This window comes from Ambystoma mexicanum, chromosome 4q (assembly GCF_040938575.1).
Source record: "Ambystoma mexicanum isolate Mex_15411 chromosome 4q, UKY_AmexF1_1, whole genome shotgun sequence".
Taxonomy (NCBI): Eukaryota; Metazoa; Chordata; class Amphibia; order Caudata; family Ambystomatidae; genus Ambystoma; species Ambystoma mexicanum.
In genome coordinates, this window is record NC_090928.1 from 429,220,614 (window position 1) to 430,374,046 (window position 1,153,433).

The window sequence follows — 1,153,433 nt, forward strand, 5'->3', positions numbered from 1 at the left end:
GCCCACCGGAACCGAAACCGAAACCGAAGGAGGATGTACAGAAGACGATGGCCTTTTAGGCGGACTGGTAAGTAGCTTACTCGATGTCTTGTTCACGATCTACTCTCCAGAGATGATGCCGGAGGAAGACCCTGGATGCTGGACGACTTTGGTTGATGGAGGATGCCACTGGGCAGGTAAGGATGACGATGTTTCTTGTCTTCTCTCGTCCGTGCAGGCAAGGATGCTGAGCAGGACCCGGTGAACGTCACGCTGCAAGAGCAAAAAAACGCGAAGCACGTGCCTCTAATCGGGAGTGGTTTAAATAGCCAGCAGGTATCCCAGGTGCCTTTGGGGCAGGCCCCGGCCCGCCCTGGATGTTAGACCGCTAGTTGCAGTTCCCCATTAGTCCTCATGGGGGTGGCCATGCTTGTCCTTTGCCCATGGAAGCTCCGTCCTAGCGTGTGACTCCGATGCCAACAGCACCAGGACTGTCTCCAAGGGATCCGAGGGGGGCCAAATAGGGTCCTTGGGGACCCGTTATCATACGATGGGGATAAGGTTGTGACAGCGGGGAACGGACAGGAAGAGGGGTAAGGGGAGGAGGTGAAGGAAGGAAGTTATTGAGGGACAGCAGGTGCTGGTCAAAGAGGAGGAGGTTAGGCTAAGGACCATGAGCCAAGATAGTGCCTGTGTGGTAGACATTAATGATGCAGCGTGATGATGAGAAGCCGGCCAAGAGGAATTCCCACTTGATGCCACCATTAATGGGAGAGGGTGTGAAAGGGTAGAGAGTGGAGATGAGATGAGGAGTCCATAGATCTGGAGAAGGGACAGAGTAGAGGATATCTTATTTATTTATTTATTTAGTTGTTTTTGGTTCATAGACCTATACAACTATTACATACAAACACATAGAATCTTTGAAATTAACATTATTTCCTTACATTTCATCATTTCACATAATCATTAGGTGTAATCAGATGCACACTTACAAGTATTGTGTTCAGTGCCTATATAATACATCAAGGCTGGCCTAAAGCTCCAAGATCTAATCATCCATGTGTGAAGTCCATACCATTACTACACAGGTCAAGTTTTCAACTATCCAACTCAATGACTGGAGGCACAGATCTCCAAGCACTGTATAGCGCTATATGCATAGATTCTGACTGAGTATTTAAACACCAATTCCAGAAGTCGTCAGACTGTATATAATTCATATTATGCACATAGCGCACATAGTTCAGCATATACTGACTTTGCATTTTAGAACAGCAAATCATCAAATGCCTCAGTTTCGAGGTTGTTCTCCTTTAAACACATACGAAAATATTGTTCATTTTTGGATATTTTCCATTGCGTACTGTACGTGGCTTTCACTGGCAGTTGATTAGTGTGCATCAAGAGCCTAAATTCATGAACCATAGGATCTGGACAACGTATCAGATGCATTTGGGGACTTAAGTAATTGTGTATCATCCCTGAAGTTGTGGAGTTCACTCATTCGAATACAATTCTGCTCCCAGTCATTTCTCTTTACCTTTGCCTTAAAATCAGATTTGATTGGTTCAAAGCGACCACAACGGTTGCGTTCAACCAACCAATCAATCAAGTTCTTGAAAGACCAGTCGGCATGTAATATCATATCTGTTTGTATGATTAAGTTTCTCAAGTTGTATTACTTTTTTCCCGATAATACGAAGCAGATGACTTTCGTGATGGCAGATAGCTTTCAAGTATAGTAGGCCTTGTTGTTGTAAAACTATGGATTTCAATGATTGGAGCCCGAGTTCCACCCTGATGTATTAGATAGGCAGGATGGGGCTAATCCCAGGATATTACGCCAGATAACCCCTCTATTCTGTCCAACCAGAGAAAGTTTTTCATTGTTATTGCCTCTAAACCATATGTTATAACTGGGGTCAGCCGCTGTCTATAGAACATCAAAATCCCTTTTAGAGAATACTTTGTTACATTGTTATCAACAAAACTCTTCACTAGCGTTGTTATTTGCTTTGCACGTCTAATCTTATTCTCAGTCAGCAAACTGTACCCAACTTTACTGCTAAACAATATACCAAGATATTTAGGGGCTGATTCATAGAATTATTTGCACCAAAAAATAGGTATTTGTGTGACATTCTGCCCGCAAATCCCCATTTGTTAAACAGGTATTTGCGGGCAGAATGGCACACAAATCCCCATTTTTCGGCGCAAATAATTCGATGAATCGGCCCCTAATAGTTGTCAGTCTATTCAATGTGTCCCCAGGAGACTTCCATTTTCAATTTGTTGATTTTTTTTTGTAGGAAAAAAACATTGTTTGAGTCTTTTTTAGATTGATCATAACATAGTATTCTTTGGCAAAACATCGTAGCTCCTGGAGCATAGATTTCAATACCCTTATACATGTGGCCTACAATAACAAGATCATCTGCGTATAAGAGGGCTGAAACCATTATCTCCTCAAACTTAACTGGGAAATTAGCTTTTAGTGATAATCGACGTATCAAGTCGCCTAAATAAAGATTAAACAAGTGCGCAGCAAGTAGTGATCGCTGCTTTACTCCCTTGTTGACCCTAACTTGTTGCGAAAGTTGACCATCGTTGTCAAGACAGAGTTGAGTACTGTTGTTAGTGTGAAACTTAATTAGACTGTCAAGTAACCAGCTGGGACAGTGTAACTTTGCTAGAATATCCCAAAGTTTTAAACGATTTACATTGTCAAAAGCAGATTTAAAGTCAACAAAGGTTATATAATGAGAAGGATTATTGCTCACTTTGGCTCTAGTTGTTATGGCATCAACTACCCAAATTTTATGAGTCGTGCTTGTCCATGCTCTAAATCCAGATTGTAACGGGGGAGTAGAGAATTAGTTTTGACCCAACTGTGTAAATGATCTAGGACAATAGCTGCAAACACTTTACTGGTAGTATCCAAAATAGACAAACGGCAATATTTTTCCGCCATTTCCCTAGCTCCAGCTTTGTGCACAGGAATCAAGATGGCAGTATTCCAAGATACAGGGATACTTTGTTCTTTACATACTTTCGTGCACAAAGTAAAAGGTTGTTCAGCCCATATTGAGGAGTCCTGTTTAATAACAATAGAAGCTAATCCATTAGGGCCAGGAGCACAGGAGTTATTTAAATGCCTAATTATTTCAACTATTCTGTCAATGGAAAGTTTTAGAGGCCACTTTGTGTTATTAATGCTTGTTACTGGGTCAATTCTATTCTCATACATTGTCTTAGATAGAAAAGACACCCATCTGTTCTCTCCTATTGGATTCAACGGGAGGTGGGGTGAGTTAGTTCTAACTTTATTTAATATCTTCCACACCGAGTAGGTGTCATTATGTTGTAATACACCAATCATGCTTTGCCCCTTTGTGTTGATTTTAGCATATTTTCTGCACTTATACCAGTTGCAAAATTAATTTGTCAGACTCCTTTTCTTACATTTATAATCAGTCAGAGGCAAGAACTGTTTTTTCAACTTGCGTATCTCTTTCCTATATTTACGTCTGACCACAAGCAAAGAGGATATCAGTGAAGACCTTGCTGGAAGTTGCGCTGACATAGGTGTCTGCGATGGGTAGGCAAGGGTTCATGGAAAGGATGTCTTTTTTGTGCTTTTTTCTTCCAGACTTTGTGAAAGAAGGAGGATAGGTGATAGTGTAGCAGTTAGAGCAGATAGGTGGAATGGTGAGCGCCACAGGCAGAGGTTAGTTGAGGATTGAAAGAAGAGTGGTTGCACAGCACAGTTCTAGCTAACCTCAACAGGTGGCCTAGTAGTCACAAAAGGCACAAATGTAATCCAAAAGCAAATTCGAATTTCAAAACAACAGCACAAATGCAATGAAGAGAAGGTGCAGAGATATAAAAGCGTGCACACCTAAATTTGAATTTCAAAACAATGGCAACAATGCAATGCAGAGAAGGTGCAGAGATGTAAAAAGTGCACACCCTTAAATTCGAATTTCAAAAACAATGGCACAAATGCAATGCAAAGAAAGTGCAGAGATGTAAAAAGTGCACCCCCCTAAATTTGAATTTCAAACCAGGGGCACAAATGTAATGCAGAGAAGAAGTAGGTTAGGTGAGGCAAGGAAAGCAGAGTGAGTAGGCACATTAAATGGTTCAGAATGTTAGTGGAGGAGGCAATGGGAGAATTCAGCCGTCACTCACTGGTAGAGCAGGGAGCATAGTGATCCAGGGGCCCAAGTACTTTAGGTAGCAGTATATAAGTCTGGAGGTAAATTCATAGCTTGCAAAAGATGGACAGAAGGTGGACGACCTCCAGGGGGCCCTCCTCGGCACACACAGGCACAGCCAGGGCCTTAGGCATGAGTCTTTGCTGGAGAAGGCTGTTGAAGCTGAAGCCTGCCAGTTCCCCAATAGGCCAGGAATGGGCAGCCCTGCCCAATCAGTGTGCAGGAGGCGTGATCTGGAAGCCACTCAGTTGCCTTCCAATTATGTGGAAAAGGTGGCAGCCATCTTCAGAGTGCCAAGAGGATTCCCAGGCACATATGAAAGTAAATGAAGGCTTTTTTCAATGTTGCTTGGCCTGCAAAAAGCACAGCATTAGCCCCCGGGAGAGTGGCTAGGCAGTCGATGGCTCAAGCACTGATATACCAGCAATTTTTGGAATTCGATTTCAAATTTTGCCCCAAAAAACGATCTTAAAAACAATATATATATATATACCTTTCCGCATGCAAGTGGACCTGGTGCCCCAAATATGGTATGGTGCTTCTGCCATGATGTAATCGCCCTCCAGGCATCCTGCAGGGAAGGAGCCTTCCTTCCTTCCTTCCTTCCTTCCTTCCTTCCTTCCTTCCTTCCTTCCTTCCTTCCTTCCTTCCTTCCTTCCTTCCTTCCTTCCTTCCTTCCTTCCTTCCTTCCTTCCTTCCTTCCTTCCTTCCTTCCTTCCTTCCTTCCTTCCTTCCTTCCTTCCTTCCTTCCTTCCTTCCTTCCTTCCTTCCTTCCTTCCTTCCTTCCTTCCTTCCTTCCTTCCTTCCTTCCTTCCTTCCTTCCTTCCTTCCTTCCTTCCTTCCTTCCAAGTGAGGCTCTGCCTTGGTGTTCCAGGGCCTAGCTGTGGGCCTTTGCTGGAGGGGGCTGGTGTAAGCCTGCCAGTTCCCCAATAGGCCAGAAATGGGCAGCCCTGCCCAATCAATGTGCAAGAGGAGGGATCTGGAAGCCATTGAGGTGCCTTCCAATTATGTGGAAAAGGTGGGGGTCATCTTCAGAGTGCCACAAGGAGCCCCAGGCACATGTGAAAGTAAATAAAGGCTTTCTTCAATGTTACTTGGCCTGCAAAAGTGCTGCATTAGCCCCCAGGAGTGTGGGCAGGTAGTCGATGGCTCAAGCCGTGGTGTACCAGCAATTTCAGGAATTCAATTTCAAATTGTGCCCAAAATAAATAAATAAATAAATAATATTAATCTTTTTTTTGCACCTCCCATCGCCATTCTTTAACCAATTAAAAACGTTGCTAGTCAGTATGCTTTTCAGATATATATTACAGGGTCTGCAGTAGCAGCCCTGTAGTTAAGGTTAGGTTGCTCAACTCATAGAAAGAGCACATTTCGGCAGCTTATAACTTTGCCCCCCCATGAACAAATCCTCACCAAACTCTGCATAAATATATGGCCCCATCAGAATAATTTTGTGAAGTTTGGTGTGGTTTTGTCCAGGGGGCAACGTTATAGTGGCGTTTACAAAATGTGTGGAAATCCTGATAGATGCCATTGGAAAAAATGTGCTTGTGCCTACAGCCCAAACCGCTGGACGGATTTTCAACAAGTTTGCGCCAGGAGTGGCAGCTTGGTCCCGAAAGCGTACTTTTGTGAATTTGGTGTAAATTCACCCAGTAGCTTTTCAAAAATGGCCAAAACGTAAGTCAAAAGAAATTAGTGATATCTGGGTCCGGTCCATGGACTCACTTCCTAATTAGGGGTCCAGAGAAACCTCGGGACCAATTAGAGAGCAGTGTGACATTCACAGACATCATACGTGCCTGCTGATTGGTTGATTAAAAAATGTGAGGTGTGTCAAAACCTTTGAAATGGACGCCATGGTGGATTCGCAAACAGTGCCCGTAGTCCAGGGACATCGCAGTAAAAGCATATTGAAAATCACAACATTGCACTTGTCAAACAAATAAAACTATCTCTGGGTTGGTGTGGGGTCATGAGGATGGGATTGGATATGGCAATAAAAAGCCAAAAATCAGGTGTCTTTTTCTACATCCAAGCATATTTCTGCATTACGGGGTCAGTGAGAAGCAGTTTTTGGAGGGCTTATAACTTTGGTGCCACTGAATGAAAATATGAAATTTTGCAATATCATTTTAGGCCTGATCCTGGATGGTTAGGAAAGGTTGGTGCTGTTTTACCAAGAGAGGGCAAAATTAGAGGGGGGGGTGTGCCAAAATATTTGAAAGACCTATAAATGTGGTGCCGTTTGACGAATCTGCACAAAGATTTGCAAAACGATTCTAGACCCAGATCTGAATGGTTTTGCAAGGTTTGGTGGGATTTTGTCAAAAGGGGGTGATTTTAGAGGGGGTTTCAACATTTGTCGATGGCTTATAACTTTGTTGACGTTTGACGAATTTTAAAACCACATTTTGCATAATACCGCTTGATAATGAACATTGGCCTAAGCACATTCGCATTGCACTGAAAACGGCATTCGAATACACCCAAATGGAGCTGACTTCGCTGCCATTTTAGAATCATCCGCCATTTTGATTAAACTCCTGTTTTCTGTCTCATGTTGAACTATGTTTTCAGCTCGAGCTGAGGAAAAATGAACTTTGCACTATATAAACATGTTGTGACTGCTGAGAGCAGAATGTTTGCCCTGCACTAAAAAACCTTGGAGCTGAACTGAACCTCAATTTAGATGTTGTCTGCACCAATAGCTTCATCCTTGTTCAAATAGTGGAACTGAATGCTGTACAGCTGAAACTGTGTGCCTTTGCAGAAATCCATTGTGGTCATTCTTGAAACTGGACTTACTTTAAACTCGAAAAAAAGATGTCACCATTGTATTCTGTATACAGAAAAATATGCCAAATGTTTGAAGACAACATTGAACATTGTATCAGTTATTTGATTCTGTATTAGCAATGTGAACTGGGTATGAACCCTAGCCAATGGTTAAACCTGGACAAGGGCTGGACGATGTAACCGGGATTGTGTATAAAAGACACATACTTTGTAATGTCCAGCACTCTCTCCCCTCAAGGTGCCTGCTGGTACACACTGCGAGGCGCTGAAAGCCAGATAGTAATCTGTATTTGCATATTAAACAAGGCATGTATATCTGAACTCGTGATTGGCGTAATTTATTTTGGTGGTACTAGGCCTCGATATTTCCTTTGGTCTTTCAGATGGCACCTGAATAGGGACCCTTAACATTGATGTCATCTAGCTGAAAAGGAGGCGCGGCTACCGGACTGGGATTGGAGCGTGAAGGGGCCCCCTGCAGGAGATGCGACTCCTTAGCAGTACTGCATGATCCGATTCCTGGACCTTAGCAAGCGGTTCAGGAGGACACCTTGATGAGGGTCCCCATATCAAGGTGGGCTCTTTACCACAATCGCCAGCCACGACAATCCTTTGTAATCCGATCAGACCCTTAGTATCTTTCAAATCAGGTGAGTCGTGCCCCGATTCCTAAGAATCCTGATATTGGTTGCAGATTTGCACTTGCAAGTACAAACAACGCCAGGTAACACCAGTAATCTGACATGCCTGGGAAATTGTCATCCTGTATTATTCCGCAGAGATAGACAATCTTTGGGACGAGGCCAACCAGCGCCACCTTTTGGGTCACCAGCTTGTTTAATGTACTGTAAGGACGGCCTAAGTAGTATCGTATTTAATGATATTTGGCACAGACAGACTAGACATGTTTCTGACCTTCAGTGGACAGTCTATGGCAGTTTTGAAATTGCCCGCCTAGAGTATTTAGAATGTGTATTGTTGAAGAAAAAGGCTAGGCCTGCAGCATTTGATGCAATTAAAGATTGGAGAAAGGAAGCTATATAGCAACTTAAAAGTAAAGAAAAGCATGCACGTAGACACATGACAAATGCTGAAAAAGCACTATTGCATGACCAGCAGAAACAGTCATAATCTATTAGAAGTATGGATAGGGCTTTCTCACTTGATGTGCAAAATATATATCCGTCTCAGGATTTTCATACATCAGATGAACTAATTAACAAATTGTTGAATGAACGTAGAACTGTTGCAACTGCGCCTCCTCCCTATGTGCCTCCCCTGTTTTTGTACCTCCTCCTGTTGTAGTTCTTCTTCTTCCTGTTGTTGTTCCTCTTCCTGTCGTTGTTCCTCCTTCTTCACCTCCACCCTTACCGACAGTTGCCGTCCCCATAATTCTGTTTGTACCTCCAGCGGTATTGACTTACCTATTGATTCCTTACCAGTTGCTTCTGCTTCACCTGTAGTAGTTGAAGGGGCAGGAGTTGATCCAAGAATAGTGACTTGTGGTAAAGTATCCAAAGCTAGAAAAAGAGAATTGTACACATGGGCTAAAAAGTACATAGAGGAAGGCGATTAATCGGCTGTTTTAGTTGCGATTTCTGTCCAAGAAAGTATTCCTGAACAGACTATTTTGATCGAAGGGATGGGAATGCATTTAGCTGAGATATGGAGTGATTTGAAGGATGTTAGGCAGAATCCTGTGCAGTGCTCTTAGGGACCACTACCCACAATTAAGACTACAGGTGGCAATACAAGTTTTACCTTTGGTACAAGCCTGTACTACTATGTCAGAGTGGTAGCAGTGGCGGAGCAGCCAGGCTTATCTCAAGAGTATATGAGCAGTAGAAGAGATTACACAAAGGGACCACAATTACTGTGACTCAAGCAAACACTGAGGGCCTCATTACAACCCAGGCGGTAAGTTCCCTACTTTAACACCATGGTGTAAACTCTGTTTACACCATGGTGGATGGCGGATTTACCGCCCCATTCCAAGGTGAGTGGGGCGGTAAATCCCCATTCCCCATTTACCCTTCCCCATTCCCATTTTTGCCCCATAGGGCATAATGGGAGTGGGGAAGGCGCTAATTACGGCACCGTTACCGTGAATACGATTGCGATCACTTTTTGACAGTTCGGTCTACTAAATAAACGCATATCCGTGACATGAAATGCTACCGGGGCAAAAACACACTTAGCACCTGAGATACCCAGAGGGAGCTGGAGGCAAAAATCACAGGCAATACTTTGGTTAGGCAGGCAGAATCAAGAAACACTCAGAGACAGGAGTTCAAAAGTCAAAGGGCCGGAGCCAGGGTCGAAAGACACCGGGGCCTGTTGCCGAAGATCACACAGTCAGACAGTTCACGAATCAACGTAGCCAAAAGTACTTCGATATTGTCAATGTTCGGAATCAAAAGTTATAAGAAGGAGGGACGACAGGGCAAGCCTTGGACATGAAGAAAAAGGATTCACCCAGTTACCTCAAGTAGAACACAGTACCTTGTTCCAATGGTGCAGCAGGTGCCCTGCCAGTTGTTCCTGTTGGTTTCCCGCAGACCCTCGATTCCTGGAGCTTCGTTGTGAAGGAGGACGTCTGAAGGGGGTCTGCAGGACACAGGGATGAAGCCGGCAGCAGCGACAAGGAATAAACGGTGCGCTCCTTAAAAACAGGAGAGGCTCTTCAGGTGGCCATCCGGACCACTACAGCAACGTGCAGCGATTTCGACCAAGGAAGAGGATCCTCTGGCTGTGGAAGTTGAGCTGGTTATCCCCCCCAAGCTCAAGGGAAGAAGACTCCGGACTGGATCTTCTCTGAGTCGTTGAAGGGAAGATAGCTCAGGACTGCAGCAGGGCTTCACCGGGGCGGGGTAGTTGCAGCAGCCGTCGTTCTCTCTGCTTCTCTTTGGTTCCTTGTAGTTCCAGTCTCTGACTTCTAGTCCAAGAGTCCTGCCTTTTATGCGGAAAACCCACACAGCCTGGCTGTCAATCACCCAGCAGGGGGGTTGTCCAGCCGGACAACTACCCTGGCCAATCATGACAAAGTGCGACTTGGGTTTCCTAGGATGCCCTGAGCAGGAGGTGACTACACCCCTCCCTCACATTCAGCCCACCTAGACACCCAGGCGCCTTGAGGAGGGCTTCTGAGCAGAAAGACAGTGGGCCTCATTACGACCCGGGCAGTAAGGGATTACCGGTACCGGTAAGGGCACCGGTACCGGTAATCCATTACCGCCCTATTATGAGTTCCCTTTGCGGGTCCTCCCTTAATGCCTGGTTTTACCAGGCGTTAAGGACTGGACCCGTGAAGGGACTTTGGTGCTAATAATGGTACCGCAATTTGTGATACCGTTATTAGCGCCTTCCCCGTTCCCATTGAGCCCTATGGGGGCTCAAATGGGAATGGGGAAGGGCCCTGGTGAATGGGGAATTACCGCCCCCGCCAACCTTGGAATGGGCGGTAATAGCTCCATTCACCAGGGTGGAGTCGGTAAGGGTTTGGAGGCAGCCATGGCGCTAACAGCGCCATGGTTACCTCCAAACTCATAATGACCCTCAGTGATCAAAGAAGGCAAACCTAGTCTGCTGCACAAAGTAAGACACAAGAAGGACTTCAACAAAAATAAATGGCGAATAAACCCAACCGGAGCCAAAAGAAAGATGATTTGGTCAAGCAGGTTTATGTTCGATCCTAATATAATAGCCAAGAACAGTACCACGTTTATCTAATATAATCGCAGTAGAAAAGTTAGGGTAGATACCACTGCCACCAGCCAAGTCTAAGGGCCTCATTACACGGTAGGCGGTAAGGGTTTACCGGTACCGGTATTTTACCGGTACCGGTAAATCCTTACCGCCTTACTATGAGGTCCCTTTACGGGTTGGGGAATTTAACACCTGCTTTTTGCAGGCATTAAAAACCAACCCGCAAAGGAACCCAGGGAGCTAATTACGGTACCGCAATTTGCGGTGCCGTCATTAGCGCCTTCCCCATTCCCATTATGCCCTATGGGGCAAAAATGGGAATGGGGAAGGGCAATGGTGGAAGGGGGAATTACCGCCCCACCAACCTTGGAATGGGGCGGTAATTCCCCTTTCCACCAAGGTGGTGCCGGTATTTTACCGGCATGAACCATGGCGCTAATAGCGCCATGGTTCTCCGCCTACCGTGTAATGAGGCCCTAAATGTTAAAAGAGTGAAACAATGCTCTAGGAGGTACAGATAAAAAGGGATACAAGTTAACCCTTTCCAGTACTCCATGGAAGATGGGGTGTACTGGATCTGTGGTAGATTGACTAAGTAAAGTTAATGGTAACTTTACCCTTTTCTGGGGGACGGTAGTTGCCTCAGAAATGGAGTCGAGGGAAGTCTCAAGGATAACCCTGTGTCACGGCACTGAAGGTGCTGAATGACACACAAAAAGAAGAGGGCTACTGAAGTGGTGTACTTCAGAGTCCATAATAACGAAAACAGGTAGAAACACATAGCAAAACACAGGTAAGAGTGAGGGAAAAGCTCTCGCTCTTACCAAGTGGAAACAAATTAACTCCAGAAGTCAAGCAAAGCTGCTGGGGGACACACTAGGTGAGGGAAATTAGCCATAGATGAGAATTCTCCCTAACAACAGACATGAATGTCCCAAAGGGGTTGCAGGATTTGAATGTCCTAGCCCGTTCAAGGGACACTGCGGAGGAAGTACATGAGCATGTTGAGAAGGTATTTGAGTTTAAAAGAGAGCTAGATTGGATACAGAGAGATGAGATGGATGGTAGTGGACGGGAAGCCTCATATGTGCAGGAGCAATTTCTTTCTCCATTGAAACCAATGAGTGAGGAAATGCGCATTTGCCAAGAGACGCTCTTAGATGGATTTCAGATGTTTCAATTTCTCCCACTGAAGTGCATGAAACGTTTAGTCAGTATGCTCCGGCAATGCAAAGAAAGTGTTACAGGTGATGGTAAAGTATCTACAAGATGAATTTATGAAGAGAAAGGTTTGTTGTCCCACAGATTTGCTGGTCATTTACAAGAGAGCATTTTTGCCGATACTGCTTTGACTACTTTGTCACTTGATTTAGCCTTGTGGCTCAATAGGTGTTCAGATTTGCTTACTTTACAATTAACGATAAGGGAGGATCCTCCGACATTTGTTCCAAAAGTAGAAATTCCAGCTAATGGCGTAGCAGAAACGTCTGCTACATAATGTGTTTAAACACATTATGTTTCTCAGTTTGTTCATGTGCCGTTTTCTAGACAGGAAGTGCATACCATTAGACAAACAATTCCAGATATTAGAAAGAATCCAACAGGATTTTAAAAAGAAATTTAATCTGTTTTGCATTCATCAGTTTTCACACTATGTGATATAGATTTATTGTTTCCCGTGATCCTTCCTGCTGATTTATGAAAGCTGATTGGAACTGTAGATGATCAGGCAGGGATGGGTGATACATTGGATAACGTGGTACAGATAGATGGAGAAAGGAATTCAGGTGAGAAGCTGCCACAAGTGATACTGATGTTGTCAGACAGAATGGTGGCTAAATTGAAAACTTTGGTTCCTGAGAAAAGAATAATATTGGAGAAACATTCGGCTTGCATACAACTAAAGTCAGAGGGTGCATCAGACTTTTTTTAAACAGATTTGAACAAGTATTTTCAGATTTTACTGGTCAAGACTTAAGTACAGAATCAAGGAAAAGGCTGTTTGTAGACAAGTTTATGCGCAGATTATTGCCTGAAATCCAATCGCAGATATGACTTCGGAGAGTGCTTGGCAAGCGAAATCACAATCTGAAGTATTACATATGGCTCAGTACTATGAAAATAGGGTTAATACAGAGAAGGATAAGGCGGAAAAGAAGAAGGGAGACTTGAAAACAAAAGTATTGTTGCAGAAGATAGTTAGAGGAGCTAGAGGTGGGAATACACAGTTTATAGGCCAATTACAGGGTAATGCACAACTGGCTCCTGTACACATGAATCAATGTGCATATTGTAGACAGCAAGGTAATTGGCAAGGACAATGCCCAATCATTCAGCAGAGATCGAATAGCACATATGGTGCCATGGATAGATGATCCAGAGGCCGTCCTGGGATAGGGGGTCCTGGTAGAAGTCAGTTTGCACAGAATCAACAGGCACCGTTACAGGATAATCCGCAGCAAATTGTTAATAGTGGGAACATTTTCGATAATCCTTCGACTGTCTATTTTTCGGAGGTTCTTGCATTTGATGACATACTGTTCCGTTAGTACAGCCCAAAGAAGAGTCTGGAACCAATACCTATTCGCGTTGAGCAGAAAGGGCCCTACATTGAAATGAAGGTGGGGAATAGGGAGCATCTATTTTTGATAGATACAGGAGCACAGAAGTGTTCTATTGATCATTCATGGGTTCCAGATATTCCACTGTCAGGGCAGAACAACATTTCTGTAGGGTTTTCTGGTATGCCAGTGGTTAGTCCGGTCACTCGGATTTCACTGGGGACATTCACTGATTTATGTCCATTTCTTTTGTCGACAAATTGTGGCGAAAATTTGTTGGGATTAAATTTATTAAAAGAATTGAATGCAGTAATTTACTGTTCTCCGGTTGGAGTGCATTTAACGATTTTGCCTCCACAAACTTCCGTTCCACAAGTTTTGTCTAGACCTTTACCAACTGAATTGAATAGAGTTCCGACATGTCTATGGGCAGTTAATGATAATGACGTCAGTATTTTACAAATTGAACCAGTTTAAATTGTGTTGAAACCAGGTGTTAAATTGCTGTGTATTCTGCAGTATAAGATTTCGGCTGAAGGTGAACAGGCTTTGAAGAGTATTATTTCAGATTTTGTACAGATTGGCATGATTGAGGAAATTGCAGGGATTGTGTTTAATAGTCTGATCCGAGCAGTTTATAAGAAAGAGGATAATGCTATTCCTTTTCGTTTTATTATTTACTTGCGTGCCATTAATGAGGTTGTTGCTCCAGTTTCCGATTGTACCTGATGTTACTACAATATTGACCATGATTCCAGCTACGACTACATATTTTAGTGTTGTGGATTTGAAAAATGCTTTTTTCAGTATTCCTGTACATGTTGAGAGTAGATATTTGTTCGCGTTCACCCTAGGGGGACGCTCATTTACATTCAATTGTGTGCCACAAGGGTACACTGAGAGTCCAAACATCTATAGTAGGGCATTGAAAGAACAGCTTGATACGCTTGAGTTACCTTCTACTTGCACGTTGTTGCAGTACGTAGACGATTTGCTTCTAGCTGCAGATTCTGAAGTTGCTTGCAAGGAAGGTACCGTGTTGCTGCTTATTCATTTAGCGAAACATGGGCATATGGCTTCATTGAACAAGTTTCAATCTCCTGTCGAAGGAGGGAAGAAGATTGACACCTGAACGGATACAAAGAATCTCTAGCATGTCTGTCCCAAATATACAGAAAGAGGTCAGAGGTTTAATAGGCATGGCTTCATACTATAGACAGTGGATTCCAAATTTTTCATTAATGATAAAACTCATGTTGGCATTGACAAAAAAGGGCATTTCTTTGCCTTTGCCATGGAACATCGATTGCTGCCAGAATGCTTTTGATCTGCTCAAGGCTGCGTTGTGTTCAGCACCAGTTTTGGGCACACCAAATTACGAATAAGGCTCTGTGTTGTATGTGCATGAATGTGACGGATGTGCTTTGGCTGTTTTGACACAGGAACACAAGGGCAGGAATAGACTGTGTGGTTATTTTTCCTCCACGTAAGACCCTGTTGCATGCGCTTTGCTGAGATGTTTGAGAGTTGTAGCGGCTGCTGCTGCATCTGTGAAACAATGTGAGGGTATGGTTTTAGGTCATTCTTTAACCGTGATGGTACCCCACGCTGTAGATGTTCTATTAAACAGAACACAGACGCAACAGTTCCCCAACCAATAGTACACTCCAGGGATGTCGGAAGCGACTGTAGTGTCCCTTCATGCTGTGCGGTTTGACATTCACTGCTAATTCTAGGTCCTTTCCTCTAATCGGCATGTTCCGGCTGGTGGGTCGGCTGTAATCCTGTGCAGCTTTTCCGCGGTGGTTGCGGCTGCGGTCACGGTCTCCAGTATTGACAGCACCGGGATAAGGTGTCCAACACTGCGATTCCCTCTACCCGTGTTCCTTATAGTTGCTGCCTTTAATGTCCTGAGCCGGTAGCCGGTGAGTACTTGTAAGGCACGTAAGACACGATACTCAGGCTGCCGGGGAAGAAAAGATATAGAGCACCATTCATATTTCTGTTGTGCTCCATTCTTTTGCTTTTCCTTATTTTGGCTCTTTCTGGCTGTTCAGCCTGGGAAGGCTTGGGTCAGCTAGAGCGGTGGCGTGTGGTCTCTCACATGGATATAGTTTTCCTTAGAGAGAGGGGCTGCATACACGCCTAGCCGGACCCCTTCCTGCTTGAGCATTGTTAAGATACAACTTGTGAAATGAATAGTACACTGTATTGCCACTAGTAAAAAAAGGGGTATCTACAATTTACGCACAAGAGGTCAGGAGCAACTTTCTTATACCCTTGGGGGTGGTGATAAAATGTTCGCAAGTCAGATTGAAATGGAAATGGAAATGGGACAGGCAGGCCCTGTAAGCTCGTTTCCCTCGCCTGCAAGAGATGGGGTACTGCAGGTCCTGACTCTCAGTGCCCGAAGAAGATGAGGATTGCAGAACATTTGATCTGAATCCGAATAGCCTACAGTTCCTGTAGCCCCGAGGAGGGTCTCAGGTACGGATAACAGTATCACCATGGAGCATGCTATTAATCAAGCTGTCTCCACAGTCTATGAAGGGGGGTGAGAATCCCACAGGAAACAATATAGAGCATCCAAAGTCTTCTGTTGGTGTCCTGCAATAGGAGACTGGATCCTTTCCATCCCTCTCAGATCAATTAGTACTTGATCAATGGCCGGCTCTCATGGCCAGTATTGCTAAGGAGCTACTGCTATGCACGAGCCCTTTCGATCTGGGCCTTTTAGTGGATTCATTGAGGAAATTGGTTGTGGGTCCATGTTCATTGAGTAAGAACATGGCCTCACAGACAAATTAATCCTTTAATCCAATCTATGGGATCTGGAGAAGTAACTTGGATAAAACCTGTCAAGTCAACTTTCAAAAAGAGCAGCAGGACAAGGCCTCACAATCTGACCATTGTAGCAGGGAAATTGCGGCACTTGTCAGCCCCCCTATTAACAAAAGTATTATAACCATCAAGTCTAACACTGTCAGTTCTACCCTGGAACCATCTGCTGCCATTCCTGCATCTGCGCAGAAATCGGGCCAGGAGACTTATCAACCTTCCATACAGATGAAGGCCCTTCCCATGTCGGGATCTTCCCAAAACCTGTGCATACAAAAGGGTTATATGCCCAAATTAAAAGACACAAGTGCTCAGGATTTTGTTCTGGACCATTATTATTATACATATCAGCAAGGTTAATGGTCAGGAACCCAAAGAAGCCCTGCGGTTTAAGGTCCTAGCCTGGCTTAGACAGAGAACTGTGCCGGGTGTGGTTAGACTATCGGATCTTAGAATTCAACGTAGGCTGGATCTGAAAGACGGGAGCTTGCATGGCAACTAGTATTAAGATCTAAATTAAGAGATGGTGCTCATTAAATCCGGCCGAACTATTGCCTCTTCCGCAAGGAACTGATTGTAGTGACAGGAAGTCACATGACTGCCTCTATACCACAGAACAAGAAACTAAGGGCAGAATTGATTTAAGTGATACACCTCTAAAGAATCCGCAAGGGGAGCTGTTTCGTGATGGCTCCTGCTTTAAACTGGTACATCCACTGCTGTTTACGCAATCACCACATTAAGCACTATTGTGGAAACGAAACAAATTCCTCATAACTCTGCACAAATTATTGCGTTGACTAGAACTTGTGAAATATCTAAAGGACTTAGTGTGAATATATTCACAGACAGCCAATATGCGATCGGAGTGGTGCACAACTTTGGTCGACTATAGGCTGAGAGGGGTTTCTTGACCTCGCATGGAACAAAGATTCAGCAAGGTACTTTAACAGTTTGGTTACTTTCAGCACTTGCACTTCCTACGCGGTTAGCAATAATGAAGCACGCCGTGCATCATAAGGTGACGGACGATGTAGGAAAAGGAAACGCTTTTGCTGACAGAATAGCCAAACAGACTGCCACTGATTTACATTAAAAAATGTATGTGTTGGACCCAAAAAAAGGGGTCGCTGATACTTGTATGATAGATGAAGGAATTGGTTGTATGAAAGAAATTCAGGCTGACGCTACTCCAGATGAAATTAAACAGTGGGCTGAGGGTCCAGTGGGTCTAGATGATGAGGGTTGTTGGGTGGATAATGAAAAGCAAAGATGGATGCTACCCAATGCCTATGTTACTGCTATGGTGACAATGGCTCATGGTCCAACACACATATGTGCCAAAACGATTTGCAAACTGTTAAATCCTGTCTGGTATAATACTAATATTCAAAAGACTGCTGATAGATTTGTCCAAAGTTGCATGATATGCTTGCAGCATAATATTGGGAAAAAAACACTGACACCAAAGGGTAGTTTTAGTCCCTCTCCATGCCTTTTGAGGTTATTCACTATGATTTTATTGAAATGGAGCGTTGTCAGAACTATACGTATGTTTTCATTGTCATCTGTGTCTTCAGTAAATGGGTTGAAGCTTTTCCACTAAAAGATGCCGCAGCAATGTCAACAGTGAAAACTATGCTGAAGGAATATTTTCCTAGATTTGGTTTGCTGAGAGTCATTTGGTCGGATAATGGTCCACATTTTATCGCTGCTGTCATCCTGCAAGTCTGTTCAGGCTTGCAGATTGACAAAATTTTCCACTCGGCCAGACATGCTCAGAGTGCCGATCTTTTGGAATGCCATAACAGAATTTTGAAGAACAAAATAGCAAAAGTGCGCACACATAGCACTTTAAAATGGCCTGATGCCTTATTATCAATGAGGATGACCGCTCATTCAAAGACATGGCTCTCCCCCTATGAAATGGTCATGGGGAGGCCAGCCAATATATGAAACATACCAAAACCCAAACTGTTGAAGAATGTCGAACATTCGCGTCTTCTTGACTACTGTGACCAGTTAACTCAAAACTTGTATTTGATTTATCAACAGGTGCGAGAAGCCCTCCCAGTAAAATACGAGGGTCCAGCTCATCGACTCCGACCTGACCAATGGGTCTTGATCAAGAACTTTGAAAGAGCCTACTATCTCGCACCTCGCTGGAAGGGACCGCACCAAATCCTTTTGGCCATGCAGACTGCAGTGCAAGTGGCAGGCAAGAAGAACTGGATCCACGCAACGCATGTGAAGCGGATTCCTTTTCCTCTGCCCTATGATGAAGGAGAGGAGAAGGGAATTGGTGATCTTGACGTTCACAACAAGCCTGCTCTCATCGATAAAGAGGGTGTCACGGAAATTATTCCTGAGCCGGGTAGGCCAGGGGAGACTGCTGAATTGTCAACAAAAGTCCTTCATGAGCCCGTGGGGCCTGGGGAGATTGTTGCTTCTTCTCAAATTCTTCTTCACCGTTGCTCAATCCTGCTTCTGTTTCTTCATTGTCTTCAGGAAACAACGACACTTTGTTCACAGATCACACCATACCTGGAGTCTCAAGGTACGATCTGCAACCTCAGAATCGGATTTAGATTTAGAGTTGCTGACATTTACGTTAATGTAAATAGGTTAGGGAAGTACAGCCTCGGCTGGGCCCACACGACACCCACAAGAAACCACTGTTGAGCCAGTCCCTCATCATTCGTCTGCTGCATCAAATAAGCGGCAGAGAACGGCAAAGTTACCTTCAATCAACATAGGCCACGTGGTCAGGTGCCACCGACAGATAAACTACAAAAGCCTAACAGTGAGGCTTCTTAACGGACACTGAGAAACAACGCCATTTTGAAAGCCACTCGTACTAAAAAGGATGTTGGTCACTTGTTTGATGATGAATCTGCCCATCAAGACCAAATGGTTACTATAGCAGTATTTATCATAATTGTATTGACATTTGGGTTCTGGTATCTAGAAAGTGTGCACCGCTTGATGTCTTGTTACCGACTGCAAGTATCTCCACAGTGTCTCCACCTTATGTGCATCTGCACACTCTTCCTCCTCAAGACCTCCAACACAGAAGGGGTTATCGTAATAACACTCTTTTAATGATAATGAATGCTACCCATGCCATTCTAAATAGAACAAACTTCTGGATCTGTTTACATTTGCCGCAACATGGGGAAAAGGGACTGGGGTGGTACATAAATCCTCTTCCTTTAAATACTGCCTGTTATGCCTCACTTAGGGCATTATTCTTTGGCCATTGGAATGATAGTGTCACTGGGAATTTTGACGGGACTAATCTTAATGAATTTGAAAAGTGAGTTTTAACACCTTTAGGATGTTCCTTGTTTGCAAATAGGAGCAAGCTGAATGTTGCTTCTATTAGACAGGCTGACAGACTCTCTAGACCTTTTCAATCATTGATTTCCTTCAAGATGGCTCCCGTAGGCAATAGGAATGCCATGCCTTCTTCCTAGACCATCAACCATAGTCCAAACTACGTTCCATTCTACATACGAAGGGAAGGTTCTCAACCAATGGGTATATTTGAGGGATGTATAAATATTGCAGATTTGACTACTGAGGATAGACTTTTGTCTGTAGGAGATCCTGTTTACTTTGTTTGTGGCTATGAGGCATATCCATGGTTACCCAGAGATTGGGAAGGTCCTTGTTATTTGGGTATATTACTGCCAGGAGTATATGTCGCCACCAATGCCGAAGTCGCTAAAACTCATTCCAGGCGAGATAAAAATGGTGATACTCCTTCACAAGTCTTGGGTGATGTAGTCAAATTCTTTGTGCCATTCTGGGGACAGATAATGAATTCTGAAGACATTAGGAGATTGGCAAGAGTATTGGAGAAAACCATCAATAGGAACACTGACATTTTGTATTACATGATGTTAGAACAATGAAACGAGGAGAGATAAAGTCATAGGCTACCCTAGACATAGTCGTGACAGGGGGTCACCAAACACTTGCAGCGAAGCCAGGTGGCTGCTGGCTCCAAGAAAAGGAATATCATCGTGGAATACAGGAATATTAAACAAACAAGTCTTTATTTTAACTAACAAAAAGACATATTTATAGAGAGTGCCATGGCACGTGGAATATGCATGATTGAGCACTTTGTGGTCTGCATATTTAGTGAGTTAGTAGACAGAGTGACAGTTTATTTTATTTCTTGTATTGTTTTACAGTAACAATACGTTAACATTGTCTTGTTTGAACAGAAGGCAATTAGATTAGTGGCTCTCCAAAATAGGATGGTGCTAGATAGCATTCTAGCGGAGCGTGGTGGGGTATGCAAAATGGTGGGATCTGCATGTTGTGTTTTTGTACCCGACTCTTCACCCACCATATTTAAGGCAATTGAGAATCTATATACCCTAAGTACTGAAGCACATGTCCCAAAGGGAAACTGTGATATTAGAACATGGTTCTGGGACTTGTTGCGATCCTGGGGTTAGAAAATCTTTGCAGTTCTTATGGTAATCCTTGGCATTATACTGTTCTGCTGTTGTTGCATACAATGTCTGCCTGTCATTTGTTCAATGATAGGAGGGGTTTGTGCACAAGCAATAGGTACACTAGGACCTACGATACTTATGCCTGAAAAAAGCTACCAATATCTTAGTAATGCAGGATATTACCATCAAGGAATTAATGGTGATTGAGATTTCTGAAACCAGTGACTCAGGTTGCTCTGACAATGACACATGGTCTTTATATAGTGAAAATGGTTGAGAAATGCTCTTGGCTTAGGCCAAAAGGAGGGTTTGTAAAACCATATTTCGCATAATACTGCTTTATAATGAACATTAGCCTAAGCACATTCGCATTGCACTAAAAACCGCATCTGGATAAACCTGAATGGAGGTGACTTCGCCGCCATTTTAGAATCATCTGCCATTTTGATTAAACTCCTGTTTTCTGTCTCTTGTTGAACTATGTTTTCAGCTCGAGCTGAGAAAAAATGAACTTTGCAATGTGTAAACATGTTGTGACTGCTGGGAGCAGAATGTTTGTCCTGCACTAAGAAACCTTGGAGATGAACTGAACCTTAATTTAGATATTGTCTGCACCAATAGCTTCATCCTTGTACAAATAGTGAAACTGAATGCTAAATAGCTGAAACTGTGTGCCTTTGCAGAAATCCATTGTGGTAATTCTTGAAACTGGACGTACTTTAAGCTCTAAAAACAGATGTCACATTGTATTCTGTATAGAGACAAATATGCCAAATGTTTGAAGACAACATTGAACATTGTATGAGTTATTTGATTCTGTATTAGCAATGTGAACTGGGTATGAACCCTAACCAATGGTTAAACATGGAGAGCGGATGGACGATGTAACCGAGATTGTGTCTAAAAGATGCATACTTTGTAATGTCCAGCACTCTCTCCCCTCACGGTGTCTGTTGGTACACACTGTGAGGCACTGAGATCCAGATAGCTATCTGTATTTGCATATTAAACAATACATGTATCTCTGAACTTGTGATTCGCGTATTTCATTTTGGTGGTGCTAAGCCTCGATATTTCCTTTGGTCTTTCAGAATCTGCACAAAGGTTTTCAGAAAGATTGTAGACACAACTTTGAATGTTTGTGCACATTCTTAATAGATTTTGACAAGTGGGGCAAAGTGATAGGACTATTTATTGTATGTACATTTTGACACTTTTCAAAAAATAAAACTTGGACAGATTTGCAGCAAACTTGTGCATGGAACATTGGCAAGGACCCGAAAGCATGGTTTTGCAAATGTGTCTGTGTTTTTTTTTAAAGAGTCATAATGTAGGTACACATAATGGTGATATACCTTTGATGACTGAGGTATCGCCTGTGGCCATGGGCAGTGGCCAGATTGTCCGGGTCATGGCCAAAGCCCATGACCCGGACAATCTGGCTGCTGGCCATGACAACGAGGAACCTGCAATGGGGTTACAGTGGCCATGGCCACCAGGGATCGGCTATGTGGTAACATTTTTAAAAATCGGGATGGGAAATGAATTCTGCTTGTGGCGACAGCCGAAGTGCAAGACAGGATTCCAGCAAACATTTGCGAGGAGCATCAGCAAGGACCTCAAAGCACGGTTTTGCAAATCTATCCTGTGTTTTATTTGTTCTAAAGTGTCAAAATCTAAAGGGGGGCAGGCATGAGTAACGGGAAACGGTGGACGATGAGTCCTGGGATGCAGATCGCGGGAAAGGACCGAAACGAACGATAAAGCGGAATGGGGGAAGAGTAGGGACTGATACAAGACCCTCCATAGTAGAAAGACGAAGATGGCGATGGCAAAGGCCCCATGTTTCGGGACTGGCTCTGGGCCGCAGATCCAAATGCCCCTGTTGCAGAAGCGGAGATGCATACTGCGTACCATGGCAGGCAATAGACAGAGACAACTTAGTTTACATTATGCTCTCCCTTATGGCAGGAGCTAGCAAGTGGATATATGCCCTCCAGAAGGAGACAGCAAGGGTCTACGTAGCAATTGGGGATATGAAAAGCTTGTTTGTGACAATATTGGGGGAGCGAGGAGACTAAATATGGCAACAAGCAGGATACAGCAGGGTAAAACTGATTAACAATATACAAAATGGGGCACCCTTTAATAACTATCACGCCCACGTCTGGAAAGTACTAAGAAGTATGTACCCCGATACTTCGGACATGGGGGTATATTGGCCCATAAGATAAAACCAGACGAGGACCCTGAAGAATACATACAACAAATATGGGACGCTGGAGACAATCGTTGGATGAACAGATATCCATATTTGATCATATATTGGTCTGAGGACTCCCCCTGGATTTGCAGACCTCCCTAGATAAGATAGTAGTGATAGAAGCCAAGGGGTGGCCAGAGATACAATTGACTATTGTGCACTTTGGTAAATGGAAGCAAGAAAGGGAGACAATGCTGCAAACGCAAAAAGAAAGTTGGTGCCGAAAATGCTAGCAAAGCGCTCAATAGAAGGGACGGAGCTCAAGGAACATGTTGAAGTGGCTCCTGCCCAGCAAAGAGGCATCCCAGTGGGGGGAGGGCCACAGCAAGGAGGGGTACCCGCAGCCACAATACGCACAGCAGTGGGAGGTCTAACAACCCAGCATCTATCCCCAAGGGTGGAATAACCGATCAATCGGACACTACTAGCAGAGCACAGGATACTCACAGAGGGCAATGGGATTTGGGTATGGAGGAGCAGGACCCAGGTTTTCAGGGCCATGCTTCCTTTGTGGGCAACTGGGACATTTTGCACAAATGTGCCCCTATGGGCAATAGCTCTACTACCACAATACCGGGGGACCACAAGCAGGGTCCCAGCCGACACAGCAGTAGGCGCAGCCCAAAAACACATAGCCCCAGCAACCCCCACTGCAGGATTAAAGATGCCCACCCAATAAGGACCTGTAGGGATCCTAGGGCCACCAGTAAGCACATTGCAAACACCCACACAGACACGCCCACAGAGGGGCAGTACACTGCTGGGCCAGAACGTAGTACAGCACTACACTGGGTAACAGTTCTGGGAGTGAACCCCTTCCCATTTCAGCAGGTCTTTACACCCCAATAGAAATACCACAGAAAGTGTGTGTGTGTCCAGTCCTTGCAGTAGATTAAGACCCCGAAGAGGAACCCAAGGTAGCATTGAAGATAGGAAAGAAATATTTCTCCTTTTTCATAGATGCAGGGGGCACCAAGTCTTGTATAAGGGAGGGTGGGTTCCTGCTGTCAAACAAAGTTATGGACAAAGAAGGTAATCGTTCCAGTAACTCAGGATTTACCATTAACGATAGGCACACAGCATTTTGTGGTACCCCTGTTGTATTTAAAATATACTCCCATAAACATACTGGGAAGGGCCTTGCTAAGTAAACTGAATGCAATGATTTCATTCTCAGAAAAAGGTATGGTGTGCTCCACAGCTGGCATGTACCCAGATAGGGTGGCAGCCATCATTCAGGCCTACTATGCACAGACTACCTTGCAAGGACAACCTACACACTCTCAGGTGTTCCTGTACAGGGTCCACATATTATTGTGTTGGGTGCCCAGAATGAAAGGAAAGACATTCCAACGGGCCACCAAATTATTTGTTCAGGCCCTCGTGCTCAAGGAAGTTGTCCTGGGCACGGAGATATTTCTGCAGTAAGATGGGGCAGGCACACAAAAAGCCATGGTGATAATATGTAGGACAAATAAGGATGACATTGAATGGCATACAATTCTCTGTATTGACAATGACTGATGTGGCTGTTCGCAGAAGGTGAGGTGGAGGGAGACTTGGTGCTCCAGCTCTGCATCCCATGCCCAATACAAGTGGTAGAAATACTGTGCAGCAAATGAGACAGTTGGTGAAGAAGCAGGCCGCCTATACTCGAGCAGACCTGAAGGAGGTCCCAGAAAACCTATGGACCAAACGGCCCCTTGATTTAAAAGTGCCCAAAGGAGCTGGGGTGGTCCACATTAAATTAAAAGAAGGGGTGTTGCTGTCCTGGATGAAACAATGCTCACTTTAATGCGAAGCAGGTTAGGACATCTATGACACGCTTCTCGCATTATTGCAGCAGGGCATAATACAGACATCAATGTTCCATGCAGCACAGCCATGTACACAATCACAAAGGCAAAAGGAGGGGCCTGAAGATGTATATAGGATTTCCATCCCCTGAACAATGTGGTAGAGGCTGAGTTCCCACACAATATTATATAATATCCCAACAAATGCAAAATATTTCACAGTGATTGATCTGAAAAATGCCTCATTCTCTATCCCATTGCATCCTTACTCAAGATATCTCACTGTGTTTACGTATCACAGAGTTCAATTTGAACACATGAGATTACCACAGGGGTATTATGAGCCCCCAGTGTGTTCAACACAGTGAGCCAGATGTATTTAAGCAATTAGCAAATACCCAGCTTACAGTATGTAGTTGATTTCTAGTGTGTAGTGTGAACGAGGAACAATGAAGGAAAGACTCAATAATTCATTTGACTCTGCTAGCAGAAAAAGGGTACAAAGCAGACAAAGAGAAGTTACAGTATTGTCAAACAGAGGTGGTGTACCTGGGGCATATCATATCAGCTGAGAGGCGAAAGATAACAGCAGAGACAGTGGAAGCTATACACAGAACACCACCACCCTACACAATAAAAGAAATGCAGTCATTTTGGGGATTGTGCAAATATTGTAGGGTTTGGGCGTACGACTATTCAACATTCATGAGGCCCTTCCTCCAGGCACTCAAAGAAGCACAAAAGGTTAAGAGCCCCATCTAATGGACCTCAGAGTTTTAAAAAAATGTTGCTGAACTCAAAGCGGCTCTGACACATGCCCTGGTGTTGGCAACCCCAAATTATAAAGATAAATTCTATTTGTTTTCACATTTCGATGGCAGGATAATATGGCTGTTCACACCCAGAAAGAAACACAGGGGCACAAGCCCCAGGCATATTACAGCGGTCTCCTGGACCCAGTGATGCAGGGTAATTTTCCCTGTGAACAAGCGCTTGAGGCAGCAGAATTTGTCATAGGAAAGGCAGCCACCATAACGATGGGGTGTCCAGTGATTTTGTAGGTGGAGCACTCGCTTTATGCGATGCTGGAAAAATCCAAGTCCACGTTAAGGTGGAAACGTGGTGGTACTGGAAAATCCAGTAATTACATTTGATAGCTGTTGTGTAGTGAACCCAGCAAAATGCAAAGCACAGCCAGCTACGCCGGGGGAATATGTTCACCATTGCACATCTTACATGAACAAGATGGAAGGGAACCCCCAGATGCAAGAGGAGCCGATAGAGGGGGGGTGCTCTTTGTTAATGGGTCTTCGTCGATAGATTCACCACAGGGTGCCGGCCAACTGGAGCCTCAGTAGTGTACCATCATGTAGGAGAATTTCGCATTTGGTCTCAAATGTGGCTGCCAGCTCGTTATTCCACACAGGAGGCAGAATTGGTGGCGTTAATAACAGTGTTAAATATCTCAGAAGAGCAAGTGGTCAGCATTTTTTAGATTCGGCAACCGTCACCTCCACGGTACACTCAGGGTTGGCCTGTTGGGAAAGGAGGTGGTTTAAAAGGAGTGATGGGTCCCCCTTTCAGCATGCAGAGTTACTGACATGTCTAATTGAGGTGTTTCCCCTCCCAGTGGAGGTGGCCATAATAAAATGTGCTGCCCACAGAGGCCTGCCGAATTTTATTTCACAGGGCAATGATATGGCAGAGATAGCAGCCTGACAAGCAGCCTATTTGCCGGAAGAAAATACTAAATTGCTCCCGGGTAAAAAAGAAAAGGCACCCATGATGGGACTCAGATTACACAGACCCAAGAGCACTAATACTACTGAGCCCTTTAATGCACTGTTTACGGCACTTGCATATTGACTATGTCAATATGCAAGATCGATGTGCCTCTTATAGGTACATGATAGTGGTGGCATGCCACTTTTCACTTTGGCTTAAGGTGGGACCCTGTGCCCATGATGATGCAAAATCAGCTGCTACGTTTTTAATTTTAGAGGGATTCCCGAGGTGGGGCATTTGTGATGAATTGAAGTCCTACAAAGGGCAACACTTTGCCAATGACCTGTTCAAGGAGGTTACAGCCTTTGTGGGGATAAAGCACCAACAGTGTTCAGTGTAACGCCTTCAAACCAAGGGATTGTTTGAATGCTTAAATGGCTTGCTTAAAGAACACTTGGCCAACCTGTCGTGACACTTGGCAAAAATTGGCTGTACTGCTTGCCTATCTCTTTATTTACCCTACACAATTCACCTGGCATGGATCATCATTTGACTCTGCATGAAAATGTTACTGGCAGGAGAATGCATACCCCTCCTACCCTGGCATGTACAATTTCAGATGCTAACAGCTCTGCTCAGATACTTAGTGGCAAATTCATTGCATATTTGAGGGAACTCACAAAGGCTCTCAAATACTTTCTCATCAGGTGCACTCACGTTCAAGCCAGCTGGCCACTGAGACCTCACCAACAAACACTGCAGGAGAAGAGACTTTTCCGCTGCATCCCCAACCTGCTAACCTGGGGACAGGGAATTTTTGTCTGCAACTTCACAAGATCATGGAAGGAGCCTCACTTCACAGGTCCACACTCAGTCATCGACTCCACACCAATGGCAGTCAAGGTAGCTAATCGCCAAGCATGGCTCATCATTTTGACATCCGAAGAGACAACAGCGCAAGCTCCCTCAAAGAAAAGGAGAGGAAAACCACATGATGGGGAGTATTGCTCAGTTATCATTTACTTGTTTCTCTGATTTTAGGTAATATAGTAGGCCTGTGGAGGATGTGGACGATATGTCTCCCAATAACATTAGCAAGGGTAGAATGCCGAAATACACTGTCTAATGGTATAGTATGGCATTTTTGTGTGTTGCTCTTTGTCTCTTTTTTCTTTGGTTTCTTTTATGCGTGGGACCAGGAAGCCCAGGAAGCACTAATACAGGTAGTGATGATCCGATTAAAAATAAAAGAAGCTTATTTAATGCAGATATATTTCATGATGGCACTGGTGGCAGACAGGACACAGCATCTCATAATGTGTGGTACAATGATATGAGGCGTGTGGGATGGGAGAGGGCAAAAGACACTTGTTACTAGTACTCACATCCCACACATTACCGGGGCACCCAACCTGTTTCTTCCCAAAGAGGTCACGGTAGAGGAAGAGGAGTGTCTACTTCACTTGTAACTTTGCAAAATGAGGGACCTTTTTCAGGGACACCCAGTGTCCATCCATTTGGTTGATGAGGTGGAAAGGGTGTACGCTGACAATTATATGCAGTTCAGGACAACAGCAAAAAATGAATATTGGAATATGTTACAGAAGGGGTAAGAAGCTGGGAACCATTGTTCATGACGTACAGCAGAATGCAGTGCTGAAATGCAACAGGGCATGATATTCCATGGTGCCACACGCAGCCTTTAATGAGAATAGAGGGATCTGTCTTTTATGATCGTCAATGGGAGTGGGGAGGTTGTAGTTGCAAAGATGAATAACAGCTGGAGTGAAAGGTGGAATAAGGCAACGTAGAATAAATATGTGCATGCTTTAACTTAATAGATGACAAACACCAACCAGTAAACATAAAGCCTCTTACACACTTTTCCTTATGTTTTAAATCCACTGGGGCAACACATTTGGGGTCCAATGCCAGCTGCACCAAGGTGATGAGAATTCCAGCGCTGAAGAGTGGGACAGCTGCAGTTATGGACCACGGGTGGGCATGTGGGACCTAGACATACACCCAGATCCCTTCTGACTGGGAGGGGATATACTCCTGTGTCACACTGCACAGCCCTGCCCTCGTAGTGCCTCAATCGGAATTGATGCCCTTCAGTGACCATCCTACAGTGCTCAGGAGGAATGTGGCAGGGGTCTGAGCACAAACACTGAAAAGAGACAGTCGGAGAAGCAACTATTGGTCCAGAAAATCATCAGAAGGTTTGGCTGCAATCCCCCAACATTTTCACTTGTTCTCGAAGGCATCCACATTTTGTGTGTCTCTTCTGCTTCCAGGGGTCCAAGGAGCAGCTAATGCTAAATGGCTGCAGGTGACCCGTTATGAGCTGTTATAACTCGCAAACTCAACCGAGAGAGGACTAAATGCAGTAAGGGAAGAGCTTCGGCCAGTCAGACTGATGGCACTTCAGAGCAGATATGTGTTGGATATGCTTACCACAATGGATTGAGGCGTTTGCCACAAAATAGGAAGCAGCTGCTGCACAGTAAAACCAGCCAACAACGTGGCTATTGGAACTTTGATGGAGGACATAGAGGAAATGTGTACAATTGATGAGACTATGACCAAGGAAACAAATGCAGAATCGTCAGACAGCTGGTTTGATTCTCTTTTTGCTTGGGTGCCGCCATGGTTGGCGAACATTTTCATAGTAATTGTCCCTGTGCTCGTTTTGGTGCTCATCACCTTCTGTTAAATGCCCAATTATTTCAACTATGCTGTCAATGGAAGATTTTAGAGGGCCCTTTGTGTTATTAATGCTTGTTAGTGGGTCAATTCTAGTCACATACATTGTCTTAGATAGAAAAGACACCCATATGTTCTCTAGTATTGGATTCAACGGGAGGTGGGGTGAGTTATTTCTAACTTTATTTAATATCTTCCTGTGATGCTGGAAATGCATCTGAGGGACAGGGCCTCTGAATCCTTGTCCTTTTTCTGTTTTTACCGTGTGTTCTGTTATGTTTTCTGCCCCGGAGTCCATGTGGGACTCCTGACAGTGCAGCTCTCTCTTTTGGTTTGGTGAACAGACCCATGGGATACCCTTATGGCACCGTTGGGTAGGGGTACAACCCTGTGCCCCTAGTGTATGTTTTTGGGCACCTGTGGGTGACCCCAGAGCAGGGTATGGGCTGGTGGCAGCTCCGTGCTGAATTCGACAGGTGCTCCGGGTGTCCTCCATTTTGGGATACCCTGGCCCTGCCATTGGGATCTGTTGATTCCTGATAGGAAACAAGATGGCCCCTGTGGCCTCTTGCTTTCTATGGCCTGTTATCTTGTTTTCCCAAAGTCCTGGGAAGCCCTGTCTCTGTCCCTTCCCCCTGACTGGCTGTTGGGTGGAAGTTCCATGTATGGTATTGTTGTGAAGGCCCAGCTAGACTGGCTGGAGCCTTCCCAGTGACTGTATGTTGTGGGTACCTCCTGTGGGTGGGACCTGGGTGAATGGAGTGGGTGACCAATATACACTTCTTGTTGTGGTTGTCTGGTTTCTGGCATGAGAGACAAAGACTGAGACAGCCCTGCCCGAAACTGGCCTGAATGCAGTGTGTAGTGTTGAATGGCTGGGTACTTGTCCCAATCCACATTCCCTGTTGTGAGTGTCTGGAAGGGAGGAGTGTGGCCTGAATGCACTGTGTGCCTGATTGGCTGACTGACTGCATGAATGCCCTGCAGTATGATTGGCTGCTGAGTGTGTGCCAGCAGCGTGGATGAGAGAGAGGATAGTATATCTGGGGACCTCTCACCACTGGAAAAGTGTTCAGAAGGGACCTTTGGTTGAGAAGCGACCATTGTGCTCCTGAAGCAGCCAGGGAGCTGAGTCTCCACTCTACGAGTAACTGGAACTGCTGATCCTCGACGTCCAGCTGGAAGAAGAAGACTTGCTGTGGCATTTGCTTCGACCGATCCGAAGGCTGACGAATTCGTCGAGGGCTGACCCGAGAGAGGACCTGGTAAGGCGCCCTCTTCCCGTGCTCCGAGGGACCATCGAGCACCGCTCCATCTTCGCCGAAGCGCCCTGGAAGACAGACCCTCGAAAGGCTGTCGACCCGAGACGGGACCGCTGAGGAGATCAAAGTGAAGCACCCGGACATCGACGCCGTCGAAGTCCATTGCCGTCGACCAGGGTTCGTAGGTTTGTGAAACCGCTGGAGGCCCGTCGAAGTTGTGTTGCCCAGCCGTGGGAACCACTTGACGCCGTGCCGCCGACGACCGGAGCCGTCCGCTCCTTTGCCTAAGAACATTCAATCGAAGGACTCTCTCGACGGCATCGTCGACCGCTTATCCTGCCGGAGAAAGTCGAGGCCGACCAACGCGCCGAGGAGAAACCTGCCGGTGGGTTTCCCGCCACCCGACGACCTCAAAGACTCGGACGACTCGACGCCCTTGCTGGGCTTCCGTCTCTACAATCTTTGCGGTCCAGAACTATTGTCATCGAGGTGCCCCGCACACCTCCGCCTTGCAGGACGCCGACGCCCCGACGCCGACGAGCACCGCTCGGACGAAGCTGCTGCCTCTTCGACATCGTTCTGCCTCGTTTGTCGACGGACGTTCGACGCCCCGTGCCTCCCGCTTGAAAGGGAAGGCATTCAAGAAGGGCCGTCGATTCCCCGTCACCGAACAGCGAGTCCCTCGACGTTTGTCGACGCCTCTTCGAGGAACTCGACTCCACCAGGTACATTGGGGGGGTAAAAACATTATAGGAGAGAATAAGACTTGCAGAGCAATATATGGACTGGGCTGGTGCCATATCTTTCTTTACAGGTTGCCCAGGTGGGGGGATCTCCACACAGAACTGTGCCTAGTGGTAGGGGTCAGTATTCTGCCTATTGCTCAACCATCTTATTTTCTCTCCTCTCTCTATTGCTGGTTTCACTCTATTGGTCTGTGTGATATTGTACAGTATTGTTCATGCACTTCAATGAGATCTAGGGTGGTACCACTTTAGGATTGTAAATATTTGTCATTGTAGATTTTGCCAGAGTACAAAGTGAGTTATCATGATAAATGTACATAACCTTAACTTTTGATTATATAAAGACTGTGTTCTAACCAATACAGAGTGTGGATATTCCTTTGTGGGGGCTTGGGGGATACACTTTACTTAAGAACCAGCCTGCATCACCTCCTGAGAAGCTAGGCCTTGATTGCTCGACCATTGCTACCGAATAGAGAATCTTGGCTGGGGTCTCCTTTGCCTCCCCTCCACCATATAGGGAGCGGAAGTACAGACACCCCCCACCGGTCGTTGAGGCCCGTCTCTCACACTGGTGGCAAGCGGTGGGATGCTTATGGTTTTAAGAATCAGTGTATAACCGTGCCACTTACAAAGGATATTTGCCCTTTATTGAATTAAGGTTTAGTTGTGTACAAGGTAACTGCATTACAAACAATGGAGTCTATTGCGAATGGCAAATTAACTCGGATGAGCTTGGAGGCTCTCCAGAGTGCTTGTGAAGCTAGGGAGTTAGACTTTGTGGATAAGTCTAGGGCTGAGCTGATAGCTGCCCTGGTGGACTACCAGACTGATAGTGAAACTCTTGATGAGGGGGGGAATGCAACCAATGAGGACTCTGCCCCTGGGGTTTCAGCTGAATCTGTTTCTGGGAATGCCGCCATTCCTGCTGCCTCTGTTCCAAACTCCAGCAATTCCTTAGAGCTTGAGTTATTAAGGATGAAATTGGCCTTTGAATACCGCAAGTTGGAAAAAGATGCTGAGCTTAAGAAAGAGGAGTGGGCTCAACAAGTTGCACTCAAAAATAAGGACCTTGAACTCAAGAGCCAGGACACTGAATGTCAGAGGATCCAGCTAGAGAAAGCTAGAGTGGAGACTTCAGCTAGATCCAGTGAGAGTGTCAGGTCCCCAGCCACCAAGTTTATGAAAGATTTGGTGGGTGTATTTGTGGAGGGTTCGGATATCCTCCAATGGATTGAAGCGTTTGAAATGGCTTGTGAGATTCATGATGTGGATAAAAGAGATTGGGCGAAGTGTTTGTTAAGCAGAGTGCCTCAAACCGGGTATGACCGTATTCTGAAGCTGAGTGTGGAAGAAAGGGGTCAGTACGAGTGTATGAAGTCTGCTTTGATTGCCAAGTTCGGCAAGACACCTACCCAATACCTTAGACGATTCAGGGATTTTAAGAAAAAGGAGAATATGTCTTGGGTTGACTGGGTGAGTGCTGCGCACATGAACATGATGGGGTGGATCGATGGATACAAGGTTAAGACTTTTGTTGAATTGTCCCACCTCTTGTTTTTTGAGCATTTCTCTGAAGCCTGTTCACCAGAGCTGCGTCAGTATGTGGCTGACCAGAACATTTTGGACCCCTTTAAGCTGGCTAGGTTGGCTGACAAGTGGGTCTCCCACCGGGTGTCCCCTAAGGACTCCAGTGGGAAGGACAAGGACAAGGAGAAGGGGGCCTCTCAGAAAGCTGAGGAATCCCCCAAGCAGTCACAGTCGGGTAAACCAAAACCTTCCTCTCCTAAGACCCAAAAATCTAGTGGGGATAAGTCATCTGGGGGTGGGAATAAGAGTAGTGGTCCACCTGCTGCAAAGCAGGCTCCCAGTGGTTCCAGTACCGTACCCCGCACTCCTGGCGCTTGTTGGGACTGTGGGGCTCTGGATCACAAAAGGGGTGACCCCAAGTGTAAAGGTAAGGCACTTGGAGTACAGGCTGTCAGCCTGACCTACCCTTACCCCGTGTCTGAGGTGGAGGCCACTGTCCTCCCCTCCTCTGCCGGTATCACATTTGGTGCTCCGGTGGAGATTTCCTTAGTGTCCCTTGGGGCCTGGGACCAGTATGCGGAAGTACTGGCGACTATCCCACAGAACACCCGTAGATTTTTGAGAAGTGTCCTCTTGAATGGCCAGCCTTCTACTCGTTTGAGAGACACTGAGGCAAGCATGACAGTGGTGGACAGGACCCTGCTCAGGCCAGAGGACTATGAAGGTGCTCCTCTGCAAACCACCAGGTTAGCTGGTGGGCCTCCCAAATTATCACCTGTAGCCTTAGTCACACTCATGATTGGCGACAAGACAGCGAAGCTTCCTGTCCTGGTTCAGGACAATGTCCCTGCTAACATTTTGTTAGGGAATGATCTAGTAGAGTTGGGGTTGATCTCGGATGGTCTTCCCATGACTGCTGCTGCCATCACTAGATCACAGGTGACACCGGGTCTGGCTGTGGGTCAGATACCCGAGCCAAAGGCGAGGCCTAAGGCAAGAAGGCGGAACACCAAGAAGGCCACCTCTGTGGAGGGAGCACCTTCTCTTCCTGCTGCACCCATTGGGATCCATGCTCCAGACGGGCTGGGTCCAGTGGAAAACCCAAACTCAACTCCTTTGGGAGAAGAGGCAGAAGACTCTCCTGTGGGAGAGGTTCTCAACCCGGAGGATCATCCCGACCTTCAATGCTTGTTAGCTGAAGGGGGACCCTCCCGGGCGGACTTCTGTAAGGGACAGAGAGAGTGCCACTCTCTCGAGGGACTGAGGAAACAGGCCCTGGCCCAGGCACAAGGAGAGGTGCCTAGGAATTTCCGGATTTATTGGGAGGGCGAGCTCCTTGTTAGTGAGCCCACTAAGCCTGAACCTGGTGCCCGCAAGAGGTTGGTGGTACCCCAGGTTTACAGGCCCTTCCTACTGCAGTTGGCGCATGAGGTGCCCTTGGCTGGTCATCTTGGGACCAAGAAGACTAAGTAGAGGCTCTCTGCCCATTTCTACTGGCCACGGATGGGAGTAGAGGTGGAGTCCCACTGCAGGACCTGCCCAACTTGTCAGTTGTCTGGCAAGACTGGAGGCAGTGTCATTGCCCCACTACAGCTGTTGCCAGTGGTTGGCACACCATCTGAGAGGGTGGGCATCGACATCGTCGGTCCCCTTGACCCTCCCTCATGTCTCTTGCTAGCTTCTGGGCAAGAAGAGGATGAGAGTGAGCCCCTTCCTGATTTGCTGCATAGCAACCCTCAGGATGGCTCAGTGGAGGGAGTACATCTCTCTCCAGATTTGACAACAGAGCAACAGAGGGCCTGTAGGGCTTTGCTCCAACAGTACGCCTCTCTGTTTTCACTGAAGCCAGGCCTTACACCGTGGTGTAAGCACGAAATGGACACTGGTGACAGTGTGCCTGTCAAAAGCAGGTGCTACCGTATGTCAGATACCGTTAAGAACCACATCCAGGCTGAGGTCGCCAAGATGTTGGATCTGGGTGTTATTGAACCCTCAACCAGTCCCTGGTCCAGTCCAGTGGTCCTTGTCCCCAAGGCAAGTTCCCAGGCGGGTACCAAGGATTGGAGGTTCTGTGTGGACTACCGAGGAGTCAATGCTGTCACCAAGACTGACGCGCACCCATTGCCCAGGGCTGATGAGCTCGTGGACCCCATCGGTGCTGCCAAGTTTGTGAGCACCTTTGACCTCACTTCAGGCTATTGGCAAATAGCTCTGACGGACCATGACAAGGAAAAGATGGCCTTCTCAACACCTGAGGGACTCTACCAGTTTAGGGTCATGCCTTTTGGGTTGAAGAATGCCCCTGCCACCTTCCAGAGATTGGTCAACCATGCGCTCAGTGGGCTGGAAGCCTTTTGAGTGGCTTACTTAGACGACATTGCCGTCTACAGTTCCACCTGGGAAGAGCATTTGACACATCTGGATAAGGTGTTGCAGGCCTTGAAAAGGGCTAACCTCACTATCAAGGCCACCAAGTGCCAGATAGCTCAGGGGAAAGTTACCTATCTTGGTCATGAGGTAGGAGGGGGTCAAATCCAACCTCTCGCCAGTAAAGTACAGGATGTACAGAACTGGGAGACTCCCACTACTCAAACCCAGGTGAGAGCCTTTTTGGGCCTCACTGGGTACTATCGCAATTTCATGGCAGACTATGGGACCATAGCTGCACCTCTGACAGCTCCAACGTCACCCAAGCAGCCTAGGAAGGTTACTTGGACCGAAGACTGTCAGAGGGCCTTTGATGGCTTGAAAGAAAGTCTGTGTAGGGCACCTGTGTTGAGTGCGCCTGACTACAGCCGACCCTTTATCGTCCAGACGGATGCCTGCGACACCGGAATTGGAGCTGTCTTGTCCCAGTTAGATGACAAAGGGAGAGAACACCCTATCATATTCATCAGTAGACAACTCAAGGGTAGAGAACTTAGGTGGGCTACTGTTGAAAAGGAGTGTTTTAGTATAGTTTGGAGCCTTAGGCGTTTTAGGCCCTACCTTACGGGGTCTACCTTCAAGGTCCAAACAGATCATAAGCCCCTGAAGTGGCTTATGCAGATGAAGGGTGAGAACCCGAAATTGCTCAGGTGGTCCATTAGCCTGCAAGGGCTAGACTTCACCATAGAGCACAGACCAGGGAAGAGTCACGATAATGCAGATGGCCGTTCCAGAAGGTATGTTGACCGTCTGGATGAGGGTGTCTATCCCGTGGGAGATTAGACACCCTCCACCTCAGTCTGGGGGGCCGACTGTGATGCTGGAAATGCATCTGAGGGACAGGGCCTCTGAATCCTTGTCCTTTTTCTGTTTTTACCGTGTGTTCTGTTATGTTTTCTGCCCCGGAGTCCATGTGGGACTCCTGACAGTGCAGCTCTCTCTTTTGGTTTGGTGAACAGACCCATGGGATACCCTTATGGCACCCATGGGTAGGGGTACAACCCTGTGCCACTAGTGTATGTTTTTGGGCACCTGTGGGTGACCCCAGAGCAGGGTATGGGCTGGTGGCAGCTCCGTGCTGAATTCGACAGGTGCTCCGGGTGTCCTCCATTTTGGGATACCCTGGCCCTGCCATTGGGATCTGTTGATTCCTGATAGGAAACAAGATGGCCCCTGTGGCCTCTTGCTTTCTATGGACTGTTATCTTGTTTTCCCAAAGTCCTGGGAAGCCCTGTCTCTGTCCCTTCCCCCTGACTGGCTGTTGGGTGGAAGTTCCATGTATGGTATTGTTGTGAAGGCCCAGCTAGACTGGCTGGAGCCTTCCCAGTGACTGTATGTTGTGGGTACCTCCTGTGGGTGGGACCTGGGTGAATGGAGTGGGTGACCAATATACACTTCTTGTTGTGGTTGTCTGGTTTCTGGCATGAGAGACAAAGACTGAGACAGCCCTGCCCGAAACTGGCCTGAATGCAGCGTGTAGTGTTGAATGGCTGGGTACTTGTCCCAATCCACATTCCCTGTTGTGAGTGTCTGGAAGGGAGGAGTGTGGCCTGAATGCACTATGTGCCTGATTGGCTGACTGACTGCATGAATGCCCTGCAGTATGATTGGCTGCTGAGTGTGTGCCAGCAGCGTGGATGAGAGAGAGGATAGTATATCTGGGGACCTCTCACCACTGGAAAAGTGTTCAGAAGGGACCTTTGGTTGAGAAGCGACCATTGTGCTCCTGAAGCAGCCAGGGAGCTGAGTCTCCACTCTACGAGTAACTGGAACTGCTGATGCTCGACGTCCAGCTGGAAGAAGAAGACTTGCTGTGGCATTTGCTTCGACCGATCCGAAGGCTGACGAATTCGTCGAGGGCTGACCCGAGAGAGGACCTGGTAAGGCGCCCTCTTCCCGTGCTCCGAGGGACCATCGAGCACCGCTCCATCTTCGCCAAAGCGCCCTGGAAGACAGACCCTCGAAAGGCTGTCGACCCGAGACGGGACCGCTGAGGAGATCGAAGTGAAGCACCCGGACATCGACGCCGTCGAAGTCCATTGCCGTCGACCAGGGTTCGCAGGTTTGTGAAACCGCTGGAGGCCCGTCGAAGTTGTGTTGCCCAGCCGTGGGAACCACTTGACGCCGTGCCGCCGACGACCGGAGCCGTCCGCTCCTTTGCCTAAGAACATTCAATCGAAGGACTCTCTCGACCGCATCGTCGACCGCTTATCCTGCCGGAGAAAGTCGAGGCCGACCAATGCGCCGAGGAGAAACCTGCCGGTGGGTTTCCCGCCACCCGACGACCTCAAAGACTCGGACGACTCGACGCCCTTGCTGGGCTTCCGTCTCTACAATCTTTGCGGTCCAGAACTATTGTCATCGAGGTGCCCCGCACACCTCCGCCTTGCAGGACGCCGACGCCCCGACGCCGACGAGCACCGCTCGGACGAAGCTGCTGCCTCTTCGACATCGTTCTGCCTCGTTTGTCGACGGACTTTCGACGCCCCGTGCCTCCCGCTTGAAAGGGAACGCATTCAAGAAGGGCCGTCGATTCCCCGTCGCCGAACAGCGAGTCCCTCGACGTTTGTCGACGCCTCTTCGAGGAACTCGACTCCACCAGGTACATTGGGGGGGTAAAAACATTATAGGAGAGAATAAGACTTGCAGAACAATATATGGACTGGGCTGGTGCTATATCTTTCTTTACAGGTTGCCCAGGTGGGGGGATCTCCACACAGAACTGTGCCTAGTGGTAGGGGTCAGTATTCTGCCTATTGCTCAACCATCTTATTTTCTCTCCTCTCTCTATTGCTGGTTTCACTCTATTGGTCTGTGTGATATTGTACAGTATTGTTCATGCACTTCAATGAGATCTAGGGTGGTACCACTTTAGGATTGTAATTATTTGTCATTGTAGATTTTGCCAGAGTACAAAGTGAGTTATCATGATAAATGTACATAACCTTAACTTTTGATTATATAAAGACTGTGTTCTAACCAATACAGAGTGTGGATATTCCTTTGTGGGGGCTTGGGGGATACACTGTACTTAAGAACCAGCCTGCATCACCTCCTGAGAAGCTAGGCCTTGATTGCTCGACCATTGCTACCGAATAGAGAATCTTGGCTGGGGTCTCCTGTGCCTCCCCTCCACCATATAGGGAGCGGAAGTACAGACACCCCCCACCGGTCGTTGAGGCCCGTCTCTCACACTTCCACACCGAGCAGGTGTCATTATGTTGTAATACACCAATCATGTTTTGCCCCTTTATGTTGATTTTAGCATATTTTCTGCATTTTCACCAGCTGCGAAATTAATTTGTCAGACTCATTTTCTTACATTTATAATCAGTCAAAGGCAAGAACTGTTTTTTTTCAACTTGTGTATCTCTTTCCTATATTTACGTCTGACCACAAGCAAAGAGGATATTAGTGAAGACCTTACTGTAAGTTGCGCTGACATAGGTGTCTGCGATGGGTAGGCCAGGGTTTGTGGAAAGGATGTCTTTTTTGTGATTTTTTCTTCCAGACTTCGTGAGAGAAGGAGGATAGGTGATAGTGTAGCAGTTAGAGAAGATAGGTGAGATGGTGAGCGCCATAGGCAGAGGTTAGTTGAGGATTGAAAGAAGAGTGGTTGCACAGCACAGTTCTAGCTAACCTCAACAGGTGGCCTAGTAGTCACAAAAGGCACACACGTAATCTAAAAGGAAATTTGAATTTCAAAACAACAGCACAAATGCAATGCAGAGAAGGTGCACAGATGTCAAAAGCACACACCCTTAAATTCTAATTTCAAAAACAATGGCACAAATGCAATGCAAAGAAGGTGCAGAGATGTAAAAAGCGCACCCTCCTAAATTTGAATTTAAAAAACAATGGCACGAATGCAATGCAAAGAAGGTGCAGAGATTTAAAAAGCACACACACCTACATTTTAATTTCAAACCAGGGGCACAATTGCAATGCAGAGAAGAAGTAGGATAGGTGAGGCAAAGAAAGCAGAGTGAGTAGTCACAGTAATTGGTTCAGAATTTTAGTAGGAGGCAATGGGAGAGTTCAGCCGTCACTCAATGGTAGAGCCAGGAACAGTGATCCAGGGGCCCAGGTTCGCAGAGTAGCAGTATATAAGTCTGGAGGTCAATTCATAGCTTGCAGAAGATGGACAGAAGGTGGATTACCTCCGGGGCCCTCCTCGGCCCACACAGGCACAGACAGGGCCTTAGCCATAGGCCTTTGCTGGAGGAGGCCGGCTTAAGCCTGCCAGTTCCCTGATAGGCCAGGAATGGGCAGCCCTGCCCAATCAGTGTGCAGGAGGCGGGATCTGGAAGCCACTCAGTTGCCTTCCAATTATGTGGAAAAGGTGCCAGCCATCTTCAGAGTGCCAAGAGGATCCCCAAGCACATGTGAAAGTAAATGAAGTTGCTTGGCCTGCAAAAAGCACAGCATTAGCCCCTAGGAGTGTGGCCAGGCAGTGGATTGCTCAAGCACTGGTGTACCAGCAATTTTGGGAATTCCATTTAAAATTTTACCGCCCAAAAAAATCTATCTTAAAAAAATACCTTTCCCCATGCAAGTAGACCGGATGCCCCAAATATGGTGTGGTGCTTCTGCCATGATATAATTGCCCTCCAGGCATCCTGCATGGAAGGAGCCCTCTTTGTCCTTCTTTCTAGCGATGTGAGGCTCTGCCTTAGTGTTCCAGGGCCTAGTTGTGGGTGTATGCTGGAGGGGGCTGGCTAAAGCCTGCCAGTTCCCCAATAGGCCGGAAATGGGAAGCCCTGCCCAATCAATGGGCAAGAGGAGGGATCTGGAAGCCACTCAGGTGCCTTCCAATTTTGTGGAAAGGGTGGGGGCCATCTTCAGAGTGCCACAAGGAGCCTTGGGCACATGTGAAAGTAAATGAAGGCTTTCTTCAATGTTACTTAGCCTGCAAACATTGCTTTATTATCACCCAGGAGTGTGGGCAGGCAGTTAAGGCCTCAAACTGTGGTGTACCACCAATTTTTTGAATTCAATTTCATATTTTGCCCAAAATAAATAATATTAATCTTTTTTTGCACCTCCCATCGCCATTCTTTAACCAATTAAAAACATTGCTAGTCAGTATGCTTTTTTGCCCCCCATGAACGAATCCTCACCAAACTCTGCAAAAATATATGGCCTCCTCAGAATGATTTTGTGAAGTTTGTTGTGGTTTCGTCCAGGGGGGCAACGTTATAGGGGTGTTTACAAAATGTGTGGAAATCCTCATAGACGCAATTGGAAAAAAATTGCTTGTGCCTACAGCCTAAACCACTGGACGGATTTTCAACAAGTTTGCGCCAGGAATGGCAGCTTGGTCCCAAAAGTGTGCTGTTGTGAATTTGGTGTAAATTCATCCAGTAGCTTTTTAAAAAATGGCCAAAAAGTAGCTCAAAAGAAATTAGTGATATCTGGGTCCGGTGCACGGACTCACTTCCTGATTTGGGGTCCACGGAAACCTCTGGACCAATCAGAGAGCAGTGTGACATTCGCAGACATCATACGCGGCTGATGATTGGTTGGTTAAAAAACGTGAGGTGCGTCAAAACCTTTGAAATGGACGCCATATTGGATTTGCGAACAGCGCCCATAGTCCACGGACATTGCGATAAAAGTATATTAAAAATCACAACATTGCACTTTTCAAACAAATAAAACTATCTCTGGGGATGTGAGGGCTGATGAGGATGGGATTGGATATGGCCATAAAAAGCAAAAAAATCAGGTGTTTTTTTCTACTCCGATGTCCACGATGTTCGGGGACATCCATGCATATTTCTGCATTATGGGGTCGGTGAAAAGCAGTTTTTGGAGGGCTTATAACTTTGGCGCCACTCAATGAAACTATGAAATTTTGCTATATCATTTTAGGCCTGACCCTGGATGGTTGGCAAAATTTGGTGCTGTTTTGCCAAGAGAGGGAAAAATTAGAGGGGGTCCCAACATTTTTAGATGGCTTATAAATTTGTTGCCGTTTGATGAATCTGCACAAAGGTTTTCAGAAAGATTGTAGACCAACTGCTACGCTCACCTGGTCTCTGCAGAGGCGTTGGGGCATGGTTGCAGCCCTCCCTGGACTTTAATCACTTCCTTTCAGGCCTCTCCCTCAGTAGAAAAGCTGTGAGCGGTGGTACGTGGTGAGACTGCTCCTGTGAATTGTGGAAGATAAGCTCTCCGTCCTGCTACTTCTGGCAGGGGCGTGTCGAATGGGATCTAGTTCCTTCACTGATCCCTGATAAGGATTAGTCCAGTCCAGCTGGGACTATGCTTCTCCTTAAGATTGGTAAGTCTTTCTTCAGCTCTTGTGATGCTGTTCGTTCTGTTTAATGTCGTTATATGTTGCTCTTAATTATGCTCACAATAATGTCTCTCTTCTGTTTTCTTAAATGGAAACGTGGCTTAGATGAAACTGTGTGTCAGACAAGGCCAGAGGGAAGATGGAGGCTACCGCAATGTTCGACAGCAGGTAAGTGAAGGTTTAAGGTAAAGCGCGAGGTATGATGAAGCGCAACCTTAAACTGACTGTTTTTTCAATGTCTAACCTCATCTTCTGTTTCTCCTTGCAGGCGCTGCTGTAGACAATGGAAGGTGTCGTGCTGCGGTGCCAAGATGAAGATTCTGGCGTTCCGGAAAGTGTAAAGATGAATACTTGGCTCGCCGAAGAGATGCACTGGTAAGAACTGCTTCCCCCAGTTGGTAAGTATGCTGGCAGGAAGCAGGATGTCAAGGAAGCAGGATCTTCAAAGGTAAGTCTGACCTCAGGCGACGGTGGGTGATACGCTGCTTGCAAGTGCAGAATAACACGAAGTACTGTCCTTAAGGGTGAGCAGTTTATATAGCTGAGCTTCTGAATCCACGCCCACCAGGTTCAGCCTGCCTGCCACACCCGAAGGCAATCCATTAGAACCACACCCAAGAATACACTTGGGGCTGCTTAATGAATAGAATGTTCAGGTTAATGCATTCTGCTTAATGGATGGAATGTTCAAGGTTAATGCATCTGCTTAATGGATGGAATGCTCAAGGTTAATGCATCTGGAGTGCTATGTCCATAATAAAGGCTGTTGGTGTCAAATGGATGTTCTTGTTTACCTTTGTTCATGAGCCTGGTGCCAAAGGCGCCACGACAGTGTCTACCCAGGTCTCTTGTGAATGCGACCCTTGTATGCCTGTGCCCCACACTTCATGACCATGACACTCTGAATAGATTTTGTCAAGTGGGGCAAAATGATATGACTATTTATTGTAAGTACATTTTGACACTTTTCAAAAAAATAAAACATGGACGGATTTGCAGCAAAATTGTGCAAGGAGCATTGGCAAGGACCCAAAAGCATGGTTTTGCAAATGTGTCTGTGTTTTATTTTTTTTAAAGTGTCATAATGTAGGTACAAATAATGGTGATATACTTTTGATGCCTGAGGTATAGCCTGTGGCCATGGACAATCTGGCTACTGGCCATGACCACGAGGGACCTGCAATGGGGTTACAGTGGCCATGGCCACCAGGGACCGGCTATGTGGTAACGTTTTTCGAAATCGGGATGGGTTTGAATGGGAAAAGAATTCTCCTTGTGGCTACAGCTGACGTACTAGAGAGGATTGCAATAAACATTTGCGAGGAGCATCAGCAAGGACCTCAAAGCATGGTTTTGCAAATCTATCCTGTGTTTTATTTGTTCTCAAGTGTCAAAATCTAAGTCAAAGAATTGTGATATACCTTTGGTGTCTGGGCAATGGGCATGGCCCTCGGCAAGGACAAATCTCTACTCTGATTTGCCTATTGGGGAATGCTGAATGGCCGAAGCCCATGGATTGTGGAGACTGGCCATGGCTGCAAGCCCTGAGCACTGGCCGTTAGTCACATTGTGAGGGTATAGTGGATACTGAACTAGGATGCAGGGTAGGCACAGTGAATAGCGAGGGTGGTTTGGTGGGGCTGGGGTCATAGTTGAGCCTCATGCCCCATGCAATTGAACCATGGGCCTCATTACGAGGTGGGCGGTAAGGGATTACCAGTACCGGCAACGGCACCGGTACCGGTAATCCCTTACCGCCCTATTACGAGTTCCCTTTGCGGGTCCTCGCTTAACGCCTGGTTTTACCAGGCGTTAAGGACAGGTTCCCACAAAGGGACTTTGGTGCTAACAACGGTACCGCAATTTGCGGTACCGTTATTAGCGTCTTCCCCATTCCCATTGAGCCCTGTGGGGGCTCAAATGGGAATGGGGAAGGGCCCTGGTGAATGGGGAATTACCGCCCCTTCCAACCTTGGAATGGGGTGGTAATAGCTCCATTCACCAGGGCGGAGTCGGTAAGGATTTGGAGGCAGCCATGGTGCTAATAGCGCCATGGTTACCTCCAAACTCCTAATGAGGCCCCATGACTTGCATCCCCAGCATGCACTGCTGAGAACGACACACATCAGTATGCGTTTCAAGAAATATGTTTCTTATGGGAGGTTTACAGTTCTTTGATATATGTTAAAAGGGGAATTATTAATAACTTATATACAGTGATGTAACATCATGAAACATTTGAATTCATAAAAACCTATGAAATTCACAGAAAACGTTATAATTAAGTTGCACAAATAAAAACCTTTGAAATGCAGTGAAAAAAACGTTGTTAAAGGGACATTAGGGTTATGTTGCACTAATAAAAACCTATGAGATTTAGTGAAAAACTTTTTTAAAAGGACATTATGGTTACAAGGAAAACCGAAAACCCCCAGAAATGTGCCAGTTATGGTAAGCTAAACACCCAGTGCACTGCTAAGACTAACACCCAGGATATCAAAGAGGATATCACAAATAGCATTGATGACATCACTGATGACATCACATATCTGGGCCACTTGTTTTTGTTCACTGACATATCTAAGCCAGGCAGTTTTGTTCACTGATGGTCAAAATATGAAAATTGAAAAGGTGCTGTTTAGCTAGACGATAACCTTCTTGTATGTTCTTAAAGTACTTACCTTGGTTCGGTATCAGCTCATGGTGTACATATTTGGGGCAATAAGCAGGCCTCAAACACACAATTCCTTTGTATACATTGTGTGTTCGATGGGACCTGACCAATGGCAGATGAATAAAGTTCCAGTGGTTAGCGCAATCACGTAATGCTTTGAGACGTAATTGTGGGGCGGTGTGGGAAGGTTTGTGATGTCACGATAAGTGGTGTTGGACAATGGGGACCAGGCAGGTAGGAGCCAATTACAATCATTCAATGTATGCCTGGATATAGGGGACTGACGTAGTCCCACCAATCAGCTTGTATCAGATGTTTAAAAAATGCAAATTATGTCATTTGTGCATACAAACTTTGCCCACTGTGGGTGGTGTTGACAGCTCACTTCGCTCATTTCCGTCCCACGGGGCTGTCTGAATCATGCTTTTCCTGCTTGGTGTATGATCCTTCTTGGATAACATTGGTGTTCCAGGCGTTACTTGCCTTGGGGGACCCCTGACACATTTGGAGGCCCCTGTGAGATCCTCAGTTTCCTCAGCAAGGTGAGGGTATTCTGGACACCCTATGGGTGGATCGGGCCAGGCGAACGCAGACCAGTTTGAAGTGCACAACCAATGAGGCCCTGCAGACACCAAGTTCAGGTGAAGGTGAGAGCCGTAGGGAAAGCTCGGTGCCGGGATGACTCTAGGATCTGTAGGACATGTGAGTGTACTCTCGCAGGAACACGCAATACTGTGTTTGCATGCCCATGGAGGTGGGGTGGGATTTTTTATGGTGTTTAGGACGCATCCTACAGGGGGAGGATGATCGGCTGTAGTAGTTGTAGATGTTAGTTCCACCCCTCTGTTAGGGAGTGGGTGTGTGGCAGGCACATCTGCATTGGCGCAGAAGGGTGCATAGACAGTGGCAGACCACATTAGATGGGGTTTGTGCGTAGTGCAGGCACTTGTATTGTTGCTTCATTTTTGGAGAACACGGTGTTGATGAATTGTTGATTTGTTTAAGAAAGGCGCACAGTTGGATAGTAGGTGTTGGCTATATCTGTCGAAATAATTTCTTGGTGTTCTGTCGGTGTATTGGTTGTAGTATTCATCGTTTTATGTATAGTCGGCCGAGGTTGAAGGGTCAATACCAGAGGAAGTGTGTAAATAATTGCATTTGGCCCAGTAGGGACAAATGCAAGGTTGAAGGAGGGCATGGCCAGGCATTTGCCTAGTAACATAGAGTATGTTAGGGAACAGGTGGGCCTGTGAAGAAGGGCATAGTTGGGCTAATATTGAGTGAGTGGGTGAGCCTGTGGAGAAAGCCAGTGAGAGTGATTGGTGTGAGTGGGGCTGGCTGGTGGAGAGGGCCAGTGAATGTGGGTAGGGTGTGAGCAGGTGGAAGGGTAAGTATGGATGCGTTAGGAGCAGGTGAGGCTGCATATGAGGTAAGAGTGAGAGGAGGGGATTGAGGGAGGTGCAAAGGAAATAAGGGTCATTAGGATATTGTAGGGTTCAAAGTGGGAAAAGTGATGGAGCTTCAGACAATAGTAAAGTCAGAGCACAGATGTGGGTGGGAATTGCCATTAGGATGGACACGCCCCTGAAACATTTATGTAATGAGTGGCCCCAATTTCATGATAAAATACTCAAGTACCACTTTCAGAAGGTACAGGACAATGCGGGACATAGTTTTAGTGAATAGGCAGGAGAGGGAATGTTGGATAGTGGAATAATAGAAAGCATGTTTTCGTACTAACTAGCAACCTATAAAGGATCCAAAAGAAAAGGCAAAATATCCTAGGGCTCTGGAAGCACTATGAAGAGAAAAAGGAGGAGCCAGAGAAGGGGGCAGGCAGGACAGGGACACGGCGGTGCCACAGAGTGCACCGCTCCATTCCCTACGGATTGTACCCAATTCTGTATCCTGCCGTGGGGTATACCAACCCACGGCATGTGTCCCCAAGTGGGGGGCAAGAACAGGGAAAGAGAAGCTGGGGGGCACTAGGAAACCAAAGGAAAAGAGCAGCAGGAAATATCTAGCAAATATAGATGAGAGCATGCAACAACAGTTGGACACAATGTTCAAGGAGGTAGAGAGGGTGATAGAGAAGGAGGTGCGTAGACAGGTGAAGGAGACGGGGCAGGTGGGGTAGAGATGTGTAGACATCGGGAAAGATAACGTTTAAACGGGACAATGAGGATTCTGACAAGGGGGGGGGGGTTAAGGGCAAGGCTTCCCTGAAGGGGACTCCATTTCCTCAGACAGGGACAAGGGGACAGGCATGAGCAACGAGGAACGATGGACGATGAGTCCTGGGATGCAGATCAGGAGAAAGGACAGAAACGAAAGAAAAAGGGGAATGGCGGAAGAGTAGGGACTAGTACAAGACCCTCCGTAGTGTACAGACAAAGATGGCTATGGCGAAGTCCACATGGGCCGGGACTGGCTCTGGGCCTCAGACCCAAATGCCCCTGTTGCAGAAGGGGAGAGGAGATGCACACTGCGTACCATGGCAGGTGATGGACAGAGACAACTTAGTGTACAGTATGCCTTCCCTTATGGCAGGAGCGAGCAAGTGGATTTATGCCCTGCAGAAGGAGACAGCAAGGGTCTACCTAGCAATTTAGGTATATGAAAAGCTTATGTGTGGCAATATAAGGGGAGCGAAGAGACTAAATATGGCAACAAGCAGGATACAGCAGGATAAAGTTGAGAAGCAATATACACAATGGGGCGCCCTTTAATAACTGTCATGCCCACGTCTGGAAAGTACTAAGAAGTATGTACCCCGATACTTCAGACATGGGGGCCATATTGGCCCGTAAGATAAAACCAGATCAGGACCCTGCGGAATACATACAACAAATACAGGGCACTGGTGAAAATCGTTGGATGAACACATATCCATATTTGATCATATATTGGTCTGAGGACTCCCCGTGGATTAGCAGACCTCCATAGATAAGATAGTAGTGATAGAAGCCAAGGGGTGGCCAGAGATGCAATCGACTACTGTGCACTTTGGCAAATGGAAGCAAGAAAAGGAGACAATGCTGCAAAAGCAGAAACAAATTTGGTGCAGAAAAAGCTAGCAAAGCTCTCAATAGAAGGGGCAGTGCCCAAGGGCCCTTTTGAAGTGACTCCCGCTCAACAAGGAGACTTCCCAGTGGGGGGAGGGCCACAGCAAGGGGGAGGTACCGGCAGCCACAATACGCACAGCAGTGGGAGGTCTAACAACCCAGCATCTATCCCCAAGGGGGGAATAACCCATCAATGGGATACTACTAGCCGACAGAGGATACTCACAGAGGGCAATGGGATTTGAGTTTGGAGAAGCAGGACCCAGGTTTTCAGGGCCATGCTTCCTTTGTGGGCAACTGGGCAATTTTGCACAAATGTGCCCCTATGGGCAATAGCTCTACTACCACAATCCCAGGGGACCACAAGCAGGGTCCCAGCCAACACAGCATCATGTGCAGCCTACAAACACGCAGCCCCAACAACCCCCACCACAGGATTACAGATGCCCACCCAAGAGGACCTGTAGGGATTCTACGGCCACCAGTAAGCACATTGCAAACACCGACACAGACACACCCACAGAGGGACAGTACACTGCTGGGTCAGAACGTAGTACCCCACTACACTGGGTAACAGTTCTGGGAGTGAACCCCTTCCCATTTCCGCAGGGCCCAACACCTCAATAGGAATACCACAGAAAGCATGTGTGTGTGTGTCCAGTCCTTGCAGTAACTGAAGACCCTGAAGAGGAACCCGAGGTAGCAGTGAAGATAGGACAGAAAGATTTCTCCTTTTTGATAGATACAGAGGCCACCAAGTCTTGTATAAAGGAGGGTGGGTTCCATCTGTTAAACAAAGCTATGGACGCACAGGGCTATTGTCACGGTTCCAGTAACTCAGGATTTACCATTAACGATAGGCACACAGCACCCTGTGGCCCCCCTATTATATTAAAAATATACTCCCATAAACATACTGGGAAGGGACTTGCTAAGTAAACTGAATGCAACAATTTCAGTCTCAGAAAAAGGTATGGTGTGCTCCACACCTGGCATGCACCCAGATAGGATGGCAGCCATCATTCAGGCCTACTATGCACAGAGTACCTTGAAAGGACAACCTACACACTGTGAGGTGTTCCTGTACAGTGTCCACATATTATTGGGTTAGGTGCCCAGGATGAAAGGAAAGACATTTCAACGGGCCACAGAATTATTTGTTCAGGCCCTTGGTGCACAAGGAAGTTGACCTGTGCACACAGATATTGCTGTAGTTAGATGGGGCAGGCTCACGAAATGCCATGGTGATATTATGTAGGACAAATAAGGATGACATTGAATGGCATACAATTCTCTGTATTGACCCTACATTGACATTGACTGATGTGGCTGTTCGCAGAGGGTGAGGCGGAGGGAGACATGGTGTACTAGCTATGCATGCCATGCCCAATACAAGTGGTAGAAACACTGTGCAGCAAATGAGACAGTTGGTGAAGAAGCAGGCCGCCTATACTCGGGCAGACCTAAAGGAGGTCCCGGAAAACCTATGGGCCAAATGGCAACATGATTTAAAAGTGCCCAAAGGAGCTGGGGTGGTCCACATTAAATTAAAGAAGGGGTGTTGCTGTCCTGGATGAAACAATACTCACTTTAATGTGAAGCAGATGAGGGCATCTATGACACGCTTCTTGCATTATTGCAGCATGGCATAATACAGACATTAATATTCCCATGCAACACAGCCATGTACACAATCAAAAGGGCAAAAGGAGGGGCCTGAAGATGTAAATAGGATTTCCGTCCCCTGAACAATGTGGTAGAGGCTGAGTTCCCAACCAATATTATATAATATCCTGACAAATGCAAAATATTTCACAGTGATTGATCTGAAAAATGCCTCATTCTCCATGCCATTGCATCCTGACTCCTGATATCTCACTGCGTTTATATATCACAGAGTTCAATTTGAACACATGAGATTACCACAAGGGTACTATGAGTCCCCCAGTGTGTTGAACACAGTGAGCCAGATGGATTCAAGCAATTTGCAAACACCCTGCACAGTAATACAGTATGTAGATGACTTTCTAGTGTGTAGTGTGTTCGAGGAGCAATGCAAGAAAGACTCAATAATTTGTTTGACCCTGCTAACAGAAAAAGGGTACAAAGCAGACAAAGAGAAGTTGCAGTATTGTCAACCAGAGGTGGTGTACCTGGGGCATATCATCTCAGCTGAGAGGTGAAAGATACCACCAGAGAGAGTGGAAGCTATACACAGAACACCACCACCCCATACAATAAAAGAAATGGAGTAATTTTGGGGATTGTGCAAATATTGTAGTGGTTTGGATGTACGACTATTCAACATTCATGAGGCCCTTCCATCTAATGAACCTCAGAGATTAAAGAAAATGTTGCCGAACTCAAAGTGGCACTGGCACATGGCCCAGTGTTGGCAACCCCAAACTATAAATAGAAATTCTATATGTTTTTACATTCCGATGGCAGGATGATGATGGCTGTCCGCACCCAGAAAGAAACATAGAGGCACAAGCCCCAGGCATATTACAGCGGTCTCCTGGACCCAGCGATGCAGGGTAATTTTCCCTGTGAACAACTGCTTGAGGCAGCAACATTTGCCATAGAAATGGCAGCCACTATATCTATCGGGTGCCTAGTGATTTTGTACGTGGAGCACTCGCTTCATGCGATGCTGTAAAAGTCCACGTTAAAGTGGAAAAGAGGTGGTACTGGAAAATCCAGCAATTAAATTTGTTGGCCGTTGTGTAGTGAACCCAGAAAAATGCATAGCAGATCCAGTTGCGCCAGGAGAATATGATCACTATTGCACATTTTACATGGACAGGATGGAAGGGAACCCCCAGATGCAAGATGAGACAAAAGAGGGGGGAGATGAGCTCTTTGTTAACGGGTCTTTGTCAATAGATTCGCCACAGGGTGACGGCCAACTGGAGCATCAGTAGTGTATCAACATGAGGGAGAATTTCGTATTTGGTCTCAAATGCGGCTGTCATGACCACTGCTTTCAAGGAGTCAGGACCTACCCAACACCCTTGGAAACAGGCTCATAACATACCTTATCGGCACCAGCAAGTCCCAATAGGGACCTTTTGGACCTTGTCCTGGCACCGGTGGTGCCAGGCTCATAGTAAGGACCCGTCCCGGCACAGGAAGCGCCGGGCTCATATCAAGTGTAAAAGTGCTTGGGTGAACCTACCTGAAGCAGACCATGCTGCTTACTTACCAGCCAGATGATGCTTTACTCTCTTCTAACAGGGACTACTTTTCTTTCTGGGTGGGGCAGGCACCACTCCCTGGATCACTGATACTGGAACTCTTCTGGAAGCAGGAACTCTTTTACCTGGGCGCGGCTGCGGTGGAAGAAGACACCTAAGTACTCCTATGGGCTATTTAAACCACACCCGATTGGTACCACATGCTTCGCGTTATTCTGCATCTGCAGCAGGACGCTCACCGTGTCAGCTCCAGCGAATCTTCGGCTCCGGATCCTGTAGTTACGAAAATTACCTGCTGGGAACCAATCTTCAATCTTCAGCAGCTCCTGCAAAACAAAAGGCACAGGTTAGACAAAGGCAAAGTTAGCGCTTCAACTCACCCGAGCCATCGGCAGCATCCAAGTCGTTTTCTTTTCTGCATTCCGCGTCCGGCATCGGGCCTGCAAAGACAAAGAACATTGGTTAGTAACGTTCAGTTACAATACTGCTTACCTGTGATGCGCTTGCTCCAACTTTGTTCGCGCTGCATTCCGGCACCTGTAAAAACAAAAAGGGGACATTAAGGTGCATTCTACGGCCCTAAAGCAGTCTTCCTACTTACGTGCCTTCGAATTCACCATCTTCTTGTTACGCTCTCTGCCACGAATCTGGGAGAGCATCTTCTTTGGCATCGACAGCATCCTAAAAGCAAAAGACATAGACATAAGGAAAAAGACATTTAAAGAGAGCAATCCAAAGAGAACTTTAATACTTACAAGTCACGCTCGTGCAGCAAAACGGCGGCATCGCTCTCACCTTCCCTCTGCAATCAAGAGGCGGAACTCACATCCAGTGAAGTAACTGGACCCAGCGCCCCTGCACAAGACGCAGGATGGAGAGCTCAACATTCACTTATTTAAGGTGAGCACAACAATCATCTGAGTACCACGGGGAGAAAGGGAGAGAGGGGCTAGGAACTTCTCCCATCCTTCCCGCCACTAATACCTTGATTTTCCACTTGCAGACACCTCACTCTGCAGGTCAAGCTTTCGGTGAGCAAGGGGCCAAATCCGGGAGCCAAACAAACCCTACGCCTAACCTTGAAGACGTTTGCAGCGCCCAGCCCAAGACCAGCGCCTCCGAGGGAACCAGGTGAGCGTTACAGAACGCGAAGCCTCCCAAACATTTCCCGCCCAGGTGCTATGGAGACTTCAGACACAGACCAATTGGCCCAGTTGCTCGGGGAGTTGAGAGCAGAAGTACACGCAGCACGCCAGGAAACAAATGCCCTAAGGAGAGAGCTAGTGATTTCTAAGGAGCGAACAGACGACTTGGCTAGACAATTGTTACAAGCCCAAGCGGGACAGACTCCTCTGCCTACCCCTGGTGGAAGCCATGCCCCAACGGCTTCCTCTAATCTGGTGCAAATTAATCTACCAGGAAATGTACCTTTGGCTCCACCCGAACGCTTTTCAGGTGATCCGAAAAGGTTTGCTGTGTTCATCAATCAGTGTCGTTTGCACTTTCTGTGTAGACCTGCCGCTTTTCCAACAGACCAGGCTAAGGTAGCCTTTGTGCTCTCATATCTTAGTGGCAGCGCCGCAGATTGGTCTATTCCTTTAGTGACTCAGGATAACCCTATCCTTTATAATTTCCAGGACTTCCAAGCTAGTATGGAAAGATTGTTCGCAAGGCATTTTCAGGGACAGGCTCTGGACAATGAACTTCTTTCACTACGACAGGGCAATCAAGATCTTCTGGTCTACATTGCATCATTTAACAGACTAGTGGTTGAAACCGGATGGCCTGAGGATAAGAGAATCACCCTTTTCTATAGAGGCCTTCGTGGAGAACTTAAAGACGTTCTGGCCCAGGTGGTGAATCCACCACAAGACTGTTCCGAATACATTGATCTGGTGGTGCAATTAGATCATAGGATACAAAATCGAAAAGCCGATCGTTCCAGGTTTGAAAATCGAGTTTTTTCAAGACCACAGAGCTCCGTTAAAGGAAATGATACCGTGGAACCCATGCAGATTGGGGTGGTAAAAGGACCTCTAACCCAAAAGGAAAGAGAAAGGAGAAGACAACTACAATTGTGCCTCTATTGCGGGAACTCAGGGCACTTCCTCCAAGATTGCCCAGTGAAACCAAAGAAGAAGACAGTAGGAGCTTCCGATAAGGGTGCCAAAGGTTCAGAGTTGGAAAACAACCTCGCCCGACAAGTGTAGAGGTCCGCTTGCCGAGCGTAAAAACCAGTTCTTAAGTAAGGACCCGTCCAATCTTCAGTAAGGACCCGTCCCGGCACAGGAAGCGCCGGGCTCATATCAAGTGTAAAAGTGCTTGGGTGAACCTACCTGAAGCAGACCATGCTGCTTACTTACCAGCCAGATGATGCTTTACTCTCTTCTAACAGGGACTACTTTTCTTTCTGGGTGGGGCAGGCACCACTCCCTGGATCACTGATACTGGAACTCTTCTGGAAGCAGGAACTCTTTTACCTGGGCGCGGCTGCGGTGGAAGAAGACACCTAAGTACTCCTATGGGCTATTTAAACCACACCCGATTGGTACCACATGCTTCGCGTTATTCTGCATCTGCAGCAGGACGCTCACCGTGTCAGCTCCAGCGAATCTTCGGCTCCGGATCCTGTAGTTACGAAAATTACCTGCTGGGAACCAATCTTCAATCTTCAGCAGCTCCTGCAAAACAAAAGGCACAGGTTAGACAAAGGCAAAGTTAGCGCTTCAACTCACCCGAGCAATCGGCAGCATCCAAGTCGTTTTCTTTTCTGCATTCCGCGTCCGGCATCGGGCCTGCAAAGACAAAGAACATTGGTTAGTAACGTTCAGTTACAATACTGCTTACCTGTGATGCGCTTGCTCCAACTTTGTTCGCGCTGCATTCCGGCACCTGTAAAAACAAAAAGGGGACATTAAGGTGCATTCTACGGCCCTAAAGCAGTCTTCCTACTTACGTGCCTTCGAATTCACCATCTTCTTGCTACGCTCTCTGCCACGAATCTGGGAGAGCATCTTCTTTGGCATCGACAGCATCCTAAAAGCAAAAGACATAGACATAAGGAAAAAGACATTTAAAGAGAGCAATCCAAAGAGAACTTTAATACTTACAAGTCACGCTCGTGCAGCAAAACGGCGGCATCGCTCTCACCTTCCCTCTGCAATCAAGAGGCGGAACTCACATCCAGTGAAGTAACTGGACCCACCGCCCCTGCACAAGACGCAGGATGGAGAGCTCAACATTCACTTATTTAAGGTGAGCACAACAATCATCTGAGTACCACGGGGAGAAAGGGAGAGAGGGGCTAGGAACTTCTCCCATCCTTCCCGCCACTAATACCTTGATTTTCCACTTGCAGACACCTCACTCTGCAGGTCAAGCTTTCGGTGAGCAAGGGGCCAAATCCGGGAGCCAAACGAACCCTACGCCTAACCTTGAAGACGTTTGCAGCGCCCAGCCCAAGACCAGCGCCTCCGAGGGAACCAGGTGAGTGTTACAGCGGCTGCCAGCTCGTTATTCCGCACAGGAGGTAGAATTGGTGGCTTTAATAACAGCGTTAAATATCTCAGAAGGGCAAGTGATCAGCATTTTTCAGATTCGGCATCTGTCACCTCCACTGGGCACTCAGGGTTGGCTTGTTGGGAAAGGAGGATGATTAAAAGGAGTGATGGGTCCCTCTTTCAGCATGCATCGTTACTGGCATGACTTATTGAGGTGATTCCCCTCCCAGTGGAGGTGGCAATAATAAAATGTGCTGCTCACAGAGGCTGCCTGAATTTTATTTCACAGGGCAATGATATGGCTGAGATAGCAGCCAGACAAGCAGCCCATTTGCCTGAAGAAACTACCAAATTGCTCCCTGGTAAAAAAAGAAAAAGAACCCATGATGGCACTCAGATTACACAGGCCCGAGAACACTAATACTACTGAGCCCTTTAATACACTGTTTAGGGCACTTGCATATTGACTATGTCGACATACAAGATCGATGTGCCTCTTATAGGTACATGATAGTAGTGGCATGCCACTTTTGACGTTGGCTTAAGGTGGGACCCTGTGCTCATAATGATGCAAAATCAGCTGCTACATTTTTAATTCGAGAGGTATTCCAGAGGTGGGGCATTTGTGATCAATTGAGGTCCAACAAAGGGCAACACTTTGCCAATGACCTGTTTAAGGAGGTTACAGCCTTCCTGGGGATAAAGCACCGACAGTGTTCAGTGTAAAGCCTTCAAACCAAGGAATTGGTTGAATGTTTAAATGGCTTCCTTAAAGAGCACTTGGCCAACCTGTCATGACACTTGGCAAAAATTGGCTGTACTGCTTGCCTATCTCTTTATTTACCCTACACAATTCACCTGGCACGGATCATCATTTAACTCTTCACGAAAATGTTACTGGCAGGAGAATGCATGCGCCTCTCACCGTGGCATGTACAATTTCAGATGCTAACAGCTCTGCTCAGATACTTAGTGACAAATTCACTGCATACTTGAGGGAACTCACAAAGTTTCTCAAATACTTTTCTCGTCAGGAGCACTCACGGTCAAGCAAGCTGGCCAATGAGACCTCACCAACAGACAGTGCAGGAGAAGAGACTTTTCCCCTGCAGCCCCACCCTGTTATCCTGGGGACAGGGAATTTGTGTCTGCAACTTCACAAGATCATGAAAGGAGCCTCAATTCACAGGTCCGCATTCAGTCATCTACTCCACACCAATGGCAGTCAAGGTAGCTGATCGCCGAGCATGGCTCATCATTCTGACATCCGCAGAGACAACAGCGCCAGCTCCCTCGAAGAAAAGTAGAGGAAAACCACTTGATGGGGAGTATTGCTCAGTTATCATTTACTTTTTTCTCTGCTTTTAGGTTATATAGGAGGCCTGTGGAGGAGGAGGACAATATGCCTCCCAGTAACATTAGCAAGGGTAGAATGCAGAAATACACTGTCTACTGGTATAGTATGGCATTTTTGTGTGTTGCTCTTTGTCTCTTTTGTCTTTGGTTTCTTTTATGTATGGGACCAGGAAGTCCAGGAAGCACTAATACAAGTAGTGATGATCCTATTAAAATAAAAAGAAGCTTATTTAATGCAGATATATTTCATGATGGCACTGGTGGCAGGCTGGACACGGCATCTCATAATGTGTGGTATGATGATAGGTGGCGTGTGGGATGGAAGAGGGCAAAAGACACTTGTAATGTCTGCTCTCATCCCACACATTAACGGGGCACCCAACATGTTCCTTCACCAAGAGGTCACGGTAGAGGAAGAGGGGTGTCTAATGCACCTGTCACTTTGCAAAATGAGGGGCCTTTTTCAGGGTCACCCAGTGTCCATCCATTTGGTTGATGAGGGGGAAAGGGTGTACGCCGACAATTACATGCAGTTCAGGGCAATCTCAAAAAATGAATATTGGATTATGTTACAGAAGGGGTAAGAAGCAGGGAACAGTTGTTCATGACGCACAGCAGAATAGAGTGCTGAAAAAACGGGCATGATATTCCATGGTGCCACACGCAGCCATTAATGAGAATAGAGGGATCTGTCTTTTATGATGGGCAATGGGAGGGGGAATGAAACAGAGTCAAGCAGAAGGTTTAGTTGTGTTTGTAGAGGTTGTAGTTGCAAATATTAATAACAGCTGTAGTGAAACGTGGAATAAGGCAATGTATAATAAATATGTGCATGCTTTAACTTGGATAGATGACAGACACCAACCAGTACACATAAAGCCTCTTACACACTTTTCCTTATGTTTTAAATCCACTGGGGCAACACATCTGGGGTCCAATGCCAGCTGCACCAAGGTGATGAGCATTCCAGCGCTGAAGAGTGAGACAGCTGCAGTTATGGACCACAGGTGGGCATGTGGGACCCAGACATACACCCAGATCCCTCCTGACTGGGAGGGGATATACTCCCATGTCACACTGCACAGCCCTGCCCTCCAAGTGCCTCGATCAGAATTGATGCCCTACAGTGACCATCCTGCAGTGCTCAAGAGGAATGTGGCAGGGGCCTGAGCACAAACACTGAAAAGAGACAGTCGAGCAGCAACTATTGGTCCAGCAAATTATCAGAAAGATTGATTGCAATCCCCCAACATTTTCACTTGTTCTCGAAGGCATCCACGTTTTGTGTCTCTCTTCTGCTTCCAGGGGTCCAAGCAGCAGCTGATGCTAAATGGCTGCAGGTGACCCGTTATGAGCTATTACAACTGGCAAACTCAACCGAGAGATGACTAAATTCAGTAAGGGAAGAGCTTCAGCCAGTCAGACTGGAGGCACTTCAGAGCAGATATGTGTTGGATATGCGTACCACAATGGAGGGAGGCTTTTGACACAAAATACGGAGCAGCTGCTGCACAGTAAAACCAGCCAACAACGTGGCTATTGGAACTTTGACAGAGGCCATAGAGGAAATGTGTACACTTCATGAGACTATGACCAAAGAAACAAATGCAGAATCGTCAGACAGCTGGTTTGACTCTCTTTTTGCTTGGGTCCCGCCATGGTTGGCGAACATTTTCAAAGCAAATGTCCCTGTGCTTGTTTTGGTGCTCACCACCTTCAGTGTGGGTCAGCTAATACTAAAACATGGCAAGAATAAAGGGAGGAGTGTCATGATGCCAACCCCCAGGCATCTGGACCATGCCCATCAGCCCCCGGAGCAGGCATCTTCGGCGCCTGGCTCATAGTCATTACTTACCTCAGGCAGACCATGCTGCAAATGACTCCAATCCCCACGTGAAGCCTGGAAGGGACTATTTTACTACAGGGACTATTTTTTAATCGGGTGTGGTTCTAGGGACTTCTTAGCTGGGACTACTTTTGAGGCATTTTAAACCACGCCCGACCAGCAACACACGCTTCGCGTTATTCTGCATCCAGCAGCGTAACGTAACGCTGCCTGCAAGTCAGCTTCCAGACCTCTGCCACGCCCATCCTGAATCCGGAGCTCCTAGAGAAGAAGGAAAGTAGAGGCAAGGTTAGAAAACAAACTTTATTCCAGTTTCTCACCTGATTCCGGAACCATCACGTCTCAGCACCTGGAAAGGACATTCTTTCTACACGCATCGCATCGCCAGCTGCAGTGCCGCGCCATACTCACCAGTCCTCACAGCACCTTTCGATCCGGCGCTGCCTCCATCATTTCTTCGCCGGGCTCTGGCATCTGGGGACAAAAGAATTAACCAGGTGAGCCGAGAGAGCCAACAAATACAATCTCTCTTACCACCACAGACTTACCTGATTTACCACCAGAGGCATTATTCTTTAACTCTTTACATCTTCAAACACCGCATCTGAAAATGGAGAGAAAACAACACGTTAAATACATGCATCATTTACCGGACAGCATCGGGTAATACAGACTCTTACCTTTAACGCCATCTACCGCCAAAAGACCATCTTTTCTCAAACTCCACTGCAAGATAAGAAAGGAATGGGACAAGAGTGAACATCGAACATATTGAACTCTATGAACTCTATACTTACTGGTCTTTGCCAGGAACCTCAGAGTCAACTCTCGTCCGGAACTCCCCAACGCCTTCTAACCAGTGAAGCAACTGGTATCTACGCGCCCCTGCAATCCACGCAGGATGGAGAGCTCATCTTTCAAGAATATAAGGTGAGAGTACTGGAAGGGGATTTCGGAGGTGATTAGTGGGGAGAGCAGGGAGGTGCCATCACTAGAATCCACGGGTGGCTAAATTCCTCTCTCCCCTTGCAGACGAATCCTTCTAAGGGTCAAGCAGACGAGATTAGGAGGGCCAGTCCAGTCTGTCTTCTCTGCACTACGCATCACCTTGGTGGAGGCCGCAGCAGTCCGGGTCCGACCGATGCCGATATAGGAGCCAGGTGAGAGTAACAGAATGCGAAGCCTATCTACAAACACTCACCCGGGCGCCATGGAAACCTCAGAAACCGACCAACTAGCCCAATTGTTAGGGAACTTAGGGCTGAAGTGCACTCCGCGTGCCAGGAAACTAATGCCCTCTGGAGGGAACTGATCATGTCAAAGGAGCGCACTGATGATCTTGCTAGACAACTGCTGCAAAGCCAAGCTGGGCAAACACTGCTACCTGGACTTGGGGGGAATCCAACTCCTGTTTCATTGAGCAATCCTGTGCAAGTGGTCCTACCAGGGAGCATTCCTTTAGCTCCACCCGAACATTTTGCTGGGGACCTGAAAAGGTTCGCCGTGTTCATGAACCAATGCCGCTTGCACTTTTTATGCAGACCTGGAGCTTTCCCAAACAATCAAGCTAAAGTAGCCTTTGTACTATCATACCTTAGTGGTAGCGCAGCGGATTGGTCCATTCCACTAGTCAACCAGGATGACCCTCTTCTTCGGGATTTTCAGGGTTTAAATTGAGCATGGAAAAACTATTTGCCAGACATTCACAAGGACAGTCCCTGGATAACGAACTTTTAACCCTACGACAAGGTAATCAGGATCTGCTAACCTCTATCACAACCTTCAATAGGTTAGTGGTGGAAATCGGGTGGCCAGAAGAAAAACGAGTCACATTATTTCATCGTGGACTTCGGGGTGAACTCAAAGATGTTTTGGCCCAAGTTGTGAACCCACCTCAGGATTGCGCAGAATATATAGACTTAGTGGTCCAGTTAGACCACCGACTTCAGAATAGAAAGGCTGATCGAGCTAAGTTCGAGAATCGGTATTGGTTAAACCTAATGTTAACCCCAAAGGAACAGATGCATCAGAACCTATGCAGATCGGGGGAGTTCAGGGACCTCTAACTCAAAAGGAAAGAGAAAGGAGACGGCAGATGCAATTGTGTCTGTACTGTGGGGCCTCAGGACATTTTCTACGGGATTGCCCTATAAAGCCATCCAAGAAAGTAGTTGGAGTTGCTGTTAAAAATCAAACTGAGCCTGACTCGGGAAACGACCACGCCCGACAAGTGTAGAGGTCCGCTTGCCGAGCTTGAAGAAGGACACTCAGACCTTGCACCTAATCATACCAATGGTCCTTATTGATCCAAGGCAGCTATCACGTATACACACAGTAAGGGCATACATCGATAGCAGGGCCGTAGGAAACTATATGGACCACAAATTGGCTTCTAGGATGAATCTACCTCTCTGCAAAAAGACCACTTCGGATGTCATCACCACAGTCGACGGAACTGAAATTGCTTCTGGGCCTGTAACTCATTCCACTACAGAGATGACATTGCTGGGTCAAAATTGGCATCGAGAGACTGTTATGTTTGATTTAATCAAAGCCCCGCAGTTCCAAATAATACTGGAGATACCTTGGTTGGAAACACATAATCCTTGTATTGATTGGCGAGAAAAGAGAATAACCTTCGTGGATTGTGCGCACACCTGTTACCCGGAAAAAACATTGAACAAAGGCCTGGCCACAGTCACTAATCCAGTCGTGCAGTTACCTCAGGAATACCTAGAATTCCAGGATGTTTTCCAAAAAGAACAGGCAAACACCTTACCGCCTCACAGATCATAAGATTGTCAAATCAACCTCATACCCGGTGCGCAATCTCCATGCAGTAGGATCTACGCCCTTACGGAACCTGAAAATCTACACCTACGACAATACTTGGATCAATACCTCGCTAACGGCTTCATTCGTCCATCCAAGTCCCCTCATCCTCAGCTTTATTCTTCGTACCTAAAAAGGAAGGTGACCTCAGAACGTGTATAGACTACCGCGCATTAAATCAGATTACGGTGAAGAACTGATACCCGTTGCCTCTGATTCCTGAAATACTAGACCAAGAAAGGGATGCTTCCATCTACACTAAATTAGATCTCCGAGGGGCATATCATCTGGTACGTGTAAAAAAGGGGGACGAATGGAAGACTGCCTTTCGTACCAAGTACGGATTATTCGAATATCAGGTGATGCCCTTCGGGTTGTGCAATGCACCAGCAGTCTTCCAGTATTTTATGAACGATGTCCTTCGTGAACTCATTGACGTCTGTGTTGTCGTATACATCGATGACATTCTAGTATACTCCTCCTCGGAATCAGACCGTGTTAAGCACGTTCGTGCAGTCCTCGAGAAAACTACGTCAGCACAAGTTATATGCAAAATTGGAAAAATTTGTTTTGCATGCTACAGAAGTTGAATTCCTTGGATTTATCCTGACTCCAAAAGGAGTCCGAATGGACTCTCGAAAGGTGGATGCAATTCTCAAATGGCCATCACCCAGTTCAGTTAAAGGGGTACAAAGCATGCTTGGATTTGCTAATTTCTACACAGATTTATTCCTGCCTTCTCACATGTTGTACACCCCATCACAGCACTTTTGTGAAAAAACAAACGCTTCTTGTGGACCAAGGAGGCTGAAAAGGCCTTCTAAGAGCTGAAATTGAAATTCACGTCGGCAGCTTGAAGCATCCACGCCCCGAGCTCCCATATGTAGTCCAAACCGATGCATCCAGTTTAGCCATGGGAGCTGTCCTGTCCCAGAAGGATCCTGAAACCGGTCAACTTCATCCAGTAGCATTTTGGTCCAGGAAGTTTTCAGCCCCCGAGTTAAACTATGCGGTTACCGATAAAGAGTTGTTAGCCATCAAATCCGCCTTCAAGGCTTGGCGGCATTATCTTCTCGGTGCAAGGCACACCATTACTGTAATCACCGATCACAGGAACCTCCAGTATTTAAAGACAGCCAAGGCCCAATCATCGCGTCAACTTCGATGGGCATTATTCCTTGCCGAATTAGATTTCATGATCACTTATCGACCATGATGCAAGAATGGTAAGGCAGATGCCTTGTCCCGAATAGGGATGGGAGAAGCATATTCGAACCCAGAACCGTTGCCTATAATTCCAGAACAAAGAATTCTTGGTATAACTACTCTACAGACTCTAGAAGATATTCATTTAAAAATCCAACAACTTTTCGATTCAGCAGCCCTGCAAGATTGGGTGAAAAAGGGCCATGATTATTCAGTCATCAATGACTTACCTTACTCCCAAGGGCGTCTATTTCTACCACTCAAGGAACTACAAGAACTAGTCATCTCCAATTATCATGATGCTCTGATGGAAGGACACCCAGGTATTGCAAAGACTGACGCTAAAATTAAAAGACAATTCTGGTGGCCCACCTGGCGAAAAGACGTAAAATCATTTGTGCTGTCTTGTGGTATCTGCGCCCAAAACAAAAGTCAAAAGAAAAAACCAACCGGTCTTTTACAACCTTTGGATATTCCACCCACACTCTGGCACACTTTGTCTTTAGACTTTATTACAGATCTACCTCCGTGTAATGGGTTTAACACCATTCTGGTTATTGTTGATCTTTTTTCCAAGATGGCTCACTTCATTCCTTTAAAAGGATTACCTTCCGCTTCAATTTTGGCCAAAGAATTTCTTGAAAACATAGTTCGGATGCATGGATTTCCTTCCGTATTGGTCTCTGACCGATGTAGCCATTCATTTAGCGATTTTGGAAGAAATGTTGCCAATTGGCGAAGATCGAAGTGAGGTTATCAACCAGTCACCATCCCCAGACCGATGGTCAAACGGAGAGGACCAACCAGACTCTTGAACAAGACCTACGTTGAATGCTACACCAGACTGAAAACAATTGGAAGGAAATTTTATGGATTGCTGAATACGCATACAATAACTCAGTACATTCAGGAACCGGACAAAGCCCCTTTTATACCATGTATGGACATCATCCTCGAACCTCAGAAATCGATTCGTCCCAGCATTTAGAAATGCCGGCAGTGACCCATCTGCACTCTACTATTACACAGGCCTTTAAGGAGGCAACTGAACATTTGTAACAAGCAAAAGAGAAATACAAGAAAAATGCTGATCAACATAGAAGTGACACTCCCCAATACCAGATTGGAGATCAAGTTTGGCTGGCTATGAAACACATTTCTCTAAAAGGAACTCAAACTTTTAATCCTAGATATTTGGGACCTTACACCATTAAGGCCATTATCAACCCAGTGGCAGTCAAATTAGAACTACCCTCTAATATGCGGATCCATCCTGTCTTTCATGTTTCACTTCTAAAACCAGTTCAACCTGGAACAAGATTAACCAAACCACCGGACCCCATCCTGATAGATGGAGAACCTGAATTCGAGGTAAAATATATCCTGGACTCTAAGATGGTTAAACCAAAACTTTTTTATTTAATCGATTGGACAGGTTACGGACCACAAGAAAGGTCATGGGAGCCCATTGACCACGTTCATGCACCTCGGTTGGTGAAAAGATTCCATCGGAAACTTCCCAGACAAACCAGGGCCCAGGGGAAGAACAACTTTAGGAGGGGCCTTGGGGGGTGTGCTGTCATGATGCCTACCCCCAGGCATCTGGACCATGCCCATCAGCCCCAGGAGCAGGCATCTAGACCTTTGGTAAAACCTCAGCATTCCCGGCTAGGGGCTATCTGGGTTCAGTCCTGGCGCCTTAGGCGCCAGGCTCATAGTAGAAATCAGTCCTAGCACCTAAGGCGCCAGGCTCATAGTCATTACTTACCTCAGGCAGACCATGCTGCAAATGACTCCAATCCAACATGAAGCCTGGAAGGGACTATTTTACTAGAGGGACTATTTTTTACTCGGGTGTGGTTCTAGGGACTTCTTACCTGGGACTACTTTTGAGGCTATTTAAACTACGCCCGACCAGCAACACACGCTTCGCGTTATTCTGCATCCAGCAGCGTAACGCTCACCGTGCCTGCAAGTCAGCTTCCAGACCTCTGCCATTCCCGTCCTGAATCCCGAGCTCCTAGAGATGAAGGAAAGTAGAGGTAAGGTTAGAAAACGAACTTTATTCCAGTTTCTCACCTGATTCCGGAGCCATCACGTCTCAGCACCTGGAAAGGACATTCTTTCTACACGCGTCGCATCGCCAGCTGCAGCGCCGCACCATACTCACCAGTCCTCAAAGCACCTTTTCGATCCGGCGCTGCCTCCATCATTTTTTCGCCGGGCTCCGCCATCTGGGGACAAAAGAATTAACCAGGTGAGCCGAGAGAGCCAACAAATACAATCTCTCTTACCACCATAGACTTACCTGATTTACCACCGGAGGGATTATTCTTCAACTCTTCACATCTTCAAACGCCGCATCTGAAAACGGAGAGAAAACAACACGTTAAATACATGCATCATTTACCGGACAGCATCGGGTAATACAGACTCTTACCTGAACGCCATCTACCGCCACAAGACCATCTTTTCTCGAACTCCACTCCAAGATAAGAAAGGAATGGGACAAGAGTGAACATCGGACATATTGAACTCTATGAACTCTATACTTACTGGTCTTCGCCAGGAACCTCAGAGTCAACTCTCGTCTGGAACTCCCCAACGCCTTCTAACGAGTGAAGCAACTGGTATCTACGCGCCCCTGCAATCCACGCAGGCTGGAGAGCTCATCTTTCAAGAATATAAGGTGAGAGTACTGGAAGGGGATTTCGGAGGTGATTAGTGGGGAGAGCAGGGAGGTGCCATCACTAGAATCCAAGGGTGGCTAAATTCCTCTCTCCCCTTGCAGACGAATCCTTCTACGGGTCAAGCAGACGAGATTAGGAGGGCCAGTCCAGTCTGTCTTCTCTGCACTACGCATCACGTTGGTGGAGGCCGCAGCAGTCCGGGTCCGACCGACGCCCCTGTGGGAGCCAGGTGAGCGTAACAAGGAGGTGGAGATATCTGATGTCCCTGAATGTTGATGAAACAGGGAATAAGGTACATAGTAAACATTTGGGGTCAACGCAGTCTTGGGCAACAAGCATAACGAACTAGGGGTGGTTGCAATGCTGCCTGCAAATGTGGAGGCGTATGATGCCTTTTGGGTGGCATGCTCAGATGATGGGCAAGAGTGTGTGATGAGTCTTCAATGGGGGAATATGAGGGCCAAGGGCTGAGCATGGATAGGGTAACGAGGCTGTGGGTCCCTAAGGCACTAAGTAAAAACTTGAGAAGCAAGAAGGTGTAGATTGATGGATCGATATAAGGGGGGAATGCAGTAAAGGTGCAAATTCAGTGCTGCCAAGGGGGGGGGGCACACCTATCAATTACATAACTGATTGGGGGATGCAGTGGGAAGAGAAGGGGGCTCTTCTGGGGGTGAGGACATCATTGACCGCTGCATGGTGTGAATGTCTTCCCTTTGCCAAGCTCAGGTTATCCGTTGTGTTTGATAGGACCTGACCAATGGCAGATAAATAAAGTTCCAGTGGTCAGCACAATGATGTAATGCTTTGAGACGTAATTGTGGGGAGTTTTGGGAAGGCTTGTGACTTCACGTGGGTGATGTCAGACAATGGTGTCCCAGGCTAGCAAAAACCAATTACAATCATTCAATGGATGCTTGGATATAGAGAACTGAGGTAGTCCCACCAATCAGCTTTTGCCCGAAGTTTAAAAAGAGAATTCAAATGTTTGTATGCAAATGATGTTGTTTGTGTATAAAAATGTTGCCCGCTGTGGGCAGCATTGACAGCTCACTTAACTCCAGGGATATCTGATCCGTGCTTTCTCAACTGCATTCTGGGCCTAAATAAATTGTGTTAATTCCTGCTTGTTGTATACTCCTTCTTGTATTACGTTGGTTTTCCAGTCGTCACTTGCCTTGGAGGACCTCAGACACAAAACTATGAACACAACGTTTTTAAGGCAAGCACAGGATTGCCCTTCACTGGGTGCAGCGAAGAATCCTCAATCGAGACATGTTTAAAAAGATATGAAAGATATGATTAATGTAGACAAACTTTAAAAAGACTATTGCAGTTTGTTAGTCATGTACTGCAGACCTAGAGATATATGGGACCCCTTAGAGACATATATGAGCCCTATTTGAGCCAACTTAAGCAAAAGACGGGAATTAAATCCTTTAATCGTGCAATCCCTCTGTATGTTTTTTCAGAACAAATATGTTTCCATTGTATCACTGTTGAATTCTTTGCTAAGTACAACAATTCTAACCTGGGGGTTTATGATCTATGCACCCTTTACAGTTTATTGCTCTGTGCCTATAGTGTGTGTCAACATGGTGGGAGTTATTGGTTAGTTGCTACAGACTAAAATTGTGTTGTGTGTTGTTGCCGTGGGCGGTGGGGAGAGGGCTTCTCTTTGAAGATCCTTATTCACAGAGCCTTTTATAATGGATTTTTGTCCTTATAAAACACCTCTGTGAATTGGGCCCAAATGATTGAAAAGAAAGGAATATCTTGTAATATGCTTTGACTATTATTTGGAAACAGCCATCGCCTCATTTCAAGGTCTGAAAGATATGTTATGCAAACCTTCCGTCCTAATAACAACAGATTCTCAACAGTCCTCACAGGCCCCTCCCAAATGGGATTGAGTGCGTCCTTTCAAAATTACGACGTGTGGGAGAACGAGCAATACTTATACTTTTTATTACCCAAACATGGGTATGGGAAGTGTGCAGGAGCAGCCAACTGCCTTTGCAGGACGTCCAGCCCCCCTACTACCTGTATGCTGGAAGCCTGAAATAGTGCCATGTTTGACACCAGCAGTTGTGGCTGTTCCGAGTCAAGTCTTCGAGAAAAGGTAGCCATTGACAAGGAGCAGAAAGAAGAGTTGGTGGAGTCTTAGGAAATGAGCCTGATGCACTGAGAAGACTGGCGGACGAAGAGAATGTATGGACTTTATAGAAACTGATGACGAAGTAAAAAATCGAGTAAACGTTAATGTGCGAAATGAAGATTGCATGTGTGAAAAGCACTGTAGAAAATATAAGACGTTTGTTAAATGTACAGATGCAGCAATGCAAGTAGACTAAGGGCCTCATTACGACCCTTGCGGAAATGGAAAAATGATGGCGGAAATGCAATACCGCCATCGAACACCGCTCGTTGCGATCATGACCCGTCACCGTAAAGTACGATGCCATTAGCGACACCGCAGTGAACGGCAACGCTAACTGCACCAAGTACGCGCACGCGCGCCTTGCAAAACCGGAATCACCGCCATGGCGCAACGGTACGCGAATTCTGACCCTAGCGGACATGTACTGAACGCCATCAAGCACGTCGTAAAGTACCATTCCGCCATGGCGAGAAATACGGCATCGTGAACCAACCGTAAATGGCCCACTGAGTGCCTGTACTCCACTCCCTGGCCACATTGCACAACTCCTGGCAGGCGCAATGTAACCACACTATGCAACCAGTGAAATCTACAATTCACCCATGCATGCCAACGTAGAAAAGCATGCAGGGGCTCAAAGCGCCCCGTGAGTGGGCATCCATGTACGGCATGTCACCATAGCCGTACTGATGCAGCACAGGCATGTGAAGGTACAATACATCAAAATGAAAATCAAGAACACATGACACAAAACAACAGTAGTCCCCCATCGCTTGCCACCAGCGCAAGGCAACATCCAAAACAGCATCCTGAGGGGGATTGCACCAGCCCTGTACTCTTGCCAGTAAACAAACCAACCATCAGCAGAAGCATGTACCACACAAGTTGGCAGAGTGACTGAGCAGCCAGGCTCATCCCAAGAGGGGCCGATGGGAGCTGCAGGGCACAGATGGCATCAATACAGAAGCTATTCCAATGGACATGACCCCAGTCCCCCTCCAACAAACGCACGCAAACACAGTCACCTGTGACCAGCCACATTCGGAACATCCCATCATTCCACCAATCGACCTGGCTGACAGGCACCAGTCGGCCAAAAGCCAATCCCCCGCCCCTGAACAGCACATCATGTAAACAGTCACAATGGCAGCCCCTATCCGTGACCATACTGTGCTACGTAGGCAAACGCGCCCAGTACTGTACCACACAACTCAACTCAGAAGGCGGAACACAATGCAGATCATCTCGCAATACATACCGCCACAAAGCGAAAATCGCCACATCACCTGCAAAGAACAACGCAACACGACAAATATCGGAATACAATTTAAATGCACATCCAAATGACAAAGGCCCCACAGCAATTTGCAAAATAACACCAAAACAACCATCATCACCGAGGGCTGCATCTGCAATAATTGACCAGCTTCCACTTGTGTGACGCCCTGTACCATCATGGCACACAGGGCCTACATCAACGTTCCAAAAGGCAACATGGAAGCGGCAAGAACCGCAGGTCCGTCCCATGAGGCAGGCACTAGTCGAGCTGAAAGGCCGAAATGTTGCACCTAGCCACCAGTACAGCGTAAGGGCATGTGGCCCATTGGCGATCGTCCCATAAGATCGAAATGGTGCTCCACTGATTCACCCGAAGCTGCAGGAGTCGAGAGTAAAAACCATCTGGAGGAGTGGCGTAGAGATGGCATCTGCAATAGGGCAGGAGATACCTGTCACCCAAAAGAAACACAAATTAACCGATTGCATTACGGGACTCATGATGCATTACAATCTTCATTCAACACACCAAATCCACACCCATATGCATGCTAGCCCACTCCAAAGGAATATACACACCCCTAAATCAGTATCGAATCATAACGAAATCAATCGAGGTAAATACACCATTGGCAACGTCGGTTACTGTGCATGCGTCCGTCAAGATAGAACCCATGACATGGGATTAGTAACGTGCCTAGACACAAGTGTATGAAGGCGCGTCGAGACAGGGAGGATCCGACAAGGGCAGATAGACGTATGTCCCACTATGGCAGCCTTGCATCACATAGCGCAGGGGAAGGGGAGTGAATCAAAAAACCCATGTACATGGCAGACCCTAAACGGAATCATCAGTCCATGCATCCATTCATCATTCCCTCATCCCGCAATGAAAACGCATGAATATTCACTCACATTATATGTGAAACTTCCATCGCGTCTGTGCGTAATGCAGTCTGCAAAAACCACTGTGCCCCTGGCCGGATCTGTAGTGTTGTGAAGCAAGATGGATTTGGGAACGTCCTGCCTTATCGTCCACTACGCTATTGCGCATCCCATTCAATTCATATCATTCATTGCCTGCTCGTTATGGGCCATGTCCCAAGGACATTCTACAATAGAACGTTACATTTCCAGCCAGACCTGTGGGCGTATCCTCGCCGCTACTTCAAAACCAAAAATGCTGGCCTTCGAATTCCTCACTTGCAACATTACGTCGAAAAGGCTACTGTGAACGCTTGCATTCACAATTACATCAATGTAGTGCGGCTGTGTGTCATAATGCTAACTGGCTGCAATCACAAATGGGACGCCACGCCCGTCGGTGAAGTACGTTACTGTGCTGCATGAGGGTCGGCCATCGATCGAGCCCTACATACCACTGACTCTTCACAGGTATGTAAGCGGCTGCAATCATAGCATGTGTAACAATGGGAGCATAGCATGAAAATCAATCAAAGTACATCACACTGCCATCGGGATTTGATACATGATTCCAATCCCAAGATGCCATGCGGCCAAATGCAGCCTTACGTGCGGGACGTGCTCGGCCAGAAGGGATAGCATCTGCCACAGAATCATTCAATCAGCACAGGTGGAGGCCATACAGGCCGACAGCACATATATAGCAGACCCAAACCCCTCCCACAACCACTCCCACTCCAAAATGCTACCGGCAGGACTAGCGATGTTGGGCCTGGGGGACCAGATAGCACTGCAAGTGCTACAACTACAAGAAGACGACGAACAACAACAGGTACAACAACCGGGCGCACAGGGGAGACGGAGGAGAAGGAGGAGGAGGAGGGCAAGGCAGGGTCAGCAAGGCCCACAAGCACTGCCACTACCACCACGCAGGCGGCCCGCAATCCCACGCCTCCGAGCCGATCCGTTCAACCTCACTGCTGAGCAGATCCACACCCTCTACCGTTTGGACCGGGACACCATAATCGCCATTGTGGACATGACACATGCTGACCTCGTGAGCATGATAGATAGCCCAACCGCCATCCCACCCCTACTGAAAGTGGTGTCTGCACTCCACTTCCTGGCCACAGGCACCTACCAGCACACAGTGGGACAGTTGCATGGCATTTCACAGCCACTGTTCTCACGGACACTCTTCCAAGTGCACGATGCCCTCCTGAAGCACGCCGACGACCACATCACACTACCACGCACGTACCAGGAGATTACCAACGCAAAAGTGGGATTCCATGCACTTGGCGGCATCCCGGGTTGCATTGGTGCCATCGACTGCACCCATGTTGAATTGGTTGTCCCACATGCCATGGAGGTCCAGTACCGCAACCGGAAACAATTTCATTCAATCAATGTGCAAATGGTGTGTGACTCCAACAAGATCTTTACGCATTGTTGTGCCAGATTTCCAGGATCTACCCATGATTCTATGGTCCTGAGGAACACAAGAATACCACGCTACATGGAGCGACACGCAGGGCACAGATCCTGGCTACTCGGTGAGTCTCATTCCATGCATGACATCGTGGCCCATTTGATGCGTCAATGACCTTGCAGGAGGGGGGGGGGGGCTACTTAGCACTATCATTCCACTGACACCCTTTATTCGTCTCATACAGGTGATGCCGGGTATCCACTGAAGAGATGGCTCCTTACACCAATCCGGAACCCACAGAACGAGCATGAGGAGGACTACAACCATGCCCACTCACGTACCCGTGTGGTCATTGAACAGGCATTCGGCCTACTGAAGGCTCGTTTCCGCAGCCTCAGCAGGTCTGGCGGGGCACTCATGTACAGCCATGAGAAGGTTTCTAAGATGGTCATGGCATGTGTCATGCTGCACAACATGTGCATACGTAGGAATGTGCCCATGCCCCCTGACGCTGTACTGCATGCACCTGAAGATGATGATGATGATGAGGGTGGGGATGTGGAGGCACCTCAAGGAGTCCATGAGGCACAGGATGCACGTGCAATCCGACAGAGCATCATAGATGCATGCTTCTAGCAACCACGCATGGTGCCTATTACACGGAAAGGGGACCTGTGGCACTGTGTGTGTGTAGTACAGGCACATTGTGGACTGTACGCCTATGAAGGCCTCGTACGCAAATATCAATGTCCACACATGTCATTGGATGATAATGAGATGCTGTATTGTTAATGTGATTTGATTTATACACCCTATGGACCCGCCACCCAGTGAAGCCCAACACACCCCCTCCACCCTACTACCTCCCCCCCCAACACCAGTGTCCAAATATGCATGCTGTCCGTGGTTGGACGCTATTGCAAGCCCCCTCTACGGGTATCAGGGGCACCCCTGCCCGTGGAGCGCAGGTTCCTGCCAGATCTGCGTTGGGGGCTGCCCTGGACGGAACTTGCCACGGATGATGTCTCTGCCTGCTCGCGTCCATGCATGTCTCTGAGGGTTTGTGAGAGCTCCGAGAGCACACGGCGCACAGCAGCAAGTTCAGCACAAACGTCTTTGGACGTCGCATGCAGTTCCCCCCTCAGGCTCTCGGTGCTTTTCTCCATTTGTGCTCTCAGGCTCTCGGTGCTTTTCTCCATTTGTGCTCTCAGGCTCTCGGTGCTTTTCTCCATTTCTCCCCTGAGGCTCTCACTACTTTTCTCTATTTGTGCCCTGAGTGTCTCGGTGGATGTTTCCATGGCTGCCCTGGAACCCCCGCATTCATTTGCATGGTCCTTGAGTAGCGTGGACACTTCCTGCTGTTGCTCGATCAGCAGGTCGAGGGACTGTTGCCTCTGCTGGGCCATGGACATTTGCGGTGGTGTGACAGGGGGGCTGCTCAACACATGTTGCCTTGGCACAGGACTTGTGGGGGTTGGCCAGTCGTCGTCTTCAGGGTGCCCCTGCGTGGTTTCGTCATGGTGTAGGGGATGGGACATGCAGGGGGATTGGGAAAGGTCATGGATGGTACCTACGTCGCCAGCACTGTTTTCCGTGTCGGAGCATGCTGGCATGACAGCTGTGTCACCTATGGTGCTGCTACCACCAGAGGCAGTGCCATCAGATACGTTCTTTGGGGGGACCTGTGGTGCTGGGGTTGTGGACTTGCTGGCTGCTGGGGTGCCTGTTGCAGTCCCCTCCAGTGTGCTGCCACTTGATTCCTGCTGCTGCCGTGTCTTGATCCTTGCACCTGAGGTGGAGGCTCTTGGGACGTTGGTCCTGGCCCTCTTTGCAGGCGTGCTGGTAGGGGTGTCCTGCAGCTCGTCGTTGGTATCGGACCCTGTGGTGGAGTAAAGAGGGGCGAGCGTTAGTTATGGGTCTGTCGGATTTGGAATGGCAACGTATCAAATGCATTGGGGTGGTACATGAGGCTGATTTGGGACTGGGCCTTGGAGGTGGTCTCATTTTCGTGTGGATTGAGGATGCATTCATTTGGCTGCCTGCAGTTAGGGGGTGCATGCTGCACATGTAGGGGTTGTTTATGGCATCTTGATTGATTTGTTTATTCATTCTGACTTTTAGAGGGCGCTGTCAGGGCAAAGTATGTATTGCACTATGGGGTCACATGGTACTGCACATGTTCGTGGTTTGTGGATTTCGCATTGTTTCTCTTGGCCAACCTACCTGATTCTCCGGATGTCGGCACTCCTTTCTCCATCCCTCCGACTCCCTCTATGCTCTCCATTCCTATGGTGGAGGCGCAGATATCCTCCCAGGGGGTCAACTTGATGGGCGACTCTGAACCCCCCCCGGTAGCTGTGGCGATGTTCCTGTTCGCAGAAAGTATGCTGCGTACGCGGATCCGCAGGTCGTCCCACCGCTTGCGACATTGCTGTGGCGTGCGGGGTGTTGTCCCCACCGCACTTACGCGCTGTGCCACCAGGGCCCATATGGCCTTCTTGTTGGCAAGGGCCGTCCTGGTCATTTGACTGGAGAAGACGACGGCGGCATTTTCCTGGAGGGTCTCGGTGAGCACGGTCAGTTCCTCTCGGGAGAAGTGTACCTGCCGCTTGCGGTCACACGCTTTCTTGGCTACCTTTCCCATATTTATTTTTTTAACTGGGGTTGCTAACGGGTTGGGATGTGTGTCAGGGTCGGATTTTTAATGGTTGTGTTGGGATTCGGTTTTTATAGTTGTGCGGCGTGCTGTTTCCCGTTCCGGCCACATGCTTTTACTTCCGTTTCCGTATATTTACGGTGCCCGTAATTTGCGGTGCCCGCTCGTTACGGTGACCGCTCATTACGGTGACCGCTAAGATGGGTGGCGGTATTGCACCTGGTGCAGCGTACGGCGGCGGTAAGGGCCGTTTTGGGGTCATTTCCGCCATCGCAGCCTTTCGGATTCCGCCATGGCGTAATGCTCGTGCCCGATGGGTCGTGATTAGCCGCACTTTGCTCCTTCGTGCAATGGCGGAAACGCTATTTACGCTGTTGCGGTCCGGTCAGTCACTTTCCGCCAGGGTCGTAATGAGGCCCTAAGTGATCACAGAAGCTGGCTATATGTAGTGAATAAGTTCAGACCATGAAGAGAAGGGCTGAAGACTGTGTCGCAGCCCTTCTCTTAGGCTGGAGCATGGAAGAAGTGAGAAGGGCTGTCTGGCCTGGTGTCATGACAGAAGGCAGCCAAGAACTGGTTATATGTCATCAAAGAACAGTGAACGTGAGAAGCTGAATTATCCTTTCTTAAGGTGCAAAGAAACAACACCATGAGTGTCAAGTTTATTAATTGAAGACAATGAAATGCTATAAAATGCGCCGAATTGCGGTGTCCTGTCACATGAGTTTAGGATGAGAATGGAGTTGGGCACGCAGTCCAGAACTTTGATAAGCATGTGCCCGTACTCCCTTATATTCCCACAGACGAGAATACATTGCAAGGTCAAGAGATGATGGGCTAATTGGGTGGGGAGGTACAGTTCAGTCTACCCCCTGACACCTGGGTCTGAGCACACATGCTGTTAAGTGAATTGAGTTCCAGAAGGGCACAAGCATGCCAATTAATTGTAGAGGGCCATATAATGAAGGGCCTTATAGTTTGAAAGCCAATGGAGTATCGTGTTTTTAATAACTGATGAAGATGACTTGCACTATGGGTGAGCATGAGTTGTCCACCTGACTGTAGAGACCCAATCGCAATCCCAGTCCCTATAAAAAGTATGCTCAGATGTTCCCCTTGAGCCAACCATAATCCCCCATAGGTTTTTCTTATTTCCACATACTATGACATCACATATGACGAATTTTTACTATATAAGTACTGTTTTTTATTAAATGCTCTGAGAGAGTGCAATGTCTGTGGATGTGCGCTGTAACTCCCTCTTTTAGATCATTGATAATAAAACAGAAAAAAGAATTTGCCTTTTTCCTGGGTCAGTCTGTTTATTGGAGTACAAAGTTATTCTGATCCCATCCACCTGCGTGACACGCTACGTAAATGAAGGTCCCATGGTCAGAAGTACTCCCGTACTACCTCCTTGGAAGGCAATTCACATTGATTATAGACCAAACAAGGACACAAACGGGAGTGTTCTACTGTGGTGTTTAACCATGCACTCTATGGCCTCATTCCGAGATTGGTGGTAGTCATGGCACTATTTGCGCCATGACTGCCACCAATAACGGGACCGAGTCCAGTGTGGTGCAATGGGGACTTACCGGTCTAGTCCGACCCTGGCGGGACCGGTAAGTCCCCATTGCACCAACCATTCCCCATTCCCATTGAGCCCCCATGGGGCTCAATGGGAATGGGGAAGGCCCTATTTACGGGCCTGCTCATGGCAGGCCCGTAATTAACATCCTGGTTCCCTAACGGGACCCGTAAGGGACGTGTGGTCCGACCACACGTCCCTAGCGGTTCCAGTTAGGGGACCTCGGAATCAGAGGTAGGGGATTACCGGCAACGGTCTCCTTACCGGTGCCCGGTATCCCCTACCGCCCGACTCGTAATGAGGCCCTATGTTTCAGTTAAACACTGGTGTGGAAGCCTTCAACAGAATGCAGACTTTCTATCTCACATTACTAAACAGCTATATTTAATCGCTGAGATGTCAAACCTAAGGCAAAGGGTAGGTGACACGCGAGGTTTGGCATTCAGAGTCAGTCGTCGCTGTTGAATCACATGTGATCTTTCTGTGGAGTCCGGCCCCTTAAAAATATCGAGTGACAGAGAACCATGGTACAATAGTGAGAGGAAAGTTAGGAGGTGAGGCGCATTGAATGACAAAACACTTCCGAGCTAAAGAACCACTTTCAAGGCCCTGGATATCTGGAACCAGCCTATGAAGGGCAAAAGCAAAGTGGGAAGCGACTCGATTGCAGCCACAACAGCTATGCAGATAACCCGCAGAGGCTGCATAACCTAAGTGGGGTGCGATGTCGAGATGCAAGAGCGAATGAGGATAGCTCGTCTCGGGAGGATAGCTGCGGGCGCTTAGAAACCTCTGGGTATTAAGCGCGTTACAAATAACCAATTACAAAGTATGTAAGCAGACCAGAGATTAGCACCAAGACAGAAAGTTGGGTAAGTGTACAGCAGCAGAAGTCCCAAAAACAGACTCTGACAGTATGGTCTCTCAGAGGCATATGAAGACAGGGAAAGCGATTGGAGTCAATTATGCCGGCAAAAGCAAACAGCAAAGGCACGCAGATGAGACAGTAGAGAGAGTATCCTTTCCTTTCCGTTAGCATTGCCAACAGAAAAAGACTTAGGTCAAGTAGCAGAATTGAAAACAAGAAAGATTGGTGCATGCTGGGATCTGTGGTCCATTGCATGGCCAACAGACTTGAATCACTAAAACCATGGAAAGTCAAAGTCAGAGAATCATTGCTATAAAGACTGTTCCATGTTGGGACATGTGGTGATTATCTATAAAAGTGGCAAAGTCCAGGCTAAGAATCACGAAAAGAGAGAATGGTTGTTGTATGTTGAGATGTGTAGTCCGTCTGGGTGCTGAAAGTGACTTGAATGAGTTTAATGCTTGTAAAAGCTGTGCCATGTCACAGAATCACTGAAGGGCAGAGGGATGCATATTGGGATCTGCAGCCAATGTCCCATGGAGAGAGACGTGAACATGTTATAATGCTTGCATTGGGAAGGAAATTAAAAGTGAGAGTGGCAGATGAAGGCGTTGACAAGAGGTTCATGAAGAAGTGCACGGATGTTTAAGAGTAAGAGTCTTTGAAGTTAGCCTTGCAGAAAGTCTATGAAGGGTACAGCCCAAGAGTCATTGAAAGTGCTAAACAGAAAGTCTTTGCAGTGCACTGATGCCCACATTCAAGAGTCATTGGAAGCACTGTTACCTAAGTAAAAGAGATACTGAAAGTGCTTAATGTAAGGTTTATGAGGTGCCATTTGTCTAAGAAAAATGTCGCTGAAACCATTCCTGACAAATTACACTGAGAGAAGGGTATTTCTCCAGGTGCAAGAATCTGCAAGTGTTTGTAAGGTAAGGACCGTGCGGAATGCAACGAGTGTCCCAGCTCAGTGGCGAATGGAAAGATGCACAATCAAGCTGATGTAAAAGCCAGTTTATTTATTTATTTTATTTATGATACATTTTTGTAAAGCGCTAAGTGCATGTTAATTGGTCAAGCTGGGAGATTGAAAAGCAAAGTATGATTCTAAGTAAAGTCAAACCAGGTGGGATCCCAAAGTGACCCGTGGTAAGGAGCAGAATCAGGACCAAGCAAAGGAGAAGCCTAACCTCCAGACCATTAACCTTGCGATAAGGGGATGTCTCGGGCCAGAGACACATTGTCTGGATTGGAGTCTTGCAGGCTGCTTATGTGTTCTCATGATAGGCCGGGGAGGTGTGGAGCCCTCACAGATCCATCCCAAAGGAAGAGATTCTAAAGTTCCAAGCACCAGCGAAGTTCTTCTTTTAGGATTTGAAAAGTGATACATCACAGCACATACTCCATTCGTTTTGCTGGGAAAGGCATATTCAATGTGGGCCTGTAGTCTGCACGCTGTGCCAGAATCTGAAGCTATTCATTCTCTTAAAGTAGATTGCTTTTATTTACAGAAGACGTGAGCTGATCTGCTGCTGTGTTTTCTCAGTATGCATACGGGTCAACAACTTCTAGGACACATGAAACCACCTTTTCTTACGTCTGAGAGTACTAAGCATGTTTGATCGCCGTCAGTGTCGGACTGGGGCGTAAAAGGGGCCCGGGCACCAATGAAGAAGTGGCCCACAGTTGCAAATAGAAATTACTTTGTTTTTTGGCAGCCTTTTTGAGTTGCACAAACTCAACTGTTTTTTGGTTCAATGTGTTGCAAATTCTGTATTTGAAAGTATATATGTTCAATAACGCTGTTGAAAACTAAACCGACCCATTTTGGCCAAATAAAAATCCCACGTTATCATGTTGGGCATTACATTTGGGTCCTGCCCTATAGGCCTGTGACAAATCAACTACTGGGATACCATTGGTCGAGGGGTGAATATCGTTTTTTAAACTATCAATCAGCCCCACACCTCGAATACTCCCGAAGGGATCCGAACAGATTGGAACAACAAGCAAATGATAAACCTCCTTGTCCAATTTTGGTAACGTGGACGGAAACAGCAGGCCTATCTCCGAAAGGTTGTGAATCATTGGTTTTTTGCAACACAGCAAAGACACAATTATTAGAGAATTAAAAAAGGGACTGTCTGGTCAAGGTTGTATAAAAATGTGTAGTTTATTAGACAACAGACAACATAACAACACTACGAAATACAACCCACCCTATAGAGGAACGCATAGGACAGACCATTCTAAGAAGGAAAAGGGGTGCACTCTGGATACTGACAGGATGGTAGTGTGTATGGTAAATAACTACAACAGTTGAAGGTTTCTTGGCTTCAGCACAAAGGGAGAAATTGGTCTTATAATGTCTCTAGGGCCTTCTGGGAAGGGCCAGGGGGACAGAACCACAATGTACCTTGTGCTGTAGATGTCATTGGTGCTTGACAAGGTCAAGAAGGCTTCAGGGTGCTTTGCAGGCTTCTGTAACAGAGTTCAAGACACGAGTCACTGCGTGTATCAGGCGGCATGACTGTTCGGTGAGCGAAGCTGGACAACTGTCTACAGGCTGGCCTACATGGTAGCTCAGGGTCAGGAATCGTCTCAGTGCTGATCGGCAGTAGTGAAGCACTGTTCGGGACGTCTTGGTTGTCTTTAAGCGACTTTCGGCTTCACAACAGTCAGTGTTGCCATTGGTTGCGGTTCGAGGAACTCGACTGGTTCGAAAATGTTCTTTAAGGCAGATTGCAGTAGATGATTGTCGAAGCACTTCTCCCAGGCTTGTCAATGGGCTTGTGTCGTCCTTTAAGGGCGACGTGCCAAACATATAGGTTCAGAGAACTTTTGTCAATTCCTAGCTAGGAAGCCTGCTGCAGCACCTAGCAAGGCACGCTATGTGCTGGCTGGGTACCAGTTCTAGAGAGACTGGAGAGTCGTCTGAGTGCTGTTTCTCCCTCTGTTCCCTGGGGAAAGTTTAATGGAGGGATCTTGCATCCCTCTTTGGATAACCTGGCCTTCCTTCACCGGTGGAAGATGTAAGGCTGACTGTACCTTCAGCCAGGGTCCAAGGTTGAGTTTTTCTCTGTTACTTCAAGTTAAGTCTTCAGATGATCTCCCAAATGAGGGCCTCAATCCTCTTTTAAAGCCAAGTGGGCCACAGTGATTGGTGTAGGCTACGCCCACCTTAATGAACCACCCCTCGGGTCCCCACCAACAATCTCCTGTATACATGAGGTCATAACCAGACTGCTTTGCCACAGGAAAGGTAAAGGGGTGAAAACATGTGATACTAAGTCCCACCTATCTTCCTGTCTGTTGTTGATCAAAGATTCTCTCTGTTTAATGGATCTCTCTGTGGTTCATGTTTAAAGTGGCAGGTCTCCCTTGAAGCTGTGGTGAGACCAGACTCTCTGGCTCCTGAAAACCACATTCTCTTATCTGATGAATGGGGTCCCCCTGCCAGAGAGGCATACTGTAAACACACAGTCCCAGCCATGACAGTACACTGTCAATGACAATGAGGGCATGAGACTCTTCCCACATAGCCTTTATATACTCTGATATGAAGTTTGATCCCCTGTCAGAAACAACTTCCTTGTGGAAACCAACAGGGAGACTATCCCAAACAGAGCCTTCGAAATCACAGGGGCTTTGATGCTCCTTAGAGGGACAGCCTCAGTGTACCTCGTGGCGTGGTCTTCCACCACCAATATGTATCTTTTCCCTGAGCTGGTTTGGAGATCCAAAGGACCCACAATATCCATGCCTATTCTCTCGAAAGGCCGCCCAACCACAGGTAGTGGAATTAAAGGGGGCCTCTGTGGCATTACCTAACTTGCCAGAAACCTGATAAGTCGGGCAAGACCAGGCAAATTCCTTAACTTTTATGCCAACTGCGGCCAGTACAAGTGTACAAACAACCAGTCTGATGTCTTAGTCAAATCCAAGTGGTGAGACAAATTCAAAAGGAACTTTCTGTGGCATTGGGGAATCACCAACCTTCTTGTGTCCTCACCCTCAGAGTCTTTTGGCTCACTGTACAGGAGCCCATCCTCGCAGTACACGTTGAACGCCCTTAGTCTGCTCCTCCATCTGCTTCTGCAGGCCAGACAGAGTGGCCTTTACAGAAAGCAGTCTGATCTGGGCCCCCAGATGATGCAAACTCATCCAGCGTGAGCAGTCCCTTCAGATTTGAACTTACCTGGTTCTCCACCCCAGGTTCCTTCACTGCTCCATGCAGCTCTGAGGTCACTGAATTCACTGCTACCAAAGTAGGGTCATCAGTGGCTACTGGCCCCAATCCCACCAGAGTGGGCGACTCAGCAGTCGGTGGAACTGGACCAGGGGCTACCAGCCATGCCGGTCCCTCAAAAAAGCCCTCTGGAAGCACTGCAGGGCTATGGCTCTGAGAGTCTTCAATCTGGCTGCCTCTTTGGCCTTTGATCTGGTAGCCGCTGTGACTATCTCAGGGTCAAGAAGATCATTACCCAACAGACTTGGGACAGTGATTGAGTATTTCACCACTACACAGCGCTGGTTCCTTTCACCTTGCCAAGTGAACTCTACTATCACCTAGGTACACTTATTCGGTTCATCAAACCCACGGACCATACAATCAGGCCCAGCAATATACTGTCCTGGCTGCACTCCTTGCTGTGTGACCGCATTGAGGGTAGCCGTGGTGTCTCTGACCGCAGGAGTTTTGTGTCCATTGATATGCACATGTTCTAAAAACAGTTGAGTGTTATTGGGGAATGGGATCTCTTCTGGAGACCTGATACCGTTCCCACTCAGAGTAACCAATCCACATTCAGCCATTCCTTAGCCTAGTTGTAAGTCCTCTTCTAGGAGGCCCACAATAATGATGGCCTCCTCGATGAGTCCAATATTCACTGCGGCTTGCTTGGGTAAGCCCTTGCAAGCAGGATCCCCTTTCCTGTGGCCCAGCTCTTTACCCTCAAAACAAACTTTAGGTTATGAGAACGCAGGTGTCCCAGTGTAAGGGGTTCCTGCACCCTGCTTTTCGGAGTGCAGGGCTGAACTAGAGTTGTTGGATTTCCTGTCATGGTTTTGGGAACCTGACTTTGAAGAGAAGTGGGTTGTACCTTTGTCCTTCCCATCCTTGTTAACCTTCTTGTCCGAAGATTTCTCTTCTTGTTTGGGTGTGCTCGCCTGAGCCTTTTTCTGGACTTGAGTACTTACAAACCTGTTGGCAGCCTTTGCATGCTACCATGGGTATTTAATAGTCTTGTCCATGAGATGCTGGTGTAGGTCAACCTCACAATTCATCAGTACATGCTCACACGCAATCAAATTGTACATCCATTTAAATGTGTCAACTTTGTTACCAGAAACCCACATGCTCAGATATTTCAACGACAAGTGTGTGAACGCTTCACATGTCTGCCCACTTTTCTTTCCAAGATCTCTGAAGCTCTTTACAGAGGCGTCTAAGCAGGAGGTGGTGAGAGATGTTTAGGGAGATTAGGTGAGAGAAGTTAAGGAGGGCATTGTGAGAGGAAACACAGAGGAGGGGTCTAAGAAGCCAGCCCTTAATTTAGAGACGCCAAAGTAGGTGGTGTGTAAAGAAGGGTTGGTGAACAGTGAGGCGAATGTACAAGAAAAGGCAGATCAGAATGGAGATGTGTAGCAGAGTATCACAAGGAGTAGGAGAGGGGAGAAGGAGGAAAGGATCATCCAGGGAACAACAGAAAAATCAGGTGGAGGAAAATAACCAGAGGACTTGCCAGTGGAACTTAGGATGGGTGGAGGAATGATCCTGTGGAGAATCGTCATGTCGGTGCAGCAGTACGAAGATATAGATAGAAGGACGAAGCCAGAGAAGGTGCCCGAGGTACAAGCTCATGGTGGTATATCAAGGAGTTGAGAGAGGTTGGCTTGGAAGGTTGCAAAACCAAGACCCCCACAGATGGGAGGTGGTGAGAAGCATAGAGAGAACAATTTAAGACCTTAGGTTGGCCTGTCTTACTGTGGGTCTGGGCCTTGGTTTAAGGTCTGCTCCAGCATGACACCTGCAGGATCAACTAACAGAATTCTGTGTGAATTGAGAACTAGGAGGATTCCTCACTTTCCCCCTACATGCACAAATACATGGCCATGTGGGCTTAGAGCATTAGAGAATCAATGGGGGTCATTACGAGTTTGGAGGTAGCCATGGTGTTATTAGCGCCATGGCTGCCTCCAAACTCGGCTCCGGGTCTGGGTTCCCTGAATGGGGACTTACCAGGTCATTCCAACCTTGGAGGACCCAGTAAGTCCCCATTCAAAATACCCATCCCCATTCCCATTCAAGCCCCCCATAGGGCTCAATGGGAATGGGAAGGGAGCTAATAACGGGCCCGTTAATAACAGGCCCCTTATTAGCTCCCTGGTCTCTTAGTGGCTCCCGCTAAGGATGGCTGGTTTTACCAGCCGGCCTTAGTGGGATCCGCTAAGGGACCTCGCAATGCGGCGGTAAGAGGTTAACGGCACCAACATCCTTACCGGCACCGTTAATCCCTTACCGCCGCACTCGTAATGACCCCAGTGTCTTTATTTATGTACAGAAATTACGAAATGGGATATACCTTTTTTCCTTGGAATCCTTTCTGTCTTATTAAGGACACTGAACACTTACCCACACATATGGTTTTGTTTATTAGACCTGTCGGGGAGGACCAGGACCCAGCCTTAACAAGAACTGATAAAAGCAGTTTGCTTTGGACGTTCCTTGAACCATCCCAGGTGACAGAGATATGTGTTTGGGCACAACTATCCATATTTGATCATTATTTATGCGCATGCTTGACCCTAGGAAAAATGCATTCCTTTGTACTTTTAATCCTGATGAAGACCTGCTGGGAAACATATTTCACATCAGGATCATGTGTACCCCTTGCATGCATGCTTCATGACAGTGAGTGGCCAAGAGCATTTGTGAAGATACGATATGGGGCTCATTTTAAATCTGTTGGAGTGGTATATCAAGGTGTAAAAACAAGGGGTATAGTGATTAAAGCCTTGTTATACCACTCCAGTAGATATCACAAACGTTTTGCAAGCAAGACAAAAGGGGAAATACGGGTTTGCCTCGTTCTTCCAGCTTTGCCTTCAAAACCAATCCATTGTACACCAGCATTAGATTTTCTTACTGGGATAACACTAGTTTATTCTTGTGAAATCTGCCTAATTAATACATGTTAAGAGCAGATGGAGTCCATAGAAATCCATTGTAAATGCTGGCTGCAAAGCGTAATTTGTAGATGCCATTTACATTTTCAACAGAACAGAGAGTAAAATGGAACATTAAAGGTGGTTTTTCCTGTTTCACTCTTTGCCGTGCATGCAATTACCATTTTCGACATATGAGCCTGTAGAGGAGCAGCTGCATGCCTCTGCAGGAAATCCTCCCCCCCTACTTCCTGTATGCTGGAAGCCTAAGATTGTGCCTTGCTTGACACCAGCAATTGTGACCATACCACAGCGAATATTCAAAAGAAGATATCCTCTAAGAAAGCCCTATCAAATGTATCCCCGAAGAGCCGACAATCTGAGGGAGGGACTCCCTGAAGGAATATGAAAAAGAGTGAAATTGGAGCCGGTGACGTCACAAGAGACGAACGTGATGCACTAAGAAGACTGGTTGAAGAGAATGCATGGATCTTACAGAAACTGATGACAAAGTTAAGAATCAAGTAAACTTTTATATGTGAAAAGAAGATTGCACGTGTGTGAAGCACTGCAGAAAATGCAAGCCGTTTAATAACTGTACAGATGTTGTAACGCAAGTAGACTAAGTGATCAAAGAAGATGGCTATATGTAGTGAATAGACTGCAGGCAAAGCCGCTATTGCATAGAAACTGGACATCGATGTCATGAATTTAGTAAATGGGTATAGGGAATGGTTTTCTGAATGAGGACTTATCGGGTCCTCCAAGGTTGGAATGACCCGGTAAGTCCCCATTTAGAGACACCGGACCCCGGTTTGGAGGCAGCCATGCTGCTAATAGCACCATGGCTACCTCCAAACTCGGAATGACCCCCAAGGTCATTTGGGAGATTTCGTAATATTTAACCACTTCCTGAGGCAGGGATGAAATGAAGATTTTGAAAACCATTACAGCTTAAATGGCCCCTGCTGTAAATCTGTTTTTCTTTATCTATACCTGTCTGTTTACCTGGTTTGTAGTTTTGCTTAGAGAGTCACTCATTAGGTGTTCAACTCCCGCACACATTGCAGTCTTCAGGGGTCCATCGAACACATCATTTCTGTGGATGGGATTGCAGTACATCCAGTGATGGGAGAGGCTCAACTGGCCCAGACGTGAGACCTTGATAGGGCTTCCTGGGTTTCAGTGACTACTACAGGCCCTTCGGCACAAAAGCCTCCACTAACTCGAACCTTCTGCCGGTCTGCCAGACATCAGGGCCCAGAGAGAGACGGGAATAGGCACTGCTTAGAATCCCCAGATGACACAGTCCCTTTGGTATGCCGTAACATTTTCAGACTGGAGGTGCCAAAGGTACCCCACCTCACCGGAGAGGAGATCCATCTCACCCAGTTTGTGGATCGAGACATCGCTTCACATTCTTGAAGCTCAAGGTGGAGGGAATTGACACGACCAATGGCCACTGAGACGACCTAGACCGCCCTGGCCTGCTGTGAGGGTGGAAGTTGCTACCCCCGTTAGGATGGATACTCTGCAAAGAAAGACACATCAGTGAATGATTGTTCCTTCGACTGCGGTTTACCCTGTTGATTCCGACCAGCTGTACTCTGTGCTCTCCATGACCAACAGGGACTTCTGGGGAGTAATCCGACATTCTATAATGTGGCATGACCTCTGTCAAGGTACTTTTGAAAGTGCTATTACTTTTTTGGAGGCAATGTGAGAGTGGCATGGAAGCGGTTTCTGGGGCATTGCAATACTGGCATGGACATTTCCTGGTGACAATATGAAACTGTTATGACATTTCTGGGGCAATATCACTCTGACATTGTCATTTTCTGGGGCAATAACGTGCCATGACAATGTGCTCAACGGGGCTAATGAAAACCTCACATCATGAAACAAATGTGGATCAAGCATAAGCCAGATATGATAGATATTTACTAACACCTATTTATTGTGGGTTCCTCCATGGGGCAAAACAGAAGTAGTCATCTGGAGGTAAATATATACACAAATAAACGGAGGTTTAATCAGAACAGCACTCACCTCAATGCTCTCCATTGCTCCTACCCCCACAGGGTGACCTTCAAAATGGCTGATCATGTTAGTTCCTGTGGTTGATGGTCAGACGGCCAAAATGTGAAGATTCTACTGTTTCTCATCGAGCCCAGGTCCAGGGGTCCACCAACAGCTTCCACAACAGAAGAGGGGTGGAGGAATGTCCAAGTTTGCCAAAAAGGAAAAACATAAGCAACTCAAATTAGAATGTCTCTCACAATTGCCCTTGTGGATTAACGTGGTCTCTCCCTGCCCGACACCGTCTCGGGATGAATTGTCTCTTTTGAACTTCCTGCTTCTTGACAGGGTATTTGGGTAGGTTGAGTACAGTGGGGACACCACAATTCTGGGGTCGCAGCTCCTGAGTGGTGGATCCGTGACACAGGTGAAATCGAAGCCAACTTCTCAAAAAAGCAGAGAACTAATCTGACAGGAGGCTGCATTATAGTTTCCACTGGTTTCTAATAGGTCTGTCACTGCCTACCTCTCTCAGGTTCCATGGTCCTGGCTCTATAGCCCACTAGCCTACCCTCTCTTCTCCTCGACATCTCACCAAGGGTTCGTATCTATGGCACCTTCTCTTATTCCCACCCTTCCCGCATCTGTCCTCAAGCTTCATCTTCAGCTCCTCAACGCTTCATCACATGTGCAGGCCTCCATCTCTACTCTTGCCCTGTCTACTCTTTCCTCCAACTTCCCATGAGTAAACTCCTTCTCCAAACACCTACATCCCTCTCTAGATGCCTGTTCCTCTTATAGAGGCCTGGACGATCCCCAGGGACCTCTCTCTAATCAATATAAATCAACCATGTGTGGTCATTTTGGACCACTGGACATCACAAAAGTGCTTTCTCTTCTGAAATGGATTACCAGGCTTCAAAGTCCCTTATAGGCCACGCACGAAGACCAGGTAGCCCAATTTGAGTATCACTTAAGATATTATATGATGTGATATGATGTTTTATTTATATCATGCTCATACACAAGTGTTTCAGAGTGTGACCAAGCAACGGGGGGAGGACAAGGTAGAAACAAAAACAATAATCTTACTAAGCCCAGTGACATTGAGAACATGCAAGTGCATGGAAAAAGGGCAAAGTGCATGGAAGGGGGAGGTGGAAAGTGCGGAACAGAGGAAAGAAACTGAATAAATAAATAAAAAAGGCAGTGAGAAAGTGGTAGTGCAGCCAGCAAGTGGCAAGTGCATGAGTAGTCATATAGGGTATTATCTGATAATTGCGGAGAAAAATGGGGGACTGTATGGGTACAGAATACAGATCCCAGTGCAAGGGGTGGCCCGAAGGTAGTGCAGGAGAGAGCCAGGGTAAGGAAGTACCTGGGCCGGAAGGACAGAGGGTGACCAGGTGCATGATGCCGAGAGAGAAAGACAGAATCAGCAGGGGAGAGGAGGGGAGAAGGCAGAAGCGAAGAGGAAGGTCTTGAGGGTTTCTGGAACCGGAGATGGTTCTCCTCAAGTTCTCCTCTCCTTAAACGGGGCATACAAGGGCCAGCAGGCTGCCGGACTGGTTAAATGAGTTATGCATGGGACAGCAGGTTGCAAAGGCTCAGCGCCATTTAAATGTAGCCTGCATTGGACAGCTGTTCTATAGTGTTGAGCCCCGACCAGGGGACCCTGCCCATCTGGATGCAGCATAATGGGGTGACTGGTTGCACCTGGACCACCTAGCCACCCCAACTATCACCCCCAAGAACAGGTGGCTGGCATATTTGGCTTATTGCTGGTATACTTAACTATGTCGGGATATTTGTGCTGAATGATGGCAGGTCAGCAATCTGACTACCAACTACCATTTTATTAGCATTACCCATGAGTAATTGAGCAACCCACATTATTTTCAAAATCCTGGATTATTTGAAAGATACTCAGATACACTTTGGAAGTAACCTGGCATTTAGTAAAACCACCCCGGAAAAATAGCATTTCTGTTTGGGTTGTTCTAATTGCTTATCATGAACTTGTACAGGACCGATCAAGTCTTCTGTTTGTAGGCACAGTATTGAAAACAAACCATATCTCCTGGACCATTATTTTAAACTGAACTGGAGGTTGTATTGTGTATTCCATGGATCTGCCACCTTTGGCTCTCCAGATGTGTTGGAGCAGCGGGCATAGTGCATGCTGGCAAAGTCAATGGTTGGAGATCAAGGGAGTCTTAGTCCCAAACCTCTGGAGCGCTGCAGGTTGCAGATCTCTTATGAAGGGGATGCTGCTTCAGTTGATGGTCTCATACATGATTTTCTGCTGTGGAAATACATCTCTGGTATATTGTGGAAGGTCCAGTCTCTGAAGTGTTGGAATATCTCTGGTTGTTCCCGATAAGAACAGACAGTACTGCAAATCAGAGGCCTTTTACATAATTTCTCTAGAAAATCTTGATTAAAAAGCATAATTTGACTAAATATTTCATTTTGTGAAGCAGAAGCCACCAAACTCCTCTCGGGCCACCAGGCTCTCTCGATTCACTCAGTTGGTCCAATTTTGGCTAGTGTTTTTGTAGGCTCCCTCAAACCACTCCGGTAGACTAAATCCAGCTAGGAATCGTCACCACACTGGGTTCAAAGCTCACCAGCCGACCACAGTGCACAGTATGAACCGGATCCAAATATCACCCTAGTCAAAGTTGGATAAGCCTCAGAAAACACTTACAGAAAACGCATACACAATAAACAATGACAAGCACTATTTATTTACAGCAGGCTCCAGCGGGACTAAGTGACGTTGCATCAACTATGGGTAACAAGATACTGAAAGGAAATGAGGAAGGGAGTTGTACGTATGTGTGGTGCAGCACGATACGCAGTGTTGTATAGAAACTTTCACTCACCGTATTCCCTCCGAATAAACAGGGTGCTAACGGATGAACATGGTTAATCAGCTAAACAATTGATTGGGCAACAGTTTGATACCATATGCAAAATCTTCCACCAGTTTGTTTGAACATCCTTCCCACAGTCACAATGCTACTGTATTAACACATTTTCTTTTATTTCATATGATTTATGGGGTCAAGTTAATTTGGCAGGTGAGATGCTACATGCATGGTGGTGACATCCCAGTCGAGCACACAAGCTTTTGGCAGTTTTGTTTCCCTAGTGGGAAAAATGGCCGGACACATCAGGTACCGTTTTTTTAAGATTATGTAAAGGAGGGCCAAGCAAGCTCCTCCTCTACAATTGACATAAAAGTGTATGACAGAAAACCAGCCACAGTACCAATGTCAGGACCACACTTTTTCTTGGTTGGCCTTACTCTGTTAACAATAAAAGACAGTTAACATTTAGTCATATGTGTACCGATTAGGAAATATCTCTACAAACACAAGTTACTTATAAACAACAAGTCAGAATAAACCACCAAGAGAAAACAGGCTGTAAATACATTTTTAAAAAATCTGCAAGCTGTATTTTCTTTCGGTTGATCTGCCGTCGGCTAGCACCATCTGTACACAAGAAAGTACGGGTGTAAATGTTTGGAGAATAAAGATTTGCAAGGCACTTAAAACGTCTTTCTGTGTATCATTATTCATTTTTGACGCCATCAGTAGAAGTCCAACGTCCATCCCTCGCACCTCCTGCCCTTCCACAACTGCCACTCTGAGGTGGCGGGAGGAAGTCCGTTTTTCAACTGTCTGTATTTACAAACATAGCCTTTTAAAGTTCCTCAAAGTGCTCTTTCCTTCTCGAAGGAGAACCGACGTCTTCAGGTCCACACATTCTCGCTCCCTCTTTCGCAATATATAATATATTCATTTATTTAATGCTGTCCCATGATAAATTAAAAGAAAAGTGTCATCTTTCTGGCTCTCTCTCGCGCACGCTCAGTCCGGAGTCACTTAACACAAGCCTTCGTCCTCGTTCTATTGTCTTTGGGAGTGTGATACAAGGGAGGGTTTGGGTTTAGTCATTGCTCGCTTGGCTCAGTTCATCGACGACGCGAGGTGATGTCGAAGCAGGTGATCATCATGAGATGGGCCTTGCAGAAGTTAACCCGGTTCTCTAGGCGCTCTGTTGCACACTCCAGGGCCTCGAGGTACTCCAGAGAGTCCGTCTCATAAACTTGCTCCAAATCAACTGGATACAAATTAGAAGAAAAAAAACAGTAAAATTGAGGATGACAAAACTAAGGTACTTCAAACTAATCTACAACTTCGTCTAGATCCTGGCAACAAACAGTGAACAATTGCTTCGGAGAGATGGGTTGGGAGAACATACACGACAACGCAACGAATCATAGTAGAATGAGACAGAACGGCACAGATTTTGAAAGGATTTTTTGACAGGTGTCAACCCATTCATATAACACCTTCCTTTCAAAAGTGCTTCACATTACAACACCCTTCAACATCCAATAAGACGGGACCCTTTTTCTATTTGCTCTAAAGGGATAATAATGGATTGCGTGTGGTTCAGTCGTAACCTATCCCCCAAAGGTTTCCCTTTGATAGAACAGATGGCTCCATGAACAATATCTACGAACATATTGGCCAACAGAACGGCTTATCATATTCTCAGATAAAATGAGTATCCCACAATTGATTTATGGCAATACAAGCAGGAGGAGAAACAGGCAGATTACTTTTGCACCCATATCATCTGCACCGGTCTTACAGGGCCAACCTTGAATCTAGTGCCGTCGTCCTTGTAAAACTTTCAATATCTAGTAGGTGTCCTAGGTGTTACAGATAAGACAGAGACGAAAAAGTGCCAAATGAACTACCAATATGTGAGCCTTCAAAATATTTTAATAAATGCATATTTTCCACAGTCCTATGTGTCGAATAGCCCATGTGTTATTTAAAGCTGTGTGAATAATTCAATGACATACTACGTTTGCTTTTGATATCACCTCTTAGAGGGTAGCAAGAGGACTACGTTTGCCGGGGTAAAATTGAAGTGACCAAGCTGAATATGGACCACCATAAACCTAGAGCAGCCATGCTATTGCAGGAGCTGAAATACTTAAGCATAGACTATGCAATTCCCACCTTTATAGTCTATGGTTTAGCTCTCATTAGACAAATATCTGCATAACATTGTACTGAAAAAAATGGCACGCCCTGGTAGCCATCCATGGAGCTGAGGTTAAGAGCGGTGAGGCCAAATCGAACACGTACTAAGCCCTTGCCAATAACTATCTGACAGTGCAAACTCCTCTAGAAAATATTGCTTTTGTACCCAGTTTTCTGTCTCCCTTGAAGAGAGAAATGCCTGCCAGAGGGTGAGAAGGTTGCAGTCACAGTTGGGTGCCGACTCCTACCACCACCTTCAGTTCTGCCTCCTCCTGACATTACATTTATAACAAAGTTCATCTTGAGGCAAAGAAGGAGCTCTCCCCTGCCCCTGGGTGCCGGCAATAGCCGTGTCTTCCTGCTGCGTGTAGCACTAGGGCCTTGATGTGGCCATTCCATGGAGCACACTGCCGGTAAAGCGGGTCGACTTTGGGAAGCAACAGCATGATCATCTGCTGCCGCTTGACCAAGTTTTTTAATGTATCTACCATAATGTATCTAACATCACAGTGTCAGAGGACTCATATTCAAAGACGTAGTGCCTCCTTACGGGTACAGTGGTAGCTGTAACAAATGACAGCAACAGAATTATCGTCACTTTTTAAGCTCAGCTGAATTATGAGATTGGAGGTAAGGAGGAGGAAATAGGTCCAGGATTTGGCTGGAGGTATTTCCCCCAGAAAACTAGAAAAACTATTGCCGGCAGAATTATCATCACTGTGTTTCAGCAAAAAGTTGGCATCTGGAGGATTTACCTCCATTTACAATGCATTGGGCCTTATTACGAGGTTGGAGGTAGCCTTGTCGGTAAAATTGGCAAGGCTACCTCCATACTGGCATGGAAATCCGGCACCCGCGAATGGGCTATTACCGGGGTATTCGGTTCATAATGGTGCCGGTGCTACAGGCATGCAGTGCTCGGGGGAGCCTTTCATTCCGCCAGGGCAGACCTGACGGGATGAAAGGCACCCGCGGCACAACTCGGAGTTTGCCGGTCCGGACACAACGGTAAGCTAATTCTGCCAAACTGAGAATGAGGCTCACCGAAGGAAATCTGTATTTGACTGAAGGCCTCGTGCAGCTGAATACTGTTCAAGAACAATGTCTGCCACAACTTTGAATCTCTCATATGCTTTGCACAGAGCCCTAGCAAAAAGCATTGTGGCAGTGCGGAGGAGCCTGGTCAATACAGCCACTAGAAGAAATGTCTTACATTCGCTGAGCCACTTTTCGGGATCCAGCATCAGGTACTGCTTAGTCACCTCGAGCTCCTTCATCAGCCACTCGTATTTGGCCCGAACCTCAGCGATTCTCTGCTGGCGGTGCTCCAGAATTTTCAGTTTGGCACTAAAGCATATCACCTCCTTGAAGACACAGCCAGGGAAAGAAGAGACAAAAAGATGAAGAACTGTTCAGATTAAATTATACGCTGTCAAGCCTATCCGAAGCAATAACACGGGCAAAACCATCAGGATGCCATTTCCCCAATATCTGCCCATATTCTGTCTGTAAGCGAAAGCATCCAAACCATTGTTCTGCTGCGTGGAGACATGTGTGCTATTAGAAGCGATATCAGCATCCCTACTAATTCCCAACCCAAAAGGTTTTACTTTGGTGAACTCTGGATAATGATGCATGCCCTCCTGCGCTCTAACAATAATTCCTGTGCATAAATGAAACAAAACCATCCTGTGCTTTCAACATTGGCTTGTCTACTCACTGTTTGCATGTTACCTACCGCCGTTAAATGCAATTAAATTCTTTGCCCCCAGTAGAGGACTCCGTTGCTCTAACAAGCAGTTAGAATTTTTAATGATTGCCTCCAAGACAGGGGCTTATTGGGAAAGGCATATGGCCCAAAATTACAGCAAAGCCTACTCAATATTATACCTGATAATCTTCATGCCACATGCATTCCCAGGTGTCCCAGCCTAATGACAGGGCTTCGGGGTTCGAAAATGAGGGGGGCTGGGAGCTATTTAGCTCCTGCTTCTAGCATAGGATAGCCTGGTTAGCTTGAAACCAACAGCTACCAGGAGCTACGTCTGCCTCCTAGGGCCAGCTGGTGTCTTCCAAACATGTCAATGTGACATTTCATTTGAGTATTTGGGAATGTTAATGAAGAAGAATTCAAACACGTCTAATGCACATTTAAACACAATGGATAAACAGCTAAAGGAGCATCTCTGGAAGCTCCTGGTTCCCTGGCCGTAGCTCATGACTACAGGGTGATGCCTGACACCCAGGAGCAGGTTTTATCTCCTGCTCATCGAATCTCACTTCGACCCTCAATCTATAAAAGATGCAATGCTGGAGAAGCCAATATATGGCATAGACTTGTTTCACTTCTGATCTGATAACATGATTTACAAACATGAGCTGCAATACAGCAACGTCACCACTGTTCTGTGGCACAGTGGCCATTTGATTAGCATTTTATAATTTTATGTAGCAAATGCTACCCATTTTGAATTAGTCTTAGGCACACTGTCAGTGCTCAGTAAAATAATGACTACCAGTGTCTTCTCAGGAATAATCAACTACTCTTAAATATGTTGGAAAGGTTTTTCATGACAAGGTGTATCAAATTAGATTGTCACATCTCCCTGAGCACTGCCATTTAGGTAGGTTGCGTCAACAACACAAAAGGTTCCTTTTTCTTGATGCAGGACATGCACACAACTTCCACAATAGTGGCCAATGTAGTCTGTGCCTGTGGTGTGTGTGCAATCCTTCCTATTGCCAATGCCTTCATTCCTCTAGTACAGAGGTGTGTAACCCTTGGCTCTATTTGGCTTGGTTTTGACTACAACTCCCATCAGTCCTAGCCACCATAGTCAATGATAAGAGATTGTGGGAATCACAGTCCAAGACATCCGTACATGCACAGGCTGCAGACCATGTTATAGCAACCACATGCAAGTTATTTGGGATTTCAATAGCGCAAAACTAGCTGGGAAGCAACTGACTGATGCACAATGGAGAGGGAGAGGGGAGAATTAGCGTGTCGGGTCAGGAGCAGTGATCACTGGAGGGACGTTCAAATATCCACTGGCCCCTTCGTTTAAACCAAAATCAACATGCCACAGATACGTACAAGTCTTTGAGTCACTGCCGTGTGGCCCTCCTTTAAATCTAAAATGGCCTCCATCCTGTCAGAAACCAGCCCTTTCTAGGAATAATGGAGTGTCCTGGAAAACTCCCAGCATTTCACAACCTACGATGTCATGAGATCTTTGACACTCACCTTGCTGTCCCCCAGGCGTCTCCGCTGCAGCCGCTCCACATCGTCAATCTCATAGACCTTGATCTCAAAGGGTTCCCCCATCCCTCGCTGTGCGTTACGCAATGGGCCATCCACCCAGCGGACTCCGGGGCTATTGGCAGGTTTCCTCACTGGAGATGTTGCATCGAGGGACAGAGCTGGGATGAGCCTTCGTCTCTGGGAGCCTAAGAAATACGCAAATATGTTAATCCTGGCAGCCATTTTGGAAAAGCTAACCCAATCCCCTGCACCTTCTCTTTAGGTTTCCTGAAGTTACGACCAATATCACCATCTATGTCACACTATATCCTCACATAATGCACATAGATCTCCCCAAGTGGTCACCAAAACAATGAGAAGGACAGAACAGACAGCAGATCACACATCACCTTATTAATCTCGTAATTTCTGTCATTTTCACTCTCATATGTTATTCTTGCCAGAAATCGAAACCATTTATGGTTGGACAAACAAAAGAGGTATTGCTCATTTAAATTGTTCCCACCCAAGAAGCAATAGCATCCTTCTTGGGTGGGAAAAATGAAAATTAGCAATACCTCTTTTTTTGTCCAACCATAAACGGTTTTAAGGCTTGGCCACATGAATAAGACCTGCCCAATATAAAGGCGACTCAGGGCCCGATTCAGAGGTTGATGTCAAAATAGAAAAGCATTGTTATGTGCAGCAGCAGTTTTGCATAAACCACCTGATTGTGCTCATTAGAGAAAAGGCAGCAGAAATATATGCCCTCCATTATCGGAGACATGCAAGATCTTTACTGCTTGGAAGCCTGCAGGGTTGCTGAGAGGGAGGTTTTGTAAATATTATGACACTATGCTCCTGAGATGCGGCCCTTTCTTAGACACTTGTTAAATGCGCGCATGACTGCCATTGAAACCATGGGCCTACTTCATGGAAAGTTTAGTGCGGTGCAAAGTGCCATTGCACCGCCAACAAACACGTTGAACCAGGCCTGGTTCCAAGAGCGGTGCAAAGTATCTTTGCACTGCAAAATGACTCTTTGCACAGTAGTAAAGTGGGCCTAATTCACTGTTCAAAGAGTACTTTTGAGTGCAAAGTAACTTTGCACCACAAAAATATACTTTGAACCGCAATGCGAGTTAGGCCCGGTTCTAGGTATTTGTTGACAGTGCAAAGTCCCTTTGCACCGCGCTAAATGTTCCATGGTTTAGGCCCTATAATTGCAATAAGCTGTGCACATTATTCTTGCGGTCTATGTTGTCATGTGAGACAGGATACCTTTTTTGCTGCAGATGTGTGATATGTTTCAAACATTTATAAAAGGTTGACATTTTGCCATTATTTTTTCATTATTCTCTGAATTTGGAAAAAAAAAGTACAAAAGCAGACCTATTTAAGTAAAATTGTGCTGAAATGCGCTTTAGAAAAATAACTCATTCAGATCAACCAGGCAGAGGAGATTAAAGTTAATTCTGAGCCGTGTGTAGCAAACCATGTGCGACACCTGTATTGCCACCAGAATAGAGGCGCAGCGTGGGCACCCGGAAGTGGCGTAATGTTTCATGCACGTTTACCACCGCTTTGCCCTAAATCCCGCCCACATTCGAATCCGGTGCTGAGTCCGGAGGGTGCGTGTGGGGTATTCTGAGCACTGAATGGGCGTGTTTGTACACATTCCTGAACTGGTTACATTTGGGTCATTTCTAAGAGGGATCTATCAACTGGTGACCTTGCTGGCACAGGAGTTCCACCAGCCGTGGGTGATAAGGAGAACTGTGTTTGAAAGCCTGGGTTGGTGTTTGGCATCCAGGACGTTCTACTGCATTGCTGGCTTTTGAAGTAGGCCCAGAATACTTGAAGGAGGCTTTAACACACTGTTTCCTTTGTGGTATCTTGAACAAAAGCAGCTGAACTGTGTCAACCTTGACTTAAAAACAAGCGCCCAATCTCTATATCGACCGGAATCTACCATAGGCTCTGAGTGCAGCTGGTGCAATTGCAAGTTAGCAACTCTCAGGAAGTGAGCCTGTGCATGAATGAAGGAGGGGCAACACATAGTGAGTCGCTGCAAACTCTATTCCTATTTTATTGTTTATATAGCGCTTTAATCAAAGCGCTTTACAGTTTAACAACACAGGGACATATGTGTGTGAAACTTGTGTGGCTGGTTTTCTCATAATACCCAGTATTTTTAGGCGGTTAAACACTTCAGTGTTAATCCAGATTTTACATGAACCTTCAGCCTATCACTGGATCATCAAACTTTTACGGCAGCTCCACCTATAAGCTGAATTAGTTGTGGCTTTTAGAGCCACCTATAAACCAAAACTAGTGCATTGGAGTACAGCTAGGGAGAAATGGCATATGAGGAGGGGCACAGAGCTTGTAGGCGCTGTTTGGTTATTTGCCCACCCATTGACTGCCCATGGCCATGCTAATCCCTATGGCCACACCCACCCAGTTCCTGCCATTCCCTGCCCAAAACGCCTCCTCATGGGAACTCTCTGAGCTAACTTTAAACAAGCTTTACCATCAAACGTTGCACTCAAAGTGCCTGTCAGGTTTTTCTTTCAAAGCAGTCTTTTGAGAGATGACCTAATAGGAGCTGTAAACACACTACTGGTGTAATAAAATTGTCTTAACTTGGTCTCCCTTCAGCCACTTGATTTATAAGCACTATGGTTGTCCTTCACTGAATCTTCCTGATAAAACAAGCACTGGCAAAGCCAACCGTTTTGGCTTGTGTATAAGTATTAGGCATTGACCAGGTACTGTTATTGGATACCCAGGTACTCGCACCATTTTGCAGATGCTACATCAATAGTCAGTTAATACCGCTACGGCAGTGCCTGGCAAGTTTCTTTACCATGCCTACACAAAATCCCAAACTCTTGGCATTGCCAATGCTCGTTTTAGTAGCCTTTGCACTGTGCGATGTGCTGCCAGCTCACCGGCTGCCATTGTCAGGGGAGGTAGAGAGGCCATGCACAGAGGTGGTTCGTGTCATCTGAAAAAAATCCATGTTTATTGCAATGTTTTCTTCCCAACCGTATAGTATCCAGGATAATGCTTTAAATACATCCTCCATTTGCAGTATGTATATATGTGCTCCAGCACCCACTATCATCCAAGAGATCTCATTAAAAAAGACTACAGGTAATAGTAGTAACAGGGCCACTCTACCTTAAACTGCCTCATTCTTCACAGAGTAGTAAAGCAGCACTCTTGACCTCTTGGAGGTAACGTCCATGCAAGATGACATGTGCTATACCCCAAGTATTCAGTCTCTCCCCTCTGCTCTTCAACATATACATGATCCTGCTGCTGGAGCCTGGAACATATTAACAGCTCAGGCCTTGCATGCTTCAGCTACGTAGATGAGACCCAAATCACCTACCAGCTCACACACGACTATGCAACAAATGCACTAGACCACAGCACACGCCATGCGCATGTGGACTCGTGGGCGACTATAAACAGGTTAGTTAACCCAAACAATAGTGAGCCTATGATTTGCAGCATGATGCCACCAAACCACACACCAATCCCTCAGAAGGGTTAAGTAGGAACATGCCCATTGGTCACGGCAGATGTCAAAGGCCTCATAATCATGGTTAACAGTTGCCTCACACTGGAAACACAGCTTAGAGGCAGCTGGCAAACTAAACAGTGACGTGGCAGTGAAAATAAAGGAGTTCCACTATGATCAGGAGGGCTCTGGGCTTGGACTCTGCGGATTGCAGCAGTCTCTGTGTTATGGTCCCTCTAATCCCTCTCCACTCCTCTGTACGGGTAAGGTGTTAAGGTTCCATGCGTGTAATGGGGGACCCGTGGGTGGCACCAACCTGATTGAATCTGGCCTCGAGTCTGTTCTTGTTTGTGACACTGGGCCTCATTACACGGACGGCGGTGGACCAAGGTGCTATTAGCACCTTGGTCCATGCCAGTAAAATACCGGCACCGCCTTGGTGGAAAGGGGAATTACCGCCCTATTCCAAGGTTGGTGAGGCGGTAATTCCCCCTTCCCCCATTGCCCTTCCCCATTCCTATTTTTGCCCCACAGGGCATAATGGGAATGGGGAAGGTGCTAATTACGGCACCGCAAATTGCGGTACCGTAATTAGCTCCCTGGTCCCTTTGCGGGTTGGTTTTTAACGCCTGCAAAAAGCAGGTGTTAAATTCTCCAACCCGCAAAGGGACCTCGTAGTAAGGCGGTAAGGGTTTACCGGTACCGGTAAAATACAGGTACCGGTAAACCCTTACCGCCTACCGTGTAATGAGGCCCATTATCTGTGCTCAGGTGGGTCTTGGAGTTCAAGTCCGCAACTGTTGCACCAACCCAGTCTTTGAAGGGAGTGCATTGGTGCTAGTGTTTCCATTGTAGTTTGGAGAACAGCCAGGGTTGAGTGACTTTGTGAAGGTCAGTTGTGCTTCCCGTGTGCAGCGCCCCTTGGCTATGGGAGTGCCATTGGTTGAATGAGAGGAATGAGAAGGAGGATCCACCTTGGCCTTTTTGGCTGGAGCGTAGGAACATTGTTAGAGCTGTGGTGCAGGATGGAAGCATTCTGACAGGCACGTGCTTGATGACCCTTCTCTTGGTGGATTTTGGGACGCTGCCATCCAAGCCGTGGTGGGTGATACATGGGGATCTGATTTAGATTCAGTGTTTGATTGGGAGCCTGTGGAGTGCTCAGAAAGCTGGGGTTCATGGTTCACGGTTCTTTCACATTGCTGCAGCAGTTTACCAAATATTCAAGTATGCCTTATAAATGGCTGTGTGGAAAATCCAGTCTGTTGGGAGAATCTAGTCAAGGGCAATAGTTGCCATGGTAGTATATGGGAATGTGAGATATGGCATGATGCGACAAATCTTTTTCAGCTGAAGAAGTGGCTTATCACAAAAGCTTTAACTTCAGGTTTTGGGGCAAATGGACTGGATCATGAGAGATCCAATGTCATCTGCTCTTGCTCTCGGCTGAGTGAAGGTTGCTCTTTATTCTGGCCAAGAAATTTGGAGTAGTGGGCTGTTTTGTATTCACATAACATAACTTCTGCTTTAGTCGGGTTGAAATTTTGTGAATTTGTCAACATTCAGGCACATATGTGAGAGGCAGTTGCTAAGGTCCGGTTGACTTAGGGTTGAGGGTTGCGTACGTTTGTAGATAATTGGCGTGTTGCCTGCATAGTTGAGTCTGTTCCCTTCATTGGTCTATATCCATGTTGGGAGTTGTGCATGAAGTTATTGGTTTTGACATGGTCCTGAAGAAGCTTTGGATAAAGTAGCCTTTGTAGGAATATTGCTGCAAAGGTAATGTTGGAGAGTGGGCGATTGCTTGTAGGGTTGTCTGGATTTGCTGTGGTTCCCTTTAGCAGAGTCTTCACATATGGGATTTTGGTGGCTGACAGAACGCTACTTACGGTCTGGATCTTCTGTCGATCTGGCTTTATTGCTAGCATTTAATGTATGGAGAATGGGAGCTAGCCTTCCACGGTCTGTGTGCGTGTTTTGTTGCTTACTGCTTGAGTTTTGTGGTTGACTGTCGCTGTGGGGTCTTTTTTGCACAGGTCATCTTCAATCTGTAGGATTATGTCTTTGAAGCAGGCGGAGACTGCATCATTGACTTGCTGTGATGGGGTTTGAGTGGTGTTACAGGCTCATGAATTCTTGACTCGTTTGATGTTCTGAACATTTAGCTTCCATGCACATTGTGCACATTCTTTGCAGTGTGTGTGGGGTGCTTTTGCTGCTCCTGCCCTGCACATCCAGATTGTTTGGTGGTATGCAGCATTGTCTGTCTCCGGGTCATTTTGACTGCAGCTCTGCTCTATCCTTCTGTCATGATTTCGTCTGTCAGGAGATGTCAATTGAAGATGTGTCTTGTCGAGATATATTGTGATAAGTAGGCCATATGTCATGTCCTGATACTTGCAGCAATCTCCCAATGTGACATTCTGAGTAAGCTTCAAATTTCAGATTCCCTGTAACATCCCAGGTTGTCATTCCTATTAAGCTATTAGTTAAACATTCCTTGTAAGCTTGCTGTTCCATTCCCAGTGAGCTCACCGTGGGTTTGACATTCGCAATAAGCTATCAGTTTAACATTGCTAGTATGTTGGAAATTCCAGTAAGGTCCCAGTTTGACATTCCGATGAGATCTGATTTGGACATTTTCCCCATAAACTGCCAATCTGGTAATCCCAGAAAGCTCAACAATCCCCTTTAGCTCCCAGTTTGACACTCCCAGCAAGCTTGACATTCCCAGTAGGCTCCCATTTTAACATTGCCATTAATCACCAATTTTGACATTCACAGTAAGCTTGCCATTTCCAGTAAACTCCTAGTTTGATATTACCAGTAAACCCCCACTGTACACATTTCCAGTCTGCACCACAGCATTGTAAACCAGTCCCAAATACCACAAAGAACAAGCTGTGGACGTAGAAACGCTCACACATACGTATAAGGTCCACACATTATAATGGCAAGCGGTGTGATGGCGTTCCGGATCCCTCTAGCACCAAGACACTTTCTAAATATGTGTGACCAAATGAGTACCTACCATCCCTTGAGGGGGCAACAGCTTTTTTTAGGTACCTACAAAATCAGTCAAAAGAAAGCAAACTCCTGTAACCTGCTTATGCCTGCATGCGCATCAGTTCTTCTCTGACTGTTGAGGGTGAGTTTGTGGTGCACAGCTCCCTAAAGCATCCACGGCGCATCTTCTCATGCATCACTATTTTTCTGGCTCCATCTAGTGTGGCCAACCTACCCATATTTTGAGAGACTGTCCCAATTTAAAGGGCTGTGACCTGCACACAGCCAGTCCAGGAAAGCAAAAAAAAGTCCCAACTTTGGGCCTCAAAGTAATAACGTGTACCAGCACATTTCCGGACCGGCCAACTATACGTTTGCTGGTAGAGTGGAGGATTTACCTCCAGAGGAGAGCTGGAGGTATATCTGGCACCCTACTGGCAAACAAAATGCTGGTATTACTGGCCCGATCATACCAGTGCAGGTCATACAGGTAAATCGCCATTCCATGGATTTCCTGAAGTCTTGCTATGTGTCAGTCGAGCATTACAATAAGAGAGATTAGATACTGAGGGCCCAGACACCCTATTGTCTGGGGATGGGCTATTTCATATCGTATTTTATTTTCTTACAACATAAATAAAGTTTCAAAATCCAAACGAGATGCGTATAATCATATTTTTGCTCAATATATTTCTGTAAAAATGTATATATTGTCCGTTTAGTTGCTTATGTAATTTGTGTACTTTACAAGGCGTTGCTTTAAAAACAAATTATTTAAGTTCTTGAAACCCAAACCTTAACAAATACTTGTATGACCTATTGCTGTGAGGATATGTGATCAAGTTCTTAAATTGCAGACTGAGTCCAAAACTCGGTATTACCCATTGACCAGAGTGTGTCATCCTGGGTGAATAATGTAATCTTAATTTAGAGGAGCAGCTGACGTCAACTCTAGTGCCCACCCCCTCACCGGCGTCATACTGGAAGGAAAGCAGGAATACTGTGCATGGCACCAGGTTTCGCCCCATACCAGACTGAAGATATGAGAGACATAATGTACCTTCGCACTGAAGAGGTTGAAGGATGTTGGCATAGACCAGCAGACATAGACGAGCTGTAAGTGCGAACAGATGAGAGTAAAGAGGGGTCATGAAGGAAAGACACCATGACGCACAGAAACAATGTAAGAATGCTTAAAGAATGAAGGTGTAATCCAAGTAACAAAGTAATCAAGTATAGAGAGATGAAGAAATCATCTATGCCAAGAAGACAAGTATGATGAAGCTCAACAAATGCATTTATGCAGAAACACAAGGTAGATGAGTTACATAGAAGCTTACTGCGCAAGAAACTATAACATGAGTAAAGCGGCCATGATGGAAAGATGGACGTCGGATCGTTCCAAAACTACCTCCGAAACAAACCAGGGCCACAAATCAGAAACGGTGCAGAAAATATCTTCCTGCGATGAACAAAGTAATCCGTTTTACTAATACTAATGATGACACAGCAAGACATGATTGGAAAGTACAAAGGGAGTTAACCAGGATAAGCTATGAACGAAGGGCACTTTTAACTTTGATTAAGTAGAAGCAAAAACATCTGCAAGTGCCAAGTATCGGACAGTCAAGAGTGCAGAAAGCAGCAAAGCAAGTCGGGCTGGTGCATTCCACATGTACTGGGGGTGCCCGATAGTGACGGGTTCCTGGAAGGAGGTGGCGGAGATGCTAGAAGAAATCACACAAGTTCCCCCTGCACTAACCCCGCAGAAATATCTGTTTGGGGACATAGGCAAGTGCTCTGAAAAGGTCAGAAGACTGTTCAACGTTTCATGTGCAGTGGCCAAAAAATGCATTTTACAGCAGTGGAAAGGTACTGGTCCACCCAGCATGAAACATTTCCTTCGGGAACTGACATATGTGAACGAAGCTGAGGAGCAGTTTGTCCTCACCCGCCCATTGGCAAGCAGACCTAAAGATATATGTGGACCCTTCAGAATGTACTTGTGTGACATGATTTTGGATGATGACGACACTATGTAACCCTTGATACCTCAATGATATATATAGTATGTGAATCTCCTGTACTGTGGTAACGATGTAATTGTGCTGTGTGTCTTTGTGGCCACTAATAAAAAGAGTTATAAAAAAAAAGAGTGCAGAAAGCACAAGTAAGATGGAGCAACCAAGTCTCCAGAGGCCAAGAGGAGTAATGGCGGACGGCCCCGGAGAGGAAGTAGATGTGGATAGGACACACAAGTGTCGGAAGTTTTTTCCTATAGGAAATGACTATATATGTGTACCGAGGGTTCCCAGTCTGACGACGGGGAATATTCTAAGCATGTGAATCCATGAAAGATCCAATGCTGGAGAATGTACTTGTGTGACATGATTTCGGATGATGACGACACTATGTAACCCTTGATACCTCAATGATATATATAGTATGTGAATCTCCTGTACTATGGTAACGATGTAATTGTGCTGTGTGTCTTTGTGGCCACTAATAAAAAGAGTTATAAAAAAAAGAGTGCAGAAAGCACAAGTAAGATGGAGCAACCAAGTCTCCAGAGGCCAAGAGGAGTAATGGCAGCCAGCACCTTTAAATCAAATAGCAGTAAATAACAGGTTGAAATATACAAAATCTTGGTTTTCTCACATGTGACTCAGAAGTCGAAAACAAGGTCTATTCATTAAGCCTCAGACGAAGATAGCAGTGTGCCCTGAATCCCTTAAAAACCCCTGAGAAGAAAACAGCCAGCAAGGTCAAGTACAAAGGAGAAGTACTGGCTCATGGTCTAGCTGATTAGAGATGGTAGGCTAATTGACCAATGTGGGCAGTGGTCTGACGTTGCTATCTGCACCTGGGTTTCATTCTGTTCACCTGCTTCTAGTGAGCGGAATGTCCAAGGTTGGGAGAGTATGCCAACCAATCATGAGTGACTATGTAGCAACCTACTATACAATGTTGTGGAAGCCAAACAGCTGTTAATAATTTTTATAATCAGTATTATATGCATTTCGAGGCGTGCCTATTAGATAAGGGGCAGCCACTCATGTTATTAACACTTATACGTGCTATAGGTATATATGTTCCCCTAACCAAGCCCTCCCCTCAATAGGTGTTACTGTTTACCACATAGGATGACATCATAGCTGACGTACAGCAAGGTATAAAGTCTTTGTGTAAGAGAAAAGTAACCAAGAGTGTGTGAGCTGCATTTTGTATGCTCACCAGATTTCCCTACTTTATTTGAGCTGACAATAAAGTAGTACTGTGCCATGTTCTATGAGTCTGTCCGGTTATTTGGGTCCGAGGTCATTTACTATGGTAGTTCCATTCTGCGCATGAGACCGCTCCAATGTCTTACTGCATATTACTGTGCTTTACCTTCCAAATTTGGGAGTCCCTAGAATTGAAGCTGTTTGCAGCTTTTTGCTATTTAAAAAAAACCTCTCTCATGGTCTGTTAGACTATAGAGTGCCTGCACATATAACAATAGTGACCATTCATATACTGCACAACACATACTGCACAACACAAATGTAGCTGTCGTGCAGTATATGAATGGTTGGCGCTGGACTTGCCCATGAACACGTCTCTTAATGTCACTTCCAATGATGCTCTAGAGCAGTGGTATTCAAATTTGTTTTAAACTGAGCCCCCTCCCCCCCACCCGGTAAGGTAATATTGCCCCGTCACCCATGAGATATAACTGCTTGTATTTTCTATTAGAAGCAGTCACTGTGTTCCCCTTTTAAAGAACCTTGCACTCCCCAGATAGCCTTCAGCCCCTCCCCCCACACAGAGGGTCGGCCCCACAGTTTGAAGACCACTAGTATCAAAGACTGATGAGACTCCTTGAACGGTCATTTTCTGTAATGTCACTTCTGATGCTGTCAATGCGTATGTAAATTAGAGGGTCGCCAGGTCTTTTGCCACACTGGGCCTGGGAAATCCCTGGCATGCCATGAAGAGACCCCTAACATGTCAGTCCCCTGTATGCATGTTCTATGTATCTGTTGGAATACCTATGCCACTCATTATACCATCAAAATGAATACTGGGGCAAGAGGGGCACGAATGACACTGAACGACCCGCGCGCACAACAACTTGCTTCTGATGGGCCTCCACATCTGGCCACCCTAGCGCCATCTCGGTGCACGCGAGGCGAAGATGCCGGCTCTGACTCCACGGGCTTAATCCGCCTAGTTTTGATTTCTGCCCCCACCAAACCCTGCTTAAGTTATTTGGCAGAAGCCAAGCCATCCATACATCACTCCCTCCTTGCCTTTTGTACTCGGAGAGAGGGGAGGGGAGTAAATGACTCCTGGTCTCCTGCATGTTTGAACGCGGCCTGGTCTACTTCCACTGCGCATTGATGAATGCGCGCCCTATTAGCGGGCATAAAGAACGCGCCGTGGGTCCTGACAAGCCCCGGCCGCCTGCATTCATGCCGCGTGGGCCCGGCAGCTTATCTGATTCTGCGGGCGGGGAATGGGGCAGGCTGGGAAGACACATTTACATCAGGATTGCAGGGGCGAACGGCACGGGGCCGCCGCCAGTTTGCGCAGCCACGATAACACAGCATGGGGATGTAATTGTTTTTCACTCAGGGGAGCACCAGATAAAGGAGGGGGGCGGGGGGCGACAAACAAGCGTTTAGGAATGGGCGCCAAGAGGCTGGCAGGCCATACATCTCAGCGCGTAATTAATAAAGTAGAAATTAATTACACATTATTGTGAGAGTTTACGCTTACTCGCCACCGTCCCAAATGTGCTGCCTTCCCCTTGGCCCTATCGAGCGCATGTTTCTAGTAAAATCAGGGCCGACGGAGGATGCCTGGGGGCTCATTTCAGAATCATGTCGGGGTCCCCTTGTCAGCCTGTGAAAGGGTAACACACCTTTCATGGAGGCCTGTCTTTGGATGGCAAGGACACATGTGAAGACTGGAGCTTCCTTTGCGAATACGTGCATACCATCAGTCCCACCTTGCGGCTTCCGTGTGTGGCAACATCCAGATAAAGCAATGCGGCGGGGGAGGGGGCGAGGGAGGGGGCAGCAGAAGCCGATTATCATGGGACAGGTGTATTGCAGTCTGTAAAGCAGAACAAAGAAAGTCCGCTCGCAGGGACGAGAAACACTAAATGACCACTTCAAAAATGTCCTGTGTCAATGAGGTGGTAAGAACTAGCACTCTGTGGCGGTGGACCACCTGATGTCCCCAGCAAATTGAGCCTGTGTGCAGGAAAGCACCCATATAATCTACTGAATTAAAGAAGTATTTGCATTATGCTAAGACTATCAACAGAGGTACCCTTGAACCTCAATGCCCATTTCAACTGCCAGGGTGGAAAGGCCCTCGCGTGGTCCTCAAGTCAAATCAATGGCTTGCAGAGGGAGCGCCTTAGGGGAATCAGGTAAGGGAGATGGTAGTGTCAAAGAAGCAACACCAGTAAACAAGCAACAATCAAGTGTGTCGCGCTCATACCAAGGCGGTCTATTCTGGGACAGCAGCCAATAGAGGCATTTCTTTCAGGTCCTTGTGCTTTTAACGCACAATTTTTCAACTCCGATTTTCTATTGAATATTTTTTAAACCAAATTCTTGTTGCAAAATGCGTGAGGAAACCACACTGTCCCCATGCTACACCCACACAGTAACACAATTCATGGGGTAAAGCTGTTCACCTCAAATCCAGCCATCAAGAGAGAGGATAGGGTTAATAAACCTAGTAAAAAAATGTACGAGTAGCCTGAATGGCACAGTCTTAGTAACAGGGATGTCATGTAGGGGTTGCCAGGGGTCGCTACTGCAACCCCTGAGGTCTCTCTTGCTACCCCTAAAAAGAAATGTAGGCTCTTTGCTTCTGGAGTGGCTGGCTTTCTTGTTCAGGCCTTTTAAAAACGCTGAATAAGAAAGAAAAGGAATACCAAATAATTTGTCTTTCTGGAATTCTGTATAATAATTGCTAGACTCATTAAAGGTTTATTTCAGGCACACTTCAGGGGGTGAGTCACTGATTTAGTCGTTTCTTAAACACCTGAATTTACCATTTCATCCTTCCAAGGTCGATAAATGAGTACCAACACACAGGTTGGGTGATATTGGGTGTATATTTTTTCTATATAAAGTGCTTAAGCGTAAGTGCTATATAATAACACATCATTATCATTTGGCCATGGACGTCTGCTTGCATTCACAGTAATTCGGTAATATGGGCCTATACACACTGTCCTTAACAATACATATGGCGATCCATTCTTGTATGAAATGTATATCACATTATAGTGTTATCGTAACCATATTTTTCGTACTGTACTTAGGAACAATGCCAAGTGATGCAGCTTCCTGTTTTGTCAAGAGGTGAAAGGTTGTGTTCCATTGCTTCCTGTGATATCACTTTGGCGTGGGGTCAAATGGCATCACATCCTATGATGTCATCAGAGGTCACGTGTCATATGATGTCACTTCCGCTATCCCAGGCATTTTGGTGAAATGACGTCCCTGCTTCATAACTACCCATGTCTAGGTCACATGCCAAAGGTAAACTATCTAAAGTAGTGCACCCACTGAAGGTGTGTCCAACGCTAGCACTTAAACCCAGTAAAATAGCTCAGCACAATACAGCATGTACTGCAGAGATATGTGTGAAAGCTGCAGATGGCAGCTTCCAATGCCAGTACAGTAGTCAAGAGGCTAAAGATACAGATCCAAAGATCACCGTGTAACCAGCAGGTCACATATTTTCATCCAATGAGACTGCATGTGCGGTTAAAAGGGCCGAGCATTGGAGGCAGAAATTAATGGGTAACCTGCAGGTAAGAGGTTCCAATTCCAGTGACATAGCTTCAACTGTAAATGCACCTGCTGCAGGGAATTGCATGTAACATGTGAGATGGCTTTACAACCTGGTTTTCTCTTGAGATAGAGAAGTTAGAATAAGCCATTTGAGCCAGGTCACACATGTCAAGCACCAACCAGTAGCCATCACTGGAGGTTCACCTCCAGTCCAAAGCTACTTGAGGGAAGTATTGTGGGTTTGCACATTAGCACAAATGCAAGCCTTTAGCTGCAGAACATTTCTCTATCATACAGGGCTGTGCTCATGCCTGTAATCATAGCTATCGGAAAGGTAATGGGTTTAATTGCAAGTGTCCAGCTACTACTGATCTAAATTACTGTCACATTAAGATGCTTTAGAACATGCATTTCAGCTTGTAAAAACAATGGTCTGAAAGATACTACGCTAATTGCAAGTGTCAAGAAGTTTCTGCTCTAATTAAAACATGTTTACTAAGTGTGCCACTAGATTTGTTTATCTTTAGTACATAAAACGTAAACACCAGTTGAAACGTTATTAGGTGTTTTTGCATAGAAAAGATAGTGTTTCATACAAGTATCGAGTTCTTAATTTAATTGTAATGTTGGGATGAACCCCCCGGTATGCCGGAGGGACTCTGGAAGTTCGCGGACTTGGAGGGCCCAACATCCTCCCCCAGGATACACAGAGGACTCAGTCAACGGCAAGTTCAAACTGCGGTTTATTACAGACAAAACCAACAGGGATCATCACAGGAACAGAAAATATTCATGCACATCTCGCTCTTCCACGGCTCGCAGGGCGGTTTTACTCCCAAATGGCGCCAGCACTTCGTCACAGCCTGAGCCCTTCTCCAGAAAACCTATTGGGCCAAGTGATTGACTATTGAGTATTCAATATCCTATACAGGACACTATAGATGTTATCCTACTGGCCCTCCAATGTCAGGTGGCTGGCCTGTCCCATCCCCAGTTCACTAACTATAACATTGCTGCAGTGCTGTGGACTTACCTTTGGTTGTTGCCCATTGCTACCCACCCGTAAGGTACTAAACTGTGATTGGCTAGATCTGATGTCCCCAGGCCTGGGATCCGCAATGATCCTCAACTGACTGTATACCTCTTCAAGGTGAGGAAAAAGATTATGTGACTATTGTAACTTGTATGTGCCACCTTTGCCGTATGAGAATATTCTCCTATCTGGAGCAACACTTGTTGCATACTGTTGCATACTTGTTGCAGTCCGTGTCTGGCTGCCTGGAATCGGCTCTCCTTTCCCGCCGCCGATCGCTGTCAATTGTCTGCTTTGGCCGCGTCACATGTTCAGAGACCACGAATTTGAGCTCTGCAGCTCCGAATTATGAGGATTTATTTGTATTTTCTGCAGCTGGTCCCTTTGTCACCTGGGGATTGGAATGCCATCTGTTTCTCTTGACCTTGGCTGTGGGTCCTGTCTCACAAGGTTTACTCTCTGTCCAGCCTGAATCAGCTCAGCTCGTCTCTCGCTCAGAGGCTTGATTCCTGCTGTACTTTTCCTAAACCTTATAATGCGGTTTATACAGTGTCCACGCTATACTATATTCTCCATAGGTTAGTCACACTTGGCTCTGTACGGTCCCATAAGTGCTCCTGCGGTTCCATAGGGTTACTCGCGTTTAGGCATCTGCAAACTTTGCTCGGTTTTCGCGTTACTGCATTTGGCTAATGGCAAAAATAATAAAAGCGATGACAGTATGTATATGTATCTGTCTTCTAACTACAGAACTGTGCGCTCATGTTCTTCCTCCATTCAAGTGTGTGTTTGTGTCCTGAAGTGCGGATGGCACATGTGCTTCATGTCTAATGGTGCTTTGTCATGGTGTCTCTAACGACATCAGCAACATGGCTTCTTAATACTCTAGTCCAGGCTGTCCATATAGGTCTCTCTTACCATGGCCTGCAGCTCTTCATCCACACAGGGGTCGATCTTTACCGTTCCTGGTCTGTATGACTGGCTGAGGGGGTACCTCTCAACATATTTTTCAATCCTGGGTCCGTTAGAGATTCTTCCGAAATAGAATGGATGATTGCAGTGTTCCCTGGCCTTCTTTCTTGTCATGAATTCAGTAGGGGGGGTGGCGGGTAGTGGCAGTATCCCAAACCTCTCTTCAGCAATGATTTGCAGAAAACTGTTAGAAAATGTGTATTGTACAAATGTATGAATAGAGGGAGTATGTTGGCCGCCTATTGAAAGGCCAAAATGTGTGTTCAGATGGACCCTGGAGCTCTTTCCCTTCGCCTCTGCGCACAGCATGTAAAATAACCATCTCTGCCATGGAAAACATTCATGTTTTCTGTTCTCTGCCTGAACCTGTCACCCTATTTCTGAGGCTAAAGTAGTGTTTAGCAAAAGAGGGAGCGACAGTGCAGATAATCATGGAGAGGGGCTTGTTTACAGCGAAAGGGCAGTGGTATCTGCTACCGGCAACAGTAACTATGGTACCTTAAATTTAAAAGAAAAAAGTATCCCATTAGTTATGGTCAGAAGTAAAAACAACCTCGTCTATATGTTATTCATGGAGGGGGACAATCCCATAGAGATGGAATAGGAGAGACTTTGGTAAAGATTGGCAGTTTTAGCCAGCCGCACTATAGCTAAGGCTACATGACACCTTTCACAGGAAAATGACGAAACGTTTACTCTGTAAGTTTTGACCTCATCAAATCCTGCCCACATTGAAACACAAATGCAGAATTTGGTGTAGTCTCATGGATGTTTTCATGTAAAAAAAGAATAGATTAATTTGCATTGGTTTTTCATAGGAAAAAAAATTAAACCTTTCAGGGTGCATATTGCCTTCTATTTTTGAGATTTTCAGCACGCTGCCCCTTAACCGATACTGGTTCACATTGCAAAAATCGAATCTGCCAAACTCTAGATATTCATTTCATAATATCCCTAAAAGGTATCTATGATTTGGAGTTATGCAGTAAATCAATATATGTATTTGCTGATGAAGCACGCACACAAAAATACAACAGCCACGCAATCGGGTGTGGAATAAACATTTATGCATCCACAATTCGCACATAATACTAGTGTGCACAATAGGCCCAGAAAAAATGCACAGACAATACACATAAAATGACTATGCAGACGAACCCTTACACACATCCTAACTACACACATACAAACACACTATGACAAATCAACTTCCGGGGTACCAGTGGTCCTGGGGTGAATCTCGGTTTCTAAACCATCAATCAGCCCCACACCTCTAATACACCAGAAGGGATCCAAAACAGATCGAAAACACAAGCTAATTATAATCCTACTTGTCCAATTTTGATAACGGAACGGCATCAACAGCTTATCGATGAAAGGGCGTGGATCGTTGGTTAGTTGCAACACAGCAAAAATACAATTATTACCCAATGATAAAAGATACTGTGCAGTCAAATAAAAATATCTACTTTATTTATATCACAACAGACAATTCTAGCAGCACCATGAACTACAACCCACCCTGTATTGGAATGCAGAGGAGACAGTTTCAAAGAAGGAAAAGGGATGCACTCTGGCTACTGACAGAAGGGGAGTCGGTATGGTTAATAATAAAAACAGTTTGTTAAGGTTTCTTGGCTTAGCAATGGGTCTTAAAACGTCTCTAGAGGTCTTCTCGGAAGGAACAGGGGGACAGAACAACAACGTACCATGTGCTGTAGATGTTCTTGGTGCTCAACAGGGTTGAGTTAGCTTCACGGCACTTTGCAGGCTTCTGTGACAGAGTTTGAGATGTGAGTTGCTGCGGGTGTTAGGCGGAATGACGGTTTGGCAAGCAAAGCTGGACGAAAACCTGCAGACTGGCTTACATGGCAGCACGGGTCAGGAATCATCGTCTCAGTGCTGATCGGCAGTTCTGAAGCACTGGTCGAGACGTCTCGGGTGTCTTTAAGCAACTGTGGCTTCATAATTGTCAGCGTTGCCTTCGGTTGTGGATCGAAAAACTCGACTGGCAGTAGGTGCTTGTTTAGGCACTTCTCCCAGCTTCTGCAATGGGCTCATATCGTGCTTTAAGGCCGGCGACCCAAAGCTGGGGAGTGTGTTGCAGGCCACTGCCTTGTTCTTGGTTGTAGGTTCAAAAACCGTCTGGCACTTGCAATCCAGCTAGCTTTCTTAAGAGCCAAGAAGAGCATGCTGTGTGCTGGCTGGATAAGAATTATGGAGTGGCTTGAGTGTCCTATATCTCCCTCTGTTCCCTGGGAGATGATTAGGGGAGGAATCAGCTTCCCTCTTTGAATGTCCTGGCCTTCCTTCACTGGTGGAGGCTGTAAGGCACACTGTACATTCAGCCAGGGTCCAAGGATGAGTTTTTCTTTCTTACGTTTTATCAAGTCTTCAGATGATCTGCCAAAAGAGGGGCTCTGCCCTCTTTTATAGCCAAGTGGGCCACAGTGATTGGTGTAAGCTAAACCTACCTTAATGAACCAATCCCGGGGTCCCTACCAACAATCTCCTGTGTGTGTGAGGTCAAACCAGAGTGCTTTGCAACAGGAAAAGTAAGAGGTGAAAACAGGCACAAGGTGTGCCCCAGAACTAAAATGGAGGAAACGTTCTCTCAGCAGAGAGATCTCTGGCCACACTCCCTTGAGATACTAAGACCCGCCCAACTTTCTGTCTGTTGTTGATCAAAGAGTCTCTCTGGTTAATGGTCCTCTCTATGTGGTCCTTGTTAAAGCAGCAGGTCTCACTTGAAGCTGCGGCGACACCAGACTCTCTGGCTCGTGAAAACCACATTCTCATACCTTATGAATGGGGTGCCCCTAGTGGTGTGGCTTTCTGTAAATAGCAGTCCCAGATATGACAGCTCACTGTCATTGATACTGAGGGACCGGGAGCTGGCTTCAGGTTGACACTGTTACATAAGAAAGGTTGTTGGGTTTCCTTTGTTAAACTCTGCAGCCAGGCCCCATGTGGGCCTGTTTGAAGTAGCCTCTATTGGTATGTTGATCGCTGGTAGCAGCTGCAGGGCCTAACAAAAGAGCAGGGTGGATCCATGGAGCCTTTGTTAGTTAATCAGGCTGGCCATGGTTGGTAAATCTTGGTCCTCCCCCTTCCTGGAGATGACATAGTGTACTCCTGGCTGTCACATTCCAACTACATATGACAGGGCAGACTGTGCCTGTAGGCTGTGTCCACTCATAGTACACAGGCCTATGTATTTGTCATGATGTGAGCATAGGAAAATGTCTGTGGATTAGCCCCACACATTTTCCTGAGGTTGGTCTACCATCATTCCATTTAATTCAAACATTCAAAAAGCCCAGGCGAGCGCACGGCCACCATGCGGATGGTTGAATTCCCCACACACACAAACAGCCGCACATACTCTCACACTCCAAATGTCTGCTGACAAAAAGAAACCCCTACCTTTTCCACCAATACACCCATCACACAGTGGTCCTTCTATCTACACATACATGCATACAATATGCTTCGAACACTCATTACACATGTAATATATATACACAGGAAATACAGGCAATACATGCAAACATTATGTTGGTACTGCACACACGCATTACACAAACAGAATGAAGAATTAAGCCTGGAGTCAACAATAATATGCATCTCTGCAGTTGACAAATGCACATACAAACACACACCATCACCAAAAACAACACACTTGGAATAAATGTAAGCACTCACAGTCTGCAGGAATATGAAAGACCTCAACTGGCACAAACAACATCTCCAGCATGAACGTATGTGCCCACAATCTATGCATAATACAAGTGAACAAAACAGGCAAAGAAAACATGCACTAATATGCAGACAATGGGCCTCATTACGAGCATGGCGGTAAGCATGCCGGTACCGTAGTTCCCAGACTGCCATACTACGAGCTCTGCTCACGGGTGCCGTCTCACCCACCAGGTTTTTCCTGGCAGGTGTAAGGGCACCCGCGAGCAGTGCACGTCGAATGCACAGGCACAACTATGAATGTGCCGGTGCATCCGACATCCCCATCCCCATTCAGCCCTATGGGGCAGAATGGGGATCGGGAGGCCCTTGAATCTGGCACCTGCAAATGGGCAATTACCGGGTCAGCTGAGCTTGGCATGACCTGGTTCTTGCCCATTCGCGGGTGCCGGAAAAAATGCAACTCCGGTGGCAGCCGTGCCATTTTTAACGGCACGGCTACCGCCAGGGTTGTAATGAGGGCCAATGTTTTAATGCAGAATGGAAGAATACAAGTTGGTATGATAAACACAAACAACACGGACGGACAATAGCACAGTCAATACGCATAAAATTACTAAATAAACAATTTGCACTGTACGAAAGGGCACAAGAGTCACAGACAAGATGCACATACAAGGCCCAATTCATGGAATAAATTGCATGGGAAAAAGGTGACTGGCACGTGAAATTGCACGTAAATCCTTGTTCATTGATTGAATCGAATACGCGGTACTTGCGTAGAGTTTGCGCAGGCTAGGCATGCCTGTGCGAGCCGTCAAGGGCCTTGCACAAAACTCCACGAAGGTCGTTGGTGAGGCCTGCGCAGAGGGCAGATACTTGGACAGAACACAGAAAATGTGGAAGAACTTGCTCAAAAGTGGGCATGCCGAGGGACAGCCTGCAGGCAGTACCTTGCACGCCCACAACAGCGCACATAAAAGTGAATTCATGGATTTGACTGAGCATCCTCCTCCCTGCGAAAAACCCACGCACAGCCCTCGCCAGCCGAATGAATGCGTAAGTACTCGCCCGGTGGATGTGTAAATATGGAGGTGCGTTTGCATGTCGGATTGAGGGGTGTGTGCGAGCAGACGGGGTTCTGATCATACTTTTGGGGGGTGTATACACAGCGTAGCAGGGTGGACAAATGGTTTACAGGGTTCGTACGCAGGTTTACATGAGTTACGATGAATGTTGAGCGTGTTGTTGGGGTGCCGGTGACAGTCAGGGGGGACCCTGCGCAGGGTACTCAAGGTGCAGGCCTGCTTGCGGGGGACCCCAGGCACTGATTTCAGGGAGCATGTACTTGCGTCTGGAGTGTACGCGAATGTGGCAGTTTCTGTTTGGTTTCTGCATGTGGGCATGTCAGGGGCGTTCCGACAGCGACTTGCGCATAGGGGTATAATGCGCATAGAATTAAATGAATACGCATCGCACGCAGATTTTTATCTTTCGTTAGATCTCGGCACACAAGATTTGTGGGAAAAATGTGCACGATTCAATGAATCGGGCCCACAGTGTGCACAGAAAATGCGTGTGGGTGGAATGTGTATGCATGGAGTTGAGGTACACAAATGAGCACAATAGGCAGAGAAAACAGACATGGAAACACAGAAAACCCGGAGGGACATTATGTGAGGGCATACACACCCTTAATTGAGAGCACTTAATTTAAATGTAAGATAGCGCATATCAGTGCTGTGGTGTAAGTGACATTTGTAGTGTGATGGACTTTGTATTAGGAAAGTAGTTCATCTAAATGATTCTTTGTGCCTTTAGATTTTCATTGCCAGCGTGTCTAGACTTTACGTTTTGTTATCTTTGAGCTGAGTAAAACGTACCCCTATGCAAGACCCCCAAGAGAACGCCATCCGTGTACGCAGTTTACAGTCCTCGCGTCCCACCTGGACCACTATAACAGGCTCTGGACAGAGCTCCCTACCCAGGCCATCCATACTTCAGTGCATTTCATCCATGGATGAGCTACTCGGGCCACATCTCCCCAGCCTTCATTTCAAACTCTCTCTGGAGCACGAAGCCTGCTATGACCCTGGCCAGCCTACCTATCCAGCCAGCAGCAGAACTATGCCTCGAGCCTGATCGCCTGAAGATCAGGAGAGTCCCGCATTCACACCGCTTCCATGAGAGTCCCGCAATTCACCCGCCCCTACCTTTTTACTTTGAAGTGGCACACTGTTCACAATGTAAACATGGAATAAGCAGGGATTTTTGTAGGGAAAGTTAAGCACGGGTTGCAGTGTCAGGCAGCAATATTCGGAGTGTACACAATAATTCAAAAGAACATTCCTGTTTTCCACCATATGTTGGGCGGTGTGCACTTTTTAAAAACAGTCTGCCTGACACCTGTTCTAGTGACTTAGCATGTGGATTTGGATCCATAGGTCTCAGGCTCCCAACCTTGACCACCTATAAAGTTCTTAAGCCCTTAAGTATTGAAGGTCTACCTTTTTGGTCTGAATAACCAAGGAAACCTTTGTAAACTGTTCGCATAATCACACTTAGATGGTGCATTTTTACAATGGTGAAAGATCTGCAAATACAGAGGCTCGATAAAAGTTCTGGAAATGGAGTCTTTTTTTAAAGCTACCCTTAAGGCGACTGGTGAATACTGGGGCACCAATGATGCTAGAATGACATGCCACGTGTCAGTAGGGAAATCTCCAGACTTACACACTAGCCCCTTGCTTGTGTAGAAATCATGCAGTTTTCCATAGGATGGCAGACTCTGACTTGATCTACTTTCTGCCTTTCCCCGGAAATATATATATATATTTTTGGGATCAGCTTTCTCTCGGCTTGGTTCCGCTCTGGCTCTGTTAGCGTGGCCGGGCGACAGTTCTAATAAAGCTGCTGGCTTTGGTAGGTGGCAGGTTGGCACAGCAGATGGAGGCCTTCGCTTCACTGTGTAAGCCGGGGGATAGGGGGTTTGCTGAGGCAGCACAAGCAAGCGCGCCATCACGAGACAAGGACAATGGTCGATCTCCACCCAGCCAAGGTCCCATTCATAGCAGTGAGTACATTCTCTCTGCACACAGGCAAAGGGCGTCCGACTCGCATAATGCAAGGCCCCATCCCTTTGAGAAATAGCCTCCCCCACAACACTGAAATTCACTGCTGCTATTTGTAAATCGGGGTTGTCAAATATACATATATATATTGCTCGGATCCCTTTTAAGACACATTTGCTGCATGGAGCGGCCTGTCTTTGACCTGGGAAAATCAATGCTGCTGTTTTAATGAACAAAAGAATGTTACTGCACGTGGCCCACTCCCCTCCCGTTCCACCCGGCAGAGACGCAGGCCTACTCGTCAGCTGTGGCATGTTAAAAGGGGTCGATGGCACAGAAAGATTAATCTCCATCCATTACTCTAAACATTACCTCACATGGAAGCGGATCACGCCACGTCTGGCTGGTCAGACCGTCATAATGACTCCTTTACCCAAGTCACGTGACGCGCACGATATCACAGAGACGACGCAAGAAAGACCACACTTCTGCTAATATGAAGGATGCCAGGCTGCTAGGCACGAGTACATGCACCTTCCCAATTAGACACCGCTCATATGCTGACAATGCTCTTTTCTTGCAATAGGTCTCATAACTGGGGATTGCTCTAGCCCAGTCTCCGCTGTTCATGGACTATTCAGGAATTTAGTGTTCAGTTGGCACGGCAGGAAAAAGAGGAATGGTTTGAGATATTTCTATAGAATGATCTTGATCCCTCTTTCTATTGTTCCCCTGACATGTGTCGCTACCAACACAAAGCGTGCCGCCATTTTGAATGTTTTCATAATCTCTTGCATTCAGACAGAAATATGTTGCGATGTGAAGATTAACACTGAAATTCAAATCTATCCAAGTATGTGATAACATGTAAAAGCACAAACATGGAAATAGCTAGTTGCAGAATTGTATGTATTCAGGACCATTCATGTTTGTAAAAATCTGTTTTGTTTCACAGATGAATGAGTTATCTATTTAGTTATTATTCAATGTATTCAATATATCCTCTGGCCAGGGTCAAAAAGTGTCTGCCTATGGTGACATGACTAGTGATGGTGTAATACAATGTCTGTGAAGGGGGGTTGCACTTCAATTCAGTGTGATCAGTTCACGACAGTCTCATTTCAGTCAAGCCAATTTCACTGAAAATGCACGAATCAATTTAAATATAAATCTCACAGACATTTTTAAAAATATATATAAAAAGCACATTAAAGTTACAAATAAAGTCCCTATTTAAATAATTAACAATCAGGAGGACAACGGCATAACAAAGTGGAAAGCAAGAAAGAGCAAAACAAAGAATAAAGAAGAGTGGAATACAGAGGGGGCAGATGTCATGCCAAAGCGGCAACTGAACCTTGCCTCCAGGTTTGCTTTAAAGAACAGACTGCGGAAGACATTCTGTGAAATAATATTGTTTTTTTAAAGAATATTCCTAAAATGGAATATGATCTGGAGCTCCTTGCAAAGAACCTCCTAAATCTAGCATTCAATGTGAGGACATGTCCTTTAGAGCGTACAGTCTGTGCCGGGACATAAAGTTGGACAGTGTCTTGGATGCGCTGAGCAACCATTCCATACATGAGCTCATCTTCCAGGGTGACAAGTTCAACTGTTTTTAGGGGGATGGGATAGAAATAATTGGGTCCTCCCCAGGAGAGCCTGTAATGGAATCGTCACGATTCTCTCTGCGATCTTTGGAAGATAAAGAATGCCAATTAATGTTAGCAAACATCATGAATGGCTGAAGACGCTACGCATAATGTATGGCAACATGGCAGAGCGCCCGCCGCTTGGCAGCACTCCCTATGTGGCATGCACACAATGCAGCACCTTAGGATCTCAGCTAAATAACTGCTTCCAGAGCTTTCCAGGGAACTGCTGGGGATTCGCTCAGGAGATCTGTAGAGTCTTCACCTTCTAGAGTGCACTGAGTGAAAACAGGTCAAGCAAGTCAGCCTCAAAAAGAGGGTAGATGCACCCACATCGATGATGATGTACTCAGGAAGTCAGATCATTTTTGATAGCACCTGACCCGACTGTGAAAAACAACTGGGAGTTTCAACTCTTTCCTATCTCAACAAGACAAAAATCAACATTCCTGCTCTTCATGCATGACATTAACATGCCAGGGTTCAATATCATCTGTGCTAATCGCAACAAGGAGGTGGTGCACAGAGACTCCTTCATAGTCTCAACAACCCCATTGACACCAACCCAGACTGTGAATCGCTCATTCTGACCAGCTCCATCTCTCCCACTGCTACACTAAGCATCCTCTCAATCTACAGACCTCCCTCCTACAGCCCTCACTTTGCTGACAAACTCGCTGGTGCTGTCCAAATCCTTTCTGTTGATCGTCCCCTACTAACTATACATGAAGATTTCAACATGTGGCTTGGGAAACAAGATGATGCTATTACAAAGTCAATTGGAGCGAACCTTGCTGCATTACACCTCAAAGACATGTTCAAGTGTCCCACCCACATAGCTGGGCAGTTTCTGGGTGGAATTCTTTGTAATTAATACATAATCACTGTGTGCTCCCCAGAGTACCTCCCCTCGGGGGGATCACCAATCTATCCAGTTCACAATATTCACAGAGACACCCACCTAACAGGACCATCAAAGAATCATCGACCATGACCATGGAAAGAAATACACATCAACTCCTCACTTGAAAGACTAGAAGCAACCAAATCTACTCTACCAATAGATTGACCCACAACCACATAGGATGCAAAACTCCAACACATTCATAACTGGATAATTTCCTCATTGGACTGCATTGTTCCAAAAAAGCTTTCAGAAAAAGAAACTAGCCAAAAGGTTCACCCCCAGACTAAATCACTTAAAAACGGAAAATTGAGAAAGTCTGGAAAAAGCAAATTCACACACTAGCAAATTCACCTACCATTAACAGTGACACCTTTGTAGGGCTGAAGTACTCAAAGTAAAGAAAGCACACTACTACAAACACATTTATTCGGCACATCAAAGCAAAAGGGAAATGTACAAGATCTTGAGAGAATTCAAAAACCCTGCAGCCTGTAATGCAACCCCTACCCCTATATAAGATTGCTACATATTTAAACCAAAACATCCTAGATATCCAGGATCACCTTGTCAATAAAGGACGTTCCCATCCGCACGCAGAGATCCCACCAATACCTACCACCATCTCCTCTCTAATGTCTTTCCTCCTTCTGTCTGCAGAGGACCTACCCACTAACATTGCCTCATGCAACCCTTTAGGTTCTCCTGAGGATCATGTCCCCCCAATTATTACAAATAAAATCATGAAATCTCCAGACTTAATGCCCATCTTCCTATCCCTTCTCAATGACTCCATCAGCACCCAAAGAGTCCCAGCTCAGTTGACATCTACATACATTAGACCTTTGCTCAAAAAGGCCAGAACAGACCCACAGAGACCCAACCAGATATCACCCCATCTCTAACACACCTTTCATTGGGACGCTTCTGGAAAAATGTATATATCGCCAACTCCGGGACTTCGTCAAAACAAAACAACTCCTGAATAAGGCACATGGCTGAAGACCTTCTAGGAGCACAGAATCAGCTATGTGCTCCATCTGGGATGCACATAAAAACTATGCGGATGAAAACTCACAGTGTGCTCATCCCGCTAGACATCTCAGCCGCTTTTGACACTGTCAGTCACGAGACCCGCCATAAAAATCTGGAATATATTGGTATTAAAGAATCAGCTCTATGCTGGATCAACTCCTTCCTCATGGGTAGAACGGAAACCACAATCTTGTGCCAATACAATTCCCAGCCTCACCCGCTTTCCTGCAGAGTACCCCAAGAATCCAAACTCTCACTTGTACTTTTCGGCATCTACATGGCACTCCTAGTTGACATCATCAATATATCTGGTATCTCCTGTTACAACCACGCGAATGACAAACAAATAATCTACACATTTGTGAACACCCATAACTAAACGACGTGGACATTAAAAACTGCCCAGCACAGGTGTATGCATGAATGACAGCAAACAGACATAAAGTAAACCATAGCAAAACAGAGCTGATTATCTGTAATTCTACAGGTTCTAACTCCACCACAATCCCATAGCCAGGCGAGATGGGACCCTGCCCAAACCCATCAAACAATATAAGAAATCGTGGAATGAAAATGGACAACACCCTTACTCTTGATCCACAGGTCAAAGCCATTGTCAGGAGCTGTTTCTCACAGCTGTACAGGCTACACTGCGTTTTACCTTACTTATCATTCACTCACGTGGGCCATGACCATCATTTCTCTAATACTATCCAAACTAGACTATGCAAATAGCCTCAATCCTAGATTACCTAATGTGGAAACATCAAAGAGTCCAAAGTGCAGCGGCAAGAGTACTTCTCAGAATGAAGTGATTTGAACATATCATGCCAGCATACATACTCTCCACTGGCTACCCATCAAAAAAAGTCTGCATTTAAAAACCTTGTGTACTGCCCATCGTTCATACAACAGAGTGGGTCCTTCCTCCTTCAGAAGTAAGTTTCAACATTACACTTCTTCAAGAAAAATGTGTAATATTCCCTATCTTCAACATGAAATTGCACGGAGGGTCCTCTTTTTCATTTCTAGCCACTCAACTGCGGAACACCCTACCCAAACCTCTCCACCTGGAGGAGTACCACTTTCAGGAAAGTGCTTAAGACTTGGTTTTTTAACCAACCACTTTGAAAGAAATACAAAATAATATTAACAACAAAAAACCGTGCACCAGAAACATTTTGTGCCAATTTACGACAATCATTTTTCAAAATTCTTGTGACTACCATCTGCAGGAAACCAAGCTGACTCATGGAACCTCTGAGGTGTGGCACTGGTCTGCAACTTTTAATCTCAGTGAAATCTACCAACAAGAGCAAGGAAGTGACAACACTCTTGACCCCACCTCCACCCTTTAATCCCTCAACTAACTCCTCACTACTAAAATTAAAATCTTGTATCCTTACACCTCTCACACTCCTATGTCTCGTGTACTTGACAGATTCAGACCCTATCCATCTTTTACCAACAACCATGCTATCAATTTTTGCACTCCACAATCTGGGTGAAGCCTATGTATCTAATCTGCTCAGTCGGTACCAACCACAAAGAACTTAGAGATGTTCACATCGACAGAAAGGTAACGGGAACTTCTGACCTGCATCCATCAACACCAAAGGTGTCTGCATCTGCCTTCCCGCTATCGGACTAACACACCCAGCTCTCCTTTCTTACAGAGCTATGCACAGCGAGGCCAACATTATTGGCAGAAGAGTGCTATATAAGACAACATTATATCACATTTCAGGTCTGGACAGTAATTAGGGTTCTGCTGTCTAATTTTCCAGGAAACAGGTGTTAGGTCTGCGGAGACTGAATATATGGTTCCACGCTTTCCAAAAGCTCAGAGAACATGTTTTGTGGGGAAACAGAATCTGGTAATAAATCGTAAACGCTAGCAAAAGAAACACCCAGGAAAGAAATATGCTATCTTTGAATTCAAAATGATCTGCGAGTGCAGCCTCCCGACTCAACACACAAAATATTGTCACATTGGGCGCCACCCAATACGTTGCGAGTAAAGGAAGCGCTCTGGAGAGCGGAAAGAAGATGGAGCGGAGGCCCAAACAGATAAATGGTGGTGACGGGGGACAGAGTGGGTAGTCGGGGTATCTAGTGATTTCACCTAATAAAAAATAGAGAGTGAAATTTTAACGAATAGAAAAAACCAACAAAATACCAAATTTAAAAATGAAATGGTATGTGGGGGTGGGGTAAGGTGTTACATCTGGTGAGGAGGGGTTTGGGTGGGGTACTAAACATGGGGAAACAGGGGGCTTGCAGGGATTCCCCCAAAATTTGTTAAAATATTCTCTATTTTTGGGTTCGATAAAATAACATAGATCTGGTATTGGGGTGGTGGAGGGAGCAGCAGGAATGTGCAGCCAGAGGGGATGATACAGTGTGAGGGACTCCCCCAAAATGGACAGGGGAGCTACAAGATGTGACCTTGTGAGGAGGCAGCCTGCGAATGTCCCACTTATATTTGTGGTCTTCCGACCTAGATGTTTTCTGATCTAGTTCCCATCCAGAACAAGGTTCTATGAGAATGTAAAAGAATTTCATTCTAGGCAAGCTTATATCAAAGCATAATCCCAGGCAATGTTTGGCCTCAGGCTTATTCAAAGTATCCTGCAGTCGTATTATGTAATGGAATTTTGTTACATTTTCCATAGAGTGAAAATCCGCCTCGCGCAGTATATGTCACAAACGTTTAGTATGGATATTTAATTTTAAAATGCCCTATTTTCAACACTTCTGGAATTCTCTTTCACATGGTCAACGTTGTAGTTATAATCTTATAAATCACATTAACAGAATAAATGTCTATATTGTTGGTAGAACATACATTGCATGTGGGTAAGATAGCTCAGTGGGTTGAGTGCTCATTGCTGCAATCTTTGTGTGATCTGCAGGTCGTAGGTTTTGAATCCCAGCAGGGCAACTCTGCATTTCATCCTTCCGTGGATCAATAAATGAGTTAAAACTTAGGTTGGAAGAAACTGTATGTAAATATATTCTACCTAAAGCGCTTTGGCGAACGCGAAACACAAATGAGAAATTATAATCATACAGTGAAATAAATCAAAATTACCGATGGGTGACGTTATACACTTTCATATGCTTCACCAGTATGTGACAATTTATGGAAAAACATCTAGCATGTAGCAATTTGATATTGCCAGTATCTTCATGCAAAGTTTGCAATTGCCAGGAGCTGGGAACTATTTAGCTCATGGTTATAGCCAAGAGGGGGCCTGGTTACCTTGACACCAACAGCTACCAGGAGCTACACTGGATTCCTCAGGCAAGTGATGCCAATCACACATATAGCTATGTGATTTTAAAGGAGTAGCTTTTGGAAAGTCTTTATAGGAGAATAAAGAACAAGCCTAGGGTCATTTAAAGCATATTGTATAATATGCAATGACAAGAAGTTAACGTTTGCATCCTGCGCTCTTGTTGCACATGCTGCGCGCCATGGGCTGATTCCTGGTTCCCTAAAGGTCCTGTCTAACAGGTCATGGTTGATACCCAGGAGTTGCTTTTTGCTCCTGGTCAACAAATTTCAATTTCGACCCCTGTCCTGCAAACATCAGTAGCTCTTGAGTTTATTAAGGTGAAAAATGATGATAGTGCTGCCCTTAAGCCCCATACTGTGTATTGAGGTTGAAATAACCTTCGGTCTTTTCTCCCCTGAACATTTCCAACTTGGCCCCCGGCCCCTACCAACACCCCCACTACACCCCCATCAACACCCCCACTACACCCCCACCAACACCCCCACCACACCCAAGCCCCCTACTTATCTTGCAGCCGCTGATCGCAGTGTCCCTGTGACCCCTGTTCCCTTTCACTTCCGTGATCGGGAGCCAGCGCCGCAGGGTCCTTTCCAGCCCTCTTTTTAAAAAGAAATGGGACGGCTCAATATAGTGAGCAAGGGTGCGGGGGATAACCCGCAAATTCCAGCACCGAATGCATGATCTGGTCAGCCTTTTGTATTTTTCGAACGGTCGAATTTCGGCCAAATCATGCATTCGGTCATTTTAAATCGGACATTTTGGACGATTCCCATACTGCCACTGTGGCTCTTTAGGACAACGACTGTTTAGGACAGCTTCTCTGCGGATGCACAGAGCGGCAACGAGGCGGCCCAGCTGGTTTCATTTCAGGAACATTTCCTCCAGTGTCATGAATATTTAGGGAAGCAAGGTAATACTCATCGCCAATGCTGTCTACAAAGGATAATGGAGTTGGTGCTGGGTGGGCATGGGAAAATGGGCATTTATTTGGCACCTTATAACTTGGGGCAGGAGAACGCAAGCATACATGCACGTGCCGAGGAACGCCAGTGTCCCAACACATTTTGGATATTGAGTTGGAAATCTGATCACAAGTGTATGTTTTGAATTTGATGCATGTTTATAGCTCCACCTACCCATGATTTCATACGGTGACGTCACCCTTGCAGGTGGATGTTCCCTAAAACCATTTAAGTTAATGTTTTCCTTCCTAGGACCCCCAAACCATGTTAAGTATTTTCAGGATAATTCCGTAATAATCTACTATTATATTTTGATTAGTGTGTGGGCTGAAATATTTGACTAACTACCCAATTATGTGTTTGACGTCAGTTGATTTCCCACTAACCTGATTTTCACAATTTGAGCACAACTATGAAATGGTTTGTACAATGCACAAAGAGCTCAAGCTTTTGGGTTCATGGTTTTAGGCCGACATCTGTGGTCGCAGGTGCAGGATGCTGTACGGAGTGGAGTGGAGTGGAGTGGAGAGGCGGTGGTGTGCATTAGGAGGTTACGCGCCCTTGTCCAACGTATTTATGATCATTATTAGCACAACGCTCCCGGTCAGAAATGACCGACATGAATCTTCAGAGCCCCCAGTCCAGTAAGTGATACTGCTCGGATGGAAGGCGTCTTGTCTGAACTCACACAACCCCCCACCCCCGATATCCGCCGACGCGCTGACAGCTCTCAGCTGCAAATTCAGAGGCCTAGGATTGCGATCTTGACTTTTGATGGTCCTTAGTGCCCCCGTTTGGTGGTCAGACAGTGGTCAGGATAGCGTCATGTCACACATGCAGACAGCTCCCCAAAGATAAGCTGAGCCCTTAAGGGCCGGGTAGCAGATGCGCGTGCTGCTGCTGCCATGCCCCTACATATTGCTGGTTGTATGGATCTGTCAATCACTTGTATCTTGCTATACATTCCTTCCTCAACAGCTATAATCTTCTATCTGTGATGACCGCTTTGACAACAGCGGCAGCCTCACCACGTCACCCTAATGTTGATTTGATCATGGCATTCTTTGGAATGTGGACCTATTCGCATCTGCGCCCTGAATCATCCATGGACGGCTTGACATATGTTTGCTGTAATTACAGAGGCACGATTTATGGACTAATGCGTGCCAGGTGGTGCTCACGCAACTTCATTCCCCAAGCATGGAGAGGAACCAACACGTTCACACGGTGCACAGCAACGAAGATATATAAAAAATGAACGGACTTGATATTTCCCAGGCCATGGTAGGCCCAATTCCCAAAATGACAGTGCTTGTTTACTTAGTTATGTCTTGTATAGGTCCCTGCAAATCTAAGGTCATATTTAGTGAAAGTATGCCCTGTCAGTTCCTATTTTTTCCTTTCTAGATATCATACATGCCAACCCTCCCGATTTAGCCAGGTGGACTGCCGAGTTCTCGATTTTAAAAAATTGCTATTTTTTGCTTACTAATTAAATCCTTAATGCAACTCCATGGGGAAATTCCTTTCTCCCGCTTTCTGGGGCAACATCTCCCTCCCAAGTGCTGGCGAATGTTGGCATGTATGAGATATGTCATTGTAGCACAGGTGTCATTTTGTGCACTCAAAGTGATGGTTTCCAGTAAATGTGGAAGATGCTGCCTGGGACCTAAGGGGTTAAGCTTCCGATCAGCAGTTCCTGGTGTGATGTCATGCTGGCTGTTTATTGGTTGGGAGGCACAGAACTGTGGTGGCAGGGATCTGGCAGTAGGCGGCAGCATGGTCTCTACAGGGAAGCAGGAAGGGAGTAACTGTATCACAGTGACTGTGTGACTGACAGGGGACTGGACCAATGATTGTGAGGACTTGTGACAGGACAGGAAAGCAGAAGTTGTCTTTAAGAGGCAAAGGTGTGTAGCAGTCTAAGGGAGCAGACTGTTTTCAGGTGAGTGATGCTGTGAACAGAGTCCATCACTGAGATGGATTCCATTTAGGAATTCCCCAGATTCTCCCCTTACATAGCGGGAAGGGACGAATCCAATCACATAACAACATGAAAAACACCATTTTGTGGCTGAAGCCATAATGAGCGGGGTTCCTGGAGAGGGGCAATCCCATGTGCTTAGACGTGAGTGAGGCACCCAGTAAAGGTATTAGAGAGAAAGAGGTAGGAGAGGTGATAGAGTAGCAGTTAGAGTAGATAGGAGAGATGGAGAGCACCATGGAGGCGCGGGGAGAGAAACCGAGAGAGAGAGACTATACAATGCATGAGGAACACACCAGGCGGCCTAGCAGCAGGTAGCTGCAAATGAAACAAATGAGCAATAAGTCAGGTATTCAGGAGGGATAAGTGTCATGAACCGCCACTCTTGGTTCTTGTGTTTGGCATGGCGATGCGTCCCTCATTTTGTGGCCGCCATTTGTTTCCCCAAGATAGCACCTGCGGTCTCATGCAGAAGCCCTTGTGGCAGTCTAGCGTTCAGGCTGTTTTCTGCAGCAGAGCCGGTTCTTTCAATTTCTTCGTTTAACAGCAGCTGCAGGATTCGGCTCGGCGCGTCTCAATACAGGTAATTTCTTTCCCTGCTCAGCACTCCTGGAATTCTTCCAAATTCTGTACTCGTTCCTGGTTCCCTCCTATGCTAATTCCCTGTTGACTCCTGGTTCCCCTCTCCTTGGCTCCTGTGCTCCTCTTGAATCTTTGTTTTCCTTCTCTTCAGTTTCTAACAGATCACACTTTCTCCTAGAGTAGGTTTTCTGGCAGACCATGTTGGATTCCACTGTGTGATTCTCCTCCTCTCTGCAACAGCATCACACATCTGATCTTTTGACACAGGTTTTTCCCTTACTCTGCGGGGGACGGGTTTTTCTACTGTGAGTTTGAAAAGGTTACCCTTTCAAACTTGTTTTTTCCTAATGGAGTAGAGGAATCAAGGTCTCCATTGTTACTTAAGTTAATGCGACCTATAAATTACAGTTCGTGGATCGACACAGAGGGCGCAGAGTTCTACTTCACAAGTATCTCGAAAAAAGGTTCTTCACAATTTCAATATATTTTTGTACTGTGATATTCCTTTGTCACAGCAAGAAAGCACTACACCAGGAAACGAGATAATAAACCAGATGGAAAAAGTACTACACACAGATAGACTCACCAAAGAGAGGGAGAAGGCAAATATGAAGGCACATCCAATAGTTTAAAAAAACACTGATTTGCCTTGCAATAGAGGTAAACATTTGCCTAGCTATTAAGCGTAGCAGCCATTACATAGATCACACAGATTTGACTTTCTAAAGTAAGGGTAAAAGGCCAACTTTTAAACACAGCAAGTAGTTTCAAAACGCACAGATTTGATATTCAACATTAAGGGTAGAAGGCCTATCTTTTAAGCAGAGCGGCAGTTTGAAAAGACACACATTTGACTTTCCAAAGGAGGTAAAAAAGCCTAACAATTAAGCACAGCAAGCAAATGTCAGGCAGCACAAAGCTTACATGTTGATGGCCTCAGTGACAAGTTACAGGCTGAGATTAGGCAGGTAAGAGGCTAATGGAGAGAAGAGCAGTACAGACAAATTTCAAAGAGGCAGCATTTGCAAGAATATACAGATGTGACATTCCAAAAAGAGAGGGAGAGGCCCAGCTTCAGAGAGGCAGCAGTCGCAGAAACATACAGAATCGAATGAATTTGCTGGTCTCAATGGAGGTTGCAGACTGAGATATGGACAGTGAAGGGCGAATGCAAAGTGAAACAGACGACACAGGATACAGTTCGGTTGGAAAGTCTAGTAGCGCAGACATAGAAAAAAAGCAAACATAGTCATTGCGGCAGGTATGCATAGAAATTGCTGTGAGTGGCAAAGTCTGTAGAGATGAGGAGGCCAGTGTGAAAGAGCATCGATGATGCGGGGCACGAGGTAAGGCAGATGGTGGTGTCACATATGAGATACAATCCATGCGATGGCAAGTGGGACCTTGGGGGGGCTGGAGGCAACAACGAGAAATGGATGAGGGAGAAGTTGAGAAGTGGCAGGTTGCGAGGCAGAGGACGTGTGGGGCGGCACCCAGTGGGACGTCTTAGAAGGGGACGCCGAGAAGGGCCCTGTAACACACTCAGGGTGACAAGAAATGGGTGAGGGCTGACAGGGAGGGTGAGAGAGAGGAGGGTCTTACGGGTACAGTGTGGTGTGTTTGCATCCAAAGAGTATACAGTCATGGATGAGAGTGGCGAGCAGGGAGCGGAAGCCCCTCCAGTTATTGACAGGGTAAGCCTCAGCCCTTATAGGTGGCCCTTTCAGGGAGCCGGTGTTGCCTGACGGCTCCCAGACCAAGAAGTGATATTAAGCTCATCACGACCAAACAGGCGAGTCAAAGTGCAACAGATGGTGTGCATCAGCATACAGCGTTGCACAGGTCAGCCATGATGGAGAAGGCCCGGCCGGATAGTCAATCAATGAAGCTCCACGAGGCCATGGGGGCTAAGGCAATATGTTGAAGCCCAGAAGCCCTAGTCGCTTGTCATCTCTGCTCTGGATCACCAGAGTGCCTTCCTCTCTGACAGCTCTCGTAATGCATGGGACACCTATAAATGCATCCGTCTTCCTTTAAGCACCACTGCATTATCAAACATGTATGGTGCACCCAGTTATGTTGCACTCTGCCCAGCGACCCCACACCCCCTTGGCATCTGGCTTGTTCCATCTGGGGACTAACTACAGCAACGGTGCCCCCACTTGCCGGCCAGCCCGGCCCATCCGCATCACCTTGTCGCTGTTTGCTTGTAAACTCCTCCTTCCTGCTACGGCCCTCAGGTCAGTTCTTGTGAAGTCATCACGCTCGGACACGGTCGTGGACCTCAACAAGGTGGCATGGAGATCAGCCTCTGGCGAGAAAGGCAGCGCAGTGATGGAGCGCCACAGGCAGGGCCAGCCCAAGGGATCCACAGGGGTCTGCTCTCTCCCGCAGCACAGCCGACGCAGCGATGACCTTTCGCACCCAGTCCGGTCCTGTCTGATGCAGGATCTGCTTTATAGTGGGCCGCACTGTGCTGCGGCATCAAGCCGCATGCCCATCCCAGGGTACCGGAGCCGCACTTGGTCTGCAGTCACACGCTGTGCTGCTGCAAGTCACAGAGCGCTGCACAGTGCGTAGATGGCTACAAACGTCACAGGGAGCAGACACAACCACCTCCACACAGTCCACTGTCCACCACTACGACTGGGGCACCACAACAGGGCTCAATGCAGGATTAATTTAGGAAAGGATATCACAGGAGCCGGATTTAGGCAGCCATCGTGTTGCTGCTGTTCCTAAAACAAATGTAAACCAGGAGTAGTGATACGAAATTAGGTTAAGAGTTAGAATAGGACCAAGGTGAAATGAAGAGTGGGAGCGATGAGTGGTAGACATCAATTCACTTTAAAGTGCATTTTATTAGGTGCACTCTGATACATGTGAGGAAGGGGGTTGCCCCACTGACAACTAATCAGAAACCCCAGCATTTTCCGTACTAGTCCCTCACCTTGAAGGTGAGGGGTGGGAGTCAGTCCCTTGGTAACATTATAACCCTTGTATGGGCAATCTCACAGCTAAACCACCCTCACAACTCACGTGGCACTAAATAGCCCCAAGCACCTTCACAGGTGAGATAAATAGGAAGCAGAGAATGGTATGGGTCATTCCTTATGAGAAAAAACATGTGTCTATAGGGAACATAGCCACGTGACTAGAACTGCACTGGATCCAGCGTGTGTGTTAGGAACTGGCCGGCATAACTATACAATTGTAAAACATTTTTATAACATGTAAAAAAGTAAAATAATAACCACCAGCACACCTCCCATGTGTTACTGTGTAAGAGGTTATGGCATGTGCCAGGGTGTTTAAAAGTTAGGGTCGTACTTGCTGGTAATCAATAGGTTTAGTCATTTCATTACAGCAAATTAATTGTAGGGGCCACTGTTGGGGACCATGCATCGAACTCAAAGCAGCCCCAAATCCCCTGTTACAGTCAGCGAGCGCCAAATTACCCTGCATTAGGAGCAAGAGGAGTTGTTACAAGATTAGCCAAGAAATGACTAGTCAGTTCCAGGGAGGTCATATCTAGTCACGTCTTGCTGAGTCATGCCTGTATAGTCAAGACATATCTAGTAAGGTCATGTCAGACAGTGTTTAGTCAGGTCATGTTCAGTTGAACCTAGTCATGTCATGTTTAGTCAAGACATGTCTTATTATCTCATGTTTAGTGTACATCCGCATAGTCGGGTCATGTCTACTTATGTCATGGTTAGTCAGGTTATGTCTAGCAATGTCATGTTTAGTCAAGACGCCTCTAGACACGTTTAGCGAGGTCATGTCTTGTCTAGACAGGTCATTTCAGATCTTGTTGAAACTATACTGCGCTACAAAACGCTTAATGTGTGCCAAAAGCCACAAGGGCAAACATATTTCAAAGAATCACAGTGAAAAACAAATTATTGGAAACCCATCTACCTTTAGGAGCCCTATAATAGTACATTATCGGGATTTCAGCCAACCTGAACCCTCCACGTAAGGAGTTTGGTTAACGTTGTGCCAGTCAGATAAGCATCGACACTATAAATGACTCGTGTGTGTGCTGCTGGTTAAGTTTTGGAATACGAAAATTACCACAAATGAAGCCCTGGTCACGTATGTGACAGAGCAAGACTCCACGTCAGCTCTCAGCGAGTTAATAGGTTCTCCCACGTGACGCAACTGGTGGCTGTACTCGGCGACGCCACGCTGAAAAACGTGCTTCCTTATCTCCTAGTAGCCGGGCCATTCCTTGCCACCTCACTATATTGACGTGTACAAATGGATTTCTGACAGAAGCACCATCCAATTAGCTTTCCTTCCACTTCGGAAGCTCACAGAGCTCTCAAAAATCCTACGCCGCTCTTTGCCCTCCATGTCTTTACGATTACGGCAACATGCCCACAAAAGCTCTTTAAACTGCTTTCTACTCCTGTCTATTTTTGTAATTTCATTAGGTTTAGCGCCAGGTTCAGAAGGAAAAAAAAATCTCTGCTTCAAACACATTATTTGAAAAGGCAGTCCTCTGCTCGCATTGCTGGATGGCACCTACGGAAGAAAGACGAACAGCATTTTGATTATTCAAGCCGTCTTGCAAACCCATCTTGGAGTCGAAATGCTTTGAACCGAGGAGGGTTCCTGGATCTCCCCCACCCCCCGTCTCTTCAACCTTGTTGGACAGATTTGGTAAAACATGCAATGGTCTAACCATCGAACGCTTGCCATTATGGTCGTCCTCTGTCCATGGCCCCGTTATCGATTTGGAACCACAGAAGCCCCTTGACAAAGCATGCCGCCAGAGTGTGGTGCTCTACAAACATTACCAGGTGCAACAAACACAGTGTTGCTGTTCTTGTAGATTTAACTTTGTTTAGTTGACGTTACTTTTTGGCTATGTAGGAGAGTGTAAGGTCACTCTGAACCCATTTCATGCCAGGCAGCTTCTATTGGGCATGTCATCAGATCTTGAGTTTGAGTGCCGTGTCGGTGGACAGGGAGCACAGGTCTGACCACCCGGCACAGGTTTGACCGCCCATGCCCTTGGACCGACATGGAACGTTGATGTTTGTTATTGGTACAATTTGATGGAATATATTAGAACGACAAATGGAGCAGGAAGTCAGGGCCTGCCTGATTGGTTTGCCTGGTTAGTACATCTGTGCGCTGATTTCCTCTAGTAAAAGAAATGGATGTGAATGTTGATGTCACTCGTTGTGTAGAAAAATGCACAGGAACTGAATTAACAGCAGGCAGAGAAAATTAATAGGCATAGAGCAGAAGGGCAAAAACCACTCTAAGATTACAATATAACGTCTTCATGTATGGCACTTGCGACGTTTGCCTCGGTCAGGGACACAGGCTAGGCCATTATTCCCATGGGGCCCTGGGGTGGGGGCAATAAGGACTAGCTTTATATATTCCAGAACAAAACACATGTTCATGCTAACTGTGCCAGTACATGTCCATGCCAGCTGTACCAATATATACCAGTATTCCAATAGAAGATTATGCTCATGTTTGTTTGCTTTGCCAGTAATTATACTATAGGAAAACATGTCCATGCTTACTCTGACACACTATATGTCAGTATCTCCATGTATGAACATTCTTCATACTCGAGATGGTTTTGCCAGTATAAATGCCATGCCACAGTAAGAAAACATATTGACTAGCTAAACCAATGTAGGCCAGTGTGGCCATCTAACAACACTCATGTTGGCCAGTGAAATGCCACATTACAGTAAGAACACATGTCCAGACTGGCTGCACCAATGTTAGCCAGTATGGCCTTATAACACTCATCTTGTGGGCTTTGCCCTTGACGCCCAGTTACAAATGCTATGCCACAGTTAGAAAACATGTTCAGACTGGCTGCACCAATGTAAGCCAACATGGCCACATAAGAACACTCATGTTGGCTTTACTTATGATGTCAGTAAAATCCCATTCAACAGTAAGACAACATAGCCATACTAGCTTCACTGATGTAGACCAGTTCAACCACTTAATAAAACTCATCATGTTGGCTTCACTCTTGACACCCAGTATAAAATGACATGCCGCAGTAAGAAAATTGATGAGGACTGGTTGCACCAATGTAGGTCAGCTTAACCACATATTAACACTTATGATGTTTGCTTTTCCCTTGATGCCCACTTAATAATGCCATGCCACAATATGAACATATATGCAGCAGAGAAGGCCAGTCTAGTTATGTAATAGCATTTGACATGTTTGTTTGACCTGTGATCCAGTAGAAAATGTCATGACACTTTTAACAACATACACCCAGATTGGTTGCACCAATGTAGGCCAGTCTACTCTTGTAATAACACTCATCATGTTGTCTTTATACATGATGCCCAGAAGAAAAAACATGTCATTCCACTTTTAAAAATAATATGCCCATACTGGCCCCAACAATGTAGGCCAGCACCACGTAAGAACACTCATTATGCTGGCCTTAGCCTTGATGTCCTGTGAAAAATGATTTGCCACAATAAAAAAACATACCCTCCCAGCTGCTAGTGCACAAATAGCCCCCCAATCAGCGGTCCCACTTTCTGGAAAAACACACACGCATCAGCATTCACACAGCTTTCATTCTCTCTTGCATTTCCATGAGCACCCATAAAGCATTCATGCCTATACACCTGTGCATCCATACATCATGCATGCATGTGTATTTACCTATGCACCATACAGCATTCATGGACTCTCCCAAACAGCATAAACTCTCTCATTCACACATTCACTTAGAGACAAAAACCCTTGAATTAATGCATACACACATACCTTTTTTTATTTTCTTACCGGCATCCCTGCTTCAGACTCCAGATGAATTGCCCTCATGCTGCCTATCGAAATGAAGACCCTCTGGCTCCCATGCAGCAAACAACAGGAATCAAGCAGCAGTTAACACTAAATGGTTCCTGCACATGCACAGTGGAACTGGAAAGCCTCATCACGGTGCCCCAGAAGCCCAAGATAGGTGGGGGAAGTGCAAGAGTGCGTCCCATGAACATTCACCCCTGCAGTACCCCAACCTGCATCCCCAATGGACCATGCAAGGCTGGGGAAGCAAAAGGCCCCCTACCGTGCATGGCCCATTGGGGATTCACTATAGGGTACTATAATGAACTGTCAAAGGAAAACTATGCTTTCCTTTAACAGTTAAAGCCAGCCCAGGAGCACTTTCCCTGCTGCTTGCTGCATGTGAGGGAGCACTCAGTGTATTTGAGCTTGTTTGGCTGAGTTGGCTTGTCCATAATGGGTTTGCCGGTCAGTGCCACACTGCCCAAAATGGACAAGCCACCCCTGGTGCTTAGCACTAACACACACACACACACACACACACATGCACAAACTTGTCCCCATGCAGGATAAAAAGGCCTGTGCCGGACTCACCCAAGATCCAGCACCATTGGGCATCTTTTTATCACCATTGGCACTGCAGTCCCTAAGGACTCCAGAAGTCAAAGGATTAAGGCGTAACTATGTCAGACACGAATGATAAATGATTGATACAAAAAGTAACAATGGCGACCTCTGTTTTCTAAGATGTCCACCATAGTGAGCTATAACAGGAGTTATGGGTCTGTAGGCCTGGCGTATTGCCTCGAGGTGAGAGCGGATAGGGCGCATAACTAGTGTTATTGCCTGCTGTTGGGAAATAGTGCTATTGCATCTGGCGAGGATTTTGAGCCATATGTTTTTGTGGCCACAGGTAACCCATTCTTTGAAGTTTCCTAAATGCCAATAGGACAGCAGCAAGCACACAGAAAGATGAGGAGAATTGAAGCAGTCTACACGACGGAGCAGGTGCGTGATGGCACAGGGAGAGAACAGAAGGTACCTGGAGGTGACACAAGCGATCATTGCAGCCAATAGTATTCCATTCATGTTAGGCTGCTCCAGAGCACAATGCCCAAACGCTTTGGCGTTCAGGAGCTCAGTGCTCCGCTCCCAGTGCTAATACTGGATAAGGAGTGTTATCAATGCATAGGCAATCAGCGCCACGCCTGGAAGTGGTGGGCGCGTGGCTGCCGTGCCACCTTTGCAGTGCCGCTCTGTTTTGCAGGGTTGGCATTCTTGTTTGTGGTACCAACCTGCGACCCTGCTCTGCTTTCTAAGGCTATGCTTGCTTAGGTTTTTGGATGGCTAGGCTGTGTTATGTTATGCAATGTTGTCTGTGAGGAGCTCTGTGATTTGTTCTCGAATCCAAAGGCATATTATATTAACTTAAATCTATGTGGGGAGAGGGCGAGGATCCCTGCATCTCTTTAGCTAAAAGAATGCCTAGTGGGGGTCGGCGCCACAATTAAGTAACTGAAGAAGTGACAGGAGGTGGCCCCCTCTCTACTGAACAGTCAACACTGCTACAAGACAGGGCATGTTTTTTTCTAAATCCAGACGCTCTTCAGCATATGGAAGAAACCAGATTGGGACAATATGATTTCTCGCATATGCGTGAGAGGCTTCAGGCAGTAGTCAAAACATACCTTGCTTTATAGCAGCCTGATTGGTTCAGGCTACATGCAGACTTTAGGGAACCCTGCCACCCCCTGTCTACGAATCACTTTTCGTATACTCTTGGGGTTCCACCCAGTGAGCCCTAGCCCACGTAAACCCCTTATATATAGTGCTCTCTTTGAGGAAAGCAAACTTCCTGTCCTTGAAATGGTCTGAAGTCGTGTAATCTGCCCAGACACTCCTCCCACTAGGATGTGCTTGAGACACTTACAACCTACAGAGCTGTGCTATACCGGTCTGTCAATTCATTTTAACGCATGCGTAGCATAGCCACCCCTTTCACGTGCATAACATAATGCACGTCGTCACACATAGGCACCGAGTACATTGGAATAACGAAAACAGGGCGCTGCTCTTTAGTCACAGGAGTAGGGCCCCCACTTTACCCCACAAACATGTTTACGTTTTCGGTTTTCAACTATATATCTGAATGAGACTGTGTGCAATGTTCATGCTGCTGGAATTGGGACTTTGACGTCACTTTAAGGCACTGAATTGTTGGTAATGCAGTGACACCAGACAATGTCAGGAGATCCACGTAGGATGTTGAACTCTTTGAATGTTGAGTGTCAGTAAATCCATTTATTGCATACACAATATTTACTAATTACATACACAATACTTCAAATGTAAGCACATTATACGAGAAGAAACAATACAGACATAACACATTAAAAATATTGTTTCTTCAAGGATCTAAGTTGCAAGCGAAACATTATTGTTTAACACATAGATATTGATCATGACTTGCTAACTATAAGTTCCTCCCACTAAATCATCTAGTAATCGGTTCCTGAATAATCTTACGTCTTCATGCCCTGGCTCCCCACCAATAGGGACGGCCCACATGGATTGCTTGCAGGTTATTGGTTAACACGCAAAAGTGATGGGGCCACGGTCAAAAGCACGTTTGCTATGCTCCTTCTGGATGGATTGTAAACACGTCTGTCTCAGTGTATCAGAATGTGGGCGGAGAAAGACGAAATGCATTGCAGTCTCAAAAAACCCTAATCCCAATGCATATATAATGCTCCCATGACCAACTTCTGCTATCTGCCCAAAACGGCCGATACCGGCAAAATCTAGAGACGGAACGTAGAAAAACAGCACATTGGTCAAGGGGACTGGGGTCGCACCGAATCAGGATAAATCTCAAAATTCGGGCAGGTTTTAACGATAAAGATAATCAATGGCGAGTCAGGACTATAGAAACTGATCCATATTCGATTCGGCTTTCCCGTTCCAACACACACTACCAACCAGTATTTTATCTTTTGATGTAATGGCTTCTGGATTACTCCATACATTCCGGAGGTCTAAACTAACAAAATACAAATGCATGTGTGCCAGAAACACGGAACGTTCCTGCCCCAAAAGCTCCTTCAGCTATTTTCTGCAAGGGTCTTCATTCGGTCTCACCCAGATCCATGTGCAAAATAGCAAATGGTTTACCGCAAAATAAGAACCTATCCCCTCAACTGCTGGGTTGGAATAGAGGAAGGAGTCGATATCAAGGACTGCAATGATGTGATGTTGGCATAAACCCAGATTTTAGCCCCATAGGTTGCCCCACATTGGCAGCCTATATGTTACCAATGCAAGAGAGGTCGCCTGCCAGCCCAGATTCTTATGGAATCTATTCAAAGCAAAGCCCACATGGGAGATAGACACCTTAGCGTATGCAGTCTATCTGCTGGGTCCAAAATCCACAGGCAAAATGCAGCCTCCAAAATATTTATTATAAGTGACTTCCTCTATCCGGGTAATATCAGCCATGAACATATTATTCAATAGGTGGTGCGTGCCCATATACACAGATTAAGCTTTCACTGTGCTTATTGCCAGCTCCCTCCTTACGCAAAGGTTTTAAGAGGGGCCTTGCTGTGCAGGCCATTAGGACAGCATCATCTAATCTAATCTAACAATATAATAAAAGACAAGATGTATATTTGTCACTGTATATGTGTCTGATTCAGTAGCTTCGCCTGTTGTTACCCCTAGAGGGAGCTGTTGGCTCAGGATATATGGAGTGGTCTTACTGTGTCAATGAAAACCTGCACTTTGGCCCGCATGCAAGAGCCTGCACACTGGTCTGAAAATAAAAGGATACTCCTAGAAGGGCCATCAATGAGAGGAAGATCAGCTTTAGCTTTCACCAAGACATAAACCTTTCCATTTGGTAACAGGGTGAGGAGCAGGGGCTCCACCACACCACCTAACAGGCATATCTCGAAACTAACTGTCTCTTAGCCCATTGCCCCAGACCAGACAAAATCTAGGTTTTCACTATATAACATTTTGTTTGCACAGAAAATCTCTGAGTTGAACCCCACCCGCCTCTATCAATATCACCCACATTTTTTCTCTATTGATATTTATATATATTATATATAATTTATATATTTATTTATTTGTTTGTGTATTATATATTAATGTACAGGAGGAGCAATGCTCTTTTGATCACAAAAGAACGTACAATAGATAAGCTAGAGAAGTTGAGTGATAGTGGAACGGACTGTACATTCTAAAGGTTTGTTCCAATTTCTTATGAAAACATTTCTAACAGTCCTGTTTTGACCCATTACTCCTGCAGGTAGAGGTTTTGCTCCATTGCATTGGTCATCCGCTTGCTTATATTCAAGGAGGTGAGGTTTCTGCACCGGTACTGAAAATAAAAGGTTGCGACCCATCCCTTTAGGTATGTCACTCTCAGATAGTCACAATTTTCACCACTATTTGAAACTGTCAGTCATTCACATTATACTGCAAAAAAAGTGGAAGTCCAGTTAGATGTGTTCAAAGTCCTAGGCAAGTGGAATTTTGCAAGCTACATCAATGCATAAAAACATAGCAGTCTTGGCATCCAAATCTTGCAAGATGAAAATCGTCAGTTCCAGGGCCATCTTTACACAAAATCAGAAGAGACCAACAATCAATAAACAATGAAAGACTCGGAAAAACTGAGCTGAAGGAGCAGCGGTCCAGAATGACTGTGCAAGTAGCATCTTGGGGTAGTGTTTTGCTACTACTGTTCTAAATAGTCGACAACTTAATGCATGGCTGTGAGCAGCTGTGCCATTTGATTACATTGTATTTTGTTATATCCTCTCATGGATAGCAGCGATGTCTGCTACATGTGAATCGATAGGGAAACGTATAACAAAGCCAAGGTAACACTTGTCCGTGAAGATTTAGGATTCTTCCTTCAGACCACGCTTTAACTGGCCTTCACCAAATGAGCTCTTCTGGCTCGTTCTTTGCAAAGCCAGCCCAGAAAGCCTAGACAAAATATTGCGCAATTCCTGCAAGACTTGGAAAAATGGACCACATCTTCATAACTACGAGCGACCTCAAACCGTGTCCGCTCGATTGCCGTATTCATTGCCATTCAAGCCCTATCACACACACAACTTTACAATGTACACACATTCTGATGATGCATTCTTCCCACTCGTAAAAACCTTGAGCTTTCGAATTAACGGTTACCTGAATCAAACATATTAAAAGTGGACACTCTTTGGAAAATGGCCTTTCTTGATTGTGGCTTTTGTCAGCATGTTGCTGACTCTCCTGCTCCAATATGGGTTTATCCAACTCTTTCTAATTTGTTTAAAGTACGTTTCTGTTAGATATCAGGAGAGAGGAGTAGACAAGCTGCTGCATGTTTGCCGTGGGACTTGCAACATTACCTAATTTGTGCCCAAACTCTGAGGCACAATATATGCAACCAAGTTCTTCAATTTGTATTTGCAGAAAATATAGAAATCACTCATGTGGGTTGGTGTAAATAGACAGTCCAAAATATAAAGGGAGGGACCTCACCATGACCGTCCCACACAAGATTACCAAAAACACCATCGAGTGTGGTGTCCTTCGGCCCCAGAAATTGACGCAGCCGATTCTTGCTACCAGGCTGACGCCTTCAGAGCAAGCGGAAATGGAAGAATCTTCAGACACAACCCGCAGCGCTGTTGTAGTTGAACCCGCCGCATTCCACAAACAAGAACGGTCAGGAGGAAGATTCAGAACGGGAAAAGTCACTTTATGTAGCCATTGTATGGCGAACACTCCAGATAATAAATGCAGGAGGCAGTCCTTCAGCTCCTGCCCTCTTGTAGTACTATTAAAAAAATGAGGAGACGTCTACTACAATCATGGCCTATAGGGCAGATATCACTCATAAGCGAGCACTGTGGCCCACGGAAGTGGAACACGAGATGGCCCAGAAGACGCTACCACTCACATCCTAAGACGGAGGACGCCACATGGCCAAGATGGTCCTACCATTCCATTCATGTGGAATGAAACTTTAGTGACAATATAACAGCTCAACGTTTCAGCGGAAGGATGTCAAGTCATGTTCAACTAAATAACTCTATTGCGGATTGCTCGATAACACAATCTAAAAATCACATTGTCTCCATGAAAAACAAACAATGCATTTAATTTTTCAATTCATAAATCAACCAGCACCTTAAGCTTCAGAGACAACTAGACATGATAAAGGTTTTGTGCCTTAAATAAGCCTTTGCCCTTAATTGGGAACCTGCCTGATTCAGGCTGGAAGTACAGATCCAATGATCTGCGGTACATAAGAAAGCATTAGAAGAGTCACTGCTTTCCTCCTGGACTGGGACCCTCGGCCAATGGGAGGGCTCATGAGCAGCTTCCTTTTACCATGAACATACTTCGTACATAGAAGGACGGGTTCTACCTCCTCTACCCTCCCCCAATCTTGCAACTGCAAACAGGAGACATCAGGTCACCGAAGCCCAGCTTCTTTGTAGATCCTTGAGTGGAAGCAGGCTCCGCCTATCCTAAACCACCAAGTCCTCGATCCCGTGGGCCTTCATGTTGATTGCGTATGTAAAGACCTCATATGGATTAATTAACTGAGAATAAAAATACAGATTATCTCGTAGTCACCCTCTATCTTCAACCAACACAAGTTTGAGAGTATCGTACTTCATTTTCCTAATAAACGCAAGCCAACGGCAATCAGAAAGGAACATCTCCTCATATGTGAGGCCATGTGCAGATATCTGTGCTTGCACCGCCACGCACCAGGGGGTGTATTCTCTTGTTGAGACTGTAGAGAGTCTCCTTCTGGGCCACCTCCACCATGGGATTGGGAACCTCTGCTTGGACTCGCTTCAGAAAAGAGGAAAGAGGGACATTACAGAGAGCTGTTCTGAGGGTGTGCGCAGCAGACTCAATGACTAAAGCACAAGCAAGCGCACCCCTGGGGTTGCTAGGGATAGCCCATACAAATCTCCTAAGCAGACTTGAATCTCCTTATCCCCAGAATAACCATAGTTCTCATAACCATAACAGTTGATGAGATCTTTGCATGAAACACATGATGTGGCTCATGGAAAATATGGGAATCAGTACTACAGAAGAAAAGTACTAATCCCCCCATTGCCTGCTTTCCTTGGCCTGCCACCATTTTAGTGTGCAGCACTAAGCGCCTTACAATGGTCCAGCGCAGGTAGATATAACTAAGCCCCTTTAATGGTGCCTCTACAGCAAATTCGGACTTGATTGAAATTTAGAAACTCTAAAGCTGTGTCATTTCTCTCTGCCATGTCCTTTCGCCTCTGATCCTCCCTTAGTCACTGGCTCTCTACGCATTGCTGCTGCACACTTGCTCACTATCAAGTGGATGGGCTGCTGTTGCTTTCTCAGTTTCCATCCCGCCTGGTAATGAGTGAGGGGAAGGGAGGTGATGTGAAGGAAATGCACTGCACGTCCTTGTCTCCTTTCCTCTCAGCATGTTGTTCATGGTTGGATGGCCAGTGCACTTCTAGATTGCAGCATCTGTCTTCAAGATGTGGGTTGCGTCTTCCTCATCAGCATTCGCAAAAAGGCCAGATGTGCACTTGCCCCATTCCGTACGCATTGCCATACCCAACTCTCTAGGTGAAGACCAGAAAGGATGCCAGCCTGTACTATTTAAGGCCATTCCTTTCCCGCGAATACACGCCACCACAGCAACGCTAGCCCGTTCGTGGACCTGGCTGACCTCCTGCCGAGACGTCTGCTTCCTTTATTCACTATCCCTTGACTGTACCTTAGTTGCCTCCTTCCTGATTTGCAAACTAGCCTGGTAAGTGACTAGGACTTCTTCAGGACCCCTCTCTCTTTCTCACCTCAGATAAATACACTGGAATATTATGTGGCTTTTTGGCCAAAGTGAGAAAGTGATCAAATGGAAACTTCAAGAGGCTGGTGGTCGGAGTCTGGGGGGACACCAGGTTGTAAGACCTTTTTCAGGTGCTTCTATGACTTCTCGTGATTTCTGATCACTTTGATGCACTTCTCATGTCTTGCTGTGCAATGTTACGAAATCTGCTAAATGTGGTTTCATGGGTGTCTGCGCATCGAGGACTCTGGCTGCTCCCCACACTAACACGCTGAAATTCTACGTTCCAACACAGAATACGGATACCAATATAGACACCCACACACGGCAATGGAGCAACCCTCCCATCAAACATCAAAACACTAAACCTCTACAACAAACCTATATACCACATCCTGGCCCAATGCATCCTTGCACCAATGGCACACAATGCTCCCTTTCCGACTTGCATGTTTCCATGCTCTTGACACGGATCATCTAAAAACTGAAATCCTTGCAGAGCTCAGGGTACTTTTGGTCCGCACACGTCAACACAACAGCAAAGCTCTTTTGGATTTTTCCCTCGCTCCCCACTAATCTCACAGCCTGCCCCTCTCTTTCAGATGTCGGAGCACCTGGAGACCATGCAGATGGCAGTGGCGTGTCGGATAAATCCCAGTAACACAAGGTAACATAATAATTATTTACAGAAAAGGCGTATCTCTGCTTTCAACAGATCTACTTCCACAATGTATGTTGTCGTCTTTGATCGTACAGCTTATGAGCATCACATGTCACATTCCACCTCACCTGGACTACGTCCTGGCCCTTTTGAAGTAGGGCAACGCGCACTGTACATCATAGGCATGCTATGCACATTTAAGAAAAATCTATAGCAATAAAACATGCAGTATCATACCTGTGGTGGATCGCTTCTTTGGGGTCTTCAGACTTCGGCACCTCCCACTCAAGGAACTACTGTTTTCACTCATGGAGTCTTGTGCAGAAGATGCACTTCCTGTTGCTTCACTGTCTCTCATCATGCTCTCATAACCACTGCTTCCTCCACTGTGGTAGAAGAGAGCCGTTTTACCCATGGCAGGTGGCAGTTCCCCACTGAGGACACTACTGTTGTCACTCCCATGTCCACTACTGCAACGGTGAGGCTTGCGGGGTGGTGTAATTTTGCTATAGGGGGAAGGTAGAGTATGAACAGTTGGCTTCTCGTCTCCGTGGACAGCTGCACGCTCCTCTTTCTCTCCATTTCCTCGTGCCTGCAGGGCCCGGGCAGATGCGTTCCCTTGGAGTAATTCTGAAATCCGCCCATTGACCGCTCTGAGGGGGAGTTTTGAAGCAAGCCCAGACCCCTTGTTTCTGCTGAGAGACTGTGTTGACCAGGACATGTTCTTTCCATTAGGAGGCAAACTTGAGCTTCTCCCCACAGACTGTGGCAGGGATTTGGTAGAGAAGCTGAGAGTTTTGGTGGTGGAAGCAGACAGACTACGAGCCTTAGGGCTTGCTAGCAGAAGCTTGCTCACCGCAGAGATCTTTGATGGGCTGCCCTTCGGTGAAGCACCTGCAGAGTGGGAGAGGCCGGAGTTTGTTGGTGAGGACATTGCACTACGATTCAGGCTTCTCCCAGCCCTGGGCATGGTGCTGTCTTTGCTAGGACTCATTCTGGAGCTCACAGAGGAAAGACTTTCTGCCCTTTCCAATGACAAGCATTCATAATGACTCCCCGTCGACCTTCCCAGTGAATTAGTTCTGCTTGCGAGTTGCTCAAGTTTGGCACTGAATAATTTGCTGCTGCTGTTGCTTCTGGTGTCCATGCTGAAACCCCTTAGTTTGCTGTTCAGCTCATCAGGAAAACTAGCTAGGGAAGACATGACATGGTGGGACGGACTTCCACTGCAAGTGCCGTGCTGAGGGCTGGCTCGGTTTCTTTGATCCAAACTGGATTTCCTCACAGGTGGCAAAGGGGGAGTTCCTTTAGGTCGAGCAAGAACACACTGCTTTGGCGATGCAACCTTCCGCTCTAAGGAAGCTTTGGATGACTGTGATCCAGCAAAATAATAGGCGCCATTGCTCTCACGGTCCATGGATGTACCGTCCTGCTCTTCCTGTTCAGTGACCCTCTCCATTCCCCGTGGAAGGCTGCTCATTTTGAAGCTATCACTTGAATGACTGGGACTCGGGTTGACAAAATCTGGTGATGTCATTTCGCACCCATCAACAATCCTTTTTAGGTTATCCGAGAGTGGTGAAAGTGATCCCTCGCCACTGCTACTGCTAAACCGGTCAGAAAAGCTCTGCTTGCTCTCTTGATCAGCCTTAAGCAGACCAAATGCCATTTCAGACCGTGGGCCATCCCCACTGGTATGTCTATCGTTTTTCACATCCTCGTCTCTCTTTAGCCATGGGTCATCGAATTTCATTTCCTTTAGAGCTCTGAACTCAAAGTTGGACTCTTTCCTGTGTGTACTGGTGGTAGAGGTTGACTCCTTAATCTCCTCTGCGTTAAAAGGTCTCACGGCAATGCACGGGAAAACAGTTATATTGGTCCTCATAGGAAGAAAGCCTTCACAGCTAGCAAGACTTGACGTGTTCGAGATGGTAACCGTGGTTTTGCCAAGAGCTGCTAATTTGCAGCCCTTGATAGGTATCGTTTCACTCAAAGTGTCTTCATCCGTTTCCGACAAGATGAACAAATCGTCAGTCATGGGCTTCTGTTTGTCAGTTGTGCGTATCACGTTGGCATGCTGTATGGTGCTGGCAAACTCGGAAATAGCCGGCTCTGCCATTGCTTCACCATGGCCGTAGCACGTCTGTGCAATGAAACTGTGACAGGATTGTTCCCCATCACTCCCCGTACTCATTTCACTGAGCCAAGAACTAATTGATGACCGCCGACTTCCAGCATCCTGGCCTTTGTCTTCTTGCCCTGATTTTGGGAGTGGCAAGAATTGTGTGATGCTGACCTCGGAAACAGGAGCCAAACTGGAGTAGCACTCAAGGTCTTCACTGATACTGCTAATAATACTAACAGGCCTGGACCCAGAGGCCAGGGCTTGAACGGAACAGTCACTGTTAAAACTGATAATGCTGGTGGGACGTCCATTCTCAAGAACCCCACTGATGGTCAGTTCCTCAACCAGCGTGAACACCAATTCATCTTCTCCATTGAGTTCCAAGGGCTGCTGCACTGTCACCATGGTTGTGCTCAATACCTCTTTTTTGGACTCTGATGAAAAGTTTGGTTTGTGATCACTGAAACTGTCTGAGAAGTCTTCACTAGTGGACGAGATGGACCTTTTCATGATCTGGGGGCTCATTCCTACTGGCGGAGTGCGCATTTCGGGCTGAAATAATGGTTCACCGGTCATGGTGCCCAGATCCTTATTTAGAGATGCTGGCGGTGGGGCAGGGTTCGGCAATACCCCTTTTTGGGTATACACCTTACATCTCTGGGAGGGAGAACTTGGTGGCTTATAGTCTGAAGTCTTGGAAAGACTGGCAATTCCAAGTCTTGGGGATCCCATTGGTCTTGGTTTTCCCTCCACAAAGCCACAGGTGTTTAAACTATCTCCGCTGCCCTGCAGGCTTGAGCTGTGGACTAGATGGGAAGGGCTTTGTTGAGCGTTGCAGCAGCCTGTTACACTCCTGGGAGAGGAAGGGGTGCAAATGTTATTTAAAGGCCCAGAGGGGACAGGCGACTGATTTCTCTGTATTTTGTTGGCATTTGCATTCACGTTGTCAGTGGTGTCCATGTCCGCATGCTGGCACTCATGGGGATTTTCACACTTACTTGACTCTGATAACTGCCTGAGCTCGGGCATTTGGCTAGATATGGGACACCTGGCAGTCTGCTCTGCAGTGAATTGAGCAGGTAGCTCCTCGAAGGGAAACGCGCTGACTTCCTCGCTCCCATCGATGCAGTCCAACCTCTCCTGCAACTCTGCAAAGGTGTTGCACTTCAGGCAGTCCTTTTCGGGTTTGTTGGGTGCAGGGTCACTCAACTCTTCCATCTTTATGTCATTTTTTGTTTTCTGCAGCATAGGGACGATGGGAACGAAATCGGGGGGACCTTCGTTGTCGGTGAGCTCTTTGTCAGACAAGGCGGTGCCATTGGGACCCACGTAGATCACTGTGTCGCACGACTGTTCGCTGCTAGAAGAGTAATCGGGATCGCTCGAGAGGTTCAAAAGCGGGAAGTCTGGATCGGCGACGTTTCTTGAATGGAACGGTCTCAGTTGTGTAGGCCTGCGCATTCTGCCTTCTTCGCACGAGCTCTCTCCCCCAGAAGAACTTGACGTGTACTGCAAATGGGTGAGAGAAATTGGGAAAGAGGCATTCAAAACAGGCAGTAACTCCGATTAAGCCTAACCCTAGGTCACTCTCACCGAATATTAACACTTGCCTGTCCATCAATGTCATAACATACGTTATCTCGCTCACGTGAACAAATACATCATCAAATAGCAACTTCGAAAGCACAAGACAAAAGAAAAACAAGCGGAGGCTACTGTTCAAGAGAGTACTATGCAAGGTGTTGCTTTGTCACGTGTAGCTTCTATGTAGTCATGGGGGTAGTTAGAAAGTCTAGGCATATATTTTGCCTCATAGAATGGATGGTAATGTAATGTCATATGTTTTTTGTATAGCGCCTGTTACCATTGGTATGGCATCAAAGCGCTGTTGGTGAACGTTCTCAGGGGACCAAAGTCCGTGGTATAGGAGATTCGTCAGAAGAGTTTAGAAGGCGTTTGTGCATTGTAGGGGTGGCCAAGTCCCTGCTAGCGACCCATATCAGGCTGGCTTGTGGATGGGTGCTGTGAGGTTGCCTTGTGACATTGTGCATATAAGTAGTTATTAGAACTACTATTATCATAATTATGACTATAGTATATTGTGTTATTTTTATGAATCTAAGTATTATAAATATTAATGTGTCCAACCATACATTCGGGAAGAGTCTCAGTAGTGAGAAGTAATCAAGGGCCACCATTCTGAGCTGAATGTCAGCTGAGAGTCCGGAGAGACTGGCATGTCCCTTGTCTAGGTGACGAAGGGCTTTTGCTTGTTGAAGATTATTGTTTTTTTGCCAACCCCGTCGGCTTCACAATTGGCACATGCCTATTAATGCAACATGACGCGAAATCTCTGAGAAATCTCTCAGCAAACGCCATCTTCTCATGAAAACCAAGTTGCTTATAATTCTTCAAACCGTGCTGCACGCTCTTGTACTATCATACATAGGCGTGGCAATGCCAATAGCGCATGGCAATGCCAAATCTTCCCATGCACCCATCTAAGCAGTGCCCCACACTGCGGCACGACTAGTTTCAGGTAAAAAAAGAAAATTGGAGCACATCACTTCCAACCTGGGGCTCCTACACTGGCTCCCCAAATTCCTGTGCCACTTCTAGGATTGGCTGCAACCCACACCCATCTGTTCCCCTTGCTCAAGCCCTGGACCTACATGGAAAACAGCATTGCTGCATTTGGCTGCCACTACTCATGGAACAGAAGCAGATTCTCCCTCCAATTCCCTGAGCAACGTAAACCATATCACCCCTCTGAATCCTGTGGTAAAGCAACTACACTGAGTAGCGGCAATGGTAAATGATTTTGGTGGTAAATCGTAAGATTTTGTCATTTACCGACAATCTCGTAATGAGGCCCAATGGTCTCTATATGTAAAATGTTCATAGCCATACCACATAATGCCTTTTTATAAGGACATCAGTTTCCATGGTCACGGTCCGTTTATGCTCTACTCAAAAAAAAGTATGCCTCCATGACTGTAGTAAGGGATGTACATGAGTCGATATGACCCAACAGTAAGTTATGATACCAGTGCACTTCACACAAGGGCATCAGCATCGAAGAGATGCCTTTCTGCCACTTCAACAGGGAGTGATGGCAGAAAATAGGGAATGCCTTTACACCTCAGAATAAATCCAAGATCAATGGAGCAATCACCCCTTCTCTGAAGTGGATGCTTCTTTCACAGCTTAGCTTTTGGTACTACATAAAGCCCTCACCCTAGGCACTTCTCTGCCAGCTTCAATGTGGAGTCTAGGAAGCCACCAACCCATTACAGTAACCCACAAACTGCTAGGAATCTAAGGAGCCAGTATGCCATAACAGTGACCCACAACCTGCTAGGAATCTAAGGAGCCACTGTGCCATCAGAGTGACCCACAAACTGCTAGGAATCTAAGGAGCCACCATGCCATCAGAGTGACCCACAAACTGCTAGGAATCTAAGGAGCCACCGTGCCATCAGAGTGACCCCCAAATTGCTAAGAATCTTCACTGTGCCATCACAGTGACCCACAAACTGCTAGGAATCTAAGGAGCCAGCATGCCATCACAGTGACCCACAAACTGCTAGGGATCTAAGGAGCCAGCATGCCATCACAGTGACCCACAAACTGCTAGGAATCTAAGGAGCCACCGTGCCATAAGATTGACCCCCCAAACTGCTAAAAATCTACACTCTGCCATCAGAGTGACCCACAAACTGCTAGGAATCTAAGGAGCCACTGTGCAATCAGAGTAGTCCACAAACTGCTAGGAATCTAAGGAGCCACTGTATCATCAAGGAACCACTGTGCCATCACAGTAACCCACAAACTGCTAGGAATCTAAGGAGCCAGCATGCCATAACAGTGACCCACAAACTGCTAGGAATCTAAGGAGCCACTGTGCCATCAGAGTGACCCCCAAATTGCTAAGAATCTACACTGTGCCATCACAGTGACCCACAAACTGCTAGGAATCTAAGGAGCCAGCATGCCATCACAGTGACCCACAAACTGCTAGGAATCTAAGGAGCCAGGATGCCATCACAGTGACCCACAAACTGCTAGGAATCTAAGGAACCACTGTGCCATAAGAGTGACCCCCAAACTGCTAAGAATCTACACTCTGTCATCAGAGTGACCCACAAACTGCTAGGAATCTAAGGAGCCACTTTGCAATCAGAGTAGTCCACAAACTGCTCGGAATCTAAGGAGCCACTGTATCATCAAGGAACCACTGTGCCATCACAGTAACCCACAAACTGCTAGGAATCTAAGGAGCCAGCATGCCATAACAGTGACCCACAAACTGCTAGGAATCTAAGGAGCCACTGTGCCATCAGAGTGACCCCCAAATTGCTAAGAATCTACACTGTGCCATCACAGTGACCCACAAACTGCTAGGAATCTAAGGAGCCAGCATGCCATCACAGTGACCCACAAACTGCTAGGAATCTAAGGAGCCAGGATGCCATCACAGTGACCCACAAACTGCTAGGAATCTAAGGAACCACCATGCCATAAGAGTGACCCCCAAACTGCTAAGAATCTACACTGTGTCATCAGAGTGACCCACAAACTGCTAGGAATCTAAGGAGCCACTGTGCAATCAGAGTAGCCCACAAACTGCTAGGAATCTAAGGAGCCACTGTATCATCAAGGAACCACCGTGCCATCACAGTAACCCACAGACTGCTACGAATCTAAGGTGCCACTGTGCAATCACAGTAACCCACAAACTGCTAGGAGTCTAGGGAGGCACTGTGTCATCACAGTAATCCATAAACTGCTAGGAATCTAAGGAGCCACTGTGCCATCACAGTGACCCACAAACGGCTAGGAATCTAAGGAGCTAACGTGCCATCCCAGTGACCCACAAACTTCTAGGAATCTATGGAGCCACTGTGCCATCCAGGAGCCACTGTGCCATGACAGTAGTCCACAAACTGCTAGGAATCTAAGGAGCCACCGTGCCATCACAGTAACCCACAAACTGCTTGGAATCTAAGGCTCCACTGTGCCATCAATGAGTCACTGTGCCATCACAGTAACCCACAAACTGCTAGGAATCTAAGGAGCCACTGTGCCATCACAGTAACCCACAAACTGCTTGGAATCTAAGGCTCCACTGTGCCATCAATGAGTCACTGTGCCATCACAGTAACCCACAAACTGCTAGGAATCTAAGGAGCCACTGTGCCATCACAGTGACCCACAAACTGCTAGGAATCTAAGGCGTCACAGTGCCATCACAGTGTCCCACAAACTACTAGGAGTCTAGGGAGGCACTTTGTCATCACAGTGACCTGCAAACTACTAGGTAACCCACAAACTGCCAGGAATCTAAGGAGGCGCTGTGCCATCACAGTAACCCACAAACTGCTAGGAATCTAAAGAGCCCGCATGTGATCAGAGTAACCCAAAAACTGCTAGGAATCTAAGGAACCAGCATGCGATCACAGTAACCCAGATACTGCTAGGAATCTAAGGAGCCACTGTGCCATCACAGTAACCCAGAAACTGCTAGGAGTCTAAGGAGTCACTGTGCCATCACAATGACTCACAACTGGCTAGGACTCTAAGGAACCAATGTGCCATCACAGTGACCCACAAAATGCTAGGAGTCCAAGTAGTCACTGTGCCATCAGAGTGGCCCACAAACTGCTAGGATTCCAAGGAGTCATTGTGCCATCACAGTGGCCCACAAACTGCTAGAAGTCTGAGGAGTCACTGTGCCATCACAGTAACCGGCAAACAGCAACTAGTCCACATAAAGCAATGGATATCAATCACTGTGAAATATAATGAAGAGAGACGAGTAGGAACGGACCAGGGAAGGGAACATTTCTCTCTGGCCCATTCCAGGAAATGAACCAAACTAAAAGAGCGCATCCTCTAGTGCCCCTTCCACAATATCAAAGCAGGAAAGGGCCCAGCAGACAGCTCTGCCGTGCGTGCACACAGCAAACTTTCCAAAGATACAATGAGCTGAAGAGTGTGTGGGTTCTAGACAGGCGATGTGCATCACCGAACCTCCAGGGGAAAGGAAAGTTGCACATTATTGCACATTGTGTACCCCTTAACTGCTGAGCTATCAGGCATTCCTATGCAAAAAGGACAAACATGTTCGCCCTCAGCACTTCCGGACCTCATTATTTTATCCGTGCTGTATGTGAAGCAAGTACAAATAGCATTAATGGATAGAGTCATGTGCACATGTGGATGCATGTCAACCAAGGTAAACCAATGAGGAGGGGGCCCACTGGCCCTTTGCTGGATGGCAAACACTTTCACCAAAAGCAGATTTTCATGATCCGTGTTAGCTGCACACAGAGAGGACCTTGATGTGGTGTTGCTACAAAAGGCCTGACCATGAGCCAATTAACTTGGCCGTCCACAGCGGAACGGCCGGGACGCGTAACTCGCAGGATGGGATGCCATAGGAAGGCCCTCACAGTAGGGTCTCTGCAGTGGGAGGGGTATGCGTGGTATAACTCGGGCATAGAGAAGAGGCAACACACTGAATGCACAGTACCCTCGCCCAGAAGACCCCCTCTCTGGGCTCATTGACTCAGCCCGCTATAATTCTGGCGAAGGTCCAGAAGCGCAGCAAGAGACATGCAGCTGTGGTGAGACATGTTGAAGACTATCGCATACAGAGCCTGGCATGAAGCCCTTGGCTGTGTTATGTCAAGAGACACCCTGGTGCTGCCAACAGGGGCTGGACCGGCCAACTCACCAAATAGCTGAATGAAGTCAGGTTTAGTAATACCAACAGAACTCTTAAATATTCTCTTTGAAGGGTATTCCAGATACATTTTTCCCATCTCCGCTCATTGTTTACATCCTGTAAGCCTGACAGGTGTCTAACACTCCGTGTGTCAGCAGGAACATTCCGATTGGGCCTTTGGGTTTCCTGTTTCGGAAACTGGGAACGACTTCACTTACCGCCAGAAACAAGGCCATTTTTGTGAGTAAAACAAGCAGATGTACTGCCCCAAGAAAGTAGCGACTTTCAAAACGATTCACAGGGAAAAATGACGCTCAACATTCAAACCGCTTCCTACAGCTGCCGATAAAAAGACAAGCAGTTGAGATTTCAATCACACATGTTCTCATGGGGGCGGATGCGGAACACCCCGAAAAGTAAGTCTGTAGTACCTGGAAGGCAACGTGCAGCCAAAAGAGCAGTCTAGTTTCGTGCATGGGAGAATTCCCGCCCTGGCCAATGGGGGCATTCACCGTGAGACATGTGACAAGAAACGAGAGCGAGCGTGTCTTGCCTGCTCAGTACCCATTGGCTACCAAGTACATTTCGCTCTCTCTCGATAACAATCCTTCATCTCCAGCTCCTTCCCCCCACTTCATGGCTGTGTGGCCCACATGAGGATGACACCGGCACTTGAAATAATGATGGCACCAGCCACGGGTGCAGAATTGACGTACACAAGCAAGCTATGCTATTTTATCCGTCTTTTATACTGCACACATTACACCACTGTAGTGCTTTTAAAGCACAGGGCCTTGCCGTGTGGAGGTGAACACCGACCCTGCCCAGGGATGCATCCAGGCCCTGGACGGTGGGGGGCAAAAGGAGTCCCAGCCAAAGAGAGAGAGAACGGTGGAGAGTGGACAAATCAGGGAGACAGAAAGCACAAACTTAACTCACAAGATAGAGGGACCTCGAATGTGTTGTGAAACTTTCCACCACTTCTCCAACCTCATGCATTGATGGACATGACATCAGGAGCCACCCTCCTCCCCGCCAGACCTGCACCCATGGGCGTCATTTTAGAGGGGGAGAGGGGTGTTTGTTCCCCCCAACTTTCACGGCACACCATTTTGTCCCCATTCATTTGGCTGGGGCGCCTTTTCTTCAGATGCCCCCCCTCCCCCCCCAACATTTTCAGCAAAGTTACTCCACTGCCTGCACGCCACACACACACACAAACCCCCTGTGGACACTGACCACTCCACTGTGGGACCAGAGCCACCACCTACCTCAGCCCTTCCACTCAAACTACTCAGCAAGATGACCTACTCGAACTCACTACATGATGGTAGTGACTAGCATCTGATCTCGAGAAGGACGGCTTACACGGAGAGCTGCCACTGCAGAGGCCTGCACAGGCTGGAAGAACCAGGTGCATGCGTGTTTGCCTAGGTGCCAGGGCCTCCTGCCGTGGCGATGCCCCGGTCCCTTGCTCCCCAGCCCCCCTCCCCCCCCTCATCCCCTTACCTTTGTCTTCTTCTTCTTCATCCTCAGGACGCGGGAGGCGATCTGGACGGTGGACAGCGTCTCGGCATAGGCGCCCGCCTCTGCCGAGATGTGTGCGAGCATGCTGGTGCGGCAGTTCATGTTCCCCAGGGACTCGCGCAGCAGCATGGTGAGCTTGCTGTCCCTGCAAAGCAAAATGAATTAGAGCTGCATTAGCGGGCCATGTTTCACTTCGCCTGTCATGATGGGACCTGGGCTCGCGCGGGCTTTTCTTTCTGTAATGGAATACCAATGGCCGCCATGCTGCAGGCCCGCATTGTGTTGTGTCTGCAGACGAGCGAGCGGGGAGATAGCGACCCTATCTTCAAAAGGAAACCCTGTTTGCAATTCACCGCCAGTGCTCCTTCTAAAGGGCACCAGCCGGGCCGAAGAGCCCGGCCGCCCACGGCAAATGCACAGGGCTGATCCTGGCATGTGTAATGGTAAGCAGGCCTGACAGCGCCCATGATGCTAGGGGCATTCTAAATGCCGCACCTTCACTTAGCAGCCCCAAATAGGCCACCACTGGCACCAAGCTCTCGTTAATGCGTGCTGTTCTCAGTGGACATGTTCCAGGGTGCAGCACCTTGCTGTCGGAAGGTCTTGGGTGACATAGAAAGTGGGTTCTGCTGGTGGCGTTGGATAATTGGTCGGAAGGTTAGCTACTAGAAGAGGGATGAGGCGGGGGGGGGGGTGCCACCACTGGCACCAAGCTCTCGTTAATGCGTGCTGCTCTCAGTGGACATGTTCCAGGGTGCAGCACCTTGCAGTCGGAAGGTCTTGGGTGACAAAGAAAGTGGGTTCTGCTGGTGGCGTTGGATAATTGGTCGGAAGGTTAGCTACTAGAAGAGGGATGGGGCGGGGGGGGGGGGGGGGTGCACATAAAGCTCAGGCGAGGTGACTCCTACCAAGTGCTGATGAGATTCAAACCCACCCTCGAGTTAACACAATTGCACATGTGCAATAGGACCAGGTCTATGCATGCCACGGAAGAGCACACCAAGGTCACTTTGGAACATTCAGAACATGCAACCCTCTGGTGTGCAGTGTTCATGCAGATCCACACACGCACACACACAGACACACGGCTTCCTTCTCTTTTCTAGGGGATTCTCATGCCTCTTTCCGCTACAACACTGGCGCCAACTTTAACATTGCTGGGTGACTGGCATATAATACAAGGTGGGGTGTCTCAGGCCATCCTTTCCCTCTCCCTGGCACTTCCCCCTCCCCCCTTGAACTTTGCGCTATCGAACTTGCACGATCTAAATGGCACAAGGCCTGAAACCTTGGGCAGAGGGCCACATATGTTACTTGTAGTGGAATGCAGTGCGCCGCTCTAGGCAGCTTGCCATTGCACAGCCCCTTCTCAGCAGCCCCCCTCCCTACCCCCCCCCCCCCCGTGTTGCTTGCTCCTTTTTGAAGCCACTTGCGTGTGCAAGAAGTGTTTGTCCAGGTGTCTCGCGAACTAGAAGATGAGTGTGAATCCACGACCCCAAAGCAAAATCATTAAGACATCTAGACTTCCAGAAAGGCTATGGCCTATCTTCCCAAAGATGAACCGATTGTGGATGTGGGCGTGTGGCAGGAAAGTGATGAATACACTTTACATGTTTCAAGTGAATGGAAAGGGCTCGGCCAACGTTGCTCTTGCCTTTGGTCATGTGGCAGTGCCTTTTGATAACCCGATACATGTTTTCTTTCAAAGTGCACCCAAATTCATTTCTGGACATGGTGCCCCCTAGCATGAAAGAACAGGCTCATATCTGGCAGGCTGAAAGCAAATTCAGGGGGACTGGAGAGAAGATCCGAACTCCCCTGAAATAACCAGCATAGCAGGGAGCAGGCAAGAAGATGCTTGCGAAGAGGGAACGTGCGCGCTATCCAAAACCCCAACAGGCTCTCTGAGAAATCATTAGCAATCAATGAAGCCTGAGAGCAACAAGTTCCCAATATGGCGCCCGACGAGGAGGAAGAAGAGGGGGGGGGGGAGTGAAGCCAGTATCAGGAAGAGTAGAAAGGGCAAGATAAGAGAAGGAGGTGAAAAGGTGAGCGGGCAATGCAGAGCAGAGAAGAAAACAGGAAAGAAGGAGAGAAGAGGATAGGAAGGGAGAAGAGAGGAGGAGAGCGTTGAGGAGAAGGAAGAGGAGAGAAGGACACAGGGAAAAGGAGAGAAGAGGAGCAGGGTGATTAGGATAGGAAGGGAGAAGAGAGGAGGAGAGAGGTGAGGAGGAGAAGGAAGAGGAGAGAAGAACACAGGGGAAAAAGGAGTGACTAAGAGCAGAGCGATGAAGGGAGGATAGGAAGGGAGAAGAAAGGAGGAGACAGGTGAGGAGGAGAAGGAAGAGGAGAGAAGAACACGGGGAAAAAGGAGAGAAGAGGAGCAGGGCGATAAGGAGAGGATAGGAAGGGAGAAGAGAGGAGGAGAGAGGTGAGGAGGGGAAGGAAGAGGAAAGAAGAAAACAGGGAAAAAAGGAGAGAAAAGGAGCAGGGCAATGAGGAGAGGATAGGAAGGGAGAAGAAAGGAGGAGCGGGTGAGAAGGAGAAGGAAGAGGAGAAAAGAACACAGGGGGAAAAGGAGAGAAGAGGAGCAGGGCGATGAGGAGAGGATAGGAAGGGAGAAGAGAGGAGGAGAGAGGTGAGGAGGTGAAGGAAGAGGAGAGAAGGCCACAGGGGAAAAGGAGAGAAGAGGAGCAGGGCAATGAGGAGAGGAGAGGAAGGGAGAAGAGAGGAGGAGAGAGGTGAGGAGAAGAAGGAAGAGGAGAGAAGGACACAGGGAAAAAAGGAGAGAAGAGGAGCAGGGTGATGAGGAGAGGAGAGGAAGGGAGGAGGAGAGAGGTGAGGAGGTGAAGGAAGAGGAGAGAAGGACACAGGGAAAAGGGAGAGAAGAGGAGCAGGGCGATGAGGAGAGGATAGAAAGGGAGAAGAGAGGAGGAGAGAGGAGAGATGTGAGGAGGTGAAGGAAGGGGAGAGAAGGACACAGGGGAAAAAAGTAGAGAAGACGAGCAGGGCGATGAGGAGAGGAAAGGGCAAAAAAGGAGGAAAGAGAGGCGAGGAGGGGGAAGGATGGGAGTGGAGCAATGCATAATAAACACATTCATTTGCAATGTCCAAGAGTCGAGCAATGTTGGGTGGGACCACGAAAGGGGCGTTTGATGCTGTACGGCCTCGGAATTTCTCTTGAGGGAATCTCAGGGTAGAGCCATCACGCAGGAGGGGCTAGGCTAAGGCGCCACCCTGATTGGAAACGGCATTAACGCAGAGCACGCATGATGGCGGACAGATTTGGGAGGCGTTAAATGCCACGGGCCACTTCTTGAACTTGCACCTCTGGCTTGTGTGCCTGATTTTAAGCTCCCTGCACACTTTCTATTACAAAACAAGCAGCCGCTGTCAGTGTGATCTCTGTTGCTGTAGCCTTCATTGTGCCAATGCTGACTCTGCACCCGCATGCTGGCAAAGGGGCGCACACGCGTTTGCCAGGAAGGGCCCCCCCTGCAAAGGAGGCAGTCTCTTCAGTGCCTTTGCTTGGTTCCATTACAGAAGAAGGCACACATTACATAGGACTTATCACATGCACAGCGGCTGTGGGGTGCAGAATGCTTAGCATGCCCTTTCTGATGACTGAATGTGGGAGGGACACAGAAGGTCTCTTCAATTTCCTTGTGGGGCTGGGGTAACCCATTTATGATGCACTTACAAATGGCAACCTCCTGTCCTACAGGACAGCTTTTAGTCTGGGCTGTTATATGTCGCTTGCAACCCCTACAAGCCTTCACTATTGCATTGGAGTGCAGAGCGAGACAAATGGCATCTGCGGTGGAACACACAGTTTATAGGTGTTATTTGCCCACCCACTGACTGCTAATCCCTATGGCCATTCCCACCCACTTCCTTCCCCCCCTGCTCAAAGCACCTTCTCATGGGAACTCTTTGAGCTCACTTTACTCAAGCCTTCCCATCAAACTTTGAACTTGACATGACTGCCAGTGTTTTTTCAAAGCAGTCTTCTGAGAGTTATTGACGTAATTTGAGCTCCAAACCTGCTACTGGTGTAATAAAAATGTCTTAACCAGATCCGTCTTCAGCCACTCGATTTATAAGTGGTATGCGTGTCCATCACTGAAGTCCTCTTAAAAACAAGCATTGGCAAAGCCAACGGTTTTGGCTAGTGTATAAGTATTAGGCATTAGCCAGGCACTGACTGCTATCAGATGCGGAGGTACTCACACCATTTTCTACCTGTTGTCATGAATGGCTAGTTAGTACACTACGGCAGTGCCTGGCAAGTGCCTTCTCTATGCCTGCACAAAAGCCCAACCTGTTTGCATTGCCAATGCTTGTTTCCAAACTGCACCCGATCCGTGTCAGGTGGGCTGAGGGAGCCAAAGGGGTGGGGGCAGGTTGTCACTCCCCATTCTCCTGGCCCTGGCTTCCTTTCTCCGGTGGCATGCAGACCTGCCACCCCTGCAGGGTGCTTTCTGTGTTGTGATGTCCAGCCGCAAACCCTATGAGTAAGCGCTTGCAAAGTGCACTGCACGTTTTGAATCTTATTCTACAGCAAAGTGCCAGGCTGCACACCGCGCAAACCCTTTCCATGTTAACATGTGCAATCGGGCGTCCTGCGCCGGGCTTGTTGACACTATCCAGCGCAGAGCGATGCACAGGGAGGAGAAAGGGCCAATGTTAACATGTGCAATCGGGCGTCCTGCGCCGGGCTTGTTGACACTATCCAGCGCAGAGCGATGCACAGGGAGGAGAAAGGGCCAATCGGACGGGGCACACCATCCTTACCAACGGGGCCTGTTACTTGCCATTCTCCCACTGACCCATCGCAGGAGGTTCTGAGCCTAAGGTGCAGCGATGCAAGATCCCAGACCCAGAGAGCGGCACGAGATCCCGGGTGAATGTCTGGGTCGAGTAATTCACACGGCGAGCAAGTTAAGCAGAGAAATCAGCGAGCTCATGCGCCAATTACCAGGCTTTTCAGCTGCAACAAGTGGATAATACAGATTTGTCAAGGATCTGTATGTGCCAATGGAGCCGCTCTGCTCACTTTATTAGGCCGCCATTCATTATGTTTATCAACATCTTGCCGGCATTGTAAAGTCCTAAGGCTCCTTTGCGCTATCGGAAATGTCATTCCATTTTCCACTATTCGTTTATTTGCTCGGCGCCATTAATTAGACACATCGAGTAATGGGTGCTTTCCTTATCGCGCCGTCACTTGAACATTAGCAGCGTGTGGCAGCTTAATGGCGGCGAGGATGAGGAGGGCACTGTGAGGGGGAGAGGGCTGAAGAATGAGGGGGGATCAGTGTGCTCTCCGATTCCCCCCTCTGCCAATCTAAAAAGTACTACGCAGGGTATATTATGGTATGCCCTTGTGGTGCCAACGAACACACCAACCTATCACGCAAAGAGAAGGTATTACCCAAATTGTATATATATATATATATATATATATATATATATATATATATATATATATATATATATATATATGGGTGTTGGGGGGGTTTGGCGTTGGGTGGGGGGTTGTGGGGGGTTTCCCCCCACATATATGGTACAATTGACCTTCACAATTCGGTCAATTGTGAAAAGGTCAATTGTCATTCGAACAGTTGTAAAACGAACAATTCGTATACAACCAAAGAGAACACTAGATGTAAAACCAGGATAGCAGATGAAATGACATTTCTGTATCTTCTTCAAATGCGGGGAACTAAAAACAAGCATTGGAAGAAGTAGACATGTTTGGATTGAGTACAATGAAAATGTTCTCCGAGTTGGCAGAAGTTGATATCCCATGCCCAGGCATTCGTACCATTTGCCAGGCATTCCCATGACATGGTCAGGTGCGACCATCCTCTGATAAGATACGGTTATAGGTGAAAGGGTCGAATCAAAAGGACCGAAATACAATTGGTTCGAGTGAAAAGGACCTAAAACCCAAAAATCGAATGTACCTTTTTTGGGGGGGGGTCCCTGCCGAAACCGCAGTTTTTTGGCCAAAAACAACACATTTTATCTATACCAAGCAAAAACAATAAAAAATACATTTAAAAAAAAGCATTCGATTTTTTTGTTTTAGGTCCTTCTGACTCGAACCAATTGCATTTTGGTCCTTTTCATTCGACCCTTTGACTGGACACCATTGCAACCATCTGCTGAAGTGTTGGCATCAGACTGCTCAAGTACTGTATGACCCAGTTATTGGCAACGAATGGCTAAGGCACTCACATCATGGCAGGGTATTGCCATCATAATGGCCCAGGAGCTTGCACGGTTTAAAAGGCAGGGCCATCAGTTGCCCGGCTACTCGCATCATTTGCCAAGCATGACCATGTTCTGGAGAGATACTCCTGTTATAATGTATGCAAAGCACTGCCACCATTTGACTGATACCAGTTTCCAGCTAGTGTCATCATTTGCTTATGTGTACCATTTATTTATGCATTGGGCTTCATTACAAATGTGGTGGTTGTGACTGAATGCCATCTGTGAGGGTAAAATAGTCTGAGCTTTTGGGATTTTAAGAAATAAAATAATACATGTAATTCTGTTTCTGAAAGTGAGATTTGCTAATCAGACCCCACTTCCATAATGATCAGCACCAAACAGCATAACGCACTCATGGACCTTGCAGGGACAGTCTCCTGATCTACCTAGCAGCTGCCCATCAGTGATAGCAGGGCAGACTAAAAGGTTGCATGTGCATTGCTGAATACAGTTGCTGAGACTCAAACTTCCAACAGACAGAGGTGGCTTTTACACAGTATGCACCTCTGGATCAAAACATTATATTATGTACCTCAAAAGTCTGGTGGCAGTTGCTAAAAAACTAAAGATAAGCCATGTATAGTTTTGGGATGGTGGCTAAGGAGATTACACAACTATAGGGCCACAAGGATTTAATGGCATCGTATTGGCAACATGGTGGACAGTGACTCATTCATGAAAAGGTGTAGTGTGTATTAAGCATCTGCACTGGCTGCACCCTACCAAACATGTTGGTTCAGAGCCAGGAAGCCCTCTCTTTGATCCCGCTGAGAAAGGCCACCATCCTCCAGGGAACAGGTACACTTTCTGGCAAGTCCCCTGAAATATAGACCTTCAAAGATAGTTGTGTCATTACAATGGCCACCTCTTACCAGGTGCTGATTACTGTAGTTCCTTTGAAGTTGGCAGGCAGAGGAAGGGGTTGGCGTGAGCTCTAGTCCAGAGTGGTGTCTCACCATTTTCGATTTTGCTAGGTTTCCCCAATTTCCTGTGCCCCTCCTCACTTCCTGAAAGCATGGCACTCTGGATGTGAGATCAGATGGCAAAGGACACGTGTTACAGCAACCAGGGCTGGACTCTTAAAGGCAGGCTTGATGTATACCAATTTGCTGTAGCATTTTGTCTATATAAGGGCGGGGGACTGCTTTGGGAACATGCAATATTGATGCAAGTGGTAACACCACTTGGGCCATTACCGCCACTATAATTAGAGGTTGTACCGTCACTTACAGGCTGGCAGTTTCTCCCTTTATGAGGGCAATAGAGGAGAAAAGAAAGAAAGATGGAGAGAAAGAGAAAAGCTGATCTGATACAGGCTCTGGACCAAGGACTCCTGCCTCAGGGTGGCCTCCAGGGCTCTTGGGTAACACAGAGCGGGAGCCCTGGAGGCTTTGTGCGTGCATCTAATAAGAAATGGCCTCTGCCAAAGAGAATCAGCGTAAAATAATAGCAGCAGAGCATAAAAGTTTCACAGTGTCGTTTCTGCAACTCCACCAATGTATTAACAGTCAGAAAAAGAAGTGCTGTCCAATGAGTTGATGTGACCCGACCCTCAATACTTACTCTTCTCATAATGCCTCTGTGCAGCGCCCTCCACAAATACTCCTTGCACAGAGCCTCCCATGTTCCATCTACACAGCTTAGCCCTAACATGTGCCCTTCGCCAAAAACAATGAACACTCATGTGCATAGTATGACTGCTATTGCTACTGCAGCGAGTGGCCCTCATATTTACACTCCACGGTCCCTGTATATTCTCCCATTCCACAATGTCCCTCATGCTCCTGGTTCCCACAGTATCCAATTATGTCTTCTCTCTACAATGCCCTTGACAGTGCCCCTCCTGGCCCCATATTTACCCTATAGGCAGAGAGCCTCACTGTCCTTCGGTATACAATGGCCCTTACAGTTCCACTCCTCACACAGCACACACAGTACCCCTTTATTTACTCTGCTCCCAGTGTCATTTATGGTGAGTCTCCTCATAGCACCCCCATTCCATCCTCTTTGTAGACAATGCCTCATTTAGTCGCTCTATTGACAGTGATCACCACATACCTTCTGTAAACAGTTTGCCTTATATCCACTCCCCTGCAACGTGCTACCCACAGTTCCTCTCCTCACGGAGGCCTTTTGGTTCCCTCAGTGCAGTCCTCTGGCATTAACTCCCTCACAGAGATACTTGAGGTTCCACGTGCGTTTAGCATCCCCTGTGCTCCTGGCCAGAATGTTTTTCACTCTCTTTCTACCCAGACGTATCCTTACATTTAATTTTCCTTATAAAACTCACAAATACGTTCTTGTGGTTGCCCACACAGTTGAGTTGCCACGGTGAGTGAAAAAAGAGGATTTCGTTTTTGCGGGTCAGGGCCCCACTGATGTCCACGCAGAGGCAAGGGGATTGGTGGGTGAGTGGATTGACTTTATGCCGGGTGTCACCAGCCAAAAGCGGGTGATTTGACTGGTATCTATGGTGCAGAGGACGTCCTGCTCTGCACTGTCCCCAAGGATGCCAATCAGACAAACCGCGTTGGCGTGAACACACTGAATTCAGACTGTTGTTGCTGTTGCTGCCATCACCATGATAAATGTCCTTGCTGTAAAATGGAATGTTCCAGAACCAGAATAATGATCATGGCAGGGAGAGAAAGACTAAAAATATATAGTGAGTGTGGATGAAGCCTCAAAATCGGACATTGGGGGGTTGGCTTGTATCCAGACAAGCACAGAACCCTGAAAGGAACACTTTTTTCTAGATGTTTCCATGAAACATAACTTTAAAACGGGTCTAATTCGGGATGGGCAATGGCCTGCTGGCAAGTTGTGGCAAGTCAGAGATGTGCCTCGGCAGTGCTTTGGTGTATGGAACCCACACGCTGGTTCACAGTGCAGCAAACTGACGAGCACCACACATTAACCAGAGCTCTCAAGTTTCCAATGTCTGTGCATGAGAAGCCCAACTAGTACTGTTTGCTCATTTTGTGTTCTGGGATTTGAAGTTCTTTCTCTCCCATTTGAAATTTAGGGAAACTACAAGTCCCAGAGTTCCAAGCAAAAACAGGACTAGGTGGCCTTCTCACGCAGGGCCACATGAAACTTGAGAGCTCTGATTCGCTGTAACTCTCCTTCACACAGCACGTTCTGAATGTGCTAATGATGTGTTAGGCACTCCTAATCAATAAGCATAAGACTGGGACAAGCACAGATTTATTTTTAAATACCCAATATTCACGTTCATTTTTATAAATCTGTGTCTATGAGTTCGTCTGAACTGAAAGAGGTTAAAGGTGCTGGAATCGCCTTGTTAAAAAGGAAACTACAAAGAATGTCCATTAGCACCCAGGGCGCAGCGAGAAACTAATCGGTTTCCTTGGATCGCTGGTTGAACGTACCGATCCAAGCCCGCGGTCCATGGAACCTGATGGCTGCTTCGGTCACCCCGCACTGTCATCTTCCCCCCACCCTCCCTTTCCTTCAAAATGTCCTGTCCCTCCCACGCCCTGCCCCACTTCCTTAAAGGGATACTCTAGTAAAAAAATTTATTTCAAAAATAGATAGGCCACATTAAAAAAAAAATACTAGCATCCTCTGTTTTAAAACTTCCTATGTAAAATTTTGAGCTATTCAAGCTCAAAATTCGAAAAAGCAAGCACAGGGGGGCCGCCATTTTGTGAAATGGAGGCCCTCCTGTGCTGGCTTTTGCTTTTGCGGCACTAACAAAGTCTACCGCTGGGTGGCTTTCCCTTCATTAGTGCCGGGACTCGGAGGACGCGGACCGGAGACCAGAGCAGGAAAGCTGCAGCTGAATCTCGGTAAGTGCTATTTATTTTTTTTACAAAAAATAAGCACTAGCTGCAGTTTTTTTTCTAAGTTTTCCGGGCTGGAGGAGCCCGGAAAACTTAGAAATAAAACCGCAGCTTTAAAAACGTATTTATGTTTGCGGTCGCTTTTGAAGTGACCGCAAACATAAATACAACGTTATTGTGTTGGAAAACGCTGCGGTTTTTCGTTCCAAGTTTCTCAGGCTCCTCCGGCTCGGAGGAGCCTGAGAAACTTGGAACGAAAAACCGCAGCGTTTTCCAACACAACCGCGTGTGTTTCTGCCTGCTGTGGCTATCACTTTGGGTCTCCGGAGACCCAAAGTGAAAGCCACAGCAGGCAGAAACACACGCGGTTATGTTTACATGCCGCGTAGGAAATGCTACGTTGTCTGCCTGAATCTTCTTTTCCATTTGGGGCTCTCGGGCTCCCCGTGGGGAGCCCGAGAGCCCCAAATGGAAAAGCAGATTCAGGCAGACACAACGCGGTTGTTTTCTGCAATGCCGCGTTGTGTCTGCCTGAATCTGCTTTTCCATTTGGGGCTCTCGGGCTCCCCGTGGGGAGCCCGAGAGCCCCAAATGGGAAATGCTACGTTGTCTGCCTGAATCTTCTTTTCCATTTTCCATTTGGGGCTCTCGGGCTCCCCGTGGGGAGCCCGAGAGCCCCAAATGGAAAAGCAGATTCAGGCAGACACAACACGGTTGTTTTCTGCAATGCCGCGTTGTGTCTGCCTGAATCTGCTTTTCCATTTGGGGCTCTCGGGCTCCCCACGGGGAGCCCGAGAGCCCCAAATGGAAAAGCAGATTCAGGCAGACACAACACGGTTGTGTTGGAAAACGCTGCGGTTTTAAAACCGCAGCGTTTTCCAACACAATAACGTTGTATTTATGTTTGCGGTCGCTTCAAAAGCGACCGCAAACATAAATACAACGTTTTTAAAGCTGCGGTTTTATTTCTAAGTTTTCCGGTCTCCTCCAGCCCGGAAAACTTAGAAAAAAAAACGCAGCTAGTGCTTATTTTTTGTAAAAAAAATAAATAGCACCTACCGAGATTCAGCTGCAGCTTTTCTGCTCTGGTCTCCGGTCCGCGTCCTCCGAGTCCCGGCACTAATGAAGGGAAAGCCACCCAGCGGTAGACTTTGTTTACTACAGCTGGCTGGCTTTTCCTTCATTAGTGCCGCAAAAGCCAGCACAGGAGGGCCTCCATTTCACAAAATGGCGGCGCCCTTGTGCTTGCTTTTGAGCTTAAATATCTCAAAATTTTACATAGGAAGTTTTAAAACGGAGGATGCTAGTATTTTTTTTTTAATGTGGCCTATCTATTTTTGAAATAAAATGTTTTACTAGAGTATCCCTTTAATTGTTACTCCCGCCTTCCTGATCAATGGCGGCCATCTTAAGAAAGTATTTTATTTAATTGAATCAAAATACAATTCTATTATTACTCAGGGTTTTTCTCGATTGGAAACCCAGGGGGGGAGGTTCTAGCAATAACCACCCATTCAACAGGCGGGAACGTATGGTAACGGCACCAGGGACCCTAGTTAATTGCCCTCGCTAGGCTCATACCTTTAACTCGGACCCCCAGGCCGGCACGGTTAGTTATTGCTTAATTTAAAAAAAAATACACAGATCTATTTACGATAGCTTAATCCCTGATGAAGATAAGAAGATATTGGCTGGATTTACAAAAGCATTTTATAATAGTGCAATCTCTAAAAACGCTTTGTAAATGAGACCCATTGGGCTTCAAGATGCACTTGCTTTCGCGACTATTATTTTTTACCTCAAGTAGTTTAGTAGATTGAGGCACTCCCCCTACATTAGGGCACTCTGCGGAGAACATGACGCAAGAAGAGGTCCCAGAATAGCTGGCCACTCCCGCATTATGCACTCTCTCTCCAGACAGCAGTGTCTGTCACTCGAGTGTCTCCAGTGGACAGGCGATCCGACTCTACTCAGGGCGGCCGTAAAGAGGTCAAAGGGCTAACGAGGATGAAGGAGCGCGGAGAAAGGGAAAGGCAGCGCGACGAGACGCGAGGTCAGAGGTCAGGCAATCTTCAGGCAGGAGTGATAAAGGGATCCTTTGAAAGGCATTGCTGATGGAAAATACACATACAGGCGCCCAGGAGCTAATTAACTTTCTTATTATTGAGTAGATATAAACAGAACTGCGTGAAGTGCAGCAGTAAAACCACTGAGGCAGCCATATTAAACAGGCCTTTCTGAAGGCAATGGGAAGTAAGTTAACCACCAAATAAGCTGTGGTTTTTACTGGAACAATGCTGATAGCAAAAATAACGTTTACATAGATGGTCTGTGCTCCACTGTACGAATTTGTTTCCAATTATGTTGTGAAGTTGTCTGTGGATACAACAATTTTTTTTTCCCAGTCTAAATTCTGCCTACTTGTTTTGAGGTGAACGCCATTAAGAGCCCGATTCATGGAAATATTTGCGTGGAAAATCAGGGATTTGTATACCAATCTGCGCGCATATCCCTGTTCAGTGATTCATGGAACCGAATGCGCAGGATTTTTCCGGGGCTTCTGAGGATTCCGCACAGGCCCGGCACGTCTCTGTGAGTGCAGGAGCGCCTTGAGTGAGACAACATGCAGAGCGATGGCGAGGCCTGTGCAGGGCGGAGTAGGGGTGGAACTCAGAAAATGAGGAAGGACAAGGGAAAAAGTGGGCGTTACAAGGGACGGGCCACAGGCAGTCTATGGCATGCCCACAAATGCGCACAACAAAGCATATTCATGGGTGTGACCGTGCAATCTCTCACCTGCGAAATGCTCAAGCAAATCCCTCGATCTCTCTGCCACCCGAAGGCAGGCGTAAAGACACTTGCGCATAGGAATCGCAGTACAGAGCTGGGTTTATATGTCAGATTTAGGGGTGCGTCTATGCAGCCGGGGATCCAATTGGACTTAGAGGTGCACGTATGCAGTGTAGTGTGGTGCAGGAACGCTTTACGGGGGTTCGCATTTAGATTTTCCGAGTTTTACCCGAGTTAAGATAAATCGTATTCATGTTGTCGGGGTGGTGGTACCAGTTACGGGGGACCCCGCACAGGGGTCCCCGAGTTGCAGGCCTGCTTGCAGGGGGATCCCACGCACTATTTTAAAGGTGCGTGTATTTACGTCCGGGGGAGCATGCAAAGGTAGCTGATCTGGCTGTTTTTGCTTTGCGTGGGGGCGTGTAGGGGGTGTTCCAGCCGCGACTTGCGCATACGGTTACTTTGCACACAACATTCTATGATTACGCGGGGGCACGCATTTTTTATTCTTCGCGCCGTGTCGTTCAGGCTTTAGTGGGATAAATGCCCACTTTTCCATGAATCAACCGGTAAGTTGTTCTCACAGTTTTGCCTACAACTTTCTGGCTATTGGAGGTGCTTGGAAAGCTGCACGAGAAAGAATGGGATGCATGGGCTTCGGTGGGGAGTGGCCTTTCCTTCTTGCTGCACATGGGTACTGGGAGCACGGGGGCTCCTTTGCCCAGGCACCCGCCAGGAACATCAATCTGCACTCTGCAAGGTAACAATGTCAAAAGCCTTTTGATGAGATACAAAAGGCGGTGTTCTCACCTGATGATAATTCAATATCTATTTAGCAGTGTCTTTCAACAAATTCAATTTGACACAAAATGGCATCTCTATCAGAAAATTTGAGATGACGCCGAAATGCAGCTACTCTGTGCCGACCCTGGACTATTTGCATAATTAATTTTGCAACATTTTAGTTAATGTGTGTTTTTTAGTGTTTTTCATCATTGTAAGTATGTATATACAATGTAGCTTGCACTGCCTTGTGTCCTAGCATTTTGTGTAATACTGTTGGTATGCAAGCCTATTTTTGAACTGTGCTATAAACTTGTGTAAAAATGATGCACTATGATAAATTGAGACTCATGATAAAACCAATTAATCATTAAAAATGCTTGATTAAATCTAGCCACTAAGAGTGCACCTATTAATCTCAAATGTTCGGAATTAGAGGGCATTTTGTGTCAAATTGAATTTGTATGAAGAAACTTCTAAAAGGATATTGAATTAGCCCCTTGTTGGAACACCACCTTTTGTATATCAGTTACTCTCCCCAGTTTCCACCATTGTAGGGGATAACCCTTCTGTACCCCAAACGCCTTTTGATGGCGCTTCACTTCCCTAAAATATGCACTCTGCACCACCCCCTCCCACCCATAACTTGTCTCCCCTCATTCTGCATGAACCTTTGAGACAACACCGGAAAAAACTGAACCCTAGAACAATGGCACCCAAGTAATGAAAACTGGAAGAAAATTAGCTTTGTACTAGTGAGTATAAAGTGGAACATTACACAGTAGGCTAAGGGCCATCTCTCTACCAGTGAGTGGGCTGTGATACCAAGAGAGCTTGCAAGGGGGCGATTGTGAACCCCTCCTGCAAGAAAGTAGCAGGCCCGTAATAAGGCCTCCACCTCGCACCGAAGGTGCAATATAGAGTCTGGACCCGATTCCATGCTGCCCCATAGTCCCCGAATGCCACTTGCACCCAACATGGTATTCCCGATGCCCTTGCCTGACTTCAGCTCTGCCCTGGCGAGGAAGTGGGGTCCCCTGTATATGTCGGGTGGTCTAACAGAGAAGCGGCACATGTCCAGAGCCTATGGCTTTTGAAATGGGAGATGTTGGGTTGTCCTGAGTTGGGGAGCCACTACCAGCACACAGAAGGCTGCGACTCTGCAGAACATTAGGAGTAAAGATACCGCTGCAGCACCACTGCACTGTGGGGCTGCCTTTTGAAATCGCAGCCCATAAATGGCCCCTGTAATCAGTTTCTTCCCTCGTTGTCACTGCAAAATGACTGAGCTACACTGATCTACACTAAAGAAAATGCTCCCTCAACTCTAAACCATGTCAGTTTGATATTGCCTTCGGAGCACAAGCTAATATCAAGAGGCATCGATACAGGCCTGACAGGTGCTTTTTAAGCAGCTGTATTAAGGATATGCTGCTGCTATGAGAAAATGGCATACGGTGAGAGCAGAAAACATTTTGGAGGAAAATCTCTGTTTCTGTTTCATGGGAGGAGACTAGTCACAATGTATTCGTTAAAAGAATAGCACTGAGATCCTCCGAATGCTGTCAAGTTTTTATATGGTGCTTCATACCGCATTCCTCCCGCTTCTAAGCGCTGTAATAATTGGGGTCATTATTACCCATTTCAAGAGTACTCAGCTCTTCGTAGAATCGAAACTGAGACTGAATTTCACGAGTTATCAACTATCTAGGTATATATGTATAACTTGCCTTTTGAACATTTGAAGAGTTTGCGGGATAGTTACATTTAAGATAAAGTTGCACCGTGTTTCTTCTGTTATTGAGGTATTATAATGCACCGGGCACATTGCTAGCAAGCCCCTTCATAGAGCAGAGAGCAAGGGGCGAGGGGCAGCAGAAGAGGCGTCAAAGGAGAGGCAAGGGTGGTCTGAGCACAGGGGAGCAGACTTTTGAATTTTCCCATGGGGGGCGGGGGCTCTCGAAGGGGTAGGGGGCAATGGGGGTCCCCGTCGGCAAAAAGAAGTCCCATTGGAAGTATTGGAAGTATAGTGACTTTTGCGGACATCACCTTTCTAGGGGTTGGAGGGGGGGTGGCTGTAGCATCCACATACTCGGCGGCCCTGTCCAAGGAAATGTGGGGGTCTCAATCACAGCTATTCAAAAACTGCCCACCTGATTGCCTACCATACATTAACAATGATACATACACACATTCGCGATAGCATGTTTTTTTTTTTTTTAAAATATATTTTTATTTTGTTTTAAGTGAAAACAGTATAAACAAACTTGTAACATTATATACAATCAAACAATAAACACTTAACAAAACACAACACTACACTCCCCCCACCCCCCCCCAAGAGCTCATTCACAGGGTAGTTCCGTATCGACCTGGTGTGGCCGGGTGACTTCCTCCTCCGAGGCAGTAGGTTCTCCTCGAACCCCAAACAGACCAGTGACTAATGACCTCCAGGCTACTAGGTTGCCCACATCCTCCTCCCCGCATTTACTGCATGCCTCTTGCCAGACCATGGTTTCGGCTTCCGCCCATTTTTGGAGATCCCTCCACCACATCTCTATCCTAGGTTTGTAGCATTGCTTCCAGTTCATGGCTATCCTCCTCTTAGCGAGTATATACGCTAGGTCTCTCAGTTTCCCCAGATGTCTGGTGTTCTTCGGTCTGGGGAACCCCCCTAGAAGGCAAGCCCAGGTCGTGTCAATGCTTATCGGGACCCCTTTGTCAGCCAACTTCTGTGACACTTCTCTCCAGAAGACTTCGATTACTGGGCAGGACCAGAACATATGCGTCATGTCCGCATCCTCCTCGTTACATTTCGGGCATGCCTGCCTGCCCGAGTTCGCAAACTTAGCTATTCTCTTGGGGCTCATATACGCTCTGTGTGTGATATATAGTTGGATTTGCTGTAATCTAGCATTTCTGGACACTTTTTTATGATACCCCAGAGCCCGTTCCCACATCCCATCAGTCATCTGAACCCCCACCTCCATTTCCCATTCTAGTCTCAAGTCTGTCAAGTCCTTTCCCACTCGGGACATCACCACCTCATACAATCTGGAGATCTCGTGTCCGCCCTCCGATATGTCATATATTGTTTCAATCAGGGTGTCCGGATCCTCCGCTAACACCGTCTCAGGCCAAGATTTTCGGATAATCCGTACCAACCTGAGGTATGTAACGTATTGGCCCCCATGTAACCCAGCTTCTTTTTCTAGGTCTGCAAAATCCTTGATGGCCCCATCTTGCCATATATCTCCTAACGTGGCCAACCCAACCGGTTCCCAGTACATTCTGATCGTTTTTCTAAGTTGACCATCCCCCGCAGTCAAGGCAACCAGTGGCACCTGCGGCGAACACGGATCCGGGCTTTCCAGTAGCCGGCATGCTCTACGCCACATTTTCCACCCAAGTAACAGCATACCAGGGCGAAGATTTAAGTCTTGTCTAGGGACCCAGATTATCTCCTTCAAATAAAACGGGGTGCAATCTGTCCCAACCAACCTGGACTCGGGAGATTCCTCATCAGAGAGCCACTGTGTAACATATTGCAATTGGCTCGCCACATAATAGGCCTCAAAATGTGGTAATTTAATCCCTCCTTTATCGTAGAAGTTTCGTAGCTTCCACAGCGCCACCCGGTTGCGAGTGCCGTGCCATAGGAAGTCCCTGCACATACTGTCGAGTTTGGTAAAGAACTTCCTAGCTATTAAGTATGGTATGTTGTTGAAGAAATGCAGCAGTCTAGGCAAGACAACCATTTTAAGCAACGCCCCTCGCCCTATCATCGCTAGCGGCAGCTTATCCCAAAATCGCATAGCTGCACGGATTTTATCCACAGCAACCTCGGTGTTATGCAGATGTTCGTTTCCCACAGTGTGATATATGTCTATTCCGAGGTATCGGAAGGACTCGGCTGCCCAAGGTACGGGCAACACCGGCAAGCGTTCCGTGGGGACCCTCGAATAGTACCCTAGGGGGAACATGCTCGACTTGCCGGGATTAACCGCTATGCCGGACAATTCGGCATACCTCCGCATGACCTCTAAAACATACTGGAGGTTCTCTTCCGGATACTTTAAGTACAGCAGCAAGTCATCGGCATATAAGGATATTAAATGGCTCTTTCCTCCCACCTCGATGCCTACCAGGTCATATTGCTGTCTAAGATATACCGCTAAAGGTTCCAAGGCCAATATGTATAACATCGGGGACCAAGGACATCCCTGCCTAGTACCCCTACTTAGGTGCCACTTATCGGATATCACTGATCCCGTACGCACCCTAGCCGTTGGCTGGCTATACAGTAGTCTCGCCCATCTGATATAGCCTGGCCCAAACCCATATTCCCTCAGGACCGCAAACAGCCACGGCCACCTCACCGAATCAAACGCCTTAACTGCGTCTAGGGAGATCACTGCCATTTCCTCATCTCTTCTGTTCCCTTCTTCTATCACTCGGTGGAGCCGCCTGTGATTATGAGTTATATTCCTGCTAGGGACATATCCTGTCTGATCCGAGTGTATCAGTCTGCCGATGACCTTGCGCAGCCTGTCCGCCAAGACCGCTGTCAGGATCTTACTGTCTTGGTTCAACATCGACAGCGGTCTGTACGATCCACAGTGTTGTCTCGGCTTGTTAGGCTTGGGTAGTGGTACGATCAGCGCTTCTCTGAGCGTGTCTGGCAATCGGCCTCCCTCGAATGATTCGTTATACATCTCCAGCATAGGGGGGAGTATCTCTGCGCTATACGTTTTGTAGAACTCACTCGGGAGTCCGTCAGTGCCCGGGGTCTTGCAAGTAGGCAGCCTTTTCACCACTTCTTCCAGTTCATCTAGCGTAATGGGGCCATCTAACTCCTCCCTTTCCTCTGCACTAATCCTGGGCAGTTCTATATCTTCCAGTGTGTCCCTGATTTTATCCAGATTGTCTTCCCCGTTGTCCTCATACAGCGCTTTATAATAATCTAAGAAAGCAACGTTAACCTCCTCCTGAGTGTGAGCCTCCTCTCCGTCTTCCCTTTCTATCATCATGACCGGGGCCCTAGGGGTTTCCCTCTTATAAAGCCATGCCAGTAGGCGACCAGTTTTGTCACCTCCTGCATGTTGCCTCTCCACGTATTTCCTGTAATTGAGGTCACAAAGCCGCTCCCAAAGCTCTGAGCATCGTTGTTGTAATTCGAGTACTAGGTCTGTGTCCCCTCCCCCTCTGGTACATTCACGCTCCAATTCTTTCTCCACTTTCTCCAGCTCAGCTAAAACCCCCCCCGAAGGCCCTTTGATTTAGAAATAGCGTCGCCCCTCACTACCACCTTGAAGGCCTCCCAAAGTGTCCCAGCCGAATCCACACTGCCCGTGTTCTCCTCAAAATACCTTGTAATCGTCTCTCTAATATCCTCTCTAAAGACCGGGTCTCTGAGCGCCTCCGCCCGAAGGCGCCATGTTGGAATCCGCCCTCTGGGGCGGCCATATTGCCAGGCCATCACCAAGGGCGAATGGTCCGACAGGACCCTCGCTCTGTATTCAACCTGTGTAGTTGTTATCGCCACTTCTGGCGTAGCAAAGAAGTAATCTAGTCTCGTGTGCAACTGTTGAGGGGCCGAATAATGAGAGTACTGCAAGGCTGTGGGGTGTTTCAATCTCCAGACATCTTCTAGTCCATAGTCGTCTAATAGTACCCGTAGAGCCCTGGCCGCTGGGGTGGGCCTGTCTACTTTACTGTCGGACCTATCTATCCTGGGGTCAAGAACACAGTTAAAGTCCCCCCCCCAGATGATCGGTTCCCCTGCGCACGGGCCCAGGCGTGTACATAGAGTCCTGAAGTATACAGCAGTATTCTGATTGGGGGCATATGTATTAATAATACTCAGTGCTCTGTTCTCAATCAGTACCCTCAGTATTACCAGCCTACCCTCCGTGTCTACCTCCTCTCGTACAATTCTGAGTGGGACATGCGGGGCCACCCAGATCAGCACACCTCTGGCATAGGCCGAGTACGGGGAGCCCACTACTGTACCACCCCATTTTTTCTTTACAAGGTCTAGTTTATGTTGGGCCAGGTGCGTTTCTTGTAGTAGGGCAATGTCGATCTTCTGTCGTTTAAGATACAACATGACTTTATTTCTTTTCAGGTAATTATTGAGGCCTCGGACGTTCCAGGTGGCAATCTTGAGGTCACCCATGGCAGCTATGTGTCTTCCCACCCCATCTACGGGAACCTCCAGCGGTTCTCATGACACAGAAGGCGTCCCACTGCAGCCACTCCGCGAATAAGCTCATTCCCAAACTAACCACACACACAACCAAACTCCAACTCCCTTTCCCCTCTCTCTCCCACCCTCCCCCCAACACCACACACCCCAACTGTTGCCCAGCTTCAACAAAAGAGCTCAGGCACCCCCACATCTGGTTCCGCAAACACCGGTCCGTGCACGGAGCCCAGTAGGGTGAGGTCGCCCTAATGGCCACCTAACCTAAACTATTGTGGGGAGAGAGTATCGCTCCATGGGGCTCCCGTTCAATGATAATCTCAATGTTTGTGACAAACAGTACAACCAACTGACCTTCCATACCGAAGGTTCCGAACCGACTATAATCAAGTCTCAGGGTCCATGAGTCGCGCCATCTTGCGCCATTTTACGTCTTCCGCAGCTCCTCCGAGTCCTTCTGGGGCCGGTCCGCCGATTCTTGAGGGCACCCCTGTGCGTCGAGCCACTCCATGGCGTCCTCTGGGGTCTCGAAAAATAAAGTTTTATGCGCCTGTATGACCTTCAGCCTCGCAGGGTAAAGCAACATATATTTGTAACCTGCCTCTCTCAGCCTCCGTTTCACAGTCCCAAAGTTCATGCGGCTCCGCTGCACAGCTAGGGTGTAATCCGGATACGCCGTGATGTTTGCTGCTCCTCTCTTGATCGTGCCTCCTTTTCGAAAATGTTCTAATATTCTTTCCCGATCACGATAATTAAGAATTTTAGCAATGATGGGTCTGGGCGGGTTTCCGGGAGGCGGCCTCCTCGTTAGGGCTCTATGTGCTCTCTCTACTGCGAAGCCCTGGGACAAGGCCCCTCCGGATATCTCTTGCAGCAACATAGTCTCAACAAAGTCAGTAGGGTCACGGCCCTCCGTCCCCTCCGGTAGGCCCACAATGCGGATATTGTTGCGACGGGCCCGTCCTTCCGCCTCCTCCACTCTACTTTCCAAGTTGCCCACCCTTTGGATTAGGGCGTGCAGTTTCGCCTTGTGGGTGGCGCAGTCCGCCGTATTCGGGCCGACTTCTTTTTCCAGGGACTCTGTGCGCTCCGCCAGAACCCTAACGTCTTGTCTCAGTAGATTGACGTCCTCCTGGACCTCCCCAACTTTGAGGTCCAATGCCGTTTTTAATTCAGAGACAGCTAGTTCCAATTTCGACTCCCAGGCCGCTCTCAGGTCCGCAATTGCTGCCAGGATTTCTTGGTTAGAGCTCGAAGTCGTCGCGCTACCCACGGCCGGTGCATCCTTATTCTTGGTGGCGTCCGGGCCCGGGGACGTTTTGGTGAAGTCATCCAGCGTGGGCTGTTTCGCCTTAGGTCGCACTGCCTTACTGGACATGGTTCTGAGGACGTGCAGGTCTACCGAATGATGAGTGGGCGCGCTGCACGCTGATCTGGTTAGGTCTTCCCGCAACTCTTTTCAATCCCGTCTCGGGCCTATGTCGGCCATTTTGAGTCGCCCTTTGTTCTCAGCGTCTCTCGACTTTTCTTCTCCGATCTTAGCCGTCGTAGCTGCTATGACCTCCAAAAGTTCACAGTACTTCGGTAGAACCTTCACACGCTGGCATGCATATCGTCGGTATTCAATACGCGGTCGTACTGCACTGATTTGCCCGGATCTGTTCAGGATCTCGGGAGCTCCGCTGGAACGCGTCCTCCTACATGGCTCTCGTAGCCACGCCCCCCTCGCGATAGCATGTTTGTTTACGAGCAGCAGCAGAGGAGGGGTGATCCTGCCCCGCGGGGGTTCAGTTTTGTCAATGAGTGGGACAGTAAGGGGGATCAGTCGCAGCAGGGAGCCTTCGATGGCACAGACATACAATTCAAGTTTTCAGAGACTTTCCGAACTTCAGATGGCCTCCTGTGATCTCGGGTCCTATGTTCAGCTGTACGATAAGTTTGGACCAATCACCAAACTTCGGACCCCAATGCAATGCTTTTTAAATGTATTGCTGTTGAGGAGTTCCTTTTGGCGGAGCGGAGATGGCTTGTTGGCGCATAGTAGCTGAAGCGAGAGATCCAGTATTCATGGCCTGCATTTGCAAATCTTCTTTGCAAAATACGTTGCATCTTGAGGGAGATTCTGCGCTCCACCGCCACACAACTGAGGCATTCTAGGGCGGGGAGATGCGCCTGCAGTTCTTACTGCCCCGCGCAGCTCTAGCGATGTCATTCTACATGAACTGAAGTTGGTTGATGATTGTTCTTTGGAGAACCCAGAGGGATGCTGCGGCAGGAAGCCAGGTGGGAAAGGAACACAGCTTTGCCTAGATCACCCCTCTGGTGGAGGTTTACTGTAATTGAGGTGCTTCAGACTGAGTAGAAGTGGCACCGCCCGTTAGGCATCAGCACTGCAGAAGGCCCCCGGGCGGAACGGGCGATGTACTTATAGGGAGTGCAGCCACCTTTGGTGGTCAGGAGGTTTACACAGACTTCCTGTGTCCCATGAGACATAGGGGCTATTATGTCTACATCCCTGTACTGTAGTGATAGGCACCTTACCTGCAGTAAAGCGCTCCTGCTCTGCACTTAAAACTTCCATCTAAGCCAGAGCCACTCTGCCAGTCTGTAGGGAAACACCAGGACCATCCTCTGAAAATCCTGAGAATGCTGGGGCTGGTGTGATGCTTATACCGATGGTGGGCTCTCTAAAAGGAAGAGTGACCGGCCCAGCCTGACTTCTGTGCCAGAAGAGTCTTTATCGGGCCTGATTCGGAAAGCTCTGTAGACACTGGGAGCTCACCTACCCTGCTTCCTGCGCTTAAAGGGGATGCATCCCAGAGGGGGCTTCCGATACGCTCGTTTTTCATTTGTCGTCTCCAAGCTATGCTTGCATACCCACTTCATGTCCTACTTTCTGGGTGCCCCAGAACACAGGAATCTAAAGAGCAGGGTCTTGGCCCTATCTATACCCCTGCCCACTTACCTTCTGAACATGATATGTCATTATGTAAGGTCATTTTATCTATAGGTAATTAGATCTATAATTACCTTCTGTTGCACTCTTTCTCGAGGCAAGCTGTTTACATAATTTATTTTATATCATTTTATTCAAAGTGTGCTTCTAAAGACCAGTTTCAAAGTTCCTACAGCATATATATACCACATGCATAATATATGTTCTCTGGTTTAAATGCCTGACTCTCTAAAGGAAAATGTTTGATTTTGGAGTTTAAATATAACTTTTCTCAGATATTACAGTACAAAGGCTTGTGAAACGGTACCTGTGAAACAGGCCACACTCGTTTGGAATGATCAAATAGATACATTTGCACCCGGGGAAGGGTGCTCATCCAATCAGGTGGCTGGAACAGCGGGCGAGAATGCACAATCCCCGCCCCGATAGTTCATAGCAACCAACTAACTGCACAAGACTTTTAAAGTAAAATAGCGTTTCTTCATTACTTGCTGTTCTCATAATAATAATATGTCTCCTATAGAACACTTCAGGCAGAATCCTTCGCAGTTCTAAGCGCTATGAAAACAGATGCTCGTATTACCCCATTTAAAGGTACTCAATTTAGCAACCCCGGAAGAATGAAAGGCTAACTTGACTCTGACATGGGAGATGCTTGCACTTTGCAAGTTTGAATCCTGCAGCCAAGAGCAGCCAAGAGCAGCCATATATTTGTGAGGTGCTGGTGTGCTTGCGATTTACATCACGTAATCTGCCCATGCTCGCTTCCTAGCAGGATTCGGTCTTGATGCACATGTTATTTACTGTGCACATAACCTCTTTTATGTACCTTGCTTATGTGATTATCAAATAGCCCGCAAGCCCTTTATGTGTCAAACCCGAGGCTGCTCGGTTATACCACGCGAGGGAGCAGCTTACCGCCAGGCCAACCCTGAGAATGCTAGAATACTGGGCAGAGCCTGCTTCCACAGCATACGTCAGACATGGACTACTCTGAGCATGGCACTGCACATGCTGCTCAACTGGGAAGTCCTTAGAATGCTCACTAGTGGCGAATGTTCAGCCACCCAGCTCATCATCCCCTTCCCCTCAGTTGCAGAGTAAATGAAGCTTCAGCTTGGACTGATTGCACTCACTTTTGAATGACAGAGTTTTGAGGGGGGATGTGAGCACCTGATTGATAACTGGTTGATAATTCAGGATTTTGCACATTTGCATGTTCTCTTGTCCGCCTGTGGGCACCACCTCTAAATGACTTTGTTGGGCCACTCCTGCGTTCCTGTCTTTAGGGGTCATTGAAGCCTCGTCGGAGCACTCCACTGGCCGCACCTGCCGGATGCTCAGTTGTGTCAGGATTGCCTAGAGAGGCATAAATGTCCTTCCTCTATGGAGTAGACCCTCAAAGGAGCTGCATGTGATTTCTGAGCCGGAAGGCTATACCAACAGCTTAGGCTTCTGTGTATCACAGGACCGCGTGTGGTGCTGGTGAATGTCATGGCCATGGCAGTCCTCACATAGCACTGACATCTGCTATCTCGGCAATGTGCCAATCAGAGGAGTGCTCAGTGGCAACATCCCTTCCAGCTTCCACCAAGGCCTATTCGAGAGGCTGCATGCAGTGCTTTAAGTGGGCCGGGTCCAGCCGGGCCCCCCGGTCCACCACGACATTGGCGGGACATATTATCCTGCTGCGGCCACAGCCGCGATGGGAGATACGTCTGCCATTAAGTCAGGGAAGCTGACAGAAGTGCCAGCCAGCCACAGCGTCGCTACGGCTAGCTGGCACTTCTGTCAGTCACTGAAGTTATTGTCCTTTTGTTGCCCCATGCCCTCCGCATGTCACAGAGGCGTCTTTAACCCCTCGGCAAACCTGGGGATTCCTTGACATATTTCGAGGTTTATAAAAGATGGCTTGAAAAGTACACAATTCAAGCCATCTTTTTTAAAGCTTTGCCGACGGACAAAACACACGTTGGGCTTTGCCCGTGGTCAAAGCTTTATATAAGATGGATTGAATTGTGTACTTTTCAAGCCATCTTTTAGAAATGTAAAAAAAAAGATACATAGAAATGTTTCAAAAAGATGGCTTGAAAAGTACGCGAACCGTAAGGTAAGGTATGCACACAAAAATATAAATGTTATATATTTGTGTGCATACCTTACTATGGTTTGTGTACTTTTCAAGGCATAGTAAAGCACGCTTACATGCATTTATATATTTGTTTTAGTACCTTACTAGGGTTTGTGTACATTTTTAGGCCACGCCCATCCCACAAGCCACGCCCCCAAATGAGCCCCCACTCAATTTCTTACCCCACTTAAAGCCCTGGATACAAGGCCAACATCCTTCAGGTTGGGTTGATGCAAGTCGGTGGGAGAGGCAGACCTGGGAGTCCATGAAGCAAGCACGGGCAGCTTAATGCTGACTTCCATGGATAAGAGAGGGCCCCTTAGGATTTCATATCCAACTATTTCACTGGATTCCGGCACTGGTCCTGCTGACCCCGTAGAATAAGATGATAAACATACACTATCCTTTTAGCTGAAATACTCCTAGGAGGGAGAGATGCCATTTCTAAATTTGCCAAGTACAGTGCCAAAGACTTGACATGATGGGGACGCGCACATAATCCCCCATCGTGTTGGTTTAAGAGGTCTGCAGAGCCCTCTCTCATGGGCATGCGCTCTTCAAGCTCGGACGTCGATAGCACAGGGACCATACAAATACATATGTGGATGGTCCAACAGGTGGCATTCAGTCTAGTGGGCTATTTTACCCCTTTCAAGTAGCGCAGTTGTGGCACATGGCCTAAATGCACATCCCACATTCACAGATGGTCAGAAGAGTCCTCGAAAAGCAATTGAGTCCAGGATTCTTTTCCCCTGGGCCACAAGGGTACAAGGCCATTACTGCTGAGCGAGACCTGGGTGCGGAACACCGCTATAAACGGTTTTATTACGCTTACAAAGCCTAATCCACCTCTGTATTTGCTGTGGTGTGCAGCGTGAATGAAATATATAAATAAATGTGCCTTCCCCCGATGAGTGATTAATCCCATACGAGAAGGCCTTATCGGGGTTCCACCACACTGCAGTCTGGGCTGGCGCGCAGCCACGCTGGCCGAGCTCGCTGCAGCAGATAAGGGGAAGTGCACCGTGCTAGAACTGAGCCTGATACCGCCCATTAATGGAGCTGACTCGGTTTAAATTGAAACGGGGAGACACCGCTAGGCTTTGAGTAGAGTCCAGCTCCTCGCTTTACAGGCTGCGCTTCTGCAAAGGGAGCTTTATTGTGAAATATGAAGACTCTTTGTGCTGCTTGGAGTTGGAGAGAAGAATAATGACCAGCACTTGCAGCAGAGCAGCTTGGCTACCCGAGATGAATCTACTGTCCTTCCCTTACGGAGCAGGCTCATCAAAGAGATTGCCCCCTCTAGCCCACCACGGATATGTCGGGCTTCCATCATCAGAGGGATGCGCTTTCTTCTTGAAAAGACAAGGACAGTGTTCCTTTAACAAGCCAGCTGAGACAGCCAGAGGAACAGAAGGATAAAAAGAAAACATTGTTAACTGATGAGACATTCGGAGGACATGGAAGGAACTGCAGCAAAGAAATCTGTCAGAACGGAAAAGAGTAGAGCTCCGTCTGACGTCATTTCCTAGAGTTGGCAGAGCCAGGGATTTCATGTCTAGGGCCGAGCCAGGGCCGAACCTGGGTTATCAGGCCTGGCTGTGGGAGCCCGCCACCGTCCGAGCCCATGAAATCCCTCTCCCCCCCATCAGGGCAAGATTTGTTTTCTTCATATCTGGGCATTTCTTTCCGTTGGAGGAAAATAAAGCCAAAATATGAGACAAAAAAGCAAATCTGGCCCTGATGCCGTGCAGCGCAGTCTAAATGGAAAGAAATGCCCAAATATGAAGAAAAAAAATGCGGCCCTGGTGCCCTCTCGGCACCCGAGCCGGCATCAGGGCCAGATTAATTTTCTTCATATTTGGGTATTTGTTTCCATTGGAAATAAATGCCCAAAAAAGGAAGATAGGGCGGGGAGTGAGGCCTACCTTAATGCCTAGCTGTTGGCCTGCTGCTGCACCCTGTCTCAAGCACCGAGCGTGGATACTGGGCAGCCATGGTGGGGCCGTGGCAGGCCTGTGGCGTCTGGGGGTACCGGCCTGAAACGAGGGTCGGGCTGGAGCCCCCGTTTGAGCCCGGGCCTCGCCAAGCTCGCGCACCTCTGTCATTACCAACGCAGACTAGAGTGTCTTGGAATAGTACCTAGGACTGCGTCGGAGGCAGACACAACTGCGAACTATCAGCCGTTTCTCCTCATTTAGTATCTGTAGCTTAATGGATCGCTGTGGGAGTCACGCATTTACACGGTGCCCGTGAGCTCTGCCAGCCAGCGTCACCCCTTCAGATCAAATACAGTGCCCCATGAATTCAACAGGGATGTTTGAGATTCAGGCAGGAATGTTTGCATGAGGAGGCCCTTGGTATATGCATGGGGGCCCCAATGGGAGAGCAAAAGGAAGGGGGCAGGCAGAATGAATGTACACGTTTGAATGCCTAGTTAATTCGCCTCGATGTATATTCCTCCCAAAAGGCAACTGTTTCCTGTCTGCGGACATTTCTGTGATACTTACATGAATGTTAAAGTGCCCACAGTACGAACAATGAATGTGATCACATAGTTTAATCATCAGGACCTTCCAAACTCCGAGGTTCACATTTCACTCGTTTGAGTGTAATCCTGTCAAAGTCCAACATTTTGATATACAAATCAATACATTTGTTTAAATCCTCCCCAAAATGGTGTGGCAAAGAAATGTGCACCCAGGCAGATTCCTGTGGGTATAGAAAATAACTGTGCACAATCCCAGGGTAGCAGAACTGGGGCAGGTGTCATGAGCAAGAGTCGGTCTCAGGTAAAGTGATTAACCAGGGTGAGTGGCCTTGAGCACAGCGAGCTTCTGGTTTGGGTAGCCTGCAGCTCCAGCAGTAGGCCTTCACCCCAGAAGATGGTTGCAAACCCATGTCTGCAGATAATGGCCAAAGAACTCAACAGTGCAGCCCAGCAGTGTCATAGGACTCAGAATGTACCATTGGCTTCTGGTGTGGGTAGCCTGCAGCTCCAGCAGTAGGCCTTCACCCCAGAAGATGGTTGCAAACCCATGTCTGCAGATAATGGCCAAAGAACTCAACAGTGCAGCCCAGCAGTGTCATAGGACTCAGAATGTACCATTGGCTTCTGGTGTGAGTAGCCTGCAGCTCCAGCAGTAGGTCTTCACCCCAGAAGATGGTTGCAAACCCATGTCTGCAGATAATGGCCAAAGAACTCAACAGTGCAGCCCAGCAGTGTCATAGGACTCAGAATGTACCATTGGCTTCTGGTGTGGGTAGCCTGCAGCTCCAGCAGTAGGCCTTCACCCCAGAAGATGGTTGCAAACCCATGTCTGCAGATAATGGCCAAAGAACTCAACAGTGCAGCCCAGCAGTGTCATAGGACTCAGAATGTACCATTGGCTTCTGGTGTGGGTAGCCTGCAGCTCCAGCAGTAGGCCTTCACCCCAGAAGATGGTTGCAAACCCATGTCTGCAGATAATGGCCAAAGAACTCAACAGTGCAGCCCAGCAGTGTCATAGGACTCAGAATGTACCATTGGCTTCTGGTGTGGGTAGCCTGCAGCTCCAGCAGTAGGCCTTCACCCCAGAAGATGGTTGCAAACCCATGTCTGCAGATAATGGCCAAATAACTCAACAGTGCAGCCCAGCAGTGTCATAGGACTCAGAATGTACCATTGGCTTCTGGTGTGGGTAGCCTGCAGCTCCAGCAGTAGGTCTTCACCCCAGAAGATGGTTGCAAACCCATGTCTGCAGATAATGGCCAAAGAACTCAACAGTGCAGCCCAGCAGTGTCATAGGACTCAGAATGTACCATTGGCTTCTGGTGTGGGTAGCCTGCAGCTCCAGCAGTAGGCCTTCACCCCAGAAGATGGTTGCAAACCCATGTCTGCAGATAATGGCCAAAGAACTCAACAGTGCAGCCCAGCAGTGTCATAGGACTCAGAATGTACCATTGGCTTCTGGTGTGGGTAGCCTGCAGCTCCAGCAGTAGGCCTTCACCCCAGAAGATGGTTGCAAACCCATGTCTGCAGATAATGGCCAAAGAACTCAACAGTGCAGCCCAGCAGTGTCATAGGACTCGGAATGTACCATTGGCTTCTGGTGTGGGTAGCCTACAGCTCCAGCAGTAGGCCTTCACCCCAGAAGATGGTTGCAAACCCATGTCTGCAGATAATGGCCAAAGAACTCAACAGTGCAGCCCAGCAGTGTCATAGGACTCAGAATGTACCATTGGCTTCTGGTGTGGGTAGCCTGCAGCTCCAGCAGTACGCCTTCACCCCAGAAGATGGTGTCAAACCCATGTCTGCAGATAATGGCCAAAGAACTCAACAGTGCAGCCCAGCAGTGTCATAGGACTCAGAATGTACCATTGGCTTCTGGTGTGGGTAGCCTGCAGCTCCAGCAGTAGGCCGTCACCCCAGAAGATGGTTGCAAACCCATGTCTGCAGATAATGGCCAAAGAACTCAAAAGTGCAGCCCAGCAGTGTCATAGGACTCAGAATGTACCATTGGCTTCTGGTGTGGGTAGCCTACAGCTCCAGCAGTACGCCTTCACCCCAGAAGATGGTGTCAAACCCATGTCTGCAGATAATGGCCAACGAACTCAACAGTGCCGCCCAGCAGTGTCATAGGACTCAGAATGTACCATTGGCTTCTGGTGTGGGTAGCCTGCAGCTCCAGCAGTAGGCCTTCACCCCAGAAGATGGTTGCAAACCCATGTCTGCAGATAATGGCCAAAGAACTCAACAGTGCAGCCCAGCAGTGTCATAGGACTCAGAATGTACCATTGGCTTCTGGTGTGGGTAGCCTGCAGCTCCAGCAGTAGGCCTTCACCCCAGAAGATGGTTGCAAACCCATGTCTGCAGATAATGGCCAAAGAACTCAACAGTGCAGCCCAGCAGTGTCATAGGACTCAGAATGTACCATTGGCTTCTGGTGTGGGTAGCCTGCAGCTCCAGCAGTAGGCCTTCACCCCAGAAGATGGTTGCAAACCCATGTCTGCAGATAATGGCCAAAGAACTCAACAGTGCAGCCCAGCAGTGTCATAGGACTCAGAATGTACCATTGGCTTCTGGTGTGGGTAGCCTGCAGCTCCAGCAGTAGGCCTTCACCCCAGAAGATGGTTGCAAACCCATGTCTGCAGATAATGGCCAAATAACTCAACAGTGCAGCCCAGCAGTGTCATAGGACTCAGAATGTACCATTGGCTTCTGGTGTGGGTAGCCTGCAGCTCCAGCAGTAGGTCTTCACCCCAGAAGATGGTTGCAAACCCATGTCTGCAGATAATGGCCAAAGAACTCAACAGTGCAGCCCAGCAGTGTCATAGGACTCAGAATGTACCATTGGCTTCTGGTGTGGGTAGCCTGCAGCTCCAGCAGTAGGCCTTCACCCCAGAAGATGGTTGCAAACCCATGTCTGCAGATAATGGCCAAAGAACTCAACAGTGCAGCCCAGCAGTGTCATAGGACTCAGAATGTACCATTGGCTTCTGGTGTGGGTAGCCTGCAGCTCCAGCAGTAGGCCTTCACCCCAGAAGATGGTTGCAAACCCATGTCTGCAGATAATGGCCAAAGAACTCAACAGTGCAGCCCAGCAGTGTCATAGGACTCAGAATGTACCATTGGCTTCTGGTGTGGGTAGCCTACAGCTCCAGCAGTAGGCCTTCACCCCAGAAGATGGTTGCAAACCCATGTCTGCAGATAATGGCCAAAGAACTCAACAGTGCAGCCCAGCAGTGTCATAGGACGCGGAATGTACCATTGGCTTCTGGTGTGGGTAGCAACAGCTCCAGCAGTACGCCTTCACCCCAGAAGATGGTGTCAAACCCATGTCTGCAGATAATGGCCAAAGAACTCAACAGTGCAGCCCAGCAGTGTCATAGGACTCAGAATGTACCATTGGCTTCTGGTGTGGGTAGCCTGCAGCTCCAGCAGTAGGCCGTCACCCCAGAAGATGGTTGCAAACCCATGTCTGCAGATAATGGCCAAAGAACTCAAAAGTGCAGCCCAGCAGTGTCATAGGACTCAGAATGTACCATTGGCTTCTGGTGTGGGTAGCCTACAGCTCCAGCAGTACGCCTTCACCCCAGAAGATGGTGTCAAACCCATGTCTGCAGATAATGGCCAACGAACTCAACAGTGCAGCCCAGCAGTGTCATAGGACTCAGAATGTACCATTGGCTTCTGGTGTGGGTAGCCTGCAGCTCCAGCAGTAGGCCTTCACCCCAGAAGATGGTTGCAAACCCATGTCTGCAGATAATGGCCAAAGAACTCAACAGTGCAGCCCAGCAGTGTCATAGGACGCGGAATGTACCATTGGCTTCTGGTGTGGGTAGCCTACAGCTCCAGCAGTACGCCTTCACCCCAGAAGATGGTGTCAAACCCATGTCTGCAGATAATGGCCAAAGAACTCAACAGTGCAGCCCAGCAGTGTCATAGGACTCAGAATGTACCATTGGCTTCTGGTGTGGGTAGCCTGCAGCTCCAGCAGTAGGCCGTCACCCCAGAAGATGGTTGCAAACCCATGTCTGCAGATAATGGCCAAAGAACTCAACAGTGCAGCCCAGCAGTGTCATAGGACTCAGAATGTACCATTGGCTTCTGGTGTGGGTAGCCTGCAGCTCCAGCAGTAGGCCTTCACCCCAGAAGATGGTTGCAAACCCATGTCTGCAGATAATGGCCAAAGAACTCAACAGTGCAGCCCAGCAGTGTCATAGGACTCAGAATGTACCATTGGCTTCTGGTGTGGGTAGCCTGCAGCTCCAGCAGTAGGCCTTCACCCCAGAAGATGGTTGCAAACCCATGTCTGCAGATAATGGCCAAAGAACTCAACAGTGCAGCCCAGCAGTGTCATAGGACTCGGAATGTACCATTGGCTTCTGGTGTGGGTAGCCTACAGCTCCAGCAGTACGCCGTCACCCCAGAAGATGGTTGCAAACCCATGTCTGCAGATAATGGCCAAAGAACTCAACAGTGCAGCCCAGCAGTGTCATAGGACTCAGAATGTACCATTGGCTTCTGGTGTGGGTAGCCTACAGCTCCAGCAGTAGGCCTTCACCCCAGAAGATGGTTGCAAACCCATGTCTGCAGATAATGGCCAAAGAACTCAACAGTGCAGCCCAGCAGTGTCATAGGACTCGGAATGTACCATTGGTTTTACCGGGGCATCCTCCTGCTCGTAGTTAGGGCATGCAAAGGCCACTATTTGTGGGTTTCGCAGATACGTAAAGGAACTCACCGATAGTGCCTCTAGTATTTCAAAAATGGTTTCCACTGATGGACCACAAAGATCCCAGAAAGAAGAAAAAATGTGCTCAACCGCACTCGCTGTGCACAAAGGGCAAAAAGTGCAATTCTGTCAGAATAACAGAAAAGAAGGCTGGGCAGCGCCTTTCCTGCCAATAAGGCAGAGCTAGGCCCAGTGTTCTGGAGGGCAGGAGGTAGACTTAATGCATGTTTCATGGCCATAGCATAGAGGATACCAAAACACATCAAAACGCCATTAGGGCACAAGGGCAGGTGAAGGCCAGCTTCATCAAGAAAAAAGTGGCGAAACACAATCATATATGAACTCTCTCCCAGACAGGTTCAGGCACCCTAAAACTACTGCGGTGGCGATGAGCACAATGCCAATATTGGATAGCATAACATCCAGGAAGTTTCTGCCCTTTTGCCCTAATGATATTTTCAAATGTTTGGAGCTATCCATGCTTTCTTTCATGAACCTTGGACTGAGTCGTGCCTTTTTTCCCCAGGGTGTCGTTTGAACTCCCAATTAGTGTTGGCTATTAGGTGGCACTGAATTGCCACCGGTATGCATTGGATTACAGCTAGGAGGGAGATGCGGTGCGAGGAGCGTGTGGGTGTTTGGTTATTTACCAAGCAATTGACTGTGCATGCCACTGCTAATCCCTATGCCATCCTGGCATCTTTTCCTTGCAGTGAGCATTGGCAAAGCCAACCGTTTTGGCTTTTGTGAGGGCAAGGGCCAGGCATTGTTCAGGCACTGCCAGAATACTACTACCCAACCATGAGATAGCAACAGCTGAAACATGCTGTGAGTACCTGGGCCTGGGTTATCAGTGCTTGGCATATCCATGTCTAATACCTATATACAGGCCAAAACATTTGGTTTTGCCAATGCTTGTTTTGACAGGACTTAAGTGCAAGGAATATATGCAAGGACACACGTGTTGCTTATAAATCAAGTATCTGAAGGAACACTTGGTTAAGTCATTTTTTTTACAGCAGCAGATCCATTACAGGACATTAACTGTAGGAAGGTTACTTAGAAGTACAATTGACAGGTCCTATACAGCACAAAACGAGTTGTTACTGTATGATAGCGCTAGCTCAAACAGATCGTATGAGGGTGTATTTGAGCAAGCATTGGGTGGGAATGGTCAACGGTATAAGCATAGCCATGGGCAGTCAATGGGTGGGTAAAAAAGCCAAGCACACACAAGCTGTGACCCCCCTCTTCACATTCCATTGCCCTACTACTCCAGTGCAATAGTTTAGGTGTTGGTTTATAGGTGGTGCCAAAGAGCCGCCTAATAGCCAAAATTAAAAAGTCGTCCTAGGTATATCAGATGGGGAGAGGGATTGGTAAGAATATAGTAAACTGTGGCACTTTTCTTTTCTTTGTTTAAAACTGTTTTTGTTTTTTCAGTTTTAATTAATTTTGACATAATATCTAGGCTGCATGCATGGGGCCACATTTCCAAACTTCTTGGGTGCAAAAGGCGCATGGTCCAACTACACGCTTTATACATAACGTTGGACGTTGGATAACATGAGATCGCAGAGAATACATGGTGTGGCATTCTGTGGTCCCGGGAGGATAGCTCAGGGGCAACGTGCTCGCCTTGGAAACAAAACGACATGAAGCAACACAGGTTCGATCGATCCCCTGGTCCGCGCTTAGAAACTAGAAACCTCTGGGTATTAAGTGCGTCATAAATACGCAAGTAAGACATATTCCTGTAACAGCGCGACGATGCCCCAATGGAACTGGGCAGCGCTCGATGCGCTCTGATAGACCTTTGGCGAGGCCAGTAACACAGCATCTCCTTGGCATTGGTAGTGGTATAGAACTATCGTGCAAGCCCGTTGCAGTGAGCTACAAACAAAATCTAGCTCCTTCATCAGAGGTGTGGGGTGGGGGCGGGCTACGCAAATGCTCAAGTGAGCCAGAGCCATTGCAGTTGCAGGCGAAGATTTACAGCTGGGCACACGAATCCGAGGGCTATTACAGCTCCACGTCGCATGTTAATGAAATAAGCAGTCATTGAAATGCTAAATCCCTGCTCATGCATAATTGACTCCCAATCAAGCCTTATATGGGCAATCACTGAGCATGAATTTCCGGTAGTATACAAATGGGAGCCTTCTGGGCATTTTTTTGTAATCCTTTGGGTAGTCCCCTCCTCTAGTATGTACCATCATAATCGTCATTTATCTGCCTCCTAGGCCTTCCTGGCGCACTGCGTGGTCATGTTTCGAGTCGTGTCCCCTACCTGCTTCGGGAGGACACCATGTGCCACCTTCCCATGCCACTGAGCAGTTGGTGGCTATCAACAAATAACCGATGAAGCTGTGGTGGTATATAATGCATTTATGCCGCAAGCAGAGTTTATAGCTCGACTAAGACCTCCGCCAAATAAGCAATTTACAAACGCTGCTACTTTTATGAGTCAGGGTTTCTGCTTTCTCGTGTTCATTAAAATGTATTCAAAAACGATTACTTTACAAAGAGCATTACCGCAAATTATGGCTAAAGCTGTTGCATAGCAACTGGCGCCAATTTCTGTACAAGGAGAAGCATGAGCATGGGGTTCAGAGCAATAGGTTTGCATGATGGGAGCGCAAGGGGCGTCCATCTTGAAAACCACAGGCCGAGAATCCATGTGCACGTGGGCTGCCCGTTTGCCTATAAATCGTCCTGTACATGCGGCCGTGCCATGAAATATGTCAGCACACTTTACATAAAAGGGTTCTGCAACGATACACTAGCAGTCTTGAAGAATTTGGGGGTCATTACGAGTGCGGCGGTAAGGGGGTAACAGCACCGGTAAGGATGCCGGTGCCATTAACCACTTACCGCTGCATTCCAAGGTCCCTTAGCGGGTCCCGCTAAGGGAACAGGGAGTTAATAACGGGCCCGTAATTTACCGGGCCGTTATTAGCTCCCTCCCCATTCCCATTGAGCCCTATGGGGGCTCGAATGGGAATGGGGAAGGGTTTTTTGAAAGGGGATTTACCAGGTCATCCAAGGTTGGAATGACCCGGTAAGTCCCCATTCAGAGAACCCGGACCCGGACACGACTTTGGAGGCTGCCATGGCTACCTCCAAACTCGTAATGACCCCTTAGTCTCTAAAGTATCCATGGAGAAAAAGATAGGGTTATTTTATTAGGAGTCAAAAATGCATTATTGTTCTATGACACAAATATATTTTATTTTTTATTGGGTCAATATTTTCTGCTTTTCGATTATTTAGGTTTCAACTTTAAAATGATCAGGACCTAGCACTGGAATATTAGAAAATATATTTGCCTGTAAATGTATACACCAACAAATAGCGCCCTTGTAAGAAAGCAATGATATAAATCAGAGAGCATGTTTTTCCAGTTTATAACCTTCTGGCTAAAGAAGCATATGCATCAGGGAGGCAAAGGGGATATAGTTTATACGTTGCTGCTTCCTAAGACCATGGTCCGTACCATCCCTCCACTTAGCAGAGACATAAATCTCATATTATGCTGCAGGATGGACCTGTACTGCACCTGTTCCAAAGGCTGGCATAGCAAGGGCCTTTAACGAGGGTCCCCAGTGCCGTTATCAACCGTTCCAGCCCTTGGTGATTATTGCTATTAGCACCCCGGGTTTCCAAAAGTACTTTATTCGACTAAACGGGACACCTCGCGGCATCCCGTTCATTCAAACGAAATACTCACTAAAGATGGCCGCCATGAATCAGGAAGACAGGGCTCTGTGGTAATCAGATAAGTGGGACTGGGGGATTAAAATGAAGAAGTGAAGGGTAGGGAAGGTGGGCGGAAGATGGTGGGCCGAGGGAAGCAGCTATCAGGTTGCTTGGAATGCAGGCTTGAATTGGTATTCAGCTCGCGATCTGAGCAACCTGATTGGCTGCTCCCCTGCCCTCGGTGCTAATAGAAAAGCTTTGATCCCATTAAAAATGACAAAATCCGGAAATGAGGAAGTTAAATTCCCACAAAACCATATCTGAATGCTGTAGCCTTTATTGAGCACATAACACCACATCACGAGGATCTGATTCCTGACATTAGTGAACAAGTCAGAAAATGCAGATGTTCAGTGAATGATCGATACGAATAGTTAGGAAGCTTTAATATAGGGCTAGATTGTAGGGATGGGTAAACTAATTTACTACTATGCAAAAAAAACGGTGGGTATTGCATCTAAATCACCCGGTTTCTCGTGGTTTCCAGGCAGGATATGGGCTATTATTGAGCTACTATGTAGCACTTGAGAAACTACCCCACCGCCCCCAGATATTCCGGCATATGGGGACATCATGAATTGTGGTCCAGCCCCCATTTTAAGCTAACACACAGGACCATATATATACCTAGCGTAATGGCCTGAATCGTTCATGTTTTCGTCATTTAAAAAAACAGACACATCAATCAAAGCTGTGTCTGCCACATCCCCAAAATACTGCACTCGCAGACCAAGCCAGGTTCACAGATCGTTAAGATTCTGTTCTCCCTGTACAGCAGCATCCATTTTTATAACCAGTTGCCTCAGTTAACCCTTTAACTTTAATAAAACCTAATAAAAGTGGAATACACTCGATATTGAAGGTGGCTCAAGTCAGCCGGTGTCTTTTCTTATGAAGCACCTAAGCACCTAACCAGGATGATGTTAGCTTGATACTTTGCAATAGAGTTGAAGACCTTTGTCACTCGAGCAAGTGTGGCTCCTAGAAAGGAATTTATGGAGTCCCAAACGCCATGTGCACAGAAGGGGAATGCTTAATGCTTGGCTGTGCTGGGATCATTTGAGAGAGAACCCTCTGAGAGAGAACCCTCACGCCTTCACCTGCTACTCAAAATCCAGGTGCAGAATGAAAGAAAGCGGGTGTCTTGCACTCCACATATTACACCAACTGAAAGAAGGACAGCGCACAAAAGCAACCCATGGCAGATCAATAGCACCTCCGACCAAATTACATGTTCAGGCTGATTTCAAAACACAGGGGGATGTTCTGACACCAAATACACATTTCAATAAGAAATGTCAGTTTAAAAATGCAATAAAACGCAGTGAACAATTGCCTAACTTGTGCTCATGTTAACTGGCACCGGCTTTGTTTAGACATAACGAAGTAACTGACAACCACTGTAGTGTATCCTGGCTTATGTCGTTGGTAACTGACAACCACTGCAGTGTATCCTGGCTTATGTCATTGGTAACTGACAATCACTGTAGCATCTCCTGGCTTATGTCGCTGGTAACTGACAATCATCGTATCATATCTTGGCTTATGTCGTTGGTAACTGATGACCACCGTAGAGTATCCTGGCTTATGTCGTTGGTAACTGGCTGGAAATTTTATGACATTGGCCAATGTATGAAGGCTCAGTTTCAGAATGTTCTAAACCCTGGTACACCACACATTGTTATCTAACTTTCCCTTTGTGTATAATGAGACCCTCATAGGCTACTATGAGTGCATTTCACATAATATAAAATATTATCGCAATAAAAATAATTTGCATAGTGTGATTAGTCGCATGCACATGTCGATGAACTCTGAATTAAAGACACATCACCCAGCTTTAAAAAAAAAAGTAATGGAATTACACGTGGGCCAATGCATTTTTAGATACAGATACCTTTTTGAAGTGGGAGCATTTGACTTTGTTTTTTAAGTTGGAGCTAAAATATTTTTTCAGGGAGTAAAAGATATAATTGCCATTACCAATCAGGGAATGTTTTAGGCACATATCTTTAAGGACTCCATAAATCCACATTTCTTTCATGCACACTAAAAGATGCCATTTCAGTGGAAAGTTCCTCATCAGATCAGGCCATAATAATATTAGAGCCCCTTCCGATGGCACTGTTCTGATGGTTCCGCTGATTCAGTAAGACCCATGGAGCTGTGTGCGGGAGAGCAGGGGGAAGACTCCTATGTTTCTTCCTGTTTTCATTAGGATTAGTTTTACTCCCTGTTTTTTTGTTTGGACTATTGGCATTTTTTAAGGAGTAAAAGTGGCTGGTGGAGCACATATTTGCGGCCGCGCATAACCTTCCCACAACATTACATGCCACTGCTAGATCTCCGCTCCACAGGAAATGTTACCACAGCTCTATAAGTGCCACCGAGCATTTCTGTAGTGTTAGTTTGGGTTATTAGGCAGTGCTTAAGCAGCACCTATAAGCCACAACATTTGCACTTGAGAACGGCTAGGAGTGATATGACACGTGGGGGAGCGAGACATCACCTTTAGGTGTTGTTTGGTTATTTGCCCACCCACTGGCTGCCCTAATCTCTGTAGTCATTCCCACCTAATGCCCCTACCCACCAAAACACATTCTCCTGGAATGCGGTCAGAAAGCACAGTGAGCTGAGCGCCTGCTCCTGATGCCTGTGTGCAGCCTGCTGTGGCAAGGTCGACTCAGCCTTCCAGCCTTCTGAGCTGGACACATTGAGTACCACTCTGTAGGATAAGAATGTCTTCTATTATTTCAGCGCTTTGAGACGTATCACAATATAAGAAATACATTATTATTATATATTTGAGCTATCTCTATCAAGCAGTAACATCCAACTGTGGCCTGGTAGTGCTATTTCTAACCAATCTGCTGAGAGTAAATAGCTTAATTGTAGTAGTAAATGTTCCTCTGGTTTAATATAAATGGAATAACCAAGTATTTCTTCGGCCACTTAATTCACATCTGTTACTTGTACTGAAATCCTGTTCAAAACAAGCACTGGCAAAGTCCAGAGTACCATGCACTGCTATCGTAGTCCCGGATAATCACACAATTGTTCAGCTGTTGCCAACTCATGGCCAGATGGTACCATTCTGACCGTGCCTGGCAAATGTCTATATCACTCCCTCAAAAAGATGGCTTTGCCATTGCTTGTTCATTGTAGTTGCTGTTATGGGAGTGAACTAATGCGGGGTTCTTTTCCAGGAGCAATTCTATTACAATATCCAAACAAATATGCGATCCGCATTATATCAAAATCTCATCTGCCAAACAAGCGACCCCCTTCTGTGAGTACAGAAACGGAACGCTCGGCATTTAAACACTCTTGCAATGTGTACATGAATGATGAAAGCATGAGCAACATTCAGATTCTTGCTGTAAGTGGCCTACTGTGCTGCAACTGGTTAATACACGGACACGTTTGTAAAGCACCAGGGGTTGCCGGAGCCCGCATTGTGGGTGCCCCCTGCCTGCAAAACGTGAACATATCATTAGGCTAACGCCCAGCTTCACTCGATATACTCGTGGGCCCTGCCCCAACAATCATTCTGATACTTGCAAACAATGCAGCGCTTGGCAGACGTGTCCCCGCTAATGTCACATAATAGCATGCACGCCGAGTTTAACTGTCAGCTGCTTCCAGAGAAAAAGTGGCACTGCATCATACGGCGATTCGCCTTACTGGATCACAACATACGGATGCCATCTGCCCCTCACAGCGAGAAAAGGAACACGGGAGCGTTCGCGAAACAGCCTCTCGCGTGCGTGACAGCAGCAAGCCCGGCAGCCTTTGCGTCTACGCCTTACAAAACTTATAACGCTGTTAACCGAACGCAAAGCCGGTCGCCACCCTCTCCCGCTGGGCCCGCGCCGCCTAAAAACGTCTGCTTAAGAAGGATATCACCTACCTTACCAGATGGGGTACCTCCTGGCGAATTGAGATCACTCACTCTGACTGTAAAATGGTGTCTGTCACATGCGGAGGTTCCCTGGTAGAAAAGCCTAGGCCACTTCATCAAGAGAGAATGGATGCACGGCAAGCAAAGCAATGCAGGATCAGTTGTGGCAAGAAGAAAGGCCTCCATTGCGATTTGGACTATCACTGCACAGGATGGGGATGCCTGATCTTTCACAGAAGGGCTCCCCTTACTATCACTACGGGGTTGTATTTTTTTTAATCCATTTAATTTTCACGTGCTTTATAAAAAATCTCTTATTGAAAAGAAGAACACATGGCCCATACCATGGGCTACGGAAAAGGGGACCAGACCAGAAGCCTGCAAAGTGGTCAAATATCCAGATGGATAATGAGCTAACACTGGGGCCTCAAGATAACGCAGTATTAGAGAACTGCTTCTTCCACCTACGATCTATCAGACGGATATTACCCTTTCTTCTACACACAACACTTGCCATTATCTCATTGATCATGTCAGGTATAGGCTACGCCAAAAGCATCTACCTTGGTATGCCTGCCTACCTCACCAAAAAACTACAAAGAATCCATCGCGCAGCAGCAGGGGAGTTGCTAGGTCTGGAAAAGATCCGGGGCTAAACTGATGTTGGAACTGTTGGGACTGGGGGCTAGCTAGTCTTTTGGCTGTAGCTCCTGAGATTCTATCCGGGGCTACAACCAAAAGATCAGGGGCTATAGCCCCCTTAGCCCCCCCTAGCAACGCCCCTGCGCAGCAGCAAGTCTCCTTCTAAAATTCAACAAGAGATAAAGCATCACGCCAGCACTACGATCACTATACTGGCTACCAGTCAAGGAAAGGATCTATTTGAAAACACTCTGCATTCTCTGCAGAGCACTTCACCACCAAGGAGCAGAATTCCCGCAACAAACAAATCGCTACCTACAGACCAAACAGAAACCTGAGATCTAGCAACGACATACGCCTTGAACCCAAATGTTATTTGAAAATGAAATATGGTAGGAAAGCATTTTCAAGCATCTCAAAGGAACTCTGGAACTCCCTCCCCAAGAGAATACGCACAAAAACAGAACACCTGACCTCCAGGAAAGCAGTAAAAAACATGGCTGTTTAATATGCTGAGCTAACTTGCAAGCCATAGGCCATTGTCAAAGAGAGACGAAACACAGCTGATCATTTACCAAACAAGCTACCTGCATGACTGCGACTTAACCAGATGCTACAAGGCCTGCATTTTCCCCCCACTAACCCATACTAAAACCTTCTCTACTCCTACAAACTTACCACAGGCAAACCGACTATGCCACATACACACGCCAGCTATAACACCCCCCACACTGACGCCATAGAGCAGAACAACACACCTACTCCAATACCTCACACGATCGCAACATGGCCAATGCATCCTTAAACCACGGGTACACAAGACCTCCTTCTGCTACTTGTTTCTAAGGAACAAATTACTTACCTGTAACTGTTGTTCTCCAGCATGGGTCTGGCATGGATTCACATGCCCATGAATATTCCACGTCGTCAGGCTGGGTATCCTCGGTAAAGAAAAAATCAGTATCAGTTTTGTTTCTGATCTGTCTTTCTAAGTAGTAACCAATCACTGGTCTCTGGGTCATACTGCCCCCAGCCAATGACTGCCCTCTCCCTAAGCCTCACCCTCGGCAGCCATCCTCAGATTTGGTAGCACGTAAAGTGGCAGTATGACCAAGTGAAGAGCCACAGAGGGGACGGAGGGAGGGTAAGTAACTTGTTCCTTCTCCATCATGGGGTCTGGCATGGAGTCACATGCTCCTGAACATAAGAATACATAGCAGTACACTCATGCACAACCACGGGAGGTGGCAAGGCTCAACATTAAGCATTACATAAAACTTAACATTAAGCATCTCTTACCTCCTCACCAGACTCACCTTAAGGCGAACAGGTTGCGCAGCACTGCCTGGCCGACTCTGGACTCCTCCCTGGAATCCCGGTCGACGCAGTAGAATCTCGTGAGCAGCAGCCCTGCAGATGTCCAGCAGGGGCACACCAGACAACAACGCTGTGGTAGCAGCAATCGCTCTGGTCGAATGGGCTCTCGGACGGCCGGGCAACGGTCGGTTTGCCAACCGATGACAGTGCATGATGCAGCCGGAGAGCCATCTGGAAATGGAAACCTTCGAGAGAGCCTTCCCTTGGTTCACAGGTCCCAAGTTCACAAACAGCTGTGATGTCTTCCGAAAACTCTTTGTTCTGTCCACGTAGAACTTCAGCGCTCTAGCTACATCCAGCGAGTGCAAAGTCCTCTCGGCCGGCGACGAAGGCGACGAGAAAAAGACTGGTAACACCAAGGGCTCGTTGAGATGGAAGTCCGACGGCACCTTGGGCATGAAGGAGGGGTGCGTCCTTAGCACCACCCTCATCTCGTGGAAAGTCAAGTATGGAGGCTTGCAGGAAAGGGCCTGAATCTCTCTCACGCATTGTGCAGAGGTGATGGCCACAAGGAACGCTGTCTTCCACGACAGAAACTTCAACGGAGCCGAATGCAAGGGCTCGAATGGCGGGCCCATGAGCCTTGTCAGCACCACGTTGAGTTCTCACGCCGGGGCTGGAGCCTTCACCGGCGGGAACGATCAGAACAGTCCTTTCATAAACTCCTTCACCAGGCGATGAGACCACAGGGACCACCATCCTGCAGTTCTGGTGTATCGGGAAATCGCTGCCAGATGTATCTTGATGGAAGCGTGAACTAGTCCAGCCTTGGCCAGCAACAGTAAGTACGGTAGCACTTGAGCGGCTGTAATCCCTAGAGGGTTAATCTTCTGTGCGCGGCACCAAACAGAAAACCTCTTCCACTTGTGTCCGTAGCACTTGAGAGTTGAGGATGTCCTGGCCTTTGCAAGAACCTCTCTGCAGTCAGCCGGGATATCGTACCCTCCAAACTCTTAGTGCTGCAGGAGCCAGGCCTGCAAGTTCAGCGACTCCGGGTCGTGATGAAGAATGGCGCCTCCTTCTCTGGAGAGAAGATCTGCGTCGGTCGACAGTTTTACTGGTGGGGACGCTGACAAGTCCAGATGGTCCAGGAACCATATCTGTCTCGGCCACCTCGGTGCGACGAGGATCATCCTGCACCGGGACCTCTTGAGTTGGTTGATGAGCCTGAGCAACAAGGGCAACGGCGGGAACGCATACAGGAACAGGCCGTCCCAGGGGAACGAGAAAGCATCGCCCATGCTCCTCAGCTGGGGGAACCTGCTGACGAACCTCTGGCACTTGGAGTTCGTCGCCGTCGCGAACAGGTCAATTTGGGGTTTGCCCCATCGCCGGAAGAGTTGATCCACTTGATCCTGGTGTAGTTCCCACTTGTGGCAAGAGCGCAGCTCCCTGCTGAGCGAGTCGCAGTGGTGTTTTTTATCCCTGCTAGATGAAAAGGCACCAGAAACATCCCCTGGGCAACGACCCAGCGCCACAGATCCTGGGCCTCCTTGAATAGGGCTGGGGATCTGGTTCCTCCCTGCTTCTGGATGTAGAACATTGTGGTGGTGTTGTCAGTGAAGATCCTCACAACCTTGCCCTAGAGGGACGGGAGGAATGACTTGAGGGCCCAGAACACTGCTCAGATCTCCAGTATGTTGATGTGGAGCGGCCTTTCCTCCGGGAGCCAAAGGCCTCTCGCGTGAAGATCTCTGGTGTGCGCTCCCCACCCCTCCAGGGATGCATCCATCGTCACCGTCACCTGGTATGCTGGGGTCTGAAAGTCCTTTCCCGCACCGAGATGCGCGCGGGTGCCCCACCATCGAATTGCCTGGCGGAATACTTCGTTGAGCGAGATCTTGTCCTCGAAGCTGTCCTTCGCTTGTGTCCAACGGACGTCAAGGAACTCCTGCAGAGGACGCATCCGAAGCCTGCACAGGTGCACCAGATAGATGCAAGAGGGCATCATCCCGGGAAGGGACTTGATGGACCTCTCTCTGGCCATGTCCATGGCCAGCAGACGCTGTACCTTGCCCAGGATGGCCTGTGTTCTTTCCTCCGACGGCCAGGCCAACTGCGCTACTGTATCAAGCTTGGCTCCCAGAAACAGCGCGATCTGCGACGGAACCAGGTGGGATTTGGGGAAGTTGATGGAGAATCCGAGGTCCGTGAGCAGCCAGATGGTCTTTGCCGTGTGTTCGATGGTGAGTTCCCTTCTGAGACAACCAAATCCGGGGTTGGCTGCGCCCTAAAGCACAACGGGGTGGCGTTGGGGACCCGGTACTTCTTCTCATACCGGTCCCTCTTGGCAGGTGTTGTGGACGGGTTCTTGAGGAGCGCAAGTCCCTCGTCCCAGATGTCATCCAGCAACGGCACCGCGAGGACCGTCTTCCTCTTGGCCTCGCACCGTTGGTAGAGGAAGCCTTCCTTCTTCTTCTCCTCAGGGCAGAGCTGAAAAAGCTTGGATGCCCTGTTAATCATGGCGTGGAAGGAGCCAATCTCGTCGGGCGGGTAGCCCGAGGAAGGGAGGCCAGACCCGTCGTCACCGCCATCGGTCCCTGTCGTGGCCGTGTCCGTTCCCGTGTCGTCTCTCGGGATCGGGGTAGGCGACAAAGGCTGAGAAGGCCGTGAGGGCTGAAGGGGCACTGGATGAATTCTCCTCCTCTTGTTCGGAGGGCTTCCTGACGGACCCGTCACAGCTGGGTCATCCACCGGGGGTAGTGGCAGTCTCATCCTTATCTCCGTGCATAAGGCTTGGATTGCCGTCAAAATGGCCGCCGAGTTGTCCTGAGGCTCGGGTTGCGACGGGCGTGCCGGGAGTGACGGTTGTTCCTCCACGGGAACCTCGTTGTCGTTACCTCCCTCGCTCTCGTCGTCCCCCCTCCTCGGGATTCCTACCGTGGGGCTGGGCCTCTTCCAGATTCTCGGCCATCTCCTCCTCGGAGGTTGTGTCCGTAATGGACACCGCCCCCCCCCTCTTTTTCCACCGGGGTCTTCACGGGGGTCTTCTCGATGGGCTTAAAAGAGGATTCCCTCCGCGGAGGCAGGGAAACTCTGGGCCCCGAGGTCGCCTCCACTGGGATAGCCTCCACAGGCTTTGCCAGGGCTGCAGCGACTCCCTCGATAGAGGCCTTAGCCGGGTGGATCAGGGCCTTCACTGCCTTAGGCGTGTTTGAGGCCTTCACCTTAGGGGGAGAGTCACCGCCTCGCTCCCCCTCGGCCGGTTCCTTCGAGATCAACAGGGGCTTCTCCAGAAGCTTAGCCGGGTTCTCAGATTTTCTCTTCCCCGAGCCAGAGCCTTGGCTCGCGGTTGATGGCGTCGGTGAAGGTGCGCCCTGCCTGGCAGCAAGGAGCCCGACCGTTCGGCCCTCCCGGTGCCCGCAGACTCACGGTGCTTTGCCTTCTGTTGGGCCCCCGTCGCTGGGGCGCCCTCACAGGACTTAGAAGACCGCTCGGACTTCTTCATCTTCTCACCTGCTGGGCTCTTGCCTTCCAGCCAGTTGGAGAGGCAGGTCCGGCGATCCCTCATAGTCCGATCCGACATGTTCATGCAAAATGCACAGTCCTTCTCCACGTGCGTTTTGTCCTCGTGGAGGCAATAGAGGCATTTCGAATGCTCGTCCTCCTTGAACACATTTTGTAGGTTGCATCCAGGGCAGATCCTGAACAGTTTGCCGGGAGTCGAGCTTCCCTTATCCTGGGCCATGTTCTTCTCATCCACGAGGTAGGCCTCAGAAACTTCTGGAATCCTCCAAGAAGCGCTCGACGAAAACTTCACCCTTGAGGGGCGTAGATAAATCCGAAACGGGTCCCCATTGATCGGAAGTAGAAACGGTGGAGCTTGAGGCTCGATTAAACCGAAAAATGAGATAAATCTCTTTGAAAAAGCGCAAAACGGAGTAAAAGCTCGAGAGCTATAGCACGAGGACTCCCAACACTTGAGCGTGCAGTAAAAATATGAGGATGGCTGCCGAGGGCGGGGCTTCGGGAGAGGGCAGTTATTGGCTGGGGGCAGTATGACCCAGACACCAGTGATTGGTTACTACTAAGAAAGACAGATCAGAAACATAACTGATACTGATTTTTTCTTTACCGAGGATTCCCAGCCTGACGACGGGGAATATTCATGAGCATGTGGATCCATACCAGACCCCATGCTGGAGAAATTTAATATCGTGTGCATTGCATGGTTGTGTGTGATTGAGTATTCTGGGCGGAGTGTGGGATCACTTAGAACTGTACAGTGCATTTCTATCACTGGTCCTCTTGAGGCTTAACTTGATTGCCGCGTGTAACCAATCAGTTGTGATTTGACTTTGGAATTATTTTCAAGTTCTAAAAATAGCTTTAAAATCATTCTGTGTGAATATCTAGGTTTGATTGATTTATACTTGCATTTTTTGACCACATAGCGATTTTTCGGAAATAGCCTGAAGTATGCTTTATAATTCCCAAAATCTGCTTCAAGTGCTCTTTTGGGCTCCTCGAGCACTCCAACATACAGTGTGGACCTTAATACGGCTAAATTGCCAGCAGTAGTTCTTTAGAACTACAATACCCAGACCTCTGTGCAGCCTTAAGATCTGTCGGCGGCGCGTTAGCGCTGGCATTTGAGCAAGGCTGGTTTTCGCGTTAAAAAGCTTGTTACAATCCTGCTAGGCTTGCTACTTGTTTCTAAACTTGATACTGGGTGAATTGTGTGGCTGTGTCTGAATGAATATTCTGGGTGGATTGTGGGATCACTAAGGACTGTACAGAGCATTTCTATCACTGCTCCTCTTGAGGTTTAACATGATTGCCATGTCTAACCAATCTGTTGTGATTTGACTTCGGAATTATTTGCAAGTTCTAAAAATAACTTAAAATGTGTTCTGTGTGAATATCTAATTTCGATTTATTTATTTATTGCATTTTTTTTTACTACAAAGCAATTTTTCAAAAATAGCACAAAGTACGCTTTATACCTTTAGAACTACAATATCCAGCCCTCTGTGCAGGCTTAAGCTCTGCCGGTTGCGCATCAGCACCAGTGCCTGAGCACGGCTGGGTTACACCAGTTCTCGTCTGGGCTTGTTCTGGCTTTTGTGGAGTGAAACTGAGTGGTACGACACTTGTTTCTTTAATTCTTAGAATTGTGGCAACTGTTCACCTAAATAAATGAAGATATCTAATGTTGCTGTGGTATTAAATAGAAAGTCTATTCTTCAGAAATAGTGTAATCTTGGTCTACTACCATCACACAATGTTCTGGCAAGTGCCGCTTTTCCATCATAATTCCCCAAGATCCCATACAGGAGCTTCATCTCTAATTTGCATCTGGCAGCGGACACCCCTAGTGAAATGGTGTTTCAGCGGCCCTCTCAGAATTGCTTGTCAGCCAACAATGAGCTAACAAGTAAACAGAGAGAGCATGGCTAATAAACACGTTTGCACGGAGGCTACTATATCTAAATTACAAGTGTGTCTGAAGGAAACCAGAGCCTGCCCCTTAAAGCTCAAAGAACGTACCTGTGGTGTTGAGCCAATAGAGGGCTATCTGTCGAGTGGCATCCCTAACCTCACCAGTGTAATATGCTAGCCACAAATATCAGTGTAAAGGCTATGGACACTTCTCTTCATTCATTGATTCACATTGGCTCAAAACTCGATATAACTGCTGCTTCCGAAAAGGAAGCTCTCCCTGTATCAACTGAAAGCACCCTCAGTGAAGTCCAGAATAGTGGGGCAGAACAAGATATATAGCCTCTCCCGGAGCACATTAGCTGAGAGGGAAGTCCTTGCTCTGCTGGAGAAAGGCTTTTGAAGCATGTAAGATATCTACTATTAAACACTAGATCACTTATTAAACATTCTACAGAGATATCCGATATAATTTTGGATTATGGCATTGCCATCTCTGCTATCACAGAGTATTGGTTGCATCCTGCTGCAGGTCCAGCACTTACACTGGCTGTACCACCAGTGTGTAAGATCTTTAGAGCTGACCGATTGTCGGGGAGAGGAGGTGGGGTGGCTCTTATTTTTCACTCATCGCTCAATATCCGACAACTCAATACAGCTGTGATCCCAGATTGTGAACTCTTGCAAGCAAAATGGGCAATTGATCATAGTAATACTCTCAACATGTTCTTATTGTATCGGCCACCTAATAATATGCCAGAGTTTTCAACTCAACTATGTGGCTTGCTCGTGTCCTCCCTCAAACCAAGATCCAAAGTGATGCTCATGGGAGATCTAAACCTAGTATTTGACGACACCCTGGACTCTACGGTGAAATCTTTACAAATATCTCTAGAGGGCCTAGGGTTCCGGCACCACATTATAGAAGCTACTCATAGTGGACGTAGGTCCCTGGTTTGGGAAGTTGTGCATGGGCAAGTACTGGATAGTTTGGAGGTCAGTCCATGTCCTTGGTCAGACCATTCTTTTGTTCAATTTCTACTACCTCGGTCTCTGCAAAATAAAAAAGCCAGAGACCCACCAACAAAGATCCTCTGCTGTAATTTGCATAAACTCACTACTGATGCCATGTCCCCTTTTTTTGCTCCAATACTTAATAATCTTTCCAGCTACATTTCATGTACCAAGCTGACTTTGGCCTATGAGGAAGGGAGGACTCAGCCTGTTGACACTCTTGCACCATTAAAACAAAGATTAGTGAAGACACAACCATCTAAAATATGGTATACTCTGGAAATCCAGATGAAAATCAAGCATTTAAGAGATGGAGGAAGTCGCTATCTCCAGAATCATCTATTCAGCAGCAGTCAAGGCTCATACAAATGCTATCGGGGAGGCTAAGAAACTCTCTTACAGGAACATAATTAAATCATCGTCGAGTTCAAAGGAACGCTTTAAGATCTTAAGGGAACTCAAGGAGCCCCTCCTTCCCACCTGTTTAGTTATAGAGGACATTAACTGGTGTAGAAACATCCAGAATTCCATGAGGCAAAAAATTGAAAGGATGAAGGAGGACTCAGTGAACAATGTATGCCTCCTAGAGGGTTTCCCACTTCAAGGTAAAATTGATAAATCAGTTGCCCCTATGCCCCTTTTTGAGTTTTCAGAAATAACAGAATCTGAAATGCTCGATCTTCTGTCAAAAATCAATCCCACAAATTGTAAAGGCGATGGTTGCCCTGCAATCATTGTGAAGTCCTGTGCTGCCTTACTTACACTACTGATTACTAAATTTGTCAAGCTTTCTTTCAGTCAGAATCTGGTTCCAACAGTTCTCAAATATGCATGGGTCTCGCCTCTCTTGAAAAATTGTTTCTCAACCCTAATTTGCCAGGAACTATCATCCTATAACAATCTCCCCGTTCCTTTGCCAGGAACTATCATCCTATAACAATCTCCCCGTTCCTTTTGAAGATCCTGGACAAGGTGGCACACCACCAAATTCAAAACTTTCTAGGACTGCATAATATCCTTGGTCTTAAACAATCGAGTTTCAGAAGCAATCATAGCACTGAATCCACCATCCTGGATCTAAAAACAACTATTCTTCAGCACTTCGATAAGGGCAAAACTGCCCTTTTGACGCTGCTTGACCTCACAGCAGCATTTGATCTGGTGGATCACACCATCCTGGTTGCCAGGCTGCAAGATGCAGCCTCTTTTTCCACAGAGGCTTCTAATTGCGCTCTCTAATTCTTATCTAATTGTACTGCAAGAGTTTTCCATGAGGATATTATGGCAGAGGGTTATGAGTTAGCTTGTGGGGCACCGCAGGGTCCATATGTGTCCCCAGCACTGTTTAATATCTTTGCTCTTCCCCGGCATCTTATTCCTCTTACTGGTAATCATGTGCTTGCTTTGCTGACTGTAAACAACACCTACAATTTAATTCAGCAGTGGATGATGCTAAATGGTCTAGTTCTCAACAATCCAAAGACTGAAATTATGATGGTCGGCACCGCACCAAAGCTTCATAAAATGGACTCTGCCTAATCCCCTTTTCAAGCTGCTGAGTGTGAGCTGACAGCACTACCTACAGTAAAAACTGTGGGTGTGTAATTGATCAAGAACTTTCAATGAAAGCGCATATTAGAAATCTTGTGTCCTGTTCATCCTATTAGATTAAGGTATTGGTGCAAATCAGGCCTTTTTTGGACCCAGCGGATAGTGCAATACCGGCTCATGCCATAATAGGCTCTCGCCTTCACTACTGCTCCAGCCTTCTGCAGGGCATAGACAAAGGAGAGCTTAACCGCCTGAAAGTTGTCCAGAATAATGCGGTTCGAGTAGTCACTGGCCTCCGAAGAACAGATCATGTGTCTTTGGCAAGAAGATCACTTCACTGGATTCCTTTTCAAAAACGGATTTTATTCCGGACTTTATGTATTACCCATGCGTGTCTTTACTGGAAAAGTCCTGTGTAGCTGGCAAAACAGCTGCCATGGCTTTCTGCCAGGTGAACTTTATCAAACAACTTGTTACAAGCACCCACCCATACCCAAGCTATCACGGGTACTTGATGTCTGTTTTTCTGTAGCAGCCCCTCTGCTCTGGAATGCCCTGCCCCCGGATCGAAGAATATGCAGCACTATAGCCTCCTTCAAACGCAGATTGAAGACTCCTCTCATTGAGTGACTTTTCATGGATTTTTGCCTGCTGACTTCATATGTTTAATTTCTGCTTTTGTTTTTTGCTGTTCTGTCTTGTCCCTGCGCTTCGATGCCTAAGAGCGAAGTTACAAATAAAATAAATAAATACAGATGCAAATGTTCTCAACGCCAACTAGCCCAGACCACATAGAAACAAACCCACACACAAAGTGACCAGTTTTTCTGAACTGAAACTACCAAAACCATAGCAAAAACACGTGTATGCACTCCCTCTCCTCCCACTAACCAACCACTCTCTAAGTTACAGATCCTGCAGAGTGCCTGGAGACCATTAAATTGGCAGCGGTAGACATCCTGCGAACATAACACAGAGCTCAGTGGTGCAGTGCTGGTATCGCTGACACACTCCATGAACCTTATTCCGACCAACGCCAGCCTACATTGCCAGAGCTTTGTCGGTTTTCTCTGTAGTAAACCAAGTGTATTTCTGGTTCATAAATTGTTTTTCACTGGCAAAAAGGCTAAATCCTTAATATTTATTGTTTGCAGCCTGCAATTTATCATAACTCTTATTCTATCAGAGTTATTTGCAATGTCTATTCCAATTTCACAAAGTGATATGTCCCTTCTAAAATGTTATATTCATAAATTGCTGTCAATGGTTGCACGACATCATGTGGCTTCAATCTAATCTCCATCTCATAACCTGCAGTGAATCCCGCCATTATTCACTTCATGCGGTAAGTGGCCTAATCTTTCTGTGTCGTACATGTGCCCGGACTTTGCACTGCAAAAATACACTTTGCATGGTTCCATGAATCAGGGGTTGTGTCGACAGTGCAAAGTCACTTTTCAGCAGTGCAAAGTCACTTTGAACATGGCAAATATTCCATGAATCAGGCCCCGTGTCTTTCACTGTGGTCATTTAGGCCTTTGGGGGTTCGTGGTAGGGGTGCCCCAAAACTACACATATGACAAGCCATACAAGGTGACATGGGAGAGAGAAAGTGAGTATCTCTTTTGATTTCCCAGAAGCAGCTCAATGCAGAGTGAGTACCCAGAATTTAAGAGCTATTATGTCTGATAAATGGAGGATGAGTTTTTCAATATATTATTGAGGTATGCACCAAAAAAGCAACAAATCACATTGAATTTGAAAGAAATCATAATTATGCACCTGTAATAAAAGTGGCATGGAAGTAAAGCACGTGCACCGATGCACTCAAAGCAGCGGCTTTGAGTGATCTAAGATGGCTTTGTCCGGTGAAAATCCCGCAGTCATACGCCTCTAGTGGAGCATGGAGGCTCTGTAACATGGAGCAGTACACCTTCAGGCAGGATGCCATCCCTTACGCTATTTGTGTTGGCAGCATCACAACTCTGACAGAAACAATTCGCTGGTTTAAGTCCCAAAGAGCTGGATGCAGGCTGTTCTCAGAACCCACGTTCATCGGTTCCAGTGCTAGGCTTTGTTCTGAGTTTGCCGCAGAGTTCATTGATGAGGCTGACTATTGTAGCCCAACAGCGGTGCAAACAGTTTATTTCAGTGCTTTAAATGGAAAAAAAGAAGTGCAGGTACTCACCAAGCTACTAAGGTGTAGCCCGCTCAGCGAAACACTGGTCCTCACCTGGTGTGAGAGCACAGTAGCTGCATGTTTGATCCTCCTTTGGTTCTGCAGAGTGGGCCCTGAAGGAGACATTCTAGCACCACACTTTCGGTACCCACCGTTTCCGAGCAGAACCTTGGACACAGGTCCCTTTTAGGCGCACACTGTTGTTTGCAGGCAACACCCAGTGAGATTAAATGATGTGCCAAGTATCTTACACTTTGGTAAAGCAGTGTATCTGGGATCCTTTCACACACACTTCCAGGTTATTGTTATGCATTGTGTTAAGAAAGTTTGAATATCCATGTAAAATGAGACTTTCTTTTTTGCATAGCAAACGAGCAGATACCATAGCTGTAAACTAAGCTTTAAAAAAGGAGTTTTATTATTGCTCACTTTCATTGTCTAATGTGAAATTTGGTAGCTGGAGCTTCGTGCACATTTTCAGTCGAAAACGTTCCATCACAACTCCAATTACTTAAACATTTAGATATTAGAATGGTATTACCCAAATTGACCTTTTACAATTGACCTTTTGTCCTAATTGACCTAATTATAGTAGTCCTAATTACCCTTCTGCACAATTGACCTTTATATTATTTTAGTTATTTTATATATGTATTGGGTTGGTTTTGGATTATAAATAATATAAGGGGATTGGGTGTGGGATTGCAGGGGGTTTTGGATTGGGTGGGGGGTTGCGGGGGATATCCCCTGCATATATGTCCTAATTGACCATTTAAATTAGACCAATTCTCCCGCGGTCAATTCTCCCGAGGTCAATTGTGAAAAGGTCAATTAGTATACATCCATTAGAATAGGTGCTGCTAATAATAAAGACACGACTTACAAAAGTAATTTCCCAGGCTTTCCATATCAATCCCTGCTCCATCAAATAAAAGGTGAAGCCCGCTTAGCGAAACACTGGTCCGCACCTGGTGTGAGAGCACAGCGGCAACATGTTTGCCTCTCCTTTGGTTCTGCAGAGTGGGCCCTGAAGGAGACAATATGGGCAGTGCGGGTGGTGGAGCGAGGAGGAGGGAGAGAGCACTGCTTTCCCCAGCAAAGGCTGCAGAAGCTTAGTCCTTTAAATTGTGATACAGTGAAATGAAAAACTTTAATGTTTACCCCGCCACATAGTTGAGTACTGGTACTCTCTTTCAGGATCAATGTGATGTCATCGCAGCAATTTGCTCAAATCCCATTCGCTCATATTCTTTTTACCACATTTTACCTCTAGATATGCACGGGAGACCCACCCCCGGAACCGCCACATTTTTTAAGACCTAACCCGAACCCCTATCTAGGTTTTGCGGTAAAAAGTGGAAAAAAGCCTAAGAGGAAATGAGCTTCGAGCAAACTGGCCGGCGAGGAAACGGGGTAATTCCTAGCTCATCTAGTTCTGTTTTGATTCTTCACATTCTGAGACTTCTAGTGCTGTACTTATAATAGGAAAAGCAAAACTACAAGTCCCAAAATGCAGATGACATATGAGTCCCCTTCCGCATGCCGTTCAATACGCAAATGAGTAGCCTTGTTAAAGACAGCATGCAATGGCACACCCTCCGTCCGCCCCGCCAGTGGTTTTACATTCGCCACAACGTAGAACTGTTCATCACTTACTTGTATGGGATGTGTTTGCTGCCATTCACGAGGGCGAGGATGACGTTGCCCAGGGCGGACAGTGAGAGGCAGAGCCCCGAGCCTCCGTCCCGGCTTTTGCTCAGCACCTTCACACAGCTGCCCAGGTCGATGAGATGCAGGCGGCTGCGGCCCCCGGACACTGTTGGGGGGAGACAGAAAGAGATGGTGCAAATCAGTCCACTTGACTGCTGTACATGAATCATCGCCATTCTTTCTGAAAGGCCGCATTGATAAAGGACCTATACTCTTCCCGGGTCACAAAGAAAGCAGTCATTGGAAGAGGAGCCGGAAGTCCTAGGCGGCGTCACTCCATGAAATAAATGGGCAAAACATTCGAATCACATTTTTGGGAAAAAATCCACGTGCTTCCTTTCGCCATAAGTTGAGGACTAACATAATGCCAAAGTCTGTGCATGTAGTTTAGGGCACATCCCTGTCAATCTGATGTCGCACGGGCATGGGATGACTCAAACGCAGAGGCGGGAGCAGGGCCGGCCTTAAGGGCAGTAGCGCCCTGGGCGAATTGGCGCCCCTCCTCGCCCACCGCGCCACCCTGGTTAACAGGGGGTGAGGGGGCAAAGGGGCGGGGCCAGGAGGGGGCCACTTTTTTTTTAACCTCCTCGCTCAAGCGAGGAGGTTAAATAGGGCGCGTTAGCACCCCATTGGCATTGAATGAGCCCGCCGCCGCGGGTTCATTCAATGACAATGTGGCGCCTGCCACGCCTTCTGCCACATCGCCAGCTCGGGGGAGCCCTTGAAAGACTCCCCGGAGCTGGCGTGGTGTGGGGCCAATGATGCCTTTTCTTATGAAAAGCGTCCGCGGCGGAGGGGCGCATTTAAATGCACCCACTGCAGCGGGCACATTTTCCAGTAAAAGGCCGCCTGCTGCACCTTCTCACACAACGCGAGCTCGGGGGAGCCCTTGAAAGACTCCCCCGAGCTGGCATGGCGGGGGCAAAAAGCGCCCTGGGGGGCGCGGTGCCCGGGCGGTCACCCAGCTTGCCCCCCCCAGGGCCGGCTCTGGGCGGGAGCCATTTTGGTCCTTGAACGCTGCTTCTGGGACCGGTGGCAATACAACTCTCTTTTGGTGCCAATTAACTGAAGCCATTTTCTAAAATAAAAATAAAACACTCAGGGGGCTGGGGACACCACCAGCTAATGTCTACAATGTCTGAAGGTGGTACATGTGGAGCCCCATTGGGGGCACCATTGCATGTCCTGCCAGTAGTCAGTAAAGGAAAGGACCCTAGTGTCACTCAAAGCGTAGTATCTCTAATGGGGAAGGAAGTAGTCTGGCCATATTACTGTACTTATGTAAAGGAAAAGAGAACAAGGCGAAGAACACCAAGAAAAGATGCCCCAGGGAAGGGTTTCTATGGCAACAAAACATGTAGGACAAACACGCAAGGATCCACTATGCAAGCAGAGCTTTGTGACAAGTGCACCTCAGGTGTGCACAGGTTGCATGAACCACAGAGTGAAGGCCGACAATAGATAAATGGCAGAAGAGGAAAAGACACACTTTCAGCATACACACTGCAAGCAGATGCTGTGCGTGAACAAGCAACTCGCTTCCAGTGCTTCCAGCGGAGACTTTAGATCGCTCCACCACCATGACATTATTGCCTGATCCCATGATTATAGAGAAACTCTTTGTGAGCTCAGGCTATGGGCCAGGAGAGGCATGAATTAGCATATTAGAACATGCAGTCTCCAGATCAACCAACTTCCACCTCTGTATTCTCAAGCAGATGTTTCCCTATCTTTTATACCCCCACTTATGCAATTGGGGGTATGAATTGGGCCTCTGCAATGATGGCCATCATCCTCTCCATACTAGGCTACTCCAATTCCTTCTATCTGGGTGCTCCTGCCTTCCAACTTAGAAAGCTCCAACGGATCCAAACCTCACCGGCAAGGCTTCTCCTCACACTCTCCCCCAGAGAACACATACCCCCTGCACTCAGAGTACTCTACTGGCTCCCCATCAGCCGACAGGCTACTTTAAAAGCCATGGCATTACCCACTGAGCCGTCCACAAGGAAGACCCTGAATTCCTGCAATTCCAACTCTCACACTACCACGCCACCCAGATTCTCAAATCAGGCTCAGCCCACCTCTTGGTGGTCTCCCTCACAAGTTCTCCAGACTAGGTGGCTCCTTCTTCTCTGTCCTAGCACCGACCTTCTGGAACTCCCTTCCCCTCACTCTACATCTCATAGACGACCACCTTGCATTCAGGAAGGTGCTCAAAACCTGGCTCTTCCCTCCCGCATCCTGAAGCCACATGCCTACTCCCTCTCTCACACGCACTGATCAATGGTAAGCAACCCCTTCCCCTCTCCCCATCCACTCTCTCGCCGTACAGCTGCCTGCCTTGATTACATCCCCTAAGGTATCCTCTCAGTTCGGTCCCTGCTTCTCACCTCCGCCTGAACCACCGTCCCATTTTATGGCAATGCAGTGTGGGTATTTTTTAAGCTGTGATGAGCCAAATTAGAGAAGGCCAGGTAATATACTTATATGATTTTGAGGATGGCAATGTCTCGCACTTAAACATACCTTTACGATGAGAAACTGGATTGATGGGAGGGAGAACAATTACCTGCACTGGTTTTGAAGATGGGCTATAAGGTTTGATACTTTGATGCATATGAGGTCAGGGATTGTATCTGTACCTGTAAATCTTAAAGTGGGAAATGTACTGCACTTGGAAGGACCTGGGGTTGGGAAATGTATTGCACTTAGAACGCTGAGGGCGGGCTTTGTATTGCACTTGGATGGATTTTGAGAATTAGTTTTGGCTTGGACCTTGATGGAATCCAATGGATGGGCAGTGCCTATTGTATTTCAAACTATTTATTCCATCTGCTCCTCACACCTTCAGGATTTAGCCTAAAGTACGGCCGCACTCCCTCACACATCTGCTTTAGACACAACTCAAACACTTGCACAACACCCTTGTCATAAGAATGCAGCTACCTTTCACAACACAAATCTGAACCGTAGCTACACACATAGCTACCTCTTACACACCTCCCCTATTTAGTTCTCTAGTGTACCCCTTTCCACTCATCCATATGACATTTATAAATGGCTGTCTACCAGGGACTTGGCCACCCTCTCGTTACTTTAATGGACTAATGCACACACGCATAATAGCACTTCCAATTTCTCCACATTTTGGACTGCGGTCCCACCGAGGGTGTTCAACCGACAGCATGTTGGGACCACTCTTGGTGAAAGGCACTATACAAATGAAGAGAATGAATGAATGAATGAATAAAAACACTGGAGCATAATTAAAACTGTGATTAGGCACACACCAATCACAAACAGCAAACTTAATGGGGAAACAGACACTCCAACTAGGACACTCATTGAAACAATTACTGGCAAAGCCTAGCTATAAAAAGAGGCCAAAGGCTCCTGTCTGTGAATGTCAGTGGTGTATCAGAAATAGGAGAAGGAGGAGAGACAAGGCCAATTAGCACCACATGAGAGAACTATAGAAGCAGAGGTGACTACGTGACAAGCCTGCTGGGAGCCTTGGCCCAAAGATTGGCAGGAGCAAGGCCGGAGGAAGGAGAAATGTGTGAGTAGCCTGCTGCGGCTCCAGCCCAGATACTGGTGGTAGCTGGAAAGCAACCATCTCCAATTAAAGATGTTTGACTCCTTGAAGAAACCCCGGACTAGGAGGGGTCATATGTACTGCAGGCTGAGAAAAATCCAGGTAGAGGAGAGGAAAATCCCACCCAGAAGACTTGGGAGAGGCAAGAGGGGAGGCTATAGACCTTGCTTCTGTAGACCATCAAGAGACCCCCAGGCAAAAGGTGTAACCCGACAGGTCTTGTTCCAGTAGGAGATCAAAGGCTGCACATTCCCATTGCCTGCCAAGGTCGCAGCAAAGAAGTGGGCTGTGGCACTTAAAACCTGTGTGAGCATGTGACTTATATGAATGATGCTATCCTGGGTGTGGATGTCCAGGTAGCTTGTGAAGTAGAACACAAGCAGTACATTGTACTCAGGAAACTAGGTCCTCTTAGGCCCCTCACTGGAGTTGTGTTGTCCTGCCATCCTGTCACTGTTGTCTTAGAATCTGCCTTTGGTTGGTTCCACGTCCCACAGGTATTCCTCCAAACCCTATCAGCTGAGAGCAAATAAAGCAGTTGAACCATACCTATGTGTTCTGTGTCCTGTTGTACGCACATCATGAAAATATGTGTTGTGCTAGTCTGTTCTCGAGAGAAATAACCATTCTTGTGCATTTCACATTGACTGACAGACTCTCTACCCTTGAATCACTGAAATCAGAAAGAACCCCAGGCTGTTAATATTTGGGCCCAGGAAAACATGCGGAACCTGTACATCATCCTTCTCTTACCCACATGCCCACACTGTACTTGGTACTGGTACAGATTGCCTAGCAGACTGTGTCACAGAGGATGAGCATTCACTCTGCGCTGTCAAAAAAGTCAAAATGCCTTCCTATGTAAGGATATGTTTACCTTCCGGTCTTATTACTTGCACACAAGCACACTAAGTTTCCTACACAAAATGTGCAGCAGTGATGTCCCCACCACGAAAAGAAGATCGGGCCAAACTGATCACCAACCAGTTTCTCTGCACAGAAGGGCAGGCACCTAGCCAAGTGGGTCTCTTTCATTGCTGAGCTTCACCAGGAAGCACACACAAGGGAAATGAGGACGCATTGTTCTTCGTGAATAGCTGCACACGTGCATACATCCACGCTTCTGTCGAATCAATCATTATCACCTCATTGAAATTAGACATCAAGCCAGTTAGCGTCGTACCTTGTCATGATTCACTCTGTAGAATTTCTGGAAAGGTGTACGTCACCATATTTGAATGAATGAAGAATTTACACCTGTTCTAAAAAAACATCAGCACGTAAGGGCACTCAGGACCATTCAACTATTTTCTGGATGACAATGGAGCATTAGGGCTCGTAGATGAGTGATAAGGGAACAAAAGTGTGAAGCCTGAAATGCTTTCAGGTGTTTTTTTTGTTGCATAGGAACCACCGTCAAATTATGACAAACAGCAGGTCTTCAATATGGCCATAGGGATGAGTTATCCGAGCCATACTGGGTGATAATGGACCACGGCCTGAATTCACTCGGGCCATTAACGACAGCCCTGGGCCGTTGCCACCCGGTAAACGGCCCTGGTAACTCAACATTATGGCCATTTGCACCCTGGTCTTACGTCCAGGGGTGCTAAAAGGCCTTTATTTATTTGAACAGTTTGCAACGAGTGTGCGACCTATTCCTTCAAAGAAATGGTAATCCAACATGGCCACCATGGAAATAGCAAGGCTCCAATCAGAGCCCCTATTCCGCTTCCATTTGTATGGCGGCCAGCGGTCATGAGAGGAGCGGAACTGCACTACTGCAGCATCACTCCTCCCATGTCGAACCTAATTAGGTAGTTGGGGAGTGGCGAGTGGGGAAGAGAAAAAGAGACGGCGGGGAGGCAGGGAAAATGAAAGGATGGGCACCGGCATCACCAAGGTTGCTCAGATCGCAGACTTAAACGGTGTGGTTCAGCCCAATTTCTGAGCAACCTGATTGGCTGAGGAGCCCACCCGGGGGTTGGGTGGGTGCTTATAGATCCCGCCACGTGTGCTCTTCATACTTAGCACTGAGTCGGTTCTGTTTTATAATATTCTGGTAAAAATAACCCAGATGAAAAATTAAGCAGTAAAAACAAAGAATTAACAATAACTCATTTTACACTGAAAGTAACGTGAACAGTAAATGTAATGAGAATGTATACGAAGAAAGCAAAAATAAATAAATGACTCCTTTTTCTAGAAAAGCAAATTCTGTGCAAAATATGTATTTGTTGTGAAAATGTGTTTTTGATTTAATATTGATTCAGCAGTACCAGGTAACCTGCCACCCCAGCGAAACCCATCAACTCATTGTTTGCACTTGCCCATTTCCAGCTTTTAGGGCATACTTTCAAAATTTGGGAAACCTTTTGTATTAAATATTAACGTTAGGATATTTTTGCTTTCTTAATTTTTACCTTAGTTTTTTTCAGCAAAAGTTATTTTTACCTCTTCATTTTCAGGGTTCTTCATGTTTGTGGAGTTATTTTACTGCTCGGCCCTCTGACCCTTCTTCTGTAAAACGGATCATTAGTAAAGGGGCGTGTAAGCTGCTGATGCCAGTGGCACTGGCGCTCGGAAGAGACACTGCACACACCACAGAGGCACCAGGACTCGGGTATTAAAAACATGATATTTAGTGTCTGTGATATGCCGAGTGCTGGGGATCCAGACAACACAACTGGAGCAAGATAGACGTGAGAGCCTTCGTACCACATAGTGACCATAGTAAAAATGCCTAAAAAGGTTTCTGTTCACTGTAGTCCATAATGCAAGTATTCTGAAGAGACCCACCTCTTCAAGGAAGGAGTCTCTCCTCCTCAACACCTAGTCCATCACGGTGCCCACTGCACCACCTGACTCGCTAGATGCCATCCGCCCCTCTCCTCCTGGCCACCCTGTACAGCTGTACCCCTCCTCTGTGCCCCTCTGTATCCTACGCCCCACTTTATATCTGTTCTGTTGTATACCTCTGCAAAGCGCTCCGTTGCTTCTCTGAGCTAGGTCTGCGATCAATAAATACCATAATAATAATCATAATAATAATAATAATTCTCGGCCACGGGTGAGTGGAATTAGAAACCATTGCTGTTCGTTTCCAAAAGAATGCATTGCATTTGGAGATGTATCTGCCTGTGTGGCAAGATAGCATTATGTTTTCCCTTCATGGGCCATCATCATAGTGTATCCTCTGTAGGCCGGTTAGCAAACAGCAATACATATGACACAAGTGCACTAAACATTGCGTATCATGGAGCCTCGACCCGTGCAATTGAGGCCGTGGGGGATGGAGGGCGGATACTCACTTCCTCCTTTCCCGCTCTTCTCCATCCGGTACTGGTAAATGTGCAGTGTGAAGAGCATGTGCGAGTTCCGGTGATCCTCCTCGTCACAGTCCCGTTGGCTGCCCTTACGAGAGGCAATGGCGGCATCCAGGAAGAAGGCGGCTTTCTCTGCGGTGGGAGCGCGGAGTTCACTCTGGTTCTGAAGCTAAAGGATGGAGTAAAGCAAAGGGAATAACAGAGAGAGAACTTTTAGGATTGAATAGTGGCGGGTTGTCAATCGGCATCACAGTCCGAGAGGCGACACTTCAATGGGGATTGAGGATGGAGTGATTAAGGTCTCAATCATGGCACCAGAGTTGCAGGAGATGCAACTCAAGGAACGCAAAACACAACCTTGTGTCCACCCAAAACCCTCTTGCCTGAGTGAGGAGGGATTTAGAGCTCTCTAGACGCCATTTGCTGTACAGTGGGGAGTGTATGGGATGCGTGCACAGGTAACACACGCATGGAAGGAGTGCACACATATTAAACCTATATAAGCAACATAATCTGGCCACTAACGAGCAGGTGAAACTCAGATTGAGGTCCCCTTTCCCCAAAATGGGACCTGCTATTATGGAAGGAGGTGCAATTCAGGTGCATTTCACATTTCTCAGTCGAGCTCACAATTTGTCATGTTGAAAAACGTGAGCAACAAAAGGGGTGCTCCCGTTCCCAAATGGCAGCACCCAGCTCCAGTAAAACACACAATTACAACTGACTGATGTGAGAGAAACACACATACAAATGTAAACCTGACTGGAGATGATGAAATACATATTGAGAAACTTGGCCAGGGTACAAAATACAAGAAAAGGATCTACAGATGATTCTAGTAATTGCAAAAGCGCACTGCGCCCCCCCATTCCATAAGTGGTACCACGGGGGTAAATTACTGCACTGCTGTAATTACTGCTCGGATAGCTGGCATACGTTGGCAACGTTGGTATGCTGTATTATCACCAGCTGCCATTACTGCTGGAGGTAAATTCTGTGGAAGAAAATACCAAGGGGTAATTAATTTACCACCAGCAGTAAATCAGCAGTCAGGCAGGTTATTCTCTCTTCTGTAATATTTTACCGCCAGTGAAATTTTCAATTTCCTACGTGGTATAGCATAACCCATATTAATGGAAAACGCACCCTGTGTGACGTACATGGGGTACAAAGTGAAAATGACAGTAAATTATTTTACACTAGGCAAATATGACATAATTATGCATGAAACAGGGTGTTGAGTATATCTTTTCATATTCAAAAGAACACTTGGACCCTTGGCTATTGCTTTCAAAATAAGCATAGAGATAGCTGGATTACAAGAAGACAATGAAGATGGTTTTCATCTCAGTTCCCTCACTCCCCAGCATAGCCCCAAATGTACACCCATTTCAAAACGATCCCAACAATATAGACATGGGGATTAGTGCTGTCTCCTTTATTTTACTGTGTGTCACTGAAGGTCTGGTGCTGTAAACATCTGATACATTTAAAAACAAAGAGGGTACTTATGATTTTTAAGATAAGGGCCAACCGTCTCGGTTTTTCTTGCAAGTTTATTTCTATTCGGCCGCTCTCCACAGGAAACTCTACGATCGTCCAGCTAACGCTGGAGGATGCCCGATTGTCAGAAACTCTGGAGACAAACTAGTTTGGATCTTTTTGAACCATCTTCACCCATGCGAGTTTAAGGCCCTTTAGGAATATGCATGCAATGGATGGGTTCACAGAATAACTCAGAGTCCAAATAACCGAACCAACTCAGGAAGATGGCAAAGTATTGTTTTATCGTCAATTGTCTAAAACAGGGAGTTACAACGGACATCAACAGACGTGCACTCGATTTCTCTCAACAATGTTTCCATAAAAACAACATTATATACTCAAAATACGTCAGAGGTGACATCATACTACATGGCAAATAATGAAAAACCTATTGGGAATCGGGATAGGCTTAAGGGGAACATCTAAGTACACTTTATATAGGAACTATGATTTTAATAGACTGCCCACTGTCAGGTGGACAATATATGCCTACCTCTAAAACATGTCATCTTCAAAATCATTAAGTACACGGTTTCTTATTGGCTTCTCAAACTATTAGGTCCTTCGTTATATGGACCACTACAATTGGTTGGCATGCTTCTGCCATGCCAGGAACATTTGGTTCACTTAGCAGCATGTAAGCTAGCACTCCAAGTTCGACTCTATTTTAATGTTTGGCTCATGGGACAGGAGACCACTATTTGGGCCATTTTGCAGGTTTTAAATGTCTTAAATGAATAAAACATGTCACTCTTGGTGTTCTTTCTTAGCACATTAACAGGAGATGGTTCATCCTTCCAACGTTCACTCATTTCCAGAATAGATAGCCAACCTTGGCTACTTCAGTCTTTACTTCAGGACAAAGAACCTCATCATGCAGCTCCACGATTTAGGTTATTCTAACTGCGACACAATTTCCCTTTCTTCTTCATGGGTCCTGGATTACTAAAATTCATGATACCGATGTCCAGCTTTTAAACAGTGGCGGCTTCGCCTGCATTCGGTTCACTACATATAGTCATCTTCTATGATGACTTAGTCTACCTTGCGTTTCAGTGTCCGTACAGTTATTGAACAGTTGATTCTCTGTAGCACTTCGTGCACGTGTAAACTTTTTTTTCATATTTAAAAGTTCACTTGATTCTTTACTTCGTCATTAGTTTCTGTAGGATCCATACATTCTCTTCAGCCAGTATACTGAGACATCATTCATATTCTCTTATGATGTCACAGGCTTCTTTCTTTGCTCTTTTCTCATATTCCTTCAGGGAGTTCCTCCCTCAGATTGTCATCTCTTCAGGGATACATTCGATAGGGTTGTCTCAATGGGTATCTTCTTTTGAATATACGCTGGGGTATTGGCACAACTGCTGGAGTCAAACACGGCACAATCTCAGGCTTCCAGCTGCTCCTCTACTCTTAGTTGCTGAACACCAGAATATGCATATCCTCTTGGATTGAATCCAATGATCGAAGCGGGTGGGGACTACAGGGTGTCATATTCCTCTACATTACCCACAACTACTCAATTTTCCTCTGGAGTACCATTCCAGGGTGGTGGGCAGGGCTAAAGTCAAGGGTAGACGCGGATGGACAGAGTCCACCCACTTTTTTCAGAGGGTGGACTCAGTCCCCCCCTGCAAAAATTATAAACATTGAGTGTCTTCTAAGAATTTAGGAATTAACACAAACCTCGGGGCTCGAACCACAGTCTTTATGTTCACAGGGCAGACACTTCACCACTGCACTATAAAACCTGATGAAAAATAACAAATGACTAAAGGCGATATGTCCCATTTCGGTAGTGCATGTTCTAGGGAAAACATTGATATTTGTTCTTGGAGTTTAAAACATGCACACCTTTAAACTTTTTTAGAAACACTATTAGAAGAAAATATCCTCTCTTGGTTTTGTGTGTGTGTTGATTTTATGAAAGGCAAATGCCATTTGTCCTGTGCAATTTGGGTGGCTATGGAAAGCCAATTCAATGTCTTGTGCACTTTTCACATTGATGAGCTAATTTCTGGCGATGTCGAATACAATTGCATTTATTAATGAGTCCCCCCACTTCTTTCTTTAGGACTTGACCCCTGGTGGTGGGTGAGGGGCACTTTTGATTTTTGCCAGCAGCTAAAGGGGACTTGGTCCAGCAAGTAATGAACTAGAGTTATAGCTCACTGAGCTTATCTTGCAGACTCATCTTTGATTCAGTTTATTTCAATTGCAAAGCCCATTCCAGAGATGTCCCACCTGTGCTAGGAGACTAACATCCCAACTTGGAAGAGCTCTGTTCCTTGCTTGTCTATTGCATGTATGCATGCTTAACACTACATTTCTGCAGGAGTAGCTGTGTGGCTAGTGGGGTTGATTTGGTTTTTGGCATATCCCTTAAGAGATGAGAATGGGGGGGGGTTATAATTGGGATGAGTGGATAAATCTTAACAGTGTGTGGAATAATGACTACGAGCAGGTGATCATGTGTGCCTAATGACCAGCTGGTGTCATCAGTAACATTTTTACCATGTTTGCTATATTTTTAGTGTTCGCATTCGCGTTTACTGCATTTGACTACTAACAGTGGCTAGTGTACTAAGATGCGCGTGCCACAGGGTCCTTTTATTGGTCTTTGGTCATTTTGTTCTTTGGCCTTCTTCCTGCATTCCCAGGTCAGGAATTTCCTTTCATGGTCATGCATTTGGGATCTATGTGATAACTGCGACCACATATATTTGCGACGGCTGAAAATGACGATTTTTCATTTTTTATTAAACCCCCTTTACAACACATAGATATGCGGGAGAGACCCTCCGCAAGCCCCCCATGTTTCTATAATATCCCATTTCCCCCCAAATATATATGTGGTGTAAAGCGGGTGTTTAAAAAAAAGTCGGACATTTCGGCCGTCGCAATTGTGAGGGTGACATTTTGGACCATTTCCTGCATTTGCCCAGGAAAGTTTCTGTTTTTCGCTGTCTAGGGCATGCCATGCGTTTATGCGCCCAGCAAGTAGGCTGGGATTGTCTGATCCCAATCCGCAAACTGGTGCCAGTGAGTCTAGTATGCATGCAAGAGTCAGCCCCGCAGTGCCCCCTGATTGGACCACTGCTGGTGTGCAAGAGTTGTGCAGATCATTGCTATTGGAGGGCTGAGTTTGATCACTCACCTGAATTTAGGATAGGAAAAGGAGTTCTGCAGCCATTCCAGCAGATTTGAAGAGGTGCCAAGTATCCTGTGTAGCTGTGCAGCCGACGGAAAGCCTGAGGACGAATCCTGAAGAGGCCTTGCGACCATTCTTGCTGCTGTCCTGGTGATGCCCTACTGGACTACCTGATCTCATAAGATCCATGCTGGTGCTTTGACCTTTTGGACTGGTGGGACCAACCAGTCTCAATGCCTTCTCACGATCCTGCAGCCTGGAACCTTCCCTGGACCACCCAGTGGACTGACCAGCTCCGTTTTGGATTACAATGCCTGAAGCATCGCTGTTCCGCACTTTTGCCTCAAGGGTCTCCAGCTAGTTCTACACGTCGCCTTCCTGCCACGTTTCAGTGTCCCAGCATCGATGGGTCCTGTTCTGGAAGGTTTCCTTGGTTCGTGACTGGTGAGAGTCCTGCTGTCGCCCGTGTATGGTGACTGATGCTGGAACGGCCATACCCATCTGGTAGAGTGTCCTGAAGAGCCGTGCCTCATTTCCTGCTGCATTTCTTCACTGGAAAGGGTTGGACTCAGCTCCTGGACCTGACTGGAAACTTATTTGTGCCCGCAGCTCCTTAGCATCTTCTACTGGATCCAACAGTGGGAAACCCTAACTCCTTTTGACCTGCCAAGTCCTTTGGGAAAATCAGGGTAAGGGCAGTGAGTAGTCGCAATACTTACCGATGCCCCTATTTCCTCCAGTATAAGGTTTGTAAGAACTTTGATTTATATTCCATTGCATTGCCTTTTAAATGTTTATTGAAAATGCTGCTCTAGAAGCTAGAAAAAGTACTTGACTTAACTGTAAATCACCTTGAAGAACTTGGAACAATCTTCAACCACAGGAACATTTCCTAACTTTGTACCATCTTCTTAAGTTACTTTGTGAACAAGGCCCCATTCAACATAAGGTTAGAGCTTCGATTCCTGTGGACTGGTTATACAATTGCTTAACTACTTAACTTTTCGTTCAGGTGTAATGGTGAATTGCATGCATTGTATCAAACAACTGTGACTGTATATATGTTTTATATTTAAAGTGTTGTGTGATGTGTAATATTATTACCTGCTTGATTCATTTTCATAGTGTGTTTTTTGGCCTAAAGTAGAGTATTTTTATACTACCTGTGTAAGTATAATCATTGTCTATTACACTGTGTGGATTCAACGTTTGGATTCAATGTGGACCCCTGACCCCAATCACCTCTCCTGAGACTTAGCCTTGACCACTCTCCTCACTTAACTTGATCGGTTTGGCTAACCTCCCAGAGACCCCCTGTTCACTAAACTAGGGTGGCCTGATGAAATCTGTCCACCAGGCCAGATTTCAGAAATCCATCTTAACAGTAACTATTTAAAAAAAAACCCACACAAAATACAATTCGCTGACATTCATCCCAGAAATTATATAAAATTGTGTAAAAGTGGAAAATACTCGAGCACAAATCAGTCAACCACTCCGCACTCCAGAAAGGCAGCCCCTGTCCCTTATGCCTTGCACATTAGCTGTTATGCAGTAAGGTAGTACATTCCTGGCTCCAGGAGACATCACTAATGGGACAGCTCACATTGTGTGCATATGCTAATCCCTGACAGTCTCTTCCTATAACTGGACAGACCTTAAAAATAATGAATACTGCATGCCTACGTTTGCTCTTGTCTAATAATTTGACTGTTGCACAAAACCTTTTAAAGACCTCTGGCAGAGATCCCTACCCAGCAGGGCGTTAAAGAGACTGCAAACTCGGGATTGCTGGATTATTGGACTGTCCAACCTATACCCTCCCACCCAAACACCCTTTCTCTTTCTGTCACTGCCAGTATGCTTCTCTTCACCTTCCTTCAGCTGCTGCACCCCTTGTAGGCCAAGAGATGGGGCATCCAGCTTTGTGGGGCACGCTTCACCTTTTATCTTTTCCTCTCCTCATTCATCATAAAGGACCCCTTGCAGGATACAGCACCACTCTGTAACCAAGGTTCTGGTGCTACTTCAACACATGATGAGTGACACCCGGTGGTGGCAGGAAGGATTCAATTTTGGCATGTGGCTCTGTGCATTGTGAAAGAAGAGTACGAGGTTTATAGGAGAAAGCAGGTTTGACCTTTGGGAGAAATTAGCAGGGATTCTGGCCTCTGCCCCGCCAACGCCTGACAAATGGCATGCACTGCCTCCCAATGGGCATTGTCCCTGACAGCTGAGTAAAGGACCTGAGCATGTTCGAGTGAGATCTGAGGCATCTCTCAGCCTGCCAACCAACACTGTGAGAAATGTTTAATGGGTGCCTGCAATCCTCAGATTCCAAGCAATTCCTTCACTGAACCAAAGGTCATTGCCTACCATTACCCTTAGCATGTAGCTTTTGGTAATGAGAGGAGTTTGCAGATTCTCCCCTTTCCCTCATCTGCCAATTTGCAGATCCTTGTTTTGTTGCACATGGGATACAATTAATCTATCTGAGACACAGAGAGAGAGAGCGAGAGAGAGATTGATAATAGCAATGTGAGATAATGAAATGGGACTGGTCTCCATGGAGCCAGTGGTAGGAATGCAGGGTTGCAAGTTCTTTTGCCCTGTAACAGCTGGAGTCAGCAGCCGTTCTGGGGCATGCACATAGCAGCAATTTGCGCCTTCGGTACGGTTTACCAGCATGCCTTACCTTGGTGTTTCCCCTCCCCTCCATGTTGGTCTGCTGACTGCCTGCTGCCCATTGTGTCGGGAGCCTCTGCAGTTTGCAGTCCCTTTCTTCCCTCTGCCATCCTCGGTGGTGGTGACCTGCCATTATTTTTCCTCTCGTCCCTATGAGGTTGGAGTCTCACCAGCGTTTTCAGAGGAGACACAGTGACAGAGTTGCAGCACTGAGACAACTAAAGGTACTCACAGGTTTAGGCAGGGGGCATGTCTTACTCGATATGCCATGGCTGGTGTCATGAACCTACATCAACTGAGCATGATGTTTGAGATGGTCCTTCAGCTCTTCTTTTCTTTAACTTTTTGATTTTGATGAGTCAATGAGTCATATGATACTGATATTATTTAATTGACACTATTTTATTATACTATCCATATCCATAATTGACTTTAATTTACTTGATTTCTGAAAAATATGCCCACTACAAGGTCACACCAATTGAGTTCGATATCTGCTTGCTCAAACGTAAACTTGAGAGCTAGTGGTGATTTGTCTACTATCACTTATGCAGAAGCCAATTCTGCTAGCCAGCCCAAGATCATTGATTTATTTGCAAGCAGTAATTACCAAGACCCTGATGTGTTTAAACAGCCTCTATTGGAGCCTGCTGTCTCATCCACCGCTTTACCACCAAGAGTAAGTCGGATCTCAGAACTTTTGGAGAGGAGTACAAGAAGAAGACAATGGGCCTCATTCCGAGTACGGCGCTAACCAATGGCGCTATTAACGCCTTGGTTGACGCCGTACCCGGACCGGCAGCGCCTTGGTGGATGGCGGAATTACCGCCCCATTCCAAGGTTGGCGGGGCGGTAATTCCCCATTCACCAAGGCTCTTCCCCATTCCCAAATGAGCCCCCATAGGGCTCAATGGGAATGGGGAAGATGCAAATAACGGAGACCGTTCATTACGGTCACCGTTATTGGCTTGGAGGCCCCTTTGCGCCCTCGACTTTAACACCTGCTCAAAGCAGGCGTTAAGGGCGAGGGCGCAAAGGGAACTCGGAGTATGGCGGTAAGGGATCACCGCCACCGGTCTCGTTACCAGTGGCCGCTATCCCTTACCGCCATATTCGGAATGAGGCCCAATGACTGAGAGAACAGAGAGCAGGAAACAGGAGGGATGCCAAAGCCACCACTGAAGAGTCAACACCTGGAGGTCAGAGCAGGATCCAGGAGAGTTGGTTTGGTTCCAGTGGGACTTCTCAAAATGTACCTCGCACCTGTGTCCCTGAACAATTCACACATCCAATAGTATTTCGGAGCAGATTGCGGCTATATCCTGGGAGCCTGGGCTTAGCAAGCCATCTAGGAAAGCCAATATGAAGCCTCCAAATTATGGTGAAGATATCCGCAACAATGCAGAACCAGCGGAAGTAAAGGGTGCTGCATCAGCAGGAGTTACAACAGGAGTAACTACTGTCCCAATAACAAGAGAGAAAACTCTGTCACAGCCGCCATCGAGGGTGGCTGGAGAAGCCCCATTAAAGACACTCTGGCTGATGCAATTTCAACTGTGAAAAAGACAAGCTCTGAGCAGAATCATTAATTTGTGAGGAAGGATAGCTCAGAAGCAATGCTTTTGTCTTGAAAGCAAGACAACACAGTTAAACAGAGGTTCAAATCCTGACCCCGCGCTTATAAGGTTCTATGTCATATTTCCGCATTTTAAAGACCGAAAACAAAAAAGATTGATTCCTTTTCACTGTTTTTGTGTCGGCCTTAGAAATGCTGAAATATGCCATATCCACCCACCCCCTCGCAAGTTGATCGCTTCCACACACCCACCCTCTCCCACTAGTTGTTTTCTCAATTTGTGGTGATTTAAGCACACCCAAACCTCCCTTTCCCCACCCACCACCCCCTTCCCAGCACAACACACACTTACTACACACATACATATACACACACACAGGGCCCCACATTCACTTACCCGACACTCTCGCGCCTGTCAGCCCCTGCACACACTCATGTGCGTCAGGGGCATGACAGTTAGATTTAGAAAGTCTTTCTAAATCGATCATTTTTCAGAAAAAGCTCTTTTGACCTAGTACTGCTTAGAAACCACTCGCTGCTATTAAGCATGTTATAAAAGAGCAATTATAATTATGATCTGACTGGCATTCTGTAAGGGAGTGCAACATAACACAACTTAACCAATTTAAAAGAGTTTCAGCAATGGCTTCTGACAGTCAACTATGGAGAGTCCCAGGTTATGATATGATAGGTTATTTATAACGTGCTTAATACCCAGAGGTTTCTAAGCACGGACCCAAGGGTCGAGCCTGTGTTGCTCCATGTCGTCTTGCCTCCAAGGCAAGCACGTTGCCCCTGAGTTATCCTCCCGAGACAATGGTGGTCAAACAGTGTCAATCTATTTTACCCACTCTACCAACAGCCAGAGGTACCAGGGTTGCAAGAGAGGAGATTGGAGAGAAAGGGCATGGTGAACATGCTCCTCTACATCCGCCTACCCCACCAGTATCACTTTCAAATGTGGCAGGCCAGCCATGGGGATCTACAAAGTCCCACACAAGTCCAACCAGATCTTCTGGTCAGGAGCAAAGACCTCTACGCTCAGGATCTTTGCTTAAGAAAAGGTCAAATGCCAGCAATTGCAAATAGTAAAATGAGAGCTCTAGTTCAGGATAAGAGGAACATAATCATCACCAAAGTGGAGAAGCCGGCGAGATGTGAAGCTAGAGACGCTTTAAGAAATAAAGTTCTAGCCTGGCTAAACCAGAATCTAGAGAATGGGCTCATAAGATTGTACGACTTGAACATCTGTCATAGGTTACAGATTGAGGGATGGTCTTTCTCTTGGAACAATGTATTTTCGTAGGATGCAGTAAAAGCAATCTCCCCCATTTTCTGAGCATTAGTAACAACAACGCAAATACACCCTCAGATTTGAAAATTGTGGTTGGCTATACATAGAATATACAGCAAATGTAATTGAAGCTAGGGTCGTTTTCCTTACCCTGCAAGATCTCCCTTTTAGCCAATACATCTATTTCTTTTAAAGTCATCCAATTTATTTATTTCAAACATAACCATGCTTTCATTATTTTATGCATCATCATAATTTTTTTCTTAGGTTTTGTAGGTTCACTAGTGGTATAGAATTGGCCTTTGTTGTTTATTGTTCAAAAGAGTGAACATTTGGAGAGTTGCATTAACTATTGCACCTATTTGCATCCTGAATCTGACTATGTCCCCCGTTTCCCCCTTTGTGTACGTTATATGATTTTAATCTTTGATGTTTTGTAACCCTGGTGCACCAATGGCCTGCCGGCCAGAGGCTGTTTAATTAAAAATCAAAACTTGTTTTGCCTTGTAAGGTTTATTCCCCTCTTCCCACAACTGACTCCCGGCTACGATTTCCTCTCACTTTACGCTGCACACAAACAACCATCACAGACGGCCACCACAGGTCTAGCTGGTACCAGACCAGACCCAAAGTGCTGTAGCCTATCAGATCCCTTTGGATAACATACTCCCAAGTGACTACACCAAGCCCGCAGAAAGCAGATCAGGACACAAAAACGGGGTACTTCCAACTTGCATACAGCAATACCACAGGCTTCCCATCTGCCTCTCTCACTAACGATCCACCTCACGCTTTATCTTAAAAAGCCACGACCAAGGAGGCCAACACAAGTGGCAGAAGGGATCTATACAAGACCACGTATATTACTTATGATTCAGGGGTCAGACTGAATCAGCTGCATACATCTGTCCTGGAAAAAAGTATTTTCAATTTATGGGATGCAAAAGGGGGTTCTTATATCGCCCAAATCAGGCTGGATAAAGGGCAGAAGATTGCTGCACAGTGGATGTCCATAACAATAGAGAGTGATTGGAGACATTGACCTCAATGCAGTGCTTGTTTACTGACATTAACCCACCATCTTGCAGGCACCTTTTTTGCAGGCAGAGATGGCAGTTTTAAATCACCCTAATGTGACAAGAATTTAGATAACACTGAATGTACTGTTGTAGATGTAATATTCCAGAAATGCATGAAAAAGTGCCAAACCACATGTACTTTCCACATCAACATGTGTTTCTCATATAAGTGGCTAGGGCCACCTCTGAGCCAAAACCTAAAATGGGTTTTGTAACCATGTAAAAACCAGTCAAATTTATGAATATCAAATAACACAGTTGAATAAAAAGTGTTTTACATTTAGTGTGCTTTTTCTACTGTGTCCTCTCAATTTCCTGTTAAATTCACCGGAAAACAAGTCCTCAAGTATAACGAAATCAAAATGAATAAGCATTGGGAACATGGAAAAAAAATAACGATTTCCATTTGGAAAAAAATATATACTATTTTGGTAGTCTGCAAACTCACCTGCATCCCACATATTGGGTCCTCGCACAGATAGACCCCAGGAGATTGTCCGTCCTGCAGACTGCCCGTGGCGACCTCAGACAACAAATCTCTCAGGTTTTCTTCCTTCCCCCAAACCTCAACCGCCGAGACGCGCACTGAGAAGCGGGCCCCAGTCTTCTCTTTCCGCTCATTAATCAACTTGAAGAGCCACGAGATGGCGCAGGGGATGATGCCAAGGGTCTGCATGGAGTCGTCTCTCCCGATCATCGTGTAGGACTTTCCTGCGTGGCAGGGGAATGGAAAGGGGCGAAAGAGACAAGTCAAATAAGGTCCTTTTATTTCTCTGTGGGACATTTTGCAACAGAAGACAGGGTCATTTTTTTTAAATCATGAAGAGTAGTCAAAACAAGGTAACCTAGAAGAAGGTATCCAATTTGCAGTAAATTCTTTAACATTTGGATCTCGCCAATGCAAGGCTGGACTTTCCAGGTTCTGCTATGAGGAGTAATTTCATTATGACAAGGTCACACGAGGAAGCGGGTGGTGCACTGCTATTTGAGTTTATCCTCGCTACCTTGAGCCAATACCCTTCTGATATTCTATATAGTTTAAAAAATAAATCAGTGAATGTCAAGCTGATGGAGTGCGGGGACTGTCTACAAGTGATTCTGTCTCCCCTTACCATTCCAACGCAAATAAAGTGACCTTCAAGAGGGGCCTAAACGATCCACCAGGACCATATAAACCGCGCTTGGTCTGTATGCTCTGTACTCACACACCAATCACGTGCTAGTAAAAACGGTGGCAATTCTATTGCCGCCACTTTTCCTTGCTGCAAATTATGGATTTTAATGAAATGTCTTTTTAACTTGCAAAAAAGTGAGGAAATCAAGCAGGCGGGAACACTGGCATGGTTATTCCACCAAAATCCATATGGATGCCAAAAATAGGGGAATAGCACAGTTGTTACCATGATCGTAATCCAGCAGTAATCCCGCCAGGCCCAGTGGCGGTATCGGCAAGCAAGTATGGCGGTCGTTCAGGGGAGACCCGTGGTGACCGCTTTTATTCCAATGCCGATCTACTGAAGATCCTCTGCGATCCCCAGTGGATCCATTCCGTGTCGTATCTTTTTCACAGTCAGGAATTCTTCTCCTGTTCTAAGGCTCTGCCGGGTACATCAAATTCCCGTATTTTTTTTTTTTTTTAGGATATCTTCTCCAAGGGGCATTCCCAACAATACCAGCAGTACATATAAATAAAGACATTATATTACAAATCTTAAAATGTGTGCAATAATAGCAGTATTTGAAAGGGATCTGAGAGTTCTCCTGCATGACAAGATGGTATATGATTTACAAAATGAATGCTAGCAGTACAACCATATATATAAAAGATACTAATACTACAGTATAAACAAATTCACCAACGTGACTAGTGGAAAACGATAAGAGTATCTACAATGCTGGGACTGGAGGCGGCAACTCCATGGGATGCCTTCAATTGGCCATCAATTAATTCAGAACTTAATATTATTTCTCTTCCCAATGAGAATTTCAATTCTACTGAAACACTGGCACTTAAAATATGTTTGGAACCTTCTGAGCCAGTTCTTATGATGCTCCTTTACAACTCCCCTACCAGTCCCACGAATGAATTTGTACAGAAATTTGCAGAATTTGTAATTGAGATATCTATGTCCTACAATATAAAATTCTTCTAGGCGACTTCAATAATTGGACTGAACTTCGCTGGAACCCTGAAGAAGCCCGAGAGCTGAAACTGCAGGTTGAGTATTAGATATATAATGCTGGCCACATGTTAGACCAACTTTGTTTCCGCCATTTACATATAACAGTAGACGCTAACCAGCAATTCTCTTGGTCAGATCATGTGGGGATAGCCTTTCCCCTGTTTATAGACCTAAATTTACCTTCTAAGAGTCACCACATTCTTCCATTTACATCCCGCACGTGGAGACAAGTTACAAAAGAACAGGCCCTTAATTATCTGATTGCAAAACCCTATACTATACCCTCACCAGCAATTAACAATCCAAACCCACTAGTTGACTCGTTAAACACATATACCACGGAGAAACTGGATAACATTGCCCCAGTCATTGAACACGCTAGTAAAAAAAACCCTGAGAGTAGGGAAGAAATGATTTACACCAGATTTGAATAACCTGCGCCGTGAAGTAAGGAATATGGAAAGACAATGGCACCTAGCATACTACCCCGCACAACTCAGGGAACTCAAACAACTCCAACGTTGTTATAAAAAAGAGATTTTTTAAGACCAAGAAAGCCTATTAAAGGGCTCAAAATGGACTCAGTGGCTAACAGTGCCCAAACATTATTAGATGTGGTAAATGAGTTATCTGATGGCCCGACACCCTGTGAACTTGTTCTCAACTTTTGTCAAATGTCTTGCTACTCACTTTGTTCACAAAATCTAAAAGAACAGGGATGACTTAGAATGATCCTACCACAGTGATAATATACTCGGGTCAGCAGATCCAGTGCCAATGACCACATTTGAAACTTGTGCACTCCTGGATGAGAGTAAAGTCCACAAACCTCTCCTTTCAGTCAAGTGCTCAGGGTTCAAACTGGATATAGTTCTCCCAAAACTAGCCAAAGATATCTATCCCCTATTTCAGGAGATTATCTGAAATATATTCTACTCTTCCTTAGCGTCAGGAATCTTTCCACCGGTATGGAAAAAAATCCATTGTTAAATCCCTACTCAAAAAACCTCTCTAGATGCCAAAGAGCCAGGAAATTGGAGAGGACCAAGCTGATACGTCATCCCTAGCTCCCGCCCCTTCACCTCTGTCTTACTGGCAGCAGGAGAAGTGCCCTAAGTGGAACACCAGGTATCATCCCAATACCACAATGAGTGTACTAGAGATGATATGCACTTAGACAACCGTATCGAATGTACCCTCACACTGAGAGGGTGGATGTCTGCATACACCCTTGGACATAAGTAAAACGGACAAGAGCAGAGTGACATCATGAAGGAAAGACACGAAGACGCACAGAAACGATATGCAAATACTTAAAGAATAAAAGTGTAACTGGAGTAACAAGAGAAACATGCAATTGAATATGAAGAAATCATATGCACCAAAGAAATAAGTGAGTAGAGGTTAAGTGAATGTATATACGCAGAAATGCATGGTAGTTGAGACAAATAGGAGCTTGCTGCAAAAGAAAACATAACGTGGCTAAGGTTGCCATAATGAAAGGATGGACGTCGGACTTGTGTTGAAACCAACCAATATACCTCACAAACAGACCAGTGCTGCAGAGTCACGAGCTGCTGGAAAAACTGTTTTGCGTGAAGAACACAAAGGAGTCTATTGGCCTACGAGCAAAGATGCCACATCAAGAATTATTGCAAAGCACAAAGGGAGTCAAGAGGATAAGCCATGTACATAAACCATATTTCTCTTAGATGAAGCAAAGAAGAAAACATCTGCACGGACCAAGTATTGGACAGTTAAAGATGCGAGAAGCATATGCAAGGTAGAGTGAGCAAGTTTCCAGCGGCCAAGAGGAGTAATGGCACCCAGCTTAATTAAATCAAATAGCAGTAAACAAAAGGTGGAATTGGACAAAATCAGGGTCTCCTCATACGTGATTTAGAAGTTCAAAAAAAGTGCTATTTATTATGTTTCAGACGAAGATAATGGTGTACCTACACTCCCTTAAAATTCCCACAACAGGCTGCAAGGTCAACTATAAAGAAGAAGCCTTGGCTTGTGACCTGGCCCATGAGAGATGATTGACCAATTGGCCAAGTGGGTAGTAGTCTGATGTTGCTCTCTGCACCGGAGTTTCATTTCGCTTACGTGCCGCTAAGAAGCTGAAAGTCAAGGTTTGGGAAAGCATGCCAACCAACCAGAGGGTCTATGTAGCAACATGCGAAACAGTGTTGCACAGGCTAACCCGCTGCTGTTATTCTGCTATAAACTGTATTATACGTATTTAGAGGTGGTACAAGGTGTGCCTACCAGAGAAGGGGCATCCAATAGTATTACTAATAGTTATATGATATATAGGTACATATGCTCCCTTAACCAATCCCTCCCTTCAATAGGTTTTACAGTTTGCCACTCAGGATGACATTATAGCTGATGTATATCGAGGTATAAAACCTTTGTATAATCAAATTGGAGAGCTATAGTTTGTTGTTCACCAGACTGCCCTACTTTATTTGTGCTAATAATAAAGTAGTAGTTTGCCATATTCTCTGTGTCTGTCCGGTTATTTGGGTCTGAGATCACTATTGGTAATTCCATCTAGCACAAAAGACACTTCAAGGTGCTAGAGCACAAAATGATCATCCCATATCACAGCTCCCTTTTCTGTCCAAACAATTGGAGAGAGTGGCACTGTCCCAAAAAATAGGCATTTGTTGAGAACGTAGGTCTATTGACGCAGAATCAATATGGCTTCAGACCAATGAGAAGTACAGAATATGTCTCTATGCCAATTATAGTCCAGCTTATAGTCCAGTTTAGAGAAAAAATGGATAGAGATCAATCAGGAATACTGCTATTGCTGGACCTGTCCACAGCATTTGACACTCTGGATCATGGAATTTTGCTCTCTGGCATTTACGACAGTAAATTTTGCTAGGTCGCATTTACGACTGTGGCATAAAGGGCATTGTCTTAGAATGGTTCAGTTCTTTCCTAACTGATCACCACCAACAAGTTCAACTGGGTCCCTTCCACCCCCCTTCTGTATCAGTAACTTGTGGGGTGCCTCAGTGATTCACTCTGTCACGTATTTTGTTCAACCTTTAAATACGTCCTTTACTGAGAATCATCTACCAATATGGGCTTCTTTCTTTTAATTATGCGGATGACACTCACATTTAAGTATCATTGATAAGGCGTCAAGCGATCAACTACAGCAAGCTAAAAACTGCTTAGTTACCATCAAGGACTGGATGGAGAGTAACTATCTGAAAATCAATACAGACAAAATGGACATTATGTTTATTAACCATGCCCCTGGCCCTAAGGCCTTTAATTTCTGGCCTTAAGACTTTGGAACTTGTCCTAGCCCAAAAGAAGAAGAACGAATTTAGGATTTCTCTTGATAGTTCCCTCACTCTAAATGCACAAATAAAAGCTGTAACCAAATCTTGTTTTTTCTGTTAAAGAAAATTAGACCTATACTTCCATTACCCTCTTTTTCTCAGCAATTAACTCATTATAAACGCCCTGAACCTTTAATGATTAGGCTTCAGCAATAGCACCTATTTAGGTATAATAGAATCCTCGCTCCATCGCCTCCAAAGAGTGCAGAATGAATCAGCGAGAAAACTACTGAAAATGAAGGAAGTCGCTCACATCATCCCTGCTCTCAGACCCTTACACTGATTGCTAATAAGATAGCGGATAGCCTTTAATGGCATGTGTATCATCTTCAAGACCCTGAGATGGCCAAACACTTATCCTTTTTGAACTAGGCCTAAACTCTGTACAGCCCGACGTACCCTCAGAAGTAAGCAAGTGAACACCATTACCCTCCCACTGTATAAAAGGGAAAGTAAAGGTGGCCGCCCCTTCTCAGTGCTGGCGGCGAGAATGTGGAATAATCTGCCGCCAGCGTTTTGATGTGAAATAACCTGCTAACATTTCGAAAACAGCTAAAGACTTCTTTTTCAATCAGAATTAAGCTTATTGTTCACCTGAATATGCACGAGATATTCCTTAGCGCCAAGAAGCCTCCTGGGTGAACGCAGCGCTTTACCAAAACAGACATAACATCATATAACATTGAAAAGCAGATATGAATGTTATATTCGTGGTAACTCTCGGCGCAGGGCTCTCTACCATAGGGACGCTGGGTTGCTGATGACTGCACAAGACATGTATTAACTGGGTGAGTAGGAGCACCCTCGCCTATAATAATGTGAAACGCTGCACCTGCTGTTAGCACCCAATCTTTGGCCCCCATGATTACTGCTGCCATACAAAGTAAATGTAGTGCTACTATTCAGACAAGGTCCTCAAATGCCAAATACCCGTCCCCACACTTTCTCACGTGGGATTTGCCTCTATGCGTTTACACAGAATGAGCAAAGGTGTGTCACAGAATGTGAGAGAGTTTGAGAGGGTGTGAGTGTGTGAGGGAGAAAGAGAGAGAGCAAAGGAGAGAGAGAGTGAGTGTGTTTATGTGTGTTTGACTCTGTCTTTCAGGCTGATTTGAGGGAGTGAATGAGAAAATACATGCATCACAAGCAGCAGAATAACATATAGGGCCTCATTAGGAGTTATCCAGTCCCGAAATAAAGCTGGTAAAACGGACGGTACTACCGGCTTTAGCATTTTTTGCAGCTTGTTACTCGAGTCTACTGTTAGCAGCAGTGTACTACCGTCAGGCCTGACCTCCCGGTAGTTTAGGCCCCTACCGGCAGTGAATTCACTGAATCACTGTTACCGTTAACAGCGGTGCAAGTGATTTAGGGGTTACCATCCCATGGATTTGTGTGGGACTCCATAGAATGGGAACGTACTGCTGTTGCTTGTGCCCGTAATATCCCAGTAACACAGGGATATCGGGCGCCGGTAATGGTAAGGTGAGACTACTGGTAACCCGCCGGTAAAAGCGGCGGGTTACCGGCAGTCTCGTACTTAGGTCTATAGTCTCTTAAAACAGCCTCCACAGGACACAGAGTGACACTCATCATATGGCCCGAAGCGTTTTCCACAGCAGCGAAGCATGGGTGTGATAAGTGATGAATAGGAATTATATGGCCAATGCCGGATATGTTTGTGGTAAAAATTTCATCTATATGGGCAAAGGAGCTCATTGTGGATGATGGATTTGTTATTGCTGGTGAGAGGACATGGACCAATAGGATTGCAAAGCACGCCGACATTTTAATTTGAATATGTTATGTCCTCATTTATATCAAGTCTCTTGTAAAGGTAAAATAATTGGCAGACGTATTATAAATTTAAAACAGCATAAAATGCAAACTCATTAAAGTCTGAGAAGAATGTGCAAGAGCTAATTACCTGGGTTCAGGAAATGTTGGAAACAGATTTAGGAAAAATTAAAAGGTAAAAAATCTGAGGATTATATTCACAAAGCATGAAAGAAAAAGCAAAGCATCCAATGGCAGCACTTCCTTTAGGGTGCTCTATTACAAGTGACTTTTTCCATGATGTTGGTGCGCTGCAGGGTATGCAGAGGCAGAAATCCCAAAGGCTTAATTAGATTATTTAATTACATTATTTGTATAAGAATAGATTAGTTCAAAACGGTTGCTCTCTTTGTGCCTTCTGCTAATTCTATTTAGGTTTTTCAGTTGCATTATTATGCATCTACTGTATTATTAATCAGTTGCTTGCTTGCAAATTTGACTACCGATTTTTAGGATGTCCTATTTGTAGCACCTGCCATAGGCGAAGCGGTACAATGCAAGATATTAAACTCGCATGACGTCCTAGTGAGGAACAGACCATATTTATATATCCATATATATATATATATATATATGATACATTACTCACGGTAATTGTATTTCTGATGCTTGTATCTGCTTAGATTCACATGCTATGCATAGGCCAACATCTAGTGGAAGCTGCAGAGTATTACTGTTGTTGTTTTTGAAACTCAAAAAGGGACGTCGACAGGGCGTGCCAGTAATACTATCCCTGGTTTTAAGAAAAAGTGTGGCCATCAAGGGGAAAGATTACCTCTGGGTTTAAGGGCAATGACAGGAGACTCGTATTTGAGAAGACGGTAAGCAAGGACGAAGAGCATGCCATCTGTGCGCGTATTTCATGCTATTTAAGAGCCACGTGGCATGAATAGAAAGCCCTTCAGCTCAGTTCATGGAGAAGAAGAGTACAATGTAGATGGCATCTGTATAACGACACCTCAAGGAAATGTCCTGCCAAACTCTTGAAGGTGGCATACAGTCTGATTCATCCACACTACGTGAACAGCAAGGGGGCACCTACTGGGGAACACTGCAGTGAATTCCACTGGTTACTCATAGATCAAACCAATTACATGCTGGAATTATTCTTACAACAACTTTACACATCTGATTCTCCAGTCACAACTTTTTTTGGAGTACCACCCCAAGCTCCCTCAAGGTTTGTGCACTTCACAATTGTCCACTTAAATGGCAACTCTCATGCCTTTTCTACTTGATGAACGTTAACCTTCTTCTCCAGGTCTACTCCGTCATTCAGAGGTTTTTAGAGGGACCCATATTCTCATTTTGAGGAATAATTCCTCAAACCAGAGGTAAGAGTAGGTATCATTTGCAGTGCACCATTTTTAATCCCTATGCATCCAAAAGTCAATACTCATTTGTGATGACACTCCTTTTCATTTATATTCATTTGAGGAACTCACATCCTCATCACTTCACAAACATTTACCATGAATGAGGTCCCACACTCCCAGAGGGACTAAAACATGTTGGAATAAAGGGAAAAAATGTGCACTATTTCAGTGTGTAAAAAGAGAGTGAATCTATAATGTTACAATATACTGCTTTCAAATGTCCATGTCATTTATGTTGTTTATGTGTGTATTTGATGGAGCGAAGGAGCCTCTTGCATGTTTTTATAGGCTGAATGTGGTGGGAATTGATTGAGAAGTATCAATTGAATACTACTTACCAACGATTGTAAATAAAGGAGTGCATAGGATATAAAACACTGATTGAAAGCAACACAAGTGTGTTGTTTTGTATACTAAAGGGCCCTTACACATGGTTTGTCCCTTGTGGATATATACTACTTTGACTTGGCTGAGCAGATATGTGTATTGTGGCTTAATCTTAGAAAAATAGGCTCTTTCACTCTGCATCAGTTGCTGGGTCTTGGAACTTATACAATGCTGCTTTGCCCTAACAAAGATGGCGTCCAGGGTTTACAAAATCGCTTGCTTAGCCTCATAAATGTGGCATTGCTCAATCACATAATGCTCATACATGTGAATGCATGCAGAGACGGGATCTAAGGCACACACCACTTCTACCTCGCCATACCGTCAAGTGGCAGGCTCAGTAACTCTCGGTTTGCAGCCTTCACACTGCACAGCAGAGCCTTAAGCAAAATGCTCAGAGGTCTGGACCCTGCAAACTCCACGCGTCCAAAGCCCTGTTGGATCACAACCTTCCCTATAATGGTGCCTCGATGGTCCAGTCACCCAAACAGACTAGGGAGGAGCCACACAGCCTGAGCCTGGCCATTGTCAGCTAAGAGAGCATTTCCTTTAGCACCCAGGAGAAGGTGGATTTCTGCATCCTCCCAGAGGTCCTAGCAGTGTCCTCAGCTCTGCCTCCCTCTCACGCATTTTAGCTCTGCTGCCCCCTGCGTAAATGTAACCTTCAGGTAGAGGCAGTGAGCAGAAAGGGCATTTCTGCAGACACAGTAGGGAAGAGAACTACCTGAGATCTCTTTGTGCTAGTTCTTTTCTCACTCTTCTCCATAAAGAAGCTCAAGGGACTCACCGTCTCGCCGAGGCTCTTTTCACGGTCACCCCCTGAATTCTCTACACACCTGAGTCCCTACTATCCATCCACTTTCCCTCACTCCTACTCCTTCTTTTCCTCTTGTTCTCCTATAACGCTTTGAAGCAGCCTGAAGACGCCATTATGCGCTATGGAAAAACCCTACATACGTATACTACAGCAATCAGTGGGACATTTAAAAAAAAGACTGTTTGAACTGTGATTATTAAAGTAATTAAAAATCAAGTCAACAGGAATTGTTAAAAAGTGCTTCAGTAAGTTGATCCTAAGTTATGGAATGGATCCAGAAATGGACTATTGCGATATGTAGTACATTAACTAAAGATCTCTGCAATATGTTCACAGCAGTGCAGATAACCTGATCTCGGCAGGCTACCAAAGCGGGCATAACACCGCAAGAAAGGGTGAGTGAGATGCGGGGGACAATAAGAAGCAGCCATTCCTGAGACATCACCCTGGCTACAGATGAGGAGGGTCACAGAGCAATGGCCTCGCCTGCAAATATTCAGAACCAGCAAGCAGTGCTGATTGTGTGGGGGTGTTTGCCAGTGCTCAGTCCTGGCCCTTATTTTTGAGCCCCAACACTTATTGTCTCAGACTCACTTTACTTATGAGGTGGTGATAGTCAGTGCACCCAGCAATCACAATGAGCAGGTGCGAGCTGCAGTGTAACCCCAAATACGTTGACTCTTTGGGGGGTGGCAGCAGTGCTGGGGAGCTGCCCACCCGCAGTGCCAGAAGAGTGCTAGAAAATATTTGGGCCCTGGCCCTTATTCTTTTTACACATTAAGCACTGCCTGCAAGTACAGTACAATAGCAGCCTCTGTGAGAAAGGGATGGGAGCCTCATCTGTGGGCGGCCCAGGCTGACCGGTCTCTCCCGCACGGCCTGCTATCCCTCAGGGCGCCCCACACATCGAGCAGTGTACGCTTTCCTTTCTCTCTGCCTTGGATGGGGGTTTGTTCTATTCAACTTTGAGCAAAAAGACCTTCTTGTTAAAAAAGGTTAAACAGCCTGCGTGTTTCTTTCTTGCTCTCTCTGGGTTATTGCTTTGATCATTGTCTTCTGGCAGAAGAGCAAAGGCCAGATACCACTGAGTTCTGAAGGCATTGGCACCCGGAAGGGGACCAGCCCACCCTGGCCTGATCTCGGCCCTGGAGGAGGGCGGGCAGCGCACTCATTTTAATTTGGGTTTGGTATCGCATAGAAATACTATGAATGGCCCGTTCCGAAGCTGGAGATGTGTGATGTGAACGCAGAATCTACGTTGCATTCAGCTACTTGAGGGTGGATAGCTCAAGCGTGAAGTACTCGCCTCTAACATGGGCAAGCTGAGCCTTCTCGCGTTTCAATTCCATGCAGGGACGACGCAGCACTTCATCCTTCTTAGATTGAGGAATTGAGTACAACAGCGATTACTATAGCGCTTGAAGCAGGTGGGATCCAGCAAGAAGCGCTCTATGAAAACCTGATACGATCGATAATCCTATTACTAAAGCTCCTTAGGAGAGCCCTGTAAAGGGATTTTCAGAACGAGTGCTTAACAGTTCGCAGAAGCCCCCTTTGACTGTCGCCCATTGTATTTGGGTGCTTGGATACTGTGTGATGTTGTTAACTGGGAAAGCTCTGCCCCTCACTAGACAATGCTTAGCATTCAGCCAACATGGGCACTGCTTTCTAGAGGGCTTCATGTATTCCGAGTCTCAGAAAAAGAAGGGTCTTCTGTATCTAGCCGCTGGAGGGGGTAGATGAAGGCTTCCTGCAGGGAGGGGCAGTTTTCTGCAGCGCTCCCCAAATGACTGTTCTCTTTCCAACCCCGCATTTCTTTTGCGTGTGTCCAGTCCCCGGCAGCACTCACCGCCCAAGACCAGGCAGAGCTGTCTTGCCTGGTGCTGTAAGGTGCCTCCCGGCATCCACCCCTCTGGGTAACCGGATAATCACAGTTCAGTGCCTTGTCACCTCTGGCAAGAGATATGTGGGTAATCGTACAGAAGGGGTGATATGGCAGAAACCGGAATGTACAGCCACACTGGGAAAATCGCTGATATGCATTTCCCAATATACGCTGAGAAGCATTGAAGTCAAGGCAGGGAAAGGGTTAAGTCTGCAAGTCAAGGATGCAAATCTAGTTCTGCTGCATACACTCCTTGGATGTCTTCCCTCGGCCCCTCTACTTAAAGGGGCTGGTAGAGAGTTTGGCATTTCAAACCATTGGCCTTTTGCCTTCCTACTGTGAATCTTGCTGTTTCTCTTCTGCACGTCCTCTTCAGGGCAACTAGACCGCCCTATCCTATTTGCCTTATTATCAATGCTGTTCTCTTTCTTTTTTTGCTGTTCACTCCCATCGGGCGTGTGTGTGGCTTCTTGGCCAATTGGCAGCTAACGAGAGCCCTCTGTTGCCTCTTTCCTACCAGTACCGATTGCCAACTTGCCTTTGTCCATCCTTGCCGGACGACTGAGCGTGGCTGGTTGTGGCCTCATTGCAAGCAATCGATATCCACTCGGCGCCCCTTCACCCTTTTCATGGCACTGCACATGTTCTAGTGAAGTAAATTAAGTTTCCCAGTTCTCTAGCGTACATTGATGCCAACAATTCTTCGAATGATCAGATCAGTTTTGCTCAGTGTTCAGGGTTGCAGCACACATAACCCCAAGAGTCCATTGGGGCCACAAACACTAGTGATTAAGTGTCCAACAACCATGTAAGCCCCCGTAAGTAGCAGCTGCCGAAGCCAAGGTTGGATGATGGCAGGCAACGTGCTCATTTACTGAGAAGGGCATTATCATTGAATAACTAACCTATTTCCATCGATATGATTTCCAAGCCAATTCAGGCTGAGGACCGCAGGGAGATGTGGGAGCAACCTATGGTGCCGGCCAGTTGCAGGAAGTAAGCTTGAAGCCTCCCAATCCCGAAGATTTCTCTATCGCACCCCGGGCTCCACCGAGACAGGCAATCTGTTCTCAGTTCCAGAAGAGCACAATGCTGAGGCGTGTGCAGCGGTATCCACAGACGAGGTCCCTAGAAGCGGTTACAACTAGCGGCGTGCGGAAATGCAGCCAGCATTGAAAACGGTGCAGAATTAGAGAAGAAAGAAACCTGCAGCATCAGGCCTGCTCCCAAAACACATAACCTGTTTTCCATGCACCATTTCTCATGTGCAGAAAGCAGAGTGTGATTAGGTGTGCACATGTGCTTTGGTGATGCACTATTGATGATGCCACAGTGCTAGTGGCAAGGATCAGAGTCTTGGTTTCCAAACACTCTGCCTGATCATTGCCCATACTTGTGCATGGCTGATCATTGCCCATATCTGTGCATGGCTGATCATTTCCCATATCTGTGCATGGCTGATCATTGCCCATATCAATGCATGGCTGATCATTTCCTATATCTGTGCTTGGCTGGTCATTTCCCGTATCTGGCCATGGCTGATCATTGCCCATATCAGTGCATGGCTGATCATTTCCCATATCTGTGCATGGCTGATCATTTCCCATATCTGTGCATGGCTGATCATTGCCCATATCAATGCATGGCTGATCATTTCCTATATCTGTGCTTGGCTGGTCATTTCCCGTATCTGTGCATGGCTGATCATTGCCCATATCAGTGCATGGCTGGTCATTTCCCATATCTGTGCATGGCTGATCATTGCCCATATCTGTGCATGGCGGGCACATCAGTCCTTACACTTCTCCTGAACTTCACATTCCTCCCAGAGCCTGAGAGGGGGAGCTCTGATTGGAGCACCCCGCTCAGATGATCTGATATCGTGGTGATGAAGGGGCAGATTCACCTCTGAAAGCTTGGTCTTCAGACCTGGTAGACCCAACAATGTAGAGTTGAGTTTCGTCGACTGGGTTCCATCACTCTTCCTTTGGGGTACAGTTACAGTCCTATAAACCTCATTGTTGTGCAGATCCCTGACAAACATACAAGGAATGGTGGGGGAGCAAATATTTGAGACGAGTTTTCACTGCTTTGTGGAAGCGGGAGATACCAACCACAGTGCCATACGCCTTCACTAAAGAATGCATCCAGGATGCAGAGGTCCATGTCTTTAGCAGGCAAGCGGCTACATCGAGTCAAACATGGAGACGTGTTATGGACCCGGGCATGTCACTGGCCTAGCCTGTGGGGTGTTGCACATGCGAGCAATGCGTGCAACCACAGTCGACTAGGTACACACGCACTGCCTGGCAATGGAATGCAGTAACACAGGCTAGGCTTCATCAGAAAGATAGAAGCACAACACGAGACGCATGCACAAGATGGCCTCCTTGGTCCCCCAGCCTCAAAGAGTTCCGAATTCATTCCTTCACGTGACATGACCAGTGTTCTCGAAAGTGCCTTCTGCTCCAATGCCAACCTTGTGGCAATAAAGAGCTAGCAGATCAAGACGTGACTTGGTGCCCTTCTTGCTTGTATATGCTGGCAGATGCCATCTGAAGGGCTGTGTTCTGAAGCCTTTGATACCTTTTCGGGAAATGTCTGCAGCTGAGCTTCAGGATGGAATGGGGAATAAAACATGAGAAAAGTGGCTGCCGCAGCCATCTCTCTGGCGTGCACTTGTGGTGTCTGCGCCAGTTCACGAAGCTTGATTGTCAGTAGCGCTATCGCTTGGCTCACAATGTGGCGCCAACCCCGGCTAACTACGGCAAATAACCCCAGACAATGTCCTTCGTTGACCACACATGGCCCCGGCTACAGGAACAGAGGAGATCTCAGGACACACGACCCGTGCTATCCTCATCTCCCCTCTCCCTCCAAGAGGACGCCAAATGGAAGCCTGGCAGCCTCATAGCTCAGGGTGTCGAGCTTGATTAACTTCTCGCGGTGTGGAACATGAACGTATAATTTATTTCCCCCAGCACTGCGAAGGGCCCAGAGCAGGGAGGCATCTGTAAGCAGAGCAGCGCCAAGTGGAACTCTTTGAAGAGCGCGACTAAAGGAGGCCATTTTCTCGCAGAGCAAAGGATGGCGAGTGTTCTCATTACCGCGTGTAACAAATCCACAAAAGACGAGGCGCTGTAGTCAGCATTGTCACAGGCCTTCAGATTTCAAGGTGAAACGTCGGGCACGTATTGGCGCAGAAGCCACACAGCTCCTGGGGTAGAATAACACATTCCACTGCGACCAGTCATGGAAGTGGGCTGCTGGGGAACGTTTTGAGTGGTCGAGGTGTTTGTCGACCGTTGGCCGATTATACTCTACGCGTAGGATCCTGGCAGAGAGAGACGGCATGCACCCACATGTGCATTTCATGCATTGGAGTCCTGTGAGGTTGGGGCACTGCTTTTCATGTGAGGATGGGGTCCTGTGAGGTTGGGGCAGGCACTGCCTTTCATGCATTGGAGTCCTGTGAGGTTAGGGCAGGGGCACTGCCTTTCATGCATTGGAGCCCTGTGAGGTTGGGGCACTGCCTTTCATGCACTGGAGTCCTGTGAGGTAGGGGCACTGCCTTTCATGCATTGGAGTCCTGTGAGGTGGGGCACTGCCTTTCATGCATTGGAGTCCTGTGAGGTGGGGCACTGCCTTTCATGCATTGGAGTCCTGTGAGGTTGGGCACTGCCTTTCATGCATTGGAGTCCTGTGAGGTTGGGGCAGGGGCCCTGCCTTTCATGCATTGGAGTCCTGTGAGGTAGGGGCCCTGCCTTTCGTGCATTGGAGTCCTGTGAGGTAGGGGCACTGCCTTTCATGCATTGGAGTCCTGTGAGGTTGGGCACTGCCTTTCATGCATTGGAGTCCTGTGAGGTTGGGGCAGGGGCACTGCTTTTCATGCATTGGAGTCCTGTGAGGTTGGGCAGGGGCACTGCCTTTCATGCATTGGAGTCCTGTGAGGTTGGGGCAGAGGCACTGCCTTTCATGCATTGGAGTCCTGTGAGGTTGGGGCACTGCCTTTCATGTGAGGTTGGGGTCCTGTGAGGTTGGGGCAGAGGCACTGCCTTTCATGCATTGGAGTCCTGTGAGGTTGGGGCACTGCATTTCATTTGAGGTTGGGGTCCTGTGAGCTTGGGGCAGGGGCACTGCCTTTCATGCATTGGAGTCCTGTGAGTTTGGGGCACTCATTTTGTACTGCAAAAATGAATATGCGCTGACTTTGCCCGGATTTTGCGTTGCAAAAAATACACTCTGCACGGTTCCATGAATCAGGGTTTGTGTTGGCAGTGCAAAGTCACTTTTCAGCAGTGCAAATTCACTTTGAACCAGGCAAACGTTCCATGATTCGTGCCCATAGTCTGCAATTTTAAGTACCTTTCTCTATTCACTTCTGGTGTATAAACGTAGCCGCGCAGCCTGTACCACTTGACCTGCATCTAAATATCCCAGACTTAAACTGGCAACTCACTGAGCCTTCCCTGTTTGTCAATATGAAACATGTTGTGCCAGGAGAGACTCACTTCCTGTAGGTGGGTGGCGTGGTGGGGAGTTCAAGGCCACAATGATGATGAGCAGGGCTACTGTAGGTGTTAGGATTGGTGTGCCTGTCCCCGGGGGCAATTCATTTAGTACCAACAAACATGATTAATCTTGCTGCAGGGTGAAACGTGTAGGTTAACTGGTTCTGGGCTCCCACCCTGGGCGTTTGCTTTTTTCTGCTGCAAAAATTATATAAAACATTTTAGGATACATTGTGGAATATCTGAACTGTTTCACATCCCCTCAGTGCCAGGCTTTCATAATATAGGGTGATGGTCCATGCCCAATAGTTGAGACAAAACCAACTTGCATTGACTTTTCCCAAAATCCTATTGCTAATAGCTTATGACTCGATGGACAAATTTGCATAAACCTTTCCATAAAGAATGTCTGGCATAACCCCCTAACTAGAGATTTTAGGATAATTCCATTAAATGGTTCAAAATGTATTAGGAAAATAATACAATCTACTCCCATTCAATTTCCCATGGCAAAAAAGGTGTTTCCTTTGGTTACGCAGAGCACGTAGATAGCTAGACAGATTTGCACCAAAAAAGGAACAAGTTGCAGATATTACTTTTTTTATTGGTGCAAATCATTCCCGCACTTCTTTAAAAATGTGACAGAGAAGGGGATGCTCCCGGTCGAAGACGATTTGTACACATCTCCCATGGTGCACTGGTGCACTGAAACTTTTCAGAAAGGAAAATATGCCATTTGTATTTTTTGTTATTTGCTCAATGTGCACTAATCCCACCGGTAAAGAGTAGTTTCCCTTTGGGGCAGTTTTCAGATTTGCACCACGACTGATCACAGGACTCGTTCCAATGCCAACAATGACATGCGAGTGTAGACTTGCCTAGCTTGGCATGGCCAAAACAAAACACGCAGCCATCAGCCCCGTTCACCACCGACTGGATGACTTCTGCCACCGTCCCCGCACACACCTCCGCCTGCAGAAAAGAGAGAGAAGGTTAGCGCAGCACAGAGGCGCTTCGAGGCACGCCAGCCTGGGCCTACGCCTGGACAATCTTCCAAACAGCAGCAAAGCCCACTGCAACCACCCTGCCACGTACATTCAGCTCTTAAGAGAAGGAGGATGGTTTTAAAATGCATAGTTAATATTCAGAGAGATCAGCATTGAACATGTTTGCCATGGCTTCATGTGAATCGTGGTAACTTGCGAGTGCACCCTGGTGAGTACTTCAGGGAGCATGCACTCAGGTCATCTCGCCCTTTCATGCAGAGCGCTCGCTTTTCTGAAATACTCTGCATTTTCGTAAAGGCTCTGTTGATCGTTGTATGTTCAGAGATCACAAAGTGCTCGGATGAAGCTGCACAAAACATGTCGGCGCTATATAAAGGCATGCAAACGAACACAAAGACCCCATCTCTAAAATAAGCGTGCTTGGAATCTGCTCCGGCTTGCCTTAAATATCATTCTTGCTATCAAACCTCCGAGGAAGCACACAATGTTACATTATTTCCATGCACGGTGTGTTTCCCTTCAAAACCAGATCATTCTTGTGCTGTTGTCCTGGAATTTTAGAAGTGGGGGGTTCTCGTAGTTCCAAATTGATTTGCGAGAAGAGACCTTGAGACATCATCTGAAAGCGAAGGAGGGTCGCTTCCCCAACTGCCCTCTGAATAATCTGGAAGGAATTGTTCTTAAAGGTCGCTACTTTGCTGCAATAGCAGATGATCTGAACGGGAATTCAGCGAGGCGAGTGCACCTGTGTGGATCGGGGCTGTGGAGTTCGTGGGCCAAGTGATCGCCCCGAGACATGCCAGCCTGCAACTCTCAAGTTGGCTCCCTCATCCCTTCCTGCTCCCAGGGATGATATACTAATAACACCTGTTATTACAGCACTTAGAAGTGGGTGGAGACTGGGATAAAGCGCTATGCAAGAAAACAAATTGTTAGTTGCAATGGAAGCATGAACATTGCCTTCCTGGGCCATAACATGTTCACCTGACCACTCGGTCACCCGTGCATCCCACCTGTTCCCGCCCATGCACAACCTGCCATGATGGAACAGTTGATGCTTGTAGGGGTAGTCTGATGCCATCTGGGTGGTGGCAGCTGAGATGGCCACCTAGTCTTGCTTTGTCCTGCAAATGGCCCTGCTGGCAATGCGTGCAACCAAACGTCTAGGAATCCATACACAATCATTGCACACATTCTACAACCATGTTGCCATCCGCCTGTATTTAAGCACTCACAATTTTACACGATGAGAGAAACAAGGTACAAGGAAAGACATTGATCTGCTAAATATCACACAGTTTTGGTCCCATCAGGGAGCCATGACTAAACTGTGTGTCTCTCTCTCCTACAGTCATCTTCCAAGCTACCAGACCACAGCTTGTCCCTGGAATTGTATGCACTGAATGGTGGGTGCGCCTCCTTGTACTGTCGCTGGGATACTTTAGAACAGGGGTCTGAAATCTTCAGCTCTCCAGATGTTTTGGACTACATCTCATAACACACTAGCCAACACAGCCAGTGGTGAAGGATCGCAGGATTCGTAGTCCAAAGCATCTGGAGAGCTGCAGGTTGCAGATCCCTGCTTTGGAACATGCTTTAGGAGTAGCACACAGTAGTTAAATGCCTACTGTACCACGTCTGCTTAGAAGATGCACTTTGCAACTCGCTGGATGTTTGAGGCAACGTTTGGGTAAGTTTAGACCATCGAAGGTGGTGGAATATAGCAATCAAGGCCAAGTCTAACAGTTGTGCAATGAGAACATTTCAGCAACGCAAGCAGGGTATGGATCTCAAATGTACAGAAACAGGCATTTTAGCAGCAAAAGCCAACAAAGTCACTATCATTCTCTAGATGACCGCTGTTGGTGGATTCTTTTTCCTTCTGGGGTGAAGGAATCCCATAATTCCTTTTAAAAAGAGCGAGTTGTTTGAATTTGGGAAAGTGAAATATTCGAAGCATGCTCAGTTGGTTAATGCCCCAGCTGCGAGAGTGTGTGAACTGTGGCCCTCCAATTTGTATCCAACTCTAGTCTCTTCAGTACTGCGAGGGCAAATAGTGTGTGTGTGTGTGTGTGGGGGGGGGGGGCGCGTAAGGAACAACACATTTTCTGTAACTTGGTTACACAAATTATAAATGTGTCTATTATCAGAAAAGCCTAATTCTCTTGGATCACAACATTGTGTATCCCCCATTTATGGGCGGTAAGCTAGAAGGCGAAGGTTTGCAGCCCCGGTCGAATGCTTTGGAACACTGGTCTCAGGCAGGTGACACGGGGCAGTCGTGTGCGGTTTCAGGTGATTATGCCAGGTTCTGATTAGCGGGATACCACACAATAAAAACAAAATTAAATTAAACTGAAATAAGCCCAACGATGGAATTTTCCTTTTTGCTCAAGCCGCCTAGGGCACTGCCTTAAATGGGTGTCTCATTATTAATAGAAGCTCAAAACCCGACCCCGTGGCCAGGGGTAGCAAAATCCCTTGCACCAGCCCTGCTAATCACCCTGGAGAACACTTTCAGAGCCAGGGAAGCCCCAGTCTCGCAGGCTTATGTAGGCGAGCCCTACCGCAGGCATCCCACTTCTCACCAGTCTCCAAAGTCAATGGCCCTCATTACGACCCTGGTGTTAAGGGATTACCGGTAAGTGTACCGGTACCGGTAATCCCTTAACGCCTGATTACGAGGTCCCTTTGCGGGTCCCGACCTTAACGGCTGGTCTTTACCAGCCGTTAAGGTAAGGACCCGCAAAGGGACCTTGAAGGTGATTACGGTATCGCATTTTGCGGTACCGTAATTACCGCCTTCCCCATTCCCATTGAGCCCTATGGGGCAAAAATGGGAATGGGGAAGGGCCAATGGTAAATGGGGAATTACCGCCCCGCCAACCTTGTAATGGGGCTGTAATTCCCCATATCACCATGGCGGATCCGGTAAATTACCGGCGTTAACCATGGCGCTAATAGCGCCATTGGTTAACACCAGGGTTATAATGAGGCCCAATGAATTTACTCATCCAACCTTGCATTGCATGCAACGGTGTATACAAACACAATGGGCCTCATTACGACAGAGGCGGAACGGGTTAACGGGCTCCGCTAAAGGAGGCAGACCGGTTAAACCCATTCCGCCTCATTATAAGCTCCCCTCGCGGGACCGGGTAAGTAACGCCTGGTCAAACCAGTCGTCCTTACTGTGTCCCGCGAGGGGAAGAGGGAGCAAACAACGGGCCGCTCGTAATCGGCCCGTTGTTTGCACCCTCTCCCATTCCCATTGAGCCCTATGGGGGCTCAGATGGGAATGGAGAAGGTCCGGGCCCGGGTTCCTGGAGGGAGGAATTACCGGGCCCTCCGAACTCAGAATGGCCTGGTAAGTCCCCATTCTGGGAACTTGGACCCGATTTCGGCGGCAGCCATGCCGCCAATAGCGGCATAGCTACCGCCGAAGTCATAATGAGGCCCAATAACATAACACGTGGTTTAAGGACAAAACAGTAGAGCATGCACCTTCCAAGCAAGATTGACGTGGATTCAGGGACGCTCACTCCATCACGTGACATGGGACACTGCGGCCCCACAAACAGTAATGAGACCCCATTATCTTTCCCATTATATAAACACATGTCACATGCCATCTAAATGATCACACAACTCAATGTCATGGTGTGAAATATTGCCATAATTAGACGCTCCAGAGGAGATTATTGCTGAATAAGCAGATTAAAGTTCTCTTTATTTTAAAGAACACGTTGCTATGCAGGGGGAGGCTTCGGATGGGAATTAATAATGATTTCTAGGTGAATACATCCACATTTGGCAAAATGTGCAAGAAAAAATTTGATTCTGGTTTACTCGAAAAAAATGTCTGCGCGTAGCGTTTTGCTTCCCTTTCTTCCAAGAAACATATTTAAGCGTTCCTCGGATTTAGCCAGTTAAAGCTACTTCAAATATTCTCTCGATGTAAGCCGCCATTTTGGAATTCTAAAGACAGGCCCTTTTCGGAGGTGGAAATGCCCGAGGTATGCTATGCTGCATTCCAAAAAATGTCAAAACAAACACCGCTGAGAGGCCGCACAATGGCGCTCGGGTCTCTGGGGAGACACACTGCGCACAAGACGGCCAGTGTGCGCTGCGCTCCCTTCCTATTCATGAATTCCAACATTCTTGCAGCCAACGGGAGCTCCAGACAGACAGCAGTGCATTACACCCCCTCCCCTCTCCACCCTACCCCAACGTGCGTTGCGTCGAGATTTATGGGCCATATAAAATATTAAGACCCTCATTTAATTCCAAGACTACAAACAGACGTCCCTTCCCTTTAATGAGTGCTGATTTAATGGCAGCGTCATTGCTGGCAACCATATTTCATGCAAGTCGCCATTTTGACGTAACTAAATGCCACTGCGAAATTGCTAATGTTGCAGCAGTTGGAAGTGGAGGCTGGGCGTATTACATGCTTTAAGGCCCCGCCCCTCTTCTGCAGGGCCACGCACCACCTACCTGAGACGCATCCTGTGGGAAGACGGCGTCAAAAGCGAACATTTTCGGGGGCACTTGGCTGCCCCTTTTCGGGAAGTCATTCTGGCCAATGCAGGACAGGGGGTCGTACAAAGTGATTTGCTTCTTGCGGGGGTCCACCTTCAGGAAGGAGCTGGACTCGGCGGTTTCTCTGCCCACAGCGGAGCAGATGCGGACCATCACCTTCACCTGGGGGGACAGAGAAGAGAGACAGGTGAACTTAAACAATGAGCAGTTCTAGACTCATGGTTCAGGTGACACGCCCAGCCTAGCGTCAGGAAATGCAAATCTGCAACAGCTATATTTGGTACAGTGTCTTGAAACAACATCAAGAGGCCATTTCCCCTGGCTGAAGATATTTTTGCAATGAGGATAATGAGCATGCCCCTTTTTTAGGTTGGGCTATTAGGCATGGTTTTAGCGCCACCTATAAGCCAAAACTATTGCATTAGAGTACAGATAGGAGAAATGGCATATGAGGAGGGACACAAAGCTTGTAGGTGTTTTGTTTGGTTATTCGCCCACCCATTGACTGCCCATGGCCATGCAAAACCCTATGGCCTTTCCCACCCAGTTGCTGCCCTTCCCACCCAAAATACCTCCTCATGGGAATTCTTTGTATTTGTATATATTAAATTTATAGTGCGCTTTACGCCAAAGCACTTTACATTACAAAAACAAGAATACATTAGAATGAATTGGAAGCATAATTGCAAAACATGAGACACTCTATGAAAAACAATATGAAGAACAATTTACCGAGGACTGTAAAAGAGAGACAGAACAAAGGAAGAGTAAGAGGGAAGTAATGAGGTTAACAGGACGGGGGATGAAGAAGATGAGATTTCAAGGAGGAACGGAAGGAGGGGTAAGAGGAAAGAGTTCCAGTACAGGGGGGGCAAGGAACTGAAAGGAACAGAAACGAGAAGGGACACAAAGAGACGGGGGAACAGTGAGTAGGAAGAGATCAGCAGATCTGAGGGGGCGAGAGGGAGCGTAGAACGAGAGGAGCGGGGAAAGGTAAAGGGGGCGAGATCATGAAGAGATTTAAACACAAGACAGAGGAAGTTAAATTTAAGTTGATTATTAAAGGGAAGCCAGCCAAGATAAGAGAGCAAAGAGGAAATGGAATCGTGAGGAGAGAGAAAACAAAGGGTACGCACCATCAAACTTTTCACTCTAAGAGCCTTATTCACAGAAACTACGCTCTGTGAATTAGGCCCTTAGTGCGGTCAAGTTTTTTTAAAAAGCAGTTTTCATAGAGTTCATGTATTAATTGGAGTTGTAAACACGCTAGTGATGCAATAAAACTGTCTTAACCAGGTCTGACTTAAGCCCCTCGATTTATAAGAACTGTGAGTATCTTCCACTGAAGTCCTGTTAAAAAAAGCACTGGCAAAGCCAACATGTTTGGCTTGGGTATAAGTATTAGGTATTTTCCAGGCACTGCTATTAGATGCCCAGATAAGTGCACCATTTTGTACCTGCTACTATCAATGGCCAGCTAATACCACTACGGCAGTGCCTCGTAAGTGCCGTTCCCATGTCTACAAAAAAGTTCAAACTGTTGGCATTGTGAATACTTGTTTAGCAAATGTAACCGCGCACACACACACACACACACACTAGTCCCTCTGCAACAGCTTAGTCTGTAACATACCCATATATAAATGTGCTTCACTCATTCATAGCTATTTATTTTTGATAATAAACGCCAGGCACTCTATCTTGCCCCTTTCCTTGCCTCTGCAGCACTCTAGACCCTGCATTGTGCCCAGCCCAATCTTCACCCACACACTATCACCCCTCTCCTATGTCTGTTCTGGGCAGGTGTGAATCATTGTGGGGTCTGCCCATCGAGGCCCCGGATGAAAGGAGTTTCCCTGTAGAGGCCCTCTTTGGCTCAGAACCCCCTCCCCAAACCCCCATTTTAACATTCTAATAGTACAGCAAAAACAACCTGCATCATTTAGAAGAAATTCAATTCTCCCCACTTGAACTAGGCAGGTGGCAGAACTGGCAAAAGGCTTTGCCCAGAAGAGAATTGTGTGCACCATAGATGCTGTAAACTCTCAGGATAGAGTGTCAGAGTTATTTAGTGGTAACCAACTCCATTAGCAGTCTGCCAAGCCTTGGCCACTTCCAAATTAAAATCAGTCTGCTGATGCGTTAATGGAAACCAATAAGACATGGGCACAGTTCACTGAAATGATCTCGTCTCTCTTCAGGGATCTAAATAAACCCTGACAGATGTTAACATTGGCAGTGGGATCAATAAGGCAAGGCCCAGGCCTCGTGTCAGTGGTGCTCTTAGAATGGCAATTGGTCAATCAGTGAGGCGCGCCACCATGGCCTTGGTCAGCGCATTCAGTGGAGAGCAGTCGGGACTGGAGTAGAGCTAGAGTCCCATCTATGGACCTTCTTGGTCTTGAGAGTGTTGGATGTGTGCGGAGAGAAGCCGGGCAGGGCAGTTTAATCCTTGCCAGCAAGAGGCATGGCGGTCTTGTGAAACATGGAACTATTGCATGACCCTCCAATCCCTTTTTACTAGGGGAAGGAAAAACATAATTGTGAAAAGGCTACCCCAGTGCCTTACCCCTTCCATGACAGATGGCCAATTCCTTGGTCTGCGATGCGCCATCCAACAGAAAAGACAGCTGAGCGTTCAAGGTGCATTAAGGCCCTTAAAAATCCTTTCCAAAGTGCTAGGTGCTTCCCTCGCATTACCTAGCTTTTACAGGGTACCCCCAAATAAACATGACAAAATATTCCCACTCCCACAGTTCCTTCCTTAGGATTCAATCCCCAGAGAAAAAGTAATAACCCCCTGTAGCCGATAAGCAGTGCCTGGAAGCCGCCGGAGGGTACCTTGAGACCTCAGCTTTAACTGACACTTGGATACATTTCAATGCGATGCAAGGGGGAGCTAGAAAAAAGTGCCAAAGGTCAGATATAACTTAAGATCCACCTTGCTCAAGGACGACTCTCCGATGACGGGAGTTTTTGTTTGCTGGCTGTTCCTAAAGCATGCTTCTCTTCCAAAAGACATGAAACATTCATTAAATAATCTCCAGGAATGTGATATGTTATTAAGAATTTCCATTGCACCATTCACCGCTGTAGTGGTCTTGCAGCAGTGGTACCTTGTCTGAAAAAATGGCGTATTGTGCCCCCCGCTTGGAGTAACCAGATCATAACATGGAGGAAGAAGAAAGGAAAACAAGACGCACAGGGGGTGCATAGAGCTAACACACTGGGAAGATACAATGAGAGTGTGATAGAGGGACTATGATTCGATAAGCAGGGGAGCGTGTGTAATGGTAGGCAGTGGATCAGCTTGGATGCTGAATGAGAAAGCGTGAACATGGTAACAGCCAGTTTCCTGTGATGTCAGTTTCTGTTGCTGTGGAAGAAGATCTAGAATGAACGGGAGAATGTTTCCGCTGTGGCCCTGAGATGTGCCCAGGAGCCTCTTCAAGTGTGGAGATCAGAATGGTTAAGTAGCGGTTTTTTGTAGCATGAGGTTCAAGAATTGTAGAACTTTGCTGAGGCTCGAGCACTTTGTTTTGTTAGCTGCTTGGTCGACTCATCCGTTCACCGCTGCGATTTCTCCCGATAAAGAGTGCAACGGAGCCCCCTCCCCTTTCACGCCTTCTACTGCGCAGGCGGTTCATGACAGCACACAATGGAGAGTGAGAGCCCACTGCTACATAGGTAGGTGTGCTCCCTCGCGGCTCGATGCCACCAGTGTTGTTTGTTTGTCGTGTATGACATGACACTCTCATTAGCATGAAACACCCACCTGATCCAATGTAGGCATCTCACGCCTAACACTTATCTCTGAGAAATATGTTCACAAGCATGTTCTTCCACTAAATCCTGAGGCACCCAAGACCTAATTCACTTCAAATTACGGCCAATGGCCGAAAGCCTCCGGAGCAGCCCACACACATCTGTTATAAGGTTTCCCCTCAAGCACTCCATCCCAGCATACTACCCTTATCTATTGTTCCCCTCTTCCCACAGACCACTCTTTCAGGGTGGTCCATTTGATGGATTAGTCATGCCTCAAAATGGATTCTCGCGACAGGCGAGTCATTATTGACTTTTGGATGAGTAAGATATTGGGCTTCATTACGAGGTAGGTGGTAGCCATGGTGCTGTTAGCACCATGGCTACCCCCTTACCGCATACCGGGTCCGGGTTCTCGGAATGGGTACTTACCGGGTCATTCCAACCTTGGAGGACCCGGTAAATCCCCATTCTGAGAACCATTCCCCATTCCCAATGAGCCCCCATAGGGCACAATGGGAATGGGGAAGGAGCTAATAACGGTACCGCAATTTGCGGTACCGTTATTAGCTCTGAAGTCCCTTAGCGGGTCCCGTCCTTAACACCTGGTCAGCCCAGGCGCTAAGGAAGGGATCTGCTAAGGGACCTCGGAAAATGGAGGTAAGGGATTACCGGCACCGGCACCTTTACTGGTGCCGGTAATCCCTTACCTCCTACCTCGTAATGAGGCCCAATGTCTGCTGTGTGTATGTGGAGAATGCAAGGGGGGGCTTTTGCTTTTTGGGAAGGCATGCGGCATTTGCCAGTCGCTGCCATAATGATACTATCTGCCCATAATATGGCAACAGACGGAAAATGGTGCGAGTATCTGGGATAAATTACAGAAGTGCCTGGAAAACAGCTACCGAATGGCTATACAAGAGTGAAAACTGGTGCCTTTGCCAATGTTTGTTTTAAAGAGAGGTTCAGTGCAAGAAACAGATACTAGAGCACACATATTACTTATAAATCAAGTGGTTGAAGGCACACTTAGTAAAGACATTTTTATTACACAAGAACCTGCTTTCAAACTGCATCTAACCCATTGTCTTGCAGGAGATTGCTTAGATATAACATTGTCATCCATCTTAAAGCAGCACACTAGATCAAAGAGATCCCTGGAAGGCTTAATACTGCATATGGGGCTATAGGGCAATCCCTGAAGCGCAGGGGGCTTTGCACAGGGACCAGCATGCCATAGGCAGTCAATGTCTGGGTTAAAATATCAAACAATACCCACAGGTTATGTGTCCGTCCTCACATCCTAGCTCTCCTTCTTCATTTCCCATGCCAAAAGTTATGACTGCAGTGAACTCAGCACCATCAAATAGCCAAAACTAAAAAGAGATTACAGATCTCCCTGACTGCCATTGCTGAGGCTTCAGTGGTTTATTACTCATCAGCTTGTATAGCCAAACTACGTGATAAATGGGTGTATGTTGGCAGTGAGATGGGCCTGAGCCCCCACCTTGCTATATGGCATCAGTGGATGTGAGATTTAAAATAGAGGCCCAGGGCAGGGCCTACCTGCATTACAAGTTACAGAGGGCTTTGGATTGTGGCTGCCCTAGTGGATTTTCCCACGTCTACGGATACTCGCATCCATCTGTCTCGCTCCCAGCACCCCCTTTGCAGGAAGTGACATGTTTCAGGAATCTGGATTAGATCCAGCATCCTCCAACTGCTGAGGCAGGAAGTGACGATTAAGAACTATGCTGCTCCTGACTCGCAATCTATACACCCTGTGGCACGTGCCCCTGAGTGCATCTTCACACTCTCCGAGTTCAGGGATGCATCAGCACGTGGACTCCCTATAGGATTCTCTGGCGGAGTTATATGATGTTGCATGTGACTGCTCTGCCCACGCCCATCGACGATGTGGGTTGTGATTGGGCAGGTAGGCCGGTTGGTACATAACCGGTATTACTAGGTGTTTGCGGTCTGATAGTGATGATTCGCAGCATCTGCTTCAAGTAGTCCTGGAGAGGGTCACTACTGGAGAAAGCACAGAGTAACTATTTGCATGCCACCACAAGAGGTTCCATGTTGTGGAAGGCCACATTCTTATTTCTGCAAATTCTCATTGATAATATCAAGAAATCATAAAAGCCATTATTACAGCCAAATCCACCTCATGCAATGAGAGAATCTCCAATGCCAGTTTGGAATCAAAAGAACTCTTCGCCATTTACAAAGAACTATCAACACCAGTCACCAAGACCCAAGAGATCGTCAAAGATCAAACATGGTGCAACACCAGACAGTCTGCCCTTCTAAACAAAATAGAGCTCCTGCAGAAAACAATTCTCGACCACCACAAAAATCTCACTCAGCACCTTAAAGCAGCCTCCCATGTTGAGACTGAAACAGAGACTACCCAAGACCCAACCACACCCTTCAAATTCGGAGAAATCTCCGAACTAGAAATAATAGATATTGTGAACAAAATCAAGCCCTCCAATTGCAAAGGCGACACCTGCCCTGCCAAATTAGTCAAAGACTGCGCAGAAACACTTGCACCGTCCCTAAAGTCTTTTATCAATGCCTCTTTCAAATCTAATTCAGTCCCAGACAGCCGAAAAGAAGCATGGGTGTGCCCACTTTTTAAAAAAACAACCCTAAACCCAGAAAATGCCAACAACTACAGACCCACCTCCACCATCCCCTTCCTGCTCAAGATCTTGAATAAAGTGGCATACACAAAAATCCAGCAATATCTGGAAGAAAATCATATTCTAGGAAAAAGACAATCAAGCTTCCGTCCAGGACACGGATCTGAGTCTGCCCTACTTGATCTCAAAATACAACTCAGCGACATCATGGACAAAGGTAAACTGGCACTCCTGCTCCTGCTGGACCTGTCCGCTGCCTTTAACCTGGTCAACCACGACATCCTAGGCTTGCAACTGAAAAATGAAGCCCACTTCTCTCCCCAAGCCATCGCCTGGGTTACCTCCTTCCTCAAGGGTCGACTCATGAAAGTCTTCTCAGACTCCAGCTGCGCCACCCCGACCTTCATCCACTGTGGAGTCCCACAAGGCTCATGTACAGCTCCTACACTGTACAATATATTCACCCTCCCTCTCTTCAATGATCTTGATCGTCGCGACATAGCTTACACCAACTATGCCGACGATACCCAAGTCCTACTCCCACTCACAGGCATCTATGAACAAGACGCCGCAGCACTAACCAAGATCTACGCAGTCATTCAAACTTGGATGGCTGCCAACTGCCTCTGTTTAAACGGAGACAAAACAGAGATCCTCATAGTAGGCACAAAGGAAACCTTAAACAAACTCCCACCTCAATACAAAACCTTCAATATTGACAACTCCACCATCACTGTCTCCTCATCAGTAAAAACCTTAGGAGTATACCTTGACTCTACGATGTCAATGGGCCTCATTACAAGTGAGGCGGTAAGGGGTTAACGGCGCCGGTAAAGGTACCGGTGCTATTAACCCCGTATTGCCTCATTACGAGGTTCCCTTGTGGGACCCACTCTGGACGTCTGGTCAGACCAGACGTCCTTTGCGGGTCCCGTGAGGGGACCAGCATGCTAACAATGGGCCCGTCATTAACGGGCCCGTTGTTAGCATGCTCCCCATTTCCATTGAGCCCTATGGGGGCTCAAATGGGAATGGGATGGTCTGGGTTCCCTGAATGGGGAAATATCGGGCCCTCCAAAGTCGGAATGACCCGGTATTTCCCCATTCAGGGACCACGGACCCGGACCCAAGTTTGGAGGCAGCCATGTCCTTATTAAGGGCATGGCTCCCTCCAAACTCGTAATGAGGCCCAATGTCACGTCAGGTCAAAGCCATAGCTTCCTCTGCCGCACTCACCACTAAGGAAAACAATGCGGTTAAACCGTTCCTCTCCACCAAAAACTGCCTATCAATAGCCAGAGCCACAGTAGGCACCAAACTGGACTACTGCAATGCCCTATTCCTGGGCACCTCTGCCAAAAATATAAACAAAATGCAAATCACACAGCACAATGCATTGGGAGCTGCATTGAGTATCCCCAAAAGGGAACACATCTCGCAGGCCAGGAAAGAGGCCCATTGGCTACCAGTAAAAGATTGCATCTTTTTCAAAACCATGGCCATCACACATAGATGCCTATCCTATGACGCCCCTCCTTACTTATCCGAAAGGATCTCCCTTAACTCATCCACCAGACCCAATAGATCCTATCTGACCAACCAGATCTATGTACCCAAATTCAAAAAAAGCAAAGCTGGCGGGTCCAGCTTCCAACACTGAGCGCCAAAAAGCTGGAACGCTCTACCCACTGCATTAAGAAACGAAAAATCATACACCACAGTCCGCAAACAGCTGAAAACCCTTCTGTTCAACAAACCTGTCTCTTTACCTTTCCTATACATATGTATGGAATGGAATGTATTGAATGTACTTACCTGCTGTAGTGTATTCCTGTACCAAGTAATGTATTGTATGTACTTACCTGCTGTAACGTATTCCTGTACAAAGTGAGCATTCTGTAACAGCGCCACGATGCCCACGGGCAGATGTGCGCTACACAAATCCAAATAAATAAATAAATATCTAGAATTTCATATGAAAAAATCACCTCCTATCTTTCTTAGCATGAGTAAAGGCAATATGCATTTGCCTTGCGTGATCTGCCTTGTTCTGTGGTGATTCTGTCTCATGCTGCAGTGCAACACGAGTTCGAATCTCGATCCTGTGCTTATTAACCACTTGTTTGTTTTAAGTGCGTTATGAATTAATAATTATAACAATTATAATTATGTCTGATGGGGTGCTACTCTTGTGCTAAATATTCGTTAGCCCAGAGCATTGGGCAGAGTGGTCGCATTACAGCCTTGGAGGTATCACTAAAACATGAGATATTTGCAAAACACCACCTGGTTTAGCACCCACTCTGTTGCAGGCTTAGGCGTATTAACCTCTGGAATACCATCGGGCGTAAATAGTACCGTATTTACTGTATTACAAGGTGGAATTTCACATAAAATCGGCTACTTGTATCTCCACCCTAGAGTTTTTTTTAAGTCTCCAGAAGTTGTTTTTAGAGGTTTTTGTCTGTATAGAAGGGAAGTGAAAGTGATTCCTGACAATGCAGGGGAGAAAAGCCTTTCCTTTGGGAGACTGGAAAGGAGTGAAAAACTGGCCACCCCATGTGGTGCATACAAGGGTCAGAATGCACACTTTGTTCATTAAAAATGTTTTGTTCAATAGTGAGATGAACCACTGCTGAGCACTATTCATCCCCCCTAAAGAAAGTGCAAATGTATATTTTAAAATAATGAAAACATTGTTCACGGTGGATTTCAGAAACCACTACAGTTGCCAATGTTTCAGTGTGTAATTGGAAGGATTTTTCAGAATACAACTAACTGGGTGTAAGGGAAATTAACTCAGGTGGTTTCCTGGCCAAAACCCCACTGCAGCTGCAACAAGAGTCTCGATAGTGACGTTAGGGGACAACTTTGAGGACCCACGCCCAAACAATATCATGCGCATTCCCCATCTCCTTGCTGACACGGAAGCTGGTGACAGTGTCATTTATTGAAAATATGCTCCTTAAAAGTTCTTAGTTACATGCAAAAATGTAATCATGTGAAAAAGTAGTCAGCAAAAAAGTTGTTTTTGTTTAATAAAATGTAGTCATTCAATACAAGCAATGTAAACTGTGCAAATGTAGCCAGCATGTGTGTTGCCAAGTCTGTAAACGATCTAGGGCTACGCTAATGTCAGTACTGTCAGGACTCGGGGCTAGCTAGCCGTTTTGGTTGTAGCCCTGAGCTTCTATTCGGAGCTACAACCAAAAGACCCCGGGCTATAGCCCCCTCAGCTCTCCCCCCTAGCAACGCCTCTGGTTGCCAGTGATAAAAAAGTTATTTTTAAGTTCAGAAAAGTACAAGTCTGTAACCCTAACAATGACCTAAACCACTAATATAACCTCCAAAATCACCTTAACTCAGGGTCGGACTGGGCCATGAAATTGTCTCGGCACCAATGAAAAAGTGGCCCACAGTTGCAAATGGCAATTAATTCCTTTTGTGACACTGTTTGAATAGTAACCAAGGGGAAGTGATTTTGGTAAAGTGTGATGCAATTTGTGCATTTTCAAGAATATGAATTCAGCAACACGGGTTAAAACAAATAGTCGCCGAGTGAATTAACTCAGCAAACTGGCTCAAATTGGCCAAAAAAGTGGCCCACTTAGATTTAAAAAAAACGGTCCTAAATCAGCATTTTATGTTTTTGGTTCAGCCATGGGCTTCTTGCCCAATAGGCCAGTCCGAGTTTGCCCTAACTTAATTCCTAAGCCTTACTCTAAATCTACTCAAACCCTTATTCTACCCTAAACCTTTAACCAACGCCAGCCCTTTAGTACGCTAAAGTATTATATTGGTCTGTCAATCAGTACAAAACACCAGATAAATAGAAAATGAACAGTGTACCTTACTCCAACCACATCATCAGCTCGCCAATAATTCCATAGCCCTTGCCCTAACCCAAACCCTTGCTGTAATCCTAACCTTAGCCTTACCCTTACCACAACTCTAAAATGTATGAGTAGCCAGTAGGAAATCCCGGCAAGGTGAACAGTATTTCATCCTCCCGAGGTCAATATAATGAGTACCAATTTGGATTGGATAATAATAATTTTATTTTAAAAGTATGTAAAGCACTTTGAATAAAAGCGCTATATAAATGACAAGTTGTTATTTGTTCCCTAATGCTTACTCTGCACTGCACTACCAGCTAGGTTTATCTTAACCCCTATCCTACTCCAACATCACCAGCCCTCTCCATCCTCTATATCCCTTTCTTTCACATTTATCCAAAAGCATTATTCTATTAGCCCAAGCCTTACCATAACCCCTACCTTAACCCTACACCAGTCAATCACTCACAAGCCCACTAAACCTAGCAGCTCTGCATTTCTATCTACTTTTCGGCTACATTTTTTGACTACTTTTTGCTTGGTGATTTTTTCACTGTAGAGGTATTTCCATCACCATTTCTTCACTGACATTTTTGTTGGCAACATCTTCACTGGATACCAAGTCCTTGGAAGTGCGGAACATGTTCCTCAATTTGTCAAGAATGAAACAAACACTCCTCATGGAAGTTAGCAGGATGTCTGTATTGCGGACGGTCCAAGAAAGTTGGTGGGACTGGTCCTGAGAATGCTTACTACAGTACCTTGCTGTAGTTAGGAAGTCAGGAAAGACATTTGATCAGGTAAAGAATTTACTACCAGATAAAAATAGTGTAATATGGTGTTAGGGGCGGACCCCCGGTTTGGCCTTACTGCTCTGGGAGCCCGCAGGTGCAGACTCGTGGAAGGCCTAACTCCTTTCCCCTGCCCAATCAAAAATACCTGGTCCACACAAGAGGCAAGGAATTACTGCAGTTTATTACAGCCCAAGCACCACAGTGATCACATACATGGAAGACGTCCATGCATCTGTCAACAGCCACTGGCTAGCAGGTCAGTTTTGATAACATCTGACGTCACAATTGGTGTCACTCTTGGGAACCGTCTCAAAAACCTATCTTCACTCGGTTGAGTAGTAGGTCCCTTATAGGAGCCTATAGAGGTGCGTTGTTATTGGATGAGGTATTGTCACATGGTATGCTTTGCCATTCCCAAAAAGTTGTTACTTGGAATTTGTTAGAGTGAGCAAGCTCTGTGATTGGTCGATGACCCCCACTGTCCACCCCTAGGGTCCTTGGTTATAATTGGATGAGCCACAAGCCCCCAAGCCTGGGACAAAGTGTGTTCCCAACCAGCGGTACACCTGTGAATGGCGACTTGTGCAAGTATGTATCAGCAAGGTGTAACTATGTGTCAGTGTCATAACCGTGTGTAGGCCATAGCAGCAATGAGCATCCTCCGGTTCCCAATGCAGAACAGTAGCGTGGATGTAACAATTTTGTTGCCGCTATTGTCTGGATGGCAAGACAGGTTGCTCTTCTCAGACATCAATCTTGGCAGATTCTCAGCTCAGCCAGATCATTTGTTTGAAGACCACGTTTGTGAGCCCAGGATCTTCGGTTTATTCAGCATTTTGAAGGAAAGCGCACTTCTCCTGCAGCAGAGGTTACTTTGGTTCAGAGTGAGGAATGTCAGTTGCAACATTGCGACCTTGGTGGAGGCTTTGCCCCTGCCACAATGGTTGTACAATAATTCCCAGCACAAGTATATAGAGAGAGCAGTGTCTACCTGATGTGGTAGCTGGGTCTGCATGAATTGTCCCTGAATTGATTCACTCTCTTCAGGCACAAGAAGAAAGTTGCTCAAAAAAGCTCTGAGGGTGATCTTCCAGTGAAGTTTCTAGAGCAGGAACACAAAGATAAATTGTATGGGTCAGGATTATGAAAATGAAAGCTAAGGAGTATCCCTGCCACCAGAATTCAAATATGGAATACACTTACGAGGTAGCCAGTTGAGCCCTGCATCATCCTAGTAGGGGCAGGAGTAGCGAGTCTAGGATATAGATCGGGGCGCCAGGAGTGAAGCTGGAGACCCGACGTGTCAGAGGAAGAGAAATTGCTCTAAAATGACATGAAGCACAAATGCTAGAATCAGGATATAGCTACCCTCTGAGAATTAATTTAAAAGTACGATATCTTGCCCGGAGGGAGTCTCCAGTCTGTACTTGCCTTCCTGTCGATGCAGTTGCTGGAAGTGCCGCGTCTGTCCAAGAGGTCGATATCAAGGCAACCATACGTTTGAACGAGACACAGCTTGAAGCAGCATATATTATCTCGCGGGAACCCACCCGAAGGCAAAGCCTGACTCTGTGTGACTAGCTATGCGGTCGCAGTATGAAGAGGCGCCATATTGGAGTGGGTGTCTCTATAAGTAAGCAGGTGCATGCCAGCACCTATGGATCTAAATCTATTGAGCACATGTTCATAAATTGCAGTACGAGAGCTCAAGTTGAGATACACAGTGTCCGATGAAAGACACAAACTAAATTCGGACAGGAATTTAAAAGTTAGCCAATGCATGAATTTGAAAAAAGATCAGCATATAAATGGAAGAAAATAGAGGAGGAAGTAAAAGGACTGCTCAGATGGGCAGAAAAGATCATGCGTGTCTAGTCTGTGAAGCCCAGCATCCCAGGCTATGTATCCGCGATGTGTGGGATGTCCAAGTGTCTGAGCAGTGAAATACAACTAGAGGAAAACTGTTACAGCCATACGTTAGTGTGGTAATATGAGGTGTTGTGGTCATAAACAGCTATAATGTATTTGTGGCGTCATGAAAATGTGTCTTACAGGGCAATGCTGGCATGTATTGGGCAATGACTTAATGGAAGCGAGCTTTTTAGGGCAATATTGACTTGTACTGTTGGGCAATAGGCTGGTAGCATGAAAGCGGGCGGCAGTGGCATATTGTGTTGACACCCGTCATGAGCTGCTTTGGGCACAGGCAGTATAAAAATGTGCTTTACAGAGCAAGGCTGACATATATTGAGGCATGCGTCATTGTTTTTCTTTTGACTTGTAGTTAAACACTCCTGTGTACTGTTGGTGACATGGCGCACCTGCCAGAATAACCTGTGTGTTCCCTTACAGAACTGATTATAAATTGTATGTTTTTTTATTGAGTTTTTCTGAAATGTGTGCTGTAAAATGCACAATATCAACGCTTGCTGTGCTCGCTTGCCCAGACCAATTTGGGGGAAAATGTACACCGCTTCCCATTACAATTCAGCCTCTGCCACTGGGGTTTTCCCACAGGAAAATAATTGTGTACATCAGGCCCACTTCACTTTAAGGTGCTTGAAGACACTATTAGATCTATTGCGGATTTACTGTGCTTTAGCCAAAGTAAATTACTTTGTTGTAATTTACTTCAGCAGAGTTACTTCATGGGGAAGTACAATTGTATATATGTTTTGAGGATTAGTAGTAAACAGGGAGGGTGAAGGGGGCAGCAGTGGCAGAGAAGGGGAATATGAGGAGGACCCCCCTTTTAAACAACAGAAAATACATTTTTTAAAAAAGGGCAGTCATGCTGCGGCAGTAAATTACAACAAAGTAATGTGCTTTGGCGAAAACCATTCAGAACCCTATTTCGCACTCAACCTTAAAGTATACGTGTCTGCAGGTCCTGGTTTAGCTGGCAAAGTTTGATTATACACATCATGACACTTAGAAAGTTGTTTCATTAAAGGTGTGGTAAGGAATTACATTTTGCAAAGCAGTCACAATGCATTATATTGCATAAGCGAGCTGCTTGTTGAATATACGTCCTGGGAGGATAGCTAAGAGGCAACGTGCTCGCCTTAGAAGCAAGACGACATGAAGCAACACAGGTTTCATCCCTGGTCCGCGCTTGGAAACCTCTGGGCATTTAAGCGCGTTATAAATACGCAAATAAGACAAACAACTACCAAATTAAACAAGCAATTCCTGTAACGCGCTTCGATGCCCAGGGGCTGTGTGAGCGCTTTAAAAATGCAAAAAATCATTAAAAAATTAATTAAGAACAAGCTCGATATCCGCTAATATATATCAGAATGTTGTCAGCATACAAGATGTCTAAGGCTGTATTTGAAAAACAAGTTAGAAAAGTAGTCCTACACAAATTTTTATAAATGCACTATGGTTTACTAGAGATTTGAATAAGTTAAATAAATAAAATTCAATTGAAGAGATGAAGGCCTACGTTATGTACATATTGCGATCAAATGTGCTGCACAGAGCTTTTGCGACTCCTGGGCTTGTTGCGGTTGGCGGTGGGATTTTGCGTGCCAGACGGCTCTACTGCATATCCACTTGACTCGGTTGGCTCCTCTGCTGCACTTCCCCTCCACAGCCATTAATTATCCGGGAAAATAATCTACTCCACTTGAATGTCAATGAAAATTATAGTAATTTAAGACTTATGTAGCTTATCTAAGTGCTGCACGGCATAGCCCGCCACACACACGTCTGCCAGATGTGGTAAATGCTCATCTGGCTAATCCCAGGGGTCCGGCTATATCAAATATTAAAGCAATGTGGAATTGACTGGTTTATGTTCAAATGTTTATTCTGTTCCAAAAAAAGTAGTACATCAACGGGTATGTGGTAGCCAGAGTTAAACGAATTTGAAAATCATATGTAAAGCAAATGTACACATTCTTATGTTTCGACCTGAGGTGGGCAATTTAGGCTCATGAGTTACTCAGAAGTAAAAACTCTTCTGTTTCGACCTGAGGTGGGCAATTTAGGCTAATAAGTTAAGCATAAGCAAAAACTCTTCTGTTTCGACCTGAGGTGGGCAACTTAGGTTCATAAGTTAAGCATAAGCAAAAACTCTTCTGTTTCGACCTGAGGTGAGCCACTTAGGCTCATAAATTACGCATAAGTAAAAACAATTATTTCGACCTGAGGTGGTCAATTTAGGCTCATAAGTTAAGCATAAGCAAAAACTCTTCTGTTTCGACCTGAGGTGGGCAACTTAGGCTCATAAATTATGCATAAGTAAAAACGTTTCTGTTTCGACCTGAGGTGGGCAACTTAGGCTCATAAGTTAAGCATAAGCAAAAACTCTTCTGTTTCAACCTGAGGTGGGCAATTTAGGCTCATAAGTTAAGCATAAGCAAAAACTATTCTGTTTCGACATGAGGTGGGAAACTTAGGCTCATAAATTACACATACGTAAAAACTCTTCTGTTTAGACCTGAGTTGGGCAACTTAGGCTCATAAGTTAAGCATAAGCAAAAACTCTTCTGTTTCGACCTGAGGTGGGCAATTTAGGCTCATAAATTACGCATAAGTAAAAACTACTGTTTCGACCTGAGGTGGGCAACTTGGGCTCATAAGTTACGCATAAGTAAAAATTCTTCTGTTTCGACCTGAGGTGGGCAACTTAGGCTCATATGTTACACAAAATTCAAAACCCTTCTGTTTCAACCTTAGGCTAATTTGTCTCTGGTTTCTCTCTGTTGTCATTTTTTTTTCTATATGTATTTCTCCATGGTGTTTTTTAATGTTTTGTTTTATTTCTTTTATGTTTCTTCATTAAAGTTACTCAGCATAGTGACTAGAGTACTCATAGTTCATAGTCCCCTTTCTTCCATCATTGTGACCGTCCCCCAAAATGATGACGGTACCCGAACCTTTGACAGCGAACAATTGAGCTTCCCCTTTAAATTGAGTATAGCGTGGGGGGCGCAGCCCCGGGCGTGGGAACGCCCCACGAGGGTCCGCACTCGGGCGCCTCACCTCAGTCCCCTTTGAACACATCTGATACTTAGATACCTGGCTATTCTTAGTACATAATAGCCTTTGGCATACTGGCGGGGAAAAGTGGCTGGGACGTATGTCAGAAAGGGGACTATGGAGTATGAGTACTCTAGTCACTGCAGTAACTTTAATTGCTCATACATCCCGTCCCCTTTCCTCTATCCTTGTGGGTGATTCCACAGAACAAGAACATAGGGTCCCGTGGCCTTGGCTCTGACCGCATGGGCACAAATCCCCTCATGAACAGGTTTGTCCACGGCCATGTACGCCTCCGAAATGGCCTGAACCATCCACTGGGAGATGGAAGCCTTGGAAGGCTGAGAGCCGGGGGAGGAGCCCCCAAAAGTCATAAACAATCCCTAAGACTTCCTGAAGGATTTTGTCTGAGAGAGATAAAACTTGAGGACCCTCTTGAGCTCCAAACAGTGTAGGGCCTTCTCTGCCTCTGACTGCAGGTTTGTGAAGAACACCAGCAGGAAGATCTCTTCATTCAGATGAAATAGAGAGACCACCTTGGGCAAGAAGTTAGGGTGAGTGTGTAAGATGACTGTGTTGTTGTGAAACATGGTGAAGGGCTTGCACGAAGACAACACATGCAGCTCACTAACCCCGTGCGCAGATGTGAGAGCCACCAACTGTATTTAGTGTCACCAAGCGGTTGTCACATAGGACATCGACTTGAAAGGCTTGCACTGCAAAGCCGCAAGAACCACATTGACGTCCCAGACCGGGTGCAGCCTATGCACTGGAGGAAAAAGCCTAGACAACCCCATAAGGTGGGCCTTAACCGCTGGGTTGGCTGCCGAAAACACATGCTCTGGGGAATTCATTAAGCCCCAATGGCCACCAAATAAGTGCAGAAAAGTATCCACGCTCTGCAGAATGAGCTAGGTGCACGGAAAAGGGCAGTACGTCATCAGAGGACAGGTGACAGGGTCCAGATCCTCGTCATGAGCCCAATGGCAGAACCAAGTCCATTTGCTCTTATACTGGGACCGAGTTGAGGACTTCCTGGCCTGCTGAATGATATACCAGTTGTCATCCGAGAATTGGGCATGCTGAAGCCTCAGCTGGTCAGGAACCAGGCCGCCAGCGCCAGCCTGGCCGGGTCTGGAAGTTTCACTGCCCTGTCTTGCTGTGTCAGGAAGCCGTTGCTGGAGACTGGAAGGTGGACGGGCACAACTGCAGCATATCTGAAAACCAGGGTTTCGAAGGCCAGTGGGGGGCAACCATGATGAGGCTGCAAACCACCGAAATCTGGAATTTGTGGAGTGCCGGTTGGAGCAGAGGGGTGGGCGGGAATGTATAACACCTGCAGCCATGCCAATAGATCTGGAAGGCATCTCCCAGTGAGCCCCAACCTGCCCATGAAGCAAAGTGGGGTCTGCAAACCCCCAACGCTGGAACATAGGCAACAAGGAGTCGGTGTGCAACTCCCACTCATAAGTCTTGAAACCCAGGTGGCTCAGTTGGTCTGCTTCTGCATTGCTATCCCCCGGAAGGTGGACTGCCGAAAACCAAAGCCCTTCCATCAGGGCCCATTCCCAGATCAATACTGCCTCTCGACAGAGAAGTAGAGAAAGGGTGCCACCCTGCTTGATCAGGGAAACATCGTAGTAGAGTTGCCCATCCTGACCAGAACAGACTTGTCCCTGATGAGGGGCAGAAACGCCTTGAGGGCCAGGCCCACTGCCCGGAGCTAAAACAAATTTATATGCAGGAGGGCTTCGGTCCTGGACCATGCACCATGAATCATGTAGCCCTCCAGATTTGCCCCCAGCCCAAAAGGCAGGAGTCCATTGTCACCACTAGGGTAGACTCCGGCCAGGTGAAGGGGACTCCCACTGAAACATTGCGTTCTATCATCCACCAGCGAAGATCAGGCAGTAGGAGCGTTAGTATTGGGATCCTGTCTGGCTGAAACCCGGCCTCCTGATCCCAATTGGCCCCCAGGTGGAGCTGGAGGCGTCTCATCTTGAGGCGAGTGTGCAGTACAGTGAGCACGCAGGAGGCCACCAGGCTCAGAAGGTGCTGGAACCACCATGCCGAGAAGGTTGAGTTGATCGGAAAATGCGCCACCACCTTGCGGAGGGACAGGAGCCTTTCAGGCATGGGGCACACCTGCTGTGAAGACTGCTAGAAAGACCAGATCCTGGGATGGGCACAACTGCGACTTCTTCTGGCTGATGGAGAACTCCAGTTGATGAAGGATATCTGCCAATCTCTTGCAGGAGTGCACTACACCATTGGGTGACCCTGCCCTCACCAGCTAGTCGTACAAATAAGGGTATAGATGATGGCCCTCCAAGCATGGAAGGCCTGCCACTGCGTTCATCAACTTCATGAAGACACAAGGGACTGAGATCAGGCCAAAGGAAGCACCTTGTACTGAAAATGGTACGACATAATCGTGAACCGCAGAAACTTCTGATGCAGTTGGTAGATGGGTACATGCAGGTACGCATCCTTGGGGTCCAGGGAACACATCCAGTTCCCTGCACACAGAGACTCAGAATTCAGAAATGATAAGTCCAGGGCAACTCTTAGGCCAGCCTGGTTGTTCTTGGGTACCGCAAAATTCCTGGAACAGTACCCGGAGCCGCTGTCTGAAAGAGGAAACGGTTCTATCACCTGCATCTCCAAGAGTGAAAGGAAAGGAGTCCCGGTGAAACGATCTGAGTAAGAGGAGGAGAAGATGGTAGAGGGAAAGGAAGAGGAGGACGGAATCCCGCGGAGACTACGGATAGGAGCCATGGGTTGTTGAAAAGACGCTTCCAGGTGTCCTGGAAAAGAGCCAAATGGCCCCCCACAGGCAAGCTATTTTCCCCGACCTTGACGTCACTGCTTCTTGGCATCAGAGGAAGGGGAGCAGAAAAAATCTGTGCAAAGTCCTCTGCTGCTTCCTCCTGTTGTCGCTGGGAGACCTGTCAGGCCTCTGTGTACCCCGGTCCCAAAACCTCTTGAAGCTGGAGAAAGCGCAGGGTTTGAACTCGGTCCTTCCCTGAGCCTGCAGGAAGGATTGCTGTCCTGGCTTTCTCAGCATGGCCAAGGACTTGGCAGTTTGAGTAGAGGTTTTCTTCATTGTCAACTCGTTATTGGTTGACGAATGAAAAAGGTCCATGTCCTCGAAGGGCAGATTCAGAATTGCTCCTGCTCGTCAGATGAAAACCTAGTGGCGTGCATCAAAGCGAACCTTCTCATCGCGACACCAAGGCACAGCCATCTGCTGGCTGTGTCAATGTGGGAGACTGAAAACTCCATGAGATCCTGCGAAACGGCCCAGGCATCTGCCAGCCCGTCCTTGAAGGAGGCTTGCTTGTCCTAAGGGAAATTGGGCAGAAATTCCCTGTGCTCCCGCCACAGCTTCTAGTTAGCTGCAGCCAAGAGGGTGTCTGCGTTGGTTTGCCGCAGATTCAGTCCTGGATTGGAGTAACTGTGCTTGCCCAAAGACTCGAAGACCTTGTCCTCCTTGGAAAGACAACTGGAGGTGGCTCCCATGAAGGAAGACGACAAAGTTGATGGTTTAGAACATAATGAGGCCCCAGCCACCACTGAAGAATATGGCTGCGGGTGGGAGGCCAGGAGGATTGGCTCCCCGTCCACCAGTCTGAACCTACTGTCCAGCTTCTTGTTTACCTGGGCGTTGGCCCTGAGCCTCTCACAGGCCTTTCTCGCCACCTGTAGGAAATCCATCCAGAGAGGGATGCCAGACCAGATCATGGTGCACTGCACAAAACCTCTGCTAGCACTGCCGTCTCCCATGGGAGCATCCTCGGACCCCAACAACTCCACCAGGCCCTGAAGGCGGTCGTGATAGGCCTTAACAGATGCTGAAGGTTCATCGTCCTGGGCAGCATCATCACCCCGAAGAATGGGAGGAGCACCCAGAGGAAGGATACGGGGAGGCACCACCTGCAAGATGACCTCCTTCACTATATCCTTAAGGAGCCCCTTCATCTGAAGGGAACGAATGGGGAAGAGGAAGTGCTTGAAGAAGTGATCCTCGAAAGCCGCCGGGTCCCTAGGGGCCCAGCCCTCCACGGCGCTGGGCCTACGCTCCTGGTCAAAGCACCAACGCGCCACAGGGTTTTAACTATAAGGCTGCGATGGGTAGACGTATCCCTGAACAGACCAGATGCCTGTACCGTACAATCGACTGCCGCTTCCCTAGGGAAGGGGACGGGGATCATCCTGCAAAACCCATTCAATTGGGTGAAAGCACGGGTGGGCCCTGAGTTGGATCCAAGATGGCCACCATCCTGGCATGCTCTACCACGTGTTTCTCACCATTTTGAAGCCTTGCACCATGCCCTGGGTGGCAGGGCGTGAAGTCCCTGAGCCACAAGAGTCCTCAGATGCAGGCGGATATAGCTTGGGTCTTCCACCCGAAGAGGATGTGTCGACCTCCGAGATCACTCTTTTAGGCACTGAGCCTTTGGCCGGCTGGGCGGTAGTCGTAATGCCCTGACTCATGACCTCGGAGTGAGCTGAAGTAGGCTAGATGTCCTCGGCACCTGTGCCAGTAATCACGCTGGATCGCACAGAGGACATACTCTTGGAGGTGGCACTCAACCATCCCTTACCCCTTGGGGTTTAATAAGAGTACACACTTGATTACTCTTCCTAGGTCAGCCCGCTAGGGCCCCTGAGCCCCTCGGCTTGGGAGCCAGTAGTCTGGAAGGCCTCATGTCTGCCCCCAGATCACCTGGAAGAACCCCCGGGTCTCTCGGCTTGGGAGCTGGTAGCCTTAGAGGCCGTGGGCCTGCCAGAACCTGAATCCCAGGAACCCCTATCAATGGAAATCCCAGGGAAGGAGTTGCCATGCTGCAGAGCTATGTGGAACAGAGGGCCTACCTTGCCTTGACAATAGGTCCTGGAGATGAAATCCTTAAGGTGGGGCGGAGGAGAAGTGTGGAAGATCTCCCTCCAACTCGACGACCGATTCTTCAATGCCTGTGACCGAGAGCGATGCAAGCTGAACATGTGTCCCAGCGGTGGTCGGGCCCCAAACACTCAAGACAGAGTTAATGGGGTTCTGAGGCCAGAAATGAACATTCGCATGAGGCACATCTCGTGAATCCTTGTGCAGCCGACATCTGCCAGGGGAGCGGAGGCGAGGCACTGAAAGGAAGATAAATAATATCAAAAGAACTAAACGGGGAGCAAGCAGGAAGCTAGAAATGTCTCTGCACTGGCTGCCAGGTCCGACATCGTCCGTGCAGAAAAAGGGACTGAGGCGAGACACCGAAGGGCAGGGACTCGGCGGGGCAATCCCATGCCCAAGGGCGCAACCCCACGCACTATACTAAATTTAAAGGGGAAGCACAATTTTTCACTAATTTACACTGCCAAAGGTTCCGGAACCGTCCCCATGTTGGTGGACGCACACAGGGATGGAGAAAAGGGGACGGGACGTATGAGTACTATGGTGAAGCAACTGAGTTTCGATTTTAACAATGAAACATATTAACCAAGACAGACCCTTTAGGCTGTCGTGCACTGCATTTCTTGACAATGGACAGGGCCGTCACGAAGGGTATCCAGGGGGGGGCAAACTGCCCTGGGCCTCGCACTTGCGCGGGGCTTCGCGGCCCCCTCTCCTAAGTGGAAGGCAGCACAGTCTCCCGTGTCCTTTATTCACACGGGGGACTGTGCTGTCTGCTCTCTGCCCCTGCAATGATTTTGCTGTTTTTTTTGCGAAGTCATTTGGGTCTGCAACAAACAGCAAAATAATGGGAGAAAGCAGGGCTCAGAAATGGGCTCTGCTGCCTCCCCCGTCATTCAGCTGAAAACGTGGACATGCTGAATGACAAGAAAAGACTCCTCTCCTGTCAGTCAGTGTGTTCACATTGCTCAGCATGACCACACTGACTGACGGAAGAGGAGTTCTCTCGTAAGTCAGTGTGTTCACGTTGCTCAGCATGACCACACTGACTGACAGGAGAGGAGTTCTCTCTTGTCAGTCAGTGTGTTCACGTTGCTCAGCGTGACCACACTGACTGACAGGAGAGGACTCCTCGCCTGTCAGTCAGTGTGTTCACGTTGCTCAGCGTGACCACGCTGACTGATGGGAGAGGAGTTCTCTCTTGTCAGTCAGTGTGTTCACACTGCTCAGTGTGACCACACTGACTGGCAGGAGAGGAGTTCTCTCTTTGTCAGTCAGTGTGTTCATGTTGTCAGCGTGATCACGTTGACTGATGGGAGAGGAGTTCTCGCTTGTCAGTCAGTGTGTTGACGTTGCTCAGCGTGACCACGCTGACTGATGGGAGAGGAGTTCTCTCTTGTCAGTCAGAGTGTTCACATTGCTCAGCATGACCATGTTGACTGACAGGAGAGGACTGCTCTCCTGTCAGTCAGTGTGTTCATGTTGTCAGCATGATCATGCTGACTGATTGGAGAGGAGTTCTCTCTTGTCAGTCAGTGTGTTCACGTTGCTCAGCGTGACCACGCTGACTGATGGGAGAGGAGTTCTCTCTTGTCAGTCAGTGTTTTCACATTGTCAGCGTGATCACGCTGACTGAATGGAGAGGAGCTCTCTCTTGTCAGTCAGTGTGTTCATGTTGTCAGTGTGATCACGCTGACTGATGGGAGAGGAGTTCTCTCTTGTCAGTCTGTGTGTTCACGTTGCTCAGCGTGACCACGCTGACTGATGGGAGAGGAGTTCTCTCTTGTCAGTCAGTGTTTTAACATTGTCAGCGTGATCACGCTGACTGATGGGAGAGGAGTTCTCTCTTGTCAGTCATTGTGTACACGTTGCTCAGCGTGACCACGCTGACTGATGGGAGAGGAGTTCTCTCTTGTCAGTCAGTGTTTTCACGTTGCTCAGCATGACCACGCTGACCGATAGGAGAGGGCTCCTCTCCTGTCAGCCAGTGTGTTCATGTTGTCAGCATGATCACGCTGACTGATGGGAGAGGAGTTCTCTCTTGTCAGGCAGCATATCCTACATGTCGGCTGTGTGGATGCTTTTTAAGGGTGCATGCAGGTAAGGTAAGTGTATATGTGTGCATGTGTATTTAAATTAAATTAGTATGTATATGTGTATGTTTGAATGCATGCGTGCATGTTGGTGTTTGTGTCAATGCTGTGTTTGATTTTATGTATACATGCATGTACGGAGTTGTGTAACTGGTGGATGAATGCATGGGTGAAAGTGTTTTTTGTGAGTGTGTGTTCAGCGCCACCCCTAAATGCAGCTGCCCTGGGAGCCACTTCATTAAAGGGTGGGTGCATGGCATCAGAGGTGCACCTAGGCTAAAATGTCAGGGGGGAAAGGGGACTAACACTTCAAATGTTGGGAGAGGCGCTAACGTCAGAGGCTTTGAGGAAGGGGCAAACTTCCTTGTGTGGGGGAACCTAACATCTTTCCACATTTCAAATGAGATTATTCTGGTGAAGCTTCAATGTTACAAACAACTACCTATTGCCTTCATTTCTGGAACGTCACACTTAAGGACTACTGTGAGAATGAGATGTCTCATGTCACCACTTCCCTTCTAATCACTCCCCTAGCATGCAAGTGATAACCCCACATCACAATTTCAATTACCTAAAAATGTATGGATATGAATGCAGGTACTAACAGTGAAATTACTTCTCATGGCCATGCTAATCCCTATGGCAATTCTCACCCAGTTCCTGCCCTCCCCACCCAAAACACCTCCTCACTAGAACTCTTTGAGCTAGCTTTAAACATGCCTTGCCATCAAACGTTGCCCTCAATGTGCCTGCAAGTGTTTCCTCAAAGGAGCCTTCTGAGACTTCATGACTTCATTGGAGTTGTAAACAGTTAACTGGTGTAATAAATATGTCTTTATCAGGTCTGCCTTTGGCCACTCAATTTAAAGACACCCTGCGTGTCTTTCGGTGAAGTTCTTTTAAAAATAAGCATTGGCAAAGCCAACAGTTTTGGCTTGTGTATAAGTATTAGGCATTTACCAGGCACTGCAATTAGCTGCTCAGGTACTCAAACCATTTTGCACTGGACAGCTAATACCAATACAGGAGTGCCTTTCCCATGCCTACACAAATGCCCAAACTGTTAGCATTGCCAGTGCTCTTTTTGCTTTACCCTTGATGCACAGGACTATGCATCAAGGTTAAAGCAAATATACTACTTGCCTAAATTGGCCCACATTGAATGTAGGCCAATCTAGCCAGTAATACCACTTATGGTACACAGTCAGCCGGGATATACTTTCTGTGGCATGGCATTTTTACTGGCTGGGAGTCCGTATATGGTAATAATGGCATATGTCGATGCAGCCTGCATCGACATAATTAGAACAACCAGCATGAATATATTTTTATACTAGCATATCTCACGTGGAAAGGAGACATGAAATGTATTGGAAAATGTTCCTATGCACAATTTGTGATTTGCAACTATTGGGAATTTCCATGTGCTTCCATAAAAACCAATTGCAAACTGTATGGATTTCTACCCAATTTTGCAAAGAAAGTGCTGTAAAATGCATACTTTTAACCCAATGTTTCAAACATGTTCTTGGGAGTGAGAACCCCCATCAAGCAACCCTTGTTTGGTTTGGGCTCCCTCAATGTGCTCTGTTGATCCTGCCTAATTGGCACAAACATGTAAGCCTCTTAAGTTCAGAAATGTACCAGCCTCCACAGTACATCATTTGCCACTGTGTATGATGTGTGTTTTAATGCGCACACAGGGGCAGGCTGCTCCTTAATGATATGATATTGTTATTGTTATTTTGCATTTATATAGTGCCTTATATATCATTGGTATGGTCTGAAGGCGCTGGTAGGTTGAACGCCCTTGGGAACCGAAGTTCAGGTCAGTAGAGAGAGTCAAGGTGCGTGTGAGCACCGGGTATGTGTGCAGCTGGTGCAGTATTCATGTAATAGCTGCTTCTTAGCAGTAGGTGTTGTGGTTGAGAGATCAGGAGTATGTGTTCGGTCTGGCAGGAATTATCCAGACCAAGTGTGGCTGCATTAGGAGGAGAACGCCTGGCTGGGGGGTGTGGAACCAGCAGTGTTTTACTTAGAGTGATGTGTAGAATGCAGCGGATGTTGGTATGAGAACAGTTATACCGAATGGTGTCATAGTATCTCTGTGTTCTAGTTGAGCGGAGGTGTAGAGGGGAGAGTAAGCGTGGTGGTGTGATATGTTGGGTTGTATGTTCTTTCAAAACGATCTCTGCATTCTAAACATACTATATACTATATACGTTACACAATTCAATGTGCTCCAGTCCGTTCCATGCAATCCTATCCACTCCATGCGTCACAATCTGCTCCACACACTCCGGTCCGCTCGACGCACTTATGCACTCCAATCCGTCCCGCGCGTTATAGTTTGGCATTTATAACGTGACTGTACACAAGTGTTTCTAGGCACGACAAGGCAAGGAGGGAGAAACAAAAGAGTAGGACAAAACACAGATCTTACTGGGCCTTGTGTCATTCAGATCGCGCAAGAGCAGGGAAGGGGGAGGGGAGAAGTGCCGAGGGTGGGGTAGGATGCAGAAGTGCAGTAACAGAGGAGAAACAAGAGTGCAGCCAACGGGTGGCAAGTGTGGGTACTCTTAAGTGCAGCCAGTGGGTGGAGAGTAAGAGCAAGAGCGGCGACTGTAGGGTTACGGATACAGACCACAAGTGCAGGGGAGCCAAAATGCAGTGCAGGATTGCAACAGGACAGGCAGTGCCCTGGACCCGAATTCAGAGCTTGACCAGGTGACCAGTGCATGGATCAGGCAGGTGATCAGCAAGGGAGAGGAAGAGAGAAGGCAGAAGCAAAGAGACAGGTCGTGAGGTGCTTCCTGTCACGAGTGCGACACGGAACTGGTCTGTGTGGCGCCGTTGGCGGTATGTACATGGGGTACAAAGGTATCCTTCCAAGATGGCACCAATTCCTTTGTGCGCTGGTCCAGTTCTTCGGTCGGATCAAGAGGCTGTGACTCCTCCTCATCAGCACGGAAGAGTATTTCCGGCATCAACCCCAAAGGACCAGCGTGTTGCTACGACTATCGTGATCCACGCTCCCTGAGTAACTAGGAATCATTTAGATATCCCAGACCGCTCTACTAACCTCTTCTTTCCTACTCCCTTCTTAATCCCTCTCTCGTTTCCGTATACAGTCTCCTCGCGGACTTCGTTCGTGGTTAGTTCTTATGTGATGCCACTTCATGTTTTGTCAAGGGGTGAAAGGTCATGTTCCATCACTTCCTCTATGTCATTTTCGGGGTGAGGTCAACTGACATCACTTTTTGTGATGTCATCAGAGGTCAAGGGTCGTGTGATGTCACTTCCGCTACCCCTGGCATTTTGGTGAAATGACGTCAGTGATCCTACAGCATTTCAAGCGTTACCTTTGCCGAAGCTAGCTCTACCATATTCGACAGACTGGCCCGTGAATTGTAATTGTAAATGGTTATTTACAAAGTGCGTAATACCCAGGGGTTTCTAAGCGCGGACTGTGTTGCTCTGCGTGTCTTGCTTTCAAGGCGAGCACGTTGCCCCAGAGCTATCCTCCCATGAAGTGTCTTCTTTATTACTACAACTGCTTATCATGCCAGATTCTCTTACCAACCACGTATGCTCACTTCATGCCAAATGTCTGGTTACTTCGCCCGATGTGTTTTGATCGTGGGAGGTACTTGTCAAGTACTACATGTTTGTTGAGCAGCACAAAAGATATGGGCCTAAATCCTAAGACCTTGCTGCGGCAGTTCAGCTTGAGCCGCAGAAAACCAGTGACAGAATTATGTGGAAATGCCTTTCTAGGCCGTGCATTGTGCTTTGAGAGCCACTGGTGACCTGCTAGACCCCCCCCTTAGTAAAACATGCCACACTTGCATCATGTACAGGGGCAGAATGTTATCCCGTTTCCCTCTGAATCAGTACGTGCCCTCGTGGCGTATTGCTTGTGCTTACATTCGCAGCTATACTGAATCACAGCACAGAGGCTACCCACTCACATCAGGATGATGGGCTCTCACATAGTCTTCCGCAAAGCAATCAAAACTAGGTTATTTGTATGATTCTTCACTCGTGTAATTGCCCCAGACTTCCTAAATGTTCGCCTCATGTGGCCGGATGTTAGCACTAGTGAGTATGAAACCCGCATGCAACTGTATTATATGCCAATGCTGTAATCAATTATGTATGAATTCTTTTCAACCACCTGTAATTGTACTAAGAAATTCCCTGCTGGTCTGCCTTCAATGTAACCCTGAACCAAGCCTACTTACAATATCTTTCTATAGCGCATCAATGCCTTTGTGCTGCAGTGCGCTCTACAAATCCAAAAAATAAAATAAAATAAAGAGGACATCCATCAGATCGCCACATTAGCCTCTTTGCACCCATGTATTATTGCTCTATTTACCTACGCTGACATTTCAAGAAATTGTATCCGTAACAGGTACTTAGTTCCAACCTCGTGCCCAGCCCATCTCCGCGCCTCCTTTTGAGGACGGTTCACAACATGGGAAACTGCGTGTCCGAAGCTGCATGCGATCACACCAACATGAAAAGGTGCTTATCTCTGTGAAAGACTATTGATGGGGTGGAAGATGGCAATGTTCTTTACATAGTGTACTTTAGATATGCACACCAATTTCTCCAAACAATTAGAGGACGGCACTGAGAAAAAAAGAAGACATTCACAACGCCCAAGTAAAAAGCTCCCTGTGGGAACTTGGGTTTCACACCTTTTACTAACGGTGATGTTGCTAATGATAGACTATTGTGTGAAGCTTCTACTTACATTAGTCTGTGGCATAAACCCAACTGTTCTCTTTGTGCTAGTCTGTTTTTAATGCCAGTACAAGTAACTTGAAATTCAGTTACCTCAAGTGCCCCATTATCTCCTCTGGCAGCCCTCTTCCCTCTAGCCCTGGTACGTGCCCCATTTCACTCCGTCGACAACTTTGTCATTAAGTTCTGAATGCAGAATCACTTAAGACACAACTGGAGGTTGTCCACATACCTTTCCTCCCACTGGCTTTTTGGAACTTGAAATGCTTTACAAATTTAGATGCTCCTTCTGCACCACCTTTTGACAAAAACCCTTAAAATGACCACGTCCCTCCTGCTTATACAACTGCTATCTGGACTATTTCAGATTCTCTGTTAGTTAAAAGTGTTCATAAACCCGCTACTAAGCCCCAAACGATGATGGTGCACCATACCAATTTTAACCAGGTAACACATTTACAAAACAGATGCACACAGTCAACTGTTACGCCACTTACCTGGCTGGGCCGGCTGCGGCATGTTCCGCATCCTCCTAATTGGAGGGTATACCCCTGAAGGCTCCTTGCTCGCTCGCTCTTGCCCCGGTTTGGTCTCCTGGATTCTGCCATGTACGGGATACGCACATGCACGGAACTTCGTGTTCATCTTTCCACGCATACGTGGTCCTCCATGCTTTGCGGGGGCATCCACTTGCGTTGCAAGCCCCGTTTTGGTCCTGTACCTATATTCGGCCATCATGGAGGCTTGCAAGCTGCGTCTCAACGCAGTTTGTTACCGAGCTGTGACCTCACCCGGTTCCTGTTGCCTTCCGGAATTCTGAACCTCCTGTTCCTTTTGTCCCTTGCTTTCCTTGCTCTAGGCCTTCCTGCCTTCTTCCTCCTTGAGTTCCCTTTACTCTGCCTTGGCCCAGGGGGTCCTTCCCTGCCTTCCTGTCAGCCCCATTTTTTCAGTTGTGTTCTTCTGTCCTGTCTTGGTCTTGGGGTACCCCTTTACTCCTCTGGCTGCCTGGATTACCTGTTTCTAATTCTTGCTTTAACTGCCTTATTGGGTCTTGCCTGCCTGCGCCATTGCGCCTCTGTCCGGTATCCAGTGTCCTGGGAACCAGACCTGCTACAGGCCAGTGAAGATTCGGCTACTCTATCGCATTGGACATTCTGCTTGGCCTTCCCCATCAGTGCTTGCACTGTTCCGACGCCACGCAGATGGTGAAGTGCCATCCCGTGGCGTTGGGTGCTGTACCAGCATCTACCTGTCTCTATCACAGGGACTTTGAGTTGGCTCCCCGTGTTACACATTCTTCTCGTCAGCACTATGTGACAGACTGGCTACCTGTCCACCCCAGCCTTCTGGAAGACCAGATACGTAGCGCCCATGGGATGCATTGTATAACATCGACATGATCAAAATTCTATAGCACACATAGCTGTATAAAACAGTGAGATATTTACGGAATTTGGTGGACCTCATTTTGGTGGTTCGATCGAAGGGATGGGGAGGGTTCGGACAAGGCACAATGAGAGGGAGCGTCGTGGAACCTGCAAATTAAGGACCAACTCCATAGAAAAATGTATATCTACTAATATTAGGTGGACCAACATTAACACAAAAAATGTGTCAATGAAACCCCATAGAGCCAGTGTTTTCTAGAAAACCAGCACGTTGTCAACTTTTCGAAGATCATAGGACAATTCATTCCGCACTGAAGTAGCATATGCCAAAAAAACTTATGAGGGAGGACACTTAAAGTGAACTGATAGGAAATTCTGCAGTGAAGTAGTGTGGCCTATGTGCAGATTACGTCTGGAAAAGGCCTGGCGCCACTGTAGGAACACCATGAATGTCCCTCAACATCCGCCAAAGGTAATGTTTAATATTGAAATAATACATTTTGCTCTTATTTGGTTTGACATGTGTACTGTCTATGAGGCAATGAACAGACTCTTAGACATGTTAAGCTTTTGGCTAAAGTCACTAAATTATGATGTGCAATTCTGTTTGTGATCTCATTGAAAATGGCATAACGTGAAATATTTGATGCCAAATCCAACATCAAATTCACAATATAGAAGGAAAAAGGAAGAGGTAGCCATGGGTGGATTGGTTGCCTTTTTGACGCACTGATGTGCGCGTCACTTGCGGGCACTATGACTATTCCTAATCGCTGCAACAGTTTAGTTTAGGTGGAGTCGCAGTTCTCCCTCTCTGAGACATGACATAGCTTAGCCATATCAGCTATTGGTCGTAACATGGTGGCCAGACTTCTCTGTTGGCATAGGAAACCTCCATCAGCCACTGCTCTTGGCACCAGCTTCGCCCCTCAATCCATGAAGCCACAGTGGATATTAATGTACAACAGTAGTGCATCTTTAGAGGTTCTACGTGTGAACATACAAATCTAAAAATCAAACATTCTTGGGGGCTTGGAGACACACCTCTTGCAATCAGTCTGTCAATCAGAAGACACAACAAGCGCTTGTAACCCCTATTCAACACCAGCTTTATTCAACTGGTTAGATGCCTACGACCGACCCACTTCATCTGCTACCTCACTCGGTTGGTGCACAACTTCCTCCAATCCTTCCCTCAATGAGACTTCATCATACAACTCTTAGCAGGCAGACATTCTTACACATTTAAGTATCTATGGATATCTCCGAATTCTACCTGAACCCTATGTTCCTGTTTCCCTTATAACAACCACCCTCCAAAAAAAAAAAAAATACATAGTGTAGTGGGGTGTAACTGATTTAAATGATGACTACCCAATTTTAACGCAGTGTTCGTCAGCGCGCTCTGCGATTTTTTTCCAATCATGATTGAGTCCATCATCGCCACTAGTGCTACTAAGCTTTGTACAAACAATAAAAAAGCAACTAATTCCCAAGAACTTCAGTTACCTCATCACAGTAAAAGTATCAGGCTTAACAGAACCCGCAGTCACGAGTGTCTCCCAACGTGTTGATACAGTATACAATCATCCGTAAGACCATGGCAGGCAACTGGGAGAACTTGACAAAGAGTGCAGCGGTGGAACTCGATTAACCACACATCTACAAAATGGAGTGTGCCAGTGCCAACAGGTCGCCCTAATCCCCAGATGCAAACCTCCCTTGGCAGACTGCATCAAGCTATCTCTATTTAACGGCACCTTGATCCCTACATCTATACCATGCTCAGGATTCTGACGTGCTGATTGAAGCGTGCCGACATCATTCGAGCTGACCATAATTGTAGCCGCATGAAGCGGTCTGCAGTTGATGTGATATTTTGAGCGCCAGGACCAAACACACACACAAAATATATGTAAGTAGAACCTAAGCCATTTTTTGGTGTAAGTTTTAGTTATACTATTTGTTGCGCTTGGTAAATCAGCCCCATATAAGTATATACTGGGTTGAGGGGAAGGGATGGACTGCAAAAAAGGTGGGGGGGCGTTCAGTGCTGGGTGAAAGAGAGCTTTGGGGAACCACATACAAAGAGAAAGGGGAATATGAATTAAGGGCAACAGTGAAAACATCAAGACCACACATGCCACACTCAGAATGTTGTAGATGATACCACGTAGAACCACATAAAGTTTGTTGACAACTCTGCTTATACTTTCATTGTCAGTGAAAAGTTAAAACAAAAAAGCTGCTCATGCCGAGCCTCACCAAAGCCATGAAATCTCCTGCCCTGAAGCATCTGACAAATCCGCAGAGAGTGACTGGAAAATATTTTTTTGGCAGAACATTTCAATATTAAATATCACAGCCCAAAGAAGGAAAAAAAGAGCATGCTGGCTCTATCGTGAAATGGACTTGAAGTCTGCAAAGAGTCGGTGGAGTATCCATCTTTGACCCAAGAAGGCCCTGGAATGAGCCAAATAAAGGCACATCACCCACCCACAAAAAAGGAATCACAACATACCGAGAAGAATACTCTTGTAATTAAAACCTACACCTGCCCATCTTTAAGGTTGCAGTGAGAGTTTATTTGGGTAACATGTCCCATTCTGAATAATGTACAATACACACGCGTGACGGTCACCTATAAATTCCACCATTTCAGGGTCAAATACAGTAATGACAAAAGATTATAAGATGGCCGACCGACATACAAAATTAGCATCCGCATGGGAGCAAAGAGGGCACTGCAAAAAGCGCACAACACAGAAGGGGTGGATCCATTAATAAATCTGTACAGCCAATTGGAACACAAAGGCCTTGTAAATTCATGAACTTAGCCAGATCCAATTCTGGTCCCAAGATCTTTATTTCCCCAGAGGCACAGACCAGTATGTGGCCGTTTTGTGAAGTGTCACAAATCTGGGTCAAGGGACTTGCTGGTTGAAGCCCATAATGTATAGGAAGAAACCTCTATGGCTCTTTTTTATGATGAGTTCAGATTTAGGTGTAGGAAGACTGCTCTGCCCGAGCCTCCATCGGGGTTGTCAATGTTTTGCAGAAACAACTGGCTGTTTGAAAACATACCCTTCTCGAAATGGAGCCAGGCATGCTCCGGAGACCGTATTACCCCTTTAGACACTGATAGGGGTTTTATAGAACAGGAATGTTTTTTGGAAGTTGCTAAGTAGTTCCAACAGATCCAGAGAGCACCGTCATCACATTCTGCCATATTCTAAGTCTCGGGAGGATAGCTCCAGGGCAACGTGATCACCTTGGAAGTAAGACGACACCGAGCAGCACTGGTTCGGTGCCCCGGTCCGCGCTTAGAAGCCTCTGGGTATTAAGTGCGTTATAAACAACCTATCATATCATATGTCATATCATAAACGAAACATTGGTTCTTGGGGTTTTTTCTGCTGGACTTTAAGCCAAGAGGCGCACTAACCACCATGAGGTCCATTCTTCGCCATGCTTGTTGGACTGGTGAGAAGACCACCCCACCTCACGTCACCAGAAGCCTCCAATCATCCTGTCAGGAATACTACATAATTAAACTCACACCACAAAGGTATTCTCACGTGACTTTTGGAAGGCATAACCTGACTCTACTGAGACCCAGCCGTGAGCCCGTTTGACTTTTCCAACTCCACCCTGCAAAAAATCCCAAATTTAAAAAAGAATGTGGTAGGTCAAACATTGGCAACAAGGCCTCTGCAAAATCAGGGATTTGTTATTTACACGACAGATGAAGCGATGGATCCGAGTGTACGGAGTGCCGCCTCGCACCGTTCTGTGATCAATGACGATTTCCCATATTTGCTGTGACATTGCCAAAATAATACATTACAAAAGACGACACAATTCTCAAACATGTGAAAAGGGGGGTCACAATTTCACTGATATGTTGTCTGTTGGGTGTTAATGGTTCGGCATCAACACAAACCCATGACTGGTAAGTCCACCTAGATGTTTGGGGCAATAGATATCTCTAGGTGTCACACGCAAATCTGAACCAAATCCATGGAATCCTACTTTGCCACGTCACCATGTACACATAAGTTACAACGCTTCATGTCACAATAAAACAATATGCGTATAGGTTCAGGTGCATTCAGCCACAAGCGCACTTCATGCGCAAGAATACTCATTGCAACGGCTTCATCATATCCTTTTTTCTCCCTCTCATCTCCCTCACCAACTACTTTCTCCTGGACATCCATTTCTCCCAGCATTCCCCTCCCCCGTCTCCTTTAGATATCATACCATTACCCTAATGATAGCATTTTTTGTCAAAGCCTTGATAAAGCGCTGGAAGAAGCGTGAAACGCTTATCAGCAATATGGATATGCAGAAAACCATCCCGTGGAGCCCTCTCTGTGCAGCAGTCAATTAGAAACCCGTCAGATGTTCTACCCCACTTTCAGGTTCCGCTCAGCCTCCTTGATACATGACTCGTCAAAATATTCAGAAATGCTCTTATTTTATGCACATTATTCGATGCCCTAACTTAATACGTCTTACTATATATGTGTTTCTTTTGACCCTATAAAATAAAAATAAAAGACTTTGGGCTCTATCATGACCTTGGCTGTAATTCCCATTTTGATTCTATGGGAATTTTCAGCGCTATTACCAGCTGGCGGCAATAGCGCCGGCAGTAATAGCGCCAAAAACAGACAGAAAGCTGGATTTTTACCTCCAGCAAAAATCGGGAGGTAAAACTCCAATTTTCCGCCCAACTTGAGATTGGGCGGCCCCGCAAATGCTGCGGTAATAGCATTATCGCTGCATGTAAGGTCTACCGCCCAACTCGTGATGAGGCCCTTTGAATGGGAAAGCATGCTTAATGCACTCGATGAAAGTGAAACCCATCACACACAATTCACCATGGTGTTAAGTTCCGATTCGGTTTGTGGATTCATTGTAAATACCATTTCATTTGAAACAGTTGATGTGATTTAGTGCAGAATGCAGCTTAAGCCTTATATCAAAGATGGTGATCCCAGGCCTCGTCCGTGTAATGCGCTACACATTCTTTAGAAAGAAGCGCTCTGGGTGGCCTGCTCACTGGTTTCCATACCACTGATGTCGATTCGTACACCTCCTACTCACACTCACAACCCCATTTAAGGGAGTTTCATGTAGTCTGATCTCAGAAATGACGCAGTTGACCGTGCCAGCCATTATTCATAGTCTGGTGCACAGGTTACTCTGGTACGGGTTTGTCATTCTCGCATGGTCACTACTTCTTGGCATCCGTACCATGCTCAATCCGTGACTCCGCAGCAGTAATCGATGTACACGGCGCTGCATAGTTAGGAGTGAGTGTTGCGTGTGTGAAGCAGTAGATCTAAAAATAAAAGTATTTTCCCCCCACAGGATAATGAATGATGATAAATGTATTATGTATTTATTTGAGCAATCCAACTGGCAATGTGAACACTTTCTATATTAATAGATATTTGGTTACAAATAACCCTTTAGACAATATTGTCGCATAGTCCAATTAGAATCTATAAAATCCATAGTGTTCCAATATTAGAACTATTAGTCTAAATGTATATAATTTCATTATAAAAAAAGTGTGTATGTTCTCAATAATCTCCCACAATTTCAAACATGTTTAAATAACTTGTTGATCTGAGCCCAGCATGATCACTCTGCCTACCAACTCTTTGTAGTCACTTACCTTTGAATTTGCTGCCAGTTTTTGCACAGTCATGCCAGGAAGCACTCCTGTCCTAACCCAACCAATCAATGAGTAGCAGGGGCAAGACAGGAAGTCAGGAGGTTGGGACCGGATGTCTGGCAGGAGTGCCATAGCACATTTTGTTTTTTTGTTTTTAAAACACAATTTTCCCAGGGTGGGGTACTGCTAGCAGGGCTCATTGCCAGCCCCTGCTTTGGACAGGCACTGACCAATGTTCCCTCTAAGCCGTGCGCATGTGCACTTGCCCAGCTTCCTTCTGGGTTCCGATCAGCAGAGTTTTAGCAGCGCACACAGACCATTCCCAACGTCTGAAGAATGAATAAGGCACAATCCACAGCAGTCACCTGAAATGTGTTCTCTCTTAATAAAGCAAAATAATATTAACTCGTTTTGATATTCTGGTCTAGCCTATTTACGCTACCCTACTATGCAAGGGTGACCATAACATCCTAAACGCTCTAAAAACAAAATACACCCTCACGAGTTTGAAAATGAGTATGAAAACTTGTCTCCATGAACAGAAGTTCTAACTAGGCTATACCTGCTCACATTACCCAAATAAGCTTCCTTCCCCACTCATGACTCCTATACTTGACTCTACCTCTTGTATGCATTGTGATTCTAATTTCAGTACCAGACCACGTTCAGATATTGCCAGACAACCTTGACTGGGCCTACCTTGGCTCTGTCAAAGTCTACCAGACCTGTATCTACATATGCTTGTTTTACATTTGCTTTAATATGAATAACATTCAAGCACCAGCATTTCTGTTACTCATGGTGCCTAAGCAAAAGTTTCCCCAACACTATGCAAACCAACTGTCAGCTCAAATATCGGATACCGACTGTAAATATGCAGACTACTTGGAAGGGGAACCTCATCCCATGCTTCCAATTATATGAACATATATCACACAAGCAGTACCCTTGACACAAAGCATTATAAAATTTAAAAGTTTAATTTGCCCGGTAAGGATTTTGAGTAGGTAAATGTCCTACTTTGGCATTGCTAACATTACGCTATAAGAGTAGAGCAATCTTCGCAATATCATTTGCTTAGTCTGCAACTGATAATGGGCATGGACTATGTCTGGCATTATTTGTATATGGTAATAGGGCAATGGATATTCAGGCAGCTACAATGGGTCTTCACACAATCTGCATGCTTTCCAGGTTTTCAGCGTTCCATTGGGCATGGACCTTAAAGTATATGCTATCTCTCTGCTACACAAACGTTTTCAGTGAGCACTTGTATAATCCTTCCCAAAAATATTTGGGTGGGGTATGTTGCAAAGTCTTAAATGCACTGCAAAATAATTGCGTACATGCAGGTTCATGGACATTTCTTAAACTGCCATTAGTATCATGGTGAGGCTTTAAATATGGTTTGCTTGCAGCGTATTGAGGTATACAAACATACCAGTTAATGTTTTACTGCTACAATCCCTCACTTTTTACAGCACCATGTCAGCTAGTATTGTAGGCTAGCATAGGAGCCAGGGTGGGGCACAGAGGGGGAGAGGGCACTGGAGAACAATTCTCGAGGGTGAAGAACAAATCGTCAACTTTCAAAATCCAAGTCAAACATGTAGGCAGTACTCTACAGTGAAGGAAATGTGTTTGCTTGCTAAAGGATAGAAAACTCCAGTAGCAGGAAACTGCCCCTTTTTTCCTTTCTTTGCTTAGCTGCTGAGGCCTTTCAATATGTGTTCTAATGTTGTAGCCTCCAGCATCCCTGTGCATCTTGTTTAACTGGTAACAGCAAATTGAAGAAGGGAGATCCCTTGTTACAGAAGAAGGCACTCCATCTGTTGTACCTCTGAGCATTACTGCTACTAACTTAAAAAGCAAATATATGTGATTTTCTTCAACGGGTCTCCATAAGCAACGTCAGGAGGCTCTTGTTGAATTTTGTCTATGCTGTGCTGAGTAATGTTGGGAAGGAGCCTAGTGCTTTTCTCCATTCCCAAGTGCTTTAGAATTAGGCAATACTTCAGTTAACTGTTTTCGAAGCACTACAAGAGTCCAGGGGGGAGGAAGGCCACTAAATAAAGATAGTTTGGATTGAAATATAAGGTGGAAATAACTATTTAGATGGATATATTTGTAAAACTGTTAAACTGTAGTTCGCTTTGCTCAAAGCACACTGTGAATGTAGCCTGTGCTAAACATAGACTACAGGCAGGCTGGCAGAGCACATAGTGGCTGAGCAGTTGTCCCTGTCCATCACAAGCCAATGGAGACTAAAAAAGATTCAGCACGACATACAGAGTACTATGGGAAAACAGTTTTTTTTGTAGAAATTATTGGACCAGATCAAATATAATTATGTTGAGTGAAGTATTGAGAGAATGGCGGGAAGATGTGTCTATGTATGAATGTTTATAACATAGCAAATGATGCTAAGTAAGAGCTACAATGTATTCCTGCAGAGGCAGCAGTATGTTAAAGCAGAATTGGTCTAAATGTAAACCTGGCCATGCAACACTGGAGACTGCAGCATCCCTCTTAAAGAAGAACAACAGTTTTGGATGAGCTCTGTCGGTATCCAGTGACCAAGTTGAAGAATATAAAGGCGCCTGCTTGCCATTAAGTCTGCAGGATCCAGCCAAGGAAGACAGAATGCTGGTCGGAATGGCAGCGTCCTCTGCCATTCCCCCCAATCCTCATCTTTGTAAAGATAAAAGTTTGTTATCTCTTGCAAGATAGACTCATGGCCTTAATCCCCTAGATGGGTGCATTTTCTCTGGTGTGAGCATGATTAGGGGTGCCCCAATGTATTTAAGGGGTACAAGTATGGCCTACTGTTCAGTAAGGGTGGGCAAAACTATAGGCTGTAGTATGTGCCCTGTCATTTCACTTCCTACGACAGGGCACTGCTAAGATTTTACTCCCTACTGGAAATCAAATGATTTTTCAAGGATTAAACAAGAAGCTTTGCCAATATGGATATTTTATTCTTATTAGAATATGTTCTTTCCCCTCACAATTCTTCTTGAGATCGGGCACTAATATTATTAGAGATCCTTCCTATGCCATTGCTCTGGTGGTCAATGATTCCAAAATATCGATGGACCTTTGTGGTTCAAAGCAGGGAGTATGCCCCTATGTGCTCATTGATTCCCATTTTTGTTGGGCACATGTTCATGTTTTTAAAGGAGTAAACATCAGTGATGCGTTTGCCTCTTGGCTATACAGATGAGTTTGAGTAAGTGTTTTCAGAGCTCTGTTCACAGGGCAATGTAATGTGGGTAGTAAGCAGAGGCCCGAGAATGTTGATCATCATACTCTGTGGTGCAGTGATTCTGATGCAATTATCATGAGACATGCTCTACTGGCCTTTGTATAACTTCATGAAAGTGGCACATGAATTCTTATTGGCATGTTTTCTGCCACATTTCTTTTAGTTGCCATGATTCCATCTGCAAATGTTTTATCCTGTCTGAATTGTTTGACAACCGCATCAGTAATGATCAGGGATATTTGATTTTAGTAATAAACTTTAGTGTTTTTTCTAGTGGCATCAAACAGTTTCTGCATTGTCTCAGAGTGTTGTTGACAAATGAATATCTACAACTAAACCTGTTTAAACTAAGCATACACTAAGTTTGTACTTTTGCTAGGTACTGTGCACATGTTGAAGTCTTGGACTGGTTGATGAGCACTCTGCATAACCACGTATAAAATATTAGTTTTCTTATCCTATATCTTTTGAAAAAGTGCTGTGAGATGCACCTTTTACATTAATTTGCAAAGAATGTCAGTGTTTGGCAAAAGGCAATGATAGTTCACTAAATGTGCATGCTTACAAAGTGCCTCAGCTTGTTAGTCAGTTGCGCACATGGAAAATAATATGCGCACGAAAGCCAAACATTTCCACACTTAGAGAAAAATAATTAGAGGGAACATTGGCATTGGACCCAGATGAGGGTCAGGCCAGAGCCCAAGCTTTGACCCAGGAGAACCTGGCCCCGCCGGGCTCGCCCAGCTCTAGCATCTCTCTGTGGGTGGAAGTCTCATTGTCAGATGTGCAGTTGCTAGAGCCAGCCCAGCCATTGCTGACAGCAGCACAACTAAAGAACAAACACAGCTACCTTGAGATCTTGGGGATGGGAGGTGCTGTCTTTTTTGCAACAGAAGTTACTGAAAAGTCAAAGAACATTTTGGGAACATAAGAATGACAACTGATCTGTATAATTGAGCATATGTATGATAGAATCACTAAGTACATAATGCACACCAGGATTGGTGCTATTGTAATTTTCACAGCAGTCACCCTAACGTTAAAGTGTTTGTAACCATGAACCATATTATACTCATTCAGGGAACTTAAGAATATGGATGTAAGGTTAAAATCACTGTGGCATCTGTCCCTCCATTGGCATCCTAAGGTTACTGTGAGGAATTCAACCATCCGCATGTTGGGCGTTGCGTTCACCTGGGCTTTTTGAAATGTTTAATTACATGGAATGATGGTAGACCAACCTCAGGAAAATGTGGGGGGCTAATCCATGGACATTTTCCTATGTTCGCACCATGACAAACGCATAGACCTGTGTACTCTGGGTGGACACAGCCTACAGGCACAGTTCACCCTGTCATATTTAGTTGAAATGTGACAGCCAGTAGTGCACCATGTCATCTCCAGGAAGGGGGATGCCCAACCTTCCCACTGCCATGGCCAGCTGATTAACTAAAAAAGGCTCCATGGAGCCACCCTGCTCTTTTGTTAGGCCCTGCAGCTGGTGGCAGTGATTACAATACTAATGCAGTGCACTTCAAACAGGCCCACACTGGGCTTGGCTGCAGAGGCAAAGGAGTCAGGAACCCCAACGACCTTTCATATGTAACTGTGTCAACCTGAAGCCATCTCCCGCCCTCAGTATCAATGACCGTGAACTGTCATGCCTGGGGCTGCAGTTTACAGAAGGCCACCCCTGTAGAGAGACCCCATTCATTAGATACAAGAAGGTGGCTTGCCAGAGCCAGAGAGTCTAGTCTCAATGCAGCTTCAAGGGAAACCTGCCACTTTAAACAGGAACCACAGAGTGATCCATTAACCAGAGTCACTCTTTGATCAACAATAGACAAGAAGATGGGTGGGACTTAGTATCACAAGTGTTCACCCCTTTACAGTTCCTGTTGCAAAGCACTCTGGTTATGACCTCACGCATACAGGAGATTGTTGGTAGGGACCCCAGGATTGGTTCCTTAAGGTAGGCTTTGCAACGTCAGGAAATGGCAGAAGGGAAAACACCCTCAGACTAACAAACGCATAACAGAAAGAAAATACATATTTTCAAACTTAAATGCATTTTAGTGCAGAATTGTAATATAGTGGATGGAAGCAAGACTGACAGTATTGGGGTATTTATTATAGGTAATTAAGTTTAGATACGTAAATCTCTACAGAGCCCCGCCAGCCTTCACTTTCTTCTCACTCTCCAACCGTCCCCACTGCATGCGCGCCACCTCACTCGAGCGCCCCGGTCAGCTCATGACGTAGGACAGGTCACATACTACACAACCCCCTCTGCTCGAATGTGGATGAAGATTACGCAGAGTTCCTCTCTTACACATAATCCCATCGGATGTCTGAGTCTCCGGAAGGTTCTGCCTGACCTTGACTGGCGAGGATATCCAGCTGCATTATCAGGCAAAGAAAAATCACTTCTGCATCGTTCCAACACTCTTGCAGCTTCTACTACTTCATTGACTTGAGCTCTTTCAGCAACATTCTCTCCATCAACATTTACTCTCTCTCTTCTCTCCATTCCCTTCACCAAAGACACTGTCTCCATGTGCCATACTCATCCATCATCCACTCTTACTGCATGTTTAAACCTATAGTCGAAGTGAACAAAAAGAAGTAGTGGAAATATGTTCCCTACGGGCCTGCGCCGCTCCCCAGAGACCCCATCGCCACACACTCTGCCAAGCACAATACAAACACCCAAACACATGCACCTGCTCTTTAAGGGAACATTCAGTGCACTGCACTGAAAGTGCAAGTTGCAACTTCTTCCTACACTTGTTTAAAAAGCTAAATCATTCTGGAGCAGTTTCTTTTTAAAATAAAAGTATTGGGACAGTAAAATGTAATGTCAAAAAGTACAGAAGCACCGCTCCCAACAGCTCCCGCCCACTTCGACCACTGGTTTAAGCACTTCTGTCACCACATTGGGCTTAGACCATTTACAAAGGCCATCTCTGAGAGCAGGAGGAAGTTTAATTCTCACGTTATCTCCCATAGCAGGAAGAATACTACAAAAATACATCGAAATTTGTATTTTCAAACTTTGATTTTCAAGATTTAATGTTCAGACTTTGGTCTTTTAAAATTTGAAAGAGAAGCAAGACAGGGGAGTGAGACTGTAAAATATCCATTGTGGAGACGTCCATGGGAGCAGCGTATAGCTTAGCATTCTCTACCCGCCTTAATGGTCTTCAAGGAATGTGGGAGTTGAAATGCGGAGCACCAGGAAGAGTTCCAGGGCTGTCAGTCACGTTGCAGCTCAGTGGCGCGCGGCTGCGTTTCCACCGCCCTCTTCCAACACAGCCTCCAGGCTCTGCCGGGCCCTGCCGTGCCTTCTTCAGACATATTCTCGCCCGCTGCGCCAGTGGCCAATGTAGGAACCAGGACCAAACAATATGGCCAAGTAGGGGTTAAAACCCTGGTGTCTGAGGTCCACGGGCTGCAACGTGGACACTAGCCCGCTCCCACAGCCACAGGGCCTCCGCCTGAGGGCGAGCCGAGAGACAGTGCAGTTCATAGACTGTGCGTCACAAGCAACCAGCACAACACGACACAATGGGAAAGGAACTGTCTGACGCTGCGCGCCATCAGGCCTACATTAAAAGCTATTTATCTGCTTGAAAGAATAATAATGCAGAGAAGGTAGGAATGTATTTTACATAATGCACTGCAGATACGCGCAGCAATATTATAAAAAACACTAAAATAAGAGCGGCGATTACGCCGCCAGTGGGAAGAGCGCCTCGCGGGAGCCGGGATTGTATCTCTTATAATTGTTAGAATGGGGTCTGATTTTGAAGCTTCGGCTTGAATCCATCTTTGGCAGTAAACGAACGGTATTCTTTGTGCCCGTTTATTTCCTTGTTTTAATTTTAAGCTCCCACACACACAGCAAGTGGCAATTCAGTTCCCCCGCACCGTCCCATTATTCCCCGGCGAGGCTTTCTTCCCAGAAGCGAAGGTGTGTTTCCGAAACAAAGGAACAGCCTGGGAGAGGCTGGCTGAAATATTAAGCAGCTGAATGGCGCCGCTGTCGCTGTGCTTTCACGGCCCTAATGGGCAATTACGCCACGATAATGAAACGCTTTCCTCAACCCAAAATTGACTGCCGCGTTTCCATCGGACAATAGGCACGGGCTCTGCCTACCGGACTGACGGGAGCACGGCGGCATCCCCAACACCGTCATGGAATGTGTGGGGGCGGGGAGATTGGAATTCGCAGTCAGAAGACCTGCTCTTCACGGGGAGCCACATAAAGCGGCATTTGCCGATTTGACAACAAAAGTGATATCATTGTAACTCCACCATAAAGGAGGAATTTTGTGTGTGTCCTTAATTCACTTCAGGCAGTTGGCCATCTCTAACCTCTTCAGAGCTCGGGGTGAATATTACCGTCCTAATTTCTCTAAGAAATCTTTAAAGCCCCGCCCCTCCCACACACATGTATGTTGAGGCATCTGTAGAGGTGCCCACAAGCAGGGCTATAAGTGGGCCGGTTCTGGCTGGGGCAGAAACCGTGGCAGTCTCCAAAAAGGGTTCCCCACTCTGCCCCCCCTCCCCCCGACTAGCCCAGATGGCCAATCCCCACAGGTATTGTTGGGAAGGGAAGACGATGGTCCCAGACCCCCAAGCAGTTTCGGAAGAGGCAAAGGCCTGGAAGTCTTCAATAGGGGGCTGGGAGGGTAAACGGGGGAGAGGTAGCGGCAGGGTCCATCGTTTGGGGAGGGTAGTGCATGTAGGTTTAGAGCACACTGGGAATCAGACTCCATTTTAGGTAATGGCAGCCACATTGAAATCAAGGTCTAACGTGGCACTGCAGCCAGGACTGCCCTTTCGTATCTTGGGAAGACTGCACCCTGCAAGGCCACAAGGGGGTTGAGAGCTCCCTGGGAATAGCGATCCCATGATAAGGAGGGCACGAACCTCTGACCTCCACCAGTCCCGGTTCCAAGTTATAGCACCCGAATGCCCCCCATCCCAAGACCCTTGCATCCCAAAGTACCAGGCAGTCCCAGACCACCGACCATAAAGCTGTTAGACCCCAAATCAACCAGGCTGCCCTCACTATTAGGTCACGTGATTTGTGCTGCGATGTGCAGGGAGGGGCAAAACAACAAATCTAAAACAAGGGTGGGGAGCTTTGGAAGGGTGCCGCCGTGTCTGGAATCGAGCTGGGGTTTGTGAGTTACAGTGACCTCAAAGTATCCTCTTAGCTCTTGTCAGCAGTACCAGGGAATGCATTGTGTTTTTTATGTAACAAGCAATTAATTGTAGCTTCGTGCCTGGTGACAAGTGAAGAGGAGCACACAAGGCAGAAGATGGACAGAAGGGGCTGTGACCAATGGCCTGGCATCCCTTATGGAGCAGGAAGCCTATGTATTGGTTCTCACCAACCAGCCATTCAGATGTTACAACGAAAGTTGAGGGGTTGTAATGATGAGCCAGGAGACCAGGTTGGGTTAAGAGACTTTAGTGGGTTTGTGGTACATAAGTCACAGGTAATAAGTTACAGGCAGGATAAGTACATAAGGGAGGGAAGAATCCACCGGTCCCCCCTCTGTTCAGCTCATTTTCCAACTGAACAGGGAGAACCTTGGCACTCACACCAAAACATTCTAGATGGAACACTATAATAAAAGCATTCCAGGCACAGGCTCACATATACTTAGGAAACAGCTAATGAACCAGGATAGGTAAGACATAACACATCTCCCCCCTTACATGACAATACAATGAAGGAAGGAAACAGAAGGAAAAGTCATAAATGGACTATATATCTAAAAAAAAACTATCCTTCCATATCCCATCCAGCAAACCACTAATAGTCATATGCTATTCCCTTCCAATTTCATGATATAGCTAAAAATAGCTAATCCACTACAAGACACTCGCCAGAACCATAATGGCCATTTATGGAACTCAGCTACAGGGAACCAGCCCACAATCTAATAAACAAACCTGACCACCTACATCATATCATTAACCCTGTTACAACATTCTCCAACATCAAAAGCTTCTTGAAAGAAACTACAGGGTTATTACCCTCTATCTGCCTAATGCATATCATTTAGAGACACAAATTGCCTCCACATAACATCCTGCTGAGCACCAACCACATTAACGGTGACAAATAGCACCAAAGTTGATACCCAACCAAATGATCAATCATTAACTAACTAACACATTGACACAAAAATGTGCCAACATAAAACCAGGTCTGTAACCTAGCTACTAACCTTGAAACACCAATGCTCACCACTGAGCACATTAACATTTGAACCTATGTAAGTTCACTACCTGAACAAGAGAATGCTCGCCACAACTAAGCATATTAAACATAGGCATGCTTAAAGGTCAAGGAACTAACCTATTACTAGACAATGAGCAAACCATGCTCTCATACTGGCAAACAGACGTTCACACAACCACAATCACACAGCTGACTTATTAATAACCTACACAGTTTGTAAAATAAACTAATGAACGAATTCAGCTTGAAAAATTTGGGAATATAAAACGTTTTAAGTTACACCACCATAGCGAGTCCCAAAAATCATGCTTGCAAAGTTCAGTTTTGACATATACCTGTGGAAAAATTGTTAGGTTAATAAAAACATTGTCAAGGTGAACATATCAAAGAAATGCAGTAGTTCTATGGCACTCACAATATCCACACGAAAACAACAAGACGAATTCAGCATAACAAATTTTGATAATCCGAAAATTAGGTGCGCCGCAATAAAAGTTCAAAATGTTATGCCTGCAGAGTCTTTGTTGATATGTAACTGTGGGTTAGTTACTGCAAACTACACTATGCATTTTATTACCTGCCATTTCTTTTGGTTGCATTAATTCCATTCCATTACCACTTAAAACCTGCTAAAAACATTGGTGCCGTAGCCATTTCCAATTAAAACTTGTCAATAACCAACATTGGCACCATAACTTTAGGTCCAATGCAATTACTAAAACACTTGCCAAACAAAACACATTGGCACCATAATAAAACACTGCTTATTGGCACATAGCCACCATATGGCTCCAAAAAATAATTCAATTGCCCACCCTTGGGTAACACTCATGCTTACAGTTTGGCACACACCAATAAGTATATTCACACCAATAAAGAGACGCACAGCACATGGCCACTGTAAATTAACACTCCTGCCAACGCTATTGGCACAAAAAACAGGAAACTCCTTTCCCAGAAGCATGTTATAGAATGCCATATAACAAACCATAAAAACTACACCACAATGCCTGCAAAATGTGACCCATGTTTTCATATATCACATTCCTAAAGTGATGCATTGCCTTCATTTTCATTTTCCAAACAACATTTTAGCATGTGATGGCCTTTGCATTTACAATATAAAGAAACGTTGCATGGGTACATTGCATGTTGCTTTCAACTCTTAAATATCAGCTCAATAAAATGGCAATGTCACAAAAAAAAATTGCAATGTACATAAGGCAAAACATTTTGAGTTCGCACATTACACTTTCAAGAAAATCGAAAGGCAGAAACACTTTCCTGAAGATCCGATCAGACAAAATGGAAATGCTAATAGAAAATAAATGCCTGCTGCTTTCATTTTGATAGCCTTGAAATGCATCCTCCAGTCATTGCAGTACATGTAACGTTCCAGTAATGCCGAAGGTAATGAACAGTCAATCCAGCTGCGCCTTTAACTCCTACTCAGTGTTAATATGACTTGCAGCCGCTCCTTTTTACAGCATGTTCAAAAGCAGCTTGTAAAAGTCTTATGAAGGTGGGCGTGCTGTCAAATGCCTGGCTGCTTCTATGCGCTCTCTCGCTGGAGCCATTTGCCCTGCTGATAAGCAGAGTCTCTCTTTTGTTCCCCCGACCCCTTGCTCTGCCAATAACATGCCACTGACTTCTTGTGAAGCGCCAAACTAAAAATGCGCCTATGCCTTATATATTAAGAAGCCCTTGCTGTGGCAGATGCAGAACAAATGAAAGTGAGCAGCGCTGCCCCCCAAAATCACTATAAATGTCCCTCACTAATCAGTCATGCAGGACATGGGGTGCGCTCACCTTGAGGGGCCGGGCTGTGGGGGAAACCGGTGGATGCTTCAAGGTCCCTGCTTCTGCCTGCTGGCCACTGTATGCCGCTGTTGTCATCTGTGGTCCTTTTGTCCTGCATGTCCTGGGTCTTACTTGTTTTCTTTCCTTCCTTGCTCCTGCCTTTCTTTACTGATGCCTGTTCCTTGGAAACATCCCATCCTCGTCGCCAGTGTTACAACGCAAGTTGAGGGGTTGTAATGATGAGCCAGGAGACCAGGTTGGGTTAAGAGACTTTAGTGGGTTTGTGGTACATAAGTCACAGGTAATAAGTTACAGGCAGGATAAGTACATAAGGGAGGGAAGCATCCACCGGTACCCCCTCTGTTCAGCTCATTTTCCAACTGAACAGGGAGAACCTTGGCACTCACACCAATACATTCTAGATGGAACACTATAATACAAGCATTCCAGGCACAGGCTCACATATACTTAGGAAACAGCTAATGAACCAGGATAGGTAAGACATAACATCAGATTTGTACCGTATGTAACTACGTCACTGATGATGCTGTGTGCCATTTTAAAGTGTTGCTCATGCTGATTTTGCCAGAACGCTCCACGGGAGCAAACTGCTTTGCTGGTGCATCTTTATTTTTTGCATAAATAAACCTTGTTCTCCTTGAAAGAGGTGTGCTGTGCCTTTTTCCCTTGTGGGTTGCATTTTTTATGGTGTGAGCGTTGAGGGGCTTCTCTATGGTAGCCTGTTTAGCAAAAAGAGCTGCATTTTTTAAAAGCTTCCTCCAGTGGCAGCACGTCTGTTTAGAGAAAAGGAGAGACATCGGCAGATGCCTCGCTGTTTTTCTAATCAAAAACTCTGACACCCAGAGGCAGCCCTTTAACCATGCAGCACCTTGAGTGAAAGGGCTGCCTGCTCCTTGTGCTAAACAACAAAAGTAGAGGCCAGGCACCCACCTCACCTTCTGTTTCTTAGTGAGATAAGCAAACCCCCAACAGACAGCCCTTACACTCACGCAGCCACATGGTTAAAGTGCTGCCTGCTAGGGGGTTACCTCCTCTCATTAGGAAACAAAGGGAGAGCCGAGGCGCACTGCTATCATGCCTGTGGTCCAGCCCCTCCTTTTGTTTCTTAATCACAGGCTTCAACCCTCCACACCCCCAAAGGCAGCCTGCCAGCATGGCTTGGAGCCCTGATTAAGGAACAAAAAGGAGAGGCTGGGTGCACCAAAGGTATGATACCATTGTGCCACAGCTCTTCTGCTCGGATCCAGTGCCTGTAGCCAAGCTATCGCCAGGTCCACACCCTCATAGGCGAGGGGGGGATCTAGTTGGGGGGCATAGCCCCCATACTTAGACAATGCCCCCTCACTAGATCCCCTCTCAATTCTACCACCCACTTAAAGCACTTCCCTTAAATCCTCTGATTAGGTAATTATAATGTGAGATTGTCACAGTGTGTTGCTTCCTGTTATTCATCAGACAAATTTACTCCTCAATCAACACTGTGCGCTTAAGACGTACTAGAGGGTCAAGGGTTCTAGTAACTTTGGTATCTGGGCATAGATCTTAAAGACCTAACAGGGATTCTATGCCAGGAGTAGGTAAGGTTGAAACCGCAGTCAATCCCATGAAACTATAAAAAAGCAGGCACAGTGCTGAAGGTCTACATCAGTGAAAGGTTGAGTTGTGTTATTAGGTTCAATGGCTTCATTCTGAATTTGCATTGATTTTTCCCCATCAATAAGATTTCTATTTGTCATTGTTTGATTTTAGTGTTAAACATACCTCACACTCAGTGGCATATGTAACACAAAACGTGGGAGTCTACTGTGGGCCATGCTGAGGGTAACACACACTCAAGGCACGGGGCGTGCCCTACACCATGTCGGCCTGGACCACCGTGCATCCACAATGTGCATGACATGGGTGCACCGTTGCTAAAATCTCAGGGGGTGCTAACCCTTCAAATGTTGAGAGAGGCGCTAACATCAGAGACTGCGGGGGAGGGGCGAATTCACTTGTGTGGGTATCTAACTTCTTTACAAATTCTAATGAGACTATTGTGGTACAGCTTCAATCTAACAAGCAGGGAACTCTCCCATTGACATCTGAAACCACACACTTAAGGACTGCTGTAGAATGAGCTGCCTCCTGTTCTCCCACCTGTCAGATCACTCCCCTGACATGCAAGTGCTAACATCCCATCACCATTTTAATTGCCTAAGAATGTATGCAGATGCTAACAATGAAACGTTTTACATTAGTAATTTGCGTGGCATTTGTTAACTGTGCAGCCGCCACCACCATTTATTGTCTGTGTCCTGCTGTGTCCCGCTACATCTCTGTAGGTCAGACAGGTCAAGTCAACATAGTCCAAAGTTTGGGGGGAGGGAGTGCTAAAGCAGGATCGGCCCAAAGGTTGTTTGCGCCGCTGGCGTATGATGATCATGCTGCTGTTGCAGGGGCACACCGCACACTGCACTAGGTGTTTCATTATGTCTTTTGATCAACCCTTGCATCTTTCAAATAGCATAGAAACAAGGCTGCTGTGTCTGGATCCTGGGTCCTGAAACGGCATTGCATATACGCATTTTTCAAAAAGCTCATATGTTTCGTTCACACAGCGTTAGAAGGAAAGACGCGATGCTGCTGAGGTGTTAGTCCTTCTTCTATAAGCGTGGCGCGTTATTTGAATACCGCGCTAGGGGAACGGCTAGAGCTGACCTATAATGATAAATGACACTACTCTCTTTACAGATATGTAAAGTTTGTACAGATAAAGCAGATAACACTGCTATTGTAATCTGATCAGAGAAGAAGTCTGACCATTCAAGAATAATTTATGTTTGCCCTCTCCGCAAGAATGCGGCAGAGGTATGTGTGGCTCGTTTTTTCCATGCCCAATTGGCGTATATTGCTATAAGTACCACCACCAACTATTAGGGGGTTTTACCCTGATTTTCTGGTGATGCTGTTGCAGGGCTTGGTTTCCTGTAGTTGAAATGGAGACGGAGGTGGTTCCCTGTCAAGTGTCAAGCAATTCAGCAAAGGTTAATGGCAAACGCTCTGCTTTTTGACTACAAATAGGAACTATATAGTAGTGCTATGGTTGGTGTACAGGCAGTTGGGAATTAGGTATTTTAACGGCAGTGTATGTGTTTTTATGTTGTTTTAGAATGCATAGAGACGCCACAGGATGGTTTGTGAGAATTAGAAACACATCAGGTTCCATCTTATGATACAGTCGGGTACGGAAGAAGGCAGACATCAGTTCTAATATTGTTCTAGATGGTTTTCTGTCGAAACTAGAATAAGGGAAGTTTAATATCAAGTATTGAGGAGCTGTTTTACAACATAAAAGTTTTGTCTTTTTGCACCTCCAAAAAGCCTCTAGTAGACGGCTGTTATGAATAGTGGTATTTGCACTTTAAAGTTTATATTTATTCATTTGTTCAGTATAGGGATGTGTGTAATAATGTATATGTGATAGGGCAAAAAAGATTGTGTTTTTGACCATCGCTGAAAATAGGTTGTGGCTGCACTTGTAGAAATGAAACAGATTCTTTTGCACATGTATGCGTATTTGCACGTTGTGCGCTGGTCATTTAAAAACAATCTGTTTTATGTGGTTTGCACAATTGTTGATGATTTTTTTGAAATGTCTTTTGTCTACTGTGTATGCATGTGAAATTGTTTTGTGTATTGTTATACAATATATTTCTAATACATATTAATAAATGAAACATTTTCACATTACTGCCTGTGGATCTATGGTTACTATTATAGCCCTCAATGGAATTTGATTTAGAATAATTTGATAAGCTGGTGAGAAAACCATTTGTATTAGATTTTGTCCGTAGGAAAACATGTTCATGCTGGCTCAGCCAGTACATGTCATGAACCATTACCTTGTTTGGCTGCAGAAAGGCCTCAACCCACGACCCACCATGTAAAAATGCTCATCATGTTGACTTTGCCCTTAACACCAATAAAGCATGCAATACCAAAGTAAGACAACATTTACTTGCTGACTGCACAGGTGCCCCCATTCACCCCAAGTAAGACACACACCATATTGGTCTTGCCTCTTACATGAGCAAAAAATGCCAGTCTAGCCAAATAATACCACCTATCATGATTACTTTACCATAGATGCCCAGATAAAAATGGCATGCCACAGCAAGAAATTGCTAGACTGGCTGCACCCAAATGGCAATTTAGTCAGGTGCCATGCTACAGAAATGTCCAGTCTGCTTGCCCCATTGTACTATAAACCCCCACCCCAAATCCCCCTCCATGTAATACCATTTGTCAAGTTGGCTTTGCGAAACAATACCATTAAAACATGTAAGAAAATGGTCATGCACCAATGCCCCTTGCGTGCACCTATTCATACCCATTCACCCACCAGCTACTCACCCGATGGCGGCTAGTGAATTTATTCATCATAGGGCCATAAATATTTCCCACAAATATGCCAGGGCGACCAAGCATAGCCAGGGTGCCCGAACAAACCAAAGGGAGTTCGGACATGGGGTTTCCTACCCATTCCACCTGAGAATTTGTCAAATAAGGGGTTAAAATGGCTCATTATTCAGCACACTTTCTGTGAAAAATTTAGTAAAAAGCCAGACAGGTTGCATTCGGTTTGGTATGGAAACTCCAATTCAAAAATTCATAGATGCAAATAAGCAACAGTGCACACAAACATCTCCCAATGCATGTTCATTCTTTTTTCTTACTCACTGTTCGAATCCGTCTTACTGAAGGGACTCCAGGCATCCAGCTCCTGCGCTCCACCAGGCCAGACAGAAACAAGGCAGCAGGGAGAACTTTCTGCTTCCTGACTTGCGCAGTGGATTATAGCTGGAGGCCTCCATCCTGTGGCGCTGGGTCAAGAACATTTCTTTCTGAAGTCAGAGTGCGTGCCTTCTGCCTTCAGAAAGAAATTATAGATATATATTTTGTTTTTAGGAAGCTCATCAGGCCGGTGGCCACCCAGGACATGGTGCGGTGGACCCCACCCCATGCCTTGGCGGAAGGCAAGGCCCCCACTAAGCCAGTGCACACTATATGAATATGCTGCCATATTGACAGTGAGGAAGCTCCCATGGTTGCATTGAATATGCTTCCCACAATCAAACTCGGACACCCTGATGATTGAAGGACGTACATGCTGGCTGTCCAAAACCATGTCCAGTTTTAAAGACTATTTAAGCCAGGTGGAATTTGGCATGGCAGGGCACAACCCTTGCAGATCACTCAACGACGGCTATGGGCTTGAGGTATTGATGTTGGGTCCATTATTCATGCACCAGCGTTCTTAACTAGTAAAGGCCTCTCAGATGGACGGGATGAGAGTTTTGGCTGGAGTGCACGTCGATATTCCAAAGGGTGTTGCTGTAAATGACTCGAGAGCAGAAAGAGTGTCCATGCTAAGAGCCAGAACCTTCGCCATTGTGGTATTTGAACTTGGTTGAGGCTGCTTCTTTGTGATGTCGAGCGTATATATTTTAGCGACACAGAACTGAAGTGCACATTGCAGGGACTATAATTTGGAAAAGAAAAGTCTTGGACAGGAAGCACGGTGTCGCGTTGGCATGACGTCATCCGATCACCCTCTGCATGATAGACAAAGAAAGGGCTCCTCAAGTGAATGAGAAAGAGCGGAATTTAGGCTGGATAACCTGCACGCGGCTGATATCATTGCTTTCGCCACCTTGGACGGCGAGCGCAGGCTTCCGGTTTGCTTCTCTAATGACCGGCTGAACAAGGAGAGGCAGCTGTTGCTCTGGGCACTTTGCTTGTCTCTGCAAGGTACTGCACTCATCAATCACTCGGCCGCCTTTGGGTGGACCTCTGAGCGGCGCAGGGACCCCGGAGCCTTGGAGGGGGGCGCGCATTGGAAGACGAGGCAGGTAGGGCAGGGATATTGAGCTGTATTAGCACTCCATCAATGTAACCTGGCGGTCCCACGCCGCGGGAGCAGCCTCATTGGAGGTTAATGAAGAGAAGGCCTGGTAATTCCTCACTGTTAGGGCTGTAAATAAGGGAGGCTTATTGTAGCCAGAAAGCCCTATTACCCCCATCGGCATCTGCGAGCTGTTCTTCGTGCAGGGGCCGGTGTAGTTTATGGAATAATATTTGCTTTCATGTGATGGATGTAGATCCAGGCCTACGTGCACTGCTGCCGCTCTACGCCAATAATATGATAGATTATTTATAGCGCGCTTAATACCCAGAGGTTTCTAAGAGCAGACCCGGGGATCGAACCTGTGGTGCTCTGTGTCATCTTGCTTCCAAGGCGAGCACGTTTCCCCTGAGCGATCCTCCCGAGGATTTGCTGCGAGGGTGCTAATGGTGTCTTTTTTTTTTGTTTACATAAAAAGAAGGTACTTTGGTGGGTTTCTTTTGCTGAGCGTTCTACCTTGCACATTTCAGAGTGCATTGGGGGTGTGATAGCCTTTTTCTTAGATTCTCCCGGAAGGAAGCCATTCAAAGATGAGTAATGCAGCCGTTCATGCCCGATCAAAACTGCCATGCCCACTAAAGCAATACTCTTTGGTGATGCCATGGCGGTGAGACAATGCCTGATGTAAAGCTTCTCTTGGTTCTGTGCGAGTCCATCCGTTTTATTTCATCGATTTTTTTGATAGGACATTCTACCGCAAATATATGAAGGAGGAGACCTCCCATGGGCCCCGCCCCACGCACCCGCTACCTTTATTATTACCCTACCCCGCCCCCACATACATTACCGGTAAAATGCAGTGGAAAAAAATTTGACAAATTCTCCATCAATGGAATAACCTGCGATGGAATCTTCATATTCCCTTTGCATAAAAACATTTTTCTAGAGTTATTGTTGAAGATCTTGTCTTGCGGCCAATCCAGGGTGCTCTGAGATGGATTCGGAAGAAGTCGTTGGTCTTAGATCTGGGTGAACCTGCAGTCATGTGTTCCAATCCTGGCAGGACGAGCACAGCACTTCATCCGGTTAAGGTCAGTAACTTGAGCCAATGTCAGCTGGCAAAAAATAAAACTCTATTATCAAAGTGCTTAGAAGTGGGAGGAAGCTAACACGAAACCCCTGATATTATTAAAAAAATAGACACATTTTCAAAGGTCTTCAAGATGTGGGCCTGGCGGTCCATTGGTGGTTGTGGCAGAGGATGTCTGGGGGGCGAGCGCGGGGCTCTTTCGGAAGGGTGAATGGCAACCGCTCTTAATGTAGCATTAATTACAATGCGATGGGGCAGGCTTCATACATAAAGTCCTGCCAGACCGCGGCATGGTACGCCGAAGCAAAACAAGGGCTGCAGGCCATTACCGACGAAGTCTGTTCCACCACAAGGTGCTTCAACGCTATTCACGCCTCTGGCCTTCCCTCTGGGTGTCAATATTCATTGGTAAGGAAATGTTGCACTCGTGGCCCACGTGTAATCCAGGTCCTTAAAAAAAAATACAAACCAAGATGTCCATTTCCAGAAATAAGAAGAGGAGCTCTGTCGTGGGCACTTTTCTATTTCTAGTGCAGGCATCTAGGGGAGTCGTTGCTGGGAGGAGAGAGGGTTAGCAGCAGGGAAACTAAGTAAAGGAAAGAGGGTGTGCTGGGGCAGTGATGAAGTGTGTCAGTGGGAGGAGTTGCATACTAATAGTAATTAGGAGAGGTCTTCATGGGCATGTCTCCAAAAAGAAGATGGCGGCCTGCGGCGTGAAGCACTGCAGGTAGGCAAGGAACTCTGGCTTACACATGTGAATATAGCCTGATCGGCTGCTGCCTCTTCCGCAGGTGATGTTATAGTTCTAGCTTGGTCGAGCCACAACAACATTATTTTCACTCAATCAGGGGCTCAGCCTATAAAGGTTTGTAAACAACTGAGCCAGAAAGACAGTGTTGATATATATCTTATATAGATATCCCTATTCATTGCTCTGGATACGCGGTTCAGATTCAAGGGGTCCTGGGCAAAAACAGTGGTCTCTGTGGCACTGAAGGGTAGTTGCTGAGGGGAGAAAAGAACGTTCTGCCTGTGGTCGAGGTCATTCTATAGGGCATCAGATTTACTCAATGCCAGATGGACTGTGGCGGTACTTATTTCAAACGATGGAATACGTTGCTTTTAATGGTAAGTGAAGATGTAATTTTCAAGTTTTTAGTTGATGGTACTTGAGTCCATCCGTCTATTGATAGTGTTTCAGAAATGGTTGTGTGTCTTTCGTGCAATGCCTTCGCACTCAGCTAGCCTGCTGTTAAAGGTCTGCAAGAACTGTTCGATTGTGCTGAATGAAACAAGGAAACACAAAAAATCCCCGTCTTCTACTGTTCCCCCTCTTTTAATCTGCCCTTCCAAAGGCTACTCACTCTCAGCCTTACCAGCCTAGCTGTCCATCTCATTAAAATCTTATCAAACCCCAGCTCTCCAGACACAGACCTGTGTGTTTTCAAAGAACTGAAGCAGCCAGTACAGTTGCAAAAGGCCCTTCATTCGGATTTACTTCCATAAGCAGCAGGACCACCCATTTTAGGAAACCAGGTGCTTGCAGTTAGCTGATGTTGAGCCATTGTGAAAGAGCGCAGATAATTGTATACATTTGATTATGGCTAGCACAACAGAGAAATCCCTCTGATCTAAATCAACCATGAATTGAATTGTTAAAGGAAACAGATGCAACAATAGTGAAGTCGCTGTGACAAAATGCCAGGCCCGAGGGCGGGAAAGCTAAAGATTTTTTTGATTTCTAATAATAAAATGATGTAGGTAATTTTGTTTCAGAAAGTGAGATCTGCTAATCAGACCCCACATTCATAATGGTCCATGTCAATAAGCACGATTCACACGTGTGCCTTGCTGTGACCATCTCCTCACATGCTCAGCAGCTGCCTTGCAGTGCAGCAGGACAGATTCAGGATCTACGGAGTTGTTTAGACATTAACTAGTCAAATCGTATATTCTGCTTATTTAACCAATTCTTTTTACTGCAAAATGTGGGGGAGACCCCTGCATCCACCTCACCTACCCAATACCCCATTTCTATATCCTTAACTCAAACCCATAATCTATCTTTTTTGCAGTAAAAAAAGGTAAAACAATGCAGAAAAATGTAATTTGACCAGCTTGTTGAACTACGTGAGGCATACCCAGAGTCAAGGGTCACATGTGCATTCCTGAACCCAGCTGCTGGAACCGACAGTTCCAACAAACAGAAATGACTTTTAGCTATATGAACCTCTGGTTCGAAACTTTATAATTGCTTATCTCAGAAGTCTGGTGGCAGTTGTGAAAAACTAAATATAAGAAATGTCTTGTTTTGGCATGGTGGCTTATGAGATTGCAAAATTATACAGCAACAAGTAATTGATGTAATTTTATTATCAGACTGGTGAACAGTGACTTGTTCATGCGAGGGATGGCTTGGTGTGCATTAAGCAGTCTGGGCTTGGTGTACCCACAACCAAGTTTGGTCCAGCCCAGGAATCCCTCTCCGTTGATGCTCCCGAGAATGGTTGTCAACTTCCTCCAGGGAACAGGAACACTCTGTGGGAGGTTCCCTCGCAACTGGTGCATCAAAGACAATGGCCAACTCACACAAGGGTGCAGACTACTGGAGACCTTTTGATGTAGGCAGACAGAGGAAGGGGTGGAGTTAGAATATCGTAGGAGAGAGCTTCAGGCCACAGAGGTCTCACACCATGTTGGATTTTGCTAGGGATCCGAAACCTTTTCCCCCTCCTGACTTCATGCAGACAAGGCACCCTGGGTATGACACCACCAGGCAAAGGAAACTTGTTACAGCATCCAGAATTGAGTCATTAAGAGGTTTGCTGTGGACCAATGCACAGAAGCATTCTCCCCTGTTTTGATTAATCTTTGGACACTGAAGAAAAAGGATTTACTGGAACCTGATTGAGAGTACAGTCTACTCCAAAGTCCTCTGCCGGAGAGGTGAAGACCAGGAGCTTCAAGGAACAGGAAAACCCTTCTACCTAACCATTCAAAGTGCCTTTTAGGGATTACCAGATGGCTGGACAAGGCCTATTGCCACAGAGACACTGATACACAGTACCCAGTCTGGAGGTGACAGAACCAGGCAAGTGCTCTCTACAACCTTTCCTGGTTGGGAATGGCAGAAGTAAATACTTGCATTGACCCTGAGACTCTGGACTGAATCTCCCAGCAACCAAAGAAGTGACCTCTGACTAGCTCTGTATCCCAAACAGACTCAACACAGGTTTGGGTGCCTTTGATGCTGTCCACCCTGCTCTGAGGAGTCCCAGAGTCATCTGAGACCTTGATGCTTGAGTACCTTCACATTCCTGAGTTTCTCTTAAAGCTGAAACTCTCCTATCTTTGCAGCTGAGACCCAGCGAGTCTTCTACAGTCCCCAACTCAACACCGCCTGCTTCGTAACCAGCCTCTTCGAGCTCCAAGTAATTGCCGCAGCAATATCACACTGTTGTGTTTAGCAAGTGAAGTCCGTGCTCTGCCAAAGGCAAATCTCTGTTTCTCCACACCCAGATTCCTGCTTCAGTGTCGAAAAGCCTGGCTCGCCACTGTTGAGCCATGAAAGACAAGAACTAGCCCAGTGACATATGAGCCCTCTTCTCAGCCTTTTTAATGGCCTCTTCATAAACTTTGACATTTTGCTGATGAAATCTTTGTTGAGCACACCTGGCAACAAATCCAGAGTTCCCCCTTTAGGTTAAAGTCTGCTTTCTCTTTGCTTTCCCTTACAGGGGTGGGCCATTAGTGTTTTCATTACTTGTGTCCATTTTTGTTAGTTTAACTAAATATATTATTTGTATAGAACTTTAGTTGGAAATTCTTTCATTTTGGTACCACAGCACTGTTGTTGTTTGGATTGCTTCTGTACCAACGCATACCCCTCTAGAAGAGTACAGCCTGCACTACCCTACGCGGCGAAGGAGGCATACCTGTTGGGCTGTGCCTGTTTCATCTTTGGGGTTTGGGTCACTACTGGTTTAGTAGTAGTGTAGGGCTGAGTAGGCACTTGTGGCACTACTCATCCCTGTACTCCTGCAGAGCAGTATTCATGTAGTCACAGTCATTCATGATCTATGATGCTGCCTGTCCTCCCACACTTGGTTTCCTGGGGACTGCCAGTACCCAAAACTAACAGGGCAAGACGAAAGTGGGTGTGAGATGCTAGTGTGGCTACCTAGATGGAAGAGTGGCTGCTGGGATGTCGTGTGATTTCTATAGAATGGGTGTCCCTAGTGCAGCGATAAAATGGCTAAAGGATGATCAGGGGAAGCCGTATTGGGTTTGTAGCCAGGGCAACGGGAATACTACCTGGGTCAACCCTTATATCGGAATGAGTAGAAAAGGGCTTCAGTTAAACTGGAATATCCAAACAGGGCCAGCTAGGCGGGCGCCCTTTTGAGTTACGGCTAATGAGATGTTAGTGAAGTGAATCCTCTTCAAAGCCAAATCAAAGGTCTGGAAAAGAAAGGGACGGAAGCCAACATTTCGGGTAAACCAGTGATCACGTTAAATGCGGCAGTTGGAACTTCATAAACCTGCCCCATTCAAGTATGGGTGGCAAAGGCAACAAACTAATGAAAATGAGACTGTAACGATGCACAAGGCACAAGGGAGTATTAGTTTGTCAAGTCCCGGTGGGAAAAGGGAGGCTTGTGCTAAGGGCTGACTGGATGCAAGGAGACTGGCTGTTCTATTTCCTAAGACTGAAGACGGGCACAGGTCAAGTCCATCTCTCAGAATAAGCAATTCAGCTTCCCAGATGGCCCGGGTTTCCAACTATGATGTGTTTCACAAAATTGGACCCTTTTACAACTGAAAAGGTACACGATCAAGACCAATTTGATATGTTGTGTGCTTTACATTTGAAATAATAACTATTTATGTAAATGACAGGGGTCGCACATATTTTATTTATTTGTTTTGATTTGAAATCCTTTTATTACCCATAGTCAGTAAAATCTTGCCACACCGGATGTACAGAACAGATTATTTTTGTAATGTAACAGGTAGCGGAGAGAAACATGGTCAAAGTACTGGACATCTTCGTTTTTTCAGAAAGTGGCAGTTTTGGTCCATGTCTCTTAAATGCCCAGGAGGGGGGTTTAAAGAACTATGCCCCCCGTGTGACAAATGCCTGTTGTATAATTTTGGTTGGTAAGAATTTAGTCTGAAAAAAGGTTCCCTTTGATAATTGTGATTTCAAAATGATATTATTAATAATGTATCGGAGCACTAAAAGAAGGCATCAAATTTGAGACATGAATGCCGGCAGACACCTTGAAGTAGGTACATTCTGTGGTTGGCAGTCAGTGTAGGGTTCCTAGAGGTAGGGCAATATGCATCATGTTACTCACTTAGCTACATTCTTTAGTATGATCTGTGATCTCCCCTTTGATGTTTGTCATGCTTCATCAAATGAACTGTAATAATTTACTTTACCTATGATTTGTATGGTGCCTTTGAGGCTAAAATGGGATAGGTTGCTCTAGCTTTTTGCAAGAGCTCACACAGTTATTCCCCACAGCGCAGGTGTTGCCTGATAAGGAACCAGAGGTTGGTGCCCCTATTGTTAGGAAATGCATTAGACGGTGCTATGGTTAACGAGTCTCACCCCAAACTGACCTAGTTTGGAGTGAGTCATGTTTTTACCCCAGATGGTGGCAATTGCCACAAACCTCTAGCCGGTGGGCTGTGCCAGCTGCAAATGGCCTGACCTCTTGGAAATGGCCCTCCCTTTGCTCAGCCAGCTGATCGAGTCTAGCGGGTCAGTAGCAGCCAATTCAGCTCCCCAACTCAGGGTGTATCGCCTTAATAATGTGTGTGGTAGTGTTATTTTAATAAGCTATTGCATAATGTATTTGCATGTTTTAGTGTTCTCATAGTGAACCACTACAAAACAGCTGTGAGTCACTGGTCTGGATATAGAAAATGCCAATAGTGATTGGAAGTTCTGACCACACTACAATTGCTATATAAACACTACCAAGTTAGTTGTCTCCGTAGTCCAATTCCAAAGTGGAAAATGTTGACATAGCCCTATTGGAGTGAAGCAGCTGGCTTTACCCTGGTTTGCAGTCTCACTGTAGAAGCAAAATATTCCATAAGCACCGGAGTGGGAAGATTTTAGCGTGCCCTCCTCAAGAAACTAGCTATGCAGGCTAAGAAGCAAACTGGTTAAGAATTTACCATTTCCTGGGGATGGAAGGGTGCCCGCTTGGCACTTCTGGGATTTCACCTCCCAGTGACCTGTACTAAAGTAGCAGATTCAGGTTGAATTGGAGACGGATCGACAAGCTGGCTGGCTGTGGATACCATCTTCTGGAGCTGGTTGAGCTATTCCTATTGTGTCAATCATAGTCAGGGATTGCATGAGAATCCAGTTGTGAACATGTCTTCACTCTCTCACATCATTGCAATGTCTATAGGCCGTGCCAACAAGATTATTATTAGAAATAACAGGCTACCATCCTTCAAGGTCGATGTGGATTTTTCCACCTGGACTTTTTTGGATCAGACGAGCAATTCAAAATACAGCTGTTTACAAGCAATAAGCTGTTGGATCTCCACCAGCTGCCCAACTTAAATCAGTCAAAAGCATACTATGGGCCTCATTACGAGGGCAGCGGTAACCTGGCATTGCTAGCAGCAGGTTGCTGCCGTCTCCGTAACACTGAATCTGCCACCTGATATCCTGGTGACACCAGGACATTACAAGTTCTGGCGGCCCAGGATATCAGGCAGTGGATCCGGGAAGTCCCCGGAAATGGGTTCACGGAAGCACCAGCACCGTTGTAAACAGTGCCAGTGCTTCCGTGACAGCTCTGCTATCTGGAGCCATTGAGCCCGGCAGGTCAGACCTGTCGGGCACACAGGCTCTGGAAAGCAGATTTGCAGTCAGCCGGTATGCAAAGGGTGCTGGTACGTTGCTACCGGCACCCTTATTTCCGGACCGGCAGACTTATAATGAGGCCCTATAATACGGTTTGTGAAGTATTCTGAGAAGCAGGCTCAGACTTGCAATAGAGCAAGGCCCGAAGAGCAGGCCCAACATGCAGGTGTGGGGTTACTTCACTTTGCAGACAGTCATTTTGACCAGTGTTACTGAACAAATAGTCTTTTAAATGCACAATTTTAAACGATTTACCAAAAAACTGCCTCTTCTGTACTATTCAAAAAGTCTGTCACAAAAGGAATGAGTTGGCATTTGCGACTGTGGACTGTGGACTGAGGCCCATACTTTTTCATTGATGAACAAGTCAATTGTATGTCCCAGTCCGAACCCCTGCCAAGTATGAAACGATTACAGACCAATTGCACAATCTTTCCTTGGCCAGCTTTGAGTACTGAAGTGGAATTATTGTGTCTACCAATTGAAGACGGACTGCCTGCTGGGATTAAGTTTGATCAAGGCTTGGCTTCAGCGATGCAATCTATAGTATTCCAGGCCCTCTACAAAGAACATTCCAATTCTTCCGGGGTCCAAGTATAGCAGGAAAACTGGTATGCCATATCTATCCCGCTATCGCATTACTCGTGGCTGAAAACAGATTCACTGGCTTCTTGATGCCAATAACGTTATAGCTCAGATAAGCTATGCATTGCATGATCGCCCTTTCGAAGGCCCGTTTAGTCTTCTGTGCCAGTGATGACGCTATTGACTGTGGGAGTGCCGGACAGTTAGCCGTCACAGAACTAAGGGAAATTACTCATCTTGCCGGGTTATTTCCCACCACCAACAAGGTACACAAGGTGGTGCATGATCAGATGAGGCACTCCTGGCCAACCAAGGAATAAAGCGAATAACTCCCACACCATAGACGCAATAACGACTATGCATGGCCAGATTCTTTAGAGAATCATACGACAACCACGAACATGCACCAAATGCATGTACTCAGCCGCACATCACAAACTATAACCAGGGTCCCGTAAATGGGCCTACTAAGACCTACAACAGAACCGCAGAATAATGCAATAATCACAAACATGTCACGAACCACCGTGCCTCCCACGCTTAACTATTACCAGGGACCTGGAAAATGGCCCTCTGACACCTAGAAGTGAGCCTTGGCAAAATGGACCACCCATCCAGGCTAACACAACATTCTCTGCACCAGCCAGAGTATGCCTCTCAGAAATCAACTACCACAAACTACCAGAACAAACAAGGCCTGCTCATCAAGCACCGAAAGTAACCAGGGGCCTCCTACAGGCAATCACAGACACCCATTCATACCAATATGCTCACTCTCCACCTTACGACAAAAAAACAATAGAATGCAGCTATAGCCCTCAATCAATTTTGGCCTACCTGCACACATACATACACTCCTCCCTGTACACCTCAACAGTGTTAGAAAGCAGCTATACCCCACGAAAATCAGCATAGCTGCACACATACTTTCCTACATAGGCCTCACAGCAGCCAGAATACAGACTCAGAGACCACCCACCTGCTGCACACATTACGCTGATCTCTCACAACCACTGCACCGCAACCTAGCATTATAATGCAGCTAACCCTTCGTAAACCACTCTGGCTGCACACATACCAAGTGCACCCAAGCACTTTACACTACCAAACTCTCTCCACTGACCTGGTTCAACCCACAGCACTTTGAGACCATACCAATGGTACATAAGGCACTATACAAATGCACCATAACATAACATAGGAACAGTACTCTGCAAAAATAGTTGTGGAAGTTAAGGGAGACGTGCCAAATATCTGCTAGCTCCTGCATATCTGCCCTACAGAGCAGACTTCAGCATCAAGGATATCACACAGAGCAATGAGATTTCTCCTCAACGAAATATATTTGCCTACCCAACTGTGGGCCAATTACTAATGCATTCTGCAGCATTTATTTGCACTGACTCATGGCGTAATGCGGTCTGTCCAAATGTAATGTGATATCAACATGATCTGATGCGTTTCCTTATCAAAATGATATCAGATTTCTGCTGCCGTTGTTTACCCAGGATAAATGTGATGCACTTGTAATACGGAACAGGCAAGAGTAATGCGCTTGCTGATGCGCTATGTAAGCTGAGGCATTTCTTTACCCGCACATGAACTGATTTCCGCTATGTGAGACCATCCACTTATTCGTTTGACTAAGCATGATTTCACCTGTCTAACTCCAGCCTGCCTCCCAGCATTCCACTTGCAAAGAACATTATATTTTGGAAGCACTGTTGCATTGTAAATATGTTTTCATGATTATTATTTTCTGTGTTTATAGTAGAATCTTTAGCTCCATTTGGAAGAGACAAAACATATTTTGTGGGTAGGATATGCAATGGTTGGTAATTTTTCCCATACACTAAAGCGTGTTTTCTCACAGTAGCAATATGTTCATCTTTTCCATTTCGTTTCTGTGCTTTCAGGCTGATGAGCAGCTTGCAGCACTCTAAATGAGGTGCACAAGTACCCCCTTTGGCCTGGGGAGGCTTCTTACACACAAACCCTGCGCGCTTGCCTCATTAGAATTGTTTTCCCTGCTCTTCAGTTATGGATAATGTACCTCAAATGCATCTTCCTTCATTAATCTGCCCTCGAACAGGATTTTATCTGCATTTATCTGCGGCCCTGCAGTCCCCGCTCTTCCTGCATGGCTCCTGGTGTGGTAAGCTGACAGTCCGCTTGACACCACTTACCCTTCTATGTGACAGTTGGGATAATCGCTGCCTTGCAGCTGCTGGGAACATCTCCGCTTTGGGATCCCTGACCACAGGTACACTTCCCGCATGCAGCTCCATAATGACGGTGAGATATTCATAGCTTCCAAAAGAAGACGCATGAGTTTAGTAATTGGCTCCCCATCCCATAAGCGGGCTCATCTTGTGGCTGAAAGCTTTGAGCACTCCTGGCAAAGCCGATTCTTAGTGTGACAAGCTGGCTGGCCCTCTCGGACAGGTAGGGATTAGCAGGAGCTTCTCAAACTGACTCTTATGTAGAGAAGCAGGTACACAGGTCATCCACTGCTCCCACCCCCTCACCTCCATCATATTGGAACAGCAGGAGAAGAGCCAGGTATTATCCCAATACTGCATCAAGTGTATGAGAGACGATATGCACTCAGGCAACCATACCGAATTTACCCTTGCACTGAAAGTGTGGAAGGATGTCTGCACACAGCATTGGACATCATGGAGCGATAAATGAAAACTGGCGAGGGCAGAGTGACATTATGAAGGAGACATATGTAGGTGTACTGAAACGATATAAAAATATTCAAGAACAAAGATATAACTGAAGAAACAAGAGTAAGTATGCATACAAGTAAGAAATCATATATACAAAAAAGATAAAGTAACCTTCTGGCTAATAAGAGTATTTATGCAGAAGCGCAAGGTAGATGAAACATATAGAAGCTTGCTGCAGAGAAAAATATAACGTGGCTAGGACGGCCATGACGGAAAGATTGACGTCAGACTCATATTAAAACCAATGAAGCTACCTCAAAGACAGACCAGAGCTGCAAAGTCAGGAGACGTTGGAAAAACAGCTTAGAGTGAGAAAAAAAGTGGAGTCTATTTGGTCTGGGATCAAGGATGCTATTTGAAGGAATAATTGCAAGGCGCAAGGGGAACCAAAAAGGTAAGCCAAGTATGTAAGACATATTTCTCTTAGATTAAAAAAAGAGGAAAACATCTGCAAGAGCCAACTATTGGACAGTTAAAGATACGCAAAACCTATACAAGGTGGAGTGAGAAAGTCTCCAAAGGTCAAGAGGAGTAATGACACCCACTATAATTGAATAAGGAACAAGTTACTTACCTGTAACTGTTGTTCTCCAGCATGGGTCTGGCATGGATTCACATGCCCATGAATATTCCCCGTCGTCAGGCTGGAAATCCTCGGTAAAGAAAAAATCAGTTTTGTTTCTGATCTGTCTTTCTTAGTAGTAACCAATCACTGGTCTCTGGGTCATACTGCCCCCAGCCAATGACTGCCCTCTCCCTAAGCCCCGCCCCTGGCAGCCATCCTCAGATTTGGAAGCACGTAAAGTGGCAGTATGACCAAGTGAAGAGCCACAGAGGGGTAGGAGGGAGGGTTCGCATGTGAATCCATGCCAAACCCATGCTGGAGAGCAACAGTTACAGGTAAGTAACTTGTTCCTTCTCCAGCATGGGGTCTGGCATGGATTCACAGACTCATGAATATAAGGATACATAGCAGTACACACATGCACAACCATGGGAGGTGGGAAAGGTTCAACATTAAGCATTACATTGACTCAACATTAAGCAACTCTTACCTCCTCACCAGGCCCACCTTCAGGCGAACAGGTTGCGCAGCACTGCCTGGCCGACTCTGGACTCCTCCCTGAATCCTGATCGACGCAGTAGAATCTCGTGAAGGTGTGCGTCAACCTCCACGTAGCAGCCCTGCAGTTTTCCAGCAGGGGCACACCAGACAAGAACACCGTGGTAGCAGCGATCGCTCTGGTCGAATGGGTTTTCGGACAGGCGGGCAACGGTCGGTTTGCCAACCGGTGACAGTGCATGATGCAGCCAGAGAGCCATCTGGAAATGGAAGCCTTCGAGAGAGCCTTCCTTTGGTTCACAGGTCCAGTTCACAAACAGCTGTGATGTCTTCCGAAAACTCTTTGTTCGGTCCTCGTAGAACTTCAGCGTTTTAGCTACATCCAGCGAGTGCAAAGTCCTCTCAGCCGGTGACGAAGGCGATGGGAAGAAAACTGGTAACACCAAGGGCTCGTTGAGATTGAAGTCAGACTGCACCTTCGGCATGAAGGAGGGTGCATCCTCAGCACCACCCTCGTCTCGTGAAAAGTCAAGTATGGAGGCTTGCAGGATAGGGCCTGAATCTCTCCCACGCATCGTGCGGAGGTGATGGCCACAAGGAACGCTGTCTTCCACGACAGGAACCTCAACAGAGCCGAATGCAAAGGCTCAAATGGCGGGCCCATGAGCCTGGTCAGCAGCACATTGAGCTCCCACACCGGGGCTGGAGCCTTCACCGGCGGGAACGATCGGAACAGTCCTTTCATAAACTCCTTCACCAGGCGATGAGACCACAGGGATGGACTGTCCTGCAGTTCTGGTGTATCGGGAAATCGCTGCCAGATGTATCTTGATGGAAGCATGAGCTAGTCCAGCTTTAGCCAGAGACAGTAAGTACGGTAGCACTTGAGGGGCCGTAATCCGTAGAGGGTTAATCTTCTGTGCACGGCAACAGACAGAGAACCTCTTCCATTTGTGTCCGTAGCACTTGAGAGTTGAGGACGCCCTGGCCTTTGCAAGAACCTCTCTGCAGTCTTCCGGGATATCGTACCCTCCAAACTCTAGTGCTGCAGGAGCCAGGCCTGCAAGTTCAGCGACTCCGGGTCGTGATGAAGGATGGCGCCTCCTTCTCTGTAGAGAAGATCTGCGTCCGTCGACAGTTGACTGGTGGGGAGGCTGACAAGTCCAGAAGGTCCGGGAACCAGAAGTGCCTCGGCCACACCGGTGCGACGAGGATCATCCTGCACTGGGACCTCTTGAGCTAGTTGACGAGTCGCAGTAGCAATGGCAACGGAGGGAACGCTTACAGGAGCAGGCTGTCCCAGGGGAACGAGAAAGCATCGCCCGTACTCCTCGGCTGGGGAAACCTGCTGGCGAACCTCTGGCACTTGGAGTTCGTCGCCGTCGCGAACAGGTCGCTCTGGAGTTTGCTCCATTGTTGAAAGAGTGGATCTACTTGATCCTGACGCAGTTCCCACTCGTGGCATGAGTGCAGCTCCCTGCTGAGCGAGTCGGCGATTGTGTTGCTTGTCCCTGCCAGATGAAAGGGTACCAGAAACATCCCCTGGGCAACGGCCCAGTGCCACAGATCCTGGTCTTCCTTGGACATGGCTGGGGATCTTGTTCCTCCCTGCTTCCGGATGTAGACATTGTGGTGGTGTTGTCGGTGAAAATCCTCACCGCTTTGCCCTTGAGGGACGGGAGAAACGACCTGAGGGCCCAGAACACTGCTCGGAGCTCCAATATGTTGATGTGGAGCGTCCTCTCCCCCGGGAACCAGAGGCCTCTCGCGTGAAGATCTCTGGTGTGCGCTCCCCACCCCTCCAGGGAGGCATCCGTCGTCACCGTCACCTGGTGTGCTGGGGTCTGAAAGTCCGTGCATGCCGCGAGATGCGTGCGGGTGCCCCACCACCGAATTGCTTGGCAGAATACCTCGTTGAGCGAGATCTTGTCCTCGAAGCTGCCCGTCGCTTGCATCCAATGGGGGTCGAGGAACCTCTGTAGAGGGCACATCCAAAGCCTGCACAGGCACACCAGGTAGATGCATGAGGACATCATCCCAAGAAGAGACTTGATGGACCTCACCCTGGCCATGTCCGTGGCCAGCAGACGCTGCACCTTGCCCAGGATGGCCGTCATCCTTTCCTCCGACGCCGAGGTTAATTGCGCTATTGTATCGAGCCTGGCCCCCAGAAACAGTGCGACCTGCGACGGAGCCAGGAGGGATTTGGGGAAGTTGATGAAGAATCCCAGGTCCGTGAGCAGCCGGATGGTCTTCACTGTGTGTTCGACGGCGAGTTCCCTTGTTCTTGCTCGGATGAGCCAATCGTCGAGGTAGGGGTAGACGTGGATCCCCTGCAGGCACAGCTGTGCCGCCACTGGCGCTAGGCACTTGGTGAATACCCTTGGCACCGACTTCAATCCGAATGGGAGGGCCTTGAACTGGTAGTGCCGTCCCTGGACCACGAACCTGAGAAACTTTCGATGTCCTTTTAGTATGGGGATGTGAAAGTACGCATCCTCCAAATCCAACAACGATAGGAAGTCGCCTTCCTCCAGCTGGCCAGCACGTGCTGGAGGGTGACCATCCGGAACTTCTGTGCCTTGATGTATCTGTTTAATCGACGTAGGTCCAGGATGGGACGCCATCCTCCAGTCTTCTTTCTGATGAGGATGTATCTTGAGTATACTCCGGAGCCCCTGAGCCTCTTTGGGACGAGCTTGATGGCTCCTTTCTTGAGCATCTTCCTTCCCTCTAACAGCAGTTGAGGGATGTGGTTTTCCTTCCTGGCCACAGGAGGAATTCTGGGGCACTTCTTTAGAAATTCCAGAGTGTGCCCATGGGCCAGGGCATCCAGCACCCAACGGTCGGTGGAGATGGACTCCCACACGCTGATGAACTTCGTCAGCCGGCCTCCCACCGGGGTGCTTCGGTGGAGGCCCGACGCAACGGTCGGTTCAGTATTGCTTGGAAGCAGCCTTGCCGCCTTGGCCTCCCTGGCGACGACAGCGAGATCCACCTGACTTGCCTTGTCCCCTGTAAGCTTCTTGCAACGCGGAGCGGGCCACCTGACGGTATGTCGAGGAGCCGCCGCCGAATCCTTTGGAGGCACCTTGCTTATCTCTGGAATTCCGAAAGGGCGGCCGCCGTTGCTGCAGAACTCCCAAGGTCCGAGCCGTCTCTGTGTCAGTCTTGATGGCCTGCAGTGACTCATCCACTGTCTTTCCAAACAGATTGTTCCCGTCGAAGGGCATGTCCAAAACCTTGGCTTGCACGTCTTGGTGGAAATCCGTCGCCTTGAGCCACCCCCGCCGTCTAAGGCAAACGCTGTTGCCCAACTGGCAGAAACCGGTGTCAGTAATGTCCGTGGCTACCGTTATAGCGTGGTCCAACGCCACCTCACCCTCCTGTAGGATCGCCAGGGCCTCTGCCCTCTTGATGTCCGGTAGGAAGTCCAACAGGGGGCGATCTTCTACCACAACTCCCTGTCGTAGCGGGCCACAATCGCTAGGGCGTTGGCCGCCTTAATCGTCGTCGCCGCCAACAAGATGACTCGTCCCATGGCGTCCAGTTTCTTTCCCTCGCCGTCCGGTGGGGAAGTTGATGATGAAGCCGATGCCCCCCGCTTTCTTCTTGGCTGCTGCTGAGACGACCGAATGCGGGGTCGGCTGTGCCCTAAGGCACAACGGGGCGGCGTCGGGGACCCGGTACTTCTTCTCGTACCGGTCCCTCTTGGCAGGCGTCATGGACGGGTTCTTTAGGAGGGCAAGTCCCTCGTCCCAGATGTCATCCAGCAACGGCAGCACGAGGACCGTCTTCCTCTTGGCCTCGTGCCGTTTGTAGAGGAAGCCTTCCTTCTTCTTCTCTTCGGGGCAGAGCTGAAAAAGCTTAGACACCCTGGAAATCATGGCGTGGAAGGAGCCAATTTCGTTGGGCGGGGACGCCCGAGGAATCGGAGACGGGAGGTAAGACCCGTCATCACCGCCGTCGTCATCTGTCCCCGTCGTGGCCGTGTCTGTTCCCGTGTCATCCCTCGGGACCGGGGAAGGTGACAAAGGCTGAGAAGGCCGTGAGGGCAGAAAGGGCGCTAGATGAATTCTCCTCCTCTTGTTTGGAGGGCTTCCCGATGGACCCGGTTCAGCTGGGTCTTCCGTCACGGGTAGGGGAAGTATCGTCCTTATCTCCGTGCATAAGACTTGGATTGCCGTCAAAATGGATACCGAGTTGTCCTGCCGCTCGGGCTGCGACGGGCATGACGGGTGCGACGGTTGCTCCTCCTCCACGGTAACCTTGTCGTCGCCACCCTCGCTCTCGTCGTCCCCCTCGTCGGGATTCCTCCCATGGGACCGGGCCTCTTCCAAATTCTCGGTCAGTTCCTCCTCGGGGGTTGTGTCCGTGTCTGTAACAGCCACCGCCCCCCCTCTTTTTCCACCGGGGTCTTCACGGGGGTCTTCGCGATGGTCATAAAAGAGGATTCCCTCTGCGCAGGCAGGGAAACTCTGGGCCCCGAGGTCACCTCCACTGGGATAGCACCACAGGCTTCGCCAGGGCCGCAGCGACTCCCTCAATCGAGGCCTTGGCCGGGATCAAGGCCTTCACCACCTTGGGCGCAATTGAGGCCTTCACCTTAGAGGGAGGGTCACCACCTCGCTCCCGTTTCGCCGGTTCCTTCGAGATCGACCGCGGCCTCTCCAGAAGCTTAGCCGGGTTCTCTGATTTTCTCTTCCCCGAGCCAGAGTGTTGGCTCATGGTTGATGGCGTCAGTGAAGGTGTGCCCTGCCTGGCAGCTGAGGAGCCCGACCGTTCGGCGCTCCCGGTGCCCGTGGACTCACGGTGCTTTGCCTTTTGTTGGGCCCCCGTCGCCGGGGTGCCCTCACAGGACTTAGAAGACCGCTCAGGCTTCTTCTTCTTCTCACCTGCTGGGCTCTTGCCTTCCAGCCAGTTGGAGAGATGGGTCCGACAATCCCTCATAGCCTGATCCGGCATGTTCCTGCAAAATGCACAGTCCTTCTCCACGTGCGTTTTGTCCTCATGGAGGTAGTATAGGCATTTGGAATGCTCGTCCTCCTTGAACACATTCTGTAGATTGCATCCAGGGCAGATCCTGAACAGTTTGTCGGGAGTAGAGCTTCCCTTCTCCTGGGCCATATTCCTCTTGTCCGCGAGGTAGGCCTCAGAAACTTCTGGAATCCTCCAAGAAGCATAACTTGACAAAAACTTCACCCTTGAGGGGTGTAGAAAAATCCGAAATGGGTCCCCGTTGATTGGAAGTAGAAACGGTGGAGCTTGAGGCTCGATTAAACCGACAAAATTAGATAAATCTCTTTGAAAAAGCACAAAAAGCAGTAAAAGCTTGAGAGCTATAGCACGAGGACTCCCATCACTTGAACATGCAGTAAAAATCTGAGGATGGCTGCCGAGGGCGGGGCTTAGGGAGAGGGCAGTCATTGGCTGGGGGCAGTATGACCCAGAGACCAGTGATTGGTTACTACTAAGAAAGATAGATCAGAAACGAAACTGATACTGAATTTTTCTTTACCGAGGATTCCCAGCCTGACGACGGGGAATATTCATGAGCATGTGAATCCATGCCAGACCCCATGCTGGAGAAAATAGCATTACGTAAAAGGTTGAAATGGACACATTTGGGGTCTCCTCACACATGATTAAGAAGTCGAAAGCAAGGGCTATTCATTAAGCTTTGGATGAAGATAGTGGTGTGCCTACACTCCCATAAAAGTCCCAGAACAGAGAACAGGCTGCAAGGTCAAGTACAAACGAGAAGCCTTGGCTTGGGGCCGGACTGATGAGACGATGGACTAATTGGGAAAGTGGGGAGTTGTCTGACGTTCGAGGCGTGCCTAACAGATAAGGGGCAGCCAATGGTGACATTAATGCTTATGTATACTATAGGTGTACATATGTGTATATATTCCCTTAAGCAATCCCTCCCTTCAATAGGTTTTATCGTTTGCCATGTTGGATGATCTGATAAATGATGTAAATTGAGGCATAAAGCCTCTGCATAAACAAGTTTGAGTATGAGTGTGTGAACTACAGCCCATTGTTCGCCAGATTGCCCTACGTTATTCTATAGTACTTTGCCATATTATTTGAGTCTGTCTGGTTATTTGGGTCTGAGATATTTATTGGTAATTCTATCTAACACAAGAGACGGTTCACGGTGCTAGAGCACACTTACACTACACCTTTCTGAGAAACAGCTGCTCAGCTACATCTAACCACCTGAACCAGAAGTCATCTACAATAGTAATTTACGGGCCAACCCTGGAGAAATCATGAATGACTGGTGCGATAAAATAAAAACAGTTCAGTTCAGAAACCGCATTACTACTTCTGAGCAAATCCTATCGAAGTGCTGTATTTCTTTTTTTTCAATTTCATTTGGGGTATTTACTGAGCTTGAACCTAGCTTTAGGAAGCTATTGGGTGTTTTACAACAACAGGGGTGAAAGGTATAGCTTAAATAGGGAGACTGAAATGGTGGTTCTCTAGATGCCTTGGACCATGATGTCTATGATTACTCGCCATGGACCAGGTTGATAGGACTGATGGGAGATGTAGTCCAAACATCTGGAGAGCCAAAGGTTGCAGACCCATGCCTTAGAGGATTACAAGGGAGAACACTCCTTAAAATAGAGTCTTTATTGCTGATAGCCTCGATGGGAGTGAGGAACAAGGAAACTGTGAAGTGGAACATGGGGTGTAACTGAGGGGTAGGTAGTAGAGGGCGGCCATCGGAGGGATACTGCACAAGCTCATCGTCATTAAAAGTGAACAGAACACAGGGATGATCCCCACCTCCATCTTCCTCCATTAGTTCAGCAAAATTCGAACGGGCAACATTAATGAAAATAATGAAATCCAAGATGTTTTCTTGGATCCAAGCTCTCAGGCTAAAATCCGTCTGCCGCAAATGCTGCTTCCCCCATTCAATGGCTTGCTGCAATTTCTTCAAGTCTGCCATCCTGCATTATTTGATTGCACTGATATTATTACGCACAGAGAAGCTCGCACTCTCCGAGGATGCTCAGCAGAGGACATGAATAAGTGACGAGAACATTTGCTTAAGTGGATTTGCATAATTTAAACCTGAACGAAAAAAAAAAGGTGGCAAATGAGTCTCAGCGAAGACGAGTGCACTAAAGTAAGCTTCGAATCAGGGATGCTGGTGCTGTCTGCCACACCAGAAGGCATTGCGAGCGGCCTACTCAAGCGATCTGGGATGGGGGTGTAATAGCAAGGGAATTATAAGAGAACTGCAGGGAGTTTTGGTGGGACCCACTAAAAGCGATGACAAGGGAGAAGCTTCACCGCCAAGGGAGGTCCTGATCCAACTAAAGGAAGCGGCCTACAGATGCACCGTGAGGCATCGCAATTGGCTCATGGAAACACCAACAGATCCAACATGCACTGAAAGCATGCGTTTAGCCCCAGGAGAACTGCGCCTGTATGCACCAATAAGCATATGGTGTTTGTGCCAGCTCTTTTTATTCTGGATCTATTTCCAGCCACATTTACTTTGGGAATTTTCGGCGTCAGGTGAGGGAAAAGGGAGAAACAGGTAGAACAGAAGGAGATCATAAGAAGGGAAGGATTGAGCTTTCACAGCAACGATGTGTATAGTACCTGGGCGAGCCATTCCAATGAAAGCCTCATCGCTGATTCTTGGTGCTATTTACCCGGGAGAAGGTTTATCGCATGCAAACAAGATTTGGCTGCTCCGGGGTTGCCTGCTGGCGAAGAGAATGATTCCATGTGCATGGGAATCTGCTAACTTATTTTGCATTGATGACTGGGTGGAGGACGTCCTGGCTCTCTCAAACTATGAGAGAGCCATCTACGGGTTGAGAGGTGATCTGGACAAATTGAATGAGATCTGGGGGGCGTTCCTGGATATGTACAGATAATTGGAGTCATGGTCTCTGCAAATCCCTGCCCTGCCTCTATTGTTTTGTGGTTCTGTTGTGTACTCATTTGTTTTGCATTTTGCATTAATGTGTTTTCTCCTTTTTCCTTTTTTTGTCAACCTATTACAGCCCTGTGTGACGGCTGTTTCTCTTAATATTTGCCTGTTTTTGTGCTCTTTACTTGCTGCTACGATTATTTGTTTTTCGACTATTTTTAATGACCTGCTGACATTGGAACCTGTCAAATAAAAAATTAAATCTGAGCGATGCACGCTGCATTGTACAATGCCTGGACAGAATTGTCAAATGTTTCAGTTTATATGGGCTGCTAAGGTGGAGAGTCATCTAAGGAAGGCTTCGCGAAACAGAAGTGCCTTGAGACCCTAGCTGAATTTCAGGTGGACTGTCGCAAGTCTCAGGGAGGGGGGATTGTCAGGGGAGAAAGCGATGTCCTAACCGCTACTCAGCTATGTCTAGTTTTGGGAAGTGTTCTGGTGAGAAGCTGTTCGCCAACAAGGGGCCAACATTGTGGGACAATCCCCACAATGTTGGCCCCTTGTTGGCAAACAGCTTCTCACCAGAACACTTCCCAAAACTAGACATAGCTGAGCAGCGATTTCACTTAGTGGGGTATTATAACAGTCTGCTTGAGCCACATAAAGGGGGAGACCTCAGTGTAGAAAAGGGGGGGATTCCCTTATGTCAGTTCTCTGTCTAGTTTTATTGCCTCTAGAGGTGATGTTGTGTTGGATGGTTTCCACTTTCTTTGTGACGTGTGAGGCCGGTCTGTCTACTTGCTTTTTTGATGGGGTGAGGACACCGACCCACTGAAAAGGTTTGGTAGATCTGTGGCAAGAATAGATTTCTGCCAGGTGTGACCCGGTCTTTTTCCCTGTCTTTTAAGTTGAGCAAATTGGCAGTTAAGCCGTTTATTGTCCGTCTTCAAGTCAGATTTGTTTTTCTTGTCTATTAGGAGTTCCGACACTGCATTGTGGAGATCACCGAGAACGCTATTCGGCTCATCAGAAAATCAAGTAGGATGAGGTGCGAAAACTGGATGGAAAAAATGTTGTCAATCTTGGTTTCAGGTCTAAAAGGGACTGGAATCCGATATGAGGAACTCGGCGAACTATCTGGAAGAAACAGGTGGCACTCTGTTCAGAATAGTTGAAGTGCTTTGGTCTTAGCGATTGGAGTATGGAGGGCAACCATGACCCCTAATGTCTGTCCATGTGTGTGAGTGAATGTTCTGATCCAACGAGTGAAGCTTAGTGTACAGCAGCAATTTAAACTGAGAATCCCTATATACAAAGGGGCATATCTCTTGCCTTGGAAGGACCAAAAAGCAGAGCAAAGTCTAATTTTAAAACTCTACTTTTGCAGAAAAATCTGCTCATGGAAGTGGTTCAAAAGATTTAGACTCGTCACCTTGCAAACGCTATGAAAATTTGCAAAGAAATTCTGGGTTCTAGGGAACAGCAAATTTTGTCAGGAGAACAGGATGGTTGAGCAAGGAGAGATGAACGCACTAAAGATTTCAGGAAGCCACAGGAAGAGGAATAATCTTTGATGCCAAAAATGGAATGGTTTGATTCTCGGGTCTTAGAACGCTCACCTTGGATCTTGCTGGCAGTGTCTGTCTGATGTTTCTTAGTGTTGTCTCTCCTAGCCGTTCAATGAACAAGTAAGTTCTGTCCCTGTCTGCTGCCACAGTGTTGCCTGGTGAGACAGGAATACCACTGAGGCAGACCTGAGGGAAAGGACCCCAATGTAGGTAAAATACAATGAAGGGGAAAAAAACACACGAGTGATCAATGCTGGAGTCCGGTCACAGTGGTTCCACAGTAAACTATTCAAGACGCAGCCCAACGTGAGAGCAGAATAGCGGGGGGTTGATAAGGTGACAGCAGGCACACAGTAGACACACAGATGAAACACAGGAGATAGCTGCAGGAATGGGTGAGAGAATAGGAGTGGAAACGCCAGTGAATGGCAAAAAAAAGGCAGCAGGAGAGGGCAGGGGGCTAGCAAAGAGAACACAGCATCTTACCCAAGCGGAGACAAAGGGTTGCAACGCACAGGGCTGTTGGATTTCATCAAATATGAAGAAATCGGGAGAATGGCGCCATCTTGAAAAGACTAGACCGCTGACGGAAGAAGTGATTTAGTGGATAGCAGACTATGTTCTACCCCAACATCGCCTCCAGAGCAACCACGGGTGGGAATTCTGCAGGTATGCACTTCTAGCTGGATCCCAAAATACACTCACAGGCCACCCCTCATTGATATGAAAGTATCTGAGCCTTTGGGTGGAGAAGCAGGAAGTTGCTTGCAAAGGGAACCTGATCAGACACGTTTGGTCCCAGGCCTCTGTAGCACAGGTTGTGGAACAATGAGACTGCGTTTCAGAGGAGATGCCTGACACTGCTAAACATGTGTCTCTAATCCAGCTCAGCTCATCTTAGAAGGCAATGGAGACCCACTTGCTAGAAGTGGTCTTCTTGATTTAGTGTGAGGCTACTCTTTGAGATCCAAGTAAAGTTACTTTACAAGGCCCAGGCAGTGGCACACAACTTTTCCTTTTAGAAAGAGAACACAAAGGGGGTGGAGCTAGACCGTTATGTAGATGAAACACCAACAGTGAGATAAAGTACTGCGTTAAAGCCCCATTCTTCTTCCAAATGTGGGGATGCGGTGGGGATGGGTGCAGGGTAGATGTGAGGAATTCGACCCTCTGCATGGTGGGCGTGCGCCCAGTGCCCTTCAGGACAAGTGAACTGGACCTTACTGTGCACTGCAAAAGGTCAGTGAGGTAAATTATCTCATTGACGTGAAAGGACCTAAACAGATGTGCAGGGTCTTTCACGTCAACTGGTTAAAACCCCATTATAGCCGGGATGACTTGGTCATGGCATTAGTGACAGATGGAGAGACTGAGGAGGAGACTGATCCTCTCCAAGACCTCCTGCACACTGAAGCCACAGATGGGTCAGTTGAAGGTGTCAACCTTACAACGGATCTATAAGAACAGCAACTGACAGACTGTCGCCATTTACATGGACAATTTGCCAGTCTGTTTTCGCTGACTCCAGGTTGCGCAGATTAGTGTACCCATGATGTGGACACAGGAGACAGTAAGCCGGTGAGGAGCAGAATTTACTGGATGTCCGATAAGGTGAGGGACACCATCAAGGAGGACGTTTCAAAGATGATGGCCCTACAATTGATAGAGCCATCCCACAGACACTGAGCTAGCCCAGGTCCCTAAAAATACCAGTGGTGGGAAGACTGAAGTCTGCTCAATTCTGTCACGAAGACAGATGCTCAACCCATTCCTCAAGCAGGTGGCTAATTGACAAGCTCAGTGCTGTCAAGTACATCAGTACCTTTGACCACACGGCAGGTCCTGGCAGGTCGGCTTGACAGACAGACAGATGGAGAGAGAGGTCAACATTTTCAACCCCAGAAGGACATTGTCAGTTCACTGTGATACCCTTTGGATTGAAGAATGCCCCTGTCACTTTTCAGAGGATGGTGAACCAGGTTTTGTCTGGACTGGAAAACTTCAGAGTTGCGTATTTAAACAATATTGCTATGTTCAGCCACACCTGGGCGGATTATTTATCCCACCTGAAACAAGTGCTTCAGGCACTGCACAAAGTGCCAGAGAGCGCAGGACACAGTGATTTACCTAAGCCACCTGGACGGTGGAGGTAAGAAACAACCTGACGGAAGATGTAAGGCAGACTGTACCTTCCGACACGTTCCAAGGACTCGACCATCCGCATGGAGGGCTTGCGCTCGCTTTTTGAAATGTTTAATTAAATGGAATGATGGTAGACCAACCTCAGGAAAATGTGTAGGGCTAATCCACACACATTTTCCTATGCGCACACCACAACAAAAGCATAGACCAGTGTACTCTGGGTGGACACTGTCTACAGCCACAGTCCGCTCTGTCATATTTAGTTGGAATGTGGCAGTAGGAGTGCACTATGTCATCTCCAGGAAGGGGAAGGACCACACTTCCCCCTGCCATGTCCAGACTGATTAACTAACAAAGGCTCCATGGATCTGCCCTGCTCTTTTTTAGGCCCTGCATATGGTGGTGGCGATTAACATACCAATCGAGGGTACTTCAAACAGGCCCACCTGGGGCCTGGCTGCAGAGGTTAATGAAGGAGACAGGAAACCCGACAACCTTTCACATGTAACTGTGTCAAAATGAAGCTATCTCCTGGCCCTCTGTATTAATAACAGTGAGCTGTCATGTCTGTGATTGCTTTTTACAGTAGGTCACCCCACTAGGGAGACCTAATTTATAAGGTAGGAGAATGTGGTTTGAAGGAGCAAGGGAGTCTGGCCTTGCTGCATCTTCAAGGGAGACCTGCCGCTTTAACACAGACCACATAGAGTGGGCCATTAACCAGAGAGACTCTTAGAACACAACAGACAGGGAGATGGGTGGGACTTAGTGTCACAAGGGGGTGTGGCCAGAGCTTTCTGTTGAGAGAAGGTTTCTGCCATTTTAGTTCTGGGGCACACTGTGTTCCTGTTTTCACCCCTTTACCATTCCTGTTGCAAATCACTCTGTTTATGACCTCAAGCATACAGAAGATTGTTGGTAGGGACCACAGGATTGTTTCATTAAGATAGACTTAGTCTACACCAATCGCTGTGGTCCACTTGGCTTTAAAAGAGGGCTGGAGCAGATCATCTGACGACTTTGCAAGAAACAGCAAGAAGAACTCATCCTTGGAACGTGGCTGAAGGTACAGTCTGCCTTACATCTTCCGTCAGTGAAGGAAGGCCGGGATATACAAAGAGAGAAGCAAGATCCCTCCCCTAAATATCTCCCAGGGAACAGAAGGAGATACAGAACTCAGAGCACCCTCCAGCTGCTCCAGAACCAGTACCCAGCCAACACACAGCATTCCCTGCTAGGCTCTGCAGCAAGCTTCCTGAATAGGAAGTGCCAGAAGGTCTCTGAACCTACAACCAAGCACAAGGCAGCTGCCTGCAACACACTCCTCAGCTTTGGGCCATCCACCTTAAAGGACAACACAAGCCCCTTGAAGAAGCTCAGAGAAGTGCCTCGATGAGCATGTACCGACGTCCGTCTTAAAGGACATTTTCGAGCCCATCGAGTTCCTCAATCTGAAACCGACAGCAACGCTGACTGGTGTCAAGCCAATATCGCTTAAAGACACCAGAGACGTCTCGACCAGTGCTTCAGACTGCCAATCAGCACTGATACAATTCCTGACCTCAAGCCGTTGTGTAGGCCGGGCTGCAGCCATTTATTCAGCTTTGTCTTATTGCCTAATACCCGCAGCTGACTCCCATCTCAAACTCTGTCACAGAAGCCTGAAAAGCGCCCTGAAGCTAACCCAACCTTGTTGAGTACCATGAACACCTACAGCACAAGGTACATTGTGGTTCTATCCCCCTGGTCCTTTAAAGAAGGCCCCTATAGTCGTATTAAGACCCATTGCTCCATTTGTGTTGAAGCCAAGAAACCTTAAACTGTTGTGGTCATTATCCATACCGACTACCCTCCTGTCAGTGTCCAAAGTGCATCCCTTTTCCTTCTTTGAAACAGTCTGTCCTCTGCATTGCTTTACATGGTGGTTTAAATGTCATAGGGGGTCATTACGACCCAGGCGGTAAGTACGCCAACTTTACCACCATGTTGTAAACTACGTTTACACCATGGTGGATGGCGGATTTACCGCCCCATTCCAAGGTGAGTGGGGCGGTAAATCCCCATTTCCCATTTTACCCTTCCCCATTCCCATTTTTGCCCCATAGGGCATAATGGGAGTGGGGAAGGCGCTAATTACGCCACCGTAAATTACGGTGGCGTAATTAGCACCAAGGCGCTTTAGCGCCATGGATTTTAACGGCTGCTAAAAGCAGCCGTTAAAATCGGAATCAGGCGTTAAGGGTTAACGACGGCGTTAACCCTTAACGCCTGAGTTGTAATGAGGCCCATAGTGTTGCTAGAACTGTCTGTTGTGATAAAAATAAAGTAGATATTTTTGATACAACCTGGACTGGACAGTCACTTTTATCATTGGTAATAATGGCATTTGCGCTGTGTTGCAACTATCCAATGAACCACAACCTTTTGGAGATAAGCCTGCCATTCCATCCACGTTACCAAAATTGGACATGGAGGTTTATAATTTGCTTGTTATTTCCATCTATGTGGATCCCTTCTGGTGTATTAGAGGTGTGGGGCTGAAAAATGGTTTAGAAACCAATATTCACCCCTGGACCACTGGTATCCCAGAAGTCCATTAGTCACAATATCTCTGGAAGCTAAAATACAGGCTGTGAAGGATTGGGACATCACCACCACACAGATGCAGATGAGATACTTCCTAGTTCTCACCAGGTACTACTGATCATTCACCAAGGGAGTATGGGACCATTGCCATGCCCCTGAATGATTTCATTTTGAAGAAATTGTCTATGAGGGTAACTTGCACCCTCACCTGTCAAACCTTCTTTCAGGATACGAAGGGTGGATTGCGCAGGGACCCAGTTCTGAAAGTGCCAGACTATGGTCAAGAGTTCATTATCCAGACAGACGCCTGTGATTTTGAGATTCAAGCAGTGTTAGCAGAGCTGAACTCTCAAGGGTTAGAGCAACTTATTGCCTAGATTAGCAGCTGATTAACAAAAAGGGAAAGGAACTGGGCCATCATTGAAAAAGAGGCTCACACAGTGGTGTGGGCAGTGAAGAAGCTGAAACCCTACATCTTTGGGTTACACTTCACAATCCAAACAGACCGCTGGCCTCTTAGATGGTTAATGGCCCTGCAAGGGGAGAACCCTATGTTTTTGCGTTGGCCATGTCCCTACAGGGATTAGATATGTACATAAAGCACAAGCCAATCTCCCAGCATGGAAATGCAGATGGCCTATGCGCGTACCTTCTCCTAGATGATGAACTAGAACCATAGTAGGTTGGTGGTTCACATGTTGAGGCTGGGGTCATGTGAGGAATTCAACCATCCACATGATGAGGGGCGTGCGCTCGCCTGGCCTGGCATGATGGTAGACCAACCTCAGGAAAATTTGTGTTGCTAATCCACACACTGTTTCCTATGCTCACACCATGAAAAAAGCATAGACCTGTGTCCTTTGGGTGGAGGCATTCTACAGGTGAAGTCTGTCCTTGCCATATTTAGTTGGAATGGCACAGCCAGTAGTGCACAATGCCATCTGCAGGAAGGAGGAGGACCAACCATCCCCCTGCCATGGTCAGCCTGATTAACAAAGGCTCCATGGATCTGCCCTGCTCTTTTGTTAGGCCCTGCTTTATCTGCTTGAAGTTCTGCCTCTTCGGCTCATTCAATCCAGTCTGTACTAGAGCTTGAAATGGAAATGCAGATGTGCAGGCACTCACTATCCCAGAGTACCTACTAATTGTTGAGAAGTGCCAGAACTCCTCTATTACATATATTGGCTTCCTGCTGAAAAGTGCTATTAATTACTATGTCATTCAAAAAAAGAAGTGCAGGTATTCAGGACAGTGCCTGCCCATTTACAGCACTGGTCTGTACTACTCAAATTCACTTTACCTGGGTCTCCCTGCCTATCAGAGACATTTAGAGACTCTGCAGAATTCAGTGTTACGCTCCTTTTTTAAATTCCGTCGCTCATCCGACAGCTCATCTTGTCTTGCCACATTTCGTTGGCTCCATCTGAAGCAGTGAGTGCAATTTAGGCCTCTGTACATCGTCTCCCAGTTTCTCTGTGGCCTTGGCCATACCTCTCAACTTTCCCGCATTTGGAGGGTGTCACCTACATTGGACATATTGACAACCACTAAACACTACACTGATTTCCTTACAATAAAATGGGCTCACTCACCCAGGAAAACTTTCACCAACATTCAAAAATGCATTTCCTCCCGTTGACTTCAAAGTGGCCAAGCACCACACACCTGATTTCATTAGGTTGAGAACTATGCCTTGGCTTATCTTCTACTGTCCTCCTAAACCCCTATGCTTCTCTGGCTGAACACTCCTCAAGGTCCTTAGAGATCCTTTTGCCTACGGGCACTAAGAGTTTTCAATTCTAGCCGCTGTTCTTTGGTGCACTGTCCCTCTGAGCTAACAGGAAAGTGCCCCTTATTTATTTATTTCATTTGTATAGCGCACAAACAGCCCGTGGGCATCACAGCGCTGTTACACAGGTATGAAAGTTACTTAGTTACAGAGGTGAGACATATAACGGTGTACAAGGTTCGTGGGGTTACAGAAGAACCTGGTACATAATGAGCAAAACATAGAACAAAAAGGTAAATGACGGTCCTCAGGTTACAGAGAGCGAGCATACATATGAAGAAAAAGCAGAGGCGGGCATGTGGGTTAGTTAGACAGCCTGGGTTTGGGGGCTAAGGTGTGACGGTTCATTTCTGAGGATGGATGGCAGAGTGTTCCATTGTCTAGCAGCAATGAAAGGGAAGCTGGCGCCGCCTGCTTTGACTCTTTTGTCAATGGGGACGGTGAGTTGGTGGGAGTAGGGTGTTCTGGTGGGCCTAGAAGTGCAGGCTCTAACTATTTTTTGCTGAAAGGCATGGAGGGGCTGTGTGAGTGAGGCACTTATGAGTGATGGCAAGAGTCTTGAATAGGATTCTTTCTTTGACGGGGAGCCAGTGAGCTGAGCATCTGGCTGTGGAAATCTGTTTTTGGGTATGTTGAAGGCAGCACAGAGGGCATTGTTTTCAATTATTTGGAGTGTATTTACATTTTTTGCTTAGGTGCCAGTGAAGAGGACGTTGCAGTAGTCCAATTTTGCACCTATTGAAGATCTGGCAATGGAGAGACAGTTCTCAGTAGAGGCGTCGAGGTGGACCCCATGATTCTTAACAGAGGATGAGAAATAAATCTGTGTGTTGTCAATTGTGAAGGAGGTGTAATGACTATTGAGTTATCTTAGGGTTTCCTTGGGACCGACTAGAAGGATTTCATTTTTTTCGCCATTCAGGCAGTGCCAGTGGGCCAACATCCAAGCCTGATTGGTAGAGTAGACTGTCTCAAGGGCTTTTGCATCAGTTTCATAGGTGCCAGAAAGTGGGTGGAGGACTTGGGTGTTATCACACATTTAGATGCATATTCAAACTCTGGCTCTTATATGAAAGCTTTGAAGGCCCAATTCTCCATACCCTTTCCTTACTGCTCTAGGTTTAGTGCCAAGAAACAACTCTGTGGTAATCGCGCGATAGAAACAGAACTTTGAATCATGTCTCATGCTTATGTCATTATCGTTTCAGGATCAAGCTTTGGGGCTATATCTGGAAATTGCTCAAATCAGAGGCATACCAGGGAAAGCTCATGCAAACCGCGCCATTTACAGTTCCACTGAACAATTATTCTGCAGCGCGCTCAGACTGGCAGAGGAAATGGAAGGAAGCATCCCCTGCTGTGCAATCTCCCGAGCGGTTATCAGAAGACGCATCCCTTGTCTTTAGAAAAAGCAAGTCCTTTTTTTCACTGGAGTCTTTTCAGCTGACACGTGTTTTTTCTTTTTCATTCCAGCATTTTTTTTACACTGCTTGGAATACCGAAACTAAAATGCAGAGTGAATATAGACCGTCATACTCAAGAAACGCCCACGCTACATAACCAATACCTACACTGAGTATTGGGCACTCGATCTTTTCCCACATGCGTTGTGAAGGCTTTTCAAAATCTGTTTGTTGCCATAGACGTATTTACAACAAGGCCAAGTAGGAAGGCATTTTATTTTAAATTTACTGGTTGTCATTTTTTAAATCTAAAGTAAAGCCAGTTTTATTTCTCTTAATCTGGCAGATTCACAACACTGAGTCGTTTTTAGCTGTTAGCAGTAATTCCACTCTGACAGATAAAGTCTTTGATGGCCAAACTTGTACATATGCTTGATATTTACAAAAGCTCTACTGAGTTTTGTTTATATTAAAAAAAAAGGAAACACGTACCCAACCCACCATGCTTTATTTATTTAGTGATTCAGTCATACAACTTGCATAGACCTATATGACAGATATAAAGCTCTTTGCTCATTCTCATCTTCCCAAAATGATCTTCAATATGCAAAACAGCCAAAACCTCATTGGTTTTATTGGTGCAACTTCACATTATGTTTGGAGTTCTTTCTAATCAATACACACATACACTGTGTTAAGCAATCACTTTTATATTCAAATACATGACATACATGTTTTAACCCGTTACGAAAATTAGAGTAAAGGCTAAAAATGATGCATCGTTTTACAACATTAAACACCTGCCTATTCTGAAGTCAAGCACATTGTTCCCACAGGTGGCACTAAAATGATGTTCATAAGCAAGCACTAATTTCCCTCCCCAGCTCCACATATCAGAGGTCTGCGGCCGCCCAAAAGGTGCAAGCATGAAATAGATCACAGAGAAGTTAAAATGGCAAAGAGTACATCTAAATGCACAAGTGCATCCAGAAACCTATGCCAGGATACCCAAAGCCATAGAAGGGTGGGAACAAAAACTGGCAACCAAAGGTATACACTGTTTCACAGCTGTAAAGGTGCCCCATAAAGATATCCATTCAGCCATCTGTACAGAAGCTGCTCAGTGCTAAGCAGGCAAATGGCATCCCTGCTGGGTTTATCGTGTGTCTTTGATGGCATTCTGATGCACGCTCAGTACTACAAGGAGAACCAACTGCAAAGTAATTCACACAATGCATAACTGTGATGTGTATATGTAATCTTTACATTAATTATATTTTAAATACAAGGTAGGACTTTTACTGTGAAACAGTACTTCCAACGACAGCAGGACATCTATATGTATATAATAAACAAGGGATACCTGGTATAAGTCTGCGGTCCTCCAGGTGAGTATACACAGCAAACAGAAAATGGACCGGTAGAACAAAGATGACAGGATTCTGTATTGTTATAGTCAAATATTAACAATACATGCTATTTATTTCAAATTATCAGCACAATTTTATACAGCTAAAAAGGCTCAACAAAACACTTTTCCCATCATTCATAACTCATTCATATCTCATATATACCATCATCATACTCACAAGCATTCTTCATCTGTGTATTTATTGTTCCCATAACATAAAAGAAAACCTTAATTCAAAATCAAGACTCATGTATTCTAACATGTACCTCTCTGTCTGTGTTACAGGAGTATCTGTCGACACGTGTTTCGGTTGTAGTTTACTGAGGGCGGAATCCGCCTTGCCCTATTATTCTAGCCAACCTTCCTCAGGCCGGAGTGCAACTGTCCAATATATGTTGCCTCAACTGTAGATAGGATGAACCCAGAATCTACAAAATAATAATAAGCTATTTACAATTAATTCCTATAAGCCTGCCATCTTATACAATTTTCATAATTCATTGAATGAGAGAACGTGGAGAAACAATATCTCAATCTATTGCTCATATTTAGCTCACCTCCGCTGAGTTTCAGGGTATGATGACTCAATGGTGGGGTTAATCTTTGTAGTATATTCTGTATCGTGGTGTAGTGAGAGACTGTATCTCTTCCTGCAAAAAGCAAAACAAACCATTGGCCTGTTTTAAAACTCACACATGATTGGTCCGCATGGCCTACACTGGTCACACAAATTATTCTGGAGAGAGGAATAATACTCGCTTCTCGATCCTAGGCTGATGATATATCTAGCCAGTTGGATATTGGTATGGGAGATTCGCAGTAGCTGGATGGAGGGGACAATCCCTACAATTTTTTCCTGTCAAGTAGTGCAGCAAAATTGAATTGTGATCCTGCAGATTGAGGAAACAAACACAAGGGCCTGCATATAAGTTAAAAATTAAACAACTATGATATCCTAAACTTGATCGCGTTATCCAATTCTATTATATAGGTGCTTACTTGTGCGAAGTTTTTTGGCCGTGAAATGGGTGGTCGGAGAAAGTCGATTAACTCGGGCCGTCACAATGTTTTATCCATTGAAGACCATAGTTTCACTGAGTGCCGATCATGAGTTACCTACGGAGACATATAGGGACATATATTACAGTCCCAGCTATGTGATTACCATCATAAGTTGTGGCATTTCATCTTTTGTTTACCCCCCATCTTGTATGCTGAATTAAATGCCCAATTCTATATGAAGTGTGCTATAGATTGCTAGTCCCGTTGTTATGGCTATCAATCACATGTTCATCTCTAGCTGCTGGTTGTGAAAGTTGTTAGGCAGGCATTCGACTCACCTCAAAGCGTGAATATCCCAACTAAACTGCTCACCTCACTCATGAGCATCCGTCTGAATCGATGGCTGCAGTCTCGGTGTGTACGGCATACACTGCTTCCTGGATCGAAAACAAGACCATGGAGGCAGAGAGGGGACTATTCATAGTCCTCCCCTGACGTGTCTCAGGGACCTGTGTAGACATATTATCAGTTCAACGTATCTCCTAATAAACGTATATTAGGGGTGTTACATTCACTTACCCACAGTGTGCCTTATTCTGGTTAGGTAATCGGCTAGGTATATAACCAAGTCGAAATCATTATTCCCATGGACATTTGGGAGATGTGGTTCAAATCCACCATCATGTCGTATCTGTGAATGGTGATGCTAAGACTTATTTTTGTAAAGGCCTCTCCTATGGCATATCCCAGCATATGCTCGATATAGCGTCTAGGTATCCATAGATTTGAATGACATTTCCTATGATTTGCCTGAGATTTCTTACATCCCAGGCGATGCAACACGCACTTTTGGGAAATCTAAAAAAAGGGGACGCCAGGACATAATTGTGGCATATCAGAACATTTCTGCCTCCTAGTACTATTTTGTGCTTACGTGAGTCCTTGAATCCGTAATAACTTTGTCAGTGTGGCTTGCCAAAGGAGCCTAGTGATCTGACCCTGTAATGGGTGATCCTGTTTTACTTAGTGGCTAGGACATTCCATTCCAATGAAATGTTCAGTCCATGGCGTACTGTGTCTAGGGAATAAATCCAGCGCTGTTCAAGCTTGTGTAGTGCGGTGGCCATGTCTTCACCTCGATCTGTATCCGTATGGTTCTTTTTAATGAAGTGGTCAACCAAAGGTTTATCAATCAGCTTGTTCCGTATACAGGAACGATGTTCCCCTATGCTTAGTCTAATCTCTCTTGTGGCTTTTCCTGCATACAGTAGGTCACAAGGGCATGAGATAATATATATCGCATTTTTCGTTAAGCAGTTGGTGTGACTTTTAAGTTCCGATTTGGTGTTACCATATTGTAACACATATTTGGTTTCTGTTAATGGACACACAACACAGTTACTACATTTGTGATGTCCAATTATAGGTGGAAGGCCCCATTGATTGAGGACCATCTGTTCCTTTGATTTTTCCCTATACGTATGTACCAAACTTTGGCGCAAGTTGCTGTTGCGCTTAAATGCAGACATTGGCTTCTTTGATAAGGTCCCTGGGTTTTTAACTAGATCCCAATTCCGATTAATGATTTTTTTAAATGTCAGTGCTGATGGGATTGTATGTGGTCACACACACCATTCTGTCGTTGACCTGTTTTTCCTTTGTGGTTAGCGTAATCTCTCTATTGGTATTTGCTGCTCTCTCCATGTTGCTTTTCATCATCTTCTTTGGGTATCCCTGCATTTGCAAGCGTTCTTTTAATTGTGATGCGTGTATATCATAATCATTCTTTACGGTGCAATTACGTCGAATGCTTAAAATTTGCCCATATGGTAGGTTGTATTTTAGGCCAATGGGATGAAAACTGGAATAGTGTAGTAATGTGTTCTTATCCGTTTTCTTCCTATATAGTGAGGTCTCAAGGGTTGTCCCTGCTTTTTTGATTGTGAGATCTAGGAACTCACTTGCTCTTTAGTCTATTCAATTGTGAATGCTATGTTTTCATCAGAGGTGTTCAACCATTTGTGAAATTCCAGGAGAGATGAACTTGTGCCTTTCCAAATGATGAATACATTGTCTATATAGCGACACCACACCCGCAGATAGTTGGTAAATTCTGGGTGGCGATGGGCTGTGACAGACTGGATGCTGGGTACATATCTTGCTTCGAAATTGGCCATGTACAGATTTGCTACATGGGGAGCAAAGGTTGCCCCCATACTCACCCCTTTCTGCTGAATGAACAGCTTTTTTTTTAATAGAAAAAAGTTTTCTGCCATGGCTATTCTTGAACATTTGAGTACAAACCCTGTAGGTGGTTTATGAGGTATAACTTGTGTGTCTAGGTAATCTCCAAGTACAATCAAACATTCCATTTCGGGTATGCAGGTGTACAATGACTTGACGTCCATTGTAACCAATAGATCCTCTTCTCCAGTCCCTATAGTATCTTAATCATATATGTTCTATCTTTTATATACGATGGCATACTCAGTACAAATGGTTTGAGAAATAACTCACTGTATATTGACAGAGGTTCCAGTAGTGAATCACGATCAGTCTGCCTGGTGGATTGTCTCTATCTTTATGCATTTTAGGCAGAATATAAAATGCTGCTTTTTTAGGGTGTTGTTTATTCAGAAAATGTCCCTCCTTTGTGAATATCCAATCTTCATTTACAGCATGAGCCGTCAGGCATTTGATCTCGTCTTGAAGCCTTTCAGTGGGGTCATGGTCAAGCTTTTTGTAAGAGTTAATGTCACTAAGTAGTCTCAGGCATTATTTTTCATATTTGATGGTGTCCATCACCATGATACCCCCACCCTTGTCTGCAGGTTTCATTGTCAGATTTTCCATTTCACTCTGATTTTTTAGGCACAATCTTTTGGCCCTGTTCAAATGTTCTCTTTGGTAGTTTTTCTTCTTCGTGGTTTCTAATACTTGTTTGGTAACCAAGTTTTCAAACGTGATTATCACTGGAGGGCAGGCATGCAGTGGTGGGTTAAAATTGGATTTCATCTTTAGTCCAGTGATGTTAATTTCTGCTTGACTAGTGGAGGTACTCTCTGTTCTCTCTTGGCTCTGACTTGGTAGATATATTTCAAAAAAGTGTTTGAGCCGAATGTTTCTAAAGAAACAATGTAGTTAAAGTTCGACATTGAATGGATCTGCTTTAGTCACAGGGACATATGATAACCTCTTTGATAGGAGATCCGATTCAGTGGAGCTTAGACTGTGCATGAACAGATTAAAAATTGGTATACAAGTTTGTCATATTGGTTTGAATACCATTGTCATGTCCTGACCCCTTTTTGTTGGGTAGCTCTTTGTCGTGGTCTTCCTTGTGATCCCCTTCTGTAAAAAACCCTTATTCCGGGTATTGTCCCTGACCTATCTGTGATGTGCCCGATGGTCCGCTTAGTGAAGGATCTGAGCCACTTGATGATCCCGATGAATTTGAGAAAGTTACTTTCCTATTGCCTCTATGGTAATTTTGATTTTGGTTTACCGCTGAATTAGTGAAAAAACCTTCTTTTAAGTATGGATATGTTTTTTCTTCTTTATAGTTTGAGATATCTTTTTGTAATTTGGATATCTTGCGATCAAGGTTTAGTTGTCTAAATTTCTTGATTTCTATCAAGATTTTCAAGTTTGTTTTCGTATCTTGTATATTTTTGTTTTCTAAGAATTCCTTCTCAATGGCTTCTAATTCCTCAGCTTGTTTCTTTGTTTCTTCCTCTGTGGTCTCACTTATTAATACTATCCAGTCACAGGAGCAGCGATTCCCCACTCTGCTGAAGTTTTTGGGGAATTTTGGATTATCAACAAAAATACACGGTATGTTCCTCAGCTATCTATGCCCGCAAATCTCAAAATGTTCCTATGTATTGTACAGGATGAGCAACTCTACGGAGTTAGCAAATAATGTTTAAATTACCTTAAATGCAAGCTGGAAAGACCCATAGCCTAAACCACACCCACAAAGGTAATATTGTACTGGAACGCCTGATCCATTGCTCAATTGTACTCTTGAAGTGATGGGTATTTTGAACAATTGTACAAACAGCAATGATGTAAACAGTATGTACCACTTCATTTTTTATAAAAGCACCTGCAGTGTGCAACTACGAGGGATGCTGTTGCTTCCCACAAACAAATGTTCAGGGTCGCCCATATCCATTACTCCACTGCGGAGCTGCACATCCAAAGATTCCATGAACCTTCTCCAACTATCTTTACTCTACTGAGGCGTCTATGCCCAAGCAGAGTTTACAAACTTCACTTGTGATTTTGCCATATTTTAATAGCATTCCAGCCCAAGGGATTGGAGTTACATTGGTTGCAGCAGGTAACTTGCATAGTTTCCATTTTGCCCCCTGCTAACACCAGTGCTGTAACCATGAGAAGGGGGTTGAGTTCACTGTATTCAACATGTGTATAAGATGCGCCTGTAAAACTTGCATATATTTCATATGGAAACTTTACCATGTGACAAGACTGAATGTACAAATGTAGTTATGTTGGATTAATAAGACTAGAGTGACAGCAGGAAATGTGTGAAAGAAACAAGATATTAGCAATGAAACCAAAATTCCTCATTCCAACATTCTCTCACTTGTGTCCAGTTGGCAGACAGCTTGTGTTCTTATCGCTTCCTTTAAAAGATGTGTTTTTAACCTAACCAAAAATAGATAACTAAACATAACAATTACCTGTAGTGCTCTTAAAAGTAGAACACTTTGCCTTCACCACATCTTGGGCAGCAGAGATCTGAAAACACTCTTTCAACTAACATAACTCAGAAGATGACAGGTTTGAATTAATAGCGAGGAAGCAATAACGTTCTCATCCCTGCAGCCATACGAATGTCTTTATAATGTTATGGAGCTAAAATGGGGGGCAAAATGGGGGCGAAGGGGTGTAGTTTGGATAATGCATGACAGAGTTTGTTGATGGGGCAGAATCTGGTGAAGGTGCAGAGTCTCGCAGAGGTGGAGTAAAGTTGGGGAAGGCATGCACTTATTTGGTCCTAATGCAGCAAGAAGCCTACATGGGCTACTGTTTGTTGCATGAGAATGGTAAGTCTTCGCACACTGACGAATACAACTTTAAAGGCTCTGAGGAACAGTTTGATCACAAACAACATTCAGACACATACTTACCAATATGTAGTGACGTGTGTTGAAGCTCGTTGATCAAGCCTTACTGCTTGCAACGGAGGGCATTACCGGCTGTTGAAGGTGGCAGGTTTAAGGTAATGCCCCGAGCGAAGGTTACCGAGGATGCAAGGACTTTAAAAAGAATGCATACGCCACACACAACTGCCGACAATAAGGCTATTAGCACTCAATGGCTCCCAATATGTTTTGAACTCCATTTCCCATCAGGCCTCCCAGCCAGCCCTACACATAAGGGGTGTATCGACAACTTTTATTCTCTAAAAATAGGGAAATACTCCCAAAAATAAAACTAGGAAGTAAAAATACTCCCATAAATAAAATGGAAAACACCTAGGACCTCTCGCCCCTGCTTTCACCACACGGCTCAATGCTTATGCTTGGACCAGTACTGCACGCAGTACCACAGGAAGAAACTACTATTATTACTGCCTAATTGGAAGAAGTAAGCATTTGTCTTTTAATGTGTATGAATAACTAGGTGCAAAAACTCACTTCTCCAGTTAAAAGATATTTTACTCACTTAAAAATACTCAGTTGGGAATTGGATTTATAGTTGTACTCCCTAAAAAATAATTTTACTCCCAATTTAATAAAATAAAGAGTAAAATACTCCCACTTCAAAATCTTAGCTAGAGCACTGGTCCCATCATAGTCAATGGTGAGCAGAGGTCAAAGTGGGCGGGAACTAAAGGGTACAACGTTCCCTTACTTTTTTTCTTTATCCATCATTATTCCCTTACTATTTTTGATCTGCAACACCATTCCAGGACGGCAACAGGCCACTGTTGTGGTTGTTTTGGTATAGCTGCTCCCCTGCTAGGGAATTGAACCCAAGCCACTGCCATAAAGATCCGCTGTTACATCTCACTGCACTATCTCGCAGCTGCAGGGTTCACTCTGATTATTTGAATAGAGTGCCATTCCCAAGGGGCTTAAAATCCCAGCTCAGCAATGATCTGCTTTTGAATTGCTATAGAGCAGGGGTCTTTGCAGGTAATGGGGGGTGGGCTGTCTCTATTGTCATGGGAAAGTCCTGTAGGAGGAGCAAATGGGTGGGTGAATGTGGAAGGCAGGCTGTATGCTGTGTGGGTAATGGTAGTTAGTTTAAAGCATTTTCTTGTTTTCTTCATCATTGATAGCACTGTTGTAAAACACAGCGTCCTGGAGTAGAGGAAAGAAAGGACCCAGGTACAGGGTTTGAATTGGGGTGGTTAGTATGGGTTCTGGGTGGGGAGTCTTGGGAAGGGGGTGGGGCAGAGGGAACATCGTTCACCTTTTTTTTACATTCGATCCCTGATGGTGAGGTGCCATGAGAGTTGTAGCCCAAAACATCCAGAGCGGTGCAAGTTGCAGACCTCTCACCTAGACCTGCTGCTGGGTGCTTAGTTTTCATTGTGGGAAACATTTTATGCTCTGAACGCAACTGGCTTAGAGAGTGGGCCAGGGCAAGCCGGGCCGGGCCCCAACAGTCTCCAAAAAGTGATGCTGAGCCCAGGGAAGGATACATTATCCCACCATGGCCGCAGCCACAACGGGAGAAGCGCCCTCCATTTTTGAGTCAGGCAAGCTGAAAGAAGTGCTAGCCAGCTGACTGGCACTTCTGTCAGTCACTGTAACTTCCTCCTGTGACCCCTCGCGCTAGAGGCCACAAGAGGAAGTTACTGTCCTTTTGTTTCTCTTCCCCAAGTCACTGAGGCGTTGGCGAACCTGGGGATTCCGTGCCACATTACTATGTTTATAAAAGATGGCTTCAAAAGTACACAATTCATGCCATTTTTTATAAAGTTTTGCCGACGGACAAAGACGCCTCTGACTTTGTCCATTGGCAAAGCTTTATAAAAGATGGATTGAATTGTGTACTTTTGAAGCCATCTTTTATAAACAGAAATATTTCAAAATTTTAAAAAGATGGCTTGAAAAGTACACAAACCATAAGGTGCTCACGCAAATATATAAATGGTATATATTTGTGTGCATACCTTACTATGGCTTGTGTACTTTTTGAGCCATCTTGAAGTACACAAACCATAGTAAGGGATGCAAACAAATATATAAATATAAGAATTTATATATTTATGTGCGTACCTTACTATGGTTTGTGTACCTTTGAAGCCATCTTTTATAAACAAAAGATCGCTTGCATAGTAAACAAACCACAGTAAGGTACACATACCAATATATAAATGCTTACATATATTTATATATTTGTTTGCATACCTTACTATGGTTTGTGTCCTTTTGTCCTTTTCAGGCCACACCCATCCCACAAGTCACGCCCCCCAACGTAACCCCACCCTTGATTTCTTACCCCACTTAAAGCACTGGGCAAGTGTCCTATTGTGAAAAATAAAGTCAAGAAGATGGCCGTCAGAGAAAAAGAAAGGGAAATCCACAAATGAATGAGGCTGTGCGAGGAGAGGACGAATTAATCTGCAAAGCGGGGAAAGTGCATCAGGAGAAAGCGCTGCACACCAACGGCATACCGAACTAAGTGCAAAGCCTGTAGGTTCGCCACGCCCCTCTGATTGCTCAGAACAATTAATGCCCACGTTCCAAGCAACCTAATTGGCTGAAGCCCACCCTGCAGGTGCTAAAGCTATCGTATGTTCAAGGCATTTTATTTTACCTGTCGAATTTTCCACTGAACGTATGTAGTGCAATGTCCAAAAGCCCCGTATGTTGCACATAGATCCAGGACAACGCATTTTAGGTGGACAGCTGGAATTTCATCAGGCTGCGTAGTAACACGGCTAACATACATGTGTATGTTCATGTACGGTTCATGCCTCCCAGGACTACGTCACCCTTCTTGAGCTTTATGTTTCTGACTTCAAGCACACATCTGTATTGTCGCATGGCGCACATGTTTTTTCTTTTCATCATTCACAAAGCATGCACCTTGAAGGAACGTCCTCGAGCAACAGTCCACACAGAAGACAACGTGGTGAGTGATGCGCGTTCGTTTTTCGAAAGCAGTTAATGATTTTTGTCAAAGCAATCACTCAGGGCGCTGTGTGCGCCGCAGAGACGCAACACTCGATTGATCATGTGACAGGGAACATCTCCTGAGTTACGGCAGCCCAGCGACTGACGCAGGAGGTCTGTGGCGTGCCGCCGGCAACCTCATTCACTCAGGACATAATAGGATTCACAGCAACCCTTATATCATTTATTTCTTATTAATCATTCATACCGCGCTATAGAACGCGTGGGCGGTGTCGCCAAGATCTACGTCGCCTTAAAGAAGTAAAGGCGGGGCAGCACTGCATGTCACGCACAGCAGGAACTCTGTGGCGAGCGCACACCGCAAACTGAAAGGTCTCTTCGTACAAAAGGTGTTATGGTCAGCGAATTGAACAGTACTCCTACAAAAAAGCCTCAGAAGGAAAACCAGGGCTGCTATCTCGCGAGAGAGGGCTTACTGCTTTAAGAGTCCATGCAACAGAATGATATATACTGAGTCCCTTCTACTGCAGGGGGAAAGGGGGCGATGAAAGGATGCCTACTTCCCTGGACGTTCCAAGCGTCGCATATGCAGTCTAGTTGTAGAGCCTGGAGAGGGCACCATCTCTGCAGGCCAATCCAAGGAGCTGCGAATGCACCGCATACCAAATTTTGGTATGCGGTGCATTCGCAGCTCCTTGGATTGGCCTGCAGAGATGGTGCCCTCTCCAGGCTCTACAACTAGACTGCATGGACAGTCCTTTTCCTTTGTTCCTCCGGGCAGAAGAGCGTGTTGATACTGATAGCCATCTACCCTGTTGACATTGTATGTGTGGACTAAACAAAGAATTGCAATCCATCAGAAGGGGCTGGTTGCATTATAGCCATGGCACTGTGCATGGACGCAGGGGGGCCTCAGCTAACTTCGGGAACTCAGTCTTTCAGGTTAAGCATGGCAGTGCGACTAGTGGGCTAACGTGCTTTAGCCGGGGAGCCAGGCTATCACAATCCAGTAGGCCTCCTTCAAGCCCCCTGTGCTCACGCATGGCAGCATGGAGACACATTGACTTTCCGAGGCCACGTAGCATCTCTAGCAGAGTTCTGAGTTCAGTCTGCGCTACCATAGGTAAGCCGAGGGCACTCTGAGCCACTTTAAACCACAGGATTGAGATGTTCTGCAGGTGCAGATGAAGCATGCTTGCCATCTAACCACTCTCCCACCCCAGCCTTGCCAGATCCATTTCTCGCACTAGGAGGTAGGGCCAATAATCTAAGTTATTACCCTTGCAGTTAATGAGTTTGTGAGTGTGTGTTTTATAAGCACACAATTTGCAAAGTCAAATGTCCTTTGATGCATGGAAGAACTTGCAGTGAGGTTTTGGAGACTGGACTAGGAGATCGATGAGAACACTACCTGCTGAAACACTTAATAGCAGTGTAAGTTTTCCACACAGCCTACCAGTCCACATCAAGCTTAGCAAGCGGGAAAAGAAGACAGGCTAGACTCCATACTCCGGCAGGCCCGCCTTGGCTTCCCTAACTGTCAACAGGTGTTCCAGTGTGTTACCAATTGTGGAGGTTGTTGGGTAAAGAATGAGAGAGGAAGGAAGGTTATAGAGGAAAGAAAGTTATGATGGCATGGGAGGGGAAAGTGACAAGACACACTAACTATATGAATTGTGACCATGGAGGCCTCCAAGTCTGGTCCTTGGGATCCCATTCTATCCCACATGTTCAGGATAGTTGGGAGGTTACCCTAAAACCGGATGTGATGTCTGCTCTCTAAGAAAACATTTGAGACCCCTAATGTAGAGAACATTGAAGGATGGGTAGGGGCACAGTACAATAACTAGAAGAATATTGGTGCATATTACAAATACATTTGGGGCAGATGAGGGAACGAGAACGGAACTCTCATGGCACTCTCTGGGATGGATGACTGTGCCATGAATAAGGGACTTGAACATCACACAAGGCAGAGCCCATCAGGCTATTCACATCACTCCCAGATTCATGAATCTGTATCCCAAAAGCAGGTCATCCTGAGAAGCAGAGAGAGGTCTGGAGCCAGTCAGCCATTCGAGATTTCACGTCGAAGGCGTGGGTGGCCTAGTGGTTGTTCAACTCCATGCCTCGAGAGCCAGAATCCTGACGGGTTTTCAGGATATCCCTCACTAATATTCATGAGGAAAAATGTGCATACATTTAGAAGCATTGTATGCAAATTTATCTCAAGCACATTAATGAGGGGTATGCTGAAAACCCGGCATGGATCAGGCCCTCCAGGCCTGGAGTTGGACAAACCTAAACGGTCCACTGTGGAGCCAGTGCAAGAGAGTTCCAATATGGAGGAGGGGGTCTTTAATCCATGGCACACATAGTGAAATTCATATTCTCTTTGCAGGTCTTTCTTGTAACGTGGGGGAGGGATGTGGTGTGGTTACACCCTCGAAGGCCAATTTTTGTGTAAGTACACTTTTTAGACATGCCAAAGCTACACAGCGTTACCATTACCACATAACAAGGGGGTTGCAGAAAGCTGAGGTTTCGGGTCAAAGCGCCTGTGCTTTGGGAATAATATTAGACAGAGCTGCTCTGCTACTTTCCAAAATAGTCATTTCTCATTGACAATTTTATTGTTTGCAAAGATTTCCAATACTTTCTTTTAAGATCTTACGTTTCTTCTGCAAGCAATCCCATTCCATTAAATGGTTAATGTCATAAGCTATATTCTTTTTCTTACAATTGTCGTGGTTTAGGTTATAAAATGTAGTTCCTGTGATTTTTGAAATCTCTCTCCACTGCCCACTATCTATTGTGCACCTCTTTCATGAAAAAAAGAAAATACCAGCAGAAAGCGATAATAAAAGGACCTGTCCTTTTTTCCCTCTGGGGATAGGTAAAAGGAGACAAGCATGCGATCTCGGGGAGGGATCTTTTTCTATCCGGCGACCGCTGAGTAATTCTTCCCAATAACCTTTCACCAATGGGACTGATCAATAATGTAAAGCGCACCATTTGCGAGTAAAAAAGCCTGGCTCGCAAGTGCTGTCTGCGAGAAATGTCAAAGGCATTCATCAGGGATCTAGGTTAAAGGCCTGAAGCTGGCATAACGCAGGTGCGCTCTGGGTATCCCGCCCAGGGCAGTTCTAGTCCATTTGGTGCCCAGGACAAAACATTAAAGCGCACTCCCCACTCCCTCCCCATGCTTGGCATGCGCGCCTCTTCCAAACTCCACTCCATGGTTAAGTAACTCCTACCCAACGTCAATAAATCACTGCTATACAAATGAAACAGGTTTTTTTACATTGCGATTCAAGAACTTTACAGTAATTCCTCAGACAAAGCAGAGTACACAAACAGTAGATATTAGTCTTGGTTTTGAAAGTTTTGTGTCCATTTTTAGTCTGTGTTAAGGGCACTCTCCTCGACTTTGCTGCTGCGAAAGCGTTTATTGCGCCCCTCCCCGCGAGCCTCTGCTCCTTAGCAATTTCCCCATACCCTGCCTCCTGGCTTTGCAATCTCCGTTGTGCCTACTCCCTGCAATCCCCTCCCCACATCCTGCCCTCCTTAATTCAGCACCAGATACAGCTCCCGTTGTGCTGCAAGCAGAGCGTCAGTAAGGCGGCAGCATAAGCACACGTGAAAGGGAGCTGAGCGCCATTAACTCTCTGCAGAGTGCAATGGGAGTTAATTGGAATTTGGTCTATCAGTTTAGAGACGCTCAATAAATTCACATGCTGATGGGTGGTTCGGTAGAAACCATTTGTAACAAGTCAACTCTAATTTTCACCAGTGCATTTCAATCCCCAGTCAGACACAATGAAGAAACCGATGTGCACATACCCTTTGTTGTTCAATTTAGCACATATGATAGCCGGACACATAAGGACAAATGATTCTTCTGGACGCCTCATTGTGTATGTCCTGAGTTGTATGAGTGGGGTCCTCCAAAGAGGGGTTCACAGTTAACACTCCACTGAAACAGCCCATGCTCCCAAGTCCCTCACAGCTGCTTCCCATTCTATACTCTCCTCCATTCTCATCCACATAAAGCGTTCTGACGCTTCTCCATCCCACGTACTCATGGGCTTCCATGATGCAGTCCTTGGAATAGATTGCCTACTACCTGTCTAGCCCCCTGTCTCCACCCCTATGAACCGCAGCCCCTCCTCTGCAGTGCCCTCCCAGTGGAAGGTCCCCACAAGGATCAGTCCTTGTCCCTGATACTCTCTACACCTTCTCTCTCTCTCTCCCTCGCCCACCTTCTCTCCCTCTCTCAGCAAGTGTGTCTTCACCTTTGGGTTCTCATATCACCTTTTTTTGCTGCCAACACCCACATGTTTTCCTCCTTCTCCTCCTTCACCCCAGAGCTATCCAATCGTACTTTTTACTGCCTCTTCATCTCTGGATTACACTCTATTCTGCAATACTCTACTCTCTGAAAACTGAAGTGATCTTCTTCCGAGCTCCCAATATCTCAACCCTTGACCTCTCCCCTGTCTCATTTTTACCTATTCTGTAGTAACCTATTGCCCAACCCTTGCAACAAGAGGGTTCTCCTTGATAGCGGCATCAAACTCCGGCAGTTACGCCTCTCCATGATAACAGCAGCCTAGCTTAACCGGCTCACCATCTGAAAAGCCTTCCCCATCTCGCCCTTATACTCTGCTAGAAACCTGATTTCCTGTCTGGCCCTCAGCAGGCTTCATTATGGCTCCAACCTCCTCATGGGACCTCCACTCTACTCCATGTCTACCCTACTGAACCTTTCCACATGCATGCTCTCCAACATCCCATTATCCGCCCCCACCGACATCCATTGCCTCAGTATTGGCTGGCTATGCAGCACCTCTCACCCTATCAGTTCCCTCTTCTGGTTTTAGATCTATCAATGGGATGTGCCCCCACCCAGCTAATTCTTTATGTCACTTATCCTCTACCCTGTGATCGCGAACCTTTCTCACCCTCTCTGCTCCCTACCAAGTACGTGCTGCCTCCCACTTTCATACCTCCACCCTCCTATTAATGGAACGCAGTCCTCTTAAAAACTAAACTAATGAATACTAGTCAAGGCTTTAAGATCACCCTAATAAACGTGTTCCCAGCTCCAGGTGCTGCCTCAATGAATGGGGGCATACATATGTACAGTGCAGATGTTCCGGTTGGCTGGTGGTGATAGTGGTGTTTGTGGTCATGGGAGGAATGTATGTGGTGTGGTGGAGGTAAGGTGCGCTGGTGAGGACTTGGTGTTAATTGTTTTGACTGTGGTGTGTGTTTGGACTCAGAGTACTACATATGGCAGGTGGGGGTGTGGTGTAGGAAGGGTATTGTAGTTTTAGAGGGGTATAATTGTGATGCATATTTTTGTAGGTATATGTGCATGGGTCATGTGTGGATGGTGTGGCGGGAATAAGCTGCTGGTGGGGCAGGGTATTATAGGTAGGTGTGTGTGTATGTGTGTGTGAGAGTCAGAGAGATTTTTGAGGTGTGGGTGTAAAGGAGGAGTGTTGGTGCCAGGAATGAGGATCTGTTGTGTGCATAAAAGGTGTGTTAGTGTGGTGAGACTGCTTTCGGGAAGTCTGTGACTTCGTGGGGGTGTACTTGGGTGGTGTCTGAGGGTGACCTATTTGGGTTTTGATGTGTGTGTATGGGAGTTGTTTGCGTGGTGTGGATGACTTGTGGTATTTTAATTTGGGAGGTCTTTCTGTATGGAAGGTTGTGAGTCGTGTGTGTCTGGAGGTATGTGTAAGGGGGGATCAGGTGGAATGTGAGCATGTTTTTTGGGAGTTTGAGGCGTGTACACATGTCATGGTGTCTGATGGGTTTGGTGTTGTGTGTTCATGGTGTAGTAGGCATCAAATGTTGGTGTGTGTTGTATATGAATTATGTGAAACTGTGTCATGGAGCTCTCTGTTTGCATTTGAGGAGTGTGTAAATGTGCACGCACACAAGCATGTGTGTGGGTTGTTGGGCTGGAGAATCTCTGTAAGTAGTAACTTACACTTGAAAACAGCATTCCCAAAGAAATATGTGTAAGACACACCTGATTCTTGAAAAAGGCACCTTACGCCCAAATTTAGTGATCAGGCATGGAGTGTGTTGCTCTGGTGTAACTCCGTATCAGACAGGAAAAAATAAAACTGTACAAAACTCCAAAATAATTTCCCATCACTAGTACCTTTTTAATCCACACGCCCTTCACATTTGAGTACATTATACTGTTCTTTCACACCTCACATTAAACACTTCATGTGTAATTATAAGTGTATTTACGAAGATATGTATGAGAACTTTCAATGTGTGTGAATTGCCGTAAACGTGCACTTTTGTGGCTATGTACCTTCCCCCAATCAGATAGCCTAATCACACACCCAGAGCTTCCCAGCACTCCCCAGGGGAATGCCCAATGTGCAGGGCGTGCAGTACCTTAAGCCAAAGCGTAAAGCAATGTAAAATCATGCTGCTTCTTCTTAAGGATGCACGGAGCGCATTCCATTAGATTTGACAAAGCCCACAATAGAAAAGTCATGAATGCATGTGAATCACTCGTGAGTGCTTTTTTGTGAATTTGCATTAATGTATTCCTGAGTAAGTGAAAAGGATCAGGGACCATTGATCGCCCGGGTCATTTTGAGAACCATTTTTTATGTCGTTATTAATTGGTTCAGGTCCCATATACGTCCTTCCGAAGCCAGTGCCCCCACCTTCCAACTTCCCATTAGACTAAACACCAATACAAAATATAACCCACTCCATCTGCGCAGACTCGCTTCCTGGCCTGGCTTGGACGTCACTGTGAAAGAAACGGCCAGCTTGGCGGATTCCGGAATCCATCACAAAGGATGTTGGTGCTGCGCAAAACTGCAAAAACAGCCCGGGCTCTGAGAGCCTCTCTGGCTCACGTAACGTTGTGTGAGTCAGAAGAGGCAGCGGCAGCACCTGCTGCCTCTACTGGCCCCAGCCCACTGGGCAATCCCACCCCCCACCAGTGCAATCTCACTCCAGAGGGAAGTTTCACCCCAGGGGTAATTGTGACCCGGGCAGCCGCCCACTTCGCCCAGGCCGAGAAACGGGTCTGATCTCGCCAGCTGTACCGCCTGGGAGCTCCCAGAAATCTCCAGGATTTCCTATTGACCAGAGCACTCCATCACAAGGAGACGGGGCTGGAACGGGCCATCGCTGCAGCCTTTCACGCACTGCGGGATTTCCAGCCATAATGGCTCTTTGTTTCGGCACCACATATGTCAGCTTGCTTTCCAGGTGGGCAATAAAACTAACTGTGTGTGCAGCGTATTCATGCGGACCAGTCTGTGAATTCGACTCCTGTGCCTAGGAAACCCACACCAGATAATGCCTGCAACTTTCATGTGACTATTGCCGTTAAACATATATGTTGCAAGCTTTATTGAATTTGACATATATTGTAACTCTTGGAATGTCCGTTTGGCACTCTCATTGGACAATCGCTCTAAGAGCTTGCAAAAGCCCCAGCTTGCTTAGAATGCCACTTTTCAAGACTACAGGAAGTGCAAAATGCATCAGCCGCCAATTCCCCACAAACCCCCACAAACGCAGATGCTTGTACTGTCAACAGGCCCTGCCCCGGACCTGCAGCCAATTCCTCAAGACTACTCAGGTAGAATTAATGTTTAACAACAGACTCCTGTCTGCCCACGATAGTGTTAATACCAAAAGCGCAGTGGGTATTCCCCCAGTAAGTAGAGAGCACTAATCTCCCTGTTAGGTGGCCCAGTAAAGGCATCACTTGCACACACCCTTTATGCCCTTTGACTCTTTTTTTCTTTCACATGAAAGAATGGCAGAGGTTATAATAGTTTTATAGATCACGCCAGTGGACTCTACTGGGTGGATTACCCATAATTCTTGTTAACAATGCCTTCCCTGCACTCTGGCCCATAACGCCCAACAGGGCATTAGGACAGGGTCTACAAAGCCTAATTAAAACATTGGAATATTCACACTTGAGGGCAGTGTTAATGGGCTACAGGGGCATGGCTTACCTAGTGGACCAGGCAGGAGGCATAGTGGACGGAGTTAAAGGACCAAAGGTCAGAGGTGAGGATCTAACGGGTAGCTGTAAAGACTGGGTAAATCGTCAACAAGGCTGGGGTAAGGGCAGAGTGAATAGTGCGGTGGCGGTGTGAGAGGAAAGGGGAAGGCACAGGTTTGCAGGCTGAGCGAATGGGACCGTTGAGCATTGACGGGACTTAGTGTATGGTAGGAAGTCAGGAATAAGAACTGAGTCACCAAACAGGAGTGAGGTCTGGGTGAATGCACCTGGAGACATACATGTGGACTCATTGAATGGGCCAGGACCGGAGGCAAGGATGAGGACTGGGCCACTGGGCAAGAATGATGCCTGAGGGAATGAGCCCATGCTGCACGGGAATGGATTGAGGGAATGAGCCCAGACTGAGGGAAGGGGACTACTTGAAAGGTATCGAGACCTAGGGCAAGGGGAAGGTGTGAGTATTGCTTGAATTAGTAAAGTGGCAGGGGTTGAAATGAATGCATGTGGGGGGCGGCAGGGTGATCGCTAAGAGAACACTCCACGAGGCAGCGGTGTAGATTCAGGGAATGGACCAGGATTGCAGTCAGGAGGCAGGAGTGAAGAAACAGGTCAGAAGGAAAAAGTGAAGACAGAGTGGGTGGGCCATGTGACAGGGGTGGGAAATGTGGGCCTGTAGGAGGGATGACTTTATGAACCCGACAAGACCATTGTCGAGAATGGGGTGAGGACATTCCATTCACTGGAGCATTGCTAACTTATTACATATGGAAACGCATTATGTGAACTCTGTTTAATAATCATAAAGGGTGGTCCCAGCTACATCAGAGCTCATACGCCTCCAACTCCCTCAGGGTCAGTCGCTTCTGCAAGCAACGAGTTGGTGGTAGAACTCTTTCCTCGGCGGGAGAACAGCCTCCCTGCCTCCCTTAAACTTGAGGAAACCATCTCCGGTTCCGGAAGCACCTAAAACCTTTCTCTTTGCTTCTGCTTCTTCTCCTCCACTGTTCTGATGACCTCCTGGCTGTAACCTGAACTGCACTGGCCGCCTGGACACCCTGTGATCTCGGGCCCAGATCCCTCCCCTGCCAGCATCACACACCTGCACTGCCCACATGGCAACCCCTGCACTTGGGGACTGTTTACAGTTCCCCTACCAGCCCTTGACACCTGATGTCTGCCCTTACCCTGCACTTGCCACTTGCTGGCCGTTACTTATTTATTGTTAATATCTATTCCCATGTACTGCACTGTCCCTGCCCCCTTACCACGCACATACGCAATCTGAATGACACTTGGCCTAGTAGGATTGTTGTCTGTCCTCCCATTGTTCCCCTCCCTTGCCTCGTCGTGCCTTGAAACACTTGTGTTAAGGCGCGTTATAAATGCCATATCATATCATATCATATCATACAGATAGCTGGATGTGGCGTCCTTTGCTGCTGCCACTGCTGCTCTTGGCAACAGTGCATCCATCTGCAACTTTAATCCATACCAGTACCAATTCGAAATATGTTATGTGGCCATTCTGGGATTATACAAAGACTACAGGAATAAGAGGCATGCAGTTGTTAGCATGCAATGTGCCCAGACCTCTCTTCTCTTCAATGATTGTGTGTGATGCTCCCATGACATCAATTCTTCCTGGACAGGATTAAGGGCACTTTGGAGTGCAGCTGTTGGGATGTAGGAGTTAGCCAGGAGCAGAAGTGTGCAAGCCTTTCATGAAAGGGTGGCTGTGGTGACAGTGTCTTTTAGGGTAGTGTGGTAACGGGGCTTACAGTGCCAAACAAAGGAATGAGATCACAGTAAGACTGGGAGCAGAACATGTGCACTGCATCTTTGCCACTCACAGCCGTGGCCATTGTAGTTCCTGATTCCTACCACAATACTTACAAAAACACTGTGCAGTGATGCTTCTGCAGACCTCATAGCCACGTGCACCTGGATCTCAGTATTTCAATGCCACATGTGCTGAGAAACTAGTATCTTAGGATATCAACGTGTAGCAACATATGTAGCATTGTGTGTGGATCATCGGGGTCACGTTCTTCTTGATCCAATAACAAGTCCTGCCCGCTTTCAATTGCACAGTCTTAGAGAATTTCAAAATGGAGGAGGTTGAAGCACGATTTTAGTTTAGACTAGGCTACTCTATCAGTATTCATTCCAGACTCCCAATTACTTCCGTAAGCACCATTAACTTATCCCAAATAGATCAGCCTGCATGGTCATGCAGCCTGGGAGAAGGATCCATCCATTGGCTACCTGAGGAGCAAGGAAACGACAGCGAAATTCTACATGCAACCTGCAAAGCCCAGGTGTGCATTGGACCGAGATACCAGACCAATATGTTTAAATGGTGCAAAGCAACTTGAATTCCCGGACCGTCAATGTCAGGACTCCTAATTTATCCAAAGAGCGGACATGGAGGAGGAAAAGGGCTGGCAGCACTTGGCCCCAAACTCTGAGATGTCCTTACAGAAAACCTCAGACTTAAGGAAAACCACTGTCATTCAATGAAAACACGTCCAATCATCCCTTATTGGAAGACGAGCTGGAGGGTTAACCAAAAAATGACCCATTCCTCCCTTTCATATCTGCACTGTACCACTGCACCAATGGCGGCTGGGTCGGTACTTATGGACTTTGCTGGTCAAGGGGTCTTCAAGGACATGCACACCTTGCTGACTCTGATTGGGCCACCTCTTTGTGTTCCCCTTTGCCATACACTGAGAACCTGATTCCTGTCACATGCACCCCTTTTGTTTATTGTTGCCTTTGTTATGATGAAACAATTTATTTTGCCTTCAGTGTTGCATAAAATACTCCGAAAAAGAAATTAAATACATCATTAGAAACTGCCCACACCATTTCAGTACTTTTTTGAGTTCGTGGTCCCCTTTAGTAAGATTTAATAACCAATTATGCAACTGGAGAACTATGGGTGGGCTCGAGGGTTGTGCTGCTTATGGCAGCTGTATATGACATACATTTGGTGATTCATGTATACACACATTATTGGCACTGCCAAGGCTTCAGCTGTGCCTGGACTCTCCTAGGCTTGTCCCATGCACAGTCCAAAAATTGCTCAACAGCAGAGGCCCTGTCTCGTGTCGTCTCCTCGGCCTGATTTCCCAGCTCACTAAAATGAAAGGAAAAGATGAATGACAATACTGCTCCTGCCCAGTACGTGTCTCTATTCACCCATGTTTAGAAGCATATCATCAGTTTACCACATTTGGAGTGTGAGTATTAGTTTTGTACTAATCTGAAGAAAAAAGATCAGTTTTTAACAGATTATTATATCGAAGAATTGACATTAGGATGATTGAATACAGTAATTCACACATACGAATCATGGATTTCCTGCACAAGAACAAAGGAATTGGAACCTGCATTGATCCGTTTTGTGTGTATAGACTCGATGTATTGTTGACTCTAATACCAAGGTTCCTGGTGGGCACAATATAGATGAAGGAGTATATATATATTTTCTAGTTAAGATGACTACAATATCAGCCATCATTTTAAAATCATCACAGTAATATGTTTAGGGACCTTATGAAGTGGGTCATCGGATACCTCTAATATATGATGTTGACTTTTTGTAACAAAATCAAATTTGGAGCTCTGATAATCATTTTTTTTAAAACGTTTGTAATATAAGGATGGGAATATTTATGCATTTACATTGACTTGGTTTATGTTCCTAGATCTGAGCCTTTGGTAATTCCATTTTATGGACGAATCCAAAGAACTTTGATGTTCTCTTGGGTTATTGACCTTTTTAACGGGTGATCAATGTTATCTTTCATAGATGAACTTGTGTGTTCTCACTTAAGTGGTGATAATAATAATGAAGGGGTGGTTATTGCTAGGGTAGAATTTGCACACAATGTAGGACACTAGGCATTGGTTTTTGTCTGTAAATATCAAACACATAGGGAGAAAGCTAGTTGTAAGTAAAGTTCTGATAATAACAATGGTCACTTGACCAAGAACTCAAATAAATTTATAACAGAACATTAATACATCACTGTATTGAACATCGAACAATATACGTCTGCTATATGTGTTTTATATGTACTGTAATGTATTTACATATGCCAGCATGGATTACAAGACGGCTGAAAAGTTTGACTATGGTATTACATTGGTGATGCTGGAATAGACCAAAAGGAACGTGGAGAAACCATCACAGATTTTGCGTGTTTCTATTTATGTATGTGTGTAGTTTGACTTCTGATACTTTTATTGTATTTAAAACACCTTTTAAAAAGGGTTTCTTCCATGTAATACCAGATACATAAAAGTAAATTCGTATGTAAGACAGTCTCCGGCCTATAGGGCAATAGGGCAATGCCTGAACCAAAAACACAAAATGCTAGTGTGGGCCATTTCGATGAGTTACTCCACTATGCAGCTAGTCGTTTTTAGAATTATTGCTGAATAAATATTCTTTAAATTGCACAATTCGCATTACATTTTAAAAAAAAAACTCCTCCTTAGGTAGTATTCACAGTCTGTCACAAAAGGAATGAATTGTCATTTGCAACGGTGGGCCACTTTTTTATTGGTGCATGATACAATTGTATGTCCCAGTCCGTGTCTTCTAAAGGTTTCTTGGCTGCTTGCAATTCGCAAGCAGCACCAGACACCTCTACCCCAAATACTGTTTTGTGGCTCATCAGGGACCCCTCTTCATTCCGTGTACCACCTAAAGCATTGAAGCACACATCAGAGCAGCGTTCCTATCTGTTGAAACACATACCATTGAATAAATGCGCCATGAAGTGTGACGTAAGTGCACTGGCTGTTTGGCTGAAGGCTCTGTTCTGCTTTGCGGTTCGGATGCGAGTTCGCCTGTTGTGTGCCTCGGAGAATTGTATCCCTGTTTGCCTGCTGGAAGACCTCCTATGCGCAAGAGGAAGCCCTGCTATACTGCATGCATGCAGCGAAACGTGGACTGGTCTTAAAACGTCCAAGTAATTATTTTGTTGGGTACTCAAGAACGTACTCGAGGACGTTTGAATTATGGATCTTTATTGTCCAAGTGTGCAGTAATACTTACGTCCCTTTTCCATTGCTTGGTCTCATTGAGATTGCGAGTCACTGGCTCCTCCCCCCACCTCCCAGAAGGCAGTACATTAGCCAGGTGTACGACGCGCACATGGGCGCACACACGTGAAGTGCAACGTAAGTGCACTGGCTGTTGGCTGTTCGGGTGCTTCGGGGCTGCCAGCTTTCTTATTTCAGGTAGTCTTGGTCCCATTTATTACATTGCTATTGTAAGGATTGGATTTTTTTTAAGCAGGCCACTTTGAATTTAGATTTGCAAATGTAACTTATCTACATTAACTGTCCATACTAGAATTTAGTAAGTGAGGTGAAACGGGCTCAGAGCTATGAGGAGAAATAAAATACCCCCCTAAGGAAAGAGCCTGGAGCGGACTTTTTCACCGTGGTTAGTACACGGCAGGCTAGTCTGGCTAGGGCTGCGGCGTTCCCCCTTCCCCTACTGGGGATGGATGAGGAGGAGCCTCTGCAGTGTGCACAGGATTGCTCTGTTGCATTAAGAAGCAATGAGGAGATCGGAGACTCTTCGCAACCTTTGTTTATGGAGGATTTACCGATTGAGAATGTTAACACGAATTCTAACTGCCTTTCACCATCATTTGCACCTCACTCTTTGGGCAATGGTAAAGATGAGTCTCACATTGACACTCTATTGATTTTTCTGCCAGAGAATTCTACTCTGAATCCAACTTCAGGGGTGTGTGACGATGGGAAAAGGGGGTGCGGAGAGTGGGCTGAAAAAACAACGATGCTAGGCATCTTTAATAGACTTACACTTGCTGAGTTGCGTAAGCAAACTGATGTGCTTAACAAATTAGCTGAGGATTCTGCCTTGCTACCTTCGAGACTTGTTAATGCCCTACAATCTGCAACTCAGGGGTTGTGTTTGAGTGAGCTGGTTTGTACGGTTGACAAGTGGGACATGAGTGGAATGATCAAAGACGCTTGGGCCACTGCGGCACCAAGGGAAGTGATTACAATCTCTGATTCCTCAGTGGTAAATGCAAGTGGTAATTTGCATTCAAATGAAGTAATTATCCTGCCCGAGGATTATGATGGGGGAATTGAGGGGACAACAGGGGCAATCCAGTACAGACGGTGAAAAACAAATCCGCTAAAAAACAAGAAAAAAAAGTCTAAACTAAAAAAAAATTGGAGTTAAACTAAAAATCATCCAGAAAATTCTTAAGAGACTATGGGTTTAAAGATAAAATGGAGGAGGGAAAGAGGAAGGTGCTGCCCTCTTCTGTACCCTCAACCTCTCCTATTGTTACCAAGGAAATGGATCAGTTGGTTAGATCTGCGGCGAAGGGTATACAGCCCAAACTGTACTCCACTGACCAAGCCACTGAGAGTTAATATGTGGAAGGTGGGGACCAGATGTTTGACACCATGAAAAAGAAAAGAAATCCTGTTAACACTGCCAAACAACTGAAGTCTCTGGAGAATGGATTAAATGCTATCTTTGAGATTTTCAAAATGCCAGAGAATGATTTGGGTAAAGATTTGCAGATTGTTGCTGAGAGTGATAAGGGGACTATGAATGGTCTGGGAGCGGGATCAACAGGGGCAATTGATGAGGTTGAAGCGTGTAGAACTTTGTTTCAATTATGAAAACTATGCCAACTGTAACTGGTATCAGGGGCCAGTCCTCAACAGTAAATAATGGCTTACGACAGAAAGATGGTGACAAATTAAACACCAATCCATTCACTAATAACACCTCAGTTAGTGCCCCTAATGTTAACCCTGAGATGAATGGGACAAAAACAACTAAGAAAACTAACAACAAGGATATGATTAACAAAACAACGTTAGAAAGTGGGTTTAATGAAGAAATACTGATGCAGGCCGTCCAGAAGGTCTTAAATCAAGGCATAAAAGATCCAACGGTGACTATGAATGTGGAGCCAAATCAAATAAAAGAGCTATATACTTATGGAACCCTGGGCAATGAAACACATATTGTGGAAAGTGGGATCAATGACGAAATACTGATGAAAGCTGTCCAGAAGGTCCTGGCTTTAAGTCAAGGCCTAAAAGAGCCAAAGGTGACTACGAATGTGGAGCTAAATCAAACGAAAGAGTTACATACTTATGAAACCCCGGGCAATGAATCGAACAGGAATAGAACTGAACCATTAGTATACTCAAACGAGGGTGGTGTGAAAAAGGAGGAAACTTGGTTTGAATATTGTATGAATTATTTAAGAAAACCTGTTTATCCTGAAATCCTAGGTCTTATCTGATGCTCAATGTTTAACGAGGGGTTTTGGGGGGCAGAGGCCCCTAAACAGAACTTTCATTCTTTCACTACTTGCCTCCATACCTGAATTAAGTCTTATTGCCTCAGCAGAGATACTGCTGATTGACTTTATCCATAAGTATAGACTTTGTTAGATTGGTCATACCCTCACCTGTTGTCTTATATCTTCTGATGAAGGAAGCAGAATCCCTTCATTGCAGAGGCTTTGACCTGTTTACATTTACGCCTCCAATTCCTGGTATGGGAGCCCAAAGAAGTGGACCCATGACAAGGAACGATGCATCCTATGAGTCAAAAGGTGGACCGAATCGGATCAGAAGAGAAGACAATCCGGATAGTCAGGATTGGAGGTGGTTGGTCCTTTCGTTGAGATACTCGATAAACTCACTGAAACAGTTGGGGAAACCCCGCTAGCAGGGGGGCCTCTTTGGAGACTAGTCAGTTGGAACTCACGAGGATGTTATCATTTGCTAAATAATGTTAGCATAACTGATAAACGTTCCTCATTTGATTTTGTCCTAATATAGGAAACATGGTCTCGGGAGAAATTGGGCTGGGGCGGCTTTGTAATGGACAAAATATGCCCTACGGGTGGGGATAAGGGACGCCCAAAGGGTGGCTTGGTGTTGGCTCACAAAATATCTGCACAGATTTAAAAAACTGGGGGGTTGGAGCAATGTGCAATCTTTCCTGGCTGTTACATTTAAGACTGGTGGGAACGGCAGTGGTTATCCACTGCTAATAGTTAATGTCTACTGGAATCATAATTGATGGAGATCTTAATGCTGACTGTTTGGTTGATAGGGTGGTGGGGGATGCCCTATATTCAAATAGGACTTCGCACACACCTAAGGGTGGAAACCCTAAACTGAGAGGCATTCTCTGTTTACAATTCTGTGATCTACGGGGTCTAGAATTGACCCACAATGATCATTATACATGGACAGCAAAAGGTTTTTTTTTCAATAATTGACTTTATCTTTCTATCTTCCAAATTGCATTACAACACTTCTAATGTTAATGTTGAAACAGTAAAAGTCAGTGATCACTGTATGCTATCTATTGAAATAGAGTGTAGGATCCAACCCCAACCTGTTTCTAGTTATTATAAAGAAGGTATTCTGGTCAATGCAACAGGGAATCGAATCAAATGGACATTTTCTAAGGCACTGAAATGTACCTCAATGATGATAAAGGAATACGAAGGAGCCCCACTGTGTCAAAGAAGAACTAGGTATTCGATTAAAAAAAATCTGAATATATTGACAAAAATACTAAGCCCACGGATAAACTGAAAGGGGTTAGGTCCAACTCAATGAAAACCAGGAGCCATTGCAATGATTTTGAGGTTCACAAAAGAAAATCTATAATGCAGAAAGAGTTACGGTAGCTCCATAGACTGGGTAAGAACGACATTGACCTGTTTAATAAGAAGAGAAAAAAAAATTAAGCAGAACTATAAAAACTGGTTGATCAATCACAGAAGCACAAGAGCTCAACTAGATGGTGAATTGATGCTGAACTCTTTAAGAGGTAACAACTCTGCTAATTTCTGGAATCTTATTAACAACACAGAATGCTCTCAGAAAACTATGGTCACAAATCCTTATCAGTAGATGTATGGGAAGGTCATTTCGGGAGTTTATACAAAAGGGGAGATCAGTGGTACAACGTTACTTTTGACTCTAGTATCCCATGGTCGGTTGACATCGCTGTTGAAAAAGTTTGTGGATTTATTACAAAGTCAAAACATTCAGGGGCTCCTGGTCCTAATAACCTCTCGAATAAAATCTTGAAACTTAATCCTTAATATTGGGGAAGAATTCTATGTTATACAGTGACGTATTGGTGACTAAGAGTATCCCCAGTTGTTGGAGGGTCTTCATTGTACTACCAATTTTTAAAAAGGGCTCACGTATGTGCCCTACTAGCTATAGGCCAATTGCGATTGCAGGTCCAGACTTGCATCAATGGTTGTAGTTGACATACAAGATTGGATTTTGAATAACCACATTCTTGATAGTAAACAATTTGGTTTTAAGAAAAACTGTGGCACAGATTGTGGGAGCCTAATACTGCGTTGCTTACAAAGTCAATAAATGAGAAACGGAGCAAGGGCAACGTATATAGCATCAATGGACTTGAGTATGGACTTTGATTTAATTGACAGAGTTACATTATGGAAGAGATTGAGTGAATTGGGCATGCATAAACATCTCCTTCAAATCGTGATTAGTCTTTATACAGACACCAAACTTATAGTACATCTAAATTCAGAGGGTTTGGTATCACCAGAGATAGCTACATACAATGGCTTACGCCAAGGTTGCATGTTAGCACCTACAATTTTAAATTTATATGCAAGTGGCGCTGAGAACGCTTTGAAAAATAAGGGTTTGGACTCACCTAAATTGGGGAATGTTCGATTATCTTGGCTTGCCTATGCAGACGATTTCTTGTTATTGGACAATACTAAAGTGGGCTTACAATGACTTATCACCGAATTTGAAAAGTTTATTAATCAGTTACATCTTAAAATTAACCCTATGAAAACTACTATTGTCCGCATGGGTAATCCAATTAAGAGTGAGAATGCCAACACATGGTACTGTGAGGGAAAGCATATTAAAATTCAACCAGCATTTACATAAGTAGGTTATTGCTTTGCTGGTACAGGTTCAATCTCTTTAATGAAAACTCAGTTAAATGCAAAAATTGAAGTTGCACTGAGACAAATGGGTCTTATCGAGAAAAGAAAATTGGCAAGTTTACAATGAAACCTCATGAAACTGATCCCGAGGCTTCTATATGGTATGGAATTGTTTTGTTGGTATGGAGTACCTAAAGTTGCTTGAGGGTAGACTATGGAGAGGTATTTTTATTTTTTATTTTTTACCAAAGTGTATCCCTATTGAAGTCATCCGATATGAATTTGGGATTCAATCTCTGCATTCATTAGTGCTTGGGAAAAGACTCCTTCTATGGAGGAAATGTATTATGCCAAGGGGCAACGATTTATATGTTACTGCCGGTAATACCACATCTTGTTTGTTCATGAAGAATTTGCACATTTAAGGTGAAAATTGGCTCAAGAATATGGGTATTGCACGTTGCACTGTACTTAACAATCCCAACAAGATCAAAATAGTTATTAGAGGTAACGATTGGCTTGATACCTTAAATGTGGTATCCAACTCCAAATTGTACAGCCAGACTTACTCTGCATGGACATTTTTTCCTGAAATGGAAGGGTACTTGTGTAAGTATACTTCCATGCAGACCAGGAATTAATTAATGCGTTACCGCATGAAGTGATGCTGACAAATCAAATTAGGACTATACAAATGAAAATTGGGGAAGGTTGGCAATGGTGTCGTTTTTGTAAAAAAGAGGGGGTGGAGGAAACACTTCAACATTTGCTACTTACCTGTCCTGCTCTTATGGGTCAACGCATAGTGTATTTCGCTCAATTTGTGAACTCTATCTCCTGTGTTAACCGAGAATGGCTTTGGCATAGAATGAGACATGAAAACTCAGTAGCCCTTATATTACGAGTCACTGCCTTTTTGAAAAATATTTGTGATCTTTCCTAGTGTGACAGTAAGTATAGTCTGGGATGTTTTAAAAACTGTATAATAGGTGACAGTGGTAACTTTTCTTTTTCTATTTTATTAATGTAGTTGATGAGTTTATATTGTAATGATTAAGTGGAAGTTTCTTTTAAGACGGATTAACTATTTATGTGTGTACGTTGTGTATTTTTATATGTTTTTTGTATCATTTTGTAAAGGTTCATTAAGATATTGGTATTTTCCTCTTCTCTTTTAATTAATGTAAACGACGAATGTATGTTTTATTGTGAAAGTGTATCTTTTTTTTTAGATGGGTATGTTGTGTTTCTTGATATGTTTCAGTAAAATGCTTTTGTACCATATTGTAAAGGTTTAATATAAACCAAACCAATTAAATAAATAAATGAATGCGCCATAGCGGCATTGGATGTATTTCTGCTAGACGCTTCCCAGTACACTGGACCACACACTACTGTTAGGGAGGGAGCAGCAGATGACAGATGCACACACAGTGTCATTTTGTTCAGCTCACTAACTACTACTTAACCTCAAGATTACAAGTGCTGTTTCACTCCCCGAGAATATTTAACGGATGCACCGCCTGCAGCACTAATTGCACAGGAAAGAAAAATAAGTTGCAGTTGTCCCCAGGTACCGGAGAGTCATGCGGTTGCCATGGTGACGGGAGAAAAATGGCGCATGCCGAAGTCTCCCCGATATTTTTTCTTCATCCGTGGCTTTTCATCTTAATTGAAGACACGAAGTCATGGCTGGAAGCAGTTGACTGCTGGAGACGATGAAAAACCGAGGCCCAGGCCTCCACCTCTGGGGCCTAGGGCTGTGCTAATGCATAGAGATTGCAGTTGGGGGGGCGACGGGGCGGTGGGCGAAAAAAAGGACTAGAAATAGCACCCATTTGCACATGGGTGTCACCGTGATTAATGGCGTGTCTGTAATGCATGCATGCATTTTGAGTTTGTTTTCAATCAAGATGTTCCAACTTTTCAAGAGAAACCCCTCGGTGTCAACACAGCAACTCCATGCAGACTTCTCATCAGAGGTATAATAATATCGACCACTTAGGCACCCCCTCCCCACTCGATGCAAAGAAGAAAGGTGTTGCTGTTACACAATGATACTCATTGTATCCTCCTCATAATAATGGTTAAAAAGGCAAAAGTGGCCCTGCCACAATTTGAACCAGTGACAATTAAGTGGCACACACATTTCTGCAGCAGATGCGTGAAGTAGCGCAGATACCTTGATGGCCGACGTACAAGAGGCCACGTGGCTGAGGAGGTTTGCTGCAAAGATCTGTGTTCATTTGGAAAGCTATGGGTTTCCTAGTAAAAGAGTTGATTCAGCCTTTCATCATTCGAAGGACATTACAAAAAAGATGGGCCACTGAATTGAGTAATCTGGGCAGCATTTATTTATGGCGCAATGAAGCTGCACCGCTGAGGTAGCGTGCACCACATTACAACCCACATTACAACTCATCAATACTTCGAGATCACGTGCCCATCGGCTCTGTCGGGATTCCCTCTGGTCTCAAACTACATATATGGTCACTATTTAAGCAATAAGTCCCGAGGCAGGGGGGCATTACCGCATCAGGTAATGCCCAGGGGCCCATAGTTACATGATACCAAATGTGGTAACACCCCCCAAGAAAGGGGCTTATTGCTATTAGTACCCTGGCCCGTTAGACCGGGGTACTAATATTGTGTTTATTCGGTTGCGAGATGGAACAAAACTTCAACACTTTTTTGTAAATGGCTGCCATGGAACAGGATAGAAAGTCTGTTCTCCCTTTTCACGGTGGCCATTTAAAACAGTAAAGAAAGTAAACAAACAAGGTGGCCGCCATGAAATGGGAGAAGGGACTCTTCCATTTCCATGGCGGTCATTAAAAAGATGTAAAAGAAAACAAAAAGGCTGCCATGGACCAGGAGAAGGGACTACACGTATTATAGGGCATGAGAGACGTTATGCACTCAGACAACCGTACCGAATGTACCAAAGAACCCTCATACTGAAAGGGTGGAAGGATGTCTGCACACACCATTAGACATAGAAGAGCTACAAGTGAACTCAGACAAGAGCAGGGTGATGTCATGAAGGGAAGACTCAAAGATGCATTGAAACGATATGTAAGTATTTAAAAAATGAAGATGTAACTGAAGCAATAAGAGAAAGATGTAATCGAATATGAAGAGATCCTATGTACCAAAGAATGTATATACGCAGAAACGCATGGTAGACAAGACATATAGAGGCTTGCTGCAGAAGAAAACATAACGTTGCTAGGGCAGCCATTATCGAAAGTTAGACGTCAGACTTGTGTTGAAAGCAATCAAGCAGCGCAGCAGAGTCAGGAGATCCTGGAAAACAGCTTTCTGTGAGGAGTATAGAGAGGTCTATTGGCCTGGGATGAAGGATGCCACATCAAGGAATAATTGCATGGCACAAAGGAAGTCAAGAGGATAAGCTATGTACGTAAGACATATTTCATTAGATTAAGCTAAAAAGAAAATATCTGTAAGTGCAAAGTGTTGGGCAATTAAAGATGTGAATAGCATATGACCAAGTCTCCGGAGGCCAAGAGGAGTGATGACACCCATCACAGTTAAATCAAATAGCACTACATGAGAGGTCGAAATGGACAAATTTGTGGTCTCTTCACACGTGATTCAGAAGTCGAAAACAAGGGCTATTCATTAAGCTCTAGATGAAAATAATGGCTGCAAGGTCAACTACAAAAGATAAGCCTTGGCTAAGGGCCGGACTGATGAGAGATGATGGACTAATTGGGCAAGTGGGTAGTAGTCTGATGTTGCTCTCTGCACTTTGTTTTGCTTCTGTGGTGCTAACGAGCCAAAAGTCCAAGGTTGGGAGAGAATTCAACCAATCAGTGGGTCTATGTAGCAACATGCTATACAATGTTGCACAGGTCAAACCGCTACTGTTATTTTGCTATAATCAGTATAACACGTATTTAGAGATGGTTCAAGGCGTGCCCACCATATAAGGGGCATCCAGTAATATTACTAATGTTTATATCATATATAGGTACAAATGTTCCCTTAACCAATCCCTCGCTTCAAAAGGTTTTATAGTTTGCCACATAGGATGACATCATAGGTGACATGGGGTATAAAACCTCTGTATAAACGAAACTGAAGTGTGAGTGTGTCAACTACAATTTGTTGTTCGCCATATTGCCCTACTTTATAAAAGCTTACAATAAAGTATACTAGTGGTCGAAGTAGGCGGGAGAGGTTGGGAGCGGTGCTCCTCAACTTCTTTTAATTAAGTTTTACTGTTCCTATACTTTTATTTTAAAAAGAAACCGTTCCAGAATGGTTTCGTTTTAAAATAAAAGTGTAGGAAGAAGTTGAAACTTTCACTTTCAGTGCATTGCACTGAGTGTTCCCCTAAACAGCAGGAGCATGTGTTTTGAGGTTTGTATTGTGCGTGGGAGGGTGTGTGACGATGGGGTGTGTGGGAGCGGTGCAGGACAGTAGGTATCATAGTTCCACTACTTCTTTTCGTACACATCGACCACTGAGTAGTACTTTGCCATATTCACCCCTCCAACCCCCGCTTCAGTGTCTCTCATTGTCCTTGATGTTCTATTTCCTTTGAATTCATTTGGTTTCAATTGCCATTTACTTTGTGTCAATCACTTTTATTAACACTAATTGCTTTTGCAATACACTTTTGTTGTATTACCAATTTAATGTTTCATTTTTATTTATAACCTTGATACACCACGTTCACTCTTCTAAATTGTTAACAAAGCATTTGTATTTATTCAAGATTATTTGTTAAGATTATATTTATAAATATGTTAACTGCTGAATTTAACTTTTTGTTCTCATTCATTATAAATGCTAAGTAAAAAACGTATTTAACAAAAAAAGTCTCAAAAGTTGCAGACACTATCAGGGCTAACAAATATATCCCCTTCTGAACACATGCAGAGACCCAGAAACTAGATTAATGAATGCAAATTGCATGTGTACATAAACAGGGGACGAGATTAACATTAGCAAAGCAGGAGCTAAAAGCAACTTCTGGGTATCCGCCAGTAACCAGGGACCAGGAGCTACCACTGGGGAAGGAAGAGCTAGTGCATAGCGTTCCGCAACTCTAACTTCAACATAAGATGCAAACTTAACATTTTGATTATTTGTATGACCCCTTATGCTTTAAATATCATTTAGATGTGTCGTAATGATTATTTATAGATTGTCCCAAATGCACAGCGCTAATTCACTTCAGTGTGTTTGTTTGACATCAGTTGGCCTTAGGAGCCAAAAGTAGCTCCTGGTAGTTGTTGGTTTCAAGCTAACCAGGCTCTTCTAGGCTACAAGTAGGAGCTACATAGCTCCCCTCAATTTCGAACCCTGCGTATACACGGCTGCATTCCCAATCACAAATGCTGCTTTAAACTGTCTGCAACTGCGCCCAATTCTAAATGAATGAGCAGAATATCCCAAACCATCAATCCCGGCTGCCCCCAGTGCTCGCTTGAAGATTCTATTAAAGTTGCATTGACAAGAACCCTCTCTATACACCCAGGCAGGGCTCTCTTCTTCCCCCCTACATCACCAAATAGCCCCATGGAGCGTACCGGGCATATTGTCTGGTTCTTGGCCTGTCCCAGTTACATCCTGACCCTGGATCGATCTTGTACCTATGCACCCATAAGTGGACCTCTGCCCCCCCCCCCGTGATAGAGACCCACTCCCTCGCAAGTCCTCCCCTTTCGTCACCCTTGTTGCACGGCGCTAGCTCTCCTACGCAGAAAGCTCTATAGAAGCCTCCCCTACCCTACCAAAGCCTTTCCTACTGCAAAATCTGAAGCCGCACCCCCATTCCTGCTAACCCTGAAAAGAAATCCATTGCCATAACAAGCCTTCCTGCTAACGCTAGCTTGATTGATGAGAGCCAGGAAATTAAGGGGTAGAGCCGAGACAGGGCCGAACCTGGGAGCCTGCCTCTTAGGGCCAAACACAAGCTGAGTAGGGGAAAATGCTGCACAAAACCAGGGAGGGGCCGGTGGCAGGGGCTGGGGGCAGGAAAAGAGTCTGGGGCAATAAAAGGGACTAAAATGCTTTGGGGGCAACAAAAGGGTCTTAAGGGGCAAGAAGGGATGAAATGAACTAGGCCATGAAATGGGGCGAAAGGGGGCTAAAGGAGGCAAGAAAGGGGGCTAAATGGGGCTGTGGCCAAGAAAGGGGCTAAACGGGACCGGTGGCAAGGGTGCTGGTGACTGGGGTGTAAGGACAACGCTGGTGTTTTGGGGAGGTATAGAGGCTGTGGAAGGGAAAAGGGGATGGTGGCCTTTTGGGGATGGGGAGCACTTGGGAAGGGGAGCAAGCTCCAGTGGAGCACAAAGAGTTGGTAGGCACAACTCTTCATGCTCACGTACCTTTGAATTTGCAGCCAGCCGCTGCACAGTCATGCCGGGAAGTGCTCCTGTCCTGTCCCAGCCAAGGTAGGACCGGAAGTCAAGCGGCTGGGACCGGAAGTCAGACAGGAGTGTATTTTTTTGTGGGGGTTTTAACAAATTTTTCCCAGGAGGGGGGCATTCGGCAGGGCTTTTGGCCTTGCAATGGAGAGCATTAGGTTTAGAGGATAGAGATTGTTTATGTATGGCGAGAGGGTGAAGAAGGAAAGGTGAGAGGGCATAGATGAGGAAAGTGTGAGAGAAGAGAAGAGAAGAGAAGAGAAGAGAAGAGAAGAGAAGAGAAGAGAAGAGAAGAGAAGAGAAGAGAAGAGAAGAGAAGAGAAGAGAAGAGAATGGCCGTAGAGAATAACAGGAGAGGCAGACGAAGATTGACTACAAGGTTAGAGCGATGAAAAGAGTGGCGTAGAGGGAGGAGAGGGATTTGAACAGAGATTGGAAGCTGAAAGAGTGGAGAAGAGAGTATGGAGGGCAGACAGTCCAGGACGAAGACTGGGTAAGAGTTGAGGCAGAATTATGGAAGGCCAAAGAATGTTTGGAGGGAAAGAGAGAGTGCGTGGAAGGGAGAGAAAGGCGGGACGGGCAGGAGGGGAAAAGAGTAGAGGGTGAGAGTGAGTGGATGAAGTGATGGTGTAGCCGTGATTGTTTAACAAGTGGGGTCTGAAGCTAATGTAGTTTGGCCCCCCGCAGTGCCATTAACATCTGTAAATGCCCCACACAGAACACTGCTGCATGGGCATTTTTCAGATTTTGGGTGAGTCTTAGCTGCTAAGGCCCTGCCCTGTCTATGCCTCTGGAGATGGAGTGAAGAGTGTTGGGTGTGGAGGATGGAAGAGGTAGAGTCAGTGCTTTAATAAGTGGGATGAGCAATTGAGTGGGAGGGTGGGCTCTAACAAGGGGGCATGATCCGCCAATATTCTACTATCAAACCCGCTGAGAACGGCGGTTTCACAGCCCAATTGTACACTGTGCCTCCTACCACGTGGAGCCAGTCTAAACCCAGGACACTTGTCCAGGTCAGTAAGTGAGCCACAGCAAGCCACAGGACAACTGTATATGTTGTACCCCCATTTGGTCTTTAATTGTTTTAATGCATGCAGGTCACACTAGCATTAGACTCATCCCTTTACAGAGATGCACCTAACAGCAAGTTTGCCCCGCACTTTTATGTATTTTCTATTTAATACTTTTCCTCTTTTACCACACACAGGGGTGACCAAGTCAAGGCCCAAGAAGAAGGCTCTAAGCCGAAACGTCACGGGACTACATAATTTTGAAGGCTTTACTTCCTCCAATCCCGTCCATAAGTTGATCTGTCTCTAGACGTAACGATGTACCTTAAAAAACATCTATACATCTTCTTGTAAAATCAATTCAATAGAAGATGTTGTGCAGTTACTAGCACTAAGTAATCCTTTTTCCCTAAAAAAAGAAAATTAAAAAAATGTTGCAATTCAAGGGCCTCTTTTGCTCATCTTTTTAGAATACCCTCTGACAGCTAGCCAAGTAACAAAGCTGATGTCAAATCCTATTTTGCATGCAAAATAATCACCCTTTACCAAAATGTATAGGTAAAGAGACCTAAAGACAAGTGGCAGGACGCTTCCCTACTCGTTCCACACACTAACAAGGGGGCATGGCCTAAGTGGTGGGTGTGCAAGCGAGTGGCCTGGAAATTGCTTGGCTCACAAGTCTAACTTGAACAGGCAATGGGAGCCAAGCAGGAGAGGATGCACTGCCATAGTTCCTCTTTTTGGTACGCTGCCCCTCCTCTTGTTTCTTAATCAGAGACTCTGACCTCCCGCAGGCAGGACTGACTTCCGGGGTCGGAGTCTGTGATTAAAAAACAAAAGGAGTGGGTGCTCCAAAAGGAATGAGATAAGTGCACCCCTTCACGAGAGGTTGCAAGCCTGTCAAGCACGGCCTTTACTTCAACATAGTCGAATGCTTAAAGGGCTGCCTGCGACGTTGGCGTCTCGCCTTTCCCTGATCAGAAGCACTACCCCCGCAGCCAGCCTTTTAACCACGTGGTTCTGCTGAGATAATGGGGTGACTGAGAGGGTTTGTCGCCCACCGGGACTAGTCAGGGTGGGCCCAGCACAGCTCTGTCCATACCACTTAAAGCCCTGGGTAGAGTAGTAGACGAGGGGATAAAAGATACGCAGAACAGGAGAGAAAATGCAGGATGGATGGGCGAGAGGGCCGTAGACAGGAAGATAACGGACTGGAAATGAGGGAAAGGGGGAGCGCAAGAGTGGAGATTGGATGATGAGAGAGAGGTTAGACATGGAACAGTGCAGAGGAAAGCTTAAGCCCATTTAATGGACATGCCTGTGTGTCAAATTGCCTCATCTTCATTTTTCAACCAAGAAGAGCACTGGGGGAATTTCAGTCAAAGACCTCGCTGAGGGAGTGGGCCGCCTCCGTCAATCTGAACACTTCCTCTCCAGAAAATTTCATTAAATGCTGCGATTGATGATTTCAAGCCGTTTTCTGCTTTTCATCTAAATGCCACATCCCTTCAACCCAGCGAAATACATTTCAAACAGAATAATTCTGCAAGGGCAGGGGCGGGCTCTGGGGGTGGGGGCGACACGGGAAGGCATTCAGCTAGAGGTCGAAGTTCAGCGGTTTGCTTCGCGGTTTATGGAGAAGAACCTAATGAGACCAGGAAACGAAGGAGGCGCGTAAAACACCGGCCTGTCAACGGCGGCGCAACGGCAGCAGACTGCTGCGTCACACAGGAAATACATGTTATATGGATGAATGCACACGCTGAAATACATCCGCATCATGTTATTAATTTATGCTCAATACGATTATGCCACTCTTAATGATTAAAAAAGAACACTGTAACCTTTAAGAACACAAGATAGAAAATAAAGGACTGTGCGCGACTGAAGACCTCGCTGAAAGTTCTGCGGTATTACCGGTGGTAATTACGCAAAACTACAATTCCGTCACCAATAAATGAGTGCCTCGGTCCCGGAGATAAAGTAAACCCTGCTGATTCCGTGGTGATGTTATGCGGGATTCTGGAGTCTCACAAACATCCATTGGAGCTGGTGGAATCAGTGCCGATGGTCATTCCACCTGTATTCCTCCATTTTTGCGTTAAAGCGCAGAGGAAACATACTACCAAGTGCAAGAGGGTTTTCTTCACTTTCCCTCCAAACTCAGAATTTGGCAGTGTGGTAAAAGGAGTGATGTTTAATGCCCAGGGGCACTAGACGAAGTGGGCAGCTGTTTCTTTTAGTGGGCAGCTGTTTCTTTTTGTGTGTGTGTAAATTATGAACCAGTAAAAGCACTCATTGGTGTTAATTTTTAATGAGGAGCAACGTAAACAATATGTGTAAATGCCTTGCGTAAGGGTTTTACGCATTTCGTTGACGCCATGCCTCAGTTTCAAGTATCTGAATGGTGGAAAGGAACGGTGGATCGTCATTTATGATTCCGCCTCCCCCGTCCTCTCCACCATGCACACTTTCCAGCATTTACACCAGCATGACTTTTTCATGCTGTTGTACATGCTGGGGATTCCAATGTCCCATATGAATACTTTGTGAACGACGCCTGTCGTGCATACACGGCAGGTGCTGTTTACTCAATTAGCACAGCAGAGTGTAAAAGGGCAGCATGCAATCTTGTACGCCGCCTTCGTACTCTTCCCTTTCGCACCCTACCATGCAAATGAGGAAAATCGCACACCGGGGACCTGCCTACACAGAAGTGCAAACGTAACAGGTTCGCGCTGAGGTTTTACAGGGAACTGAAAAGTTAGCCCCATTGTGTTGAACTGTGCCAACACCAGCTAGTACAGCGACAGCACAACCCAAGGAGACTGTGACACAGCTATTGATGGAAGGGAACCAGGTGCTTAGCTTTCATCTGGGGTCGGGCAAATGGAAAGGGGCCTGGAAAAATTGCTGCTGAAATCTGTGTGTAGCCCGCAGGCCTCAGGTTCGGATCCAGCGTCACATGAATCTTCGAAGGTGACAAATCAAGTACTATTGAGCTGAGTACACATATCACTGATTATTTAAGTATGAAAAGGCCATTTTGTTTGTCATGTGCACCATGAAAATGTACCTTATTAAAATATATTCTGTCGTTGCAATTCTGACGTCACATCGAGAGCTAGAAGCCATTAATTTCCTAAACACAAAATGACAACTCTCCGCCAAAAGCTACTGTTGAGAGAATAGACCTTGGCAAAAGGTGATGGGCAGGAGCCAGGATGCACATTTTGTTTCAGAGAGTAAACACGTGCAGTGATATTAACGATTACTAACCAATTTCCCCATAACTGTTGCTACTGTGCCTGAACCAGTATTCATACAATCTCAGATATCTACTTCATGACTAAAGTTCCTGTGGTCCCCTGAAGCCAGCGTAGGCATTACGGCAATGCAGTGTGCCATCCACTGTTTTGACTACAGGAAAGTTGTGTTCAGAGTTGTGTTCAGTATTCCCCAATCATTGAACTACCAATGCCACCACCTACTCTCTTACCCACATCCTTTGTCCAATCACTAAGTTTATAAGCGGAGATACTGTGATGTGGGGCACGACTATCGTCTGCTTCCTGCCAGTGCTTTAAGTGGGATATGAAATCTCTCTAAAGGGGGCCTGGCCAAACTGTGCTGGGCATGGTCTACAGGAGGGCAGGAGGCTAAAGCCAAGGCCACCCGCTCCAAACAATACATCACAAGGACCTCCGGACATGTATTATTTGTCACTCGGCACTGTCTGGTGGTTTCTAAATAAACTGTTATCCATAAATAAATCCCTTTCTCAATGGGGATATAAGGAATTGTATTAGTGAGCAAATCACCTTCATTCTATAAATAAATGATCCAGGCTCGGCGTGCTTAATAGCTTTTTAAAGTGGTCATCTATGTTTTCAGTTCCCCTGCTGTCTGCCTGTCCAGGGATACTCTTGTAGTAATGAACTCTCTGCAAGGAAGGGCTATTCGTGTTACATATTCCCCAAGGAGGCGCCCATCTTTTCAAACCAAAGCTGTGTCACTTTAAATGTGCTTTGACAACATCATGATGTTTACTGATCAGGGACACATTTTACTCTGTTTTCCCGTCTTTCCTTGGGGCCAGGGAGTATGCTTGGGGACTAATTAAGTAAAAGGTGGGGTTCATGTTATGCACCCTCAAAGAGAGCCACAACGAAATCACTAATTGGAGGTTGCGTTAGGAATCATCTCCATTATAAGGTTTGCACCAGACAGCTGCCTAGGCGAAGGTGGGGGGAATAGGGGTGTGGTCACCAGGAGACCCTTTGCATCTTCAGCCGGCCCCCGAGATCACCCATGAGTGCACCTGTAAGAAAGGGGAGGGGGACAAACAGCACCAATGTAAGCTATGTGGTGCTTTGCATACAATCAAAGGTCATTTTGGGAACCTAAGAACCAACACAATTTTGTATATAGGATATCTGTGACAGTCTCTCAAGCCTGCAACTCTTCTAAGCACAAAATGCACACTGGCCTTCTAGCTTACCTCATTTATAACACCCTACCAGTAAAGTGAAGGCACATTATGAGTCATAGGCACTCCTTTGGAAAGAGTTATCCTTTTTGGGGTTAGGTGCTGTTGTGTAGCATATGGCCTCTCTGCACGTACTTCTTTGACAGTATGTTCATCTCTCTGTCCCTATCGTGAGTCACCTGTGTGTATTCACAGTATCGACTTTAAAACCATGCCATATGCTTATGCGTGGGGGGGGGGAGCAGCAGCCCAGGGACAGTGTTTTGAGAATGACTGTTCTCAGCCCTGGCTAGCCCTGGCCCACTTAAAAGATTCTATGTGAAAATACCTCATACGCATTTTAAAGGTCTCAAGAGAAAAAGACCAATTTGCAATGCCCGATTATATGTTGCTCAGAAAACCAGCATTGTAAAGGTCTTTGGCATTGTAAATCGGTCTTTTTCTCTTGAGACCTTTTAAAATGCGTATTTTTTAGAAAACAAAATATTCAGAAGCCTGCAAAGCCCCCGTTCCTCCCCGGCACAACCACCCATCCCTACCCTCTCCTATGGGACTTCCCTTAAATCCGGTGTTTTGCAACCCAAGCCCCCACCGCTCAGGCCCAGGCCCCCACAACCGCCCACCCCTCCCCACATTCCCCCAAACCAAAACACATTCATACCCACATCACACACACCAACACACACACGTACCCCTTCTCCTCGTCATGCGCTTCCGGGTCCCAACGTGCCTGTAGATCCTTGCGCGCACTCGTGTGCTGCAGGGGCGTGACAGTTTCATTTAGAAAGACTGCTCCGTGCAGTCACAGAGCGGTCTTTCTAAATAAGTATTTTAGTAAAAAGATCTTTAGAGAAAGATCTTTTCACCTAGAACGACTTAAAGCCCTTTACACACACTAAGTCTGGATTCTGGTCTCTTAAGCAAGGCCACTCCAGATACTGGAACTATCCACATGCGTTACAGGAGGGACAGGGAGTACATTTTTCATAATATCCAGTGACACTTTCTTTTTTTGCGCATCGTGCAGGTGACAAGTTACATTCTGCCGGGCCGACTCAGCCTTTCAAACCTGTAAGCTCAATAAACGGGTGCCTTTAAGTAAGCGCAAGATCAACATTTTGTAATGTTACAAAGTAAACGCAACAGTAACAAAAAAAATCACATTGTTATAAATATAGGCTTTTGCAGAAACATGTGTAGGGACAATATGGCTCAGTTGAGGCAGAGACTAGCAGAAGCCAATGGTTTCTATATTCTCTTGTAAGCAATACTAATTTAAGCCTCTATCCAGGCCACATTAAACATTAATTCAAGCAAGTTACAGACTCTCCACATGACTCAGAAGAAATCGTGTGAAGACTCTGAAACCACCTAGAATTAATATTTCATCAACTCCGAATACAGACATATATCATTTTAGAACAAGTCGTAGTGCAGGGGGATTTTTTTATTAGTACTCTTGAGCACAGAGCTGCTGGTTATTTATTGTCCATCATCAAGCTTCTCCCAGCAGTGTGGCGCCCTGACTGCTGCAAGCTCTTTCCCCTCACTACTTACATAAAGACCTCGCTTTTCAGCTTATTTGCATACCCACAATGCCTTGCTCCCTGGCACTGAATGAATGGCTACTTGGTGGTGCGGTGCTAGCCTATTCTACTCTCTTCTTTCAAAACCTGTGACACACACACAGACACACACGTCTTCCGTGTGCAGGTTATTGACATTAATATTCTCACAACCCACACACAATCACCTTTACAGTAACATCCCTGCAACACACAAAATGGCGAGTTACACCCCCAACACAGCCCCTGTGTTATTTCACTCCTACACCACACACATGGCCCTGTGGGTGCAGAACATCTAAACCTAGGCAATAGCTCTCATGTAACGCACACAGTCCCCTGCACAGTTACAGTTCTGCAACAAATACAGCACTCTGAAGTGTAGCCTTGATGTGCCCATTTTGTATGCATCTCCTCATGTGTAAAAGATACGCTATGGTTGGTGTCACGGAGTTGTGCTGGGTTGCTCTTACTGGCTATTTTATGCTAAAAAAAAAAATCTGTGATGCTAGATGCTGTTTTGCTCTGCTACATGAGTATGTTTGCTAGGTCTGGAAAAGACCCAGGGCTATGCGGATGTCGGGGATGTGGGGGCTAGCTAGTCTTTTGGCTGTAGCTACTGAGATTCTATCCGGGGCTGCAACCAAAAGACCTGGGGCCACAGCCCCCGTAGATCCCCCAGCAACGCCTCTGTGTTTCACTATATTTCTCGATTCTATATTTGCTTTGCTATGTTACTCTATATTATATTGCTTTGTTAGGCCAAGATTTGCGTTGTTATGCAATGTCATGCGATGTCACATTATCTTTTGTATTGTTACTCTGCGTAACATTATTTGATACAAGTTAAGGGAATATATTTTGGACGACACTCTACTTGAAAACACTGTGCAACACAGCACACTCAGACATCCTCCAGTGCTTCGAGGCCATAGCAAAGTAGATGAGCACTTTACAAATGATATATAACAATAATAGTAATGTTAAAGGGATTGATGCAACACCAGTGTAAAGTTCAGCAGCTATTGGAAGAGAAAGATGGAAGCTGAGCTGTGCCTCACAAATCTGGAGTGGTGCAAGAGTCACTGGAATGCCAGTATAGTTGTGCCGGAACCCCAGGAGAAAAGGGTGTCACACGTCATCCTAAGGATGTATCTGACCCTGGTGTGGAGGGTTACCAGGCTATACAGTCATCCGTCTAGCATATGCAGGAATTGCCTCCGATGACGGACGACATGCTGTGGTCTGGTCTACCGCTGCTTGAACCATGCTGGATTTCTCCAAGGGACCTCAGCAGGAATCTTCCACCGTTGGAATCCCCACTCTGAACTCTCCTCTGCTACTATTCTCATCTAGTGTGTACTTGCACCCTCTACTGCATGCTACCCATGTCTTCCACTCCTCTTTGTGTTCCCTCACTCCCATAAAGGATTAGTCTACCACCAGAGTTGCCAACCCAATGCACAGTGTCTAAGGACGACTCATTAAAAGTACCTTACCAGAAGGACACCACCACCCAGGCATAGCCATGGCCCCACTGGATGGATGCGCCAAGTTTCCCACGGGCCCCTCCATTAACCTTTCTGTGCTAACATTCTCAACCTCTATGCTCAAACACACTATCCGTGTACCATCTATGGCACTTGCACCCAGCAATTCAATAACCCTCCCAACAGACATCAAAACCAGAATGCTAGACCTCTGTAATAGAGGTACATTTCATAATCCCAGCCAATGCATGCAAGCACCACAGGTGTGCGAGGCTACCCTCTGGACACAAGTGGCCCTTGACACAGAACACCTAGAAAGAAACCACCACGTTGAGCTCAAGGTACTTCTGGTGTGCACACATCAGCACAACAGAAAAACACCATGCATTTTCGGTCTAGCCACACTAAACTAACCCACACCCCCCTCTGGCAGAAGGGTCAAAGCACCAGAAGCATGGTACACAGCATGGTGCACAGCCCAGTGACACAACCGTGTGCAAGCCTTAGCTACTGCCTCCTGGAAATGATGGCCGGTCTGTGGGGGCTCAGGAAGTGACTCTTGTGATTTCAACTCTCATAGATAATGACACAACCTGCGAGAGGTAAGGGCACGAGATGGACGCCATTGCCAGCGTGGAGGGAATGGAGGGGCTCCCATGACATTTTTAGATTTGGGAATTGGGAACAATTAGATAGATTTTAAGTTATTATGCTGCATCATATGAAGCTAAGAGGTGCCTTCATAGCCATTACAGCAGGACTTTGCATTGCAGGGTTCTGTGCTAGATAATGGGACCATGCTCCATGCACACAACTGACTCACAACCACCATGTAACAAAGGCATATAGGCCCAACCTGACAAAATCCTTGTAACTGAAAAGGGAGATGATAGCAGCCATATTTGCTATGGTGGCCAGCATTGCCGGTCTCCACCGGATTGTAGACCTAAGGTCCTCTGTGCCGTGATGGGTTGGGCGTGGACTCAACATGGCACTGACGGCTCAAGTTCTACAATGGCTCAATTGGGTGAGGGGTAGAGTAACCTACCGCCTGCCAAGAACCCTGAAAAGGTTTGTCACAAAAATATCAACAAAACAAAACATTCTTTCTTAGAAATCGCAGAGGAGTAAACGCACGGCTTGCGCTACAATCCCAACACTTAAGTACCTAGCACCCTTTAGGATTTATATATGTAGATTTCCTTAGGGCACGCAAAGGGTTAAAGATAGATGTTGGGCTCCCAGATCCATTTGACACCACAAAAAATGAGGCAATCTGCCAGCAATTATTTTTAAAGTAACCGAGGATGAGGGCTGCATAAAGAAAAGTTTCATTCGTCTAGTCATTTATAACAAAGAAACGTCACTCAAAGTCTTAAGTCCCCCATTTTAGTGCCGGCTCACGAGGCTCACAGGAGGTAAAATGGTTTCCGTCTGATCCTATCGACTAAAAGTACTTGCTAAAATGTGCACAAGAAACCGCCCCAGTGGCTCCTTGGTGGCCCAGGTTTTCTTATAACAGACGTCGATACCAAGCCGTGCAAATGGAAGCATATGCCGCGAGATTAACGCTTTATTAGCCTGTCATCCTCCATAGCGATATGCGGAAAAAGCACAGGCACGCCATATTCAGACCAGGCGCGGGGCAAGATTGTTAGTCTATGGCGGCCTCTTGGAGCTCACCAAGCTGGCCTTTCCACAGAGGCCCCAAGGGGTGGGCATTGTCATCAATTTGCCACACTTGTCATCCTTGGTGGATAAAAGCCATTCCCCTAAGGAGAATGTTCCAAGGAAATTATCCTCCACAAAGGCCAGCAAGCACATCTTGTCTTAATCAAGCCGGCGTGAAAGAGGAGGGTCGGCCATGCTTGTCTGCCCCGCAGATGATCAGCCCTTTTGAATTCAGACACCACCAGTCTGAGCCACAGGTTCTAATAAGCACCTCATTTCTCATTGGCAAATTATGTTGGTCTTTGTCCGGCAAGGGCGTGTGGGGATAAACGACTGCCCAGAGAGCCTTGAAAGCGATGTGTGGGGAATCCATGTTAATGCGCAGTAGACACCGTTTCATCCTCAGCGTGACCAAGCCAGAAGCACAGGCCCCTGGATCTTTAACGAGACACAAAGGCATGCAAATCTGGGTACTGAAAAGCCCCTTTAATACCCTCTTCAAATCTCCTGCTGCCACTATTCAACCCATTCATCCTATGCCAGCCACCGGCGTGCCATCTACCCTGGTCTGTTATTGAACCACCTGCTCGTCCTCTTGCCTTTCAGACCCTTTATCTAACACACAGAGACCAGAAGACTCCTTACCAACAAACTGTATAAGAGACAGTGCTGAGCTCAGAGGGCTAGGAGTCTGCCGACAAGATATTTTCTGCATCCGCCCTGAAAAATCAGATGGGTTTATTTTTTGATTTAGGGTTGTTTCACCGCGGCTGAAATGTCCGCGACGGTAATGACTGCATGAGAAATATACATTATACATAAATGTTCGTACATTTCTCATGCAGACATCTGTGGTAAAACAACCCCAAATCCATACCAACACTAACCCCGGTCGGGTCAGCTGTGGCGGTGTCCCCCGCAACACCACTCATAGTGAGCGAGGTGTTGCGGGGGACACACCCGCAGCCTCTGTTTTTCTTTTTTTTTTCCTACCCCACAAAAAGACCTAATATACATACCACAAACAGTTCGAACTTTTGGTAGTTCAAGGTAAATTGGATTGGGTCATTTTGTCCGAATCCTTATTTTACACCCTACATTTCATACAAAAGCATCTGGGCAATGAGTACCTTACATGGTCAGTCAAAAGCAGCCAGGGTGAAGCAGCCAGGGTGAGCCAATGGGAGATGAACGATAGACTATGAGCCAGCGTGAAAGGAGAAACATTTTTGTTTGGAATTTGGAAAATGACACGGAATGACTAAAAAAAAGAGGAATGTCAGCCATTCAGCAGGTCACAACAGTCTTCACGCTCAGTTTGTGTTGCTGATTTTCTTGCACATACTTCTACCTGTAAACGCAACATATGCACACCAACGAAGCCACGTGCACACTGCAATCTAACTATCCCTCCAAACAGTGTTCAAGCAACAGAACACTCTTCCCCATAGGGAATGTACATGACACTGCACCAGCCAAAGCGTCCTAGCGCCAGGGGAGCAACAACCCCTGCCAACCACCAATATGTACACAAATGCCTCTACGTTCTCGACACAGAACACCTACTTATGGTCCAGCCCACAGTACAAAGAATACCGGCTGAGTTTCCTGCATCAACACAAAAGCAATGCATTCTTGCAAGTTCCCTCTCTCTGTAATAACCTTACCCATCATACCTCTTTTTCAGATCTGCCAGAGCACCTGAAAACCATTAAAATTGCAGCCGAGGGTGGAATAAATGCCAGTAACATAACATGCCAAGACATGTGTGACAAGGTCAGTGGGCTAACCTGGACAAGAGGGGTTGGGGACCCATCTCGTCCTTGGGTGGGAGGCCTACCAGGGTGAAAGCCAGAGCCTTTCCCACCCAAGAGGGTGAAAGTGACAGTTGGGAGGGCCCCAGTTCATCCACCCCCTCTAAGTGCCTACATGTGCATGTGCAATACCACTCTTAACTACCCCATACCTCTGCATGAAGATGCTGGCCAGTCTCGTTCTTCTCATTTCAGACAACTTCATATACCAGCCTTTCCACCAGGTCCTCCGCAATGCGACAGTCCACCAGAGCCTTCCGCAATACATCTCTGTCAAGACAACCTCAACAACACTGGGGAGAAAGAGAACTGCTACACGGTGGCAACAGCACGCAGCAGCGAGGAGCACTGCATGCAGCAGTGAGGAGCACTTCACGCAGCCAGATGACCCAACTCTAGACAGCGATAGAGCAGCCATGGTGCAGCTCCATTCTATAAGGAATGGGAATTGGGGTGCGAGACTGCCACGGAATTGGGGTGCTGGACTGGTTCATTGTGGCAGGAGTCACAATGTTAGGGCTAACATGTTCTGGAGGTGTCAGGCCCATTCTGTATGGGGAAACTACAGTTCCTGTGATGCTTAGCAGGCTGGGCGGCGTGCAATTGACAGGACACGTAGAGGCGGGCGAGATCAGCAGCAGGTACGGATCCGAGTGAGGAGATCAGGAGTCGAGCAGTGGAGGAGGCAGCAGCAGAGCGGGCGAGGCAGCGGTGTGCGCCGCCTTCCGCTTGCACGCTGTTACCGGTGCACACCGCATTCACGCTTTGCAGTGGAGCAGGAGTACCCAGCGGCTTGGCGTCTTTGCATGTGTTACGGCTCTCACTTCAAATGCCTGGGGATACCGAGAATGGTTCCCAAAGCCTGAGATAAGTGCCACAGTAAACGTGTATTTGTTTAAATGAACGATTATCAATGTGTGCATATAAATAAGGACACAGTGGCAAACTTCTGAAAAAGTGATTAAGCTACAGGAGGGGGGTTGGTTCATTAGAGAAATTTCCCTACACATGTGGGGAGGAACTGTTCAAGGAAAGGACGGAATGAAAGAATCCTTGTTGCCAATAATTCACTGCTAACGCTTCTATTCAGTTTTGTGGCACATGTTCTTCGTGCTGCTTGCTTATGGGCTTAAGGGACCAGTTTATGTGCACACATGTACTTGTTATATTGTCTTGGTAGCACATACACGCTGAGTAGGTATGCGTTTTGCTCAGAAAGGAGGACAGGAGGGTGAGAGGCTGAGAACAGGGGCTCTTGATTAAGATAGGGCCTTCTGGTCTCACAGGTGGGCAGTAGTTCTAGGAGCTGACTTGGAGAGACAGGACTTGGTCAGCCATTTATGGGTATGCTTTAGTACATGTCGTTTTGGTTACTTATGTTATGTATTTTCCCTTACTCCCCCTCACTATCCATTCAAGTTCCATAACCCTCCTTCTGGTGTTCCTAACTCCCCCTACGTATCAACAACCTTTCTCTAAACCAGTGGGCTGCCGTGTGGTGATCTGTTACTCACAATCGGGAACCCATGCCAACCTAGGGTGGAGGGTTGGCTTCCATTCGGCTTCTGCGGTCAGGAAGAAGTTGTTTTACTTTCCTGTGGGCTTGACACAACCCCTGTTCCTCGCTCCTCTCCCTCATACCCCCCACATACCACCACCTTACTACACACAAAACACACAAAAACACACATGCTGCACATCCGCAAACAAACAACAAATAACCCAGACACTGGACGTTGCCCCTCTGGACACAATAACCCGAATGCCTACAATCTAAGCACACTCAGAAAGTTGACACGCACAGACGCCAGTTTCTCCTGGTTCTGCAAGCACCAACAGAAGAGCACAACCTTTTCTGTCCCTATTCCCTCACTAACCCACACCACCCACTTTCCTACAGAGACACGTGAGCACCTGGAGACCATGCAAATGGTAGCAGTGCACAGTATAAATCAACTTAACATAAGAACTGTAGCATGCCAATCACATGGAGTTCAGCCACAGAGCAGCTCCCGGACACAAGCAAGACTCAACAACATACCTATAATTTTGTTGCAGCGCAGCTCCATGACACAAACTGGAACATTGATGAATGTGGGCTGCCATTGACCAGGCTTGGAGTACCCACGGGGTGGAAAGGACTAGGGCTTTGACACCTTTTTATGTGTTCTCGGTTTTAAAAACCTCCCATGAAAGGAAGATCAGATAGAATTGGCCTGGGGAACCAGTGGGAGAGGGCCAATGGGAAAAGCAGTGGGATGATAAAACTGGGGAAAGGAAACAGGAAGTTGTGGGCTGTTCAATTGTGGTCAGAGGAGGAGGTGGCAGACCAAGAGACCAAAAGGAGGAAGCACAGTGGAGAGAATGGTGGATGCAATTTTCAGTGTTCATTGGTGAGGGGAAGCGGTAGTGTGTTGTGAAGGAGCGTGTTATAGTACAAGAGTAGAGGGTGAGTGGAAGCTAACAGAGAGTAAAAGGAGGGTGTAGAAGGTGGGTTAAAGTAGTAATGGTGTGGAGAGGTGAGAGTAGTCTTGGTTTGGAGAGGGAAAAGTAGCAGTGAGCAGAGGGTAGGAAGAGAAAGTAAGATCTTAGAGTGGGAGTAGAGAGAGATATCAGAGGGGCAGGATAGGAAGACGCAGGGAGAGTGAGAGGAGAAGGTGTGTGGATGTGGAGAGGGGAGAGTAGTTGTAGGAAGGGAGATTGTCAGAAAGACAAAAGAAGAGGAACATCAGGTCGCAAAGGGAAGAAGATGGAGTGGGGCTTTATTGTCTGGAAGGCAATGCCACAATCCTTAAAATTAAGCCAGGGATAGAGTAGGTTACATCCCAGAGGAAGTTACATAGATACACAGTTCCCTTTTGGCCCTCATGACCATTCAGGTAGAAAATAACTAATAGGTGTCAATAATCAGTAGCTACTAATCTGGTGGGTAGGGATGCATGGGTTAGGGAGAATTTTGCTGAACGCCATTACAGCCCCATTCAAGAAAACGAATACAAATACATGGATTGTATTTGGGAGTTGGTGTGTGTAACTAAGGCCATCTGTGAGACATGGCTTTAGAGGATCCCTTTGTCCGGGTGGTTCCAGGATAGGCAACAATGTATTGTATGCTATGGTGGTCTTCCTGGGTTGCATATTGTCCAGTATATCCATAAGCAATTTTTGTAATTATTTATTGGTGCATTATAACGTGCCAGGTGCAAAAAGTACTAATTAACATTGGTATTAAAACCCCTTGGGTTTCGAGCCATCTTCTTGTACGGCATACATCTATGGCTTACTCTGTGAAGCGACAATAATTCCAAATGTTTCTATATCTGCCTGAATCCCTCTCTTAGAATGCAGATATAACTTTATGTAAAGTCCCTCCTAAGAGCGAAATATCTTTTCTAAGATCTGCTATGATATTTTTTATTGTGTCAGATTTCATTTGTGGTCATATCTGTAGGGCTTGTGTTACAAATTAATTAAGACATTTTTAGAACTTGCCTTCATTTTGTGGAACATTTGTGTGGCTCTTGACAGCAACTCTAACTAGTGCAGCAGTCTCCACTTGTTTTTAGTAAGAAACTCCTGCCACATCTCCAAGGATCGGGAGAACTCTGATACCCGCCACCCAGTCTTGTGTGAAACCATGCTGCCATCTTGAACCCAGAATGGTCGATTCTGCTGCTCGGTGCAGCTAATTCAGGATTTTCTGCATCAGAAGTCCAAGGTAACCGTTGCCTTTTTCCATTTTCTTTTAGTAGATGTTTGTTGTAATGCGCTCCACATAACCCACACACACGTATAATGTCAAAGTGGATACACACAAGATGGAAAGGCTTCTCATTTCGAGAAATGTAGCAAAGGTAGCCCACCACAGCGTTAGAAAGGGCGATGGATGGTTAGGTTTCGAAAAGTGCTCCTCTTTCCACATTCCAGAACGACACCTCAAGCCTCAATCATCGATTGAAGGCCTCAAACAATGGGACACAGTCTCAGTAGCTCCACTGACTACAACCGCAGCCCGGCGAGGAGTCGATTCATTAACCTCCCAGGGGATGTATGCCTAGACCTCAGTAAGTGACACTCTTTCCGCATTCTAAAAGGACACCTCTAGCCTCAACAATCGGGTGAACACCTCAAACAATGGGACACAGTCTCAGTAGCTCCACTGACTACAACCACAGCGCAGGTGAGGAGTCGATTCATTAACTCCCCAGGGGATGTATGCCTAGACCTCAGTAAGTGACACTCTTTTCCACATTCTAGAAGGACACCTCTTGCCTCAACAATCGGGTGAACACCTCAAACAATGGGACACAGTCTCAGTAGCTCAATTGGTGTCTCACATTTAGACTTATATATTCTTGTCTCATGGTGTCAAATTTTGTTCCAAAGAAAACCCTTCAAGTGGCCTCACTGCTGACTCTCAGAATGTAAGTTCTTTGTCCACAATGCCAGGCCATTGCTGATCTTGGAATTTTGAGGATACTGGCATATCCTCACGCACAACGTTTTGTGCATTCCTGGTTTTTTTCTACTGTCTGCAAACTTCTTTGCCATGATAATGGAGGCATCATCCCATCAGTGCCTCGGAAAGCAGGCATCCCTTTTGCGCAGTACAGTTTTCATGCAGACCAGAATTCCGGTTGGAACACAGAGCATAAATAGAAGCCCACATGTCACCGAAGCAGGGCCCACGTGATGGCGTGCAAGGAGCTGGTTCCTTCACTCCCACGCACAGCCATATTGGTTGGCGACCGATGTCGCCACGTCGCTGCAAGGACATATTAATGACCTGCCTTCTGCAATTGTCTGCGAGGATCTGTTTATTTCCCTGACCTAATCTCCAGGCTGGCCTTTGGAGACAATAGATGCTGACTACGCCTTACAGCAGAGGCTGTGCAAATTAATCATTGCTTTGTGGTGATATTTCCTTTAACATGTGCCTGGAGCGGCGCCATCCATCTTCTTAGTCCACACTAACACATATGTTGTAGTTGCAACTTAACAATTACACTGATTTGATCAAGAGCAGGTGGAGAGCGGGTGGCCTCGTGCCAACAACGCTTTGATCATGGGTGCACATGTTTTGCGATTGCAAGGCAAAGGAAACTGTGAGAGGTTGGCTGAGCATCGGGGTCAATGGAACCAACGCTGATTGAAAAGGTTCTTGTTGAGACATCCCCGCAGCAACGCACTTTTTAACACAAATAATTCACTGTTTAAGGGTTGGATGGTGTGCCGAAATTCTTTTTTATATTTTTAGTAATATTCACCAAATGTCCTCTCGGGGTGCGAGGGGATTACATTTAATATACTCTGGGTGCTGTGTCACCCCTCCTCGGAGCATGGTATCTCCCAGGGCTCGTGCTAAGTTTTACTTAAACAATAAATGGGACGACGAACCAGTTCCGGCTCGTCAGTCGATGTAATGGAGCCCTGCCTGCCATGGGTGTCCTTACTGCAGCTCAAGGCTGGCGCTGCGTAGCAGGCGGAGGGCCTGCTGCTGCATGACCCTCCACACGGACAGTGCCCCTGCTGGACAACACTACCCATGATGACCCCCTCCTATGTCTGCCGAGACCCTGATGGGCAACTCTGCAGTGAGGTGGTGGTGCCCCTGCTGGGCAACCGCGGTGCTGTCCTTTGTGTTTGCCTGGGTGCCCCAGGACATGGAAGAACCTGTGTGCTGATGGGCTGACAGGATGCCCCCTGTCCCGAGATGTCAGCTGGCTGCCCTCAGCATGTCGGATGGGTGCCCCCAGCCTTGGTCTGCCTTGCCTGTGTGACTGCAGGCCAGGACATAACAATGGCGACGACAAGTCAGAGCCCCGTGATGGTGATGCAGCCACCCGACGGCATACGGTGCTCTGCGGCTGCCGGCAAGTCGTGTGCTCTGTGATCAGAGTTGTGGTAGAAGAAGGTGGGTCTGCGGCTGATCCCCGTGGCCGCAAGGAGAGCGGTGCGTTTGGCTGCGCTGCAGTGCTCCAGCCTGGGGGAAGGTGGTCACTTACCCCGTGAGTGTCGCTCTGTGAGTGAGCCAATGATGAAGGAGGCAGCTGCTCCGGTGAGTCAGCACCCCGCAAGCGGCAGGGCAAGCCTGCATGTTCCCGCCCCGCCGAAGCCCTTGTGTTTTCCCAGGCCAGGCGGGCGACAAAAGAGGAATTGCTCCAGGTCAGAGTGAAGAAAAAAAGATCCCAGGCCGCCTGGCGGTGAAATGCGCTGCATCCCAACCCCCCATGTCGCGGCTAGGAGCATACAAGAGAAATGGCCCCCGTGAGATCCCGGGCCTCTAGCGGTGAAAGTTGAAGTGCTCCGAGGTTCTGAGTTTTTAAAAAATGAATGGGAAAAGAACGCTGCTGCCACGAAGTGCCTGGCGCTACCTAACCCTGCAGCACACCCGGGTCACCTCGGTGGTGAAGCAGATGAAGCGCTACACATCAGCGCAAGTTAAATAAAAGGTTAATAGTCCGTTGAAGATCCCGGGGCCATCGGTGATTGCTTATTTTTTATACTACGCGGTCGGGTTTGTCTGGAATAAAAAAGTGGATGCTGGCTGCATGCTCCGGGTTGGAGCAATGTACTGCACACAAATGAAAGTGCATGGCTTCCCATGCCCACCGTAGAGTAGCGAGCCCCACGCCAGTGTGCACCTGACGGGCTCTCACCATCCATGGGCCAGGTGGCGGTGACTGCCAAGGAAAAAAGAATGAGTGGAAGAGGTTTGCAGTTCTCACGAGTGCTTGTGCGCCTTCTGCCGTCAGCAGTGTCCTGCCAGAAGCCCCTGTGTGGAAGGGGAAGTGAAATGAGTGGCCTGTCATCCGGTCACCAGTACCTTACCACTGCTTGCCCCTATCATCTATGGACTAGGCCGATGTGGCCCGTGTTGCCCCTAGGTGCAGCTTTGCCGGCCCCTCAAATGTGAACTGAACTGTCCTGAATAGATGCCAACGGAAGTCGGACAGGTCTCCTGCCGACCCGCAATTGCTTAATATGGACTCAGTAGCCATCCCCATGAAGGCTGGGAGCCTGCAGACCCTGGACTTGCTTAAAAGTACCCAGTCAAGTGGCTATATGAAGCTGTGATCCTGCGTATTGAGGACATGCTTTAAATGGTGCCAGGTGCTAATGATGGTGGCGTTCAGTAGTTTAAGTTCCACTCACCCAGGGTGATAAAGGGTTTGTTTAAATGTGGAATTTCCAACGTGTCACCAGCAATCCACCAACCCTGACTGTCACCCTACGTGTGTACCAATGCTCAGTACGTGTGTTATGTTTGTAACTACCAAAGTAAGCTCGGAGGTAGTGATTGTCCCAACCTGAGTTTCAATGTACGTGACTATTATTTGCACCCAATGTCAAGCATTGCCGTTTGTGACTGGTAATTGATTTAATGTTCAGTGGAGTTTCCCATTTGTTTGTTTGTTATGGAAAAGGAGGAGTGTGGTGTGTCACCCCTCCTGGGAGCAACGTATCTCCTAGGGCTCGTGCTAAGGTCACATGGTGGTGACCATGTGACCCAAACAATAAAAGGGACGAGCCAGTTCCAGCTCGTCAGTCGATGTAATGGAGCCCTGCCTGCCGTGTGTGTCATTACTGCAGCGCAATGCTGGCGCTGCGTAGCAGGTGGAAGGCTTGCTGCTGCAGGACCCTCCACACAGACAGTGCCCCTGTTGGGCAATACTACGAATGATGCCCCCCTCCTATGTCTGCAGAGCCCCTGATGGGCAAATCTGCATCCACGCTGTCCCAGAGACCAAGATGGGCAACTCTGCAGTGAGGTGCCAGTGCCCCTGCTGGGCAACCCCAGCGTTGTCCTTTGTGTTTGCATGGGTGCCCCCAGGTTATGGAAGAGCCTGTGTACACACGGGCTGATAGGGTGCCCCCTGTCCCGAGAAGTCAGCTGGGTGCCCCCAGCATGTCGGCTGGGTGCCCCCAGCCTTGGTGTGCCTGGCCTGCGTGACCACAGGTTAGGACATAGCACTCTGTATCGGTAGCATACAGGGCAGAAAAACTGAGATCTTATAAAATATGTGAGGCAGATATGCCCGTGTTGGGTGCAAATCATGTGAGCGAGAAATCACCCAAGCAGCAGTGCAGCTAATTGATACTCTTAGCGCAACAAAGCTCACAAGCTCGCACTAAATTCTGCTGCATTAAAAGGGAGGTGCATTGCAGTAACAGTGCACACCACCAAACGGCTTACAAAGGGAGCCCACCTATCCCCTTGTATACAGCATGGCTCTCACCTGCTAGAAATCCCATTGATTCTAGCAGGTTGGATTCAATTACATTGTCACTTGACAAAGTGGGAAAAGATAAGCGGATCCACTACCATGTGAAATGGACGCTGCCTGCAACCTTACGTGTACTTTAAATATTATCTACCTTCAGGGTACCTAACTTATAGATGTATAGAAGCTGGTAATCCCTTTGGACCCATCCAAGACACGCCTACATTTGCAGGCTCTCTCTGAGCCAGACAGTGCTGCGTCCCCTAGGGCTGGCTACGGCTCCTGCTGCCTTCAAGAGTCCACGTCAACCTCTGGGAGAGTATACCCCATCATGGCGCACCTGGCACTCCGATCTGCAGGCTTCTGAAGCCTTGTTGACAAATGCAACACTACAATTTCCCTTTGCCGCTTAATTCTTCGGGTCGCTTTTACAATGGTGGACTCCAAACCCCACTAACCTCAGCAGGTTTTATATGGAACGTTAGACTTTTACTGACATACAAGTAAAAAGTATTCCCATCTTCAACCAAGTCAAAACTTGAGGTGTTTATCTCGACTCTTCCCTCACCATGAGCAAACATATCAATTCACTCGCCTCATCCATCGCCTACACGGCTAAACTCATTGCCCTTAGTCGTCAATTTCTCACCACACAGAACTGCATCACCCTAGCAAGAGCCCTTATTCTGTCTAAGTTGGACTATTGTAACATATTTTTGCTAGGCACCACGAAGAAAAATCTTGACAAAATGCAATTATTGCAAAACAAAGCTTTGAGAGCAGAACTAGGAATCAAAAAAAGAGACCACATTTTACAGACTAGAAGAGAGGTAAATTGGTTACCCATACAAGCTATAATACTACACAAAACAAACACTTACAACCACCCATAAATACATTACACAGAACACACCTACCTACCTTAATCAATGCCTCACTCGCAAAAGCCCTATCAGATCTCTCAGATCCAACTCCAGCACTCCCCTTCTCACCCCCCGTTTTAAGAACTCCAGAACTGGAGGTTCCAGCTTCCCTGTAGCAGCCCCCAGAATTTGGAACTCACTCCCGTTAAATATGAGCAACGAACCCGCGCACACACACTTCAAGAAACTGTTAAAAATTTGGTTATTCAACAAATTCTAAACCTACTGTCGGCAACCCTGCCTACCACGACATATTACCGAAGTACGCTGTTGTTTTACTCTTTCTGTAACTGCCATGTCTGTGTTATTATTATCTTTTGACATCTCTCCTCCCTGTAACCAGAAAGCCTTATTGTAACCGCTGTAACCTAGGCCATGATACCCTCGGGTTTGGGCGTATAATCAAGTGTCATAAATAAATAAATAAAATAAAGTGGCATTGTCTCCACAGTTGCCAATGGTCATTACTAGAGATAAAACCTGATATTATTAGCCAATATGCTTAATGAGGGTTTGGAATTGAGAGGAACTGGGAGCTACTTAGCTCCTGATTGCAGCCGAGAGGAGCCTTGTTTGTTTGACACCAACAGCAACCAGGAACTACGTTTGGCCCCACAGGCCGTCTGATGCTGAACAAACATACCTCTGTGACATTAACTCTGCGCGTTTGGGTCAAAATATAAATAAGCAATATATCACATCTATATGACATATAAAGCATAAGCGGTCATAAATAATGGGCAAAATGTTCAGTTAGCATCTTACATGGAAATTAGATTTGAGGATCACTATGCACTAGCTCCTCGTTCCCCAGTGGTAGCTCCTGGTCCATGGTTAATGCTGGATACCCAGTAGCTGCTTTTAGCTCCGGCTCATCCAATCTTAATTTCGATCTCTGTTAATGATCCGAACATTTTCAGCCGTCTTCATCAAACATCCAGTACAAAGCAACAGCCCACAATGCCAAATCTACAGACAATGTAAAACGTCCATGCTATCCCAGGGTAACATGCGGCACATGCATTTACTCACTGTGGACCGTAGAGTTCATTTACACCTATGGTACGCTAATATAGGCTCCCTATTGTGATCCATATGCTGTTAAGCTCATTTTGACACTGTGGTAGAAAGCAGCTTATGAGGTGCAGTTTTATTTTTTAGGATATCATTTTTGACAAACATAAAGAAATACCAACATTAAGGGGGATGCATGCCTCTTCCAACGAATCTTGAATGGTTGCCCTTTGCTTGGGTGTCTTTTGGTTGTGCAGTTGAGGTACGCACACCACCCGCGCCTCCTATGCTTCTCCTCTCCCGCTCCTGTAAATTATTGAAGGCGTGCGAATTTAAGGAGCCCCTGCCATCCTTTTAACTCACTGAATCTTTCATGAAAGCCTGATCCCAGACAGAATCACATCACACAGCCTTTCCCTTGGCAATACTTGGTGATAGCCTCGGCACGGGTAAGTGTATTCCTTGACACTACCTCTTGCGCCCTGGAGGAACATGGCCAACACGAGGTGCAGAAGTAATTTAACAGGGTCTTTCATGTCGCTGCGTGCCGCGGTCTTACTCAGCCACCCTGAGGAGCACAGAGATGCTAGTCATTCCGCTTTCAAACCCCATGCTCCAGGCCATGATTTCACGTGAAAGTGGCAGGCTTGTAAAGGGCAGTAAATGAACCACAGATGCAGCATTAGGAAGGGGTCAGTCGCAACGTACAATGGCACAGAAGCCTTTAAGTCGCTGGCGGTGCTCTCTGTACAGGCAAAAGAAGAACTAAAACTACAGATAGAAGAGCAAAAGAATCCCATGTGATTTCATCTCTACATTGTCCATCAGTAATACCCAGGCCCTGAGACCACTCTTATCCCGTCTTCTTCCGCCTAGATTTTGAGGGCCGGTTCTCTCCGAACCTGGCTGGTTTTCAGTGAGGTCCGTCTCTCTGCTTCCAAAGCTGGTAGGATGGCTCATTCGCTATCCAGAGCAGCAGACGGACATGTATAGTTGTACATGAGCCAAGTTCTTCACATGAAGCAAATGGCCTGATTCCATTAATACTCAACCAGAGCCTGAAACAGCCTCGTCATGGGTTCAAACAGCTCTCAGTTAATTTTATGGAGGCTTATCCGTCAATAGACAAGATGGTGGGCAACAGCACATTGGCGCTCAAATTTACTGTCACTCCTCATTCTTGACACCCAGGACCCCGAATATTTCTTACATGGGAAGCACTATTAACCTGAGCAATGGTCATGTGCTGGGAGAAGCATCATGGCCTGCTTCTCGCAGAGTCTTGAATCCACCCACGGCCGCTGCAGTGAGCTCTCAAAGGACCATTCAGATGTTGAGCTTCGCGGTAAACCAGACACTAGTCCGAGCAACTGTACTATACATTTTAACGATCATTTGAGAACTTAGGTCATTACCTACTCACACGTAAAGAGTGCACACTCTTGTAAACGTAGTGCAGAGGGGGTCCCCAAATATTTGATGCACTAGCCATTCGACACACTTAAACTGTGTGTTCTACTTCCAAATGCTTATATTTACCCACAGCACCGATATAACACAGTTATTATGTCATGTGTCTTAAACAAAAGGAGTAGATGCCATAATGTGATGCCATTTAGTAGAGGGAAAGATGCAGAGCTCCCCAAAATGCAACGCTTCATGCAGTGGACCAATTTCCTTAAACAAGCCACTTCTTGCCAGCCTCCCAAATTAAGGTACCGCTCTGACGGATCAGATACAAACGGCCTCCCCCCCACCACGCCCAAGGCTCCACCCTAGGAATTTGCCCCCCATTGGCCATCTGCCTTTAAACTACACTGAAACCAGGGTCTGGCAGCATTAATCATCTATAACTATATCTTCATGTATTTACATCATCTCTATATTCATAGTTAACTATGATGAATAATTCAGCAAATTCATTCCTAAAACATTCCAAAATCTAATAAATAGGTTTCTGTAAAACAAATATCCTGTGAATAAAAACCCAAGTCGAAAATCAAGGGGTAAAATGAACACATTCTACATGGAAAAACGCATTTAAATGTATAAATATACTTGTTCTCTCCAAAGAGATGAATTTTGTTTGCATAAAGTGAGATTGATTTGCTATTGATCTGGCAGCAGGGGGATATCCCCATACTCCACAAATTCACCACCCCTTCTCCTGCACTCCATGGATTTCCTTTCATGAAGTTATCCTTTAAAAGAGGAGGGTAGTTCGCTGGACTCCCAAGCAGCCCCCGAACCCTCTCAACCCTCCACAAATGTGCTTTTACTTCTGGATAATCTTTTTATCAAATATCAAAGTGGATTATTTTGCTTTCTACATTTTTAGCTTCTTCTTTTTCAGAAAAACATATTGTTTTTACTAGTTTGTTTTCAGCTCTTTTCGCTTTCTGTGGATTTTCTTTTCCTGTGCACCAATAAATACTGCAGGAAGGCTGATTTTCCCAAACAGGAATGGCACACTTTGTAGTTATTTATACGTCAACATCCAGGCACACAGGGTATCTGTTCCCTAACTGCTACAGGCGTGGTGTCCAGGGGAGGCGTGGAGGACTGCACAGGGAGCCTTTTGTTTGGAAACAATAACTGCTAACCATTGCTTCTTTCTTTTGATCCCTTCTATGACAGGTGCAACATTATATGCCCTAGTTTTTCTCTCGGCTTTGTGTCTTAGATTGGGCAATTTAGCTTACAGTGTGCACTCAAAAGCCAATAAATCTCGCAGCAAACTTCAGATAGTGAGTTTAATCAAACACTGGAGAGGAAACCAGACTATCAGGCCCCGAAGATCAATTCAATATGAAGTTGCAATCAATCTTCAAAGCAGGAGACTTGTCTGGATGCAACACTTTGTGCTTTCATCTCGTTGAGGACAATTATGTTAGTCGTTTTATGGAAATTACACTCCTCTTGCATCCCAGATACTTCCTGGTCCCAGGCAAAGGGGACCTCCTCAAAGACACAAAGACACAAATGTGTCCAGCTTTCCAGTTTATGGCTCAACAAAAGGACAGGACGGATCCATGGAGCCTTAGTCAGTTAATTAGGCTGTCCATGGCAGGGGGAAGGTTTGGCCGTCCCCCTTTTGGCGATGCATTTTGCACTCTACGTGTGTATGGGTCTATGTTTATGTCGTGCGGTGAGCATAGGAAAATGTGTGCGGATTAGCCCCTGTCTGGACTGTCTGTCCTCTTTTACAGGGTGGGTTGTTTTTCGTAGTGTGTTAGAACTGTCTGTTGTGATAATAATAAAGTAGATATTTGTATACAACCTTAACTGGACAGTCCCTTTTATCATTGGGGAATAATTGTATTTTCGCTGTGTTACAACTAACCTACAACTAATCAACAATCCACAACCTTTCCCGGGATAAGCCCTCCATTCCGTCCACGTAACCAAAACTAGGCAAGGAGGTTTATAATTTGTTTCTGTTTCCAATCTGTTTGGATCCCTTCTGGGGTACTAGAGGTGTGGGGCTGATTGATGGCTTAGAAACCGATATTCATCCCTGGACCACTGGTGCCCCGGAAGTCGATTTGTCACACTTATATTTGTAATACTGGTATTATTGGGCAATCCTAACACAAGAGTGTTCTGACAGTGATAATACTGGGATTATTGCTCAAAGCCAAAAAGAGGCTGTGCTTGCATTTGCAATGCTGGCCTTGTTGGGCGGCAAAGCAATCATGTGTGTGTTCTCAGAGTTATAATACTGGCATTTTCTTGGCAAAATCGACTTGAGTGTGTTCTTATAGTGCCAGTACTAAGCTTATAGGGCAGATCCAACTCTTGTATGTTCTTACAGTGGCAGTCCTGACCTTTATTTCGGCAAATCCAACAAAAGCATATTCTGATAGGGGCAGTACTGGCTTTATAAGTTAAAGCCAGTGTCAGTGTGCTCTTACAGTGGCAATACTGGCCTTTTTGTACATAGTTATCATTAGGGTGTCCTTGCAGTTGAAATACTGGCATTATTGTGCAAAGCCAACACAAGCGTTCTTCTAGAGGCAGTACTGGCCCCATAGGGTAAATCGAACACGAATATTCTTATAGTGGCAGTACTTCTCATCTTTGGGCACAGCAACCATGATTGTGTTCTTACAGTTGCAACACTGACATTTCTGTTTAAAGCATTGCAGGTGAGTTCTTACAGTGGCAGAACTGTCCCTACCGAGCAAATCCAATATGTGTATGTGGTTACATGTCATTTTTTCTGCTTTCTGAAGATCGCACATAAAAAAGACCGATTTATTTTGGTCGATTTTGTGCGTCCCCCAGAAAGCGGGAAAAGAACTTGACCAAGGGCTTTTTTTTTAGTACATTTGGGGGGGGTTACCCCCCGATTCCCTATTTGCTCATCGCCGGCCCCGTCCTGATCCCTCCCCAAACCCCGCATACACGCATATATTCGCACACAGTTATACACAGACACACGCACATAAAGGCACCGACACACAAACACTTACCCGGCACTGTCAGCCGCTGCACGCACTCGCGTGTGGCAGGGTCGTGACTGTTCAAATTAGAAAGACCGCTCCGTGCGGTCACGGAGCAGTCTTTCTAAATCTATTTTTTTCCTTTTAAAAAAAAGGGTCTTTTGACCCAATACTGTGTATGTTCTTACAGTGGCAGTACGGTTTAATATTGCAAAGCAAATGTAGGTGTGTTCTAAAAGTGGCAGTACTGTCCTTATTGGGCAAAGTAATAATTAAACAATAAGCCCCTCGACGCAGGGGCATTACCGAGTCAGGTAAAGCCCTGTGGGCCGGACCCGGGGCTTTACCTGACTCGGTAATGCACCCGTGTTGAGGGGCTTATTGCTATTAGTACCCCGGCCTGCAAGGCCCGGGGTACTAAGAGCATTGTTTTTTCTGTTCTGAAACGGTTCGGCGTTTCGGAACAGAAAAAAAAAGTTTTAAAAAATGCTACAAGTAGTCCCTTTTCCCTTTCCATGGCGGCCTGTTGCGGATCGGGAGCAGCCATGTTGGGGACAGAAGTGTTCCCAATGCGTCCGCTCCCAAAATGGAGCAAAAATAAGGTAAGTGGGGTTGGGAGGGTGAGGAGGGTATTGTTTGGATTGAGGGTGTGGGGGAGGGAAAACACTTACCTGAATCCCTGGCGGGGGAAGATGGCAGCCTCCAGCCGCTTCCCCCGTATCGATCCTCCTCATTGGCTGAGGGGCTGCCATACACCCCCCTCCGGGGACAAAGGAAAGGAACGTTGGGAGAGGGATTCCCAGTCGGGTAAAGCCCCAGCGAGGGCCAAACAGATTGATTGTTATAATCTGATTGACCCTCGCCAGGTACTAATGAACATTACATCTTACAGTAGCAATAGTATTAATATTCGGCAGAGCAAAAATGAGTGGGATCACCAGCATCCTGAAAATGCATAGGAAAATTCTCCTGTGTACTGTTGGTGACCCGGCATCTATTGTCTTTTTTCATGTGCTGATTTACAGGACAGATTGTAAATTGTATGTTTTTTTACCGAGTTTATCAAAGAAAGTGTGCTATAGAATTATTTTAACCCATTCTGGTATTTCGGCTGCCCCATTCAAGAAATCCACCAGTTGTCACTTGGGCTCAGAGGAAGATATCAATTACCACTGCTAAGGGCATGAAAGAGTGCTTCCAGTAGTTGCATGCACACCCTACTCTGAAGGAAAGTTACATTACCTACACATTCTATGCCTATCATGAGAGGCGGAATGCTGGTATGGACTCTAGAAAGAACCAAAGAACTGAACCCCTGCCCTGGAAGATAACGCCCAAAACGTCTGAGTACACACTAGTCATTAAAGATTTCAGCACCAAACGAAGCCGATAGCGTGAATACAAGGAAGCTCCTGTGCTCTAGACAAGGCTAGTCTGCAGAGAAGGAATGATCACACAGGATGTCCATCCAATGAGCTTCCTTCGGATAGTCTGCAGAGAAGGAATGATCACACAGGATGTCCATCCTATGAGCTTCCTTCGGATAGTCTGCAGAGAAGGAATGATCACACAGGATGTCCATCCTATGAGCTTCCTTCGGATAGTCTGCAGAGAAGGAATGATCACACAGGATGTCCATCCTATGAGCTTCCTTCGGATAGTCTGCAGAGAAGGAATGATCACACAGGCTGTCCATCCTTGAGTCATTCACCCTAATCATGGGCAGATGCTAAAAGTGTGCCCGAAATCCAGGTTCTACAACTTCATTCCATGCTCACAGGGGAACAGACAGTGTTTGAATATATTCACAAGCCCTTGGAACACATCGCCTACACCAGGGAGACCGCTGCGTGATCTTGCCGTGTGGCGTGGAGGGGTTGCTTGATAGGACAGCTTTGATTACGTGCCCTCTGTCTCTGTTGAAACATCACTGGCGGTGCCGGTCTGCCTTTTTGTGCCATGAGAGACAGACGCTACGGTTGTTTTGGTTTGCTTAATCTTGCGTCCAGGAGAGATTGGTGCTGTATGAACAGCTAGAACAACACAAATCAATGTGATAAATATGGAGGGCGCATTTCACAACGAAAAGTGAAGTGCAGAAAGTAGGCAGTTTGTGGCATGCAGCCAATTAGCAAAAAGGAATGTGTTGACTAAATAGCCACTAGCGTGTATTTTGCACCCCAATGGACAGATGCATGATCTCCCGAAGGTCTTAAGTCGGACTTTAGGAGAATTCATGTAGTACGTGGCGATGAAAGACGGATGGTGAGCATGGGGTGGAATAATATTACCATATCAGCGCCCAAGATTGGTACTTATCATTGCCATCAGATATGATTCATTCGCGTGATTCTTATCATATGAATGAATCATATGTCACGATAATTGGAAAAAACGCCATTTTTCATTAGACGTTTTATTGAGCAAAGCACATTGTCTTTCCTATGACATGCGGTCTGGTGTGCATTTATTTACACGGCTGTTATTTTATGGAGGAAGGCAACAGAACACCGCATCCGGCATAGAAGGCGCGCGTATGTGGTGATAGTCATTAGTGCAGGGAGATCCTCCCACCCCTTCTCCTAAGCATGCAGCTCTGCTACTGTCCAAATGCAACCGTGTCCGCCAAACAAAGGAAGGCGCTCAGAAAGCCGGCCATTTTGGATATGGTTGCAATTGGTGCAGTTCATTGACTCAGAAATGGTTCAAGTACTTATTTTTCCTTTTCTCTCTCCTTCATCAGTGTTCCCGTTCTTTCACAGGTCTTCCCTACACCGCCCACATTTGGCAAGTGAAAGTACAGTCACTGGTGCTTCACCTGCCATCCTTGGGCTGCTCGTCAATGCGGTCAAGTTCAATTTGAAAATGAGCAAATCTGAGTCGCGCATATTCATAAAAAAGTATATTATGCAAATGAGCATTTTAGACAAGTCAAAGTTGGACTCTTTTAATTGGGCCAAAGTCTGTATTCTGGCATTTCTGATCACCTGTAATGGGAAGTGCCAATATGTGTCAGTGAGTGAGTGAGTGAGAGTGAAAACGCCCTCTGTCCGCAGAAATAGAGACTTTCTGAGACATATCCTGCCTCATTTGAGTGGTTATTACATATCTTGACCGAACTGAGTTTGTTGCCTCCAACTCACCCCATCTGCACTTGCGTTATCAATCACTTGACAATATTTTGACTGCCGCCTGCGTGGCCAGTCCATGTGCCCATACTTGTGTTCCTCTAGTCGCCTCTAATGCGCCTTAAAACACATTGTGTGGAGGCGCATTATAAAAGTCAGACAAATAAATAAATAATCGCTGGCCAGGGCATGCCGAGGCGCTGATCTCCACTGCAGCACTTCCCAGCCCTGGCAGGCACACTGGGGGGCATATGCCAGCTTCTCAGGGGTGCATGGTTTTGAATTAATAATTGGAGACAGGGTCGCAGTTTGCATCCGCTGTCTTGATATCCCAGGCAGCTCCGGGGGGGGGAGGGCAGGATACCTATTAGCATGTAATGAAATATAACCAATATGCTCCAGCTTTACCAAATGTTTGTAATTTAGAAGGGTCAGCTTACCCCGGCATGAGGAACCATGTTGTTTTCATTGGGGTGTTATTCCGCCTTCGCCTTGATACAGTCTTCAGAATGCCGAATGCTATTAACGTATAGCCAAAATACCTTAAAATGCCACTTTCGTGACCCAATGGGATATTTTCTTGAAATAGGGTTCGCCTTTAGCAAAATAATAGAAAGGCATTTTGAAAACTGGGTTCTTTGGGACTAGTGTTGGCGCCAACATTTCGGCTGGGGTGGGGGGACGCTGGAAAAGAGAATGTTCGACATCCCAAAAAAGGTCTGGTTGCCAAGGCCGCATACAGAAAAAAGTCAGAAAGCACACATCCGCCGCCCGCTTCAATCATGTTGGAGTAGCGGTGCGACTTGGCCTGCCCACTTCAATGGCAAGGCCAATGCCTGGCCATAGCTGCGCCCTACCATGTAACACAAAATGGCGACCGCAGAGCACAGGTCACACCATGCTGAACAGACAAGATTCATTGAAATGTGAGAACATACTCAATCATTGGCTTGCTTTTACATTTTTTATTAACACATTTTTTCCAATTTTCGTTTTGATGATATGATCTGAAGGTCATTTATAACACACTTAATACCCAGAGGTTTCTAAGCATGGACCCAGGGATCGAACCTGTGCTGCTCTGTGTCATCTTGCTTCCAAGGCGAGCACGTTGCCCCTGTGCTATCCTCCCTTTTAATACTCTAAGCTCATTTTATGAGACCGTAAATCTAGCTCAGTTGTAAAATAATCTTCTATCCACACATGTGGCACTGACAGATCATTCCTTCTGGTCCCAGTGGCTGGGCCCCAGCCTTTTCCCCTCACTATACGGTCTGTTATTCACAATGCTGCAAAAGGTATATTTATTCATCATTCTCCTTTTGGGAAGGAGATGGGGACTCGAGCATGTCTGTGTCATGAGTGTTACACAGAAACAAGTGACAGGTTTATACCTGCATTTGCTAACATCTCAGTAGACTGGTTGAGCAAATATCATGTTGACTCTGCAAGTGCAGCCGTGAATATGTCATGCAGAAACACCAGTGTCCCCTGTCCAGAGTGTCAGGCTTTAATGATGCATATCAAAGATGCTGTGCTGATTTTGGGCATCAACTTGGGAAAAAACAATACTCATTTCCTTTGCTGTAACAGAGACCTGCTCGGGATCAATAGGGCCTTGTGCGGGAGAGGAATGGGCAATACAGGTTTGGGAGAGTGTGGCTCATTTTGGAAGCTGTGGGGCCTATTTCGGTCGCAACTGGGGCTCTCGGAGGTATCATTGGTGTCTTTAGGAGCCAAAATGAGGATGCCCTTTGGGTATAACTGAAGCCGCTGGAGGGAATAACTAAGCCCAAGTCCCTGAGTGGTTACCCGGAGCCCTCCTGGGATGGCTCAAGGACTCTCGCTGGAGTGCTGTGGGGATAACTGAGAACCTCAGGGAATGTATGCTGCCTCAGGGGCTGACTATGACACTTGGAAGGATAACTGGACCCCCATATCCTACATGGAAACATCAGGGGCTAAGTAGGACTGTATGGGTGAACAAGCGGCCATGTGAAATGTCACAGCAAGATACTTTAATGCCGTTAAGAAGCAGTGATATCATTTTGTAGATACGGGAAAACGAGAGGACACGATTATCCTATTATTTGTTGAGCATTTACTCTATGTTTATTAGTGAGAAAATGTCAAAGGAAAACAAGAGCCAAGCATCCGTCAAACCCATCTTCAGGGAGGAGAGGAGAACACGTGGGCCAGTATAGAAAGCTACCTCCCATTAGTCAGCAGCTAAATCACTGATACACCATTATTGGTAATGGATAAGAACCCCCTAAAACAGCAGTATTCAAACTGTGGGGCGCGACCCCCCAGGGGTCCGCGGGTGCATCACTGGGGGGCTGTAACGCTCACCTGATTCCCGTAGAGGCGCCGGTCTTGACTGAGCGTATACCGTATCTTCACAGGTGATGTGTAACACACGGCTGGCTCTTTGGGCTGGACCTCTGTGCACGGTATATCTGACACGAAGGGTAAGATGTCTGCAGATAGAAAATATGGGATTAAGGAACTGGGCTATTGAATGTCTCTCTCTTCTTCCCTTTCTCTTCTCCTGTAGAACCCCAAAGGTTAACGCTCTCACCTTAGGTAAGTGAACGCCGTGCTCTCCATCTGCCTCGGGGCAGGGTGCTGTAACCAGTTTCTTCACTGGATAAGGGGAGCAGGCCTCTTGACTTCAGAGGACTGCTGTCCGTTGTTTACTGCACGAACGGTAAGTTTCAAGTAATTCTAATGTCTTTAAAGTCTTTAGTAATGATGTTTCTTGTTTTTGCAGGGTTCCGGCGATGGCGGATGACGGGCTGAAGTGAGTTGAAGATGGAGCCCGTGTGATGAATAGAAGCGCCTGGAAGCACGTAAGTAAGCGCTTGTTGCCTGCTTCACGATGCGCTGTAACTGTCTTTTTATTTTGCAGGTATAAGTTCGGAGCGGCTGCAGGGTGCCGGAATACCCACTGGGTTAGATGTGGAAACGAGTAATGGCACGTGAGTATTAAAGTTCCCCAATGTCTTTAAACGCACCTTGTTTTGTCTTTCAGATGCGGGATGCAGCGCCGAAGGCCTCCGGAGCGTGCGAAGAGTTGGTAAGCTTTTGTCTTTCAGATGCCGGAATGCAGTGTGAAGACCTCCGGAGCGCACGAAGAGTAGGTAAGCCTTTGTCTTTCAGATGCCGGAATGCAGCGCGAGGCGTTGGTGACAGCCGATGGACCAGGTAAGTGAAGAGCTGTCACTGAAGACCGTAATGCTAACCTGTTCTTTCTTGTCTTTATAGGTGTTGCTGAAGACTGGATTCAGGATGGTAAGCCTTTTTCCTTAGGCCCAGGATCAGATGCAGAAGACACGATGAGCGTTCTGCTGCAGAGGATGCAGAATAACGCAAAGCAAGATTCATCCATCGGGTGTGGTTTAAATAGCCTCCTGTAGTGCTTAGGTGTCTCCTTCCACAGCCACGCCTAGGTAAGAAAAGAGTTCCTGCTTTCCAGAAGAGTTCCAGTGTTCTGAATCTAGGGAGTGGCTCCTGCCCCACCCAACAGGAAAAGTAGTTCCAAACAGAAGAGGATCAGAGGCTCAACTGGCAGGCAAGTAAGCAGCATGGTCTGCTGCAGGTAAGTCCACCCAAGCATTATGAGCCCGGCGCTTCCAGCGCTGGGACTGGGCATATTTATGAGCCTGGTGCCACTGGTGCCAGGACTGGGTCCAAAAGGTCCCAATTGGGACTGGTTGGCACTCGGAACCTGGGTTATGGATCTGCTTCCAAGGGAGTTGGGAAAACCCTGACCTTTTGGAAGCAGAGATCATGACAGTACCCCCCCTCAAGGCCCCTCCCAAACCGGGCTTCTCCGGGGGTTTTGGCTTGTCAGGAAATGTTCGGTGAAATCTTTTGATTAGGCGAGGAGCGTGGACATATTCAGCAGGTTCCCAGGATCTCTCTTGGGGGCCGTAGCCTTTCCAGTCAATTAGGTAAAATAGTTTAGATTTGGAGATCTTGGAGTCTAGAATGCTTTTGACTTCAAACTCGAGTTCTCCATCAACTAGGATAGGTTTTGGAGATTTAGTTAGTCGGGTTTGAGGTTGCACGGGTTTTAATAGAGAGACGTGGAAGACCGGATGTATCTTCATGTGCGGAGGCAAGTCCAACTTGACCGCTACTGGGTTTACTATGGTAGTGATGGAATAGGGACCAAGGTATCTTGGGTTGAATGTGCGTGGCCCTTTTAGAGGTAGATATTTGGTGGATAACCAGACTTGATCCCCTACTTGATATTGAGGGGCTTCCTTCCGATGTTGATCTGCTCCTTTCTTGTATTGTTCTTTAGCCCTTTGAAGGTGAGAAACAGCTTCCTTAAAGGCTTGGGTGATTGTAGAATGCAGGTAGTCTACTGCTGGTGTTTCAAGATCTTGGAGGGGATCCAACTCCGAGGTTCGAGGGTGACTGCCGTACAAAAGAAAAAACGGGGTTTTCCCAGTTCCCGAATGGACAGAGTTATTGTAGGCATATTCGGCTATCCAAAGGATGTCTTTCCAAGTTTTTTCAGTTTGTTGCAGCATGCAGCGTAAATACTGTTCCAGAGTTTGATTGGTCCTCTCGGTTTGTCCGTCGGTCTGAGGGTGGTGACTGGTTGATAGTCTCACATCAATTTGAGCCGACCGACAGCAACTTCGCCAAAAATGAGAAATAAATTGACTACCTCGATCCGAAATTAGAACCGAAGGAAAACCGTGCAGTCAGACGATGTTTTCGAGAAATTCTCAGGCCAGCGTTGCTGCTGTTGGCAAGCCTTTGAGCGGAATGAAACGCGCCATCTTGGAGAATAAGTCCACGATTACTAGAATCGTATTGTATACGGAGCATGGAGGTAGATCGGTGATGAAGTCCATAGAAAGCGTATGCCAAGGGCGAGGTGGGATGTCAATAGGGCGTAAGAGGCCTGCTGGTCTTTCCTTTTGACTCTTGTTTTGGGCGCATACTCCACAGGACATTATAAAGTATCTGATATCTTTTTTTCAAGACGGCCACCAGAAGTAGCGCTTGATCTTTTCTGAGGTCTTGGCCATACCGGGATGTCGTTCCATTAAAGAATCGTGATAACAAGAGATTACTTTTTTCTGTAAATCTGTGCTGGGTAGGTATAATCGTTCTTGGAAATACAATAAGTTGTCCTTTACTGCAAAGTCCTTTCCCTGCAGATGCCAATTCTGTATGTCTGCTGGAGTTACAAGTTGCCTGGCTTTATCCTTAACTTCCTCTATGTATTCTGTGGCGATTACACCCAGAATTCTTTGTTCGGGAATGATTGGTACAGGTTTAGGGTTGATCAAGTGTTCTTCCACTCCCATCCGAGAAAGGGCATCAGCTTTACCGTTCTTTGTACCAGGTCGATAGGTAATTATGAAGTCAAACTCGGCAAAGAATAATGCCCAACGGAGTTGTCTAGAGGATTGGGCTTTTGCGGTTTTCAAATATTGCAGGTTTCGGTGATCCGTAATCACAGTAACGGTGTGTCGGGCCCCCAGCAGATAATGGCGCCAAGCCTTAAAGGCAGGCTTGATAGCCAGAAGTTCCTTGTCAGTAATCGTGTAATTGATTTCAGGAGGCGAGAATTTGAGGGACCAAAATGCCACGGGATGCAACTGATTGGTTACCGGGTCCTTTTGTGATAGAACTGCCCCCATGGCAAGGCTTGAAGCATCAGTTTCCACGATGTAGGGGAGTTCGGGGCGAGGGTGTTTTAGGATTGGTGCAGAGATAAATTTAGTCTTCAAATCCTGGAAAGCTTGTTCCGCCTCGGTAGACCATTCAAATCGTTTGTTTTTCTTTAACAAGGCAGTGATGGGCTGGACTATTCGAGAGAATTCGGGGATAAACCTGCGGTAAAAGTTAGCGAAGCCTAACATGCTTTGCACACCTTTTACGGAGGATGGTGATGGCCATTTGAGAACTGCATCGACCTTCTTTGAATCCATACGCACTCCGCCAGGTGATAATATGAATCCCAAGAATTCAACTTCAGTCACGTTGAAAACACATTTTTCCAACTTAGCGAAAAGTTTGTGTTGACGCAATCTTTCGAGGACCATTTTCACGTGTTTCCGATGTTCAGATTCCGATGAAGAATAAACGAGGATGTCGTCAATGTAAACAACAACACACACATCTATGAGCTCTCTGAGGACATCGTTCATAAAATATTGAAAGGCGGCCGGGGCATTGCAAAGTCCGAAGGGCATGACCTGATATTCAAATAGCCCATACTTGGTGCGGAAGGCCGTCTTCCATTCATCGCCCTCTTTTACTCGTACCAAGTGGTAAACTCCTCTAAGATCCAGCTTTGTATATATGCATGCTTTTCTGACTTGGTCCAGGAGTTCAGGGATCAAAGGTAACGGATATCTATTCTTAACGGTGATCTGGTTCAGGGAGCGATAATCTATACAAGTTCTAAGGTCTCCTTCCTTTTTTGGAACGAAGAACAAACCTGAAGAAGCAGGGGACTTGGAAGGACGAATAAACCCATTTGCCAGGTATTGATCCAGGTATTGTCGAAGGTGAAGGTTCTCAGGCTCGGTGAGGGCATAAATTCTACTACAAGGAGGAGTAGATCCAGGTATCAGGTCTATCTGGCAGTCATATGACCTATGAGGAGGTAGAGAGTTAGCCTGATCCTTCCGGAAAACATCTTGGTATTCTAGGTATTCGGGAGGTAACTGGGGAGTCTCTGAAGAAATTGCTGCCAGTGCAACACCAGGTGGAGGGTGACAAGTAGAGACACATTCTGGAAACTGGACCGTTCTTGCTCGCCAATCGATCAGAGGATTGTGTTTCTCTAACCAAGGTATTCCTATAATAATCTGAAACTGAGGGGCCTTGATCACATCGAACACGATCTTCTCATGGTGTCCATCTTGACTTACTAGCGTCACCTCTTGAGTGGTATGCGTTACTGGCCCGGAGGCTATCTCCGTACCATCCACCGTAGTAATGACGTCCTTTACAGCCTTGGGACAAAGAGTTAGATTCATCCTCAAAACCATTTCATGATCCACATAATTGCCGATGGCACCGCTGTCGACGTAAGCTTCAATTGCATGTAATCTATCCGGATTATCAGGGCTAATGAGGACCATAGGAATCACGAAATGCGAGGTCACGGAACTGGTTTTCACGCTCGGCAAGAGGACCTCTATTCTTGTCGGGCGAGGTCGTTTCCCTGCTCAGAGTTTGTAACTTTGGTAACTGCAGCTCCTACTGCCTTCTTGGCAGGTTTCACCGGACAGCCTCGAAGAAAGTGCCCTGAGTTTCTGCAATAGAGGCATAATTGCAACTGTTTTCTCCTTTCCCGCTCCTTTTGTGTTAGAGGACCTTTCAGACCCCCTATTTCCATGGGTTCCCCGGAGTCTACTCCTTTGGAAGGATTTGGCGGTTTGGAAAATACCCGAGCATCAAACTTGGAACGATCGGCCTTCCTGTTCTGCAGTCTGTGATCTATTTGAACGACTAAGTCTATATAGTCCGAACAATCTTGTGGGGGATTCACTACTTGGGCTAACACATCTTTGAGCTCTCCACGTAGACCTCTATAAAACAGCGTAATCCTTTTGTCCTCAGGCCATTGAGTTTCCACTATCAGGCTGTTGAAAGACGCAATATAAGCCAAAAGGTCTTGATTACCTTGTCGCAATGAAAGAAGCTCATTGTCCAAGGCCTGCCCCTGTGAATGTCTTGCGAACAGTTTTTCCATACTGAGCTGAAAAGCTTGAAAATCATGGAGGACCGGATCATCTTGATTTACTAGAGGGATCGACCAGTCTGCCGCATTGCCACTAAGGTACGAAAGCACGAAAGCTACTTTAGCTTGATCAGTTGGAAAGGCTGCTGGCCGGCATAAGAAATGCAACCGGCACTGATTGATGAATACTGCAAACCTCTTTGGGTCAACAGAAAATCGTTCGGGCGGAGCCAGAGGTACATTCCCAGGTAGGTTGATCTGCACTGGATTCATGGAGGATGTAGAAGGAAGATTTCCCCCAGATGCGGGTAACGGGGTCTGTCCGGCTTGTGACTGTAGCAATTGTCTAGCGAGATCATCTGTTCGCTCCTTGGAAATAATCAGTTCCCTTCTTAGAGCGTTCGTTTCCTGACGGGCTGCATGCACTTCTGCCCTTAGTTCCCCAAGTAACTGGGATAGCTGGTCGGTATCCGAGGTTTCCATAGCGCCTGGACGGGAGTTTTGTGGTAGGCTTTGCGTTCTGTAACGCTCACCTGATTCCCGTAGAGGCGCCAGTCTTGACTGGGCGTATACCGTATCTTCACAGGTGATGTGTAACACACGGCTGGCTCTTTGGGCTGGACCTCTGTGCACGGTATATCTGACACGAAGGGTAAGATGTCTGCAGATAGAAAATATGGGATTAAGGAACTGGGCTATTGAATGTCTCTCTCTTCTTCCCTTTCTCTTCTCCTGTAGAACCCCAAAGGTTAACGCTCTCACCTTAGGTAAGTGAACGCCGTGCTCTCCATCTGCCTCGGGGCAGGGTGCTGTAACCAGTTTCTTCACTGGATAAGGGGAGCAGGCCTCTTGACTTCAGAGGACTGCTGTCCGTTCTTTACTGCACGAACGGTAAATTTCAAGTAATTCTAATGTCTTTAAAGTCTTTAGTAATGATGTTTCTTGTTTTTGCAGGGTTCCGGCGATGGCGGATGACGGGCTGAAGTGAGTTGAAGATGGAGCCCGTGTGATGAATAGAAGCGCCTGGAAGCACGTAAGTAAGCGCTTGTTGCCTGCTTCACGATGCGCTGTAACTGTCTTTTTATTTTGCAGGTATAAGTTCGGAGCGGCTGCAGGGTGCCGGAATACCCACTGGGTTAGATGTGGAAAGGAGTAATGGCACGTGAGTATTAAAGTTCCCCAATGTCTTTAAACGCACCTTGTTTTGTCTTTCAGATGCGGGATGCAGCGCCGAAGGCCACCGGAGCGTGCGAAGAGTTGGTAAGATTTTGTCTTTCAGATGCCGGAATGCAGTGTGAAGACCTCCGGAGTGCACGAAGAGTAGGTAAGCCTTTGTCTTTCAGATGCCGGAATGCAGCGCGAGGCGTTGGTGACAGCCGATGGACCAGGTAAGTGAAGAGCTGTCACTGAAGACCGTAATGCTAACCTGTTCTTTCTTGTCTTTATAGGTGTTGCTGAAGACTGGATTCAGGATGGTAAGCCTTTTTCCTTAGGCCCAGGATCAGATGCAGAAGACACGATGAGCGTTCTGCTGCAGAGGATGCAGAATAACGCAAAGCAAGATTCATCCATCGGGTGTGGTTTAAATAGCCTCCTGTAGTGCTTAGGTGTCTCCTTCCACAGCCACGCCTAGGTAAGAAAAGAGTTCCTGCTTTCCAGAAGAGTTCCAGTGTTCTGAATCTAGGGAGTGGCTCCTGCCCCACCCCACAGGAAAAGTAGTTCCAAACAGAAGAGGATCAGAGGCTCAACTGGCAGGCAAGTAAGCAGCATGGTCTGCTGCAGGTAAGTCCACCCAAGCATTATGAGCCCGACGCTTCCAGCGCTGGGACTGGGCATATTTATGAGCCTGGTGCCACTGGCGCCAGGACTGGGTCCAAAAGGTCCCAATTGGGACTGGTTGGCACTCGGAACCTGGGTTATGGATCTGCTTCCAAGGGAGTTGGGAAAACCCTGACCTTTTGGAAGCAGAGATCATGACAGGGGCCCAGAGAGCTCAGCATAAAATCTTTAAAAAAAAAAAATATATATATATATATCTTTTTTTTTTAGATTGGAAGTAATGGGCAGAATGGCTCACATGGTCGGGCTGAAGCATGAAGCTGTCTCAGGCAACAATGAAAAAGTGGGCCGCAGTTGTGGATGGATATTCATTCCTTTAGTCACAGACTGGGCCTCATTACAACTATGGCGGTACGGTAACAACGGTGCCGGTAAGCTACCGGCACCGTTGCTACCGTACCACCATAGTAAAAGTTGTGCTCGCGGGCGCCTGACAGCCTGCCAGGTCTGACCTCGAGGGCTCAAATGGGAATGGGGATCTACCGGTACCGGCACCCGCGAAAGGGCAATTATCAGGTCCGCCTAACTCGGCATGACTCGGTAATTGCCCATTCGTGGGTGCCGGACACGGATGAAACTCCGGCGGCAGCCATGCCGGTTTTACCGGCACAGCTACCACCAGGGTTGTAATGAGGCCCACTGTTTCAATAGTACCCAAGGGGGTGCTTTGTGTTAAAATGTAAGTACATTGTGATATATTCAGCAACAATGGTCAAAATTATTAACTGCATAGTTAAGTAACTCATCAAACTGGTCGACATAGGTCAAAATGGTGTCCTATTTTGACTGGCCGACACTAGCTTTTTACATTTTTGGTACAGGCATTGCCCCATAGGCCAGCCCGAGCCTTGCGGCTCATCCATTATGGAGGAGCCAAGGCGCCAGCCCAGTGAAACAGTGAGCACTCCTTCAGATGCGTTTTCCAGCCGATGGAGTGCTCATGGACTGGCTGAACTGTCAAAGGGAAAACTGTCAAAGGGAAAACTGTTTGCCTTTGACAGTTCAGTTTATTTCCCCAGCCGCACATGCTCACTGAGCCATGCAAGTGCTGGGGAGTTTTGCTTCGCCAGCATTGCATAGCTCATTGAAAATGCTGGCTGGGGCACTGCATGTCTGTATGTCCGAGGGGGAGCTCCTGCGCCTCCTCGCACATACGGACAGAGCAGCCTGGAGCAGGGCGTTTCAGCACTCACACAAAGGCCAATGCAGAAGGTATGTTTATGTTCATTGTTTTTATTTAAACATGTGTGTGGATGCGTGTATGCTTATGTTATGAGTGAATGTATGGTGATGGATGCTCGTGTGAATGATAGAGTGATTGCTGTATAAATGTGCAGCGCCTTGCATACACACATAATCATGTTGATTGTGTTAGGGCAAGTGGGGCCCAGGGGACAGGGATGGTATTTATTTTACTGGACATCTATTATAGATGTCGAGTAAAAAATGTCCTGCCCCCTGGGCCCCCAGCACCAATTACAAACTGTTTGGCTATGTACCCATTTTTTTGTTAAAGGTATGCTCTACAATGCAACATTTTAACCCATTATTTAAAAAACATTCAGAGGGGGAAACCCCCCTCCCCGAAGCCCCTTTTATTGGTTCGGGCTCCCTCACTATGCTTGGTCGCTATGGCTTTTTTGGGGGAAATAGTTATGCCCCTCCACTTAAAAAAAATCACCAGCCGCCGCTGGCCCTCAGACTGTGTTGAAAACGGGATGGGGGGAACCCAGGTACTAAGTGGGAGCACAATGGGTGGGAACCATGGGATAGTGGTGGGAGCAGAGTGGGGAGAGCTCAGGGTGTGTGACGGGGTGTGGAGAGACCAGGGACTGGGTAGGAGTGGGATGAGGGAGCCCAGCGACTGTGATGGGAGCAGGTGACGTAGCACAATATATACTATCCATTTGGCATTTCTGGGGGGTCCCGACCTGCCCAGATTTTGCTCAGGGGGGTCCCGGCCAAAAAAGTTTGAAGACCACTGCCCTAAGACCACCTGGTTTGCCATTTCCCCTGTCGGCTACAAAAGCCCATGAACAGTCTTCCACTCCATCTTTGCCATACACAAGATGTTCTCCATTGCCTCCGTCAAATGCCTATTTATACGGTAACTCATTTGGCCCCCAACCATTCATACTGGAATGCAAGTCTGGCATTTACCACCAGTTCTGCGAAAAAGAGCTATCCACATACATGATCAGAGTAGAGAGCGCCAACAAAAGGGCACTGCCCGGAAAACGGGTTGTTCTCCCAGGATGTGCATTTCCTCATTGCGCAACAAAAGTGACCAAATACAGCCAATATCCTCCAAATGCACTGCCTACTTCAATGCATGGCAATGACAATGTCGAACTGGCCATGCTTTCCACAAAGCTATGCAAACTTTGGCAACTCAAGCAGAAATGCATGGGGGTGCATATTCTGGAAGGCAATGAGTTCTGATCAGGATTACACTGCATTTATCCTTCAGCCCGGGACCACTAACTTGGGTGAGAATTAACTACCCCACAATAGAGACCACTGGTGCCAGCTCTACCGCTTCCGTAGAAGCCTGCATTCCATGCTTCTCGTTTGTCCTTTCCTGCTCTCCAGCCAATCCGCAAGCTTGGAATGCAAGCTTTAAAAACCTGGGCTCCAGGATTCCCTTTGTGATGTGTACAACCTGCGCAAGGAGACACAGACTTGTGATGTCACAGGAAGCACCAGATGAGGCTTCCCTTTTCCCATTGCACAAGAGCCAATAGGGCAAGAGCCCTTTCCATTGGGCTATGTTTTGCCCTTTGTGATCAGGCCCTTGTTAGAGGCCCTTGCCTCTTTGGATCAGGAGCCCTAACTTGTGCAGCAGTCACCTTTCAGACAATAGAGGGCTCTAATGGTTCAATAGGAAACAACAGACATGTAGGAGTCTGCTCCCCTGTCTCCAAGCACACAACTCTATGGATATGTTTAGATTGGTGGCACCAGCAGAGCAGTACCAAGGAAGGAGCTCTAACATTGGCTATTGGCTGATCTAAGAAGAAAGTTTAGTTACAGATGGATCTTCTGCATGAATTGCTTGGCGCAAAGAAGTATGGCTTACAAAAGCGATTCTTTCGTAGTTAAAATAAGGAGTATATTTTCACACTTTAGAATCCTATCTGGAATTAGGGCACTAGTTATTCATTCTGAACTCTTACATTTTCAATGTAAAAAGATAGATCTATTGGCTATGTCAGTGCATCAACTCATGTCCGGTATAATGGAGGCCGTGGCCTTCTGGTTGCTGTGCTTAGCAGTAAGTACTGCGAACTGCAACATTTGGGACCACGTTAATCACTCCTGCAGAAAAGAGGGTCTGCATTTCAGTAAAAGAGAAAGATGGGAGCCATGGACGTGTGGCTAATCTGAGGCGAGACATCTGAATCAAAGGCATTGTTCTTTTCTAGCACTTTAAACACACACTCGAGACAGAATTAGTCTTCAATGATGACTGGGTTTGTGAAAACAATTGCAATATTGTGGCTTCCAAAAAGGGCAAAATGTTGGGTCCAGCACACACAGGCGAAGACTGTGCAGTTCTCTTACCTTTCACGGAAAGACATCAAGGTTCCTTTTAAGATTTGAAAACGTGCTTGAAGGGGAATCATCCTGAGCAAGTCATTTTGGCTGGGCCCCCAATCAACCAAATGTTCAGGCTAATCGGAATTCTACAGACCTCTTGCAAATTAGGCATTGGGCCATGGATTATATTTTTTTAAAAAGCCCTGCAGAGGAGGGAAGCGAAGTGCACTGTAACCCCCTCCACGACTAAATCCCATACTGAAGTAGACATAGCTGAGGGACTTCCTTCCATTATGGAAGAAAGACTATCTTCTGTTGCACACACTTTAAACAATATATAGAAGAAGGAAGCCATCTGCCATGTATCCTCTGGGTCAGTGGCCGCCGGTTTAACAGTAGTGAGCTGTGAGCCATTGTTTTAAATTTTAAGAAAAGCACTGTCCTGTTTAGGGTTGCCCTCTCCTGCTCAGGCAGGGATCTCAAATCCCACACTCACCTATATTTGTGGGTCACCTAAACAAAATGGCCACCAGTGCCTATCTAAATATAAGGCATGGCTGAATAGTGTGTGTGCAGATTATCAAGCCTAGCCCCACGTGGCGTCTAGTGAAAATATCTGCATGCAAAAAAACAACAGAAAACATATCAGCTCAAACCACAAGTCGATAGTTTTGCTCCCAAACTAAAGTAGCACAACAACTGACAGACCTTCGAGCCAGAAATGCTAATTTACGATTCTAATCCTAAAGTCATCCACCTGCCTTTGTGCCACATGAAGTGCACGGCGAGCGAGGGGTGTGGCTAAAAAGTGCAAACATCAGCAGCACAACCAAGACATGAAACGGGGGTGGGAGCAGAAACAGACATAAATGCCCAGGGACGAGCAGGAGAGTAAGGTGGTGCGTTTCCCCCAGCAAAAAGAAGTCTTTAGCTTTCACGCCCTGGCTGGGGGTGGGCATGGGGTTTAACGGCCCGCCAGACTGAGCTTTGGTAGGCCCGAGCTGCAGGCCGTTAAACCCCATGTCCGCCCCCCAGCCGGGGGCGGGGGGGACATGAAAGCTATTCACACTGCAGGATTTATCGGGGTGCGGGTAGTTTTCTTTTTTTCCTTCATCCGACACGAGATGAGCTCAACGTAGGGCCATCTCCTGTTGGTGAAAAAAAAATGACCAAACAAAATGGCTACAGCCATTACAATAGAAAAGGGACTAGGTACCTTCTCAGATGACAGCGGCCATTTAAGACATTTTCCAAAATGGGCACGTCATCTGAAAAGGGAACTAGTCCCTTTTCTATTTTACTGGCGGCTGCCATTTTTTGAAATTATTTTCCACCGGCGTGGCCAGTGAATGCACAAACACACCCAGCAAAGGGCAGATTGTGATTGGTCAATCTGTCTTTCCCGGGTGCGAATAAAGTAATATTCAAAGTATTGAGGAACAAACAAAAACGAAGTCCCCATCAATGTTTTTTCACTCATTATTTTGATACAGTACCCAGATGTCTTGGGTCTGAGGGAAACTTTGGATGGATGCCACCTACAATTCAGCAACCACCTTATGTTGATATCATGCAGGCCTGCCATGGTCCCAGTTTACTTTTTCTCCCCTCATGAAAATAGCTGAAACTCTAATGGAAAACATTGAGAAACCTAACAAATTAAAAAATCTGCAAAAGCAAATGCCAGGACTTATAAAGCCTTGAATAACACAGTAGCAGTTGATGGAAAGACTGAAATATCAAAAACACCACTGCGTACTATCACCCGGGTGTCTAAATGCAGCGCATCAGCAACGAGGCCAGGATATCACCATCACTCTGCATGGCAAGCGTAGTCACATGCTCCCAGAAGACAACCAGCATAAAGAGACTATAAGTTTGTTAGCAGCAAAGAGGAAAGAACCCAGGAAACATGGCCACCAGCGCTGTGTGTGTGCTACCCTGCCCCGTAGGCGTTCAGAAGGAGGACATACAATCATGCAAAGTAGAACATAATTTCCAGACAATTTGAATTTGAAGAAAAGAAATCTCACTTTATACATTGAACAGACTAGAAAGCAACACAACCAAAATACCTCATCACATTGAACTTCTTTTAGTTAATCAGATATCTAATTTCTGAAATCCCCGACAGAGGCAGTAGGACACCTTCCCTTCAGAGAACTCTAATGTCGGAGCAAACGCTTGGACAGTGGCCCTTTTTTTCGGAACACCACGTATCAATGAATCATTTCGTCTCAGGAAATGTTTAGTCATTCAAGCCACCTCACCAGAGAGAGGTAGAACAACCCACTACAGATCTATTTGTGACAACCTTTTAAGCCTCTTAATTTTCCCTCCAACTTTTCTGTCTGTGACTGTGCAAATGACCTCCCTGGAGTTCAGTGGACTAGACTGAGGACAATATTCGGAAACCAGATGATTGCTTGGGGCAGTATGACTGCGATGTTAGCTTCACGGGCCCACTTTGCGACACACTGTATTTTCTCAGCAGCTCATCAGCAGACATAGAAAGACTGCCAACAGTAATCCCATACTAAACCCCATCAAGATTTAATAATCTACGGTATACATCAGTCTAGATGTTGGCCAAGCTGAACTCTTTGAGGGTAGAGGGGATTTAATGAAATCATCAACATGTCTACACGATCCAACTTTTTTAATCCTGCAAGTTCCAGAAACCCACGCACATTCTCCATTTCCATGTCCACTTGCACAAATAAATCTCTCGATGGGAATCTAGTGTTGAATGCAATATGGAGTGAGAGGCGCGTGCCAAACTGTTAAAGTGCTCTTGGTTCTCTTAACATTACCATAAATATTGGAAACAACACAGTCGCGATTTACGACACAGCTTTCGAATGGAGATGGAACTGGCAGCCCCGCTGTGAGCACTTGCCTGGTTGTCAATATTCTGAGTTACACTGTTGGCCAGTAGCCATTTAATGAAGGAGATTATTAAATTAAAAATTAAATCCCGGTTAAAGGAAAACTATAATCTCCTGAAAACATAGACCGTTTTCTGAAATATTCATAAAGTGTTGTGTGATGATGTGAACAGACAGTTGCAGAAATATTGAGTTTGGGCACATGCATGTATTGTAAAACCTTCGCAAAGCATGGTTATTCCTGTCACTTCCCTCTTAGGAAGGTTTTATAGTGACTATTTCTGAAACTCTTGCCCCTTTCATTCCCATTGCCCTTAGAGAAAGTTGAAATATGTGCATTCCTTGTTCCTGGAAGCAAAGGCACTGCATAATATGTGTGCAAACACAAGTACTGGATGCTCTTGCCTGACCATGTGTAAACCATTCCAGCTCAAATGTGAGAGTAGAATAGGCCAGTTCAGCTAACATACATGACACAATGCCACCCAGTACACATCCATGTAAGTCCAACTCCAGTTTGGAGCCAATGAGAGCCATTGTGGGTATTCAAATTAGCTCAAAAGCATGCCGGTTGCTCCAGAAAAGTGTCTTGCTCTTATAAGCCAGCAAATTGTATACACAGTTTTATCAACCCAGGAAAGACAGCTCTCAATGATTCAGATAACCACAAACGTGTTCCACCCATTCAAGGGTAAAACCAAACAAAAGGGCAGACCCCTACACCAGTGGTACTTGGGGCAATCAAAACGATAAAGTACCAGGGTCTGTTTAAAGCGGATTAATGTACTTAATTTAGAGCTCAAACACATCAGCATCTGTATAATGAAGGAAAAAAGAATTTTCTTCATCATATCATATAATTAAGATTTTTTTTACCTGCATTATACAGATTTTGATGTATGTGAGCTCTAAATTAAATACATTTTATATCAAGCAAATAGAAAGCAATTTATGTATGTTGCTCTCACATTCTAAACATATGTACAATATTCACATCAATGTAAACATGAGTAGGTCAAGGTCACCTATTAATCATAAGGAAAAGTAAGGACAGAAATGGAGAGAGGAAAGAGACCAAAAAGCATGTGAACCCTGGGAAAAGTACAGGGAGTGAATAGTAAATGAAGCCAATAGATAGTCGTAGGAATCGTAATGAACAATCAGCCCTCTTCAAAGAGGGACTATCTTCATGTATAAATTAATGAATATTCACTTCATTTACTATAAAGACTTGATGACACATTCATGGTGGATTGTGTTTTAAGATAAATATCTTAATACCACCAATAAATGTGGGATCATCAGCGTGGTATGATCAGACATCTTTGTGATTGAGCACTGGGGTATGTAAGGAAGGCATGGTATCAATAGTAAGTGACCACAGTTCAAGGGTGTTTATTGAACTTGCACAAGGGTGTGATAAACGCCTATCTAAACCTAAATCTATAGATGGGAGTAAGCTACGACCATCAAATAATAATAATGCAGTCCTAGTGGAGATTTGTCAAAGAAAAAGGGCCTATACTAAAAATCCTATTGTCAATCCTTACCACTAACTTACAAATAATGTGGATAAATGCTCATGAAAAAGAAAGAAGTGTTCAGAAAATAATATGTCAGGATCCTCGGGCCATTGGCTTCCCTTCCCCATGTTTTCAGCATGGGGCAAGGTGGTTCACTCGAGCAAAGCACACACTCTGGCTTCTGCGACATGTGGATACAGTTCAATTTTCCCAGTTCAGGACCTTCTGTGTCCAAGTCTCTTTACTTCATGCAAGTCTCTTGGCGCTGAGGGCCTACTGTACCAAAAACAACACGTAAATGTTTTCTTTCCTTTTTTCACAGTTCAATTTCGGTATTCATGCTAGAACCCCCTTAGCCGGGCTCAGATCCTTTTCAAAACAAAAGTTCAACGTTGGATTCCCCCTCTTCTGGGACCAGATCCTTTTCAAAACAAGGTTCTGAGAATTATTTTTCGGGTGACTCTCGGTTCACCCTGTGGGATGTTTTTACCCATGCATCCAAGCTCTACCATAAAACTGTGCAGTACTGGCATGGAAAACATCATGATGGCCAGAACTCCCCAGAGAGTGCACAGGGAAAACATGAAGAATAGGCTGCCACCCATTTTTGCCTATGTTGTGAGCACAGGAGGGCACTGCCTAAAACCACCATTGGGCTACACACACAGTAGCCTGAAACCATTGGGAATGGCAATGCTGATTGCCAAAAAGCAACTCAGAACTGTGGGGAATTCAATTTCTTAATCCCAAAAATGGTTGCATTACCAGTACTCACCACTATCAGAAAGCCGGCGTTTTAAAACCACCAGACTTTTGTGTAAAACTGAACAAATGAAACAAAACCAGACCAAGGAACGACTTGCTAAGAGGTGGATACAATGTAAAACTATATTCTGAAATGACTTGAAGGAAGTAATTATTTAATGTATAGGTAAAAATTGTCAGTTTGATTTGAATGTAGAAAACTGGGAACAAAAAGTGACATTTAGCTGAAACCTAGCTTAATGAAACTGAATTCTGCCTGACAACTACCCCGACAGGAGTTGAAACTGGATCAACAGCCACTCTTCCCAGGCCTAGCTGCATCCTGCTGCCCCTTGCCAAAAGGAGTTGACACCTCTCTGATTATATTAGGGGTGGAGCACCTGGGAACTGGAAGGGACCGAATAATGCAACTTCCTGGACTCAGGCAAATGTTATATTGGGGGCGTCGTAAAATAGCTTCCTCTTGGGAGAAACTGGGGGGCAGCTGTGCCTCTGTGAACAAGATGGCTTGGGGGAAGTGGATAAACCAGTTATTCCACCATGTGATGTGGGAAGCCACAACCCTTTTTGACCAGGGCATAATTTAAAAAAAGATGGATAATTCATAGTACGGACTTGTCAGAATTATATAAGTAATACCATTATTCTTGTGATTTTTCGGTGCACATTTTAAGAGGTGTTAGGACCCTGTGGTGTATTCTGGGGGGTTACTAGCGGAAAATAGGGTCTTACTCCAAATGTCTGCATGTTAAAAATCTGACACTTCATCAATTAATGTCCATACTCCTTGCGCACATGTGTGTAATTTTGGGTAAATGTCCGATATTGCAAAACCAGTTAAAAAGCGAAAAATGTTCATTTTTGAATGCAAGCCCCCAGGAAGATCAGAGGCGGACAAGCATGGACCATCAGGAATATATAATGTGTACATGTAATTTCAACAAATTGTGTATCTGGGAAAGATGTATTTGAATCAAATATAGATTTGTGGGCAAACTGACTAGGGGAGGATCCTCTGACCCATAAACAGACCTCATCATGATGACAATCCATTTCCTTCCCCCAATCATGGGAGAGGGGAGAATTGGGCCAATGACAAGTAGAGAGGGGCAAGCTAAGCTAGGCCCAGGCACACACCCATTTTCAAAACACATAAAAAGAGACTGCTGGGACAGGTAGAAACATTCAATTCCATTTGCTGCAGAGCATGCTGACCGACGACTTCACATCCAGAGATCCAGACTTCAAATCCATCAATCTCCAGAACCTGTAGCAGAAATTAACTCCAGAATTTGTAGCAGAGAGGCCTGAATCCACCAGCTGAATCCTCTTCAGCAGGCCTCAAAACTAACCAAACTATTCAACAGCCGGGGGAGTTGTTTAAAGTTTTGCCGAGAATTTTTGCAAGAACCTGTAGCAGTACCCAGAAAGCAGTGTTACATCCAGAATCCAGAGAGGCTAGACCAGCAGAGCAGAGCTGACCCAGATCGCTGTGAGCAGAACCCGGTGCCTGATTGACCCGCCGAGCAGACAGAACCGCAGCCGTACGTGTTGACCAGATCCGTGACGAGGCCTAGTTCAAATTTATATTGTGAGTACCTTATACAAGGGTTGTCATCCAGAGTACTGAACTTGATATAAAAATACATCAATAAGGGTTTTCCTCAGCATCCCAGACTAGGCATTGACTTAGCTGTAGTGTTGATTGAATATCGCTTACGACCCCGGATCCCCCTCTGCCGGGTTCAGATCCCTTTCTTTCATTCAATTAGTCTGCCTCAGCCGGGCTCGGACCAATTGTGACGTACATTAAACTATCGAAGACTTTCAAAAGTGCACTGGGTTTAGCTGAACCCGTTGCATGACCACTTCGATCTCAATATTTCTTTCTCTCACACTCAACATCCATTTGATACCTAACAGAGACTTTTGAATGAGCAACCACGTGGCGCCGGACCACTCTGTGTATGGTATCTTTTCTTGGCCTCCCAAATTTCAATTACAAAGTTCAACTACTTCCTTTGGCTTTCAATTGTAATTGCGTTGCTCATGCCAAATGCTTCGCACACTGTTCTCTTTATACAATGTTGCTGCTTGCAATCTTGGTTCAAAACACAAATTGATTTGATGTCATTCCCTCCGACTCACCGGCTCTGCTGTCTTTTCTGACGCCGCTTTGTTGTGGCAGCCAAGGACAGTACCACGGCAGCAATCGATCCTCCCACCTTGATTATCGACGCGGGAGAGCCCCGGGTACCTCCGACACACTGTGTAGGTTTTATCAGCCTTAGTTCCTGATCTTTGGTTTCTTACTTTCCAAGGCTCATGAAAGTAATGGTCTTTACAGGTCAAGGGTGCTTCCCTCCTTGGAACCCTCACGGGTCTCGACGTCTTTCTCCTTGTATTAATTAAACTCCCATCTTGGAAATGCTGTTTCAGCGTGTGTTTTGCTTCGCTCAGAGTGTGCTTTCGTGCTCCACCTTTTATACGTGTGGGGAAGTGTGGTGGAAGTCAGGTGTATGTAATGATCCGCAATTGCCTGACCTTGCCAAACCATAGTGTTGGGACATGTCAGGTATACGACTCTGGTGTTAGTCCATTGACGCTCACAGTGAACTGTCTGTGAGAAAGTGTTTGTGTCGGGAAAGGGGTGGGGGTTGATTTTCTAGGTATCCTACCTGGTAGGATAGGGGAGAAGATGTTACAGGGAAGGATATACCACGTCTCACCTTCTGGTGTCCCACTTCGACTCCCCAAATACCCCTCATCCAGGTGATCCTCCCGCACTTGTCCACCCCTAGGAACTGGATCCAAAAGCTATGGCCGTGTCCTGGGCATCTGGGTGAGAGATCCCCAGGGACTAGCGGGTGGGACACCTTCAGGTTTCTCACATACCCTTCCCCTATGCAAGGTAGGTGGATATGACTGATCTTTGTGCAGGTTCTTTGCTGTTAAGACCTGGGAAACAAAAGGGATGAGATATATCCAGTAACTCTTGCATATTCATTGATTTATTTGCGGGTGTAGGTAGAGGTGGGATGGTTTTATTGGTCTCTCAAAAATAACCCACAAACTGGTATCTAGGGGTTGACTCTGGTTTTATAGGTTCTTTATATTTGGGCGGGTTTCTAGGGGTTCTGATTTTTCCATTCCCAAATTTGAGAGTTTTGGGAGTAGTATTTTGAATGCCAGCAATCCTGGGGTGAAAACACTCCAGAGGGAGGTGGGGTTTCCTGTAAGAGAGTAGAAAAGGTAGGGAAATCCCAACCCAGAATAACTTCCTCGGGGAGTCCAGGAATGATGGCTGAAGATGAATGCCTTTACTTGCTTCCCATTCACCCAAGCCTTTTCATATGTGAAGTCAGAAGAGGACTGACACAAACATATGCTAAAGTTCTCTAGAGCTTCTTCGGGTTCTTCCCACTCTTCTCCCTTTTAAACAGCCTATTTCCATAGGTTCATCCTTTAAATTTTTCGGACAGTGCCTGGCTAAATGCCCAGTTTCTCTACATGAAAAGAAGATAAAAGGGAGTGGTCTGCTTCCTTTAGGTTCCTCCCTTTTACTTTCATCTTTGTTTTTAGGGTCGGATCTCTTGGCTTCTAGTCTTTTGTTTGGTATCCATTCCTTGATTTTATACGACCCTCCTTGTCTATCTACTCCCTGAGGTTGAGGTTGGTGGATAGGTTTGTAATCTTTCCGTTCCTCACTTCAATATGCCGAATGGAAGTGTTTGGCTGCATCCGAGTGGTTTTGTACAGTTTCAATGGCCATGGATAGGGTAGGTCGACTTAACTGTAATACATCTTTTTTCCTGGTCACCTGGATGACAGATCCCGGGGACTAGCGGGTGAAACCCCTCCAGGTTTCTCACAGATAAGATTGCTACATGTGCAGGAGTCTCCCATGGGGTTTAGATAGGATGTCGCTATAGGCTGGTCTATTATTTAACCTGTACTCAAACTTTTACTACTGAATTCATCATTATTCATTTTGCAAAAACAAGCGCTCTCAATATGTCGCCTCTTCTTCCCAACCTGCCTTGGTAGAATAAACCTATAAGTGGATTAGTTGCACAAATGTGTGCCATCACAGGCAAAATGCAATTTTTGAACACTGTAGGTCTCACCAACGAAAACAGATTTGCCTTTGTTGTGGTAATCATGTGCCCCACCCCTGGGGCACGTTTGTTAGGGTGCCGGCCCTAGTCGATTGCCTAGATTGAAAACAGCAAGTCATTATGGGAGACAGTTCACGCTCTGGCTTTTATGGAACTTTCCTCGACGTCAGGCCTGATCCACTGCTAATGGCAGGCAATATTCAGGAGGTAGAACTAAACACTCAACACATTCATTCAAAAGTGGCTTAGAACCAGGATTGGCCAGGATTCCACGGGCTACTCTTTCAACTATTGTTGCCCCACAGTGCATTTATTCCAGATCTCAGACTGAAAAAGAGAACACTGCTCTCAGGGATGGTGCTCGGTCTGAATATATTACCAAAAAAGTAATGAAGTCATCCTTTCCACAGCAGGTGACAAGATAAACCCGGCGCGGCAGCATCCCTAACAGAATCCCAGTCTCTCTTCCCCAGCAATAAATTGGGCAATCAGTAGGTAGACATGTACGGATGGGAGGACAAAACATGCGCTCCATGCTACCTGGCCCCGCAGCCCTGGAAGCTTGTTCATTAACAGGCTTCCTATGATTTGGGTCTAATGGGGCCCAACAGTAACAGAAAGGTTTCTGTGGGGTACACTTACCTTGCCCAGACCGGGGGTGTCTTTCACTTTGTTGACAGCTCTCAGGAGGCATGGCGGTGCAGGAGGCGGGGAGGTCTGCAGGATTCCACAAAAGCTTGTTGAAAAGAGGGGCGGATCGGACACCAATGAAGGAGGCGGTCTATGTTTTTTCTTTTTGGAAGACAAGTTCAGCTTCTGGGCAGCTCTGTGGGCAAAAACAAAATGAAGGCGGTTACAAGTTGCATCAAGCGACCATCTTATGAGCATGCATCTGAGGCCACACAGAAACCTGGAAAAGCGGATAAAGGGAAAATGCGATCAAAAGGACTCGACGAGTGGGGAAGTGCACAACAAACTGAATCTTGGGATCACCAAAGTATGAGGAAATCCCACAGAACAATCGCTTTTTATGTTCTCTCATCAAGATAAGCATTCTGAACCAAAACAGCAAAAGTTAAACTATAATTGAAACTGGTGCTTCGCTTCATCAAAATACATAAGGCTTAGGGACATTGCCACGTATATATGACTTTTTATCCACTGTCAATGGAAGGACTTTCTGGCCTCTGAACCTTTTAAAAACCAAATCAGTAACCAATTTTTGGGTGGTGTTTTCAAAATGTAAATACTTTCTGGTGAGCATAGAAATAACCCAAAGCCTGCGCAGTGCTCACGCTAATTCACCACCTCTTATTTTATTAGTATTAGAACAAATCAGGGCTGGGATAAAATGTGCAGGCATGCATAAGTTGGGCTGGGATAGGATGTCCAGGTGTACATAGGTTGGACTGGATTTGGATGTGCATGTTTACACGGGTTGGGCTGCGATAGGATGTGCAGACATACATAAATTGGGCTGGGTTAGGATGTGCAAGCATACATACATTGAGCTGGGACAGGATGTTCAGGCATACATAAGTTGGGCTGGGATAGGATGTGCAGGCATACATAAGTTGGGCTGGGATAGGATGTGCAGGCATACATAGGTTGGGCTGGGATAGGATGTGCAGGCATACATAAATTGGGCTGGGATAGGATGTGCAGGCATACACAAATTGGGCTGGGATTGGGTGTGCAGGTTTGCATACGCTGGGCTGGGACAGGATGTGCAGGTTTACACAGGTTGGGCTGGGATCGGGATGTGCAGGTTTAATGGGTTAGGCTGGGATAGAATGAGCAGGTTTACATAGGTTGGGCTGGGATAGGATGTGCAGATTTACATAGGATGGGCTGTGATATGATGTGCAGGTTTACATAGGTTGGGCTGGGATAGGATGTGCACGTTTACATAGGTTGGGCTGGGTAGGATGTGCAGGTTTACACAGGTTGGGATGGGATGTGCAGGTTTACACATTTTGGGCTGGGATATGATGTGCAGGTTTACACAGGTTGGGCTGGGATAGGATGTGCAGGTTTACACAGGTTGGGCTGGGATAGGATGTGCAGTCTAACATAGGTTGGGCTGTGATAGGATGTGCAGGTTTACACAGGTTGGGCTGGGATAGGATGTACAAGTTTACATATTTTGGGCTGGGATATGATGTGCAGGTTTACACAGGTTGGGCTGGGATAGGATGTGCAGGTTTACACAGGTTGGCCTGGGATATGATGTGCAGGTTTACACAAGTTGGGCTGGGATGGGATGTGCAGGTTTACACAGGTTGGCCTGGGATATGATGTGCAGGTTTACACAAGTTGAGCTGGGATAGGATGTGCAGGTTTACACAGGTTGGGCTGGAATATGATGTGCAGGTTTACATAGGTTGGGCTGGAATACGATATGCAGGTTTACATAAATTGGGTTGGGATAGGATGTGCAGGTTTACATAGTTTGGGCTGGAAGACGATATGCAGGTTTACATAGTTTGGGCTGGTATAGGATGTGCAGGTTTTCATAGGTTGAGCTGGTATAGGATGTGCAGGTTTACATAGGTTGAGCTGGTATAGGATGTGCAGGTTTACATAGGTTGAGCTGGGAAAGGATGTGCATATTTATACAACTATATATATAACCGTCTAAACTGTACAACTGGGGCCCCAGCACAGGCCTGTTACATTAACTTGCCTACCAAAGGTTTGAAAGGGGCAAACTACTTTCATTTCATCGTTAAAAGGGGGGCTGTGCAGGTTGCGATTCCCAGCCAACTGCTCTCTCCCCTTTCAGCAGCAATGAAGCACCTGCTAATGTCCCATCTAAAGATCAAAAGCAAGGTGTGCATGATCAAAGAAATGTAAACATTAAACTTTTGATCACATTATGCAATTTCTCTTTACCAACCCATCTCAAAGAATGTGGCTTGTATTACATAAACCTTGCACGGCCAGGGCAATTTGGATTCAGTATTTGCCTGCGGGGCAAATAGTGCTGTGGTGTAAAAGTGAATTGCTAGAATGCAGAATTGCACTGGGGTATTCTGTGCACCAGTGAGCAGCTGGTTACAGTGGGAAACATGACATCCCTGTGGTGCTAAGCAAGCACGTCACGGTGCTCCTTCGCAAGCAAATAGTGGGATATCACCCCCGAGACAAGGCAATAGTTGTGGGATATGTTCATTTCTACGTGGAGGCCCCCGACTTTACAATTGCAATAATTTAAGGCAACAGCTCTTAATGATGGGCTAATGTAATTGTAGTGACACTTTAAACATACTCTTTGTGACGGGAAAGGTAACATAAGCATAGTCACAAGTAAAATGGAATTCCAAAATGTTTATAAGTATGGAAACAAATTGATAATTAGTTCTGTAAGTCGGACCCGCAACCATGCATTTCTTCTGTTTCAGGATGCAAACTGGCCATTGGCTGGCGACATTTGATTCTTGGCGAGTAAGAAACGGTGGGCTTTGTGTATGTAAGGAATTGAGTGACTTGTGTATGGGTGGCTAGCAGCTTGCATCTGGGATTTTTGCCCCCGTTCTGTTTTAATGTGTTTGGATGTTCATGATTGCTCGATGAGAGGCGCTTTATTTTGACTGTATTTTTTGATCTAGCATTCGCGATTTTGTGGGTTTGAGCCCGGAAGTACGTCTTCCTGCTGCTAACCTCCAAATGGCAGTAATCAAAATATTACAATGCAAGTGTGAAGTCGGGGCCCGCATTCCAATTGGAGATGACACTGGTTATAAGGTTGCGAGGAAGACCCAAGTGGGCAATATTCAGCTGAGAGCCTGGACATGTTATTTTGGCGTAGGCTTGCATTGCGGTGAAATGTTATTTCAGTATAAACAGGTATTTAACAAAACCTTAGAAATATCAACATTTTTGTCTGAAAAGGATTTATCCCTTCTAAAAATATCCAATTTCCATTTGTGATTTGTAAAAAAAAGTTGGAACATTTTAGAGATAGAACATTTAAATCTAAATGGTAAAAAAAACATAAAGCAATGTCCCATGTGTTATTAATCTGTTATGATATGACAGGTTAGGTTATTTATAACACGCTTAATACCCAGAGGTTTCTAAGCGAGGACCCAGGCACCCAGGGATCGAACCGGTGGTGCTCCTGTCTTGATTCCAAGGCGAGCACGTTGCCCCTGAGCTATCCTCCCTTCTTTACACATCCATTTAAATGAACTCTTTGAACCTTGACGGCAGGGCGCGCAGACATTTGTCGAAATAATTATAAAACAGGTGCAGATACCTGGAAAGCCCAAAACATTGCTTTACAGTCTGAACCACGTGCCTTCTACCAAGCTCCGCCCCTTCTCCTTTCCTTTCAGCCTTGGACTGGAACAGTGCCTTCTCAATATAAAAGGGTTGAATAATTAATGAATGCACCCAGGAGGGGAGGCACCCAGATTTAAGCCCACGCCTGAAGCTGACAGAGAGAGAGGGTCAATTTGCATCAGGGTAGACTGTGTTGCAAGCAGGTGGTGTGCTTTCGTGGGGCACGCGTAAACCCAAATGAACGAGTTATTTTAACACTGCACGCCGCAGACTGACAATGCCCATCAAAATTGCAGTTTATATGTCTGCTTATAAGGGAAAGGCTATGCAATAAATTAGCTGCCCATTCGCCCGTGCCAGTTGTGTTGGAGTACTGCCATCGGGTGCTCTGAAGTCCGAGGGGGTAATCTTGGTAATGAGAACATTAGTCAATGTGTAGACAATTCATAATAGCTGTGAATCCCAAAGCCTGACCCCCATGAACTGGAACAGGAAGTCTCGGTCCTTTAACGTGCTCATATGATGACAATTTGTTACACCACTACTGTACTGTTTGCATTGCCAACGACGTGGTTGGAGAGCTTTGCCAATTGACCTACTCCAGCGCGAAGCAGGCCAAAAAATGTCGGTCGTCTTTCCTCTGCCTCGACTCGCAGCAGGTGATTCATGTCGCAACCGCGTCTCGGCGATGCCAACCCCTTGCCGGGCTCGCTGCAAGCGGCGACTGATGTTCACTGAGGCTGGTTTAAAAGCCACTCTGATCCTGTGAAGTTTGTTTGACACGGCTGACCTTCGGCAAAGAAATGTCCCGGGGCCCGTTCTCAAGAGCGGAAAGGACACACTGTGCTTTCGCTGCAAGGGCCGGGGCCTGGTAATCCCCCCTAATCCGCTGGCAGGAAGGGGAGCGGTACAAGCGCGGCCCAGATGCACTGAATGCGGAAGTGATTAATTAGGGGCATTTACGGTAAGCGTCCAGGGTGGATGGGGCATAGAACACACTGTACACGTGGAAGTACAACGCGGAAAAACACAATTACTGTTATCCTACTCACTTAAAGAGGCATCAAGAAGGAACATATTTGATTTGAATTGTGGAGCTTGGAAGTGACTCTGCTGAGGGTTGCTATAAAATTAAAGCTAGAAAGAGGCATACAAATAAACCTAAACCAGACTTTCCTTTGAATGTAGGCTTTTCTCCAAGTGGCTGTGTGCCACAGAGGGCAGGAACGCCCCATGATGTGACAGTCAGGCAGTGTGTCCATGTGGTCTCTCTGCCACTGTGAGGATGGATTCGCCGGCACCAAGGCGTAATGCCAGCCCCGGGAGGGAACGTCATATTGAGGGTCTCATCTTTGGATCCTGCACTGATCAAGATCGACCCGGAAATCCCTGCCCAACTTTGTTCCTTGTAGGGGCTGTGCTTCCTATCGCCATGAGAGAAAGGGACCCACACCATCTGAAAATAGAGAAGCACTATAGGTGGGCTGCAAGAGGGCTCAACTTTCCCGCTTTGCAAGTCTTCCCGGAACACTTTGTCTTTTTCAATCAAGGTGCCTCACCAATGCCTGCCATTACCATCCTCACTAAAATACCCTTCTCACAACTCAAGGGTTAACGAACGTAGTCTAAAAATGCACAGAAAGACGTACTTTGCAATTCATTTCCATTACTGGGAGAAGGAACAAGGGCCCGCAGGAAGACTTTGCTATCTAAGTTGAGGAAAGGAAGCACTCCATCCATTGCTTTTACAAATCTTACGGGAGGAGTTTTGAAATCACCTAATTCAAGAAAAGGAAGAATATGACGGTAACTAATCACCACAACGCTTGCCCTTTTTCCCAATTAATTGTTATATGCCTCCTGCAAAAGCACACAGGAATGGGTTTTCGGTCTTTTAGTGCTCAGGGAACACACCATTTCTTTCTGTGCGCCTCTTCTGAGCCAGCACATGCTTCCATTGTAGGACTGACACTACCCTACACCCTACCTCTCCTAGAATCTCCCCCGAACCTCTGAGGTTCATTTTTACCTTCTCCAGCTTTTCCCTGTTCCTCCTCCTCCCACGTTTCTTTACCTCCACAGATCACAGTCTGGATACCCAATACGTGTGGGGGTGGGAGTACTATACTTTCTGGTCCAGTCTCAGCACTGTGAGACCACTCCGGTGGTAATTTGGCACTGTACATAAGCCTGTTCTCATCTGTGTTGGGTGGCAATTGATTAATCAGACCAATGGAAAACCTATCAGCCAAACGAATTTAGCAGCATGAATGGTATTCATAGTTTGCACGAGTGCACGTATGGTGCACAATTAGGGAGGAGTGAATATTGGTTAATACCACTTGATTTGTGTGGGTGGGGTATACCGTGCTCCATGATATGTAGCGACTGGGCACAAACATCCGTGATGAGTATTGGGAATGGCAAAGGTGAGGTGAGGTATAACCCACGCCCGCTCAGCAAAGGACCCTTTGTAGCAGTTATGAGACATGCTCCAGGGACTGTCCGGCAGCCATGTTTTCACAGTCTCTTGTTTGCTTGAGGCTGTCCTTTCTTGTGGCCTGAAGAAGAGGAGGGCCATGACAAGCATTAGGGTGGGAAACATCTAATGTTAAAAGCGGGCTTCCCACACAGTTATTGCCAATGAACTGCTTGCAATTTTATATGAAAAAAAAGACAACTCCAAAGGGAAATATTTATTAAAGCCCACAGCTGATTTCCTTTAATCTGTGCCTAGTATTTGTGGGAAGGCCTCGATAAATACCCAACCATTTTTGTGCACTCTCTTTTGAGTATTTTAGCCCAGGATACATTCCCAAAAGATGTGCTTGGCTCGTCAAACTGTTCAATGTAAAAGAAATGCTTTAGTTCTGCTGACAGCAGTTATTAGAAAACCAAATCACGGGTAACATATCTCTAGTGGTAACAGACTGCCTTTGGATGCATATCATTGAAACTGAGCTATGAATGATGTCTCTTCTGATAAACATGCAGTTTCTTGCTGAGTGCTTAATATATGAGGGTTGAACTGTAAACGTACAGTCTCATCCTCTGTGCACTCCATTCATGCAAAACTGCATGCATGCTTCAAGCAATGACTAAAAGCTGGTTACAATCAGACATGTATAACCCAACAGGAATACTATATCTTATATTAGCCCATGGTGGATGTGAGGTGTGTGAAAAACCTGAAGGTCTTACTTCTAGTCCCTGGAGACCTGTCATCCAGGTGCCCAGGACACAGCCATCACTTTTGGATCCAGCTCCTGGGGGTGGACCAGTGGGGGAGGATCATCTAGATGGGGGGTCTTCTGGGAGGGGAAGTGGGACACAGATGGGCGAGACACGGTACCCCCTTCCTTATAACACCTTTTCCTCTTCCTACCTCATAGGATATTTAGAAGCTCTATCCCTCCCTTTTCCAACACAAACACTTTCTTACACCGCGAAAGACAACGGACTAACAGCAGAGACATATACCTGACGTGTCTCAACACAAGGGTCAGGCAGAGCCAGGCAATTGGCAATAACTACACACACCTAACGGCCCTTTCCATTCCCGACAAGGATAAAAGACAGAGCACGCAAGCACACTTTGAGCAAGGACAAACGCACGAGGAAGAAACTATTCCGAGATGGCAGTTCAAACGGAGAAGAAAGGCGTGGAGACCAGAAAGGACAACAAGGGGAGAAGTGCCCTTGCCCTTCTTGACCGAGACCCACAAAGCCTCTATGAAAGGAATCATAACACCGGGAACTACAGCTGACATGTGGTGTAACAGATGCCAACGGTGCACAGGACCCTTCTGCACTGATAACCGAGGCGAGGAGGTGCGATTGCTACCGTGGTACCGTCCTTGACGCCAGAGACAAGAAATGACTAGGAGAAAGCATAGCCAGTGAGTCGGAGGGAGAAACGATAGTGGACCGGACGGTGTTGAACGAAGGTTGCAAACAGCAACTTGTTATGAGCAAAGAACTTGTGTACTAGTGAACTTTTAGAACTGTTAAAGCCCAGGGAAAGACCAGCTGCAGAGTGGTCCGATGCCACATGGGCATCCATTCCAAAGAATCTGGCTGGTCCCTTTTTCTTGTAAACATTATAGTAACAAGAAGCCGTAGGAAAGGACAGAATAAAGAGTTTAGGTGTTCATACAAGGCTCGAGGAAAAATCCCTTGTACTATCGAAAGTCCTTAACCCATTACAAAAGTTTTGACATAGTGAAACAGGCGTTTGCGCCCAGCAGAGGTCAACACTGTGCGAACAGTGAACATGTATAGCCTGACTGGGGGCTAAGGTGAAGCCTGACTGGGGGCTAAGAGAAAGCCTGCCTGGGGCTAGGGTGAAGCCTGACTGCAGGCTACAGTGCAGCCTAACACAGGGCTATGGTGAAGCCTGACTGTGGCTTCAGAGAAAGCCTGACCGAAGGCTGGGAAAAGCTAAGGGAAGTGAATCCCACAAGGAGTTACAAATAAGTGAACTGTGTTAAACTGGCAAATGTGACCCTGGCTGAGTGATGCCCGCGAATGAGAGCAAAACACAAAACCCCGTTAACATTGGGGGTCATTACGAGTTAGGGGGTAACCATGCCACTATTAGCTATTAGCAGCATGGCTACCCCCTTACAGGGTACCGGGTACCGGGTTCCTTAAATGAGGAATTCCCAGCCCATTCCAACCTTGGAGGACCCAGTAATTCCTCATTTAAGGAACCCAGACCTGGTACCTCCCCATTTCCATTCGAGGCCCCATAGGGGAATGGTTAGGGTGCTAACACGGGCCCGTTATTAGCACCCTGGTCTGCCCGCGGGATCCGCTAAGGGCGCCTGGTAAAACCAGGCATCCTTAGCGGGTTTCGCGAGCAGACTCGTAATGAGGCGGTAGGGGTTTAACGGAGCCGGCAGCTCTACCGGCCCCGTTAAACCCCTACCGCCTCACTCGTAATTACCCCCATTGTGTTGACAAGTGTGAACCTGACAGAGGGTTGTCCACAATGAATGGTTGTATAAAAAGACACTAAGACTCTTGAATGTTACAAGTTGCTGATATCTTGAACGAACGGATGTAGTGAACCTGACTGAGGGAGGCCCACATTGTAAAAGGATCAGAGTCCAGTTGAGGGGGATCCACGAGTGAAGGGAAATCACTTGACGGTTAGATTACTCAAAGGAACATTTTGTTTGTTGTTTATAGTACATCAGGCCTTCTGAGGCAAGAGACTTGGCCACAGAAGGCCCTGATATTTTGGAAACAAACTGTAATCTCGTGCCGAAGAAGTCCAGGAGAGTCCTGCCTTTTCCTGTGCTAAAACACGTGCGGAAGGGAGACACAGTTATACCATCCTGACTTGTTATTTTGTGAACACTTTTTTCTTTTCTGGTAAACATTATCCCACACTATTTTGTAACTTAGCGTTAATGATTGGCAATCCTTTTTTTTTTTTTTAGTATAGGCCCTTTTTATTTGACAAGATAGCACGAGAACTCCCTTATTCTTATTTGATGGTCGTAGCTTGCTCCCAGCTTAGATTTAGATTAGGTATTTTTCTCACCCATTTATACAGTTAAATAAACACCCTTGAACTGTGATCACTTGTGTCTGTCTTTACTGTTGCCAACATGAGTTCCTTACAGGTGCTACACCAGTCCTCATCACCACATTGCATTCTGGCACCTATATTACTGTCTCTCGAATGAAGTTTGCTCAAATCTGGGATGTGAACATCTCAGCCTTCACAGGGGACATCTCAAGAGCTTTGGGTCTGCAAATTATTACAAAATAGTGTAAATAAGCAGCAGTGAGTTAGTCGTTTGATCCCATAGCAGTCCCTCCAGACAGTTAGGGATGATTATAGGACTAAAAAGGAACTGGAAAAAAGTGTCTTAGTGGTATTTAGTTATCAGGTCACTCTAGTCGACCCCTCACACACAACTACAAATATGTTATCAGAATCACAGTGTTGTGAATGCACATCAAAACCGAAATAAACATCTTTAAGGGGGCTCTGTGGTGGGACAGTATAGCTCATAAAAGATGCTGTTTACTGCCTCAGGTGCAGGATTATTGCAAGTACCCCCCACCTTCTGACAGAAAACATTGTGGCTTAGTGCAGCATGGGCGCCTGGGCCGCAGAAGTCTACGTTTCACTCACACAGAATGAGTTAGGAATATGTACAGAAGTTAAAAGCTTCCATTATATCTTCACTCTCTCTCTCTCCACTGACCTCTGTTGTGATTTCAATGTTGAGCAACGCGATTTCCATTTAGCTAACCCAACAACACCCAAGACTTTGCCTCCCAACTGCAGATGCTTAAATGATTCCAAAAGCGAGTTTTCCTCCTCAGGCGGATCTCATATAATGAGGCAGGGTGTAGCTCTGCAGGCATATGTTTGCCAGGTGATCCTTTGCTCCATCGGGAGCCAGAATAGAGACTGCGGAGCAGGATTGGGGTGGTCAGATTTTATTGACCCAAGTATAAATGCGGCTGCATAATTTCAAGTGTTTAAGCCAGGGGTAAAACCTTAAAGTTGCAAGCTAGCAGCCATGAATAAAAAGTCACTTGACCCCTCAATTCTTCACATACAAAGAGCACACCATTTCATACTCCCAAGAGTCAACAATGGCAAGTACTAGTTTTAAGGCCTGAAAGTGCTCGCCTCTGGTGACCAGTTAAAGTTTTGAAAATAAAGGATCGAATGACCTTTTATTAGAAAGTCAAAGAGTCGAAAAAAAAGGTTAGAATTTTTTTTAATTTATTAATTTATATCTTTTTTAGTTTGGTTTGGTAAAAAAAACATTCAAACCTTTTTTCCGACCCTTTGACTGTCGAATAAAAGGCATTCAAACCTTTTGATTTCGATACTTTAACCTAGAACCCTTGCCTCTGACATCTGTTTGCAATGTGCAGCTGCACATTTGAATTTCAGCAGGGCTCCCTCAGCCCTTCAAAATTCAGAGGTTTGTAAATTAAGCACCTTGAGGATCCCCCTCCTCTTTCCTATCAACCAACCTATGGAACTCAATGTAGAGACGAATCCCCACAGAGGTAGTTCACAGTGCCATCAGAAACTCTCCAAGTCTGGCTGTTCACCAAACCACAACAGAAAAACGAACACAATAAAGACCCCACCATCTGGAACCTTCAACCTCTAGCCACCCTAGGCAGCGACTCTCTGACTCACCAGAGCCACTCAGTCGAACCAGCAAAGTCATTCAATTCCCAAAGGATGGCCATCGGATTTATAAAACATATAAGCACCTTTGACGGATGCGTCAGTCAATCACATTGCTCCAAACCCAAGCTAAATATAATGATCCAACTCGGGTTCGGAGCAACCAAATTGCTTGGCGTACACATGCTGCACTCAGCGCCACCTGTCCCCCTGGTATACTGCAACCCACTCCACCATAAACCCCTCAACATGCCCTACACCCTCTCCTTACATTAATGGTGCCTCTTCCAGGCCCACACCGCTCAGCGTCCTTCTCCTACAGCCATGAAATGGAAGAGCAGCTCCAAGCAGAGCACCTCTTCGATTTCCATGACAACCACTCCCTGGCCGCAGCCAACAAAGCAGCACAGCCGTTTTTAAATCTTTTTTTATAATTGCTATTAGCATCTCAAGGGTTTACCCCAGGGTACTAATGGCAATAATCCTGCATTCTGTCGGCGTCACTGGCCTGGTAACGTCACCAGAGCCCGGCGTTAAGGCCCTCGCTTTGCTTGGGCCTATAACTTGGGCGACGGCCGTTACCGGCCAGTGAAGCCCACAGAACACGTGATTATTGCCATAATAGCTGTCACAGCCTGTACTTAAAGACTGATTACAGTGCCAAACTCACAAACCAGGATGATACCCATTTGGGTTACACTTCCTGACAAGTCTAATACGCCTCTGTGATGGAAATGTTAATGTTTCTTTATATAGCACCTATGCACAGGCAAGTGTTTCAAAGCGCTCAAGGAGGATGGGGACACAGGGAAAAAACAACAGTCACTCAGAGCCCTTGAATTTCTGATACAATAACGGTTATGATACATTTAACAGTTTAGATACAGCAAATAGACCTGACAGCGATTCTGCGTTTTTTTTCAAGTGCACATTAAGGGGTAAAGACAAGGGAGAACACACAGCATGACCTTCAGGCAGGGCTGTATACAGATCGTGCAAGTGCAGGCAGGGCAAGGGAGGGGCAGGGGACACAGTGCACCCCGTCGGTAGAGACTGGGCAAGTGCGGAGAGAAGCTCTCAAGGATTTATTACAAGTGCAGTGAGGGGGTGGGGTGTAGGGCCCTGAGACAAGTGCAGAAGGACTGGCAGGGGTGTCTGGGACCTGTGGGAATCTGAGGTACGTCAGGTAGCTAGTCAGTAAGCTGTATGGAAAGGAGGGAGAGAAGAAAGAGCAGAGAACTAGGTTAGGAGGGTAGGGTGAGAGAGAATGAAGAGGAAGTTCTTGAGGAGTTTCCAGAATTTAAGAATATCAGGCTCAAGATGGAGGGTGGCAGGGAGGCTGTTCCAGAGCCTGTACAATACTTAAATCAAGAACACCATAGAGATGAGATCAGAACTTATCAGGTGAGTCTACCCAAAATAAATCCTCAATGAGACAAAACTTGACATCACCCCACAAATCATCATAAAACAAAGTCCCCAGAAAAGAAACAACCACTCCTCTTGATGGATAACACCACAACTTGGGAAAACTGCTGCTTCAGTCTAACTCTAAAATGTAGAAACAAGGGTTCCTCAAGAGCCCCAAACCACCTCCCTTTCTCCGACCATTCAGCCTAGTAGCACCCTTACACTACACACATAAACCACTACACACACACACAGACACAACAGCGTTGTAATTGCAAGCGCCACCACAACCATAGGAACCTCGGTAACACTGCTCCGACCTCTCTGAATGTCCTGCTACATCTGTAACTTGTCACATACATCCCCCAACCCGCCAGCGGCTCGACAAGTGTCCGAGCACTGTCACTTAGTAGACCTTGGTTTTCCCCTACTGATGAAATGTATATGGAAGTGCCAATGCTACATCCCATATAGAACCATACTATCACCCAGGCCTCTGGCACTTCTGCCCTGCACTCATCAACACCACAGTTTTCACAACTGCCCTTCCTCTAGCCCACTAACTCCCCCCCCTCTTCATTGGGCAGAACCAGGTGCCAAAAAGCCACCAAAAAATATCAAAGGCGCATTCTACAAGAAGACTTTACATTACATTACCATTAATGTGAGCTGTATGAACACTTATTGCAGTGCTTAGAAGAATGGCTATCCACCATGAAACACTAGGTGCAAATGTGATATTATTATTTTTAAACTTCTAATTATGGGGAAGGGTTCCATGGAACACATTTTAGCAGGTTAGTTATATATCCAAAGGGTGATTCAAAGCACTAAGTGGGCACTTTCATGGAAAACTGCTGAATTAGTTGGAAAGTGTATATATGACTCAGGCGTGATTAAGGGGCACGTGGTTTGGACCTTGAAGGTACCCAAAGGAGGGGAAGAGTGGAGGATGCAGGGGGGGGGCGGTGGGGAGGCTTCATTTCTTTTGTCATGTTTTTCTCTCTTAATTGATCTAAAGCTACAACAACAAATAATGAGGAAACACTTGTTTACTGAAAACACACCCATTAAACGCCTGCATGGCCAAATGCCTTTGGAAGTTGGCTTAGGGCTTTTTTCAACTGTTGAACATAAATTGCCTTGCTAGGATGCATGTTATCTTGAGGCAGATCTTCCATTGTAATATACCTTTTCAACTTGGATCATACAACCTTTTTACTATGTGCAAAAACCTTGGTAAAATATAAGCTTACTTAAGCTCCATAGGCCTGTTGGCCCTTATGTGCATGTGCCCCCTAATTGTAATATAATTGTGCCTCCTTGTTTTCCCCCATATGCTTACATATGTTTTTTTTTTTTTTTTAATAGTGCCATAATTACGTCAATAGGTCTACTCCACCTGGGGGGAACTATGCATAGCGCTATATAGCAATGCCAACGGGACAGGTGTTAAGGTAGGGCGTTAAACCTGTTCGCTCGCACATCACTGGCCAGTAGAGCAGCCATACTGCTTCCTGCTGCTGTTTTTCATAATTACATGTTAGGAACATTGATTGTACCCATTTCCCCAAATAGTTATGATGTCTTATAAAGTGCACATCACAAACATAATCTCTTCTTGGGGCTGCACAGCAACAGGCGAGACTGGGTTATGCGTTGCTGTCATACATTTACAGCAGAAAGGTTGAGACGGGTGGCAAGGCCAGAGTGAGGGTTACGGCAATATTCGGCGACCATCATTTGATGAAGGAGTCCATGGAATTTCGAAAGCTAATGCCTTGTACCATCTTAGCATAGTTTTCTCAGTTAATCCAATAAAAAAAAAATACAACTTGGAGGTAGGGACCCCAATAACAAGCTATAGAGGAAGTGCCTCAGCAGCATGAAGACTCCAAGTTAGTGGCAACAAGGTCTTACCGTAATGTTCAGTTTGCAGTTTCTCTGTTCAAAACCACCAACCAATGGAATGTTGCAATGGACTATGGTCTGAAAGGAGTCAGAAGAGTAAAGGTCTGATTGCGGCCCGGCAGAGCGTGTGAGGCCGGTTCGGTCTTACGTGGGGTGGGGTCGAAAATCAAAGAAACGTCTTATGCTCTTGCAATGGGACGGTGGAATTGACAAGCCATCAGCATCTGTGGAGCGGAGGCGCCGTGGAGAGACAGCATTGGAGGACAGTGTCTTGCCGATAGTGAGGGGTCATGGTGCCATTTACCCTTTTGGCAGTAAGATAAAGTATTTTGCACTTGTCCAATGTATGTTTCCCAATTGGAATAGACTTGTTGCCTTTGCTTCATTCCAAAGATCAGTGGGCCAGCTGCACTCTGCGACTTTTGGAGTCGGATTTGGCAGGCCGCGAGGCGGTTACATGTCTTTAAACTGAAATATTTTATATTGAATGAACATATCTCGAATATTTTATAACGAAAAATGTTATAGTGAATGCACTTTTGGGGAACCCACCAAACCCCCGTTTCCCACCACTAAAAACCCACCCCAACCGTTTCCCGAAAATATTTAACCGTCTACCCCACCCCTAAATGCATTCAATATAACATTTTTCGTTATAAAAGTCTCGCTATATAATCATTATTGATCAAATATTTCGATATAAAGGCTGCTTACCCCGCGAGGCATGCATAAAGTGCATTTCAATAGTCCAATCCAGAGTTCTCCAGAGCCGCACAGACAATGCAATGGCTCTCCCGGTGAAGGCAGGCGAGGATATTACTTGGAGGCTGTAATTGGAAGGAGCTTTTAGCCACATAACATCATTTGGTGCTAAGTATCCAGTAAGCGGGCTATCTTTGTCTGAAAAACGAACTGTGTTCCAGAACCAGCTGAGTGTTGGGTAGAGAGAGTCTATTCAGTAGAGCAGGTGCCTTAACTCCACAACAAGAACGTTAGTCTTGCCCCATTGAAGTTTAAGCTTTTGGTGTTCATCCATTAGCCAATGACCATTGTACCTATGGTGCGGACAGAACTGGTGACTATTCCCCAGTGACACGCAGATGAACCTGCGTGTCATTTGTATACACTTGGAAGCAGAGGTAGAATTTTCATAGAAAGCCCATTAGTGGTTTGAGGGAATTATTAAAAGGGAAAGGGCAGAACCTTCTGGATCCCGTAAGAAACTCCAAATGTGTTTTACGGGCAGGTCAACATTGCTCAATGGTAGCGAGTATCCACGCAGTTTACTTCAGAAGAAAAGCGCGTATTTCAGGCAATTCCCACACCTTAGTCACCACAGCCACAAGGGACCTCCATCAACAAGTGTCCAAAGTGGAAAGTAAAAAAGGGCCGGCCGTCTGACAAAAGGGAAGGAGCCATTACAAACACTGTAACTAGGGACATTGTCCGGTATTTACTCCCAAGCCACCCATGGGAGTGCCAAGAGCATGCTAGACAGTAAGACACTTTATGGGTGTGGCAGCTATTGTACCCTTGCATCTTAATCAAGCACAGAGTAGCTCAAACAATTGTTATGCACCCATGCATTACAACAGATGTGTCTTTTTTTAAAACTAATTCAAGAGCAACCTTTTAGCAAAACACCGTTCATAACTTCATTTTTTCTGACCTTTTCGACCAATCTTAGCTTTCCCGAAGCTCAGAGCCATGGGTTCCCACCCTTCATCTAGAAATGCACGTGATACTGGAGCCTGGAGCAGATCCGCAGAAGCCTGGTGTGGGGGCTTCATACAAAAGCATCCTGAGGTGACACTCCATGATTGACCTTTTTAGAGAGGGAGGGAAGCTGCGGAAGTTGGTCAGCGAGTCTAGAGAAAGAGATCACTCGAGGCTGGTGGAGAAAGTGGGGCAATCGAGAAGGGGGTTATTCTATCGGGGGAGCTCTGCTATCATGCAGAGGGTGGTGTCTAAGGTCTTTCTTGGCTCAAACACCAGGTGAGTGTGGCCTGCCTCTTAGCAGTATGCGGACAGAGTCTAGAACATGTTTCTGCCCATTGTCGCTTTCAATACTCCACCCAATGACCCAGACAAGGGGCGCAGGCAGTGTGTGTTTCACGCCTGAGAGGTGAAGGGGAGATATAAAATGGAGAGTCGGGTGAACTCTACACGTGGACGTCACTTTTTCCCTCCTCTCATTGTGATGAGCAGAGCAGATACTTGGTCCTGTAGGGGTGGAGGGCTAGAGAGAAAGCTTGGTCCTGTAGGGGTGGAGGGCTAGAGAGGAAGCTTGGTCCTGTAGGGGTTTAGGGCTAGAGAGGAAGCTTGGTCCTGTAGGGGTGGGGGGCTAGAGAGAAAGCTTGGTCCTGTAGGGGTTTAGGGCTAGAGAGGAAGCTTGGTCCTGTAGGGGTGTAGGGCTAGAGAGGAAGCTTGGTCCTGTAGGGTAGGGGTGGAGGGCTAGAGAGGAAGCTTGGTCCTGTAGGGGTGTAGGGCTAGAGAGGAAGCTTGGTCCTATAGGGGTGGAGGGCTAGAGAGGAAGCTTAGTCCTGTAGGGGTTTAGGGCTAGAGAGGAAGCTTGGTCCTGTAGGGGTGTAGGGCTAGAGATGAAGCTTGGTCCTGTAGGGGTGTAGGGCTAGAGAGGAAGCTTGGTCCTGTAGGGGTGTAGGGCTAGACAGGAAGCTTGGTCCTGTAGGGGTGGAGGGCTAGAGAGGAAGCTTGGTCCTGTAGGGGTGGAGGGCTAGAGAGGAAGCTTGGTCTTGTAGGGGTGGAGGGCTAGAGAGGAATCTTGGTCCTGTAGGGGTGTAGGGCTAGAGAGGAAGCTTGGTCCTGTAGGTGTGTTGGGCTAAAGAGGAAGCTTGGTCCTGTAGGGGTGTAGGGCTAGACAGGAAGCCTGTGGGAGCAGGAGAGGAGTACGGGAAGCTGGATCATGCCTCCATGTCATCTGCAATGACCTCCTTGTCTCAATACATCCAGTGTTACCAAACTCAACTGTAGCCTTTTTATTGACCAGAGAAGTATGCTTTTCTAAATTAACGGAGTGGGATTCTAATCAGCAGCCTCTGCGTTTCTTAAATAGAAACCAAGAGATTAGCCCAACCTACCTTTAGGATTATAACACATCTCATGTGCTTGAAGAACCCTACAGTGTCCTTCCATGAGCCCTCTTCAATCAAGCGTGGCACCTGCGAGCCATGCTGAGAAGAAAGCCATAATGCAACGCTCTCCAAATGAAGATAAGACAGAAGACTTGTACTTTGAAAGCACTGGAGAAAACGCAGGCCTTCAGAACACAGTTGATGCAGTCTGACGAGGTAGGAGACGAAGATTCCTAGTCAATGGTTGAAATCAGTGTCACTCACTGTAGAGGTGTCAGTCAATTACCTTTCCCTGGAATTGCATTCGTTACAATCAAGTTGCAATGCTATACAATGGAGAGACATCAATTTTACACAGCCCATCTCTTTACTAAGGTTAGGGCTTTACTATGTTTGTAAAGGCTCTTAAATTACCCAAAAATCTAAAAGAATAAATGTGCGCACGGCACTTCACAACTGTCTCGTCCCCGCAAATAGGCAATACTATTTCTTCTGCACGGCCATTATCACTCAATCGGATTTGCTGCTCGGCATTTGTAGGATGATGAAAAGCCATCACACCAAAGATGATCAATCGAGCACAGACCACCGACACCACCAAATTGAAATCCCTCCACCATTTATTTAAGGGTGGGTGAAAACCTTTACTGTTGGAAATGTGATCGACAGAAATCCTTATTTACTTCTTTTGTAAGTTATTGATAGCTTTGAGTCTTATCTCAGCTGCCGCTGAGCTCATCATCCGTTTGTTCCTCGTGCACTCAGAACTGAACTTTGCCTGTCATCCTTCAAGCACAAGCGGGAGGGAAAGCAGAGAAGCGTGGTTATCTCTTCCCTCTCTCACCTTTCTCAATTGTGGTGGAGCCAAGAAGGCAATTTTTAGGAGTATTAAATACTTTTGAGGGACTGGAGGCCATCCTTAACTAGATGGAGGCCCAAATCAGATACTAAATGATCACAGACAGAGGCATAGCCTCAACAAGCAGTACAGTCTAATAGTGCATGTCATGTTAAGTACTCCTGAATAGGTTCCTTCTGCCATTCTGTTGGCCTTGCTGTGTGTGGCCATGTCAGAAGCAGGGATTATTGTTAGTGACATAGTGGGAGAGGCAGGTATGACGAATCAAGGGAATTTGTCCTTTCTCCCCAAGGGTGAGACCCCTTCCCCAGTCAGGCTAGGGAGGTGAGTCTGCTCCGCAATACCCTCCCTAAGGGTAGAGGCAAGTGGGACCTCACCGGGAGAGAGTCCCTCTTTGGGGACAGGGACTCCTGTTCCCATGAGGATCTCCCTCAAGCTGGATGCACCATCGCCTACAGGGGATGTTTTAAAACACAAGCAAATATGAACTATCAAGACTGGGATGAAGAAACTCCTAAAGAATATTGTTATTTTGTTTAAATCAAGGCATCCACTTTAATAGGACAAGTATGTTAAACAGCGTGCATCCAAAGAGAACGAGAGAGAAGCAGGAGAAGAGAGAGAGAGGATCGTAAATGCAGGCTTTGAAGGCACTGGATGAGACTGTAAAGCACGAAACCTGTGAGTTTCAAACTCGCTTGCAGCTGCTACATGGGACACCAAAGTTACAGCAATCCCGAGACCCAAGAAACCGACTGGGCTGGAGCCCAAGCCCAAGCGGAGGTAGTGGCGTGACAAAGAAGATGAATCTGCGGTGAACCGTTGGTCCGGAGAACGTTGCTGAGACCACCAACAACACAGGACCACAGTGTGTACATGAATCCAGTCAAGCACGGGGACACCGCGAGAAGACAAGAGAGAGCAAAGACATGAAAGCCAGAGCGAAGACAGCATCTGTGATACCCACCAAGAAAGAGAGACCCCATGACTGAAACCTTCTGACAATGTTCACCGTCACAAACGAAGGTAACCAGGAGAACAGGAGGTGTGGGAGACTCAAGTGGAAACAGTATGTCATACAGCTAACTCATCACAGTGGAAGACATGTAACAGAGTTATCTTTGGAAGTAAATGGATATAAAGACAGTGAATCAAAAGAAAATCATTATAACCCAGTTAACTCATGGCAGTAGAGGATATGGAATGGAGTTAACTTGGAAAACAAAAAGATTCAAAGGTCGTGAAATAAAAGAAAAGGGTGATGAAAAGCTGGGCAACAAGAAAGAGAACGAGTGGAAGAATATACCCTGGAAAAGGGGAAATCAAAGAGCTATGCTGCGCAAGAACAATATAGAAAGGCAAGGCTATAAGCCTACACATACAAACCAGAGATTAAAACCAGTGATACAGGAAATGTGTAACTGTTATAGCATAAAAGTGAAAGCCCATGATAAGGATGTTTTCTAAAAAGGACACATCCAGGTCTAACACCAAATTCATAAACCGGCTAAGAGAAAGACAAAAGGGATTCAAGGCGAAGATAGGTCATGCAACGTCCAACTTGGGGCATTAAAGCAATGAATACAAATCAAGAGAGTCTATTTGCGGATTGTATATTAAAGACTGGTACAAGCAGCACCCTCAGGAGAAGGGAGTCATTCTCTTGCTCTTAGTTAGTTTTCTCTTTGTGGTACGGTCAGTTAGGGTAGTTTCGGACAGCAGACTTATTTCTTTGGACATTAATGACTAACAAACAAGCACCTTAGTTAGTAATATAGGCAGGGACCACCCATAATCATAGGGAAAGTTAGGCCATCTACTTTAACTTTATAAACAAGAGTATATCATGTCCTCTGAGAGTCCATGTCCTTCTCTGACCTGTCACACAGGTGAGAATTCTGTCGCGTCGATATTGTGAATAATGTGGACGTAATTTTTTGCAAAGGGATTTTGTTCCATATATATCATAAGGAAATCATAATAACAAACAGATGGTGTATTCCTGAAATGGCTACATGTTTTTTCCTTAATTGAGATGTTCCTGTTACATTTATATATCGTTTAAGTATCTACTTTTTTATTTTAATTTGTTTCGTCTTCATTTTTCTAGTTATCTGGTATGTATGTCTTTTTATTATTAGATTTTCGATCTAAGATTGAAGAATGAAATGATTATATATACATTAAGATTTACGCACAGAACAATCTACTTTTTTTCAAAGTTCTATGACACAGACCGCTGTGGCAACAATCCCACCCACCTGCAGCAATGTAGAGGGGTGGGACCCGAGGCGTACCTACAGCATCGCTCGCGTTGCTCTGCGTCGCCCCGCCCACGTTCCCATGGCGATCTTTGATAGCGTCTGAGTTCGCGCGCATTACACTTTCGCTTTCAACGCGATCGGTTCTACGTGGGAGCTCTACGCATAAAGGTAAGATATCCTTTAGTATAGAGGTATTAGGTATACACAAATGTATAGATAGAAGTTCTTAGACTCTCTTATCATTAATTAACAGGAATGTTGGAGACAACTATTGAAAATACTGATACGAGAGGACAACCAATTTAAAGCAGGTATAGACTGCCGTAATTTGGGAATAGTTGTACACTGGAAACGCACAGTTGTTCAACAATATTGACATGCTTTTTGTTTTGTTTTCTTCCCTTTTGTTTCCTTCCCTTTTTCAATCGCACGGATCCATTTGGGGGTACGTGCTTTATCTGTTTTTGAATTATCCTTTAATCACTATATGTTTTGTGTTGAAATGCTATATGGTTTTATGAAAGATTAGTTGTTGGTATATCCACTAAAGCATGGCCCTGACGAAGGTCGTAGACCGAAATGCATTGGCATATGTGCTTATTGATAAAACAAACTTATGCTTTTCAAAGTTGCCTCACTATAAGAAAATTTAACTGGTGATACTTAATTAAGGAATGTGAATAAAACATTTCTTGCTGAAGAATTTACTACAATTATTTGAGATTTTGGAATCGACATAGAATACTGGACTGTATACTCAATAGGATATTGCAACCCTGCCAAGGGTCAACTGAGAGCTCTAGTCTTTGGTAAGGAAATATTACCTTACTTTTCTTCTTTATTGCAGGTAAGAGTTACCAGAGTCCTGAGTGTTGTTCAGCTTGTATGGGTTTGGCAGTGACACTTGGAAATATGCTATCCAAAGGGTAGAGCCCAAGATCTGATAAGTTAAAGACCTTTGGGTCTGGGTTAGCAGATGAAGTGGATGGGTGGGATAACACAAAATAAAAGAGTAATGTTGATGAGGTAATGGATAGGTCTGGCTTAGAAACAAATGGGGGATTTATTTGTGTAGGTTAAGGTGATAGGGGCATTTTAGGGAGGAGTTTGTCTGCGAGAAGGGGTAGACAAATGAGGAGTACACGTAGACAGTTGGAACACTGGGCAATGTTTGGGATTGAAGTGATTGCTGACTTCCAGGAATATAAGTAGGGGGATTTGACGAAGGTTTCTGGTAGTATCCATTCGAATCACTTTACGTTTCGTGGCATCCCTCACAGGTGTGTTTGCTTTCCAATGACCATAATTGGAGTGGTGTACATGGGTGCCTGGAAAGTTCATATCATTTTGGGAGTGTCATTCAGTGGAATGATATTGCCATGGGAAGGGGTGTGGGTGCTTGGGGACTGCGACTGGTCTTGTGCTAGTATCAGTCATGTAGATTTTGGTGTTCCACTCATGCTGGTCTTACCGAATAGCCAGGTTTTTTGTTGTTTCCTGAAGGCTGGGTGGTCTTCTTCTCGGTGTGGTCATTTCAGCATAGAGGTTCAGAGTTTTAGTTGCTTTGAGAGGGAAGAAAGAACTTCCACTGCGTTTCAGGTTGAAGCCTGGCACTATTACTAGTGTTGCTAGTGCAGGCAATGAAATGATGGCAAAGTAACTTTTCAATTCTAAAATGCAAGAATTCATTTCTTGCAGACACTGTACCTACCTTAGGCTTGGACTGACGGGCCATACAGCAGGATCAATTTTATAACTAGGCATTGGAAGAGACAATATTGATGCTCAGACAGATGAAAGTATGAGAACTTTGGAAGAAGACTAAATGTGAGTGGGGGCTTGTTCAAGTTTGGGAAGAGGTGACTAGATTAGAACCCAGGCATTTTCAAGGGCAAATCAGTGAAGAAAAGACTCAAGTATATTACAGGCCATCTTTCATTGGCGATAATGGGAGATGGGCACAGTGCACAGTCTTATGATGAAGGAATCGCCATGCAGAACTTAACATGGACCAAACCACCAAAAAGTAATTTATATCTGTAATTATAGGGTAAAAACCTAAATCATATTGAGAAAGTATGATGACCTGGATATTTGAAAAAATTGCGATGTGAAACATTTCACAAATTCAATTCTTTAAACTCATTTGTTTCATTATCTTTTCATAACACGAGGGTCGCATGGTTAATAGCAAGCAGTGCCGCGGATTTAACCAGCACTTTTCGCACTTTAATGAAAGGCAACAAATAGTAGCTTTAAGCAATTCAAGTTCTTGTCTGAACATTTTCTTAAATTGCTATATCAAGTTTAATCCAACACTATAGCATGCATTGCAAACAATGAACTCCCAACATTGGTGCCAAATCCGTCGCCTAATCCACTCAGTCAAAGACTTTATTCATTTTTAACTTCAGCTAGTATACTTCAACATGATAACCATGTGAAGCAGCGAGCAGCTACTGTTTACTGCTACATTTGGCACATAGACCAATTTAGGCATCTCTTTAATGATGGCCAAAAAGGACAGAACAATGGTTCTCCTAATAAGGAGGCAATACAATAAGACTGGTACACAGATGACAACATAAAGAATGTGTTTTTGCCTGAGGAAAAAGATAAAAGGATTTTACACCATTATTTTAAACAAAATACAGTTAAACGAGGTGTCCCATGACTTTTAGATTATGGCTATGCAAATGTGTGTTAAGACGTGGCAGTGCTGTCTTCTGGTGGGTGACGGGTTGTTATTGTGCTCGGTGAAAGGCAGACAGAAACAATGGTTCAGTCAGTCTGGTGGAGTGATAGGCTCTCCTGGTTCTTTGGTGCGTTTTCTTTCTTTAGTTCTAGTGTCACCACTTGCCGAGTTGTAAAGCAGCAGGGAGAAACCACAAAGGTGCAGTGGATGGCATATGATCAAAGGAAGACCCTATTACAATGTCACTGTCCCGAACCAGCAAACCTTTTGGGGGATATGTGCAGCACTGCACCGACCAATATTAAATATGTGTATTTTAAGCTGCTGAAGGCTGCAAATATTCTGAAGCCAGCAGATGAATTTGGTGCCCCTAGCTGCCCTTTTTCCAGATTCAAGATAATTGGGAGTGCAAATCCCAGGGTTTTGCTATTTTTCCACAATAGGCTGAGTTTTCATTGGAGTAAGTCTGCCACTCAGTCAAGGAAAATTATTTTGAGTCCGAGGCCCGGTCTTTTCCTAGTGCATATCAAGTGTTGCATTTGCTGATCAATGGCGAAAACGTTATAATTTGATATTGCGAAAAAAGAGAATCTCATAGATAACACACCTACTATTGCCACTAACATGTTCGGCACCTTTTCAAAGTGATTCACGAGAAAATATGGTGTCAGCGGTGTGCTATGATTGGAAGTCCTTGATTTCTGCTGTCTAAATTGTGTGAACGTTCCAGAGATAAGAGCCGCCGACTTCAGCGCTCTTCCCACTCTCAAACAATGGGACAATAATCTGGGCAACCCTCTTTCGTTCTGAACTTTCCACTGAATAAGAGTTTATGTTGCTGAGCTGCTAGAGCAGAGGGCCTTTTTTAAATAAAATGCGGTCTTACCTATTGACTTTGCATAGAACAGTAGCAACTCAAAAGGAGTGAGTCTTACATGCGGCCAGCACTCCATTTCGGGAATGCATCGATCATTCTCCGGTTTTGCAGAAAACACCCTGGCAGCTTCAGAAATATCTCTCAAATCTGACAAGGGCACTTTCAACAGTTATATGTACATTGACTCGAGAAGTGTATGTTGCTTCGTTTCAGAGCCCCGGTAGTGGAGCAGGTGAACATGTTATCCCTAGCTCCTGCCCCCTCACCACCATCATACTGGAATAGTAGGTGAAGAGCCCTATGTGGGACACCAGGTATCATCCCAATACCGTATTGAGTGTATAAGAGACGATATGCACTCACACAACCATATAGAATGTACCCTCACACAGAGAGGGTGGAAGGATGTCTGCACACACCATTGGACATCATAGAGCTATAAGTGAAATAGAGGAAAGCTACTGAGATTCACTGAAACGATATGCAAATAACGCAAAGAAGAAACATTTAACTGAAATAACAAGAGAAACATGTAATCGAATATGAAGAAATTGTATATGCAAAGAAGATAAAATAAACTACTGATTGATAAATGTATATATGCATAAACACAAGGTAGGTGAGACATATAGAAGTTTGCTGCAGAGGAAAACATAACGTGGCTAGAGCAGCCATGATGGAAAAATTGACTTCGGACTCATATTAAAACCATTCAAGCTACCCCCGAGTCGGACCAGGGATGCAGAGTCAGGAGATGCTGGAAAAACAGATTTGTGTGAGGAATAAAGGGGAGTTTATTGGCCTGGGATCAAGGATGCTACGTCAAGGAATAATTGCATGGCACAAGGGGCATCATAAGGATAAGCCATGTATGTAAGACATATTTCTTTTAGAGTAATCAAAGGAGAAAACATATGCAAGAGTCAAGTATTAGACAGTTAAAGATGCAGAAAACCAATCTAAGATGGATTGAGCAAGTGTCTAGAGGTCAGGAAGTTTAATGACACCCAATTCAATTGAATCAAATAGCAGTAAATAGAAGATAGAGGTTGACAAATTTGTGGTCTCCTCACACGTGATTCTAAAGTTGAAAACTAAGAGCTATGCATTAAGCCCAAACTAAGGTAATATTGTGCCTACACTCCCTTGAATGTCCCAGAACAGAGAGCTGGCTTCCAGGTCAACTACAAAGGAGAAGCCTTGGCTTGAGGCCGGACCGATGAGAGACGATGGACTAATTGGGAAAGTGGGGAGTAATCTGATGTTGATTGCGGCACCTGAGTTTCATTTTGCTTACGTGCTGCTAACGAGCCGAAAGTCCAAGGTTGGCAAAGCATGCCAACCAATCAGAGGGTCTATGTAGCAAGATGCTATGCAATGTTGCAAAGACCAACCCACTGCCATTTTTACACTGTAATCAGTATTATATGTATTTAGAGGTGGTTCGAGGCGTGCCCACCAGATAAGGGACAGCAAATGAAGTTAGTAACACTTACTTATATAGTATAAGTACATATGTTCCCTTAACCAATACTGCCCTTCAACAGGTTTCAGTTTTCAGTGCTAGAGCACACCCCTATCATTCTTACCATCTGATCTATTCACTCTGGGTTTGAGGTATCTGGACTTTCCATCGAAAATGTATTCATTGAATACATTTCCATCTAAATGTATTCATTGAATTGCTTTTCCATCGAAAAGCATATTCATTGAATACATTTCGATGGATAATTTTGATGGATAATTAGGGTTAGGGTTATATTTAGTGTTAGGATAGGGTTAGGGTTAGGGCTAGGGTTCGATTTGGGGTCCGATTAGGGTTAGATTAAGGGTTAGATTAAGGGTTAGGGTTGGTGTAGGGTTAGGGTTAGGTTTAGGGTTAGGGTTGGAGTTAGGGTTGGGTTAGGGTTAAGGGGTGTGCGTGGGGGTTGAGGAGTATGGGGGGAGGAATCCCCCAATATACAATAAACATTAAAACGTTACAAGGACTGGACAGCTCCACGTAACGTTTTAACAAGGAAAATAAATGCATCGAAATGCTATCTTTTACATTTAACAGTACATATCCATTGAAACTTGCCCATTCCTATATTAGATGGACATGTTTCGATGGATATGTACTTTTAATGTAAAGGATAGCATTTCGATGCAATTATTTTCGATGCATTTGCTTCAATGCTTTCTCTGTTCGATGGCTCTTTTTCGATGAAAAGACCATAAACCGGGTTTGAGAGAAAGTAACGTAACACAACATGTCTCGACTTGTTTCTCATTGTAAGACAGCTTCTTTAACTTTGGACACATCAGGGCTCAAAACTGCGGGGAGCTATTTAGCCTCTGCTTGTAGCCTAGTAGAGCCTAGTTGGCTTGACACCAAGAGCTACCAGAAGCTATTTTTGGCTACCCCGGCCAAATGATGCTGAACAAACACACATATGGGAATTTACCTGTGTGTGTTTGGGACAATCTGTAAATACACTCTACAACATGTCTATATGACATTTGAAGCATAAGGGGTCATCACTAATTGACGAAATTATATGTTTGCATTTTATGTGCACGTTTGCTTTATGGAATGTTGTGAACTAGCTCCTTGTTCCTCAGTGGTAGCTCCAGGCCCCTTGTTAATGCTGGCTACCCAGGAGCTACTTTTAGCTCCTGCTCATCCAATCTTAATTTTGATTCCAGCAGACACCACTAATCTAGATTTATGAATGAGCCTAAAACCAACTCCAACCACAGTCATTTTACCATTGGTTTTTAGTCCAAAGGAGCACTGTGCTACTAGGACAGCAGAGGCGGTATGTTTGCCGGTAGGCCGGGCAGGGGCTCTCAGATGTGAGATAGATTCTGAGGTCTGCTGAGTGGGACAGTGAGGTCCGGTGAATAAGAGCTGTGGGTTATCGTGAGGTCAGGAGAGGAGGTGCTGGGGTAATGCTGGTGGTTTGATTGGTTTAGGAGGAAGGGACGGGTAAAGGGCCATGCGTGCATCAGTCTGACGTTTAGAGAAGTGTGTTATGTCCAAGATAAAGGGGAAGAAGTTGTTTGTGAGTCAGACTTGCCTTATAAAGCTGCTCAAGAAGAGTGTCCATGGGGTTTTCATGCCATGTGCACTCACGTGTAGCTCATTCCAAACAATAACCAAACAGAGGTGCGCTATTCCAAAGGGGAAATGGTGGGCCAATATAGGAAAGTAGGCATCCTACATACACAACTTATGGAGAAAACGCCCTAGTCTGTGTCCCTGGTGAGAGGGCGCAGTGCCTGGGGGGCTGTATGAGCCAGGGGGTGTGTCTTGGCCACTCTGCTCTTGTTAACCCAGAGAAGGAAGGATATACTTTGCACTGCCCACTGTAAATGCTGGCCATCTCACGGAAAATGGGCCATTGCTGCCAGTTTTAGGAAATATAAAATGGAGGTTGGGCTTTAGTCCTACTAAGGGGTTTAAACTGTCCGCGATTTTATGAAAGTTGCTCACAGGGACTTTGTCGCTGACTTGCATTTAACAAGCAATCAGAATGCAGGCCAGTACCTTAACGGATAATCAATTTGCATGTCTTTCAGGGAGACAGAGAGAGCAGCTGAACCATGGGCTGAGGCTTTTGTAATTGATACCAATGTCAGCAGATCTGGGGCCTCATTATATAAAATGTGCACACTGGCTCTCGATCCCTGTAGTTATGCCACCTCGGGGTGGCACACATGCACTGCACACCACAGTAGTGCTAATTTGAAATGAGAAGAAGGGATGCAAGCATGCAACGTCTGCCTCCTTGACTGTGGGGTGCATACACACAGGGTGGGGGTGGTGGGGAGGTTACCCCTTCGAAGCAGTCCTGGGTTTTCACCCTCACTGATGCGTTGCCATGCTCGCAGCATTAGCAGGGGGTAAACCCTCAGATTAGGACCCTGCTGGCACACTCCCAGGTTCTGTGTGCCCACAATCCAGAGCGGCATTGTTTTTGCACAGTGGAAAGAAAATCACTTTCGTGATTCGCTCCAGGAAATGCATGCACTGGAAAATGAACGTGATTTGCCAAGGAATCAGACAATGAGTAAAAGGGGATGAGGAGTCTGCAACATGGCACAGGTCTCCTTTTTCCATGGATCATCATTTCGGCATCAAACCCCATCCCCTCAGATAAGGCTGCCAGACGGAATCAAAGCAGCGGGCTGCAAAGGAGAAGATACTGAGCCGTGGGGGGTGAAGATGGAGGCTACCCTGGGTCCATAGAGTGGCCTAACGAAGATAATGACCTCAGAGCCCAGCGAACACATTCAACGAGGACTAATCCATTTTCAGTAAGAGGAAACCGAGACACTAATCCACTCATTTTAAGTGGAACCCAGAGGTCTGGCCTGGAAGCCCCGCAGCTGGAACGTCCACTGGATAATGCATGTGTCTCACGCTGAGACTTTGTTAAAGAAGCAGTGCCTGAAACCCCATCGTATTATTTTCCTCTACATGGCGAGACCTTCATTTCTTAGGGTGATCCTCCTGTGGTAGAAACAAGTTTATCAATGTAATTGTGAGTAGGCGTGGAGACTCGTGTATGCATACGGAAGTAGCAGCCCCATTTAGGTTTGGGATCATTGGTGCCTTATTACATAATTCTGGTGTTGTGCATAGCTCTGCTATCACCAATCATCCAGTTTCACAGCCAGGGTCGTCATTTCAAGAAAACGCCATGGGTAGTGGAAGTGACATCACACACCTGGTGGCATCACACGAGGAGACATCACGTGACCTTTTGAACCCATTGGCATTATAGGAAGTGACATCACTGATGTAAATACAATCTACAATTCAGGGACGTCATTTCACCAAAATGCCAGGGGTAGCGGAAGTGACATCACACGACCTTTGACCCCCTGATGACATCACAGGAAGTGGTGTCATTTGACCCCACCCCAAAGGGATATCGCGGGATAGCGATGGAACACGACATTTCATCCTTTGACAAAACAGGAAGTGGCATCACATAGCATTGTACACTACGAAAAATATTGTTACGATATCACTATGTGATGTACATTCATACAAGAATGGATCGCCATATGTATCATTAAGTTCAGTGTGTATAGGCCCATATTACCAAATTACTGTGTATGCAAGCAGACGTCCATGACCAAATGATAAGCGTAAGTGCTATATAATAACACATTATTAAGCACTTGATATAAAAAAAATATACACCCAATATCACCCAACCTGTGTTGGTACTCATTTATCGACCTCAGAAGGATGAACGGCTGAGTGAGGCATTTAAGAACAGACTAAATCAGTGACTCACCCCCTGAAGTGCGCCTAAAATAAACATTTAATGAGGCCACCAATTATTGTATAGAATTCCAGAAAGACACATTGGGCCTCATTACAAATCGCCCGGTATGCAAACAATGGTGGCGGTAAACCCGCCGACACCGCTGTTTCCATGCCGAGCGATCACAACTCCTGCAGGCGGGAGGTAATGTTCCCGCCAGGTCTGACCTGGCGGGTTTAACACCGCCCGCCTGCAGGCAGACGAGGAAACACCGGCAGCATTACGAGATGCTGCCGGTGTTTCCATGATCCCCATTCCCATTGAGTCCTATGGGAATGGGGATTAACACCATTCCGCGTCCGTGATTCCCGGGAAACCGGAGTTGTAATGCCCCGGTAATTCCGGGAATCACGGAGGCGGAATGGTAATTCGAGTCCGGCAGTAACCGAGGAGGTTTTAACGCCTCGGTTACTGCCGGACTCGTAATGAGGCCCATTATTTGGTATTCCTATTCTTTCTTATTTAGGGTCAGTGCTGAAAGTGTTAGAAGAAAAATAAGAACAGGAGTCCCACAAGTCTTTTTTTAAGGGGTCTGAACAAGAAAGCCAGCCACCCCAGAAGTATCGAGCCACAGCCCAGGAGCTTGCATTACTAAAAAAAAAAAAAAAAAAAAAAAAAAAAAAAATTTTTTTTTTTTTTAGCAGAGGTCGCAAGGAAGACCACAGAGGTCGCAAGGGAGACCTCAGAGGTCGCAGTTGCGACCTCTGGCGACCCCCAAATTACGTCCCTGCTACAATTTGTGTACGCCGCTTGGTAACCAATGTTACTTATTACAGTCATTGTTACCCACAATGTGGAACTCAATTTATCAAGGGGGCTGTTGGAAGGCGGATTGTAAGGTTTCTCGACCTGACGCACAGCATCGCCCTGTTCCGAAGTCGAGCTTGTTGTGCAGCAGAATCGGCCTAGTAGCAGGTGACATGTGTACATTATTTCTGCCTTTTTATAGGAGTCAGGGACTTCTTTTATTAGTTCCATGTCATTCCATCGCCCGCTTTTTTTGCAGAATTTTTTTCCACCGATTTTTGGACGCAAAAACTCTGAAAATTGTTTTGTTTTTGTTGGGGGTTTACCCCCAATTCCCCATTCCCACCTATTTACAATCAAGTCCCCACACCCCTACATCCCTCTACCCACGCCCCCCATATTTTTCGATGGGTTTTTGCAGCAAAAAATCTGCTGCAAAAAATGCTGCGAAAATAAAAACGGGCAATGAATGGACGTCATACCCTTTAATTGGCCAACTTAATGCTTGGCTAACTGATGCCCCTTAGAATCCTGTATCCATTTTTAAATGTAATCCCTGTCTCTGGATAAGAATATCTCACTATGTCTTTACTACAAGTGCAAGAGGCGATTCGGGGCTTAAACCCTTCATGAGCTCCTGACACAGATGCACTTTTGGCTGCCACCATAAAAGCAAAGCCATATGAGTGTGCTGCCTTTTTTGACTCCCCCATTTTCTGTGGTAGTCAAAGCGGGTCTATCCCAGAGATGTGGCGAGGCAGTATTGTGGTGCCAGCCAATCCGCAAGAAAGGTCATCTCCTTGATCCAGAAAATTGTCTCTTGAGCACCACGTGATATTGGAGGTAAACTAGTTCCCCAGATACTCACTCAGGGTTGTCCAACTCCAGACCTCAAGGGCCGGAATCCTGACAGGTTTTTAGCATATGCCTAATTAATATTCATGAGAACAAAATGTGCATACATTTAGAATCATTGTATGTTCATTTATCTCATGAATATTAATGAGGAGTATCCAGAAAATCCAGCATGTTTCCAGCCCTAGAGTTGGACAGCCCTGTAAGAAAGCTAGCAAGGCGAGTAGCCAACGTCAAATGGATTACCTGGTCTCAAACCAGCTTTGTGAAAAGCTGCACTATAGCGGAATATATTGTATGCAACTTAATTCCTTACCCCACAGGAACCTCTTATACTGAAAAGGCTTTCTTTATGCCAGTTTTGTTGACTTTTCTAGTGTTTTTGATACAGTCAATTGAGGAGGGTCAGTTGGGGAATACTCTGGCGCGAACTCAAAGCAAGGGGAATTTCACTTGAGCTCTTAAAACTCCTGGTAGCAAAACATATTGAGACTTGGGTTACAGTTAATATAGGCACAAACAAAAAGTTTGCAAGGAACATCTTGACCCATAATGGTCTTAAACAAGGATGCCTGTTGACTCCAAAATGTTTTAACTTATATTTGGCTGACCTTCCAACATATGTGGAGTGAGGCTTGGTTCGTTGTGCCAAAATGTGGTGGGTCCCATATTGGCCTGCTGGCCTTTGCCATTTTTTGGTGGTGATTTGCCTTATTACCCGGAATATATCCATCTCTTAAAACAATCAAAGGTGATATGGAGTCTTTCTACCGACATTAACCACAGCCCTATTATCTACCCCAATGTCTTGCATATGGTCTTTCCCCTCTTGCAATAGAAATGCCTAGAGTGGAACAACTTACCCAGCTGCGTGATCCATGATTGACCATGAGTGATGCCTAGATAATCACAGGAGGCAGCCAACTCTTCCTGTCACTCAGCAGATGGCTTCCCCCAAGCGTCTCGTGCATATGTGGCACCATCTCGACCGGGACAGCGGGGCAACATTGGAGGAGTGTTTCCCGGAAGATAGAAGTAATCCCATCTCCACTGAGTGCAGTACATTTTCCAAAGGATGCTCGGATGGCCAATACTGGGGCAATCCAGTGGCTTGATGCTGCTTCCATGCACGAAGACTGGGCGAGAAGTGCCCGCGTAAAGACAAGTCAAATGTCCACGCAGGGTCCCGTTCCATTGAAAGGAACACCTGCGGGATCATTCATCATCTAGAGCCGTGGTCTTCAATTTGTGGGGGCCAAAGGATGTCCGAATCTCTTCAGTAAGTGAGTGACCTAGAGCCATGCTGAGCATAGGCGCCCAGCAAGGGCCATGCTGCTGGCCAGAGGTGTTGGAGGGGAGGGCTGGGTGGGATCTGGGGGGGGGGCTATAGCCATGGTCCTTTGGTTGTAGACCCGGATAGATGCTCAGGGGCTATAACCAAAACACTAGCTAGGCCCGTGTCCCGACAGTCCCATCATTAGCGTAACCTGAGATCTTTTCCAGACCTAGCAACACCCCTGCTTCTGGCAATGCGGACAGCATCTCCTCTCCCCACACACTCAGAGTGAGTAAGAGAGAGAGAGAGAGAGGGGCTGGAAGAGTCACTGGCTGGAATTCCCATTAAAGCAGCGCAGCTCCACGCTCTCCAACATCAGCTGTTACAGCATAACAGGAATCGGGACACCATTTTATAGCCATGCAGACCTCTTGTAGCCGACCACTGCGACCTTAAGCCTTCAAGCAAAGATGCATGCACAACATGTGACCAATTTACTTGCTGCACTATACTGCAAAGGGGTACATCCAGGCCACTGCGGATGGTCGCGGCCATTGGTGATGTAATCAGTGATGTCATTTACATCATATTTAAGTTGTCCGCTTCGGGTGCATGCAAGGTTGGGCTGCGCTCCAGCTGCACTTGAGGACATTTCACGTTTAAGTGCCTACACATGTTTAACCTTGTCCCACTTAATTTCAACCTTTCTTTTCAAATACATCATCTACAACACAAAAGTCATGGTAGCATCAGTTTTGCTATATTGGCTTTCAATTCTGTTTATACGGAGGTCTATTAAACCGCCTGAACACGTCCAATAGTCTTGAGCTCCACAGACTGTAAACATGGCTTCGTAAATAAATAACCTAGCATACAACAGAGCCCAGTGCAGCCGTTTGGAGGCTGACATCTATTTCCAGGGAGGCTTAATGGCAAGTAATTGGAGATAAGGCGGCCTGAAGTTCAGCTGCAGTGCAGCCACGCTCTAATTAAAGCATCCCCACGTCTTGGCCTGGTTCCACCCACCGCTGCGTGACTGATCCACGGAAGGCCTCCCAGCTTCAGGTTTCAATTACAAGGGGCCGTTTAGTGGGGACCTGTTTTGCATGCTGCCGCGAGGCTGGTTTGATCTCACGTAATAGGGCCCTGCAACTCCCTAAATGGAACAACGCTTAAATCACCCCCAAAAACATTTTTAAAGGGTCATTGATGCCTGGAGTGCCTTCGCGCACCAACCGTAACCGTGGGCCTTTGTGAGCAAATGTAACCACTACAAGCACATGGATGGTCTTTATTTGGGCAAGTGCTGTAACTTGTCTGATTGAATTTCAATTGCAGAAACAATGATGATTGCAAAGTTATTGCACCGCTATGAACAACCCTTTTTTCGTTCATGCATTCATTTTGCTTGAGGTTTTGTCAATGCTGATTACTGCCATTTTACACTAATTGAGCAGGCCACATTTTTTGAAAAATGCTGAGTCCAAAGTTTGTCAAATACAAGTAATCTCTGTGTGAGGAAATGTGTGCACATCAGTGTCGAGGCATGAAGGAAGCACATGCAGACCTTTCAATATCATCTGGTGCATGCAGCTCCGTCATATTTATATAGAAAGTGGAATGTATGTGTGTGTGTATGTTTGTCCGGCTTTACAAATCCACACGTTGAACTCACTGCTACCAAATTTTACATGCATTCCTCAGTTGTCTGGGGCAAGATTGTAGCCTATGTTTGGATGAAAAAAATGTACTCCATAGACACCCTCATTTACTGATGCTCACCCCGATACACTACGGTAGGTACTAAAAGGAGAAAACATTTGGAAAAGTGTCTGAAGCAAAATGTTCGATATGTTGGTTTCTTTTGAAATGTATTATTACTGTATACAGTTCGAAAGTGTTTATTAAAGCATTTTTGAAGGGAATTAAAAAAAAATCATAATTTTGATCACGCCACTCCAAAAATGAGAAATGGCAAGGTTACAGTTTACTTAAGTTCATTCACGAGAAGAGAGCGCAATCAATCAACCTTTCTTGGGCATTTTTTCAAATGTGCCGAAGCCATTGAGTGACTGACACATGCTGCATAAAAAAACAAACATCACTTGGAAAAGCTCCATCTGATGCAGAACGAAAATCAATATCAAGAGCTTCTGAAACACAACAACAAACAGCAGCACGACCATAGGACAAGAGTAACTTTCTCCAGGGCAAATGAGATGCCAGAGCAAACTGAAGCAAGACTTGCCGACAAGAGCAACATCCTCCAGGGCACATGAGACACCACTCGTTCAGGACACGGGCAATTACTAATTACTAATATTAGTATGCAAGCACTCCATAGGCCCATCCAGGAAACACATATCTGAACTTCACAGATCATTAAGCAGCACAAAGCATGGCCCAACTCATCAGGGGAAATGAACACTGCCAACCTGCCCTTAATGACCGTCCGCTTACCTAAACACTCCCCAGAAAACTCCTGGGCCAGAGAGAAGGAGCTCAAGAACACAACACGCGAGGGCAGGCGCCATTTCTGTCTGTACACAGAAAGCCATGAACCATAAGCAGCAGCTAGGCCTGGGACACAAAGCTAGAGGTCGAATTGAGTGAGAGCCGAGTTCCAGTCATTTTTATTTTTAGCCTTAACAGTGCCACTACTATTTAGTATCCGTTTAACCATTCCACTACTCTTCATTTTGCCACCATAGAGCAATTACAGCTACACTGAAATCTGAGTGAACGTCCATTTATGAAGCTTAGATGACACCTCAGCCTGGATGGACGCTAGCTGGCTTCATCTTACCCAGGGGAAGATGGAGGAAGTATTGCCAACACTAGATAGGACGCGCCCCTAACATCCCCAGACTTTTGGAAAATGTGTCAAGTTTTTTTCTCGGGTCAAATCTCAGACATTGTAGTTGATAACGGTGCAGACCATTTGCATGGGGTGCGTTTTTGATATCTGGTGGCTTTTTCGGATTTGTCTCTTCATGCCAATGGGCAAGTGTGCAGCTGTAGAAAAAGCTTTAGTGAATAGTCACTTGGAATATTGTAATGCACGCCCATGAGATGTATTATCAGACTTCAGGTTGGTTTCTGGACGAAAGAAAAGGGATCATGTCAAAGCGGTTCCATGTGTTTAAAACGACACCATAAATAACGACATACATTTTTAGTGACACCTAAATAACGAAAACATTTCAAATCTTTTTAGTTTTTATTTGGGTGGCCCCCCCCGCAAAGCCCCCACTTTACTAGCCCCCCCTCTAAGCCCCTATCCATTTCTATCCTTAAACCCACCACCCATATACTTTTATTAAAAATGTCAACATTTCTTTCGCTATTCAGGTGTCGCTGAAAATGTTTGTCGTTATTTATTTTTCGTTATTAACACTGTATACCGTCCAAGCTGCTCATAGGAACCTGCTGTGTCTTCCAGGAGAGTAGAGAATACAGCTTAGAAATCTTTGCATCATCTTCACATGCACCCAATGGGGCTGCCCCTGCCTATCTTAAAAATAGAATCACTCAGTGTATCTCAGGATTAAAACTTTGGTCTATGGAGCATCACGGGTTAGTCACCCTGAGGAAACTCTGCCAGATCAGAGGAAACAAGACTTTCATTCTTGGCACCCAGACCTTGCAAATTGGTCATATATTGCATTCATGACCGCGCATATGTTTGTAAATTCAAGCCCCTGTTGAAGCAGCATGTGTTCAGGCAGGTGTAGGCACGGCGTCCAGCGGAGTTAAAATGAGCAGGTAGCGGTGATTGATATCACAAAGGAAATATTTACGTGTTCCAACTGACTGACCGACCGGGAGAAGAAAATTAACAATACAGGCGACCTCCTTTTGCCCGTTCCACCCAGTTGGCTGTTAACCTGTCCAGGCCGCAAAACCTTGGCACATATCTTGCACCATGCTCCCACCCACCCAGTGCCATCCCAGGGTAACCTGTTCCACTACTGTATTTTGCACACTTCTACAACTGCACGCAGCAGCAGAGTGGCAGGCGGCAAGCAAACTGCCCCAGTAATGATACGAGGTCAGGACTTTTGTTGTCCTGCATCGGTTGCATGTCACACGCAAGACAACAGCCACAATATTTTAAGGTTGGCACCCCTAGTGCCTTATGACACACACTTTTATGCTCTCACCATTCTGGTTCACATGATCCCACTGATGCAAAAGGAATGAGTAAGCATCATGTGCAGTGAAGGCCGCAGTTCTATGCTCGGCTTCATGCTAATGAGCTATAACTCTCTTCCTTTGAGCCTGCAACTAAACTTTATGAAACAAAAAATTGCACTTTAACGCCGCCATTTAAATGGCGCTCACCTGTTTCCAGCATTTACTTCTGGAATGGTGCCTGTATATACAACTTACTCAAAACGTGCACTCAATCCTTAACAGAACCACTTGCGAGGAGGAGTACGGCTTAAGACAATCTATGTTGGGGAACCTACTATTGATCACCTCTCAACTAAAAGCCCTGCACAGCTGGTCACACAGTTAGCATTGCCCATGCTGCACTCTCAAGCAACGTCAACAAGAATTGAGCTTCATTCAGGCCGTATCTCTGGGGACAGCTCCCTTTTCCCTTTCATGGAAGTAGTGCAAACACACTTGGGGCAACCAAGGATGCTGTTCACACTCCTAATCTTTAAAGGTACGTAGGTAAAGTGGGACTCTATCTTTCTACCGTATGTTGGGCATGTTGACCATTGGTGGGATACCCGAGATGTGCCCTTGATTCAGAACTCATTCAGAGCCAGTCCTTGCCCAGCGTACACGGTCCTGTTTGCAGAACAGACACTGAAACCTCTGTCTTCCTATAGACTTATGTCTGATGGGTAAGCCCAGATCTAGGTTCCACGTTAGCTGTCCCTGAAGCCCTTGAGCTACAACACACTGATGATAAACAATGAGGCTCAAGCATGTCTGGGGTTGCTTATGGTCTTGTGTAGAAGGCATGTGACTTAGCAATTTGGCTCGACTGAGCCTTTTGGTGTTGGGGCCAAGCTTGATTTGCTTACGGGTTATCCCCTTCTTTAATTCTGTAATGGCACAGCAACGGAAAACAACGGTTCGGTGGGTTGACCAGAGTAATGCCAGTGGTTATGATAGATTTAAAACCTTCCACCCATCACTGTGTGCTATAACTCAAGCAGGGCTCGCCCTAGGATTTTCGGGGCCAAGTGCAGCAAATTAAGTGTGGGTCCCTTCATTTGCATTTGATAACATCACAGGAAGTGACATCACAGGAAGTGCAATCACAATATAATGACCACTACATATCCAGGCAGCAGAGAACACATGGTAAAAAAAGATTTTATATATATATACATATATATATATAATAATCAGAGAGGAGAATTTTCAATAACCACACTAGCAAAGTATAAAAAGTGCCCACCTTTAAAGCCCAAAAATGTATAATGAAATATTCCAAAGAAAACAAAATCCAAACATGAGATGTGCGCTTTAATGGCACTTTTATTTGTTCTTGTGGGTAAGCGTCTACATAGGAAACATGACAACCTGGTGTAAAATCCTAATAGCTGAACACTTGAGCAAGCAAACCTTTCTTTTTAATGCTGGCCTCAAATACACAGAACCTGTGTTTCGTCATACCCATTGAAAAAAGTGGTCGGTCGCTGTCCACCCATATGTATCGACTTGTGCCCTAAAAATCAGTACAGGGCCAGAACCTGAGAAAATAGCACCTCCAGTCTCCAGGATGACAACCTCTCTTGTCACATCCTTGGTAAATATGCATGGCTCACTAGCATGCTTCATATATAATATGAGGGAAATGTTCCATTCTACTTGTTGGCTTGGTAAATATAAACATGTGGAAACAAGGCAAATAGCTAAAACAGTTTTGTGCAATATGTTTAATTGTGCTGGAGGAAGGCACATATTTCAGGCATCTAACTGCTGCTTTGCATGTGCTTTCAAAATAAAAATGCCCCTTTGCAGTTCTTAACTCAACAATGTTCTCTTAAATAGGCCGTCAATAGTACACCACACCCACTTTAAATGCTCTGCTTTAAGAAATAGTGATCAGCAGTGTTTATGAGGGCCGCAGAGCCTATTGGGCTGCTGGGAGGGGGTGGGGGTTTATCTCTCCAGCGTCACAGCAGGAAGTTGACACCAGAAGAAACAAAAAGGAGCCAAACTTCGAGGGAGAACAGCCGCTTTGAGCTTCCCCGTCATCATGTGTGCTGCCTGTGTGCTCAGAGTGCACTTTAGCAAGCGTAGGTACTTTGAGCACACATTCCACACTGCAGCCTGCAAGAAGAGGGAGACAAGGGCACCGTATGTGCGGGGACCTAGCAGTGGCAGGGCCAAGTGCAGCTGCGGCCCTCAACCCAAGATACGCATGGAGATAGTGAATAAACTCTTCCTCTTATTATGGTACGAGTCAAGAAGTTGCCCACCTGATAACTGTAGAGAAAAGAGTCTACTTATGGACCTACAAACAACTGCAGGGCACAACTAGTAATAATAAAACCCTGGCAAGCATGGGGAGGCATGATGAAGGGCAAACCTTTCCATTGATTGCCAGGCATCAGGTGCCTCTCCAGAAGGTGCCAGTTAGTCCTCTTGTAGAGGAGCAGTTAAATGCCTATGCAGAAAATCCCGCCCCCTACCTCCTATATGTTGGAAGTCTGAGATTGTGCTGTGATTGACACCAGCGGTTGTGCCAATACACCAGCGTATATTTGAAAGAAGATACCTGTTAAGACAACCCTATTGAATGTATCCCCAAAGGGACGACAATCTGATGGAGGAACTCCCTGAAGGAATATGAAAAAGAGCAAAAAGAGAAGCTAGTGATGTCACACGAGACATGTGCAATGTCCCGAGGTATTGGCTGAACAGAATGCATGGATCTTACAGAAACTAATGACAAAGAGTCAAGAAGATTACACGTGCACGAAGTGCTGCAGAGAATCAACCGGTCAATAATTGTACAGAGCATGAAACGCAAGGTAGACTAAGTCATCATCGAAGCTGGCTATATGTAGTGAGTAGAATGCAGGCAGAGCCACCACTGTATAGAAGCTGGACATCGGTATCATACATTTTTGTAAGACGGGACTCATGAAGAAGAGAGGGAGAATTGCGTCACATCAAGAATAAGCTGAAATCGTGGAGCTGCAAAACTGAAGCAGCCAAGGTCGGCTATCTATTCTTGAAAGGAGTGAACGTGTGAAAGATGAATCATCGCTTGTCAAGGTGCAAAGGAAGAACGTCAAGAGTGCCAAGTTTTATTCATTTAAGACATTTAAAACCTGCAAAATGGACCAAATCGTCGTCTCCTGTCACATGAGCCAAGGATGAAAATAGAGTTGAACTTGGAGTCCTAGAACAACGATAGTGAGTGCTCGCACTCCCATGTATTGCCAGATACAAGGATACTTTGCAAGGCCAAGTTCAAAGACAATCTTCATGGCAGAAGGCTTGGGTGATGAGAGATGTTGAGCTAATTGGGTGGGGAGATAGAGTCTGGCCCACCTCCTTGCACCTGAGTCTTGGTTTACGAGCTGCTAAGTGAATCGAATGTTCCAGACATGGCACACGCATACCAACCAATTGCAGAGGTCTGTATAACAAAGGTCCTCATAGTTTGAAGACCAATTGCAAACTGTGTACTTATTTTTTTTTAAAGATGACATGTTTTAGAGGTAGCCATATATTGTCCACCTGACAGTGGGCAGCCAATCACAATCCTAGGTCCTACGTAATATATATACTTAGATGTTCCCCTTAAGCCTATCACAATCCCTAGTAGGCTTTTCATTATTTGCCATGTAGTATGATGTCACCTCTGATGTATTTTTAGTATCAATTCAATGTTTTGTGAAAAGATCACTGGGAGAAATTGAGCGAACGTCCGTTGATGTGCGTTCTAACTCCCTATTTTAGATAATTGTTAATAAAACAGTGCTTCGCCATCTTCCTGAGTTGGTTCCGTTATTTGGACTCAGAGTTATTCTGTGAACCCATCCATTGCATGCACATTACTAAAGGGCCATAAGCTCACTCTGCTGGCTAGTCAGGCTGGCCCTTATATTTTTCCAGGCACATAACAAGATGGAAACCTACCCTGAAGAGGCAAGCCAAAAAGCAAAAAGCCAAGAGTCCAACTGTACTAAGGTGCATCAGAAAGACTGTGCACTGCAGAATCATGGATGTCGCAACCTCCAAAGTTGTGCTTAAATAAATTTGCATTGAACCACAGAAGGCAAGTCATTATTCAAATGCAATGAAACCCAGGCCCGGCAGCAAGGGGGGCTAACGAAGCAAGCAATAGAGTAACAGGTAGTCAAAACGGCAGGACGTGTTCAATGTCAAGCGAAATGTACGTGGCCACCAGGGATTTCACGAACAAAGTACAAACAGAAAGTACCAGGATAGCCCTTAGCTTTTCTTTGGCCTGATTAAAATATATACACTGTGGAATTATATCTGGTGACATCTGGTGACTTCGGTGTGAGCAGGTTTTCCCTACCATGTTCATTTTCATATGTTGCAAATTTAGCATACGCTGAGAGCTTGCCACCTCCTTGTGCTCCTATGTTTCTCACTTCCTTTGTCATCTCGAAGCCTGGGCTTGTTTGAAATTTTAAATGAAATTATTAAATTGAATGATGGTAGATCAACCTCTGGTAAATGTGTGGGGCTAATCCGCACATACATTTTACTATGCTCACCGCACAAAATACACATAGACCGTGTACTCTGGTGGACACAGCCTACAGGCGCAGTCTCCCCTGTCATATTTAGTTGGGAAATGACAGCCAGGAGAAAACCAGGTCATCTCAGAAGAAGAAGGTCCAAACCTTCTCCCTGCCAGCCTAATTAACTAACAAAGGCTCGATGGATCTGCACCGTCCTTTTGTTGAGCGATGTAGCTGGTGGCAGCATTCACATGCCAATCAGAGTTTAATTCAAAGAGGCCCACATGGGGCCTGGCTGCAGAGACTAGTAAAGGAGACAGGAAACCCAAACACCCCTTCATATGCACTATGTTAACCTGATGGCAGCTCCTGCCCTCAGTATCGATTGACAGTGAAATGTCATCTGTGGGACTACATGTTTACAGTAGTCGTCCCAGCAGGGAGACCCCATTCAAAAGGTATGTGTATGTGGATGGACGGAGCCAGCAAGTCTGGTCTCACCGCAGGTTCAAGGGAGACCTGCCGCTTTAATCAGACACAACAGAGAGCTCTATTAACCCGAGGGACCCTTTGATCCACAACAGAAAGGACGATAGGTGGAACATTTGTTTACACCTTTTACCTTTTCCGTTGCAAAACACTATGGTTATGACTTCACGCATATAGGAGATAGTTGGTGGGGACCCAGGAGTGGTTCACCAAGGTAGGCGTAGCCTACACCAATCCCTGTGGTCCATTTGGCTTTAAAAGAGGGCTGAGACCCTCTTTTGGGAGATCATATGAAGGCTTCACCAGAAGCAGAAGGAAGAAATCATCATTGGACCCCCGCTAAAGGTACAGTCTGCCTTACATCTTCCACCAGTGAAGGAAGGCTAGGACCTAAAAAAGGGAAGCAAAACCAGGGAACAGAGGGAGATACTGAATCACGAGGACCCACCAGAAGCTCCAGAAACCGTACCCAGCCAGCACACAGAATGCCCTGCTAGGCTCTGCAGCAAGCTTCCTAGGTGAAGTGCCAGAGAGTCTCTGAACCGAACCAAGGACAAAGCAGCAACCTGCAACACTCTCCTCAGCTTTGGGCCGTCCGCTTTAAAGGACACAAGCCCAGTGAAGAAGCTCGGAGGAGTGCATCGACAAACATCTACTGACGTCTGCCTTAAATGACATTTTCGATCCTGTCGAGCCCCTCGAGTAGCAACTGACTGCACCACTGACTGTTACGCCACAGTCGCTAAAGCCATCAGAGACACCTCAACCAGTGCTTCAGAAACGCTGACCAGCAATGAGACAATGATTCCTGACCCCAAGTCACGATTTAGGCCAACCTGCAGCCGTCTGTCCAGCTTCGCTCGTTGAACTGCCTGCCGCCTGATAACCACAGCTGTCTCCCATCTAAAACTCTGTTGCAGAAGCTGCAAAGTGCCCTGAAACTGACTCAACCCTGTTGCGCACCAAGAACTCCTACAGCACAGGGTACATTGTGGTTCTGAACCCCTGGTCCTTCTCCGAAGGCCTCTAATGACATTTTACAACCCATTGCTTCCTTTGTGCTGGTACAAAATATCATTGAACTGTTGTGATTATTTACTATGCCGACTACCCTCGTGTCAGTATCCAGAGTGCGTCCCTTTTCCATTCTTTGAAACTGTCTGTCCTCAGCATTCCTTTGCAGGGTGGGTTGCATTTCGTAGTGTGCTAGAACTGTCTGCTGTGATAATAATAAAGTCGAAATTTCTATACAACCTTGACTGGACAGTCCCTTTTATGATTGGGTAATAATTGTATGTTTGCTCTGTTGCAACTAACCAACGATCCAAGACCTTTCGGAGATAAGCCTGCCGTTCTGTCCACATTACCAAAATTGACAAAGGAGGTTTATAATTTGCTTGTGTTTCCAATCTGTTCGGATCCCTTCTGGTTAAATAGAGGTGTGGGGCGATTGATGTTTCAGAAATCGACACTCATCCCTGGACCACTGGTGCCCCAGAAATTGATTTGTCATAGGTGCTTTCCCTGCCCCCGAAGCGCCACAATCTTGTTTCCATGTCCTAGCTTCCCTCCCCAGCCCAAAAACACAAGCACTCCCCACTACATGCCATCATTTTCCTGCTCTAGCCCCCCTCACCCATTCCATCAACACAACATCAGCATTGAACCCCCTCCTCCTACGCCAACCTTATCCTCTACCCAGCACCTTTATCCCCTTTGGGGAAAAAACTCACTGGCACTTTTCCATCACGCCCACCTGTCAGCACCACTAGTGCTGCCATACCCCTTTCTCTTGCACGCGACACCATCCATAAAATTCACCCCCACCTTGGCATTAGTGTCACCAGTACCCTTTTTCCCCTTCCCTACATCACCATCCACTAAATATCAGTGACAACCCAGGCCCCCCAAGTACCACTACTCCCTTTTCTCACTACCAGACCCTTTTGTTGCCCTCCAGCTCTCTTTAGCCCCTTTTGTTGCCCCTGCCCCCTTTCGTTCCTTATCTTGCCTCAGACCCCTTGTTTGCCCCTTGAGCCCCTTTTCTTGCCCATGTTAGCCCCTGTTCTTGCCCCAATCCCATGTAGCCCCTGTTCCTGCCGCCAGTCCCTGACAAAGGCCCACCCCATGTTTTGCGTGCCCATATCCCTGGCTCGGCTCGTATTTGGCCCTAAGAACCAAGGCAGACCCAAGCTGCTCAGCACTGGCTCGGACCTACCCATGAATTCCCTGCCTCTCCCAGGTCTAACTTTAGGAGCTCCATTGGACTGAGCCCTCGGCCCAAGTACTGGAGGGTGCAAGGTGCAGTGCCCCAGAACGAGAGTGGCATAACGTGACAAGTTGCTGCTACTTACGAAAACAAAACACAGCACGTGCTGCTTACGTCAACAAGGTTTACCATTGTCTGGTGAATTTACTTCTGTGTGTTTGCTTCGAATAGCGCCACAACCATCGCTACGTGGCCCCTTCTGAGTACTGTACATGGATCCAGAGCACAAAGGAGAGCGAGGCAAATGCACATGACACCCACTAGCGACTGCCTGGGCGTAGTGGGAAAACGTGTGGTTCAGTAAAGCATAATGGACTCATCTATTCGGATCGTCTCCTGAGGGTGTGGGATTAAGGTTACTGCTGGAATGGAGGTGGGGGATGAGGGCAGTAGACGCTGGACGTGGGGGAACACTGCGTCCTTTGCCTTCCTTGTTGCTATAGTCTGGCTGAGCTGTCTTACTACCGTCTCCACACATCTCAACAGTACAGCACTCATGGGTTCCCGGCGGTAGAGGTTGACCGATGGACAGCTCCTCGGGCTTGGTGCATACATAAATGCGCGTGCAAGGCGTGTCCTTCACACCCGGCTTCCGGTGGCTTGGCTATCTTTCCTGGACCGGGCGCCCTCTGATTGGCGCCATCCCACACATCAATGGTTGCACTTATCAGCCTTACGTTGCTTTCTCTTTTTATTTACCGCCAGCAGATCCTTTACTGCGACAGACGTTGGGTTTAAAGAAGATGACAATAAACTGGGATTGAGATGAATTGCCGCCATAAAGTTTGATTACAAGGACATCCGCACCTGCGAGAACCTGAAATAACGGACGGCCCGTTGGCAACTGTCCTCTTCCTAGAGCAGCACCTTGCATTCTCTGTGAGAGGCTTTGCTGACGCACGGGTGTAGTTGCATCCCCAGTGGCGTCGCCATGTCCATGAATTTGGGGAAACCTTTTCACATAAAATGTTCTTATCAGCGGAGAGCACAACCTGCATTAGCACCCTGAGCAGGGGTGCTAGCCAATCAAGGAGCACGGAACACAAGCTGTGTCCTCTGGTATAAGTTCCCCCATGGCCTTGCGGCCATCACCATGTGCCTCACCTGCTCCCCCCCTCCCCCCCCCCTGCTCTACCCACATAGATTTTAACAACAGTGACTAACCACACGCGGGTGCTAAAGGCTAGGATATTCTTTAAAAAAGGAAATGTTGCCTTTCTCCTGTCAGGGAATGCCAAGTCTCACACAAGTCCACTTTCAGTGTTTATTACGTCATGGTAATCAACACTGAAAACGGACACCTGCTGCAGATGAAAGGTACGTTTTTTTTCTTTTTATAAAATGTACTTAGCCATTAGCATCTGCGTGTGCTAATGGCGATATAATCCTCAGGGGTGGGACGAAACTGTCGGTAACGCCACTATCACCCGTGTTAAGTGGTCTCCCCTTCGCTCAGGCCTGTAACTTGTGGCAGGCCATTGCCGACCGGGTTGGCCCAACCGTTGGGTTATATCGCCTTATTAAACAATGAAGAAGACATCCAAAATTTGAGACACTGAGATAAACACACCAAATCAAGTGACAAGGCATGATTACACTACAATAGCATCCACTTAATGCTCCAGTTTATAGCCATTATCCGCTACAGCGAATGCCATACTAAAAGTTATTTTCAAATAGTAGGTTGCGGTATCTGATGGCGCATATCGCTTGACTTTATAGGTTTACCTAGAACAGGATCTGCAATCTTTGGCTTGCCAGGTATTTTGGACTTCAACTCTTTATCAGCATTACCCAGCACAGCCCATCATGAGGGACTGTGGGAGATGTGGTCCTGAACATCTGGCGAACCAGAGGTTGCAAACACCAGTCTTAAAAGAAGGAAACGGTGATGAACTGGATGCGAGCTCCTCAACTAACTATACACAAATGGTACAAAGACCTAATGTGGACAGTGAAAAAGCAGAAGGATCTAGGGAGCACTCTCCAACTACATATCGCCCCATTGACTACTACTGGTCCTGCTAACCCATTATATGAGCAATAAATCTGCTTTAGTAGATGGGACACCGAGCTTCCCCTCAAGCTGTGTAATACCCATCCTCGCCCTGTCATTCACAGCAATGATGGTCTCACTGAACAAATTATGATGTAAATTCACATGAACGTGTGTGCTGCTGCTCATTACAATGTTGTCTGTGCATTTACATTTTGGCTATTAGGTGGCGCTGAAAGCACTACGTATAAACCAAAGCTACTGGAATGGGCAGTAAAGGTAGGAGGGAGATGCGGAGGGTCATACAGACGGTAGGTGTTCTGTGTTTATTTACCCACCCGTTGGTTGCCCGTGGCCATGCTAGTACCTATGGTCACCCCTCGCACTTACCTGCCCCTCCCCACCCAAAACCATCCCACAGGAACTTTTTGAGTCCAGGTCTAGGCTTTCTGAGGAGCCTCCTGGAAGATAGTGGATTAAATGCAGATAGAAACTAGCCCCTAATTTAATAAAACTGCCTTAACTAAGTATGCCTTAAGCCACTTGATTTATAAGCAGTATGTGTGTCCTTACATCTGTTCCTCACTCTAAATGCCTCTGGAAAACAGGCGTTGGCAAATCAAACAGGTGTGGCTATTGTATAGGCATTTGCCAGGTACTACCATAATATGTACTGGTACCATTTGCTGGCATTTCCCTCTTTTGGCCAGGTAATACCATTTTGGCAGTGCCTGGGAAAAGCGGATTCCATGCCCACACAAAAGCCAACATTGTTGGCTTTACTAATGCTTCTTTTGTTTACTGGTGTCTTTGAAATGTCTTTTGAAATTACAACAACAAAAAAAAATAATACATTGCCTAGAAAATGTATTCCAAGTGTACAGAAAACGAACATCTGGGGGCCTCAGAGTTTGAACCAAGGTGTTTCTGTTTGCACAATTCGATTGCCTAATGGGGTCTTTATTAGAAAGAATTCTCTGTCTTTAGAATGGAAATCAATCTATGTCATTATACAGTAAAGTGAAACTGAAACATAAAAAATAATTGCCCCAAACAGGGAGAGGAAAGGCTGAGCTTCAGCAAATGAACCTGAGTGCCAAGAACAGCAGAACGCTGCTGGAGCTCAGGCTTTCCGCTCTCCGCTGTGGCGCGTGACACCAGGCAGCAACTGCTTCAAACATGTCACTTACAATGGAAGACACGTTGACGGGCGACACATGTCAGGGCTGGAAAAACAACCTCCTCGTTATTGAGTGCAGAGCAATAGGGGGGCTCAAATGCGTCAGTCGCAAAGACTAGCAAATTCATAAACCATTGTACAATTCTGAACAGGAGAGAAATTATTCAAACAGCAGCTTGCTGAAACATCTGTGGGGGTTTCATCAGGACCAGGGCTCAAGTCGAAGCTACACGAGGGTGGACGGCATCCGCCCACTTTTTTCAGAGGGCAGATGCAGTCCCCTTGGGTAATTTAGAGGCCATGTGTAAAATGAGAAGCAGTGACTGTCTTTTTTTGAACCTCTGAATTTACGCTGTCCTTGAACCGTGGTGCCCAGGTTCCTCATCTGGGCAGTGCTCTTCACCAATGCACCAGATAAGGTGATGAAAAAAAGCAAACAACTAAAGGTGAAATGTCACATTTCGGGCTGCGTGTTCCACGGAAAACATTGTTATTGATTCTTGGAGTTTAAAACATGCACACCTTTTAACGTTTTCAAAGCACTATTAGAAGAAAATATCTTCGATTGGTTTTTTGTTTGTCTTGATTTTAGGAAAGTCAAATGCCATTCGTCCTGTGCAATTTGTATGGGTTTGCCAAGCCAATTGAATGGAATTAGCATATATCACCTTGATATGCTAATTTCTGGTGACATCACATCCCATTGTTAATGTGTCCCCCATACTTTTTTTTTTTAAGACTCGACCCCTGATGACCTACTATGTAAGCTTCGGGCTAGACTGTGTGGTTGGTGGGCAATAAAGGATGGAAAGGTTCGGCCAAAGGAAGAGACGTTTATTTCTATATTACAAATAATAGCAACCTGGGTCAGACTAGGGCATAACATTGTCTCAGGCACAGATGAAAAAGTGGCCCACATTCGCAAATGACAATTCATTCCTTTCGTGACACCCTGAGTAGTACCAAAGCTGGAGTTTTGGGGTAAAATGGATAATTGGTTTCAGCATAAACGGAGCAATTGGTCGTAAAGATGTCACTAGGGGGCTTCGGAGAAAGACCAGAGGGACAGAACTCCAATGTACCTGGTGCTGTAGGAGTTCTTGGTGCTTGAAAGGGTTGAGTCGGTTTCAGGGCATTTTGCAGCTTCTGTGACAGAGTTCAAGACGGAGGACAGCTGCAGGTATCAGGCAACAGACAGTTCGGCAAGCAAAGCTAGATGGACTGCTGCAGGTTAGCCTACACAGCGGCTCGGGTCAGGAATCATTGTCTCAATACTGCTCAGCAGTTCTGAAGTGCTTTTTGAGACATCTTGGCCAGCTTTAGCGACTGCGACGTAACAACAGTCAGTGGTTCAGTGGGTTGCGACTTGAGGGGCTCGACTGAATTGAAAATGTCCTTTAAGGCGGATGTCGATAGCTTGTCAGCGCACTCCTCCTAGCTTCTTCACTGGGCTTGTATCGTCCTTTAAGGCGGATGGCACAAAGCTGAGCAGAGTGTTACATGCAGTTGCCTTGTCCTTGGTTTGGTTCAGAGACTCTCTGGCACTTCCCACCTAAGAAGCTCGCTGCAGAGCCTAGCAGGCCACGCTGTCTGCTGGTTGGGTACTGGTTCTGGAGCTGCTGGGGGTTCCTCTGGATTCTGGATCTCCCTCTGTTCCTTTGACATGGATGTTTTAGGGGAGGGATCTTGCTTTCCTCTTGGAGGTCCTGGCCTTCCTTCACTGGCGGAAGTTGTATGGCAGACTGTACCTTTAGCCAGGGTCCAACTATGCGTTCTTCCTTCTGCTTCTGGTGAAGTCTTCGGATGATCTCCCAAAAGAGGGGCTTAGCCCTATTTTAAAGGCAAATGGACCACAGGGATTGGTGTAGGCTAAGCCTATATTAATGAATCAATCCTGGGTTTCCACCAACAATCTCCTGTATGTGTGAGGTCATAACTAGAGTGCTTTACAAAAGCAAAGGTAAATGGGGGAAAACATGTAATACTAAGTCCCACCCTCTTCCTGTCTGTTGTGGATTAAAGAGTCCATCTGGATAATGGAGCTCTCTGTGGTTCCTGATTAAAGCGGAACGTCTCCCTTGAAGCTGCGGAGAGACCAGACTTTCTGTCTCCATCATACCACATACTTGTACCTTCATCTAAATGTGGTCTCCCTGCAGTGATGGCTACTGTAAAAACGTAGTCCCAGACATGACATTTCACTGTCAATTGATACTGGGCGCGGGAGCTGGCATCAGGTTCGACACAGTGCATATGAAAGGGTGTTGAGGTTTCCTGTCTGCTTTGTTAGCCTCTGTAGCCAGGCCCATGTGGGCCTGTTTTAATTAAACTCTGATTAGTATGTGAATGCTGCCACCACCTACAGGGATCAACAAAATGACATGGTGGATCCATGGAGACTTTGTTAGTTATTTAGGCTGGCTGTGGCAGGGGGAAGGTTTAGCCCTCCCCTTCTGAGATGACATGGTGTACTCCTGGCTGTCACATTCCATCTAAATATGACAGGGGGGACTGTGCCTGTAGGTTGTGTCTACCCAGAGTACATGAGTCTATGCGTATTTCATCCGGTGATCGTAGGAAAATGTGTGCAGATTAGCCCCACACATTTTCCAGAGGTTGATTAAATTTCATCTAAAATTTCAAAAGAGCTAAGGCGAGCGCACACCCAGTGTGCGGATGGTCGAATTCCTCACAATGTTTTAGCAATTTGTGCATTTAAAAAATATGTTTTCAGTAACGCTGGTCGAAATTTCTAGCTGGACAGTGGAGTCATTCATCAAACTGTCCTACTTTTGCCAAACATCAGGCTCATACTAGCCTGTTAGTCTTGCACACCGGGCATTCCCCTATTGGGCAGTCAGAGCCTGTTTGCAATAGTATTCATGCATCATACAGACAATATATACATTTAAAGAACTTCTGACGCAGGATTGCAGCTTCTGTAGCATGCAAACAGAAGGAGCTACCTATTTTTGCAGATGTACGTCATGATGGAAGGCTAAGCCGATGCAGCCAGACCTGTGACTTGCACATCTCTACAGCAAGTGCTCAGCTTTGAAACCACAACCATCATCTCGGAAATCCTACTATTGGTAGCAGGAGCCAGACTGGGATGCCATCAGCAGCCTGGGCAGTATGAAACAGCTGAGCGGTTTCAAAACTCTTCAAACATCCCTCTCCGCACCTACCACTGCCATAGAAAGACTACAGACGTTGCCCAATGGGGTAAGTGGAGGATTAATGCTCTCCCTAAAACACCACGCTCCGAATCAGACAATGAACAAAGGTGCTGTGCACGGGCCACAGTAAATGTAAATGGGACTGATAATAGTTTATGTTTTCATATAGTGCATGTTACCCGGTATTAGGTCCTCAGACCACATTTCCTGGAACGACTTAAAAAATGAATGTCCAGGAAATGTCGCTTAAATGGCCGAATCCTGGAACGGGAAACAGCCCGGCTGCGCCGAAGTGGGACGTTGTGGCCACGGGGGAGCAGATAAGATAAGTACGTGTGTTTGGGGAAGATGGAAGGAAGGGGACGGGGGAGCGGTGCCAAGGCAGAGTCAGTGGGGTGGGGCGGGGTGTGTGTGGGGGAAATGCCAACAGCGTGAGAGCTGGTAGGTGCGGAGGGGGTGAAAGACCCCCTCCCTCCCATGGGTCAAAAATCCCAACTTTTGGAGGCCGCTTTCTAAAAAGAAAGAGCGTTTTTTGGGGGAGCTGCTGCCATTGGGTGGGATTAAGACATATAACCTGCTGCCCTCCATATCAGCATTGGTGTTAATACCAGCTATTTTAACTGTACACAATGTGTCAAGCCCAGAAGGATGACCAGCTGAGTTGCCACTGGAGCAGGTGATCTACGGTGTAAACACAGCTCTCAGCAGCAAGCTCTTACAACAGTCAGCTATATTCTGCAGGTTCCTCAATTCACCAAAATGCCAGGGATAGCAGAGGTTGCATCACATGCCCTTCATCGTCCCCTGACATCACAGGAAGGGGCAGTCCACGACCTTTGACCCCAATGACATCACCGAAAGTAATGTCACGGTTGTAAAACAGATGCCCAAATGTGGATTTGGTTGTTGTCGCGCATGTCATAATATACTTGTGGGATGCATAAGGGCAGGAGCATCCTCTCAAAACACTCTTGCTGCTAATGCATTGTGCTCCAAGCCTACCTGGGTGCTGAGGTGTCGTTTTGGATGGATAGCCACTCATATATGTGACTGTTTCACCTGCAAGTCCTTAAGGGAGGATGATGCAGGCATTGCGACGCGTGCTGTTGCTTTAGCAAGTGTCTATGTTGTGAGTGTGTTAGAACATAGTCCATATATATGTCGATTGCTTGTGCCATAGGCCATAGTGGTTTTGCTAAGAGGAAAGAGCATCATGGCAAATTAAAATCCATAGTGCTTATCCAGCCATATGTGACAACATAGTGAATCCCGGGAAACGTCTTGTATAGCTGCCCTGCGTTTCCAGGTTGTAAGTCATGTTTTAATAAACAATCCTGGTACACAAAGGGGTCACCTGAGGATATGTTTGAAATCTCAATTCATTTTAAAGCTGTATTTGCCTTGCCACACTTTCCATTAAATAGATCACACTTCCAAATGAACCGGGTTACAAAGGAAACATTACATAGGGCTCCATGTCTTTTTAACAAATAAATAACTAATTAATTTATAACGACACAAAAAATAAAGAATTCCATTTTGTCCCCTCTTTATTTGGGGTGTTCACCCCAGACCCTTATTTTCCCTTGATAAAAACCCACCCAACTCCCTCCACACAAGATTTAACCCTTTACCCAACCCCCACACATTTTTCGTTATTTATGTTTCGTTATAAATTCATTCATTTTTTTTTCATTATTAACACTGTATACCATTGTATAGTTGTTAGGCAAACTGTAAATAACAATTCGAACATGTAGGGATTTTATTATTGTGGGTTGTCTGTGCTGTAATGTTCAACTGCAATGAAATTAGTTTAAGCATGCGTTTGCCCTCATTCCGAGTATGGCGGTCCTGAAATAAGGGAGCCCAGTTTTCAGGCCCCTACCTGCATGGTTGTCACGGAAGCACGGCACCATTAGCAACAGTGCTTCCAATAGCACGGTGCTTCCGTATGTCCATGGCGTCCTATGGGACGCCATGGAAATGGGGATTTACCGTTCCTGCCGCCTGCCGTAATATACCAGTGGCACCAGGAAGGCAGGCGACGGAAACAGTGTTACGGGGTTGCCGGTAAAAACAGTCCCCTACTGGCGGGTTTTCCAGGAACCCCGTAATGATGGCCATTGTCTTTAAATCTTCTCTCTCTCTCTCTCTATCTCTTTCTTTGGAAACACTGGTCTGGCAATTAGTCGTATTACCATGCTCTCGCTAGCTCTTTGACTTTAGCATAGATTTCGTAAGCAATGTTACAGGGGTACCAATATGAAGTTAAATTGGAGCAGCTGCTACCCCTAAATGATGTCCATTTGTCCTTCCAGCGTACACAAGCTTTTTGGATTGGGATGACTAAACAGGGAGGGAGGCGCTGCAGAAACTGTTGCAATTACTCTGGGAACTTGTGTTACCTTAGTGAATGAGCAGAGCTTTACATAGAGCTCGGGCGTAGCTCAGTACCTAGCAAAGAGCGGACATGCTGCACATTGATGATTGGAGGGTTGTGTATGGCACATCCTGGCCCGCTTTGCGCCCCCTTTCTTTCACTATGGGCATGCTTCTTTTCACCTTCCTGCTGGAACAGCAACCCTTCAAGGCTCAAGGCATGATGAACACTGCTTTGTGGAGCATGTTGCTGTTATCTACACTGTTAATTGTATTATATGCACTTACTCTAACTGTGCAGACTTGTATCTTTCAGAAATTCAAGGGCTCTGAATGACTGTTGGTTTTTCCACTTGTTCCCTCCCTCTTTCAGCGCTTTGAAACACTTGCCTTGTGTATAGGCGCTTTACAAATACACATAAGCATACCATACCATACCATTTGAAGGAATCCTCACTCCACCTTTCGTCTTTTCTTCTCCCCATCACATTGACTTCTTCTGTAGGGTTCCAGCAACATTTAGAAACCAAAGTTATGGAGCTGCCTCAACACCAGGTGATTGGGGGGATGTTAATGCTTTTTGGCCTGTGGCTGTGTGTGTCGTCTCTGTGGTGTTTGCGGGCTGTTGGTTGCAGACACTAGGGGAGATTTCTGGGAGGAACAACCAGGGTTCCTGGCCCTTCCCTGATTGCCTTAAGTCCTATCGCCAATGAGCATTGCCCCAATGGGCAAAGGTCTCAGTAGGCCCCACTGAGCACAGCACCTAATTAAAAAACAAGAGTTTTTGAGACCTCACTCAGCCAATCAATCAAGCAACTAAGAAGAGTGAAATGCGCCCCTCAGGTTTTCATATGCTTGACAGCTCATTCTCGGAACCAAAATGTTTATGATTCCCATACTATAATCCTTAGGATTTTGCAAAGACCTTGATCACCCCTCCACTTATCTGACAAGCACTGGATCTTGGTTTTATATGGCTTACAATATTGTGTTATGTTAAGTTGATGATGGTTTATTTATAACGCGCTTAATATCCAGAGATTTCTAAGCGCGGACCGAACCTGTGGTGCTCCGTGTCGTCTTGCTTCCAAGGCGAGCACCTTGCCCCTGAGCTATCCTCCCGAGACAAGTTGATTTATACCACCCACCGCTGCCATTTCCATGATATATCGATATGAGAGCGCGAGAGGATTGGACAGCGGCAAAGTAACTGAGTGAAATTGTAGCTATCTCCAGAGACTAGTGGAGGAAGTGTGAGAAGACCATGTTGTTTGACCTTGTTTGGCCTTTCTATGTCTTGCTGTGACTTTTCAATACTATATTATAGCTTGTGTGCCTTATCATGCCTTGCTATGCCATACCTCACCAAACTGCTTACCAGGCTACTTTTTTCTGATTTATACTATATACATCAACTAGCCACTCACGCACTGCAGGGGTCCCCAGCTAGCAACATTCTAAAACCACCCGAAATCTCACTTTGACTAGCACTCCCAGATTATTAGCACTTTTGATGATGACTGTTAACCTCAAACCGACCTACCTTGGCCCTGTGACAGGTTATTACAGCACCTAGGTTAAATTAGATAGTGTACGTATATCTTACTAAACTGCCCATGTCAATTTTCTATGCTGCTGATACCGTAATAAGCCCCTCCGTATTCTTTGCCAGCATTGCATTTCGTAATTGTACATCATGCGAGACCATGTCAGCCCTGTAACTTTACCCCAGCACTGTCCCCCTTTGGCCATAATGTTTTGTCTCCCCTGCTCGCGTAGCGCTTTGAAGCAGCATTCCAGCGAGTTAGTCCGCTGCAAAACCACCATATAAAATAAAACGAGCATAAAATAGTACCAAATACGAAACCTTTTTTTTTTTCTGTTTCGGACGGGGTCCGAGTGAGGCCTAGTGTATCGCCCACTTCCAGGATAATGCTGCTCTGTGGGATCACCGTTAGATGCAAAGACACGGCCGAGTTGGAAACAGTTTATAAATAACATTATTTTTTCATAGCATGAACACCCTGCAGAGTCTGACGACTGTCTCCATGTTAACAAACGTGGACAAAAATGGCAACTCGACTAAAAGCATGAACTGAATGTGAGCTCCCGCTACTGGCTCTACTCACAGTTGCTCATGTTTGCAAAACTGCTTTTTTTATAGGACAGGGCAAAACTCAAAATGCAAACTCAAAATGCATAGTTGCCGGCTCTAAATGTGTACCAGATACTATACAGAAGCATCTCAACTGTTTCTTGGACTTGTATTCAGGAAAATATGAGATATTTCAGGATATTGCCTCGAGTATCCTCCATTTTGAACGGGGTGAAATGAATCCCAGAAGGGTCTTTGGTGCCAAGGATGCATTCACATGCATGTTTCAAAACAAACCGTTGTAAACTTGAAAAAGTGATGGCCGGGAGCGTTGAAGTAACCATAAGCACTGTAGGTGACTGCGAGTAGCGTACACTGCACTGTTTTCCAGCACGCATCTGCCATCACAGAAGGGGGCCAACCATATGCAAGTCAGCCATGGCACCAAAGGAGCGGTGCAGTTTCAACTGGTAGGCCATGACCCCTCTGCACAGCAGCATGCACGTCTGTTGTAGCCCCGGGGATCGAACCTGTGGTGCTCCGTGTCCTCTTGTTTCCAAGGCGAGCACGTTACCCCTGAGCTATCCTCCCGAGATAAAAAGGGAAATCACATGAATACTGGTCTTGCCTTATGCCAACAGAAACAGTATCACAGTACTATATGAATTAGCAACAATCTGGTTCCAACCTGTTGTTAAACACCCAGCCCTTGCTCTCATGTAATTCACGGCCCCCTGGCACATTCAACTGGTACGATGTATCCTCCCTGAGGTGGAATGAGCAGCAGTCTCAGAAAGGCATAATTTGTTTATGGCCGTACCGGGTTACAGCGGAGAGCCCCGGGCTGGGATTGAATATAGTACAGTATCGGATTCGCAGGCAGTGCGCGGTACGAGAATATACCCTGTGGATCCAAGTACAGTATCGGGCACCTGCTTCCAGCTCTACATCAGGCCCACATTTAGCAAAGCACTTGGCAAATCCTTATTGGGAACATCATGACGTGAGAGTATTTGCGGAACAGCCAGCCGCAGATGCCAGAGGTCCAGCCACCTCCTCCATTCTGCTTTAATAACGCATCCGTATTTCGTAAACACAGAGCTCCCTTCTGTCTTTTTGGTATTATCATCCTGCATTTGAGGTCTCACACATCTGAGGAAAGGAGACATTTCCGGGTCCTTGCATTTCAGGCAGACACCGAATAAGACGAGGAGAAGTGGCTGGAGTGTTCCCAATCTCTTGTTGGCCAACACCGCCTAAATGTGCCAATGCCTTTGGGTGGCAGATTGCCTCTTTTTGAAGCGGTGGCACCGGCAAACTCTGACTTTGCTCTGCGGGTTTTGCCTGAATTTTTTAATCATGACAGACAGCCCCCATGTCCTCGCCGTTGATCCCTAGGAATACCCAGTGCAGGTGTGCACCCCTTTTTTAGGGATTATGTGTTTGATATCCTGGTATCGTGTCCCCAACATTTTGGGTAAAGTATCGGTCGCAGTATCTCTTGTTACTTTACTTTCTGCAGCAAGAGAAGCCCATATGTAACATTTGATCTTGGGAAGAAGCCATGGGCTGACGATACCCAGATGTACCTTAAGGCCACTTGATCTCCCAATTACTAGGAAGGCTTAAAAGGCTACCTAAATGAACGAGAAACTGGATACATGTCTGCCGGATCCTGCTTGATGCGGGTGAAGCAGAGGTCACCCTATTCGACACTTCTTCTCAGCTAAGTAAAGCAAGCTGGATTCCCTGCTGCTCACGGTTTTTGGTAAACGGGATTCGCCTACCATCAAAAGTTTAAGAAAAACATTGACTGTTATGGACGCAGACTTTTGTCGGCAAGCTCGTATTGCCACCCGATCCATGAGTATTTTTTTCAGCTATCAAGACTGAAGATAGCAGTCATTTGACACCTAAACAGGGCGTGGGCAGTGGGTTGCAATTCAAATTAAATGGACAAAAACAAAACGCAATATGTCGCACTGGACAAGAAAAGTATTTAATTCCTGAAGTAAGCTTAGCAAGCAAGCGTCTGCCTCATGAAAGTTGAGAGACGCCCACTGATGCATTGCACGCAGCAATGCGGCCTGTGGTGTCTAGGACTGGGTGTTTGGTTTGCGGTTGCATTCATCAGTGTCGAATTCGGGGTCACTGGCAATGCTGCTGGGGACAGCTTTGTGGTGCAGCTCTTGCCACAGCATTTCCGGTCAGCTAACGTATGTGGTTAAGGCATGTTTGCCATTTTTCCTCCTGTCACATGACTCAGTGGCAGGGCCGGCCTTAGGGCAGAGCCACCCAGGCGACTGCCCGATGCGCCAATAGCCCCCCACCTTGCTATGCCAGCTTTAGGTAGTCTTTCAAAGTCTCCACCGAGCTGGCGTGATGGGTTAAGGCGCAGCAGGTGCCCTATTGAAATTAAATGTGCCCCCTCACGGAAGCAAGGTGCATTTAATAACAATAGGGTGCCTATCGAAAATGTTGGTTCCCCCCCCACACCCACATTAGGGGGACACGGGGGAGCCACATTTATGTTTTGCTGCCCGGGACACAGCCGCCGCTAAGGCCGGCCCTACTCGACTTCCAAGACGGAAAGACCTCCACTGACTTGCAGATGCTGCGCCACCACGCTCCTCACTTCCATGCCTGCCTTTTGATTTTTCATTGCTGGGTCATCTGCTTGTTGGTCTTGGAAATCTGGTCAAGATCCTGAAAAAGCAGACAATCTGCCTGTGACTGGTGCTTCCCACTCCGGAAATAGAATCCACCCCATTTCTCTTTTTAGTTTGGGCTTTTAGGTGGCAGCGCCACCTATACGCCGAAACTATTGCATTAGAGTACAGATGGGGAGAAATGGCACACAAGGAAGGATACAAAGTCTGTAGGTGTTGGTTGGTTATTTGCCATATTTGACTGGAGTTACTTTTTGGTGTTCTGTGGTGATGCTCCTGACTCCTAAACGTGGGAATTTCGCCAGCAGAAAGTAGTTTGACGTGGCAGTGGCTTAACTTTCTTCAAGGCCCGGAAATGCAAACCAATTGTGCCCCTAATTCAGGACGTATCTGTCACGCTGAAATTAAGATTTTGGATGGGGGAAATCTGCTTTGGTGATTTCTACTAAAACTGACTGGAGAGGCACCTCACGGCCTGGTGTGACAGCCATCATAAGAGGAGGCCCTCTGGTGTAGACCCGACCGGCAGGCTGCAGCGACTAGAGGGGGGAGTGTGCTGCCCGCCCCATACTGTTCCCTATATGCTAGACGGTTGGGCCCATGCACCCAAAGCTGTGGACGGGGGGCGTGGGCAGCTCCCCCTGTGGTATGCTGTTGGGTGCACCTGTCCTGGACCTCATCCCGGCCTGGGTCGAGGAGCTGCTGAAGAGGGAGCTGCGGACGTGACAGCAGCCCTGACTCCCGTGTGGGCCTCTCGAATGGGGAACCTGCTTGGCGACCTGTGGCTGGAACCTCAGGCTTATGTGCTTGTTCCTGCATGAGAGGACCAGTGCAGCGATCGACAGGGAGCTGGAGGCCGCAGAAGCTGGGCGTTTAAGCTGCTGAGGCTGTCTGCTGCAATCTACGCTTCGCTCTGTTATTAGTATGCAGTCGGTATTATAATCTACCGAGGGTGGGCAGCATGCAGAGGCCCTTGAGCCATTGATCCAGCATACCTGCAAGATAACAGTTTTGAGGGGGCTCCTTCTGATCCTGAGAGTGTCGGTGACGGCTGGTGGCTGGTCCTGTGGGCTCATCTCTGGGTAGCTGCTGGCTGCAGGGGGCACGCTGGAGTGGGAAGCCTGGAATGCCCTGCTTCCCTTTGGCTGATGAGCCCTGCTGTGATGCCACACCACGATCATTGCTGGGTGTGCGCACTGCATTCCCCTTTTACTACTACCCCATTGCTGTTCTGCTCGACTTGATGTGGGACAGACCCTGCTGCTTTGAGGCCTATAGGCATTGTTTATTTGTGTTTTTTTGGCAACGCTGGACTGATAAGGCATTGCTGGGGGCTGCTGCACTGGAGACCTTGCCATATTGAGCCCCTGGTGCCCTGACTGGTGGTCACTTGGAGGGGAGCTGCGTCCTAACTGGCTGGCCTAACTGCCACCACACAGAACTACAATGGGCAGAGCAGATCCATGGAGCCTTTGATATTTAATTAGACTAGCCGTGGCAGGAGGAAGGTGTTGCCCTCCTACTCTTAATGATTTTCATGTACTGCTGGCTGTCACATTCCAACTAAAAGTGACAGGGAGGACTGCTCCTGCAGGCTATGTCCCCTCAGAGTACACTTGACTATGTGTTTGTTGTGCGGCGAGCATAGGAAAACGTATGCGGATAAGCCCCACACATTTTCCAAGGTTGATCGTCCACCATTCCATTTCTTACACTCACTGTGCGGATGGTCGACTTCCTCACAGATGGTCCATTGTCATTCCAGATCACTATTAAAGGAGAGGTGCAGTAGCGAGTGGAATAGTGTGCGCATGCATGCATGTCTTTCATGAATGTTCCAGCTGGCTCATGAATCCATATGTCACAAAATGGAGGCACAGAGCTGGACTAATTACGAGACTGGTCATCAAGCATTCTACTAACAAAGGAAAGCTTTTGTGCGACAAATGCCTTCTCACATATCCCGTTTTCAACTAAGCAAGGGCTGCACAACAGGATTCACGGGATATCAAGCCTGATCTGGCTTAAATTACTAAATGTAGCTGTGCATCTGTGCATAATGGGGCATGTCAGGCATTAAGGATGAGAGGCCTGGCGGTCTCTGAGGAGCTCTTGGCTTCCACTAGATTCTGTAATTAAGCTCTAGTACCTTCTAGAACCTACACACGCTGACTACTGCAGTAACACATTGACTACTTGTTTTACTGTTCTCATAAACCTCACAAATGGACCAGAGGACACTCACTGTCCTCCAGTGTTGTAAATAGGAGGATTATTTCCATGTTTTACTGTCCATACAGAGAAAGTCCGATTAGTGATTTCTATCATGTCTTGATTGCCATATGAAAAATAATATATACAGCATTTATTACGCCCCTCCATAGTGTTGGGATTGTGTTTTGCTTTCTTTCTAAGAAGAAAGCAGCCAGCATGTTTATAAATCAAAACTGCTTTAACTCTGTGCTCAATGTCCTCTCCACCAGTGCAGTGTGGTTTCCATTTGTATCAAATCAAAAACACTTCCACTAATTTGCCTTTCATTTTGCCTGGAATGTAGAGATTTGGAAGTCAAATCAGAGGAGCCATTCTCTGATGACTGCCAAGTAGCCCCATGTGATGTATGCCTCCTTCAGGCAGTTGTGGCAGTCGTGGCTTTCAAGTGGTCCTGGAGAACTTCTGGCCCTTTTTTGGAGGCTCCATTGCGTAGGCAAAAGCCTTGAAACTGGTGTCACCGCCCAAATCTGTGCTAATCACATTTCACGCTGTCTTCTCATTGATTAACAGTCAGGATTTACCCCTCGACGTGTTACGCAACCATACAACTGACCATCAGGGAGGAGCTTTTTCATGCTAGAGACCAAGGCTGGAATTGGGCCCTTGCATGTGCTCAATGTCTACGGTGTGCCTGCCGGGTCAGCTCACTCACCAATTCCATGCAACACACATGGCCTTCTTTGCACAGATCATTAGCAGGATTCCTTGTTTACACAGGTGACAAATCCAAAACTCCTCAGAGACTCAAAAGGTCATAAATGGGTCGGCGATAACCTCTATCACATTTACTACTGGATGGCCACTAACTGCTTGAATAGCTCTGAAACGGAGCTCCTAATGCTGTGGTTTGCTGATCCTGTCTTTCTACCATTTCAATGACCACATGCATTATGTCTATCAGGACATCTACGCCCCCGTTTGACATTGACTTACCTTTAATCCACCAAGTGAATGCAGTACAAAGCACCTGCCTTTGTTAGTAGCCCCCATTTTCATTTGTTTCCTCATATGATTGGCCTTGCCCTTATAGTTGTGATGTGTCGGCCTAACTGCATTGGAATTTCTGCTGGGCTCTCCATGAAAATGCTGCATTAAGTGCAGCGGCCAAGATTTACACCACCCACTTTATCTTTGGCCTAGAGGGAACCGCCCATAAAGTTATTACACGGGCTGCTTACGAAGCATTGCATGTACTACAAGCTCTTATGCTTGTCCCACAAAGCCATGCACAGGCAGTCTTGTCATTACCCCACCAAAGTGCTACCTTGTTACCAACCAACCAGATGCTTATGATCAGTATCCCACAGCTTGCCCTCACGCCAGCCAAAATATCCACATGATGCAGGGTTGACCTCTTAATCATCGTAGCCTTTCCCATACATGCCAACCCTCCGGATTTAGGCGGAGATTCCCGACTTTTAAGTGAAAAATTGCTATTTTCACGTTCTCCTGCCTAAAATAATTCAAGCCCCAAATGCATTCCTATGGGAAAATGTACGTCTCCAGATTTCTCTGATGAAATCTCCTTCCCAGGTGCGTCGGAATGTTGGCATGTATGCTTTTTCCGCTGCATTTCTGCCTCGAATCGGACCATACCCGTTTCAAAGACTCAATTATTTCTGTCCGCAACCGCGATCTGGGACTTTCTTTGCACTCTTTCCTCTCTGTTCCCACCCCCAGGCCACAAACCACAAAAGCGACCTGATGGTGGCCTTTAGCATTATAGAAAAAACCTTACCTAAAATACATAAAGAAAGTTGCAATTTGGTATTAGCAATTGTATGTTCCCAGTTTCAATTATGGGCCAATTAGACCCAGAATGATAAGTTCCAGAGTGAAAGGATAACTACCCATCATGCTGGGAGACATGCCACTGCTATTACGAACCGGAAGGGATTTCAAATCACGTGGTAAGGTGGAACCCAACGGAACCTGGTTCCGTTTGTTAAACTTGCTCCAAACAATATCAGCTTTAGCAACTGGCACAATAACTGGTACCCTCCAGCCCCTGTAAGAAGGAATCTGCAGCCCGTACAAATATTCACTCAACTCAACGAATCTATAGGCTCAGGTTACTGTTTAAGTAATGTGGTTGCATTATAAGTTCTTCAGTCAGGCGCCTCTGTCAACCTAGGCACTTAATGCAGAGGTCCACAACCTGCAGCTCTCCAACTGTGTTGGACTACGATTGCCATGATCCCTCACCATTGACTGTGCTGGATAAGGCTGATGGGAGTTGTGGTCCAAAACAACTGAAGAGCCAAACGTTGCAGGCCCCTTATAAAGTGGCAATGTGTGCCCCCATTGGCCAGAATATTATTGTTAACCTTTTAGATGACCATATATAAAAAAGCAGACATTTCAAACCACCTCGACTGCTTTTCCGCTTTTCTATTTGTTATTGGTACAAGATCACCTGCACTGCACGAGCACAGGTCAGCATGAGTTTGCATACACTCAAACACTGATGACCCCATTTTGTTTTTGTCCTGTTCCCTAATTAGTATGAAAAGATCGGAGACAAGTGCTTTGCTGAGTTCTGCCCTGAAATCATTATAATAGCAACACAGTGCCCGGTCTTCCTTATTTTCTGACACAGCTATGATCTATAACCATATTGCAAGCACTCGTTTTACAATACATCATTGACAAGGGCAGCCCATGGGCAAACACTATTTAAATATTTACCCTAAGTTACCAGGGGAATCCAGGCGTGGACCCCTTGCTCACTGCTCTTAGAGAGGCACAGCTTCACCTCACTGATGATGCCCAACTAGGCTGAAACACGTGTATGGGGTTGCTGTGGTACTCATGTTCAGAGAAGAATTGCCTAGCATGTTGGTGCTGGACTGCCCCTGGGCAGGACAAAGACTGATATGCAGGGACATTTCTTCTCTGTGAAAAGAACAGTGAGCTAAAGACTTGGTTGAGACTCTCCCAGGCGCCATCCACCCAAGAACAAGTCAATGGGCTGTGTTTTCGCTGGTAGAGAGTTTCCCAGACCCCCCTCTGTTTTGCCTCCTTATTTTATGACACAGACTATGATCTATAACCATATTGCAAGCACTCGTTTTACAATACAACATTGACAAGGGCAGCCCATGGGCAAACACTATTTCAATATTTAAAAAGTCATAATCTAGTTTTGATATACATATACATTTACATTCCAGTGCAACCTTTGTAGCTGTTCTGTTTGTCATTTCGTGGTATTAAATGCTATTTTCTCCACAGCCATTCTGAGGAAGTCCAAAACCCCATATGCCAGCAACTGGTTCCAGTAAAAACGAGGTGCCTGCCAATGTCTATGTCCATCTAAATAAATCCAACAATCTGGGTGCTACTGCTGATCAAAGACGCGCCAGCTGCTGAAGCCTCCTGCTAAGCACGCGCTGGCGGTTGCCTTCACGTTCACACACGGTGTCATGTGCATAACAGCGACGGGGGAGGGGTGACACAAGCAGCACAGAACACATGCTGAATGGAGTAAAAAAAAAAAAAAAAAGATGACTTGAAAGCCAAACGCATTTTCTTTGGAGGCCCCGCACCCTCAGCGATCTGTAGTTAATTATTTTATTGCGCATGCGGCAATTCTGACACCAGAATATGAACGGCAGCAATTTTGCCTGCGCACCATAGTGCGCGCGCCTACTCGCGTCTGCTGCGGGCGACGCGCTTCGCGGGGCGCCGAATTCTCCGGAACTCCTAAAATGTCGCCTTGCTTTGTTGTTATCACACTGACAGGCTATTGACACTGGTAGGCCGCACTCCTGACGCGGCACACGGAGATGATCACTGCCGCATTCCCGACTGACTGAGGAGCCAGTGCCGGGCGCCCCCAGGGGAGGGTTTAGGTTCAATGTCGGAATCAGTCATGGGTATAGCGAACAGATTGCAAAGGGCTGGCTGGCTGGCGGAATGCTCGCATGGCTGCCGATGTGCATGGACGGCTAGCAGGGTGGGAGCGTCAGGCAATATGAGCGCACGCACAGCTTCAGTTCCCAACGTGAAAGTCTCTGTTCATTCTCGATATAGACATTTGCCGTTGTCCCACGGGAGGTGTGACGAGTTCACTAAGTCCTGTTTTTCTTCCCCCTTTGACTCTGGTACTAGTCGCTGTAGTCAGGGGTGCCGAGTGCGCAGGTGCGCCCGGGAAAATCCATCTGCGGCCAAAGGCCCTATAATTTCAATGGGACGTCGAAATGTTGTCCACCACCGCGACCCCTCCTGCGAAAATCAAAATCAACTCCCCTGGCTATGCGGACGGCCTCCAACCCATGTCTAAAGTCAGAACTAGAAGTACAAGAATGCAACCAAATGAACACTCCTCGATTAAAATGGTCACAGTTAATTAACAAAGACATTATAGATCTTTGTTACATGTGACAGATCTATTAGACACTAAATAAATTGACATATACATTTTTGATACATGAAAAACTGTTACGTGAATGTTGTATGGTGGCGTATAAAAAAATGACAGCAATAATAACACATATTTTTGTGGCATAAAAATGGTATTAAATACACCAATTATTAAAGCACTTAGAACTGGAACAAATCCGCCATGAACCGTTATATAAAATGCTTTATTTAAGCAATAAGCAAAGAGCCGAGGGGGCATTACTGAGTCAGGCAATGCCCTGGGGCCCATAGTTATAGGCCCGAGTGAAGGCCCCTGACTCGGTAATGCCCCCGCGGCGATGGCCTTATTGCTGTTAGTACCCCGGCCCGCAAGACCGAGGTACTAATAGCATATTTTCTGTCCCGAAATGCTGTGGTCGCCGGGGAAGGGAAAACGGAAGTGTTCCCAGTGCGTTCGCTCCGGAAAAGTAGAAAAAAAGAAGGTAAGTGGGGTTAGGAGGGCGAGAGGGGATTGTTTGCAGGGGAGGGAGGAGAAAAAAAAACACCTGAATCCCCTGCAGCCTCCAGCAGTGTGGAAGCTCGAGCCGGGATGGCCCCGTTTCGAGCTTCCTCATTGGCCGAGGGGCTGCCACGCCACCCGCCGGGAACAATGGCAAGGAATCCCGGCCGATGGATTCCCTGTCGGGTAATGCCTCAGCAAAGGCCAATCAGAATGTGTGTTACACTCTGGATGATGCTCGCCAGGTACTAATAATAATTAAGACATAACTAGGACAACAATTTTAAAAAAGCAATACAAAAAAAGTAACACGTATATAATAAAATTCCAAATGTTCAATCTTGCCTTACAACTTAAAAATGGGGGGTGTGCAAAAGGGAATGGGGCAGGAGAACAGTGTGTAGCCCACACATAGGCTGCAATACGTGTGACTGACTAGAATGTGCTGGTACACATGCAGTGCTGCAAATGGAGAAGCAAAATACTCTGGGAACCACCTGCTTCTTCTGCGGCGGGTGGGCTACGTGGACAGGGCTCAGGGGCATGGCATGGCGATTTACATAACAGCAAAGAGCATTTTGGGAACATAAGAATGCTCCCAATTTTATATTATAAAATGTGTCTGTAATAGTGCTCAGCAAGAAACCCTTTTGAGCATGTACTGGAAGTTGGACTCTCTACTCTTTTTATTTGTCACAATGCTGGACAGCTTGTGAACCGGATGTGAGGCTTTGGCTGTTGCATGGCTGAGTTTTCTGACAGGCTAGCTGTTTGCGGGTGAGTGCCTCACTCAGAAACAGTGGTTTTTCCTGCCTGTGTTACCTCTACGCTTTAACTTTTCAGAAAGGCAGCCCTGAACACTTTCTGGAGGCATCCAATGTCCTGAGCAACACTCAAAGAACCTCAGTGAGCATTTGCTACAGCTGGGGGGCAGTCCTCTCACAGACTATTTTACAACAGTTGCAGGCAGGGCTTGTGACCAAGTAACAAACATACAGATGCCCAAAGGAATGAAAGCAGAGACCAAGGAGACAGACTGATGCACACACGGAGCTGAGATATAGAGTGGATCCAAGAGTGGACCAGTAATGAAGGTGCAATTACCCCCAAGCCCCCACCAGACCAGCAGATATTCCACTTGCAAGGCTTCCTGGGGTCTCCTACAGTGATGTAAAGAAGGGGGCGCACCACACAGCACCATATCCAGTGCATGCCTTTTTGGGGCAGGAAGGGAGCTTTTCTATGAGCTGGACATGATCGCACTAGGAGGCCTGTAATGAAGGAGAGGTTTGGGGGGACCAGCCAGCAGCCATGGCAGTAACGCACCAAGAGGTCTGCATCCATTTACAGAAACAATGCCCACACATTAGCAAAGGTCGCCTATAATAAAGTCCTCTGCTTGGTTCTGGGGACCACCGATGCAGTTACTCAAGGGCCCGGGTGCCTCCAAGAGCAAGCGGATGATGGAGCATTATGGGGAGGATCCCCTGGTCACTCTTCCTTTGTTCCCCATCATGTGGCAGGGAACAGTCATAAGAGAGATTTATGCAGATCTCCTCCCTAACTGAAAGAGCCCAAAAGCTGTTCTAGCAAGACTGAGGAAGACAACACATCTAGTCATCAGCAGGCAACCTTTCCAAAAGATACATTTCAAACTCATATGGCTACTGTCGCAAAAGCTCCCATAGTTGAAAATAAGTAATTTGAAAAGCTCACAGAGATACTCCCTAACGCCCAAATGCCTGGGCATGATACAATGTTACCAGTTCATGGTGTTCTGGCAGTATGCTTACCTGCAAATGATACAAACTTACCAAACAATTATATGCCAATAGTGTTACTAGCAGAGGATACAAAGTTACTACTTTACTGAGAGCCAACATTCATTTCACATCCTGGAGGCTTAGCGAGACTGTCAAGGGATTTATCAGCAGCAAGTTGACACTCAGGGGAAGCAGGGGCTCTGCATCCTTCCCAGGCAGTGCTGTGCATTGGCATTAAGGGGACGTGGATTCCAAGATGGTTGGCAGGCCAGATAAAGGCTTAGTATTACTCTTAAAGCCCAAAAGTAAGTTCAGGAGAACCTAAGAAATGAATCCAATCCCAGCCTTAAAGCAATTTTAGAACATAGGTGCAGACCCTCACAAAGAGCCCCAGAGGTCCCAGTCAATCAAGACGGGTTGTTTAGAAGGCAGTTGAAGGCGGTTGATGAACAGATAATACCGGAAAGAGCAGACGCTGGAGAGGCAGAGGAAGACAGGGATTACAAGAGGTTTGTGAGTCAATCTTTGGAGGAGAGTGGTATCGAGCCAGAGGTGGTAATGTTGGAAGTTATGAGGAGATACTATCAGGAGATGAAGGTGAAATTGAGAAAGAGACAGTGGCATCAGGAGGTGAACGCGGTACTGGAGAGGACATCATAACAGGAGGTGAAGGTAGCACTGAGGAGGGGGTAACATTAGGTGAAGGTGGTATTGAGCAGGGGATGATAGTATCAGAAGGTGAAGGCAGTATTGAAGAGGAGGTGGTAACATCAGGAGGTGAATGTAGTATTGAAGACGTCAGGAGAAGGAAGTAGTATTTAGGTGGTAATATGAGGGGGTGGACGTGAGACTGACGAGAAAGAAGTAATATCAAAAGGTGAAGGTGGTATTCAAGAAGAGGGTGTAACCTTATGAAGGTGGCATTAAGGAAGAGGTAGCATCAGGATGTGAAGGTGGTATTCTGAAGGAAGTTGTTTTGGCGAAAGGTCTGAAAAAGGGAAACCACCTTTAGGAGGAATAGTTTATTAATAGGGAACTTTTTGGGGCAAACCACTCTTAGACCTCTGCGACTTAAGATCTATACACCAAAGTTGGTTGGTGTCGCAATGGTGTGTGCAGAAGGAACGGAGACAATGAGTTCCCCCACTCCGATTGTAAAAATGAACTCGAGGGCTGCACACATCTCTTTACTGCGCCACAAGTGGATTTCAAGAACTCGAATTCTTGGTCATATTGAAAATAAATGTATTAATGGCCCTTTTTTGATAACACGTGTTTCGGCACACTCCGAGTGCCTTCCTCAGATCAGGGCAATGTCTGTTTACCTTCCACTGGTCTGTTCGCTACAGATAACGTGATAACGTGTGTGTTCCTGCTCCCCTCCTCCCCGCTCCCAGTGCCCCAGGGTGAAAACGCAGCACCAGCGAGGAAGCAGTGATTATGGCATAAGTGACTGCAGATGAGTGATGGGGGCCAGTCTACACCCCTGGGACCTGAAAACTCTATTGGTGTGTCCTCGTGTTCATCAATAAGTAAGAAGCACAGACTACAAAAGAAAACATTTGGAGTCTGATGGGACTCAGCTACCAATCACGTTATCTGTAGCGAACAGACCAGTGGATGGTAAACAGACATTGCCCTGATCTGAGGAAGGCACTCGGAGTGTGCCGAAACACGTGTTATCAAAAAAGGGCCATTAATAAATTTATTTTCAATATGACCAAGAATTCGAGTTCTTGAAATCCACTTGTGGCGCAGTAAAGAGATGTGTGCAGCCCTCGAGTTCACCTTTAGGAGGAGTTAGGAGCAGGACCTTGGAGTATGAAAGTTGCAAGGAACCACAAGGAAATAATGGGTCGGATTGACCATGTGAGACATCTGGGGAGAAGAAAAAGCTAATTGTAGTGAGCCTCGGGAGACAGTGACTAACAGTCACAGCCTATCCCGTCAGCCCAGAAAGATTCTGGTGGGCCAGGTCACCCCTAGGCAGGCCCAGAAGGTGCGAGGAAGAACGAGAGTGGGACAGGGAGAGGTACATCACAAGTAGAATGGCAGAAGGGAAATAAACAGAAGGGACTCACTGTAAGGCAGAACAACAGGGGCACTCTCCATCTTTCTCTGGGGCTCTCCAAAAAGACTCCAAGTGCTTTCGGCTTTGGCCATAGATAGTCTTTGGGTTACAGGACCTAGGAAACCTGTAACTAGTTAATAAGTAATCCAAAACAATTGCAACACAAGAAATTACTGAAAAAGGGCAGGGGGGGAGACAACCACCTTTTGGACATTGAGGACACCCAAAACAACTGGGAAGGCTGTGCTAAAGTGCTGATAAGGAAATCAGACCATCCTGACTTACTAGTTGTTAGAACCCTGTTTTAAGTTGATTTGTCCTATGCTGTGCATGTTTAATTTAAAAAAAAAATAATTGAAACGGACACTGGCTTTTGGCATACTTCTTGGTCCAAGTCACTTTGTGACAACCGCATAAATGAAAAAAAAGCATTTCAGTAAAAAAAGGAAGAAAACAAGAGTTTAGCATGGATAAGTATAGATGGGGAATAGAAGGTGAATGTTGTTCTGTGAAAGTGCATGGTACTCTGTGGACTACCCCCTGAGGTGAATTAAGCTGGAAAAGAGGGAAGAAATTAGCACACTACTCCTAAGAGAAATAAGACATATATTTGCACAATCGACCTGTGTAGGAGAGCGTTTGGGATGAAGGGGGACTCTAGGTCACCAGCAAGGTATAGCAGCCCTAGCCAAGGTGGGTGTAGAGTATAGGTAAGAGTGATATGCCCCACAGTAGCCTCTGAGTGGAAGTTACACTGCCGCTCTACCTAGTGCAGTAACACTATGAGCCCAAAGGGCAGTGTAGCCCAAAATGCCAGTTTCCCTAAAGGAACAGGAAAGACATTGGAGGGGGATAAGTAGAAGTTAGATCCTCACAATGCTACATAACCAGTCCCCCAGGTACGGCTGTATGGAGGTTTAATATGAACCCCTCGAGGATCCATGCAAAATGTAATACTCATTGTGGACTAAGAATACGATTGTAGCAATGTGTGTATTGGAATTGACTGGCTGTGACGGTCACTATGAGTAGTAACTGGACGGCATTGAACTGTATGTGACCACAACCTAAATGCAACTATGGCACTGAAAATGGCTTGGGTAGAGCTCTGAGAGCACAAGATCCCAAGAGTTGGTGATTGTTTGAGTTTGACTATAATTATTGGGAACAGATGTTTGAGGGGGAGGGTAATTGGAGGCAATAAGCACTTTAACATCTAAGCGCTATATTCACGGGCAGGCATCGCAGAGAGTGGTTTGGAAATACAAACATTGCTACAGGTGGCAGCTTCTGTGATCCACTCCTGTAAAGCACCGTACACGAGGAAAAGGGTTCCCCTAGACCAAGAAAGGTTTTTGGGAAAAGAAGGAATATGTAGGCCAGGTTGGAAGAATGATACATTGACAAAGGCAGTAGAGGAAACAGTAATATTCTTTGTGCATTCCATCACAGTGTAGACATAGAGCATTATCTCTGCAGAAAACCACTCTAAAATATTCCCCCAATTCCCAGAAATCAGCACACACTATTGACATGCATACAAATGGTTGACCTAAACAAAGACATGTGCATGCATATAGTTATTGTTTTTTTATATTTGTCTTTTTTTTCAAACAATCCTCCTTTAAATACTTGAGTTACGCCCTATCCGAAATACTTAAGGTCCTACAAATTCATAAATTCTTCCAGAAGGGGACGCTAAAACGTCAAACACATCCACAGATTGCAGTGTGCGTAAAATATGACTTCAATATGTGGAGCCTCAGGGGTTGTTCTTAAGTCTTTACCATTTCCCAGTCATTGCCTCTGCCCCATCTTCCCCCTGGGCAGGCCTCGAAATGAAGACCGGATAAACAAGCTCCTGGGTATCCAATAGTAACCGGTCACCAGGAGCTACCACTCGGGAATGAGGAGCCAGTACTTAGCATTATGCAAATCTAACTTTCACGTAATATGTACACATATAAACGTATCCATTATTTATGTCATATAGGTGTGTCCTGAGGTTTATTTATGGATTGCCCCAAATTCACAGAGTTGAATTCACAGATTTGGGGAGCCAAAAGTAGCTCCTGGTAACTGTTGATTTTAAGCTAAGCAGGCTCGCCTAGGCTTTAAGAAGGAGCTAAACAGCTCCCAACTACCCTCAATATCGAAACCAGATTTTTTATTGCAATTGAGAATGCCTGGTCTGCCTTCCACCTGATATTTTACCCAACTACCAACTTCAATTTCTTTTGGTCATGAAAGACATTTACTCATAAAATAGTAAGCAGAAAGGTATGTAGACATCCAAAACATGGAATTGTGGTCGACTTTGCAGGCATGCAATTATAACTGCAGAACTATTATATTTAAAGCGCTGGCAAAACCAACAACTTTGGTATAGTCGCTCGCATTTTTAGGCAATGCCATCGTATGCTTAGGCTGTCACATCATTTGCTGGCTGTTGCCATCTTATAGCCAGGTAATAGAGCCGTAAGCTGCTGCGGGGTTGGAGACCCCATGCCATGCTGCTGAGGACTGCCAGAGGGGCAAACAAGAGCTTAGAAGGGTGGAGAGGAGTATGCAGAGGGAAGACACATATGCCACACGGCGCAGCATGGATCCTGCCAGCATCAGCCCTGGAACAAAACCAAGGGAGAGAAGGAGCTCATGTGGGCATGGTCTTGTGTTCTGAGGTCCTATGAATTGTGGTTGACTGAAACCTGTCAGTGTTTTCCATAAACAGGGCAATCTGCACACGCTAAAGCTGGTCTCTGCCTCACTGAAGGCTAATAGTCCTTTTTGTTTTAAAGAAATAAAGCTATTACCCATACTTTTGCCTACCACAAGCTTCATTCAAGATGGCGCACATGCAAGATCTGGATGACACTAGCAAAGGCCCAATGGGAGGTGCCGCCCATGTCCTGTTGAGATATGGGAAAATTACATGTGTGCAGCAGAGTGTGCAGAGGTCAGAGACATGGCCATAGCACCAGTGATGTGCCTCCATCCAAAAAGGCCATCCATCCTTAGTCACAGTCCATGCCACAGGATTGGAAAATGCTGGGCTGTAGGAGCTATTTAGCTCTGGATTTTAGCCTAGAAGAACAAGCTTAGTTTGAGACCAACATCTACCAGGAGATGCGTTGGACTCCACAGGCCGAATCGTGCTATACAAACATACCAATGTGACATTACCTAGGATTGTTTGGAAATATGTATAAAGGAGCATTAGTTCAAACCAAGAAGACATTTAAAGCTTAATGGGTCATACATAAGAGAAAAAGTATAGCTTGCATCCCGCGTGGAGGTTCAATTTCTGGAGCGCTGTGTCCTCGTTCCTTGTTACCCAGAGGCAGATCCTGGTGACTGGGTTATGCCGGATACCCAGGAGAAGCTTTAAGCTCCAGCTCATTAAATCCCTATTTGGATCCCTGTGCCATTAATTTTGCTCTCAGCTAGGCGGCACACAATTGGTATCCAGAAGATGGCACTAATAATGCATGTGTAACTAAAAATGACCAAGATGCATACATACATTTCCATGTACATCCCTGACTTTGACAAGGAGATGGGGCCCAGCTGTTGACACCTCCCTGCTGGCCATCATGTTCTCCCTCCTCAAACTCTTTAAAGTAAATCATCAAAATTGATGGTTCAAAAGAAAATCACTTTTCAATATTATTCCGAAAGGCTGAAATCCAGGGAAAAGATTTGCAAACTGAATTAGCCAAAGTTTCAATCACAGTGCGACGGAGTAGAAAAGAAAGGCCCAAAATTCACAAGATGAACAAGAAGTACAAAAAATCCCAAAAATAAAAGGATGTGCATGTGTACAGCCACACCTTTTGGGTTCCTTATGTTTTTTTCAGAAATTATCCCATCTGTATCTAATTTTAAGCCAAATTCATCCATGCACAGCGTTTCGATCTGGTACAGTGCGACCGCGGTGCCAAAGGCGAGGTCTAATCTAGACTGGTCTTGGGTGATGAATCATATCTTTGGCTATAAGGGCTGCCGTCAAGTCACACCATATTTCACATGCACTGGAATATAAACCATAGTAGAAACGATGTTTAACTTTCCAAACATTTTTTAGGTAAAATGGCTTTAAAAGAGCAGTCCTGACTGCCTGTTTCAACCAGCAAGACAGCCTAACCCCCCTAATTTCCCAAAACCCCCAGGAATGTTCGCCTTTACTGTAGACAATTTAATCCCGCTATATTCCAGATAGGACGGCAACTGCCATAAAACATTTGAGCGTATACAGCACGATGACACTTCACATACATACGAAATAATCCTCGTGCTGCCCTCTGCGCACCATGAAGGCACTCCTAGATGTGACCTGCATACATCACGTCGCAGATAAACATCGACATCTTAAAAGCTCTCCTGTTGAACGTAGCCTCCCCTCCCCCACACCCGCTCTCTCCGACTTTACTCGCCATCATTTCTACTCTGACCGGTCTGTTTATGCACTCCCTTTTTTGCCCAAAAGTAGCATGCCACTGCTCTCCCCTCACACTGAAGATACACCGTGTTTCCAGACTTTCTAGCTGTCAAGTTGCCTCTAATTTCCCTTCATTGGATCTCAAGCTTGAAAAAGGTAGAACTGTTTCCTTGTCAATTTATGAAAACCAGGACTCTGTGCTACTTTCCAGATGCAACCGTTCAGATCTTCTATTTTTTTTTTGTACTGAAATCCTATTGTCGTTACTAGGAATTCAAAGTCATTCTCGGAGGAGGTGATTTTGTAATCTTTCCAACACTCATCACTCGAGATAAGTGGTGTACCAGTCTGTTTTCCGACCTAAAACTAGGAAAAGACTGGCATAAAAATACAGGGAGTAACCAATAGGCTGGTGTCTAGGCCTTGTTGCCACCTGCACTGCTATGCGGATGTCTCCAGAGCAGAGGCAACAGCCGCGCATGCCACACAGTGGACTTCCACCATTGTGTGGCCTGGTTCGAGGAGGGCCCGCAAGATAACTTGGTAATTACTGGCCACATCCTCCGACACTCTGGCCGTTGTTGTAAATGGGAACTTTAACTGCATACCCATTTAAGGTGGCACCAGCTTATTTAAGGTGCCTTCTCTAGAATAGTCATAGACCAATCCAATCATTCAGGCCTGCCACCTATTTCTCAGATGATATAAGCAGACTTGTCTCCTATTCTGACATAGGGGACAGCCCATGGTTAGCAGGGTAATGATCCTAGGCTATTACTAACATAGGGCAGGAATGGTGTTACCCTCCCATTAGATAGTATGGTCTCTATCCGAGGCATGCCCTTTATTCTCCACACCACTGTTGGTAAAAATAAGTATTGGGCGGCAAACCTGGATCCCAGAGCATGAAGGCAGAGTATCCCCACCCTTCCCTTTAACCGGAGACTGCCAAAATGGCAGGAGTTGCTCTATATGAGAGACAGTCCCACCATATCACATTCCAGAGTTCACGAACAAGCAAAGTGAAATCTATCGTTAGCGAAATTCCTGACGTGAAATGCTGTCCCAATGCTGGAAATAATGTGGACATTCCTCTCCAAATTAGAACGCCCCTTGGTGACCTTGTAATAGGAGCCCAACTGCATAAGGGTGTTTCACTGTTCCTTCCCTTCCGCAACAGGCTTTGATACTTTCTATTATAACAGAAAGTCTGCCCCAGCTGATGTAGGGCATATGTTTCGTTTGACAGTTGGAATCTTTCAAGTGCATTGTTGCCAGGGGGGAATGACTATCGCCTTAAGGCATGATGTGCCAAGCACCGGAGGCTCTCTCCGTTCCAAGATGCTACGGCCTTTACATGGAACACCACCACTTGGCCAAGTCTCAATGCAAGCCTGGGAGACCCCGCTCATTTGATAGCCCTAGAGATACTACTGGCATATTCATTATGGCATCATTCTCCCTGTAAGTGGTATGGTCCCCTTAGGCACACCTGCTAGTAGATCTTTGAAATATGTTGGGAACCCAGTGAATCCAATTTGTAAAACTGATCATTTTTCAAAGCGTGCATTAAGAGGCGACCTCAAGTACCAAAGAGAGGCGTTGTTCACCATCCAGCTATCGTGTGCTTTTATGTGAAATGAAAAGAAATAGCAAGAATATGTCGTAGTTGCTACTTTTGTGAAGCACTGCAGCTGCTGTCAACGATTTCAAGCGTCCCCATTAATCACTAGGCGTATTCCCTTTCTGAACAATTCAGGTAATTTACAATACATGTCAAAGCAGTAGACAGAACTGGGCCTGTGTCTCTGGGGTTTCAGGCCTGCATGAGCAGAGGATAATTCACCCAAGAGGATTCCCAGAAAGTGCCTGGAAGTGTTACGTGGGAGGTAGGTCTAAAAAGGGCGAGCTCGCCTGCTCTCCAGCCTGAAAGAGAGGCTCATGGCAAACCAGCCTCTTACAGTTAATTTCGCTTGCTATTTTCAATTTCCATTTAATCAGGAACAAAAAACGCAACCAGCCGTCGAGAAGTCTACAGTGATTGGGACTGATATGACTTTGAGGCTGGAGTATTTACTTACTACCTTTTGGAGGTTGGGAGTAAAAGGGAATTTTAGATAGTAAAAGAGTACTTTCTTATGTTAAATAAAAACTTATATGAAAAATGTACTTTCTGTTCTTGACTGAAGAATTTTTAATCAAATAAAAATACATTTGTAGCTATGAAACAGATCCTTTGGCTGTAAATCACTGTTTTGTGCTTCCTGATTTTCAACACCCATGTCAAATTGGAAAAAAAATCACAAGCTATTCTTAGTGTCTGATTTTCTAGATGTCACTGGTCTGAGCAGATCAGTATAGGGGAACTGTTGGCATAAAGGGACAGACACCTATGTACTATTGCTAGCTAGTTAAATGCTCAGCTGATTTCAAGTAGGTACACCACTTGTTTGAAGCCCAGATAACACTTGCGTTGGGAGAATGTAATCGGGCCACCTACTGAATGGTAAATTACTCTATCCTTCCTATACCCAAAGTAGGTTTATGGGGCCCGAGGACCTACAGTATACCTCTGTAGACACTTCCATATAGGGAAGCCCCCACTATTCAGGGACAGCATGGACATCACCAAGTCTTCCTCTGTCTATGGCTGGAAGCAATGGCAGGGGTCTCTAATAAACTCGTGCAAGTGGGGCCCATAATTTGGTGTTATCCCATCGTATTGGGCAGAAATATAGATTTCTTTGGTAGTGAAGCAATTCTCCACAAAGTCCACATATTACATCCAAGTTTGTCCCCACTCCTTCAGCAAGCTCTTCTTTCGCAAAATGTAACATCAGTCAACTGACTGGTTTGTCTTCCTGTTCAAAATATAGTTCACATTTTTGTGACTTAACAGCCTCAAGGAGGGTTCCTCCCATCTTCACCCCCAGTTGCAGAGTGAGCTCTTTGGCGGAAAGACAAGGTATGTTTTGAGCAAGTGTCCTGTGCTGTACAATACAGGTTTTATTTTCTCCCAGAGCCACGCCCTGCTCTGAAAGTTACTCAATGCTCTTGTGTTTGTCCGAGCCTGCTTGATGCAGGAATTTAGCCTCATGGTGCTGCCAAGGTCCATGCGGTTGCTTGTGTACCGAGTATTGCGTTTTTAAAAGTAAAGATTCTGCAGGGTCATGTCTGTAAAATTCATTAAATGGGGTGAATGAGCATTTCCTATGCTTGAGATGATGACATCGCAATTCCTCCAACAAAGCAGACCGTTTCCTTTCTGTGCTGGGGAATTTCAGGGAAAAGTCTCAAACTGGATGAAACCTTCGGCACAGCAAAGGTTGCCAAGTTATGCATCATCTGCCAAGTGCTTAACGCTCATAGGAATGGCAATGAAGGGCTGAGGTCTGGAGTAACACTGCAGTGCATAAGCAAGCAGAACATTGCAGAACATGGTCCATTCTAATATTTAAGATGGCGTTACATATGTATGAACTGTTGGCCCGGCTACTCACAGGTTATGTGCCAGGTTTGAGGAGTTGTAAACGAGCATGATCCATGACCAGGCTGGAGATTGTGATGCTGCACTTAATGATGCGGGCATAGTGTTTTGGCATCTAGCCATGCCAATGCAGCTGTTGCAGCTGTGGGCTCTGCAAAATACGAAGGAAATTCAGTTTATTCGAAAGACTTCAATATCTTTTATCCTTTTTGGAGTTTTCCCGGAAGATCTTGAGGGGGCACACGCCCTTCTCTTTTCCTTTTTCGGGGTCCTAGAGAAAGTTTTCCGCTGTGTGCCAAGCCTTGAGTCAACGTGTGTTCAATGTCACAAGGTTGGACATGAAGAAATGGCCCTTGGACGAGTATAGGGACACAGGAGGCAAAGCTCCAGCGGGGCAAATACAACACAACTTTCTTCTTTGGACGCCATTCAGACGCATTTATTTCAGGAAATGCAACAAATAAAGGGTGACCGTTCAGACAAATTACTAATACAATTTTTCTAAGCACTGCACATCTATTAACAATAATTCCGGAGATCGTGCGCCCATGGAGAATAAAGCTCAGAATGGGAGTGGGGGGAGCATGTTGTCATGCACCCCTCCATGTGTCTGGAATAAATTTAGGGGAGATGAGGAGACCCCTGGTGAACTGAAATCTCCCAGACCCTTTCCCCTTACTGGATCAGCTTCGGCAGGGGAGCGCCTCTGTGGGGACTTCATTATTTTGCCTCGAGCCTCAGTCTGTAATTAGGGGCAAAAGATCCTTCCTTGTAAAATCCCCAATTTTTCGAATCCAGCCTACAATATTTTCCAGTGTGTTAGAAACATCACCGCCCACTTGTCCTCTGTCCAATACCAAGATTACCTAAATTATGGAGACAGGCAGATAAGACACTGAAAATCCTTTCACCCTGTGGAGGAGCCCTCAGTTCTGCACACACTGGGAACAAAGTTGTGGAGCATTGCTTCCCTCTTCTGTTATGCCCCTTGCCCCTGGCGTTTCCAGACCCCGCGCTGGCTCTCAACTTCTGCCACCGAGCAGTGGCGTTTGCTGATGACATCACCCTGCTTGACGTTAGGCACCACGTCCCGTTAGGCCCTCCCCCAGGCCTCCCAGAAATGTCTCCCTTTAATTTCACCTGCATGTCAGATGCGTGAGGGCACGAGGTCCCCATCTACACGGCAGCATGTGCGGTACATATTTCGGGGAGAATTCTGCAGGCGTAACGTGCACTTTTGGTTGTGAGCTTGCATATTCTGCACGACTCAAGTTTTAGTGATTCAAATTGCTGCTGGGTCGTTTACTGCCTATCATAGCTTAAATGCTCACACTGTAGATGGCTGTCTACACATGATGTCAGGTTCCTTCACCATAAAAAAGCTGTAACCAACTGCAAGGAACTTAGGCTTGTTGAGGCCTAACATGCTCAGAAAGTTAAGTTTGACGGACCTTCTTGCACAGATAATGCATGCTCTCAAAAGCCACCTGCAAAGCTGCAGAGGCTACTCGGCGTGGTGATCCTGCTAGTGTGGGGGCCACCCTCACTGACAAAACCTACTAACTAGCAAGTCACTGTGTCAGGTGTTGGAATATGAGACTGTTCCAGGAGCACGTGTAGATATGGCCTGTTGTCTTCACAATGTTGGGTGACTCTGTTTTGTTGAATTTTCCCGCGCCCAGGAGTACTCAGAGAACCCTGCCTCCAAGGTACCTGGTGGAGACACCCTGAAGCTGAATAATCACCTACGTCTGGTATGTCCACCAGAATGGTCCCTGGGGCCGCCTGTGCCTTCTACCAAAGGCCTCCACTCGGCAAGTAAAATAAAAGTTGCTAATACGTAGCATCCCGGAAGTGCCAGACATTTAGTATATCCGCACGCGTCCATAATGTGAGCATGCGGGTGTGTGGGGGAGATATGGAGGATGCATGAGCATTAGATATGAAGGAAGCCCCTGGAGATTACGGTCACAAATCCGAATTCATACACAATCAACCGTTTTTTCTAATAGTTTTCCAAAAGTGTGTTGTCAATTCTCTTTTAGACGGACTCTTTGGGATCTTATAAGCTCTCAAGTCGTAGGATGTGGGCGTAGTGGTGTCGCTAGGGGAGGGCCTGGGGGGCCTGTGCCCCCCTCTGAAATCCCCCCTTATGCCCCCCCTTCCTAAGGCAAGCAGTGACCGTGTTCTCTGTTCGCTGTGTTGTGTGACACTCACTAAGGCAAATGTCGCAGCATATCACACGGCAAATACTCTCCTTTTGTCTCAAAGCTAGCAGTGATCTTGGTATGCAATCTGGAGTCGGTATGAACATGAGCACGAGAAACTTCTCAGGTGTTCCTGTCCAGCTTCTGCACAGCGACCTCCAAAGTGTGCACAGCAGCTTGCAGCCCCTCCCATCAGAATGTAGAGCTGGAAACGTCTAATGATCGGCCATTAGTCACTGAATGGTTTCCTGCCTGTATTCTGATGGGGGCGGGGGGAGGTGCAGTGGGGTGTGGGTAGTTGGTGTGCACAAAGCCTCTCTGCAGGGGTGCTTGTGATGTCACACCTTACCTTTCATAGGCTGTGCCCCCACCCCTACTTTTGTCTTTGGCCCCCTCTGTGCCCTTCTAAATGTGATTCCTGGCGACGCCACTGTTAGACGTACTGACCGAATGTAAAGAGGCTTTGGTTTTACAAGTTCAGAGAGTAATCCCCAACCCCCGCACACATATGAATAATTCATGCTGCACATTACAGTCTGGTAAGTGCTGGCTACGCCACACACTACCTATACAGCTGAGTGGGCTTGCAGATACAGTGGGAATTTACTGTTGTGCTTGCCCTGGAAATCAAGATACCGAGCACTGAAAGGCACTAGCGCTCAAACAGCAAATGGTCCCTCTACAAAACCGAGGCATGCCACTGGTTTCTCACACATCAAAGAAATGTCAAAGCAAGAGATATGCAGCCCTTTCAAGAATAGCACTTCACACAGGGCGCACGCCATTCCTGTACAAGGATCCCCTGTCGCAACGTACCGAAAGTCCTCTTTCTATGCAAGAAGCCAAACAGGGAAATGTGTCACGGAACATGGGGCCACCCGCCAACTACACAACCCGCGGTTAATACAGTATTACCAGACACCGACCGAGCACAGGTAAGTGTTGTTCTGTAGCCTCAGCGCCACCTGTCAATCATGCGCCACATTAAAGGCGCAATGACGGCATGTGCGGCCAGAGTTCTTTCAAGGGTGCGCGTGGGATGAGATCATGCCAGAGGGATCAGACGAGGCATGCGCTGGCGCGGGCTCAATCGCCGCCGCGTCACGCATCTGCAGCCAGCTGCCACCGCTCTGCCCTGCTCGAGATGGGCGATGATTCAACGCTGATAATGTCCCTCAGAAATGCATCCAGAATAGGACCCCAGAGCCAGATCTGGACGAATCGCATGTAATCCTTTTGAAGGGATGGAAATGAACCCTGGGCATCCTTTTAAAAATGGTCACAAGTCAATCATCTCAGCTGGCAGGATTAATAAACATGGCTTGTAGTAACTGACCAAATAAACGACTGTACACACGTTCTGCAAATGCAGTTCGGACACACACTGAGGTCATGGTATCCTTGTCAACAAACAAAAACCGTCAAGAAAGCCGGCGTTCGCAGCGTTTCGCGGGTAAAGGGCGACAGAGGTTCATACTGTACGATGTCAATACAGGATCAATTGAAAACAGAAGTAGTCTGGCCACAGAGAGTGTAACTTTAACAGGGTCGAGAGTTTCAAGTTTGAGCAGGATGAAAAAATAGGTCCGGGCATCGACAAAACGTGGGCGCACATGCGCACTTGGCTGTCCAGGACCTTTTCAACAAACTGACTGTTAAGTAACTTGCAGCAAACTATTAGGAAACTAAAATGCAAAGGGGGCATCTTAATGCACATCGGTTCATTAATACTGATGAAAAATACAAGCTACAAAGTGCAATTGGTCATAAAACCGGCCCACCTTAACTCACAAAATTGGCACAAGCTGCAGGGCTGAGTCAGCCTTCAAGCATAGACCTTTTACGCTACAGGCGAGTCGATCCCGCAGACTGCCTGACAAGTGCTTCTATGCAAAAAGGACGAGCATACTCCTCCTTGGCACTTAAAGGGTTGAGACATTTATAGCATATTCTTAAGAAAGTTGAAAACCAGTGGTAGCTCATCGATAATGGACGAGGGGGGCGCCAACCTGCTAGAACCCTCGCCCATTGTGGAAGAGCTGTAGGTTGAACTGTCACTGGCAAACATGGTTTCTCTTGGACAGCTTATGTTCCCCAGTGCACATCTCCAATGGACCATACAAGGCTGGGGGCGTTTTGCTGTCCCAGCCTGGCATGGACCACTGGGGATGCAAGCTGGAGAACTGCACGACTGAATGTGTGGGCGGGTGCTCCTGCACCTCCCCACACATGCAGACTCAATGGGGCACTGACAAAGAGCCGTTACATCTCCTGCGTGCATGTGAAGGAACCAGAAAGCGCTCTGGCGCTTCCTGGTTCCTGCTATTGTGCACGGGACCTGGAGGGACTGGAGGCAGAGTCACAGGAGCAGCATCCAGACTGGAAGATAGGCGTACAATTCTGTATGTACGATGTGTGTGTATGTATGCGTGCATGAATGAGCGAGTATATGGTGCGTGGGTGCAGGTGTGAATGAGCAAGTGAATGGTGTTTGAATGCTGCATGAATGAGTGACTGAATGTGCTTGTGTTGTGCTTGTGCCAGTCTGGGATACTGATTTGAATAGGGATTTCGGGAGGGTTGGAGGTGAGAGGGAGATTTTCCACTGGGCATCTATGATAAAGCAACCATGATAAGTGTTATCACATGGCTAGATTGGTATTTTGGTGTAGCCAGTCTAGCTATGTATTAATGTGGTATGCCATTTTCTTCTGGGCATCTATGAAGCAAACATACTCAGTGTTATTGTGTGGCTGGACTGGCATTTTGGTGCAACCAGTCTAGCTATTTCTTAGAGTGGCATTGCTTTTTTTGGACATATCAAGGCACACATCTCAGTGATAGTAGTGCTAAGCAATCCCTTCCACATCCAACCCACACACTACATCTATTAGTTATCATGCAGCAGGGATAACTCTACAAGCGCAATAGGAGGCTATGGCTCCACATGTACCGTCTGAATGAAACTCACATGTTGAAATATGTGTCTTACCCACAGAAGAAATGACTTCAGTGCGCCGGTGGCTGTGAGCACAGTCTGCTCATGTAAAGCATGGTAACGAGTGCCTTCAAGCAAAGACCTTCAAGTACTCTGATTGATTCCTCCTAGAATGGCTACAAGGACCCAAGGACCATAACAGGAAAGTTCTTGGTGCATCAATGTGCAACGTAAGAGTGATTGCGTGTGTGCGATAATGTGTGGGATAGACACAGAATAATAAGCTACTTCTCGGCACTAGTCATCGCTGCTCCCCATAAAGGGAGCAAGGGCCTAGTCATTAAAGAGGAGAATTTTGGGGGAGGCGCAAAAGGACGCCTGACTCGGTATACTATTGGGTTTGTTGGGTAGAAACTCAAGAGCTAAGGCCTCTTATACCCAATGGACGTCCACCTTTTGGCAGACCATATTTTGAAGATAATCTGGGTGGCTGTCATATTGGTCAAATTAAAGCCAGGAAAACATGGTCAACCAAAAATGAGACTCTTAAATGCACTTTGGCTACTGCTTTGTACAGTTGCTTTGATTAAAACAGCCCACAATATGTATGTATAAAATCAGTGCACTCTGTGGTTCCAAAACACTGATAAAGAGATGTAAATATTAAAGAGTAAAGCAGTGAGCTCCATGGGACACCAAAGAAGAGATTACTAACGGAGCAAGAAAAGGAGTCTAACTGTATATGGCATGAACTCTTATGGAAAACCGAAGTGGCCCAGGGCCATGCTTCTGCAGACACGGCGGCAATGACATTAAAAATGTCAAGGATTTCAACATGGTCCATCACATTGACCTAGGAGCGGAAATAGAATAAGAAAACGGGTTAAGTTCCCAGTCATGCGCTAATTTTCTGGCAGATTACGTACCAAGTGGGAGGAACCGGGATTGCAAAAATCAGGAAATAAATGCTGAAGAACAAAGTCTTGGAGTTGGGAACGGGCCTGTTTTTCTGGTGTCTATGTTGGACCACCTCTAAGAGACTAGACGGGCCTGTTTTTCTGGTACCTATGTTGGACCACCTCTAAGAGACTAGAGATTCGTGTCCGTGCGTTCATGTGTTACACAGGGCGGTCAGGAGCGAGCGTTCTACTATCAGGTCCTCTTTCCCTTTCCATTACACTGTCCCTCCCCACCTCCACCCTGAGAATTGGCAATGGCATTGCATGGCTTGTGATTCCAAAAAGCCCTTCCCAATAGGTAATGCAAGCGGGCATATAATCGAAGTGGGCATAGATAGTTTCCCACTCTCCTCAGACCCCTTTCCTTTTCACCCCTCAGACAACAACGGTGTGGATGCGACCCTCTGCTGACTCACAATTTGCCTCTACACAGGCAAGGTTCAGTGGTTTAAGACCGTTCAGATGGTGATATGCTGCATATAAAAGACACATAACATAACATGCATAGGGTGGCCAGAGTTCCTACTTTTTGAGGAGACGGACATGTTTTCCCACAACACGTAGCCCTGTACCAGCAAGTTTGACAAAGTACATCCAATGTCCCGGTTTTCAGAAAAGGCCTAGATTCTCAATCTTTGTTCGGTCGTTTCTCTCATTGCTGGTGTGTGAGGGCCACCTGGCAAATGCAGGAGAGCCCCAATTACAGCCCAGGCAGTGAAAACAGAATCATCTTCTACTGCTACAGAAAGCAAGAAGGCTCCACAAAGAAAGAGGAGAGAAAGAAAAAAGGAAACTCTATTGTTCAGACAAGAAGATATAGAAGGTGACTTTCATGAAGAAAAGGTGCAAGGAGCAAAAGGCATGCACTTGATAGACAATGTACATACAGCAGATCCCCAATGCTGTTCCCATCATGACGTCATCTGAATGTATCATCATTAGTGCACCCCCCCAAGAACTCTGCAGAAGAAGGCCCTCACCTCTCTGAAAACTCTTCAAAATGCTGCTAAAATGGTCCCAGCACCCCTAACATTGCCAGAAAGAGGGTAACATTACTCTGAAGCTCACGGGAAATGAAATACTTGCAACGTGCCCTGTTCTGTCTGTCTGTGGGCTTAGCTATTCTAGTCTCCAGTAAAGATTTCAAGAGACAATCGTTGTGCTTCTTTTATGGTACATCTAGAAGACATCGCAACAAAGAAAAACACTGGTCTGGTTTTTAGTTCAGAAAACGTGGTTCCCTTATTCATGTAAGGAAATGGAGTCACCAATTTTCAAGATGTATCAGGGTAGGTGGGTGGGTTTGTGTTGTATTTCGGCTCTGCCAAGCTTAGCAATGCACATTTTTAAGTGACTTGCAGCTAACCACCATTGGCAAGGAGCCACTTCTTGAAGTAAGCTTTAACACAGGTGTTTCAATTAATGTGACTGACTTAGAGTCATAATTCAGGCTAAAACTGTTCCAGCGTGAGGGCATTGTGAAAGCAATTGCTTTCATGAAGGCATATGTAATCAGATATGCACGCCGGGCGATCAGTTACAGTACAATACAGTGCCACGGCACCTTGTTTTGTATTGAACCCTTTCCTCTGTTTTATTCAGTCAAGCCTTTGAGTGTACGGAATCTCTACATCAGATAATGCACAGGCATCTGACGGGTGGGAAGCAGCTGGGAGAGGCATCTGTGTGCACGGTCTCCCTGATAGGCCTTGCAGCATTCATAGTGCAGCGCTCTTCAGCTGTTCGGACCGATGACTGAACATCTACATGGACAACATAACCAGCAATGCTTGGTTAAAAAGCAATACCGAGTGAGGGCTTCTTCTATTCATGTGGCTGCACTGAAGGAAAACAGAGGGCAACCAGGATGCCAGCATTTCTAAGGCTCCTCAGGAGACGACCGAGAGGTGGGCCAGTGGCACCCCAAGAGACAAGACAGTAGGGTCTGCTGGCCTGAGACACCACCTGATGTTGGAGATCATTTGAATGATGCCACAGGACATTTTGCCAACACTCTGGTGAGGAGGCAAACAAGGCCTTTCTACACTGACATGAGTGTCTGATCCCCAGCCACATGTGGAGCAGAGGTATCTATGTGGTTACTGCGACCAATTAACTGCAACCAACAAAAATGCTGACTTATTTTTTTTAATTTTGACCCCCTTTTGACCCCATATATAGATATATGCGTGGGAGACCTCCTCGCAGCCTCCTCTACATGCATTATATGCTATACCCATCCACCCACATATATATGGGGCTTAAGGGGGGTCGAAATAAAAAAGTCAACATTTTCGGTGGTCGCAGTTAATTGTTAATTGGTCGCAGTAATGGTACGATTCAGAACAGAGTATGAAACTATGTCACTCCATCCTTATTTGTTTATTTATTTATGTAGCGCACCTAACCCTGAGGCATCTTGGCGCTTTACAAGTTACATGGTTAATTAAACAGTGTGAAAATGGAACAGAAACTTAGAATATGTACATACAAGATATGTACAACAGAGTACAAATTAATTTACCAAGGTACATAGGTACACAAATTACTTTACAAATAATATACAAATAATTCTGGACAGGCAAGGTCCTAATCACAAGAGCACAGATGGCCTCCAGGTAAGTCTTTATACATCAAGGGAGAAGAGCCACATTTTGGCCTTATGTCCGAAGCTGAGGAGGGAGTGGTCTGCTCTTAGGTCGGGTCTGCTCTTAGGGCTGTGGGCATGGAATTCCACAACTGAGCTGCCATAACTGGAAAGCTGCTGCCCCCTGCTTTCTTGAGCTTCTATCTCGGGACCTCGAGGCAGTTTGAATGCATGGTTCTGGTAGGACGTTCTGATGTGTTTCTAATAAAATTATCCACTAAGTATTTAGGAGCAGGGTTAGTTAGGCATTTGTGGGTGATAGTTAAACAAGTAGTACTTAGTAGTGAAATCGGGGATGTCCTTAGGTTCAGTGGCACTGACAAAAACAATCAAATGCAGGCACGGCAGCCCTAAAGCCCAGGTACCCTTAGAGAATCATGTATATACATGATGCTAAGGAAGTCTAGCCATAATGATAGGGATATCGGGTCATAGTGCTAAGGCTATCAGGTCACAATGCTGCTAGTGAAATCCAGGGAAATCCGCAAAAGAGGAACATCCAGTTGGACGTGTCGGTCACGCTCTCACCACCAGCCTCTTGAATTGGGCCGACCTCTGGAACAGACAATGAATACTATCAGTTTTGCTTACCTTTGTCTGGGTAAAAGTGGTACATTGAGGACTTTAGACTTGTTTACATAGCCAAACATTTATATATATTAGAGCTCCTTTTTTCCATATGATGATATGCACCGGGTCCTTCATGCTGAAGGATTCTGGCATGGCCCTTATGACTAATGGCTGTCAAGTATATCCTGGCATACCTTCGCTGTCGAAACATAGATGATGTTGGACATGTCTGATAGGCACCATAGTGATCGGTCTAGCACTTCACTGATTCAGACTACTTCTGTTGGTCATCCATTTCGTCTTGTGTAGCAAGAGATGCTACTCCCTGCATGGATGGTGACATATCTTCTTGAACTTCTGCACTGAACTCCAACCTCTCATGCGTGGCAGCAGTAATCGGTCCTCTGGCAGTACCTGCCATACCACAAACCAGCACCACCTGTCCAAGCTATTGCCATGTTTGGAAATTACCAATGTTTTTCTACCCGTGTGAGCAATTCTACCATCCGCACGGCGGGTATGCGCTCGCCTTGGCTTTTTAAATATTGTTTTAAGAAATTGATTGATGGGAGATAAACCTCAGAAAATGTGTGGGGCTAATCCACACACATTTTCCTATGCTCACTGCACAACAAACATATAGTCACATGTACTCTGGGTGGACACAGCCTACAGGCGCAGTCCTCCTGTCATAGTCAGTTGGAATGTGACAGCCAGGAGTACAACACTTTCCCCCTGCCATAGCCAGCCTAATTAAATATCAAATGCTCCATGGACCCGCCATTTCCTTTGTCTGCCTGCTGGTGGCAGCGCATACTGATGAGAGTTAATTTAAGCAGACCTGTGGGAGGCCTTGTCGCAGGACTGACAAAGGGGACAGGAAACCGAACACCCTTTTGATATGCATCTTTGTCAACTTGAAGTAAGCTCCCGCCCCTTAGTATGAAGGACCGTGAATGTCATGTCTGGGACAATTGTTTACAGTGTTCATTCCTGCAGGGGTACCCCATTCAGGAAGGTGATTTGTGATTTGATGGAGACAGAAAGTCTGTCCTCACTATAAATTCAAGGGAGACCTGAGCTTTGACCAGGAGCCACAGAGAGCTCACTTAAACAGAGAGACACTTTGATCCACAACAGACAGAAAGATGGGTGGGACTTAGTAGTGCATGTTGTCACCCCTTTACCTTTCCTGTTGCAAAGCACTCTGGTTATGACTTCACGCCTAACAGAAGATTGTTTGTGGGGAACCGGGATTGGTTCATTAAGGTAGGCTTAGCCTGCACCAATCATTGGGGCCCATTTGGCTTTAAAAGAGCGTTGAGCCCTTCTTTTGACACATCATCCACAATGACTTTGAAAGGAGTAAGGAGGACTCAGTTGGACAATGGCTGGAAGTACAGTTTGCCTTACAGCTTCCGCCAGTGAAGGAAGGCTAGGATTTCCAAGAGTGAAGCAAGATCCCTCCCCTAAACATTTTGCAGGGAACAGAGGGAGATAGGGAACTCAGAGGGCCCATCCAGCAGCTCCAGAATTGGTACTCAGCCAGCACACAACCTGCCCTGCTAGATTCTGCCAGAAATCTTCCTAGGTCTGAAGTGCCAGAGAGTCTCTGAACAAAGGACAATGCTGTTGCCTGCACTTTCTCCTCAGCTTTGGGCCGTCCGTCTTAAAGGATGACACAAGCCCAGCAAAGAAGCTAGGAGGAGTGCCTCAACAAGCAACAATCAGTGCCCATCTTTTAAGGACATTTCGAGGCAGTCGAGCCCTTGTATTGTGACCAGCTGCACCACTGACTGTTGTCACGCTGCAGCCACTAAAGCCGTCCGAGACTCCTCGACCAGTGTTACAGATCCGCCAACCACCACGGGGACAATGATTCTTGACAGTGCGCCACCATTAAGGCCAGCTTGCAGCTGTCCAGCCTTGCTTGCCGAACTGCCTGCTGCCTGATACTCACAGCTGTCTCCCGTCTTGAACTCTGTTGCAGAAGTTGCAAACCATCCTGGAACCGACTCAATGCTGTCGAGCATCAAGATCATCCCAAGCACCAGGTACATTGTGGTTCTGTCCCCCTGGTCCTTCCCCGAATTCCCCTAGTGATATTTATGACCCCTTTCTCCTTTGGTGCTCAAACCAAATAACCTTGAACAGTTAAGGCTGATTGTTTTACCGACAACCCTCCTGTCAGTATGCAGAGTGCATCCCTTTCCTTTGTGAAACTGTCTGTCCTCTGTGTTAGTTTACAGGGTGGGTTTTATTTTGTAGTGTGCTAGAACTATCTGTTGTAATGATAATAAATTAGATATTTTTATACAACTTGACGGGACAGTCCCTTTTATCATTGGGTATTGTATTTTCGCTGTTTTGCATCTAACCAAAGATCCACGACCTTGTGGAGATATGCCTGCCATTCCATCCACGTAACCAAAATTGGACAAGGAGGTTTATAATTTGCTTGTGTTTCCAATCTGTTCTGATCCCTTCTGGTGTACTAGAAGTGTGGGGCTGATTGATGGTTTAGAAACAGATATTCATCCCTGTACCATTGGTGTCCCGGAAGTTGATCCGGCACAACCCTAGATTCCACAGTCTTAGAAGACATCAGAAATTAGATGCTATGGAAAGCTGAAAGGTGCACAACGTTTCCAAAGGCTCCAAATGAGCAAGAAAATACTGTGGTGTGCCCACAAGGCATTCCCCGACGTCGTACTCCTTTGTGGACTGAATGGCACTTGCTGGATTTCTGTTGTTTGTTTGCGACTCTGAAAGATTATCCATGAAATTTAAAGTGCTCAAGGATTCCTGTAGTACACCAACACCATTATTATGACATGCAAATCCTACGGAATCAGGCTCCAGAATGAAACTGGAGGCTGCAAAATCTTTTGTCAAATCATGTCACGTGGCAGTTTTTGAAAACAAGTAAGGATTTTGTTGTTGAGTCAGATGGCAGAGTTCGGGTGAGGAGGGAAAAGGGCATGACTTGCATACTGAGCGAAGCTGGTTTCAGTCAGGGCTGGCCTTTGCAACGGTATCTCCCCGAGCAGCAACACAAAAATGTGGCACCCCGGCCCCCATGTGCCCCATGTCATCCCGAGAGCGGGGAACATTTAATTTCAATAGAGTGCCTTCTCCAACCACGCCAGCTCGGGGGAGACCTTGAAAGACTCCCCCAATCTGGCGTGGCGGAGGGCTAATGGTGCCCACAGCAGTCGCCCGGCCGGCCCCGCCATAAGGCCAGCCATGGTTGCAGTGTGACCCTCCCCTAAGGTCGGACCTGGTTGCAGTGTTCTGAAAGGGCCTCTTCTTGGAACAATACATGCTTGCAGAAACGAACACTGGATTATATGATAAGAAAGTGAAAACAATAAAGTGTCCCATGTCTGCCACCTGAGCATACTTAATTACCCATGCAGAAGTGGTTGAAGCGGGCTGATTACCACTCCTACACTCTTCTCCTAACCGCCATGGTTCATGCCCTCACTCTCCGAAACCATTCTCCGTCCAGATGTGATTGAAACTAAAGACGGGGGCGGTGGGCAGGGGGATTGGGGCAGAGGTCACCTTATTTCCATAGGAGACCCCTGCGGATGTCAAGAAGTGTACACATTTGTTGTATTTGGAGGGTGACTATGAAACAGTGTTGGGGGCTCTAGTTGGCCAAGGCCTATTCCAGTTAACCTTGTGGCCAGGGTCTGGTCTCTGCCAACAACCTCTGATGCCATGGCATTTACCGGGTGTCGCCCAGGTTGGGGCATAGATGAGAGACCTGTAGAAAGCTTGCATGGACAGGAACTTGTCTTTATTTTGTGGAAGGTCAGAAGCGTGAATACGTTTCAGGTTGATCATCCCAGCTCACAGACAAAGGGTAGTCAGAGTTGCGGTAAAGCTGGAGACTTTCCATATGTGGTACAGTCAGTAGGGAAATGGGCAGACTCCATGGCGTAACAGTCTTTCTTTGCGGTGAGAAAGCGGAGTGGGCTGATCATATGTCTACTGTGTGTATGTGTCACTGTATCGTGTGTATGGGTCAGCAGGTTTTAATTTGGATTTTGGGTGGTGCAGAAAATGCTGCCAAATTTAGGAAATGGGGACTTTTCATGTCGTCATGCCCGAAAATAAGAGGCAATCAAAACATGCTCACAAGGTAAACAAATACAAGAGCAGAGACACACAATAGTCATTCACAAATACACACATGTGTAGGACCATGAATTGTGTAATATGTTTTATGAAAGATCAGTTTATAAGGAAACATAATGCAATGCAATGTAATAGAAATTGTAAGAATTGTGTAAGATTGTAATTTGGTATATTGATATTGTATATTTTTTTATCTTGTATTTTAGAAAGTGTTTACAGTTTTAATTAACTAATTGCACTATAAACTATTAAAAAATAAAAAAATACACGCATATGCACAAAAACACATATGCCATGGGGCATGCATGCTCTGTGATAAATCATTTAGACACACAGTTAAAGTGCCTGTGCAGAATGACACAGCTACGCAGGCAACATACACGAATGGCCCAAACCTCAAACATTACCACAGGTGTGCACTAAGCCACCCACCCACCAATACACAGTCAATTCATGCACCCACTCAGCATTGCACACATGTGGAGTTAAAGGAGGCAGATGGAAGTTGCATTTCATTGGTCATTTCCTTCTTTTCTCAGTCAGCTCAGACTTAATTAAATCATCTTCATGAGGAAGCAAGCTCTACTTCATTTTGTTCAGCATCATTCACTCTGGGCAGCAGGCACTTACATAACCGGCCAATGACCCATGGCGCCGACTCAGTGCAATTTATGACCTGCCCACCAAAAGAGAATAATAGATCCGATTTTAATGAGAAGACACAGTTAATGAGGCACAAGTCCTCTCGGCACTTTTATCTGACGCAGAAGCTAAGTTAATTATACTTTTGAAACTTGTTAAAAAGGGCCTGTTGCTTAAAACTTTATCCTCAGCTTTTTAGCGTTCCATATCCCTCCAAGACTTCATATTGATGTGGCTCCACGTTCATTGGCACCAGTATGCAAGTCTTTTCTCTCTGTCTACACAAGTTCGAATCCAGAGCACAGCTGATGACTGTTGCAGGCCTCCTGAAAGGAGTTGACAGGGCACAGTGCTGCTTCTCTGGTATGTACACTGCTTTCATTGCGATTCGTACAAACCTTTTAACAACCCCCGACTCTTCCACACTCAATGCCTTTTGGCTTACTGCACAAAAACCCAGACACATTTAAAAGTGGAAAAGGTCGCTTTAATGTGACAGGCCAAAGCTTACAATTAAACGCTTAACTGGCTCCATGGCCTTACAAACTAAAGACATATTTTAAACAACCAATTAAATAATTAAACATTCTCATTTTTTACCCCAACAATTAAATAATTAAATAAAGCCATTTCCTCCGTAACTATCCCTTGGGCCCTACCGTCTCCTTACCCCTTTTCCAGGTGTCCCGCTTTCTCCCCGGGGCCATGCCCCTCCAGGCTCAATACCTGTTCCCCCGTGGTGACCCGCATGTGCAAACAACGCCACCCCATCCTTTCCCTTGTCATTCCCCCATTGTGTTTCCCTCCCCCCACATCAAAAGGGGCCATGCCCCCGGAGCCCAGGACCACTTCAATACCCCTCAGACTCCTCTCTACACCAATCTCCCCCTTCCTATGACCTGCAGCCAGTCTGACCTGCCATATCAGCAACAAAATTGTACCTTACAACTTCACTGATGCCTCGACCTGTCACACAAAACTACCATATAATAGCTCCTTAACAGACCAAAAAAAAACCCTGTAAGACCTTGACATGGGATGTAAAAAGCCACAGCAGAAACCAAGTACAATGGTCCCCCATCCCCCTTTAATAAAACCAGACACCAGACCTAACCCAAAATGAAGGGGGTGGGAGGGCGGGACAATCTTCAAGTCCAACTGTCACCTGCCTCCCGAACCTTCCCATGCCCCTTAAATACCCTAGGGAGGTGCTCTGCCCCCCACGGCCACTCGCTGGCCGTGTGCAGCGCCAAAAACCTCCCCGGGGGGAAACGCCTCGCGTTCCCCCCGGAGCCCCCCTTTTGGCTTACTGCACAAAAACCCAGACTCATTTAAAAGTGGAAAAGGTCGCTTTAATGTGACAGGCCAAAGCTTACAATTAAACGCTTATCTGGCTCCATGGCTGTACAAACTAAAGACATATTTTAAACAACCAATTAAATAATTAAACATTCTCATTTTTTACCCCAACAATTAAATAATTAAATAAAGCCATTTCCTCCCTAACTATCCCTTGGAGCCTACCGTCTCCTTACCCCTTTTCCAGGTGTCCCGCTTTCTCCCCGGGGCCATGCCCCTCCAGCCTCAATACCTGTTCCCCCATGGTGGCCCGCTTGTGCAAACAGCGCCACCCCATCCTTTCCCGTGTCATTCCCCCATTGTGCTTCCCTCCCCCCACATCAAAAGGGACCATGCCCCTGGCACCAGAAAAACCCTCCCCCGAGGTGTTCTTTCTGCCCCAGCCCCCCCCCCACCAATTTTCCTACCTCCACTCCTCAACCAATCTCCCAGCCAAGAGCTCAAGTCCGCCAGATAATGATTGTTCCCCAAACCGGAAAGTTTACCCATCCTCTCTAAATCTCATCAATCCTTTCTAAACCATCTCCTTACGGTCCAAAACCTGTACTGACACCGATGTACAAAATTCTACCATCTCTCTGTTTATCCCCTTCCTTGCCCGCTCTATCGGACCCTCATTTATCGCTCCCCTCCCAACTCTCTGTGGCAAACGCTTAGTCCCCCCTACAGTTGCTTGAGGCCACACTTGTCGGACCCATAACAAAAACCCTTTTTATTTTCCTAAGAAGAGCCACACCCGTATCCCTTACCAGATCATTTTCCCCACCAAGACTGATCCCCCACCCAACTGGAGGCCCCATAGTTTTCCCTCAACCCAGCCAACATAGGAAGCAACTGATCCCAGCCCAGCCCCCCAAACCCGGAGCATCTTACCACAACATCTTTATAGTTGCACCCCAGTTGCCTGCCAACAACCTTTTCCTCAGCTTCTTTCCCCGCCCACTTAACCCTAGAATGTCCAAAAAACCAGATTTTTGACATCTGACCGTACCTCCTAGCAGTATCTGAAAAAGAAATTACAAAATCACTTACAAATCAATAACATCCTAATAAATGCAACACTCCTGCTACCTACTGAAAAAATTTTATAACGACATTCCGTTTGACCGGGTCCCTGGCATACCCTTTGTATCTCCCTTACTCCCAGCGTCCCAACCTATTCACCTACTCCTCTGAATAGCCCAGCCTGCTACCTTCAGATGCTGCACCCCACCTAAGTGAATGAGTTCCAACCTCCTAACCTTTCCCACACCACTAGTAACACCTTCCTCAGTACCCTATCCTTCCTGGCCATCTCCTTAACCCCCTGCAGAAACACCCAAGGTCCTCTCCTACCTGTCCCCCTATATTCTGCCCCTTTCACCTAACCTTTAAACAATACACCTAAACCCACTTAGCCCCCTCTTTTTCCCCTAAACTATTACCCTCCTGCTCACCCTTGACCCCCCACCTCCCATCACCTTATTAATTTGGCCCTGCGTTGCCCCCCCTGCACTGGGGGCCCACGTGCACCCCCGTCCATGCATGCCCTTTACTTTATTACTCCTCTCGCCACTGCACCAGGGGCCAAACCTGCACCCCTGTCAATGCAGTCCCTTCCATATAACTAATCTTCAAGCTCCTTGCGTCCATTACCATCTGTTTCCCAACTGCACCAGGGGCCCTAGTGCACCCCCGTCCATGCAGGCCCCTTCTCTGCCTTACTCCTCTCCACCGCTGCACCATGGGCCAAACCTGCGCCCCCGTCCATGCAGACCATTCCACATAAATTCCTCTTCCAGCACCTTGCTTCGTTGCTCCACTTTTTTCCCCCAGCTGCACCAGGGGCCCTAGTGCACCCCGGTCCATGCAGACCCATCTCATCACTTCCCTCTGCTGCACCAGAGGCGCTCCCGCACCTCCGTCCATGCAGCCTGAAGCTTACTCACCCTGTCGTGTGGCAAGCGTGAGGGCTTCGCCACCGTCAACCATGCCCTCCAAACGACGGCCACCACCCCTTAACAATTTCCACAGTTACACCCCCCTGCGGCGCTCCCCTACCTACGATTCTTCCTCCTCACCTCTCTCCTACACCCTTTAAATCGCCCCCAAAACCTTTAATCAAACCTTGTGCCCCCCTCCTTTTACGATAAACTGAGCCCGACCTACCAGCACACCCCAATTTACCTGGCATGCGGTCCTTCCCCCCCACCTCTTTGCCCCACTCCTCGCCCTGACCCACTGTCCCCTGCATGAAAACAATCCGTAACCGGATGCCGACCCGCACACCTGCTGCACTCGTATTTAAATTTGCACATCCACCTTGTGCAGCCTTCTTTATTGAACACCCAACATGCTGTCAAGGGCTGTCCTCCGCCTCCTCCCCCCGCCCCCTCATGGGCGGGGCGACCAAGAAAGGGCCGGTAAGGTACAGGCAGCCCACTTGCTGTGTGCAATGTCGGGGCAGGCCTCGTTGGAGCCATCCATTGCAGCCAAAGATCCATGTCTATCTCCCCCCAGACCGCCTGACTGCCTTTCTCGCTCTGAATTCCTCATCATAGCGTACCCAGGCAAATCCCCCAAAACTTGTGAATGCCCTCCTAATTACGTCCATATATTTAAGCAGGGCCACGCAACGCTCTGGAAATTTTTCACAATATACACTGGCATAAATGATAAATGCCGACGTCCAATTCTCAATAGTCACCGGGACCCTTGGGCGCGAAGCCAGTTCCCTCTCTTCTTCTTTAGACCCCTCCTTTGCTCTCACTTCCCTATGGAGCAACTTAAAAACATCTACAAATTCCCCCGCCTGAATCTTCTCCCTGGTCGCTGCCATCAAGTGCGCCCCCAAAGGTTTTGTGATACCCATTTACGGCAGTTTTTTCTCCTTGCCTTTCACATCAACCTCCTTTTCTTTTGCACCCTGTACCTCGAGCGCCAATGGCTCCACCACTTTGTCAGTTTGAACCTCCACTGAGCAAATGCCCTTTTCATCCCCCAAGGCACCAATGGCCTGTACCCCAACTTCTTTCCTTGCCCCTTGCAGACAAGACCCTTCCTTTCCCATCCCCATTCTCGTGTCCCCTCTCCGCCATGCAGATGACCATTCCCTTTCCTGCTCACCTCTTTCAACACAGCCCGTCTGCCGTCTGGCGTCCACACCAATGCTCCTCATCTCTTTTCTTACAGGGCTCCTACTGCAGGGACAAAACATGTCAGCAGACTCACCCAGCCAGTTGCTCCCCCGACCTCTAGCCCTTCGACCGCCCTGCACCTGTCTTTCCCACTCCCCCCTCAAACTTCTTCTCTCCTCCCCCCTTTCCCTTACAGCCCTATAACCTTCTTCTTCCCACTGCCCCACATAAACCTCCAAACCAACTTCATCACCCCTTAAATACCATTGTGGCTGTGAGCTCATGCTCGAGTTGAGTCGATCTTCTTCCTGCGAGCCCGGGGTGTCCGCCCCGCCACTCATCTGACGTCTTCTCAGCGGGGCCGCAGAAACCCCTGCCTGGTCCTCTTCTCTCGGGCGAGGTGTGCAGTCCTCCACCCTGTAATCCTCCTCGCTAGGGGCCGTACAGCACCCTCTAGACTCTCCTCGCGCGGACCGAGGAGGGGCCGTTCCTAAACCCTCTCTATCCTCTTGAACAGCGGGGGCTGTGCAGCGCCCTCCGCCCCCACTCCTCTTAACCGGGGGGGCCGTCCGCGCCCCTCCCTAACCTCCTCAATTAATGGGGACCTCTCTCTCCTTCTCCCACCTGCACTCTTCCGCAGGTATTTATCCCCTTTCCCCCTCTGCCCAGTCGCCTCTTTCTGCACCCCCTGATCCCCCCCACCGTGGCTCCCCTGACTCACCCCTTTCCGAGCACTCCTCACCTCCCCTAATTCCCCTTGGTCATTATTAGCTCCATCCCTAACTGGCTCCCCCCCCCCGAAATCATTTCACCCCTGGACGCTCTCCTGTCGATCTCCCTCCTCATCTTCCTGCCCCTGGATTCCCAAACCTCCCCTCTCCCCGCCGCGGGGGTGCACGCCACCACTGCCGCGAGAGCCCCATCTGCCGCTGCTCTACGCTGCGGCCTACCACCACCTAACTCCACCTCGCCCGTGACCTCCAGCACCGTCCCTTCCAGCTGTGCCTTAGATGCCCTGCTGATCATGTCCAGGGCCTCCCTCAGAGCCCTAGAATCCACCAAACCCGTCTTGCTAGCTCCCTGGCCCACCATTGTGCACCAATACTCTGAATGTGCACTAAAAAATATGCCCCTTTCTACTCACTACCTAACTAAGCCCCCGAGCCGGCACCTACCCGTGGACAAACCCCAAAAATAAGGAAACCCACTAAACAATGTTGGGCTATAAAGCAAATATACTTAATAAAATAAATTAAATGATGTAATTCCAATGTATAAAATATATTAAATAATTGTGGACCTAACAGAATTTTTTTATTATTATTTATTTATTTATTTATTTTTAAACCCCCCCCTTTCAATAATAACCCTGCCCTAAACAAAAAACCCTTTTGCTCCTGACCTGCCCCAGAGAAGAAAATACCCCCAAAAACCAGAAGCTCACAAAGAATTGGGGCCCAAAAAGGAAATTCCTCACTGCCCCCTGGCGGCTTGCAGGCCGCACCGCACTATCACAGGAAATGAAGCGCGGTCCCTTTAAGGGAACTGCAGTGCCCTCTTAGGCTGGAGAATGTAGCAAACAGAGAGGGATCCCCAGGCAGCTGTCCCAACCTAAACATCCACTCCAGGAACCCCTGCGAGCCCAGAAAACTACTCTCCACCCCCCCAGAGATATAAGGCAAAACGCTCTGCCCCCACCCCAGACAACACCGAAGCTGGGCACTGAAAAGCACACGGGCCACACAGAAACCCCAGAAAGCTGCCAGCCAACAGCGCCCGGACCAGTAAATGAGGAGGTAACTTATTTACAATACCTCCGCTACTATTATAAATTATTAAATAAATATATGTATTTTTTTTTTGTTTTAATAAACTAAACTGCCTACCCAAAAGTGCTGCTGCTACACTGCCCCACTCCTCACCTCCACAAAAACCCCCTCGTAGGCCCAAACCAGGGAAGGCTCGGGAGCAGGCGACAGGACTGAACAATCACCAAGTCCAACTGTCGCCTGCCTCCCGAACCTTCCCTGGCCCCTTAAATACCCTAGGGAGGCGCTCTGCCCCCCACGGCTACTTGCTGGCCGTGTGCAGCGCCAAAAACCTCCCCGGGGGGAAACACCTCGCGTTCCCCCCGGTTCCCCCTTCCCACAACTCGGCTCAATAAAATCACCATCATCTAATTAATGCAGCCTGAAAATGATTTGGCTTGTTACCAATTATGAGCAAGTAAACAAATCTGCGGGTGTTGGTGTCAGTAATCCACTGGCCCCTTTACGATGGAATGCCTTTCGTCAATTGATTCCAAACAAGAGCCCACTCCTTAAGAGAGACCGACCCCCCACTGCATGTTTTCAGCACTTCCAGGCAAAATACATTTGAATGAAGTGAATCTAAATGGAAGTTATTTGCACAGTGGATGGTTATCCAGAAAACCTGGTGGGATTTAACGGTCCAGATGACTGGATTTGAAGACGCTGGCACTAGGGCAAAGTGAAGAGTGCCTTATCCATTTCAATGACACAAAAGAAATGAGTAGTCTTTTCGAGGGTCTGTTGATTGCCAGGCCTCACTGACCAGCTTCACTCTCGTGCAAACACAATTTCACACGAAAAAATTAACTTGAGGTTTCAATGCTTTCTGAATGGTTTGGTCTCCCTTGTTAGCAGAGCGGTGCTCAAAAATCCACCAAACAGTGAATCCAAGCTGGTTTCTGCAATATCCACCATGAAAATGCATTAGAGTTCTTTGCACGAAAACAATATCATTGGAGTTTATTAGTATATGCTTTAGCTCATTCTAAAAACCCAAGTGAATTTCTCTATTTGGTCATCGACGTAGTCCAGATGCGTTCACTAAAGTTATCATTGGAAGGCACGGATGTGATACTTCTTTTTACTATGTGCCCCTACATTCTTATGCGTCAAGAGTTTGAACGTCACTTTAAGATTTCTGAAGGACATCAACAAAACGTATGACCACTGAAGAATAGGGCTTTGAAAAGTAAACTAGAGTCGTGGTTTCCTGCTTTCCCGTCCTCTCATCTTCCCCTGTCTTTTTTACTTTCCTCAAGCAGACGAAGATCTGAAGGCCCCTGCTGGGGGCACAGCACGCCGCAGACAGGCATTCAAACCAAAAGTTCATTTCCGCTAACTGAAGGAACAATCAAATTGTTGACCCAAGAAGCGTGATATTGGCTAGTTTGATCTCAATGGAATCAGGTCCAGTTGGGCATCTGCTGGAGGGGGGAAGCGGATTGGATCATGTAAAATGCTTTTTTAAAAATGTTATCAGCTAGTCGGACAGTTTCTTTTTTACATTGTGCATCCTCGTGCTTCCAAATCCAGTACTAATACCTCTTATTGTCACCTACCTTAACGCTATTCCCTGCACTTGCGCGATCCCAATGTCACCAGGCCTAGCAAGATCGTTGAAACATTTGTGTTTGGGCGCGTTAAAATGCCTTATTATATCATATCATATTCAAGTTATCGACCTCAGAAGGATGAAGATCTGGACCATCCTTGCCATCGATTAAACTTGCAAGCCGTGGGATTCCTCATTTCATGCTTAACCCTTGAGCTTTCCACCCAGCTAAAATAATGTTAAGGTGGGCGTGTGCCCGAGAAACTGGTGAGTTTACAAAAGTCAGCAGACAGACCTGTCATTCAACCTGAATGATGCTATGGATGTTCCCTGATAAATGGGCTAACTTCCCCTGTCTTTTCGGCTCCATAAGAAGTCTCAGAGCAGAGATGTCCCCTCCTAATTGTGACATGGATGGAAAGGTTCTTGTCCTGCATACCTGTGCAAGATCACTCCCCCTAAGGACAAGAGGTAGACATTCGGAGGTCTGTTAGAATGGCCGGGATCCCCTAAGCCCTCAGTCGCCAGGGTTGTGACGGGGTTGGTCCTTCACCAGCAATATCACTCAATGTGTGCCTAAACCATTCAAGGCTACTTTTGGTAACTAGAATAACCCTTCATCGCGAGCAGATTATCCAGTTAGTGGTTTTAGGTAAAACAGTAGATTCATTTATTTAATTAATTAATAATAATAATAATTTAGCATTTATATAGCGCTACGAACCGTCGGGTATCTGAGCGCTGCTTATTATTACCCACAGTGTGTGGTGCTCATTTACTGACCTAGGAAGGATGAAAGGCTGAGTTTGGCCCTGCCAGGATTCGAACCTGCACGGATGTCAAAGAGAGCGCTCCTACTCGCTGTGCTATTGGACCGGCAATTTGGTTTGCTCAATCCATGCATTCATGCATCCCAGAGAGTTACTAGGGCACACATCGTCATATAAGCGAGCATGTAGAGCAATCATCAATGGCAGAGAAAGATCACAAAGCTTAGAAATTAAACTGCTCCCTTAGGAGTTCTGTATGCAGGGCTCATTCTTTAGCACTGGCAGAGAGGATTCAAAGGAGCTGTGGCACAGATCAGTGCCTTCTTTGGGGGCCAGAGATTCTCTAAAAATTCGAGATTGCAGTATTCTTTGTCTACCCACTAGACGCTTTTTGGTGACCTTCTGGCCACTCGTCAGAAATTTAAAGTCACAAGTATCAGGTGAAACATATCGATTTATTTAAATTAAAAGGATGAATATGACTGAAAGGGAGTAGTGTAGTAATACATTTCCATATATATTCTTTCAGGTGATAGACTGGTCAACTCAACAACACATGCAAGCCTGTGTGCCCACTACTTCATATTGGTTAATATATTGAAATTGAAAAGCAACATTATATGTTTGAAGAAATCAGTAATTGATCACTGGAAGTGAATGTATCTTATTTTGCTCCTGAAGAAGACTCGAAACGCGTCAAGCTCTGAATTTAAATTTCCGATTTATTAATGTGTACTTCGTATCAAATTTTGTTAAATTTGTATTAAGTTCTAAATATATGGTAACTGGAAATAACTATGAAGAATTTTGTATGATTATGAATACACAATACTTCTTTTCTGAAATCCTCTGCAGAATCTTTTATATTATTTTTGCAATGTATGGAGTTTTGAATAATTTGAAATATTAAGAAACATTGAAGTATTGACATTTCAGAAAGGATTATATGGTAATGAAACATCATACGTTACTAAGCTAGACAACATAGAAATCTAAATATTAATGAAATACAGTCTAATTGAATACATGAAATTCTAATTTAAAGTTGACTGGATTTTCCAAGAACATATAGGTGTGCAGGGGACGGGAGTTCTCATGTACCATGAGTTCTCCAATTCTCACATTGTCTACCCACCTTACCACAAAAACCCTTTCTTTCACTGTAAGCTTGCTTCTCTCCACCTTTCTCGCAGCCGTGACATGGCTTTTGGGCTCAACGGATGGCTTACCAAGCTCTGTGGTCACTTTGAGGAATCTATCCTCCACCTATTATCTCTACTGCTCCGTGTCTCAGTGAAATCCCCCTGCAGGGTTTTAGCAACACTCTGAAACCAAACCTAAGGAGTTGCCTCAACACCGGGAGAGGATTTTTAGGGTGGTGTGGGTGTGGGATTTGGGGATTGTGCGAGACAATGGGTTGAAATTCTGGGAGAAATTACCAGGGATTCTGGCTCTTGCTCGGATCACATGACAAATGCATGACACACACTGGAAAAGTCTAGGCAAGCTCACTGGGCAGAGCCCAGGAGCAAGTGGGGTTTGAGATGGCTTTCAATCTGCAAACCAGCATACTAAGGAAGTGGGAATGAGCGCCTGGGGTTTTCTTATCTCAGGCAGCCATTTCTCAGAACCACACTTTCCTGCTCCACATAACTCTTAGCGCTCAACTGTTGGCAATGAGTGGAGTCTACAAACCACCGCCCCTCCACAAATTCCCAGATCCTCGTTGCACATGTGGTACACTTAACTTTTTTGAGAGAGAGAGAGAAAATGATAAAAATAATCAGGATTTGGCAAATTGAGAAAGTGAAATGGGAGTGGCGGCAGGTGCCAGTGGTAGGGGTGTGGGAGGAGACAAGGATGTTTTGCCTTGTTTGGGACTGTTTATGTCTTGCTATGCATTGTTATTTCTTTCATGCTTGCTTTACCATGTTATGATTTTCTGTATGTGGCTTCAAGGTGGCTTGCGGCACACACCCACTGACCATCAAGGTCTCCACTGGCTGCGCCCCGCACTAAAACTCTCAAATTCTATATTCCAAAGAAGTATACAAATGCCAAGTCAGCCGTCCACATGTGGGTATCGGGACAGCATGCCTCTTCAATCAAAAGACATACCACCGCCCCCGTCAATACATCCTATCACAACGGGTACACAGGGCTCCCTTCTGGACACAAATACCTCTATGCTCATGATGCAGGGCACCTAGAAACAGCCCCTTGTGCAGTTGTCAGTGTGCTACCAGTCTGCACGCGTCAGCCCAACAAAAAAGCTACCATGACTCTTTCCTCTCTCGCCACTATCCTAACCATCACGCCGCTCTTTCCAAAGCACCGAAGCACTGAGCAAATGGCAACAGAGCTTGCTGTCAATCCCAGTGACATAAAAATCTGCAAGCGTAGGTTCGAATCCCAGCAGTAATCCTGCAGAGCTAGTTTGAGCAATCTGTGAATCACCCAATTTTTGGGCAAACTGAAGTGCCTTCAATCATCAAACCTTCAGTAAGTCAACTGGAAAAGTTCAAGCAGCAGAATTGTGTGGGTGATGGCAAGGTGCCCTTTCCCAGAGGGCTCTAAAACACGCCACACTGGTATGTGTGAACCTAACTATCACCCAGCAGGACCCCTCATGCTAGAAATGGAAACATATTTGTCTACTAGAAATAAATACTCTTGCACGGCCTGGTGGCCAGCAAGGAAAGACGACAGGTTTCCCACATTCTCTGGGTAGATGCTGGCAAGTGGTGCTGGCAAGTGCCCTCTGAGAATGAAGATGTTTGGGTAGCATGCAAACAGGTGCTTGGGTACTGGGGGAATTTGTTACTATTTGCCCTCAAGGGTATTGGGTCACCCTTGAATCCCTGTCCCCTGTGGGGAGAAGGACTCCTGAATTCCTCAGAAAGTTTGTGGTGTGATTTGGCAATCCTCAAATGACAAGCAAATATCCTAAGTAATGGAATTTTCAGCGGCATGAACACACATAATTGTGGCTCCCTTATTGAGAAATTCCAGCAGGACTGTCTGCAACTCCCAACTCTGCCCTTCAAACTCTCAGGTTCATAAAATGGGTGCCATTAAATGAAGTCCTAATAATACCTATCATCACAGCACGTAGAAGTGGAAGGCATTCACCAACGTATGGCATTTAAGAAAAAACCTATTCAAGGCATTGCTTTGCATCAGTTCTGTCCAGATTGCGGGGTGTTCAATGTAAAGGATGCTTCATGAATGGGGTGCCCTGCTGATATTACAGATCACCCCCTCTCCGGTACTAGCGGCCTGAAAATCGAGAAATACGTGGCGGTGCCTCCCTGCTCAGATGCCGGCGTGCAGGCCAGGATCCAAATGAACCTTCAACCAGTAAGCAGGAGCTACTGCTGGGCAGGCCAGGAGCCAAATGAACATTCAACCAGTAAGCAGGAGCTACTGCTGGGCAGGCCAGGAGCCAAATGAACATTCATCCAGTAAGCAGGAGCTACTGCTGGGCAGCCAGGAGCCAAATGAACCTTCAACCAGTGAGCAAGAGCTACTGCTGGGCAGGCCAGGAGCCAAATGAACATTCAACCAGTAAGCAGGAGCTACTGCTGGGCAGGCCAGGAGCCAAATGAACATTCATCCAGTAAGCAGGAGCTACTGCTGGGCAGCCAGGAGCCAAATGAACCTTCAACCAGTGAGCAAGAGCTACTGCTGGGCAGGCCAGGAGCCAAATGAACATTCATCCAGTAAGCAGGAGCTACTGCTGAGCAGCCAGGAGCCAAATGAACCTTCAACCAGTGAGCAGGAGCTACTGCTGGGCAGGCCAGGAGCCAAATTAACATTCAACCAGTAAGCAGGAGCTACTGCTGGGCAGCAAGGAGCCAAATGAACCTTAAACCAGTAAGCAGGAGCTACTGTTGGGCAGGCCAGGATCCAAATGAACCTTTAACCAGTGAGCAGGAGCTACTGCTGGGCAGGCCACGATCCAAATGAACCATCAACCAGTAAGCAGGAGCTACTGCTGGGCAGGCCAGGATCCAAATGAACCTTTGATTACCAGGAGGTAAAAGGAGGTCCTGTGTACAAGGCACCAATCAGTAAGCAGGAGCTACTGCTGGGGAGCAAGGAGCGAACACATAGCTGGCTGCAAACAAATTCCAACACAAGAGGCGAACTGTGCCTTATCGTCCATTATACTTTACCCATTAAGCCTCAAACGCCGTCTAGTTTCCAAATGCACAGTGGTAAAGCCACCAAGGTATGTTTTATGCTACCAGTTTGCCTCGGGAGTGAAAAGTAACTCCTGCCAGCTGTTGATGCCAAGCTAAAGGGAGTAGGAGGTTACATCGTGGTAGATTTAATAGAATACGAATTCGACACATTTTTTCATCGAATTTGGCTGTAAATATATGTGGGGGGTAAATGTTATAATTAAGATAGGGGGAAGTCAGGAGAACTGCAGGGGGTCTCCCCCCGCATACATTTGCAGCCAAATTGATATAAAGAAAAAGCAATTAGACAAATTCGTATTCATTGAAATCGATTCGATGAAATCACATGGAACTAAGCTAACTAGGCCTGGCTAGGCTACAATCAGGGGCCAAACAGATGTCAGCCCACAGCAATTTTGACCCCTGAGTTATAGCAACCTAATAAAAAAGAAACCTATTTCAGTTGTTTAATTGAAACTGACAACATGAACCTTTGAGGATTTTGGTAATCTACCACTCTTGAAAGAAGGCTAGGGCTGGGTTAAGAACCATAAGGCTTCAGGATCTGGTGCCTCTAACTCTAGTCCTACCCTGCTTGCCCCACCCACAGCCAGGGGGCATACTCACTGAAGCGGTCTCCTCTTCTATTCGCAAAAAGGTCCATTAGTTCCCTCATTCCCCCAGACAAGGCGGGATGCCTGTGGTCTTAGGCTCCACTCATGCAGCCTCCGGCATCTAAGAATCTGGGGCAATGTGCAGCATCCTGCCTCAGCCAAAGGCACCTATTGTCTAGGTCCCTCTCCAATGCATGGCATGGAATCCAAATAAATTCAACCAATGAGGGCAAAGGCACATACTTCATGATCCGTTCACTTATTCTTCCAACTAACAGGGCAGTAGCATGATCAATTGGCGGCGGCGCTCACTGTAAAACTGTCTGCTGCGGTGCCACTTCTTCTGAACATGATCTGGAAACTGAAGGCCTGAGATAGTGCCATTATATAAACACACTATTAGCATTGAGTCACGCGTTATCCTAGATGTGCCAGCTCCAACCCAGAGCCGCTTTCGGTGTCGCTTGCAGACAATACCAATAGCAGTCCATTGCAGCAGCATCGAACTCATCTGAATACATTGCTGACCGGCTTGAGACGCCATCTTCTTAAACTGGAGGAAATAAAATGCTATTTTTTTGTATTGTATATGGTTTTATATAGCGCCTTACACCAAAGCGCTGAACATAAGAACAACTCAGTACAAATAATAAATTAACATTTAAAAACACAGAATATGTCTGTGATTGCAGTAGCCCTCATTAAGCAGATATAAGAAGGTAGGATTGTAGAGAGACCCGAAAGAGTGAATAAACACTGATAGAATGGAGAGAGAGTGGGAGTGTGTTCCAGTTTATGGGTGCTAAGAGAGAGAAAGACCGAAAATGAGATTGAGCACAGGGGGGACGAAGAGCTATAAGGAGATGATGAGAAGCGGAGCGAGAGGGAAGGTAGAATGCGACAAGAGAGGTAAGATAGGGGGGAGGCATGGAAGGCAGCGCGAGTGGCTTTTAACAAGGGATGCATGGCTCTGAAATCCCAGCTATCAACATGTAGGAGTCTGTGTTGTGGACAACAGAGTTCAGGATTATTGAAGGGCCAACAAGATCAATTATTTGATAGCAAATGGGCGGGGCCATCTCCGGTACCCACGCATTCAAAAGGGATCGCTCCCTGATATTCGGAGACGTGGAGCATGCAAATCAGGCAATGCATGTTTGCTCCCATCCATGTTCCAGTTACGCAGCATTAGTAGGAGCAAGTGCAAGCCTGCCTTTCTCCAGCCTCACCCATAGAGGGCACCCAAGTGCTATTTCTTTAGACGACCATGTTTTCCTTTTTTACATTATTCAGCTCAAGAACAATTACACCTTTACAGAGATGATGAAAACACTTTTTCAAAACTACACAATAAACTAGGGAGACTCAACCCGTTGCCCCTTCCTACAACACGCAGGCTTCGATATAGGTTCACTGGCACGTTTAGCCCCCACTAGGAAACAGGGGACTTGGTCTATAGACCGTCTGTGCTGTGGCTTGCGTCACGTGTGGGCCGGCATGCTGGAGACGGTACAACGTTGTTACATTGTCATTTTTTTTCCAATTCGTTTTTTCAGAATAATATGGGGGGTGGGTGGATAAAGGATATAAGGGATTAGTGAGTGGTGGGTGGGATATAGGTAGTAAATAATATTGGAGGGTGGGGATTGGGGGAATCCCCCCCCCAAATGTCAACTCGTTTTTTTTTTGGGCAAAAAACTGTCAGAAAACAAAATCATCAAAAAGAAACGGGCGATGTAAGAACAGAACCGCTGGAGACATGACTACAAAATAAAGTAATGTAATCAAGAGCTTTTAGAGAACATGTACCGTGTCACCTGGATAGCACAGCTATGCCATTTCAGAGTGCAGAAAACAGTGCTAACGTACAGTGCTTCTATGAAGGCATTGAAAGCATGGGGCCCAAGGTTGGTGTGGAATAAACGTCACAGAGCAGGAAGCGGGTGACAGAGGTAGACTACTATTGGACAGCGAATGGTGCAGTGCCAGGGGCAGGAGACACATGCACTGTGGAGTGTCTCCACGGTGCAAACACACGCCCTGCCTACAGCCGGTGCAATGCGGTGCTTGTGCTAAATGACTTACAACCCTTCCGATAACAGAAACCAAACAGGTTGGCAGCCATTTCTCTTACACAAGACCTTCCAGACTGCAGTGCTGAACATGTGTGGAGCAGAAGGGCACTCTGTCAACCTTTGACCTACATGCAGGGCCTGCTAGGCAATCTTCACTGAAAACCCAAGGCTGCGGCATGTTAATAAACAGTGATCAAAAGCAGGCCTAGACTTCCTTGCAGGAACCCTGGCGGAAACTTCAGGCCTGCTGACTTTCACAGTAATTATTAATGGTCCCATCACAGAGGTTGCAAACAGCCTACAGGGTTTTTAAGCATGAGCACATTGGTAATAATTGGAACCATGGCCTTAACCAATGCCCAGGAATGGGTTATTTTAATTCGCTACGCCCCCTTTGGGTGCAGCCCTTTTGGCACCGGCCGTTTGGGCCTGGCCCCCAAGATGCAGGTCCCTTTCAGGCGCTCCAGGTTGGCCGCGACCAGCCGGATGCAGTGACCTATCGGCGCTGGAGTATTCATGTTTGCTTAAATATGTTGTCACCATAACCACTAATCAATGCAGTGCTTTGTATTTACAATATACAGTATCAGGTAATATTATCCCCACCAAAAATATCACCGTATACATGGTCGTCGGTAACAGCCATAGGTGATATATTTAGTGGGGATAATATAAGGGGTTTTTGGGAGCGGGCATGCGGGGGTGTCCCCCGCTCCTTTTAAAATAATACAGGGGTAGCGTGGTGTCCCGCGCAGGTTCCATGCCTTAATATAGCCACATGTTTCGGTCATATTTTTGGGGGGATATTAACACATGGAACCCAATATATTTGAGGCAAACACTCTCGGTACATGGAACTGTACTGTCAGAGAAAGCTCCACGCACAAACGCGTTGCTGTGTCGCGCATACGTGACAGCATACTGTAAGACCCCATTGCCTCCCCGTGCCCAGACTTGCAGAGCGCCAGGCTCATGCGTCAGTCAATTATCCTGATTCCCTATGCAGGTGCTGCCTGCTCGTGCAGAACACAAAAGAGCCGTTTTTTTTTCCTAAAAGCACGTTAAGTATAGTCCTTTTTGTCCCTGGGTAGATAAAACATTTTCAGGCTGGCGTTTGCTAGATAAACAGTTATCTTCGAGGGGATAATAAGTACATTTTTTAAACTTCAGGCGGCTTTCAATCCTGTGGTGGGATGGAGCAAGATTGGCTGCCAGGGAGTGTATGCCTGTGTCTGTGCTTGAGGGAGATTACATGGAATGAGTTTAAAATGGCTGCATGGTGTTTCCTTTATGCCAAGATTACAGCCTAATGGACAGTGTTGTGGGTTGCAGGCAGGAAGTATGGCTCTTGAATACCAATAATGAGAGGCTGGGTGCGGTTCCATTTCTGGCATTCTGTGATTGGCTTTAAGGCAGCGCCTGATCTAACCCTGCTCCTGTGAGCCTTCTACCGGCAGGGCATGAATCGTTCACCCCGGGCCTCCACCGAGTCCTGTTTTCATGAAGGCTATTCAGGTCGCTACAGATCTGGTTAAAGCCCCATGTACAAGATAGGGCCATAGCATACCTGCCTAGTCTCTGGGTTTATCCCGGAGACTCTGGGTTTTTACGCTCTTCTCTGGGTCTCTGGGGAAGATGGTGGAGTCTCTGGGATTTTCAGACCTTCCAGTAACTCTGCCCACACCTCGATGTGAACGGCTACAAACAGACCGATAGTAGCCAATCACATCAAGTTGTGGGCAGAGATGAGCCTAAGTCTCGCTCAGATTGGCGTCATTTGACATTGATTTTTTTTTTAAACGTTGACGGCACGGTAACCTGAGACTTGGTGGGGGAGGGGAGCGGGCAGCGCGTCCGATGACGTCATCCTCTGGGTTTCACTTTAGCAAATGTAGGCAGGTATGGGCCATAGGCCAATAGACATTTTTTCTAGAGCACAAGTTTCACACCATATATCCAGGACGAAAGTGGTGTATGGATTTTGACTGCTCCTACCCTTTATCCTTTTTCAACCAATCGGAAGGCGATCACCAAACCAGAAGGTGGATCTGATATAGCACTTGCCATAACTTGCTAGGTGTGTACCAATGAGGGTCGCGTGGACGCACACCTACCCCATTTTAGCAATACACTGCAATTAGTGTAGCCAAAAATGCTTCAAGAACCCATTAAATATACCTTGTTAGCATGGCTATACAAAAAGTATTTGAAAAATTGCCCCCACCCATACCGTTGGATATATATGTTCATCACAAGGGGTAACATATACTCTGGTAGTATTCCAATAGTCGGGCGCCACTTGGAAATCAATTCCATGGTCAATATCGGTAGAAACATTTGGCGAGCATTTGAGTATACATTCTGGCACACTTACAACTTTCTGCCAGTCCTAGTATTTGGCAAAAGAGAGCGACAAATGTTCCTGAAAGGATAGTTGTGGAAAAGAAAAGTGGGCAATGATTTGAGACATCTCACACACTCGCAGTCGATGAAAGCTCACAACATCAGGAGCATGTGGCTAGTCCCCACACAGCTTGAGGTCCCGTGAGAACAATCAGGAATTCTGCTCAATGTTAACTGCAATATTCAGTGGCCAAAGAGGATATGGCTTTGACTAATCTGCTTATTAGTTTGAAGGCCCACAAGCACGTTCAGCAGTAGACGTTTCGGGGCCCAGCACTGGGCCCGGACAACTGTCCTACTGTGACACACACAATACCAAGACAGAAGACAGGGCAATGCAAGAAGAACAGCAACACACACTGACCAATTCAACTCCAGCCCAGGTGTCAAAAGAGCAGCATATGAAGGTCCAAAGCAAGCAGCAAGCAGCAAGCAAGCAGCAAGCAAGCAGCAACGTGTACCGCTGGATGCTTGCCTACTGGAGTCTCTCAGAGGCGGCGTGCAGAAGGGGCACAATGTATCATGCCCCCCCGCTTCCCCGCAATGAAGACCAGTGGATAGGAAGAGGGGACATTTTCCAGGGCTAATGTACCTCTATTTTCAGATACCTATCTCTCTAGCACGTAAGGGTCTCGCGCATCTCCACGTGTGTAAGTGGATCCAGAATTTAGACTATCGAATGTATGAGACAGACAGACGCACACCGACCAAGCGCGAGGATTATGTTTTCCAATTGCATACACAGTTTTGGGTGCTACGGCCAGTGAAAGACCCAGCTAAATTGCAACGGCATTGAAGCATTCCACAGCGAGGTGATGGGAGCAGTTATATATTTTGAAGACGTCACCCCATTTATGCTTCCAAAACTCACCGCTCCATGGACAACCATACAACATATGCAAGGAGGAGCCCAGATAATCCCGACAGTGGCCGCATGCTTTTGCGTTATCTATACCACAGCCGCTAACGATAACGTCCCACCCGCTATGACTGGCAAAGGCTTACGGTTGGGACTTTGCATCTGCGAGAAAGGCCAGAGGGTGCAAATGCACCTCAGACTTCCAATGTGGCATCCTCAGAAGACTATTTCACTTCTGTGTGGCTTGATCTGTCCCACCATATACTCTCTCCCAAGCCCCCTCCCCTCACCCCAACTGAACAGCAAGGAAATACTGGTCAGCTGTCTTTGGCGGACCCAATGATAGGGGAGGATTTGGGGGAGGCTCTGGGGCTGGGGGTACAATGCCCCTGATCCTAGGGTGGATCTGGCCCAGCTCGGGAGTGTGTCACACAGCACTGGAGCAATGGAAGGGGCCCTTGGGAGGCCCTCACGACTGTGCGCGGTTGGGGTGTTAGGAAAGGCCTCCTTCACTCCTTCTTAAACCACAAAGTAAATCATGGGGGATGTTAAACTTAAGAGCAATGACGAGCAAAACGCGTGACACAAAACAATCATTGTGGAGCACAGAGAAAATAAAACAGTTATACAGAAGATACTGGCAAACCCCTGCTTTGCTTTATAAGGCCCTTCATGAGAGGTTTGCACCCCCAAAATCAGGACACAGGCGTATAGTCTAAATCCAGTTCAGAGACTCTTTTCTGGGCACTCTTCGACCTACAGTAACTCTGGAGGGCTGTGTTTTCTGCTTGGGTTGGAGGAGGCAGGGAAGTGTATGTATTTATTTATACATTTGTATAGCGCCCAGCCCCGACGTTGTGATAAAAGGCGACCCGGGTGCAAAGCGAAGTCCACAAATGACTACATGGAACGCTCCATTTCTGTTGCCGCAAACCTAATAACAGTAGGGGGGCTGACTGGCTCCCGGCCAACGAGGCGTGCTTGAAGTTCGAGCTCTTTTAACCAGCTGACGTTGCCCCGCCATATGAAAGCCCTTCGCGTTAAATCAAAGACTGCCCTGACCTCTAAAGCGGGCTCGGGGAACTCCTGAGTATGCTGTTTCATAGAGGGACTTGCAGTGGCGGAAAGGAGCTGATTTACAACACTTCTGCGCTGAAACAAGTAGCGTGTAACTTTTGATCTGGACAAATATTTGCCCAGGTGTATAATTTGAGTTTAAATGATAACACGAAGGCGGTGTATTTTGGCACGTCATCCCGCCCTGAACCAAATGTGCGGGAAACTGCTCTGAGCACCAGGCAAAGTGGCTGTAGAAAGGCCTGCAATATTTTTCCCTGGCTTCATTTGCTAACAGTATTTTCAGGCTCTCAAATGTGTGGCTTTCAACAGATTCTGGTTCTAATGAGCACATGCACTGAACTAGAGTAGCTGAAACCCTTGCTTTATTCAAACTTAAAGGCGGCAAGACATGTGTTTCCGTTTAATGGGTCTCTAATGTGGGCTTTCTTATAGTTAAACTATTAACCTTTAGTCCCAGACTTTGTAGAACCAGATACCATTCTACAACAGCGCAAGAACCCAATGGCTCTCATTATGAGTTTGGAGATATAAGTGTGAATACCGCAAAAAATAATTTACTGTTACCACAGCAGGTTACAGTGGTAAAATCAACAGATTATACCTTTTTTTGCTCCCCATTTTAAAGTCTCATAGGACTACTTTGAGGATTGGTGGAATTGCCACAATTGATATTTCCACCATTATTTTGGAGGAAATACCGCAATGCAAGTACTGGCGATATCTCCTCCTCCTGGGATCCTAACACACAATTAGGCATACAGAAAAAACAGGCCGTAATTCTGTTACCAACTGTTTTTTCACTTACCGCTCACCTCATAACAAAGGCCAATGTGCCACAAGCTAACACACAATCTTTTTTCCTTACAAAAGTGTGATGGTGCAGATAAGAGTTGCACTGGGTCTGAGCAGGCCCTCACCTGTTCCCAAGCATGGACGAATATACAAGTTGAGAGACGTCATGTAAACAGTAAAACACGAATGGTCATGCAGCCGTCATCAAGAGTAGGATAGGTTGTCCAACACAAATAGGGCGAGTAGTAGTGTGTATTCACAAACGCAGAGAAAGGTTGCAGAACCCCTAGACAGGGTTACAAAAGTAGTATCGACATGGGTAGGTAGGGAGAGGTTGCAGCATACACAGGCAGGGAATAATTAATGGCGCCATGCAAGACACGAAGAACACTAGCATGGCGGACAAAGAACCAAAGTACCGCCATTACTCAGACCGAACCCTGCAATGTCTCAATTCTGAAATATGTTAGCTTAAAAGAAAATTCCAGACCTCACGATGCTCCAACCGCAGCCAAGCACCAAGGTCAGTGCGCGGAAGGGAGTTCTGCCTAAAAGTTGAAGCTGCACCAGATAAAATTTCCTGGGACACAGCATACAATTATTAAGTGAATTACTTTCTATTGGGAACAGCGAGAAAACAGACATATCTTTGAATGCCAGGTGCAAGTAGCTGCCATGCCAAATGATCCCATGATGAATAAGTATATAGCGTCCCAAGAGGCCACTGAAGAGAGGCACACACACGCTAGGATAGTAGAAAATCCAATAAATGGGCAGAAATTGTTTCAGTACAGCGGCCCCTGACTGCATGGTCAGAACATTGAAGGTGTGTTCCATGCCCAATTAGATAGTGCACCTCCAAGGCTCATTGCATATTTAGAGAGGTGGGCGAAACGCCAAGGCCACACACATGTCTGGAAGACAGAATCTCGGCATGGAAACGAGATGGCAGTAACTTTCAAGGCTCACAGTGGTTTGCCCATCTCTCCTTCCCCACCACATACCTTGGCACTGCATAACATAGCCAAGGTTGGATGAACAAATAATTAACCAATCGGAACCTTCTCACCTTATCGACTAGTGTAGCAGAATGCAAACCAATGACAAGTTAGATTGAAATGTATAATTTTTAGAACGATGAACTTAGGAGGTGTGATTAGTTGTGAAAGAACCAATAGTAGAAGTTTTATAGATAACTATGGGCGTCATTACGAGTTTGGAGGCAGCCATGTTGCTATTAGGTGTCTGGGTCCGGGTAGTCGGAATGGGGACTTACCGGGTCCTGGAATGACCCGGTAAGTCCCCATTCGGAAACCATTCCCCATTCCCATTCGAGCCCCCATAGGGCTCAATGGGAATGGGGAAGGAGCTAATAACGGGCCCGTAAATAGCGGGCCCGTTATTAGCTCCCAGGTCCCCTAGCGGCTCCCGCTAAGGGCGGCTGGTAAAACCAGCCCGCCTTAGTGGGACCCGCTAAGGGACCTCGGAATGCGGTGGTAGGGGGTTAACGGCACCAGCATCCTTAACGGTGCCGTTAAGCTCTTACCGCCGGCCTCGTAAAAAGGCCCTATATGTTCTATACACCACTAACCAATAAGCAAATAGAAGTTTTTATAATTACTAACCATGAAATCAGATGTGAGGTTTTTCTAACTTAAGATCTTGCTGTTTCTAACGCCATTTCAAAATTGTCATTTGTACGCTCTCCCGGCCGTTCGTAGCTGAATAAAGCAGGGTTTTCTCATGTCATAGGAGTTACTCCGTTTATTGAGTTTTTCTCTTTATTGGTATTTATTGGTATACTTTGGCCTATCATAACAAAGGCAAGATCAAGATGCCTGTCTGAAAATATTGTGTTTTTATCAACAGGAAATATGCAAACTCTCTAGCTTTTATGATAACTAATACACCATGGTGGCCCATCTTCTCTCCAATGTCAGCCCCGGACTTCGATAATTACAGGTAGGGTGTACCGAATTTCAGCTTTGAGTGAGTATTCTACTTGGCTTTGTCCAAATATCTCCTCACAATGCTCATTTGAAGACGAAATCCAGTCCAATTTCTATGATTAGCTATCCTCTCTGAGTGTGGGACACATAGCCAATCATAGAAAGTGAGGGACATGCTGCAGAAGCCAAATAATTTATTTCCTTATTGGCTGCTGCGCAATGGCCGAATTGTTGCCTGACCTTGCTATGGCGGGTGCCTACGTTATTTAAAAAATAATGCAGAATCGGGGGTTGCCGTGGCAAGGCCCGTCGACCACGCAATTGTTGCTGGGGCGGTCACCGGGCCTTTCCCTGCAGTCTCCATGCTATCTAAAAAATAAGTGCAGCATCAGATAGCACAGTGACCCCTGTTGTACACAGTTTAAAAAAATCAAACAAATCTTGAGCCGCCAGGGCAAGACCCGATGACCCCACAATTATTGGAGGAGAGTCAATGGGCCTTGTCCGTGCAGCCCCCATATTGTTTTGTCTTTAAAAATACTTGCACCAGGGGTCACCAGGGCTTGCCCTGGCAGCCCCAAATTATTATTTTCTTTAAAAATGCTGCATCAGGAGCCGTTGTATGCTCCGGCCGAACACTTGGACCCACTATTCGGTATTCAGCTGAATAGTAAATTCACTATTCGGTACACACCTACTAACCATAGACTTCCCAATGTAATTCCTAGACAATACCAGGGCATGACGTAGCCGATCGAGGGCTATTCCTGTGTTTAGTGGCATATACTTAGTATATTACTTCCGTAGAGAGCTTCCAAGTCATTAAAGTCCACAGTGGTAATGTAATCATAGGCAGTGGCTTGGCAGTTAATTTAAAGCTGAACAAGCCAGCCACTGCCAACAGTACATGCTGTGATAGTAGCAGCAGCAAAGGGCATGATGCAAAACTCATGGAGTAAATCAGGGCAGCTAATACAATAGCAAAGGCTTCACCTACAGCCCAGGAGATCTGGGTTCCAATGGCTTCTCCCTTTCGGTTTCCATATTTGCCGAAAAGGAATGCCGTTTTAGCAAGCAGCGCGGGTTGCTGTGTTTGTAAATAAGCAAAAAACAAAAAAGGATCTTGCATGAATGATACCTTTGTCAGGCTAAATCCATGTTTTTGTCTGCTGGCTCTCAATTCCACATTGGTTTCTTCCTGATGGATTACTGCCCAAGGAAGACATCCGTTTGGTATTGAAAGCCAGCAGACACCATGGGTTTAGCCTGATACAGGTATCATTGCTGCTAGCTTTCAAGACCACATGGCTCTCCTCCTCAGGGATTACTGCCTAACGAAGAGACCCATATGGTCTAGAAGGCAAGCAGACCACAATATGGAGCTAGCCTTCGGTATGTGTGCCCTTACTGTTACCCAGAGACACAAGAGGATTGATGAAAATATCATTCAAGATATTGGTGCTGGAGCGACACCTTCTGCACTCCCACTCCCATGTCTCGGGAGGATAGCTCAGGGGCAAGGTGCTCGCCTTGGAAGCAAGACGACACGAAACATCACAGGTTAGATCCCAGGGTGTGCGCTTAGAGACCTCTGGGTATTAAGCGCATTATAAATAACCCATCATATCACAGCAAAGTTAGTAGCTCAATAAGCACACAAGAATTCGAGAATGGTGTAGTGCACCCTCCCGAGAACTGTCCCACAACAAACTAAATCAGCACAGAGTATAATTATGTTAATAAGCAATGAGCTGTGGGTATGCATATATTCAGTCAGAGCTGGACAGTCCGCTGCGGGGGAGGGCGCCGGGGAGGTATGCCTTCCAGACTCTGTGTGACAAAGTAACATAATAGGGAGGGAGTAGGCCTCAGCTATGAGGCTCAGCAGAGCTTCTCTGCATGAATGCTCCTTCCACAAGGCTGGCAACTAAAGAGTTTCTAGCAAACCCAGGCTGGTTCCTGCAGCGCATGCAATAAGGTGTACTGCCGGTACGGTGAGCATTCCCAGGGCAGTGCCAAACAGCCAGCGGGTCCAACCGGAGCAAGAAGGAGCTATTCCACATCCGGCAGGCTGGCTGTCTGGTAGAGATAGAACTCCCTGCTCTCTCCATGTGCCAGAGGTGGCGGAGCCAAGGAGACAGTCAGAGTGGGACATGAAATAACCAGCCCTTGAGCGCATCACCTGCTTGCGGGGCAACAAGCATGCAACGATGCAACCAGAGACCAGTTGAGAATGCGCTACTTGGGCACCCACTATGTGACCCAGTGCACCCAGCGCCGGGCGATGTCTGGCTGAAGTGAAGTTCACACCACCTGCGTTTGGGAGCAGCACAATCAAGAAGCCTAAAAACACAATCGGCTATCTCATTTTTTTTTCCTACTGTGCACATCGACCAAAATGTTATGATATGATATGGCGTTATAACGCGCCTATACACAAGTGTTTCAATGCACGACGAGGCAAGGGAGGGGGAACAGAGGGACGACAGAGACAACGATCTTACTGGGCCAGGTGACATTGAGATCGTGAAAGTGCAAGGGAAGGGGAAAAGTGCCAGGTGAAAGTGGAGGGGGGCAGTGCAGTACAAGGGATGCTGGCCAGGAAGCCCTCAGACGCTGCACAGTGCACTGAAATGAAGAGGTATTCAAGCTTCCCTGCTAACCCGAGAGGCCGCTGCCGACTAGGGGCTGGGATAGCTAGGCGGGCGCATATATAGAGAGAAAGACTGCGAATACGAGTATTTCCAGTGCGTTTCTGTCACTGAACCCTTGACCTGTTTCAGGGCTTTATGGCTCCTACTGATAAAAATATGCATTTTTAAGGGGTTCCTGGGGCTAGCTCATTCCCTCCTGGTGGATGACTTACCACCATATGGACACGCCCACCCGCTCAGGCACTATACCCACTCCTCGTGCCCATCATTAACCCCAGGTAACACCGCAAAGGAAAAGTGGTCTTCTTGTAGTTTTGTGTCCCCTATACATGTCATGTGGGAAGTCATCCATAATTTCACAGACTAATTCAGCTGTGACTACGTTTCTAAAGCCACGTGAGTTCTTGGCCAGTGCGTTGGGGCAGTTAAAGGTTGCAATGCCTTCTCAAATGCGTTGTGCGTTATGACAACCTTAACGTGCCTTCAACTCATTTCAGAAAAAAAATCTATGCTGTTGATTAGAAGATGCAGAACCAGGAGGCTTTGATCTAAGTGCCAGTGTGTGTCTATTTCCCAATCCCGACATTCTTCGGACTGTCAATTCGCTGAGGGCGGGGCCTTGTGAAACCTGCTCCACTCACTGTTAAATGCGAGCACTTACACTGGTGGTATTTGCAAGCAATCCGTTCCGAAGCGGAAACGTATATGGTAATTCTAATTAAGCACCTACATGTGATGCAGATATATGCCAGCCCTGACGCCGGCGCTCAGAAGCGCCCCATCCCTGCCTTTGCTTTCCTTGTGACTTCTGCCCGCTGCTGGGAAGAACCGACCCCCTCCCGCACCTTGCCCCCGGCCGGGCTCGCCCTGCCTGCCCTTGACGCCTCTTTCTTTCGGGTTACTGCTCGGGCGGGCAAGAGTTAAACGCTTTTGCGGGGAGGGGCTTCTGGAAGTGCTTCCAGCTGCTGCAAACATATTTGGTAAATCGGGGTGGAAGAGCTCCAACGCGTTTCTCAGCCAACAGCAAACCGGAAAAAAGAACGGCGGCGGCGGCGGCCTGTAATTTGGAGGCGTGCATTGCTTGCCACACTCCGGCACCGTCTTTTTATTTCTCCACTCATGCAGCGCACAAATAATTGGCTGTTTGCTAACAAAGGCACGCAGGAAACGCTTGACTCCGAAAACTGTAATTAGCTTGTGCTGTTGTTTGTCCGTGGCTTGTGTGCAAAGTGGATTTTGTCCATCTTGGAGCAAAGCCCATGACGCCCCTTCAAAGGGCGAGGAGGATTAACGTCTCCCGCCCCGTCTTTTCCCGGCCCTCCAGAGGAGCGGGGGGGGGGGGGGAAGAGGGTCGGTAGGTGGGTTGGGGGCGGGTGTCGGAGGCTCAGAGGCAGCTGGAGAGACCCAGCACCTTTGAAGCTCATCACTGCTGGAATTTAAGGAGCACATTGCTTTATGGTTGCAACAAACACTAAGCAAATTGGAGAAAAAAAAACAATTCAATTGAGTGACGCGCTATTGGCTTGCATTACACATAACAGAACTTGCAGACACAAGACCCAATCACCTGAGGGGAAACGCTAGGACTGCCACAAGTTACCGAGGCAGTGATGGACATGGAAAACATTTACTGGGGGAACTCTCTCCTCCTTGGAGGGGTGGGGTAGATGGGAGAAGGGGCGGGGCCCAGGCCAGGGAACACAGTGGGCCTCATCACGAGTTGGGTGGTAACCCTTAAATGCGGAGGTAACTGTGTTGCCGCAGCATTTAAGGGTCGGCCCAATCACAAGTCTGGTGTGATTACCCTCAGCTCTGAGCTGGGGAGAAAATTCCCATTTTTGGTACAATTACCACTGGTGGTATTGCCGTGTGGTAATTAGGCTGAAAATTCCCCATTGGGTCAAATGGACACCATGGGGAATGGGGAGTAACAGTTAGCGCCCAACTCGTGATCCGGAGGTAATACCGCCGGACAGGTGGGCGCTAACGCAAATAAAGTTGGGCGATATCCCAGTGGTGATACCGCCCAACTCGTGATGAGGGCCAATATCTCTTCATAGAACCCAATCCTGGCGATTTTCATAAAAGCAAAGAGCATTATGGGAACATAAGAATGTCCACAATTTTAAACAGGTCTTATATTGTGATTCAGTAAGAAACCCTTTTGAGCAAATAATAATAGTTGGACTCTATAGCTACCACTAGAGTCCTCAAATGAAAAATGTAGCCTGTACGCGAGACAGCCGTCCATCTATCATACCTCAAGACGCCTCAACCTAGAGTCCCCCTAGCAACTCTATACAATAGGTTGCTTTTGATCACACACCTCTCTTTAAATATATCTTTTAATTTTTTCGGTTTTTAGATGAATAGACACATCTGCTCCTTGAAGTCCCTCATTAACAACACTCCACAGTGTCCCGAAGACAGTTCGGAGCATCATACATTTTGTACCATTTAAGAACTTGATGCCAAATTACTTTACGAACCAGAAACACCCATATTGTATGTGCCGACAGCAGAAATGTACTGTTAAAGGCTGACAGTACATGAAATATCACCCATTATGCTACTCACCTCACTGTGTACAGATTTGTATGTTTTATGCTCAGTGATTGATGAATATCTTTGGTTTTAGTCTGCTACTCTAATGAGAATACATTTTGCTTTACCAGTAATTTCCCATTATGTTTTGTGTGATCAAATGGCTAGTTTATAATAATTTCTAGCTACCTGTAGGCTTTTTGCACCTCCTGTGCGTCTAAGAGAGGGGTAGCCTCGACTCTTCGCCTATTCCAGTGTTACTCATTCACCCTCTTGAGCCAGGCCCCCCATAAAAAAGAGGGTTACAGCCCCATATCTTTCCACTGCTCAAACTCTGTGACAAGATCCAGCAGTTCTCCCTTCTGCGTTTGAAACAGTGAGCAATATTAAACCCGGGTAAAAGGGGGTTTGCAGCAATTTAGCCTTCATGGTCTTGCTTTTAAATTCAACACCTGTAATTACAGCCCTTGGAAGCAGGAGGGATGCTGCATGAAGTGCTCTCTCAGAACACATTATTAGAAGCCCTCTTTTTTGGGTGATCTGTAACTGAGTCCCAAATGTCCTCCTAAATGATTAAGATGCATCTGAAATCGAGGTTTACATGGGAAAGTAGCACACAGTGGCATCTGTAGATGGTGTTGCAGCCAATCAGAATTGCCAGCATTTAGTCTATAACTACCCATATTGACCATGTTCTGAGCATTCTGACTCAGCCTAGCAGAACTAGTTGTTGCCATCTCCCTCACTAGACCCACCTTTTGCTACCACGTCGCTGTACTCACTGCAATCTCCCCCAGAGGACCCAGCCTCGCTGGTCGTGCTTGCAAAAGTATACAGAAAAGGGGGTTTGCAGCAATTTAGCCTTCATGGTCTTGCTTTTAAATTCTACTCTATTGATCTAATCTACCTCATTTGCATTGATTTATTATTTCAACCCTACCACTAACTTTTACTTTCTATGAATGTATCATATTGCAGTTTCTAAAACCATATTGTGACATGGGGGGTCATTACAAGGTTGGAGGTAACCAATGCCGCAATTTGCCGCATGGTTACCCCCTTACCGGGTACCGAGTCCGGGTTCCTTAAATGAGGAATTACCAGGCCATTCCAACCTTGGAGGACCCGGTAATTCCTCTTTCAAGTAACCCGGACCCGGTACATCCCCATTCCCATTCGAGCCCCCATAGGGCTCAATGGGAATGGGGAGGGAGCTAACTGGTCTACTAGCGGGACCCGCTAAGGGCACCTGGCTTTACCAGGTGCCCTTTGCGGGTCCCGTAAGCAAACCTTGTAATGCGGCGCTAGGGGTTTAACTGGGCCGGCAGCTCTACCGGCAGCTCTACCATATTGAAAGATGTGTACTTGGGAACAATGCATTGTGATGCCACTTCCTGTTTTGTCACGGCGTGAAATTTCGTGTTCCATCACTTCCAGTGGGATCAAATCATATCACTTAATGTGATGTCATTAGAGGTCAAGGGTCAGATGATGTCACTTCCGCTACCCCAGGCATTTTGGTGAAATGACGTCCCTGACCTAGCCCCTTGACCACACAAGACTACACAAAGTAAACCACGGACCTCAGACAGATGTTAGTAAATACGACGTGGTGATATGTTTGGGACTCAGATGAGGAGTATCATTTTAATTGGATAATGCTTTCTTTATAGTAAACCCCAGAGGGCCCAGACCCTGCACTGAGGGACTGTCTCTGTATCCCTACAGCCCCCCCTTTCCCTGCACTTGTCTGTACTTACCTTGCACTTGCCACCAGCTGGCCCTATTTATTTACTTATTCTACTTACTTGTACGGTCTGAATGACACCTGGCCTAGTAGGATCGTTGTCTGTCTTCCCCTTGTTCCCCCCTCCCTGCCTCGTCGCGCCTTGAAACACTTGTGTATAGGCGCGTTACAAATGCCATATCATATCATATCATGCCACATCTCTGTGACCAGGAAATCCAGCCGGCTTCAATCTATATCCCCTAACCACCACGCCCACAGAACACGAAAGGGTTTCCACCAGATAGGACGCCTATACTCAATCTACCAATAAGTGGTCTCCATCCTAAAGATGGACCACATGCAGTTTCGATGGAAGACTGCTGCACAACCAAGGCACTCCATTGTGACACTCACTTCCTCCATCGCTTCCCCTTGGACTGGACTGAGGTTCAGATGAGCACTGAAAGGCCCCTGTTCCGATCATCGCCGTGGGTAAAGATTGAATCCAGGATGATAAAGAGCAGAATGCAGTGGACAACAATTAAACTACAACAAACAATTCAACTAGTGCAAACAATGTTTGCGGAGTTACAGAACAACATACAATGGAGCCGCAGTTAATCTAGGATGCAAAGCAGCAAAATACACTTGGGCAATAATCAAACTAGGGAAAATAATTCAAATTGCGGACACAATTCATACAGTGGGGCAACAATTGAACTAGGACAAACAATTAATGGATTGGAGCAACAATTCAACTGGAGCAAACAATCCAAGCGTACATGTTAAACCTTAAAAGGCATAATAATCAAAAGCATTAAAAAATGTGCATTTTTAACTTTTTTTTCCGAGCTTTCATTAAAGAAATAATCTTGAAGTGAAGAACAACCTATGGGTTCTCAAAGCTGGTTCTTGGATTGCTATTCAAATGCGAACCTGCAGTATTCGTAAGAACACATTTAACAAACCAAGGAACGAGAAAATCAAGCCTGCAGTCATCCTGCAACTGCCTGCTCCTGATAGGCAACCAATTCAGCCTCGGGTTAAAACAAAAAAAACATTTCATTCTAAATTAGAGCAGATATTTCTTTCAAAATACAGCTGGGACAAATAGGCACGTAACCTATGGAACAGAGAGTTGGCATGAAGGAAACGCAAGAAATGAATCTGCCCGGGGAGGGGATCTGTTTCCATTTAAAATACTGTCTGGGAGGCAGAGGGTGCGCGTTTCAGCCCTAATGTGATTTACTTTGATTTCCCTTTCGTAATGATTTGCTGTTTGGCCCCATTGTATAGGGAAGTATTTATGAGACTGGAAAACGAGGCATGCACAGCAGAAAGACTATCGTAAGCAGCGGGCACACAATAAGCTATGAACATGTTCCCCTGGCCTCTAACCTGCCTCTGTCCCTGCCTTTCTCTGCCTCCACTCTTGCACTTCCCCCCATCATGGTCACATCTCTAGCATAGCTGGCCGTACAGCCTACCTGCACTTAAAAATGTCTAATGTTGGTTGTCCTTAATCTATGTATGTCCACCCATATATTGTGCCAGGCGACTGTTCCCTTTACTCCCCTCCAGAACCTAGTCTGATTGTCACTCAAACTCATCACATTGTAAGAAGCTCACTACTTTCTGTCAATTCTGATTTCTCATCTATTGTGCGCTCTTTTGGGATCAATAAATAATCAATAAATACTAGGTACACAACACTTTCTCCTACATTAACATGCACCCACAAGCGAGGCGCCCAGCAAAATACATGGTTTGATAGACTATTTAATTCCTGGTTGTGCTCTAGAAAAGACTGGTTACCTTAACACCAGCATCAGCCAGGGGCTACTTTTGACTTCTAGTGACATGGGAGGTTTCTTATGTGACATTAACTGTTTGATAATGTGCATAAACAAACATTATAACACATCTAGAAGACATTTAAAGCATAAAGGGTCAATCATAATGTACAGAAAGTTATAGTTTGCATTTCATGTGGAAGTTTGATTTGTTGCACATTAAATACTACCTTCTCGTGCCCCAGAGGCAGCCCCTGTTCACTGCATTGTGGCTGATAACAAGTAGCTGCTTTAAGCTCCTGTTCATCAAATCTATATTACATCCCTGAAAGGATATATGTCATGTAGGCTGAGAAAATGTATCATATATATATACGGACGCAGACGTGGCTTCCCCTCTCCAACCGTGCTTCACTAAAGTTCTGCAAGAGGAGGGAAGGGAAATATTATTTCCAGACACGAGAAGCAAGACATTCCCTGAAGTTCACATGCCTATGGCCGTGCTGGCACACAGAGTCCACCTCTCATGCTGGCTGCGGTTTTTGACAATATGTGTCTCTCCATAGTCGTCCCACTTCGTCAGCTTGTAAAGGGAACTTCAGTTGGAGTTCTTCTCCCAGCCCCAGGGTGCCCACAGTTGCTTGTCCACCTCAGTACCACAAACCAACCCTTTAAGAGCCGACAGCACCCTGTAGGTTCCCCTCACAGGCTTTGGCTGCATCCTGATGCCCCCGTCAAAGCCCCTATGCTGCCTCACATGTGTGTTCAAAGCAGGATCTTCCACATGGTCACACAAGTCACGCTATTCCTGGACAGGTATGGATGGTGTCAGTCATTTGGACTCACTGCTCCTTTCGTTCAGCCCCGTGGGCATTAGTCATGCAATGCTACTATGTTTTCCCCTGTGAACCTATCTGCGGGCGCTGGTCATCGCATGGTGGACCTTTAGGGAAGCTGTATATCACAGGCTTCACAAGTGCTCGTAAAATGTGTTCACAAAGTTCTCTACAAGTAGCTTCATCCCAAACTGTACCTTGCCATGTACCTCTGACACACATGTCTGACATCCATGCTCGCAAAACACAGTTGAGGGTGCAGCCTAGAACCCGGTCTTAAAAAGGCTAGTGGCACGCTCTCAGCCTAGTCAATTGACTAAACGAAGATGTAGCATGCTCTTCTAAGGACAGATACTACACTTGATCTTAACAATGAAATGAGTACCAACCCGAGTGTGCATTATGTATTTAGTGATTCCAGCATGCACAATTTATATTACAGACATACTTGTAAAAAAAAGATGTGCAGTGATTTTTATGTTAGCAAAGTCTTCTTTGATTTATGCAAAGCAGCCAGGAACTCTCCTTGGTGTTATTTTCCCTCGTTCCCTTATCTCATAAAAGTATTTCAAAAGAGTACAAAAATGTCCATGTTGGGATGATAACCTATCAGAAAATATGTTAAATGGTTATTATAGGTTTTGATATTGCGCTGTGGTCAGTAAGACTAGTGTAACATTCTTATTATGACTACAATTTATGTTGGAAATGATCATTAGAAATAAAAATTATACAGCTTAAATAAAGAGCCAGGTTACAATGTCAGAATTATTAAATAATATTATTGTTTGCTAATTATTTAACTTATTTGGCAAAGATACACAAAACCCACCCACCCACTTCATAATATCTGTGTTTTATCTCTGGTGATACTGCTGTCAGCAACGGCTGGGCTGGTTCTATCAATCCCACACCTGACAATGGGACTTCTACCCACATAGAAAGAGACAGAGCGAGAACGAGGGCAGAGAGGGAGAGAAAAAGAGAGAGAGAACAAGAAAGAGAGCTGGAGCGACATATGATAGTCCAGGTGCAACTAGCACACAGGGATCACATGCATAATTCCAAATGCTACTGGACTAAGTAGCAAGCAAAATCAGAACAAAGAGAAACGTGGATGATTTTAAATGGATCCAGAAGATAAAAGCGTGCTTACATCAGTGCTATCTGAATGAGAATTTTGTTAAAGATTTTGTATATGGATGTTTATGTGTTATAATGTATTAGCAGCTCAGTGTTATCAAGAAACAATTTTCCACACTCACACTCTCCATAAATTCTAATTAAATTAGAGACGAATACCCTTGTGGGTTTGCCTGGGAATGAGATTGCTGAGAATAAGTGCCGGTACAGTCCTCCATTCCGAGCAGTCTCACAACTGCTGGAACCCGCACCTCTGCTAATTCTTTAAAAAAATAAAAGGACAACTTACTTTTCTCCCATTTGCCTCATCCTCCTTCCCTGCCCCGCTTCTGCCACACTGTGCCTAAGCTGCCATGAACATAGAAAAGAGACTCTTTCTTGTGCGGCCCTTAATTTTTTCATAGTGGCCATGTTGGAATTGGTTTTGATTTCATTAAAGGGACCACGCTTTGAAGCCAGTGTTTGGACATTAATAAAAAGATGTTATTAGGCTGAGGTAGAAATCTCAATAATAGCCTCAGTTGTGGGCTGTTCCTGATGGTAACAATGTCAAAGACTTTGTGAAAATCATTGCTTAAAAATTGATTGCCTGTTAATGTTGGCTGTTGGACCTTACAATACTTTACACGGCCCACAGCCTCAAGTATGATTGCTTTAGTAAAAAGGACAGGACCTTAGGTTTTACAGAGATAGAGGACTTCACTTCACCTACAATCATGCTAAAAGACACATTTATTTTACAGCATTACCACCTTCAACGTGGGATACTGTGACAAATCAACTTCTAGGGCACCAGTGATCCAGGGATAAATATGGGTTTCTAAACCATCAATCAGCCCCACACCTCTAGTACACCAGCAGAGATCCAAACAGATTGGAAACCAAGAAAATTATAAACCTCCTTGTCCAATTTAGATAACGTGGACAGGATCGGTGGTTAGTTGCAACACTACAACTACAATGATCACACAATGATAAAAGGGACTGTCCAAGCTTGTATAAAAATATCTACTTTATTGCTATCACAACAGATACTTATAGCAGACTACGAAATACGACCCACCCTGTAAAGGAATGCAGGGACAGAACGTTTCAAAGAAGGAAATGGGATTCACTCTGGATACTGACAGGAGGGTAGTCGCAATAGATAATAATCACAACAGTTCAAGGATACTTGATTTCAGCACAAAGCAGGCAATGGGTTGTAAAATGTCACTAGGGACCTTCGGAGAAGGACCAGGGGGAGAGAAACACAATGTCCCTTGTGCTGTAGAGGTTCTTGGTGCACAACAGGGTCAAGTCAGTTTCAGGGCACTGTGCAGCTTCTGCCACAGATTTCAAGACTGAAAACAGCCGCGGGTATCAGGCAGCAACCAGTTCAGCAAGTGAGGCTGGATGGACAGCTTCATGCTGGCCTACACAGCGGCTCAGGTCAGGAATCGTTGTCTCAGTGCTGGATGGCATTTCTAAAGCACTGGTCGAGGCATCTCGGATGGCTTTAGCGACTGTGGCATAACAAGTGTTAGTGGTGCAGTCAGTTGCAGCTCGAGGGGTTCGACTGGATTGAAAAAGTTCTTTAAGGAAGACGTCGGTAGATGCTTGTCGATGGACTTCTCCTAGCTTCTTCACTGGGCTTGTGTAGTCCTTGAAGGCAGACAACCCAAAGCTGAGGAGTGTGTTGCAGGCAGCTGCCTTGTCCTTGGTTCAGAGACTCCCTGGCATTTTCCACCTAGGAAACTTGCCGAAGAGCCTAGCAGGGCGCGCTGTGTGCTGGATGGGTACTAGTTCTGGAGCTGCTGGTTGGTCCTCTGGATTCAGTATCTCCCTCTGTTCCCTGGGAGGGGAGGGGTTTGCTTTCCTCTTTGAGGTCCTGGCCTTCCTTCACTGGTGGAAGATGTAAGACAGACTGTACCTTCAGCCAGGATACAATGATGGGTTCTTCCTTCTGCTTCTGGTGAAGTCTTGAGATGATCTGCCAAAAGAGCAGCTTGTCCCTCTTTTAAAGCCAAATGGACCACAGGGAGTGGTGCAGGCAATGCCTACCTTAATTAACCAAACCTGGGTCCCCACCAAACACCTCCTTTATGCGTGAGGTCATAACCAGAGTGCTTTGCAACAGAAAAGGTAAAGGGGTGAAAACATGTACTACTAAGTCCCACACATCTTCCTGTCTGTTGTGGATCAAAGGGTCTGTCTGGTTAATGGCGCTCTCTGTGGTTCCTGATTAAAGTGGCAAGTCTCCCTTGAAGCTGTGACGAGACCATACTTCTGGCTCCGTCAAACCACATACTCGTACCTTCTGAATGGGGTCCACTCCAGGGGTGACCACTGTAAACATGGAGTCCCAGACATGACATTTCACTGTCATTACTGAGGGCGGGAGCTCGCATCAGGTCGACACAGTGCATATAAACGTGTGTTGGGGTTTCCTGTCTCCTTTGTTAGCCTGTGCCCCACAATGTGGGCCTGTTTCAATGACTTCCTGATTAGTATATTAAGCTCTCACCAGCTACATGGCTCAACAAAAGGACAGGATGGATCCATGGAGCCTTTGTTGGTTAATTAGGCTGGCCGTTGCAAGGAGAAGGTTTGGCCCTCCCCTTCTTGGGATGCATTGTGTACTTCAACCGTTAGATCCCAACTAAATATGACGCTGGGACTGCGCCTATAGGCTGTGTCCAACCAGTGTACGCAGGTCTATGCGTATGTCCTGCCATGAGCATAGGAAAATGTGTGCAGATTAGCCACACGCATTTTCCAGAGGATGATAAACCATCATTCAATTTCATTTAAAATGTCAAAAAAGCCCAGGCGAGTGCACACCCACTTTGCAGATGGTTGAATTCCTCACAGATACAACAATTAAGATGAAGAGAACAGGGTTCACACTAGCCTGAGCTAAATGGGTACATGACATTTTCCAGGTCTACGGGGAAGGAATCCGGGCATGGGTTAATTCTGTTTTCAGAAGGCAAAGGAAATCCATTCTTCAATTTGTGTGAATTCGAATTTTATAATGTGGGTGTCATTACTGGGTTACACCCTGAGGTAAAGCTACGGTTTTTAATGCTGCTTGAGGTCAAGAAGTACTAGAGGACCATCATCACCAGTAAAAAGGAGGCAAAAGCATCACTCTGTACCAGTCAGTTCAGCATCTAAAGCCCATCTTGTAAGAGCTTTGATTATGCCACAAACAGCTAAAGTTTTTGTCAGTTTGTTGGGGGGACGGGAGATTAATGACTGATTGTAAATCAGTGGGATCTGTGGGGTTAAGTTGGGGATTTTCCAGCAAAGTGTGAGAGAGTCTGTTTCAGAGAGGAGTAGAAAGTCATTTCTGATTTAGCGGCAGGGGGAGAGGCACTGACCAATCTGGAGGCAGAGATTATGGGCTGATTCAACAGTCTAAAGCTACGCTCCCTCTCAGCCCCATGTGTATTTCTTCCAGGTTTGCCATTTTTTTCCTTGACCTTTGCTTAACGCCACCCCTGCCCCTCGCCCATCACCCAATTAGCATCCCCCAAAGTCTTTCTCCCCCACTCCCGAGTACCACAACCACTCAGAACCCCTCTGACATACCTTCTTACTGCCGACATTTACTCCTAGGCACCGGGCTCATGGCTCCAAGCCATGGAAACAGTAAACGGACAATGTTCTTTACTATTTCCATTGGTGGCCATTTTGTTTGTAGTTTGTCTTTAAGGGAAGTAGGCATGGACATGTTGTGAGGAGCCTGCTTCCATCAAAAACAAATGTGAAAAGAGAGAAAAAACGATCAGCCCCTCAACTCGGAGGGAGCCTGAGGGTGCAGCTAGGTACCAGCCCCAGCTTTAAGGATGGAAAGCACATGTAACAGACCTCAGCCCCAACTGAGGCTGTCTCTACAACCACTACTATCTTAAACTCTGCTTGCAAGAGCGTTAATAGCTCTGTCTGCTCCCAAACGTGGCGGATGATAGCTTAAGTCTTAAGCGAATGAAGAGGGGCGTAGATCAGTTGTGATGTTAGCAAAGTCAGGAGATCAGTCTCTTGGAAGGAATCTCAATTCTAATTGATCAAATAGAGAGTAACGTATGATGAGCAAATAGAAAGATATAAAAGCCTGCAAGAGGCCACTATGGGACCAGCCAGGTGCTTCATGGAGGGAAGTATCCAGAGGCAACTATTACACTTCGTCTGATGTGCAGCTGGCACACATCGCTTCTCCATGCATTGCTTATTTGGAGACAGTGAATTGTTCAGATAGCTTTCTATAGATTTGACTTATCCCATCGCCAAACCTGTAGTGGCCCAGGACTAGGGAAACAGTCAGAGAAGGAAAATAGAACATTATCCCAGAATAATTGAATGGTAGAACTTACTGCCAACAGGAAGATCTATAAATGATGTAGCTGCTCAATAGATGACAATCATTTAGAATTTTAGCACTTGGAATCTGATACGTAGAATTGTTTACATAAATGATGTATTTTATCTCTGTGAAATGGCTTGGCTATTATTATATAAGAATCGCAGAAAATGTAATTTTTTAAACATGTAATTATACTTCTATTGCACAAATGTCGAAATAAAGTATTTGATGGTTTTCTCTGTCTGATCAATAGATGCGATTGGGTGCGAAAAGAATTGTGATCCAGAGCTGTATTAATTCATTGTGACAACGTGTATATTTCTTAGAAAGTGTCAGCAGTCAGTGGGTGGTCTTCCACACATTAATGCTGGAGTCTATAGAGCAACTGGCGGCTAGAGCAGTGGCCGCCACGTCTGGATCTCAAGGAGCCCATCTACAGAAGCTTTTAAGAATAACCTAAGCACTGACATTCCATTTTGGATTCACCGTATTCAAATGTATTCTGTGTGGCTAGCCTGCAAACATGCAATGGATTTGACTATTTTGCACTGGACTTCAAGAGCCCTAGACTTAAGGCTACCATTTCTTGTCGTTAGGATGAATCCACCTAGAATGGCAAGCCTGCTCGGGCTGCAGGAACCTGCACCCTCACTTACCCGGCCTCTACAACATCCAGGGGCAAAAGTTAAATCAGCTACCCGGGGGGTGAAGGCCTGCTTCGGGGAGACAGGCTGGCATTAAGACGAGCTTTTAATCAAAAGGACTATGTGCTCCAGTGGAAAAGTGTCCTCCCATGTGGTCATGGCGAGCTTCCCCTCAGACCCAGTGGGATCCTAAAGGTGGCCATTTCAGGATCCATGGCAATGAATGGATCCATGGAATTTAATGATAAGATGCGGCCGATTCCACGGGTGGGAATTGAGATGCACAAAGGGTTTTGTCATCGAAAGGCACTCATCTGGCAGAGATGAGTGGGAGGGGATGATTTATGGGCAGCGCTTTGAGAGGACACTTTAGTCCTGCTGCGCATGACACCTTTAGAGAGACCGATCACCACAAAAAAACGTAGAGATGAAAGTACTTTGAGCTGATGATAATTCAGTGGGGGACGCTGGTGACACCATAAAGCCAAGAACCAACCGGACAAATGGATTGTGGCATCCACAGGATTCCCATCATATTGCTAGGCCACACTCGGTAAGTACAGTTTATATTGAGGCGATATGCCCCTCTGTGGTGGGCCCACCCTGTAGATAACCACCCGCCGGCCAAGTTAAGGGCATGAGCGCAGTGAGGTTCCCTTAATGAGGGTGGTGGGCCATTACCTACAGGGTCGACCAGGCAATGAGGGTCATATCGCCATTAGCACCCGTGTAGTTCACTCTACGGGTGCTAATTATTTTGTTTTTTTAAATAGAAAGTATTTTCTCTCTGTGAACAGGACACCTCGCGGCATCCCATTCACAGAGAGAAAATACCATACAAACATGGCCGCCATGGAATAGGAAAGCGGGGCTCTGTATGCAGGCTAAATGGAGCAGGTACAGGAGCTGCAAGAGCTGCAGCGGCGGGTCCTACCGCCACAGAAATAAGGTAAGTGGGATTAGGGGAGGGTGGAAGAAAAAAAAAGCAGGGTCAGTGGGGGGAAGATGGAGGGCGGTGCAACCAACCATCAGTCAACTTGGAACGCGGGCTAATACTAGCATTGTCAGCCCGTGTTCTGTGCCTCCTGAATGGCTGGCTCCAACGCTGAGGGTGCTAATGCTTTTTCCATCAGACAATGATGGCAGCTAATCAGCATAAGGCTCGAGCTTCCAGCTTGATCCCGTCCACAAAGCGGGTAAGCACTAAGAAGTGACCATAAAAACATAATCAGTATCTTCAAAGCACCTGGGATATCAATGTGCCTAACAGCTATGTTCAAGGAACAGTGCTACATTGCAAGTAAAAACATTAACAGTTGATACCATCGTATATAATAAGCCAAAATCCAGTTGTCAAAGTCATTTCTGAAAAACTGAAGCCTCTCTGGACGTTTATAACACAAAGGTAATTTGTATTAGAGGTAAGGTTTGAACCCCGCTTCTTCCTGTTTCTCATAGAACTTCCAAGTGCTATACATTTAGATTATTGGGCATTCATAAATTCAATTTTAGCTATAAAAATTGTCATCATTTGTAGCCAAATCAAAATCCGTTATCATTGGAAAATGAGCGCTTATGATATCTATACATAAAAACTACACATCTCTTGAATACGAGCTAAACAAATGAGCACCATTTCCACCAAATAGTACCTCGTTTGAGTTAATCAAACACAATGAAGTTGAAACCTCGTATCAGTTAGGTTATGCCAAATGTATTAATGTGTTCCCCGATAAAGAGCCAAAATATTGTTCAAATACACCAAAACTTGCTTTCCATCTAATGGGAACGGGGCAACGATTAATGCTGCCTTCTGTAAAGTGACATTTTGGTGACCCCCCCTCCCTCCACGCCCCACACAGCCACCCACATCACCCACCCCAACAGGGAAGACAAGTGCGCTTTTCTTATGTCTAAAATAGCAATGTCCTACCAGTGATGTCATAGGCAGATGCCCATCATTGCCCTATTGTAGCGCAATACCTGGCAGAATAGCCTTCACCAGACCTAAAATGTGCCCTTTGCTGCCTTATGGCCTCATTGGGAGAATGGTGATAACCGTAAAAACACATGCAATTTAAATACTTCCACATTTTAACATACCATCCAATTTTGAATTGGGATTGAAGGGAAACTGACATTGAGGGATAGATAGAAAGGATTGCATGGGGTAAAGAACCCATGACCCCATGGTATGTCAAAAAGAAAAGTTATTTAAAATAACACTTGTTTTTACCATTACAACTAGTGCTTAATTTGCTGCAGCACTTGTCTCAGATTCAGTTCAATTGTGATATGGCGTTTTGGCATCTTTATTTTTTTTTATTCTCAGACATTCTTAATCACACAACTAGCAAAATCAAGGTGAGCCATGCCAGCGATGCTGTGCTAGATATCCGCTTTCATAAATAACAATGAGCCGGAAGGTGACATCGCTGGAAGCTCATGCTGGTCATATCAGCTGCTTGCTCTATTCAGCCTACTTGGCATTTGAGCTGCTCTTCTACTCTAGTAACTGGCATCACTACTGCAACAGGGTGGGTACAATATGTGCCAGTGTCAGTATGAAGCTGGCTTTGCTGCATCTCTACAGGCAAGGGTACTTATTAGGCCCATGGAGGTACTTCTATTTTACCAGCATGGGGGGCATCAACACAAAGACATGTCCCAGGATGTCAACTCACTGAGTCGTAAACACACACTAGCACATGATTGTGATCGGTGCCGCCCTGCTACCAGTGCCATGAGTGGGGCATAGAGAGGACAATACGAAGGTCACAGCCAGGGAAAAGGCCACTGCCAAGGACAAGTTTCCACGCTGTGTATAGACACACAGAAGAAGATCTTGTTGAGGTTTTTGACAGGCAAGTTCATCAGTTCATTAAGGATGTTGTCTGAATTTTTCAATCACTTTACTATAGGCAGGGGTCTGCAACCTTTGGATCTTCAGATATTTTGGACTACAAATCCCACCAGTCCTAACCTACATACTCAGTGGTAAGGAATCATGGAATTAGTAGTTAAAAACATCTGGCGAGCCAAAGATTGCAGACACCTCCTCTAGGAAAAAAGCCCTTTTGCTATTTCTTCTGTTGACAGATGGTCAAAATGTTCAAACCGTCACCTATAGAATCAGAGAACATTGACAAGGATTATGTGTTTATAAAAGCAGTTTAACATTTGGTGTCGCATTTCAAGACATAACTACTATGTAAAGTTACATTATTTTGGCTGGTATTTGTAAATTGCACATCTGCAATAAGTGGTGCACACTTCACCTCCAAAGAGCTAGTGGGATTTGCAGCTGCAATCCCAAATATGTTGACACAGAGGGGAGGAACATTGGGTGGAGACAGCTGTGGGGGCGCAGCTGCCGCCCCAATGTAGCACAGGCATGCTACAAAATATTTGGACTCTGGAACTTATATATTTACAAATTAAGCACTGGCTAAAACTGTACCGGAAATGAAGCCCTTATTGGCAAGAGCTATACATTTAGAGCTCAAATACTTTACATTTAAATCTAAAATGTCCTTAATTTAGTCATAGAAAAGGCCTTTTTTCTCAGCCAAGCATGCCCTGATAGACAGTAGACATGTCTATCATTGAAGACTGTGCATATTGATTCTGTCGCGACAGTGGCATGGTCTTTGTCAGCTGTGATTTCTTGAAGGGTTCAAGTGGGATAATGCACGCTTGGCTTTCCACTCAGTCCGATAACTTTATACGACTACTCAAACTGGAAAACAGTCATATTTTCATGTACAACAGCTCACGTTGCATTCATAATTCACACGAACGGGCAATGCGTCCAACAACACCCGAGCACAGCAATAGCTACAAATGTGCTTGAGAGTTTTATCTGAAAACATGCATTTTTTTGCTTCTATTTCTGGCTGTCGTGTGATAATGCAGAGCTGAAAATGCAATAGATTCAATTGATAATGATTGTGGCACACAGTAATTCCTTCTGAGCTCAGCAATGAAGATTGCTCTGGCATCAGTACACTGCCGCAAGTAGACCCTTTCACCGCAGTTTTGCCATAATCAACAGCATAGTGTGGCTACTGATCGCTTCAGGTTAGGTTTGTGTCAGTTAACTGGGAGCCGAATCAGAGGTTAGAGTAAGAGATGCCGTCAGGGCAGGATCATCTCTTTGACTGATTGTGGGATGGTGGAGACAAGGTGTAAGGGTGACTAGTATTTCACTAGTACAGGAAGACAAGAACCATAGTGGAAGATTGAACATCCTGGGGCTGTGGCCCATTCAACCATGGTCAGATCTTGCTCCCTCCATCACCAACCTACCCCTGTGCAGCAACCCTGTGGGGAAGCAGACACCTGCCTGGTGGCCTTAGGCAGCTGGAGCCTTTTGCACGAAGGCCATCAACTGACCTGAAGATGGGATCATGCCAACTCAATACTGTGTCAGAAGGTTTACAACCCTGACCATGACATGGATCTCTCAGAGACAGTTGACAGGTGAGTGTACAATTGTAAGAAGCTCCTCTGATATATGGTCTCAGGATCTCTACTCTTTTTACAGTGCTTTATAATGGCAGATGTTACTTACCAGCAATCGTCTTTCTGGTGCTTCAATCTGTTTAGAGGTAAATGCTATGCATATTCGACCACCTCGTGGTTGGTGTGTGGTATTTCAAGTTGTTAACTTCCAAAGTAAAAGTAGGCGTCAGCAGGGCCCTTCCTGTCATACTATACCTACTCTAGGTGTGCAGGTGCCCATGTTGCTCCACAGGACCTACACCTTTTCTTTTGTCTTCAAGGGCCCGGTTTGCTGCCATGTTCTGCTTAGCACCCATTAAGAGTTCTGTGCCCACTGACTTGCCTTCTGCTGACCAATGCAGGACACAGAGAAATGTTAACAGATGGATGTCGTTTTCTGATAAAATACCTGTGAAATGTCACCAGGTTTCACTAACATGTCTCCTGAACTACACTATGTACCTCTTTCTATGCTTTTGAAAAGAAACATACAAGGAAGAGGGCCTAGAGCAAACCAGAAGATGTGGTCTACATTTGTTTTGGTCCAGGGTTGTGGCATTAAAATGTGTACATCATGTTTTATAGCACTCAATACTAAGGGAGAGCATATTTTAAGCACTCTAAAATGTGTATGAGATATTGGACCTGAAATAGAGGTGGGTAAAATGATTTGCCGAGGATCACATAATTTGGGTACGAGAAAGCTGGGGCTAAAACTCTGGTCCCCTGATTACAGAGCCAACAACTTAGTAACTAGTCTCTCCTTTTTAAGAAGCAAGTACAGAGTACGCATGGGGGTTTGAACTACAGGCACAGACAGTGGCACACCAACGAAGCATTACAAGGAGGGAGCGAGCGTTCAAAGGCAAAATTATGATATTTGCATTGATAACCTACCTGTCCACCCACCACTCCACTGATGAAACCAAAACATGTCATTAGTCATCCTCATCTGGACACCAACTGATTCTAGAGCTCAGACCTGATTGAAGGGCGAGCTCAGACTTGATTGAAGGGCACGCTCAGTGGGCATTCTCTGCCTTGTGCACGGAACTCACTTCCGGGCACCCGCACTCTCTGAGCTAAAGGGAACTTGCACCAGCTTAAACAATGCTGTGTATCCGTTACAAGGGACACACCTTAACTCATTGACTTCTCAAAAATGGCTTTAACGGAAGTGCCGGAAGCAGCCATGCACAGTATGTGGGAGAGAGAGTGTGCCCTGAAGGTTGCGTTGAGCTGCAATGCTGCTGAGTGACCTGCAGTCTGCATCTGCGTATTTGAACCTGCTGACGTTGACTTTCCAGACCTTTAAGCCATATGTCCCACAAGGCGGGGAGCGTGCTCACATCTTCTAATATAGCTCCCTGCTGTATGATGGGTGGACATTCAAGAACAAGGGACCATGCAAACACCCCAAGGGATTCCCAAGGAAGTCAGTTGTCATACGTCTCTCACCTTTGATCTCTCCATCGACACAATCTGCCATGCCAATGTACCACATGAAACGCGTGTAGAATGAACCTCCAATTGTGTGCAATACGTTTCTAAGCAATTTAAAGTCTTGTCAATAGCAATTCTATGACAAGACTGGAGGCGAGCATTATGCTTCAACATCTTTAATTTACCACTCTTCAGCAGTTTCAACAAACTCAAAACTATAACAAAAACACTGAAAACAGTCTACACAGACTTTTCTCCTTCAGAACTACAACCCCCATAGTCTCTGTAGTCCATCTCACTCCTTGCTCAGCTATGACCACATCCTGTCCCTGAGCTCCTCCTCTTCTTTTACTGCTCTTCAAGCAGATAAGTACTATTTTGGTTACCTCCCTATTGTGGCGAAAAGTTTATGTGTACAGTTAGTGTAGGATTCAAGTTATGATAAGTATACAGCCAGAAATAGGGCGTTTTAATCCTCAGCTCGAGAGAATTGTATGTAATATGTTTATGCAAAGCAGTGACGCGTAGTGCGTGTTCCTAGCTTTTTTTTTTTTGTTTATAGCCGACCGTGCGGGCTAGCTTTGCCTTGTTTCGCAAGCCCCGTGCCGTATACCAGGCACACCAGGGGTGACAGCGCGAGCGAGGGCAGGCAGAAAGCGGGTCGCGAGACCGCGCTACAGCCGAGCTCGGCGTTTCTTCCCCGCTTCTTCCTCGTGGGGATTAGAGCGACAGAGAACCGGCGCGAATAGCGGCCCCCTCCCTTGGGAGGGAGGAGTCAGCCGCGAGAGAGCCTCGCGCCCCCTCCTTTGCGGAGGCAGAGCCAGTGAGCGCTCGCTTCCGTGTCGCTCGCATTTGTTACAGCGGCATGGAGCGGCGCATTCGAAGTAAGCCGGGCCCAGCGGTGATCCTATTATAACATTGCATGCAAAAGGAAGGAGTGGCCCGTTGAGAGGGCGTGATTAAGCTTTGTAAACATTGCTGGCACGCGCGCGTCCGGAGCGTGTTCGTGTCTTCGCTTCAGCACGGCAGTGCGAGAAGCCTTGTGAGACTCAAGAAGACGTGTGAGTTCACGGCTACGATCCCCTGACAAGGAGGATTTGCATAAGAAAGCCATCACAGGCACATTTGAGATTTATTCCCCGTCCAGCACAGCCACTAGTAAAAAGAAAATTACAAAAAAATAATTTAAAAAAAAACGAAGAATAATAATCTTAAAGGAAAGTCTATTCTATTAAGAACATTCAAGATTAAAGAAGGGTCAGAAGAATAAGACCCAGCGCACCTAGAGTGAAAGGGCGTGCAGTGACACCCTCGCGGGTACAACAGGCACACAGCACCCACGCAAAATGTCGGAATTTGAGTGGAGCGAAGAGGAGCAGTCTTCAGATCTGGCTGCCAGTTTCAAGCAGGTGCTAGGAAATTCACTCATAGATGCAGTGGCTCAAGGGGTTAAACCCCTGCAGGATAGGCTGGAGTCCCTTGAGGCGATTTTGCACCAGCCCTTAGACAGTGCCGGACGGATGGGATGCACACCCGCAGAACCCTCAGAGACCGGGTCATTGGGGAGTACTAAGGCCTGTAAGAGGAGAGCCCCTCTTGACCCCCAGAGCCCTTCGGATGGGGCAGAAGGGAAGGCCCCGGAGGTCGTCGATGCCTTTGCAAAGCTCCGTGAAGCATATTTGCGGTGTCAGACTGTGCCAGACCTCACGACCCCCACTCCAGGGGACGAAGAATATGGAGAAGAGAACCCAGGCTCAGGTGAAGAGCTGGAGGAAGGTGAGACCCCCTCGCAAGAGGAGGAGGAGGAAGTAGAGATTCTGAAGCCCTGGCGGGCTGGGCGCAGAGAGCAGTATGCTTCCTGGGGAACGCTAACTGTGCCATAGCTTCCGAACGCCGGATGGGGCTCTTATTGAAGATAGATTCAAAGCTGAGTGATTTGGCCTCCTACGAAGCCGGCGAAGCGGCGCAGGGACTCCTCTTCGGGGAGACGTTTGGCAAAGAGATGGGTCGCTTCGTAGGCACCTACGCGTCTCTGGAGAAGGCGCAGGCTTCCATAAGGAAGATTTTCCCCAGCCGAGTTTTTGGAGGGGCCAGTCACCACAGGGGTCACTCGACTGGTCGTAACCAAGGAGGAAGAAGGCCCCAGAATCCCATGGCCCAGTACTGGGAGAACAGACAACAGGACTCATTCTTCCCGTCCAGAGGACGCTTCCCGAGGGGCCGCAGAGAAAGAGGTTCCGGTCGTGGACAAGGGTTCACTCAAGGTGAGAACAGCATATTACCCTCCGGTAGGGGGGAGAACAAGCATGTTCTTGAGAGGTTGGCGCAAGCTTTCCAGTGATGCCTGGGTATTGCAAGCAGTAGTGGGATTGCGCCTGGAGTTTGTTCTGTCCCCAGTACAAGCGCGCAGGCCTCACCAGCAGCGTTTAGAGCGCGCAGAGCAGAATCTGCTAAACCAAGAGTTACGCCTGTTAGTGGCAAAGAACGCCATAGAGAAGTGTCCGAGAGATCCCGCTTTCATAAGCAACATGTTTCTGTTGCACAAGAAAGAGAAAGTGCGTCCAGTCATAAACCTAAAAGAGTTGAACGGGTGGATTGTGTACTGGCACTTCAAGAGGGAGGGCATCCATCAGCTCCGAGACACGCTCAGAGAGAGAGATTGGTTGACCAGGCTGGATCTGAAAGATGCATACCTGACGATTCCGATAGCAGAGGAGTTCAGGTCTTTCCTAGCTTTTCGCTGGAAAGGACAGCTCTGGCAGTTCAAGACTATGCCCTTCGGGCTTGCTTCAGCACCATGGGCCTTTACCAAAGTAATGAAGCCAGTAGCGGCGGCCATAAGAGAGAAAGGCATATGATTGATCATTTATCTGGATAATCTACTACTACTAGCCGAGGATCGAGAGACCCTCAGATATCAGACAGAGTGGGTACTAGACCTGCTATCTTCTCTAGGATTCCTAGTGAACAAGGAAAAGTCAGATACCGAACCGGAACAAAGGCTAGACTTTCTAGGTTTCCTCCTGGATACCAGGAAAGCGACCCTGGAGCTGCCTGCACGGAAGATTCGCGACATCAAGAGGGAACTCAGAGGATGTCTGCAGAAGCAGTTAGTCTCTCTCCGGACCCTAGCAAGGATAGTAGGACTGCTTGCAGCTTCTATTCAGGCCATTTTTCCAGGGCCACTTCATTATCGAGCACTGCAGAGGTTAAAGATACGGCATCTGCAGCAAGGCCTGCTTTATCACCAGACGGTGCCGTTGGATCACAAATCCAAGACAGAGCTGGAATGGTGGTTACAGAATATGGATGCCTGGAATGAGCGTGCCATTTTCGGAGACAAACCGGATCTAGTCACAGAATCCGATGCCAGCAGGCTAGGCTGGGGCGCAAGGTGCGGAAACCTGCAGACAGGAGGGAAATGGAGCGAGAAGGAGCTTCGTTTACACATAAATTGTCTAGAACTCCTAGCAGGGTCTTTCGCGATCAGAGCCTTCACGAAAGAGAAGATGAGATCTTGTGTCCTTCTGAAGATGGACAACATATCGGCAGTGCGATACATAAATCACCTGGGCGGTACGAAATCCAGAATGCTAGCTGAACTGGCGAAGGACTTTTGGCACTTCTGCCTACAGTCAGAGACGTCCATCAGGGCGAATATCTTCCCGGGACGATGAACGTCATAGCGGACTGGAACTCTCGGTACCTCACGGATTCCAGCGACTGGAAGCTGGATCCAGCAGTCTTTCAGAGGATGATCGAGAGATGGGGCTCAGTGCACATAGACCTCTTTGCGTCCCGGTTGAACGCCCAGACAGCAGAGTATTTCAGCTGGAGGCTGGACCCGGGAGCTCGAGGAACAGATGCGTTCCTGCAAGATTGGAACGGAGGACCACATTACGCGTTCCCGCCATTCATGATGCTGGGCAGAGTTCTAGCGAAGTGTCGGAGGGAGACAGCGGAGCTGCTATTAGTAGCACCATGCTGGAAGTCACAAGTATGTTTCCCGACGCTCATGGGACTAGTGGTAGATTATCCGAGGATTCTCCCGGTAGGAGAGCAGCTGCTCACAGACCCAGCTGGTTCGTATCACCCTCTGAGAGTGAGGGGGACTCTCCCGCTCATCACGTGCAGGATATCAGGAGACGCTGGGCACTGTCAGGCATTTCGGCGCAAGCTGCGCAGGTCATTGCTGATTCCTGGGCTCCGTACACAAGAAGGAGCTACGACGCGGCTTGGGCCAAGTGGACTAGCTGGTGCAAGGGGAGAGGTCTTCATCCCATTTCGGCCCCTTTAGTGATGATTTTGAATTTTTTTGCTCAACTACTACAAGGCGGTAAGGCGTTTCGTACCATTAGGGTGTACAGGTCGGCCATATCCGCGGGACATCTCCCTGTTGAGGGAGTGCCAGCAGGGGAACACCCAGCAGTAGTGAGACTTATTAGAGGAGCCAGATTCAAAGTGCTCCCTGAACCTCGATACAAGACGGTCTGGGATGTCCTAACAGTCCTTAAACTAGTAGAGAGTTGGCCCAGAAACAGATATTTATCTCTGAAGCAGTTATCAGGGAAGCTAGCAATGCTGTTGTGCCAAGTTTCTTGTAAACGCGTATCAGACGTGAGAGCACTGGAGGTAGATAGGAAGTCATTCGGGCCGGAAGGCGTGACTTTTACAATCGTAGGAAGAACCAAGATGGGGACATCATCGGTTCACTACCCATATTTCTCAGCTAAACCTAAATGGTGCATAGCGAGCTGCGTAAAAGAGTACGAGACCAGAACAGAGGAGTTTAGAGCAGCGAGTACGAAGCAATTGTTGATTGTGCGCAGAAAGCCATTCAAGGGAGTATCCACAGCTACCATAGCCTGATGGGTTAAGGAAGTGATGCAGGCAGCAGGAATAGATGTGGGGAAGTACGGGGCGCACTCTGTGAGAGGAGTGATGGCGTCCAAGGCCTTTAAGGCAGGGGTATCCCTTAGAGATATTATGTTGACAGCAGACTGGTCGAATGATCGAACTTTTAAGGAATTTTATTTCAAGCCGACTGAGAGTTTAGCGGTCGCAGTGTTGGGAAGCTTTGAACAAGCATAATGCTCGCCTCCAGTCTTGTCATAGAATAAAGATTACCCCTGCTAGCTGCGCAGGGAGTATTAATTCTATTAAAGACTAGGAGGCGAGCATTAAATTCCCACCCAAGGATGTATTGAGTGTTCAATTGATTAATCGTGTGTAGTAATAATATGATATCATTGTCAATACATGGACACCACCCTGATTTTATAATTTCTGTTATCCCTAGGTGAGGAGCAGAAGAACAATTGATGGAGGTGGCTAGCAGAGGTGGCCGTCTGGGTCGAGAAAGTTCGTCATTCGTTTGGAGTGGTTCAAGTCGTTGCCAGTTGCAGGACTTGGTGTGGAGTTCGCATTATGACTTTCAGAGCGAGTAAAAGAGAGGAGGAGCTCAGGGACAGGATGTGGTCATAGCTGAGCAAGGAGTGAGATGGACTACAGAGATTATGGGGGTTGTAGTTCTGAAGGAGAAAAGTCTGTGTAGACTGTTTTCAGTGTTTTTGTTATAGTTTTGAGTTTGTTGAAACTGCTGAAGAGTGGTAAATTAAAGAAGTTGAAGCATAATGCTCGCCTCCTAGTCTTTAATAGAATTAATACTCCCTGCACAGCTAGCAGGGGTAATCTTTATTCATGCTGCTGTGGGACACTGCAAATAAAATCACACGCTCTTAAAAGGTATGCAGCTACATAAAGAGAACTTTCATATTTAACTTCTTCCAACTCCCTTTACACATTTATCTATTACTTGCGCTTAGAAGTGGCAGAAATCTGTCCAAAACCCCTATTTAACAAACATGATATTGTTTTCAATTGCTGAGCCAAATCATCAAGCTTGAAAAACTGGTATCTTGAAGTCCCCTTAACAAGCGGCCATAACCTTTCCATGTTCTGTGTGGATCCTAGGTGGTCCTGTACGTGCGTCCAATACCGAAACTATTGGCATTGGAAGTGAAGATAAGCGAGAGAGGGCATGTGAGGAGGGAAACACAGCCTGTCAGTGTTTTTTGGCCTTTTACCCGCCCACTTACTGCTGTTTGCCATGCTAGTACCTATGGTAATTCCCACCCCATGCCTGCCTCTCTGCGCTCTCTTTGAGCTAGTGATGTGCCCTTTTTTCTAAGCAGTCTTCTGAAAGGTAAAGGCTTCATTGCACCTGTAAACCAGCTCCTGGTGGAACAGAACATTTCCTAACCAAGTGTCCCTTTAGTTACTTGAATTATAATCAATATGTGTGTCCTCTCAGTTCCTTGCACAGAAAACCTGTTAAAAACTAGCAACACTGGCAAAGAGAAAGGTTTTAGCTCTTCTATAGGCATTAGACACGCATCTGCCAGGCACAGCCATAATATGCCTAGGTGCTAACAGCGTATGCCAGCTGTTGCCATCTTGTGGTCTGGTAGTACCATTACGGCAGTGCCTGGAAAAGGCCTATTCGATTCACACAGAAAAGAGCCCCAACTGGTGGCTTTCTTACTTCTTGTGACTGGTCGATTGTGCAATGGGTTGACTCTGCTGTGCTTTTGCTATGTTTTCATTTGAAACTGTGCTTAACAAGTGACAAACAGATACAGTTCCTGCCCGCTCCTAAGATAAATAGTTCCCTGCACGGTGAAGGGGCATTCTGTGCTGATAGAAGGGCACTAACTTACTTAAAGAGCTGGGGTACAACGGTTTAAACATTTACCCCATTAGTGCCCTTACTATGTAGGTAGGAGATAATCACCAGGGAGAGGGGCCGTTACCTGCAGGAACAACCGCCAACCAGGTAATCAGGGACGTCATTTAGGGGTCACAACTGTGACCCCTGAGGTCTCCCTTGCTACCCCTAAAAATACAAAAATAAACTTGGGGATGCGGACAGTGCCATGTGGCTCTTTGCTTCTGGAGTGGCTGGCTTTCTTGCTCAGGCCTGTTAAAAAAAAAAAAGGCTAAAAAAGTACAGGGTTTCCACAAGTCTAACACTTTCAGCAGTGACCTTAAATAAGAAAGAATAGGAATACCAAATAATTTGTCTTTCTGGAATTATGTACACAAATTGCTAGACTCAAAGGTTTATTTCAGGCTCACTTCAGGGGATGAGTCACTGATTTTGTCTGTTCTTAAACACCTCAACTCAGCCTTTCATCCTTTTGAGGTCGATAAATAAGAACCAACACAGGTTGGGTGATATTGTATGTATATTTGTTCTATATAAAGCGCTTAAGCGCAAGTGCTATACAATAACACATCTATTATCATTTGGCCATGAACGTCTGCTTGCATTCACAGTAATTTGGTAATATGAGCCTATACACACTGTTCTTAATGATACATATGGCGATCCATTCTTGTATCCAATGTACATCACATTATAGTGATATCTTAACCATATTTTTCGTACTGTACTTAGGAACAATGCTAGGTGGAGCCACTTCCAGTTTTGTCTAAGTGTGAAAGGTCATGTTTCATCGCTTCTTGTGATATCACTTCAGCGTGTGGTCAAATGACATCACTTCCTGTGATGTCACCAGAGTTTTAGGGTCGTATGATGTCACTTGCACTACCCGAGGCATTTTGGGGAAATGACGTCCCTCAAGGTAATTTTCACCACAACCACTAAAGCCCAAATGTCAGAAGTGTTAATGGTGGAGGCGGGGATCATTTTTTTAAACCCTATTCACGCACCGAAAAAAACGTGATTGGGCCTGAGGAGTTCTAAAAAAAGAAGTGAGCCAAAAAAGAATAATTCAAAACTGAAAGAGGCCTATTTCTATACTTATCGCACCTTATGAGCAATGGGAGAAGGGCAGCATGAGGGCGACTGTGCCCAAAAGAAAACTGGTTGCGGGTAAGTTTTAAAAATATAGCGGGTGAACGTAGGGATACATGGGAGGGTTCCACAGGGCAACAGCTTGAATCGTGGGCTTGTACCAGTAGAAAAAGCCTGCATTCTGAAGTTTCTCACTGGTTGAGTCTCCAGCACAGTGTACTAACTAACCAATAAAACCCAATTCTAAAGGCTCTGCCATATGGAAATAACCAGAGCCCATATGAATAGTCCTGAGCGTAATGAAGGCCTTTGGAGAGGCACCAGGCTGCTACAACACTGTATAGCCCTTGGGACATGGCTTGTCCTGGGAGGATAGCTCAGCGACAAACATGCTCGCCTTGGAAACAAGACGACACAGCATTTAAAAACCTCTGGCTATTAAGCATTTGCACCCTGGCCAAAACATAGGGTTCTAAAAGCAAGAAAATAATTACAAAAAAAGATAGCCACCATGGGACTGAATGGGGCCCCAGGGCGTAAGCCTAGTCAACGCCCACTGCCCAGGAGTTGCTGATGTGCAGAGTGATGACGGGATAAGGAGCGGGGGGCTGGTGTGCAGTGTGGCAGGCGCTGACGATTTGTTACTATTAGGTTATTACCAATGTGATGGTACTAGATTTGTCGACCTCAGAAGGATGAAAGGAAGCCCCGTTGCAAGATTGGACCGTGCAAAGTGTAGGCAGCCCTCACATCATAGAACCAGCACATGTGAGCTATCAGCAATGGAATAAAGGGGGAGCGGAGGCGGAGTCCCAGGGGCAGGGCCAAGTTGAGTCTGAGGGATACGGCAAGCAGGGTGGAGCACTGGCCTTTACCAGGAGATCAAGCCTCAGCTCCAGCCCTTATTACAAGCCTGTTATGCCCCAGGTGCTAATACATCACGCTTCAGAGTGCTTAAGGGTACCTAAACAGCCCTAATGATTTAATTAGATGTCACACGTTCTCACCGGTTTTAATGAGGTTTCCATCTAACACATAAGGAGTTAAAACCAATTCCAGGTTCAATGTCGTATAGAATATATATTTGAAACGAGAACATCCCAACATGTTCCCAGAAAATGTCTAGTGCATCAGCTAACATTTCTTGCAAGGGAATTCGGCGAATGTTTCGGTTAAACTGGAGCTGATCTGCAGATAGAAGCCACAGCAGCCGGGTGCAAGGCCGGGGTCTTGAGCCTGGGTGCCACCGCTCAATGCTTCTCTTATGAGGAGGAACCGCCAGGCCTGTGTGATTAGTGCCAAAGAAGGGCAGCTCTGACAATCCAGGTGTGTATAACATACTGGAGCCTTTGAGCCTGGATTTACGAGCCTTTGGCACAGGACAGTCTGGTGGTGCTCAGCCGCTTGAATTTACTGCAGCTCCTGAAGCCGCTCCGTTCTCTCCTCAGACTGGAGCCCTCAGGCGCACGACCGTAAATCACCATGAGGAACCGGAAGCGCAGAGAGAACTAAATCACGTTGTCTAAAATGAGGTTCAGGCGGGCAATCAAGTCCGGAGCAGCTCTGTGAAGACTTTGCCTGCCCGCCCTTGCCCCCTTGAGGTAAAAGTTTCAGTGGTGAAGTTTAAGTCTTGGCTTACCAGATGGCGGGGCCTGTGTGTGCGCGTGCGCGCTGAGAATGACGCAAAGAGCCATCTCACAGAAAACAAATGCATTTGTGGACTGCCCCAAAGGGTCGTTTGGAGATTTCCCAATGGGCTTCTGACCCAGGGGGGTCACTTCTGTGTGGAAACTCAGCATTGTTTACGCTGCATTGTAACTGTGAGCACACACAATGTTGATGTGCAAAAAACGACAGACGCCCCATACCGTATAGTGCTGAAATATAAAGTTTTCTGTTCATTTCTTGCATATGAGAAATGATTGCACAGATGCGGCCTGGATGCTGACATGACGTGCCTCCCGCAAAGGCATGCAGAAGGCGGCGGCCCAGAGATGAGAGCCGAAGCAATATTAGGAACTCTGTACATGCACGGCCCTGCAAGGAAGGGAGTTATGATCGGATTGGCCCCAACTTGCTCGGGTAGGGATCTCTACGTCATCTGTCTTGTGCGAGAGGGATACTTAAGATGCAAGCTAGTGGAGGGCCTAGGTGGAGGTTTATGTGAAACAGGAGAGCAGGATATCATGATTTATATTATGATATGTTGATTCATAGCTTCCACCTGGAGAGATTTCAGAGGAAATGAGAATGGTAATATTCACACTGAACATCATTGCATTACCTAATGCATTTCCTATTATTAGATGCTTTGAGGTTTTTTTTGTACACTGCTAGTTTATTTGGTGTAAGTACACATGCAAGTCTCATCCCCTAAGAAACACATGAATACATTGCTTAGGTAGCTCCTCCTTGTTACTTTATGTTATTTTGCGCAAGATGGAGGAACCTCTTGACATAATGAAAGCTGTTCACCCTATTTGATTTTAACTGAAAATAGGTGAAGGAAACTACAGAAAACAGGATTGAAGGTTCCTCTCAAGCGTTCTAATGCCAAGGATCCTGGGGGATATGAAGGTTCCAGGATCACCATTAATGGAATGTTTCAAAGTGTTGTTGAATACAAAGGAAGGTTGGTGGTGGCCAGCGTTTATGTGGCAAAGAAGGGTGTAGACATTCTGGGCAGGAGGGATCAAGCGGCTCTAGGGTTTAGACTAGATCTCAGGACTGCAGAACTGTTGTTCTTGGTACAGGGTCACACCACTGATGAGGAGCGACTTCCAGAAGTGTTTACTGAAGAGGTGGGGTGTCTGTGTGGATTTGCCCGCAAAATCCTGTTAAAGCCTGACTCCAAGCCAGTAAGTCACAAACTAAGGCACACCGCAATGCCGATCATAAGTGAAGTTGAGAGTGAACTGGGAGAGGCTTCTGGAGAAGGGCATAATTGCGGGTTGAAGCAGCTGAATGGGTCAGCCCCATAATAGTAGCGCGCAAGAAGAACAGAAATATTAGGATGTGTATTGACCTCAGAGAAGTAAATAAGAACATTGTGCTGGATAAGTATCCCCTGCCCTTAATAACGGACATATTGAACAGTGTCAGAGATGCAGTGATGTTTACAAGTTTGGGTCTGTCAGCAGAGTATCATCATATACCACTCACGGAGGATTGCCAGTTGCTGATCACATTCATAACACCTTTTGGCCTTTTTGTCTTTCAATGTATGCCATTTGGCTTGGCCTCTGCTGCAGCGGTCTTTCAACGTGATATGAATTCTTAAAGGGGTACACTGGTATAACAAGATGATATTCTGATTTATGGTAAAACTGTGCTGGAACATGATAAAAAGCTACATGAAGTTTTGAGCGAATTAAAGGACAAGGGGTTGACAACAGAGCGGAGTAAAAGCTGATTTTGAGAGAGTGAGATAAAACATCTTGGGCATGTGGTGTGAAGAGGGCTGGACAAATCCACCCCTGCTCCCCCTCCCATAAGATACATGGGCCGGAAGAATAACAGGAGATACCGCGATCGACCATACCATTTTGGACCAATTCCTAGTGCTCCTATGATAGACAAGTATGTTGAGAGGTACCCACTCAGCCAACCCTACAGCCACGTTACTGACGCCATTAAAGACACCAGGACATAGCAGCATTAGACAGGAAGCACAAGTGCCATCCGCACATCGGGACACAAACACACACCCAAATACACAAAGAACACATGTGTAACAGTTCTATAGGTTAGAGGATGTACACATATACATCCTGGGCCTCATCACGGGTCCAGCGGTAACCCTGCCGGTGCTACCGGTGGGTTGCCGACAGACCCATAAAAAACTACCGGCGCCTGACTTCCCGGTGCCACTGGGCTATTCCAAGTCTGGCAGCCAGGAAGTCAGGCGCCTGTAATTTCGTTAGTCCCCATTCCCACAGAGACCCATAGGACTCTATAGGGAATGGGCACACAGGAGCACCAGCACTGTTGCTAACGGTGCCGGTGCTTCCATGAACACTCTGATGGCGGGTGCCGTCCTGCTCAGCAGGTCTGATCTGCCAGGTGGGCACCAATGCTTACCGGCACCATTGTTTCCGGACCGGCACACTTATGAGGCCCACGGTCTTTGCTTTTATTATTTTGTCATTAGCTAACGCACCAAAGCAGAAACTGCAAGAAGTAAGAGATCCTGAACAAGCTTGCAGATGCTTACACACAATTAATCCTATGGAGCTGCAGGAGCACCTATGGGACCTGACAGAGCCATGTACAACTAACATATGGAGGATGTAAAATAGTACAACATGTAGAGGACAAGGTATGGTTTAGAAAAATTACAACAGGCCACAGACCCTCGACAGGAGCTGAGCTGAGCGAATCCAGGCAGGACAGAAGAGCAAACGTGTGAAACAAGGCCGGCTGACATGGCCAGCGGATACAAGTAACATTCCATTCCCTGAAAGGCAGTAACACCAGCTGAAGTAAATGAGGGTAATTCTTCAATATTCAGAGTAATTCAGAACTAAGAAAAGCCCAAAACATGGTCTCTAGACACGTGACTCAGCAGGCTTGGATGATGAATCGAAACCGGCGCTGGGAAAGAGGAGTGATCTCATGCCACCAGACAGAACCGACACCATAGTCGTTCCGCGAGAAGACAAGCGCTGCACAATGTGAACAGGCACTCTCATAGACTATGGTGGTACACACAAGTTACAATGCAGACACATAGTTCTTCAGAAGGTACACCCCAAGCTGAGAATCACTTTGGATCCCAGGCCTGGGGACGTCAGCTCTTGCCAGCCACAGTTCAGTATCCCAGGGGTGGGTAGCAACGGGCAAAAACCAATGGTAAGACCCTCACACTGCAACATTGTTTAGTGATAGCAATATTGGGATGGGCCAGGTCTGACACCTGACATGGGAAGAGCCAATAAACTAATATGTATAGGGTCCACTATAGGTGGACTATCACTCTGTACCCAATCCAGTCGCACAATAGGTTTGCTGGAGAGGGGCCCAGGTTGTGACGTCAGTGTGGCATAATGTCCCCACAAAACTGACCTGTGAGCCAGGAAATGCTGAGATGTCCCAGGATTTTCTTCGATCCTTGTACTGATCCCTGTTGGTTTTGGCTGTAATAAACCACAGTTTGTACTTGCTGTCTGTCTGGGCCTGCGTTCCTTTTGGGAGGAAGGTGTTGCGGCCTTCTACGAATTCCTTGAGTTCGCAAACTCCTGCTAGCCCTCAAACCGACCTGGGAGTTCATCCCCAAAAGGTGAGCGTTAAGGGGTATCGTCCCAGGGTGGATGCCATGAGAGCGGTTAGAGAGGCCCCTATATACCAAAGAATAAGGAGGAGGTGAGGGCGTTCCAAGGTCTTGTAGAGTTCTATAATACATTTGTGAGGCAATTTGCTGCAATATCTGAGCCTACTCGGAAGTTGGTTAAAAAAGGGGTGGATTTCGAATGGGATGCTAAGTGTCAAAAGTCCTTGGAGATGATTAAGGTGGGAATTTGTAATGCACAAATCTTGGGAGTTTCAAGTTGGAGGAGGAGTGTATCATCACAGTAGACGTGAGTGTGAAAGATTTGGGAGCAGTGCTCTCGCAAGGTGTTGCAAAGGGTGATAGAACAACGCATCCAGGGCTATTACATAATGTGAAAGTAGTTACTCGGTCATCGAAAGAGAGTTATTAGCTTGTGTCTGGGGAATTGAAAATTTCAGGAGGTATGTTTGGGGTTGGCAGGTTTGTAGTTAGGATCGATCATAAGCCGTTGGTGGAAGTGCTCATGGTAAAGGGGATGATGAGAGCGACCCCCAGGATTGCTTGCAGGTGCTTGAGGGTGCAGGAGTTGGATTTCAGGGTGGAGTATGTACCTGGGGTGCTCAATCATGTTGCTGATTTTTTAGGGGTTCCTTTGCAGGCAGAGGGCATTGGTAATGAAGAGTTGGTTGAGGGAGAGGAAGAAATAGTAGCTTTTATGGAGGAGGTGTTTGTGGATGAGTATGCAGTTGTCAAGAATGAGGATTGGATAAAAAGCATGGAGGAAGCTTGTGCCCTCAGCAAGGTGATAGAATGGAAAATGTCAGGATGGCCGATCAAGGGTGAGATTACTGTTGAGTTCAAGTGTTTCTGGGAGGTTAGGGACCAGTTCAGGTTGGAAGATGACCTTCTGTTGAGGACAGGAGTAATAGCACTAGTAGTGCCAATGTGCCTCAGGGAGAAGTTGGTTGACAAAGTTCATGAGGTACATTCAGGCATTACATGCACCAACAGGACGTTAAGAGAAAGATATTGGTGGCTGGCAATGGATGTAATGGTTCAGAGAATGGTTAGAGAATGTGTAGAGTGTCGGAATTGTGACAAGGTGTTGAAGACACACAAGCAAGAGTTGTTGCCAGTGCAGTTAACCGTGAGTGCCAATTCTCGGGTAGCGGTGGACCTTTTAGGGATGTATGAGATTTTGGGGAAGGAGAGTAGGTTCTTGATTGTATTGGGCGACTATTTCTTGAGGTGGCTGGAGGTGAAGTGGGTTAGGAATGTCACAAGTGCCGACAATATTAAGTTTTTGGAGCACGTTTTGAGGAAAGAAGGTTATCCAGTGGTGTTGATAAGTGATAATGGCACACAATTCAGGCGTGTGGAGATGGCTAGTTACAGGAACAAGAGGGAGCTCAAGTGTAAATTCACATCCTTGTATAGACCGCAATCTAATGGACTTGAGCGTTTTAATAGGGTACTGGTTGGTGTGATAGATCAGGCAGTGAGGAATGGCGCTGATGCTGTGGATGCTGTCAAAAAACTGTTGTGGAATGTGCGGGTGGCTCCAAATAGAGTCAGCGGAGTATCGCCTTTCAGAGTCATGAGGGGTAGGGAGGCCAACACGGGACTCAATCCTGCTTGGTTGGATCGTGTGGCTGGAGCTGGTAAGGGTAATGAGGAGGTAGAGGAGAACCTTAAGAGAAGAACCATGAAGGTGCAGGAGAGGTAGAGGAGGAACTATAATGCCAGGTTAGGAAAGAGGACCAGATCATGGGTTAAAGTGATGGTAGGGTCATGGGTGAAAGTCAGACGTGGTGTACATGAGACCAAAGGGATTTAAAATGTTCTGAGCCCAAGAGGGTAATTGAGTTGCTAGCCAATGCTGTGAGGGTGGATGATGGAGCTATTTGGAATTTGTCAGGGTGGTCGCTGTTCAGAGAGCAGGGGCGGAAAGCGTGGTTTGTCACGAGTTGAGGGATCAGCATGGTTAGTTTGATGGTAGTTGGTTACCGCACAGGGGACGTACGATGCAAGATGAAGGTGTGAGATCTATGATGGATGGGTCTTGAAGAGTTTGCAGTTAATTCAGATGGTGGGGGCAAGGGACGGAAGAGAACTGAGCTGGTGTGCATGAAGGATTATGTCAGATAATGCGCTTTGCAGATGGTGTACCTGCAATATTCGTAGTGGTCATTTAGTTCTGTTTTAACATGGTTCCGCTTGTAACGACTCATGTAAAAGGTAAAGAAGATGGACTAAAGGGAGGAGGAGTCACGCCAAGAGAGAGACAGAGATTAACCACTTGAAGGACTGAGAGAGACAACCAAAGCACAAGACCCAGCTGATCCCTCGCCTAAGAGGTCCAGCACATAGGAGGCAACTACAGGTCGAAGTATGATTGCTTCACATAAGTGGCCCTGTTTGTCTATCTGAGGAAACCGTAAAACAACACCTCTTTTGAATTGTTGGATTTTTGCTATTCAGGGAAGGACTTTAAGTTAGATATTCTACCCTCCATACTTTTCACCCAAGGGAAGGAATTTCGGTTTCTGTTCTGCCTTGCACCATTTGATTTAGCTATTCTGACAACTCACATTGAAAGAACTTTTGATTCAGGAAATCTGTATTTTAAGTTAAAGGTTTAGTCGTGACAGGCAAGTTTACTTTAGGGTTTTTATTACTTCAGGGCACCTTTTTACTTTTTTATCTTCAGTTTGCATTACTCATTCGGGGATGGACTTCTAAGCATTTATGTCTGCACATTGTGATTTATTCTTTAAACCCTGTTTTGATAACACCTGCTTAATAAAGTAATTTCTGTAAAAAGACCAGAGTCTGAGACCCTTCCGTTCGCCATGTCGCCACCCTCGTCACAGCACCTACACCCATAGTAAGAAGCACTAATTTGCAACGCCTGGTATGCATGGAGAACCTTAGTGCTTGCCCTTAATGTCTAAATTGAGGATGGGACATATGTGCCATCACACCCAATTATGACATAGGCACCCCTGAGAAACTGTGATCAAATGTGCAGTCCCTGCTTAGCCTACTAATACTCACAGAATCTGAACGCTGTCACACTGCTCCTGCAGTGGCTTATGCTTACAGAAGAAAGGCTGCTGACTTTCAGCCCAAGGACCCCTGTCTCTTGGAATGCACTCTTCTGCTTCACAACCAGAAGTCAAGCAGGTCGGACAGAAACTGCTTGCCTTAAACACAACCTGCTTAACTGTCTTGTCATCGGCCACTTTCTCTGTGGGATTGGCAATATTCCAACTATGTCAGTGTCGTACCCAGAATATGCCAATGTGCACATGGATTAATGGAAGCATTGCATAATAGAACTTCGACACAAAAGCTGATCATCAATGAATTGTGCTTTGTAACGAATCATTAAGGTTAGAACCCATCTATTTACTTGATACAACATTGCCATTCAGTGATGCTCATCAGCGCCTACTACATCAGTTTATTTTGTTTTTCCTATTTCCTCCCCATTTGCTTTGTCTTTCTATTTTTCATGAATCCTAGCAGCTTTATGAACTACCAAAGTAGACATTAGCCTTGATAAAGCCCAGTGGACGAAAATAATGGCTGTGCAGTCGGCCGTTTGAACTCACACAATAACGGCCTGTTGCACACGCACAACAATGTTTCTGGACTTTTTAACACGCTTAACAATGTCTCTTAACAAATAGTGCGATGCAGACACTTGGCAACTGTTGAATGTATATAAACTGCAACATAATCATTTTTTTCATAGGGGTACTGTGATGTAACAATAACCTTTATGTTAAAGAATTTGCTTCACTGTGCAGATAACAAGAGATACTTGGTGGGGTAACAAGGTACACTTATTAAAATATCACTATCCGATTTGGGACTACACAACTATATTGAGGAGCACTGGTACTGTAGCACACACAGATTAGTCATAAACTATAATGTTTCCACAAATAATATTTGTGATCATTTATATATTGCAGATCACAAAGTTTGTCTCTCTAATTACTCATGGCAACTTCCTGTAATGTTGCTTCCCAGGATTCTTTTGAGAATCACAAACTTTGATGACACTCCTTGCTGCATCCACCTTTTTTTAAGCAATAATCCCCGAGCCGGATGGGTATTAACAAGTCAGGTAATGCCCTGGGGCCCATAGTTACACGAGGGCCTTAACAAAGACCCTTGGGCATTGCCTGACTCAGTAATGCCCCCTCCGCCCCCGGTAAGGGAATTGTTGCTATTAGTATCCCGGACCGGGGTACCAAAAGCTTGTTTTCTTCCTTTCCAAAATGCTCCAGACCGCCACGGAAAGGGACTACACGTAGTCCCTTCTCCCTTTCCATGGCAGCCACTCTAAAAATAGGAAAAAAAGTAAACAAAAAAAATGCCCGCCATGCCTTTCCAAGGTGGCCTGTCGCAGATCGGGAGAAAAAAAGCAGGGAAATGGAGGGAATGGGGTGAGGGGTGCACTTACCTGAATCCACTGTGGGGGAAGATGGTAGCCTCCAGCCGTGAGGAGGCTCAGAGTGGGGGGATTACCATGTGGTAATTCCCCCGTTCCGAGCTACATCATTGACTGGGAGGCTGCCCCCGTCCCAGCCGCCTGGTACTAATTAGATAATGATCATACACATGAAAATGATGATAATGAAAGTTATTCCTTTTCCTAAATAGTTTAGTCTACTTTGTGGTAACCTATTATTCTTTTTAAGTACTTTCATTATAAGTTGGTAAACCAAAGTTTGTTTATATTGCAATGATTTTATAATGTAGGGAAGGAATTTGCAGTGTGGGGTTGGTTATGTATTCAAGTGTTTCACCGTGGAAACCATATTGTCTAGGAACTGCCCTGCAGCCACCCTCTCCTAAAAGACCCTCAAGTGGCTCTGCACCTTCTCACTCTAGCCTTTTCAATCTCTCTGGTTGCCCTGCGGAAATTACCCCACCCTTCTCAGCCCACATGTACCATCCCAATGACACCACCACACAGGGAGGCCCATCACTGCATCTGTCCTCTTTAGCCCTATCACACTCTCCCACATCAGCAATTAACTAGACCCAAAGTGCTGTAGTCTATCAGATCTTGGGCTCTTCCCCATAGATAGCATACATATGCTGTGGTGGAGCGAGTGTTTTGTTTCAGCAGTTCTGTTTTAGTGATTTGGTGAGCATGTGTTCGTGAGGTGGGTGAAGTGAAAGGTGATGACGTTAGTGTAAATGATTTGTGCAAAGAACCCAATTAAGATGTGTGGTTAGCGTGTTTTATGTTGTCTTGTAGATTTGTTTCTTGTCATGTTCCCATTCCAGGTATGAATCTCGCATTCTCTAGTGGTGGCGGTTGAGGGGGCGCTGTTCCTGTTTGGCATGTTAACCCTATGCAGTAGGGTTCCCGCGATTTCACACATTGTGTCACGCTATTCCCTGATGAGTATGTGATCATTGTGTTAATTATGTCCATTGTTAAGTGACTTTTATTGAAAGGCTGTCAGGTCGTACAATGGTGGCCACCTGTTGTAGTCTGTACCCTTTGTTGAGTTGTGAACAGTCGTCTATTCTGGTATATAGAAGAACCAGTGGTTTTCTATTTGGACTCCCATCTTGAGCCAGTAGAAGTATATGGAAAACCTCTTATTGGTCCTCTATATACCAACTGCAGAAGGAAGTGTCTGACTGACTGAGGGGTCTGCAACCTCTTATGGCCTCCAGCTGTGTACTCTATGGGTTTGTTATACATTAACCCATCTTTCTAATATATCCTAAGCTTCTCAGCAGGTTACTGTCATGCCTTCCCTGCCATCGCAAGCCTCTGCCCCCTTACCTTCCTTGCTGGAGCCTCGGCGCTCTCATGGACCAGGGGTCCCTTCCGCTCGGTCTGCGGTGGCACCCTGCCCCTCATGGCGTCCTTGGCACCTCTGGCTTTGTCTGTCCTGGGGTTTGCCAAGGCGCTTGCGGGCAGGCAGGGGTGCCCTCTGAATTCACGGGCACCCCAGGAAACCGTCGCTCCACAGCAAGGGGTCACGTGAACCGACTAGTGGTCACGTGACCCGGAAGTAATGTAGGAATCCTTCACGTGACCAGGTGGGCAGTCACGTGACCCAGAAAGATGCTTGAAAAAGAGTGTCAGTCCGCTCCTCAGTGCTTCTCAGCTGTTTTCATTGGCTAGTGGCTATTTTTGAACCCTCTTGCTCAGATTTCACGGATTTCTGACCTTGCGTTGGCTACCTGGATTGCCTTTTGGACTTACCCACTGAACCTTGTATCATGGAACTGTTTTGACCCTTGGACTGCCTTACTGGACTGCTGCCTGGATTAACCTTTGGATTTGTTTGCCCGTGGGACTATTTGGTTGTGAATTTCCCAACTCCTGGAACAATTCTGGTACTACCCTATTCACTGTGTCCCCGGATTCAAGTACTCTGCCAATCTTAGCAACTTTGACTGCCTGCCAGTATCCTGCTCTCTGCTCGTTTAGGTGGGAACAGTTAGGTCCCACGCTAGCACCCGTTATCCTTGGGGTAGATTTTTATTATTATCCTCTTCACCCTGATTCATTGTGGTACTATAACACTTGCATTCTAACCCCTGCCTTTCCTTTCAGCCACACGGGACTCCTGTTCCTGCCTTTATCCTGCGGCCCCAATAACCGTCAAGCGAGTAGTATAACTCTTCTCTGACTGGTACTTGGGGACGGAGGCATTGTAATCTACGTGGACCTCAAGTCATAACAGTTACCTGATGACTAGATGCAGACCCGTCTCTTTAGGCATTCAATAGATAGGCACTCATTTACCCTTTCTGAGATCTGCGCTAGAGTGCCCATCTTCTGCATGTAGGTTCTGCAGTTCAGGGTTCCCCTCGGGCTTCTGAACCTCATGTACCCCCACCTCTTACTTTTCAGTTTCATAAGGTTTATAGACTGCACCATTGGACTGTCACAGTAATATGGGTCCATACACCTATAAGCTGTGCTCAAGCCTTTAACTGAGTCTTCGGGGACCATAACACCCAGTAAACCCTTGACTGGTTCCATAAAGCTTAATTAGAACATTGGAAACTTGGAAGCTCCTTTGCAGATAATGCACTGGCCGAGAGTAATAATTAAGCAATAACATCTATGGTGGGGCGGTATTACCAGCAGGTAATGGACCGGGGCCCAAGTTGATAAGAGCCCTATGCCATTAGCTGTCAGTAATGCCTCCTCCAAGGTTGTTCTAGCTATTAGTCCCCAGCAAGATTTCTGGGATGCTAATAGTTTTTTTTTAGTTCAAAATCAGCATGGTAGCCGTTTCTCAAGTTAAAACAAAAATAAGACAAAATGCCCACCATGGATAGAGGGATAAGGGAAATACTCCTGTTTCCTTCTGCCTTTCCATGGTGGCCATTGTCACAGCAAGGAAGAGGCAGGCCAGGCCAATGAAGGAACAGGAGAGCAACCATTGTGGGAGGCTGTAAGGGTATGGGTGGGGAGAGAGAGCGCATGGGTATTGGGTAATATGGAGTAGCTGAACGGTAGAAGGTGACTGGAGGCTGGTGGCCCGGGGGCTCAGAAGGTGGCCAATAAAGTTTGGTAATACCTTCCTTCTGAGTTCCCTGATTGGGTGGGAGGCCTTCCGACATCACCCCATGTGTACAAGTGCCTGGTATAAGTGCTTTTTTACCAACATTCCAATGTTTCCCTTCATCTCTCCTAGTTTTAAGGAGAACATTCCACCCTCATTGTGTTGAATGTTCTAATAGTAATAATACTCCCTCCTCGGGCCACTATTAGTTGGTAATGTTCCTTTGCCCCCGCTAAACGACTTAGCAAAGGAATGCAGCATTATTGCGCCAGTAATCTATCTAGAGAACCCATGCAGCACTCTTTTCAAACATATTTCACAGGTAGCCCATTATCTTTCATCACTACACATTAGTAAAATTCCCCAATGGAAAAGTACATTTTCAATGCTCTAATAATGATGCATGTGTAGAAATTCTCTAGTATTCCAATATGGTTAAAAAAGCAATTATTTCCCAGAAATTCCCACCGCATCATATGTGTGCCAAAATAAAAAGAACTAAGTGAAACTACGAAAACATCAATGTCTTGTGAACCAAGGCCTACTCAAAAAAGGAAGGTGTGACGGTGCAATGGAGGCAGATGAAATGTGCTTAGCAGAAAATAAAAACGGAAACATACTGCCGACATTTTTTTATACACTTACAACACTTTCACGCTTCATAGTTCAACAAATTCAAAATTCCAGCATCAAGTGAGCGCCTCTAAGCAAGCAACACCTCCCATGGCCATACAACATTGACACGTGCCAGAATGTCAGAGGAGTTTGACTGTTGTCTCACAACCGCTCCATGGCAACCTGCTCATTTTCTTTACCGTTAGAGTGTGACACATAAAGGTGAACTCTTACTCAAACACTACACCCCGATAGGAAACCATGTCTACCACCAGTACTTTTAAGGACTTAGAAGTTACTAAACCATGCACGTCTTAACAGTGAAAGCAATTCAATAATGCACTCTAGTCTCCCCAGCAAAAATGGGTCTCATGTGATAATAACGAATGAAACAATAACGCATACTTTATTAACTAATTAAAAACAACGAAAACATATCTTTTTTTTGGTTTTTCAATTGGGGGGCCACCCTTAGTGCCCCTATTCCCCTTGTTTTAGTAGACCAAATCAACCCCCTCCCCACCCGTTTTAATCCCTTGCCCGACCCCCATATATACTTTTTACAGAAAATTCGATATTTTTTCAATATTTTTAATTAGTTATCAAAGTGATTCGTTAATCTTAATTTGTTAAAATCACTGTATACCGCAAACATGTTCCTATTTGTTTGCGAAACACTTTTCCTATTTATTGCCTCAGAAAACATCCTGTTCAGAGCACGCTCCACTCTGAGTTGGCCATTTAATCAGTGCAAACCTAGCTGCAGAGTGACAAGAGTCTTCTATGTGTTTAGAATATATCTGTTTTTCTTATTGTATATCGTTAAAACAATTTTAACCTTTACAACATTTCAATTAATCATAAAACTACAATATAAAATCATTAATAGTGTTCATAAGAATTATAAAAATCCGCAAATAATCCATACTTTCTAGATAAAATCATCAACATTAACACTTCTTTTCATTCTATTAGCCTTGCATACCGGATGAATTAAAAAACTTTAGGAAGCCTAATACCCCTAAACAGAGTGAAATGAGTTGACCACCGAAACATTTTAGGCATAAAGAATCAAAGTAATTCGGCATATCTTTAGGTACCAATTTCCTAGAAAATAAAGTGCAAAGTGTGTTTAGTGCTTTGCATTGAACCATCAGTTGCTTTAAGGTTTCCAACTCATTATTTTTACAGAAACGACAAAAGGCACTTTTTCCTGAGATATCAATTTGCGCTGCAACAGTATTTCTCTAGTAGGAAAAAGATTCCACCGAAAACTAATAAATTCTTCTTGGAAATAACGATTGGGAAAACTATTCAGGTACGGTGTTCATAATCAAGTGGGACAGCGCGACATACCCATGAAACCTATCAATAGTGTCATACCAGTTCAGTCGATAAAGGGCTAATTTAACACTCCCAGGGCACTCCCAAAGATCTATTAATTTCTTCCCACAGTCTAGGAGCAAGCGTTTGCACTGTTCCCTGAACATCTTTCTCAGTAGAGAAGCCAAGGCAAGGAGTGACGTATGCTTGTGTACATAACGGTAGATGTTGGTGCTTACGGTGGGTTCTCAGACAACTATTTAGAAACAAATCTTACTCACAATTTGGGTGCCAACTCAGAATGATGAAAAAAGAAGCAGATTTAAAATTAAGCATGTTTTCAAAAAGATTTCCAATATTTTCAAATGTACTAGAAAGCTGATTCTCTAGTGAGGAGACTGAAGTCCTTCTTTGAAGCTCTGATCTCCCTAGATTCAGTTTGGTATCTGTAACGACACGTCCTGGTTGGGCTTCCATCATTAAACGATTTGTACACATTTATGTATCTATGAAACACATCTTGCACGCTGGGATACCTCTATAAGATCTAGCAGCCCTACCTGCCAACACGATGCTTGAATGTGGCTTCCCACAGCCTGCCCCGCATCTGCCAGACCAAACACACAAGGTACAGGAAGATCCCCTCCACTCTCAGGGCTGTGGCTTTTGAAAGTGACTCCATCCTAACTTAAGGCTCATGGAAAACTTCCAGGAACTTCAGAGTGGTTTGAAGGCACAACTCTGTGATGCTGCCTATGGCCTAGAAGAATTCTCCCCTTGGCACATTTGCCCATAAAAATCATCTGTACAGGTTTGTCGGTCAGACCTATGTCCAGTTTCCCCACCACACTACCAGGAGGATCTCACAAGAAGGCTCACCCATCACGTTTCCCTCATACCAGGGACATGTACAAAAAGGGTCATCCGACCCTGCCCTACACATCAGAGTTTAGTGAAGAAGCTCTCCACTGGGACCACTGGACAGATCACTCAATGTTTCCCTCTCAAACCAATCCTTCCCCCAAAAAAGGCATGCAAAGGTGGCTAAATACAAGCAAGAAGCGCTAAAAACACCAAAAAATAAACAAAACCAAAAGCAGTGGCAGTTTGTTGATAATTTAACACTTAACCTATGACATGATATGATATATGGCATTTACAACACACCTATACACAAGTGTTTCACAAGTGTGTGACTTTCCAGATGTTTTCCACTACGACTCTCATGAATCCTCCCCATTGAATATGCTGGCATGGTCTGATGGGAGTTGTAGTCCAACACAACTGAAGAACCAAAGGTTGCAGACGCTTCATGTAACACAATACTGTACCTTAAAGCGATCCCAAAAGTCGGGGCTCTACTTATTAAACAGGACACCATGCATGGTTCTGGCTCATGGTCTCAACCAGGATTGAAGCTGCAACAATACCAGGGATAAAGAACGTGTCTCCCTTACCTGGCAAAGAAAGAGGCCGCCACCGAGGTGCCAGTAGAGGCTTCGCTGGCAACATAGGTGCTCTGGGATGTGGGGAAGCTGTACAAGGAGGGCTTGTCTGCATTGTAGCGGTTCAGTGCTGCTTCCGTCAGCCCCTCCCGGCCAGTCTCGGTCATCAGCTGAGAGATCTGCAAATGGAAGACAGAGAAAGGGCCCATTAGACACACTGCGGCCTTGGATTCTGCCTCATCTGCGCTGCCATCTAGGCAGTATGTGCGGCCATTTTCTATTTCATTATTTCTAGGGCACGCTGTGCTTTCGCCCACCCCTCCTCCACCCCCAAATATGAACAAAAAAAGTGTAGGCTCTGCAAAAATTGTACAGATGACTTGCATCACAAGTCCTTTGCAGTAATGGGATGAAATGACTGCGTGTACGCTTTGTCGCAATGGAGAAGTCATTTCACTGGAAACATTGTGGCATTTTGCAGCATTTGCGGAACAGTGATTGCTAAGTTTTCTTGTATAAATCGAGCAACGAAGGGATGTGTCACTGCGACTTTAAGGCAGCAGGGCTATGGAATAAACAAAACCGTTATAATGATCTGTTGACTCCTTGTTTCACCTACGTTTGGGTACTCCCCCCTCCCCCTCCCCAGTGGTTTTATTTGCCTCTCTTGTGCCTTGTAAGCGCATTCACCGTTTATAATGTAGCTGTGTGTTCCTGTTGCTGGATTCATGCTACCTGCATCCCTTACCACCCCAGAATGCTGCTCCTTCCATGCCCCCTTACCCAATCTCTGTGTCCTTTTGTAAGTAAAGCTGCCTCGCTTTCCTTTTTCTATTTTTTTGGGGCGTGGGTCCTGCCCCTCTCCTCCACCCCTCTTATCCATCATTCACCCCTGCCTGCACATCTCGCCTGCACATCCCTAGGATTCTGCTTTGTTCCCACACCCTCTATTTCCATTATTACCCTCTTTTCCCCCTGCATCCGATGTGGCCCCCGCACACTTAACCCCCCATTAGCCACTCAGTTCAGCCTGTGTGCGGGCCAAGGGCTGCATGCACTCAGCTGAGCAGCATTTCCTTGGCGATGTGCATTGTGAGCACCGGTCACGGCAGCGTTTTCAGCCGATACAGGCCCAGTCAATGCTTCAGTTAACTGTTGGGGAAACTCGCACTACATGTTCATGCCCACACACTTAGAAGTAAGTACATTTCTGTGAAAGTCAAATTATTTCCATGCGTACAACTTTGAGAGTTGATGACTTCTGTGACAAATAACATGGAAGGTTGAAGTAACTCTTAAGGTAAGAATGCAGGTAGAATTCTCCTGCATTCTGTTTTTCAATACTGAAAACAAAATGGAAGACGAAGTAGCTATTGTATTTGCAAAAGTCCCTATCTGACATCATGGCATGCAGGAAGCGACTCCAGGAGACTTTCCAGGACAATAGATGACCGTCTGCACGGTTCAGACGATCCCTGGGATCCACAACTTATTTTACACACAGTGTCATCTAGGGAAGTCTGACTTCCTCTCTACTGTTACTTGGGTGCTTATTTTTTGCTTTTCGTGGACTTAAAAACGTACAGAAGGGCTTGAGTTCAGCACTGGGCCCACATCTCCTCGGCAGTGGCTGCCAGGCCTGTAGTAGACGTGGCAAGGGAAGAACAGAAAGAAAGCTCCAGAAACTTGAACTGGAAATCTCTTTATTTCTGTTTTAACAACATCCCCTAGAATATTTCTTTTGTTTATCCCCCCCTGGGAGGAGACACTAACAACTTTAAAAAAAAATGACGTTCCCCTCATTTTATTTTGGGGTTTGTTTTGGGACCGTAAATACAATCCCAAATAAATTAGCCTATGCGCTTAAATGGTCCTCTTGAGCATATCTTCAGTCCATCACCCAGCAAAATATACCCCTTCTAGAACTAAGTGCTTAGTGCTTTGAGACTGCCTTCATGGAATTTCCCCCAATGTTACAGACACCATAAAACGTGCCCAAAAAAATGTACCTCGTGCCCTTTCTCTTCTTTCTCCAGAGTGCTCTGCCCAGCTAATGCTGTAGCCACTTAACCCACCATTCCCTTCTGAGTTACCGCCACAAACCACAGTTTGTATACGCATGGAAGGGGCACCAACACCCAGAAAAGCTCCGGAGCTGTGAAAAAATGTATGGTGGTGAATTAGTGCAGCTAAATGCAACATAAGCCATGGCCCGTTTTAGAGGGCAGATTCCCCGATGATCTCTCAAGGTCACTGTGGGAGCAGATCTCCCCTGTAGCTTTCCTGTGGTCAGCGAGCGCACGGGGATGGTCCTCATCAAAACGTACTCTCCTGGATCACCAAACAGAAGGGTGATCAAGCAGTTTTATAATGTTAGTATCTCTTTTACATGCCATCAGAAACAAATTAAGATCCAAGAGAGATTGAAGAAGACAATGGGCCTCTTTACGAGGATGGCAGTAACCGTGCCTGTACCACAGGCACGGCTGATGCCGGTATTCATTTTTTTCCGGCACCCACGAATGGGCAATTACCGGGGTATTCCGGCCCAGCTGGACCCAGTAATTGCCCTTTTGCGGGTGCCGGAATCGGGTGATCCCCATTCCCATTGAGCCCGCGTAGGGCTCAATGGGAATGGGGATGCCTGTAGCACCGGAACAGTTCATTACCATGCCGGTGCTACAGGCAAGCTGTCCTTGCGGGTGCCCTCCATACCGCCAGGTCATATTGTATCCGGACCGGCAACCTTGTAATGAGGCCCAGTGCTTTAAACTTCTGATGTTTCCCTATTAGGTGGAAAGTAACCATAGGAAAGCAAAATGTACATGACTATTTTCAGGGACGTCATTTGGGGGTCCCCAGGGGTCGCAACTGTGACTTCTGATGTTTCCCTTGCTACCTCTGTGGTCTCCCTTGCTATCGCTAAAACATTATTATTATTATTATTCTTTTTTACATTTAAGCTCCTGGGCTGTGGCCAGTGCCTTGTGGATCTTTGCTTCTGGAGTGGCTGGAATTTATGTTGAGGCCTCTTAAAAAGACAGGGGTTCCACAAGTGTTACACTTTGAGCAATGACCCTAAATAAAACAGAATAGGAATAAGAAATAATTTGTCTTTCTGGAATTCTATACAATAATGGCTAGACTCATTAAAGGGGTCAACGGTCAGGTTATATCACTTCCCATGATGTCGCTTTCGGGGTCAGGTCAAATGACACCACTTCCTGTGATGTCAGCAAAGGTCAAGGGTCATGTGATGTCACTTCCACAACCCCTGGCATTTTGGTGAAATGAAGTCCCTGACTATTTCTGGCAACTAATATGATTTCAATGATTGTTAATATTCACAGTTAAAGTTGAAGCAGGTGGGACCCCAGAACGGCATTTAGGACACTAACATGCTATGGGGCTAATTTTGTAAGCCTTGTCTCAAAATGAGTGTAACAATTAAGGTGTAAAAGTATTTTGCAGGTGGAGTGGGAGGCTGGAGGGGAAATCTGTTTCCACCTCACTTTGCCACTCCCCCTGCTACATCTCTCCATTCCCAGCCAGCATGAGATTTGTATTCTAGTGTAACGCTAATAGGTGCTTATGGAATTCGCCTGCATCAAGCACCTGCTAAAGTAATTGGAATCCATTTCAGGTGCCCACAGCAAAGCATCATTTACAAGCATCATTTACAGGCATCATTTACACTTTTCACAAAACAAACAGTAAAAAGAAAGCATAAAAGCAATTTTGGCCGTTTTTATTACTCTTGCCTTTTGCCCGCCGTTTTGTGAAAGTTAAACATTGCATGCAGGGGAAACAACCACACGATGTGTGCTAATGTTGGTATGTTATTTACAATTACAACGTCATGAAATGGCAAAATTGACTTAGCAAGTCTTTTATTGGGTTACCAGTTGTGTACATTTATTTAAATTGCATGTAAACACACGTTAGGCTTCCTGAGGACTAGAATCCCCCGTGTATGGTTTCATGGGCTTGGAAGTTATCACTGGTGCTCATGGGCTCTGAAAGAACAGTATTGTAAAATATTAGCGAAAAGCATGAACATTAGGCAAAATGAGTAGCACCTAAAATGCCATGTCTATTAAAGTGAAGCTGAGTTACATCATTTCCGTCCCAAGCCCGTAAATGCCGCTTCCAATCCAACTTCCCCTGGTCTCCCGTGTTCTTTATGAATTTGTTTCACATAAAGTCAAGGCGAAAGCTGTGTCAACACTCTGTACACAGCGCGATGACATGAACAGAGAATCCAATTACTTGTAAACCTGTACAGATATATTTGCTAAATTGCATTTGCCCATAATTTGTCATTGTAAACGTATGAGCCATTTATTTGCCTCGTCCATTCATCATTTGCACAATAAAAGCCGTACATCATAAAAGAAAAGGGGGGAAATAAATCACAGCCGATCAAATAACATAAGTGGCCTCCCTTTGTCTGCATGAGAGAATGCAACACTTGAACAAATTAAAAAGCTGTTCCACTTGTAAGAACCCTGGCAGTCGCCCCCATTGTCTTCGCCTGTGGCAAAGGGAGCCATGCAGTAGAGGGTGGGTGTGAGAGTGAGTGGGAAAGGAAGGCCAGTTAACACTCTAGGGAAGGTTGAGAAATCCTGGCGAGCTAGCCCTTGGAAAACCACTATCAGAACTTCCAGGACTAAAATTGTGAAATGTCATGAACGTGCAAAACAAGCATCTATGGCCATCCCTAGAGAAATTGCAGAGACAACTGGGATAATATAAAATAAAAAGGACATGGTTTTGTACACCGTAATTGCTCTACAACAACATGGCTTGAAGTTGCATTTGGCTGTGATGTCATCTTAATGGGGGCGGGGGATGAGAAACCAAAAAGTGTCTAACCCGCTAGTCCCTGCGTATCTTTCTCTCCGGTAGACAGGGCACGGCCATCGCGTTTGGATCCAGATCTTGGGGATGGGCTGGTTCCTGCAGACTTAGTACTAATACCCCATCAGGGTTGTCATATAAGACTGGCCTCAAAATCTGGACAAGCCTGGAAGTTTGGTCTGGATGTCCTAGCAGGGGTCATAGATCCCATCTTCCGGGGAGACATAAAGGTTCTCCTACAGAATCATGGCGGAACTCAATTTGAAATACGTCGTGGGGATAAAATTGCACAGGGAATTATTGAGAAGGCTCTATTTTCCTGTTTCAAGGAAGAGAGTAAACCAGAAGAAACTGAGCTTGGGCTTTGGAGAGGCTGAGGAACCATCCATCATTGAGGCATAAAGGGAAGAAGAACCTACAATCCTTCCCGATTTAGTCTTCGCCCAGTGAAATGATCGGACACTCGCAGAGGCTTTCATACAGGTAATTCCTGAGGAAGAAGACTGAGAAACGGGAAGCCCCTTTTTCTTCCTGAAACAGGGATTACTGTATAGAAACCTCAAGAGAAGGCCTAAGTAAAGATCAATTAGTAATCCCAAAAACCCATCGTAAGATCGTGTTAGAGATTGCAAATTCTCATTTGATAGGGGGACATTAGGACAATCTAAAACCCAAGCACACATCAGTGGGAAATTCTACCGGCCTGGTATCAATACGGACATAAAGAACGTCATTCAGACATGTAAAATATGCCAGAAAACCAGTGAACATATTCCCTTACCTGCCGCTCTGAATCCCTTACCAATCATAGAAATCCCTTTCTCCCCAATAGGGATGGATATCATTAGGGCGTTGGAAACCTGTAGAGGGGGTAACAAATATGTCCTTGTAATCGTTGATTATGCTACACGATATCCAGAGGCGTTCCCCATGTGGAACAATACAACCCAACAGATCTTAAAACATCTTCTACCATTCTTTTCTAGGGTGGAGTTCCCCAAGGAAATTCTAACGGATCAGGGATCCATTTGTATGAGCAAATTGATGAGTGAAGTTAAGAACCTCAGTTATTCACCTGCAAATGGACGGATTGGTCAAGAGATTAGGATGGAAAGGACTGGGATAGCATCATCCCCTGGGTGGTATTTGCAGAAAGAAAGACCCCTCAGGCAACCACCGTTTTTTCTCCTTTTAAACTACTTTACGGAATAGAACCAAGAGATGTCCTAGACATGCACCGGGAGACTTGGGAAGAAAGGGAAGAGGCAGCTATTCCTCTGTCACAATCAGATACCCGATTACAAGAGCATATGAATCTTGTTTGGAATCTAGTCTACACTCACATGAAAAAGGCTCAAGCCCAACAGAAGTCGACCTATGACAAGGCGGTAAATTTAAGAACCTTTTCAGTAGGACAAAAGGTATTAGTCCTCTTACCTAACTAAACTTGTCTCAAAGTGGCCTGGGCCATACGAGGTACTAGAACAAACAGACAAACAGGGACCTGTACCTATAAAATAGGCCAACTGTAGAAGAAGCAAAAGACCCACTTTTACCATGGAAATCTCTTGAAGGAGAGGAAAGAAAATCCTTCTGCTCCATCAACCTCAAAATTGTCTTGTTTGATACCAGAGGAGATAGACAATTCAGAGCTTATTCCCCATGAACTATCTAGACAGAAGCAAGAAGACTTAAACAACCTGGTCATGGCATTTCCGATGTATTCTGTGAAATACCAGGGAGAATACAAGGTCATTATCATTATATCAGGGAAAAGTGGTTCATATAAAACCCTATAGACTCCCAGAAGCTCGAAAACAAATAGTGGTAGAGGAAGTTAAAAAAAATGTTGAGGGCAAACATTATCAAGCCTTCTTCCAGCCCATGGTACTCGCCTATTGTATTGGTAACAAAACCGGATAATTCTTGGAGGTTTTGCACACACTTCAGGCAGGTTAACCCCCATCGTTATCTCTGCCTTCGAAGCCTATCCTATGCCGCACATCGACAAGTTAATAGATAAACTCGGAAGTGCCATCTTTCTATCGACCCTAGACTTGACAAAGGGATATTGGCAGGTCCTCGTACATGGACTTAATATGAAAAAACTGCTTTCTCGATGCGCCTGGGACTATTCAAGTTTAAAGTCCTCCCTTTTGGCTTAAATGGGGCCCCAGCCACTTTCCAATGGCTTATGGACAGGATATTACAGCCCTACTCCGATTTCTGTGGGGCTTATATTAACGACATTTAAAGTAAGATTTGGGAAGAACATCTTTTCCATCTTTATACCACCATGAGACCCGTCAGAGAAGCCGGCTTAACTGCCGATCCATCCAAATGTAAGCTGGCCCAATCAGCCATGAAATACCTTGGCTTCCTACTAGGGAAAAAGTGAAACAGCCCTAGATACCCCCGCACCAAAGACTAAGAGAGACCTGAGGGCATTCCTAGGATTGGTTATTAATGTAGGTTTAGCCCTAATTTCTCGGTAAAACAGCTAGGTTAACCAACAAATTAAAGGACACTGAACCCCAGAAGATTCATTGGACTGATGAAGATGATATATGTTACAACTTAAGACAAACATTTTGCCAGAACTCAATCCTAGAGGTGGTAGATTGTTCAAAGGAGTTTGTGTTATAAATGGATGCCTCTATCACGGGGTTAGGAGCAGTTGTGTTGCAAATTTGTGATGGATTACAACACCTATTCATTCACTAGTCGAAAGCTCTTCCCACGTGAGAAGAACTACTCCGTATTAGAGTTAGAAGCCCTTGCCATCAAATGGGCAATCACCCATCTAAGAAAACGTCTTTTGGGAAGAACGTTCACCCTTGTCACAGACCACTCACCTTTAGTATGGCTAAGCCAACAAAATGATTCTAACCCTCGAGTCTTCCAATGGTTCTTAGACCTGTAACCCTACTGTTTCCCTTTGGAACACCAAAAAAGGTAAAGATCAGGGGAGTGTCAATTTCCTTTCCCGGTTTCCCTGTGAAACAGATGCAGCTACATCGCATAGGGCAAGGGTATGTGAGAAACTAGAAGGTGTCTCAACCGCTAGTCCCTGCAGATCTCTCTCGCAGGTGGCCAGGGCACGGCCGTCGCCATTGGATCCAGACACTGGGCGTGGACCAGTGCAGGAGGATCACCTGGGTGAGGGGTCTTCGGGGTATGGGACACCGGATGGCGACATGCAGTATCCCCCCTTTAGCTCCTTTAACCCATACTACCGTGTAGGATACGTGGGAACTCTAACCCCGACCCCTTTCGCATTAAGAAACACTTTCACGTGGACAGCCCCCTCTGGGAGAAAACAGACTCACACCTGAGCGGTATACCTGACATGTCCCAATACAGTGGTCAGGTGAGGTCAAGCAATTGCTGACAATCATTCACACCTGACTTCCATTAAACTTCCCCACACGGATAAAAGGTGGATCACGAGAGCACACTCTGAGCGAGGCAAAGCACACAAAGGAACAGCAGTTTCAAGTCAGTGCTAAATGAGGGGAGAAAGACGGCACACCATGAAGCGTTCGTAAAAGGGGAATCACCCTTGACCTTTTCGGCAAGACGTCTTTACTTTTCACAAAACCTTTGATAGTGAAAGCGTAAGGCAAGGAAACAAGAATCCTGCCTTGTGTGTCGGAGATATCAAAGGCACTCTCATGTAACTGACTGGGAGGAGCCGCAGCTGACGTGGTATCGTCCTTGGCTCCAAGAACAAAGAAGTGCCAGAGAGATCAACACAGCCAGTGAGTCGATGAAACTGATGCATGACCAGTCTGTGTTGAAGTCAAGGTTGCAAGCAGGAACATTGTAAAACGAGCGCTGGAACAAACATTGTTAAACGCATGTGATGAAAGACGCCAGTAAAGCTACACTGCTGATGAATGTTTGAACTTGAGAAGGAAAGATACAATACTGTTGACAGAGTGGTCCAGCACATGAGTGTGCTCAATCAAAGGTCTCTGTACAGTATCCCGCCAAGGGAAACGAAAGTAGAAGATTGATGAGAGCAATTTTATGAAGTGAATCAAAAGTGGTGCTGCAACAGTTTAAGCAAAACCCATCGCACTTTCGAAAGACTTTGATTTTGATATCAAGAGAATCCGAGCCCAAATGAGGGAGATCCATATCAAGAGGATCCGAGCCCGAACAAGGTTGATCCATATTAACGGGATCCAAGCCCGAATGAGGAAGACCAAGTGTGAACATTGTGATAAAGGGTGTCTCACCCTGAAGAAGGGAGACCCATGATCAACATTGAAAGCAAGATCGTGTGCATGTGAGAATCCTAATAGGAATGAATTTGTTTGCTGCAACAGACCCTCTGCAGTAAGAGACTGTTACTGAGAAAGAGGCTTTGGCAGAAGTCCCTGATGTCTATGTTTTGAACTGTATACTAGTGGCCGAGAAGCCAGAATGTGTGCAAAGCTCAAACATGCTGCCTTACCCTGTGCTGAAAACATGGGGAAGGGAAACCAACTGGTCAACTATCCTGACATATCCTTTCTTGAACACTTTTCCTCTTTGCATACATTGTTGTCCCGCACCATTTTGTATTTAAAAGTAAGGATGGGCAATAGGTTTATTAGTATAGGCCCTTTTATTTTGACAGACTGGACAAGGACTGTGTTATTATTATTTGATGGTCGAAGTTTGCTCCCATTCTTAGATTTAGGTTTAGATAGGCATTCAACCAACCCATTGAAGTTCAATAAACACCTTTTAACTGTGATCACTTGTGTCTGTCTTACCTGTTTGATACCATGCCTTCCTTTCAGGGGGCATAAAGGGAATATGCCCCATGCCGCACATGGTTGCCTGATGCAAAGTCTTTGCTCATTTTTTACAGACCATAAATAAGAGGTTATAATATTGAACATTTGAGGCATGGAGCCTCCTCCCTGGCTGTTGTTTGCTGTTGTTTAATAACAGTGCGCAAATATCCCTGAAATATGCCTAGCAGTCAGTTGAATCCTTTCCGGCTGAGTTTGACCCACCTTGTAGGTTTTATGTTGTGGGATCTGCCGTCAGGGATGGCATTCGAACAGGGCTTGTTGAAATCTGTGATTCAGCAGGACTCTCCTGTTGAAAGGTGTGGGATGGTGGTGTGTCTTCATTGCCTGCAGTGGAGGAGGGTCGGAGGCTTACCTGCTGCCGTCTCCTTTTGCCAAGCATCTGACTGATGCTGTCTCATGTGGGCCCAAAGGGTAGAAGTGTCTAATTGGTTATCGGCTTTCATCACAAGAGATTTACATACAAGGCAGGTAGAAAAATGTGCTTCTTGCTTTTCTGATTTGAAGTTAATTCACCTGTCCAATTTTACGGGTTGGATGGACCCTGACCTCTCTTCCTTAATGGAGTCAGCTCAGTGTCCTTTGCAGAGGATGCTGCATGGTGGTGCCGACAGAGGAGCTGATTGCAAAGCTGATTTCACAATTGTATGGTTTGGCAGTGCCTGAACCTCTTGTTCTGCCCCGTTGTCTCAATCGTTATCTGTGATATTCTCAAAGACGACATTACTGAGTCTCAATCTTGAGTCAGGGGATGGAGCATGATCTTTGCCCTTCTCTTCATGGTTCTCTGTTTCCAAGGAAATCGTAAGTGGGTCATTTTCAGGACTCCCTCTTCTTCTCCCTCTTGTGCCTCAGATGGAAATGACTCAACTTCCTCCTCCTCTTCCCGAATGTCACCCTCGATCTCCAGATGCAACTGAGACAGCAGCGCATGCACCATTACATTTCTTCCCAACGCACCAGTTTCACTTGAGTTTGATACCCCTGTTCTCTGCAGATGTACTATCTGAGCTGCTACAATGCATACAGCTGCTGCTGAAGCAAGTGAAAGAAAATGCCCAACTTATATATTCCTCCCTCCCACAGTGGGTGTGTGCTCGCCTGAACTTTTTTGAACTTTTAAATGAAATTGAATGATGGTAGATCAACCTCTGGAAAATGTGTGGGGCTAATCCGAACACATTTTCCTATGCTCACCGCACGATATACACATAGACATACACATAGACCTGTGTACTCTTGGTGGACAAAGCTTAAAGGCGCCGTCCCCCCTGTCATATTTAGTTGAATGTGTGACAGCCAAGTGTACATCAAGGCATCTCAGAGGGGGCAGGCAAAACCTTCCTCCTGCCATGGCCCAACCTAATTAACTAATAAAGGCTCAATGGATCCACCCTGTCCTTTGTTAGCTGCTGGTAGCATCTTCGCATACTAATCAGCGTTAATTCAAGCAGGCCCATGGGAGACCTGGTCGCAGGACTAACAAAAGACAGGAAAACCTCAACAACCTTTGATATGCATTGTGTCAACCTGAAGCCAACTTCCACCTCTCAGTATCCAGGGCAGTGACCTGTCATGTCTGGGACTTTGGGTTTACAGAAGGCAACCCCCACAGGGGGACCCCAATCAGAAGGTACAAGTATGTGGATTGATGGAGAAAAAAAGTTTGTTCTCGCCGCAGCTTCAAGGGAAACCTGGCACTTTAATCAGGAACTACATTGAGGTCAATTAACCAGAGAGACCTACTGATCCACAACAGGCAGGAAGATGGGTGGGACTTAGTATTACATATTTTCACCCCTTTATCATTTCTGTTGCAAAGCACTCTGGTTATGACCACACACATACAGGAGATTATTGGTGGGGACCCAGGATTGGATCATTAAGGTAGGCTTAGCCTACACCAATCACTGTGGCCCATTTGGCTTTAAAAGAGATTTGAGCCCCTCTTTTGGCAGATCATCTGAAGACTTCACAAGGAGTAACAAGAAGAACTAATTTGGACCCTGGCTGAAGGAACAGTCTGCCTTACAGCTTCCGCCAGTGATGAAAAGCCAGGATTTCCATAGAGAAAAGCAAGATCCCTCCCCTAAACATGTCCCGGGGAACAGAGGGAGATACTGAATCCAGTGGACCCTCCAGCAGCTCCAGAACTGGTACCCAGCCAGCAGACAGAATGCCCTATTAGGCTCTGCAAGCAAGCTTCCTAGGTGGGAAGTGCCAGGGCGTCTCTGAACCAAACCAAGGACAAGGCCATTGCCTGCCACACTCTCCTCCATTTTGGACAGTCCGCCTTAAAGGATGACACAAGCCCAGTGAAGAAGCTAGGAGGAGTGCATCGACAAGCATCTACCAGCATCTGCCTTAAAGGACATTTTCCAGCTAGTCGAGCCCCTGAAGCTGCAACCGACTGCACCGCTGACTATTGTCACGCTGCAGTCGCTAAAGTCGTCCGCGATGCCTCGTCCAGTGCTTCAGACCCACTAACCTGCACTGAGGCAATGATTCCTAACCCCGAGGCGCCATGTAGGCCAGTCTGGAGCCGTCTGTCCAGCCTCACTCGCCGAACTCCCTACCGCCTGATACCCACAGCTGTCTCCCATCTTGAACTCTGTTGCAGAAGCTGCAAAGCGCCCTAAGCTGACTCAACCCTGTCGAGCACCGAGATCTTTTACAAGGTACATTGTGGTTCTGTCCCCATGGTCTTTCTTCAAAGGCCCCTAGTGACATTTTACGAACCATTGCTCCCTTTGTGCTGAAACCAAGTATCCTTGAACTATTGCAATTAATGATTTTACCAACTACCCTCCTATCAGTATCCAGAGTGCATCCCTTTTTCTTCTTGAAACCGTCTGTCCTCTGCATTCCTTTACAGGCTGGTTGTATTTTGTAGTGCACTAGAACTGTCTGTTGAATAATAGTAAAGTCAGTATTTGTATACAACCTTGACGAGACAGTCCCTATTATCATTGGGTAATTGTTGTATTTTCGATGTGTTGCAACTAACCAATGATCCACGACATTGTGGAGATAATCCTGCCATTTCGTCCACGTTACCAAAACTGGACAAGGAGGTTTATCATTTGCTTGTGTTTCCAATCTGTTCGGAACCCTTCTGGTGTACTAGAGGCGTGGGGCTAATTGATAATTTAGAAACCCATATTTATCCCTGGACCACTGGTGCCCCGGAAGTTGATTTGTCACACTCCCCCGAACCGTATGCCATCCCCTACCATGTTTGGGTGCTGCAGCAGATTCAGGCATGTTAAAATCATTAACCTCCGAGCTACAATAACCAGACTGTCCAACACTCCTCCACCTACACAATGCATGCAGATTTTGTGCTACTTTCTATTCTCCTCGGTGTAAAAACACATGTGAGGTTCTCAATGCATTGACATTCTCTGACTACAAAACACATATTGAGTTATCAATGTTTTGACATTCACCCGCCTACAAAATATACATGTAAATAACACTGTCTTGCAGTTCTACTCTGCTTATAAAATGCATGTGTGCCTAACACTGCCTTGGAATTCTTCTCTACCTACAAATAGCCCGCTCTTTCTTTACATGTAGGTCATTTAATTGGAAGGTACTAGACAGGAGAGAGACAACCACATGCTCCAGACTTCTTCCAAACGTATTTTCAGGTCTGCTTATTTGACCCAAAAACCAGTTTGCTATCATCACCAAATTTCAAATTTTCTTCTTCGCATCATGAAAACAATCTACAGGTTTGTGCCAAACAAGGAATATAAGCAGTTCACACCCAGTTTATTTTGTTGGGTGTATTTAAATCTTTAGAAAAGGAGTAGTAAAACTCAGGTGCAATATTTTGGGCTCATGTCATTTTGTATTCTGTTACTTGCAGCCTCCTTATGATTGGAATAAAAGTCCAATCATTTTACTTTTGCATAACATGTTTATATAAGAAACCTGTAAAAAAAAATATTTTCATGTGGGTTTATGATATGATTTGTGTACTTTCCAACACAGATCTACAAATCAATAAATTATTTTATTTCATGAAATTCAAGCATTCGCAAGTAATTTCCCTTTGCTGTATGACAATAACTCTATTGAAATATACAAATAGCGCTTTTTTCAAAAGCACGTCACATAATAACAAACAAACAAAACAGCAGCTTATGAAAAACAATGTAAGAATGCAAACAAAATATTCATATGGCAGTCAAACAGCCAAATAGAAATTAATTTGCTCTTTAGTGATGAGGCAGCAATACTTAGCAAACAACCCTTAAAGCAGGTTTTAAACAAAGCTAAAGCGGAACTAAAACGTACATGGCAAAGAATTCCACAGTTTAGGTGGTAATGATTGAAAAGAACGAAAATGAGAAAAGGCACAAGGAGGTCCCTGAACACAAAGTAGAAATTGAGAAGCCAAACTTAAAGGATGATATATAGTAATGAGAACCATAAGGGAAGAAGGGTCAAGTCCATAAATGCATGAATACATTAAATAAAGATGAAACTCAAAATGCGATATAACCGAAAGCCAATCTTGAGAAATATAAGAGGGCAAATGATTAATAGACCTCCATGGAAAAAGAATCCTAATAGATAAGTTATAGAATAGTTTGAAGAGAAAACAAAGCATATTTAGGAAAACCAAAATATAAAGAAGAACAATAATTCAAACAAGAAAGAAGCAACATTTATAATAAGAGTTTTGTTGAAGAAAAGGTATTTAAATGGTGAATATTTTTATGTTATATAGATGAAAGCAACAAGATCGAGTAACAAAAAGAATTTGACCCTGAAGTGTAAGAGAAGAGTAAAAAATAAACCCTCAATTAAGGGCAGAGGAATATAATGGTTTCTGAGTACGAGGAAAACAAATACATGTAGGATAAGAGATAAGAGGAGCAGCAGGAAAGAAGAAGATCGGAGTCTTGTGGGGAATAAGAGGTAGAGCATGAGCCAGCATCCTGGATTCAAAGGCAAGTGACCACTCAAAGCTGCAGAGGCAACACTTTATTAAAAAGGAATTATGGGTGTCATCTGCATGAAAGCGAGCGTGGAAGGCAAAGGGAGGAATTCATCAGGCCAAACAAATAGTGTACAAATAAAGAAAAGGCAGCAAAGTACGGAATCTTGCTGACATGGAAGCACAAGGAGTGAGAGGAAGACATTGATCCCTTCCAAGAAACGGAAAGAGAACGATTAGACATGAGCTTCTAGACTACATAGATCCCACCCACTGCAGGAGCATGCCTAAATCCAACCCCATCATATTGCCATGTCTTCAAACTCCTTGTCGCTTATAGTATAAAAAACAATGTACCATGTGCACCTCTGATCGGCAGTTTGGGCTGGCAACGGGGGAGGGGGGGTCAAAATGCTTCCCGCAAATTTAGAGTCCCGCCGGGTCGCAGATTTGAGGATTTTCTGAATCAGTGCCGGCAAAAAACTGGTACCTCAGCCACCCGCCCATCCAATCCTTGTACGGGGTTCATTTAATTAAAAAACTCTCTGGTCCCCAGGACGGAGGGCGATTTCCCCAGACTCTCATGGGAAAACCAGGACGTCTGGTCACCCTACCTTCTATGCACTATGGCAAGCCCAGTTCGTCACTAAACAGCAACTTGATTTCTCTTTGCTGCTTGGCTACCATATCCATTTGTTTGCATTTATATGTTGTTATTCGTATTGTACCATTTTCTTATCATGTGAAGCACCTCGGATAAACCCGCTTCATGCATTTCATAAACAGAATTACCTGCATAATTTTAGCATTTAAAAATCAAAAAAGCGCAGACTAGTCTGCCCTCACCAGATGCCAGTCTGTCATAAACTGAATTACAGGAGCAGTCTTTGCAAATCTGCATGGACAGAGTGGGTGTTACAAATTAAAAAGTCAAAGTACTGCTTGGAATTTGGGGGGAGGAGGAGTGGAACGTGCTGCTCCCACAGACACATTCTTGTCTAGCACAAAATAAGGTGATAAGTAGCCTTACAGTATTGTCATTGCCTTATAAAGTCCGTCTTCAAAGGAAGGAATGCGCCGAACCGGCATCTTAAGAGAGCAGGAATGATAGGAGGCGTTACAGAGCCGAGCACAAAGGCAGCCGGGCTGGCCTCCCCGTCACAACCAGCTCCTCTTCCCGCCCATGTATAAGGTGGGGTTCTTTGAAGTACGTAGTTGCTGCAGGCAAGGGTGGCATTCAGAAAAATATAGAGTGCCAGGCATGAGCTCAAATGCATATGGGTTTTATGGAGGCAGTTTTTTGTTGTAGGAATAAATCACATTTTAGCTGGCTCTATGTAAACCCTGCCACCAGTCTGATATTTGTCTGTAGCACAACACACCACTGGAAAGGTGACTCACTTTAAAAAGTTAATTTTTTAAAACACGCGCAATACCAAACTTTTAACATTAAAATAAAATAGGTAACTTGGTACAACAAACATATTTTTATCTATGTTGAACAATATATATATATGCTGTACCAATTCACATTATACAGTGGAGATAGTTTCCCTATAGTGAGTCGGATTCCCATAGAAACCCCTCAAAGTTCTATCATTAATAACTTTGGATTCGAGTAACGGATTTGACTGAAATATTAAAAGTGATTAAGGACTCACGGGCCCCCCTAGACTGCAAAGTCATGTATGGATATGTTAAAAATATAACAAAGTTATTAAGACAAATATTATTTTTTTTACAAAAGTGCAGCCTACTCCCCATTCATTGTCCCAAAGACAAACAAGGCCAATTTTTGCCAAAGTGCACAGCCCAAACAGCTGGATGGATTTGGACCAAGTTGGGCACGAAGCGTGGACTTGCGATCCATGCCTGGTTTGGGGTTATTTTGTGCAGTAGTAATTTAAATATTTGACAGAGAAGAGGGTGCCCTCTTCTTAAGAAGAGATAGCTAATCAGATGGATACACCCGAAACCAGGGATTTTTTAAAAATGAAACGACCACCATCTTGTTGTTCTCTCGATGCGAGAGATATTTAAGGTTATAGTTGGGGATATGGGAAAATGAAACGCAGGAAAAAAAGCTATTTGCAGTACAAAAAAACATGTAAATGCCATCAATCGGGCTAGAGATGGGGGGACTAGAGTGAAATTTGGGAGTTGGAGGGAGTTTCGGGACTGAGTTTGCAACACAAAGCTTTCTGTGGCCTCGAATAGCCGACATCTCAAAGCAAACTGTCACAGAAACTGAATGTGTTGTCGGGGGAAAGGGCGAGAGCAGGAGGCCGTCTGGAGAGTGGGGGGAGATGGCACAGATGAGGGGGACACTTGGTGAGGGCCTGGAAAGCATTTGTTTTGTGGCTGTTTTGACAATATTTGCAGCTATAAAGGATTACAGATAGCCGAGGGTATGTGTAGTTCAGTACCTGCGGTTACAATTTTTAAAAGATATTTTTACAGCTATAGTGATGTCAGGGGTGAAAAATCACAACCACACTGCCATACGGGTCCCCATCCATGCACTAACGAGGGCAGAGCCTGCTTAGCTTCAAAGTGAATAAGGGGACAGCCTCCTCAGGCCACATTGCCCAATAAATGAGCCTAAGTTACAAGACCACATAGACAAACGAGCCATCCGTTTCCTTGCTTTGAAGCTAACCAGGGTCAGTCCCGCTTTGAAGCTAAGCAGGGTTAGTCCCCGTTACTGTATGGATAGGCAACCGAATGGGCATCTGAATTATTTAAATTTTCGAAACCATGCTTCTGTCAGTCCTTGAAGGTTTTGCACTCAGAGACAATGTTTTACCTTTTGCTGAATTGTATTCTGATATTTGCAGTCTCCCAGTCAACAATAATACAAAAATATATGTTTTTACAGAAAGAGTGGGTTTCCCATTACAGTAGTAACTGAGACAAACCCTGCTTAGCTTCAAAGCAAGGAAGGGGTCAGCCCCCTAAGGCCATGTTGTCTAACAAATGAGCCCACCTTACAAGACCACTTAGAGAAACATGGCTTAAGGGGGCTGGACCCTTCCTCGCTTTGAAACTAAGCAGGGGTGGTCCCGGTTATTGCATGGGTATATACAGTCCTGAATGCCCTGTGTTTTCTTAGTTTTAAATAGCTCATAACACAAGGCATCCACATTATTTTTTTAAACCATGCTACTGTAATACCTTTAAAGTTTTGCACTCAGAGTCCATGTTTTTGCCTTTTGCTGAATTGCATTCTTGTAGTTGTAGTCTCATTCAGGATGGGGGGGGGGATTAATGGCACAATTGTACACTTTTTGCCTAACATAGTTCTATAAGGATTTATATATAACTGTGACACTAGGGTATGTGTACTGTTCAAGTTAGCTTTATAAAGCAGAGTATTGTTGAAAGCCCGACATGGGGGTGAGGAGGGAAAAAGATGAGAGGGCAAGTAAGTCATTAGTATTCGTCCACAATTTGACAAGAGAGTTTGCAATCCTGGACACTAGTGCAGTTATTTTCCCCATATTTTCGCTATGGGGGCAAAAGTACCTGGGCATATGTTATTTCCTGGTAATTTTTTCCCCTTTTACACGTTGCTTAAATGCGTTTAGTTGGGGCTGTGCGATGTATGACAACAGTCATGAAGAGAACGGCCATAAAACAAGGGCTTGTAGTACGCTGCTTAACCAAAGTGTGTGATCCTCTACAAATAATGTAATCGCACAGGACATTAACTAAAAACATTGGAAGTTCTCAACGCTTGCAATCTTTTGTACATAATAAATAAAATAGATATTTTTACAGCTACAGTGACATCGGGGGTGAAAATTCACTAGTGACCCGGGTCTCCCATCCAGGCAAACTCCCATCCATCTCCCATCACCCTGCTTAGCTTCAAAGTGAGGAAAAGGCCAGCCCCCTCAGGACATGATGCCTAATAAGGGAGGCAAAGTTACAAGACCACTTAGAGCAACATGGCCTGAGGGAGCCGTCCCCTTGCTCACTTTGAAGCTAAACAGTACTGTGCGTATATTTATGGGTGCCAGCTTTCGATTTTCACTATGGGTGCATAAAGTAACTGGGCATGTTATTCTTGCAGCCAGTCAATTTTTTCCTGTTTCCCTGCTGCTTAAATGTAGTTAGTTGGGGTTGGGGTTGTGCGATGCAACACAAAAGTCACCACAAGACTAGCCGTTAAACAAGGGGTTCGGAGCAAGGGACTGGACATTTCGGTGCAGCCAGTTAGGCACACACCGTTATGGCGCAACCAGTTTGCCACAGGTTCCGCTTGGGCGCGCCCAGTTAGTCGGAGCCAGTTGAGTCCAGGGACCTCTCGGCGCGAGGATGTTTTGTCACGAGAAGTTGCAATTGGTGCAGCATGAACTTGCAGGGCCTTTGCGCTTCGTACCTCTCTGCGCAAGGATGTTTTGGCACGGGAGGTCGCGATTGGCATGAACCTGCAGGCACTTCGCATTTTGTAATATGGATTAAGCGTGAAAAATATTTACTTACTGCAACATTATAAAACAGGATGGGACATGCATTACACTGTCGTTGCTAAATTGAACACATATTAAACATGAAACACACTTATTTACTGCAACATTATAAAACAGAATGAAACATGTATTACAAGTCTCTTAGCAACATTATAAAACTGAAAAAACGAAATAAAAAAACATTTGTGCTGAACGCTGCCTTCGAGAACCCTGGCTGCAGGAGTTCGAGAGGCAGCATGCAACCATTATGCTTCCACAATATTACTGTTTGGATTCTCATAAGTTTCGTACTTAGCCTTTTACAATTGGACATATTATACACCGGGAAGCACTAAGCCATTGTGGCGTAGTGGTTGAATACTGGTCCTTGAAACAGGGTTCAAGACTTTTCTTTTTTAATTTAAAACAGTATATATTTTGGTAAACACTCTGTATTATGGACTATGCTGTCTTAACAGGCATGTCTTTGATCCATGTGGCCTCCTTCATGGAAACGTTCACCCAATCACTGCATGATTTTAAGACGGTCTTTTGAGCTGCACTGCCAATGGATTAGTAATAGTTGTGCATCTTCCATTGCACGAGAGCCAGCATAAACAAGACTTTCTCTGCAGCTCAATGGAAGTGCTTGCCACATAGTCCCATTATTACCTTAATATATTGCGCTATTTTTAGACTTTGAAAACGGTGGGGGCAAGTAGACAACACTTCTCTCCAGCCCCTAATTCTCACTTTCCCCAGCTGAAGAAAACATTTTACCTTCCTCCCACTCCTCTTATTCTACACTACTTTCCTCCTCCTCCAACAATTTACAGATCCCCTACTGCCATTCAACCCAAGCAAATAGAAGTGCAGGAGAAATCACGAATACAGCCAAGTTACATGTCTTGTATTTATTGTTATATGCCACACGTCCCTTGTCATTTGGAAGATGATCATTCAGATTCCCTTTTCGCTTTGCATTTTGGGACTTGTAGTACAGGACACTTGATGGACAAAACAAAACTACAAGTCACAAAATACAACAACAAAAAAAACAAGAACTGGATGGGCATCGTCCGAATTACATGGAAACATGCACACACACACAGACACACACACACACTGACACGTAAAACTCACACTTGGTGCGGTACAATGCTCACATACACTCACAGGAGCACACGTGTGCGCACACACTAACATTAGCCTTCACAGTGCAAATGCAAACTGCATGTACAATACCACACACACACCTTCACACCATGTACACACACGCACACGCTCACATCAAACACACACACATTGCATGCACAACCTTTCAGATGGAATGCACACCCTCACACCACACATTCCCCCTTACACTGCACAAATATTCAAAAAGAGGACTACACTGTCTCTGGGCAACATTATAAAACAGAAAAAATGACATTTATAAAAAATCACATTTATGTGGAACAGTGCTATTGGAGAACCGTGGCCTGCATTGAGACGCAGCACTTAACCATTATGCTACAATGATGTTATTGTTTGGATTCTAACAAGTTTCATACCTAGCCTTTTATCATTGAACATATTCAATTATAGGCTAAGTATGAAATGTATGCCATATGAAGCACCAAGCTATTGTGGCCTACTGTTTAAATGCTGCGCCTTGAACTCTGGCAGACCAGGATTCAAGGCTGTATGTTTTTGATTTACCTAATTTAATTAAAAGAAAAGCAACGCAACTCGTAGGTGGCGAGGTTTGTTGCAGTGCAGTCCTGTGATCTTATTTGGCATGAAAGATTTTAGACGGGGCTGCAATGTCAGTCATGTCCAAATATCCCTTGTGCCAAAATAATGGCACCGGAATGGCTTTCACACTGAAAAGAGCGCGCCGAAATGGCCGCTGCAGTGGAATGGCTGCGCCGAATCGGCACGCAGCTAAATGGTGGCCCCGAAAAGTGGTGTAGCGCATGGAGCACGCTGCTTAACCAAAGTGTGTGGTCCATGGTAAATAATTTAATCTCACTGCGCATTGCCTAAAAATATTGTGGGTTCTCAAAGCCTACAATCCATGTTAGTGGGTCTGGAAGTGTTCTAAAAATCTATGGAATAACAAAACTCTTCAAATTCAAGGAAAACACTTTAGGTGCAAGGATGTTAAGGTAAAAACTTAACGCAACAAAATCTCTGAAATTCAGCTCAAGCCACCGTAACATCGCACCGTCTGTTGCGCAGCCTAGGACCACAAAGATGACATCACAGATGACATCACTGATGACATCACTCTTGCATTACAACAGTAACTGGCATTAAGCATGGGCTTAAGCCATGGTCAGTGTGCATGGCCAAATATATTCTAACACATGAATGCGTACTTATCCTGGCCTTCAGTTATGCACATTAGTCACAACCTTCAACCGTGTCCACTGTATATTATATACTTTAATCAGCCACTAGCCATGGACTTTGCCATAATTCTGGCCAGTGGCCACAACCTTTGGCTGTGCCCACTATATATTGTAACACATAAATGGGGCACTAGCCATGGCCTTTGATCATGAGACCTGTGTACATCCTCTGGCCATGCCCACTGTATATTTTAAAATACTAATATGGTACTAGCTATGGCTTTCGGTTGTGCCCGCTGCATATTATATACAATAACCATCCACTAGCCATGCTCTTTAGCACAATACTAGCCAGAGGTCACGGCCTTTGGCTCTGCCGACTGTATATTCCAACATATTAATGGGCATTAGCTATGGCCTTTAGTATTGGCCACTGAGTACAGCTTTCAAGATTGCCCATTGTGGACCTCATTAGGAGTTTGGGGGTAAGCCTTAAAGTTGGCTGCAACGGATTTACTGGTGCAAATACCGCTGTGCCGGATCATGAGCCAGAGCAAATACCGCCCACTGTAAAACAGCCAGCACTATTACATGTGGCGCAATTACGGCCAGCACAAATACAGCCGGTAGAATCTGCACCGACAAAAAGAAGCACAATTACCTCTGCATAATAAGTGCAAACACTGTGGTAATAGCACTGAAATACAATGCTAATACTTCCAAAATCACAGCACAATTACCTCCAGCCTCCAGGTGGAGGTAAATGCATAGAGGTGGCCCAAATGAAGCCACAGGTGAACCCATTCCACTCAATAGGGCTATATAAGGCAAACGCCTTCCCCAAACACAGTTACCAACACCTTGCTGACACAACACATTGCGAGATGGGACATGCAGCTGCTCATGCACAGGGGCAGGACAACCTGCCCAGGACACAGGGTGCAGAGAGGTGGAGGAGGAGGAGAGGCCAAGCAAGAGGTGCACGATACCCAGGGTCAGGGCCTCACCCTAGACCCGCACTGAGAGTCAGTTGGTCACCCTGTACCGCCTTAACAGGGAGACCATAAGTGAGCTGCTCACCACAATCCAGGGCGACATTGAAAGCAGGATCAACATCAGGACAGCTATGCCCCCACTGCTAAAGCTAGTATCTGTCCTGCAATTCCCAGGAACAGGCACCTTCCAGCACTCTGAGGCCATGCTGCACCTCATGTCACAGCCAAAATTTTGTGCAGTGTTAGCCCAGGTGCCCGGTGCCCTCCTGCGGCATGTCTCATGCTAAATCACACTGCCTACACCCCAGTATGGGTGTACGCCATGAAGGCACAGTTCCATGCCATAGCACAATTGCCAAATGTCATTGCAGCCTTGGATGTACACATGTGGTGTTGGTGGCCCCTCAGGCCCACAAAGTTGTGTACCGCAAAAGGAAGCACAACCACTCACTGAACGTGCAGGTGACCTGCGATCCCAACCTGTACATCACCGACTGGTGTGCCTGCTACCCTGGTTTCACCCATGACGCTATGGTCCTATGGACCAGTACACTGCCTGGATACATGGAGGACCTGTCCACCTCCCGGCAGTACAGCCGACAGAACATGTACATGTCAGGCATACCTGAATGGATACGCTGATGCACATGAACAGTAGCGACTCCCAACATACACATGAATACAGATACCACAATGCAACATGTATGATCCAAATTCAATGTCACACAAAGTGTGACGGCACATAACACAGCAATAACCATGCCAGTACCACAGCTAAGTACCCATGTACACTCTGCCTGCAATGCAAACCCGCTGCCCCCAGAAGCCTACGGTGGGACGATAGTAAATCCATCAAGCCACATGCACGAGAGCAATACACTGGCTAAAGACAGCCACTGTGTCAGCTTGACATGGCAACGAAACACATGATGTAACATCAGCTGCAAGGGAACAGGGTGCATGTTAAGAAAATACAATATATGAGGTGAACAATACAACATGCACAAGCATAGAATAAGACAAATGCCAAGCAATAAAGCCCAATATGCATTCACATGATGCCCTTTGCACTAAGGCTGTGAAGGGCCACCCCCACACAATACACTTTGACTCCTGGCTGTGTATCTCTCCATGCAGGTGATTCTGGATACCTGCAGCTGCCCTGGCTCATGACACCTGTGCGGGATCCACAGACACCACATGAGTTGGCTTCCAATCATGTGCACAGCAGGACCTGTGTCTGTATAAAGCGTACCTTTGGCCTCCTGTAGGCCTGTTTCCGCTGCCTAGACTATACAGCAGCTGCCCTAATGTATACGCCTGAAGAATTGGGTAAAATCATGCTTGGATGTGCCATGCTGCACAATATCTGCCTCCAGAGGAATGTCACTTTACCCCCTGATGTGGACATGTCACCTCTAGAGGATGAGGCCTCAGTGCCTGTGGCAGAGGAGTCTGCATGCATTCCCAGAGAGGACGTCAGGGATGGCCGACTTGCTTGCCAGGAACTGATGGACAATTGTTTCTAAGACATTCACATGGCACTTAACATGCACTACTGTATTCCACTCACAATAATGAATAATCACAACAATGACACAATGAGGAATGCCCTTGCATTGGTGAAGTTTTACAATGTTTAATTTTTTTTAATGCACTACCTATCCCCCCTAACCACCACCCCCAACACACTATCCCCCTTCCCCCAGCCCCACCAACACCCAAATATGCCCACTGTGGGCAACAAGTGAGACACTGTCACTTGCATGGCCTCTTTTCCCTCAGTGCTGCCCCACGTGATTTTCGGCCCAGATTACACTCAGACCAGCATCTTGGTGTGCTGGGCAATGAACCCTCGGTGGGCATAGAAAACCTTGAGGGTATGGACCCTGGCCCCCACATGTGCTGTAGAGTGAGTTCCATACTCTGCTGCATGGATTCTGCAAATGCAGACATACCCGCTGTCAGCTCCCTGACTCGCTGGCCATACACCTTCAGGGTAGCAGTTGTCGCAGCTACCTGTGCCCGGTTGCGCTCCATGGATCGGACGATCCTGTGGATTGCTCCCTGCATACAGTCATGTATGGCCAGGAGGTGGAGTGAGTGTTCGCAATGGCCTCCATCTGAAGTTGCCGCCTCTCCATGTCGTCCAGCCTCCGGGGCAGCGGTAGTGTTATTTTTGCCAGGGTTTTGGCAGAGTGCCTTGTTTCGCCGCTAATTTCGCTGAGCAGAATTAGCATTACCGCCAATGAGGTGTGCGCGTTGATGCCGGATTGTGATGCAGAGCTAATTGCACCACAGATACCGGCGGTAACGTGAATTCCACTTGGCGGAATGTCTGCGGGGTTTCCACCAGACTCCTGATGAGGCCCGCTATATTTTAAAACATTGTTGGGCTACTAGGCATTGCTTTTAACCATGTACATTGGTATTTTAGAACACTAACTGACCACTAGCTATGGCCTTTGGTAATGGCCAGTGACCCCAGTCTTTGTCATGGCCAAGTCCACGGCCTAAATTGTTATTAAGCTAATCAAAGTTTTCATAAGTTAACTTATAAATGATGTTATGTCTAATGCCGTTATTGATGTAATCAGTTATATACAATGTAATAAGTGTTGTGACCAGTGATGTCATCTGTGATGTCATCAGTGTTTCATACAACATGTAACTAGTGATGTCATTGGTGACTTTAGTTGAATTTTTAAGGGGTTTTGTTGCGTTAAGTTCTCACCTTAACGTCCCTGCAACTAAAGGTTTTTCCTTGAATGTCAAGGGTTTTGTTATTCCATAGATTTTTTAGAACACTACCAGACCACTAGCCATGGCCTTTGGCCATGGTCTAAGGCCGTGCCCATGTCCGTTTCAAAACACTTCCAGACCACGGCCGGTGGGCACAGCTGAACACTACCAAACCACTAAAACACTTACAACCCATCGCTCATAGACGTTCATCAATCACAAGCTGATTTTGTCCTGTTTTGACAGTGGTATTGTTAAGTATAAAAGATTGCAGGCTTTGAGAACTCACAATGTTTTTAGGCAATGCGCAGTAAGATTACATTATTTGCCATGGACCACACACTTTGGTTAAGCAGTGTGCTGCAAGACCCTTGTTTTATGGTTGGTCTCTTGGTGACTTTGTACAGAAAATGGAAAAAAATGACTGACTGCAAGAATAACACATGCCCAAATACTTTTGCCCCCATAGCGAAAATCATAAGCTGGCACCCATGAATATATGCACAGTAAGTGAACATACATCTTAAAGTGAAATATACAAATTTAGTTCCCTTACAAGAAAGTGTGCAAGACAAAATAGTATTGTACTTTAGTAATGAACACCAGAAAAATAACCAGAAAAATAACCTGAGAGGGGAAATGTTCCAGTAAATATACACCTTTTAAACCCAGCAATCTGTCATGAAATATTTCCTGGAAATCAAAATCCCAATACGAAAACAGTGCTTGTGGTCTTGTGAGTATGCCTCTGCCCTTGGAATATGACAAACTGAGTAAGATCCTGGTAGCCAAATATTTGAGCAATCTTTCAAACCTTGGCCCTCTGGAGAAAAGTTACCCTGTTCACCCACCTGTGTCCTTTACCTTTGCCCTGAAAAGCAGCCACAAATATGGGAAAACAACTGCACCAGTGTCCAGGATTGCAAATTCTCTTGCCACATCGTGGGCAAATACCCATGACTTACTTGCCCTCTCCTCATTTCCCCTCCTCACCCCCATATCTGGCTTTCAAAAATAGTCTGCATTATAAAGATAACTTGAAAAGTACAAATACCATATGTACTCACTCAAATATATAAATTCTTATAGAAATATGTTAGGCAAAAAGCGTACATTGGTGGCATTATTGACTGGGAGACTACAAATACCACAATGCAATTCAGCAAAAGGCAAAAAAATAATTTTCCAAGTGCAAAATGTTCAAGGAATGACAGAAGCATTTTTTAAAAAAAATAATGCGAATGCCCATTCATGCGGTAACAAGGACTGACCCTGCTTAGCTTCAAAGCTAGGAAAGGGCCAGCCCCCTCAAGACCTCAATGGCTTTCATATTAGTGGCCATGGCCAGTGATTTTTCAACCCCGGCATCAACAAACTATAACCGCAGGTACGGAACAACACATACCTTCGGCATTCTGTAGTCCTTCATAGCCGCGGTCAACTGGAAAAATTGCCAGAAAAATGCTTTCCTGCCCCTCATGTCCTCATCAAGTGTCCCCCTCATCTGTGTCTTCTCCCCCAAATCCCCAGATGGCCTCCTCACCTCTCCTTTTCCCCCACAATACACGCTGGGTCTGTGACGCAGTTTTCTTTGAGATGTCGGCTATTCGCGGCTATAGCCAAAGCTACAGAAAGCTTTTTGTTGCAAACTCAGTCTCCCCCCCAACTCCCAAATTTCACTTGGTGCCCTGTAGCCACCCCACCCCCACCCACCTCTAGCCTGATACAATTTCCATGCTTTTTGACCTGCAAATGGCTATCTCTCGAATTAAGTGAAAAACAAGATGGCGGCCGTTTCATTTCTAAAAACACCCGGTTTTGGCAATTTACCCGAGATATAGCTATTTTGGCACAGAGGGCATCCCCTTGTCTGGCAAACATTTTGACAACTACTGTACAGAAAAAACCCATACCACTAAAAGGCCTCTTTTAAATGCTTTGTCCCTTGGTTGTTATGCACCTGGTCCAAATCCGTCCAGCAGTTTGGGCTGTGCGGTTTGGCAAAAATGTGCCTTCTTTGTCTGTGGGAAAATGAATGGGAAGTAGTGTTGTCTTCTTAATAACTTTTTTATTTTCAAAAAAATCTTTGCCAAACTTTGCCGTCTGGGGGCAGGTGGGCGCAAATCCCTAATTACTTTCAGAATTTCAGCCAAATCTGTTACTCGAATCAAAAGGTATTAACAATAGAATTTTAAGCGGTGCAGCCCTATAATATATACGTACACATATACCATGCAATAACATACATACAACACATAATACAGGCATCTTGGCATATATATGTGTTGCTCCCTGCGGCACAACACAGACGTAAATTTTTAATCGCACACACAAACACACACGTACAATACATATCTGAAATCAGACCTTCTGAAAGAGAGCATTAAGATTACTACTTTCCAAAAAATAAATCACAGAAATCTTGGAAATGCCAGTATTAGAGTGCAAGCGCTCATCCAGCATGAACTAGTTTGTAAAATTAAACACAGTGCACCGGACCATCACAGCACTCACTTTAACTGCAGTATTACGCCATCCACCTCAAAACTCCATCTTACCTTCAAGACAAACTCAAACCAATCACCCACACACAAACCTGACAAGCCAGCCAACACCTTCTACACATTCCACTCTACAAACTCACATGCACACAAAAACAAGCATTTGCCCACTGGGCACCCAGTGCATGTTACATTCACCCTGCCTCTTCACTTGCGCAATGCATCCCCCATCACCATATATCGGAAAGAACCTCCAAACGTACCAGTTTCCCCACACATAACCCTGCCCTCCTTCACCGCCATCACTTGCCTGTCCTAATCTTCCTATTCTTTCCTGAAAGAAATGTGGAGCTTCTTTTTTCAACTCCCAGCTGTTCAATCTTTGAACCATGTAAGGTGCTCCGAGACCCTATGGGTAGGGCCAGCGCTAAACAAATACATTCATATAAATGTAACATACTTCACATTTAGCATGGTGACATTTTTGGCACCCATATTAATAGTCTTTGCACGTAGTACACTATCAGTTAAGCAGCAACATACAACAAAGCGGGTGAAATGCATATCTGCAGAAATGCACCCTTGTGTTCCATTGTCGAATTAAGATTGATTTGGCATGTCTGTTCAAAATCTCACAAGGATACACTGTTAGCTGGTTTAAAGTCCAATGGAAAATGTGGTTGCGCTTATTCCTTCATGCGCCAAGTTATAATAAAGAAAAGAAACTCCACTCAATTGGAATATAATGATTGAGGTTTAATAGTTAATTAGGATGAGTGCCCTTTTAAAGTCCAGGATGGCCCACATTGGACAGTGCACCTCTTTATCAAATGCAAAATATATCACTTGGTGATAGCAATCCAAACTTGTCTCTAGTGATCTCCCATCAGGGAGTATGTTAGACACGTTTTGCTTCATTTGCTTCATCACATATTACAGATCTTTGAGGTCTGTGTGCACTCTATATGTTTGTGTTACTTGAGGGTGAAAAGGACCACTTTTAAAGTGCAAAGTGGCGAATCCACTACGTCTTGGCCCTAGTCTTGCCCATCCTAATTGAAGGTCTGAATGTAAACAATTACTCAACAACAAGCCTCCTCCTGGAAACGTTCTTATGCAGCACTTCTTGCCAGGCTACTCCAGCCTCCAAGTTCTGTAATACCAGCTGTTGTTTTCACTCCATTTTGAAAGATGCTTGATTTATCCACCTCAGAAGGGTGAAAGCTTAAATCGGCTCTGCTGGAGGATTCGTAAATTGTGAATCACAGGCTGCCCTCATCTAAGAGTTGAATATTCCTTTTGAGTAGGGATCCACATTCTAGAGCAAATTACAAACTCCACTTTATTTGTTTTGGTGCATTTTAGTGATGTTGTGACCAAAATATCGCCAACAGAATTGCTACAGAGAAGAGAGAGAGAAAAACGGGGTGCCAGAAAGCGGACTGTGTGGTTGGCATGACAAATGGAAATGCTGTGGCATGATCAGCCGACACACAAAATGTTATTTCTTGTTCTATTATGCAGATGTAAACCAATAGTGGCTTGTATAATTAATTTTCTGCCAATCAGGGGTACTGCTACATGTCATGTGTATCACTTTCAAAGCTGGGGCCATACAGTGATCTTTCTTTTCACCACAGTCCTGGCAAGATGGCCGCCAGGTAAGTAGTGCTGATCAGTGCTGATCATGACTTCACGATAAGGTAAGACAATCTAATGTTTAACACACTTGGTGATAGCAATCCAAACTTTTCTGTAGTGATCTCCCATCAGGGAGTATGTTACACACGTTTTGCTTCATTTATTTCATCACATATTATAGATCTTTGAGGTCTGTGTGCACTCTCATGATGGCACTGAGTGTAGGCTTTAGTCGCGACTTTGCTTTCTTCGTTTATCTTGGTAACGGTGTGGAGTGTGAAGTTAGGAGGGCTGGGGGGACGAATGTGGGGCAGAGCGAATCCTGGCATCCCCTTCCCCTCCTCTGGCCGATGTGCTGCTCGGCGAGCTGGGCCCCTACTGGCTGTCACACTGCCATTGTAGGGCAGAGCATTGTGTGTAAGAATGATAAATGCTGTATTACTGCAGAGGCATAGACAGGGTAGTGCCTGAGCCGGGCCAGGCCTTCCCAAAATCTATAAATGACTACTCAGTGCTGTGTGGGCATTTACAGATGTTTATGTCACTGCGATGGACCCAACTACATTAGCTTCAGGCCCCACTTGTTAGACAATCCTGGCTACGCCTCTGTATCACTGTTTTGCAGTTTGCTTCCCTCATCATAGGTGTTGCACTTCAGACTTCCTGTCCTCTAGCACTGGACAGAGATTAAAGCAGTGATTTCTGCACTCTTGAACTCACCTAAATGCTTCTGGAAGGGCATGGTCGAACCAAGGTCTTTGGTAAGATGGTGTTTGTTTAATGATAATATTGATAATGTGTTATTTATATAGCGCCTTAATCCAAAGCGCTTTACAGAGCACATATTTACATACAATATGCCCCAACCGAAATTTGTACTCATTTTTCTACCTCGGAAGGATGAAAGGCTGAGTTGACCTTGCCGGGATTCGAACCTGCTGATCACACTCAGATCACAGCAGTAAGTGCTCAAACCGCTGAGCTATCTTACCGGCTAAGGCGAGCTGTGCGATTCATCAGTGTTTTCCTGATCGATTTCCATACTTCCTGAGCTCACATTTTACCTTGTGGTAGCTTGCAGGGTCGGTCTTTACAGTCACATTTATCTGCAGGAGGTTAGCTGGTCAAGTTAGCCGTGCCCTGTCTGTGCTAATATATGTTTTGTACGTTTATAGAGTGAAATAGAGAGTCACATTTTCTTCAGCCAGCATTCGGGATTTGGTCCGTGGTATTTCAAGTAGTTCCTTTGTTCATTGTGCTCTTAGATAATTCTCGTACTCTTTTAGCGGTACCTCTTTTACACATGATTACTTTTGGGGGTTTGCTGTGTATATTTGTCTTTTTATGTGGAGCTCCGCAATACAGGGGGGTTCTGATGTGTTTGGCTGATGGGACTATGCTCTGTATTTTACCTGGCTTCTCGCATGACTCGCACGATTCAGGTACTGGTGTTGAACGCATTGAGCTGCGACATCACCCCTTCTGGGTTCATTCCAACCAGTGTCACTGTGGTAGGTGACCCTCCCAGGTGTGTTGCCCCCCTCAAGGGGAATGTCTCCCTCCCCTGTGCATTTCCCTTTTAACATGGGCCATGACTGAGTCGTGGCCCAAGCTAATAAAAGGAGCCTCTGTAGACATGTGCACCAGAACGGCTGCAGACTCCAGAAGAGGAACTCCTGAGTCCGTGGCTCAGCAGGCCTACACGTGGGGGCACTAGCATGCATGCCCTGATGTTGTCCCACACTCGTGCCAGCACCGTGGCAGAGGTCCGCATGGGCAGCGGCATGGCAGGCCGTGCTCCCACAATGGTGCTGGTGTCATATAGCACCATGGGGCCTGCCGGATGTCCAGGGCAGGCCCCAACCCCCACAAGCACTGGGCCTGCTGGATTTCCATGGAGGGCCACCTCCAACAGTTACTACGTGGAGAAATGGCTCCTCTGCTTATACACATTTTATTTGGTTTATTTATCTACGTTCTGTTATATCACCTTCGCATTTGAAATGTAACACTTTATAGGGTGACCAGATTTCCAAAACAAAAAACCGTGACGATCAACAACATAAAAGAGGGACTACCCTATAACAGCACACCAATTACCGCCCATCCCCAACACACCCCCACAACCACCACCTGATCATATTTCCAGCACTTCTCCTTTCTATAAAGTGTATATGATCTCATTTGTGCAGTTTTGTCTCTGAATCCTGGCATGTTAATTCAAAACAAGCGTTTGCTCTCATTGATATTACATGGCTTGATGTACAACCATTTCCAAGCAAGTCTCTGTGGCACAGTCAGTAAGTGTTTTGACTTGTACCTGAAAGGTTGGGGGTTCAAGCCAATCCTCCAACTTCAAATTGTGAAAGATAAGTAAATTTTTTGTTACGGTATACACCCAACCATGCAAACCCCAGACGGGGTTTCTAAAATTAAAAAACTCCTGGGACCCTGGGAAAACCGGGATGTCTGGTCACCCTAACATTTTACCATCCTGTATTTGGATGTCGTGCCCACTGCACAAGTTGCTCTGGACAGATCATGTAAGAACCCAAACGTTGTTAGTTATAGTGTCTCATTCCATCTGTGCACATCTATACTTTGCTCCTGGTGACATCCTCTTTCCCAATGGAGTACTGGGAAGGGGGCAAAGCGGTTTTGGGGTCGAGGGCTTTATCTCAAGCTTTTCAGTAAAGCTTAACTGATAATGAGTGACCAGACCTGGCTATGTTTAAGGATCCGGGAACCCTGGAATTTCTGTGGCCCGTGGTTTGCACATGCCTCGCGATACCACAGCCCGGTTTGGGGGCTAGTGGATGGCGCACGTGTTTGTGTGTGTGCACACACTTGTACCAGGAAGGGATTTGGTGTTGTTAATCTGAAAGAAATTGGGTGATATGGTTGCAGCTTTGTGTCAGCACCTCAAGTTCGTTCTGTCGGGGTGGATTTGAACTTTCCTGTTGTGTTGGTGATCGAGTACAGCTGCGCCTAAGTGCCCTGTTTGGTTGTTGGATCGCCACCTGTTGGGGGCGGCACATTTTTCATTGGAGGTCTATTCATGAGACACAGAGAGATGGAATTATTCGCCCAGGATCACACATTTTGGCTGGGTGTTGGGGCTGGAGTTTGGGACTGGTCAGCGGCTTGGGCAATTGGTTGTGTATCTTCTCAGGTGTGTTGTGTTTGGCTTTGTGAAGTGCTCTGGGTTGGAGGGTTGACTTTAGCAGTGTAGTAATCCTGGTGGAGCAGCTTGACAGGTGTGCGAATCTTGTAGAGGTGTGTTGAGGGGAAACAGAGTAGGCGCAGCTTTCACCTACTCCTCCCCACAGTCCCCGTGGGTGGAGGAGTGCAGGTTTCAGAAGGCAAGAAGACCTTTGTGTTTTTCCTGCCTGTTTGTTGGCACAGGCATCCTGATTGTTTGTGTGTGGAGTCAAAGAAATGTTCAGTTCTGCAGAACACATGGCTGGTACTGATTGAATCCAGAGGATACAGGTGATCGAAGCGAACAAAGCGGGAAAGAAACCAAGGAAACTTCAGTTTACATCCAAAATATTGAATGCCCTTTGTGTTTTTTTTATCTCTCGCTGAAAATTCACTCCTCGTCTTCAGCTGCCCAGACCGCCAGCCAGCAGGGAGCTGAAACACTAGGCCAACTGAAAAGCTTTTAGCCCTTTTTTGTCAGCATTGGCTAATGTAAAAAACACAGCCAGTGGGAGTTGGGCTATATGTAGGATACTTTCCTGGTCCCACTGGGCTACGTGTAGGTTTCCCTTTCTGGATACTCTTACCATACAAGGGGTATCGACCCAAAAGGTCGTATCCAGAAGACCGTACACAGGGTTTTCCTGCATTAGGCATAAATATAAAATCAAGAATCCAAAAATACTGAGGAAGGTGTACAGGGTTTGTGGGGATGTCCCCTGCACTCCTACTTTGGTATTTTCGATTTCTGGGGTTACGGGGGTGTCCCTTGCATACATTAAAGTGAAATTGGGGGACACTTAAAAATAACGGCAAGATCGAATTGCAAAACGTGGCGCAGTGGGCCTTGGCATTTTGCAATTCTATCTTTTCGTCCTACGTTATTTTAACACACATCCGTACAAGCGAGTCGTTTTTGGAGAGGCGCAGCGCCACTGACAAAGGTCCTCATAAGAAATCTCAATATGATTTCTTCCTGGGTCATCTGTATGTTGTCAATGATACTTTACCTCTGCAATACAATAAGTTGTGAGGACATATATACGTTATAGGTTATTGGAGAAGTGCAGTACCACTGACAAATGTTTTCTCCTGCTAGCAACCTGTTTCCATTTCCTGGTTATTGTTCATTTTATTTTATTTTTTGGAGAGGTGCAGTACCACTGAAAACATACAGTTGTCCTCCTATGAAGTCACATTGAGATCAAAACTACAATATAGGACAACAACGACCACAGGCTGCAATTATACATGCAACCAACAGATGCCACTCCCCACTTGCACTGTTGTTCCATTCCCCTTTGAGCTGCTGTTCTTTCTCCCTTGCGCTGTCGCTCCTTTACCCCTTGTGCTATCGCTCCTTCCCCCGTTGCACTGTCGCTCTTTCCCCTTTGCACTGCCGCTCCTGCCCTTGCACTGTTGCTCCTTCCCCCTTGTGCTGTTACTCCTTCCCTCTTGCATTGTCCCTCCTTCCCCCTTGCACAGTTGCTCCTTTCCCTCTTGTACTGTTGCTCCTTTCCCTCTTGCACTGTTGCTCCTTTCCCCCTTGCATTGTTGCTCCTTTCCCCCATGCGCTGTCACTCCTTCCCCTGCATTATTGCTCCTTCCCCCTTGCCTTGTTGTTCCTTCCCCCATGTGTTGTCACTCCCTCCCCTTGTGTTGTCACTCCTTCCCCCTTGTGCTGTCACTCCTTCCCCCTTGCACTGTTACTCCTTCCCTCTTGCTTTGTCACTCCTTCCCCCTTGCACCGTTGCTCCTTTCCCCCTTGCGCTGTTAATCCTTCCTGCTTGCGTTGTCGCTCCTTCCCCCTTGAACCGTTGCTCCTTTCCCTGTGCACTGTCACTCCTTTCCCCCTTGCACTGGTGCACCTTTCCCCCTTGCGCTGTCGCTTCTTACCCCTGCACTATTGCTCCTTCCCCCTTGCCTTGTCGCTCCTTCCCCCCTTGCGCTGTCGCTCCTTCCACCGTTGTGCTGTCACTCCTTCCCCCTTGCATTGTTGGTCCCTACTCCACCTTGCTGTCCATTCGTCCTCCCTGTACTGTCATTCCTCACTCCTTCTCTTCAGGTGAAATATAAAATGGAAAAAACAACTACAGCCGCCAAAGCTAAAAGCTTTGCCAATACTTGTTTTTCCAAGGTTGACTTGAGACTCGTTGGGGAAAGAGAGCTCAGATTACACTAGCTCAATTAAACTGGTGGCCATTCAGATTGTTAGACCATCTCACCCTGTTGGGTCATCTTGAAACATCTGATCAGTACTAGTGAGTGTACACTCCCGAGGAAAGCTATAGCAAGTTTAGAGGAACAGCAAAAATACTTCCCTCACACTGAAGGTATCTGTGATAAAAAAAAACTTTGAAAGGAAGGGTGGGTTATATTTTTTCACGGCGTCTTGCCTTGATAGCAACCCTTCAGCCTGGGTGCAGCAAAAAGCCTTCAACATCCTCTCTAACCTGTTGTCTGCGATAACAATGTTAAGCTGCTCTTTATGTTCCCAAACAACCACGTGGTAAATGTTAGGGAGACGATCCTGTCCACCGCACCGGCTACCCATGCTGACTATCATAGAAAGGGGACTTTTCGGATGTTTATCCCACACTTCCAGTCCTTCTGTTCACCGAAGAAGGAGGTCATCGGTCCGATTGCTCGAATGTACTCCCATGTGCATGGTTTTGCGCTTGCGTAATGTTCGTGCGAAAGCCAAAGGCAGCTGTTCACGGCTACAGGCCTCCTTAGTACACCGCTGTATTCGACGTGTCCTGGCAATATCCCTCTCCTGCATTATGACCAGTCATGCTTTATACAATGCGTCCCTCTCTGATGATTCACATCCTGCCCGTGTTGCCCGTTTTCATAGAAACAGAAGTTCCCAGGGTGCCAGGATAATGCACATTATGAGCTATACCACCGATGCCTCGAGATAAAAATTACGTTGTAAGGTGATTTTTTTTAGGTGAGTTTCACTGCCCAGATATGTACCAGAATTCCTCTGCCTTAGAGCCAGTACCCACTCGGTTATTCTACTTGCGTTTTGGGGGCTTTGTGTTATTAGCCTGGTTCCTGATGCCTGTGTAGATGCTGCAACCAGGGACGGTCTTAGACCAGATTACACACCAGACAGGAAGCATTGTTGGCGCCCCCCGAAAAAAAATTGGAAGATGTGCGAACTTCAAAGATGATGGGGGAGGAGCAAACTTACGTGTGTGGGGGCATCTAACTTCTTTACACATTCTAATGAGACTATTTTAGTGCAGCCTCAATGTTACAATCAGTTAACTCTCTCCTTCACTTATAATACCACTCAGAAACCACACACTTAAGCACTGTTGTGTGAATGAACGGCCTCCTGCCCCTACCCTTACAATCACTCCCCCGGCATGCAAGTATGAACACCCATCCGATTTCAATTGCCTAGAAATGTATGCATACGACTCCGGATGCTAACAATAACATGTTTTCCATTAGTAAATTGCGTGGCATTTGTTAACTGTGCAGCCGCCACCACCATTTATTGTCTGTGCCTTATCCTTCTACGGCTCTGTTCGTCTTACCAAACATGATTAACGGAAGATGGGGGTGATGCTGAAGTCTGAAATGACTTACTAAGATAAGGGAGGGGGTCATGGGGTTTGATGTGTTTTAAGATTCCAGGTGTCAGATCTGTATCACTGAAGCTGATCATGGGTATGTGCCTGGGCTCTGCTTGATTCACTCGAGGTGGGGGGTTTGGAGGAAGGTGTGGGTGGGCGGTCTAAAAGGTGGCTGTGCCCACCCTTTGTCCCCACCCTCTCATTTGTGTCTGATCTGGTACTTCTCCAGTGCCTGTGTGTGCCTCGATGTGTGACCGGGTGCAACACAATGATGGGTGCAGCTTTGTGTCTGTGTGTGCCCTGTGAAGTCTCAAACCACAGCAGCATGGGGAAGCTTGGGGGCACCTTTACGACAGATTGCAGAGTGCTCGGAAGCGAGGGCGGCCCACAGAATATATAAGTGCATGTGGGTGCTGTTCTGTATCACTTCTCTGGATTGCCCTTTTAGCCTGCAGACAGTCACTAATATTCAAGTTGATTGCATTATTTTAGTGACAAAACAGATAGTGAGGAGGAAACGTAAATGGTGGACTTCTAAACATAGATAGTTGCGTCTGCGGTCTGAAACCCCAACCTTATGGTATTAGACTGTAATAATACATTCCGACTGGCCGTTCCTCTACAGTGTTTCCATTGGTTGCCCACTATTAATATTAAATAGAAGCAATTTTTAGGTTGTTTTACACTATTAATTAAAACACCTGATGTCCATAAATGTATGTGCTTGTGCTACACCCAGAGCGAGGCAAAGAAAGGGCTATTCATGTCTGTGTTAAAATGTAATTTAAAGGATTACAATGGTGTTGTGCGAGTAAGACCAGCGCCCCCTAGAGCCAGCCACCTACAATTCCTGATGCAAAGACCGGCCTTGGCTGCAACACGTGACTCCCTTAGTGCCTTCCACATCAGTGACATTTCACAGTAACATTATGGGGAATGTATCAGGTAATCACGTTAATGAAAGGTACACATAGTCTGTCTGGAACACTAGTGGCATGAGGTAGCGGCTGCAATGGGTTCCAGGTGGTCTAGGTCTTCATCAGAGTAATTAAAACAAGCATTGGCAAAGCCAATCGTTTTGACTTTTGTGTAGGCAGTGGACTGGCCTTCGTCAGGCACTGCCATGATGGTAGTACTGTGCAGCGCCATAAGATACCAATGTCTGTGTCATTACCAGGACATTTAATTGCAGTGCCTGGAAATTACTATCTAATGATACACACGCCAAAACTGTTGGCTTTATTAATGCTTCTTTTTAACAGGACTTCAGTGCAAGGAACAGATATAAATACAGTGGCCGAAGGCACATATCAGTAAGGCATTTTTATTACACACCTAGTGCATTTACAGCTGCAATTATGCCATGAGTTCTCAAAGGACTGATTAGAATAACACTGCCAGGCCAAAGTTTGATGTTACTGCTTGATAGAGATATCTCATTTAGATCTCAGGAGGATGTGTTTTGGGCAGGTACAGGCAAGCACTGGATGGGAACGGCCATAGGGATTAGCATGGTCATGAGCAGTCGGTGGGTGGGTAAATATGATATGATATGATATGATATGGCATTTATAACGCGTCTATACACAAGTGTTTCGAGGCGCAACAAGGCAAGGGAGGGGGAACAGAGGGAAGACAGACAACATTCCTGCTAGGCCAGGTGTCATTCAGATTGCGCAAGTGCAGGGGAAAGGGAAAAGTGAGGAGAAGGGAGAGGGAAAAGTGCAGTACAGGGATAGTAGAATACATAAGATAAATAAAATGGGCAGATGGTGGCAAGTGCAAGATAAGAGCAACTTAAGTGCTGGTGGGGGGACTGTAGGGATACAGAGTAACAGACCCCATGTGCGGGGGTTGCCAGGGAGGCAGTGCAGGTGTGCCTGGGCCCAAGATTAGAACGAGTGGCCAGCCAGGTAATCAGTGCAGTTTCAACCAGGAATTCAGCAGGGGAGAGGGGGTGTGGGATGTTTTTACCCATGCATCCAAGCCCTACCATAAAACTGTGCAGTGCTGGCATGGGAAACATCATGATGGCCAGAACTCCCCAGAGAGTGCACAGGGAAAACATGAAGAATAGGCTGCCACCCATTTCTGCCTATGTTGTGAGCACAGGAGGACACTGCCTAAAACCACCATTGGGCTACACACACAATAGCCTGAAACCATTGGGAATGGCAATGCTGATTGCCAAAAAGCAACTCAGAACTGTGGGGAGTTCATTTTCTTAATCCCAAAAATGGTTGCATTACCAGTACTCACCACTATCAGAAAGCCGGCGTTTTAAAACCACCGGACTTTTGTGTAAAACTGAACAAATGAAACAAAACCAGACCAAGGAAAGACTTGCTAAGAGGTGGATACAATGTAAAACTATATTCTGAAATGACTTGAAGGAAATAATTATTTAATGTATAGGTAAAAATTGTCAGTTTGATTTGAATGTAGAAAACTGGGAACAAAAAGTGACATTTAGCTGAAACCTGGCTTAATGAAACTGAATTCTGCCTGACAACTACCCCCGACAGGAGTTGAAACTGGATCAACAGCCACTCTTCCCAGGCCTAGCTGCATCCTGCTGCCCCTTGCCAAAAGGAGTTCACCTCTCTGATTAGATTAGGGGTGGAGCACCTGGGAACTGGAAGGGACAGAACAATGCAACTTCCTTGACTCAGGCAAATGTTATATTGGGGGCATCGTAAAATAGCTTCCTCTTGGGAGAAACTGGGGGCAGCTGTGCCTCTGTGAACAAGCTGGCTTGGGGAAAGTGGATAAACCAGTTATTCCACCCTGTGATGTGGGAAGCCACACCCCTTTTTTGACCAGAGCATAATTTTAAAAAGATAGATAACTCATAGTGCGGACTTGTCAGAATTATATAAGTAATATCATTATTTTTGTGATTTGTCTGTGAACATTTTAAGAGGCGTTAGGACCCTGTGGTGTATTCTGGGGGGTTGCTAGCGGAAAATAGGGTCTCACTCCAAATGTATGCATGTTAAAAATCTGACACTTTATCATCTGTAACCCATATCCCTGGTGCACATTTGTGTAAAATCTGGAAAGGTTTAGAGGTCGTTATCTGGATGAAAAGGGGAGAATTCTGTCATCAGTGGACACAACATCGTACAAAGACAGAGATCGGATGGTTTGGTGCTACAGAAAATAGGTTAACTGGACCTATAATATTAGAAAAATGGTACATAGATAAATATGTATTTGGGTCAGAAATAGATTTGTGTGCAATCTGACAAGGAGAGGTTCCTCTGACCATAAAACCTACAGCATCACTCTGACTCACATTTCCTTCCCCCAATCAAGGGAGAGAGGAGGAATTGGCCAATGATAAGTGAGAGGGGCAGGTTTAGTTATGACCAACGCACACACCCACTTTCCAAAACACATAAAAAGAGACTGCTGGGACAGGTAGAGACATTCAATTCCATTTGCTGCGAAGCATGCTGACCGACGACTTCACATCCAGAGATCCAGACTTCAAATCCATCAATCTCCAGAACCTGTAGCAGAAATTAACTCCAGAATTTGTAGCAGAGAGGCCTGAATCCACCAGCTGAATCCTCTTCAGCAGGCCTCAAAACTAACCAAACTATTCAACAGCCGGGCGAGCTGTTTGAAGTTTTGCCGAGAATTTTTGCAAGAACCTGTAGCAGTACCCAGAAAGCAGTGTTACATCCAGAATCCAGAGAGGCTAGACCAGCAGAGCAGAGCTGACCCAGATTGCTGTGAGCAGAACCGGTGCCTGATTGACCCGCCGAGCAGAAAGAACCGCAGCCGGACGTGTTGACCAGATCCGTGACAAGGCCTAGTTCAAATTTATATTGCGAGTACCTAGCAGAACTGTGCAGAACCAATCTCTTAGTTAAAATAATCTAATCAAACTATTTTAACCTAAGTAGAAATGCCCCCTAGAAATCGTGTCATCTGTCATTTTTAAAGCTGCACAACTGTCACCTGTCAATTCTGCTGCTGCAAGCTGTCACCTGTCATTTTGAGTTTACTTTAAATCCGAAAAACTACCTTTATTTAATCGTCCGTATCTCTGCAACCGTTTGGGCTAGGAACGAAATTTTCCCGTAATCGCGAGACACGCACTTGCGAAATTTACCGCGATTTGCGATTTGGCACGATTTCTTCATCTGTAGAAATCAGCAGCTTTTTGCTTCTCTTTGCTAAAATTCGTTTGCAATCTGCTAATCATTAATAGAGTATTGTTAAAGTGAGCCTGAACTAATATAAAGTAGCCATCACCTACCCTGAACCTCTAGAGGGAATTAAAAGCAATTTTAGCACCTTTTCACTTCCTTGCAAACCACATTAAAGTAATTCGCCTGTGTTTAAAATTCATCCCTGTTTTCCCTAAACTTGCAGGGAGAACTGAAACTGTGTATTGCATTACAAAGTGTGATTTGTTGGGATTCTTGAAGACTGTGTGCTCTCCTTCCATTTCTGGTATTGCATAGGGGGGGAGTGAATTGTCAAAAGAAAAAGTGATCATATTACCTTTTGCTAAAATCATAACAAGTTATTTCTGTACTGCATTTTATTCCACCTTGCGTTTCCTTGAACCATATAAAGCATTCTTTCCCACCTTGTTCTTCTGTTCCTATTCATAGTTACCTCTTGCTGATTACTGCTCATATTCACAAGTGTAATATCCATTATCAATTTATTTATAGAAGTGTGATATATATATTGTTTACATTTTCAAATAAACCTTTTAATTTGCAAAACAAACCTACTTCTTGGCTCAGTGGGGTCAGGGGGATTCTAAGAGGGGGGTGTTATACAAGGGTTGTCATCCAGAGTACTGAACTGAATATAAAAATAAATCAATAAGGGTTTTCCTCAGCATCCCAGACTAGGCATTGACTTAGCTGTAGTGTTGATTGAATATCGCTTACAAAAGTGGGGGCTCGAGCCGGGATATTCTGGGTTAGATTTACCACTTGTGCAGATTAATACAGTGTGCCAACTGACCAGATACACATATCCCGTTAGATCACCACGCTTTTTTACACTGTGAAAGCATCCCTCAAAGGAACGCTCTAAGGAAACGGTCTGTTTTGCAAAATAAAATACAAACTTCTGTAAGTCAGGAAGGAACTCAAATTCCAGAATGACGACCTTGGTAGATATGAAAATAGCCAGAGAGCACTTCTTACATAAGCTATTTGTGAGAGGTGAGTGGACTCATCAGGACCAAACGGTCTGGTTGCAGGCAATCGCGCAACAGGTCACTGAAACAGGGTCAGATATATGGGGAGATCATGGTCCCCTACATGTGGCCCTGAGTGAACTATATATGACCCCTAAAGCCAAAGATGAACATAATAAGATTGCCAGGATAGCGGCATATTTGTATCTATATATGGGAGCCATGCAGGACAAATGTGCTGAAGGCCAAGATCTGGCAAATAGGCAACAGATGGCGTTAGAGAAGGCCCAATCTGATCTGGACTCTTCTGAGCAGAGGCTGCTCAGGAGCCAGGAGTCAGAAAAGGACAGCAGACAGTACATCACTAAAATAAAGGAGGATATGGATGTGCTGCAACAGGAAAAGGCGGACCAGGATACCAGATTTCTGGCCTTGCAGAAGGAGTACCAAGAAGGTTTGGACTCCCTACTGCAGAGCCAGAAAAAGCTGGAGCAACAATTAGATTTCAATAGGGCATGTGCCGAGCAGGTAGTCACCCTGCAAAGCCACCTAGATAGGGAGAAGGCAGAGAGCAATAAACTGATTTTGAAAGACCTGGATACCCAGGCAGAGTTTGACCAGGAGCGCCAGAAAGCTGGTGCCTTCCAAAGGCAAAGGGACGACCTGGCGGCACAGATGCAGGCTCTTAGTCAGGAAAGGGATACCTTAGGCCAGGAAGTCTGCCACTTAAAAAGGAAAATGGAAGAAAATCACCTGGCCCTCCAGGGACTGGGTGACCTCCAAAAAGAACACCAGAACTTGTTAGAGCAAACCAGGAGGGTGGAGGATGCTCTGGCAAGAAAGGAGCAGGCCAATAGGGACACAGCTCAGGAGGTAACCCTCCTGCAGCAGAGACTGGCCCAGTACTCCAAGACCAATCAGGAGGCACAGAGAGAAAATGAGGCTCTCTGTCAGCACAATGATAGGCTCCAGCAACAGGTAGCGATGCAGGAGAGACTGTTAGAGTCTAGTAAGGCCTTAACTGAGGAACTGAAAGCACAGGCTGTTGCATTGCAACAGGGAGCAGGGGCTGATAGAGACGAGGTGCGCTGGGAAAGGGAAACGCCTGAGCATAACCTCAGGAGCCCTGGTACTAGAGGCCTTCATCTCTCCCAGTCCCTGGACTCTGCCACGCACATGAGCCTAGGGCCACGGAGATGGCGGATTACTATCCAGCTAGAAGTATGGGTCTCATAGGCCAGTACCTCCCAGGAATGGATGGGCGGGCATCCGGGTATGGGCACCCAAGCACAGTGCAATTTAGTGGGGAACCCCAGGAGAGTAGGCCCATTAAGGCCATCCTGAAAACCTCTGCCCAGTTAGGTCAGGGGGGGGGTACCCATCAAATCCTGGCAGCAAGGAGGGGTCTGAAGACTCCTCTGAGCATTACAGGACACAGGAGACCAGGTCCCCACATTCTGCCAGCCATTCCCAGGCTCGCAGAATCCGGGAAAACCTGGAAGATCAGACGGGCACCTCTGGGAGCAGCGCTTCTGAGTCGGAGGATGAATGGACCAGGGTTACCCGAACCAAAAAGGCCAATAAGGCAAAAAGGGCCTTGCTTAAGGACCCATTGAAACAAATAAAGGCAATAAGGAGTGTCATCACGCCTTATCATAAGAACGCCAAGTATTCTGTTTGGGAACACTTGGAGCTCTATGAGCAAATGATGGAGACTTTCCATTTGAAGGACAGCCAAAGCTGTATTCAATATGTAAAGTGGACCTTCTCACCAGAATACTCCAGTTTCTTTGCGGGGCTGGAGGATCAAAACCATTCAAGGTGGTCCACATACAGGGCGGCCATCTTGAAACATTTTTCTGTGCACAGAAATCCTCAAGAGGCTCGCAAGGCAGCCTACAATTTGCAATGTGGGGAGGATCAGGCCCCACAAGAGTTTGTGCAAGAATTAAAGCGTGCTTTTGCGCAGACCACCAGAAGGGTGCGCACGGATAGCAGAGAATTTATCAATACGTTTTTCCATGCCTTACCCAAATACATAATGACCCAGCTCGTGAGAGATTTTCATGAGAAAAGATCTTTAGACTGGGTCATTGAACAGGCTACCCGGATCTATGAGGTGCAGAAGCCCATCGAAAATAAAAATAACGCGCCGAAAAACCACAAAACCAACAGCACCCCTGCTGCTGCTAAGGTGGCAGAGGTAAAGGTTGCCCCTGTTTTAGATTTGGAGATGGGGGGGCCTAAAAACCTGCCTGCACCAAATAATTCACAGCCCAGAAGGCCCTTGGGCCAGTCACAGACAGGGAGTCGAGGAGGTAGTCCCACAAATGGGGTCCCCCGCTCACCTGACTATATAAGTGTCATGATGCCCGCTCCCGGGGAGCCGGTTCAAGCCCTGCGTCCCCGAAAGCAGACATCCAGTCCCCAAGGAAGGACCCAGCAACCCCATATAGGGGCCCTTTGGACAGTGTCCTGGCGCCTATGGCGCCAGGCTCATAAAAGACACCAGTCCTGGCGCCATAGGCGCCAGGCTCATTACGGAAGTGCTTGGGTGCACTTACCTGATGCAGACCATGCTGCAGGATCCCAGCCTCCTTGAGGCCTGAAAGGAACTACTTTACCTGTGGGACTAATTTACCATACGGGTGTGGTCGGGGAAGGATACATACCTGATTGGAGGAAGGATACATACCTGGAACTTCTTCCAAGGCTATTTAAACCCCACCCGAACAGCCACACGTGCTTCGCGTTGTTCTGCATCTAGCAGCTGGACGCTCACCGTGTCTGCTCCTGCATCCTGACTTCTGCCACACCTGCCAGCATCCTGGATCACCTGCAAAGGAAGAGAAGAAGAGAACAGAAGAAGGAAGAGTCCTTACCTGCTAAATCCGCATCCCAGAGACATCTCGCCGACAATCCTGAAAAGGAAGACTTTTATTTAAAAGCTCATCGCGTCGATCGCTGCAGCGCCGCATTCCACTCACCATTACAGGGCGCCTCCATGTTCAGCAGCGATCATCCGGATTCGCAGTCACGCCCCAGCGCCTAGGGAGAAAAAGACCAGAACAAAAGGTGAGAGAGAGAAGGGAATAAGGAAAGCTAAATCTCCATGTTAAGACTTACCTGTTGATTCATTCCCTCTTCATTTCGGGTCCGCGCCGCATCCTGGCATTTCCGGACCCCGGCCCCTAAGGGGAAAAAGAGACATCAGCGTTAATGAGCGAATGAAAAGATATTACCAAAAAACGCTCATTAAAGACTTACCTGATTTCTACAAGGATTTCACCTCTCATCTCGGTCGGTGCCTGTTCCCCGGCATTCCGTACCCCAGCCCCTATGGGGAAAAAGACACTAGCATTAGTACATTAATGCATGGACACAAGGGGAACCTCTTATCAAAAAAACTTACCTGGAAGCCAAGCAAGTTTGGTTCTCACCAATCCGAAAATCCAGTGAAGTAACTGGATACCAACGCGCCCCTGCATCAGAAGCAGGATGGAGAGCTCGTCCTTCCAGACCCTAAGGTGAGACGCTACGAGGGATCACACAGAAGGGTTTCGAGGAGGGTGAGAGGGGAAAGTGGGAGGCTGATTGCATTACCCCGCAGACAGTTAATCCCCTATTTTCGCCTACAGAAGGATACTTCTGCGAGCCAGACAAGCCAGATTTGGGGGCCCGGTCCAGTCCGTCTTCCGAACCCTGCGCATCACCTTAGAAGAGGTCACAGCAGCGCGAACCAGGCCAGCGCCTCCGTGGGAGTCAGGTGAGCATTACAGAACGCGAAGCCTTCCTACAAATTCCCACCCAGGCGCTATGGAAAGTTCTGAGACTGATCAGTTGGCCCAATTACTGGGGGAATTACGGGCCGAAGTACATGCCGCTCGTCAAGAGACTAATGCCCTCAGGAGGGAATTAATAATATCAAAGGAAAGAACTGATGACCTGGCCAGACAGCTTTTGCAAGGTCAAGCTGGGCAAACTCCTCTACCCGGTTCCGGAGGGAACCCCGCTCCTGTGGTTTCCAGTAACCCTGTGCAGATTAATCTACCTGGAAACATGCCGCTGGCCCCACCCGAACGCTTTGCTGGGGACCCCAAACGATTCGCCGTATTCATGAATCACTGTCGTTTGCACTTCCTATGCAGACCTGGGGCCTTCCCTAATGATCAGACCAAGGTAGCCTTTGTATTGTCATATCTCAGCGGCTGCGCTGCCGACTGGTAAGTTCCACTGGTTACTCAAGATGACCCGATTCTCTGTGATTTTCAAAGGTTTCAAGCAAGCATGGAAAGGTTATTTGCTCGACACTCTCAGGGGCAGGCTCTGGATGACGAACTTCTATCCCTGCGACAGGGCAATCAGGACCTCCTATCCTATATTGCAACCTTTAATAGACTAATTGTGGAAACGGGATGGCCAGAGGATAAAAGAGTCACGTTGTTTTATCGAGGCCTACGCGGAGAACTTAATGATGTCTTGGCCCAAGTTGTAAATCCGCCCCAAAAATGCACAGAGTATATAGACTTAGTGGTCCAATTGGATCACAGACTTCAAAACAGAAAAGCAGATCGGTCCAGGTTTGAGACCCGCGTGTTGGTCAAGACCCATGCTAATCCCAAGGGAGTTGATGTCTCTGAGCCTATGCAAATTGGAGGAGTTAAAGGACCCTTAACTCAAAAGGAACATGAAAGGAGGCGGCAGTTAAAATTAGGTCTTTATTGTGGGAATTCTGGACACTTTCTACGAGATTGCCCGGCAAAACCGCCCCGAAAGGTGGTAGGAGCCGCTGATAAAAACCATGAAGACTCTGTTTCGGGAAACGACTCCGCCCGACAAGTGTAGGGGTCCGCTTGCCGAGCTTGAAAACGAACTCTCAGACCTCTCATTTCATTGTGCCAATGGTTCTCGTAGATCCAGAACAGCCTAAGCGGTTGCATGCAATAAAGGCATATATCGATAGTGGGGCTATTGGAAACTATGTGGATCGTGAATTGGTCTCTAGGATTAACCTCCCTCTCCGTCCTAAAATCAGCAAAGATGTCATCACCACAGTCGATGGAACTGAAATTGCCTCTGGACCGGTAACACATTCCACTACTGAGGTGACTCTTATTGGTCCCGACGGCCATCGGGAGGGTGTTGTGTTTGATGTAATCAAGGCTCCACAGTTTCAGGTTATTGTTGGAATCCCTTGGTTAGAGACACATAATCCTCAAATTGATTGGCGAGCTAAGAGAATAACCTTCCCGGATTGTACACAAACCTGCTACCCAGAAAACCTGAAGATTAATCTAGCATCTGTAACCTCTGCCTCCATGCAACTACCTCCGGAATACCAAGACTTTCAGGACGTCTTCCAAAAGGAACAAGCCAACACGTTACCTCCTCACAGATCGTACGATTGCCAAATCGATCTGGTGCCCGGTGCACAACCCCCTTGTAGCCGGATTTATGCCCTTACCGAACCTGAGAATCTGCATTTGAGACAATATTTGGATCAATACCTAGCTAATGGTTTTATTCGCCCGTCAAAGTCCCCGGCATCCTCGGCTTTGTTCTTCGTGCCCAAAAAAGAAGGCGACCTTAGAACTTGTATCAATTACCGCGCATTGAACCAGATAACTTTGCATATACACCAAGTTAGATCTCCGGGGGGCTTATCATCTGGTACGAGTTAAAGAAGGCGACGAATGGAAAACTGCCTTCCGTACTAAATACGGATTATTCGAGTACCAGGTGATGCCTTTCGGATTGTGTAATGCGCCGGCTGCCTTCCAATACTTCATGAATGATGTCCTTCGGGAACTCATCGATGTTTGTGTTGTCGTATATATCGATGACATTCTGGTGTACTCCTCTTCGGAATCTGATCACAGAAAACACGTCAGGGCAGTACTTGAAAAACTGCGCCAACACAAACTATTTGCTAAATTGGAGAAATGTGTTTTCCATACCACAGAAGTCGAGTTTCTAGGTTTCATCCTGACACCCAAAGGAGTCCGAATGGACTCAAGAAAAGTGAATGCCATCTTCAAATGGCCATCACCTAGCTCTGTAAAAGGGGTTCAAAGCATGCTCGGCTTTGCCAATTTCTATCGCAGGTTTATCCCGGAATTTTCACGCGTGGTACAACCCATTACTGCACTCTTGAGGAAAAATAAACGTTTTGAATGGTCTGAAGAAGCCGAGCAGGCCTTTCAGGATTTAAAAGCTAACTTTACCTACGCACCTATATTGAAACACCCGCGTCCAGATCTCCCTTATGTCGTCGAGACTGACGCATCCAGCCTAGCCATGGGAGCTGTCCTGTCCCAAAGAGTTCCCGAAACCAACCAACTGCATCCCGTAGCATTTTGGTCCAGAAAATTCTCAGCACCCGAGGTTAATTATGCAATCACGGACAAAGAACTGCTAGCCATTAAGTCCGCTTTTAAAGCCTGGCGGCATTATCTGCTTGGCGCTCGACATACAATCACAGTGATCACTGATCACCGGAATTTACAGTATTTGAAAACCGCCAAGGCTCAGTCATCACGGCAGCTCTGATGGGCTTTGTTTTTCGCTGAATTTGATTTCGTGATTACCTATCGACCTGGCTGCAAGAATGGCAAAGCAGACGCCTTATCCCGAATTGGAATGGGAGAATCTGATACAAACTCAGAACCAGGACCAATAATTCCCGAACAGAGGATTCTAGGCATGACTTCATTACAGACGCTTGAAGACATTCAAGCCAGAGTGAAACAACTCCTGGACCCTACAACCTTACAGGTTTGGATACAAAAGGGATCAGACTTTACCATAGATAATGGTTTACCTTATTTCCAAGGACGCTTATTCCTGCCACATAAGGAATTACACGAACTAGTTATTTCCGGTTATCATGATGCATTAATAGAGGGACACCCCGGTATTGCCAAGACACAGGAAAAGGTGAAACGACAATTTTGGTGGCCCTCTTGGCGAAAAGATGTTAAATCTTTTGTGATGTCCTGTGGTGTTTGCGCCCAAAATAAAAGTTAAAAGAAAAGACCAGCCGGTCTCCTTCAACCTCTAGACATACCGCCAGCACCCTGGCACACCCTATCAATGGATTTTATTACGGACCTGCCTCCTTGTTCGGGGTACAATACTATTCTGGTAATTGTGGATTTGTTTTCCGAAATGGCCCACTTTATTCCTTTGAAAGGTTTACCTTCAGCTTCTGTCCTAGCCAAAGAATTCCTCGAAAATATTGTTCGGCTACCTGGATTCCCATCTATACTAATCTCTGACCGGGGAAGCCAATTCATTTCCCACTTCTGGCGCAAATGTTGTCAAATGGCGCAGATCGGCGTAAGATTATCGACCAGTCACCACCCTCAGACCGATGGTCAGACCAAGAGGACAAATCAGACCCTTGAGCAATACTTACAGTGTATGTTACAGCAATCTGAAAGCAACTGGAAAGACATTCTTTGGATAGCCGAATACGCATATAATAATTCAGTACACTCTGGAACTGGCCACAGTCCTTTTTATACTTTGTTTGGGCATCACCCTCGAACTTCAAACCTTGACTCACCTCAGAACCTCGGAATGCCTGCAGTAGAACATCTGCATTCTACAATTACCCAAGCCTTCAAAGAGGCAACTACGCATTTACAACAAGCCAAGAGAAAATACAAGGAGAATGCTGATCTACATCGGAGTGAAGCACCTCCGTATCAGATTGGGGATCAAGTGTGGTTAGCTACCAGATATTTACCACTCAAAGGGCCTCGAACTTTTAACCCAAAATATCTGGGACCTTATTCTATTACGGCAATAATTAACCCAGTGGCTGTTAAACTTGATTTACCAGCTAGTATGCAAATTCACCCTGTTTTTCATGTGTCACTTCTGAAACCAGTGGTACCCGGAACCCGACTACTCAAACCTCCAGAACCTATTCTAATAGATGGGGAGCCCAAATTCGAAGTGAAGAACATTTTAGACTCAAAAATGTTTAGGTCAAAACTGTTCTACCTAATTGATTGGAAGGGGTTCGGACCTCAGGAGAGGTCGTGGGAACCCAGCGACCATGTGCATGCACCTCGATTAGTCAGGAAATTCCACCGACTCTTCCCAGACAAACCAAAACCCCCGGAGGGAACAACCTTGGGAGGGGCCTTGGGGGGGAGTGCTGTCATGATGCCCGCTCCCGGGGAGCCGGTTCAAGCCCTGCGTCCCCGAAAGCGGACATCCAGTCCCCAAGGAAGGACCGAGCAACCCCATATAGGGGCCCTTTGGACAGTGTCCTGGCGCCTATGCGCCAGGCTCATAAAAGACATCAGTCCTGGCGCCATAGGCGCCAGGCTCATTATGGAAGTGCTTGGGTGCACTTACCTGATGCAGACCATGCTGCAGGATCCCGGCCTCCTTGAAGCCTGAAAGGAACTACTTTACCTGTGGGACTAATTTACCATACGGGCGTGGTCGGGGAAGGATACATACCTGATTGGAGGAAGGATACATACCTTGAACTTCTTCCAAGGCTATTTAAACCCCACCCGAACAGCCACACGTGCTTCGCGTTGTTCTGCATCTAGCAGCTGGACGCTCACCGTGTCTGCTCCTGCATCCTGACTTCTGCCACGCCTGCCAGCATCCTGGATCACCTGCAAAGGAAGAGAAGAAGAGAACAGAAGAAGGAAGAGTCCTTACCTGCTAAATCCGCATCCCGGAGACATCTCGCCGACAATCCTGAAAAGGAAGACTTTTATTTAAAAGCTCATCGCATCGATCGCTGCAGCGCCGCATTCCACTCACCTTTACAGGGCGCCTCCATGTTCAGCAGCGATCATCCGGATTCGCAGTCACGCCCCAGCGCCTAGGGAGAAAAAGACCAGAACAAAAGGTGAGAGAGAGAAGGGAATAAGGAAAGCTAAATCTCCATGTTAAGACTTACCTGTTGATTCATTCCCTCTTCATTACGGGTCCGTGCCGCATCCTGGCATTTCCGGACCCCGGCCCCTAAGGGGAAAAAGAGACATCAGCGTTAATGAGCGAATGAAAAGACATTACCAAAAAACGCTCATTAACGACTTACCTGATTTCTACAAGGATTTCACCTCTCATCTCGGGTCGGTGCCTGTTCCCCAGCATTCCGTACCCCAGCCCCTATGGGGAAAAAGACACTAGCATTAGTACATTAATGCATGGACACAAGGGGAACCTCTTATCAAAAAAACTTACCTGGAAGCCAAGCAAGTTTGGTTCTCACCAATCCGAAAATCCAGTGAAGTAACTGGATACCAACGCGCCCCTGCATCAGAAGCAGGATGGAGAGCTCGTCCTTCCAGACCCTAAGGTGAGACGCTACGAGGAATCACAGAAGGGTTTCGAGGAGGGTGAGAGGGGAAAGTGGGAGGCTGATTGCATTACCCCGCAGACAGTTAATCCCCTATTTTCGCCTACAGAAGGATACTTCTGCGAGCCAGACAAGCCAGATTTGGGGGCCCGGTCCAGTCCGTCTTCCGAACCCTGCGCATCACCTTAGAAGAGGTCACAGCAGCTCGAACCAGGCCAGCGCCTCCGTGGAAGTCAGGTGAGCGTTACAATAAGTCCCCGCTACAAGGGAAACTGACCAATCCTGGGTTATGTGTGGACTCCTCCAGATCAAGGGGGGGGATCCAGCCAAGCACCTAACCCAGGGAACTTCCCTCCCAACTTCCCACAGGAGGGCAGAAATTCTCCAAATCCTGGGCAGAACTTTTTCCCCAGGTATCCACCCAATTTCCAGCCCCAAAATCATCCATCCTTCTTTCCCCAATTGCCTGAGCCCAGACAACCTAATCCGGGAGAGGAGAGGCCAAGGGTAGAGGAGTACCAAAATCTTCCCAACCAGGGGTACTACCAGAGAAGGGATAGCTACCCTTCCCGGGATCAGCCCAGGGGAGGAAATAGAGCCCCGTATCAGCCTGAACGGGTTTCACAACTTGAGCGCCAGGTCCAAAATATAGCACGAGATCTGGGTCACATACTGAGGGCTCAACAGAACCCTCAGATGAGCATGCCACCGCAGAATGCCCCAAACTCTGGACCTGGTGCTCCAGAACAATGACGGGGGCAGCACCCCGATAACCCACTGGTTCCCAGGGAGGAGGCACAAGGGGAAGGGGGGTGTAAAGCCTTGGAGGAAGCTTCCTTCCCAACTTGTAAACAGCCCCTGGAAAACCAGGAACCGGAAACAAAATCTCCTGCCCTTGAAAGCCTGCCTCCCAAGGAGCAGAGGGGGGGTAGGAGAAACAAAGGACCCAAACAGACCCACTTTGTGGAGGAGGTACAGGTCTTCCAATTTGAGGGAGAGGGATCCTCAGAAGATCCTGGGAAAAGGATCTTCTCCTTCAGAGATGGGGGAACTCCTCCCAAGGAAAAATGGGTCCCAAGGGATGCCAATCCTGACTGGGGAGATGTGGAGACTGAGCTACCGCCGCCCATCATCTCATCCCAGAACCGACAATACCAAAATCCCAAGGGTCAAACCCATCCTGATGACTGCCTCCAAAAAGGGCGGGGTTGCCCAGAACCGGAACCAGGTGAACCCACAATGGCTCTGATCTCCAGTTGCCAACTTTTTCTTTCAGATTCCCAAGGCTCTCCACAGAATTCTGCCCAAATCTCTTCGCTAGCAATGTCCAAAACCAGAAAGTTAGCCCACCAGTTGTCCAAAAATGTGCATTATCTGTGCCCCCTTGAGGAGAAGGAGGGAAGATACTATGCCCCGGTACAAGTACAGGGTAAGGGTACAATTTTGGCACTGGTGGACACTGGATCCCAAGCTACCCTTCTGTCCAAGAGGGCCTTTGAGGAACTAAATGCAGGAAGGGGGGAGAATTACCGAATTCCTCTCACCTCTCTTCCTAGACAACTGCAGAACTTTGACGGGAAGGAAATTCCCGTTGAGGGGACTGCAGACTTGGACATTAAAATTGGGCGACACAAGGTGAAACACCCGGTCATAGTAGTGACTCCAGAGGGCACCCCTTGTTTACTAGGGAATGACCTCCTGAGAAGGTTGTCACCCCTAATAGATTGTGTAAACAAGGTCCTCTGGACCCAGACTAGCCGACCAATAAAATTAAAACAGAGTGTCAACCATGTTAGTTTAAACGACACCTGCCACATGGTTGAACAAAAATCTGACCAAGTAGAATTTCACTTCCAGAACAACCGAACTCCAGACGTGACAGTAATAGCAGTAGGACAACAGACTGGTGATGGGGGGTCCTCTCTATTTCTGAAAATCAACCTTCCTTCCAGTTTAAGGTGGTATTCCACACTGGAAGGAAACACCCTGAAATTCTTTACTAATCCACAATCAGAAACTCCCACTCCTATAGTCCAGAAAGATGTGAAATCAGCTCAGAGCCTGGCTGATATTCAGCAAATTGGAGAGCAGTTGTTCATCCCTGTTCAGTTAAATGATGGGAAGGACTCTGGTCTCGCTCGAGTGTGTGTGAACAACGGTAAGAGCTTCATCAGCGAAGCCATGTTCCGCCAACTCCCAAAAGATCCAGCCATTCCCACATTCAAACTGATAGACAAATGGGAAATGGACCTGGAAGCACCTAATTCCAAACATCTCCTGCCAAGCAGGTGTATGCTCAAAATCTCCATTGGCAACAAGAGCATAGTCCATAATTGTTGGGTCGTGCGAGACGTCACTGCCGCCTTTTACTTAGGCAGTGACATTCTCAATCGCTTTGCCATTAGTTTGGACCTAATAAACTTCAAAGCTTGGTCCCGATTAGCGGATAATCCCATGGGCTTTGATGATCCAGAAAAAGCATTTAGGCCAGCTCAATTGCTACCCTATGCAGTTGAAATTCAGATCAAAGAGGAAGTCACCATCCTAGAAAGGACCCGACAATTCTCCCTAGAAGTGAAAGTTAAAAGACGACAAAAATTAAAAAACCCTGATGCTTATATACATCTAAATGCTTCTCTCCAACAGCAAGGGTTGGGGGTAAACCCAACTCCATTAGTCAACATAGAACATGACACCATTCCAATAGAGGTGGATAACAGCGACTTAAAGAGTATTACCCTAGCCTCAGGCACCATTATTGGAATGGCGATTGATGACCGACATTTCTCCATTGATTTAGGAAATGAACTGTTAGGACTAATCCCCAAGGACTGTTTTGACAGTGACAGTGATGACAATACAACACCAGACAGGATTTTCACCTGGCATGGGGGGAACTTCCTGGTGTACACTTCTTGCCCTTATGGTAAGGAAGATGTGACTTGTGACTTCAGAGGGGATGAGGTGATTTTCCAGGTCCATGAGGGCTGCCTTTCCCACCTGAAGCCTCCAGTCCAAATCAGCACTCTGACCAGGGACTTCTCCACCGAGCTGGAGGAGGCCGCTGAGATAGCCAAACCAGAAGTCTTTCCCGGCTTCAGGCAGATGGTGGAAGAGAGAGTCAACCTAGCTGATGCCTATGTGACTCTGGAACAGAAGCAAAAGTTGAAACAAGTTTTCTTGGATTTTCAAGATCTCTTTGCGGTAGACTCATATGACTGTGGTCGCACCGACATCCACACCACAACAATTCCCACGGACCCTGGAATGACTCCAGTGTTTTTGAAGCAATATCGCTTGCCTCTCGCATCCATGGAGTCCCTTACTGAAATAATTAAGAACCTTGAGTCCCGGGGAATAATCCGTCCAGTCCACAGCACCTTCAATAATCCAGTGCTGGGGATATTGAAGCCAAATGGCCAGTGGAGACTCTGAGCCGACCTTAGGGAGCTCAACAAACGGGTCCATACTTCCGATGGCCTCTGCCCTACATTGACCAAGGGCTGGCCCAGATTCAGGGGTCACAGGTATTCACAGCAATAGACCTGACCAATGGGTACTGGACCGTGCCTGTCAGTAGGGAGGACCAATACAAACTGGCTTTTACCTTTGGGGGCCAGCAGTACACATGGACCCGGACTCCCTTCGGATACCTGAACTCCGGCAATGAATTCAACATTTTCCTACATAAGGCCATGCCCGACCTGGGTGCGAGGGGTAACCTGGCTTATGTAGATGATGTCCTCATCAAAAGTTCATCTGTGGAGGAACAGATAGCGGAGATCCGTTATGTTCTGACACAGTTGAGGGCCGCCGGAGCAAAACTTTCCTTTCAGAAAGCACAGTGGTGTAGAACCTGTGTTAATTTCTTGGGGCATGAGATTACTCCTCAGGGTCTCTGTCCCCAAGAAAAGAAAGTGGAAGCACTCCAGAAACTGAAAGACCCCACAACTCTGCGGGAACTAAGGAGCCTCCTTGGACTGACTAATTACAGCAGAAAGTTCATTGAAGGCTACGCAGAGATCACTAGACCCCTGATTCATCTCTTGAAGGGGGGGGTCAAGTGGGAATGGGGTCCAGAACAATCCGAGGCGGTAAGACAACTCAAAAGAAGCCTCTCACAAGCGCTTTGCATAGCTTACCCTGTCAGAAACAAAGAGTTCTTCCTGGAGACGGGGTTCTCTAATACGTGCTTGACGGCACTATTATACCAAAAGCATGACAAGGTCAATAAAGTAATCTCCTATGTGAGCAAAACTTTATCCTCTGTGGAGGAAAAATCAACCATTGTGAGAAGGCACTCCTGGCAACGGTGTGGGCATTGAAGAATTACCGCCCGTTTATCCAGGGGGAACACATCATAGTGGAGACTCCACACCAGCCTCTGCAATATCTCCAAAGTGACAGAATCCGGGCCGGAAATGTGAGTAATTCCCAAATTACTTCCTGGATTCTGTCAATGCAAGGCTTTCCTGTAGAGGTTAGATATGGCCAAAACAAGAAGAGTCCCCTCGCGCAAGGTCTGGCTGACTTGCATGATTGTGCCAGAGAAAACTGTCTCGAGGACGAAAGTCTAAAAATCAAGGACAACATGGAGGCATACCTTAATTCCCCACACAAAGTCTTTGAAGAAGACAAGTGTGAGGGAATTCCCACTGTCTATGTGTATGGATGCTCGTACCATGTTGACGACAACGGGGAGAAAGAACTGGTGGCTGGCGTAGGGAATGCATGGGTGAATGAGTCACCAGAACCCTCCGCTGGATACAAAATTGGTCCCCGAAGTAGTCAGGTGGCAGAATTGATGGCTGTGCATCAGACCATCCTCACTGCTGTCCAACATCAACTCCATGAACTGGTCATAATCACAGATTCGGATTATGTACGGAACGGGTTCGTGGAGCACCTGGTTAATTGGAAAACCAGAGGCATGTTATGTGCTAATAACAAACCCTTGAAACATGGGAAGTTAATCCAAAACATTGATGATCTGGTCACATCGAATGGGATGACCATCTACTGGAAAAAGATCAAGGGTCATTCCAAAGTAGAGGGACCAGACAAAACTGGAAATTACTTAGCTGATCAGCTGGCCAAAATCGGGACCATCCAAGGGGATCTAATTGAGATTGAGTCCCTGTTGGGGGAAATCCAGGTCACTGCTATCACTAGGTCCCAGACAAATGCTCACAATGATCTTTCAATTGCACAATGGAGTAAGGAGACCCCTGATGCTGATTTAATTACAGCTCAGAAGGGGGATCCAATACTTGGTAAGTTTTATCAACACATTGAGGACCCTGCGAACTTTCCCTTGACGGATACCGATTACATTGGGAAAGAGGACCTTAGAGTGTTGATGAAATGTCCAAAGATGTTCCGGATCCAAGACGGGTTGTTGGTAAGGAAATCCCAAGCTGGCCATGATCAGTGGGTGGTTCCTACCTCATTCCGAAGCCTGATGTTAAGTCACGCCCATGATGCGTCCAGTGCCGGTCATAGGGGGTTTCATACAACACTTGAAATCTTAAATGAGGTTGCATACTGGCCACACATGGGCCAGGATCTCAACCAATATTTGAAGGGTTGTCTTGTGTGTGCACAATTTCAGCCAACATCCCTCACACACCGGGCGCCTCTCCAAAAGAGGGGAATGACACTCCCATGGTCAGATTTACAAATCGACTTTGTAGGCCCCGTGATTCGCTCCGCTAGGGGAAATAAGTACATGTTGACCCTCACATGCTTGTTTACCAAGTGGGTGGAATGTCTCCCGGCCCCAAGTTGCAAGGCAGAAACTGCAGCTGCCCTGATGATTAACCACATCTTTTCCCGTTTTGGTCTACCTCAAAGGATTGAGTCAGACAGGGGTAGCCACTTCACCAGTGAAGTAATGACAAAGATGTGGGAGATACTGGGGGTTAAAAGGAAGCTACACATTGCTTACAGGCCTGCTTCTTCTGGAGCAGTAGAACGCTACAACCGGACAATTGTGAGCATCTTAAAAAAGTTTGTGGCAGATTCTGGGCCAAGTTGGGATATCCGATTACCTCTCGTCCTAATGGCCATCAGATCTACCCCTTCATCTGCAACCAAAATGTCATCATTTGAGTTGATGACGGGACGCAAGATGGTGCTTCCCCAGCATTTGCTCTACAGGACCCAAGAGCAGACACTGATAAATGCCTCCAAAACTCATGAGTATGTGGAGAATTTAAGGAAACACCTTCAACATGCTTTTGCCTATGCTCAGCGGAATCTAGAAAGATCAGCCGAGAGCATGAAAACCCACTACGACCTGAAGACCACCCGGAAGGAATATAAGGTGGGTGATCGGGTCTATCTATACAATTTCCAAAGAAACCAGACCAAACAGAGAAAATTCTTGCCCACATGGAAGGGACCGTTTGAAATTATAGACAAGATCTCCCCTGTTGTCTATAAGATCTGCATCCCCAAAGGCAGACTGGCGGAAGGGGAAGACAAGTGGGTACATATAAATCAGCTAAAGTGTTGCCATCCCAGACACACTCTGCAACAACTGAAGGAGTCCTCTGCAATACCAGAGGGGACCGCTCCAGAGTAATTCAATTCCAACCCTAAAATATCCCACATATAGTCTCTAAAATATTATGATTTGGAAAAAAAATGTCTCATAATTGTATTTTGTTTTGGTTAAAAGAAGGACGCCAATGTTTTGACTATAAAATGTATATGCCACCCCACCATATCAATGGTGGGGAAGAAATGTCTACGAATAGGTATTGCCGCTTTGCTTTATCATCCTAGGAGAGATGAAACCATGGAGACTGACCAAGTAGGACGACCGGGACCGGGAGCAGAGACCCGAGGGGCCCATGGTACCGCCCAATCCTCCCATCAGGACCAGCAAGGAGAACTGATTGATCGACTGGAGGGAGGAAAAGATGCTGAACTGTGCCATCCATGGAATTGGAAGAAGAGGAGGCGAACATCCCAGATCTTGCGAGTTCCATCAGCGAAAGGACAGAATGGCCATCGCAAGAGGGGGGGCTTGTGGGATGTTTTTACCCATGCATCCAAGCCCTACCATAAAACTGTGCAGTACTGGCATGGAAAACATCATGATGGCCAGAACTCCCCAGAGAGTGCACAGGGAAAACATGAAGAATAGGCTGCCACCCATTTTTGCCTATGTTGTGAGCACAGGGGGGCACTGCCTAAAACCACCATTGGGCTACACACACAGTAGCCTGAAACCATTGGGAATGGCTATGCTGATTGCCAAAAAGCAACTCAGAACTGTGGGGAATTAATTTTATTAATCCCAAAAATGGTTGCATTACCAGTACTCACCACTATCAGAAAGCCGGTGTTTTAAAACCACCAGACTTTTGTGTAAAACTGAACAAATGAAACAAAACCAGACCAAGGAAAGACTTGCTAAGAGGTGGATACAATGTAAAACTATATTCTGAAATGACTTGAAGGAAGTAATTATTTAACGTATAGGTAAAAATTGTCAGTTTGATTTGAATGTGGAAAACTGGGAACAAAAAGTGACATTTAGCTGAAACCTGGCTTAATGAAACTGAATTCTGCCTGACAACTACCCCCGACAGGAGTTGAAACTGGATAAACAGCCACTCTTCCCAGGCCTAGCTGCATCCTGCTGTCCCTTGCCAAAAGGAGTTCACCTCTCTGATTAGATTAGGGGTGGAGCACAAGGGAACTGGAAGGGACAGAACAATGCAACTTCCTTGACTCAGGCAAATGTTATATTGGGGGCGTCGTAAAATAGCTTTCTCTTGGGAGAAACAGGGGGGCAGCTGTGCCTCTGTGAACAAGCTGGCTTGGGGGAAGTGGATAAACCAGTTATTCCACCCTGTGATGTGGATAGCCACACTCCTTTTTGACCAGAGCATAATTTTAAAAAGATAGATAACTCATAGTGCGGACTTGTCAGAATTATATAAATAATATCATTATTTTTGTGATTTTTCTGTGAACATTTTAAGAGGCGTTAGGACCCTGTGGTGTATTCTGGGGGGTTGCTAGCGGAAAATAGGGTCTCACTCCAAATGTATGCATGTTAAAAATCTGACACTTTATCATCTGTAACCCATATCCCTGGTGCACATTTGTGTAAAATCTGGAAAGGTTTAGAGGTTGTTATCTGGATGAAAAGGGGAGAATTCTGTCATCAGTGGACACAACATCGTACAAAGACAGGGATCGGATGGTTTGGTGCTACAGAAAATATGTTAACTAGACCTATAATATTAGAAAAATGGTACATAGATAAATATGTATTTGGGTCAGAAATAGATTTGTGTGCAATCTGACAAGGGGAGGTTCCTCTGACCATAAAACCTACAGCATCACTCTGACTCACATTTCCTTCCCCCAATCAAGGGAGAGAGGAGGAATTGGCCAATGATAAGTGAGAGGGGCAGGTTTAGTTATGACCAACGCACACACCCACTTTCCAAAACACATAAAAAGAGACTGCTGGGACAGGTAGAGACATTCAATTCCATTTGCTGCGGAGCATGCTGACCGACGACTTCACATTCAGAGATCCAGACTTCAAATCCATCAATCTGCAGAACCTGTAGCAGAAATTAACTCCAGAATTTGTAGCAGAGAGGCCTGAATCCACCAGCTGAATCCTCTTCAGCAGGCCTCAAAACTAACCAAACTATTCAACAGCCGGGCGAGCTGTTTGAAGTTTTGTCAAGAATTTTTGCAAGAACCTGTAGCAGTACCCAGAAAGCAGTGTTACATCCAGAATCCAGAGAGGCTAGACCAGCAGAGCAGAGCTGACCCAGATCGCTGTGAGCAGAACCGGTGTCTGATTGACCCGCCGAGCAGACAGAACCGCAGCCGGACGTGTTGTCCAGATCCGTGACGAGGCCTAGTTCAAATTTATATTGTGAGTACCTAGCAGAACCAATCTCTTAGTTAAAATAATCTATCCAAACTATTTTAACCTAAGTAGAACTGCCTCCTAGAAATCGTGTCATCTGTCATTTTTAAAGGTGCACAACTGTCACCTGTCAATTCTGCTGCTGCAAGCTGTCACCTGTCATTTTGAGTTTACTTTAAATCCGAAAAACTACCTTTATTTAATCGTCCGTATCTCTGGAACTGTGTGGGCTAGGAACGAATCTAGGCTTTCCAACGAGCCTAGAACCGACTTCCTATACTTTTCCCGTAATCGCGAGACACGCACTCGCGAAATTTACTGCGATTTGCGATTTGGCCCGATTTCTTCATCTGTAGAAATCAGCAGCTTTTTGCTTCTCTTTGCTAAAATTCGTTTGCAATCTGCTAATCATTCATAGAGTATTGTTAAAGTGAGCCTGAACTAATATAAAGTAGCCATCACCTACCCTGAACCTCTAGAGGGAATTAAAAGCAATTTTAGCACCTTTTCACTTCCTTGTAAACCACATTAAAGTAATTCGCCTGTGTTTAAAACTCATCCCTGTTTTCCCTAAGCTTGCTGGGAGAACTGGAACTGTGTATTGCATTATAAAGTGTGATTTGTTGGGATTCTTGAAGACTGTGTGCTCTCCTTCCATTTCTGGTATTGCATAGGGGGGGAGTGAATTGTCAAAAGAAAAAGTGATCATATTACCTTTTGCTAAAATCATAACAAGTTATTTCTGTACTGCATTTTATTCCACCTTGCGTTTCCTTGAAACATATAAAGCATTCTTTCCCACCTTGTTCTTCTGTTCCTATTCATAGTTACCTCTCGCTGATTACTGCTCATATTCACAAGTGTAATATCCATTATCAATTTATTTATAGAAGTGTGATATATATTTTTTAAATTTTCAAATAAACCTTTTTAATTTGCAAAACAAACCTACTTCTTGGCTCAGTGGGGTCAGGGGGATTCTAAGAAGAGGGGGGTGTTATACAAGGGTTGTCATCCAGAGTACTGAACTGAATATAAAAATAAATCAATAAGGGTTTTCCTCAGCATTCCAGACTAGGCATTGACTTAGCTGTAGTGTTGATTGAATATCGCTTACAGGGGAAAGAATGCAGAAGCAAAGAGAAAGGTTTTGAAGTGTTTCCGGAACCAGAGATGGTTCTCCTCAAGTTTCAGGGAGGCAGGAAGGCTGTTCCAGAGGCAGGCCCCTGCTGAAGAGAGAGATCTACCACCAACTCGTTGCTTGGAGAAGCGACTGACCCTGAGGGAGTTGAAGGCGGATGAGCGAAGAGCTTGAGAAAGAAGATATTTGGGAAGAGAGAGTTAAAGGTAATGCAGCGCCAGGCCCCAATAGGCCTTGTGGACAATGCAGAGGGTTTTGAACTTAATCCTCGCAGTCACTGGGAGCCAGTGCAGAGATTTGAGTCCTGGGGAGATACGATCCCTAGGCGTGAGGCCAAGGACAAGTCTCGCAGTCCTGTTCTGGATAAGTTGCAGAGGGCGGAGAGTAAAGGTAGGCAGATTTAGATAGAGGCTGTTACAATAGTCCAGCCTAGAGAGAACCAGGGCTCTGGAGACGGTGAGCTTCTGGGGGAAGGAGAGGAAAGGAAGAATACCTCTGAGGAGGTGTAGCTGGTAGTGTGACTTCTTAGAGATGTCAAGAGATGTGAGGAGAGAAGGAAAGTGTGAAATCTAAGATGACCCCAAGGTTTTTAGCCTTGCAGGTGGGAGCAAGAAGAAGGCCAAGAGATGCCAGCCAGAGAGCTGCAGGGAAGGAGGGAGTGGGTGTGCCATTGTGTAAAATCTCAGTCTTACTGGCATTGAGGCAGAAACAATAACCAATAACCAAACAACACGCACAAGCTGTGTGTCCCTCCTCACAGGTCATCTCTCACCTTTCTGCACTAGTGTTTGGCATGTAGGTAGAACTTAAACACCACCTAATAGCCAAAACTAAAAAAGCCTGCTCATCAACTAGTGCTTGAACAGCTATGACATGTTTAGCACTATCACGTGGGGTTGTAACAAAGTCTTCAATGCAAGGGGATGGCCATTCCTCCTGTTGGGAAACTTTGTGGTTTTTACAACACTATTTATCAGAGGCAAGGGACTTTGCAAGGTTTCCACTGGAAATAGTGAATGAGGTGATATGCCGTGATGTTGGAAATGGCCCGCCACCCAAATTAAGGGCCCGAGCGGAGCGAGAGTCCCTAAACGAGGTCGGCAGTGCCGTTACCAACAAGCTTGAAATGATAGGGTATTTATAACGCACTTCATGTCCAGAGGTTTCTAAGAGCGGTCCCGGGGAATCAAACCTGTGGTGCTCTGTGTCGTCTTGCTTCCAAGGCAAGCATGTTGCCCCTGAGCTATTCTCCCGAGGATTTGCTACAAGGGTGCTAATGGTGTCTTTTTTTTTGTTTACATAAAAAGAACGTACCTTGGCTGCGTGTTCCGGCGCCGCCCTGCGTGGTCAGGTGCTGGTGCCCTGGAAGTCCGTTTTCACTGTTGATGACTCTGACGTCATCAACTTGAAAATGGACTTTAGAGGAGAAAGCAGCACAGTGCAGCACTGGGCTCGTGCAGCCAAGCTATGTTTCTTTTTGTATATTTACAAATAAAAAAAAGACACAATAAGCACTGTGGTAGGAAACTGCACGGTTGCTAAGGTGAAGGGGGAGTGTGGAAAGGAAGGGCACGCTGGCTTCCCAGGCTGCTCGGAACACGGACCTGTACCATACAGTACAGCCTGCGTTCCGATAATCCTGATTGGGTAGCTCCCCCATTAGGGTCCTAATGTGAAAAAATCCTGTTTAGCCCCATTGTCTAAAATGTCTGCCATGGGTGCCTTTCGTATCCTTTGATTCCTCCAGAACACTTCTCATGAGTCCCTAAACTGGGTACTGCTCAGAATGCTCACGCTGGCTTTGCAGCATAGAGCTATCCCCTGGGAACCCACTCAGGGTGCATGTGTGGGTACTGAGAACCACTTGGGGGGCAGGGGCAGATACTGAGAGGGTACCTTGTGGTGAGAAGACATACATGGGAGTCTCTTGGTGGTGCAGCCAGAGATGATGGACACTCACAAACGAGGGAGAGTCAATGGGGCCCAGCACATGATATGATCACTTGGGCCACTGGTGGGTACTGGGGGTGCTGAGGGATCATGTCGGGAACCTGGGGATCACTTCGATCACTTAGGGGGCAGATCGAGATTAGAATCGCTTGCCGTGGCCGCCCTTACACTGCGCAGAATGTGTGGTGTGTAAACATATGCTGGCATTATTTATTTATTTTATTTTTTACATTTGTATAGCGCACAGGGCAGCCCCTAGGCATCGCAGCGCTGTTACTTGAAAGTTTACAGCTTAGTTACAGGAACAGTACATTACATTTATGCATTTAGGTGAATCAATAAAATACATTATGCATTTAGGAATTTAGGCATGTGTGTAATAGAGTGGCAGGTGTGTGGCGTGATTAGGTGAAAAGTAGAGTTTTGGCAGCTTTTCTGAAGGCTAGGTGTGAGCTTTCACCTCGGAGTGTAGGTGGTTTGGCGTTCCATTGTGTGGCTGCTAGGTACGGGAAGCTGGTGCCACCCGCGCGGGCTCTCTTAAATTTGGGCACTGTGCTGGTTACTTGCCTGGTCGGCATAAGCTCCTGGCACTAAGGCAGTAGAGGCGCACAATGTGCCACCGTTGTTTTTGCTTCCATGTAAGAGCCCGTATAACATGTGGAAAATTTGCATCTAAAAAGGTGTCAACGTAAATATACAAGACAAAACGATAGCATCTCTAAGCTAATATTATGCTGGTGGCGTCACTCGGGGCACAAAGGCAAGCACATGTTATTTTAGTTGCTTCCACGTTACAAAAAGCAATCTGTAAGCCATTGACCTTTGACCTCTCATTTGACAGGCGTGCCACTGGCAGCTACCAGAGGGTGTCTACATGAGGGTCCCCTCTATATGGCCCCAATGACCCAGAAAGACACCCCTCCCTCTCCCAGGCTGCTGGGGAAGCGGGCAGCCCAGAACATGATCCTAGGCGCCCTCCCCCATCCTATAGACGGCACCCGGCCTTCTTGATTACAGGCTGTTGAGTGGCAAAGAAAAATAAAGTTACAATCGTCCATTCTTACTACAACAACACAGCGACCATTTTAAGCATCTGAAGCCTGTAAAGACAAGTGCTGGTGAATGGTGTACGTGGGAGGCGTGCCATTTTTTTTTGGTCATTCTAAAATTGTTGAAAGTCGGAGCGGGCCAAAACAAACGTGTGAACACCCATCAACTGTTACAGGTATTTGTGCAAATGTTTAATTCTCTTTTGACAATACAGTCTGGCATAATAACTAGTGATTAGCCTTTTTATGGAGTGTCCTTATTGCCGCCATTAAGAAACACTGCCCCTTTAACAATCTATTGCATCCAGTGCATTTAAGCGAGGTCGAGATAGTGTGTATGCTTTGGATCCAAAGTCTCAATCTTTAGAAGTATGTGTATGGGAGGGAGCGAGAGTGTGGGAGTGTGTGTGCGAGTGAGAGAGAGAGCACGCGTTTGAGTAGGTGGCTGTGTGTGCATGAAAAAGAGAGAGCGCATGTGAGGGGGTGAGAGTATGTGTGCATGCGAGAGAGCGTGTGAGCGGGCGGGAGTGTGTGCATGAGAGCGCGTGTGAGGGGGCGGGAGTGTGTGCATGAGAGCGCGTGTGAGGGGGTGAGAGTATGTGTGCATGCGAGAGAGCGTGTGAGCGGGCGGGAGTGTGTGCATGAGAGCGCGTGTGAGGGGGTGAGAGTATGTGTGCATGCGAGAGAGCGTGTGAGCGGGCGAGAGTGTGTGCATGAGAGCGCGTGTGAGGGGGTGAGAGTATGTGTGCATGCGAGAGCGCGTGTGAGCGGGCGGGAGGGTGTGCATGAGAGCGCGTGTGAGGGGGTGGGAGTGTGTGCGTAAGAGGGCGCATGTGAGGGTGTGGGAGTGTGTGTGAGCGAGCGCGTGTGAGGGGATATGAGTGAGAGTGTGTGTGTGTGATTAGGCAAGCCATAAGTAGTGTACAAGTGGATATGTCGATGTAAGAGTGAGGGTGTGAGGAATTCCCTGCGAGTGAGTGACTGTGTCGGAGGGTACATGAGGATGCACGTTACGCATGCACTGCAGATGTAGTATCCACTTAAAGGTCGGCGGTTGCACGGCATTCTGAATTTTGTTTCAGTCCTGCCCCACTTGCTCTTGATAGAAGAAGGGTACAATTCCACAGCCCCAAGAAATCAGGTTAATGTAATATTAATTGACACAATGACAGCTCAACGCCGGAAGTATGATTCAAATGTTGTCAGTTAAGATGCAAATGAGGGACAGGAAGACAAAGGGACTTCCCCAGGCTCACACCATTTTGGTCAGAAATGCAAGCTGAGATCTCACAGCCGTCAATGCAGTATGTTCCTGTCCGCCAGGCAGGGAGATTTAACCTGAGAACACCACAAAACACCAGGGTAGTATATGTAGATTGGTGATTTGGGGCCAGGCCGTTGCCATGGTTAATGTTATTGTTGGAGTGACTTGTGAGATGTGAGTGAAGAATGTCCTCCATGGTGTTTCTCTTCTGTGTGCTGCAGCCCAAGTATGATGTCATGGAATGTTGATGACAGTGTTCCTTGTTGAGGTATAATAAATGTTCTAATGTTGTCAGTTGGAGAAAGAGCTGAAGGAGAGGAGTCTCTCAATGTTGGGGGTCTTCTTATGCTGTTATATACTAAATAAATCTTAAGTATCACTAACCTGTCTGCGCCAGCCTCTTCATAACAATGGCGACGAGGATGGGATGTCGAGGCCACAGCGGATAGGTGAGAGGAGACCCCCAGCAGCCAGCCACATCTGTTTAGCTCCGGAAGGCCTCTGAGGACCCGCGGAGGAACGGTCTGCACCGCCCCAGAGCCCGGGTGAAGAGGAGCGGCGGCCCCATCCCAGCCAGTTGGAGCCGCGGTTCGCCGGGGGGGCTGCTCCGCACCAACCGTGCGTTGAGCGGGCCCCAGCGCGACCTTACCGCCCCAGAACCCCGGTGAAGTGAGGTGGTGGCTTCCCCCCAGTCAGCAGGAGCCGCGAGTTGCCAGGGGCTGCTCCGCATCGCAAGTGCGTTGAGCGGCCCGTCGCGAGTCGCCGTGGGCTGCTCCGCGTCGCTTGCGCGTTGAGCGGCCCTCCACTGTGAAAGACGGGATGGCCGTCTGGAGCCCCTCCAGTCCCACAAGGAACTGATCCATCTCCACTGGGGCAGACGTGGCGATAAAGTGGGGGCGAGCGGGCCCTGACAGGACCAGAGGCGCGAGGGAGGTTGCTCCGCCCCACTTCTGCGTCGAGCGGCCGCCCACCCTCGCAGGTGCAGTCTGCCGCTGTGCCCCGGGTGTTGAGCGCCCACCGGACACCTGCATCTTTGCCCAAGTAAGTGCAAGTTTTTGGTTCTGCCGCGGATCCCACGGTTGTTCGACTTGAACAGAAGGAACCCAAGTCGAGCGAATTTACCGTATTCCCCTGAATAGAGGGTCAAGTTATATCAGGAGGGGGCCAAGACTTTACCGTAACAGACGTAGAAGGGGGTAAATCAAGACTAATTCAGCATTCCTCTGTGTGAAATGCTACTGCAAGTTCTTTGAGGGGGCGGTAACCCTACTGTTGCAGCAAAGAGGGGTTTACAGTGACAGCAAAGATGTTCCCAGCATCAGATTACCCCAGCATCAGATAGGAAAATCCTTGTATGTCGACCCAGCAGAGAAGAGTTTTTTTTTAGCTACAGGAAGTACATAAAGTCCTTAAATACAAGTGCAAAAAAAAAAAAAAACACTACTCTGAACTAGAATTGCAACTGAAGACATGGCAGCTTTACCCGGCATATCTGGACCACCCATATTTATGCCTACGCCAGGGGCGGCAAAAATTGCCTGGCCCCAATGGCGCAAGGGTTTTATGCATTATATGAAGGCGGCTGGGGGAACGGCGTATTCCAGCGAAAGGAAGGTAGCGTTATTGCTTCATTTTTTGGGTTACGAAGGCCAAAGAATTTTTGAGACTCTCCCTCATTTGGCAAGTGATGGAAGCGGGGATGAATTGAATGATTTCGAGTCGGCTCTGATGAGACTAGACAAACATTTCAACCCAAAAAGAAGCACGATTTTAGAACGTTACAATTTCCGCATGCGTGTACAAACCCATGGGGAGTCTGTTGAAGACTATGTGACTGCCCTCCGTCATCTGGCCCTAACGTGTAAGTTTCAGGGAAGTTTTGACGAGCACATCCGTGATCAATTCATGACACATTGTAGGTCAAACAAGATACGCGAGGAACTGTGGTTGAAGGACGAGCCAAACTTGGACGAGGTATTGGACTTAGCCAAACGAGTAGAACATTCGCTGGCATGTGTCGCCAAGTTATCAAAGGCCGAAGGAGGGGACTCCAAAGAAGCCAGGCCAGAAGTATTGAAGGTGAATGAAGGGAAGAATAAGAGGAAGGGAAGAAACAAACAAAAGGAGAGGAATAATGCGGAAGAAAGAAGAACTCAAGAGTCGACGCAAAGAGAAGAAAAGAAAGATGAGAGATTGTGCTATAGATGTGCCAGTGCGACACATTTTGCTTCTTCAGTAGTTTGTCCAGGGCGGAAGGCGATATGCAATAAATGCAAAAGGAGAGGACACTTTGGGACATGCTGCAAGAACTATCAGTTTAGCCAAGTGAATCAAAGGAAAGTCCTATACGTGAATGAAGAGGAGGAAGGGAGGTCATCAGAAGATGACACCGTAATGACTTTGCAAAATGTCATTGTGAACACTGTCAATGTTGTTGGTAGGGATGATGTCCTGGATGATTGTGAGCGCCCTTATACTGTGTTGACCGTGAATGGATGCAAGGTGTCGATGATGGCTGATTCGGGGTCGAAGATCACGCTGATATCCAAATCCGCATTCGAGGATGAATTGAAGGGGGCAGTGTCGGCATTGTCGGTGCCAGACATTTGTCCAGGGGGATATAACCAAGAAAAAATTGAATTGCTGGGGTATGTCTGGAGTAAGTTTGAATTTAAAGGACGATGCTGTGAAGGGAAGGTGTATGTGACAAAGAAAGGTCAATCCTTGCTAGGATGGAGAGAGCAAAAGAATTTGGGAATCAGATTGGACCCCAACCATCCAGATCAAGTATTACAAGTGTCAGAAGCATGTTCATCACGTAGCAAGTATGTGAGAGAGCATGGGAAGGTATTTGACGAGACATTGGGAAGGGTGAAGGGTTTTCAGCACCAGATATTGTTGAAAAGAGGCAGTGTTCCCACCGTGGCGAAACTCAGGCCAGTCCCTTTTGTGTTAAGGGACAGAGTAAAGGAGGAATTGGAGAAACTTCTTAAATCAGGTGTGATTGAAAGAGCTGGGGGGGTCGAGTGGGTTTCCCCGGTCGTCATTGTGAAGAAAAGTTCAGGGGATCTGAGGCTGTGCGTTGATATGCGCGAGTTGAATAAGTGTGTGTTGGTGGATAGACACCCACTACCCAACATGGGTGAATTGTTGACCATGGTGGGTGGAGGGAAGTACTTTTCTAAACTGGATATGACGTCAGCATATCATCAGGTGGAATTGGAGGAGGGATGTAGGAAAGTTACGGCGTTTGTGACACATGAAGGAGTGTTTCAATTTAGGAGGATGCCCTTCGGGTTAGCCTCTGCTTCCTCAGTGTTCCAGAAAATCATGGATCGCTTGTTGAAGGGGGTGAAGGGTGTGTTCTGTTTTCAGGACGATGTGTTGGTCAGCGGATTGACATTGGAGGAGCATGACAGGAGTTTGTGTAAGGTGTTGAAGATATTCGAGGAAAGAGGAATCACTCTTAAGGAAGAAAAATGCAAATTTGCAGTGACTAAAGTGGACTATTTGGGACATGAGGTATCGGGAAATGGTATCAGACCCAAGGAAGAGATGGTGAATGCCATAAAGAGAATATAAAGACCTATTGATAAGAGTGAACTACGCTCTTTTTTAGGAATGACGGAGTTTTATCAGAAATTTGTGATAAATTATGCTGATAAAGTACATGAGATGAGAAAAATTCTGAGGAAGGGTGCTGAATTTGTGTGGAATAGTCACTGTGAGGCGGAATTCAATGGTATAAAAGAAGAGATAAACTTAGCCCAGCCTTTGGGGTGTTTTGACACAAGAAAGCCATCCATCATCACTGTGGATGCTAGTGAAAGAGGTTTAGGTGCGGTGTTATCTCAGAGACAAGGCAACGGGTCCGAGGAGGTGATAGCTCATGCCTCGAGGGGCCTCAAGGGAGCGGAAGCGAGGTATTCCGTTCTCGAGAAGGAGGCGTTGGCATGTTTCTGGGCGGTGGAGCGATTCAAAAACTTTGTGTGGGGTGTAGAGTTCGTAGTTCGGACTGATCATAAACCGCTTAAAGCCATATTCGAGAACAAGGGCCTTGATAAGGTTTCCCGCAGGGTGGCAGGATGGGTCACCAGAATGCAAACACATTGTTTCAAGATGGAGGTTATTCCTGGGAAGGAAAATATATTGGCTGACAATTTATCAAGGATGAGAGTAGTTGATTCTGATGTTGTGGAAGATGAAGAGTTGGAATTAGTGTTCGTTAACACAGATGGTATAGTGTCCAAGCAGGAGTGGTTGGAAGGGATGAGGAGCGATGAGAATATAAATAAAATAATTCCGTATGTTGTTTCCGCCGCATGGCCCAACAAAGTGGAAGTGGCAGAGGGCGCGAGGCCGTATTGGGAAGTGAAGGATGAATTGTCGGTCATCGGTGGGGTATTGTTCAGATGGGGAAGGGCTGTGGTTCCAGTTGGACTGAGGAAGAGGGTGATAGAACTGGCACACAGTGGTCACATAGGAGTTACCAAAACCAAAGGGGTGTTGAGGGAAGACTATTGGTGGCCGGGCTTTGACAGAGAAATAGAAAATTGTTTAGAAAATTGTCAATTTTGTGTCAAGAGTGGGAAGGGATCAGTGGCTAAGAAGCAACCCTTTGTGGACGTGGGTCTTCCGTCCAGGATATGGAGTGACCTTGCCATGGATATCCTGGGTCCTGTGGAATTGGGGTATGGGCGTGGAAAGTTCATAGTCTTGGTGGTGGATCTGTTCTCCAGGTGGGTGAATTATAAAATTGTGAGAGATGTCACTGGAGAAACCATGATAAAGACATTGCAGGAGATATTTTCCAATGAAGGTCTGCCGGAGAGTTTGTTGACGGACAATGGTCCCCAATTTGTAGGGGGGGATTTCACCAACTATTTAAGGAAATGTGGAGTGCGTCACAAAAGGACTTCATTATATCATCCCGAATCGAACGGTGTTGTTGAAAGGATGAATAGATGCGTGATGGAGAGTATTCGCATGGGGGAAGAATGTGGATTGGATAAGTTGGCTGTAATACAGAATAGGATCTGGGCCCTAAGAATGGCGCCTCATTCAACGACAGGGCTGTGCCCGTTTGAGCTTATGAGGGGCAGGAAACCATATTCCATGGCGTGTCCGCCGTGGCTGGGTAGGAGTAGGGAAACTGATTTGGTTATTGATGAGGTAAGAAAGTCGTTGGTGAGGAAGAAGTCTGAATGGGTGGCGCGTGAAAACCTGAAGAGAGGTAAGAAAGAGTTGCGCGTAGAGTGTGGAGATTGGGTTAGGATCAAGAAAGGAATTGTAAAAAGGAAAGGAGATTCTCTTTATTCGGATCCAGTCAGAGTGGTGGCGGTCATGAAAGGGGCCGTGCGTGTGACTGGAGGGCAAGTGTGGAATAAAGATAGAATTGCTGCGGTCAAGAGAGGGCATATATAGCATGTGCCAGTACTGGACATATTTAAGTGTGTTATTGAGGTCATCAACATGAGACCCTTAAATTATTTTGTGTTATTTAGTGTTATCGGAATTTGGATTATATAAGTGAAGTTAAAAAAAAAAAGGGGAGATGTGTTGGAGTGACTTGTGAGATGTGAGTGAAGAATGTCCTCCATGGTGTTTCTCTTCTGTGTGCTGCAGCCCAAGTATGATGTCATGGAATGTTGATGACAGTGTTCCTTGTTGAGGTATAATAAATGTTCTAATGTTGTCAGTTGGAGAAAGAGCTGAAGGAGAGGAGTCTCTCAATGTTGGGGGTCTTCTTATGCTGTTATATACTAAATAAATCTTAAGTATCACTAACCTGTCTGCGCCAGCCTCTTCATAACAGTTATGTTATGTATTCACATAGAGCAAACGTAGCTGAGAAGCCGGAAGCAACAGAGTTATCTGTCTCACCAACTTTAGTGCCTCCACACTCTTCCCATCCCTCCACTTCACCTATGTGTACACAATCAACTGCTCAAAACCAGCATGGCCCCACCCTCCTTCATGTTCAGCAGGACCCAACACTTCACAAGCTAGCTAATGCATCCCGCTGTCACAATAGCATCAGAGGATTCAAACCCCAAACATTTATGTTGCACTGACCTGAATTAGACCTGAAGAAAAGCTGCTATGAAGTATTACCCCAGTGACCTTGCGCCTCCCGGTCTAATCCCAGAACAGAATGCGCGGAACCCCCAGGGAAACCCTCTGAGGAAGAAAACCCTGTCGGCGTGGATTCTTCTCTATGGAGATGTGCTGGACTGGATTTCCAGGATACAGACGACAGGCAGTCTGCATCTATGGCTGGATAAGTTGGGAACCCTAGAAACAAAGGTACGGGTAAATGGAGGCTCTAAATTTGTACCGCTCTTTGATGTCTGTGAAAGAGAATTAAACCTGAAAAGAATGGCTTTCTTTATCACCGCCACTGGAGAATTCCTTCTGGCAGTTGTACAGTCTGAGACTGGTCAACAGATGTTATAGCACTAGAGATTTAGAAAAGAGTTCAGGAAAAGGAGTTTCGTATTCGTAGCAATATTGTTGGTGTTAGCGCGGGACCTACCTCTGTGTAAAAGGCGCTGGATGGAGACTGGAAGGCCTGTGTGTGGTCAGCGTTTGGGAGGCTACAGGAATCTAGCAGATGCGAGAGGGTATTAGGAAGGCGACATGTGAGCAGGTGGTCAGGAACGCTAAGAAAATGAGAATCGTAGTGTGCCGTATCATTGCCAGGCAACTGGAGAGCGTGGGGTAGCTTGGACGAAAGGCTGACATGGCGCATGTAGAGAGAACTCGAAACAGAGCTGCAGATCACTAGAAAGGAGGAAGAGAGTTAGAATCAGGAATCAGATGACAGACTAGACAACAAAGAATAAGGCTAGCACAGACATACGACGCGCTCGCTGGAGAGTAGCGAGGTGATGCTTCCACAATCTGGATCCATGATAACGTCCTCAAGAGTGAATTGTGGGCAGGGCCTCGGCCCGACGGAACGGGATGACTGCAATGCGGCCACAGCTACAGCCGCCATCTTGGGGGAACCAGGAGAAACCATGGCAACATGACGTCACTGATCCCAAAAGGACCAGCACTGCCTCTGATGTATGACACCCGTGCGCACCAAACCATCTACACCCATTTGAATACAGTGCGCACCAAACCATCTACACCCATTTGAATACAGTCTTCTAGTAACATCCAAGGCTAATAGCACAACATTTTCATGAAAATAAACATAGTAAGAAAAGGGTCATCTATTATTTTGCTCCAAAACCCTCTAAGCTGGAAAGACCACTCCCTAATCGTCTAATTTCTTGACAATCCGCCACTAAGCCAGTCCTCACAAGAAATGTTTGCCCAGAACCCCCAGCTTCTAGCGACAGATAATCTGGCAGATTGCGAAAGGACTGTATTGATGCAATTGATCCGGAGCAGTCGCTTGATCAACTAGCGCAGAATTACCATTTAAATATGAACTGCACAGTAAATATGAAAGCCCTGCATAAAGAAAGTCATCAGAATGAATAACAAGAATAAATAATAGCCGATCATATCTGCCATCTAAGCCTTAAGGAAGGACCCTTCAAGAGCCAATAATCTGGTTCTGAAAAAATAACCAGAGCAATGTAAAACAGTCACGACGCTAAGCGTACATTTAAATTTTAATGGATGCCCAAATTGATAGTGCTCCGAATGCACCTAAGAAATGATTTCAAATATTCATGCATCTAGGCAACCCGGCGGCCGGCGCAAGGTGTGAGGCATTCGCATTAGCTTTTCGTAATAAAACAACAAACATTTGTACCGCCATCACTAAGAAGCGCAGCTCAATCTCTCCCAACACAGATTTACCTCTCTACCTTAAATGGGCAGGCAGGGATACCACCCCAATGTTCAACTTTAAACCTGTCTCTTCTGACACTTTATCAACAGGTCCTTGATCGAAGGCACCATTCCTAAAGAATTAAAAAGCATGCGGATTACTCCAGTCCTTAAAAAGAAATCCCCGGATCCATCAGAGGCCGGTCTGATTTATACCCAACTCTCTACTGAATTACTGCAGATTTCCTATCTGGAGTAACGGTTAAGCGAGCCTCCTGCAAGAAAAGATAAGCATTTTAAGAATGTCCAATTAAATGTAATTCTTGACTGTTTCCATTGTTTAGATTGCCGCCAGAGGCTACGGGTCAGAAACCACGGCCCACCAGATAATTCTTAGGACTACAATTCCCATGATCCCTCACTGTCGACGATGCAGGCTAGGACACATGGAAGTTGTAATTCCAAACATCTGGAGAGCCAAACCTCTGACCTACGCAGAGTAAACTGATCCACAATGGTGTCTCATTAAGGAAGAGATTTTTCCAGATTGAGGGAGAAAATCAACATTTAAGGGTCAGAAACATGACTTCATTGTAAATTGGAAGCATGAGTCACAGAGTTAGTAGAGGGGGTTGCAATATACGTGAAATCGATTGGTAACAGGTTTAAATACGCTTCATCCTTTTGATGGTGATAAAAAAAATATCTATTTTTACACTGTGGGTGATTATCAGTTTCTGTTTTCTTTATATAAATGGCTAATGTTACAATTGCATTGTTTTCAAAGGGGCTGTTGATAATGACAGAACGCCAAGCTTTAATGAGGTGTTCAAGCAGATCAAGTGAAATATCCCAAGACAATATGTGATTTTCAGGACCACATCTTTAAATGAAGCCGAGTGTCAATGATAAAACCTCACATACATCCTCATGCGGTATCATGGTCGGGCCTGATTGTTTCCCAGTGCCTTGTCACTTGAAGTGGCCTTGCGGTGTTGCCTCTAGAGTCCAAGATACCCTAACAATCAATTACCCCCGCCCCCAGCCTCACTGCCATCTGTCAGTATAGCCAGCTCGAATTTAGTTCCATTTCTGCATCTTCGAACATGGACTCCTCAAGTGCATTTTTCCAATTATAATTTCATTTTCATTCAGATGTGGCAGATCGCACAGACAAAACAGTCCCAGCTCCTTCAGAATTTGTTTTTCAGTGCTTACTGCAATATTCCTAGTTAACCACAACTCAGTTGTGTTTAGTCAGCAGCTCCCCAATGGTTGCCTCCCCTCCTAATCAAGACCAGAGGTTTGAAACAGAGTGTAAGAACACAATGAAATCGTACCATGGAAGACCTCGGTGAACCGCCCGCTCCCTAAGCCCTACCCTTGCTTCCCCCATGCTTGCTCCTCTTCTGAGATTGAGGATCCTGCTTGCAAACCAACTTTTAATGAAAGGTAAAGCTACTAGGCGAGTTGGAAGGAGAAACAGCCGTTTTAACTATTTCCAAGCGTTCACCATGTTTTGCTTTGCTTATCCAAGCAGTTATCTGGATTCCTGCTATGATGAGCAAGCCCATTGGGAAGCATAAGGTTCCTACAATCTCCCAATTGTGGAGGGAAACTTATATAGTGTAGCCCAAATTGCTGATTTTTGCATCATGTTTTAACTTGCCTTTGCCTGAAATGTGCTTTATTCCAAGGCAAGCCAATGGGGAATAAACAAACCTCCCTCTTCCTGGGGCAAAATTTACTTTTTTTTCCTACTTCCAACTTTATTTTTATTTTGTCAAAAAGGGATAACAGTTCTATATGCGTCATTTCAAAACTTGAAAAGCCTAATTTTTCTGAAAATAGGCAGGTGGGGGAGTAAGGGTGGGGTGGGCTAAAGGGACAAAACAGGTGGGGGAGCAAGGGTGGAGTGGGCTAAAGGGGCAAAAAAGGTGGGGGAGTGAGAGTAGGGGTGGGCTAAAGGGGCAAAACAGGTGGGGGAGTGAGGTTGGGGGTGGGCTAAAGGGGCAAACCAGGTGGGGGAGTGAGGGTGGGGTGGGCTAAAGGGGCAAAACAGGTGGGGGAGTAAGGGTGGGGTGGGCTAAAGGGGAAAAACAGGTGGGGGAGTAAGGGTGGGGTGGGCTAAAGTGGCAAAACAGGTGGGGGAGTGAGGGTGGGATGGGCTAAAGGGGCATAACAAGATTTCGGAACTGTAGAAATCTATAAAAAAAAAATGGGTTGCTATCCACTCTCCCCGTGCCATCATCATGCAGAGTATGCCAGGCCTCAACTTCCAAACTCTTGCCCCCTCTCCCTTGGCATGGCAGGTCTCAACGGAAATAAATCAATTAATGATTGAGTCTTCGTGGTCTCAAAGTGTCTTTCCTCGTCTGAGCTTCCCGGCATATTGTTTCCCTAACCTGGGATCACCAGGCCTTAGTCTGCTGGAGGAACATTCAAATAAGGGGAGCAAGATGGAAGAGAAAGACTAGGAAGATAGAGGAGGAAAAGAGAAATGGAAGGAAGCTTGAAATGGGTGAGCATGTGAATGGAAATGGATGTAAATAATGAGATGTCGGTGTGCTGAGTATATGTCTGAGGGGCTCGAGAGGTGCTTAGCGTGTCCTAAGCATAATGGAAGGCATGGTTGACCCGGTCACCACTTGGATACTCCATTTACTGTAAAGGTTTATAGAAGTAGGCTGCAAAGGCCTAAGACAAAATAGCCCAAAATAAATGTGTTGCTTATGCATAAAAGCTTTGAAGAAGGGCATAAAAAGGATTTAGAAGAGGAAGAGAGTTCCAGGAATTAGCCCTGCTTTGTAGTAAATATTTAGAATTAAAGGGTACACAACAAGAAACCGATCAGGTGCGAGTGTTAATGATAGTAACTCGGTTCTCCACATTATGAGATTGGGGATGAATCTGGGGAAGATGGCCTCGGAATACCTACTTATCCAAAATAAAGTGAATTTAAATGTATCATCAGACAAAGTGCACCAAATTCCCACTCTATACCTATATCGCCTATATCACAGGATATTACTTCTCAGACCATATTAAGTGGGCCTTTCTCAGCCCTGGAAACAAGCAGTAAAATAGAAAAAGGATCCTAATTGAATCAATGTTCTTTTCTTCCCAGACAGGCGGCTTATCGCTAACATCTTTCCTCCCAGTCACTGCTTAAAAAAACAGCAGCCTTCATCCATGCACGTTTTCGTGTACATATAAGCAATGCTTCTGTTGCAGCTAAAGCGACTCCCCTGCTTCCGCATGGTCGCCTGGGCAAAGGACATTCTCATATGCAAAACAATGCAATGAAACCATGCATTAGTCTGCTGCTTCATATTACACGTTCTTGCTTCTAAGCCCTGTGAAAGGTAGTATTCAATGTACCGTTCTCGGAAGTAATGACTACCCAGAGTGCGAGCTGTACAAAACGTCTTAGTGTAGGGATTGCTGGGATAAAACTATAGTTTTTAGTGTTCTGACACGAGGAAAATGTAATCAAAAGAAGGGATGAGAGCTTGTCTTGTTGGCCAGCAGAACTTTCATAGAGGCCACTACCAGTGCAGTGGTGCTGGCCACTACCAGTGCAGTGGTGCTATTACGCCTAGTCATTGTGTGGATATGCGATGGCCCTGAGGTGTGCTGAACAGTTCTCAGGAGCTGTGACGGATACTATCCAAATAATCATACTGGTTTCCATCCTGCTGAGAGCCAGGGGGGTTCTGGTAAAGCTGAGCATGATGCCAGAGCCAGGAAGTGTGCAAAATGAGTGCTGGGCCACACAAATGTAGAGCATGCCAAAAGGATCTCTCCCGCCGAGCCATACCAGACATCGGAAGAGGTTTGGCTCGCTCCCACACAAAGCCATACCCCAGACCTATGGCCTTGGGTGGAGAAGAGAGAGTGTGTGTTGCCCTTGCGAGTAGTAAATTGGTAAATAAGCCACAGGAATGCAGTGTGAGAGATTTGAATTAGAAATAAATAATGCCTGACAGGCTAATTAGGTCAACAGCGACGTTCAACATTAAGGACAACACTCAAGTAGGTTAACTGTCCCTTATAACGACCGTATGGAAAGGCTGTCTGGTGCCTTAAGCACATGGTTTGAGGACCTCCCTGCAATCCCTAGGTGTGTTCAAGCAATGCCCAAAGGAGCAGGGGAACACACACTCTGCCACATACTCGCCATTCCCTCAAATGGCCACAAACTGCCAGGTACCACAGACAGGAAAGATGGGACCAACTGCAGGTACTCATAAATGAGTCTGGAGTTTGGTGTTGGGCTCCATTGAGAGCAAGGCCATGGACTAGGCAGTTTAGAGGATCTTGAGGCTGGCAAGGAACTTTATAGGGATGTTAATGGTGGTGGGGGAAGTTGCAGTCTCCTTGGCATGAGGCTGGGCTCTTCTGGGGAGTTCACCTGCATGATACAGCCTTGTCTCCCCGTCTCATCCTGGACTGCAATACCCTGCCCTGTTCAAAGATGGAATCCAGGTATCTTCAAGGCCATTGTCAACCTTGTACATGTAATATTACATTTCAAATATGGCATGACATAATATAAGAAAACATTCCACTATGACTCATGATCTTATAACTAAACCACCATTCCAAAAATTGGAGGCACCTGGAAGGCAATAAGTAAACATAGACGTAAATTAAAATGAAAAAATTAGCAAAACTCCCATAGAATTGAAAAATGGCTCTCGGTAACAAATCGAAATTTGGAAGGGAGAATTAAAATGAAACACAAGCATGGAAAGAAGCGGATGTCCAATAGTTGTGTGTGTATGTACTCATGGCAGACGGAAGTTGTACAAAAAACAATGGGGGGGGTCAAAAAATTGGGGTTGTATCTCTTTTTTCAAATGTATGACTATGGGATTGCATTAAAAAAATGACTGTCAAAATACAAATAAAGTTCCTCCAAAGCAGACTTCCAGACGTGGGTACATCACCAGCAGCAGTATAATGGGGGATTGTGCAATACCCACGCAGGTAAATCCTTCATAAACCCTTTCCAATCTCAGGTGGCATTACATTAAAACATGCGGGAGCATTTTTCGAGCAGCATTCGGGAAGTATATTTTAGTAAATTCACTCAATATATTCCCTCAATATATTCCCGAATATATGTTTCCTTCAGAGGCAGCCAGGGTCAGCATGCAGCGCTCTGAGTGTTTGGTAAATAGCCAACTGAAGGTAATAATGAGAACACGGTTCGTGCCTTGACACTGGTAAGATCCACATCAATCCAGTTGCAATTCTGGCTCGTGAACAGCGTTGGGTTTGTTGATTGGCTGTTGGAAGGCATGCTCTAAGAATCAGAGCCGGCCTTGGGGGGGGGGGGGGCGGTGGTGAGCCGGGTGACTGCCCGGGGCACCACGCCCTCCAGGGTGCCATTAGCCCCCACCATGCCAGCTCGGGGAGTCTTTCAAGGGCTCCCCCGAGCTGGCGTAGTGGGAGAAGGTGCAGCAGCCGGGATTTTGCTAGTAAATGCGCCTGCGGCAGCGGGCGCATTTAATGACAATAGGGTGCTTTTGTGATTAAATGTGCCCCTCCACCGGGGGCACTTTTAATAACAAAAGGCACCATTAGGCCCCCCACCACGGCAGCTCGGGGGGGGGAGTCTTTCAAGGGCGCGGCGGGGGCGCGGCGGGGGAGCGGATCTTATAACAATACGGTGATGATGTGCCCAATTCATATCATTACCTCCGCGCCAGAGCGAGGTGGTTAAAAAAAATAGAAGAAAAAAAAGTGGCACATCCTGGGCCCGCCCCCCACCGCCCGGCTCTCTGTTGACCAGGGGTGCGCGCGGGGCAAGAGTGGGTGCCAATTCTCCCAGGGCACTGCTGCACCTAATGCCGGCCCTGCTAAGAATTAATAACATCTTTCCCCTCCCAGCCGCGAGTTCAGGAACCATCTCTCTGGGCACTGCAATTGCTCAAAGCATGCTCGCCTTTATTGTGAATTTTGCACTGAGTGGGCCAACCATTTTGCATCCTCAACTTCTGTGAGTTATTATGGGAAACGGTATGTTTTCACAGTTGTGTTAAGCAAACTAAAATGTGTTTCTAAACTCAGTTTCTAGCTTGACATATCTGCTCCTGGAGGTGTTTGACAAATCTGCGTTTTGTTTACGTTCCAGCCTCTCTGCTTACATTCCCTCATGTCGACTGCTGAAGAGAACGCGCGTGTTTGCCTCTGTCACTCATCGCTGCCCTGACGGCCTCCATATTCTGACTGAGGTCAAGACATGGACAGCTCAATGGTGGCAGCCTGACAACGGGCAGAGGAGAGCTCAGCGCAGAGTTCTAAATTGTGTGTGTGTGTCCGGGGAGTTTGTTGCTGGGGTGCTGTAGTACTCTCTGTCCCTTTATAAATATTTATTAGCCCTATATTTCTGGGCCCGCAGTATCTTCAGTGTTAGCATTTTTACAACCTGCCTAAGATGACATTGCTTCATTTACTTGCGACTGGTGGCCTCGGGGAGCATGTGAAAGGGGATAAGTGTGGCTGTGACAAATCAAATTCCGGGGGAACAGTGGACAAGGGGTGAATGGTTTATAGTGAGTATGTCGAATGTCATTTTTTCGAATGCCATTTTATCGAAGCCAAAATGCCATGAAAAAAAGTGTTATTTAAAAAAAAATTAAAAAATTATGGGGGGGTTGCCCCCCAACACGCCCGTTTTTTTTATTTACACTTTTTTTTACTAGCAAAACAAACAAAAAAACATATAACATAAAAAAATACATTCGACATTTTTTTTCAGCAACATTTTTTTTCGACGAAATGGCATTCAAAAAATAGATTTCGACATATTAACTGGATACCGGGCTGAATATCAGTTTCTAATCCATCAATCAGCCCAACACCTCTACTACACCAGAATGAATTCAAGTAGATTAAACAAGCACACAATAAAAATGTAAACGTCCTTGTTCAATTTTGGTAACGTGGAGAGAACGGCAGGCTTACCTCCGCTAAAGGTCGTGGATCATTGGTTATTTGCAACACAGCGAAAATACAATTATCACCCAATGATAAAAAGGAGTGTCCAGTCATGGTTGTATACAAATATCTACTTTTCACAACAGACCATCTAATAATTCTACTCAATACAACCCACCCTGTTGGGAATGCAGAGGACAGACAGTTTCTAAGAAGGAAAAGGGAAACACTGGATGCTGACAGGAGGGTAGTTGGTATGGTTAATAACCACAATAGTTTTTTAAAGGCTTTTGGCATCAGAAAATAGGGAGAAACTGTCTTAAAATGTCCGTAGGGGCTTTCTGGGAAGAACCAGCGGGACAGATCCACAATGTATCTTTCGCTGTATTTGTTCTTGGTGCTCATCAGTGTTGAGTCGACTTAAGGGTGCTTTTCAGGCTTCTGCGACAGAGTCTAAGACAGGAGTCAGCAGAGGGTGTTAGGTGCCAAGACGATTCGGCGAGCGAAGTGTCAAGAACGGCTGCAGGCTGGGATGCACTGCGGCTCGGGGTCAGGAATCATTGTCTCAGTGCTGATCGGAGGTTGTGAAGCACTGGTCGAGACATCTCGGGTTTCTTTCAGCGACTGCGGCTTGGCGGCGGTAACGCGATGCTTGACAGCGGTCAGCTTTGCAGTTGGTTGCGGATCAAGGAACTCGACTGGCTCGAGAATGTCTTAAGGTGGACGGCGGTAGATGCTTGTTGCAGCACTTCTGCCAGCTTCTTCAATGGGCTTGTGTTGTCCTTTAAGGTGGACAGCCCAGAGCTGTGGAGTGTATTGCAGACAGCTGCCTTGTCCTTGGTTTCGGGTTCAGAGAATTTCTGGTACTTCCTGTCCAGGGAGCTTGCTGCAGAGCACACTATGTGCTGGCTGGGTAGCGGTTCTGAAGCAGCTGGAGGGTCTTCTGAGTTCTTTGCTCCCTCTGTTCCCTTGCTTCCCTCTTCGGATGTTCCTCGCCTTCCTTCAGTGGCAAAAGCTGTAAGGCAGAGTGTACCTTCAGCCAGGGTCCAAGGATGAGTTCTTCTTTCTGCTTCTTGTGAAGTCTTCAGATGATCTGCCTAAAGAGGGGCTCCAGCCCTCTTTTAAAGCCAAGTGGGCCACAGTGATTGGTGTAGGCTGAGCCTACCTTAGTGAACCAATCCTGGGGTCCCTATCAACCATTTTCTACATGTCTGGAAAGGGGGAGGGGCACAGAGGGGATTTTAAACCCTCCCACCTGCATTAAAGAGTCCATGGGGAAATGTAAGGCACAGATTGGTTCTTAAGAATCAGCTGAGCGCTGCAGCCAATAGAAGGGGGAAAGTGACACAGAACCAGCAGGACCAAAGTATAAAAGGAGAGAGAAGGAGAGGCAGAGTGTGAGTTTCAGGGGTGAGATCAGGAGGTGGTGTTAAGGCGAAACGAGAAACCAGGCATAGGACGAGGGAGGACCGGAGTACTGGAGAGTTGGTAGCAGATTCTGAGCAGAGCAAAGTCGTTCTCGAGGTTCCCATGGCCATGCATGAAAATGCCATCCAGTCCTGTTTTTCCCATTGGATTGTGGGGCTTGTGTTTTCTTTGCCATGTGAAACTTTAAAAAGTCAAAGAATTCCAAGCAAAAACAAGTCTGTATAACGAGTGTGAGACGAGATGGTGATGGAATGGGAGGAGGGGGTGACAGGAGATAAGGGCGAGCAATGGAGAGACACAGGGGGAGGAACACCTGAGAGTGGAAGGATAAGACCCAGTAGAGCCTGAGTGGCTGGTTGGTCAAAACCCTTACACTGTACCATCAGGTGAGGAACTTAAAATGGGCAAATCTTAGATTGTTCCCAAAGAGAGTTTAGATAGATAAGGTGTTTGCCTCTAGGCCTTCACATCCAGATAGAAAAGACCTTAGACAGAAGGGGATACTGATCTCTGGAGACCATCCGGGTTTGAGGGGGGCACACCTGGGCTAGGGAGACAAGGCCTGCACTAGACCAGAGAGAGGGACAGCCCTTAGCGAGCCCCTTGGCCTTTTTTACAGCCCAGTGCGTTACTATGTACAACTTGCCTATCGCTACCAAGAAAACAAGCCGCACATTCACACCTGAATCTTTGTTCTGAATAAAAAAATTAAAGACCAAAACCCTTGAATTTTCAAGGACATTCTGCGAATTAAGGCCATCTGTGAGCCTTGACATGTTGCAAAACACCTGGAAAAATGTATCTTTGCTCGTTGGACCCTCAGCATAGTGTAGTTAATTGACTGCTTACTATCTAGCATGTTTATTTTCTGGTGCCATCTCTAACTTTTGATGGAAGGACGAGAGAAATCCAATTGCTTGGCCAGTCCAACAGGACAGCATTCCATTATCAAAGACTCCACCTTACCATTTCCAGACATTGTTGTCTGCATTAGTCGAATGTGCTGACATTTTTGGATAAGATGATGTTGATTGACTGGTGTCCAGTATTGCAGGCAGCTTCTTTCACAGTAAAAGATGCTGCAGACAAGTGCAATGCTGTGGAGCCCACAGCAGAGGTATGATAAACAAGTACAATACAAGAGGGGCCGTAACAGCCCCCTGAAAACAGGCTTAATTTCAACTAACCAGGGAAGGTCCATCAGTATGCCTGGAGCAGAAAGGGGCTTCCAATGCCAGGCATATCCTGAGTGGCAATAGGTACAGCTTTCAGTGAGCGGGAAAAAAGACAGGACCAGGTATGTTTTGTACACACTTAAGATGGGGAGGACGGCCTTTGTACATTGAGAAGTAAAGGGGGTAAAACAATAGGTACATATCAACATAAATGGCGAGAACCTCAAAGGGGACAGGGCGCAATGTGGACTGAAGAGGGCAGTAAACCATGTATATATGTTTTGAACTCAGCGAATAGAACAGTAAATATATTTTGAACCAAAGGGTGCATGGCACCATGTGCCTCATGAGTTTAGGTTGGGCAAGGGACCAGGTGGTTTTTAAACTTGAACACCAGAACTTTATGTATGCTTTGAACTAAAGCGGCTAGGGGACCAGGTTTCTTTTAAACTGAAGATCCAGGAAGCGCGGCTTGTTTGAACTGAATGGAGAAGAAAATCAGGTAGGTCTTCACACAGGGTGAGCAGGTCGGGGGGGGGGGGGTTCAAATGGACTGAAGGGCTTGGGAAACCACATCTTTCCCTGTTTGGAATCATTTTCAGAAAACAGCATTTTACTCCTCTCTTGTAATGCAGAACAGAATCAGCACAAACAACCCTATACATAATCAGTGAAACAGAACCTGTGGCGCCTTAAAAACAGGCAAGTACACAACAACAAAAATAACGGGGACGGGGAGTAAAATTACCTTCAACAAAAAAAAGGAAATAACGGACGCATGGGTGTCCTCCCGTTGCCTAATCCACACAGGCCCATGGATATCTTTTGGTCATCAGTATCAGCAGGGCAGTTCCACAGGAAGATACTCTAATGTTAACACTGACTGAAATTAACATTTAGTAGAAGTTAAAAAAAATATTTTGTATCTGCATGAATGAATAGGTGCAAAGAAGTATGGATTACAAAAATATATGTTTTAGAGTTAAAATGCATACTTTACTCACAAAAAATACTGCATTGGGAATTACTTTTTTATTTCTTAAATAATCATTTTACTCCCAATCTCAAAAAATAGGGAGTAAAATACTCTGCCTCAAAATCTAAACTGGATCCCTGAGCGCAAGTATTCCCAGGCAGGGCAACCCCCCTCCATTGCAGAGCATGAACAGGCAGTGCGGAACTCGCTGGCCCCATCCATTGCTGAGCATGAATGAGCCATGCTGAACTCGCTGGCCCCATCCATTGCAGAGCATGACCGAGCAGTGCTGAACTCGCTGGCCCCATCCATTGCAGAGCATGACCGAGCAGTGCTGAACTCACTGGTGCCATCCATTGCAGAGCATGAATGAGCAGAGCAGAACTCACTGGCGCCATCCATTGCAGAGCATGAACGAGCAGTGCTGAAATCACTGACGCCATCCATTGCTGAGCATGAACGAGCAGTGCAGAACTCACTGGCGCCATCCATTGTAGAGCATGAACGAGCAGTGCAGAAATCACAGGTGCCATCCATTGCTGAGCATGAATTAGCAGTGAGGAACTCACTGGCACCATTCATTGCTGAGCATGAACGAGCAGTGCAGAACTCACTGGCGCCATCCATTGCAGACCATGAATGAGCAGTGCGGAACTCACTGGTGCCATCCATTGCAGATCATGAATGAGCAGTGCGGAACTCACTGGTGCCATCCATTGCTGAGCATGAATGTGCAGTGAGGAACTCACTGGCACCATTCATTGCTGAGCATGAACGAGTAGTGCAGAACTCACTGGTGCCATCCATTGCAGACCATGAATGAGCAGTGCAGAACTCACTGGCGCCATCCATTGCTGAGTATGAACGAGCAGTGCAGAAATCACTGGCCCCATCCATTGCAGAGCATGAATGAGCCGTGCAGAACTCACTGGTGCCATCCATTGCAGAGCATGAACGAGCAGTGCAGAACTCACTGGCGCCATCCATTGCAGAGCATGAACGAGCAGTACGGAAGTCACGGGCACCATCCATTGCAGAGCATGAATGAGCAGTGCAGAACTCACTGATGCCATCCATTGCAGAGCATGAATGAGCAGTGCAGAATTCGCTGGCACCATCCATTACAGAGTATGAACGAACAGTGCAGAACTCACTGGCGCCATCCATTGCAGAGCATGACCGAGCAGTACGGAAGTCACGGGCACCATCCATTGCAGAGCATGAACGAGCAGTGCAGAACTCACTGGTGCCATCCATTGCAGAGCATGAACGAGCAGTGCAGAACTCACTGGCGCCATCCATTGTAGAGCATGAACGAGCAGTGCAGAAATCACTGGTGCCATCCATTGCTGAGCATGAATTAGCAGTGAGGAACTCACTGGCACCATTCATTGCTGAGCATGAACGAGCAGTGCAGAACTCACTGGCGCCATCCATTGCAGACCATGAATGAGCAGTGCGGAACTCACTGGTGCCATCCATTGCAGATCATGAATGAGCAGTGCGGAACTCACTGGTGCCATCCATTGCTGAGCATGAATGTGCAGTGAGGAACTCACTGGCACCATTCATTGCTGAGCATGAACGAGTAGTGCAGAACTCACTGGTGCCATCCATTGCAGACCATGAATGAGCAGTGCAGAACTCACTGGCGCCATCCATTGCTGAGTATGAACGAGCAGTGCAGAAATCACTGGCCCCATCCATTGCAGAGCATGAATGAGCCGTGCAGAACTCACTGGTGCCATCCATTGCAGAGCATGACCGAGCAGTACGGAAGTCACGGGCACCATCCATTGCAGAGCATGAATGAGCAGTGCAGAACTCACTGGTGCCATCCATTGCAGAGCATGAATGAGCAGTGCAGAACTCGCTGGCACCATCCATTACAGAGTATGAACGAGCAGTGCAGAACTCACTGGCGCCATCCATTGCAGAGCATGACCGAGCAGTACGGAAGTCACGGGCACCATCCGTTGCAGAGCATGAATGAGCAGTGCAGAACTCACTTGTGCCATTCATTGCAGAGCATGAATGAGCAGTGCAGAACTCACTGGTGCCATCCATTGCAGAGCATGAATGAGCAGTGCAGAACTCGCTGGCACCATCCATTACAGAGTATGAATGAGCAGTGCAGAAGTCATTGGCGCCATCCATTGCAGAGCATGAACGAGCAGTTCAGAAGTCACTTGCGCCATCCATTGCAGAGCATGAATGAGCAATGCGGAACTCACTGGTGCCATCCATTGCTGAGCATGAATGTGCAGTGAGGAACTCACTGGCACCATTCATTGCTGAGCATGAACGAGTAGTGCAGAACTCACTGGTGCCATCCATTGCAGACCATGAATGAGCAGTGCAGAACTCACTGGCACCATCCATTGCTGAGTATGAACGAGCAGTGCAGAAATCACTGGCCCCATCCATTGCAGAGCATGAATGAGCCGTGCAGAACTCACTGGTGCCATCCATTGCAGAGCATGAACGAGCAGTGCAGAACTCACTGGCGCCATCCATTGCAGAGCATGACCGAGCAGTACGGAAGTCACGGGCACCATCCATTGCAGAGCATGAATGAGCAGTGCAGAACTCACTGGTGCCATCCATTGCAGAGCATGAATGAGCAGTGCAGAACTCGCTGGCACCATCCATTACAGAGTATGAATGAGCAGTGCAGAACTCGCTGGCACCATCCATTACAGAGTATGAATGAGCAGTGCAGAAGTCATTGGCGCCATCCATTGCCGAGCATGAACGAGCAGTGCGGAAGTCACTTGCGCCATCCATTGCAGAGCATGAACGAGCAATGCGAAAATCACTGGTGGCATCCATTGCAGAGCATGAACGAGCCGTGCAGAACTCCCTGGCGCACTCCATTGCAGAGCATGAACGAGCAGTATGGAACTCACCGGTGCCATCCACTGCAGTGCAGAACTCGCTGGCACCATCCATTACAGAGCATTAACGAGCAGTGCAGAACTCACTGGCGCCATCCATTGCAGAGCATGAACGAGCAGTGCAGAAATCACTGGCGCCATCCATTGCAGAGCATGAACGAGCAGTATGGAACTCACCGGTGCCATCCATTGCAGAGCATGAATGAGCAGTGCAGAACTCGCTGGCACCATCCATTACAGAGCATGAACGAGCAGTGCAGAACTCACTGGCGCCATCCATTGCAGAGCATGAACGAGCAGTGCAGAAATCACTGGTGCCATCCATTGCAGAGCATGAACGAGCAGTGCAGAAATCACTGGTGCCATCCATTGCAGAGCATGAACGAGCAGTGCTGAAATCACTGACGCCATCCATTGCTGAGCATGAACGAGCAGTGCAGAACTCACTGGCGCCATCCATTGTAGAGCATGAACGAGCAGTCAGAAATCACTGGTGCCATCCATTGCAGAGCATGAACGAGCAGTGCAGAAATCACTGGCGCCATCCATTGCAGAGCATGAACGAGCAGTGCAGAAATCACTGGCGCCATCCATTGCAGAGCATGAACGAGCAGTGCTGAAATCACTGACGCCATCCATTGCTGAGCATGAACGAGCAGTGCAGAAATCACTGGTGCCATCCATTGCAGAGCATGAACGAGCAGTGCTGAAATCACTGGCGCCATCCATTGCAGAGCATGAACGAGCAGTGCAGAAATCACTGGCGCCATCCATTGCAGAGCATGAACGAGCAGTGCTGAAATCACTGGCGCCATCCATTGCAGAGCATGAACGAGTAGTGAGGAAGTCATTGGTGCCATCCATTACAGAGTATGAACGAGCAGTGCAGAACTCACTGGCGCCATCCATTGCAGAGCATGAATGAGTAGTGAGGAAGTCATTGGTGCCATCCATTGCAGAGCACGAAAGAGCCGTGCAGAACTCACTGGCACTATCTATTACATTCCAAACCTGGCGATTCAAGGAAAGCAGGTATGCGGTATAAGGGTCTTGGTATGAGCAACACAAGAAGGCAGATGAGACCCCCGATGATACACCAGCAAAATGTTTTTCGAGATCAAGCTCATTTTCAATGAAAAAGCGCTGGATCTCTTGGGGCACAACACTGCCAGCCTGTTCCAGGTCACAAGATCATGCTTCCTATTTTTTATGGATGGAAGACGAGGGAATAACAGGATTGACCAAAACACCAAAGGAAAAAGCGGCATAGCTTTTATTTCTTCAGTCACGTTAGTGTCGTGGGACATGGCCCACAGGCCTGCAAAGCAATTTGCTCAGGATTAAAGAAGCTTAGAGTTTAAAAAAAAACATATTTTTGGTGAGAAAAAGCTGCAACAATTGCAAAAGGGAAATATATCCTGGAATGCAAGATGCCTGTAGATGATGCAGGAATTCACCCACGGGTGGGAGGATGCAAGCGCGTTTGCACACATTCGGTAAGAAGCAGAAAGTTCTGAGCAGGGCAGCAACTCACATCTATACTTCTAATAACCTTGAGTACCTTTCATCCAACTGCACACCACTAGCTTTTTAATGATATTTTGCATACTGATAAACTGATAAATCCTGTGGTGCCATTGCACTTTGTGATATTCCAGGCACCCAGGTATTCCGGTCGTCCACTGTCCATTGGCAGAATCCAACTTCACCCCATTATAGGATGGCCTGGAGACTCCATGTCACCAACACAGCTCGTATCCGGTCCTGCCCTTGGCTCTTATTTAACAAACCGATGCATTCTGGTATTTGCTGTCTTCAATAGCATATTTGACTTCAGTACTTGGTGCAAACGATTTGGAAAAGAAAAAAACAATAATGCAATAGGGTGACATGGTGACATTGAGTCATCTGGGCACCCCAGGAACTTTTCTACTTTTCCATACATGTTTTCTCTAGTTGAAAACCGCTGTTGCCATTGGGAAAATACACCCAGGGTGCATATTCTCCAATCTGCAATTGGTGCATGCTAGAGATTGGTGCAACGTACCCAGTTGTGCTGAGCCGGTGGCATTATGTGTAACTGGTGTTGTTGGAGGACAGGTTCACCGCTTGAATTTTTCTCGCCATGCAGTACTTGTGCTGTTTTTCTTCTCGTCTGTGTATGAGATTGAATAGTGTACCTGGAAACGGCAACGATTGCAGGGAGCTGTGGGTCAGGTGTGAATCCGGGAAATGTAGGATCTACTCTCGTCCCTTTTGTTGGCTTGCTTCTGGGTGCTTTTCAAAATCTCTCTGCAGAAAGAGCTTGGAACGAAGCAGTGGCCACTGCCCCAGATCGCCATTGTAAATGTGGTTACTCCTAATGCTCCAGATAGGATGTTGAAGTGAGAGTATTTTACTCCCTGTTTTTAAAGTTGTGTGTAAAACGATTTTTAGGGAGAATAAACAAGTAAGTCACAAACCTAATGGGAATGTTTTTATAGAAATGGTTTTGTAACAATTATTTTGTTGCACCTAGTTATTCATGCCCAATAAAAGATGCATGTTTACCTCTTCAGGTCAGGCAGTAATAATAGTTTCCTCCCGTGGTCCTGCAGGTACCACTAGTCCAAGCCTGTCCATTGAACTACGTGGGTAAAAGCAGGGAGACTGGCACCTTTCTCTCTTTCCTATTTTTTTGGAGTATTTTTGCTCCTCATTTTATAGGTGAATCGTTTCCTATTTTTAGGAAACAAAAGTGGTTGATACAGTCCTTGTCAGCAGAGCTAGTTACGGGGTGCACCAGGGGAGCAATCACAAAAATCTGCTCCCATCTCAGGGGATTTTAGGGGTCATTTGTCCAAAAACCACCTGCCTTAACTGGGCTTGCTGTGGGATAAGAAGATACACTAATGTCTTGCCTTGCATTTGTATTTATTTGTTATTTATATTGCACCTTTGTACATAAGCCAATTAACAGTACAGAAGGGTTTGAAGCATTGTCAAAGAAATACACAATGAACGAGAAATACAATAACAAAATAGTAAAAAGTGAAAATTAAGATTGCAGTAAACACTTTTCAAAGCAGCACGAAAAACAGGCTAAGATCCAATAGAACGAAGAGAGAAAGGAATACCATGCCAGTTAAAGGGAGCAAGCAAAGAAAAAGAGCAAAAATGTGACTGTGCACAAGGGGGACGAGGCACAGTTCACAAACAGAGAGACTGTGAACGAAGAACCCAAGAGTAAACATAAAATGACACAAGGGATGCCAGATAGATGGGCGCAAGGCTATTAAGGGATTTGAATACAATACAGAGAAAGTCTAATTTGAGTCGAGAATGGAAAGATAACCATCCAAGAGAAGATAAAGAAATAGAAATAGAATTGCGAGTAGAAAGCAAATAGAGGAGATGAATGCAAGAGTTAAAGATAGACTTTAGAGGGGCCAGATGCAAGACAGGAACACCAGAGTTAATGTAGAGCAGTAGAATAACCTTGAAATAAATAAGTGAAGATATCAAAAGTTTAGTACCACTAAGGGTAAGAAAGGCCCTACCTTTATGAATATTAAATAGATGAAATCAACAGGAACGAGAAGTGATAGAGATATGGTGAAAAAAGCATAGCTCACTGTCAAGACGAAGACCAAGGTTACAGGCAGTAAGCGAAATGGGAAGGTGAGACGGGGGAAACAGGACAAAGGAAGGAGGGTACGGAGAATGAACCGGAGAGACTGGAAAGAAAATAACTTCTGTTTTAGAGGCATTAAGAACAAGGAAATGATTAGACATTCAAGTTCGAATAGCAGAAAGACAAGCCGAAAGATCTGTGTGAATAGTAGGAGCAAAAGAAGAAAAAGACAAGAAAAGTTGTATATCATCAGCATAGAAGTGATGAGATAACCCAAAGGAGGAAATAATAGAAGCAAGAGAAGTGTAAAGAGAAAAGCACCAATGACAGAACCCTGTGGAACACCAAGAGAAAGCGCAGAAGCATCAGAGCAGGTTGCGTCCCATTAGACGAGTGAGCACGATTAAATAGAGGTGACGAATCAACTTCCGGGGCCCCAGTGGTCCAGCGATGAATATCGGTTTCTAAACCATCAATCAGCCCCAGACCTTTAGTACACCAGAAGGGTTCCGAACAGATTGGAAACACAAGCAAATTATAAACCTCCTTGTCCAATTTTGGTAACGTGGACGGAACGGCAGGCTTATCTCCGCAAGGTTGTGGATCGTTGGTTAGTTGCAGCACAGCAAAAATACAATTATTACCCAATGATAAAAGGGACTTCCAGTCAAGGTTGTATAAAAATATCTACTTCATTATTATGCAACAGACAGTTCTAGCACACTACAAAATACAACCAACCCTGTAAAGGAATGCAGAGGACAGACAGTTTCAAGCGGGAAAAGGGATGCAATCTGGATACTGACAGGAGGGAAGTCGATAATCGCAATAGTTCAAGGATACTTGCTTTCAGCACAAAGGGAGCAGTGGGTCATACCATGTCACTAGGGGCCTTCAGAGAAGGATCAAGGGGATAGAACCACAATGTACTTTGTGCTTGTAGGATTTCTTGGTGCTCGACAGAGTCGGTTCCAGGATGCTTTGCAGCTTCTGCGACAGAATTCAAGACTGGAGACAGCTGCAGGTATTAGGTGGCAGGCAGTTCGGCTGGACCAACCGTCTACACGGCAGGCTGGCGTACGTGGCGGCTCGGAGTCAGGAATCGTTGTCTCAATGCCAGTTGGCAGGTCTGAAGTACTGGTCGCAGCATCTCGGACAGCGTTTGCGACTGCGGCATAACAATAGTCAGCAGTGCAGTCGGTTGCAGCTTGAGGGGCTTGACTGCTTCGAAAATGTCATTTAAGGCAGATGCTGGTTGATGCTTGTCGATGCACTCCTCCGAGCTTCTCCACTGGGCTTGAGTCATCTTTTAAGGTGGACAGCCAAAAGCTGAGGAGAGTGTTGCAGGCAACAGCCTTGTGCTTTGTTTGGTTCAGAGACTCTCGGCACTTCCCACCTAGGAAACCTGCTTGCAGGGCCTAGCAGGGCATGCTGTGTCCTGACTGGGTAACGGTTCTGGAGCTGCTGGAGGGTCTTCTGGATTCAGTATCTCCCTCTGTTCCCCAGGAGATGTTTAGGTGAGGTATCCTGCTTCCCTCTTCGGAAATCCTGGCCTTACTTCAATGGCAGAAGCTGTAAGCCAGACAGTAACTTCAGCCAGGGTCAAAATGTGTTCTTCTTGTTACTCCTTGCAAGGTCCTCAGATGATCTGCCCAAAAGAGGGTCTCAACCCTCTTTTAAAGCCAAATGGCCCACCGTGATTTGTGTAGGCTAAGCCTAATTTAATGAACCAGTCCTGGGCCCCCACCAACATTCTCCTGTATGCTTGAGGTCATAACCAGAGTGTTTTGCAACAGAGATGGTAAAGGGAAGAAAACATGTAATACTAAGTCCCACCCATCTTCCTGTCTGTTGCGGATCAAATCGTTTCTCTGGTTAATTGAGCTCTCTGTGGTTCCTGAATAAAGCGGCCTATCTCCCTTGAAGCTATGGCGAGACCAGACTTTTGGGCACTCCCAAATCACATACTCGTACCTTCTAAATGGGGTCCCCTGTGGGGATGACTACTGTAAATACATAGTCCCAGACATGACAGGCCACTGCCCTTGATACTGAGAGGCGGAAGCTGGCTTCAGGTTGACACAGTGCATATCAAAGGTTGTTGGGGTTTGCCTGCATCAGCCAATCTGGAACCAGCCCTTGATACTGAGAGGCGGGAGCTGGCTTCAGGTTGACACAGTGCATAGCAAAGGTTGTTGGGGTTTTCCTGTCTTTTGTTAACCTCTGCAACCAGGCCCCATGAGGGCCTGTTTGAAGTACACTCTATTAGTATGTTAATCATAATCATTTCCGCTACCATCTGCAGAGGGTAAACAAACGGAGAGGGTGGATCAATGGAGTCGTTGATAGTTAATTAGGCTGGCTATGGCAGGAGGAAGGTGGTGGCCCTCCCCCTTCTGAAATGCATCATGTACTCCACCTGTCAGATCCCAACTAATTATGACAGGGAGGATTGCGCATGTAGGCTGTGTCCACCCAGAGTACACGGGTCTATGTGTATGTCGTGTGGCGAGCATAGGAAAATGAGTGCAGATTAGCCCCACACATTTTCCAGAGGTCAACCTACCATCATTCAATTTCATTTAACATTTAAAAAAAGCCCAGGTGAGCACACACCCACAGTGCGGATGGTCGCATTCCTCGCAATAGATAAGACTGAAAACAAGATAATACAGAACCGGACAAGCCAAAAGAAGAGAGAGACTGAAGAAGAAATATGTGGTCCACTGTGTCAAAAGCAGCGGACAGACCCAAAAGCGTAAGGATAGAAGAGTGTTTAGAATAGCGAGCTGAATCACTTTTTCAGCCAGAATTGCAGTTTCCACTAAACCTGCGCATGAGGTTCACTGAGTCACGGCAGCGCTGGCAGCAACTCCGTTCCCACAGAAAGGATGCATGCCTTCATCAGCCAATCTGGAACAAGGCCCGCAGCACGTCCCTCACTACACAAGCGTGCGCACCAGTGTAGAGACACGAATGCCACCTTCACAGCGACAATTAGATGTACGATTTGGCAGTAAATGATTCTCTGTGCACATACTCTGCTTTCTGAACTAGTCTTTAAGTTCCTAGAAATCAGTGGACAGGCCTGAAGCAGACTGGAGATTTCCTGGTAGGCCTCTGCAACTTGGGCCTCTTTTGTCTGAGCACCTCCATTTCCTGCTCCTCTTCACCTACGCCCCATGCATCCTGCCTCCTTCCGTTCATCTCTCCTCAAACCCTACATTCCTTTGAAGTAAAGGATTTGTTATAAAACTTCTAGTATGTTGTTCCTCACTCACATATTAAAGGTCCATTTTTTGTTTTGCTTACCTACTTTTTAATACATCTAACAGGAGACATGTGCTTTTAAATTCACTATCTGGACCAATTTTACCACCATTTCTTGTAGGAGAACCTCCCCCGCCCCCCATCTCCCAAACCCTGCTTGGCCCTGCTCGCCCGGGGTAATATGAAGCCACTTTGAAAAAGATTTGCAGGGCAACGTTTGGTTTCCAGATTGGCATAAAAGCGACATGTTCAGTGGTGTATCATCACTTCTACCTGATAGTGTCACAATCTACCTACTCAGACATTTGACATGTCTGTGAAAATCTTGATCTTAGTTGGAAACTTCTGTGAATTTTGCCCACCACATACAAACCTGCCCTTCATTTCATAGCTTTGTATTGTTCCTGATGGACCCCGCAAAGTTAAGAGCACCATCACCCCCTCTTGCAAAGGAACTTGAGTTTGGTAGCCACTTTTTTGTTTTGTCGAACAGGTTTGCACGATCCAGTTTACCAAAAAGAAAACACCTGAGCTGCCAGGTGCTACTAGCGATACGGACGACAGCGATGGGCTGTACCAGGTGGTAACAGTGCTGCCGACCCTTTTAAAAGCAAGAGCTTTTAACTCGGGCTGGAAGGACGTCACTAGCCGGTACAGCCAGCCACCGAGGCATTTATTGCACAATGAAAACATCATGACCTAGGCACAGGACAGGACTTCAAATACACATTTTGTTTTTAAATTCCAAAACATTAGTACACTATGGGCCTCATTACATGTTAGCCAGTCTGGAATTAGCGTGCCAGTAATTCTGCTTTACCGGCATATTTCCGGACTGTGATTTACCCCCAGCCAAGAGCTAGAGGTAAATCAGGCACCCCACTGGCAAAAAACAGCTGGTATTATTGGCATCAGCATTACCGGTGATGGTAATACTGGCAAACCCACCATGGAGTCCTATGGGACTCCATAGAATGGGGATTAACCTGTCCTTACTGGCACTTGGAATCTGCTGGTAATTCTGGCAAACGTAGTGCTGCTAACGGTAATTCCGTCTGGTGGTATCCCGCCAGATTTACTGGCGGGATATCACCAGACTTAGAATGAGGCCCTATATGTGTGGGCTCACAGAAATCACAAGCTGTGGGTACACTTGGAACTGCAGCGAGGTCAACAGTGTTCTTGCCAAAGATTGACCTGAGAAACCTGTGTGACCTGTGACAAAGAAACACACACATTTCTGAAATAAAGATTTCCCATAGAATCTGGGGTGGGGATCACTTAAATTGGTTTCACAGCACTGAATAAAGAGGTTGAGTAAAACAGTAATCCATTTGCAACAGTGCGCTTTATTGTTAAACAAGTGGGTTTCCTGTCCTTGTGGAATGGAGAGATAATATATTGTTCAAGGAAAAAGATAACATAAAATGCAAGGGTCAAGCGTATATTGAGAGGCTCGCTGAGAAAGAAAACTGAGCCTGGCGTCTTCAGGTGTAAAGGTGGCCAGTATAGCAGCATCCCATCGCCATGTGCAGGCAGAGTAGTGAAGGAGTTGTTTGACTGTCAACAGAGACTGGAAGAATGGCAGCAAAAAGAGGTATGATGTTGACCCTCATTTAACAGCAAGGACACCCTGGCATGATTAACAGACACAGCTCTCTCTACCCTCCACCTTCCTCCTGCAAGCGCTTGGTTCCTGAAGCTGATACATCATTTCATGAATGAAACAAGCATTGTCAAAACCAACAGTTTTGGCATTTTCCAGGCAAAGCCATAATAGTACTATCTCTCTATAAGACGAACGCATCTGGAAGAAGGTGTGCATCCATGAGCCTGGTAAATCCTATATAGGACCTATACACAAGCCGAAATGGTTGGATTTACCAATGCTTGTTCTTAACAGGACTTAAGTGCAATAAATAGATACGAGGACAACGCCTGGACATCAAGTGGCAGGAGGCATACATGCTTAAGACATTTTTATTGGACCAGTAATTTACAGATGCAATTAAGCCATTACCTCTCAGAAGATCAAGCTACTAACCCGTGGTAACGTTCTTTCGATTGGATGTTCTTCCCACATATTCCTCATCTTTGATATTTCCTTTACAGCTTCAGCTGCTTTGTAAAAAATGATTTCCGCGACCGAGGGCACTGTGCACTGGTCTTGTCGACTCGATATCCTTCAAGGGCCTCCATCCGATGGTCGACATCATCAACAGTATATGCAGCACACGCAGCGCCCGTTGGCTTAAATTCTATTTTCCCCCCTCTTTCGAGGAATTACTAGCAACAGCATAGACAGTAGCATGCTCTAGAAGAGCGTAAAGTGTAAAAACACGTCATTTCTACAGTGGGGTAGGCTGTGAGGGGCAGAGAGGAATACGTGGGAGGAACATCCAATCAAAATAACGTTACCACGGGTAAGTAAGTTGTTCTTCGAATGGTTTGTGTCCTCCCACGTATTCCTCATCTTTGATAGACTCCCAAACCAGTATTTGTTTTGGTGGTGGCAGTACAAATTTAGACTTGTCCTTAAAGGTTACCATGGACAGAATGAAGTTGAGTGCAGACAATAATGTTTCACAAAAGTGGGGATGGTCGAACAAGTGGCTGCCGCACAGATGTCCTTAATTGGCACACCTCTATGTAGAGCAGAAGATGTTGCCATGCCCCTCGTAGAATGGGCACTGAAACCCTCTGAAGGATCTTTACCAGCTAGTCTATAACATTACAGAATAGCCCTAATAATCCACCTTGATAGGGTTTGTTTTGTTACTGCCAAACCTAATTTATTACCTGTATAGCCAATAAATAAATGATCATCCGGACACATTTTAGACATTCGTGAGATATAGAAACTTAGAGGCCTTCTAATGTCCAGTCTATACAATCTCTCCTTTCCAGGATGAGGAGGTGGATAACAAGTTGGTTAAACTATTTTCTGAGACAAATGGAAGTGAGAGAATATTTTTGGCAGAAAATGTGGTTTCACTTTAATAACAACTTTGTCCTTATAGTAAATAGAGAATGGAGGTTTACAAGAAAGTGCCTGTAACTCACTCACCCTGCGGGCTGACGTTATTGCTACTAGTAAAATGGTCTTTAATGGTAATAATCTTAATGGGCATTAATGCAGTGGTTCAAATGGAATACATGTTAGAAATGTTAGTACAAGATTTAAATCCCATACAGGGACTTGAAAGGGAGAACCTGGATGTGAGCCCCTTCAGAAACGGAATGATTGAAGGGATTTTAAAGTATGAAGTTTCTTATGAAGTGTGCTTGAAAATTGAAAGTGCTGCCAGATGACCCTTCATTGTTCCAATCTGGAGCCCCAGATTTGCTAAGTGTAGCAAAAAAGATAACACCATATGTGCATCGCATTGAAACGGATCCACATTCTTATCCCTGCACCAGCTGCTGAACTTGTTCCAATGGCAGCAGTACAAGGAATTTGTTGCCGGCCTTTTGGCTGGAAGCAAAATTTCCATTACGTCATCCGGGAGGTCCCAATTCTTATATCTCAGAAACCATGCGTGAAGGCTGAGTGTTTTGACCTCTGGATGGAGAAACCAACCCTCCTCCCTCTCTCGAGAAGGTCCTCTCTTTGTGGAAGACGTATTGGAGGGCAGGTGGACATGTCCAGGAGATCCAGGTATCACGTCCTGCCGGCCCAATCCAGAGCAATCAGGATCATGGATTTCACAAACGTTCTCAACCTCCTGATCACGTGAGGAGTGATGGGGACTTGAGGAAACGCTTACAGGAGTGGAAACTCCCAGTCCACTACAAAAGAATACCCTAAAGCTCCTCTTGGGGGAAATTCCCGGAGCAGAACAGTTTGCACTTCCGATTGACACTGGTCGCAAACAGAACCTCTTGAGGGGTTCCCCAAAGGGTGAAGATCTCTTGAAGGACTTCCTGAGCTAGTTCCCACTTATGGGAGACTGTGCTCTGCCTGCACAGAGCGTCCGCAGCTGTGTTCCTCTCTCCGGCTAGGGGAACTGCTGATAAAGAGACTCCTTCATGAATTGCTGAGAACCAGAGCGACATTGCCTTTCTGCACAGTGGTAGTGCCCCTAGGCCTCCTCTCTTGTTGAGGTAGTACATAGCCACCATGTTGTGCATCATTATCAGGACATTCTTTCCATATACAGAGGCGAGAAAGGCCTTCAGCACTAGTCTGATTACCCTCAACTCCAAAAGGTTGATGTGTTGTTATACTCCGATGGAGACCAATGACCGCTGATTGTCAGGTTGTTGGTGTGGGCTCCCCACCCTGTGAGTGAGGCATCTGTAACTACTGTTATCTATGGCCATGGTTGCCAAAAAGGTTCTCCCTTCAGAATGTTGTCCTCACAAGACCACCATAGGAGATCCTGTACAATTCTGCTTGGAACCTGAAGAAGGTCTGACGTCCTGCCTGAGAATTGGGACCACTGCATCCTGAGAGCCCATTGAAGGAATCTCATTCTCAGGCAAGCCTCTGGCACCAGAAAAATGTAGGATGCCATGAGCCCAAGCAACCTCAAAAAGTCAAAGGCCGGAAGACGCTGGGCACTCTGGAACTTGGTGACCGTCTGCAGAATGTGTTGAGACCTCACCTCGGGTGGCGAAGCTTTCCCCGAGGATGCATTCAGAACTACTCCAATAAACTGGAGTTTTTGTGATGGTATCATGAGGGACTTCTTGAAATTGAGGGAGAAGCCCAGTCTGTGGAGTGAGTGGCAGGTTATACTGAGATGTTCCAGGGCCTGTTCGGCAGAACGTACCCTGATCAACCAATCGTCCAGGTAGGGGTAGACATGAATCCTCCCTCTCCTGAGACTCGCTGCCACCAACGCCATTAACTTGGTGAAAACCCTACGGCGGAGGTCAGGCCTAATAGCAGAACTCAAAAACGATCATAAGAACCGCCAACTACGAACCTCAGGTACTTTCTGTGCTTGTGATGGATAAGTACATGAAAGTAAGAATCATGAAGGTGCAATGGCACCGTCCAGTCTTGGAGTTGGGTTGCCGAAAGGATTTGAGAAAGGATAACCATCTTGAACTTGTCCTTCCTGAGGAACTTGTTCAGGTTTCTTAAATCTAGGATGGGTCTCAATCCTCCGCCCTTCTTGGGGATTAGAAAATAAAGAGAATACCAACCCTTGTTCCTCTCCGCTACAGGTACCGGTTGCATAGCACCTTTCTCTAGCAGGGTCAAAATGTCCTGCACAAGGAGCATATCTGGAATCTTGAAAGAGCTGTTCCCCAGTGGATGATCCTGAGGCCTTTTTATAAAGGGGAGATAGTAACCCCGGGCTACCATTTCCAGTGCCCATGCATGTGAAGCAATGCCCCGCCATTCTTGCAGATGCCATGAGAGCCTGCCTCCCACTGGGGTCTTTTGGGCTAAGGCCTCACAGAAGTTTTGAAGCAGCTGAAGCAACAGCTGAGGGCAAAGTAGGCGTTGGTTGGGCGTACTTGGTACCTCTCCCTCATCCACCACAAAGGAATCTTTTCTGGCCTCTATGACTAGCCTGTCCTCTCGATGTTCCAACTGAGGAATAGAAATGAAAGGACTTACCCCTCCAAGATGATGTATTGGGGTAAGAATGTTGAGGCTGTCTGATTGTGGCACCGAGAGATTTGCTGCCGCTTGAGAGGCCTGCAGCTTCGCCAGACTTTTATCAGCCTTGCTGCCAAACAGTCAAGAGCCGTCAAAAGGCATATTGAGAAACCTGGATTGCACGTCCGGTGCAAACCCTGACTTGCTCAACCACGCAAACCTGCGTAGCACGGTACTAGTCGCCGTGGATCTGCTGATGCTATCTGCAGTATCCGACCTAACTGAAGGCAGTCACACATCGCCTCTTTTCCATCTTTGATGATTGCCAGGAAGCAGTTTCTGTCCTCCACTTTGGGAATGTGATCATCCGCCATTGCTACGCAATCCCACAGGGTAAACGTAAACTTTGACAAGGCACAAGTGGCATTTGCAGACTTCAAAGCCATGCTTCCTGCAGTAAAGATTTTCCGTTGCTAAGCATCCACCCGCTTGTTGTCCCTGTCCGGTGGAATAGTAGGGTATGCCAACTGTTTGGTGGACGTCGCCGCCTGGACCACTAAATTTTCTGGTGTAGGATGTTTAGTCAGATATTCAGGGTCACTGCTGGATGGCCTATATTTCCTGGAGAAGTTGTTGTTAACTGCAGAAATAGTTTCTGGAGTTTCCAAATGTGTTGTAACTCTTTTTTGAAGAGCAACATGAAACGGCAAGATGGGATCTCTCTGTGGACCTTGGTCCAGTATGTCAGTTAAATCATCCTGCTCAAAAGGAGGAGCAGGTCTACTCCATCCTAAAAGTTCCACTACTTCCATTGAGGAGAATCTTTGAAATATTTGGATTTTCAATTTTTTCGAAATATTAATAGGAGACTTCCAAGGGATCCTACCCACCGCTAATTTACCTTTACGCTCTCTTAGAGCCTTGCGGTCATTGCCTGACAGGAATTGCACTCCATCATGCGATGTTCGTGCCAAGGCACCACAGACATATGCAGTGGGGGTCAGTGATCGACATATTGCCCCACATTGTTGGAATTTTTTTAAACCTGTATTAGGCATCGATGGAGCAAACGATGAAGACATAATGAATTTAATTTCGTTGAACCAAAGTTTGATGAAGAGCCGAAGTGTGCTGTATTTCTCTCAAAGCAAAAGCTGCATCGGAAAAACAGAACTGAAGCCAACGGGCACTGCGCGTGCTACATATACTGGTGATGATGTCAGACGCAAGGTCCTAGAGGGACATCGGGTAGACCAGGCGAGCGCGCAGCGCTCTCTGACGAGGGAAAAAGAATTCTGAAGCTGGAAAGGAAATATGAAAGATGAGGAATACCTGGGAAGACACAATCCATTCAAAGACTGCTTACAAAAAGCACTGGCAGGCCTGCAAGTATGTTTTTTACAGGTAGTGGGTTGGAATAGCCAAAGGGATTAGCATAGCCACGGGGAATCAATGGGTGCATAAATAACCGAACAACTCCTACAAGCTGTGTATCACTTCTCGCATCTCATCTCCCTCTTATCTGTACTGCAATGAAATAGTTTGGGCTTATAGGTAGTGCTTATGTGTCACTTTATTTCCAAACTAAACATGGCCATTATTATTATTAACAGCCAGACTACAAACCAGTCATATGGAAATACTTTTTGTGCTGGTGTACTATTTTATGAGGCCAGAATAAAGACCCCACTATTCCAGACAGACCCATTAATGTACAGGCTCTCTGTCATGTTCTGGATATCAAATTTTTCTATACCGCGTCATGCAAAATCCCTGCTACTTGTAAGGGCTGCAGTGATAGTTATTATTCTTATCCAATTCAATGGTAGTCAATGTATCAACCTCGGAAGGATGAAGAAAGGAGTTTACACTGCCAGAATGTTCTGTTTAGTGACGCTTGGACCATTTGAGAGACAAGCCCTTAACTCATGTGCTATCCACCTGCAGCCATTAATAATTGTGCCTAAAGTGCTTAGTATTTATTTTCAGGTTTTCGGACAGAGACAGGCTCACACTGGGCGATAGGAAAACAAGGAAATGCCCATATGGCTGGTCTACTGGGGTAGCGTGGGCCAATGTGGTAAAGTTTGATGGGTTGGTGCGCCACGCAGCTGGTAGTTTTGACTCATGATATTGACCCAAGGTGCTTTAAAATACACTATTGACCACACATTTTGCAGAAAATAGGCATCTATATATCGCTCAACCATCTGTCACAAATTAAAAAAAAGTGCGATTTGCAATTGTGGGCCACTCTTTACTGATGGCAGGGTATCGTTTTTTGTCCCAGCCTGAGATTGGGTGGACTGGATGCTTGCTCCCTGGTCAAAGTGGGCAGGAGCTACATTTTGTAAATGTTCTCTGAAATCCGCAATCGTGACCCAGAGAACCACTCCAGGACAGCATGGAAGGGCACATTTTCTGTTTTTACTTCTGTGCTACAGGGGATTCGAACCTGGGCACTGCTGGTGACGCCAGTGTCCAACCACACCACACAATCCCACAGGTGCTGGTCCTTTTGTTTATATGTATATATAGACTGCTTGGGAATAGTGCTGTTTGCTGAGCCGCAAAAAAGGCGGGTGGCTATAGTCTTGGGCATGTCGCTTGAGTGGTGCATGGTGGGTGATTGTAAGGGGGGCTGCTTAAAACTGCATTCTGTGAGAGACAATGACAAACTAGTGGTGGTCATTTACATGCACATTTTATAGTTTTTTCGTCAGTCTTGATAGTACTATTGTAAAACACAGGGGAGCAGGGTGGGGTAAGGGAAAGGAAGGACCCAGGGATGGGCTTTAAATTGGGGGGGGTGAGTATGGGTGTCGGTGCGGAGTTGATTTATACTGCAACCCGCTACCACCCAGGGGCGCTCAAGATGGTAGAACAAAGGGACGAGGCAGGGGAAGCTATTACCAGGGCTTTTTTTTAAACTTATAGCCCTGCCCAAGAGATACAGGAAAAGCAATGGTCCCAGACCGTGAGCTACGCGCTCAGTCACAAAGAAAAGTTGAATATTTATATGTTAATGTTAATGGGTCTTGTACCACGCACTCTTGCCACTTGAGTGGTCTCTTATGAAAAAAACACACGGGCAAAGAACCCTCCCTTGCGTGGCTGGCATCAAAATTGATTTTCTGTGGCGAGCTGACGAACTACAGCAAATTCTTACCTCTTTTCATTCACATGCAAGGTATGCGAGTACAGCCAGGTGCACACGACACGACATATGTCATTGGCAAAGGCTTGTCCTTCCGCCACATTACTGTTATGTTCCGCCCTGTGTCCCGCTGCGCGGTGACGCAGGGCGTGCCAAATAAAAGCCCCGCCCCCGCGCTCGGGAGGTAGTTCCAGGGCAGACCATCCACTCGTGTGCGTGTGAGTTATTGAAGCTCCCGCTGGAGCTGCGCCACAGGCCGTGCAGCCTTGCCTAACTCCTCCAGCCCTCGTGCGCGCACGCCGACGGCTGGAACATAACAATGGCGACGAGGTGGAACGAGGACAAACACGCGCTCGGCGTTCACGGCGCCTAGATGGCCCGCAGCCATCACGGTCACATTTTTGGACACCCGGTGGGGGGGGGATCGCACACGTGACCCACCCCACCCCAAAACATTTTTTTTTCTCTGTCCTTCTATCTTCTCAGCATCACTCGCCTTACAAGTGATGGCTGGGCGGTGTGGAGCCATCTGACATCTGGCCTCCCACACCAGGGGCACCAACACAACGTGGCATCGGAACCACATGGGAAAACCAGCACCTGAAGTCTCCGCCACAGTGTTTGGACACCACAGCAACTCCAGGGAAGGCCCAACTTCACCGCGCTAGTGGTTGCCTGAGGAGCTCACGCCAGCACTGAACAGGTGCACGACGACATGGCGGCCGGCACGTCCACCCCTGGGCCCAACACGCCGTCCAGAATTGCGGCAAACCTATCGCTGACGTCCCCACAGCCTCGCACACAAGGAGGCTCATCGACACTGGTCCAGCCTTTTGACCCCTTTACCGACCCATCTTCGAGTGGACCCAGGTGGCAGCTGTGGATCCAGAAATTCCAGATGGCGATGGAGTGCAAAGATGTGACGTTGGCCAGGAAGATGAAGGCGCACCTACTACTCAGTGTGGGTGACGAGGTACTGCGCATTTTCAACTCCTTGGATGTGACCGATGGCCAAGATGCGTACCTAAGCGCAAAAGATGCTCTCACGGCTCATTTTCTCCCCCAACTGAACCCGAACTATGAGACTTTCATTTTCTGCACCACCATACAGGCAACAGGCAGGCCCTGGATGCCTACCACACTCGGTTAAGAAAATTGGCCATGTCCTGCGAGTTCACTAATGTTGAGAGGGAGATCAGGAGGCAGATCATTAATGGCGTACAATCAGAAAAACTAAGGCGCCTAATACTCAGCGAGAGGGGCATCCCCCTGCAACGAATCCTTGAATTAGGACGACAAAGGGAACTAGCCCACACTAGAGCGGCCAACATGGAGGCCACACTGCACAGACTGCAACCTGCCCTCAACACAGCCATGGTGGCCCAGATCACCAACAAACAATCCTCGAGGGATGAATACAGTGGTGGCTATGGCCAGAACAGGTGGCAACTGTGCATTCCTGGGCCCACAGAGTGTGGCTGGTGTGGTGGCCGACGACATGGCCGCCGCAACTGTCCTGCGCAAGGCACCACCTGCGCGCCTGCGGCAGGAAGGATAATTATGCAAAGGTGTGCAGATCATTGGGCGCCTCCACGCAGCCCCCACAGAACATTTCAGACAAAAACGCGACCAAGAAAAAGAAGCAAGCCAGTGCAAGGAGGGTCGCAGTGGCCAACTCTTCCACGGAGGAAGAAGGGGATGATATCTCGACAGGGCAGCAGGATCCCGGCAAGGACAACGAGAGGAAAGGAAGAAAGATATACCTGGTGTCCGCATTAAGCCAAGGTCAAGAAACACAAAGAAAATCTGTCCGAAGGCACAAGTGCATGGTCACCGTCCAAGACCAGCGCATTCTCATGACCATTGACACCGGCGCTTCGGTGAATGTTATGCCCACAAGCATATTCCAGACTCTAAAGCCTCAACCAGTCCTGAAAAGCACAGACACGCTGTTGTATGCCTACGGCAGCCGGAAGCCACTACCAGTCATGGGCAGGTTCCTCACCACGCTGGAGCACGGCAAAAACAGACTATGGTCGAAAGTCTATGTCGTGAAGGCAGGAATTGAAAGCCTCCTGAGTGGGGATGCCGCAGAAGATCTGGGAGTGGTCAAATTCATCTGCCACATTGATGAGGCCGAAGAGGTGGAGAAAATGCTAAGTCAATACCCTAAGCTGCAAGATGGAATAGGCTGCTTGAAGGGCAAAACCATCCGGCTGCACATTGACGAAACAGTACAGCCGAAGGCCGTACGGCATCGGAGGACACCTTTCCACATGAGAGAACAAGTGGAGCAGGAACTCAAGGCTCTGGAGGAATCTGGCATCATAGAGGCGGTTACAGGGCCCACACCATGGGTCTCCCCGATGGTCATCACGCGAAATCCTAAACAGCCCGGAAAGGTCTGGATTTGCATTGATATGCGTCTACCTAACACTGCCATCAAACGAGAACGCCACATCACCCCAACGATCGACGAAATCGTGGCGGACCTCACAGGGTCTTGTGTTTTCTCGAAAGTTGACTTGAAAGCGGGGTATCATCAACTCAAACTCCACAGAGACTCGCGCTACATCACAACATTCTCGACGCATTTGGGGTTAAGGAGATACAAACGTCTGAGCTTCGGGATCTCGTCTGCTGCTGAAGTGTTCCAGCAAACTATCCAGGAGGTCATCAGGGGCATCCCTGGGGTCCTCAATGTGAGCGACGACATTCTGATTCACGCCTCCGACAAGAAGGAGCACCTCAAGAGGCTTCATACCCTACTGGGCAGACTACAAGAGGCTGGACTGACCATACACAGGGAGAAGTGCGAGTTCCTCAGATCGGAAATCACCTTTTTTGGTTACAAGTTTGGCAGCACGGGCATCTCCCCTGATCCCCAGAAGGTCGCACACATCCAGGCGGCAAGCCTACCGATGACCCCCACAGAAGTACGCAGTTTCCTAGGGATGGCAACCTACTGCGGGAGGTTCATTCGAAACCTGGCCACCCTATCGGAGCCACTACGGGAACTGACGAAAGCAAACGTCAAGTGGGACTGGGGGCAGAAGTGCCAAGACTTGTTTGAAAGCATTAAAGAATCCCTGTCCGTCGACACCAAGATGGCGTATTATAACACCGAACTGCCCACAGAACTGTTCGTGGATGCAAGCCCCGTTGGGCTCGGTGCCAGCCTAATGCAGGTGACGAGAGAAGGGGAGAAAAGACCGATAGCATACACCTCGAGAGCCCTCACGGAAACCGAACAGAGGTAGTCCCACATTGAGAAAGAGGCCATCGCAGTGCTGTGGGGGTGCAGGCACTTTCATCTGTACCTATATGGGCGGTGGTTCACAGCAGTCACTGACCACAAACCCCTACTACCCATCTTCATGGGAACATCGTCACACCCTCCGGCACGGATCACCAAATGGCTACTACATCTCCAGCAATACGACTTTGATCTCATCTACCAACCAGGCAGTGGAAACCCCGCGGACTTCCTCTCGAGGCACCCGCGAGCGGCAACCCAACAAGAGATCCAAGTGGCCGAAGAGATAGAGGAACATATATGCCAAGTGGTTCGCGCAATGAGACCAAAGGCGGTCAGCATCGTAGACATCGGGGCAGAAACCAGCAAGGATCCCTGCTGCAATCTAGTGAAAGATGCCATAATCTCAGGGGACTGGAAAACCTTCATGAGACACACACACAACAGAACAGCGGAAGCAAAAGGATTTCTGTCCGGCATGTTTACCGTCCGGCAAGACTTGTCTATCACAGAAGGCGGAGTGATACTAAGGGGTAACCGCATCATAATCCCTCTCAGAATACAAGACAGGATAGTGGCCCTAGCGCATGAAGGACACCAAGGACTGGCAAGGACAAAGGCCCGCATACGGCACAGGGTATGGTTTCCCCAGATCGAGGAACGGTTCGAGACACTCATCAGTACGTGCCTAGCCTGTCAGATAACAGGAGCCCCGCCAGAACCAGAACCAATTCTATCGGCGGCACGCGGCCGCTCTCGGTGGGAGGCCATCAGTATTGATTTCTACAAGCTACGGGAAGGCCTCCACCTCTTGGTAGCCGTTGATGACCATTCCCGATATCCGGAAGTTGAAATAGTCGAATCCACAGCAGCGGAAGTGGTCATTCCAGCCATAGAAAAAATGTTCGCAACTCACGGACTACCAACCTCCATCAAAAGTGACAATGGGCCACCGTTCACCGGGGAGGAATTCAAAAACTATCTGCAGGACCTTAATATAAAGTATCACCACATCATGCCGAGGTGGCCTCAGGCCAACGGGGACGCCGAACGCTTCATGAGAACCATTAACAAGGTGCTAAGGGTATCCAAGGCGAACGCCAGCCCATGGAAGGTCGACCTCTACCGATTCCTCAGGAACTATCGGGTTACCCCCCACAGCACAACCGGCATACCGCCGGCGGATCTCATGTTCGGCACCGTCATCCGATCCTCGATTCCGCACCATCCAAGCAGGACCCCGGACGAGGTCAATGAAGGACGCACGGAAATGAGGAGAGGGAGTGCCAATGCCCACATGAGTGGCAAGAGGAGAGCGAGGCAGTCCGATCACCAGGTGGGGGACCAAGTCGTCATGCTACGAAACCCTACCAAATCAAAACTCGACACCAGATACGAGGAACTGCCATGGACCGTCAGCGATCGGCACGGAACCATGGTGACTGTGACCCGAGGACACCGTCAAGTGACGAGGAACTCGTCGTGGTTCAAGGCGGTGCCTCGCAACCTGTGGACTGACAGTGAATGCCATCTGGAAGATGAGGACGCTCAGCCCCGCGAAGACGAGCCTAGGTCCATCCCGGATGAGACAGGAGCGGCGGATGGAACCTGGGAACCGCTGGAGGCCCCCGGCCTCGAGGACCTGACCAGTGAAGGTGAGCCAGATCAGGAGCCGGGGGGGTGCAGGCCCCGAGAAGGGTGGTACAGTCTGAGAGCGGCCACGAGACCGCCGGCCAAGTTAAATGACTATGTGTGGTAGTGTGAGGTACCTGGACCACGGACACTATGGCCGGGCACTTATTGTTTAAGAGTGTGAGCAGAGGTTTGCACTCACAGTTGAAGCAAGTTGGTGTTATGTTTGTTTGTTTTATAATAAAGGAGGAATGTTATGTTCCGCCCTGCGTCCCGCTACGCGGTGACGCAGTGCGTGCCAAATAAAAGCCCCGCCCCCGCGCTCAGGAGGCAGTTCCGGGGCAGACCATCCACTCGTGTGCGTGTGAGTTATTGAAGCTCCCGCTGGAGCTGCGCCACAGGCCGTGCGGCCTTGCCTAACTCCTCCAGCCCTCGCGCGCGCACGCCGAGGGCTGGAACATAACAATTACTTTCACATGACTCCCACATTGTAATATCCCTCCCCGTGCCAGGTGCTGCTTTGGGGTTCTCTGTTCTGCAGAGAGACAAGATTCCCGCTGCATGGGGGTGTCTGTCAAGAGTTTAAATGAACCCTAGGACTCGAGGAGGGTAAAAAAAAAAAGGCACCCGATGACACCAACTAAGGCTGATAGACTTAGGCTGTCTCTAGTGCCGCCAGGCAACACGGCTAGCTGCAGGCGAAGATCCCGACGGAACACCCACCCCCGAAACCCCCCATTCCCCCTCCCTGCACCCTGCGACGAGTGACTGCGTCATGCAGCAATGGGCCTGCTCACAAAAGACCGGCTCCGGCTCCCAAGACACTGTCTGCATCTGTTTTACCCCCAGTGCCCTTACTTCAAAATCCTGTGATATTAAGTGGCTGACCTCATTCAAGAAAAATAAAAAGAAATTGATAATGACTCTTATGTCCACACTCTGCGTCTGCCGTCAAGTAGGGTTCCCACCTTCGCTTGAAACAAAAAACGGACGTGAAGCCCCGCCCACTTCGTGGTAGACCCGCCTCATTGACACGCCCCTTTTATAGATTTTAAAACTGAAACATGGCACGAGAAGAGAAAAAAATGCAGCTGTTTTTTTAGTGTACCTATGTTCTTTTTTTAAATAGCAATCGGCACTATTAAAATTAATTAGGTGGGGTTGAAATAACATTTTGCTAAATTATATACCACACATTTTTTACCTAGAAAAGATGAAACAGTAAGCTGGTTCTGACAAAATTGGATTCAGTGGCTGACAAGCTGTCAAGATTTTAACAAGATGTGCATTAACCCACTTGACCAATGTGTCAGATCATTTAATTTGGGAAAATTGTATTCATTTTAAAAGTAGCTGTAAAGACATTTATATAGAAATTGTTTTAATCTTTGAAAGCCAGTGAATCCTTGCAATATCTCAGTGGGTTTAGAACCTGCTGCAGAGCTCCAGCTGTAGCTTTCACATTAATCACTGCAGCTCAAGAATCTACCACATGCAAGTCCGCTAAAAATAATGGCGTACTGTTTATAAGTCTTCAAGAATGATTTTTGTTGCCTGAAGGCTGTTTTTTTCTAGCAGAAAACCAATATCAAAATTAATAACACAATCACAGCAAAACATGTGCTGTGAGGGGGGAGCAAGCTGCAACTTGTGAGAAAGGATGGGGGAAGAGCATGATAGAATGGGAGAAAAGTTGCGAGCTGGACAAGATCTGAGAAAGAATGAAGGACTGCAGGAGGAAATGGAGCGTGTAAGGTGTGAGTTGAGAACACGATTGAGAGTGTAGCAGGGACTAGGGACTGCCATTTGTGGCTTGGCAGTGTGAAAGAGTAAGTTAGTATGTGCACATGATTGGCAGAGTGAGTGGTTTGGGAGTGTAAAGAGGTGTTGGGGAGAGGGGAGCGTGTCAGTGCTTGGGGATTGCAGAACATGGAAGGTGAAATATTTGCACCATTACCAATGATAACAATCAATAAAGTTATTAATTTAAAATAGGCTCATACAATAAAGCATAGCAGTAGAGAAAAACAATGTTCAGTCAGGCCGTGAAGTAAAAGGTGCAAACTTGCAAACTGCATACAAAATGTGCAAATAATGACACTCGTGGTCTTTTGCAGCCCCACACACACTACCTCTTTTGCAATCTAGTTCTCTCGCACCATCTCACCAATACAAAATGTGAAGCACAACTACTGCAACAAATACAAATTTGAAAAACAAATGTTGCTATTTTATGTCGTAAAATGTTCAATTTCATGCCAAAAATTCCTGGCAGGTCTGAAAATTGAAGTTGAATTTTTCCCATTGGAAATGGAGATCGACAAATAGCAGACGTGCAGGTTGATGAGGGCCTGGAGGCCATGAATGCTGCAACTCTCACTAGAAATTGGTTAGCGAGATAGATCTGAGGGGGTGCTGTCTTCCAAAAAACATGGAATATAGAGAAGTAGTCCCATAGCATGTCTGATACCTCCTATCCAGCCCTGGCTAGTCTTTCAACTGCAGTTTGCATTCTGGGACTTGGTTCAGCTTTTCCCAAATGTGTGTACTGCAAAGCAAATGCAGATTGGCATTGGCTAAAAAGTTAACACTGACCACTATTTAGCTTCTTCCACCCCTTCCTCCTTCCGGCATATGCTCGTTGTGAAGCAGAGATGTATGTTCCCTGTCTCCATGTTGGTCAGATGTGAGCGGTTCATACTGTGCCGGCTGTTTCTCTGCATTCTGGTATTCACAGAATGCAAAAAGGGAAGCAGGCTTGAATGCCCTATTCACACGTGATACTGCAACAACGTAATGGGCCTCATTACACGGACGGCGGTAAGGGTTAACGGTCACCGTTAATGGCAACGGTGACCAACCCTTACCGCCGTACTACGAGGTCCCTTTGCGGGTTGGAGGAATTAACGCCTGCTTCTTGCAGGCGTTAAAAACCAACCCGCTAAGGGACCTCGGAGCTAATTACGGCACCGCAAAATTGCGGTGCCGTAATTAGCGCCTTCCCCATTCCCATAGAGCCCCATGGGGCAGAAATGGGAATGGGGAAGGGCAATGGCGGAAGGGGGATTTACCGCCCCTCCAACCTTGGAATGGGGCGGTAAATCCTCTTTCCGCCAAGGCGGTGCCGGTAATTTACCGGCATGGTCCAGGGTGCTAATAGCACCCTGGATTACCGCCTTCCGTGTAATGAGGCCCAATGTGTCTCAAGTCTGCTGTGCGCTGGTTGTGTATTTAATACATCTTGCTTGCATTTTACGTTATTGGAAACAAGCATCCACTGTATTGTTGTGTATAGGTGTACATAAAATGTGTAGTTTTGCAAAAAAAAAGTACTTGGGAAATCGGTAATGATGCAATACAGTTTTTAGGTTTAAAATGCGTGTTTTTTTTATACTTCGCTTTCAACGTTATAGGAAACGATCCTCCCTTGGGTAATTTTCATCGTGTTTAACCTTCTGTTAGGCCAATATTGATGTGGTGTGTAGGCGAGAACAGTCCCCTACCGACCGATGGCCCCAGCCCTCCAGTCCTGATCCTTGCTGGCTCCCTGCCGCCGCCCACCACGCCTTGCGGGATCCATACCTGCCTAGTCTCTGGGTTTAGCGCGGAGTCTCGTGGAGTCTCTGGGTTTTCTGGAGACTACAGACGCCCACCACAAGGCACTTCTGTGCTGACGGAAAGGGAAGCTGTAGATCAGGTTTCGGGTCCATTTCCAGACTTGCTAGTGGGACGCATAATTAGTCACTCGCCCCCTGCGCCGAACGTTATCAATAACAATAGAACACCTTCTACTCCTACGCCTCAAGGGGCAGCACAGGGGCCACAACAGGGGCCACACCACTCGGGCAAGTACCTGTGCCATTATGCAAGATTCAGCCAAATTACCGTTTATTTCCAAAAACTAATGAAGACCCCTCCAGCTCTCAGGGTTGGGCCGGCTCCCTATTGGAATGTTTGGGCTCTCAAAAGGGTGTTAATGAAGGCGAGAGCGGCAAATGGGAGAATGGCTCTGCAAAATAATAAAGACCAAACAACTCGAAAGAAAACTGCAGCTTACAAAAAACAATATTTCCCGTTTACGGCTTCCTCAGTTGCTTAGTCTTAACTCCAGAACCATTTCAATCAGCCTTGAAGATTCTACCTAATTTATTAAAAAGCTAGATTACCAGTCTCCAGCTTGCAAACATGTGGGCAGCATCTCAGGGAAAAGGGAGTGGGCATCCGATGACGTCATCCTCTGGGTTTTCAGGTATGGTGGGATCCCGCAGTAAAACATGCCCATTTCCAGCACTGGAGGGGGTGTGCGTATACCCATTACATCCTGCGATAACATTTGGCTCCCTACCCTAGAGATGCTCTGGCGGCTGCACCCATTCAATATATGCCGCAGTGGCACGTAGGCGCACGCTACCTCTTTGGGATGACCTGACCCAGAGTGGGAGCCTTGTTCTCCCCTTTGGTAAAAGGAGAGCCGGAAGGACAGCAATTCACGGACTAGAAGGCCTTCAGCAAAGTGACCCCACGCATTAAAGCATATTCCAAGCTTCCCACTTCCAGCTTGGCCAACAGGATGCACTCAATTAAGCCTGTAAAGATCTGTGGTAAATCCATCACAACACTGCGCTTCATTGAAGGTTTATGGGTTAGAAGAACAAACCGGGGTGTAGTGCAACGCTTCAATTGGTTTCAAGTGTCTGTTCACTGCTTCGTTTAGGAAAGAAAGGACAGCACTGGGATACAAAATGGAGGCGAATGGTTTATTTTTTAATCTTTTTATTCCGGTAAAGGGCCTAAAAAACTGAGTGTGCTGCAAAAAAAATAAACAAACAACCTATGTTTTTTATCACTTGGCAAGGAAGGAATGTCGAAGTGGCTGTACCATGAAACCACGAATGGCTGCAATCCGCCCTAAAGAAGGCAGTAAGGAGCGAGGCATACCCGCTCCCAGAGTACACAGGGAGCAGTGGCGGTGGCATGCCCTGCACGCATGCGCAACCGTCCACACGTCACCGAGCTGCAGTAGCAACACATACGTGGCATCTCAGGGGGCAGTCGCCACTCTGTCTAAGGCTATGGAGCGTGGAAGTCATCATCTGAGCGCAAGGCCCACCCACCTGCCCCTGGTGCACTGGAGAACATTGAGACAATAGTTGGTAGAGGATGAGTTGCCAGAGGCGTTGCAGGTAAGAGGATACATTGTACTCAATGCAAAAAGCAACTAAGCCCTGGCAGGCAATATTTGAAACACGCTCATCGTTTCTTTGTAGTATTTATTGAGGCATTCCAGAAGAATCACCATGATGAGCAAGATGGGGGTTCAAAGAGTTAACAGTTTGAAAGTTTAAAGTTGGATTGTAAAATGTGGACAAGGTAAGAGGGGAAGGAGGTCATGCCCGACATTCGAGTGGGCAAGGTGGCTCTAAGAACTGCTAGGTCAGAGAGGAGGACCATTTAGTCAAACCAATTGAGAACGGACTTTGGGCCAATGGAAAGCAAAATGGGCCAGGTTAGTCACTAGGGCTAAAAGAATAACAAACATTGGCTAAGCCAACAGTTTGGGCTTTTGTGTGGGTATGGACTAGGTATTTGCCAAGCACTGCAATACTGGTACTTCCTATGCACAAGCTAGCAATTGGTGAGAATACCGGGGCATGTGATGGCAATGCCTGGCAAACGCCCATCTAATACCTATGTACAATTCAAAACTGTTGGCTGCCAGTGCTTTTTGATAACCTGACTTCACAGCAAGGAACAGATGTAAGGACATGCATATTGCATATAAATGAAGTGGATAAAGGCACACTTGGTTAAGACATTTTTTTTGGAACCAGGAGCTCCTTTACAGTTGCAGTTAAGCCACTAACTCTCGGAAGACTTCACATAAATAACACAGGCAGGCCCTATGCTGCATAGAGTTTGATTTGTATGCATGACAGAGATAGTTCATAGAAATCCCAGTAGGATGTGTTTTGGTGGGGAGGGGCAGGCAGTGAGTGGGAATGACCACAGGGATTACCATAGCCAATGGCAGTCAATGAATGAGTAAAACTTAAATAATACCTGCAAGCTGTGTGTCTATCCTCACATTCCACTCCCTCCAATGCAATAGTTCCGCGTTAGCGCCACCTAATAGCCAAAACTAAAAAGGGGACATGTGCAAGGATGGGCCAGGTAGGACTGAAAGAACGCACATGCTGTTTATTATTTCTTGCAAGCTCCTCTTTTCACTCTCTTGTAGTCAAGAAATGTTGTCAAATTTATGTGGACCAAGCCTCAAGATATTAACTACTTGCAAAGAACACACCAACATAGCACACACCCTGATAGGGGTTAGCGCCTCCTGAAGAAGGGACCAGGGTCACTAGCCTAATTGCAAATCCAGTCACGGGGCTCTCACATTTGCAGCATAAGCCTCCCTCTTAGTTCCTCTCGTGGGAGCGCCACTGTGTCTTGCGACCTCCGGTCAGTCCAGACTCAAGGGATAACATGGTGGCCCAAGCACCGTGCATAATATACCATGTGAGACGGAATCACGGCAGGCCATAGAACATGCTCATAATTAGCAGGGGCTTTCCATCATAGCTCATATATGAAAGGCCTGCCAGAACTGGACTAATAAGTGTGCAAAGTCAGATGCAATTAACTAATTTACAGTGATGCTGGCGCAATACAGGTCACATGACGAAGTGGGGGTCAGCTGATGTCTGCTGCTCTCTGGGAATTTCCTATTGCCTGATTGTCAATGGGTTGCTGGGAACAGACCAATTGGTCAACTTTCATGCAAGGGTGTACATGTTCTGGAACCAGTCAAACAGCAGGCACAAAGAGAGGGCACTCATTGCATGTGAGTGCCCTTTTGAGCGTAGCCTAAATGAGCAAGTGCTGAGACCTATTCCCAGCGCACACAAAAAGGGTGTAAACTCCACTGGCCCGCCCTTCCCCTAACTCACTCTTGTGGTTCTATTGTATCCTCTAAAATATGAACTTTGACATAAATGTCCTACATTTCCAGTGATGGTTTGTGTCCACGTGTTGGGTTTATAGAGTGCAACCGGTCAGTGTACAACAAGAGCACACAGGAACATGCATACACTTAGTGTAGAATATAAAGGGTACAGTTAGGAGGCGGGGTAGTGAGGAGATATTTGTAGATAAGCATCTAACATCTGTAAATCAGGCATTATTACTGGAAGAAGAAAGTTTCTGTTGTTTACATCCTTGCATGAGCTAAAGTCCCATAGTTGTCCAAATCCAGGCCTCAAGGGTCGGATCCATCCCGGGTTTTCAGGATACCCCTCATTCATATTCATGAGATAGATTTGCATAAAATGATTCTAAATGTATGCACATTTTTCCTCATGAATATTAATGAAGGTTATCCTGAAAACCTGTCAGGATTCCGGCCCTCGAGGCATGATAACGACAACCCAGGATGAGACAGGCATTCTTCTGCATTTGTGACCACCAACATGGTATACCAACCACCATGTTAACACTGAACATGTTCCCTCTATACAGTGCCTTCCTTCTTGTTCCCCCTACTTCTTATGATCTCACCTTCTCTCTTCCATTCCTTGACAGTGCTTTGAAGCTGCCTACTAGTTGCATGAGCACAATACAAGAAAGTAACATGATATGACATGAAAAAGTTGTTCACAATGAAATGAAACTAAAGTCCAAAGCAAGTGCCAGGCAAGCTCAGTTATTTGGCTTCAAGGGTGCTGGGTAAGGGAAACACGTTGTTCTCCTGTAAATAACAAAGCAAATACACACACCAAAAAGATTCAGAAATAGAGAAAGGATATTACCCCGTTTCCTCGCAGGCCAGTTTTCTCAGAGCACATTTGCTCATAAAATCTGTACCACATTTTACTGCAAAATGGAGATGGTGGGTTTGGTTTAGGTATTTAGAAAGGCAGGGGTGTTTGGGCGTTCTGCGAGGGGGGGGGTCTTCCCCTCCATATTTTTAGCACTAAAATGTGGTAAAATATATGAGGAAATGAGCTTTGAGCAAATTGCTGTGAGTAAATATCATAGACCAGAGAGGAGTACATTTAAATAATCTTAAACTCTGTTATCCTAGAAATGGCCAATTCTACACAAGAGTAGCCTCACCAAACCGCTCACAGTGAGCCTTCTGTCTGAAAGGGATGCCAGTGTACTAGATCCTATTTTTAAATTGTACCTTGAAAAGCTATATTTGAATCATTCCAAAGGTTGGACACAAAGAGAAGGGTCCTTCCTCTGCCCGGTGTATTGAAGAGTGAACACTTAGACATCTGAATGCTTGCCACACAAACAATGGATGATTTCAATGTTCAATAAAGAGAACAACTTTGATGAATGTTGTGTATCTTTACATTTCAGAGAGAAAGTTAATGCCAAATGCACTGAGCCACTTTATTTTCTAATAATTGGATAGCAGTATAAAAAAACAAGATCATTCGCTGTATACGCCTCTAGCCAATATAGCTTTCAGAATGTCTGGGTGCATTGGTAACTGTGCCCCATCTGAAATAATTGATCCATATTAGAAGACAATTTGTTATCACAAATCTTTTAGAAATTCCATAAAGTGTCTGTTATGGAAACACATTTTTCATTTATTAATGATGTCTTCTTATTTCCTGACAGTTTTGTAGTTTTGTGCCAATACGTTTTTCAAACCAACGGCTCTTCTTCAGGGCAAATAACTCAATATTCCTATAATGAATTATTAAGGTCGGTTATATCCTTCTCCTAGTATCATCTCACTGTTGATGTTTCTGTCTTCTCTATGTTAAATTCAGCCCTCTGTATTGTTTGTAGTGGCTGCTTGTTGGTATCTTCTTTTTTTATCATATATTTGGTTTTCTTTCCGAAGCACTTGTAGTAATTGTGTTCTTATTTGGAGAATCCTATTAGTCTGTATACTGCTCTGTTGTAGAGATTATGAGCGTTACTTTTCACTGTTTTGAATGCTCCCGCCCCCGTGTCGGCTAGTCATTTCATTTAAACCATCCATAGGGGCTAGTCACTAACTCAGACTTACGCACACGCACAGACTGGTGTCTAGGCAGTCCCTAAGGGTACTCACGGAAAGTCCTGTGGCAGGGAAAATGTGTGGGGGAAATGCCAAAGATTACAAACATATCTTCAATGGGGCCAATGTTAAAATCCAACCAGACTTCCTTGCTGCCAAATTAAGAAGAGTGTATTCATGCTTTTTTGGAGTTGAACAGGAGTTCCTCCCGTAAATGACCTGAAGGTTTTCAAGTCACGCATTTACATTATTGTGTGTTCCCAAATCCCAATGATTGCTGGTAGTGCATCACATAGCATTTGTATACATAACATAATTCTCTCTTATTGTGTTAAGTAATTGACACTTTTTTTTTAAACAGAAGTGTGTGGGCTTAAGCAGCCTAAATTTGAAACTTAAAAATCAACTTGAAACAAGGCACTAACCTGGTAGGGGTATAGAGTCACCCCATTGGTTCTTGAGAGAGACCATGTCCCATCCAGATATTGATGGGCTTGGATGGCCAGTGAGTTCAAGATGTTTCCGTTGCTGGGACTAGTAGCCATCTGCAGGCTGACCTTTGTCTGGTGAACCGGGGAGCTGTTTTTCTTCTCTTGGCCATTGGCAACTCCCAAACTGTTGGGTTTTGCGCCGTGCTTGTTGGCAACAAACCCTGTGTACGTTGACGTAGTGTAGGGCGTGGGCATGTACACCCAGTCCCTGGGCTGCAGGCTGGCCATGTGCCGGGCCCCCACCAAGGTGGGCATGTTGGATAGGGCTGGCGGGGAGCCCGGGGAGCCGGGGTCATAGTGCTCGGTGTTGGCAGCTTGCTCGAGCGTCAGCACCATGTGGATGGCCTCTTGCTTCAGCTGGTTCAGGTGGGTGGCACAGATGTCGCAGCGGTTGTCCCTCTCATTCCACGCCTTCCTGATGGTGTTGGGCACCTGCAGTTTGTCATGAATCACGGTTGAGAGCGCAGGGTCCTGGAAGAAGGAGAACATTTATTTGTAACAACTGACTCAAGGAAGAAGACAATGCATGAAAATAACATTGCAAATGCTGTACAGAGTACACAATCCAAACAGCAATGGCATTTATAAGACTACACGAAAAGATGTTGGCGCCTCACACACTTGAACCCACACCAATCAATGCACTACAGGGTTGTCCAAATTCAGACCTCAAGAGCTGGATCCATGCTGATTTTCTGGATACCCCTAATTAATATTAATGAGATAAATTTGCATACAATGATTCTGACTGTATGCACATTTTCCTCATGAATGTTAATGAGGGACTGAAAACCGTCAGGATTCCGGCCCTGGTGGACTGGAATTGGATAACCCTGCACTAAGACAAAAAGCACTACATTCTCCAGGGATTCTGCAGAATTAAAATGTTTTGCACTTACAGAGGCCTCTCCCAGGAGATGGCATATGTTAATTTGGAAAATGATGTCCTAATCAGTAAGCACCAAATATTACTCATTCAAACAAGATTATTTTCAATTTTAAATCATATTTATTTGTATGAATCCTATAAAAGACTACAGGAAAATATAAAGTGCCACATTAAAAATTATAACACATCTAATGAATTGCCATTCAAAATCCAAGTAATATTTGTATAAAGTGTATTTCTACATAAGGAGTATTCCTGTTTTCTGATGTTTCTTTAATAAAATGGCAAAACCACCCTTATAGTCCATTGATCACATGAGTTACTTGTGATGCAGTCCCGTGCTGGAGGAAGGTGGTTGGACCACTACCCGTGACATGATACAGGCCCTGGAGGATGTACGCAGAGGGTCCCCAGGCTTCAAGACCAACCCCAGCTTCAGTGTAAATCGTGATACCGGTATCCTGGAAAGCCCTGGCCCTGGTAACCGTATGAAGCCTTCAGACCTTCCAGGTCCCAGAATTCTTAAATTAGCCAGAACTGAGGGCCAATGGGGAAGTAACACGGGACCAACTGCCTTCAAGTTGTCTTTAGGCTCCGCAACAGGCCTTTCTTGCCCTCCAGGGAGAGGTACGCAGGAAATCTATAGTCCACCGGACACAAGAGAAGGTGACACCAAGCTTCAGAGTGTCTGTCAAGCCCTGCTGATACAGGGACCACCCAGCCGGTATGTGAAGCCCCCTAATTGCGGTAAAGATTTTGCTGGTGCCTGTGTGGGGCCATTATCAAAATGGGCCACACTTTTTTGGCCAATGTGGACCAGTTTGATGAGTTACTTCACTATGCGGCTAGTAGTTTTGACCAGTGTTGCTGAATAAATATTCTTTAAAGTGACCAATGGGCATCACATTTTATCTAAAGCCTCCCCCTTGGGTACTATTCAAACAGTGCCACAAAAGAAATGAATGGCCATTTGCAACTCTGGGCCACTTTTTCATTGGTGCCTGAGACAATTTTATGCCCCAGGCGGACCCTGGGTAGTCATAAACCATACACCCAGCCAGGGGCATAGACTTTTGGTTTTCCCGGCAGGAGCTGGTGGGGGTGGGGTGCGCAAGGGGCAAAAAGAGAGTCCCATTGTAAGTATAGGGACTTTCACAGACTTGCCCTTTCCCGGGGGGTACCCAGGCACCGGAGCACCTGCGTACACGGCGCCCCTGAACCCAGCTGCGGAGCGCTGTACAAAGCCATGGGACAAAATGTTATGCCTCATACAGGAGTGGCGGCAGTACAGCTAGCAACCCTTTCACATCACTCACTCGAGAGCGGAACGATGGCATTTAATGCGAAGCCTGCAGAAGCAGGCAGTAAGGGAAGACCAGGCATGACCTCAGCTGTGGCGAAAGGAATGGAATGCCCCTTAAAAGAGGTCCATAGTTAAAGCTTAACATCAGTGGGTTACGGCCAATTAATACAGGCCAGACACAGGTATGATATCAGCGGTGGCGAATGTAATGGAACCCCCTCCATAAGGAACCAATAGTTAAAGCTGCACATGAGTGTACGCCGGAAGAAAAAGGCAAATGCTTCCAGGGGGAGCAAGTGAGGCAGGCACATCTAATGGACTTCTCTGAGGTTCTGACTATGGGAATTAGATCAAGGCACACAAATGGATGTGATCCACTTAGACTGCAGGAAAAGGCTTAGATACCATTGCACACAGAGCACCAATCAGCAAGCCGAGCGGCCTCGCGATGGGAGCAAGGTTCAGAAACTGGATTACAAACAGGCTGAGTGATAGGCAGCAGAGGACGCTGGCAACAGAGTGCCTTCAAAGGGAAACCAAGTGTCACGTGGGGTCCACGGGGAGAGCAGGCGCAGCATGGCGTTCCTCCTGCTTGGGGACAGGCAGCAGCACTGGTAGGCCGTCTATCAGCTGGCTTCTAAGACGTGCGGCTGCTCAGCAATAATTAATTGGCGGGAAAAGCATTCATGCCAGTTATGTTTGCTGGAAGCACTACATATCTATGTTTATTTTTGGCGCCCATAAATGCTGGGTGCAATTATGGTCAAGTTTTAAAAATGTGCAGTTAAAGTCTTCCAGAGATGTTATACTTCCGTGACAGGCTGGTGAATGCATGTAGATTGATCAGGTGAAGGTGCATCCGGTCTAAAATGACATAATGCAAACATCACACCAGGAGTTTACAGAGAGAGAGAGAGAGAGAAACAGAAGAGGAGAGATAGAGAAGGAAAGAGACAGAAAGGGGTGGATGAGGGACAGGGGGAGTGCAAGAGGGAGAGCGAGAGAGAAAGACACCTAGCTAGAAATGTCATTTGTATTCGTTATTTTATTTAGTGCGTAGTGCAGTAACACAATGTGGCTTTTTGTTTCCCCTCGCCTAAACAACGTCAGACTCACAGTCGGCAAACTAAGGTGGGCAGTTCGCCCCATCCATCTTAGCAATCAGCAGCTCTCTTGACACAGAATCAAATGCTGCTTTAAAAATCTACGAATGCCATGTAGATGGGCTGCAAACAGCCCATGATGCTTAATTGCAGAGATTGCAAATAGATTAGAACAGTTTCTGCAGTGTGCCAAAGATTCATTCCAAAATGGATCTCCACACCTCACAAGAACCATTCAATTGAGGCTCAATTTGGGGGATAATTTACCTATCTGGGTTTGCTATTTTCCAGGGTGGTACTGGTGATTACTTCAACATTTTAAAACAGAAAACATTCATGATGCTAATCTTTTAATCAGTATGGGTCCCGTTTTGAAGTACAGGTGGGAGTTTCTATTCCCCGGGGCTCCCAAAGCGCACAGTGTTTCTTCTGGAGAACCCAAAAAAACAGAAACCAAGTTCCAACCGGATTCTTGTACCCAAATGAGCGTTATCATTCCCATTGTAATTAGCAACTTTCCCTCTGTGGGGAAGGAATTGCAGTTGCTGGTGGCACACCACGTTCTGTAGTCATCTGTACTCCAATGTCCTGTGCAGGCCTCTGTTCCGATATGTGGAGCCTTGTTTAAAGCAGTGCAATCTTGCACAATTCTCAAGACCCTCCACTTTTCACAGGTGCTGGCCAACTCCTGTGCCCCATTGCTCTGCAATACTAAGGTGCAACAGTAATGCATAGAGAGGTGTCACTGTATAGCCCATACATGAATTAAAGATCAAAATCAGCAGTCCACTCCCCCACTAAATCTAAGACTGATAGTGAAACCCCCCTAAGAGCAAGCACAGGGCAGCACAATGTGGGTAATGCTGAGCACCACTGCACGGCTGACACGGTTAGCAAAGCCACGCAGCAACCGAAATGCAGACCAGCAAATGATTGACGCCTATAGAAAAAAAACCTTGAACAACCGATACAGAGCACCACTCAAGTACGAACAATGATATTGACAATGAGGATTACAGAATCTGGAAATGGGGAGAATGCAGTGTGGAGAGCCCCGACCACGTATGCTGAGAGGGCCCGACTGCTGATTAAGAAGCATGCACCATAGCGGATCTTGGGGGCCTGACAGTGGATGCAGAGAGTGGCCCAGCAGCGGATGCGTAGAGGGGCCCGGCAGCAGATGCGTAGAGGAGCCCCATCCACAGGTGCAGTGGTTGGGTCTCTTTCTGACATATTTTATGGCTCAATAAGAATAGCCCTTCACATGAGGACCACCATTCAGTCGACCAACCAGTGCCAAACCAAGCAGCATATGGTTTCAAAAGGGATTTATACATCAATGTTTCCGCAGAATTGCAATGCAAATTTAATTCCAAACTCTGGTTATTGGCTGCTTCACCACATTGCCAACCAGGGAAGTTCTTTTCTATTAGATTTCGATTTGGAAATACCAAATCCTTTTTTCGTTGCACCACATTGGTTCTTTTATACAAATCCTTTAGACAAATGCACAATCCTGTATTTTTTTCTCGCATTTTGGACAATATCCGCCATGCTCCATCAACCCCTAAGAGAGGCAGCCTCAAGTTGTGCTGTTGTCCCTGCGCCAGGTGTCATGTTGGAACAGGATGGGTGATGCGTACTGTCCCTCTTCTGCCCATGTCCTCCTCCCTTGTTGCCCCAGCCCTCTTTAGCCAACTGTGTTGCCCTAGTACTGTGTATCCCGTTCTTGCGGCCTTTAGCCCCTTTTCTCACCCCAGTCCCCTTTGTTGTCCCCAAAACCTATTTAGCCTCTTTTATTGCTCCAATCCCCTTCCATCCCCACACCCCGTTTTTTTAACCTTGACACAGGCCCCTCGACCCGCATTGTTTTGCGCAGCCTTTTCCCTGGGCTCGGCCTGTGTTGGGCCCCAAGAGCCAGGCCAAGCGCCCAGGCTCGGCCCTGGCTCGGCCTTTCCCATGAAATCTCTGGTTCCCCCAGGTCTGGGCTTATGCCCTATTTTTACATCCCTTCATACACGTATGTACAAATATAACCCTTCGTTGACATTATCTACTAATTATAAACAATCAAATACCCAGTTTCGGCATGAACGTGGAGTGATTTTTTTTTGTGTATGTGTTTAGTGGGGGGCACTAGGTCCGCCGTCTCGAGCATGGTGGGTAACGTTAGCCTCCCCACCCCCAGCTCCTGCCTTCCCAGCTCGGCTGCTGACAGACCCAGAGGAGCGGCCGACTCTTCGCGTGTGTGGTCCCATAGGGCTTGGGTTACAGCTCAGTCCTAAACATTCCCCCAGTGACTGACAAGAGAGGCGAGGAAACCGCCGTCGCAGTTGGTAACTTTACCAAGGCCTCACACGCACGGCCCCACCAGGGTTACAGGTGACGCGGGGCTGCAGCAGAGGCGCGCGGGCCGCTCTCGGCAGCTGTGGGGGCGCGCGGCCTCTGACTGGGCACGCGGTTGCAGCCCAAGCGCATGCGTGACCTCTGGGGCGGGGCAGCTGCTCACAACAAGCAGAGTTCTCGTCTTGACTTGTTTGCTCTCAGATACATTGGACCAATTGAGTCAAGTGTCATAAACAAACACTACTACATACATCTCCCAGAGTGCGAGCAGGCAAACAATCAAGCACAGCACTGGAAACTTGGTGACTCTTAAATCGCGTCATCTGGTCATGCCTGGCTGTGCCTTCTGTTCCTCATAGCTCTACGTAGTTGTGCCACACTACCAGTATCAGAATGCAAGTGGCGTGCCCCACGTAACCCTGGCTGAATGCCAGTCTGTTTTTCAGTGAGCAGGAGGAGGAAGAGTTCTGCGCCCCCTCCCCCCATCCTGTCCAAAACTGAACTCCAGAACCCGTGTCTGATCATATTTATATAGCACTTAGGATTGCATGCCGCAGCACCTTAAAGCACATGTATAAATAAATACATTACTGAACAGATCAGCATTGTAAGGAGGATGGTTTGGGCCAGTCTGAGGTGTACAGGCTAAACACAGTGATTCCAGTCCCAACGAACTCTGCACATTCTCCCTTCCTAGGGCAATGCTACTGTTTTTGGGTGTTTTCTTATAACAGCCCTTGGTCTTGGAAACATGTTCTCACGGGGGCCGAGGAAGCCAATGGGGCCAAATCCAGAAACAGCAGAATGCGATAAGCACGGGACAATTCGTGCTGTTGTGCATGCTCAGGCGTTGAAATGTTGGCTGGGCACAGGACTGGATGTACATAGCACCTGCAATGGCGTGGGGGGAAATTCCTTTCAGTAGCAGAGATGCAGAAAGAGTGCCTGTTGGAGGGTTTCCCGCTGCTAGAGTCCTATTGCTGTGGCAGTGTACTTCTGCAGGAAGGTCAACCTGCTAGGACCCCCTAGTCCCTGACTGGGTACCGTTGGAGAGAGGGCACCTTACATGACTAGCATAGCACTGGCAAATTACTTTCTGGAGGAGGTTTACCTTCTGGGGTTCTGTACCATTGAACGGGCAATGTTGGAGGAAAGCTCACGCTGCTATAGTCCATGACACTGACTGGCCTTTGGGTGGACGCTGACAGTGAACTTCTGGGGGCAGCTCAAGCTGCTGGGGTCCTGTAACCTTGGCAGGACACTGCTGAAGGACGTTTACACTGCTGGAGCTCTTGAAATACAGATGTGGCACTGCTAGAGGAAGCTCAAACTCGTGACACCTACACTACTGGCAATATCCTTCCGGGGGAAGCCAACACAGGTGGAGTCCTGTAGCACCGTGAGACCACCCCTGCAGAACAACCACACTGGTGGGACTTTGCACTCAAGTGAAAATACTGTTCTGGGAGGCTCACAAAGCTCGAGTCCTTCGGCTCATAGAGGGTGCTCTGAGGGTCTTATTGCACAAATGGGGAGATGGGCTGCTGGATAAATCTTAAAGAGCTAGGCTGCTGGGCCCATGACATGGCGGATAATTAAATGATCATGGCCGGTTTCGTGGGGCTTAGAAGACCCATTTGTTCGAGTTACTGTTGGTGGATTTACCGGTCTCAGCCTTGCGGCGTCTTCATGCCTTTGGGCCTAGTGCGCTCTATAAATACCATAAATAAATAAATAAGCTCACACTGCTTAAGGTATCTCAAACTGATTGGTCATCGCTGGAGGAGACTCCTGAAGTTACAGTGACAACCAGGACAGCTCATACTGGAAGAGTTCTACAGCATTAACAGGGCTCTTCAGGAGGCCCATCGCACAGCAGGAGGGAACTCACAACTGCTGTGGTCTTGTAGTGACAGGACACTGCTGGAGGAAGCTCACACTGCTTTGGCCTTGCAAAAACAGGACACAACATGAGGAAACTCACACTTCTGGGGACCTGAAGCCTGACAGAGCACTGCAGGAGGAGGGCAATGCAGGAGGAAGCTCAGGCTGCTAGTTGAATAGTCACAGTGGAATCGTACCAAAATGTCGCCCTCACAATTACCCTCACAATTACGACGGCCGAAAATGGCAACTTTATTTATTTTTTTGGACCCCCCTTACACCACATATATATGTGGGGGGTATACAATATATAATATAATATAATATACAATATAATATTAATATGGGGGAAGGTGCGGGGCTCTCCCCCCCGCATATATATGTGGTGTAAAGGGGCCGTCGCAATAATCGCATAGATCCGTCACAGTGAACTACCAGAGAAAGGTCAATCTACTGGGACCCTCCCTTACCCGCATTACTTTACAACAGTACTCAAGTACTGACGGTTGGGTACCAATGGAGAAAGCCAAAACTGCTGAGGTTCAGTAAATATTATAGGCACTGCTGCAGGAGGTTCACACTGCCAGCGTCCTGCAGGCATAAGCAGGGCACTGCTTGGCTCCAATAGCACTGACAGAGCACCGCTGGAGGAAGCTCGCACTGCAATGTCACTGCTGGGGCGCTTTAGCCCTAATAGTGTATTTTTCTAGGAATGCTCACACTGCTGGAGTACTAAAGCACTAACAGTGTACTTCCGGGCTCGCCGACACTGCTGGGGGTCAATGGTACTGATAGGACACTGATGGAAGTGGTACTGAGTCACCCTCTACTGACCCGCACACCAGAAGTTGTAGTACCATTTATGGGAATTATCTCCCATGGCTCGCAATTAGCGTTGCACTGAGACAGAGGACATTCAACCAGTGATATTCAGTATATAAATGGATTATACACATGGTCAATATAATTATTTGATATAAAGCAACCCTACACTCAGTTAAATAACGCACAAATGAGTATGTTTGTATACTGCACACGTACAAGAATAATTTGTAGGTGTTCCCAATGTTAGCAGCTAAGGAAAATAAATCCAAGTGATGTAAAGTGATCTGCCCAAGATCACACAGTTTGGTCAAGTGCAGAAGCCAGGATTTGATTGCAGGTTTCCTGGTGCCACAGTTCCCAATGTAGGCAACAGGCTACATCTCTTACCATCATATTGTTAGTTTGACACCTACAAACACAGATTTGTGCATAGCTAAACCGATAGCGTTCAATAAGACTGTCTTACATTGCACCAAACCAGATGGTAAAGGAACCTGATCAAATACAAGACACTTTTACAGGAACATGCAAGGCAAAATAAATAGGATTTCTCCTAAGGGCAAAATGCCCAACAGGAAATGCAAATCTACTGAGAGTGAGTGGATTAAAAATGTATGAACGTCTTTCACCACAACACAACGCCAAATGGAAATAAGGTAAGATTTGTGAACACGAGGGAACTGATATACCATGAAAAACGGTTTGAGAAGTGGACAAAAATGGCGAAAAACTCATACTTCTACACATCATTTATTGATCGGTGTGGTGTGCTCAGAAATACACATTTTTAGAACATCCTTATGATGTTTCCAATCATCCGATTGGTCAATCTGCGGACGATAGAAAGCCCGCAGATTAAATATAGCACGCAAAAATGGTGTTTGCTTCCCCCGCCGGCATTATAGCCCGCAATTGAATTGGCACCGCCGATTCCATCATTAACCCCCGTCCTAATACACAGCAACACCAGCAATAGTTCTTTTGTCACATTGCCGTGCATGGGTGCGTGCATAACGTGGTGGTGGCCGCGGCCTCTCACAAAATCATGCGCAATTAAAGCTTCCTTAGGCCGGGGACATTACATGAAAACAAACGCTAAAACATGCAGAAATAAAACGTCTGAAACAAAGGTAAAAAGAATATGCAGCGTTCATCCCCAACAGTGCCCCACCTGCAAAACGTTGTGAATACTCTAATACACCTTCTAATAAACATTATATTTCAATGTTACATTTCTAACTTTGCCCATGCGTACCCATGCCTAATAAAAAAAGAGCACATAACTGCATGGCCGGACTGGGGCATAACATTGTCTAGGGCACCAATGAAAAAGTGGGCCACATTTGCAAATGGCAATTCATTACTTTTGTTGCAGACTGTTTGAGTAGAACCCAAGGGGGAGGTTTTTGATGTATTCCGTAACACGGGGTCAAAACTACTAGCCGCATGGTGAAGTAACTTATTAGGATTTTGTGTTTTTGGTTCGGCACTGCCCTACAGGCCAGTCCGAACCTGCTGACACCTGCATTGACTTTCCACATTTAAATATTCCACCCCTCCACTACTAATTAGCTACCTGAAAGAAGAAAAATGCTCACACCCGCATTTACTTTCCCCACTTAAACACTCCACCCCCCAATGCCAATTACCTGCCTGATAAAAACAAGAAATAAGTACTCACACCTGAATTTACGTTGCATTAATTTCTGCAGCATTTATTAGTCGTTTATCTCTCTTTCTGATTTAATAAAATACTGATTTAATAAAATACAGAGTTTGTTCTAATAGCTTTATAAACCTGCAGCTCGGCCCTACCGGGCGTTATGGTCCCTCATACCTCGTTAAATGCCCTCGCTGCACTCAGGCTTTTAACTCAGTCTTCAGGGCCCATAACACCCGGTACGGCCCTCGCTACAGGACTATAATGCTATAGCATAGTCCTTAGGATGCCAGACAATGGCGACAGAGAGTAAAGAGGGCCACCTGCAGAGAGCATTTTGATGTCTAAGTGACCGGTTTGAGTCTTGGAAGAGGGGGCAGAAGGGGTGGGTGCAACGATTAGCATTATGCCCATTAACAGTACCACCTAGCAATGAAAGCAGGGGCACAATAAGGAATGCTAGCCAGTTTCCCCCCAATGGTAATCTACTGGATCCAAACCTTCATCATCATCATGCCAAGGCAAAGAAAGCCAGATTCCAACTATTGTCACTTGCCGTCGGGGATCAAGCATGATGAGCTTTCTCGGCTAGCAATAGGGGGCAGTGGTCTTCCTTGCACTGATTGGCCGCACCGTAGTCTGCATGTGAAATACCTGCTCAGGGAAAACACTGTGCAGGCCAATAAGCCGGGTGAAGTTGACCAGATTTTACCCACTTTTCTCATCCAACAGCTCTGCATTATCTATTCCGAAACAGAGCTCTTGGCTTGTCCCGCGTCAGATGTGTGTGCTGAAATCTTATTTGAAAGAGGCGCGCAGCAGGTTCCCGTGCGAAATGCAATTAATATGTACAGTACCGCTCAAAAGTAACACTCTTTTATGCTTTTAAAACAAGCAGTTTCGTTCATTTTTTTACAGTATTTGTGCAGAAATGATTGAACTTTGATCCCTGGCTTAGATTTGTCTTCATAATTCCGAAGCCCCATCACACAAAGCAAGAACATTACCACTTTTCCTGAAGGTTTTAAACGTTTAACACAAAAGGGTCACGGGAGATGAGCTTGCCCTCTGACCCAGTTCCCATTAATTGTCCCCCGTGACAGCCACACAGCACAGAGCAAAGCAGGGGATGAAAAGGTAACGGCGAGCACCGCAGGACGCTTGGGTGGAGGGACCTCGGGCATGGCAGCTCTGGTTACAGCGCCCCATCTCCAGGCGGGACCGAGCCGCTTCACCTGCGAGTCTCCGATGCCCGGGGAGAGGCTAAAGAAGGGAGGGGCACCTTTTAGTAGCCTCCCTAGTGGTTGCGCCCACAGTTCTCGCTTGCTGACTGTGGCGTTGCTGCTGTGTGTGGAATCCACCTGCATCCATTACACGTCAGGCTATTGTACAGTATTCTGGCGACTTGCTCATACACCCCAACATCCTCGAGTTCCAGCTTTTCAAAGCAGTTGCTAGAAGTGAAATCACCACTCTACTCATGGGATAGATACAAAGTAACTGCTATCATGGCCCTGCTGTATTTAGTTAATGTATTCAGGGGTGTGGCCTAAGAAGTGCAAGGAACTTGGGGGCTTTTATAAGAGGTTTGGCCTCTGTAACTAGAGGAGGGCCTAACAGACACCTCGCACAAAAGGACAATACATATATTCTTTAGATATAATATAATTGAACAGTAGTAAAAACAAATACTGATATAATATTTTTTGCTTAAAATCATGAACTGAAAATAGTTACACACAGGTTCAAATACACACAACTCGATGTAATGTAATGTAAAGGGGTTTCATACAGTCAAATTTCAGACATTTTGGAGGCGGCTTGTCGAATGGTAATGGAAGAGGAGAGGGTGGTGGGAGATGGGTTAGTGGGAGGAGTAGGAGAGACTGGTATGAATCCTCATGTGTTGATGGATGCAAACCAGAAGGCTACATGTGAGGAATTCGACCATCCGCACGGTGAGTGTGCGATTGCCTGGGATTTTTTTTAAATTTGAAAAGAAATGGAATCATTGTAGATGAACCTCTGGAAAATGTTTTGGGATAATCCGTACACATTTTCCTATGCTCACCGCACCACATACACATAGACCTGAGTACTCTGGGTGGACACAGCCTACAGGCGCTGTCCCCCCTGTAATTTTTTGTTGAGATATGACAGCCAAGGGTACATTAAGGCATCTCAGAAAGGGGAGGGCAAAATCTTCCTCCTGCCATGGCCAGCCTAATTAACTAACGAAGGCTCCATGGATCCATCATGTCCTTTGTTAGCTCTGCTGGTGGCAGCTTCAAATACTAATAAGGGTTACTTCAAACAGGCCCATGGGGGGCCTGATATTAGGACTAAAAAAAGAGACAGGAAACCCCAACAACCTTTGATATGCACAGTGTCAACCTGAAGACAGCTGCCGCCCCTCAGTATCAAGGGCAGTGTACTGTCATGTCTGGGACTGCATGATTACAGTAGTCATCCCCGGAGGAGGACCCCATTCAGAAGCTACCAGTGTGTGGATTGATGGAGACAGAAAGTCTGTTCTCGCCGCAGCTTCAAGGGAGACCTGCTGATTTAATCAGGAGCTTCAAGGGAGACCTGCAGCTTTAGTCAGGAACCACAGACAGCTACATTAACTAGAGAGACCCTTTGATCCACAACAGACAGAAAGATGGGTGGGACTTAGTATTACATGTTTGCACCCCTTTACCTTTTCTGTTGCAAAGCACTCTGGTTATGACCTCATGCATACAGGAGATTGTTTGTGGGGAACCAGGATTGGTTCAATAAGGCAGGCTTAGCCTACATCAATCACCGTAGGCCATGTGGCTTTAAGAGAGGGCCGGGCCTCTCTTTTGGGCAGATCACCTGAAGACTTTGCAATGAGTAGCAAGATGAACTCAGCATTGGACCCTGGATGAGAGTACAGTCTTCCTTACATCTTCTGCCAGTGAAGGAAGGCCAGAGCCTCCAAGAGGGAAGCAAGATCCCTCCCCTGAACATCTCCCAGGGAACAGAGGAAGATACTGAATCCAGAGGACCCTCCAGCAGCTCCAGAACTGGTACTGCAGCAAGCTTCCTAGGTGGGAAGTTCCAGAGAGTCTCTGAACTAAACTAAGGACAAGGCCTGCCTGCAACCCTCTCCTCAGCTTTGGGCTGTCTGCCTTAAAGGACGACACAAGCCCAATGAAGAAGCTAGGAGGAGGGCATCGACAAGCATCTACTGCCATCTGCCATAAAGGACATTTTCGAGCCTGTCAAACCCCTTGAGCTGCAACTGACTGCACCACTGACTGTTATTATGCCACAGTCACTCACGCCATCCGAGAGGTCTCAACGAGTGCTTCAGACCCACCGACCAGCAGTGAGACAATTATTCTTGACCCAGAGCCCATGTCTAAGCCATCCTGCAGCCCTCCGTCCAGCCTTGCTTGCCAAAGTGCCTGCTGCCTGATACCCGCAGTAGTCTCCCGTTTTGAACTCTGTTGCAGAAGTGGCAAAGCACCCTGAAACTGACTCGACCCTATCGAGCACCAAGAACATCTACAGCACAAGGTATTTTGTGGTTCTGTCCCCCTGGTCCTTCTCTGCAGGAAACTAGTGACATTGTACCACCCATTACTCCCTTGTGTTGAAACCAAGTATCCTTGAACTATAGCGATACAATTTTTTACTGACTACCCTCCTGTCAGTATCCAGAGTGCATCCCTTTTCCTTCTTGAAACTGTCTGTCCTCTGCATTCCTATATAGGGTGGGTTGTATTTCGCAGTTTTGCAAGAACTGTTTGGTGTGATAATAACAAAGTCGATATTTGTTTACAACATTGACTAGACAGTCCCTTTTATCATTGGGTAATAGAAACCGATATTCATCCCTGGACCACAGGTGCCCCGGAAGTTGATTTGTCACACTACTCCCCCATCACCCCCAATGAACCCACCAAAGCCTTTTCACTGGATTTGGTGAAGGGACATTTCACTGCACTTTTAGGAGGCGTGGGATCAGGAAGTAGCTAAAAAGAAAGCTTGAGGGTTGGAGAAAGGCAGTTGAATGAGGTATGAGGGGCGTGCCCCCCATAAAAACACTACATGGACTGCCTTAGATCTGCCACTAAGTTTCTATGGGGTGACTGATGATGCCACTTGGGGTGCCTGTTATGTTAATTGCATTTGTAAAGTGTTCGTACACTGAAGCATCTTAGCACTGAGGAGGAAAGAATTAATCCAAGAATTAAAGACTAGCTAACATAACTGTTAGAACAAATATCTTTTTAATAGACGACGAAAGTTGCATTGAGTGTCAAAGGTAGAGAATTCCACAGCTTAGCGGCCACTACTCAGATGGAGCGACCACCCACCCGCTCAAAGTGGTCATTTAATGTGTTCATTTGGCGCCTTTTGTGTTTCTAGGTCTGCAAGCCTAAAGGACAACAAGCACCGGCCCTTGGATAGAGCTAATGCTTATACACTGCGCAGAGCAATTGAATGGTTATGATGGATGTACATCTTGTAGAAAGTAAGAGGATTCTGTAGCAATATATCATTGGACCCAGAGCTTATTTTGTGGGATTGGTGCACAACACGTTTCAAAGAAAATTGAATATATTAATGTCAAGAAAGACGTTGACTACCCACCGTATGGGGTCAAGAACTGCCTAATCATGGGACTGGCCCCAGCCCACTTAAATCCCTGAATTATTCATGGTGTTGAAAACCATAATGATTTCTAAAACTAAAAAAGAGTTTCTGAATAATTATTCATAAGTGAAAACAGAAGAACGAGCGGTGCCCACTTAGCAAGTACTTATTTAAAAACCATAACCAAACTCAAACTACTTGGAGAAATGCCTGATTACAGATTATATATTCTATTCAGTATACAAATCTCATGTTGGCCTCTTTCAGTTAGGTTGCAAAGCCACCACGTTTTCTAGGCATTAGTACCCTTGGGGTGTGCATCAGCCAATCAAATTGCTCCAAACTCGGGCTGAATCAGAAGACCTAAACCTGGGCTCAGAAAAACCAGAGTGCTTGACGTACTCACCGGCCATCTTCTCTCCTGCCCCATGCCGCTTCCCTTGTCTTTCCCCATCCCACGCACCCCTTCTCGGCCCACACTTGTCTTGGGCGGCTGTGGTCCCGACACCTCTGTGGCTCTCCTCACCTCACGCCCAACCATGGTCACTATACAAATGAAATATGGGCGCTGCATGGAGCCCAGCCTTCCATTTCTATGGCAGCGATGTTAGGTGAGGAAGTATTCGTAGGAAACAACATGTCGTACTCTCCAAGAGACCTGTTGTTTCAACAAATACATTCCTCTTAGCACCCTGCGGATAGGCCTCAGGAGCAAATAGCAATAAACACACATTCTGGGGGCTGAATCAGGTGGTGATGGCACAGGGGCCTAGATTTAAGGCCCTCATAAAATGGTTGCACAGTGGAGAGACCAAGACAAATGGTAGGAAGTAATGCAGCAAACAGGGTCTGTAAACTCAACAGCCAGCAGAGGACGCTGTGAGATATCCTGTTATATACTGGTTCCTGGCCTTTGAACCAAAATATCTTTAACCCCTTAACTGTCAGGCTATTATGCAAGTATATGCAAAAGGGACGAGCATGCTCGTCCATCGCACTTATGCTGCGTTTTGTAGTTCTCTGTTTTCCATTGAAAGCAGAGGATTGCCCAGAGCAATGGCAGTGATTATGATTAATTTAGAGCCTTCCATCTATACCTCTTCAGTTTTGCAATAGCCTTTCTAAGTGGGTCAGGTATGTCCAGACTTATTTCCTGAGCCTGCTGGGCCTGGAGTTCAAAGCTGGTGATGTCCTACATGGCCAGAGTATGGTTCGTGGATCTTGTCTTGTGCAGCAGGGTTGTGACCTAGCAGTTCTGGCAGGTCTGCCCCTTTTGGTGTGTGACCAAACCTGATTTGCATATGGTCTCTCTCCATCTGTAATGGAAGAGCAGGCTGACAAATAATGGTTTGGCGGGTTGCCTAGTGGAATGCCAGTGATTATGATTCATTCAGGCGCTCACATCCATTAATTTTCAGTTTTGCAATAGCCACCCTAAGTGCGACGGGTATGTCCAAACATATGTCCTTAGCCTGCTGGGACAGGAGTCGCAAGCGACACCTTGCTGATGATATCGAACGATACAAGAGTATGTTTTTTGGAGCTTGTTGTCTAGTCTAGATGGGATGTGACCTAGCAGTCCTGGCAGGGCTGCTCCTTTTGATTTAGCACCAAACCTGATTTGCATATGTTATTTCTCTCTTTTGTAATGGTACAGCAGCCTGTAAAATAATGGATTGGAGGGTTGCCGAGAGCAATGCAAGTCGTTATGATGAATTCAAAACCCTCCATTCATCACTCTCCAGTTTTGCAACCTACAAGTCCCAGTATGCAAAGCAAAAGTGGCTTGAAAGACAGCAGTGGATAATTACTCCTTAAACTTGACCGACAGAACAGTGACAGTCTCCAGCTTTTCCCCAGCCCTCAGCCCCCATCTCCCTTTATCAGTACTGTTCCTCTCCAGTGTCCATCCTGTGGCATTTCCCCATTTCCACTAGAGCCAGTGCAGGAAATGTGTCAGAACAAGACGGAGGGCTGCCCTGTCCCCAAACCCAGGTGCTTGCCCATGACAATCATGGACCTGCTCTGAAGCCGTGTTATCGCACGGATGTGCAACACACGCTTCAATGAGCACATGGCTTTCAGAAGACTCTGCAGAGCTTCTGAGTCTTCTGAAAGCGGCATGCTCCTTGAAGCGTGGGTTGCTTGTGCGTGTAGCAACCCGCGTTTCTACAAGCAGACTCATTCAGTAGACTCTGCACAGGAAACTGATTACAGAAGCAGCTGTCCATACTGTATGCAATGTATTTTTTTCTTAGTGTGAGTAGAGTGACCAATCACAACTGCAGGGACCAACTTCCATTATTCGCTCAAAAGGGTTTCTTGATGACTCTCTATGACAAGTTTCAAATTTAAAATTGTGGGCATTATGTTCCCTTAATGCTCTTTGCTTTTATGCAAATCACCAGGATTTGGTTCTATGAATAGATACTGTATTGAGAGACCAAGCCTGGGGCTACACGCCTCGGCCCGTCCCCTTCTCCACATGGCGCCGCCCCTCCAAGGATGAGAGAGTTCCCCCAGTACATGTTTTCCATTTCTAGCACTGATTAGAACAGTGGCTTATGCACATGAGGTCTCCACTGAGCTACAACCCATTAAATGCCCAACAGCTGCCAGCAGCTCCAACACATTCACTTCCCCAAATATGGAGATGCGCCTCACCTGTTTGCCGTATTTAAAGTGCACGAGGAATCAGTCTCCACCCCTGGCACGCTGCCAAAGAAGTGTTTTTTCTGAATGTGCCAGGGGATGAGAATGCTGGCGTGATAGTTTATGCATTCACAAAAAATGCAATATATTCCGTTCACACCAGAAAACAAATCTATCAAGCAATGAATAATGATTACAAAAAAAACAAACCATCTCATATACAGCAGAATATTGCAACTGGTAAATATTAGCAAGGATTGCTTTTATTACTAGTTGGTAAATATGTTGTTTGCAAGAATTCGAATAAAAGCACGTTGTTATATTATTATTAAACACAAAAATGTGAAGCAATTATATCTTTTTTTCATTTGCGTTTGTGTCATTCCAGCGCTGCCCTCGGGATTAACGATTTCCAGAATGTAAGGTATTTTTGGTTATGATATGTATTTGTGTGTGAAGGCTCTACACATGATTAATGGGGCTTCTAGCTGCAGCCACCCGTGTATCCAGAGGGCAGCAGCATGCGCCTGCCTCATTGCACACTGTGCTGTCAGTGTAAGTGTGGCAACCCCTCGAGCTCGCCAGCGCGCCCGCAAGTGTGGGTGTTGTGACATCGGCACCAAGCCACATTTTTAGGTCACATGGGTGACCACGTGACGGACCTACTGAAAGGCTGAGTATCTTCGTCGTCGCTCGGCTACCCTGACCTATGCCTCCCCAGCATGGATGACCTGTCATGAGCGACACTGACAGGCCTGTGGATGGCATCTGGAGCTCCTTTCTTCACAAGGATAGCTGACCTTCACAGAGAACTTGACATCAAGATGTTGGATGGACATCTAGCGAAGCTGAGGAAGAACCTCTGCCAAGGACTATATCAGAACCCAAACCCTCTGATCAGAAGACTCACTGCCACCAACGCAAACCCTTTTGACTACTACCTGCAGCCTATTATGGCGAAGACTTTGTGAAACCAGCCCTACTGTTACAAGTCCACACAGACCATGAAGAATCCAACCCCACGACTACAACTCAGCCGAAGAATATGGAGTAATGAGGCTCAAGCCTCAGTATCAAAATAATCACTGCTGATGGATACAATCTATCAGTAAGAAGAAGACAGACAGAGATCATCACTCAGTAGTCAGACCACCCACCCTGTTTCCTGAGGATCATTTGTGCCGCATGCTGCGTTGCGCCGCGCGCCATTCCAAGGACAGAGGGTGTGCATCACAGAGCCCTTATTCAGAGCAGACCAGCAACCTCGGCTCACCCAACAGCTGGCAACAAGGATGGGATGCCCCCACCCCAGCGATCCCTCACATCAAGGGACATAGCCTGTGCCTGCCATGTTGCCAGTGTGGCGAAGTTCGCTCCTCCCGAAACTAGAGCATAGCAACAGGGCCATTGAGCTCTCTCGTGGTGCCAGCTTCCCCGTGCCCTTCATGGATGCTCTCAAATGGGGAAGACCACAACTGTCTGCCCTGCATGGGGGAGCCATCGAAGGCTGGAATGATGGCCTAGATGTCAGGTGCGGCCCCCTTTCCCCGGCAGCTAGGACACACATCTTGCGGCAACCACTCCTGCCAGGGGGAGCAGACACACAGCACGGCCCACACACACTTCTGGTGTTGACTCCTGCCTGGGGGAGCCCTTGGTGCCTTCAAATACCCAGGTCCCCACAAAGATGTATACTGCACAGAGAGCTGGAATTGGCATGGCCCTGACACACTGCCTGCCGACTCCTTGTGACAATAGACAGTGAAGCGTTGGTGGAGCTGCGACCTTGCACGTCCAGTTTGCTCAAAACAGGCCCCGTAAAAATAACTATTACTGCTGAAACTGCCCACCACCACAAATGACTCTCGAGACCCCTGACTGGGTGAGACATTCCTTCCTGGGGCAACCTAGATGTGACGTAGCCTGAACAACCGCACAGGCCCACACATCAGATGTCTGCAGTAACCGGGTGTGGCTTTGCCTGTCCGCAAAGGGGCGCGCCATCCATCCCAGGTGACAATTAACTTCTGAAATAAGTGAAATGTATAAATAATATATCATACACCCAAGTGCAAATGTGATAATTCGCTCAGTGATCCCCCAAAGACTGATTCTCAAGTGTGTGGTGATTAATTTATGGAATGTTAATTGATAGTGTTGTTTTGCTCATTTACCCTTGGCATGGGATGTTGTGATGTCGGCACCGAGCCACATGCTTTGGTCACATGGTTGATGATGTGACAGACCTAATAAAAGGGCTGAGCGGCTTCCTGCTCTGCAGTCCGACCACCGACCCTGTCTCCTGGGATCATTTGTGCTACATGTTGAGCCAATCCAGGAACAGAAGGCCTGCATCATGGAGCCCTTATTCAGAGCGGGCCGGCAACCCCGGCTCACCCAACAAGGGGAAGCGCTTGGGTCCTCCGGATATGGCAAGCAGCCCGTGTCTTTATGAACTTGGGAGGGGAGCTCTTGGCTTGTGCAGTGCTATCATCTGGTGCCATGAAGCACACTCTTCAGTTGTCCCTTGTCTAGCCCTCTTTTGTCTTTACATCGAGGGTCCCCTATTGTTGCGTTAGAAACGTGAAATGCAAAATTGCAAGTGCAAAACATAAAATCTGGACTAGACTTCCATCTCGCACATAGCAAGGGTAACATTGATAGCTTCATATATGCTCGCCAGCTATCATGATGAAACAAAAGCAGCCAGAAAATAGAAAGACACAGAAGTACCCCTTTTCCAGACCACTCAGTGCCTTAAATAACGGGGACCCACAGATGATCACGCATGCAAACATTTCCTATTCTAACCAGGAGATGACAATCCAGTCCTGGTTTTAAATGTGCATTCTGGGACTTGTAGTACTGGGATATAGTTGGGAAATCAAGGTACTACAAGGCAAAGTTTAAACCCGGACTGGGCTAATATCTGCAGAACAAAATGGGGCATGTTGCCATATATAAATGATCCTGGCTCGATGACAGGCATCCGGTGCGAGCACAGCTGATCATTGTTGACACGTCGACACGTCTTAAAATATAATGGATTCTAGATATTTCTATTCATTAGTTTAAAGCTTGTAAATGCTTCTAAGTTTTAAATGCTGCACAAAATGATGTTAAATGGTGCAAAGTTACCTTATCCGTTTGGTGGGAACATTAACCAACCAAGGGTTGGTCACCTATAGATCACAGACAAATGCCTAAATATATGGCACATGTCCCGATTTTGCAAGGACAAGCACTTTTCTCTTACATTTGTTTGTGCACCACTAACTAGTGCCTTCTAGTCTTGCTTATGTTCTATTGCAGTCTACTTTTACGTTCCACTTTCCTAAGTTGTTGGAAATGTATTCATTCCTATGTTGTTTTTCTTCTTTTGCTTTTACACCCTTCATTTTACAACTTTTGTGTTTGATGGAGTACAAATGTACGTGAACAACTTGTCAATACAATTTATACTTATGTAAATTCATTGTTGCAGAATACATTTAAGATACATGCTCTAAATGCTATCTGTTGGTTGTTATAGGTATCAGGATGCCCTACCTTGATTGTTGCTGGCCCGATATCATAAGCTTTATGTAATAAATTTGCACCAAAAAAAGATTTTCTTGTTAGTATTGTGTATACATGTATGAACTAATGTGCCTGTAGCCTCTACTCCATGGTGTCCCTTAGACTTTGTCACAAGTATGGACCATTGGTGATTCCTGTAACACCACAACTACCTCTTTTCAAATAATAACATACAAAATCAGGAATATGTTTCAACTATTGTTTGGCAGCTACCCCCTTGTGTGATATAGTGTCGGAGCCATGAAGCAGGGTAGCAGAGAGATGATAGTCCATTCCTGGCTTTAACTTTGCATTCTGGGATTTATACTCCTGTGTTTACAAGGGTGATCTCAGAACTGCACGCCAGCAATGCAAAGTAAAAACCAGGACTGGACCAGCTATGGGATGTTGGCATGTATTTAGCAGGGCAAATATGCTTAGAAGCAAGGGGTGCTGACCCCAGAGGGCAGTCACATAATCAACCTTATAGAAAATGAACAACAGTGAGGGAAGTCCTTTATGCATGGGTGTAGTGGCAGTTCCATAGTCTCATCTTGCCCCATGGTTACCAAAGGACTCAATGTCACCGGGTACCACATTACCCAGGCCTAGGCTACCATTTCTCCACCAATTGAATTCTGGGAGTTTTGGTATTGGATCACTTCAAAGGATTAAAATTGAGCTAAGCCAAAGTAAAAGCAAATCTCAGGACTGGAGTTGGCTGTTCCCAGGGGAATGGAGTCAACTGGTAACCTAAATCTTGTGATGGTGGGTGAAGTCACTTCTCTGAACAGCTGGGCCGCCTCAAAGCTTAGAAGGTGTGCCTTGAGAGCCGTCTTGAACACTGGCAGTGATTGCTCCTCTCTAAAGTCTAGGAGGTGGGTATTTTAGTGGAGGTGGGCAAGGAGTTTGACAGGTCTGGAACATCGGTGGTACACCTGGAGGCCTTAGCCTGCTAAGGCGGTTCTGACCTGCCGAGCCACGGCACATGAACGTACACAGAAGGATATATTCTAGGACAGGTGGTTCAGACTCTCACATTTTCCAATTCCATGTGTGGGAAAGGCACCAGTCCTGTTTTCTTCTTGGAATTCTGGGGCATACACCGTTGTCTTTCCCAATCTCGGAAGTAAAGAGAACTGGGTGGTTTTCTCACGCATGGAATCGTACAATTTCAGAAGTTTGGCAGTGGAGGGTTGGAGTCACAGTCAGCTGTATGCATGCATACCAATATGCCCCATTTCATCAGAGATAGGTTAGTCCAGTCCTGGTTTTAAGTTTGTATTCTGGGGCTTGTCGACCTGGGTTTTTAATGGGCAAATCCAGGACAATAAACCCTAGAATGCAATGTTAAAACACGAATTTGACTAGCATCTTTCAGGTGGAATTGGGACTGGTGGCATGTATGTTTATTAGAAACCTGAAAACATTCAACATATCGAAACCCAGCTGCAAGGTTCTTCCAGCGACATCTCCTTGGCTAATGCAGTCTGCTCAGAAACGGGGCCAATGCAATTGTTGTTGACATTTTACAATTGTACCAAATGCTGCCAAAGTAATCATATATTGCAGTCCAATATATATACATATACTGAAAAAATACCCTCTTGTATATAATCTAGGATGACCAGATGACTCAATTTCTAGCAGAAGGCAATTGTCTCGCCCTAACCTATCATTTAAAAACCTAATGCATTCTGGGGGTCGTGCCTTCATTACCTTCTAATGGACCCATGGGATCCAGGCACCTACAAATAATGAATGGTAGAAGGAAAGCCCAGAATTGGAAAAGCAGTGCAACTGTGGCATGGAGTCTCCTGATCTTTAGTAATACCCATGTTCAGGTCATGTTAAGGATATCTCTTAATTATTTATGAATTCCAATGACCTTACATGTTGTACCTCAGTTCTAGGCTACCTCCTCTCTCCTCCTGTTCCGACAGGGGGAGACTGTTCATCTGGGGCGCATAGACTGGCTGTGGAGGCCCTGGTTTGTGAGCCCGATACCCGGTGGTTGCCCGCTGCAACCTGCAGAGGTTGGAGGACTTGAAGTCCTGACCTGGGATTTAAGCAGTAGCACCCATGGCTACAGGTCCATTGTAGATAAAGGGGGTGTCCAGTGCCCCCGATACACCCCCTCTCCCGGGATGAAGGTGTGGTGGCATGTTGCTGCGCTCCTCTATGGAAGGCCTGTCTAGGATGCTGATTTATGCTTGGAAGGCTTTGGAAAGCGTGGCTCCTGTGGACTGCTTATCAGACTGCCTTGCATCATCTTGGTACTCCACCCACCCCCTACATGCTATTGGCTTTCTGTATTTTAGAACTTTTTAGAGCTGGCCTCCCACCCTAGTTGCCATCCAAGTTCATGGGGAGGAGTGGCTTGACTTTGCCCAGCATGCTCATAGTATCGCTGGGCCTTCACTATGAAATGGTTTGGCTCATCCTATAATTTTCTTGCTGTATGGTTTTCTCTCTGTTCTGGCTTTTTTCAGTTTCTTTCTGGGAATGTTTTTATCACATCATTTCTATGTCCCATTCCATGAATTTTCGCAAAGCGCTTTAGAGTGTAGCCCTCTAGAAGCAAAATAAACAAGCAAACCCCTCGGGACAGACCAATGCAAAGACGCATGCCCATGGCTCCCACTGTACAATGTCTTCTCCTGTGTCTCCTTAACACGCGGGAAGCCTCCAGCGGAGTCCAGACATGGGAAAGAACCCTGTCACGTGTTCTCCGCTTTCCTTTGCCTGGTCACAAAGCCGCCTGTCTTAAGGGCTTTTGTGAGCTGTGTCTGAATCTTGTTCCCACCGCTTGCATCTAAATATTTGGACATTCTCTTCATTTTGTAATTGGAGCACGCGCTTTCCGTAACTCCAGGGACGTTGGCCCTCATATCCCATGCCTTTATTACCTCGCCCTAGTATTGCTGTCTCCAGACGCGTTAGGACACACTCTTTCTTTTTTGTGTTTGTAATGTGTAAATGATATTGCCAATTCACTTGTCCTCATTCTTACCTCTTTGGACTCTCAGTGTCTGTGCTTGCTTCATACAGAGGTGGGTCTTTCCCCTCACTCACTTTGCATATCCGTTATGCAGTCTTTTGCCCTCACTACCCTTCTTGTAAAGGGGACATACAGGTTTCACAAAAAAGCCCATGCTGTTCCTTTATGTTAATGTTTTATCGCCTGCCTATTTCCAGTGAAAACACAAATCTGCATATCCTATATTCCACATTTCTGTAGGCATATGTATCTTGCCACTGTTGCCCTCCATTTTGGCAGCTCTTAAAGAGGAAGTGGCATCAGTGGGAGGAGAGAAAGTGCAGTCTGTTGATGCAATAAAGACGCGAAGGGACAAAGTAACATGTTGGATTTCTTTGACTTTCCACCAACAAGTTCACTCACCTATCAATCACCCCTTCAAAAGAAGTACTTACAGAAGTAGTCATTGTACTATTAGGAGCACTAGTACTATTACCAACACTAGTACCACTACAACCTGCCAAAGAAGCAATACTACGAGTAGCAGTAACATTACAGCTACTACCAGAAGTGGTGCTTTTAGTAACACAGGGAGACTTACCAATGCTACCCCCACTAGTAGTAGTAGTAGTATTACTACAACAACCACTCTAGTAGCAGCACTCTTACCAGTAGTAGGAGTAGAAACAGTAGTGTCATTATTGTCAGCAGTAGTAGTAATAGAACATCTACTAACTTAGCATTAGTATTACAACACCAGTACTAAGACTTCTGACAATATTAGCACTACTACTATCAGTACAAGTAGTACTGCTCCCAGCAACAGTACTAGTACTACTACCAGTAACACTACCACGACTGCAGCCACAGTACTACCAGAAGGAAAACAAGTGATAGTACTACTACGTCCACTTCTACTATTATTACTACTGGCACCAGTAGTCATAGTGATATTACTATGAGTAGTACTAGTACTGCTGCTAGTAGTAATAGTGCTACTTCTGATGTTGTTAGTATTACTAATATTGTTGCTGCTACTACTGTTAGTAGCAATAATACTACTACTATTAATGATAGTAAAGTCTCCCTCCTATTATCCCTGATTGTTACAGTACTATGACTACCACTGTCAGTAGTATTGTGCTAGTAGTAGCATTAGTACTTCTACTGCTAATACTATTAGAAGGACAATTAGAAATAGAAATATTATCAAATGTACTGCTACTGGCAGTAACAGAAATATAACTGCTTGTGGGAGTAATGACGCTAATGCTGGCTGGTAGTAGTGGTACTACTTATCGTGGCAGTACACTTACTATTACTCAGAGGAGCACAACTACTTATGTTACTACTACTATTGATGGGGTAGAATAAGTAGGTAAGTGAACTTGCTGGTGTAAAGTAAAAGAAAATGCAACTTTTACCGTTGACGCTTTGCTGCGTTAATGGATCTCTGCGCGTCCTCTACTCCTCTTCTAGCACTTACTCTTTAAGGGCTTGAGAGCAGTTCATAGAATGGAGGAAACTTGTAGCAATGAAAATTACATAGAAGAATGTGCATTAAGGAACAGTATTTTTTTATTGTATGTCCATTTTGGACACTTCTGAGTTTGTAGTGGCGGCTCCTTTATATGGGCTGGGGGTGCTGGCCCCTGAGGATATACAGATTTAAGTTAACATTGTAATGTACATTTAGAATATTAATCTACACATGCATTTACATCTATCGCCACGCAGTGGCAGGCAGCACAGTCCACTATGGTGCTTTATTTCCACAGGAGACTATTCTGCCTGCCTCTGAGAAGGGCGGCCACCCCACTACATATTTTTTGTTTTCATTCTCAATGCGTTGAGCGCAGAAATGAGAGGCTGGCAGGCCGTGGGACGTTTGGCCCAGTTGCCTCTGAGTATTGCGCTAATAGTGTAAGCACTGACTGACAGGACAGGACTCCTTTTCTTGAACAGTCAGAGCGCTCTACGAGTGGAGGGCCATGCGGTCATGTATGATGTGTGGTGGCGTCGTGCTAAGGGCGTGAGCAGGAGGTAAGTTAATATGAATTTGTATATGTAATGTGTTTATATGTATGGGTTCAGGCATGGGGGTTGACTGAGTGCATGTGTATGACCGTACCCCCATGTTTGTTTTGATGTATGCGTGCAAGCAAGGAGTTGTCCGAGTGCTGTATGTATGCACAATTGAACGAAGGAGTGTATGTTGTATCTTTGTCTCTGAATGAGAGTGTGTGTGCTGTATGAGCGTGTGCATGTGCTGCATGTGTGAAGGGGAAGAGGGCCCCTAATTTTAGGGGGGATACTGGCAGCATGTGCAGGCCTACATTGGCAGAGCCTGTCTGGATATACTTTCTGTGGCAAGGCACTTTTTACTGGGCATCAAGGGTAAAGCATACATTAAAGTGGTATTACATGGCTAGACTGGCCTACATTATTGCAGCCAGTCTAGAAATGTTTTCTTACTTGGCAACAGGTTTTTTATTGGCAAAGTCTACAGAAGTAGGTTCTTACATGGTAATACTGCACCTTATATTGGTGCAGAATGCATGGGCATATATGGGCAAAGCCAGCATGAAAATCATGGTTTTCAATAAAATGGTTTGGAAATTACTCCTGTGCTCTGTTGGTGACTTGCATCTATTGGATTTTTTTCATGTGCTACCATATAAAACAGATTGCAAACAGTGTGGCTTTTTACCCAATTGCTCAAAGAAAGTGTGATTTAAAACGTACCCTTGGAACCTCCCTTCGTTGGTTCAGACTTCCCCGCTATGCTCAGTCTCTCCACATATTCGAGGAAAACATTTACGCTGCCCCCAACAACAAAATTCCCCAGCTGCAACTGTTTTCCCCCAAATACAGCGGTACAACTATGTGCACTACACTGGTGAAATAAATACAGGCTCGGTACACAAAGGATGCCTGCAGGGACTCCAGACTCTTCTCTCCCACTTGGGCACGTGCAGAACTTTTCTTGAACAGACCGTGATGGTGACCTGTGCCTGTAGTCTACGTAAGAATAAGAAGTGCGGCTGCACTACAGCTGCTGTCACAGAACAAAGATGTGCAGCTCCACACATATTAGGCATGCCCTTTTCTCTTCGCCCTGTGGTCTTTTTAATACAATATGTGCCTATTTTGAGTAATGCTCTTTCTTACTTTTGATACATCCCTAATAGTATTTTGTATCTTCCTCACACTGGAATGTAAGTTATACTGCAAGCTGCTCTTCATATTTTATTGCGCAATTGCACTGTGGGAAGTCAAAACGGCTGATTATATAAACCGCACAGTGTTTTTCTATGTCTGCCATTTTAAGGAGGCACTGTCATGAAAATATTGCTAAGAGTAATTCAGGGTGCCCGACAGAAGTGAAAGCATCATTTGTTCCACACGATTTACGATGCCGGGCACGTTATTTCCTGTGGTAAATAAAATGTGTGGGATTCCCGCACCTTCCTCTGTGACGTATAAACTGTGGAGCCCAGAGCCAACTGACCCTCACCCTTATTATTTATGTATTTTCATTTATTACCCTTGCTTCTTGTTATACAATGATGAGTGAGGCATTGTGTTAGTGTTGGCAATAAAAGGCTGTGTTTTTTTAAATTTTTATTGCACATTATATAATCATAAAACATATTTTGGCAAATGTATTTATCAAAGTCACACATGGATAAGCCATGTGATCTTTAATGCACATAGTCCAGTGGGTGTCTATCTGGCCCGTGCCGCCATCTTCTTCCCATTACTTTGTGGGTCACGTTCGTTGCCCTGTTTTCCCCCTTCTTCTCCCCTTCTTCTTCCTTCTAGGTGGATGGGCTTGGGAAAAGAAAAAGTCTCCTGTGTTTGCTGGATGACTGATTGTGCTCCGATCGCAGTACCATGAAGGACTGGATTCCCTCTCCCATCTCCTTCCTCTTATTCCCCATACATAGCCTAAGGCTATGCATATTTTCGTGGGGCTGCTGTCCCTGCGGCCGGCCGGCTGGCTCTGATGGCCATTCAGACCTTGGTGTGGCTACCTTTTCTCCCTTTGTTCTTTTCCCTCTGCCTCTTCCTGTCCTTGGGCTTGTTCCTTAAGGTACATTGGCACCCTGGTGTGCTTTCCTCTGAGTGTTTGTGTGAAAAGGCGGCAGGGGGAACAGGGGGTGAGGGGGCTGGCCAAAAACTTCTTGTGTTGTTCTGCTGCTTATGGCAGCCTTAGATATTTGTGAGTGTCATGGCATCCTGGGCCCCCGGATTATTCACCTGTAGCTTCTAGCTGCATGGGTGCTCCATTACGCGGCACTGGTCATCCTAGTTTTCCTTCTGAGAAGCACATTTGCCTGCCATATGCAGGTTTTGGGAATCAATGGATGCGTCCTTGGCTCATTTCGGAAGAAAATGGCTGTTTGCCCTACCAGACAAATGGCATTGTCTATACATCTATGCCACTATTAAGGGTTCTTGTATCGCGCTGAACTGTCCCCATGCAGCCGCTTCATAACGCGGGACAGGAACAGCACTGATAGACCTTAAGGCCCAAATTGACGCTCTTAGAGACAATGGTAAAACCACCCTGCTACTATTACTTGACCTATCAGCGGCATTCGACTTGGTAGACCATAAAATCCTCTGTAACCACATAGATTCGGCAGCACACTTTTCAAATGAAACTATAGACTGGATACAATTCTTCCTGAACAATGGGACCATGCATGTCTTCTCACCCACAGCATATGCCGACCCTATCCCCATCACTTGTGGAGTGCCTCAGGGCTCTTGGGTTTTTTTGATGTACAACATTTTCACCAAGCCCCTTTTCGATGATCTTGACGGTCTTGATATCATCTACACTAATTACGCAGATGATACTCAGATCCTCTTACCACTGATGGGAGACTACGGGCACCACCCACAACCTGAACAAACTTGGTCACATCTACTCCAGCTTCACCATCGATGGCAATACCATTAATGTTTCCAAAGTAGTTAAAACACTAGGTTTTTACCTGGACGCTACCCACTCCTTCTCCAAACAGGTCAGCTCCATGGCCTCCGCCATGGCTTATACCTGCTAGGTAATCAGAGCTGCCAAGCCGTTCCTTTCCACACACAGTTCCATCACCATGGCCAGAGCTCTAATTTTATCAAAATTAGACTTCTGCAATGCCTTCTACTTGGGAGGCAACAAATACATCATTATTAAAATTCAGATCCTACAAAATAATCCCCTTAGAGCAGCACTGGCTATAGCCAAAAAGAGCATATCTCAGAGATAAGAAGATCAAACAAATGGCTCACCACCAACGATAAAATACTTCTAAAAACAGCCCCACTCACCCATAAGTGTCTAAACAACACCGCCCCTCTCTACCTCACAGAAAAATACAAGCGCTAATCATTTAACCATCCAACTAGACTAGCCAACACTAATCCCTGATTGTTCCCAGATTCAGACTCTCCAAAAATTGGGGGACATAGCTTCCCAGTTAAGGCCGCACAGCTGTGGAACTCCCTACCCCCCCAATCTAAGGGCTGACCAAACATACCCCCACTTCAGATGCAATATCATCAATTGGTTCAAAGATAATGAGCACTGAACACTGGGTACTCTCCACCACCTGCACCTTACTCTCCCCCTCTGTATTTACTGTACATATTGTAACCTATGCTTCACTACAGTTGACAGCTTATGCCACTTTTTTACCTGTATATATTTTTCTCAAATGTTAATTGCCTGTTACCTTTCCCTGTCTATATTTTACATCACTGTAACCCAAGCTGAAAATGTGCTTGATACTCTCTGCGCCTTGATACCCTCGGGTCTGGCACGCATGATAAATAATAAAACAAACAAACAAACAAAACGCTTTGGTCCCTCACGATTCAGCGAGGAACGCCCGATCGGCTGTGCAGGTTGGACACGCGTTCTAGGTCAGCAAGGTCTGACCATAAATCTATGCGAGAAGTAGGTGACGAGGGAGACCTCTTGGCTAGGCAGGCACACTTTTCAATTGAATAAACAAGCTACAATCCTGCCTTCTGGATGCAGTCTTAGTCATGAATGTAATTTTAGATGGGGACAAGAGAGTTTGTCCCCCCAACTGTCCTGGCACATCGTTTCCATTGTGTCCCCCTTAATTGGCAGGGGCCCCTTTCTCTTAGGTGTTATGCACCCCCCCCCACACCTCCACCCCCAGCATTTTCTAGCAGAGTTACTCCACTGGTCACAGTGATGTGGGACAGCACATGAATGTAAGAAGAGTGTCTACAGTGAAGCTTGGTTTAGAGGGGCTACAACCCTTGTAACCCATGCACCCAGTTTTGAAACAGAGACCCTTCAGCTGCTGTGGTAGGGGGACACCACTGCGCACGGGTCCATACATTAGCCCAGGCGCTACGCACGTTTACAAGCAATGGGGCTATTATAGTAACAGGTCCATAGCATATTTTGCGTGGGGGGATGAGAGGGGGTGACCACATGTGTGCTACTACGAGCAAAATGCTATCCCAGAACGCCCAAAGTGCAAACACTCAGTGAGTAAGCAAAGCATGCACACAAGCACTGCAAGGAAATCATACGCCTTTGCTTTCCCGATGAAGATGTCATCGGTTTAAGAGCCCTGGCCTGCTTTCAAGGAGAGGTTAATGCCCAATGGGGTGCACTTCCAAGGCAATCAGCGCAGCACAATTAATCCCTGTGCACTGGCGCGCCTGGGAAAGCAGCTTTTTTGGCTTACTGCACAAAAACCCAGACTCATTTAAAAGTGGAAAAGGTCGCTTTAATGTGACAGGCCAAAGCTTACAATCAAAACGCTTAAGTGGCTCCATGGCCTAACAAGCTAAAGAGATGTTTGAACAATTAATTAAATAACTTAAACATTTTCATTTTCCCCCCAACAATTAAATAATTAAATAACCAATTTCCTCCCTAATGATCCCTTGGATCCTATAGTCTCCTTGCCCCTTTTCCAGGCGTCCCGCTTTCTCCCAGGGGCCATGCCCCTCCAGGCTCAATACCTGTTCCCCCGGGGTGACCTGCTTGTGCAAACAGCGCCACCCCCTCCTTTTCCGTGTCATTCCCCCATTGTGCTTCCCTCCCCCCACATCAAAAGGGGCCATGCCCCCGGCTCCCCGACCCACTTCAACCCCTTTTAAACTCCCCTCTACACCAAACTCCCCAGTCCTATGACCTGCAGCCAGCCTGACCTGCCACATCAGCAACATATATTACACACAAACTTTCACAATGCCCTGACCTGTCACACGAAACTACCAACCCTGCCCTCATAACAGACCCCAAAGAACCATAAAAAACTCCCCTGACATCTAGAAACCCCCCCTAATCCCATGAAGAATGCACCCCCCCCTATACCATAGCTGACATTACCCTAAACCAAAAATGAAGGGGTGGGAGGGCGGGACAATTACCAAGTCCTAACCGTCGCCTGCCTCCCGAACCTTCCCTGAGCCCTTAAATACCCCTAGGGAGGCGCTCTGCCCCCCCACGGCCACTCGCTGGCCGTGTGCAGCGCCAAAAAACTCCCCGGGGGGAAACGCTTCGCGTTCCCCCCGGGACCCCCTTTTGGCTTACTGCACAAAAACCCAGACTCATTTAAAAGTGGAAAAGGTCGCTTTAATGTGACAGGCCAAAGCTTACAATCAAAACGCTTAACTGGCTCCATGGCCTAACAAGCTAAAGAGATGTTTGAACAATTCATTAAATAACTTAAACATTTTCATTTTCATTTTCCCCCCAACAATTAAATAATTAAATAACCAATTTCCTCCCTAATGATCCCTTGGATCCTACCGTCTCCTTGCCCCTTTTCCAGGCGTCCCGCTTTCTCCCAGGGGCCATGCCCCTCCAGGCTCAATACCTGTTCCCCCGGGGTGACCTGCTTGTGCAAACAGCGCCACCCCCTCCTTTTCCGTGTCATTCCCCCATTGTGCTTCCCTCCCCCCACATCAAAAGGGGCCATGCCCCCGGCTCCCCGACCCACTTCAACCCCTTTTAAACTCCCCTCTACACCAAACTCCCCCTTCCTATGACCTGCAGCCAGCCTGACCTGCCACATCAGCAACATATATTACACACAAACTTTCACAATGCCCTGACCTGTCACACGAAACTACCAACCCTGCCCTCATAACAGACCCCAAAGAACCATAAAAAACTCCCCTGACATCTAGAAACCCCCCCTAATCCCATGAAGAATGCACCCCCCCTATACCATAGCTGACATTACCCTAAACCAAAAATGAAGGGGTGGGAGGGCGGGACAATTACCAAGTCCTAACCGTCGCCTGCCTCCCGAACCTTCCCTGAGCCCTTAAATACCCCTAGGGAGGCGCTCTGCCCCCCCACGGCCACTCGCTGGCCGTGTGCAGCGCCAAAAAACTCCCCGGGGGGAAACGCTTCGCGTTCCCCCCGGGACCCCCTTTTGGCTTACTGCACAAAAACCCAGACTCATTTAAAAGTGGAAAAGGTCGCTTTAATGTGACAGGCCAAAGCTTACAATCAAAACGCTTAACTGGCTCCATGGCCTAACAAGCTAAAGAGATGTTTGAACAATTCATTAAATAACTTAAACATTTTCATTTTCATTTTCCCCCCAACAATTAAATAATTAAATAACCAATTTCCTCCCTAATGATCCCTTGGATCCTACCGTCTCCTTGCCCCTTTTCCAGGCGTCCCGCTTTCTCCCAGGGGCCATGCCCCTCCAGGCTCAATACCTGTTCCCCCGGGGTGACCTGCTTGTGCAAACAGCGCCACCCCCTCCTTTTCCGTGTCATTCCCCCATTGTGCTTCCCTCCCCCCACATCAAAAGGGGCCATGCCCCCGGCACCAGAAAAACAACCCTCCCCCGAGGAGTTCTTTCTGCCCCAAACCCCCCCCCCAACTTTCCTACCTCAAACTCTTTACCCAGTCTCCCAGCCAAGAACCCAAGTCCGCCAGGTAGTGATTATTCCCATACACGGACAAGTGTACCCCATCCTCCCTAAAGATAAGAAAACCCTCATATGTTATTTCCTTATGGTCCATGACCCTCACCGCCACTGAGGCACAACATTTTTCCATTTCCCTGTTTATCCCCTTCCTGGCCCGCTCTATTGCTCCCTCACTTCTTGCTCCCCTCCACACTCTTCGCGGCAACAACTTAGTCCACACCACCACCACTTGAGGCCACATATCCCTAATCCACACTAAGTCCCTCTTCATTTTCCTTAGCAGAGCCACCCCCGTATCTCTCACCAGGTCATTCTCCCCAGCATGCAGCATCACCATCCGTGGAACTCCATAGCGTTCCCTCATCCCTGCCAATATGGGCAGCAGCTGATCCCACCGCAGGCCCCCCAAACCGTGCCACCTCACCACCACTTCCTTGTAACTGCACCCCAACTGCCTTCCAAACACCCTTTTCTCCGCCTCTTTACCAGCCCACTTCACAATTGAATGGCCAACAATCCAAACTTGCGCCAACTCCCCTTTCTTTTGCGCAGCATCTGAAACAGAAATCACAAAATTACTGGCAAGTCAAATTATTACAACAACAACATCTTGCCCACAAAGTCCTCCAACATCTTTCTTCAACAATCCCCTTTCCCAAAATCCCTGATGTAACCCTTGTATTTCCCCGCCCTCCAACGCCCCAAACTTTTCACTTTATCTTCCGAAAAACCCAGTCTGTTACCCTCAGATGCTGCGCCCATCCTAAAAGAATGAGTCCCGAACTCCTCAGCCTTTTCTCCCACCGTGGCCAGTGCCTTCCGCAATACCCCCAGCACCTGTGCCGCTGTAACCGGCGATCCGTCCGCATGCTGGAAAACCAAACCTGACTTACCCCCACAGCGCTCCTTCCACACCTTACCTGCCTGAACTGGGCATAAAACCTCGCTCCCTCGACCCAGCAGGACCCAAGCGCCCCTTCCCTTCTGATCCGTCTTGGACCTTTTAATCTTGATGTCTAAACCTTCTTCTGTTATTCTCACATCTTCCCATTGCAGTCCCCTACCCCCCTTTTCCCCCGACCAACTCAGAAACCCTGCAAGCCCCAAAAAAGAACCATGTAAAACAAGCCGCAAACAGTTCCCCCTCCCATATCGACCAGCAAACTCCCCCCACCACCTCAATCAACCTCTGCAACAATTCAGCCGATATCGGCCTCCTCTTATCCTTGTCCCTCTTACTCTCCCTTGTCCATCCTTCCAACATCCTACTCGCCATCTCCCCCCCACTTGGTTGAAAACCCCAAAACCATTTCCCGTAAAAGGCAATCCCTGCTAGCTTTCCTGCTATCGTTGCCCTTGACCAGCCCCTGTCCATGCATCTCAGAAGGAAATTCGTGACATCATCCCTCCTCCGCTCTTCCGCATCCCATCTACCCTTCCAACTACAAGCTCCTCCTCTAATAAAATCCTCCCAGGCCCTCCTGTATGACTTCTTAGATGCCGCGGCCAATGAACCCTCCACCAGAGCAAGCGCTCTCAGCTTCCTATCTTCCACAGCTCCTCCGGAATCTGCTGCCCCTCCTGATCTGCATCTGGAGCCAATCCACGGAATCTCTGCCATTGAAAACCAGATAATGCATCAGCGATGCCATTATCCTTCCCTGGCACATGTGTTGCCTTAAACACCACATTCCATTCCATACAACGCAGGACAAATTCTCTCATCAGCCTTGCCACCCTCTGATCCCTAGCTGACTGTCTGTTTACCACATGGACCACGCATTCGTTGTCGACATTGAAGTTCACCTTCTTGTTTTGCAACTCCTTCCCCCACAACTCCAATGCTACTAGTAATGGAAAAAATTCAAGAAATGCTATACTCCTCCCTTCCTTCAACCATCTCTCTGGCCACTTTTCCGCACACCATTTCCCCCCCAAAACACCCCAAAACCACCGGCCCCCGCTGCATCCGAGAGTATCTGAACTTCCCATGTCACCGGGTCTCCCTGCAACCACATTGACATTCCATTGAAACTCTCCAAGAAGCGCAGCCAAATTCTGCAATCCCCCCTCACTGCCCCCGATACTCTTATCCGATGATGTGGGCACTTTGCTCCCGCCATGGCCCTTGCCATGTTCCTGCAAAACGTCCGCCCTGGGGCCACCACCTTACACGCAAAATTCAGATGCCCCACCAATCTCTGCATCTCCACCAGCATCATTTTTTTGGCCCCCACCGCTTTCTCCAACAGTACCACCAATTTGCTCACCTTGTCGTGCGGCAAGCGTAAGGTCATGGCCACTGAATCCAGTTCAATTCCTAGAAATGTTAACACCACTGCCGGCCCTTCTGTTTTGTCTTCGGCTAATGGTACACCTAGCTCCTCCATCAATTCCTGAAACAACTTAAGCATTTCTCTGCAATCCTACTCTCTTTTTGCCCCGCTAATGAACAGAAAATCATCCAGATAGTGCAGCACACTCTCCCACCCCGAGCTGAATGAGAAAACCCACTGTAGAAAAGAGCTGAACCGTTCAAACAAAGCACAGGAAATTGCGCACCCCATTGGCATTGGCAATGCTTTGTCTATGTATATGCGGTCCTCAAACTGCAAACCTAACAACCAAAAGTCCTCCGGGTGCACCGGTAATAACCTAAACGCCGCCTTGATATCGCACTTGGCCATGAAGGCCCCTCGCCCTTCCTTCCTTATCAGCTCAACCGCTTCGTCAACACTTGCATACCCAACCCCAAATTCTTCCGGGGCAATGAAATCATTAACTGACATACCCTCCGGCCATGACAAATGATGAATCAGTCTGAACTCCCCCGGAGCTTTCTTGGGCACCACCCCCAATGGGGATATCACTAAGTCACCCGGTACGTCATCAAATGGGCCCACTATCCTTCCTGCCGCTATTTCCTTGCTCAATTTTTGTCTTACCACCTCAACATTTTCTCTTGCCGACTTCAAATTTTCCGCCCACCGCCGCACCCTTGGACCCTGGTAACCTAACCTGAACCCCTGATAAAACCCCTCACTCAAAATCTTAGCCCCTTCCCTATCCGGATAAAATTGCAACCATTTTCCCAACACACCCACTTTAATTGGAGTAAAAGCTTTTCCCCCAACCCCTTTTCCTGCACCTCTCCCCCTCCCCCTGTCTCCTTGTTGGAAACACTGCGTGAGAGGGTGTTTTCCACCGCACTTGCTACACTCGTGCCTGAACCTACACAGGGTCCTTGCGCAGCTATCCTTATTGTACCCCCAGCACGCTGCTGAGGACTGGCCCCTGCCTCCTCCCCCCACCCCCTCATGGGCGGGGCGACCAAGAAAGGGCCAGAAAGGCACAGGCAGCCCACTCGCAGTATGTAATGTCGGGGCCGGCCTCGTTGGGGCCATCCATTGCAGCCAGAGATCCATATCAATCTCCCCCCAGACCGCCTGACTGTCCTCTACCATTCTCGCTCTAAATACCTCATCATACCTTACCCAGGCAAAGCCCCCAAAGCTCGTAAAAGCCTTCCTTATTACATCCATATATTTCAGCAGGGCCACGCAACGCTCCGGAAATTTTTCGCAATACACACTGGGGTAAATGATAAACGCTGACGTCCAATTCTCAATGTTCACCAGGACCCTCGGACGTGAAGCCAGTTCCCTCTCTTCCTCCTTAGACCCCTCCTTCGCTCTCACTTCCCTATGGAGCAATTTGAAGACATCCACAAATTCCCCTGCCTGGATCTTCTCCTTGGTCGCTGCCATCAAGGGCGCCCCCAATGGTTTTGTTATCCCCATGTATGGCAATTTTTTCTCCTTTCCTTTCACTTCCACCTCTTTATCTTTACCAGCTTGCACTTCGAGCCACAATGGCTCCACCACTTTGTCCGTTTGGACCTCCACTGAGCAAATGCTCTTTTCAAACCCGTCGGCTCCAATGGCCTGCACACCAACTTCCTTTGTTACACCTTGAAAACCTGCCCGTTCATCCCCTATCCACCTATTTGTAACCCATCTCTGCCATGCAGATGACCATTCCCTTTCCCGCTCACCTCTTTCCACACCTGCCACCTGCGGCCTGGCGTCCACACCGGTGCTCCTCCTCTCCATTCTTAGAGGGCTCCTACTGCGGGGACAAAACATGTCAGCACACTCACCCAGCCAATAGTTCCCTTGATCCCTTTCACCCCGTCCACCCTGCACCTATCCCACCTTGAACTTCTTCTCTCCTCCCCCTTTTCCCTTTCCGCCCTGTAATCTTCCCATTCCCCCACATATTCCTCCCAACCAACTTCATCACCCCTTAAATACCATTGTGGATGCGAGCTCATGCCCGAGATGAGTTGATGATCTTCTTGCGAGCCCGGGGCGTCCGCCCCGCCACTCCTTTGACGTCTTCTCGGCGGGGTTGTGGAAACCCCTGCCTCGTCCTCTTCTCCCGGGCTAGGCGTTCCGACCTCAAACCTGGAATCCTCATTGCTAGGGGCTGTGCTGCGCCCTCTAGGCTCTCCTTGCGTTGACCGAGGAGGCGCCGTACTGAAACCCTCAACCTCCACCTGAACAGTGGGGGCTGCGCAGCGCCCTCCGCCCTCACTCCTCCTACCCGGGGGGGGCCGTTCCACGCCCCACCCTACCATCCTCCATTGAAGGGGACCTCTCCCTCCTTCTCCCACCTGCACTCTTCTGAAGGTATTCACCCCCTCTTCCCCTCTGCCCTGACACCCCCTTCTGTGCCCCATCCCTGCCCCCACTGTTGTTCCCTCGACCCCCACCCTCTTGAGCATTCCCATCTTCCCTAGGGCTATCATTCCCTCCCTCCCTCCCTGGCTGCCCCCCCGACATCCTTACTCCCTCATCCGCCCTCCTGTATATCTCCCTCCTCATTTTCCTGCCCCTGGATTCCCAAACCTCCCCCCTCCCCGCCGTAGGGGTGCAAGCCAACACTGCCGCAAGTGACCCATCAGCTGCCGCTCTACGCTGCGGTCTACCGCCCCTTATCTCCCCCTCACCCGTGACCTCCCCCACCGCCCCCTCCAACTGGGCCTTCGATGCCCTGCTGATGATTTCCAGGGCCTCCCTAAGAGCCCTAGCATCAACCAGCCCCTTCTTGCTAACCCCTTGGCCCACCATCGTGCACTACTAATCTGAGAACGCACTAAACCTCGCCCTGACGCTCACTAGCTAAATATGCCCCCGGGCCGGCACCTACCCGTGGAAAATTACTCCTAGCCGAGGGAAAAACCAACAGAAATTGCGCTATAACCCTAATAACACAAAGGGTTAAATAACCCCAAAATAGCACTTCTCTTTTTCTTTTTTTTTTTTAATTTATTTGCCCCCCCACCTAAAAAACACCCCTCCCCCAAAGAAAGAACCCCCTCTCCTACCTATACTTCTACCCCTGCTAACTGCACACCCCCAGGAGCCCCCTACTACTGCTGCTGATGATCACCCCTACTTCCCTTAAACTTATTCCCCTCCTTTTTTTTTTTGTTGAAAAAACCCTCCCAATCCGGTAACAGTCCACTCTAGAACCGCCCGCCCTGCCCCCTGGTGGCCCAAGAGCTGCACCGCACTACTAGCAGCTCAGTAAAACAGCGCGGCCCCTTTAAGGCGCCTGCCCTGCCCCCTCTGACAGGAGGCTGTCACAGCGCCTGTACAACTCCCAAACAGACAGGGCCGCCTGGGCTCTGCTGATCCACACCCCCGCGAACCAGAGGAAACGGGCAGGGAAGGCCCGGCGCCGTGGGGAGAGACAAAAGGAAATGTCCGGGGCTCCCAAACGGAAACCTAATGTGCCGCCCAACCAGGCCTGCACTCCCTCCCCCTCCCGCTCGACGGAGGAAGAAGCCCAAGATGGGCCCGACGAGGAGAAAAATCCCTCTCCCTTGCAACGACCCCTTTCCCCAGAGGCCCGAAGACTGCACGAAGACAAAACCCGCCCCCACGATCCCGCCGCCCCACCGCATAAGGAACGCCAACGGCAGCTCAGGTAAGGAGAGAGGGAGAGGGGGGGGCAGCTTATTTACGCTACTCCCACTGGGCGAAAACCGCCAACCCAAAGTTTTTTTTTTTTTTTTATTTTATTTTAACTTCTAAATAACTCCTAACTGCCTGCACCACCCCCAGTAAACTAACTAACCCTCCTCACCTACTCTACACCGAAGAACCACAGGCCCAGCTAGCTTCAGGGAAGGCTCGGGAGCGGGCGACAGGACTGATACAATTACCAAGTCCTAACCGTCGCCTGCCTCCCAAACCTTCCCTGAGCCCTTAAATACCCCTAGGGAGGCTCTCTGCCCCCCCACGGCCACTCGCTGGCCGTGTGCAGCGCCAAAAAACTCCCCGGGGGGAAACGCTTAGCGTTCCCCCCGGGGCCCCTCTTTACGAACATTCCAGAAGGCGGGCGCTAATAACCCGCACAAATTAGGCAACGGGGGTGTGCGCCGCCGAAGAAGGGCGCGCATTTGCAAATGTCTCTCTACCTGTTTAGAGCACGAAAGCCACTCGCTCAAAGAACTTGGTACTGGCAGAACCGTACTGGGAAAGGATCCAACCCACAGCATGCCTCGGAGAACTGCAGGCTTCCGGATCGTACCAGCTACAACAGTTTTCCAGTATGTTGCAGAGACCTACACTAATTGCCGGCACGAACTGGCCGCTTTCATATCCGTTTCCTTTCATGCGCATGCTTCCCCTCCTTTCTACTTCCATGGCTTGATCTGGAAATGAGTGCCAGGAGACCCCGTGGCTTTATAATCAGCCCGGGGAACCGTAGTGAATTTTACCTTCATTACCAAACTCCGGGGCCAGCAGGGAAGTGATATGCTTAGTTTCCAGGTGAGATGACGGTGGGTGGAAATGGAAGTCATGCTCCAATTAAAAGAAACAAAAAAGGAATAAATACGCTGGAAAATAACAGGCATTTACTTATTACATTCCAATATTTTTTTTATATAGCGCTCAATTCACTTTAGATCAGTTTCAAGCTGCTCTCAGACAGGAGCGAATGGGCAGAAGTGGGTGGCCAGACGACAAAGGACAGCAGTCCATGTGCATTGATGCAGCAAATGATGGCTCCAGTGGTCTCCAATGGCACTTGGTCATTCTCGGCTCAGCTGAACAGATAGAAACAGCATGTTCATTTTTAAATCTTAGCTGAAGGGGCCTTCAGTACTTTGAAATTTGTCTGCACAATCCAGCCCCCAAAACCTTTGTACTTGTGCAGGATGATGGTAGTGACTTGTGGGTGGTGTTGGACCGAAAGGAAGTGCTGGGAGGCGGTTGACACTCTCTTGCTACTTTCAGAACGCAATGTACCCAGCTCCCCTGCATCCTGTCTGCTTGGTCTGCAACGGCCAGTGCTCCATGAGGGTCCCTTCATCCCCTCTTGCTCTACCTCTCATTGTGGGAGTCTGATCATGAGCTTCTGTTGGGCTGAAAGATTCAGAATGTCTTTCAGTGGTCTCTATTTCTGTATGTCTTACATAGGTGGAACAGACTTGTGGCATATCATGCCTTTACATGGTGGATTCATGGAAGACTGGAATTTCGCATTCGACGATTAATACCTGCCTTTGTGGTTTGAGCCATTCCTGATGAATTCCCCAGTGTGACCACGGACAATACCGTGGATTTATACAGACAGTACCTCGACCGCAGCAGTATAATTTGTAGTGTCATTTCCATCCACTTTACCAAACTAAATTTTTTTAAAAAAAGAGTTAATCTGAACACATCCAAACATCTAAGATTTGTGTGCTTTAGTTTACTGGTCTATCATACTCCCTTAATCCACATCCACGCCCTCCGCTCTCAAAGACAGTTTGCACCAGTGGGCATCTGCTCGCAAGGGTGCTGGGAGGATGGGAACTCTCAAGGTGCCGAATACCATGTACACAACAAAGGGTTCTTTCGCATGGGGACCCTTATCCACATGGCCACCCCAAACTTGGTGTCTACAGACTCCCCTTTGAAGACCCTGTCCCTGCAATCAACATATGTCTGTGTCCTTTGACTGTTTCCGGGCTTTTCTCGCTCCCCTCATCCGCTTCCATCTCCCTCCGCTATCAATGACAGTTCGAACTGGCGCAATTGATGAGGTCAAACATTGTCATAGAGGCCTGGTGGGTGTGAATGAACACGTCAGGCATTCACATACACACCCACTTCTGTAATCCTTTATAAACACTGTGGGAGTTAACAAGAAAGCATCTGTGAAATCGACAACTGATATCGCCAGCTCTCCACTTTTTACCTTGCTTGCTGAGTCAGCTCATCTCTTCTTCTAAGTAATGGTTAGTCAATGTTTTATTATTGTTTTCTGTAGTGTCTACGTTCTCTGCTAAGCCACCTCCTATTGCTTTATTCTAAAAATGCACCCTAGTCTCATTTTATTTTATTCAAAAAGTCTACACCATTATCAACCATCCTATGCCTTTCTTTCTCTGTAATTAGCACATAACATTACAGATAATTGTTTCCAAATTTGATTTTTCGTAGTGCATGTTTTCAATGCATGTTTGCTTTAGGTGCCATTTTTTATAAAGTACATTTTTTTTATTGTCAAAGGAATATGATGTTTGATTTACTCGCCGTGATACTTTTTTAGTGGTAATATTTATTTGCATTTCTTTGACAGATCATATGTTCAATCCAACAATGCCTTCTTGTATCATTTTGGGTTGCACTAATAACAGCTATGCTAAAAATCCACTTAAATGTAATATGAAAATGGCTCTTGAGCTGCGGATTTCCAGTGTCTGAAATTGAAAGCAGAGCCAATGATGTCTTGGATGATGTGAGAGGCAATCGATTCCGTGTCTGCAACATGCACTTCTCAGAAGATATGTACGAACAATCATAGTACACTAAAAAGCGTCACCCCAGACTCCTTCGCAAATTACTTTCCAATGCAGTTCAAACTGAATTTCAGCACATGCTGACCCAGGTGAGTAGTGGATGCTGAATATTTAAATGTATTTTACCATTTTCTAACTTTGCCTGTATTATGTCTTATAAATGACCACTCAATATATTGAAATAGTCTGTGAACAGGTAACAAAATGAACGTTTTTCAGTTTTTGGGGACTATTTCCATTGATATTTTATTACACAGGTTTCTTTCGTGACAGGATGTACTGTGGTTTATACATTTTGAACTTTAGATTACTTTGTGTATCCCTACTTTAGAGATACCCGAATAAATCAGTGCAATGTGAACCTTCACAAACATACACTCACATTGCGTCCATTAAAAATATGTCATTTTTTAAAAATTACCATGTCTCTCTTTACGTAGACCTCACTGATGTAATAACAGACCGGAACCATAGAGGAAATTACAGACACGTCCAACAACCTAATGGTGAGACCAAGCAATTTGCACACAAACTTTAAAAAAAAATGTTTTTATGTTGTCTAAATTATAGTACTAATGTCCATTTTCTTTTGAACAATGGCATGAATATATACATTGATTAAAGGACCTTGATGCTACATTGACCACTATTCCGGAGTCAACAGCAACCTCACTCATCTTTCAAGTCATTTGTTTTAGAATATTCCTTCAGATGCGACTATAAAAAAAATATTTTTTCAAGTTCAACTTAAAACATATTGATTATTGTTATGTATAATTTAGCTTTGATACAAACTGGCTTGTAGGCTTCCTTGTCAATACCGACAATCTTTTACATGTCATTTCTTTGGATGTTACATCTTTATTATTACAATTACTGTTATATAGGTGGAACCTGGAACGTCAACAACCTACTATTCTTCTACTGCAACCGGTCTGGCGGATGAGGTATAAGATGTGATAATGTATTGATTTATACTATTAGGTATTGATTAACAATATATTTTTTACAATTAAAATAACTTTTTTTTGGATAATTTGCAATTCTGTCAGCAAATTGCAAAGCATTCCATCAACAACCCTGATGTATTTATCACAGAACCACATGCAACAATGAAAGTAAATCTTCAGAAAAATGTACTTTTGTCACTGAATAACATAGACCCTTTCACTATATGAATGGTGCATGTTTTTGTTTGTAAACTTTAGCTGCTTAGCGAAAAACTGAATCGTTGAAACAAAATAACATTAAAACACATTAAAGGGGCCACAATGGAATCAATATGTTTTGCAGGATGATCTCACACCAACTCCCTGCAACATCTCTGAAGGTTATAAGGTACCGTTTTCAAATATGTCTTTTGAAAATGTTACATGTACAGTGTTCGACTTTGTATCAATACTCATTTTAAAAATGTAATCAGATGATGCAAGATATATTTTGCAAGATCAAAGATTTTAACATTACATTGTTTAACAATTTAATCAATATTCTTTGAATTTGTTATGTACACGGAATGTACTACTGAAGAGACACGTGGACAAGAGGTATACATAAGATATTGTAAAATATCAGTTATCATCCATTTTAACTGTGATGTTCTCTTTAATATGTTCTAATGGTTTCCATAATGACATTTTGTTATATATGTACACGTATACATGATTCTTGAAGAGGAAGAGAACATTTCAAGGTTTATACAATTTCAAAATGCTGTTTATCAGCCTGGTCTGGTGGTAGGTAAATCCAATTTGACTGTTTCAAGGAAAATTTAGAAAAAAAGGGTACATAACAGAAAGGTTTAAAAAAATTTGTTTATCAGTTATTTCATTGATATGACATTTTCATATTGTAATTCATATATTCTGTATGTGTGGTATACACTAAGCATTTTTTTCCCCTCAATTTGAGGCCTAGGAAGAAGAGGAGCATAAAGACTCAGACAACTACACAAACTAATGATGTCGCTTGCCAAACCGTTGGCATTTGGGAGCAGCTACATTTTGAGGCTCAGCATGGTACTCGAAAGATTCAGTGTCATGATGCAGATGTCCAGTGGCCAGAATTTGAATTGAATGTCAGCAGTGACCCATGGAAAGTAATCCTGGATCATTGTTACAGCACACAATGTCACCCAGAAAAAATAGACAACAAAGAAGATGTTTCAGAATTGCTTGAAGAACCGCGCACACAATCCACACCATCTAAAAAAAATGCAATCTAAGAAGTAGACAATGTTCCCTGTTTCCCTAATTCATGTGGACAAATCAGAAATACCACACACAGAAATACCTGAAGCATTTTCACTACTGATTTATGATTGTGCTTGTGATGTGGACTTCACTCTTCCTAATGTTGAGGACTTATCCAGCACCATGGGATCGCAAACCAGTATACTTCAGGACCAATGGCTACTAAAGGAACCAAAATACATTGTATTCGTCTGCTGACTGATCAAGATTATGAAAAGGATTAAATGTGATCATAAATTGCATAGGAGGATTTGTGGGGAGCTATTGGTGAAGTTTATTTGTGTAGTCATAAGCACCAACCTGAAGATCAAGGGTAGCTGAGTACACCACAATAACTAATTTTCATGGTCTGCTTAACCTATACTTGGAAAAGTGCATGCTGGAAATGAACTTTGTTGATCTGCTTTGTTGTTTAGTGGATCATCGTACAGTAACTTTTAAAGTTTTTCTAACTTTGGTGACTCAAGTTCCTTTAAAAAACACAGTACTACAAATATCAGAAGGATTGCTTGTGTCCCGCTATTAGCCAACCATGGACAATCAAACAGATGTCAATGGACAATGTGCTTGCTCGCAAAAGGCTCTGGCTTGCTAGTGAGGGACAGTGTGACAGTCCAGGTTTTACTGCTAAATACTGCACTTACCACTTCCAAGACATGGAAACCAAAAGAATAGTGAGTTCAGTCGTCGTGCAAGTATCTGAATGTACAGCTTCTGTTGCCATGAAAAAATATGTTTTCATTAAATCCATTTTAACTTCTGCAATCCAGAGGAATGCAAATAGAACTCATAGCCACTGACAGGCACGTTTCCTATTTTTTTTATTGTATATGGTTTCAAAAGACCTTTACAAGAAAAAAGAACAGTAAACAGTTAAATAAAATAATGATACACCAATTGCTTCTTAGTTATCAATAAGCATATCAAAAGAGAAGAAAAGTTTAAAATATCATTCACATTCATACTTAAAAATTATCAAGAATCAAAAACAGAAAAGAGTAGGAAAGTATTGGAAAACAGGAAAAACGGGAGGAAAGATCTAGGAATAGAAGCCAAATTTGAAATGGGACTGTATTCAACTTATAATATCACTTCTTTCTAAGACCTGTACCACATTTATTGTCAATGCAGTCTCATGCCCCAAAATCAGTCTGTTCCAAAACATTTCTGACAACATTCTCTCCGGGCTATCCACAAATATATCGAACAGAGCTATTCTTGTGTGCCAGGTCCCCTCACAGTCCATCAAAAGATGTCTTAGAGTTTGTTTTACTGGGTTCTTACAAATTTCACACACTTTTTGAGTGATCTCTCCTTGCCCCCATCTGGCTAGAACCTCTCTGGTGTGTGCCAGGTTCAATTGGATTCTGAGGAAGTTTTTCCTGACCTTCCAACTTGAAAATTTCACTAGCAATCTTGGGAGGTTCCCCAGTTTCTTATCTACCACCTGGAATGTGCTTGGAAGGGCAAGGCTTCGCATATCTCCAATTGATGTGATCCAGTCCATTTGTTCTATTGCCTTTTTTGTTTTTATAGGGTTACTAATCAATGTTTCCAGGTCTGTGTCTGCCTTCCTCGGGATCTCCCTGACCCTTGACTCCAAATTAGATAGCAACTTCGCTTGGGAGTACTCAAGGTAGGCCTTAATGTCTGCATATAGTGTATGTGACTGTGCAGTCAAGATCAGCCAGCCGAAAGAGGGAGACCAATCTCCAATCTGCCAAATACCCAGGGACTTCAGCCCCAACTCAAACCTCAGGGGATTGAGAGACTAATTGGGAGCCCAAGGACTCTTTTCCAGATTAGTCCTTCTAGTTTTTGCCAGTTTGTATTACATCGTAGAAGTTTGGCATGTTTCAATAGCCAAAGCCACGCGAGAGCAGTTTGCAGACATAAAGCATCAATCTGATGTATGGTATGTCACAAAAGTAATTTCGAAAGAAATTAAAGCTAATGGAAAAAAAGGCCACAGGAAATGTTTTAAATTGGTCGCAGTCTAACAGCAACCATCTTTGGTGGAGCTCAAAAACTTGTGATGGGTCTGTAGATATTCTGCTTGAAAAATGGCATTCATTGATGCACCATTGTTCTAACATACACTCTTGGAAAGAAAACAACCATTTCCATGAATATGCACATGGACCATTGAGCAAGGAGCAGGAGTGTAAGAAAGGGTGGTTGGTTCTAGGCCCCCCTCCTCACACAGCACTTGAGAAGGTTGGGTAAAACAAAACACTTTTAAGAGGCATGAGGGAACTCTCCGAGTTCTGCCACACTGGAGATTTGGAGGTGTTCCATAATATGTGCATAAAGTACAGGCCTGAAAGGTTGCATTTTGGCATAGACGTTATGGAGGCCAGAACAAGACTGGCTGCACTTGCACACAACGGGAATGATGGAAGGGAACATTACTGCCAGCCACATGTGGGCTACGTGGACCCTATGGGACTAGTGTGGGGTTGTTGTGGTGGGGGGGTGGTGAGGGTGTGTTGGGGAGTTGTGGTGGGAGGGGGAAGTGGGTGGGGGCATGTTTGGGAGTTGTGGTGGGAGGGAGGTGAGGGTGGTGGAAGGTTTGTTTTTCACATTGATATTTCCAAATTCAATACACCGGTTGTTCATCAAAACAATTACCAGAGTGGACTGTCATCATTGCACATGTGTTATTTATTCCTCCACAGTGCATAGTGTACATGTATCCCCACACCCAGTGCCCTATGTCCTAACAATATGTCACCCTCTGCTGACCGTGGGTCAGAAATATTGTGCAATCAAAGACTGCCGCACGGCACGTCCCTCCTGCGCATCGGCAACGTGATGATGTCCTGCCACATCTTCTTCCTCCCCTTCTTCATCATCAGGTGGTAGTAGTTCCATGTCAGGGGGCAGGGGCACGTTCCGACGGATACACATATTGTGCAGCATTACACATGCCATGGTGATCTTGGCCACCTTCTCATGGCTGTAGAGGAGAGCCCCACACGACCGGCTGAGGCAGTGAAATCGTGCCTTCAACAGGCCAAAGGTCTGCTCTATCACCACACGTGTACGGGTATGGGAATGATTGTAGTCCTTCTCGTGCCTCGTCTGTGGGTTTCGGACAGGGGTCATGAGCCACGGCTTCAAGGGAGAACAACAATCACCTGCATGAGAGTGGAACAAAGGTAAGTGATTGCACAATCATGTAGGACAACTGTACTAGTCTCACACGGAAGAAGGTAATTTGTGCACACACGCACATGTCCCTGTATGCATTGACCCCATTTCTGGCCCCTCTATGTGCCCTGTGCAATGGACTGATGGTGTGGGTTGCATCTTCAAGATAGGCCATGGTGTGCACTGAGGTCAACCTTCCCACCCATGTGGAGTATGCATCCCCCCTTTCCCACCCAGGTGGAGTGTGCACCCCCCCTTTCCCACCCAGGTGGAGTATGCATCCCCCCCTTTCCCACCCAGGTGGAGTGTGCACCCCCCCTTTCCCACCCAGGTGGAGTATGCATCCCCCCTTTCCCACCCAGCTGGAGTATGCACCCCCCTTTCCCACCCAGGTGGAGTATGCATCCCCCCCTTTCCCACCCAGGTGGAGTATGCATCCCCACCCTTTCCCACACAGGTGGAGTATGCAGCCACCCACCTCACAACCCCAATGCACTGCCATGGCCCAGTCAGGCAACTCACCAAGCAGCCAGGCACGTCATCCAGCATGTCGCTCCATGTAGCGTGGTAGGCTGGAGTTCCGCAGTACCAAAGAGTCATGAGTAGATCCCGGATATCGGGCACAGCAATGTGTGATGATCTTGCTGGCGTCGCATACCATCTGCACATTGATGGAGTGGTATTGCTTGCGGTTGCGATACGCCACCTCGATGGCATGCGGGACCACCAACTCCACGTGGGTGCAGTCGAGGGCACCTACACAATTTGGCATGCCTGCCAGTGCATGGAAGGCAACCTTCGTATCGAATATCTCCTGGGGAGTACGTGGTAGGGAAATGTAGTCCCTTGTGTGCTTGAGGAGGGCATCTAGCACTTGGTTCAGCATCTGGGAAAATAAGGGTTGTGATATGCCATGCATGTGCCCCACTGTGTGCTGGTAGGTACCTGTGGCAAGGAAGTGGAGCACAGACACTACCTACCTTCAGTAGAGTGGGGATGGCGGTGCGTATTTCTATGAGGCTCACCTTGTCGTTGTGTATCAGGTCCACTATGGTGGTGATGGTGTCACGGTCAAGCTGGTACAGGGTGTGGATCTGCTCAGGTGTTAGGTTGAAGGGGTGGCTCTGATGCGAGGGATTGGGGGCTGCCGGCGTGGTAACGGTGGCTGCACTGGTGGGGCATGCTGGGCCTGTCTCACCCTCCTTCTCCTCCTGCGTCTCCTCTGTGGTGGCGGCTGTTGTTGTTGAGGCATTGCAAGCAGGACCTCCAGCTCCAGTAATGCTACTACTATTGGTATCATCCTGGTGTGGGAGGGGGTGTGGTGTGTGGGTGTGCTCCTTTTGTACTGGCCCTCACTCCATTGCCTCCACCTGTGCTGATTGTGTGCACCTGTGGCACTTGAAAACACTGCTCAGGGTTCTTAACACCTTCACAGAGATGCCAGTATTTACACAATGCCGGTAATGTCTTTTTCGGCCTTCAGGAGGCCGTTATTTGCATGTACGCATTACTTGTGATCAGCTCCGGTTTACAGCATGCCGCTAATGCCGGCATGGTGTGTCGCGCGTGCGCGCCTAGACCGCTATTTACGGCATCGTAAAGTACGTTGCCATTAATAGCGGTCTGGTAGGTCAGAATAGCCTGTAGCAGTAAGCGATGCCGGTAATCCTTTACCAGCATCGTTTTTCCCTTACCTCCAACCTCGGAATGACCCCCAATGTCTCCAGAGCTCTGGTCCTCTCCAGGCTGGACTACCGCAACAGCCTCTTCCTCAATCTGCCTAAATCCTCCCTTCACCCACTGCAACTAATCCAGAATAGGACTGTGAGAGTTATTCTTGGCCTCAAACCCAGGGATCCCCTGCTAAGGCACCCCTCTGTCACATTGATTGGCTGCCTGATCCCTTCTGAGCTCCACGGGGCACTAAGCTCTCCTCGCCCAGTATACCCTAGCTCCCTGTCTTCCTGCCCCCACCCACAACCTGTACTTGCCCTTGCAGGCCCCTTTCCCCTGACAAGCCTGGTGGAGTGTGCATCCCTACTGAGCCTGGTAGACCCATGCCTTTGCGTTTTGCGTGTAGTCCTCACTCTCTGCTCCTCCTGGCACTTGACCACCTGGCCTTCCCTTAGCAATTGCCTAGCCCCATTGGCCCTCTTCTTTCCCTCCTCCTGCTCCCCCTCCTACTCCCTCCCCCTGCACTTCTTGTTACTGCTCTTGCATGATCTGAATGACACAAGGCCTAGTAGGACCGTTATTGGGTTTTTCTTCCCTGCACCCCCCCCCTTTTTTGTCATGTGGCATCTTGAAACACCATTTTGTGTACAGTGGCCTTACAAATAACCAATCAATAAATAAAATAAATGAAATCTAACCTCGCTGGAAAGTGGCTGCAGATAGCAATAGACCAAAGGTTTGTGTGCCAAAGTGTTAGCCAATATTGAAATAACAAGCGAAGCAATAGGTCTTGCCAATGTGCACTATGAACATGCCCCTGTGGCCTTGGCACATTCACGCCTTTCTGAGGAGGCCCACATGTGGAGGACAACCAGGCGCGCATGCATCAATGCAGAAATCAATATGATTGCTGGAATAGATATACACGGAAGCCAGTAAGCCTTTCAAAACTGCCCTCATTCGAGGCATGCTGGAATTTTAGTGATATAAACTTTTTTTTTTATTGTTGCTCATTGCATGTGTTTCCCTGGGTGCAACAGTCCAACCAAACTGCTGCAAAATCGCCCTATTGCCCCCTCCCTTCGCGGTCTGTTCATGCCATCTGTATATATTAACCCACCGCTTTTGTATTCAAATTCTGTTTATTTCTGAAAAGAAGTGGGCCACTTTGGCCCAAAAACTGCCCCACACTGTAATTATAATTTTTTTTTGCAAGCAGTGCCCCATTGAAATATAGGGAAATCTGAGCCTGTCCGCACCTCGACTAGGGTCATCTTTGAAAGAATACAAACATGTTATGGTACCAGGTGCATTGACACCATTGAAATGGAAGTAAATATTTTCATATGTGGGATACTTTAAATATTTCATTGTTTTTTACTGCACAGCTTGCCATTAATATTGTTCAATTTTGTGGCATGTGTTCCCAAAATGAAATTCCCTCTGACACGCTGTGAACGCTGGATGAAGGGTTGCATTGTTATGTGTCCTCAAATCCACTGCACTAACAATTCGAAGGCCAAAATGTGTTGAATATCTACAAAGAAGTGATAAGATTCACTATATTAAAAGCTTATGTAGGAATGTTAAGTTTCTATTACTGAGATCGGTCTTTCGAAGCGGTTGGTCATCCATCACATAGGGAGAATGGAAACACAAGATGTAAGCAACATTTTAAATAATATTTATACAAGTGAGGGTGGCAAGTGTACTGTTTGCTACATGATTTACGTTGTGATGGATGAAAGTTCAATTTGACGCAAATAATAGACACTGTACATGTTAATTGTAACTTAAATTGATAGTTAACCTAAATATGTAGTGTGTATATACAATTATAAATTGGCTACTTAAATATATTTTTGCATTCGCGATTTTCCATAGTTATATTATATCAATGTGCACCAGTCAGGGGTACAGTTTACCGGTCGACGGCTTCTTTGACCACAATTAGACAATAATCATCAACAACGCCAAACTGTGCAGTAACAAGGAGCAACATGGCAGCCTATAGGTTCTGAAAATGTATGGATGTGAAAGTATTGCATTTGAAATGTGAACCACTAATTTCTTCTCTGTGATGGAACCCCATGTGCCTCGATCAGAAATCGGTGATGGAAGCTAATAACTTTCTGTGAAAAATTCAAAGACTGGGATTAATCGATCGATGAACGGAATCAGCAATATAAGATCACCTTTCACAGTTAAACAAAAAATGAGAACCATGCGATGTTTGCTAACTACAACCTCTATTGAAATAAGTTACCCATGGTTTCATGGACTACCTCTTTTCAGCATCATGTCAAAATTAAAAGTACTTGTTATGTCCCGACTGTTGCTGTTTTCTTCAAAACAAACAGTTTTTATCATTTTGCATCTGTTGTGGATGTGTGTGTTTATGTTCTTGGTTCTACATTAGATAACGTTATGAAGTTGGTGATGAGAGGGTACATTTGACTATGCTGCCCACTAATGTCATTAAAATAGGTGGAGTTCATTGTGAGCATTCAGTGATGTCAGCGTTAGGGGCGGGTGATCTGAATTACTGCTGCGAGAGCACTTGAATTTAGGGCGATGGATAAACGGATAAGATTAGGACAAGATGGTGCAATGTTTTTGCATGTTTTAAAGTGAGAAAAATTCTGGTTAATTGCAATGGATTATTTTTTAAGAACGTTCAATGTATGTAAAATACCTGGCCTATCGATTGGGCCAATACAATTTCTGACCAAACTACCCCTTTAACTTCAAGAAATCCCAAGTGGAACCTTCCCAGACTCTGTTAAATTTCATGCACATTAGGTTATTTATTTTAAATAAATGGTGACCAAGCAAAGCAGAGAGTTTGCCCCCTTGCCAGATGGTACATTTCTGCAAATCCACGGGAGGATTAATTATTCTAAGAGAAATGTTATATGCATCTTATCTACCACTGGTAACACTGAACCCTTCAGACAGGTCTTTTCCAAGAAGTATTTTGTGATACACATTTTAATATGGTTTCTATGTGTGGGTGCACGTTTAGAGGTGCTTATGGAAATATTGTTTCAGGCATTTAAGAGAGAGTAGAGCAGACCATTTCACTCAAAAAGCCACACATGTGACGAGGCCACCTATTAAAAGTAACCATTCCTGGACATTCCCCTCTAGTTCAGAGACAAATGCAACGCACTGTGAGTAAAATACATGCTTGCATTCATGCTCAGTGTGAGATTATTTGCCAGTATTTTATAGGGCAGGGTTAATTGATACACAGCGTCATGGGCCCAAAACCGACCACTCTCGAGAATGCAGTGACCACATGCGTGTTTTTAACTCATTGGGGATCATCGACGAGTTGGCATCCTTGTGGCTGGAGCGTTGGGGCATTTGGCGGAAAATGAAAGTATGGAATCAAACTCCAAAGAATTCAAACCTGTGACCTTCAGATGGGTTGACTGGTGCATGAACCAGCTGGGCTGTTTTTACCGATTCAGTGTGTTTTCATAGACTGCTGTTCAAAAGTCAGCTAGTTTTTGGGCGCCATGAATTCCACCATTTTTATTTCAAATGCCCCCCTTCCAAAGTCCCCTCTAACCTACACCCCTGCCCCCTCATCCACCACCCTGCCCCAATCCCTAATTCCCTACCCCCACATACATATTATACATGTATATGTATAGGTGTAATAGTTCGATAGAAAATTGCTGACTTTGAAACAGCAGTCTATAAAAAGACGTATTTCGGTATAACCACCCTTCAGCCTCTTCATGTTCAAGCTTCTTACTATATGACACTAACGCAGGGGTGAAACGAAGGGAGCTAGAACTGTGCTTAAAATTATTGCAGAATGCGAATATGATAAATTGTGACTGCTTGTCATTGAAGCTGCATTGTGCAGATAAAAAGGGAGTCGTCTTGTTTTATTTTTCACACATATCTTTGCTCGCGTTGATGTAGTGTAGAGTGTGCTACACCACTCAGGTGTTAATTGGGAAGAGCCAATGTATTGGTTGTTTTGATTAAATCTGTCCTTTTTTTCAAACAAGCAAAAGAAGTACAACCATACCATTTAAATCAGATTCTGGATTCTGGGGAAGCATGGCGGCTGAGCCCCAACAGCCTGGAAGCGAGACAAGTCTATAGGACATGTGTATAGATTTGATTTGAACATTTATATGGCGCACATCACCAAGGAACAGCATGGCAAGCCACACCTGGGCGCAGAATTTGTCAAGTTGGAAAATATATATATATTTCACATTTATAAAGCGCTCACACAGCCTGCAGGCATCGAGGCGCTGTTACAGGAATTGTCGGGCATGATTTATGTTACAGATTACTCAAAAAGATATGTTTTGAGCTGTTTTCTAAACAGGGCAGTGGTTCTATTTTCCTCAAATAAAGCGGCAACTCATTCCAGGCCTGAGGCCCAGCCATTGAGAACCTTCCGTCACCCCTAGTGGATTTTGAAGGTGGAACCACCAGAAGGTCTTGACTTAGTGACCTTAATGGTCTTGGAGGATTATATCTTTTGATTTTTTCAGCTAGGTATACTGGTGCCAACCCCCGTAAGCACTTAAAGACCAGGCATTATAATTTTAACCTGATACGTTGGTGGATTGGCACCCAGTGAAGCTTCCTACGGAATTCTGAGATTGATCCTTTTCAGAGTAATGAGAAGATCAATCGAACTGCAGAGTTGTGAGCCTCTGCGAGTTTGCAACTGGTATTTTGGGCAACCCACCAGAAGCCCATTGCAATAATCCAGCCTCGCATTAACCAAAGTACCAATCACAGTAGATCGGTCCCCTTCGGAAATAAGGGGGAGGAGACGTTTTAGTTGAAAATACACTGATTTTATTATCTGGTTTACATGGCGATTCAGACCCATGTTCGATTGCCATATGCAACCCAAATTTTTAGCTGAGTCTGAATAGTCATAGGAAAGAAGGCTTTCAGTTTTTGCTTTGAACCAAACACAATCATTTCCATCTATTACGGTTTAGTTGTAACTTGTTTCCAAGCATCTCGATTCTGATTTCCTCAGCCCATTTCATAATGCATTCAACTGCCTCAATTGGTTGTCTCAGACTAACATAAATCTGTGTGTCGTACGCATATGAGTGGAATTGCAAATTAAATTGGGAGAAAATCTCTAACAGGGGGTGAACATGCAGATTAAACAAAATAGGGGACAATGATGAGCCCTGTGGAACTCCACGTGATATTTTCAACATTTCTGACAGAAAGGTGCCCAATTTCACCTGCTGCTTTCTGTCGGTCAGAAAGGAATCAAACCATTTTGATACCTTTTCTGACACCCGTGCTAGTGATCTTAATCTAGCCTTAAGAATGGTAAAGTCCACCATGTGGAGCACAGCCAAATAACATGCTGATGTCCCCATTGTCTGTGCATTTTCAAGCATATTGTCCCAGACTGTGAGCAATGCAGTCTCAGTCCCATGAACGGGCCTAAAGCCAGATTGATGTGTATCCAAAATACTATTGGCTTTAAGATGAACTTGAAGCTGCATAGTCACAACCTTCTCAAGTATCTTGGTCGGCCATAGTAACCCAGCAATTGGACGATAATTTGCCAAAGTCTCATAGTACAAGGTGTTTTTTTTTAAGAGTGCCATAAGGTAGGACTTTTTTAGTTCTTCTGGCACTTGGCCAAATTTCAGGGAAGCATTTACGGACCTTTGAATACGTTTGCTCAAAACCTCTGCATGTCGCTTAGCCAGATAAGCTGGGATGGGATCATATATAAAATCTGTTGGTTTAAGTACCCCACGAGGTAGATGCCAGGAGATATGTCCTAGGTTGATGGGGATATGGTCCTGTAACAAAGTGGCTGACTTTCCCATCTGAAAATCTGGGTTGCATTCTTTTGTGGCACTTGTGCAATTCTGGGCCACTCTGGTTTTCTCTTTGTACAGTAATTATCTATAGTGTAAAATTCATCTGTACAGCCTGCGGTCAATTGTTATGAAAATAACATGTTCCCAGCTCTCTCCAGATGTTTTGGACCACAACCCCCAATCGATCTAGCTAGCATAGTCAATGGTGAGGGAGTGCTGGAGTGCAAAATATACAGCGAGCCTAAGGTTGCAGACCCCTGCCTTATTCCCATCAGATTGTGGTTGCTCTAATCCCAATTCACCAACAGTTAATACTGTTCTATATAAACTGTGCATATATTATAGACATATACAAGGTAGGCCCACATTGTAGTTTGAGGTACACCTTCTACAATAAAACATTTTCTCTGTGAAATGTGTTGGTGCTTCTTGGAGTTAGGACTGTTCTATATGCAATAGTAACAAAAAATACCAAAACATGTGCGTACAATTTCCGGAAGTGAATATTCCATCTCGCTCCCCTTGAGTGGTTATCTCCTTAGCACCGAAGGGCAAGTTCACCGAAACTCTTGGACAATGCCACATTTTGCTTGCCTCTCATTTGGATGGGGTTTGAAGTATGCACAGTATTACAGTGCAGCAAGGTGTGACTGCTATTATTCTGCACAGGCCAGTTGCTCCAAGGGCATCGTGCTTTGTGTGTATTCTGAGGCACTCAGAAGTGGGCCTGGGTATGCCTATTATATTTAGCAGGTGTATTTTTTGATTGCATGTACAATGTACCTATCAAAACGAGGGTGAAGGAAGGGGGCAGAAGTGGGGTTGGACTGTGGAAAAGTAACGACATGAAGAGGCTGTTTCATAACTTGCTATGATGCTTTAATGTAACTTTGACGTTTCAATGATTTATTATGTCTTTTATGCCATGGGGGTCATTCCGAGGTTGGAGGTAAGGGATTACCGGCGCCTGTAAGGACACCGATGGCAGTAATCCCTTACCTCCGTATTCCGAGTTCCCTTTGCGGGTCCCTCTTTACCTCCTGCTTTTAGCAGGAGTAAATTACGGGACCCGCAAAGTGACCTTGGAGTAAATTACGGCACCGTAATTTACGGTGCCGTAATTACCTCCTTCCCCATTCCCAATGAGCCCTATGGGGGCAGAAATGGGGATGGGGAAGGGCTATGGTGAATAGGGAATTACCGGTCCATCCAACCTTGGAATGGACCGGAAATTACTCCATTCACCATGCCGGTATTCCATGGAGTAAATAGCTCCATGGTTGCCAACCATGGAGCTATTTACTCCATGGTGTAGTCCTAACTCGGAATGAGGGCCCATGTCATGTCTTCATATGCCATGTATGTGACATTTGTATTGTTTGTGCCCCTCTCTAACCCGCTCATTCTTCTACATTCCACCTTATATCACACTCATCTAGCCACTCACATGCTGCAGGTGTCCCTGTATTAGCTAGTACCCCCATCTCCTGCACACACTAACACCATCCAAACTCTAGACCTCTCCGTACCCTGATCCCTTGGACACACTAACACCATCCAATATCTACACCTCTCGCACCAGCTTGTCAGAATCAGCCTCCCAGCAACCCTCGGCCCACCCTCACTTGCAGGCTAGAATGGGTTCATATACAGCCGAGCAGGATGCCTAGGGCTGCCTTCTGATACGCATACACGATGCCTCCCTGCCAGCCGACAGAACCCGGGGCCTTACCGTTCGCATACATCAGCATACGGGCAAAGCGATCATCTACTCCTACCAACCAGATTCAGCCCATTTTCTTGTGTTGGACTCAAGTGGGAAAATGGCCGCAGTTTTCCCAACTAACAAACAATATAGAATTTGCATTACTGCAAACTGGGCCTACGTCAAGCGTGACACCACGAGCCAGTCAGGGGAGATCCATCAAAGGCACTAAAGGCCGGGTGTTTATGTAATAGTGGTGCATAGGGTGGGCCATCTCCACAGTCTTTAAGGAGGTGTTGTGTCTTCATATAGCAGCACTCACATTCCTGTGGGCAGATTCAGTGTTATTGCTCCACCCCTCTCCCCTGCACGGTGCTCCCATTACAGCAGAACTGCATGGATGTGGCTGGCAGGCAGCCAGGCTGGACATTGGTGCGGAGTATGTAGCACATGCCTTGTTGGCATGGTCTGGGCAGGTGGGCGGGCCAGAGGCAACTGTGAAAAGTAGGCAATGGGCGGGTTGCGGAATCTGAGCTTTTGATGACCCATTGCCACGATGCAAACTGTTTGCTTGATGCCACGTTCTGTCCTGTTACTGAGTGTTGCTACTGCTTAGCTTTTGCCATTTGCACGGCCTCTTGGTGCTATTGTTTCTCCAAGCAAAATGCTGGCGATATGGGCGGGTGACTGGGAATAGAGGAGAGGGTGCTTTTACATCAGCTTTACGAGGCAGGCCAGACACTACTACTGTCTGCATGCATGCACGCGTGGATGCACGCTGGAGTTTTGGTGGTTGTTGGTGTTCAGCACTATCCAAACTGTGCACTTGGCTATGTCAAAGTGCAAACTTGACAATGCATGTTTGCTGGGACGGTGTACAAATAGGGTAAGCAGTGCTTTACAGGGTTATTGGCAAAAAGCACATTGAACGGGAGAATTACAGACATCACTCACTCGTGTACCCACCTCTCACGTTTGAAGCAATCCAGGATAAATATATATATATATATATATATATATATATGTACATATATATATATACACACACACATACACATCTAAAGTCTCATGTTGTTTGTTAGACCATTTCCCACTCATACCACCCCTCTAAAACCACAGGCTAACATCCGTGTTTGCGTGCAGGAACATACATGGGGGTTCTGCAGTCACTATCCTGTCCTGATAAGTGCTGTGGCCAGGGATGGATCCGAGTCATGATGCCGCCCCGTTTTATTGATGGCAATGAAGAAAGTGGCAAATCTCTGAGTGGTGTGGAGCCCTGTGACAGGGAGAAGGCACATGCGCTCAGAGGGGACGGTTGGGGTGGTGGGCCTACAAGCACCATAGGGGAGACCTAGCTATGTATATTGCTAGCTGGATTGGTTTTCAATTCAGGTAAATGCCCGTGCAAGTACTTCAGGCACTGAGTTTAGTTTTTACACTAGGAGTACGTACATTATCCATGGGGAGCAGCAGTCCATGTTCTGATACACTGCAGCACTTTGAGTCTGGCTAGACGCTGATGTGGAAGAGTGTGATGGGGCGCAAGAGGAGAACTCTGTCGTGGTACGGTAAGCGTTGATTTGCTAAATGCTACATCTGTGGCAGCTGTCTGTGGTGAGCTTGGGTGCAGTGTAAGTTATTCAGAGATCTAGGAGAGGAGGCAGTTAGTTGGGGGAAGAGGGGAGTGAGCCATAGAAGGCAAGGCTACCTGCAACTCTCCACTCCTACCACTGGCCTCTTGCAGGCAGGACGCATTTCAAGATCTCACATTGGCACTGTCAATCTCTCTTTGTCTGTCACTCTCTTTCTTCCTGCCTGTAAGATACATGTTACCCCATCAGCAACAAAACCAGGATCTGCGGTGCGGATTGACAGATGAGGGAACGGGTGTAGTCTGGAAACCCCACTCATTATCATACCCTACAGACTAAGGGTTAGGGGAGGGACGAACTCTTGGTTTACACAGTGCAGTGCCTAAAAGGGGACTAAAAGGCGCTATTTTTTGCAGATGAATAATGCATAAATCCTACCCACACATTTTGGGGCCTGTTTCTGCTTGCTGACAGCCTGCTGTCAACAGGCCAAGAACTACCATCTGGTATGTGCATTTCGTGCAAGATGCACCATAAAAAAACATAAAAAATGGCCGCTTGTGGGACATGAGAAACTATGTGGGCAGCAAGCGCGAACAGTTCCTTTTGTTTTTACTCTTCTGTGGGTGGTGATAGGAACTGAAGGTCATCCTAGTTAAAGCTATTTTGTACAAATATGCTTAGCAGGGAGTACGAGAGCCAAACTGATTCCCTGGCAAAATGCGCCCAGCACGAATAGCTGACATGCACAATAAATAATGATGAAAGTGTGCCAATCAATATGTGTTAGCGGATGAAAAGAGGAAAACACGTTTCATCCAGATGTGGACTGAACGTACCACTTTCAGTGGTGGAAAATATGCTAAAAGCTGTGCAGCTGTCTATGCTGGGTGGCTATACGGGGTTTAACTAGAGCTGTCAAGACCCTGAGAAACCAGCCCTCCTGTGACAAGTCCACACAGACCATGAGGAATCCTAACCCACGACTACATACTCAACCTGAGAAGATGGAGTAGTGAGGCTCAAGCCCCGGTATCCAAAAATCACAGCTGATGGATAAAATCCATCAGCAAGAAGAAGACAGGCAGCTCGGAGCTGCCAATCCTAGCTCAAAGGATGGCGGGCCTGGTAATGAGGGCCGCAAACAACTACCACACTTGACCACGTCTTCCCACTCATTGCAGAAAAGGCCTTTTCTGGGCACTCCGAGGCTATATTCCTCTGCGAGAGACATTACAAATACAGTGCTAGAGGTATGAAGCCTCCCTGTTATTCCACAAGTCAAATCTTTTCTTCACACTATCTTTGTTTTAAACAATGCATTTCCCCTTCTATTTGTGGCTCCAGCATATGGCGCAAATAGAATAGGAGGGTCCTTTTTTCTGACAAGTATGAACTCATGTTATATGTTCATCTTTATGTCATTAGTCATCGGATACATCATTTCATTTTCAAAGCCCCTAATTGCTTTTGAGTATGTGCCCCCTTCTAAGTAAACTTGAATCACTAAGTAAACGTCTTTATAAAACTTTATGGCGCTGGCTGATTTGCGACCTCAGTTCATGTAGTATTTACTTGTTTGTGCAACTGCAAAATGTATGTAATGTTATTGGACTAGCTATAGCACAGCTTTTACCAATGCCATGGTATCGTAGCACTTTTGTGCACATTATGCATACAAAGAAAAGGCAGGCCAGTGCCAAACAATGACTACAGACAGGTGACTATCACACAAGCTGTTCCGGGGTCTGCCTACATCTCAAAAGTAGTACAACTCATAGGAAAGCTTCCAGAGATCTCACCTTGTCGCCTGTCAGGCATGAGGCGCCAGGCAACCCTGGCTTTTAGGAGAACATCATAGTGCCTTTTAGTACTTGCTTTGATGACGTGTAAAGTAATGCACAAAGGCCAGTGCTAAATATTGCAGGGCTAGTGGAACATGCTTTGATTCGGTTTAGCATATTTTTTTTAGAAACAAGAGTGTGGAAGAAGTGGTGATTTGGAATTTAATGTGGGCAGCACGTGCTGCAATTCATTGCTATTGTGGGCTTTAGAATGTTCATGTTCCGCAGGTTATTTGCATGCAGAATACTGTTGTGCAGCATAAGGGAACACATGTGCATGTTCCTGTTCAGTGGGTACAGCCCATGGGCCCAGGTACACATATATGTAGATCCACGAAGATCTCAGTGCAGCCTGCATGCATATTTTGGAATTCTGCCAGGGCTGTGTCTGCCTTTCATCCATATGCATGCAGTCAACAACATGTGTTCCATTGAGTTGAGTAACATATAGTCAGGTGTTGCTTACATGCAAACAATACTGTGAAGCTATTGCCACCCGTTATGATCCAAGGAAGGGTGGTCCACACTCAGGGGCTTTTAAGCAGCGCAGGCTTTATGAAAAGTATCAAAGACATAACCTAACATTAAACCTGCCGCACCAGAGGCGGTGAGCACGCGATGAAATCAGCACTTTGCTGGCACTTGCCCTTACTCTAAAAATGAGCAGTCCTCCGCACTCACGCAAATAACTTTCCCTGCTCGCTGTGCACTTGGGAGTCGAGAGCAGCAACGGCCGCGCCGCACAAGCGGCGTGACAGTAATTGGCATTAGTGGCCATGCTGCCCTCCAGTTAGGAACATGTTGTCCGTCCTATTAGACTTGCAGCTTTCACAGCCTTTTAGACGTACCAAGCGGCCTATGGCTTTTTTTTTACTCCCCTAAATCCAGCTCTTTCAGTGGGAGGACTGACAGGTTCCCAGCGCCAACCGTGTTTCAGCCCATAGTGCACCTCTGAAGTAATCCTCTCCCATGCATCTGGAACCAATCTGTGGAATCTGCTTGACTAATTATTAGACTGGCAAGCTACTTAGTGCACTGTATATGTTACCTAAGCTGAAGCAGCTGAGGGGGAAACAAGAGTCCCGCCGCCATAATCCTCCAACAACATGGCTGCAGGCCAGAGGCCCTGCTCGCTGCTGTAAGACTGATGATAGCGGGGGTTCACCGTAGCCTTCTAAGTACCTGCAGTGAAGGATGTAGTCATGCAATGAATGAGTATTAACACAGCCGTCCCGTCCAGTGGGCTCAGCCAACCAAGGAACTTTGCTAAAAATGTTTCGGGGGCATGACATCTAAAGAAAAGGGTCCCCTGCCAAATAACAGGGACAACATGGTGTGCCACAAAAGTTCAGGGGGACAAACACCCTTGCCCCCCCTTAAATTACACCCATGGGCTCACCCTTGAGGCCACACTTACAGCACTGTGCCCGGGTGACCCGGAGCTACAGACGGTGCATTTGCGTGCAGAGTTTGACTTCATATACACCAGGGGTGTCCAACTACAGGCCTCGAGGGCTGGGATCCTGATGGGTTTTCAGGATATCCCTCATTAATATTCACGAAGAAACATTTGCATACAATTAGCATCATTGTATGCAAATTTATCTCATGAATATTAAAGAGGGATATCCTGAAAACCCAACATGGGTCTGGCCCTTGAGTTGGACAACCTGTATATACATTATGGGCTGCCGTTTCCACATTGGTTCCATTTGTACATTCATGCCATCACAGGTGTGGACCTCACCGATGAATTGGCACAGGGGCCAACAATGTTCTATGCTACAAGAAACAGAATAGTTGTTCATTTTAATCATCCTAAGCCCAGCTCTTGGCCCTGGGATTTTTGTCACATTAGAAGTTTGGCTATTGTTGTGGAGCCAACAACAGGGTTTGCAATGGATAACACCACAATGGAGGTGTTGTCATATTTGGAGGATTGGCACTCTTGGCATGCCCCAGCCCTCCCCCAGGCCAGAGTTGGCTGTAGCCCCTATTTTACTTTATACCGCCCCCCTGTGGGTTGATGATGTGTGAGCCCCAGAAGGTTCTCGTCCTACTGTTCACACAACTCACAGGAACTCTTGAGCACATCTCAAGGGCATCACACATCTATCACTCGATTTTAAATAATACCAACAACGCTGCACGGCTAAATGACATGATAGCTGACTTGTGCAACATTGACAGTTCTTGATTCTTTTCATTAAATTTTTTGGTCTAAATCCACACTACTATACACACATGCCAGCAATCACTATCACTCAACCTTATGTTATCGGTCCCTTTTTGTTGTGACCTATGTCTGTCTGCTTTTTTCTCTGATGTTCTCCTTCTTTGCCATTTCCTGCTTACCTTTTCCCTGTTTCCTTTTCACCCCACAGACCATGGTCTGGTTTACACACTGGGAGGGGTTACAGTTTGCCTATACAGACAAGGTTTTGGCGTTTTAAAACCACTACAGTGGTGATGAACTTATTATAAAAGCCAATTAACATAACATAACCAATCCTTGAGAAAAAAGTGGTACCTTAAATTCTCCCGTACTTGGTCCCCCTTCTTGGAATTTACCTGAGGGACGGAGCACATGCTTTTTAGGTTAAAGATTATGAAACATCTACTGTCGACGTAATTGTGATGTGAAGGCAGGGTTTGTGTGGGATTGTAATTCTGGATGGAATGCCATTGCTGGTATTCGTGTGACTTTTATTTATTTATTTGTTTGGGGACTTTTAGGTTAGGTGCGGGTTCCAATTATGAAATTGTAAAAATGAAATTTCAACGTCCTCTAACTGACCAGTTCATGCATCCTCTAGCTAGCCACTCCAGCACATCCTCTAACTAACCGCTTCAGTTCCCTTATAGCTAACCACAGCCGCCACCCTCTATGGCTACCCAATTCAGCTAGCTAACTATTCCAGCACATCCTCTAACTAACCACTTCAGTCACCCTATAACTGGGCCCTTCATCGCCATGATTGAAGTATCACATATGTGAGAAACGTTACTCTCTCAGACTGCCATTCAAACCGTACCAGCTAACATACCAGATAGAACAGACTGACTATTATGCTCAAGATCACACACACGCGCAGGCGTATGCGCCACGACCAATGTATACACAGAGCATGCCAATGCAGCCATACGAGCCCATGACAGATGCACTGCAAATACAGGAACATGTGTAGCCACTCCAAAGAGCACGGCAAGCGTTGATGCAGCAAAACCCTGTAGCCACGACACACACAGACTCCATGATGCAGACTCCTGTGTGCACATTTGGGGGAATGACTGTAGTGGGGGGGCAACCCTTTTACCGGGACAGGAATGACATTATACCCACAATAGGACAGCCCACAGAAGAACCTGATGTGTTTTATCCTATCTGTTACACCGGACCCGAACGAGGAACCACGTATAGGAGTGACAATAGGTGACAAAACGTTCTCTTTTTTCGTGGATACGGCGGCGACTAATCATGTATCAGAGAGGGGAGATACCTGATGTCAGGCATTGCAATGAATGGACAGGGATTCTCTGGGGCTGCAGATTTGGTTCCTTTTACTGACGAACTTCCAATGTCTATAGGAAAGCATGACCTGTTGATGCCATTGTTATATTCCCAACAGACACCAGTAAACATAATGAGCAGGGACATGACGAGCCGACTCAATGTGACCATTTCATTCACTGATCAGGGGATAGTGTGTAGCATTCCATCCGAAGCTCCCCATTTCACAGAAATAGATTTGAAGAATGCTTTCTTCTCTATACCACTCCAGGAAGAGTCACAGGACTTAACCTCGTTTTTATATAGAAACCTGAAGTGGAAACATACATGATTACCAGAGGGGTACTGTGAATCACCCTCAATCCTCAAAAGGATCCTCCAAATGGACATAGGCAACATACAGATGGAGAGCACAGTCATTCAGTATGTAGTGTCAGAAACCAGAAGGTTTCTTACCTGCTAGTCTCCGGAGATCTGTCATCCAGGTGACCGGGACATGGCCATCGCTATTGGATCCAGTTCCTGGGGGTGGACCAGTGGGGGAGGATCACCCCAATGGGGGGACTTCAGGGAGTGGAAGTGTGACACCGAAGGATGATACGCAGTACTCCCTTCCCATTAATACCTGTTCCCCGTTCTCCCATGTCGGACATGTAGAAGCTCTACCCCCCTTTTCCCACACAAATGTTTTTGTACACCATGAAGGACAACAGACTAACACCAGAGCCATTTACCTGACATGTCCCAATACAAGGGACATGCAATTGACAATAATTACACACACCTGACGGCCCTTTCTCTTCCCCACAGGGATAAACGGTAGAGCCCGAGAGCACACTACAAGCGAGGCAGAACGCATGAGGAATCAGTGCATTCAAAGGAGGAGAAAGGTGACGAGACCTGAAAGGACAACTAGGAGGGAATTGTCCTTGCCCCTTTCAACTTAGACCCGCAAAGCATCCGAAAGAGAAATCATAAGACTGAGGAGTCCAGCTGGCATGTGGTGTATCAGATGTCAACGGTGCCCGGAGCGCCCCCGCACTGATTACCAAGGCAGCGAGATGCGTTTGCTACCGTGGTACCGTCCTTGACTCCAGAGGCAGGAAACACCAACGGGTTCAGCACAGCCGGTGAGTCGAAGAGAGAGCTGATAGAAACCGGACTGTATTGAGCGCAAGGTTGCGAACGGCAACATTGTATGAACTTTTGAACAAAAAACTTGTATGTGAAAGCTTGAAACAAAGTCCAGTGAAGGACCCGCTGCAGAGTGGTCAGGCGCCACGTGGACACCCATTCGAAGGACTCTGGCTGGTCCCCTTTGTTGAAACTACAAGTACCAGGAGGCCCTAAGAGAGGCCGGTGTGAAGAGTCATAGGGATCATTCAAGGGTTGAGTCAAACTCCTTGTACAATCGAAAGTCTCTGACATGTTGACAAGAAGGAGAGCAAAGGGAAGAGAATCCTGCGTTGTGAGACAGCAAAGTGAACTGTGTATTTGGCAAATGTGAACCCGGCTGAGGGATACTTGCGAATTGGGGTGAACAGTTATACACCCAGGAACATTGTGTCGACAAGAGTGAACTCGGCAGAGGGTTATCCATGGTGAATAGTTGATAAAAAAGACATTGAGACTCTTGAATGTTACATTGTGAATGAAAGGCCTTAGTGAACCCGATGGAGGTAGACCCGGGTTGTACGAGGGATCGGAGCCCGGCAGAAGGGGATCCTAAGGTAAAGAGTAATCGCCTCATGAAGATTTATTGAAGGAACTTTTGTTTTTGTTGATTGTAACACATCAGGTCCTCTGAGGCAAGAGACTTTGTGCGAAAGAGACTTGGCCACGGAAGGTACTGATATTTTGGAAACTAACTGTAACCCCGTGCTGGCAAGGCTCAGGAGTGTGCTGTGCTCAGGAGTCCCGCCTTGTCCTGTGCTAAAAACATGGGGAAGGGAGACCCCAGCCATACCATCCTGACTCATCCTTTTGAGAACACTTCTTTCTTTTCTGATGAACATTATCCCACACTATTTTGTAACTTAGCGTTAAGGATTGGCAATAGGTTTTTTAGTATAGGCCTTTTTTATTTGACAAGATGCAACCAGGACTGCCTTATTATTACTTGATGGTCGTAGCTTGCGCCCATCTTAGATTTAGGTTTAGATTAGGCATTTTTCTCCCCCATTTATATAGTTTAATAAACATCCTTGAAATGTGATCACTTGTGTTTGTCTTTACTGTTGCCACCATGAGTTCCTTACAGTAGACAACATTTTGATTCGTAGTAGGTCAGAAGAACAGTGCCCAAATGACTCTGTGCACTTGTTAACGGTTCTAGCAGAAAGAAGTGTTGTGCATTTGACAGTTGATATCACAAGAAGGCTGAAGGGTAACCCCGGAAAGGGTGGAGGCGATCTTTCGAATGCCGCCACCACAGACAGTGAGAGAGATACAGCAATTCTTGGGCCTCTGTAATTACTGTAGGGCCTGGATATTCGCTTTCAGCACATACACAAGACCCCTATTAAGCAGGCTTTGTGAGGCACAGTGGGGGGCAGAGATCTGTTATGGACACACAAAAAGACTCAGGCATTTGAGGAGTTGAAGAAGGCAATATGCACAACCCCAGTGCTAGAGATTCCCAATTACAGTGATAAATTGTATTTGTTCTCACACTCCAACGGAGACACTCCACACAGAAGACAACCTTAGGACACAAACCAATTACATACTATAGCAGATGTTTAGACCCAGTGATGAGAGAACATTACCCTTGCAAACAAGCTTTGGCTGCTGCTGCATTTGCAGTGGAGAAGTCAGTGAGTATCACAATGGTGTGCAGTACCACACTTTAATTAATTAATTAATTTAATTACATTTATAAAGCGCTCACACAGCCCGCAGGCATCGAGGCACTGTTACAGGAATAGTTTTTTTGTCTTAGTTACGTATTTATAACGCGCTTAAACACCCAGAGGTTTCTAAGCGCGGACCCGGGGATCGAACCTGTGTTGCTTCATGTCGTCTTGCTTCCAAGACGCGCACGCTGCCGCTGAGCTATCCTCCCAGGACGAGGATAAGTGGAGCATGCCATCTTTGCGATCCTCGAAAAAAAACAAAAGCACACTAACTACCCAGAGAGCATCAGGATATGAAGTGATGATTTTGAATCCAGCAGTAAAAGTGGTGAGATGCAGAGTTGTAAAGCCAGCAACATTTATAGCTGGGCCAGTGGAGGAGGGAGACTATCAGGCTCATGCCAAGTTTGCTGGTCTGGAGATAAGGGTGCCGGTAAGCTCACCGGCACCCTTGTTTCCAGACCGGCAAACCTTGAGTTTGCCTGCTGGAGCCGATGTGCCCGACAGGTCTGACCCTGCCCGGCGCAGCGGTTACGGTAAGCAAAGCCATCACAGAAGCACCAGCTCTGTTAACAATGGTGCCGGTGCTTCCGTGTACCCATTATGGGAATGGGGATTTACAAATGTACCAGTGCCTGACTTGCTGGCAGCCAGACTCATAATGAGCCGGTGGCACTGGGAAGACAGGCGCCGGTACATTTTTACGGGTCCGGCAGCAACCCATCGGTAGCACCGACAGGGTTACCGCCGGGCCCGTAATGAGGCCCAATGTGCATGACTGTATTACATATATGGAACAATATGACAACATTCCTAAAGTGGGGGAGAATGTCCTCGAAGGAGGGGAAATACTTTTCATTGACGTTCGTCGATGATAGACCAGGCCACGGCAGAAAGACACACTGGGACGGCAGTAGTAAAGATAAAATTGGACTGGGCATGTGAAGTAGTAGCAAGAGTGAGATTTCCCTCACATTTTTCAGTGCATGCAGCCAAATAAGTGGTTCTCATAATGGCATTAGAAGCGCCTAAAGACAAGGAGATTACAGTGTATTCTGATTCAGCCTATGTGACGTCTAGAGTACATGCTGGACTGTCACAGTGGCAGAGGAGGAGTTTCTGATGTGCTGACGGCACATCAGTGCAGCAAGCACCCCTATTGGGCAGACTCATAGACGCACTACAACTCTCATCAGCCACAGCAGTAGTGAAGTGCCAAGCATATATGAAAGGGGAGGACTTAGTCTCCCATGGCAACAAAGCCGCATATGCAGAAGCAAATCGTGCATCATATTTTACAGAAATGAATGAATTCGACACTCCATCTAACACACGTATATGCATGCGCAATACGATCTTGAAAGAAGGGTATATTTCAAAACCTGCTACACAGATAATGGAGTTAATGGGGAAGGCACCATTAGAGGGAAAATAACTATGAGTAAGGAGGGGTTATTCAATATCTCCTACAGACGCATTATGGCGACAGGAAAGCACAGGAATGCTAATGATTCCTGTAGCATTGTTGCAGGTTGCACTCACACAGTTGCATCATCCCACTCACTTAAGTAGGGACATACTTACTGCACACATTGAGGAAGAGTGGTTTTGTCCAAATATGGTGGAGCATGTAGCTGCATTCATGGAAAACTGTACCATTTGCAAAAAGTACAATGCGGGTCATAGTTGCGAGTAGTGCGAGGAGCAATACCCAGCCCAATTGGGTCTCTCCAGTACCTCCATGTCGATTATGTGGACATGATTCAGGTCTGTCAAGGGTACCGCTACACGATAGTAGTTGTATGCCCTTTTTCCCGATGGATCAAAGCTGGTCTGTGTTTGATTGATCGATTGATTGTTTATTTGTATAGCACCTATACACAATGTGTTTCAAAGTGCTTCAAGGCAGGGAAGGAACATGGGAGAATACAGTGACATTCTTACAAGTCCTTGATATAATCAGAATGTGAAAATAACTATCATAATCAGCCTGATGATATTTCAGATAGTGCAAGTGCTTTTGACAGTGGTGGGAGGGGGGAAGGGAGAATGAGACAGACAAGCGGCTACATTACTATGCCTGACAACAATTGAGGTAGTGCCAGAATTTAACAAGAGGATGGGGGGCTAGAGTGGTTGGAGTGAGGGAGAAGGAGAAAATCAAAACAAGCGACAATCATACTAGGCCTGACGACATTTCAGAAAGTGCTGAGGGTGGAGAAGGAGGGGTGACAAATGAGGTAGGAAAGGAGAGACAAACAAGCTGCTATCAAATCCGTCAGGAGACATAAATGATAGAGTAAGAGCTATAGACATTGATGAGGAAGGGAGGAGGGGTTTAAAGGGGAATGAGACAGACAAGCGGCTACCTTACTATGACTGACGACAATTGTGTGCCGGAGCTTGACAAGAGGTGGGGGGTTGCAGGGGGAGTAGGAGTACAGGGGAGAGGAGAAGAACAAAATAAGCGACTATGGTACTGGGCCTAACGACATTTCAGATAGTGCTGGGAAGGGGTAGGAGAAAACAAATGAGTGGGGGAGACAAACAAGAAGCTAACATACAGGTCAGGTGAAGTTTCTGAAAGCATAAGTGCTAAGGATACAGTGATGTAAGGGGGCCGAGGTGGGACAGAAGTAGAGGGGTTTCAAGTGGGTAGACATCGTGAGATAGCAGAGCAACAGGCGAGGGGGGGGGGCAAATGGACTACACAGGGAACAACAGGGAGAGTGATATAAAATTGCAGGAATCAGAGATAACACATAATGAAGCAAGAGAACCATCAAATGCAAACCAGGATTCAGATGAGGAATGCCACAGCATGATACAGGTGCCACCATGTGATCAAGATGCAGTAGAAGAGCAGCATGGATGGTGAGAAAATGGTGAAACGCCATGCGTCCATGAGTAAAAGACAAAATCCCAGTATTGGCCAAAAGACAGTGGAGATGAACATAATGAATTAAGTCAGCTCCTGCAGAGGGGGTAGGGGGGTAAAGAGGTACAACAAAGGGGAACAGAACTGCAAAACGAGGGGCAAGAGGGGGCAGAGAAGCATCACAGGGGGCAAGAGAGGGGGGTGAGGGGTACACACACTCATCACAGGGACAAGACTGGGGGTGGGGAGTACACACATATCACAGGGGCAAAGGGGTGTGGGGGTACACACACGCATCATGAGGGCAAGAGGGGGGATTGGGGGTACACACTCACATCACGGGGGCAAGAGAGGGGCAGGGGGTACACACACACATCACAGGTTCACACCCAGATGCTCTCAGAGCAGTCAACTTCCTCATTAGGGAGGTGTTCCCATGATGGGGGGTGTGCGAGGTCTTGCGGTCTGACAATGGACCTCATTTTGTAAATTAAACCTTTGAGTACATTACAGCTCTACCACAGATTAAGCATATGTTTTCTTGCACTTAACACCCACAAGTGAATGGAATGTGCCGGCACCTCAATGGCCTGCGATAAGACAAAATTGCCAAAATTAAAGCAACATTGAAAAAGGGATGGCTCCATTGACTACCAGTAGCTTTGTTCGCATTGCGCAATCAGCCCGGATCCGATCACCACCTAACCGCTCATAAAGTGGTGATAGGGTGCTGCATGCGACTCCCACTTGCTCCTCCCACTAGAGCGCTGATAGATGCCCACATTTCTGCTGTTATCCTAGGATATTAAATACATGATTATCTTGCTTCGATGATGGCTAGTGCCCCTTTTATCTCTCGACAGCTGCAGTCTTGGTGTAAGAGGCTGAAGAAGGTTGAGGAAGACAACACACTGGAAATGAACTCTGAACTATTAAAGCACCCACTACTTTATCCAGGGGACTCTGTTTGCTTGCAAACGTTTGTTACACTGTGGTTCAACCCTAGATTTCAGGGACCTGTTTCTCTTGAGTAGGCTACTGACAGGGCTGTTAAACTCATCGGAAAGAAAGCCTTGAATTACATCAGAGACGTTAAATCCTGCCGAGGTAAGACCTCCTCCCACCAGCAAAAAAGACGATTTGATGCAGGAAGAAGGACAAGAAGGAGGAGAAGTGCCACAGAGAAGAAAACACAGAGCTAGAGTATGCATACTATCTTTTCCTCACACCAGGTATTAATCGTGAAAGTAAAGGACTGGTTTCGTACCTGCACACACCTTTTGAGAAGCACTTTTTTAGATTTATAATCAAAACCAAATGGATGATACCACCTAGGCTGTTCTTGTACGCCTTTCTTCTTTATGTAGCACAAACATACCCACTCCTGACCCACAGAGACCCATCCATCATTACCCTGTTAAACAGCGCAGAAATCTCCATAGTGTGGGAACAGTTGTTTTTTCAGCTCTTGTCCAGTATTATAGAAGGAGAGCTTAACTGACACACTAAAACAATAATAACATGGTTTTGAGGTTTTCAAGGGGGATTTTACAGACTTCCTGTAAAATCAATAAAGGACATTTGATACTATAAAAAATGGGAAGTGTAACTTGAACTATTGTGGTGATGTTTTTCTGCTTTCTGCTGTCTCTACCTCTTTACATGCAGGATTTTATTTTCGCAAGCACATGTTTTGGTTCCCATTTACGCAACCCCTATTCATGCTCATATGGAAGCCATATCTGGGCAGCTGACCAATGCTGCCAAAGAGGAAAAAAACATCTGAAAGTAGTGCATATGTAGACTTTGAACAGGCGAAATTCATATCTAACTGATTCGGACCATGTATCCAACAACATGTGGTACAAGCACATGACCATGGTGGAGAAAGAAACTACAAAGGAGAGCTGCTATGTATGCTCCCTCACCCACAATGCCATGAGCACATCCAGAACATTCGTAGCAACAGAAATTCCAACTGGCAGAGCACAATGCCTCATGCACCTGTCGCTCTGCAAAACCAGGGGCCGATTTCAAGGAGGTCGGCCACCTTGAGGTGGATGTCCAAGAAGACATTCCCATATGAAGACAGGTATTCCAAGACTCAAGAAATGATAGATGATTATTGGAGCACTGGCAAGACAATACAGTACATTCCTGATGGCCCACACAAGGGAGAAGCTAGAGTAGGGACGCAAAAGGAGGTACAATGCTCCAAGACAGGACAAAGGGGGATATGAGGAATGCCAGGATGCTGCGAGAGACCTCAGTTACTAGTATATGGGCAAGTATATTCAAGTGAAGGATGGAAAGAGGGTATGGATGGGAGCAAAGCATGCACGCTCTTAACAGTTCCAGTAGAAGTGGTACAGAAGGAAAATGATGCGTGTCCCAAAGAATGGGAACCAAGTGCCCTGCTACTAATCTGGGTGGAGAATGAAGCAGGTCCTATGCCAATTCTACCACTTGAGAGTGCCTCGTTGTGTTTCCAGAATGATGGTCCAGTGAAGGTTGGAGAGAATAAAGGATGCAAGAAAATATCGAAGAAATCATGCATGAATGTTGGTACTGCAGTACTGATGGACCACTACTGGGCCTGCGTGTCCAAGGCATACATTTAACTGCCACCAAATTGGGGAGGAATATGTTCTCTAGTACATCTGAACACACCAGCATTAGTAGTACCTCAGAAGGACATACAAGTAGATGGGTTCCCTAAGATAGATGCTCATCAGAGAAAGAAGAGAGCTGTAGAACAGACAAGAGTAAAGAGAGGGAACTATGCTTCATCAAAGATGGAAGATGCGCTAGGCACAATACCACCAGAACATAGACTGTTCAGTAGGGCCGAGATGTTCTTTGCATCCACCGCTACAGCAATTCGAGCTAATGTGCATATCAAGTGGCTCAAGATCACGCAATGGGAGCTGATGCAGATGATAAACTTAACTGTTAAGGGGTTCAAAACCATCAAAGAAGAATTGAGAGCTGTCAGGTTAATGGCCCTATAGAACAAATCTCCTTCTAGACCTTCTTGTGGCTATGGAAGGAGGTGTTTATGCCAACATCAGGCCTTCTTGCTGTACATAGACGCTCACCCATGATGAAGAAAACTGGACCCTCACAGAAGCTATCACTCAACTATCAGACCTGCATGCTAGAATTGAGGCCGAGGCAAATGCTAGAGTGCCAGGCAATGATTAGTTATCATACATAAAAAGTCTGGTTACCCTCATGGATGGCCAATGGATTGAAAGTACTGATAGCAGCGTTGATACTAGTGCTATTTGCCTTTTGTGTCAGAGTAGCAATATTACAATGCAGAAAAACTACTGAGAAGAATATAGGGATGAAGGTACTACTGGACTTAGTGACAGAAGAGGACAAGGAAGAAAAGATACGTATTGTGCTGAAATCACAGCTGATGCAGTATCCTCTGTTCTCTCCAGGGATAGTGCTCGGGTTTCCTGTCAACTAACATGACTATTGGGGAAAATGGGTGTGGTGCAACCGTGGTGGAGATTGCAGCTACATGACCAGCGGTGTTGACAACCGTGCAAAATATCATGGATATCTAGGAGGGGTAACAAAGGTCTGCATCCAGACAGAAACCATATGTGAATAGGGAGGGTCGTCAAGGGAGTGTGGTCAACTTGTCGACCAGAGATGGGATTGAAGAGGGGGATCCAAGTGTGACCCTCATGACCCCTGCCAGGCTCACAGCAAGAGGGCAGAGAAATGAGAGATGTGCATCACTTCTGGGCCCTTTATTGCCATCAGTGATGTATCGCATATGTGAAAAACGTTACTCTCTCAGATAGCCATTCAAACCGTACCCAATCAACGACATGGAAGAGCTACAGTTGTCATCGATTGAGCAAGTTGACCGACTACAGACTCGGCAGAGCTGATGACATCATCACAGTCATCACTGATATTCTGACATAGATGCGTTAGACATGAAGTATATAGGCATCCATGCACAAAGCTACACAAACACTTTAGTTTATTGCTGATAGACATGAAACAAATGCTTATGACCCATAATAGTTACAGGACCGACACACTTACACCAGTAAATCTTCCACTTTGCAGCAACAGCAAGATGACAAGAATATGTGCAACTGGCTTGATCATGCGTAAATTACGACTAATATGAACGGCCATAAGAACCAAGATGGAAACCGTGGGTGCATTGAAGTGAATGGGGAAAGCAAAGCGAACTTCAGAATGCAGAAAGGAGCAGACAGACAGAGCTACTAGTGCAGAAAGTGTGCACAGCTTTGTCAAGGACAAATGGAGAAGGAAATGTTGCAGTTTACAAAGACAATAAAGCACCTGCGAGAATACAAGTTAAAACCCTCATAATTAGGAGAGCTCAATTTCGTGGTCCCTTCACACGTGATCTGAAAAAACACGACAGAGCCTATTCATTCCAGGTAGATGGGAGAAGAGCAGTTCTCATCGAACCAGAGGTGAAAAGATACAATTATTATACAGGTTCAAAGCTGGATGTTCTGTCTCAGGGCTTAGGCGATCAGAGATGGCAACTTGCTGGGAACACACAGCACCTTCGTGATCGTTCCTATTGCCTTGAAGAGTTTCACTCAGCCTGTTAACTGTCCAGGGACCCAAGGCTGGGAAGACCTTTTCTGTCCAATCCTTAGCTACCTTTCACGTTAAGTATTTTTTGTTGCAGTAGCCAATACTTTCCGTGCTAACCTGTAACTTTGTATTTGTTACATTTAGAGGTGGTGCTAGGAGGAGCCATCAGATATGGCTATCCAAGGGTTATACTAACCCATACGCATTACATATATAGTTTTCCTGAACTAACCAATTCCCTTCCCTGATAGGTTTTTTGGGACGCAACCTATTTTTGTGAAGTCATTTACAATTAAAACGGTATGACACACGATTGGAGGCGCTATGCTGTTCAATTGCAATCCCTGTTATTTTGATTGATATTAAAGACAGTAAACTTTGTCCTCTGGTTTGAGTCTCTGTTCTTGTGGCTGGGTTTGTTGGGGGCCCAAGTGCCCTCTTGCTGGTAATCGGGGTAACTGCTAACAGTGCCCCTGCCTGCTCTATTACATAACCACTTCATGAAAGCTATTGCTTTATTGACTGGAGCCACAAAGAAAGCAGGAGAATGGTCTTTTATTAGAGGAATGTGCAGGTTCCTATGAGGTGAGAGGTAGCAATTATTTTCAGAGTGTATTTGTATTTGTGTGCTTATATGGGAAGGGAAGATCTCCAGGAAGCTCTGCTCGTGACCACATGTGGCTGAGCCGGCATTCCCGGGCATCGGAGCTTCCTATTAATAGATAAGCTAAAGGGGACTGACATGCCGTTACCAATGTGCACATTACATGCTTCATTGCTTGCAGTATTTGCATTCGTTACAGGGTTATTATGTGCTGTATTTACGACTATTTACAGGGTGACTAGCTTGGCAGAAAAGTAAGGAGGGGAAAAATGAAGAGTGCCTCTTGTATCAGGAAATCAGTCCCTGTGGCGACAGAGTGGTGGTGGATATTTCATTCTGGGGTGCGAGTAGGGAGAAGAAGTGGAGTCTGAAATACTTTTTAAAAACATTAGTTTATGAACACACTCTAAACTTGTGTCAAGGGACAGCGAGTAAGAAATGGGAGTTGTGGAGAGAAGAGATTGGCTTAAAGGTCAAACCAGGGATCAAGTCGAGCGTACACATGGGTGGACTGAGTTCCCCCACTTTTTATGGCGCCCCCCACTTTTTTCAGCAGACACCTTGATATGCTAATTTCTGGTGCTGCCATATTCAATTGGTATGTTTATGAGTCCACTTTTTTTTTAGGGCTTGACCCCTGTAGGAGATGTAAAAGTGGCAGAAGGAGATCCTGAGTGCTCAGGCTGGTGAAGGAAGATGCTGAGAAGGGCACCAGAGTGGTGGAAGAACGTGCTGCGTTTGGGGTCAGGGTAGTGGCTGCGGATGTTACTGGTGGAGGGTGATGTTGAGGTTCTCATGATTAGAGTGGTGGAGTGAGACATTGAGACCAGGGTGAATGGGGATGATAAAACTGGTGACTCCAAGGAGAGAGCAGCAAAGAAAGGCAATTAGCCGGCGGCGGGTTTGGCCGTTGAAGGTTTTGGGCCAGAGAATGGTGGAGGAAGTTAGTGAGTCTGAGGTGAGCGTGAGGGGCATTCATTTAAATTTGAAGTCAACAAGGCTTGAAATGAGCTGGTGCTGCCAGGATCTTAGGCGTGGCTTGTAATGACTGGCCCCTCCAATGCCATGTGGCCTCTTTGCTGTATCTGAACTCAGACTTCATTTTATGACAGAGAAGTCAGCCGTGCTGTCAGAATGTTCACCTTTACCACCCTTCTCCTCACCTGAGGCTTCCTCTTGCTTGTCCTTGGCGTGTTTGGAGGATCTTCGAAGGGTTCTGGTATCTTCCCTTGTAGACTTGTCTCTGGACCTCCTGTCATGCAAGTAGGGTCTGGCTCCCTCGGAGGCCACCTCGACAGGAGGTGGAACCTGTCTTGGGGGGCCCCGAGGAGCCAAAGCCCCGCGACAGGGAAAAAACCGATGGACGGTGAAAAAACCCTGTGTAGCCTTTCCGAGATGGTATTAATGGGGCGACTCCAATGATTTATGTGGTATCGAGAGATCCGGGACGAAGCCAAGATATGAGTGGATCGAGCAAGTTGGTTCAATCCTCCGAAGTGAAGGTGTCTCGAGGAAAAGGAGGCCGGCACCAATCCGAAGAGGCGAGGTAGCAGCAATGAGCAGTAATGGAGGAAGAGAGAAAGGAAGGAGAGTCCGGAATGGGGAATCGGACCGAGCCGAGAGGGAAAGGTAGGAAAAGAGGGAGAAGTAAAGAAGTCCCTACTTACCAGAAACGGTTGGATCCACGAAGGCACAGGGAGGAACACGAAGATACGCGAGGTAGGCGGCGAACCGCTAGTACGAAAGGCAAGATGCCTAAGTAAAAGGGAAAGTCTGAGAAGGAGTGGCGGAGAAGTGCCGAGAACGGAACAAGGGAGTAGTGAAAGGCAAAAAAAAACAGAGGTAAGACGAGCGGGTATGAGTAGCACAACAGGAGGGACTCAGAGAGAGCGAAACAGAGTAATTTGGCTGAGCGCTGGTATCAACTAGGAGTAGCAATACAGATACAACGCGCCGGGAGGTGGGCGGAGCTTGCTTAAATAATAACGGCAGCCATGTTGGATGAGGACTGGACTGCTAAGTGCAGGTTCTCCGCGGCGAAAACTTCCACTTCTGCCATATCTTCCAGGGATAGATCCTGACAGTATAACCCTTCTCCCTCCGAAAGCCCCCAGGTTTTCCCGGGTATCTCAGGTGAAACTCTCTCAGTAATCTTGGAGCATGCAGGTGGTGTCTGGGTTCCCAGGTTCTTTCTTCAGTGGAGAAACCTTTCCAATGGACAAGATATTGGAGACGGCCTTGATAATACCGGGAATCCACTAGGTATTCCACTTCATATTCTTGTGGTTCTACTATGGACGGAGTCCTGGTCTTCTGAAACTTTCGTGAGAAAGGATCCACCTTATATTCTTTAAGTAGTGATGTGTGGAAAACAGGGTGTACTCTCTGGAGTTTCTTTGGCATGCGGATTTCGTAGGCGACTGGGTTTATTTGTCTCACAATAGGATAAGGACCCAGATATCGTGGAGCGAATTTGCCGGTGTGTATCCACTTGGGTAAATATCTTGTGGACAACCAGACCCTCTGTCCGGACTTCCAATCTGGGTTGGGTCTTCTGCTTCTGTCGGCCCACTTCTTTTGTGCTAGTCGGCTATCCTCTAATGCTTCTTTTGCCAACTTATGTACCTTCTTTAGTTCTGATAACCGGTCATCTATGGCAGGAGATTTGGTGGACTGCATTCCAGACCAAGGCATCTGCTGAGGATGGTAACCATAAGTGCAATAGAAAGGGCTCATCTTAGTCGAGGTATGGTAGTTGTTGTTATAGGCGAACTCGGCTTGCGCGAGGTAGGAAGACCAGTTCTCCTGTCTGTTGCTGCAAAAACATCTTAAGTACTGCTCAAGTCCGGCATTAAGTCTCTCTGTCTGCCCGTTACTCTGTGGATGAAATCCTGACGATAGTGCTCTGTGAATCCCCAACTGTTGACATAACAAAGTCCAGAATCTAGAGGTAAATTGGGTACCTCTGTCTGAAACTATGGTACGAGGTAGGCCATGCAAACGTACAATATCCCGGAGGAAGACTGAAGCAGTCTTTGGAGCTGACGGAAGACCTTCCAATGCCGAGAAGTGGGCCAGTTTACTGTATGAGTCAATAGTTACCATGATTGCGGTCATTCCTTCTGATTTTGGGAGATCGACAATAAAATCCGTAGACACATGTTCCCAAGGTTGGGTGGGTAGGGTAGGTTGTTGAAGTTCGCCCAACGGTTTGCCTGTTTGGTATTTATTGGTAGCACAAATCGGGCAGGACGAGACATATCTCTCCACATCCTTGTGGAGTTCTGGCCACCAAAACCTTCGACCTATGAGATCTTGAGTCTTCTTGATACCGGGGTGTCCAGCCAGGGGGGTATCATGACACCAGGAGAGGATCTGCTCCTGAAGTCCTTTGGATGGGAGAAACAACCCAGTACCATGGTAGTACAAACCGTCATCAGCCAGATTGACAGTGGTTGGTATGGTTGATAGCGCACCGTATTGGGAGGTAAGTTCTTGCAAAAAGAGAGAGACACCTGCCGTGATCTTTAGGTTGGGAAATAAGAGATCATGCTCTTGATTGTGGTCAGTTTCTTCTCCTGGACATCTGGAGAGGGCATCTGCCATCATATTCTCTGATCCTGGTAAATAGGTGATGTTGAAGTCATATTGGGAGAGGAAATATGCCCACCGAGCATGTCGGGCATTGGTACACTCCATCTGCTGTAAAACTCTAAGGTTACGATGATCAGTTCGTACCTGAAATGGGTGTGCTGCTCCTTGTAATAAGTGTCTCCACTCTTGGCATGCCAGTTTGATGGCCAGTAATTCTCTTTCTAAGACAGAGTAATTTCGTTCGCTCTTTGTCAAGGTCTTAGAATAATACGCTACTGGATGCGTGAGACCGTCTTCTGCCTTTTGCAACAGAATGGCTCCCACTGCTCCCCCCAAGGCATCAGTTTCCATTATAAACGGTCTTGTTTGATCTGGTTGTACCAGTATGGGAGCGGAGGTAAACAGTTCCTTGAGCTGTAAGAAGGCTCCTTTCTGTTCTGCTCCAAAGGCGTACTGGACCCCTTTTTTAAGGAGACCTGTAATGGGTAGCATCAAGTTAGAAAAGTTGGGGATAAATTGGCGATAGAAATTTGCCAAACCTAAGAAAGATTGGATCTCTTTGACACTTCTTGGCTCCTTCCAGTCTAGGATCGCCTTTATCTTTCCGGGTTCCATCCTGATCCCTTCCTTCGAGAGGACATAACCTAGATAAGAGACAGAGGTCACCTCAAACTGGCACTTTTCTGGTTTTACCAGGAGGTGATTTGCTCGGAGTCGATGTAACACCTTTTTGACTTGTTCACGATGTTCCAGTAGTTCTTGAGAATAGATCAATATGTCGTCTAAATAAACGACCACCGAGACAAACAACATGTCGGAGAAAATCTTGTCGATAAACCTCTGAAAGACTGCAGGGGCATTTACCAGACCGAAGGGCATAACTCTGTATTCATATAATCCGAATGGGGTCCGAAATGCGGTCTTCCACTCGTCACCTCTCCTTACTCTGAGGAGATGGTAGGCTCCCCTGAGGTCCAATTTGGTGAAGTAAGAGGATCCTCTCACTGCTTCCAGGATGTCCCTTATGAGTGGCATAGGGTAGCGATCACGGATTGTGATCCGATTCAACCCTCTATAGTCTATGCAGGGACGTAGTTCGGTGGTGTCCTTTTTTGGAATGAAAAACAGTGAAGCCCCCCCTGAAGACCTTGATTCCTGTACTAGACCATTCTGCAGGTTGTCATCTAGATATTTTCTTAAGGCCTGTCTTTCGGAAAGAGATAGGGGAAACATCCTGCCAAATGGGACAGCCGACTCCGGGGTGAGTTCTATGGCACAATCCTCTGGCCGATGAGGTGGTAGGAGTTTGGGTGTAGTGTCTTCAAAGACCTCAGCATATTCTTGGTACTGACGGGGAACAGATGAGACCACCTTAAGTAGAGGGGATCCGTTGTTCCTGTCCTTTCCTTTGACCCGAATGGCAGATTGACAGTGCTGTTCACAGTAGGAAGAATCAAAACGCACACAGTTGGTAGTCCAGTTTATTTGGAGATTATGTCTTCTTAGCCAGGGTATTCCTATCACTAAGGGAAAGTGGGCTGCTCTAATAAGATCGAATACTAGCAGTTCCTGATGCTCACCCAAATCCAAACGTAAAGGTATCGTCTCGGATTGGATTGGGCCTGAGGACAGGGGGGTCCCATCCACTCCTTCTACTGGAATGGGCTTATCCTTCTGCTTAAAGGGGATCTGTTGTTCTCGGGCCCATCCTTCGTCCATAAAGTTCCCTGCGGCACCGCAGTCCAGCATGGCTAAGACTTCCACACATGAAGTCTTGGATGTCCAAAGTTTGACTCGAAATACCATCAGGCTATTATCCTCACTTAATTCTGTTGGTCTGGTAAGGTTGCAAGGACTGTATCTTGTCCCCCCGAGACCTCCCTTGCAAAGGACCGAGGGTGGAAGTTTTCCTTCCTTCTTGGAGGTACTTCTGGACAATCTCTGAGCAGGTGTTTTGAAGAGCCGCAATACATACAGAGACCTGAATCCCTGCGTCTCTTGCGTTCTGCAGGTGTGAGAGGGCCTCGGGTTGCTCCTATCTGCATAGGTTCCTCTCGGGTGGACGGTTCCCTCGAAGGGTGAGGAGCTGGGCTGGATGAAGGCTGACTAAGACGAGGTATTCTCCTTTCCAGGCGGCGTTCGTTAAGACGATACTCCAATTGGAGAGTGAGTGACATGAGATCTTGAAAGGACGGAGGTCGAGCTACTCGGGCTAACTCATCCTTCAACTCATCCTTAAGTCCCCTCCGAAAGATCGTCTGTTTGGCGGATTCTGGCCAATCTGTTTTCGCCACCAGTCTCAGGAAACGAGAAATGTAGGTCTGTACATCAGTGTTACCTTGTTCTACATCTAGTATAGCTTCGAAAGAGGTGTACAAAACCTCTGGACGATCAAATCTGGCCTTGAAAAGGTCCACAAAAGAGTCATAATTAGCCAGTGCAGGATCATTTATCGTTACCAACGGGGTGGCCCAGGCCAATGCATTTCCGGTGAGATTAGCTATGAGAAACCCCACTTTCGCTCTGGCTGTTTCAAAGGCGTGGGGACGAAAGGCAAAATATACGTGGCAGGCGTCTAGGTACTCCTTTAGACCGCCTGGATAGCCATCATACTTTCCGAAGGATAAAGGCATGGGTGGTAGGTCTCCTTGGTCATCCCTATGTAGGACCACTTGTTGGCGTAGGGCGGCATTTTCGGTTTTCAAGGATTGGACTTCTAGAGTTAGTCCCTGCAATGCTGCCACCAGTTCCTGATATTGTTCAAGGGAAGCCATGATTCTGTCTGGGCGTTGTATTCTGTCAGAATGTTCACCGTTACCACCCTTCTCCTCACCTGAGGCTTCCTCTTGCTTGTCCTTGGCGTGTTTGGAGGATCTTCGAAGGGTTCTGGTATCTTCCCTTGTAGACTTGTCTCTGGACCTCCTGTCATGCAAGTAGGGTCTGGCTCCCTCGGAGGCCACCTCGACAGGAGGTGGAACCTGTCTTGGGGGGCCCCGAGGAGCCAAAGCCCCGCGACAGGGAAAAAACCAATGGACGGTGAAAAAACCCTGTGTAGCCTTTCCGAGATGGTATTAATGGGGCGACTCCAATGATTTATGTGGTATCGAGAGATCCGGGACGAAGCCAAGATATGAGTGGATCGAGCAAGTTGGTTCAATCCTCCGAAGTGAAGGTGTCTCGAGGAAAAGGAGGCCGGCACCAATCCGAAGAGGCGAGGTAGCAGCAATGAGCAGTAATGGAGGAAGAGAGAAAGGAAGGAGAGTCCGGAATGGGGAATCGGACCGAGCCGAGAGGGAAAGGTAGGAAAAGAGGGAGAAGTAAAGAAGTCCCTACTTACCAGAAACGGTTGGATCCACGAAGGCACAGGGAGGAACACGAAGATACGCGAGGTAGGCGGCGAACCGCTAGTACGAAAGGCAAGATGCCTAAGTAAAAGGGAAAGTCTGAGAAGGAGTGGCGGAGAAGTGCCGAGAACGGAACAAGGGAGTAGTGAAAGGCAAAAAAAAACAGAGGTAAGACGAGCGGGTATGAGTAGCACAACAGGAGGGACTCAGAGAGAGCGAAACAGAGTAATTTGGCTGAGCGCTGGTATCAACTAGGAGTAGCAATACAGATACAACGCGCCGGGAGGTGGGCGGAGCTTGCTTAAATAATAACGGCAGCCATGTTGGATGAGGACTGGACTGCTAAGTGCAGGTTCTCCGCGGCGAAAACTTCCACTTCTGCCATATCTTCCAGGGATAGATCCTGACACGTGCATGCGTGCAATGACCTCATTGATACCAAAGTGGATAGACGTGCAGCCATGAGTTGCTAGGGGGGGGTGAGGGGGCTATAGCCCCAGATCTTTTGGTTGCAGCCCCGGATAGAAGCTCAGCGACTACAACCAAAAGGCTAGCCAGCCCCTAGTCCCAACAGTCCCGACATTAGTGTAGCCCCCCAATCTTTTCCAGACCTAGCAACACCCCTGCTTGCCACTCTTGAGAGCTGTGTGGGTGTCGTTCCTCAAATGCGACCAATTGACGACTGTGCGTCTTGTGCCTCTAGGGTCTTTGAGACTACATTACAAACTGGCTACAAGCGTGCACCCAACACTAGCCACTGACTACTGGTAATTCACTCTTGGCGATTCAGAAGTTGTGTACTGACTTTTATCCCTGGCTAGTACCTTTACACTTGACATTTTTCACCCGGCTACAAAAGTGAATTGGCTTGGAGGCACGAGGTGATGGGGGCACATTAGAAACGGGGTCCTTTAATATTACTGTGGTCCTCTGCGTCACACATGCGCTCTAACGCATCTTTTTAAAAAGATGATTTTATGGGAAACAGTAAGGGTGTGAATGGGGTGCCCACTCAATATCGAACTTGCCTGGGGGGGCTGCACCAAAGTTGCCCCTACATTCGGATCTCGGCAAGTGCTCAGTGAGTTACACACTCACAACAGAGATAGAACTAGCAAGTTCTTTCCCTCAGAGTTCCGATTTAGCCATTCCAAGGTCGATAAACCGAGTGCCATTGAATTGTGTAATAATTACATCTACACGTATATTACTTTAGCAGGAGGAATCTAGCAGAAAACACTGCATGAAAGGCTTATCATATGATAACATCATTAAACACATGCCACAAAATGACAAGGCCTCTTCACGAGTTGGGCGGTATCCCCTGGCAGTATTACCGCTCTGGCTATTAGCGTTACTGCCAAACCCCTCAACGCTATTAGCTCCAGATCACGGGTTTAGCAGAACGGTAAGTCACCATTCCCCATTAAACCCAGTAGGGAATTATCAGCGCTACTACCGCTCACAGTATTAGTGCTGAAAATTGACAAAATCGCAACGGATTTGCCCCCAGCTCAGATCTGGGGTAAATCCTGCCAAACCCGTGATTTGGCGGACCCTTAATATGGCGGTAATAGCGTTACCGCTGCATTTAAGGGTTACCGCCAAACTCGTGATGAGGCATTGGGCCTCATTACAAGTATGGAGGTAGCCATACCCCCATATCGGGTACTGGGTTCGGGTTCCATGAACGAAGAAATACCGGGCCATTCTGACCTTGGAGGGCCTGGTATTTTCCCATTCAAGGAACCTGGACCCAGTACATCCTCATTGCCTTTTGAGCCCCCATACGGCTCTATGGGAATGGGGAGCATGCTAACAAGGGGCCAGTTAATGATGGGCCCATTGTTAGCATCCTGGTCTGCTTGCAGGTTCCATGAGCAGACCTCATAATGAGGTGGTAGGGGGTTAACGGCGCCCGTTACCCCCTACCGCCTATGTTGTAATGAGGCCCCTTGTCTTGAGTGTTTGTTGGGAGGCAGACATTCAATAACTTGGGAATTCAAAATAAGTGAAAGCTGCAGATAAGGCACACAATAGAAAAGCCAGAGTCCAGATAGTGAGGAGCTCTCTGAAAAAACACCTCTTGGTCAGGGTAAATTGACGTTTGGCCCACAGCAGATTTTATAGCATACAATAAATCACAAAGAAACGGTTTTTATAGAAACCTTACTGGTACTTTATCCAGCCACTGTTTAAGAAAGGCTGAGGATGAATTCAAGCCTGTGACCAGTAGGATGCCAACATTCCACTGCAGCAGGCGCACTGACCCCCTGAGCTATCTCCTCTCCAGCCCCGGATTCCTGAGTGCCAGCTATCGGCACGGTCAGCCGCCGGTGTCACTGGCAGAGCTGGGAATGGGCAGCATCTGGCCAGGCTCTGATGCCGGCTATCGGTGTAATTATAGCGCCATAGTGTAATCGGGGGTCAGAGGTCAATGTGATAGCGCGCTGTGCTGCTTTGTGCTGAAGAGAGGGCGTATTGTAAACTTGAAGAAAGGCCCCCCAGGAGGGGGCGGTAAAACATGCAGCAGCGGATGTGAGCCATATATCCCACAGCATGATCCAGGGGACCGGGTTGAGGGGCGGGGGTTAAAGGGGGTGCAGGGAAAGGAGGCGCGGAGCTGGTCCAGCCATGAAGCTTGGAGGAACATTGGTGCGCATTCAGACATCTTTACAGGAGGGCAAAAGAGGCACGCGCCCCAGGACCACACGTTGGAAGAGGCAGCTACACAACTACCTGTTGCAAAGAAGTCAGTGCCCATTTTTTACAAAGTATAATAACGTCACAATGTTATATAGTGTGTTGCTAAAGCTCCTAATCTATGGCCGAGTTTGACATTCGGGTCAATTCATTTTGTGGTGCTTTCTGTGTTCACTATAGTGCACAGAGTCGTGCATTTACTATAGCGCAGCTGGAGTATCGTTTTGAAGCTTTCTGTGGGGAATATATTGATTATGTGCAATTACTAATGTTGAAATTCATTTTGATAAATGTGCCATGATGGTTCAGATGATAGCTTAGTCTGTTAAGCACTTGTTGCAGAGATTGGGTTCATAATACAAATCCCACTCCCATATTCTGTGACCGGCAACTCGGCCTTTTCCCCTCTCAAAAGCTGCTAAACTTTAGTGTGTATATATATTGGTGATAGTAACATCTACTGTGCTCTATAACAACATGCCTGCACCAGATAGTGCGAGTTACAAAAACGAACATCAGTGTGATGCAGGCCTAGAGCTCAGTTCCTCCAGACATGGAATACAAAAACTTTGGAGCTGATTCATGGATTTTGTGAGCCAAAAAACGGGGATATGTGCGCCATTCTGGCCGAAAATCCACATTTGTTCAACAGGGATTTGCGGGCAGAATGGCGCACAAATCCCCGTTTTTCGGCGCACAAATTCCATGAATCAGCCCCTTAGTGGGGCTACGTGCTAGACAAATTTGAGACTACGGCACAAAAGTGTTGAGGCTCAAATCCTGGCTTTTCCACCACACAATACTGTGAAACTGGACACATCATCTTATTTCACTGCTAGTTGCTGTGCTATCTTCTGTGAAAAGGCGTATCTTCTCATTTTCCAGTGGCATTGTTTAGCCAGTCACATGGTCTTCCTTTTCATGTAGGCCATGGGTGCACAACATACGGCCCGCGGGCCAGTTGCGGCCCGCCATGCTGTTTTGTCCGGCCCGTGAGACACAAAGACTTTCCTAATGGAGGGCGGCCCGCAAGCAGCATCGGCCGCCCTCCATTAGGAAAGTCTTTGTTGTCTTCCGGGCCGGACAAAACACTGGCCCTCATTGGCTCAGCACACACGCACCACGTCGCTCCTACGAGCCACGTAGTGCGTGTGTGCTGCACCAATGGAGTGCCAGCACTACTGCTGGCATGGTCCATAAGGCTTGATGCCGGAAGGCATTTCAGCCTTGGACCACGCCAGCTGTAGTACGATTCCAGTTACCTCGCCAGCGTTCCAGCTTACCTGCCTTCCAGCACGTTTCCGGTAAGTGGTCTGTTTGTGTTTGTGTGTCGGGTCTGTTTTGCTGTATGTTTGTGTTGTGTGTGTTGGGGTGGGGAGGGTGTCAGGTGTGTATGAATGTTTGGTTTTTAATGTTTTTTGTGTATGTTGAGATGCAGGGGTGGAAGGTGTCGGAGGTGTATGAATGTTTGGTTTTGAATATTTGTTTTGTGTATGTTGAGATGCGGGGGTGAGTGGGTGTCGGATGTGCATGAATGTTTGGTTTTGAATGTTTGTTTTGTGTATGTTGAGATGCGGGGGTGGGGGGTGTCGGGGTGTCGGGTGTGCATGAATGTTTGTTTTGGAGTGTAAGTGCAGTGTATGTTGAGATGCCGGGTCTGTATGTGTGCATGCTTGCTAGTTTGTATGCTGATTTGGGGAATGGGGGGTTCTGGTCTGTATAGGTGCATGCTTGAGAGTGTGTGTGCTGAGTTGGGGGTGGAGGTTTGGGTCTGTATGGGTGCATGCTTGAGAGTTTGTGTACTGATTTGGGGGGTGGGGGTTTGGGTCTGTATGGTTGTATGTTTGAGAGTGTGCTGATTTGGGGGTGGGGGGTTCGGGTCTGTATGGGTGCATGTTTGAGAGTGTGCTGATTTGGGGGTGGGGGTTCGGGTCTGTATGAGTGCATGTTTGAGAGTGTGCTGATTTGGGGGGTGGGTGGGGTTTTGGTCTGTATGGGTGCATGCTTGAGAGTTTGTGTGCTGAGTTGGGGGGTGGGGGTTTGGGTCTGTATGGGTGCATGCTTGAGAGTTTGTGTGCTGAGTTGGGGGGTGGGGGGTTTGGGTCTGTATGGGTGCTTGTTTGAGAGTCTGCTGATTTGGGGAGTTGGGGGTTCAGAGTTGAGGGGTTGGTGGGTTCGGGTCTGTATGGGTGTTTGTTTGAGAGTGTGCTGATTTGGCGGGTTGGGGGTGGGGGGTTCGGATCTGTATGGGTGCATGCTTGAGAGTGTGTGTGCTGAGTTGGGGGGTAGGAGGTTTGGGTCTGTATGGGTGCATGCTTGAGAGTTTGTGTGCTGAGTTGGGGGGTGGGGGGTTCGGGTCTGTATGGGTGCTTGTTTGAGAGTGTGCTGATTTGGGGGTTGGGGGTTCGGAGTTGGGGGTGGGGGTTCGGGTCTGTATGGGTGCTTGTTTGAGAGTGGGGTATAGTGTTTGGTTGGGGGTGGGTGCCATGGGGCATAGTGTTTGGTTGGGGGTGAGGGGGCCATGGAGCATGTGCTTGGGTGGGGGTGAGGGGTCCATGGGGCATAGTGCTTGGTTGGGGGTGAGGGGGGCCATGGGGCATAGTGTTTGGTTGGGGGTGAGGGGGGCCATGGGGCATAGTGCTTGGTTGGGGGTGAGGGGGCCATGGGGCATAGTGTTTGGTTGGGGGTGAAGGGGCCATGGGGCATAGTGTTTGGTTGGGGGTGGGAGCCATGGGGCATAGTGTTTGGTTGGGGGTGAAGGGGGCCATGGGGCATAGTGTTTGGTTGGGGGTGAGGGAGCCATGGGGCACAGTGTTTGGTTGGGGGTGAGGGGGGCCATGGGGCATAGTGTTTGGTTGGGGGTGAGGGGGCCATGGGGCATAGTCTTTGCTTGAGGGGTAGGGGCCATGGGGCATAGTTTTTGGTTGGGGGTGAGGGGGCCATGGGGCATAGTGTTTGGTTGGGGTGAGGGGGGCCATGGGGCATAGTGTTGGGTTGGGGGTGAGGGGGCCATGGGGCATAGTGTTTGGTTGGGGGTGAGGGGGCCATGGGGCATAGTGTTTGGTTGGGGGTGGGAGCCATGGGGCATAGTGTTGCACTCCAAGAGTGAACCCAATAATAAAGCAAAAACAGGCACAGTTAGGAGATGTACATCCTTTGCTTTTTGAGGAAACCTGGCTCAACGAAGGCCATACTCCTCTTGGGCAACCCAAACAGCAAACTATAGCAGTCCAAAATAACGGAATGTCCAATCAAGGGTCAATAAAATATATATAATTTAATTAATCAGACAATATACAAAAACTAAATAGAAATAAATTATAACAATGGAAAATGTGTAGTACAAAATGTACGTTTGAAATGCAAATATAAATCGTTACCCCTCAAAAACATATTCTTTTTCCATGTGTTTAATACAAATTGGGGGTTGAAAAAGCCTTGTGCCACGCCCCGCCTACCGCCCCGCCCTTATTAACTTTTTGGCCCACTATAGCCCTCATGTAAGGTTCTTTCGCCCCTCTGTCAAAATCATTGGTGCACCCCTGATGTAGGCCATTTGTGTGCAAGGGGTCGTAGACAGAAGATAGGTGACAGAATGTGACAGGCCTCTGATAAGGTTATTTTCAGATCTGCTTATTAAGTTTGCTTTTTTGTAAAATATCAAATGTTTTTATGCATATGCAGATCATGAATAAAAATCCTCAAGCCTGTATGCTGGCTGTATTTTAAGCTTTAAAATATAGTAGTAAAACAAAGATGAGATTTTTTAGGCTCATTGTAGTATTCTGTCACTTGTATAATTCCCTTGATGATTGTAGAAGACGAAAGTAAAACAATTCTCCTTTTGCATAACATGAATACCATATTTTTATAAAGTTCTTTTAAAATAGTGCTGTGTTGAGTTATTATGTGATTTGTGTATTTAAAGGAGAGTTCCGGGACTTTTTTTTTATTGTCCCTACGGGTCGGCCATGTGTTTGTAAGCATAAATAGGTAGATCGTAGGAAACTTTCCTATGGACCTTACCCGACTTTTCGCCCATTATCGCACTCGAAATCAGCCTCCATTTTGTGATAATCCTATCATTCCGCCGCATCGACCTGGCTCACCTGCCTTTGCGGCACTAAATCAAATCCCCCGCCCCTGAAACAGACTTTATCAAAACATTCATATTCCCCGCCTCTATCCGTGACGTGACTGAGCTGCGTAGGCAAACGCGCCCAGGCGTCTTCTACGCGACTCCACACAGACCCCGGAAATCAACACAGATCAGCTCACAATACAGCGCGCCACAATTCGGAATATGAAACTGTACTTTGAAATCAAACCGCAAGATTGTAAATGTGGTAAAGTACATTTATTTGACATCAAATGTTTAGAGAATATTCAGCGATTTACATTTTTATTTGCTCACGTTCCAAAAAGTTCGTATTGAGGAACGCGATGGTCCTTTGCTGTACACAGGGTCTTAGAGCATCTCACAATACAGCGCCACAATTCGGAATGTGAAACCGTGGTTTAAAAGCAAACGGCAAGATTGTACATTTGGCAAAGTACGTTTATTGGACATCAAATGTTTAGAGAATATTCAGCGATTTGCATTTTTCTTTGCTCTCGATCCAAATTAGTTCGTCTTGAGGGAAGCGATGTTCGTGTGCAGTACACAGGGTGTTGGTTTACGATAAAAATAAGCTCTTCGGTCGCACTGATAATCGCATGGCTGTTCCAACAACCAGGCACTAGGCCACCACAACGGTAGGTATGTTGCATCTAACCGTTAGTACCGCGTAAGGGCATACTTGTACTTGGCGATCGTCCCATAAAATGGTCAGGGTGGTAACGTTGTTCACGCGGAGAAGCAACTGGCGGCTGTAGAACCCGTCCGCAGGTGTCTGGTACTCGTGACACAGACAGTAGTGAATGATGTACCTAAAAACATAAAAAATGAAATTAGTCTCACCATCAGATCCTTATTAAAATTATTCATTTCATAGCGAGGACAGCGCTACTGGGTGTACACAAGTGTTTAAAGGCGTGGCGAGGCATGGAGGGGGGGGGGGAGTGGAGTACAAGGTAAGTAGCATAAAATAATAAATAAATAGGGCCAGCTGGTGGCAAGTGCAAGGTAAGTGCAGAACAAGTGCTGGGAAGGGGGGGCTGTAGGATACTGAGACAGTCCCCCAGTGCAGGGGTTGACAGGGAGGCAGTGCAGGTGGAGAGTGGAAGGGCCCAGGACCGAGGTCGCAGACAGTGGACCAGTTGTAGCAGGGGAGAGGGAGAGAGAAAGCAGAAGCAAAGAGGAAGGTTTTGAGGTGCTTCAGTAAAAGCAGATGTTTCTCCTCAAGATAGTGCGCGGTAGAAAACAATATGCCACATAGAACGAACAAGTACAACTGAACCCGTCTTTAAAGCCACTGTATAGTAATGAAATTGCGGTATAAACTCATCAAAAGTTACTTACATTATATTTGCATTTTCCATTGTGTCTCTGTGTAGGGCAGACCCGAAACACCACTCCTTCTTTGCCGACGTTACTTCTTCTAATTAACGTGGCTCATCGTTTCGTTTCTGAATTTTTATTCATTATCTTTTCTTAGTCTTTCAGGATGGTCCCGGCCTGTCAAGGTCAAATCACAATAGAACCTTATATTGGGTCGTGGGCCGTTCCGCCACCCGAGCAAAACATCAAAGCAGCTGACCTTCACTTTGAGCGAGCACACATTTCTAGTTAGCTGCAGTTAGTTTTAGGGACATCTTGTCTGCGTGCCTTTTTTTTTATTGTCCCTATGGGTCGGCCATGTTTTTGCAATACGGAAACATTCTATAATTTTTGTAAAAATGATTTATATTACTGTTTGGTTTAATTGCAATGGGCCTGCAACATGAGGAGACTCGAGAGAACAGACAATCAAATTACAATCATTTAAACCGTGATGTGTATTTCTCAATGAGCTCTGCTTTAGGTGGACATGGAACAGAGGCAATGTTGGGTGGCAATGCAGTTGTCCCCTGCATAGGTTCGTTCACCACTCCATGTATGTGCCTATCGAGGACATCTACGATAAGTCTCTCAATAAACTCATATTGCATATCCTCAAACACTGGTTTGATCACCCATTGTTTACTTCTTTTAGTGAAGGCCTTATTGTAGCGAAGCGTCCCTAAAGTTCCGGTCGTCCTACTTTGTTGACGGCCAACATTATGGTTATGTGCCAAGACCGCTAAAAGAGTCCGATTTATCATGCCTTCCATGCCAAAATGCAATCTTTTGGGCCTGTACTTGAGGCACATATTGTGGAACACCTCCAAATCTCCTGTGTGGCAGAATTCCGTGAGTCCCCTCAAAGCTTTTGTTATAGTTTTATCAAATACAATCTTTTCAATGGCTTTGTGAGTGGGTGATGAAGGAATCAACCACTTCTTCTTCCGTGCCTCCTCTGTGGACAAATGGCCATGTTCACATTTGTGGAAATGCTCATTTGTCGACCATCGATGTACGTTGCTACAGTGCAACATTACTGACCGCCATTTTTCCAGTAGAATTTCCAACGACCCTTCACATGTTTTTGAGCTCCACCAAAGATGGTTGCTGATTGACTTGGACCACTGTGAAATACCTTGCAATTCTTTTTTTTTACCTGCAGCAGACAATTTTTTATTGATTGATTTTGCAAGATGCCAAACGTCAAATTGGTGATTTATATTTTTGTACTGTTCTCTCATTGTCTTGGCAATTGAAACGTGTCTGTCCGTGGCTATCAGGTCGATCACCATTCCCCGCGATTGTAGTTCTTGCAATGATGCTACAAAGCCAACTTTCTCCATGGCCACTGAGGATGTACTTTGTGACACCTGCACGACCACCGAACTCACAATTTTCTTACTTTCCATGTCCTGAAAGTGGTAGGTGCAGTACTTGGCTGAAAATCCTGGGCTGTCGCACTGTCCATCACCGGCTAGCCTGAAGCGTTTGCCCGCGAATGTACTTTCCATTGACATTTTTTCCATTCTCCAAGCTTCGCTGATGGCTGGAAATAGATAATCGGTTTGGTATTTGTAGAACTGACTTTTCGCAATGAAATGGATTCCCACAAACTGAAAGAAATACTGTAACTTTTTAAAACTTGAACCACTAAAAAGTGCGGCCGCTGCACAAAGTAGATTGCCTGCTGGCAGTTGCCCCAGCATGGGTTGTGCAGACCATGCGAACGGATGATATTGTGTACAGGTGGCATGTATTTTAAGGTTAGTGCCTCGAATTGCACGAGTCACATTAATCAATGGCTCCCCACATACTTCCCCACCAACCGAATGCCCACATTTCATCATCATAATAATATCCATCAAACAGCTATCGAATACAATGAATTTGGCCTCTTTCCTTATACTGTCACTCTGCATCCCAGCTGGTTCGGCCTGTAACGTTGAGGACATGTCACTCGCATGAAAGGTACAATCTCTGATATCGTCTTCCGCTATGCTGAGTGATATTGATGGTGTTTCATTGTCGTCCACGTCATTCTCTTCCATTGCAACATCTGTTCCTTGTCCGGAGATGGGAGAAAAAAACAATGTCTTCAACTTTCGCGCGCTCTTATTTTTTGCGGGTGTGGATTCTGTGAATTGATCTCCGACTGCATCCAAACTACCAGGAGGACATTCACTATCAATGGCTGGTGGTGGTATAGCTCCGTTGTCAATCACTTCATATTCTTCCCATTGGCACGATGCATCTCCAGTCTCAAGTCCCTGCCAAAAGGTTTGACAAGCAACATCTCTCGTTCGCTTCACTGTCTGTGTAGATCTAGTTCTTACACCCACTCGCAACTAGAGGACAGATTAGAAAAGGGATGTTCAGTTTAAACACAACTTACAGTATTGAACTATTGACAGTGAAAGACAACATAATATAGTGAACAGGACACTAACCTTCTTTTGCTTTCTTTTCTTTGAAACTTTCTTGCCTCGAACTTCAACATCTGGACGCTGTTGCTCCGACTCGTGTGTGCATGTCTCCACTTCCTCTCGCGCTGCAACGACTATATTTTCATGATAAGCACATCCATCACTCACTGAGGCTCCATCGACTCCCTGAAACATAGAACTTTCATTAGTATGTATAATAATATTGAAAACACAAAATGTACTTGGGGACCAATACCCATACGTACATCTCAATAGCAAAACACGAATGAACGCATTGTGTAGAACATTCAAACGACAATAGTTCACGCATTGTTGATCTAGTTAGATTGAACTGTCAAGATCCATACCTCGGGCTCCGCATAGACTTCCATTGATGATATTATTGAAGATGACGCTTCAGCAACTCCCTGAAACACAGTAATTGCATTAGTATGCTTTTCTATTTTGTTAAAAAGAACATAAACTTTGAGCAGGCGTCAACGGCTCATCTAAATAGACCTGCACAAATGATCAGTTGTCTAAAATAAATAATGGATATGTAAATATGATTCGATTTGCTCGATCGTTGGAAGTGTCACCACCCAGAGATCTGCATCAACTACTAGGGGTGATGTTCTTGTAGAAGAAGCTCCGTCATCTCCCTGAAACATAGTACTTGCGTTAATAAAGAAGGAAGTATAGCGGATGTAATCACGTCATATGATTTCGCTTGATCGAACTGTCAGTATCCATACCTCGAAATGCATAAGAACATCAAGGGACGATGTAACTGCGGTGCACACTTCTGCAAGCTGTTGCGCCGACCCGTAACTGCATGCTCCCCCTTCTACTTGGACTAATGCTCCATCGACTCCCTGAAACATAGGACTTTCATTAGTAATGAACACAATATTGAAAAAAGAAGACAAATAGGAGGGCGACGACAGAAGGACATATCAATGGCTAAAAACGAAAGAAACATTGTGTGTAACAATCACGCTACAAGAATGCAAGATCTGATGATCTCCATCGATGGAACTGTCCGGAAACGTACCTCGAGCATCTGAGTGACATCTACGGTTGTCGTCAATGCGTTGGACTCCTCAGCATCTCCCTGAAAGACAGTACTTGCATTATTTTGGATAACAATAATTATAACTGAAAACAAAGACTAGAGGACGAGTACAAGGGTGTACCATTAGGTAAAATAATTACACGATCAATTAAAACTATTGATTTACATGCCTAAAACAAGTCAGTGTCAGAATAGCTAAGTAAGATTACCCGATAGGCGCTTGAAGTGGCTGATGACTGCAATAACGACACGGATGGAGAATCTTCCGCCTTCATATTGAGTGGATACATAAATGGGGAAATTATTGTTAGCTAATGCTACACACTACCGCAAGGCCGAGAGATAAATACGTAAACTTGACTCACCAGTGGAGGGATGTGGACGAATAGAGTGGGAATAGCGGTTGAGAGCAATTTTCGCCTCGCTCGCGGTGTTTTCTTCTTTATTAGCAATGATGTGGAGTACATGTCTGGGCTAAAGTGCCTGCTGCAGATGCGGTATCGATCACCCCTCTTGTCCGCAAAGACTTCTAGGACTCTACTTTCTAGCTCAGAGGCTGGATATCCGCAATATCGGACCCATTCTCTTATCTGATCTATTGTCTTAGGGAAAACATGCATTATAGTACCTTCAGATTTGTTATGGGTCTTCGAAGGGCAACCGCCAATGGAACAGGCAGGCATTATGGAAAGTTCTGAAAAGTAAAGATCAACAATTCTCTATGAATACCAATGTGTTAAAACAGTAAATGACACATAAAAGGTTCAATGCAAGGTCCGTTTTGGTTCTTGGAACTATACACGTTATTCACATGCGGATAAGTATTTCAATAACTTTCAAAAAATAGAAAAAGTAATTTGACTAAACTCAGAACATGTGACTAGTTCCTTGCATGTACTGTCGTGAACGAAAAGAAAACATGGATGCAATTTGATGACTACTAGCAAATAGATATAAATTAAAAAATTGGACGCAAAATGATTATGGTACATGGACTTACCTTGACGAACAAACAGTTAGATGCAGGGATCAGAGTAGTTTCTTGTCGTAGAACAGGGAGCAGTTCACAGGTTGCAAACTGACGAGTTTGCTCAAAGTGGTCACGGAAGTTCACAGAGACGAAGAGCAGATAACCAGCACCTTCACGGGTTGACTAGCAAAGCGCAAAGAAGTTCTCATTAGAAATATGAAGTGGGTTATAAAGAATTCGAACCAGGGGTGTGTTTGTGAATGAATGACGTGTATATGTCGTGGCATTATGTGGATTGCAGGGGGCCGTCCAGCGTGAGGGGGATGCTTGGCAGGAGACACGGGGTCTGGAGGTAGACATGGGAACAACAAACCCATGCTCTATAGACCACTTTGAAGTGTACATGGTCTTTGGCACCTCTTGGCCTTTATCGCTCCCTGACAGCTCCACTTGCCAGCAGCGCAAGTACCCCGGTGCGAACTGCCTTTGATAGGGCGGGGGGTGGATCGGGGCGGTGGTCGTGCAGACAAGACACAGGAAGACTCGTGAATGGAGACACACTTATGTGGATTGCAGGGGGCCGTCCAGCGTGAGGGGGATGCTTGGCAGGAGACACGGGGTCTGGAGGTAGACATGGGAACAACAAACCCATGCTCTATAGACCACTTTGAAGTGTACATGGTCTTTGGCACCTCTTGGCCTTTATCGCTCCCTGACAGCTCCACTTGCCAGCAGCTCAAGTACCCCGGTGCGAACTGCCTTTGATAAGGCGGGGGGTGGATCGGGGCGGTGGTCGTGCAGACAAGACCCGTTTGCCGCAGGGCCTCACCAAGGAGAGGCCATCTAACTGAATGTAAGAGGATGGCTGCAGGATCTACTACATGGAAGGCAGGGGGGTGAGTTTATAAATACCTCACCCTCCCAGGAGAATATACACTAGATTCATTTAAAAAATCAAAACAACCATTGTTAAAATATATGTTGGGCTTTATTTTAGATTTTAATTAAACATAAATAATAAACATTACACATTGTAAAGTTGAGGTTGCAGCACATCGAGGGAAAATCCGCGGTATTGTCCACTGTCACTGGGGAAATGTTGTCTAATGGCAAGTACCGCACAGGCAGGTATTACTCTCCGAACGCGGTGTCCGAGCCTCCCGTGAAGCCACCAAGTGAAGCAACGATAGGCCACCAGCCTGTACCACCTGTGAAAAAAAAAGATGCAAACTGTATTAAACTGACCAAACTTTCTTATCAATGTCGATTCAGGTAACACATGTCATTTTCCTTAGAAAAAAATTATATCTAGAAAATGCACTATATGGAACCAATTTACATGCGTTCCAATGATATGTAAATGTAATTTTATATGTGGGAGACGACCATGAAATAGTGGTGGCATCACTGACATCACAAACAGAGTATACTTACTCGTTACTCGGATTACGCGGACGAACAGTGCCACGAAGTTCGTGCATAAGCACCATCATCATCCTCAACACTGTCCGTGAGAGGCAGGCTTCCCTGAACTCTGGCAGCTCGGTGATGCATTGCGGACTTTGCTCGCCTTCCTGCTGACTTTGCTCGCTTTCCGAAATGTAGGCCAAGCACCCGGAATTTTCACGGCAGCAGCAGTTCTCCTCCTCAGTTGGCATTAGCTCGCACCGATTGCACGTGCACCAGGTGGAGACGCCGTCCATGCGACATGGTCCAGGCTCTTCATCCGTTGACTGGTCCTCCCAACTGCCGTCCGAATCCCCATCGTTTTCGCGTGCTTGCCTTTCCAGTAGTTCTTCCTCGGTGTACTCGGGCTCGTACATATACGGCATTATTGTGGCCATTGTGCGGTAAAGATAGTAAAATAATTTATAGCGGTGGTACTGGTATCTGTTCACACGGGCTACAAGCGGCGAAGGTAGCTGACCAGAGCACTGAAACGAGTCACAGAATACTCAAAGTAACACAGAGAGAGGAATGGAATCGAAAATCTGCTGCTGTATGTTGTGAAACGGTCTGTTTATACTTATTGGGGAAAGAGGCGTCCTGCCATTTCCATGGCAACACGTCAATAGCTGAGGCGCAGCGATTGTTGACACGAGACGTGCTTGAAATGGGCAGTACGCGTCTGCTGATGTCAGGCTCAGGGGCGGGGGATTTGATTTAGTGCCGCAAAGGCAGGTGAGCCAGGTCGATGCGGCGGAATGATAGGATTATCACAAAATGGAGGCTGATTTCGAGTGCGATAAGGGGCGAAAAGTCGGGTAAGGTCCATAGGAAAGTTTCCTACGATCTACCGATTTATGCTTACAAACACATGGCCGACCCGTAGGGACAATAAAAAAAAAGTCCCGGAACTCTCCTTTAACAAGTCAGGGTGCCAACATTCTAAAATAATTGCACCTTCCTGTAACACAAGAACTGGAATACAATGTGGTCACGAGTACTAATTGCAGACTGGGCTCAAATCCCAACTTCACCTCTTAACCAAAGTTTTATCCTGGGCAACTCATTTACTCTTCTAGTTTTCAACCTTTAAGATTGTCAGTCCTAAAATATGACACAATTGTCAGCCACTAAGAGTCATGTCGTTTTCAGAGTATGCTCTCAACGAACCTAATGTATGATTTAACTTGCAATAGGGTTTCATGATTTATAATAATCATGACCACTGAAATATTGCAGACCACACAGTAATGTATGTCTTTGCTTGCAAATGGCAAAACCACTTGAACAACGTAGCCCTCTCCCAAAGTCAGTCTTATTTTGATCAGTAATGGGACAGCAGATCAAGCTTTGGATTGTGTTTGCGAGGTGGGAGACAACAGACAGAGTGGGTGGCAATCAGGGATTTTGTATCCCTTTAATTTCTTTGATTCCAGGGGCGGGGCAAATAGGCCAGTGCCCCGGGCTCCAAAATCCCTTAAGCTGGCACTAGGACGCATACCATGATGGCATGTGCAGCCTACCATTGTTTAACTCAATGCTGTTTTCTTAACTTCATTCAGTGGACTTCCATTTTGAGTTGAGGTGAAATGTTTTGCAGCAGTGAGTCTGGAATTTGAGGGAGCTACCATCCAAAATGTTGTATTCATGATCGTGGGTGAGCAGCTAGTTTTAGGATGCCGAGCTTAGGTGTCTTGTGGAATGGTAGTGGAAGCGCGCTGGGTTATAATAAGGCTTCGTGAGCTATACATACAAATGTACCTGCCTTAATGGTACTCCCTTTCCAGAAACCTCAATAAAGATGAAAGGCTGAGTCAGCAAATAGGGACTTGAATCGGCCAGACTGTGTTTAGTGGCTAGACCGTCAAATGGCCTAAGGATGTCTATGTATGGTACACAAGTGCCCTGTGGTTTCAGCATCATAGCAGTAACAGCGTGACAGCAGAGTGATACACAGAGGGGCATTGTAGTGACATCCACGACGTCATATTGACATCCGAGGGGAAACAGATTGGGAACTGAGTGACTAACTACTTAATTGCTGATGTGCTTTTTTCCTCCCAAAATGCATTCAACGTTTTTACCAATATGGATTTTTAAAAAGAGTTTTTCATATGAATGATTTGTTGTTAGCTACAGTTCTGTGTATTTTATCCTGTATTAGCAGGTTATTTTCCCCTGGTTCAGTGGCCCCAATGCGTCTGTACACATGTGTTGATGCTGATGAGCAAGAAGAGACCTGGGATTTGGGAGTCAGATTGTGGGCGGCGCAGGTGGCAGGGCCAGTGAGGGACATCAGACACCAATATTCTTTGGAAGGCATTAGGCCCCATTTTTTATTATATTTCTTACATCATCAAAATTCGACAGACCATAACATCGTCAAACTATTACGTCATCAATTATGTCATCATTATCCTATCATTGCATCATCAATAATGTCATCCTTACGTACTTGAGCGTGAGGGAGTGCCCGCGACCATCACACCCCCATGCTCCGGGATGGGCCTGACGGAAATATGTGACCCCCCCCCAAACCGATCAGACCCACTCCCCCTTGCACAGACCAGTGTGGACCGATCTATGAGCCCCTGCCCTGACACCTCACCGTTCCATGCCGAACCTAAGACCATAATCTGAAGAAGCCATAAATCTTCCTTCCCGTGTTTCCAGAGACCCAAATGGTTGAGCCCATAGCTCAATTCAATGCAATGTGCCACAACCTACTGCAACATACCCTCTCACCCCCTGCTCTAAAGGGTGGTGGGCGGGAAAACATCAAGGGTGCTTCCTTTGCAGCTCAGTGGTCCCGGGCAGGGCTAAAGAGAGGGAGGGCACCTTGCACACTCCCCCAACCCTCTTGGCTCTCTCCTTCCCGCACATAGCGCTGGTGCACGTCAGTGACATCGTCATGGCGCCCATGGTGGTTCCACTCTTGAAACTAGTGCCCCTCTCTTCTTGGCCTGCCACCACGCCTCCCAATCCACGGTCTTGGCAAAATGCCAGGTCTCCTATTGGAAGTGGCGCTATTTCCAATTAGCACCCTGACTGCTGTGCACATCCAATCAGGCGCAACAGAATACATGCTGGCTGTAGTCACCTCTGCAAGACTGCGTTTTCTTACTCTGTACTTGCTTTACACACTCCAGCACAGCCTTCACCTTCCTCACGCTAATGCTCACTAAGACTTAGTCCCCAAAACAAACCCTTTCCATACCACCGGCATCGCCGGCCTATGGCATCAAATCGGCAGCCAGCAACACTTGTCCATCAACCACTATGTTAGGTGATAAGAGTACAGAGCCCCTTTTTACTCCTCCCATAGCAGATATATTTTCTAGGGAAATGTTTATTTTTAATGTATGCGTCGCATTAAAAGGGCAGTAATGGCTTGTATAATCCTGTTACAAAATTCCAATGTTTCTCCTTTGTGGCTCTTCATTAGAACATTCCTCGTCTGGAATGTTCTAACAGCAATAATGCCCCCCTTCTCAGGCCATTACCAGGTAGTAATGTCCCTTGGTCCCTTAAAGGGCCCTCGCCTCGCTCAGCCTATTACCTTGGGCCAAGGGCCATTATGCAGTCTCCTACCCTCTACTTCTCCATCTCTCTCCCTACAATATAAATAATCATCCGTTTGGTGGGCATCACTAGCTGGTAACGTCCCAGCGCCCAAGTTATAGGTCTGAGTAAAGCCAGGGCCTTAACATAAAGGCCCACTGCTGTTACCAGGCCGGTGAAGCCCACTGAACAGGTGATCATTGCAATTAGCATTCTTACCTGACCTTCTGCCAGATTGCGGCTCCAACCCCCGGCTCACTTCCAACTGTCACGGTTTATATATCTCAGAAGCAATGGCCAATCCTCTTTTCACAAACATTCCATTCTTTCCTCTTCTCTGAGCAGCTCTGCTTCTACTGCCCTCTACCGACAGACCACTCACGTTAAACTCTCACAGTTCCAGGTTTAACTAGTTGAAAGATGTCAGCCACATAATTACCAACACTCATTATCGGGACTCTCTCTTCTCAACAGTCGCCCACTTTAATTTCTTTTGCAAGAAGACAGTGCCTGACCCTTCTTTGGTGCCCCGGCCCCTTTTCTTAAGCTTTGCCAACGATACATTTTCTAGGGTACATCTGTATGGCGTGACATGACATGCTGACATATGCTATATATCCCGTGGCAATGCATTGTTTCCTAAGTATAGTTTAGTATGGCATGTGTTACACTGATCATGTCTCTTTAAGTGACTGATGTTTGTATCACGTGGGCACGCCCCATGACGGTGTACGTCAGGGGGAGGGAACGGTTAATCACTTTACTTTTGTGCATGAATAAAGAAACATGTACGTTCCACCTCAGTGTGTCTGTCCTGATTTATAACGGCCACCCCAGGGCCTAACAACTGGTGACGAGGTGTTTCCCCAGACCGCCGAGTCCTCCTCCTCCTTTACCTTCCGACAGTAGTCCCGTTCGGAAGCGCGTCACAGGCACCATCCGCCCGTGGACGCCCGCGCCTGATCCCAGGCCCGCCTCCTCCTCCTCCTGAGAACAGACCAGAAGAGGATCCAGGAGAAACCACCAGTAGCCGGCCCCAACGAGCCGTGAAGAAACCAGCACGCCTCGTTGAAGAATGTTGAGAATGTTGTAAGGACATTTGTCCGGTGGTGATGTTACACTGATCATGTCTCTTTAAGAGACTGATGTCTGTGTCACGTGGGCACGCCCCGTGACGGTGTACGTCAGGGGGAGGGAACGGTTAATCACTTTACTTTTGTGCATGAATAAAGAAACATGTACGTTCCACCTCATTGTGTCTGTCCTGATTTATAACGCCCCCCCAGGGCCTACCAGCATGTTATCAATACTACAGAATGGCGGCCTTGTATGGTATGAAGCAATATGTTATGTGCCTTCATGTTATATTTTTATTGCGTTATGCTGACTACAGGGGTAATTTTGTCAGCCACATTCAGCTACACTTCTACACTGCTGAGGTATCACATTCAGTAAACTCATGCTGGAGCGCGACCTGTGAGCAGAGCCTGCAATATTCCAAACTGTAGCAAGGGGTTTAGTAAGAGATTCGATTCTGTCTTAATGAGGGATAAAAGATGAGGGAGGCACATTTTTACACCAGATGCAAGCTCAGCAAATTCTTTTTGTTGGTGCCTATTCCCCATGAGCACTGTCACAACCATTGATTAGCTGCGCCCCTGGCGCACAGATGGAAACTGCGCTACTTGCAAGAACTGCTGCTCCTTTGCTCTCTCCGAGCTCCATTCCATTTGTCCATCCGCAGCGATTGGTCATGCCTGGAAATGCGTAAACAGACCGTCGCCACTTCAGCTGAACAGCCATTATCCTTTTAGAGCATGAATCCGCACGAGTAATCTGCTGTATATAACCAGTCCTTCCCGCGTCTCGCCGGGACCATGGCGTGTCAAAATGCAAGTGCGGAGGAATCTTATCTCGACGGCCATATTGTAAATGCACGGCGGCCCGAACTGGTGTGTGCGTGTGTGAGACAACCAAAGCCCACACGTACAACTCCATACACTGTTGAGTCCGTTCGCTACGCTGTCCCTCACGCTCATTAGTACACCCGAACGCTACCGCCAAGGCTGGCACAGAACTTTATTTTTCATTGGGCCGATAGGATGCATGGTAGCCTGTAGGGCTCTTGAAAATCAAATGAGCAGGTACAAGAAACAATAATGTATCATGTAGCTCTTCAAGGGCACACGTTGCAATTAGGTTTATATAGTCAGTCGTGAAAACATGTCTTAAGGAGTCATCACCTCTGGAGAACATCAAGTTGTATGTACTCATGCAATGGTGCACTTATCCAGGTACTGGCAACACGGGTGGGTTTCCATATAGGCACAACAGGAAGATGCATACAGGGCTTCACTGGCACCAAACACCACCCACAAACCTTTTTTCTAAGCACCGTAAGAGTGCGGTTTGTCAGTATCACCAAAGCCATAAATGGAGGACAGTGCACAGGTGTGCATGAGTAGAGGTGTGTGGTGGTGGCAAAAGTTGGGTTGAGAATTAGGTTTGCCATGCGTAACTGTTTGTGCTCACACTGGTGTCCCTATTGACCAGCATCCTAAAAGATTCTGAGCTTGGCGATGCACCATCTGCCAAGTCTCTCCTCGACCCTCAGCTAGTGGATCGCAATCATCCCACAAATGCCCCCATGCCCTCAAAACAGGACATCTAGAAGCTTATTCGCATGCAGAGCTCATCAGAGGATTTCTGGTCTGCACAAATCAACAACACTAGCTTGCATTTCCCATTTCTCTCAATTGACCGAGCCACGCAGAACTGTATACATTTCATTAACATAACATACCGCAGGCATCTTACCCCGACCCACTGCTCACTCTGCTGCTGCAGCCACTAGCCCGGCATAGGTCAGCACAGAATGGAAGAGTGAGCAGATCGAGGAAATCCCATTGGGCTTTCTGATATGATATGATAGGTTATTTATAACGTGCTTAATACCCAGAGGTTTCTAAGTGCAGACCCGGGGATCGAACCTGTGTTGCTCCGTGTAGTCTTGCTTCCAAGGTGAGCACGTTGCCCCTGAGCTATCTCCAGTTTGGAAGCTCCTGTGATACAGTGCACAAAGTGAATTTTCTCGTACACTACAAGTCAGCATTTACCTACTCCAAGTAAAATGTTCACAGCATACAATCTGGCCAAAGCACACGATACCCTAAATCCTGTAATACAAAGTACTCCTGGGATAGCCATATCCACCAAACAAGATGGGGTCAGCCCCATAAACATGAAGGCACACCAGTTCCTGTCTACAGAAGAAGCTAAATGCAGGTAGGATTATCTCCCTCCATCCTAGACTTCAGGAAGGACCTGGAAACCTACTCTTCCAAGAGCATTTTGCCAATCGCTGATCACTTTATGCAACTCTAATTCTTCCCCTCTGGAGTTCCCCCTTGATCCCCATCCCAGCTCCCCTGCTACCCCTGAACCCTAAATGTAACCTCCTGGTTGTGTCCCCTTTGTATAGTGTTCCTTTGCGTCTGTGCTAGGTTTTCACTTTATAAATTGCATTCATACATACACACAGTGCTCTGATTTCTTCCACATACGTTGGTTAAATGTGCAAAGTGCATGGATTTACTAAAGTCCTTAAATGCACAGGTGAAGCAGGATCTCCAACACTTGGGCTTGTAGAGGAGTGGCTCGAGGCAGTGCATGTCTTAACTTCCCAAACACTGCCCTGTTTGTGCACAGCAGACCCGTCACTGGGCAGTGGCACGAGTGCTCCATCGCTGCCCTAGTAAAGAGCCCTGCCCCTCATACGAGCAGGAAAAGGCCCCAGTTGCGAGTAGGGAATAAACACTTGTGCCTTTGAGTGTATTTGGCCATGGGCCTTTCTGGTGCTCAGTCAAAATGGTTCCACTGTCCCCTTTGATACCTCTCCTCTACCTTCTGATACATCAAATGCTCCCAAGAACTGCTGCAGGGATATCTCCAGGATGTGGCTTAAAAAAAGCCTGGGCATTGTGACATGAACTGCTACCAGATGGGTGCCACACAATTATATCTATGTGGCATAAGGCTTTGTGTTTAGCAATGTGTATAATTGTGCATTGGGAAACATCAAGAAGACAATGAAAGCATAATGGATCATACGCAATGGACAGAAAGGTCTAGAACCCATGTCCTGTGGAAGTTAGATCTGCAGCACGCTGTGTACTAGCTCCTTGTCCTCCAGCGGTGGTGCCTGTTCACGGTTTGATGCTTGATACCAGGGGCTGTCTTGAGCTCTTGCTCACCAAATCTTTATTTTAGTGCTGTGTTGCGCATTCCAGTTTTGTTACGACCTCTAGCAAACAGGCAATGGATTCCAAATCCTGTACACACTGATGTCAGCTCTGCTGGAGAGCAGGCCTAGGAGCCCTGAACCTGATCTGATACTCACATGATCAGAGCCTGCATGTTCCAAGAAAAGATGAGATAGCAGCCTCTTTTGATGCTGCTGGAAAGGATAACGCCACCTAAAGCGCTCATAATCTGTGGGGGCAGGCTGGTGCTCGTTCTGCAGCGCGTTCCCCATTGCCCCTCCTCTTGCCGCCTGTGCATCCAAATCCAAGTCGCCAACACAGCGACGCATGCATTGTCCTAAAGATAAAGTATAGCAGAAATCAGCTTTTCTTACCATTCCACATGAGGTCTGCAGTTATTTAGGTACAAACCCCATGGTAGCGGAAAGGGCTTGAAGCCTTCTAAACACTTCCCCATGTTCCATTTACACGGAAAGCTGGCACTGAACACGATAAACTCACTATTCCACACGTTAAGCCCTCCCCATATCCACTAGCCTTCCCTCAAAGTCTGAAAACCTTGTTTTCATTTTAGGGGTGTCATTTTGGAGCCACATATGGTGGGTGGCTCATGCATCTTCATGGATCGTCTTTGCCATGCAGGTTTTGGTCTCCGCCAGGAGGCGATCCAAAAAAGACCAGACGCATCACTCATGTTTGCCCAAAATGTACTCCTCCTCCATTTGTCTCAGCTGCAGTAAATCACTTAATTCAGAACAGAAACAAAATAACGGTTTATGCATTGAATTGTTTCAACAAAGTGAGAACCTACCCAAAGAACGTGTTATTTGGCTGTGTTTGCTCCCGTTAGAAAGGCTCCGGACCTTTGTTGATATGCATTGAATTGACACGCAAGGACCAGGCGTGACTAAATGATGCCGAGACCAAGACTATGCTAGTCATTGTCTATCCCACATCACGAAGAAACAGCACCACTCATGCGTTTACTCCTGATCTGCCCGGCACCACTGCCCGAGTCTGAATTGGGCAGCAATAAGGATCCGTCCACACACCAACAATAAAACCAACACTGCTGCGATCTGCAGGTCACAGGTTTTAATCCCAGCAAGGTCGATAAAATGAATACCAATTTTGATTGGGTAATAATTGGATACAAGCTATTATTATTATTTTCAAGTATCACCTGTCCATCTCAAATGACGTTGAGGTTCTTACGGATCACGAACCAACATGGGAGTGTTGGCAGCTTTCTTGAGTTTCCATGCAGCAGGAATGCGAAAAAAAGGTGGCGTTTCAAGTTGCCAGTGGTTAAGATTAATTCAAAACCTTCCACCCATCAACTCCTTTGGTTGTGGCGTTAAGGCCTGTGCCACCGTACAACCAAGAAGTGCTCAAAATAGGCGTAACAAGGTTGACATTCAGCCATGGTGCAAATATTTGAAATGCAAGAAAGTGTTCCTCCGCATCCGAGACCCCACATGCTGCCCACCAACATTATCACTGCATCGCTGCTTCCATGTGCACATTATATGGTGTAGTGTGGTCTGAACCTTGCGCGAGAGGACTATCCGATGACAATTTCTGTACTGTAAGAGCTTTGAGGAGCGCCGCAACAGCTTTTCCTCTGAAGCCCTGTAACTTGATCTGAAGAACTTTTGCATTCACTTATAAGCACCAGAAGCGCCACCACTATCCTGCGTGGCTTCTCAGGGCTTCTAGGCACTTGGTTACCATCTGACAGATCAATCTTATAGTTCTAATGTTGAGGTGGGGCAGGAGGCTACCATTGTTTCTACTGACCAGTCAGGAGGCCCTGCAAGGGCACCTGGGCAGGTAGGCTGAATACACAAACGCTCACTACGGCCAAACCACACATTCTATAAATACCAACATTTTCATCATAACCACTGGCATTTCTCTCAACAAATTCCATTGCATATGTTTTTATTCCTTATGCACCATGGCAGAAGGGGTCCTGCCATAGGCAAATCTTACGTTGTTCAGTCTTCATCCTGCCACCAGTGACAGTTCCGTACGAACAGCTGATCCATGTCTGCAATAAAAGCGACCCAAGTCATGGCTTGCCCTTGTTGAGCATCATTAGTAATGCGCAGCTTGGTTCCGTAAGCACAGCAAGCAAGGGACCCGCATCAGGACATTGCTCTTTGCACAATGACTCTATTCAGGCTCTACTACGTGGGACCGAGGACTTTCTTAAAGTAATACACTTGGGCAACTGAAAAGCAGAAAACCTGATGTTGAGGAGATGGCAAATGGATTGCTTACAGAGGATGCGAGTACCCAATCTGACCTTTCGCAGTTATTCCTTAACAAGCGTTAGCAATGCCAACAGTTTGGGCCTTTGTGTAGGTGTGCAAAATGCACTTGCTAGGCACTGCTGTAATGGTATTGAGTGGCCAATGATGGTAGCAGGTTCAAAATGGTGCGAGTATGTGGGCATCTAATAGCAGTGCTTGGCTAATGCCTAATATGTATACATGAGCCAAAACTGTTAGCTTTGCCAATTTTTGTTTTTAACAGAACTTCAGTGAAGGACCAGCCTAGTGCTTATAAATAGAATGGCAGAAGGCACACTAGTTTAAGACATTTTTATTAAACCAGTAATGGGTTTCCAGCTCAAATTAAGTAATTAACTCTCAGAAGACTGCTTTGAAAATAAACTGGCAGGCACTTTAAGTGCAAAGTTTGATGCTAAGGCTTGATTAAAGTGAGCTGAAAGATTTCCCGAGTAGGTGTTTTGGGCAGGGAGGGGCAGGAACTGGGCAGGAATGGCGATATGGATTAGTATAGCCATGGGCGGTCAAAAAGCGGGCAACTAACCAAACAACACCTACAAGCTGTGCGTCCCTCTTCATATGCCATTTCTCCATATCGGTACTCTAATGAAATAGTTTCGGCTTAGCGCCACAAAATAGCCCAAACTAAAAATGTGTCAGCAACAACTGTGACTATTTCTTACCGGCTGTGCTCCCTGATCAACCTTAAAAGATGGACGTCATATTCTTTCACCAAATTGTTAAGAGTTTTGTCATTAGAGAACACTGACAGCACGCTGTAAAACAAGTTTAGTGCATGTTCCCTCTGCTGCAGAACTGCGCGAGGTGATATGGAGGTCGGTCACAGGAGTGCCAGGTGCAGGCACGCAACGCCAGTGAGCTAACCGGGCTTCAGTCCCCCACTGAAATGTGAGTTTAGGGGCAGGGCTTCCTTCAACGTCTTTCAACATCTTATCTCCAATGAGCCTCTCCTGAAACTCTCCTGAAACTGGCGGGGTTAAAGTTTTACTGTGTTTGTGCAGCAAAATATGCTTGCACAAACGCAGTAAAACTTTAAAACTGCTACTTTCAAGAAAGGCTTCCATCGCCTGTCTGCATACTGCGCTTTAAAATGTACTATTTGATAATTGATTCCCACACCAACCCTTGGGGGTAGAACAGTGGGGCCGGCGCCTCAAAGTTTGCCCTGTCCAGTTTCTGAAGTGGTTCCTCCCATCACCAGTTTGCCCCCTCCTGAAATGTAGGTTCTGTTGCGCCCCTGGCCAGGTGTGTCACCAGAGCTACAGCAGATCAAAGGGAATTTTAAAGGGGGGGGGCATAACTATAATGCTATAATTTTATACTACAATATACTAATACTATAAAACTATAATACCAACCTCGCCAAACTTAAACGCAAGTGTAGGGCAGCTGAGAGGAAGTGGAGGGCATCATGTGCACCCTCTGACAAACTGGCCTGCTGCCTAGTCCAAAGGCAGAACAGACTCTCTGTCCTCTCTAAGAAGAGAGTCTACATACCAACCCGTGTCTCTGCGGCCTCTAACAACTGGGCCAAACTTTTCAAAATCTGCAAGGAGCTGGCCAATCCTGTTGCAGTCTCTACCTCTTCTGTTCCCTCCCATGCCCTCTGCATGGCCCTGGCTTCTCATTTCATCATTAAAACTCAGGACATCTTGTCCACTCTCTCTTCCTCTACCTCCTCTTCCTCCTCCTCTACCACCCCTGACCCGTCTTCGGTCATTTCTCCTCCTTCTTTCTCTTCCTTTCCCCTATTCACCCCTGACAATGATTCTAGACAAGTCCGATCTATGAAAGTCTCGTCAAAGCAGGTTCTGCCCTGCTCATCCAGAACCATCAAGGACCACATCGACACCCTTGCTCCAGCCTTGGCTGATTTCTGCAATCACTCCTTTGCCACTGGAACCTTCCTCTCCCCCTTAAGCACTCCCCTGTGGACCCCCTTCTTAAGAAGCCCTCTGCCGATCCTTCCTCTCCGGCTAACTATCACCCGATCTCCATCATTCCTTTCCTGGGCAAACTCCTGGAAAAGCTATACCATCTCCCAGCTTAATCTGCATACTGAATCTGTTGGTTGTCTCCATGACCACCAGTCTGGCTTCAGATCTGCCATAAGCATGGAAACTGCTCTCCTGAACACCCTTGAAGACTTGCTCTCTAACCTTGACTCTAATCTTTCTTCTGTCCTCATTCTCCTCGATCTATCCTCTGATTTTGACACGGTCAACCATGTCATCCTGCTCAGTCGCTTCCATGACAACCTGGTCATCACTGGTCAGGCCCTGGCCTGGTTGACCTCCTTCATCACTGACCGACCCTCTGAGGTCCAACTGGGGTCTTTCCTCTCTTCTATCCCCCTCTCTCTCTCTCTCTCTACTTGTGGTGTTCCCCAGGGGTCTAACCTTTCTCCTTGTCTTTTCAACCACTACTGGCCCCTCTTGCCCACTGCATCGCTACATTCTGCTCTAACTTTCAGTGTTGTGCAGGTGACACCCAGCTCTCCTTCAGGCTCCCCTAAGCCACCTCGGCTCCTTCTTTCATACAGACTGTCTGGCCGTAATTCAGGAATGATATGCCACCAATGATCTCTGCCTTAATGCCAGTAAGACTGAGATCCTCCTCATCGGGACACCTGCTCCCTACTTTCCTCTCTCTCTCTGGCCGCCCACCATGGGCCCTTTTCCTGCTCCTTCCTGTGAGGCTAAGAACCTTGGTGTCATGTTTGACTCCACCCTCTCCTTCTCATAACCCCAACGTATCTAAGAAGTCACACTATCAGTTGCACCTCCTCAGAGGTATGCTGCGTTTTCTCACTTTCCCCCAGAAGCTCAAAGTCTACAGAGCCCTGATCATCTCTAGGCTGGACTATTGCAACAGCCTCTTTCTAAATCTACCTGTCTCTACTCTTCAACCTTTACAACTTATCCAGAGACTGCGAGACTTGTCCTTGGCCTCAAGCACAGGGATCGTATCTCTCCAGCTCTGAAATCTCTTCACTGGCTCCCTGTGGCTGCAAGGATCAAGTTCAAGACCCTTTGCATCGTCCATCAGGCTTTCTGGGGCCTGGGACCAAACTACCTCCAACTTTCTTTTACTTCTCAACTCTCTGAGGGTCAGATGCTTCTCCAAGCAGAGAGTGAGGGGTAGATCTCTCTCCTCCGCTGGGTCCTCCCTCTGGAACAGCCTCCATGCGTCTCTCAAACTTGAGCAGAGCCACCTCCGGTTCCGGAAGCAACTCAAGACCTTCCTTTTCACTTCTGCTTTCTCTCCCCTGCTGATGTCCGTGACTGCTCGCACACTGGTTACCTGGCCACCCGCTGAAATCGGGCTCAGGCTCCTGCATGTCTAGTTGCCCATGCACTGCCTCCGGGCTCCCCCAGCACTTAAGGGTCTATATCTGCAACCCTACAGTCCCTTGTCTCCCTGCACTTATAAGCCACCCTGCAGCAGCACTTATTGAGTTACCTGCACTTCTCCCTCTACCCCCGCACCTCCTGGCACTTCTCCACTCCCTCTTCCCTGCACTTTGCACAATCTGAATTGCACAAGGCCTAGTAAGATCGTTTGTCTTGTCCTCCGTCTTCCCTTTCTTGTCTTGTCACGCCTAGAAACACTTGTGTACAGGCGCGTTATAAATGACTTTATCATATCATATATCATAATAACCAATGTATTTTGTACAAAAACGATACCTATTAAAAAGGCACTGTTGCATAAAAAATAGCTATAAAAAAAAACTATTTTACCCCCTGCCTATTTATTTAAGGTTCCCTTTTCCAAGGAAAAGCTAATGAGCTGGGTAGTTTCCGTGACTGGCAGGGACAGTGGGCGGAAGGTGTGAGCCGTGGCATTCGTTAAGGTAGAATTCTAGGCAGGCAAAGGCACTGTCCGCGTGCCGGACAGGTCTCATTAGGGCTTGTGCAGTTACAGCAATGGTGGTGGGAGTAAGAGTGGTGGGAGGTGTGGGGCCAGGTGTTAGGCCAGCCTCTGATTGGCAGCCATTGTGTTCAGGTGCCTTCTATTTCTCTGACTGGAGACAAAAAGCACGAGGAATGCAGCAAAAGTTCCAGCGTGAAACAGGAATAGCCCTTATCTTTGTTTGTGTTTTATATAGAGTTAAACTGCAGCACCAGTGCGCCTGAGTACACATAACTGCCTTTTCACAACAACCACAGAGCAGCAGGCCTTAGCTCAGAAGGGGGCCTAGAGCAGCTGTCCCATGTTGACAGTCTGATAGCACAGCAACATACTTCTTTAATTCAGGTAATTAAATGTGCGGTTTGCAGTGCTGTGCGTGCGTAGCAGGTCGCCTCTGCTGGCAACCTCAGGCCACCACCTCCCTCTTACAGCATTCAGCAAAACTTCTGATCACCCCGTTGGTTTCATCCGCATTAGGTCCTTGCTGACTAAGAGTGATTAATAGATTTTAGTGGACATTTAGTGCTTCAGCTCCCCCATGGCTGCCTGCCCACTGAAAATCTGCATCTATTAACCACCTCACTGCATTCCATTGTCACCATTGTAATTTAAGCACCCCCCAGGTGCCTAAGGCTGTTTTTCTGGAGCGCGGACAAGCAACCCCCCAACTATCATTTTTAAATGGGCCCTCGTGAGCCCTGACACATCTTCAGATGGCCCTGCCTCAGATGGAGACACCCTCATCTTCTACAGGTAGGAGTGGAAGATTCAGTATTCGACTCAGGAGGCAAGTGTTAATCTATTTGGCATAGTTGGTGATTAAGCTTATATTGGCCACCGGCCCAATGGACAATGGGAGCACTACATCCTAAGGAGGCGCACTGGATGAGAAAGCAATTCACTGGGTGGTCAGGAAATTGAAAGGAGGGGATAAAGGCACCTGGAGGTTTCAGATTAGGTGGCATTATAGCTTCAAAAATGCCAGTGCCCGGAAACGCTCTCGTGTTAGGAAAAGCACTGGGCTAATTTTGGGGTCTGCTGTGCAGGGCATGAGATAGCAACCTTGGGGTGCAGTATTCCCTTGGTATTACAGTTCCTTCAGGAGGGATTTGGCACGTGCTTGGCAGTTTAATCTCTTAGACCTCAATGGGCAGCTATGCAAGCATTTAGAGAGAAATGGGTTTCAGGAAAGCTGTTCCGGTGTTTTTACAGTGTCTAGACCTCCAGTCTATGCAGGCGCTCGCTCCTGGCATCTTCCACTTGCATTGTCATTTACTAAAACGCACGCTTTTGAGCCCATCTCATCTATTGGCATCGTGTTGTTGACCATGAAGGCCACCCTCCTTACTGCAATCACTTCGGATCGCAGATTAGGAGAAAGGCATTATTGTACTCTAAGTCGCATCCTAAAATCTTGCTGAATGCCCTTGTAGTACAGTGTGATCCAGGGTTCCTTCTTTAGATGGTGTCGAAGTTTCACAGGTTCCAATACATTTTCCTGCCGGCTTTCTATCCAAACCTGTCTTCCCCAGAGTAGGAAGCCTGGCATTACTTGGATGTATGAAGGACCATTATGGGATTTCTGAAACGAAAAATTGGCAAAAACAATCCGGATAAGCCGCCTTTGGGCCCCCAGCAGCGAAGCAGAGGCCTCAGTGACTCCTATCAGCAGGTGCATGAGGTCTGGGGTCTGGTATTACTGTGGCTTAAGCAGAGGCTGGCAAATCCCCTTGGGGCAAGATCCAGTGGAAGATGACTCAAGGGGGTGATTTGGTGCAGGGGTCTTGACCTTGGTAGTGCTCTGAAGCCCACAGCCCTATGGTCCGGTCAATAAATATGTGTGTTGCAGCAGCATTGTCAGTGGTCAGTGTGGCTTGTGATTGTAGTTCCCCAGTGGATTCATTGGAATACCTCAGAAGTACGCACTGGTACGAAGAAGAGGCTCGTGGAGGTAATGCTCTAATTACTTTGCGGTAATCTTCATTACTCCTACTCTTGCACTTCTTCGTCACAGTACATGCTTCCCGTCCCACTCTCCCGAGGAGAGAGCCATGATGTTGGTTATACAACGCGCTTAATACCCAGAGGTTTCTAAGCGCGGACACGGGGCTCGAACCTGTGGTGCACCGTGTCGTCTTGCTTCTAAAGCGAGCACGTTGCCCCTGAGCTATCCTCCCAAGACGGTTGGTATGTAAATAAGGATTGTGAGTACGCCGGAGGTATTTATAACTTCTGGGGGGGAGGCGTGGGAGCATGGAATTGGAAGATGGGACCTTTCATGGAGGCTGCAGCCTCAGAGGTAAGTACTGTGACAAGGAAGAGTCGGGATATGAGTAAAGACAATTGCTGGTAAGTAATCAGTGTACTTTACCTTGCCTTTTTGGTTTCTGGATTGGAGGGGAGGAGGCGCGGCAATTGCATTTTGAAAACATTGGGCACAAGTACACTGAGATTGCAGCAAGTTAGAAAAGCAACGAAAAGCACAATCCTATGGTTCAAAGACGAGCCTGTAACAATGTCAACAACAACCACCCGTGGTTAAAATCATTAATTGTTACACCAGGCGCCGAGTGGCGTTTCGCATGATGTGCCATGAAAAGTGTTTTCGCACATTTCCAATCTGCGCACGAGGATTGGCCGCGGCCATGTTTGTCTGTGTTCCTGTACCAACTGCGTGAGGAAAGCAGAAGAAACAAAAACAAATCCATGAGCAAACAGTCGAGAACAAAGCCCTCGCCTGCCGTAACCTCAGCCCTCGCTCTCTCTAAGCCCACACTTGGTTTGTTTTGGCAGCCATTGCGCTCTTCCCACCTCCACCCCTCATTATGACATTAGCACACAAAACATTATGGAATAAGAGTGGGTCGCGTTTCCAAGTGCCTGCGAGCCACTGTCAGGGTCTGCAGCCTTTAATTCCACAGCTCAGTGACTTGTAAACGGCGGGCAGGAGATCTGTAAAGAAGGCCTTTTGCAGAGCGTACGCGCTGCAACTCGGGTATCCAAGCCCCCCTCGCCCTTCCCCACCACCCCTTACCATGGCCGCTTCTTCACCTTTCCTCAAACATCTTGGATTGCGCAGAGCACGCTATGCTTTTTTTGTTAAGATTAGTGTTTTAACACAGCCCCATAAATAGTAAAGAAATCGAGTTGTGATTGTTTGAACACAAAATAAACAGCAAGCTGATGACCTTGAGCAGGGTGCGCTTTACATATCAAAAACGAGACCAACGTTTGTTTGTGCGTGGTACCTCTATCGATTTCCACCGAATTATACTGCATTAACATTTGCCTCTGAAGGAAAAGTCTGACTGACTCCCTCGAACAGGAACTGCCGTGTTAGCAAGACCTGGGTTGGGCGCAGAGGGGTCTCGTATGGAAATAATTAAGCGCTGGGCTGAGTCTGTAACACGACCATTTGAAATTGTAGAAAGAGCTGGCACCCGCATGAAAGCCACCACTTGTGAGTGATAAGACAGAAAAAGGACCCAACCAACAATCAGATAATTTAGCCACCTGCACTCAGTGGCATAGACAGGGTGGGGCATGAGATGCAACCCCACTCTCGTTGCCCTTTCACCCTGGCCACAGATCAGTTGTGTTCAGAGCTGTTACTGACAGTTGCCGAAAGTACGCATTTCTCAAACTGCAAATAGTGTTCATCTTATTCATTGAACAAAAGAACTGCATGCCTGTCTCCCAAAATGACTACAAGCATGTGACTTCATCACACAAGCTGTGCTGGGGGCATCTAAGTATTAAAAGAAGTATTGCTCGTTGCCCAGAACCTCATGTGGTCCCATACGAGGTGTGAAATAGTAAACCAATCTTAGCGTATTAGCTCACATATTGGCTGCTGGTACTTGTAGTCCCATATTTATAAGCATCGCCCCTCTCGTCCAACTAATGTAACCCACACACCTCTTCAGAACCACCACCAGAGCGCCTCGGCACTATGTAGATGGTGGTGTTGCACAGTATAAATCCCAGTAACATAATATAGCATACACTTTATAGGAGTGCCAAAAATGCCATCAGTGTGTGAGTGAAGTGGGTGGGCGAAAGACGTTGGCAGTGTTTGTCCGCATTCCTAGGGTTAGGGTGTTCACGCTCATCAGTAATTAGTATGCTGATTACTTCTGTGCAGCAGAAGAGAAAACAATTACGTAGGTATGTATGCAATCGGTATACATGGGATTTTTGTAGCATGAATCTAGCTAGTAGTATCCTCAGGTGTTTTTTGATGTAATTTTTAGTGAAAAGACATCTAAAAAATTAATTGAAATATATAGGGGGAGAGGGGATGAAGTGGTTGGGAGGGGTTTGGGGTAGGGTTAATAATAGGGAAGGGGGAGGCTTCGGGGGGACACCACTGAAAGATTACATTTTTTTTGTTGATTCTATGAAAGAATAATTTTGATAAGTTTTTTCAAAATGATTTCTCTGAAAAAAAATATTTGTCAGTAAAACAACATAGAACCATCTAGCTACTAAGCAACAGAGGATAGTACAAAACAGGGGATAATACAGCGAGACAACAATCGGGGGAGTGGAGGCCAGTTAAGAAGGTTCCTCCCCGGTGTGGTGAAGTAGGCAAGGGGCCATGTTTACATATATATTGACCTACAGAGATGTTTTTGGCGCCTGCGTCTATATGTTTGGATTTCGCCACTGGGCATTTTCTTACTTTCACCCCAATTGATAAAAGGGAGTACCATTCTGTAGTGCAATAATAGGATCTGCTATTTGCGATAAACTGAGGACAGCCTAAAAGCTCAAACGTCAGCCAGGTCCACTGGAGCATGTGTATGGGTGCAGGTCTACCGTGTTGTGAAATGCTGGCTAAACATCCGCCTGTACTGGAGAACAGAGACACTATATCGTCATGACCAAGCCAAGAGCCACCCACACTCGACTCTTAATCAGTTTCATTCTTCTACACAGCCACCAGAAGGCAACATTGTGAGAATCTGGGAAAGCTGTTGTGTTCTTCCACACCCGCCTCTCACCTTGACTTTACACTCTGCGCTCTAAAGCAGCTGTAAGCACTGCGTGGTGCTCTACAAACCTCAAGCAAACCACTACTTAAATGCATGAAGCTTTCTGCAGACCAAAAGGCACACTATCCACCCGAAGACTTCAGCCAAGCAAAGAACAACACAGGTCCCCAAAGACAAGGTAATGGGAGTTATCACGATGTGCAAGGTGGTCTTGTCGCTGGCGTTGGGTCAGCGGACAGTCATCATCTTGGAGGCAGTGGTTTGGGCAAGGCTGCTCTGAAGGTGCTCATTGGGGGTTCCTAGTGTAGGGGTGTCAGGAAGCTGATCACTCTCAAACCAACTCACAAACACCAACAGCCTCCAACACCCAACAACGCAAAGTCTGGACCCCGCACATCTGGAAACAATAGCATGCAGTGTACAAAACAAAGCACACTGTTGCAAAGTATTGTTAACACAGTCTCAGTAATGTGCACTACTGCTATGAAAAGCCCATGTGCTGACACCCTTGCCATGTGCTGTCATTAAAAGCATGAATGCCAAATATTCCATCAAAACCCCAAGTATTCACAGCTCTGCTATGAAAAGCCTTGATGCTCACATCAGTGTTAGGCATTGCCATCAAACACCCAGGTACCCACCCATTGACAAGGAATGCCATTACATGCCAGAGTACTCACAGCATTGCCCGTGTTTGCCATTAAAAGACCAGGCCTGAGGAGACCCAGAAGATGAGAATGGATTCAAGATCACCAAAAGAAGGAGTTGGAAGAAGCTGGGCATGAAGTACTGAGGAGACAAAGACTGACATCAATGGTGGAATGGAGAGGCACGGAAAACAACAGGCACTGGTGACATAAAGAATCGGAAAACCCCAGAGAGAAGAGGAGTTTAGGAAGATACTGTACACAGCAACAGAACGAGGAAACAACCAAGCAGCTAGAAGACACTGGTGACATCAAAGCATCAAGCAGATGGAATAAGAAGACACTGGTGATGATGGTGCAACCAGGAGGCACTGCAGAAATAAAGAGATGAGAGGACAATGGTGGTGGTAAAGGAATGGGGGATATAAGAGACATTAAGTATTAAGGATACACTAGAGATGATACAGGAAGGAGGAGGCACTGGACACAACAAAGGAATAATGTGAAACAGGAGACCTAAAGAGAAAAGGGGGGACACCGAAGATGATGAATGAATGACATGATGATGGAGAAAATAAATGAATTAAGAGACACTGGAAACAACAAATGAAAGAGACCCTAGAGATATCCAAGGGGCAGCAGAAGATGACAAATCACTAAGTAAGAATTGAAGAAAAAATTCCAATCAGGGGGACCTTGAGGCAGTAAAGGAATCAGGCAGTGCTTTAAATGGAAATACAGAAGTGCAGGTACTAACTTTCCCAGAGTACCTGCTTACTGTTGAGAAGTGCCGACACTCCTCCAAAGAAGTGCAGGTACTGAGGACTGGCAAGTACCTGACCATTGAAAGCACTGGAACCAGGGGTTGTCAGAGGTTAAGGAACATCGGGCTGCCGATCGTCAACAAATAGGGGAATGCTAGAAACTACAAATAACTCCCAGAGACAGTAACTTAAGGAGGAAGGTAGGCTGCAGGGCTATTTAACTAGAGACAAACAATTAACTCCTTGGATGATTAGTAGTATCTATTAATGCCAGGGTATTGCCCACTTTTCTGCTTGCTGTGAATTGCTAAAGGGCGCCATTATTAGCAGCAGTTTAATCCAGGGAAAAAATACATCTGCAATCCCTAAATCCTGCAGATGAAGCCTTGATTTGCAGAGATGCCAGCATATTCTGGATTATGGCATCAAGTAGGCCATACCATACTGCCTTGCTCTCCCATCTGCCAGGGTATAATCATGATTGTGGTGTCACGGTAAACTAGACCAAGCCAGAGAGCACCTGGCATAGTGCTCCCCAGCCTGCAGCTTTCTTGAGACTATGATTCTTCACCTATCGGTAACGGCCCTTATTAAGGTCCGGAGGCCAGATTGATGCCAGTGCTACCTCCGATCCCACATTGTATTTATTATAATAGTTTGCACCTGTCCACTGGAATTTTGAACCTCAAAAGGCTTCCTATATGATGTTCCGAACATTCAGGCAGACACCTATACAGACACAAAAAAAGCCATATTTCTGGGAGCTAGGGCTGGGTGATATATTGAGTTTTGGAGATGTATCAATATATTTTTAAAATCAATATAGGGTGAGACAATATCGTTAACATCGAGCTATATACATACATTATTACATATACTACAATGTTTATTTACATTTTGATATTTACACAGCTGTGTGTATTCTCAAACAGAAAGAGGAACTCTGTATTTGCACATTATTTTGATCAATGTCTTATAAATAACGGTGTTTGTGACATGTAGTTTGTGGCTTACAACTGAGCATTTAACCCATATCAATAATATCGAGGTATATATCATTTGTCGGCATTCAAGCCAAAAATACTGAGATATAACTTTTGGTCCATATCACCCAGCCCTAATGGGAGCATCAACCTACCAAAATCATGGTCCACTGTAGCTGGTTAAGTAAATGTTAACCAAATTGACCACTCATAAACACAAGTCAGAAACTAACGGGCCTGATTCACAGAAGTGTTTTATAATGGTGCAATCCTATAAGAAACCGTTCTGTGACTCCGGCGCTAAGTCTCCAATGTGTCATTTCCAGTCAAGTGGTGAATTCTAAGTAAGCTTGAAGAGTTTGTATACTCTCCTAATTAGCCACTGCAGCCATGTTGTTTGTCCTCTTTCTATGCCAAAAAGCATTTCCCTCTTATAGTGTTATGTATCTTGTGCCTATAGCATTTCCCTACCAAAACAAAACAGGCATTTGCGTCTGCAATGCTGAGACCAGTGTTGAAATGGCTGAGTTTACACTTGGCTCCCCATTTAAAAGAAGCCATCTGCCATGACACAAGTCTGGCGCGGATATTTTGAGCCATCAACTCGCAATCAGAATACATGAAAATCTTATCAAAAGGCCATATGGCTTTCTGTGCTGAAAGGAGCCTTAATGGACACCTTGTCTAGTGGGACAAAGCTTCCCTGTGCCAGTTCTGCAAATGCCCAGCAAGACTCAGAACCTTGCAGTCCTCTCTCTGGTTAACATCCTTCTGCCCGGCAAAGCCTCACAGCAATCGACAGAACGGACACAAAATGGCGGCGAGGCATGAAATGAGGAGGATGGGGCGCACGAAAACTATGCGAAGGAGGCAAGGAACGGAGTGAAGGAGGCAATCAACCGAGTGAAGCACACACCCGTCTCATCATTACCTCTAGTCTGCATCTACAACTGTTCAACGCCTGCCACGTGCAGGGGGAATATTTAAGAGGGAATTGTTAAGTGATAAACACGTTTTCCTTGACCAGAGAGAAAAAACCACATTAGATGACAGAAAAAAAACATGAAGCAAAATGTTAACGTAAAATCTGAAGCATTGTTCCTGGCACTGTTATAGTGCCCCACAAACCAAGCTTCTTTTGAAAAAAACAACTGGACTCAGAGGTACCCGATGTATTGACCTCAGAAGGGTCAAAGACTGAGACTGTGTAATCAGATTTTGGTTTGTTTGGCGTGGAATGACGACGGCAACATGTGATAACGGCGATGGCGTCATTTTGCCAGCAAATTCTTGCTAACTAAGCTCTTGACAATCACAGCACCGGCAGCTCTGATTGTCTGAGAAGTTAGACCTATGTGTTGGAGATGGTGTGGGACCTCCAGGCCGCCGCACGCATACACACATGCACGCAAGCAGCAGAGAGACACAGGACACGTGTTGCTGGTATGGGGTCCCGGCGGCAACTGGCGACCGGGACCTCCTTTATTCAATACACGCATGCGCAAGCCAGAACGAGGCTCGCGCATGCTCACAACGGTTGGGTACTACGCAACATCCCTCCTTTTCCCCAAACAATGAACAGGTATAAACAGTAACCATAACAAACAGAACCTTGGTGCACGGGAACAGTTCTCGACCTCCTAAGAGACCGGGTCCATGATGAAGTCTTGGAATCTTGACGGGTGTTGGCCCCCTCTAGGCTCGGTTACCTTCTGCCTTCCTCTCGAGGTGGTCTCGGTGTCCCCGTGGCCTCTGGAGGACCTGGAGTAGGATATGTTTCTCGTGATCGTTCCCCTCTCGTTGGCCGCCGTGACCATGGACCCCTTGACATGGGTCACTCCTAGTGGCTGGGCCTCATACGTGAGGGATAGCTTCCCTTCCGGACGCCTGTTTCGGACCAGTACAGTGTCCCCTACTTCGATAGTCTTTTCCTGCAGGTTCCGACGTGCACTCTCCCGCGCGTTCTTGACCCTTCGCTCCAGGCGCTCACGGTTGTTGTCGATCACCCCTGGGCGGCGCCCCTCTACCTCAGGCAGCAGTCCTCTGGGCAAAGACCAGAATGTCATCTGACATGTTAATGACACCTTTTAGTCACACCAGGGCTCCACGGATGACGTTCTGGAAGACTTCCGCCGCTGACGAGACACCAAAGCTGAGTCTTTTAAACTGATATAGCCCTTCGTGGGTCGTAAATGTAGTTATGTAACATGACTCCGGGTGGAGTTCCAGCTGGTGATACCCAGATCTCAGATGGAGCTTGGAAAAAACTTTCGCCCCCTGCAGCTCACCCACTATATCATCCAGCGTAGGCTTGAGGTGATGTTCTCTCTTTATGGCGGCATTCGGCAGTCTCATGTCCACACAGATGCGGACAGCCCCTGGTTGCTTGGGCTTTGGTGCCACCACTATGGGGGAGACCCACTGAGTTGGGCCCTCCACCCTCTCGATGATGTCCAAGTCAATGAGCAATTGGAGTTCCTTTTCCACCCGCGCCCTCAGATGGAATGGAATTCTTCGGTGCTTGAGGGCCGTCGGCCTCACGGACCCATCAATGTGGAGCCTAATAGGGTCACCGTTCAACTTGCCCATGCCCTGAAAGATGCTTTCGAACCGATGCAGCAGGCAATAAATGTCTGTATGGTACACTGCCAGGGTGAAATGTACGATGTCCAGGGCTTCGGAGGCAGCGCAGCTCAGCAGGGAATGCAAGCTTACATGAGTCACAAAAAACCTGGCCTTGATTTTGTTCAGCCCGTGTGACACTGCGGCCACGAAGACTCCCTGAATTGGCAAGGGCGTGTCCCCCCCCAAAAGGAGTATATCCGGGCTTTGGACTCTTCCAGCTTGGGAGGACCTGGGGGAGCCTCATAGTGTTCAGCTGCTAGGATGGAGACCGATGCTCCAGTGTCGATCTAGACAGGAGTGGGCACATTGCCAATGTTCACTGTGCATGTCGGTTGCCTGCTCTGCTTCGCTCCTGTTGCAATGCTTGAGATGAAAAAGACCTCCTCTTCATCTTACTCTTCCTCGACAATGTCCAAATCCTGCACACCTTGCTCGATCGTCGACACACTCCTAAAGCGTCTGGGGTTACCCCCGCTTGACCTTGCTGGCCCCCTAGATGCAGCTACTGGGGTCGTGGCCCTGCACACTCTCGCGTAGTGTCCTGGCGTGCTACACCTTCCGCAGACCATTGTCTTTGCAGGGCACTCCCAGCATGTGGCAGGTAGTACCCACAGTACGGACAGACAGCAGGTTTCCGGGTGTCGAGGGACTGTGCGCTCTTTTAGGACCCCAGCGCGTCCTCCCTGGGGCAGAGCGCCCAATGACAAAGGCATCCCCGCTCTTCCCTGGATGCATTGCCGCATCCATCTTAGTGCCTCTAGACTCTGCAAGTTCATATGCTCGCCCAGTGTCCAGGATTTGCGCAAGCGTCAGGCCTTGCTCCCTAAGCACCTGCCTCTGCAATTTCCCAGAGCTGCACCCCTGTATCAACTTTTTCCGCACCATCTCCTCCTCATTCACTCACCTGCATGTGCTTGCAAGGTACCTCAACCTTGCACAGAACTCGTCCAAGGACTCCTCCCCATGTTGCTTCTCCGCACACATCACAAATTTGTCAAAGTCGACATTTGCCATTGGGAGGAAGTGGTTCTGGAGGGCCTGTTTCACCGCATCATAGGTGACCACCTGAAGGTTTAGCGAGTCAAAAATCCTGTGGACCTCCATGCCAGCTGAGTACACCATCGTGGCCACCTTAGCATCATCATCAGTCTCACACGAGGCCCTGAAAAACATTTCCAGTTTCTTCACCCATAGTAGCCACTTCGGCCCCATTTTGGACGGTGGGCCTGAAATGTCGAACTCAGGCATGGGTGCCAAGGTGCTATGCATCCTGCATGGGGCTGGCATGGGGGCCCCATCCTCCTCACCCATGGTGGTAACTGAGGTGAAGGTGTAACAGCAGGGTCAGCCCACTAACCTTCTCTTGGATGGGAGAGGTGTCCAGGATCAGGTGGCACAGGTTGATGATGGGGTGGGCCTGCAGCTGCAGCAGGTGATGCCTTCAGCCTTTCCAATGTTAATAACCACGGCCCTTTGTCCTTAAAGGGCCATGGAGTGTCCAAAAATTAATTAGTGAGATCCAGATCACAGCCGGTGCACGAGCACCCATGTGGGCCGCAACCGCCGTGATCCGCGTGCTTCAAAGATGGATGGCGGCCAACTGCATAGGCCCGTAACCGCGTGGGGAGACAAACAATTTCTCTGACTCCAGAACAGCCGGAGAAATGTCGCGTTCCCCTCTGCCACGGTACCTCGTCGCCAGTGTTGGAGGTGGCGTGGGACCCCCCAGGCCCACGCACACATACACAAACACACACGCATGCTATCAGCAGAGAGACACGGGACGCGTGTTGCTGGTATGGGGTCCGGCGGCAACTGGCAACCGGGACCTCCTTTATTCAATACATGAATGCGCGAGCCGAAAAGAGGCTTGCGCATGCTCACAAGGGTTGCGTACTACACAACACTTTGTCCATGATTAATGACCAGAACTTGCACTGGTCACCCGAACCCCTATCTCTTTTTCCCATTTTAAGGCTGAAAATAATGATCTGCCTCTTTCTAAGACATGGTAGGATGACTATTGTAGGAGCACTATGTATTGTGGAGTAGGTCTGTGAATTCTAGGCTACTTGACATCTAGGCCATAGTGCATTCAGGATGCGACAGCCTGTCTTTTGTCAGGGTTAAACGGAACAGCGCATATGACACTGGTCATCTCGGTTTCGGCTGGAGTCCAGCTCAAGATCCATCATGTATTGCACTGCGTAGGTCGACCTTTCCTACTGAGAATTTGCACCCGTGGAATTCTCAATCATCTTTCAGGGGATGCAGGTTGTATTTGCCAATATAAGCCCATGTCTCAGGCATTCGGTTTTCTCTGGTCTCGTGAGGTAACACTACCTGCAGACTTCACTTCCTCCTTCCACCCCCTTATGCCTTTGGCGGTGCTCCACTCCGTACGGCTCTGCGCTCCTTGTGCCATCTCCTGCACTTATCTTTCAGCTTCTTTTTTCCTGTCACCCACTCCCACCCTTATAACAAGCATTTGGGCTAGCTTGAGCTACTCCTGGTTACAGGATGGCAATCAGTCAGTGTGCCTTCCGCACCTGCACCTTTCCACCAAACAGTGCAGCACGCTACGTGTGATCTTCAATCTCCTCACCAGTTCTCCTGGTTCTCTCTTTTTTTTAGACTCCTTTCCTGTTGGCCAAAGACCGGTTTCGTCACTAGCAAGTGGCAATAGCAAAACCAACTCTGAGGCAGGCTGTACCCTATGGCAACAGCCTGCCGCTTTTGGTGATCCCATCGCTTCCCTCGGGCCATGACCTCAGGAAGTGGGATGTTAGCAGACAGTACACCCCGCCTTGGACAGCATTATTGCCATAATATGTACATCATGCCCCACCGAAAGAGTTTTGCTCAACCATAGACTGGGTGTCCTGTGCATTAAGGAGACCGAACTGAGGAGGCCAGGCCAACTGCAGTCAGGAAGAAGGCCCATACCCTTCTCCAAACTTCTCAAGCATTGGCATGTTCCACATCAACTATAAGCCGCTGTCTGGATCTTCTTGGGGCAACCTTCTTCGGGATCTGTGCCAAGAGACCATCGGTGGTAGAAGTGTGCTCAAAAACTTTCTAACTTAAAATTGCCTACGGATTTCCCAGTAAGCATGTGCTAATCCTCTCTATTCCCAGTGAAGATATGCATACTTGCAGTCAAAATGTGTCAATCCCCAGCTTTCTCTGCCAAAATGTGCCCACTCCCGTAGCTTCTGCTTGGGCTTTACTTCGAAGTCCCTTACGTGAAGGGTTTTGGGTGAGCGTGCAGGTAGAACGCCTTTGGGGAATGTATCCTTTCGACTACACTGTGTTAGATGAAGCCTGACACCGATGTTAGCTGATATCAGGGTCAAGCAATAGCTGCTCCTGAGAAGCTCAATGAATGACATGTTTTGAAAAGGTGCTCCGGTCCCTGGAATGGACACCTAAAATATTATTGCTCCACAGAAACCAGTTTAACATAAACACGTACATTGGATAGCACGGAAAGGACCAACCATGCGGGAAACATTAAATGAGAGGATATGTTGCTCTGTCCCACTTTAGTGGCTCAATGTTTCGGATTTCGAAACCTTCAGGGAATAAGACTCCTACATTGCTAACAGCGCCGGCGCAGGCTTTTAAAAGCGGTGCCTTAAGAGACCATTCTCAATACATATTTATGAACATGGGCTGTTCCCCTTATGTGGGCTGCTGGAGGGGTCCACGCTGCCAGAACACGAGGACAAAAACCTGAATTTGTGCAGAGATCAAAACTGCCCAGCACTCAGGAAACTACTAATTTCACTGGTCAATGTCAAAGGTATGTTGTATAGTGAATAGATGTCATTGGTGTGATGTCTTAGCACTGTATACAGGGGGGGTTGGTAGTGAGGGAGGCAGATGAAAAGCCTTTGGTGTTGATGGGTGCAAGTCGGAATTACCCGATTCTTAAGAGCTGCTCAGGTTCAATGTGTTTGGCAGATTGGGAATATGTTTATGTGAAGGGGGAGCCCAAGATCTGATAAATTACAGCACTCTTGGTCTTGGTTAGCCACGGATGTGTGTGTAGGGGTTTGGGGGGTGAGGTAAGTGTATATTAAAGCTAAAGAGGTGAGCTTTGTAATGGCTCAAATTAAGTATGAGGAAGTAACCGATAAGCCGTAGTGGCCATGTGTGGCAAGGGGTTGTGTGTGCAGTCTAGGGTCGTAGGAAAATATATTGGGGAGTCTGTTAGACACAGAGAAGGGGGTTAAATTGCAAAAGGAGCATGGAGGGGGAGGGGCATGGTGCACTTTGGGGGCTAGGTGATTGGCACGATCCAGGGAATTGTTTGGGTGGTGTGTTGGCTGTTTGGGGTGGAATTCCTTTGATTAATTTCGGTTCTATGGAGTCTGACCCGAATGAATCCATTCTTAAAAAAGTCTTTAATGGAGAGTTGTGTGTGAGACCTATTAGGTTCATATGATTTTAGGGGCACTCACTCTCGGCGGGGTTGGTGTGTAGCTGGTTGAGGTTTCAGTTTCAGTTTTGTGCTAGGATTAGTTAAGTAGCCTGTTTTTTAGCATTTTTTTTCTGAAGGTGAGGTGATATTATTCTCTGCAAAGGTGTTTAGGTAGAGAGTTCCAGGATTTGATTGCATGGAAGGAGAAGGCAGATGCTACACACTGTTTCTAAGTGTCCTCAATGGTTGTTAATGGTTGAATTTCCCATCAGAGGCATAGAGTTTGGAAGACAATGCTCTGTTTGATTGATAGCCAATTGAGGAGGTTCAGAGGGCTGTGGTGATGTGTTTGTACCTTTGAGTCTCAGGAGAAGTCTGACCCCTGCTTTTTGGACTCTTTTGAGTCTGAGTTTGTATTGCAGGAGTCAGAAGTAGAGAGGTCGTTGGCATAGTCTAGTCTTGAGATTAAAAGTGTGATACGTTCTGATGTGAAGGTCGAGTAGGGCATGATGCATTCAATAGTACAGAGGTCAAAGTAACAACTTCTTATGATCGCATTACATTATTGTTGGTTCTACTGTGAGATCACTGTCTGTCATGGTTCTGGGATTTCTGACATTTCCTCCCCTGGGTAAGCAGACTGGGGAGGATATTGTCTTGAAACTCTCATTACAGACTCCATCCAAGGTGTGTCCAGCATCATGGGAGGGACCTCTGAACAGTTATTTGAGGTGTACATTGGTGGCTGTATTTCTTCCTTCTCTAGCTAAATCTTGATGTCTCCTGGCATGGCAAGTTATTGGCAGTCTACTAAAAGTTGAACCCTACGTCAGCCAGATTAACCGCAAAAGGAAGGTTGTGAAAAGGTGGTTTTGTAGATGAGGAGTAAGCTTCGAAGGGTTGTATGCAAGGTTGCACAGGTTAGGAGGAGTGATTTGCTGTCCAGGATGTTGTCCGAGTGTGGCACATTAATTTTGGTGAGTCTCTACGTACAAGTGCAATTTCTCCTCCTCTGCCTCCTCCTCCTCGATTGGCTGTTCTGTTCGCAAGACTGATCTTGCAGAATACAGTAATGATTTCATAGAAAACTGCTGAGTGATCCTGCAAGAGCAGATTTCTGCGATGAAAAGTACTTCTGTTTTGTTCTGACAGAGGAGATCATAAATGTCAGAAGATGTATTGAAGGTGTGGGGGGGGAGCAGAGTTACTCTTCACATAAAGTGTTATGAATACTTCTAATAGCTTTACAGTGTGAGAGTTGAGGACAAAACCAATGAAAGTATTGTAACAAACTCCCAAAAAAGACAAAGGGGCAGCACACAGTGGGGTAGCATCAGTATGGGAGCAAAGACTAAGCATGAGGCTTAGTAAAACCCATAGAACATGCCAACAGCAGGAAGGGTGAAAGACGGGCCATATGTGCCAGGTAGCCCTCCCGTGCCATGTTAGTCCAAAGGTCGCAACGATGTTCCAGGCCTATGCCGCCATCTTAGCATCCGAATCCTACTGCACCAGGTGCATTGTACAGCACCTGCGTATCTTTTTTTGAAAGGTGGAAATCCTCTTACCAGCTACAACACAAGCCATGGACAAAGCATTTTCAAGAAGGCTTTGGCACAGGCTCGCCAGCCTGTCAAGTGGTATTATCACGTATGTACGCCAGATCATTTTTCAGGCACCTCTTCGGGAGGCAAAGCAGGGCTCGGCTTCCCTTTGACACATCCACCCCATGTAGGGTGTTCAGGTTTCTTCCGTGCACCACACTTTCCTAAACAGCAAATACCTCGGGCACAAAGGATGGACTGTGAAAGTGAGTAGGGGAGGGCGGGAATCCTATCTGTTCAAGTGATCGCTTTGGAGCGGGCGCATGTCAAGCTGCAGAACAAAGTGCGTGTGAAAACGACAACCAATATGAAATTGAATACACGTATGTAATGACGCGAGGAGCGCCCGAAAACTGTCAGCAAATGGAAATATAAAAACCTAATGAATAAAGAACAACATTAGAGGGATGTAAAGTGGACACATACTGCAACGTGTGCCAAAAAAAATAGAGGTTTTCAAATGAAACAGGTTGCAAACGTATAATGCTCTGTGTAAATTAAAAAACGCATGTCTAGGCTATAACATTCTATCCGGAGGTTAAGAGTGCATACACTTGTGCTCGTCCACCTTAGTTCATTCTTGCCCTCATTGTACTTGCACATTTCTTACACTGTTAGGATTCACTTGCCTTTAATTAACTTTCCTTGAGAATCACTTTTTTACTTTGACTAAAGAGTTACCAAGAAAACTGTAACTCACCTTTAACTTCCTGGAAAGTCACTGTTTTAGACTTTCCATGCACATCCCCTAGTTTAAGAGACACCTTTTCAACTTCGCTAGACACATGTTTATAGAAATGTCCCTGAGAGCAACTTGAATATCTTTCTTTATGGAACTTCTTGGATTCCTTGACTTGAGTTTCTCTTGATTTTATAAGACACCAGTTAATCTTTCCTTTAGAGTCTCCTATTTATGTTTCACTGAGTCACAAACTTGAGGTCTAACTTTTTCTGACATTTCAGGAGAGTCTGCATCTAAGTCTTGCCATGTTGTAATTGCATCTAAGTCTCCGGCGCCCGGTTACCCCAGGGTTCGGCGCGCGGTATAAATAAAGAAACTAAAATAAACTACCTATTTAATCTTCCTTGAGACTCCTTTTAACTCCGGGTCACTTGCTCACTCTTTACTGAGTCATCTTCGTAAAGGATGTCCCCCTTCGCCGTGTCTCAAGCATCCATTCCTGTTGTGCTAACATATCATGCCATATGCACACTGTCCAGTTAGTGCGTGTCTACAAGGTATTATTTATTTATTTAGTTCATTTGTATGCCGCGCGTGCAACCCGTGGGCATTGAGGCGCATCTCTATTACTATGCTATACTTGGTGTATATAATATTCTGTTCACTGTACATGTTATGCAGATAAGAAGCTGGCACCATTTCTTAAAACAATTTCACAAAACTGCATATAAGCAAACATGTGCACGGGGTTTTGTGCACAAGACTGTGCACACGTGCTGGAAAATGTGCATTCCTCTATTTAACAAACCAATCAGATTTGCGAATTTTCCCAAAGGCTCACTCTAGTGTGCATATTTGCCCTGGAGGGGGAGATCACAGGGCTGATGTCATTACCATGCTTAATTTTCTATAATTCACAAGAATTTCATCATTCCTGCAAATTGTGAATTCCGCCCAATAGGAATCTGAATCTAAGAACATGAATTACATCATAGCTGGTGCGACAGCACAGCGAGCAGAGCGCTCGCTTTGACATCATGCCGAACACGCTGACGCAGGTATCCCTCCGAGGTCAATGGGTAATAATAAGCAGCGCTCACATACCTGAGGGTTCGTAGCACTATATAAATATTATTATTATGAACCCGAACCCATAAGACACACTGGTCTCTACACTCAAACATCACTTTAAACAAGCAAACCATAGCATGTGTTTAGCTCTCTGTGCAAATAGCTGTTGATTGCTGCACCTTGTGGCCTGGCCATTTGAGGCAACACCTGCTGACCAATTTCACCAAACCCCATTGTATAATCAGCATCCTGGCTTCCCAGGAAATATAAACAAACCACTGGTAGAAATAAACATGTCCTCTGTTGGCTCAACAGTGCTGAGAATAGCCGTGACAACCCAGTGCTTCAAAAACACAAATTCAGTAAAATGCCATCTATTGAAAATAAAAAATGAAGTCTAATTTACATTTGTAGTATAGCCTACAAGATAGGACACAGCAATGTTCAGCTCCCCTCTCTCATGACCATTATTTGACGGCATGACAACGGATCTTTTCTGTTTTATTCCAGACTAAACCAAAAGAGGCCTATCGCTTTTTGGGATTCTTTTCTGCAGACCTGAATGAAAGAATGTAACCATAGTAAGCCCTAACCTGCTTGCATGCACTGTGGAACCAATGAAGCCTTTTAGGATGGTATAGCCCAAGTTGACTGCTTGATGTTAGGCAGGGCCTTGGAGCTGTGCTCTGGGCCAGTGCTGTTAAATGCAGGGTTTAGGGCTGGGTTACATATCACGGATTACAATAGTTCAAGGCAAGGTTCCCCAGTGCATAACACACACGCTTCTGGCTAGCCGAGTTAGCATGTGGTTTCCAAGATACAGTGCAATCAATCTGGCATCCTTCGGATGTAACCACGGCTGCCAGTGAACATGCTCAAACACCAGAGCGGGACGTGTAAATGGAACACTCCCGGTCGCTGTTTTTCAAACTATGAGCAGCATATTCGTTTTTTTAGGTGTTAATATAGCTCGTCATGTCGGATTCCTCCCACTTCTCAGCATTGTGTCGCTGTTCAATCATTCTCCAATGTTATGGTAGCCAAAGAACGAAGGGCTGAACCTACCCTGACAGTATTTAGACTTTCCCACTCGAGATTTGCCCCAAACCAGGCGTAAGCAGTTAACTTGCTGAGCTATCCACCCGGCTGCCTCCGCATATCCTATTTCAGTCTACCATGGCCTTTATTACACGGTTTGGGCAGAGACGCCGCTGATTGCCATGAAGTTAGAGTTAGGCGTAGCTATTGAAACTCACTCCAAGTGTGACCAACAGATCACCACCCAGTGAACTAGCACAGATACTCCACATCTCCGGTGCCAGTGTGGTACCCGGTGGACGCCACAAGCACAAGACTCAAGGATTCAGTGTATGCATCCCATGGTGCAATGGGTTGTCTTCATTGATGACAGCAGCAACCCCCTCTACTCCCCCCTCCCCTCCACGCTCCAGCCTCACTGCATCACTCCGGACCCTGATACGTTACGAGGTACACACATCATGATAGCTATGAGCGGGAAGACCTCTCTGCTGACCTATGTAAGCCATATGGCTCCTGCGGTGGCATTTGCCAGCATCAAAAATGTTCCCACAACTCTGCAACATCGTTTGCGTTAAATCATTTTTTAAACAAAAGGCATAAAGGCCCCAACCTTGTGGTTTCCCACGTTTCCGTCTGTGGGCGGGCATTCCCGGAGCAATTCATCACGTCATCTCATAAATGGCCGCCACCATGCCAAAGAAACATGCTCTAATCTAAGCAAAACCCCACCACAAGGTGCACGAGCAGGCAAATCAATGCGCACGAACCCTGTCTGCTGGGCTTTCCAAGACCACAAAGACTTTTCTCACCTCAGCTGTGTACAGAGTGGGAAGGAAACAGAAGGAAACATTCTGACTTGCTCACAACAGCCGTTTGTATATTGTTTCCTTTGTGAAGAAAACAAAATGGAAACGAGCAATAGCAATTCCGTGTTTGCTCTAACCTTCCTGTCACGCTCTGCACTGCGCGTGGGTCACTGCACTGGGACTGTCAGGTTTGAAGAGTTTGACAGACCCTGAAGTGAAAAATGACTGGTTACAACACGGGAAATGTGTCTTCCTGACAGGCATGCTAGGAGAAGGGTCATTCCAACTGTTCTCCCCCCCCCACCCGCCCCTCAGCCCCCTCCATGCATCCTCCATCGCACATCCCAAGGTCAGCTCTGCTACACCACAGACACACGCTTCTTCAGCATCAAAGTTTGAAACAACCCATACACATAGTTGCGTCTCATTAAAATGTTGGACCACTGCCAAGCCACTGCACACTCCAACTCTGGTTCCAAACTTTGACTGCCGGACTCCCTGCCGCAAGTGGAGTAACTGTGCTGAAAATGTTGGGAGGGGGGCATGACATCGAAAGCAAAGGGGCCTCTGTCAAATGAGGGAGCAAAATGGTGTGCCACAAAAGTTGGGGCTACAAGCACTCTTGTCCCCCCTAAAATTACACCCATGCTCGTGGCACTGCCCATCATTTGGCCAACACAATCCCTCCTGGACTCTCCACTACACACTACATCACTTGGCTCACAACATCAATGCTGGACTATCTGCCACACACTCCATCACTTGGCTCACACTAGGGCTGCTGGCATCTCACTGCACATTCCCTCCATCACTGAACTCCAGACTTTCACTGCAGTTCTTTCTGCTGCACACTCCATTACTAGGCTCACACAATCCCTTCTGGACTCTCCACTGCACACTCCTCACTTGGCCCACACAATCCCTTCTGGGCTCTCTGTCGCACACTCCATCACTTGGCCCACTAATCACTGCTGAACTCTTTGTTACACACTCCATCACTTGGCCCACACAATCCCTTCTGGGCTCTCTGTCGCACACTCCATCACTTGGCCCACACAATCACTGCTGAACTCTTCGCTACACACTACATCACTTGGCTCACAAAATCACTGCTGGACTCTCTGCCGCACACTCGGCCCACACAATAACTGCTGGACTCTTCGCTACACACTCCTTCACTTGGCCCACACAATCCCTGCTGGACTCTCTGCCGCACACTCCAACACTTGGCCAACACAATCACTGCTGGACTCTTCGCTACACACTCCTTCACTTGGCCCACACAATCCCTGCTGGACTCTCTGCTGCACACTCCAACACTTGGCCCACACAATCACTGCTGGACTCTTCGCTACACACTCCATCACTTGGCCCACACAATCCCTGCTGGACTCTCTGCCGCACACTCCCAACACTTGGCTCACACTAGGGCTGCTGGCATCTCTCTGCACATTCCCTCCATCACTGAACTTCAGACTATCAATGCAGTTCTTTCTGCTGCACGCTTAATCACTAGGCCTCTTATTAACCAATGCATAAGTAGATTTTCACTTTAAAAAATGACTGAGCGATTTGAAGCAAAATAAGGGTAGGTATAATGCATGTCATTTTTTACAAAAGAAGGCTAAGGCACAAAATGTACCATTATTATAAAATACTGCCAAATCAAGAATGGCAAGGTTAAAGTAGCACATCATACTACCTCAGCAAAATAAAGTCTGCCTGGTAACTGCCCTTATTTCTAAAACATAACCCACTTTTGCCAAACACTTACTAAAGTAACCCTTTCGTAGATAGGTTCAGTGCTTTGAAGTGGCCTGAGGGTTGCATAAGCACTATCCAAATGTATCATATTACACCAGATACGTCCATCCCTTTCAACAAACCCTCATTTCCAGGGGTCTGCAATGATTTCCCCCCAGTTATTTAGTGAAAAGCATAGTTTGGGGCATATGCCCGACCCAATGCAAGACCCTGCCAAGGAAAGACAAAGCCTGCCCAGGGAAAGAACCATGTGGATACTTCTACAAAATCAGTAGGAGATTTTTGAAGGGCGAGTATCATTTGCATGTTTCTCACCTTGCTGGCGAGTCTGGGGATGTTTGAAACTTTCCTTTGACATGTACTGCAAACAAATTTTGTTTACAGTAAATGGCAAATAAAGGTTTCACTCTGTATGGCTGGCCCTGGCAGCATTGCACCAAATATAAAGGGTGCTTATGGTGACATGCACCATTTTACAGAAAACACTGGTAAATATTTTGTCACCCATCATCATGAGAAAACTGCTTTTCTCTTAGGTTGAGTATGTAAACTAAGGAACTCGCCCTACAGTTGTGGTGGGATTTTTAAGGATTTGCAAGGCCTGCAAACTATGGCCATTGCCCGGTTCAAATCTGTCCTTTCCGTGCAGTTAGCTGAAGAATTGATGCAGCAAGTTAAATTATATGGAGACTGTACTGGTATTGTGGTGGGTGTTTCCTTGTTCATCTGATGAAAAAAACACAATTTGTGAAAAATCATTACAAATGTGGAGACCCCTAGCTGTTTCCTTACACGTCACATGTTGATAGTGTATGTTTGAAGGGCCGGTCAACAAAATTAATTTACTTTTCCAATCTAGGGATTGGCCGTCAGTGACAAGTGTGGTTGTGCACCAACCAACCCATCACTTCCAGAGGCAGCACTATAGCTCCACCCGCAGGTAAAAAATCCCTTGAGAAAGAAAGTTGTAACAGCCCTTGTCAAAGAGGAACTACTTTTAAGATGCAATGTTTGCACCCTTTTAGCTTATCCAACAATATAACCTCCTGTAACACACAGAAAGAAAAAATCTTTGGTTGGCCTATTTAGGTATAAAGGAGAGCCTTTATGCACACACATGCTTATTTAACATTAGGCCTGTAACCATTGGCAAACTGGGCTGGTAGAATGGGCCTTGGGTAGGAAGAAGGTCAGCCTATTACACGAATTGCATGCTAAGATTGTTAGCGATTCAGGAAAAAACATTATGCTCCCAGTCTGACATCCCCAGTAAGGTCCCAATTTGATATACCAAGCCAACTCAACATTCCCAGTAATGCCCCAGTATAGTTAATTCCAGTATAAGGCATTGTAAAATCCCAAATAAGCCCCAACTAGGGGGAGAAAGCTACCTTTGCGGAAACCTTGCATTGTCGGGTCAAACTGAAAAGATAATGGATTTCACCAGAGCCTGTAAATATAATGGCAACCAGTGTGATAAGGTTCACTACCCACCCCACTGAGACAAGGCTTTGTAAATACCCAGGACGAAATGGAAACCTCTAATCCCACAATGTGGCAACACCTTTGCTGTTTGTTGTTCCCCAATAATGCGCTTTTGGATTCTACCACCCATACGAAGCACTTTGAAAGATTCAGTCCTCATGGACCTATAGTGAGCAGTTGGGGGTTCATGCCTAAAATGTGAGGTTTGAGAGCAATATTCTTAAATTCCGGAAAGCCTTTAAGTCTTTCCTTTCCTGGCAAGCCTTCCCGAATTCTTCATGACTCAGACTAAACATGAAACTAGGTAGAAAAAAAGAAAATGGTAACACCACAATAGACTGCGACTCAGAAGGCAGGCTTGGCAGCTGAGAATGTTGCCCATTACTTCCCAAGCCCCCCTTTTTTAACCCTTTACTGCTGCAAGCATTTTCCCTCACTGCTAAGCGCAATTAGCAGCAAATGAGGTAGGAACATATAGGTCACGTTCTTCGCACTGAGAAGGTAGCATCTGATACTTGTTCATCATTGTCCGTCCCCACCCCCCCAACCAATCTACCCCAGCCTCTGTTTGCACGAGTGGCACTTTGAAGCGATTTTAATGCATGCAGAGCGTTACACAACCCCAAATTAATAAATATGAGCAATGCAGGGATACAATATTCTGGATTGCACCTCGGGTGAGCTGTTACTGGAAACTACTAAGGTGATGCACTCTGCATTTTGTACAATTTCAAAACCGTTGTGATTTGATAATCTCGGGAGGAAAGCTTAGGGGCAACGTGCTCGTCTTGCAAGCAAGAGGATACAGAGCAACACAGGTTTGATCCCTGGGTCTGCGGTTCGGTACCTCTGGGTATTAAGCGCATTATAAATATCATATCTAACATGGGTGAAAGGGCACCCGCTGTCTTCTTCTTGCTGATAGAATTTATCCATCAACAGTGATTTTTGCATTCCGGGGCTTGAGCCTCATTACTTCATGTTCTCGGGTTGAGTATGTAGTCGTGGGTTAGGATTCTTCTTGGTCTGTGTGGACTTCAAAGGGCACCCAAAATGTATAGGACTATATATGGGTAGCTAACGTCTACATGGGTATATTCCACAGAGCGATTCCAAGTGACATCTGACAGATAACGAGTGCAAAGCTCCAGTTGTTTATGATGTCACTCGGAAGCACCCCAATGATTTGATTTATATTTATATAGTGCTGTAGGCCAAAGCGCGGTACAGAAGTAAAAGCGGTACAAGTAATTTAAAATAAAATGTGAAAAACAGAATTAAAAAGCACAGTTAAGTAGTAAGAAAGTGAGACTTAAGAGGACAGCGGAAAACAGAAAGAGAGGACAGAGAACGAACAGAAAGAGGAAGTGCATTCCAGTGCTTTGGGGCCAAGATAGAAAAGGAATGAAAGCGGGAGTTAGTACAAAGGGGGCGAGGGACAATAAGAAGGAAATGGGACTGGGAACGGAGAAAACGAGGTAGGACATTAGAAGAGATGAGACTAGGATTTGGCAAAACCGTGCAGGCATTTAAAAACTAGACACAAAATAAACAAAAGCTGTGACTCAAAGGGGAGCCATTGATGAGAAGCAAGAGCAGGGGTGACGGACTCACGGCAAGAAAAGGAAAAGAGAAGACGTATAGCAGAATTATAGATAGACCGGGAGGGGAGAGGTGAGTTGCAAAAAGGTAGAGAAAATGAGAGGAGCAATAGAACTGTCAGGAGAACATTGGGGAAGAAATAAGATTTTTAGTGGCAGAGAAAGTAAGAAATGGTTGCGCCATCCGAATATTAAAGAGATGGAACCAACAGGAGCGAGAGAGGGCAGAAATATGAGAAAAAGAAAGAGATGAGAAGGAGAGGCCGTAGGGTGGGCTTTAGAAAGAAAACAAGAAATATCAGAGGGAGTAGGGGAATGAAAATAAGACGGAGAATAAGAGACGGGGATAAGTGGTACAGCAAGGAGAAGGGGAAGACAAAGAAGAGGAGAGTACAGAAGACCAGAGAAGAGTAACTTTAGAGGAGAAGAAGCAAAATCAGACGAAGTGAGAGAAGAGGAGAGGGAAGAGTCAGGGGTCAAAGGATAAACAATACAGTTAAGGATCTGAAATAGTTGAAACATCTACAAACTTGTGTTGTGTATGAAACCCCTGTGTCGCTGCAACATTGCACGGGGTGCGGTGCAAGGGTGCGCGGGAACTAAACGAAAGATGGACACATTCCAGTTTCTGTCTCCCGTCAGCACAAAAAGAAAATTTGAAAAAATACTTGGAGAGAAAATACTGCATCCCAGTGCTATGGCGCCTCAGCAGCTGATCATGGATTCCGTAATCCTCTGCCATGACGTCACAGCGGGAGGACAATAGAATCAGACAGGCAACGGGATAGAAGTTGGAGTTGTCTAGGATGTCACTTGTGACTCCAAGGTGGAATGGGCAGCGTAGTTGGAAGCTATCCATCTATAATCATATGGTTTATATGGCCGTCGTTTGTTCGTATTCCACCCCCTTTTGCCATTCCCCCCCATGGACCAGCACTGCATGGGTTGAGGGGCGGCACGAGGGAACCTCGAAAAACATAACATAAAATACCTGGTTCCATCTCACATTACTCCAAAACCACCCAAAAATGAAGGAAAAAAAACCATGACAGAGACATCACAGCAGCTGATAATGAACCCAGCAATGACGTCATAGCAAGAGGATCAAGCTTTCAGAGAGGGGGACAGTTGCTAAAGCCATACACGACGCTCTTATTTTAAAACGTTATCCTAAAAATGATACGTTTCCTAGTGGACATGCGCATAGCATATAGCTTACTCCGTCTGCCTGTGTCTTGACTCTGTGTGGAAGTCCCTTCATTGATGACGGATGCGCGGCCATGCAGAACTGCCGATTTTCTATACAAGTACAAATCTGTATATTTGTGAAGAAACAACCGAAACGTGGAGGCCTCGCGAGACAATGGCGCGAGCGTACGGGAATCCCGCGAGCGTCGCAGCACAAGGCCCCGTTGTTTGCTCCCTCGTGCGGCAGTTGATTGCAGTCCCCCTGCCTCGGCTCCCAGGAGGGGCCGACTGCGGCTGGCCCTTCCCAGCACTGTAATCAAAAGGAGCGTGCTTTGCAGCGGGCTCCGACAAGAGGGGCACATCTGTCTCAAATCCTCGCACTTCCCTCCAGGAAGTCTCATTTAACTTCGCAACATTCTCCAGGCCCGGAGTGCTCCGTCAGTAAATAATTAAAGAGTTGTCATTTCTCATTCCACCATAAATTGCAGACTGCAGTGGCGGGAACGAGGGCACCGCTCTTAGCCTCTCTCCCACAGCACACCTGAATGGAAGGCAAGGAATCATACCAGTGCCCATTGTTCTCGCAGCAGCTTCCACAGCAGTGGGCTAAACGTACACTTTTCCACAGTGTTGTTTGTACCAGGGGTTTAGCTCGTTTTAAAGCGCTGGCGGGGGTGAACTAGGCAAAAGTCTGGTCATCAAAAATGTGGGCCATTTATGTATGAATTACAATTTGTGACATTATGTTTGAGCAGTGGGTTGTGAAATATGAGGCAACTTTTGATCTTAACATTGCTGAAAACTAAGTCAACAAACTAGCCCACAAAATGGGCTGGCACTGGCCTGTCAAGCCGACTCTCCAGTGACTGTTGCTCTGTGGACATGTCCGAAACGCTGAGATTGCAAGTTGTCTAGGGTTTTGTGGCAGTAGCTGATCGAGTCTTTTTTATGTTCTGTTTTTGATTTCTCCAGTTTAAATGTTGCACCAAATGCAAAGACTAGAATAAGACTGACTGAACAGCTGGCATCTGATGTGAGAGCACTTGAGAGTTCAAGACAAGGCGAGTGAGCCAGGGGGAGAGGAAGTGACCTTTGGGTGATATTCGAGGCTAGGCCTATCTTAATGAATGTTCCGCTGCCAGCTGGTGCTATGGAACCTTCATAACTGGACTGGAATGTTGAGAGTGTGTTCAGTGGAAGCACTTGTTTGATGTTGACAGTTGGCAGACCAGACCTCCTGTGAGAGGATGAGTTTGCGCATTGTGTGCACCTATTAAAGGTTTGATTGTACTTCTTTCTCCAGACCAACTCGTCTCTGGGACGCCATCATGGCATGTGCATCCGAGTGGTTCTCTAGGTCAAGGCATCAGAGGAGTGCTATGTGGTGCTGCTGCCTCTAGAGGCAATAGTTGGCGAGAGAGATGTATCCTAGGCCCCAGTCAAGGAATAGATGAGTGTGTGTTGTTCGTTTGTGCTGTCTTCATTGAAGCGCCTGGCCGCTGGGTCGGTACCGCCGGCCCTGTGAGATGCGCGAAGCATTGCCAGACTTGTGGGACTGTTGTTTGAGGACGCCGCTGCACTTAAAGATCATCAAGCCAATCCCTGCCTTGGACCTTACATGTTGTTCTGTGGTAACATAGAGGAGCGGTTCCCAGCTTAGCTTGAGTAGTCATAAAGAAACCCCAAAACAGCCACTGGAGACGAGAAACCTATGGCAGCATTTGAACGGGGCCTTCGCTGCATGTTCCCGCATAATATGTCGGAGCCTGCCTGTTAAATGGCAACCGTTCCATTCTACTCCACTTACACCCGGAAGTGATGCAAAAATCAGGCTGGTGTCACACCTGTGTGCAACGTGGAGTTGGACCATTCCGAATGTCCATCGGGGGTTAGAGTACAGAATTCGGGAAACTTAAGAAACAGGAGAGCTAGAGGCGTGCATGTTTTGTGATGTGGCCTCCAGGGAATTCATTCCTCCCCATTTTTTATGACTGCATTATTTAATAACTTTGCCACATAGTATTGAAGATAACATCAATCGAAAATTGTTTCCATTGTAACACAGTCCCGGAGTATTGCCTGATTGGTCCACTCTGTGTTCTGGTTCCCTTCCTATTCAACCTTCTTACTGTATGCAGTACTGCAGCACCACAATGCGTGTTGCCCACACCTGCTATGCCAAGCACTCCAGGAGATAATGGAAAGTTATGTTGGATGTGCTTTGGTCTGACATAATAGAGCCAAGGTCTTCATGCATGGAAGGTCGAATGTTCTTTTAACGGACTGTTTCAATGCTGAAGGGTGCGCGTTAACAGTTACTCGCGTATGAAACTGCTAAAAATTCAAATTGGGTTATGCTGGACACTGACTCAGCAATTCAAGGTTTGAAAGTTAGGACAACACTGATTTGACTCTTGTGTATGGGGAAAGTGTTGACAGCAGCAATGAAGGGCCTTCCAGGATCTTGTTGCTTTTGTGTTTTATGCTAACAGACAGGGGTGGACTGGCCTATAAGGAACTCTGGGGATTTCCCGGTAGGCCTCTGCACTCTGGGCCTCTTTTTTTGTGGCATTTCCAAATGTTCTCATAGGAAAAGGTTTGGGTTTGCTGAAAATGTGTAATATTAGGCCACTTTTATTTCCAGCGCCTCTTTTGGTTCCCAGTCCACCCCTGCTAACAGAAGGAACCAAGACCAATTTATGAATGTTTGGAGCATGGGTCAAGTCCTAAAAATTAAAGTGGGGGGACTCATCAACAAACGCAATGGGATGTGACGTCGCCAAAAAATAGCATATCAAGGTGGAATATGCACATTTCATTAAATCGGCTTTGCATAACCACCCAAATTGAACAGTACGAATGGCATTTGACTTTCATAAAATCAACACACACAAAACCAAGAGAGAATATTTTCTTCTAATAGTGTTTTTGAAAACTTTAAAAGGTGTGCCTGTTTTAAACTCCAAGAATGAATACAAATGTTTTCTCTGGACCTTGCATACCGAAATGGGACATTTCACCTTTAGTTTGCTATTTTTTATCAGGTCATATAGTGCAGTGGTGAAGTGTCTATCCCACAAACCTGATGAGTGTGGTTCGATCCCCAAGGTTGGCTTTAGTTCATAAATTCAAAGAGGACATCCAATGTTTCTCTTTTAGCTGGGGGGACTGAGTCCACCCTCTGAATAAATTGGGTGGACTCCGTCCCCCGCGTATGCCCTCGCTTGGAGCTACATTCATACATACATACATACAGAGGAAATGAAGTTTAGTTGTCTGATCTCGCACACTGACTGTATAAAGTGAGGGACCGTGACACCCAGACAGTTGCAAATCTGGGTAGAGAAAAGACTATAAAGGTATTGTGGGCCGGGAACCGTATGTGCATTAGTGATAGAATTGTCCCAAAAAAGTAGTGGAGCTGTGTCTCTGGCGGGGGACAGTAGGAAGGAAAGGAGCAGCGTGCAACACATTTTTCAAGGGTTTCAGTCATGCTGGTGGACAGTCAATTGAGTTGAAATAGATTTCAGTTCAGCTATAACTCATATCCGGTGGCAAAGTGGACAAGTGTGCTTTAACTTTATAAATAACTGTTGCAGAATGGGGGAAAAGGTTGCATTAATAAGTGGAGCTGTTAACAGTAAAAAATAAAAGTAGTGGAACATCGCTCCCGACCGTTCCCACTCACTTCGACCACTGATGTGCATTTGCAAATATGTGTCTTTCTTCAAGAATGTCTCTTTGTGGCACAATAGAAATGGACACAACATTCTACACTTGATGAATGGTGCTTTATCAATGCATTTCAATTGTACTTGCTCAAGAATAAATCATCCTCTGCTTTCACTATTATTATCCAGTCATAAATAGTCAGAAAAGGTATATATAGTCCACGCTGTACAAAATAAAAATGTTTCCAATATCTAATTATTTTAGAAAGAGGGGGTGTGCATCAACCGTGCTGTCACGTCTGGTATCCTAAAACTCAATGAACACAGCCACGTGAAATTCGAAACTGTAGTGACGATTTGGACAAATATTAAAAAAATACATATATATCCCTTTATTGTTCAGACAAGTTCAAAGGATTTTAGTAGCATGCACCGTTTTTCAAGAAAAGACAATTGATTAGTGAAACAAATAAGATAAAGATCATATATCATACATCCACAGTTCATTCATAAAACAAGAACAATTAATGAATGAAAAACAAATTCTGTTAATTCAGAACGCAAACAATATATTCAATACAATCAGAACAAGAACAATTATTCAATACAAATAGTTGAAAAGAAAAACAAATTGCAAGTTGTATTTATCTATTGTACTAATAAATAGAGGCTTTACTGCTCTCTTCTAAAGTATATTTGTAAGACCTCTATTCAACATCAGACAATTGTTACCCAATCAGAAATGTAACCCCTATAGAATGTATATGTAGTCAATCCCTTTGACCATTTCCCCAGCCCCCATAGGTTTTGGTAATCAAGATTAGGGTTTGATGTTAGTTATGACAAATGTTGAAAATATAAACCATTGTTTTCTATGTGACCAATGAGAGTGCCAATATTTCTATGCTTCTATGCTTTATTTTGATTATAATAAAGCTGGGGGTTGCCTTGCACTGTGTCTATTTCTGTTATTGAGTTTGGTTTTAACTGGCCCCAGAACCTCTGTCTAGTTTGGGACTTCCCTGGCCATCTTAACAGATAGTAGGATTGGTGATGGTTTGCTAAGCGTCAACAGATTGTCGAGGGGTCCTCCCGTGGCCTGAAGACTACAGAGGTGGCCTGTGGAGAACACGATTACACATAACAAAGAGAGATCGACAGGAGCCCCTTAGGAGAAAGTCCTGTCTGGTCCCTGCAGTGTGCCCCGTAGGGCAAAGGGCAGCTGGCTCTTAGGGGAGACTTGACATTGAAGACCTTCAGCAGATCCACAGATGTAAGTATGACATAGGTATGGCAAAACGGGAGGAAGGAATTATTTGTATGTTGGGGGATTTTGATTAATCGAAGAGATAAAAGGTAAAGAGATAGCTTCTGACAAGGGTCAGAAATGATCGTGTGATACACCTTGTAACGGGATAATAATAAAAAGAGGCACATACCTCACCACGATTTGGGGAGATGGCCGCAGTCTATTTATTTGTGTAGTAATTGCCGGTGCCAGCTTCATGTTGAAAGACAGCTTAGGCTTTATGAAAAGAGAACTTTTTGTGTATATTGGTATATACTGTAAAGGAGTGTGGGAGCAGCAAAGTGGGGCTGCCCAGAGCGTGAGTGATAGTTGTGGTGTCACTCAGATGGTTTGGAGGGAGCAGCGAGGTGGGGCTGTTCGGAGCGTGAGTGGCGTTTGAGGTGCTACTCTGAAGCATTGGGTGATGCAGGAGGCGTGGTCTCAGAGACACAGACATATTCATTTGCAGACATGTTTTTTTGGGAAAGCGTGTGAAAGGGAGGTAAAAAGAAGGTGAGTGCGAATTGAAATATACATTTGGTAAGTATTGTTAAATTAAGCTGCAACGTATTATGTGTTTTTCCTTCTTTTAATTAATTAGAGATTGTTGGTGGATGACTGGATTTATGTCATTACGTATTTTTCTTTGTTTTAAAAAGAAATCAAATCAAATGTTATGTTTTTATGTGCTTATATGAATTGTTATAATGAACTTTATGTAGTTGTCAACTGTTTTAATATAAAACCATAATACAATAAATAAAGATTTTATTACTTCTAATACCAGGTTAGACCTACTGAAAAGACACAAAATCCTTGCCGGCCAAACCTACAAGTCTACTAAAAATCTGATTTCCACTGCAGTCCCCTGCCAACTTGACTACTGCCCTAGCCACCTCCTTCCCCAGTCCCCCCATGGGTATTCCTGTTTACTCCTTTGCCCCCTCAATATGTGACTAACTTTTGCAACTCACAATCTTTGCAGCCTCCCCAGCTCCTGTGCAACCGCAGAACATCACCAATGTCTCTTGAAATTCCCAGTTCTTGTATTCAAATCTATGGGTTGCACTCACCCAGCCCTACCTGTTATGTTTTGTTATTTGTTATTTATATAGTGCCTACACACAGGACAGTGTTTCAAAGCGCTCAAGGAGGATGGGAACAAGGGGAAAAACAACAGTCGCTCAGAGCCGTTGACATTCTGAGAGGATAAGTCTGCACAGGCAGAGTAAGTGTGTAATACATTTAAGGTTGAGACACAGCAAATAGGCCTCACGGCAATTCTGCAATTAAGGGGAGAAGACAGGAGAGAACAGACAGACTATCTTCAGGCATGTGCATTTGGAACATGCAAATGCATAGACGGTAACAGGGTGTAGGCAGTCCAAGTGCACCCAGTCGGTGGAAACTGGGCTAAGTGCAGAGAGACCACTCTCTCAGGTTATTTCTAAGTGCCTTGAATGTGGGGGGTGTAGAGCCCTGAGGCAAGTACGAGAGAGGACTGGCGGGGTGCCCGGGACCTGACTAAATTGTCTTACATTATGCCATATCACACCATGAAATACTCCCAATTCTGGTCCTTTCCCCTCCTTGCTCTATCCCACTGGAACTCCCGACCCTTCCAAATCAAGACCACTAGAGTTTGCTCTCAAGACTCACCTAATTGCCTTAGAAGGAACATGTCAGAAGCACCACGTTATCATTCCTCCCCCTTGTTTTCAAACATTCCCCTTGCCAGTACTAAACAGTAAATAATGTATATCATGTACTTTGCCACCAACCTGTTCTCTAACTCTGTTCACCCATTTCAAGGCACCCAGAAATGGAACTCCCCTCCTGCTTTTGCATGCCCTGTTGAACACTGTTAGAAGCACTAGCCTGTCTTCTCAAATAAACACAAAGAAATGTATTCAGAGAGATGCCATTACCAAGATGGTCCCCTCAGAAGACGCTGAAACCAAATACCGAGGAACAGGACTTGGCGACTTAGCATCAAGAATCACTCGAGATATTTTTGACTGCTGTCCTCAAATTAAGAAAATTGATGGAATTCCCTCACCAATTCTTAGTATAGAAGGCAGCTCCTGTAGCATTCTAAGTACGCATGGTGTGTACGATCTTGCATCTGAGATCTGTGAACATTTAGGTACAAGGACATGAATTGCCAAATATTTATGAAACAGTGCCAATATTAATGAAGAGGGACTTTTTTTTCACATTTCCGCTTACACCAAAATTAGAATCTATTCCTCATTCTAGCATTTGCCATTGTTCAAGGGTGTGTCGCAGAAAACCAACCGGGGACTCTGCCTCCGGTGAGGTTGATTAGTCAACTCTTTAATACCAGCACTGCAGGATGAACACACACAAGAAGAAAACACTTCTGCCTGCTATTCCAGACTGTGTTACCCGACTCCAAATTTCATTACACTTTATACACTTTATAACCTACCAGAGTTAAATTGGACAAGCATAGTCTATGCAACCCACAGATTAAGAAGGGTCATAACCCCTTATGTGTGCCATATGTTCTGGATAGTTATTGAATTGTATTCTATGGGAAGCAGGTCATTTATCTTTAGTGACTTGGGGATACCTTCATCTAGTCAAGCAAATAGGAAGGAGGGCACGTGGGAGATGTAGTTGAGCTGTGCAGACGAATCGGGGTGGAAATAACACAACTATATGAGCCCTGTATAACAAAACATATTTTCACCTCTATAGTTAGCATTCCCAACATACTGAAGCTTGAGTTGGGGACAAGAATGCTGTCATTAAAGGAAAGAGGATGGATGGACACATTTGGCCTAGAAATGTGTATTGGCAGTACTGTGGGGCTTGTAGCAAATGCATTGCAATGTAAATGTAATTTGAATAAATACTGGAAAGGTGGGAAGGAGGGAGGATGGCCTTCCTCCCCATCTCTCTCGTAGCCCCCTGTCACGCCCCTGTCCCCTCCAGAATGTATTAGCTCCTGCCACAGTCACCAAAACTACCAGCATTTGATGGGGATTTTTTCAAATTTGTCTTTTTTTAATTCTTTTTTTTTTTCATAGAGGGGCCCTCAACTAATGCACCTTTGTTTGAATGAAAATCATACAATAATTTAAGGAATGAGGAATTAACAACAATATCCCTTTTGCCATCCAACATTGCCCAAAATATTTAATTATCTCCACAACTACTTGAACACCACCTGGAATGTGTGAATTTCCTCCAAATCTCACTCTGCCGATTCACATTTTTACATCCTTGAAGGAACTTTGCATTTAGTTTGCTGGTTGTTTTGCTGTCTATTCCTCATGTTTTCAAAAACATGATTTTTGTTTGTCAGAATCTATATAATATTGCCAAAAGTCAACAGCCCGAGGTGTTGCTCACGCCTGAATAATTACAATATTTAAAAAAGCAGAAGAAGAGATGGAAAACATTGAACAGCAAAGCATACTTTCCCAGAATTATCAGACAAGTCGCTTATTCCTCTAACAAGAACTTATTTAAATGAATCTTGATTCAGAGACTATAGTTGATTCAGAGACTATACCTAATTTATTAAAAAATGCCAGGATCAAAAGGAGCAATTTACACAGCATTTCCAACTATCACTCGTGCTGTTGTCTAATGAAGACCACGTGGCTGGTGAGAAGAATAGATTGAAATTCATATTTTCTGCAGATAAAGTTAATGAGTTCATTTGCTCTATTTGAATCAATTGTGCCTGCAACACTACCGCATTTATTGAAATAACTGATGGCTATCCGATTGCTAACATAGTAAAAATAGAACATACGATTGACCCTCTAAGGGCACATCAACATTGTGTTGATTCTCGACAGGTAACTGAATTGGCATGTCTCATTGCAATGGCCATGCATCCGCGTTCCATTCAGGAGTTTATATTCCATCAATTGATGCACATATGCCTACTTTCAGGGAAACTTTAGGCATTGCTACCCAAATGTTGGGGAGCATGCATGCATAAGGACTCTATCGATGGTGCCATTGGGGTTCTTTCCCCCAATGCTTGTCACACATCAATGTTTCAAAAAATGTGGCCTATTAAGCTTCTCTCCAAAAACATCATGTAATTCGATTTGCCTCCTATTGTGCCTCATTCTGCACCATCCTCAGCCTCCTCCTGGTAGAGCAGGCATACATGAGCATTGTAACTATCACGCTACTGCATGGTAACCAAGGGACTACCATTGGTGCACATTTTGATGACACAAGAGGACCACATATGTGTACACTTACAAATAAAAGCTCCTTTCCATGCAATTTTGATGATTTTTGTCCATGGATTTTAATACAGAACACAAATCTGGACAGACCCAGGTTTCGGTGTTGTTTTACCCTTAATGATAGCAGGGACAGAAGGGGACTGCTGGGGCTCAGCCCCTCCTTTTATGCACCAGCGGCTGCACATTTTGTCATGCACAGTCCTCCATTTCAAGAGCTCTCTGTATGACAGAGTGATTGTATGCTGGGTGCAGGGACAGAGGCCTTGCAAATCCGGCCTCTGTCCAAGCAGCCAGCAGAGGCAGCCAAGGAGCACGGTCCATAGTAAGCCATGACCGAGTCTATGTTAACACTCTGTTCATGTCTTCCTAAGGGCTGTGCGGGAGGCAGGACTCAGGGAATTATTAGTCAACCAAATTCCCTCCTTGCTTGCTGCTCTGGCAGTCCCAGGAAGAGGAGCGGAGCAGAGGGACAAGGCATGGGACTTATCCAAGACTTAGTTGGCAGGTTGTTCACAGATTGATATTATAGTGTACGTTGGTATATGTTTTTAATATGGGGGTTACAGTCTGTGTGTATAGGGTGTGCGAGATCTTAGCTGCACTTCTGTCTTTTAGTTCTCTGTGTTTCGGTGTTTCCCAAGTAAGTTCATGTTAAACGCCCACATAGGGTGTTACAATTATTCATCTGAATAGTCAAGCCGAAGGGAGGTAACTCCTTGATCAGCGAGTCTCATTCCTCACTAAGATGCCAAGCAGGTATGGCTCTTAGAGGACTGAGATTCCCCTTCGTCTCCCTCTTCCTCTTTCCTGTTCCCTGAAGTCATCTTTACATGGCCAACTCCTGGTTCTGGCACTTCTGACAGGTATATTGGCACCTCCAGATTGTGGTGTAAATACAGCCCCAAGACCAATTAACTGCCCTGGCCACGTTAGGCCCAAAATGTGCAGATATCTGTAAGGCAGGATGTGACTGTCAAATAAAATGGGCAGCATTTCATTTTCAACTGCCACACATCAAAATGTTGTTTACCGAGAAACAAAGAGTACAAGCACGAAGTGGGCCCTGTATTCGAATGACTAAGCCTAAAAACCAGAGGCTTACCTTTCACTACATTATGAAAAAACTGAAAGGCACGTTTCACAAAAAGATAGCTCCCATGGAAAAATAGAAATGGGCACATTCTGCAGCCTGGAAGGAAAGGAACAATTGGGAAGTGAAACTCAAATTGCCAGATGTAAATTTAAAGGCACAGATTAAGGAAACTGGTGGGTTGTCAAAACCGTTTGAAAAGAAACCGCAAAAAGGAAGATATACAAGTATATTTTGTATTTCAAGACATTGGTGCAAGCCCCATGTAGAAAAGTCGGCATAATGTATTTGCTGTTCACAGCAACTGAACAAAGAGCTGTGCTGAGCTCACTGGCTTTTTCACAGCAAGCCAAAAGGTCAAGCACTGCCTTCTCTATCTAAAAATCTCTTTGAAGCTCACAGAGCAAAGAAAGGGACAGAACTTGTGCTGGACTAAAGTTTTATGAGGTGCACAGAAGACCACCGTGAAAACATAGGAACCAGCTAATCAAGGTGAACTCTTAAAGATATATAGAATTAAAATTCGATTCCTGGTGAGGTTTAGGATCTGACTAACAATTGACATGTACCAGAGAATGACCCATGAGAGAGTGGTTGGAGTTTCATTCCTCTGTTCGGATAAAATAAGCAGACCCATAGCCTGGCTATTAACTTTAAAAGGAGCTAATGACTTAATAGCAGGCCGTATCAACAGAGAAGCAGATGGCTTAAACTACATGTGAAATTTCTTGAGAAGAAGAAATGTGAGGTTAATTGAAGTTAAAATCATACAGTTTATAGAGATTGCCATAGGTTTATATGATCATACTTCGTGGATTATCTCAGGAACCATAATGTGCACAAAAATGATTCGCATATTCTCCACAAACTTATGAGAAGACATATCTGACGAGACAGCTTTGATGAAAATGTGACCTTGAGAACTAAAGTTATAAACTGAAATGTAATGATAGATTCCCAGAAAATATCCCGAAGCAGAGATTCAGGGAGGTGATAGATTGTTAAATTAGATATCTGTATAGAAAATCTTGTGTTCACAACTGTAAATTTGTTGAATAAATTACAAAAATCTGCCACTCTAACCTGTAACATTGTTCTGACGCAAAACACTTTTCATTAAGTATGGCATGGTCAGACCAATTTATATGTATGTATTTTCGGATGCTTATTTGTAAATTAAAAATAATTGCCATGTTGTAGATGTTAGCTGCAGCTGTACAATTGTTCAGGGAGATAATTCAAGGGGGTGGAATTATAAACTCCCAAGAATGGAGCCTCGTACTGAAAGGGACCAATCCCAGAAAAGAGGAGAACAGTAGATGTCCAATCCAGATCAAGAGCCAGTATGCTGGCACCAGATTATAGACATTTTTGTGGGAGCGGTTAAGATTTAAAAATGGGATGCACAATGGGAAAGGGAGAGAGCTGTCTGAAATCATCTGAGCGGTAACTGCTGGAAAAATTGCTGGAGAACCAACACTGCCTGGGAGGTGGAGGAAACCAGGCAAAGAGACAGAGGCTGGAATTAATACAAGGAGACACAAATAGAGGGATTCTGGTGGTTATCCATGACAGATGTTGGAGTATGACCATGTCCCTGTGCTTTACTGTAAGATGACCCAGGAGGTGATGTCCTTTCCGGAGCACAAAATCCAGAGCTGTTCTATATAATTAAACTTGTCTAACAGAACCAAGTATTTTGGGGATCTGTTTGAGTTAATATCTTCCCCTTATTTATTGGGTGGGTTAGAGAAGTAGATCCCTAGCATTTCTCTTACCAAGTAATAATGTAATTAATTCCCCTATAGCTGAATGGTGCAGGGTGATTTTGATGAAGTTCGAAATCAACATCGCTTCCAGTGTGGATATAAATATAGTCTGTTAAAGTAACTGGGTACTCCTATTTTCTTTTTGCCAACCCCAGAATTCCCTAAAGTGGAGGGGTGCATAAAAAATGAAATTTGCTACTTCTCACCATTCCCCAGACGCTGCCTTAGAGCAGAGGGGTTTCAATAGTAAACTGATTATCTGGGTTTGTGCTGGGGCCAAAAAGTATCTTGCCATATTCCATAGAGTGAAGTTCCTGATTTAAAAGCACACCCTCTATAGAGAGTTACTTGACTCTGCAGAGAAGAGAGATTTGTCATTGCATAGTGGTGAAGGAAAAAGGGTTCCATCTATATAAAAGTGTTTTGTTCTTAAATGTTTGTTATGCTCCAACACTGCTAGAATCGCCAAGTGTGCAGGGAGATCAAAATAAAGAGTGCTGCATGTGTGACATCTCTATTACCAAAAGACAAGTGTTGCATGTTATGTAAATCAAACTTAATATAAAGTATATTGCCAAGCGTATGATCCGGTCACGTTTATTGTGAGTGATCCCATCATTGGAAGTGCTGTGTGTTTTTTTACATGAGCGCATGATTGAAAATATACATGTGGAGTTTTGAATATTTGTGAATTTTACCATCAAAAAGTGAATAGTGTTCAATGTATTTGTATTAAAGCTTTTTTCTGTGCCACGGAGTAAGGTGGTGTGTCGTGTGATATTAATTTTCCTATTTCTTAATAAATATATATTCTATTACACAGTGGCCTGATTCGTGGCTTATCTATTGCTAAAGGGTGAGAGACATAAGTGGTGTTATATGGTTCACAGACAGGGCTAAATTGAATCATATCCACAGGTGTATATCGGTGTGGAGCTTTGATCGGGGGGGGGGGGACCGAACTCTCTGCAACTAGCCATATGAATATACCCACACAAGACTGGCCTCTTGATTTAACGGGAGGGACATTCAAAAGCATTCTGGTGAAGAAGCATCAACATTGAAAGGGTACTCTTGAGTACAGCTCGAGTCAATCATGCAATCATGCGTTGACTAATTCTAGCACAGAAAAACACTGTACTTGAAACTGCCCTCAAACTAAATTGCTCTGCATCCCGGGCGAGTTTCAACTCAATTCTTTACGATCAAAATTTGTTTGATCCACTATAAATGATTACTCATGCATCCGCACAACCGCAAGCTGCTCCCTCCTCCCAAACCCTTTGTACCTTTTCATTTGCTGTCCCATTTCTATCCTCGTCTATCCCCATTTTTCCCCATTTCCTTTCCACAACAGACCACAGTATGGTTTACCCTGGGGAAGGGCAGAATACACCACTATCTGGACAAGCCTTTGCGCCACCATAAGACCCATACATGAATGATAGGTGCAGCGTTCACGTTTTATAACTTAACATTTACTGAGGAATCCACCTCAGAGGACCGAAACACCTCTCCGAACATGCCAATGTTAGTATTTACACGCCAAGCTTTTTTCTGCATACGTTAACTGACACACAAACAGTGAACCCTTTCTGCGCTGCTAGCCACACCATTGCTACAAGTCTGTTTTGACGCTGGGAACCCGATGCACCCAGTAAACCCTGGGATACAGCTTTTCATTGTGGCCAGTCCCACAAACGTGCTCCTGGTGAGAAGCATGTGGCGTCTGGAAAGGGGCCAACTGCTGATTGTGCCGCGATAATTTGCATTGACTTCCATGTTGATCTTGATTTTGTATCAACCTCAGCTGTTTACACATTTTTTTGGGGCCAGGTCAGAAAGATAATCAGCTTTGAAGTTCTTCCAGTGCAAACAATAAAGTGTACATACTCGGTATTCACGCTCAAATATGTGTTCTCACAGTGTCAGGGTTTTCTGCGTCAAAGAAAGCTAGGGTGTGGTAAAAAAAAAGCTACCTCTATGTCTGTTTATTTGTTTGCTCACGTTCTGAACAGAAACGCTACGACACCTCAACAATCTGCAGTGCACAGTGGCAACAGAAACCAGGAAGCCCATAAAAGTGCAATGAGTTTGGCACCATGATTCGGCACTTACAAAACAGCCGCAATGCAGTCAGTCGGGTTTATGCCGACCACAGGGGATACTCTATATCAAACAGTGGTCGAAGTGTACGAAAAGAAGTAGTGGAACTATGTTCCCAGCTGGCCTGCCCCAGTTCCCCACAAGCCCCATCGCCGCGCCTCCCACAAGCGGAGGGCTGGTTGCCAAACCAGAGGTGCATGGTGCCATAGTGGGTTTGGAGGAGCTATCGGAGGAAGGGTTCTGGCCTTCCAAGCAGAGGGTGCAGGCAGAATAGGTGCTATGATCTGCATTGTGAGTTGGTTGGTTGATGTTGCACACGGCTCAGTAATGTCATGCTTGTGAGTAGAATGTTGAATGAGCGAAGTGAGTGTGCAGTGTTAAGCGTTCGTTGCAGTGATTTCCAAGCTTCTTATGCTGTGCTCCTCCCTGAGTAAAAATAATGTTGTGGAGGAGCCATCAAATGCTAGAACTGTTTATTTTCTATTAAAAGTGATCACTCTCCTCCACCGAGATGCTCTACTTCAATCTTTGGGGTCCAGTTCCCCATTATGAAGACCACTGTAATAAGCTAGAGTGAAAGTTGGAGAGGCTGTTGTGCGGATGTTCCAATGGGGGTCTGGGACAGCAAATTAATTTGTACTGAAATTCTATGTGTCCACGAAGAATATGGTTTTCACGCCCCGGCGGTGGGGTGGACATGGCATTTAACGACCCGCAAGCCTGAGCTTTTACAGCCCGAGAAAAGCTCAGGCCTCAGTTCAGACTGTGGCACATTAAATCCCATGGCCGCCCCGCGGACGGGGCGTGAAAGCTATTTGCACCCCAAAATTTCCCGGGATGGGTATAGTTTTAATTTTTTTTCTTCACACAGGAGATACGCTCTCTACGACCACATCTCTCGTCGGAGATAAAAAAATGGCCACCACCATTAAAATATATTTAATGGCGGCAGCCATTTTGAAAAAATGTTTTACCGCAATCGCATGGAAAGTTATTCGCACCCACCCTGGGATTTACTGGGGGGTGCGGATAGCTTTTTTTTTTTTCCACTTCCAATAGAAGATGAGCTCTGCGCAAAAAAAACTGTGCAAAAAAATAAAATTGCTGCCGCCACTAAAATGGAAAAAGGACTAGTTCCCTTTTCGGATGACGGCGACCATGAAAAACAAGTCCCAAAATGGTCACCGTCATCTGAAAACAGAGAGAGTCTCTTTTCTATTGTAATGCGGCAGCCATTTTAAAAACCTTTTTTTTTTTTACCACTGCAGGCGGTGAATGTACAATCGACCCCGGGAAAGGTGGATTGTGATTGGTCCATCTGCCTTTTCCCGGGTGCGAATAAAAAAAACATTATTTTGTAATCAGGCATCCAGTACTCATCATTGAGAAAGGGAACTTTGTTATAAAAGTGGGGGTGCAATGCTCCAGTACGGGGGTTTAATTTAAGGAGATAATGCATTTGGGGAGATGACGTCTTTGTTGATGTCATTTTAACAAATTGGGCCAAGGCACCAGGTTACGATGGTCTTTAAACTGAAAGCCCAGGACTGGAGACGTGGGCCTGTATTACAGAAACTTTGAGCCAAAGCAGTGCACATTTTTCACGAATGCATGAAAAGCAGAAATGCAAAAATGGTAGAGATGCTAAAATTGCACAGCGCTGGCACAAAGGGCCCAGACTATGATCCGTCCCTTGGCATCCCTGGTGGCATGGAGTGACTGGGATCCAGCCTGTGTGGCATGGAGTGACTGGGATCCACCCTCTGTGGCATGGAGTGACTGGGATCCACCCTGGTGGCATGGAGTGACTGGTATCCGCCCTGTGTGGCATGGACTGTATGGTATCCGCCCTATGTGGCATGGAGTGACTGGGATCCGCCCTTGTGGCATGGAGTGACTGAGAATCCGCCCTGTGTGGCATGGAGTGATTGGGATACGCCCTGTGTAGCATGGAGTGACTGGGATCCGCCCTGTGTGGCATGGAGTGTATGGTATCCGCCCTATGTGGCATGGAGTGACTGGGATCCGCCCTTGTGGCATGGAGTGACTGAGAATCCGCCCTGTGTGGCATGGAGTGATTGGGATACGCCCTGTGTAGCATGGAGTGACTGGGATCCGCCCTGTGTGGCATGGAGTGTATGGTATCCGCCCTATGTGGCATGGAGTGACTGGGATCCGCCCTTGTGGCATGGAGTGACTGAGAATCCGCCCTGTGTGGCATGGAGTGATTGGGATACGCCCTGTGTAGCATGGAGTGACTGGGATCCGCCCTATGTGGCATGGAGTGACTGGGATCCGCCCTTGTGGCATGGAGTGACTGAGAATCCGCCCTGTGTGGCATGGAGTGATTGGGATACGCCCTGTGTAGCATGGAGTGACTGGGATCCGCCCTTGTGGCATGGAGTGACTGAGAATCCGCCCTGTGTGGCATGGAGTGATTGGGATACGCCCTGTGTAGCATGGAGTGACTGGGATCCGCCCTGTTGACATTTTAGTGAAATACTTTGGTGCTAAATGTGCATCACTGAAGTGAGTTGATCACACGGTTTCTGCATGCTGAGTGAGCCCATGGCGTGGCCCCAATGCAAGTAAATGGATTTGAGTTGCTTGCTTGTTTTGTCTATATTAAAAATAACAACAGGATCTAAACTTTAGGGGGAAGTTGAAGAAGAGGCAGGTTAAAGATGGCAGAAAAAGATGGTAGGTACAGGCGTGTGCCCTGTTCAGCTTACCGCTCGGTTTTCCAGTACACGTGGGACACAGCAATTGAGCGAACATTTGAAACTTTTAGGAAGTGAGAGTCTTTGAAGGAAACGGTGAATTATATTTCAGGGCTGGTCTTTGCACCAGGGAACCCAGGAATCTGCTTGGGGCAGGGCGGTGCAGGGTGGGAAAGTGCTGCGCGGGTTGTATGCACTGCCAGAATACAACAGGCCTTAGCCTAGTGCGCCAATGTCATTTAATTCAAAAAGCTCTGATGTTGAGGATTATGTGTCATGGGGACTGAGGTGGAAAAGAAAACACAGCGCCTTGAGGAGAGTGAGGGGTTGAATATGAGTGAGTGTGCGATGTTTGTGGATCAGTGCGAGTTCAAGGGTTCAGTGCATGTCGTCTGCGCAACTGGGCGAGGACGCGTGTGAGGGTATGAGGCCGTGTCCGAGGTAGGAGGGTCAGTATGAGGCAGTTTGTAAGTTCTGTGAGTGAGAAGGAGAGCTGTGAGGATGTGCGTAAAGCATTGTGCAAGGTCTGAGGTTGCGTGTGAGTTAGTGCGAGAGGCTCACATGTGAGTGGTTTACGCACTGTGAGAGATCAGAGGGTCAGTGTTTGATTTGGTGCGTGAGGTAAAGCAGCGTGCGCGGTCTGAGGTTGAGTGCGTGAGGTAGCATTTGAGATCTAAAGGGTGAGGCAGCATGCCAGGTGAGCTGTGAGGTAGGAAGGTTAGTAGGTTAAGCAGAGTCAGGGTCTAAGGATAGTGAGTGAGGTCTGAGCATGAGGTACTGTGAGGTCGGAAGGTGAGTGAACGGGGCAGTGTGCAATGTCTGAGAGCGGGTGTTTGGTGCAGCCTATTTGGAAGAATGAGACGGTGCACAAGCTGTGAGGGTGAGTGGGTGAAGCTCAGTGCAAGATCTACGTGGCAGGGAGCAGGGTAGTGTGGGCACGAAGGAGAAGCAGTGCCCTGGGTTTAAGAAAGTGCAGGAGAAGGTTTGAGGCTGCCTTTGTGAGGTCATGTGTGAAGTCTGGTGTTGTTCGAAGTATGAGGGCTAATTGGGGCAGTGTGGCAGGATTGATGGTCAGAGTTTGAGGTCGCACGTGGGGTTTAGTGGGGCACTGTTTGGGGTCTGAGGGTCATTGTGTGAGATGTGTTAGGTCTGAGTAGAAACAGGTGCGACATACATCAGGGTCTGAGGATTAGTAGTTAACAACTGAGCCGTTGTGGGGGGGCAGTAACTTTGCTGAAAAAGTTGGGGGGACATGACATCTGAAGAAAAAGTGCCCCAGCCAAATGAATGGGGAGAAAACGGAGTGCCATGAAAGTTGGGTGGGTACAGACACCCCTGTCCCCCCCTAAAATTACGCCCATGGGGGCAGTGTGCGACCAGTGGGAGCGTTAAAGAATTCCCTGTTGGCTGGTGGAATTATAAACAATACCGTGGCTCAGTGCCTGCTCAGACCTGCATGTCGCAAAGGAATTCATAACACCCTGGAAGACACAGGGATAGGAGCCATCCAGGGTCCTCACGGTTATGTCTGGCCCCCCAGGGCACAGGTTCCAGGCACATGGTTGCTGGGGGCAACCTGTTAGCCTGTGATCACACGGACGCACCATGGCACACACAGTCCGAGTTGCCACACAGGGACCCTGAGACACAGTTGCAGAGCAGCGGCGTAGACAGGGTAGGTAGGGCCTGAGCGGCCAAGGCCCACCCAAAATCTGTAAATGCCCAGGCAGCAGCACTGAGTGGGCATTTACAGATGTTAGTGTCACTGCAGTGGGCCCAGCTACATTAGCTTCCGGCCCCACTTGCCTCTGATGCAGCGTTGCCTCGCAGGGGCACTGCCATGGTGGATGGAGGGCTCTGCAGGGCCGGCACTCTGCCTGGAACGCAGCACTGGCACCGGCTGCAAAGAACACTCATCAAGCAGGAGTCTGGTGGAGCTGACTGATGAGCGGGAAACCGCTCATCCCTTTTATTGCATTGGTCACAGGCATGTGACGTCAGCACAAGCCCTTAGCGGGGACTCTTAACCCAAAATCACGCTTACTTGTCAAAAACATAATGCACAGGAGTGTAACCAGAGATTTTGATTGTGCACGCCCAGACCCCACACTCTGCTCAGGTATCCCTCGCTGCTTCGACCCCTCACTCCTCTGCCGTATGCCCGTTAGGTTCATTCAAATCCTTACTTTATGACTACATCATATTCATTCGCAGCTGTAGACATAAAGATGAGCGGTGGGTTCCGCAGTACACCCATCACCCAGTCTGCTGCATCACCCTATTCACTACTTTGTCTCTGAACTTGTTTGACATTATAACTCAACTCAACATAACATCATGGATCACTTGCTCCTTGTTCTCTTTTTGCTATTTCTTACTTGTTTCTATTTAATTTCTTTTAATTTGTCTAGCTTTGACATATTGCATCTCACTTTATTCCCATTCTTTCTTTCCCAGCTTTCTCTTTCTTTCTGAATCCTTTTTTTCCAGCCATGTCACCTGTCAAATCTTCCATTTTCCTTTGTCTTTTTCATCTGCCTCCCGCCACACCACCCACATGATTTTGCTGCTGTCTGTCTCCCTCCCGTGCTTAAGTGGTGGGTTAGCCACCACCTTCTCCAAGGTCACATGCCCAGGGCTGTTGTAAACCAGAGTCCATCTAGTCAGCCCCCAATAAGTTATCTTGGCATGTTAATGCACCTGTCGTGAAACACTGTGTGCAACCAGAAGGTCCTGTTACCCTAGAGACTGAAGAGAGGGAAGTGTAGAGATAAAGAGGGAACGAAAGAAAAGCGAAGGAGCAAGACAGATAAAGGGCCTGAATTACAAAAGCATTTTACAATGGCGCAATCCCATTGAAAGAATAGGAGGGGGGCAAAGGTGGGAGAGAGAGCATGGGGACCTCGGTTTGGGAAGGGGTGAGCATGGATGAAAGAACGATGGAGGCATCAGGGATTCATGTGTGGAGAGAGAAAAGGAGGGATAGGGGGGAGACTGAGGGAGTGTGAACTGGAGGGGTGGAAGAAGCATATGGAGATAAAATTAAGCATTTAAGGGATGAGGGAGAGAGGGGGCGACAAGTGGGAAAAGATAGAGGGAGGGGTAAGCGGTGGGAGGATGAAGGGATAGTGAAAGGAGGAGGGAGCGGAGGGGAATGCAATTGCAGAGGGGCAGGTGCACTGATTGTGTAGACACCCAGGAGTGGCCCTTCATGGTGTAGAACCTAAGCCCCTAGACATTTACACGCAGACACAAACCCTGAGAAACAAAAAGGTGTAACACAGAAAAAAAATCCATACACCCGCAGAGGCCGTAAGGATGCAGGAAGAGATTTGTCACACTCCAACTGGCGCAGCAGAGCCGCAGGCCCTCTGAAGTGCAAGGCCTCTCTGAGGCCCTCCTTGTAACAGGGCTGAGAAAGCGCCAACGCCTCGTTGTGATGTTCATCCCAGCTCCTGAGTGCTGCTCTGATGGCCTGAGAGTCTTGTCAGTATCACAGGAACAGCGTCAGTGCCTTTCAATCTTTTCAGTTGAAATGGGCCCTGATCATTGTTGGACCCGCTAATGAGATGCCCCATGTTTGCAGTCTCATGACACAGCAACATGCTGATTTAATTCTGGAATTTAAATGTATGATTTGCAGCACACAAGTTACAGGTTGTCTTTGCTGGTGCCTTCAGGACATCACCTCCCTCTGGCCTTTTGCAGTATCCAGCAAACTTATCATCTTGTTGCATTTGTACTCTGGTTTCCTCTACATTAGTGGGCGATGCAGTCTGCAAGGCCAGTAATGGACACAACACATATTTCTTTGGAAGGCCAAAGGCTGCATTTATTTCAACTCTTCATCCCCAAAATGCGACGAAACAAATGTGACAAAACATTCTGCCACGAGCAGCACACCAGACCCGGGCAGCGACAAAGAGGGGGGTGCACATTGTGCCCCTTCACTTTATTCCCACCCGGGACCCGAGCCCTCTCACTTCCGGCACCTGGCAGTGGTGCCAGCACATGACATCGCCCTTCCGCGGCGCTGAAAGGGTGCCTCCCCCTAACACTGTCAAAGATCAATTAATAGCTTTTCAGTGCACATTTTGGGCTTAAGCTCCCCACTGGCTGCCTGCCAATGATAATCTGCAGCTATTAACGCCCTGCAGCTACTAACGCCCTTGCTGCATTCTTTTGACTCCATTATAATTTGATGCAGGTATCAATCAAAACTGAGGAAAGGTCCCATGTGTGACGTTATGGGCAGGCCTGTCCTTTAAATCAAATCGTTGCTCATTGGAGCCGACAAGTACCTCACAATTTTCTGTCTCAGCTCTGAGGCTGTGGTTTGAATGGTCATACATTATGGCGGGCTCCCCTCTTTAGGGCAGATTTTGGGTCGTCAGCATTTCTCCATTACAAATTGTAATTCTGATACACTGCAACTTTTGGACATGGACACCATTATGGATTAGTTTTTCAGATGGCAACTGTACATGAAAACATATTTGCATGGAAAGAGTGTAACAGTGGCCATTTTAATAAACTGTGTTTTACATTCAGAATTCTTTGTACTACTGGATGAAAAGCAAAGCATTATGCTACGCTTGTTTGGACACCTTAAAAATGAACCACATGTTTTAACCAACCATAATACGGTGTTTACAACTTGTTGCTGCACATCGTCCTAACTTTTGCAGCATTAGGGTTAAGGATTTGGTAAGTGCAAAAGTGGGCACCCATGCCGCCACCCACCCGCACACGGGAAACTATGCAGAAGACTCGGACTTCCGAGGCACTGATCTCCACCCCCACCCGCCATGCAGACCTGTTGGGTCACGGGGTGACTATCAACATCCGTGATCCAAGGGTTGCTAGAAGTGAACCTTGCTTGGCATGCTGGTCCTGGACAGAACACTTGAAGGTGCAAATACATTTTGAAGTGAATTATGCAAGAAAAGCTTTGTGCGTAGGCTCTCGGTCGTTTTAGAGGGCTCTCCAGGCCAACAACAACAAAAAAAGCATTTCTACAAAACAGCCTTTGCATTGTGAAGAGAAAGGGAGAGGCGGTGTGCTGGTTTTCCTCAAGTCTGGTACCGGGCCCAGGATGTTTATGAGCTGGGCTGGGGAGAGCCTGCCCCTTGTCCCGCTCACAATGCTGCACTCAGCGGGGGCCTTGATTCCGCTTACAGCCGTGCACAGCACGCCGTTCTCGCGAGAGGCAGCGCCCAGCTGCGCAGGCTGCTCCGCTCACAAAGACTTCCAACAAACCCGCAAAATAAACTGTAAACGAAGTGCGTCTGGCCGCCCAGTCAGACTCGCATCCCCTTTGTTTGGCGCGGGATCAGAAAAGGCGGGGCTTCCATTTATTACGCTTTTTTTTCATCAATGTACTCCTCGCACTGACGTTTGTTATTTGAAAACACTCTAAATAAAAATACCCTACGTTGCAGCCCACCATTTCAAATTTTAATATCATTGGGGTAGTTTAGACACCTAGCAAATATGTGACTGTGAAATGGGTTAGTTTTCCATGTCTCCAAGGTGATATCTGAAGCAGTAGCGGAGGCAGCTTTTGGTGCTATGAGGGGGTTTAACGTCCTATGTTTATGCCCATGTTTGTATTGCAGGCACAGCCTGTCCCCTTTCACTGTTTGTTGGGGTCGTAGCCGGCCACGTACTTGTAGGTGGGATTACCGTCAAATAGTCAGTCTACGCCACATTAATAAAGCAGGTGCCACTAAAACGGTCAGGCTCAATGTGTGTCTTGTTTTATTCATATCACCGCTAAGTGCGGATCCAACAATGGCAACGAAGATTATGAAGCTGAACCCAGCTGTAACATACCTCTGACCGCATTGGTAGAAATCGTGCCCGAGGTAACCTGCCATCCGCAGCTGTATCAAGGACACAATCAAGGGCCGGGCTGCCATCCGTTCGTGCAGCTCCATCGCTGCTGCTGCTCACCCCGCTCTGCTGCGAGCCCAATGTTGGAGCTCAATAACTACGCTGGCGTCCGGGAGAATTCACGCATCGCATCAGAAAGCCTTAAACAGGTGTTTGGAAGGGCACTGCATGCACACAGAAGTGCAACCGCCCAGCAGTGAGTGTGCACTGCCCGGGTGCCCATATTTCTGCCTCAGCTGTTTCATCTGGCATGGGAAGTGTGCCTAGCTCCTCATTTGCTCCTCAAAAGGTAGAGATTCTGCCCAGGCTACTTGGGCCTTCGTGGCTGTGTGTTTCTGGAAAACAGGCTGCTGTCAATGGTGAAGCCTAAGGATTTTGCTGAGTCTGAGAGTTGTGGATCCAATCCTTCTAGGCACATATCATTGATCCATTATTGGACAAGTAATTTTTTAGTGGGCGAACCGATGAGGACAAATTCAGTCTTGGATGGTTTTAGTTTGAGGTAGGCAGTCGACATCCAGGTCTTGGTGATGGTTAGTTAATTGCGGAGAGAAATTATGTCCTGCACGCTATTTACTCTCAGTACAACTGAGTATCGTCCGTGTATTGGTGGATGTTTATAATGGCATCTTTGAGGAGAGTGCCCAAAGGCTCCATGTAAAGGTTCAAAAGGATTAGTGAAATATGGAGCCTTGGGGGACCGGGAGTCGGTTAGAACACAACATATGTATCTGCACAACCTGACGTCTGCCTGAGAGGTAGGAGGTACACCAATTCAGGACAGTCAGAGAATCAAATCATGTCAGCAACGAGGCAGAGAAGGATGCATTGGTCAACAGTGTTGAATGCAGCCAGGAGGACGAAGAAGCATGCGTCACCCTTATCCATGATTTGTAAGTCATAATCCACCACCTGAATGGTGGCTGTCTCGATGCTACACTTGGGGCAGACCCTGACTGACAGTCATTTAGGAGATGGAGCTGATAGATTCTGGCGAGTAGTTGTGAAGCAACTACTTTTTCCAAGATTTTGCCAATAAACAGAAGGTTTGTAATAGGCCTCTAGTTGGCCAGGTCGTCTGGATTTATGGTTGTTTTTTTCAGAAGAGGGCATATGAGACCAGTCTTGATGGTGTGCGGGAATGATCCTTCTTTGAGGAAGGCATCGATGGTGCTGAGGAGCGCATTGAGCACTGTCAATTGTTTAATGATGAAAGCTTGGATTAGATTGTCAAAGTAAGAAGTAGGTTTGAGGGAGGCAATCATTTTTAGGAGATCCAGGGGAGCGGGAGGAGAGAATTCGATCCAGAAGGGCAGTGTGTGTTCCGGGGATGCAAATGCTGTGAGAGGATGATTCCAGAGTCTCTCAGATTTTGTCTATTTTTTCAATAATAAATGTGTATATGGAACACGTGCTCCATATACTGGTTTCCCAGGTATATTTGGGCATTTGATTTAAAATAAGTGATTTTGACTGCCGTGTGGATCATTCAGCGACATGAACGACTAATGACGGAACATTTCATGCGGTGCTCTGTCCAAGTCCCTCTCCTCATTCCATGTGTCACTTCTTGGTCGACACAGGTGAGGAACCAATGACATTCTGTGAAGAACCTTCTGTCCTCATGCTATCCCTTCTTCCCCGCGCTCAATATCTTATGACCAACATACGCTAATGCGCTACTTTGCATGTATTCAATATTCCCTTTCCAATAAATGTATTCAGTGTTTTATATAAAATAAACGCAGCAAAAAAATATAGACCAAAACATGAAACATCACTTCCACTGAGAAGGATCTACATGTAGAAATGTATGAAGCCACCCTGAAAGACATTATCAAGGTACAACATATGTACGCTCCAGCTGTATAGCTCCAGATGTACTGTTAAAGAACAGCTGCTTGTATTGACATAACTGGAGGCAGGTCTGTTCTGTGGAAAAGACCAATACAATTGTAGCATATGACAAGGTGATTCTGTTGCAGATGCGGGGAGGGGGGGGGCAGTTGCATACACCATTACAGGACATGAGAAGGCTTGTGATTGAACTCCAGGACGAAGTGGCACAGAGTTTGCAACCGGGAAAGTAAAATACAGGCTCTGAAAACTACACACTTAGTGGCAATCGTGCTTTATTAAAATAAGCTTACATGGCAAGTAAACATGAGATTCCAGTGCTATGCTCATTCAATACAAAATAATGTCTCTCTGTCTGCAAGGGGGGCTGGCTGTGCTCTGGGATTTAAGATGTGGTTCAATGATGAAGCCCAATAAGACCACGCTGTGTCTGGGCGTACCTGCGTTCCTGCACAGGGAGGACGTGGACTAGCACTTAGGCTTAGACTGTGCTCTTTGAGCACAGAGTTATTTGCATATCGCTGGTCCCCTACTTGGATGGCAGAAGCAAGATAAAAAACAATGGTGTGACATACAAACCCCTGGAAATCCCAGTAGTTTAGGGTGGCCAGATTTCATAAATAAAAACCGGGACGGGCGATCGATATAGAAGTAGGACTACTGTTTTAGCGGACATAAACACAAAAGGTGGACTAAAACAGAAATAGGACTGCACTAATAATGTAGTCCTACTTCTATGTCAGTGGCCTGTTCCGACGCAAAGTATGGGGGTGTGTGGCAGTCACAGCACCCTCATTGGAGGAGGGAGGACAAGGAGGAAGGGATAGGAAATGGGACATAAAAAATAAGCAGATAGAGCAGCGTCCCGATTTCGAGATTTGCATATCTATTCCAGGCAAAAACTGGGACGGTAGCCACCCATCCCTCAAAAAACTCTTGGGATGCCGGGACCAAGGTAAAAATATCAGGATTGTCCTGCCAAAGATTAGTTATGCTGGGTGGCATTCCTGTAACCCTGAATTAAGCCTTCTTACATTCCTTTTATAGCACCTCGATGCCTTTGGGCTGTAGTACGCTGTACAAATCCAAATAAAACCGGGACGTCTGGTCACCCTACAGTAGCTACAAAGCATGTCTGAAGACATTTCCATTCATTGCCGTTTGATCCATTCAAAAACTATGTTGCCACTAAGGTAGTTGCTTCATAAAGTTGTGATTGTGTCATGAGATCACTGGTGCCGCAGGGATGGATTGTATAGCCAAAATTGCTGTTGGTTTGACCTTTAGGTTAGATAAAATAACGGCGAGATGGGTAAAAATAGAATGCAGGGTTTTTTGTGACATTTTGTGGGAGAGCACCACTTGGTAAATTCTGTGGTTTTTGTGGCCTGTCAGTAGTCACTATGGCTGCAGGGTCAGTCTAGCTGTTGGATTTACTGGGCACTGTGTTTCAAGGTTTAGAGACAATCTTGCTTTCTTTAGGGAATACAAAGACCTTACTGTGGCATGTTGAGAAATGCTACCGTTCATTAAGCATGACTGTAAGTTCGGAAATAAATTATTTGGGGCAAAAAATGCATTTGTAAAAAAAACACACTGAAGGTCATTTTCCAGTGCCTCATTAATTGAACATTGTGGACCTGTTATATTTCAGCTTAGGTGCAAACAGGTCCACTCCACGCCATTTTTGTGATTTGCACTTTGAAGATTAGAGCGCAGGGGTAAAGGTAGACAGAATCGCATTTAAGCCTTCTTTCTGCATTCAATAGTGTGCATTGTGTAACTTCTGGTGGCCATATATGCATGGCAGGCCACATTTACAATGGATTTCTATGGAATCCGCCTGCAGTTAGTTGATGTTAAAAGCAGGTGGATTCCATAGGAATCCAAAGCCTTTGCGCCAGCTCGAAAATATCATGCTAGCACTGCACAAATAAGGGCATATTTGCATGGCAGAGCTCATGGGATGGTGGAAATAGCAATTCCGCTATGTGCTTCTGCTCAACTATACAAACAAAGGAAGATCTCTCAAAATGTGAAAAGTATGCCCAAAAGATGTATGCATGCTTTTAACTTTTTTACTCTATGCCAGTCACTACAAAAAGGACCTCTATTGTATTTAATTCCAGTTCAATGCATATGAGTGGAGGACATTTTTCCAAACCTCGCAAATTGCACAAAAGGGAACGGGTGTGTTTGCACTTAAGTTCAAAAAGGTGCCTTCGTTGCACTGTACATCATTTGCAGTGCACTATCAAGTGCAAAAACAAGGGTTACATTACAGGCAGAATCGCCTTTCGTTGTTGCACTTCGTAGTGAAAATTGTGTAAATTCCTCCTGCGATGTTGGCATGGCAGGCAGCATTTACACTGGATTCCTATGTAATCTGGCTACTTTTAGCAGGCGTAAAAAGTACATTCCGTAGAAGTCCAATGCATTGTCTCGGGAGGATAGCTTAGGGGCAACCTGCTCGCCTTGGACGCAAATGCAACATGGAGCAACACAGGTTCGCTCCGCGGGTCCGCGCTTAGAAACCACTAAATAACCTAACATATCATTACCACCAGCATCAAAATGAGATGCTGGCGGTAACGCATGAGGATCTGTACGGTGGAGCGAATGGGGGAGACAGAACTAGTAACGCTGCTCCATGCCCCCACCCTGCCATACACATCACATCAAAGCAGAAAAAGCAGGGGTGAAAGTTTTGCACATGCTTTTTTATGCATGCTTTTCACACTTTGCCACCAAGTGTGTGTGTGTTTGTGTAAGATAGTGTGTAACAACAGAGCAAATTACTGCCTCCTCTTAATTTTGCATTAATTATTGACGTTTAAACCCATGAAGCGATGTCTACACATTTTCTCTGTTTTTCACCATTTGAGGGGAGATCATGTTTCTGCCGAGTGTCGAAGAATGTCAGATAGGGTGTAAATTCACTATCAAGTGCCACGGGCACAGATATGTACAATGCAGCCTGGCATGGTAGCGAAACCAGTGTCCGGATCTTGCGAGTAGAGCAACAGGCATAACGGCAGCAACATCAAAGGGACCTCGCAGGTAACCCGTCGATACCCCAGAACCCGATGCACGAAGAAGCGGCATGACAGAGCCTTTAACCCCTCTATCGACATCAGAAACACGAACGTTGACCCCAGTGATGAAATAACACCAAGCGGATCCAAAATGCACCAATAGCACAGTAGCAGGTACGAGTTGGAAGGTGGGGGTCTTGGGTGACCCCCAAAGGGTGCCTCTGTCATCAGTTGCTGCTCCACATTATGCCTGGCCAAAACCTACAGCAGGACTGGGGTGCTCCACAGCAGCACCCGAGGCTCTGCTTCCTTGGATTCTAGAGACTATGGAAATACCCCCTCGCCCACATCTCAGAGAGCGGAGAATCTCAGGGACAAAGCGATTGCTTGCGAGACTTCGGCTCATGAGACATTGGGGACCCCTCAATGATCTACATGAGTCGAAGTACAAGCCCAGAGGCTCTTGGAATTATAGTATCCCCAAATGCCTCTTACCATGAGAACAAGCCTAAACCCGTTGCCAAGTATACCCCGAAGCGGCCCTACGTACCCACGTACCCAGTCTTCTTTACACTTTTCGTTGGGCCGCGATGGAATCATCGACAGGATGAGCCGCGTTTGTACGCTGGACAGAAGAAACAACCCAAGGAACCAGCCTGTGTTGAGAGGAGTGACTGGCTGCTGCTACACATCATGATATTTAACAAATGGGTGTGTGTCAACCTTTAAAAAGGTAACTCTCACGTAAAAATAAAGTCATCTCGAATCCTTCCCTCCCCCAATGCTCTCCCCCGGAACACTTTCTTTTCTTTAAATTTTGAGGGATCCATAGGAAGATCATCAACTCAGAGGAGGTGAAGGAACATCAGATAAAAGAGACAATTAGCAAGATGGGACCCCCACTCTGGGTATCCGCCAGCCGAAATGCGGTGCTCCCAGGCCTCCCTGGCATATTTATGTATCTATGGGAAGCATGTCATATTTTGGAGATGAAAAAGGCCACCTATAGACATGGTCCCCCTCCCCGCCCTCCCGTCCGTGTAGCTCTTTGATGGAGGAGAGGGTACATGAGGCATATTGCAGACAGAGGAATCCCACCGCGGTGTGCTTTGCATAAGATCAGTGTAAGTTGCTGGTGGGCATGTGGTGGAGCAAAGCGATCACTTCGCCAGTAAGGAACTGGAATCTGCCATGAGTGCAGCATGCACTTTGCAAGTTCGAATCCTGTGCCAGGGCCTCCTTCTGGGGATGACAAATTGAGTACAAGAAAATGGGCTAATATAGCACAGACAGGCCAGCTACTGAGTTGAACGCGAGACGAAAACTAGGACTATATAAATAAATATATCTCCACAGGTAGAGAGAGGCAGTACGGGACCTCTTCAAACCCCACAAGGCCTACCCTTGAGCCTTAGGTCAACTCTGGTTGGAAAAGGAGCTGTGCTCTGGCAATAGTTATTAATGTATTGGTTATTTGTAATGCGCACTATACAGCAAAAACATTGTTTCAAGGCATGACAAGGAGGGAAGGATGAGGAACAGGGGATAAAACAAAAAGAATACATTCTTAAAAGGTCTTGAAACATTCGGAACGTGCAAGTGCTATAGCATGAGTACAGGGGAGAGCGGGAGGAGGGCGAGTGCAGGAAGAGGGTAGAGGGAAAGAAAATGTTCTGACTTTGTCGTGAGACGATTTGGAATGTGCAAGTGCTGAACATGACACAGAAGACCTTCGACAGACATCACGCATGCAAACACTCTCCAATGCAACTCGTATGTAAATATCTTGCATACATTTTTATTGCTGATAACCCAAAAACATGTCTAGATTTTACTTTACGGTGGGGCAACAACCCTAGATCCTAATATCGTTCATGCATTATATATGAAGCATTTATAAAACATATGAAATTGAGAAAATAAGGTTATGAGTTCCCCATGTGCTCTGACCATACAAAGATCCACCAAGTGACCATGTGAACAGCTGATCCAAAACCCAGAGCTGTGTCCGTGGTTATGATTTATTCAAAAACGTCCAGCTTTCAACTTTTGGTTTTGCTTTAGTCACCCTGAGGTGGGCGGACATACCCTGGCGTGGGTCCCGAGCCTGTTGGGCCTACAGACCCAAGCTGCTCCTCACTGATGACACCAAACATAGCAAAACATGTCTGGGGGTGCGTGTGGTCTTGTGCAGGAGGGATGCGACCTAGCAGCGCGGGATAGACTCCCCCTTTTGGGGTGGGACCAAGCATGATTTGCATATGGTCTTTCCCCTTCTGTAATAGCTTGGCAGGTGAAGAACGATGCTCTGGAGGGTTGCCAGCGCTATGCCAGTGTTTATGATGTATTCAAAACATTCCAGCCATCAATTTCTGATTTTGCCAAAACCCATGATAACCTCTGAGAAGGTTTTTTGTAAAACTGGCTACAGAAAGCTGCCTCCAATTATGATGGGATGTGTTTCTAAGAATACTTTCACATTGTGCCATTACCATCAATAATAAAGGGTGTTTGCAATATGTGGGAATGAATATTACCAAACGAACCACAGGGGACAGAGAAGTGGAAAGCGGTAAATGGACAGGCGGAAAGAGAACAGGAAATGGGAGGAAGAACAAGCAGCCATGGATTGGAAAGAAAGAGAGCAGGCAGCGTGCAAGCGGGGCAGTAAAAGAGGGCAGCAGTCTGAGATGCAATGGAAACATCTGAGTGGGACTCAGGAGTTCTCTAACATTAAGCCGTACCCATTCCTTCCATGGGGGTGGGACATGGGCATACAGGTGGGACACCTCCCCCCACAATTTTAAGCAGGGGGGATATAATGTAATTTATCCCCCCAGAATCCCTTGCTCAAACCGGACTTGAATTCACTTGTATGCATCCTGATCACTTGAATGCATCCTGATCCAGAGAAATATAATATGCTGCATGATAACAGTGTGTGAGGTACTGCATATTTTAGGTGAACCAAGGAGCGACCAAGATCTGGCATTGGTAATCAATTAAACATTATTGTGGCAGAATTGGGGAGCGTGAAGGGACAGGCTGGCAGCTCACAGAGTATGATCAGTCTGTGTACCAGATTAATTGGGAAGTGGCAGTGTGTAAATCGTAAATTCGTAACGTGAGATTAAGAAGGGTATTAATTAGGCCAAGAGGCCAGTTAAGGCGTGGTGTAGAACGTGGCCCCGTTATGTATTTCCAATGGCACTGACAATTGGGCTTGGCTTTTATTGCTCATTCCGACAGGGCACAGGAATGGCAGAGACCCATCCATGGGTTATCCATCCATGCACATTTGTCTATGATGCGAGAGAGCGTGTATTTATTATTTATTTAATTTAAATTGTTGTTCATCCTGCTTGCCTGGCTTGCTCATCCCCAAAACGTGGCCTGGCTGCGGAAATAAATTGCCAAATGGCGCAGCGCGCAAAAAAGGCATGGTTGTGTAATCTTCAATCGGGTCGTTGGTTGACGCTTCATGGTAAGTGATTGCCGACAGCACACTGGCGCTTATGCAGCTTCTGGCACATTTTTCAGAAAGAGGCCAGCAGCCAGTCCTTATGTATAAGTATGCATAAAGGTTTGCCCTTAGTAGCACTGTTGTGTTCGTAGCATTTCCAAATTCCTGCATAGACCTGTGGACTGCGGCTTGACACTTGTTGTATTTTATGTGATGATGAAGAGATCATATTTACTTTGATATGCGGTAATCGTAAGGAGCTGGAGACTGTATATCGGCCTACCAGTCAATTATTACACATTGCTACAAGGAGCAAACACTTGATGAAAGTATGTGTCGTTACAAACTATCAGTGCAGGGCACTTTACTTACCAAGGAACAGTGGTCGAAGTGGGCGGTTAGGAGAGGTACTCCCCTACTTTTTATTATTACGTTTCACCGTTCCTATACTTTATTTGAAAAACGAACCATTCCGGAATGGTTTTGTTTTAAAATCAAAGTGCAGGAAGCAGTTGAAACTTGCACTTCCGTGCACTGCACTGAACGTTCCCTTTAACAGCAGGCACATTTGTTTGGGGTTTGTATTATGTGTGGGAGGGGGTGGACAATGGGGTTTGTGAGGAGCGGGGCAGGCCAACAGGCAACATAGTACCACTACTTCTTTTCATACCCTTTGACCACTGCCAAGGAACAATCATTTGCGCTGCCTGTATTTCAGGTAATGAACACATTTTATTTGTGTTGGGGTGTGTACACCGTTTTATTGCAACGTCACAGGTTCCTTTCTTTTCGTTAACTGTGGCTTGGAGGTGCTTTTCCAACTTGCCCAGCTGTTAATGTCCCGCGCGGTTGCTATAATTCTGACCCTTGTGCAAATGTACCAGGTTGCATTCAATAACATGATGTTAAATGTGCCAGTGGCAGGGGTCCTGCTCCCTACGGTCATGGATTCTCAAATAAGCTAGCATATTACCTACACCAGAACCCTCATATATTTATTGTTCAGCACTCCTTGGGCCTGTTTTACAAAGATTTTTTAATGGGATTGCTCCATTGGAAATAAATATTTGTTTTCTTGTACAAATGTGCATGATCATCACTGACTACAAAAAAATGGCATATTTTACTCTGTGATCTGTGTCTGTGGCAAAGTCCCCAAAGTGTCCCTTGTCCCCCCCGGATTTTATGTGTCTCCTACGCCCCCGAGCCCTTCCAAAGTCTTACCCAACGTCATGCACAGTTAAGGGCCTTTTCAATTTAGGAAAGCAAATGAGATCAGGCTGTTGGTCAAGTCGTTGCCTGAGCTGCCGACCGTAGTCTCTCTGTAACGGGGACGTCTAAAGAATGTATTTCTTTTAAGTACCACCTCAACCATGATCTGCCTGGTTTCCATGGCCTTCGTAGAACTTCTGTAACTCCTCCTGGAGAAGATACTGCTTTTTAGCCACTGTTCCGTGCGCAAGGAGGAACTTTCTTTGATGGTGTAATGTGAATTTGTCCTCCTTCCTTTTTCCCCCGCTACGGAACAATCAGACACAAGGCAACAGTCACTAAATGATCACAGAAAGTCTAACATCAGCCCCAGGATGTCTGAGACAACACCACAGTGGGAACCGGCAGCGGTGTGGAGCATTTTCAGAGACTAATATTGCACCTCTGTACCCTTAATTATTTTTGGAAAAGTCCCCAAACATGTTAGTCAGCCATGGAGAAACCAGAATGATAATCTTGACTGAAGTCTTGGTCATTGTCATGTACTTCTTATGGGTATGGGAGAGAGAAGGAGACAGATAAAAGGGCTTGAGAACGGATAGGGAAAGAGATAGTGAAAGCGAGAGAAAGAAACAGAGAAAATTGGTTTGAGAACGGGAAAGGGAAAGAGAGAGAAACAGACAGAGAAAGGGGCTTGAGAACGGATAGGGAAAGGGATAGTGAAAGCGAGAGAAAGAGAATGAGAAAAGGGCTTGAGGACAGGATAGGGATAGTGAAAGCGAGAGAAAGAAACAGAGAAAAGTGGTTTGAGAACGGGAAAGAGAGAGAAACAGACAGAGAAAGGGGCTTGAGAACAGATAGGGAAAGCGATAGAAAGAGACTGAGAAAAGGGCTTGAGAACAGGATAGGGATAGTGAAAGCGAGAGAAAGAAACAGAGAAAAGTGGCTTGAGAACGGGAAATAGAGAGAAACAGACAGACAAAGGGGCTTGAGAACGGATAGGGAAAGGGATCGTGAAAGCGAGAGAAAGAGACAGAGAAAAGGGCTTGAGAACGGGATACGGATAGTGAAAGCAAGAGAAAGAAACAGAGAATAGTGGCTTGAGAACGGGAAATAGAGAGAAACAGATAGATAAAGGGGCTTGAGAACGGGATAGGGAAAGAAATATACAAAGCAAGAGAAAGAGAGTGAAAGTGAGCGAGCCAAACACAACATAGCCAAATTCGTTGGCCACCTCCACCTGCAAAAGCATCTACATTTTTATTCTGTCCCATGTTTGCCAGAACCCCTAGTGTGTGGACCTCACGACCTGGATTTCCCCCCGTTCTGCAGGCACTTGGGGCACAGATCCCAGAAGGGAAAAACCCCACACATTTGGTGCTGAATTTCTCTCTTCATGGCAACAGGGCTCGGGATCCTCTTCCTGATACTTGGTTCCTGGAGGCCTCTCCTTTCCTCCACTGCCCCTCACGAGGAAATCTTCCTATAAAACGGTTGTGCCAAATACGGTTCACACCGCTGTACCAGCCATTCATATATGGCGTCCAATTCGTACCAAGGATTTGCGGCGCAGAAATTCACGCTCATGGTACTCGTCACTCATTTGCATACGTAATAGTTGCTTTTCACGCGGGGTTGTGAAACGCTCCATTTCAAAATTTCCCAAATTAACACTCGGAAAGAACCCTCCCCAGCCATGTTAGATGATCACATGACCACCCTCCACAGCTGCGAACGAACAGGTGCCTCAAATGCTTACGTCAGAGGTTTAATCAAAACCACTTGTTGGAATGAAAATAACCGCACCTTTAAACAAAGATATCTGTCCACCTCATGTCCAAGAACTCGTTTTAGGGGCATTTATTACATAATGTTGATAGGCTCGGGCTAAAGTGCCGGCCTTCACAGGCCTATGTGGGGCAGTTTTCTGGGCAATTGTTGGCTTGTTTAACGTCTATGTTATGAATGGACCTGCAGTCACGCAGGCCAGTCTTTCCATCGCTGGGGGCACCCAGCACAAACATTGGCCCAAACTGTAGCAGGCTGGCTCACGGGCACACGGACACGCTGGGGACTTGCTGGGGGCACCCAGCCGACATCAGGGGACAGTGGGCTCCCTGTCCGCCCATGGTCACACAGGCGCTTCAGTGGCCTGGAGGCATCCAGGCCATCACGTCAACACAGCCGGTGTTACCCAGCAGGGTCACCAGCATACGCATGCAGAGTTGCACAGCAGGGTCTCTGCTACTGCTGAGGGACATAAGGACAATGTTGCCCATCAGGGGCACTGTCCTGGTGTAGGGCCCTACAGGGTATGCCCTATGCCTGCTACGCAGCGCCACACGCTGCAAGAACGACACAGCAGGCAGGAATCCGTTGGTCCAAAACTGATGAGCCGAAAGCCTCTCATCACTTTTATTGATTTAGTCACATGTCACTGACACGTGACATGAGCATGAGCCCTGGGAGATACCATGCTCCCAGAAGGGTTGACACACCACAATGGTTGTTCATGAAAAGTCACAAACTGCGATTCTTGAATGTAGGCCTTTGTTTGCCATTCCTAGGGCAATGTTTTGCCCCAGTCCAAGCCTGGGTGCCCAGAGATGGGCTGTAGGTCACATCAACATGACGTTCAGTGGAGAGGCTTCTGTTTCTAAGCACACCAAGTCCCAGCTAAAGAAGACGAGTAACAGGCAGGTAAACTGACTGACCATGACCACATTGGTCATCTTAACATGTGTGCGCTGGTTCCAAGCCCACGCACACATCACCTTTTAACTTCTCACGGTCATGCACAAGGCGATCCATGGTGGCACCCAGCAATTTACCAAGGATCTCAACTCAACCCCCAATTCGAACCCACTCCCGTGTAATGTAAATCGCTGAGGGGGAGATGATCTCCAGTGCACCTCGCGAACGGACACCAAGAAGCAAACCATCACACTAGCCTTCAGAAAACAACTCGTGCCTCGCCTATTTCACCAACACCCGACCCCCAAACCAATACCAGAGGGTCCTATGCACAAAGAACTATACTAAATGACATAAAAGAGGATTCGTTATAATTGTATTTTTTATAAACAACGGGTTTGAAGAGATTTCCAAGCGCGGACCGGGATTCGAACCTGTGTCACTCTGGTCGTCTTGCTTCTAAAACCGCTTTGCTTCTGAGCTATACTACTCGTGGATGGATCGGAAATAGAAGGCTACTGAATCAGCACGATGGTTTCATGGGTAGCAAGCAGAAAGGAGCGTTGTGCCGTTGGGGCATGCTCTAGGCTAGGGCTTCAGCACACCCAAAACTGACGGGAGTGCGCGCATGCGTTAACAAACGATGAGTGCGTCTGCGCCTCAGCGCGAGGTCGATGCAGTAGCACCCGCGTTCAAATCAAGTTCTAGGAAAGAAGTGGCTCTTACAAGTTTTGGAAGACTCTCTTTGGACAACCAATGCAAGAAAGAGTTGCCATTATTACATTTATTATGTTATCTGGATTTTTTTTTCCATGTCTTTGAAAGAGTCTTTTGAATTAAACCTGCATACACAAACGGGTGTGCATGGAGCGCTTCGATTGGTGCATTACTGCAGTTTTAGGCAGGGAAAATACTTAGCAAAAATACAAAATAATTGAAAAATCTCTTTCTGGGGTGTATAAAGCAGTCTTTGTGAAAGAAAGCCATCCAAGATGGCACAAGACATTCACAATGTATTACCAAGGTACTTTGGTTGGCGCCTCTTAACACTAGATGTCGATCCCATGTTGCCAGGCTAAACTTCATCCCTGGAGCTCTAAACTACAAACACGAAATTGCTCTAAATAACTGAATTCAGCTCAGAATTGGGTTTCAGGAAACTATTTCAGGACAGAATCCTCCCACCACTGACACCAAAAACATTGTCAGTGGCCAATGGCAGAGAAAACATTTATCTGTTAGAAATCTGCCCTCACTTGCGGCGTGTGCCCAGGAACGGGTGGTCAGGGCGGCAACAAGGCCCATCAAGCTTCCCTAAGTACGTCCCATGTGCACCATCAAGCACTTCACCTGTGCGCTTTTTTTTAATCCCAAAAGAGGGGTCCCACCTGTCATCAGTAAACCCAAGCTCTCAAACACCACTAGGGGAGTGGGGGGTGGGAGTTTCAGAGAGTGGAGAGGTGGGGATGGCTCCTAGAAACACTTGTGTACAGGCGCGTTATAAATGCCATATCATGCCAACATTTGCACGAGGGCTGCAAGAAAAGACGAGAGGCAAGTAATTAGTTATCCATCCGTTTTTCATATAGCGCTTGCTGATAAGAATGATGCTTCGTAGCACTGTCCATAACAGGTGCCAGTATTACCCAGATCAGAGGTATTCATTGTATCTGCCTTAAAACAGCAGAGGACTAGTTGGCTCTGCCTGGACTTAAACCTGTGCATAGACGATGGAATGATCCCGATGTGTGTAGCAGTGCAGACAGTGTACAGACTCGGAAAGCTATATTAGCCGCTTTCATATTTATTTCTGAGTAACGTTCGTGACCTATTTAACCTATTTAACCTTTGCAAATGTAGCAAGCTGTAAGTTTGCTGAAACCATGAACATGATACTGTGTCACATTTGAAAGCAAACAATACAGCTTCAGTGGGGTTCTAGGATCCATTATTCTAAATATTGAGATTACGCCGGTGTGCCAGCCTGCTCGGCTCAAGCCACTAAGCAACCTTTAAGACGCTTTGGTGCACTGGTTCCCGATTCTTGACGCAAAAGGGGTTAGGGGGGCAGAATGCCTGATGGTGAGGTGCCCTCTCAGCATTCCAGAGCAGCCCGAGACACTGCACAGCAACCCCCCTTCAAAGGCCGCCTCTCCCAGTGTGTGATGCCAACCCACAGGAATCCTTCACGTGGTGACTCAGGCTAGGTGGTGCTCACGCGTCTCCTAGAACTAATGCTGGGCTCGTCTCCGAATTTTAGCATTACTTAACGTTTTATAAAAATAGCACAATCTTCAATGAAGCATCACAGTTGCTGTTTTCAACGCTTCCGCGCACATGACTTCTGAATTCCAGTAGAGTTTCCCTGAATGTTGCAGATACAATAATGTCACTGTTGGTCGAGGGTGGGGCTGCTGTCACCTTTAATGTGCACAGTTGCATACCCACTAGTTTTCCAGAAAGTTTAGCTTGGCACAGGTCCTGGGTGGGAGGGGTCGGGGGGGGGGGGGGGGGCGATGCTGCAGGTCACAGGTTAGGACGTGGATGGGCTGACTCTGACTTTCATCTTTCAAAGGTTGATAACATGTACAGACGAGCACTACTCCTGACTGGCATGCTGGGATGTGATTTTATTTGAAGATGCTTTTCTTCGATTCACGGAAGCTAAGAAGCAGAAATTGGCCACATTAAAACCCTACATTTACAGCTTCTGCCAAGGCGTACCGAACGGTAGGGCAAAATTATCCGATGAAGGGGGGCGGCTTGCGGATATAGGGTGTCACGGGAAACCTTCACTTTTTCAACGGATGGGCTTCCTAATATATATATACATTACATGGCCACGGTAGTGGCTGTGTAGTTATGGTCAAGTTGCTGTTTCCATAGGAAGAGCACTTTTTGGGCGGCTTATAACTCGGCTCCCCTGGAAGAATCCTTACCAAAGTTTGCAAAAAAAGTATATGGGCCACTCTGAATTTTTAAAATCAGGGGGGAACTGTTTCAATTGAATATGTGGATTATGTCATGTGACTGATGAATGTACGGTTGATGTATAACAGTGTTAATGGCCCTGATGATGGACGGAAGTCCGAAATGCATTGGTCAAAAACTGCAATAACACTGATGGGTCAGGAATAAATAATGGGATTTGAAGAAAAACTACACAGACACTTGCAATCGTGGCTTACTGACATTAAAGTGATTAAATGAGAGGAATATAATTTTGAAACCCCGGAAAGGGTTCTTTGAGTGAGCTCACCCAGGGACAGAAGTTATCCGTTTCTTCTTTTTGAGATTGCCACTCTGAATTTTTCCCCAAAGTTTGGTAATGATTCGTCCAGGGGGTGCAAAGTTATAGGGGGAGTCCCAAAACTTCTTTTTTTCCCATAGACTGAATGGGGCAGAAAATGTGCGCACAGCTACAGGGCAAACCACTGGACAGATTGTCATCAATTTAGCGGCAGGGGCAGGGGCTTGTTCCCCAAAGCGTGCTTTTGTAAATTTTGTGAGAAATCATACTGTACTTTCCTTTAAAACGATCAAAAAGTAGCAGTCTAAGAATTAGTGATATCTATGTCCGCTCCGTGGTCCCACTTCCCTGTTCGCTCAGTGGAGAAGATTTCTATTGGCTAATCTATGGCATGCTGTACGTCAAGATGTAGCGTTTTCACCGATTGGTTCTGCCGCAGCGTCAAGTGCGTAGCATTCTTTTGATACGGCCGCCATGGTCACTTAGTTTTTGTGTTGAACGCCGGAACAACCCCTTATGGAACACTGTGTCGAAAGGTAAGCATTACTTATATGTGGCAGTAGGAAGTGAAACAGTGCTTTATCTTGTTACCAATATCGTCCCGTACAGTGAAACTTGGTAGGCAACGTACGACAAGCACTTACTCCGTCTATGTAAGAAGCCACCACCAAAAGTAGTGAGGTTAGAATGGCGTCCTATGTTTTGGAATCTGAGGCAGCCACCTGCACGGATTTGTCAACACTGCGCGTCTGCACGTGGTTGGGAGTAACGGTTCTCATTATTGACTGCTGATATGTTGTTGCAAAATGAGAATGTATTTGCGTTCGGAGTGAAGGTCAGTTCACTTCATTTCATTTTTTCATTAGGCGCTCAGTATGGGCGCACATGTAGCAAACCTCATAAGGGTCAATTGTTTTTCGACCTTGACGTACACGGAACAGAGACAGAAAGAATGTAGGGAGTCACAGTTTGTGAAACATTCCCTTTGAAAAGTTATGCTTCAAAAAAGGTTTTTGAAGCTCATGAAATATCAGTTCCCGAGGACGTCTTACTGCAAACAACTACTGTGTGATTGCGGAGGCCGAAATGGAGCCGGTGCACATAATGTAAGCTTATTTCTCAGGCCTGTACACCAAACTGCCATTATTTACTTAGTGAGTAAAAAATATATATATATATGACTAGTAATGCATTTGGAAGTTTGTGTGCCATTGAAGTTTCAGATTGCACTTTACCGTTACTAGTAATGCATTTGGAACTTTGTGTGCCGTTGAAATTTCAGATTGCACATTACCGCCGTCTGTACGATGTCACTACAATTTTCACTATTACCAACGAAATTTATGTGGTACTGATACTTTTTTACCTAGTATGTCTATTGCACATTGTCGCCGTTTGTAGGGAGTAAGTACATTTCTCCATATAACATTCATTATTTATAGAGATGCTATGTAGTACACCTTGCATTTCCGCAAAGGTTTCATATTGATAGATCTTTTTTGTCATTTTCCCCTCAGCTACTTCCTTCCGTATTGCGAGTGTCATGGATTGCAGCGTCTGAGTCACAGGTTTTTTAATAGTCAATTGCAGCTATTCATCACCGGTTGTATGTGCGTCATCATTGAATGGGATGACCACATCGGACCTCTATGTCCCTACGCAGTTGTAGCAGTAAGAAGCAACATACCCTCCTTTCTGGTGTCATATTTCGCAGCCATTCACGTCGCCTTGTAAATCACTGTGACAGGAATATGCCTACCATGTCAACAACGCATAATTTATGTGTGGTTAAACAACAATGTCACCATTGCCACTAACATTATACTTTCTGATGGACTACATCACAGCGATTGATGGCCTCTTGCCAATGATTGTGAGAAGAAACCTACTACTGTGTCGCCACTGCACACTGTGTGCATGATAAAAACTGTGGCACCAACGCATGGTGACTGTGTGGGAAAACATCAACGTGACCGTCAAAACTAACATTTTCATTGGGCGGCGGAGACACAAACTTCAAATTTCCTTGCAAGTGAGAAAAGGGCGATGATTTAGCACTGTGCATTGTGAAATAAAAGTACATTCCTACTTTTTACATGTGAGTGTGTTTTTTAATCATTTCATGTTCCCCTTCACAATCTGCCATGGTACGTTGCAGGTTGTAGTATGTTCTTTAATAGGTGCCGTATCACGGTGCGTAAGCCTTTAAGAAAGCATTTGTTTACTCTGCCAAGGTACGTTATCCAGAACGCTATTGCACGCCACTTGCTTTGGCAACGTAAGGCTCAGGCCCATCTATTATGCTTTCGTGCCTTTAGGGTACTTTCTGTTACCCAGCTGCCCCAATTACAAAGATTAGTTCTGCATGAAGACGCTATGTTGTCAGATTTGGTATCTTTCTAAAAGTGCAAAATTAGATCAGGTGCACTGAAAGTGTTTGCTGTACAGAAATGTTTCAAAAGCAGTGCTTCCTTATACCTTCGCACTACACATTTCTTCACCGTTTTCACCTTGTGGCACTTATACAAAAATGTGTGCAAAGGTCAGTGGTAAGGGTGGTGCTTGCCATATTTCTGCCATTAGTGCACTTCACTTCACAGGGGTTGTTGTGATTTTGTCCACATATTAGAGGATTACTTTTTTGCGTTCTGCACGCTCATTTTTGCCAAACATATTCCCTGTATGTTCCACACATTTATGTAAAGGTCATTGCGCACGAACAAACACCTTTGTATTTTACATGTCGTAGTGTTTTCATACTTCACAAGTGTCGTTATGTACATAAGCAATGAATGGTACGCCTTTCCTCTCTGAAGGGTACGCTGTAGGTATGCTTACTGACCACAGTGTCGGGGAAGTAAATACTTCCATTTACAGGTTGGGACAAAACATTGCATTGCAGTTGACATGTCCACCAGACACTGGTTTTCTGTTAAAGGTGTTGCTGATAACCACACATTTTCAAACGAATACAAATCTTCTTCGCCCACTACGGTCACACGTTTTCCTTTTTTACTTTCTGGCAGCTGTAATGGAAAACGGAAAAAGACTTTCTATGCAATAGCCGCTTTCCCTTTCCATGGTGGCCATCTTGGAAAAGGATTTGTTTTCTTCAAACGGGAACGCCGGAGGCGTTCCGGTTGAAGATAAAAAATCCTTTTTTTTGGTGGAATGGGTTAGTGCCGTAAAATCTGTATTGGTAATGGCATTCAGCCCCCACTTTTTGAGGGTGGAATGGGGTTTACTGAATCAAAGACCGCGGTATGCACTCTTGCTTCTGTGGAGCAAACTTTCCCTGTTGACTTGTGAACGGGAAGTGTTGCAGTTACAAGTTCGTACAATAATACACAATGTCTTTTTGCACTATCAACGACTCACCCATATTATTGTGCAGTGTGTATGCGTTCTGCACCATTTGACCATGCTGTGCAACAGCATATGGTACTGTGCAATTCGTAGAAAGATGGGCAGTGAAGTCACATGTTGCTTTACGGTATGCTTATGTGTAACTATTGGAATCCTTCTAAATGCTCAATAAAAATTTTGGTCAACTTATGTTATGTATCACGTACAGAACTGCCAATCTATGCAAATCATTAAAAAAACGTTTCTCAAAAGGACATTATGGTTACGTTGCCCTACTAAAAAAGTCCAAAATTCACTACAAAAAAAACGTTGTTAAAGGGACGTTATGGTTAAGTTGCCCCATTAAAAACTTATGCCATTCTACAAGTCCAATCTAAAAACCCCTGAAATTCGGGAGTTATGGTAGGCTAATCACCCATTTTTTCCATCTGCACTCTCCACTGCTACCACTACCACCCCGACCATAAAAGATGCCACCACACATGTCATTAATGCCATAACTGACGCCATCCCATCTTTAGCCCCTTTCTTTTATGTCAACTAAGCAACCATAACTCACACCACCACCGTGCACTGCTAAGACTAACACCCAGGATATAAAAGATGACATGACAAATGTCATCGATGACATCACTGATGACATCACACGTCTGGCTTACTTATATTGTGTCATTGCAAAATCTAGGCCAGCTGGTTTTCTTCACTAACAATCACAATATAAAAATTCAAAAGGTGCTGTACATGAAAATGTTAACCTTCTCATATGTTCTTAAAGTACATTCCTTAGGGTTTGTTCTCAGATCATGGTACACATGAATGGCGCAATAGGAGGCATCCAACACAGACTTAATTTGCATACAGGAAGATAAACTTTAATGCCATTAACATTTTCTGACGGTGCTGTTTCTTTCGTCCTTCATTTAGTTTCCCTTTGTGTGCCTCAAATTTGTATGCATTATGGGTCTTCGTATGTATTGTTTCTACTACCACAAGTGTATATGCAGTCTTGCAGTGTTAGCTCGTTATTGCATGTTTACCATTACATAAACACCCCTCAAATCTTGCTACCAACATAATACACACAACCGCTTGCAGGTAGGCATTTTTAATTGGCATTATTTTCCCATGTGATGTCATCAGTGATATCATCAATGACATTTGTCATGTCATCTTTGATATCCTGGGTGTTAGTCTTAGTAGTGCACGGTGGTGGTGCAAGTTATGGTTGCTTAGCTGACATAAAAGAAAGGGGCTAAAGATGGGATGGCGTCAGTGTTGGCATCAATGACATGTGTGGTGACATCTTTTATGGTCGGGGTGGTAGTGGTAGCAGTGGAGTGCAGATGGAAAAAATGGGTGATTAGCCTACCATAACTCCCGAATTTCAGGGGTTTTTAGATTGTACTTGTAGAATGGCATAGGTTTTTAATAGGGCAACTTAACCATAACGTCCCTTTAACAAAGTTTTTTTTTGTAGTGAATATATATATATATATATATATATATATATATATATATATATATCTCTCAGGAATAGACTGTGAAGCAGTCCGGAATGCAGCGGCACTCAGGCTGGAATATAAAAAGCAATAAAATAGAAACTCACTCCTTTTTCGTCAGCTGCCACAAAAATAGTCCTTTATTAATCTATCGCCATGGACAGATATATATATATATATATATATATATATACAGAGTACGGGAAGGAAGGGGCACACTCTAGTTCCCTTCACAATTCACCTACTCAGCCAGTGGTGTTCTCCTCCCACCGGATTCAGTGCTCATCACATCATCAGGGAGGCAGGCAGTCTTTACTTGCAGCTCACAGCCATATACAGGTCTTTTAAAGCGCCTAAGCACATGCGTGGTTGTATTCTATTGGCTCCACCTTTCCTGGGACAGCCTATGCCAATCCGAGGCTTTGCTTTTGTGTTACTTTTACGGTAGTCCATTGAATTCAATTGCAGTGACTTGGGTCTAAAACTCCCAGAATGAAAGACCAGGCCATGGTCATTGTCATGGGGTCCCTGATGACATGGTGTTAAAAATAATCATAATAATAATATTTTGTTCTTATATAGCACTTCAGACCCCTATGGCTTCTAAGTGCTGTACTTTCTAGTGTTGTTATTACCCCACTTTTAATGGGACTTGATGATCTCCGAAAGATGAAGGCCAAGTCGCACTGCTACGTGTTTCTGACCTGTCAAACGGAGACTGCACTCATGTCATAAGCCAAAGCTGTGCTTGAACCTTGGCGAAATCTGGTAAACTATAGGCTTACTTATTCAACAATCTGTAAATACAGGCGTTATTATTCCTATTATTACTCTGGCTGTTCATAATGATCCCTATTAATAGCATTAGGATTGTGTTTTTTAAAACTGGCACCCACCTACTATGACTTCTACACACATACAAGCCCTGTTACAGGTCAAAAATGCTACCAATATTCTTGGAATTATTTTTTTTTAAATGTAATAAAAACTATCTGAACAATGTCTCTGCAAACAAACAATAACAAACTGCTACACATCATGAACTCCCTTTCAAACTTAAAAGAAATGTGTGACCTGGCAGAGCTTAGTAGCCATCCCTTCCTCTTGCATAAATGGCTCAGAAGTGGCACACGCACGTCTGATTGAGTCCTTTCATTCCAAGTACAATGAATAGTACTATAATTACAGGTATTATACAGCGCTTGTAAGCAGGAGAAATCTGACAGCAAGCGCTATACAGTGGCATAACACAAAATTTGGGGGCCGCCTTGCGAACCATGCGGAGGGCCCCAGCAGTCTCGGCAACAAATCACGAGTCACGCCACACTCTGGAGCGGCCTAGATTACCAAGGCTTGCACAATACGCACAAACGTGCTGCTGCAGTGGTACGCCGCATACTGCACTAGGAGAAAAATATACATATGTGTTTTAATGCATTATACAGCACACTTTCTGGGAAAAATTGGCTTAAAGGCTAGAGCATTTGCAATTGTTTTGGAGGGTAACACCAAACCAAAAATCCAATACATGCAAGTCACCAACAGTGCACAGAAACATTAATGCTTTAATTAATAAAAATGCTTTGATATTAAAAATGGCATGCCACAATGAAAACATGTCCAACTGGCTGCAAAATGTAGACCAGTCTAGACATGTAATAACATACTACAGTAAAGCACGCCAGGCCACATTTAGACATACCTAGACTGGTTGCACCAAAATGCCAGTCGAAGCAATAACACATATCATGGCTATTTTATCACAGATGCCCAGAAAAATAGACAATGCTGCAGTAAGAAATGGCTAGACGGGCAGCATCTAAATTTCAATCTGTACAGGTAATTACACTTAGCAGGACTGCTTTATCAGAGATGCCCAGTTAAAAAAAAAGTCAAGCCAAACTAAGAAATGACAAGATTGTCTGCACCAAAATGCCTCTCTAGCCACTTATACCACATATGCCTGCTTAGCCTGAACAAGGATGACATTACGATTTATCATAAAATCCCCATCCCATCCCAACCCCACACATCCCCTCGAACTCCCTCCCACCCCCTGCCCCAAACCCCAAAATCAGCTTCTCGATGCAGAATTACCTCCACATCACTTTTCCTTGTCCCAGTGCTTAAGTATGAGGCTCCTTGCCTCATAGGGAAGTACTGGGATGAGGAAGAGTGGGACTAGGAGTAATGAAGATTACAGGTAACTAAACCAGACATTACCTCCGTCTCCCTCTACCTCATCCCAGTACTTGTGTTTGAGTCGAAGTGCCTCATACACAAGTACTGGGACGAGGAAGAATAGGGCTATGAGTAATGAAGATTACAATAAGTAACCAAGGGATTAAACACAAGTAGCGGCGCAACACCATTGAGCTGACTGAGCTTCAGCCCTCCCCCACCCCACCCCCCTTGAAATTTTGGGCAATGTTGACTGACCTGGCTGATTTACATAGCCTGACAGACCAGGACACAGATGTTAAACGGCACCTGGGTTTCACTGTTAACAAAGGCCCAGCAATTACTCGTACTTGCATGCCAGGGAAGTGATTTGAAGGGTAGAGGGGGGACAGGAGACAGCTTATTCTCACAGCAGTGGTTATTTTCAGACTTAAAGGATAGAGTTAACTGCTTGTAACATTGAAGCTGCACTGCACACCCAGCCACTCATACATTTAAGTGTGCACCCTTTTACCATACCGGCACATACACCCAGGCAACCAGGCAACCATCCATACATTTAAGTGTGCACCCTTTCACCATACACTCACACAGGCAGCCACACATTCTCCTGACCTCTCTCTCAGCACCCATTCACATGCCTGAACTCTTGGGATGCTTTTTATCAAAGCCCGGCCAGGCCTTACAGTGGCCAAATGCAGACACACATTCTAATCCTACTCCGTGATCTCCTCTGGACTTCGGTCCCTAAGGGCGTTCCCACCACTAGCACATTGAAACTATAATAATGGTAAAAGGCGCAATATAAAGGACAACTACAATACAATACAATACAAATGTCCCCAGTGAGTGGCAAAACTACTACAGTCCCTATGTAGGCGAGAGATGATTTGTTTGCTATGAACATACTACAGGGGACCATTCATTGTTCATATTCCAAGTCCCTTGACGAAGCTTGGAGATATGTTAGCCAGAAAGAGCAAAAAAGAAAATTACAAGTACACACTTTACAACCTGGAAATATACAGTGTGCCACAATCCAGAAACAATGGGATCACACCTGTCACCGTCAGAATTTTCAACATTTTTGAAATATTTTCAAATGCTTTGGTCTAGTGTAGGGTGTATGATGAGTCATAGGAATTTGTCCCTTCTGCCGAAGGGGACACCTCCCTGTGAGGCTAGGGAGGCGAGCCTGCTCCACAACACCCTCTTTAGGGGTCGAGGACCTCACTGGGAGAGGGGACAAGGACTCCCGTTCCTCGGAGGAACTCCCAAACTCGTTGATGGCCTACTTGGGAATATCAGAACACATGAAGGACATCCAAGGTAAAGACTGGGAAGAAGAAGATGGTACCATTAATTATTTCCAGCTAAAAGATGCATATGTCTCTTTAAATAGGGAATAACATTTAAATGGGACGAAGAAGCTCAGGGGCAACACCTCTGTCTTGGAAGCAAGACAACGCGGTGCAACACAGGTTTGAATCCAGATCCCGCGTTTAGAAACCACTCGCTGGTATTAAGCGCATTATAAATGAACAATAAAATAAAATAAAATAAAGCTGAAGTGCAGAGAGACACCACAGTCAGCTGAGGCAGAAAGAAGCATACATCAGCCAAGGAAGCTCCAGGCAGACGCAACTCATGAGATGGGAAGAGACTCTACCACCAACAAAACCCACAAGTTTGAAAGTTGCTGGGGAGCCACACGAGGAACACAGGAAACAGAGCGTTCAGAGAGAGCCCAGATGAGAAAAGGCAATTGTGGTGGCGTGACCACTGAGATCCTGTGGTGGACTGAGAGTCCCGTAAACTGCGCCGAAACCACTAGGCAGATATGACCGCCTACCAGAAGGTTACCCGAAGAGCTGATAAACCGTATCGTGAAAGGATATGGGTATCGAGACAAGAAAGTGAAGCAGGACCACAAGAGAACAAACAAAACAGCATACCCCGTGTAGACCAAGGCCGTGGTGATGTTACGCCAGGCAAAGCCGGGTAACAGGGAAAACGGGAGACCAAAGAGTAATCATTACTGGACCATTCATACTTGTCCCAGTAATAGAAATGAAAGAATAAGAAAACAGAATGATGTTGACAAGAAAAATCATTATGGAACCATTCGTATTCCTCCCAGTATTATGAATTAAAGAGCAAGGGAATAGAAAGATGATGAGAGACGCAGCCTGTGTACAATTCATATTTGAAAAGATACTACAATTAATAAACAAACGTCTGACGAAAGAACCATAGTATTTAATAAGAGAAATACGAATGCAAGAGAAACTGTGAGACAATTAAGGAGTGAGAGAAACACGCCTGGTGAAAAGGACAACCGCAAATATCTATCGAAGATCAGAGAAGCTGAAGAGATAGAATAGTATAACCTAAGGAAACGAGAAAGATATGTAAAGAAAGAGAAACTCAGAGACTGGTTATCAATACCCCAGGGACAGGGGAAGGTCTCCCTATATGAGCCAAGTAATTATTCAAGACCCAAGAAACAAATTCCAGGAAAGGAAAGGATTGTAATACAGCCTTGAAGGAACTGCATGAACTGATAAAAGGAGTTGCAATGGACTACCTAAAAATATTGTACTAAAAGAGAAGATAGAAGAAGAAACTTGCAGGAAACAACCTCCAGGAGAAGGGAGTCATTCTCCTGTCTTTAGCTGTTAGAATAATGGTACGGTCAGTGAGGCTTAGTTTGGAGGGTGGACATTTCTCTTTTGGACATTCACCGACGACTGATGAGCACCTTAGTTTGATACGTAGGGCACATCCAATAGAAATAGGCACAGGTAGGCATTTTGATTATTTTTTAATAAAATCTGCAATGAAATGGCCACAGTGAGTCAGTGTCCTTCTGATCTGCTGCAGGTACAAAATAGACTTTCAGCCTTGCTCGCGAACCACAACAAGAAGGGGAATGAATTATAAAAAGGGAAATAGGAACAAAAGAAAAAAAATTGACTGATAATATTAGTATGCGTGATTCACCAGAATCATCAGTTGGATACAAATGGGTTGAAACTACAAGCTAGGAATTGTTGGCAGCCATCTATATCCTGGATGTGTAGTGCTGGGTTGCACATTCAGGGTTTTTCTAGCAGTGCCACTGAAGTCTTGACCCTAACAAGAGCCCTTCTGCAAGAAAGGATCAGGTGAGTCCAGAAGGAGTGACTTCCCTGCCCCTATAGAGCACCAGTGGTTTGGATGGGTTCAGAACCAGTGATTTCCCTGCTGCCCATGTACTCCAAAGGCAGTTCCAGGGAAGTGAAGGGTCCTGAGAGGATCCTTCTGAAGATAAGGACTAGGGTGGGGTCAGATCAAGTGATTTCTCTGCCAGGCTATTCCAACAGTGGATTATATGTGGACCCTGCCTAGATCGCATTAGAAAGCCAGGAGGTGGAGAGGTGGGGAGGGAATTATAACATTACTGCACCCCATCACTGCGACATCTGAAAATGTCAACTTGTTTTATTTCGAACCTCTTTACGTCACATATATATATATATATATATATATATATATATATATATATATATATATATATATATATATATATATATGGGGGTAATAGTATATAATACAAGTAGCAGTGGCTGGGGGGTCTCCCCCAGCATATATATGTGGTGTAAAGGGGGTTAAATAAAATAAATATGCCCGCAATTTCGGGGGTCGCAGTGATGGGTGTCGCAGTAATCGTATAGATTTGGTGGGGAGAGTATTCAGAACCAGTTATTTTCCTGCCAATGTACTTAGGCAATATATTTCCAGTGAAGCGTGGCACCCTAACAAGACACCTTTCAGAACAAGTGACCTCTGTGCCAGTCGACAGTGGATTAAGTATCAAGCGATGGCAATGCAAGGGTTCCTGGAAGGAAACAATGGGAACCTCCCAAGTTACGATAGTCAATAGAGGAGCAGTGATACAGAGGTAGTCGTCACTGTGCTTGTCACCCGCTTCCTGCAATTTTCCCGGCAGTGGCAAAATCATGTTCACGGCACACTGCTTCAATTCCAATTCACTAAGAAATATAAACGAGCTAAAAGCTGCATTGGTTAGTGTTTCAACGTCCCTCCACATTTGGCACGCCGCCGGCGCGCGCGCAGGAAGCGGCAGACGCAGGATGTATGATTTTCCTTTCACTTCCAAAAGCAAGAGACAGAAAACAATTTGTCACACCATCTGTACTTCGGTGCCTTTGCTTGCCCTAATTAAATTGCTGATTGCATAATAAATATCATGGTAGGTGGGGTGCAAAATCTGAATGTTAACCACCAGATTCCATCCCGAGACCAGCCAGCAGAACCAGGGAATGTTATTTACAGTCATTTTGCATGCTGCAAAGAAAGCACCACATCCGAATCACTCTGTCTATAGGTGGAGGCACTTGTCGTCCCCCGTTTTACACCTCCATCCTAGGAGAAGAGGAGTTTTCTAACAGGTAACTCTATTACAAAGCATCTCCTCCAAACATGTTAATACAGCATTATGGTAAGTTACACTATGTCACATAGTATGGAATTATGACGTCAGGGCATGCTGCAAGCTAGTAAGAGAGAGCCTTCCTCCCTGCCACAGGGGGACACTGCGCAACCTAGACATGTTTCAGCCCTGTAGGGCTACACCGGCAAGGTGCAGTTTGAATCCTTTGACACAGAGGTCAAAGGACCGTCCTCAGGGCCTTCTTTCTCCATTGTTGAGCAAAACGCTGCGCTGATACACCAGTGCCCTTGTAATCAGGGCAGTTTCTAGCCAACTTGGTGCCCACAGCAAAACACCAAAATGCAGACCGACCCGACTGGCACATGTCACTCCCAAACTACACCTATGTATTGTGCGACAAAAACCCCGCCTCAATATGAATAATACATTCAGATACAATTGATGAAATGATCTAGTATTTGGAGCTAGGAACTGTGTTTTGTGGAAATTATGTAATTTAGCCCTGATAAAAGCCCGTGAAAGGTTGAAACACGTGTTGACTGTTTTCTGTGTTTAGTTAAAAGAAATGTGTTATAATCTTTTCTGTTGCACAATAAAACACAATGACATTTCTATTGAACACTAATTGTGTGTTGGGACGAAACTATGTTATGTTGGTAAACTTTTTAGAATTTAAGTGAATATGTGGTTTTTGGCGCAGGAGCTGGATCATTCAGAGTATAATTTAACATTTCAGGACTTGGGGGTTGATCTTTTTCTTGATACAAGGCGCTATCCTGCTAGCCAACCACAGTGGTCTAAAGTTATAGGTTTGCTTGGAACATTAGGTGGTAGAAGCCCAGATTAAAGTGCAACCTTAATTTTTACTTATCCTACTGAAATCCCTACCACCTCTTCAATTCAAGGTACAGCAAAGAGCACGAAGCCCAGAGAGAAAAGAAACCTGTGCTTACAACATACAGGGCCACCCAAACGATTGAAGCCTGAACTTTGAAATCAGATGTAGCCTCTGATAGGGAGATTTATGTATGTTGGGGGTCTTATAGTATAAAAGGTGCACACCATTTATTATAACACATAGGCCCCCCATGCATGTAACCTTTTAGTATAGCTTTTCTCTCTCTGTAGCATGGGCCGCCCGTGCGAGTGCTCAACATGCACTGAGCACACGGACCAGCTCACGAGGCAGCCTGTAAGTTGCTGCGACAGAGGTAGTCAACAGCACCATCTGCGCGGGCCGCATGAGCGGCACAGGGCCAAGTGCAGCCGCTAAAAGACGCCCAAATAATTTCAAAACAAAAGAACCAAGAAAGTCTCAGAAGCAGAGAAGCATGAATTAATGAGTCCAGCAAGAACCTAGTACTGCCTGTGAACCAGCCAAGTGAACTTTGCTACTAGTTCCAAAGTCTTGTTAAAGCTTTGATGGCAAGCAGAACAGGATTTCCTTCCTGACGCTTCTCCTGGCCTATATATTTAATGTCACCAGAATCCTAGGGGTGGCAGATGTGGCATCATGCCACCTTTCACCCCAAACAGCATCACATGATTGTATGCTGTTGGAAGCTCTACAGGGCTGTTGTGATAATATGTTTAAGAAGATCACAGCTGCAGCACAAGCACCCTGGTTGACATGCATAAAGAACCAGCTATAAAAACAGAAGGGAAAAAAACAAAGCAGTGCCTCCTGTGCATCTACCAGCCTAGCAGGCAGATTAGATATATCACAAGGGTTGCAAGCAGCAATATTGGGGGGGTACTAATTGCAATCTCTGTATACCCAAAAAGGACGCCCATCACTCCTGAATAATCATCGTCTCATCCTGGACAACGCTGAATATTACAACCTCTTGCATCAGACCTAGATGGATTCAGGCCAACGAGAGAACATTACTCTACACTTCATACCAATGTTCCAAGGAGTCTCATCTTGCTGGACATCTTGGCAGCCTTTTACACAATTAGCCAAGAAATCCCAATAAGAAAGGCTGATGAATGCAGGGCTGGAGCCAACAGCGTTAGACTGGATGATGTCATCTCTTTCTAACTGGACCGAAATTACCCAAATGCCAAAATCTGAATCCCCCCAACAACATATGCCATGTCTGGCAGGGATATAGCCATTCACCCCTTCTCATCAAGATATACATGGCCCTTCCCATGCACATCATTGGCAAACAATGACTGTACCGGCTGCAAATATGGAGAAGACACCCAAATCCACTACAAACCAAATGTGGGTTCACCAAGCCAAATCAAGACATTAAGGCACAAGCCTTTTGGTGCCGGCCATTTTGGCGCATCTGCTTTGTCGCCTTTTCCCTTAGACCCTCCCTGTTGGCCGCAGCCAGCAGGGCGAACAGTCCAATCGACGCTGGTAAGTTTCGAAGTGATTACATGAATGAAGGGGTGAGGATGTGACTACATCTCAGTAAAACAGTGTGCAGTGAAAAAAGGAAGCTGCACTTTAACTGATCATTTTAACTGATGAATACAGCTTTATTTTCTGAGCATGGACTGCATTATTATATACTAGTGGAAATGTCTGTGTACACTGGCTAATGTACGTAAAGGAAGACATTTTCAAAGTGTAAATATATTATGTGTTGTATTTTAATGTAATTTATGTTAATAGAAAAAAGGAATTGTAAAGGATCTTGCTCCTTTTACATGGAGGAGTAGTAACCGCAAACAAAATCACACAGTATCCATTGGAAGTTCAACGTAGTACATACAGCCAATTGTTGTATCTGCTCCTCATTGTCTTGGATTCCACTTATGGGTTTTGGACTCAAATATATAATGTTGATGGATGTCAGAGTAATAGAATTCACGTGCAGCATGATTCAAAGTAGACATGAAATCATAAAATAAAGTAAATTGAAGTCAAATAACGTTTAAAATGAACATGAAGAATATTATTGATATAATAATACATACCAAGAAATATTATTATGAATAATTATATAATACATAAGTACATTGGACATTTTTTTTATTTTGTTAAGAGAAATAATGCTTAATCAAATGAATATCTGTTCATATATTTTTTTTAATGTATATATTTTTTTACTCTATGCTACTTGAAGTATTCTGTTAGAGTGGTATCCCTATCTTGGGCCTTTTCTGCAGATAATTGTATGTTATCATTGTTGAAATACACATCTTGTTCCCCTGGAAGATGAACTTGAAGTCTTCTTGTTGTATGCATAAAGCAACAGCTCCCTCTAGCGCTGGTAACAGGCGAAGATGGCGCAGGGCGGTTTCGAGCAAACATACATCTATCTATCTTGCCTTTTATTATATAATGCGATATGATCTAAGGAAAACAGTGCGCTGAAAAAAGGAAGCTGCACTTTAACTGATCAAGTAAGAAAGCTTCCTTTTTTCAACATGCACTGTTTTCCTTACATATACATTCACTATATAGTTGAGTGGGTGAAGTGCTTCCTACAGAAATCTCTGAGCATCCTACAGTTTAAAATTCTGCCTGGGCCTACTCAGCTTCTCTGGGGTCCATGGTAGCACCTGTTATTTAATCACCAAGAAATGAGCAGGTGTGTGGCATGTTCTGTATACATGGTCAGCATCAGAGCTCATCCCTGCATCCCTAACATCTTCACCACACCTACTCTGAATTATGATGTTGAAAGTTACTTAAATGGTGTTTATTAGGGCTATTCTGTGATTGGAGTGAACGCTTCCCACCTGTGTGATCGCTGCTGCGCCTCAATGCCAGCTCTTCCACCAGATCATGTGTCAACTATTTAGTAGGCATCCTGCCAATCCCACTTTTAAAAGGGAATGTTAGAAGCAGCATGCGTTCATGATGTATAAGGACCACCAATGTGTATCTTCAAACTTTTTAACTACTTACAGTAGCACAGAAGGCCCTACCGTTTTTCCAACTCACACTCAACCTACCTGCTTCTGTCTATCCAACAGAGGATAGACCTGTGCTTACTGGGATGTGGACATTACGCTATGACTACAGCTGCCAGGACACACAAAACTGCAGGTGTCACACCTATGAGTGGACCAGCCACAAGAGACCCAATCTCGGCTACCACAAAAGCACATAGGAGACACAACTTCTTAAAATGTTGTTTTCAGCACACAACAAGCCCCTTGTCCTACATTGGTGGGTGTGTGCACCGCCATGAATTATATCCAGATAGATCCCAGAGTGAGGGGAGTGTGGAGTGGTAGAGCCGGGATCTTGCTTTCATAACACTGTTCTTGGTGCACACAATGTTGCATTTCTAGTTGGGTTACTGGAAATGATTAAGTGTATGGGAGGCTGAGAGCATAGCTTAGGGGCAATGCATAGCACCGCAGGTTCGAATCCCAGGTCGGTGCTTAGAAACTGGTCCTCAGTATTAAGTGTGTTATAAAAGAACAATTATAATTATAATTATGGTGATCTGCCTGCACACACATACACAAAATTCCACTGGGATACACAGGACAAGTGCAGTCCCTATAACGTCTACAAACCAGGACTGGCAAAGCCACTGGCAGCCTGAAATGTCACAATACGTCATTTACGTATTTATTGTGTGGTATAGTTTTGTAATAAAAACTTTTCACAGAAAACAAATGACATTCACATATAAACAACTATATATTTTCCACACTGAATATGATTTTAAAAAAAGGAGGAAACAGGTAAACAATTTCATCATTAAACACTACTACAATTGTAAGACCATTTTAAAAAAGGCTAAAACTGCAATATTGAAGGAAATGTCATCAGCTCTTAAAATATGATGCCAAAAAGCATCCATAAAAGTTCCATTGTTATAATAAATAAACCTACTAAAAAATGTGCACCGCCGGACTAATAAAAAAGCACAACATATAAGAAGATGTTGTAATGTCTCCACCTCACGTGAGCAATACCGACGTAAACGCTCACCCCTCTGAATATTAACTTTAGCTCAGAGGATGTTGCAAGTAGGAAAGATATTCAGTTTTAACCTTATAAAATCGGATCTAAAATAACATGAAGGATATTTAACTAAACATCCTGGAATAAAATGTCATAATACATGAAATGATGATGCTCACCAGGTTAAGGTAAGAATTCTCTTGCTTATTTATTCAAGGCAAGATATCCCTACAGCAACCCCCAGCTCCAGTCAGCTCAACTCCAACCGCCAACTGACCCAGGTTCCAGCATAAACATTCCACCTCCCATGTTCCAGAACGCCTGGTATCCCAAAGTAGGAGATGCACAAAATAAGCATAGAATACACAATACAACACAACTCCTTTCCTTAACTATGTACAAATTGATTCATTTCAATTTTGTGATTTGTTTAAATCCATTCACTTGAGTTTGATAAGTGTCACTCTGGCCATATTACAAACCTGCCCACCACATACTCTTACTGCTCCCCTTAACATTTCCATTACCTGCATGCGGTCGGAATACAACAGCTCCCCCTTCTTCCTCACAACGCCTTTCTTAATCCACACCAAATCACCCACACACACATCAAGCTTCTTCCAACCACCCTTTTCATTCACCTTCCTCACCCACATATCCTTCTTCTCCAACCTTCTCCTCACATCCCCCACAACACAATCTGTCTCTCTCACCCTTCCAAGCCAAGGGTGCAACACCAGTGCATACACCTTTCCCTCACAGCAACCTTTTTATCTTTTCCATACACTTCCTCCATCCTCACTGCCTCCATCACAAACCCGTTTACTCGGGATGATAAACTGCCGCCCTTTTATGCTTCACATCACAGTGTTTCAAGTACTCCTCAAAACAACCCCCTACAAATTGTCTGCCATTATTGGTCAACATGGAATTTGGTATTCCTTCCATCTCAAAAATGCACTCTTTTCGAGGACAGAGTAATTTCTTTCTGTCCCTCTCAACATCCTTGAAGCATGGGTCTATACCATCCTCACCAACTTGTGCCAACACTGCACCAACTCCACAGTCACTGGCATCCACTGTGATCACACACCGTTTCCTGGTACTGAACTGGGCAAGGAACTTCACCATGTCAATCTTGCATTTAATTTGCACTAACTCTTTCTCACACTCCTCATCCCACACAAACTCTGCTCCCTTTTTTAACAGACACCTCATCTTGCTCACCTTGTCGACAAAGTAATGCATGAATTTCTGATAAAACTCGATCATTCCTAAAAATGATCTTAGTACATCCTTGTCCTTTTGAGTGGGCACCTTTTTTATTGCATCAACCATATCACTCTTGGGCCTCAACCCCTCACCAGAGATTTTGGCCCCAAATATTCTACAGCCTCCTCCCTAAAAATGCACTCCTCCGCTCCCAATGTAATACCAGGCTCTTTCGAAATGTCCAACACTTTCCTCAATGTTTTGTCATACTCCTCTAGAGTGTCTCCACATGAATTAGGGTTGTAAGACCGCAGTTGAAATGTTTGAGGGAGAAAAGACAAAGTTATTTTTCTGAAAATAACTTTCAGTCTTCTCTCGCCTGAACATTTCAGATTTTGCCCTTAGCACCACCCCCCTACTTACCTGTGGGCGGCACACCTCCGTGTGTGCCGCCGTCACCAACATCCCTCTGCAATTGCGGTTCCCTTCACTTGCGTGCATGGGGATCGGTGCCGCAGAGTCTGCTTCTCTTTTTTAAAAAAAACAATATATACTTTATTGAGTTGTGGTTGCACCCCGCTCACAGTGGAGAACGGTGTGGGGGACACCCCCGCATCCCCCGCTGCCCTTCTTCACTGTAATGCTTTGTATAGCATATTTGTTTGAATATTTGGGCTATATGAGATTTTTGTATTTGGCTATCAAATTGGCCATTCACATTGGCCAATCACAAACTGCCCTAAACTGGAAGGAATCTTCTGGAAAAGAGTGTTGTGACTGCCATAAAGTACACCAATTGTAGCAATCAGGATGGAACTGGGTTTGACAACTATGCATGCAGTAGCCATTTGCTATCTACTTCTATCAAAAATGTATTGGAGAAATCCCCAAAGGAGGATTTGATTTCTTTAAAAAAAAAAGCAAAGGAGGGCATCACTTAGAGGACCCTTGAAGAATGGAAGGCCATCTGTCAATCAATCATAGTAGGATTGGGAGAATCTGATAACACCCTGTTGACAAATACGGTCATATCAAAAAGAAGCTCTACATGCAGGACTGGATAACGACTCAGAACGAAAGGTAAGCATATAGAATATTCGGTAAACCATTGCAAGAAGCAAGGAAGCTAAATGCACTCCCAAAATATCTACAGCTGTTTCCGAATCAGTATTTTAGATCACAGTTCATGAGATTCCGCTTAAATATGCTCCCAACTAGACAGGTTCTGAGACCAAGAGAAAAAATAAATGGAGCTGGTGTAACATGTAGATTATGTCCGAGAGGTGATTCTGAAGAAACAATGAAACATCTGACACTTTTCTGCCCAGCTTTGAGGGAAATAAGAACTAAAACTCTGGGACAGGAGATCAAGAATTATAACTCGATGAATGTGGAGGAACGGTGGAAGGTGGTTAGCACAGGAGAAAAGACTCCCATTACGCTAGCCTTAGTTAAACGCTTGATAGCCACTTTTGAAAAAATAAACACTAGTGAATAATAAACACGATCCTACAGAGATCGAGGGAGGATGGAGGGATACTGATTTTGAGCTTGTCCTTCAGGAGAGTGACAGCTGGACAACAATGGACCTGGGAAGTAGTGAGCCTGTGTTGTTTTAGTAATTTTATTTTGACTATCTGAAGATGATGTATATACATGACAATGACTGTGGTATAATATTTTCTATATTGTAAAACTAACAAAAGCTATAAAAAACCAAGGCTTCAAAAATCACATTTAAATATCAATAGGCACTAGGGCCATTTGTCTACACTGCGTATTAAAACAAGTATTGGCAATGCCAACAGTTTGGGCTTTTGTGTTGGCATGGGAAATGCATTTGCCAGGCACTGCCATAGTGGTATTAACTGGCCATCCTGGGTAGCAGCTGCAAAATGGTGAGAGTATCTGGGCATTTAAAATCAGTGCCTGGTAAATGCCTAACACCTACACACTGCCATAGTGGTATTAACTGGCCATCCTGGGTAGTAGCTGCAAAATGGTGAGAGTAACTGGGCATCTAAAATCAGTGCCTGGTAAATGCCTAAAACCTACACACAAGCCAAAAAAGCTTGTTATACCAAGACTTCATTGAAAGACACGCTTATACATTGCGTGGCTGAAGGCAGAGCTGGTTGAGACTTTTTTTTACACCAGCAGCATGTTTATAGCTCCAATTAAGTCATTAACTCTCAGAAGACTGCTTTCAAAAAACACTGGCAGGCGCTTTGAGCACAAAGTTTGATGTTAAGGACTGAGAAAGCTAGCTCTAAGAGATCCCAGCAGGATGTGTTTTGGGTGGGAAGGAGCAGGAAGTGGGTGGGAATGGCCATAGGGATTATCGTGGATGTGGGCGGTCAATGGGTGGGTAAATAGCCAAACAACACCAAAAAGGTTTGTGTCCCTCCTCATATGCCATTTCTCCCTAGCTGTACTCTAATGCAATAGTTTCGTGTATAGGTGATGCCTTAGCACCACCTACTAGGTAAAACTAAGTAGCTATTCAAAATTGGGCTTCTAGGCCAATTTGAACTGTTATAAGGGTATGACTTCCTATCATCGACATCCGTTTTTTCGACAGATGTTTTTCTGGAAAATGTTTGGCGAAAAAACCTTTTGACATTTTTTGGGGGGTCGGAAAGGGCATGTAAAGGGGTTGGGTGGGTCAGGAACAGTACAAAATAGGGGGAGGAGGGGAGGCTTGGCCGGAAGCCCCCCCAAAATGTAAATGTTGTTGCATTTTTTCGGCAAAAATTGTTCGGAAAAGCACCTGTCGAAAAACGGGTGTCGATGATATGACATAGAACCGTTATAGAAACCAGGGTACTTAAAGGAGTATCTCACCTCCAAGACAAGGGCCTTGGCAAATCCTTGTTTGAGGCAAAACATGCATACATGTCCACAGTGTAGGAGATGTGATGGCTTTTAAAATGTTTGGTTGCAAAACATTTTTTTGTTGCAGCATTTTACTGTGCACACTCCTATCCCTCACAATTCTGGTGAGGTTTAACATGCTGGAATGAAATTTATTATCCAAGGAAGGACGAGATTATTGTAGTTGACTGCAAATAAGTCTCAGGTGACCTTCCAGCGGGATCGATACTCGAAGAATAAAACTAATCAGAAGGCTATATCAGTTTGGAAGATAGCCGAGCGACAGATCAATAGCCACGCTCGTGGAAGTGAGTTGGAGCTGCCTGTCCAGTCTCTTAAAACTAAAAAGCCATGCAACAAATCAAGAAAGCGGTAGCGGGGTTGAGTCGCAGCCATGACCGGTCTTTCTAAGCAGAGAGGTAGGCTAATCAATGGTGGCATGCGCTTAAAGAGACCTCGCCCACAGAGTGGGATTAATGGCACAGCGCGTTCCATTGCAGCAGAGAGCGGAAGGCTGTGTTTTATAGGAGACCAGGAAACCTGCGCACAAAGAGACCTTTTTTGTGTTTACTTTTCATCATTTCACCATACCATGTGGTGGTTAGGTCACAAAGAAGTTAGCAGGAGTAACAAAGAGTAACCGCTGACCTCTTCTCTCACCAGGAATGAGAGTTACCCGTGTGGTTATTTCTTTGTAAATCGAATAGTCTCTCTCCAAGCGTAAGTCAGGAGTAAGGGAGGGTTACACCTGGTCACTTCTTTGTAAACAGTGGGGATTAAGGCAGACTTTCTGGCAATAACTACTTTCTGGATTGGCCCCTCCAAAAGCATTGAGTGTTGAGAATGAGACCAGCGTGAGTAACAGCGTGATGAGAGCAGTGGCCTGGTAGCTCAGCTGGTCATATCACTCAGTGTGTGCCGACATGGTGCTCTTCCAGGCCCACACCCGGACATTGAGACAATGGGCCGCTTGATGGGCCTTTGTTGGTCAATAGTTGGGGTCGCCTTCCCAGTGGTGCCCTGGAAGGCTGCCTGGCCTTGCCTTCTCCTGCAACCAGCCCTGAGTGGCGTGCTCCATGCAGAGGTGTGTGAGCTACAGCGGATCCCAATCTAGACACCACTAAGGGTCATTAAACTTCGGACATGTCATCACCACAGCCACTGCCTGTACCTTTCTTTGGGGGTACGTGAGGCAGTTTGAGGGGGAAAAAGGGATTCTTCTTCAATGGGGTTACTCGCCATATCTTTCAAGGTTCATGGAATGAAATGCACCATTAAAATAAATGAGCTGAAGAAGGGGAACAGAGAAATGACGAGGTCAGGCTGTCCTTGTAAAGTGACTTTACGGACAGGGACAAGCGTTGCAGCGGCCCAGGCAGAGAGGGATTGGGTTCCCACTTCCCATACTTTTTTAATATACGATTCTCTTCATCCAGTTGGCAGAAAATCCGAAAAATAAAAGGACACGGAGCAAAATGTTACTTGAAATGTGTTCACACAGACACGCACGCGCAGCAGCCGCGCTGCTAGACAGATAAGATCATGCTTACAGATCAGCTCTCCCCTCGGGCGGTACTTAACTTGCTCAATTTCAGGTGGCGTTAGGCTCTAAAATTGTAGCTCACTTACAACAGTTATCCTTTTTTTTGCCTCCAGGTGTGGAAGCCTTAAAGGTTCGCGCCAGCATCCCGGTGGCAAAGAGATATTGCCGTCTCAGGGGCCCGGGAAATGGCAGGGCGGGAGCCTAGTTTCACAGCTCAGTGGCTCAGACCCGAGCCTGCGGGGCTGGTAAAACAGAAGATGTATTTGGGAAAATGTTTCTATCCTGCCATCCTCTGGCTGTAAAAAAAAAAAAATCACGCCGAGCATCTGTGCGTAGGGGAGGCCAGGTGGGAGCCACGCACGTGCAACAGCAGATTTGGGCCTGCGTATTAGTTTTATTATTACAGGTGATTTATAAACCTTTTAACAGCCAGAAGTTCCTAAGCTGCGGCCCCCCGGATCGAACCTGTGTTGCTCCGCCTCGTTCGGTTTATAAGGCAAGCGCGTTGCCCCTGAGCTATCCCCTCGAGGCTTCCACCAGCTCCTAAAATACGTTGTTTTGAAATCCAAGTTCATCCCATCTGGGATTAATTTAAACAATCATAGCACCAGCCAATCAAACTGCTTTGTCAGAAGATAACTCAACTCTCTCTGTTTGTTTCTGACTCACACCTTGGAGCACAGTCTAAGTCTTGGTCACTGTGGCGTCAATGGCGTCTCACACTGGGGAATCGTCATTTTTCAGTGAGGTCTCGGTATCTCCACAGCGTGCTTATCTATACAGTGGAAGATGGAACCAACGCTCTGTTTTACGGAAAGTGGTCCAACATTAAAACAATCAGGAGTTGCATGAACTCCACCTGGCGGGGAGGACGGCTCCAAGACCGGGGACTTGATGGTCAACAGGATCACTATCTAGACTAATGACTTAAATATCAGGACTAATGACTGCCACCTCTAACTGGATACTCTCCCTCCTTCAATGTGTTCCTTTATGCCACTCGGTATAACCAAAAAAGTGATGGGTGGAAGGTTTTTAATACAACTGAACCACTTGCATTGCTTTGGGCAACCTTCCACGACACTGTCTTTTTTAACCCGTCTGTGCCATTGCAAAAGGTTGGTTTTGCTTTATGCCACTCTAAGCATATATGTCAAGATGTATGTCGCATACAATTAAATCTCATTGCAGCTGGATTTCAATGTCAATATCCTGGGCACACCTAACTATTTCATCATTGCCATCCGGCCCACCCGGCGCCATCGCCATCAAGCCAGTTATTTTCAGCCCTCATAATCTGCAGGGCCCCTTCACGAGGGCCGGCTTGTTGTGTACAGGCTGCCATGTCAGTTCAGAATTCACAAAAGTGAAAACATGGCCACTTTCATAGGGGTCATCCCCTCTTGCGGCCTAGGAAGCTCATAGGTTCCCTCGTTCTCACTGGTTCCTCGTTAGGCCTTTCCCTACTCTTCCATGCACAAGCAGATTTATTTTGGTTGCTGGGATCTAAGGTCCATTCCCCACAAACGTGTCTCATGGGCTGTCAGTGCCGAGAGGCCATCACATGATATGATATGTAGCGCTTTGCTAAAAAACTGAGCATATCATAGCGTGGAATGAGACCTCCAGGCACCTTAATGGAGAGAGAAAAAACTTCAGAGAAACGGATCACAGGCCTAGATTGCTTATGTTATGTTAGATTGCTTATGTTATGTTAAAGGTATTTGTATATCGCACCGTCACCAACGGAATTGGTCCCCAGGCGCTCTGGCGGATCTGTAAACAGGAAGGACAGGTAGGGTTAGTCGGGAGGAGGGGAGAAGGAGAGTGGGAGAAGTGGTGTGCTGTTGGCAGCTTTAGCTCGATACACACGATTGCTTGGCTTTGGTGCTAGTATTGGATCTGGCGAGGCCTCGAGTGCTGTGGGTGATGTTTATGTGTTGTTGATGTGGTGTGGTAAAGTGCGTGCAGATTGCTGGGAGAGAGATGGTTGTGTGGCTTTGTGTGGGTTAAGTATGCAGAGGATTGAGGGTTGGGTTAGTGAGGTCTGTATCCTGATTCAGGTACTTATGGTTCTGTTAGAGTTGTATATCTGTGGGTTGGGTTATTGCTGGTTCCTCCTGGGCCGACTCACTTTGGTGGTGCTGCGCTGATCCAGCTGTATCATAGTGAGTATTGTTTCAATTGGTAGGTGTGTCGTAACCTTATCTGGGGTAGGTAATATCTATTCTCAGGTTATCTAATGTGACACTGGTCGGTCGAGGCTTTGAACGGTTCAGGGTCGGAGTGGTGTTGATGTGGCGTCCTAGTGCATCCATCTTGGTGAGCTTGTGTATTCAGTTGTTCATTTCCTTCTGTCCTGACTGTCTTTCCATTGGTTCTTTGGTTTCCATGGGGTGAACATCCTTGGGGCTATTGTTTAGTTGTAGTTATTTGTGTGGTGGGGCATTGTGTTTCCTGCTGTGTATTGGTGGACAGTGTGTAGTGATGAAACATTCTGTTTCTCAACCACTGGATTGGGGCTCGTGGTGCAGTGCTTCCTTTCCTTCTCTAGCTTATGCGGTTTACGTGCTTAGAAATTGACAAAACCACATTCCCTTTGCACATGAGGTACAGTCACCTAGTAAACTGCATTAATTCAGAATATCGACAGGGCTTTTTTTGCATAATAAGATGCCTTTAGCTTCTTTCGTTTCTTCTTAGGACAAAGGAAGCAGCACAATTATGTTTATTTGTGTTCGATAGTGAGTTTGGGTTTGGGCTGCATGGCCTAAGACCAGAGTCGCTACCTGCGGCTTTCTCTCCAGATGTTTTGGGCTACTACTCCCATGATTGATCATCATTGACTGTGCAGGCGGGGGCTCAGGGGAGGTGTAGCTCAAAAAATGTGGATAGCCAAAGGGGGCAGACCTGTGGTGTAAGGGAATATTTTTCCATTTCTTGCCTTTTGTCATCACACTGATTCCATCTGGCAGAGTGCACAGGTAGTAAGTACGTCACTCGGAAATTAGACACAACCTTCTGCATGGCAAGCCACAGGCACACACATGTGTGAGAGCGGCACTCTCGCAGACCACCAGGCCTGACGGGCTGATGTGGGGCATACGTGCCCTGACATACCTGCACATAGCTCTCAACTCACCCGCTTTTGGCGGGTGTCACCCGCCTTGAAAGCAGATGAATCACCCGCCAAGTCCTTCGTACGCCCATTCACTTCTATGGGCCTCTCACCCGCCAAAAAGAAAATCGGGTGTTTTCACCCGCCATGCTGACAAAAAAGGTTGGGAGCTATGCCTGCAGGCTCGGGCAGCATGCCTACCGCCCATCTCCTCTTCACACTCAACGACAAACATGCAATTATGTACAGCTAGAAGAGCATTTTATTTGGGGATGTCTCAGCTAGAGGGGTCATCGAGGCCTTTCGGATTAGTGAGCGCTGGTGGCTGAAGCACAGTGGGAACGCTGTTATGACACCCAGTCGCTGAGACATTTGGGTGGGATTGGGGGATTAAAGAAAAAAACAACATCGCCTTTGATAGGCTGTATGCTGAGCCTAAGCTCCTTTCTTTGAAATCCATTAAGCACGGGTCTTTGGCTAAAATAAGCAAACAAACTGAAGTCAGGGTATGCAGGTAGGCAAAGTCCCCGCACTTCTCCGCTTTATCCCTCGAGCGCCCCACTAACCTTCCACAGGACCGGAAAACTAGTGAAGATCCGGTTACTGCTGTTTCTGAAGAATGGCAGAGGGGGGAATCATGTGTCACTCAGAGCAGGTGGGTGGTCTCCTTTAGATTGGTAGTGCACAGTGTGGCACTAGCTGATAGGACAGCAGGGTCAGACTGGGCCGTATTGTGGTATCAGGCACCAATGATAAAGTGTCCCAGAGTTGATAAATGGCAATTCATTCCTTTTGTGACAGACTGCTTGAGTAGTACCCAAGGGGGAGGTTTTTGATAAAATGTGATGCCCATTGTGCATTTGAAAGAATATTTATTCAGTAACACTGGTCAGAACTACCAGCCGCATGGTATAGTAACTTATCAAACTGGCCCACATGGGGCAAAAAAGCGGCCCACTTTGGCCAAAAAAACTGCCCTACACTAGCATTTTGTGTTTTTGGTTCGCCCATGGTTCAGCCATGGGCCTATTGCCCATAGGCTAGTCCGAGCCTGTAGGACAGGTTGGGTACCTTCATGTGGTAGACACAGTCTAAGAAACCCTTTCAAACCTCACCAAAGAAACTGGAGCCCACACATCTAGTTAAAAAAAAAAGGTACACGCCAGCATCGACTCGAAGCTATGAACAGGCAAGCCAAGGTTTCATAAAGAGTAAAGCCCCTGTTGTGCGACAGGTTCCGGTGTAGAGGAACTAGTAGGGAAAATTGAGAAGTGATGGATGTAAATGCTTGAGCTGACACACTGCAGCCTGTGGGAAAGATTCTGGGTAGAAGTCCATCCCTTCGTTTTTCAGCTCTTCTGTGCCACTACAGAAGGGGGCCAACCCTGCGCAGACCAGGCTTGACCCTGAGAAGAAACACCAGCTCTTGCAGCCATCACAATCCAACATAAGAGTTTCTGGATCCTTGGAAATGACGCTATTTACATCGAAAGACTAGTGGTGCCCATATCCAGAGTCCTGAGCAATAGTAAGAGTTCAAGCGCAGCCAGGCCCACGTTCCCGCCACATCAGCTCATTTTTCATATGGCACTTCATGCACGGCAAAGTCTATTTCCAAGTGCTCCCATTTTTGGCCGGTAAGGGAACAGAAATAAGAAGGCGTTTGGTCCATGATCTTACAGTTTGGTCAAGTGTGGAAACCGGAAACATTCCTCGGGTCTGGTTCCAGAGCCATTCATTGCACCACTCGGTCCAAGGCTCGGCAATTCACTTAGATTCTGCGCCGCCACGCAGCTAGTCACAGAAAATGGAAAGACCAGTGCCCGCCCCCACAGCAGAAAATCAAACGCGTAGGACTTGAGCAGCACCCACAGGGGTGATCTATAGAAATAGAATAACTAATATTCCTGCCTAAATCATGATTCTTAAAAACAGGATCAGTGCAAGAAAGCACCCTTTCAAGGCAAAGGAACGACAAAATTACCGTGTCATCACCCACAGGCATGCGCCACAGAAATGTGACCAATGCATGACTTAATTGTTCAGAAACATAGAAATAGGAATACTGAAAAGAAACAGCAAAAAGGCATGCACAATGGATCAAGTTATGTTAATAGTAGTTATTTCAGGTAATTGATTATTGGTATGGTGAGAATAAAAACCAAGGGAATTCAAAGGAGGGCGAGATGTTGATGTTCATCATTTTCAGATTAAGAGAGGTGCTTGGTTCTGTAAACGTGCAGGATGTTGAAACCCTGGTGGGCTAGGTCTTGGAGAACTCGGATGCAGCTAGGAGTGAGCCAGGTTTCTCTGAGGCGCTGCGGACGAGGGCTGTCAGCCAGTACACGACATGTTCCACTGCAAGTCCGGTGTACAGCAGCATGCAGAACGGAATGCACAAAGGAAGGTTGGTCCACTCAGGGGAGGAAACGCGTGGAAGGATGTAAGGGTGTTGTATTTGATCTTAGCTTTCCAAAGGACATGAGTGTGTCTGAGGAGTAGTACCTGGCTTTGCCTGAGGAGGAGGAAGACATTTATTTTTCATCTGCATGTTTTTGATTGGTTGTCAACGAGTTAAAGACGAACAATGTAAACAAAGGAATATCAAAGATGTTCATTCGCCTGTGAACTGCACCCTTACATCTCAAGGACCGCGGTTTGCAGTCTCACACTGCATGATTGTACTGCCGGCATGCCAGTGTGTGGTCAGACTTTTTTCTGTCAGTGTGCAGGCCCCTTGACCGCACGTCGATACTGGTTCTGTGGCGAGCTTGTCAAGAAGACCCATTTGCGCATTTGCTTCCGGACAGTCCGTAAAGACTATGGGCCTCATTACGAGTATGTAAATGGCAGAAATAACATGCCAGTAATTCCATGTACCGGCACATTTCCGCACCGGGATACTCCAAGCTTGCCAGTGGGGTGGCCGGAATTGCCTACAGCCAAGAGCTGGAGCTAATTCCGCCACCTCACCAACAATAAATGGCAGTATTAGCGGCACTGGTATTGCCAGTGCTGGTAATACCACAAACTCCCCCCATTGAGTCCTATTGAACTCCATGAAATGGGGAGTAACTGCCCTTACTGGTACTCAGTGCCGATAACGGCAATTCCGTTTGGTGACATTTACTGGCAGGGTACCACCAAACTTATAATGAGGCCCTTATCTCTGTGACAGCATCAGTCACTGTGCATTAACTGGCACATTAGTTTGCTAACAGGCCCCCTCCCTGCCAGCAGCACACCTGCACCGCCTCCCAGGCAACCCCTGCACTTGGGGGCTGTTTTTGTACCCCTACAGCCCTCACCAGCTCTGGACACTGAATGTATGCACTTACGCCAGCACTTGCCACAAGCTGGCCGCACTTTCACATTTTGTTTTTATTTATTCTATGTATTATTACTGTTGATCCTATGTACTGCACTGCCCCCTTCCCCCTCCCCCCACACTTTCCCTCTCCCTCCTCCCCTGCACTTGCACAATCTCAATGTCACCTGGCCTAGTAAGATCGTTGTCTCTGTCTTCCCTCTGTTCACCCTCCCTTTGCCTCGTCGCGCCTTGAAACACTTGTGAATAGGAATGTTATAAATGCCATATCATATCATATAATAACAGTACTCCTGAAAACATATCCGTCAAACTCTATGAGAAAGCCAGCTTTCCCAGGAAGCCACAAAATAACATTGAATGACATTGTTAGCAAGGAAACACTAGTGCAGAGTTATGATAAAGTCAAATATAGGCTGTGCCAAGTTACAATCTCATATTCATAAAATGGGATCTACATGATCCGACCGTGGCTGATTTTGCCGTGGCTGGACAGTTCGCATGAGAAAGGTGCGAACTACTAAAAGTTTGCACGTTTCTCATGCGAACACACGTACATACCCACACCCCCACCCACAACACCCCCACAACACACCCCCAACATAAACAAACCCCGTGATCGGGAACCGGCGCTGCAGGGTCCTTTTCTTTTCTTTTTTTTTTTTTTTACAGAAGGCTGCAGGGGTTCCCCCCTCAACCCCTGCAGCCCCCGTTTAAAAAAAAAAGATATTTTTAATTTCTTTTTTTTTTTACGGAAGGCTGCAGGGGTGTCCCCCGCAACCCCCGCTCACTATACATGAAGTATAGTGAGCGGGTCGATGCAGGGGACACCCCCGCAGCCCCCGTTTTTTTTTTACAATGCTACCACCAAAGGATCGAACTTTTGGTGTTTGAACCTTTGCTGGTAGCATTTTTAGATCTAATGGTTCATGCGAACCATTAGATTCGGTAAAAAAGTACAAACCCATGAAATGACCCAGGCTATTCAACTCTACCATAACCAAGGACATAGATGGATTTAGATTCATACAGCCTCACTACGAGTTTGGCTGCATTGATGCCCTATTTTGGCAGAAAAGGTGTCAAATTTATTTACCATTAACGTCACTCGGTCCATCAGATTTAGCGTTGGATTGAGTGTGGGAGTGTGGCACTGTTATTCCTCATTTTTGGAGCCCCCACGACTCCATTGGGGATTTGGGTGGGTTGACCTCTAGCTCTTTGCTGGAGGTACATCCTCCACTTCAAGGTCAACATCTGAATTCGGCTGTGCAGTTAAAACTGTACTGACAGTCATTTTGTTACTGTAAAAAAAAACGGCGGTAACAGAATTACCACCAAAAATGTCCTGCACTGCCAAATTCGTAATCAGGCTCATATGTGATCAATATGTTTTTAACAAAAATGAATAAGAAATTCCACAGTCCTTTTCCATAACTATCCATGATCATCGAAAACGGAAGTCTTCATGGAGAAAAACACAGGGTTTCCAAGCATGATGTAATGTTGATGTAGGTCTCTGTACATATTGCCTTGTATAAGGCAGTTGTATTACTCCAATGAATTAGTATTGCGTGCCATATTAACACACTTGTATGGTCCGCTATCAAATGAAACATAAAAACTGGCACGGGGAACTTATGGACCAACAGCAGCACATTAAATGTTCCTACTGTTAAATGTTGCTACACTGTTCTATTTACACACCACTATAGCAAGAATTTGCCGGGAGACCAATGGAATCCAATGATCATAAAGCAAAGACCGTCCCGCTTTGTTTCTCGATCCGCTACACCCAAGCCGAGTGGGGTGCGCAGCAAGCAGCCTTCTGTGGGACAGACTTAATAAACAGCACTTAGGAGCTAGAGGCAAGGCTAGACAGGCCAGCTGCTCATTGGCCAGGGTTCTACGAGAGTATAGGACCCTGAAGAAGGTGGCAGGGCACAGGGGAAGTACAGAACCCAGGGATTTGTGCTTCTGCAGGAGCAGAAGATCACGATTGTTAGTGGAAAGTAGAATACAGCTTTGTCCCCGGTCTAATCCATGTGCTGCCGGCCGGCCTTGTGACTGGTAAGGCCCTGCGCTGGGTTTTATAGCTACATAGTACAATTGGGAGAAGAGACAAGGTCCAATGCACACAACGCCCTTCCAAATTCCAGCATTTGGGCAAGTATCTAGTGGATGAAGTATTGAAATACATCAAAGAAATATAATTGAAACATTTGTCAACTATATTCCAGACAAACATCTCTTCACTTACTCCAGCAATTTCTACTAAAATCATAGTACTCACCAGGTTTTTGCCGATGTAAGAAGTACCACAACCTACATGCATACATGGGGATCTGGCTTTCAGTGCCGCTGTGCCACCTATTAAGGGCGACTTTTCCACAGGGGAACTGTCCTGAATAGAAACTGTCCTTCCGTTTGACACTCCTGATAACTCTTCCTTGGCAGCCGCAGTCAAGGGCCAATCTTTGCTGTTTGGTTCAGCGGCTGGACAGAGGCTCTGCTCCTTCCTCAGATTAGCCCTTTAGAGATGGATAAACAGTAGGCCAACCGTTTCATTGACTCCTTTCCTCAAAAGACAGGTGCAGGATCAGGCAACGCATGCCCAACCTAGAGGTACTGAGAGAGCTGTGCCGCCACCACCCTGGGTGTTCCACTGGGGCGAATCTAGAAGAGGAGCACGCAAATACACACAACGGCCTGCCACCATTTGCAAAGACCACCTGCAAGAAAAGGGCAGCATCAGTTTGCTGATAATAGCAGGGCAAAAGTCGAGGGTACACGGGGGTGGACAGAGTTCACCCACTTTTTTCAGAGGATGGTCTCAGCCGCCCTTTCCCCAAGCTAAAATGAGAAACATTTAAAGTCCTCCTTGAATTTATGAATTTAAGCCAACCTCAGAGATCAACACTTGGTTTGCAGGCCGGACACTTCCCCACTGCACTATATAACCTGATGAAAAATAACAAACAACTAAAGGTGAAATGTCGCATTTCGGTACTGTAAGTTCCAGGGAAAACATTTGTATTGGTTCTTGGGGTTTAAAACATGCACGCCTTTTAACGTTTTCAAAAACACTATTAGAAGAAAATATCCTCTCTTGGTTTTGTGTGCGTTTTGATTTTATGAAAGGCAAATGTCATTCATCCTGTGCAATTTGGGTGCTTATGCAAAGCTACGTTAATGAAATGTGCATATTACACCTTAATATGCTAATTTCTGGTGACGTCACATCCCATTGTGTTTGTTGATGAGTCCACCCACTTTTAGGACTTGACCCCTGGATAATAGTATCTGAGGGAGGAAAGGTTCCCAGTGTTTGAGACTTTCACAGGAAAACTACTATAAAGGAGTGACTTGTGGGAAATTGTAGTTTTTGAGTGTTTTTTTTCTGGAACAGTTTAAAGTTTTGAAAGGCTGTTTGAGAGTGGCAATAAACAAAGATAATCATAATGCGTGCCTCCGGTCTTGACATAGAAAAGTATCTGTCTAATTTCCCAGCCACGATAATGGCAGACACTGACCCATTTACCATTTCCTTCTACTGGTAAAACCAATGTATGAAAAAAACGCTGGACAGTGCAAATAGCAAAGTACTTTCATTTGTCATCATTTGTTTAATTGTGTAGTGTAGCATGAACGGCCTGCAATCATAGGGACAGATGGGCATCTCAGTTGGTCTCAGAAGCAAGACAACATAGCAACACGGGTTCGAATCCTGGTCTCTGGTAGTAAGCGCCGTATAAAAGAACAATTATAATCATAGGATTTCTGGTGTGATTAGAAGAAACCACAACAATTTTGTGTGCTTGAAAATTGGGGCATATAAACATGGGAAGCGCATTGTGGTCCAATCAGCACTTACCTCACAGACTGCTACTTCACCATCTCCCACGCCACACCTCTCTATCCAAGCGTGGCCTGGCATAAATGATCAGAATCCATGAACGTCAAGTGCCCAGGACCTATTCTGTGCATGAGCACCCCGACCCTAGCCATGATGTCTACGAGCCACTTGATAACCTGTGCGAATAAGAACAAGTCGCTCAACGTGGTTATTTGCGATCCCATGATTGGCTGGCGATTTCAGATTACCCATATCTTGGTGATCAGTGATGCTAGGATAGGACTGGATAGGAGTGGAAAGGACTGGAAGCCTGATCAGCCTTACCAGGGGACTAGTTGTGGGCATAGAGGTCTCTCTGCTTCCGGCATGAGCACTTCCACCTCGCTTTTAATAAGCTGAGGCCACCGGTGGCAAGGAGCACCCTCCTCAAACTCGACCGGGATTAATGGCAAGGCTTTGGTCATTTGAAGGGCTGTGAAGATTAAGAGAAGAGGGGCCAGTACAGCGTGAAATGTGGCCATCAACCTTGAAAGGAAGGAAAATGCAGTGATTTACACAGAAGTCCTAGATACCTTTTTGACAGTAAAACGAGAGCTGTATACATCAAGCCAGGTCGACAGTCCTATCTAGTTGGCAAGCTTGGCATTTGACCTGAAAGAACGCCCATTTAAACATCTTGCGTCTTTTCAATGAGATCTCAGAAAGAGAAACGGTTACATTGTCTCTAGATTGACATGAAAATCAAAGATAAACGTTGGTAGAGAAGAAAGGTTTGATGGATTGTCAATTTCAATTTTTCCTTTTGGAATACTGTAAAAGGCTGAGAATAAGACACCGCTGCAGTTCACTGACCCTTGTCTCTGAGTTGATGTCCGCAAGATGGATGGGTTTCACAAGTAGATATATGATCTCGCACATCTTGGCGACAAGAAGTTGGGTCTGTTTTCTTTCAGATGCTCAAGACTATCTCTGAAAGTGAGAGGTCCTCATTTATGGGGTTATTTGAAGCTGTTTCGCCCCTGGAGACAAGGCCTTATGAAGAGAAGCTTAACAAAAGGGTTCATTAAGGCTCAAGGCCATAGATTGAAAGCACATTTCAGAAGGATGTCACCCGCGTCTTCTTTAGTGCAGTTTTTCTGCAGTCGGAGTTAAGTCAGGGGTACAGGAAGGAATCCCTGATATCGATGGGCTCATCAAAACAAAACGATCTAGTCATCTCAAAGCTATAGAACATGTAATCTCTCGCTAATTTATTCAGCGGCACCTTTTTTACCATCTCATCATACAAAGATGAAGGCTTAAGCAAAATATAGGCCGCCGCTGCATCATATGCCATGAGTTGGATTATGGAAATGTTAACACTCGTACAAGTGCAATTTGGCATGAGATTAGCACTATTCTTCCAATGCGTTTGACCTTTGGCTATTAATGCTCTATTGCTAATACTGTGTAGAATTGAAATTGAACCAGCGCAAACTTTCTGTAATACCGCAGCTATTTGTTAAGGTTCGGAAGTTGTTGAACAGTGCTCTAAGCAACAGTTTAATGGACAGGCTTACGTTACGTTGAACTAGACATTCTACAGACACCCTGTGGGAATTTTAGACTTTGCTATTTCATAATATTTGTGGTCTGATAATACTGAAAGGATGACCAGTAAATTGCATTGTTTTTCCATAAGGCACCAATTGCATTTTTGTTGTTTAAGATGGAAGGCTTTGGACAAATAGCATCATTTTAAGCAGACGAAACACGTTGACGTTAATCTTCTAAGATCTAAAATTCCAAACACAACCCAATAGGGAAAATGGAACATTCTCAATGCGGTTTCTGGATGTTGCTGGCTTCCATGTATCAGAACCCAGCATGTTTTGTCGGCCGCTGGTAATGTATTCTTGGCATTGGTCCAGCAGAAATAACTCGTCAGTTAGTGATACAATCTAGAGAAAATAGAGGCCTTGGGATCCGGGAAGTACACGTTTATAAGCTCTCCTGGGCAGTCACCTCTTGGCCTATGCCCACTCTACCACAGAGCGGAAATGTTAGGAGCCGACCACAGGACTGGCCTTGGAGGACTCGGTGCTCTCATGAGCTTCTGATTGAAAGCACTAGCTTGACAATGAGACGTGGGGGGGAGATATGTGGGGGCGGGGGTCTTAGGCCAGAAATGTCACTCTCTTCATATGAAAAAAAAAGAGAATCGCAAGGCGCCAGGAAAACTTATTGCAATTCTAATATCAACTGCCTTTTCGTCAACATCATCCCTCCAGATAGCAAATCGACATGTGTTGTATCTATGATGGCCGTTGAATGAATATGTGAAATGGAAAACTAAGTTCCAATCAGGGTCATTCCAGAATTTGTATCTTTCTATTGCTCAGGCAATGCGGGCCACTTTACCACATCCCGCAGGGCCACTTTACCACATCCCGCAGAGCCCAGAGATTCGGAGCCGCCAGCCTGTTGCTACCATTATTGCAGCACCCCAAAGTGGTAGCCCTAACAGTTTTTCAATTTTTTCTAGTCCTTATCTCTCCATATTCTGAACCGGTTGGAGTTTTCATTGCACATTCCAGTCCAACAAAATGTGCCAGTGATTATGAAAATATGAACAATTAAAGGTAGGGATCAAAACTTCCAGTATAGAAAAGGAAAATGGCCGCCAGGGCCTTTATCTATTCGGAAGGTATCCCGTTCGGACCCACGTATCTTTGTGATGGCTGGCAGCCTGCATGGATTGACACATATTTCTGTGAGCAGATATGCACCACTCAAATCGAGTTTCCCAGTTCAACATTGCTGGCTTTCCGTTGATCAACATTCAATATGTTTCTTTAAATATTAAATCTGAGTCAGAGAAGAAAGTTCAAGACACATAACACAACTCATCCATACATCATAATTTCAAACATCACAGGTCGTAACTGCCCACACAATCTCTTCAAGGGGACCATAAAGGAAGGGGCACACTGGCAGCTTGCTTCTCAGGGCCTAACACCCCTCTCTTTTCCAGGTGGGAATTCCTGTGTGAGAATCTGCCTGCCCCCATGAAGAGAGGTATTTAGTGGTGGTGGGTCCAGTCCTCTGCCACATCATCCCTGCCATCACGGCTGAAACAGTTGACCGCACTCACTGATGAGATCAACTCAAACAAAGAGAGGGAATTAATAAGGTGTCTGCTGTCTCTCTGTTAGGCAGGGTCCGCCACTTGTGCATGGTAGAAAAAGGTGCCCACAGCCAGCCTCGGTGATTGGGTTGGAATATGGTCTGCATTAGTGCTGCACCTTCATACATTGGTAGCATTCATTAAAAAGGTGTTGGTGAATTCTAAACTTTCCTGTTGATCCTATATAATTAGTGGGAGAAAATGGCTACAGGGCTGGAAACTGTGCACAAGACATCAGAAGACTAATTGAACGCAGTTTGTGTTCTACTGTTTGCAGAACAAAATATTAGACTAACATGTACTGACTCAGAAATTAGATTAATTCCTGTCATTGCAACCACAGAAACACTTAAGCTCACTTTGGAGACACTACCCCATATATCAGAGTTTTTAAATTGATGACGTTCTCCTCCACAAAGCAGTAGAATAAAAGGTGCAAAGGTTGGAAAGCTGGGTGACGCAAGATACAAATTATGATTTTGGAGCAGAACTGTAAAAATCAGTTTTTCTGACAGTTGTTTGTGAGGAATTCGACCATCTGCACGGTGGTGTGCACTCACCTGGACTTTTTTGAAATTTTTTATGAAATTGAATGATAGTAGATCACGCCCTGGAAAATGTGTATGGCTAATCTGCACACATTTTGCTATGCTCACCGCACAATATGCACATTGACCTGTCTACTTTGGGTGGACACAGACTATAGGCGCAGTCCGCCCTGTCATATTTAGTTGGGATCTGAAAGGTGGAGTACACGGTGCATCTCAGAAGGGGGAGGGCCAAAACCTTCCTGCCTGTAATGGCCAGCCTCATTTACTATTAAAGGCTCCATGGATCTGCCCTGTTTGTTTACCCTCTGCAGATGGTGGCAGCAATTAACATACTAATCATGGGGCCTGGCTGCAGAGGCTAAAACAAACGACACAGGAAACCCTGATATACCCTTCATATGGACTGTGTCAACCAGAAGCCAGTTCCCACCCTAAAGTATCAATGACAGTGAGCTGTCATGTCTAGCACATGTGTTTACAGTAGGAAATTCCTGCAGGGTGACCCCATTCAGAGGGTAGGAGTATGTGATTTGATGGGGACAGAAAGTCTGGTCATGCCAAAGCTTGAAGGGAGACATTCCGCTTTAATCAGGAGCCAAAGAGAGCTCAATTAACCAGAGAGACTCTTTGATCCACAACAGACAGAAAGATGGGTGGGGCTTAGTATTACATGTTTTACCCGTTTACCTTTTCTGTTGCAAAGGACTCTGGTTATGACCTCATGCACACAGGACTGAGACAACGATTCTTGACCCTGAGCCGCTGTGTAGGCCAGCCTGCAGCCGTGCGTCCAGCCTCGCTCACAAAAATGCCTGCTGCCTTATACCTGCAGCTGTCTCCTATCTTGAGCTCTGTCGCAGAAGCTGCAAAGCGCCCTGAAACGGACCCTACACTGTCGAGCACCAAGAACTTCTACAAGCACAAGTTCCATTGTGGTTCTGTACCCCTGATCTTTATCCGAAGGCCCCTAGTGACATTTTACGACCCATTGTTCCCTTTGTGCTGAAACCAAGTATCCGTGAACTAGTGTGATCAATTATTTTACCGGCTACTCTCTTGTCAGTATCCAGAGTGCATCCTTTTTCCTTCTTAAAAATGTCTGTCCTATGCATTCCTTTAAGGGTGGGTTGCATTTTGTAGTGTGCTATAACCGTCTGTTGAATAATAATAAAGTAGATATTTGTATACAACCTTGACTGGATAGTCCCTTTTATCATTAGGTAATAATTGCATTTTCGCTGTGTTGCAACTAACTAACCATCCACGACCTTGCAGAGAAAAGCCTGCAGTTCCGTCCACGTTACCAAAATTGTCAAAGAGATTTAAATTTGCTTGTGTTTCCAATCTGTTTCGATCTACAGGTGTGGGGCTGAATGATGGTTTAGAAACCGATATTCATCCTTGGACCATTAGTTCCCCGGAAGTCGATTTGTCACAGCTTTACTGTCAGCTAAAGCTTTATTAAGCAGGGTAGCCACCTTGGCTCCATGACAAGACACATTTGTGGATGATATGAGCGATTACTTGGGGTGATGCCCATGCGTTTCCTTATCATAAAGAAGCTTAAAAAGCAGGTGCCAACTGAAGCCTTTCTTCCATGCTGAGGAATAAAGAGTTTTTATAGACCTGCCTGACAAAGGTTATTGCATACCAAGTAAAAAAAAATAGAGAAGTGGGGATGCGTGGAAACGACTGGACTATGCAGATAACTTCCAGAAAGAAAAGTCCATTCTGCCCAGGAGTGATCCAGTCTTCCACAACAATACAGCCACCGCCATAAATCTCCTTGCAGGCCCAGCTGGTTAATAGGAGTGAGGAAATATCCCACACCAATATAGCCATCCCTATAAAGCTTGTGCAGACCTAGCTTCAGCCCAGGAGTGGTCGAGTCTCCCAAACCAATACAGCCATCCCCATTAAGCGCCTTTCAAGCCCAGCTTCAGACCAGGTGTGATTAAGATACCCGGGTCAAACACAAATCCACCTCTACAGTTTCACTTCAATAACACACATATCCTTGTGCACGGTGGCCTCAAGGCACCCATCTTGAATGAAATGTATAGGAGCCGCACTTGCATCATTCATATCCCGAATGCAGGTGGGCTATCACGCCGCATCAAGCGCACAGCGCATCATGCTAGACAGATATCACCCCTTTGGCAAGGGATTGTGAGAAACACAAATCCAGTTCCAACGCCACACTGGTCACTGGACACACTACACACCTCACAGACTACCTCTGCACAATTTAGCCACAAGGAACTGTTGCATCAGTTCAAAGCACCCCACCCCACCAAACAGTCGAACAAAAAGTCAATTCAAGGCAACATGCATCCAGCCATCAACCTCTGGTCGATTAGACACCTGAGATGGGCAGGCAAAGACACAGCACTGCAAAACCATACCAGTGGCAACAGTGTACTAGACAAAGCAGTGCAGACATTGACAATGAAGCAACCAGGGAAAACAGAGTCCTAATAATATTGCCCTTATTTATTATGTCACGGAGCACCACAGGTTCGATCCCCAGGTCCGCGCTAAAAAACATCTGGTTATTAAGCGCGTTATAAATAACCCATCATATCATAACAAAGATGCAACGTTTTAGAACACAAATGTCTATGCAATAAACGGAATTTGGGTTTAAAGAAAATATTTGTATAATTCGTATGTATACTTTAAGAGACCATCATTCAGCATGACTTTTCCCATTTTTAAACTACGCAGCGACACCCGTGACCTTCAAAAAGAAGGCCCCAGGATGAAAACTAAGCTCACATAAGTGGAACAGGGATATTTTAAAAGCAAAACAATAACACAAAATGTAAGTAGAGCATTTTACAGTCATCCACACAATAGCAGCTGTACATGAAGCAATTACGCCTCCCCTGTTTCATTTGCAGCCGCCTAAGCGGGTCAATAATAGCTCTGCAGAGATGTTACTCGCGCCGCGGAGTAGGGGAATGGGCCTGTAAATCACAAGACGCAGAGGCATGAGCACAGACCCTGGCCATTCATCAACGTCACGGCTCCGAAATGCAACGCTGCAGCTCCATAGCTCCAGGGCCTCCTCCCCCCACCACAGAGAAACCCCATCCATTGCACGCTGAGTGCGCCGTAGAAGCCACTCCCGTCTCCTGAAAGTGCTCCCTGGTCAGTGTAATTACAACGCCAAGATTGAGGTGGAAGAGGTGCGTGAATATGGCAGACACGGAGGCCGACATAGCCCTAAGCAGTGAGATGGGTGCGACATAAATCCATTGCAGAGAAACATGTTATGCTGTTTGAATGTAACGTAAAGAGGGATTGTGTAGCGCATCTCTGCCACCGCAGAGTCCTCGTTGCGCCTGACTACCAGAGGAGGTGGGTGAGTGAGGTAGTTGTGATGTTACGAGCGGGGGGGTGGCGTGGTGTGGAAGCAGGCCCTCACCGCTCGTAACGTTTGGGCCTCTCCGGGCCCCGTCGCTGCGCGCAACGCAGCAGAGTCGCCTGCATACAAAAGACGCGACCACCGTGATCGGGTTCCAACTCCGGACTGGCGCCGTGACGCCAGTTCCGGTTAAAACTTTATTCTTCCTTCCGTGTCACGTGACCTCCATCTCGCGGGGCACATGACACCACAGTAGTGGTGGCAGCAGGTGCAGATTCTGTGCTGTTGCATGCAGGCTGGAAGAACCAGGGGTCCCGAGTGCTGGCGCGGGTCTATGTGGTTTCTGGAATTGATACTTGCGTGAATGTTTTATCTGGAAGGGAAGACCCACATTCCAGAGGTGTACAGCATAGGGAGACAGGGGTAGCCACAGGCAGGGAAGGAGTGTGGGATAAGGCACAAGATGTGGTGGACTCTGAGCTGGCTACTATGAAGGGGATGGGGCCAGTACTCAGAACGTTGTCGTGTGTGTGTGTGTGTGTGTGTGTGTGAGGGGGGCGGGCAGTCCGTGTGCAGTGTAGTACATTGGGAAATGAGTAATTTAACTGGGGCAGTGAAAGGTGTTTTGGGTTCTTGAGGAGGGCGGCTAGTGGGTTTCGAGGATAGACCAAAGTTGTTGAGGTCCAGTCTGCTGTCAGGATACGATAAGGCATTTGGCCATGTTGTTATCAGTCGGATTGAGGTGTTCAGACTTTTCCGGGTTCCACTGTATGATGAATTGTGGGTTGGGATGTAGGGTTGAGACTTCCCCAGCAGAGGCGAGCGCGTCATTCTTGACCTTTCCACCCCGACTGCTGCGGTCGGTGTCACTTGCTGCATATTTAAAAAGTGCATCGATGAACATGATGTACACACTTGGAAACTGCACAAAGATGGGTTTGTTGTGTGTTCAGAAACTCGCCTGCATGGCGCAATTCTCCAGTTTGTACTTCTTCTTGGCTAGCCAACCCCCTTATGATTTAGCATGGTCGATTGCTTCCCTGTATGGGCAAGGGGAGCAGTAGCCCGGGATTGCTCCGCATTAACAGTGCTGAATGCAGAATTCCGCCAATGAATGATGTGCACGGCACCAACTCCCTCTTGCCATGCACAGCATTCAGGCTTCTTCCTTGCTAGCCCCAAAGCATTGATATGATATGATATGATAGGTTATTTATAATGTGCATGCCGATGTGCCAAGTGTGGGCTGTCGCTGGTTTGTGAATACATCAAAATAAATAAATGAAAGTAGTCGCCAGTTTGCTAATTTTGTAGAGGCAAAGGATCTCGCTTACGACGGCCACTTCTTTCTCTCTCGACGGGCACCACGGAGGGAGAAAGCGGGAGACCTGGTGAGACGTATTTAAATGGGCACCTTTGTCTTTCATTTACTGCTCAGCTTCCTGCAAAAAGTGCCAATAAAACCCAAGCGTGACGGCCCTTGTCAGCGCCACGGCTGCGCTGCCGGGACGCCGAGACAGGGGGCGTGCCTGCTCTGCTCAATGTCTCTTTAATTGCATGTCCCTCTTTATGAGCAGCGCTGACCTCCAATAAAAGCCTTCCAGGGGCGGGCGGCGGGCCGGAAACTCGAGCCGCGAGAGCGAGCGAGTGAGCGACTGCGCCACTTGTGCGGTTTCCTCAGAGGAGGGGAAACGATTCCTGTATTGATGGTTAGGAATGCACCTTGAAATCCTGGAAGCAGTTGAGGCCGAAAAAAAGACCTACTGTGTGTGCACCAGGGAAAGGCTGCAAATCAAGTTTTACTTGCAAAGTAAATGTTGTTGTACTGCGTCGATGCAGGGGTGGCGACTTATGCCACCGGGCGTTTCCTCGGGTGAGCTAGAAATGCGAATTTGTGGTATATATTTCTACTTGAAAGGTTTTAAGCGGACCGAGGATGGGGACTCGTGCTCTGGAAAGTTCCCAGAATTTTTTTTTAGTTATTCTCATACTGTCATCACTTCAGAAAGACTACATGTCGTCGTTTTTTATTTGAAATGTAGGTTTTCGTCTGGCTATGCTCCCCTCCCCCGTCTTAGGGATTATTGAGGGTTTTATAGCGCACACTTTCCGCGTTGGCTTCTTGGCACATCTGGTTACGGGAAGAATGAGTGGAAAGACAGTCCAATGTAGCGGGAGATTGGGATATTGAAGGCCGTACGAAATTCTAAATGAGATTTGATGTCACGATTTTGTGGCCTAGAGTGTTCCAAAGTGAAGGGTTAAGAGCAACAAAGGACCAAAAGATGCAACTGAATGGGCTTTTCTTTGATAAAAGAGGTGGTGTGATAGAAGCGTTGATGGGCCATGCAAAGGACCATGAATGCGATTCTGTATTTGACCGACTCAAAGCAACAAATGAAGAGGTGAAGCATGGTCTAGTCTGCGGTCCTGAAGACAAGGGTGGCCCTTACCTCAGCATGTCGGACCAGCAAACACCAAACGAGACAAAAAGGAAGACCATGGGAAAGACAGTTCCCGTAGTTTAAGCAGGAGGAGAGCGTGGCACAGACCACAGAAATGTGGAGGTCCGGGTAGAAAAGTTAGAATACAACTTAGAAGTTGAAGATGTTAGAAGCAGGAGCCTCAACTGAGCCAATCTGAGGGGAAACGGATAGCAGCAGTCAATAAGCAAGCCCAAGTTACTGAAAGATATCACAGGAGCCAGAGGATCGTCAATGTTGGTGTGATCCAGCAGGGGGTATTCCAGAGCTCAGGTGTCCACCTTCTAGGAGAACCTCGGACTTGCTGTTGTACAGATTTAGCCAGTTACTACTCATCCATGTACCTATGACCTCCATGCAGTCCATGAATTGGGGGATGCAGTGACTCTGGCTGGGTTTGAGACCCAGCAGGACCTGGGTATTGGCAACACAGGAAAATAATAGACAGCCAAGAGAGTGGATGCACTGAGACAATGTGAGGACTTACCTGTTAAGCAAAAGAGGCGACAGAGTAGGGCCCTGGGGAGCCCCTGTGTGCATAAGGTGGGACTGAGAAGTGGCAGGAAGAGGTACACTGCTGGTGTGTGACCTGAAAGGATCTGAGGCAAGCCAAGGCAGCTCTGCCAAAGTCAATCTCCATGCAATTAGAAAAATCCTCCTAATGAACAGTGGGGGGTCTTATTGTGTATATTTATATATCAACTGTAGAACAATAGTGACAGACATCTTTCCACTCACACGCTTGAAACAGCTTCACAAAAATGTCTTCAATGTAAAACATGCTGACGCCCCCACCGTTTTTAAAGAAACCCAACCTGGGCCCTTCAATTTTATGGAATTTTTCACCCTGTTTCTTGGCTCATCCTCCAACCCAAATTACTAGAATCGCCTGTTAGGAACACTGTACACAAGTGTGTTGAGTCAGTTGTTTCCGCTGACCCATTTCTAGCTGGGTACTGGCTGGTCTTGATTACTAAGTCAGTTCTAGTTATGGTATTCGAAGTTCTCTGCGTGGCCTCCGACATCAACAGTGTCACTGACCTGATTCTTTTCTATCTGTTGGCAACCTTTTAGACTCTGGGCTACAGCAGCCTGCCGAATCGCCCCATGGAGCCTGCCCTCAGCAGATTTACCTAGGCCTGGCCCTTATCACTGGCCTGGGTCAAATGTGAGACAGGAGTTTGTTGCCATGAAGAGACAAGGCCACACACAGAGTGGTTTATACTTGCACTCTAAGGTTAGTCCAACAGAAGTTCTCAAACTTGTATTTAGTGTGCTACAATATTTTAAAATATGCTCGATGCGGGTGCTTTATTATGTGTAATGCCAAATGATGATGGGCACTCTTTTGAAAGCAGTCCATTGCTGCCTTACATTTGGGAAAATGCGGCCGTTTTCAAAAGATCTGTCTTGTTTCTGGAAACTCTAGCTGTGTCTGATTTACTGCACCTGGGAGATTTATTTCAGAGTGGAGCCATCTACCACAAGCTTCACTTCCTTTATGGTTACTGTGGTCCAATAACTGCATGTATGTTACGTTGCTCTTGGTATTATTGATTAGAAAAATGAAATCCAAGGAAACAATTGGAGCGCGTTTTACAAGGAACTATTTGAAATGGGTATTGATTCTTATAAGACTTGCAAAATGGATTAGAAATCAGAAATTCTGCTAGTTATCACATTGTGAATTGGGTGAGTATTTTTTGTATCACATATCAGTTTGTCATTGTTCGAAAGGGCTAATATTTCATTAATCTATTCCTTTAGGTGGAAAATTGATTATTCCCGATCAAAGAATCATTTTTTTCTTCAAGAAATCCTTTGTTTTTGCCATTTTCATGGGGCCATTTTTTGGGGACGGGGGTTTACAATTTGCTGCGATTGACATTTGGATCAAAAATGTGCTCAGTCCGTTAGGGGGGAAATGAAACTTGCCAGAGCCAGCTCGAGACTGTTCTGTTCTCTCGTTACTCGTTACTAGGTGCTTTTTTCTATTGTACAGCCCTGCAGAGGGCCAGAGGCTGTAGTAGAAGGGGACCAAAGCGGAATGCCTATACATTGTTCCTCCCAGAATGCACCATGGCTCACTTACCTGTCGTAGGATTCTTTTCAAACCTCCTCTATGTTACGGTTAGTAAAGGCAATGAGGGGTGGTAAAGCCATTTGCTGATGTGAATCCGAGAAGATGCATTCCCCATGACCCGTGGCCTGCCGCAGAGTCCACCCATGTCACCAACAATAGAAGTGGAGATTATGCAAGTCCCTCGATGCACATGTGCCCGCCAACAGCTTCTACCTGTGCCTTCATTCCAGAGCTGTAGGGTGATCCCAGATAAAGGGCATGCTGCCGAGATGAACATCATGGCCAATTTTTCTAGTTTGTTTGTTATATTTCCTAAATACAATAATACCATGGTAAGTAGAATTTGAGGAGAGCTAAAGCCTGCTGGCACCTTTTCTTTACAGTTACTCCTTCAACCTGCAACTGTATTCACTCTGCCCTCTGCTTCACTGCTCTTTTTCACTGTTTATTCTCTGTTCTCTCCTCCTCTCCGTTCTCCCTCACCCCCTTTCTTTTCTATGCACTTATTCTATCAAAATTGTCCCTTGACCTAGTATGATGGCAACAAAGTTTGTCCCCCCTCATACTTGTTCTCCCCTTCCAACACTATCTGAAATGTCGTCAGGCCTAATACGATAGTCGCTTGTTTTGTTCCTCTGCCTCCTTCTCATCCCTTCTCCTTCTCCTCTTGTAAAATTACGGCTCCACCAGAAATGTCGACATGCCTAGTACGGTACCAGGCGGCCATCTGAAGTAGTCATTTGGTTAGTTAGCTCTCTCATTCTTGTCCAGGTCTTTCTGTGGGCCGACTTTTCCCTCACATCACATTGGTGAGGAGGAAAGATGGGATCTAGTGTGCCACGGTAGTGGCACGAGGCGCAACAGCCCCGCGGGAGACGCTGACATGTACAGAACACGAAGGAAGAACAAAACACATTCAAATCACACCACGAAGCAGCAAGGTTGTGACGTATGCTGTGTGGTTATACAAGGAAAGTTAGGTGACAATGTTAAGAGGTAGTGTATGCTTGTGCGCAATTAACAGGCCCTGCACCCGAGGGACTCAATTATTAACAAAAAAGGGGAAAAGGAACACAATACATACGGGCTGACACGGGAGAAGTGCCTGTTGTGACCGAAACCTACGACAAATATGTGGTGAGAAAAACCAAGAGAACAGACAAAGGTGAAAAAGACTGCAGACAGAGACAAAAACACCAGGTATAGATAGACTTTAGAGAGGAAAAAGGAGGATGACCTCATACAAAAGGGGAACCAGAAAGAAAAGAGAAAAAGTATAATGCAAAAAAGGAGAAAAGAAGTGCTGACCAGCAGAGGGGAATAGGATAGATAAACTAAGTGCAGAAGTATAACACAGTGGACAAATCTGCCATGGGGTAAGTGAACACAGAGAGTGCCAAAGCACCTACAAGCCTGACAGCTTGACGGCCTTTTATACCCCGCTACCCAGTGGAAAGTGTGATTGGGGAGACTAAACAATGACTCAGACATTAGTGATATTGTAAGCTTATGTTGGCACAGAACTGTATGCCTTGCTCCCAGATCTGCCAGGAGTGACACATAACTCTGGCTATGAGACACTCATCCAGGCCCTAATAGATTAATTTGAACCTCAAATGAATCCAAGTTATGAACGATTGTTATTCATCAATGTAATGTTATAAATATGCTTTTGTAGTGCGCCAAGACACCTCCGTGGTAGTTTCAAAGCACCCAGGCTTGTCCGTAGAGCCGTAGAGTAGTGTACTAGGCCTGTGTCGGGGTTACCCAGACTTTAGTCTGATGGAGGAAAGAAAATGAACAAGGTGCAGATGAATAGGTTGAGAAAGCGGGAAACAGATACAGCACACAAAGGGAGGGAATGATGCAGCAGGGGGAATGTTTCATGGTAGCATGGGTCCACTAACAATTTCACCCACCTGCATACACCTCTCAAACTCTAACCAAACACAACCACAACCCTAAAGCACAACAAACCGCACAAACTTCACTACACTGCAACAACAAAACAAATCACATATAGCTTTGCACAAAAGCACACAACGGCTACCGACTGGAAAGCACCCCCAAGCTCAGCGAACAGTGTTAACCGAGCAGAAGCTGCCAACAGCACATCACTGCTCTCTTGCACTTATTCTGTTCATTCCCACTAACTCAAGCACCTTTCCCTTTCAGATCCGCCAGGGGACCACTCCGGTGGTGATAGTGCATGGTACAAATATGTTTTAACATTAACAAATTAGGTGGACCATAGTTCAGCAATAGGGGGGAGGCGGATGTGTGCTAAAGTGTTGTGATAACTAGGCTGTGTTTGAGAGAAAAGGGGCGAATGCAAAGCAAGAACCTTTCTTGTACAGGGCTACGGCACATAGCCGCATCCTGCACTTTCCACGTCCCTCATCATTCGAGAGAGGTGTGCAGATTATGGCGGCCACTAGCAGCAAATAAGACTATGTACTGAGCAGCGCCTTGCTAGCCCTAAGGGTAGGCCTTGGACACTTCCAAGCTCCCTGGGCCTCGTCACGTACTGGGGATGTTTCGTGAAGATTTTGGCCACGCTAACAGAATCGTTACAAAAACAGACCAAAAAACAATACATGGAAGTGGACAGCACCCGAGGAAGTGATTTCCTGCAGAATTAAGGGTGCTATCAGTGAATGCATATTTCAAACAGGCAAAAAGACAGGACTGCTTTATCATGCAAGTTCAGTAGTCATGGAGCGGTGCTAACACACGTGACCCATGAAGAAGGCATGTGCCTACCGCACCTTAATGTTATTCAAACACTGAAAAAGAAACACTAGGGAGTGTGTGCACCTGTCCACACTTCCAGCTGTACATAGCAGGACACCGAAACTGCCAGCATACATATTGAATAACAATTCAGGGGCAGCCCCAACTCGTATTTAGAGGGGGAATGTTGCAATTGCACATCACAACTATCAAGTAGCACACCACCCTGGAACAGAGAAGCACAGTCGGACTAGGCCATACAATTGTCACGGGCACCCATGAAAAAGTGGCCCACTGTTGCAAATGGCTATTCATTCCTTTTTTGACCCTGAATAGAAGTACCCAAAAGCGATTAGATAAAATGTGATGCAAAATGTGCATTTTAAAGAATATTTACTCATCAACACTGGTCAAAACGACTAGCCGCATAGTGAAGTAACTCATCAAACTGGCCCACATTGCCCAAAAAAGTGTTTCAGCCATGGGCCTATTGCCCTATGGGGCAGTACACGCCTGCAGAGAACCCTGCACACTACTTTCTGACACAAGAGGCAGGCAACTTGAGTTGAACAGGGCACATATGCATGGCTCAAGTCGAGGGAGCACGCAGGTGGACGGAGTCCATCCACTTTTTTCGGGGGTGGACGCCATACCCCTGTGTGATACTAATTACATCTTTTTAATAAAAAAAAACCCCTTGTATGGGATTGAAACCTGGGTCTCGTGGCTGGGAGGCAATAAACGTAACCACAAAACCACACTCATTTTGTATTTCTGCAGTTAAGGACACGTTTTGAGATATAAAAGCTGTGCACCTTTTCAATTTCGGAAGCAATGTTTTAAGAAATCATGCCCTTATTTGTCCTCTGGACTTTCTTGAGGGGGTAAAGACATCTTAAAGTGAATAATGCAAATGTGTTTCAGTTTACGTTCACTGTCTGTGACTTCACTCCCCACTGCTTACGCCAGAGTCCCCCCACTTTTTTTTTAGGACTCGAGCCCTGCATTCTGTCGGAGAGCATGCCTCACCCTGAGCTGTGAGGATCGCCTACAGAAGGCAAGAGGCCATTCCCAGACAGTCCTGGCAAAACGGGGAAGACTAACGTATCAACAATATAACTATGCAAACTTGTTGAGCATTCTATACATGTCGGGAGACTTTAGTGGTCACAAAGTGAAAAGAAAAACAAAAAAAAACACATAACACGTTGTATCAATGTCACACCCACTATCCATCCAACTGGATACTATTGTAGAAACAGCAATGCAATCAGATCATGTGACAATACATTTCAGGAAACCTTCTAAATATACATATTTCATGAAGCAATAAAATAACATCATTTAGTCATAGGTCTCCACGAAAAGGCCCCAGAGAGCATTGAATTTATCAGATTCTCCTCGCCTTCTCAAATGTGGACATAGTCAGCAGTTTCTCCACCCAATCATCAATGGTGAAGCTATTGGGGGATTTCCACGCACACAGAATCATCTTTTTTGGCAAGCACGCAGCCTCTTAACACCCACAGCCCTTCTTTACCTCACACAACTTTGGAATGTGCGAATTGCGAATAGTCTGCTCCTTCCTCCATTTTGAGGAGTTAGCACGCCTATGGGCCTTGCAAAGAAGCGTAGCCCCACATTGCCTGACCTCAGGGCAAAATGACTGTAGCATCATCACCTATTCTAGCAGCGGCCGGCAACCCTGACTGACCTGCTGACACATAAAACAGTTCAGCTTCCAGAGCTGTCAACCTGGCCCTTTTAACGTAAGCACTAAACGCATAAGCACACGACACAAAGCAATGTGCCTCATTACACGGACGGCGGTAAGGGTTAACAGTCACCGTTAATGGTACCGGTGACCGTTAACTCTTACCGCCTTACTACGAGGTCCCTTTGCGGGTTGGAGACTTTAACGCCTGCTTTTTGCAGGCGTTAAAAACCAACCCGCAAAGGGACCAGGGTGCTAATTACGGTACCGCAATTTGCGGCACCGTAATTAGCGCCTTCCCCATTGCGATAGAGCCCTATGGGGCAAAAATGGGAATGGGGAAGGGCAATGGGGGAAGGGGGAATAACCGCCCCGCCAACCTTGGAATAGGGCGGTAATTCCCCTTTCCACCAAGGCGGTGCCGGTATTTTACCGGCATGGACCAAGGTGCTAATAGCCACCTTGGTCCTCCGCCTACTGTGTAATGAGGCCCAATGTCAAATACACACAGGAAGCAGGAATTGCAATTTCTAAACACAGACAGGCGCTATTTGGTGAGGGCTTACCAGTCCTTCATTCTAGGTCAATGCCAACAAGAAAAAAAAAGGACCTTCTTTCCATCTAGTTCTTCAGAGCAATGCTGTGAGAAACACATTGCCTTTTTCTTCAGAACGTGGCTAGAATGGGCCTGTCAGTAGGTCCATAGACATTCCAGAATACACAATGAACACCCAAACAATGGGCATAGTACACGAGAGCCTTAAAACGTGTTAGGCCGCCCTGAAAAGTAAAAGAATAATCCAAACTGGATTAAATTGTTGGGTGGCGTGGGCAAAATCAGGAGAGGAAATGAGCCGATAAATACTAATCTCCTCTCCCTCCCACCAACGCTTCTGGACCGTGCAGGACTGCTGCCTAGTGGACGGGTGTACACATGCATAGGTGCTCAAAACGGGCTTAGTCTACAGCAGTGGTATTCAAACGTTTTCATACCAAGCCACCCCCTCCTTGATTAAAAAGGAGGAGACAGTCGATCCTTCCAGGGTGGTGGGGGGGATCAGGGTGGTGGGGGGGATGTTTAACAAGTTTAATATGTTGTAAAATCAATAACGAAAAGTAAAAATAAATATATATTGGTTCTGGGACCCGCTACGGGCCCAAAGGATGTCCAGGGGGACCCATGCTCTTTAAAATATTAGCAGATTTTGTACTGCTTATGTTGATTATTAAAAACAGTCATCTTAATTCCTTTTTAAAAAGTCTGCCCCTTCCCACTCACCCCCAGACATCCTTCGGGCACCGAGTTGGAAGACCACTTGTCTACAGGTTGGTAAGTAAAAGAGCATACATTCTGATTGATGGGGCACTTCCCAAAGTACCATGGGTTGAGGAGCAGTGGGTACCATAGTATGGGGAGCAGTGGGTACCATGAGGTGGGGAGCAGTGGTTATCATGGGGTGGGGAGCAGTGGGTACCATGGGGTGGGAAGCAGTGGGCACCATTTGGTGGGGAGCAATGGGTACCATGCGGTGGGGAGCAGTGGGTACTATGGGGTGGGTAGCAGTGGGTACCATAAGTGGAAGTCTTTGGCATGGACAGACAGTTTATTGGGAGTAATTAAAATGAGAGAACCTAGAGTCGCCTGGGGGCCAAGAAGAATTTACATTGGTGGAAGGGGCAGGGAAATTGACAGACCATTGATTGCCCGGCAGTCCTTACCTGAAAACTAGATCCGGGACATGAGGGTCTGTATTTGTTATTAATAGCTATGGATTTGGGGCAGGGTAGCAGTGGTATCACTCGGGTATAAACACGAGGACTGGTATGGGGTGCAACGCCCCCCCTCACTCTGTGAGGCGGGCCCCTAACACGGGCACTACAGTTACCTATCAACCTGGCTTGTTATCCCGCCTCCCAAAATGAGTTGACAGTGCAGTTATTTCCTGGAGCCCTGTTAAGAGGTAGTGGACGGGGAAAACGGGCCTGACATCATCTTAAGGCCTTTTCACACCCCCGTTGCCCAAACAGCTCAGGCCGCTTGGCGGCAACTGAAGTGAAAGGTTACACAAGCAAACACGACAAAACGCCAAGAATGTGACTACTTGTCAACAGACGCTACCAGGGCCAACACCCGCTGGGCTTCGTTTCATGTTCCTGTTTACTCGCGATGGCATTGTTTCCGGAAGCACGCTAACGTGTGTCTTCGGTAGCTACAGCTGCTTTTTCAGTTTTTGTTTACAAAGTATTGACCCCGGGTCAGCAGTTATGATGCTGAAAAGTGTTGCCCAACGAAAGATCTTCGCCCGGCACATAGCTATTGCACAAGGGAAAATAGTTTGCAAATGAAGAGGGTTTGCGACCAGCTTCCCAGCCGGAGTGTACATTGCAAATACCCCATTCCAGACGGGCGACTGCCCCATTATAAACCCAGGACTACAAGTCCAAGAATATAAAGTTCAAATCAGTACTGGACCACCATGTCCGGACTGGACAGGAGCATTTGGACACGTGTGCCAAAGTTATGGGGCAATGAGCTTACCAGAGATTAACAAATACGGTGACCAGACGTCGCAGTTTTGACGGGACTTTCCCGGGATTGGGACCTCTGCTCCCCCTGTCCCGAGAGTTTTTATGTTTTAAAAACCCTGTCCTGGTTTTGGGCAAAGGGGAGAGTGGCAGTCCCGTTTTTTTTCTTTAACCACAAACAATTATCAACTATATAAACAGTATTAAATGTTGAGAATGTTGTCATATTAGGATGGGTTTGAACCCCCAACGTTCCAGGTACAAGTCTTATGCATTAACTGCTTCCACCACAGAGACAGGCTGAGAGGAAAGTACATAGCAGGATATGTAATGTCAAACACAGCAAAAGCACCTTTGTTTTTAATATTTACATGTTTTTTTCAGTGTTTTATAGTTGAGATGCTCAACATGTTGACACTAAATACCAATAACAGTCAAGTTCATTGTACAAATCTAACATTAAAATACATAATTCATATCAGTATCACGCTTGGTATTTACGTGCTTTTATCAGCACTCAAAGCCGCACAATCTTTATGCATATACTGTCAGAATGGGGCGGGGAGAGGTCCAGTTAGGGGGTTGTGGGGGGGCGAGTCCTTCTTTTATGTTGTTGGCTGTCCCGGTTTTTTGTCTTGCAAATCTGGTCACCCTATCAACAAAGCACGGTCCATGTCACGGTCTATGTCGATATTGATACACAGCATGTTTTGCACCATTAGACTCTCTCGTTCAAGTTAAAAGAGTTAAAATAACATAATTTGTTTATTTACTTGGACAATTGCATTTTCATCCTTGTTTTTAAAGGCACCAGAGTTAAAGGATGACCATAGCACACCTACCACAACAAATATCATCGGACAATGGAATGGAACTGGTCTTTGTATAGCGTGCATTCACCTTGATAAGGCATCTTGGCACTGTACATAAAGCTATGAGAATGGTCACATCTCTGCGGCACCCAATCCTAGTACATATGTTAATGTTAATGTTAAAGGATATTTGTACCGCACACTAACACCACCGGAGTGGTCCCCTGGCACTCTTAGAGAAATGTCTTCACTTTTGAATGAATCTCAAGGTGGTTCAACAGGAGCCAGATCACTAGCGGTGTAGAGCTCCACAGCGTCAAAAAAGGGCCGGCCGGCCGCACGCTATATCTTACATGTATAGCTCTCAGCACAGTAAGCAGTGTTGGGGAGGCTGAGCCTTGAGATCCTGGTGGCCTTTATTTCACAAATCGTGTTGAATATATACAGAGCTTGTTTATAGCAGGTTTTATGAACTAAACACAAAGCCTTGAATCAAATGCGTTTCTGCACTGGCAGCCAGTGCCACATCCGAAGAGCCGGCACAATGTGAGCACAGCGATTCAAAGGATGCAGCAATCTAGCTGCAGGATTTTATAAAATGTGAAGTTTATACAAAGCTATCTTGCGAATTCGCAAATAGATTCCATTGATTGCAGAAGTAAAGATGAATGGAGATAAAGGCATTAACTATTGTGAGTGGTGAGCGGACTGCGCTCAGCTTTAAACGGGCCCCGCGTACCAGGGCCTCCGTGTGCATAATAAAGGATGACACACAGCAATAGGGAAAAGTGAACCTTCTTTTTTCTACGTATTTTCCAAACTGAGGAACCCCTTCCTCTAACCCTAGTCCCGCCCCCCTCCCTAACCCAAAATCACTTCCCCTAATGTTCTGGCCCAAACTTAGGGCCATCCCACATAACGGCGTGGGAGGGCGTGGAGCTCGCCTCGTCACGGCGTGAGAACTATGTCCACCTTTTGGAGGAATAATTCAAAAATGACTGTAAAATCCAGGAGTTGGCAAAAAAACAAGATCTGGTAACCACACTAATCCGAGTGTACATTGAAAAAAATTAATCAAACTAGACCCCTCGGTGCACAGATGTAGAGGTACACCCACCCCAAAACGATTTTTAGAAATGGAGGCACAGATGCAAAGCAAGAGCCTCTTGCATCTGGTCCTCAAATGCTTAACCTCCTTGAGCTATCAACCTGTACATAAAACATTACTGTTAAAACCTTGTAGGATCAGTCCATGAATTTGGCCGGATTTCCACGTAACACAAATGCTGCATGCAATGTCTTCCGGAATCCTGGTTTGAGGGGAAACCAAAAACCCATGCCTGAGCTGCCCTACAATACTGCACCTGCCGTGCTAAAGTGTGAGATGTGCGAGTGAAGCAAGTGGCTTTCGTGAATGCCGGGGCTTTCATGACAGTCTGCTTTCCCCAGTACTCAGGCCCTCATTTTCGAGCTTACATTAACTCGGCTGTTGTTTTACATTTAAATACATCCAAGAAACAGGCTGCACTTGGGTTTGTCAAATTTCCCTTTGGCACTTTCATTTGCTTCAGCAGAGCATTTAAAATGGGAAGCAATTAATGGAAGCTGGCTGCAGACATAGCAGTGAGTGGGAAACGGGGAGTAGCTATGAACTGTGGTGTGTCACATAAGACTTGTGAATGTCGGGTGGTTAGAAATAGGAGAGATGGATAAACTGCATGCTGTGTGAAAAAGTGTTTGCAAGCAGGTTATAGTGTCATGCATTTTATTTCACTGTGTTTCTTTAAGTCTTGAGAGTACAGTTGTAAAACCCAGGCAGATTTTTTTATGCTCACATTTTGCATGCTGGTACTTGTAGGCTTCTGTTGAGGATGGGGAAAATAACTTTTTTGTTCATAGTGAGACTAATTGTTAGGAGATCTATGAAAAATAGACGGGTCCCTCTTCTCCCGGACCACCTATGGCAGCCACGTTGGACCCACCGTTATCTGGCAGCAGTTGGGAGGTTCCCTATGTAAATATCCACGATTAAGATTATCCTAACCCTTTCCAAGATGGCCACCATGTAAGGTCATCTTCCCTTCCCAAGACGACTGACCACACCATCAGCATATTATTGACATGAAGTGCGCAAAGCTAAAAGGGAAGAAGAAACAAATCACTGCGTCTTGCAAACATGAACTACGATGCAAGCCGGATCATCACTTAACTTACATAATTAGCCTTTGTTATTTTCCAACCTTGTTCCTTGTCCTGTATGAGGACTTCCTTTGCCACTTTAATGTTTTTTCTCTGTGTGCAGTAATGCAGTGGGCGAGAGATGCCAGGTATTGATTGAACAACCAGGGAGAGAGGTTAGACTCCTGGGGGACACCACAGGTGGAGAGAGAGAGAGAGAGAGAGAAAAAGAGAGGAGAGGAAGGACCCAAGGTGGACCTGGGAGGGTCGGTCGCAGAGGAAAGAAGTCAGCCTGGCCAGAGCCTGATCAGTGTTACCCAGGTTCTCACGCAGCCGGTTGAGCAGGATGGAATGGTTGACTGTATCAGATGCGGAGGAGAGATCAAGTAGGATGAGGACATAGGGGACGTTGGAGTCGAGGTTAGATAGCAGGTCTTCACAGATGTCCTGAAGAGCAGATTCTGTGCTTCTGGCTGCTCTGAAGCCAGACTGATGGTCATGGAGAGAGCTAACAGAATCAGTGTGAAGATTAAGCTGGGAGATGGCCAGCTTTTCAAGGAGTTTGCCCAGAAATTGAGTGACAGCGATTGGGCGATAGTTAGCCGGAAGGAAGGGGTCGGCAGAGGGGTTTTGAGAAGAGGGTGCACAAGCGAGTGCTTCAAGGTGGAGGGGAAAGTTCCAGAGGCAAAAGAGTGATTGTAGAAGTCAATCAAGGCTGGAGCGAGGGTGTCAATGTGGTCCTTGATGATTTTGGAAGAACCTGTTTTGATGAGGCTTTCATCGATCAGACTTGTCTCTTCATATTACCTGCGGAGAAGAGTGGAAAGGCAGAGAAAGCAGGGGCGGCCTCAGGAGGGCTGGAGGAAGAGGGGAGAATGGAAGGTGAAGCGGGAGAAGCTGAGAGGGTGGACAGGATTTCCTGGGTTTTAGATATGAAGTGGGAGGCCAGGGCCATGCAGAGGGCCTGAGAGGGAACAGGAGAGGTAGAGATTGCAGCGGGATTGGCCAGCTGCTTGCAGATTTGAAAGAGTTCTGCCGAGTTGTTAAATGCCGCAGAAACAGAGGCTTGTATGTGAGCTCTCTTCTTAGTGAGGACAGAGTGTCGGTATTGCCATTTCCTCTATGCAACCCTGCCCTTTCGTTTAAGGGTAACGAGATCTGAGTCTTATCAGTAGTTACATTTGGCTTTAGTCTTCATGCAAATCCTCATGACATGGGCAATTGAAAGGGGCAACATGGAAGAAATACAAACACCTCACTTAGATTTCAGATGTATACAAGGCCTGATATGGGCACTTTACTTCACCTGAACACGTACTTTGAAACATTGTTAAGCCCAGGTGGGGGTCAGTGGAGGCCATAAAATACCCCTGGAAAACAATACAAAACAGTGTCCCACATTCACAAAATGCAGCTTGTGACTTTTTACAACAAACTATTCGAACAATTCTTTGGAGGACGGGGGTCATTTTGGGAAAAATTGCATAAAATGGTTCTGGGTTAAACACTTTAGGTAAGAGCCACTGCTGCAGGTATTTATCCACTTTTATGCCCAAACTCACAATTTTAGCAGTGCAAGAAATCAGTGGTAAAGTGACACCAATTTTTCCAGCACTGCCAAACTGGTAATGAGGCGCTTGATATAGATTTGTTTTCTTGTATAAAGTCCTCTTGCCCCCACTGTATACCCTCTGCAATGGTGGTCCACGAGGGGCTTCGCACTAGTTGAAAAAGTGGTACACTGGGGCCATACACAACATAAAATAATAGATGTGTAGTTTTCAACTGCAGGGGGTGCATTTCACCAAGCAACGTCACTGAACTAAAGCTTCATTCTCCTTCTCTATGAGATCTCACTCGGAACCACTCGGTAGAATATATTCCCGGAGTAGGTGGTAGCGGTGTCCAGTCATTATCTCGAAAACAAAATGTCTAATTACAATAATGTCGAAACAATAATGTCGAAAACAAAAATGTCGAATTGTTTTTTTTTTTAATTTACATTTTTATTTGGGTTCCGGTGGTAAAAAAAAGGGGTAAAACATAAAAAAAAAAATTAAAAAAGGGGGGTTGGGGGGGGAACCCCCCCATTTCGAATAAAAATCAACAAAAAAAAGAAATTCGACATTTTTGTTTTCGACTTTATTTTTTCGACATTATGACTTTCGACATTTTTGTATTCGAGATTATGACTATAAACAGGTGGTAGCCCCATGAATAGGTCATATGTTATCTCGTTATTTGAAGCTATTTGTTTTTAATATTCTGTTGATCTTCTGTTTATTGGGCCTCATTACAAGTTTGGCAGTAGCCTTGCAGGTAAAACCGGCAGGCTGCCGCCAAACTTGCGTTTTTTTACACCGCCCCTCCCCCCGAATGGGCAATTACCGGATCATTACGGCCCGCCGGACTTGGTAATTGCCCATTTGCGGGCACCGGAAAAAAATGCTTCCCATTCCCATTGAGCCCCATAGGGCTCAATGGGAATGGGGAGGTTGGATGCACCGGCACCATTCAGAATAGTGCTGGCGCATCCGACATGCCCTGCTCGCGGGTGCCGGTATGCCCACCAGGTCAGAACTCGTAGTTTGCCGGTCCGGTAACCACGGTACCAGCAAGCATTACGGTACCGTTGTTACCGGACCAGCAAACTTATAATGAGGCCCATTGTCTGTTAATAGTTTGTATAGCGCCTTGAAACTAGTCTCTACTGTTAATATGTTTGCGCTTAATAAATATTTATAGTACTACTACTACTATAATTCTAAATGGTTGATTTCCAACAGTGCTCATATATGAATCTTGATTGTTTAAAACACATGCAGATTACCAATTGGTACATAACAAAAGTGTGGTGTCATTTTTATTAATTTTGATCCCAAAACAGGGTGATCTGCTCATGAATGGAAAGTAATGAAGAAAGACTACAGTATTTCAGCGTGGGTTGGCCTTGATAAACACATACGTTTGAGTGATGCAGTGGGTCCCAGAGGAGATCCGCAGGGTGAACACTCATCAGAAAGAGAGGGTATGCCATGGGTGCCATGAGCGCCTGTCATGCTGTGCCTTTTTCATGCTTTAAATGGGATTTGTAATCGAGGGGGTGGCTCTTGTTAGGGTGTGTGGCCTAACGAGAGCACACCCCTCACCTAATGAGTGGGGGGCTAGTAAAAGAATTAGAGCTGGAGCGCACTGGAATTATTACCTCTGATGCACCCAGCCCTTCCTTTTAAACAAAAGAATGGACTGGGCGCACAAAAGGTGTGACACCAATGTGGCCCAGCTCACACGCAGCAGGCAGCCCTTTTTTTCAAGGAGCCACGTTGTAGGCAACGCTTTAACCACAGGCTCCTTCAATGAAAGGTCTGCCTGCTGCTGATGTCTCTGTATTCAAACAGGAGAAGCGCTGGACTGACCAGCTCTCCTTTTGTTTCCGAGTAAATAGTCATCACCCAGCAGGAAGCCCCTTTGCTTCATGCTGGGTGATGACTACTCGGAAATAAAAGGAGAGCTAGGTATCCCAGCCTCCTGTTTGAGTACAGAGACATCAGGCAGCCAGCACAGCACGGTTACACCTGCTGCTTGTGGGTGTCAGTACTTCAGTTTAGAAAAAAGAAAAGGCAATGCCTTTTCTTCTGTATAAGCAGAAATGCTGACAGGTTGTGTAACCGTGCAGCTGCCTGAGGTGTTAAAGGGGCGCAGCTCGGGAGCCCTTTCTGGAGACTGCCGGGGATCGGCCCCGGCTAGCCCCGGCCTACTTAAACTCCTGGCCTTTGTGCAGGGGCATAGCCCTGTGCTCAGGAGCACTTCTTCCCTAGAGAAAACATGCCTTCCAGACAAACATTTCTTATTGATTTTTCTTATAAGGTTCTTATGAGAACTTACAAAAATCCTACTTAAAACTTAGAAGACTTTATACAATAACATTGATCCAAAAATTCCCTTAGATCCTTCCAAGCAACTTATGGGAATCTTATCATGCATTGTATTTGGGTTGATGCAGAATGCCCAATGCCGACATTAATACTTTGCTCAGGTAAGGAGACGTGTGGTGGTGTGATTTGTGGTGCAATGTAAACAATGGTGGCTGTTGCCCACAGACAAATGGAGTCAATCCCTCCCTATTCTGGCAAATGAATGCCTGCCGGCACTCCAAAATGGCACTTCGAATGCCGTAATCCAGTATGATGGCTAGGCAAAATGATTAGGTGCTGGAAATGTTTGCACAGTGAATCAAGGCAGCCTCATAGCTGGCCCTTCTGGTTCACAAATGAGAGGCCTGCACGGAAATGAAACCCCATTACCCTGCCCTCGCACAGCTCCCAGTGAGGGAGGGATCATTACAGGCAGTCTCTGCTGGGAACGCGGCGCCAGCAGCTCAAAGCTCAGCACATGTCACACGGTGGGTGCTGCAGGGGTTGTAGGGCTTGGTTTTGTATTGTAGTTATACCCGTACACGACTTGAAATCACGAACAAAAATCTACATTAAATAATTGTGTGCTGCAGCTTCCAAATACAATTCTATTTTGTGTTGGCTGGTGGCAGGACCAAGATTCATTTGCATATAGCTTGTCCTCTAAGGTAATGGTGCAGATGGGATCAATACCAGTGGTAATGATTCATTCAAAACCTTCCAGTAATCAATTTTTGGTGTTAGTTTATACAGGTAAGTGAGACAGGCTATGTCCCGACACAAATCCCTTCCTCGCTGCACCATAGGGAACCAAGCTGCACCTCAATGACGAGGCCCTGCAATGCTGCTACACGTCTGGAGTTGCTTGTTTTACCACACAGCTGGGACGTGGTCTGGCAGTTAGGGAGGAACTGCTCCCATTGGTGACAGGAGCTAAACTGATTTACAAAAGGGTGGCCCCATTCTGTAACGGGTCAGAGGCGCTAAAAAATGACTTAATTGAAGGTTGACCAGATTAATACCAGTGGTTATGATTAGTTCAAAGGGTTTTATCCATTTCTTTTTGGTTTGATTTTGCTACTTGTTTGTATTTATTCTTTGGAGTTTTTTTTTTCTAAATGTGTAGTTGCGCAAGTTGTGAGCAAGATCATGAAGATAGAGATTTAGTGTGCCACCCCCAACAGGTACTATCATATGTTTCCATATCCTTGCTGGTATTAGCTAGTGGCTCCCCACTTGGTCCTCTACCGGACCCATTTTGGATATGCTACTATGGTGGAACTCCCTTGCAAAGGAGCGGGGTGTTGCAAAGGTCTACGTAGCCCATTATTCCTTACCTGCTGCACAGAGGCACGCATCTATCCATTTCTCTAGAGATGCTGAAAAGGTTGAACTATGTTCTGGGTGGTACCGAAGAGGAGCCAAGCTGAAACCACCAATCAAGAAGGAACCTGCGTGGGCAATCAGAGGCGTTGCTAGGGGGAGTTGCATGGGCTATAGCCCCCAGACTTTTGGTTGTAGCCCCGGATAGAAGCTCAGGGGCTACAACCAAAAGGCTAGCTAGCCCTGAGTCCCGACAGTCCCTACATTAGCATAGCCGCAGATCTTTTACAAACCTAGCAACACCCCTGCATAACATTGAAAGCCTCATAACACAGGGACAATCTATGTTTCGCGCCACCACGGTTTCATAACACCACACAGTTGCTGAGCGGCCAGGGGCATGCAGGGGGTCAGCGTTTCAGATCTCCACCAGCCGTGTCAGTCTGCGGCACCAGCAATGAGTGTGCCCTTTACCGGCAATGAGTGTATGCCCTGTACCGGTTTGCTCAGCAGCACTGGCAAATAAGTGAATTAGCTGTACGATCATCTCCATGCCCAACGTGCAGATATCTACTCTTTGTGTTATGGGGTGTGCAAGCCAGGCGCGCAATGCCATTGACCTGCCCATGCTTCAGCCCCTCCCCTGAAATTTTAGCACAGGGGCGGGGCTTCGAGTCATAGCTTTGAATTCGTCAGAGAGGGAAGGATGCCTTTCCTAAAAGAGGCGGCTTTAATGTTTTACTGTGTTCGTGCAGAAACATTTATTTGCAAAAGCTGTGCATGGGTTAAAATCCCAGCATCACCATTTGTCCACAGCAGGTGATCCTGGGCAAATAATGTAATCCTGTTATGCTATGTTATTGAAGCTTGTATAGCACATATTCTACCATAAAAAGAAAGTGTCTATTTCTGTGTGTGTTGGGGTAAAGGGTCAGGTAGATGACAAGAAAGTACCTTTACACTCGGTGTGCCATACGTCAATGCGCATGCAGCAATGATAGCCATTGGGTTAATGTGCCTACTGCTGAGATCTATGTTTACACTGCTGGCCATGGGTTCCAATCCCCTCAAGTTTCCTTCTTCCTTCCGAGGTCAGATTGGCGTGATGTCACTTCCTGTGATATCATATTTAAATTAAGGGGCCCCACAATTAATCTGCCACACTTGGTCCAACAATTCCTAAAACTAGCCCTGTCTTTGCCCACTGTAGAAACAGCATACCACCCTCTCCTTCCATCACATATCAACCTTGCCTGTTGAACTGAAAATAGATCTAGGGTGGGATGGGTAACCACACTTGTATCTTCCAACAGGATAGAAATCTACATCTTGTAAGGGAAACCACAGAGTCAAGGATCTAGCCGGTACACCGTTTCATGAGGTGTGTGTGTCCTGACCAGATCACCCTGCCGCTCACTGCCATGCAACTTCAAGCAGAGGTAGAGAATGTTCTGTGCATAGCATGTGGCTTCGGGGGTCCTTAAACAGGGGGCTGTGTAATCACCTGAACGTCAGGGCCTTCGCTTGCCCAAAAGAGCAGTATCCAGAGGATGTCTGCCACTGTAATAGACAGATTGCCTGATACAATGATTTGGCGCTTTTCAATAAACTCTTTAAAGCTGAGTATTCTTGACAAACCTACATTTGAAGAAACTTCTAGCAACCGACCTGATAAAATATGTAGTCAAGCCCTAAATTTGCAGGCTGGTCGAAAATCCCAGCTTCACCACGTTATCCAAGTGTGTGATCCTGGGCAAATCAGTTTATTCTTCTGTAGTCTATCCAGGGTTTTTGTAATGTGATTTTTTTTTTCTGAGGGGAGGTAATGGCAGAGTTTTGAAGACTTATGGGTGGTGTTAGGTGGGCACCACGAACAGCAGAAATCTCGGGTTTATTTTATTTCCAAATGTAGGCAGATCTGCAATGAAGGCAAACATCATTTCTCACATAGATGAAAGAATAGTTCATAGCGTGCATCCGTTCCATATTTGGACAAGTTTAATTTGAGGGATTGTATAGCCCTCGGCAGGCCACCAACACCACTTACGAGTTCTCAATGCCCTAAGATCTGTTGTCTCCTGTATGGTCTCAGGATCTAGAGAGGCACCAGCTAATGCCCTCTCACTACGGGGAGTGTGTCAGGCTAGGAAAATCCAGGAGGGCACGTTACATCTGTCTCTATAGTCTCAGCACTTTAACGCGATGCTTTAAGCCTAGTAGTGTCTAGAAATGATCTTCTCTCACACGTCACATACGACCTTAAGAATCATAGTCAATGGACAAGGAAGCAATGGTTGGGGGAAATTCTTCAAAGAGCTGGGATGAAACCCAGACCTTGAGCTCATAACAGACTCTGATTATGGAACTCTTATTACAAATCATGTACCGGGAAACTGACCCCTTGAGCTAGATTTGTTGTTTTTGTACAAAAGCCGATTGGAGTAAGTTCAGCCATCCCGTGGTTATAAAATAGCCGGTCACATCAATCCACATTCTCGACCATTTTACGCATGTCTTTAGAATCAAGAGGCAACATGATCGGCTTATGTGAAACGAGTACTGTAATGCTGTGCATGCCGCAATGTATTTGGGTGTAATCTGATTCCCAATGGCTCAATGGTGTCTTGGCTTGAATTGCCCTCAGCTGGTTCTTAATCCAGACCCAAAACGTGGACTGAATGAATAAGCGATGGAAAGACTTCCATCGTGGACCAAGCTGCCACAAGTGGCACCTGCCTAGGGTGCATGGAAAATTTAGAAAAGATGAGTTTTGTGTAGCTTTTTCAGAGCGATGGTCAGTGGAACTTTGTGCACATGTGTGTAGGACGTATGTTCCATAGCTGATGTCCCTAGGACCTTTTTTTGAGCTGCACTCTGGGGCATCCGAAGCAGGTTCCATTTGGTAGAATACAGGGATGGGCCAGGAACTACCTATAGACTGTATACAGAAACTGTCTAAGGTCACTGGTGTGTCAAATCGTTTTCTATTTGCTGGCATTTAACCCTCTGTGGTCCATCAAACACACACCAAGGATTATTCTGGGTCATCATCAGTCACGATACCCAACACACCATTGGTTTATGGTCATTGACCATTACATGCTCAGTGACTTTGAATCGCACAGAGTTCTTCTTGCTGACGGCTACGCCTTCATGTTCCGTCACGCAGGATTCCCTAAAATCTTGTAGCTAAAACCTACATCGTGTTTAGCATCACATGTCACACTGTTACAGGACCATGCAGCCACGCATTCACATGTATCCATGTGCAATGCTGCTGTGTAGCAAGCCACCAGATTCTAGTAGTGTTCTGCGCAGTAACAAGTCGCCGCCGGGAAATATGAGACATTCCTCGCTTGTATTGTGGAGTAACCTCATTCTCACGTTGGGCACGAGAATATTTACCACAGTGGCCTTGAACGTGGCAGAGGGATGCCACAGTCAAACTCACTACCTCTTAAAGAGGAAGGTAGACCAATAAACCAACCAACTAAAGCCAAAAAGAAAGAAAGTATATCGCAAGGCTATTCGCCAAATCTGAAAACCCCAATATTCAGCAATGACATATCTGGAAATCAAGAATGTCACGTATTCAATATTCATAAAGCACTATGCTGTTGGCTTATCTCTGATGGATAGAGCCATGTTATGCCCAGGTGCGAGAAATAACACCCCTATTGTTGTCTTATTGGCATCCGTATTCTTTTGTGGAACATACTGTGCTTCAGGAAGTACTATGCCAGAGTAACGCATCGGAGAAGGCCACATTGCTGCACCTGGTGTAGGAGTGCAGAGGTAGAAGGAGAACAACACTCAATTTTGTCGAGGCTGAGCTTCATGAGGACGTTCGGCCGCTGTCGGCAGGAGACGTGGGACCAAAAAGTGGCATTGTGGTTCAGGGAATCTTTAATGGTGTGGGGAACCACCGCATTGCCTCTGTTGCTGCATACTGCCTTGCACTTGACCTCATGTCGACGACGATCACCTCTTTTGACACCACCCTTCGATGGTCAATGTTTAGAGGTAGGTCATTCCCGAGAGGCTGCGTAAGAAGGTGGGCGTACTTAATACATACTAAGGGTAGCAAGGACAAAGAATTTCAGCAGGGCTCATTGAGCCCCCGTGGGAGCAGTTCCCGAGGTTAACACTCTATTTTGGGAGGTACAGTTGAAGACTGTGGTGAATCCCTGTCCAACGGATTTGAAAGGAGGGCTGCCATTGTGGTGTGCAGGCATCGAGTTGGGGGCTATACTCTCGGGTAAAAAGGAGAGTCGCTTTGTCCCGCTGGCATTCCTACTTGGTCAAAATGTGTCGATCTGACCAAATCACCTTTTTTTGCTGTACCTTGATCCCCCTATCCGCCAAAGCTACGCGTGCCTAAAATGGGCTTATTGCTGTACAAAAGCCAGACATTTTTAAATATCAGAAATAAAAAATTGCCTATTAAAGGACAACCACTGGCTGTTATAGTAACAGTTTGCTACATAAATACTTCGATATGAAATGCTTAGAACAGCAGGCAAATGACTTGCTTATCACTCTGAAGACCAAACTGTATAGAACATTCATGTAAATGCTACCCCCCTTTTGGCCGCTCCAGTATATGTCACTAAATGCATACAAGCGCAGTTGCCAGCAGGCAATGAAGTCTTAACCCTGTCAACCAAATCATATGTATTTAGAACAAAAGGCTTAGAAATGCAACCCAGCTGTGAAAACGATCCTTGCCCGCACCCGGGTATCAGCTCGGGTTTGAAGAACTCTTGGAAGGGGTCGAGTCAACATTATCATCTGATAACACTTGGAGGCAGCCAGGCAAAGATGATTGTGTTATGCCACGGCCTCAGAGCTCAGTGTACGTGGGCGAAGCTGTGGCAGGTTGCTAAGTAGCAGCTGGCGACATCAATACCTGGCGCAGACCCAACCAGTGTAAGTCGCGCTGGCATTTCCCAAAAGCTAGCCCATCAAGTTGGGTCTTCCCCCAGTATAGTCAGATACACATGTATACTGGCATAGCCCCCATTCACTTCACATTGTCAAAACAGGCATACGACTGGACAAGAACCGCTGGCACCATCGAACAACCCAATGCAAGGAACACAGTGCCCTAGGCAAAGTACCATTTTCCCACCAGCTGCCCCTTTCAGTGCAGGGATAATCTGGCATCCCTTGGCACCTCTCTGCCGGTGGCACCCCAGGCAGTCACCTCGTACTGCCTTGCCCAAGTCCCTCCCTAAGTGTAAGTGAACCAGGTTACAGGTGCTACAGCTATACCAGTCTGGGCTGCCATGCTAGAAAGCATTGTTAGTACTCTTAACAGTGGAGGCCTATTACACCATCCTATGACAGGCATTGCGGCAGATGTGTTCTCTAACAGGCTGAGCGGGTGTACACCAATGTTTAGAGTGCCAAGACAGTGCCACAGTTGCTGCATTGGTTTATATTGCAGTGCGCTCAGAATACAATGCCCTACATCATAGGCCACTAGAACCACCCCACTTCCACAGTGGGTTGCAATGTGGGCACTCGGTTAAATAAATCCAAGCCGGTGGAGTTTTCTATGCCAGCAGCTCCTTCCAGTTTGGGCATAGGTGTAGGAGGTGAATTGTACCCAAACATGTTGAATAACATGTAAACAAAAGAATGTTGAAGCAAATTAGGACTGCCAAAAGCAACCGGTTGTCCATTGTATTCCTGTAGATTATCACCACAGATCCCACATGGTCTCCTCTTTACCCCTACACTCTTATTTTCATCGATCTCCCATGACCATCTCGGACAGTTTGAATGTATGTAATGGTTTTGTTTTAATGCATCCTGTTGGGGTGGCGGATTGTTCAAAATTTGGTTACTTTTTCAGCCCACAGAAATGTGTTTTCGATGAGGTTCATCTCCCATGCCAGTCTTAAATCTTGACTTCTAACTCTGCACAGTCTGACACTGCTAAAGGTTTCCTTGTTATACTTTAATTATTCCATTAAGAAATGTGAGTGTCTCCATCATATAGACCACAGTGAAAGAAGGGGGGACAAACTGTAATCAAAACAATTCAAGCTCAGCTCATGAATGTTTTCAGTGGAGAATGTGAGAAACCTGAAGGTATCTCACGGACTAGTCCAGGTGGCCAGCAGAGGGCCATCGCTATTGGATCCAGTTACCGGGGGTGGACCAGTGCGGTAGGATCACCTGGATGAGGGGTCCTCGGAGAGTGGAAGCGGGACACGGCGGGTGAGATGCGGTATCCCCTTATTCATAAGACCTTTTCCCCATCCTAACTCACCCCCCTTTCTTAACACAAACACTTTCTCAAAGACCGATTAACCTGAAAAACAAAAGACTTTAACCAGGGCCATATACCTGACATGTCCCAACTCAAGGGTCAGGCAGAGTCAGGCAATTGCCACTAAATTCACACACCTGGCTGCCATTTCCCTTCCTCATAGGGATAAAAGGTGGAGCACGAGACCACACTCTGAGCAAGGGCAAATGCACGAGGAAGCAGTTATTCGAGGAGGATAGTTCAAACAGAGAAGAAAGGTGGTGAGACCTGAAAAGATGTCAAGGAGGCAATTGCCCTTTCTCTTTTCAAACCAGACCCGCAAAGCCTCTGACAAAAGAAACGTAAGACCGGCAATCACTGCTGGCGGATGGTGTGACGGAAGTCAGCGGTACATGGAACCCTCCCGCACTGATAGCCAGGGTGTGGGGACAAGGTTGCCATTGAGGTACAGTCCTTGACTCCAGCGGCAAAAGAAATGCTAACGAGTTCAGCACAGCCGGTGAGTCGGGAGAAACCTGATAGGAGCCAGACTTTGTTAAGCTCAAGGTTGCAGTGACAAAAGAAGTTTAAAGATATAACTACAAATACCAAGAGGCCATAGGAAAGGCTGACGGGAGGTGTCAAGATGGTCATACAAGGGTCCAGCCAAGCCCCTTGTACAATCGAAAGTCCTTGACACGTTGTTAAATTATTAAGGATTGGGAAACAGGCGTGTGCACCCGGCTGACGGGAACGCCGTACACTCTGTGATTTTGGGGAAACACACACTGACCCAGCTAATAGAGTGACCCAGCGAGACGTTATCGCCCTTCTGAAGTCTCTGTGATTTAAATTGGCAAGTGTTGTGGGGAGGTCTGAGCCCGGGTAGGGGGACCTGAACTAGCTGGATGTTTAAAAAGACATTAAGACTTTCTGATATTACACCTAAGGAGATGGCAAGATGAACCCAACTAAGGGATATCAAGAGCGAAGCTAAGGGAAGTGAATCCCATATTGTGACGCAGCAAAATGCAGTACATTGTGATGACAAACGTGAACCTGACTAAGGGATGTCTACAGGGAGTGGTTGGTCTGAGCATGACTGAGGGAGACTAACATTGAGAAATGGATCGGAGTCTGGCTGAGGGGGCTCCACAGGTGAAGAGTAATCATCCGACGTAAAGAGAAATAAAAGGAACTTTTGTTTTGTCGTTTACGATACACCAGGCCTTCTGAAGTAAGAGACTTTGCTTGAAATAGTCTTGGAAACAGAAGGTCCTGATATTTGTTGAAAGGAACTGTAACCTCGTACTGGAGAAACCCAGGAGTGTGCTGTGCTTAAGGTTCCCACCTGTGTCCCATGCTAGAAAATGTGGGTAAGGGAGACCCTGGCCATAACATCCTGATTCATCATTTTGTGAACACTTCTTTCCTTTCTTATGAACACTGTCCCACTCTGTTTTATAACTTAGCGGTAAGGATTGGCAATAGATTTTTTTTATAGGCCCTTTTATTTGACAAGACGCCACTAGGATGGCCTTATTATTATTTGATGGTCGTAGCTTGCTCCCATCTTAGAATTCGGTTTAGGTTAGATGTTTTTCTCACCCATTTATGCAGTTTAATAAACACCCTTGAACTGTGATCACTTGTGTCTGTCTTTACTGTTGCCACCACGAGTTCCTTACAAGAGGCAAAAATATCTTTCGCGAATCAGTGTGAACTAGCTTAATGAGGGAACACTACGTAATGTAGGGATTTAAGGAGTTCAGGGGAATCACACCCAAGAATTGAAATAATGTATTTTAGAGCACAGTTTTTGAGAAAATAGAGTAAAAAGCTATACAATTTACAATTGGCTCTCTCTGGTAATACAGCAAAAAATCATAGGTTACCAAAAGTAGATAAGATAATTTTACATTGTCATCATGCATGTGTCCACAATATACGCCAGTACTGCTGTTGCAAATCACTTTTATGATTCCACGGCCACAATAAATGCCACCATGGCGACGCAAATTACTTTCCTGAAGCAGTGCCACTATCTGCCAGCATTGCCACTACATATCACTTTCATGATGCTGCTGCATCCACAATATATGCCAGCTTCTGTACATCACTTTGATGTGGCACCCACACTACATGTCAGTATTGCCATAGGACACTACTTCCATGAAGCAGCACCAACATAAACCAGCATTAACACTGTACATTACTTGTATGATGCTGTGCGTACAATATGCCAACATTGCCCTGTACATCGCTTTCATGATAATGCACACATATTTGCTTCCACTGCCACAGTAAATCAATTTATAGAAGCTGTGCCAAGATTAGGTACCAGCATTGCCACTGTTTCCGTTCAGCGCGTTTATGATGCTGTGCCACCACTGTGACAAAATTACCACAGTAATTCACTTTGAAATTGTCCCACAAACAATAGACCCTGCAGCTGCTATGAAAATAGCTTCCATGGTGTGCCCTCTGCCAAACACATGCACGCATCACATTCATGCGCACACAACAAGACACCCACACTAACATACACACACGTACAGGCCCCCTCATGCAAACTACACAGACATACTGCATTTGTTAAATAAAAATATGCACGCATAAAAACACCTTTATGCAACAACATCTAAACAATAAACTCAAACTAAACGGTTGAAGCAAGTCAACTTAGACAAATTTGAATGGACAACAGTATTGTAAAAATCTTATCTTGATTAAACAATAAAAAAAATTAAAAAACACCTTTTTTGCAAACCTACCGTTAATTCATGTGCACGAAAGCCAGCCAGGATTCAGAAAAGGATATACTACAATATGATCATTGAAAAATATACTAAGATCAGGGCGGGATGTCTATATGTTGCTTTTGTGGATTTGTTGAAAGCTTCTGATTCTCTAGATAGGGCAATTCTGTGGAAGAAAATTAGACAGGCTATGGGTCCCTGAGGGTTTACTTAATTTAATCCAACTTTTTTACACAGATACATGTGCGGTTGTAAGATGCCCAGCTCTGGCAGTGTACTCTAGGGAGTTTGCTACTAATAAAGGGCTCAGACAAGGTTGCCCCTTGGCCTCATTACTGTTTATTTTGTTTCTATCGGACTTCGACCCATACAATTCATTAACAATGACTAACCTCCTGGTAATAAATGGGACAAAATATGGGGCATTATTTACGCTCCTGTGCCCATACAACATGTTGACACAACACAAGGGGGTATCCCTCCACCCACGCCCACAATCAATAAACTAGGCAGCATGGCTCCTGAAGTCATAGAATTTGCCCACTTAAACCTTCCGCAAACGTGTATGGATATCCTTAAAGAGGCACCAAAACCCAACACCAGACACTGCTATTTTAATAAATGGAAGCGATTTGTGATATGGTGCGCATCACAATCACTAAGCCCATTAGAATGTTCTCCAGTTAACATTCTACACTACATGCTTTACTTACTAGACTCTGGCCTGGTATATAATTCCTTAAAGGTGCATCTGGCAGCCCTGTCGGCTTACACCACTTCCCAGAACAAAGTGTCCTGGTGGAAAGTCCCTGTCATTAAAGCATTCATGGAAGGCGTAAAGAGGCTATAGCCCCCAATTTCCAAACTTCCTCTGGGTTGGGATCTCAATGTGCTCTCCAAGCACATGGGGCCACCCTTTGAGCTTATGCACAAGGCCATCCTAAAGCATCTTACCTATAAAACTGCATTCCTGGTAGCTATCACCTCCACAAGACGAGTCAGTGAGCTACAGGCTTTATCTGTACAAGACCCCTTTTTCATTATACACAAGGACAAAGTTGTTCTCCGAACACATCCTAGGTTCTCATCTAAGTTAATTTCGAAGTTCCTTGTAAACCAATCCATAGAACATCGTAACTTCTTTCAGAATCCATCAAACTCAGCAGAAAGAAGCCTCCATACACTTGATGTAAGTAGAGTGGTTGTGTACTATGTGAACAAAACAAAACCCCTAAGGAAAACAGACCAATTGTTTGTTTCCATTATGCATGGTAGAGAAGGCGATCACATATCGAAGAGTGCCATCTCCAGATGGATAGTCAGATGCATACAATTCTGCTATTCCCTGTCCAAAAATGTACTACCTTTTACCCCCTAGAGCACACTCCACCAGAGGTAGAGGAGCTATCTTAGCTTTCATTGCAAATGTCCATCTGGACACAATCTACAAAGCTGCTACATGGAGTTCCATCCATACGTTCACACAGCATTACTGCATTGACACGCATTCTAACGCAGATTCACAGGGGGGACAAGCGGTCCTAAAACATCTCTTTGCCGCTGTACCTTCTAACTTCCCACCTCCAACTACAGCATGAACAACGGCAGCATTTGCATCAGCTCACCTTGAGAAACCATTGCCAAACAAACCACCTTGACAAACCAACAACACTCCTACCGAACAAATACACCAGGGAAGCCAGCAGCATTCGCTGAGGCTCACCGCAACAAACCTCACGCGCCCTCGCTGCTCAGACTTTCACTCCAGAGAGACCATGAATAATGAGACCAGGCTGCCCACATTGGACAAAGAACGCTGCAGCCAAACTACATTGAAGCATATGGTACGTATACCTTACACTACATCTGTGGAACAGGCCGTGAGCACGGCCATACATCCATGCACCATAGAATGCAGTTATGGCTATGCCATTCCGGTCTAGCAGCGCACTTAGCCGTCCATACTGAAACACCTGACGTACCTCAAATCCTCTGCCACTGGCATATAGCGACTACCAACAAAATGAAAATTTGGTATAGCTGGACACAGATCGAATCTTCAACAATAGCACTCTATTCCAAACCACCAACAGTGCCCACCCACGTGCATGACCTCTGGGCTGCTAACTGGAGCCTAGCCAGCCACCTAAATCCTAAACTGGCAAAAATGCACACAAGCATCTCTTAATCTAAACTCTTAGAACCTCCACTGCACTGACCACAGTTACCAAGGGCGTTCCAACCACAAAGCCCTTTGAGGCCGTACAAACGGGGAAAGAGTGCTATATAAATAACCGAATACAATACAATACGCTGATGATACGGCTTTGTTTGATCAAACACAGAGTGATCTTCAAGAATCTTTAAATCATGCAGCTAAATTCTTTAAGGAGCATAATCTCAAACTGAACCTGGAAAAAACTAAAATAGTGCAATTTGGCAACTCCAATGTATGGGCTATAAATAATGTAAATATTGCAGTTGTCGAGACTTACAAATATTTAGGAATCTTGTTCCATCAGTGTGGCTTCTGGTCCGAACATATTAAAAGGACGCTAAGACAAGCACAACGGGCTGACTCGCTTTTACTATAAGCATGGGGGCAAGAGATTGGCTAAATGCTTAAGTGTCATCAAAATCAAAATGCACACATCTGTATTATACAGGTGTGAAATATGGGTCCACGCCGACTGTACTAGGCTGGGTGAGGTGCAGAATGAATATTTAAGGAATATACTAGGGATTAGCCCTATTGCACCAGGGGACACTCTAAGAGCAGAAGAGGGTGTTAATAGTGTAGCAGAGCGCAGGTTTTTAGAATTCTAGCTCAATATATTTAATACCCCAAACCCTACAAGGCAAAATATAGTTCAGGAAATCCACTCATCACCAGCCAAAGGACAATATACCTGGTGCAATTTTGGCAAAAGACTGATAAACAAGTGGGGCATTGATCCTAACCAAATCAATTGCCTAGACAAATTGAAGATTGACCTTAGGGAAAAGGCCATTAGACTTGAATATGTGAGCACGATGAACCGCTTATCCTCTCATCGATGTCATTTTATGTTGCCTTGACTCAGAGCATCTATGAGAGAGGTGCTGTAAGCCCCCTGAAATCCCCAGAGCATAGGCAAATAATATTAATGTTTTGATTAAAACATCCTACCATTGACAGCTAGAAATCCTGGCTGGGCGGCCGTAAAGAATGCCCCTGTTGGACGGGATACGAGGAGAATGTACTCCATTTTGTATTAATATGCCCCCTCCTGATTACCCTTAGAAGACAATGTTTTTTAAATGATTTTTGTTAAGTTTGGTATCCGGGATACTTTGAACACGATGTCCCTATTTATGTATTCGAATGATTTGAATTTTATATCTGATGTTTGTATAGGAAGGACTCAAAATGTATGGCAGACAATTTTCAAAATAAGGTTTAGGGTTTTCAATTATTATTTATATGTAATGTATTGTTGTTTAATGATTGTTAATGGTCAACATCGAATACACTTTATTACTACTACTACTGATTACCTTGGGCCATTCGACCAACGCTCACCTAGCACGCCAGCAAACATTGTCAAACCAACCCTGAGAACCAGGAGTCAGAGGGTCTGAACGACTTAACCATCCTCTGCCACTAAGCAATGCAGACCAACCATATTGATGAATATACAAAAAATTGGGCCTCATTAGGACCCTGGCGGTGACGGTATGAACGGTGCCGGTAAGGCACCGGCACCGCTCATACCATCCCGCCGCATTACGAGTTCTGCTTGCGGGTTCCTGACAGCCTGCCAGGTCTTACCTGGCAGGATGTGCGGCACCCGCAAGCATATCTCGTAATGCCGCTGGCACCGTTATCAAAGGTGCTCGTGCATCCATGCTCCCAGAATGGGGATCGGGAGCCCGGCAATACTGCCACCCGTGAATGTGCAATTACCAGCCCATTCATCTCGTAATGGGCCGGTTATTGCCCAATCGCGGAAGGCAGTGCCGGTAGCGAGCATGGCGGTAGCCGTGCCTGCCATACAGGCACGGGTACCGCCATGCTCGTAATGAGGCCCATTGACGCCTAAGAATCGTGGAAATTCTGGAGGTCTAACTCCCACGGCCACGATAACATACTCATCTACCGCATTGGCAAATAAATGTCATCTAACACTCACAACAAGGTGTTGTGGGAGGCCTAAAAGCCTGACAACCCTACGCCAACTAACCATAATCACGGTATCCAGTGATAGTGTCGCTGATAAATAACATTTTCGGAGAACAATGTTTTTTTTCTCCCACTATCCAACACTTTCTCCACATATTTTAGGAGGGAAGTATCTTTATATAATTATGCCCATCTTAGAAAATGTTGGGAAGGCTATTTAGTGGGAAGGAATAAAATATTTATTCAGAATATTATCAATTAACATACATAAAATACAACATTAAAACATGAAAAATTATACATAAACCTTCAGATTAAGACACAATAACAACAACAAAAAGGGAGGTGACGATGGGTTCGTTACATTTTGAACCATAAGTTGTACCATGCTTACATTAAAACAGTCTTCTTTATGGTATATTCTCTGGGAGCATATTTTATATAATAAAAAACATCATATAGGAATGCTTCCTTATTGCATTGCATTACAAAAGTCATAGCACCCTCACATGAGCTAATGTTATTCTTGATAAAATGCTGCCTAAGTCACTTTTTCCTTAAATGTCTAGAGAATGTGTAGGTCATTTAAAAATGCATTCGCTCTTCATTGCAGCCCAAGTCACACAGACATACCCTCCCCCAGCCAAGGCGCTTTGCTATGAGTGGTAATGTGTTTAGTCTAGCCATTAAAATAAATCTATGACACTCAGATGATTTAATTCTGGCTACGGAACATGCCGACATAGGTTGCTTGGGGGCAGCTGACTAGAGTAGGCAGGGGTACCGGGTAGGCGGGAAAGGCCAATTTCGTGAAAGTCCCTATAGTTATAATGGGATTTTCTTTTTGCTGCAGCCAGCCCCCGCCGGGATAACCAAAAGTCTATGCCCCTGATTGTAGGGATGACATTTGAGCAATTCTGCCCTGAGGCACACTAGATTCCAAATCTACTCCATTTTGCTTAAGGATAGACTTGCACTGTGCATTCGAGAGTGCGTCCAGTGCTGCAATTTCCCATAATCCCCAACGTTTCATTAAGATAATCTCAGGGTTATACCAACTAGTGTGATTGTTACTAGGGTAGCGCAACATCCCCCCCCCCCCGAGTGCAACAAGATTTGAATTTACAGAAGGACTAAGCTGAACCTTCCGGAAAAATTTGAAAACCCTCCTCTGGGCTTGGAAGGCTTTACTAGAGGTGCCCAATTCATATTGCAAAACATCTCCAGGGGCTCTTGGGGCTGAGGGGGTCCTGTAACCCTTCGTAAAATGGAGTTTTGCAAAACTTCTAGACACCCAAAGGTGGAGGCACCTGTACTAAGCACCATAAACGGCGGCAGTATAGATTTTGGTCTCCATCACATGCAGACATTTTACAGGGCGTTTCCCCCCAAAATGGGGAAGAAAGCAGGAAGTAAAAGCAGATCAGCCCTCTAAAACCCACAGTCACATGTTTGGCCGCCACATTTATGTGACTCTGCCAACTTCCTTAAGTGGAGAACAACAGGACTAAATGTTTGTATTCATCTATCACCTCTATTGTTAATTGTGTCTAAAGACCAGTTAAAATTCACCTTTCCCTTGCCAAAAACAAGGCTCTTAATTTTGAGGATCAGTTACAGCCAATGACACGAACAATATTCATGTGATCTGTTGTAACCCTCCTGCCTTTAGATCCACAAGGACAGTGTCATCTGCGCACAGTAGGGTGCTAAATTTAATGTCATTTAAAAGAGGGGAATCAAGCTTTGTATAGAGTGAGAAAATAAACAATAACAGCTCCAACAACGTTATTTCCCTTCCTGGGGTAATGACACTCCCCACATTAGGAATCTCCCACCAGAGTTTACCCGGCCTCGGCCAGGACTCCTCTCAATCAATGGTGAGCTGTTAGTGCCAAGAAGTCACGGAAATGGTGAACGTTGCGGTTTACAAAAGCCACTTAGCACGACGCATTGCAGTATGGATCACACTGAGTGTAGGCAGAAGCACAAACTAGTAGGAGGGTGTGCTCCTTCTAAAGAGTTCCTGTTATATGAAATTGTGAAATGTCGCCTTAGAGCACTTCCTTTAATTTACCATAGTTCCCTTCCCGTGGGATCACCCGAGCAGATCCATGGCATCAATGGGTGGATCCTCTGTGAAGCTCTCTCTGTGTTCATGTTCACTCATTCTGCCATGGCTAGGACACTCTAGAATGTAGGCACAGGAGCAGCTCCGAAGACACGGGTCCCAGACAAGGCACTGGGGGAAGACCACACCGCTGATCTCTGGAGAGAAGGAGCAGGACACACAAGAGGGAAGCCATTGGGAGAACGAACACAGATGAGTATTATTATTATTGTATGTAGTTAGCGTGGACCTAGCTTCGGGAAGCAACGGAGCAATTTACAATCATAGGGGGACAAACACAGTGATTGAAGCAGAGAAAAAAGAAGCGGGGAGCTAACAGGGGAGGGTGGGCAATTGGCATCATGGAGGAAGACAATGGGGAGTGGATCACAGAGTCTCGGGTAGGGTGGGGAGTGCAGGGTGTGTGGACCTAGGTGTTAAGGAGGAGCCATTCCTTGAAGAGGAAGGTCTTAAGCTCTTTCCTGAACTGTAGAAGTGATGGGGCAGGTCTGATGTTGAGGGGGGGGGTTGTTCCATAATCTTGGAGCATAGAGAGAGAAGGCCTGTCTTTTGGTTCCTTCCTTGAGGCATGCAGTGCAACACCAAGCACTGGATGGCATGGAGGCCTGAATGATCCCCCTAATTATTTTGTCCATTGTTTCCAAGCATCGTCAATTTTGGGTGATTTGGAAAGTGAGGCATTTCAGAATGTTCTCCAAGATGAAGAATGTTGGTCATGTAAGGATTTGAGGCCAGGTCCAGGACTGCATCCACAGATGATGAATGATCTACCAGACCATATACCACCTCTCCCCGGAAATCAGGCACCTGCCTTCCTCAACACAAGCCCTAATGTGCCCCCTGCCCACCGCACAGACATCCACACACAGATACAGGAGAGCCGAGTCACACTCTATAAACAGATAGGGATGTCAGTCAAATCTGCTGGGCCCGATTTGTTTTCTTGTATTGCTCGTGACTGGATTCCTGGTGCTTAGTGATCCGGAGAGCAGGGGCTGGAGGGATGTGTTATGATGTGCATACAGTAAACTCTGCTTAACTCAACAGAGTACCCACAGAGAAGGGAGAGGGGAAAGTGGCACGAGGAAGCAGAGCAGGAAGTGAAGAGGAATGGGTTGATAGAAAGAAAAGGGATGATGGGTAGACAGAGAGAGTCTCCCCATACCCGTCTTTGTGCATTAATAGAGGAATTGGTTTCATGGATACCTCTGCCTTTTGCTGGGTGTAACGTGTGTGTGTCTATGTCCGTTCACGTGTCTGTGATCTGCGGCTGTAGGTCACCCGTGTGGAGTGTGGGTATGTGTTTGTATGAAGCATGCGTTTGCTGCTGTGTATGTCTTCGTGTGCCTGCATCATGTGTGTACGTAGGCACTGACTACCCTTGCAAGTGTTTTATTGTGTCTGTGTGCATTGCGTATCTGCACGTGTGTGTGTGTGTGTGTTTGTACACTACTTGTCTGAATGTCATTATATAACCATACGCCTTATCAAAGATCATGAGAGCGGCGTGTGCTGCACGCTAGCCGGGAGTGGAAACCCCCCAGGCTTATCAGCGGTCGCCGCAGCATCAGCGTAAATGGCAGAGCCATTAACGCTGGGTCGCCCCTCCCCCACCTCAGCCTCGCGCATCATAGCCACGCCAGCAACATCTCGCTCTTTCCCTGTAACGTTTTCCTCTGTAGCGTATGATCCTTTGCGCGAAGTTCACCGAATGCGGATCGGAACACATGTGCCAAATGTGGCTTTATAAAAAATAAAGTTGAATAAAGTGTGTTTTTGAAACGAGTTTCTACTGTGCCAAAATGACAGGCTTTTTATGATGCATAGAATAAAAATGCTTCAATTTTCGATATTATCTGCAGCCATGTGGTACGTACTTACACACTGGCGCATGCCACAGAAACATCCTTGGACCGGCTAAACTTGCACAATGCCCTTTAAAAAAAATAAAATGAAAGAAATGTATATGTGTTAAAAAATAGCAGAGTCTTCGGATTATGCCTGCACATCAACACACACGATGACTCGCAAGCATGTGCTTGGAATATGCATATACAAGTTCAACACGCTCGCAATACAAGCAGGCACAACCTGCACAGGAAAAATACAGCATACACGAAGCCCAACAAGCACAGGCACCCCACAGGTCCCCTACACCTCCCACACAGACACGCACACCGACATGCAGATAACTACAAACAAGGCCTCTAGAATAACTACGCGCACATACTACGTGCTCGGAATAAGAGGTAGCAGAATGCACAAAGACAATACACACAAATATGCGTTATGCATACACATACATACAACATACTCCGGATATGAGAAAGCACAATGCACACCTAGAAATCACACGGAACGTGGGCCATACGCTCAGAATATGCAAGTGCTTTGGCAATGTCCACATACACTGTACACTCAGAATATAAATGTGCACAATACACACTAACTATATAGTAGCACAAAACACACAATAAGCTAGGCATATGAGTAAGCACAATAGACGCGTGAGCACAAACAATACGTTTTAAATTAAGCAATAAGCACTGTGTCAGGTAATACCCCAGGGCCCATAGTTACATGATAATGCACCGTTTTCAACGGGACACGTGTGAGAATGCGGGAAGGTAGAACTTGTGTTGTTAGGAGCGTGTTTCGGTGGTTTGGAGATGGGAAATGTCTGCAAATTGTGTTTTTTTCCTTAAATTTCAGACTTTTCCAGGGCTTCTGGGTAATAAATTCTGGGGCAATTCGGGCGCAATTCACGCAAGTCAGACTTCTGTGGATTCCCACGGGTGTCTTCTTTTCAGAAATGCATGGGGTTCCCCGTTTTCCTTGGTGGCTGCGACACGCCAGGCCCAATCTGTAGGTTGTCCACAAGAGCAAATTCCCGCAAAATCTGCTCTGCCGAAACACTTGCGGTTACCAGTGGTTTAGCTTTTTCCGTTTGCGCCCAGGTAGGTACACCAACACATGTGAGGTTCCGCTTTAGTTGTGACACCTGTGGGAATTTGGGAAGCAAGGACAGGTGTTGCTGGCAGTGTATTTCGGTGGTTTGGAGGTGGGAAATATCTGAAAATGGTGTTTTTTCCCCAACTTTTCGGACTTTGCCGCGGCTTGTGGGTAGTACATTCTGGGACTATTCCCATGGGTGTTTTCTTTTCAGAAATGCATGGGGTTCCCTGTTTTCCTTAATGGCGGCAACACCTCAGGCTCAAATCTGAAGGTTGTCGACAAGAGCAAATTCCCGCAAAATCTGCTCTGCTGACACACATGGGGTTACCATTTGTGCAACATGGTAATGCCCTGGGCCAGGGGCTTATTGCTATTAGTACTCCTGCTCGTTAGACCGGGGTACTAATAGTAGCTTTTTTAAAGTATTGTGACGACTCCAGTGCTGCAAAACTGAAAAAAATTATCGCCACGGAATGGGTATAAGGGAGTTTACGTATTCCCTTCTCTCTTTCCATGGCAGCGCATGCAAAACAAATAAAAAAGTAAACAAGATGAACACCATCCTTCTCTCATTCCATGGCAGCCATTGAAAAAAGTACACAAAAAATATGGCCGCCAGGGAACGGGACGAGGGACTACACAAAGTACCTTCTTCCTTTCCATGGCAGCTAGGATGTGGCTGCGACCGGCCTGATAAAGACTTTGTCGGGCTGGTAACGACCCGGCGAGGGCCAATGAGCTTGCTTGTTACAAGCTTATTGACCATCGCTGGGTACTAATATGCAATAATATGCTCAAACAAAATCAGAAAGCACAGCAAGCACAGAGTATAAGTGAACACAGACAATACACTCACAATCTGCAAATGCAGCATTATGCAACACACACACACAACATACAAGAAGACATTCCACATGAATTATTTCCCTTTTACAAACAACATCCATTACTCTACAGATGAAACCTTAACTCACACTGCACTACCACTTCACAACACCTGCTTACACCAATCCTATCGTTAAAGTTCGTATTGTGCAGTGCCAGCACACACAATTTCCCTTACTACTTTTACTCTCACACAAAATGAATTCAACAATGTCCTTCAAGTGTCTTACAATGGTTTAGTGGAAGTAAATGCAGCCGGATGGACAGCAACCAATCAGCTTCCTGCAGCAACACTGCTGGCAGCAAGCAGCAAAACAATGTGCCCAGTGGCCATTACATCACAGGACCAGTTCTGGTGTGACAATTAGCACTGAGTCAAATTACATATATTTTTCACACTTTTTTTGAAACAAGTCTGTGTTATTACTTTTCTGCAACAATAAGATAGTTTGAATCTAGCACATTTGACTCACCAACCAAGCTTTGTACTATTATTTTTTCAAAAGTTGGCGCATTAGAGTAATTTGTTTTCCCAATTCAAAAGAAACTGTTCCAGTTAAAAAGGGTGTCAATGTCACCAAAACCTGCTCCACCCTCCCACCTCAAACATGCAGTAACTCAAAATAAGGCAGGTGCCTCATAGTTCTAGGGCAGAGGCTATTGCGCACACTTCCATTCAGCATCTGCACCAAAACTAAGCACCCCACCTTTTATTTTAAAAAAAGCTAAAACCCAATCTTTAATACCTCGTGCACCAACCAACACCTCTCAGGAAGTACCTAGAGGCAATAGCATATCGAGGCCATACAGATCCACTCATTTATTTGCGCAAATGTTCCTATAAACTCTCAGTTCTTTGTAAATTAACTTAAAGAGATGTATTTGAGCTTCAATACTCCTCTCCCTCCGCCCTCCCGAAAGATGAAGGCCTGTCTGCTGGTAGTTCCTGGAGTCTGTTTTCTCTGGTTTGCTGCAGTGTCCCTGGTACCAGGGGTGGTCTGGCCTCGTTTTACAAATAGACATTGGCCAATCTCCAGATTATGTCATTTTTATTACAATCAGTTCCCTCTGGTTGATCAGATGGAAGAATCGCCGCAGGTACGGCCATCCTATCGCCTGGTTGATGCTGATGTTTTAGGTGGCTCTAAATTCTTTGGCTTGGGCTTAAAGTGGGGCCCGTAAAACCTGGCCCGTCACAGTCTGTCCTCTCCATGATGATCCTTCTACCTGGAGGCCACCGAGCGTGGTGAAAAGGGGAGTAATGGGGGCAGGGTGGCGTTCATAGTAAGACCCCCTCTGCGCTTTGGGGGATGCAAGGGTCTGCATGGGTGGTGGTTGTGGGTCTGGCTTTGAAGGGACTCTTCTTTTACTCCTGCTCCGCCGTCACGGGAGCTGAGCAGAGGGAGGAGTGATGAGTCGGGAGAAGGGCAACACAAGGCCAGCACGAAGGGCATGACATATGAATTTATTGTCTGGAAGAGGCGTGGCCTAGTGGTTACCAGCAGGCCGGAAGTCTTGATTATTTAAGCCTGCTTCCCACGTTCCCAAATCATGTGATCCTGGGCAAATCACTGGACAGCTCCCAGCTCCAGAATTGCTAATTGGGAGTGCCCTGTTTTCCAACAGCTCCAACCTATAATTGTGGTGGGAAAACCAGTCACATTGACTATATCTTGATGGACATGCCTAAATGGAAATATGCCAAAGCCCTAGGAGTTCATTTGAGACTGGAAAGTGATCAAAATCCAGTCTGTTAAACATCGGAAATGTATACCATGGAGAGTAATACCACTCAAACATAGTAGGACATGGCGCAAATGGGGGGATATTGACTTAACAAATGATCTTCTCTTGGTGTGCCCGGAAATCTTGCCGGATTTAGCGAAATTCCCAGGGATTATTTCTAATGATCCACATGCGGCAACTAACATACATTATGCCATTGCTGCCGCTATGGCCCCTCCCCTTTTCACCAAGTTGGTGAAACCATCTGCCCCCATACGGGTAGCAAACAAAGGATGGTTAGTCCGTGACTGTAGAAAAAGGAAGCAAATCTGGTGAAAGGTTGTTAGCCCAACAATTGTAAAGGGGCAGATACAGTGAAGAGAATTAGAGAAGGCAATAAGGTATTGATAAAAATGAAAAAACGAAGATCAATCAAAAATTTGGGCAGCTCTAGTGAAGGCTACTAATGATAAAAATGTTAAGGTCTTTTGGAAAATAGTAAAAATGTCATGGAAGGTGACAGATATCTTCCTTCTGTGCAAATACCAGAAAATATTTGGCTCACCCATTTAAAATCCTTTTATATGGAAAGTAGACTGGGTTTCGCTACTCCTTCCAAAGGAAGCGTTGGTTTGCTTGGTCGTGGCATTGATCGAATACCTTTCATATTTACGTTGGAAGAAGTTCTTATAGCCATCAATAAACAAACCAGGAGAAAGGCTCTGGGCCCCGACCGCACGCTGGTGGACCTTTATTTGAATGAACCCATGTTATGGGCCCCCTACATATGGCTTTTATTCAATGCTATCCTTAAAACGGGTACAAAGTCAAGGACGAGGCATAATGCAGAGATTGTTTCAATTTTTAAAAAGGGCGACACTGGTATCCCCAGAAATGATCGTCCAATCTTGCTGCTAGATGCAAGTAGCAAGATATTTGGCAAAATCCTGCAAACCAAATTAGACCATTGGGTTGTGGACTCCAAGATGGCTTCCGTAAAAATGTGAGCCTGATCTATCAAGTGTTTACATTAGTATTGATTTTATATTAATATGTTATCCTTAAAGAAGGCCAAATATACATGACCTTTATAGATCTTGAGGCTGATTTCGATAGCATCCCAAGGTGTGAACTCTGGTGTGCCCCAACTAAAAAGGAGGTCCATTCCCCCCTACTCAAGGCAATGATGGACCCCTATCATAATTCAACAGCCCGGGTCAGGTGGGACTTGGGTGGGGGAATGTACCAAACAAAGGGGTTAAACTGGGTTGCATATTGGCTCCCACCCTTGTTGGTAATCGAATTACAGACTGATGCCCCTGACGTTCCAGTTTTGAGGGAGAAAAGATTGGTATTTTGTTGTTCACCGATGATGTGCTCTTAACTTCAGAGCCCGCTGGGCCCTTTGAAGCTAACTGAGCAGTTTGTCAAGTTGTGTGATCAGCGTGGCCTTGAAATTAACAAACAAAAACCGGAAACATCGAGATGTGGTAAGCAACGGGGACCCTATGCACGTATCAACCTTAAAATAGGTGGAAAATTCATCGAGGACGTTGGGGAACAGAATCACAGAATCACGGGGGATGGCAAGTGGGCAAGACATATAGATGAAGCCAGCCTTTCCTTCGGGAGAATGTGTAAGGGGATTTTACGTTTTTCAACCACATATGGGGATAACATTTAAATTCCTGCTCTAGAAATCTACAGAGCAGAGGCGATAGCAACTGCCACATATAGAGCGGGGATTTGGGGTCATTGCCAAATGCAATCTATGTCAACTATGGAGAATAACTTCTTTAAAAGTTTTCAGTGGCTCCCAAAAAATACACTCAATGTTCCATTACAGTTAGAATTGGGCCTTGCGGCCATCAGTGACCAGGTCCCTTGGAAGCCATTGCTCGGTTGGGTACACATTCGGTCTAGGGTTACCCATCCTGAATATAGGATAGTCTTAAGAGATGCTCTAAACTACCGGCATTCTCTATGCATCCCATGGCTTAAAAATGTTAAAGTTTTGTTGGGCGTGTTAAAGTTAGAACGCCACTGGGGTAAACCAGATGGTATTTCTAAGAACAGTGGGCAGGAAGTATTGGATGCCTACACTGAATATAGCACAAGACATCCTATAGGCAAGTGTTTGATGTTAGCGACGGCACATGTTTATTTGCGGACAAAGCAAAGACATTTGCTGGAAGAGTACCTGCACTGTATCATAAACCCTACCCAAAGAGCGCTACTCATGAAGTTTCGCCTGAGCACCCTACCCAAAGCCTCAGTTAAGGCGAGGTGGCATTGGGTTTTCTCCGCTTGTTGTGAATTTGGTAGCCGGGGGTTCCCGAAACGGTACAGCATTTTGTCTGTCAGTGTCCTATGTATGCTGATACCTGTAAGAGAACCTTAAAACTTTGTTTGACAAAAAGGGGCCTACTTTCTGCAAACTTTTAATGCAAATCAGCCAAGTGTTCTGTCTCGAGATAGCTTGGTACCACACAGCGGAGAAAAGAGAAAATTTGGAGTAAATGTAGTGAAAGAGGTTTTACCGTGTTGAAGGTTAATTGTTTTAGGAATAATATATTGATGTATTTATCAATTGTTTTTATGGTAATAACTTTGGCATATCATATTTACTATGGGGAAATATGTGCAATCGTTATATTTTTTACTGATCCGTACTTTTATGGTTATCAACCGAATAAAGTGAATACTGACTGAATGACTAAAAGAAGAGTCAGTTTAAAGCCAGACCCCCAACCGCCACCCATACAGAGCCTGGTATCCCCGAAGTGCAGTTGGGGGGGGGTCTTGTTGTGAACGCCATCTTGCCCCGTCACTCCCCTTTTCGCCACGTTCTTTGGCCTCCAAGGCATTTCAGGAGCATCTCATGTTTTTTTCCAGAGGGCCCACACTTTCCTCCTATGTCACTAACCGCACATCCCCCAAACAAAGTGGTGGCCGGTGGCACCGGGGTCCGGTCTCTGGATGAAGGCAGCACCGTGGCTGGATGTCTAATTGCCCTTGAGTGGCTGTGAAAGGAGCGAAGCGCAGCGACCTGCCCTCCATTCGTTCCAGAAGGTTCGGCGTTCGCTAGCCGGTTTGGTGACATTTTCATCAGATGAGCAAAGGGGTTAATGTGTGTGGCATATAAACTGCCAGCGACCCCTCCACAGGTGCTCCGCCAAGACAGAGATCTGGGGCGTCTGCTGGGCGGAGCATTGCGTGGGGCTTCCGCTGCTGCTGTCCAAGGGGCTGGCACTGCCGCTGTCCCTTCTCTGCCTGCTCCATCATGGAAGGAACATACGCCGCCCCACCCTGCCCCCGCTTCAGATAGGACAGCCAGGGCAGGGCGTGTCCTCGCCCTTCTGCTGCCTCCTTTGATGTTCACCCTGCCTCACTGCTTGGACATGTCTAAGTACTGAGAATCGATAGCATTTCCTGATAGGGCACGATTGGCTCGTAAAAGCTCCCGCAGATTCAAAAGATAGCCGCATGGGAGGAGGTCGTGTCTTATTCATGTCTGCAGTGGCACCGTGCCCACTTTTTGAGGGCAGAGCCAGCCGGTTTGTTTCTTTCGTGGTGAGCATCTGAGCAGAGCAGGCCTAACTAAGCACACTGCCTGTGAGTCTTTCAGACAGGCAAGTGACGGAGACTCTGCAAGGGCCGTGGGCGCCCTCTGCCGGGCAGGGGGTCGCAGTGCATCTCTGCTTGGCACCCAGACACTCATCAATTCCCCAGCCCCACTTTCAGTGCAGAACAGCAACCTGGCGGCTGAGGGTTTGTTTGCCAGCCCTATAAGACTGCAGAAGTCGAGTCTGTGTGATTACTGCGCATTTTTTACGGGCTAAACGAAAATCTCGATTTGTGTTTCTCTTTTTTTACTGCATTTCGCTCTATATACACACATACATATATATGTATATATATATGCGTGTAGAGACCCTCGAAGCACCTCCGTACCCCCACCCATATTTATTATTTACTTTACCAGCACCCCCACCAATATATGCAGTGAAATGGGGGCGTCGAATTTCGACATTTTCGTTCGCGCAGTCATGGTATGCGCAGTGATGACACGATACCCAGAAGGCTGCGCGCTGCGCTGCATACTCTTCCAATCCAGACCTCTCTGACGCAGGGTTAATTTTTTGTAATCCGCTGCCCGTGCTTCTCCCCCATCACAAATGTGAGTCTGCAACTCGCACGATGTTAACAAAAATCACGGCCCGCTTATATCCTAGGACAATACACATATTGGCATGCAACTTGAACCCACGTGTGCCTACGTGTGCCAAACGCGCAAATCGCAAGGCATGCTGGCTGTCTCAACGAACAAGCAATGCAGCCCAGACCACATGGTAGTACTGACTGTGCTCTGATGACTAGGCTGGCTGGCCATGTAAAACCGAGCTTACACTTGAGAAAATAAATCTGTGGGTGGGGGGGGGGGGGTGCTGGGTGTCCGCCATTGCATACTGGCAATGAAGAAAGGCTGCATCACCCACTCTGCCCCCTTCTTGCAAGCTTTACCACTTTAGCATATTTGTAATCATTGCACCCTTTCCGGCAGATGTGGGGTCCCACATGGGCCGGCTACCTCACCTCTATGGTTTATCCTCCACATGTTCCACTCAGCTCAGGTAATCGAGGTGTATGGTGTGCAGGCTCAACTGTAAGCCACCAGCACTCAGATTCTCTTGGATCCACGCAGAGATTCAGGGACCAGTAAGATCAGGACTGAGCGTTTGGATGAGTTGTGGCATTTGCTGCAGAGCAATCGGTTGGGAGCATGCTCCCGGGCTGCCCTGACTTGGAAACTCTCCTCTTTCAAAGGCGCACCATCTTGGTGCTGCCCAGGAGTGTTGCTAGGTCTGGAAAAGATCCGGGGCTACGCTAATGTCGGGACTGGTGGGACTCGAGGCTAGCTATTGCCTTTTGGTTGTAGCCCCTGATCTTCTATCCGGGGCTACAACCAAAAGACCCAAGGGCTATAGCACCCCCAGACCCCTAGCAACACCTCTGGTGCCGCCCCCACTATGGATCCTGGGAAAAATCTTGGGGTGTGTTTGCCCAAGATCTTTCTTTTTACACCAGGTTAATGCAGCAGTGAAATTAGCTCCCAGCCACTTGTATCATCAGGGGGAGGAAGCTTGACCCATTTCCAGAAAGAACACAGGAAGCTTTCGAAGCATGCAGTGGCCTTCCCATGCCTTTCTACCTGGGCCAAGGCAAAAGCTTTCTAACCAAAGAGTGCATCGTGGCCTACTCGCGAGATCTACTCACTTAGCAAATGTGCATCACACTTCTCCGGCACAGCATAATACAGAGCGGCACACAGTGGAACCGTGAATCCAATGATGAGTCCACGACCCACAGGTGGAAAATGGGGCTCCGCTGTACTGTATGCTCCTGGCCCTGGGCTGAACTTCAATCACAAGGAGAAAATTAGAGGCACAGATACCGTGAGGAGCGTCTGGCAGGTAGATCTTGGAACGCGATGGGTGCACAACGATGGAACGCCCGCCCCCAGAAACTACATGCTCTACTTCCCTTGCAAAATATGAAGCCCAGGCTGAAGTGCAACTCGCTTCAAATAGAGTGAAATGGGGTGGTTGCCCCACTGACAGTCTGTGTCCTCTGAATGATGGATATAACAGGGTTCGAAATTGAGGGGACCTGGGAGCTTTTTAGCTCCTGCGTATAGGAAGAGCCTGGTTGGCTTGACACCAACAGCTACCAGGAGCTGTTTTTGGCTCCACCGGCCAAATGATGCTGAACAAACACACATATGGGAATTTACCTGTGTGTGTTTGGGACAATCTGTAAATACACTCTAGGACACGTCTATATGACATTTGAAGCATAAGGAGTCATCACTAATAGACAAAATTATATGTTTGCATCTTATGTGTACTGGCTCCTTGTTTCCCATTGGTAGCTCCTGGTCCCTGGTTACTGCTGGATACCCAGGAGCTACTTTTAGCTCCTGCTTATCCAATCTTGATTTCGATCCCTGTTATAAATTTGGATTCTGCATTATTTGTTCTACATTTTGCATTGTGTTGATGTTTCGCATTTTGAAGCTAAACCATATTTTGCAGTTGTTTATGCTTTATAAATAAATGGAACGACAAAGAAATCCATCAGAAAATACTTTGTCGCTGTGTTATTCAGAAATGGCGGACTTCTGAGCAATGCAAGCACATCAGGCCTGGCTCGCCTTGGCCTCTTACCTTGCTGGAGAAAGGCCCGGGGAGGAGCAATTTAAGAGCCTGCCTCTTCAGCTCCACCAGGCGGGCGTTGCAGTTCTCACACCATACTACCCCACGGTCCGAGCCAGGGGATGAGCCCCCACCACTCCCAGAGCCTGGGGAGCCAGTGCCAAAGCCTGGGGAGCCGCCCAGGGAGCCCGGCGAGCTAGTGCCGATCCCACCGGCCGGCGACGAGGGCCTGGGCGGCGAGCCTCCAAAAGATCCAGGCGAGGAGGTGCCGGAGCCTGGCGATGGAGTGCCTGAAGACCCACCAACTGGGGGTGCCACCACGGAAGAGCCGGCTCCCTCTGGGGCAGGTCGCCCCCCTGCACGTGACTCCTCATAGGCCTTCCTGTACCAGCTCTCCGGGGAGAAAGGGGCGGTGGACTTTGTTGGGGAGCAGACTTCATTCACCTGCAAAGGGAGAAAAGAAAGTGGTGAGGGCTCAGCCACATGCACTCAAAGCAGGACTAGGCATGTGGCAGGGAAAAGGGAACATTCAGTTCTGCAGTTCTGGAAGTAAATGGGGAATGTGTCATCCCTAAAAACATCCCCACTCCCATATCATCTTCCGCAGCCCTAAGGGAAGCATTCAATATATATTTTTAAAAGGTTAAAAGGTATGCCTGGGGTCAGCTGAACACTCATCACAGCTGTTGGGGGACCATTTCAACAACATGTTTGTGGGACCCCTTTGTCTTACAGCTGGGGAAAACAGTCAGAGCTACCCGTGGGGGGCTTTAATTATAATGTAGTAAAAGGAGTGCAGCAAGGTAGTTTAAAGCTGCCGAATATCACGGCATAGTCCTTCAGAAGGGAGCTGATACACTGAATATCACTGAAAAGATATTCATTGCTCTTTGACAGTAGGGTGATAATGTCGAGGAAACAAGAGTAAAAGGAAACCAGGCGATACGCGTGCTGACGGATACGGCAAGAGAGAGGTGACAGGCCTGATAGCTTGTAACATATGTGCTGTGCACTTTTAATGTTCCAACTAAAGTGGTATGCTTCTGTGCCATAAGACTGCCAGTATGGGGCAGTTGCTCCAGGGCCCCTAGGGCCCATTTCAACTGAAAAGGTTGAAAGGCCTTTACGCTGTCCCATGGTATGCCTGGTGAGCTTGGCAACTTGCAGGTTGTGGCGGTCCATGCAGCCCCCCCATTCCCAGCACTCTTAATTTTCCAGAATTCAAAATCTAACCCAGGGAGTGGATGATGAAAAGGGCCAGATTTGGGCCCCTGTGCCGCCCACATCCCTCCGCCCCGCCCAATGACACAGATGTGGATATCCAGCACGTGTGCCTTTTATGAAGAGGGATGCTAGCACCATCTAAACCCAACCCTGTGCCCCGCCCCTACCCTCTGATTTATTGACTGCCCATACAGGTACATTAAGCATTCACACTTTTCGGATCAGCGCTAGGCTTTGATCAGCCTCCAATGATTCAATAGCCATGCAATAGTCATGCAAACTATCACAACCTACATCCCTACCGCTCATCCCCTTCTTTAAATCTTTCATGTGCATTTAACATTTCCCTGCCTTTGCCCTCTTAACCCTTCTCTGCGGCTTTTTAAATGTTGCCTCTTAGGTGGTGCCTTAGCACCACATACAAATCCAAAACGGTTGGCACTGGTCATGTCATAGAAGTACAGGTAGGCAGGAGATGAGATGTCAGGAGGGGCAAACATCCTGGGGGCGTTGTTTGGATTTTTACCGATCCACTGACTGGCCATGCTAATCCCTAAGGTCATTATTGCCACTTCATGCATTGCCTACCCAAATAGCACTGCCCAGAGATTTGTTTGATCTGGGGTTGCCTCTGAGAAACTTCAATCTATGGGATTTTATGGGCCTGCCCTTGTTATTTCGAAGCAGTCTTCAGAACGATAATATCTTATTGCACTTGTAAATCAGGTCTTGGTGTAATCAAAATGTTTTAAGCAAATGTGCCTTGAGCCACTTAATTGATGTGTTTGTTTGTATCTTTTAAAAGCAGGTTTTGGCAAATCACAAAGTGTTGGCTTGTTAGCTAGGCATTCGCAAGGCACTGCCATCATATGACCAGGTACTCATACCATATGCCAGTTGTGGTTATCTTAAGGCCCACTAGCAGGTACTACTATTGCAGTGCCTGGCAAATGCCTATCCCATACCTACACAAAAGCCAAAACTGCTGTGTTCACCAAAGCCAGTTTTAGTCTCTCTCAGTCCAAGGTCTGAATACCCCTGGTGGAATAATATAAAGGTGGTCCATTGTCTGCCTTCAAAGATCTTAAAACTGCTGTGACTTGCTTTTATTTTGTCTAGTTTTGGAATCCTGTGCTGGGAACCGGCGGGTCTGACAGTGTCTTCTTCTGGGTACTGTGACTTGGTAATGGCTGGAATGAGAAGGTGTGATCCAAGTGGAAGGAAACAAAAATGAGCGCTTATTTCGTCTGAAAGGCTTTGGCTGCTTCCTTACAGTTAGGCCGTGCTGTCTAGTTTAGTTTAGTTTATTTATTTATAATTGTCACGCAGTGACGATTCCCTGAAAGCCCTGGTAGGCCAGGAGCACCACCCTCTGAGTTCTGCTGGAATCAGTGGCCGAAGAGGGTGGGAGTGGTTCGGAGCGGTGCTCCTCTACTTTTATTTTTGAAGTTTTAATGTCCCTATACTTTTACTTTAAAAAGAAACTGTTCCGGAATGATTTTGTTTTAAAATAAGTGTACGAAGAAGTTGAAACTTGTACTTCAGTGCACTGGACTAAACATTCCCTTAAACAGCAGGTGTGTTTCTTTGGGTGTTTGGATTGCGCGTGGGAGTGGGCGTGACAATGTGGTTTGTGGGGCGCGGGGGGAGGGGGGCCAGCAGGGAAGATACTTCTGCTACTTATTTTCGTACACTTCGATCACTGGCTGGAATCACATTCCCAGCGCCTCGGCATGAGCCCTACCTCAGAATGCGATAGATAGTGTGTAATAGTTGGATGCAATGGCTGGTGTGGGGTCAGCTGATGCTCAACGTGCTTTTCCATTGGCCCTGTTGCAATGCCTTCAGGCCCTCTTACAGACAGTCGCCTGGTGCCATTGGTTGAGCAATCTCTCTAAAGAGGAGCTGTTTCTGTAATCAAATGCAAATGCAGCATCTTGCGTTTCATGAGGTGTGGCAGGTCGCGGGTGTCTGCAGGGTTTGAAATCGAGGGGAGCTGGGACCCGCTGGGGCACTTAAAGTGCTCTGTGGTACGCATCCTCGTCCCCAAAAACATAGAAAAGGGGGCTTTTTTGAAGTTGAGTCTGCCTCCTTGAAAACTTTGCTTTTTTTTGGCATACTGCAGGTTGGCACTAACCAGGACTTGGAAGTATTGTGATGGTATTGCCATAGCCGGGTATCACAGGCCCCAGGTCATTCCCCAAGTCTGCTTCTTTGATGTCTGATCCTTTATTATTGGGCTGGGGCAGACACAAGTGTGAAATTGAGAGTGCTAGTGGCCCTTTCCATGACAAGCCACAGTTCAGTGGGACAGGGCCAGTGGCATTCCAAAGCCCCTCATTGTGTGTATTCTCCACAGTAAATGCCTGCATCACATAAGCCTGAAAGAGTGTAATGTATGCACCTGAACATTGTATTCAGAAGATGCTTGTGTGAAACAATTCTGTGAGTGAAGTCAAGCAGGGCCATGCACAGAGATGCCTGGTGGTCTTGTGCAGGTCAGAAAGGTTCAAGCATCCGGGTGTTGTAATTGTTTACAGACTCCTTGATTTCGGGAATAGGGGGTGTTTCAAATGATTGTTGAAAACAAGGAAAGGGGTGTTTTATAAAAATGGGGATGACCATGGGCACAACTTTAAACTGAGAGTACCACCACCCAGAGCTGGGAGCTATGTAGGAGAGCCTGGTTAGTTTAAAACCAGCAGTTTCCAGGAGCTACTTTTGGCTACCCGGGCCAACTGAAGCCGAACCCACAGAACTGTGTGCATATAGGACTATCTATAAATAAACATTAGGGCACATCTATCTGGCATTTAAAGGAGAAGGGATCATGAATAATGAATACAACTCTATGTTTGCATTTTATGTGGAAGTTAGATTTGCATAGCCCTGTGTACTGGCTTCTGGTTCCCCAGTGGTAGTTCCTGGTGACCGGTTAGTGCTGGATACCCAGGAGCTGCTTGTAACGCCTGCTTATCCAATCCTAATTTTGACGTCTGGTCTAGATAAGAAATCAACAGGGTTTTCTTATCCCGGGGAGAGGATCAGTCGAACATCACATCCTTGAGGTGCAAGACCCATATCCCAATCCTCGCAGGTGATCTAGAGGCTACACAGTTATGTTAAGGTATTTGGCATTTATATAGCGCTCTATATATCATTGGTATGACTTCAGAGCGCTGTTAGGTTGAACGCCCACGGGAACCGTAGTTCTGATCAGTAGAAAGAGATAGTGTTTTAGGGTGCGTGGGTGCACCAGATAAGTGTACAGCTGGTGTAATTGTCGGGTGGTAGCTGCATGCTAGCGGGTAGGAGTGGTGCTGGAGAAGACAGTTCGATGTGTGCAGTCTGGTGGGTGGACATCCAGACTGGGCGTTGGCTGCGTTAGGCCCGAAGGACTCTTATGTGAGCAGTTATGCCGGAATGTGCTCAGCTAGTTGCGATTTATTAGGGTGGTGAGGTGTTGATGAGGTCGTATTCGTATGTGGACAGGTAGGCCAAATTACTCAGGGGTATAGCTGTGTTCTATTTGAATGATGGTGTATAGTAGAGAGTAAGAGTAGTGATGTGATATGGTAGTTGTTTTGGAGCACCCAAGACCAGGCACAAGGGAAGGAAGGTGGGAACATAGCGACAGACAGACATTTAGAGGCAGAGGAAATGGGTAAATAGGGGATACAGATCTATCGCAACAGCATGGGGAAATTTTCCATTCTGTCCATTCCAATTTGTCCATTCTATCCGCTTAATCAATTCTATCCGCTTCATCCATTCTATCCGCTTCATCCATTCTATCCGCTTCATCCATTCTATCCGCTTCATCCATTCTATCCGTTCCATCCCTTCTACCCGCCGCATCCCTTCTATCCGCTTCATCTATTCTATCCGCTTCATCCCTTCTATCCGCTTCATCTATTCTATCCGCTTCATCCATTCTATCCGCTCCATCCATTCTATCCGCTTCATCCATTCTATCCGTTCCATCCCTTCTACCCGCCGCATCCCTTCTATCCGCTTCATCTATTCTATCCGCTTCATCCCTTCTATCCGCTTCATCTATTCTATCCGCTTCATCCATTCTATCCGCTTCATCTATTCTATCCGCTCCATCCCTTGTGAAAATAGGATGAGTGGTTTTGTGGACGGTGCCACTGTTGAAATTTGGACCATAGATCTAGAGACAGAAGTGTGAATCCCACACAGAGCTACAATTACTTAATGCTCAATAGATTTGTTTTATATAGTGCTTTCCTCAAAGTGATGTACCTATTCAATTTGTATGTACAAATATTATAATCAAACTGTAGGTGGTACTCATTTAACGACCTCGGAAAAATACAGATCGCACACATATCTCAGCAGTGAGCACTTAACCCATTGAGCTATCGTACGGCTCAATTTGCAACTACGGTTCTTCTGTGGGCGTACGGTATAAGTCACGCCTTTCTAGTTAAACTACATGAGCGCATCTCCTAGACTGCAAGGACTGGCATCCAGCATGATTCTAGAGTGCTTTTCCTCGTGGAAATAGGGCACTGTGCCACCAGGTGGTCAGTCAAAATGGCGAAAAAAAAGTCAAATGACTAAAATGGCGAAAAAAAATATCGAAAAAAAAAGTCAAATTTATTATTTATATGTATTTTTTGGGTTCGGTAAGTAAAAAAAAAGGGGTAAAATAAAAAAAATAGAAAAAAGGGGGGTTGGGGCAACCCCCCCATTTCGAAAACAAAACGTATTGAAAAACAAATTCGACTTTTTTATTTTACTTTTTTTTTTCGACATTTTGACTTTCGACATTTTTGTTTTCGACCAAATGACTATAAACCGTGCCATCAGCAGTGACAGCATCTTTGATGAACCGAACGCCCATCTGATGGAATCCTTCCACTCCTGTGCAGAGTGGCTATCTGGGAGGTCTCTCAGAGGTTTCCAGCACTGGCCCCAGGAAACGTCTGACTTTTGTAACCATTTAGGGGGCAGCTGTGACTTTAATATCAGAAACTTTCCTTGGTCTAGCCCTGATATACTTCCTGCAGAAAACTTCTGCAAAATATTCAAATCGGTCCTTGACAAATTCACATTTCTCCTAATCTTTTTTACAATTTTTTTATGAAGTGATTTTTGGTTACAAAATTCAACCTTTTGCACTAAACACAATAAATATACACATATATGCATTACATTTCATGAAAAGACGCAGGTTCCCATTGTTATTGCCACTAATATCCAGCGTGCATGCAAAAAATACATTCATTATAGAAAAGAAAGACAGGAACAATTGCAACGATGTCTAAAAATGTCTAAACATAAGTATCTCAAAAGAATTTCTAAAAAAAAGTCCCACCGGGAAGAATGCTATTAATCAAATAAAGTGACATGTGCTAATATGTTTCATAAAATACCAGATGCCAATAGTTCCTATGCTATGTTCCATGTAGTATGGGCTGCTGAAGTGATAACCCAAGACTATGCTACATAAATTGTGCTCCAGAATTGATCTGTTGTGAAATTCCCTTTGTGTGAAAAATCGCTCTGGCCCTTAATGTAATACGGGTACTACATGAAGTCAGGACATGTCGACTAGATTCTATTGCTTTTGAGCACAGAAAGCCTTTCCTGACAGCATGCGGTATGTGTGTCCAACCACCGATATACTCCAATAATGCTCTCAGTCTTGGGGCTTGCCACTCTTCAGTGTGCAAGCACAGTCAGAATGTCATCCCGCACGTGCATGACACCCTCCGGATGAAGGAGGCTCTTTGCTATTGTGTCTTGAAAGACCTCTGCGACAGACTACACCACAAAGCTAACTGTTGTATTGACGGAGGCTGTACAATTGGAAAGTTGTAACTCCTCCATATCCATTACACGGTGCCAGTTGGTCATAATCAGTGTATAGATCCAGTTTGCAGGGTAGCATGCCAACTGTCAAATGTCTAATGAGGTCATACACCATCGGGTTGAGTGGCTGCAGCTTTCTGCAAATCGCCCTGCATGGTGAAACAAATGTCGACACATATTCATACCCAGCCTGATTGATTTCCCTTCTTTGAAATTACAATTGGGGCAAGCCAGGATGTCAGTCATGTCACGGTTTCAATAATGTGCCCTTCCTCCAGATCTGCCAGTACCTTGGGCCATATATTAAATGGAACACACCTGCGAATGGATGGCTACAAGCTTTGCACATAATCACCAAGCATACATAGTGGTCATCATGCAGCCTGAACCACTAAAAATGGGGTGCCAGTCGATCTTGCTTTAGTTTTAGGTAGCCTGTGGCAGCGTACGAACAATGAACCACTCACAAACTTAAGACTGAGCCGCTTCTCTGTGTTAGCATTAGTTTGTCACAGACCAAGGATGGCGGTACTTAGTCAACTGCTTAAAACAACTACATCGTAAACTGTGGGCTGAGCAGGTCGCAGCCGAGACTAGATCCTAATGGAGCGCAGTGGCTATGCCAGCCAGCACGGTACGTAAGCACAATGAAAATATGAGGTGAGACCAGGGAAGGGCCTTTCAACCCTTTCAAATGAAAAGGGCCTTGAGCCTTATAGGGGCCCCCAGCAACTTCCCCTATATTGCCAGACAGCAGGCTAATAACACGACAATATACTCCTTTATATATTACTTACGTGCTGGGGCTTACAGTGTGCACTTTGCAGCACATGTCTAACAAGCAACATTTGCTGGAGCCGGTCCGGCCACCACTTCCATTGGGGAAAACAGAAGAGTTATCAACGTATTGACTTTCAACACTGGTTCCACCACGTCAGCCACTTGCTTACAAAGAAGGATTCATAGCCTGATTCATATCTAATCAGTGAGCATTCAGTGTTTCAATCGCTGTTGCTCGCTGTCCCGCCATAATTGGTGGCTATTACCCTTATCTTTATCTCCATTATAATGTAAGCACCCCACGGTTGCCTCAGGAGGCTGTCCACTCTAAGCAACGGGGGCCCCAACTATCTTGTTGAAAGGAGACCCCCCACACATCTTCAGCCGGGCCTGGGTGAGACGAAAAAGCATCCAAAGCAAAGTGACATGGGACTGGGGACAACCAACTTCCATGGCCCACCTTGCAGTGGACTTGATTTAATAGGCCTGACCCATGGTTTGGACATTTCTTCTTGCACTACGTGGTTTGCGCGTGTCTCAGTCTGAATCCAAGCCACGATGCAGCATCTCCATAGCATGTTTGCCCACTTACTGTGTCCCTGAAGAGCTGTGTGCTGTCGAGAAGCAATGGCTGGGGCAGCCTGCATCTGGGCGAATTGCGCCACATAGGTTTATTACATAAGCGGAAAACGTATTGTATTGTATGCCAATGTATAAAGTGTAAAACTACGGCCCAAAGGCATCTGGGCGCAATGATAGTTTGATATGATTGTTTATTTATATAGCACCTATACACAATGTGTTTCAAAGCGCTTCAAGGCAAGGGAGGGAACAAGGGAAAATACAACGACATTCTTGCAGGCCATGAACAGTAAGGATGTGAAATTAACTATCGTACTAGGCCTGACGACATTTCTGGTAGAGCCGGAGGAAAACTAAAGGTGAGGGAGAGGGGTGCAGAAAGGGAGGGGAGCTGGAAGAAAAGACTGCAGGGGAGCCCGTCCCACAATCCCTAATATCACAGAAAAAACCTGCAGAACAAAGATGTCTTCAAAGCTTCATGAAAACGCAAGAGGGGAGAGAATGTCACAGCCCCAGCTCGAGCTTTACGAAACCTCGGAATTTCACACAGATTTTGGGAACATGAACGTGGGACTTCAGAAGGCACGTACCAAGTAAGTTTCAGTTGAAGATGCACTATAGCTAGGATACTTTTGATGGGAAGCCGATGCAGTTGACTAAGCAAGGGAAGGATATGGGCAAACCGTGGCTCATTGAGAGGCAGGCAAGCGGCAGAGATTTGAAGCACCTGAAGGTGACGCTTTAGAAATTCAGGTTGCTCTAAGTAGATGCCATTGCAGTAGTCAAGCGAGCCCGCGGTTGAAGCAGCAACTACTGCAGAGCGTAGGTGTGAAGCAGACCTCATTGTACACAGCCCGCCCAAGCGCACAGGCAACTAGCTTTGCAGAGGCTTCCATGCGGAAGCGAAGCGCCCTCGCATTCACGGCAGGGAGAAGGCATTGCACGCGGGGTCACGACTCATGCCAGTAGCATCTGCTGAAGGAAAAAATAACGTACGTTCCGGATTCAGGGGGAGGCGAGGTCAGGGACAGAAGCCCCCTTTTTCATACGGCCGAAAGGGGCAGAGAAGCCCAAGGCTGTCCCCGCCCGTTTGGTTCTGTCTTTTACTGCCACAAAATGAAGCTAACTGCCCGAGCCACGCCCCAAATCGCGTCACTCACAAACCCGTGATATTTTGCCTGTGTCTTCATTTGTGTTGATTTTTTGTCTGATTATATCATCGCCTCCCCTGCCCCCTACTGGATATAAAGCACACTGCATTTTCGAAGTACCCTGTTCAAATGTCTTTTGTTTTCACATAGCGCTGATGTTAGCCGCCTTCTAAGCACTAGATTCTAAAGTAGATGATAAGAGGTGAATCATTGTGCCCAAAATTACACGATTTCACCCGGCTGTTAAACCACGTTTATAAAGCGGTTATAAATGGCTTCTACGCGCCCCTGGGTAACCGGCGAGACGGCTTTTGAAGGCCAGACACGTGATACGTGTACCCCGCACCTCTCTAATCTAGCAGAATCAGTTAGATCTCAGTGGAATGGTGGATTCCTGTGGCCCTCGTGGGGGGTGGGGGCCGTGACACGCATGCCATCCGCGCCTTCACACTTCCCCTTAAAAGGTGTTTCTCCTTGGTTGCGGCGGATTTTCTCTGGTCGTTTTATGCGACTGTCAGGCGTTCTTATCAAGTATACGTTCTGTATGTTGAGGTCTCCTTTCCATCCAATTAATCAAACGTTCATCAGGCATTTCTCTCGAAACATAGTGGGTGAAGGTGGCGGGTGCATGTTCTCTGGTGTACAGGAGCGTCAGCGCGGAGTGGGCGCTGTGCAAGGACACGACTGGCAGTGCCAGCCTGGACAGTTATTCTTCAACTCATCACCGGGGCGGAATGGTGTGCTCGGCCAAGTGAATATGTGCTTGACGTGTTTGACCAGATGCGCCCATCCGTGCAGCGATTTGCTCAGTATCACACAGCGTGGCGAAACGGAGAAGCCGGGCTTACTTCTTGATTCCGGGATCTCGAATCCGTAACAATCCCCGCCACGCCCTCACGTCACGATATGGCCACAGGCTACGCCCCTCCCTGCTAAGAGTGACAACCCCCCCTCCCAGAAGACAGCGCTGCCCCCATGCCCAACATGTGACCCTCGGCACGCTGCATACAGTCCGTGTGCGCACGCCCCCAGGATCCGGAGCCCCGCCGGGAGAACACCGCCCATACAGACCCCCGGCTGACTCCCGAGGACTGCCCGGGCGCGCCAGCGCCTAGTGCGCCGCTGGTTTGCAGCGCGTGCTATTCGGTATGCAGGAGCTTGGGGTGCGGGGCGACCCTTCGAGTGTTCGAGGAACCCTCCGTGTGTCTTTTGGGGAGCAAAGACCCGGAATGGGCACAGAACGGTTGTCTGCAGCGAGTTTCACAGACCGGGAGGGGCTTGGTTTGGGGGGAGGCCGGTCATTATAGCAGCAGCTGAATAGTCGTCCTCTGGGGTCTATACATGTGACTCGTGACGCGAGAGCTCTTCTAATGGTGTGTGCCTCGAGAAATAACGGCGTGCGAGCAGCCCGGAGACAGGGCCGGGGTGTCTAATGGAGGTGGGGCGATTGGGGGGAGGGGATGTTACTGAAATCGGGAAAAGGGCACCCGGGCTGCCGGACCTGCTGAAAGTGCTATCCGAGGATGCCACATACCGATGCACGATGGCATGAATGGGTGTAGCCTCGCACTCCCCCCTGGCACTGCAGACGTGCATACACTGCGCTGCACAGCCACACGCCCACAGTACCCGATCACCGCGCGCGGGCACTGTGCTTCACACCGCACGCCTGCAGTACCAGGGTCCCTATGCATGCACTATGCTGCACACTACACACGTGTATGCATACACGTCCACGCACGCGACACGCCTACACTACCACCGCTCTAGAGACATATACTGTCTGTTCTGCACACTACACGCGAGCGGGAAGGAGGATGTCTGTGCATGTTATGTGTTGCACGTAGACACGTACTGTGCCTCACACTGCGCTACTTCTGTACCACAACGGCGTATGCGTGAGTTGTGTTGTACACTACACGCGTTCGGTACTAGGGAAACGGGCAAATGCTGCGCTGCAGGCTACACCCCTTCTGTGCCACGGCAGCGTAGGCATCACGCGCACTGCACGGCAATACCAGGGCACTACGGGCATACGCCCTGGTGCATAGTGTACACATGCCTGCAGCATCAGCGGAACACAAGCATGGTCGGTGCTGTACAGTGTCAGTGCACAACTTCTGTCCCAGGGAAACAGCGCAGGCATCACGTGTACTGCACAGTGCCTGCCTTCAGGAAAAGGGCAGAAAACGCAATATGCGTTCTGCACAGTGCTCACCTCCAATACCAGGGCACCACAGGCATGAGCTGTGCTGCACAGTGCACACCTCCAACACCAGGGTACCACAGGCTTGAGCTGTGCTGCATAGTGCACGTCTTCTGTTCCTGAGCTGTGCTGCACAGTGAGTGCACACATGCCTGCAGCATCAGGGTAACATAGGCATGAACTGTGCTGCACAGTGCACGCCTCCAATACCAGGGCACCGCAGGCATGAGCTGTGCTGCACAGTGCACGCCTCCAATACCAGAGCACCGCAGGCATGAGCTGTGCTGCACAGTGCACGCCTCCAATACCAGGGCACCGCAGGCATGAGCTGTGCTGCACAGTGCACGCCTCCAATACCAGGGCACCGCAGGCATGAGCTGTGCTGCACAGTGCACGCCTCCAATACCAGAGCACCACAGGCATGAGCTGTGCTGCACAGTGCACGCCTCCAATACCGGGGCACCGCAGGCATGAGCTGTGCTGCACAGTGCACGCCTCCATTACCGGGGCACCGCAGGCATGAGCTGTGCTGGACAGTGCACGCCTCCAATACCAGGGCACCGCAGGCATGAGCTGTGCTGCACAGTGCACGCCTCCAATACCAGGGCACCACAGGCATGAGCTGTGCTGCACAGTGCACGACTCCAATACCAGGGCACCACAGGCATGAGCTGTGCTGCACAGTGCACGACTTCTGTTCCAGGGCACCGCAGCCATGAGCTGTGCTACACAGTGCACAGCTCCAATACCAGGGCACCACAGGCATGAGCTGTGCTGCACAGTACACGACTTCAATACCAGGGCACCACAGGCATGAGCTGTGCTGCACAGTGCACGCCTCCAATACCAGGGCACAACAGGCATGAGCTTTGCTGCACAGTGCACGCCTCCAATACCAGGGCACCACAGGCATGAGCTGTGCTGCACAGTGCACGCCTCCATTACCAGGGCACCACAAGCATGAGCTGCGCTGGACAGTGCACGCCTCCAATACCAGGGCACCACAGGGATGAGCTGTGCTGCACAGTGCACGCCTCCAATACCAGGGCACCGCAGGCATAAGCTGTGCTGCACAGTGCACAACTTCTGTTCCAGGGCACCACAGGCATAAGTTGTGCTGCACAGTGCACGCCTCCAATACCAGGGCACCACAGGCATGAGCTGTGCTGCACAGTGCATGCCTCCAATACCAGGGCACCACAGGCATGAGCTGTGCTACACAGTGCACACCTCCAACACCAGGGTACCACAGGCATGAGCTGTGCTGCACAGTGCACGCCTCCAATACCAGGGCACCACAGGCATAAGCTGCGCTGCACAGTGCACGTCTCCAATACCAGGGCACCACAGGCATGAGCTGTTCTGCACAGTGCACGCCTCCAATACCAGGGCACCACAGGCCTGAGCTGTGCTGCACAGTGCACGACTTCTGTTCCAGAACTGTGCTGCACAGTGAGTGCACACATGCCTGCAGCATCAGAGTAATATAGGCATGAACTGTGCTGCACAGTGCACGCCTCCAATACAAGGGTACCACAGGCATGAGCTGTGCTGCACAGTGCACGCCTCCAATACCAGGGCACCACAGGCATGAGCTGTGCTGCACAGTGCACGACTTCTGTTCCAGGGCACCACAGAGATGAGCTGTGCTGCACAGTACACACCCCCAGTACCAGGATAACAGAGCCATGTGCTATGCTGCACACAGCACACTTTCAGTGTCAGGGAGCACCCATGCACGTTCTATGATGTACACTACACTCCTTCGCCCTGGGCTTACGCGCATGCAGTACCAGGGCGCCCTTGGCATGAATGGAGGCGCTCGGACGGTTCGCCTCTTCCTGCACCACCAGGGTACCCCGGCACGTCTGCTGTGCTGCACATGTCCGACTGATGTGCCAGGACATGTGCTGTGCTTCACAGTGCATTCACGGCTGGAGTGGCAGAGCACGGCGCGCGTGCACTCTTCTGCACAGCGCAGTGTAAACCTAGAGGACCCGTGCTGATGACGGTGGGCGAGCACTGGGCTACACGGTGCCCCCCGCGGTGCCCAGATGTGACCGGAGGGAGGGGGAGTGGGAGTGAGCTCGCCCGGTCTCCCGCACTGGACCCTCGCGGGCAAGGATGCCACGCGACGGCCCCCTCCCCCCCCCTGCTGCGAGGTGGCCTAGGGAGGCGTCGCGTTCACACCGGCACCGCGCGGATAATTACCAGGGAGGAAAGTGCTGCATCGGCAGAGTGACAGAATACCCTTGAAAAGGCACAGCACAGAGGGGGCGCGGGGGGGGGGGGGGGGGCGCCACCAATGGCAAAAGGCTAATAGACACGCATGGATAAACCTGAGTGGGTGGGCGAATAGCCAAATAAGAGTGATAGATGGGTGCACAGAGCGATGCATATAGATGGATAGACAGGGAGATGGTAGCGGGGCTAGGCAGGTAGAGATAGGGGGATACAGACAGGCAGCGGGCAGACTACATGGCACGGGCGGGAAAATTGGCATATAGACAGGCATAGAGAGAAAGGCAGGGGGCAGTATATGGACAGGCTGGCGCTCTGACGGACACACAGAATAATAGAGTGATAAGCAGGTAGATAGATCGATATATATATTGACAAGGCAGATAGAGAGCACGGACAGACAGATAGATAGAATGACCGAGACATGGGGATAGAAAGACATGACAGATTGCCGTTAACAGGCTACGGCTGGTCGCTGTGGCACACACCTACCCACCCACCTGCACACGTATACTCCCGCTCTGACATTGCTATGCGTATTGTTCCATGCACACACTGATCAGGGGGGGTTCCTGGGTACCCCTATCTTGCACCTACCCCATATTTCCGGCCTCGCGCTGTCACCGCGATCCGCTCTTTATTCCCGGCCACGGAATTCATGGTTCTTCCGCGGACTCTGGCGGAGCCCTTCACACCCAAAATCCAGAGCTCTGAAAGCAATCCAACAAGGTCCCGAGCACAGGGAGGTTCGGGGGGGGGGGTCTCAGCCTGCAGCCCCGGAGCACGCAGCGGCAGTGCAGACAGGTGAGGCTCACATCCTCCTCTCCTGCGCCCCGGCTCTTCGCCTCCAGAGCCCGCGCTGCCTGTCACAGCATCCTCCGGCAAAGCGACCCCTCGCGGGCGGGCACGCGCCCGCCCCCCATGGGAGAGGAGGGCTGGGAGGAAAGTGGGGCGGGGGGGATCTGCAGCACCCCTTCCACAGCGCGCGCAGCCGGGCTCCCTCTGCCAGCAGCGGCGCTCCGTCTCCGCTCCCCGAAGCCAGCCTTGTAACTGAGTTAAAAGCGGAGACGCCTCCCCGCCCAGAAGCGCTGCCTCTCTCTCTCCCTCTCTCTCGCACACACACTCACCGGGATCCGGCCTGGGAGGAGCCTGAGCCACGGCAGCCAGTGCCCGCCTTGCACGGGCGCCGGCTCACCGGCTATAAAAGGACCTGGACCTCAGCAGCCGCCGCAGTGCTCCAGCCCGGGAGAAAAGAGTGGCGAGAAACCCTCGCAACACAGGAGGAACCCGTGCAGGACCCTGGCACAAACCCACCACTCGTGGCAGCGGATCACCGCCACACTGCTGCACACCCGTGCATGCTGTGATCTCAGAATATAGGTCCTGTTGCTGTGCATGCTGTAATCTCAGGGTTAACCCCCCTGCTGCAACACATGCTGTAATCTCAGGGGGTCAGCGTGTTACCGGTATTGGAGTGCATACTCTAATCTCAGGGTAATCCCCCTGCTGCAGTGCATGCTGTAATCTCAGGGGGTCAGTGTGTTACCTCTATTGGAGTGTACACTGTAATCCCAGGATATTGCCACTGCTGCAGTGCATGCTGTAATCTCAGGGGGTCAGCGTGTTACCTCTATTGGAGTGCATACTCTAATCTCAGGGTAATCCCCCTGCTGCAGTGCATGCTGTAATCTCAGGGGGTCCGTGTGTTACCTCTACTGGAGTGCACACTGTAATCTCAGGATATTGCCACTGCTGCAGGTCATGCTGTAATATCAGGGGGTCAGTGTGTTACCTCTATTGGAGTGTACACTGTAATCCCAGGATATTACCACTGCTGCAGTGCATGCTGTAATCTCAGGGGGTCAGCGTGTTACCTGTATTGGAGTGCATACTCTAATCTCAGGGTAATCCCCCTGCTGCAGTGCATGCTGTAATCTCAGGGGGTCAGCGTGTTACCTCTATTGGAGTGTACACTGTAATCCCAGGATATTGCCACGGCTGCAGGTCATGCTGTAATCTCAGGGGGTCAGTGTGTTACCTCTATTGGAGTGTACACTGTAATCCCAGGATATTGCCACGGCTGCAGGGCATGCTGTAATCTCAGGGGCTCAGTGTGATACCTCTATTGGAGTGCACACTGTAATCTCAGGATATTGCCACTGCTGCAGGGCATGCTGTAATCTCAGGGGGTCAGTGTGTTACCTCTATTGGAGTGCACACTGTAATCTCAGGATATTGCCACTGCTGCAGTGCATGCTGTAATCTCAGGGGGTCAGTGTGTTACCTCTATTGGAGTGCATACTGTAATCTCAGGGTAATCCCCCTGCTGCAGTGCAGTGCATGCTGTAATCTCAGGGGGTCAGTGTGTTACCTCTTTTGGAGTGCACACTGTAATCTCAGGATATTGCCACTGCTGCAGGGCATGCTGTAATCTCAGGGGGTCAGTGTGTTACCTCTATTGGAGTGCATACTGTAATCTCAGGGTAATACCCCTGCTGCAGTGCAGTGCATGCTGTAATCTCAGGGGGTCAGTGTGTTACCTCCATTGGAGCACATACCGCAATCTCAGCATATTGCCACTGCTGCAGGGCAGTGCAGTACTGGTTGTCAGTGAGTACCCCCTTTTACGGGATAGCTAAGTGATGGGGTAAAGGATATCACCTCTTCTGCAGGATAATGCTGTTCGGGAATTTTGGCTATTGCCCCTGTGCTGGGCAGTGCAGAATGCAAGTTCTCAGGCTATTGCCTCAGATGCAGGACTGTGCAGTGCAGGAGCTCAGGATATTGCTTCCGTTGCAGGGCACGGCTCAGTGTTTTAAGTGGGAGGGCTTACAGGGGGCAATTAAAAAAGCGTGGGGTAAGTGCAGGAGGGGTTTGTAATCGGTTAGCAGTGGGAGCAGAGCAGGATATATGGGGCGCACTGCTATCATTCCTTTTTGTGCAACCTTCTTCTTTTGTTTCTTAATCAGCAGCAGTGACCCTTGCTCGCAAGCTTCCTGCTGGGGTTGGAATCCATGATTAAGAAACAAAAGGAGAGTAGTGCACACCAAAAGCAATGATAACAGTGTGGCCTGACTCTCCTTTTGTTTCTTCATGAGAGGCGCTAACACTCTCAGGCAGCCCTTTAACTCCACATAGCTGCAACGTTAAAGGGCTGGCTGCAGGATCGCAGCCTCTGATTAAGAAATAGAAGAAGATGCAGAGGCACTGTTATTATGCTTTTGGTATTCCGGTCTCTGCTTTTTTCTTATCTGAAGCACTGACCCCTGCAGGCAACCCTTTAACCATGCAGCTCTTTGGAGTGAAAGGACTGCCTGAGGAGGTTGGTGTGTCTAGGGCTAGTCTGGGGAGCCAAGTAGAGGCCCGGCTTACAAGCACTTTTTGGAGACTGCCAGGGCTCCACACTGGGTAACATGGTACGGGCAGTGCTGTAAAGAAGATTTGACAAAATGACTACTGCTATGCAGGAGTACATGGATAAGTAGTGGCTAAATCGCCTACTCAGCCCTACACACTACTACTAAACCAAGAGTAATCCCAATCATAAAGGTGAAATAGGTACAGCACAACAGATATAACGCCTTTTCCTCTTTTAGTAGAGCAGATGGAGGGCAGGCTATAACCTAAAGAGGGGTGTCAGCTGCTGTAATGGTTTATTGAGAGGCCACCCTCAGCACAGGGAATTCCTTCGCTCCCCAATATAGGTGTCACACAACAAACGATTTAAGGTCAGTTCTTTATTCAACCCTATTTCTGATGCTTAGCACACCCATTGGATCCCACCCCCTGAGCTACCAATGAGCCAAGAACCAGGCTGGTGTACAGGAAATATATTTGTTTGGATGCTAGGTAATAGAAAATCACACTGAAATGTCACACACCACTTTATCTGTGGCACAACACAATAAACATCTCTTTACATGAATAACTCAATTTGGTTGGGCAAACTCAAATCACAATATTTTACTTTATACAAATTTCAAAATAATTGATCCTCAATACTGAACAACATCACTTTACATTTGCAATGCTGTAAAATGTCGGTTTTCCTGCGCTCTTAAAAAGCTAGCAGTAAATACACACTGGGTGATTTAGCAGGGTGTTTTTCAGACCCCCCCCCCACTTTGGTCTGCGTTGGAGGAGTCAGACAGAAAGATTAGGATGATTTAAAAATTTTGTATTTCAAGCCCCCTCCAGTTAAAGGGGAAGGTTGCTAATAAAATGGAATTTTCCCAATCATTCGGGCATGTATATTTAAGCATACTGTAATCGATCTTAAACATTTTTCCTATGCATCTTAACTTAGTTTCCCTCACTTTTACACATGCAAAAACAACGGGTTGGGCGCAGCCATCTTGTTCTAATCTTATCCATTGGTGCATCGCCCTAAATTCAAGTGCCCTCGCGGCAAGAATACAGATCTCCCACCCATCAAACTGACATCACTAGTCCAAACAATATGCTCCACCTATTTTCATGACGTTCGTGGCTGACGTAGCCAAACGTGCCCCATCATCACCCACGCCATAATGTTACTTAACTCGGAACCAGGAAGATAAACAGATACATCCTTTCACAGCGCGTAACATTTCTTTCTTGTCCTAACTAGGAGAGCAAAATATTTATTTTTAAGAAAACATCAAGAGTCTGCAATGTAACAAGTGTTTTTATTTTGCAAAGAACACTCACAAGATAAGATTAAGTCCACAAAATGAACAATATCTTTTTGGTATACAAGTTAAAGCTAGCAAACATCGCATGCTTCGAATGTTCTTTATAACTTCCTCACGGTACTCCGATTGCGATCACCGATCGATCAATCCCTGTACTCCAATTCTTGTGTGTTCTTATGTTAGACCAGCAAAACTTTCGAATGTCGCACATGGTGTTCAGTTCGTGAGAAGATATGAATTCTTTGCACTTTCAAACACAACGCTTTCGCTTCAGCACATTTTTACATCTTAAACGCTGACAGGCTGCTCCTTATTACTGGTACCGTCAAAGGGCAGATTGGTCCCTGTCGGTCGTCCCAAATAACTGTTATCAAATAAACACTGTTGATGATTATCCGCCAATGTTGATGGAAGAATCCATCCAACAGTAGCTAGAATCTAGCTGGAAACATGCCCAGAACGGTACAATATAGCTGTGTAGGTAACAGAATAAAAGAATATATTTTAGTAGCCGTTCTGAAATCGAATATAACAAGTTACCATATCATTCTGAACCGGATGAAACCTAATCATAAACACAAACCACACAGAATGAACACAGACATGACAACATGCATGAAAGGTTAGCACTGTGAAGAAGGTGTACTTCCCAATGGGATGGAGAACCAGATGCACCCGCTTCACATAGCAGGCCCCTACCAGACTATAAGGACAGAGATAGTAACGTTTTCTGTTGAACCTCAGACAGATGGCATTATAATGGAAGTGGTAAGATTAGTGATCGAAAAAAGAACAAAGTGCCTATGGAAAAGGCCCCCGCCCAAACCCCACTTTATGGTGCACAAGGACAGCACACCAGGATATCCCATGGGACAAAGCTGTGTAGATATAATTAGCCTGCATACAGGTTGGGGTTGTGGGTCTTTGAGGAATAATCATCACAATATGGTCCATCTAACAACCCATAACACTGCACAGAATATATTGGTGTGCAAGGCCAGTAAGCAATACGTCCAAAAAAGGCATTCCTCTATTCACTATACACATATTTAAACTATACACAAATAACAATAATTACTAGACAGATAAACAAACTGTGAGTTACGCACTCAGTTTTCTAGAGTGCACAGTATAAATATCATTCAACATAACGTACCGTATCAATTCTTTTTGTCAAATCGCACATTCGCACGTCACTGCATTATTTATTATGCATACAGCACACATGCCATTTTTAAACGCACAAATATTATATATAGTTGAGCTTACATAATTTCAGGAAGTTCCATTCTCTCGATTTCATGGTGAGTAACCGCTCCGAACAACAGGATTGTAAAAATGGAAACACCATTTTCATATTTCCACTTTCAATATAGTTAATGTTATATTTTTTTGTGGGTATTCAGCACATTGTGTCCTTCGAACAGTTGCTGTCTTTCGCGAAAGGCCAAATAACAACAGTAGCCTGTTTTAAGTGATTGAACTCAGAGACGGGCAGGTTTCAATTTTGGGAAAGAATGTTGAACCGCAGACAGATGGCATTATAATGGAAGCTGTAAGATTAGTGATCGAAAAGAGAACCAAGTGCCCATGGAAAAGCCCCCCCCAAACCCCGCTTTATGTTGCACAAGGATGCAACGGTAGAGCACACCAGTCAATCCCACGGGACAAAGCAGTGTAGATATAATTAGCCTGCATACAGGCTGTGGTTGTGGGTCTTTGAGGAATAATCATCACAATATGGTCCATCTAACAACCTATAACTCTGCACAGAATATATTGGTGTGCAAGGCCAGTAAGCAATACGTCCAACAAAGTCATACCTCTATTCACACCTCTTTTAACTATGCACAAATAACAATAATTACTAGACAGATAAACAAACCGCGAGTTATGCACTCAGTTTTTTATAGTGCGTGGCATAAATATCATTCAACATAACGTACTGTGTCAATTCTTTTGGTGAAATCGCACATTCGCACGTCACTGAATTATTCATTATGCATACAGCACACATGCTGTCTTTAAACGCACAAATATTATATAGTTGAGCTTACATAATTTCAGGAAGTTCCATTCTCTCGATTTCTTGGTGAGTAACCGCTCCGAACAACAGATCGCAAAAAATGGAAACAACATTTTCGTATGTCCACATTTCAATATAATAAATGTTATACTTTTTTGTGGGTATTCAGCACATTTTGTCCTTCGAACTGTTGCTGACTTTCGCTAAAGGCCAAATAACAAGAGTAGCCTTTTTTCAGTGATTGAAGCCAGAGACGGGTAGGTTTCAATTTTGGAAAAGAATGGCACAAAAAATAAAAACTGGACAAAACGCTGCTTCGAGCAAGTGGTTCTGAAAACCAAGGACAGTTACAAATATCTATGTAAAATATGTTTCTCAACAGGAACATAGGAACAATCCTTGCTGTTACCTCGGGGGATATATCAGAAAATTAAATCGAAACCCCATCTCTCCCTTGTCCAGCACTGTTTCATGGCACAAAGCATACCCCTACTCCTAGTGTGCTATATACCAACCACCCATCACTACTATGTCCATGTTCCACTCTTGAATAATTTGTTTGCTACTTACACTTCTGGCATATATTGCGCAGCTCGTACTATATTTCATGCATGTCCGTTCCTGCTTCCTTGCTCACCTAAAGCAGCCCTCTCTACCATCATGCAAGACAGGGTGACTTTTCATGCTCATACTTACTAGGTCTCCAGTGTGTTCATTATTATGCCAAGTTGCCACACGCCTCACAAGGTGAACGTTTGTACCACGCATTCTACAACAAAATTCTATTTCAAAGTACCACAAACCGAAATAGGAACGCAGGTTTGTGAAAATGAATTCCTAAACAGTAAATTACATTCATGCTCCAACTAGGTGTTGTGCCAATCGGCCGTGCTAGTGCATAGGGGATGGAAGGAGGAGCCTATGGGTGTATAAGTGCTGGAGGAGGGTGCTGAAATGGATTTCTAATCTCTGACCTGATGGGCAGAAGTTTAGGAAGCCACCCCCGGTTTAGTGAATCAGGGGAACTTTCTGGACAAGCCAGAACAAATCTAGGTAGCTTGGCAGGCGGTCAAGACTAAGTCTCAAGAGGGGTAAGAGTGATCTGAATCCCACGATGAGCACACACAGCAGTGAACCACAAATTACTCTTAGAAAAGTCTATTTGAAAGGTATCTATACATATATTGTATTGTATATACATTTTTAGTGATCGAAAAAAGAACAAAGTGCCTACGGAAAAGGCCCCCGCCCAAACCCCACTTTATGGTGCACAAGGACAGCACACCAGGATATCCCATGGGACAAAGCTGTGTAGATATAATTAGCCTGCATACAGGTTGGGGTTGTGGGTCTTTGAGGAATAATCATCACAATTTGGTCCATCTAACAACCCATAACACTGCACAGAATATATTGGTGTGCAAGGCCAGTAAGCAATACGTCCAAAAAAGGCATACCTCTAATCACTATACACATATTTAAACTATACACAAATAACAATAATTACTAGACAGATAAACAAACTGTGAGTTACGCACTCAGTTTTCTAGAGTGCACAGTATAAATATCATTCAACATAACGTACCGTATCAATTCTTTTTGTCAAATCGCACATTCGCACGTCACTGCATTATTTATTATGCATACAGCACACATGCCATTTTTAAACGCACAAATATTATATATAGTTGAGCTTACATAATTTCAGGAAGTTCCATTCTCTCGATTTCATGGTGAGTAACCGCTCCAAACAACAGGATTGTAAAAATGGAAACACCATTTTCATATTTCCACTTTCAATATAGTGAATGTTATAATTTTTTGTGGGTATTCAGCACATTGTGGCCTTCGAACAGTTGCTGTCTTTCGCGAAAGGCCAAATAACAACAGTTGCCTGTTTTAAGTGATTGAACTCAGAGACGGGCAGGTTTCAATTTTGGGAAAGAATGTTGAACCGCAGACAGATGGCATTATAATGGAAGCTGTAAGATTAGTGATCGAAAAGAGAACCAAGTGCCCATGGAAAAGCCCCCCCCAAACCCCGCTTTATGTTGCACAAGGATGCAACGGTAGAGCACACCAGTCAATCCCACGGGACAAAGCAGTGTAGATATAATTAGCCTGCATACAGGCTGTGGTTGTGGGTCTTTGAGGAATAATCATCACAATATGGTCCATCTAACAACCTATAACTCTGCACAGAATATATTGGTGTGCAAGGCCAGTAAGCAATACGTCCAACAAAGTCATACCTCTATTCACACCTCTTTTAACTATGCACAAATAACAATAATTACTAGACAGATAAACAAACCGCGAGTTATGCACTCAGTTTTTTATAGTGCGTGGCATAAATATCATTCAACATAACGTACTGTGTCAATTCTTTTGGTGAAATCGCACATTCGCACGTCACTGAATTATTCATTATGCATACAGCACACATGCTGTCTTTAAACGCACAAATATTATATAGTTGAGCTTACATAATTTCAGGAAGTTCCATTCTCTCGATTTCTTGGTGAGTAACCGCTCCGAACAACAGATCGCAAAAAATGGAAACAACATTTTCGTATGTCCACATTTCAATATAATAAATGATATAATTTTTTGTGGGTATTCAGCACATTTTGTCCTTCGAACAGTTGCTGACTTTCGCTAAAGGCCAAATAACAAGAGTAGCCTTTTTTCAGTGATTGAAGCCAGAGACGGGTAGGTTTCAATTTTGGAAAAGAATGGCACAAAAAATAAAAACTGGACAAAACGCTGCTTCGAGCAAGTGGTTCTGAAAACCAAGTACAGTTACAAATATCTATGTAAAATATGTTTCTCAACAGGAACATAAGAACAATCCTTGCTGTTACCTCGGGGGATATATCAGAAAATTAAATTGAAACCCCATCTCTCCCTTGTCCAGCACTGTTTCATGGCACAAAGCATACCCCTACTCCTAGTGTGCTATATACCAACCACCCATCACTACTATGTCCATGTTCCACTCTTGAATAATTTGTTTGCTACTTACACTTCTGGCATATATTGCGCAGCTCTTACTATATTTCATGCATGTCCGTTCCTGCTTCCTTGCTCACCTAAAGCAGCCCTCTCTACCATCATGCAAGACAGGGTGACTTTTCATGCTCATACTTACTAGGTCTCCAGTGTGTTCATTATTATGCCAAGTTGCCACACGCCTCACAAGGTGAACGTTTGTACCACACATTCTACAACAAAATTCTATTTCAAAGTACCACAAACTGAAATAGGAACGCAGGTTTGTGAAAATGAATTCCTAAACAGTAAATTACATTCATGCTCCAACTAGGTGTTGTGCCAATCGGCCGTGCTAGTGCATAGGGGATGGAAGGAGGAGCCTATGGGTGTATAAGTGCTGGAGGAGGGTGCTGAAATGGATTTCTAATCTCTGACCTGATGGGCAGAAGTTTAGGAAGCCACCCCCGGTTAAGTGAATCAGGGGAACTTTCTGGACAAGCCAGAACAAATCTAGGTAGCTTGGCAGGCGGTCAAGACTAAGTCTCAAGAGGGGTGAGAGTGATCTGAATCCCACGATGAGCACACACAGCAGTGAACCACAAATTACTCTTAGAAAAGTCTATTTGAAAGGTATCTATACATATATTGTCGACCAGACCAATAGACACAAGTAATCGTTAGTTATACGAATTAAGTCACCACAAACAATACTCTACTATACAGCATATACACAATATGTTTCCTAATGCGACAAATGAGTAAACAGCGCCGCAACCTGTAAATAAAAGATTTGGTTAACACACTAGGAGCATTAGACTATTCCTCTGAGTCATTCCCTAACTTTGTAGTCCAGCCCTAAGAAGTGGGGAGCCTTGTGCTCAACAGTACAGTTGTGTGTTAAAGTGCATGATCGCGCAGGTGAAGCAAAAAGCGTGTCTTCTTGGGGAGGCTGTAGCAAGTCAGGAAGTGGCTTGAGGCGATGAAGAATAGGTTCCCATTATTCGAGTAGGATCTGCACTTAGCGGCAGAACAGTTTTCAAAAGGTGAGAATAGCTAGGGAGCGCCGGCTAACCCAGCCAAGATTGAATACCTTTATGGGATATTTGTGCGTAAAAGGAATTGGTTGTGCCAGGGGGAAACCAGTAAGTGATGCAAGTACTCACCGACCCTCAACACAGTCTGCACCAAACTTTGCCAGTTTAGTCAAGGTCAATAGTAGGTTCAAGTAGTATTGACTCGGAGGATGGTCCAGCGAACCAGTGGGAATCATGATGATCAGACCAGTGGTAACTGCAGCAGTTGGGTCATTTCTGGTGAAAGGAAAGAGGTGTAGAAGGGTACAGTTTTTACCAGTATGCGCAAACTGTAGAGGGTGTTCCAGAACTCTGACCGGTGCATGGATCCTGTTGGGAAGGCAGGCACCTGCGGAGGAGAGAGACCTGCCCCACTCTCAGATTGAAGAACTACTTGACTGTCATGGAGTTGGAATTAGAGAAGTGTATGGCTGTATGAGGGTACTATTTAGGGAAGGAAAGTAGGATATTGCGTGGTCTCAGGATGCAGAATGGTTTGTGATTGTTGCTGAGAGCCTTGAATTTGATCCATGCAACCAACTTGAGCCATAGGATCGATTTGATGTCTGTGATTACATCCTTTTTACTCCTTTCCATTGCCCTTTAGGCAAACATATAGTGTCGACAGGGGGCTTTTCGACTTCCTCCATATAAAAAGCGTATCCCTTATTGGAATTACTTAATGGATCTGCTAAGGGGAGGCCATCAGCGCAAGTGCCATGGATTGCATGTGTGCATGAGGTTTGGGTCTAGCAGGGGGTTTGACAGACACCAAGCCTCAGTGTACCTTTTACAGATGGGTAATATTCATTTGCATATCAGTCTTTCTCCCACCCACATGGGCAGTCCAGCGCCGAAATGCTAGAGCAATTCTCTTCAGAACCACCAGCCACCACAGACTCATGTCTTTCTAGAGAGAGGATAAGCAATATAAAAGAAGGCAAGGTAAAAGAAATACATTAATGCTTCATATATCGGCATAAATAAATACTTTAAAATACATTATCTAGCATTGAAATTTCAAGTGTAATACCATGTAGATTGTTTCTGTACAATGTCCAAACATTGGGGAACATATCGAAAATGTGATTGTGAGCAGATTTTGAAGATCGCTACAAATCATTTAAATCTGGAAGACAACAAGTACCAATTTTGGGGAACAAGGCTTGTTTGTAATGTTCTGTGAGATTGTATGTGTCCCGGGAACAAAATCAGGAGCCATTCCATGAGTATGCATGGCCAACACAGTCAATGTCAGATCTTTCGCAAATTAAAAATCAATTTTCTGCTATTTTGCTTGGCCACCCATTGTTTGTTTTGTTTTGTAAAGGTCATGAGGTAACAAAGCATCCCGAAAGTTCGAGCAGTTTTTGTTTGTTCCCTCCCAATGTTCTCGTTGTGCATAAGTACAGCCAGTGTTGGTCTGGCTCGATACCGTCTATGCTGAATTGCAACCTTTTGGACCTGTACTTTAGGTACATATCATGGAACACCTCCAAATCTCCAGAATCGCAGAATTCAGTGAGTCCCTTCAGGTCTCTTGAAAGTGTTTTATCGTACACAATATTCTCAAGTGCTGTGTGTGGAGGGGATCATGGCACCAACCACTTCTTCTTGCATTCCTGCTCCTTCTATAAAGATCCATGTGCACATTTGTGGAAATGGTAATTTTCTCTTCATGAGTGTATGTTGGAACAATGGTGTATCAATGAACGCTATTTTTCAAGTAGAATTTCTACAAATCATCACAAGTTTTGGAGCTCCACCAAAGATGGTTGCTGATAGACTGAGACCACTTTAAAAGGTTTCCGACCCTTTTATTTTTTTACCAAAAGCTGTACTTTTTTTTATTATTGATTGATTTGGCAACATGCTGATGCTGAATGTGTGGAAACTGCTCTCGCATGGCCTTTGCAATTCCAACATGCCTGTCAGTGGCTATCAGGTCTATTTGCATTCCCCTGCATTCCAGATGTTCGATGGATTTATTGAAACCATGTTTCTCCATGGCCACAGACGATGTACATTCAGACACCTGCACAATGACCGAACTCACAATGTTTTTTTTACTTTCCACGTCTTGAAAGTGGTAAGTGCAGTACTTAGCGGAAAAAAAGGACTGTCCATCACCAGCTAGCCTGACACCTTTTTCAGAGAATGTACTGTCCATTGACATCTGTTCGAGTTTCTAGGCATGACTAATAGTGGGGAATAAGAATTATTTCTGATATTTGTAGTACTGGGTTTTAGCAAGGAACTAAAGTCCAACAAATTGACAGAAACTGGAAATCTTACTGAAAGTCGATATGCTGAACAGCAAAGCTGCTGAACAAAGTACATTTCCAGCAGGCACTTTCCCAAGCATCGGTTGAGCAGACCATGAAAATGTGTTATAGAAGTGGACATAACTGGCCTGGATTTTCAGGTTGGTGCCTTACAATACACAAGAGAAATCCACCAAAGGTTCCCCGCATATACTTCCTCTGAATTTATGATCACATTTAATCATTCGTACAATCTCTAGCAGGCAGCAGTCGAATACAATGTATTTTTGCTCCTTTAATAGCCAATCGTCCTGCTGTACTCTGTTTTGCGACTCGACAGTGGTGGACAATTCCCCCAAACTAGGCATAATGAAGTTGAGATCTTGAGCAAATTCGTCAGTCAATTGTGTTGATGCTTCAGCCTCTGTTAGTTCAGGCATGAATTGGAGAAACAGGTAACATTGAATGTTTGGTGGGTGGAAACTTTTTAAAGGGTGTAGATTGTGTCAAATGGTCTACAAGCAATTACAAATCATCTTCATTGTCTTCAGTTTCATCTAGGGGATTTTCCTCAAAGTAGCAATTGTCCATGATAACTTTGTATGGTTCACAGCTGAGATTCCATTCATTTTCCAGCCAGTGGACATATGCATCACAAGTCTGAATATTGGCTGGACCACGCTGTGCCTCAAATAGTAGTTGATCAATTGTGAAATCTGTTTGGCAATTGACATCTTTAGTTTCACTTGTTGTCTGAGTCTTTATACTCCTCTTCCTTCTGGGCCTCTAACAGAGTTATAGAAAAACATGCTCAGTGTATAGCACAGATACAGAAGATACGATTTTCCAACTAAAAACATAATATGACTAAAACATCTGCTTAAAAACTTCTCCAAAACTGATTTGTTCTTTACCCTTGTTTTGTTAATTCACGTAGAAACCGTGGACCTCACTTTGCTGACCGCAACATCAAGCTGAAAAAATAGCATTTTTATATGGTTTAAATCAAGCACATTTCTTTTCGACTCAAACAAACATATGTACATATCTACAAACAGAACCAACATGACGGACCTCAAAACATTACAACATTATAAAAATGTAATCACAATCATCCAGTGTGATGCTCAATTGCATTTCATATTAGGCTATGTATACCTCTGGCCCATGTGCCTCTTCAAATTCAACATCTTCAGTACGTGTCAATCAAACTTAAATGTAAAATCTTTCATCGCACAGAGCACTTCCTCACAAAGTAGTTTAAAATGATTGCAAACCTACTATAAGGTTTGTTGATGCAACACAAATAGAACATTCATATGAACATACCCTCGAAAACTGTGTACGTGATTTGGTCATAATATACATTTCAGATTTCACCTGATAACCTTCTGAGATGACACATGGCTTTGATCTGAGATATAGTGATTATAATGTTGCCGTCAAAAGTAGTTTGCTTTGAAAATGTTTCCTTTCAAATATATTCTGCATTACGGAGGAAGTATCATGTTAGAACCAAAATCAGAAATGTTTGAAAAAGTGCAAGCTTACATGCATTTCATTCTCAAAGTATATCTTTTGTAGGATTTACTTTCATTGTAGCAAGAAACTTTAAGTACGCATACCTCATACTCTGGACCTGTTGCAAACGAGGGAGTGATTGTAGTCAAAGTTCCAGTATCCCCCTATAACATAGTACTTGTTTTAATACAGATGTAAAAGCAAAATGAAACTGAAAACATGAGATGCAGACAATGGTGCATACTGAGAGACACCCTTACATGCCACTTTGTGTAAATAACCAATACTATACATAATCATTTTCAATATGTTTAAATTCCAAGCATAACACATGAATGTATTGTCCATTTGCATATCAAGGACAAGTACAATATAATTACTTGATAGCCGAGTGAGGTTGATGTTGACTGCGGAAAAGTAATTGATTAAGAATCTTGCTCCTTCATTTTCCATTAGTATTAGAAATCTGGCCACATCCAATGCTCTAAAATATCACTTAGTGCATGTTGGCTGTGCTCACCATTGGGATACTAGACATGTCAGTGGTTTCGTCACTGTTGAGTGTCTGTGCTTCCACCAGTGAGCTCTACATAAAGGACATGTCAACCAACACATTTTGAAACCATTAGGTGACTTTTAAAGGGCTCCATGGAAGTTTTTCCTAAGGGTCACGTTTCACTGATTCATTAGAGTGCCCCTGAAAGCGGGGATAGGGAAAATAGTCTAAAGTGAAACATTTTAAAAGTTGGGTAATTCTGGTAACTAGGGAAACTTGAGTAATACAACATTGATGAAAATAAACAGTGAAATCTCTAAAGCGTTCATGAAGTTACCTTTTCAATACACTATTTAAAATTAACCAAGAGGTCATATATTTATACAGACCACTGTCCTACATGCCAACAAACATAAATTCATTGTCCACTACTCACCTGAGCCAGCGTGTGTTGAAATTGAGCCGGAATTGCATTTGGAAGCAATTTACAAAGTATTCTGGGTGAATGCTTTTGTGTGTACTGTGATTGTTCATACATATCCTCAGTCAAGTGCAGGGTGCAGACGCAGAATTGATTGGGCCTCACACCTCTCAAGACAACCTGGGCTCTACATTCAACCTCGTCCACTAGAAATCTGCAATTTGTAATCCATCTTCTTATTAAATTGATATTCTTTGGGAATATATGCAAGACTGTGCCCAGAGTTTTGACATGGCTCACAGAAGGGGAACCGAAAACGATAGAAGAAGGCATTCTTGAAAAGTCTGTAAGGTCTGTCGAAAAAATATAATGAATTATTACAAATAATAATTTATGAATGTGAATAGAGCAACTATTACACAGCTTTGTCTGTAAAGTTTGTTTTAGAGAAAGAAAGAAAACCTCAATAACTTCATCTAATTAACGCAGCGATCACTTTTGCCAGAACTGATTGTTATAACGCAAATTCAATGGTTTTTCAAGCACCAAAAGAAAACATCCTTTCCAACATGGATCAAGAAACATTCCATTCTGTTACAATGCACAGTGATCCAATGTGCTGTTTACCAAGAACAAAATACATCAGACAATCGATAATGGTGAAGTCTTTGAGATAAATGAAAATTAGAATACTGTGTACATTAGGTGGAAATCGATTGAAACTTTCAGACAGCGAACGATGAACATACAGAACCAAATAGGTGACCTACTGTTACTTGTACGAACAAATGAGCCGATTCAGCAAGCCGGGGAACAAGTAACCATGGAACAGGTAGCTCAATGACGATATACCTTGTGGATTGCAGAGATATTCTCCTGGAAAATGTCAAGGTATTTAAAAAGGCTTAGGAAAATGGGTGCGTATGTGTGACTTGTTCATTGAAACCCACTCAGCCTCAATGCCAATGTTTCACATTTGCCATACCCACACACCTAGCCCCCTTTGCGAGCGTACAGGCATAGGCCTGCTCGTACTGCCTATAGAGCAATAGGACCAGGGCCAAACCATAAATGCAAAATGCTTGCGCGGCCCATTTAAAAAAAAATCAAAGTGAACCACTTTTTTGGGCAGTATGGGCCAGTTTGATGAGTTACTTCAAAATGTGACTAGTAGTAGTGAACACTGTTGCTGAATAAATATCTTTTTAAATGCACAATTTGCATCACCATTTATTCAAAATTCTCTCCCTCGGGTACTATTGAAACCGTGTCCAACAAGGAATGAATAGCGACTTCCAACTGTGGGCCACATTTTCTTTGGTTTCCCACGGCAATCTTATGGCCTAGTACGACCCTGTTCATCATTGTCAACTGCCATTGATACTACGGAGGGTGATGGATATGAACGAGGGAAGCGCAAAAGGCCCGGAACAATGTTCAAGGGATACAAACCTATGTTGATTGCTGGGGCGGGGTCTTGAAAGGGGAGTCTGGAGAGACCAAGTCTGGGGGGGGCACATGAACAATGGTCATTGTGCAGAAGATCCCTTTGAGTTATACATGGTATTTGGCACCTTCAGCATTCCCACCCACCCAGCCCCCTCGGTAGCTCACAGTCATAGGTGTGAACTGCCATTGATATTGGAGGGGGGATGGATGGGCATGAGGCGAGTGCAAAAGGTCCAGAATACTGCTTAAGGGACACAAACCTATGTTGATTGCTGGGATGGGGTCTTGAAGAGGGGAGGTTGGAGACAGCAGGTCTGGAGAGGTCATGAGAACAATGGTCACCATACAGAAGATCCCTTTGTGTTGTACATGGAGTTTGGCACCTTGAGCGTCCCCATCCACCTAGCCCCCTCTGGAGCACACAGCTATAGGTGTGAACTGCCATTGATACTGGAGGGGGGATGGACGAGGATGAAGCGAGTGCGAAAGGGCACCAACCATTCTTTCATGACCCTCATAGACGATTGGGCATGTTCTTGACTTAATGAAAAATTCAAATAACTATTTGTATATGCTCATTTGTATTTTATTTAGTTTGGTAATGTTGATGGCACAAACAAACTACAAATTGTATACAGGAAGTTGCGGCACAGAGTTTAAAAATCCCCTGTTACGCTCGCTGTGACTGGGGAATTTGGTGCAAATAGCTCGAACGGCACAGGCAGGTATTACTCGTCGATCGTGGAATCCAAGCCTTCCATGAATTCAACATGTAAATGAACGGTAGGCCACCAGCCTGAGCCACCTGTGAAAGAGAAACAGAACTATTTTAATTGAATGAACACGATAAGTGTACCATTTTACTGGAAAACACACCCAAAATTCGATGGCATAGTGCCCTTAGAAAAGTAGCTTTCTGTAAAAATGTACTTGTGCTTTGTAGTATTGACACATTACAAACTGAAAACCCATTCAAGCCAGAACAGTTTGAGCCATAGAGAAATATTGTTTTTTAGTCAAAAGTAAAAGACATGTAAGCAATGAACACTCTGATTTGCAATACGTTCAAGAAATCTATTCAATTTACAGACTAAACTAATTTGTCAGTGATCGATCAAAATTACGACAAGGAGAACTACATGAAATGTTAGTCGTCTCAGTGGTCAAAAGTACATCACACCTAGAGTATACTTACTCGTTACTTGGATTCCAAGGCCGAACTGCTACGCAAAGTTCATGCATAAACACCATCCTAATCCGCAACACGGACCTTGTGAGGCAGGCTGTCCTGAAGTCATGCAGCTCGGTAATGCATAGCGGCGCTGTGCCTTCTTCGGCTATGTAGGCCAAGCATCCAGAGTTTTCTTGGCAGCAGCAGTTCTCCACCTCAGTTGGCATGCCCTTGCAATGATTGCAGGTACACCAGTCTGAAACGTCTTCCATGCGACTAGGTTCCGGTGATTTCCAAACTATTGTCTGATTCCCCATCGTTTCCGCTTCTTTCTCTTTCGATTAGCTCCTCTTCAGAATATTCAGGCTGGTAGTGGTAGGGCTTTATTGTTGCCATAGTTCCTGAAAATTTAATAAATACAAAATCCACAGTCAGAAAAATAAAAACGTTTTTGTTTGTATGTAGCAACTACTGGTAAAGAAGTAAAAAAATAAATACATTGCAATGTAAAAAAATACCCATAGAGCAAATAAATGCACAATCGGCACAAACTATGACATTTTGAAATTAAATAATGTTTGTTGAAGACATTGGCACATAATATGACAAATATTTAAATAAAATGCAAGTACTGAGTTAAATCAGTTCTGCCAGTGTAAGTAACTGTTGACAGGGCGTCATACTAGGAAGGTAGCTGAACAGAGCTGAAACAAGTCATGGGCGATCAAAACTAAATACAGTGAGACAATTGAAAAAGCAACTGCAATATTGTCTGCTCAGAAAGGGTCTGTTTATACTTGTCGAGAAAAGAGACGTCCTGGCATTTCCATGGAGAAACGGAAATATCTTGCACACAGAGAACGTTGACACGAAACTTACATTGGCACTGTGAAAAGAGGCTTAAGCATCTAATGATGTCAGTTTGAGGGGCTGGCGATCTGTATTCTTGCCGTAAGGGCACTTGAACCCGGGGCGATGGATCAATGGATAAGATTAGCACAAGATGGCTGCAGCCAACCAATTGTTTTTGCATGTATAAAAGTGAGGGAAACTAAGGTAAGAGGCATAGGAAATGTTTCTAAGATCGATTACAGTATGCTTAAAAATACATGCCCGAACAATCTGGACAATAACATTTTGGGCATACTTCCCCTTTAAAGGCCTATGTTGGGGAAGCTGGATGATAAACATTGGGATTATTTGAGAATGTTGGATTCAAGACCCCCTCCACTTAAAGGCCTGTGTTGGGGAAGCTGAATGGTGAAAAATGGGATGATTTGAGAATTGTGTATTTCATACTCCCCTCCACTTAAAGGTCTATGTTGGGGACACTGCATGTTTAGGGATATTTTTAGTTAAGGACAAAGACACCCCTCTTCCTAAAAGAAGTCAAGGTTTACGGGCAAAATAGGATTGCCCAATTACATTACAGTCCTTAGTTTTCAGCTCACACTGTAAATGAGCTTTGTTCATTTCAAAATTTTACTAAAATCATCCTATGGTGTCCCGCCAAGGGGAATAAACTAAATTAATATTTTCAGTTAAACAGGCTAAGGATCTACACCATTTTGCCCCCCAACCCCTCCACTGCCCACTATAAAGGGAAAGGATTTAATGCCAACAGATTCTCCCACCTCCGGGTTGCAAAGGCTTCAAGTCTACGTACATTGAAAACCTCTGTTTAAAGTTCAGGAAAGCCAGCTGCATTTCAGTACTCTCTGGAAGGACTGGGCAGGGGCCTGGTCAATCCACTCTCAAGGATGGTCCCCAGCTCTCCGCCATAGGACCCAGCCAGCGTTTAGGCCTTCCCAGCAATGGTCAGCTCCACCCAGATGCACTCTAAGCAAAAATCTCCTTTTGGTGTTTCCTTGTGTCCATCAGATGGTAAATTTCAACAACTCTCATAGTGCACTCTTTTTATATACTAGTTATGACACCACCAGGTTTACAATCTTGGGCAGTGCCCTGCAAGAGTTCTCACAAATAGGATTGGACAGTTACCCTTCTCTCTCCTCCCAAATCCAGCCCCTCTCTAAGGATTGGTTTAGGAGTTTGAAGCAGACATATGGCAACTTCCCTTTGAAATCCCCTTTTGTTTCTATGTCAGATCTTTGACAAAACTTAGTTTTGTAGCAAAACTTCATGATTTACTAGTAACTGCCATAATATACATATATTCAGCTTCAGCTACTGATGGGGATTTTAATAAAATGACCGCCAGGTCCTCACTATGTTACACGGCCGTCTGGCAATTTTCTTCCGTTTACACAAAAAGCATAATAATTATGAACATGTAATTTACTCTCCACATCCCTAATTTTATCCTTCACCAGTTTGCCAACTCTTAAATCCGGGACAGTTTCAGAGCAGCCAGGAACACCTTTCAGCATGCCATTACAGTTCCCTAAATCGCAGGTGGATGAATTCTATTTCAACAAAATCGCCTGGAAATTACCTAAAAAATGACAAATCAATCAAAGAAGTATGACTTGTGGTTGCTTCGAAAAATGCCTAAATGATAATACTCCTTTTAAATTAATATGACATCTTTAGGTTAAGCAAACTGGAGCCCTCCTGCCCTCAGAGCCATGTGCCTCTCCTGGCCAGTGTTTTTATTAGTCTCTTTGTTGTTTGAAGTATAGGCTGCAGCTTGTAAATATCTGGGATGCACCGGCCAAACAGAGATCCCCCACTGCAGACATCTAACATCCTGTACTCTTATCTGAAGGGGACTACTATTTGATCTGAAAAACTTCTATTCGCCTGTATTTCTTCAAAGTTCAGCCTTGATTGCAGCCCCAGTTTTCACACCTCCCCCCTACATTCCGGTCATGCCCTGAACAAAAATGAGCTTTCAGAGACTTCAAGTCTGGGGGACACTTGGTTTCCAACCCCTTCCAGGCAGGCCAGATTTGATTGCCGTTTGCCCAGAGACCCACCATTTGCCCTTGGCTGAAGGGTACTCGCAGATTGCATTGTCTAACATCAGCCTTTATTCTTTGACATAGTGTGTGTTTTACTGATATTGTTCTTTCTTTTATCACACCATTGTTTTTCTTTTTATATATGACAGCTGAAAGTACAGTCATCAATGAAATACACTTTTAATTATCTGTTGTTCGTTTTTATGCTGAAATGTTGGTCTGAATTGTCACAGTGCACCACCTTTTGATAGGTGACAATTTCAGTGAAAAATGCTGCATTCATGTCTCAGCCAGCAATGTTATGTGCTTTTCCAATCTGCACTTGGTTTACATTTATATTTTGGCTTTCTCTGGATTTCGACTGCAGAACGACACCCACATAGTCTGCCTAAAAAGCCCTCTTTTTAGCATGCAGTTTTCTGAATACTGCAGGTCCTTTTCCCAGTGAGACCTTCAGCTCTGTTGGTTTGGGGCCTTTGATTACATCCGATACTGCTAACAGTAGCAGCCCAAACAGCTTTTGTAAAATTGATAAAAAATGAGAGAATGTCCAATCAAGATTATAAAAAAATGGGAACTTTAATAAAACACTAAAAAGTCACCCATGTAAATAATCACAGAGAGAATGTAGAACTTTGAGAAAGGGCACTCTGGGTTCTTAAGCAGGAGTATTCAGACAAGAGACTTAGCAGGATTGTCAGTTGTTCATGGATATGTATTTGGAAGACATAGAACCGGGACATAAAAGCCACAATGGTACTTTAAAATTGGGCACGTGGACAGGGCCCCTTCACAATACCCTATTTCTTGTCTTTTGTGGCTTGACAGAATCGAGCTGGGCATCTTAGCACTTTCATTGTGGTTGAGCCAATGTCAAAACATTTTGAGTCATGCACTCCCACTGGCCAGTCAGCGTCGAGTTGGTTTGGTGAGCGGGCTCCCATTGGGTTGAGTTGATGTTCACAATGGTCAAGTCGATTGCTCCCAACAGTTTGAGATGGTGGTAGACTCTGCAGTGAAATGATGCCTTTGCTGGGTCGAGTCAGCGCTCAAGCCGGGCTAGTCAATGGCTTCCAGCAGGTTGGGTCAGTGTGCAAATCAGTTGCCTCCACAAAGTTGAGCGACAATCGGGTTGATCGATGCAGGTCTTTGGCAATGGGTCGAGCCTGCATCTGGATGGTATTAAGAATGGTAAGCTGTTTGAATATTCAGAGTACCAAAACTAGCACCGCAGGTCCTTTAGTGGCTCGAAGTACTTTGAGTGCAGTCAAGCCAGCTCGCACGCATCTCAAGGACATGAAACATGGTCCAAGCTGCTTCTGGACTTCTGGATTGCTGGAAGGCCAATCTAGGTTCTCCAGGACAAGGTGAGGTCTTCCCATCTGTATGTCCACTACTTGTAGGTAGCTGGCACCTACCAAGGGTCCTTCACCTCCAGCACAGGATCCCCATTCCAGTACCACAGTCAGCAGAGAAGCCTTGGTCCATGGCAGTTCCCCCCCACTGTTCACTCGGGATGGTTAAGGAGCATAACCTGTCTCTGCCATGGAGGCCTTCTGTCATATCCTCTCTGGCAGGGGACTTTGGGATAGTCTGAATTGCCATCAAAAAACGTCTAGTGAAATCTTCTTGTTTAGAGAATCCAAAAATGAATAAAAAAAGAAGGAGGGGTTCATCCACATTATAAAAGCTAAATAACACAGTGGATTGGTCCATTGCAAGCTTGCTGTATGGGTTAAAATCCAGACTGTTGTAACAAGTGTAGAACACTGTGTAGAGAGATGGTGTAAAAGGAATGTGTAGAGAGATGGTGTAACCCCTCTGCAAGCCCCCCTCTCTCCTCTTGCTACTCTAACTCCACCCCTTTCCCATGTGCGCAGACTGCAAAGAGACACAAGTGGTCAGCACCTGGTTGTGAATGTGAGTTTTGTAATGTCAGTGTTGCTTTTGAGGCACCGACTCTCAGGAGATGTCCATAGGAAAGTTTCTGTGCTCCACAGGTAGATGTTACCCTTTCTGCAGGAGAATCAAAAGAGGCAGTTTCCTGGCTGTAGTCCCACATGGCAGGTGTGAAGACATCCTGGCCTGACAGCTACTAGACATCAGCCCTGTCACAGCTAAGGCCCTACCCACAGTGCTGACACTTGTATGATATCAAATTGCTGTGACAGAATAATTGTGTGCTCTTAGTAGTCACCTTGCAACAACCAGGCATGGCTTATATTTAAAGATGAATGTTCCACAGACAGACCAGGGTACACAATTAATATAATTTTAATCAGAGGGGCAGACAATTAAAATGCCACCTCTGCCTTCGTCACTTGTGTTACTGCAGTTGTCAGGAATGTGCATGTGACCTTTGAACCTGCCCTGTCCTTTGCAGGTGATTAGCAGACCTCCCTTTCAGAAACAGAATTACCCATATCATTTTAATTAATAAAAACAAAAATGCTAGGGATTGTATACACTTTCAGATGGAAATCCATCACATGAGATCAGAGTATTACCTTCACTGCAGGGCAGTGCAGTAGATGAGTTTAGAGCATTGCCTGAGCTACAGGATAGTGAAGCATGGGAGCTGAAGATGCTGCCTCAGCTAATCAGGAGATTATCCCAGATGCAGGGTGGAGCAGTACGGGAGTGCAAGATATTTCCTCAGCTACAGGGTAGTGAAGTATAGGAGAGCAGGGGATTGCTTCAGCTGCAGGGCATTTCACAGCAGGAGCTCAGGTTATTACCTCAGCTTTGGGGAACTGTAGTTTGGGTATATGTAATATATCTTTGAGCTAGAAGGTAGATTTTAATTACAGATAGAGTTACAGAATTGCCGCGAGGGAGTGGAAGAGCCTTCCAGAGTAAGGGAGCGAGGAGAAGAAAAAAGTGGAAATTAGAGGGAGAGCAAGGGGCATGAGGTGAGCTGAGGATGATTGAGGGGGGCCAGGGGCAGAGTAGGGAGTTAGATAGGCCGATAAGTATTCTGGGGCAAGTGCATGTATAGTTTTGAAGATTATGAGAATTAGTTTATACTTTGCCTTCTGTCTCACAGATAACCATTCTAACTGCCTTTCAGAGGTGGAGGTGAAGCAGGGAAGGTTGAAGACTGAACGGATAGCAAAGTTGATGACTTTTCATGAGTAGAAAATGCACAGTTGGGAAAGCCATAGAGAAGACTGACACAATATTCAGATCAAGAGAGTACTAAAGGCCATCACGTCACCCCTCATGCCACCTGACTCACTAGAAGCTGCCTGCCCCTCTCTTCCCCACCACCCAGTGCAGCTGTACTCCTTCTATGTGCTCCTTTGTATCCTACCCCACTGTATATCTGTCTGTTGTATACCTGGGTAAAGTGCTCCATTGCTTCTCAGAGCTAGGTTGGCGCTTAATAAATACAATAATAATAACAACAATAACAATAATAATAATAAAGAAGAGATTAGGTACCTAGCATTGCTGAAGGGAAGGAGGCGTCTTGTTTTTCCGCTGTTGAGGAAATTAAGCGTGACCGCATTGGCAGATTTGGAGATGAAGAGCGAGAAGTTGTGAGATGGTTCAAAGACGATACCAAGTTTTGCAAGCAGAAACAGAGTATGGAAGGTAGTTAGGAGAGAAGAATAGAAGAGGGGGAAGGAAGAGATAGCTTGTTTCAATGGGAATTAGAGAACGTTAATTGAGCATGAGTGAGTGAGATGCCATCCAGTATTTGACGACGAAGCTTGTCAGATAAGGAGAGAAAGGAGAAGAAGATCTGGAAGCAATTTGATTGCAAGCTCAACATTCTACAAAGTGCACCCCGCCCTCTCATGTGTTCAGAAAGATGATTAACCTATTGAAATTAAGGAGTGTATTCTGTGGGATTGTCAGCCCATTAAGCAGACCAATGGGATGATTCCACCAATCGAAAAGAGCTATGGCATGATGCAATAGTGTGAGAATATTTCCCATTATGTGAGCAGAAAAACAAATGGAATGAGAGGAGATAGGATTTTTAAGGCTGCAGAAAAGTGGAGCCCCTGTTCCATAGGGATGAATACTAATATTTGCTAATATCCTATCCATGAGGAAGCCTGAGGCAGATGCACCTGAGGTAGACCTAGTTTTCTAGAGAACGGAGAAAGAGACCACGCTCTGAGGGTCTGTGCTGGCTCTGTTTCTTAAAGAACTATTCAAAAGTGAGTATGAACATTCCCCAAAGTAATAGGACCTATGCCCTCTAGAATCAATTATATGCTAAGTCCCAGGAGTGGGTGGACTGGGGAGGTAATTGCCACTAGAAGGGGCTCATTTAAAAAAAAATCCTTTCATATTTTAGTGTGAAATGCAACAGTACTTTACACTATATTTAAAGTCAAGTGGAATCTGGCTTATTGGAAAACACAGGTCATGTTCCTGTGCACAGTGTGCAGTGGCTGATAAACTATCACCAAAAGAATGCAAATATAATTGTGTAGCTTGTTCGTGTGAATTGTATCCTGCTTTCACTATACTTAAAGCTGAGTGTGGTTGCATTCAATTAAGAACAAGTAGCATTTTGCCTTTCTTTGTGCTCTGTGTGCAGAGCAAAACGGAGAGCATTTCCCATTGCTAAGAGTGCAACATTTTGTAAGCTAGAATCCTCTATGTTTTCCCAGATATAGTCAACAAATAAGGCAAATGAACTGATGCACATGCTTCTTTGCCTGACAGAGAATTTATAAGTCAATGCCTATGAAAGCCTTAAATATTTAAAAAAAACAGACTGTGATGAAAGGCTGTTTAACATTTCCTTTGCCATAGAAAAGTTGCAGTTCTACATGAACATACAATTTCACCAATGATCTTGTGTTGAAATTAATTAAACAATCAAAATAATCCAAGAGAATTGGGGAGATAGTTGTGCTCCATTCAGAAAATTATGATCTTGGGTGGACACATAATGTAGATAAATCAATATTCTCTGCATTCTAAATTCAAAGCAGAGCCTCTCCAAACTCAAGCTTGTAGATTTTGGTGCAAACCACTAGACCTGTTAGATGTACATAATGGAAACCCACAGACCCACTTCTACAAATAGGGGGATTTCATTTCCAATGTTTTCTATACAGCTATTCTGTGATATCTATACGTGTTCTGAGATTGGAGAGGATACAATAGAATGTTTTGAATTGTTATGTAGAACATTTAAACACCCTGACCGATAAGTGGCAATGTAATCATGGATTTGGATGGTGTTGTTTTCAAATTACATTGTCCTCTGAGAATTAGATTAAAAAATATAATGAATTGATTTCTCGTGTGACTGCATATGCCCACCATACCACAGTGAGATTAGAACAGGCAGGCCAATTCTTATTTCTGTAAACCAGCTACCAATGTATGTTATTTTACTGTGGTGATTTCCCCAGCATAAACGTTGGGGACCATCTTTTGTTCCCTATAATTTAAATACATTTGAGTTTTAACCTCAAATACAGTGTGCCTCTGGTCCCAGAATTGCAGGATAGATCATGTACAAGGGAGCATTAAATTAGGGGATGCACCATTGCAATATCTTTAATTGAATCCCCAGAGGATCTGACCGTCTGTGAAACACTGCCTGACTCTGGGTGACAATACACAATCTCACCACTCAGGCAAACCTCACTTGGCAGATGGGCACAAGCCCCGTACAACATTGAACGAGGCCAGGGTAGACAGAGACATGATATGAAAGATGAAAGTTCAGGTCAGTCAGTAACCGGTCTGTCATTGTCACACCTCACTCAATCTTAGATACCCTGACACTAAGGTCCTGTCACTGGTTGGGATCACCGGTAAATGTAAGGAAGAGACCTTCCATGCTGGTATCCTTAACACTCATTTCATAGTCTACCGTTAACCGGAGCCAATGAAGGGCATGGGTCATATAGACAATATCCCTTCAGGCAGAGAGTAACCAGGTGAGTTGTTTTTGGTTGGTCTCGTCCACGAATGAAGTAGAGTAGTGGTATGCAAAGAACTTCTCAAGTTCCCAAGCACAGCAAGATGCTCCTATTCCACAGAAGACCCACTGCCACTCCCTGCTAACGCTAACAAACATATGAGAAAGTTACATGATGAGTTGCTGTCATCCTTCTGCCTTAGTAAAGCCCAATTTTGTTTTGTCTGAAGTGTCCACCTGAACAATAGTTAGACTGGGCTAGATGGCATAGGTGCAGGCCTACGGGCCAAACTCCTCGCTGCATAAGATTGTTGGCACTAGGGACTCAACAGGCTTTGTCCCAGCCACTTCGTTTCCGAACAGCCATGTCAGTCGCACTGGTAAATCAATGTATCCTGGGGCAAACCTGCAGCAAGAAACGGTGGTGCCAAGGAAGACTTTAATCAGCTTTTATGTCATGGGCACCAACAAAGTTGACATGGCAATCTTATAAAAGACAAATATTCTTGAATTGGTCAAACAAAACACGCCGGCAGTGTGAAAAAATATCCTGTGCGTAGTTTGAAATGTGTTGTTTGTTTTTAAAGCATTTGAAAGTAATTTGGTCTCTTCACTGGTTTTTCTCCCATTCTGACCGATCCAGTAGAATGTCTTGGAGGACCCCATGCAGTGGGTTGGCATCCTTTGCAACATCCCCCTAAAGGCGTGGAGGCAGCATTGGTCCATTGATGTGACTGAGCCGCTTGAGGATTACTGGAAGAGGTCTCTGCATTCTTCAAGGGAGGTAGCCACCAATTCAAGACTGTAATGCACTCAGTACACATACCGGCTTAGAATGCTTTACTCCAAATATTACATTTGTTATGTAAGAAGTCAGGATGAGTGTTCCAGGTGTGTAGTCAAAAAGTATCTTTTTTTTGGTTTTGGCTATTAGTTGGTGTTGAAAGCACTGCCTATACATCAAAACTATTCTTATGGGAATAATAGATATGAGGAGGGACACACAGCCTGTGGGTATTATTTGATTATGTACCCCTCTACCTCCATTGACTGCCTGTTATGGTTCTTCTGGTCATTCCCAATCCCACCCACTCCCTACTCCTCCTGGCCCAACCACGCCCTCTCTGAAATATCTTTGGGTGTAGCTCTGTGCTTTCTGAGCAGCCTTCTGAAAGGTAATGGCAGCTATAAACTAGCCAAATCAACCTGTCTTAACCAACAGTGTCTTCAATTGCTTGATTATAACCTTGCATCTGTACCTTGTACTGAATTCCTGTTAAAACCCAGCATTGGCACATCCAACAGTTTTGTTTTTTGTGTAATTTATAATTGTTCTTTAATAACATGCTTAATACCTTGCTTCCAAGACAAGCACATCCTCCCGGCCCAGGCATCAGTTAGCCATTTGTGAGGCACTGCTGTAATATGCCCAGGTAGTAATGACATTGTTTAGCTGTTGCCATGTTATGGCCAGGTAGACCCATGCTGATAGTGCCGGGAATCTGCAGATCCCATGATAACACAAAATTCAAAATGCTTGGCTTTGCCAATGCTTGTTTGGTTTTGGCTACTAGGTGGCACATAAGGGGCATGTGATGTGAGGAGAGATATACAGCTTCTGGATGTTGGTTGGGTATTTACTAATCCATTGATTGTTAAGGGCCATGCTAATCCTTGTGGCCATTCCCACCCAGTACCCAACCTTCCCTGCTCAAAACCAGTAGCATATTTAAGGCAAAGATTGGCAGAGAACCATGGGTAGGCAGAGCTTAGGGTGGGAGGAGTTAAAGGCTATCACAAGTGCGACTTTAGCGAAAAAAATGTTCCATATATCGTAACCTCTTAACATCACCAGTCTCCTTCGTTTGCAAATAGTGTGCTTGCAGAGCTTGTAAAAAGGATAAGATCCCAGTGGGAGGCCCTGTGCAGCCTGGGCTGTTTGACTTTGAGGTAAGAAAGGCAGAGCAGTAGGCAATGTGGGCATTTGTCCCTTTTTCGAGTGCTAAATCCGCCTGTGCTCAAAACACATCCTCCTAGGATCACTTTGAGCTAGCTTGGCGTAAAGTGCTATATAAACACAATAAACATAAACATAAACATCAAACTGTGTGCTTTATAGGCTAGAGCTGTCAGTGTTATTTCTAAACAGTCTTCTGTGGGCTAATGGTTTAATTGCAGTTATAGATGCACTGCTCATGTAATAAACATGTCTTAACCAAGTGAGCCTTCAACCACCTAATTTATAAGCAGTATGTCTAGCCTCACATCTGTTCCTTGCACTCATGTCCTGCTAAAATAAGCATTGGGAAAGGCAACAGCTGTAGCTTCTGTATAGATATTAGACAGGTACTTGCCAGGCACTGCCTCCACTTGCCAGGTACTCACAATACTGCACAGTTATTGCCCTCTTATGGCCAGCTGGCACCTTTCCCGCTGTGCCTGGCAAATGCCTCTCCTATGCTACTCAAAAGGTAACACCGTTGGCTTTGTACATGGGTCTTTGACACATGAGAGAGGTGTAATAGCTTGGAGAGATCCCAAGGTTAACTTGTAAGGGACCTATCCCTACAAAAGGCATGGACGATAAAGACTGATCCAAGGCTTGTACTTTTGGACACATAGGAAAATAGATATGCAAAATGTTTTCTGAACATGGCTTTTGTCCTGGCTGATAAAGCACAAGCCACCAGGATTATCCGGCGAGAGGGCACAGTTTGATGATGCGGGACAGGGTGGTGTATGAGAACAAAGGGTACCAAAATAATTACAGGGAAGGTGGCAAATCCTTTGCCCCAGAGAGGGATGGGTGGGGCTGAGCAGCACATATGTCAAATGCAAAACTCGAACTACTCTTTGTTTACATTGAAACTGCTGCCTTGATTCATGGTGGCTGCTTCCGGTTGGTGGCCGACATCTGTGCTGGAATTTTGAAGTGTGCGGCTTTCACCCCCATGTCCGCCCCCACCGCGGGGGTGAAAGCCATTCTCACCCCAGGGTTTATCTGGGGGTGCCAATGTTTTTTTTCCCCCTCAGGAGATTGACGTCGCTTTCATGCTCAATCTCCTCAGCAAAAAAGGGACTGCCGGCAGCCGGGTGGAGCGCCAGACCGGAGCACAAAGCTTAGCAGCGAGTAAGTGGAGAGGGGGAAAAGGTGTTGAAGGGGTAAGGATTATTTTGGGGGCGTGGGGAGGTAACAGGGAGAGTCTCCCTGTTGCCTCCCCACCTCACAAATAAAATGGCACCACCCAGGAAGGTCATCGGGTGACTGGAAGCAGTGAGCGAAGAATGTGTATTCTCGTCCGCTGTTCCAGCCACCTGATTGGCTAAACACCCTTCTATGGGTGTACATTTCCACTTCTGGACTGTATGGGCTTTATTGAATCTTTATTTCTTCATTTGTTTTTTGTTCAAAAACGCCAACAAGAATTTTCATTATAGAATATGTTTAACCATAGCAGCATACTAATCAGGGAATGGGAGAAACTGATGAAGTCCTTCCAGGATTGAAACAGTTAAGAATCTGTGCTGGGATAGTTCAAAATGGAACTAAGAGTTTTCAATACCTTTTGAGAGTGGCTATGTGTGGGATGTTTTAACCCACTTCTGCTCTGCTATGCTGCAGCATTGTGTTATGATGGTGCCAGAAATAGCAAAATGGCCGCAAAACCCCTGTGCGTGCCAAAACCTCAGAAAATTGCACTTTGCAATGCACAAAAAGATGGTGGCCCAATCTGCCAAGCATGTTGTCAGTGGTGGAACAGAGATCTCACTCCTGAAATATGTCACTGGGCTGCACAACAAGTGAAAATGGAGTACAGAAGGAAAAAGCAGTGCTTTGCTAAATGAACCCAAAATCTTGCTTAAATCCCTTTTTCTTTGTTGCTGAAACTGCAAATGCCGGTAGAGAACACCCTCAAACATCCAAAATTCTTGCTGGGTGCTATAAATCACTTAGTTTAAGAAATCATTGTGAACTTGCAAGGTCCAGAAAAGTTGAAAGCATAAAGGGATTTCCACAGCAAAAGTGGCCTGTCTCTGGATGTCAAAAATCTCTGTGCAGCAGAGGACTGCTGTGATAATAGCTGTCAGGAGCCTGCCTGACTAAACTTTAAACATGTATATAAACTGAAATCAAATGTTTGCAATCTAAGAGGCCTGCTAATGAGAGTAACCATCTTGTAATTGTTTTGATCCCATGGTTTAAAATCTTGAATAAGAATTGTAGCTGATATTTGAAATCACAAGTTTGTTTTAAGCTAAGGAAAAATGCAACAGAATGAACAATTAAATCAAGCCTGGCTAAAGCTACCCAAACTGGAATATCCGGTTTCCTCACAGAAGGGAGGCCTTTCCTTCCAGCAGGAAATCACACCAAGGTGATAATTATAGGATTTGGAAAGAACCTGGTCTACAGAGGAAAAATGAACAATGAACAGCTGCTGCTAAGGAAATGTGAGGTGTGAGGACAGTCGTAAATGGCCTCTGCCAGAAGCAAACAGGGAGGAGACTGCTTCTGAACTGCAGGGAGACAAAAAGAGGCGGATCCAAACAACCGTCTGTGGCTTTTGTTTAAAGACTTATTACTTGCCAGTTAAAATTGTGAAAAATATAAAAGTAACAGATTTGTGAATCTAAATGTTGGCTGCGCGTTTCAAGAGGCGGCAAAATCGTGTGACATGTTCTGGAAAGAAAGGGCAAGAAATGTGATTTTACACAAAATGTATTTCTGCTAGAAGTATGAAACTTTATACACTTATGCCCATGTTAAATGCACACACTTGTAGAAATTTGCTTATAAATTGGACATGGTGTTCCTGATGAAAAGGGCAAAATTCTGTGGAAAGCCGAGACAAGATCCCACAGCTACAGGGTTTTGAGGGATAGCTGCTATATAAAATATGTAATCTTTATATGTGATTCTTATAGAGGTTGCACATGTGTAAATATGTATGGTCCCAAAAGTAGATTTTGTGTTCAAGAGGCTAGGGGTGGATTCCCAGCCTCATAAAATCACACCATAAAGGTGACACACTGTTTCTCTCCTCCTATCAAGGCAGAGAGGAGACTCTGACCCAATAACCTGTCAAAGGGGTGAGCTTAGGATAAACCAGTCCACACACCCCTTTATCATAGCATAAATAGACACAGCTCACCATTCAGAAATACAGACAGATTCACGCATTATCCTGATACTGGCGGAGCACCCTGCTGCTGAACTCTACATCTTCCTTGCTCCAGACTCCAGAAACTTGGCAAAGCAGAAATACATTGCATAGCTGAACCATTTTCAGCTTGGCCTCAAATTCCAGAACCCCACAAACCTAAGGGGAAGCACCAAAATACAGCCGGGCTGTGCTGTACTGCGTGCCTGCTGAAATAATAATCATCAGAACCAAGAAGGGCAGATCCAATCCAGTCCTGTGCCGTGCTGTGACCAGAGCACCTTGCTGATTGCAGATCCAATCTGTTGTGCCCAGCTGTCTGTCCTAGAACCAGATCTAATTCCCTGACCAGAATCCTGACGGTTCCATTTAAAAACATATCTAGTGAGTATCTATAGAAAGAACTGTGTCACTAGCATATGTACACTGTCCATATCAATCCCTATCTTAAACCCATCCTACCTTGTATTCAGAACCCGTATTGTTTGGAGTATTGGTGAATTGTCTGAACTCTCGATCCAAACCATCCTATCTTCCTCTGTACTAGTATTGCTAAAACTATCTTTGCGCTTATCTTTTCTCATCTGAAGAAAGCAAGTTTCCTCTGCAGGCAGTCATTCTGATGAAGTGGCTGTGTTCCTGTGTGGTATTCGTTTTTGTTCATAGTCATCCTCTAGTGTAAGAAATCCTTTTGTCATTTTAAAAGTGCATTCCTGTTTTCCATTCTTGCGCCTATCTTCAAAAAATGACCTCCCCTAAAACGTCCCTAACTCCCTCAGTTTCCATGCTAGAAACAGAATTTTAACTTCTGCTTGTAGCTAACATTCACAGCATTCCAAATCCATATGGTTCTCCCGTTATCGCGATTATCGCACAGTGAAAGGTTTGCATTGAATTTTCGTTTTGGGAAATTCTGACACGTGTAGAACAGCGTTTGATTGCCTCCGACTTGAATTTTAAGATTTGAAATTGTTTCTTGGTATTAAATCATTGCTTGTGTGCAACTATCCAAAGCGGCTCCCATAAGAATTTATAAGAATTTCATCAATTTTGATCATATTTAGTGTTTTTGCCCAGTCCATTTTAAGGATAACTTTAAAAACCATTCAGACAGTTTGACAGTCCATTCTGGTTTCTCTTGCGTTTGAAAGGGGGAAAGGGGATTGATATTTTGTTTGAATTCTGCCATTCCTGAATACCTGCTCTCTCCTCCTATCTCTTTACATTGCCTATTGGGGGGTTGAGGGGTGTGCAGGGGGAACCTTTACCCACATTTCTATCTGATCAGAACACACACACAGAAGTATTATTTATGTGCTGAATTGTTTTGCTCACTATTACTCCTTGTGTATTAAAGAGGTTATTCAGTGTTATATCACCCCATTGGTGATTGTTGTGTACCCATTAAAACATAGTGTGATTAAATTGTAAACACATAAATAAATATTTAAACTTTGCAAACCAGCCTGATTCCTGGTTCAGCGTGACCGGGGTGGGGTTCCAGGAGAGGGGCGTGATATGCGTGGTATATCGTTCAGAATAAGGAACTTTTAGACAAAAATAAATAAGGATTTCAGCTGTACATTACATGCTAGGCATTGACTTGGATGTGTGCCGGATTGAAATCACTTACATATCATGAAGCTGCACGCATTAGTCTCCACCAAACCTAGGGAAGGAGAGGATGGTTAGCTCGCCATTAAGGTGTGTGTAAAATGATCTCTCTTGTGTTCTGTCGACCCTAATGACTTGTTGACTGTGCTGCACTCCATTGCGGTTTTGCAACCAGTTTCCCATTTGACTGCATCGCCTCCTGCTCCTCAGACATTACGGCAGGCTGCACTTCTCTGTGCTAGAGGGAACCATCTTGCTTGGGGGTCTAGATCGCTCTAACATTGTCTCTTGTGCGAAGTCTGGGAAGTCGATTCCTCACAAAAGGGGTGGGAGGGCTACCGAGGTGTCTACTTGTATGATAAAATGCATGGTTACAAGTGATTTTCTTGAATGAAAAAATAACGAAAACATTTTTAACTTAACATTTTTACCGAAAAAATACTGATTTTGTTTTCATTGGTGGAGTCCCCCGATACCCCTGTTTTCCTTAATTTATAATCCCACCCAACCCCCACCCCACCCATTTTAACTCCTTACCCACCCCCATATATATATGGGAAAAAATCAGGATATTTTTTGGTAAAAATGTTGTTAGTTATTTTAATTTTGGCAAAATCACTGCATACCAAAATGCATGAGTACAGAGTCGGGAACATGAATCAGAAGCTATGAGGGAGGTTGGGGCAGGGGAATGCCATGAGGGCCGGTGAAGTATCATCACATTAAAAATAACCTAAAAAAAGGAAAGTACACCAAATGAAAAGATATTTTGCATTTTCAAAATTAAAGGCATAGCAATGTAAAGTACAGAAACATGTGTATTACTGAAGTTTTGTTTTCAAGATTTTAGTTTCCATAATTTGTTGTTTTCATATCAGTTTTCAAACTAAACACCTCAAATGCAGATGTTAGTCCCAAAATAAAGTTGCATAAGGTTGCAGTCAAGGCGTGGCATAACACACCATAAAAAGACAAAAGATTGCATATGGGCTGATGGAGGGTGGGTGTGAAGGCCCATATGCACGTATTATATGTAAAGGACCTACTTACATATGCAAGGGACCCATGACCAGCAATGCCCACATCTGTGGCCAGGAGAACCCTGATTCCAATATGGTTAACATGGTATCCGAAGGAAAATAAACTAACAAAACTGTTTTGAGGGCTGTTTGCTGCTCCCAGGAGAGTTGTCACCCAGACAAGTGTTAATAGAGAGCCTAAATGCCCTTAGAACACACTTGCGTTTGATTGAACTCGAGGGGTAAAACAGTATCTTAAATGTGGCACTTTCTAGCAGAGATTGTGAAATGTTCACAATTATGCTTTTCCACGAGACATGGCTAGTCGATAGCCCAATAATTGATGGGTTCACCAGGGAAGCTGACTTATGAATTTCCCAGGGGGTACGTGCCCAAATATAGGAAGTGACATAACCAGCAGTTATGACCGCATTTGCACGTAGTTGCCAACTTTGTGCAAGGGGGGTGGGTGGATACATTGGCTAGCATGTACTGCATATACTAAAGTCAAGTACGAAGGTAGTTTAAGCCTTCCAGTTGCATTCCAGTAAGCCATCACTGCCCCTACTCCACCCCTCTATAATCATCCAGGTTGTAGTAGCTCTCAAAAGTCAGAGCAACACAACTAGGATGGGAGAACAAGATGTTTGCTAAACAGAAGGTACAGCTGCAAGGTGGAGTAATACCACCAACACCAAAAAGTTCCCAATTCAAGGGAAAACAAGTAAAGACGTTTCAATATCCCTCAATAGGGAGCTCTGGCTTTGCCAGTTGGGGCACACTGCATGTAAGTGTAATACTTTTGGGACTCCAAAAATGAGCCTATTTCTTTGAAACAGTACCCTATTTCTAACTGAGTGCTTGTTTAATACTTGATTGATTAAGCTTATGGAATCCATTCTTACCCCACAACTTTCATGTTACCTTGCGTCAAACTCTTTAGGGAGGCTTTAGACTTCTTAGATGAATGGAATCTGTGATTTCTGTTCTTGATGTCATGGCCATGCTCCAGTACCGCGGTGAGGTCAGAGTTCTCCTTTTACTTGACCTGTCCACGGCTTTTGATACGACTGTGAAGTTGTGATATGCTCTCCTATCTCGACTTCGAGAGCTGTCTGACCACCTCCATTTTTTTAAGGTATTAAATGTTTAAATCTCTCGGTTAGGGGATTTTCGTCAGTCCTGCTCCTCAGCGCCCAGATGTCTTCGAGCCTTGGTTTCAGGCTTTATAAAGCTACATACAATACAATACAATATCATCTCAAAGCTCTCTAATGAAGTTAGGTAAGGATATTGGTCCCAGAGGAAAATAAGCAAGATAGCTAAACGGATCAATGCACCACCTACAGAAAGTTGTGTGCATAAAGGTTTTTCTATGTGAAGGAGTGGACCTGAAAACGAATGTATATTTACCATCTGCTTTTTTGCCTAGGGTAACAAAATTGCCTTCCCTCACCCGGATGAAGATTATTGTATTAATAAACCAGGGGAAAGAACTTCAAGTTGCAAGTTACTAGCCAGGCATAAAAACCCCACCCATACCCACACACCATTTCTTACTCAGCACTAGCAAATTACCATTAGATAATAGCTAGTGGGAAGTGCAAATTTTGAGGCCCAAATAAACTAATAGTTAAAGGGTGCTTCTTGGTTGATGGTTGTTCTAATGTTTATACAGTGCTCATATACGCCAAAGAGGTCCCCTAGCGCTGTCCACTACAGTCACACTAATGGAGATTTAAAACACTGTACCCTACTCTAAAAGGACTACTTCCAAGGGTGGTGTGGGCATCTGTAGACTCTCATAAAGCTATTAAGAGGGTTATTCACTCGGGAAACACCCATTTCTTAAGGCATCTCCAAAAACTGGTATGGGCTGTATACTGAAGTCCCCTGTCAGGACTCTGCTGCATGTGTGAGGGTACCTCAAGGGTTTGAGTCCCACCACCCACTTCATGATGGAGGTCCTGGAGCAGTGTAAGGAGGGTCCCCTTTGCAACACAAGGAGTGGGCTGCATGAGACAGCTTCATATTATTATATAGTGATGATAATGGTAGCTGGACTATCAGTGAGATGTAATGGAATATAATAGAAATGCCTGCAATATTAGAGTACCTGAGCATTTCATGACAACACAGACAATGATGGAACTCTGCTACTTGGTTATAATTTGGAGACAGTTGGCAAATAGAGCAAGTACCAGAAGGCCTGGCAAATGCCTCTCCAGTGCCTACACAAAAGAAAAAAAAACTGTTGGCTTTGTCAAGGTTTGCTTCTCCTGCAGTCAACCCACACATGCTTACTTCTTATGCATAAACCCAGCTACAATTGCAATCTATATATTCAGGATCATGAAAGTGTATCAATAATCGGACATCATATTCCACGCTTGATAAAACAGAATACACCCTGTTCAATAATGCATTTATCACAACTAGTAAGATGGCCATTCCCAAAACTCTAACTGAAAGGAGTTTTGCAAATATAATACTAGTTTTTACCATCCCTGGCCCTTCCTCTATCATGTACATCCCAATATCCCTCTATTTCACACCATATCCCTCACTTGCATACCATATGCCCAGGATTTGACCTCTATGCTCATTTGAATCATAAGATTGTAACATTTTTCCTCATCATTTGTGTCATCACATGTGCCCTCATTAGCGCTTTTACATCCTAAAATAAAACTCTATTCACCAAAATGTATGCATGCTATCTATTCCTAGGAGGCAGTAGAAATGTGTGCTTTTATCAGGATTTCAGTGCAGGAAGCAGATGAAAGGACATACCAATTGAAGGCACACTTGGTTAAGACATTTTTATTTCACCACGATTTTTAGAAATTGAGGGACAGGCGCAAAGCAAGAACCTCTTGCTTTGCATCTGTGCCTCCATTTCTAAAAATTGTTTTGGTTTGGGTGTACTTCTACATCTGTGCACCCCTCTGGGGTATGGGTGGTGTGGGATATATTGACCCACTCAATGGCACTGCATCATATCACCAAGCTGCATTTGCACAAGAAACAGCAACCTGGCTGCACTGGCTCCTGTGCGCAGCAGGACCTCAAAACTGTGTTTTGGCAGCAACAAAAAAATGGCTTCTCGGTCCTGCCTAGCACACTTCAGGCAAGAGGGAACAAGGGGACACACTGAAAAAATATGCCAGTGTGTTCTGAAGCATATACAGAATCAAGTGAACAGGCCTTTAAAAATGCTGTTTTGATGGCAATTCCATCTGTTCATTTTGAAACCACTGTGAGTAAAAAGGCCCTGTCATGCCCAGGATATTTCACTGTGCTTCACCAAAACCAGACATAATTCCTGAGCGACAGGCCCAGTCAAACCAGCTCTCAGAGAAATCAATAAGCAACTTCACTTTCACTCGCACAGGAACACGTGTTTATTTCTTGCCAAAATGTATCCAGGCTCAGTAATTCAAAGAGACTTTAACTCTCTGAGCCAGGTAAAGTGTAAATGTATCTATACTTTAGGTAAATCTTGTGCATTCAAGGAAATGACTACAGCTGCAAAGACAGTGTGGGCAGCTGAGGGAGCTGCAAAACCGAATTTAAAGAAAGAAATGCTAGCAGTTTTAACATATGTGGAAAAATGGGCTATGCTGACTGAAGAAAAATTGGCCTGTTTAAAAATAAATTGTGAATGAAAACTAGGGCTGTACCGAATAGCATATTTAGTATTCGGCCGGATACCGAATAGTTTGTCAACTATTCGGCCAGAGCCGAATAGTGAGCCGAATAGTTTTTTTTTTTTTAGGCCCCCCTATGCAATACAATCTCGGGCCACCGGCTTTGGCCCGGTGGCCCGACAAACACAACATTATTGCGGTGAGGCCGCGGGGGTTCCCTGTGGCCCCGCGGCCTCACCGTGCTCAAGGGGTGAGGGGGGGGCACATTTCACAGCTAGGCCGCCGGGGTCGGCAAAGGGCCCCGGCGGCCTCATGAGTCTGGGGGGGGCGCTCCTTTAGGAGCGGCCCCCCAATGCAAAATAAACGTCGGGCCACCGGCTTTGCACCGGTGGCCCGACAAACAGAACATTATTGCGGTGAGGCCGCGGGGGTTCCCTGTGGCCCCGCGGCCTCACCGTGCTCAAGGGGTGAGCACTTTTCACAGCGAGGCCGCCGGGGTCGGCAAAGTGCCCCGGCGGCCTCATGAGTCTGGGGGGGCCGCTCCTGTAGGAGCGGCCCCCCAATGCAAAATAAACGTCGGGCCACCGGCTTTGCACCGGTGGCCCGACAAATTGAACATTATTGCGGTGAGGCCGCGGGGGTTCCCTGAGGCCCCGCGGCCTCACCGTGGTGAGGGGGATGGGGGGCACCGAGGCCGCCGGGGTCGGCAAAGTGCCCCGGCGGCCTCATGAGTCTGGGGGGGCCGCTCCTGTAGGAGCGGCCCCCCAATGCAAAATAAACGTCGGGCCACCGGCTTTGCACCGGTGGCCCGACAAATTGAACATTATTGCGGTGAGGCCGCGGGGGTTCCCTGAGGCCCCGCGGCCTCACCGTGGTGAGGGGGATGGGGGGCACCGAGGCCACCGGGGTCGGCAAAGTGCCCCGGCGGCCTCATGAGTCTGGGGGGGCCGCTCCTGTAGGAGCGGCCCCCCAATGCAAAATAAACGTCGGGCCACCGGCTTTGCACCGGTGGCCCGACAAACAGAACATTATTGCGGTGAGGCCGCGGGGGTTCCCTGAGGCCCCGCGGCCTCACCGTGGTGAGGGGGATGGGGGGCACCGAGGCCGCCGGGGTCGGCAAAGTGCCCCGGCGGCCTCATGAGTCTGGGGGGGCCGCTCCTGTAGGAGCGGCCCCCCAATGCAAAATAAACGTCGAGCCACAGGCTTTGCACCGGTGGCCCGACAAATTGAACATTATTGCGGTGAGGCCGCGGGGGTTCCCTGAGGCCCCGCGGCCTCACCGTGGTGAGGGGGATGGGGGGCACCGAGGCCGCCGGGGTCGGCAAAGTGCCCCGGCGGCCTCATGAGTCTGGGGGGGCCGCTCCTGTAGGAGCGGCCCCCCAATGCAAAATAAACGTCGGGCCACCGGCTTTGCACCGGTGGCCCGACAAATTGAACATTATTGCGGTGAGGCCGCGGGGGTTCCCTTGAGGCCCCGCGGCCTCACCGTGGTGAGGGGGATGGGGGGCACCGAGGCCGCCGGGGTCGGCAAAGTGCCCCGGCGGCCTCATGAGTCTGGGGGGGCCGCTCCTGTAGGAGCGGCCCCCCAATGCAAAATAAACGTCGGGCCACCGGCTTTGCACCGGTGGCCCGACAAACAGAACATTATTGCGGTGAGGCCGCGGGGGTTCCCTGAGGCCCCGCAGCCTCACCGTGATGAGGGGGTATGGGGGGGGGGGAGTCGGGTCACTTACCTGGTGATTGGGTCCGGGTGCTGGCATAGGAAGTGAGGGAAGGGAAGAACTGTTCCCTTCCCTCGCTTCCTATTTCAACACGTTAGGCTGGTTCCTCTGTGGTCAGACTGCAGAAGCCAATAGGCAAACAGCTTGTTTGGCTTCTGCAGCCTGAACACTGTCAAACATTCTATGATTGGCTGTCATCTCCCAAACAGGGAGAGGGCAGCTAATCATAGAAAGTGGACTTCGGCTTCGAGTCCCTAAACAGAAACTATTCTGCCGAAGCCGGATAGCTGTATTTCAGCCGAACTTCGGCAGAATAGGGACTCGAAGCCGAAGTTCGGTACAGCCCTAATGAAAACCTGCTTACTTAGCAATGTAAAGGGATTATGTTAGTGGTGATAATACACAAATAGGCTATCTGTCAAGCTTATAAGGGAATAGGGGTCTCAATCCCCTCTTCCGAACCACAGAAGCCAAATAGATTGACCCCTCCCACCGTGGTTGGCACGGGCGCCTGAAGACTGATATCACAGGAAGCCACGTGGCAGCCAATGGGGGGAAGATGGAGTTAGGGAAAAGGGGATGGAGTGACAAAGGAAAGGAGGGGAACATACACAAGCAAATACATACAATACAGCGATATTCCTGAACCTGAAACTCTATTTCCTGAACGCCTAACCTGACCTCCTATACCTGTAATGAACTTGTTACATATGAATCATAATAGCTCTTTAAACTCCACTTTGCACCTCATAGAATACAAGCGGATAACCTAGAACATAGACTTGGAACATAACATATGGATTGAACATAACGTAGGACTTGGACAGTCCTTTCTTGAACACACATAGATTTGCTTACAAGCTAAATGGCACAAACAAAAGGGTGTCCCTTTTTATGAAGCCACGAGACACATGGCCCGTCGGGCACAATGAAGCCACAAACAATGATTTAGGAAAAAAGACACACACGAACATGCCCTTGTACGTTGTGGACCCATGCGTGTTCTTTACATAGTCCTTCCCAGTGCCCAGTTTTATCCGTTCAGAGTTTTATAGCATGTTTCTACACATGGCGTGTCAATGCATGGCATGTATTTTAGGGCATTTTACCTCACACACCCACTACAACGTTGAAGTAGTCAATTAATAAACAAGTAAGCATATAGCAACTCCAGAATATGTAAACACTTAACTGATGGTCCGGATGCCTCACAAGGACATCCGGACCCTGAAGAGCGATGCCCAAAGCTTATGGGAGCACACTTCACCGCCGCGGCCCGTGGTTGTTCAGCTGTTCGTCACCGTCGCGGCCCGGGGAAACTCCAAGAGTCCTTCGGCGTCTGAGAATTTCTGCATGCCTGCTCCTAAGCTGCCGTCGCCCGTGCTAACAATCATTAATTACCTGCACTGAGGCACGGGCGGCGGCGAGTTTAAACCGTTGCTGCTAATTAGCAGCTGTTGTAGCGCGCGATAGAAGAACTACACCTCTCCCACGCCTCATGGGAAATGTAGTTTATCGCCTCTTGCAAAGCAAGAAGCGCCGACATGAAGCTTTCCTCAGATTCCTGACACTATCTTCTTTCACAGGTTTGTTTAATTCAGGACCGAAAAATTAAAGAGTTTAAAACTCATGGGCTGGATTTGCAAGCTCTCAGAAAAACCAGTCATTTCGTTTGCCAGCCATGAAACTTCCCCAAGGAAGGGAGACACACCATAAATCCAGGACACGTATGTGAAAAATTGCCAGCTTGAGAAACTTTGAATGGGCTAGGACAAAGAAAGTTCACACGCACGTCAATTCGTCTGTGCTCCAGGCTGGGACTATGGAAGTATTGTGACACTAACCTGTCAAGTGTAAAGGGCAATACAACCTTCAGTTAAGATGGGAAACCTTAAAGACTTTTTAGCTCTGCAGCAAGAATTAGTAAAAATGTTAAAAGTCTACAGTTTCAGATCTAATTGTATGTGCCTTCTTTTAAAATTGGTAGAACTCATTGCTGCATGGGGGAACAGAAGTTACAAAATATGACAGATTCCAAGGAAAGTATTAATGTTGCAAACATAACATTTTGTACATACATCCCTGGGGACAATTCGCATCTGTGTATAAAATTGTGGAATTTTAGGCCAAATCAATCATGTGTAAAATTACCAAAATATATCAGAAAGGTGTAACAAGGTCACACAGACTGGAGGACTAGATTGATTTGTGCTGCACATAATATGTAACCTGTGTGTATAATTTGCCAAGAGATTGTAATTGTAGAAATGTATGTTATTGGCAAACCAGAATTGCCAGTCCAGATTTGCTACCTGGTATCCAGTCCATGCCCAGCTGATCCTGTCCTGCTGATTTTGTCCGGCTTTCCTTTGTTAGACCAGATCTGTGTGGTGACCAGAGCGCTGACTGTCCAAAATCCAAAAACTAAAAAGTGGACTGTGTGTATCAATAGGAACCATAGAAAACCATAGTATAGCTTGCCTTGCCCTTAGTTCCCCTCTCTAAGTCACCCTATTCTCATCCTGATAACTTGTAATATTGTCAGAATTATTCTTGAAACCCTGCCTTTGATTCATAGTGTTAGCGCCGATTTCCTTTTCATTTTTGTTTTGCATAGAACATAAGCCATTAGCGATTTTGATTAAATAAATACATTTTCTATAAAGGAAAGGGGGTACACCACGTGAAAAGTTACAACAGGTGCATAACTGTGGAGATTCCCAGGTGGCATTCTCTTTTCCTTAGTCATTAAATCCAGTTTAAGTAAAATTTGCAATCCATTTTAAAGCCGCTTTTCTGTTTATCTCTGTTCTATTTTCCTAAAAACGAACCTCACTCAATCTCGCATAACTCACTCAATTTACCAGCGAGAGACCTAATTTCAATTCCATATTGTACCTATGATCTATAGCTACTCCCCAACAAATATTTCACCCGTTTTTATTAAAAACTGTTTAGGTAATTTCAGGCGGGATTTGCAAAGTTTGCTAATTTTCCAACGTGTCATTTAGTCAATCTGCCACTCATGTTCGAACTTTATGCTCTTGGTTATACATTACTTGTGACTGTTAGTATATTTGCATTGTTGCTGTAGTAAGGAATAATATTTGCTTCAAGTTTATACACACATTCATTCATTTATTCATCCATTTCCAAGAGTCATTTTTAGCATTGCCAGGGTTTAAAAGCCGTTTTTCTCTCTTGTTTGGGGAGGGAAGGTCCAATTTCAATTCTGTTTCCTGCTTGTCATTCCTGATTACCTGCTGCTTCTGTTTATCCATTTAGAATTGATTATTTGTGGGTTGAGGGAACATTGCAGGGGGAAATTCTAACTCAAGTGCTACCTTACCTAAAATCAAAATGTGCTCCTATTCCCTGTTTTGTAGATGTGTCAATAGAATGTTGAACTAAGTGCATTGCGGGGGCGCTGTTGAGCAGCCGACAAAATGGCTGCCTAGCCTTTCAGCTCCGTGTGCCGCTGCTGCGAATCTGCCTCCATCTGCAGTTTGCTGTTCTTCCCCGATCTGAGACCTGGCCCCCACCCTGCTGATACCCTGAGCCACCTACCTGTGAAATTTGGCCCGGATTCGGACCTTCTGACTCTGGATTCAGCCGCGGGCTCTGCCCTCCGCGCTGGGCCGCTCTTGGCGCTCGCACTTCCGACCGGCGGGGTGTGTGGCGGCGCCGAGATACCCCTGCTGTTACTGGCGGCTCCGCGGCTCGTTGCCTGACTGGCCCTCTATCTGGACCGCCGCGGCCGGCTGTCCCGGGCTGATGCGAGGGGGCTGTATGTGTAGCCCACGCCGGCCGCGCTGATCCGACGTGGGGTGCCGGCGCCTGCTGCCTGGATCTCCCGGCCCGCTGCCTTGCGCTCTGGCAGTGCCTCTGCCTCGCCTCGCTCTACGCCGCGGCCGCTGGGGCGCCGCGGCCCACCTGGAGGATATCACTCGGCAGCCCGGAGGCCTCGCTGGACGTCGCTGGGGCTGGGTCGTCGGCCGCGTGTGACGGCCGCGGGGGCCCTGCGTGGTCTCGCTGGACTCCGCCATCCTGTTCCTGCGCGCAGCCGGGCGGCCGCTCATGAGGTGAGGAGTTGCAATTCCCTGGCCCGACCCGGCTGCTGGCCCCCGTTTCCTCGCTAGGACTGGGCCCCGCGGCCCGGCGTATGCCCACTACACCTCCGGAGACCCACAGGAGCCAACTGCCTGGTCATTCCCGGCTCGGGGTGACCCTCCCCCGATAGCTCTGCCTGCCGACAAGATAGCGGCCCTCCACCACGTCCCTGTGACCACGCGGAGCTACTGCACCCACACTCTCAGGCTTCGCGCCACACGATGTCCAGCAGGTCCAGAAACACCAGCAAGACCGGGGCCATGGACAAATTCGCAAAAGCCACCCCGAGGTCTGAATCGCCCCATGCATCATGCGTCCAGGACGAACCACCACCCCCTGCGGAAGGGCCCCCTGCAGACCTGACGATCATGATGGAATCAATGGCTAGAAATTTTGCAGCCTTTCATGAAAAACTGGACGACATTAATGCAAATGTGGCGTCCCTGAAGGCTAAACTAGATCAACAGGGGGTGCGAATCACCGAAACTGAACACAGGATCAGCTCTAATGAGGACAATATAGTCACACTGCAGAGTACGGTATCTACCCTTGTCGCAGACATGAAGTCGGTAAAGGCCAAATGTGATGACCTCGAATCCAGATCTCGTAGGAATAATATACGCATTATTGGTGTCCCGGAAAATGCACTGAAGGGCCGACTTGAACTGGCTGTTGAGATCCTCTTGAAGGAACTTTTAGACAATCCTGATTTGTCCCCCTTCTTCACTGTTGAAAGGGCTCATAGAGCACTGGCTCAGCGCCCCAAGCCTGGGGACTTCCCGAGGCCCATTATTGCGAAAATTCTGAGCTTCAGAGACCGTGACCAGATCCTCCGCCTTGCACGTGAAAAAGGCGAGCTCAGATTGGACTCACAAGTGATTCGAATTTTCCCTGATTTCTCGATCGGAGTTCAGCAGGAGCGTCGCCAATTCATTGGCGTTAAAAAGCTGCTCAGGGAAAGAAGTGTTCCCTATGCCATCCTATTTCCTGCGCGTCTAAAGTTCACATTTAACAATAAACTTTACTTCTTCACCGTGCCCTCGGAAGCAGTGAAATTCATAGAAGCACATATTCCCCCTCTTACGCCCGCTGACATGATGGGGAATGTCTATATTTTGCTTGTGGCTTGCTCTTGTCGATCGGCCTCTGGTCGGGCGCTTTAGATGGTTCCACTACACATTAGCCTTTTTCACAACTATTCTGCTGTTACGTTTATGCTTTTCACATGTTCTGGGCTACACTCGCTGCACCTACTTTCTCAAATAAGCTCCTGTAAGTTAATATGCTTAACTACTCATTCTGCTCATGTTGACTTCCAATTATTGCTGAGTGGCATGCTTCTTGGATTCACATGCAGGCTCGACACGGCCACCTATAGTTGCAGCATCCTACATTACCAAACCGCACACACTGCTTGTTTTCTCTCGAATTCCTTTGGTTCCAAGCACGCTGGCACACGGCAATGGCATACCCCACTGCGATTGCACTGTTCTTCATAATTTTGTTTTGGGTTAGCCCCTGTTGGGCTCTTGCACAGATTGGATCATGTTGGGGTCGACCCGACTGTGCACTGGTTGGGAGGGGTTGGGTTCACACTGCTAAACTTGGGTTGGTGGTGAGGGTGGGGGGAGGGAACGGGGTGTTATTTACAAAAGGCACACGAGGTTGCATGAGGCGCGCACTAAAAGGCCACGGCTGCAAGATTAATTCCGAATTTTGGAGAACGCACTATTGGTGGGTCCGTGATGTCCATTGAGAATATTTGTCATGTAATGGAATATCCATCACCGCAATGTCTACTGTCATAATGTCATGGAATACCCGGGGGTTAAGGAACCATACTAAGGCCCGTAAAATAATGGCCTATGCCAACAGGCATGGGTGTAGAGTAGTGTTCCTACAGGAGACCCACTCCGATGGCCACATCCCTAGATCCATGGCTCCGACCTGGGGGTCGGCAAGATTCTTCACCTCCTATTCCACTCAATTCAGGGGGGTTCTAACTATGATTCATAAGTCCATTAAGTTTACACTGCACAAAAGTTACATTGACCCTGAGGGACGCTATGTTATACTGCACTGCACTCTAGTTAACAGAGAATATTTACTTGTCAACACCTATTGCCCCAATGTGGACTCTCCTGGATTTTTTGATACTATTGCCTCCATCCTGTTGCGATATGTGGGCATACCGATCCTCTGGGGTGGGGATTTGAATCTTATTCTGGATACGGTCCTGGACAGAACTGGTGCTGCCCCCCGTCCCCTGTCTAGTGCCGCACGCAGACTGCACTACCACACCAAGAACCTAGACATCTGTGATGCCTGGAGATCGCTACACCCCCAATCTAGGGACTACACTTACTACTCATCAGTGCATGATAGCTCCTCCAGGATAGATCTATTTCTTGTGTCAAGGGGAATCATGGGTGGAGTGGTGGACTCCCAGATCCTACCCCGCACACTGTCTGATCATTCCCCTATCACACTCTCGGTGAGGCTGGGTGTGCCTGCCCCGACATTTAGCACCTGGCGTTTCAAATCGGATGCCCTTAGGGACGTGGTGTTTAAGGCTGAAATACTTGCTGATATCCAGTCCTTCTTTGAACACAACAATCTCCGAGATACCTCGGCTGCAGTCAGATGGGACGCCTTCAAAGTGTATATTAGGGGTATGTCCATCTCCCGTGAGGCTGGAGTGCTGAAAATGATCAGAACCGCACTGGGTCGATCTGAAGCCAAACTGAAACAGCTGGAACTGCAGAGTGCCACCAGGGCTGACCCTGTCACGCTTGCCCAAGTCTCCGATGAACTCCGGGTGTTCAACACGCTTGCCGTCAGCGAAATACAATACCTTGGCCGCCCTCAAGCAGCCAGGAAATATGGGGAGGGGGACAGGCCCGGGAGAACGTTGGCGTCACTGATTAAATGGGAATCTGGCCGAAAGCAAATCACCTCCATTAAAGACAGTCTGGGCAATGCTCAATGGGCTGACCAACAAATCCTGGACACATTCACTGATTTCTATAGGTCCCTCTACTCCCAACCCGCTGAACACACTGAACAATATATGCGAGAACTTCTCAACCAGATCCCCACCACAGAGATTTCCTCCACTACTCGGGACGGGTTGGACTCCCCTATTGCACTTGATGAGATAGTGACAGCCATTTCCGACTTGCCCAAAGGCAAAGCCCCGGGACCTGACGGCCTAACTGCCGCCTTCTACCAAGAACACGTCGCCATAATAGCCCCCAGGCTGCTTGAGGTCTGGAATGAATCGCTCCGATTATCTATCCTCCCTCCCTCCATGCGCGAGGCAGCTATCACTGTGCTGCTCAAGCCCGGTAAACCGGAGGATGAGTGTGGGTCCTACCGACCCCTCTCCCTTATGAATATAGACACGAAGATCTTTGCGAAAATCATTGCGAATCGTTTTTTGCCCATTATGACGTATTTGGTCCATGAAGATCAGGCCGGCTTTGTACCTGGTAGGTCTACCTCCCATAATATTAGGAGACTCTTTAATGTGATGTCCCGCATCGATCAGAATACGCAAGCGGTGGCGGTCACACTGGACGCCCAGAAGGCCTTCGACATGGTCTCCTGGAAATACACATGGCTTGTTCTGGAGACTATGGGCATTGGCCCAAACATGATCAGGTTCATTAAATTGCTATACACCTCTCCCGTGGCGAGGGTGAGGACCAATGCGTTGACGTCCGACCTTTTCACACTCTTTAGGGGTACCCGACAGGGTTGCCCCTTTTCCCCAATACTGTTCGCTCTAGCAATTGAACCAATGGCGGACTATGTCCGTGCTCATCATGCCCGCAAGGGGATAAGACTGAAAGACAGCCCCGAGATTATATCTCTATATGCGGATGATGTTTTGCTATACATCCGAGACCCCACGTTACATCTTGACCCAATATTGAGAGATATCACCCGTATTGGCACCCACTCCGGCTTCACCATCAACTATTCAAAATCTGAGATCTTTCCGCTCACTCAATCCACCCAACAACCCACCACTGAATACCCCCTCCGTTGGTCACCGAAGGGTGTTAGATATCTGGGTGTGCAAATATCCTTAACTAAATCCACCCTCCTTGCTGATAATTACGCTGCGGTAGCACAGATAGTCGAGACTAAAGTCCAACGGTGGCGCGCCCTTCCGTTATCCATCGCGGGTCGGCTTTCCCTCATTAAAATGATCCTTCTCCCTAAACTTCTTTACACTTTTGGTAATATACCTGTGTGGCCCGGGAAGGACTACTTTGCTAGACTGCACACAGTTTGTGCACAGTTCCTCTGGCACTCTGGCGCAGTGCGCAAAAAGTGGACGGACATGACACTCCCATATAGATTAGGGGGACTCACGGCTCCGGAGCTATCACTCTACTGGTACGCGGCCCAGGCACAGTTTGCCACTCACTGGTACCCCGGTACCCCAGTGCGTCCCCATGTCAAACTGGAACGGCTGGCGGCGACTGGCACTGACCTAATGTCCATCATACTAAATCGGCAATACACACCCGACTCTCCCATTGACCCACTCAACACGACCCTATTAGCCTGGGCTCGCCTTCTGTTTCAGACACCGGAGGCCTCCCCGTACTACAAATGGCTTCCTGTTTGGGACTTTCCCGGCCTGGAACCCACTCATGATGCGTCATTGGCTCGTCACTGGGGGGAGCTGGGATACCGGGCACTGACGGACTTCTACCCCGATGGCAGGTTTATTGACCCCCAAACTTGGAAATCGGGCCACACAGGGTCCGCCTTGGAGACCCTTCAATACTTTAGATTAAGGGCTGCGTTCCGTACCAAATGGTCCTCATTTCCTGAAGAGCCCCCTGACAACTCGGCCATTGCATACATCGCTAACTCTGGTGGTGCCCGTGGAATAGTCTCAGCACTTTACAAGATCCTTCAGGCCACTACCCCTACACCCACCCTCAAGGCACGAGTTGAATGGGCCGGCGAACTAGGCCTGGAGATATCAGACGGGACCTGGTGGGCTATGTGCCTACACACCCAAAAAGTCTCCCTCAATTTCCGTTTCCGCGCCATGCAGTACAAACTCCTAAATAGACTGTACTACACTCCGCACAGGACCTCGAGATTCGCCCGGGCTGTGGTGCACCCCTGCCCCCGCTGCGGGGCTATAGAGGCTGATCACTTACACATGTTCTGGTCCTGTGACAAATTGCTTAGATTTTGGGAAAGTATTTTAGAAACACTCACGGCCATCACTGACACTGTAATTGACCCCGACCCGCTGGCTGTCCTATTTGGTGCCTGGAAAACAGAAGACACCAGGGGCTCGGCTAGATTCCTTAATATTGGTTGTATGATGGCCAAGAAATGCATTCTTCAGAGCTGGAAAAGTCCCTTCCCCCCGACCCACCAGAAATGGCTTCACATGCTAACTTGGTCGCGCAACTGTGAGGAGGAATTTATATCTATGCTCCCTGCCACCTCTCGCCCCAGAAACATCTGGACGGAGTTCAACTCATACCTGAACTGTCAAGGGGAGGGCACCTCTAGCTCTGTTTCGTCCCCCACTCCTTCAGTGACCATCCTTACTACATGAACCCATACCTACATGATTCCCTTATGTCTGTTGTCTGACGCTATTACCACCAATGTACTATGCTTCATGTATTGCTTCACCTTATACTGTCTAAATTGTGATTGTTGCCTTGATGTGTGTACCATGCTACCTCTGCCGCCAAAAATAAAAGTTTAAAAAAAAAAAAAAGAACTAAGTGCATTGCTTACATTCCTATTGTTCTTATCACCCCGTTGGTGATTGCTGCCCCATATTAAAAATTGTATGATTGCTTTTAATTTTAAAATAAATAAACAAATAAATATTACATTTTACCAACCAGCCTGGATCCTGGTCCATTGTGACCCAGGGTATTTGAAAAGGGTGTGTGATATGAGTGGTGTACCATCTCAATATCGAATCTAATCTATAAAACATAAGCATTTAAATTGCGCGCTGCATATTAGGCCGAGACTAAGGTGTGGATCGCCTGATTGAAATCCTTAACAGCGGTAAACTAAGAAGGAATTCTAGCAGTCACTCCAATGGATGACAAGATAGGGCTGGGAGATATGCTAAGAATTAATGTTGACCGAAATATATCGATTGGTGATGGAACCCAGCTCTTGGAAAACATAAATATGGGTTTTCAATCATGGAATGTAAAGTTAAGTTAATTCTGTTGGGAGATCTGAATTTGTTGTGCCTAAATGACCCATCCGAATCGACGAAGTGGGGGTTGGGCAGAGCCCAACATAGTATAGCAAAATCTCAATCCTGAAAGAAACAGAAAACCTACGCTTTTTTGGGGAATGAGGCAAAGAAGGAGTGGGATATGTACAGAGTCAATGGTAATATCCCAGGTGATAGCCCCCGGCTTGAACTTGGTACAGAGCAACGATAGGCTGTATATTTGTGTCTGAGGAGCTGTTTATGTATTGTGGTAGCTGGATTTTAACACTCTGTATGAATAAAGATTATGGAGAGCCAGCTAGGGACCGTTGTCCAGTAAAAATAAGAGTAAAAGCAGAAGGTATTAAAATCTAGAATATTTCAAAAGTCCCAAGATCGATTAATGGGAAATTGAGATGCAAATGGGCATCATTTAGGAACTGAGTTTCCATGATCCTCATTGGACACAGTGTTTGATATTTAACATCCATGTAATTGTATGAATGTTTCTGTGATTTGTATTGTTGACAATGTTGTATCTATATATTTTTATGCTTTTATGGCTATATTGCGGAAATAAAGGTATTTTGTTGAATTGGGAAAAGGAGGAGGTGTGTGACAAATATTCTTTTTTGGGATTTTTAGAATCTACTTGGGGCATCCAGCAAAGGCTTCCACAAAGAGGTCTAGTCTGGTGCAACAGAAAAAAAACATATATGTGATGCCGAGGTGAAATGGAAAAAAGTGAACTGCGAATAGATAAGAGGGAATCTAAAATCCCCCATCTGAGGATATTACTGAACAGGTTTCACAGATTAGAAAGCATTATAAACATTATGAAAATTGGATGCACCATCGTAAAAAATGGATGCTGTTAAAAGACAGCCAACACATGTGCAGTGTCAAAAACAAATAAATCATCAACGTTTTGGCGATTTATAAACTCTGAAGGGAGAGTTCATAGCCCTATCTGAATAAACCCGATAATAGCATTAGTCTGTGAACCCTACTTTGGGAATATATTCAGGCGTGCAAAAGGTAATAAAATGAATTTTGAACTAGAGTTGCAACTAAAGGGGAGTCGAAAACGTTCATAGAGTATATTATGGAGCAAATCTTCCGCCTAAATAAACCTGGAGCTGCCGGCACAGATGGCATTTCGGCAGTAGGATATAAACAAGGTCCAATTTTGTGGTTGGAAATACTGGACATCCTTTTTGACAAAATAAACTGTTTATTTAGGATACCAGAATGCTGGCATAAGGCCATTACTGTCCCTATATACAACAAGCATTGGAAATGCCAAAAGTGTGGACTTTTGTGTAGACATGGGGAAATGCATTTTCCATGCACTGTCATTGTGCAATTAACTGGCATCAGTGGTAGCAGCTGCAAAACAGTGTGATATAAACGCTGTGCCTGGAAAATCTCTAACACAATCCAAAATTGTTGGCTTTGCCAATGCTTATTTTTAACAGGACGTCAGTGGCTGAAAGCAGACCATTGAGGCATTTTTATTACATCAGGAGTAATGTTTTATTGCTCCAATTAAGTCATTAACTCTCAGAAGACTTCTTTGAATAAACACTGGCACGCAGTTCGAGCACAAAGTTTGATGCTAAGACTTGATAAAGTTAACTCAAAGGGCCTCATTACGACCCTTGCGGAAATGGAAAAATGATGGCGGAAATGCAATACCGCCATCGAACACCGCTCGTTGCGATCATGACCCGTCACCGTAAAGTACGATGCCATTAGCGACACCGCAGTGAACGGCAACGCTAACTGCACCAAGTACGCGCACGCGCGCCTTGCAAAACCGGAATCACCGCCATGGCGCAACGGTACGCGAATTCTGACCCTAGCGGACATGTACTGAACGCCATCAAGCACGTCGTAAAGTACCATTCCGCCATGGCGAGAAATACGGCATCGTGAACCAACCGTAAATGGCCCACTGAGTGCCTGTACTCCACTCCCTGGCCACATTGCACAACTCCTGGCAGGCGCAATGTACCCACACTATGCAACCAGTGAAATCTACAAATCACCCATGCATGCCAACGTAGAAAAGCATGCAGGGGCTCAAAGCGCCCCGTGAGTGGGCATCCATGTACGGCATGTCACCATAGCCGTACTGACGCAGCACAGGCATGTGAAGGTACAATACATCAAAATGAAAATCAAGAACACATGACACAAAACAACAGTAGTCCCCCATCGCTTGCCACCAGCGCAAGGCAACATCCAAAACAGCATCCTGAGGGGGATTGCACCAGCCCTGTACTCTTGCCAGTAAACAAACCAACCATCAGCAGAAGCATGTACCACACAAGTTGGCAGAGTGACTGAGCAGCCAGGCTCATCCCAAGAGGGGCCGATGGGAGCTGCAGGGCACAGATGGCATCAATACAGAAGCTATTCCAATGGACATGACCCCAGTCCCCCTCCAACAAACGCACGCAAACACAGTCACCTGTGACCAGCCACATTCTGAACATCCCATCATTCCACCAATCGACCTGGCTGACAGGCACCAGTCGGCCAAAAGCCAATCCCCCGCCCCTGAACAGCACATCATGTAAACAGTCACAATGGCAGCCCCTATCCGTGACCATACTGTGCTACGTAGGCAAACGCGGCCAGTACTGTACCACACAACTCAACTCAGAAGGCGGAACACAATGCAGATCATCTCGCAATACATACCGCCACAAATCGAAAATCGCCACATCACCTGCAAAGAACAACGCAACACGACAAATATCGGAATACAATTTAAATGCACATCCAAATGACAAAGGCCCCACAGCAATTTGCAAAATAACACCAAAACAACCATCATCACCGAGGGCTGCATCTGCAATAATTGACCAGCTTCCACTTGTGTGACGCCCTGTACCATCATGGCACACAGGGCCTACATCAACGTTCCAAAAGGCAACATGGAAGCGGCAAGAACCGCAGGTCCGTCCCATGAGGCAGGCACTAGTCGAGCTGAAAGGCCGAAATGTTGCACCTAGCCACCAGTACAGCGTAAGGGCATGTGGCCCATTGGCGATCGTCCCATAAGATCGAAATGGTGCTCCACTGATTCACCCGAAGCTGCAGGAGTCGAGAGTAAAAACCATCTGGAGGAGTGGCGTAGAGATGGCATCTGCAATAGGGCAGGAGATACCTGTCACCCAAAAGAAACACAAATTAACCGATTGCATTACGGGACTCATGATGCATTACAATCTTCATTCAACACACCAAATCCACACCCATATGCATGCTAGCCCACTCCAAAGGAATATACACAACCCTAAATCAGTATCGAATCATAACGAAATCAATCGAGCTAAATACACCATTGGCAACGTCGGTTACTGTGCATGCGTCCGTCAAGATAGAACCCATGACATGGGATTAGTAACGTGCCTAGAGACAAGTGTATGAAGGCGCGTCGAGACAGGGAGGATCCGACAAGGGCAGATAGACGTATGTCCCACTATGGCAGCCTTGCATCACATAGCGCAGGGGAAGGGGAGTGATTCAAAAAACCCATGTACATGGCAGACCCTAAACGGAATCATCAGTCCATGCATCCATTCATCATTCCCTCATCCCGCAATGAAAACGCATGAATATTCACTCACATTATATGTGAAACTTCCATCGCGTCTGTGCGTAATGCAGTCCGCAAAAACCACTGTGCCCCTGGCCGGATCTGTAGTGTTGTGAAGCAAGATGGATTTGGGAACGTCCTGCCTTATCGTCCACTACGCTATTGCGCATCCCATTCAATTCATATCATTCATTGCCTGCTCGTTATGGGCCATGTCCCAAGGACATTCTACAATAGAACGTTACATTTCCAGCCAGACCTGTGGGCGTATCCTCGCCGCTACTTCAAAACCAAAAATGCTGGCCTTCGAATTCCTCACTTGCAACATTACGTCGAAAAGGCTTCTGTGAACGCTTGCATTCACAATTACATCAATGTAGTGCGGCTGTGTGTCATAATGCTAACTGGCTGCAATCACAAATGGGACGCCACGCCCGTCGGTGAAGTACGTTACTGTGCTGCATGAGGGTCGGCCATCGATCGAGCCCTACATACCACTGACTCTTCACAGGTATGTAAGCGGCTGCAATCATAGCATGTGTAACAATGGGAGCATAGCATGAAAATCAGTCAAAGTACATCACACTGCCATCGGGATTTGATACATGATTCCAATCCCAAGATGCCATGCGGCCAAATGCAGCCTTACGTGCGGGACGTGCTCGGCCAGAAGGGATAGCATCTGCCACAGATTCATTCAATCAGCACAGGTGGAGGCCATACAGGCCGACAGCACATATATTGCAGACCCAAACCCCTCCCACAACCACTCCCACTCCAAAATGCTACCGGCAGGACTAGCGATGTTGGGCCTGGGGGACCAGATAGCACTGCAAGTGCTACAACTACAAGAAGACGACGAACAACAACAGGTACAACAACCGGGCGCACAGGGGAGACGGAGGAGAAGGAGGAGGAGGAGGGCAAGGCAGGGTCAGCAAGCCCCACAAGCACTGCCACTACCACCACGCAGGCGGCCCGCAATCCCACGCCTCCGAGCCGATCCGTTCAACCTCACTGCTGAGCAGATCCACACCCTCTACCGTTTGGACCGGGACACCATAATCGCCATTGTGGACATGACACATGCTGACCTCGTGAGCATGATAGATAGCCCAACCGCCATCCCACCCCTACTGAAGGTGGTGTCTGCACTCCACTTCCTGGCCACAGGCACCTACCAGCACACAGTGGGACAGTTGCATGGCATTTCACAGCCACTGTTCTCACGGACACTCTTCCAAGTGCACGATGCCCTCCTGAAGCACGCCGACGACCACATCACACTACCACGCACGTACCAGGAGATTACCAACGCAAAAGTGGGATTCCATGCACTTGGCGGCATCCCGGGTTGCATTGGTGCCATCGACTGCACCCATGTTGAATTGGTTGTCCCACATGCCATGGAGGTCCAGTACCGCAACCGGAAACAATTTCATTCAATCAATGTGCAAATGGTGTGTGACTCCAACAAGATATTTACGCATTGTTGTGCCAGATTTCCAGGATCTACCCATGATTCTATGGTCCTGAGGAACACAAGAATACCACGCTACATGGAGCGACACGCAGGGCACAGATCCTGGCTACTCGGTGAGTCTCATTCCATGCATGACATCGTGGCCCATTTGATGCGTCAATGACCTTGCAGGAGGGGGGGGGGCTACTTAGCACTATCATTCCACTGACACCCTTTATTCGTCTCATACAGGTGATGCCGGGTATCCACTGAAGAGATGGCTCCTTACACCAATCCGGAACCCACAGAACGAGCATGAGGAGGACTACAACCATGCCCACTCACGTACCCGTGTGGTCATTGAACAGGCATTCGGCCTACTGAAGGCTCGTTTCCGCAGCCTCAGCAGGTCTGGCGGGGCACTCATGTACAGCCATGAGAAGGTTTCTAAGATGGTCATGGCATGTGTCATGCTGCACAACATGTGCATACGTAGGAATGTGCCCATGCCCCCTGACGCTGTACTGCATGCACCTGAAGATGATGATGATGATGAGGGTGGGGATGTGGAGGCACCTCAAGGAGTCCATGAGGCACAGGATGCACGTGCAATCCGACAGAGCATCATAGATGCATGCTTCTAGCAACCACGCATGGTGCCCATTACACGGAAAGGGGACCTGTGGCACTGTGTGTGTGTAGTACAGGCACATTGTGGACTGTACGCCTATGAAGGCCTCGTACGCAAATATCAATGTCCACACATGTCATTGGATGATTATGAGATGCTGTATTGTTAATGTGATTTGATTTATACACCCTATGGACCCGCCACCCAGTGAAGCCCAACACACCCCCTCCACCCTACTACCTCCCCCCCCAACACCAGTGTCCAAATATGCATGCTGTCCGTGGTTGGACGCTATTGCAAGCCCCCTCTACGGGTATCAGGGGCACCCCTGCCCGTGGAGCGCAGGTTCCTGCCAGATCTGCGTTGGGGGCTGCCCTGGACGGAACTTGCCACGGATGATGTCTCTGCCTGCTCGCGTCCATGCATGTCTCTGAGGGTTTGTGAGAGCTCCGAGAGCACACGGCGCACAGCAGCAAGTTCAGCACAAACGTCTTTGGACGTCGCATGCAGTTCCCCCCTCAGGCTCTCGGTGCTTTTCTCCATTTGTGCTCTCAGGCTCTCGGTGCTTTTCTCCATTTGTGCTCTCAGGCTCTCGGTGCTTCTCTCCATTTCTCCCCTGAGGCTCTCACTACTTTTCTCTATTTGTGCCCTGAGTGTCTCGGTGGATGTTTCCATGGCTGCCCTGGAACCCCCGCATTCATTTGCATGGTCCTTGAGTAGCGTGGACACTTCCTGCTGTTGCTCGATCAGCAGGTCGAGGGACTGTTGCCTCTGCTGGGCCATGGACATTTGCGGTGGTGTGACAGGGGGGCTGCTCAACACATGTTGCCTTGGCACAGGACTTGTGGGGGTTGGCCAGTCGTCGTCTTCAGGGTGCCCCTGCGTGGTTTCGTCATGGTGTAGGGGATGGGACATGCAGGGGGATTGGGAAAGGTCATGGATGGTATCTACGTCGCCAGCACTGTTTTCCGTGTCGGAGCATGCTGGCATGACAGCTGTGTCACCTATGGTGCTGCTACCACCAGAGGCAGTGCCATCAGATACGTTCTTTGGGGGGACCTGTGGTGCTGGGGTTGTGGACTTGCTGGCTGCTGGGGTGCCTGTTGCAGTCCCCTCCAGTGTGCTGCCACTTGATTCCTGCTGCTGCCGTGTCTTGATCCTTGCACCTGAAGTGGAGGCTCTTGGGACGTTGGTCCTGGCCCTCTTTGCAGGCGTGCTGGTAGGGGTGTCCTGCAGCTCGTCGTTGGTATCGGACCCTGTGGTGGAGTAAAGAGGGGCGAGCGTTAGTTATGGGTCTGTCGGATTTGGAATGGCAACGTATCAAATGCATTGGGGTGGTACATGAGGCTGATTTGGGACTGGGCCTTGGAGGTGGTCTCATTTTCGTGTGGATTGAGGATGCATTCATTTGGCTGCCTGCAGTTAAGGGGTGCATGCTGCACATGTAGGGGTTGTTTATGGCATCTTGATTGATTAGTTTATTCATTCTGACTTTTAGAGGGCGCTGTCAGGGCAAAGTATGTATTGCACTATGGGGTCACATGGTACTGCACATGTTCGTGGTTTGTGGATTTCGCATTGTTTCTCTTGGCCAACCTACCTGATTCTCCGGATGTCGGCACTCCTTTCTCCATCCCTCCGACTCCCTCTATGCTCTCCATTCCTATGGTGGAGGCGCAGATATCCTCCCAGGGGGTCAACTTGATGGGCGACTCTGATCCCCCCCCGGTAGCTGTGGCGATGTTCCTGTTCGCAGAAAGTATGCTGCGTACGCGGATCCGCAGGTCGTCCCACCGCTTGCGACATTGCTGTGGCGTGCGGGGTGTTGTCCCCACTGCACTTACGCGCTGTGCCACCAGGGCCCATATGGCCTTCTTGTTGGCAAGGGCCGTCCTGGTCATTTGACTGGAGAAGACGACGGCGGCATTTTCCTGGAGGGTCTCGGTGAGCACGGTCAGTTCCTCTCGGGAGAAGTGTACCTGCCGCTTGCGGTCACACGCTTTCTTGGCTACCTTTCCCATATTTATTTTTTTAACTGGGGTTGCTAACGGGTTGGGATGTGTGTCAGGGTCGGATTTTTAATGGTTGTGTTGGGATTCGGTTTTTATAGTTGTGCGGCGTGCTGTTTCCCGTTCCGGCCACATGCTTTTACTTCCGTTTCCGTATATTTACGGTGGCCGTAATTTGCGGTGCCCGCTCGTTACGGTGACCGCTCATTACGGTGACCGCTAAGATGGGTGGCGGTATTGCACCTGGTGCAGCGTACGGCGGCGGTAAGGGCCGTTTTGGGGTCATTTCCGCCATCGCAGCCTTTCGGATTCCGCCATGGCGTAATGCTCGTGCCCGATGGGTCGTGATTAGCCGCACTTTGCTCCTTCGTGCAATGGCGGAAACGCTATTTACGCTGTTGCGGTCCGGTCAGTCACTTTCCGCCAGGGTCGTAATGAGGGCCAAAGAAATCACAGAAGAATGTGTTTTGGGCAGGGAGGGGCAGCAATGTGTGGGAATGGCCATAAGGTAGGGTGACCAGATGTCCAGGAATTGGTCTCCCAGTTTTGGGGAGGGGGTGTCAGTCCTGTTTTTAATGGAAAAGGTTGGTTGCCAAAAATTATAAAGTATCCATTTAAATACACACCGGATTTTTCCATGTCAGGCTGGGCACATGCCTTTACTGATTGTGCCACAGAGACCAGTTGATAAATGAATGAATGGCAAGCCTTGTAACATGTATCAAAGAAAAAGCTATTTTTTATTAGTATTAAACTTATATCCACAGTGAAAACCGTGTAATTTATAGGAACAATGCTGGAAAAACTGAGGGATGGAGGAGGAACCCGAAGCAGGGGAGGTTTGAGGGGGTAGTCCTTTTATGTTGTTGGTCATCCCGGTTTTTCAACTTAAAAAGCTGGTCACCCTACATAAGGCGTAGCATGACCATGCGCAGTCAATGGGTGGGCAAATACCCAAACAAAACATACAAGCTTTGTGTTCCTCCTTACATGCCATTTTCCCCTAGCTGTATTTTAATTCAATAGTTTCGGCTTTTAGGTAGAACTGATAACCAAACAAAAAAACTCAAACAACTCAGTGTCCCCGCCTCGGCTGGGAGTCTCACACCTTACTCGCACAGTTTCATGCTTTACCAATCTAAATATGTTTGGCACTTCGGAATTGCTATTTTTCTGTTCCCATTCCTGACAACATTTTCAAAAAAAGGGGAAGGTGAAAAATTAAAATTTCACTTTTGCGGGTGAAATCTCCTTTGGCACCTCTGGACGGGCAAGCGGATTGGCGGGTTTGTTGGGAGGAATGGTTTGCTCCATCCCCTTCCTATGGCATCTGAAATCTCCAAAAAGAGAACCCCTCTCAAAGCGCAAACAGACATGTACAGGGTGCTATAATTCACTCACCGGCTCAAATACACCGTAGGACAAGTCAAGCTTAATTTGGGTCTCAGTGAGTTTGGGGAGCAGCCTCTTTTGTTTCCAGTCCAAGAACCTCCTGAGCTGGCGGTTTGCCTGCCAACCCACAAGCACCCTTAAAAGCAAAATCAAGCAGCACGGCCAGGCAAAGGCTGCGCTCTGACAATTCACCCATGCCAATCCCCTCCTGTCAGGGCAAGAAGAGTCTGAAAAACAAACAGGTTCCACAATACAGCTACCCAGCTTTCAAACACCGAGGTCGCAGGTGTCCACATTCAGAGAGTATAGTGGTCTGTCTTATACTATTTCGACAGAGATACAGGGTGCAGTGAAAAAATACATATTTTAATCGATAAGCAGACAATTATTACAACAACATCATAAAAACGTATAAAACACAAGCATTGTGTCCAACTAACAAACATTTTTTTGTCCAGTTCATGTATCTATCTAAATATATCTTCCAATTTCATTCTGTACATTATACGACCTCTAGGCACTATCTGAACCTTCTTTGAGGTCTTTGACTCCCTACTCCAGCCCCCTACTCCCTGCTCTCATACTTCCTGCTCGTCCTTAGATCTCAGCTTCTCCTCTATTCCTCCTACTGCTTCTGTTACTGCCGATCCCACTAATCTTTCTGACCACTTTCTTCTTTGCTTCTCGCCTACACTTCCTCCCCACTCTCAACCGCCTCTTACTGCAGCCACCTTCTTTCGTCAGGATCTATGATCTTTTGATACATCATCCTTTCTGGCTACTCTTAGTTTTGCCACCCCCCCCTTTGCATGAGTTTATCTCCCTGTCGTCTCATCAGGCGGCTTCTTTTATTCATTCCAATTTGCTTTCCACTCTTGATTCTCTTCATCCTTTTCACTCGTTCTATCTCTCTCGTAAACCCCATTAGCCATGGCTTAATCCTCCTCTCATTGCGCTCCGTACTACTCGGTGTCACATTGAGCAGCGTTGTAAAAAATCCCAGTCTCCAGATGATCTTTCCACTCTTTCCTCTCTTCACTCATCTTACAATATTTCTCCATTGTCAGCTAAAAACACTATTTCGCTGATCTTACTATCTCTTTGTTGCACCACCTTTGTCTCCTTTTTCAGCTTCTCAATGCCATTCTTTCTCCTCGACCCACAGACCCCTCCTTATCTTCTCGATTATCCTTTTCAGACTTTGCGGACCTCTTCACTTCTAAAGTTCTCGCCCTTCACTCCTCCTTTGCCACTTCCTCTTAAACTCTTTCTTCTTCTCACTCCTCCTCTGATCTTCCTTCTATTCCCTCCTTCACTCCCTTAACTGATCTAGATACTGCAGGTCTTTTATGTGTGCCCACTCAACTACTACCCCTCTTGACCCTCCCTCTCCATCGCTTATTCCATCTACCCCCTGCGTATCCCCGATCTTACCTGTCTTATGAACATCTCTCTCTCTCTACTCATCCCCATCCTTAAAAAATCTAATCTAAGCCCTATCCCTCCTGTGAACTTCCAACCCATCTCTTTGCTTCCTTTGCTCTCCAATCTCTTAGACTGTGCTATCTACTCACAGGTATCCTCTCATCTAAATTTACACTCACTTCTACCCTCTCTTCAATATGGTTTCTGTCCTGCTCAGTCTACCGAGACAGCTCTTCTTTATATCCCTGATTCCCTTCTATCTGCACAGCACTCCAAACAATCTTCAATACTTATTCTTTTAGATCTCTCTGTGGATTTCGACACTGGTAATCATTCTCCTCTTCTGTCCTCGCTCTCCTCCCCAGGGTTTTCAGGCATAGCTATAACAGGGTTTGCTTCTTACTTATCAAACTGCTCCTACTCTGTCTCCTGGTCTGGCTTCACCTCTTCCACCATTCCCTGAACCACAGAGCCCCCAATGCTCAGTCCTTGGCCCCTTCTTTTCCCCTTTAAACTATGGGCCTTATTACGAGTATTGAGGTAGCCATGCCCTTAATAAGGGCACGGCTGCCTCCATACCGTGTTCCAGTACCGGGTTCCTCCGATGAGGACTTACCGGGCTATTCCAACCTAGGAGGACCTGGTAAGTCCTCATTGGAAAAACCCATCCCCATTCCCATTTGAGCCCCCTTAGGCTCAATGAGAATGGGAGGGAGCTAATAACGGGCCCGTCAATAACGGGCCCGTTATTAGCTCCTTCGACCCTCGCGGGACCCGCTAAGGATGCCTGGTTTTACCAGGCATCCTTACCGTCCCGCAAAGGGAACCTCGTAATAGGGCGTCCCGTAATGAAGGGTGCCGGTCCCGTACCAGCACCCTTCATTACAGGAGCGCTGTGGCCGTAATGAGGCCCTATATCTTCCTGATCTCATTTCCACTTTCAATGTTTCTTGTAACTTCTATCGTGATGACACCCATAGTTTCTTCTCATTCTCTTCTTTTTCTGACACTCCTTATTCCACTGTTTCCAGCTGTCTTTCTACAAACCAATCCTGGATGACCTCTAAGTTTCTCTGTCTTAATTCTACTAAAACTGAGCTCCTCTTTTTTCCAGCTTATACTGGACTTCTGCCTCTTCCTCCACCTTCTCTCCTCTTGCCGTTTACTCTTCTTTCCTTTTCAAACGATGCTAAAAACCTAGGGGTCTTCTAGGAATCTTCCTTATCCTTTTCTGCTCACATTTCTAACATGGCTCGCGTCTGCCATTTCCATCGCTATAATTTTTGTCTCATTCGCCCTTTAGTATGTTTGTATGTATGTATGTATGTATGCATGTATGTATTTAAATGTATTAAGCGCAGTAAAGAAACCTGACCCGAAGGCATTTGGGCACTAGAGGAGAAAAAGAAACCGGAAGGAAGCAGCTAAAGAGGAAAAACAAAGAAAACCTAAAAAAGAAAGGTTTTCAGAGCTTTACGAAAACACAGATGATCAGGTGTCTTTCTATCCTTCTCTGCGACTAAAACCCCTATTTTCTCCCGTATTTACTATTGTTCTACCCTGTTAGTCGGTCTTCCTATCTCTGATTTTACACAGCTTCACTCTATTTATAGTGCTGCCCTTTATCTTCTCTTCCTTCTTCACCCTTGTGACTCCATGACTTCCTCTCTTTTGTCCATGTCTTTTTTTCCTTTTGACTCTCCTCTCGTGTTTGACTTTCTAGTCATTGTCATTAAGTGATTTCATGGTCCCGCTCCTCCCTAACTTTGTTTTCGCACTTTGCCGCTGCAGTCTCAATTCCTCCTTGCCGTTCCAGCTCCCCCTTGTGCCACTTCTCGTTTCCGCTCTTTCTTGCACCAAAAATGTGGATCTCTCTCTCTTTCACTATTCACTCTTCTCCCTCGCTGCATCTATTCCTTAAAACTCATCTTCCCTCTACTCTCTCTAACTAAAGAATACTTCTTTTCTTCCCGACACCCTTCTCACAAATTGTATTTCTCATAATGTTTGTACCATTATGATCAATTGTGCAGCGCTTTGGCGAAAGCACTTTATAAGCTCAAATGCAAATAGGGGAATGGGTAACGAGATGTAAGAACATCCTGTGGGCTCTGAACGTGAATTTGTCTCTTTTGATAACCAGAGATCGGAGAATGCTAAAAAAAAGAAACTCCTGCAGGATGACTACAGGAGGACATTACGTAAAGTAAAATCCTACAAACTGTATGGAGACTGTGCAACAATATTTAAGACTTTGTTTCAATGTATGCCTTACTCAACAAATTATGAGTATTTGAGAGGTTAATCAACGGGAAGAGATGGGGTGTGGGTGCTGTGAGTGAGCAGATGAAGCACAGTCCTCAAAACATCTTGAAGAGGAATGTCCTAAGTTTGTGGATCTACCGGCTGAAATATTTAACTTGGTTCCTAAACAATGTAAATAGGGTTTTAACGGATATCCTGTGGTTTCGAATGTAAGGGGGCGTCACTCGGTACCATTGGTAACCAGAAGTAAATTTCTAGAAGAAGTCTTAGGGAAATGAATTGTCAAATTGTTATACTTATTGTGATCTGAGTGGAACTTCATATGGATGGCATGATGTATGATTTATCTTGTATTCTTTTTGTATTGATGTATTTAAATTAAATTGTGAGGGTAATGTGAAAGGTTTGTGATAACACGATAATTATAAAAAATTAAAACATATAAAAACGTATTCTAGAATGTTTCACAACATATTCCTTTTTTTTTTTTTTACAAAACATTTCTGGTCTTAGCTGCTGCTTTAATTTTTGCCACGTTCCGATCATAACAAGTACAAAGTTTGGGCACTATGTACAATGTGGTTTTGGGGAGACTGAGGTGGGGTAGAGAAGGAGGGGTCCTTTGAGATGAGCAGGAGATCGCCCCACAGCCAATACATTCGCCACATCCTTCTAAAATGTGAAAACAGGAGCAGAATGGGACAAAACTAGAGCAAGGCACCCAAAAAAAGTGGACCACATTAGCATATTGCACACCAGGACATTTTGAATCAGGGTGAAGTTGCCGTCACCCTGATTCATGGAATTATTTGCGTGTAAAACAGGGATTTGTGTGCCATTCTGCCCGAAAATCCCCATTCGTCAAACAGGGATTTGCGCAGAATGGCACACAAATCCCCGTTTTACACGCAAATAATTCCATGAATCATAATTAAACTGGCCCACCTTGATCCATAAACTCAGCACCCTCTGGCATATTGAGGGGCACCCTTTGGGCATTGTCCTGTTGACCAAGAGGCAGACAGGCATTCCGTCCATGCTTCAAGGCAATTCCAAGTCGGGCCAAATGGAGAACAACATCCGCTTGTCTTTGCTAACACTTTTGTTTTTTTTCAACTGCTTGTTACATTCTATGTTTAGTTTTGTAAAAGTTACAGTTGTTCACTTTGATTTTTGCTAAATGAATTTATGTTGGTTCATTACATATTTTTCCATTTAATCTTTTTTCTTTAAAGTTAAGACTCGGTTTGAGAACGTTGATCCAGGAGCATTGGCAATGGAACATGATAGGGCAAGGTAAGGATTTGATTAGGGCATACAGTAATTGAAGCTAGAGTGGAGTGGAGTGAGCCACGGTGAATAACAAGTCACACAGGAGCAGTTTCATCAAGAGGAGTCCAGCAGGACTCCCGCATGTATTATATTTACTTTACACCAGGGCCCTGCAACCTTTCACTCTCTGGATGTGCTGAACCACAAGTCCCATCAGTCCTACCCAGCTTAGCCAATGGTAAGAAACGATGCGAGTTGTAGTCCAAAACATCTGAAGAGCTGCAGGTTGCAGAGCCCTGCTGTTTTTACATCATGCAAACGTGGATTGACATAAGCGTGTGCAGCATAGGTTCACGGGATAAGTGTTGGATAAGGGTTATAATAAGCCATCCGTTATTTCTCCTATGGAAACCAGGACTCTACTTTGTATTTCAGGCTTCCCTGTGGCAGGGTGGCGGTCACGTCACCCTGAAGGTCTGTTAGTCTTGAGGGAGTGCGCTGTCCTATCGCTGCTCCTTTTCTTGGCACCTCGCTGCTGCTGCCCATCATGGTAACTCCCTTCTTCTGTTGTTGCAGGTCTGGAACTGATAGACTCTAAGCTCGGGGCCTGCAGGGGTGGACCTTAGCTTACACATGGCTGAGATTCACCCTGAAGTGGTGTGCAGGGGACTGAAAGCTTTACTGGTTTCGAAGAGACCAGATGGCCATGTGCCGTGCGCAGGAAAATGCAGGTGTGTAGGGTGCAGATGCTGCTCGATGTGCTGCAAGTGTACAGGGGTCTGTTGTATTATGGGTGATGAACGTGTGTGCGCAACAGCACTGTGGGAGGTGATGTAGACATGCAGAAGGATGGTGGCATACAGCTCATGCACACAATGGAACATTAAGGTAAGTTGTCTTATATAGCACACTTCTGCCAATAAAGTTGGCCTCATTGTGTATGAGTCTGTTAGATAGCGGATTGAAAGATGCGGAAAACATGTGGTATTGATGGGTGAAGGTCGGGCGTACCCAGTATCTGCGTGCCAATATGAGAACGTTGTGTACTTTGTGATGGGTATATATGGGTGTAGATTAGCTGAAAAGGCAGCTCTCAGGTTGCAATGTATCAGTTGTAAGTGGTTGTTGGTAGAAGATGGAGCTGGTTTACTACCATGTACCTGGGGGCGGGTAAAGAGAAAAAGGCCACCATAGATTGGTTCCCTTATTGCCTTCTGGAAGGGAACCAATTCTGGCTGCTGTGTTCTGAATCTTCTGCCTGGTGATGTCATACACAGAGTGCTATGTCTGCAGAAAATGGGGAGGGGGACAGAACGTGTGGGAACCCTAGGAACATTCAAGATGGAACTCTTCTCTCACTGGAAAGTCCTCTTCTAGGCTACTCTGCCCCAGCCTTCGTCTGTCTGCCTACATCAAAGGGTCTCTATTAATTACCATCCTGACCTGACTTCCTTTATCTTGGCACACCTGTCCTTTGAATTACTGGGCCTCTCCTCGGCCCTGGGGGAAGTTACTGTCATCTTAGGATGTGACAGCAATTTCCAAGGGAAGAATAATCCCAACTTTATTGTAGGGTGAAAATCAGTCCCGGAAGGTAAATACAAAGGAGCCCCTGTGAGGGAGGTCACAGATAGCAAAGCTGACCACAAAATAACATAAATAGGTTGTGGTCAATATAATTGTGGAGTCCCAGAGATCACCGTGTTAAAACCAGAAAAGGCATGTATGTAGATTTCTCATCTGCCACCAGATGCGAGGCTTACACTTAATATAATTTAATTCAGGCTCAGAATTGCCCATGATTAAATAAAGATTCTGGCTGTTGGAGTTTTGCTTCCAACACTGGCTGACAGGAATTCACATGTCGTTTTGTGACTGCCATGTTGGCAAACCAGAAGGAAGCTTCTGAGAGATATCATTAGACAGCTCATCAAAATCACATGTGTGCACTATGCTTTTCTAGCATGGACCATTATAAAAGAGGGGTCTGATTAGCAGATCTCACTTTCAGAGACAGAGATAAGTGCACCATTTTACAAATAAAATTGAAAAAACTCAGGAGATTCACCATCAAGATGGAATACTATCACAGTCACACCAAAATATTTGACATGACAATGCAACACGTAATGGAAAGCTGCAGACTGCACCATCAAGAGTCTTCATGCTAGAACAACTGGCAGAGGGGTGGAGGCAAGAGGCTATGCCATGTGAGACATCAAAACACAGCACACATTTCACAGACAGCACTCCTGCACCTAAACACTACACCAAAACCCACCACACCTTAAAGGTTTCACCAAGACCACATGTACTCCACACACACGTGCACCACAAACCAGAAATACACCATATCTAACCCCCTTAACCACATAAACATCAATCATGTACAATATGAATGCATGTGAAAGGAAAACTCCCAATTACTTACCAGTAATCCCCATTATAACCAGACCATCCTTTCCACGGTCCTTACAAACAGGAGTGGCATTCCCAGTAAAACAGGACATATCTTTCTCTAAATGTAAATAAATAATTATTTATGGTGCCACACCTGCTCATCCAGAGGTATATTTCCCCAGTACTTAATTTGTTTAAAAACAAAAAAAAAATGCCAGGGCCCAAATATTTTCTAGCACTCCTGAGACACTACAGGTGGCCAGTTCCCCACCACGGCTGCCACCACCCATACCTGCTCCCCACAATGTCAACATATTTGGGGTTGCACAACAGCTCGCACCTGCCCATTGTGGTCGATGGATGCACTGACTATCACCACTTCATAATTAAAGTGAGTCTGAGACAATAAGTGCTGTGGCTCAAAAATAAGTGCCAGGGCTGAGCCCTGGCAAACACTCTAACAAATTAAGCACTGTATTTCCCACATTCTAGGGACGGAGGCCGTAGGCACGAGTGTGACAAGGAATAAGGACTAATTTTAATGAGGATTACTGATAAGTAATCAAAACAGTACTCTTTTTTTCCATCTTCCTTGTCACAGTCCATGCCAACACGAGGACGAACCAAGGCTGTGGTGATCTATAGGGCAAAAAGAACCACACCTAGTCCTAACGGATGAAAAACCCAGCAGACAACTGTATTCATAAAGAGGTAATGTTCAGAACAGCTTTACCAAAGGAACTGTCTCTGTCACCAACGTTCAGCATGTAATGCTTAATTAATGTATACTGGGGACTCAAGAGGCTGGCCTGCACTTATCAAGAAGAGCCACTCCACTGCAGGCTGCCCACTATGCCCCCTTTCCTCTAGTTGACTTGCCTTGGAGTAGGGGGGCAAGGGAACCTCTGACCATTTATAGTGCATGGAAATGGTGAGCCAACTCACGACTCCATGTGCAGAGGCGGGGGTTTCTTCCCTCTCCTTGCATGCCGAAAATTCGCAAACTGAGGTTTCGACACTTTAAACCGGGCATTCCTCCATAGGTAAATCCTGAAACTTCCTTCCACGTCTAAATAGAGCAGGAAAGAGGGGCCGCTTTCCGGATTTTACCGTGAGGAAGGACAATATCCTAGTTCAGATGGAACTCTGAGCTAAGGTTTAAATAAGTGCTTAAAACAGCCCCCAAGAGGAAGGGTTCTGCAAAGAGAAGAGTTCCAAGCTCATCCCGCTTCCTGGCTGTTGTGATGGCAACCAAAAAGAGAACTTTAGCTGAAAGATGGCAGAGGGTGAATTGAATCCATAGGTACAAAGAGTGGATTTTATGGAGCCTTAAAGACCAAAGGGAAGTCCTAGGAACATAAGCAGGATCTCATCCTAGGGCGAGAAACCTCAAAGCTTTAAATGAGCAGGGTGGCATAGGGTTCCATCCCCTTCCCGCTGTATCATTGATCACTGAAACCAAACTGGAAAAAGCTGCTAGCTCGCCCCCAAGGTTGGTGATGGAAAGCTCAAGCTCGAATCCATCCAGCAGGAAGTCCAAGATCTTCATGGAATCATCACTTAAAGGCTCCAAACACGCCCCCCCACCACCGTAATGCACGAGCAAGAGAAGGGGGACCAGAAGTTAGTGGAAGCTTTTAAGGACCGAGTCGACTGAGTAGGAGAACTCTTCCTTCTGGAGACACTCCCTTTCTCCACGCAGCCAGTTGCGGTCTGGCCAGAGAGCCAGGATGAAAATCTGACCAGTACAGGGTTAACGGGGAGGAGGAAGGGGTCACTGGGAGATATCCACAGGAGGAGCTTAACGAGGACTTTCTCTTTCAGAGAGGGGCGTTCAGAATTACCAAGGCTCCCATCCTCTGAATTTCCCCTAAGACTGTGGGAAGGGGGGATGGGAGGGAAGCTGTAGAGGTGGTGGGTGAGACAGACAACGGACAGGGAATCCTCCCTCCATGCCTGGATTCCTGGACCTGGGGGAGTGTACTGCATTCTGAAGCAAACAGATATATAAGGGGATTCCCAAACTCCCTGCAAATCTCCTGGAACAAAGCTTGGTGGTGGGAGTAACCCCAGGAGGTGGGGGAAGATCCTGCTGAGATGGCCCACAAAGACGTTGTCCACCAGTGGGATGTAGGGGGCCCTGATGGCAACAAGTTCACCTCTGCTCAACTGAATACCCACTCCATCATTTCTGTTAGGGACTGAGAGTGATTGCACCCTCGTCCCAGCTACAAAGGGCTGCATGCTTGTCCAATGAGGGACATATAGAAATTTAGAAACAGACACCAGGGTGGAGAGAAACAAATATTTGTATTTAGTGTTATGTTGCGTGAACTTAACTGAACTATGTTATCCAGCCTCCCATAGGGCCGGATGAAATGTAGAGTAAGGTGAAAAGACCAAAGCAAAAGAACAGTAGACAGAACCCCCCTGCCCAGGATGGGGTTAGGCAGAGGAGTGAACATCATAAAAAGAGACTGTTAGAAAAACGAAAAAACAAGAAATAAAAACATTGAGACGAGGAGAAAGGGAAACGGCATCTCTCTGCGTGGCTGTGGCCTCGAGTGGCTCCCCAGGGCCTCATTAACTTTACCAAAAACCAGGTTGCATGGTCGGGCCGCCCGCATCTAATGCAGGAATGGGCTACGTGCCAGCAGCAGCCCGGGTACCTAAGGGGCTGTGAGGACAGGCCCATCACCAAATTCCCTGGACCTCTTGCTTGGGCGGTTCATGATGAAAAGGAGAGTCACCCAGGCCGAGCCATGTGTGCAGGGCAACCCAAACTGCTCCCCTGATTACCCCTCCCAGGCCCAGGCAGTAAGCCATACAGTTAGGCATACACAACAACTCCTACACACACCCCATATATGTGTTACACTACACACCACATAAAAACAAAGACACACACCTATAGCTCCAAAATAGCTAATTGGACTGTTCAATCAGTATTTTGCACTTTTCTTTTGCCCAAAAAAAGACAAGTCCACAACTGTGCCCCTCCAAATATACCTCCAGTTCAATGCATTTCAATGAAAAGTTCAATTTTGTCCATCATTTGTCCATCATTTGAATATTAGGTATGAGCTACTTGCAATACACACAACACAAACACACCATGCATAACCCACAGAAAAGACACGCAACTCACATGAGATGGCAGTGTGTGTGTGAATGTTCTGCGTGCAGGTGAATGTTCTGGGTATGCGTGTGACTGACTGTGAGAGTAGCTGTATGGGTGAGTGAATGGTGGGTGAATGCTATTATGTGTGCGTGCGAGGCGCTGGGTGGCCCAGGGGGCACTGGAGCATTGACATTTTCTCAAAGTGACATGGCATGTTTTACTGGCTTTTTTGGGTAAAGACAACTTGATAAGTGTCTGTAGTAGTGGCATGTGTTTCAATGGGGCAGACAGCCTTGATACTTTTCTTACTCTGGGATGGTGACATTTTACTCACATTAAGGGTAAAGGCTCGGCAATATGATGTGTATTCTGTGAGAAACCTGAGGGTATTATCACTCCTACTTCCATTGGGTCTTCTATGCAGGTGGCCAGGGAAAGGCCATCGCTTTTAGATCCTGACCCTGGGGTGGAATAGCAAGGGAGGATCGCCTGGGTGGAGGGTCCATGAGGATTGGGAGTGGGATGCCCTTAGGCAAAACATGGTATCCCCCTTTTCCTAGTGACAGACAATCTAGCACTCCCCCAACATTTATGGGCTGTAACAAGCCAGCTCCCCTCATTATTCCACACACAACACCTGACAGTACTGAGTCTCAGAAGAGGCAACTCGGAGTAGTGAAGATTACCTCCTTTCACCACTTAGGTACTGAGACGAGGATGCTTCATTGCAAACACTGGGAAGGTCAGGCATTTCTTCCTAACTATGGTCAGGCAGATCCAATTGACCAATCACACCTGCAGCCTGCTAGAAGGCTGCAGGTATATAAAAGGAGAGGTGAGAGGCAGTTGAGCTCAACCGAGGAGACCATAGAGAGCCCAGCAGAGAAGCCCAAGAAGACCCCGCAAGGAGAACTGTGAAGGAGAAGTAGGGGACCCGCTTTTCTTGGGAGCAGCCGTGGTGGGACAGGACACCAAACCAGGATGCCGGCAGACCCGAAATGCAGAGGACGCTGTCCACATCTGTGAGGAAGCAGCAGGGCCAGAGGGCGAGCAGGGCTCACATTGGCGGTGTTCCCCATTCCAACAGAAGCTATTGGGAGCAGGAGCAGACAACCAGTGAGTGTCAGAGGGACATGCAAGAACCAGGGAGCTCCAAACAGAACTGCAGGTAAGAGGAGCAGACCGCCGGTGAGTGTCAGAGGGGCTCACAAGAACCGGGAAGCTCCGAAGAGGACCGCAAGCAAGTGCCTGTCCATATATTGATTTCAGAACTATATGAAAACTTAACATTGCAAAAAACCAAGGTATACTGAATACTGAACTATATGAAAACATAACTTTGCAAGAAACGCTGGTATATTGAATACCGACCTATATGAAATCTTTACCCTGAAAAAAAAACAATGCTTATCAAATATCACATTGCAGGGAAACTTCCCATTGAAGCAAATAAGCACATTGAACAGCGAACTCCAAAATGCTTTAACTTTAAAGACAACGTGAGTGAGCCTTAAAACCTGAATCTAATTAAGCAACATAGGAACACTTTTGAACTCTGAACTGAAACTTCAATCATATCTATATTGCACAACTAATTGCATCTAACCTTACAGTTGACTACATTAAAGGCTAAAGAAAGCTTGAACAGTGAACTTTAATGAGTGAATGCAGTGTGGAAAGGCAACAGCTTGGTGAAGGGGGTGTGACACATAGTAGCAGGGCCCCGAGGCAATCAAGGAGAAGACAAAGAAATATAAGATTGCACTCTAAAGCCCAGAGGCCAGTACAGAGGAGTCAAGTACGGGTGACTTGGCACACAGGAGCAAGTGCAAAGGAACTTGTGCGTGGGGCTCAGAAGTACAGGGACCCTGGTTACGTAATATGTGATGGGTGGACCAGCTGGTCTGACAACTGTGCCTAGGCCAGAGGACCCTGAATGGTGAAAGCTAAGGGCACGCCAAAACAAGCCCCGATGAGAGTCCAGGGATCCTGGTTGTGCGACCTATGATGGGTGGACTGGGTAGTCTGACAACTGCGCCCAGACCACAGAATCCTAAATGTTGAAAGCTAAAGACATCACGAGACAAGCTCAACAAAAACAATGCTCCACTTTTTTTACTATGCTTGTTGACTTGATAATAGGGAGTCCAGAGACCCTTTTCGTTTTGAATTGTATTAAAACAAATTTGGGGAAGGGATTGCATTGAACTGGAAAAGGTAAACTTTGAGACTTTTCCTTTCATGGTACTTTCTTATACTTGGGGAAGAGGAGCTGAGAGAACGCTGTGAGCAGGAAGAAGCTCAGAGCTTTTTTGAGTTAAACACTGTTTTTTTAGAGTTTGACATCCCTACAAATTGGTTTACTATAGTTGTGAAGGCAAGGACAGGTTTTGGACACAGACAGACTTTTAAAATGAACTCTTTGACACAGACTTTCCTTAGTTTTATTCAGATAGCAAACACCTACAGTAGTATAGGGCATGTTGGGCCTTCATCCCTCCTTCCATTTCTGTTAAATAAACTTCTGTGTCGTACTTCATGATGCCTTCACTGTTCTTACATTGAGGATTGGGAAGGGATATTTGTGGAGCCAGCCAAGAAATGTTTCCTTACTATGACATCACATTTTTTACTGAAGTTAAGGGCAAAGTCAAAATGAGGAATCTTCCTTTGTTGTGGGTGAGGCGTTCCTTTGTTGTGGGTGAGGGGTATGTGCAGTTAGAAAGATGGTGTTTGTGGCATGGCTTGGTGTTACTGGTGTTAAGGTCCAGGGCCAAGTCAGCATGATGATTGTTCGTACATGGTGTGAGAGAGTGTTGAGGATTTGTGCAGCCAGCAAGTAGATGTTTGCTCACTGACCCATGACTTTTTTTTACTGGCGCTAAGGGAAAATTCGTCATGAGTGTTATTACGTGAGGGAGGGGCATTTCTGGAGGTAGGAAGGAGACGTTTCCTTACTGTGGTGTTGCATTTTTTACTGGTGTACAGTCAATATGAAGAGTATGGTGGTGTGGGACACAATTGTGCAGACAACAATAACGTATTTTCTTCCTGTGGCAGGATATTTTTTACTGGCAATAAGGGCAAAGCAACAGAAGTATGTTCTTACATGGGGATTCCGGCATATATCGGCAGAGCCAACATGAACATGTTTTCTTATGGTATCATTACTGCCCTATTACTGGCCATGCACAGAGGTTGCTGGTACATTTGGATGCCAGGGGACAAGCACCACCCCATATTTCTATGCTAGGTGAAAGACAGCTTTGGCAAAAAACATACTTTAATTTTCCACATAGTGCCCCTGCAGAAGCATGATCATCAAGGGCATTGTGCATCGGCCCAGAGTGTGGCTCATACTGTGCTTTGTCGAGGAGCTTGGGGGTGGGGGCATCAGCCTCGCTCACAGGGGGACCCCAAATGTTGTGTTATGCCACTGCTCACATACACGCATCCATGCACACAATACATACAATATGCACACCAAATTGTTTCTCAAACACTGCAATTCACAAATACATACAATCAGTGCTTTAAATGGGCTGATGCTACCCAGCCCTCAGTACCTGCACTTCTTATTTTTGAGCATTTGAGCACCTCCACTTCTCAACGTCTGAAAGAGTGTACTGGTACTCTACTATTTTGCAAGGTGAAAATGAAAGCTTTTCATTTTACTTCATCACAACTTAAAGTTTTAGAGGTCTGCAGCCTTTCCTGGGGAAAGCAGCACCCTCTCCCTCCTCCTCTCTCCACCACCCGCACTGCCCAAAATCTCTCCTTCAGGGCCCACCCTGCAGAACAAAAGGAGAGACCAACATGCAGCTACTGGTCTCTCAGCACACCAGGCGTGGAACACTGTTTCCCTAAGTGGGCTCCCCTTCTACTATTGGTGTCCTTTGATGGAGCAGGGAATGATCTGGAAAGCTTGTGAAATTACTTTTTAAAGATGTTTCTTTGCTATTAGCAGTCTAATGTAAATGCTTAAGTAACTGGAGTTGTGATGGAACGTTTTCGAATGAAAACTCGCTCACAGCTCGAGTTACCTCCGGAATGTCTTATTAGGCAATGAAAGCGAGCAATAACACTCCCCTTCTAAAGCTTCATTTACAGCTATATATGCTAGCTTGATACGCAAAAAAGAAAGTCTAATTTAATATAGATATTCAAACTTTCTTAACACAAAGGGCCTCACCACCAGTTGGACTGTAGCCCTTAAATGTGGCAGTAACAGTATTACTGCCGCATTTAAGGGCTGGTCCTATCACGAGTTGGGCGCTAAATGGGCTGTTTTACCTCCAGCTTTTTCTGGATGTGAAAATCCCATTTAGCGCCCTGTTTTCAGTGGTATTACCGCCGGCTGTTGTAGCACGCGGTACTAGCGCCAAAAATGCCCCATTGGATCCAATGGACCCAATAGGGAATGGGGATTTACCATTAACACCCAACCCGTGATCCGGCTATAATACCACTGGACCAGTGAACGCTAACGCTATTACAGTTGGGCGATATTACAGCCGGGATCCCGCCCAACTCGCGATGAGGCCCTATGGATGCACCAAATTAAAGTTTGTGTGAAAGGATCTCAGATACACTGCTTGTCCAAACTGTGTGATCTTTGGCACATAACTTAATGTCAACGGGTATTGTCTGCAAACAACAGGGTGTGCCTCAAAGGGACTTGTGTCCAAGGTGCGGCACCAAAACATCCGGCACCGAAAGCGCTGCGCCAAATGTCTGGTTTCGGAGCTTGGTGAGTACCAGCACTTCTTTTTTTTCCATTTGAAGCACTGCTACAGAGCATACCAACGTTGCTTATCACATGTATATTCCAGCAGCCTGGTATTGGCGTCATCGCACTGAGCACATGCTGAGTGCGACATAGCATTCGCGAGGACCCTATAGATATGTACACCACACTTCATGCAATCCCCTCATACACACATCCTACTAGCTGCACTGGGTGTGACACACGAGTGCCGCTGCTTGTGTGACCTTGCATCGTTTCCCAGTGAACACGCGGCATTCGGGGCACCTAAATCATGTCTGCCATAAAACGACTCTTCGGTACATCCTAGTGCGGCGGAAATAGAAATTCGTACAGTGCAACCGTCGATGGAGCACCCCGCCCGCCCCCCAAGCCCCTCCCCCGCCCCCTCCTCCAAAGAGGCGAGGCGGGGGTGGGCTGTGCAAGACCCCCACCCAGGCCGCAGAGGAGAGCCCGTGCACACGGGCTTGAGCCTGTCTCTCACTCCAGTTGAGTTCAGGGTGACCTATCTCTCTGGCAGGGGAGCTGTTCTGCCTGTCTCATATTTTGCTGGTGTCTCTTTGTAGCAGCAGGATGTTGCACTCTCTAGCTCACAGTGTGCGGGGTGTATGGTTGTCCCTTTGCGGGGTGGGGGTTAGGGGGAGGTGGCGTTGTGGAGCTGATTCGTGTGCAGGTCTCATATTGTGCAGCATCAATACTGTCTCAGTTTAGCAGTCTATCCGCGTGCACGGCCGTCCCTTTGTTTCTAGAGCACGCGAGCGGTGCTCATGGCTGTCCCTGTCTCAGTGTGTGGCTGTCTCTGCATTGGGCATAGGGGACCAGCGTGACTGCCCGTGAGCAGGGCTGCTACTGTTTCTTTAAGTTATAAGGAGAACTGTGTGCCTGCCTCTCCTTACGCACATGCATGTATCAATGTAGATGTCCTTGCTTCTTTCTTAGTATGCGCGGCTTTGCTGTCTCGGAGTGTGAGTGAAGGGCATTGCCAGACTTTGTCAATGCCCTTCACTCACACTGGGGCTACGCTAATGAAGGGGACTGTCGGAACTGAGGGCTAGTTAGTCTTCTGGTTGTAGCCCCTGAGCTTCTATCCGGGGCTACAGCCAAAAGACCTGGGGCTATAGCCACCTCAGCAAGGAGAACGGTAAGGAGAAAAGTAACTTAAAAAGGAAACCCATGAGTGTTGGTCTGAGAACGTGGCCCAAGGAAAAAAAGCGCAACGCTGAGTCTGTGCCTGAGAGCAATACAGAGAAAGGGTGGCAAAGAGAGAAATTGTGCAATAAAGAAACGAGTAAAAGGCAGCTCCAGGGGAATTCCGTGAGAGAATTCACACGATGGCCACAGTCGGAGAAAGTAATTGAACAGAGAAACACAGGCACAGAGGGAGAAAAAAAGCCGCCTCTGGAAAGAAAACCTTAAGATATCCAAAGAAATAAGAGTGTTAGAGGTTTAAAGGAGGAAACCCTCAAGGGGAGACTTTGGCAGAAAAGTAGAAATTTGAGAGAGGGAAGGAGAGACTTGGTGATAGCGAGCCCTATTAAAAACGTTATGCACACCCCAAAAGAAAAGAGGAAAAGACAAAGAGGCAGCAGGAAAGGTCATTGTCCGGGCATATGTTTTTGTGTATGTGTTCTGTGAGTAACTTGAGGATTTCCTCACTCCTAGAACCCCTGGAGACTCTTCTCAGGTGGCCACGGAAAGGCCATCACTCTTGGATTCTTTTATTTTTATTTTTTTTACTTTTTTAAAAAAATCTTAATTTTTGCTGTCAAACACAATACATCTCACAAGCAAACAAGGTTAACATTGGCAAACCTTAATGTATACAGTCAAGTGAAACACAGTGTGATCTGAACCGAGTGTTCGGGCCTTTCTGCAGGTGCTGTATATGGTTCATTCTGTATCTTCATCAGACTCCCCACCGTTGGTGTTCAGATATCGTTTAGGGGACCCCATATGTATTTTGGTGTACAGGAGGTTACTATTCCTCTTATATAGACTTCTTCGTAGTCCTGCACCCATACAAGGTCCTTCAGCCATTCTTGTACAGTTGGGGCCGTTCTAGCTTTCCATTCCCTGAGAATGTTTCTCTTGGCAACTGTGTTGGATATCACGAAGAATCTGCAGGATTTGATTGCGATTTTCCAATATCTCCCAGCAAGTATTTCAGTGGGGTAGCCAGTAAATGTGTATCTAATATCTCACCCACTGTTTCAGCTACCTCTTCCCAGAAGTGTTTAACGGGTGGACACTCCCAGTACATGTGCATGGAGTTAGCCTCAGGTGAATTGCATTTAGGGCAGAGCATTTGCCTGGAAGCATCAAATTTGGCCATTTTTCTGGGAGTGATGCAGAGTTGATTTAGAATTTTGAATTGGATTAGCCTAAGATTTGAATTTATTGAGATGGATTTGGTGTATTGACAGTATTTGTGCCAATGTGATTCATCTACACTAATACCTAGGTCTCGTTCTCACTTCTCCTTCACTTTATTTGTGGATGGAGTGTGTGCTTGCACCGCTTTGTACAATGCAGAAATGCCTCCACGAAAACCCTCAAGTGACATGATTGTGGTCAGGAACGGATGTGAGATCGGCTCAGTAGGGAACATTGGGCATTTCTTTTTCATCGCTGCTTTTAATCGGTGGTATTGTAGCATTGTAGTGAGGCCCAGGACCACCTTTTCTTGGACCATTTCAAACGGCGCAAACTTCATTTATGGGTATAGGTCTCTCAACTTAATTTCGTGCCTGGATCACACATTTCTTGTATCGTCGTGTCTGTTGGGGGTATGAGGTCTGGAAAATGACACAGGGATGTGTGTGGCCAGTATGGGTCCGTGCATCCGACTCTTCGGAACAGATATGCCCATGCCCTCACCGTGGAGTTTAATGGATCCACTTCTCCCATGTCTTTTTTGCCTTTGGCGAATATCATGGATTGCAGTTTGATCGGGGAGGCTGCCAATTTCTCAGCTTGTATTTGTGCTTATCCTTCGGTGTTTTCGGACCAGTACTTCGCAAAGTGAGCCGGTGCTGAGTAGTAGAACAGCAGAAAATCTGGAGCCCTCAGCCTCCCTGTTTCATACCTCTCCCACAACTTAGGCCATCAGAGTCTCACGGCGCCCCCGCCCCATACGAATGTAGAGGCCAGTTTTTGTAGTAGATTAAAGAATTGTCTACCAGGCCAGATTGATATATCGCTGAATAAGTACAGTACTTTCTGCACTACCACCATTTTAAGCAGTGCAATCCAGCTATATATCGATATTGGGAGTTTGTCCCAGATTTTGAATTTCTGCTTCAGTGTAGTTAAGAAAGGCTTGTAGTTTAAGTAAAGTGTGTGTCTGTCTGTGGCCATGATGATGCCCAGGTAGCGTGCTGTATTTGGGGACCAGCGGAACTGAGCGGTGGCTGGGGATTGTACAGTGGCTCATGTGAAGGGGATTATTTCTGATTTGAATCTATTTATTTTGTATCCAGAGTATTCTGCGAATTTCGTTATTGCTTCCATTACTGGCGCTAGGTTAGTTTCCGGGTTTCTCAGATATAGCATCGTATCATCTGCATACAATGAAAAAAAATTGCAAGCGGCCCCTAATTTGTATTCCTCACCATGCATGCTTATGTCGGAGTTTCGCCGCCGTACCCTCTATTGTGAGTGCAAATATGAGGGGGGAAGTGGACAACTTTGCCTCGTGCCTCTTTGTATTATAAAACCTGTTGATAGAGTGTTATTAGTCGTGGCCTTTGCTCTGGGGTCTTTGAATATATATTTCTGGAAACCAGGGCCGAACCCCATTTTTTGGAGGATGGAATATATGTATTTCCATGAGACAGAATCAAATCCTTTTTCAGCATCGATAGCCACGGCCACTGTTTTCGCTTCTGGATCCAATTGTGATGCTATTGTGAAGAAACTACGGAGTCTTAAAGAGGTGGAGCGGGTAGGGATGAAGCCGGACTGGTCCGGATGTATCAATTTATTCCTATGGGGCAGCAGATGATTCACTATTGTTTTGGCAAATATCTTAGTGTCCACATTAATCAAGGACAGGGGGGGCGGTAGGAAGTGGGGTCTTGCAGGGATTTGTGCGGTTTCAGGACGACCTTTATTATAGCTTCTTTCATTGTGGACAGCAGTGCTCCCCTTCCCAGGGCTTCCTCCCATACCTCCATTAGTTTGCGGGCAGGTTCTTCTTTGTAAATGTTATAAAAGCTTGCTGGGATCCCATCTGAGCCCGGTGCCTTGCCCGATTGAGGCTCCTTGATAGCCTGAGTGATTTCTTCTATGGTTAGTGGAAGGTCCAGTGCCTCTCTGTCTATCGGGCTTAATTCTGGCAGGGGAAACTAATCCATATAGTTCTGGAGCTCTTCATCCGATACTTGATCAGTGTTCGAGTATAGCTTGGTGTAGAAGTCTAGGAACACCTTGTTTACTTCTTGGTCATTCGTGTGGACTATTCCCTCCAGATCCACTATACTCATGATTTGTCTGAACCCCTGCTCAGTTTTGATAAGGTTAGCCATTGTGCGACTGTCTTTGTTTCCCTCCCCATATCTTCTGGCCTGTATTGGTTGAACTATGTAGTATATTTCACGTTCGCCAGTGCCTTAAATTTGGACATTTGTTCTTGCAGTTCTTGTAGGGTGTTCTTCCCTGGCGCCTGAGAGTGGATGATCTCCAGTCTACGTAATTCTTGTTCCGTCTTGTTGAGTTTGTTTCGTATTTCGCTAAGCGTGCCTGCTGTCCTCGAGATTAAATGTCCTCTCAGCCACACCTTAAATGTTTCCCATACTGTGGTCAATGATTGCACTGATCCTATGTTATGGTCGAAGAATTTGGTTATCTCTGCCCTGAGTGATTCAATTATCGCATCATCTTTAAGCAGTGATGGGGGCATCCTCCATGTCCGCGGGTTTTGCTGAATGTCGCCTGTTAGTATTTCTATCAGGACAGGCGAGTGGTCCGATAGCGTGCGTGGCAGTATTGTGCATTCTTGTAGGTAAGGTATAAATTCGGGCAAGCAAAGCCAATAGTCAATACGGGAGCTGGACCCGTGCACATATGAATGAAACATATAATCCCTTCTTCCTGGATGTATCTCCCTCTGTAAAAGCAAAAGGAAATATCGAGGCTGAGTACCCCAAAAGGAAATACACCAAACACAGGCTTATAAAGATTCACAGATCTTTTTTCTATAACTGTACAGTTTACTAAGAAACAAAGTATCAGATAGCTATCTGGCCCTCAGTATATCACAGCAAATAACAGCCCTTTGAGTGTGAGAAGTGAGAGGTACTGGACGTCTAAACATTTACACATTTTATACATTTCTGATCATAATGTCCAGCTCCCCTACATGTTAATGATACTCGATCTAGGGTTTGTGCCGAGTTCACTTCTAGTTTGTCCAACTATATGCATGTGGATTATCTTCAGTTTGTACAACGACAAGTCACAATGACAGCAGTTTGTTTGTTTGTTTGTTTGTTTGTTTATTTATTTGATAATGTGCACCAAGCCCTTGGGCAGCTGGGCGCAGCAATACAAGAATTCTCGAAACTTAGTTACAATGCCTGTCAAAATATAGTACATACATGTGATTACAAAGTGAATTACAATACAGGATACAGTACAGTCAATTGGTATAATGTGGATACAGAAGTGAGGTAGGGTAGTCTTTACTGTTCATGGAGCATTAGGACTAGACAGTAGTAGTAGGTAAGTGAGAGCCTGTGGTTACAGCAATGAGTGAGAAGATGGGTAAGTCACAGGTTCTTAGATAGTAGTTATTAGCAAGTGAGGAGATTATGGATCATTCGAACGGAGCCATTTGAGAGCATTGACTCTGAATCTAGTGTATGGTAAGGGCGTCTGAGGTCGATAGGGAGTGTCTTCCATGCTTGAGCAGCTTTAACTGGGAAGCTGGTTCCTCCAGCCGTGGTGAGTTTGAATCTAGGGATGTCAAGCAGGAAGTTATTGGCAGATCTCAGAGGTCGGGAGGTGAGTTTCCTAGTGATTTATTCCGATAGGTAGGGAGGTGCTAGAGTTTTGAGACATTTGGAAGTGAGGGATATAGTTTTGAGGAGGATTCTGTCCTTTATTTTTAGCCAGTGGGCTTCCTTCCAGAATTTAGCGATGTGCTCTCTGTGAGGGATGTTCAGAGCTGCTCTTAGAGGGTTGTTTTGTAACTTTTGGAGTTTGTCAGTAACATACTTGTTGGCTCCTGAGTATAGGGCGTTGCAGTAGTCTAATCTAGACATGATGAGAGCATTGGCCATGGTAATGCAGCTAGCATTGGACAGGAATGGTCTGGCGGCTCAGATTAATTTACAGGTATAGGCGGTGGTGGAGGAGAGAGAGTTAACTTGTTTATTTAACAGTAAGTCTTAACACATGTCCTATTCAATGTAGTTCAACAAGTGTCCACGTTCAGTATTTAGACAGCATTGTAGTTGATGTATGTCCGTGGATCGGACTTGTTGGCGCAGGTAATCCTCTGTCTACAAGTCAGGCATGGGACAAGGTCTCTTTACTTGACCCAAACATTCGGCCAACGGACAGTTTAGACATTAACTTATGTACAAAGGTCAGGACGGCTCAGTTATAAGCGGGAAACACTGTCCACCATTTTAGAACACAGAACTACTTTGGAGTGGAAATCAAAATGGCGGACAGACCTAAAATGGCGGCTAAGTCGATCTAAGATCGGAACTTTGCCACGCGGTTTTCTTCGCAGAGCGACTGGGCTTAGGCCAATATATACAATAAAGGAGGCACAATATGATATCCCGTTTAACAAACCCTCCTTTTGGCCTAAGCCAAGCGCTAAACTACTTCTAGTCACTTTACGAGTAACTCCACGTCTCAATGTCCATACATCCTGAATCACTATCGGAGATATCAATTGCCATGAGGTCAGATACTGAGATTTCTTTCAGCACAAATTCATTGGATATTTTATATACCTTGTGTCCTAATGTACCCATCGCTTGTGCACAACATCCTCCTAACATCGAACACATACCAGGAAGACATTGTATAAAACAACGAAGAAACAACTGAATACCTAAGATAATCAGCAAGACCGAAACTAGCTTCCATCCCCAAGATCGCAAGAAGTCCCAGAACCAAGCGCTAAGATCCCAGTTTCCCTCGGGAACATGCACTTCTGAACTAAGGACGTGCAGATTTTGTATCGCTCTGAAAATCGTTGGGGAGGAATCTGGCATGAAAACAAAACAAGCGGACCCCACTAATTTACATACCCCACCACGCTCAGCCACAATGACATCTAATGCCATCCTGTTCTGAAGTGCCACTAACCTTATTGCTTTTTGTTCTAAGTCATATTATAGAGTATGTCAGTGGTCCGGTTGATGGTCCTCTCCAGTACTCTCGCTAGTCTCCTGATATCTTCAGGGTTCAGCATTTGTCCTCAAAATGGCACAGGATGGGAGAGTCTATCAGAAGGACTAATAGAAGCAACATTAGTGTTGCTTCTATTCGCAAAGAGTGAGCATCCCAGGGGCGTTAGAACTCGCTTCTCAAAATCGTTCGTTAGTTTCATCAAAGTGTCCCAAGATGCTATCGTTCCATCGCCAAAGAATAGTGCCCTTAAAGAAGCGTAGCATGCAGTTGTCAAAGGTAAAGTATGAATATACCAACCCAGCCCCTTATCCCTGTGTTGCGGTAAATGTGAACAGGCCCAACAATTGGACTTATTGAAAATGGCATGTGTAGCATTCATAATGCGTAATATAGTGTTGTTGTGGTAATTCTGTCTGTGCTGAGAGTCTCTAGGAGATAGAGTGTGCAGATGCATGAAAGGAGTAGAAACAGTGGGTACATTTTCAGTAGGTAACACATTTTCAAGTGGAAGTACTTCTTCTAGATACCAGAAACCCAAGGCAATGACTATTGTAAAACCAGTTAACATTATCACGAGACAACAATACGTTTTCGGGCCCACACATTCGATTGTTCATTTTCGCGGCTGGTCACACAGTCTCTTATCTATTCTGTACGAGTGGGAGCGGCTGCAGGCATTGTTTCTTCAAACGACTACACCAAAGTTATTTGCTGGCGATCTCCAGACCGTGCATCTTCTTAGTCCTTTCACAAACCCTGGCCAACAGAATCCCCTTATGTACAAAAAGATTGGAACAAAGAGACAAGCCCTTCAATGATTTGCCTTGATGGCACAGCTGAACCGTGCAGTAAGTCTACTTACTGGGACGCAGATCGTACCTTGTGATCCCTGGTACTGAATGATCTGTGAACAACGTGTCGTCACTTCCTGATGGAAGCGACGAATGCAAAGTGAGATCGGAAACAAGATTTGGAGCAATTTATGAAAATGGAACTGTTGGAGAGTGTGGAGATGAATTGGCTGTTTCCCCAGGCCCACGGGCTCAGGGAGAGTCTCTGACGCACTCTCGATGCTGGTTGCTGCTTTGTGGTCGTTGATTACAGCATTAATGAGGGGTTCTGTGTCTTCTGTAGCGTGTGGCACAGGGTAGGGAATCCTCTTGATGTGAGACACGTGGATCCAATGCTGCCTTCCCTCTACTCGCACAGCGGCCTGTGTGACCAGAAGGACCTGATGGGGGCCCGACCAACGAGGTGCGAGGCAAGAAGATCACTCAAACGACTTTGTGAGGGCCCAGTCTCCCGGCCGTAAACTGTGACCGGGGCCCTAGTACTTTTTAAGTTAACTGTCCACAGTAATCAGAAAGAAGTACATTTTCCACTTCACATAAAGAACGGGGCTTCGGTATGTTCCAAATGTTAGCTGGCCAACCCATGACCACCTCAAAGGGAGAGAGCCCAGTCTTAGTTTGAGGGATCGTTCTCATAGACAATAACACGATCGGTAAGGCGTCCGGCCATTTTAGTTTTGTGCTGACACACGTTTTAGCGAGCTTGTTCTTGATGATGCCATTGTGTCTTACTACTTATCCAGCACTCTGTGCGTGTCTGGCCAAATGGAACCGTTTATCAATCTGTAATCCCGCGCATATCTGCAGAATTACAGCAGCGATAAAATGTGGACTATTGTCCGACCAGATGACTCTTGGCAGACCAAATTTAGGAAGATATTCCTTCAGCATGGTCTTCGCCGTGGTTATAGCGGTGGCATCTTTGAGGGGAAAAGCTTCGACCCATTTGCTAAAGGCACAGATAACAACTAGTACATATTTTAAGTTATAACAACGCTCCATTTCAATGAAATCAAAATGTATTACCTCAAAGGGGACAGAAGGTGGACCAAAACTACCCCTAGGAGTCGATGTGCCCTTTCCCACATTATGCTGCAAACAAATCATACACCCTTGAATGAAGCGGTCAGCTACTTTAGGGATTTTATCATTTACCCACACATTTTGCAACATTTTGGTGACTTTATGAGCACAAATATGGGTGGGACCATGAGCCATAACAACCATCATCATAATATACGCGTCAGGGAGTAACCATTTCCCTTCAACTTTGTCCACCCAGCACCCATCATCATCCAATTTTGCCAAACCTTCAGCCCATTTCTTACATTCCTCTAACGTGGCATCGGCTTGAATGTTTCTTACAGATTCAATACCCTCATCCAAAGTACAGGCATTTGTGGCTTACCTTGAAGTATACATTTCTGAAGAGAGATCAGCGGCAGTCTGTTTGGCTATCTTGTCAGCAAAAGCGTTCCCTTTTCCTACATTATCTATAATCTTCTGATGTGCTGCGCATTTCATAATTGCTAGCTGAGTAGGGAGTGCAAGTGCTGAGAGTAACCGTACTATCAAGGAGCCATGCTGGATTTTAGAGCTATGTGAGTTCAAGAAACCTCTTTCTGCCCAAAGTCTGCCAAAGTTGTGAACCACCCCAAAGGCATACTGGCTGTCAGTATATATGTTTACAGTAAGCCCTTCGGAAAGTTCACAAGCTAGAGTCAATGCTATAATCTCTGCGGCCTGCGTGGAGTTATGCTTGATTCTTTTGGTCTCCACGACCGTGCTCAATGTGGTGATTACATAAGCAGCTGTGGATGTACCATCCGGGAGTTTGAATCAGGAGCCATCACAAAACAGCTCCCCTTGGGGATTGTTCAAAGGAGTGTCCTTTAGATCGATTCTGCCTTTGGGTCTCTTGTTCTGTAGTGTAAAGGCAGACATGTGACTCTTCGTCACTGCAAGCAGTACCTTGCAGGAAAGGCAAAAGTTCAGCCGGATTAAGGACACAACACCTCTTTATTTGGATGTGCGGTGCAAAAAAGATCAATTTGTATCTCGTTAATCGTGCAGAAGTGAGGTGTTGCGTTTGTGTTCTGTTTAATAGAACATCTACAGAGTGAGGTACCATCAGGGTTAAAGCATGGCCTAGGACCATTCCCTCGCTCTGTTTTATGGACGCAGCAGCAGCACTGACAGCTCTCAAACATCTTGGCAAAGCGCATGCAACAGGATCAAGAGCGGAAGAAAAGTAGCCGCACAGCCTATTCTTCCCTCCATGTTCCTGCGTTAATACAGCCAAAGCACATCCATCACATTCATGCACATACAACACGAAGGACTTTTCATAGTTAGGTGTGCCCAAAACTGGTGCCAAGCACAATGCAGTCTTGAGCAGATCAAATGTTGCTGGTGTTCCAAGTTCCACGACAATGGCGAAGAACTGCCCTTCTTCGTCAAAGCCAACATTGGCTTAATCACTAAGGAGAAGTTCGGGATCCACTGTCTACAGTAAGAAGCCAATCCTCTGATGGCTCTAACTTCCTTCTGTGTATTTGAGACAGACATGCTAGAAATTATTTTTATCCGTTCAGGCGTCAACCTTCTTCCCTCCTTTGACAGGAGATAGCCTAAATAGGCGACCTCCTGTCGACAATGCTGAAATTCTTTAAGCAAGACTTTGTGTCCATGTTGTGCTAGATGGATAAGCAACAACACGGTGCCCTCCTTACAAGCACTCTCTGAGTCAGCAGTTAAGAGTAGGTTGTTAAGAGCAGTGTACAAGTAGTGGGCAACTCAAGTGTGTCGCGCTGCTCTTTCAAAGCCCTACTGTAGATGCTAGGACTCTCCGTGTAACCTTGCGGTGCACAGGTGAAAGTAAACGAGCGTCCCCCTAAGGTGAACGCAAACAAGGTATCTAGTGTCTTTATGTATAGGGATACTAAAGAAGGCGTTCTTAAGATCCACCACACTAAAGTGAGTAGCTGAAGCCGGAATCATGGTTAATATTGTTGTCACATCAGGCACAATGGGAAATTGTGGAGCAACAATCTTATTGATGGCACGTAAATCAATAACGAAACGGAAGGGAATTGCATTATCACCTTTTTTGTACAAAATCGGACTATTGCACAAACTATCTGCAATTTCCTCAATCACCCCTCGATGCACAAAATCAGAGACTATGCATTTCAAAGCTTGCTCACCATCGACCGAGATCTTATACTGGGGAATAAGTGGCAACTTCACTCCATGTTTCAAAATAATCTTAACGGGCTCAATTTGCAAAACACTGACATCATTATCGTCAATTGCCCATACACACTCTGGAACATCACTGAATTCCAGCGGCAAAGGTCTGGTCAAGAATTGAGAGACAGAAAGTTGCTGTGGTGAAATCGTCAAACGCGCTCCATCAGAAGAACAATGAATTACCGCATTTAATTCCTCCAACAGATTCAACCCCAACAAATTCTCTCCACAATTCGTAGTCAAAAGGAATGGACAGTGGTCCATAAATGGACCCAAAGTAATAGGTACCGGCAAAGAAACCGGACAGACAACTGGTGCGCCAGAAAACCCTACAGAAACATTGGTTTGCCCTGACAGTGGAATGTTTGGAACCTGTGAATGGTCAATGAAACACTTCTGTGCCCCTGTATCTATCAAGAATAGATGCTTCCTATTTCCCACTTTCATCTCAACGTAGGGACCTTTCTGATTAACGGGAATAGGCGTTGGTTCCAAACCCTGCTTCGGGCAATCCTAACGAAACAGAATGTCGTTGAAAGGAAGTTCTTCAAAAAGGTAAGCAGCAGAAGGATGATCAAAAATGTTTCTATTATCCACACTTGGTGCCTGATTGTCCTGTGAAAAAGTTGCTGTGAATCCTGTGAAAACTGACTTCTACCAGGACCCCCTACCCCAGGGCGGCATCTGGATCATCTACCCATATTCCCAAATGCGTTATTCAACCTCTGCTGGAGGATTGGGCATTGTGCACGCCAATTACCCTCTTGTCTACAATAAGCCTACTGGTTTATGTTTACAGGACCCAATGGCGCATTTCCCTGTGGAACATACTGACCCCATAATTGCGAATTACCTCCTCTAGGGCCTCTAACAATTTGCTGTATTACAACGTTTGTTTTTAAGTCTCCTTTTCTCTTTTCAACTCTTTCTTTTTCGTTATTGACACGATTCTCATAATACTGAGCCATATGCAATACTTCTGACTGAGACTTCGCTTGCCAAGCGCTCTCTGAAGACATAATTTGCGACTGGATGTCAGGCAGCAATCCAGGTGCAAATTTGTCCACGAATAGTCGTTTCCTAGACTCTGTGCTTAAGTCTTGCCCACTGAAATCTGAAAATACTTGTTCGAACCGATTAAAGAACTCGGTAGCACCCTCAGACTTTACTTGGACACAGGCAGGAAGTTTGTCCCAAATGATCCTTCTTTCTGGAATTATAGTTTTCAATTTTGTAACTATTCTATCAGGCAAAGTTATTATTACCTGTGGTGGCCCCTCACCAGCTGGCCTTTCTCTATCAAGTCTAACCATGTTATCCCATGTATCTCCTAACCCTGGTACATCATCTACAGTCCTACTCTGTTTCCACAAGTAAATAGGCAGGAGCATGGGAAATAACAAATCAATATCGCTTAAGGTAAATACTGATGATTGCAAAACAGACTCTATTTCCTTATAGAATCCTGTCGGATTCTTCCTAATATCGGGAATAGATTGTTTTATGGTGTTCACTTCCTGTCTCGAAAATGGGACATGAACAAAGTGCGACACATAATGTGCAGGAATATCTTGAGCAGCTGCACCTGTTGCAGGATCAGCTGGAATCTCAACTTTTGGGACAAATGTCGGAGGAACCTCTCTCATAGGCAACTGAGAAGTAGGCAATTCCGAATGCTTACTAAGCAACAGAGCTAGATCGAGCGCTAAAGCAGCTGAAGAAGTGTCAAATGAAAAAGCCCTCTTATAAATGTTCAATAACTCTGTGGGACAACAAATCTTTCTTTTTATACATTCATCCTGTAGGTACTCTACCATTACCTGTATCACTTTCCTCTGCTTTTCTGGCGCATACTGACTATACGTGTCATATACTTCAACGGGAGTTATCGACGTGTCTGAAATCCACCTAACCACATCTTTCGTACAAATTCGTGTTTCCTCATTTATCGATTTGCGACAAGGAAAAAAACATTTCTGTACTAACATAGCGTCCAAACTATTACCATCTACATCTTCATTCCGTAACCTTTTCAACTCCTTTCTATACTCAAAAACCCTCTCGACATGCTCATGTACTCTCTTCGCAGTATCCCTAGAAAATGCTAAAGTATTCAGATCCCTTAACCCTTGTGGGAGACCTATATCATTTAGCCTGTTCCACATTATACATAAATGAATTCCTAATCCTTCAATAAAAACATTTTCTCAGGAAAATTGTAAGTTCGAAAGTGTGGCAAAAACACCAGCTTGTTCACCCCTCTCCATACAAAGTCTGGCCCGTGCAGTCAATTCATGCTTTCTCTCTGAAGACACAGTATTACGAGTTACAATTCTTGATCCCGCTCCCTTCTCTACTACAAGTGGTGTAGAACCACTTGGAAGAGGGAGAGTAGGCAAATTTTGTACATTCGGAAACAAAGATGCTATCGCTGGTGCAGCAGGCAAACCCACCGGACCCGCAGCAGCAGGCAAAGGTGGAGGAGCAGGTGGAGGAGCGACGGCAAGAGGAGGAACAACAGCCGGAGGAAGAGGAACATTAAGAGGAGCAATAGGAGGAGCAGGAGGAGCTGCGGGAGGAGGAATAACAGCTGGAAGAGGAACATACTGTGGTGGCGCAGTGGCACCAGGCCTTCGTTCATTTAAAAGTTTGTCAATCAGCTCATCAAATACATGAAAGTCTTTAGAAGGATACATTTTCTGAACACCAAGTGAAAAAGCCCTATCCATATTCATAACTGACTCAGACTGTTTATTCTGGTCATATAAGAACGCTTTTTTGGTGTTCGTGATATGACGGCACGCATACTTTTCTATAATTTTAAGCTGCTGCATAGCTTCTTTCTTCCAATTCTGTAATACATCAAATGCTGCAGGTCTAGCCTTTTTCTTTAATAATATGGATTCTAAATATTCAATAAGAGGAATTTCAAAACTACCATTGATTGGCCACTGAAGTTCTGAAGTATGTCTAGATTGTGCCAAATAGCATTAAACACTATACTACCAATGCCGTGCTTACAGTACATAGTACACGCCGGCACCCCTCCATTGGTGCCGGTTGGCCAAATTCCAAAGATTGTCTATCACTGTGGAATAATGCCCTGAAGCAGGCAGACAATTTCCCAGGCATATCAGAAAACTGGTGTTACCTGGTCAATAATTGTACTCGCGAGTGCAATGTGCCAAAGCAAATTATCGGATACTTAAGAATCGGGTCACCACTCACCTGATCAAATCCTAAGGAGGTCCGATCAGATTGACAAAGAGCTAACTAAGGTCCCACATGGTTGGTGATTTCAGCAAATCTGCCCGCCTCGATATATGGACCCTCGTCAAGATGCCGACTCGGACCGCGGGCTCACCGTCCAGGGATCCGGTCGTGCAATGCTGCTGAGGTGTCGCTTCTCATCCAAGAAAGGGGCCCCCTTTTACACCGTCCGATCGCGGTCCGATAGCCGCGTCAACCTTCAACGAGATGGCATCAATCTTGAGGGTCGCTATTCGGGCGCCATCTATAAAAGCAAAAGGAAATATTGAGGCTGAGTAACCCAAAAGGAAATACACCAAACACAGGCTTATAAAGATTCACAGATCATTATTCTATAACTGTACAGTTTACAAAGAAACAAAGTATCAGATAGCTATCTGGCCCTCAGTACATCACAGCGAATACCAGTCCTTTCGGTGTGAGAAGTGAGAGGTACTGGACATCTAAACATTTTATACATTTCTGATCATAATGTCCAGCCCCCCTACAGGTTAATGATACTCGGTCTAGGGTTCGTGCCGAGTTCACTTCTAGTTTGTCCAACTATATGCATGTGGATTATCTTCAGTTTGTACAACAACAAGTCACAATGGCAGCAGTGTATTCTCGGATTTAACAGTAAGTCTTAACACACGTCCAATACAATGTAGTTCAACAAGTGTCCATGTTCAGTATTTAGACAGCATTGTAGTTGATGTATGTCCACGGATCGGACTTGTTGGCGCAGGTAATCATCTGTCTACAAGTCAGGCATGGGACAAGGTCTCTTTACTTGAACCAAACATTCGGCCAACGGACCGTTTAGACATTAACTTATGTACAAAGGTCAGGACGGCTCAGTTACAAACGGGAAACACTGTCCACCATTTTGGAACACAGAACTACTTTGGAGTGGAAATCAAAAGGGCGGATGGACCAAAATTGGTGGCTAAGTCGATCTAAGATCAGATTTTTGCTAGATGGTTTTCTTTGCAGAGCGACTGGGCTTAGGCCAATATATACAATAAAGGAGGCACGATATGATATCCCGTTTAACACCTCCATGTGTCTGCTACGGGTAGTGTTTCCATGTTCTGCCGTATGGTTAATGCAGCTTTAGTGTGGGTCCTCTGTACCGGAGATGAGCAGTCAATTGCGGGGTCGAGGATCGTGTTGAGATCGGCCCCCCATTAGTATTTTGGCAGAGCCTGCAGGTGTGACCTGTTCTAGTACTTGCAGAGAAAATGCTGGAGAGTCAGTGTTTGGACCATACGTGTTGATTATTATTAACTCCTGTCCAACCAGCACAACCCAAATTATGATGTATCTGCCCTCCGGGTCTATCTCCGCTCTGGACATTTGGAATCCTGTGCGTTTGTGCACCAGCGTTAATACGCCCCTGGCTTGCGATGAGTAATCTGTCGCAATGCTTATCTGACCCCAACTGTGTGCAAATGATTCCACAACCTTCCTAGTCGCATGTGTAGGAGAAGGAAGTCTTCTTCATGCCTATTCGCATAGGCTAGTATTTTTCTCGCCTTGATGGGGTTCGCCAGCCCTCTAATGTTCCAAGTTAGGAGCCTCAGTCCATGGGTCTTACCCTTTCGCGGTCATATACGTTCTGGATCATGGGCCACGATATGTTCTGAGCCTCACTTGAAGTGGCTATGAGCAATGTGTTCGACAGTTTTTGTGGTTAAAAAACGTTAAACTCCCCAACATGTAATCAGCAACAGGCCTTTCCCAACCCTCTCCCCTCTCACCATACCCCCAACTGGACAGTGTAAACCCATGTGTGTTCTGCAACGTTTGCATCCGTGGGGAGCTCTGACTTGCCATTTCCTTTCTTTGCATATCGAGTTGCCCTTAGGAGCTCATGCGCTGTATCTTTGGCGAGTTGGTGTCATGTGGTGGTCGTGCTTGTGTCCATTATTTCTCTCCTTCGTCCGGTATTGTATCGGGCTGTCTGGTCCCTCTTGCCTGGGGGAGCAAGATGTTCTGTTCTATGTAATTCATTGCTTCTTCTGCTGATTCAAAGAAGTGCGACCTTCCTGAGTGTTGGAGGCGAAGCTTTGACTGGAACAGCATTGTGTAGAGTACGGATCTTTCTCTGGGGGCTTTTTTTACCTGGTCAAATGTTTGGCGAGCGGTCTGCACTCCGGTCGAGAAATCTGGGTAAATGTGGATCCTCGCGGAGTCGTATGTTAGTGTGCATTTATCTCGGGACAGCCGAAGGATGAGGTCTCCTTCATGGTAATTGAGTAAGCGTGCAATAACCGTGCATGGCGGTGCTCTGGGCTTAGGCTGTGGGGCCAAAGATCTATGGGCCCTCTCAACCAGGAACTGCTGAGAAAAACTGGGCATGTGGTAGAACAGCGCAAATCACGTCTTGCAGATATATTTCCACGGGCACATTAAGAGTTTTTTCAGCCAGCTGAACCACCCTTATATTATTACGCCGGGAGTGTGATTCTAAGTCCTCACACTTGGACTGGGCTTGTTTCAAGGATTTCTTTATCACCTCAATGTCTTTGGCTTGATTTGTAGAGGTGGCCTCTAGTGCCTCTATTCTGGTTTCAGCTTCTGATACTCTCGTGTTTACAGACTGTAGATCTGATCTAATGGAGTATATGTTACTGAAAATATCATCCAGTCTACTATTGACCGATGCAAATCCTGCCTGTACTGCCGCCATATAGGAGTCTGCTGTGGGTTCTGCCGCTAGCTGGGTGTTGGAATCATTTGGCGGCGGGGACCTTGTGTTCTCACCCTCAATGTTTGAATTAGTAAATGCGTCCATGGGGCCTTTCCTGGGACCCTTATTACCCCTTGGCATGTCCTGCGGTGTAGGGAATTACTAGTGTTATTTATGCCCAGTTGCAGCAACAGTCTCACTATATGTGTCTGGAGATTGCGGTTTCCCTTATACGTGGGGTGGTTCTGGCGTTATTACTAAAAGTGGTGCAAGCATACCCAGTATATCTTATGCTTAGCGAAGATCACCTTGACCCCCTTTATGTTGAGGGGCACTGGCTGCGGGTGACGTGCTTTACTATTTCTGTTCCCCAGGACATCACTTACGCCAGCTGTGCCCTGACCCGAGCTTCAGTGCCTCATGTGAAGCTTGCTACCTTTTTCTTTGTGACTGCTTTCAACTCTGATTGCAAGCTATTGCTTGTGGCACTCTTGTTCATGATACAGATTGTTTGTTATTATCTCTTGCGCCACTTTCAAACCGTGCCTCTATGCCTGGGTCCCGCGTGTCATGCACTGAGCTCTGTATCTATGATTCCCGGACTGGGAGAGCCCAATGGGGTCCGTCCTGCACCACTGTGTGTCTGCTTTGTTATTTTGAGGAAGGGCCGGTCAGGGCTGGCCGGGGAGTTGATGACAGGATGGAGCGTACTATTACCCCGGCCTCGCCCCAGCACGTACCTTATTCATCGGCGCTTCAATGGCACCAGGTCTCGGCAATCTTCCCCACTGCGCCCCCTGGCCCGCTCGCTCCTCAGCGGACACATCGGCATGGATGGGGGAGCCGGGGTCCTCCGCCGGGCCTGGTCACCGTTAGACACCCCGACTCAGGCGCCAGTAGGAGTACTTTGCCTGAATCCCTGTCAGCGTGGGAGCAGTCCTTTTTCAGCCGTTCTGGGCAGTCCTGTCGCACATACATTGCTCACCTCCTCCTCCACTCCGACAGCCACATCCAACCCGTGCTGATCTCCTCGCCACCACAGTCACAGCACTGCAGGGGGAGGGGCAGGCCTGGTGATTTACCCGCTCCTTCTCCACAGACTCGCGTGATAGTTGATTTCAGCGGGTTAGCGGTTTCTCCGGGTGACAGCAGTGGGCCTCTCAGGATCTGCAGATCTTCCAATTCAATATTCCGCCAAGCTTCACCAGTTTATTCACACCAACTCGCAGGATTTCTTGCCACAGGATTTATGAAGTAGCGCAGCTCAGATATTAGGTGGCCATCTTAGATGGCGTGCAACAGCGTCCCCCCATCGCTCTTGGATTCTGTCCTTGGAGGTGGAGAAGCGAGACAGGATCACCTGGGTGGAGAGTCCTTTGGGAATGGGAGTGGGGTGCACCCAGGAGAGACAGGATATCCCCCTTTCCCTATTGACAACCAACACGTCCTTTCCCCGACCTTTATAGGTTATTGTAAGCCAGCCAATCTCATTAACCCTCATATGACACTTGACAGTACTGCGAAGAGGAAGAAGCAACTAGGAGGGATGAACACTATATCCTTTCACCACTTTAGTACTGGGACGAAGAAGATGCCTGCAAACTGTTGTCAAGGTCAGGCATGTCCCCTTAACTATGGTCAGGCAAGCTTAATTGAAGCACACCTGTAAGCTGTTAAAGGGGTGCAGATGTATAAAATGAGAAGAAGAAAGCAATTCAGGGGGAAGCAGCAAGGAGTCCTGTGCGACCAGCAGGGAACCTTGTTGGAAGAGAGGTGAGTCGCTGGAGGGAATTGCTGTGAGACGGTCCATTTTGTGCAGCACGCTGAGATGCTAGGAACTGCAAAGAGAAGTGGTTTTAGGAAGCGTGGTGTGCTTGTTCCTCTGTGTCAAGAAGCCGACACAGAAGTGTCTAAGGGGCAGGAGTTGGACTCCTGACAGCAGAAGATACAGTGTGTGTGCTTTACACTGCAGGGAAAGGTACTAAAGAGGCCAGTGAGTTTCTATTAGATGAGAAACCTGGTGTGCAAATGACTGAACATTTCCACACACTGAAAGTGTGGAAGGATGCCGTATGGAAGGATGTCAGCATGCACAATTGGACATCATGGAGCCGCTGAGTGAAATTTAGAGAGGGCAGTTATGTCATGGAGAAGTTATACGAAGCCATGCTAAAATGATATGAAACTTAAGAGTGACGATATAACTGAAGTGATAAGACAATCTTGTACAAAAGATAAAGTAATTATGAATGCAAAAGAAGACAAAGTAACTTGCTGACCAATAGGTGCAAATAAGCAGTAACGCACGGTAGAAAGGATAGAAAGAAGCTTGCTATAAAGGAATATATAACGTGGCAAGGACGGTCATAGTTGGAAAATGGACGCCGGGTTGTGTAAATATTCAATTCAACTACCTCAGAAGCCGATCAGGGTTGTAGAGTTAGGAAACACTGGAAGAACAGCTTCGTATTCAAAACAAAGAGGAGTCAATGTTGGCTTGGGATCAAGGATGCTATATTTAAGGAATAGCTGCAAAGTACAAAGATAGGCAGACGGTTAAGCCATGGATGGGACATATTTCTCTTAGATTAAAGAAGAAGAAAAACATCTGCAAGAGCCAAGTACTAGACAATTAAAAGTGTATAAAGTTTATACAAGGTAGAGTTAGCAAGTCTCTAGAGGCCAAGAGGAGCAATGACACCCAGGGCCTCATTACGAGTCCGGCGGTAACCATGCCTGAAATTCCGGCAGGTTACCGCCGGACTCGTATTACCAATCCGCCTCCATGATTCCCGGAATTACCGGGGCATTATGACTCCGGTGACCTGGGAATTCCAGAGGTGGAATTTCCAATAGGACTCAATGGGAATGGGGAAGTGGAAACACCGGCACCATCTTGTGATGGTGCCGGTGTTTCCACATCTGCCTGCAGGCGGGTGGTGTTAAACCTGCCAGGTCAGACCTGGCGGAAATGACACCTCCGCCTGCAGGACTCAAGATCACCCAGTATGGAAACAACGGTGGCGGCGGGTTTACCGCCACCATTATTTCCATACCCGGTGTCTCGTAATGAGGCCCCCAGTATAATTAAATCAAATAGCAGTAAATAAGAGGCTGGTCTCTTCACATGTGACTCAGATGTAAAAACAAGGGCTGTTCCTTAAGCCTTAGATGAAGATAAATGAAGATAATGATGTGCTTTCACTCCCTTGAATGTCCTAGAACAGAGAACAGGCTACAAGGTCAACTACAGATGGGAAACCTTGGCTCAAGGCCGGTCTGATGAGATATGATGGGTTAATTGGGACAGTAGGGAGTAATCTGACATGATCCAAGTACCTGGGTTTCGGTTTCCTTACGTGCTTCATGCCGAGCCAAAAGTCCAAGGTTGGGTAAGGATACCAACCAATCGTAGGTCTATGGGGCAACCTGCTATACAATGGTGCATAGACCAATCCGATGTCATTTTGTTCACTATAATCAGTATTATACGTATTTAGAGGTAGTTTGAGGGTTGTTTTACAGATAAGGGACAGCCAATGAAGTATTAACCCATACATATTCTAAAGTAGATGTGTTCCCCTAACCAATCCCTCCTGCTGATATGGTTTGCTACGTAGGATGACTTCATAGATGACACATGTTGGGGTATGAGACCCCTTTATAATCAGGTTTGTGTGTGAGTGTGCAAGCATCCGTCTGATGTTTGCCAATTGACCCTGCTTTATTAAACTGAGAATAAAGTAGTACTTTGCCATATTCCTTGAATCTGTCCCGTTATTTGGTCTGAGATTTTTATTGGCAATTCCATCTAGCACAAGATAGGCTTAAAGGTGCTAGAGCTCAAAGGTCACCGGTCTCAGATCATTTCCATTGTTGAATGTTAAAGCGCAAGAATAGTTTGTATCAGAGTGGTCAAATGTCTTAAAGAAGAATGTTTTCCAAACTTTCAGAGTACTGGGAAGTTCACTTAAACTAAGAAGATTCAACATAGGAATCCTCCCGTCCCCTGCACACTATCTCGTGTTGGTAGAACCAACTACTGATATCTGAAAATTAAGTAGATACAACGTATTGTTAATTACTAAGTCAAAAATTAACACAACACCAGAGTTTGTAAAAAAATAATGCATAAGTATATTCTCAAAGTTGCAAATTCAACAGAGTATAGGTTCATAAAAATATATACAAGGAAAAGCAAATACAATAGTCCGTTTTCAGTGGCGACGCGTTTCGAGGAGTCTATCCTCTTCTTCATAGGCCTTAACGGACTGCAGGGAATAAAACACATAGAACAGTCTTAATCAAACAATAATAATGCTCTGAATAAAATTTACAACATGTCTAACTATATGGATAGTTTATGGTCTCTGTTATTAATCACAGATCGTTCACAGTCAAGTTAATTGTCTCTTGTGTGGACTCACTCAAAAGCAAGTTCGTTTCATACTGAGCTACACATATAGAGCCAAAAACATTTTGTCTGTTTTTTCTCATTTGAACAAACCTCTGAATCAAACGTCCAAAGGTGTTTTTACGTTAGACATCATGATAAACAATGAATCAAACCGTAATTATTACTGTTAAGCGTGTAGTCAAGCCAGGTCACCCCAACTATATGGTCTAGGCACTTCAAATTGAACAGTGGAAATGACCTAATTTGAGCTTGTGGGCTTCGCAACGTGTAAAATCCCAAAGTTCCAAATAAATTGAAAGTGGTAAGCACCCTGGCTTATGTTAAGGTTCAACTATTAGAGTTCAGGCTGTAGATAAGCGAAGGCGACTCAAATATGGTGGATACATATCAGCCACAGTAGTGCTGTATCTGAAAGGAAACATCATAATAATAAGAGCAGTGTGATATATGGTGAGCATCATGTATACCGAATCGAGAAAATGGTTACAAGTGTCAAATATACCCATATCCAAAGTGTCACGAGTGGCTCGGGATTGTGTCAGGCAAAAACAAGCTAAAAATTCAGTTTGAGTCTGCAAAAACACCACGTGTGTGAATCGAAATAGTGAGAGTGAAAATGTAAAATACTACCACTGAGCTGTGATAGTAATGCTCACCTACGAGCATTCAGGGAGATAGGTAGTCACAAAATACATCCAAGGTACTGTATTATAGGTTAGGACGGCCCAGCGAGTGCTGTGATGTGGATAACCGTAGGCAGGATCTGTGCAAACAAAAGTTTAAGATGGATATGGATTAATATATTCGTACAGTATGAGGCACAGAAATGCTGGGCTATGACTAAGTTATGAGTCAGGGACGCAAGATCTGAACATACCCAAAGTTTGACTATCCAAACGTCCAAACTTGAAAACAACATTAACGGGTTAAAGATTAGTGTGCAGGCTTCGGGGATGAGAATCATGATGTCATCAAAAGGACTGTGCAAGGTTTGTGAGGTCCGAACTAGTGCAGGGTAGAAAAACCTTACAAGAGTCAGAAAACAACATCAATTTGTAGAGGGTCCCTAATGTTTGCGAAAAAAAAGGGAAGGGCCATACCTGCGGCTGTACAAAGCAGTGTACAGTCTAGCGATGAGTGTAGGGCATTGGCATCCATCTCCACGGTAATGTCAAACCCCATATTGGAGAGGGTTTAAATACATATGGCGGATGATGCAATTTCCGTCTGCATTAGACTACAAGTGCAGTGGCGAGTAGAGAAAGGACTGCTCGGAACAGAGGATTCCTCCAAGAGGAGCCATTGGAATAGAGTAATAGCTCTAGCAAGATCAAAAAAGTCGGCAAAATCTGACAAACAGTAGTAGGGAGCAGAGCGGGAATGTAGAATGTATTGAGGATAAAAACAAGGTAAAGCACGGGAGTCGAGAATACCAAATAGATATTCCGTAAAAGGTATATAATTAAAACCATGTGAATAAACACGCTAATAATTAAAATATGTCAAAATGCAGATGTTGCAGATCAGTCTATTGTGATTAGAGACCTAGTTGGGTTATTCAGGGTGGACAAGCGTGCTTAACTTGACGGATAGACAAATATAATGAATACACGTAACTGATCCAAATTAGAGTACAAACATGGCGAATCAGTCTTTTGTCATTGATGAAGTAATCGGGTTATACCAGAATAACAAGCATATTAAGAGTATAACAACTTATGCAATGTACAGATAAAGTGGACAAATAATCATAGTCAATTGCCTACACATGCAGTTACATAGATAATTGAAAAGACTGGGTGTGTTGTCTCGTAGGTGGTCAGTATCTCACATTGGCCAATGCAAAACCAATACAGTGAAAAAAGGATACGTTGATGCAAAAAAATCTCAAAGGCATTAACTATAAAATCAGTATAGTAAGTTTACCTGTAGAACATCAATGCAGTGAAAAATACATGTATTGAAAGTAGCAAGCTGGTACAGCAGAATACCAAATTCATTCAACATAGAGATGATCTAGGGAATCAAACCTGGAGACCCAAACAATCTAATCAGATCTATGTGAGGCGGACAAGAAATTGGTAGATGTCTTACATAGAGCAATTGAGTGAGCACTCCTCGTTCAATCCTCGAGGTTGAACGGTATCTGGCAGGTTAATCCAAAAGAGTTCTCTCTGTAGGAGGAGGGAATGGTAATCACCTCCTCTTTGTGGTCGCTTAATCACCTCAGGAATCTGAAATTTAAGTTGTGCAATAGTGTGTTGTTGAACAGTGAAGTGTGTTGCTACTGGTGAGCGTTGGTTATTACAGCGTATGTTGGATTTGTGTTCTGTTCATCTTTCCTTTACCGGTCTCATTGTTTGGCCCACATATAATTTGCCACAAGAACATTTGATCATATAGACTACACCTGGTGTCATGCAGGTCGAGTAGTCATGGAGCTTGATTTTCTTACCCGTGTGTGGGTGAGAGACCACACTGCCCTTGATAATGTTATTGCAGTGTGCGCATCCTAGGCAGGGAAATGTTCCTTTTTGTTGTGTGGTCAAAAATTGCTTTTTAGCCTTCATCAGTCTTTCGGCCCTTATTAGTTTGTCCCTAAGATTCCTGCCTCTCTTCAAGCACATCATTGGTGCCTTAGGGAACAGTCTAAGAAGTGACGGGTCATTGTGTAGGATATTCCAATGTTTTTTGATACTTTTACTGATTTGAAATGTCGAGAAAATCTAGAGATGAACAGTAGTGGTATATCTTTCTCATGTGTTTTAGGTTTCATTAGGTTAGTTCTTGTTATACTGAGGGATCTAATCTTAGCTTCACTAAGAACATTCTCAGGGTGACCTCTTTGTTTGAATTTCTTAATTAGTGTGGAACACTCGTTATCAAGACCTTCTGGGTCAGAGATGATCCTTTTTAAGCCTTAAGATTTGGCAATAAGGGCGGCTTTGTAGCATGGCTTTGGGGTGAAAACTTGAAAAATTAGGCAGGTTGTTTGCATCTGTTGGTTTGTGGTAAATAGTAGTGATTATGTTGCCATTAGCAATCTCCAAATTAACATCTGGAAAATGCAGTGAGGGATTGCCTGTTTCTATAGTAAAGTTTATCCTAGGATAGACTGAGTTCAAGTATAAGAAAAATGATGTAAATTCTTCAAGTGTACCACACCACACCCGAACAATGTCATCGATAAAACGCTCCCAAATGAGTATGTATGTTGACCATTGTGGGTGATTTAATACATGGTCATTCTCAAATTTGAAAATAAATGTGTTCACATACACTGGTGCCATGGAAGAATCCATGGAGGTTCCGGCAATTTGTAGATAGTACTTTCCTAAAAAACAGAAGTAACTATTGTAGAGTATAAGGTTAAGTAATTCTACAACAAACTGAGCATTCCCTCTAAGGTTATGTGCATTGAGCAGTAGCCATTCAACGCTTCCAGTCCTTCTCCATGGGGGATCGAGGTGTAGAGGCTAAATACATCTAAACTGAGCCGGATGCAATCTGAGTTAATTGCTGTGATTTCTTTTAATTATATCAAAAAAAGGGCTCCTGGTGGATACAACCCTATTCTGCCCAGGAAGTTGCTAGAACAAAAATGAATGGGTTGGAAAAACGTTGATTTTGGACACCTGGCTACCCTATATAGGTAACTCACCCCCACCTGTGGGTTGACTCACGTCCCCACAGCACCCCTTGAACATCCTGAACACACCATCTTCCCTTCGTCCTGATGAAGGCCCTAGGAAGAAATGGCTCATTAAGCTTGACTATAGGGCTGAAACACCTGGTGTAGACGCTTTTTTTCACCAATTTACAACATTACCAATGTTAACTGTTTGTTCCCTTGTAGATATGCACTACTGACTTGTTTTTTTGTCTATTTGTTCACTTTGTGTATGAAACCTGTCATCTGCTTATAACAGTGACAGTAGTGATTGCATTACTTTTGTTCACCCATACCAATATGCAAGAACAGCATCTTGTTTCTGCTTTGTTCTGACAATGCAATTTGTGTTTGCTCTTGTGTGTGTTCTTTCACATTTTGTTCAGAATGTATAATATAGAAAATGTGTAACCTAGAAACTTAAAACTGTATCTAAATATAAAACTTTTTGAAATGTTCCCATGTGATTTTTTTACACATGTACGTGCTGTAAGCTTTGGGATGAAACAGAAGGGAGGAGGTTTCCTAGTAAGATTGGTTTTCCAACCCATTCATTTTTGTGATTTCTTTTAGACAATTAAGAAAGTCAGTAGTGTCTTTTAAATAAGTTGAAGTTGTTTGAATCAGTGGTTGAAGTAATCTGTCTATGTAAACGGACAGAGGATCAAAAATACTTTTGGTCCCAGCTACTACGGGTCTCAGTGGTGGATTAAGACGATCCTTGTGAATTTTAGGCAAGCCGTAAAATACGGGGAGTAATCGGATATTTGTTAACCAAACATTCAAATGTTTTATCACGGATCCAATCATAATCCCTTGCTTTCTCCAATGTCTTAGTGATTGGTGTCTTAATTTCCAAAATGGGATCCCTGTCCAATTTGATGTATCTATCCTCATCACTCAATATATCTAGACATTTCTTATTGTAAAATGATGTATACATTACAACATTGGCTCCTCCTTTGTCGGCGGGTTTAATGGTCAATGCTTCGTCCTTAGCCAAGTTCTCAATATGCTCGAGTTGGCAATTTTTGATATTCAATTGAGTATTCCTTTGATAATGAATTCTGCTCAAATCTGAGAATACACTTTTCTCAAAAAGATTGAGATCTGAATTTTGAATTTGAGGATCAAAAGTGCTTTTAGGACACATTTCCAATGAATCATCGACAGGGATGTGTGGTTCCATTGCCGGTTGTGAATCAAAGAAGATTTTTAACCTTACTTTTCTCAGAAGCCTATGAAGGCAAACCTTTTCATCGAAGAAAGAGGTGTTACACGTGGGGACAAAAGATAGTACTTTGTTTAATGTGTTCAGTTGGCCACTAGTGAGCGTTTTGCTTGAGATGTTCACTACCAAGTTCACAATGTCTCTTTGTTCTTTTTTCTGGGCTGTTTTTTTGTTACTTCTCCTGGCCTTTCTCTTATGCCTAAAAAATCACCTGCATTCACGGGCTCATTAATTGACTGTGATGCTCGATCACCAGTTGCGTTTGAGTCCTCAACCTGATTCAATACACTTTGCTGTTGTGGTGCAGATTTTTGTATAGGTTTCCCTATACTATTACCGCTGCTGTTTCCTGAGTTGGATGATCCAGTCTGCTGGGGTCTCCCCCGATTAAAGTTTCTTTGGCGGTAAAATTCCTGCCAATTGTAGACGATATCGTTTAAATAATCAAACATATCCTGTTTGAATTTTCTTAATTTTCTCTGTTCAATCCCCGACCTATAGTCTAGAGTTTATTTCTTCTAATAGGTCAGAGAGTTCTTGTGCAGTTTTAAACTTAGACAATTGTCAGATAGACTCTTAGTCCCCTGGGTATTTTTTGTGATTTATAGTATTCTACTAATGTACTGGCATGCAGCTTTTGGGAGATCTCTCGTCTTATGAATTTCTCCAGTTTATATAAAGATATTAGTAGTTGGTTCTACCAACACGAGATAGTGTACAGGGGACGGGAGGATTCCTATGTTGAATCTTCTTCCTTGTTCTTGATCTATGTAGGGGCCTTGTGCCAAGACCTCAGTTCCTCCCCCGCACCTTAAAATCTAATAGTAGATAAAATACAAACTATTACCTCTAAACTGTTACAACATTAGGAGTGCACCACTGATCTTCATTCAAGTTCATTTAAAGTAAAACGCATGATTACATATCAGTTTGAATGAAAACGAAACCTTAAGCCAAACCAATGCCCACTGAATACCGAACTGAATAAAAACGTAACACTTAAGCAAAGATACTGCATGTTTAACTTAGAAGTGAATGGAACTTTATACCTAAACAATACAATCTCACATTGAATTTTGAACCCAGATGTGAATGGAACTTTATACTTAAATAAAGCTATTGCACGTTGAATTCAGAAGTGAATTGATTTGTATAATTAAGAAAAACCACTGCAGGTTGAATTTGATTTCTGAATTAACTGAAAGCTACTAATGGTATGAATACAAAGAGGAAAGGAGAATCAAATGACATCTTGAAATTAACCCTATTACATGAGGAAAGGACATACAACTTTATGGGCTGAGGGAATAAAGAGAACAACCAAGATGCCCATCTCTTTTTGATAATGAAATACAAGTCTTAGGGAAGGGATCCCCGAGACTTGAGGAACTACCCTTGTGGTCTTGAGGATGGGGCCTCAAGACCCTTTTTGTGTTTTGAACTGTGTTGCTTGGAACTTGGGGAAAGGAGCCCCGGGGATTGTTTAAAAGTGTATTACCTTTTGACTTTTTTTGTGGAACTGTTGTACTCTAGGGGAAGGGAGCTGAAAGAAAGCTGGAAGAGGCTCTGAACTTTATTTTGAACACTGTTTCTCTGGTTATTGACATCCCTACACATTGTATTGATTTTGTTGTGAGGGCAAGAATAGGTTTTGGACACAAACAGATTTTTAAGTTGAACTCTTTGACTCAGGCGTTCCTTAGTTTCATTCCGTTAGGGAGATCCCACCTTAGCAAAGACCAAGTTAGGCCTTCAACCATCCTGACATTTAAATTAATACATATTTATTGTTTGAACTTTAAGTCTGTTGCCTGTGTCTTGCTTCATGATGCCTTCACAGTTCCTCATCCTGCAGTAATACGGATGCTTTTCACTGCTGCACATTGCTCATCGCTTGACAAACTCCATCATGCTTTCATAACACTAGCCTGTATTGACAGATACCTGCCCCATCTTATTTTACTATTTAAGCAGATATAATAATGCATATATGACACAGCCAGTACCGTTATACACTTATGTGGCTGCTCGCTACTAAGTATGGGGAGGGTGCCACCCTCTCACCCGAGTGGCAGACCACAACCTAGCCTGAGTGACAGGCAGCACAGTCCCCCATGTGCTTTACTTGCACAGGATACTGTGCTGCCTGCCTCTCAGCATGTGCGCATCCCCTGCTATGAGATTTTTTGGGTGGTTTCTGAGCCCTTTCGGTACTGCAACAAATGTAGCACACAATAATGGGAGCCAGCAGGGCATTGTCAGGCAGTGTGTCTACGTCACAGTCAGGAGGGGAGGGAAATCCACTCCTACCAGTGGCAGTGAGTGGAGGGTGCATGCAGGTAAGTTCAGTGTATGGATTGTGTGCATGTATCTAGGTAGGTGTTTGGTTTTATGAATGTGTGCATGCAAGGAGTTGTACAAGTGATTTGTGAAAGTGTGTGTGTGTGTGCGTGTGTGTGTGTGTGTGTGTCTGTGTGTGAACCCCCATTGCTCAACGGTAGTCCTACGTTTAGGAGTGTAGGATGCTAGGGGCATGTGATCCTTTTTTGCTTTATCCTTAATGCACAGTAACATACATCATGGGTAACGCAAAATGGTAAGTGAAGTGTTAGTATTGGCTAGACTGGCCTACCTTGAATAAGGCATATACAGAATAGTAGATTTAAGTATTTGGCAGAATAGCTGGACAAGTATTTGGCTGGAGCCGAATTCACAGCTGAATAGTTGCCTTTTTGATATATAAAGTTATATAGACAAGAAAAACACTTTGTAAATTAAAAAAACACTCTAAAATATGTACCTCCATTCTTTATTGCACTTCTCTTCTTTGTTGTCTACAGAAGATGTTTGCGTAAAGCAAACCTTTGGGCTAGGCAGAAAATAATCAGTTCAATAACAGCACATTTTGTATGTGCATTCATACATGTTGGTTGTTGGACAGGACCCAATTAACTAATACTAGCCCAAAAGGATATAGTATGCATGTATGCAATCACTGGGAGGAGAGACTCGGATGTGTCTACTCATAGTTTCAAATGTTCCTTTTGGGCCTGCCCATCTTTAGCCTTCTGACTCCAGCAAGGCAAAGACACATAAAAGGAGTGATTACATCAAATAGCATCCTGCTGTCTGCTGAAGTGCTACTGAATACAAACCTTTGGGATGCTAAAGCTATGATTTGTATCTGTAATACTGAGAGGAAATGAGACATTTGAATGTCTCTTCATTAATAGATAGTATTTTGCTTTATTTTTGGGTTGGGGTATGCTTGTGGTGTTTTGGGTCATGGCAAAAGACACCAGAAAAAAATGTATAGAGGTGGCTGACCCAATAGGGAAGGGACAATGCTGATTTTTGGATCTTTAATCATCATGTTTATTTTACTTATTTGCTTCACTTGTACATCAATTTGGTTCTAATGTTGTTTCATCAGCTCTCTTTTTTCTATTGTTTTAAAGAAAATGTTTTAACAGTAAAACTATTTGCAGTAAAAAAAAATATATTTGGGAGGTTCCCCCACAATCCCCCTCCCCTATTCTTTTAAAAATCTATCCCTGACCACCCCCACACCTGATATGCACTTTCCACCCCCCACCCACTATATTTTTTGATTAGTTTTTTCATTAAAATATTTTCGAGAGAAAACCCATCGAAAAAATGACAGTTGATAAATGATTGTGATACGCATCAATTTGGTCCAAAGTTTCTAAATTGTAAACTTGTATCTCCTCATCTTCATTAGACACATGCCCCTCTTTTTTAACTCTCTCATGTTGGGAGGAATATTTCTGCTGCCACAGGTCGGGGCATTATGGTTTGTATATTTCTGCTGCCACAGGTTGGGGCATTATGGTTTGTAAAACTATCTATTAGAAAGCCATATTGTTTAGCAACATCCATCACTTTTGCCCAATTCAAAGGGACTCAATTTTGCAACATGAGAAAGTTGGAGAGCAGGAATTGTAACCTATCTTTCGATATTACAAGCACATCTCTCGCGCAGAAACACTTCCCACCGAGCCATCTTACTTGCTTTATAACCTTGGCCTACAGGATGAACACAGTTCTTTGCTGCAGGCACACTACCCCCTCAGCTATTTTACTCTGCTTTTGGAACTTCCTAAGATCTGTGCTGCAGTTATATGAATCCACTTAATTATACTGATTGATTTGGGAATTGGTAGCTGTAACTTTCAAATTATTCACACATCAGCAAATCAATTAGCCCCTATAGAAAATACAATTTTCCAATAGCGACTTTGTAAACTATTGTTCCAGCTGTGAAGAACTCATGGTGACAACAAGTAAAACAGACACAAATGATCACAGTTTAAGAGTGTTTATTGAACAATGAAAAATGGTGTGCGGTTTGGAAAAATGCCAAATCTAAACCTAAGTCTAAGATGGGGACAGGTGTCGACCATCAAATGAAAAATAAGGCAGTCCTAGTGGTGTTGAGTCAAACAAAAAAAAAGTCTATACTAAGAAACCTATTTCCAAGCCTCACAACTAATACAAAAGGGGTGTGGGATGTTCCTTATGAAAAGAAAGAAGTGTTCTTAAAGAATAAGTCAGCATGCGGTTGCCTGGCTTTTCCTTCCCCACATTTTAAGCACGGGGTAAGGTGGCGGTGGTGGAGCACAGTATAGTCTCTGGCTTCTCCAACACGAGACAACAGTTCCCATGGCAGTTCTCAGGACGGTCAATGGCCAAGTCTCGTTTCCTAAAACAGTCTCTTGCCTTCGGGACCTGATGTGTTCAAACAACAAATGGGTCCCCATCTTCTGGGCTGACCCTTCTCAATTGTAATCCACAGTTTAGATAGGGTGATGGCTTCACCCCTGGTTCCCCCGCTTCTGGGCTGACCCTTTTTCAATTAGTATTTCTTTGTGTCTCTTATTCTTTCCTCCTTAAACTTTGGGTGATAGCTTAACTCCTTGGATCCCCCTCATTCGAGCTTGGACCTCTCGCGACTGCCAGTGTTGAGTTTAGCTTCACCCAGGATCTCCCTCGTCTGGGCTCAACCCCTTCTATGTTCTTTCTACTTGTTTCAAACCTTTGTGGGAATCACGTCCCTTTTCCTTATTTCCTATACAGGATTAATTTCCCTTGTTTTCATGCCAATTCACGAATCAAAGTCTTTCGAATGTACGGGGCTTCTGCTCGACCCTCACATATGACCACTTTGAGTTTCTTTGGCGGCCTGCCTATGGCCTTCTGGTTTCTGTAGTTCTTTTCTAGCGGGGAGTAACCAGCGCTTCTTGACTTAGCACCCATATGTTCAATTACAACTCAATAACAGTTCAATTACAGCTCAATGAAATATGTTCAAACTTGACACTTTGCGATTCTTACTCAACACATTCCGGCTGTTATCGATTCTCCCCTCGACTCACCGGCTGTGCTTGATCACCTGGCTTTCTGCTTCTTGGAGTCAAGGCTGGTACCAAGGGTTTGGGAGCCTCCTCTGCTCTACATTTTCAACATAGGCGGGCCCTGCGTACTGTTAACATTTGCAGCATAACACTGGGGCTATTGTCCACCGTCTTAGATTCCCCTTGACGAAGGTTTGCGGGTCTTGGATGAAAAGGACAAGGTCACTTCTCTCATCACCACCCTCTTGCTTCCCGCTGCTTTTCTCTTTCTTTTGAACTGCCGCTTGGTAGCTGTCTCGTCGTGCTGTCTGCTGTTCTAGCCTTTCTCACACTGTGCTCTCTGGCTCCACCTTTTATCCCTGTGGGGAAGGGAAAGGGTTGTCAGGTGTGTGTGATTCTGATCAATTGCCTAACTTTGCCTGACCCTTGTTTTGGGACATGTCAGGTAAACGGCTCTGGTGTTAGTCTGTTTCCTTTGTTTTGTGCAAAAGTGTTAGAGTTAGCAAAGGGGGGGGCAGTGGTTTGGAATGTCCTCCGTGAGAGGAGGGTGGTAAAGGCATAAAAGGAAGGGGGATACCACTTTGCACCTGGTATCCCACTCCCACTCCCTGAGGACCCCCCATCCAGGTGATCCTCCCTCACTTGTCCACCCCCAGGAACTGGATCCAATAGCGATGGCCGTGTCCTGGCCACCTGGATGACAGATCCTCGAAGTTTAGGCAGTGAGACAACACCTTCAGGTTTCTCACATATCCTTCACCTATGCGAGGTGGATATGCCTGTTCTTTAGTCAGGTCTTCTATGGTTAGGACCAACCAGAGAATAGAGATGAGAGATATCCATGTACTCTCGCATATTCCACTGATTGGGTTTCGTAGGTAGAGCGATAGTGGTTGTATCAGTCACCTTGCAATAACAGATCAACTGGGTGTCAGGGTCAATTTTGGATTCTGCAGATTCTAAAATGTTCCAGTCCCTACAGGCAAGTGTGGGGATTTGTAGGTTTCTTGCCAAGATCTTTGGGATAGAAAATCTCCAAATGGAGGTGAGGCTCTTGTAGGAGTGTAGAGAAGATGGGAAAATCACGTCCACGATAACCTCCTCAGGGAGCCCTGGAATGATGGCTGATGGTACTTCACAGGATTCACCCCTGATTTCAATACTCATTGGAATGTTTGGGTATACCTAGTTATCTCCATGTACACAAGTCACTCGGACCAAGGCTGCGTGATCTAGGTCCTTCATTGTAGCTAAATCGTCCCGTATAGCGGTCTGTTTACTACTGCAGTCGATTAGGGCCCGTACCTATTTCCTATTTATCCAAGCCTTTTCATGTATAAATTCAGCAAGGGTTTGACATAAACAGATACTAAAGGCTTCTAATTCTTCCTCGGCTTCTTCCCAATCCTCTCCCTTCAAACATCCTACCTCCATAAGCGGCTCCTTTATGTTTTTGGGACAGTGTCTAGCTAGATGTTCGCTTTCTCTACAGGATAAACAGACCAGAGGGGATGGTTTACTTCCTTTTAATTCTTCCCTTCTGCTTTCCTCTTTCGGCTTCGAGTCACTTTTCCTGATTTGTTTTCTTTCTCTCTGCATCCCTTCCTTGTTTTTGTATGATCCCTCTGATTTGTCTGTTCCTTGGGGTTGAGGGCGATGGATGGGTTTAGGATCTCTTCGATCCCCCCACCGATGAGCAAGGTGAAAATGTTTAGCCGCATCTGAGTGGTTTTGCGCTGTCTCGATGGCCATGGCTAGGGTAGGCCGATTTAATTGAAGGACAGCTTTTTGCAAAAAAGGGAGTAAGGAGTTGGTAAATTGTTTTAGGTTGATCATCTCTGTCAGTTCATCTAGAGTCTTATTACTAATCCATAGGGCCACAGTGTTTTTAATTTGTCTGCCCATCTCTAAAGGGGTTTCTCCCAGGTTTAACCTGATGGCTCGTAATTTCTGCCGATATAAATTGCAGGTGTGCCCTACTCTTTTTAATAAGCATTCTTTGATGGATAGGAATGAAGCTCCTTGTGCAAGGTTGAGTAATTGGTAGGAAGTTTGGAGTTCCCCTTTACTAGGGTCCCAGATAACATCTTTTAAGGTTCTTCTCCCAACCCAATTGGTCAGCTAAGAGCTCGAAGTTTATAAAATAATTTCCCAAATCTTCGCCTTCAGGATAGGGTTGAAGTATGCCCTGGGGTATGGAAGGTCTTGCCTGTAACTCAATTAGTTTGGTTAAACTCTCCTGGCGTCCATTTTTGGCTTGTATCTGGTGGGCCGCTAGTTGGGCAATAATATTGGTCACATCAACTTTTTCTTTGAGAGGTGCAACGGTTTCCCTTTAGGAGCCTGAATCAGAGAAAAAAACAACTCTCTGTCCCTTCAGATAAGGTTTCAAAATCTTCAGAGTCCTCCAATTCTGAGTTGGTCGAAAGAGTGGACTGGGATAAATTAGTTTGTAACCCAGAGGCTCCCGCCACTGATAAAAACTGACTACCCTGAAAAGGTAAGGGTTCAGGGGAAGGGGGATTCAAAGCACTGGGTCTAATGAAAGTGAAAACCAGTCAAACTCTGAGAATTATCCAGTCCCAAGGTTGTAGGTTATAATGAAAGAGAGGAAGGGTATCTAATAAGACTTGAGTCTTGAAGAATAGATCCTGTTGGCCAGATGGAATATTTAACTGAGAGGATAACACTGCTTTCAACGTGGACACACAGTGAAATTCTAGGAGATCAAATATCCTATTTTCCCCTTCTGGTGGCACCACAATTATTAGCATGGGTTTTCAATTTTTGTCAGTTGAATCATATCCCACTCTTTATACCATGTGTGAGGAACTCATGGTGACAACTGGACAGACACAAATTATTACAGTTCAAGGGTGTTTATTGAACAATGAAAAATTGTGTGCAGGTTAGATCTAAATCTAAGTCTAAGATGGGGACAGGTGTCGACCATCAAATGAAAAATAAGGCAGTCCTAGTAGTGTTGTGTCAAACAGAAAAAAGAGCCTATACTAAGAAACCTATTGCCAAGCCTCACAACTAATACTAAAAGGGGTATGGGATATTCCTTCTGAAAAGAAAGAAGTGTCCTTAAAGAATAAGTCTGGATGCGGTTGCCTGGGTCTTCCTTCCCCATGTTTTAAGCAGTGGGTAAGGTAACAGTTCCAATGGCAGTTCTCAGCACCGTCGATGGCCACATCTTGTTTCCTTGGACAGTCTCTTGCCTTTCGGACCTGATGTGTTCATACAACAAAACAAAGTTCCTTTAACAAATGAAAGTTTGTTTCAAAAGATCAATAAGGGTGATGGTTTCACCCATGGGTCCCCATCTTCTAGGCTGACCCTTCTCAATTTTAATCCACAGTTTAGATAGGGTGATGGCTTCACCTCTGGATACCCCTCTTCTGGGCGGACTCTTTCTCAATTAGTATTCCTTTTCGTCTCTTATTCTTTCCTTCTTGTTCGGGCTCGGACCTCTCTTGACTGCCAGTCCTTGGGTGATGGCTTCACCCCTAGATCTCCCTCGTTCAGGCTCAGACCTCTCTCGACTGCCAGTGTGGAGTTTAGCTTCACTGCAGATCTCCCTCATCCAGCCTCGGACCCTTCTCTGTGCTTTCTACTGGTTTCAAATGTTCGCAGGAATCACGTCCCTTTTCTTTATTTCCTATACGGGATTAATTTCCCTTGCTTTCATGCCAATTCACAAATCTAAGTCTTTTGAATCTACAGGGCTTTTGTTTTACCCTCACGTATGACCACGTTGAGTTTCTTTGGCGGCCCACCTATGGCCTTCTGGTTTCTGTAGCTCTTTTCTAGTAGGGAATAACCAGCGCTTCTCGACTTAGCACTCATGTGGTGCCGGTTTCCCTCTTCAGCCTGTCTCCCCTTTACACCTTTTACAGTTCAATTACAGCTCAATGAAATATGTTCAAACTTGCCACTTTGCGATTCTCACTCAACATATTCCAGCTGGTATCGATTCTCCCCTCGACTCACCGGCTGTGCTTGACCGCCTTGCATTCTGCTTCTTTGGAGTCAAGGCCGGTACCATGGGCTCAGAAGCCTCCTCTGCTCTGTCTTATCAACATAGGCTGGCCCTCCGTACCATTGACATCTGCTGTGTAATCCAGAATAGGTGTCCCCAACAACATGAACCCAGGGGAAAACCAAAGCAAAACACGCCAACCAAGGGGAAAGAGGGTTCATGTGAATGAAGCCATAGAATGGATCAATGGGATAAACTGCACACTGTAAAGGAGCCAAATGTGGGGATAGACCAGGTCAAGGAACATGAGAAGATATTCAATCAATCTTTAATAAACACATATTCAATTACCATACACATGATAAAAACAGCATAAAAACACATACTTAATGCTGAACGTATCCAGTTAAAGTGCATATTAATTTAGTATCCATCCTAAAATGTAAGCATAAGTGCACTGTGCATAACATAGTTCAAAAGTACATAACATCCGAGGACAGCAAAAATCCCCAATTGGTGCCCAATCTGTATTCAAAAAAAGATTTTTATAACCAAAATTAAGGCAGAAAAGGGGAAAGAAAAAGGTATACAAAAATTGAAAAGGCTTAAAGAGTTAAAAGGGCAACACATCCACGCAGACCAGGATAATCAATATTTTCTGCGGGATAAAGGAGGTTGTACCCTAATCAAACCAGCCAATTCATTATTGAAAACAGACAAGCGGGATAGCATCAATTTATACTGCAACAAAACCAATACTTGTCTCCAATCTGATCAAAGTAGTCAACAACCAGTACCTGGTACAGCTCCCAACCGTATTGTGGGCTGTACTGGCATCTAACGCAGGTAGTTTCGATGACTGAATAACAGTGTCTTAGCTGTCTGTCTCTCACCCTAGCAAGAGAGAGAAAGCTTGACAATCGTCTTCCTCAGGACAGGACAGATTAGGTAATTAATTCTAAAATCTAAACATACAATTTCTCTACATTTAAATATTCAAGAGCCACTTATGGCCAAGCAATACAAAAGTGTGTTGAAGTTATTCCATGTGTCCAATCCTCTTCAAATGATTCTTCCTTAATTCACCAGGATGATCAATGTGTTCCATCTTAGTAATGTTCAGAAATTAGGGATACATCGGAGAAGAATATACAAAAAACCAAAAAAGAAAAAAAGAAGAGAACAGATATAAGGCAACACATAAATTAAAGGCATTCATAAAAACTACATAATTAAAAACATTCCTTGAACCGATCTAGCAACCCCACATGTAACACCCTACACGCAGTTTGAAATCATGGTACCCTTAGTAATAATCCAGGGTTAGCCCCATAATCTACTCGTAAATCGGAGAAGGGGAGTCCCAAATAAATTTGTGGGAAAATGACAAAAGGACATATTATCCCTGTATCTGTGCCGTGAATATACAAACGAAATTTTGTAATCCAACCTGGCAACATAGGGAGAGGGAAGCCAGAGTCAATCTGAGAATCCACTGCCATCCCGGTGGCAACAAAACTGGAATGCAGAGTGAGAGGCATCCGGGCAGTTCAATACATCAACAAGTTGCATTTCCATACCTTCAAAGGGAGAAGAAGTTCCTCTTGAATATATCCAAAAGTAGCAATCAAAGTAGAGAGGAATTCTCTTGATAGTGCACCCTTTGGATCTTATCAGGGTGCAAAATATTCAGGCTGGATGGGGAAAAAATCCCATCACCTGGTAATCTTGAGCAGACCAGATCCTGCATAGGAAAGAGAAGAAAAGAAAAAGATAAACAGGAAAGAGGGTAGGAAAGGGTTACAAAGGAGAGCCATGAGATAATCACACGGACGCAAACATATCCTCCCTTAACAGAGTCAGCCCTCTGTCTCAAGGGAATTTATATTGGATGGACATCACGTAGTTGGTGTAGTGCAAAAAAACCTAAATATCATTTCCCTAGGATAGTACAAATCTGCTCTAAGAGGTACTTTAATGGGCAGATAAAGCATTACATAACCTCTGCATAGTGTAAAAGGACCTTAAATATAATTTCCCCAGGGCTATGCAAATCTGCTCTAAGGGGTACTCTAAAGGGCAGATAAAGCATTACATAACCTCTGCGTAGCTATCCTGTCCTCAATCCACATTATAGGCAAGATTATGTGAGTACTTTGTAAAAGGTACAGCAGTACGCGTCTAGTGCCTTAACCAGTGCCTTGCTCCACGGTTATACCTCTAGCAACCGTTATATACCAGGGGAGAAGGGAGAGAGAAAGAAAACAGCCCACAATGGAGGCTGTCACGGCCCCTTCCCCACACTGTATCCACAAGGGAACGCCCCTCAAAGTACGAGTGAATCGGCAAGTGGAGCAGAAACAGGGAAAGAAAAACAAAAACAGAAGGGCATCCACTCTTACCGCGTCAGTACATGCGGCGTGATCCCCGGGGGTCCTAGAGCTGCCACGGTATGGCGGCCAGGTTCCTCAAACCGTTGGCATCTGCAGTAAAACACTGCGGCTATTGTCTGCGGTCTTAGATTCTCCTCGACAAAGGTTCTGTGGGCTTGGACGAAAAGGGCAAAGTCACTTCTCTCTTCGCCACCCACTCGCTTCCTGTCACTTTTCACCTTCTTTTGAACTGCCGCTTGGTAGTTGTCTCGCTTTAGTTCTCCCCTCCTGAATATTCTACAGACATATTCAGAGGCAACCTCAAAAGTTTGCGAAGTAATCTAGCTTCAAATGCTACTAGCCGTGCACAGTGTTTATGTCCCCATATTGCATATAACAAAATGGCCCTAATTGTGGCCATATATATATAGTTAATATGGCATGTGCTGAGAACCCCACGTTTCTGCCTATATAAACACTCAGTGCATTCGCTGATACTTGGCATTGAGATTTTAATGATGTCCAATGAGCGCCCCACTTTAGTTTGTCATTGATCAATGTACCTAGACATTTATATGTGTGTACTTGTTCCAATGTTTTATTACTCAACTTCCACACACATTTCTTGGGGATTTTTTTAGCCGGAAATACCATCACCTTACTCTTCTCTATGTTAACAGTCAGCCCATTGGAGCTGAAGTAAGCAGCAAAGGCATCCAACATCCGCTGAAGGCCTGTGGGAGTATAAACCAATATTAGCAGATCATCGGCATAGGCAAGCCATCCAACCACAGCCGTACTTAACTTCACTTGACTGGCACCGATATTTACAAACACTTCTTGCATATCTGCTAAATACAGATTAAAGAGTGGTGCCGCCACTATGCAGCATTGTTTGACTCCACTGCCAGTCGGGAGCTTTTCTGATAATCTACCTCTGGCATTCAATCCCAAACGGTCATATGTGTCCGGATATAGTAGCATAAGCATTTTTAGTAGGCCTTTTGGACTGTTCCATGTATTTAACTTATGCCATAGACAGTTCCTCAGAACCGTATCAAATGCGGCAGAGAAGTCGATGAAAGTGCAGTAAACATTAAGCTCTCTGTGCTTCCATGCATGTTCTATTGCCGATGTGACAATTATAAGGTTACGAGCGGTACTTGACTTTGACGAGTGTTGTTACATGGCTTAAATTGGTGGCTACAGTCTAGCCATTTTTTCTTTGTGTGTCCTGGCATTTCTATACTTGCATTAGGCTATACGCAAACACAAGTGTGATTACTTGATGCACTGGCCTATCTTGGTACAGCCAGTCTGGATTTACTTTATTTCTGTGGCATGGCATTTTTTACTGGCTGGGAGTCCTTACATGGTATTACTGGCATATATGGGTGCATCATGTAAGGACATGTATAGTCACAGCCAGCATGAACATGTTTTATATACTGGCATATGATGTGGGCAAAGGCATAATAAAACTGATTAGGAAAATGGTCCTGTGCACTGTTGATTACTTTGATTGCGAACTCGACTTACTTAATTCGTCAAAGAAAGTGCTGTAAAATGCAAACTTTTTAACCTATTATGTTCAAAATGTTCTCAGTGGGGGAAGCCCTCTGGTTTCATTTGGGCTTCCTCGATGTGCTCGGTTGAATACTGTATGGGGTGCAGAAGTTAGGAAGCGACTTTTATTCTCATGAAAAGAAAAGGGAAACCTAGCAATCCCCATTGCTAAGTGGGGTTTCCCTCCCTCAACTAATAAACTAAAAGTTGTCAGAATGTCCAGTTAATCATAAAAGTCCACTGTGTGTCAAACCTACTTCTGTCCTTAACACTTATGTTCAACTAAGGATAATGTCTCAAGGAGGTCCAAAAGGATGCTTCACTCCTTCTGGACAGGAGATCTTGCCAGTTCTTAGCACCATTTGCCAGAGAAATGGTTCCTGTTTCCCTGTCTTTCTTCCACTGTTTGTAACAAGTACAGGGGATGATCCCACCACCCCCATTTCTTCTTCTTCCTTCTGTACACAAGTATTTCAACGTTCACAACCACCAGAGGGGATGACTCCCTTCCTTTGGGTTATTCTTCTCTTTCAAAACTGCGCTGAAGAGGTATTTGTTTTCCCTTGCTTCTTCAATTTCTTGGTTGGTGGGTTACCTGTGTTCCAAGATGTAAAGAAATTGTGTTGAAAACTCGAAATAAATACCATGGGCCTCATTACGAGGCTTGCGGTCACGGAATAAAGGGAGCCGGTATGGGACCAGCCCCCTTCATTCTGTCAGGGCTGATTACAGGGTTCCCATCGCAGGACCCGGATCGGATGCCTGGTAAAACCAGGCGTGCTTTCCGGGTCCCGCGAGGGGAAGAAGGAGGTAACATCGGGACACTTATAATGTGACTGTTGTGACCTCCATCCCCATTCCCATTGAGCCCTATGGAAGCTCAAATGGGAATGGGGAATGGTTCCTTCAAAGAGGACTTACCGGGTCCTCCTATGTCAGAATGACCCGGTAAGTCCCCATTGCAGGAACCCGGAAAAGGAGCCCGGTTTGGAGGCAGCCATGGAGCTAATAGCTCCATGGCTGCCTCCAAACTCGTAATGAGGCCCCACGTATTGCTAATATTTGATTAAAACGATACAGAATCCTGTCATCTTAGTTCTACTGGTCCAATTTTTATTTGCTGGCTTACCTGGGTGGCCTTACTGCCAGGTATTGAAATGATGAACAGCTATTTCTCGGCTTGTTCCACCTGGTGCACTCTCCTGCGAGGTGCTGTGACGATTATGAGCACTCTTGATGTTTTGGTACTGTTTCATGAGTGTGAGTCCCAGAATCGCATATTCTGCTGTTTTGGGTGGTCTACTTGGAGTACTCTACTGCTAGGTACAGTGACTAAAATGGCACTCTTGATGCCTCTGCAGTTCAATATTGTTCTTGCCCTGGGGTCCCAGACCCTATACGTGGAGCCTTTCTGTGTTGCCCACTTTTATCCCACTGGCTTAGGTCCTCTGCATCTCCCTGCCACCAGTGTACCTTTTTCTCCAGTCTGCGGCATTGTCGGGCTCTTGGGACGTCGGCTGTCAGCTGTGCAGTTTCCTCGCCATGGTTCGTCTGCCTTCAGTCTGCGGCGGCTCCTCAAGGGCAGCATTTCTCCTGGCGGCTGATCTTCTGCTTCCCACTCTCTAGACCTCCCAGTTTGTTGGGAGTTTCTTCCGTGGCTTCTCCTTCGTGTTTGTTTGACATCGGACCGTCTCTGGGCTCACATTCCCTTCTTGGGATGTCCCAGTCTGTTCTCCTTCTCCAGCTTCCATACACTTCATAGTTCCTCCAGGGAGGGCGGTTCGACAAAGCTAGTCTGTGCTTTCCTTTTAAAGAACCAACCGCAATTAATTATCCATGTTGACTAGACTGCGCGTGTTGGTGCTTTGGAGTATTCCACATCACTCCACGCATCTTCCTCATTGCAGTATCCTCACTGCCATGATTCACTGAGGTACTGATGTTCTTCCTCGTCTCAGCTTTTCTAGAGGATTCACGTGGGCAGTGCCTACTCTTCCTCGTCCCAGTACTTGTTAAGGAGGTGGAAGTGTCTAGCTTACACAGGTACATGGAAGTGCAGGGGGCTACAGGATCTTCTATGGGGTAAGAGGGTCATGGAGGTTGTGAAAGGGTGGGTCACTTCTGCATTGCCCCTAGTGCGTCGTCTCTCATCCCATAAGGGTTTTCCCTCCCCATGTGATCCTCCCATAGCACACCACCCCAGGGGGATTATCGGAATGTGGCCTCTCCGCCCTGGCCCCATGAGAAGCCCCCACCCCCATAGGAGAAGGGACGACATCCCAGGATCCGTCACAATACACATATTAGACACATGCATTGATGCCCCCCCCTGTTTGAAAATGCACCAGTTGCCACTGGCAATATAGTACCATGGTACTTAAGTTACAATGTAAGTTACAATGACGAATGTACAGCGCACCATTCCCAAAGTGCCTTCAGGGCAGCACCTATGGGGCCGGTGGCAGCAGGAGGAAACAGTGTTACAGCAGAGAGATGCAGGGTGAGAAAGCCCAAACATCCTGCTCCTCATACCAGATGTCGCTTTGAAAAGTGCCCCCGGCGCTCTTCCCGCCCTTCGCAACCAACGAGCTATTGCTACCGAGATTTCCTCTTCCCATTTTCAATGTGTGCTGCTTTAGGCACGTCTGACAATCGACATTTCTAGAAAGGGAATGAAGACATAGAGCGGGGCATACAATAATATAACGAATAATTGTTTAAAAAAGAATCCATGACACCAATCGGTAAAACAGCAATAATAACCGTATTTCCAAATGGGTTATGGTGTAAGAATAGAGTGAAGACACGAGTTTAAAGTTAGGCTTTGGAAGTGGTGTTTTTAGTGCTGCAGGACCGCCATCTGCTGTTCATCTGGTGCATCTTCAGAGCGAAGATATGGAGCACTGAATGTGGTGAAAACTGAGCCAGAAGCGAACATCTGCAGGTTACCTCTCTGTTACAGGGTTTTGTGCGGCCCTCAGCCAAACATTTGGAGATCCCCCTTAGTATGTTTTTACTGGCCGATTGGTGCCACCAACAGGAGACTCGGGAACTCTTCTATGAGTTTTTATGGATGAAGGAACTCGAATTTTTTTAACGATTGCTAATGAAAGGAAACAGCGCCATGTTAATCCAATAATCAATGGGCAAGGAACTAGTTGCATGAAAATGAGTATCAGTTAACATCATCAGACACCATTAATTAAACAACAAAAAAAGGATCCTATATGGAACTGGAATCAATCAACTATTTGTGTCTCCACGGCAGTGCAGTGGATAGCGAAAGACACACATGGATCTGGTAAAAACCATTTGTAACTGGTTGGCTGGCTTTTCCACCAAGGTAAGCATATCACTGCCAAAGTGGGCTAATTGGGCTCCAGCCATCCTCCCCAGAAATTCTGAGTCATTCTGGAAGGGACATGCTGACCTGCAGAGGCGTCAACACAGGCCAAAACGCAGACGTTTACCGGGGTCTGGGTGTGTGCAATTACTTGCCTTTTATTATCAGCAGTGACTTTCTTAGGCATGACTTGTTAGGCAATTGGCACTGCAATAGGGCATTTCCAACTGAAAGACCCCTTTACAGCTACAATGAACTAGAAACTCTCTGGGCCTCGTTCGAATCGGATGGTAACCCTGTTGGTGCTACCGGCGGGTTGCAGCCGGACTCTGAATGATTTAGCGGCACCTGACTTCCCGGTAAAATCAGGGGATTCCAACCCTAGCAGTCTGGGAAGTGAAGCGCCGGTAAATTGTAAGTCCCCTTCCCGTAGAGTCCTATGGCACTTAGTGGGAATGGGGACCATGGAAGCACCGGCACCCTTGCCAATGGTGCCAGTGTTAAGATGGATTTCTGAACTCTGACCTGGTGGGCAGAGGTTCAGAAGGCCAGTCTAGTTTCTTGAAACAGGGTAACCTTCTGGAAAAGCCAGACAAATCAAGGTAGGATTGGTGGCGGTCAAGACTAGGGGCCTCATTACACGGATGGCGGAGAACCATGGCGCTATTAGCGCCATGGTTCATGCCGGTAAAATACCGGCACCGCCTTGGCGGAAAGGGGAATTGCCGCCCCATTCCAAGGTTGGCGCGGCGGTAATTCCCCCTTCCACCATTGCCCTTCCCCATTCCCATTTTTGCCCCATAGGGCTCAATGGGAATGGGGAAGGCGCTAATTACGGTACCGCAAATTGCGGTACCGTAATTAGCTCCCTGGGTCCCTTTGCGGGTTGGTTTTTAACGCCTGCAAAAAGCAGGCGTTAAATCCCCCAACCCGCAAAGGGACCTCGTAGTAAGCCGGTAAGGATTTACCGGTATTTTACCGGTACCGGTAAATCCTTACCGACATCCGTGTAATGAGGCCCTAGGTCTCAGGAGGGGTGAGTGTGACTGAAAGGCCTCAATGAGCACACAGAGTAAAGGACACTTACGAATCACTCCCAGACAGGTGTATTACACAGCCACAGTAGTGCCTGTGTAGTTATGGTTAAGTTGTTGTTTCCATAGGAAGAGCCCTTTTTGGGTGGCTTATAACTTCGCTCCCCATGGACGACGCCTCACCAAACTTTGCAAAAAGAGTATATGGGTCCCTCTGAATAATTTTGCAAAGTTTGGTGAGGTTTGGTCCAGGGGGGGCAAAGTTTTAAGGGGGGGTCCCAAAACTTATTTTTTTCCCATAGACTGAATGGGGAAAAACTTTGCTCACGCCTACAGCCCGAACCGCTGGACGGATTTTCACAAATTTGGACCAGGAGCAGCAGCTTGGTCCCGAAAGCGTGCTTTTGCAAATTTAGTGAAAATCCATCCAGTAGTTTTTTTTTTAAATGACCAAAAATTAGATCACAAAAATTAGTGATATCTATGTTCGGTCCGCGGATACATTTCCCTGTTTGCTCCACGTACAGTGTCCTGATTGGCCAACCGGCTTGCTCCCAAAACTCTATGCCCTGGCCACAACCACCGCAGCATATCACACAAATGCAACAGATTCACAATTAGGTATTGATACATACACAAAGAGCTCATTGGGTATTTGTTCTTGTGTCACATTGCTGCACAGAGTGCTGTATGTTTCCACGTGTATGAAATCTGAAAGATTTAATTTATAGGTATGTTTTTGTTTTCCAGTACTTGTAGTAAGTACATTAGAAATTCTTGTCGATCTTCCTGTGAGTTTATAGTGAATTTCACCATTCCAGCACAGTAGTCCAATTGTTGTCTTACTCCATAAACATTATACGTGTTGTCAGGATTGTTTGTTGCGTTTCTATGAAGTACTAACATTTGCAAACACAATTGGTCTGTACTGTGTAAGTAAATGTTGTCAACTATTGGTGGTAATTGAAATAGAATATTCATTGCTACATTTGCGTAGCAATTAACAGCAATTTACATTGAACGTTTAAATGGACCAGGTAGCTCTGTATTTGAGTTTTTCTTTTGGAGTTTGTCTTCCTTCTTTGGAGAAGTACCTGGTTTACTTTCCCTAATAGGTTATTTTTTGTTTGTGGTACTTGATGAAGTATTAGTTTCTTTTAATCTCTTTGGAGGAATTGCAGTGATATCCTGTTACATTTCTGTTTGATTTAGTTTTCTTTTAGAACATTTTACTTTTTGTGGAATAGGATATGTTTTTAGATGGGGGTGTATAGTGAACGAAGTCTATTGTATTCTGAAATGCAAGGAATATCAGTGTTTACTTTACTTGCATCAAAGTTGATTAGAAATAGACCGTTAAGTGTATGTAAGCGTGATAGTGCTACATAGCTCATGCCTTCTTTAAAGACTGTGTTACCAATGTCTATCAATGCTTTGTCTAGGGTAAGACCTTGTGATTTATGAATGATGACTGCGTATGCAAGAGTTAGAGAAAATTGTTCTCTGCGTACATACATGTCTTTGAAGAGAAGGAATCGAGCTGTTGAGCGTCCTATCCTTTTCACTTCTGAAAGTTTTGCAAAGAGAATATTGACAAACTGAATGTTGTTGTCACGTGGGTATGTTTGAAAGCCAACAACTGTACCCAGTGCTCCATTAACTAGTGCTTGATCCACGTCAAGGTTACGTTTAAGCATTACTCTGCAATTTAAGGTTAATTTTAATATTTTTTCCAATCCAGCTGTGTTGGAGATTGAAGTTTCTAAACTATTTAGTCTTGTTGTGGCTTGTTCACACATGGGTAGTGTCATACCATGTATGTCTAGTTTGTCTGTGGCGCTAATTTCAATTATTGGTTGCATTTCTTTTTTTAACATTGTTTCATTGAATTTGAAACAGCTTGCAAGAGTTGGCATTAAGGCCATACAATTGACATTTTTGTGGGCTAATTGTTCCATAACATCCATAGCACATGCATTACCGCCGTAAAGTGCATGAATGTGCCGGGTTTTCAATATTGCTTGTGCTTCTTGAGATAATATACCAACTCTAATACTTTTTAAGATGTTGGCATAAGTGAGATCTGCAGATTGCCGCATATTTTCTGTTAATTCTCTGTATTGGAAATGTTGCCAAAGGTTGACATTTCCAATGCTGCCAACAGTTTTACGGCAGAGTTTGTGTCCTAAGGTTTTAAAAATAGGTTCACCTTTCACTGGTGTCAATTGAAGAAGATCTGCGAAAACAATAATGTGTTTTCCTCCAAAGAGCTCTTCGTAGTTTGTTTTGAGTATTTCTTGTAATCTGAGGTGAATCAAGACCAACATTACGTTGGAGACCATGCTCACTTCATCTATTAGTAGCATTTTCATTTGTTTTAATACTCTGCGTAGTTCCATTGCAGCTTCTGTAGAAAGTTTGTAATAGTCTAATTTGTTTTGGTGTTCTACTAGCAGGAGTAGTAATCGATGTAAAGTGACACCGCCTATGTTGTAGGCAGCTAAACCGGTGGGGGCAGTGACAACAGCTGACAGTTTCTTGTTTGTCAATTGTTGAAGGAATTTACTGATGATTTTGATTAAGAATGTTTTGCCAGAACCAGCTTCACTACTGACGTACAGTAGTATAGGTTTGTAATTTTGGCAGGTGCATTCTTTCTTTTCATGTTGTACACCATGTGCAATTTCTTTTGTTACTTCTTCAAAAATACTACATTGCTCATTGTTTAGTTTTGATTGTAGTATAATTTACAGGGTAATTCATAGAATTTCGCAGAAAAGTGTCGCAAGCGGCTGGCGCAGAGTGTCCGTGTGTGATTGTCTGCGCCAGGCGCGTGCGCCAAAACCGATTTCCGCGCACAGCGTATTCATGGATTTTAGGCTCCCAAACCAGCCGTGGCGCAGAGTATCGCAGCGACCCTGCAGCAGCGCCAGTAACGCTCCCAAGAACGCCCTCGCGCAAGGAAAAGCCATCAAAATCGCTAAATCATCGCAAAGGGCTGTGCTAACCCTGGACCAGTTGATAGGGCTGCCAAACAAGGAACGCAAAGCGGGTAACGTTCATATCAGGGGTACGCGGGAAGTTTTACATGCGATTAGCCAGGGTACGTGTATGACAGGGGTACGCGTGAAGTTAAACACGCGATTAGCCAGGGTACGTGTATTACAGGGGTACGCGGGAATTTTCACACGCGATTTGGCTGGGTACGTGTATGACAGGGGTACGCGTGAAGTTTTACACGCGATTAGCGAGGGTACGTGTATTACAGAGGTGCGCGGGAATAATCACACACGATTTGGCTGGGTACGTGTATTACAGGGGTGCGCGGGAATTATCACACGCGATTTGGCTGGGTACGTGTATTACAGGGGTGCGCGGGAATAATCACACGCGATTAGGCTGGGTGGGTCCTCACAGGTGTACCCTGTACACCCTCCACGGCCCCTGCAGGCAGCCCACAAAACAGGGGACTACCCTGCACACCTGCTCATGTCTCCCACCCCCCCCAGCCACCATGGGCATCCCCCACCAGGCCCCCACTCATGTCTCCCACCACCCCCACCCCCCCAGCACTGTGGGGCACCCTCCGCCAGGCCCCCACCCATGTCTCCCACCACCCCCACCCCCCAGCCACCATGGGCAGCCCCCACCAGGCTCCCACCCATGTCTACCACCCCCCCACCCCACAGCCACCATGGGCAGCCCCCACCAGGCCCCCACTCATATCTCCCACCCACCCCCACCCCCCCAGCAGTGCAGGGGCAGCCTCCACCGGGCCCCCACTCATGTCTCCCACCACCCCCACCCCCCAGCCACCATGGGCAGCCCCCACCAGGCCCCCACCCATGTCTCCCACCAACCCCATCCCACAGCTACCATGGGCAGCCCCCAGCAGGCTCCCACCCATGTCTCCCACCACCCCCACCCCCCAGCCACCATGGGCAGCCCCCACCAGGCCCCCACTCATGTCTCCCACCACCCCCACCCCCCCCAGCAGTGTGGGGCACCCTCTACTAGGCCCCCACTCATGTCTCCCACCACCCCCACCCCCCCAGCAGTGCAGGGGCAGCCTCCACCAGGCCCCCACTCATGTCTCCCACCACCCCCACCCCGCAGCCACCATGGGCATCCCCCACCAGGCCCCCACTCATGTCTCCCACCCACCCCCACCCCCCCAGCAGTGCAGGGGCAGCCTCCACCAGGCCCCCACTCATGTCTCCCGCCACCCCCACCCCCCAGCCAGCATGGGCAGCCCCCACCAGGCCCCCACCCATGTCTCCAACCACCCCACCCCCCAGCCACCATGGGCAGCCCCCACCAGGCTCCTACCCATGTCTCCCACCACCCCCACGCCCCCAGCAGTGTGGGGCACCCTCCACCAGGACCCCACTCATGTCTCCCACCCACCCCCACCCCCCAGCCACCATGGGCAGCCCCCACCAGGCCCCCACTCATGTCTCCCACCCACCCCCACCCCCCAGCCACCATGGGCAGCATCCACCAGGCCCCCACTCATGTCTCCCACCACCCCCACCCACCCAGCAGTGTGGGGCACCCTCCACCAGGCCCCCACCCATGTCTCCCACCACCCCCACCCCCCAGCAGTGTGGGGCACCCTCCACCAGGCCCCCACTCATGTCTCCCACCACCCCCACCCCCCAGCAGTGTGGGGCATCCCCCACCAGGCCCCCACTCATGTCTCCCACCACCCCCACCCCCCCAGCAGTGTGGGGCACCCTCTACCAGGCCCCCACTCATGTCTCCCACCACCACCACCCCCCAGCCACCATGGGCAGCCTCCACCAGGCCCCCACTCATGTCTCCCACCACCCCCACCCCCCCAGCAGTGTGGGGCACCTTCCACCAGGCCCCCACCCATGTCTCCCACCACCCCCACCCCCCTGCAGTGTGGGGCACCCTCCACCAGGCCCCCACTCATGTCTCCCACCACCCCCACCCCCACAGCAGTGTGGGGCATCCCCCACCAGGCCCCCACTCATGTCTCCCACCACCCCCACCCCCCAGCAGTGTGGGGCACCCTCCACCAGGCCCCCACCCATGTCTCCCACCACCCCACCCCCCAGCCACCATGGGCAGCCCCCACCAGGCCCCCACCCATGTCTCCCACCACCGTCACCCCCAGCTACCATGGGCAGCCTCCACCAGGCCCCCACCCATGTCTCCCACCACCCCCACCGCCAGCCACCATGGGCAGCCCCCACCAGCCCCCACCCATGTCTCCCACCACCCCCACCCCCCAGCCACCATGGGCAGCCCCCACCAGGCTCCCACCCATGTCTCCCACCACCCCCACCCCCCCAGCAGTGTGGGGCACCCTCCACCAGGCCCCCACTCATGTCTCCCACCCACCCCCACCCCCCAGCCACCATGGGCAGCCCCCACCAGGCCCCCACACATGTCTCCCACCCACCCCCACCCCCCAGCCACCATGGGCAGCATCCTCCAGGCCCCCACTCATGTCTCCCACCACCCCCACCCCCCCAGCAGTGTGGGGCACCCTCCACCAGATCCCCACCCATGTCTCCCACCACCCCCACCCCCCAGCAGTGTGGGGCACCCTCCACCAGGCCCCCACTCATGTCTGCCACCACCCCCACCCCCCCAGCAGTGTGGGGCATCCCCCACCAGGCCCCCTCTCATGTCTCCCACCACCCCCACCCCCCAGCAGTGTGGGGCACCCTCCACCAGGTCCCCACCCATGTCTCCCACCACCCCACCCCCCAGCAGTGCAGGGGCAGCCTCCACCAGGCCCCCACTCATGTCTCCCACCACCCCCACCCCCCAGCCACCATGGGCAGCCCCCACCAGGTCCCCACTCATGTCTCCCACCACCCCCACCCCCCAGCAGTGTGGGGCACCCTCCACCAGGCCACCACCCATGTCTCCCACCACCCCCACCCCCAGCCACCATGGGCAGCCTCCACCAGGCCCCCACCCATGTCTCCCACCACCCCCACCCCCAGCCACCATGGGCAGCCCCCACCAGGCCCCCACCCATGTCTCCCACCACCCCCACCCCCCAGCCACCATGGGCATCCCCCACCAGGCTCCCACCCATGTCTCCCACCACCCCCACCCCCCAGCAGTGTGGGGCACCCTCCACCAGGCCCCCACTCATGTCTCCCACCCACCCCCACCCCCCAGCCACCATGGGCAGCCCCCACCAGGCCCCCACTCATGTCTCCCACCCACCCCCCAGCCACCATGGGCAGCATCCACCAGGCCCCCACTCATGTCTCCCACCACCCCCACCCCCCCAGCAGTGTGGGGCACCCTCCACCAGATCCCCACTCATGTCTCCCACCACCCCCACCCCCCCCAGCAGTGTGGGGCATCCCCCACCAGGCCCCCACTCATGTCTCCCACCACCACCACCCCCCAGCAGTGTGGGGCACCCTCCACCAGGCCCCCACCCATGTCTCCCACCACCCCACCCCCCAGCAGTGCAGGGGCAGCCTCCACCAGGCCCCCACTCATGTCTCCCACCACCCCCACCCCCCAGCCACCATGGGCAGCCCCCACCAGGTCCCCACTCATGTCTCCCACCACCCCCACCCCCCCAGCAGTGTGGGGCACCCTCCACCAGGCCACCACCCATGTCTCCCACCACCCCCACCCCCCAGCCACCATGGGCAGCCCCCACCAGGCTCCCACCCATGTCTACCACCCCCCACCCCCCAGCCACCATGGGCAGCCTCCACCAGGCCCCCACTCATGTCTCCCCCCTCACCCCCCCAGCAGTGCAGGGGCAGCCTCCACCAGGCCCCCACTCATGTCTCCCACCACCCCCACCCCCCAGCCACCATGGGCAGCCTCCACCAGGCCCCCACTCATGTCTCCCACCACCCCCCCAGCAGTGTGGGGCACCCTCCACCAGGCCCACCGCATCCCCCACCAGGCCCCCACTCATGTCTCCCACCACCCCCACCCCCCCAGCAGTGTGGGGCACCCTCCACCAGGCCCCCACCCATGTCTCCCACCACCCCACCCCCCAGCCACCATGGGCAGCCCCCACCAGGCTCCCACCCATGTCTACCACCCCCACACCCCCCAGCCACCATGGGCAGCCCCCACCAGGCTCCCAGCCATGTCTCCCACCACCCCACCCCCCAGCCACCATAGGCAGCCTCCACCAGGCCCCCACCCATGTCTCCCACCACCCCCACCCCCCAGCCACCATGGGCAGCCCCCACCAGGCCCCCACCCATGTAGCCCACCACCCCCACCCCCCAGCCACCATGGGCAGCCCCCACCAGGCTCCCACCCATGTCTCCCACCACCCCACCCCCCAGCAGTGTGGGGCACCCTCCACCAGGCCCCCACCCATGTCTCCCACCAGCCCCACCCCCCAGCAGTGTGGGGCACCCTCCACCAGGCCCCCAATCATGTCTCCCACCACCCCCACCCCTCCCAGCAGTGTGGGGCATCCCCCACCAGGCCCCCGCTCATGTATCCCACCACCCCCACCCCCTCAGCAGTGTGGGGCACCCTCCACCAGGCCCCCACCCATGTCTCCCACCACCCCCACCCCCCAGCAGTGCAGGGGCAGCCCCCACCAGGCCCCCACTCATGTCTCCCACCATCCCCACCCCCTAGCCACCATGGGCAGCCCCCACCAGGCCCCCACTCATGTCCCCCACCACCCCCACCCCCCCAGCAGTGAGGGGGAACCCTCCACCAGGCCACCACCCATGTCTCCCACCACCCCCACCCCCCAGCCACCATGGGCAGCCCCCACCAGGCTCCCAGCCATGTCTACCACCCCCTCACCCCCAGCCACCATGGGCAGCCTCCACCAGGTCCCCACTCATGTCTCCCACCCACCCCCACCCCCCCCAGCAGTGCAGGGGCAGCCTCCACCAGGCCCCCACTCATGTCTCCCACCACCCCCACCCCCCAGCCACCATGGGCAGCCTCCACCAGGCCCCCACTCATGTCTCCCACCACCCCACCCCCCAGCAGTGTGGGGCACCCTCCACCAGGCCCCCACCCATGTCTCCCACCACCCCCACGCCCCAGCAGTGTGGGGCACCCTCCACCAGGCCCCCACTCATGTCTCCCACCACCCCCACCCTCCCAGCAGTGTGGGGCATCCCCCACCAGGCCCCCACTCATGTCTCCCACCACCCCCACCCCCCTAGCAGTGTGGGGCACCCTCCACCAGGCCCCCACCCATGTCTCCCACCACCCCCACCCCCCAGCCACCATGGGCAGCCCCCACCAGGCTCCCACCCATGTCTCCCACCACCCCCACCCCCCAGCCACCATGGGCATCCCCCACCAGGCCCCCACTCATGTCTCCCACCACCCCCACCCCCCAGCAGTGTGGGGCACCCTCCACCAGGCCCCCACCCATGTCTCGCACCACCCCACCCCCCAGCCACCATGGGCAGCCCCCACCAGGCTCCCACCCATGTCTACCACCCCCCCACCACCCAGCCACCATGGGCAGCCCCCGCCAGGCTCCCACCCATGTCTCCCACCTCCCCCACCCCCAGCCACGATGGGCAGCCTCCACCAGGCCCCCACTCATGTCTCCCACCACCCCCACCCCCCAGCCACCATGGGCAGCCCCCACCAGGCTCCCACCCATGTCTGCCACCCCCCCACCCTCCAGCCACCATGGGCAGCCTCCACCAGGCCCCCACTCATGTCTCCCACCACCCCCACCCCCCCAGCAGTGTGGGGGCACCCTCCACCAGGCCCCCACTCATGTCTCCCACCACCCCACCCCCCCAGCAGTGTGGGGCATCCCACAGCAGGCCCCCACTCATGTCTCCCACCACCCCCACCCCCCCAGCAGTGTGGGCACCCTCCACCAGGCCCCCACCCATGTCACCCACCCCCCCACCCCCCCAGCAGTGCAGGGGCAGCCTCCACCAGGCCCCCACTTATGTCTCCCACCACCCCTACCCACCAGCCACCATGGGCAGCCCCCACCAGGTCCCCACTCATGTCTCCCACCACCCCCACCCCCCAGCAGTGTGGGGCACCCTCCACCAGGCCACCACCCATGTCTCCCACCACCCCCACCCCCCAGCCACCATGGGCAGCCCCCACCAGGCTCCCACCCATGTCTACCACCCCCCCTCCCCCAGCCACCATGGGCAGCCTCCACCAGGCCCCCACTCATGTCTCCCACCACCCCCACCCCCCAGCCACCATGGGCAGCCTCCACCAGGCCCCCACCCATGTCTCCCACCACCCCCACCCCCCAGCAGTGTGGGGCACCCTCCACCAGGCCCCCACTCATGTCTCCCAACCCCCCACCCCCCCAGCCACCATGGACAGCCTCCACCAGGCCCCCACCCATGTCTCCCACCACCCCCACCCCCCAGCCACCATGGGCAGCCCCCACCAGGCTCCCACCCATGTCTCCCACCACCCCCACCCCCCAGCCACCATGGGCAGCCTCCACCAGGCCCCCACTCATGTCTCCCACCACCCCCACCCCCCCAGCAGTGTGGGGCATCCTCCACCAGGCCCCCACCCATGTCTCCCACCACCCCCACCCCCCAGCAGTGTGGGGCACCCTCCACCAGGCCCCCACCCATGTCTCCCACCACCCCGACCCCCCAGCCACCATGGGCAGCCCCCACCAGGCCCCCACTCATGTCTCCCACCACCCCCACCCCCCAGCAGTGTGGGGCACCCTCCACCAGGCCCCCACCCATGTCTCCCACCACCCCCACCCCCCAGCCACCATGGGCAGCCTCCACCAGGCCCCCACCCATGTCTCCCACCACCCCCACCCCCCAGCCATCAAGGGCAGCCCCCACCAGGCCCCCACCCATGTCTCCCACCACCCCCACCCCCCAGCTACCATGGGCAGCCCCCACCAGGCTCCCACCCATGTCTCCCACCGCCCCCACCCCCCCCAGCAGTGTGGGGCACCCTCCACCAGGCCCCACTCATGTCTCCCACCCACCCCCAGCCACCATGGGCAGGCCCCACCAGGCTCCCACCCATGTCTCCCACCACCCCCACCCCGCAGCAGTGTGGGGCACCCTCCACCAGGCCCCCACCCATGTCTCCCACCACCCCCACCCCCCAGCAGTGTGGGGGCACCCTCCACCAGGCCCCCACTCATGTCTCCCACCACCCCCACCCCCCCAGCAGTGTGGGGCATCCCCCAGCAGGCCCCCACTCATGTCTCCCACCACCCCCACCCCCCCAGCAGTGTGGGGCACCCTCCACCAGGCCCCCACCCATGTCTCCCACCACCCCCACCCCCCCAGCAGTGCAGGGGCAGCCTCCACCAGGCCCCCACTCATGTCTCCCACCACCCCCACCCACCAGCCACCATGGGCAGCCCCCACCAGGCCCCCACTCATGTCTCCCACCACCCCCACCCCCCAGCAGTGTGGGGCACCCTCCACCAGGCCACCACCCATGTCTCCCACCACCCCCACCCCCCAGCCACCATGGGCAGCCCCCACCAGGCTCCCACCTATGTCTACCACCCCCCCTACCCCCAGCCAACATGGGCAGCCTCCACCAGGCCCCCACTCATGTCTCCCACCCACCCCCACCCCCCCAGCAGTGCAGGGGCAGCCTCCACCAGGCCCCCACTCATGTCTCCCACCACCCCCACCCCCCAGCCACCATGGGCAGCCTCCACCAGGCCCCCACTCATGTCTCCCACCACCCCCACCCCCCAGCAGTGTGGGGCATCCTCCACCAGACCCCCACCCATGTCTCCCAACACCCCCACCCCCCAGCAGTGTGGGGCACCCTCCACCAGGCCCCCACTCATGTCTCCCACCACCCCCACCCCCCTAGCAGTGTGGGGCACCCTCCACCAGGCCCCCACCCATGTCTCCCACCACCCCCACCCCCCAGCCACCATGGGCAGCCCCCACCAGGCTCCCACCCATGTCTACCACCCCCCCACCACCCAGCCACCATGGGCAGCCCCCGCCAGGCTCCCACCCATGTCTCCCACCTCCCCCACCCCCAGCCACGATGGGCAGTCTCCACCAGGCCCCCACTCATGTCTCCCACCACCCCCACCCCCCAGCCACCATGGGCAGCCCCCACCAGGCTCCCACCCATGTCTGCCACCCCCCCACCCTCCAGCCACCATGGGCAGCCTCCACCAGGCCCCCACTCATGTCTCCCACCACCCCCACCCCCCCAGCAGTGTGGGGGCACCCTCCACCAGGCCCCCACTCATGTCTCCCACCACCCCACCCCCCCAGCAGTGTGGGGCATCCCACAGCAGGCCCCCACTCATGTCTCCCACCACCCCCACCCCCCCAGCAGTGTGGGCACCCTCCACCAGGCCCCCACCCATGTCACCCACCCCCCCACCCCCCCAGCAGTGCAGGGGCAGCCTCCACCAGGCCCCCACTTATGTCTCCCACCACCCCTACCCACCAGCCACCATGGGCAGCCCCCACCAGGTCCCCACTCATGTCTCCCACCACCCCCACCCCCCAGCAGTGTGGGGCACCCTCCACCAGGCCACCACCCATGTCTCCCACCACCCCCACCCCCCAGCCACCATGGGCAGCCCCCACCAGGCTCCCACCCATGTCTACCACCCCCCCTCCCCCAGCCACCATGGGCAGCCTCCACCAGGCCCCCACTCATGTCTCCCACCACCCCCACCCCCCAGCCACCATGGGCAGCCTCCACCAGGCCCCCACCCATGTCTCCCACCACCCCCACCCCCCAGCAGTGTGGGGCACCCTCCACCAGGCCCCCACTCATGTCTCCCAACCCCCCACCCCCCCAGCCACCATGGACAGCCTCCACCAGGCCCCCACCCATGTCTCCCACCACCCCCACCCCCCAGCCACCATGGGCAGCCCCCACCAGGCTCCCACCCATGTCTCCCACCACCCCCACCCCCCAGCCACCATGGGCAGCCTCCACCAGGCCCCCACTCATGTCTCCCACCACCCCCACCCCCCCAGCAGTGTGGGGCATCCTCCACCAGGCCCCCACCCATGTCTCCCACCACCCCCACCCCCCAGCAGTGTGGGGCACCCTCCACCAGGCCCCCACCCATGTCTCCCACCACCCCGACCCCCCAGCCACCATGGGCAGCCCCCACCAGGCCCCCACTCATGTCTCCCACCACCCCCACCCCCCCAGCAGTGTGGGGCACCCTCCACCAGGCCCCCACCCATGTCTCCCACCACCCCCACCCCCCAGCCACCATGGGCAGCCTCCACCAGGCCCCCACCCATGTCTCCCACCACCCCCACCCCCCAGCCATCAAGGGCAGCCCCCACCAGGCCCCCACCCATGTCTCCCACCACCCCCACCCCCCAGCTACCATGGGCAGCCCCCACCAGGCTCCCACCCATGTCTCCCACCGCCCCCACCCCCCCCAGCAGTGTGGGGCACCCTCCACCAGGCCCCACTCATGTCTCCCACCCACCCCCAGCCACCATGGGCAGGCCCCACCAGGCTCCCACCCATGTCTCCCACCACCCCCACCCCGCAGCAGTGTGGGGCACCCTCCACCAGGCCCCCACCCATGTCTCCCACCACCCCCACCCCCCAGCAGTGTGGGGGCACCCTCCACCAGGCCCCCACTCATGTCTCCCACCACCCCCACCCCCCCAGCAGTGTGGGGCATCCCCCAGCAGGCCCCCACTCATGTCTCCCACCACCCCCACCCCCCCAGCAGTGTGGGGCACCCTCCACCAGGCCCCCACCCATGTCTCCCACCACCCCCACCCCCCCAGCAGTGCAGGGGCAGCCTCCACCAGGCCCCCACTCATGTCTCCCACCACCCCCACCCACCAGCCACCATGGGCAGCCCCCACCAGGCCCCCACTCATGTCTCCCACCACCCCCACCCCCCAGCAGTGTGGGGCACCCTCCACCAGGCCACCACCCATGTCTCCCACCACCCCCACCCCCCAGCCACCATGGGCAGCCCCCACCAGGCTCCCACCTATGTCTACCACCCCCCCTACCCCCAGCCAACATGGGCAGCCTCCACCAGGCCCCCACTCATGTCTCCCACCCACCCCCACCCCCCCAGCAGTGCAGGGGCAGCCTCCACCAGGCCCCCACTCATGTCTCCCACCACCCCCACCCCCCAGCCACCATGGGCAGCCTCCACCAGGCCCCCACTCATGTCTCCCACCACCCCACCCCCCAGCAGTGTGGGGCATCCTCCACCAGACCCCCACCCATGTCTCCCAACACCCCCACCCCCCAGCAGTGTGGGGCACCCTCCACCAGGCCCCCACTCATGTCTCCCACCCCCCCACCCCCCAGCCACCATGGGCAGCCTCCACCAGGCCCCCACCCATGTCTCCCACCACCCCCGCCCCCCAGCCACCATGTGCAGCCCCCACCAGGCTCCCACCCATGTCTCCCACCCCCCTATCCCCCAGCCACCATGGGCAGCCTCCACCAGGCCCCCACTCATGTCTCCCACCACCCCCACCCCCCCAGCAGTGTGGGGCACCCTCCACCAGGCCCCCACCCATGTCTCCCACCACCCCCACCCCCCAGCCACCATGGGCAGCCCCCACCAGGCCCCCACTCATGTCTCCCACCACCCCCACCCCCCAGCAGTGTGGGGCACCCTCCACCAGGCCCCCACCCATGTCTCCCACCACCCCCACCCGCAGCCACCATGGGCAGCCTCCACCAGGCCCCCACTCATGTCTCCCACCACCCCACCCCCCAGCCACCATGGGCAGCCCCCACCAGGCCCCCACCCATGTCTCCCACCACCTCCACCCCCCAGCCACCATGTGCAGCCCCCACCAGGCTCCCACCCATGTCTCCCACCACCCCCACCCCCCAGCAGTGTGGGGCACCCTCCACCAGGCCCCCACCCATGTCTCCCACCACCCCCACCCCCCAGCCACCATGGGCAGCCCCACCAGGCCCCCACTCATGTCTCCCACTACCCCCACCCCCCCAGCAGTGTGGGGCACCCTCCACCAGGCCCCCACCCATGTCTCCCACCACCCCCACCCCCCAGCCACCATGGGCAGCCTCCACCAGGCCCCCACCCATGTCTCCCACCACCCCCACCCCCCAGCCATCAAGGGCAGCCCCCACCAGGCCCCCACCCATGTCTCCCACCACCCCCACCCCCCAGCCACCATGGGCAGCCCCCACCAGGCTCCCACCCATGTCTCCCACCACCCCCACCTCCACCAGGCCCCCACTCATGTCTCCCACCCACCCCCACCCCCCAGCCACCATGGGCAGGCCCCACCAGGCTCCCACCCATGTCTCCCACCACCCCCACCCCGCAGCAGTGTGGGGCACCCTCCACCAGGCCCCCACCCATGTCTCCCACCACCCCCACCCCTCAGCAGTGTGGCGGCACCCTCCACCAGGCCCCCACTCATGTCTCCCACCACCCCCACCCCCCCAGCAGTGTGGGGCATCCCCCAGCAGGCCCCCACTCATGTCTCCCACCACCCCACCCCCCCAGCAGTGTGGGGCACCCTCCACCAGGCCCCCACCCATGTCTCCCACCACCCCCACCCCCCAAGCAGTGCAGGGGCAGCCTCCACCAGGCCCCCACTCATGTCTCCCACCACCTCCACCCCCCAGCCACCATGTGCAGCCCCCACCAGGCTCCCACCCATGTCTCCCACCACCCCCACCCCCCAGCAGTGTGGGGCACCCTCCACCAGGCCCCCACCCATGTCTCCCACCACCCCCACCCCCCAGCCACCATGGGCAGCCCCCACCAGGCCCCCACTCATGTCTCCCACTACCCCCACCCCCCCAGCAGTGTGGGGCACCCTCCACCAGGCCCCCACCCATGTCTCCCACCACCCCCACCCCCCAGCCACCATGGGCAGCCTCCACCAGGCCCCCACCCATGTCTCCCACCACCCCCACCCCCCAGCCATCAAGGGCAGCCCCCACCAGGCCCCCACCCATGTCTCCCACCACCCCCACCCCCCAGCCACCATGGGCAGCCCCCACCAGGCTCCCACCCATGTCTCCCACCACCCCCACCTCCACCAGGCCCCCACTCATGTCTCCCACCCACCCCCACCCCCCAGCCACCATGGGCAGGCCCCACCAGGCTCCCACCCATGTCTCCCACCACCCCCACCCCGCAGCAGTGTGGGGCACCCTCCACCAGGCCCCCACCCATGTCTCCCACCACCCCCACCCCTCAGCAGTGTGGCGGCACCCTCCACCAGGCCCCCACTCATGTCTCCCACCACCCCCACCCCCCCAGCAGTGTGGGGCATCCCCCAGCAGGCCCCCACTCATGTCTCCCACCACCCCACCCCCCCAGCAGTGTGGGGCACCCTCCACCAGGCCCCCACCCATGTCTCCCACCACCCCCACCCCCCAAGCAGTGCAGGGGCAGCCTCCACCAGGCCCCCACTCATGTCTCCCACCACCCTCACCCACCAGCCACCATGGGCAGCCCCCACCAGGCCCCCACTCATGTCTCCCACCACCCCCACCCCCCCAGCAGTGTGGGGCACCCTCCACCAGGCCACCACCCATGTCTCCCACCACCCCCACCCCCCGCCACCATGGGCAGCCCCCACCAGGCTCCCACCCATGTCTACCACCCCCCTACCCCCAGCCAACATGGGCAGCCTCCACCAGGCCCCCACACATGTCTGCCACCCGCCCCCACCCCCCCAGCAGTGCAGGGGCAGCCTCCACCAGGCCCCCACTCATGTCTCCCACCACCCCCACCCCCCAGCCACCATGGGCAGCCTCCACCAGGCCCCCACTCATGTCTCCCACCACCCCCACCCCCCCAGCAGTGTGGGGCATCCTCCACCAGACCCCCACCCATGTCTCCCACCACCCCCACCCCCCAGCAGTGTGGGGCACCCCCCACCAGGCCCCCACTCATGTCTCCCAACCCCCCACCCCCCAGCCACCATGGGCAGCCTCCACCAGGCCCCCACCCATGTCTCCCACCACCCCCGCCCCCCAGCCACCACGGGCAGCCCCCACCAGGCTCCCACCCATGTCTCCCACCCCCCATCCCCCAGCCACCATGGGCAGCCTCCCCCAGGCCCCCACTCATGTCTCCCACCACCCCCACCCCCCCAGCAGTGTGGGGCACCCTCCACCAGGCCCCCACCCATGTCTCCCACCACCCCCACCCCCCAGCCACCATGGGCAGCCCCCACCAGGCCCCCACTCATGTCTCCCACCACCCCCACCCCCCCAGCAGTGTGGGGCACCCTCCACCAGGCCCCCACCCATGTCTCCCACCACCCCCACCCCCCAGCCACCATGGGCAGCCTCCACCAGGCCCCCACTCATGTCTCCCACCACCCCCACCCCCCAGCCACCATGGGCAGCCCCCACCAGGCCCCCACCCATGTCTCCCACCACCCCCACCCCCCAGCCACCATGTGCAGCCCCCACCAGACTCCCACCCATGTCTCCCACCACCCCCACCCCCCCAGCAGTGTGGGGCACCCTCCACCAGGCCCCCACTCATGTCTCCCACCCACCCCCACCCCCCAGCCACCATGGGCAGCCCCCACCAGGCCCCCACTCATGTCTCCCACCCACCCCCACCCCCCAGCCACCATGGGCAGCATCCACCAGGCCCCAACTCATGTCTCCCACCACCCCCACCCCACCAGCAGTGTGGGGCACCCTCCACCAGGCCCCCACCCATGTCTCCCACCACCCCCACCCCCAGCAGTGTGGGGCACCCTCCACCAGGCCCCCACTCATGTCACCCACTACCCCCACCTCCCAGCAGTGTGGGGCATCCCCCACCAGGCCCCCACTCATGTCTCCCACTACCCCCACCCCTCCAGCAGTGTGGGGCACCCTCCACCAGGCCCCCACCCATGTCTCCCACCACCCCCACCCCCCAGCCACCATGGGCAGCCCCCACCAGCCTCCCACCCATGTCTCCCACCCCCCCATCCCCCAGCCACCATGGGCAGCCTCCACCAGGCCCCCACTCATGTCACCCACTACCCCCACCTCCCAGCAGTGTGGGGCATCCCCCACCAGGCCCCCACTCATGTCTCCCACTACCCCCACCCCTCCAGCAGTGTGGGGCACCCTCCACCAGGCCCCCACCCATGTCTCCCACCACCCCCACCCCCCAGCCACCATGGGCAGCCCCCACCAGCCTCCCACCCATGTCTCCCACCCCCCCGCCCCCCCAGCCACCATGGGCAGCCCCCACCAGGCTCCCACCCATGTCTCCCACCCCCCATCCCCCAGCCACCATGGGCAGCCTCCCCCAGGCCCCCACTCATGTCTCCCACCACCCCCCCAGCAGTGTGGGGCACCCTCCACCAGGCCCCCACCCATGTCTCCCACCACCCCCACCCCCCAGCCACCATGGGCAGCCCCCACCAGGCCCCCACTCATGTCTCCCACCACCCCCACCCCCCCAGCAGTGTGGGGCACCCTCCACCAGGCCCCCACCCATGTCTCCCACCACCCCCACCCCCCAGCCACCATGGGCAGCCTCCACCAGGCCCCCACTCATGTCTCCCACCACCCCCACCCCCCAGCCACCATGGGCAGCCCCCACCAGGCCCCCACCCATGTCTCCCACCACCCCCACCCCCCAGCCACCATGTGCAGCCCCCACCAGACTCCCACCCATGTCTCCCACCACCCCCACCCCCCCAGCAGTGTGGGGCAGCCCCCACCAGGCCCCCACTCATGTCTCCCACCCACCCCCACCCCCCAGCCACCATGGGCAGCATCCACCAGGCCCCCACTCATGTCTCCCACCACCCCCACCCCACCAGCAGTGTGGGGCACCCTCCACCAGGCCCCCACCCATGTCTCCCACCACCCCCACCCCCAGCAGTGTGGGGCACCCTCCACCAGGCCCCCACTCATGTCACCCACTACCCCCACCTCCCAGCAGTGTGGGGCATCCCCCACCAGGCCCCCACTCATGTCTCCCACTACCCCCACCCCTCCAGCAGTGTGGGGCACCCTCCACCAGGCCCCCACCCATGTCTCCCACCACCCCCACCCCCCAGCCACCATGGGCAGCCCCCACCAGCCTCCCACCCATGTCTCCCACCCCCCATCCCCCAGCCACCATGGGCAGCCTCCACCAGGCCCCCACTCATGTCTCCCACCACCCCCACCCCCCCAACAGTGTGGAGCACCCTCCACCAGGCCCCCACCCATGTCTCCCACCACCCCCACCCCCCAGCCACCATGGGCAGCCCCCACCAGCCTCCCACCCATGTCTCCTACCACCCCCACCCCCCAGCCACCATGGGCATCCCCCACCAGGCCCCCACTCATGTCTCCCACCACCCCCACCACCCCCAGCAGTGTGGGGCACCCTCTACCAGGCACCCACCCATGTCTCCCACCACCCCCAGCCACCATGGGCAGCACCCACCAGGCTCCCACCCATGTCTACCACCCCCCACCCCCCAGCCACCATGGGCAGCCCCCACCAGGCCCCCACCCATGTCTCCCACCACCCTGACCACCCAGCCACCATGGGCAGCCCCCACCAGGCTCCCACCCATGTCTCCCACCCTCCCCACCCCCCAGCCACCTTGGGCAGCCTCCACCTGGCCCCCACTCATGTCTCCCACCACCCCCACCCCCCAGCAGTGTGGGGCACCCTCCACCAGGCCCCCACCCATGTCTCCCACCACCCCCACCCCCCAGCCACCATGGGCAGTCCCCACCAGGCCCCCACTCATGTCCCCCTGCCCACAGGCCCTGACAATCCTCAAGCATGGGCCTCATGGCCAGCCACCACAGCCCAAAGACACAACCAAGTATTACATGCACCCATGATACTACTCCAATGGAAACAATGTAAATCAATACATGTGCTCACACACACACAATGGTTGCAAGTGAACCTGAAAACCAATATCATGACATGCATGAAAACAATGAGATGAAACCACACATTGAAGAATTAAAAAATCCAAATAATGTATTAATAACAACAGTAATGGCAATCAAAATTAAACAAAATACACAAGTAAAAAAAAAACAAAATTAAGCTGGCTGTCCCTTTTCAAATTAAAATCAATAAATGATAATTCAAAAAAATGTCTTCCAAAGTTCAAGTCCATAAAAAGGAAATGAAGGGAAAAAAGAAATAGAAAAACATTGCTCCATGGGAAAAAATATTCATAGTAAAAAAAATGTCCAAATCCAAAGTCCAACTTTGTACAAAGTATTCAGGGTCCATCATCCCAACAGAAGAAATGAAACCTACCAAAAAACCTATCTAAAATGGAACTTTATACAAAAGGTGGAGCAGTGTCCGTCGACTCCAAATAAAAATAAACTATAAAGGAAACCTATCACTAAATAACTATATACAATGGCGGTGGGCCAGTCCAGCGGCTAACTTAGTGGTGTTCCGGGCCAGGGCATCATCGAACTCCTCGTCTATGTCCCGGAGGCGGTCCTGTTCCATGGCCCCGAGGGTCTGCAGGGACGCCGACATGTTCACCTACAACTCCCTGCGGATTGCCTCGAGGCACTCGGCCCGCCTCAGGGCCCTCCGCATGGATTTCTCCGCCCTGACCATCGTGAGCCGCGCCTCTTCCGCCCGCCGCCGCTCTGCATCTATGGTGTGGCCCAACCGCTGCCACACGGAAGACACTTCCCGTCCAGGGTCCTCCTGCCCTCCGGCCGATGACTGCCCCTCCGATGTTGAAGGCCCCGAGCTATCGTGGCTCCCATCTACAGCCTCCTGCTGCTGCAGCTGCTGCTGTCCATGTGCCCTGTCCGATGGTGCCTGCACATCCTCCTCCAGCTGGGGTGCAGTCGTTGATGTGGCCACCCCTGCTGGACGTCCGACTCCCGACTGTGGCAGGGATCTGTTGTCCACCAGCCTGGCCGCACGGTCGGAGGCAGCTCTACAGGGCACCCAGGTGACACATGGGTGGGAAGATGGCATGGAGGACGACTGGGGCATAGGGGGTTCCGTGGAGGAGGGGGTCGGAACAAGGTCCAGGAAACGGAGGAATCCAGCCCTGGTGAGCTGTCCCAGTGGGTCAACTCAGTCAACGAGCCATGCAAGAAGACGTGCAGACTCATCATGAAAAGACTGCAGGTCAGCTCGCATGGCCCGTTGACGCAACGCCACCCCACCCTGGACAGGCTCAACCTGCCACATCCGCAGGGAGAGGAAGGCCAGGTGTTGTAAGCCAATCCCCTCCCTGAGAACGGGTCTGGAGGTAGGCATCCCCGCTGGTGCAAGATGATGCAGTGACAGGAGCAGGGACAGGATTGCACACAGGCACCTCCGCGGCGGCCTGTGCTGCCTCCTGTCCCAGATCCTGCACTGCACCACTAGCACCAGTGGAATCCCCACCTTCAGACCCCGCCTCTGTCGCTTGCACGGCCTCCTCCTCCTCCAAACCCCCCACCAACCTGGATGACTCCGTTCCATCTTCCTCCGTTGGGCCCTGTGGGGTCCCAGCTGCCCCTTCTGCTGCCGAGGAGTCCAACTCCAACCTCCACCTCTTGGACGAGATCAGAACCTGGGAGGGTATCCGGGCCTTGCGTCTCCGGCTGGTGGGGCGACCCCTGCCGCTGTGCTCCACAGCACCTTCTCCGCCCTCTTCATCAGTTGACGCTGCAGACAGGGAGAAAGGAAACACAGGCATCAGGGCACTGTCCAATGGACTCATACACACATGACAGTCATACATGAGTGGCATTGGTAAACCTCAGACATGGCATCACAATACCCAACACACATGTCATTTCAACTTGCACACATGAGCCATACCACAGGCATATTGCAACAGCCAGCACCATCCATTCACATACAACAGAATGAGCAGCCAAAGGTCATCCACACATCACATGCAACATAGGGGGTACACTACACATGCACACACACCACCAAACTTGCATGCATGTGTACACCTCCGCCAACTGTCTCAGTGTTCCTATCGACATCCATGTCACACCTGACAATCATTCCTCCACATCCTGTGCCATGCAAGCCCACACACACAAGCACCATCCATGTGTCACACATGAGACCCCTCGCATGTGTCACCCTCACGGCCCTGTACACCCCCCCCTACTTGCCCACATAAAAATACATGTTCAACCTGCACACTCCTGGCACACCACACGCACAGCTTACAATCAGTATGCATGTACACTTACCGCTCGACTCCAGACGGGTCTGCCTCTCAAGGACCTGGACATGGAGCGCTGGGGATATGCGTTCCAGGACCCTCATCTGATCTTCCGACAAGTGGCCCCGGCGCCCCTTAGCATCCGCTGCCTTCAGGAGGCGCCGGGCCTTGTTGAGGGTCCTGGACCTGAAGTCCTCCCAGCGCTTCCTGACACGTTCGTAGTCGCGGACGGCCACCTCCTCCGCGTTGATGGCAGTCACGATGTCCATCCAGATCCGAGTCTGTCCTCCTTGTCGGCACGCATCCTTCCGAAGAGGGCATCATACTGCCCCAGGACATGCTCCACCAGGACACCAACTTCGGTGGCAGTGAAGCTGGTGCCCCTCTGCCTCCTTGGCCGGGGGTTGCCACTGGTGCCAGATGTTGCAGTGCCCGACATGGCAACCCCAGAGGCAGGAGTGGGTGGGCAACTGGGTCCTGGGGCTGGGCTGTGGGGCGATGGAAAAGCAGTCGGGAGTCTTCGGTTCCAGCAGGGGTGGTCACAGCAACAGCACCCCTGGCTGATGTGCAGGCAGCAAATGGCAGGGCACGTGGGCAACAGGCAGTCAGGCAGCAGCAGATGGCATGTGGGAGCGTGCTCAGGGCTCTGGGGGGCAGTAATTCGGCCTTCTGGGCAGGAGCGTGGTCTTCCGTTTGTGAACGCGTGGCCAGCTTGATACAGAGTGATTTTGCACGTGAAAATCCAGCACGTCTGCGTGTAATTCGAGGAAAGGCCCTTAGCGCGTAAACGCGTCAGCACACGTCTGTACATTCATTGGCCCAAAGGCCACCAGCGTATGCGGGTCTATGAAGTCACGTGCACGTTGAATATGGCACACGTTTGAAATGTTGCGTGTTAAAAAAATGAAAGACACCTCCGAGTGTCAAAGCGTGTAATTGGTGGAAATGGCCTTAGCGCGTACACGCGGAAGTGACAAAGCGTGTAATTGGTGGAAATGGCCCTACACGCAGAAGTGACAAAGCGTGTAATTGGTGGAAATGGCCCTACACGCGGAAGTGACAAAGCGTGTAATTGGTGGAAATGGCCCTACACGCGGAAGTGACAAAGCGTGTAATTGGTGGAAATAGCGCGTACACGCGGAAGTGACAAAGCGTGTAATTGGTGGAAATGGCCCTAGTGCATACACGCGGAAGTGACGCTGGACGTGTGGGCCTGCATAAAAGGTACGTGTAGAACACCATTTCCTTGTACGTGCTTTTCGTGGAGAGCGAGTGGGTGAAATCTGTACTTCTTGTTGTTTCACACGCGATTTACTGCACAGCGTTTCAAGTTCGTACTCCCTATTACCTCTGACAGCTTTTTCTCTTTTTTCTCTTTTTCTGGTTTTCCTGGGCCTGTTCCCTCAAACAGCGTTCCCTTCTACTGTTGTTCTGTCTCCTCAGACAGCGTACAATTCTTCTTTTGGCGGAGGTGTTGCCAACCAAACGCGCTTCTTTTTCACGCTCTTTTTCCTGGCAGACGGTGAGTCACGCACGTATCTAACATCTGTGCTTGCCCCGTGTGTAGCCTACCCCTTCAGAGGTCATTCTAGGCTGCGTGTGACACGCATACGTTCATTCTTGTGTTACTGGGTGCCACAGTGTAGTGCAGGTTTTTTTTTCCGCACACGTGGTCTAGGAGGGGTTGCGTGCACGTTATCTCCCTTTTTTGGGCTTCCTGTGCGTTGCGTGACCCGTCATCTTTCCCCAGGGGTCACATTCAGCCTTGCTAGAGCACTAGGGTACAATTACCATCTGGTACCCAACCCGTTTGACCCCCAATTGCCCAGGACAATAGTTTACAGCCACTCCCATACGCAGATTAACATCAGTGCCATGGTTGGGAGGCGAGAAATCCGTAAGGGTGGCAAAGATGGACGAGCCACAAGTGGTGGCTGTGGTGGATCCGGTAGGGGACGTGGTCATTACTTGCAGGTTGACCCTGTCCCCCCATGTGTGGAGGACCAGTCAAGGGCATGCATAATCCCCCCCCCCTGGTTGAGGCTGATGTGGCTGACACCATCCATGCTCAGCCCTTGTTGGACCAGCCCATTGTGGCACCAGACCTGGCTGGCTCCATGGCTGACTTCCAGGTCAGCAGGCCTATGACACGTGCGCTGGTGCACGTTGATGTCATCAGGCCACGTGGATCAGGGGCAGCAATGTCATCTGCTGCCCCAAGTAGGCAGGGTGGAGAGGCTGCAGGGGCAGCTGCGGCTCCATCCACCCCAGCTCTCACACACCCAGCCAGGACAGTGTCGGTCCTAGTCCATCCTGCTGACATTCCCCCTGACACCATTACACTTGAGCCAATGCCTGCACCAACTCCCATGCTGAGTGTGCAATCCCACACTCCTGATACAGAGTCCACCAGGGCTCCTGCCCCTAGTGTCCAGAGCGGCGTGGGACACTCAGGATCACCACCACCTTCCAAGCGGAAGAGGAAGAGTGCTCGTCCGGCACAGGCTGATGCCCCAGACACGGCTACACAGTCCGGCCCGTCGAGGAAGCCCAGCTTCACGGATGCCGAACTGAATGCACTTGTCGAGTATGTGTCCGCACATGATAACGAGATGGTCATTGTTGCAGGATCCAAGACCACACCTGCACAACGCCAGGCACACTGGCAGACCGTTGCGGACATCGTAAGTGCCCTTGGAATCGTGAGGCGCACAGCCAATGATTGCTATAAGCGCTGGAATGACCTAAAGCGCAAGGCAAAGAATAAGCTGGCCTCAAGTCATGCCGCAACTCTAGTGACTGGAGGTGGATCTCCAGTAGAAGACATGGAACTCACTCCACATGAGTCAGTCGCTGGGACCTACGTCACGGAGGAACAGATCCAAGGCGTGGGAGATCTGCCTGATTATGAGGCATTGTCCGGTGAGTGCACATGCATGTGTGTGTCATCCATGTGCATGGTGTGTGTGTGAGGGCTTCTGTTTGTGTGCCACGTGAGGGTGTGTGCGCCTGAGTCGTTTGGGTCACCCATGTGCTTCATGCAATACATTCTGCGCAGCAGCATTTGGCCATAGCAGTATCCCTTCTGCCAACAGTAGACATCTAGCCCAACAGCACGCCAGTTGCCCTTGAAGTGTCACCTTGCCACAACATTGTTGCTTATTTTTCTCTGTTCATTCAGGCAGATTGTTTGCATTCCACCACTTTTACTAGGCATTTCTCAGTCCTCTAGTCACATGTCTGACATGGATATGGTTAAGTGGAGTGACTTTGTTACCTGGATATCATTTGTTTAGACATGTCCCTGTGCAATCGGACCATTTTGGACTGGGAGTTCCAGGTGAAAAATCAGACCTGTTTGAATTAGAAAAGCTATTACATGAGGGAACTGGACTGAATGAACAAGTGCTGCCCTCCTCTCCATCTTCACTCAATAGCAATGGTACATGCCTTCTGTGTGATGGCATGTGTATTTCACCTGGCAATCACAGGCCAATGTATGATGCCACTGCCAGGCAGCATGCAGAAAATGTGTTCATCTTCCATCTTGGTGTCATCAGTGTGTGCCATTTGCCTGCCCTTCATACGCAGTGAGGGTGCATGCATGGGAGGGTTTTAGTCATGTGGGACATGTGTCAATCAAGTACTGGTTCTGTTGCTTCTCAGCCCTCATTGTGTGCCATGGTGCTAATGCCTGTTTCCATTTGTTTGCTTTTATGTCTTTGCAGGGGAAGACGCACCTGATAATGCTGGGGTTGTGGAGATGGTGCAGACCCAGGAGGGGTCCGAGGGCCGACCGACCACCAGTGAGGGACGTGGTGTGGTGGTGGGTGAGAACCCACAACTGCTGCAGGTCGTGCTCTCAAGGGGTGTCTCTGGCTGCACCTCCCCCGAGCTGTACTCAGGTGTTGATTCGGATGATGAGACCTACGTGCCGTCGCAGGTGAGTGTTCCTGGGAGGGATTATATTCTGTCCCACCCACCTGCACCAGGGGCAGAACCCTCAATGGGGATGTCAGTGTTGGCAGCTACGCCTTTGGTGGTTACTGATGCACGGTCACACTCCGCGACATCTGATCCTGTTCCTGGGACAGCAGATCAGAGGGGGAATGCAGTCCTGCAGCCTCAGGCAGTGCCGGCACAGCAAGGCGCAGTTCGCCTTGCCCCAGACAGGTGTGGTGCCCACCGACGTGGTGGCCGTACGCCACCTGGCAATACCGCATGGGAGCAATCCATTTACGGTATGGCAACCCAACAGGCAGCATCATCAGAGATGATGGCTCAGGCCATGGATAGGGTGGCCACTTCCATTGTCCCCCCCGAAAGGCTGATGGAGCGACTACAGCAGGCAACCGACTCCATCTGCCAGTCACACAGGGAGGACATGTTGGCGTCTAACAGGGACAGGTGGGCGGCTCTGGCGACTCTGCAGGAAGCCATATCCATAGAGTCCCAGGGCCACAGGGAAGCCCTGAGGCTGGAACTCCTTCACCTCAGGACGACTCTTGTTGAGCTTGAGGCTTCAACAAACCGAAGGACAGAACAGCAGCTGGAGCGTCTCACCCGTACGCTCTCAGCTGAGATGCATGCAACTAGGGCGGAGGTCCGGGCATCCCGTGAGTTGTTGCATGGGGACCTCCGCACACTCATCCTCCAGAACGAGACCTACCACACCCGCATGCTTGCAGCCATGGAGGAACAGACTAGGGCCTTGCGTGGGCTGCCTCCAATAGGGCAAACACTTCCGGATGCAGCTGCACAGGGTGATAATAGCGACAGCAGTGATACTCCCACAATAGGGTAGCCATGTGGGCCATGAGCCCATGGAGGTGTTTTTCTTTCGCAAGATCCACACAGGTGGGTTTTGGTGTGCACCCTGTCCTCGGACCTCCTGGGTGGCCTCCCCAACCCCCCTGGGCCCATTAATGGCCATTTATTTTTTTTATTTATTTATTTATTTATGTATTTATTTATTTATTTATTTTTGGGACAATGTGTTGCCTTGTGTGGCTCCCGTGGGCATACGCTGCATTGTGGCTGGGCACATGCAGGCTTGTCATGTATTTGGTTCAGATGCTTGGGTTTTTGTCACACACCCCTCCTGCTTCCCGTTTCCATGGGCTTGCAAAGGGTTTGCCCAAGTGACATTGACGTACATGGTGACATTGGACTCCCACTACATGTGTGGGTAGTCTAGTCAATACTGTATATACATTCCTAGTGCATATTGCTGTTGTGTTGTACACTGCATGTTGCATTGATGTGTAACTCATCATCCGTGTCTACCTCCTAATTTGCAGGTCCTTTCCTCATGTCTACACAAGGCCCTCTACTTTGGAGATGGGGTCCATGTTGGCAGCAGTGCACCTACAACTCTACATGGTGGCAACACTGTACAGTTGGAAGTGGTGGGAGTGCAGGCATTTCCAGGTGGTGAGACTACTAATTCCTTACATTCGTAATGTCATGTTAATGGTAGTTTTGAGGGTCAGTAGCTGATAAGTGTTATTGCTAAATACCTGCTCAAGTGTGTTGTTGGTCCTGCATTACTGTGAGCATTTCAGGTGTCGCAAGTTTCAATTAGGGACACTGTACATTGTGACACTTGTGTCATGTTGTGGGGATTACTTTGTTTACCTGCACATAGCATGACATGGCACGGTGTGTCATGTGGCGGTGCTGGGGATGGGTTGGGTGACATGGCACTGTCCTCATGTTGCATTTTGCAAGTGGGTATTCATTTTAGCTGCATGAATGTGTTTTTTCATGAAACTGCATTGGTGGTGTCTGTGTAGGTAGGGATGCACACATTGTAACACTTCCAGGTGAACAATCTCAGGCTGATATGGTTTTGACGGTTGATTCTCCAGACATTCAGGATCAGTGTCAGGTTGAGTCATCATTGATTGTCAGATGGTATGTGCCAGGGCAGTGTGCACTCCACAGGGATGTGATTTCTATGTAAAGTAATTAGCCACTAGCTGTGTACGGGCTGCCTCCCCCGTGCGCTTTCCCCTCCCATGCGCAGCGGGCGTGCATGTGGTTGGGGATGTGGGGGCACCACCATGTCCACGGCCAGGCCCCGGCGTGTTGCAACGTTGTGCAGGACACATGCTGCCACTATGATCCTGCACACTACTGGGGGAGCGTATAACAGCTGCCCGCCAGAACGGTCAACGGAGCGAAAGCGTGACTTAAGCACTCTGAATGTGCGCTCCACTATGCCCCGGGTTGCAATGTGGGCTGTGTTATATCTTACCTCGGGTGGCGTGGTGGGGTTCCGAATTGGCGACATCATGTGGGGGCTGAGAGGGTAGGCACTGTCCCCTGTGGAGGTGGTGATTGGTATCATTGGTGGGGTTGTGACCTTGCTCAGTATGTGACATGCATGCATGTGCAGTGGCATTCATACTCACAAAGCAGCCATGTATCGCCATGCCGCCCAGCTTCTAGGTCCCGGCTTAGGGCGGACATTCGGTAAATGAAGCTGTCGTGGGTGGACCCGGGATAGTTGGCATATACTGAGGTGATGATTCCCTTGGCATTACATACTACCTGCACGTTGATGGAATGCCAGTGCTTGCGGTTCCTATAGATGTGCTGAGATGCCCTGGGGGGACGTAGAGCCACATGGGTGCAATCGATGGCACCTAGCACTTTGGGGAATCGTGCCACACCGTAAAAACCCAGGGCGGCAGCATGCCTTTCTGCAGGTGTTCTGGGCAGGTATATGTGCCTGCGGACTGATGGGAGTGCAGTGATGATGTTCAAGACCTGGTGTAGGCAGCATGACTGCGTGGCCTGTGACACCCCACCCACTATGGCACTTGTCCGCTGAAATGATCCAGTGGCTAAGAAGTGCAGTACATTGAGGACCTTCTCCAGGGGGCTGAGTGCTTGGGAGCACAGGGTGGGTGATGTGAGGTCATCCTCCCACTCACTCACCCGGTCCAGTATTATGTGTGGTGGAAACCTGTACCTCCCATACACCTGGTCATCAGGCATCCCGAAAAGGCTGGTTCTGGGTGTGAATATTCTGGCCCTGACTATCCTCCTCCTCCTCCTTTGGTAGCCCACGGCCACTGCTGCTAGGAACGGTATATTCATCCTGGCGTCTGAGCTTGTTATTTTTTTGCGCGCAAATTTATGCGTCGCGGGTTGACGTATGCCTGCTTCCTACTGGCGTACGTGTTTCTTTGCTCGTGTTGTAGGCGAGCGTGTGAAACTTCCCGCGCACCCCTGAAATCCAGTACCCAGGCCAATAGCGTGTGGAAATTCCTGCGCACCCCGGAATACACGTGCGCTAATGTACTCGCGTGTGTAAGTGCCCGCGCACCCCTGAAATACACGTACATAGGCCAATCGCGTGTACGCGCACTTTTGTCCAATTACACGCGATGACACTCTGACGTGCAGTCTTTCCAAGTGTGCTCCATCATCACGTGCTATGAGGGAAACACCCGTGCGGGTCACGTCACAGACGCGCTTACGCGCTGAGGGCCTTTGGTCCAATAGAATCGCGTATGCGTGCTGACGCGCTTACGTGCTAAGGGCCTTTCCTCGATTTTCACGCTGACGTGCAGGATTTTCACATGCCAAATCACTCCGTATCAAGCTGGCAACGCGAAAACACACGGAAGACCACACTCCTGCCCAGAAGGCCGAATTACTGCCCCACAGTGCCCCGAGCAGCCTCCCACGTGCCATCTGCTGCTGCTGCCTGCCTGCCTGCCTGCCTGCTGCCACCGTGCCCTGCCATTTGGTGCCTGCACATCAGCCATCTGCAGGGGTCCAGTTGCTGTGTCCACCCCTGCTGGAACAGAAGACTCCCGACTGGGATAACATCGCTCCACAGCCCAGCCCCAGGACCCAGTTGCCCACCCACTCCTGCCTCTGGGGTTGCCATGTCGGGCACTTCCACATCTGGCACCAGTGGCAACCCCAGGCCAGAGGGGCAGAGGGGCACCAGCTTCACTGCCACCGAAGTTGGTGTCCTGGTGGAGCATGTCCTGGGGCAGTATGATGCCCTCTTTGGATCGTCACGCGCCAGCAAGGAAGGACGGGAGAGGATCTGGGCCGACCGTGTGGTTGCCATCAACGCAGAGGGGGTGGCAACCCGCGACGTCCAGAAGATCAAGAAGCGCTGGGAGGACTTGAGGTCCAGGACCCTCGTGAAGGCCCGGCGCCTCGTGGAGGAGGGCCGGGGCCGCATGAGTTCCATCCAGATAAGGGTCCTGGAACGCGTACGCCCAGCACTCCACGCCCAGATCCTTGAGAGGGAGACCCGTCTGGAGTTGAGCGGTAAGTGGCCAAGCATTGCTGTGTGAGACAGGGCATGTTGCGGTGTGCTGGTTGTCTGATACTTGCATGTATGTGTGACATAGGCCATGTATGCATGTAGGTGTGCAGGCACATCATGGTAATGCATGTGCGACCAGTGATGTGTGAACCACATAGTTGTTGCATGTGTTTAAATGTGACATGGGGAGCCCTATGCAGATTTTACACATGAGAGCATGCCAGTCTCTGTTCCTGGACATGGGTGGGGGTGAGGGATGGGTGCTGATGCCAGGTACGTATATGGTAGCCATGTCTGTCTGCCTGACCTGCGTGTCTGTGACTTGTGCACAGATTCACTGATGCAGCCTAGTTATCCTTGTATCCGCTGTGTTTGGGGTGTATGAGGCCAGATGGATGTGACTGAGGTGAAGTGTGTGCATGTGATAGGCATGACCCATGATGCATGTGAGTTCCATATCATTGTATGTTTCAAGAGTCCATTGGACATGTATGGAAATGTCCATGGCATGCACCATGCCTGTTACTGTGTGTGTTTTGCCTGGACTGACCCATGGGTTGTGGAGGGACATGATGGAAGTGTACTTTGACAGTGGTACTCATCTGCTATTGCTTCCTGTCTAGGGGACCATTGAACAGTACCCTGATGCTTGTGTTCTATGTCTCCCTCTACGCAGCGGCTAGTGAAGAAGAGGGCGGAGACGGCGCTGTGGAGCAAGGCGGCGGGGATGCCCCCACGGCTGCAGCGGAAGGGGTGGGTGAGCCCCCACAGGGGCCTGCTACGGTGGAAGATGGTGAGGAGCCATCCAGGTTGGTGGTTTCCACAGAGGAGGAGGAGGCCGCCACTGAGGCACACATGGGGCCTGGTGGGGGCATCCCTGCTGGTGCAAGTGGTGCAGTCCAGGGGCAGGGGCAGGAGGCAGCACAGGTCACCGTGGAGGGGCCTGTGCATGTCGCTGTCCCTGACCCTGTGAGTGCACCACCATGCACCAGCAGGGATGCCCCGTCCCAGGCCCGTCCGCAGGTAGAGGGGATGTCCATGTCACCTGACTCCCCTCCACCTGCGGACGAGGGGACCCGTGTCCATATAGAGAAGGTCCCGATTGGGGTCGCGATGCGCGCGGGTGCAATTCATGATGACGTGCGTGCTTCCCGGGAGGAGCACGCACATCATCACGAAGAGCACCGTGCCGACGTGGCCCAATTGGGATCTTCCATGTTCGGGGGTTTCCTGCATGTGTCGGCCAATCTGGCGGCCCTCTCCTCCACTGTGGAGGCTATACGCCGGTCGTTCTCCTTGCCGTCTTCCGGCCCAGATGCCACCAGGGCCCCCTGTGGACCTGCCCTGACCAATGCAGCCAGCTCGGTGGGGATCCCATCCCTGCCACAGTCGGGAGTCGGAGGTCCAGCAGGGGTGGACACCACAGCAACTGTACCCCAGCAGATGGAGGATGTGCCGGCATCATCAGGCAGGGCATGTGCACGACGGCATCGGTGGATTCCATCAGCCTGGATGCCGTCGTGCTTGCATAGGCAGTTGCGTCGGAGGCAGCAGCAGAGTCAACGTGGGAGGCATCATGGCTCGGGGCCATCAACATCGGAGGGGCAGGCATTGGCCAGAGGGCAGGAGGACCCAGGACAGGAAGTGTCTTCCGTGTGGCTGCGGTTGGGCCAGCAGATAGGTGCGGAGCGGCAGCGGGCGGAAGAGGCGCGGCTCACGATGGTCAGGGCGGAGAACTCCATGCGGAGGGCCCTGAGGCGGGCCGAGTGCCTCGAGGCAATCCGCAGGGGGTTGGAGGAGCAGATGGCGTCGTCCCTGAAGACCCTCTGGGCCATGGAACAGGACCGCCTCTGGGACATAGACGAGGAGTTTGATGATGCCCTGGCCCGGAACACCACGGAGTGAGCCGCTGGACTTGCCCGCCGCCTTTGTATATAGTTCTTTAGTTTTAGGTTTCCTTTGTTTCTTCTTATGATTTGGAGTCGACGGGCACTGCTCCACTTTTTGTATATAGTTGCATTTTAGTTAGGGTTTTTTGTAGGTTTCCTTTGTTCAGTTGGGCTCATGGACCCTTGGATGTTTTGTACATAGTTCTTCATTGGATTGTTTGATTATTATTTTTTTTATTTATTCAGCATGGAGCAATGGTCTTTGCATTTTTTCTTCCCTCTCGGATTGATTTTATTTTTAATGTGACTTTGGACACAATTTTTTTGGATTTGGATTTGTAGTTTTGATTTTTTTGGACGGACATGCACCTTATCTTTTTTTCATTACCATTGTAGTTTGTTTCATTTCATTTGCATTCAATTTTTTTTGATACAATTTTGTTTTCATACTTCACTGTGTGGTATCATCTCATTGGTTTCATGCATGTCATGTTGGGTGTTTTCCCATTCAATTGCAACCATTGTGTGTGATGGACATGGGTTCATTTGCTTTATGAACATTGGGGGTGTAACATGTAATTTCCATTTCCATGTGGGTGAATGGGTTACTTGGTAGGGCCTTTTGGCTGTGGAGGCTGACCATAACGCACATGATTGGGGATTATGAGTGGGGGCCTGGTGGAGGCTGCCCCTGCACTGCTGGGGGGTGGGGGTGATAGGGGCCATGAGTGGGGGCCTGGTGGAGGGTGCCCCTGGATGCTGGGGGGTGAGGGTGGTGGGAGACATGAGTGGGGGCTTGGTGGAGGGTGCCCCTGCACTGCTGGGGGGTGGGGGTGGTGGGAGACATGAGTGGGGGCCTGGTGGGGGCTGCCCATGGTGGCTGGGGGGTGGGGGTGGTGGGAGACATGGGTAGGGGCCTGGTGGAGGGTGCCCCACACTGCTGGGGGGGTGGGGGTGGTGGGAGACCTGAGTGGGGGCCTGGTGGGGGATGCCCATGGTGGCTGGGGGGTGGGGGTGGTGGGAGACATGGGTGGGGGCCTGGTGGAGGGTGCCCCACGCTGATGGGGGGTGGGGGTGGTGGGAAACATGAGTTGAACATGAGTGGGGGCCTGGTGGAGGGTGTCCCTGCACTGCTGGGGGTGGGGGTGGTGGGAGACATGAGTGGGGGCCTGGTGGAGGCTGCCCCTGCACTGCTGGGGGGTGGGGGTGGTGGGAGACATGAGTGGGGGCCTGGTGGAGGCTGCCCCTGCACTGCTGGGGGGTGGGGGTGGTGGGAGACATGAGTGGGGGCCTGGTGGAGGGTGCCCATGGTGGCTGGGGGGTGGGGGTGGTGGGAGACATGGGTGGGGGCCTGGTGGAGGGTGCCCATGCACTGCTGGGCGGTGGGGGTGGTGGGAGACATGAGTGGGGGCCTGGTGGTGCTGCCCCTGCACTGCTGGCGGGTGGGGGGCGTGGGAGACATGAGTTGGACATGAGTGGGGGCCTGGTGGAGGGTGCCCCTGCACTGCTGGGGGGTGGGGGTGATAGGGGCCATGAGTGGGGGCCTGGTGGAGGGTGCCCCTGGATGCTGGGGGGTGGGGGTGGTGGGAGACATGAGTGGGGGCCTGGTGGAGGGTGCCCCACACTGCTGGGGGGTGGGGGTGGTGGGAGACATGAGTTGGACATGAGTGGGGGCCTGGTGGAGGGTGCCCCTGCACTGCTGGGGGGTGGGGGTGATAGGGGCCATGCGTGGGGGCCTGGTGGAGGGTGCCCCTGGATGCTGGGGGGTGGGGGTGGTGGGAGACATGAGTGGGGGCCTGGTGGAGGGTGCCTCCGCACTGCTGGGGGTCGGGGGTGGTGGGAGACATGAGTGGGGGCCTGGTGGAGGGTGCCCATGGTGGCTGGGGGGTGGGGGTGGTGGGAGACATGAGTGGGGGCCTGGTGGAGGGTGCCCCTGGATGCTGGGGGGTGGGGGTGGTGGAAGACATGAGTGGGGGCCTGGTGGAGGGTGCCCCACACTGCTGGGGGGTGGGGGTGGTGGGAGACATGAGTTGGACATGAGTGGGGGCCTGGTGGAGGGTGCCCCTGCACTGCTGGGGGGTGGGGGTGATAGGGGCCATGAGTGGGGGCCTGGTGGAGGGTGCCCCTGGATGCTGGGGGGTTGGGGTGGTGGGAGACATGAGTGGGGGCCTGGTGGAGGATGCCCCTGCACTGCTGGGGGGTGGGAGAGGTGGGAGACATGAGTGGGGGCCTGGTGGAGGGTGCCCATGGTGGTTGGGGGGTGGGGGTGGTGGGAGACATGAGTGGGGGTCTGGTGGAGGGTGCCCCTGCACTGCTGGGGGGTGGGGTGGTGAGAGACATGAGTGGGGGCCTGGTGGGGGATGCCCATGGTGGCTGGGGGGTGGGGGTGGTGGGAGACATGGGTGGGGGCCTGGTGGAGGGTGCCCCACACTGCTGGGGGGTGGGGGTGGTGGGAGACATGAGTGGGTGCCTGGTGGAGGGAGCCCCACACTGCTGGGGAGGTGGGGGTGGTGGGAGACATGGGTGGGGGTGGTGGGAGACATGAGTGGGGGCCTGGTGGAGGCTGCCCCTGCACTGCTGGGGGGGGTGGGGTGGGTGGGAGACATGAGTGGGGGCCTGGTGGAGGCTGCCCATGGTGGCTGGGGGTAGGGGGGGTGGTAGACATGGGTGGGAGCCTGGTGGGGGCTGCCCATGGTGGCTGGGGGGTGGGGGTGGTGGGAAACATGGGTGGGGGCCTGGTGGAGGGTGCACCACACTGCTGGGGGGTGGGGGTGGTGGGAGACATGAGTTGGACATGAGTGGGGGCCTGGTGGAGGGTGCCCCTGCACTGCTGGGGGGTGGGGGCTGTGGGAGACATGAGTGGGGGCCTGGTGGAGGCTGCCCCTGCACTGCTGGGGGGTGGGGGTGATAGGGGCCATGAGTGGGGGCCTGGTGGAGGGTGCCCCTGGATGCTGGGGGGTGGGGGTGGTGGGAGACATGAGTGGGGGCCTGGTGGAGGGTGCCCCTGCACTGCTGGGGGGTGGGGGTGGTGGGAGACATGAGTGGGGGCCTGGTGGAGGGTGCCCATGGTGGCTGGGGGGTGGGGGTGGTGGGAGACATGGGTGGGGGCCTGGTGTGGGATGGCCATGGTGGCTGGGGGGTGGGGGTGGTGGGAGACATGGGTGGGGGCCTGGTGGAGGGTGCCCCACACTGCTGGGGGTGGGGGTGGTGGGAGACATGAGTTGGACATGAGTGGGGGCCTGGTGGAGGGTGCCCCTGCACTGCTGGGGGGTGGGGTGGTGGGAGACATGAGTGGGGGCCTGGTGGAGGCTGCCCCTGCACTGCTGGGGGGTGGGGGTGATAGGGGCCATGAGTGGGGGCCTGGTGGAGGGTGCCCCTGGATGCTGGGGGGTGGGGGTGGTGGGAGACATGAGTGGGGGCTTGGTGGAGGGTGCCCCTGCACTGCTGGGGGGTGGGGGTGGTGGGAGACATGAGTGGGGGCCTGGTGGAGGGTGCCCATGGTGGCTGGGGGGTGGGGGTGGTGGGAGACATGAGTGGGGGCCTGGTGGAGGGTGCCCCTGCACTGCTGGGGGGTGGGGGTGGTGGGAGACATGGGTGGGGGCCTGGTGGAGGGTGCCCCACACTGCCGGGGGGTGGGGGTGGTGGGAGACATGAGTTGGACATGAGTGGGGGCCTGGTGGAGGGTGCCCCTGCACTGCTGGGGGGTCGGGGTGATAGGGGCCATGAGTGGGGGCCTGGTGGAAGGTGCCCCTGGATGCTGGGGGGTGGGGGCGGTGGGAGACATGAGTGGGAGCCTGGTGGAGGGTGCCCCTGCACTGCTGGGGGGTGGGGGTGGTGGGAGACATGAGTGGGGGCCTGTTGTAGGCTGCCCATGGTGGCTGGGGGGTGAGGGGGGTGGTAGACATGGGTGGGAGCCTGGTGGGGGCTGCCCATGGTGGCTGGGGGGTGGGGGTGGTGGGAGACATGAGTGGGGGCCTGGTGGTGCTGCCCCTGCACTGCTGGGGGGTGGGGGGGTGGGATACATGAGTTGGACATGAGTGGGGGCCTGGTGGAGGGTGCCCCTGCACTGCTGGGGGGTGGGGGTGATAGGGGCCATGAGTGGGGGCCTGGTGGAGGGTGCCCCTGGATGCTGGGGATGGGGGTGGTGGGAGACACGAGTGGGGGCCTGGTGGAGGGTGCCCCTGCACTGCTGGGGGGTGGGGGTGATAGGGGCCATGAGTGGGGGCCTGGTGGAGGGTGCCCCTGGTTGCTGGGGGGTGGGGGTGGTGGGAGACATGAGTGGGGGCCTGGTGGAGGGTGCGCATGGTGGCTGGGGGGTGGGGGTGGTGGGAGACATGAGTGGGGGCCTGGTGGAGGGTGCCCCTGCACTGCTGGGGGGTGGGGTGATAGGGGCCATGAGTGGGGGCCTGGTGGAGGGTGCCCCTGGATGCTGGGGGGTGGGGTTGGTGGAAGACATGAGTGGGGGCCTGGTGGAGGGTGCCCCACACTGCTGGGGGGTGGGGGTGGTGGGAGACATGAGTTGGACATGAGTGGGGGCCTGGTGGAGGGTGCCCCTGAACTACTGGGGCTGGGGGTGATAGGGGCCATGAGTGGGGGCCTGGTGGAGGGTGCCCCTGGATGCTGGGGGGTTGGGGTGGTGGGAGACATGAGTGGGGGCCTGGTGGAGGGTGCCCCTGGATGCTGGGGGGTGGTGGTGGTGGGAGACATGAGTGGGGGCCTGGTGGAGGGTGCCCATGGTGGCTGGGGGGTCGGGGTGGTGGGAGACATGAGTGGGGGCCTGGTGGAGGCTGCCCCTGCACTGCTGGGGGGGTGGGGGTGATAGGGGCCATGAGTGGGGGCCTGGTGGAGGGTGCCCCTGGATGCTGGGGGGTGGGGGTGGTGGGAGACATGAGTGGGGGCCTGGTGGAGGGTGCCCCTGCACTGCTGGGGGGTGGGGGTGGTGGGAGACATGAGTGGGGGCCTGGTGGAGGCTGCCCCTGCACTGCTGGGGGGTGGGGGTGGTGGGAGACATGAGTGGGGGCCTGGTGGTGCTGCCCCTGCACTGCTGGGGGGTGGGGGTGATAGGGGCCATAAGTGGAGGCCTGGTGGAGGGTGCCCCTGGATGCTGGGGGGTGGGGGTGCAGGGGGACATGAGTGGGGGCCTGGTGGAGGGTGCCCCTGGATGCTGGGGGGTGGAGGTGCAGGGGGACATGAGTGGGGGCCTGGTGGAGGGTGCCCCTGGATGCTGGGGGGTGGGGGTGCTGGGTGACATGAGCAGGTGTGCAGGGTAGTCCCCTGTGGTGTCGGCTGCCTGCAGGGGCCGTGGAGGGTGTACAGGGAATACCTGGGAGCACACAGCCAAATCGCGTGTAGAATTTCCCTCGTACCCCTGAAATACACGTACCTAGCCAAATCGCGTGTGGAAATTCCCGCACACGTACCTGGCCAAATCGCGTGTGGAACTTCCCGCGCACCCCTGAAGTCCACGTACCCTGCCAAATCGCGTGTGGGACTTCCCGCGCACCCCTGAGGTCCACGTACCCAGCCAAGTCGCGTGTGGAAATTCCCGCGCACGTACCCGGCCAAATCGCGCGTGGAACTTCCCGCGCACCCCTGAAATCCACGTACCCTGCCAAATCGCATGTGAGACTTCCCGCGCACCCCTGAAATCCACGTACCCAGCCAAATCGCGTGTTTAAATTCCCATGCACGTACCCGGCCTAATCGCGTGTGGAACTTCCCGCGCACCCCTGAAATCCACGTACCCTGCCAAATCGCGTGTGAAAGTTCCCGCGCACCCCAGAATACACGCACACGTTATTTTTCAGTCAGCGGGTGTCCGTGTTTGTGGGTACCCCTTTGCACGTCATTTGTCCTGGAGGGCCACAGTATAGGACATTCATCATGGCTGTATATAGGTGCTATTTGTTGGCGCACCTTTTGGCACACATTTATTACAGGCGCTGAGACGCTACCGCCTGCTTTCTTGTGGCGGTCGTGTTTGTGCCTGTGCGCTGGTTTGACCGTGTGCTTTTTTGCCCTATTCGATTCCATGAATACGTGTTGTAGGCGAGCGTGTGGGCATTCCGCGCACTTGCACCCTGTACTTCCCCCGTGACGCCCAGATTTTGGCAAGTTGTTCCCCATTCCGAGTGTTACGCCCCGTGTTCTGCCTACTTTTGTTGTGTGCGCCGCGCTATGTGCGATTTTCGCTGTGGCCTGTGTGATTTTCGCTGTGACCTGGCGCACGCCGTTAGATGGCCTGTGCTCCAACGTGCGCCGCGCACTTTTTTAGCGCACATCCGATGGTTTTCTCGCGAATGGCCTTCCATGAATCGATGTGCGCTGCTTTTCGTGCGATTTTCGCACTTGCACTGCGATTTTCGCTATTCCACTGCGAATCGCACATTTTTGGCCACTTGCGCCGTGCTAATTATTCTATGAATCGGCCTGCTAGTCTTCTTTATCTTCATACTGACAGATGGTGTTTTGTACTTCTGTCATAGCTAATTCTGCCTCAGTTGTTATTAGTGGCTCTCCCAGTGGTTCTTGGCTTCATTTTACAGAAGGTTGACTACTGTCAGGAGTGTCCTTATCTAGTTGGGCCTGGAGTTCTTCTTCGTGTTGCTGTTCATTGTGCATCATTGTTTTGTACTGTGTAAAGTTTACATCAGTTATAGTGCTTTCATTTGCTTTGAAAGCGTCTTCATAGGAGTCATAGTTATCTAGTATTTCTTCTTCTTTTCTCCATGGTTTAAAGAGTTGTAGCAGGGACATGTAATATAGTTCTTTATGTTGAGGAGTCTTTAATGACAATTTGATATGATTAATTAAATTTGGTTTGGTGAGTTTTACTAAGCTGCCTTCACAATTTGTCACTCTGTATTTACCTTTCTTTTCATCAGGTTTTATATTATTTTTGTATGTGAAGTTTTGGGCTGTGTGGTAAAGACACATGGTTTCCAAAGTGCTACTTATGTTTGGGTAGTATGTGTCCAGTAAATTGTTTTTTAAAATGTCTTGGCTGTTGGGATTATGTTTGGCTATTGTTTGTATATCTTCGTATGATTTTAGAACTCTTTTTCTAGATTTAGCAGGACCAAGACTTAGCCATACTATATTTTCAGATTTTCCATACAAAGCCGTACCAGTTAAATGATCTGCTACTTCATAGGAGCCACAATCTCTATGGGAGAGCATTTTTATGCCGAAGCTGTATAATTTCTGAGACAGTGTTTTGTCTGATGACAGGTCATTCCAGAGGTCTTGGAGCTCTGTTTTTTCTGCTTTGGTTAAGTATGCTGTAACATATCGTGCAACTGCAGTGGAATTGTCTACAATGTACTGGACATCTATGTTTGCATTCCGTAAGTAGGCAATGATTGCATTGTAATCATTGATATATTTTTCTTTTTCTGTTCTTTTTATGTAATATGTATTTTTAGGTGATTTATCGTTAACACTATGTCTAACTGAAGACATGAAGTTGTTCACTTGCCTGTTTTTGTAACCGGTCTAGGAAAACCAAAGCGGCATTTGGTGTAGTATTTCCCTTTGTTTTTGTATTTGCAACGACAATATTTGCCACATTTGGTTTGGTATTCTTTTCTCCAAAAGAAGTGTTGCACTTCACCGAGGGGAGGAGCAGTTTTATTACAAATAAAGTGTAGCATAACAATGAAGTGATGGTGAAAATGTCTTGAAACATTAACAGGATCTAGAGAACAAAGTTCTCCAGGTGTTAGTATATCTATGTTTGTTTTGCTTTTGTTTGATATGCATAGGAATTCATGTAAAACTTCCCATGCATATTCTGCACAACTTAATGTAACAAGCCAAGTGGGTGGGCCAAGGTTTCTAATCATACAACGTACATCTCCATGACGTCGAAACCAGTACTCTTTAGTACCATGCATATTTGCTAATAGATTTGTAATATTTGATTGTAAAACCTCATCTTTTTGTTGCACTTTTTGTAATAATTGTGTAGCTGACATATTTTGAAAGTGGGATCCTGATTTTAATGTGTGTGCAACTCCATAACATAAAGTTGCTAGCTCACTTTAAAGAGTGGGTGGAATATGTGTTCCACATTTTGTCTAAATCTGGGATCTTCAGAATACATCCGTAATGAGCGGTATTCTGATTGTGTTATTTGAATAGGTCTATCATCGTACCTTCCTCCTTTGCCAGTAGGAAAAAGTAGAGGAAAAGCATGTGCTTCTATACTTTTTTCCCATATGCTGATTGGTGATCCTTTTGTTTGATGCATTTGGTACGTTTCTAGTGCATCTTCTACGGTGTCATTAGAGTGCAATGGGTGAATTGTATAATGGTATAAAGTATTGGATATTGTAGCAGGATCTAGGAGCTCAAATTGACCAGCTTCGTGTGTCTCTTGAATTATTTCAGTAGTATCCTTCAAGTTTTCTTCAATATTAATTTCTTTGTAGTATTCATTATTGTCTTTTAGATATTGCAAGGCTTGTCTAACTTTATGTAAATCTACCAGTTGTTGCCACATTTTTTTGTCTTTTGTAGGTACACCATTTACTAAGATAATTAAAGATTTCTCCATTGGACGTTGCACTCCTAGAGTGTGCACATTTTCTTTTAATTCTAATGGTAAATACACTACTTTTCCCCCGAATACCTTTCACTAATTCAGAGGGAGGTAATTTTGCTGTTTTTGGTTGAAGGCGTATTATTGCTTGAAATGGGTGCACTGTTTGAATTATGATGCTCTCATATAAATTCAGTTGTTGTAGGGGTTTTGGTAGTGGAAATAATTCCAAGTTATTCGTGATAGCACATGAAGGAGTTTGGTTGTTGTCAAGTTTTGTAGTGCAGTAACTGCAAAGTATTAAGGGGTCAGTTATTTTGTATTTGTTTTCTACTATAAGGTAGAGAACTAATTCAAACCATTTAGAATCTTCATTGTCTTCTATTTTGTATGTTAGGTCTACAGTGTTTGTGTTACTTTTATAAAAAGTTCTACGGCAATATACACACACATGGTTTGGTATTTCAGCAGATGTACTTTTAAATTTCAGTATTTCTTTTTTGTATGTGTGTAGTAGAAGGTTGTCATGCATAGAATTGTTGCTAATTTGCTTTAAAGCTATTTAATTCTGTAAGTGGCTTTCACTTCCAAAATATTTTTTCTGGATATAGTCGATTTCTTCAAGTAGGTCTTTTGCTGTACCGTGTAGAAGAATGTTACTTAAATTGGCTAGTGCTAAAGCAGGACCTTTAGCATAGTACAGTTTATAGACTAGATTTCTTATAGTTGAATGATGTGTTGATATCATTTTGATATAGTGGAAGGTGGTTTTGCAAGTAGGTCCTGAAATGCAGGCCAATGAATGTCCTTGTAGTCCTGTGTACTTGTGCACTGGACAGGTATCCATATTTTGCAGTAGTTTAATTTTGATGTTGTCTTTGCCTTTCACATATTGATTGAGGAATTGGCGTAAAGACTTGAAAGATTCTTTGGGAATGTTACACATTGACGTGCATGGCCATTTGTATACTAGACGTTCTGATTCAGTTGAATGGAGAGGTAATTCTAAGTTTTCTGGGGATTTTCTGTAAGCAGTATTTCTTGTTCCATTATGGTATTATTAACTTTTTCATAACCTCGTCCACTGCTATGTATGGCAATTGTATTTGTTTGCTTTTGTTTGTATGCTTCTTCATTAAAGTATGGTTCTTTGCTCATAGTGTGACTCCATTCACCTCCACAGATTCTTAAGAAGTTATTTCTGTTGACATTTCGTTTATTGAGAAGTCTTTTTTGTAATTTAGTCCTTAGTTTTGTTAGTGGTTTCATTTTGTTTAACACTAAAATAAATAACTTTCTTTTGAGAAGGATTGCACTGTCTATCAACGCTTCTAAAATTAATTTCCTACAATAGGTTTTAAGGGTTCAGCTTGATTTCTCTCCTGTTTTTATAAGATTTTGAAGGACTCTGTGACAGAACATTTTTGCTAAAATACTTTTTTTGTATGCTTTCTTTGCACTATATCAAGATATATTGGAGCAGTTTTATCTGTAGTGGTAGCTGATTTTTTGTTAATTGTTTTGTGGTTCGTTTTACATTTTGATAGAGGAGGCAAAGTTTCTGTAGTTGAAACTTGTTTTGTTTCACTAAATGACTGTATTAGCTGTTTTGTTTTAACTTTTTTTTTACAAATTCTGCTAGAGATGGATGCTTGTTTTGGACACTTCTATTTTCATTTGCGCTGCTTCTGCGTTGCTTTCTACGGACTTGATTTTTGGTAGGCATTCTTTAGGGTCTGTTGAAAAAAATAAAGAAGGTATGGGTTGGGGTGTTCTTAATGTATGTGTGCTGTGTGCATGAGTGTCTGAGTATGATGATAAAAATGTATGTAATGGTGTGTGATTGTGCATTGGGCAACTACAACTAGTTGGGATGGGTATTCTTGAATTTATGTGCTACTAAACTGGGGTTCAGATGATAGTAGAAAGTAAGCTGGTGGTGTGGAGAAGTAGAAATAGTAAATATAATGGTATACAATTAAAACAGTTGTTTGTTCTATAATATCAAAATTGTAGGGGCTGAGTTGGGTCATTGTGTGTCGAAAAATATGAAATTGTGCGTCATTCTGTCTGTAAATCTCTGTTTAAGAAATGGGGATTTGTAGACCGAATGGTGCACAATCTCTATTTTTAGTCACAGAAATAGCATGAATTAACCTTACAGTGTCTTTGAATAATAGTACAAATAATATGGTGGTATTCAAATTACTTTTTTTCTGAAATGAGCAGGTTTCTTCTTAGTTGTTCTTTGTACTTCAAATTCGGCTGCTTCTTTTCAGGAGAATGGTTTTCACTGCAATTGTAAAGGAAACAAATTAGTAATGTTGTTTGTATATAGCACTGTTTTTAATTTAGACATTGATTTTTTAATTGACATTGACCCTCAGCGCCTTCCTCAAAATCATGAAAACTGTCTTATTCACATAAGATGCGTTGCACCAGTTGAATACATATCATATTTTCTTAATGCATAAACTGTATTGTAATGACTAACTGTACCAACCAAAATATCATTTGTATACCTTGTGGAATTCATAATGTACCACTGAATACCACTATTTCTGTAACTAAGCTCTTGTAAGTAACAGCACCTCAATGCTATGGGCTGCTTGCACAGTATATAAATATAAGTAAATAAATGTTTATGTTTTTGTACAAGTATTGTTGTTTGATATTTGAACATACCGTGTGCATGCAATTTTGTTTGAGTATTTTAACTCTTCATATTGTACTTTAAATATGTTAGTTCAACATACTTTGAAAATGTGTGTGTAAAAATAAATTAAATAGCAGATAGGTTTGGAAGTGACAGTTGATTTTAGGAGATGGAAAAAATGACAGTAAATTCATTTTATAGATTATACAAGCTAAAAGTCAGTTAATCTGTTTATATGAATCTATAAGAATTGTACATGTACTATATAGAAAATATGCATAGCTGTAGTTTGTGTTCATGCATATGGATATGCATGCAGCTGCAAGTAGAAATCCTGGAGACTTGTACAATATTTCTGGTAGAAGGTGCTTTCCAATGATATGACACTTGTACTCAGAGAGATTAACAGTACATTTAAAGTGCTGATCTATGATGATGCAGTTAGATGTAGAGGTCTTGGATGTGATTGGTGGATGTTCATGTGACTTCTTAGCTATATCCAATGAGGGAATGGCACAGAAAGTGAAATGGAAATGGTAGAAGGACTGTCCCTGTTACGATATGTCTGCGGACATGGCGGTAGTCTGCGGACATCAGGTGTTACATCCGGGGATTTTGGGTTGGGGAGCCATGCAAATGAGAATGAGCAGAGAAAGGGATTGGTCAGGAAAGTCTAGTGGGTGTGTTGTGCCAGGAGAGAGTTTCTCGGATACTCTTTTTGCTGAGAGAAGAACAGATAGCTATGGCTGTGTGTGTTTCAGAAAACAGATTGTTTGGATTTTGGGAGACTCATGGATACATTGGTTGAAGGTGCATGCAGAAAGCTGTTGAGTAGCTGTAGATCTTGGATTCCCACATGTGGAAGTGCACTGGCATGGAGTACGTGGAATGAAGTGGTTGGACTTGCTACCTCTCTGTGCTACTTTGGAGACAGAGCAACATCCAGACATAATTGTAATTAATTGTGGAGGGAACAGTTTAGGACATGTGTCTGGAATTTCTTGGCAATTTGCAACGAAAGAAGGACTTCGGAAGGTCATGGACATGTTTCCAAATTCTCAAGTAATTTTTTCACGGATTGCGCAGAGACATGTGTGGCTTCGTTCTTCTTCATTTGGAAAACAAATGGAGAAAGCAAGGCACAATGTCAATAAAGCTGTTTGTGCCTTTCTAAGAGATTTTGGCATGTCCTCTTTTCACAATGAAAATATTATGTTTCGTAGTACTTACATTTTTCCCAGAGATGGAGTCCATCTTACTTATGCTGGCAATCAGATTTTTCTGAGAAATGTACAAAATGCATTGCAACCTCTTTTGGAATTACAGCATCCATTTTGTAGTAGGTGTTGAGCATTTCAAATTTTTCAAACACAAACAAACACCACCAAAAGGCTCTTTTCAGAGCCACCACTTCCTCCCAGATAAAACTGCAATGGTTATGATAGGGTAGCACCCCAAAATTTTAGATGTCCGCAGACTGGCCGCGGACATCTATAATATACACAGGGACCTGCTTCATTTATTTTCACTTCTATTTTTTAACTGTGAAAGGCGGCTTTTTTTATTTATTTGTTTTGGGTTTTTTTGTTTTTTTTGTTTTTTTATACAAGACACACTAGAAGAGGAGGGGAAAGGAGGGTAAGGGGGGACACCAACTACGGGGATAAGAAAGGGCGAGCTGAGAGAGGAAGATGTAGAGTGGGTTTTATTTGGGTAGTGAGCAGACCTTCTCATGCTCTGAGAAGATAGCCTCAAAAGCACTATGAAGTCTCTCCCCCCTGCACAGTACTGCATCGCAGTACATACACACAACTGTGACCCTCGAAAGGTAAGGGTCATCAGTATTGCGTATGGCCTGTGAGGCAGCTTGAGGAATACTCTGTCCCACAGGAGTGTTCCTTGTGGTGACAGGATCGGAACCGGATAATGAAGTAGAGGAAGTCAACCTGCTACGCTCCTCGCAAGGTACAACCTTGCGAATGGCCCCAGTGTGGAATGACTTTAGGTGTTGCTTCATGGTAGTTATCCCAAAGCTGTATGAACCATGCCTCCCACGACTGAGCACCATTTTGCACTTGTTGCAGGTGACTTGGTTCGCACGCACCTTAGGACCATTACCACGAATGGTAAATAACCGCCACACCCAAGACTCACGCCGAGTGCTGGTAGTAGGGACTTCCACTACCTCATTCTCGTCATCCTCTTCATCCTCCTGTGCATCCTCACTCCTGTTCCCCTCTTCAGGCCTTTGAGGAGGAGGTGGTGGTGGTGGAGGGGGTGGGGTGGTGCTGAGGCAGATGCAGCACCAGGTGGCATGAGTGGAGCCATGGAAGCCATCAGCTTGGAGTTGAAAATCTGCAAATTGGCAGCAAAATTCCCTGTGTTCTGTAGGATAGCCAGAAACACAATGAGAATGAGCTCTAGGGCGTGGTCATTTATAGGGGTGCGTGTGCACTGTCCGCGGACAGATCAAACAGAAAAAAGGGTTAAAAAAGTCACAAAAAGTATGTAGAAACTCAGGATTACTATGTGGGACTTGTTCTATGGTGAGTTTTTATTGAAAAATATTGCAGATTACTTGAAAATGTAGTTTTAAATTGTTCGGGGACACAAACAGTGTTCGCAATCAGAACATACGCTGATCGTGGGCGCGGTCACATGATAGGTTCATGAACATGTTCGCGAAGGGAGCGAGTGTCCGCAGGACACCAAATGCCCTGAAACTGTTTTGCGCATGCGCGTTGGTGTTCTACGGACACTGTTCGGGTCCTGAAGTGATTAAAAGTGCGTCACAAGTGAAACTAACAGTTACGGACAGGCGTTTGTTCTTAGAACAGTTTCAACCTGCCTACGAACAGTACGGACAGGTATAGTGTCCTCAGGACACCCCCATTTCGTTTATTTACAAACATTTTAGGACACAGCCAGTGTTCTTAGAACAGTTTCAACTTGCTTGCGAACAATACAGACAGGCATAGCGTCCTCAGGACACCCCCATTTTGTTTATTTACGAACATCCCAGGACACTTGATGTGTTCTTAGAACAGTTTCAACCTGTCTACGAACAGTAAGGGCATGTATAATGTCCTCAGGACACCCCAATTTCGTTTATTTACGAGCATTTCAGGACGCAGCCTGTGTTCTTAGAACAGTTTCAACTTGCCTGCGAACAATACGGACAGGCATAGCATCCTCAGGACACCCCCATTTTGTTTCTTTACGAACATTTCAGGACACCGCGTGTGTTCTTAGAACAGTTTCAACTTGCTAGCGAACAGTACGGACAGATATAGTGTTCTTAGGACACCTCCATTTTCCTTTCTTCACGGACATTCCGGACACCTGCGCTGTCCGCGGATACCTGAACTTTGCAATATAATAATTTTACTTTATTTTAAATGTATGTTACATTTATGACAGAGAAGGTGAGGCAAAAACTGAAACAAAAACAGGAGAATTGAGGGTTTCAAAAGGATTTACATGAGGTGAAGAAGGGATGGAAATCTCATCAAAACGTTTTGGTTCATGGAGAGGGTTTGGGGATAATTGAGTGGGATATGGTGAGGGGGGACACGTACATGTGGGACAATGGTATGTAGTTTTTTGTTTGAAGTGATCCTCCACAAAGTTTTTTAAATTATTAAAATTTGCCAAGAGTAGGATTTTTTCTTCTATGTGCTGAAGAGTCTTATCCAATACGCCTTTTTCTTTAGTATTTTCAATTTTTGTATGGTCTGTACAAAAAAATATATATATGTTAAATGTATATAAAATAATATTTATTAATTGGTTTATATAGTAAAGTGTCTACCATTAGGTTCATTATCTTCTGACATTTCCTCACGGAAAAAAACATAATATCATTTTTTTTGTATCTAATACATAGAGTTTACAAATATGAGTAAAATGCAGTACACTTACTAGCTTGAATAACTAAATGAATGGTTAGTGTGTTATATATATGGGTTACAATTCTTATTTATTGCTACACGTAATGTGTATGTGTGCTGGTTTGTGAATTTGTAAAATGTTCATATGTTACGATATAACAATTAAAGATACCCCCCAGTCTTTTTGGGTAGTGGTGCTGTTGTCCGTATCTGTCCGTGGACATTAAAAGAGTTTGCAGACATCAAATTCAGTAGAGGGGGTTCAGTATGTTCTATGTTCCTTGTACATAAAGTCAGAATTATTATTGTTAAGTTGCGCTACTAAAAACCTATGAAATTCAATGAAAAAACTTTGTTAAAGGGACGTTATGGTTAAGTTGCGCTACTAAAAAACCTATGAAATTCAATGAAAAAACTTTGTTAAAGGGACATTATGGTTCCAACCGAAAAACCCCTGAAATTCACCAGTTATGGTAAGCTAAGCAACCATAACTAGCGCCACCACCGTGCACTGCTAAGACTAACAAACACAACATCAAAGATGACATCACAAATGTCATTGATGACATCACTGATGACATCACATATGAATTTACTTTTCATGAAATGTCTGTATAAGGCATTATTATTATAATGTTGAGAAAAAAGTGTCAAGGATCATTGGAATAAATATCATGAGCTAATTAGTGCATTAAGCAATGCATTGATATAAATAGCATATATACTAAGCTACTCATGCAGAAATCTAGGCATTGTGTGCAGCATGCATGATGAAGGTATAATATTCATAATGTTGATATGTTGAATAATGATAACTGTTTTTTTATTAGAGTTTTGTGTACTGTGAAATATGTAAAAAGTAGCTAATAAAACCCAGGTATTACATAATTGCATTATTACAGACAAAACACAAAGACAAAATAATGCATTCAAATATGTGTATATACAGGGAAAGTGAAGTAAGCAAAAAAAGAGAAGTAGTAGCAGAAACAATTCATAACCTAACTGATTATCTTTATGCTAAGAAATGATTGCTCTGTTGCAAAGCTGCTATTTACCCTATGTATATGTATCACATGATGTGACTGGACCCTAAGGAAAGTAATGTGAGTACAATGTCTACAAATATGAACATATACAGGGAAAGTATAGTAAAGTAATAAAAAACAACAGAACTATCAGAAAGTGCTGATAACTCTACTGATTATTTTCATGCACAGAAAGGATTGCTGTCTTTCAAGCTTGTGTCTTCCCCTATGTATATGTTGCATATGATATGACTGGACCCTAAGAGAATTACTGTAAGAACATACTTGAAGGATAAGTCTACAAATATAGTACGTTTACCATTTTTAGTTCCTGACTGTTACTGAAGAAAACCATGTGGCCTAGATGTGTCACTAAAGGAAAAAAGAGGGAGACAGGGATGTGATGTCATCAGTGATGTCATCAATGACATTTGTGATGTCATCTTTGATGTCGTGGGTGTTAGTCTTAGCAGTGCACGGTGGTGGCAGGAGTTATGGTTGCTTAGCTTACCATAACTGGCGAATTTCAGGGGGTTTTCGGTTTTACTTGGAACCATAACGTCCCTTTAACAAAGTTTTTTCATTGAATATATATTAAAAATACATGTACATGTATTCAAAGCCTTTGAACTTCAACACACAGCAATTATCAATAGCAATACATCAAACCAATACAACTCTACTATCACACATATATACAATACCAAGTGGCCTAAAGGGTTAACAGCACAGAATGGGTCCACAATCTAAAAGGGAAGGAAGCAAACAGTGCAACTAGTCTTTAGGCAGTTTTCCATTAAATAAACCCTAACTGGGAGGCAGTCCAATGCCTACGAAGAGAGGAGCCTATTGCTCGATGTACTTTCAAATGCAGGAGCATGCGATAGTGCAGAAGGGCGAAAACAGGGTGTCTTGTGGGGGCTGTAGCAGCTCAGGAAGGTGGGCGAGGCAATGAAGAACAAGCTCCCACTATTCGTGGAGGGTCTCCCCAAAAGGACATAACAGTTTCCAGGAGTTGGGAACGCGGCAGTAGCACAGGCTACCTATGAAAAGGTTAGTGGCCCTCAGGGGACACTCATGCGGAAAAGTGGGTGGATGCGCTAGGGGGCACCAGTAAGAGTTGTTGGTACTCCCTGACCCCTGCCACACTCTGGACCAAACTTCAACAGTCGAGTCCACTTCGGTTGCACGTTCAAATGTGGCAGTTGTGCGTCTTTCAGCATCGAAGTTACAGCGACGATTCCCTGGTGGGATAGTGGCAATTTCTCAGCTCCTGGTGGATAGCTCAGGCCAGTTTCACTTTAGCAGGCTTCAAGGCACAGAGGGGCACATCAGCAATGGACCTGCAAAGTTTGTCACCATGGCTGGATGACACGGTTACTATGTGTACTCCGGTTCTGGCGCTCTCTGTTTATTCCAGACCTGGGAATGCCAAGTGTACGAAATCCGGTATGAGAGTACCGTGAACACAGAGCTTGCGTGGTACCAAGATTCAAAGGTCTCCTTGAAACGGCAGCAGTTTCAGAGCAAAGGTCCTGAGCAAGCCGCTCAGCCCACTGGTTTACTTGCAGGGTTTGATGAAGTTGGCGAGAATAGTTGGTCCCATTATTCCAATGGGTCGAAGCATCTTCACAGACCTTCTAGTTCGATCAGATGCAGAGGGGTGAGCGGGACAACAGCAGGCTCAGGGTGCCAAACCTTCAAGTGGGTCACCAGCAGTTCCTCGCCTCGGCTTCTTAGTTTCAGGATACTTGGATGCGATCCTAGGTTCGGTGAGAACTCAAGATATCGACCTGGTGTGGCTGTTTGGGGCCTTTTCTTATCTAGAATCTCCTTCAAGCCAAAATGAATAAGACCCAATGGGAGATCTGCTCACATACTGGCACACCACACGTGGACCAATCACGGACCACAGTGGTCCCAGTAATTCACAGCACACCAGACTCTCTGGCACCCAGGATGTGTATTGGAACTAGACAGTCCAGCCCACAACCTGGAAGCACACACAGAAGGCATGCAGAAGTCTGCGAAAGCTTGGAGTTTCACTGGCGAATCCATGCCCAATAAGGAGTGACCTGGGTCAGCTCGACCTGGGGAATGTAAAGGGGGAAGATGGTCAAAGGACAGGACAAAGAACCTTGTGACGTGGTCATTTTGTAGCCAGGCCACCTTCCTGTCCCAATCACGGTAAACGTGGTTTGCATGGCAACAAAGGGTTAAAAATACACGAAAAGATAAGCTGCCACCAGCCCTGTCCAAAGCATATCTGCACTTCTCCTGAAAAATCCTTTGAGGGAGTCTAGGGCCTTTGAAAACAAAAGGAAGACCCAAGCACCTTGTACTGTAAGGTACATTGTGTACTTCTAACATGTTGCAGATAAAGTTGCAACATTGGAAAGGACAAAGGGAAACAAAGTCTCCCACTACTGACTGTCTTTAAGGGCATTTCAGTTTCCCCATAATAAAGTGAGCAAAAGCCCAGTGGAGTGCAGCTGAAGGCTGTGCTTCACTGGCAAAGTCAGACTATGGTGTTTAAACAGCTGCAAAATGTTGGCGGGGTACGCAACTGGAGAGAAAACTTCAGCTAAATGGGAATCTTTCTGAACACTCACACCTCCCAGACTAAGGACGGGGGGAATTAATCCACCTCTGGATGAGTCACTTGTTCATGTTGGTTAAACATTCTGGAACCCATCAGCATTGCTATGTTGGAACCCTGGCCTATGCTCGATGGTGAAGTCAAAACCTTGTAGGCTTATGGACCACCTGAGCAACTTTGGATTATCTCCCTTCATGTTTATTAGCCACTTTAAGGGCTTATGGTCAGTTTGCATAGTGAAGTGGGTACCATATAGGTAGGAGCTCAGCTTCCTTAGGGACCACCTGAGCTGTCTGTCCTTAAGCTGGCGACTAATGAATCCAATAGGGTGTTCCTTACCCTTCTCATCTACTTGTGAAAGTACATCTCCTATCCCAGTGTCAGAGGCATCTGTCTGCACAATGAAAGCTCTTTAGTAATCAGGGGCACTGAGAACAGGGGCCTGGCACAAGGGGTCTTTTAAGCCTTTGAAGTCCTACCCAAAATCTTTAGACCAAGATATTTTCTTGGGTTTCTTAGGAGTTGTGGGAGCAGTCAGAGGGGCAGCTATGTTGCCAAAGTCTGCCATGAACTTTCGGTAGTACCCTGTGGGTCCTATAAAGGCTCTCATCTGGGTTTGTGTAGTGGGGGTAGGCCAGTCTTGTACTGCTTGTACTTTACCAGGTAGAGGCTGTATCCTCCTTCCACCTACTTCATGTCCAAGGTAGACCACTGAAGCTTCTCCGATCTGGCACTTACTGGCCTTTATGACCAAGTGAGCCTTGTGATGAACCTGCAACACAATTCTAAGGTGTTTCAAATGATCCTGCCAGGTGGCACTGAAAACTGATTTATCATCCAGATGTGCAAGATAGAATTCATCCAACCCATTAAGGACATGATTCCCAAGCCTCTGAAAAGTGGCAGGTGCATTCTGCAACCCAAAAGGCATTACCCGGAATTGGTAAAGTCCCTCTGGTGTTGAGAAATCTGTCTTCTCATTGACATGTTCTGCAAGAGCTATTTGCCAATAGCCTGCAGTGAGTTCAAATGTGCTGAGATATTTGGAGGTACCCAAAGTATCCACTAACTCACCTGTTCTAGGCAAGGGGTATGTATCTGTCTTGGTGACAGCATTCAGAGCCCTGTAATCCACACAGAACCTCAGCTCAGAGGTTTCAGCCTTTGGAACCAAAACCACAGGGCTGGACCAAGGACTACTGGAGGGATCAATCTCCCCAAGATCCAACATTTTGTTGATCTCTGTCTTAATGAAAGTCCTTACTTTGTCTAACATTCTGTATCCCCTACTTTTAGTAGGTACACTATCTCCTGTGGCAATGTCATGTTTGCCCCAAGGTGTCAAACCAGGAGCTTGTGAAAACAAGGGGGAGAACTGACTCAGCAAACTTCTCACCTCCTCCTGTTGATCAGAAGTCATAGAGTGGTCACTTTGACACCCTCAATGGAGCTGTCTGCAGGACTGTCCTGGAACAGGTTAGAGAGAGGTTCTGACTCCTCCTCCTCAACATCTGAAGCCAACAGCAGTGCAGCGATTTCTAATCTTGGGATGAAAGCCTTCAGCCAATTTACATGCAACTCTCGTGGAGCCTGTCCAGCCCTTCCAAGGTCCACTAAATAGTTGACCTCACCCAGTCAATCCACCACTGTGTAAGGGCCTGACCATTTGTCCTGCAAAGCTCTAGGCCTTATAGGGTTTATGAACAGGACTTGCTGACCTGGTGTGAAGTTGATGAGGGCAGCCTTCTAGTCATACCAATCTTTCACAAGAGTGTGCCCAGCCTTCAGCTTCTCACTAGCCAGACCCATCAGGAGTACTTTTCATTTTCGGAGCCCTAGCACATAGCCCCTCCTTGACTATTGCTAAGCGTCCCCTTACAGGGTGACCAAAAAGAAGCTCGAAAGGGCTGAAGCCAACACCCTCCTGAGGTACCTGTCTGTAGGCAAACAGTAAGCATGGTTAAAGAAGATCCCATTTTCTTCTTTGGGGCTCTTCCAGAGCTCTTCCAGAGCCCCAATCGTGCTCCCTCAACTAGACCATTGGTTTGTGGGTGGTATGCGGATGAATTCTTACAGGTAACTCCACAGGGCCTTCCACATGGCCTGCATATACTTGGACATAAAGTTGCTGCCCCTATCAGACACAACTTCTTTAGGGAAGCCAAACAAAGTAAATATGCCAAGTAAAGCTTTTTCAACTGACTTGGCAGTCACAGTGTTCAATGGGATGGCCTCAGCATACCCGGTGGCATGGTCGACCAGCACCAGGATAAACCTAATGCCTGAGGATGTTTGGGGGACAAGGGGACCAACAATATCATTCCTTACCCTTGAAAAAGGTACCCCAACTGGGAGTGGTACCAATGGAGCTTGAATTGTTGTGCCACTTTTCCCAGATAACTGACATGTGGCACAAATCCTGCAGTGGCTTTCTACTTGCACCCCCATTTTGGGCCAGTAGAAGTGAATGGATCATATTTGCTAGGTTCTCTTGATGCCAAGGTGACCAGCAAGGGAGACGTCATGCGCCAACTACAAGAGGAAGGGTCTCACAGCAAGGGGAACCACCAACCTCCTATGGGCTCCTTCTGTAGACTCTGTGGGCTCACTGTAGAGGAGCCCACCTTCCCAATAAATCCTGTGCTTGCCAGGCGGTTCACCCTCCAGCTGGGAGCAGGCCTGTCTCCTTAGGCCTTCCAAAGATGGACTCTCAATCCTATCAGAACCGCCTTCCACTAACAAACTCTGTAGCTCAGGATGGTCATGGGGATTGAGGATTTCAGGCAACACCTCTTCCTCGTCAGGTTCAGGTGTTTGACCAAGTGGTAAGTGAGTTAGGGGGAATTGCCTCTTTCCCTCTTTTGTCTTTTCTGACTCCTTAAGCCTTGGGTTTCCCCTTTGGCTTAGGCTGGGCATTGGACTTGGCCAGTGCAGCCCTTGTTTGTGACCTTGTACATGGTCTCTCTGCTGTGTCACCCACAAGCCCTAAAGCTGCTCTGAGATCATTCCCCAGCAGGAGCTTTCCTGGGTCTTGCCTCTAAATGCTCACTGGAATCCTGACCACTGTGCCATTTATAGTAAGATTTACAGGCATAACTGGGAACTTGAGAGGGGGAACATCAACTAACTTAGTTGGTCACAAAGGAGCTCCAGCAACTTCCTCTGGGTCTACCAATGTAGAATCCACTACTGTTCTGCTGTCCCACTATCCCTAAGGGCAGGAGTGTCAACTCCATTGATCAGCACACTGTATTTAAAATAGTTCTTGGTGTTATCAGGAATTCTAGCATAAGCCTCTGAGACTTTAGGCTCCCAGGAACCAAGGGAAACTAGGACTACCTCAGATTTTATCCCACCGGGAAAGGAATCCAAGGAGAAGGATGCCCCTGTGATCTCTTCCTCCTCATAGGAGGGGAAGGCCAGACTCTCAGAGTGGACCCCCAAGGTTTTGACCTTACATCTGGGGTCCCCTTTCACATGGGCATGTGCTCCACAAGCCACACAAGATCCACTGGGTCTTGGGAGATAGGGGAGCTTACTGTAACCAGAGTTCTGCTTGGAAGGCTAACTTCCACTACCCTGTGAATTCTCCTGTGACTTACCCTTAAATGTCTTTTTCTTTTTTGGGAGGAAGTTCTATCAGATCCCCCACCCTCTTTATCTTTGGGCTTTTCCCCTTCCTCCTGCTTGCCAGGATGAGTCTTGTCCTTATGGGACACTCTATGTGACACCCACAAATCTATTATGGCTAGCTTCTTAGGATCTAACTCCTTTGAATCTGCCAAATTTTGCTTAAGCTCAGGGGAACAAGATGCAAAAATATGTTCAAGCATGACAAGACATATCATACCCTCAAACGTGGAGACCTTATAGCCTTCAACCCAATCAGGCAAGTTCTTTAAGGAATCGGTTACATAAGACACCCTAGTACTACCTTCTTTCTTCTTGAACTCTCTAAACTTCTTCAAGTATTGGGCAGGAGTCTTCCCAAACTTTAAGATGAGAGTTTTCTTGAATTCTGCAAAATCTACTCTTTCAGCTTTTGGCATCTCCATAATAGCACTGCAGCCAGAGTGGGGTAGTCTGCTGATCAACCATGCAATCTTATCAGCATTTACAACCTCTTGAACGTCACATGCATTCTCAAATGCATTCAGCCAGTCCATAATGTCATTCATCTCATTATACACACTGAGCAGATCTTTAGGAAATTGTGGATGAGAGGAGGACCCAGACCCATGTCCAGATCCCATGGATCCATTGGAAACTTGAAGCTTGGCCAGTTCCAACTGGTGTTCCCTGTCCTTTTGTTTTTCTGCCTGCCCTATCTTCAGCTTAGCCATGTGAAATTCAAGCTCATTCTGTTTAAACAGCATCTCTTGTTTCTTGAATTGTAACATAACCTCAGCATCAGAGCTGGCAGAGGAAACCTGGGACATTTCATCATCCCTGTCATTATGGGCACCATGGACGAGGGCAGCGACAGAACTGTCAGTTCTGTCAGTGGGAGCAGCCCCACCTCCTTCTGCACTCTCATTGATACTATGGCTTAGAGTTGGGACTCTTGCCATTCCATGATGCTTTAAATCTTTGTACTTTGAGCAGGCAAGCCTCACTCAGTACACCTCATTCTCAATGTTTCAGATTTTGAAGCATTCAAGGTTATATTGGTAATTGTTTCCATTATTATAGATAGGTCTATGGCCTTTACAGTTACTTACAACTAAGGTCATTATGTGTCCTGGGTAGGGGTAATCTGAAATGCCTTCACTAGTGTGCAAAACTGGATACCTTCAGTCCTATCCCACTGCTGTACACCAATTTGTTAAGATGGATTTCTGAACTCTGACCTGGCGGGCAGAGGTTCAGAAGGACAGCCTAGTTTGTTGGAACAGGGTAACCTTCTGGACCAAGCCAGACCAAACAAGGTAGCATTGGCGGCGGTCAAGACTAGGTCTTAGGAGGGTTGAGGGTGACTGAAAAACCTCAATGAGCACACAGAGTAAAGGACACTTACAACTTACACCCAGACAGGTTTATATATATTAGAAATACATGGACATTTATTCAAGGCCTTTGAACTTCAACACACAGCATTTATCAATTGTAATACATCAAACCAATACAACTCTACTATCACAAGTATATACAATACCAAGAGGCCTAAAGGGTTAAAAGCACAGAATGGGTCCACAACCTAAAAGGGAAGGAAGCAAACAGTGCAAATAGTCTTTAGGCAGTTCTTCATTAAATAAACCCTAACTGAGAGGCAGTCCAGTCATACGAAGAGAGGAGCCTAGTGCTCAATGTGCTTTCAAATGCTGGTGCACATGATAGTGCAGAAGGGCAACAACATGGTCTCTTGTAGGGGCTGTAGCAACTGAAGAAGGTGGGTGAGGCAATGAAAAACTATTCATGGAGGGTCTCCCCAAAGGGCAGAACAGGTTCCAGGAGTTGAGAACGTGGCAGTAGCAGAGGCTACCTGTGGAAAGGGGAGTGGCCCTCAGGGGGCACTCGTGCATAAAAGTGGGTGGGTGCGCAAGGGGCCACCGGTAAGGGTTGTTGGTACCCACCAACCTCCGGCCTACTCCGCACCAAACTTCGGCAGTGGATTCCACTTCGGTTCCAGGTTCAAATGTGGCAGTTGTGCGGCTCTGCAGCTTTCAGCTGCGAAGTTACAGCGCTGATTCCCTGGTGGGAGAGTGACAATTTCTCTGCTCCTGGTGGATGGATCAGGCCAGTTTTACTGTAGTAGGCTTCAGAGCACAGAGGAGCACAGCAGCAAGGAATCTGTGAAGTTTGTCACCACGGCTGGGCGACACAGTAACTGCGTCTACTCCGGTTGGGGCGCTCTCGCTTCATTCTAGACCAGGGAATGCTAAGTGTACAAAATTCGGTGTGAGAGTGCCGTGAATACAGAGCTTGTGATGTACCAAGTCTCAAGGGTCTCCTCAAAACAGAGGTGATTTCAGAGCAAAGGTCCTGCGCAAGCTGGTCAGCCCACTGGTTGGCCCAGGGACACTTCAGAGAAAGCTTACTTGCAGGATTTGAAGAAGGTGCCGAGAATAGTTGGTTTCACTATTCCAATGGGTCGAAGCATCTTCGCAGACCTTCTAGTTTGATCAGATGCAGAGGGGTCCAGTGACACTTTTCGGGTCCTGAAGTGATTAAAAGTGCGTCACAAGTGAAACGAACAGTTACGGACAGGCGTTTGTTCTTAGAACAATTTCAACTTGCCTGCGAACAATACGGACATGCAGAGCGTCCTCAGGACACCCCCATTTTGTTTATTTACAAACATTTTAGGACACAGCCTGTGTTCTTAGAACAGTTTCAACTTGCTTGCGAACAATACGGACAGGCATAGCGTCCTCAGGACACCCCCATTTTGTTTATTTACGAACATCCCAGGACACGTGATGTGTTCTTAGAACAGTTTCAACCTGTCTACGAACAGTAAGGGCATGTATAATGTCCTCAGGACACCCCCATTTTGTTTATTTATGAGCATTTCAGGACACAGCCTGTGTTCTTAGAACAGTTTCAACTTGCTAGCGAACAGTACGGACAGATATGGTGTTCTTAGGACACCTCCATTTTCCTTTCTTCACGGACATTCCGGACACCTGCGCTGTCCGCGGATACCTGAACTTTGCAATATAATAATTTTACTTTATTTTAAATGTATGTTACATTTATGACAGAGAAGGTGAGGCAGAAACTGAAACAAAAACAGGAGAATTGGGGGTTTCAAAAGGATTTACATGAGGTGAAGAAGGGATGGAAACCTCATCAAAACGTTTTGGTTCATGGAGAGGGTTTGGGGATAATTGAGTGGGATATGGTGAGGGGGGACAGGTACATGTGGGACAATGGTATGTAGTTGTTTGTTTGAAGTGATCCTCCACAAACATTTTTAAATTATTAAAATTTGCCAAGAATAGGATTTTTTCTTCTATGTGCTGAAGAGTCTTATCCAATACGGCTTTTTCTTTAGTATTTTCAATTTTTGTATGGTCTGTACAAAAAAATATATATATGTTAAATGTATATAAAATAATATTTATTAATTGGTTTATATAGGAAAGTGTCTACCATTAGGTTCACTATCTTCTGACATTTCCTCACGTGGGAAATGTTCCTCTAGCCACTCCAGAGTACTAGACATTTCTGTGAGGAAAAAAACATAATATCATTTTTTTTGTATCTAATACATAGAGTTTACAAATATATGAGTAAAATGCAGTACACTTACTAGCTTCTGGTAAGGTGTGCTCTGAGTGGTCTGTAGATCTGCTGTTGCTCTTAGTTGTGGAGTTTCTGTGAGGTAATCATGTTGGAAGCCTATCTTTCTTCTTTTGGTATATTCCATTTTAGAACATATTGTATTTAAATGAATGGTTAGTGTGTTATATATATGGGTTACAATTCTTATTTATTGCTACACGTAATGTGTATGTGTGCTGGTTTGTGAATTTGTAAAATGTTCATATGTTACGATATAACAATTAAAGATACCCCCCAGTCTTTTTGGGTAGTGGTGCTGTTGTCCGTATCTGTCCACGGACATTAAAAGAGTTTGCGGGCATCAAATTCAGTAGAGGGGGTTCAGTATGTTCTATGTTACTTGTACATAAAGTCATTATTATTATTGTTAAGTTGCGCTACTAAAAACCTATGAAATTCAATGAAAAAACTTTGTTAAAGGGACGTTATGGTTAAGTTGCGCTACTAAAAAACCTATGAAATTCAATGAAAAAACTTTGTTAAAGGGACGTTATGGTTCCAACCGAAAAACCCCTGAAATTCGCCAGTTATGGTAAGCTAAGTAACCATAACTCGCGCCACCACCGTGCACTGCTAAGACTACCAACCACGACATCAAAGATGACATCACAAATGTCATTGATGACATCACTGATGACATCACATATGAATTTACTTTTCATTAAATGTCTGTATAAGGCATTATTATTATAATGTTGAGAAAAAAGTGTCAAGGATCATTGGAATAAATATCATGAGCTAATTATTGCATTAAGCAATGCATTGATATAAATTGCATTCTATTATGAAGTTCTATTGAGTATACTAAGCTACTCATGCAGAAATCTAGGCATTGTGTGCAGCATACATGATGAAGGTATAATATTCATAATGTTGATATGTTGAATAATGATAACTGATTTCTTATTAGAGTTTTGTGTACTGTGAAATATGTAATAAGTAGCTAATAAAACCCAGGTATTACATAATTGCATTATTACAGACAAAACACAAAGACAAAATAATGCATTCAAATATGTGTATATACAGGGAAAGTGAAGTAAGCAAAAAAAGAGAAGTAGTAGCAGAAACAATTCATAACCTAACTGATTATCTGTATGCTAAGAAATGATTGCTCTGTTGCAAAGCTGATATTTGCCCTATGTATATGTATCACATGATGTGACTGGACCCTAAGGAAAGTAGTGTGAGTAAAATGTCTACAATTATGAACATATACAGGGAAAGTATAGTATAGTAATAAAAAAACAACAGAACTATCAGAAAGTGCTGATAACTCTACTGATTATTTTCATGCACAGAAAGGATTGCTGTCTTTCAAGCTTGTGTCTTCCCCTGTGTATATGTTTCATATGATATGACTGGACCCTAAGAGAATTACTATAAGAACATACTTCAAGGATAAGTCTACAAATATAGTACGTTTACCATTTTTAGTTCCTGACTGTTACTGAAGAAAACCATGTGGCCTAGATGTGTCACTAAAGGAAAAAAGAGGGAGACAGGCATGTGATGTCATCAGTGATGTCATCAATGACATTTGTGATGTCATCTTTGATGTTGTGGGTGTTAGTCTTAGTAGTGCACGGTGGTGGCACGAGTTATGGTTGCTTAGCTTACCATAACTGGCGAATTTCAGGGGGTTTTCGGTTTTACTTGGAACCATAACGTCCCTTTAACAAAGTTTTTTCATTGAATATATATTAAAAATACATGTACATGTATTCAAAGCCTTTGAACTTCAACACACAGCAATTATTAACAGCAATACATCAAACCAATACAACTCTACTATCACACATATATACAATACCAAGTGGCCTAAAGGGTTAACAGCACAGAATGGGTCCACAATCTAAAAGGGAAGGAAGCAAACAGTGCAACTAGTCTTTAGGCAGTTCTCCATTAAATAAACCCTAACTGGGAGGCAGTCCAATGACTACGAAGAGAGGAGCCTATTGCTCGATGTACTTTCAAATGCAGGAGCACGCGATAGTGCAGAAGGGCGAAAACAGGGTGTCTTGTGGGGGCTGTAGCAGCTCAGGAAGGTGGGCGAGGCAATGAAGAACAAGCTCCCACTATTCGTGGAGGGTCTCCCCAAAAGGGCATAACAGTTTCCAGGAGTTGGGAACGCGGCAGTAGCACAGGCTACCTATGAAAAGGTTACTGGCCCTCAGGGGACACTCATGCGGAAAAGTGGGTGGATGCGCTAGAGGGCACCAGTAAGAGTTGTTGGTACTCCCTGACCCCTTCCACACTCTGGACCAAACTTCAACAGTCGAGTCCACTTCGGTTGCACGTTCAAATGTGGCAGTTGTGCGTCTTTCAGTTACAGCGACGATTCCCTGGTGGGACAGTGGCAATTTCTCAGCTCCTGGTGGATAGCTCAGGCCAGTTTACCTGTAGTAGGCTTCAGGGCACAGAGGGGCACATCAGCAATGGACCTGCAAAGTTTGTCACCATGGCTGGATGACACGGTTACTATGTGTACTCCGGTTCTGGCGCTCTCTGTTTATTCCATCCCTGGGAATGCCAAGTGTACGAAATCTGGTATGAGAGTACCGTGAACACAGAGCTTGCGTGGTACCAAGATTCAAAGGTCTCCTCGAAACGGCAGCAGTTTCAGAGCAAAGGTCCTGAGCAAGCCGCTCAGCCCACTGGTTTACTTGCAGGGTTTGATGAAGATGGCGAGAATAGTTGGTCCCAATGGGTCGAAGCATCTTCACAGACCTTCTAGTTCGATCAGATGCAGAGGGGTGCAGCGGGACAACAGCAGGCTCAGGGTGCCAAACCTTCAAGTGGGTCACCAGCAGTTCCTCGCCTCGGCTTCTTAGTTTCAGGATACTTGGATGCGATCCTAGGTTCGGTGAGAACTCAAGATATCGACCTGGTGTGGCTGTTTGGGGCCTTTTCTCATCTAGAATCTCCTTCAAGCCAAAATGAAGAAGACCCAATGGGAGATCTGCTCACATACTGGCACATCACACGTGGACCAATCACGGACCACAGTGGTCCCAGTAATTCACAGCACACCAGACTCTCTGGCACCCAGGATGTGTATTGGAACTAGACAGTCCAGCCCACAACCTGGAAGCACACACAGAAGGCATGCAGAAGTCTGCGAAAGCTTGGAGTTTCACTGGCGAATACATGCCCAATAAGGAGTGACCTGGGTCATCTCGACCTGGGGAATGTAAAGGGGGAAGATGGTCAAAGGACAGGACAAAGAACCTTGTGACGTGGTCATTTTGTAGCCAGGCCACCTTCCTGTCCCAATCACGGTAAACGTGGTTTGCATGGCAAGAAAGGGTTAAAAATACACGAAAAGATAAGCTGCCACCAGCCCTGTCCAAAGCATATCTGCACTTCTCCTGAAAAATCCTTTGAGGGAGTCTAGGGCCTTTGAAAACAAAAGGAAGACCCAAGCGCCCTGTACTGTAAGGTACATTGTTCACTTCTAACATGTTGCAGATAAAGTTACAACATTGGAAAGGACAAAGGGAAACAAAGTCTCCCACTACTGACTGTCTTTAAGGGCATTTCAGTTTCCCCATAATAAAGTGAGCAAAAGCCCAGTGGAGTGCAGCTGAAGGCTGTGCTTCACTGGCAAAGTCAGAATATGGTGTTTAAACAGCAGCAAAATGTTGGCGGGGTACGCAACTGGAGAGAAAACTTCAGCTAAATGGGAATCTTTCTGAATACTCGCACCTTCCAGACTAAGGACGGGGGGAATTAATCCACCTCCGGATGAGTCACCTGTTCAGGTTGGTTAAACATTCTGGAACCCATCATCATTGCTATGTTGGAACCCTGGCCTATGCTCGATGGTGAAGTCAAAACCTTGTAGGCTTATGGACCACCTGAGCAACTTTGGATTATCTCCCTTCATGTTTATTAGCCACTTTAAGGGCTTATGTTCAGTTTGCATAGTGAAGTGGGTACCATATAGGTAGGACCTCAGCTTCCTTAGGGACCACCTGAGCTCTCTGTCCTTAAGCTGGCGACTAATGAATCCAATAGGGTGTTCCTTACCCTTCTCATCTACTTGTGAAAGTACATCTCCTATCCCAGTGTCAGAGGCATCTGTCTGCACAATGAAAGCTCTTTAGTAATCAGGGGCCCTGAGAACAGGGGCCTGGCACAAGAGGTCTTTTAAGCCTATGAAGTCCAACCCAAACTCTTTAGACCAAGATATCTTCTTGGGTTTCTTAGGAGTTGTGGGAGCAGTCAGAGGGGCAGCTATGTTGCCAAACTCTGCCATGAAATTTCGGTAGTACCCTGTGGGTCCTAAAAAGGCTCTCATCTGGGTTTGTGTAGTGGGGGTAGGCCAGTCTTGTACTGCTTGTACTTTATCGGGTAGAGGCTGTATCCTCCCTCCACCTACTTCATGTCCAAGGTAGACCACTGAAGCTTCTCCGATCTGGCACTTACTGGCCTTTATGACCAAGTGAGCCTTGTGATGAACCTGCAACACAATTCTAAGGTGTTTCAAATGATCCTCCCAGGTGGCACTGAAAACTGCTATATCATCCAGATGTGCAAGATAGAATTCATCCAACCCATTAATGACATGATTCACAAGCCTCTGAAAAGTGACAGGTGCATTCTGCAACCCAAAAGGCATTACCCGGAATTGGTAAAGTCCCTCTGGTGTTGAGAAAGCTGTCTTCTCATTGGCATGTTCTGCAAGAGCTATTTGCCAATAGCCTGCAGTGTGTTCTAATGTGATGAGGTATTTGGAGGTACCCAAAGTATCCACTAGCTCATCTGTTCTAGGCAAGGGGTGTGTATCTGTCTTGGTGACAGCATTCAGAGCCCTGTAATCCACACAGAACCTCGGCTCAGAGGTTTCAGCCTTTGGAACCAAAACCACAGGGCTGGACCAAGGACTACTGGAGGGATCAATCACCCCAAGATCCAACATTTTGTTGATCTCTGTCTTAATGAAAGTCCCTACTTTGTCTAACATTCTGTATCCCGTACTTTTAGTAGGTACACTATCTCCTGTGGCAATGTCATGTTTGCCCCAAGGTGTCAAACCAGGAGCTTGTGAAAACAAGGAGGAGAACTGACTCAGCAAACTTCTCACCTCCTCCTGTTGATCGGAAATCAGAGAGTGGTCACTTTGACACCCTCAATGGAGCTGTCTGAAGGACTGTCCTGGAACAGGTTAGAGAGAGATTCTGACTCCTCCTCCTCAACATCTGAAGCCAACAGCAGTGCAGCGATTTCTAATCTTGGGATGAAATCCTTCAGCCAATTTACATGCAACTCTTGTGGAGCCTGTCCAGCCCTTCCAAGGTCCACTAAATAGTTGACCTCACCCAGTCAATCCACCACTGTGTAAGGGCCTGACCATTTGTCCTGCAAAGCTCTAGGCCTTATAGGGTTTATGAATAGGACTTGCTGACCTGGTGTGAAGTTGATGAGGGCAGCCTTCTGGTCATACCAATCTTTCACAAGAGCGTGCCCAGCCTTCAGCTTCTCACTAGCCAGACCCATCAGGAGTACCATTCATTTTCGGAGCCCTAGCACATAGTCTACTACGTTGGTAGTGATGGAGGGAGTGGGCATCTCCCACCTCTCCTTGACTATTGCTAAGGGTCCCCTTACAGGGTGACCAAAAAGAAGCTCGAAGGGGCTGAAGCCAACACCCTCCTGAGGTACCTGTCTGTAGGCAAACAGTAAGCATGGTTAAAGAAGATCCCATTTTCTTCTTTGGGGCTCTTCCAGAGCTCTTCCAGAGCCCCAATCATGCTCCCTCAACTAGACCATTGGTTTGTGAGTGGTATACAGATGAATTCTTACAGGTAACTCCACATGGCCTTCCACATGGCCTGCATATACTTGGACATAAAGTTGCTGCCCCTATCTGACACAACTTCTTTAGGGAAGCCAAACAAAGTAAATATGCCAAGTAAAGCTTTTTCAACTGACTTGGCAGTCACAGTCTTCAATGGGATGGCCTCAGGATACCCGGTGGCATGGTCAACCAGCACCAGGATAAACCTACTGCCTGAGGATGTTTGGGGGACAAGGGGACCAACAATGTCATTCCCTACCCTTGAAAAAGGTACCCCAACTGGGAGTGGTACCAATGGAGCTTGAATTGTTGTGCCACTTTTCCCAGATAACTGACATGTGGCACAAATCCTGCAGTGCTTTCTACTTGCACCCCCATCTTGGGCCAGTAGAAGTGAATGGATCATATTTGCTAGGTTCTCTTGATGCCAAGGTGACCAGCAAAGGAGACGTCATGCGCCAACTACAAGAGGAAGGGTCTCACAGCAAGGGGAACCACCAACCTCCTATGGGCTCCTTCTGTAGACTCTGTGGGCTCACTGTAGAGGAGCCCACCTTCCCAATAAATCCTGTGCTTGCCAGGCGTTTAACCCTCCAGCTGGGAGCAGGCCTGTCTCCTTAGGCCTTCCAAAAATGGACTCTCAATCCTATCAGAACCGCCTTCCACTAACAAACTCTGTAGCTCAGGATGGTCATGGGGATTGAGGATTTCAGGCAACACCTCTTCCTCGTCAGGTTCAGGTGTTTGACCAACTACCTCCACCTCAGTGGTAAGTGAGTTAGGGGGAATTGTCTCTTTCCCTCTTTTGTGTTTTCTGACTCCTTAAGCCTTGGGTTTCCCCTTTGGCTTAGGCTGGGCATTGGACTTGGCCAGTGCAGCCCTTGTTTGTGACCTTGTACATGGTCTCTCTGCTGTGTCACCCACAAGCCCTAAAGCTGCTCTGAGATCATTCCCCAGCAGGAGCTTTCCTGGGTCTTGCCTCTAAATGCTCACTGGAATCCTGACCACTGTGCCATTTATAGTAAGATTTACAGGTATAACTGGGAACTTGAGAGGGGGAATATCAACTAACTTAGTTTGGTCACAAAGGAGCTCCGGCAACTTCCTCTGGGTCTACCAATGTAGAATCCACTACTGTTCTGCTGTCCCACTATCCCTAAGGGCAGGAGTGTCAACTCCATTGATCAGCACACTGTATTTAAAATAGTACTTGGTGTTATCAGGAATTCTAGCATAAGCCTTTGAGACTTTAGGCTCCCAGGAACCAAGGGAAACTAGGACTACCTCAGATTTTATCCCACTGGGAAAGGAATCCAAGGAGAAGGATGCCCCTGTGATCTCTTCCTCCTCATAGGAGGGGAAGGCCAGACTCTCAGAGTGGACCCCCAAGGTTTTGACCTTACATCTGGGGTCCCCTTTCACATGGTCATGTGCTCCACAAGCCACACAAGGTCCACTGGGTCTTGGGACATAGGGGAGCTTACTGTAACAAGAATTCTGCTTGGAAGGCTAACTTCCACTACCCTGTGAATTCTCCTGTGACTTACCCTTAAATGTCTTTTTCTTTTTTGGGAGGAAGTTCTATCAGATCCCCCACCCTCTTTATCTTTGGGCTTTTCCCCTTCCTCCTGCTTGCCAGGATGAGTCTTGTCCTTATGGGACACTCTATGTGACACCCACAAATCTATTATGGCTAGCTTCTTAGGATCTAACTCCTTTGAATCTGCCAAATTTTGCTTAAGCTCAGGGGAACAAGATGTAAAAATATGTTCAAGCATGACAAGACATATCATACCCTCAAACATGGAGGCCTTATAGCTTTCAACCCAATCAGGCAAGTTCTTTAAGGAATTGGTTACATAAGACACCCTAGTACTACCTTCCGTCTTCTCGAACTCTCTAAACTTCTTCAAGTATTGGGCAGGAGTCTTCCCAAACTTTAAGATGAGAGTTTGCTTCAATTCTGCAAAATCTACTCTTTCAGCTTTTGGCATCTCCATAATAGCACTGCAGCCAGAGTGGGGTAGTCTGCTGATCAACCATGCAATCCTATCAGCATTTACAACCTCTTGAACGTCACATGCATTCTCAAATGCATTCAGCCAGTCCATAATGTCATTCATCTCATTATACACACTGAGCAGATCTTTAGGAAATCGTGGATGAGAGGAGGACCCAGACCCATGTCCAGATCCCATTGATCCATTGGAAACTTGAAGCTTGGCCAGTTCCAACTGGTGTTCCCTGTCCTTTTTTTCCTGCCTGCTCTATATTCAGCTTAGCCATGTGAAATTCAAGCTCATTCTGCTTAAACAGCATCTCTTGTTTCTTGAATTCTAACATGACCTCAGCATCAGAGCTGGCAGAGGAAACCTGGGACATTACATCATATCCCTGTCATTATGGGCACCATGGACGAGGGCAGCGACAGAACTGTCAGTTCTGTCAGTGGGAGCAGCCCCACCTCCTTCTGCACTCTCATTGATACTATGGCTTCGAGTTGGGACTCTTGCCATTCCATGATCCTTTAAATCTTTGTACTTTGAGCAGGCAAGCCTCACTCAGTACACCTCATTCTCAATGTTTCAGATTTTGAAGCATTCAAGGTTATATTGGTAATTGTTTCCATTATTATAGATAGGTCTATGGCCTTTACAGTTACTTACAACTAAGGTCATTATGTGTCCTGGGTAGGGGTAATCTGAAATGCCTTCACTAGTGTGCAAAATTGGATACCTTCAGTCCTATCCCACTGCTGTACACCAATTTGTTAAGATGGATTTCTGAACTCTGACCTGGCGGGCAGAGGTTCAGAAGGACAGCCTAGTTTGTTGGAACAGGGTAACCTTCTGAACCAAGCCAGACCAATCAAGGTAGCATTGGCGGCGGTCAAGACTAGGTCTTAGGAGGGTTGAGGGTGACTGAAAAACCTCAATGAACGCACAGAGTAAAGGACACTTACAAATCACACCCAGAGAGGTTTATATATATTAGAAATACATGGACATTTATTCAAGGCCTTTGAACTTCAACACACAGCATTTATCAATTGTAATACATCAAACCAATACAACTCTACTATCACACGTTTATACAATACCAAGAGGCCTAAAGGGTTAAAAGCACAGAATGGGTCCACAACCTAAAAGGGAAGGAAGCAAACAGTGCAAATAGTCTTTAGGCAGTTCTTCATTAAATAAACCCTAACTGAGAGGCAGTCCAGTCATACGAAGAGAGGAGCCTAGTGCTCAATGTGCTTTCAAATGCTGGTGCACATGATAGTGCAGAAGGGCAACAACAGGGTCTCTTGTAGGGGCTGTAGCAACTGAAGAAGGTGGGTGAGGCAATGAAAAACAAGTTCCCACTATTCTTGGAGGGTCTCCCCAAAGGGCAGAACAGGTTCCAGGAGTTGAGAACGTGGCAGTAGCAGAGGCTACCTGTGGAAAGGGGAGTGGCCCTCAGGGGGCACTCGTGCATAAAAGTGGGTGGGTGCGCTAGGGGCCACCGGTAAGGGTTGTTGGTACCCACCAAACTCCGGCCAACTCCGGACCGAACTGCGGCAGTCGATTCCACTTCGGTTTCAGGTTCAAATGCGGCAGTTGTGCGGTTCTGCCGCTTTCAGCTGCAAAATTACAGCGATGATTCCCTGGCAGGAGAGTGACAATTTCTCTGCTCCTGGTGGATGGATCAGGCCAGTTTTACTGTAGTAGGCTTCAGGGCACAGAGGAGCACAGCAGCAAGGAACCTGTGAAGTTTGTCACCACGGCTGGGCGACACAGTAACTACGTCTACTCCGGTTGGGGCGCTCTCGCTTCATTCTAGACCAGGGAATGCTAAGTGTACAAAATTCGGTGTGAGAGTGCCGTGAATACAGAGCTTGTGATGTACCAAGTCTCAAGGGTCTCCTCAAAACAGAGGTGATTTCAGAGCAAAGGTCCTGCGCAAGCTGGTCAGCCCACTGGTTGGTCCAGGGACACTTCAGAGAAAGCTTACTTGCAGGGTTTGAAGAAGGTGCCGAGAATAGTTGGTTTCACTATTCCAATGGGTCGAAGCATCTTCGCAGACCTTCTAGTTTGATCAGATGCAGAGGGGTCCAGTGGACAACAGCAGGCTCAGTGTGCCAAACCTTCCAGCAGGTCACCAGCGGTTCCTCACCTTGGCATCTTAGTTTCAGGATACTTAGATCCTATCCTTGGTTCAGTGAGAACGCAAGAGGTGAACCTGGTGTGGGTGTTTGGGCCCTTCTCTAATCCAGAATCTCCTTCGCACCAAAATGAAGAGGACCCAATGGGAGATCTGCTCACATACAGGCACACCAGACATGGACCAATCCCAGACCATGGTGGTCCCAGTCATTCAAGCACACCAGACTCTCTGGCACCCAGGATGCATATTGGAACTAGACACTACAGCCCACATCCTGGAAGCACACTCAAGGTATGCAGAAGCCCATGAAAGCTTGATGTTTCGTGGGAGAATGCATGCCCAAATAAGGAGTGGCCCGGGTCGGCTCGACCTGGAGAAGGCAAAGGAACAAGATGGCCAAGGGACAGGACAAAGAACCTCATTGTGTGGCCATTTTGTAGCCAGGCCACCGTCCTGTGCCAACCACAGTAAACGCGGTTTGCATGGCAAGAAAGGGTTAAAAACATGCGAAAAGATAAGCTGCCACTAGCCCTGTCCAAGGCACATCTGCATTTCTCCTGAAAAATCCTTTGAGGGAGTGTAGGGCCTTTGAAAACGAAAGGAAGACCCAAGCGCACTGTACTGTGAGGTACATTGCACACTTGTTACATGTTGCACAAAAGTTGCAACATGAGGAAAAAGGACTTTGGAAACAAAGTCTCCCAGTATGGACTGTCTTTAAGGGCATGTCAGTTTCCCCATAATAAAGTGAGCGAAAGCCCAGTGGAGTGCAGCTGAAGGCTGTGCTCCACTGGCAAAGTCAGACTATGTTGTTTAAACAGTAGCAAAACGTTGGGGGGGTACACAACTGGAGGGAACACTTCACATAAATAGGAATCTTTCCTAACAGCCGGTGCTTCAGTGAAAGTCTGCCTACTGCGGCTGCTGTGCCCGGCAGGGTCAGTACTTTCGGGTACATCGGCTCCGGCAGGCAGACTTGACTTTGCCGGTCTGGAAACAACGGTGCCGGTAAGCTTACCAGCAGTGTTGTTTCCGGACCGGCAACATTGTAAAGAGGCCCTCTGTCTGCTTCCAAGACAATTAAAGTTTGTAAAACAAAAAAGCTACCCTTTAAAGATTAGTTTATACCCATGATGTTCACTTTATTGGCCTGTAACATAAGGGTTTGCTTTTATGTGGTTTTGAAATGTTCTTAATATCATGCATTACAGCAAGCTTGAAGTTTGTGACAAATAATCTGTACACCAAGTGACCTTTTTACACAATTTCCTTTACAGTGGGGAGCATGATACCCCAGGGTCTTTTGGCGGCGATCAGGTTGTGAGACTTTATTATTACCATGGCCTGTTTTCTCCACCACTTCATATAGACCATGCCGTTTGGAGACTAATTTGTAATCTGATGTGGGTAAAAGTACTAAGAATTTTTGGCCAATGGAGTAGGACCCCGGAGACACTTTTTTATCATAAGAAATGTTCTGTCTCTCTTGAGCCTTTTCCATATGTGTCTGTACTAAAGTTCCTATTGTGGCCATGTTTTCTTTAAGTCTTGCGGCAGTTTGGGAGAGTGGTATTGAGGCTTCCTTCCTTACCTCCCAATGTTCCCTGAGCATGTCCAATACATCACAGGGATCTCGCCATATAATAACTCAAAAGGCAACAGCCTTTTAGAGGCTTGGGATGTTTTTATCTGTGCGAATAAGGACCAGGGGATCATCTGGTCCCAATTCTTCCCATCTTCATCTACCAGCTTTCTTAGAATAGTTTTGAGAGTTTTATTAAATCCTTCTACAAGGCCATCCATTTGGGGATGGTAAACAGGTCTGTAGAGTAATGATGTGGAGTAACTCTTTTACTTCTGGAATGAGTTTACTCATGAAATGCGTGTCTTGGTCCATCAAAATCTCTTTTGGATATCCTGGAGAAAAAGGGGGCAGATGTGTATGGACTTGTTGTGTGGTGTTGGTTCTTAAGGGAAAGACATTGGGGTATCTTATGGCATAGTCAACTATAACTAGCACATATTTATTACCCAGCTTGGATGTTTCTAGCGGCCCAATAATATCCATCCCAATTCTAGAAAAAGGAATTTTTATCATTGGTAATGGATTTAATGGAGCTGGGGGAGGTATGTGTGTGCTGGTTTGTTGACAAATGTCACAGGTCTGTATAAAGGTTTTAATATCTGCATGTATCCTGGGCCAATAAAACTTGTTACTGATGTGGGCATGTGCTTTTGCCTGTCCTAAATGGCCCACTGTTAAGTGTAAGTGTGCTATCTCAAGCATCACTTGTCTATGGCTTTGGGGAATTACCAATTGGGTTTGTATTATGCCATTCAACATAAGGCCCTTTGGATAGAGTGTCATGCAGTGGATGGGAGGCAGAGTAATTCTTACGCCAAATAATGGAACCAACTCAGGAAGATGGCAAAGGTTTCTGTTTTAATATCAATTGTCTAAAACAGGTATTTACAACGGACATCAACAGATGTTGCATGAGCTCGCAGCACATTATACAAAAAAATTACACATGGCAAATAAGAGAAACCTATGAGGGGTTGTGATACGTTCAAGGGGAACATCAAGTATACTTTCTATAAGGGGTTGGGTTGTGATTGGATATCTACTGTCAGGTGGTCATCTTCATCACTATTAGGTACACAGTGTATTATTGGTTCATTGGTTCTCAAACTATAAGGCCCTTCATTTATGGCCCTCTATGATTGGTTGGCATGCTCGTGCCATTCTGGAATATTCGGCTCACTAGCAGCAGTAAGCTCATGCCTCAGGTGCCAGGAGGTGGACTTGACTGTACCTCCCCACCCAATTAGCCCAACATCTCTCATAACCCATGCCTTCTGCCCTGAAGATTGTCTTTGAACTTGGCCTTGCAAAGTATGCTTGTCTCTGGGAATTGAAAGCAAGCGTCCCCAACCAGCACGATCCTCCCCGCAATGAGAGACAATGAAAGACTCTCCCAAAATGGGAATAAGGCCAAGACAGAGTGCGGGTGAGCGTAAATGGGAGTTTATCAATCAGAATAGGGCATGCAAAGAACTCTGCAAACTCCGAGAGCGCTCTGTCTGACAATAGCAAAGACAGGCGTATATATTTACAAAAAACGTCATCAAAACCTACATACTATAGGGGGCACAAGTTCATTGGGATTGGGTGGCGACGACTAACTATAGGTGCTGCTGCGGCGTGGTTGGTCTTGGCTGGAGGACGTCACTGGTCACCCTCGTGGGTTGGGCTGGGCCTGGCAGGTCGGCTTGAGTTCATCCGGGCGGTGTTGGTGTGCCAATGCGGCCTGTGGCAGAGATGAATACCTTTCCTGACTTACTTGCCCTCGGCCATGCACACCGCAGTCATTCAGTCATTTACAGTGTTATTCTCTTTAGTAAATCTTCCAATAGGTTATTTTATAGGTTAATCCAACACAGGAGGAATGCACCTTGTGAGGGGTCTGGAGGTAATACATCGAGGCCTGGTTACCCGTGTCCTGCTGACCGGGGCCATAGGTCGAGGGGCTAAGCTTCGGGGCCTGGGACGGGTGGTACAGGTCTTTCTGTCTTGTTAGAAGTTGTTATGGATGTTCCGCTGTGTGTTGTCAAAGTGTTGGGTGTCCTGATTGCACAGGGCCATAAGTCTAAGACGGTCCGGTGGGTTGTGGGGTTTACGAGGGGGCGCGGGAGTTTAGACAAAGGTTTGCTGCTGTGCTGTAAATAATGCAGGTGGCTGGCCGTGGCCTTGGGTGCTGCAGTGGGGCTACAAATCTTTGAAGCGGCTCCAGTCTGGTCGGGGGAGGTGGGATAGCGCAGAGCGGGCCTCTGTTCTCATGTCTTGGCAGCCTTCGCAGGGTGGGAGGGGGATACATCGAGGCCTTGTACGCATTCACAAAGGTATCTCCCTCGTGTGTTGCTGAATGTAGGTAAAGACATCACAAACATTTGAACACTTTCTATAATACTTATTCAAAATCACTTCAAAACATGCATTTAACCTTTGCTGGATGTGTCTCGATTATACCCAGTCCGAGCACCATATTTGTACATTATATTCTAGCAGCTACAGTGTTTTAGTTACATGCATATACATTCGCAGTAAATGAGGTAGTAGTTGGGTCGGTGGAGTACATAGAAAACGACCCGCCACTGTACGTGACGGTGGTGGCACATAAGGGGCTTAGACATACACACATGATAAGTGCATTCTCGCGCATCCTTTACATGAGTTCATAGTATAGTTGCATTCGCTTTCTCGTGTACTCTAGCAGCATTAGCTTAGTTATGGCGCGAAACCATGGGAGGTAGGCTGCCCAGTGATACACGCAACAAACAGATCCCTGGAGCGTTCCTTTATTATTAGCATCCACCTGTAATGGTGTGAGCTCGCCATTGCTTATATCATGGGAGCATGCTCTCTCATTTTAATACATTCCACAGGCGTTTGTAATATAAGAGATTTTGTGGAAGAAAGCATACTTTGCAAGTGGTCTTGACATTAATATATACATATATATAAAGACTGTCTGCCATCAGATGACCATTTTACCGTTCTTCTCATTATTCAGGCCTGCTGGCCGGGTCATGCTGATAGTGATAGTACACTGCGGGAGGTGTACTGTTACAATGTTAGCGTATTACGCTAGCTCATGTCCGTCTTGTTCGTGGGAACGTGCTCGCAGCGGATCTGCCAGGGTGCTGCGGCAACAGGGATGAGACTCTCCAAGGGTGGGGGCCGCGCTACAGTGCGCTGAGCTCACACCATCTTTACCAGACAAAAAATGGTTTCTGGGCCTAGCTGAATTTGTATGGGCAATCAATACGTGTGGGCAATGTCTCCAGCGGGTGAGCCCTCCACCACCTGGGCCCGGGTGGCACGAGGGGACGCCCAATGAGCCATTGCCCTCACCTGGGGAGAAAACGCAGGCGAGAGGGGTCTCCTGGACCAGTTCTCCCCTACAGAATATAAGAGAGTGCGAGCATGCACTATTGTTATTCTTGAACTCCTCACCCAACTCTATTTCCATCCTTAGCTCACGTGACAGGAGACCATTATTTGGTCCATTTTGCAGTCTTTAATTGTCTCAAATTAATAAAGCTTGGCACTCATGGTGTTCTTTCTTTGCACCTTAACAAGGGATGATTCAGCATCTCACATTGACTGCCTTTGAGAATAGATAACCAGTCTTGGCGGCTTCAGCCTTGACAACAGACCAGACACCCCTTCCAGGCTCAT

At 46.6% G+C, this 1,153,433-nt stretch overlaps 1 protein-coding gene across 1 annotated transcript; it reads right to left on the reverse strand.

The window, feature by feature from the left end:
- Nucleotides 1–86,518: 86,518 nt before the first annotated feature.
- Nucleotides 86,519–962,896, reverse strand: KIF26B (kinesin family member 26B). The gene is made up of 15 exons (XM_069608003.1): nt 962,394–962,896; nt 947,784–948,215; nt 688,210–688,746; nt 572,177–572,343; nt 413,838–414,021; nt 244,157–244,363; nt 239,535–239,624; nt 222,738–223,004; nt 210,939–211,122; nt 203,976–204,135; nt 150,327–150,489; nt 140,200–143,596; nt 92,109–92,311; nt 90,075–90,225; nt 86,519–87,923 (listed from the first exon to the last, which is right to left on the reverse strand). Exons 1-15 carry the CDS (start codon nt 962,454–962,456, stop codon nt 87,775–87,777), a joined length of 6,354 nt encoding a protein of 2,117 aa, XP_069464104.1. The 5' UTR covers nt 962,457–962,896; the 3' UTR covers nt 86,519–87,774.
- Between the last annotated feature and the right edge of the window lie 190,537 nt (nt 962,897–1,153,433).

Coding starts and splice junctions, on each gene's coding strand:
- KIF26B (XM_069608003.1), bottom strand. CDS start 962,456: ATGAATTCCGTGGCCGGGAATAAAGAGCGGATCGCGGTGACAGCGCGA. Junction 414,022..572,176: donor GCGGCCTCTTTCTTTGCCAG/GTAAGGGAGACA, acceptor TTTTGCCCACAG/AGCTGCCCAGAAGCTGAACT. Junction 244,364..413,837: donor ACACCCCCGGTCTGGGCAAG/GTAAGTGTACCC, acceptor CTGTCCCCCCAG/GTGAAGGTGATGGTCCGCAT.